The sequence below is a fragment of the Dendrobates tinctorius genome, unplaced genomic scaffold, assembly GCF_039654945.1.
Source record: "Dendrobates tinctorius isolate UK_male_01 unplaced genomic scaffold, ASM3965494v1 ptg000162l, whole genome shotgun sequence".
Lineage (NCBI taxonomy): Eukaryota > Metazoa > Chordata > Amphibia > Anura > Dendrobatidae > Dendrobates > Dendrobates tinctorius.
The window spans coordinates 21,255,869-22,409,301 of record NW_027361829.1 but is presented as its reverse complement, the minus strand read 5'-3'; the positions used below and the strand labels follow the sequence as shown (position 1 = coordinate 22,409,301).

At 44.4% G+C, this 1,153,433-nt stretch overlaps 3 protein-coding genes, 1 long non-coding RNA gene, 4 other non-coding genes and 4 pseudogenes across 10 annotated transcripts in view; 11 read left to right on the top strand and 1 right to left on the bottom strand.

The window, feature by feature from the left end:
- GOLGA4 (golgin A4) overlaps positions 1-8,697 on the top strand; it is a 245,424-nt gene extending 236,727 nt beyond the window's left edge. For all 3 annotated transcript variants that reach the window (XM_073549893.1, XM_073549892.1, XM_073549891.1), the window contains one exon: positions 7,778-8,697. Coding sequence is in view for 1 of the 3 variants with exons in the window: in XM_073549892.1 (XP_073405993.1) it covers positions 7,778-7,792 (15 nt within the window). In the remaining 2 variants the exon portion in view is untranslated. The remainder of the gene's footprint in view (positions 1-7,777) is intronic.
- A 176,387-nt stretch (positions 8,698-185,084) lies between these two features.
- Positions 185,085-896,738, top strand: ITGA9 (integrin subunit alpha 9). Its single transcript, XM_073549890.1, has 28 exons — positions 185,085-185,400; positions 228,969-229,096; positions 231,007-231,113; positions 299,665-299,788; positions 313,406-313,473; positions 364,045-364,177; positions 374,440-374,525; positions 401,437-401,505; positions 427,852-427,989; positions 433,432-433,537; positions 451,912-452,006; positions 452,898-452,988; positions 457,247-457,292; positions 464,062-464,216; positions 466,976-467,136; positions 531,692-531,841; positions 590,957-591,033; positions 615,950-616,100; positions 703,637-703,723; positions 730,159-730,238; positions 731,376-731,465; positions 736,376-736,484; positions 744,839-744,946; positions 778,616-778,741; positions 820,644-820,763; positions 824,850-824,951; positions 879,119-879,238; positions 895,516-896,738. The coding sequence occupies exons 1-28, from the start codon at positions 185,213-185,215 to the stop codon at positions 895,612-895,614; spliced, it is 3,114 nt and encodes a 1,037-aa protein (XP_073405991.1). The 5' UTR covers positions 185,085-185,212; the 3' UTR covers positions 895,615-896,738.
- LOC141052657 (uncharacterized) lies at positions 373,272-437,297 on the bottom strand. The gene is made up of 3 exons (XR_012220874.1): positions 436,878-437,297; positions 422,541-422,653; positions 373,272-374,667 (listed from the first exon to the last, which is right to left on the bottom strand). It is a non-coding gene; the product is annotated as an uncharacterized lncRNA (long non-coding RNA).
- Positions 896,739-920,710: 23,972 nt separating the features above from the next.
- Positions 920,711-921,702, top strand: LOC141052616 (uncharacterized; annotated as a pseudogene).
- A 3,615-nt stretch (positions 921,703-925,317) lies between these two features.
- On the top strand, positions 925,318-925,501 carry LOC141052799 (U2 spliceosomal RNA). The gene has a single exon (XR_012220894.1). It is a non-coding gene; the product is annotated as a U2 spliceosomal RNA (small nuclear RNA).
- Positions 925,502-939,089: 13,588 nt separating this feature from the next.
- LOC141052798 (U2 spliceosomal RNA) lies at positions 939,090-939,273 on the top strand. The gene has a single exon (XR_012220893.1). It is a non-coding gene; the product is annotated as a U2 spliceosomal RNA (small nuclear RNA).
- Positions 939,274-946,110: 6,837 nt separating this feature from the next.
- Positions 946,111-946,270, top strand: LOC141052803 (U2 spliceosomal RNA; annotated as a pseudogene).
- A 23,469-nt stretch (positions 946,271-969,739) lies between these two features.
- LOC141052796 (U2 spliceosomal RNA) lies at positions 969,740-969,925 on the top strand. The gene has a single exon (XR_012220892.1). It is a non-coding gene; the product is annotated as a U2 spliceosomal RNA (small nuclear RNA).
- Positions 969,926-987,441: 17,516 nt separating this feature from the next.
- Positions 987,442-987,629, top strand: LOC141052800 (U2 spliceosomal RNA). Its single transcript, XR_012220895.1, has one exon. It is a non-coding gene; the product is annotated as a U2 spliceosomal RNA (small nuclear RNA).
- A 7,357-nt stretch (positions 987,630-994,986) lies between these two features.
- On the top strand, positions 994,987-995,160 carry LOC141052797 (U2 spliceosomal RNA; annotated as a pseudogene).
- A 915-nt stretch (positions 995,161-996,075) lies between these two features.
- LOC141052804 (U2 spliceosomal RNA) lies at positions 996,076-996,249 on the top strand (annotated as a pseudogene).
- A 115,262-nt stretch (positions 996,250-1,111,511) lies between these two features.
- Positions 1,111,512-1,125,620, top strand: LOC141052654 (insulin-2-like). Its single transcript, XM_073549889.1, has 3 exons — positions 1,111,512-1,111,559; positions 1,113,983-1,114,189; positions 1,124,996-1,125,620. The coding sequence occupies exons 2-3, from the start codon at positions 1,114,006-1,114,008 to the stop codon at positions 1,125,130-1,125,132; spliced, it is 321 nt and encodes a 106-aa protein (XP_073405990.1). The 5' UTR covers positions 1,111,512-1,111,559; positions 1,113,983-1,114,005; the 3' UTR covers positions 1,125,133-1,125,620.
- Positions 1,125,621-1,153,433: the final 27,813 nt, after the last annotated feature.

The following is a 1,153,433-nucleotide window of genomic DNA, read 5'->3' as shown; positions in this document are numbered from 1 at the left end:
CGCCAATGTGTTCGGACTTTGTTCACTGTTGGAAAAACAAAGAAAAAATATTATACAATGCACTCATGGCAAAATCTGTATCATCACAAGAACCTGAGTGAACATGGCAAACAGTCAATGCGGCATCACAAAACAATTCAATAGACAATGCACTGATTGTTCACTATGATAACACAATTGTGTTTCATGCTAGATATATTCTAGCAGGAAACACAACAGTGTCATCAGGAACAATAGTCAATGCGGCACACTACAGGAATACAATACACAATGCAGTCACTGTTGATCCTGATAACACTGTTGTGTTTCCTGCTAGAAAATATCTAGCAGGAAACAACAGTGTCATCAGGGACAATAGTAACTGAGGCATCACAGAGCAGGGAAATACTAAACGCCTTTTTGGAACTTGGAGAGGCACTCTCCCAGCCGTCCATCAACGCTGCGGCCACCTCATTCCATAGCCGCCGGGTCAGCACAGTGTCCTTGTACTGCTGGTCACGGCTGTCCCACAACGGGACACGCTCCTCGACCAGGCGGATCAGGTGCTCGTTGTCGAGATAGATAAAAAGAAGCAAGATAGAAGATGAAAAACAGGACAGAAAAAAAGGAAGAGAAAAAATAAATTTAAACAAAAAAAAGGGACATTCAAACTCATTTTATACTTACATTCCGTCTCACCACCGGGACTTGTCTTGGCTGCTCCTGCTGTTCGGCCTCATTTGCTGGATCCGATGTTGATGCCTGAAAAAGAACAAAAATTAGTACACATTCGTAGATGCAGCAGCTATACTTAACGAAAAGCAGGAAGATACTCACCTCACGCTCTGCTTGGGCCAGTTCTTGCCGGGATGGTGTATATTCATCCCCAGAAGACATGCTGCAATTAAAGACATTAGGTTTAAGAATACTCACATTTTGGCTGCTGCAGCTTGGATCCAAAGGGCTCTGTAATTTGGAAGGCTGTCTGGTCTCTTCAAGGCTGTCTGTAGAGTAGTGGTCTGACAGTGCAGACACCTTTTTATGTACACTCCTCACAAACAATGTTGCTTGTGTAGGGGGTGGTTTAAACAAGTGTCTTGACATTGTTTACTCCAAAATCGCATGCGCCGAAAAGCGCAGACGTGCGCACATCCATGCGCTTGCCAGCGACCCCATAGACTGTAATGTGATTTTTTTTTTTTTTTTTTTTGTGCACCTTCTGTGCGTACGCATGTGCTTTTTTGACGAGGTTGGGCGGAACAAAAAATGCAACATGTTGCATCTGGCGCGTCTGGGTGCACACCTGGAAAAAGCGCAGCGCACGAAAACGCAGATGAACGCGTGTAAACGCTAGACAATGCGCCCTCCATGTTAAAGATGGGGGAGCATGCGCACGATGCGCTGCGCGATAAAGCGCTAATGTGAAACCAGCCTAACAGGAGAAAATGGACTCCAAAGTTTTTTGTGCAATTTCTACCGAGTACACAGATTCCCTGTGCTTGGTGAGGGGGGACTGTTTGGGCACACTTCCGAGGTCTGAAAGTAAGAAGTGATGTTTTGGAGCTCATACTTTGGTGGAATGTTTTGCCGGCACCACATTACTGCCAACAAGATTTGGGCTCTGCTCTTGTACTTTCTTAGCAGTTGCCAGAGGTCCCTCTCGTTTTAGCACACAGTACCGCATCCAGCGGTAGCTCTGGCAGAAAGAAATCTGAAGAGTGGGGATCTGGTGTAGACATTTATCTACGTAAATGTGATAACCCTGATCCAACAGTGAGTGCTCCAATTCCAACACAATTTTCCCACTCCCTGGACAGTGGGGCATTCTGGGGGTTCAATTTGGCTGTCACCCTGAATCTGTGGGTGATCACACAGTTTGTTCATTTTGATTCTGTACCTTGCACTCTTATTGGGCAATTATTGCTATTTAATCCTCCTCTTGAAGTGGTTTAGGGACTCATCTGCGCAGATGTCCCTTTGGTGGATGTACAACTCAACAAATTTGCTACTGAAGTGATCAATGACCGGCCTGAATTTGAAAAGTCAGTGAAAGTTGGGGTCATCTCGTAATGGACATAAAATTATCAAAGCGTGACTGGGTCATAGTCATGTGGAAAACTGGAGTGTTATAGAAAATATCAGCACTCAAATATTGATGACGTTCTGGCTTCTTCACTATCCCCATGTGAAGTACAAGGCCCTAAAACTTGATTATTTCTGCCACATCTATCGGTGTCCAATTAGCAAACGAGGAAGTCGGGTTTTGGGAAAAATGTTGTTCGGAAAAGTCAATTTCTCTGAGGCTGGCAGTATCAAATTGGATTCCTGATCAGGCCACAAAATCAGGAATATGAGGCTCATAATTTTACGATTTTGTGTGTATCTGTCTGTCTTTGTGGGTCGGTCTGTCTGTGTGTGTCTAGTATTTTCACGTGTATTGTTTAGCCAAATTTTATTCAGATGTGTTTGGTGTATACATTGTCAGATGAGAATTAACATTGCATTAGAAAAGAAAAGAGAGAGAATGGAATAGCAAAATAAAAAATGAGAAAATGAAAATTTAATATATACCAAGTGATTTTCAGTAGAAATATTTACTGACCGCCCACAACTAACCTACGCTTACCGTAAATCTATAGATTAGAAAAGAACTGTGGTAAAATAATTAGTACAGTAGATTTCAAGTATATTTCTTAACTAAATAAAAATTTGCTAGCCGACGTCAGTACAAAAAAAATACTGAAAGCCTGCTACTAAGTCTAACTGTAATTTTAAGGATTATTAGGAAAAAGTAGTGTAATAATTACTACAGTAATTACCACTAAATTTATGAAACTTACGGTAATTATAATATACAGTGTGAACGTCAGTAAAACAATTACTGAGTGCCAGTATAGAAGAAAACAGATGGCACTCAACGGTTAAAATCACTCTTTATTCCATTATTTTTAAAACATCGGCGTCGGGAGGATGGGAGCAGGAGTGGAGGAGACGACAGCCGTTTCGTGCTGCGGTAGCGCTTCTACGGGTCACAGTTATTGAGTGCCCACAACGAACTGACCCTAACTGTAAAAAATACTGTAGTATAAGCTAATAACAAGATTTACTTAGTCTGCTGTTCCTATGTCTAACCTTTTCAGCTAATTATTATTTTTTTCCCACAAAAATTGAGCACAGATACCAATCACTGATGTGCATCACTGATCAGCGCTCTGTGGTAGCAGGATGCTCACACACAAGTGGTCTGTGAGGGTAAAAATCACAAAGTAGCAGGGAAAAAGCTCTGTTCTAAAATTTTGCATGGCCTGATCAGTAATTCATGACACTGATCAGCACTCCGCACCATAAAACTCATTTACAGGAGTCGTGTGAAAAAAAATACTCTGGTCTTGCCTTTTAGGCAAAAAATGGCACTCAACGGCAGCTTGACAAGGTGTGGTAGGTGGTTGAGGAGGTGGAATTTGGGGGTTTAGGAGGGGAAGACTGGTGATCACAAAAGTGAATCACATGCAGCAACAGGAGGCACTGGGTCAACAGCAGCAGAGAAAAGCAGCAGCACTACAAGCTCCAGTGAACAAAAGCAGGATCAACATTTTAACGATTTGTCTGCAATTGATCAAACTGTGCAGCTGGTTGAACCTCTGGCACATCACTGGGGGGGCCCTTGTAGTAATTGGTGATTGGTCCTTTCCAAACTAAAGGAAAGACTGCGTGTTCCTCTTGTTAGTATTCAACTCTAGTGTTTAGTTTAAAAACTTACCAGATGTATTGTTTGTGTCCCATAGCTTGAGAGGTTAGTCATCATCATTATTATGTTTTTTCTTTCATAAACTCCCTATAAAAACAGTCAAAACAGCCAGTTATTGCATTGTGGTGTTTTTTTTCCATACACTGACCTCATGTTCAAAATCTCAGCATGCTCTATCAGATAGTGTATTGTGAAATGTTTCTCTGTGTTGAACTCAATGGAATCTATGTTAAAATACGCATGCCACATATTTTCATAAATTGCATGCTGGTTTTTCAGCAGTTTTGTAGTATTTTTTTTTCCTTCCAAGCTGATATACTGTAGATTAGAGATGGGCGAACCTGAACAGTAAAGTTTGGCGTCCGTACCAAACACCTACTGTTCAGGCATGGACACTGAACACTGACTTCACCAGGAACTCTGTGTACCTGTTAGGGTTCGCCCCCCTAAACACCGGGTGTTTGTCGCGCTGTCGTGTGCATGACATCACGGCACCCCGACCTTAACCCCTGCACCCCAGCCTTAACCCCTTCGCGCAGGAGCCCATTTTCGTTTTTGCATTTGTTTTTCGCTCCCCTTCTTCCCAGTGCCATAACTTTTTTATATTTCAGTCAATATGGCCGTGTGAGGCTTATTTTTTGCGGGATGAGTACTTTTGAACAACACCATTGGTTTTACCATGTCGTAATCTCATAAACCGGGAAAAATTCCAAGTGCGGTGAAATTGCAAAAAAAGTGTAATCCCACACTTGTTTTTTTTTTAATACCATGTTCACTAAATGCTAAAATTGACCTGCCATTATGATTCTCCAGGTCATTACGAGTTCATAGACACCAAACATGTCTAGGCTCATTTTTATCTAGGTGGTGAAAAAAAATTAAAAACTTTGTTAAAAAAAAAATTGCGTCATATTCCGATACCCATTGCGCCTCCATTTTTCGTGATCTCGGTTTGGGTGAAGGCTTATTTTTTGCGCTCCGAGATGCCGTTTTTAATTATACCATTTTGGTCCAGATACGTTCTTTTGATCGCCTGTTATTGCATTTTAACGCAGTGTCGTCGCGACAAAAAAACTTAATTCTGGCATTTTGAATTTTTTTCTCGCTTTGCCGTTTAGCGATCAGGTTAATCCTTTTTTTAATTGATATGGCGATTCTGAACGTGGCGATACCAAATATATGTGTGTTTGATTTTTTTTTGTTTTATTTTGATTGGGGCGAAAGGAGGGTGATTTCAACTTTCGTATATTTTTTTATATTTTTAAAACTATTTTTTTTACTTTTAGCATGCTTCAATAGCCTCCATGGGAGGCTAGAAGCTGCCACATCTCAATCGCCTCTGCTACATACAGTACAGGCGATGCTCAGATCGCCTATATGTAGCAAAAATACAGCATTGCTATGAGCACCGACCACCAGGTGGCTCTCGTAGCGATCCGGCATCAACAACCATAGAGATCTCTGGTTGTTATGCCAACGCATCGCTGAAACCCCGATCACGTGACGGGTCGGTGATGCACGAATTTCTGACCCGGTGGCCGGAAGCACTGGTCAAACTGACAGCGGCAGTTAACTAGTTAATAGCCACGAGCAGATCGCGATTCCACCTACAGCTATTGCATGCATGTCAGCTGTCTTCAAAGGGGGAGATGCGACATGCGCAGTACTAGTACGTCGCAAAGGGGTTAACCCCTGCACCCCAACCTTAACTGTAGCCCCAACTCTAATGGAAAAATAGAAATACATTTTTTTATATTATTATTTTTGCCTACCTAATGGGGTGATAAAGGGGGGTTTGATTTACTATTTTTTTTATTTTGATTGCTGTGATAGATTCTATCACAGTGATCAAAATGGAACAGTAGGAGAAATCTGTTGTTGCCGGGTGCCGACCGGCAGCTCTCGGCGGGCGCACTGAGCATGCGCCCACCATTTTCTTCCCGGAAGAAGACGCCGGGGATAGAGCCTGAGAGACCAGGGAACTTTGGAGGTACTGGGGGCGTGCTCGGGTGACCCCATTTCTCTCTCCTCTGATGTGCCAGATCATATCAGAGGAAAGAGTAATAAATGGTAAATCGGACTTTTTTTTTTTTTTTTTCCAGTCGCCGTTATTCAGTGAATAATGGCGATCGCAACACTGGGGACAGTAAAAACCGACCCGAATCATGTTCTCCAGGGTCTCAGCTACCCCCAGTAGCCGAGACCCCGGAGATTTTCTGATGCTGAGGGGCGTTACAGCCTTATCTCTACGCTGAAGAATAAGTACCCTGAACTGCCGCCTTTGAAAGTCGTATCGGCGGTCGTTAGGGGTTATTTAAAATAAAAACAAAACACACTTTGTTATTTTTAAATAAAAAAGGAAAACCGTTATACTCCCCTAACACCCATTACATGGAATCCCTTGTCTCCTGTAATAAAGCAAAGATTAAAAACAACAATATCCCTCACCTGTCCCGATGTTCTGTCCCACGCTGTAATCCATGTCTGGGGATTAATAGTTTTTCAACTTAGACAATGGCCAGATGCTACTGTCCAAGCTGAGACCCCTTATGAATGAGCTGTTGCGAGCTCAGCATTGGAGACTAGTGATGATCTCTTCAAAGTTACCACCGGTCACTAAGGCTTGCATTCCCAGCACCATGATAAAGTATCACAGTGCAGAGGGAAGTTCACCGCGAGAATTTCACTTTAGTGCACTCGCCTCTGCATATTGAGACTTTCTGACTATGTTAGTGTTGATCTCACTAGAAGGAGGTCACCGCAGTTCATTGGCCTGGCTGGGAACGCAGCCTTAGTGATCTGCGGTAACCTCGATGTGTTTTAATTTTATTTCAAATAGAAGACTTTGTTCTTGCTGTGTGTTTATTTACAATATAACTATAGGATTAGTAATGGAGAGGTGTCTTATAGACACCTCCATTACTAATCCTTGGGCTTGAGGTCACCGGACAATACAAAGGTGACAACAACCCCACAAATATTAAAATATTACCCAATTTGCCACCGCTACAGGGCAATGTGAAAGAACCGGGCAAAGCGCAAGAATTGGGGCATCTAATAGATATGCCTTTCGGGGTGGCTGTGGGCTGCTATTTTTAGGCTGGGGGGTCAATATCCATGGCGCCTTACCAAGCTGAGAATACCAGCCCCCCGCTGTCTGCTTTAGCTAGGCTGGTTGTTGAAAATGGGGGGGACCGTTGTTTTTTTAAATTATTTATTTAAATAAAAAAAAAACAGTGGGTACCTCTCTCTCTTCTTGATAACCAAGTAAAGCTGACAGCTGAGGGTTGCATTCCGCAGCATTCAGTTTTGGCTAGCTGGTTATCAAAAATACAGGAGAACCCACGCCGATTTTAGTTTTTTTAATTTATTTAGCGCAGGCGCCCGCTGATAAAGACTTTTTTTTATCAGTCGCTGCCTGCTCACTCTTGTAAGCGGCAGCAAACGTCGGCTGATGGAAGCAGTAGTTCCATCAGCTGATTGCACTGACAGGAGATAAACTTTTTACCTTTGATCACAGCTGCGGGCTCATGCTGTCATTTGACAGCATGGGAACAGCAGCTTTCTGACTGGTAGTATTGATTATGCCCATCAGAAGCAGTGTTTGCACGCAATGTTGTGCACATGATAGCATGCACTTGATGTTCGCCCCCCCCCCCATTCAAGTGAATGGGGTCCGGGTAGTGTACTGATACCCAAACTTTTATTAACTGTTCGGCCAGACACGAACATCCAGAGTTTCCCCCATCTAATTCCTTTTTGGAAGTGATTAAACGAAACTTCGTGTGACATCCCCCCCCACGGTTCTATTACTGAAGAAAATGTTGCTCAAATATAGATAAAAATATTGAATCAGAAATAAAAAATGGACTAACTACTGCATCTCTTGTTCATATATGGATACGTTTTATTGTCCGTATTTATTTTATCCCTATGATGCTCCATTTCACATCTGCATTTTAATATGCTTGTCTGAGTGAACTATAGAGTTTTATCCTATGTGACCCTTACATTTATTGATTGACCTTCTTTTTTTCTCCAAATTTTTAGTCTTGGCTGAGATAGTCTTCCTGAGGACCTGTGTGCTGTCTTCTATAAGATGCTGATTCCTGTGGACATCTGCTTTTTCTTCCAGCTACCAGTGGAATGAACTAAGAACCAAAACTGTTTAAAATGTTTAACAAGAACTTTTACCATTATGGCCTTTAGTTGAGCTGTTGCTACATAGTGACTACCGTGTCACAATGAATTTTTCTTTCTTGTATTTTCTTACTGTATTCAAAACATTGTCATAAAATTCATAAAGAAATTATTAGGTACAATGGTTTGCATTACTGACCACATTATTTAAACATATCACTAACGTTAACTAGATTGTAAAAGTAAAGTGAACCTTACATGTTATGCCCACTGATAACATTTGTGAGCATGTTGAGACGAGCTGTGGTTCTCCCACTAACTAGCATGTTGGCACTCTGTCCAGATTTCTCATATTTCAGGCTATTTTTATTGCAGTGTCCTATCCATTTAACATAGTTTTGTTCAATTCTTAAGAGTCAAATCGGTTTTCTTTTAGGTTAAATAATAATTAACATAACGGTGTTCTAGCATTTTTGTTTTGTGTGAAATGATTGTGCAATATTATACAAAGGAGAGGAATTGTGTTTACTACACTCATACTTACCGTAATTAGTTTCTTGCATTGCTTAATTTTCCTTTCCCCTAGGTTTGATGTACCGTAGGTTGCTGTGGGCAAGTTCTTTTAACTTTTCATCTATGATGAATTATCCTAACCTGGAGTACCTGATTGAGGTTTCTCCTAGCTTTTGTATCTATTTTTTGAGAAATTTAATACACTACTGTACATTGTAAATGGTCAATACATTAATGTATTATAATGCTGTGTTTGTGATGGTTTCTATGTTAATCTTGGAAAACACAGAGCAAAATAAATTTTATTTACAAACATATTTGTTCATTTATATATATTTTTTTTCCATTTAAATTCTTGAAAATGTTAAAGTGCAATGTTACTTTGAAGAGATTAGATTTTTTTGCATTACATTTCATTGAGGAATGTCTAAAGTTTTTTTTCACTGCAACTATTTGAAGGCGCCGGTAGGTACCTCCTTTATACATTTAACTTTTTGATCAAAGCGTACCATACTAGTTTATGTAATTATAAAATGTATAAGTTGGGGAAATATTATGAAAAGAAATAACGTAACTACCTTTCTGCATCATACCAAGGACAGTCGCTGGAATTAACCCCTTAAGGACCAAGCCACTTTGTAGGTTAATGACCAGGCCTTAATTTTGAAATTGGACCACTGTCACTTTATGTGGTTATAACTCTGGAACGCTTCAACGGATCCACAGAAATTTGTCAAAAACTTTGAACATTTTGCAATTTCCAAACTTTTTTTTTGGACCCCTAAATCAGAGTGATGTTGCACAAAATAGTTAATAAATTACATTTCTCACGTGTCAACTTTACATCTGCACAATTTTGGAAACATAATTTTTATTAGGAAGTTAAGGGTTAAAAGTTGACCAGCGATTTCTCTTTTTTCCAGCAATTTACAAAACCATTTTTTTTAGGGACCACCTCACATTTGAAGTGAGTTTGGGGGGTCAATATAACAGAAAATACCCGAAAGTGACACCTTTCTAAGAACTGCACCCCCCTCAAGGTGTTAAAAACCACATTCAAGAAATTTATTAACCCTTTAGATACTTCACAAGAATTGAAGCAATGTGGAAGAAATGAACATTTTAACTTTTTTCCCAAAAATTTTACACAATTTTTTTATTTTGTCAAGGGTATCAGAAGAAAATGAACCACAATATTGTGCAATTTCTCCTGAGTACACCGATACTACCCCCCCATGTGTGGAGGAAGACCAATCTTTAGGGTATGTGCATACGTTGCGGATTAGCCTGCGGAATTTTCTGCAGAGAATCCGCATCTCATAGCAAAAAGCGCAGGCTAAAACACTTGCAGCTTTTCTGCGGAACTGATGCGGATTCCTTACGGTTTATCATCAGATTCCACTGCGTTTCTGCACTGCGGATATGGAGAGAGACTGACGAATCCGCAAAAAGAATTGACATGCTGCGAAAAATAAACCGCTGCGTTTCCGCACAGAATTTTCTGCTAGTGTTTTTGCATTTCCCATTCATTAACATTATGTGCACAATGCACTGCGGATTTGATGCAATTCCACGAGTCCGGAAAAACGTCAAAATCTGCAACGTGTGCACATACCCTTAGGCACATGGCAATGCTCAGAAGGGGAGGGAGCATCATTTGAGGTTTTGAATGCCAAATTGGCTGGAATCGAGAGCGGATGCCATGTCGCGTTTTGCGAGCCCCTGATGTACCTAAACAGTGGAAACCCCCCCCATAAATGACCCCATTTGGGAAACTAGACACCCCAAGGAGCTTATCTAAATGTGTGGTGAGCACTTTGAACCCCCAAGTGCTTCACAGAATTTTATAACAGAGCCGTGAAAACAAAATATTTTTTCTACAAAAATGATCTTTTCACCCCCAATTTTTATTTTCCCAAGGGTAACAGGACACCAAAAGTTATTGTGCAATTTGTCCTGAGTACACTGATACCCCATGTGTGGGGGTAAATCACTGTTTGAACGCATCGCAGAGCTCGGAAGGGAAGGCGCGATATTTGACTGGAATTGAGATCTGACGCCATATATATACATACACTATGTAATAAACTATAAGTGGCAAAAAACAGTTTTCAACAAAAACATACTAAATAACTTTTGTGCAGTCTATGAATTTGTTCTAAGAAGTAGAATTGCCTCCATCAGATCCTCCTTCATAGATGACCTCAAATCTGACCTAATAATTTTAACGCCAGAGAACAACCTCTCTACAGTAACTTGGGTTGGAGGCAAAGCCGTAACCACATGGGCAACATCTCTAACAATTTCCAAGTATAAAAGAATTGCCTCATGCACAGTCAGTTTTGATGAATGGTTGAATTTTTCTATTTCTTTGAGAGCAAGTGAAACATTTTGCTGAAATATGGTCTGCTTACTATAGGAGACAGAGTGAAATCTTTTTCCTTGCAGCAACGCTTTGCCTGCTCCATGTCATCCAAATACTTGTCAAAGTCAAACTCCTCATCTGATGAGGATGAAGATATGGCAGCAGCAGCACTGTCAGGACCCGAGTCCTCTTGCGCCTGGCAGTCCTCCGGTAGGCCACTCTTCCTAACTGCTACCTCAGTCAGACCTTCTTTTCCTTTAGTAAGCTGTTGATCATCAAGCAATATACGATGACTTGGGTCCACATAAACAGCTGCCAGAAAAATTTTATTTTCCGATAGCTGTGTCTCTCCATTTCATTGAAGCAGAAATGCCATCTGCGATTAAACAGCAAAATAGCAAGTTCTTCCACTCCCTCATGAAAATGCCAGGAGTTAAATCCTCAGCTTGTAATTTTTTAGTCACAGTAAATGAGTGATTAAGCAATTCCTTCAATTCAGCCACCTGTGTCCATTGACCTTCATTTAGGGATACCTGAGGGTTCGCCATATCTATAAGAAACTGTTTTAGTTGATCAACAATTGCCCTTTTCCAGCACATCTCTTCAAGACGGAATCAATTTTAGGGGTTCTGGCGGCAATAACCAATTTCCTCACTTTTCCAATCAGATTTCCAGCATGTCCCTCTTGCAGACTATCTCTTATTGCCAGCTGCAGCGTGTGCACCACACAGCGCATGTGATGAATAGGAAAGTGTTTTGAAGTAGCTTCAACAAGATCATCTATTTCTATAGTATAATTTTGCTGTTCTTCTGTTGTAATATCTGTTTGTTCCTCAGTTACATGAACAGCACTGTGGCCTTCCATCTCAAACATACTGAATCCTAAATGTTCTTCTAGCTGTTGTTCATTATTCTCATTCATCAGTGTAATTGTACTTATGTTTGAAGCATTGTCCGTTGCAATAGCAAGAACCTGTTCTTTTTTGAGTTTGTAATCTTGCAGAACTTTTTCCACTAAGGCCTGGAGAAACTGGCTGCTGTGATGAGCTTTAGTATCTTTTACTGCCAGCGTGTTGGTAACAATTTTTGTTGTCACAAACCTATCAAATATTGATGGCAAAATAGTTCACTCTGTGACGTGTACAGGCATCCATTTTAAGAAACATAAAGCAACTTTTGAGAGTCTTTTTAAGATCTTCCTTTTGTTTAAGGGCTTCTTCAATCACTAATTTTCTAATACTTTCTCTTTCCAGAGACACACCAAGTTTGCGGGCCATTTCTCCATTAAGAGCTGTAAAAGCTGGTTGTGCAAATAATGATAATGGTACACCGTCCTTCACAACAAGCTGTATGAGCTGCCTTTTAGACATATCTGCTGTCATTGTTACAGTAACTCTGTCACTTACAAAATATCTTGTTAATGATGTTTGAGACGCCCTTTCCTCCTCCTTTGCCTGGCAGGAAGTGTTAGTGTTGTGAGTTCATTTTCCCCTTCACCGTCGATGTCTGATGAACTCCCTCTTCTGGTGAAGGAAGGTAGTGAGGCTGATTACCAAACACCTGATCTGGTAGATGATGACTGGGTAACAGGAACTTCTGACTGGTTAAAAGGCAGCCGACGCCCTTCTGAGTCGCTGGTGATTTCTCTGCTGGATTCTTGGAGACCAGTCTGACTCCTGCTTCCCAAAGATAAGTTTTTGCTCTGCTATTGAACTTATTAGTTTTGTTTTGTTTACCTTGTTTTTTGGAGTTCAGCCATCCCCGGTCGGGGGTGTGCTGAGTTACATTTTTGTCTCTGATCAGTTTGTCTCTTTGCTCTGTCTTCAGAATTTACCTGAGTGCTGATATAGTCTTTTTGAAGACCTAGCGACTACAGGGCCTGTTTTTCCTATCAGACGGTTGGGACATTTTTTTGATAGGGTTTTTTACGGATTGCAGACAGCAGCTTTTCTATCCTGTCCTTTTTAGTTAGCTTGGGCCCCATCGTTTGCTCAACCTATCTTTCTATCTGTGTTAGTGTTTTCATCTTGCTTCACCGTCATATGTTGGGGGCTGCCTTTTGCTTTGGGGTCTGCTCTGGGGCAGTTTAGATTTCCCCTTACTTTCTTTAGGCCTATTTAGTTCTTCGGCTGTGATCGAGGGGTCTAGGGCATCGTAGGAACCCCCCACGGCTACTATTAGTTGTAGTGGATAGGATCAGGGGTCTGCAATTCGATAGCTACCAACCTCTCTGGTTTTCTGGACTTAGCTTGTATTTTTGTTTTTTCCTCCTTCGGTAACTCATTCATAAGTTAGTCTGTGTGCTACCCAGCTTTCATTCTTTTTGGTACAGATAAGATATGGAGACAGATATGGATAAATGGATAGAGCAGATTTCTAATCTGCTTTTGATATTGAAAACATCTATGAGCTCAAAAACCTTTCAGGTGATGCGGTTTTTCAAAAATCTGATCTGCTTTTGCAGCTGAAAAACGTATCCACAAAAAACGCAGCAAAAATGCTATGTGTGAATGTAGCCTTAGATCAGGAATAGAACAGCCATTTATAGGACATTTCATAACTTTCCCAAATTCCTATGAAAAAATATTCATTACATTCTGCATTGAACTACTGTACCCAATTTATTATATATTTTAGGAGTCGAACAATTTTACCCGGACTCCACCAAAATGAGCACCGACTCTGACTCCGACTCCACAGCCCTGGTTTGGAGAGCCCCTGACGTAGATGTACCTAAACAGTGGAACCCCCCCCCACAAGTGACACCATTTTGGAAACTAGACCCCCATGGAGCATTTTGAACCCCCAAGTGCTTCACAGAAGTTTATAACGTAGAACCGTGAAAAAAAAAAAAAAAAAAAATCATATTTTTCTCCTTCGTCTCATTGGGGGGGGGACAGGTACTGTGGATGTATGCTACTGCCACCTGGAGGTTGACACTGAGTGAACAAAAAAAGTTAGCTCCTCCGCCGCCGCATACACCCTCGGCGGACGGTCCCTCTCCTCGCCCCAGCAAGGCGGAAGGAGCTAGGGTGCCTGCACCATCCAAAGAATTACCCCATCCGCTCTACCTGGTGGAAATTTAGTCTGCGGCTTCGGCGTGACTAGGCCGCGGGTGGAAGTTCCGCCCCCGGCGTGACATCATATCTGGCGCCGCCCCCCGCTGGCACGGCGGGCACCAAACAAATTGAGGCCCCGGCTTCAGTATGGGATAGGCCGCGACCGGGAGAGGACGTCTCCGCCTACCCAGAGGAGAAGGGAGCGCCACAGAGGCAGGAGCGCGGGGGGACACAGGATCTCAGGGTAAGTGCGACCCCTGACCCTGGAGCCATGCTACGTGCGTTAGAGGGTTATCCTCCTCCTCCCTTCCCCTCAACACTCATAAATTGTGCCTAGCAGCAATATGACCGGAAAGGGAAAACCGCACACGTTCCTTTATGCCGCATGCATTTCCTGTGGGGCTATGTTCCCACGAGAGCAGATTATAAAGTTATGTGAAGCCTGTGACTCCGAACGCGCCCAGGAGTCCTCCCTTGCGACCGAGCCCAGGGGTCCGGATCCCCCAGAATGGGCGTTAGCACTCTTGCGGTCCATGGCTTCGCTTACAAAGGCGATCGAGACCCTTCAAGCCCCGGATAGGGGCAGAGACGACGGCTTGCCTGTTTGGGAACGATGATCCAACTCACAAGAGCCTCCGGTCTGCAAGGGCTGCACTCTCTCTAGACAGGCGCATAGGAAGAGAACCCACACTGCGTCTCCGGGCCCCTCCCGTGCTTCGGCATCCGTGAGTGCGGCGTCTTGTTCACCGTCACCATTTTCCGGGAGCGAGCAGAGTTCAAATTATGATGCAGAGGAATCCCTGGACCTGGACGCTCCAGGGTGTCGGGAGACGGTTGACAGTCTCATCGAAGCTGTCAATCAGACTTTGGGTACCGAGGATGACATCTCCCCAACCTCAGGTCATAAGGTGTCCTTTAAGAGGGCCAAGCGACCGCATAGAGTGTTTAGCACTCACCCAGAGTTCGAGGACATAGTGCAGCATCACAGGGAATGACCAGACAGGCATTTTTCGGGCCAGAAGACGCTGGAAGCGAGATAGCCATTTCCAGGATCCCCCAGTGTCACGCTTGGCCTCAAAAACTTTATCAGTGCCTAGTGTTTCTTCCATTAAAGACCCCACGGATTGCCTCATAGAGAGCTTGGCCCGCTCGGTATATGAATCATCAGGATCAGAACACTCTACCTCATTCGCGGCAACATGGGTAGCCAAGGCCATGATGTCATGGTCAGAGTCATTAAATAAAGTCCTGCAGGAAGAAGACCTGCCGACGGAGGTGTCTGAGATAGCAAGTTAGATCACGATGACAGGTGACTACTTAATCAATGCCTCCTTAGATGCGGCTAATTGCGCAGCACTAGCGGCGGTGAATGCAATCGCCATTAGGAGAGCCCTGTGGTTAAGGTTGTGGCGGGCTGATTCGATTTCCAAGAAATCCTTGACTTCCCTGCCTTAACCACCTATTTGGGGAAAAATTAGACAAACTCATCTTGGATGCTACAGGAGGAAAAAGCAGTTTTCTCCCACAGCAGAAAATCAAACTGCTGTTTCGTCAGCCTCAGGCACGCTTTCGGGCGTTTTGCAACCCCGGGTGGATGGCAGCGACCAGTTCCTCCGCTCCAGCTCGCTACAACCAAAACAAGGATAGTCAGGTCACATATAGAGCCAACCCGCTGGGCAGGATGCGAGCCCGCCTGCCCAGGTCAAGGGGAGCCAGATCCCAGAGACCCTCAGCTTAATGACTCGGGGCATCCGTTACCCGAAGACGACAAAGTAGGCGGCTGTCTACTCCGGTTCTGCCACGCCTGGGTCGCGGTAGCACGTGACGCGTGGTTGGCGGAATTAGTATCGTCCGGGTATAAAATAGAATTTGTCAAATGTCCTTCAAAACGATTTTTTCTTTCCCGGCTTCCCAAAGCGGAATCCCAGGCAGAGGCATTGCTAGGAGCCATTGAGGTACTCCAGCGCAACGGGGTCATTGTCCCCGTACCAGAGTACGAGAAAACTCAGGGTTTTTATTCCAACCTGTTCGCTGTCCCCAAAAAGGACGGGACAGGAAGGCCGGTACTGGACCTAAAGCTCCTGAACAAGTTCATCAGGATCAAACACTTTCGGATGGAATCCCTCCGTTTAGTTATATCGGCCATGGAGCAGGGAGAATACTTGGCCTCGATCGACGTCCAGGATGCTTACCTGCACATCCCTATTTTTCCTCCGCATCAAAGGTTCCTGCGTTTCGCAATCGATGGTAGGCATTTCCAATTTGTAGCTCTGCCTTTCGGGTTGGCCACCACCCCCAGAGTGTTCACGAAGGTAATGGCGGTCGTCATGGCCATTCTACACTCTCGGGGCATAGTGGTCTTGCCGTACTTAGACGACCTCTTGGGAAGGATCCGTCATTTCGGGCATGCGAGGAAAATGTCAACATCACGCTGGATACCCTATCCCTCCTAGGATGGTTGATCAACGGGAAGAAGTCATCCCTTGTTCCAGCTCAGAGGATTTCTTTCTTAGGGATGATTTTCGACACCTCCCGAGGGTCGGTAGTTCTCCCTCAGGACAAGGCTCTAGCGTTCCGGCAGAGAGTTCGGAAACTTCAACAACCAGTCCCTCACACCATTCGGTTCGGGATGAGGGTCCTAGGGATGATGGTGGCGGCAATGGAAGCAATTCCGTTTGCCCAATTTCATCTTCGTCCCCTGCAGCACACCCTCTTGACATCCTGGGACAAGAGCCCATTCACGCTCGATCGTCAGTGCAGGTTGTCCTCTCAGGTCACAGTCACTGCAGTGGTGGACGCTTGACTCCTCTCTTCTTCAGGGGAAACCCTTCCCCCCAGACCAATGGTTGGTGGTCACAACTGATGCGAGCCTCCTCGGTTGGGGAGCAGTTTTTCGCCATCACACGACTCAGGGGTGATGGTCACAACAGGAGGCACGCCTCCCGATCAACTTGTTGGAGATACGAGCGGTGCGGTTGGCACTGCAACATTTCCAGCACTTTCTAGCAGGTCGTCCTGTCCGGATTCAATCAGACAACGCCACGGCAGTGGCTTATGTAAATCATCAAGGGGGCACGTGCAGCAAAGCAACCATGCGCGAGATGGAACATGTACTTCGCTGGGCCGAGGAGAACCACTCGGTAATTTCAGCAGTCCACATACCAGGCGTGGAAAACTGGGCAGCGGACTTCCTCAGCCGGCAGGATGTCGTACCCGGGGAATGGGCCCTGCACCCCGAGGTCTTCCAGCAGATTTGCCAACGGTGGGGAACACCGGATGTAGATCTGATGGCCTCCCGGGTGAACACCAAGGTACCAGTGTTTGTCGCTCGGGACCCGCGAGCGATCGCAGTGGATGCGTTGGTTCTGCCATGGAACCAGTTTCGCCTTCCATACTTGTTTCCCCCGCTGCCTATACTTCCGAGGGTCATCAGAAAAATCAAAACAGGGGGTTCCGGCAATTCTGCTGGCCCCAGACTGGCCCTGTCGGGCATGGTATGCTGATTTAGTGCAGCTCCTCGCAGACTATCCATGGCGTCTGACAGAACGACCAGACTTATTGTCTCAGGGGCCGATCTGCCACCCGAACTTAGGGGCCCTGTGTTTGACGGCATGGCCATTGAATCTTGGATTCTGACCCAGGAGGGGTTTGGGCGTGAAGTGGTCGCTACGATGGTTAGCGCCCGAAAGCCTACCTCAGCAAAAATTTACCATCACACTTGGAAAGTCTTCTTTGGTTGGTGTCGAGATCGCGGGCTTGCATCACTGATTTTTTTTTTTTGATTCCCAACATCTTGGCTTTTCTTCAGTCAGGCCTAGAATCAGGGTTGGCTTAGGAGTCAGATATCAGCCTTGTCTGTCCTCTTCCAGCGAAAAATCGCTAATATGCAGGTGAGGACGTTCATCCAGGGGGTCTCACATTTGGTACCTCCCTATAGAGCACCTCTAGATTCCAGGGACCTTAACCTGGTCTGTCCTGCAGGAGGCTCCTTTTGAGCCATTACGAGAAATTTCGTGTACCTTTCCAGGAAGGTGGTATTCTTGTTAGCCATAACTTCCATTAGGCGAGTCTGAGTTGGCGGCCCTGTCATGCCGAGCTCCGTTTCTCACTTTTTTCAAGGATAAAGTGGTTCTCAGGCCAGCTCCCCCCTTTCTGCCGAAGGTCGTGTCCTCGTTTCACATTAATGAGGACATTGTGCTGCCTTCATTTTGTCCAGCGCCAGAACATCAGGTGGAAAAAGCGCTTCACACGTTAGACCTAGTGAGAGCTCTCAGAAGGTACGTGTCACGGACGGCACCCTTTCGCCAGACTGACACGCTGTTCGTGCTCACCGAAGGGCGCAGGAAGGGACTCGCAGCCTCAAAGTCAACCTTAGCCCGATGGATCCGTCTAACTATTCAAAAGGCCTACCGCATTAGAGGCACGCCGATTCCAGCAGGGATCAGAGCACACTCTACGCGGTCAGTGGGCGCCTCTTGGGCGCTTCAGCACCAGGCTTCGATGGAGCAAGTATGCAAGGCAGCAACCTGGTCCAGCCTGCACACATTTTCTAAATATTACAATGTGCATACTCAGGCTTCGTCAGATGCGAGCCTGGGTAGAAGAGTTCTCCAAGCAGCAGTGGTGCACCGTTAGACAGAAGGTGCATGTGGCTTGGATTGGTGAGTCAATCTGACACCCAGGGACTGCTTTAGGACGTCCCACAGTACCTGTGTCCCCCAATGAGACGAAGGAGAAACATGGATTTTTGTGAGTACTCACCGTAAAATCCTTTTCTCCGAAACGCTCATTGAGGGACACAGCACCCACCCTATTAGCCAGTTGGCTCTTGTTTGTTTAATTAATATATTTCCTTTTTGGGATTAGGGTGGCCCTTTTTCCAGACATATTCTGCATTAAGGCTGATTTATTTTGTGTTCTCCTACTGCTGTTGCACTAAACTGGTTTCCGCCCGCAACCGGGGCAAGGGTGTATGCGGCGGAGGAGGAGCTAACCTTTTTTTGTTCACTTAGTGTCAGCCTCCAGGTGGCAGTAGCACACACCCCACAGTACCTGTGTCCCCCAATGAGCGTCTCGGAGAAAAGGATTTTACGGTGAGTACTCACAAAAATTCATGTTTTTCCACAAAAATGATCTTTTTGCCCCCAAATTTTTATTTTCACAAGAGTAACAGGAGAAATTAGACCTACAAAGTTGTTGTCCAATTTGTCCTGTACGCTGATATGTGGGTGTAAACCACTGTGATCGCCTTACTTCGTTCTTTGGGAGGCAGAATGAACAAATCCACAAAAAGTGAAGAATTGGTTTTATTTTTTACGCCGTTCCTCGTGCGGTATTAGTGATTAGGCGACTTTATTCTTCGGGTCGGTACGATTACAGTGATACCACATTTTTAATCCTTTTTTTATGTTTAGCTACAGTTACATACTAAAAAACGCTTTTTTTTCCAAGAATTTTTTGTAAGAAATTTTTGCATCGCTGTATTTTGAGAGCTATAATTTTTCCATATTTCAGCCAGCAGTCATGTTATGGCTTGATTTTTGCGGGACAAACTGACATTTTTATTGGTACCATTTTTGGGCACATGACGTTTTTTGATCGCTTTCTATTCCAATTTTTGTGGAGGCAGAATGAACAAAAACCAGCAATTCAGGATTTTTTTTTTCTCAAATTCACAAAAGGTGAAGAATTGTTTTTATTTTTTACGACGTTTCTCGTGCAGTATTAGTGATTAGGCGACTTTATTCTTCAGGTCGGTGAGATTACAGCAATACCAGATTTATATCCTTTTTTCATATTTAGCTTCTGTCACACACTAAAAGATGCTTTTTTGTAAGAATTTTTTGTAAGAAATTTTGGCATCGCTGTATTTTGAGAGCTATAATTTTTGCATATTTCTGCCGACAGTCATGTGAGGGCTTGATTTTTGCAGGACGAGCTGATGTTTTTGTTGGTACCGTTTTTGGGCACATGACATTTTTTGATCGCTTTGTATTGCAATTTTTGTGGAGGCAGAATGAACAAAAGCCAGCAATTTAGGATTTTTTTTTTCTCCGTTCCACGTGTGGTAAAATTGATATGGCTGCTTTATTCTTTGGGTCAGTAGGATTACAGCGATACCTCATTTATATAGTTTTTTTTATGTTTTGGCGTTTTTTACACAATAAAAACTTTTATAGAAAAAATAATTATTTTGGCATCACTTTATTCTGAGAGGTATAACTTTTTTATTTTTCCGCTGATGGAGCTGTATGGCAGCTTGTTTTTTGTGGGACAAGATGGCGCATTCAGCGATACTATTTTTATTACCATTCTTTTTTTTATCGCATTTTATTCCACTTTTTCAGTAGTTCTTGCGGCTCTCATGCCCAAGATTCCCAGCCCGCAGTGTGAATAAATCATAAGCGACTGCGGGGCAGGATCTCTGACCGCGCGTCCACGCAGGTGCGATAGGAAGGCCAGGATGTGATGTGACAGCACGGGCAGCGCTAACTGCGAATGCCCCAGAAAATATAGTACAGCGCAGGAGTCAGGATTTCAAAAGAACGCTGAGGAGGCGGAGCAAAGACTCGAGGAAGAAATGAGTGATGGATGTGAGGAGTCTGTGTCAGAGGGAGAAAGACCTGCCCCCTGGTCAAAATTCAGGTATTTTTGACCAATTTGAAAAAATGATTATTTCTGCGGTGGAAGGGACGCTAGGTAAAAGCCACCTTGACAGAATGCAGCATTAGTGCTGCACAAGGTGGCTCTTTTACTTAAAAACGCCTTGGGGGGTTGACAGGTTCCCTTTAAAGATAGAAGTGTCATTATAATGCTCCTAAATAAAAATATCTGCAATATACTGTCGCCTCACACTATTCCCCTCCCTCCTCATACAGTCTCCTCTTACATCACCCCTGTTCACCATACTGTCTCCTCATATATTTACCCCCTCACTCTCTATACTGTCTGCTCACACATACCCCTGACTCCCCATACTGTCTGCACACATCCCATCACCCTCACTCCCCATACGGAGTCCACATACATTCACCCGTTTGCTCCCCATACTGTCTGCACCCATCTCCACTCACCATACTGTGTCTGCACCAATCCCCATACTGATTCCTCATACATGCCCTCATACATACTCTTAATTGTGTCCTCAAATCTCCCCACACATTAAATCCCCACTCCAAATCCCCCCACACATATTAAATTCCCTCATCCCCATGCCAAATCCCACACACATTAAATAACCCCCCGTCCCCACTCCAGATCCCCCCACACACATTAACCCCTTCATGACCCAGCCTATTTTGACCTTAATGACCTGGCCATTTTTTGCATTTCTGACCAGTGTCCATTTGAGGTAATAACTCTAGAACGCATCCTAGCGATTCTGATTGTTTTTTCGTGACATATTGGGCTTCATGTTATTGGTAAATTTAGGTCGATAATTTTTGCCTTTGTGAAAAAAACGGAAATTTGGAGAAAATTTTGAAAATTTCGCAATTTTCAAATTTTGAATTTTTATTCTGTTAAACCAGAGCGTTAGGTGACACAAAATAGTTAATAAATAACATGTCCAACATGTCTACTTTACATCAGCACAATTTTGGAAATAATTTTTTTTTTGTTAGGACGTTATAAGGGTTAAAAGTTGACCAGCGATTTCTCATTTTTACAACAAAATTTACAAAACCATTTTTTTTAGGGACCACCTCACATTTGAAGTCACTTTGAGGGGTCTATATGGCAGAAAATACCCCAAAGTGACTCCATTCTAAAAACTGTACCCCTCAACCTACTCAAAACTACATTCAAGAAGATTATTAACCCTTCAGGTGTTTCACAGGAACTAAAGCAACATGGAAGGAAAAAATGGACATTTTAATTTTTCCAACAAAAATTTTATTTAGCATCAATTTTTTCATTTTCACATGGGTAGCAGGATAAAATGGATCCTAAAATTTGTTGGGCAATTTCTCCTGAGTACACCCGATACCTCATATGTGGTCATAAACCACTGTTTGGGCGCACGGCAGAGCTCAGAATGGAAGGAGCACCATTTGACTTTTTGAATGGAAAATATGCTGGAATATTTAGCGGTTGCCATGTTGCGTTTGGAGAGTCCCTGTGTGCCTAAACATTGGAGGTCCCCCACAAGTGACCCCATTTTGGAAACTAGACCCCCGAAGGAACTTATCTAGATGTGTGGTGAGCACTTTGAACCCCCAAGTGCTTCACAGAAGATTGTAACACAAAGCAGAGAAAATTTTAAAATTATTTTTTTTCCTCAAAAATTATATTTTAGCAAGCTAATTTTTATTTTCCCAAGGAGAACAGGATAAATTGGACCACAAAAGTTGTTGTCCAGTTTGTCCGGAGTACGCTGGTACCCCATATGTGGGGGGAACCACTGTTTGGGCGCACGGCAGGGCTCAGAAGGGAAGGAGCGCCATTTGACTTTTTGAACGGAAAATTAGCTCCAATCGTTAGCGGACACCATGTCGTGTTTGGAGAGCCCCTGTGTGCCTAAGCTTTGGAGTTCCCCCACAAATGAAGCCATTTTGGAAACGACCCCCTAAGGAACTTATCTAGATGTGTGGTGAGCATTTTGAACCCCCAAGTGCTTCACAGCAGTTTATAACGCAGAGCCATGAGAATAAAAAATCATTTTTTTTCCTCAAAAAATTATTTTTAGCCCACAATTTTTTATTTTCACAAGGGTAACAGGATAAACTGGACCCCAAAAGTTGTCTAGTTTGTCCTGACTACACTGGTACCCCATATGTGGGGGGGAACCACTGTTTGGCACACGTCGGGGCTTGGAAGGGAAGTAGTGACGTTTTGAAATGCCGACTTGATGGAATGGTCTGCGGGCGTCATATTACGTTTGCAAAGCCCCTGATGCGCCTAAACAGAGGAAACCTCCCACAAGTGACCGCATTTTGGAAACTAGACCACCCAAGGAACTAACCTAGATGTGTGGTGAGCACTTTGAACCCCCAAGTTCTTCACAGCAGTTTATAACGCAGAGCCGTGAACATAAAAAATATTTTTTTTCCTCAAAAAATGATTATTTAGCCCACAATATTTTATTTTAACAAGGGTAACAGGATAAATTCGACCCCAAAAGTTGTCCAGTTTGTCTCGAGTACGATGGTACCCCATATGTGGGGGTAAACCACTGTTTGGGCACACGTCGGGGCTCGGAAGGGAAGTAGTGACGTTTTGAAATGCCGACTTAATGGAATGGTCATGTTACGTTTGCAGAGCCCCTGATGTGCCTAAACAGTGGAAACCCCCCACAAGTAACCCCATTTTGGAAACTAGACCGCCAAAGGAACTTATGTAGATGTGTGGTGAGCAGTTTGAACCCCCAAGTGCTTCACAGAATTTTATAATGCCCAGGCATGAAAATAAAAAAAAAAATTTCCACAAAAATAATTTTTTTAGCCCCCTATTTTTTATTTTCCCAAGGGTAACAGGAGAATTGAGACCCCCAAAGTTGTGCATTTTTTCCTGAGTACACAGATACCCCATATATGGGGGTAAACCACTGTTTGGGCACACGTAGGGGCTCGGAATGGAGGGAGCACTGTTTGACTTTTTGAACGCAAAATTGGCTGGAATAAATGGTGGCTCCATGTCGCGTTTGGAGACCCCCTGATGTGCCTAAACAGTGGAAACCCCTCAGTTCTAGCTCCAATCCTAACCCCAACACACCCCTAACTCTAATCATAACCCTAACCACAACACTAACCCCAATACACTGCTAACCCTAACCACAAGCTGTGGTGCTAATAAACATATGGATATCTTATAGCCTACATATTGTAATATATTGTTTATATGCTTTGATATAGTGTGGTCATTAGACCAAGGGTAGAAAGTATTGCAAATATGAAATATGGTTGTTTGAATCCAAACACTATATTGCAATATACTAGGGTGTAATATCATTAATGCTGGACTTTGATACTGAGACACAAAGCGTTTGCTCTGTGTCAATACCGTAAGACAAGGAATTGTTCTGTGGTCTTTGAAGGCTCTGTGTTTCAAAGATTCATTATCCTGATTTGCACACAAGTGACCCCTGTTGACAAACAGTGATAGATACTGAATATTTCACTTGGGGGTGGTTGATGGGAATTCTACAAGGAGCTTTTCAACTAATTCTGTGTGGTATTCTAATATAAGAGTTGTGTGGTGCATTCTTACATATAAGCTAGGACAATAGGAATAACAACTGTACAGATAATGAATATTTATGCTGCTTGAACAAGGAAGTTTTGTGCTCAATAATAGTATGATTCTCGATTAACAAGAGAGACCAAAATGTTTTATGGTCTCATGTAGCAATATTGGGTCATGCATGACATCAATAATCGAGGACCGATTGTGATACATATCTTGACATGTATGAGTGTGTGTCTGAGTTACGATAGATATCCAGTTTTCAGAATAGGTGATTATGGAAGTCATGCTGCCCATCTTAGAGCATTATGCTATGAGCATGAAGAGTTAACTTTGTAACAAGCAACATATGTTGAACTTTGAACAATGATAGACAACTTTGACAAGTTGACCAGAGGCACACAGAGCCTGGGTTATAATCCGTAGCAAAACATTGTGCTATTGTTAAGAGACATGCTAATGACAAACTAATCTCAAACAAACTAAGATTATAGTAGTCTACTGTATAACAAACAGACCTTGAAGTCTTGTGCAGTTTCAAGATTCTGATGACTCAGCCTAAACATACTGCACAGAGGGAATGTGGGAATTTTGTGTATAAAAAGGTGGACCCAGTTCAGTGAGGGAGGGACATTTGCAGAGGGGACATTTCCAGAAGCTATCGTGGGTGCACAGTTTCTGTGATGACAAGACCAGAGTATTTTCCTTCACACTGACACTGTGGGGTCCCTCCAGTAGAGAAGTGATGCTACAATGCTTGGTAATGTATAGTATGGATACTTATTTCTCTATGTACTATAATTCATAATAATTGTATGATTAACATGAAATTAATTAACAAGACAGGGTAATATTATATCTGCCATTCCATTAATTTGGTGTTTTATAATCATTGTATAATAAAATTGTGTTATATCCAAGTAGTAGCCTTCTTTAAAGCCGTATCCGAACCTTATTGCTAAACAGTTGGCAATACACAAGCCTTTCCCTAATCCCAACCCCAACCCACCCCTAAACCTATTACTAAACCCTAATTCCACCCTAACCCTAATTCCAACCCTAACCCTAATTCCAACCCTAACCCTAATTCCAACCCTAGCCCTAACTCTAGCCCTAATTGAAAAATAAAAATATTTTCTCTATTTTATTACATGTGCCTGCCTATGGGGGTGATAGGGGGAGGGCGGTGATTTACTTTTTTTTTTATTTTGATCACTGTGAGAGTTAATCACAGTGATCAAAATAAAAAAAATTGAATCTGCAGCCGGGAATGCCGGCGGGCGCACTGCGCGTGCGCCCGCCATTTTCCAAGATGGCGGCGCCCATGCAGGAGGGACGGCGGGACACCGGGAGGCAGAGCGGGACATAGGAGGTACCGGGGAGGGTGAGGGGAGGGATCGGACAGCGGGGGGGGACAGGAGGGAAGGGGAGGGAGAGCAGATCGCGACGGCAGCGGCCCATCGTTGCCATCAGTCCACGGGTTAAATTAGTGTCTCCAGCCATGTCCGATGCTAGTGCAGCATCGGCCTTGGCTGGATTGTAATATTTCATCAATTTTCATTGATGAAATATTACTTTCGCTCTGATTGGCTGTTTCACTTTTAGCAGCCAATCAGAGCGATCCTAACCACGTGGGGGCGAAGCCACCCCCCCTGGGCTTAACTCAATGTTGTCCTGTATCTGCTGGTCGGGTGACATTTCAGTGACCCCGGTCACCCATCCCGCAGGAACGCTATTTATAGCATGACGCCTACGGGGGCGTCATGGGTCGTTTGGGCATGACTTTTCATGACGCCTACGTAGGCGTCATGGGTCGTGAAGGGGTTAAATCCCCATCTCCATGTCAAATCCCCCACACATTAAGTACCCCCATCCCCACGCCAAATCCTCTCACACATTAAATAACCCCCCATCCCCACTCCTAATCCCCCACACATTACTTAAATAACCCCCCATCCCCACTCCTAATCCCCCACACATTACTTAAATAAACCTCCATCCCCACTATAAATCCCCCACACACATTAAATAACCCTCCATCCCCACTCCAAATTCCCCCCACACATTAAATAAACCCCCATCCCCACTCCAAATTCCCCCCCACATTAAATAAACCCCCATCCCCACTCCAAATCTCCCCCACATTAAGTTCCCCCATCCCCACTTCAAATCCCCCAAATAAATTAAATAACCCCCATCCCCACTCCAAATCCCCCCTCAGGGCCCCCTTTAATTTTCTGTGATTCTTCAGCTCCACAATGGAGCACACTTACCACCAGCGTTCGCTCTGGGCGCCGGCAAGTGACGTCAGCAGCGTGATCACATGACATGATCACGTTGCTGGCGTCGCTCTGACCCGGCGGTCAGAGCTTTAATTGTACTGGCGTCTGTATAGACGCCAGTACAATTCCTCCCTGGGACCCGGCGACCGGCAGCTTCTCTGCGCTGGCTGTCAGCTTGACAGCCGGCACAGAGAACAGCTGACTCCCAGGCCGGGGGGCAGCAGAATGCAGCCGCTGGGGGGAGACAGTGTGGACCACCGCATTAGGTGGCCCGACTGCGCCCCCCTGCCAGTTGCGCACATACCCTGGGTGCCCCCTCTGGATACGCCTCTGATGTTGGGTATCCGTGTACTCGGGAGAAATTGCACAAAAATTTTGGGTTCAATTTTTCCAGTTATCCTTGTAAAAAAAAAAAAAAAAAAAAAGTGAAAAAAAATTTGGTCTGAATTCAAATTTTTGTGAAAAAGTTAAAGCTCATTTTTTTCATTCCACATCCTAAAAATTCCTGTGACGCACCTGAAGGGTTAATAAGCTGCTTGAATGTGGTTTTGAGCACTGTGAGGGGTGCAGTTTTTAGAATGTTGTCACTGTTGGGTATTTTCTGTCATCTAGACCCCTCAAAGTTACTACAAATGTAATGTGGTCCCTAAAAAAATGGTTTTGTAAATTTTGTTGAAAAAATGATAAATCACTGGTCGACTTTTAACCCTTACAAAGAAAATTGTTTCAAAAATTATGCTGATGTAAAATAGACATGTGGGAAATGTTTTCTATTTTGTGTGACTTAACTCTCTGATTTATGGCATAAAAATAAAAAATTGTAAAATTGTAAAATTTTAGACAAATTTCTGTTTTGTTTTGATTTTTCACACATAAACGCAAGTCATATCAAAGAAATATTACCACTATCATGAAGTGCAATCTCGAATAAACAGTCTCCGAATCGGTGGGATCTGTTGAAGCATTTCAGAGTTATTACCACATAAAGTGACACTGGTCACAATTGTAAAATTTGGCCTGGTCATAGAATCATAGAATGGTAGCGTTGGAAGGGAGTTCCTGGGTCATCTGGTCCAATCGCCCCTGCTTAACCCCTTCCTGACATCTGACGTACTATCCCGTCCATGGGACCCGGGACCCTATGCCCATGGACGGGATAGTACGTCTACCGCGATCAGCGGCGCCCACGTGGTGAGCGCCGCTAATCGCGGCCGGGTGTCAGCTGATTATCACAGCTGACACCCGGCACAATGTGTCAGGGGTGGTCACGGACCGCCCCCGACACGTTAACCCCTTGCACACCGCGATCAAACATGATCGCGGTGTACCGGGGGTTAAAGGGAAGCATCGGCAGGGAGGGGGCTCCCTCCGTGCTTCCCTGAGCCCCCCATGGCAGCGCAATGTGCAGCGCTGCTGCCGGGGGCTCCTTTCCTGCAGGCCCCCGAATCCAAGATGGCGACGGGGGCCTTCGGGGACCTGCAGGAAGCTGGCTTCCTCAGTGCCTGCAAAGCGCAGGCATGAGGAAGCCTTGTGCACTGCCTGTGACAGATTGCTAATCTGTCACAGTGATCTGTGATGTGACAGATCAGCGATCTGTCACAGAACAGTGATGTCCCACCTGGGACTATTTAATAAAGTAAAAAAAAAAATAAAGTGTTAAAATAATTTAAAAAAAATTGCCAAATAAATTACAAAAAAAAAAAATATTCCCCCAAATAAATCCATTTTTTGAAAATAAAAAAAACAAACAATAAAAGTACACATATTAGGTATCGCCGCGTCCGTAACGACCCGCCCTATAAAACTGTCCCATTAGTTAACCCCTTTAGCGAACCCCTTAAAAAATAAAAATAAACGAAGCAAAAAATAATGATTAATTATCATACCGCCAAACAAAAAGTATAATAACGCGCGATCAAAAAGACGCATAGAAATATCCATGGTACCGCTGAAAACATCATCTTGTCCCGCAAAAAACGAGCCGCCACACAGCATCATCAGCGAAAAAATAAAAAAGTTATAGCTCGCAGAATAAAGCGATGCAAAAATAATTATTTTTTATATAAAATAGTTTTCATTGCATAAAACCGACAAAACATAAAAAAACGACCTAAATGAGGTATCGCTGTAACCGTACTGACCCGAAGAATAAAACCGCTTTATCAATTTTACCGCACGCGGAACGGTGTAAACACACCCCCCCAAAAGAAATTCATGAAACGCTGGTTTTTGTTCATTCTGCGTCCCAAAAATCGGAATAAAAAGCGATCAAAAAATGTCACGTGCCCGAAAATGGTACCAATAAAAACGTCAACTCGTCCCGCAAAAAATAAGACCTCACATGATTCGGTGGATCAAAATACGGAAAACTTATAGCTCTCAATATGTGGTGATGCAAAAACTATTTTTACAATAAAAAGCGTCTTTTACCGTGCGACAGCCGCCAAACATAAAAACCGCCATAAATAGTAAATCAAACCCCCCGTTATCACCCCCTTAGTTAGAGAAAAATAATAAAATAAAAAAAATGTATTTATTTCCATTACGGTTAGGGCTAGGGCTGAGATTAGGGTTAGGGGTGTGTTGGGGTTCGGGTTGGAGTTAAAATTGGGGGTTTCCACTGTTTGGGCACATCAGGGGCTCTCCAAATGCAACATGGCGTCTGATTTCAATTCCTGCCAATTCTGAGTTGAAAAAGTCAAATGGTGCTCCTTCCCTTCCGAGCCCCGACGTGTGTCCATACAGTAGTTTTCTCCCACATATGGGGCGTCAGCGTACTCAGGACAAATTGGACAACAACTTTTGGGGTTCAATTTCTCCTGTTACCCTTGGGAAAATAAAAAAATTGGGGATTAATTGATCATGTTTGTGGAAAAAATACAATTTTTTTTATTTTCATGCCCGGGCATTATAAACTTCTGTGAAGCCCTTGGGGGTTCAAAGTGCTCACCTCACATCTAGATAAGTTCCTTAGGGGGTCTAGTTTTCAAAATGGGGTCATGTGTGGGGGGTTTCCACTGTTTAGATACATCAGGGGTTTTCTAATCGCGACATGGTGTCCGATCTCAATTCCAGCCAAAAACGTCAAATGGCGCTGCTTCCCTTCCGAGCTCTGCCATGCGCCCAAATAGTGGTTTACCCCCACATGTGGGGTATCAGCGTACTCAGGACAAATTGCACAATAACTTTTAGGGTCCTGTTACCGTTGGAAAAATAAGAATTGAGGGTGAAAAGATCATTTTTGTGGAAAAAATATGATTTTTTAATTGTACTGCTGTACGTTATAAACTTCTGTAAAGCCCTTGTGGGTTCAAAGTTCTCACCACATATCTAGATAAGTTCCTTGGGGGGTCTAGTTTCCAAAATGGGGTCACTTGTAGGGGGTTTCCACTGTTTAGGTACATCAGGGACTCTCCAAACGTGACATGGCGTCCGATCTGAATTCCAGACAATTTTGCATTGAAAAAGTCAAACAGCGCTCCTTCCATTCTGAGCTCTGCCATGCGCCGAAACAGTCGTTCTCCCCCACATATCAGGTATCAGCATACTCAGGACAAATTGCACAATAACTTTTGCAGTCCATTTTCTCCTGTTACCCTTGGTAAAATAAAAAAAATTGAACCTGAAGTACTTTTTTTGTGAAAAAAAGTTAGATGTTCATTTTTTTTAAATATTCAAAAAAATTCCTGTGACGCACCTAAAGGGTTAATAAACTTCTTGAATGTGGTTTTGAGCACCTTAAGGGGTGCAGTTTTTAGAATGGTGTCACTTTTGGCTATTTTCTATCATATAGACCCCTCAAAGTGGCTTCAAATGTGATGTGGTCCGTAAAAATAAAATGGTGTTGTAAAAATGAGAAATCGCTGGTCAACTTTTAACCCTTATAACTTCCTAACAAAAAAAAATTTTGGTTCCAAAATTGTGCTGATGTAAAGTAAACATGTGGGAAATGTTAGTTATCAAGTTTTTTGGGTGCCATATCTCTGTGATTTAAGGGCATAAAAATTCAAAGTTGGAAAATTGCAAAATTTTCAAAATTTTCGCCAAATTTCCGTTTTTCTTACAAATAAACGCAAGTTATTTGAATGAAATTTTACCACTAACATGAAGTACAATATGTCACGAGAAAACAATGTCAGAATCACCGGGATCCATGGAAGCGTTCCAGAGTTATGACCTCATAAAGGTACAGTGGTCAGAATTGTAAAAATTGGCCCAGTCATGAACGTGCAAACCACCCTTGGGGGTGAAGGGGTTAAAGCAGGATTCACTAAATCATCCCAGACACATGTCTGTCCAGCCTCTGAAGACTTCCATGGAAGGAGAACTCACCACCTCTCGTGGCAGCCTCTTCCACTCAATTATCACCCTAACTGTCAAAATTATTTTTCTAATATCTAATCTGTGTCTCCTCCCATTCAGTTTCATCCAATTGCTTCTAGTTTTTCATAGTCTTTCCTTGTGCAAATGAGAATAAAGATGATCCTTCTACAATGTGACAGTCCTTGAGATATTTGTAGACAGCTATTATGTCTCCTCTCAGTCTTCTTTTTTGCAAGCTAAACATTCCCAAATCCTGTAACCCTTCCTCATAGGACATGGTTTGCAGACCTGTCACCATTCTGGTTTGCAGACTGTTTACCATTCTGGTCGCTCTTCTCTGAACTTGCTCAAGTTTGTTGATGTCTTTTTTTAAAATGTGGTGCCCAAAACTGGACACAGTATTTCAGATGAGGTCTGACCATAGAGGAGTAGAGGGCAATAATGACTTCACGTGATCTAGACTGAATGCTTCTGTTAATACATCCCAGAATTGCATTTGCCTTTTTTTGCTGCTGCATAATACTGTTGATTCATGCTCAGTTTATGATCTATGAGTATACCCAAGTCTTTTTCACATGTGCTGATGCTTAGCCCTATTCCTCCCATTCTGTATATACTTTTTTCATTTTTATTTCCCAGATGTAGTACTTTGCATTTTTCCACGTTAAAAACCATTCTGTTAGTTGCTGCCCACTGCTCCAGTTTATTTATATATTTTTGAATTCTCTCTCTCTTCTCTAGCATTAGCTATCCCTCCTAGCTTTGTGTAATCAGCAAATGTAATTAGTTTACCCTCAATTCCTTCATCTAAATCATTGATAAAGATGTTGAACAATACAGAGCCCAGGACAGAACCCTGTGATACCCCACTTGAGCCATTCTTCCAACTGGATGTGCAGCTATTTACGACCACTCTTTGGGTCCGTAAACTAAGCAAGTTATGAATCCACCTACCTTGTCCATTCCATACTTAGTCATTTTTTCAATACAGATGGTGTGAGATACTTTGTCAAATGCTTTGCTGAAGTCACGATATACTATATCTACAGCATTTCCCTGATCCACCCAGTCAGTGATTCTGTAAAAGAAGGAAATTAAGTTAGTCTGACATGACTTATTAGTTACAAACCCATGCTGACTCTGGTTAATCACTTCATTCTTGTAACGCCAGTATGTTTGTATCTTGTTTCCCCGGCGTTACTTTGCATGTCTCTGCATTAACCCTTTGCTCCTTTCCCCCTATCTAACAGGAATACTGTTGTCCGTTACCTTTATGGATGCTGCTCAGTTAACTGCTCCGCTGCGTAGCCATACATGTGTGTGTGGCTCCGCTGCTCTGCATGACCACCCTCTGGTGTGGTCCCTGGCTGCCGCTGTGGAAAGCTATCCATGGTTTTCTAGGTCCTCTCCACTGAGTATGGCTTACCACGTGTGTTCAGGCTTGCAGCTTGCCAGGTGTCCTTTGCAATGCTGATTTGTGTCTGGCTGTGCCTAGGGTGCACACGGCCACACCTCCCCTGGTTTTATGTGGAATGGGTGTGTGCTAAAATTGCTGCTCCAGCCTATCGCTGTGAGGCAGCTCCTATATAAAAGTTCCATGCCCTGAGGGGCATTGCCAGAGCTTCGCGTTGAGTTCCTGAACCTAGCTATGTGTGTTTGTGTGTTCAGCTCCTGCTCTGATTGCGATCTGCTCTGGGAGAGCTGATGCCCTTTGTCCTGTCCTGTTTGACCGCCTTATGTCTCTGTATGTCTGTGTGGTGTTTAGAACCTGTTCTGCTTGCCTGCAGTTGTCTGACGACCTCTTTCAGATGTGCTGTGCCTGATGTCCTCCGCCAGATGTCCGGATCCTATCCTTCCCTGCCTGATGTCCGGAGCCTGCCGATTGCTGCCAGAGGTCCGGAGCCTGATGGCTGCAGCCTGATGTCCGGAGCTGATGTCCGCAGCCTGGTGTCTGGAGCCTGTCGATCATGGTCAGATGTCCAGAGTCCGATGCCAGTGTGCTGATGCTCTATCTGAGATCCGAGTCCAGATGTCCTGCCTGAGACCTGATGTCCACCTGGTGTCCTGATGTCCTGCCTGAGACCTGATGTCCACCTGGTGTTCCAGTTGTCCAGTCCATGTTTCCTGATGTCCGGCCCGTGTTCCTGATGTCCGGCCCGTGTTCCTGATGTCCGGCCCGTGTTCCTGATGTCCGGCCCATGTCTCGATGTCCGGTCTGTGGTCCTGGTCATCCTGCCTGTGTCCAGATGTCTGGTCCATGGTCGTGGTGGTCCAGCCTGTGTTCCAGAGTTGGTCCCACCTGTGTTCCTGTAGAGTTTCCAGCCTTGTTTCCCGGTGATGGCTCTGCCTGGATCTAACCAGCTGATGACCTATGTTGCCATGCTGGAGTTTCTGTTCCTGTCCTGCCTGTGTCCCGATGTTGCGCCAGTTCCCTGAGGTCCACCCGGTGATGACGTCTATACAGGCCCTAGTATGCCCGTGCCAGATGACCCTGGACTGCATCAACCCATGATGACTCTTGCCATCGTCTCACGTCTGTCCTGGGTGTGTGTCTGATGTTCTCCTGCTGAGCCAGTGCTATGCCTGAGGCCTGAGAGAGAGGCTGTCCTGATATGCCCATGCCAGATGACCCTTGACTGTATCAACCTGTGATGACCCCTGCCATCGTCTGAAGTCTGTCTGAGGTCGGTGTCTGATGTTTTCCTGCTGAGCCTGTGCTACGCCTGAGGCCTGAGAGAGAGGCCACCCTAGTATGCCCGTGCCAGACATCCCTGGACTGCATCAACCCGTGATGTCCTCCTGCCTTCGTCTGTTATCCTGAGACGTGTACCCTTCCCTGATGTGTGGAAACGGGAACCTGGCATAATCATGTTTCGTGCTTGTACTTTGTTTTGTCTTCAAGTAAACTTTGTCTATACCTGAAGTTGTGCGGTGTCATGTCGTTCTGCTACCTCGTCCACATGCTCAGCTGCCACAGACCCCGGTCGCTACCCTTCCCTAGTCTGGGTAGGCCCGGGTCCCCCCTGTGGTCCAGTGGGTCCACATTCTGTCCCCACCTGGGATGCTCGCAGCACGTCGGCGTGGTCGGTCGACGTGGAGGCGCCTGCTCGGCCATGCACGCGGTCGCTAGTCGTGACAATTTTTATCCAGGTACTTGCATACATGTTGTTTAATAATTTGTTCAAAGATCTTTCCTGGTATAGAAGTCAGACTCACCGGCCTATATTCCCTGGGTCCACCTCCTTCCCCTTTTTGAAGATAGGAACAACATTTGCTCTTCGCCAGTCTTCTGGGACTTCGGTTCTCAAATAATTTTCAAAGATTATGGAGAGTGGTTCAAAAATTTATTCTGCTATCTCCTTCAGTACTCTGGGGTGTAATTCATCTGGACCTGCAGACTTGAATTCATTTATCTTAGTGAAGTGTTTCCTCACTATCGTTTTGTTTATAGATATCCTGGATTCTTCTATTCCTTTAATAGGACAATGAAGATCAGTTGATGTTACATTTCTTTTCTGAGAGAAAACAAATGTAAAACAGAAATTTAAAAGTTCGGCCTTCTCAACATCCTTTCTTACAATTTCATCATTTTCATCCTGTAAAATCCTATAGCATCTTTGACTTTTCTTTTACTTTTAACATATTCCCAAAATCCTTTTTTATTGCTTTTGACATTTCTTGCAAGCCTTAATTCATTGTCAGCTTTAGTAATCTGATTCGTGCCCTGCAGGTTCTGCAGGCAGTATTATATTCTTCTTTAGATATGCCTCCCTCTTTCCATTTGATAAACATGTCTGTCTTCCTTTTTAGCATGTGTTTAAGTTCTGTGTTCATCCATCCTGGTTTCCTTAAATGCTTCGTATTCCCTCTTTTTGGAATTGTTAACGATTGTGCTTTGAGAATCTAATATTTCAAGATTTCCCATCCTTCCTGGATGTTTTTGTCCTTAAGGATATCCAGCCTTTGGATCCCTCCGATTCTTTTTCTGAGTCCCTTAACCCCTTCACCCCCAAGGGTGGTTTGCACGTTCATGACCGGGCCAATTTTTACAATTCTGACCACTGTCCCTTTATGAGGTCATAACTCTGGAACGCTTCCATGGATCCCGGTGATTCTGACATTGTTTTCTCGTGACATATTGTACTTCATGATAGTGGTAAAATTTCATTCAAATAACTTGTGTTTATATGTGAAAACAGTGGAAATTTGGCGAAAATTTCGCAATTTTCCAACTCTAAATTTTTATGCCCTTAAATCACAGAGATACGGCACACAAAAAACTTAAGTAACATTTCCCACATGTTTACTTTACATCAGCACAATTTTGAAACCAAAATTTTTTTTTTTGTTAGGAAGTTATAAGGGTTAAAAATTGACCAGCGATTTCTCATTTTTGCAACACCATTTTATTTTTACGGACCACATCACATTTGAAGCCACTTTGAGAGGTCTATATGATAGAAAATACCAAAAAGTGACACCATTCTAAAAACTGCACCCCTTAAGGTGCTCAAAACCACATTCAAGAAGTTTATTAACCCTTTAGGTGCGTCACAGGAATTTTTTTGAATATTTAAAAAAAAATGAACATCTAACTTTTTTTCACAAAAAAAATACTTCAGGTTCAATTTTTTTTTATTTTACCAAGGGTAACAGGAGAAATTGGACAGCAAAAGTTATTGTGCGATTTGTCCTGAGTACGCTGATACCTGATATGTGGGGGGGAACCACTGTTTCGGCGCATGGCAGAGCTCAGAAGGGAAGGAGCGCTGTTTGACTTTTTCAATGCAAAATTGGCTGGAATTCAGATCGGACGCCATGTCACGTTTGGAGAGCCCCTGATGTACCTAAACAGTGGAAACCCCCAACAAGTGACCCCATTTTGGAAACTAGACCCCCAAGGAACTTATCTAGATATGTGGTGGGAACTTTGAACCCACAAGGGCATCACAGAAGTTTATAACGTACAGCGGTACAATTAAAAAATCATATTTTTTCCAGAAAAATGATCTTTTCACCCCCATTTTTTATTTTCCCAAGGGTAACAGGACCCTAAAAGTTATTGTGCAATTTGTCCTGAGTACGCTGATACCCCACATGTGGGGTTAAACCACTATTTGGGCACATGGCAGAGCTCGGAAGGGAAGCAGCGCCATTTGACGTTTTTGGCTGGAATTGAGATCGGACACCATGTCGCGATTGGAAAACCCCTGATGTACCAAAACAGTGGAAACCCCCCCACAAATGACATCATTTTGGAAACTAGACCCCCCAAGGAACTTATCTAGGTGTGTGGTGAGCAATTTGAACCCCCCAGTGCTTTACAGAAGTTTATAACGCCCGGGCGTGAAAATAAAAAATTTGTATTTTTTCCACAAACATGATCAATTAGTCCCCAATTTTTTTATTTTCGCAAGGGTGACAGGAGAAATTGGACCCTAAAAGTTGTTGTCCAATTTGTCCTGAGTACACCGATACCCCATATGTGGGAGAAAACTATTGTATGGGCACACGTCGGGGCTCGGAAGGTAAGTAGTGACGTTTTGGAATGCAGACTTTGATGGAATGGTCTGCGGGTGTCATGTGCGTTTGGAGAGCCCCTGATGTACCTAAACTACTGAAACCCCCCACAAATGACCCCATTTTGGACACTAGACCCCCCACGGAACTTATCTAGATGTGTGGTGAGCACTTTGAACCCCCAAGGGCTTCACAGAAGTTTATTATGCCCGGGCATGAAAATAAAAAAATTGTATTTTATCCACAAACATGATCAATTAGTCCCCAATTTTATTATTTTCCCAAGGGTAACAGGAGAAATTGAACCCCAAAAGTTGTCCAATTTGTCCTGAGTACGTTGACACCCCATATGTGGGAAAAAACTACTGTATGGACACACGTCGGGGCTCGGAAGGGAAGTAGTGACGTTTTGGAATGCAGACTTTGATGGAATGGTCTGCGGGTGTCATGTGCGTTTGGAGAGCCCCTGATGTACCTAAACTATTGAAACTCCCCACAAGTGACCCCATTTTAGACACTAGACCCCCCCACGGAACTTATCTAGATGTGTGGTGAGCACTTTGAACCCCCAAGTGCTTTACAGAAGTTTATAACGCTCGGGCATGAAAATAAAAAAATCATTTTTTTCCACAAAAATGATATTTTTGCCCCCAATTTTTTGTTTTCATAAGGGTAACAGGAGAAATTGGACCCCATAAGTTTTTTGCAATTTGTCCTGAGTAGGCTGATACCCTACATGTGGGGGGTAAAACACTGTTTGGGCGCATGGCAGAGCTTGGAAGGGAAGGAGCACCATTTGACTTTTTCAACTCCGAATTGACTGGAATTGAGATCAGACGCCATGCTGCATTTGGAGAGCACCTGATGAGCCCAAACAGTGGAAACACCCAATTCTAACTCAAACCCTACCCCCAACACACCCCTAACCCTAGCCCTAACCCTAATGGGAAAATGGAAATAAATACGTTTTCTTTTAATTTTATTATTTTTCCCTAACTAAGGGGGTGATAACGGGGGGGGGTTTGATTTACTATTTATGGCGGTTTTTATTTTTAGCAGCTGTCATACGCTAAAAGACGCTTTTTATTGTAAAAATAGTTTTTGCATCACCACGTATTGAGAGCTATAATTTTACTGTATTTTGACCCACCGAGTCATGTGAGGTCTTATTTTTTGCGGGACGAGTTGACATTTTTATTGGTACCATGTTCGGGCACGTGACATTTTTTGATCGCTTTTTATTCCGATTTTTGGGACGCAGAATGAACAAAAAACAGCGTTTCATGAATTTCTTTTGGGGGGGTGCGTTTACACCGTTCCGCGTGCGGTAAAATTGATAAAGCGATTTTATTCTTCGGGTCAGTACGGTTACAGCGATACCTCATTTAGGTTATTTTTTTGTGTTTTGGCGGTTTTATGCAATGAAAACTATTTTATATAAAAAATAATTATTTTTGCATCGCTTTATTCTGCGAGCTATAACTTTTTTATTTTTTCGCTGATGATGCTGTATGGCAGCTCATTTTTTGCGGTACAAGATGACGTATTCAGCGGTACCTTGGATATTTATATGCGTCTTTTTGATCGCGCGTTATTGCACTTTTTGTTTGGCGGTATGATAATAAATCATTATTTTTTTCCTTCGTTTTTTATTTTTATTTTTTAAGGGGTTCACTAAAGGGGTTTACTAATGGGTCAGTTTTATAGGGCGGGTCGTTACGGACGCGGCGATACCTAATATGTGTACTTTTATTGTTGTTTGTTTTTTTTTATTTAAAAAAAATGGATTTATTGGGGGAATATTTTTTTTTCGAATTTATTTGCAGATTTTTTTTAAAATTATTTTAACTTTTTTTTATTTTTTAACTTTATTGCATAGTCCCTGGTGGGACATCACTGTCCTGTGACAGATCGCTGATCTGTCACATCACAAATCTGTCACAGGCACTGCTGCAGACTTCCTCATGCCTGTGCTTTGCAGGCACTGAGGAAGTCAGCTCCCTGCAGGCCCCCGAAGGGAAAGAGCCCCCCGCAGCAGCGCTGCACATTGTGCTGCTGTGGGGGGCTCAGGGAAGCACGGAGGGAGCCCCCTCCCTGCCGATGCTTCCCTTTAACCCCCGGCACACCGCGATCATGTTTGATCACGGTGTGCAAGGGGTTAACGTGTCGGGGGCGGTCCGTGACCGCCCCTGACACATTGTGCCGGTTGTCAGCTGTGATAATCAGCTGACACCCGGCCGCGATCAGCGGCACTCACCACGCTAGACGTACTATCCCGTCCATGGGCATAGGGGCCCGGGTCCCATGGACGGGATAGTACGTCTGATGTCAGAAAGGGGTTAAAATCTGCCTTTCTGAAATCTAACCTTGAAGTCTGAGTCTTCACAGGTCTTCCTCCTCTAGTTATCCAAAATTCTAAAATAGCGTGGTCGCTACCTCCTAGGGTCCCAGTCACTCTTGCCTCCTCAACCATTTTCTCCTTGTTTATAAGGATTAGATCCAAGGTAGCAAATCCCCTTGTTTTCTCCCCTACCTTTTGGAAGATAAAGTTGTCAGCAAGAGAGGATAAGAATTTGCATGACCTGTTAGTTTTGCCTGAGAGCGATTCCCAACAAATGTCTGGATAGTTGAAATATCCCATAACTACTATGTCATACATTTTGGGGAACTTGGCCTTTTGATGCATAAAGAATTCATCTATATCTTCAGCTTGCACAGGCGGTCTGTAGTAAATGCCTACAATGGTGCCCTTTCCATTGTTCTCTCCTTGTATTCTTACCCAAACAGTTTCCACAGAACTCCCAGTCTCTGAAGCTTCAATCTCTGTGCAGATATACGTATTTCTAACATACAATGCGACACCTCCTCCTCGTTTATCAAGTCTGTTTCCTGCAAATAAGTTGTATCCTTCTAGCCTTGTATTCCAATCATGTGTATCATCCCACTAAGTTTGTGATTTCAATTATATCATTTCTTTTCCTGCTTTAGTAGTTCCAATTCTCATTGTTTGTTGCCCATGCTTTATGCATTTGTATAGAAACATTTTAGTTTGAGATTGGTTTCTCTTCCTCCAATATTTTTATTTAGATTTTTTTTGTCTTCGTTCTTCCTTTCCACTTCTAATAGCAGAGTTCTCAATATTATTTGTCAGGTGTTTGGCTTTTTCTGGCCTTTTGCTTCCCTTCCCACATTATTCTAGTTTAAAGCTCTCCTGATGAGTGTAGCAAGGCGACTTCCAAATACATGTTATCCAGTCTTCGTAAGGTGCACCGCATCTCTAGCAAGTAGTCCATCATATAGGTAATTCACTCCATGATCCAGAAATCCAAATCCTTGCTGACGGCACCATCGACATAGCCAGTTGTTCACCTGCAGAATCTTATTCCACCTCCTTGTTCCATGGCCATCCACTGGGAGGATGGAAGAGAAGACCACTTGTGCTCCCAATTTCACTTTCTTACCTAAGTTTTCAAAGTCTCTGCAGATGATTTCCAGGTCATTTCTTGCGGTGTCATTTGTCCCCACATGTAGTAGCAGGAATGGGTAGTCATCTGTAGGTCTGAAGAGTCCTGATATCCTGTCAGACACATCTTTAATTTTTGCACCTGGAAGACAGCACATTTCTCTTGAAGTTATATCTGGTCTGCAGATAGCGGCCTCTGTTCCTCTCAACAGGGAATCCCCCATGACCACCACTCTCCGTTTCTTCTTCACAACATTTTTCTTTCTCCATCCAGGAGGACTCTGAAGGCGTACAAGGTTGATCTTTGTGGGTAAAGTGTTATCTTGATGTATTTTTTCATTGTTTTCCTGCGTGAGAGCCTGGTACTGGTTCCTGAAAAACGCACCAAAACCCGCAAAAAAAAGCACACAAACGCATGATGCGTTTTTTTCATGCGTTTGTGTGTGCAAAAAACGCGCAGCAAAAAAACGCAAGTGTGAAAGTAGCCTTAGTGTGATCGAGAACAGTGTAATTGGCGCAATCCTCTGGAATGCAGTTCAGAAAACACAGCCATGGAGTAGGAGACACATGTGAGTGAATGCAATATTTCCAGTTGTAGCATATATTGTCCTGGCTGTTGTCTGAACATCCTATGATTTACAGCTACAGGAATTACTTGTGTAAATATTTTTTTTCCCTGAGACCACCACAATGCAATGGAAATCGGCTTTCTATCCTTATCTAAACAAGAGCAGAACAGCCCAAGAATTTCCATCTTTCATTGTTGAACATAATACATATGTTCTACTTTTTAGGAAGCATGTTCATATTTACAATCAAGTTCAGGATGGTTTTGGCCTTGAACAGAGGAAAACTACAGCATAACAGCCTGTAAACAGACAATCGATGACCTAATAATCTTCATGTACCAGAAATTGTATTGCTGTACGGGACCAATTATGTTTAACTTGCTTAGACCATTTCACACCCCAGTAGCGTACACTGTGGTTTGATGGGAAACTGTTTACATGTTACTCATTAAACACAGCGGACAATTATATTGGGATGTGTTCACATTTTAGACGCAGTCTGGTTTTGTTTGTTTTTTCCATCAATCTAGTTAAAGCTGCAACATTTTTGCTGCAGTTTAAAAGAAAAAAAAAACCAACGTATTGTGAACGCAGCCTAAGACCAGTGTTATTGATTCAAATGAAGGCTGGGGAAATCTCATATTTGTACAGCAGTTCAAAGTGTGATTGGTCCGAAACTCTTATTACATAGACTGGGCTTATAGTTTTAAGTGAAGGGCGATCTATCATGGTTCTTGAGTAGTTTTTTTAAATAGTCTTGCTATATAGGTTTTCACATGTTTGTGGAGCGCCCGCCAGGGCCGTGGGGATACTCTGTACCAGGCCGGTTCTTAAAGGGATGTGTCACGGCAGCAGTGACCCGGTCCGTGGCCCTGGGCATCCTATGAAAAATGATGATTAAAGGGAAAATAAAGTTTATAAAAGGTAGTTTGTGACACCACCTGTGGTATGCGGCAAACAGGAGATGTTAGCCGACGCTGCTTGAGGAGACCACTGGGGCTGATGGTGATGCAGCAAAGTTGTTACCGCTCTCCACAGGTACAGATAAACCCCAGGGCAGTTGTGATGAGATACGATGGTGATGATAGTGGTTGTGGTGCAGGGCAAGTGATGCAGTAAATAAATTGGAGGACACAGCAGTGTGCAGTCTTCACAGGTTTTACAAACAGTTCTGATGTTACAATTCCCAGCCTGGGTACTGTCCTCAGGTTCTGTGGTCCAGACAGCTCTCAGGTAAATTGGGGTACACGGTACCAGAACCCCCTTAAGATGTTCCTTTTCTGGCCGTCTCACTGCGCTGGCTCCCTCCTCTCCTGCCCTGCGCCTTCACACACAGTGTCCCAAGTCAGCAGCCCCGGATCTTGTCGGGCGACGAGCTCTAAGTCCCCTGGATCCTATCCGGCTGCCTTTTCAGCGAATGTGTTGGATGTGGCTGCAGCACATGCAGATTCTACAACCTCCGGTTTACTAGCTGATTCTTTAGTTTCTTCACTAGTCTGGGGCCGGTCCCCTACTGCGACCTGGTCCTTCCACCCGACTACGGTCGGGTGGATACAGGCCCCACGGGTGGATTCCTCACTACCCGTGCCCCTAGGACCCTTTCCTCCTCTCTTCCACTGAAGCTGATCTTTCTGTTTTTTGGTCTTTCCTCTTTCTTTCTACTGTCTTCTGGTCTAAGGATGAGCTCCTTACTGTTTAAGTCCCCAGCTCAAACTAACTCCTTCCACTGTCTGCTGGTCCAGGAATGAGTTCCTCACTGCTCAAGTCACCAGCACCAACTGAACTCTTTCCCTCCAACTGTCACTTCTTTCTGCCCCCCCTGCTGCTTTCTCCACCCACACCCTCTGCCTAGTCCCTCTCTGGCCTAGAGAGAGCTGGTGTTGGATGTCTGGGTTCAGGGTAGTGCCCCCCTCCTTACCTGAGAGCGAAGTACCACACCTCTAGCTGAGATGCAGTATCTCTGTGGTGACTGGACCCTCAGGGGCGCCACATTTTCATAAGTTTTCTAATATCTGGGTCCATACGTTGGAACATTGACCTGCTCAAATGTGTTTAACCAGATCCCATCACTGATCATCCTAGACTAAATCCTAACAAATATAAAGAACCAAATGTTGTAGTCCTTTGCATCTATTAACATGGCTATCATCTAATCAGAAGATTATTCCATTTTCCACTTACCTTCCATATCTACTATCGCTTGCTGAATGAAAGCACTCTCACCCGGTACATATTAACGTAATAGACTTAATCCAACATTGGGTGACCAGTACCAGCAAACTGATTTATTAAAAAGTAGAACTGTTCAAAATGACCTAATATTTTACTGATGTACGGGAAGAAGAAACCATGTACCATCAACAATGTCTAATGCAAAAATGTTCTTTTCCCTTCTAAAACAAAAGACTTGTCACTATAACAAACTATTTTTATTTTTTTATTTTTTTTTTTTAAATAGGTGATCACCAGTATTTTCTAATATCCGATCATTTCCATTTTTATTTTTAAATCTCAGATTTTTGTCATTGCCTTATTCAGTGTTATGACTTTTTAAAACATTGTCAGCTTTGTCATGGCATAGTTATGACTATATTCTCTTTATTGGTAAGGTTATAGTTTTAGGTTTTTAAGGTACTTTCCATTAAGATGAGAATCTTGTCGTCTTCATGAGTAGAGTAAGCATGGAATGACTAAATATAACTGCTGATGTCAAGTTTTCCCTTCCCAGACATGCAAATGACATAATGCCCTAGCATCTTTTATCTAAAGAAGCCTAAAAAAAACTGCAAAGGGAATGGCTACAAATCACACAAAACAGCGCTAAGTGGTGCATTGCTAAACACTGGAAAACTTGGAAGAGATCTGTAGACCGTATGAAACAGTTCAGACAAATACAAGAAATTAAAGACAAAATAAATCCTTTTATGGTTTCTGAAATCCACACACATTTTCTCTTGTGTATCCAATGCTGTTAATTCTTAGAAAGGCAGATGACTTATTTACTGTACTTTTTAATACTCTTAAAGCTATAAATATACTGCTTGAGACCTCTGAGACAGGGTGGAAAATCGGTTCATACCTAAATGCTTATGCAAATTGCCTCTTCAGAAAGAAAGAGGACTTTTACTCTACAGCGCCACCTATTGGTAGTAGCGATCCAACAAGTCACAATCAACCCTTTAACGAGTCTTGTAGTATGACTTAGGATACAGTGATGTATCTATAAGGGGTACAGAAGTAGCAGTTGGGTCCATCCCTGGTAGTCAATGAGGCCATAAGAATATACCATTATTCTAACTATTACATGGTAGGTGAGGTGGATGTTACAAATTTTATGTTGGGTCCCAGGAGTTTCAAGTTATTCCTCTGTTAACTGTCACATGCCAGTTAGTTGTATTATTCTTTTTTGGGTTGTCATGTCATCATTATTTTATAACTAAGCAGTTGTAGAATACTAAAAAATGTGAGTCCTCAGATGTTGATACCTTTTAATGGCTAGCTGAAAGTTTGGTGACAAATTGCAAGCTTCCGAGACTACTCAGGTCTCTTCATCAGACAGAATAATACAAAATCTGAAGAATCACCTATTTATACCCAACACAGCACAGAAATAATGCAATATATAAGACACATGACATGAAGCAGAACTATCATGGGAGAGGGATAAACAGTTGTGGCTGTAAATATTGGAGCAGTTCATAGATAAGGAGTGTGAAAGTTTTATTGTCCTCTGATTGGGGTCTGGTCCATGGTCCTGTTGCCCCCAGATGGACTGAAGAGTAATTTCCGTAGTTGGTGTATAAACACATAAATCCATGCGACACATTAATTTCTGCTCTATGTGTCAAAGGTTGTCATAAGTTTGTACTCCCAATTTTTTCTGTATCTCTAATTTGAGTTACCTTTTAATACAAGTAATTTCATGTACGTGATGCTGTGATCACGGATACAAAAATGTTTGGCCACAGGTAGATATATTCTTTTTTCTTTTATTGATTGGCGATGAGAATTCATCCTTATTCTAAGCTTTTGCCCGGTTTCCCCCACATAAAGACCCCCAGTTGGACATTTTGTACATATAATTAAGTACACCAAATTAGATGTGATGCAGCTGAAAATACCTGGGATCTTGTAGTCCTGATGTGAGTTGGGAATCTTTATCTTGTCCATGGTCATTATGAATGGACAGGTTTTACATTTTTTCTGGTTGCAGGGAAAGGTTCCTGTATTTGTTGGAGAGGACAGGGAGCTTCTTACAATGATACTTCTTTGATTTGGGGGCAGTCTGGATCACAGTAGTGGGGAGTCTGGAAATACAGATTGTAATCGAGCATCTTTTTGTAACAAAGGTTATAGTTTCCGTGCAACTCCCCTTATCACCTCCAGATTTTGATTGTAGGTGACTACTTGAGGCACCCGGTTACTTTCTTACTTAGATTTGTAATGTAGGCGATGATTACTTGATATTCTGGTGGCTCTTGCAATCTGGTTTTCAATTGTTATTTCATGGTAGCCCTGGTTCAAAAAGATCTTTCTGAGGTCACCAAGAGCTTTGTCTCTGTCTATAGGGTTGGAACATATCCGATTTGTATCTGATGGCCTGGCTGCATACAATAGAGGTATTTTATGTGTTTTGGATGGAAACTGTCCTATTTAAGGCATATTGGATGGTCAATTGGCTTCTGTTTCATTGGGATATCTCTTTTTTTATTGTTCTGTAGCTTAATGATGGTGTCCAAAAAGTTATTTTCAGTACAGGAGTAGTTGAGTGTTAAGTTGATGTTGGGATGAAATTGATTAAAGTGTTCATGGAAAGTCTTTAGCTGTTGATCAGATACTGTTCAGATGATTAAAATATCGTTATCTTGTCCCATCAGGCTTCTGACTAGAGATGAGCGAATTTGTTCAGTTTTTGTCCCTGAATCTGATTTTGACATATTCGAGCCATAATCGAACACTATTCTTGCCGATTGTATGTTTGATGTTCGGTTCCAAACATATTTGGTGATTTCTACTCCCATTAACTCTAATGACGTTCGGCTGTGTTCGACGAATATTGCAAAAACAATATTTGATGCCAATCATATTCGGAACTGAATCCGAACAAATTCGCTCATCTCTACTTCTGACCTACTACCATTACATTGACAAGAAGTCACTTTCAAGATTGGCCATGAAACGATTTGTGTACTGTGAAGCCATTTTACGTCCAGTTGCTATACCATTCTCCTGTAGATATGTATCAAGTTTAAAAAGGTTGTGGGTGAGGATGAAATTTGTAATTTTCACAACAGAATGAGCATAAATTCCTGATTTTCCATGAAGACTTTGTAGGAATTTAATCCATCCTGGATTCTCTTTCCATCCATATCCCATGCCCAGATACGAGACAGCTTGGATGTAACAGACAGGAAAGTAGTGCCTGCATGTCCGCAAAGGATTATAATGTGACCCACAATGATGCGCTCATAGAAGAAACGCAGGTAATGAAAGTACATTGCAAAGGTGATAGCTATGATGAGTTAGGACATATCAAATGGGGTCAAATAGTAGTGGAAAACTGCTTAACAAACATTGGAATGGTTAACAACTATTTTTCTGTGCACATCTTCCAAGTTCATTATTGTATTCTATATATTAGAGTGGCTAATTAAATCATTTTGGGTAAAATCCAGCCATGTATACACTTTAATATACACTGCTCAAAAAAATAAAGGGAACACATAACAGAATATAATGCCAAGTAAATCAAACTTCTGTGAAATCAAACTGTCCACTTAGGAAGCAACACTGTTTGACAATCAATTTCACATGCTGTTGTGCAAATGGAATAGACAACAGATGGAAATTATCGGTAATTATCAAGACACACTCAATAAAGGAATAGTTCTGCAGGTAGGGACTACAGACCACATCTCAGTACCAATGCTTTCTGGCTGATGTTTTGGTCACTTTTGAATGTTGGTTGTGCTTTCACACTCTGGGTAGCATGAGACAGACTCTACAACCCACACAAGTGGCTCAGGTAGTGCAGCTCATCCAGGATGGCACATCAATGCGAGCTGTGGTAAGAAGGTTTGCTGTGTCTGTCAGCGTAGTGTCCAGAGGCTGGAGGGGCTACCAGGAGACAGGCCAGTACACCAGGAGATGTGGAGGGGGACCGTAGGAGGGCAACAACCCAGCAGCAGGACTGCTACCTCAGCCTTGGTGCAAGGAAGAACAGGAGGAGCACTGCCAGAGCCCTGCAAAATGACCTACAGGAGGCCACAAATGTGCATGTGTCTGCACAAATGGTTAGAAATAGGCTCCATGAGGATGGTCTGAGGGCCCGACATCCACAGATGGGGGTTGTGCTCACAGCCCAACACCGTGCAGGACACTTAGCATTTGCCACAGAACACCAGGATTGGCAAATTCGCCACTGGCGCCCTGTGTTCTTCACAGATGAAATCAAGTTCACACTGAGCACATGTGACAAACGTGAAAGAGTCTGGAGACACTGGAGAGCAATCTGCTGCCTGCAACATCCTTCAACGTGACCGGTTTGGCAGTGAGTCAGTAATGGTGTGGGGTGGCATTTCTTTTGAGGGCCACACAGCCCTCCATGCCATGTGCTCACCAGAGGTAGCCTGACTGCCATTAGGTACCGAGATGAGATCGTCAGACCCCTTGTGAGACCATATGCTGGTGCAGTTGGCTCTGGGTTCCTCCTAATGCAGGACAATGCCAGTCCTCGTGGCTGGAGTGTCAGCAGTTCCTGCAAGATGAAGGCATTGAAGCTATTAACTGGCCCGCCCGTTCCCCAGACCTGAATCCGATTGAGCACATCTGGGATATCATGTTTCGCTCTATCCACCAACATCACATTGCACCACAGACTGTCCAGGAGTTGGCAGATGCTTTTGTCCAGGTCTGGGAGGAGATTCTGCAGGAGACTGTAAAACAGTGACCGGGTTGTAGTCATGTCAGCACAATCCATACTCTCTGCGCTGGTGGATGCTTCTTCCCTGCTGTGTCCCCCATTCTTCCTTGCGTTCAAAAGACAAGAGGCAGAGTCCAAAGCAACTTTAAACAAAACGGGTTTATTTTCTTCAGGACAAAGCACATCCATAACACTTACAGCACATTTGTCACAGTACTAGCAATGCATTTTCTTCATCTTTCCCTAATTTCTTCTACTTCACAGAATAGGCAACAAAGATATAACTGGACGAGGAGCCTGGTGAAAACACCACTTCAATATATCTCCCTGAAACTGACTTTGTCCCAGACTCAGAAATACTGTCTACTGGATCGTCCATCCCTTCAATGGTTATCCTTCACTTTCACGATGGCCCACTCTAACTTCTTCTGTAAATTCTTCACTCTTCACTATGTTGCTGCATATACTGTGCTCCTAACTCTTCTCTTCTTCCTTTATACTCCCACTCTATCCTTGGATGGCTGGGCTTCTACTTTAGAATGTTTTGTGGTAGCTAAGCAGCCCAGGCCAGAGGCCACCTGAGCAGCACACAGGGTTCTACCTCTGACTGACTATATCCCGGAAATCTCACTAGCTTATTCCCCAGCTACCCCTCCTAGCATTAACCTCTAAGTGTCCTGCAACTAAACCTGCCTAAGTAGTGTACTCAGTGCCCCCATCTAGTGGCCCTTTTCCTAACTGCACTGTCCCTATTTTAAATATAGTACAAAGATACAAAAATATGACACAATGCAATATATTTCAATTATATACAGGTAAATGTACATAGCAGCATGAACATTTAAAGGGGCTAAGCCCTGACCCCCTTACAAGACCATCCGCCGCCTCATCAGGAGCATGCCCAGGCGTACAGTAGGGAGGTCATACAGGTGTAGGATCGCAGGTACGCAGGATGCAGTGATGAGCTGGAGACAGAGTAAGAGAAAACTCAACCTTTATATATGGACAAACTGTAAAGCTGACAATAGTTTTCCACGCAGGGAAGCTAGACACAGATATACAAATAACGCGATATCAACCAGTACGGCAAGTGCCAGTAACTATATGGTCGTGATATGGCAGACTACGGGTCCTTAGACTATAATTAACGAAGTGTCACTTATCAATCACTGACGTCCTGCAGAGGTGCTGTCTGGGAGATCTCTGTTTGGCGTCTCAGCCTCTGGGCCCAGCCGAAGAAGAGTTGTCGTAGGCTTCGGGAAGTCCCACGCCCTGGTGCTGAGGGGGTGCTGTAGGCCCCAGGCTGGTTCCCCGCTGCTGGAGCTGTCCCTTTGGGAGACGAGGCTCAGGTGGCCGCAGGCCTCAGCCTCCAGGCCACATCCGCGGTCTGGAGCTGGACAGTGGAGGCCGTGGATCTCGGCATACAGGCCGCAGATGGGGTATGGAGCGGGGCAGAGGCGGCCGCGCGTCATGGCGTACAGGCCGCAGCCGCGGTATGGAGCGAGGCAGAGGCGGCCGCAGGTTTCGGCGTACAGGCCGCGGTATGGAGCGGGGCAGAGAAAAAACCGACTGGCACATCCAAACTAATGTGAATAGGTGCATACCAAGAGGAGCTACCCCCATATACAATATACAAAGAATGGATGCACTCTATCATGCTAAGGCATGTCAATGTGGAATACATGTAATTAGAATTGCAATACAGCTTTAGAATTATAGAAAAAATATGAGTCTCTTAGCATAAAATTTGGCCAAATATTATCTGCCCACCAGCCAACGTCAAGGCGGCCTCAAATCTGATGGGTACCTACACTGTGTGAATACCTCTCTAAGGCTGATGTCTGAATTCCTAGGTGAATGTGGACACCTCTGTCAACAATGCCTGCATTTATGGGTAAGTAGGGACCTGCTATAGTTAAAATCACCACCTGGTGGAGGGCGGAGTGCTCGGTCAGTAAGCTAATATACAAGAGACAAAAAAACTGACTGGCACATCCAAACTAATGGGAATAGGTGCATACCAAGAGGAACTTCTTATGAATGGGTCACCGAGGAGAAAAAAAACAACAAGCTAAGTCACAGAAAACCAGAGAGGTTTGCAGATCCCTGATCCTAACCACACAACTAGCAGCAGCCGTGGAGCGTACCCAGGGCTGTCACTACGAATTTTGGGGCCCCATACTCGCAAATTTTCAGGGCCCCCTTGAGACTCCACCCAGGCTCCACACCAGCCCCGCCCTCAACCCCTCGAACTGTCCACAGTCCCACTGCTCTCTTGAAAAAACTCCACTTCTCACCAATCACACATTAACAGTTCCCATCTGCAGATCACACACATAGCCAGCAGCTCTTGTTTTGGCCAAAAGATTTTTTAAATCTGCCTCCATGACAAGGCAGACTCTTTTAGCCAGGCCCTGCACTACTCCAACTTATTAAACATTTGTTAAAATATCCAATACAATTTAGGTATATTTTTTATTTATTTTTCAATTTTTAAAATGACCAATGATATCACATCCAAAGGGACAAAAGGACAAATACCACCGCACCATGACCAGACACCATATTACCACCACATGGTGACCAATAATACTAAATACAAGGAACAAATACAGCCACATCATGACCAGACCACATATTTCCACCACAGTGACAGAATAATAGCACATACAAGGGACAAATACCACCGCAGCATGACCAGACACCATATTACCACCACATGGTGGCCAATAATACCACATACAAGGAACAATACAGTCACACCATGACCAGACCACATATTATCACCATAGTGACAGAATAATAGCACATACAATCGACAAATACCACCGCACCATGCCCAGATCACATTACCACCACATGGTAACTTCCCCTGATGAAGCCGCCAGTCGCAGCGGCGATACGCGTGGGGCCTGCCTACCACCCCCTTTCTTTAACCCCTTTGGGACTCTTGCTGCTCTGACCTGTATCTGGTGGCTCTAATTTGCTCATTATGCATTCACTGCAACTTTGCAATTTCAGCCATGGTATAACCATTCTTGGGTGTCTTTTGCACTAGGAAATTTCATTCTGTGGTTAGTTCCACATGCTTTAGGGCAGTTACGATTTACAAATTTTCTTATATTGTTTTATTATACGCTTGATATCAAGTCTGTTTTTCTGCCTTATCTTTGCCTGCAATGTACATGGCTGTCTTGTTATATAGAATTGCATGATACGTGCCTGCTTATGAGTGGCTATAAATAGTCCAATATGGGCAACATCTTAGTTTCATATTACCTGTTTTTTGGGGGTGTCTGGGTCATTTGTTCTTTGTCTGTATTTTAAATGTTTTTAGCTTATTGTATCCAATATGAAATAAAGGTTTTTTATTGACTATTGTCTATTGGGATGTGCATACCATTATTAGCCTAGTCTTTTTCTCCCTTTTTTTGCTTCTCTGCTTATGGGCTAGGTATTGCACTCCACTGGAGATTGAGATATGACAGTAGTGCACCCCTCCTTTTGCATTTCATATTACCACCACATGGTGACTGAATACTACAATACTGATCATTAATAAAAAAACATAATACTATCACAATAAGTGCCATTATACACAGGAGATCTGTACTTAGTGTGCAGTGTCTGTGTACTGGTAATACAGTGATCACCAGTGACATTATACACAGGAGCCCTGTATATAGTGTCAATGTACAGGCAATATAGTGATCACTGGTGACATTGTACACAGGAACTCTGTATATAGTGTATAGTGTCAGTGCACAGGTAACACACTAACTCACCAGTGACTGAAGTCCTTCTACTTCGCTTTTCATCTTTCATCCGGCACAGACCGCCATCACGTCTTCCAGCCAGGGCTCATCTCTGTAGGAAATAACACAGTTCTCAATAGCTGATCACTTCTACAGCACATCTCCCACCATTTCCCCAACTTATACACTATGCCAGATGAAGAAAAAAAGCAACATAATGCCCTGCACAGTAACAGAACCTCACTTTTGTTCCCACATGGAAAACAGTATTCTAAAAAGTAAATGATATTACAGCAGTAATGTTCCCTAATTGGCCTCTACAGTAATTATGTCCGTCCACTTGCCACTATAAACTAATAATGTAGGTTCTTCATTTTGGCCTCCATGCAGTAATTAATTAATAATAAACCCCATCTTGGGCCCCTATGTCCCTTATGCTGGGACCTATGTCCCTAGTGCTGACCCCTATGTCCCTTGTGCTGACCCAATGTCCGTTGTCCTGACCCTGCATCATGCTGCATCCACAGAAGAACAAAAAAAAAAAAGATTCTTCATACCTGACTGTGTGGCACCCCAGGAGTTCGGTTGCCACAGTGGCCCTGCCTCCCTCCAGGGGAGTGATGTCATGCCTGGAAACAAAGAAGGAATCCCCTTACCAGGTAGTTCCAGCATACAATGCAGTTCCTGCTCAAGGCCAGCAGAGGGAGCTCTAAAGATAATCCTTTAATTGTCCCACCATGGGGAAATTACAGCAGCAAGGCAGGAACATGTACAGATACAGATGCATAAAGGCATTACATTGACAGTAGGTAGGTACATATACGAAAAAAAAAAAAAGATATAACCGGACTATCACAACTTTGGATCTATCAGTTCACTGTTTGGGTCGTTCTCCATTTTGGACAGTGCTGGTTATACAGCCTAACTGCAGCAGGAAGGAAGGACTTTCGATAGCGCTCCCTCTCACATTTAGGATGAAGTAGCCGGTCACTGACAGTACTGCACATCTTTGTCACGGTCTCATGCATGGGATGGGAATCGTTCTGCACCATGTAGCTCACCTTGGCCAGTATCCTCCTGTCGCCTACTTCCTGAACTGGATCAAGGGGGCATCCCAGGACAGAGCTGGCCCTTCTAATCAGTTTGTCCAGCCTATTCCTGTCCCTGGTTGATATGCCACTACCCCAGCACGCCACACCAAAGAAGATGACTGATGCCACAACAGAGTTGAAGAAGGATGCAAGGAGTGCCCCCATAACTCCGAAGGCTCTCAGCCTTCTGAGCGGATAAAGCCTACTGTGGCCCTTCCTGTACACTGCATCCAAGTGAATTTCGGGGCCCCATACTGGCAAAATTTTTGGGGCCCCCTTGAGACTCCACCCAGGCTCCACCCCAGCCCTGCCCTCCACCCCTCAAACTGTCCACAGTCCCACTGCTCTCTCTTGGAAAAACTCCACTTCTCACCTATCACACATTAACAGTTCCCATCACCAGATCACACATATAGCCGGCAGCTTTTGTTTTGGCCAAAAGATTTTTTAAGCCACCACCATAACAGGGTAGACACTTTTGGCCGAGCTCTACTCTACTGTATAAATATTTGTTAAAATATGCAATACAATTTAGATATATTTTTATTTATTTTTCAATATTTAAAATGACCAATAATATCACATACAAGGAACAAATACCGCTACACCATGTCCAGACCACATATTACCACCACAAAGTGACCAAATAATAGCACATGCAAGGGACAAATACCACCGCACCATGTCCAGACAACATATTACCACCACAGTGACAAAATAATATCACATACAAGGAAAAAATACCGCCACACCATGACCAGACCACATTTTAGCACCACAGTGACCGAATAATACCACATACAAGGAACAAATACCGCTACACCATGTCCAGACCACATATTACCACCACATGGCGACTGAATACTACAATACTGATCAGTAATAAAATAACACAATACTTTCACCATAAGTGCCATTATACACAGGAGACCTGTAGTTAGTATGCAGTGTCTGTGTACAGGTAATACAGGTATAAGGGGTAAGGTTTCTCCTTGTGGAGAGTGACATGCCAGCTCTGGCTTGTCAAGGTAAGGAGGCTTATTCGTCATGCAGTGCTCCTCTGGGAAAATAATATGCAAATTGCCTCTTCAGCAAAAAAGAGGACTTGAACTCTATAGCGCCACCTGTAAGTAGTAGCGATCCTACAAGTCACAATCAACCCTTTAACGAGTCTTGTAATATGACTTAGGATTATCCTAAGTCATATTACAAGACTCGTTAAAGGGTTGATTGTGACTTGTAGGATCGCTACTACCAACAGGTGGCGCTATAGAGTTCAAGTCCTCTTTTTCTCTGAAGAGGCAATTTGCATACAGGTAATGCAGTGATCCATAACATTATACACAGGAACTCTGTATATAGTATACAGTATATAGGTAACACACTAACTCACCAGTGATGTCTCTCGGTGAAGTCCTTCATCTTCGCTTTTCATCTTTAATCCAGCACAGATCGCCATCACGTCTTCCAGCCAGGGTTCGTCTCTGCAGGAAATAGCACAGTTATCTAGAGCTCCGCTTGCAGAACACATTACTTATTTTTTTCCCAACTTCTACATTACACCACATGAAGAAAAAAAGGTGACATAGTATCACTGTGCACAGTAACAGGAAAGCCCCCCCATTTAAAACAGTATACTCAAAAAATAAAATAAATACAACACTGCAGTAATAATATTCTTTAATTAGCCCCTATGGTAATAATATCCCCCATCCTGACCCCCGTGTGTCTCATTCCTGGCTTCAGCCATATGTTCTCTCATCCTGCCCTCATGAGTATCCATTCTGCCCCATATGATCTCCCCATCTTGCCCCATCTGTCTCCATCGTATCCATCCTGCCCCATATCCTGCCCCATCTGTCTCCAACCCTGCCCCATCTGTCTCCAGTCCTGCCCCATCTGTCTCCAATCCTGCCCCCAGTGTATTCAATCCTGCCCCGTATCTCCATTCTTCTGCCCCGTGTCTCCAATCATGCCCTGTGTCTCCAATCATGCCCCGTGTCTCCATTCTTCTGCCCCATATCTCCAGTCATGCTCCGTATCTCCATTCTGCCCCGTATCTCCAATCATGCCCCGTATCGCCATTCTGCCCCGTGTCTCCAATCATGCCCCGTATCTTCATTCTGCCCTGTGTGTCCAATCATGCCCCGTATCTCCATTCTGCCCTGCATCTCCAATTTGCCCCGTGTCTCCAATCATGCCCCGTGTCTCCATTTTGCCCCGTGTCTCCAATCATGCCCTGTATCTCCATTCTGCCCTATGTCTCCATTTTGCCCCGTGTCTCCAATCATGCCCCGTATCTCCATTTTGCCCGTGTCTCCAATCATGCCCCGCATCTCCATTCTGCCCCGTGTCTCCAATCATGCCCTGCATCTCCATTCTGCCCCGTGTCTCCATTCTGCCCCATGTCTCCAATCATGCCCCATGTCTCCATTTTGCCCCGTGTCTCCAATCATGCCCCCTATCTCCATTCTGCCCTGCATCTCCATTTTGCCCCGTGTGTCCAATCATGCCCCGTATCTCCATTTTGCCCCGTGTCTCCAATCATGCCCCGCATCTCCATTCTGCCCTTTTGCCCCGTGTCTCCAATCATGCCCCGCATCTCCATTCTGCCCCATGTCTCTAATCATGCCCCGCATCTCCATTCTGCCCCGTGTCTCCAATCATGCCCCGTATCTCCATTTTGCCCCATGTCTCCAATCATGCCCCGTATCTCCATTCTGCCCCATGTCTCTAATCATGCCCCACATCTCCATTCTGCTCCGTGTTTCCATTCTGCCTCGTCTCTCCATTCTGCCCGGTCACTCCAATCATGCCCCCATCTCCATTTTGCCCCGTGTCTCCATTCTTGCCCCTCATCTCCATTCTGCCCCATGTCTCCAATTATGCCCCACATCTCCATTCTGCCCCGTGTCTCCAATTATGCCCCGCATATCCATTCTGCCCCGTGTCTCCATTCTGCCCACATCTCCAATCATGCCCCGCATATCCATTCTGCCCCGTATCTCCAATCATGCCCCGCATCTCCATTCTGCCCCATGTCTCTAATTATGCCTCGCAACTCCATTCTGCCCTGCGTCTCCAATCATGCCCTGCATCTCCATTCTGCCCCGCGTCTCCAATCATACCTCGCGTCTCCATTCTGCCCCCTGTATCTCCAATCCTGCCCCGTCTCCATCCTGCCCCTAGTGTCACACTCCAATCTGCCCGTGTGCCTTCAATCTACCCTGGCAGGATGGAGACACATGGTCCATGTGTCTCCATCCTGCCAGGGAAACATATTGGACGCTTTCAGTATTTAAATAAAAAAAAAAAACTTTCTACTTACCTGACCGCGCTCCTGCCGTGAAGATGCAGCTGCTGCTGTGAGCTGAAGGACCTGTGGTGACGTCATCGTCACCTGATCAGGGGGTGGAGCTGAAGACGTCACCACAGGTCCTTCACCTCTTTCATTTCTGCGCAGCTCTCACCTGACGTCGGCCGCTGTTGCTGCTCTTCTGATGTGTGCGCGCCGCACCCCAGGCGCGGCCACAGCACACAGCAATTAGGGCCCGGCCGCAGCACACATTACTTGGGGCCCAATGACTAGAAGCATAGGAGTGGGGCCCCTGACATGCAGGCCCCCCTTCTGTACTGCTGTTCACCGGGCCCCATACAGCAGTAAGGGCTGTCATGCCCTGATGGCGGCCCTGAGCGTACCTACGATGGTCCTAGACGCTTCGTCACAGCCGGAGGGCTAAATAAGCCTGAAGCAAGAAAAGGGGAAAACTAATTGCCCCAGAGCAGACCCCAAAGGAAAGACAGCCCCCACACATGTATTGACGGTGAAACAAGATGAAAGCACAAACACAGGCAGGAAAATAGGCTGAGCAAACGATGGGGCCCAAACTAACTAGAAAGGATAGGAAAAGACACTGTCTGCAATCTGCAAACAACCCTGCAAAAATAAAGTCCAGCACTTCTGATAGCAAAATTAACCCTGAAGTCACTAGACTTCTCCCACTATATCAGCACTCTGAAATATTCTGAGACAGAGCAAAAAGAGGCCAATCTAATAAGGGACAAAAATAAAATTGGCAAATACAGATAAATAAGAGTGGAAATTTAGCGCAGCCCCAGCCGGGGCTGGCTGACCACACAAAAAAACTGAATAGACCAACAAAATCAAGTGTGAACATTATCAGAAAAACTTAGCTTTAGATGACTGGAACAGGACTGAAAACCAAGACCTAACAAGCCAGAAGGAATCACCAGCACCAGACTAGGGCGTCGGCTGTCTTAAATCCAGTCTGAGATTCCTGAGGTCCAATCGTTATCCTCATTATCAGGTGGCAGATTTCTACTAATTAAATCAGCCTCACTACCTCCAGTTACCACCAGAGGGAGCCTGGAAGGAGAACTCACAACTGGTGGACCAAAAAATGAACTCACAACAGTAGCCCCCCTTGAGGAGGGGTCACCGAACCCTCATCCACGCCACCAGACCGGATGGGCCCGGTGAAAAGCACAAACCAATCTATTGGCATGAATATCAGAGGCAGAGTCCCAAGAATTATCCTCCTGGCCATAACCCTTCCATTTGACCCAATACTGGAGTCTCCGTCTAACCAACGAGAATCCAAAATCCTTTCGAGAATCCAAATGAGAATCCAAAATTTTCTCTACCTCATATTCCATATTGCCTTCAACCAACACTGGGTCAGGAGGTGCTGCCATAGGAACCACTGGCTCAACAAACCTCTTCAACAGAGACTTGTGAAATATGTTATGGATCTTGAACGTAACTGGAAGAGCCAATCGAAAAGAAACAGGATTAAGAATCTCCAAAATCTTATAAGGTCCAATAAATCTTGGCTTAAATTTTGGAGATGCTACCTTCATAGGAATATTCTTAGACGACAACCAAACCATATCACCCACTTTAAACCGGCGACCAATGGTCCTATGCCGGTTGGAAAATCGCTGGGCCTTTTCCTGAGAGAGTGACAACTTATCCACCACTTGGTCCCATATCTGCTGCATTCTAACAACCACAGTGTCAACACCTGGGCAAGACGAAGATTCCACTTGCCCTGAAGAGAATCGAGGATGAAACCCAAAATTACAGAAAAAGGGTGACATCAAAGTGGCAGAACTAGCTCTATTGTTCAGTGCGAATTCGGCCAAGGCAAAAATAAGACCCAATCATCCTGATCAGCAGATATAAAACATCTTAAATAAGACTCCAAGGTCTGGTTTGTTCTCTCAGTCTGTCCATTGGTCTGGGGATGAAATGCGGAGGAGAAGGATAACTGAATTCCCAGATTGGAACAAAAGGCTTTCCAGAATCTGGAAACAAACTGGACTCCTCTGTCGGACACAATGTTCTCAGGAATCCTATGTAACCGAACCACCTGTTGTAAAAACAAGGGCACCAACTCAGCGGAAGATGGCAATTTTGAGAGTGGTACAAGATGGACCATCTTCGAAAATCTATCACAAATCACCCAGATAACAGTCATTCTCTGAGAGACAGGAAGATCAGAAATAAAATCCATTGAGATATGGGTCCATGGCCTCTTGGGCACCGGCAGGGGCATCAGCAACCCACTAGAACGAGAACAGGGTTTAGACCGAGAACAAGTCCCACAGGACTGTACAAAATTCCTAATGTCACGAGATAAGGCAGGCCACCAAAAAGACTGACTCACAAAATCTCTGGTACCAAAAATACCTGGATGACCAGCCAATGCGGAGCAATGAATTTCAGACATCACTCTCTTTCTCCACTGGTAAGGAACATACAATTTTCCCATAGGGCAACGCTCAGGTTTATGCTCCTGAAGTTCCTCCAGGACGCGTCTCAAATCGGACGAAATGGCAGAAAGAACTACCCCCTCACCTAGGATGGTAGTAGACTCGGTCACATTATGAGAATCAGCAAAGAAACTCCTAGAAAGGGCATCTGCCTTAACATTCTTAGTGCCCGGAAGAAAAGAGACCACAAAATTAAAACGCATGAAAAACAAGGCCCATCTAGCCTGCCTAGGATTCAAGCGTTTGGCCGACTCCAGATAAATCAAATTTTTGTGATCGGTGAGGACCACAACTTGATGTCTAGCTCCCTCGAACCAATGTCTCCACTCCTCAAATGCTCATTTCATGGCCAACAATTCCCGATTCCCCACGTCATAGTTGCATTCAGATGGGGAGAACTTTCGAGACAAGAAGGCACAGGGATTCATCTAAGAAGTCACAGGGTCTTTTTGGGACAAAACAGCTCCTGCACCAATCTCAGAAGCATCTACCTCCACCTGAAATGGAAGTGAGACATCAGGTTGCCTTAAAACTGGAGCTGAAGTAAATCTCCGCTTAAGCTCCTGAAATGCTGAGACAGCCTCAGGAGACCAATTCAGCACATCAGCGCCCTTCTTGGTCAGATCAGTCAGTGGTTTGACAATACCAGAAAAATTACCAGTAAATTTACGATAGAAATTAGCAAAACCCCAAAACTTCTGGAGAGCCTTCAAAGAAGTAGGCTGAACCCAATCAAAAATGGCCTGTACCTTGGCCGGGTCCATTTCAATAGTCGATGGAGACAAGATAAATCCCAAAAATGAAATCCTCTGTACACCAAAGAGGCATTTCGATCCCTTAACAAACAGGCAATTCTCCCTCAAAATCCGGAACACAGTCCGGACGTGTTCCACATGAGAATCACAATCACTAGAAAAGATCAAAATATCATCCAGATAGATGATCAAAAGCTTATCCACAAAGTCACGGAAAATATCATTCATAAAGGACTGGAAGACAGAAGGGGCATTAGTGAGCCCAAAAGGCATCACCAGGTACTCAAAATGTCCCTCCGGAGTATTAAACGCCATCTTCCATTCATCCCCGTGCTTGATGCGAATAAGATTATACGCCCCCCTGAGGTCAAGCTTAGTAAACCAGCAGGCACTCTTAACTCTGGAGAATAAATCAGACATCAGAGGTAACGGGTACTGATATTTAACCGTCATCTTGTTAAGGGAACAATAATCAATACATGGTCTTAATGAACCATCTTTCTTGGCCACAAAAAAACCCCCAGCACCTAAAGGTGACGAGGATGGTCTAATATGACCCTTCTCCAACGACTCCTTAATATAGGACCGCATAGCATCATGCTCGGGTACTGATAAGTTGAAAAGCCGACCCTTGGGAAATTTACACCCAGGCATCAACTCAATTGCACAGTCCTAACTCCTATGAGGAGGCAAAGACGCAGACTTACTTTCACTAAATACATCAGAAAAATCGGCTAGATAATCAGGAATATCATGAGACTGAGGAGAGGTGCAGAAAACAGGAGCGTCCCTAAGAACACACTGACAACTCCAACTCACCACAGACCCAGACTTCCAATCCAAAACTGGATTATGAGTTTGCAACCAGGGAAAGTCCAGAACAATAGTATCATGCAAATTATGCAGCACCAAAAATTTACAATTTTCTTGGTGGTCTGGGGCAACTCGCATTATCACCTGGGTCCAAAACTGAGGTTTATTCTATGCCAAAGGAGTAGCATCAATACCCCTCAAAGGAAAGGGGTCTGCAGAGGCATCATGGACAAACCACAATGTTTAGCAAAGTCCAAATCCATCAGATTCAACGCTGCTCCTGAATCCACGAAAGCCTTAGTAGAAAACGTGGATAAGGAGCAGATCAGAGTAATTGTCAAAAGGAACTTAGGTTGTACACTGCCCACAGCCAATGTGTGTGCAAAACGTTTCTCTCGTTTAGGGCAGACAGAAATAGTATGAGAGGTGTCTCCACAGAAAAAACACAGCTTATTACGCCTTCTAAACTCCTGACGTTGCGCCCTAGACAAAACCCCATCACATTGCATAGGTTCAGACGTTTGTTCAAAAGGTGGCAGCGCCTCCCGTGTAGTCTTACGTTCACGTAAACGCCGATCAACTTGAATGGCTAATGACATAGAATCATCCAGACCAGAGGGAACAGGAAATCCCACCATAGCATCCTTTACGGTCTCTGACAAACCTTTCCGAAAGGGAGCTGCCAATGCATGTAATAAGGACCGCCCACTTTCGGAATTTTTGACAGTATAACTCTGCAGAATCCTGACCCTGGTTTAATGCCAACAGGGTTCTCTCAGCTTGATCAACAGCATTAGGTTCATCATACAACAACCCCAAGGCCTGAAAAAATGCATCCACATTAGTCAGAACAGGATTTTCAGGTATCAGAGAAAAAGCCCAATCCTGGGGATCGCCGCGCAGCAAGGAGATGACAATTTTAACCTGCTGCACAGAGCTCCCCGATGAGTTAGGCTTCAAGGCAAGAAATAATTTACAATTATTCTTAAAATCCAGAAATTTAGACCGAACCTCAGAAAACACATCAGGAGTAGGGATCTTAGGTTCAGCAGCATGTGACTGAATGAGGTAGGTGGAAATTCCCTGCACTTCAGCAGCAAGTTGCTCCACATGATCAGACAATTGCTTAATCTCCATTAGGAAAAAAAAAATCCTTCTTCGGCCCCAGAAAAAAAGGAAAAAATAAATAAAAAAAAAAATTGACACTTTTTTCTTTTTTTTAACAACTTTTTCCTGCTTTTAAGTACCCTAGAATCTGCGGTATGGCTGGTGATTCTGTTATGAATGGGTCACCGAGGAGAAAAAAAACAAAACAAGCTATGTCACAGAAAACCAGAGAGGTTGGTAACTATGCAGATTGCTGATCCCTGATCCTAACCACACAACTAGCAGCAGCCGTGGAGCGTACCTACGATGGTCCTAGACGCTTCGTCACAGCCGGAGGACTAAATAAAGCCTGAAGCAGGAAAAGGGGAAAACTAACTGCCCCAGAGCAGACCCCAAAGGAAAGACAGCCCCCACACATGTATTGACAGTGAAACAAGATGAAAGCACAAACACAGGCAGGAAAATAGGCTAAGCAAACGATGGGGCCCAAGCTAACTAGTAAGGATAGGAAAGGAAAGGAAAGACACTGTCTGCAATCTGCAAAAAACCTTACAAAAATAAAGTCCAACACTTCTGGTAGCAAAATTAACCCTGAAGTCACTAGACTTCTCCCACTATATCAGCACTCTGAAATATTCTGAGACAGCGCAAAAAGAGGCCAATCTAATAAAGGACAAAAAGAAAATAGAAAATTGGCAAATACAGATAAATAAGAGTGGAAATTTAGCGCAGCCCCAGCGGGGGCTGGCTGACCACACAAAAAAACTGAATAGACCATCGAAATCAAGTGTGAACATTAGCAGAAAAACTTAGCTTTAGATGACTGGAACAGAGCTGAAAACCAAGACCTGACAAGCCAGAAGGAATCACCAGCACCAGACTAGGGAGTCGGCTGTCTTAAATCCAGTCTGAGATTCCTGAGGTCCAATCGTCATCCTCATTATGAGGTGGCAGATTTCTACTGATTAAATCAGCCTCACTACCTCCAGTTACCACCAGAGGGAGCCTGGAAGGAGAACTCACAACTGGTGGACCGAAAAATGAACTCACAACAGGAGCTACCCCCATATACAATATACAAAGAGTGGTTGCACTCTATCATGCTAAGGCATGTCAATGTGGAATATATGTAATTAGAATTGCAATACAGCTTTAGAATTATAGAAAAAATATATGAGTCTCTTAGCATAAAATTTGGCCAAATATTATCTGCCCACCAGCCAACGTCAAGGCGGCCTCAAATCTGATGGGTACCTACACTGTGTGAATACCTCTCTAAGGCTGATGTCTGAATTCCTGGGTGAATGTGGACACCTCTGTCAACAATGCCTGCATTTATGGGTAAGTGGGGACCTGCTATAGTTAAAATCACCACCTGGTGGAGGGCGGAGTGCTCGGTCAGTAAGATAACATACAGTCATGGCCAAAAGTATTGACACCCCTGCAATTCTGTCAGATAATATTCAGTTTCTTCCTGAAAATGATTGCAAACACAAATTCTTTGGTATTATTATCTTCATTTAATTTGTCTTAAATGAAAAAACGCAAAAGAGAATGAAGCAAAAAGCAAAACATTGATCATTTCACACAAAATTCCAAAAATGGGCCGGACAAAAGTATTGGCACCCTCAGCCTAATACTTGGTTGCACAACCTTTAGCCAAAATAACTGCGACCAACCGCTTCCGGTAATCATCAATGAGTTTCTTACAATGCTCTGCTGGAATTTTAGACCATTCTTCTTTGGCAAACTACTCCAGGTCCCTAATATTTGAAGGGTGCCTTCTCCAAACTGCCATTTTTAGATCTCTCCACAGGTGTTCTATGGGATTCAGGTCTGGACTCATTGCTGGCCACCTTAGAAGTCTCCAGTGCTTTCTCTCAAACCATTTTCTAGTGCTTTTTGAAGTGTGTTTTGGGTTATTGTCCTGCTGGAAGACCCATGACCTCTGAGGTAGACCCAGCTTTCTCACGCTGGGCCCTACATTATGCTGCAAAATTTGTTGGCAGTCTTCTGACTTCATAATGCCATGCACACGGTCAAGCAGTCCAGTGCCAGAGGCAGCAAAGCAACCCCAAAACATCAGGGAACCTCCGCCATGTTTGACTGTAGGGACCGTGTACTTTTCTTTGAATGCCTCTTTTTTCTCCTGTAAACTCTATGTTTATGCTTTTGCCCTAAAAGCTCTACTTTTGTCTCATCTGACCAAAGAACATTCTTCCAAAATGTTTTAGGCTTTTTCAGGTAAGTTTTGGCAAACTCCAGCCTGGCTTTTTTATGTCTCGGGTTAAGAAGTGGAGTCTTCCTGGGTCTCCTACCATACAGTCCCTTTTCATTCAGATGCCGACGGATAGTACGGGTTGACACCGTTGTACCCTCGGACTGCAGGGCAGCTTGAACTTGTTTGGATGTTAGTGGAGGTTCTTTATCCAACATCTGCACAATCTTGCGTTGAAATCTCTTGTCAATTTTTCTTTTCCGGCCACATCTAGGGAGGTTAGCCACAGTGCCATGGGCTTTAAACTTCTTGATGACACTGCGCACGGTAGACACAGGAACATTCAGGTCTTTGGAGATGGACTTGTAGCCTTGAGATTGCTCATGCTTCCTCACAATTTGGTTTCTCAAGTCCTCAGACAGTTCTTTGGTCTTCTTTCTTTTCTCCATGCTCAATGTGGTACACACAAGGACACAGGACAGAGGTTGAGTCAACTTTAATCCATGTCAACTGGCTGCAAGTGTGATTTAGTTATTGCCAACACCTGTTAGGTGCCACAGGTAAGTAACAGGTGCTGTTAATTACACAAATTAGAGAAGCATCACATGATTTTTCGCACAGTGCCAATACTTTTGTCCACCCTCTTTTTTATGTTTGGTGTGGAATTATATCCAATTTGGTTTTAGGACAATTCTTTTTGTGTTTTTTCATTTAAGACAAATTAAATGAAGATAATAATACCAAAGAATTTGTGTTCAGGAAGAAACGTAGTATTATCTGACAGAATTGCAGGGGTGTCAATACTTTTGGCCATGACTGTACAAGAGACAAAAATACTGACTGGCACATCCAAACTAATGTGAATAGGTGCATACCAAGAGGAGCTAGCCTTAGAGAGCTGTTCACACAGTGTAGGTACCCATAAGATTTGAGGCCGCCTTGACGTTGGCTGGTGGGCAGATAATATTTGGCCAAATTTGATGCTTAGAGTCTCATATTTTTCTTCTATAATTCTAAAGCTGTATTGCAATTCTAATTACATATATTCCACATTGACATGCCTTAGCATGACAGAGTGCAACCATTCTTTGTATATGGAGCGGGGCAGAGGCGGCCGTGAGTCTCAGCGTATCTCCTCGCGCTGCTCAGCACCGTCCTCTCCTCCAGTCAGACAAGCTCCCGTCCTGTCTGTCTGGAAAGCGCTGACTCACTCTCGCTCTCCAGTGCCTTCTTGACTCCTCCTTCCTGTCTCATCGCCGAGTCCGCTCCGCTGGTTTCCTGCGCTCCTTTTATAGTCTCCCCACCCCCTTTCTTTGTCCCGTCCCCACCTTTTCTGGTTGAGTGTTGGTCCAGGCCTGTAACTACTTCCCCCGGGAAAATACCCCCTGGGAACCTGGGTGACAGCCCCCCTAGTTCCGGCTTGGCTACATAGCGGGCCTTTATTCTGGGTTTCTCTCTCCAACACTCCCTGATCCTTTTTGCTCGCCAGTCCTCGGGCGAGTGTTTTGGGGGTTTTATGCTCCGGCCTTGGTGCTGAAGTCGTTTCTGCCACATAAACTGATCTTGTTCATATCGTTCAGGGGGTTTTCCTGCTGTAGACCGCTCGGCCCGTTGCAGTTCGTTTGGTGTGGTGGAGTTGTCTGGGGTGGTGGAAGGGGGTTGGATAGCTGTAGTCACAGGGGCATTGGCCCTGGGTGTGTCGGCCCTTGCTGTCAGATAGTTGTCTTCGTCTTCATTATCCCAAACTGTTGGTGTAGGAACTGGGGCCTCAAGAGGGGCCTCGAACTGTTTGGGATCTGCGGATATACAGGGCCGCAACATGTTGCGATGTACTGTTTGGACGAGTTGGTCCCCTTCTTGTCATGATCCATTTTTGTATCTGTGTCAGTTTGAGCTTCTCTGATATAAACTTATTTCCTTTCAGGCCATCGGGAGTTAATGTCAGCTTTTCCCGCTGGTGTTACTACATGTTTAGCTAGTCTGCTGGTGTCGGTGGGGACCACACCCACCTTCCTATATAAGGTCACTCGGTGCACCAGCCTACTGTTGGTAATACAGGTCCTTTGGAAACCAACCGTTGTGATGACTGGTCCTACCTGGTGCAGAGGTGGTTCAGCTTATCTGGAGCAGTGGTGATGCTGCTGAAGAGAGGAGCTTTCTGGAGCAGTGGTGTTTCTGCTGAAAGCTGAGTTTGGGTGCCTTACTCTGCTGTCCTGTTATGAATGAGTCACCGGAGGAGGAAAAAACAAAAATGCAAGCTAAGTCCAGAAAACCGGAGAGGTTGGTAGCTAGCGGATTGCAGACCCCTGATCCTATTCACAACAACTAACAGTAGCCGTGGTGCATTCCTACAGTGGTCCTAGATGCCTCTTCACAGCCAGAGAACTAAATAAACCTAAAGAAAGAAAGGGGAAATCTAAACTGCCCCAGAGCAGACCCCAAAGCAATAGACAGCCCCCAACATGTATTGTCGGTGAAAACAGATGAAAACACAAACACAGAAAGACAGGCAGAGCAAACGATGGGGCCCATCTAACCAGATAGGAAAGGACAGAAAAGATGCTGGCTGCAATCCGCAAAAACCCTACCAAAAATGTCCCAACACGTCTGATAGGAAAAGCGGCCCTGAAGTCACTAGACTTCATAATCCCTATATCAGCACTCCGATATATTCTGAAGACAGAGCAAAAGAGATTTAACCGATCAGGGACAAAAATGGAAATTCAGCAGAGCCCCAGCCGGGGCTGGCAGAACACAAAACTAAGCAAATCAGACAAAATCTCATGGAACAATAACAGAGCAAAACTTAGCTTTAGAAGACAGGAACTGAACTGGAGGCCAGAGCTCAGAGCAGAGAAATCACCAGCAACCCTACAGGGCGCCGGCTGCCTTATATTCACTCAGAGATTCCGGATGTCCAATCGCAATCCACCTGTTCAGGTGACAGGTTTCTCCCATCCAAATCAGTTTCACCACCTCCTTTCACCAGCAGAAGGAGTTCATCGGACATCAAAGGTGAACGAGAAAATGAGCTCACAACAGTACCTCCCCCTTGAGGAGGGGTCACCGAACCCTCATCCACGCCACCAGGCCGATCAAGATGGGCCCGATGAAAAGCACGAACCAATCTTTCGGCATGAATATCAGATGCAGAGACCCAAGAATTATCCTCCTGGCCATAACCCTTCCACTTAACCAAATACTGGAGTCTCCGTCTAGCCAGACGAGAATCCAGTATCTTCTCAACCTCATATTCCACATTACCTTCAACCAATACAGGTTCAGGAGGTGCCACCACAGGAACTACTGGCTCAACAAACCTCTTCAACAGAGACTTGTGAAACACGTTATGGATCTTAAATATAACAGGAAGAGCCAATCGAAAAGAGACCGGATTAAGAATCTCCAAACTCTTGTAAGGTCCAATAAATCTAGGTTTAAACTTTGGAGAAGCCACCTTCATAGAGATATTCTTTGATGACAACCAAACCATATCACCCACCTTAAACCGGGGACCAATGGTCCTATGCCGGTTGGAAAACCGCTGGGCCTTTTCCTGGGAGAGAGACAACTTATCCACCACTTGGTCCCAAATCTGGTGCATTCTCTCCACCACAGTGTCAACACCTTGGCAGGCAGAAGACTCCACCTGCCCTGAAGAGAATCGAGGATGAAACCCAAAGTTATAAAAAAAAGTGACATCAAAGTGGCAGAACTAGCTCTATTATTTAAAGCAAATTCGGCCAAGGGCAAAAATGAGACCCAATCATCCTGATCAGCAGAGATAGAACATCTCAAATAAGACTCCAAAGTCTGGTTTGTTCTCCGTCTGCCCATTGGTCTGAGGGTGAAACGCAGAGGAGAAGGACAACTGAATTCCCAGCTTGGAACAAAAAGTCCTCCAAAATCTAGAGACAAATTGAACTCCTCTGTCCGATACAATGTTCTCAGGAATCCCATGCAAGCGAACCACCTGTTGCAAAAACAAGGGCACCAACTCTGAGGAAGATGGCAACTTAGGGAGTAGTACAAGATGGACCATCTTAGAGAATCTATCACAAATCACCCAGATAACAGTCATTCTCTGAGAGACAGGAAGATCAGAAATAAAATCCATTGAAATATGGGTCCATGGCCTCCTGAGCACCGGCAAAGGCATCAACAACCCACTAGAGTGAGAACAAGGTTTAGACCGGGAGCAAGTCCCACAGGACTGCACAAAATTCCTGACATCACGAGATAAGGCGGGCCACCAAAAAGACCGACTCACCAAATCTCTAGTACCAAAAATACCTGGATGACCAGCCAGTGCAGAGCAATGAACTTCAGACATTACTCTCTTCCTCCACTGGTCAGGAACATACAATTTTCCAATGGGACAACGCTCAGGTTTGTCCTCCTGAAACTCTTCCAGAGCACGTCTCAAAACGGGCGAGATGACAGAAAGAACTACCCCCTCACCTAAGATGGTAGCAGGCTTGGTCACAATACGAGAATCAGCAAAGAAACTCCTAGAGAGGGCGTCTGCCTTGACATTCTTAGTGCTCGGCAGAAAAGAGACCACAAAATCAAAACATGTAAAAAACAAGGCCCACCTAGCCTGTCTAGGATTCAAGCGTTTGGCCAACTCAAGGTAAATCAAATTCTTGTGGTCAGTGAGGACCACGACTTGATGTCTAGCTCCCTCAACCAATGTCTCCACTCCTCAAATGCCCATTTCATGGCTAACAGTTCCCGATTCCCCACATCATAGTTACGTTCGGATGGGGAGAACTTTCGGGAAAAGAAAGCACAGGGATTCATTTTAGATGTTACAGGATCTTTTTGGGACAAAACAGCTCCTGCACCAATCTCAGAAGCGTCCACCTCTAGCTGAAACGGGAGTGAGACATCAGGTTGCCACAAAACCGGAGCAGAAGTGAACCTCCGCTTTAGCTCCTGAAAGGAAGAAACAGCCTCTGGAGACCAATTCAGCACATCAGCACCCTTCTTAGTCAAATCAGTCAATGGTTTGGCAATACCAGAAAAATTAGCTATAAATTTACGATAAAAATTAGCAAAACCCAAAAACTTCTGGAGGGCCTTCAAAGAAGTGGGCTGAACCCAATCATAAATGGCCTGTACCTTGGCCGGGTCCATTTCAATAGTTGACGGAGACAAAATAAATCCCAAAAATAAAATCCTCTGTACACCAAAAAGGCATTTCGACCCCTTAACATACAGGGAATTCTCCCTCAAAATCCGGAACACAGTCTGAACATGTTCCACATGAGAGTCCCAATCCCTGGAAAAGATCAAAATATCATCCAGATAGATGATCAAAAATGTATCCACAAAGTCCCGGAAAATATCATTCATGAAGCACTGAAAGACAGAAGGGGCATTAGTGAGCCCAAAAGGCATCACCAGGTACTCAAAATGTCCCTCCGGAGTATTAAACGCCGTCTTCCATTCATCCCCATGCTTAATGCGAATAAGATTATACGCCCCGTGAGGTCAAGCTTGGTAAACCAGCAAGCACCTTTAACTCTGGAGAATAGATCAGAAATCAGGGGTAACGGATACTGATATTTAACAGTAATTTTGTTGAGGGAACGATAGTCAATACAAGGCCTTAATGAACCATCTTTCTTGGCCACGAAAAAAACCCCAGCACCCAAGGGTGAAGAGGATGGTCTAATATGACCCTTCTCCAACGACTCCTTAATATAAGATCGCATAGCCTCATGCTCGGGTACAGATAAATTGAAAAGTCGACCCTTGGGAAATTTATACCCAGGGCTCAGCTCAATTGCACAGTCATAACTCCTATGAGGAGGCAAAGACGCAGACTTATTCTCACTAAACACATCATAAAAATCAGCCAAATAGTCAGCAACATCATGCGACTGGGGAGAGGTGGAGAAAACAGGAGTGTCACTAAGAGCACACTGACAACCCCAACTCACCACAGACACAGATTTCCAATCCAAAACTGGATTATGGATTTGCAACCAGGGAAACCCCAGAACAATGGTATCATGCAAATTATGCAACACCAAAAATCTGCAATTTTCTTGATGATCTGGAGCGACCCGCATTACGACCTGGGTCCAAAACTGAGGTTTATTCTCCGCCAAAGGAGTAGCATCAATACCCCTCAAAGGGATAGGCGTCCGCAGAGGTGTCATAGGAAACCCACAACATTTAGCAAAATCCAAGTCCATCAGGTTCAGAGCCGCTCCTGAATCCACAAAAGCCTTAGCTTTCAACCAGTACGGCAAGTGCCGGTAACTATATGGCCAACTACGGGACCTTGGACTATAATTAACGAAGTGTCAATTATCAATCTCTGACGTCCTGCAGAGGCGCTGTCTGGGAGATGTCTGTTCGGCATCTCAGCCGCTGGGCCCAGCTGAAGAAGAGTTGTCGTAGGCTTTGGGCAGTCCCACGCCCGGGTGCTGAGGGGGCGACGTAGGCCCCCAGGTTGGTTCCCTGCTGCTGGAGCTGTCCCTTTGGGAGGCGAGGCTGAGGCGGGCGCAGGTTTCGGCCTGCAGGCCACTGCCGCCACTGCCTAGTTCCAGGCCGCGGCTGCGGCCCGCAGGTCTCGGCGTACAGATTGCAGCCGCGGTATGGAGCGGGCCAGAGGTGGCCGCGTCTCGGCGCACAGGCCGCAGCCGTGGTATGGAGCGGTGCAGAGGCGGCTGCGGGTCTCGGCATACAGGCCGCAGCCTCGGTATGGAGCAGGGCAGAGGCGGCCGTGAGTCTCGGCATACAGGCCGCAGCCGCGGTCTGGAACGGGGAAGTGGCGGCCACGGATCTCGGCGTACAGGTCGTAGCCGCAGTATGGAGCGGGGCAGAGGTGGCCGTGGGTCTCGGCGTACAGGCCGCAGCCACGGTATGGAGCGGGGCAGAGGGGGCCACGGGTCTCAGCGTATCTCCTCATCGCGCTGCTCGGCACCATCCTCTCCTCCGGTCAGGCAAGCTCCCATCCTGTCTGTCTGGAAAGCGCTGACTCACTCTCGCTCTCCAGCGACACCTTGACTCCTCCTTCCTTCCTCTCTTCTCTCCTCGCCGAGTCCCCTCCGCTGGTCTCATGTGCTCCTTTTATAGTCTCCCCGCCCCCTTTCTTTGTCCCGCCCCCACCTTTTATGGATGAGTGTTGGTCCCGGCCTGTAACTACTTCCCCCGGGAACATACCCCCTGGGAACCTAGTTCCGACCCGGCTACACAGCGGTCCTGTATTCCGGGACACTCTCTCCTACACTGGCATGTGGAGACCACACACAATGCTGAGCTTCATTTTGACTTGTTTTAAGGACATTACATTCCACTTTCATTTTGTGTGTGACTCGAAATCCAGGCCTCCATTGGTTAATAAATTTGATTTCCGTTGATTTTTGTGTGATTTTGTTGTTAGCACATTCAACTTTGTACAGAACAAAGTATTCAATGAGAATATTTCATTCATTCAGATCTAGGATGTGTTATTTGAGTGTTCCCTTTATTTTTTTGAGCAGTGTATTTGCACTGCAGTCTGCCACATACACTGCCTGCCTAGCACTGATATCTATGCAGCTGGATTAGTCCTTAGAAGGACTGTTAGCTGAGATGGATATGTGTCTAATATATTGTGGTATACCTACACTAACTAAGACACAAGCAAATCTCTCCCTAGCTCAGCAGCACCTCTCCCTACTCTGTCAGATTCCAGAGTAGACTGACGAGTATGGCGGTGCTAGGTCTGAAATAGACCTTAGACCTGATGACGCTGTGCGGCCAGCCAATCAACTGTAATGATACAACCAACATGGCTGCGGCATTACATTGGGTGACAGACAATTCCTGCATGTTCATTGGCTCTCTAAAGCGCGCCAAGTATGCAGTGAGGGAACCTCTGAGCTCCCACCGAGCAATCCTGGAAATACTCGGCAAGCTCCGAGCATCTCGATCAGTGAGATGCTCGGGCGAGTACTGAGTAGTGGCGAGCATGCTCGCTCATCACTAATTATAATATAATACTGTAGAATCAGACCAATCATAAATTAAAAGAAAAATATTATGCTGTTCTTTTACTTCCATAATGCCATGACACTTTTGACAAAACCTAAATTCTAAAATAAAATGTATATATTATGTTATATATTCTTAATACATACATTTTCTGAAAGTAGTTTGGTACATTGTAAAAATGCCTTTACCCCATGCATAAAATATCATGTTTGTAGTAAGAAGTCAGGCTTTAAGGAGTTGTCCACCTTAGGGATATATGAGGCTAAAAATCATATTTTCAGTGAGGTTGCACTAAACTTTTTGCAGGACTTGGCTTTTACAGACTGTTTCCCTTCACATTCATTTTTCTATGAGGTCTGTGACAGATAAGTTACAATGTCCCAGACAATGTTTGCAGCTATCAATACACAGCACAACAAAAAACACACAGCCTATAAAAGGCAAATGGTGTAGCATTTCTAATAAAGTTCAACTGCAAAAAGTGATTTTTATCCCGAAATACATGCATTTAAATAAAACAAAGAGGCCTGAACGTTGGTCAAACCCTTCAGTAGATTCTGGAATACCATTTCCTGAAAACACGACTGAAATGCTCATACATGCCACTTACACCTATTCCCAAATGCACGTGTTCACATATTTGCAAAGCTATAGAAACCAAAAAAAATGTGCTCCAGTTGTAATTTTACATTTGAGTCACGGCATCGATAAATGTCCTGAAACGGTGCAGGTCGAGATTAGATGGTTTCTTACACTTTAGTCAAAATAAAAAAGACCCCTACTCACTTTAAAAAAAAAAGAGGAAATCCTGAGGAATCCTAAAATTTCTGTTATTTTGTTACTTCTAAGGGGGCTGATAAAGAAAACTTTCTAAATTCCTTCCCGGAGATCCTGATGGTTTTACTTTGGTTAGAGATGACCGAACAGGCTCTGATCTTCCTCCCTGTTCTTTCCCCTCCATTACACACACAGAACGTGGACGTAAAACGTTTCCTTCTGCCCCTTGGATATAATGGAGTGCGGCACCCTATGTATTTCACCCCGAACATGGAGGCTTATATTATACGAGAACGACGAGTCTAGAGTTTAATAGGAGGCTGGATGTAGTGGGTCACACAATTTCAGTAAGGTCAGTAAGCTTGGAGGAAGGTAAAGGTATTCTCTACAATTCCACGTTATTCATTCCTCCTAAAGATCATTCTAAAAATAAAGCATGTTGCAATCCGCTTAGGTCAGTTGTCCAAAAGTCCAAATTCCTTTGCTGCTTTTGTAGATTGAGAGTAGATTGGGGAACATCTGTTTTTTATTATTCAGCCTTTTCCGTGTTTATTATTTCACGTGATAACAATCAGGCAATACTTGTGTGAAAACCCGAGGAGAACAATAACCTATTTATCACGATTCTGAGAGCTTTGCGCTTTCCAGTAGGAAAAATCACTTGAAATTGATTATGATTCTGAAGTTAATTCATAAAACTAGCACCTCTTTTCGGAATGGGTACAAAGGCCACTATGTATGAACAAAGAGCTGGTGCTATGGAAGCATTGCCAAAAAATACAATAAACGATCAAGTATAGGCAATCTGAGATTATAAACTATTATCATACTGTGCTTCACATGGGATCAGGTTATAGGGGGCAACAGGAGGATATTACTGAGGGAGCAGCTTAGCCAGATAGCATGTACAGACTAGAAATAAAATAATTGTGCTCTTTCTCGTCTGTAGTGGCAAGGGATGGCCTGGCACACCAGAGTACCCAGAGTGGGCCATTGATCTAATTAATTGGTCTAACAAGTAACCAACCCTATGTAAAGGGAATCTGTCACCAAGTTTTTACCACCTAATCTGAGAGTATCATCATTTAGGGGCCGAGACCCCAGTTTCAGTGATGTTACTTACTGGGCTGCTTGCAGTAGATTTGATAAAATCACTGTTTTAGCAGGAGGTGATTATAAATGGAAGACGATTATACCTGCTGTCAAGTACTCCTCCATATTCATGAGCTCTGTATAACCCTGCCTCCACCACTGATTGGCAGCTTTCTGCCTATGCACAGTGAGCTCAGATGTCAATCAGTGGTGTGGGCAGGGTTATAGCATTCAAAGAACTGAATGGGAGGAGACACAGATTAGATATTAGAAAAAACTTTTTGACAGTTAGAGTGATCAATGAGTGGAACAGGCTGCCACGAGCAGTGGTGAGCTCTCCTTCAATGGAAGTCTTCAAACAGAGGCTGGACAGACATCTGACTGGGATGATTTAGTGAATCCTGCTTTGAGCAGGGGGTTGGACCAGATGGCCCAGGAGGTCCCTTCCAACTCTACCATTCTATGATTCTAACTGATAGATCTGTGGCAGAGAAAACAGGGATTTTATCGAAACTGCTGCAAGCAGCCTAGTAATCAGGGTCTCAGCCCTTACATCATGCTGCTCTCACATGGTAAGCAAAAACTTGGTGACAAATTCCATTTACAGCTGATGCAAAGCCAATCACTTGTTAGGAACAAAAGAATGGATTCTGTAAACCACATAGTAGTCTGCAAAGATGCAAAAAAAAATAGACGCATCACACCTATAGTTATCCTGTCTCAAGCTAAAAACGACTAGTATATAATATTTTCTGTAAGTTATGCAAAAAATAATCTTCCTGGTCTTTTAAATTATTTTGTTTTTAAATATGCGTGACACAAAGGGTTAAGGTGCTTTTTATATTCAGTGGTCCAGTCTTAATTTACATTTTTGCCATCACCCTGTGTGAAGAGACAGCAATGGAACATCCCAACAGGGATTCCAATAATCCCACAAGAATTTAAACAACAAATGCCAGCAAGAAATGGGACCTAAAGCTCAACGTTTAATATATGATGATTAAAACGTGGTCTCCTAAACAGATTCACATAAAGAAATGTTGGCAGCAGATTATTCAGGATACTCTGCAAGCGTGTGACAGCAGAACATCTTTATTCGGGAACAGTCAGGAATAATACAACCCCTGGCAAAAATTATGGAATCACCGGCCTTGGAGGATGTTCATTCAGTTGTTTAATTTTGTAGAAAAAAAGCAGATCACGGACATGACACAAAACTGAAGTAATTTCAAATCGCAACTTTCTGGCTTTAAGAAACACTAAAAGAGATCAAGAACAAAAAATGTGGTAGTCAGTGATGGTTACTTTTTTAAACCAAGCATAGGGAAAAAATTATGGAATCACTCAATTTTGAGGAACAAATTATGGAATCATGAAAAACAAACCAACAAAAAAAACACTCCAACACATAACTAGTATTTTGTTGCACCACCTCTGGCTTTTATAACAGCTTGCAGTCTCTGAGGCATAGACTTAATGAGTGTCAAACAGTACTCTTCATCAATCTGGCTCCAACTTTCTCTGATTACTGTTGCCAGATCAGCTTTGCAGGTTGGAGCCTTGACATGGATCATTTTCTTCAACTTCCACCAGAGATTTTCAATTGGATTGAGATCCAGACTAGTTGCAGGCCATGACATTGACCTATGAACATCCTCCAAGGCCGGTGATTCCATAATTTTTGCCAGGGGTTGTATATGATAAGCTTAATAGATCAGGAATAAATCATTTGTGTGTCTCTATCTGTGCATCATCTACTGCAGGCTGCTTCTCTCATACACAGACACAGAAAAACAGGAAATACAATCACATGCTCTCCCTGTGTGAGCCTCTGGGAGTTTTTTTGGGGTCTAACTTTATAAACAGCATATAAATCTAGCAACTAAACACTCATAGACAGGAATGGAGTTGTTGTACCAAACATATTCCAAAACACCCACTCAACAACTACTTATCCTGTTAGTCCCACTGCGGTTCTGAAGTCCACAAACTTAGTATGGCAAAGCCATTATCTAGAGCCATCAGCTATCATCTTGTCAGACTCGCAATAAACTCAAGTAAACCATGTTCCACTAAGTCATGTAAGTGGTGATGTTTAGTGCTTAGTCCTTGCACTAATCTTCTCACTGCTGGCATGTTTAATGCATCTTTGGTTGTCCTCATAAATAACTGTTCGTTGAGCTAATGGCTTGCTGAAATCTTCCAAAAGTTGTTTCAACCAAATTATTTCTTGACTTGCATAAGCAGCAGACATATATTCTGCTTCTGTAGAGAAGAAAATGCGACTGACACTTGTTTTCTGCTGAACCAAGAAATTGAATTTTCTCCTAACTTGAACAAGTAACCACTTGTTGATTTCTGATCACTTGAATCTCCAGCCCAATCTGCATCCACATGACCTCTGAGAGTGAGATCCCCTGATGCAGATATCTTAAGATTTATCCTTTGAGTTTATTTAAGATATTGAAAAATTCTCTTAATTGCATTCCAGTCTCTTTGGCGTTGCTTGCTTACACGTCGGCAGAAAATTCCGACTGTGGCTGTGATATTCGGACGAGTTGTGGTTGCTATGTACAGAAGTGCCCCCACTGCTGGTCTGTAACTCTCATTGCTGGGTAGCAGATCTTCTCCTTCCAACTTTAAGTAGGATGGATCCATTGATGTTGACACACATTTGGTTTCTTACCTTCCAAACTGGTTTAGGATTGCAGAAATTTTAGAACTTTGATTGAGAAGAAAACTCCCATCTTCCTCTCTCTGGATTTGGATTCACAAATAATATGTCACATTTCCAAGGTCCTTCGTCTCAAAGTGTTGGTTGAGAATTTCACATAGCTTTGCAATTTCCTTTTTCATCTTGATGAGACATGATTACATAGTCTACATATAGGAGAACATATATCCACTCCTTCACCACATATTTCGTATACCAACATGCATCAGCTTGAGATCTTTTAAATCCTTCATCCAATAAAACTTTGTTCATTTTTGAGTTCCATGCTCTGAGTCCATAGAGAGATTTTTGCATTTTATAAACAAGGTGCTCTTCACCCTTATTAATATATCCCTTGGGTTGGCTCATGTACAACTCTTCTTTAATGTCACCATATAGGAAGGCTGTTTTGATGTCAAAATGTCTCACTGTCATCTGTTGAACTACAGCTGCGGACATTAAAGTTCTGAATGTTGTTTGCTTTGCAACTGGAGAAAATGTAACATCATAATCACCATATTTTTGTGAGTACCCTTTTGCGACCAATCTAGCCTTAAACCGATGAACTTTACCTTCTGAGTCATATTTGTTTTTGAAGACCCATCCGAAAGCTCTTTTTCCTTGTGGTAGCTCAGTAAGCTCCCATGTCTAGAGTTGGTGGAGGGACTCCATCTCTTCATTAGCAGCATTTATCCACTTCTGCTTCTCGTGGACAGGCAGGTTTTGCATCTCTTGCCATGACTGTGGCTCTGGTTCAAGAAGTGTTCTGACCATATAAGAAAAGGCATCTAGCTGGGATACCTTTGTTGGGCCTTTCTGATCTCCTGACTGGAGGTTGACTTGGTTCTTCTGTGTCTTCCTTGGTGGCTTCAGAGCTTATCCACACTTCAGTGCTTTCCTTTTTGGCATCTGGGTTTGGTGATTGAGATTCTTGTTCTTGCTTCTTAAGTTGAATAACTGGTTTTACTTCATGGAATTTGAGCGATACAGAGTTTTCATCAATCACTACATTTCTGCTGATTGTTACTGTGTTGGTCTCTGGGTGCAGGATTCTGTATCCCTTTTGAGTTTCTCTATAGCCCACCAGGACTCCTTGCTTTGCGTGTGATTCCCACTTGGAATGTTTTTCTTTGGGAGCATACACAAATGTTTTGCTTCCTAAATATCCTGATGTGCTTCAGGTTAGGCTTCTCGCAGTTCCATAGCTCATATGGATTTTTATTTGTGGCTTTACCTGGCACTCTGTTTTGAAGATAGCAAGCTGTCATGATAGCTTCTCCCCAATACGTTGTATGTAGATTTTCATCAAACAGCATACTTCTTCCACTTTCACAGAGAGTACGGTTCTTTCTCTCTGCAATGCCATTTTGTTCTGGGCTGTATGGAATGGTAGTCTGGAACACAATTCCATTCTTTTTCAAAATGGTTTGCACCTTACCACTTGTATATTCTGTTACATTATCTGCACTATGGAACTTCATCCTTACTATAAAGCAGGTAGGCGACTGTATATATGGAGTAGTCATCAATAAATGTGAGAAAATATCTCTTCATGCTAGTAGTTTGAACACTTATTGGACCATTGGATCATTTATTATGTGAGGGTGGACTGAAGGACACTGGGTGATTCTAAAAATAGCTTACATGCCTCAGGTATAAAGACTCAGAGAGAATGATCTCATGAGACAGAGCTACCAGTCGAACATTCTGCAAAACACCAACGGACGAGAGACAAGACTGCAGCCAATTCATCATGGCACCATCACAAGGGACACAAATTAATGATTCTATAGTAAACAACCTAGGGGATTTTGGCTCCGATTGGAAGGACACAGATCTGATCCAGTGACCATCTCTGAACCATGGATATGTTTGGAGAAAGCCAGGTTTTGGGACATGCTGGTCGCCTGGTTCCATGGAGATGGTCGGACAAGCCAGGTGGTGACTTTTGTGTCAACTAGCTTTGGACCTTGTATGGACTCTATGGACTGTTCTCTGTCATCTCCCTATGCTTGTTGATATCTCTTCTCTGTGTGTGTGTATCACAGGTGGAATGGTGACCCTGGGAGCTCTGACATCATGTCAACTGGCTTTGGACCTTGTACAGACTCTATGGACTGTTCTTGGTCATCTCCCTACGCTTGTCGATATCTCTTCCCTGTGTGTGTATCACAGGTGGAATAGCGACTCAGAGCTCTGACGTAACATCTACCATTATCCCGGGGAGTCAGCGGAAGGGTGAGACCCTGTAATGTGCACCATCTTGGGGGAATTTGCTGGAATTGTTCTGTTTGCTATTGTGGGTTGTGGTTCAATAAATTATTGCCACAAAGTTTTACCCTAAACCTGTGTTGTCTGTGTAGTGTATTACCCATAGGGAGATATAGTGGGCGTTCAGTGGTATGAGCCCAGGTCCATGCAGTTTTGATAAAGGCAGTCGGGCCAGCCGGCGAGAGCACCCACTGACCCCGTTTCTCCACAAGGAACAATCAGGAACAATATATGATAAGCTTAATAGATCAGCAATAAATCATTTGTGTGTCTCTATCTGTGCATCATCTACTGCAGGCTGCTTCTCTCATACATAGGCACAGAAAAACAGGAAATACAGTCACATGCTCTCCGTGTGTGAGCCTCTGGGAGTTTTTTTTTTACTTTACAAACAGCATACTAATCTAGCAACTAAACACTCATAGAAAGGAATGGAGTTATTGCACCAAACATATTTCAACAAGAAAAAAAACATACATCATTCGTGTTGAAAACCAAAAATATATCTCTTATGAGTCTTAGATCTGTCACCAAGCTGAATCAAATGTTGCAATAGGAATAAATGCAATTATTGGTTATAAATCACAATATGTTACTGGTCAGTCAGATAAAGAAAAATGATAACAGGTTGCACTGCAAAGTAAATGTGGTTATCTCAATGCCAGTCACGATTTATCAAACAGATGCTATAACATTGACAATACTAAATATCAAATCATATAGCATTCCCAAGGATTTGGCTCACCCAGCTTAATAGTTGATTGCTCCAATCGTTCAGTCAAGTTTCTGGAGCATTGTGAGATTAAATAGATTGGTATGTGTATTCACCCAGTATTTTCCCAATACTGTGTGACTGCAAAAAGAATAAGAAAAGTACACTCTAATGCACATGGCATGTCCAATATTTGTCTCAGCAAATACATAAAATACCAAAGGATCTTCATTCAATCATAGACAGACAAGGAGTTAAAAATATTTAAATAATACACAAGTGAATAATACATAACGGTATCTGACTAAAATGAAGTAAAAAACACCCCCATCAGAAGATACTAATTATGTAGGAGCAAAAGCCCCGGAATACCACTCAATCATAACCACAATGGTACGAACTGCAAATCGGAAAAATTAAGGAGAGGAAAAGTCAAATTTCATTATAAATACCAGCCCTGGTGGAAAAAGTAAGTCCCATGTTTTTCGTTGGTGCTAGCTGGTCCTCTAGAGGTCACTTTTTGTGACTGTGATTTGCTGGATCCTGTGCAATATGCACATTGCCAGGATCCTCTATTTCCAGCTAAAGCGGTCACAAGACTGCAAGCATGTGATTCGCATAATTACTGTTCTGTACAAAGTAGTTTCTCAAACAATTTTTTCAATAGGGCATTGAGCGAAGCAAGTGAGAAGCTAATCGGCACATGGCCACACGTACAGTTGGGAAAAAAAGTATTTAAAAAGTATTTAGTCAGCCACCAATTGTGCAAGTTCTCCCACTAAAAATTTGAGAAAGACCTGTAATTGACATCATAGGTAGACCACAACTATGAGAGTCAAAATGAGAAAACAAATCCAGAAAATCACCTTGTCTGATTTATTTTTTCAAATTATGGTGGAAAATAAGTATTTGGTCATTGACAAAAGTTCATCTCAATATTTTGTTATATATCCTTTGTTGGCAATGACAGAGGTCAAACATTTTCTGCACGTCTTCACAAGATTGGCACACACTGTTGGTTGTATGTTGGCCCATTTCTCCATGCAGACCTCCTCTAGAGCAGTGATGTTTTGGGCTTGTCGCTGGGCAACACAAACTTTCAAATCCCTCCAAAGGTTTTCTATGGGGTTGAGATCTGGAGACTGGCTAGGCCACTCCTGGACCTTCATATGCTTCTTACGAAGCCACACCTTCATTTCCCTGGTGGTGTGCTTGAGATAATTATCATGCTGAAAGACCATCCATGTTTCATCTTTAATGTCATTGCTAATGGAAGGAGGTTTGTACTCAAAATCTCACTATACATGGCCCCATTCATTCTTTCATGTACAGTCATGGCCAAAAGTTTTGAGAATGACACAAATATTAATTTTTACAAAGTCTACTGCTTCATTTTTTCTAATGGCAATTTGCATATACTCCAGAATGTTATAAAGAGTGATCAGCTTAACAGCAATTACTTGCAAAGTCAATATTTGCCTAGAAAATTAACTTTATCCCCCAAAACACATTTCAACATCATTGCAGCCCTGCCTTAAAAGGACCAGCTAACATCGTTTCAGTGATTGCTCCATTAACACAGGTGTGGGTGTTGATGAGGACAGGGCTGGAGATCAATCTGTCATGATTAAGTAAGAATGACACCACTGGACACTTTAAAAGGAGGCTGGTGCTTGGCATCATTGTTTCTCTTCTGTTAACCATGGTTATCTCTAAAGAAACACGTGCAGTCATCATTGCACTGCACAAAAATGGCCTAACAGGGAAGAGTATCGCAGCAAGAAAGATTGCACCTCAGTCAACAATCTATCGCATCATCAAGAACTTCAAGGAGAGAGGTTCCCTTGTTGCCAAAAAGGCTCCAGGGCGCCCAAGAAAGACCAGCAAGCGCCAGGACTGTCTCTTAAAAGTGTTTCAGCTGTGGGATCGGGCTACCAGCAGTGCAGAGCTTGCTCAGGAATGGCAGCAGGCAGGTGTGAGTGCATCTGCACGCACTGTGAGGCGGAGACTCTTGGAGCAAGGCCTGGTCTCAAGGAGGGCAGCAAAGAAGCCACTTATCTCCAGGAAAAACATCATGGCAGACTGATATTCTGCAAGAGGTACAGGGAGTGGACTGCTGAGGACTGGGGTAAAGTCATTTTCTCTGATGAATCCCCTTTTCGATTGTTTGGGACATCTGGAAAACGGCTTATTCGGAGAAGACCAGGTGAGCGCTACCGCCAGTCTTGTCTCATGCCAACTGTCAAGCATCCTGAAACCATTCATGTGTGGGGTTGCTTCTCAGCCAAGGGAATGGGCTTTCTCTCAGTCTTGCCTAAAAACACAGCCATGAATAAAGAATGGTACCAGAATGTCCTCCAAGAGCAACTTCTCCCAACCGTCCAAGAGCAGTTTGGCGATCAACAATGCCTTTTTCAACATGATGGAGCACCTTGCCATAAAGCAAAGGTGATAACTAAATGGCTCAGGGAACAAAACATAGAGATTTTGGGACCATGGCCTGGAAACTCCCCAGATCTTAATCCCATTGGGAACTTGTGGTCAATCATCAAGAGACGGGTGGACAAACAAAAACCTTCAAATTCAGACAAAATAAAAGCATTGATTTTGCAAGAATGGACTGCTTTCAGTCAGGATTTGATCCAGATGTTGATTGAGAGCATGCCAGGGAGAATTGCTGAGGTCCTGAAGAAGAAGGGTCAACACTGCAAATATTGACTTGCTGCATTAACTCATTCTAACTGTCAATATAACCTTTTGCTACTCATAATATAATTGCAATTATATTTCTGTATGTGATAAAAACATCTGACAAACACACATAAAAACCAGAGGGCAGCAGATCATGTGAAAATATAATATTTGTGTCATTCTCAAAACTTTTGGCCATGACTGTACACTGTTCAGTCGTCCTGGTCCCTTTGCAGAGAATCAGCCCCAAAGCATGATGCCAGCCCCATGCTTCACAATAGGTATGGTGTTCTTTTGATGCAACTCAGCATTCTGTCTCCTCCAAACACGACGAGTTTTGTTTCTACCAATCAGTTCTACTTAGGTTTCATCAGACAATATGACATTCTCCCAATACTCTTCTGAATAAACCAAATGCTCTCTACAAACTTCAGACTGGCAGAGACATGTACTGGCTTAAGCAGGGGAACACGTCTAGCAAAGGATTTGAGGATCTGAGTCCCTGGCAGCATAGTGTGTTACTGATGTTAGCCTTTGCTATGGTGGTTCCAGCTCTATGCAGATATGCTTGCATATATTTATGAAAAAAATGGAAATATGGTGGAAAATTTTGAAAATTTCACAATTTTCAAACTTTTAATTTTTATGTCCTTAAATCAGAAAGATATGTCACACAAAATAGTTAATAAATAACATTTCCTACATGTCTACTTTACATTAGCACAATTTTGGAAGCAACATTTTTTTTTGTTAGAAAGTTACAAGGGTTAAAAGTTGACCAGTGATTTATCATTTTTACACCAAAATCATTTGAAGTCACTTTGAGGGGTGTACATGACAGAAAATACCTAAAAGTGACACCATTCTAAAAACTGCACATCTCAAGGTGCTCAAAACCACATTCAAGAAGTTAATTAACCCTTCACGTGCTTCACAGGAACTGAAGCAATGTGGAAGGAGAAAATGAACATTTAACTTTTTTTCACAAACGTTTTACTTCAGAACCAGTTTTTATTATTTTCACAAATGTAAAAATCGAAAATGAACCTCAAAATTTGTTGTGCAATTTCTCCTGAATATGCTGATACCCCATATGTGGGGTTAAACCACTGTTTGGGCGCATGGCAGAGCTTGGAAGGGAAGGAGTGCCGTTTGACTTTTTCAATGCAGAATTGGCTGGAAATGAGATCGGACGCCATGTCGCGTTTGGAGAGCCCCTGATGTGCCTAAACAGTGGAAATCCCCCACAAGTGACACCATTTTGGAAACTAGACCCCCCCAAGGAACTTATCTAGATGTGTGGTCAGCACTTTGAATCCCAAAGTGCTTCACAGAAATTTATAACATGGAGCCATGAAAATAAAAAATCATATTTTTTCCACAAAAATTATCTTTTCGCCCCCAAATTTTTTATTTTCACAAGTGTAACAGGAGAAAATAGACCCTCAAAGTTGTTGTGTAATTTGTCATGAATACGCTGATACCCCATTTGTTTAGGTAAACCACTGTTTGGGTGCACGGCAGAGCTCTGAAGGGAAGGAGTGCCATTTTAGAATGCAGACTTTGATGGAATGGTTTGCGGGTGTCATGTTGCGTTTGCAGAGACCCTGATGTGCCTAAACAGTAGAAACCCCCCACAAGTGACCCCATTTTGGAACCTAGACCACCGAAGGAACTTATCTAGATGTGTGGTGAGAACTTTGAACCCCCAAGTGTATCACAAAAGTTTATAATGCAGAGCCGTGAAAATAAAAAAATATTTGTTTCCATAAAAATAATTTTTCAGCCCCCAATTTTTTATTTTCACAAGGATAGCAGGAGAAATTGAAATCCAAAAGGTGTCCAATTTGTCCTGAGTATGCCGATACCTGATATGTGGCGGTAAGCCACTGTTTGGGCGCACGGCAGAGCTTGGAAGGGAAGGAGCACAGTTAGACTTTTTCACCGCAGAATTGGCTGGAATTGAGATTGGACGCCAAGTCGCGTTTGGAGAGCCCCTGATGTGCCTAAACAGTTGAAACCCCTCAATTCTAACTCAAACCCTAACCCCAACACACCCCTAACCCAAATCCCAGCACTTACCACAACACAACCCTAACCCTAATCCCAACTCTTATCATAACCCTAACCACAAACATAACCGTAACACACCCCTAACCCTAATCCCAACCCTAACCTTAATCCCAACCCTAACCCTAATCCCAACCGTAACCGTAATACAAACCCTAACCCCAACTCCAGCGCCAACCCTAACCCTAACTTTTGCTCCAATCCTAACCCTAACTTTAGCCCCAACCGTAAAAAAAATTTAGCCCCAACCCAAACCCTATCTTTAGCCCCAACTCACATTAGCCCAACTCTACTCCTAATGGGAAAATGGAAATAAATATATTTTGTTTATTTTATTATTTTTCCCTAACTAATGGGGTGATAAAGTGGGGTTTGATTTACTATTCTTTTTATTTTGATCACTGTGATTGGGTCTATCACAGTGATCAAAATGAACCAATAGGAAAAATCTCCTATTGTTGCCAGGTGCAGGCCAGTAGAGCTTGGCGGGCGCACTGCGCATGTGCCCGTCATTTTCTTACCTGAATAAGACGCTGGCAGCTGTCGGGGAAGCAGGAGGGCCCAGGGACATCAGGAGGTACCGGGGGAGATCAGGAACCGAAATTAAATGGCAAATCGGACTTTTTTTTTTCTGCGGTCGCAGTTATACTGTTAATAACCAACCCAAATCATGTTCTCTGGATCTTGGATACCTCCAGCAGCCGAGACCCTGGAAAAATTCCAACTCTGGGGGGCGCTATACACTTAAACCTCAGCACTGTTAAAAAGCGGTGCTGTGGTTTATGTACCCATGACTGCCGCCGTTAAAAGGCGTATTGACGGTCGTTAAGGAGTTAAAATAGTTTGTAGCATCTAGTTTGTTATAAAGGCCTGATCCATAGTCCACAAAAAATTCTTCTGTTATTAACATCATAGAGAAAGGGACATGACTTTAAAATTGTTTGTAGCATAACTTATTTGTCATGCAGGCCTCATCCACACTCAAACAATTCTTTTTTTCTGTGACTAACATGATACAGTACACCATATTTCAACTTGAATACCAACAGGTCTGACAAACACACATGATTTATAACCATGTATGTGACTGGATTACTACTGCCTATCATCAGTTACTACATAGAACCACATGAAAAAATGATGATCTGAAGGAAATCATTATATGTAAAAATACAATTATACTGGGACAGATAGGAAAGCACAAAGCGCTTGTTGCTCATAGCACTCAAGGGACTCAAAGGTCCAGGGAAAACAGCTACCACAACTATAGAATAAGGACTGGGAAGGTGCCAGTTACTTTTGCAGCTACACAGAGTAACAGAAAGATAGTACCCTCTGTCACCAATAAACTCTCTATAATCTGATTAGTAGCACAATGTTATGTCATGCGGCACAATGGCAATTGATCTCCGTATTAACCAATAATGGACGCCATGTAACTAACACCACCCAATAGCCCAACTTACAATGACCTTCAAAATAAATACATGGTAAATTACCTATTGGTATAAGTAGTACCGGGTGCCTTTCCCTCCTAGGCCAGCACGTCCGCCCCGACGCATGTTTCGGACTCCTTTCTCAAGGGGCCTACCCAACAGGGACATGACTTTAAAATTGTTTGTAGCATAACTTCTTTGTCATACAGGCCTCATCCATACTCAAACAATTCTTTTTTTCTGTGACTAACATGATGCAGTACACCATATTTCAACTTGGAATTTACTGTTGCTGAAATTCAGCTGTTTGCCGAGGTGGTGTAGAGTTTAAAATCTAATTTTTTGTTGCTAATACTGTGCTCCTACTACACTATCTGAGCAACATGACTGGGAAAAAGCAAGCCCGTGGTGGAAGGGTATATAAAGGCTTGGTGTTCAAGGTGTATGCGGGGAAGGCGGTAATGTTTTTAAAGCACTAGTGAAGCAATGTCACATCCTATGCAAATACAACTGACAACTTCTGTTACTGGACGGGCTACTCCACTACTTTCCTTTGGCTGACGCATAGGGGTATGCCTTGTCGATGATGTCCAGAAAGAGCATGTACTTGAGTGGATGGCAAACGCAGCTTCAAGTGGCCTCTCCTACCCTTCCTCTACCTCAACATCACACCAAGACAGTCGACAGAGGTGGCACCCAAATTCCCCTTACTTACCCCCGCGTCCCAACTCTCTAACCGTACAACTGACCGTACAGAACCACAGATGGGTGAGTCAGAAGAGCTGTAAACACATTCTATGCCATGGTCATCAGAAGTGTACTCAATAGCTTCGCAGAGTCAAGAGGAGGAAATCTGCACCAATGCCCAAAATTTTTTTTAGCTTGGGTCTGAACAGCATCCAGATCCTCGTTATCAGACGTTAACCCCTGGGGCGAGGTGATCCTGATGAGACTCAGATATCTGAGGCTCACGTGGACTGTGCTGTGCTGTCAGTGCAAGAAGAGAAGGACGGTGACTCCAAGGGCAAGGAATGTGATAACACAGAGGGTGATGATGAGGTGTTAGATCCCAGTTGTCGTGAACATAGAGGCACACAGCTGAATAGGTCATCTGAGGAGGAAGATGAGGATGTTTCATTGCGCCGTAAATCCCAGACAAGTAGTGATGCTGCCATGATGTGCAATGAATCTGCGGCGCCCACCAGGGCTGTGGGGTACTCGGTCCGGGTGGGTCAGTTCTTTAGGGGATGTCATGGCAGTGGTGACCCAGTCCGTGGCCCTGGGCATGCAATAAAAATGCTGAGGGAAAGTTTATAGTGTATTTAATGTGAAGCCACCTGTGGTGTTCGGCCATTGATGGCCGACGCTGCTTAAGGAGACCATTGGGGCTGGGATGGTTCTGCTCCCCACAGGTGGAGCGGGGCCCCAGGGCTACCAATAAAGTTCTTACAAGGGGTCATGGACCTTGGGTTGCTTGACTGAGGAAGTGGGAGTTGACTGAAGACACAAGGGATGTAGTTTCTTTTACCTTTACTTGATAATTTGAAATGCAGACCGGGGCACAGAATACAGATGGTATGAGATCCAGGCAGCCTGGAAGCAATTTAGGTTCCCCTAAGCCAGATGGGTTTGGAGGCCTTCCTATTGCGCTGTCTTCTGAGGTCCTGGCTGCCTAAAGCTATGCTTGGGCATCAGTTCCTCCTTGTCCTTAAGTCCTTGCCCTATTGGTAGGCAGCTTGAGCCTACTACAGGTGTCGCTCCTTCGTGGCAGCTCCGGGCTCTAGGGTGCCGCTGTGCCGACTGGTAATTAATGGGACCAGGAGACCTGCAGTCCCCTGCCCTCCAGATTTAGCTGCTGGGACTTCTGTCCCCACACAGCCACGGACTCCAGCTCTGAAGTGAGCTTGGTCACAGCTCCACTCCTCAGGTTCTCTTTCACTTCCCTCATTCTTCTCTTACTCTCTCTCACAGACTGAATAACCACCGCCTCCAGGCCAGAACTTATAGGGAAGCTTTCCTGTAAACCAGGTGTTAGAGCTCCCCCTTCTGGCCTAAAGTCAGGAAAAGTGTTGGATGCTGGTGTTACCCGGCAAGGGGAACCCTCCTTGCTTCCAAGCATGACATCACCCCCTGAGAGAGAGGCAATGCCAGTGGGCAATCGGACTCCTGGGGTGCCACACATCCTCAGCCACAACTGTGCCTGTGACCAACAGTGTCTATTGTTCTGCAGCTCACAGGGGTGGCAATGGTTGACTAGCCTGGGCCTTTTTTTAGGCTGTGTGCACAGGTTGCATTTTTTTGCGTTTTCACAGCGTTTTTCCTCAGCGGAATAGCCACGAAAATGCTAATAAAACGCATCCCATGCAATCCGATGGGATTCCGCAATGCTGTGCTAATGCTGCTGATTTTTCCGCTGCTGAATCGCATAGTGGACAAATACGCAGCAGGCTCATTCTTTTTGCGGAATCGCGGCGATTCCGCACCCATAGGACTGCATTGATCTGCTTACTTTCCGCTTGTGGCTATGCCCACCATGCGCAAAGTAAGCAGATCATGTGCGGATGGTACCCAGACCTTGGAGGAGAGGAGACTCTCTCCTTCAGGCCCTGGGTACCATAATCCTGTAAAAAATAGAATAAAAATAAAAAATAGAGATATACTCACCCTCCGGTGGCCCTCGAAGTCCTTCCTGCCTCTCGCCACGCTCCCGGCATCTTCGGGTCCCAGTAATGCTTTGCGCGAATGACTGCTGATGACGACGCGCTCTCGCAAGCGTGACATCATCTCAGGTCCTACGCGCAAAGCATTACTGGGACCGGAAGCAGTGGCGTAGCAACTGTTTGTGGCGCCCGGGGCGGTCGAAAAATTTGCCGCCCCTTTGGTCAATGATAATCCGGATTCCGGAAGCATCCGAAGAGCCCACACTACACTCAAAGATATAATTTTTAGTCTGCTACTAAAGGTACAGTCACACTTAGCGATCTACCAGTGATATGACGCGGTCAGGATCGCTGGTACATCGCTAAGTGGTCGCTAGTGAGCTGCCACACAGGCAGATCTCACCAGCGACATCGCTGGGGACGGGGGTCGCTACTTACCAGTCAGACGTGGCGATCCTACGTCCTCCCGCCCGGCTCCACGCTCGTCGCTCGTCTCGCCGCAGGAAGCTGACGACAAGAAACAGTCCTGGACGTTCTCGCGCGATCAGCGATAGTCAGCGGGGGAGCGGGTCGTAGGTAAGTATCACACATAGCGATGTCGCTAGCAATATCGCTATATCGCCACAAGTTATAGCGATATTGCTAGCGATATCACTTAGTGTGACAGTACCTTTACTCTGCTGTTATTATTTCTAAATTTCTAGACTTTCATCTTCTTGCAGTTCTCTATATATACACGGGTATAGGATGTGTATGAAATCCAGCAGACCTGTGTATGCGGTCATACATGATGAGAGAGGAACCCCGGCCCCTGCACTCGGCTGGGGGCCACCGTACGGCTGTGTACTTAAGGAGCATCCCCAGAATGACAACCGATGGCGGCGGTGTGACATCACATCACTACGACCATTAGACAGGACGGCTAGATGAGGTCTCCACCATCATCATCTACGACGCAGGACAGAACACTGCAGATGATTGGTGGCATTGGACTGGCTGCAGCGGTCACGCGACACCCCTTCCAGACATTGATGACCATAGATTGCCCAAGACTCTGCTGTGAGCGTGATGAGCGGCGCTGATCCAGGGGGCAAGAATAGGATTTGGGGGTCTCGGCTTAATTATTCCACCTTGGACCCAACAATAAGTGATGGAAATCCCCTTAAACTGTGGTGTAGAGATGAGGAGACCACCCAGCACCGGCCTCACTATCAGGGGGCGCAGAGAATTGCCCCATTTATATCACATCAGGACTACAACCCCCAGCAGACACCCCCACAGTAATGTGCCTGCCCCACACCCCAGGACGCAAGTAATGAGGGGCAGAGAACTGGTGACAGTACAGACCCCAAGGAGCCCTTGTGGGGTCCCAGACGAGGACTGTGGGCTGCCAGTGTGTGCGCCCACCTCCACCTGCCCTGCTGTACTGGGCACAGGAATGGCGCTGGTGTCGGGCACTCACACACCACCGGAGACCTCTCACCTTGTCAGACGGCGGCTCCGCCATGAATGAATGGGGCCTCGGCCCATCCTCCCGGGAAGGCTGCCAGCGTCCCCACTTCCTACACAGCCCCCAGCGCCGAAGCCGCCTCAGTACCGAGGAGCAAAGGCTGGAGGGGGCGGGACGCTGCTGAACGACGTCACAGCCCGCCCCTTCTATCGATGGCGAACAGGCCGCTCTGCTCAGCCTCATGTGCCCGCACACAGGCCGGCCCGATGCTGCTGCACTGTGCCTCCGCGCTTCTCCCACAGAGGAGATGAATTGCTGCTGCTGCCGCGCCGCCCCCACACACGTGCCGCCTGGGGCGGACCGCCCCCCCCGCCCCACCACGCTACGCCACTGACCGGAAGATGCCGGGAGCGCCGCAGAGCAGATCGGGGGCCATCGGAAGGTGAGAATAGCAATATTTTTTATTCTTTTTATTATTTTTAACATCCTATCACATTTCCAAGCAAAGCTTGAAATTGCTTGGATTGCGCAAGCATTCCGCAAGCGAACAACGGATTGGGTGTAATGGAATACCTGTCGGTCCCAATTATACTATCTATACTATGGTGAAATTGATGCCACTTTTGTGTTGTCTGCCAGTAATTTTTGGAAATGTGAACACTCCTGGTTGGGTGTCCATCTGCTGGATTGGGCATGGTGGAAGACCTATCAGTCCCTATTATACTATTTCTACTGTGGTGAAATTGATGCCACTTTGATGGTATCTGCCAATAATTTTTAGAAATGTGAACACTCTTGGTTGGTTCTCCTTCATGCATATTGCCTGTAGCAGTAGGCCTCCGAGACAGTTAGGCCTCCACTTCCTTGGACTCAACTACCCTTGCTACTATCCTTAAATTTTTCTGACAATGGTAGTCTACAAAACTGAAATTTGTGCCACCTGAGTGTGGCTCAGCATGAAAGCAGGTATAGATGTTGCATCAGGGCTCCCAGAAAAGAAGGCCTTCACCGATCCCTCACCCACCTCGTCTTACTGTGACGTTCAGTTGAAAGCTGTAAATGCTGTCCCAGACCCCGATACCTTGTGTTCGGCTGATTGCTGCAGTGCCATGCTGCAATTTGTACTGTGGGTGAATTGAAGCCACTTTCCTGGTGTTTGTCCCCGATTTGATGTGTTTTGGCAGCATTTGGGGCCGCTATAAGGATGTTGTGCATGTGTTTGTTTTTGTCTCCTATTAAGATGAATGGCGTTCGGTTATGTTCGGCGAATATTCAAACGAATTAATCGGCGAATATTGCAAATTCGGCGATCGTAATCCGAACCGAATATTGAAATATTTGCTCATCTTATTCTCTCCCAATCCACCATTCTGTATATCTATCAATTTGAGCTAGTCTTGTGCAACACTGAGGAACAGTAGCAACTCGACTGGGAAATGGTAGACCGCACAAGATTACATGAGTGCAGTAGCAGCTAACAGCCATCTATCTATCCCCATTGCAACACGTAGCCCAAGAACTATCAATGTAGAGCATCAAGGATTAGATTTCCATGCTGAGCAGCTGCACACGAGCCTGAAATTATCACGCACAATGCTAAGCGTTGGCCAGGCTGGTGTAAAACACATGGCAATGTAAAATGCATTCTATGAAGTGGTTAATCTCACACTTCACGGTTCATAGTTCTGCAGTCTGATATACAAAGCTAGGGGTCTCACACACTGAGTAATTGCAGCAGATTTTTCTGTAGCAAAACACTGTGTAAAATTTGCTTTTGATGTTTTTTTACCCCTTTCATTTGAATGTGTGAAAACATTGAATGATCTGATATGCTGGAAGTTTGAATAAAATGCCTTGAGGGTTCAAATCCGCAAGAAAAATAAGTAGGTGGTGAATGAGGTTTCAGAAACTCATTCACTTTGCTAATATTGTAAACTGCTGTGTTTATCTGTGGATAAAGTGCAGCATGTCAATAAGCACCAGGTTTCCCATATTTTATAGGAATCATTTCTGCAAAACCTGTAACTATCTCTCACAAATTAGGGAGTTTTTACACTAATTTAAGTCACAATTAGAGTTGAGCGAAACGGGTCGAAAAATTTCAAAAGTCGCCGACTTTTGGCAAAGTCGGGTTTCATGAAACGAAACCCGACCCTAGGATGAGGTCGGCCACGAGGTCGGCGACTTACGCGCCAAAGTCGCGTTTCAAAAGTTTGTTTTGCGCTCTTTTTCAGCCAATCAGGATCCACGGACACTGTGGGCAACGTGATGACATAGGCAGGGGTCACCACCATCTTTCAGAAGGGCATGCAAGTGATTGGCTTGCTTTGGTGGGCGTCACAGGGGGTATAAAAGGGCGTGCACGCCGACCGCCATCTTACTTCTGCCGATCTCAGTATAGGGAGAGGTTGCTGCTGATTCTGTAGGGAGAGCGTTAGGCAGGGAAGAAGACAAAAAAACTGCTTCTGCTGCTAGCGATTTGGCCTGCACAACACACCAGTCACTGTGTGTGCAGTGCAAGGGGAGGCTATATAGTGGTGTATCAGTGGTGTTGGTTGTTGGGCTGCCTTCTAAGGCTTCCTGACATTCCTGCATTGCTGTTTACCCACTGCTCCGCAAACTGCTTTTTTAAAAGCAATCCCAATTTTTTTTTTTTGTCCTGCTGAGAAGAAAAAAAAACTACTTCTGCTGCTAGCGATTTGGCCTGTACAACACACCAGTCACTGTGTGTGCAGTGCAAGGGGAGGTTATATAGTGGTGTATCAGTGGTGTTGGTTGTTGGGCTGCCTTCTAAGGCTTCCTGACATTCCTGCATTGCTGTTTACCCACTGCTCCGCAAACTGCTTTTTTAAAAGCAATCCCAATTTTTTTTTTTTGTCCTGCTGAGAAGAAAAAAAAACTGCTTCTGCTGCTTGCGATTTGGCCTGCACAACACACCAGTCACTGTGTGTGCAGTGCAAGGGGAGGCTATATTGTGGTGTATCAGTGGTGTTGGTTGTTGGGCTGCCTTTTAAGGCTTCCTGACAGGCTGGCATTGCTGTTTACCCACTGCTCTGCAAACTGCTTTTTTAAAAGCAATCCAATCTCCCTTATCCTCTAGTCACTTTTGTCACAGCTGTGCCATCGAGCCTGTGACATAGCGCTCAGATATCAGTGGCCCTCACACAATCCAAAAGTGTCCAGTGTCCACAAGTGTCTGCAGAAATTCAAAATCTCCCTTATCCTCTCGTCACTTTTGTCACAGCTGTGCCATCGAGCCTGTGACATAGCGCTCAGATATCAGTGGCCCTCACACAATCCAAAAGTGTCCAGTGTCCACAAGTGTCTGCAGAAATTCAAAATCGCCCTTATCCTCTAGTCACTTTGGTCACAGCTGTGCCATCGAGCCTGTCACATAGCGCTCAGATATTCATTGGGCCTCACACAATCAAAAAGTGTCCAGTGTCCACAAGTGTGTGCAGAAATTCAAAATCTCCCTTATCCTCTAGTCACTTTGGTCACAGCTGTGCCATCGAGCCTGTCACATAGTGCTCAGATATTCATTGGGCCTCACACAATCCAAAAGTGTCCAGTGTCCACAAGTGTGTGCAGAAATTCAAAATCTCCCTTATCCTCTAGTCACTTTGGTCACAGCTGTGCCATCGAGCCTGTCACATAGCGCTCAGATATTCATTGGGCCTCACACAATCCAAAAGTGTCCAGTGTCCACAAGTGTGTGCAGAAATTCAAAATCTCCCTTATCCTCTAGTCACTTTGGTCACAGCTGTGCCATCGAGCCTGTCACATAGCGCTCAGATATTCATTGGGCCTCACACAATCCAAAAGTGTCCAGTGTCCACAAGTGTGTGCAGAAATTCAAAATCTCCCTTATCCTCTAGTCACTTTGGTCACAGCTGTGCCATCGAGCCTGTCACATAGCGCTCAGATATTCATTGGGCCTCACACAATCCAAAAGTGTCCAGTGTCCACAAGTGTGTGCAGAAATTCAAAATCTCCCTTATCCTCTAGTCACTTTGGTCACAGCTGTGCCATCGAGCCTGTCACATAGCGCTCAGATATTCATTGGGCCTCACACAATCCAAAAGTGTCCAGTGTCCACAAGTGTGTGCAGAAATTCAAAATCTCCCTTATCCTCTAGTCACTTTGGTCACAGCTGTGCCATCGAGCCTGTCACATAGCGCTCAGATATTCATTGGGCCTCACACAATCAAAAAGTGTCCAGTGTCCACAAGTGTGTGCAGAAATTCAAAATCTCCCTTATCCTCTAGTCACTTTGGTCACAGCTGTGCCATCGAGCCTGTCACATAGCGCTCAGATATTCATTGGGCCTCACACAATCCAAAAGTGTCCAGTGTCCACAAGTGTGTGCAGAAATTCAAAATCTCCCTTATCCTCTAGTCACTTTGGTCACAGCTGTGCCATCGAGCCTGTCACATAGCGCTCAGATATTCATTGGGCCTCACACAATCCAAAAGTGTCCAGTGTCCACAAGTGTGTGCAGAAATTCAAAATCTCCCTTATCCTCTAGTCACTTTGGTCACAGCTGTGCCATCGAGCCTGTCACATAGCGCTCAGATATTCATTGGGCCTCACACAATCCAAAAGTGTCCAGTGTCCACAAGTGTGTGCAGAAATTCAAAATCTCCCTTATTGTCTAGTCACTTTGGTCACAGCTGTGCCATCGAGCCTGTCACATAGTGCTCAGATATTCATTGGGCCTCACACAATCCAAAAGTGTCCAGTGTCCACAAGTGTGTGCAGAAATTCAAAATCTCCCTTATCCTCTAGTCACTTTGGTCACAGCTGTGCCATCGAGCCTGTCACATAGCGCTCAGATATTCATTGGGCCTCACACAATCCAAAAGTGTCCAGTGTCCACAAGTGTGTGCAGAAATTCAAAATCTCCCTTATCCTCTAGTCACTTTGGTCACAGCTGTGCCATCGAGCCTGTCACATAGCGCTCAGATATTCATTGGGCCTCACACAATCCAAAAGTGTCCAGTGTCCACAAGTGTGTGCAGAAATTCAAAATCTCCCTTATCCTCTAGTCACTTTGGTCACAGCTGTGCCATCGAGCCTGTCACATAGCGCTCAGATATTCATTGGGCCTCACACAATCCAAAAGTGTCCAGTGTCCACAAGTGTGTGCAGAAATTCAAAATCTCCCTTATCCTCTAGTCACTTTGGTCACAGCTGTGCCATCAAGCCTGTCACATAGCGCTCAGATATTCATTGGGCCTCACACAATCCAAAAGTGTCCAGTGTCCACAAGTGTGTGCAGAAATTCAAAATCTCCCTTATCCTCTAGTCACTTTGGTCACAGCTGTGCCATCGAGCCTGTCACATAGCGCTCAGATATTCATTGGGCCTCACACAATCCAAAAGTGTCCAATGTCCACAAGTGTGTGCAGAAATTCAAAATCTCCCTTATCCTCTCGTCACTTTTGTCACAGCTGTGCCATCGAGCCTGTGACATAGCGCTCAGATATCAGTGGGCCTCACACAATCCAAAAGTGTCCAGTGTCCACAAGTGTCTGCAGAAATTCAAAATCTCCCCTGTCCTATAGACACCTTGTACCTTGTTTTACATTACTATATAGTTTGTTGGATTTTGTCTACATTTCTACCAAAAATGAGGAAGGCTGGTGGAAGAGGACATGGAATTGGGCGGGGGTTGGCAGCTGGTAATGATGGTGTTGGTGGTGGATCTGATGGTAGTGGCAAGAGCAAAATAGGACCGAATGCAGGAGGTGTTGAGCCTGCGTCATCGTCTGGCTACATAAGGCCTCGAACGCTTAGTTTTCTAGGAGTTGGCAAACCGCTTTTAAAGCCAGAGCATCAGGAAAAAGTTTTGTCTTACATTGCTGACTCAGCCTCCAGCTCTATCGCCTCCTCTTCTTCAGTTGTAAAAAGTAAAAGCACTGAGTCGTCATTGGAGGCTCATGTTCATGAACCACACCTTTCCTTGTGTCCTTCACCCCAACCAAGATTGAAGGATGACGCAGGCCATACTACTGATTACTCCATGGAGCTGTTTTCACATACCATGCCTGGATTATCAAGTGAAATGGTGAATTACCCAGGCCAAGATGAATCTGACATGGAGTGCACTGATGCACAGCTGCTGATGGATGATTCTGCTGGTACATTCACTCAGAGCACTACATTGTCCTCGCAGTGTACAGAGCCAGATTCTGACCCTGATGAGACTCAGGTGCCCCTTCCCGCACACTATACCACCATACACGGTGACACAGAGGAAGGTGCACATGACATAGAAGAGGAGGTGATGGATGACCCAGTTGTTGACCCAGATTGGCATCCATTGGGGGAAGAGGGTGCTGCTTCCAATAGCTCAGATGAGGAGCATCCACAGCAGACATTGACATCGCAACAGCTGTTATCTGGCAGGCCCGGAGCACTCCAAAGACAGGTTCCAAACATCAAAAGAGTTGCTGGACAGCTTGTCCAGAGGGTCAAAAGATCACAGCGTGCTAGGCCGCAAAATGTCTGCCAAAGTAGGAAGAGTGCAGTGTGGCACTTTTTTGACCAAAATCCTCATGATCAGGCCAAGGTTATCTGTAAGAAGTGCGCAAAGACCTTTAGCCGAGGGAAAAATCTGAAAAATTTGAATACCAGTTGCATGCTTAGACATTTAACCAGCATGCACTTGCAAGCATGGACACAACACCAAACCTCAAGTGCCACATGTGCAACTGATCACAACGAAGGTAGTCAGCAACGCTACATTGTTTCCCCCACTGTAAGCCCACCGGTTAGCACAGCAGCAAATGTTGAGGTGTCGTTGCAAGGCCACAGCAGTCAGGGAATCCCACTGTTATATCAACGAAAGACTGATTCTAGGCCATCAGAAAGAACACCAACTCCATCACCATCATCAACCCTCTCTCAGTCCGCCCTGTCCACCGCTACTTCCACCATATGCAGCTCTCAAGTCCAGCTCACCCTCCCAGACACTATGAGTAGGTCAAGAAAGTACTCAGTCTCTCATCCGTGTACACAGGGTTTGAACGCCCACATTGCCAAACTAATCTCGTTTGAGATGATGCCCTTTCGGTTGGTGGAAAGCACAGCTTTCCGCGAACTCATGGCCTATGCAGTACCACGCTATGACCTACCCAGTCGCCACTTCTTCTCTCGCAAAGCCATCCCAGCCCTCCACCATCATGTGAAAGACCGCATTGTCCATGCACTCAAGCAGTCAGTGAGCGGAAAGGTGCACCTCACAACAGATGCATGGTCCAGTCGGCATGGCCAGGGCCGTTACGTGTCCATCACTGCGCACTGGGTTAATGTGGTGGATGCAGGGGCCACAGGGGACAGCGGTGGTGGGACAGTGCTGCCTAGCCGACGGTATAGGAAACAGTTGGCTGTAGGCGTTCGACCCTCCTCCTCCTCCAGAAGCGAAAGCTCGTCCACAGAGCGCAGTCGTACGAGCACTCCATCTGCAGCTGCCACTGTTGCACACGATGTGTCCCCCTATCGAGCAGCTAGTGGAAAGCGTCAGCAGGCTGTGTTGCAGATGATGTGTTTGGGCAACAGACACACCGCCGAGGTGCTGGCCGAGTACTTGAAGCGACAAACTGAGTCATGGCTGGGCAGTGTACATCTTGAGGCAGGCAAGGTAGTTAGTGATAACGGCCGTAATTTTGTGGCAGCCATAGCCCTTTCAAAACTCAGCCATATACCTTGCTTGGCTCACACCTTGAACCTGGTGGTGCAGTGCTTCCTCAAAAATTATCCGGAGTTAACAGCCCTGCTCCAGAAGGTGCGAAGACTGTGCGCGCACATCCGCCGGTCGCCTGTACACTCCGTTCGTATGCAGAAGCTGCAGCGATTGCTCCACCTTCCCAACCACCGCCTCATTATCGACATTGCAACAAGGTGGAACTCCACCCTGCACATGGTGGAGCGGCTGTGCGAGCAGAGGCAGGCGATAATGCATTTGTGGGAGGATACACGGCCAGGCACTTTGAGAGCAGACATGGAGTTGACAGGTGTGCAGTGGTCGAAGCTGAAAGACCTCTGTAAAGTCCTTCAGTATTTTGAGGAATGCACACGGCTGGTAAGCGCAGACGACGCCATCCTAAGCATGAGCATCCCACTTATGCGTCTGCTCATGCAAACTTTGACGTACCTTAAGGAGCAGGCGTCTGCAGCCAATGTTGATGAGGAGGAAGAGGAGGAGGGAATCCTTGATGACATTCAGCCATTGTCTGCTCAGGGACCTCTCCTGGACGAGGTGGAGGAAGAAGAGGAGGAGGAGGAGGAGGATGATGGGGATGATTACTTAGGGGAGGAGGATGCATCTCGTGGGGCAAGTGAAAATGTTGGCGTGGCAAGGTCTGGTACAGGGTTTGTGCGTGACTGGAGGGATGTGGATTTGCCAGAAAGTGCTCCTCCAACCAGCACTCGCAGTGCATCATTGACACCGGGAACATTGGCCCACATGTCAGATTATGCCTTGCAGATCCTAAAAAGGGACCCACGCATTGCCAAAATGATGAACGATGACGACTACTGGTTGGCCAGCATCCTGGATCCACGCTATAAAGGCAAATTACAAAACATCATGCCACAGGAGAACCTTGACCTAATATTGGCTAATAAACAAGCAACTCTGGTAAATCGGTTGCTTGAGGCATTCCCAGCACACAGCAGCGGTGATGGTTCTCACACGAGCCGTACGGGCCGGGGGCAGCTTGGCAGAGGTGTTCGTGGTGCACACAGCAGAAGTGGCGTTGGAGACAGGGGTTTCATGACAATGTTGTGGACTGATTTTTCAAGTACCGCTCACACAACTGGTAATACTGCATCGATGGAAAGTGACAGGAGACAGCAGTTGTCAACTATGGTTACAAACTACTTTTCCTCCTATATCGATGTTCTCCCACACAGGTCATTCCCCTTTGACTATTGGGCCGCTAAACTGGACACCTGGCCTGAATTGGCACAATATGCCTTACAGGAGCTCGCTTGCCCAGCTGCAAGTGTGCTATCGGAAAGAGTCTTCAGTGCAGCTGGATCAATCCTGACAGAAAAAAGGACCCGTCTGTCAACCCAAAATGTGGATGATCTAACCTTCATTAAAATGAACCACGCATGGGTTTCCAAGGATTTTGTCCCACCTTCCTCTGATGACACATAGGGTGACAGAAAAATGGCTTGCTTTGGTCCACCTCTTCCTGGGACTTGACCTATTTCACCTTTTGCATCAGCTGAATGTCCAACATCAACATATGCCACTTTCTAAAACTCCCTAACTGTGCTGCCTCCCCCCCCATGGCCGGGGTCACCACCTAGCGCACGACACCGTGCGAGTGCCATTGCCCTGTACAGGTGGGTAGGCTGACTCTTGGGCGCGGGCACTGGTACAGGGTCCTTCATAGTGCAATCAAGTGTCTCTGACGGTGGTGGTGCACACCCGCCGTCAGACACACCGCCGTACTATGAGGGGCCCAGTGCCAGTACCGACGCCCACGAGTGGGCCCCCCTTGCTTGGGCAGGGCCCCAGCATTTGCAATCTTTACCTCTCCCTGCTCCTCCGCTGTGTAGTCTGGGCCGTCAAATCCATACTGTGCCTGACACCGTCTGAGCCTGCCTCCTGATGTATAGACATATATTTTGAATGTGTACGCTATCCATACATGTTATCCGGGGAAACGGTACCCTTTCTAACCTTTGTGCAATCACGTGCAATCCATACTGGGCCTAACACCGTCTGAGCCTGCCTCCTGATGTATAGACATATATTTTGAATGTGTACGCTATCCATACATGTTATCCGGGGAAACGGTACCCTTTCTAACCTTTGTGCAATCACGTGCAATCCATACTGGGCCTAACACCGTCTGAGCCTGCCTCCTGATGTATAGACATATATTTTGAATGTGTACGCTATCCATACATGTTATCCGGGGAAACGGTACCCTTTCTAACCTTTGTGCAATCACGTGCAATCCATACTGGGCCTAACACCGTCTGAGCCTGCCTCCTGATGTATAGACATATATTTTGAATGTGTACGCTATCCATACATGTTATCCGGGGAAACGGTACCCTTTCTAACCTTTGTGCAATCACGTGCAATCCATACTGGGCCTAACACTGTCTGAGCCTGCCTCCTGATGTATAGACATATATTTTGAATGTGTACGCTATCCATACATGTTATCTGGGGAAACGGTACCCTTTCTAACCTTTGTGCAATCACGTGCAATCCATACTGGGCCTAACACCGTCTGAGCCTGCCTCCTGATGTATAGACATATATTTTGAATGTGTACGCTATCCATACATGTTATCTGGGGATACGGTACCCTTTCTAACCTTTGTGCAATCACGTGCAATCCATACTGGGCCTAACACCGTCTGAGCCTGCCTCCTGATGTATAGACATATATTTTGAATGTGTACGCTATCCATACGTTTCAGTGTAGCGCACATGCAGCCACGGACATGTAAGGGCATGACACACCAGTTATTGGCCAATCTCATGTGCCAGAGCCTCACGTGTCCCTCTAGTAAGCCGGACTCGGACCGCGGGGCATGACGGAGTCTCGTTCGTTAACGGAATTAAGCTTGCAATGTGTGCATCTGTTCTGTAGCTGGCATGGTTGAGGTTTCCCAGGTGGAGGCGAATTTAACCGTAGGCTCCACTCCTGGTGGTGCCCTTCTGGACATTCCTTTAAGGTTCAGCTTTGCAACCATACTGCCCACGTAAAACAAACACTTTGCCTTCATGAACGCTGTTTGGAGGGTCATGACTCGTGGGAATAACGCCGCCCAATCAGTTAACCTGCTAGAGAGATCGTTCGTTGCTCCCAAGCATGACATCACACTCCCTAGGAAGAAGGTAATGCCACTGTGGCGACCGTACTCCTGGGGGCGACACAAGTGCACTGATGCCCAGCCACTGCTCGATGAATCTGCTGGTACATTGACCCAGACCACTACATTCCCCTCGCATGCTACACGACCTGAATCTGACCCTGATGAAACTCAGGTTACCCTTCCCATATACAGTTCCATCTTACACGGTGACAAAGAGGAAGCTGCAGATGAAAGTGCAGGTTCGGCCCACCCGCCATCAGACACACCACCGTACTATCAGGGGCCCTGTGCCAGTGCCGTCGCCAACGAGTGGGCTCCCCCTGCTTGCTCAGGATCACAGCACTTGCAAAGTTGAAATACTGTGCAGTGAGATGGAAGATGGGGACGACGAGGAATCCAGACAAGTACAGGGATTCCCTAGCGAGGAGACTTATTTGATTGTTTTCAATGTTGGGACAGCAATTTTTGGGGAGCACTATACTCTGGAGAATGATAGATGGGGCCCACCATACACTGGAACATTCCAAAGGTGGACATCAGACACTGGAGCAGCATTTACAGGGCCCATTATACACTAGAGCATTAGAAATGGGGCCCATTATGTTTGGAGCATTATTTGGGCCCATAAGACAGTGGAGCTTCATCCATGGGGACCAACATATACTGTAGCATTATGTGGAGCTCATCATATACTGTTTCAAACATTATATGGGACCAATGATTCTGTATGGAGAAATAGATGGGCCTCGTCATGAGATGTAAAAAGTGAGGTATTTTTCATTGTACTATACCGCTATTTCTCTGCCGTATCGGAGCATGATGAGTTGTGGTATGTGTTAAAGGGGCGCTCTTTCGCCCAGGGCACATGAAAACCTGCAGCCAGCCCCCCCCCCACAACTTTAGCCAAATAACCCCCATTTTTCAGTGCGTAACTTGTATTATGAAGTTAATTAAAGTTGACAAGCTTAAGTAAGAAGAATTGATGCTTTTGGCATTCAAATGGGCACTGTAGGTGTGTTTCCTGTCCTCCTCTCACTGCCGACTTTTATTCCCCATTGACTTACATTGGGTTTCGTGTTTCGGGACGACCCCGACTTTTCCCTATAATCGGACGATCTTGCTCGACCCGACTTTTGGAAAAGTCGGGTTTCACGAAACGAAACGCGACCCTAAAAAACCAAAAGTCGCTCAACTCTAGTCACAATCTGATTTTCAATGAAACAATGATAGAGGAAAGATCATGTTACTATGCATCTTTATTTTTTTTTAAGGGCCTCAATTTGTGTAGAAAAGCATTTCCCCAATATACACGATCGTTTTAGCTAGCGCTACGATGGCGCCCATAGAGGTGATGTATGATGTGATGACAAACCTTGCCTGATCCCCTCTGTCTATGCCAAATAAACTGGTTCCCAAACACAGTGAATTTCTGAATCTATTGAGATAAATTGGATTGGAAAGCTTTAAGTTTATTAGTTTTATGCTTGGGAGAATCACATTAGATGTTTTACTTGACAGCACAGAGTTTCAGCACCACTGATTTTAAGTCCATGGAGCCAGACATGTAGATAATAACGTAAATCACAGATTTTTATATAGCGCAAATTGTATAATAAATAATTGTAATGTTAGTTTGACTTATATTAGCGATATATGAATATATCAATTATCCACAGCAAGGTTGTTTAATAATTGATGCAGTTTGAAGATCTTTTTCATGAGTACGTGAAGACTGTAACATCTGCCCTTGGGCTCTAAGCTCAGGGACTGTAGGAACAGGGGAGGAGAAGATGAGATATCTATTTATGCATCATCACTGTACATCAATAAATATATAAGAAATGTTTAAGTGCTAGAACATGGAAATCTTCTCCTTATTTCTTAGAATTTGGTCTCATACCTTTGGTTTATTTTTCAGCTTGATAGAAATGCCATGTGCCTATTGGTGGCCTTAAAGAAAGCTATGTCATCTTTTGAAGGTCTGGAGTGCATTCTAGATCATGAAGTGAAGTTGCTATTGCAATTTGATTTTTAGATGACTACTTTGACTACAGGTTGTGTTTCTTGTCTGATAATATACATTTATCTTAATATAAATTTACATATTAAATTCTATGATGGTTAGGGTACATTTCTCTTTCCCTCATACTGCAAACTATAGAGTGGCCAAATATATACACTACATGGAGAAATGGATTGAGACACCTACCCATTACTCCTACTCGAGCTCATATGATGTTCCATTCTAAATTTGTAGGCAGTAATTTGGAGTTGGTCCTCACTTTCAGCTAAAAAGGCTTTCTACAAGATTTTTTAGTGTCTGTGGGAAGACCAAAAAGGTTCTTAATTCCTGGTCATTTTTTAGTTTCCTACCTCTGAAGCTAAAAATTTATAAAAATTGAAGCTGTAATATATCTCATTGTTTTCAATGCTAATGTGTTAAGAACTAAAAATAACAGAATAGTTTGTTTGAATCTAGTTTGTAGAATTTTTTATTTCTTGTATGTTATAAAAACCATTTGCTGGTGACGATGGGATCCTTGCCATCTGGACAGGCTGTTAAAGAAACACTAAGCATTGTCTATATGGAAAAAGTATTGGGACACCTACACATTGCACAATCCATAGGCCGTACACTTTTGTAAATGGAAAAAAAAACAACAACACTGACACTTGTTTTTTTGTGTGTGTTTTTTCCGTGTTTTTTTTTTTCTCTTTCCGGGTTCATGGATCCCGTTTCTGTGCTGGCAGAGCAGCTACAGAGGTTGTCACTGGAGGTGACCAACCTTGATTCTGAGGCAGACTCCTGTTGTGGGGGACTCGGCAGGTAGGTCAGTCCAGCTTGAACCCAAAATTGCCCTCCCAGACAGGTTTTCAGGAGGTAAAGACAGGTTTTTTTTTGTATTTAAAGAAGCTTATAAACTGTATTTTAAACTTTGCCCTTACTCCTCTGGGGAGGAGGGGCAATGTGTTAGAATTGTGATTTCACTGTTGCAAGGGGATCCTCTATCCTGGGCTTTTTCTGTGTCACAGGATTCTATGTGTCTACAGTCCATAGAAGGGTCTTTCAGGGCTTTAGCCGTTATCTATGATGATCCTGATCGTATTTCCTTGGCAGAATCCAGGCTTTGCCACCTTCAGCAAGGTAATCATTCAGTGGAGAATTATAGCTCTGAATTCAACAGGTGGGCAACAAATACCAAATGGAATGACCGGGCTCTTAGAAGCCAATTTTGTCAAGGTCTTAGTAAAAGGTTAAAAGATGCTTTGGCAGTGTATGAAACTTCTGAGTTACTGGAGGCTGCCATGTCATTGGCTATATGGGTGGATAGACACCTGCGGGATAGATGGGTAAGATCACCTTCTCCTGACACCTCTTTCTGGGACAATACCCCTGTGTCAGGGGGACGGCCCAGGGATGAAACTATACTTGGGGAGTTAAAGGAACCCATGCAGTTAGTCGGTGCTTCCGCATCATATGTCTCTTCCGACATTTGCAAGAAAAAGGTCTTTATTTTTAACGGAAGAAGAGACATTTTATTTGGGCCTGTCCTTTGATTTCTAAACAAAAAGAGACTCGATTAACCCTTGGAAGCCCGGAGTTTGGTAATCAAGTGGTATGTTTGCTTTCAACCTGTTATTCCAGGTTTTTCCTGACAGCAGGGCTGGTGCTAGAGTGCAGGACTGAAAAAATTTCTGTGTTTGCAGACAGTGGAGCTGGAGTCAGTATGGTTGATGCGGAGTTTGCTAGAACTCATGAGCTTGAATATCTAAGGCTATTCCTATTTGCGCCATTGACTCAGCGCCACTTGTACAGAGAGCACTGAAGCAGATTGTACATAACATAAGACTGAGGGTGGGGTCTTTTCAATATGAGGTAATTCCTTGTTATGTCCTGGAAGGTCTCCCCACTCTTATTGTTCTGGGTTTACCTTGGTTAGTGAAGCATAATCTCACTGTGGATTGGCAATTCAGAGAAATTGTGGAGTGGGGAGATTATTGTCATGATAACTGCCTAAACATTTCCATTTTTGCAGTATCCACAGGGACCTTACCAGTGCTTTTGTTGGGCTTTGAGGACGTATTTTCTGAGAAGGGGTGTCAGGATTCGCCCCCCCCATCGGGCATATGACTGTCCTGTTAACCTGACTCCCGATGCTAAACTACCCAAGTCCAGACTGTACAATCTGTCTGGTCCTGAAAGACAAGCCATGAAAGGTTTTATTGCTGAGTCTTGAGAAAGAACATATCAGACCTTCATATTCGCCTGTGGCGGCAGGGTTCTTTTTCGTAAAAAAGAAAGATGGTGGTCTCATATCCTCTTCCTCTGATTCCTGATTTATTCAACCAGGTTTTCTCCAAGTTGGATTTAAGGGGCGCCTATAACCTGGTTAGAATCAGGGAAGGGGATGAATGGAAAATTCTGTACCCCAGGGGGACATTTTTAGAGTCTGGTTATGCCTTTCGGTCTGACCAATGTACTAGCGGTGTTCAGACATTTTATTAATGATATTTTCCATCATTTGTTGGGCAGGTTTGTGGTGGTCTATCTGGATGATATTTTGGTTTATTCACCTGATTTGGAGACACATCGGGGGCATGTGAGATAGGTGCTTCGGCTATTAAGGGATAACAAGCTTTATGCCAAACTAGAGAAATGTATTTTCGCTGTTCAGGAGATGTAGTTTTTGGGATACTTGTTGTCTTCTTCGGGTTTTCGGATGGATCCGGGAAAGGTTCGGGCTGTACTCGATTGGGATCATCCAGAGAATCTGAAGACATTACAGCATTTTCTGGGTTTTATTAATTTTTACCAGAAGTTTATTAAAAATATTCGGTAATGGTGAAATCCCTTACTGACATAACAAGGAAGGAATCTGATTTTTCTAAATGGTCGGATGCTGCTCAGCGGACGTTTTCCTCCTTAGAGTTGTATTGACACTGCACCTATACTAAGTCAACCTGATGTTTCGCAACCTTTTATCATAGAAGTGGATGTGTCGGAAGTGGTGGTTGGGGCTGTGTTGTGTCAGGGTCCGTCACTGTACAAATGGCATCCGTGCACCTTCTTTTCCAAAAAATTATCCTCGTCTGAGAGAACTTATGATGTGGGTAATAGGGAGCTTTTGGTGATTAAATTGGCAATCGAGGAATGGCGACATTGGGTGGAGGAGGTAGTATATCCTATGACTATTATCACGGACCACAAGAATCTGTCAACTTCAATCGGCTATATGTCTCAACCCTAGACAAGCTAGGTATCAAAAATAGGGCAAGGGGAAGGAGGAAAGTCAGCTCATCACAACATATCGTTGTGTGTAAGTGGAAGCCCCAGTTTTTTTCTGGAGCCAACTATATCCACACATCCTACATGGCTTTTGCATAAAGGTTTTTATAAATGTGGACATTCAACTTGTAAAGCGTGTGAACATGCAGACTATAATAAACACAATTTCGTGTCTGTAGTCACTAACAAAAGTTTTTTGATTGGCAGTTATATTAATTGCAACACCTCTGGTGTAATTGGAGCACCCCGCAGGGCCTTAGTATACTCGGTATCGGGCCCGTTGACTTCAATGGGGGTTGTCACAGTGGCAGTGACCCTGTCCATGGCACTGGGCATCCAGTAATAAAATAGAGGAAAGTTGTGTGATGTTTAAGTGTGAAACCACCCGTGGTGTTCGGCAATGAGTGGCCGATGCTGCGGTTTTGGTCCTCGGGGCTGATGGTGACGCAGCAAAGAATGGTTCAGCTCCCCACGGGTAGAGCGGGGGCCCCAGGGCAAAGATATTTGATTAATGGTTCAGATGGCGGTGAATGTTGGGGTGCAGAGAAATAAGAGAAGGACACAGAAAGGTGCAGGTTTCTTTACCTTTTACTTGCAAGTGGCGGCAATCCGGTGTACCACATACAGGTGATGGAATGAGTCTGGCTCGCCTGGAGGCATTCAGGGGATCCACCCTGCCAGGTGGGGTTTGGGACCTTCCTTCTGCGCTTTGTTTTTGGGTCCCTGCTGTTTGTAACGAAGCTGCGACCCTCTCTGGTGTGATGGTTTCTAACCTGTATGGCTGACAGCGTGAGCCTATTTCACGGGTACTGACCTGTTCACTGTCAGACCCGGGCTCTTGATCTGCTGCCGTGCCTTCAGGTGTTCATTGTCGCCGAGGACCTTGCAGTCCCCTGTACTTCCAGATTCAACTGTCAGGGCATATCGCTCCTGTTCAGCCTAGGACTCTGGCGTCCTCTTTTTATCTCAGCGCTTCGCTCTGGGGTCAGCTATACGCAATTTTAGCTTCCCCAGAGCCTCTTGTCTCATGCTCTTGTCCTTTCCCTCTTCAGCTCCCCGTCACCAACTGACTGGATCTTCCAGAAAGATCCTTCACCTCAGGCTTAACTGTCTTGTCATCTGCTCAGCTGCTCTCGTTTCCATGACAACTCCCCTGTTTTCTCTTACAGCTGACTGCTTGCTGACTCACTAACCCCCTCTGCTGGCCAGAATTTATAAGGCAGCTCCCCTTTCTGACCTGAAGCAGAAATTGTCATGTAATCGTGTTACCTGGCATGGGGGCCCCCCCTTCTGCCTCCAGGTATGACTTTACCCCTTAGAGGGAGGCAATGTCACTGTGATAACCGGACTCTGAGGTGTCACATTCCCCCCCAGTGAAGTTCAGTACTCCCGGACTGAGGAAACATAACAAGAATTGTTAACAATAACATTTAATGAAAATCTACAAAGTCTTAAAAATGTATAAATTATCAAAACCAGAAAAGAAAAAGAAACAATAACCCAGTTACTGCAGCGACCAGTCCTTACGCTGTCATCCAGGAATTGTCTTTGTCCTTGTACCTGGAGTTTGATTGGTGGGAACCGCCTTAGCCCACTTTGTGTGTCATCCCTGGGCACGGTTACAGGGCACTCTGTAGATAGGCCTGGTTTTTCGGCCACGTCGGCGGCTTATTTTCAAGGCCAAGTTGGGGTAACTATTTACAAATAAAGTTCTGACCACACATAGTCCTGTGGCCCAATTGTCCTTTAACGGGTTATTGCGAATACTTAAAAAGTTCAAACAGTAAGTCTCTGTTTGTTCTCATTCTTAACGGTTACAACTATACATTCTTATTAACTTATTTACATTATGTATTCTCTATAACGGACAGGGATCTGACCTCTGGTACTACAAGTGGATCTACGCAGTATAGGTATCTCCGATGACCTGACCTGTTCTCTAATGTCTACTGATGGTGCACTAGTCACTACGCTATTAGTGGACTTGTGTAATATCGGTATTCTGGACTGCCTTCTCTTGGCTCTTAGACTCACCATGAGGTTGACAGATTCACTGCTAGCAGGGGACAGATCTCCGCAGTCCACTGCAGATGTGGCATTTGTTACTGGAGCCATTTCATTAAGAGTCTCTGCTTCATTTGGTGCAGTAGGCTGGTGAAAGGTTAGGACTGGTACTACGATAGCCTGATTCACTTGTGTCCACGTCCGAGGAAATTCTCCAAGGATAGTATGGATCTTCTCTTCCACCTCTACTGTGGGCTGTGGAGTGTCTTGGACTTCCTCTTTGTCTTTCAATTGATCAGGGCACACCTTTAGATGATCTCTTGAGACTGCCTCTAAGGTTTCTCCTCCATCCTTGCTGATGAGGCATACCTTGGTGTTATTAAAGTCTGAAGGTATAATGATGTATGGCTCTGCCTCCCACTGGTCATCTAGTTTGTGAACTTGTCTTTTTCTTTTGAGTACTTGCTCTCCTAGTGTCAAGAGAACTGCAGGGGCGTGTTGATTGTAATTCCTTTCCTGCCTCTGTCTTGCTTGGGACAAACTTTTCTACACACATTCTTGCACTTTGCGGTATTGTTGCTGCCGCTCTGTATCCCAGTCTGCATTTGATGATAAGTGTTAAGACTCCCATGTCTAAATCAGTGGGTAACTTGCCAGGTCTTGCCCTCATCAGGTAGGCCAGAGTGCAATTGGTGGAGTTTACCAGTATATGATTATATAGATCTACCAGATCTGGCAACTTCTCTGGCCATTGGTTTCGTTCTTCCAGAGGTAAGGTCTTCAATAAGTCAATGACCACCTGGTTCATCTTGTCACACATGCCATTTGTCTGTGGATGGTACTGCGTCATCCTGATTTTCTTGCAACCGTACATGTTACAGAACTCCTGGAACACTTCTGCCTCAAAGGCTGGACCTTGGTCGGTGAGCACTTGTTCAGGGTATCCGTGCGGTCGACAAGTGTTGCTGAAATGCCTTGGCTGCTGTCTTCGCTGTTTGGTCTTTAACAGGCACGACTACCAAGAACCTTGAGTAATGGTCAACGATGGTCAGAGCATAGGTGTAGCCATTCCTACTCCGAGTTAACTTCACATGATGCAAGGCTACCAGTTCAAGTGGCTGTTTTGTGATGATCAGCTGTAATGGGGCTCGCTGGCTGTTTCCTGCGCAGGTTGCATGAGCCACATTCTCGGCACCACTTCTCAATGGCTCTCATGCCAACCCAGTAGAATCTTTCACGAAGTAGTACCTTCAACTTCTTCCAACCGAAGTGTCCTGCTCCATTGTGGTACGCCTCCAAGACCAATGGCGCATCACGCTTCGGGACTACCACCTGCCAGACCAGTTCGTGTGTGCACGAGTTGATGTTCCTCCAACACAGTTTACCCTCGTAGATGAACAGCTTGCCTCTCTCCTTCCATAACTGCTGTGCTTCCTGTGGGTCATCTGGACCAGGGTGTGAATCGGCTTGTGTCAGCCACTCCTTTACTAGGCAAACAGCTGGGTCACTATCTTGTGTCTCTGCCCACTCATGATGGGGTAATGGATTCAATGTTACCTCTCATACGATAAAGCGCTTATTCCTCACCCCTTGGGAGCGCTGGGCTGCAACTGGACGGTGGAAGGCTGGTAACTCAATTTCTTCAAACTCTTCTGGATCTTCTCCCCCGTCTGGTGAATTGGGCATCCTGGACAGCGCATTCACATTAGCATTCTTAGGTCTTGCTTGGTACTTGATGGCAAACTCGTAGTTGTACAGCCAGGCCATCCATCGCTGCTCAAGTGCACCTAGCTTTGCCGTTTCAAGGTGGGTTAGCGGATTATTGTCCGTGTAGATGGTGAACTTTGCTGAAGCCAAGTAGTGCTTGAAGTGCTCTGTTACTGCCCAGACTATGGCGAGGAACTGCAGTTTAAAGGAACTGTAGTTGTCGGGGTTCCTCTCAGTGGGACGAAGCTTCCTGCTGGCGTAGGCAATCACTCTCTCTCTGCCTTTCTGCACTTGTGACAGCACTGCTCCCAATCCCACGTTGCTGGCATCAGTGTAAAGTACAAATGGTTGGTCACAGTCAGGGTAGACCAGGACCTCATCTCCCGTGAGGGAAATTTTCAACATGATGAAGGACTCTTCTATCCTTTTGTTCCACTCGAACGGAAGACTCTTGTTCTTGGTTTTCTGGGATTGGCCCACTAGAAGATCTTGCAGGGGTGCAGCTATTTTGGTGAAGTCCTTGATAAATCTTCGGTAGTAGCTTACTAACCCAAGAAACTGCCTTACTTCATGAATAGTGCTAGGTCTTTGCCAGTCCTGGATAACGATGACTTTGTCAGGGTCGGGTGCCACACCTTCCGCGCTCACCATATGGCCTAGATACTGCACCTTGGGTTTCAAAAGGTGACATTTGGACGGCTTTACTTTCAAGCCAAAGTTGGATAGGGCTTCGAATACCTTGGCTAGGTGCTTCAAATGGTCTTCGTAGGTTTTGGAGAAGACGATGATGTCATCCAGGTACAGCAGAACGGTTTCAAAGTTTTTATGTCCAAGGCAGCATTCCATTAACCACTGAAATGTTCCTGGCGCATTACTGAGCACGAACGGCATGTAGTGAAAATCGCAGAGGCCCATTGGTGTTGTAAACGCTGTCTTCTCTTTGTCTGCCTCTGCCACAGGAACCTGCCAATACCCACTGGTGAGATCTAAGGTAGAGAAATAGTTAGCGGTTCTCAGTGCAGCTAGTGATTCCTCAATTCTAGGTAATAGGTAAGCGTCCTTATGTGTAATGCTGTTAGTCCACCTGTAGTCTACACACATTCTCATAGTACCATCTTTCTTTTTAACGAGGACTAATGGAGCTACCCAGGGGCTACAACTATCTCTGATTACCCCAGCCTCCTTCATCTCCCGTAACATACTCTTGGTACATTGATAGTGTGCTGGGGGTTCGGGTCGGTACCGCTCTTTAATGGGTGGATGATCTCCGGTGGGGATATGGTGTTGGACCCCTTTTGCCTGCCCAAAGTCTAGAGGATGTTTGCTGAAGACCCGTTAAAATTCTCGAGCCACCCGGTAAGCCCCATGTTTTTGGTGCGAAGGGGTGGAGTCAGTGCCTACGTGTACCTGCTGACACCAATCCTCCTGCTGCCCTTCAGAGCCATTCTCTTCCACCTTGTCAGATGGAAGCAAGGGTTCTAGTGCCTCTATTGCATTGTTACTGACAGTGAACAACTTAGCAAGGGTGGCATACCGGGGTACATGGACCTCTCTCTCTCCACAATTTAAGAGATGTTGGTACTCTCCCCTTGCGGACATCAACTACCCCTCTGGCTGTCAGGATAGTGGGCCTACTATCAGAGTACATGGGTTCTACCAGGGCTTGGTAATCTTGACCCCTGAGGCCTATTGCTGCCCGACACCAAATTAACATTTCACTTCTGGGAGGTACTGCAATGGGGAAAGGATCACTTTCTCTTACACTTCCGACTTCTCCACCAGACAGCTTTACCTGTTGTCTCTGCATCAGGGCTCTGATCTCCTTTTGCAGGACCCGCTGCTGACTCGAGCTAGCGGTCTCGGCTACCTATTGCAACAAAACAATAATTTCTCCAAGACAATGTTCAATTACATTGGTGCCTAAAGTGATCATAGGATGGCATTCTCGTTTGTCAATATCAACTATATTCAAACCTTGCGATTGCAATTCTACTCGGCCAATCTTGATGGTCACCTCTTTATATCCCATCTGAGGCAAGAACTTACCATTGCTGGCAAAGATGGCAAGGTTTTTATCTGGGCGGTGAGTAATGTCTGAATCAGCCCAGTACTGCTTAAAAAGAATATATGGCATCGTTGTCACCTGGGAGCTGGTGTCCAGTAAAGCATTCATCGGAAAGTCGTCAATCACGACAAGCAGGACTGGCCGTCCTCTTACGTACTTGTCTCGCCAATTTGGTGGGCCTGGTCATCTTACTCCTGGGGGTTGGCCCTTTGCCCCAGGGGTTGCTTGTTTGAATGACAGAATCTTGCTAGGTGTCCCGCCTTGTTGCAGCGGCGACAGATGGGCTGTCCGTCCTCGTCGTAATTATCGCGATCTCTCTCTCTGGTTGGTGGGATTCTCCTCTGCTGTCGCCATGGGACATCATCTGGACTGGAGGCCAGCTGGATCTTTTTCTTTGGAGTGACTTGTAGGGAATGCACAGTTGTGAGTGCAGCCACACTTTTTGTTAGTTCCTTGACTTGGAGACGTAAGTCTGCAGCAGAGTCATAATCTTGTGATGGCGTGTCAGTCTCAATAGAGGTCTTTGGAAAGGATGCCGTCTCCAGCTGGTATGTAATTGCTGGATGCCTAGAGGGCTCTGTGCTGCTAGGATTTGATTCACGCAGCACCCGCAAGGCTCTATCCTTAAAGTGTGCAAAGTTCAATTCAGGATTTTGTAGGGCCATTATGCGCAGCTGTGTCCTTTGATTGTAAGGGCCCCGTCACATATAGCGACTCACCAGCGATCCCGACAATGATATCAACTTGTCAGGATCGCTGGTGAGTCACTACATGATCGCTGGTGAGCTGTCAAACAGACTGCTTCACCAGCGATCAGCACCAGCGATGCCGAGCGCGCGGCGTCGCTGTGTACATTAGATACTAGCGCCTGATGCAGGGAGCTAGTAACTAAGGTACACATCGGGTTTCTAAGCAGCGTGCGTCACTTAGAAACCCGATGTGTACCTTGGTTACCAGCTCCCTGCTTCAACGCGCTGGTAACTAAGGTACACATCGGGTTTCTAAGCACAGCGCGCTGCTTAGAAACCCTGCGTTTACCTTAGTTACCAGCTGATCGCTGGTCTCCCGCCTGTCACACGCAGCGATGCGTGCTGGCCAGCGGGAGATCAGCGATCAAATAAATGTCCAGGGCTTTCCAACAACGATCAGCGATACCGGCAGGGGGGCCGGTCGCTGATAGGTGTCATACACAGCGATCTCGCTGGTGAGATCGCTGTTGCGTCACAAAACTTGTGACTCAGCAGCGATCTCGCTAGCGAGATCGCTTTGTGTGACGGGGGCTTTAGACTGGAGTCCCTCTATAAACTGCTCTGTTAGTGGTCTATCTTCATCTTGCATGCTCTCAGGGTCAACCTGCTTTACGGCCCGTAGCGCCTCCTGAAGGTTAAGAGCATAGTCCCGTATACTGTCCTGCACCCTCTGTTTGCACCAAAAGAATCTCATTTTTATCTCTGTTGCAGTGCAGGTATCAAAAGTGTCTTTCAGCCAGGCTAAGATTTGTTTGACAGTCCCTTTATCAGTGTCCGGCCAGGACTTTACTTCCCTCTGGGCCGCACGAGTTAACTGGCCAATGAGGATACTGACTTTTTGACTCTCAGACAGGGGGTACACTTTGAACAAACTACATAGTCTTTCCTTAAAATCGCTCAGGGTGTGCGACTCCCCTGAGTACTGTGGTAACCAGGCCGCTCCTGGTATATATGGCATTGATAGAGGCATTATGGAGGCTGCGGCTACAACCGCCGCTGAATCTCCACCCGAGTTGGGAATTTTCTTCCTCCCTCAGTGTACCTCAGTCAAGCTCCGTTTACCTTTACTGTTGTCAACAGCTGCTCTTTGACAGGCTGGATTGAGCTCTTCCTAGTCTCCAAATTGGATCTTCCAGCTTCACTTTGCCCACTGACGTCAGAGTGCGGGCAGGGCTTCACGTCGAACTTTATTTCTGGCTCCGCCTATAATGGCACGCCGCTCTCTGCTCGCATGCACTGTGTGATGCAGTTAAGGCGGTTATTTGAAAGCTCATTAAAGCCTCTAGCACTCAATTTAATAAAGTCTATGGCACACAGTACCCAGCTTTGCAAGGCTCCTTGTACCCAGCTTCGCTAGGCTCGATAAATCCTGTTCGTCGTGATGTCAGTTGGAGTGCCCTGCAGGGCCTTAAGGTACTCGGTACCAGGCCCGTTGACTTCAATGGGGGATGTCACCGCGGCAGAGACCTGGTCCGTGGCCCTGGGCGTCCAGTAATAAAATAGAGGAAAGTTCTGTGATGTTTAAGTGTGACGCCACTCGTGGTGTTCGACAATGAGTGGCCGACGCTGCGGTTTTGGTCCTCTGGGGCTGATGGTGACGCAGCAAAGAATGGTTCAGCTCCCCACAGGTAGAGCAGGGGCCCGAGGGCAAAGATATTTGATTAATGGTTCAGATGGCGGTGAATGTTGGGGTGCAGAGAAATAAGAGGACACAGAAAAGTGCAGGTTTCTTTACCTTTTACTTGCAAGTGGCGGCAATCCGGGGAACCACATACAGGTGATGGAATGAGTACGGCTCACTTGGAGGCATTCAGGGGATCCACCCTGCCAGGTGGGATTTGGGACCTTCCTTCTGCGCTTTGTTTTCGGGTGCCTGCTGTTTGTAACTAAGCTGCAACGCTCTCTTGTGTGATGGTTTCTAACCTGTATGGCTGACAGCATGAGCCTATATCACGGGTACTGACCTGTTCACCGTCAGACCCGGGCTCTTGATCTGCTGCCGTGTCTTCAGGTGTTCAATGTTGCGAGGAACTTGCAGTCCCCTGTACTTCCAGATTCGGCTGTCAGGGCGTACCGCTCCTGTTCAGCCTAGGACTCGGGCGTCCTCTTTTTATCTCAGCGCTTCGCTCTGGGGTCAGCTATACACAATTTTAGCTTCCCCAGAGCCTCTTGTCTCATGCTCTTGTCCTTTCCCTCTTCACAGATCAGCTCCCCGTCACCAACTGACTGGATCTTCCAGAAAGATCCTTCACCTCAGGCTTAACTGTCTTGTCATCTGCTCTGCTGCTCTCGTTTCCATGACAACTCCCCTGTTTTCTCTCACAGCTGACTGCTTGCTGACTCACTAACCCCCTCTGCTGGCCAGAATTTATAAGGCAGCTCCCCTTTCTGAACTGCAGCAGAAATTGTCATGTAATCTGTGTCATCTGGCATGGGGGCCCCCCCTTCTGCCTCCAGGCATGACTTTACCCCTTAGAGGGAGGCAATGTCACTGTGATAACCGGTCTCTGGGGTGTCACATTATCTATTTGGTTCAGTGTGTTCAGTGCAACTTACAATATGTTGGTTGCACTACTGGCCCATTAAAAAAGCACATAAGAAGACATTTATTAAACACCAATAGCTTGACTGTGTTTAATATCTCAGCAGTATCCAAAAATTTCAAGTATATACATAATGGGGATACTAGGTGTCTAAAATTTAAAGGCATAGAGAAGGTGTTCAGACCCATGAGAGGGGGAGATCATAGAAGAAAAATCCTCAATAGGGAATCTTATTGGATCTTTAAACTAAATTCTAGGGTCCCATTGCGTATGAATTCTAGACAAGATCTGACATTACAATATTAGTCATATATATTTTTTCGGTGGCTCAGGGGGACGCTCCTGCCTCCTGCCCTTTGCGGAGGTTATTTGCACTGTCTGATTTGCGCCGTAAAGTAATTAGGGAACATCATAACTCTGTACTTGCTGGTCATTCAGGTGATAAGGTAACCATGGACTTCCTTTCTCGTCGTTTTTGGTGGCCATTGTTGCATTGGGATGTAGTTGAACAGGTGTCTGCTTGCAGTGTTTGCACGCGTTCTAAAGTATCGCATACCCGTCCGTCTGGTCCTCTTTTTCCACTACCCATTCTCCTAACAGACCATAGACACACATGTCTATGGATTGTATCACCTACCTACCGGTATCGACAGGCAAAACTGTGGTTTTAGTGGTTGTAGCTAGGTTCATTAAAATGGTGCATTTCATAGCTTTACCGGTACTTCCGAATGTCAGGACTCTTGCTCAGGTTTTTCTTAATGAGATCATGAAGCTTCATGGAGTTCCCTCCGATGTGGTGTCAGATCGAGAGACCCAATTTGCTTCTAAATTCTGGAAAGCGTTCTTTACTCAACTGGGGTGCAGCTGTCCTTTTCCTCTGGTTTCCATCCTCAGCTGAATGCACAGACCAAGCGCATTAATCAGAATTTAGAGACTTACCTCAGGTGTTTTGTCTCCAAAAACCAGGAGGATTTGACATCTTACTTACCGTTGGCCGAGTTTGCTATTAACCCCTTTACCCATAAAGGTGGTTTGCACGTTAATGACCAGGCCAATTTTTACAATTCTGACCACTGTCACTTTATGAAGTCATAACTCTGGAATGCTTCAACGGATCCCGGTGTTTCTGAGATTCTTTTTTTTTTACACATTGTACTTCATGAAAGTGGTAAAATTTCTTGGATATGACTTGCGTTTGTGAAAATAATGGAAAATTGTCAAATTTTGGAAGTCTTTCTAGCTTTGAAATTTTATGCCCTAAAATCACACAGATATGTCACACAAAATACTTAATAAGTAAAATTTGCCACATGTCCACTTTACATCAGCACAATTTTGGAACAAAATTTTTCTTTGTTAGGAAGTTATAAGGGTTAAAAGTTGACCAGCGATTTGTCTTTTTTACAACAAAATTTACAAAATCATTTTGTTTAGGGACCACATCACATTTGAAGTCCCTTTGAAGAGTCTTTATAATAGAAGATACCAAAAGTTACATCATTCCAAAAATTGCACCCCTCAAGGTGCTCAAAACCACATTCAAGAAGTTTATTAACCCTTCATGTGTTTCACAGGAATTTTTGGAATGTGGTAAAAAAATGAACATTTAGCTTTTTTTTCACAAGAAGTTTAGTTAAGATCCATTTTTTTATTTTGACAAGGGGAACAGGAAAAAATGGACCCCAAAATTTGTTGTGCAATTTCTCCTGCGTATGCCGGTACCCCATGTTAGGGAGAAAACCACTGTTTGGGTGCACGGCAGAGCTCGGAAGGGTAGGAGCGCCATTGGACTTTTTGAATGCAAAATTTGCTGGAACAATTGGCGGACGCCATATCACATTTGGAGAGCCTCTGATATGCCTAAACAGTGAAAATCCCATTTTTGAAACTAGACCCCTCAGGGAACTGATTTAGATGTGTGGTGAGCACATTGAACCCCCAGGTGCTTCACAGAAGTTTATAACGTTGAGCCGTAAATATTAAAAAAATCAAATTTTCCCAGCAAACATGTTTTTAGCACAAAATATTGCATTTTCATAAGGGTAACAGGAGAAATTGCACCATACAATTTGTTGTGCAATTTCTCCTAAGTACACCGATACCAAATATGAGTGAGAAAGCTACTGTTTGGGCGCACGGCTGGGCTTGGAAGGGAAGGAGCATCATTTGACTTTTTGAAAGTAAAATTTCCTGGAATCATTAGCGGACATCCTGTCCCATTTGAAGAGCCCCTGATGTGCCTAAATAGTGGAAATCTCCCACAAGTGACCACACTTTGGAACCTACACCCTCAAGGAATGTATTTTGATGTGTGGAGAGCACCTTGAACCCCCAGGTGCTTCACAAAAGTTTATAACGTTTAGCAGTGAAAATAAAAAAATCACATTTCTCTCTCACCCATGACAGCACCACGGAGAGAGGGGGTCCGCCCATCAAGGACAGGAACCTACAGATAAAAAGGCGGCACCTCTCCTCCGCCCCCCAGTTGGGTTCCTGTCCTTGACGAGTGACCCACGGAACCAGCAGCAGCGGCAGCAGCTTACCTGAAGAGGAGTCCAGGATCGTCCTGTTCGCACTCCGGCAGCGGGGAGGCCCCTGTTGCGGCGGGGTCGGTTCCTGAAGCCACCACCGCTGCAGCTGATGGGCTGTTCATGGTTGAGCGGGCGGGGGGAGGACCGAGCCACCGCTCCAGAGAGGAGAATGGGGCTGGGGGACACCGGCACGCGCAGGCAGCGCCATGGTACAGAGGTGTACCAAGATGGCGCTGCCCCGGAAATGAAAATGACGACTTCCGGGTCCCGCGGTCAGCGCATGCGCGGTGCGCGTTCCCCGGGGTTCAGCGGTGCAGGCCAGGAGTAACAGGTGACGTCAGCGCGGGAGATTTGAAAAAAAGAACGCTGAAGCTGCCTCTATGCTGGAAGCGTCCTGTGAACATGGAGGACAGTGACCAGCATGAGCAGCAGGCAGTACAGCAGCGTAAGCAGCAGCAGCAACATAGGCAACACCACCAGCGCCGGAAAAAAGACAAGGACGGGCGGGAGAGCCGGTCCAGTAGTCACTCCATGCAGCAGAGTAAATCAACTGCAAGGAGCAAGTCACCTGCCGTGGATTGCCCAGTGAGGGATTTAAATCCACCTCCAGAACCGGTACCTGCAACCGCGCATATGGGGTAAGTGATCTACGTGAATGTTCCCCATTTTAATAGACTTCTTTCCCTTATTAGGGAAAGAAGAAAGAAAAAACAAAGAACAGGGAATGCCCCACCTGTAAAAGGCATTACCAGCAGCCTGGGATAAAAAATTATGCGACTCCTGCATACAGGAAGTTCTCTGCGATGAAACCCCGGATTACGCCTCAGATCTAAGGGCAGTAATCCTTTCGGAGGTTCAGAGTGCCCTTTCATCCATAAAACAGAAAGGGAAGGGAAGAAAGGGGGACACGGTAATAAAATCCCGATCGGAAAGCTCAACATTAGGGGAAGTCACCTCCCATACTTCAAACACCGACTCGTCATCCTCTGATGAGGAGACAGAGGGTCGTCATTGTTTCCCCCTGGATGAGGTGGATGCATTAGTAAAGGCGGTAAGATCCACCATGGGGGTGGAAGATCCCCGGCCCGATAGATCAGTCCAGGACATTATGTTCGGGGGACTGGGTCAAAAGAAACGGAGGGTATTTCCATTAAATGAGAATGTCCACGGCCTCATAAACAGAGAATGGGAGAGACCAGATAGGAAGAACTCTACGGTTCCATCCATTAAAAGGAAATACCCGTTTGAGGAAGCATCCACGTCCTGGGATAAAGCCCCCAAGCTGGACGTGGCGGTCGCCAAGGCTTCAAAGAAATTTGCACTCCCCTTTGAGGATATGGGTACTCTGAAGGACCCATTAGACAAAAAGGAGGATACCCTACTCAAGGGCACCTGGGAATCAGCAGGAGGAAACATTAGGCCAGCTGTAGCGGCAACCTGTACCACCAGAGCCGTCATGGTGTGGGTAGACTGACTAGAGAAGCAGCTAAAAGAAGGTACTCCCAAGGAAAAGATCCTAGAATCCATTCCTATGATAAGGGCGGCAGCGGCCTTCTTAGCTGACTCTTCGGCTGATTCGGTAAGGTTGTCATCCAAAACGGCAGCCCTATCAAACGCAGCCAGAAGAACGCTGTGGTTAAAATGTTGGCCTGGAGATTTACAAACTAAAATGAAACTATGCGCCATCCCCTGTGAAGGGAAATTCCTGTTCGGGGAGACCTTGGATGACATCCTTGAAAAGGCGGGCGACAAAAAGAAATGATTCCCAAACCTAGGCCCAATAGGCCCCACAGGCTTTAAACGGTCCTTTCGTAACAAAAAATTCTTTCAGAGGAGGCCCCCGAGAGAACAGAAATGGGACGACAGAAGAAGGGACAGGGGGTTCTTCTTTGGTAATTCATCCTGGGACAAAAAGCCTTCCAAGTGACTGTTTGCCCAGGGTGGGAGGAAGGCTATGCTTTTTTCTCCCAGCCTGGAAGAAAATATCAAACAACCCCTGGTTGATAAATCTCATAAGATCAGGATTAAGGATAGACTTTTTTTCTCTCCCACCTCAAAAATATATAGTGACCCCAATAAAATCCTCAAAGAAAGAACAAGAAGCCCTCGAAAAAGAGGTCCTAAGCCTGTTGAACAAAAAGGTCCTACAGGAGGTTCCCCTGCGGGAGAAAGGCAGAGGGTTCTACTCGCCTCTCTTCCTAATAACCAAACCGGACGGTAGCTTCCGGACAATTATAAATTTAAAAAGACTGAATTATTACGTCAAAAACGAAAAATTCAAAATGGAGTCGATCAAATCGACCATCAAAATTCTCTTTCCACACTGCTTTATGGTGGTTTTAGACCTCAGCGATGCCTACTACCATGTCCCCATCCACAAAGACTCCAGACAATACCTCAGACTGGCGGTCTCTATAGCAGGCGAAATAAGGAAATTCCAGTACAGGGCCCTGCCATTTGGGATCTCGGTTGCCCCACGAGTCTTCACGGAATTGGTGGCAGAGATGATGGCTCACCTAAGAGAACAAGATGTTCTAATAGTCCCATATTTGGACGACTTTTTAATAGCGAGCGACTCAGCCCAAAGATGCAGGGAACAGAGGGACAGAGTGATGGGCACTCTAAAAAAAAACCTTGGGTGGCTCCTAAACCTGAAAAAATCAAGGCTGGAGCCCAGGAGAGTCCAGGAGTTCCTAGACCTGACACTGGATTCAAACACCCAGGTGTGTTACCTGCCAGATCACAAAAAGGAGAGGATCGCTCACATGATAGAAAGAGCAATGCAGAACCCTTCCATGACACTAAGAAAAGCAATGTCTCTGTTAGGGTCCCTCTCCACATGCTTGCCGGAGGTCCAGTGGGCACAGATACACACGAGAGATCTTCAATGGGATGTCTTGAGCAACCGGTCGGTTTTAGGAGACCACTTGGAAGGCCATATTACTCTAAACTCAGAAACTATTCCCTAGCTTGGTGGGGGAACAGAGACAACCTGTCCAAAGGGATTCCCTGGGTGACAAAAATCACACATATAATCACCACAGATGCCAGTTCTGTGGGATGGGGAGCACACATGAGCAACAAGGTGGCTCAGGGGGAATGGGGAGGTCAGGAGCTAAAAGCCTCCTCGAACCAAAAAGAAGTGCTGGCAGTAGGCTACGCACTAAAACACTTTTTACCAGCATTAAGAGGCCATCATGTCCGCATATTTTCGGACAATCGAGTGACGGTGGCCTACATAAACCACCAGGGGGGAACCAAGTCCAGAACACTAATGAACGCATCCTCCGAAATCTTCACGCTAGCCGAGGAAAGCCTACTATCCCTATCGGCATTACACATACGGGGAGCAGAGAACCAGACAGCAGAGTTTCTGAGTCGCACCCAACTACATCAAGGGGGGTGGGTTCTAAAACAGTCCATTTTTCAGAAGATTGTGAAAATGTGGGGGACCCCGGACATAGATTTGTTCGCCGACAACAAAAACAAAAAAGTGGAAGCATTCTGTTCCCTAGATCCCAGCGGGAATCCTCGGACCCTGGATGCATTTATGCTTCCGTGGACACAAGGACTAATGTATGCCTTTCCACCGGCCATTCTCATCCCGGCAGTAATAAGGAAAGTCAAGAAAGACAGGGCACGAATAATATTAATAGCCCCCTTTTGGCCAAAAAGAACATGGTTTTCATGGCTGAGAATGATGTCAGTAACCGACCCCTGGGTTCTACCAGATCTCCCCGACCTTCTGTCTCAAGGTCCCGTGCTACACCCTCGAGCAGTGAACCTCCATTTAACAGCATGGAATTTGAAAGGGCACTGCTGAGGGGGAAAGGGTTCTCAGAAAATCTGGTTTCCACGTTACAAAAAAGTAGGAAACCAATCACAACCAGGGCCTATGGTAGAACCTGGAGGAAATTTCTATCCAGCTCCGGGGCAAGGGTTCAGGACGGAATACAAATTGATAAAATCCTTGAATTCCTACAAAAGGGGTTAGAACAGGGGCTAGCAACTAATACACTGAAGGTACAGGTAGCGGCTCTAGGCGCCCTCTATAATCAGGATGTGGCAGGCGACCCTTGGGTAACACGATTTATGAGGGCCGCAGCCAGGTCTAGACCGATAACCACCGAGAAGATACCATCATGGGATCTGAACCTAGTGTTGTCTGCCCTAACAAGACCCCCATTCGAGCCCATTCAGTCAGCTCCATTAAACACTTTATCATTAAAAACGATACTATTAGTGGCCCTAACATCCGCTCGCAGAGTGAGTGACATTCAAGCCTTATCGGCGATACCCCCATTCACAAAAATCATGGATGATAGAATTATATTCAAACCTGACCCAGCATATTTACCTAAGGTGTCAACACACTTTCATAGATCACAAGAGATAGTCCTTCCTTCTGCCCAAACCCTAGGAATAGGGGAGAGGAAAAATTTCACACACTAGATGTGAAGAGGTGCCTAGTGCAGTACCTAGAGGCCACCAAGGGATGTAGGAAGGAAGGGTCTCTCTTTGAGTGTTTACAGGGACCTCTGAAGGGGCTCAAGGCGTCCAAAAGTACCCTGGCAAGATGGATAAGGGATGCAATTGCCCTGGCATACTCATCCAGTTGGAATACCATCCCGGAAGGTTTAAAAGCCCACTCTACAAGAGCAATGGCGACCTCATGGGCAGAAAGATCAGAGGTATCAATAGAGCAGATCTGTAAGGCGGCCACCTGGTCAACACCTTCTACCTTTTTCAAACACTATCGCCTAGATCTAGCCTCTACGTCTGACCTGACCTTCGGGAGAAGGGTCCTTCAGGCGGTGGTCCCTCCCTAAGCTACCAATCTCTGAAATTCTCTCCGTGGTGCTGTCATGAGTGAGAGAGAATAGCTTAGTTACTCACCGATAACGGTGTTTCTCGGAACCCACAGTGCAGAGTTCAGAAGGGAAGAAGCACCATATTGTTCAGATTTTGCTGGAATGGTTTCAGTGTGCCATGTCACTTTGGCAGAGTCCCTGAGGTGCCAGAACAACATAAACCACCTATATGTGAACTAATTTTACAAACTCCCCAAGTAATTCATCTATTGATGCAGTGATCATATTGACACCATATGTGCCTCACAAAATTTTATACCACTTAGCGGAGAAGAAAGAATAAATTACATTTTTACCACTAAAATGTTGTTTTAGCCCCAAGTTTTTAATTTTTCTAAGGGCTAATAGGATTTTTTTTGTTCAACACACTGAGGTCCATTTTATCCTGAGTGTGCCATGTAATTGGGAAATATTTTTCAGGCACAGTGCAAAGCTCAGAAGGCAAGGAGCGCCAGATTTTATTGTTATGGTTTGCAGATGCCAAGACCCACTGGGAGAGCCCATGAGGTGCCAGTACAGCAGAACCCCCCTCGTTTTACAAACTACACCTCTCAATGAATTCATCTAGGGGTGCAGTGGTCATATTGACACCATGGGTGTGCCACAGAATTTTATACCATTGGCTAGTGCAAAAAAAACCCTAAATTTTTACCAACAAAATTTTGTTTTAGCCCCAAATTTTACATTTTCACACAAGAAGTGGGTAAAAGCTGGCACCATAATTTGTCCCACAATTTCTACTGAACGAGGCAATACCCCATATGTGGCAGTACAGTACTACCTAGCCATACGGGGAGTGTTGTGAATTCTCTTACTTCTGAGTCGGGGCTCCCTCTGGTGGTTACTGTGGGTAGTGGAGCTGGCCGGATTGACAGAGGTCTGCCACCTGATGATGATGATTGGAGATCTGGGGTTACTGATTGGAGTATTTAACATAGTTATTACGGTTGAAGGAAGACTTTAAGTCCATCTAGTTCAACCCATATACTATCCTAACTTGCCCTAACATGTTGATCCAGAGGAAGGCAAAAAAAATCCATGTGGCAAACAGTAAGCTTCACATTGGGGAAAAAAATTCCTTCCCGACTCCACATACGGCAATCAGACTAGCTCCCTGGATCAACGCAATATTAAGGAAACTAGTGTATATACCCTGTAATATTATACTTTTCAAGAAAGGTATCGAGTCCCTTCTTAAATTTTAGTAGGGAATCACTCATTACAACATCATATGGCATGGAGTTCCATAGTCTCACTGCTCTTACAGTAAAGAATCTGCGTCTGTGAGTATGCTTAAACCTTCTTTCCTCCAGACGTAGAGGATGCCCCCTTGTCCCCGTCACAGCTGTAAGAGTAAAAAGATCTTTAGAAAGGGCTTTGTACTATCCCCGCATATATTTCCACATTGTATTAAGATCACCCCTAAGCCTTCGATTTTCCAAACTAAACAACCCCAAGTGTAATAACCTATCTTGGAATTGCAGACCCCCTAGTTACCTAATAAACTTGGTCGCTCTTCTCTGCACCCGCTCCAGTTCAGCTATGTCTTTCTTATACACCGGAGACCAGAATTGTACACAGTATTCTAAGTGTGGTCGCACTAGTGACTTGTATAGAGGTAAAATTATGTTCTCCTCATGAGCATCTTTGCCTCTTTTAATGCATCCCATTTTTTTATTTGCCTTTGCAGCAGCTGCCTGACACTGGCCACTAAATGTGAGTTTGTCGTCCACCCATAACCCAGGTCTTTTTCAGTGACAGTTTTGCCCAGTGTTTTACAATTAAGCACATAATTATACATCTTGTTCGTTCTACCCAAGTGCATGACCTTACATTCATCCCCATTAAAGCTCATTTGCCATTTATCAGCCCAAGCTTCTAGTTTACATAAATCCTCCTGTAATATAAAATTGTTCTCCTCTGTATTGATTACCCTGCAGAGTTTAGTGTCATCTGCAAATATTGAAATTCTACTCTTTATGCCCCTACAAGGTAATTAATAAATATGTTAAAAAGAAGCGGGTCCAATACTGACCCCTGTGGTACCCCACTGCTAACCGTGACCCAGTCCGAGTGTGCTCCATTAGTAACCACCCTTTGTTTCCTATCCCTGAGCCAGCTCTTAACCCACTTACATATATTTTCTCCTATCCCCATTGTTCTCATTTTATGTATCATCCTATTGTGTGGTACTGTATCAAAAGCTTTTGAAAAGTCCATGTACACCACGTCCACTGCATTCCCTTGGTCCAGTCCGGAACTTTCCTCTTCATAAAAGCTTATCAGATTAGTCTGACAGGAACGGTCCCTTGTGAACCCATGTTGATATTGGGTCATGAGGTTATTCTTCTCCAGATACTCCAGTATAGTATCTCTTAGAAAACCCTCCAGGATTTTACCCACAGTGGAGGATAAACTTACTGGCCTATAATTTCCAAGTTCAGTTTTTGTCCCCTTTTTGAACATTGGCACCACATTTGCTATACGCCAGTCCTGTGGTACAGACCCTGTTATTATGGAATCTTTAAAGATTAAAAATAATGGTCTATCTATGGCTGTACTTAATTCCTGCAGTACTCGGGGGTGTATCCCATCCGGGCCCGGGGATTTGTCAATTTTAGTGATTTTTAGACGCAGTCGTACTTCCTGCTGGGTTAAGCAGGTGACATTTAATGGAGAATTTTTATCCCTGACCATGTTATCTGCCATGGGATTTTCTTGCGTAAATACTGTTGAAATAAAGTCATTTAGCAAATTGGCTTTTTTTCTCATCCTCATCCACCATTTCTCCCAGACTATTTTTAAGGGGGCCAACACTATCATTTTTTAGCTTCTTACTATTTATGTAGTTAAAGAATATTTTGGGATTATTTTTACTTTCTCTGGCAATGAGTCTCTCTGTCTCAATCTTTGCTGTCTTGATTTTCTTTTTACAGAATTTATTTAATCTTCTGTATTTATTTAATACCTCATCACTACCTACTTGCTTTAATTATCTAAATGCTTTATTTTGTCCCCTATTGCGCCCCTTACAGCTCTATTTAACCATAGTGGTTTCCTCCTATTTCTAACATGTTTATTTCCATACGGTATATATTGTGCACAGGTCCTATTCAGGATGCTAAAAAATGTCTCCCATTTTCTTTGTGTATTTTTATGTCTCAGGATAATGTCCCAGTTAGTTGCACCAAGATCATCTCTTATCCGTTGGAAATTTGCCTTCCTGAAGTTTAGTGTCCTTGTAACCCCTCTACTATACATCTTATTGAAGGACACCTGAAAACTTATTATTTTGTGATCACAATTACCCAAGTGACCCTCAACCCTTATATTTGATATGCGGTCTGGCCTGTTGGTTAATATTAGGTCTAGCAGTGCCCCCCCTCTTGTTGGGTCCTGAACCAGTTGTGAAAGGTAATTGTCTCTCATAGTTGTCAAAAATCTATTACCTTTGCTGGAACTGCAGGTTTCGGTTCCCCGATGTATTTCAGGGTAGTTGAAGTCCCCCCATAATAATGACTTCTCCTTGAGTCGCCGCTTTATCTATTTGCTTTACGAGGATATTCTCTGTTGCTTCCATTATTTTTGAAGACTTATAACAAACCCCAATCAGTAATTTATTATTTTTTCCCCCTACCCTTATCTCCACCCACAGGGACTCTACATTTTCATTAGATTCATATATATTATCACGCAGGATGGGTTTTAAGGATGATTTTACATATAAACACACGGCTTCCCCTTGCTTACGGTATTTGTACGGTCAATTCTGAACAGACTATAGCCCTGTAAATTAATCGCCCAGTCATGGCTCTCATCCAGCCATGTCTCAGATATCCCCACCATGTCATAATTATGTTCCAACAACATTAACTCCAATTCCTCCATTTTATTGGCGAGGCTTCTGGCATTAGTATACATGCACTTTATGTATCTCTCTGTACTTCTATTCTTTCTTAAATTATTAACTGTTCTAACCCCACCCTCCATGCCACCCCCACCCCCAAATTGCATTATTTGTGCCCAGGTCTCTATCTGCACTGTCTTCCCCTTCTATAAAAGGAATACCCTCCCCCCATGCCTAGTTTGAACACTCCTCCAACCTTCTAGCCATTTTCTCCCCTAGCACAGCTGCACCCTCCCCATTGAGGTGCAGCCCGTCCCTAGAGTAGAACCTGTAGCCAACTGAGAATTCAGCCCAGTTCTCCAGGAACCCAAACCCCTCCTTCCTACACCAATTCCTGAGCCACTTATTAACCTCCCTAATCTCCTATTGCCTCTCTGGCGTGGTACAGGAAGTATTTCCGAAAATACCACCTTGGAGGTCCTTGCTTTAAGCTTGCAGCCTAATTCCCTGAAATCATCTTTAAGTACCTTCCATCTACCTCTAACTTTGTCATTTGTGCCAATGTGCACCATGACCGCTGGATCCTAACCAGCCCCTCCAGTAATCTGTCAACCCGATCAGCGATGTTTCGGACTCGAGCGCCAGATAGGCAGCACACCGTTCGACGATCCCTGTCTTTGTGACAGATTGCCCTATCTGTTCCCCTAATAATTGAGTCCCCCACTACCAGCACCTGTCTGGCCTGCCCTACTCTCCTATTTCCCCCCTTACTGAAGCAAACACTCCTCTGGCTTTCAGAGGACACGCCTTGCTGCAGCAGTGCTACTCCTGCACTGACACTCCCCTCATCTGCCAACTTAACAAACTTATTGGGGTGTGCCAGATCAGGACAAGCCTCCCTGGCACTCTTCCCTCTACCCCGCCTTCTGACTGTCACCCAGCTAGATGATTCATTGTCCTGCAGCTCCAACCTAGCATCCCCCCCTCATCTATCCCATTGAGCATCTGCTCAGTGAGCAGAAGACTCCTTTCCATATTGTCTATGGATCTCAGTGTTGCCAGCTGCATATTTAGATCCAATATCTGGGCTTCCAAATGCCCAACGTGGTCACATCTCGCACAGCAGTATGCACCCTCGACCGACTGTTCAAGGATTTCATACATGCGGCAAGACATACACTGGATGGCATTGGCAATAGTGGAGCACATCCTAAGGGGGATTGCACCAGACAAATCTTCCTTCAATCCCTGCTGGTGATTAGTTCTTCCTGTGCATTCTGAGGTCTGATGTCTCCTGCCTGATCCTGCATTGCCACCTGATGATGATGATTGGAGATCTGGGGTTACTGATTGGAGTATTTAAGTCAGCAGGCTTCCTTCAATCCCTGCTGGTGATTAATTCTTCCTGTGCATTGTGAGGTCTGATGTCTCCTGCCTGATCCTGCGTTTTTCAGTTAAGTTGTTCATTTGCTAATCCTTTGCATCTGATCTGGTTTTGCCTCTTTCTGCTTGTTGTGAGGGTTCAGCGTGTTCCCTGCTGGGGGAAGCGCTGGACCCCACTCCATATGTTACAGCTTTTGTCAGTTTGTTCAGTCCCCTGTTATATTAGTCTCTTTTGCTTTGCTGCCAGTTCATACCAGAATGCTGATATAGTGGGGGCGAGGTCGTGAGACCACAGTGTTCTTTTGTATATCAGACGTGTTGGATTTTTTAGGGTTTTTGCGTGATTGCAGACAGTGTCTTTCCTTTCCTATCCTATCTAGTCAGTTCGGGCCCTATCATTTGCTCAGTCTATTTTCTGACTGCATTTGTGTTTCATCTTGTCTCACCGACAATATATGTTTGGGGGCTATTTATTTCTTTGGGGTTCTACTCCAGGAACGTTAAGATTTCACTTTTCTTGCTTTAGGCCTAGTTAGTAGAGTTGAGCGAAACGGGTCGGTCAAATTCAAAAATAGCTGACTTTAGCTAAAGTCAGGTTTCGCCGATCGAAACCCGACCATAGCATGAGGTCGCCGAGCCGAGCGCCAAAGTCGCGTTTCAAATAATGCTTCCAGCACCTTTTCTCAGCCAGTGATGGAGGATGCACACCGTGAGCAACGCGATGACATGTGCAGTGGCCACCACCATCTTAGAGAAGGGCATTGAAGTGATAGGCTGGCTTTGTGTGGCGTCACAATGGGTATAAAAGGCCGTGACCTCCAACTGCCATCTTACTTCTGCCGATCTTAGAATACGGAGAGGTGCTGCTGCTGCTGATGATTCTGAATAGGGAGAGCGTTAGGCAGGGAAGAAGAAAAAAAATTGCTTCTGCTGATAGCGCTTTTCACTGTACAGTTAGTGTGCAGTGAAAGGGGAGGATTTTTGTTGTGTGCAGCAGTGCTGGTGGTGATTAGGCTGCCTTTTAAGGCTACCTGCTAGCTGCATTGCTGTGTGCACACTGCTGTTCAAACTGCTTTTTTCAAAGCACTCCAACTCTTATTATTTTGTTCTGGTGAGTTACTGAGCGTTCATTTTTTCACACACTGTATAGCGGTGTACGCTCCTCACACATTATCGTGTACCACCTTGTATCACGGACAAATAGAAGCTATCTGTGTGTGACTCTGGAAAAACAAGCCGAGGAGATTTTCCATTTTTCCAGACCTACACTTTAGACAGCTGTTCGCTTTTCAAACAGTTTCATATATCTGCTCTATGATTACGGTCAAAACTAGACAGAGACAGCGTGTGTCAGTCCATATACAAATAGACGGAGATTGACAATTTTCCATACAGACACCGTATAGCGGTGTACGCTCCTCACACACTACCGTGTACCGCCTTTTATCACGGACAAATAGAAGCTATCTGTGTGTGACTCTGGAAAAACAAGCCGAGGAGATTTTCCATTTTTCCAGACCTACACCTTAGACAGCTGTCCGCTTGTCAAACAGTTTCGTATATCTGCTGTTTGATTACGGTCAAAACTAGACAGAGACAGCGTGTGTCAGTCCATATAAAAATAGACGGAGATTGACAATTTTCCATACACACACCATATAGAGCTGTCCGATTCTCAAACAGTATTGTATATCTGCCGTTTGCAATACAGTAACATCTACAGTTATTGCAAAAAGTATTGACACCCCTGCAATTCTGTCAGATAATACTCAGTTTCTTCCTGAAAATGATTGCAAACACAAATTCTTTGGTATTATTATCTTCATTTAATTTGTCTTAAATGAAAAAACACAAAAAGAATTGTCTTAAAGCCAAATTGGATATAATTCCACACCAAACATAAAAAAGAGGGTGGACAAAAGTATTGGCACTGTTCGAAAAATCATGTGATGCTTCTCTAATTTGTGTAATTAACAGCACCTGTAACTTACCTGTGGCACCTAACAGGTGTTGGCAATAAGTAAATCACACTTGCAGCCAGTTGACATGGATTAAAGTTGACTCAACCTCTGTCCTGTGTCCTTGTGTGTACCACATTGAGCATGGAGAAAAGAAAGAAGACCAAAGAACTGTCTGAGGACTTGAGAAACCAAATTGTGAGGAAGCATGAGCAAACTCAAGGCTACAAGTCTATCTCCAAAGACCTGAATGTTCCTGTGTCTACCGTGCGCAGTGTCATCAAGAAGTTTAAAGCCCATGGCACTGTGGCTAACCTCCCTAGATGTGGACGGAAATTTAAAATTGACAAGAGATTTCAATGCAAGATTGTGCCGATGTTGGATAAAGAACCTCGACTAACATCCAAACAAGTTCAAGATGCCCTGCAGTCCGAGGGTACAACAGTGTCAACCCGTACTATCCGTCCGTGTCTGAATGAAAAGGGACTGTATGGTAGGAGACCCAGGAAGACCCCACTTCTTACCCCGAGACATAAAAAAGCCAGGCTTGCCTGAAAAAGCCTAAAACGTTTTGGAAGAATGTTCTCTGGTCAGATGAGACAAAAGTAGAGCTTTTTGGGCAAAGGCATCAACATAGAGTTTACAGGAGAAAAAAAAAGGCATTCAAAGAAAAGAACACTGTCCCTACAGTCAAACATGGTGGAGGTTCCCTGATGTTTTGGGGTTGCATTGCTGCCTCTGGCACTGGACTGCTTGACCGTGTGCATGGCATTATGAAGTCTGAAGACTACCAACAAATTTTGCAGCATAATGTAGGGCCCAGTGTGAGAAAGCTGGGTCTCCCTCAGAGGTCATGGGTCTTCCAGCAGGACAATGACCCAAAACACACTTCAAAAAGCACTAGAAAATGGTTTGAGAGAAAGCACTGGAGACTTCTAAGGTGGCCAGCAATGAGTCCAGACCTGAATCCCATAGAACACCTGTGGAGAGATCTGAAAATGGCAGTTTGGAGAAGGCACCCTTCAAATATCAGGGACCTGGAGCAGTTTGCCAAAGAAGAATGGTCTAAAATTCCAGCAGAGCATTGTAAGAAACTCATTGATGGTTACCGGAAGAGGTTGGTCGCAGTTATTTTGGTTAAAGGTTGTGCAACCAAGTATTAGGCTGAGGGTGCCAAAACTTTTGTCTATCCCATTTTTGGAGTTTTGTGTGAAATGATCAATGTTTTGCTTTTTGCGTCATTCTATTTTGTGTTTTTTCATTTAAGACAAATTAAATGAAGATAATAATACCAAAGAATTTGTGTTTGCAATCATTTTCAGGAAGAAACTGAGTATTATCTGACAGAAGTGCAGGGGTGTCAATACTTTTGGCCACAACTGTATACAGAGTCAGTGTGTGTGTGTGACACTCCGTAAATACATATACGGAGATTGTTAGTTACACAAAAAACGTATACAGCTGTACACTTCTGATACAGTTCTGTATATCTGCTTGTTGGATTACGGTCAAATACATACTGTGAGAGCGTCTGTGACTAACAAAATATATACGTAGATTTAATTTTTTTAATACACCTTACACAGGTGGACGCTCCTCATACAGTACCATCTCTCTGCTGGTATTTTTGGTACATTTTCCCAAACATGAGGAAGTATGGTGGAAGAGGCCGCAGACGTGGGCAGGGGGGCGCAGCTGGTACTGATGGTGGTGGTGCATCGGCTGGTTCTGGCAAAAGCACAATAGCAGCTAAGGCAGGAGGTGTTGAGCCTGCGTCATCGTCTGGCCCGAGAAGGCCTGTAAGGTTCCCTTTTCTTGGAGTAGGAAAACCGCTTTTAAAGCCGGAGCATCAGGAACAGGATTTGGCGTACATTGCCGAAACAGCCACCAGCTCTATTGCCTCCTCTTCTGAACGTTCGAAACCTGCAAGCATGTAGTCGTCAGTGTATGGTTCTGGTCAGGAAAAACACCTTTCCTTGTGTCCTTCACTCCCACCAAAAGTTAAGGATGCGGCAGCCAACTCTTCAGATTAGTCTATGGAGCTCTTTTCACATACCATGCCTGGGTTATCCAGTCAAATCCTGAATTCCCCAGTCCAAGATGGATCTGACATGGAGTGCACTGATGCACAGCCACTGCTAGATAATTCTGCTGGTACATTGACCCACAGCACTACATTGCCCTCGCAGTCTAATACCACCTTACACGGTGACACAGAGGAAGGTAAAGAGGAAGGTGCAGATGACTTTGAAGAGGAGGTGATGGATGACCCAGTTCTTGACCCGGATTGGCATCCATTGGGGGAGGAGGGTCGGCTGGCAATAGTTCAGATAAGGAGAAGGATCCGCAGCAGGAATTGACATCGCAGCAGCGGTTATCTGGCAGGCTCGTAGCTGTCCAAAAACGTGGACCAAAAAATAAGAGTTGCAGGACAGCTTGACCAGACGGTCAACTTAGCACAGCGTGCAAGGCCAGAAAATGTATACCATAGTAGGAAGAGTGCAGTGTGGCACTTCTTTGTCCAAAATCCTACTGATGAGGCAAAGGTTACCTGTAAGAAGTGCGGAAGGACCTTTAGCCGAGGTAAACAACTCAGAAATTTGAATACCAGTTGCATGCTTAGACATTTAACCAACATGCACTTGCAAGTGTGTACGGGCTACAAAACCTCAGGTAGCACATGTGCACCTGCTCCGACTGAAGGTAGCCAGCAACGCTCCATCACTTCCCCCACTGAAAGACCACCGCCACCGTTAAGCATACCACCAGCACTAAATGTGGAGGTGTCATCGCAAGGCCAAAGCACTCAGGGAATCACAATGGTTTTGCAACACATCACTGAATCTAGGCCATCACCACAAATACCATCACCAAACCCCTCTCACTCCGTCCGGTCCACCGCTACTTCCCCATATGCAGCTCTTCAGTCCAGCTCACCCTACCAGACACTCTGAGTAGGACAGGAAAGTACTCATCCTCTCATCCGCGTACACTGTGTTTGAACACCTACATTGCCAAACTAATCTAATTAGAGATGATGCCCTACTGTTTGGTTGAAAGCGAAGCTTTCTGCAAGCTCATGGCCTACGCTGTCCCATGCTATGACCTACCCAGTCGGCACTTATTTTCTCGAAAAGCCATCCCTGCCCTCCACCGGCATGTGAAAGACCGCATTGTCCATGCACTAAAACAGTCAGTGAGTGGAAAGGTGCACCTCACAGCAGATGCATGGACCAGTAGGCATGGCCAGGGCCATTACGTGTCCATCACTGCGCACTGGGTTAATGTGGTGGATGCAGACTCCACAGGGGACAGCGGCGGTGGAACAGTGCTGCCTAGCCCACGGTATAGGAAACAGTTGGCTGTATGCTTTCGACCCTCCTACTCCATCAGCGAAAGCTCGTCCACAGAGCGCAGTCGCACGAGCACTCCATCCGCAGCTGGCAGTGTTGCACACGAGGTGTCCCACTATCGAACAGCTAGTGGTAAGCGTCAGCAGGCTGTGTTAAAGTTGATGTCTTTGGGCGACAACAGACACACCGCGGAGGTACTGGCCGACTACTTGCAGCGACAAACTGAGTCATGGCTGGGCAGTCTACATCTTGAGGTAGGCAAGGTAGTCAGTGATAACGGCTGTAATTTTGTGGCAGCCATAGCCCGTGCAAAACTCACACACATACCTTGCCTGGCTCACACTTTGAACCTGGTGTTGCAGTGCTTCCTTAATAATTATCCGGAGTTAACATCCCTGCTACATAAGGCGCGAAGACTGTGCTCGCACATCCGTCACGCAAACGTCCACTCCACTCGTATGCAGAAGATGCAGCGATTGCTCCACCTCCCCAAGCACTGCCTAATCATAGACGTTGCAACAAGGTGGAACTCCACCCTGCACATGGTTGATAGGTTGTGCGAACAGAGGCAGGCTGTAAGGCATTTGTGGGAGGATACATGGGCAGGCAGTTTGAGGGAAGACATGGAATTGTCGGGTGTGCAGTGGTCAAAGCTGAAAGACCTCTGTAAAGTCCTTCAGTGTTTTGAGGAATGCACACGGCTGGTAAGCGCAGACAACACCATCATAAGCATGAACATCCCGCTTATGTGTCTGCTCATGCAAAGTTTGACGCACATTAAGGATCAGGTGTCTGCAGCGGAGGAGGAGGGAAGCCGTGATGACAGTCAGCCATTGTCTGGTCAGGGAACTATCCTGGACGAGGTGGAGGAAGAGGAGGAGGATGAGTGGGATTATAATTTTGGGCAGGAGGATGCTTCTCAGGGGGCAAGAGAAAATGTTGGCGTTCCAAGGTCAGGTACAGTGTTTGTGCGTGACTGTAGGGATGTGGATTTGCCAGAAAGTGCCCCGCCACCCAGCAGTGGCAGTGCAGCATTGACACCTGGAACATTGGCCCACATGTGCGATTATGCCTTGCGGATCCTAAAAAGGGACCCCCACATTGCCAAAATGATGAGGGATGACGATTACTGGCTGGCCAGCATCCTCGATCCACGCTACAAAGGCAAATTACACAACATCATGCCACAGGAGAACCTAGAGATAATATTGGCTAACAAACAAGCAACTCTGGTAAACCGTTTGTTTGAGGCTTTCCCAGCATACAGCAGCGGTGCTGGTTCTCCCACAAGCCGTAGTGGGCACAATGGAAGAGGTATTCGTGGTGCACACAGCCGAAGTGGCGTTGGAGACAGGGGTTTAATGACCACGTTGTGGAATGATTTCTCAAGTACCGTTCACACGACAGCTAATACTGCATCGATTAAAAGTGACAGGAGACAGCAGTTGTCAACTATGGTTACAAACTACTTCTCCTCCCATATCGATGTTCTCCCTCACAAGTCATTCCCCTTTGACTATTGGGCCTCTAAACTGGACACCTGGCCTGAATTGGCACAATATGCCTTACAGGAGCTCACTTGCCCTGCTGCTAGTGTGTTATCTGAAAGAGTCTTCAGTGCTGCTGGATCAATCCTGACAGAAAAAAGGACCCGTCTGTCGACCCAAAATGTTGATGATCTAACCTTCATTAAAATCAACCATGCATGGGTTTCAAAGGATTTTGTCCCACCTTCCCCTGATGACACATAGGTTGCCAGAAAACTGCCTCGCTTTTGTCCTCCTCTTCCTCGGACTTGCCCCATTCCGCCTTTTGCAGCAGCTGAATGTCCAGCCAACACATCAACATATGCCATTTTTTAAACCTCCCTAAGTGGGCTGCCTACCCACCCCCTAATGGCTGGGGTCAACACCTGGCGCACCCGGGCAAGTTCCGTTGCTCTGAACAGGTGGATGGGCCCACTGATGGCTGACGGCACTGGCACAGGACCCCTCATAGTACAACACAGTGTCTCTGATGGTGGGGGGGCCCACTTGCCGTCAAACACACCAGCATACTATGAGGGGTCCTATGCCAGTACCGTCGACCACGAGTGTGCCCCCCTGCTTGGTCATGGCCACAGCACTTGCAAGTTGCAATACTTACCTCTCCCTGCTCCACCGCAGTGTAGTCTGGGCAGTTAAATCCTTCACAGGGACGGCCACTAGAAATTTGGTGTATTGATCGATGATGGTTAAGATGTAGCTATGGCCTGTCCTGCTGGCCTCTAACTTCAGATGATCAATGGCTACCATTTGTAATGGACGTCAACTTACAAGCGGATGCAGTGGTGCTTTATGATCACCTTTCACAGTTGTGATGGTCACAGACGTGTGACATTCCTGCCACCATTTCTTCAATGTCTCCTCTCATGCCAATCCAATAGAATCACCTACGGCCTGTGACTTCTGTCTTTTGCACTCCAAAATGACCAGACACATCATGATAGGTAGTGAGGACCATGTCTACATCTCTCCTTGTGATCACAATTTGATGTAGACGAGTAACGGTGATGTGATCCACACTACTGCGATAAAGCAATCCTTTCTTCACAAAGAACTGTTTTCGCTGTCTCCACAGACACAGTAATTGAGGGTCTGCATCGCCTCTGCAACATCTACCAGGAGGTTTTCCCGCGATGAGTAATTTCCAAATTTCTGCTACCACTCAACTTTCCGTCAGTACTTGTATCCATGTAGTTTCCAGTAGCGGAGAGTCTGGACTGACTTACTGAGATTGAAATATATTCGAAGATTTAAAAGTACCACAACACTGTATACTGTTGTACGCTTCGACTACCTTTCCCTTTTTCTACTTTTTAAATTCTGGTGTAATACATAGTGAGCCTGTGAGTGTCTGTGTCTGACTCCGGAAGTATAGACGGAAATTTACAATTACCCCTAGACTGGATACACCTGGTATGTGCTGATACAGTACCTTTGTTCAAAATTTTGTATTACGGTATCATCCATAGTGAGTGAGCGTGTGTGGTTTACGCCTTCTATATATACGGTGAATCGGAGATACCAATTTTTACCCTATACTCGATACAGCTTGTATCTTGTTATACAGTACCTTTGTTCGACATTTAGTATTACAGTCAAATCCATACTGAGTTAGCGTTTGAGAGGGACTACGGGACTATGTATACAGAGATTTCAATTGTACCCTATAATATATATACTTGCTATCTTGGTATCCAGTACCTTTTTTACAAAATTTTTTATTATGGTCAAACCCAGACTGAGTGAGCGTCTGAGGGTGACTCCGGAAATATATACTGAGATTTCAAATTTGTCTAACAATGTATACAGCTGTATGCTTCTGATACAGTAACCTTTTTAGCTATTTAGAGTCTGGTGTAAACCATAATAAGCCGGTGAACGTCTGTCTGTTACTCCGGCAATATATTAGGAGTTTTAAGATTACCCCAACACTGTATACAGCTGTATGCTTGTGTTACATTACCCATTTACAGCTGTTATGAATGAGTCACCGTAGGAGGCAAAAACAGAAATACTAAGTCCAGAAAACCAGAGAAGTTGGCAGCTATCAGATTGCAGACCCATGAACCTATCAACAACAACTAGCAGTAGCTGTGGGGGGTTCCTATGGTGCCCTAGACCCCTCGATCACAGCTGGAGAACTAAATAGCCTAAAGACAGAAAGGGAAATCTAAACTGCCCCAGAGCAGACCGCAAAGCAATAGGCAGCCCCCAACATATAATGACGGTGAAGCAAGAAGAAAAAACACTAACACAGAAAGAAAGATAGGCTGAGCAAATGATGGGGCCCAAGCTAACTAAATAGGACAGGATAGGAAAGCTGCTGTCTGCAATCCGCAAAAACCCTATCAAAACAAGAGCCAACAGACTGATAGGGAAAAAAGCCCTGAAGACGCTAGGCTTCAAAAAGACTATATCAGTACTCAGGTATTATCTGAAGACAGAGCAAAAAGGAATTCAGCTCACCCCAGCAGGGAAGGGCAGAAATCCAGAAAAACAAGGCAAAACAAAACCAAAACACAAATGCATAAAGCAGAACAGAAAACTTAACTTTTGAGGAGCAGGAATCAGACTGGTCTCCTAGAATCCCTCAGAGAAATCACCAGCAAAGTAGAAGGGCGTTGGCTGCCTTATATCCAGTCAGCAATTCCAGTCACCCAGTCATCATCATCCAGCTCAGGTGCTTGGTAATCAGCCTCACTACCTTCCTTCACCAGAAGAGGGAGTTCATCAGACCTCAATGGTGAAGGGGAAAATGAACTCACAACAGTACCTCCCCCTTCAGGAGGGGTCACCGAACCCTCATCCACGCCACCAGGGCGATCAGGGTGAGCCCAATGAAAGGCACGCACCAATCTTTTGGCATGAATATCAGATGCAGAGACCCAGGAATTATCCTCCTGACCATAACCCTTCCACTTAACCAAATACTGGAGTCTCCGTCTAGCCAGACGGGAATCCAGTATCTTCTCTACCTCATATTCCATGTTACCTTCAACCAATACAGGGTCCGGAGGTGCCACCCCAGGGACTACTGGTTCAACAAACCTCTTCAACAAGGACTTATGAAACACATTATGGATTTTAAATGTGACAGGAAGAGCCAAACGAAAAGAGACCGGATTAATAATCTCCAAAATCTTGTAAAGTCCAATAAATCTAGGCTTAAACTTAGGAGAAACCACCTTCATAGCGATATTTTTTGATGATAACCAAACCATATCACCAACCTTAAACTGGGGACCAATGGTCCTATGTCGGTTGGAAAACCGCTGGGCCTTTTCCTGGGAGAGAGATAACTTATCCACCACTTGGTCCCAGATCTGGTGCATTCTCTCCACCACAGTGTCAACACCTGGGCAGGCAGAAGGCTCCACCTGCCCTGAAGAAAATCGAGGATGAAACCCAAAGTTACAAAAAAAAGGTGACATCAAAGTGGCAGAACTAGCTCTATTATTTAAAGCAAATTTGGCCAAGGGCAAAAATGAAACCCAATCATCCTGATCAGCGAAAATAAAACATCTCAAATACGACTCCAAGGTCTGGTTTGTTCTCTCCGTCTGCCCATTGGTCTGAGGGTGAAAAGCAGAGGAGAAGGACAACTGAATTCCCAGCTTGGAACAGAAAGTCCTCCAAAATCTAGATACAAACTGAACTCCTCTGTCAGATACAATATTCTCAGGAATCCCGTGCAAGCGAACCACCTGTTGCAAAAACAGGGGCACCAACTCAGAGGAAGATGGCAACTTAGGGAGTGGTACAAGATGAACCATCTTAGAGAACCTATCACAAATCACCCAAATAACAGTCATTCTCTGAGAGACAGGCATATCAGAGATGAAATCCATTGAAATATGGGTCCATGGCCTCCTGGGTACCGGCAAAGGCATCAACAACCCACTAGAGTGAGAACAAGGTTTAGACCGGGAGCAAGTCCCACAGGACTGCACAAAATTCCTGACATCAGGAGACAAGGCGGGCCACCAAAAAGACCGACTCACCAGATCTCTAGTACCAAAGATACCTGGATGACCAGCCAATGCAGAGCAATGAACTTCAGACATCACTCTCCTCTTCCACTGGTCAGGAACATACAACTTTGGGACAACGCTCAGGTTTGTCCTCCTGGAACTCTTCCAGAGCACATCTCAAATCGTGCGAGATGGCAGAAAGAACTACCCCTTCGCCTAAGATGGTAGCAGGCTTGGTCACCACAGGAGAATCAGCAAAGAAGCTCCTAGAGAGAGCGTCAGCCTTGATATTCTTAGTGCCAGGAAGAAAAGAGACCACAAAATCAAAATGTGTAAAAAACAAGGCCCACCTAGCCTGTCTAGGGTTCAAGCGTTTGGCCGACTCCAGGTAAATCAAATTCTTGTGGTCAGTGAGGACCACGACTTGATGTTTAGCTCCCTCCAACCAATGTCTCCACTCCTCAAATGCCCATTTCATGGCTAACAGTTCCCGATTCCCCACATCATAGTTACGTTCAGATGGAGAGAACTTTCGGGAAAAGAAAGCACAGGGATTCATTTTAGATGTTACAGGATCCTTTTGGGACAAAACAGCTCCTACACCAATCTCAGAAGCGTCCACCTCTACCTGGAACGGGAGTGAGACATCAGGTTGCCGCAAAACCGGGGCAGAAGTGAATCTTCGCTTCAGCTCCTGAAAGGAAGAAACAGCCTCTGGAGACCAATTCAACACATCAGCACCCTTCTTAGTCAGATCAGTCAATGGCTTGGCAATACTAGAAAATTTTGCTATAAATTTCCGATAAAAATTAGCAAAACCCAAAAACTTCTGGAGGGCCTTCAAAGAAGTGGGCTGAACAAAATCATAAATGGCCTGTACCTTGGCCGGGTCCATTTCAATAGTCGACGGAGACAAAATAAATCCCAAAAATGAAATCCTCTGTACACCAAAGAGGCATTTCGATCCCTTAGCAAACAGGGAATTCTCCCTCAAAATCCGGAACACAGTTCGAACATGTTCCACATGAGAATCCCAATCCTTGGAGAAGATCAAAATATCATCCAGATAGATAATCAAAAATTTATCCACAAAGTCTCGGAAAATGTCGTTCATGAAGCACTGGAAGACAGAAGGGGCATTAGTGAGCCCAAAAGGCATCAACAGGTACTCAAAATGTCCCTCCGGAGTATTAAACGCCATCTTCCATTCATCCCCATGCTTAATGCGGATAAGATTATACGCCCCCCTGAGGTCAAGCTTGGTAAACCAGAAAGCACCTTTAACTCTGGAGAATAGATCCGAAATCAGGGGTAACGGATACTGATATTTAATAGTAATTTTGTTGAGGGCACGATAATCAATACAAGGCCTTAATGAACCATCCTTTTTGGCCACGAAAAAAAACCCAGCACCTAAGGGTGAAGAGGATGGTCTAATATGACCCTTTTCCAACGCCTCCTTAATATAGGATCGCATAGCCTCGTGCTCGGGTACAGATAAATTGAAGAGCCGACCCTTGGGAAATTTACACCACGGCCTCAGTTCAATTGCACAGTCATAACTCCTATGAGGAGGCAAAGACGCAGACTCATTCCCACTAAATACATCATAAAAGTCCGCCAAATAGTCAGGAACATCATGCGACTGAGGAGAGGTGGAAAAAACCGGAGCCTCACTAAGGGCACACCGACAACCCCAACTCACCACAGACACAGATTTCCAATCCAAAACTGGATTATGAATTTGCAACCAAGGAAACCCCAAAACAATGGTATGCAAATTACGCAACACCAAAAATCTGCAATTTTCTTGATGATCTGGGGCGACCCGCATTACCACCTGGGTCCAAAACTGAGGTTTATTTTTCGCCAAAGGAGTAGCATCAATCCCCCTCAAAGGGATAGGCGTCGGCAGAGGTGTCATAGGAAATCCACAACGTTTAGCAAAATCCAAGTCCATTAAGTTCAGGGCTGCTCCCGAATCCACAAAAGCCTTGGCGGAAAATGTGGACAGGGAGCAGATCAGAGTAATTGCCAGAAGAAACTTAGGTTGAACACCACCAACAGAAAACGTGTGTGCAAAACGTTTCTCTCGTTTAGGACAGACAGAAATAATATGCGAGGCATCTCCACAAAAAAAACACAGATTATTACACCTTCTGAACTCCTGACGTTGCTCCCTGGACAAAACTCTATCACATTGCATAGGTTCAGACACTTGTTCAACAGGTGGGAACACCTCTCGTGCAGTCCTGCGTTCACGTAAACGCCGATCAACCTGAATGGCTAATGACATAGAATCGTCAAGACCAGAGGGAACAGGAAATCCCACCATAGTATCTTTTATGGCTTCTGACAAACCCTTCCGAAAGAGAGCTGCCAAGGCATTATCATTCCAGGTAGTAAGGACCGCCCACTTTCGGAATTTTTGACAGTACAATTCTGCAAAATCTCGACCCTGGCTCAATGCCAACAGGGTCTTTTCAGCCTGATCAATAGCATTAGGTTCATCATACAACAACCCCAAGGCTTGAAAAAATGCGTTCACATTAGTCAGAATAGGATCATCTGGTTTCAAAGAAAGCGCCCAATCCTGGGGATCGCCACGCAGCAAAGAGATGACAATTTTAACCTGCTGCACGGAGCTCCCTGACGAGTTAGGCTTCAAGGCAAAAAATAATTTACAATTATTTTTGAAATTCAAAAATTTAGACCGATCCCCAAAAAACACATCAGGAGTAGGAATCTTTGGTTCAGCAGCATGTGAATGAGCAAGGTAGGCGGAAATTCCCCGCACTTCCACAGCGAGCTACTCCACACTATCAGACAATTGCTTTATTTCCATTGAGAGAAAAAAAAAATTCCCCCTACGGCCTCAGAGATATAGAGGAAAAAATATACACACTTTTTTTTTTTTTTACAATTCTTTCCTGCTATTGAGTACCCTAGGATCTTCGGTATGGCTGGTGATTCTGTTATGAATGAGTCACCGTAGGAGGCAAAAACAGAAATACTAGCTAAGTCCAGAAAACCAGAGAAGTTGGCAGCTATCGGATTGCAGACCCCTGAACCTATCAACAACAACTAGCAGTAGCCGTGGGGTTTCCTACGGTGCCCTAGACCCCTCGATCACAGCCGGAGAACTAAATAGCCTAAAGACAGAAAGGGAAATCTAAACTGCCCCAGAGCAGACCCCAAAGCAATAGGCAGCCCCCAACATATAATGACGGTGAAGCAAGAAGAAAAAACACTAACACAGAAAGAAAGATAGGCTGAGAAAATGATGGGGCCCAAGCTAACTAAATAGGACAGGATAGAAAAGCTGCTGTCTGCAATCCGCAAAAACCTTATCAAAACAAGAGCCCACAGACTGATAGGGAAAAAAGCCCTGAAGACGCTAGGCTTCAAAAAGACTATATCAGTACTCAGGTATTATCTGAAGACAGAGCAATAAGGAATTCAGCTCACCCCAGCAGGGAAGGGCAGAAATCCAGAAAAACAAGGCAAAACAAAACCAAAACACAAATGCAAAAAGCAGAACAGAAAACTTAGCTTTTGAGGAGCAGGAATCAGACTGGTCTCCTAGAATCCCTCAGAGAAATCACCAGCAAAGTAGTAGGGCGTCGGCTGTCTTATATCCAGTCAGCAATTCCAGTCACCCAGTCATCATCATCCAGCTCAGGTGCTTGGTAATCAGCCTCACTACCTTCCTTCACCAGAAGAGGGAGTTCATCAGACCTCAATGGTGAAGGGGAAAATGAACTCACAACATACATTTTTTCATATTCTTGTGTAATCCATACTGGGCCTGAGAGCGTTTGTGTCTGCCTCCTGAAATATATATGGAGATTCATAATGTTTAACACTATACTATATATACCTTGTATCTGGTGATACTGTACCCTTTTTCAACTTTTTATTTTATTGGGTAATCCATACTGAGCCTGTGAGCATCTGTGTATGACTCATGAAATATATACAGAGATTTACTGTTATCCCTAGACTGTATAGAGCTGTACGCTTCTGATACAGTACCATATGTCTGCTGGTATTTTGGGTCCATTTTCCAAAACATGAGGAAGTATGGTGGAAGAGGACACGGACGTGGGCATGAGGGGGCCACCTGGTACTTATGGTGGTGGTGCATCTGCTGGTAGTGCCAAAAACACAATAGCAGCTAAGGCAGGAGGTGTTGAGCCTGCGTCATGGTGTAGCTCTGGAAGGCCTGTAAGGCTCCGTTTTCTGGGAGTAGGTAAACTGCTTTTAAAGCCGGAGCATCAGGAACTGTTTTTGGCTTGCATTGCTGAAACAGCCTCCAGCTCTATCGCCTCCTCTTCTGAAGTTTTAAAAAATGCAAACACTGAGTCGTAAGTGCAGGCTTCTGGTCAGGAGCAACCCCTTTCCTTGTGTCCTTCACCCACACCAAAAGTGAAGGATGTGGCAGCACACACTTCAGATTACTCCATGGCGCTCTTTTCACATACTATGCCTGGGTTAATTAAAAATGGGACCCATCATATACTAGAGCATTCCAAATGGGGGACATCAGACACTGGAGCAGCATTTACGGGGCCCATTATACACTGGAGCATTAGAAATGGGGCCCATTATATATGGAGTATTATTAGGGCCCATCATACACTGGAGCATTCCAGATTGGGGACATCAGACACTGGAGCATCATTTTCGGGGCCCATTACACACTGGAGCATTAGAAATGGAGCCCATTATATATGGAGCATTATTAGGGCCCATCATACACTGGAGCATCATCCATAAGGCCCATTATATACTGGAGCATTCCAAATGGGGCAGATCAGACACTCGAGCAGCATCTATGGGGCACATTATACACTGGAGCATTAGAAATGGGGCTCATTATATATGGAGCATTATTTGGGCCCATAGCACACTGGAACATCATCCATGGAGACCATCAGATACTGTAGCATTATGTGGAGCTCATCATATACTGTATGGAACATTATATGTGACCAATCATTCTGTATGGAGAAATATATGGGGCTCATTATTCTGTATGGCACACAATGTGGTGGCCATAATACTGTATGGAGTAATATACTGTCTTTTTTTGAGCTATTGTACAATTTAAAATAGATCAGTCATGTCATGTAAGCTGTGAAGTATTCGTCATTGTACTATACCTATATTTCTGTGTTGTATCGGAGCATCATGAGTTGTGGTATGTGTTAAAGGGATGCACTGACACTCTTTGGCCCAGGGCACACGAAAACCTGGAGCCAGCCCCACCCCCCACAACTTTAGCCAAATAAGTCCCAGTTTTCAATCCGTAACTATTATTACGAAGTAAATTAAGATTGACAAGCTTCAGTAATAAGAATTGATGTTTTTGGCATTGAAATGGGCACTGTAGGTATGTTTACGGTCTCCACTCCCTGCCGACTTTGCTTCCCCATTGATTTGCATTGGGTTTCGTGTTTCAGTCGGCCTCCCTATAGTCAGCCGATTTCGTTCGACCCGACTTTTGCGAAAGTCGGGTTTCATGAAACCTGACTCGACCCTAAAAAAGGCAAAATCGCTCATCTCTACTAGTTAGTTCGCCAGCTGTGTCGAGGCGTCTAGGGCATCATAGGTACGCTCCATGGCTACTGTTAGTTGTGTTGTTAGGATTAGGGGTCTGCAATCCGCTAAGTTACCAACCTTTCTGGTTTACTGGTGGCCTAGCCTATTCCTGCCATCCTCCTCGGTGCCCTGTTCATAACAGAATCACCATCCATACTGTAAACTCTAGGGTACTCTAAAGAAGGAAAGAATTGTAAAAAAAAAAAAAAAAAAAGTGTCAGAATTTTTTTATTATATATTTTTTCCTCTTTTTCTCTGGGGCCGTAGGAGGATTTTTTCTCTAAAGGAGACTAAGCAATTGTCTGATCGTGTTTAGCTGCTCGCTGCTGAAGTGCGGGGGATTTCTGCCTATCTCGCTCAATCATCTGCTGTAGAACCAAAGATCCCTACTCCTGATGTGTTTTCTGGGGATCGGTCTAAATTTTTTGAATTTTAAGAATAATTGTGAACTATTTTTTGCTTTGAAACCTAACTCATCAGGGAGCTCTGTGCAGCAGGTTAAAATTGTCACCTACCTGCTGCGTGGCGATCCCCAGGATTGGGCTTTTTCTTTGACACCTGGAGATCCTATTCTGGCTAATGTGGATGCTTTGTTTCAAGCCCTGGGGTTGTTGTATGATGAACCTAATGCTACTATTGATCAAGCTGAGAAAACCTTATTGGCATTGAACCAGGGTCAGGATTCTGCAGAGTTATATTGTCAAAAATTCCAAAAGTGGGCGGACCTTACTAAATGAAATGATGATGCCCTAGCAGCTCTCTTTCGGAAGGGTAAAAGATGTTATGGTGGTATTTCCTGTCCCCTCTGGTCTTGATGACTCTATGTCATTGGCATTCAAAGTGATCGACGTTTACGTGAATGTAAAGCTACATGAGAGGCTCGCCGCCTTTCAAACGAACTTCTGAACCCATGCAATGTGATAAGGTTTTGTCTAGGGAGCAACGTCAAGAGTTTAGAAGGCGTAATAAGTTGTGTTTTTTTTGTGGGGACGCCTCCCATACTATTTCTGTCTGATCTAAACGAGAAAAGAGTTTTTCTCACGCATTTGCGGTGGGTAGTAGGGTGATGATTATTTTAAAAATTTTGCAAAACGAAAATGAAACCCCTTACATTGGAGGAACAATTGCATTCAAATGACATTAGTATCATCAAATTTGTAAAATATTCAAAAAAGTTCCCCCTCTTTTTCATTTCAAAATTTAAAAAAAAAAAGATTTTTCGTGTTTTAATTTTAATCTATAAAGAAAATATCTTTCTAAGTTGTAACAAAAAGTGGTATTTTATTCACATCTAGAACATTCTGGAATTTTTAAAATATTTTGTAATTTAGTATTATCTTTTCATTTTCAGTGCAAAGCTTCAAGTTTTACGATCAAGAAGTGCAGGACAGGTCATTCAGAAAATGTCTTCTAGAAATTCCAGCAACAGCGTAAAGGCAAACAGGTCTATCTGGACGAGGAATCTGCCCTCCTATTCTCAACATAGAAGGGATCCAAGTATTCCATATGTTGAAAAGCTCTCCAATCTCACACGGATGCCAACGAACTGCCAAATTCTTGGAAACTTCAGTTTTCTGTTCAGTAGCGAGAAACGGCGACTGGATCGAATAAAAAATATGATAATGGATATAGAATTGCTCTGGAGGGAAACTCTAGACTTCCCACTTTTATCCAGTGCACTCATCAGAAAGAAACTCAATCGTCTGATTGATCTAAATGACAAAAACAAAAAGAAACCTTCTGATAAATTCACTGCAACACTTTCTCAGTTATTTGATGTCACCAACGTTAATTGAGAATGGAAAAACTCGGAGGATAAAGAGCTCTACCTGAGGCAAGTTGAGAGTGGAGGCATGGTTGGTTTTTCGACGCTCAAAATAGCTCCTTTGGAATCAATTCATCCAAGAAAACGAATCCGACTATCAATATATCAAGCTCAAGCCAGCACTTTGCAATCGCAACCCACACATGATACTGTCTCTGAATCTTTACCCGAGACTCCAAAGCCAACCTCTTCTTCCGCGTCATCTTCTCCTGAACGCACACCGAAATACAAAAGAGCAAGCACTACAACAGTGAGTTTACTGGTACTGAAAAACAACATTTCTACACATAAAGCAAACAAAGTGCTTGCAACCATTGCTGAACAAGGTCATGATGTACCGGTTCCAAGTCAGTCGGATGTCTGGAGACGAACAATCTCAGAAGGACAGAAAATGAAAACCAAAATTTTTGAAAAACTTCAAAGCAAAGATCCCTATTGTCTCCACTTCGATGGTAAAAGAATCCAAGGGGAAGAGTATCAGGTAGTTCTGCTGAAAAATACCACAACCGAAATCAAACTCGGTATTCTGAAATGTGAGAATGGTTCTGCCACAGCTATTCACAAGGAACTACATCAGCTAATTGATGAATACGACGCTTGGGAAAATATTTGCATGATAATCTGCGACACGGCAGCCGTAAATACTGGCCGTTTGAACGGGATTGTAACGCTGATACAGGATGATGTCTTGAGAAAGGGCTTTCAGAAGCCACAATACATTGGCTGTCAACACCATGTACTCGACCTCCTACTGAAGCACGTCATGAATTTCCTTATTCCAGAGTCAACGAAGAAACCAGAACTCAATTATTTCTTCATTGACAAATTAACAGAAAACTATGCCTCACTTCAGATTGATTACCACCAAGTTGCAACAGTTGATGTCAACACAGGCGAGAATCCTGGATGGCGAGATGATTTCAAGTTCTTATATGAACTATGTCAGGCATATCGTCATTACAAAACAACATCACGTTGGCCTCGAATCAGTAGGAAGAAACTCCCAAACCTGCACATGGCAAGATGGAACTCGCAAGCCGTATATGCTGTTATAGCATTTTTTCTGATACCAGAGTGGCGCCGCGTCCTCGGTATAGCATGCGACTTCATCTGCTATGAATGGGCAAATGCCTGGTTCCAGTCGCAACACTACAAAGAAGCATCCTTCAATGAACTGTTAACCTCACTCACCAAGACAAAGTGCAAGAAGGCAATTAAGTGTTTGAAGGCGCACTGGTTGGTCGAGGAGTCATTAATTGACATTCCCAGATCTAACCAAAATGCTGAACGTGCTGTAAAACTGATGGAGGAACTACATGCGAAATCGAAAAAAATTGAATTTTTGAATCTAAAATTCATAGGAAAAAATAATTTTTAAACACTTCTTTTGTACATATTGTACTTATAATTAACTGTTTTACACCGTATTTGTTAAAAAACGAATAACAAAAGTTGCTTAGTTATTACTATTATCATTTCAATAATGCAAAATTGCATGTCCTTTTTTAGGGGGAAAAAACAATTTTTGCCTTATTTCATTTGAATGAAAGGGGGAACTTTTTTTAAAAAACAAAAAAAAGCAATACTTATTCTTAAATAACCCATAAAAGTTCCTCCATTGCACATGGTTTCCTAAAAAAAATTTTTTTGTCATTACACTAGTGGGTAGTGTACAGCCTAAGTTCCTTTTGGCGGTTACCTTGATCTGCTCCTTGTCTACATTTTCCACTAAGGCTTTTATTGATTCAGAAGCAGCTTTGAATCTGATGGATTTTGACTTTGCCAAAAATTTGTGGTTTTTACATGGTATCCCTGTGGACTCCTGTCCCTTTGAGGGGTATTGATGCTACTCCTTTGGCGGAGAATAAACCCCAGTTTTGGACACAGGTGATAATGCGGGTCGCCCCAGACCACCAAGGGAATTGTAAATTTTTGGTGTTGCACAATTTGCATGAAATTATTGTACTGGGTTTTCCTCTGTGGTGAGTTGGGGTTGTCAATGTGTTCTTAGTGACACTCCTGTTTTCTCCACCTCTCCCCAGTCTCGTGATATTCCTGACTATTTGGCTGATTTTTCTTATGTATTTAGTGAGAGTAAGTCCGCGTCTTTGCCTTCTCATAGGAGTTATGACTGTGCAATTGAGTTAATGCACGGGTTGTAAATTTCCCAAGGGTCGGCTTTTCAGCTTATTGGTACCTGAACATGATGCTATGCGATCTTACATCACGGAGTCATTGGAGAAGGGTCATATCAGACCATCCTCTTCACCTTTAGGTGCTGTTTTTTTTGTGGCCAAGAAAGACGGCTCATTAAGGCCATGAATTGACTATCGTTCCCTTAACAAAATCACTGTTAAATATCAGTACCCGTTAACCCTGATTTCTGATTTCTTTTCCAGAGTTAAAAGTGCTTGTTGGTTTACCAAACTTGACCTCAGGGGGGCGTATAATCTTATTCGCATCAAGCACGGGGATGAAAGGAAGGCAGCATTTTATACCCCGGAGGCAGATTTTGAGTTACCTGGTGATGCCTTTTGGGCTCACTAATGCCCCTTCCGTCTTCCAATCTTTTATGAACGATATTTTCCGGGACTTTGTGGATAAGTTTTTGATAATTTATCTGGATGATATTTTGATCTTTTCCAGTGATTGGGATTCTCATGTGGAACATGTCCGGACAGTGTTCTGGATTTTGAGGGAGAATACTCTGTATGTTAAGGGATCGAAATGTCTTTTTGGTGTACAGAGGATTTCGTTTTTGGGATTCATTTTGTCCCTGTCTGCTACTGAAATGGACCCGGCCAAGGTACAGGCCATTTATGATTGGGTTCAGCCCACTTCTCTGATGGCTCTCCAGAAGTCTTTGGGTTTTGCTAATTTCTACCGTAAATTTATAAGTAATTTTTCCGGCATTGTTAAACCACTGACGGATTTGACCAAAAAGGGCGCTGATGTGGTGAATTGGTCTCCAGAGGCAGTCTCAGCATTTCAGGAGCTTAAGCGGAGATTCACTTCTGCTCCGGTTCCAAGGCAACCTGATGTTTCTCCTTCGTCTCATTGGGGGACACGGGTACTGTGGGTGTATGCTACCGCCATCTGGAGGCTGACACTAGGCAAACAACACAAGGTTAGCTCCTCCCTCGCCGTATACACCCTCACCCTGATTGCGGGCGGACACCAGTTTTTTGCTTAGTGTCTATGGAGGCACACATCTGGTCTTTTTTCTCCAGACTTTTTTCCCATGAAGATTAGACAGGGGCAACGGATCCTATTGAAAGGGTCCGATTTCCCCAAACCATCAACGGGCGAGCACATGTCGAGTATCGTCTCCACGTATCCTTTCCCGCACCGTGGGACAAATCTGGGTTTCCCCAGAATTTTTTATTTTAGTTTGTTTTTTTCTTTTTTTTATTTTTTCTATGAAGATGAGACAGGGGCAACGGATACTATTGAAAGGGTCAGATTTCCCTAAACCATCAACCGGCGAGCACGTGTGAGTGTCCCTCCACGTATCCTCTCCCGCGACGTGGGACATGATGCTGGACCTAGCCCTGACCACCCCTAGGTATGGAAACCATGGGCTGTACAGTGGCACAAGATGGTCCGAGCGGCCCCCACTGCTCCACCAACACTAGACGGAGGTGCTGCTAGGCGGCGGACGGTCTCTCTCCTCGGCCCTGGAAGCTGGATGGAGTTAGGGTGCCTGCACCGTCCTGGATCCCGCCACCACCCCTGCCTCCCCGGTGGTTTTCATACCTGTTGGCGTCCCGGATGAAGGTACAGGGCGTGGGTGGGCTCGGTGCACTGCAGCGCAGAGGGCTCCTGGGCAGCAGGGGAGAAGAGAGCAGACTCACTGAGCGCGCAGCTCTCAAATTCCCCCGTTCCCTTTTTCCGGGTAGGTGACGCTGGGTAGGGATTAGCAGGCAGGCGGAGGTATCAATGGGCCACGCGCTGCCGCAGCGTCGCCATTGCAGTGCTGCCAGCCGCCGCCCCCGCGGGCGACTGCTAAGAATTTAGCGCGCGGCTTCGGCCGGAGCTAGGCTGGGGTGGAAGTCCCGCCCCTGTCCACGCAGCGTCACTTCCGGCAGCCCGCCCCCGGGAGTCTGGGCAGGCGCCAGATAAATTGAGCCCCCGGCTTCAAATCGGGGTAGGCCGCGACCGGTAAAGTGGTCGGACTGCCCCACAGAGGAGCACAGGAGCGGTAGGACGTGAGGTGGACACAGGAGTGGGTAGGTGCAGCCACATCTGCGGGAGCACGCTAGAGACCAAGGGGTGCCCCCCCTCTATAAAAAAAAACAAAACAGTGAGACAAAACGCCTGGCAGATGCAGTATGGCTGGGAGAGGGAAGACGCACACTTTCCTCTACGCTGCATGCATCTCCTGTAGGGCTGCGTTCCTGCGAGCACAGAGCAGCAAGTTGTGCGAGGCCTGCGACTCCGAACGTGCCCAGGAGCCCTCCGGCAGTGGAGTCCGGGGAGCAAAATCCGCCGGAATGGGCTCTATCATTATCCCAATCTATGGCATCGCTTACAAGGGCGATCGAGTCTCTTCACGCCCTGAATGGGGGTAGGGATAGTGGCTCGCTTGTCGAGGAGGGGTCCTCCACCTCACAAGAACCTTCGGCCTGCAGGGGCCGCTCTCATGCCAGGCAAGTGCGGAGGAAACGGACCCACATGAGGTCTCCCGGGCTATCCAGAGCCTAGGCATCTGGGAGTTCAGCATCTCGCTCTCCCTCACCAATGGTCGGGAGTGGGCAGAGTTCGAATTTTGACTCAGACGGTCCGCTGGACCTAGATACCCCGGGGTGTCGAGAGACAGTGGACAGCCTCATTGAAGCTGGCATTCAGACCCTGGGGGTGGAGGTTGAGGTTACTTTGGCTTCGAGCCATAAAGTGGCCTTTAAGCAGGCGAGACGTCCCCACAGAGTGTTTGGTACTCACCCAGAATTTGAGGACATAGTGCAGCGTCACAGAGAACGCCCAGATAGGCGCTTTTCGGGCCAAAAGACTATAGAGGCAAGATATCCATTTGCCCCGGATCTCCGTAAAAAATGGACGGAATCACCAGTAGTGGATCCACCAGTGTCGCGCCTGACCTCGAAGTCTCTACATTATTGTCGGTACCGAGTGGCTCGTCCATTAAGGACCCCACTGATGGGCTCATAGAGAGCTTGGCTCGATCAGTTTTTGAGGCGTCAGGGTCAGTGCTTGCTCCCTTGTTCGCGGCGAGGAGGGTGGCCAAGGCCATGATGTCATGGTCGGAATCGTTGAGTAAGGCCGTGCAGGATAGAGACCTGCCTGCGGAGGTGTCAGAGATCACAAATCAGATTGCTATGGCTGGAGACTACTTGATCAATGCTTCCTTGGATGCGGCCAATTGTGCGGCATCCGCAGCCGCTAACGCGGTGGCCATTAGGAGAGCCCTTTGGTTAAGATCTTGGCGAGCTGATTCTATCTCCAAGAAGTCTCTGACTTCCTTGCCCTATCAGGGACGCCGCCTGTTCGGGGAGAAGTTGGATCAGCTCATCTCCGACGCAACAGGGGGAAAAAGCAGCTTCCTCCCGCAGCAGAAAATTAAACAGCCTTTTCGCCAAGTCCCGGCGCGGTTCAGCCACCGGTTCAGCCGGCCCAAGTCGCTCCAACCAGGACAGGGAGCGACAGGTCCCATATAGACCCAATCCACTGAGGAGGATGCCTGCGCGCCAGTCCAGGTCGAGAGGGACCAGGCCTCAGAAATCCTCAGCCAAATGACTCGGGGCACGTTGTAGGTGACATCAGCAGGATAGGCGGCCGCCTGCTCTTCTTTCGCCATGTCTGGGTCAACGTAGCACACGACTCATGGGTGGCGGAACTGGTGTCTTCGGGGTACAAGATAGAGTTTATCAGGTACCCCCCAAGACGTTTTTTTCTGTCCCGACTTCCCAAAGGGAAGTCCCGGGCGGAGGCATTGCTGGGGGCCATCGATTCACTCCAGTACAACGGGGTCATAGTTCCCGTACCAGAGCATGAGAGGGCTCAGGGTTTTTATTCCAACCTGTTCGCAGTCCCCAAAAAGGACGGGACTGTCAGGCCGGTTTTAGACCTGAAGCTCCTGAACAGATTCATCAGGGTCAAACATTTCAGGATGGAGTCTCTCCATTCAGTTATATCGGCCATGGTACAGGGAGAGTATTTAGCCTCGGTCGACATCCAGGATGCCTACCTACACGTCCGTATTTTCCCGCCGCATCAAAGGTTCCTTCGATTCGTCATCAATGGCCAACACTTCCAGTTTCCAGCGCTGCCCTTCGGGCTAGCCACCGCCCCCAGAGTGTTCACGAAGGTAATAGCAGTCGCGATGGCCATCTTACACTCACGGGGCATAGTCGTCTTGCCTTACTTAGATGACCTCTTGGTGAAGGGCCCCTCATTTCGAGCATGCGAGGAAAATGTCGGCATTACGCTGGATACACTCTCCCGCTTAGGGTGGTTGATCAACAGGAAGAAGTCGTCCCTTGTCCCAGCCCAGAGGATTTTCTTTCTAGGGATGATCTTTGACACCTCCCGAGGGTTGATAATGCTCCCTCAGGACAAAGCTCTAGCGCTCCAGCAAGGGGTCGAGAAGCTCCAGCAGCCAGTCCCTCACACCATTTGTTTTGGGATGAGGATACTAGGGAAGATGGTGGCAGCAATGGAAGCAATTCCGTTTGCCCAGTTTCATCTTCGCCCTCTACAGCACGCCCTCTTGGCAGCGTGGGACAGGAACCCATTTTCGCTCGATCAGCAGAGCCGGCTGTCCGTTCAGGTCAGACAGTCACTGGAGTGGTGAACGATCAGATACTCCCTTCATCAGGGGAAACCTTTTCCCCCAGGGCACTGACTAGTGGTCACGACCAATGCCAGCCTCCTGGGCTGGGGAGCAGTTTTTCGTCACCACACGGCTCAGGGCCCATGGTCGCAACAGGAGGCACGCCTCCCGATCAACTTGTTGGAAATATGAGCGGTCCGGCGGGCGCTGCTTCATTTTCAGCACTTCCTAGCAGGACGGCCCATTCGGATTCAGTCAGACAATGCCACAGCAGTGGCTTATGTAAATCATCAAGGGGGCACATGCAGCAGGGCAACCATGCGCGAGATAGGATACGTGCTTCAGTGAGCCGAGAAGAACCAGTCGATATTATCGGCAGTCCACATCCCAGGCGTAGAAAATTGGGCAGCAGACTTCCAGCTGACAGAAGGTCGTGGATGGGGAATGGGCCCTGCACCCCGAGGTCTTCCAGCAGATTTGCCAATGATGGGGAACTCCGGACATGGATCTGATGGCGTCCAGAGGGAACGTCAAAGTGCCCGTGTACGTCGCTCGGTCACGGGATCCACTAGCGTTCGAGGTGGATGCGTTGGTTCTACCATGGAACCAGTTTCGCCTTCCATACTTGTTTCCCCCGTTGCCATTGCTCCCGAGGGTCGTCAGGAAGAACAAAATGGAAGGGGTTCCAGCGGTTCTGCTGGCACCAGATTGGCCCCGGCGGGCGTGGTACGCAGATCTTGTACAGCTGCTCACCGACGTCCCATGGCGACTACCAGAGCATCCAGATCTACTGTCCAAGGGACCGATCTTCCACCTGAACTTAGGGGCCCTGTGTTTGATGGCATGGCCATTGAATTTTGGATTCTAACCCAGGCGGGGTTCTAGCGCGAAGTGGTCACTACAATGGTTAGCGCCAGGAAATCTACCTCGGCAAGAGTCTACCATCACACCTGGAAGGTTTTCTTCGCTTGGTGCCGAGAGCGGGGATTTTTGCCCCTGACATTCTCTGTTCAGAACATCTTGGCTTTTCTCCAATCAGGCCTAGACACGGGATTGGCCTTGAGCTCCCTTAGGAGACAGATTTCGGCGTTGTCTGTCCTTTTTCAGCGGAAGATTGCTACTAATATGCAGGTGAAGACTTTCATCCAGGGAGTCTCTCATTTAGTACCTCCCTATACGGTGCCAGTGTGCACCTGTGACCTTAACCTGGTCCTGAGTGTCCTGCAAGAAGCTCCTTTTGAGCCGCTGCAGGATATTTCTTTATCGTTTCTCTCTTGGAAGGTGGTGTTTTTGGTAGCCATTACCTCCGTGAGGCGAGTGTCGGAGTTGGCGGCTCTGTCTTGTCGAGCACCTTTTCTCGCTTTCCACAAGGATAAGGTGGTGCTTAGACCAGCTCCCCCCTTTCTTCCGAAGGTGGTGTCCTCTTTCCACATCAATGAGGATATTGTCTTGCCCTCGTTCTGTCCTGCACCAGTGCATCGCGTGGAGAAAGCTCTTCACACGTTAGACCTGGTGAGAGCACTCGGGAGGTACGTGTCGCGGACGGCATCCTTTCGACGGACGGATGCGCTGTTCATGCTCCCTGAGGGGCGCAGGAAGGGACTTGCTGCCTCAAAAGCGACCTTAGCCAGATGGATCCGTTTAACTATTCAGGAGGCCTATCGCAACAGAGGTGCGCCAGTTCCGTCAGGGATCTAAGCGCACTCTACATGGGCAATGGGCGCCTCTTGGGCGCTTCGGCATCAGGCCTCGGTGGAACAGGTATGCAAAGCAGCGACCTGGTCCAGCCTGCATACATTTGCCAAGCATTACAATATCCATACTCAGGCTTCAGCGGATGCGAGCCTGGGTAGAAGGATTCTCCAAGCAGCAGTAGCGCACCTTTAAACAAGAGGTGCATGTAGCTTGGATCGGTGAGTCAATCTCCCACTCAGGGACTGCTTTAGGAAGTCCCACAGTACCTGTGTCCCCCAATGAGATGAAGGAGAAACATGGATTTTTGTGAGTACTCACCGTAAAATCCTTTTCTCCGAGACGCTCATTGGGGGACACAGCACCCACCCTATTAACCAAGTTGGCTCTAGTTTATTTAATTAATGTGTATTTCTTTTGTGAATGTCAGGGTGGTTTTTTTCTTTGCCAGACATATTGTTTTCTGCATTAAGGTTGATTGTTATTGTTCTCCTACTGCTTTTGCACTAAACTGGTGTCCGCCCGCAATCAGGGCGAGGGTGTATATGGCGGGGGAGGAGCTAACCTTGTGTTGTTTGCCTAGTGTCAGCCTCCAGATGGCGGTAGCATACACCCACAGTACCTGTGTCCCCCAATGAGCGTCTCGGAGAAACGGATTTTACGGTGAGTACTCACAAAAATCCATGTTTCACTCCCATTTCAGGTGGAGATAGATGCTTCTGAGATTGGTGCAGGAGCCGTTTTGTCCCAAAGAGATCCGGTAACCTCTAAGTTGAATCCCTGTGCCTTCTTTTCTCGAAAATTTTCCCCATCTGATCGTAACTATGACATGGGGAATCGGGAATTGTTGGCCATGAAGTGGGCATTTGAAGAGTGGAGACATTGGTTGGAGGGAGCTAGACACCAAGTTGTGGTCCTCACCGACCACAAGAATTTGATTTATCTTGAATCAGCCAAACACTTGAATCCTAGACAGGCTAGGTGGGCCTTGTTTTTCACGCATTTTAATTTTGTCGTCTCGTTTCTTCCGGGCACTAAGAATGTTAAGACGGACGCCCTTTCGAGGAGTTTGTTTGTGGATTCTCTTGATGTGTCCAAGCCTACTACCATTCTAAATGAGGGTGTAGTTCTTTCCGCCATCTCACCCGATTTGAGACGTATCTTGAGAAAAAAAGACATAGTGAATGTTTACAGAACTTTGAATAAAGATGTTGAGGATGTGAATATAGAATTGAAAGTACAGGTGACGAACCAGGTATCCATGGTTGTCGTCTTACGTCTAGAAGAGACAGTAGAAAGAGGAAAATGTGAAAGATAGCGGAAAGAAAATGTGTTGCTAGCAAATGTGAATTGATATTGAGGTTGCTTATATAGCACTTTAAATTAGGTAGCATAATTTAAAATTTAGATAGCAAGTTAAAACTGTTTGCAACTTTCAAGAAACTGTGCCTCCTATATTAGGAAGTTTAGTATGAGATATGTTTATTAAGCATTACAAAATTTTGTATGTTCCTGTATTGTCAACTTTGTTTACCTTGCAGCCCGCAGACGTGCTGTGTTTAACGGGGGGAATGTGGCCCCCCTGAGGGTTCAGTTGCCACAGAGGTACTGCACCTCCTCCTGAGGTGTGGTGCCCCACCATCCAGGTGAGTTGGGAACTAATAACCACGCTCCAACACTCGCATCCCACACAACACGGTAGTTCAGCAAAGCCACATTGCGGCTCCCTGCTTCGAGTGTAGCAGAGCACCTTTGGTGGCTCCCTGCTTGGAACACTAAATGTGCTGGGAGGTGGGTGGAGTAGAGAATACCTAAAAGAGGGGGAAGGTTTAGAATTTGAGTTAGTCAGTCGGAGAGAGTCACTCAGAGAGGAGTGAGGAAAGGAGGTCCCTGGAAGAGGGATGGAGGAAGGAGGTGCAGCAGCAGATCTCAGTGACCTGGGTCTGCTGGCACGGGAAAGGAAAGAAGGAGAATGACATTGAACTGAAACCTGATCTTCCATAAGAAGAAAAGAATAGTACGGAATGTAGGAGTAAAAGGGAACAGAGGACGTGGGTTAGAGGAAGAACCCTGCCCAGAAGTTCTAAGCGCAAGGCCGGGGCCCGGTCCCCGAGATTGTATGGACACTAATGGTTCTGCAGCAGACACCGGTGGAGTAGTGGGCTGTAAATGCACTACTCCCATCTAAGACTTGGGGGCATAACAGCAACATTGATAGTGAGCTGGGATTCAAGAGTAAGGAGTCCCCGAAGCAGGCTACAGCTGTCTGCCGTACAAGTAGAGTTCTTGGGAACATCTGTCAGGAGGAACTCCAGTGTAACTCAGTACTAGTAGATCTTCACACAAAAAGGCGCTATAAGAGGAGAGACGTTCAGAAAGGTACATGTTGGCGGAGTGTTGGAAGGGAGCATTCCATCTGACCTGGAGGTTGACTGAGTCCCTGACCCGGAGAACACGGCACGGAAGCAGTCACCTGTGTGTACTACAGACTGTGAGTAAAGCTTTGGAACTACAAGCCCCGGTGTCTTCCATTCATTCCTGCGCCAACACCCCTGGTACCACTACATCTGGCTACCAGCTTTTACACTGCATGCGCCTCGCCGCTACCCCTACATCTACACTACCCTGGGACTACAGCTCCACCTGTGGGGAGCTTCACCATCTCGGCTGCCACACACCACCAGTCCCAGAGGATCTGCATGCAGCGTCGGCCTAACATCTTACTTCCCGAACACCACAGGTGGCGTCACGAACTATTCATAAACTCTATTCACCCCTTTTTGCCATGGAGCCCCTAACATGGAAATTTGATTGATATAGATATATATCTCTGTGTGTGCTGCGGCCTGTCCTAATTAGACAGAGTCTTATTGAATGACTATAGACCAGTAGCACTCACATCTGTAGCTCTGAAAGTCTTCGAAAGAATTATGATGTCCCACCTGATAAAATTCACGCAGAAGCTATGGGACCTGCTTCAGTTTGCCTATAAGGAGAATCGTTCGGCAAATGGCACTGTCAATCTGGCACTGAAGTACATTTTGGATCATACAGATGAACTGCACTCATATGTCCGGATTCTTTTCATGGACTTTAGCTCAGCGTTCAATACCATTGATCCGAATTTACTTCATAAGAAAATGGTAGCTCTTGGAGTCCCTCTCAACTTATGCTTGTGGATTTATAACTTCCTGACAGCCAGGATACAGAGTGTAAAAGTTGGACCATTCACTTCGGACACCTTGGTCTCAAACATCGGGGCACCTCAGGGGTGTGTTTTGTCCCCATTACTGTTTTCTCTCTATACGAATGATTGCATCTCTTCAGCAGACTCAGTAAAAATCTTGAAATTTGCCGATGATATGACACTGATTGGTCTCATCAGGGGAAATGCTGAAGACTTGTATCGGAGTGAGGTGAAAAGAATATGTGACTGGTGTAAAGCCAATAATCTTGTACTCAACACTAAAAAAACTGCTGAGATGGTTGTGGATTTTAGGAAAGATCAACATGAGATACTTCCAATCTACATCCATGACGAAGTGGTTCTTAGGGTCACAGAGACCAAATTCCTTGGTGTTATCATCTCTCATGATCTTAAATGGGGGGAAAAACATGGATGCTGTTATAAGAAAAGCACAACAGAGGATGTTCTTCCTGCGTCAGCTGAAAAGATAGTCTGGTATGGGGGAGCCACTGCACATGACAAACTCCGCTTACAAAGGACTTTCAGAACAGCAGAGAGAATTATAGGTTCCCCCCTGCCTAAAATCCAGGATCTTTATGATAAGAGTATTCGATCCCACGCATTGAAAATTTCATCCGATCCCTCTCACCCGGGACACTCCTCATTTCAACTACTCCCTTCAGGACGTCGCTTCAGAGTCCCCAAATGCAGCACCAACCGCCATATGAACAGCTTCTATCCACTCTCTGTTCAACAATTAAATCGTCATGTGTAGACTATATATATATCTGTCTTGTTAGATGTTACTTGTTGTATCTGTTGTTATATATTATGTTGCCTCTTTGCCACAAAGAATTCCTTGTATACTGTATATGTAATATGTACTTGGCGATAATAAATTTGATTGATTGATTCAAGGAAAGAAAGACGCCAAACCTAGTTAGCAGCAATCCTTTTCAGCAGAACTCTGCTGGTTTATTGAATATACTTGGCTTTATCAGTTCGTACAAAGGAGTGGTTACTCATTAACATAAAGGCTGAACTTCTAATCTAATTGGTCAATTTGAATACATGAACATATATGGAAGAGTTTACCAAAAAGCTGATTCTAGCAATATAATTTACGGCCCATTGTCCTGCAGTGTCAGCAATGTTCTGATATCGGCTGGCACATTTGGCCTAACTTCCTCTTCTGTATGTCTGCTAGATATTTCTCGAGTCACAAGACAATGCTATCACGTTGGTTGTCCAGACAGTCTTCATGGGGTTAGGTCAGCTCCAGTAACTAGTTACAAAGTTCAAGACAGCTATGATTATATCTCTAAGTGCGCGTATATGAATATATATAGAGTGTATATAGCAGTATATAAGAGTACATAAATATATAGCCTATAGCAGGCAAGTGAGAGCTAGATGAAATACATATGCATATATATTTCCATAACAATCCCTCCTTAGATATCACTTGCCCTAAAATCCTGATGCTGGTCCAAAGCGCTGCAACTCTTTTATGCTGTCAGTGATCTGACATACGCCTAGCGCATACATCCTCCTCTGTACAGACTTTTCGCAAATGGGCAGTCAGGAGGTCTGTCCCTAATGGGGGTTTGGTGCAATGTAATCAAAGTCTCTTAGCAGTCTATGCAGTCAGTGTATGTGTATTCTCTATCAGGTGGGTAATTTATTCAGTCAGGTAGGTCATCCACAGCATCATTCCAGCTCAGGTGTATCTTCTGGTACGAAGGCCTTTTCCTTCAATGCGGTGCGTGGATTCAGGTGGGGGTTTTCCCCCCAGGTTGGTGGCGTCAGCACTTGGAGAAGGGCCATCAAATCTGGGATCGAGTGCTTCTCCTTAAGAACTTTTTCCACCAACACTCAATCTCCTGACTTCAGTGCGTGCATACCAGGCACCGAATCTGGACCTGGCAATAAAGGAGAAAAACTCGAGAATGGACATTAGCAAGATTCTTGATAAATTCAATTACACATGCAGACAAAGTATCATTTTGCATAGTCAACTGCTAAGTAAAGAATACCCCTAAACTGGGTTTTTTACCCAAATAAAGTTTCATATTGGTGACAGCTTTTTCTGATCCTATGGGAGTGTCTAATGCCAGGGTTTGTCTGTCTCTTGAGCAAATTTTTTAGCATGCTGTTCTTAAGTGTCCCACTTAGTCTATGGTGTGGGATGGTGAGAAGTGTCTAAGCCTAAGTCTGACCCTACTGCTGATCAGGTCTCTTGTGTCAGGTTTGCTGTGTATGTGGGTCCCTGATCACTTGCTATTGCTTCTGGAACCCCCATATCTGCACACTATTTTTGTGAGTAGCTTCTTTGCAGTAGTCTTCGCCAACCGGTTCCTTACTGGGAAGTCTTCAGGCCGGATGGCGTGGGGGAACTTTTCCCGCTTGTCCGATGTTGGATTTATCGGAGGCCAGGCAGCTGCTGGGAATTTTGGCTGTTAAGGTGTGAGTTGAGTCCAATCAGGTCATTCATCTGTGTCTTCAATTCAGTGTGGGGGCCATGTGCCCACGGAACCACCGTAGGGTACACACTTTGAGGTAGACTGGGTCTGTCTCGAGGTAGACGGTTTGAGGTAGACGGGTTTCTTGGAGCCCAGTGCGTTTGCCTTTTAGCATCCAGCTTTCCTTCTCCTTCTTCTGAGTCTGATCCTGATACTTCTTGTACAGGTTTCAGGAAGTCATTTTGTCAGATTTTCTCGTCTTCAGTCGTCTTGTAGTAGCCGTCTGGCTCTACGACCTCTCCCATTTTCCATATTGTCTTCCTCTTGGCTGCTTCTTTGGCTGCCACATCTGCTGTTGATGTCCCGTGTCTCTACTGTGTTGTTTTCCGTGTGCCTTGACCTTCAACACTGCCACCACTTTTAGTAGTTGAAGAGCATCCAGCAGGACTCTGATGGCTCCATGGTGCTTCACGGTCGATCCGCTTGCTGTGATGAAATCTCTTTCAGCCCAGATGGGTTCGAAGTCGGGTGCCATGCCATGCGAGTACCTGGAAGCTTTGTTCTTCACAATCTGGCAGGCCTTTCGTCAGCTCTATCAGTTCCGCTTCTTGGGCTCTTTGGCTGACAAACTTCTGGACCATAGGATGTCTTGATTGCTGGTTGCTGCACAGCCCGTGTGGAACCTTCCTTCACCATTTGCAAAACTGGAGCCATCTACGGTATCTTGCAGGTTTTTCATCTCAGGGTCTGTATCCGCATCCCCCCTTGGGAGTAGAAACAGGTAACGGCTGAGAGCACTGAAGAGTGGTGGAGAACAGCCCTGTCAGGAGGGCGTGTGCTGCAGATATTGTTTTCATGCAGGAGGGCCCCCCCTTGCAACTGGATCCAGGCCGGCTGAGAGGTATTCTGTAGGCCTCTGGTTTTCCTCCGTGGGTCTGTTTTAAGACACCAGTAGCATGACCTTCTCCATCTTTGTCCTTCCTTTTCCGTTCGGCCAAGACGGGATGGCTTCTCGTAATCAGGGAGGCCTAGAGCTGGCGCAGAGACTAAGAAGTCTTTCAGTTTCCTGTACGAGATGACGGCTGCAATTCGTTGATGCAATTGTACAGAGGCTGCATTAAGCATGGAGCACCAGGGATCCAAGTTCTGCAGTACGAGACTAGATCAAGGAAGGCCTGCATCTTCGGAGTTGTTGAGGGAGCCATCTTCTCCTCTGCAGTCCTCCGGTCATCTGTCAAGTGTTTTGTCTAGTGGGCGATATGGTGTCTTCAGGAACTTGCTTTTGACACCACTGGACTCTGTTTTACAGAACTTACATTGCTGCTCCACCAGGCAGAGTAGAGGAGACATGGAAAGCGCTGTGCAGATAGCGGTGTCGATGACTTCTGCATGCTCCACAATCCAGTTGACGGAGATGGAGGACAATGCTCTGGCGAGCTGTGAAAGGCTGTTCCGGGCCCTTTTGGGCATCACTGTCCATTTGTTCTGCACCCCCTTGTGCGTTTTCAGGAACTTGTCGTCCTGGTGAGGGGGAACATTGAGGGGAGCTTCAGGCAGATCCATTGCCGTGAGCACCGTTGCTGTGGCTGGCACGTTTGTCAGCAGAGTGTGCAGATCTGGCACAACTGGGGTTTCAAACACGGTTGCTTCGCTCACAGCCCTCAGGTTATGCACCATTCAATCCAGTCTGGTTCTCCTTTCACAGTCTTCCTCTTGATCGAGAAAAGCTGGGACTGCATGATGATTCCCATGGGTGAGGCGGCTCAATCTGGCCTTGCTCTTCACAGTGCCGTGAGTGACTCTTCTGGCACAGGGCCGGCAGGAAAACAAGCCGTTATACTGGGGTCCTCTTCATCAGAGACGATGTCCAGCTGAGCTTTCTTGCTCTCGCAGGGGGTCTTTTTGCTGGGGCGTCTTCTTTACCAGCCGGCAGCCGTTCCTTTCACCCAGCTTGATTTCAGCTGGAGCTGGAGCCGGAAGCAGTGCAGTTATTTCACGAAGCGGGTATGGTCCCTCTAGGTTGAGAGTTTTCCTCGCCCATGCCAAAGTTCTTAGGCCGTTTCTTGAACAGCAGTTCCACTTAGACCTCCAGTTGGTCAGAGGCAGTTCAGCTCTGGGTGATGAGCAGCGGATGCTGGGCCTTCTGAGCGTCCGGGGTTCCAGACTTGAGTGACACCCGCACTGGCGCAACTTGAAGTCTCCCTTGGACCATAGGCTTCCGGGTGCTATGTCCAGCACCTCCTTGGGTAGGCTTGCACCGGTTGTTCGAGTGAGGCTCTTGTAGGGCCTGGGGTGGAGAAGAGGTCAAGGTCACATTTTCATGGGACACTTTGGTCACCTTCAGTTCCTGCAGTAGGTCTGCTCTCATCAGGTGGGGTGGGCAGGTCTCCACCGTAAACTGGAACAGGATGGAGTGTCCTGGCAGTGTCCACATGCTCAGGAGCTGGCAAGCTGGGGAACGTCTGTCTTGACCTTTAATCCCCATACAAGACACAGAGTGTTCTGATAGACTGGTGGGGTTGGGGATTTTCACTTCTGACTGCACCAGTGTCCACAAGGAAAGATGTAACAGCCCCCAGTGATTTGAGGTATTGGGTCCGCTGATGGGGTTCACATGTGACGTCTGACGGACCTAGTTTGCCTCTGTCCTATGGACAGGGTTCTTCATTGTCTTCTGTGTTTCTTTCTTGGCCTATTCCTCTGCGTGATGACCTGGGTTGCCAGGTTGCTGTGCACTGGTTCCGGAAATGGCCAAAGTTGCCACAGTTGAAACACCTGCCAGCTCTCCTAACTCTGTGTGATAGTTGCTCCTCCACATCAGTGGCCACCACAGGAGGGCCTGTCCTCCGCACCCCTGGGAGGGACTCAATTCTTCTGGCTACTACGAGCAGGACATCTACTGCTATTGTCTTGTACTCCGGCCTGGCCACTATCAGTAGTTTCTTGATTGGTTCTCTTAGTCCATGCACAAAGGCCTGTGCCAACATTTGTCCGTGTATCTGATCATGAATAGTGAAGCCTAAAATTTGGAATACTTGCCTCACTCTGCCATGAAACTCGTCTACAGACTCTGTCTCGGCTTGGCTCATTTTAGGCAGGCTGAGTGCTTGTCTGGCTTTGGTCCACTCTCTGAGCTGTTCAATTAGCTTTGATCCTGACTCCCAGGAATGCACATCTAATTCTGATGGAAGCTTGAAGTGTTCCTTCATGATTGGCCAGAGTATTTCACCTGCTTTTATCTCCATTATGGGCCAGAGATTACTCCAGGTTGCAGTATATGTCTGCTGGCTCTGCTGCATTCTTCGGTAAAATGGCATGGGGTCCATATCTGGGTCTGGCAGATTTCTTAGAATACTGAACACCTGACTAGGGGTGAAGGGCACATAGTGTAAGAGTTCTGGCTCTATCTGCCCCTACCTACTTGGTGTCTGTGAGTTTCTCCTAGTACTATGCAGCATAATCTCCTCTTCATATTCATCAGAGGAGGAAACGTGCCATTGTGTGTTTGTCTTAAGTGTGGGCAGCACTCCCCCCCCTGAGACTGTAGCTCCATCTGGTACATAGGATCTTCAGTCTCAGAATCAGCAGTTGAAGTCTCTGATGGATCACACCTCCCTTCTGCTATCTGTTGTATTGAGAGGGAGGAGAGATGGGAGATAGAGAAGGGGGAGAGATAGGTGGAGATGAAGAAGATAGAGGAGGGAGAGAGAGATGGTGAGGGAGGATGAGGTATAGGAAGAGAAATAGATGAGATAGGGGAGGTGGGAGTGAGAATAGCGGAAATAGAGGGAGGAGAGGGGTGAGAGAGATGGGAGGAGGGAGAAGTGGAGAGAGAGGAGATGGTGGGGGGAGCGACCTGCTGCCCCCCTTCTGCCATCACAAAAGGCATGCTTAGATCTGTGGTACTTCTCAGACGGCACAGATCAGAATGCCGCTGAAAAACACTTTTTCTACTGGTAAAAAAAATTATCCTTTCCTGTTCACAATATCTGTTAGCATCTTCTACGCTGTAAAATCCGCTGTCACTTTAAGAAATGCAGACGGCAATTACTAGCTACTTCCCTTTTTCCTTTCAATACTTTATGCCATGCTACAGCATATGGAGCTGCCCTTGGAAAATAAAACACATACTTAACTCTCTGAATAACACCTACTGTGTCTGTTCCAAAAACTTCAAAAAAGTGATTAAAACTTAAAAGACTTTGAAACCCTTTTAACTTGCTTAAAAGGAAGGAAAAACAAAACCAGAATATTTAGTAAAAACTTCAAAAGTAGTGGAAACAAAAATGGAAAATCAAACTTGACAAGAGAACACACGAATAACCAAATGCAGGTAAAAATTCTCTTTTAGCAAAAACTGAAAGAAAGAAGTGAAAACTAAAAAAAACTGATAAAATGTCACAACAAGTGGAAGAAAACTAAAAGAGATAAAAAGGGAAAAATGATTTCCTTTCCTTAAAAAATTTTTTCAAAAGGATAAAAACCAAAAAGTTGATAAAATCAAAAAGTATATAAACCTTAAAAAAGAGCCACTCAGAAAAATCAAAAACCAATACAAGTACACTTCCAACAATAAAAAAATGTTAATGCAGAATGCAGAACACGCATCCACTTCCTCTTTCTATGCCTGCGTCTCTCAGTAAAATAGTAAAATCTTCTGAGAACAATGAAAACCAAAAAGCAGACTAAGACTACAGTGATATACTCAAAATACCCAGCTTTCCCGAAAATTCTCACACTGCAGTAACAAGAATAAAAGTCTCCACCAAAAATGCAAGATAAAACATAAAATAGGGAAAAGCAGAGTACAAATATGACAATATGAAATATATATATATATATATATATATATATATCAGGGGCACACCCTGTAGGCAAAAAAGAGGAAGTGTACAAGGAAAAAAGAGAAACTTTTTCTGCTTCAGATCTTTGTGGAATTCAGCAGTGAAAAAACAGGTTGATGCACATATAGACGTCCGGGGAGAGATCGATGCCCTTGTTTTGTGACACGTATGTCAAACAGCCGCTGATAACCGATAACTGCCAATCACCTGTGGCGCTTTGGTTAGCACCGGGATGTATCACCCTCCGTCGTGGGAGACGGGAGCTGTGATATCCCACTAGATTATCACCCCTCCGTGTGCACCTGGGGACCCTTGATAATATCTCCAGTGATCAGCCTGTGATATCTCTCCAGTCTGCCAGCATCCGCATGTGTGCGGGTGACATGACAGCCGAGGGATTCACCAGTGATACCTCCTTGAAGCTGACACCTCCGTGTATGTGTGCGGGGACCGTGACAGCTTAACCAGAGGAATTCACCTGTGATATCCCATCTAAGTCAAAACCTCCGCGTGGTGCAGGGACGTGATTTGACTTAGTCAGAGAGATTCAGTGTCTTGCTATCGGTTTCTCAGCAGCCACAAGTACATTCAGTCACCGTGTTTCCACCAACTCTCTCCCGGATCTAGACACACAGGACCACAGCAGACACTTTGCTCATCCCAGGGTTTGGATAAGAGCGTGGACTTCTTTACACTACCTGGGTTTGGTGACCACACTAACCTGCTAGAGTTGCTGACCCGGACTGGGCACAGAGAACATTCAGGTACGATAACTAGATTTTCTTACCTTACTTATGGAGTTGCGCAAATCTCCGTTCCCATGAGCCAAGGCCCTGGCCGGCACCTCTGTCCTCTCCGGATAGCAGGATCCCCGTGTGTTTTCGTCCACAGCGTCGCATCTGGGCGCCAATTTGAAATGGAAATTTGATATAGATATATATCTCTGTGTGTGCTGCGGCCTGTCCTAATTAGACAGAGTCTTATTGAGCGCTCAAGGAAAGAAAGACGCCAAACCTAGTTAGCAGCAATCCTTTCCAGCAGAACTCTGCTGGTTTATTGAATATACTTGGTTTTATCAGTTCGTACAAAGGAGTGGTTACTCATTAACATAAAGGCTGAACTTCTTATCTAATTGGTCAGTTTGAATACATGAACATATATGGAAGAGTTTACCAAAAAGCTGATTCTAGCAATATAATTTACGGCCCATTGTCCTGCAGTGTCAGCAATGTTCTGAAATCGGCTGGCACATCTGGCCTAACTTCCTCTTCTGTATGTCTGCTAGATATTTCTCGAGTCACAAGACAATGCTATCACGTTGGTTGTCCAGACAGTCTTCATGGGGTTAGGTCAGCTCCAGTAACTAGTTACAAAGTTCAAGACAGCTATGATTATATCTCTAAGTGCGCTGTGGGGAATAGATAGCTCAGCTGGGATCTTTGGTTTGGCACAAGCGTGTGGCTATGAAGTCACTTCAGCAGACTAGCAAGTTCCACATGGATATGAACACGGCATATTTATTGTGCACACTTGTTATTCAATGTTACACATGCCAAACATGAAATAAAACATCTAAGGCCGTCTGGCCACTAACTAACAATAGCAGGCTAACTACAAAATAAACCTATATAACAGCAAACAAGTCCATGTAATCTTACTGTGTCAGCTCCCAGCTCAGCAGACGAGATAGACTGAGAGACCCCAGCTCCTCCTGATTATATCAGCTGGACCAGTCAGGAAACCAAAACCTGGATTGAATTAGTGGAGGGGGAACTACCAGTCCTCTCCATGCTGATCACTAAGGAAACCAGGACTGGATTACAGTGAAATAAACTGGCTTCATCATCAGTACAGGGAGACATATGAAATGAAACGGGGAGAAATATACCTGTTTTCTTGTACCTCTCCCCTTGGCACCTCACACACCCCCCTCCTCTGTTCGAGCCCGTGGGGTCGGACACGACGAGTCACCAAGCAGTGCGTTCTAGACAACGCATCTGCATTTCTGTGCGCTGTGCCCGCCCTGTCCTCAACGGAAAATTTAAACCCTTGTAATGCTAAGAACCAGCGTGTCACCCGCGCATTGCCTTCTTTTGCCCGGGACATCCACGTTAGGGGCGAATGGTCCGTCACTAGTCTAAACTGGCGACCTAGTAAATAATAGCGCAAGGTGCACAGGGCCCATTTCACAGCCAGGGCTTCCCGCTCAACTACACTGTAGTTCTTTTCTGCTCTCGTAAGCTTTCTGCTTAGATAGGCCACTGGGTGTTCCTCACCATTTACTTCTTGAGACAAAACCGCGCCGAGGCCCACCCCAGAGGCGTCCGTTTGGACAATAAACTCCCGTTTAAAGTCTGGTGCAACCAACACTGGTTGGTCACAGAGGACTGTTTTCAATCGCTGAAAGGCCTCCTCTGCTTCTGCGTTCCACTTTATTGTGACAGATTTCGACCCCTTAGTAAGATCTGTGAGAGGAGCTGCGATGGTCGCAAAATGTTTGATGAACCGCCTATAATAACCAACGATCCCTAAAAAAGCTCCAACCTGTTTTTTGGTTACCGGTCGTGGCCAATTTTGAATAGCGTCCACTTTATTGGTTGAGGCTTCACGACGCCTCTCCCTATGCTATATCCCAGATAGCGAGCCTCTTCCAATCCCAACGTACATTTCTTGGGATTGGCAGTCAACCCAGCTGTTCTTAGGGAGTCTAAGACGGCTTGTACTTTTGACAAATGCGTGTCCCAGTCATCGCTAAAGATAATGATGTCGTCCAAGTACGCGGATGCATACTGGCCATGGGGTTTTAGGACAATATCCATGAGACGTTGGAAGGTGGCTGCGGCACCATGCAACCCAAATGGCATATCTCGGGGGCGTAACAAAGGCAGTTTTCTCTTTGGCTGATTCTGTGAGGGGAATCTGTCAATAACCTTTTGTTAAGTCAATAGTGGATATGTACCTAGCCGAACCCAGTCTCTCTATCAGTTCATCGACTCTTGGCATCGGGTAGGCATCGAATTTCGATACTTCGTTTACTTTCCGAAAATCGATACAAAATCGGATAGTCCCATCGGGTTTGGGCACCAGTACGATAGGGCTAGCCCAATCACTCCGGGACTCCTCAATGACCCCGAGCTGTAACATCTTCTTCACTTCCTGGGCAATGGCTTGTCTCCGAGCCTCCGGAATTCGATATGGTTGTAGCCGTACCCGCGCCTGTGGAAAAGTAATAATGTCATGTTTAATTAGGTGAGTCCAGCCAGGAAGTTCCGAGAAAATATCTGCGTTCCTCTGTATGAACTCCCTGGTCTCTCGTTTTTGGCTTTCGGATAGCGTGTCTGCAATACCCACTTCTGGCGGAGCTACCTGGGGGTCCTTTACCTTAGAAGGTGGTGCCCCTCGAGGCCCATCCTCAAGGGCAGCTCCTGCCACCAGACTCTCCCTGTCCCTCCAGGCCTTAAGCAAGTTTATGTGGCATATTTGTTCGGGCTTTCTCTTGTCTGGTTGGTGTATCTTATAATTTACTTCACCTATTCGTTCCAGCACTTCGTATGGTCCCTGCCATTTCGCAAGAAATTTATTCTCTATGGTAGGCACCAATACCAACACCCTGTCTCCGGGTTGAAAGACTCGTGTTTTTGCCGCTCGGTTGTATATCGTGCTTTGGGCATGTTGTGCGCGCTCTAAACACTCTTTAACTATTGGCATAACTGCTGCAATTTGGGCCTGCATAAGTGTTATGTGTTCAATTACACTGCGATAAGGAGTCACCTCTTGTTCCCAAGTCTCCTTGGCAATATCTAACAGGCCTCTAGGACACCGCCCATAAACCAACTCAAAAGGTGAAAAGCCTGTGGAGGATTGGGGTACCTCACGTATAGCGAACAGGAGGTATGGTAGTAGGGCATCTCAATCTCTCCCATCCTTATCCACCACCCTTTTCAACATTCCCTTTAGGGTTTTGTTAAAGCGCTCCACCAAACCATCAGTCTGAGGGTGATATACTGAGGTACGCAAATGGGAGATTTTTAGTAGTTTACATAAATCCTTAAGTATACGAGACATAAAGGGGGTCCCTTGATCCGTAAGTATCTCTTTCGGAATGCCGGTGCGGGAAAACATATTAACCAGCTCCTTTGAAATTGATTTCGCATTGGCATTCCGCAAGGGCACTGCTTCGGGATAACGCGTGGCGTAATCCAATACTACCAAAATGTACTGATGACCCCTGGTAGATTTTACTAATAGACCGACTATATCCATTCCTATCCTCTCAAAGGGAACCTCTATTATTGGTAAGGGCACTAAGGGGCTTCTAAAATGTGACATAGGTGCGGTCAATTGACACGTAGGACATGACCGACAGTACTGGGTCACGTCTCCCACTAGACCCGGCCAAAAGAAACGTTGCAGAATACGGTGTTTTGTCTTTTCTACCGTCAAGTGTCCTCCCAAGGGATGTTTATGTGCCAACTCCAAAACTACCTGGCGAAAGGACTTAGGTACCACTAGTTGTTCTACCACCACCCCTCGCACCTTGTCTATGTGATACAACATATCCTGCTGCACCGCCACGTGTGGGAACTCGTTTTGAGCCCCTGGGTACAATGGTCTTCCCTCGGAGACCTTTATGTTTTCCTACGCCCTTGCTAGAGTAGGATCCTGGTGCTGAGCGGTCCCGAACTTACCACGGGCCACCTCAAGATCAGGCATTTCTAAAACATCCTCTAGCTGGTCTGCCTCGCCTGCATACACAGCCAGAGGAGAGTCCACAGATTCTAGTACTTCCTCTGAGATGAGTTCTCCGTCGTCTTGCTGCAATGGTTCAGGGGCTAGCTCTGGAGCACCGTCTTCAACTAGAGGGCTCATGCCACTTTTGAAGTTCCACAAGTCCCAAAATAAGGGAAAGTCTCTCCCCAGGATTACACTGTGTCCCATAGACTTTATGACTGCTGCCTGATGTCTTTTGGTCCCTACTGGCGTGGCAAGAGTAACCCAGGCAGTGGGGTAGTTCTTGGTATCCCCATGGATGCAACTAATGCCCACGGTTAAGTTTGTTAGGGCGCTAGCGTCCACCAAACTGGCATGTACCAAAGTTACTTGACTGCCGGAATCCAAGACGGCATTCACACTATAACCGTCAACCTCGACGTGGCACACGTGTTGTTCATTTCCCGTGAGGGTCTCCGCCACACAGACTGACTGCGCATATAACGAAAGACGCCTCATAGCGTTACAGTCCATTGGCTCTGTAGTCATTGGGCAGTTAGCTGCTACATGGCCAAGCCCGCGACATCGCCAACATTGTATAGGCCCTTGTCTCCTCGATGGAGATCCCAGACGAGGTCTGCTGGCTTGATGTGAGCCCGTACCACCTCCATAGTCCTTTGTAGGTCTGCTACCCTTCATTGTGACGTTCTCTTCTTTTGAAGATGAAGTAGGTTTCGCAGGACTCTCCAGCGATTTCTTGGGGAGCCAGTGGGGTGCTAACGTCCCTTGGAGTAGTCTTTCAGAAGCATTGTAGCGTTCGACCATATTCACCAACTGGTCAGCGGTAGTTGGGTCACCCTGTCCAACCCACCTCTGGATCTTAGCGGGTAAGGACCGCAGGTACTTGTCTAGAACAACACGCTCCACCATCTGTGCGGACGTCAAAGCCTCTGGTTGCAGCCATTTTTTTCCTAGATGGATGAGATCATGCATTTGTGAGCGGGCTGGCTGATGCTCCACAAAATTCCATAAATGCACCCTCTGTGCGCGTACATACGTGTTTACTCCCAGCCTTGCCAGGATTTCGCCTTTGAGTTTGATATTGTCCATAGCATCCGCTCCACTCAGATCGTAATAGGCCTTTTGTGGATCTCCGCTCAGAAATGGAGCAACTACCTCAGCCCATCTGTCCAGCGGTAAGTGCTCACGTTCTGCAATACGTTCAAACACGGTGAGGTATGCTTCCACATCATCATCTGCGGTCATTTTAAGCAAAGTCTTCTGTACGGCTTTCTGCGCACTAGCAGCGCTTTGTGCACGGTCTCCCTCATCTCGGGGTTGCCGAACCAAGGCCTGTTTTATTGCCTCCAACTGCTCTTGCTGCATCTGGTGTTGCTGCTCCAGAGCCTTCTGGAAGCAAGTATTAGTCTGCTGTTGTTGCGCATTTGCTTGCAATAACTGCTTCACTAGTTCCTCCATATTACTGGACTCTTGGCTCTTCAAAAGCGCAGAAGCTTTCAGCCAGGACATACACAGCGTTTTCTCTGCAGTCACAGTCCACCAGCCACAAGTGCCCGCATTCGAAACACCATTTGTGGGGAATAGATAGCTCAGCTGGGATCTTTGGTTTGGCACAAGCGTGTGGCTATGAAGTCACTTCAGCAGACTAGCAAGTTCCACATGGATATGAACACGGCATATTTATTGTGCACACTTGTTATTCAATGTTACACATGCCAAACATGAAATAAAACATCTAAGGCCGTCTGGCCACTAACTAACAATAGCAGGCTAGCTACAAAATAAACCTATATAACAGCAAACAAGTCCATGTAATCTTACTGTGTCAGCTCCCAGCTCAGCAGACGAGATAGACTGAGAGACCCCAGCTCCTCCTGATTATATCAGCTGGACCAGTCAGGAAACCAAAACCTGGATTGAATTAGTGGAGGGGGAACTACCAGTCCTCTCCATGCTGATCACTAAGGAAACCAGGACTGGATTACAGTGAAATAAACTGGCTTCATCATCAGTACAGGGAGACATATGAAATGAAACGGGGAGAAATATACCTGTTTTCTAGTACCTCTCCCCTTGGCATCTCACAGCGCGTATATGAATATACAGTGGCATTTAAAAGTTTGGGCACCCCTGGTCAAAATTCCTGTTATTGTGAGTTAAGCAAGTTGAAGATGGAATGATCTCTAAAAGGGCTAAAGTTAAAGATGACACATTTTCTCTGTATTTTAGGCCAAAAAAATTATATATTGTCATTTTTTACATTTTAAAAATTACAATAAGAAAAATAGGCCAATGCAAAAGTTTGGGCACCCTGCATAGTTAGTACCTAGTAGTACTCCCTTTTAAAATATCACAGCTTGTAAACGCTTTTAGTAGCCAGCCAAGAGTCTTTCAATTCTTGCTTGATGGATTTTCATCCATTCTTCCTTGGAAAATTCTTCCATTTCTGGAAGAAATGGGTCGTCTTGCATGCACTGCTATTTTGAGGACTAGACACAGATTTTCAATGATGATCGAATCGGGGGACTGTGAGGGCCATTGAAAAACCTCTAGCTATCGCCTTTTGAGGTAGTCTATTGTGGATTTTGATGTGTGTGATCATTATCCATTTGTAGAAGCCATCCTGTTTTCAAATTCAGCTTTTTTACACATGGTGTTATGTTTGCATCAAGAATTTGTTGAAATTTCATTGACTCCATTCTTCCCTCTACCTGTGAAATGTTTCCTGTGCCATTGTCTGCAACACAACTCCAAAGCATGATTGATCCATCCCCATGCTTAATGGTTGGAGAGATGTTCTTTTCCTGAGATTCTATGCAATTTTTTCTCTGCACATACCTTTGATCATTGCGACCAAAGAGTTTTATTTTAACTTCAACGATTCACAGGACTTGTTTCTAAAATGCATTGGGCTTGTTTAGATGTTCTTTTGCGTACCTCTGATGCTAAATTTTATGGTGAGGGTGCAGGAGAGGTTTTCTTCTGATGACTCTTCCATGAAGGCCATATTTGATAAGGTGACTCTGAACAGTAGAACAATTACCACAACTCCAGAATCTGCTAAATCTTTCTGAAGGTCTTTTGCAGTCAAGTGGGGGTTCTGATATGCCTTTCTAGCAATCCTACAAGCAGCCCTCTCTGAAATTTTGCTTGGCCTTCCAGACCTTATCTTTACCTCCACTGTTCCTGTAAACTGCTATTTCTGAATTACATATTGAACTGAGGAAAGGACAACTTGAAAACGCTTTGCTATCTTCTTATAGCCTTCTCCTGCTTTGTGGGCCTCCACCATTTTCATTTTCAGAGTGCTAGGCAGCTGCTTAAAAAAACCCATGGTGGCTGTTTTTTCGCACAAGGTTAGAGGAGGCTATGTGTTTCTAAACCTGTGGAATCTGCATCAGCTGACCTTTCCTAACATTGAGGGTGAACAAGCCATATCCCTTACAGGCTAATTAAGGTCTGAAACCTTGGTCAAAGTTATCTGAGCACACAAATCTCCAAAGGTGCCCAAACTTTAGCATCGGACCATTTTTCTTTTTGTAATTTTTAAAATGTGAAAAAATTACAATGTGTATTACTTTTTAGCCTAAAATACAAAACAAATGTGTCATCTTTAACTTTAGGCCTTTTAGAGATCATTTTATCTTCAACTTGCTTAACTGTTCACAATAACAGTAATTTTGACCAGGGGTGCCTAAACTTTTGCATGCCAATGTATATAGAGTGTATATAGCAGTATATAAGAGTACATAAGTATATAGCATATAGCCTATAGCAGGCAAGTGAGATCTAGATGAAATACATATACATATATATTTCCATAACACCCCAGGGCCACGGACCGGGTCACAGCTTCTGTGACAACTCCCATTGAGATCAACGGGCCCGGTACCGAGTACCCCGATTGCCCTGGTCGGGCGCTCCACCCCTATAAAAAAAAGAAAAAACTGTTGCCACCTGCACCAGCTATATATTAAGCAACGGACTGTAAAGCCCTAAGCCCTGCCTATAGGTTGTATTCAGCCACTCTCCCTGATTCAGCAGCTGTCTCTAGGCTAAATGCAGAATATATCGTACAGAAACAGTAAAGTTAAAGTTCAAGATTAGTAGTTAGAAGGACTTTTTGTATGGTGATTCAGCAACAGTATCACCACTAGAGGACTCTGATTCCTGAAGTTGTGCACAGGGTGAACTAGTCTCTCCCTCCAATTACAACTGTCCTTGAGCTGTGCTATAGTGTTAGTGTGCAGACAGGGCCAGTGTTAGGGGCAGGCAGCCCAGGCAGCTGCCTAGGGCCCCCGCTCCCCCAGGGGCCCCCAGCTAGTGGCACATCATGCAGACGCTCTGGGGCCCGTGAGACAGGGGGCCCCGCCTGGCGCCAGCGCCGACTACCCCCGCCGCCGCATTGAACAATACCAGCATCATAGACGCCGGTACAGTTCAAAGCAATGATGGAGGAGAGAGCGTCAGCTGACGCTCCCTCTCCCATCATTCCCCACTCTGCCTATGACACTGCGGGTGCCCGATGATGTCATCGCACACTCACTGTGTGCCAGGCAGAGTAGGTTGAGACAGGAGCCGGGAGCAGCGCGGGCACAAGGAGAAGTGAGGAGTGTGTTTTCTTAATGTAACAATAAGTACTGTGTAGGGAAGGTGACCTGACGGACGGACGAACTAGTCAGAGTGAAGAAGGAAAGGTTTGCACAGTGTAGGTAGGTGTCAGTTATTACAGTGGGGAAACAGCTAGGAAAGTGTAGTGGACGTGCAGTACCTTGGGTTGACCATTAGATGGCAGGGAGGAGTGTGAGCAAAGGACTTGACAGCAGCTTAGGGCTTTAGAAACCGTTGGTCATGGGGGGCGGGGTTACAGTGACAGGGGACCGGGAGAGCTATAAATACTGAGGGAGGGTTCCAGAAGGTTCCAGTCCCTAGGGGGAGCTCCAGTGACAGGAGGACTGCGACAGTCTGTGCGCTGTGAGGAGAATCTAAACCAGGGGGACTGAGGAGAGAGAACGTCAGGGGGGTGGTCCTGACAGGAAGGACCGCAGAAGGGACGAGGCATTGGGTGTGAGACACCATATTTGACACAACGACTGATCAGTGGAAGCACTGTTGGTTTACGGGCCTAAGGTGGCCACAGTGACGGACCTGTCAGGAGCGTCGACGAGTGAAGAGGGGACGGTGTACGCACACGCGTCCCCAGTACAGAGTAAGCGGCCCTGGAAACAGAGGGCCGTGAGGTAAAGAAAGTGCGGTGTGCTCTGAGGCCGTCAGACGGATGGCAAGTGAAAATAAACTTGGACCTGTTGCACCCAGAATCTGCCTCCATCTTGTCTCTGTTTCATCTCTGCGCGGTAAGAAGAGGGACCACCCCCCAGCTCGGTCCACCGACCCTACAACTGGACTGTGGGGCCATTCTCTGGCGGAGGGGGAGAGATGTGGGCTGTGCTATATATCATGGTGCTGAGCTGTATACCATGTGGGGCTGTGCTGTATACCATGTGAGGCTGTGCTATATACCATGTGGTGCTGTGCTATATACCATGTGGGGTTGTGCTATATACCATGTGGTGCTATGTTATATGCCATGTGGTGCTGTGCTGTATACCATGGTGCTGTGCTGTATACCATGTGGTGCTCTGCTATATACCATATGGTGCTGTGCTATTTACCATGGTGCTGTGCTGTATAAAATGTGGTGCTGTGCTATATTCTATGAGGTGCTGTGATATATACCATGTGAGGCTGTGCTGTATACCATGTGGGGCTGTGCTGTATACCATGTGGGGCTGTGCTATATGCTATGTGGGGCTGTGCTATATGCCATGTGGTGCTGTGCTATATACCATGTGGTGCTGTGCTATATATCATGGTGCTGTGCTGTATACTATGTGGGTCTGTGCTATATACCGTGTGGTGCTGTGCTATATGCTATGTGGGGCTGTGCTATATATCATGTGGGGCTGTGCTATATACCATGGTGCTGTGCTATATACCATTTGGGGCTGTGCTATATACCATGTGGGACTGTGCTGTATACCATGGGGCTGTGCTGTACATCAAGAGGCTGTGCTATATACCATGTGGGGCTGTGTTATATACTATGTGGACTGTGTTATATACTATGTGGCTGTGTTATATACCATGGGGGGTACATTATACATTATATTCTATGGGGGAGGTTGTGTTATATAATATGGGGGGCTACATTATATTCTGTGGGGAGGTGGGCTGTATTATATTCTATTTGGGATTTCATTATATTCTATGGGGGCCTGTATTATATTTATTATATTCTATGGGGGTTGATCGCATCATACTCTATGAGGGAGGGGGCTACATTATACTGTATGAGAAGGCTACATTGTATTCTATGGGGGGCTGCATTATATTCTATGGGGGGCTAGATTAATTTGTATGGGGGCATCATACTTTATAAGGGGGCTACATTATATTCTATTGGGGCTGCATTATACTATATGAGGAGGGCTACATTGTATTCTATGGAGGGGCTACATTATACTATATAAGGGGCTGCATTATAATCTGTGGGGGGCTGCAGTATACTCTGAGGGGCCTGCCATATATTCCATGGAGGGGCTGCATTATACTATATGAGGGGGGCTGCTTTATATTCTATGGGGGGTTACGTTATATTCTGTGGGGTGGCTGCATTATGCTCTAAGGGGTGACTGCATTATACTATAAGAGGGGGGCTGCATTATATTCTATGGGGGTTACATTATATTGTATGTCGGGGCTGCATTATACTCTGTGGAGTGGCTGCATTATGCTCTATGGAGTGGCTGCATTATACTATATGTGGGCTGTATTTTACTGTATCGAGGACTATGGGGAATACATTATACTATATGAAGAACTATGGGGTACATTATACTATGGGAAGTGAATTGTACTACATGGATGACTGGCGGTGTATTATACTATATGGAGCACTATGAGGAGTGTATTATACTATATGGAGGACTGAGCAGTGTATTTTAATATATGGAGGAGTGTATTATATTATGTGGAGGACTGAGTAGTGTATTATACTATATGGAGGACTGAGTGTATTTTAATATATGGAGGGCTGTAAGGAGTGTATTATACTATATGGAGGACTATGAGGAGTGTATTATGCTATATGGAAGACTATGGGGAGTGTATTTTACTATATGGAGGACTGAGGAGTGTATTATACTATATGGAGGACTATGGGGCACATTATATTATATGGAGGACTATGAGGTGTAAACTGTAGATGTGCTGCTGATAACATGATACTGTATGGGGACAGATTGATCCATTAGTGATCGTTCTGTCCCCATCATTCTTTCTCAGATGGTGGAAAGAGGCCCGGGAAACAAGTGTTGAACGATTTCAATATTGTCGATCACACTCATTTAGCGTCCTGAACTCAGCGCATGTAAATACAATCGAAATGCTGCTGTGTGATGTGCAGTATGTTAGCATTTGTGGCCCCATTTTAAGCTTTGCCTAGAGCCCCGCTTTGCCTAAAACCTGTCCTGTGTGCAGAGTGTGGTGCCGCCGGTCTTTTAATAACCCGTGATGAGGTAATGCGGGCAGTTAATCACAGTAATGCCACTACCAAGATGGGTACGACATTACAGTGATTGACAGGCAATCCCCACATGTTTATTGGCTTTGCACAGGTGCCAAAAGAGGCGAGGATTCAAGCATTAAATCGGAGCACCAGCCAATGCTCGACGAGTGCCAAGTACATCGGAGCACCCAGATACTCAAATGATATCCTATCCTGGTCCAGGTCCTATCCTGTTGAAGCGTATTGAGTGCGAAACGGCTGTTGTCCATCTTCCAGCACATTGCTCCCGTGCCTATGCCGATGCCTTGTGTATGTGAAATAAAGTGATTTGATTCACATGAACGGTGAGTGCCATCCTATTTTTTCTTTATCTCCACAATGAAATCATCCTTAGAAATGATACATGGTTTTCTAAATATTTGAAAAATCTAAATATGAAAATTCTGACGTCTCTTTGTATCAGTCCCCTGAAGTCTGATACTTTACAGCACCACCTTTCACTGCAATTACTGAATTACTGCTACAATTCATTGTCTCTTACCAGCTTTGGGCTGACATTTTTGCCCATTCTTCTTTGCAAACTAGCTCTAGCTCAATCATAATATAGAAAAATTTAGGACGTCATATTGCTGTAAAAAAATGCAAATTTTTATTAACTGTCATTTAAAAATGGTACAATCAATAGGTAAAAATGGGGACAAACAATGCAAAAGAAACGGCCATTAAAGGTATGAAAAAACTGAATTTCATGCACCCAAACAGTAAATGACAAGTTATGTACATAATCTCACAAAGTGAAAGATATGGGCATCAAGCAGCAAAGAAGTCTACAGGCAAAGTGCAAAATGCATAAGGAGCCAGTTAAACCAGCTTTCCAGTAATAATAATATTAAAGTGCATTAAACATGGAGGAAATGCATGCAAAATCTAGTAATGGCAATAAAATATCGCCCACTTGTGATCCATGTTGAGGGCAGTCAGCTATATCACCTATAAATCAGATGCTCTAACATGCAAAATGCCCCAAGTAAAGTTCAAGTGATGTAATAAGGATAAGGCATGAGGAGCAGGCTAAAAGTGGATAAAGATGGCAGCTGAAAGCAATATATCGTACCTCCAAAGGCCGTGGCACCCCAACGCGCGTTTCGCGTGATGCTTCTTCCAAGGGAGCATGCTCAGTGAGATTGGATGGAAAGCATCTGTGAACAGCAATTTTCAAGTTTTCTCACAGACTCACAATGACATTTAGGCCTGGACTTTGACACACAGGTATGCTTTGATCTAAAACTTTCATTGTGGCTCTGGCAGTATGTTTAGGGTCGTTGTCCTGCTAAAAAATGAACCTACGCCCCAGTCTCAAATCTTTTATGTCCTGTAACAGATTTCCTCCAGGATTACCTTGTATTTAGCTCCATAACTCTTGCCATCATCTCTGACCAGTTTCCTTGTCCCTGCTAAAGAAAAGCATCCCTACAGCATGATACTGCATCCACCAAGTTTGACGGTTGTGATGGTGAATTCAGGACAATGTGCAGTGTTAGTTTTCCGCCACACATAGCCCTTTGCATTTAGCCCAAAAAGTTCTACTTTGGTCCCATCTGACTAGAGCACCCTCTTTCACATGACATGTAGGTGACGCAGCTACCTTGTGGAAAAAAAAGTGCTCAGGTTAGATGAGACCGAAGCAGATGCTTTGTCCTTGTGAAAAAAATTGCAATATGAACTAGTCTCTTCTGTATATCAGATGAAACTCGTCTAGTCAGGTCTATAGCTCCCCCAAAATTGAGGTCCCCTACGGATCATCCTTATAGCGTTTGGTTTTTACAGATACATAGCAAATTTTAATAGAGGAAACTGTTGTTGGTCATGTACATTTTATTCACTGCTGATGTATAAACACGAATCGCGGATGGTTGATAATACAGATGTAAAATCATCCATTTTTTCTGGAAGAAAATTGGACAATTTTTTATACACTCATGTGAACTTCGCCTGACAGTTACAAGCATCAGCACAGGGAGCAATTCTGATAATCTCATTCTATAAGGGATGTTATGATTACACCTCTTCCAATATAATCTTTTGAATGAAGCCTTGCATTAATTTCCTCCACTATGCTCTAGAAAGAAGATCTAATATTATTGGCTTTTATGGAAAATACTTGCTTTTCTGTGAAGCGATATTTTTCATGAAATTGGAATGGGAACCTGGATTTATGCTGATGTAGTGCTTCCACAGCATTTGTGGTCAGGGTGATATGTCGCAGGGAATATTTATAGTTTGATTTTAAGTTCTCTATTTCCTGACCCATATGTGTAAAGTTTATACCTAAAGCCTGTGTACTGGGGCTGATTTATCTCATCTTGCTAGGGTCCCTGGCAGTCACGTCATTCGCACACGCGGTTTTGTTTAGCTGTACTCTCATACAGGACACCTATTAATGATGCCAGCATTCGCCTTATATCTGTCATGTAACACTAACAACATTTAATTTCCACTTCAAAAATAATGTTAAAGGTTTTGTTGAAAAAAAAAAAAAGGATTTTGTTTTTTTATGCAAACCACTGCCCCCGAACAACCAAGCTTTCTCTCCGTGATGGCAGTATTATATAATCGATTGCTTAATATTCATGGTGAAAAGTGCCAAAGAGACGCTGACAAGGAGGCACGCTGGAAATGCTTTTTAGTTTTATTGTGACTCATTTAGTACAAATTCCAGTAGATTACTATTATATAAATTTTGTGGTGGGAGGTAATGCGATTTTAGGAGTGGGCAGTTTTTACATCAGGAATGGGCTGCTGATGGCTCGCTACACCAGACCTCTTCTTTATTACATGAAATAGAAATAGTTTGATAAGGTGACCTTAGAAGAATGAAACAAAGAGGAGGTGGCATATTTGTGGAGGATTTTATAAGATTACGATATGAGATATTTGTACCTATCACTGTGATGTCTTCCTTCCTACATACTGAATTGAATAATTTTATACTTCCAAAGTAAGTCAGCACTCATTCCTGTACATGTACAGTAAATGAGTGTAATGTTCTTACAAAAATTAGCTATAATTTCTCAATTTCCATGGCTTAAATAATATGACCATATTCTGCAGTGATGTATAGAAATAAAAAAAGGAAAAAACGAAGCACTAAGGACACCACAGAATAAGGCGGGCACCACTCTTATGAACAGGGTTAGGAAAATTAAGCAAAATGATGCGTCCCCTGCAGATTCTTCAGACAGCATTAAATTCTTCTTTAAGGAGGCATACCTAAAGAAGAATATAATGCTGTCTGCAGAATCTGTAGGGCACGAATCAAATGATCTAAAGCTGATAATGAATTAAGGCTTGCAAGAGACATCAAAAGCAATAAAAAAGGATTTTGGTGATATGTCAAAAGTAAAAGAAAACTCAAAGATGCTATAGGATTTTTACAAGATGAAAATTATGAAATGGTAAGAAAGAATGTTAAATTCCTATTTTGCATCTGTTTTCTCTCAGAAAGGAAATGTAACATCAACTAATCTTTACTATCCTATTAAAGGAATAGAAGAATCCAGACTATTTATAAACAGAAAGATATTGAGGGAATACTTAGCTAACATAAATGAATTCAAGTCTCCAGGTCCAGATGAATTACACCCCAGAGTACTGAAGGAGATAGCAGAAGAGATTTTTGAACCGATTTACATAATCTTTGAAAATTATTGGCAATCAGGAGAAGTCCCAGAAGACTGGAGAAGAGCAAATGTTGTTCCCATCTTCAAAAAGGGGAAGAAGGTGGACCCAGGGAACTATAGGTCAGTGAGTCTGACTTCTATACCAGGAAAGATCTTTGAACAAATTATTAAACAACATGCATGTAAGTACCTGGGTAAGAATGAAGTTATTAACCAGAGTCAGTATGGGTTTGTAACTAATAAGTTATGTCAGACTAACTTAATTTCCTTCTGTGACAGAATCACTGACTGGGCTGATCATGAAAATCCTGTAGATATAGTATATATTGACTTCAGAAAAGCATTTGACAAAGTATCTCACACCATCCTTATTGAAAAAATGACTAAGTATGGAATGGACAAGGCAAAGGTTAGGTGGATTCATAACTGGCTTAGTGATCGGACCCAAAGAGTGGTTGTAAATGGCTGCACATCTGGTTGGAAGAATGTCTCAAGTGGGGTACCACAGGGTTCTGTCCTGGGCCCTGTATTGTTCAATATCTTTATCAATGATTTAGATGGAGGAATTGGGGGTACACTGATTAAATTTGAGAGAGAGAGGATTCAAAAACATATAAATAAACTGGAGCAGTGGGCAACAACTAACAGAATGTTTTTTAACAGGGAAAAATTCAAAGTACTACATCTGGGCAATAAAAATGAAAAAAGCATATACAGAATGGGAGGAATAGGGCTAAGCAACAGCACATGTGAAAAAGACTTGGGTATACTAATAGATCATAAACTAAACATGAGACAACAGTGTGATGCAGCAGCAAAAATGGCAAATGCAATTCTGGGATGTATCAACAGAAGCATACAGTCTAGATCACGTGAAGTCATTCTCCTCTACTCATCTTTGGTCAGACCTCATCTGGAATACTGTGTCCAGTTTTGGTCACCACATTTTAAAAAAAACATCAACAAACTGGAGCAAGTTCAGAAAAAAGTGACCAGAATGGTGACTGGTCTGCAAACCATGTCCTATGAGGAAAGGTTGCAGGATTTGGGAATGTTTAGCTTGCAAAAAAGAAGACTGAGAGGAGACTTAATAGCTGTCTACCAATATCTCAAGAGCGGTCACATTGTAGAAGGATCATCTTTATTCTCATTTGCACAAGGAAAGACTAGAAGCAATGGGATGAAACTGAATGGGAGGAGACACAGATTAGATATTATAAAAAAACTTTTTGACAGTTAGGGTGATCAATGAGTGGAGCAGGCTGCCACGAGAGGTGGTGAGTTCTCCTTCAATGGAAGTCTTCAAACAGAGGCTGGACAGACATCTGTCTGGGATGATTTAGTGAATCCTGCTTTGAGCAGGGGGTTGGACCAGATGGCCCAGGAGGTCCCTTCCAACTCTACCATTCTATGATTCTATGACACCAGAAAGAGATATACTGCAAAAACCTAGCACAACCGGTATATTAATCAGAGTAAATATGCAAAAAAGTACCCATTTTATACATTTATAAAACTACACTATATGGAAACAAACAAAATACACAGTCACTTGTGTCTGACCCTGATGTGGTCCAATACCCCTACATGTAGCCCCACAATATAATCTCCCTCCTCATGGTATATTCGGTTTCCCTGCTTTTATTGGCAGCTATTTACACCTTCCCATCACGTCTCATCTTTATTATTCAGCATTTGCAGGAAGCCTTTGCTATACATATTTGAATGCTTTTTTTTCATTTCCTCTTGTATTTTTGGTCATATTAGACTATGTAATATCTGTTCATTCTTTGCTACAGAAGTGTTTGTACCCATATTATGTTGTTTCATGTGGGGGGTGTCTGACTGCATCAGGGTCAGACACAAGTAATTGTTTACATGGTTGTTTATGCTATTTTGCTTTTATCTTTGTTTGTTTCTATATCATGTGGCTTTGTAAATTGTCAATAATGTGCACATTTTTTTCATATTTACAGTGATTATTGGGGGTGCCATATTATTGTAGCGTATCTCATTCCTGTGTCCATGTGCAGAGGGTGACATCAGCCCTTGCCCACAAGGACTGAATTTCTCTTTCTCAAGCACACTATTAACTCATTAAGGACCAGGGATTTTTCCATTTTTGTGCTTCCATTTTTTGCTCCCTTTTTTTCCAGAGCCATAGCTTCGTTAATTTTCTGACAATATGGCCATGTGAGGCTTGTTTTTGTGGGACAAGTTGTACTTTTGAACGGCATCATTGATTTTACCATATAGTGTACGGGAAAACGGAAAAAATATCAAAGTGAGGTGAAATTGCAAAAAAAAGTGCAATCCCACAATTGTTTTTAGGGTTTTTTTTTACCATGTTCACTAAAAGCCATTATGATTCTCCAGCTCATTACGAGTTTGTAGACACCAAACACTTATAGGATCTTTTTATTTAAGTGTTGAAAAAAAATCCCAAGTTTGTAAAAAAAAAATAAAAGTTGCCATTTTCCGATACCAGTAGCATCTAAATTTTGGGGTTTCTGGGGCTGGGTGAGGGCTTATTTTTTGAGTGTCGTTCTGACGTTTTTATTGATACTATTTTAGGGTAGATGTGATGCTTTGATGGCCCATTATTGCATTTTACTGCAATGTGCAGTGTCCAAAAAACCATAATTCTGGCATTTTGATTTTTTTTTGTGTTATGCCATTTACTGTTCCGATTAATTTGTGCTATACTGTGTGTGGCAGAAATGCTCACTTGCTATGAGTGCCAAATGCTGGGCGGCGCTCATAGCAATCTGGAAATGACAACCACAGGGGTCTCCTGCAGCCCAGTGGTGACCTGCGGTCATGTGACACTGGCGCCGATGGGCGGGATTAGTGACATACTTCCTGTGCGTGCATGTTAAATGCCGCTGTCAGAGATTGACATCCCGGGTGGATCATGAAACCACAGCAAATCCTGAACGTGGGAACGTACCCTTAGTGGTTATGTATGTTACTCATCCACTTTTACTACTTTTTGAGGGTATAATGGGAAATAAAGAATTTTTCGAGTTGTTTTTGTCATATGTGTATTTTAAAAAACACTTTTGCAATATGAAGTTTTTAACTCTAAGGCCGGAGTCACACTGGCGAGGAATACGGACAAGTGAGAGGCGCTAAAAGCACGCATTAGACACGGACCAATGATTCTCTATGGGGTCCCTCGCACCAGCCGTATATTTCTCATCCGTATTCTACGCTCCGTGCCAATCGGAGCATGCTGCGATTATCAGCGTACTACGCCCGTAGTACGCCAATGCAAGTCTATGAGTGAGCTAAAAATACGTATTACACACGGACCACACATGTGACCTGTGAGAAATTCGCACCTGGTGTCTTTTAGCAAAGGCGGCAATTCAGTAAACTCACACTGACAGTTTTAATAAAGAAACAAAAGAATAGATATAGACACATAGAATACATATAGATATATATATATATATACATATATATATATAAATATATATATATGCATTCTATGAGTATATATCTATTCTTTCATTTCTTTTTTAAAACTGTCATAGGGCTCCATTATATGTCCATTTTGCAAGCCTGCGAGAAAATCTCACCATACGGATGCCATACGGATTACATACGGATGCTAACATGCGCAAAATACGCAACCGCACCTTGATTACGGATGACATACGGAGCACTGTTTAGGGGTCTGTCATCTGTATTACGCATGTAAAATACTGACCGTATTTTGCGTTGGTTAGTGTGACCCCGGCCTAAATCTCTCAAACTTTCTGGATTTTTTAAGCCCTCGGGAACTTTACAATGTGATCAGATGATTGCTTGTATGATGCTTTGGTATACTCAGTAGTCCAGGTCGGTTTTGTCTGCCAGTATTAGCCACCCCCTGTTATTGCCATCATAAGTGATGACCTACAAGCATAGGAATATGTTATTGCAACTTAATGCACCAAAGTAACAGCAAAGCAACTCTGTGGCATCCCCGGGAATAGAGAACGTTACACCTTTTTTATAATAAAAGAATAGTGACAAAGCGACCCTTCATGCCTTCCATGACCTCTGGGATAGGAAGGGCAAGGAAGGCATGGTTTACTTAGCACTGCACTCTCCATGCCAATGTGGTGGTCAGAAGAGGCAGCGGTAGGCAAACAGAAGGCACCAGGTAGGGTCACTATACAGTCCCACACTGGAGGGGGTTTAACTTTGTACTACCGCAGACCACCAGGCATGTCGCTATTAACCCCTCCTCTCCCGCCCCCGCAGTCTGCTGGCACATTTCAGAGGTGGCGCTGTTGCTGCCCTATGTCTCTGAGCTTTATCATTGCTCGTGTTTAGCTGTGGGAAGAGTAAAGCATTGAGGTGATCTGCCAGCACATTGCCATAGAGTCGGTGCATGGGAATGGCTGGACACTGATGTGCCTGTAAGGTAGCTTAGGTTATTTTGTGCATTAAAAATAGTTTTTAAAGTCGAGTAAACCTGAAATCTGCAGCAGATGAGATACTGATATACTGTCATCGTCATATATGTGTGCGGGGCTGCCCTATGGATGATTGCAGTACCATGACAGGGGCGGCCATACCATCAGTGCAACCTGGGCAGCTGCACAGGGGCCCAAGAGGTAAGAGGTGGAATCGTGCATTATGAGGAGCTATAGGACTGCCAAGGGCCCATATATTGATGGTTCTTGCACAGGAGCCTTCTTCTGTGTCCACTACTATGATGTATTCTTACCATATATTGATGGTTCTTGCACAGGAGCCCTCTTCTGTGTCCACTACTATGATGTATTCTTACCATATATTGATGGTTCTTGCACAGGAGCCCTCTTCTGTGTCCACTACTATGATGTATTCTTACCATATATTGATGGTTCTTGCACAGGAGCCCTCTTCTGTGTCCACTACTATGATGTATTCTTACCATATATTGATTGTTCTTGCACAGGAGCCCTCTTCTGTGTCCACTACTATGATGTATTCTTACCATATATTGATGGTTCTTGCACAGGAGCCCTCTTCTGTGTCCACTACTATGATGTATTCTTACCATATATTGATGGTTCTTGCACAGGAGCCCTCTTCTGTGTCCACTACTATGATGTATTCTTACCATATATTGATGGTTCTTGCACAGGAGCCCTCTTCTGTGTCCACTACTATGATGTATTCTTACCATATATTGATGGTTCTTGCACAGGAGCCCTCTTCTGTGTCCACTACTATGATGTATTCTTACCATATATTGATGGTTCTTGCACAGGAGCCCTCTTCTGTGTCCACTACTATGATGTATTCTTACCATATATTGATTGTTCTTGCACAGGAGCCCTCTTCTGTGTCCACTCCCGTACTATGATGTATTCTTAATATGACTAGTAATTGCTGTTAAAATGATCACCTACACACTGTGAGTCACAGGTTTGTATGGTTGTGACTCTGTCTCCTTTCTGCTCTTCAGGCCATCCATAGCGCTGCGCTGCCCAGAACCCACTATGCATGGCCCATGCTCTACCCCAGATCCTCCACCAGATGGCGCACGTGCCGCAGGAGGTTCCCGCAGAAGTCTTCCCCGAGCTACTCCCTCCCAGGACGGAACCCAGTGCCCGGTAGTTCTGGTGAGAGGCGCCCGGTGAGAAGTCGCCCTGTCGCCACCACTCTGCCCTCTGGAAACAGTGTTGGCATCGCGGAGTTGGATAAAGCTCCGCAGTTGGATGTTACCCGGGATGATGGCTGCAGGAGCCCGGGGCACGGCTGCCCATGAAGTGCTGCTCGCTCTGCTTTCCTTCAGTTTGGCGAGTGCCTACAACATAGATCTGGATCACCCCGTGCTCTTCCAGGGGCCCAATGGCTCCTTCTTTGGCTATGCGGTTCTGGAGCATCACCATGATGACACGAGATGGTAAGATGATGGCTCCCTGGTCGCACATCCCTGGGCTGGTGCCCACCTAGACTGAGTGCCCACCTAGCGTGCCGGGCGGCTGCCACACCTGGCGATCACGTGCACACAGCACTTTGGGAAGTAGGAGCCCTCTGACAACCCTGACACAGGCTCAGCCCTCTGCCCTAGCTGGCAGCTACATACCCATGCCAAGGCGAAGGGCTAGCTGGCACCGTCCCTGGCACTCAAAGAATAGCATTCAGAAACATGGGCTGACACCCCTTGATACTTTCTTACCCTCCTGTCTCTTTAGAGTAGTGTAATAATTACTCTTCGCTCATGAGTGGCAATGTCCGATCCTCCGACCCTCCTCCTGTCACTGCGAGTTATTCCGTATTACGGGCACAGTCACCTCAGGTATTTAGGATTGGGCGGTCTGCCCCATTCATCCTTTACATTTTTGCTCTTGTGATGTTCGTTGACACTTCTGAGCACCAAGTTCTTCAACATGGCGCATGCGGGTTATGAATTGTGGGCAAAACAAAAACAATGCACCTTATTTTTGTCTTTGGCCGGTTTGCATATTGTTTTCTCAAAAAGGCGCACTTTTCACATAATTTATACAGTTGTGGCCAAAAGTATTGACACCCCTGCAATTCTGTCAGATAATACTCAGCTTCTTCCTGAAAATTATTGCAAACACAAATTCTTTGGTATTATTATCTTCATTTAATTTGTCTTAAATGAAAAAACACAAAAAGAATTGTCCTAAAGCCAAATTGGATATAATTCCATATATAAATGAAGATAATACCAAAGAATTTGTGTTTGCAATCTGACAGAATTGCAGGCCTGGATATGTGGGCTGAATAAAACTCACCTACCACTTTGAAAAACGTTACTATGGAGTGCTGCCTTTTTTTGGAATGAATATTGAAATTGTGGCTGAAAATAGGACTTTCTGCAGGGGCCGTGCACCCGAAGCTAAGTACTGTGCTGTTTCCTTTTTTTCTATATATATATATATGAAAAAACAGATCACATATAAACGAGACCTTGAAAACTTGTGAATTCAAAAGACTTGGGCAGATAAGGAAAACTGGAGAAACATACCAAAAACAGACAGAAAAGCTGAGATGCAATTATTTCTGAGTGGGGCTCATGGTCCCCGGGAGTAGATGCAGGGCTGCGGCATCCATGCGCTGCGTCCATGGACATTGTACGGCCACTTTATGGTGTCGCAGTGGCGGTGACCCACATGTTCTTCTCTCAGGGACCAAACTTCACAACACTGATAATGTGTGAGCGTGTGCACTGCATGTTTCCAATAATTTTACAGAAAGTTGGAAAGCCCCTTTATTTTTTAGGAAGGCTCCTTGTCTGCAGACATCGTCGTGGCTGGAGTGATTCCTCGTCGTCTGAGTGTCTTGTATGGCCAGGAGACTGTGGGTGATAGGAGCATCTCTTCTCGGATTTCCTTCCTCTGCTCTGCGCTCCTGTAGCTGTGGGAGTTTTCTGCTTATTGTGGAGACTTGTTCTGTAGGCTCTTTACCAGCGCTGGGTGGTGGAACGTCTCATCATAAAGAAGCATGCATGCTTACTTGTGCCAGAGTGTCAGAGAAGCTTCATGAATGCTGTAGACCGGTGGCATACAGAAGAGTGGGTGATGGGGTCTATAGCCCTCCTATAGGGACAGTAACACTGGGTACCAGAACCATGAGGCTATGCAGGAGATGCACTGCTTCCCTAGTTATCATCATTAAGGGGTTTGGGGCAGATTTCTGGTGTAAAACACCTTAAAAAATTGCAAAATTGTTCTGCAATGAGAAGTTGTGCAAAAATACTGTGACTTTTAGTGTTTTCACGCCTGTCCTGTCTAGCTTTACCAAAATTAGTAGCACTAATTCAGGAACATTTACACTTTGGTGGTGTAAATGTTGTCAGAAATGTATTCCATCTTCTGCTGAAGGTGCACCGCACTTATAAGCTGCACCTCCTTTAGAATTAGATGCATCTTACTCCACCATGTCTCTTCATTAAGTCTGGGGTGTACAACACCAGTATTAAAGGGGTCCTGAAGGGAATAGAAAAAAAATAAAGTAAATGTCAATGTAAACAAATTCCAAATATCAATGGTTTTGTCTAGAGAGATAATTAGTATAGAATTACAATGGCTGTCACAATGCAACTCTGACAGAAACCCTTCCTAGAATGTTAGGACTGATGCCGGTGAGCATGTGCAGTAGGTAGTGCCTTATGTTGTAAGAGTGTGAGCAGCCTCCTCTTACCTCAGGAACCATAGTGGAGAACAGTGTGAGTGGCCTCCTCTTACCTCATCACATATAGGGGAGAGCAGTGTGAGGAGCCTTCTCTTACTTCATCAAATATAGTGGAGTGCAGTGTGAGTGGCCTCCTCATACCTCAGCACCCATACTGTAGAGCAGTGTGAGTGGCCTCCTCTTGCCTCAGCAGCCATGGTGGATAGCAGTGCAAGCAGCCTCTTCTTACCTCAGGAGCCATAGTGTACAGCAGTGGGAGCAGCTTTTTCTTACCTTAGGAGACATAGTGGACAGCAGTGTGAGCAGCCTCTTCATACCTCAGGAGCCATAGTGGACAGCAAAGTAAGCAGCCTCTTCTTACCTCAGGAGCCATAGTGGACAGCAGTGTGAGCAGCCACTTCTTACCTCAGGAGCCATAGTAGACAGCAGTGTGAGCAGCCACTTCTTACCTCAGCAGCCATAGTGGACAGCAGTGTGAGTAGCCTCGTATTACCTCAAGAGCCATAGTGGACAGCAAAGTGAGCAGCCTATTCTTACCTCAGAAGCCATAGTGGACAGCAGTGTAAGCAGTCACTTTTTACCTCAGCAGCCATAGTGGACAGCAGTGTGAGTAGCCTCTTATTACCTCAAGAGCCATAGTGGACAGCAGTGTGAGCAGCCTCTTCTTACCTCAGGAGCCATAGTGGACAGCAAAGTGAGCAGCCTCTTCTTACCTCAGGAGCCATAGTGGACAGCATTGTCAGCAGCCTTTTCTTACCTTAGGAAACATAGTGGACAGCAGTGTGAGCAGCCACTTCTTGCCTCAGGAGCCATAGTGGACAGCAGTGTGAGCAGCCTTTTCTTGCCTCAGGAGCCATAGTGGACAGCAGTGTTAGCAGCCTTTTCTTACCTCAGGAGCCATAGTGGACAGCAAAGTGAGCAGCCTCTTCTTACCTCAGGAGCCATAGTGGACAGCATTGTCAGCAGCCTTTTCTTACCTTAGGAAACATAGTGGACAGCAGTGTGAGCAGCCACTTCTTGCCTCAGGAGCCATAGTGAACAGCAGTGTGAGCAGCCTTTTCTTACCTCAGCACCTCAGGTATCTTCAGTAATATTAGTGGAGCACCGCTTTCTAAATATGAAGAATGGTGGAGCTTCTTACTGCACATGCTCACAGCCACCTGACCTAACACTCTAGGACAGGTATCTTACAGTGAAACAAGTAGGCAGCCATTTTAATTCTATAGTGATTACTTCCCTACCACACCATATTTCTTTTTATTTCAGCTCTGTAGCGGTGCTACTTTGATAAGTTCCATGCAACTAACATCATACTCACCACCCGCCACCTTCAGCTGTTCCCTGTTCCGCTCTGGTCCCATGTTGCCATCTTGTGACCCCAACTTCTGACTGATTGGAAGTCAGAGGTAACAGTCACAAGCTCTCAGCGTAAGTCTATGGGAGCCTCGTTCTGGCTCTCATAGATTTGTATTAAAAAGTGACCTGCAGCTCGCCCAGCAAACACTGGTGCGATCCGGCAGGTCACAAACTTCTGAAGACCGACCAGAGTGGCACCAATAACAGATGAAGACGACAGCTGGTGAGTATAAGACTAGGAGCAGATACCTTAGATTAGAGGCACCTCTCCAGGGCTGCAGTAAAAACACCGCTGGAGAGGTGCTTTAAATGTATTGAGGAATATATTTATACTGACATTTCTTTTAGTTATTTTGTTTTTTCTATTCCCAGAGAACCCCTTTAATGAATCGGGCCCTTAGTCACTATAATGAATGATGCACCACATTTTTCAAGCAGCATAACCGCATTGACACTAAAAGCCCTGATTCATCAGTATGTTTTCACCATAATCCTGTTGTAAAATACATTGCAATGTTGCAACAATTGGAGTTTCTATGCTGGTCTCGGCCAGTTATGCCTTAGTGGATGGAGGTGGGAATGGGCACTACAAGCCCACCTACAGCAAATTCATCATAATTTACTCCAAAAAGTGGTATAAATGGCTCCACAGTGTACACCAACCTCTGACAGAGGCACCTGACACTTGTAGGATGCTCCAAATTAATTAAGAGGTATCCAACTATTAATGAATTTGTCTCATCTTACTCCAGCGGTGTTTTCATTAAGACTGAAGGAAACGACACCAGTCTTAATGAATCTGGCCCCAATAAGTATTAGTGTTGGTGACTATGCCCCAGTGTGGTGTCTGCAGTATATATACATGGTTTTCTGCAAAAAATCTTGTACCTATAACCTTACTCTACAGAGAACTGGCAAGTCATATAAATGAACCAAACCCAATGTCTTCTGCCCCCTCCTATAGCCCCCATGTCAGACACACACAGGGATCCAGGACTCTTTCTTTTCCAGTTGTGAAGCCAGTGACTGGTCGATGGCTGTCGCTGTGGGGCAGTTTTATAGAATATTCTTTTTTATATTCTGGCCTTTTGCCAAGGAGCCAGAATCATAGAGGAAAGTTCCAATCGTTCCAGCATGTACCGTGTCCCCATCATGGCTGAAATTCAATCTGCCCTGGTATGTGTTCACGGCTAGATCACATGAATTAGTTATGTCTTGACTGCTTGCTTTGGATGGAGCTAGTGATCAGCAGAATGGCCAGAATTTGTGGAGAACTATGACTGTATACACTGAACTGTCTCTAGACCAGGCCTTGCCCTGTTTCGGCTATAACTTGGCCTGGCTGGGCGGCTCACAAGTAATCTTCATAGCTGCGTGCACAAGGTCTCATATGACGTCCCGGCCCCGAGTGCTATATGTGAATGGCCAGGCTGTAATGTGAAAGTCACGGTATGGAAAATGCAGGCAGCGGGGGGCCGGCTTGTGTGTGCTCTGCATATGATACATGCCAATCCCCCCTTCTAAAACCTCTGCATACACAAGAGAAATGACACATAGTCCTGAATTACAGCAGGAAAAGGACGGGAAATGTTATAATATAAGCAAGCTATAGTAATACACAGAAGGAAGGTGGAATAGTTATAAGTGGATCCCATAAACATCACTTATTACCATAAGAACAGGGGTGCCTAAGAGGTTTGCGTGAACAGATTGGTAGTGCTTTTGTTTGACCATCACTCCATCCACTGAATTTGGGAATGATGGTCACACATCCGCACTACCATGTCCCATAGCAGTGAATGAGGCGGTGGCCTGAACAGCTGTGCGCTTGAACGCTTTGTTGGATTGGCTGCCCCAGAGTAGGTCCTGCTGACAAGGGAACCAGTGATCGCCCACTCTTGTGGAAGACAAGTGTAGTCCGCTTCAACGATAAGACTGGAAACATACTTTGCATGCATTCATGCCCACGGCACATATAGATGTCGAGACACTTTGCTGAAGTTATTAATTAAAGGTATTTTTAAAAGTGTTTTTCAGTCATAATATGTTGATGATCTATTTTTAGGAAAGGTGATCAATGTCAGATTGATGGGGACCCACACCTGGCACCCCTAGTGAATAGCTGCACCAAGCTCTGGTAGGGTTGGCTGGATGTAAACACTGAACCGAGCTGTAATACACAAGGCCTAAATGGCTTTCTACCCATAGCAATTATCACCTGAATGAACTTCAGTATGAATGTTCTTTTCCACTCAAACGACAAATGAGAAAACTCGTTTGTTGCAGATAACATCGTTTACGTGGGCGGAAAGATCATCTTTGCTTGGGAGCATCTGGTGTAAATGTGCTACCAGCGATGAAAGTAAATGGAAAGAATATTATAAGAACACCCTTACAATCATGGCAGCATGTGAATGATAGAAATTGACTCCCGACTGACTTTCTATTTCTCAGTTTATTTGGCAGGTGTATAATAAGACCCTGGCTTTTCAAGATCTCTAGATTTTTTTCCACCTACTCTGCACGGTTTGTTAACTGTTTAAATGGAATCTGTCACCCCATTTTTGCTGTATGAGCTACGGCCAACGCCATCAGGGGCTTATCTACAGCATTCTGTAATGCTGTAGATAAGACCCCGATGTAACCTGAAAGATAAGAAAAACAAGTTAGATTATACTCACCCGGGGGGTGGGGGCGGTGGGTGTCGCGGTCCGGCATCTCCCATCTTCATACGATGACCTCCTCCTTCTTACTTCTATCTCGGCTCCTGCGCAGGCGTACTATATCTGCCCTACTGAGGACAGAGTAAAGCACTGCAGTGCGCAGGCGCCAGGAAAGGTCAGAGAGGTCCGGCGCCTGCGCACTGCAGTCATTTACTCTGCCCTCAACAGGGCAGATAAAGTATGCCTGTGCAGGAGCCGCAGCAGAAGTAAGAAGGAGGACGTCATTGCTAGAAGATGGGAGGCGTCGGACCATTGCGCAGGCGCCAGGAGACGTCAGAGAGGTCCGGCGCCTGTGCACTGCAGTACTCTGCTCTGCCCTCAACAGGGCAGAGCAGTGCGCCGGAGCTGCGACGGGAAGCAAAGAAGAGGACGTCATCGCTAGAAGATGAGAGGCGCCGGACCAGACCGCGACACCCGTCGGATCCGGACCGCCCCTGGGTGAGTATAATTTAACTCGTTTTTCTTATCTTTCAGGTTACATCGGGGGCTTATTTATAGCATTACAGAATGCTGCAGATAAGCCCCTGATGGCGGTGGCTGCATCTTATATGCGAAAAAATAGGTGACAGATTCCCTTTAAGATGTCTATTTGCTTACCTGACACCCCCACTAATTGGTCCATAAGCCCCTAAGAGGTGCACAGGTCAGGAGACACGAGAGCACAGCTCCTAGCTGAGCACGTACCCAGGTTGGGGACGGATTCAGTAGAAAGCAGAGGTTTCCATTGAATCCTGCATTTCTCACTTTTCCTTTCTGCAGGCACTATCTCTAATTTGTAGTTTTGTCAGAGCTAGCTGCTATGATACCTCCCGTAGACAGAGACATGATGGCGTCCTGCTCTCCAATCTCGACGTAGCACATATTCCGATACAGCAGCAGTACACTATATAGTAATACCGAGCATTGTAGCTATAAATCAGCCGTGACATCTTTGCTCATGTTCCATTGTACATATTGTAGAATAGCTAGGCATCAATGCTGACGTCCTATAGATAGGACAGTGCTTATTGGGCTCGGGACCATGTCACATGTAGCCATGATGTCAGCAAAGCAGGATCACAACATTGGCGGGGCAGTCATGTGATTGCTGGTGAAAGTTCAGAAAGGGGGCATTCTTTATCATGTAAGAGACTTAAATATACTATTCTGTTGGTTGACAGTGGGTTCTTTGGGAAATAAAACTGTGAGACCAAGTTTTCTTTTTCTTTGCAAAGAACACTAATGGCCATAAGTGAGCTTATTATTCTGTTTTACATAAAAATCAAAATAATTAGTATGTGTCAGTATAATTTAGTCTCCCAGTGAAGTCACAATTTCCAGACGTGTATAGACCCACCAGACAGAAACTTCATGGAGTTTCCAGGTCAGGGCTAGGGTGGGCATTCTGAAGAGGGCAAAGCCTTCCTGATGTAGTAAGTTGTGTTGTGAGTGGCACTTTACAGTCCTCCATTCTTGGTAACAAATAGAAACTTTTAGAAACCTCTTTGCCAACTCTGCTACACACGTATTCTTTACACCTGTCCATTAAGCTCCAACTCAGAAGACTAGTGACAACTTCCAAATCAAGTTTCTTGATTTGTTGTGTCATAAAAATATATAAAACTGGAGCAGAAACCTTTCAGCCCATTGCTAAATGTGCGGGTGTTTTTCAAGCTGCGGTGGAGAGTGGGGGTCGTCTCGTGTCCTATTGGTAGGCGTGAATCCATGCGCTGAGGACATTTGGTACTGTACTAAAATAAGAAGAATGAAAGAAACTTTAAAATGATGTGCACACGCAAGATAATATAACAAATATACAAAAATTAATTATTGGCAAACAAAAAACATACATTTAAAAACAAGTAAAACCCATGTTAGGTCCAGTCGCTCATGACAATATGGTGTAGCAAATCAATAATTAATACTGCAGTCAGGGGAGGTATATACAGCCTCACAAATACTGTAAAGTCAGCCTGAGTAGAGGTGTTAGTCTAAGCACAGGGGGGGATATTATTGATTTGGTACACCATATTGTCGTGAGCGATTGGACCTAACATTGGTTTTACTTGTTTTTAAATGTATGTTTCTTGTTTGTCAATAAAATATTTTTGTATGTTTGTTATATTTTCTTGAGTGTGCACATCATTTTGTAGTTTCTTTTGTTCTTCTTATTTTAGTTTATATTGTTCTACTACTGGATGTAACACCCATATATTCATTATAGAATATTGTAGTGCACCCTGCCCCCTTTTCTGCCATTTGCTACTGTCTCACCTCTTTTTTATGAGCCCACAGAGCTACATTTATGGAGTTTGTCACTGGACCACTTACTAATACCAGACATTTTAAGATAATAGTGATGCTTATTCTTTTATATAGAGATAATTTATCCAGTGTATGAGGGAATACAGAAAATAAATGAGAGAGGATGACGTGATGACCATTGCTTTTTACCCCTTTCCTTCACTCTGCTGGTCTTATTTTGGTTATGCTATTGGGAGGGTTTCCACAATATTGGATATCTGAACATTTACCATAATGACCTAACTGGAAGACCCCTCACCCTAGTTGCAGTGTGATAACGCCTCAGGCAATTGCAGAACGTATGCTGGCAATGTATTATGGAAAGAATTCTTTCTACCCATGGCATCTACAGGGCAGCCATAAAAAAAAAAATACTGATTTCCCTACAGACCTGAAAGGGTTGAAATATAATCCAACTGATTTGAAAAGGTAAAGTCTACCAATTTAGTTAATAACCTACAAATACACCAAATGATAGGTTTACCTTGACAGACTAGACCCGTTGAGAGGAAGTGGGTCACCTTAAATACGATGAATGTTCTTGTGAAATCTCTATTTATGAAGTAAGTATGGAGTATAATGGATTTTTTTCCGTCCCTAGGCTTTAGTGGAATTTTACTGACATACAGTCTGTAACACGACTTCTCTCATTACCATTTTTGTAACCCCTTGGAAGCCTGTCATGTCCATATGAAAATGATTTCTGTGCTGAGGGTTTTTTCAGAGCACGACAGGGTGCTGACCTACCAGCATGCGCTACGAGTCTCTAGTCCGGAAACAGGAATCAACACCAGGTTGTATGAGAATTTTGGGAACAAGTATCCAGTACCTAGCGTGTCTGATAACTGTAGACCACTGTGTTGCTGCATCACGTATTCGGTTTAACCAGCCAGATGAGGACAGGAATTTCTGTAACGCTCTTTCATTTACAGTTTCTTGTATATTTGTTCTCTCTATGACTGCATTGTTTGCCTTTTACGATATGAGTTTGTCCATAAAAGGACTTTAGCATTTTGGTGACCCTTTTAAAATCTGCTGTATCCAGTGCTTACTGATAACGTAAAGGATAATGTTAGTCAGACCTGGTCATTGCACCAGATTGTAAGCCTGTCACTGTAAAATAGTGACAATTTAGCTATTACCTATCTATTTTATATGGTTTCAAGTCAAAAAAGTTAGATCTGTTCAACCAGAATGTATTTTTGTAGAAGTAATATATCATATTCTTAGCACTGCAAGTCTAAATGCCAGGTGAAAGTGACTTCAGATGCACAGAAGACAGTAGCCATTGTGCACCAGTTAGGTTACCGTTCCTTTGTCACTCACAGCCATAGTGTGCCACAAGAAGTGCGTAAGTACATTGTCCACATATCATCAGGTTGAAACTTTACAGTCATGACCATTTTTGTGATCCAGCTTCTCATTCCAGATCATCAGACATACAGTGGGTACGGAAAGTATTCAGATTGATTTAAATTTTTCACTTTTTGTTTCATTGCAGCCATTTGGTAAATTCAAAAATTATTTTTTTCTCATTAATGTACACTCTGCACCCCATCTTGAAAGAAAAAAAACAAATGTAGCCATTTTTGCAAATTTATTAAAAAAGAAAAACTGAAATATCACATGGTCATAAGTATTCAGACCCTTTGCTCTTCCCTCCCTAATCCTTCCCTCTTTTGAATTCCACTCTGTCCGCATCTACTCTCCCTCCAATCTCCAAGTGGCCATCATATACCGACCTCCGGGCCCGACCACTGCCTTTATTGATCAATTCTTTACCTGGCTTCTTCACTTTCTTTCAACTGACATCCCCACTCTCTGCTGTCCAGAATTCCGGAGTGTCTATCCGCCATATCCTCCTTCTTCTCATCTTGCTTTCTCAAACTCAATGTGGACAAATCTGAACTCGTCATCTTTCTTCCATCTCACAGATCTTCTTTACCTGACCTATCTATCACAATTAACGACATCACGCTTTCCCCCATACCGGAAGTCTGCTGCCTCAGAGTAACCCTTGACTCTGCCTTGTCCTTCAAACCTCACATCCAAGCTCTTTCCACCTTCTGTCACCTCCAGCTCAAAAATATTTCCAGAATCAGTCCTTTTCTCAACCCTTAATCTACTAAAATGCTTGTGCATGCCCTCATCATCTCACGCCTCGACTACTGCAACATCCTTTTCTGTGGCCTCCCTGCTAATACCCTTGCACCTCTCCAGTCCATCTTTAACTCTGCTGCCTGACTAATTCATCTCTCTCATCGCTACTCCTCCGCTTCTCACCTCTGCAAATCTCTTCACTAGCTCCCATTCTCTCAGCGTATCCAGTTCAAATTACTAATACTGACCTACAAGGCCATCCATAACCTGTCTCCTCCATATATCTCTGAACTAATCTCCCGATATCTTCCCTCACGTAATCCCGGGCCTCCCAAGATCTCCTCTCCTCCACACTTATTCGCTCCTCACCCAACCGCCTCCAAGACTTCTCCCGAATATGCCCCATCCTCTGGAATTCTTTGTCTCAACACGTCTGACTATCAACCACATTCGGATCCTTCAGACGGAACCTGAAAACCCACCTCTTCAGGAAAGCTTACAGCCTGCAATGACCCCGCTGCCTCCCACCACTACCGGAGCTACCGCCTCACCATCACCAGAGCTGCTGCAAACCCCCATCCTACTGTCTCCTTCCCCACCATCTTGTAGAATGTAAGCCCGCAAGGGCAGAGTCATCTCCCCCTTGTATCATGTAAGTGATATCTGTAATTTGTATGTAACCCCTTCTCATGTGCAGCACCAATGGTGCTATATAAATAAAAAATAATAATAATAATAATAATATTGAGTAGAAGCACCCTTTTTGAGCTAGTACAGCCATGAGTTGTTGGAATGATGTAACAAATTTTTCACACCTGGATTTTGGGGATCCTCTGCCATTCTTCCTTTCAGATCCTCTCCAGTTCCATCAGGTTGAATGGTGAACGTTGGTGGATAGCCATTTTCAGGTCTCTCCAGAGATGCTCAATAGAGTTTAGGTCAGGGTACTGGCTAGACCAGTCAAGAATGGTCGCAGAGTTGTTCTGAAGCAATTCCTTTGTTATTTTAGCTGTGTGCTTAGAGTCATTGTCTTGTTGGAAGGTGAACCCTCGGCTAAGTCTGAGGTCCAGATCACTCTGGAAGAGATTTTCATCCAGGATATCTCTGTACTTGGCTGCATTCATGTTTCCTTCAATTGCAACCAGTTGTCCTGTCCCTGCAGCTGAAAAACACCCCCATAACATGATTCTGTCCCCACCATGTTTCACTGTTGGGATTGTATTGGGCAGGTGATGAGCACTGCCTGGTTTTCTCCACACATACCGCTTAAAATTTTCACCAAAAAGTTCTATTTTCATCTCATCAGACCAGAGAATCTCATTTCTCATAGTCTGGGAGTCCTTCATGTGTTTTTTTTAGCAAACTCTATGCGGGCTTTCACATGTCTGGCACTGAGGAAAGGCTTCTGTGAGGCCACTCTGCCATAAAGGCCTGACTGATGGAGGGCTGTAGTGATAGTTGACTTTGTGGAACTTTCTCCCATCTCATTACTGCATCTGTGTAGCTCAGCCACAGTGATTTGGGGGTTCTTCTTTACTTATCTCACCAAGGCTCTTCTCCCACGATTGCTCAGTTTGGCTGGACGGCCAGGTCTTGGAAGACTTCTGGTGGTCCCAAACTTCTTCCATTTAAGGATTATGGAGGCCATTGTGCTCTTAGGAACCTTGAGTACTGCAGAAATTCTTTTGTAACCTTGGCCAGATCAGTGCCTTGCCACAATTCTGCCTCTGAGCTCCTTATCCAGTTCCTTTAACCTCATGATTATCATTTGGTCTGACATGCACTGTGAGCTCTTATATAGACAGGTGTGTACCTTTACAAATCAAGTCGTATCAGTTTAATTTAATACAGCTGGACTCCAGTGAAGGAGTAGAACCATCTCCAGGAGGATCACAAGGGACAGCCATGTGACTTAAATATGAGTGTCTGAGCAAAGGGTCTGAATACTTATGACCATGTGATATTTCAGTTTTTCTTTTTTATTAAATTTGCAAAAATTTCTACATATGTTTTTTTTCAGCCAAGATGGGGTGCAGAATGTACATTAATGAGAAATAAATGAACTTTTTAGAATTTCCCACATGACTGCAATGAAACAAAGAGTGAAAAATTTAAAGGGGTGTGAATACTTTCCGTACCCACTGTAGAGCTCATTATGACAAGTTATATTAGATAAATACTGTATGTTTCAACACCGGAAAAAAGAGGTATATAAAATAGCTAAAGGGACATTTCATACTTGCTTAACACTATACAGAGGTAAAATGTGTGTAAACCTACCCTACTATGCTGTTTTACTAGCAGCCTCAATGAGAAAATGACATTTTATTCTACTGTTTGATACTGCCACCAAACGATCTGGCAGTGTCACACCGTTTTGATGCAGTTTTGATGAATCAGTGGGAACTCAGCCTTAGGTTACTTTTAGGCTTTATGGACACGTGCGGAATTCCCGCGGATTTTATGCGTTTTTGCCGCATTTTTTCACCGCGAAAACGCATAAAATAAGCAACCCATTGTATTCAATGGCATGCCGCACATGCTGTGCTAATGCTGCGTATTTTTCCAAGGCGGCGTGTTTCCCACGACGGGGAGTTGCGGAATTGCCGTGGAAAGGATCAGGATCGCTAGTAAGTCGCTATGTGATCGCTGGTGAGCTGTCACACAGACAGCTTCACCAGTGATCAGCACAGCGATGCCGAGCGCCCGGCATCGCTTGCCATCGCTGTAAAAAATAGAATCAAAATAAAAAATATAGTTATTCTCACCTTCCGACGTCCCGTTCAGCCATCCCGCCTCTCTCCACGCTCCGGTCCCAGTGATCCTTTGCACGAATGACCCGCGAGATGTCACGGTCTCGAGGGATAACAAAGTCTCGCGGTCATTCGTGCAAAGGATCACTGGGACCGGAGCGTGGAGAGAGGCAGGATGGCTGAACGGGACGTCGGAAGGTGAGAATAACTATATTTTTTATTTTTTTAATTATTTTTTACACCTGATCGCTGTTCTCCCGCCTGTCACACATAGAGATGCGTGCTGGCCAGCGGGAGACCAGCGACCAAAGAAATGTCCAGAGGTTTCTTCCAGCGATCAGCGATACCAGCAGGGGGGCCGCTCGCTGATCGCTGTCACACACAGCGATCTCGCTGGTGAGATCGCTGTTACGTCACAAAAGTTGTGACTCAGCAGCGATCTCGCTACCGAGATCGCTTAGTGAGACGGGGCCTTTAAACTAAATCTTTATCTTTGGTGAGAGTGGTGCCTACAAGAGTGCTCCAAAAAAGCTGCATTATCCTCAAATCCTTATCATAAAGGTTTTACATATTTAATCAGAATGTGTAGTCAGAAAATTTCCTAATGTTTAATCCCTTAACGTCCATTGACGGGCATAGCCCATCATGGCAGGATGTAAGTTCCCGCACCATGATGGGCTATGCCCGTCATGCATTTAAACTGTCAGTGCATGTAAACACGCAGTGACAGTTCAGTGCAGACAGCTATCACAGACAGCTGACAGGCACGGCAAGAGGTGCAGGGACCCTTGCCATCGGTTCCCTGCTCCCAGAACACTGCGATCGGTCAGTCAATCTGACTGGCTGAGCTTCTGCACTAACAGCCAGGAGTGGCGTCCGCGCCCACCCCTGGCTGTTAACCCCCCTGACTGCTGTGATCGGGTGCGATCGCAGTGCTCAGGGGGGAGGCAAAGGGTCGGGAGCTCCCTCTGCCTACAGATCGGTAATCGCAGGGTCCGATCTCTGCCATGATGACCCAGGGTTGCATGACAACCCCCAGATCATCCAGCTACGGAAAGCCTCTGAGACCATGCTCACAGCATGGTCTCAGCAGCTTTCAGCATAGGGTATAATACATTGAAATGCTGGAGCATTGCAATGTATTATACCTGCAATGAAAGTGAAAAAGTGAAAGTCCCATAAAGGGACTAGGTAAAAAAAAAACAACATTTTTTAAAAAAATATGTAAAAAAAAATATTAAAAAATAATAAAATAAAAAAATCCCCCCCAAAATACATTATGTAAAAAAAAATACACGTTTGGTATTGCCGCGTCCGTAAAAATCCCATCTATAAAAGCTTCACCCTAGTTAACCCCTTCAGTGAACGCCGTAAGAAAAGAATCCACAAAAAAGTAGCAAATTATACTTTTTCCAAGCGGTATCATCATACTGCTTGGAAAAAGTGGAATAAAATGCGATCAAAAAAATGAATGGTAATAAAAATAGTATCACTGAAAGCGCCATCTTGTCAAAAAACAAGCCGCCATACAGCTCCATCAGCGGAAAAATAAAAAAAGTTATAGCTCTCAGAATAAAGTGATGCAAAAATAATTATTTTTTCAATAAAAGTTTTTATTGTGTAAAAAATGCCAAAACATAAAAAAGCTATATAAATGAGGTATCGCTGTAATCATAGTGACCCGAAGAATAAAGCTGCCTTACCAATTTTACCACAAAACAAAAAGAAATTCCTGAATTGCTGGTTTTTGTTCATTCTGCCTCCACAAAAATTGGAATAGAAAGCGATCAAAAAAGTCATGTGCCTGAAAACGATACCAATAAAAACGTCAGCTTGTCCCGCAAAAATCAAGCCTGCACATGACTGTTGGACGAAATATGGAAAAATTATAGCTCTCAAAATACGGCGATGTAAAAATTTCTTACAAAAAATTCTTGCAAAAAAAAGCATTTTTTAGTGTATGACAGAATCTAAACATAAAAAAAATGTAAATCTGGTATCGCTGTAATCGTACCGACCCGAAGAATAAAGTCGCCTAATCACTAATACCGCACGAAGAACGGCTTAAAAAATAAAACCAATTCTTCACCTGTTGTGGATTTGTTCATTCTGCCTCCCAAAGATCACAGTGTACTCAGGAAAAATTGCACAACAACTTTGGGGGTCTAATTACTTTTTTATTTTCATAGCTCTACGTTATAAACTTCTGTGAAGCCCTTAGGGGTTCAAAGTGCTCACCACACATCTACATAAGCTCCTTGGGGGGTCTAGTTACCAAAATGGGGTCACTTATGGGGGGGGTTCTACTGTTTAGGCACATCAGGGGCTCTGCAAACGTACATGACGCTCGCAGACCATTCCATCAAAGTCTGCATTCCAATATGTCGCTCCTTCCCTTCCAATCTCTGCCATGCGCCCAAACAGTGGTTTCACCCCACATATGGGGTATCAGCATACTCAGGACAAATTGCACAACAACTTTTAGGGTCCTATTTCTCCTGTTACCCTTGTGAAAATAAAGATTTGGGGACAGAAAGATCATTTTTGTGGAAAAAAATATGATTTTTTTATTTTCACGGCTCTACGTTACAAACTTCTGTAAAGCACTTGTGGGTTCAGTCAAACGGCGCTCCTTCACTTCTGAGCTCTGCCATGCGCCCAAATAGTGGTTTACCCCCACATGTGGGATATCAGTGTACTCAGGACAAATTGCGCAATAACCTTTGGGGTCCTCTTACCCTTGGGAAAATAACAATTGGGGGTGAAAAGATCATTTTTTGGGGAAAAAATATGATTTTTTTAATTTTACGGCCGTAAGTTATAACCTTCTGTGAAGCCCCTGGGGGGTTCAAAGTGCTCACCACACATTTAGATAAGTTCGTTGGAGGGTCTAGTTTCCAAAATAGGGTCACTTATGGGGGTTGCCACTGTTTAGGTACATCAGGGGCTCGCCAAACGCGATGTGTCCGCTCTTGATTCCAGCCAATTTGACATTCAAAACCTCAAATGATGCTCCTTCCCTTCTGAGCACTACCGTGCACCTAAAGATTGGTCTTCCTCCACACATGGGGTATCGGTGTATTCAGGAGAAATTGCACAACAAATATTGTGGTTTATTTTCTCCTGATACCCTTGACAAAATAAAAAATTGTGTCAGAAGTAAAATTTTTGGGAAAAAAATGAAATGCTAATTTTTTCCTTCCACATTGCTTCAATTCTTGTGAAATACCTAAAGGGTTAATAAACTTCTTGAATGTGGTTTTGAACACCTTGAGGGGTGCAGTTTTTAGAATGGTGTCACTTTTGGGTATTTTCTGTGATATTGACCCCCCAAACTCACTTCAAATGCGAGGTGGTCCCCTAAAAAATGTAAATTTTGTTGGAAAAATGAGAAATCGCTGGTCAACTTTTAACCCTTATAAATTCCTAACAAATAAAAATTGTTTCCAAAATTGTGCGGATGTAAAGTTGACATATGGGAAATGTTATTTATTAACTATTTTGTGTGACATCACTTCTCTGATTTGAGGGTACAAAAATTAAAAGTTTGGAAATTGCAAAATTTTCAGAATTTTTGACAAATTTCATAAATAAACGCAAGTCATGTTGAAGAAATTTTACCACTAACATGAAGTAAAATATGTAACAAAAAACAATCTCATAGAAGTGATAGCGGTCCGATTTCAAAATTAAGGCCTGGTCATTAACTTACAAAGTGGCTTGGTCCTTAAGGGGTTAAGTCAGGTTTTTGTGTTTTATTTTTTTTTTTTTAAATGTTGTCAATGTTTTTATTTTCATACCACAATCTTTATTAAAAAAAAACCAAAATGCGTACTATTGCAACTTTTACAATGACCCACTTGAGTTTTTTAGACTAGTTTTCAGCAGGTTCCTTATCTTCAGAGGCAAGATTACAGTGATAGGTAACATCTGTATACACTGCTGATAGCACAGGATTCACCAATCATAATGGGTGATTTTACACTTTTCCGTTCTTTACAATGGCCCTTGCACATTCTTGTTACATTTTTCAAAAGAGGGTCAGTTTCATGCAGCTAATGCACAATTGGGTTTCCTCGAACAACGGTAAGTCTAAAGGCCCCGTTACACGTATCAATGTCCCAGCGATCCCACCAACGATCCGACGTGGATGGGATCGCTGGGACATAGCTGATCGCTGGTGAGCTGTCACATAGACAGACCCACCAGCGATCAGGACCAGTGAGCAAGCTGGTTTCCAATGTAAACAGCGGGTATCTAAGAGCCGCGTGGCTCTTGGTTACCCGCAGTTTACCTTGGAAACCAGCGTGCAGGATCGTCCTGGGCCGTTTTTTGATCGCTGGTCTCCCGCTGGCCAGCGCGCATCGCTGCGTGTGGCAGCAGGAGAAAAACGATCAGCGACGCTGCACGTTGGTTTCCAAGGTAAACAGTGGTAACTAAGAGCCGTGCAGGGGGGCCGGTCGCTGATCCATGTCACACACACCGATGTCGCTGGCGAGATCGCTGTGTGTGACGGGGCCTTAAAGAAAGCCACAGTGGCCAGAATGAAAACTGCAAGATTTTTATTTTTTCATAAAGATGGTGATATAAAAAAAAAATACATTTAACACAAAAACCTCATTAAACAATAGGTAATTTTTTGATGACATAATCACTTTAATAAGAATCTTTACATGTGAATGGGTAAAAGTAATGAATAACAATATAAGAATTGTGTGATGTTGAGTCACTACTCACGGACAAGCCATGAGACAGGGTAGTTAAGAGGCCTATTGACAGATACCAAGAGAGCTTGTCATAAAAAGAGGGGTAAGACAAAGGTGTAGTCAGGTCACAGTGTGAGGTCAGAACTCCAAGAAAGTAGCGGATCAAACCAAAGGGGCTAGGCAAACAGATGGTCAAAGGCAAGGTCCAAGGTCATTCAGCAAAAAATCAGAAACAGGGCACCGATCTAAAGCTGTGACTGGCAATAATTAAACACTAACAGCCAGCTTAAATAGCCAGGTAATCACCCAGAACAGGAGACACCTGGAAGAAACCCAGCACTCCCATGCCCTGATTTGCAGCTAGACTGTAACAATACTGACCGCTCAGCACACCCCTGCCACAGATTGGATGGCTGAGCTGTCACTCACAATACTGACAGCTCAGCCTGCCCCTGCCACAGATTGGATGGCTGAGCTGTCACTCACAATACTGACAGCTCAGCCTGCCCCTGCCACAGATTGGATGGCTGAGCTGTCACTCACAATACTGATAGCTCAGCCTGCCCCTGCCACAGATTGGATGGCTGAGCTGTCACTCACAATACTGACAGCTCAGCCTGCCCCTGCCACAGATTGGATGGCTGAGCTGTCACAATACTGATAGCTCAGCCCACCCCTGCCACAGATTGGATGGCTCAGCTGTCACTCACAATACTGACAGCTCAGCCTGCCCCTGCCACAGATTGGATGGCTGAGCTGTCACTCACAATACTGATAGCTCAGCCCACCCCTGCCACAGATTGGATGGCTCAGCTGTCACTCACAATACTGACAGCTCAGCCCGCCCCTGCCACAGATTGGATGGCTGAGCTGTCACTCACAAAACTGATAGCTCAGCCATCCAATCTGTGGCAGGGGTGGGCTGAGCTGTCACTCACAATACTGATAGCTCGGCAGGACCCTGATTCTGTTTGGCAGCTGAACTGTGGTGGAATCATGACAAATTGATTGTTCATGTATTATTGCTTGCTTGGGTATTGGAATTAGTTGACGGTTGCAAAGACAATAGTGTGCATCCTGACACAATGTTTATGTAGCAGTCTTAGGCTAAGTGCACATTGCCTTTCTGCTCTGCATTCTGCAGGTATACCAGGAAAAATAACAGTAGGGTTTGGAATGCTGGTAGGATGTGGTAGTAGGGTTTATAGAGGTGCACAAAATGCATGTACAGTTGTCCCAATGGACAGAAACATTTTACCCTTCTTCCACAATATTCACTGGCATTTTTTAAAACATTACATTTATTAGGTATTATAGCCCATCTACCCTTGATTAAACTGGTCTACTTTCAAAACATGTCAGGGGTAGTTATGTTTTACATACCAATGAAGAAAAGCCCTTAAAAAGATATTTTCATTAAAGCACTACTCCAGCGTTTAGTTTTTATTGCATTGCTGGAGTGGGGCTTAAGTGCAAGTCCACAGCCACCTGTCTGATACTCACCTTCCAGCGTTTCCATCTATTTTCAACGCCGCTGAAAAAGTGACCTGCCTGCAGCTTGAGTAAGAGGTTGTGATGTAGCTTCTGACTTCCAGTCAGTCATAAGCTATTGTCACATGATGGCGCCATTGGACCGGTGCAACGGTGAAAACGCCAGAGGGTCAGAATATGACCTGGTGCAGGGGACTTAAATTTAAAGCGCCACTCCAGCGCTGAAAAAAAACAAACCGCAGGAGTGGTGCTTTAAATATACATTAAATACAAGTCACTAACAAAATCAAAAAGGTGAAGCATCTCACCTACTTTTGAGCATCCAGTGAATATATACTGCTCAAAGAAATAAAGGGAACAAAAAGGCCTGTTATAACTGGAATAGTGTTCCCTTTATTTTTCTGAGCAGTATACATATACAGTTGTGGCCAAAAGTATTGACACCTCTGCAATTCTGTCAGATAATACTCAGTTTCTTCCTGAAAATGATTGCAAACACAAATTCTTTGGTATTATTATCTTCATTTAATTTGTCTTAAATGAAAAAACACAAAAAGAATTGTCCTAAAGCCAAATTGGATATAATTCCACACCAAACATAAAAAAGAGGGTGGACAAAAGTATTGGCACTGTTCGAAAAATCATGTGATGCTTCTCTAATTTGTTAATTAACAGCACCTGTAACTTACCTGTGGCACCTAACAGGTGTTTAAAGCCCATGGCACTGTGGCTAACCTCCCTAGATGTGGACGGAAAAGAAAAATTGACAAGAGATTTCAACGCAAGATTGTGCGGATGTTGGATAAAGAACCTCGACTAACATCCAAACAAGTTCAAGCTGCCCTGCAGTCCGAGGGTACAACAGTGTCAACCCGTACTATACGTCGGCGTCTGAATGAAATGGGACTGTATGGTAGGAGTTCCAGGAAGATTCCACTTCTTACCCCGAGACATAAAAAAGCCAGGCTGGAGTTTGCCAAAACTTACCTGAAAAAGCCTAAAACGTTTTGGAAGAATGTTCTCTGGTCAGATGAGACAAAAGTAGTGCTTTTTGGGCAAAGGCATCAACATAGAGTATACAGGAGAAAATAAGAGGCATTCAAAGAAAAGAACACGGTCCCTACAGTCAAACATGGCGGAGGTTCCCTGATGTTTTGGGGTTGCTTTGCTGCCTCTGGCACTGGAATGCTTGACCGTGTGCATGGCATTATAAAGTCAGAAAGACTGCCAACAAATATTGCAGCATAATGAAGGGCCCAGTGTGAGAAAGCTGGGTCTCCCTCAGAGGTCATGGGTCTTCCAGCAGGACAATGACCCAAAACACACATCAAAAAGCACTAGAAAATGGTTTGAGAGAAAGCACTGGAGACTTCTAAGGTGGCCAGCAATGAGTCCAGACTTGAATCCCATAGAACACCTGTGGAGAGATCTAAAAATGGCAGTTTGGAGAAGGCACCCTTCAAATATTAGGGACCTGGAGCAGTTTGCCAAAGAAGAATGGTCTAAAATTCCAGCAGAGCATTGTAAGAAACTCATTGATGGTTACCGGAAGCGGTTGGTCGCAGTTATTTTGGCTAAAGGTTGTGCAACCAAGTATTAGGCTGAGGGTGCCAATACTTTTGTCTGGCCCATTTTTGGAGTTTTGTGTGAAATGATCAATGTTTTGCTTTTTGCTTCATTCTCTTTTGTGTTTTTTCATTTAAGACAAGTTAAATGAAGATAATAATACCAAAGAATTTGTGTTTGCAATCATTTTCAGGAAGAAACTGAGTATTATCTGACATTATTGCAGGGGTGTCAATACTTTTGGCCACAACTATATACCCGCATGAAAGTAATGTCGGATAGCACAGGTAGAGAGGTGATCAGCAATAATGTGTCTACTTGGATTTATCTAGAGTCGCAGGATAAGGTCTGTGAAATCAATAATGTCGGCTCATGATCTGCAGTAATGCGTCCAATTCTCTGCATATCTTTCACACTATCTTCAGCACTCATCACTTCATTTCTGACCACCGGCGGTGCTTGTGAAGCTGATTTTACTTAGACAACTGTTTCCCTGGGCCTGTGTTCACTGTGAAGTAGTTTCAATAATAGAACGATCCAAGTGAAGCGACAGCTATGGAAATAGCACAGAGTGGAGTCGAAATAGACCGACGTCAGCTATATTTAAATCGACCTGTTCCCAATAGACATGGATAGCATACTGTATGTGTTCTGTCAATAAGATGCATATATGCATCAAGAAATGTTTTCAGGATCCCATTAGTGATGAGCGAGTGTGCTCGTTACTCGAGTTTTCCGAGCATGCTCGGGTGTTCGCCGAGTATCTTGGGCGTGCTGAGAGATTATGTTTGTGTCTCCGCATCTGCATAATTTTGACTGTTAGGCCGGGGTCACACTAACCGACGCAAAATACGGTCAGTATTTTACATGCGTAATACGGATGAATGGCCCCTAAACAGTGCTCCATATGTCATCCGTAATCAAGGTGTGGTCGCGTATTTTGCGCATCTAAGCATCTGTATGCAATCCGTATGGCGAGATTTTCTCGCCACCTTGCAAAATGGACATATAATGGAGCCCTATGACAGGGTTTCTAACAGAAACCAAAGAATAGATATAGACACATAGAATGCATATATATATATATATATATATATATATATATATGTGTATTCTATGTGTATATATCTATTCTTTCGTTTCTTTATTAAACCTGTCAGTGTGAGTTTACTGTATAGCGCACTGAATTGCCGGCTTTGCTAAAAGACACCGGGTTCATATTTCTCGCAAGTCACATGTGTGGTCCGTGTGTAATCCGTATTTTTTGCGCACCCATAGACTTGCATTGGCGTACTACGGGCGTAGTACGCTGACAATCGCAGCATGCTGCGATTGGCACGGAGCGTAGAATACGGATGAGAAATATACGGCTGGTGCGAGGGACCCCATAGAGAATCATTGGTCCGTGTCTAATGCGTGCTTTTAGCGCCTCTCACTCGGCCGTATTCCTCGCCAGTGTGACCCCGGCCTTAGACAACCTGAACACATGCAGGGATTGCCTGTTTGTTAGGGAATCCCCACATGTATTCAGGCTGTCTAGCAGCCACAAATCATGCAGCTGCGGAGACACAAACATAATCTACGTTCACACCCAAGATACTTGGAGAACACCCAAGTGAACACCCAAGTATCTTCGGAAAACTCGAGTAACGAGCACACTCGCTCATCACTAGATCCCAAGAGTCGTACAGGATTATTTCTATGATGCGTCTAAACCTACAATCCACATTTTTTCCTTAGGGTGTGTGCACACGTTGCGGATTTGTGTGCGGATCCGCAGCGGATTTGGCCCTGCGGATCCGCTGCAGATTCGCTAGTGATGTACAGTACTATGTTATTTTATGAAGAAAAAAAAACACTGTGCACATGCTGCGGAAAAATCCAGCAGTTTATTTTCCGCAGCATGTCAATTCTTTGTGCGGATTCCGCTGCGTTTTCACCTACATTCCATTATAGGAATCCGCAGGTGTAAAAACGCAGGCCAAATCCGCCATAAATCTGCACAAAATCCACAGGAAATTTGCAGTAAAAACGCGGGTATTTGGATCTGCAGATTCTGCGCGGAAAAATCCGCACACGAATCCGCAACGTGTGCAGATACCCATAAACGGACAAGAGGGTTCAGTGTCTATGTAGATAAAACTTATGACTCCAAAACTTATGACGCCAAACAGCAGGAATAAAGTGGCTGATAAATTAAACAGTTTCTACTAGAAAACGTAAAACTATTTGAAATGTTGCAGCTTTTTGCACAACTTATGTTTTTACACCGGCTCTGATAACTTATTTTTCAAAGGTGGAAGAACTTTACCAAGGAGGGCAATTTGTCCAGCACAACCAACAAATTTATCATAATTTGTCTTTTCTTGTCTTTCATAACTTTTCAAAATTGTTTTAAGAAACAAGTTTGATGGCAACATACCTCTAGTTTTTAGGGTACATTCACACATCAATGTAAGTGTTTTTTCACTGAAGCCGTAGACTCTGAACTTCTTTATCCATTGACTATTAGAAATGATCAGTTAAAAACAAATGAAGCTCAGATGAAACTCTGAAGTACAGTACAGTATATTTTAAGCAGTGCCATCTGTTTACACGGATACTGCAGTGAAGGAAATAAGTATTTGATCCCTTGCTGATTTTGTAAGTTTGCCACTGACAAAGACATGAACAGTATATAATATTAAGGGTAGGTTAATTTTAACATTGAGAAATAGAATATCAAAAATAAAATCCAGAAAATCACATTGTATAAATTATATAAATGTATTTGCATTTTGCAGTGAGAAATAACTATTTGATCCCCTAGCAACCATTAAGTGTTCTGGCTCCTACAGACCAGTTAGATGCTCCTAATAATCTTGTTACCTGCATTAAAGACATCTGTCTTACATAGTCACCTATATAACACTCCTCTCCACAGACTCAATTAATCAGTCAGACTCTAACCTTATCAACATGGGCAAGACCAAAGAGCTTTCTAAGGATGTCAGGGGCAAGGTCATAGACCTGCAGAAACCTTGAGTGAGCTACAAAATCATAAGTAAGACGCTGGGTGAGAAGGAGACTATTGGTGCAATAGTAGGAAAATGGAAGAAATACAAAATGACTGTCAATCGACATCGATCTGAGGCACCATGCAAAATCTCACCTCGAGGGGTATCTTTGATCATGAGGAAAGCGAGAGATCAGCCTAAAATTACACAGGGGGAAGTTGTTAATGATCTCAAGGGAGCTGGGACCACAGTCACCAAGAAAACCATTGGTAACACATTACGCCGTAAAAGTTTAAAATCTTGCAGTGCCGCAAGGTCACCCTGCTCAGGAAGGCACATGTCCAAGCCAGTCTGAAGTTTGCCAATGAACACTCGGATGATTCTGTGAGTGATTTTCAGAAGGTCCTGTGGTCGGATGACACTAAAATTGAGCTCTTTGGCATTAGCTCAACTTGCCGTGTTTGGAGGAAGAGAAATGCTGCCTATGACCCAAACTACACCGTCCCCACTGTCAAGCATGGAGGCAGAAACATTATGTTTTGGGGGTGTTTCTCTGCTAAGAGCACATGACTACTTCACCGCATCAATGGGAGAATAGATGGAGCCATGTACAGTAAAATCCTTAGTGACAACCTCCTTCCTTCCACCAGAACATTAAAAATGGGTCGTGGCTTGGTCTTCCAGAAAGACAATGACTAAAAACATACAGTACACCCAAGGCAAAAAAGAAGCACATTAAAGTCATGGAGTAGCTTAGCTAGTCTCCAGATATTAATCCCAAAGAAAACTTACTGTCACATCGGCGGGCATGCCCGCCGATGCCCCTGCTGCTGCGGCGCGCGCCGCAGCGTTACCTCTCCAGCGCGCTCCCGTCCGGTCACGCGCCCGCCGTCCACTCGGCCTCACGGCGGCTCCTGGCTCCCGCCTCCTGGTTCGCGCACGCCACCTCCCACGCCCCCTCTCCAGCGGTGGGCGGCGCTGAGGGGCGGGTCCAGGGGACGCACTTCCGGGGGTGTGCTGTATTTCAGGCGTCCTCGCTGTCAGGAGGACGCCTGATGATTGTGTAGATTCTCTGCACCCTCTGGCCTCTACAGTTTTGCTGTAGTTCACCTCTCTCTGCCTGTTTCGCCCTGTCGTCCTCAGTCTCGTGTCTCCCTTCCACCCAGTCTGCCTGGGCGCTGTCTTCCTTCCTTCCCCTGTGCCGTCCTCTGTCTCCAGTCCGCCTTGGTCTTCCACGTGCCTTTCTCCCGTAGTATTCCTCCCCTGTGCCACTGGTCCTTGCTCCTTATTCGCACCGTCACCTTCCCAGTCCTTTTGTCCGTGGAGCCGTCCCTCTTGGTTCCGGCTGTCGCGCCTCCGTCCTCTGTGGCCCTGCCCCTAACGATCCCTGTATAGGGGTCGGTCTTCACCTGGCGTGCTCGGCCCAGGGGCTCCGGATCCGTGACCCAGAGGGTCCACTCTCTAACGTAGAGTTCCCCTAAGTATTACACTTACGGAGGGAGCTCCGAGTTGCCAAGTGACAGCCTCAAAATCTTAATGATTTAGAGATGATTTTCAAAGAGGAGTGGACCAAAGTTCCTCTTGACATGTGCGCAAACCTCATCATCAACTACAAAAAACATCTGACTGCTGTGTTTACCAACAAGGGTTTTGCCACAAAGTGTTAAGTCTTGTTTGCCAGAGGGATCAAATACTTATTTCTCACTGCAAAATGCAAATAAACTTATATAATTTATACAATGTGATTTACAAGGCTTAGTGGTACTTTCTTCTGCGCCTTGACGCTGAACCACTCCGAACCTGTCCCTCAGCATGAACATCTGTGTTGAAGCTGTCCTTCATCGAGCGCCAGTTGTGCGTATTTTGTTCACTGTTGGGAAAAAAAAACAAAAACAAAATAAAATTATAAAATGCACTTAAGGCAACTTAAATATCAGCACACACAACAGATTGAACTTTTCACTACAATTTATCTTGCCATAAAAGCACCAGCACCATGAGGACCATAAATCAATGCAGCAGTTGAAGACCAAAATCAATCACAGTGTGTCACATGGCATTGGTGTTTTTAATGCAAGAATTTATCTTGCCAAAAAAACACCAGCACCTTCAGGACCATAAATCAATGCAGCAGTTGAAGACCAAAATCAATCACAGAGTGCCACATGGCATTAGTGTTTTTAATGCAAGAATATATCTTGCCAAAAAAACACCAGCACCATCAGGACCATAAATCAATGCAGCAGTTGAAGATCAAAATTAATCACAGTGTGCCACATGGCATTGGTGTTTTTAATGCAAGAATATATCTTGCCAAAAAAACACCAGCACCATCAGGACAAAAAAATCAATGCAGTATCACAGAGCATCTTTATACTTACTGAACGCCCTTTTGGAAGCTGCAGAGGCGCTGTCCCAGCCATCCATCATCGCTGCGGCCACTTCATTCCAGAGCTGCCGGGTCACCACTGTGTCTTTGTACTGCTGGTCACGGCTGTCCCACAATGGGATACGCTCCTCAACGAGGCGGATCAGGTGCTCGTTGTCGATGTAGACTTCTTCGTCATCCCGTTGTGGAACCTAGAAAAAAAGAAATATATTAGAATGTTTGTAATTTTGGAGAATGAAAAAGAAACAGAGAAGAAGCAAGATAAAAGATGAAAATAAAGACAGAAAAAAAGGCACATTATATACTCACATTGCGTCTCCTCGCCAAGACTTGACTACGCTGCTCCCGCTCTGAATCCTACCGCTCTGACTGCTCCCACTCAGAACGCTCCTGCTCAGACCGCTCCCACTCAGACCGCTCCCGCACTCCTTCACTGCCCGTGTCCGATGTCTGTAAAGAAATCAAAAATTAAAACACATTTCTAGAGGCAGCTTGTGACGGACTCAGCTCCTGCTGAGTCCATTTTTTGAGTGGACCCTCTGGGTCATGGCACCCACCCACCGAGGGCGAGCTTACCTTGTGAGAATCCACCCCCTATACAGGGAGTGTCAGGGGCAAGACCAAGGGGGTGAGCCACCACGACTGCTGGGACCAGACGGCCGGCTCAGGGGACACTAGACGAGTGTCTGACGACAAGGACGAGCAGGAAGCAAGACGAGACAAGACGTAGGTGCAAGGTAACTTCAATAGGATAACTCAGGATCACATACAGTGTAAACAAGCAAAACGTGCAAGGTGCGCGCGTGGGCACGCCAAGGTCCATAGCATGGTACGTGCCAGGTGGCACGCCTAGGTACAGGTAACAGCACGATGGCATCGGACTCCGGACTGCTGGCAACGATCAACATCATCAAGACATCAGGCTGCGGATGTCAGGCCGCAGTCATCCAGCTCATGATCTCTGGCAGCGATCGGCAGGTTCCGGGCATCCGGCAGGCAAACCAGGTTCCAGGCAAGGTGGCACGACCGATATCCGGGCATGGTGCATGATAGGGAACATGCCGAGGTCCAAGGCTAGGTGCGTGTGTAGGGGACACGCCAAGGTTCAAAGCTAGGTGCAAGGCAAGGTGCGTGTGTAGGGGACACGCCAGGGTTCAAGGCTAGGTGCTCGTGTAGGTGACACGCCAGGGTTCACAGACGAGACAGGGTGCGTGTGTGGAGACACGCCAAGGCATGAGACAGAGTGCGAGTGTAGGCACACGCCAAGGCACAAGGTACGAGACAGAGTGCGTGTGTAGAGACACGCCAAGGCACAAGGTACGAGACAGAGTGCGTGTGTAGAGACACGCCAAGGCACAAGGTACGAGACAGAGTCCTAAGCGTGCAAAGGGCACGCCAGGGTCAGGCGAGGCAGAGTCCTGCGCGTGCAGAGAGGCACGCCAGGAACAGGGTTCAAGGACCAGGCAAGACAGGAATCAGAGCAGAGCAAAGTTAACAAAGAGTTGTGCAAGAGTAGCACGAAAAGGCACAGTGCGAGAACCAGCGTGAGTGCAAGGGAGCACGGAGACCACGGCTGGGAATGCCGGCAGGTGGTACTGACGATGGCAGTTGCAGGCGGGCACGACTAGAGGCGGCACCGCCGCAGGGCCACGCAGCCAGACCACCATAGCACTGGACGGGGCACGGCTGAGGCACACAGGCGAGCACGACTAGAGGCAGCACGGCTGAGGCACGCCAGGCAGGTACAGACAACCAGGCACGTGCACGGAGGCACGGAGCCACAAGGCAGGGCTAGGCAAAGACACAGGACAGAGACACGTACAGACAGTACGGCAAGGCCTAGTGCGAAAAGTGCAAGGGCGCACGAAACAACAGGGACAATACAAAGAACAAGGCAGAGACCTGCGCATGCAAAGAGCATGCCAGGGAAAGGCGAGGCAGTTCCTGCACGTGCAGAGAGGCACGCCAGGGACAGAGACAGAGGCAGGGTACCTGAGGCCACAAAGCAGAGCAAGACATGACACGAGGACAGAAACAGAGCAAACAAGGACTACAAGGCAAAGCAGAGCAGGGACAGAACATGGCACGAAGGACAACACAAGACATGGCACAAGACAAGAGACGGAATACGAGCACGGAGCGTGTGCAGAGATGCACGACAGAGCAGAGTGCAAGGGCACAGAATAGAGGCAGCACCCCACAGACCAAGCAGCCATGCAGGGACACCACACAATACTCAGGCCCTGAGCAAAGGAAGGGGCGGCCTGATATAGGGCATAGCACCTCCTTTTCCAGGTCAGGACCAGGGAAGCACTTCCGGGTTCAGATCCACAGGATAACAGAGCACAGTCACATCATCAGAGTTCCAGACATGACGAGACGACTGCAGATCCAGTGCTGAAACCTAGACAGGTCACATGATCAGAGTTCCAGACATGACGAGATGATTACCGAACCAGACAGTGCAGGATCTTTAGGAAACGTCACATGATCAGCGTTCCAGACATGACGAGATGATTGCAGAACCAGACAGTGCAGGATCCAGGCAGGGACACATGATCAGGGACTCTAGACAAGACGAGAAGATCACAGAAGGCAGAGCAGAAATGCAGGCATCCTGCAGCTCAGACATGAGGTGAGTGTGCACACTGCTCTAGCGAACATGCAGGACAGCAGACAAGATATGCACATGCACATCGCTCCAAGAGTTCTTGAGACAAAACAGACATGGCAGACATGACAAACATGGCGGACATGACACAGCTATACTTACCCAAAGGCAGCAAGATTGTCACCTCACGATCAGCTTGGGCCTGTTCTTGCCGAGATGGCAAATAGACCGATCCAGAAGAAGACATGCTGAAATGAAAACAAAATAAACATTAGTACATTATAAAATTGTACAGGACACACAGACATTATGTTGAAGAATACTCACATTTTGGCTCCTGAAACTTGAATCCACACATGGAATGCTCTTCTAGGCTTTTGTCTTCTCTCTGCAAGGCTGTCTGTAGAGTAATTGTCTGACCCTGAAGACACCTTCTTTTATCTACACTCCTCCCAAACAATGTTGCTTGTTTAGGGGGAGTTTTAGACAAGTGTCTAGACATTGTTTACTCAAAGCGCGTGCGTGCACAAGGCGCTGACGTGCGCAGTGTCAAGCGCTCGTCAGCGATCACACAGACTGTAATGCTCTTTTTGGGCGCACATCGAGGGCACACGTGCGCGCGCGATTTTTGTAAGTATGTAGGCGGAACAAAAAATGCAACATGTAGCGTTCGACGCGTCTGGGCGCACACCTGTAAAATGCACAGCGCACGCTAAACGCTGATGAGCGCGTACATTCGTAAGACCCTGCGATCACCATGTTAAAGATAGGGGAACATTGCGCGTACACCTGATAGCGCACGATGCGCTGCGCGATCAAACGCTAGTGTGAAACCAGCCTAAGATGCTCCATAGATTATGCCCCATAAGATGCTCCATAGATTATGCCCCCATAAGATACTCCATAAAATGCTCCATAGATTATGCCCCATATGCTGCTCCATAGATTATGCCCCCATATGCTGCCCCATAGAATAGGCCCCATATGCTGCCACATAAAATGCTCCATAGATTATGCCCCCATATGCTGCTGCTGCTGCAAATAAAAAAAATTACATACTCACCTCTCGTCGCTGGGTGCCAGGTGCTGGTGTCGCCGCTGGCTCAGGGCCCCAGCACCTGCGATATTCACCTGTCCCATCGCTGTGCACCGCTCAGTCTGCTGGGTCCTCTGTCAGTGATGTTCAGGCAGCAGAGGGCGTGGCACACACTAACTACGTCATCGCGCCCTCTGCTGCCTGAACGTCACTGACAGAGACATGAAGGACAGAGCGGCGCACAGTGATGGACCGGGGACAGGTGAATATTGCATATACTTATCCCCTCCTGGCGCGGTCTCTGCAGCCCCTGCATCTCCGGCAGCTCTTCCTTCAGCGGTCACGTGGTACCGCTCATTAAAGTCATGAATATGTGCATATTCATGACTTTAATGAGCGGTACCATGTGACCGCTGAGGGAAGGCATGGGAGAAGCAGGTGGGCTGCAGAGACCAGGGGGTAAGTATGATCTCTGACACCCATGCTCCTCCTCCCCTGCCAACTCCCAGTATATGACTTGCGTATAAGCCGAGAAGGGGTCTTTCAGCCCCAAAAAATGGGCTTAAAATCTCGGCTTATATGCGAGTATATACGGTACTTATCGTTCACCATCCTCTGCTGTTTTCGGTGCCATTCCAGTCATCTTGAGCTAGTTGTGACCTGCCAATCACTCCATTGTTTATTGTGCTTATCAGAAGTCACTCACTTTTCAATGTAAGTCTATGAGTGGTGCTTTAACTGTTTTACAGTCAGGACCTAAATATGTGCCTAAACGTAATCCTTCATAGTTGTTTATTATGGTATCTGTTACTAAACTAAAAAGGAAAGCCACAAAAAGAGGAATAAAAATCCTCCAAAAATTCAAGAATTAATACAGAAAAAAGGGGCAGCAGTGTTTACCTGCCCACATCTCAGAACTAATGCACTCACAGATGCCGTAAACTAATGTAGTGAAGATGGAAGCAACACAGGTGTAAAATACTTATGAGACAACCACTCACAACCTAGCTGTTTATGGTGGGTGTGATTGCTTAATGCTAAATTGAACAAAAGCAGCTTGTCTAGGATGGTGGTCACACACAGGTAATACACAGTGTCCGGCTTACAGCCTATTAGTTACGCCCATACTATTAGATTAGGAGGGCTGCCCAGCACTATCTAAGTGCATCCCATAAGAACAGACACCCTAGGTTACAAGTCCAAAAATGCTGGGTTTGGCTGCACCCTGAAAAATGAAGTGCAAAAAATACATATTTTTGAGGTATTGTCAAGAGAAAGATGAGAGACACCAGACCCAACAATGCAGAGGAGCTGAAGGCAGCTATCAAAGCTACCTGGGCTCCGTAACACCTCAGCAGTGCCACAGGCTGATCGCCTCCATGTCACGCCGCATTGACGCAGTAATTGATGCAAAAGGAGCCCCGACCAAGTATTGAGTGCATTTACTGCACATGCATTTCGGATTTTAAAATAATTTTTCAAGCTGGTGTTATAAAGTATTCTAATTTACTGAGATAATGACTTTTGGGTTTTCATTGGCTGTAAGCCATAATCATCAACATTAACAGAAATAAACACTTGAAATACATCACTCTGTAATGACTCAATATAATATATGAGTTTAACCTTTTGTATTGGAGAACTGAAATAAATTAACTTTTTGATTATATTCTAATTTTGTGAGAAGCACCTGTACATAATATACAAGGTATTGGTTGATATTTTGTCCAAAAACGAAAGCTCGCAACTCGTGTCAAGGGTCCTCACACTTGTGAGTCCTAGCATTAAACTTAAAAGCAAAGCCTCAAAAAGAGGAATCCTCCAATAATTCAAGAATTAATACAGTAAAAAAGGGGCAGCAATGTTTTGCTATATTAATTCTTGAATTTTTGGATGATTTTTAGTCCTCTTTTTGTGGCTTTGCATTTGTTTAGTGCTAGGACTCGCAAGTGTGAGGACCCTTGGCACGGGTTGCGAGCTTGCATATCTTGTGATGAGGTATGGGGGCCATTATACTGTATGTAGACCCATAATACTGCATGGAGGGTTGTGTGGGAGGGTCACAGTTTGGGGATCATTTTGTTTTGTGGTCATCATACTTTGCCTTGGGAGATGAGGTGGGAGTACAGTAGGGTCTTTATACCGTGCAGGCTTATGTGGAGGAATTCTCCATGAGGGTATCATGAGAAAATGATCATTTTAGGAAGATGCAGAAAATGTTGCAGACAACGAGGCCAGCTGTACTTCTTATTTGGTTTAAATCATTCATTTCCAGGTTTAATATTCTGTTAAGTTACCATGGGTCTCCCTCGATTGAAAAATGTGTTTTAGTATTAGAGAAAATGAATATTGTTTCACATCTAAAACATAAAGGCTCGTGTATCACATCCCCTATTCTTCTTAGTTTTGCTGCAAATGTGCCAGAACAGCCAAATGGATCATAGTTAATAGAGCAAGTGAACTTAATGGAATCCCCCGGACAATTTAATGGTGAGCGGATGGACTTTAACAACTGCAGAACATTTAAGTAGAAGTATGATTAGGTTTGTAAAGTAAAACCAGTAATAAATTGCTGAGTAATAGGAAATGAATCTTTAAATAAGAAATGAAAAGCTGGTGGCAGCATTGATTTGGAGAAGTGAATTAGTCTGCATTTCCATTCTGCATAGTTTACACAAAACAATGGATTATATATATATATAGTACGTGCACATCATGATGGGAGACATATCAGCAGTGCCTTGCAGTATGGAAATTGCTTTCGAGAAATATATTGCCCATGTCTTTTCTCCATCAGTGACTTTCCACATTGGTCCTCTGTGCCACACACATGCTTTTTAGTAAGGTTTTCCTACTTGTGGGAAATCTGAAGGCCTCTTTGACGTATCCTTGGCTCAGCTTCATCATATGCTTCATTTTACATTCCATATGCATTAAAACTCTTACAGGAATCCATTCCAGCGAGTCCCCACAGCACAGACCTTGAAGCCATGTAAAAAGCTGTGTAAGTGAACAACTTTTACTGTCCAAAGCGATTTTTCTCCTTGTAACACAAGAGTGTATGTGTATATACTGTATATAATTTTGGCACATTAGTTGCACTTGGTTATATTATTTTCAGTCATTATCCTAGGATTAGAGAAATGTAGCTAGGAGAAGGAAATGGGTTAAATATAAAAAATATTTGCTTTTTCAATCCCCCCTGCTGTAGATAATGCTACTCTGGTGGTCCCCACTTACCGGTGTATCTGCTTAGTTTCTGCAGAAATCACGTCATTTGCTGGATCGCTGCAGCCAATCCTTGAGCCTCAGCAGACACGTGCCATACATGCTTACAGCAGTCACATCACCATTGAGGCTAGTGATTGTCTGCAGTGGTCACATGATGCATGTACAGTACATGGTTGCTGTAGAAAATAAGAAAATATCAAAAGGGCCAGGAGTTACAAGGGCATTAGAAGATGTTGTTTTTTTTCTGTAACCCATTTTCTTCTCTTGCCTAAATATCTATAAATTCCTGAAAACCCCACTAACAAAGATGACAACTTAAGACCACAGACAAAACTATGTTCTACATATGTTATAGAATATACTGGCTGAATAGTTTCTCCGTGAAATCTTAAGTCCCTATTTAGATTAGATTGCTTTCAAACTATCATTCAGTTGACAGCTTTCTTTTCTGAATCCTGTATGAGCAGGAACGCTGGTCTCAGCCATGGATTAATGTGTGTTCTATGAGAGAGTCACTGCCAGTCTCCTGCATCGGCTTATCTTCCAGATAACAAAAGAATTGGTCATTGGAAATATGCTGTATTTTACCACCCCTGGCATCTTCTGTCGAGGGAGAGTCGCGAAGCATCTTTAGTCTAGTGGGCATGGGGACCTTTAATATTGTAGTTTTAGTCTTTTATATTTATATCGTTGTTGCCTTTAACTTCTAGATTAGGGGTCCTCAAACTTTTTAAACAGGGGTCCCGATTACGGTCCCTCGGACATTGGAGGGACGGAATATAGTTTAAAAAAAATTATGAATAAATTCCTGTGCACAAAATAGGCAGCACAGGTCCCCATTAGGCAGCACAGGTCCCCATTAGGCAGCACAAGTCCCCAATAGGCAGGTAGATGTCCCCACTAGGCAGATAAATGTCCCCAATAGGCAGGTAAATGTCCCCAATAGGCAGCACAGGTCCCCATTAGGCAGGTAACTGTCCCCATTAGGCAGGTAAATGTCCCCATTAGGCAGGTAAATGTCCCCAATAGGCAGCACAGGTCCTCATTAGGCAGCACAGGTCCCCATTAGGCAGCATACGTCTCCAATAGGCAGGTAAATGTCCCCAATAGGCAGCACAGGTCCCCAATAGACAGGTAAATGTCCCCAATAGGCAGGTAAATGTCCATAATAGGCTCAAGACACAGCGTCAGGATGGGTAAGTATAGCGATACTCACCTGTCCTGCGTCCATGGCTGCTTGCTGCTGTCTGTCATCGGTCAGTGACTTCAGACAGCAGAGGGCGCAGTGACGTGGTTAGTGCGCGCCTCGCCCCCTGCAGTCTGAACGTCACTGACTGATGACGTGGCAGATAGCGGTGAGCAGCCATGGACGCAGGACACGTGAGTATCTCAGGTGCCAGCAGTCACACCGGCACCTGACACCAAGCGACGGAGAGGTGAGTATGTCATTTTTTTTATTTTTACATGCAGCAGCAGCAGCATGGGGGCAGCATATGGGGGAATAATCTATGGAGCTTCTTCTGGGGTCAGCATATGGGGGAACAATCTATGGAGCTTCTTATGGGGGCAGCATATGGGGGAATAATCTGGAGCTTCTTCTGGGGTCAGCATATGGGGGAACAATCTATGGAGCTTCTTATGGGGGCAGCATATGGGGGAATAATCTATGGAGCTTCTTCTGGGGACACCATATGGGGGAATAATCTATGGAGCATTTCCCACCCTAGGCTTATACTCGAGTCAATAAGTTCTCCCAGTTTTTTGTGGCAAAATTAGGGGGGTCGGCTTATACTCGGGTCGGCTTATACTCGAGTATATACGGAAATTAAAAAAAAAAAAAAACAGTGTGGGTTCCCCTGTATTTTTGCTAACCAGCCAGGCAAAACTGACAGCTGGGGGCTGCAACCCTCCACTGTCACCGTTAGCAAGGCTGGTTATCAAGAATAGACAGGTCTCCATGCTGTTTTTTAATTATTTAAATAAATAATTTAAAAAAAGGAGTAGGGTTCCTCCCTTCGTTGAGATCCCTGCTAGCACAGTGAGAAAAAGCCTCATGGTGCAGAGGTAAGTTCACCGCAGTTCCCTGGAGAATTTCACTGCAGTGAACTCGTCTCTGCATTATAAGACTTTTTCTAACTGTGCTAGTGGTGATCTCATCGGAGGGAGATCACTGCAATTCATTGGCCTGGCTGGGAGCGCATCCTCAGTGACCTGCGGTAACCTCGATGACGTCACTGACGGTGCACTCACATCCGCTCATTTATCAGTGGTTCTTAGCCTGGACAGTCGCATCTTGGCACTGTTCAGGTTGAAAACTGTTTATCCCCCAGACATGGATTACAGTGTGGGACAGAACGACCGGCAGGTGAGGGATATTGTAGTTTTTTATTTATGTTTTATTACAGGAGATGAGGGATTCAATGGAATGGGCGTTAGGTGAGTATAACTGTGTTTGTTATTTTTAAATAAAAAAGTAAAAATGTGTTTTGTTTTTATTTAAAATAAAATATTTTATTCTGGCTGTGTGTTTATTTACAACACAACTATAGGATTAGTAATGTATAGTTGTCTTATAGACGCCTCTCCATTGCTAATCAGTGGGCTTGATGTTAACGAGCAATACAAAGGTGGCAACAACCCCACAAAAAGTCAGAATTGGGGCATCTAATACATGTGCCATTTTTGGGCGGCTGGGGGGGCAATATACATAGCCCCTTACCAGCCTGAGAACACCAGCCCCCAGCTGTCTGCTTTAGCAATGTTGGTTGTCAAAAATGGGGGGACCTCATTCTGTTTTTTAAAATTATTTAAATAATTAAAAAAACAGCATAGGGACCCCTCTCTTCATGATAACCAACCTTGCTAAAGCTGGCAGCGGAGGGTTGAGTATTGCCTAGCTGGTTATCAAAAATACAGGGGAAATCACGCTGCTTTTTTAAAATTATTATTTATTTAGATCGCAGGTTCCAGCTGATGAATACCCCCATCAGCTGCTCCCACTGTTATTAGTGGCAGCAGGCATCGGCTGATAGGAGCAGTAATCCCATCAGCTGTCAACAGTGACCGGAGGTAAACTTTTTACCTCCTATCACAGCTGCGGGCTCACGCTGTCATTTGAAAGCGTGAGAACCGCGGCTGTCTGACTGAAGGTAATGATTTTACCGCTAATCAGAAGCAATGTTTGCCGCGCTGTCATTCACATGACAACATGGCAAACACTGGATGTTCGGGCGCCCAAATTAAGTGGATGGGGTTTGGGTCCGGGTGCTGTTCTGGTACGCGAATCCGAACTTTTTTAACTGTTCGGCCAAGTCCAAACATTCAGGGGTCCGCCTTTCTCTAATAATAACCACTGTTCTACAGCCAAATTGGTTCAGACAAAAACAATTGAACTTTACTAATTTTTAGGTTCTGAAAACAAATATGATGCTTAAATTTACTGTTTGGCTCTAATTTTCAAGATCCAGAGGAGGTTGCAATTACTTATTACACCTTTGATGCACGATTATAGAAAAATTGTATCTTTATTATGTCATCATCATTATTGCATTGTAAGTAGCTAGTCTATTACATCATCTATTTAGTCTATTGAGCTTTTAGTATTTTATCATCTTAGGGTGACCAATCAAAAATCACCAACACCGTTAATTGCAGCTGCATCACCTATTTCTATGAATGGTTTTTGTGTAAGGTATACAGTTTCAGGACTTTTTAGCTTAGTTTCTTAGCAAATTGACTTTAATATGTCTCGGTCTTGCATTAACAAATTTTTTGCTACATATGTGGAGAAGTCAAGTCGAAACTTGACTACCACCATAAGGAAAGCCCACAACCTGTATTTTGGATGCAGAATAAGAGCTCAAGACAATATTTGGCCTCCACAGATATGCGGCAATAGATGTGCATCATATCTTACCAAGTGGTTGCAAGTGAAGAGGCAGTTTATGCCTTTTGCAGTTCCAATGATCTGGCGAGAGATAATCGATCACTCTACCAGTTACTGTTTCTGCATGGTGCCCCCCATTAGGAATGGAGTTTCAAGGAATAAGTGGACTTTACAGTATCCAAACATTCCATCTGCAATACGCCCAGTACCACATACAGAAGAACTGCTGATTTCATGAGGACAAAGAGGGCGCTTGGTGTCTTTAAGCATCTTCCTTACATGACCCAGACTTTTTATCAGAAACCTCAACTGAACCACACCTTATAACATAAAGTGAAATTAATTAGCATGTTAGATAATTCTCTAAGTCTCTAATGATCTACTAACAGCTAAATCAAATGGTCATTACTCCATGCTAATTCTCTTGTATCTCTCTGCAACATTCGACACTGTGGATCATCAGCTTCTCCTCACTATGCTCCGTTCCATTGGCCTCAAGGACACCGTTCTCTCCTGATTCTCCTCCTATCTCTCTGACCGCTCCTTTACTGTATCTTTTGCTGGCTCCTCCTCCTCTCATCTTCCCCTTACTGTTGGGGTTCCTCAAGGATCAGTCCTAGGCCCCCTCCTCTTCTCTTTGTATACTGCCCCTATTGGTCAAACAATCAGTAGATTTGGTTTCCAGTACCATCTCTGTGCTGATGACACCCAATTATACGCTTCTTCTCCTGACATCACGCCAGCCTTTCTAGAAAACACCGGCAATTGTCTAAACGCTGTGTCTAACATCATGTCCTCACTATATCTGAAACTGAACCTGTCAAAGACTGAACTCCTTGTGTTTCCTCCCACTACTAATGTACCTATACCCAACATTGCCATTTCCGTGTGTGGTTCTTCTATTACTCCCCAGCACCCTGCCCGCTGTCTTGGGGTCATACTTGACTCCGAGCTTTCCTTTGTCCCCCACATCCGATCACTGGCTCGCTCTTGTTTTCTGCACCTCAAAAACATTTCTAGAATTCGACCTTTTCTTACTTTTGACTCTACAAAAACTCTGACTGTTTCTCTTATTCATTCTCGTCTCGACTATTGTAACTCCCTCCTAATCGGTCTCCCTCTTACCAAACTCTCCCCCTCCAATCTGTCTTGAATGCTGCTGCCAGGATCATATTCCTCGCCAATCGCTACACCGATGCCTCTACCTTGTGCCAGTCATTACACTGGCTACCCATCCACTCCACAATCCAGTACAAACTTATTACCCTCACCCACAAAGCTCTTCATGGCTCAGCACCACCCTACATCTCCTCCCTTGTTTCAGTATACCATCCTACCCGCGCCCTCCGTTCTGCTGCTGACCTGAGGTTAGCATCCTCAATAATCAGGACCTCCCACTGCCGTCTTCAAGACTATACACGTGCTGCGCCAATTATTTGGAATGCACTTCCCAGGTCAATACGGTCGTGTTCCCACATGCTTTATGCATCCATTAGCCCTCTGCATCTGTACTGTTGCACACTTCACATTATGGCTGGTCCATACAATCAGGGCAACTGTTACCACCCACCTTTTGTGTCTCCCCTTTTTTCCTCATAGATTGTAAGCTTGCGAGCAGGGCCCTCATTCCTCTTGGTATCTGTTATGATCTATGTGATTATTGTTATGCTGTAATGTATATTGTCTGTACAAATCCCCTCTGAAATGTAAAGTGCTGCGGAATATGTTGGCGCTATAGAAATAAAATTTACTATTATATTATTATTATTATTTGGATTTCCCAAGACTAAGGCTAAGCCCTTAGTTTCCAGGCTGCAGCAGTGCAATATCCTAGTGGGCAATGTTTGGATTTCTTTGTTCCGCAACCGCAATAAAGCTCTTGTCCAATACTTCTATAGGGAGAGTGATCTTGTGGCATGCAAGAACATCAACAGTTTAATGGAAGCTCTGAAGATAAGTCATAATCCAGAAGAATGTAGGCTTGTCATCGGCTCATCCAAAACAAGCCTAAAAGCCTTCTTGCTGCATAATGACAATTCAGTATCTTCAATTTCAGTGGGTTATGCCATCCACATTAAAGAAATCTATGAAAAAATCAAATAGCTGTTGAGGTGCCTGAACTATGCCCAACAATGGTGGCCCCTCTGTAGCGACTTAAAGGTCGTTGCCCTCTTACTTGGTCTCCAGGGTGAATACACAAAGCACTGTTTTCTGTGTGAGAGGGATTGTCGTGCAAGACAATATCACAGTATAAATTTGACTGGCCTCTATGACTTTCACTTCAGCCGGATAGTAAAAATGTCCTTCATCCAGCACTTGTTGACCCACATTAGATTTTATTACCGCCATTGTATATCAAGCTGGGCCAATGAAGAACTTTGTAAAGGCAATGAATAAAAATGCAAAACATTCAAGTATCTCATTGATAAGTTTCCAAGGTTGAATGAAGTAAAGATAAAGTAAGGAGTCTTTATTAGACTTCAGATTCGTAAGCTTCTTCAAGATGAGCACTTTCTCCGATTGTTGCAGGGCAAGGAAAAGGGTGCATGGGTAACACTCGCATTAGTGGTAACTATTTTTTGGGGGAACTCAAGAGCAGATGAATATGAAGAGTTGGTGGAAAATTGCCTCAAAATAAATAAGGATCTTGGCTATAACTTGTCCTTAAAGATTAATTTCTTACATTCGTGTCTAGACCATAAAACTGTGGAGCAGTGAGCGACGAGCGCGGTGAGAGATTTCACCAATATATTGTGGCTGTGGAAAAAAGATATTAAGGAAAATGGAATCCATGAATGCTTGCAGATTACTGTTGGACAATTGTAAGAGATGAGCTGATACAGGAGTACAAGAGACAAGCAAAAAAGTGTTGTCACTGAATGAATTCGTAGAGGAATTTCTGAAACTGTTATAATTTGGAATCATGCTTAGACAGGTGGTAGTTACAGTGGGTACGGAAAGTATTCAGATCCCTTTAAATTTTTCACTCTTTGTTTCATTGCAGCCATTTGGTAAATTCAAAAAAGTTCATTTTTTTTTTCATTAATGTACACTCTGCACCCCATCTTGACTGAAAAACCCCCCAGAAATTTTTGCAAGCTTATTAAAAAAAGAAAAACTGAAATATCACATGGTCATAAGTATTGAGACCCTTTGCTCAGACACTCATATTTAAGTCACATGCTGTCTATTTCCTTGTGATCCTCTTGGAGATAGTTCTACTCCTTCATTGGAGTCCAGCTGTGTTTAATTAAACTGATAGAACTTGATTTGTAAAGGCACACACCTGTCTATATAAGACTTCACAGCTCACAGTGCTTGTCAGAGCAAATGAGAATCATGAGGCCAAAGAAATTGGCCAAGGAGCTCAGAGACAGAATTGTGGCAAGGCACAGATCTGACCAAGGTTACAAAAGAATTTCTGCAGTACTCAAGGTTCCTAAGAGCACATTGGCCTCCATAATCCTTAAATGGAAGACGTTTGGGACCACCAGAAGTCTTACTAGACCTGGCCATCCAGCCAAGCTGAGCCATCGTGGGAGAAGAGCCTTGGTGAGAGAAGTAAAAAAGAACCCCAAGATCACTGTGACTGAGCTCCACAGATGCAGTAGGGAGATGGGAGAAAGTACCATAATGTCAACTATCACTGCAGCCCTCCAACAGTCGGGCATTTATGGCATTGTGGCTCGACCGAAGCCTCTCCTCAGTGCAAGACATACAAAAGCCCGCATAGAGTTTGCTAAAACACATGAAAGACTCCCAGACTATGAGAAATAAGATTCTCTGGTCTGATGAGACAAAAATAGAACTTTTTGGTGATAATTTCAAGCGGAATGTGTGGAGAAAACCAGGCACTGCTCATCACCTGCCCAATACAATCCCAACAGTGAAACACGGTGATGGCCGCATCATGCTATGGGGGTATTTTTCAGCTGCAGGGACAGGACGAATGGTTGCAACTGAAGGAAGCATAAATGCGGCCAAGTACAGAGATATCCTAGATTGAAACTTTTCCAGAATGCTCTGGACCTCAGACTTGGCCGAAGGTTCACCTTCCCACAAGACAATGACCCTAAGCACACAGCTAAAATAACAAAGGAATGCCTTCAGAACAACTCTGTCACCATTCTTGACTGGCCCAGCCAGAGCCCTGACCTAATTGAGCATCTCTGTAGAGACCTAAAAATGGCTGTCCACCAGCATTCACCATCCAACCTGTCGGAACTGGAGAGGATCTGCAGGGAAGAAAGGCAGAGGATCCCTAAATCTAGGTGTGAAAAACTTGTTGCATCATTCTCAAGAAGACTCATGGCTGTACTAGCTCAAAAGGGTGCTTCTACGCAATACTGAGCAAAGGGTCTGAATACTTATCACCATGTGATATGTCAGTTTTTCATTTTTAATAAATTTGCAAATTTTTCTACATTTCTGGGTTTTTTCACTCACGATGCGGTGCAGAGTGTACATTAATGACAAAAAAAATTGAATTTACAAATGGCTGCAATGAAACAAAGAGTGAAAAATTTCAAGGGGTCTGAATACTTTACATACTCACTGTATTTGAATTGTTTCTTAGCTTTATCTAAATAAATAATAAATATCTGAAAAGAAAATATTTTGCATCTTTATATTTAGAGAACGTACAATTTATGGTGACTTTTTGTTTCCCGAGATTATAGCCAGTTCCTTACCCATCTGCATATACGAGTTTCGTAGTTTCCCCCAGTCCTTGCTTCTGGAGCTTCAGTATGAGGCTTTTATGTACAGTACAGTATCAAATGCCTTTGCAAAGTCCAGATAAATCAGCCGCATTACCAATATCCAGATTTGCACTTACCACCTCATAGAAACCCCACATGTTAGACATGACTTATTTTTCAGAGCCCAAACTGGTTGTCAGTTAATAAATTAGTCTCTTCAATATATTTATAGAATATGTAATAAAAAGAGAATAATATAAGTCTTTAATATATATTTTTCCTACTGAAAAGGAGGTATGAATTAGAATCTATTATTGCATTAGTTCTTCCATTTTGGAGTCCTTAAAGCAATATTCCTAAGATCCCCCCCCCCCACACACACACAAAATAAAACAAAATGTAAAAAAAACTCTGATAGCAACAATGATGAGACTAGTTATTCCCAAAAAAGTAACTATCAATATTCTCACTCCCATTGTGTGCAGTTAATTGACATAGCTGTCCTGCTAGTGTGGGGTATCTGTTATCTCATCTTCATGTGAAGACGACATTTCCTTCTCATCGTTCTTTGATTGGCTGCCCAGGAGAAATGCATTGGCAATTTTCCTGCTGATATCAGGGTGCACACTTTACTAAAAAAGAATAGCACCGTGAGAACTGTGCATGTGTGTTCCCTGTAGCCAAAGAGCTTGCCTTCAAACCCCTGTGTCACTAGTGATGTCCTGTATACACCATGCAATCAGTACATGAGACGTCACTGGACCTCGGAGAGAGGATGACATCACGTCACATGATTACAACATTTAATAAGTGCAAGTCTTTGCTGCCCGTGCATCCACCAATCTTCAGCTGTGTCCCCTGCCCCTAATTCCTGCAGTCAGAGACACCAGTGGGTTTATATGATAGTAATTCTGGTTTAATTGAATAGAGCGTTTCTACTTTGTCCAAATCTTTCTTCTGTCCCGATATCTAGTGAAGGACATCAGTAGAGGTTGGTATAGGCTGCTCGCCTGTACTTAGCATCTGTTTGTGGACCAGGCAAATGTAATACACCTTGGGATCAATGTGTGGCCAGCATCATGGGGGGAGGAAGCCGGAAACATAGGGACTACTGCTGCATAGTCAAGATGATCTCAGCAGGATAGCACCACCCTGGTGGGGTGGTTGTGATAAATATGTATTGCCTCATTTGCTCCCTAATCATAAAACATATTTGGTCCCATTGTCACACATTGAGAGCTGCTCACAATTGATAAGAATTTGTATGAAGCTTGTCTTCTATAGTGGTGAATTCTGATGCCAAGGCATTCATTACTCATCTACCCGCTTTCCCACACAGCCCATTTACCATACATGCTTCAAGCAAGGCTTTCCATTTAGATGTTACAAGTTTACAGATTTTACAAATAAAATGCTCTTAGGAAATCAGACTTTTTGTCTTTACTAAAAATGTGTATTTATTATTTTGGATTTCTGTTTTTAGGATACTTGTGGGAGCCCCAAAATCAGATTCCAAATTTAGTTCCTTGCTGAAAGCTCCTGGTGCAGTTTTTAAGTGTAGAGTTCACAGCAATCCTGAGAAGAAGTGCACAGAGCTGGATCTAGGAAGAGGTGAGTGACATGAAACACTTCACAGCATTGTCACATTGTGGGAGTGATTTCAGGTTTATCCGGACAACCCCTTCTTAAGGCGTCCATATACATTAGGCAAAAGTCAGCCAAACCCGTTGATTTCGACAGGATTGACAAACCATTTAATGTATATTGGAACTCCTGTATTCTCCCCTGACAGATTATGTGTAGGAGAGAGAAGGATCCATGTCTGTATTTCAATAGCCGGGTCCTTTTGTTCAGCTCAGTCTTAAAGGGAATTTATCATCAGGTTTTTGCTAACTTATCCGAGAGCCGCATAATGTAGGAAAAGAGACCCTGATTCCATTGATCTGTCATTTAGCTTACTGGGTGCAGCAGTTTTTTCACAATCAGAGTTCTTAGATGCAGCAGGTAGCAGAGATGAGAAAGCTGCCCAACCAGGCTCTGGACATATTGACAGTCAACTGCGTATCAGAGGAGGGGATGTGGTCGGTTTTAGCAGGCTCGTGAAACCTAGTCCCAGCAATAATAAGGTCTTAGTGATAAAATCTCCACTGTAAGTAAACAACAGCACACAGTCTGTTAAGTCATACATTGCTGAATTGTGTGTTTTAACCCCTACATCAGGCTTTCGTCAGATTACATAGCAAACACCTGCTGACAGATTCCCTTTAAGTCTGTGCCAGGGTTTAAGTCAAGAGTTCCTGTGTATGGGGACATGGGGAGAGATAGCTGTCAGTTAAATGATCGCTTGACTGACAGCTATCTATGGCTATGGCCAGAGTGAAACCTCTACAACAGAGATGAGCAAAACGATTCTTTTTATGACCCCTGTCCAGCAGCCACATTAGTATACTTGCGCACTGTCATTACGTAGCAGCATGACACTTGAATGACATTGCAGCAGCCTGTCAGTCAGAAGAGGCTTTGGAGATGTCACGGGTAGTATGAGTTTCGCAGGGCTCTGGTCCGGCACCCATGGACTACCATCAGCCTGATGATATCAGCCTGATGAAGGGACGTAAGCAGTCCCGAAAGCTTGCTTTGTAACAACATTCACTATTATTTGTTAGCCATTAAAAGGTATCATACCCACAAGATTCCTTTTTTGTTTCTCTCACTGAGAGCACTTTATATATTTAAGAACTTTAAATTGATGGATAGATAAAATAGGATATGTCAAATCTATAAAGACAAACAACTATATAAAGAAAATCATATTGAAAAGTGTAGACTTCCATGTGAGGGATATTATATTTTTATTAGTATTTGGTCTTCAATTAAATATTATAAACATATAAATGTGATTGATCAAAAAAACATTTATCATAGAGAAACAGATTCAGATTTACATCAAATTTGCCCCTCGTGATCAGATCTCAATGACATGAAAGAGGTTATCCAACTTCTGCAATTTTTTTTAAAAACAGCCGACTATGTCATTAATAAAAGAAACTCGACTCTCCTATTCCTTCCCCCAATGACCCAGCACTGACCCACCAGCAGTGCTCCTTGTTTTTCTTCACATGCAGCATCCACATGACCGCTGCAGCCAATCAGTGACTACAACAGTTGTGTTTCATACTCCCATCTGTGCTTCCAGTGGTACAGTACATCACCACCGTGGCCACTGACTGTCCCGGCAGCACATAAGCCAAGAACAGGAGCAATACTAGAGTGTCGGCACTGGATCATCAGGAGAAAAAATTAATAAGCAATGTAATGTTATTTTATAACATCATCAACATTTTTTTTTTAATGTAAACTATCGTCATAGGCATCAAGGGGAAGACATTTCCAGTTACTCCTACAATTAGATCCTTAGCACCAAGATCCTCTTTGAAGATTATTTGCTTTTCGTCACTGTACCATGCTGTACCTCATGCTGAGCACAGACTGAATTCATTTCTCTCTCTTCCTCCTTTTAGGAAACAGTCGAGGAATTTACTGTGGGAAGACCTGTAAAGAGGACAGGAATGATGAGTGGATGGGAGTTACTCTGGCAAGACAATCAAAGTCTGATGGCAGTGTGCTGGTAAGAATATACACCCCCCCATAAATGCAATATATATCATTAATGCTGCAATGCTATATATCTAGAACATATGGATTTACTTAGAAACATTCATTGCAGGCTATCTGATGAATTTTTATAAGTCATGGCTTGTGCTGAAGTTTTGACAAAAAAGCATCGTGGCATCTTAAGTTGTGGGGCATCATGATGATGCTGCACAGGTAAATGACAGAATAAAGTGTAGCACCCACTGCTGACAGCCATGTGGAAAGGCTCTTTAAAGAGTCCATGTTATCTTTTAGGATTGCAGCTTCCAATAGGTGGCGCTAGAGTCCCTGCTCTCTTCATCTATAAAGAGGCTATGTGCCTGCGCCCTGCCGAATGTCACAGAGGTCAGGAGCACCATGTTAGAACTGTGCCTGGGGCCATGTGTTTTGTTCAGCTTTGCCAGATCTTCAGTTACCTACATGTCTCATGATAAAATAATCACGTCCTCATTTTCTTCAGGAAATGGAATGTGGTTTGGTGAATGGTCTCTTTGTTACTGAATGGGAATAATATGGCAATATGTTGGGTCATTGCAAAATACAGACAGAAAAAGGTCTAAGATGAACTGGCTTTGTTAGATGGTAATTATAGGTCATCAAAAAGCTAAATCTGGGTTAAAAATTAATCTGTAAAGTAGAAAAGTAGACCTACTGTTTCAGCTGCCTTTCCAAGTCATTGCAATATGTCACAAGAGTAAGCGTCACTAAGGGGTCCAAGAGCGATTGCTAGATTTAAGTCCCCTCTTTCCCATACCATGCCTTTTTGCTCCTTGTTTAGTGCTGGATTTTTGGGCTAATCTTAATGGTGCTGCCATAAGAATGTGTGGCTCTATTTTTTGTGTAATGTGTAGAAATGCAAGTCTTACCTTTCAGTTCTTGATATTCGCTCACATTCATAATCATGGGGTTCTACATCTCTTCAGCCTGAAGCAGCGCATTGTCTTTAGATTTTAATCTTTTAACCTATTTGACCCACTGGTAATTGTTTTATCCATTAGACAACTGCTTTGACATTGTAATTTAGCAGAGCCATGGTTATACTATAGGGGAGAGCACAACATATAGCTGTTAGAAGAGTCTACTAGACTTATTGGGGGAAAGTGAGGGTATGACCAAAAACATCCAGCATTTCTAATGAACTTGTTCCCTATCATATGCTGGTAGAAGGTCTGTCAGCCGCTATCGGCAAAAAAACAATACCTCTGATCCCCTGTCACTTTAGTTCCAACACTTATCTTGTCTTGGGACACTTATCTTATTGTGCCAGGTAAATTGGCTTAGGGGATTTTTCATTTTTTTAACCCATTCTCTGCTTTTCGATAATAATTTTCCCCCTTATAACTACCCATTTAACTCCTTAAAGTTCCATTACCAAATAAGTGAAAAGTAAAACGAAAATTTTTTAAAAGTATTAAAATTAGAATCACTTTCCTTTTCCACAATTACAAACATATATGGTACCTCAATATCCATTAAAATCCCATCCAAAAATATAAAGCTGTTTAATACATACAGGAAATGTTACAGAGAATAAAAAAATGTAATGCCCATATTCTTGTTTATTTTGTTGTTTTACCTTTCAAAATGGATGCAATAAAAAATGATCAAAACATAGTGTATAGCACAAAATGGTATACAGTACATAAAAACAACAGCCCACCATGCAAAAAACAAGCCCTCACACAGCTCGATTGACCAAAATATATGGATCTTTGAAAATGGCAACACAAACCAAATTTACTTATTTTCATAGAGTTCAAAATCTTTTTTTCACCACAAAAATAATAAAAAAACCTATAAATGATCTGGATAATCATGTTGTCAGGTCTGATTTTAGATTTTTTTTTGCCATTTTCCCTTACTCTTTATGGTAAAATGAATGCTGTCTTTTAAAATGGTACACCATCAGCAGGATGGCCCTGGAGTCACCACAGGTTTCTCAATGCCGTCTCCTGATGACATCTGGAATCAATTGTGGGTATAGACACAGAGAGAAGTGATTGCAGTCCTACAGCTTCTTTTATCACCGGCACACAGTTTCTGTCCCCACCTCCACACAGCTTTTTTCACTGAAATGAGATGTCATAGGGGTAGATGATAGAAGCAGGGTGAGTGACATCAGCACTGTTCCCTGATGATGTCTTGTTTTAGGGCGGTGAAAGGAGATGTGGAGTGGCACTGCTGTCACTCACCCTGCTTCTATCCCCACCCCCATCATGACTTTTATTTCAGTGAAAGAGATGATGGAGATGCAGAAACTACGACTTCTCCCTGCTTTCATCATCGCAATTGATTGCGGATATCATCAGGGGCCACCAGTGAAATAAGATGAAGTGATGGCAGCACTGCCCCATGATTACTGCTTGTTTCAGGGGGACAAAAGAAGTTGCGCAGAAGTGACTACCAGACCTTCCTCGTGATGACTTCTCCCCTCAGATAAAACAAAACAAAAATATATAAGGATTAGCTGTATAGGGATTTCAATAGGAAATTGTCTAAAAAAGCAAATTACAAAAGTGGTTATGTAAGTTGAATTTGTTTGTAAGTTGGAACAGGTACAAAGCTGACAATTGGTACAACCCCCACCTAAATGAATAAACTAATATTCATCTAGTTGCTAATTCCTCCAACCACCCTACTGCTTATTGTCTGTTGTCCAGTCATCATCTTTATGGCATCACATGCCACATCTGAGGCCTTTTCATTGCAGACCAGGACTTTGGCCATGGAGGTCTCTGTGCATCTTAAGGTCGGTCGTGGCTCACATTTTGACATCACAGCATTGCAACCTTATGGATACCACAGTAACTTGACATAGACTACACAAAGGAAACCTTCCATATAGGAAGGAAACATGGAAAACACTTGAGTCTGGACAGGTGAGTAAACTTTAGATGTTATCCAAGAGTGTCTGTGCCGGAACCAAGGGGACCGCCATCTGGGTTCCTGAAGGAACGGTACCCGGGGGACAACGGAGGAGAACGGCTACTGAAGGTGACAGGGAAGCAGGGGGCGGGGCGAGTATAAAAGGGGCAGGGAGCGCGCCGAGCGGTCAGTTGGCAAAGAGGCAGACATGAAACAAGAAACTGTGGGAGGTAAAGAGAGCCAGCTTGACAGATGTTGACCAGCGGGGAGACCTTCAGGGGTCTGTGGAGGGTAAGCGACGAACTTACCGACAAGAGACTTGTGCTTTACTCCAATCCGGGGCCGCTCCCCGCCCACGGTCGGCTGCAGCCGTTGCCGCTGTCCCCCGCTCTGTTGCGGCTGGCCCGCTACCCCTAGCCGCCGCTGTCTCTTCACACCAGCCCGCTGCGGCGGCCTGCACACTGCCTCCCCGCCTCAGCCCGCGGCTGCGGCCTCTTCATCGGCCACAGTGGATGTCACCTCGCTACAGTCGGCAGTTGAGGCCTACTCCCCGCTTACAGGGGAACCCTTGGCATAGGTCCAAACCGTGCACGAGGCCTGCCAACCGTCACTCCTGGGAACTGCGACACACTCCGCTTTGAGACGGGAGCCTGATAATACTTTCTGAAAGGCCGAACCCCGCTGTGTTTACAGGGGGTCATCTCCACAAAGGATTACTCCAGGGCCTGTTGCGCCCCAACGGCAGAGATCCTTCAAGGGCCTGTAGTGCCCCAAACTCCAGGATTACTTCAGGGCCTGTTGCGCCCCAATGGCAAAGATCCTTCAGGGTCTGTTGTGCCCCCAACTTCAGGATTACTTCAGGGTTATGTTGCGCCCCATCGGCAAAGATCCTTCAGGGCCTGTTGTGCCCCAACTTCTCCTGGGTGCTGAGGTGCCCAAAGATCATGACCGATCTTCAGCAGCTGGGCCAAGCGGTTGCGACGTCAAAGCAGCCAAATCAGCGACGTCAAAGCAGCCGCATCAGCGATATCAAAGCAGCCACACCAGCGACACCGAAGGACGTCCGGAAGGATAAGTTGACTTTAGGAGATAATGACCCATAGTTGGCCGTTACGTGGCCCATAATAGCCGGCCTTGCCGGGTTAGTCGTATTCTCGATAAGAAAAGTGTTTTTATTGTTGTTGAGTCCCTGCGAGGACAATTGGTGTTATCCCTTTTGGTTGCTTAGTATAGCCCTAGCGGCTCCAGTTCATAAACATTGCTTTCCAAAACAACACTCAGTCTCGTGTCTCGTCACTGCATCCTGAGAACCTGCTGGTACCTACAAGAGAATCTTCGGTGTGCTCTAATACTATGTTCAAGTCGCCGTGGCTGCATGTCTCGTGGCTATTCGACAGCCGCAACACATGCAGAGATTACCTGTTTGTTAGGCAATCCATGCATGTGCTGCAGCTGTTGATCAACCACGAGACATGTAGCCACAGGGACTTAAACATGGTATTAGAGCACGCCGAAGAGACTCTGTTACCACTCGAGCGTGGTCAGATAATACCTTATCCAATCACGCTCGCTCATCACTACTTATCATCTAGATAATAGAATAGAGTGAGGGCCCCATTTGTGATGCCCATATGCCCTCAACACTTTGATGAGCTTTGTTAAAAAATTTTATTGTTTTGGTGACTGGTGCAGTAATGTGAAAATAATAGAAGAGTGGTAGACTATGATGTTGATTCATGACCTACTGAAAGTGGCTATTAAGTATAGATTCCTCGGTACTTTGCTAATAACAGGATGTCATCTTTTAAACACAGTTTTCGGTCCCAGCTGCCATACATACGTTATCTCCCATATGCCTTAGTATTGCAGAGGGCAGGTCAGTTAAGTAAGTCCTGTTTTCTTTTCTTCATCCATTTGTTTATAATAAATGAGTGTAAAATACAAACATTAAAAATACTTTAACTAATAATGCTAATAAAATACTAAGGTTTTCCTATAGCTCTCAGCACATTCCTCAGCTGTCCAGATTTTAAAAGGGTAGTTAGCCTGTTGATTTTTTATAACAAATGCTTTAAAATGGATCAAATAAATATTTACTGGGTCTTTATTGGAGCTCATAGTTGTACGGCAATATTAGGTTTTTATACTAAGACGACCCACTAAATCAGTGGTTTCAAGTGCATTTTCAAAAGTGAATGGGTGCCTTTCCTCAAGGCCCATTTAGAAAAGCCAATAAGTGGGGAATGAATGCTCAAAAGAACACTCATTCTCTATCACTGATCGTATAAATTTACTGATGAATGAATAAAACACCTTGTTAGCTAATTGGATCGTTTATGTCAGCATGAAAATTATTGTTGTCGGCAAGAGTTCTGTTTCCATACCGTTTATATTGGCTCATGCGAACAGGATTTTAAACAAGTGGAAGAAATCCACCCCTCTAAATGCACTTGGGATTTTATGTGACATACCAACACAAAGTAGCAAATATGTGTGATGTGTAAATTAAATATTTTAAAAATACAAATCTGAAAATTTTGTCTTGCATTTGTATTAAGCCCCCCAAAGTCAATAATTTGTATGACCACCTTGTGCTGCAAATTCTGCTGCAAATCTTCTGGGATATGTCGCTACCAGCTTTGCACAACTAGAGGCAGAAATTGTTGCCCATTCTTTTTTGCAGACTAGCTGTAGCTCAGTGAGATTGGCTGGGAGCATTGGTTTATTCTGATTTCAAGTCAGATATTGAGAAAAGCGTGCATATAGTTTCAAGTGTGTAAATATATATATATATATATTTTCTTGACCACTTTTTAGCTGTGCACATTGTACAAATGGCACTTTATAATGCATACGTGCTATCACGATGTGCAGGCCAAGCCAACAACACCTACCTTCAGTTCCAGGAGGCGGTGATAAAGTCCCTGATGTTTGGAGACGAGGAAGGAGCGGGCCCCAGCACCCCTGGAACTCAAGTTTCCCTTATGGTACCAGGGCAACATTTTCCCCGTGAGGGGAGAGCAAAAAAAAGGTACCGGGTATGCTATAAAAGGGGGAAAAGAATGGAAACTCATTTCCAATGTGAAACGTGTCCTGACAAACCTGGACTGTGTTTTCATGAATGCTTCAGAATTCATCACAAGTCGGTGAACTACACACATCCTGACATTCCCTGCAGAACTCACCCACACCAGCCTGACATACACAACACCACACACACCAACCTGACGTACACTACACCACCCACACCAACCTGACGTAGTGTGTCAGGTTGGTGTGTGTGGCGTAGTGTACGTCAGGTTGGTGTGTGGTGTGATATAGTGTACGTCAGGTTGTTGTGTGTGTGGTGTATACTGCACCACACACCAACCTGACATTCACTACATACTTTCCATAAGCGACATGGTGTCCGCTAACGAACAGAGCTAATTTTCCATTCAAAAAGTCAAATGGTGCTCCTTCCCTTCCAAGCCCTGCAGTGGTTTATGACCACATATAAGGTATCGGTGTACTCAGGAGAAATTGCCCAACATATTTTAGGATCCACTTTATCCTGTTGCCCATTGAAAATGAAAAAATTGATGCTAAAAGAACATTTTTGTTGGAAAAATTAAAATGTCCATTTTTTCCTTCCACGTTGCTTTAGTTCCTGTGAAGCACCCAAAGGGTTAATAATCTTCTTGAATGTAGTTTTGAGTAGCCATATAGACCCCTCAAGGTGACTTCAGAAGTGAGGTGGTCCCTAAAAAAATGGATTTGTAAATTTTGTTGTAAAAATGAGAAAAATCGCTGATCAACTTTTAACCCTTCTAACTTCCTAACAAAAAAAAAAAATTGTTTCCAAAATTGTGATGATGTAAAGTAGACATGTGGGAAATGTTATTTATTAAATATTTTGTGTCACATAACTCTCTGGTTTAACAGAATAAAAATTCAAAATTTTCAAAATTCTCACCAAATTTCTGATTTTTTCACAAATAAATGCAAAAATTATCGACCTAAATTTACCACTAACATGAAACCCAATATGTCATAAAAAAAATTCTCAGAATCACTAGGATCCGTTGAAGCATTCCTGAGTTATTACCTCATAACGGGACACTGGTCAGAATTGCAAGAAATGGCCAGGTCATTAAGGTCAAAATAGGCTGGGTCGTGAAGGGGTTAACTTCAGCTTTTTTACAGATGGTGTTAAGTTTTCATCAAGAATTTGTTGAATTCATTCTGCCCTCTATGAAATGTTCCCCGTACTATTGGCTGCAACACAACCTCAAAGTATGATTGATCCACCCCCATGCTTAATGGTTGGTCAGATGTTATTTTCCTGAAATTCTGTGCCCTTTTTTCTCCACACACACACCTTTAATCATTGTGGCCAAAGAGTTCTATTTTAACCTCATCGGTAACACGGTTCCACCCCTCAGGGTGTCTGGAATGCAGTTACTGACAGTTCGGCCATCCAATCCGGTACAGGGGCATGCTGAAGCTGTCAGTACTTTGATGGACAGCATGGCCATACAATCTGGTACAGGGGTGTGCTGAGCTGTCAGTGTGTTGATTGACAGCTCGACTAGCCAGTCTGTGACTGGGAGGCGTCGGTTGTCTCAGGTGTTCACTATCCTGGGTAATTGCAGTGCCTACTTAACTGAGCAGCTTCTCCCAGACCACTGCCAGATGTATTCATCTTGTGAGGTTTGTGCTCTGTGCTCTCCTTTGCCTTGTGTTCTTTTTGCTTGATCTGTTGCCTGACTTTGGACTTCGTTCTGACCATCCGCTTGTTTAACTCCTTCAGTTCTGATCCATTAACCTCCCGGTACTCTGACCTCGGAACGTTACCTGACTACACTTTTTCTCTTCCTTCTGTTTATGACATAACCTCCTGGCTTCTGACCTTGGACTCCATGACCACTCCGCCTCATGGGTTTGCCGTGAGAAGTGACTAGCGTCACAATCGGTCCACAGTACTTGCTTCCAAAATACATCAGGCTTCTTTAGATGTTCCTTTGCATACTTCTGATGCTGAGTTTTATGCTGAGGATGCAAGATAGGTTTTCTTTTGTTGACCCTTCCATGAAGGCCATATTTGTGCTGGTGTCTCTGAACAGTAGAACAATGTACCAAAATTCCAGAGTCTGCTAAATCTTTTTTAAGGTCTTTTGCAGTCAAGTGGGGGTTCTGATTTGCCTCTGTATTAATCTTATAAGCAGCTCTCACTGAAATTTTGTTTGGTCTTCCAGACCTTATCTTGACCTCCACTGTTCCTCCACTATTTTCATTTTCAGAGTGCTAGGCAGCTCCTTAGAATAACCCATCGCTGCTGTTTTTTTGGCATAAGGTCAGAGGAGGCTGGGTTTTATAAAGCTGGGAAATTTGCATCACCTGGCCTTACCTAATTATCATAGCAAACAAGCCATAATGCTAACAGGCTAATTAAGGTCTGAAGCCATGGTCAAAGTTATCTGAACACACAAATCTCCAAAGGTGCCCAAACTTTTAAATAGGCCCATTTTCATTTTTGTAATTTTTAAAATGTAAAAAAATGACAATGTATTTTTTTTGCATAAAATACAAATGAAATGTGTCATCTCTAACTTTAGGCCTTTTAGAGATCATTTAATCTTCAACTAGCTTAGCTGTTCACAATAACAGTAATTTTGACCAGGGATGGCCAAACTTTTACATGTCACTGTATATATGTATATATATGTAGATTCACTCTGAAGGCATCAAAACTATGAATTAACACATGTGGAATTATATAATTAACAAAAAAGTGTGAAACAAAGGAAAATATTGTATGTCTTATATTCTAGGTTCTTCAAAGTAGCCACCATTTGCTTTGATTACTGCTTTGCACACTCTTAATGTTAATGTTTTAACCCAGGAAGATTTCAGAAATCAATATTTTGTGGAATAACCTTGATTTTTAATCACAGCTTTCATGCGTCTTGGCATGTTTTCCACCAGTCTTTCACACTGCTTTTGGGTGACCTTATGCCACTCCTGGTACAAAAATGTAAGCAGTTCTTCTTTGTTTGATGGTATGCGACTATCCATCTTCCTCTTGATTACATTCCAGAGGTTTTCAATGGGGTTCAGGTCTGGAGATTGTGCTGGCCATGACAGGAATTTGATGTGGTGGTCCTTCATCCACACATTGATTGACCTAGCTGTGTGGCATGGTGCATTTTCCTGCTGGAAAAAAACAGTCCTCAGAGTTGGGGAACATTGCCTGAGCAGAAGGAATCAACTGTTTTTCCAGGATAACCTTGTATGTGGCTTGATTCATTTATCCTTTGCAAAGATTAACCTGCTCAATTCCAGCCTTGCTGAAGCATCCCCAGATCATCACTGATCCTCCACCAAATTTCACAGTGGGTGCAAGACACTGTGGCTAGTATGCCTTTTCAGGTCTCCGTCAAACCAGTAGATGACCAGGTGTTGGGCAAAGCTGAAAATTAGACTCATTAGAGAAGATTACCTTACTCCAGTCCTCTATGGTCCAATCCTTATGGTCTTTGGCAAACTTTAGCCTGGCTCTCCTTTGCTTCACATTGATGAAAGGCTTTTTTCTAGCTTTACGACTTGAGCCCTACCTCTAGGAGCCTGATACGAACTGTTCTTGCTGTGCACTTCACCCCAACTGCCATTTGCTATTCCTTTTGTAGGTCACTTGATATCATCCTGCGGTTGCTGAGTGACATTCGAATAAGATGACAGTCATCCCGGTCAATGGAAAGTCGTTTTCACCCTCTGCTGGTCTGTATCTTTGTTATCCCCAATGTCTACTGCTTAACCTTGTTGTAATGGACTACCGTCTTAGAAATTTTAAGGATGGAGGCAACATGACGCTCACTGTATCCCTTTGCTAGTCAAGCCAGATGTCATGGTTGTGGACAGAGTTCCTTCCCTGTCCTCTCAGGGTTAATTTTGTATGGCCTCCTTTTAGTTTGGGGAGGGCTATATTTACCCGCCTTCGTTGGGGAATCCTTGTCAGTGATACATTTGTCTTGGCTGTGTGTCTGACACCCTGGTGTGCTTGCATACTGTTTAGTCCAAATGCTTTCTTGTGTATGACCCGGTTTGTTTTCTCGTTCTTTGCATTGCTTTATGATGTCCTGACCACTCTTAGCGTCTCACCCTTTGGCACTTTATCGACCTCCCGGTCTGACTTTGGCACGTTCAGACTACTCTCCGGCTTCACCGGTCACCGCTGCTACTCGGCGTCTGGCTCCGCCTCCGGCCACTCCCCCGGTGGTCACATGTCTCAGGTCCTGCGCTCCGACATGTAAGCTCACCGCAGCACTCCTCACACACCTTCTGTCCTTCTGTAACACGTGCACAGACTCCTGCTGTAAGTCTGCAGCAGGATTCTTGATATTATCACTTGCCTAAACATTTAAATGAGATTTTGCACCTTTTTTTTTCCTTTGGTCATGGATCCGCTGCATGCTCTCTCTGAGCAAGTGAATAGCCTCACTCAAATGATGCAAAAACTATCTGTGGAGCAGCGAGCCCTGGTTCAGTTACATCAACAGTTCAGAGAGAGGTTGTTGATGCTGTGCAGGGTTCTTTTCCTTCTGGGGCTCAGGGTGAGGGTACCACAGATGTTTCCTTAATTTCCCCCGAACCACCTGTTAAGTTGCCTGACACCCTTTCTGGGGATAACAAATGATTCAGGGTGTTCAAATAGGGGTGTAAATTGTTTTTCTCCCTGCCTCCGCGCGGCTCTGGGAATGAAAGCCAGAGCGTGGGAATTATTATTTCTTTATTAAGGGGGGCTCCACAGGCTTGGGCTTTTTCTCTCTCTCCCTCCGCTCCGGAACGTATGTCTGTGGATCTGTTTTTTAAGGCTCTTTAGCATATATATGATGAGCCTGATAGAGTGCGTCTGGCTGAGGATATGGTGAGGATTCCCTGGAGGGCGCCATGACCCAGGCTGTCCGTATGGACCATTGTTGTGAGTTCATTCTCTGGTCCACCAGTGGTGAGTTAGCCTTCCAGACTCCCTCTGGTGATGACAGGAGGTGGTGAGGCTGATTTGGTCAGTGGAGATCTACCACCTGATGGTGATGATGACGATTGGACCTCAGGAATCTTAGATTGGATTTAAGACTGTCAACGCCCTAAGTCAGTACTGGTGATTGCTTCAGGCTGATAAGGTCTTGGTTTTCAGCTCTGTTCCAGCCTTCTCAAAGCTAAGTGTTTTTGCTAATGTTCACACTTGATTTTGTTGGTCTATTCAGTTTTTTGTGTGTTCAGCCAGCCCCGGCTGGGCTGTGCTGAATTTCCACTCTTATTTATCTGTATTTGCCAATTTGCTTTTTAGTCCCTTATTAGATTGGCCTCTTTTTGCTCTGTCTCAGAATATTTCAGAGTGCTGATATAGTGGGAGAAGTCTAGTGACTTCAGGGTTAATTTTGTTATCAGAAGTGTTGGACATTATTTTGTAGGGTTTTTTGGCAGATTGCAGACACTGTCTTTCCTTTCCTGTTCTTTATAGTTAGTTGGGCCCCATCGTTTGCTCAGCCTATTTTCCTGCCTGTGTTTGTGTTTTCATCTTGCTTCACCGTCAATACATGTGTGGGGGATGTCTATTCCTTTGGGGTCTGCTCTGGGGCAGTTAGTTTTCCCTTTTCTTGCTTTAGGTTTATGTAGTCCTCCGGCCGTGACGAGGCGTCTAGGAACATCGTAGGAACGCTCCACTGCTACTGTTAGTTGTGTGGTTAGGATCAGGGATCTGCGGTCTGCGTAGTTGCCAACCTCTCTGGTTTTCTGGGACTTAGCTTTTCTTGTTCCTCCTCGGTGACCCATTCATAACCAGAGGGGTGATGCAGCAGGAGAAACCCCTTTATACTCCAACTCAGGGGACACCGCTTAGCCTAATGAACCCATGGAGATAGGAGCCATCTTGGTTCAAAGAGAGAGAGAGCGGAGACGTCGCAGAGATAACCAGCTGTGCTTTTATTGTGGAGCCCCGGGACACTGGAAAATGGACTGTCCTTCTTGTCCCTCCTCATCTAAGATGTCGGGAAACGCCTAAGTCTGGGTAACGATCGAGGAGTTTGCCCAGACTCCCAGGTGCAATTTTCCTCATTTGCTAAAATCCTTCTCCAGGTGAAGTTGGAGGTTGATGGTGGTCCCATTTTGACCACCGCTATTGTTGACTGTGGATCTACCATCAATTTAGTTGACTCTTGTACTGTGACTCTTTATAAGTTAGGGACAGTTAGGCTTGAATCCCCTGTCAAGGTGGTGGCCATTGGCTCCTCTCCTCTCACCCGAAAGGGAATCTGTTTTGTTTCAGAGGTTTTTTCACTAAGAGTGGGTCCTGCTTATGTGGAAAACATAAGCTGTTTTGCCTTGAATAATTTGCCTGTGGGTCTGGTTTTAGGTTTGCCTTGGCTTCAATATCATAACCCCATTATTGATTGGGTAAATGGGGAAATTGTACAATGGGGGTCCAAGTGTACCAGTCTGTGTTGCAATTCTGTGCCATTGTCTACCCTGTTGTGAGTTCATTTTCCCCTTCACTACTGAGGCCCGAGGAACTCCCTCTTCTGGTGAAGAAAGGTAGTGAGCCTGATTGTCAAACACCTGGGGCTGATGATGATGACTGGCTGAGTGGAGTTAATGACTGGATATAAGGCTGCCGACACCCTTCTGGCCTGCGGGTGATTTCTCTGTGGACTTCTAGGAAACCAGTCTGATTCCTGCTCATCTAAAGCTAAGATTTCTGCTTTGCCTTTTTGCATTAGTGTTTTGTTTTCCTTGCTTTTCTGGATTCTGCCATTCCCTGCTGGGGTGAGCTGAATCTCCTTTTGCCTGTTGCTCTGTCTTCAGAATATTCCTGAGTACTGACATAGCTTTTTTGAAGCCTAGCGTCTTCAGGGCCTTTTTACTGTCAGTTTGTTGGCTCTTATTTTCATAGGGTTTTTCACGGATTGCAGACAGCAGCCTTCCTGTCCTTTCCTATCTAAGCTAGCGTGGGCCCCATCTTTGCTCAGTCTATCTTTCTGTCTGTGTTTTGTTCTTTCTTCTTGCTTCACCGTCATTATATGTGGGGGGCTGACTTTTGCTTTGGGGTCTGCTCTGGGGCAGTTTAGATTTCCCTTTCTGTCTTTAGGCTATGTAGTCCTCTGGCTGTGATCGAGGGGCCTAGGGCATCGTAGGAGCCCCCCACGGCTACTGCTAGTTGTGTTGATAGGTTCAGGGGTCTGCAATCCGATAGCTGCCAACTTCTCTGGTTTTCTGGACTTAGCTAGCATTTCTATTTTTGCCTCCTATGGTGACGCAATCATAACAGAATCACCCGCCATACCGCAGATTCTAGGGTACTCAATAGCAGGAAAGAATTGTTGTAAAAAAAAAAAAAAAAAAAAGTGTATATTTTTTCCTCTATATCTCTGAGGCCGTAGGGGGAATTTTTTTTTTTTCTCTCAATGGAGATAAAGCAATTGTCTGATCGTGTGCAGCAGCTCGCTGCGGAAGTGCGGGGAATTTCCGCCTACCTTGCTCATTCACATGCTGCTGAACCAAAGATTCCTACACCTGATGTATTTTTTGGGGATCGGTCTAAATTTTTGAATTTCAAAAATAATTGTAAATTATTTTTTGCCTTGAAGCCTAACTCGTCAGGGAGCTCCGCGCAGCAGGTTAAAATTGTCATCTCTTTGCTGCGTGGCGATCCCCAGGATTGGGCGTTTTCTTTGAAACCAGATGATCCTATTCTGACTAATGTGAACGCATTTTTTCTGGCCTTGGGGTTGTTGTATGATGAACCTAATGCCATTGATCAGGCTGAAAAGACCCTGCTGGCATTGAACCAGGGTCGTGATTCTGCAGAATTGTACTGTCAAAAATTCCGAAAGTGGGCAGTACTTACTACCTGGAATGATAATGCCTTGGCTGCTCTCTTTCGGAAGGGGTTGTCAGAAGCCATAAAAGATACTATGGTGGGATTTCCTGTTCCCTCTGGTCTTGACGATTCTATGTCTTTAGCCATTCAGGTTGATCGGCGTTTACGCGAACGCAGAGCTGCACGAGAGGTGTTGCCACCTGTTGAACAGATGTCTGAACCTATGCAATGTGATAGAGTTTTTTCCAGAGAGCAGCGTCAGGAGTTCTGAAGGCGTAACAAGTTGTGTTTTTTCTGTGGAGATGCCTCGCATATTATTTCTGTCTGTCCTAAACGCGAGAAACGCTTTGCACACACGTTTTCTGTTGGTGGTGTTCAACCTAAGTTTCTTCTGGCTATTACTCTGATCTGCTCCCTGTCCACATTTTCCGCCAAGGCTTTTGTGGATTCGGGAGCAGCTCTAAACCTAATGGACTTGGATTTTGCTAAACATTGTGGATTTCCGATGACACCTCTGCAGACGCCTATCCCTTTGAGGGGGATTGATGCTACTCCTTTGGCTAAAAATAAACCTCAGTTTTGGACCCAGGTTGTAATGCGGGTCGCCCCAGACCATCAAGAAAATTGCCGGTTTTTGGTGTTACATAATCTGCATGATACTATTGTTCTGGGGTTTCCCTGGTTACAAATTCATAATCCAGTTTTGGATTGGAAATCTGTGTCTGTGGTGAGTTGGGGTTGTCGGTGTGCCTTTAGTGAGGCTCCGGTGTTTTCCACCTCTCCTCAGTCGCATGATGTTCCTGATTATTTGGCGGACTTTTATGATGTATTTAGTGAGAATGAGTCTGCGTCTCTGCCTCCTCATAGGAGTTATGACTGTGCTATTGAACTGAGCCCGGGGTGTAAATTTCCCAAGGGTCGGCTCTTCAATTTATCTGTACCCGAGTACGAGGCTATGCGATCCTATATTAAGGAGGCGTTGGAGAAGGGTCATATTAGACCATCCTCGTCACCCTTAGGTGCCTGGTTTTTTTTTTGTAGCCAAAAAGGATGGATCATTAAGACCTTGTATTTATTATCGTGCTCTCAACAAAATTACTGTTAAATATCAGTATCCGTTACCCCTGATTTCTGATCTATTCTCCAGAGTTAAAGGTGCTTGCTGGTTTACGAAGCTTGACCTCAGGGGGGCGTATAATCTTATTCGCATTAAGCATGGGGATGAATGGAAGACTGCGTTTAATACTCCAGAGGGACATTTTGAGTACCTGGTGATGCCTTTTGGGCTCACTAATGCCCCTTCTGTCTTCCAGTGCTTCATAAACGATATTTTCCGAGATTTTGTCGATAAATTTTTGATTATCTATCTGGATGATATTTTGATCTTCTCCAAGGATTGGGATTCTCATGTGGAACATATTCGGACTGTGTTCTGGATCTTGAGGGAGAATTCCCTGTATGTCAAAGGATCTAAATGCCTTTTTGGAGTACAGAGGATTTCTTTTTTGGGATTTATTTTGTCCCCGTCAACTATTGAAATGGACCCGGCCAAGGTACAGGCCATTTACGATTGGGTTCAGCCCTCTTCTTTGAAGGCCCTCCAGAAGTTTTTGGGTTTTGCTAATTTTTATCAGAAATTTATGGCAACATTTTCTAGTATTGCCAAGCCATTGACTGATTTGACTAAGAAGGGGGCTGATGTGTTAAATTGGTCTCCGGAGGCTGTTTCTTCCTTTCAGGAGCTGAAGCGAAGATTCACCTCCGCCCCGGTTTTGCGGCAACCTGATGTCTCACTTCCGTTCCAGGTAGAGGTGGATGCTTCTGAGATTGGTGCAGGAGCTGTTTTGTCCCAAAAGGATCCTGTAACATCTAAAATGAATCCCTGTGCTTTCTTTTCCCGAAAGTTCTCTCCATCTGAACGTAACTATGATGTGTTGAATCGGGAACTGTTAGCCATGAAATGGGCATTTGAGGAGTGGAGACATTGGTTGGAGGGAGCTAAGCATCAAGTCGTGGTCCTCACTGACCACAAGAATTTGATTTACCTAGAGTCGGCGAAGCGCTTGAACCCTAGACAGGCTAGGTGGGCCTTGTTTTTTACACGTTTTGATTTTGTGGTTTCTTTTCTTCCTGGAACTAAGAATGTCAAGGCTGACGCCCTCTCTAGGAGCTTCTTTGCTGATTCTCCTGTGGTGACCAAGCCTGCTACCATCTTAGGCGAAGGGGTAGTTCTTTCTGCCATCTCGCCCGATTTGAGACGTGCTCTGGAAGAGTTCCAGGAGGACAAACCTGAGCGTTGTCCCAGTGGAAAGTTGTATGTTCCTGACCAGTGGAAGAAGAGAGTGATGTCTGAAGTTCATTGCTCTGCTTTGGCTGGTCATCCAGGTATTTTTGGTACTAGAGATCTGGTGAGTCGGTCTTTTTGGTGGCCCTCCTTGTCTCGTGATGTCAGGAATTTTGTGCAGTCCTGTGGGACGTGCTCCCGGTCTAAATCGTGTTCTCGCTCTAGTGGGTTGTTGATGCCTTTGCCTGTCCCCAAGAGGCCATGGACCCATATTTCAATGGATTTCATCTCTGATATGCCTGTCTCTCAAAGGATGACTGTTATTTGGGTGATTTGTGATAGGTTCTCTAAGATGGTTCATCTTGTACCACTCCCTAAGTTGCCGTCTTCCTCTGAATTGGTGCCCCTGTTTTTACAACAGGTGGTTCGCTTGCACGGGATTCCTGAGAACATTGTATCTGACAGAGGAGTCCAGTTTGTGTCTAGATTTTGGAGAACTTTCTGTTCCAAGCTGGGAATTCAGTTGTCCTTCTCCTCTGATTTTCACCCTCAGACCAATGGGCAGACAGAGATAACAAACCAGACCTTGGAGTCATATTTGAGATGTTTTATTTCTGCTGATCAGGATGATTGGGTTTCATTTTTGCCCTTGGCCGAATTTGCTTTAAATAATAGAGCTAGTTCTGCCTCTTTGACGTCTCCTTTTTTTTGTAACTTTGGGTTTCATCCTCGATTTTCTTCAGGGCAGGTGGAGCCCTCTGCGTGCCCAGGGGTTGACACTGTGGTGGAGAGAATGTACCAGATCTGGGACCAAGTGGTGGATAAGTTATCTCTCTCCCAGGAAAAGGCCCAGCGGTTTTCCAACCGACATAGGACCATTGGTCCCCAATTTAAGGTTGGTGATATGGTGTGGTTATCATCAAAAAATATTGCTATGAAGGTGGCTTCTCCTAAGTTTAAGCCTAGATTTATTGGACCTTACAAGATTTTGGAGATTATTAATCCGGTCTCCTTTCGTTTGGCTCTTCCTGTCACATTTAAAATCCATAATGTGTTCCATAAATCTTTGTTGAAGAGGTTTGTTGAACCTGTTGTTCCGGGGGTGGCACCTCCAGACCCTGTATTGGTTGAAGGTAACATGGAATATGAGGTAGAGAAAGTACTGGATTCCCGTCTGGCTAGACGGAGACTCCAGTATTTGGTTAAGTGGAAGGGTTATGGTCAGGAGGATAATTCCTGGGTCTCTGCCTCTGATATTCATGCCAAAAGATTGGTGCGTGCCTTTCATCGGGCTCACCCTGATCGCCCTGGTGGCGTGGTTGAGGGTTCGGTGACCCCTCCTCAAGGGGGAGGTACTGTTGTGAGTTCATTTTCCCCTTCACTACTGAGGCCCGAGGAACTCCCTCTTCTGGTGAAGAAAGGTAGTGAGCCTGATTGTCAAACACCTGGGGCTGATGATGATAACTGGCTGAGTGGAGTTAATGACTGGATATAAGGCTGCCGACGCCCTTCTGGCCTGCGGGTGATTTCTCTGTGGACTTCTAGGAATCCAGTCTGATTCCTGCTCATCTAAAGCTAAGATTTCTGCTTTGCCTTTTTGCATTAGTGTTTTGTTTTCCTTGCTTTTCTGGATTCTGCCATTCCCTGCTGGGGTGAGCTGAATCTCCTTTTGCCTGTTGCTCTGTCTTCAGAATATTCCTGAGTACTGACATAGCTTTTTTGAAGCCTAGCATCTTCAGGGCCTTTTTACTGTCAGTTTGTTGGCTCTTATTTTCATAGGGTTTTTCACGGATTGCAGACAGCAGCCTTCCTGTCCTTTCCTATCTAAGCTAGCGTGGGCCCCATCTTTGCTCAGTCTATCTTTCTGTCTGTGTTTTGTTCTTTCTTCTTGCTTCACCGTCATTATATGTGGGGGGCTGCCTTTTGCTTTGGGGGCTGCTCTGGGGCAGTTTAGATTTCCCTTTCTGTCTTTAGGCTATGTAGTCCTCCGGCTGTGATCGAGGGGCCTAGGGCATCGTAGGAGCCCCCCACGGCTACTGCTAGTTGTGTTGATAGGTTCAGGGGTCTGCAATCCGATAGCTGCCAACTTCTCTGGTTTTGTGGACTTAGCTAGCATTTCTATTTTTGCCTCCTACGGTGACTCAATCATAACACTACCCCTTTAAAATCTGTATCTGTGTCGTCTGTCGGTCTGGAGGGTATTCCGGAGTACCTAAAAGACTTTGAAGACGTGTTCTAAGAAAGCGAGGCTGAGGTGCTACCACCACATGGACCTTTCGATTGTGCCATTGACTTAGTTCCTGGGGCTAAACTTCCCAAGGCTCGTTTGTTTAATCTGTCCGGGCCCAAGCGCCAAGCCATGAAGGAGTATATTCGCCCTTCTGTCTTGCCTGTAGCTGCTGGGTTTTATCGTTAAGAAAAAAGATGACGGTTTGCGGCCGTGCCTCGACTTTCGGGAACTCCACAGGATTATCGTGAGAAACACGTATCCACTCCCCCTCCTTCCATATCTCTGTAACCAACTCTCGGGGGAGGGGCCAAATGGTTTTTCAAGCTTGATTTAAGGGGGGGCTTATAACCTTATAAGGGTTTGTGAAGGGGATGAGTGGAAAACAGTGTTTCTCACATCTGAAGGACTGTTTGAGAACCTGGTCATGCCCTTTGGTCTGACTAACGCTCCTGCTGTTTTTCAAAATTTTATTAATGTCATTTTTTCTGATCTGATTGGGTGCTTTGTGGTCATTTATCTTGATGACATTTAGTGTACTCACCTGATAGTCAATCCCATTTGCACCATCTGCGAACTGTTCTTCTGAGACTTAGAGAAAACCATCTGTATGCTAAGTTAGAAAAGTGTTCATTCTTTGTACAGGAATTGTCTTTTTTTGGGTTTGATTATTTCTAGTGAGGGGTTTCGCATGGATCCGAAAAAAGTCCAGGCTATTATTGATTGGGTTCAACCTCATGATCTAAAGGATTTGCAACACTTTCTGGGCTTTGCAAACTGCTATTGAAAATTCATTAAGGGTTTTTCGCAGGTGGTTAAGCCCCTGATAGATCTCACAATCAAGGGGGTTGATGTGAAGAATTGGTCGACTTCTGCAAAAAATTATTTTCTGACTTTAAAAAAGTGTTTTATTTCTGCCCCAGTGTTGATCCAGCCAGACCCGTCTAGACTGGAGGTTGACGCTTCTGAGGTGGGAGTGGGGGCAGTGTTGTCTCAGGGTCACGCTACTCTGACCAACCTCAAACCTTGTGCCTTCTTTACCAGAAAGTTCTCTTCTGCCAAGAGAAATTATGATGTAGGTAATAGAGAGCTTCTGGCGGTCAAGTTGGCCTTTGATGAATGAAGGAATTTTTTGGAGGGGGCTGTTCATCTGGTCACCGTGATCACCGGTCACAAAAACTTAGCTTATATCGAGTCTCCCAAAAGATTGAACCCTAGCCAGGCTCGGTGGTCGCTTCCCCCCCCCCGATTTCAGTTTTCCATCACCTTCCGCCCAGGGTCTAAGAATGTTAAGGCAGATGCATTGTCCCGAAGCTTTGATCCGGCGTCTCCTCCTGAACCCCCATTCTCCATTCTTCAGCCTGGAGTGGTGGTGGCCGAAACCTCATCTGAATTGGAGAGAGAAATATTTGAGGCCCAGGCTCTGGCTTCCAATAAAAAATCAGTGGGTAAATTGTTTGTATTGGAACAATTCCGCCTTAGACTCCTGAGGGAGTTTCATAAGTCTGTATTGAGTGCTTATCCTGGGATTACGGCCACCCGGGAGGCAGTTGCTAGGGTTTTCTGGTGGCCCTCTTTGGTTGCGGATGTTAAAAGATTTGTGTCTGCATGTGGGGTTTGTGCCCGTTCTAAAAATTCTCATTGCCGGCCGGCCGGGGATTGGGGTCTTTACCAATTCCGGATAGACCATGGACACATTTGTCCATGGATTATATTGCTAATCTCCCTCCTTCCAGGGGTAACTCCGTTGTGTGGGTGGTGGTGGATAGATTTTCAAACAGGCTCATTTTGTACCTCTGCCCGCGTTACCGTCTGCTGAAACCTTAGCCAAGTTGTATGTGCAGCATGTGGTCCGTCTTGCATGGTGTGCCTATGAATGTGGTGTCTGACAGAGGTGTGCAGTTTGTGGCCAAGTTTTGGAGGGCTTTTTGTAAGAAGTTGGGAATCACTCTGTCTTCTTCCTCTGCCTATCATCCGGAGTCTAATGGGCAAACTGAATGCACTAGTCAGTCCATGGAGCAAATTCTGAGATGTATAGCATCTTCCAGACAGGATTACTGGTGTCGTGCGTTACCTGATGCAGAGATTGCTTTCAACGGTCGTGTGAGTCAGTCCAGGGGAATGTCTCCCTTCCTGGTCATCTATGGGTTTAACCCACATTTTGGTGAGTATTCTTGCATTGACTCAGGTTGTCCGGGGGTGTAGGGTATGGTGCATCGCTTAAAGGCCCTGTGGGTGGAGGTTCAGCGAAACATCAAAAAGGCCCAGGGAAGGTATAAATTTTTCTTGGACAAGAAAAGGGGGTCGGGTCTGGGGTTCCTCGTGGGCGAGAAGGTGTGGTTATCCACTCACAATATTAAGCTCAAGGTCCCCTCAGCCAAACTGGGTCCTAAGTTCATATGCCCATATGAAATTATTGAGATTGTCAACCCGGTGGCCTACAGGTTACAGCTTCCCGCCTCCTTCAAAATATCCGTTTTTCACAGGTCCCTTTGGAAACCATTGGGAGCAGTCGAGGAGGACTCCTCGTCCGTCAGTCCTCCTGTATTGGTGGAGGGTCACCTGGAATATGAGGTGGGGCGCATCGTTGATTCTCGGTGGGTGCGCCGGAATCTGCAGTATTTGGTGCACCTGGGTATGGTCTGGAGGATCGGTCGTGGGTCTTGGCCGGTTCAGTGCATGTCGATTGGTTGGTTCGGGCTGTTCATGCCAGGCATCCTGAGAAGCCTGGGGGTCCAGTGGCACCCTGTTAAGAGGGGGGTACTGTCATGGTTGTGGACAGGTTCCTTCCCTGTCCTCTCAGGGTTAATTTTGTATGGCCTCCTTTTGGTTTGGGGAGGGCTATATTTACCCGCCTTCGTCTGAGGATCCTTGTCAGTGATATATCTGTCTTGGCTGTGTCTCTGACCCCCTGGTGTGCTTGCATACTGTTTATTCCAATTGCTTTCTTGTGTATGACCCGGTCTGTTTTCTCGTTCTGTGCATTGCCTTGTGACTCTGTGCTTATTGTCTGCTTCTGGCTTGGTACTCTAACTTCCCACCTGCCTGCCCCGTTTGTACTGCACCGCTATCTTCGGCTTCCCGACCTTTTTGCTACGTCCTGACCACTCTTAGTGTCTCACCCTTTGGCACTTTATCGATCTCCTGACTTCGCCACGTTCAGACTACTCTCCAGTTTCACCGGTCACCGGCGCTGCTCGGCGTCTGGCTGCTCCCCAGGTAGTCACATGTCTCAGGTCCTGCGCTCCGGCATGTAAGCTCTCCACAGTGCTCCTCCCACACTCTCTGTCCTTCTGTGACACCTGCACAGACTCCTGCTGTAAGTCTGCAGCAGGGTTCTTGATACCAGAATTGAGCCCTTCTTTTCCTCACTCAAGACTTTTCTTTTCAACTCCTTTGGCTTGGTTGAAAGTTATTTTTTCATTCCTATTACTTTTCGGATATTGCTAGCACTTGTTTTGCTATCCAGCTTGTCCTATTGCAAGAGGATTGTGAACACCACAGCAGGGTTTTTTTTATACTTTCCTTCATTAAAGGGAACCTGTCACCTTGTTTTGCTGCTATAAGATGTGGCGATTGCCTTTAGGGGCTTATCTACAGAATTCTATAATGCTGTAGATAAGCCCCTGGTCTGACCTGAAAGAGAAGAAAAGCAAGTTTTATTATACACACCCGGTGTCGCAGGTACTGTAATGCTGTAGATAAGCCACGAAGGGCAGTGTCAGCATTTTATAGCAGCAAAACGAGGTGACAGGTTCCCTTTAAATAAGATTTGTGTTGTGAGTTCATTTTCCCCTTCATTACTGAGGCCCGAGGAACTCCCTCTTCTGGTAAAGAAAGGTAGTGAGCCTGATTATCAAACACCTGAGGCTGATGATGATGACTGGCTGAGTGGAGTTACTGACTGGATATAAGGCTGCCGACGCCCTTCTTCCCTGCGGGTGATTTCTCTGTGGGATCCTTGGAGACCAGTCTGAATTCCTGCTCCTCTAAAGCTAAGTTTGCTGCTCGGCCTTTTGCTTTGTGCTTTGACTTTGTTTTGCTTTGTTTTTCTGGATTTCTGCCATTCCCTGCTGGGTGTGCTGAATTCATTTAGCTCTGTCTTCTGAAAATACCTGAGTGCTGATTCAGTTTTTGAAGCCTAGCTGCTTCAGGGCCTTTTTCATATCAGCTTGTTGGCTTATGTCTTTGATAGGGTTTTGGCAGATTGCAGACAGCAGCCTTCCTGTCCTTTCCTATCTAGGTAGTTTTGGGCCCCGTCTTTTGCTCAGTCTATCTTTCTGTCTGTGTTAGTATTTTCATCTTGCTTCACCGTCATTATATGTTGGGGGCTGCCTATTGCTTTGGGGTCTGCTCTGGGGCAGTTTAGATTTCCCTTTCTGTCTTTAGGCTATGTAGTCCTCCGGCTGTGATCGAGGGGCCTAGGGCATCGTAGGAGCCCCCCACGGCTACTGCTAGTTGTGTTGATAGGTTCAGGGGTCTGCAATCCGATAGCTGCCAACTTCTCTGGTTTTCTGGACTTAGCTAGCATTTCTATTTTTGCCTCCTACGGTGACTCATTCATAACAGAATCACCCGCCATACCGCAGATCCTAGGGTACTCAATAGCAGGAAAGAATTTAAAAAAAAAAAAAAAAAAAGTGTGTATATTTTTTCCTCTATATCTCTGAGGCCGTAGGGGTAATTTTTTTTTCTCTCAATGGAGATAAAGCAATTGTCTGATCGTGTGGAGCAGCTCGCTGCGGAAGTGCGGGGAATTTCCGCCTACCTTGCTCATTCACATGCTGCTGAACCAAAGATTCCTACACCTGATGTATTTTTTGGGGATCGGTCTAAATTTTTGAATTTCAAAAATAATTGTAAATTATTTTTTGTCTTGAAGCCTAACTCGTCAGGGAGCTCCGCGCAGCAGGTTAAAATTGTCATCTCTTTGCTGCGTGGCGATCCCCAGGATTGGGCGTTTTCTTTGAAACCAGATGATCCTATTCTGACTAATGTGAACGCATTCTTTCAAGCTTTGGGGTTATTGTATGACGAACCTAATGCCATTGATCAGGCTGAAAAGACCCTGCTGGCATTGAGCCAGGGTCGTGATTCTGCAGAATTGTACTGTCAAAAATTCCGAAAGTGGGCAGTACTTACTACCTGGAATGATAATGCCTTGGCTGCTCTCTTTCGGAAGGGGTTGTCAGAAGCCGTAAAAGATACTATGGTGGGATTTCCTGTTCCCTCTGGTCTTGACGATTCTATGTCATTAGCCATTCAGGTTGATCGGCGTTTGCGCGAACGCAAAGCTGCACGAGAGGTGTTGCCACCTGTTGAACAAATGTCTGAACCTATGCAATGTGATAGAGTTTTTTCCAGAGAGCAGCGTCAGGAGTTCAGAAGGCGTAATAAGTTGTGTTTTTTCTGTGGAGATGCCTCGCATATTATTTCTGTCTGTCCTAAACGAGAGAAACGCTTTGCACACACGTTTTCTGTTGGGGGTGTTCAACCTAAGTTTCTTCTGGCTATTACTCTGGTCTGCTCCCTGTCCACATTTTCCGCCAAGGCTTTTGTGGATTCGGGAGCAGCCCTAAACCTAATGGACTTGGATTTTGCTAAACGTTGTGGATTTCCGATGACACCTCTGCAGACGCCTATCCCTTTGAGGGGGATTGATGCTACTCCTTTGGCTAAAAATAAACCCCAGTTTTGGACCCAGGTGGTAATGCGGGTCGCCCCAGACCATCAAGAAAATTGCAGATTTTTGGTGTTGCATAATCTGCATGATACTATTGTTCTGGGGTTTCCCTGGTTACAAATTCATAATCCAGTTTTGGATTGGAAATCTGTGTCTGTGGTGAGTTGGGGTTGTCGGTGTGCCTTTAGTGAGGCTCCGGTGTTTTCCACCTCTCCTCAGTCGCATGATGTTCCTGATTATTTGGCGGACTTTTATGATGTATTTAGTGAGAATGAGTCTGCGTCTCTGCCTCCTCATAGGAGTTATGACTGTGCTATTGAACTGAGCCCGGGGTGTAAATTTCCCAAGGGTCGGCTCTTCAATTTATCTGTACCCGAGCACGAGGCTATGCGATCCTATATTAAGGAGGCGTTGGAGAAGGGTCATATTAGACCATCCTCGTCACCCTTAGGTGCCGTTTTTTTTGTAGCCAAAAAGGATGGATCATTAAGACCTTGTATTGATTATCGTGCCCTCAACAAAATTACTGTTAAATATCAGTATCCGTTACCCCTGATTTCTGATCTATTTTCCAGAGTTAAAGGTGCTTGCTGGTTTACCAAGCTTGACCTCAGGGGGCGTATAATCTTATTCGCATTAAGCATGGGGATGAATGGAAGACGGCGTTTAATACTCCGGAGGGACATTTTGAGTACCTGGTGATGCCTTTTGGGCTCACTAATGCCCCTTCTGTCTTCCAGTGCTTCATGAACGATATTTTCCGAGATTTTGTCGATATATTTTTGATTATCTATCTGGATGATATTTTGATCTTCTCCAAGGATTGGGATTCTCATGTGGAACATATTCGGACTGTGTTCCGGATCTTGAGGGAGAATTCCCTGTATGTCAAAGGATCTAAATGCCTTTTTGGAGTACAGAGGATTTCTTTTTTGGGATTTATTTTGTCCCCGTCAACTATTGAAATGGACCCGGCCAAGGTACAGGCCATTCACGATTGGGTTCAGCCCACTTCTTTGAAGGCCCTCCAGAAGTTTTTGGGTTTTGCTAATTTTTATCGGAAATTTATAGCAAAATTTTCTAGTATTGCCAAGCCATTGACTGATTTGACTAAGAAGGGTGCTGATGTGTTAAATAGGTCTCCGGAGGCTGTTTCTTCCTTTCAGGAGCTGAAGCGAAGATTCACCTCCGCCCCGGTTTTGCGGCAACCTGATGTCTCACTTCCATTCCAGGTAGAGGTGGATGCTTCTGAGATTGGTGCAGGAGCTGTTTTGTCCCAAAAGGATCCTGTAACATCTAAAATGAATCCCTGTGCTTTCTTTTCCCGAAAGTTCTCTCCATCTGAACGTAACAATGATGTGGGGAATAGGGAACTGTTGGCCATGAAATGGGCATTTGAGGAGTGGAGACATTGGTTGGAGGGAGCTAAGCATCAAGTCGTGGTCCTCACTGACCACAAGAATTTGATTTACCTAGAGTAGGCTAAGCGCTTGAACCCTAGACAGGCTAGGTGGGCCTTGTTTTTTACACGTTTTGATTTTGTGGTTTCTTTTCTTCCTGGAACTAAGAATGTCAAGGCAGACGCCCTCTCTAGGAGCTTCTTTGCTGATTCTCCTGTGGTGACCAAGCCTGCTACCATCTTAGGCGAAGGGGTAGTTCTTTCTGCCATCTCGCCCGATTTGAGACGTGCTCTGGAAGAGTTCCAGCAGGACAAACCTGAGCGTTGTCCCAGTGGAAAGTTGTATGTTCCTGACCAGTGGAAGAAGACAGTGATGTCTGAAGTTCATTGCTCTGCTTTGGCTGGTCATCCAGGTATTTTTGGTACTAGAGATCTGGTGAGTCGGTTTTTTTGGTGGCCCTCCTTGTCTCGTGATGTCAGGAATTTTGTGCAGTCCTGTGGGACGGGCTCCCGGTCTAAATCGTGTTCTCGCTCTAGTGGGTTTTTGATGCCTTTGCCTGTCCCCAAGAGGCCATGGACCCATATTTCAATGGATTTCATCTCTGATATGCCTGTCTCTCAGAGGATGACTGTTATTTGGGTGATTTGTGATAGGTTCTCTAAGATGGTTCATCTTGTACCACTCCCTAAGTTGCCGTCTTCCTCTGAATTGGTGCCCCTGTTTTTACAACAGGTGATTCGTTTGCACGGGATTCCTGAGAACATTGTATCTGACAGAGGAGTCCAGTTTGTGTCTAGATTTTGGAGAACTTTCTGTTCCAGGCTGGGAATTCAGTTGTCCTTCTCCTCTGCTTTTCACCCTCAGACCAATGGGCAGACAGAGAGAACAAACCAGACCTTGGAGTCATATTTGAGATGTTTTATTTCTGCTGATCAGGATGATTGGGTTTCATTTTTGCCCTTGGCCGAATTTGCTTTAAATAATAGAGCTAGTTCTGCCACTTTGATGTCACCTTTTTTTTGTAACTTTGGGTTTCATCCTCGATTTTCTTCAGGGCAGGTGGAGCCCTCTGCCTGCCCAGGTGTTGACACTGTGGTGGAGAGAATGCACCAGACCTGGGACCAAGTGGTGGATAAGTTATCTCTTTCCCAGGAAAAGGCCCAGCGGTTTTCCAACCGACATAGGACCATTGGTCCCCAGTTTAAGGTTGGTGATATGGTGTGGTTATCATCAAAAAATATTGCTATGAAGGTGGCTTCTCCTAAGTTTAAGCCTAGATTTATTGGACCTTACAAGATTGTGGAGATTATTAATCCGGTCTCTTTTCGTTTGGCTCTTCTTGCCACATTTAAAATCCATAATGTGTTCCATAAATCTTTGTTGAAGAGGTTTGTTGAACCTGTTGTTCTGGGGGTGGCACCTCCAGACCCTGTATTGGTTGAAGGTAACATGGAATATGAGGTAGAGAATTTACTGGATTCCCGTCTGGCTAGACGGAGACTCCAGTATTTGGTTAAGTGGAAGGGTTATGGTCAGGAGGATAATTCCTGGGTCTCTGCCTCTGATATTCATGCCAAAAGATTGGTGCGTGTCTTTCATCGGGCTCACCCTGATCGCCCTGGTGGCGTAGTAGAGGGTTCGGTGACCCCTCCTCAAGGGGGAGGTACTGTTGTGAGTTCATTTTCCCCTTCATTACTGAGGCCCGAGGAACTCCCTCTTCTGGTAAAGAAAGGTAGTGAGCCTGATTATCAAACACCTGAGGCTGAAGATGATGACTGGCTGAGTGGAGTTACTGACTGGATATAAGGCTGCCGACGCCCTTCTGCCCTGCGGGTGATTTCTCTGTGGGATCCTTGGAGACCAGTCTGAATTCCTGCTCCTCTAAAGCTAAGTTTGCTGCTCGGCCTTTTGCTTTGTGCTTTGACTTTGTTTTGCTTTGTTTTTCTGGATTTCTGCCATTCCCTGCTGGGTGTGCTGAATTCATTTAGCTCTGTCTTCTAAAAATACCTGAGTGCTGATTTAGTTTTTGAAGCCTAGCTGCTTCAGGGCTTTTTTCATATCAGCTTGTTGGCTTATGTCTTTGATAGGGTTTTGGCAGATTGCAGACAGCAGCCTTCCTGTCCTTTCCTATCTAGGTAGTTTTGGGCCCCGTCTTTTGCTCAGTCTATCTTTCTGTCTGTGTTAGTATTTTCATCTTGCTTCACCGTCATTATATGTTGAGGGCTGCCTATTGCTTTGGGGTCTGCTCTGGGGCAGTTTAGATTTCCCCTTTCTTTCTTTAGGCCTATGTAATTCTCCGGCTGTGATCGAGGGGTCTAGGGCATCGTAGGAACCCCCCACGGCTACTGCTAGTTGTGTTGATAGGTTCAGGGGTCTGCAATCTGATAGTTGCCAACTTCTCTGGTTTTCTGGACTTAGCTTGTATTTCTGCTTTTGCCTCCTACGGTGACTCATTCATAACAGATTTGGTTCAGGTGATCACCTAATCAGAAGCACATTAAGTAGAATGAGGTGTACTCTGGTTAGAACTCAACTGACACTTCTTCATCAGATTGGGCCTTTGAAATGCGTTGGTCAGCTTTTTGATCCTTGTGTTGCCTTGTATGGGCAGTGACGTCACACGCTCAGGTACTGTCGGGTGGCTGTTTCTAAGCGGGTATCTAGGGACGCTTTCGTCCAGAGTTTTCCTTGTTCTTACCTTGCACTTTTCAATCCCGCCCCCCTTCTACTCTGTGATAGCCAGCGTCACTCGACAGTTCGCTCCCTATGCTGGGTCTCATTGTGGCCTCATTGCCTTGGAGCGCTTCAGGCCACTGCTAGCGGCTCTCACCCGCTTCAGCTTTTACAAGCTGTTATTTGTACTGATAAGGAGCACGTCTGGCTCATTTACTCCTTGCAGCGAGACACTTGCAGAGTGTCTTCTTATCACCGTCCAAGATCAGCAGTCTCGGCAGCCAATTGGTAACACATTGGTGAGTGACTCATTATACACGTATGTTAATATATTTATATATATATATATATATATATATATATTTTATCTATGCATCTTTTATGTATTCAAATATACATTTTTCATTATCAATCCTTTTAACTATCTAGGGTCTAATATCTGGTTCATTATTTCTCAGAGTGGGTTGCTATTTTGGTTTGTTTTCATTATTTTATTATTTAATTATTGTTTATTTTTTGAGTCCTATAGTGCAGGTCAATTTGTACAAGGTGAGAGATCAGCCTAAAGTACACTGGGGAAACTTGTTAATGATCTGAAGGCAGTTGGGACCACAGTTACCAAGAAAACCATTGGTAACACATTACGCCGTAAAGGTTTAAAATCCTGCAGTGTCCGCAAGGTCCCCCACTCAAGAAGGCACATGTGCAGGCAATGAACACCTGAATGATTCTGTGAGTGATTGGGAGAAGGTGCAGTGGTCAGATGAGACAAAAATTTAAGTCTTTGGCATTAGCTCAACTTGCCGTGTTTGGAGGAAGAAAAATGCTGCCTATGACCCAAAGAACACCATCCCCACTGTCAAGCATGGAAGTGGAAACATTATGTTTTGGGGGTGCTAAGGGCACAGGACTATGTCATCGCATCAATGGGAGAATGGATGGAGCCATGTATCGTAAAATCCTGAGTGACAACCTCCTTTGCTCCGTCAGAACATTAAAAATTGATCATGGCTAGGTCTTCTAGCAAGACAATGACCCAAAACATCCTTAATCCCATAGAAAACTTATGGAGGGAGTTGAATCTCTGAGTTACCAAGCAACAGCTTCAAAATCTTAATGATTTAGAGATGATCTGCAAAGAGGAGTGGACCAAAATTCTCCCTGACATGTGCGCAAACCTGATCATCAATTACAAAAGATTGCTGTGCTTGCCAGCAAGGGTTTTGCCAACAAGTATTAAGTCTTGTTTGCCAGAGGGACTAAATACTTATTTCTCACTACAAAATGCAATTAAATTTATATAATTAGTACAATGTGATGTTCTGGATTTTATTTTTGATATTCTATCTCTCAGTGTTAGCATTAACCTACTCTTAAAATTATAGACTGTTCATGTCTTTGTCAGTGGGCAAACTTACAAAATCAGCAAGGGATCAAATAATTATTTCTCCCACTGTGTATATAATTTTTTTTATAGGCATTAATATTAAAAATTCAGCTAAGGTTTCATAAATTATTTTACCGATGAGAAGTCATAGTTCATCACTGTAAACTGAAGAATCAGTTCCAGTCACTTCTTACATTAGCCAGTCCTCGGTGCTCACATTCCTTTGTACTCCTAGCCTCTGTTCCTGTATGCAAAGTAAACAATGATTTCAACATAAGAGGTCAAATGGTCCAGATGGGGTTGACCTTTTAAGTAATTGTGATCATGTGCAGAGTAAGATGTCATCCATATGTAACCCTTTCTGTAGGTCACTGACAACCATTCCCATCCTCCCAAGATTTGGTGTGCTTTTTTATAAGTTTCGTTAACACCTTTATGGCCCTTGTAATGAGAACAGACTGCATGATATTTACAATGTAAAAATACCTTCTCATGTGAACACTTTAAATTGTCTCGGATGTTATTCTACAATTCTGTGAAATGTTTAAGAACGAGCTCGGCTGTCTACATGCAGCTGACACATGAAATAGAGCCTGTATGCTAAAGCTTAGAGTGATGAATGCAGGGATGAACAATTTCTCTGAATGTACTAAAATATTCAGGATTGAGAGTCCTCAGTAGTTGATACCTTTTAATGGCTAACTGAAAAGATGGTAACACATTGCAAGCTTTCGAGACTACTCAGGTCTCTTCATCAGGCTAGACTAATACAAAATCTGAAGTCACATATTTATGCACAATACAGCCTAGAAAAAATGCAATAGATAAGACAAGTGACGTGAAGCAGAACTATCAATATGGGAGAGGGAGAAACATAAATATAAACATTGGACCAGTTCATAGATAAGGAGTCTGGATGTTTTATTTTCCTCTGATTGGAGTCTCCTAATGTGTTGTGATGCCCCCACACGGTTTTAAAAGGAAATTCCTTAATTGATGTAAAAAGACCTAAATCCATGCGACACATTCATTCCAGCACTGAGAGTGTCAAAGTTCGTCATAAATTTGTACTCCCAAACTCATCTCTCTCTCTGAGAATTGAAGTTACCTTTCAATACCAGTAATTTCATATCCACGCTGCTGTGATCAGGGATACAAAAATGTTTTGCCACAGGTAGATCCATTCTTTTTTCTCTTATTGTGTGACGATGAGCATTCATCCTTGTTCTAAGCTTTTGCCCTGTCTCCCCCACATACAGACCCCCAGTTGGACATTTGGTACAAATAATTAAGTACACCACATTAGATGTAATTACATCTAATGTGGTGTACTTAATTATTTGTACTAAATGTCCAACTAGGGGTCTGTATGTGGGGGAGACAGGGCAAAAGCTTAGAACAAGGATGAATGCTCATCGTCACACAATAAGAGAAAAAAGAATGGATCTACCTGTGGCAAAACATTTTTGTATCCCTGATCACAGCAGCGTGGATATGAAATTACTGGTATTGAAAGGTAACTTCAATTCTCAGAGAGAGAGACGAGTTTGGGAGTACAAATTTATGACGAACTTTGACACTCTCAGTGCTGGAATGAATGTGTCGCATGGATTTATGTCTTTTTACATCAATTAAGGAATTTCCTTTTAAAACCGTGTGGGGGCATCACAACACATTAGGAGACCCCAATCAGAGGAAAATAAAACATCCAGACTCCTTATCTATGAACTGGTCCAATGTTTATATTTATGTTTCGCCCTCTCCCATATTGATAGTTCTGCTTCACGTCACTTGTCTTATCTATTGCATTTTTTCTAGGCTGTATTGTGCATAAATATGTGACTTCAGATTTTGGATTAGTGAGCCTGATGAAGAGACCTGAGTAGTCTCGAAAGCTTGCAATGTGTTACCATCTTTTCAGTTAGCCATTAAAAGGTATCAACTACTGAGGACTCTCAATCCTGAATATTTTTCTATCCACTGGCTAACACGGTACAAAGATATACATCTTTCCTGTATCTGAATGTACTATTTATTTTTGATTAGAGTATGGTCACATACAGTGGAAAAGTTTCTGATTTCTTTACCAGATTAGTGGGCAGGAAATTTGCAGCAAATTATTGCAGTATAAGGCCGGCGTCACACTAGAGAGAAATACAGACGAGTGAGAGGCGTTAAAAACACACATCGCACACGGACCAATGATTCTCTATGGAGCAGCTTCCATCAGCCGTATATTTCTGGCGTATATTTTACGGGCCGTGCCAATCGCAGCATGCTGCGATTGTCAGTGTACTACACCTGTAGTACGCCAATGCAAGACTATGGGTGCGCAAAAAATACGCATTACACACGGACCAGATGTGTGACTTGCGAGAAATACGCACCCAGTGTCCTTTAGAAAAGCCGGCAAATCAGTGTACGATACAGTAAAATCACACTGACAGATTTAATAATAATAATAATACATTTTATTTCTATAGCGCCGACATATTCCGCAGCACTTTACATTTCAGAGAGGATTTGTACAGTTTTTTTCCTCATAGATTGTAAGCTTGCGAGCAGGGCCCTCATTCCTCTTGGTATCTATTATGATCTATGTGATTATTGTTATGCTGTAATGTCTATTGTCTGTACAAGTCCCCTCTGAAATGTAAAGTGCTGCGGAATATGTCGGTGCTATAGAAATAAAATTTATTATTATTATTATTGCAGACAATAGACATTACAGCATAACAATAATCACATAGATTATAACAAATACCAAGAGGAATGAGGGCCCTGCTCGCAAGCTTAGTCTATGAGGAAAGAGGTAGACACGAAAGGTGGGTGGTAACAGTTGCCCTGATTGTATGGACCAGCCATAATGTTAAGTGTGTATCAGTACAGACACAGAGGGCTAATGGATGCATAAAGCATGTGGGAACATGATGCAGGGAACCTGGTTATGGTAAAACTTTTGGCTGTGCCACACAAGGATAGATTAGGTTAATGTGTTGAGGCGATAGTCCAGTCTGAATAAATGCGTTTTAAGGGCACGCTTAAAATTGTGGGGATTGGGGACTAATCGTATTGACCTGGGAAGTGCATTACAAAGAATTGGCACAGCACGTGTAAAGTCTTGGAGACGGGAGTGGGAGGTTCTGATTATTGAGGATGCTAACCTCAGGTCATCAGCAGAACGGAGGGCGCGGTTAGGGTGGTATACTGAAACAAGGGAGGAGATGTAGGGTGGTGCTGAGCCATGGAGGGTTTTGTGGGTGAGGGTAATAAGTTTATACTGAATTCTGGAGTGGATGGGTAGCCAGTGTAATGACTGGCACAAGGTAGAGGCATCGGTGTAACGATTGGTGATTAATATGATCCTGGCTGCAGCATTCAAGACAGATTGGAGAGGGGAGAGTTTGGTAAGAGGGAAACCGATTAGAAGAGAGTTACAATAGTTGAGACGAGAATGAATAAGAGAAACAGTAAGAGTTTTTGCAGAGTCAAAAGTAAGAAAAGGTCAAATTCTAGAAATGTTTTTGAGGTTAAGATGACAAGAGCGAGCCAGTGATCGAATGTGGGGGGCAAAGGAAAGCTCGGAGGTTTAATAAAGAAACAAAAGAATAGATATATACACATAGAATACATACATATATATATATATATATATATACATGTCATTGAGACATATATATATATATTTACATTTCATAGAGTTCTACAAAGCAGAATAGCCGCAAAATCAATTGCCAGCTTCTGTAAAATCATTCCCCAACCCGACATGAAATGACACATGGTTTACATACAGTAAACCATTTCATTTCATGTATTTTTTATATGTCCCTGACGAATAATTAAAGTAGGGTTTGTGTATAAAATTTGGGACGTCTAGGTGTTAAATTAAGGAGTTAATTATTTGGAATAAAATGCGTGGGCTCCCGCGGCAAAATCACAACCAGAGAGGTAAAGCAGGTGAGTGAGGGCAGATTTTAATAGCCTTGAGAGAGACCATTTTCCACCCCCGGCTACAAAAATCTGCCCCCAGACACCCCAGAAAAGGCGCATCTATAAGATGCGCCTTTTCTGGCACTTATCCTCTCTATTCCCATTGCCCTGTAGCGGTGGCCAATGGGTTAATATTAATGGGTTAATGTCATCTTGCAATTGGTAGGTGACATTAAGTCGATTAATAATGGAGAGGTGTCAATTAGTCACTTATCTATTATTCACCCTAGACTAGTAAATGGTTAAAAAACACACACAGACATTAAGTTAACATTATTTTAATAAAATAAATACACCTAGTTTTTGACAAGATTTATTGCTCTGCTAATCCAAAAATAAACCTTCGCCCTGTAACAAAAATAAAGCAAAAAATCAACCATATCCTTACCTCTCCACTGCTCAATCAGGTCCCCTGCTGCAATCCATCAGAAAGGGTTAAGTGCTTTACACAGGGACCAGTGCTAATGCAACCAAACCCATGTAAACCACTGCCAGAATGAATTATTTCATCTCTGCGCAGCCTCCCTGGCTGCCCTGAGATGAACTAATTACCGTGGGAAAGTTTCTGCATTTTTTCCCACGCTCATTAGTTCACCTCAGGTCAGCCAGGTGACTCCGCACAGCCTCAGTGACATCAGCGGGAGTCCCCCGCTGACCTGTGGTGAACTGATGAGCGTGGGAAAAAAGTCAGAAACTTTCCCACGCTAAATAGTTCATCTCCAGGCAGCCAGTGGGACTGCGCAGAGCTGAACTAATTCATTCTGATGTAGTTTACAGTGGGGCTGGTCGCATTAGCACCCGTCCTCATTGTAAATTGTTATGAATGGGTCACCGAGGAGGAAAAAATAAACAACAAGCTAAGTCTCAGAAAACCAGAGAAGTTGGTAACTATGCAGATTGCAGATCCCTGAACTTAACCGCACAACTAGCAGTAGTCGTGGAGCGTTCCAACGATGTTCCTAGACGCCTCGTCACAATCGGAGAGCTACATAAGCCTAAAGCAGGAAAAGAGGAAAACTAACTGCCTCAGAGCAGACCCCAAAGGAAAGACAGCCCCCACAAATATTGACGGTGAAATAAAATGAAATTACAAACAAAGGCAGGAAAATAGGCTGAGCAAACGATGGGGCCCGGCTAACTAAACAGGACAGGAAAGGAAAGACATTGTCTGCAATCTGCCAAAAAAACCTTCAAAAATATTGTCCAACACTTCTGATAACAAAATTAACCCTGAAGTCACTAGACTTCTACACCTATATCAGCACTCTGAAATATTCTGAGAGCGCAAAAAGAGGCCAATCCAATAAGGGACAAAAAGCAGCTTGGCAAATACTGATACATAGGAGTGGAAATTCAGCATAGCCCCAGCAGGGGCAGGCTGACCACACAAGAAACTGAACTGACCAACAAGTGCAAGTGTGAACAATAGCAAAAAAACAAACTTAACTTGAGAAGACTGGAAGAGAGCTGAAGTCCAGGACCTGAGAAGCAGACTGAATCACCAGCACTAGGATAGGGCGTCAGATGTCTTATATCCAGTCTGATACTCCAGAGATCCAATCGTTATCTTCCTCATCAGGTGGCAGATAACTACCACTTAAACCAACCTCACTACCTCCTGTCACCACCAGAGGGAGAACGGGAGGGGAACTCTCAACTGGTGGAGCCGAAAATGAGTTCATAACAGTAAACTATTTAACCCCTTGTGAAGGATTACAGTGTGGGACATGACTGAACGGCGGAGAGGTAAGGATATTGTTGCTTTTTTTATGGGTTTTTTTTGCAGGTCATGGTTTTATTTTGGAATAGCAGAGGAATAAAAATTTGTCAAACTTGGTGTAATTATTTCATCAAAAGACTTTTTAATTAATGTCTGTGTGTTTTTTAACCCTTTCATAGTCTAGGGTTATTAATGGATCAGTGTCTTATTGACACCTCTCCAATATTAATCGTCTTAATGTCACCTTCCAATCGAATGGTGACATTAACCCTTTGTTATTAACCTATTAGCCACTGCTACAGGGCAATGGGAATAGAGAGGATAAGTGCCAGAAAAGGCGCATCTTATAGGTGCGCCTTTTCTGGGGTGTCTGGGGGCAGATTTTTGTAGCCGGGGGGGGGGGTAAAACAATGGTCTCTCTCAAGGCTATTAAAATCTGCCCTCACTCACCTGCTCTACCTCTCTGGTTGCGATTTTGCCGCGGGAGCCCACACATTTTTTTACAACGAATTAACCCCTTAATTTAACACCTAGACGTCCCAAATTTTACACACAAACCCTAATTTAATTATTAGTCAGGGATATATAAAAAAAAATACATGGAGTGAAATGGTTTACTCTAAGTAAACCATGTGTCATTTCATGTCGGGATTTGTATTGATTTTACAGATGCCGGCAATTGAATTAGCGGCTATTCTGCTATGTAGAACTCTATGAAATGTGTGTGTGTATATATATATATATATATATATATATATATATATATATATACTGTATATATTTATATATATATGTATATATATATATCTCTGTGTTAATAACGTGTCTCAATGACGTGTATATATATATATATATATATATATAGAATATACAGTCATGGCCAAAAGTATTGACACCCCTGCAATTCTGTCAGATAATATTCAGTTTCTTCCTGAAAATGATTGCAAACACAAATTCTTTGGTATTATTATCTTCATTTAATTTGTCTTAAATGAAAAAACGCAAAAGAGAATGAAGCAAAAAGCAAAACATTGATCATTTCACACAAAACGCCAAAAATGGGCCGGACAAAAGTATTGGCACCCTCAGCCTAATACTTGGTTGCACAACCTTTAGCCAAAATAACTGCGACCAACCGCTTCCGGTAACCATCAATGAGTTTCTTACAATGCTCTGCTGGAATTTTAGACCATTCTTCTTTGGCAAACTACTCCAGGTCCCTGATATTTGAAGGGTGCCTTCTCCAAACTGCCATTTTTAGATCTCTCCACAGGTGTTCTATGGGATTCAGGTCTGGACTCATTGCTGGCCACCTTAGAAGTCTCCAGTGCTTTCTCTCAAACCATTTTCTAGTGCTTTTTGAAGTGTGTTTTGGGTTATTTTCCTGCTGGAAGACCCATGACCTCTGAGGTAGACCCAGCTTTCTCACACTGGGCCCTAAATTATGCTGCAAAATTTGTTGGTAGTCTTCTGACTTCATAATGCCATGCACACGGTCAAGCTGTCCAGTGCCAGAGGCAGCAAAGCAACCCCAAAACATCAGGGAACCTCCGCCATGTTTGACTGTAGGGACCATGTACTTTTCTTTGAATGCCTCTTTTTTCTCCTGTAAACTCTATGTTGATGCTTTTGCCCTAAAAGCTCTACTTTTGTCTCATCTGACCAAAGAACATTCTTCCAAAATGTTTTAGGCTTTTTCAGGTAAGTTTTGGCAAACTCCAGCCTGGCTTTTTTATGTCTCGGGGTAAGAAGTGGAGTCTTCCTGGGTCTCCTACCATACAGTCCCTTTTCATTCAGATGCCGATGGATAGTACGGGTTGACACCGTTGTACCCTTGGACTGCAGGGCAGCTTGAACTTGTTTGGATGTTAGTGGAGGTTCTTTATCCAACATCCGCACAATCTTTCGTTGAAATCTCTTGTCAATTTTTCTTTTCCGGCCACATCTAGGGAGGTTAGCCATAGTGCCATGGGCTTTAAACTTCTTGATGACACTGCGCACGGTAGACACAGGAACATTCATGTCTTTGGAGATGGACTTGTAGCCTTGAGATTGCTCATGCTTCCTCACAATTTGGTTTCTCAAGTCCTCAGACAGTTCTTTGGTCTTCTTTCTTTTCTCCATGCTCAGTGTGGTACACACAACGACACAAGACAGAGGTTGAGTCAACTTTAATCCATGTCAACTGGCTGCAAGTGTGATTTAGTTATTGCCAACACCTGTTAGGTGCCACAGGTAAGTTATAGGTGCTGTTAGTTACACAAATTAGAGAAGCATCACATGATTTTTCGAACAGTGCCAATACTTTTGTCCACCCTCTTTGTTATGTTTGGTGTGGAATTATATCCAGTTTGGCTTTAGGACAATTCTTTTTGTGTTTTTTCATTTAAGACAAATTAAATGAAGATAATAATACCAAAGAATTTGTGTTTGCAATCATTTTCAGGAAGAAGCTGAGTATTATCTAACAGAATTGCAGGGGTGTCAATACTTTTGTCCATGACTGTATGTATATATGTATTCTATATGTATATATCTATTCTTTCGTTTTGGTGTTAACCTTTCATAGGGCTCCATTATATGTCCATTTCGCAAGCCTGCGAGAAAATATCGGCATACGGATGCCATACGGATTACATACGGATGCTTACATGGGAAAAATACTCGGCCACACCCTGACAACGGATGACATACGGATCACTATTTAGGAACCATTTACCGTATTTTTTGGATTATAAGACGCACTTTTGTTCCCCCAAATTTCGGGGGAAAGTGGGGGATGCGTCTTATAATCCGAATGTGTGCTGTAGAGGAGGGGGCGGCTCTGGAGTGATGTTAGGGGCTGGGGTGTGCTGGCTGCGGGCTGCAGAGACAGTGGGAGGTCTCATGTAATATTCACTGCACCCGCTGTCCATCACCTCGGTACTGAAGCCGCGCCAAGTTGGTGGACAGGGGAGCAGCGCATATTGCATGTGCCTGCACTCTCCCCCCATTACCCTGTCACTATAGTCACCTTCTGATGATGGCTCCATGCTCCCAGCTGTTCCCTGCCTCTTCTTGTGTCTGTGCCAGTAGGACCTGCGGTCACGTGACTCCCAGTGTGCAGCACTGCGGTCATGTGATGGAAGGTCCTGAAGCTACAATGAAATGCCTGTATGAGCAGCTCCTGCATGTCAGCACAGACACAGGAAGAGCCGTGGGGGAGCTGGGAGCACGGAGCCATCATCGGAAGGTGAGATAACTGTTTATTTTATCATGTGCGTGCCAGCAGCTCAGGGGGGCATATCCAGGATGGAATGGGGGGGCCATGTGCATGCCAGCAGCACAGGGGGGCATATCCAGGATGGGATGATGGGCCATGTGTGTGCCAGCAGCACAGATGGGCATATCCAGGATGGGGTGGGGGGTCATGTGTGTCAGCAGAACAGGGGGGCATATCCAGGATGGGATGGGGGGCATATTAAGGATAGGATGGGGGGCCATGTGCGTGCCAGCAGCACAGTGGGGCATATCCGGGATGGGATGGGGGGGCGTGTGCATGCCAGCAACACAGGGGGGCATATCCACGATGGGATGGGGCGGCCATGTGCATGCCAACAGCACAGGGGGCATATCCAGGATGGGATGGGGGGGCATGGGCGTGCCAGCAGCACAGGGGGGCATATCAAGGATGGGATGGGGGGCATGTGTGTGCCAGCAGCACAGGGGGGCATATTCATGATGTGATGTGGGGGCCACGTGCGTGCCAGCAGCACAGGGGGCATATCTAGGATGGGATAGGGGGGCCATGTGCGTTCCAGCAGCACAGGGTGGCATATCCAGGATGGGATGGGGGGTCATGTTTGTGCCAGCAGCACAGGGGGGCATATCCAGGATGTGATGGGAGAGCCATGTGCATGCCAGCAGCACAGGGGGGCAATGTGCCAGTGTAGCAGCACAAGGGGGCAATGTGCCAGCACAAGGGGGCAATGTGCCAGTGTGCCAGCAGCACAGGGGGGCCATGTGCCAGGATGGGGGTTTAATAGATACCAGGATGAAGGACATATATATGATTTGTAAGACGGACACTGGCATTATAAGACATTATAACATACAAAAATTTCTCTTTTTCTTCAACAAATTTGGGGGTGCGTCTTATAATCAGGTGCGTCTTATAAAGTGAAAAATATGGTATGTGTATTACGGCCGTACAATACGGTCCGTATTTTTATATGTTGTGTGTGACGCCGGCCTTAGTGCAGTATAACTGGACCACGCTTTGCAGGTTTATGTACATTGCATGGAAAAATATTTGGAATTTAAGTAAATAAAAATGAGGTTTTGTCTTCGAAGAATATGTGTGTGTGCAGAATTATTGGGTAATTGTTAGTATGCAGAATTATTATGTAACTAAATGAGAAATTTCCCATCTCACTTGTTTATTTTTATCTGGTAAAGTGAAAATAATATCCAAACAATTAAAAATGTACAAAATACATTTCCAAGAAGTATAATTTCTCCTTGCGGAGAATGACATGCTAAGTATGTCAAGGTGAGGAGACCTAAAGCCTCAATGCTCCTCTGCAAAATATGGTAATTATGCAAATTGCCTCTTCAGAGAGGAAGAGGACTAGAACTCTAGTGCCACCTATTGGAAGTAGCAATCCTAAAAGTCAATGTTGACCCTTTAACGAGCCTTGTTACATGACAGGATAAAAGCCAAGCCAGAATCTCAATTTGCAGACACTGTGTTATGGGGTACTGTCCCTCGTCAGTGCAAAGTGTGAGATCTGGTTTGGCTGTGAGAGAGGCGTCTGACCGATATCCAAGAAGTATAATTTTTCCTTGCGGAGAATGACATTCTAAGCATGTCGAGGTGAGAAGACTTAAAGCCGCATTGCTCCTCTGGGAAATATGCTAATTATGCAAATTGTCTCCAGAGAGGAATAGGACTAGAACTCTAGTGCCACCTATTGGAAGTAGCATTCCTAAAAGTCAATGTTGACTCTTTAACGAGCCTTGATACATGACTTAGGATAAAAGCCAAGCCAGAATCTCAATTTGCAGACACTGTGTTTCGGGGTACTGCCCCTCGTCATTGCAAAGTGTGAGATCTGGTTTGGCTGTGAGAGAGGCGTCTGACCAATATCCAAGAAGTATAATTTCTCCTTGCACAGAATGACATGCTAAGCATGTCAAGGTGAGGAGACTTAAAGCCGCAATGCTCCTCTGGGAAATATGCTAATTATACAAATTGTCTCTTCAGAGAGGAAGAAGACTAGAACTCTAGTGCCACCTATTGGAAGTAGCAATCAACATTTAGCAAAAATGATCAGTGACCAATAAATAAATAAATAAATATATCCAGCATTCTTTTCAATAACATTGGTAACCTTTCCATCTACGCAGTCGGTCAGTTTCTTAATATGTTGATGATCAACTTTTTGGCAGCATCAACCACAGCCTCCCAGAACCTGGTCAGAGAGGTGTGTTATGATTGAGTCACCGTAGGAGGCAAAAACAGAACTGCTAGCTAAGTCCAGAAAACCAGAGAGGTTGGCAACTATCGGATTGCAGACCCCTGATCCTATCACAACAACTAACAGTTAGCCGTGGGGGGTTCCTACGATGCCCTAGACCCCTTGATCACAGCCGGAGAATTAAATAGGCCTAAAGAAAGAAAGGGGAAATCTAAACTGCCCCAGAGCAGACCCCAAAGCAATAGGCAGCCCCCAACATATAATGACGGTGAAGCAAGATGAAAACACTAACACAGACAGAAAGATAGACTGAGCAAAGACGGGGCCCAAACTACCTAGATAGGAAAGGACAGGAAGGCTGCTGTCTGAAATCCGTGAAAAACCCTATGAAAATAAGAGCCAACAAACTGACAGTGAAAAAGGCCCTGAAGACGCTAGGCTTCAAAAAAGCTATGTCAGTACTCAGGAATATTCTGAAGACAGAGCAACCGGCAAAAGGAGATTCAGCTCACCCCAGCAGGGAATGGCAGAATCCAGAAAAGCAAGGAAAACAAAAACAAAACACAAATGCAAACAGGCAAAGCAGAAAACTTAGCTTTAGGGAAGCAGGAATCAGACTGGTGTCCTAGAAGTCCACAGAGAAATCACCCGCAGGGCAGAAGGGCGTCGGCAGCCTTATATCCAGTCAGTGACTCCACTCAGCCAGTCATCCTCATTAGTCTCAGGTGCCTGATAATCAGGCTCATTACCTTCCTTTACCAGAATAGGGAGTTCACCAGACCTCAGTGACGAAGGGGAAAATGAACTCACAACAGAGGTGTCTGTTTTCGTTCACCATGAATCCCCATTTAAGAAGGGCCCAGAAGTTCTCAATAGGGTTTAGGTCAGGTGAGGATGAGACCAAGTCATTCATTTTTCATCTTTACTAGCAGCCAAGCAGTGGAGACTTTGATGCATGCAATGGAACATTGTCCTGCATAAAAATCATGGTTTTCTTGAAAGATGCAGACTTCTTCCTGTACAAAGGCTTGAAGAAATTTTCTTCTACAATCTGTCAGTAGGTTTTGGAGTTAATTTTGAGCCTATCTTCACCCTGAAATGTTACAACTACATAATCTTTAGTAATGTCAACACATAGCAGTACCCCACTTCTACTTTACTGGTATATAAGTCGAAGTGGAGGTCTGTGCCCATTACTGATCCAGCCATGGTCCTATCCATCTAGTCTGTCAAAAGTCACTTTCAGCTCATCAGTCCATAATACATTTGAAAAATGTGTCTTCAGATATTTCTTGGCCCAGTATTGAAGTTTTAACTTTCCGTATATACTCGAGTATAAGCCGACCCAAGTATAAGCCGAGACCCACTAATTTTGCCACAAAAAAACTGGGAAAACTTATTGACTCGAGTATAAGCCGAGGGTGGTGCTGCAAAAAGGTTAATGGTGGCCCAAGAAGATGCTCCATAGATAAAATACACCACATAAAATGCTGCACAAGGGTTAATGGTGGCCCAAGAAGATGATCCATAGATAAATACCCCCATAAAATGCTGCACAAGGGTTAATGATGGCCCAAGAAGATGCTCCATAGGTAAATACCCCCATAAAATGCTGCAGAAGGGTTAATGGTGGCGTAAGAAGATGCTCCATAGATAATTACCCCCATAAAATACTGCACAAGGGTTAATGGTGGCTCAAGAAGATGCTCCATAGATAAATATGGCCCATATATTGCTGCTGCTGCTGCAATTAAAAAGAGAAAATATGGCATACTCACCTCTCGTCGCTGGGGGCCAGGTGCCGGTGTCCTGAGCAGGCAGGGACACTGGCGCGCTATGTGGGCCAGGTGCCAGTGTCACCGCTGGCTCAGGCTCCCGGCACTGGCGATATTCATCTGTTACCGTTCCATCGCCGCGCGCCGCTCTGCCTCCCGGATCACTGCAGTGACGTTCAGCAGAGGACGAGGAGGATAGAGCGGCACACAGGGGTGGAACGGGGACAGGTGAATATGGCTCCCTCTGTCATACTCACCCCCTCCTGACGCACGGTCTCTGCAGCGCCCTGCTTCTTCCATGGTCTCGGCACGGCAACGCTTCCAGGTTTCAGCGGTCACGTGGTACCGCTCATTAAAGTCATGAATATGCACATATTCATGACTTTAATGAGCGGTACCACATGACTGTTGAACGCAGGAATAGGTGGGGCGCTGAGACCATGGACGAAGCAGGGGGGCTACAGAGACCGCGCCAGGAGGGGGTGAGTATGATCTCTGACTCCCGTGCTCCCTCTACCCCGCCGACCCCCGGTATATGACTCGAGTATAAGCCTTAAAAAATGGGCTGAAAATCTCGGTTTATACTCGAGTATATACGGTATTTATACATATCCGATATGTCAGTAAACTTTGATTATTGAATACATAAACTTCACTATTGCTTTATACTTTATAAACGGAAGGAACTTAGTAAGCGTTTTTGATCAAAGAGCACAAAACCCTTCCAACCAGGTCAAGGTGTATAAGAAATCCAGGCATAGCTTGCAATTAAAATCTTGTTTGGGAAAAATAGATGGATAAGGGTGCCCTTGAGGAAGCCACAGTCCCCAAAATGTATTAGAAAAAAGAAAAATAAGGCCTGTACATCTTTAGTATTAAATTAATGTGCAGATGCACAGATATTCTATGTGGCCAATATATATAAACATATACATACACAATGTGTCACCACACTGCAGTTAATGAATACATTAACTCCACTATTGCTGTAAACGTAAAACGTTGTTTTGGCACATGGAGAAGTAGACATTAATGATACGGTTCATCCATATTTAGTTACACCTTAATGTGGTAGGATGGCTTTTGCACTCTTTGATAAAAAACTAAGCACCTCTACATCTTCATTGTGTATGTTAATGTAAGTACATTGGCCACATAGCATATTTGTGAGCCTGTACATTCATGTAATACTAAAGGTGTGTTGGCCCTATTTTTTCTTTATTTTTTCTGTTTTTGTAGTTTCCCCGTCTGTGTCTTGTGGTTGGTCGGGTTTCAGCCTTCACCTTGGTCATGTCTCTGAGTACTGAACACCTTGTACTTCTGGGCGGTCCAAGGAGGTTGCAGCTCCGGAATATGACAGCACTGAATAATGGCTTCCTGCTGGGGCTGAAACTGACAGTTTGGGGCCCCTGTTCAAGAAATATGTCTGGGTCTGGCATGCCACTTATGATGAGGACAATATGGCCAAGAGACCCCCGGAGCCTCGGACTCTGAGCAACAGGCCAAATTCCCTCACTATCACCGCCGCCCTGCAAGCAGAGGCGTACATAGAGTTCACAGGGCCCTATGGCAGAAGTTCTATTTGGGCCCCACACCTCTATATATATATATATATATATATATATATATACAGTTGTGGCCAAAAGTATTGACACCCCTTAAATTTTCTCAGATAATACTCAGTTTCTTCCTGAAAATGATTGCAAACACAAATTCTTTGGTATTATTATCTTCATTTAATTTGTCTTAAATGAAAAAACACAGACGAGAATGAAGCAAAAAGCAAAACATTGATCATTTCCCACAAAACTCCAAAAATGGGCCAGACAAAAGTATTGGCACCCTCAGCCCAATACTTGGTTGCACAACCTTTAGCCAAAATAACTGCGACCAACCGCTTCCGGTAACCATCAGTGAGTTTCTTACAATGCTCTGCTGGAATTTTAGACCATTCTTCTTTGGCAAACTGCTCCAGGTCCCTGATATTAGAAGGGTGCCTTCTCCAAACTGCCATTTTTAGATCTCTCCACAGGTGTTCTATGGGATTCAGGTCTGGACTCATTGCTGGCCACCTTAGAAGTCTCCAGTGCGTTCTCTCAAACCATTTTCTAGTGCTTTTTGAAGTGTGTTTTGGGTCATTGTCCTGCTGGAAGACCCATGACCTCTGAGGGAGACCCAGCTTTCTCACACTGGGCCCTACATTATGCTGCAAAATTTGTTGGTAGTCTTCAGACTTCATAATGCCATGCACACAGTCAAGCAGTCCAGTGCCAGAGGCAGCAAAGCAACCCCAAAACATCAGGGAACCTCCGACATGTTTGACTGTAGGGACCGTTTTTTTTCTTTGAATGCCTCTTTTTTTCTCCTGTAAACTCTGTGTTGATGCCTTTGCCCAAAAAGCTCTACTTTTGTCTCATCTGACCAGAGAACATTCTTCCAAAATGTTTTAGACTTTTTCAGGTAAGTTTTGGCTAACTCCAGCCTGGCTTTTTTATGTCTCGGGGTAAGAAGTGGGGTCTTCCTGGGTATTCTACCATACAGTCCCTTTCATTCAGACGCTGACGGATAGTACGGGTTGACGCTGTTGTACCCTCGGACTGCAGGGCAGCTTGAACTTGTTTGGATGTTAGTCGAGGTTCTTTATCCAACATCCGCACAATCTTGCGTTGAAATCTCTTGTCAATTTTTCTTTTCCGTCCACATCTAGGGAGGTTAGCCACAGTGCCATATGCTTTAAACTTCTTGATGACACTGGCACGGTAGACACAGGAACATTCAGGTCTTTGGAGATGGACATGTAGCCTGGAGATTGCTCATGCTTCCTCACAATTTGGTTTCTCAAGTCCTCAGACATTTCTTTGGTCTTCTTTCTTTTCTCCATGCTCAATGTGGTACACACAAAGACACAGGACAGAGGTTGAGTCAACTTTAATCCATGTAAACTGGCTGCAAGTGTGATTTAGTTATTGCCAACACCTGTTAGGTGCCACAGGTAAGTTACAGGTGCTGTTAATTACACAAATTAGAGAAGCATCACATGATTTTTCGAACAGTGCCAATACTTTTGTCCACCCTCTTTGTTATGTTTGGTGTGGAATTATATCCAATTTGGCTTTAAGACAATTCTTTTTGTTTTTTCATTTAAGACAAATTAAATGAAGATAATAATACCAAAGAATTTGTGTTTGCAATCATTTTCAGGAAGAAACTGAGTATTATCTGACAAAATTGCAGGGGTGTCAATACTTTTGGCCACAACTGTATACTGTATATACATATATATATATTTTTATTTACTGAGCTGGAGATATATATCTCCGTTAGGAGTCAGCTCTGTTGAGCTCAACCATGTATATATTAAATGTAATTATATGTCTGGTATCTATACCATCTGGTATCTGATAAAGGGTTATTCCCCAAATAAATCACGTTTTCCCCAATCCTGATGATGAAGGATAACTTACTGACTTTTGAGGGACTGACCACTGGGACCCCAGTAATCCTTAGAACAGAATTCTGCACCTCAGCTATGAATGAATTGTAGGGGTGCATGCTTAACTTCTGCTCTATTCATTGTCTGTGGATCTGATGGAAATAGCTGAGTGCAGCGCTCAGCAGCTCTATAGATAATGAATAGAAGCGAGGTCAAGCATGCGCAACTCTGCGCCATTCATGATGACACTGGAGAGCCCTGTTTTCAGAATCTCTGGGAAGGGGGCTGTAGGGGGGAGAGTTTCCGCTATTTAACCGGGCTGGAACCAAGGTGGCTGTCACCAGGTAGGGACTGGGGCTGAAATTCTGTTATTGTCGTCTGTTTTTCTCAGCCCATTGTATACGACCCTTTTGACCATTTGCAACAAAACTTTTGATGGTTCAGTGAGCATGCTCAGTATCTCAGCAATTTCAAGACTGCTATATCCCTCTTTAAGACTTTTAACAATTTTGGACTTTTCAGAGTCAGTTAAATCTTTTTTTTTGTTGGCCTATTTTGCCTAAGGAAAACAAGATGCCTAGGGCCATGTTCCCACCTTCAGTGTTTGATCAGTATTTTACATCAGTATTTGTAAGCCAAAACCAGGAATCAGAGGAAAAGTATAATAGAAACATATCACCACTTCTGCATTTATCACACACTCCTGGTTTACATACGGTATATATAGATAGCAGTATGACCTCCAGTCTGGACACCTGCTGAAACATTCATTGCTATTAAATGCACAGTACAAGGGGTTTAGGAAGTTCTTACCTTACAGGATCATTGTTTCATTATTCCCTACTGACTGAAAGGAATCTACTGGAATGGCAATAACAGCAGCGTAATGCAACGTTCTACAAACACCTACTGTAAACAGGGAGCAGAGGAGGTCCGCGTCACCACTATGCATAAGATGGGTTAATTATCAAATTTAGTTGTGGCTCCCACACAGATTTACATCTGTCTTCAGTAAAGTCAGTCCCTCAATGTCACCAATGGACCGCCAATATCTGTGAAAACAGAAGTCAAACTTTTTAAAGAAGCAGAGACATGTCCATTAGAGAAGTAGATATTATATAGAATAATTTATGATTACAATATAGTTGTGGATTGTGTGCCTGTATGTGCCTTGGTCAGCACAGTGGCTCAGTGGTTAGCACTGCAGCGCTGGGGTCCTGGGTTCAGATCCCACCAAGGACATCATCTACACGGAGTTTGTATGTCCTCCCCATGTTTGCGCTGATTTCTTCCCGGTACTCTGGTTTCTTCCCACACTCCAAAGACATATTGATAGGGAAATTAGATTGTGAACCCCAATGGGGACAGCGATGATGATGGCTGTAAAGTGCTGCGGAATATGATGGTGCTATATAAGTGAGTAACTGGTTCTGCAGCGAGGACTCTGATGAATTAGATTTTGTATAGGAGGTCACTCAACATGATGGACCATGGGGCTTACCTTTGTGACTGAGCTCTTGTTAATTCTAGACGCTTTCACATCAATATACTGGCACCTTTTGTAGACCAGACCGGGTCTAAATGTTACATTTCATGGACTTGTGGCGGAGATGGCATCCTATGACAGCGCCATATTTAAAGTCCTTGATTTGCAATGGGTGTAGCTGATACGCCTAGACTGATGAATAATCCGGGATGTCCATAGTACAGGATTAAAGAGTTATCCACGTAATATATACAAAATCCAGAACATGCCTGGAACAGTGATGGTTAGTGAATGGAGGCCGTGACTACCAGATTCATGTTTATACAGTGCAAAGATGAGAAGTTGATGGCCTTTACTGGAACAGCGAGAATATAATATGCAGATGGATAACCTTTTTATAGACAGCTGCAGTGTAAGTTAGTATAAGGAAATTTATAATGATTACTTCAAAGACACACAAAAAGAGTACATTGGCCCAGATTGTTTTTAATCCTCTTAAAGGTGTGGTAACAATTTCTATCACCAGGATTACTCCTGCTTGAATAACAGTTCAGGTCAACAGCTTTGCCCCTGGAGCACCAGAAGTGCACTGCTGCTGAAGGTGACCGGGATCAGGAGCTAATAGTGTTCTGCAGTGATCCGGCCAGCCTTATTGTAGTGCTTACAAGCTCACCAGGAAAAAACGCCCCCCTGAGGAAGGAATTGTTCCGAAATGTGCGTTGGGGTTAGCGGTGGGCTGTGTGGAGTCTCCAATCTTGGTATGTGATCTTTCCTTTACAGCAGTGACCACGGCCATTCATTGAACACTTGTTTCCAAAATGTGTATAGGTCTTGTGTGGCCATTTTCTTCCACAGGTTCTATTCATCAACTATGATGACAGGTCTGTTTGACCTATATACTGTGGTGACTGACAGTCTGGTTATTAGCTATACATCCATCTGTTACTTTATGCTGGTCTATTTGACCACAATTTACAAAACAGCCTGCTAGTCACCATTTATTTATCTTAATGCATTCGCCATGTATATGGGCCCTAGTGCAAGTGATCAGGGTCATTGCTGTATGTACTCTATATAACTCATTTGCTGGCCATGTATATAGGCTTTTGCATACAATTGTGTTATTATAAACCTTTGGAGCCTTCCCCCACTTCTCCACCGCTATTTTTGCAGACATTGTCACTTTTTAGTCTGTTTATGCTGCTTACCTGTTTGTCCTATATAAAGATTTTTCACTTATCTATAAAAATATTATTTTTGGACTTTTTTGCATTGCGTTTCGTTTGTGGTTGTTTTAGTTGATTTGCAGTGTGTCCTACACTGTCCTAAACTTTAGCTGGACCAATAATGTATATTTATCATCTCGCATGATTTAGTTATGATTTTGTTTGGATTTTTAAGCTTTTTGTGTTGTTAGTTTGCTTCACAAGCTCACCAGGAAACAGCTTGTAAGCACTGCACAGGTTTGCCCACTGCTCCTAGGCAGCAGAGGTGGCCGGTCCCCTTAGCAACAAACAGTAAACAATAAAAATTTGAACCAGCAAGAGAAGGGGTGGATTTTATGGGAGTAAGTAACCCTTTAATGCTTGTAATCCAAGTGTAATTTCATAACTGTTACATAAATGATATCATATCAGAAACTGACCTGATTACTTGTGTATGGTTTATAGATGCTAGCTGTCAGTGACAGATATTGTGAGTCATCTCTACTCTGGCAGTATGTGCCTGCAGTATTATAGCCCAGCTGTACTACCTGCCATATACATTGCTTTGTCTCCTTTTTTGGTGTGACACAGCAGCCACTTTACATGTGTAACATTATCCTTGTTTCTAAAAATGTTTCCTTCCTTTTTATAACCAGTTTCCTCTTTGGAAAGTCTGTTATGTCCAATGTATATATTATATGTACAATATATACAAAGCTGCATGAAACGTGTTCTGTGGCAGCACTATTGCATTTACTTTACATGTAAGTTATCTAAACAACACAGTGGAAAAGTGACATACAAATTACAGAATACTTTATAAAAATCAGATTTTTGCTTTTTACATTAGTATGGCTTGACAGGACAGTAACGTGACACTTTTACACTTCATACACAGCCAGGATTATAAGAAATTGTAGAAGCTCTACTGCACCCCTCTGGTATCTACTCAAATCAAAGGTGACTTGAGGTGACATATGGACTGCAGTACCTGTCTCAACATTAGTTCTGTGCTTTACACTATAGGTGCATCTCACAAAATTAGAATATCATAAAAAAGTGAATTTATTTCAGTTCTACAATGCAAAAAATGAAACTCATATACCGTATACTGCAGGGTTCCCCAACTCCAGTCCTCAAGGCCTACCAACAGATCATGTTTTCAGGATTTCCTTTGTATTGCACTGGTGACGCAATTATCACCTGAGCAATACAAAGGAAAACCTGAAAACATGATCTGTTGGCGGACCTTGAGGACTGGAGTTGGGGAACCCTGGTATATTGCATATATTTGTGTATAAGCCGAGTTTTTCAGCACTTTTTTTGTGCTGAAAACGCCACCGTCAGTTTATACACAAGTCAATTGTCCCAGAAAGCCAGCGGGGGAGGGGGAGCGGCGAAGCAGTGGTTGACAGAGGCAGGAGCCGGCGGTTGTGGCTACAGCCTGTGCCGCTGATAAAGAGAAATGAATATTCATTTCTCTTATAGTGCGCACAGTGACAGCTGCAGCCGCCGGCTTCCAGAAGACATCATACTCACCCTCCAGCGTGCCCTTGCAGTATTTCGTTGTTTCCGGCTTCCTGCAGCTTTTCCTGTGCTGATCAGTCATGTGGCACCGCTCATTAAGGTAATGAATATGCACGCATCTCCACTCCCATAGGCATGGAGGGAACTTTCATTACCTTAATGAGCGGTGCCACGTGATCGCTCAGCACAGGAAGAGCTGCTGGCACTGGAACAAGGTGCTGCAAGGGCACGCTGGAAAAGGGTGAGTAGGATTTTTTTTTGTTTGTAATAGGAAGTGTAGGGATTCTACTCGCTTAGGCTGGTTTCACATTTGCGTTTTTTAGCGCTGGAAAAAAACGCATACCTGCGCATGCGTTTTTTCCCCTATATTTAACATGGGTGCGCATACCTGCGCGCTGGTAAGCGCACGTATGCGATTTTCATGCGCTGCGTTTTTTTGGGGTGTGCGTTTGTATTTTCCAGACGCAGCATGTTGCATTTTTTGGCCCTGCAAAAAAGCGCATGCGTACGTATGCGCACGTTTTGCTCTAAAATTGGCCATTATAGCCTATGGATGCGCATATGTGCGCACTGGCATGCTCATGTATGCGTTTTTTTGCACATGCGTTTTTTTTTTTAACATTAGTTTAGACAATGGAATTTAGGGGTTTGGGTAAAGTTAGGGTTAGTTAAGGGGGTTTAGGGTTAGGGTTAGGGTCAGGGTTAGGGTTAGGGTTAGGGTCAGGGTTAGGGTTAAGTATGGTTTGGTTAAGGGTTAGGGTCAGGGTTAGGGTCAGGGTTAGGGTTAAGTATGGTTTGGTTAAGGGTTAGGGTTAGGGTTAGGGTCAGGGTTAGGGTTAGGGTCAGGGTTAGGGTTAGGGTTAGGGTTAGGGTCAGGGTTAGGGTCAGGGTTAGGGTTAAGTATGGTTTGGTTAAGGGTTAGGGTTAGGGTTAGGGTCAGGGTTAGGGTTAGGGTCAGGGTTAGGGTTAGGGTTAGGGTCAGGGTTAGGGTCAGGGTTAGGGTTAAGTATGGTTTGGTTAAGGGTTAGGGTCAGGGTTAGGGTTAGGGTTAGGGTTAGTTAGGGTTTGGGTTAGGGTTAAGTATGGTTTGATTAAGGGTTAGGGTCAGGGTTAGGGTTAGGGTTAGGGTTAGGGTTAGGGTCAGGGTTAGGGTTAGGGTTAGGGTCAGGGTTAAGGTCAGGGTTAGGGTTAGTTAGGGTTTAGGGTTTGGGTTAGGGTTAAGTATGGTTTGGTTAAGGGTTAGGGTTAGGGTCAGGGTTAGGGTTAGGGTCAGGGTTTGGGTTAGGGTTAAGTATGGTTTGGTTAAGGGTTAGGGTCAGGGTTAGGGTTAGGGTTAGGGTCAGGGTTAGGGTTAAGGGTTAGGGTCAGGGTTAGGGTTAGTAAAGTCATGGTTTGGGTTAGTGTGAGGGGCCACCTAATGTTGGAAAAAAACGCAAACGCGGTAAAAACGCACTAAAAACGCATACAAACGCTTAAAAACGCTGCGTTTTTTTCATGCATGCTCATAAAAATGCTTGAAAAAAACGCAGCAGTTGTATGCTTTTGTATGCGTTTTTTCAATGCGTTTTTTTGCGGGAAAAACGCGCTGCAAAAAAAAGCAAGTGTGAAACTAGCCTTAGGTGCGACGGGAAACAGTCAGGAGGCAGGTTCCCTTAAAGTTCATGCAGTTTATTACGTCATAAACCAAACAGCACGTCACCAAAATAAACAGCCTTCAGTTCAGGAGACAAAGTAACATCACATGTCCTTTCCTTCAGGCTCAGTCCGCGAGCCTCAGCGCACACAGTAGGTGTATACCCCTCACATACAGCTGCCTGGTTCAAGAGCTGGCCACATTATAAGGGTGTAGCCACACCCACGAACCCAGCAGCTGACTGGGTCCTTCAAAACAATAATAATACAGCAATATTTGTTATGCCTTACATTATGGAGACAAGCCATTTATGAGACACATATCTCCCATCGATTACACGACCCTTAGCCCTGCCACAGAAGCATGCATACAAGGATGGGAAGGGGGAGCCATGCCTACAGAACAGCTACGGGGGGAGCCTTGCCTATCAGGACAGCTACGGGGGGAGCCTTGCCTATCAGGACAGCTACGGGGGGAGCCTTGCCTATCAGGACAGCTTCGGGGGAGCCACGCGTACCAGGACAGCTACGGGGGGGAGCCACGCATACCGGAACAGCGACAGGAGGGAGCCATGCATGCCAGGACAGCCATGCATACCAGGACAGCTATGGGGGGGGAGTCATGCCTACCAGGACAGCTACAGAGGGAGCCACGCATACCAAGACAGCGACAGGGGGAGCCATGCATACCAGGATAGGAGGGTGGGAGCCACGCATACCAGGACAGGACAGGGGGAGCCACGCATACCAGGAAAGAGATGAGGGGACAATGCATACCCAGCTTATACTCGAGTCAATAAGCTTACCCAGTTTTCTGTGGCAATATTATGTGCCTTGGCTTATACACGGGTCAGCTTATAATCAAGTATATACAGTATTATATAGAGTCATTACAAACAGAGTAATGTATTTCAAGTGTTTATTTCTGATAATGTCGATGATTATGGCTTATAACCAATGAAAACCCTAAAGTCGTTGTCTCAGTAAATTAGAAAAATTAACAAAAAAACACCTGCAACGGCTTCCTAAGCATTTAAAAAGGTCCCTTAGTCTGTTTTAGTAGGCTCCACAATCATGGGGAAGAAGGCAGTCATTGACACACTCCACAGGGAAAGTAAATTTTGCATTTAATTTGGAAATCAAGGTCCCAGAGTTTGGAGGAAGAGTGGAGGGGCACACAATCCAAGCTGCTTGAGTTCTATTGTGAAGTTTCCACAATTAGTGATGGTTTGGGGAGCCATGTCATCTGTCGGTGTTGGTCCCCTGTGTTTTAACAAGAACAAACCCAGCGCAGCCGTCTACCAGAAAAATTTAGAGCACTTCATGTTTCCTCTGCCAACAAGCTTTTTGGGGATGGAAATGTCATTCTCCAGCAGGATTTGGCACCTGTCCACACTACCAAAAGTACCAATACCTGGTTTAAAAACAACAGTATCACTGTGCTTGATTGGCCAGCAAACTCGCCTGACCCTAACCTCATAGAGAATCTATGGGGTATTGTCAAGAGGAAGATGAGAGACACCAGATCCAACAATGCAGACAAGCTGAAGGCTGCTATCAAAGCAACCTGGGCTTCCATAACATCTCAGCAGTGCCACAGGTTGATCATCTCCATGCCATGCCGCATTGATGCAGTAATTGATGCAAAAGGAGCCCTGGCCAAGTATTGAGTGCATTTACTGAACATACATTTCAGTAGGCCGACATTTCGGATTTTAAAATTATTTTTGAAGCTGGTGTTATAAAGTATTCTAATTTACTGAGATAATGACTTTTGGGTTTTCATTGGCTGTAAGCCGTGATCATCTGGAGCGCCCACCAGGGCAAGTGGGGTACTCGGTACCGGGCCGGTGTCTTAAAGGGACAGTGTCACAGCGGCGGTGACCCGGTCCATGGCCCTGGGCGTCCATTGGAAGGGGATTATTTACAGGGGATGATAAAGATAAAAGTTTTTGGTAATAAGAATTCTTGACGCCACCTGTGGTATCTGGTCAGAAGGGGGACCAGCGCTGCAGTGCAGATCCTCTGGGATAGATGGTATGATGCAGCAGAGGTGTAATAGCTCTCCACAGGCAGAGCTATAGTCCCAGGGCAGTTATAGCAGATGTTGAGGTAGATGGTGTAGTGTTTAGGCACAGAGATGTAGCAGTGCTGTAGGAGTTGCAGGAAGAATTCAAAGAACACAACAGAGTGCAGTTTCTTTTACCTTTTATTGTGCTTTGTAGGTACAGTCCAGGATTTAGATTACAGATGGTACAGGATTAGTCAGCCTGGAAGCAACTTGGGAATCTCTCTATGCAGATGGGTTGTGAGGTGTCCTTTCTAGCACTATTCTGAAGTACTTGCGGCTCTGAACTCCACGCAAGTTCCTCTATCTGTCTGTTACCTAGAACTCCACTTGCATGACAGGCAGCTGTAGTCCTCTCTCTCTGGCTCACACACATTGCTGCTGTGTCGTCGAGTCTCAGTTGGGAACGGAGCATTTAGTCTCTTGTTCCTCCGGTTTCTGCTGTGGGACCTTTAGTATCCACATAGCCTTGGACTCCGGCATCCCGTTAATGCGCTTCAGCTTAGGGGTGAGCTCTGCTCCAGTCCCCAGCTTGTCTCCACATGTCCACACTCTTCCCTCTCTCTGCACCAACTAACTAACTTCCTATTCCTGACCACAGAGAGTAGCTCCTCAGCAGTTTGGTTCAGAGCTCCCTCTGCTGGCCTGGAGTAGGAACTGTGCTTTGTGCTGGAACTACCTGATAGCGAGACCCTTTCATTGCTTCCAAGCATGACATCACACTCCCTAGGATGGAGATAATGCCACTGTGGCGACCGTACTCCTGGGGGCGCCACACATCAACAGTAACAGAAATAAACACATGAAATAGATTATTCTGTTTGTAATGACTCTGTATAAATATATACGTTTCACTTTTTGTATTGAAGAACTGAAATAAATTAACTTTTTGATGATATTCTAATTTTGTGAGAAGCACCTGTATGTACTCTTGGGATTACATCTGTAATTCTTTAGTCTCACTGATTTCAAAAGAATTACATATTAATATGGGGGTGTTTTCATGTCATGCTACGTCAGAGCCGAATGGTAATTATTTTTCTCTTTTGAAGTCAGTGAGACTAAAGAATTACAGATGTAATATTTATACCAGCATGGGGATATTAGTACAGAATTGAGGGACATTTCCCCTATAACAGTGTCAGCAGCAGACCCACCCCACCACAGTGCGTCATGACCACATTTATTTGCTTCAATTTTTTTTTCTCTTCTAAAACCTAGGTTCGTCTTATGGTCCGCAGCGTCTTATAGTCCAAAAAATACGATATATATTCTTTTTGCTCATGAACTGGATTTGCACCAGTTTTGATTGGTATAAGCTAGAATTCCTTACCTCCGTAGAATACTGTATTCATATCCTGGTATAAATATGTCCCCATCCTGGGTATATATGTCCCCACCAAGGTTTATATGGCTCCCAGTCCAGGTATATATGGCCTCCAATCCAGGCATACATTGCCCCCTATCCTGGTATACATGGCCATCATCCCATCCTGGTATATATGGCCACCATCCCCATCCTGGTATACCTAGCCTCCATCCCCATCCTGGCATACATGGCTCCCTCATCCCCATCTTGGTATACATGGCTCCCTCATTCCCATCCTGGTATACATGGCTTCCATCCCCATCCTTGAATACATGGCTCCATGAATCTTAAACCATGTACAGTGATCTTTGTAGCAGAGTGTATCTTTTGAGAATCCACTGGTACAGAGGAGAACTTCACTGAGCAAGTTATCTTGAGTAAACAGCATTTACTTCTTATGGGTAAACATGAGATAAGAGAATTCAGAAGCACACAGCCCCTGCTGCTGGCATAATACAGTCAAAAGCGAAAGTAAAACTATCTATAACAAGAGAGCTTCCCTCCCCACAAAACAGCAAACATTTATCTTCACACTATCACCATCTGCTGTCAGGCTAGTGTAAAGTCCTCCTTTACATAAACAATAAGTCCATTTCTGTTGCATATGCCAACACCCTTTCTCAACAGTAAGGACTTATTCAATCAAACCCAACTTTTTTATTAGTCTCTGGTGTTTATCAGCATTCAACGCCTTCGTGAAGATGTCTGCTATCATTTCTTCAGTAGGATAATCCTTCAAGAAATTATACTTCACATTTCCCAAGTCTTTGATTTCAAAATGTCGCTTCAGGACTTTTAGAATGTTTTCTTCATCCCTTTCTTGTTCATAACAAATCAAAATGTCGTCTACATATGTGAGTACATAAATCCATCTATTCATCAGCCTTTTTGTGTACAAGCATGGATCAGCTTTGCTTCTTTGAAAATTTTGATTTGTAAGCACTTCTGTGATTTTGTCATTCCATGCTTTAGCTGCTTGCTTTAAACCATGTATGCTTTTCTGTAATTTGCAAACTTTGTTTGGGTTTCTTTCATCTTTGAATCCTGGAGGTTGTTCCATGTAAATGTCTTCTGTTAAATCTTAATTCAAGCATGCTGTCTTTACATCCAGATGTATCAGTTCCATCTGTTTCATTGCTGCAACTGTAAGTAAAGTTCTTATTGTAGTATGTTTGACAACTGGAGCAAATGTCTCATCATAGTCTTCTCCATATTTTTGAGAATACCCTTTAGCTACGAGTCTTGCTCAGTATCTTTCAGGTGTGCCATATGTTTAGTATTTTACTTTAAAAATCCATTTACATCCTATGGCTTTTCTTCCTTCTGGTAAATCTGACCGTGTCCATGTATTTGAGTCATGCATGGATTTCTTTCTGTTTCTGTTGCTTCTATACATTTATTAGCTTCTTCTTTAGGGAGTTTAGATATGTCTTCCCAAGAAGTAGGTTCATAAATTTTACTTGTGCTTGTCTTGTATGAGAGACATTTTGGGGGTTTACCTTTGTTTTCTCTCATTGAATGTCTTGGTTCTGTGTCTGTTTGTAGTTGTATGTCTTCATTTTCAGTATAGTGTTCTTCATCAATTTCAACTACTTTCTCATCAGATACTTCTTCAGCTATGTCCCTGCTGTTTTTCTCATTTTTTGTGTCAATTGAAATCATAGTGTCTTCATTTAGATCCTCATTGAATGTCACTCTGTTACTCACCATGACTCTGTCTGTTTTGGGATCTAGGATTCTGTATCCCTTGCAATTTTCACTATATCCAACAAATATTCCCTCCATGGATCTGATTTGAAGTTTGGAACGTTTTTCTGTTGGAATGAATATAAAAACTTTACATCCAAAAACTTTTAAATGATGGACACTTGGTTTCATATGTTGCCACAGTTCATGTGGAGTTTTCTTCAGTTTTCTGGAAAAAAGTCTGTTCTGTAGATATGTAGATGTCATTGCTGCCTCACCTCAATATTTCTCTGGTAGTTTGGAATCGGTCAGCATACATCTCATCATTTCTGTCAGAGTTCAGTTTTTTCTTTCTGCTACTCCATTTTATTCAGGTGTGTACAGAACAGTCTTCTGGTGTTCTATTCCATTCTGTCTTAAGTAGTTTTCTATTCTGTGACCTGTAAATTCACCTCCATTATCACGTCTGATGACAATTTGCTTCCTTTGAAATTTGTAAGTCGACCTTGTTATGTAGTCTACAAGTTTATCAAAAACTTCACTTTTGCTCTTAATTAAGTATGCGGCTGTGTATCTTGAGTAGTCATCTATGAAAGTCACCATGTATCTATTTCCTCCTGATGTAGTCACTTTCAAGGGTCCACATACGTCAGTATGCACCAAATCGAGTGGTCTTTTGCTTTTCATTTCACATTCTTTTGGAATAGATATTCTTCTGGCTTTAGATTTTATACAACATTCACATCTTACGGTAATTGAGCAATCTGATATCTTTAGATCTTTTGTCAATTCTTTTCTTTGTAGTTCCCTTATACTGTAAGGGTGTCTGTGTCCTAGACATCTGTGCCACACGTGAATACAGTTCTTGTGATCATGTGTACATACCTTCATCTGTTCCTTTGGTGTGTCGGTTATCACCTTGTTTCCTGCTAGAATTGCACACTCATTGTCTTTGAATTTTACAGTGAGTCCATTCGCGCTTCACAGATAACAATCCGCCTTCCAATTTTGGAACATACAACACATCCTGTACAAGTATCTTTGAATCTTGTCCGAACTTGTTTGAACAGTTTAGCATGCCTTGTCCTATACCTTCTGCGGTTATTTTGTTTCCATCAGTGATCAGTGAAGAAATTCTTGTCACTTGTCATATGACTCGTTGCTCCTGAATCAATAAACCATCCAAGTGATGATTTCTTGTCTGTTACTTTAAGTGTGCCATTCCAGTGATTCCCACATGAATCGGAAATTGTGTTTTTCACTTTCTGTGTATGCGCTTTATGTTGTAATTTTTGTTGTTCTGCTTTCCATATGGTACAGTCTTTCTTTAAATGACCTTTTTTCTTACATCTGAAACATTCTTTTGTCTCTTTATTATAGGGGTTTTTACATTCTGTAGCTTTAAGAGCGTTTCCACTGTCCTTTTCAGTAGAAGAATCATTTGTCTGTTCTTTTCTTCTCTGATATTCATCTATTAGTCTGGTTTTCACAAAATCTAATGTGATGTCTTTTTTTCTGGTCTTGTCTCTAGGGCATTTATCAAGGCTGTATACAAATCTGGTTAACTGCACAATAATATTGCTGCTACATGACTTTCTTTAATGTCTACACCAATAGACCTTAGCTGTGATATTACTTCCATCATTGAGAATATGTGCTGCTGCATATCGTCATTTGCACTTAATCTCATACTGTAAAGCTTTCTTAATAGAAACAACTTGTAGTTTAAACTGGGTCTTTCATGTAATTTTCTTAATGCATCCCACATTCCTTTCGCTGTTTCTTCATTCCTTATGTGTATTAATTGAGCATCATCCACTAATAAGCTAATGGTGGCTCTAGCTTCTCTATACTTTCTATCCCATGTCTGATTATCTTCATCAGGTCTATCTGTAATGATTACTTCCCATGAATCATCTTTAGATAACAACATCTCTACTTTGAATTTCCATAACTGATAATAATTCTCACTGTTCAGCTTAGCTACTGTGAGTTTCAGCTCAGTGCTGCACATCATTTTTATATAATCTTACTTGTTTTATGAAGATATTCTTTCTTCTTGAGAGGTCCTGTAAATCCTGTGTGTGGTGATTCTCTGTAATTATCTCCAGTGTGCGGTCATCTAATTCCTGGGTCATAAATTCCTTTGTCCCTCTGTATTTTTTTCTTTTCAGCCTCCATTCACTGGGTTTTATCGCCTTCTGTTAACAGAGATTATCTGCTTCTCCGGTGTCTGGATTTATTGCTTGGAGTTATCTTCTGGGTGACTCTGTCCTGGGTGTCTGGGACTATCTCCTGGGTGTCTGGGCCCATAACCTGTAACAGAGTGTATCTTTTGAGAATCCACCTGTACACAGGAGAACTTCACTGAGCAAGTTATCTTGTGTAAACAACATTTATTTCTTATGGGTAAACATGAGATAAGAAAATTCAGAAGCACACAGCTGGTGCTGCTGGCATAATACAGTCAAAAGCGAAAGTAAAACTAACTATTACAAGAGAGCTTCCCTCCCCACAATAGAGCAAACATTTAACTTCACACTATCGCCATCTGCTGTCAGGCTAGTGTAAAGTCCTCCTTTACATAAACAATAAGTCCATTTCTGTTGCATATGCCAGCAATCTTTTCTAGTGGATTGCAGTGAGGAGGAGCGAACCAGATGCAGGCATGGTCACCAAGCAGGGTCAGAACCAAGAGGTCATATCAGCAACATAATCATAAGAGAAGACGATGGTCAAAATTCATGCCGAGGTCAGAAATCTGCAGAAATCAGGAAAACACCACAAGCAAGGAGAAGAGTACAAGTCAGATAGCAAAAACTAATTGACTGACAGTGGAAGTCAGAGACAAAGCAGGCAGCCTCAGTCTAGGCTCTCAGAAAGGACTAATCAAAAGCCAATTAACTCAATAGTGAGGCCGTACTAGGCCATAGGCCGTAAAAGGGAGGCCGGCATGACAGGGTAGAGAGGGAAGTAGATACGGAGGTGGTTGGTGTATAGAACATTGAATAGGGGGTTAATTTTCTGGGCTGGCATGGATGGGCTGGGCTAAGTTGTGGGTCGGTCACATGGGTTGGGGGGAGGGGTCACGGGCTGTTCGTATAAAAAGGGGAAGCGATTTTAGAGGGACAACCATTTTGGGTACACATTGGCAGCAATAGGAATCTGAGGTACCTGTCATTATGGAGATCGAGTCCGTTCTCCAGATGCTGAGGGATGCCGCGGGTTCCCGGGGCGCAGGATGGTTGCAGTCTTCTGTCCAGGATCTGCTCCAAGGGGTGGCGGGGTCCCCTCAAACCCAACTAGAGGAATGTCGGCCACAGAGATCTAGGCCTCCGGTACGCCTTAGTCCTGAGCCCACCCCTCTGGTCCGGCGCCGTATTAGGAGCCCCTCCAGGGACCCTCCGGTACAAGCTGCGAGCTGCAGGGCTGGCGCACGCAGACAAAGAACCGGGAGGAATCCTGCTGGTCAGCGGGGCCTGCCACGGGGGGGAGTATCGGCTCCCCCTCCTTCTCATGACACAGCAGGGAATATGGATCCGGGTCCTGGTACGGCGGGGCCTCACCATGGAACGGGCCCCGCTCTGCGTGGGAGAGGAGACACAGCGGCCGAGAGCACAGGCCGCCCGAGGTAATGAGACCGATGGCTGGGACGTGGGGGCGGCGGGGCTGCAGGTTGACGCAGCGACCGCTCTGCAAACACAGCCGGAGGTACCGGGGGAACGGGGGCCAGGATCTCTGGTGCTCCACGGCGGCAGTTGTAGCTCCGCCCACCCGCTCACAGCAGGGAGCACGTCTTCGCCGGCTGCATGTCAGTTGCCAGAACCCCCGGGGGGAGAGAGCTCCGGGGCTGTTACCATTTGGGGAGTATGGGGGGTTTAGGGGTTGGAAGTCAGCAGCCCCCTGTGCATATGGGGGAGGCTAGCAGGGATTGGAGTGACCACGGGAACGCTGGGGTGCCTGGAGTGGGCAGGCAGCACTTGGCCGTCCAAGGGGGGGGAGGTGAACGGTACCAGGTGCAACATGACAGCTCTATAGGAGCTCAGCAGCACAGGCAGCATTTGGCTGGCCTGGGAGAGGGAGGGGAGAGAGGCTATGGTGGATGCAGCAGCTCTGGAGTAGATCAGGGGTACGGTCAGCAGCCAGCTGCCTTAGGGGGGAGGGACGCCGGGGCAGCGCGGGGTTTTGCAGCGCAGGGGGTCCCTGGGAGGATATCCAGCAGCGGCAAGCATCTCCGTGGAGAAGAGGAAACGGGCAGCAATTAGCTGGCTCCACGGAACTCGGTCCAGGAAGCCGGATGTCGTCGCAGAGGGGTGCGTCTCGGCAGGATTCGTTGGAGGACAGCGACCGGCAAAACGAGCCAACGATCGGCCCAGGGACGGGTGCGGTCTCTTCTCGCCTGGACCATTGATCTTCGGCTGCTGGGACCACAGCACCCAGGCAGCTAGGTGAGGCGTATAGTGAGCATAATGTTAACCCTTCTTTGTCTTTACGTGATAGTAGGGGTAATGTCGGCTTAGCAGGGGAAGGGAATATGGGGGCTGGGTCCTTTTTACACACCCTAGGTGAGCTAGTTCGGTCTTGGGACTTGAGTAATGTGCCGGGTGGGGTTTCTCCAACGTCAGCTTGGCTGGGTGGTGATAGGGAATCGGGGAGCCAGGGTCAACCAATAGGGTCAACTTTGCCAGGCTCATTAGCGGTGGATAGCAACTCAGCAGCTATCGGCGCGGGGTTAGGGGTGCAGAGTTCAGGGGCTACACCGTTAAACGTAGCTGAGAAAGAGAAAGATGAAGACGTACGTATCGGCGATGCGGCAAAAGGGGAAGTTTAAGTTTGTTTCGAGGGCCCCCTAGGTACGCATCTGAAGCCCGAGGTTAAGGAAAAGATTTGGAAGGGTGAATATGTTGAGATATTCTCCCTGCTTCCTTTAGAACGTTTCAATCTGGATAGAGTGAGAAGGGAAGACAGTAAGAGGGAGGATGAGGATAGGAGGAGATTTCGTCTAATTCCCAGAACCTTTTCGAATTGGTTGCAAGCGTTCGCGATACTGGCTAGTGTGTTAGGGGAGAAGGCCCCGGACAATTGTTCAGGCCTATTCTGTTATATGGATGCAATTGGAGAAGCGTACAGGGTTTACGGAGGGCAGGGTTGGTTGCGGTACGATGAACAGTTTCGCCAAAGGAAAGCAGTTAGACCAAGCATTCGTTGGGAGCATAAGGACATAGCTTTGTGGATGAGGGTGATGGTTCCGACTAGAGTGGGACAAAGTTATCAGGGGTTTCAAGGGGGCACCGGGGGTCCAGGACAGTCCGGACACTCGGTGTCAATGCAAAAGGGACTGTGCTTCGCCTTTAATGATGGTTCCTGCAGATTTGGAACAAAATGTAAGTTTAGACATGAGTGTTCCTCGTGTGGGGGAAGTCATGGGGCATCGAAATGCTTCAAAGCTGGAAAAAACCGGGGTTCAGAAGGTACTGAAAAAAGGAGTGACTCCGGTCCGTCTGGAAGAGATGGAGCACTTTCTAAATGAGTACCCTGATAGGCCTGCAGCGTTGTTATTAAGGGATGGTTTTAAGATTCCTAGCGTTGATGTTGAGTTTCAATTGTCTACCACAAATCTGAAATCTGCACTTCAGTTTCCCGAGGTGGTGTCCATTGGCACAGGAAAAAACCGTAGGCCCGGCTACCTCTTTGAGTTTCCTGGGCATTGAAATTGACTTGCTAAACATGGAGTGCAGGTTGCCAGTGGAGAAGGTGGCGGAGATGAGGGCAGAGGTTCACCGGGTCAGCAGTTTGAAGAAAGCAACTTTACGGGAGGTGCAGTCCCTGCTGGGCAAGTTGAATTTTGCTTGCCGTATTATGCCCATGGGGAGGGCCATTTGTCGCAGTTTGTCTTTGGCGACGGTTGGGGTTCGATCCCCGAACCACTATATCAGACTAAAAAAGGAAGTTTGCGATGATTTCAAAGTGTGGGCCTTGTTCCTTGATTCCTACAATGGTAGGTCCATGTGGATTGCACCGGTTGTGCCGGCCGAGGAGCTGGGTCTTTTGGTGGGCTTATCGGATGGCAATGGTTTTTGTACATTCTTCCAGGGGGAATGGCTAAGGGAAGTCTGGCCGAAAACATGGAAGGAGTTGGGTTTGTCATCTAGCCAGGTGGTGCGAGAGATATTTCCCATAATTGTCGCGTTGTCACTATGGGGGTCGAGAATTCAGAACAAAAAGATTTGCTTCAGATGTGAGTCAGTGGGCACGGGTAGGGCCCTGAATTCCTTGTCTTCCTCAGAAGGAGCTGTCGTGAGAATGCTCCAACATTTGGTTTGGTTAGGCTTAAGCAATAATTTGTGGATCATTTCGGAGGTTGTTTCTGAGGTCAAGTTTCCTATCCTTGATGCTCTTTTTGCTTCACGGTGGGATCGTTTTCGAGAACTGGCCCCACAATCGTCGATAGGGGGGGCTGAGGTGTCCCGCGGAGTTATGGAACCTCCCGTTGGCGCGGTAAGGGATTTGCTATCCAGATCATTGTCGGAAGGAACTTGGTCCCATTACAGGAAATCTTGGAGCATTTGGGAAGAATGGAAGTCTTCCCTGAACGATGAGATGGATGAGGAAAGTAAGCTATTGATGCTGTGTGGGCACGGTTGGGAGTCAGGTTGGTCGGTGCCAAAAATTAATAATTTCATGTCTGGCTTGGCATTCGGCTTTAAATTTAGAGGCTTGCGGGATTTGACGAAGAATTTTTTAGTACAACAAGCGTTAAAAGGTTGGAGGAAAGGCTGGAAGTCGGTGGATGGGAGACGGCCTGTATCGTACGAGATATTGTTAATTTTGGAAGGCCAGTTAGGTTTGGTCTATTTTTCTCAGTGGGAAAGGGCTCTATTCAGAGCAACGTTTTCTTTGGCCTTTTTCGGGGCTTTTCGGATTGGGGAGTTGGTTAGTCCATCAAAGAAAAGGAAAGGTGGCCTTTTGAGGCATGATGTTGACGTCTATGGGGATAGATTAGTTATATTCATTCGAAGATCAAAAAACGGATAAAATGGGTAAAGGTTGCAAAACTGTTCTGTTCAAGGTTGGGGGTTCCCCCATGTGTCCGGTTACATGTGTAAAAAAATTTTTGGGCGATGTGGGCGTTCCGGATTCTCCTCTTTTGGTTCATGAGGATGGTTCGTTTTTGTCGCGCTATCAGTTTGTAACAGTTTTTCGGGCGTGCTTGGAAAAAGGGGGCATTCCATCCAAAAACTTTAGTGGCCATTCCTTTCGCATCGGAGCGGCCACGGAAGCGGCGAAAAGAGGCTTGGGCGAAGAGGTGGTTAAGAGGATTGGGCGTTGGGAATCGGCGCGGTTTCGCTCATACGTTCGCCCTACTTTGGTGTAAACACGGTGGTGGCTTGTTGTAGTTGATACGTGTTGCTTCTTTTCAGAGTCCGCACATCTCCTCTGTTGGATCATGGGGCACTCGTTCGTTTTCTGGGCAGCACTGAGAGCGGCAGTTCGACCGGACGGGAGACAGCTGGGTGTGCCTCGTGATGCAGCCGTCGTGAGATGGATCGGAAAGCGGGGCATGGTCTGGAGACAGCTCCTTCCGGAATTCCACAGATTCGCAAGACTGGATCGCCCCCCAGAGTTACTGGTCATACACTTAGGGGGTAACGATCTGCGAAAGCGGCCATGCCGCGAATTGATCACCGACATTAAATTTGACATGCTGCGACTGTGGGCGATGTTCCCTAGGTTACTGATAATTTGGTCGGATATTATCCCGAGAAAAGTATGGCATGGGGCTCGGTCTGTTCAGGGCATTAATAGGGCCAGAATTAAAGTGAATAGGGCGGTGGCTCGTTTTATGGCACGAAACGGTGCGATCGTGGTGCGTCATTTGGATCTGGAGTCGGGACAAGGGGAGTTCTGGAGAAAGGACGGAGTTCATCTCAATGCTGTGGGGTTGGACATGTGGTGTCTAGCGGTGCAAGAAGGCATTGAAAAAGGTTTGCAGGTGTGGAGGGACACAAATGTTTGAGGCGAGGGTCAAAACATTTGTGTTGATGGCGCAGGGGGGGTCCTCGAAGTTGGTGAGGCTGGACGCCCTGGGGGGGGGGACCGGAATGGGGTCCTCGACTCCCTCCAGAGCGGGCTTAAGTGGACGACCATTTTAGGTATCCCGAGGACGGGAGAAGGATCTGGGAGAGGCTAATGGTTCTGGACAGGCGGGTTGTTCTGGTGCCTCTGAGCTGGTGCTTTACGGCTGGAGGTAAAGAACTCGACCTGGGGCCATACGGGATGGTTAACATCTTGGAATTTTGGTTTCGGGCTTCGAGGACCGCCCCCTCTCGGTTGTGATTTAATTTAATGTAATGTTTGTTTTATGTTAAATAAATGGCTGCTGTGGCCAAATTATCCAACATCCTTGGCTTGGGTCTTTATTTATTATAAGGGGGGGGGTAATGAGACGGTTGAGGTAAAGGGGCTGGGGTTACGGATTCAGGTATAGGATCTACGAGGAATCTCGAATACTCCCTTTGTCAAGCTCCCTGATCTAATGGCACCAAGTGTCCCAGGAAATAAATATGAGTGATGCTGTCACGCATCATCTGCAACAAAGGCACGGCGTTGCCTAGTGGCTGTAGCAGGAACAAAAGGGATAGAAGCTGGCACAGGTGTTATAATATATAGACCACCTAGAAGCTTTGTGTTTTCACGTTGCTTTAAAAATCTAGACCTTTCACTTTGAAGTGATAGTTGATTGTCCTGTACACTAACAACATGTTTTTTTATTAGCCAAGGGGGATGTCAATGGAATTTTTTTTTTTTCCCATTTTTCAGATTGATTTTAAAGGGAATCTGTCACTCCTTTTTTGAGATATCATATAATGATATCATTCAATTGTGTGTCACATAAGGATTCTCTTAGTACTTTTGCTTCCCCCTGACCCCGCACCTTTCATGCATAAATACCTTTTTTATATCGGTTCAGATGTGTGTAAACTGCCACTGTCCGGTCCGCTGGGCGGGGCTTATTTAACTGCTCCCCCCATCCCTGTCTTGCTCTACGCATTTCTTCTTGTGTAGTGCAAGACAGGGAGGGGGGGAGCAGTTGAATAAGCCCCGCCCATCGGACCGGACCGTGGCAGTTTACATACATCTGAACCGATATAAAAAAGGTATTTATACATGAAAGGTGCAGGGTCAGGGGGAAGCAAAAGTACTAAGAGAATCCTAATGTGACACACAATTGAATGATATCATTATATGATATCTCAAAAAAGGGTGACAGATTCCCTTTAAGAAATAAAGGAAACAATACTCATCTCACCAATCCCCTGCCAAACCAACATTGCAATGCTTCCCAATTCTCTGTTGTTTTCCAATCACTGGTCACATCAGTAGCCACACGATCCTGTAAGAGGACCTTATAACTGCTGCATGTGACCTTGGCTTTGAGGTCATTAGATCATTAGGTTGCTAGATACCCACTTTGCATTTAGATTTATCATAAAAATTGAAAGGCCACTGACCCTACAGAACACATTATATCAGTTAGAAGAATCTAAAAATGTCCAATGGAAGACATCCACAAATTTTGTTCTGGGGTCACAATGCATCATGTGTCCTTGGTATTGGTCGACATGACATTTGTACTTGATTATGGCTCAGGTAGTATGTCACTTATTCACTCCACGTTACTGCAGCACCATTCTGCAGTGTTTCTCTAATTACTGGCACCCTTTCCGCTCATGGGACTAGAAGAGCGGTCTGACCTAACTCTTAATCGCTGCAAGGGTTTACAATAGTCTTAGTGTTACAGTCATCTAAAGATGTTCCAAAAGTTAGTGAAAAACCTGATTTCCACAGCTCGGTTAATCCTTTAAACATGTGGATGACTGTGCATGTGGGAAGTGCTGTGGTGGAGACCTGATCCTGGAAGCACATTTTTGGTTTTATTGCAAGTCATGTATGGTTCATGAATTCTCGTGCCCCCGGCTCAGCAGGGACTCTACAACAAACACTCATTTACTATCATTAAGAATAGAAGTGCTGTTTAGTCCGTTTGTTGCACTGATTTTCATTTTTACTGTATTTTTATTGAGAGAATTTGTAAATGTGGACACTTGTTTTCTACTAATTTATAACAGGAAATCCATTCGTTTTACTTGTTGGTTTTCCTGGGCAATTTTTCTATTTAAAACGTCCTTATAGATTATACTCACAGAAGCATCCTTGTGTAATAACTGCATGCTTCACCGTGAAGGAACCCCCCTAAATAAACAGAAGATATTAAGGTGGTATATCTACAGTATATACCTGTATAGCCAATGTATATCTATATATCTATATATATTACTTATACTGGCTTACAGAATTAGTCCGTTTATATGAGGGACATATAGCACAGTTTATCTTGCGTTTAACCCTTCCCTAATGATATGCTGTTCAGCCCTGCTACAACCAGCCACGCTTTTGCTAAGAATGGTCCTGCTTTGGAGGAAACTGTACTGTGTACTTTATATTTACGTTACCCTTGTGCACCACCTGTCACTTCAATGACAAGTCCAGGAGTGTGGTTTGTTTCAAAGACAGAGTTGTGAAGATGAGAGCATAGCAGACAAAGACAAAATGGGAAAGACAGTTTTGAGTAGTGTTTCACTGTCCTGCAGAAAATAGACAGATTTACTTTGGCCAGAATGCCAGAATTTTGGCTATTGATTTTTATTTTTCTAGTATCATAAATGCTTAAAATTGCAAAGTGTATGTAAAAACAATGAACTTTGCAATTTATTTGATATTAAAAATCCCTGCTGTTCTCAATAATAGCGGGCTTTAACTTTTGTTTACTGCTTATTGTCAAGGTTACTGGCCATCTCTATAGTCTGTCAGGCATGACTGGTCTCCTAGACAAGGAGCGCAGCACCTACAAGCTCTGTCCAATAGAACTAGTAAGCGCTGCTCTGTAACTGGCAAGATCGCTGGCTACAGTGCCCCTGTGTGCCTCCAATGCTGCAGTGGCAGAGAGAGGAAAGAGATGGGACCTGTGGCTCTACCATGGCACTAGTTTAAACTGTCCATCTATCAGAAGCACAACACTCCCCAGGCAGCAGGAAGTCAGGAGAACGTGGTGAACTCCTGAGGATTGATCATGAGAACAACCCTTTAACGTGCCCAAAAAACTGGTGCAAATGAGATGCGCCACTTTTTTTTTTATACATTTTTCAATTGTATAGAAAAGGTGGTGTGACAATGTCAAGTGCTAAAATGTGATTTTACTGTGATTAACATTTAACATCCAAGAGGTGCCGTAAACAGTGTAATGTGCACCTATTGTGTGCCAGATCTATCATACAACATACGCAATGCTCATAGATTTGGCTTCTGACTGCCTTGACCAAGGATTTGCTGTCTAAAATCTAGGTGTAAATCTGCCCGTGAGTTGGTGTTGCCTTCCAGAGGTTGCTCTTGGCACATATCTAGATATGCAGTGTACCTCTCAATGAAGTCCTTGCATACACTATATTTCAGGTTTACTCCATTATTGCAGAGTGTTCAGCGTATAGATATAGCATGGCAGAGGTGGTGTCAGTCCCGGCACCACAGGTGCAGCCCCCCGGAATACTATTCCTTGATAATGAGTAGAATATTCCAGTGCTGTAATGACAGAAGTGAAGCTGGAATGACAGCTGTTCTTAGTTTAGATTCATCTGCGTTCCTTCAGATGTGGAAGCTCCTACTGGCAGTGTTGATACATCTCTGTTTTCCCTGGGGATTAGTCCTCGACTTTATTAACTATATCTGTGATATCCATTTAGGCATGTGCTCATCGCTGGAAGAATATCTACTATGAAAGTGAGCTTATCCTTCCATATGGGTCCTGCGTCATCCTCCCACCAAATCTACAGGCCACTGGGAAGAAACTATTGCCGTGCTACGAAGGTGAGTGCCACATCCCGAGATATGTGAGGCATGATGTCAGCTGATCATGTCTATGACTATATAGATAGTTATTTTACTATTTTATAACACAAATTTTCCAATTCCGCAACACTTGCATTTTCCAAGCCATTCTTGATGAACTATGCGCTGGAGTAATATTCGCCACATTCATTAGGAGGCATGCTCCTGTTAGTGGATTTGGTGCATCTGTGAACTGCAGTGTGCCACCACAAGAAGTGTCCTGTAGTCAGAGACTGAATTGCATTTCTATCAGAATCTACTCTTGTTTGTGGCATACATTATGATGAATTTGCAGCCGCCAGACCTCTGCCTATTTTTCAGAAATCTGTTGCAGCTGGCCAGAATTGGTGTACTGACTGTAAAAATTACCACTAAGACCCCACTGTTCACAAATGCTGAGGTCCCATATTCTCCATGTAAACAGAGCATAGGGTGATGGTATACAGTGGGGAAAAAAGTATTTAGTCAGCCAACAATTGTGCAAGTTCTCCCACTTAAAAAGATGAGAGAGGCCTGTAATTGACATCATAGGTAGACCACAACTATGAGAGTCAAAATGAGAAAACAAATCCAGAAAATCACCTTGTCTGATTTGGCAAGATTTATTTTTCAAATTATGGTGGAAATAAGTATTTGGTCATTAACAAAAGTTCATCTCAATATTTTGTTATATATCCTTTGTTGGCAATGACAGAGGTCAAACGTTTTCTGTAAGTCTTCACAAGGTTGGCACACACTGTTGGTGGTATGTTATCCCTTTCCTCCATGCAGATCTCCTCTAGAGCAGTGATGTTTTGGGCCTGTTGCTGGGCAACAAGAACTTTCAATTCCCTCCAAAGGTTTTCTATTGGGTTGAGATCTGGAGACTGGCTAGGCCACTCCAGGACCTTCACATGCTTCTTACGAAGCCACTCCTTCGTTGCCCTGGCGGTGTGCTTGGGATCATTATCATGCTAAAAGACCCATCCACATTTTATCTTCAATGCCATTGCTGATCGAAAAAGGTTTGCACGCAAAATATCACTATACATGGCCCCATAAATTCTTTCATGTACTTGGATCAGTTGTCCTGGTCCCTTTGCAGAGAAACGGCCCCTAAGCGTAATGTTGCCACCCTCATGCTTCACAGTAGATATGGTGTTCTTTGGATGCAAGTCAGCATTCTGTCTCCTCCAAACACAACGAGTTTTGTTTCTACTTTGGTTTCATCAGACCATATGACATTATGCCAATACTCTTCTGGATAATCCAAATGCTCGCTAGCAAACTTCAGACGGGCCCGGACATGTACTGGCTTAAGCAGGGGGACATGGCAGCCTTTGTTACCGTGGTCCCTGCTCTATGCAGGTCATTCACTATGTCCCCCCGTGTGGTTCTGGGATTTTTCTCAGATCTTGCGTGGAACCTCAGATCAAGGGAGATTATCATTGGTCCTGTATGTATTCCATTTTCTTATTATTGCTCCCACAGTTGATTTTGTCACACCAAGCTTCTTGCCTATTTCAGATTCAGTCTTCCTAGCCAGGCGCAGGGCTACAATTTTGTTTCTGGTGCCCTTCGACAGCTCTATGGACTTCACCATAGTGGAGTTTGGAGTGTGACTGTTTGAGGTTGTGGACAGGTGTCTTTTATACTGATAACAAGTTCAAACAGGTGCCATTACTACAGGTAATGAGTGGAGGACAGAGGAGCCTCTTGAAGAAGAAATTACAGGTCTGTGAGAGCCAGAAATCTTGCATGTTTTTAGGTGACCAAATACAATTAGGATTACCATAATTATTAATATTTGCCCAATGCCAGAATAATAAGAGAGAGAATGTTTTAAGACATTTTTATTACTTACTGCAAACTCAAAAATGTACATACATTTCATTACTATTTGGTACCATTGCCCTTAAACTGAATGGCAGGGTCAAACGCTTTGGATATCTTTTCACAAGCTTCTCACAATAGTTAGTCGGAATTTGGGCCCATTCCTCCTGAGAAAACTGGTGCAACTGATCCAGGATTGTAGGTCGCCTTGCTCGCACCTGCCTTTTCTGCTTTGCCAAAAATTTTCAATAGGATTGAGATATGGGCTTTGTGATGGCCACCCCAAAACATTGACTTTGATATCCTTAAGCCATTTTGTTACCATTTTGGCAGTATGCTTCGGGTCATTTTCCATTTGGAAGACCCATTTCTGCCCACGCTTTAACTTCCTGGCTGATGCCTTGAGATGTTGCTTCAGTATTGCCACATAATCTTCTCTTCTCATGGTGCCATCTATTTTGTGAAGTGCACCTGTCCCTCCTGCAGCAAAACAACCCCACAACATGATGCTTCGACCCCTGTGTTTCACTGTGGGGATGGTGTTCTTTGGCTTTCGAGCTTCTCTCCTTTTCCTCCCAATGTAACGATGGTCATTATAGCCAAAAAGTTCAGTTTTAGTTTCATCAGACCACAGGACATGTCTCCAAAAATTAAGGTCTTTGTTCCTGTGTGCATTTGCAAACATTAATTTGGCTTTTTCATGTTTCTGTAACATCCCTGCTGGCATCACTGCATGGCTTCCCATCCCCCACCAAGCAGATATACCAACTTATTCACCACTGGGCCATGCAGTAAGGCTGGTTTCAGATTTGCACTTTTTACATGCAGTGCACGGTGCCGCTAAGCCCCTCCCCCTGCCTGCTCCCTGCCCGCCCCATCCGGTCATCGCTTCCTACTATTGCACACGGCTGCATGCGATCTGCACACCCTATCTTTAGCATAGGGTGCGCAGACCGTGCGCTGGCCGTGCGCTAGTAGGATTTTGGCGTGCGCTGCGCACTTTTGAAGGTGCGCCGGTGTGCGCCGAACGCACCATGTTGCATTTTGGCACGCTCGGCGCACCTTCAAAAGTGCGCAGCGCATGCCAGAATCCTACTAGCGCGCGGACAGCGCACGGTCTGCACACCCTATGCTAAAGATAGGGTGCGCAGATCGCATGCAGCCGTGTGTGATAGTAGGAAGCGATGACCGGATGGGGAGGGCAGGGAGCGGGCAGGGGGAGGGGCTTAGCGGCACCGTGCGCTACATGTAAAAAGCGCAAATCTGAAACCAGCCTAAGTTCTGCCATCTAGTGAACCTTGCTTTGAGCAGGAGGTTGGACCAGATGACCCAGGAGGTCCTTTCCAACTCTACCATTCTATGATTCTCTGAACTGCTTACTGCGTGCTGTAAACCAAATGTCCTCTGCTTGCTGTATGTATACTCCTGGCTGTATGCTTAGGGCGGCGGCGCCTGCTCTTCCTGAGTCTTAAAGGGACAGTGTACGCATTCCTAATGTGTCCCCAGCTTATTGCCAAAAGGCACCTGGTACTTAAGGCAACTTCACCAATGGGAAGTTGTCTGAGCAACATTCTCTTTCAGTCTGTGGACAGCTATTTAGTTGCCTGGTTCTATCCTGTTTCTGCTGTTGTTTCCGCCACCCTGGGGGCTCTATACCCAGGCCTGTATCCTGAACTGTGTCTGAACTTGTCTGAACTAAGTTCTATTCCTGAACCTGTTTGTACCCTAGTCTGGAGCTTTCCCTACCCTGCTGTGTCTATCCTTGTTCCTTCTCCTTAAATTCGCAGTATCTGTACCAGCACCTGTCTCTACACAATGTTTGTGAACTTGGTGTAAACTTGTTACTTCATTGTATGTACTTGTGTGAATCTGGTCCTGACTGCTATTGCTCCGCATCTGCGGCTCTGCTCCTACTCTGCATCTGCGGCTCCTTGTTTGCCCAGACTGAACTGGGTCCTATCTGTTCCCATATTCATGTCGTACTCGGTTTTGTCCCAGTCCTTCCTGAAACTGTTCCTAGTCTGAACTGGTTCCTACCCATCCCTGTATCCCAGTTGTACCTGCCTGTGTCCTGGTCATTCCCGAAACTGTTCCTGCTCGTCCATTCTGAACTGGCTTATACCTGTCCCCATATTCCACTCGTACTTGCCAGTGTCCCAGTCCTTCCCAAAACAGAAACCGTTCCTGTACTTCCAGTCTGAATTGTGCACGACTGCCTGCCAGAGTGTCAGCCTTACCCAACTGCCTGCCAGAGTGTCAGCTGTGCCTGCCAGAGTGTCAGCCGTGTCTGCCTGTACATCACCCGTGCCCACCAGTACTTGCCTGTTTATACATTGGCTATCTACAGTACTTGCCTGCACCTGTTGTTACAATGTCCTGTCCCTCTATGGGGTCAGCTTCTACTGCCAGACACAGCCTTGGAGTGTAACCTGGCAGCCACCTGCCGCACAAGCCTAACCTCAGCACTAGAAGCTCCAGTGATGGGGCTTAGCCATGCCCCTCCAGGGTAAGTTTGTTTTGCGACACAGTGGGGCCGCAATCCCCATTCAGGCCAATCAGCCTGGGTGCGAGCATTACAGTTTCTTTTTGAGTATTGGCTTCTTCCTGGCAGAGTGGCCTTTCAGCCCATGTTGATACAGTACTCGTTTCACTGTGGATATTGACATAATCTTACCAGCTTCCGCCATCATTTTCACAAGGTCTTTTGCTTTTGTCCTTGGGTTGATATGCACATGTCAGACCAAAACAAGTTCATCTCTGGGACACAGAACCCGTCTCCTTCCTGAACGGTATGATGGCTGGACATTCCCATGTTGTTTGTACTTGCGTATAATTGTTTGTACAGATGAACGAGGCACCTTCAGGTATCTTGAAATTGTACCAAAGGATGAGCCAGACTTGTGCAAGTCCACAGTTCTCTTCCTGATATCTTGGCTGACTTCTTGAGACTTTCCCATGATGCTGCACAAAGAAGCAGTGTGTTTCAGGTGTGCATTAAAGTACATCCACAGGTATGACTCTAATTAACTCAGATGTTGCCAAAAATATCCAAACACATGACATCATGACAAGCTTCCAAACACATGACATCATCATATGGGCAGTACAGAATTGTTTAAAGGCATAGTATTCTTAGTATATGTAAACTTTTGACTTAGAAGTAAGTATTAAAAATACTTTAAAACATTCTCTCATTATTCTGGCATTTGGCAAATATTAATAATTATGGTAATCCTAATTGACTTAAAACGGGAAAGGTTTATTGTGATTTCATATCAGATATTGAGAAAAACATGCATATGTGTCTTTTTATATAGTGTATGCAAACTTCTGGTTTCAAATGTACATGTCTGGCCACCTCTCCAGCAGGCAATGAGCGGAAGAGTGTACAGCTGACTCTTGAACACTACTGTTCCATTCGCACGGGGATTTGTAACTCCCATTTTTATGATTGATAGAGGTCTTAGCAGTGTGACCCCCCCAGCTAACATACATGCAACATATACACTCACTGGCCACTTTATTAGGTACACCTGTCCAACTGTGTGTTAAGACTTAATTTCTAATCAGCCAATCACATGGCGGCAACTCAGTGCATTTAGGCATGTAGACATGGTCAAGACAATCTCCTGCAGTTCAAACCGAGCATCAGTATGGGGAAGAAAGGTGATTTGAGTGCCTTTGAACGTGGCATGATTGTTGGTGCCAGAAGGGCTGGTCTGAGTATTTCAGAAACTGCTGATCTACTGGGATTTTCACGCACAACCATCTCTAGGGTTTACAGAGAATGGTCCGAAAAAGAAAAAAAATCCAGTGAGCGGCAGTTCTGTGGCCGGAAATGCCTTGTTGATGCCAGAGGTCAGAGGAGAATGGGCAGACTGGTTCGAGCTGATAGAAAGGCAACAGTGACTCAAATTGCCACCCGTTACAACCAAGGTAGGCAGAAGAGCATCTCTGAACGCACAGTGCGTCGAACTTTGAGGCAGATGGGCTACAGCAGCAGAAGACCACACCGGGTACCACTCCTCTCAGCTAAGAACAGGAAACTGAGGCTACAATTTGCACAAGCTCATCGAAATTGGACAGTAGAAGATTGGAAAAACGTTGCCTGGTCTGATGAGTCTCGATTTCTGCTGCGACATTCGGATGGTAGGGTCAGAATTTGGCGTAAACAACATGAAAGCATGGATCCATCCTGCCTTGTATCAACGGTTCAGGCTGGTGGTGGTGGTGTCATGGTGTGGGGAATTTTTTCTTGGCACTCTTTGGGCCCCTTGGTACCAATTGAGCATCGTTGCAACGCCACAGCCTACCTGAGTATTGTTGCTGACCATGTCCATCCCTTTATGACCACAATGTACCCAACATCTGATGGCTACTTTCAGCAGGATAATGCGCCATGTCATAAAGCTCGAATCATCTCAGATTGGTTTCTTGAACATGACAATGAGTTCACTGTACTCAAATGGCCTCCTCAGTCACCAGATCTCAATCCAATAGAGCATCTTTGGGATGTGGTGGAATGGGAGATTCGCATCAGGGATGTGCAGCCGACAAATCTGCGCCAACTGTGTGATGCCATCATGTCAATATGGTCCAAAATCTCTGAGGAATGCTTCCAGCACCTTGTTGAATCTCTGCCACGAAGAATTGAGGCAGTTCTGAAGGCAAAAGGGGGTCCAACCCGTTACTAGCATGGTGTACCTAATAAAGTGGCCAGTGAGTGTATGTATCATCAATCCTGTGGTTAGGTAATAAGTCTTGCTCATTTGATAACCCCCTTAAGATATATAATAATATTGCCACTAAATTTCCATTTTCAATCATTTTCAATCTACTCGATAGAATATGGCAGCATTTTATGCTATTCTGATAAATAGCTATAGAATCTTCATGAAAAGAAGGTATTACAAGAGTGAACAGAACCTAAATACTTTTTATTATGCGAGTCAGTTTTTCGGCTTTGTTAATGAGACACATTAGAGCGTGCTTCTACAAACCACTTATACAGTATAATTATACAGTTCGGCATTAGTGTATGGTTTCCAGACATGAGCACAGCTCACGGTAGGGGGTTGTACAAGACATATAACATTACATCACTCTTTCCTGTTTCTACGCTGCCACAGTGTGTTGCTTCATGACCTCCATACTCCGTAGAATGAAATATACCCCGGACTAGCACCAATGCCCATAGGATGCACTGGCTTTAAAGGCATTTCCACTCCATTAAATTCTTTACAGCAGTGAATGGCGTTATGTAATAAATAAAGTCGTGTGGCCATGAGATGAGAATTGGTCTGCGTTCTCATAGCTAGAAATTCTGCATAAAGGTACTTAGCAATTTTATAATAAAAACATAGTCCTGTGAAAAGAAAAATAGCTAAAGCATAGTTTTCCTCGCTGGAAACGTACAACCCATCCACACAAGTCTTGGATCCCACTAAAGCCAATAACCTGGTAGATTTCTGCCTATAACAGAGCGATCCGTGTTCATTCACAGGTCCGTTTACGCCGATTGATGCGAAGTATATGAGATCAAGCAATTGTTAACTTTATAGTTCGGTCCCCACATAGTTTGCATATTGGTAGCAGCTCACCGCGTTTTCATAGAGGGATGTTAACAACCATTTTGGTCATAGACTGCATAAAAGATTTTCAGTGTCTGATCCCTGGTATCGCCTCATTATCAGACAGTGTAAAAGAACCTTAAAGAGGACCTGTCACCAGGTCAAAAGTGGCCGGTTATTACTCTTATTTTATTCCAGACGCTCCCTTGAGTACTCTGTTTTTCGTTGTTTTTTTATCTGCCTTATGATTCCAGAGTCTAGGCTTGTTTATTCATTTCAGATTTTTATGGTCTTTAATAAGGGGCATGGCTCACAGGATTCTCCAAGGATGTGTTTAGGCTGCTCTGCATTGCTCTCCTGTGATCGCCCCTTGGTAAAGATGGTAAAAATTACCACCAAACCGCATAAAAAGGCCCGTATTTGTGGAACATTATAGCTGATCTAAAAATGACAAAAATCTGAATAATCAGGCCAGCAGTGTGAGGGCAAAGTCTGGCCACGTTTTCCTGGTGACGGTTCCTCTCTTTGCAGGAGTGGTCAGTTTTGTTACTTGTGTCAGGATTACCATCGGGCTCAGTCTACAGAATATTACTAACCTGAATGTGATGATGACCCCGGTATTGTATTTTCCTCATTCCATGCTGTATAATGGCCACACACTTATACCTGTAGTATTTCTAGTAGAAATCCTAGTACCTTTCTTGGACAATTTCTTTAAACCATTGACATGTGAAGTGAATAATACAGAGTACCTGTCAGGAGGTGGGATATTGTATGCAGCATGTGAATGGTCAGTTCTTGAAGTTTATGGATGTGTTGGGAGCAGGCCAGTTTTGATAAATTATAAATCTGAATGACTCTGACAAGAGCCACTTTGTGGCTAGACCACAGGGTCAGACCATTCCCCAAAATGTCAGGACTTAAGGAAGGTTCCTGAGAGTGAAGAGTTTTTAAAGGTAGTCCAAGCAAGGACAATGCAAAAGGGTGATGGATACCCACTGACGAGAGTCTCATCCCACATAAAAGCTACTGTAGTGCAAATTGTTGGAAAAGTTGATGCAGTCTACGATAGAAAGTGTGAGAAGATGCAGTGGATCATAGGTGCTGAGTATATAACTACTAGCTGCAGACTGATCAGAGTACTCATGATGACTCCTGGCCACTGGCAAAAGCACCTACAGTGGGCAGTGGACCATGAAACAGGAGAAGAAGGTGATTTAGTGGTTTTACATGATTGATGCCGAGGAGTTTACGTATTGCTTACCAGGGAAGAACACTATATGCAGAAAAGGTAAGCTGGCAGAGGCATGGTAGCAGCAGTATGATACTAGAAAACTATGGGTCCTGGCATTCTTATGGATGTACATTGAAAAAGATAATACTCAAGGCCACACAGAAATGGTTTGAGAAGCATGAAAAGAAGTCAGGGTTTTGACTTTGCTTCCAGATTTGTCAGATCTCAATCCTCTTGAGTATTTGTGAAATGTATTAAAAAGCAAGTCCAATTCATGGACACCCCTTAAATATGCTAATTCTAACATCTTAGTGCCTGATACCTTGGGACACCTTGAGAAGTCTGGTGGAGTTCATGCTTGGTCTGGTCAGAGCTGTTTTGGTGGAAGGTCAGGGGTTTACCTAATATGGTTTTAATGTTATGGCTCATCTATATACAGGTACAGTTAGAGGTCCATATATATTTGGACAGAGACAACATTTTTCTAATTTTGATTCTACACATTACCACAATGAATTTTAAACAAAACAATTCAGATGCAGTTGAAGTTCAGACTTTCAGCTTTCATTTGAGGGTATCCACATTAAAATTGGATGAAGGATTTAGGAGTTTCAGCTCCTTAACATGTGCCACCCTGTTTTTAAAGGGACCAAAAGTAATTGGACAATTGACTCTAAGGCTATTTCATGGACAGGTGTGGGCAATCCCTTCGTTATGTCATTCTCATTTAAGCAGATAAAAGGCCTGGAGTTGATTTGAGGTGTGGTACTTGCATTTGGAAGGTTTTGCTGTGAAGGAAACATGAGGTCAAAGGAGCTCTCCATGCAGGTGAAACAAGCCATCCTTAATCTGCAAAAACAGAAAAAACCCATCCGAGAAATTGCTACAACATTAGGAGTGGCAAAAACTACAGTTTGTTACATCCTGAGAAATAAAGAAAGCACTGGTGAACTCATCAATGCAAAAAGACCTGGGCGCCCATGGAAGACAATGGTGGTGGATGATCGCAGAATAATCTCCATGGTGAAGAGAAACCCCTTCACAACAGCCAACCAAGTGAACAACACTCTCCAGGAGGTAGGCGTATCAATATCCAAATCTACAATGAAGAGAAGACTGCATGAAAGAAAATACAGAAGGTTCACTGCATGGTGCAAGCCACTCATAAGCATCAAGAATCAAAAGGCTAGACTGGACTTTGCTAAAAAACATCTAACAAAGCCAGCACAGTTCTGGAAGAACATTCTTTGGACAGATGAAACCAAGATCAAACTCTACCAGAATGATGGAAAGAGAAAAGTATGGCGAAGGCGTGGTACAGCTTATGATCCAAAGCATACCACATCATCTGTAAAACACGGCGGAGGCAGTGTGATGGCTTGGGCATGCATGACTGCCAGTGGCACTGGGTCATTAGTGTTTGTTGATGATGTGACACAGGACAGAAGCAGCCGAATGAATTCTGAGGTATTCAGAGCCATACTGTGTGCTCAGATCCAGCCAAATGCAGCCAAACTGATTGGTCGTCGTTTCAAACTACAGATGGACAATGACCCAAGACATAAAGCCAAAGCAAACCAGGAGTTTATTAAAGCAAAGAAGTGGAATTTTCTTGAATGGCCAAGTCAGGCACCTGATCTCAACCCAATTGAGCATGCATTTATCATAGAATCATAGAATCATAGAATCGTAGAGTTGGAAGGGACCTCCTGGGCCATCTGGTCCAACCCCCTGCTCAAAGCAGGATTCGCTAAATCATCCCAGTTAGATGTCTGTCCAGCCTCTGTTTGAAGACTTCCATTGAAGGAGAACTCACCACTTCTCGTGGCAGCCTGTTCCACTCATTGATCACTCTAACTGTCAAAAAGTTTTTTCTAATATCTAATCTGTGTCTCCTCCCATTCAGCTTCATCCCATTGCTTCTAGTCTTTCCTTTTGCAAATGAGAATAAAGTTGATCCTTCTACAATGTGACAGCCCTTTAGATATTTGTAGACAGCTATTAAGTCTCCTCTCAGTCTTCTCTTTTGCAAACTAAACATTCCCAAATCCTGCAACCTTTCCTCATAAGACAGGGTTTGCAGACCGGTCACCATTCTGGTCGCTCTTTTCTGAACTTGCTCCAGTTTGTTGATGTCTTTTTTAAAATGTGGTGCCCAAAATTGGACACAATATTCCAGATGAGGTCTGACCAAAGAGGAGTAGAGGGAAATAATTACTTCACGTGATCTAGACTGTATGCTTCTGTTAATACATCCTAGAATTGCATTTGCCTTTTTTGCTGCTGCATCACACTGTTGACTCATATTCAGTCTGCGATCTATTAGTATACCCAAGTCTTTTTCACATGTGCTGTCACTTAGCCCTATTCCTCCCATTCTATATATGCTTTTTTCATTTTTATTGCCCAGATGTAGTACTTTGCATTTCTCCCTGTTAAAAACCATTCTGTTAGTTGCTGCCCACTTCTCCAGTTTATTTAAATCTTTTTGAATCCTCTCTCTCTCTTCTCTAGTATTAGCTATCCCTCTTAGCTTTTCACTTATTAAAGACTAAACTTCAGACAGAAAGGCCCACAAACAAACAGCAACTGAAAACCATAGCAGTGAAGGCCTGGCAGAGCATCAAAAAGGAGGAAACACCCTATCTGGTGATGTCCATGAGTTCAAGACTTCAGGCAGTCATTGGCATCAAAGGGTTTTCAACCAAGTACTAGAAATGAACATTTTATTTACAATTATTTAATCTGTCCAATTACTTTTGGTCCCTTTAAAAACAGGGTGGCACATGTTAAGGAGCTGAAACTCCTAAACCCTTCATCCAATTTTAATGTGGATACCCTCAAATGAAAGCTGAAAGTCTGAACTTCAACTGCATCTGATTTGTTTTGTTTAAAATTCATTGTGGTAATGTCTAGAACCAAAATTAGAAAAATGTTGCCTCTGTCCAAACATATATGGACCTAACTGTATATTTCACAATTAAGATATAGTTACGCATAGCAAAAAAAAAAAAACATGTGAAAACACCATGTGGAAAAATAGATTTAATAAAGGGTGGATCCACAATATATAATATTTCTGAACAGACATTATAATATATAATTTTATTTAAATCACTCCAAACATTTATCATTTATACTTCTCAGAAATTCCTTAAAGGGAATCTGTCAGTAGGATGAACCCCCAAAACTGTCTATATGGCCATGCAGGTCATAGGAAGCTGAATAAAATGATACCTTGAGATCTCCGATCTGATGTCTTATTCCAGTGAAATGCACATTTGTCTTATGTATAAATTAACTTTTCGGGTTTTCCGCTATGAGAATAATACTAATCTGCATGAGAATCTGCCTCCAGAGATTACTTTACATGAATGCTAGAATTACCAGTGTGAGACTTGTAACTAACACAGAACAGTAGAAGTATAGTATATGGATAACTCTGCAGGAAAGGGAGAAAAGGTAGTGCTTTGTGAGTTCAGTGTATGTAAAATCAAAGTTAAAGTAATAATGGTGAGTAAAATATCGGTATCTCACATGGTGGAGTTGGGCAGACGGACTACAACACTATGTAAGCTGGAAACAACAAAGGGTGCACCTGACCTGGTGTGCTGTGGGAAATCCTCCAGGGTAGATTTCAATAGAGAAAAATTTGAAGTGAGGGATCCAGGTGTAGGATGCTCCCAAGCAATTGAAAAAGATGTCAATGGTAAATGGAAAAATAAAAATAGGATACAAGCATGGTAACTTTTTTTTAATAAACCCACAACGCATTTCGGATGAGAATAGTCATCCTCGGGTGTCACAGAATAGTAGAACTGAATTTTATCTTCTAAGTTCTTACAATCACGTTAGCAGCTGCATCTCTCACAGGTCTGCTGTATTACAATCCAGTCTGCCTGTGAGGTGGAAACTGAAGCACTGAGGGGAACCTGCAGATGTGTCAGGTATAATCACACACAGCTCTGCAGAGAGATCAGGAGAGCAGAGAGCGGCCATCACATATCACACAGGTAATGCTCCCTTTCATTGAAAATATTCCCTGCAGGGAGATTCTCATGCAGGTCATTGTCAACCCCTAGTCTGGAACAGCTCTTTTGCATATAAGAAAAATGTGAATTTCTCTGGAATTACACATCAGATCGCAGATATCAAGGTATCATTTTATTCAGCTTCATATGACCTACATGTTCATATAGATGACTTAGGAGGGTTGACCAAATGAATACAGAATCCTAAAATATATAAAAGACTAGGGGCAATGTGTTGGTTAGGTACGCCCTGCTGTTTTCTTTCCACAACTATTTATTCTTTTAAAACAAATTAGACTATTTGCCCAACCTATATACCGGTACATATTCAATTCACTTCATATTGCATAATGTAATTTCCCACAGAACTATTTGCTTTATACATACGTATATACGGTATAATATATGTCTGTGTTTTTACATAAAATGATGAATCCCTTGATAATTCCTTAATAATGAAATAGGCTTATTTGAATAGAGGAGTATGGAGAATAAAAGCCTATTAACAAGCTGCGCTCATAGAAGTGTGAAGCATTACTGTACAAATAGGAGTCTTGCCAGGGGCTGAATAATAACAAATGTAAATCTATGGGCCATCACAACTAAATCCATCTTCAATTTATTTGACTTATCCTTTCCTGCTAGAATTAGCTTTAGATGTATATTTTACCAAGATTATGCAGTTTTACAGTTCCTTCTGCCATTAATGTGATAATCTCTCAACTTAGAAGTCAGTGTGGCTGGGAAACATATAAGTGATGTGGAATGCAGTCATTTTCAGGCCACATACTTGCGGCTCAGTCATTTCCCAAACTGGCTGGGGTTTCGGCTTCTGTGGTTGGGTGGTACAAGTGGTAAGATATACTGTGTGTAACAATGTTAGGCCTCACACAGCCAACGCGATCTGTACCGGCTGCTTTCACTACATTGTCATTTATATTCTTCCCAGAATACAAGAAGAAATATGGAGAGGAACACGGCTCATGCCAAGCCGGGATTGCCGGATCTTTCATGGAGGTCGGTAACGTTCTTTACATGAAATGTTCCATTGTTAATGGTTTTAATTGATCATTTAGGAGGGGCATAAAAAGGTGTTTGAGGGTTGTGCAAATATTTAGTTGAATTAGTTTTATGAGTGAGCACAAAAACTCTTTTAAACGAAACTATTTTTAGACTAAGAGTAGTTTGTTAATCAACTCATGACTTTATTATGCAATCTGCTACATTAACCCATTACCTTTCCCGTAATTATTCTTTGAGAATGGAAATGTTGAAATCTAGTGTTTAGCTGGAGAATGTTTATAATTTCAAAGTCAATGGAGTGTCCTCCTTCTTTAATGAAAGCCAGGCCTATAAAGGCGGCCTGCATGCTCCTTCCATGCTCACAGCTGCTGTGTCAGTGGGTATAGGATTTCCACTAATATAGCCAAAGCTGCAATGTTACAGTGAAATCCGAACCCTTTAATCACACGTTTCACTCCTCACCCTCTTGTACTTGCTTATAATGGCTGGATTAGAAAGTAAAAGTAGCGGTAATATTTTTGGCTCTTCAGTTCTGGATGGAAAACCTCATTATACTAGAAATATTATTGACTGAATCCATTATACAGAACAACTTATCTGGAAGGTTTTTTTTAAAGATTTGTAATCTTGTATTCGCCAACCCCTGCCCTGATTATAGTGCTTTAGTTTTATTTCTGATCTATTCCTTTGCTCTATTTTTAATTATTTATGTTGTGCAATCTGATTATAATTTTAATAGGCGCATCTTATATTCTAAGGCGTTTATAATGACTTAAAGGGGTTTTCACTTTTAGTAGACCCCAAACATTGCCTATCATATAAAGAAACAAATGAGATGGTTCTCACCCACCCCGGTCCAGCACTGGCTCTCGTCTCCACCATTGTTTTGGTGTCAGTGGTTTGGCTGCACATCCACAGCTTATATCACTACTGATTTCACATGGCGGGCACCGATTGTGGTATTTTCTGAAAGTGGAAGTCTCCCCTAAGGTGTCCATACAATTTAGATGTTTATTCTTCTATTGTAGCTATAATTCTTGACACTCTCAGCTTGGCCTAGCTTGCATGTGTTTTCACATGGGCCATAACATGAAAATAGGAGGTGAGCCCAGTGGCATAGTCCTGGGTGTAAATTCTCAGCGGTTCAAAACATTTCAAATGAAAAAAAGGACTACTTCCTTTTTTCTCTTCTGAAATTTTGCACACATAAGAAGAGATGTTGTTCATGTTGTTCACATGCTCCAGACTTTTGTCTTGGTAACACTGATCTATGTGTAAACAAGACCTTGATACCAATACAGTTGTATCACTGGGTAACAAAAGGGTCCAATCCCACCACTCACTGTAGGCCACAGGCTGCTGTAGGACTATAGCCTACAATATGCCAAATTCCCAGTGCAGACGGCGCCATGACATTACTGCACTGTGTCTGTGTGCACGGGAAAAGAGACCCCGCTTACTTAACTTAGAGAAGGAGTGCAGATTCTATGACATTAGTTGGGGCTCGAGTAAAATCTAACAAATTTTCAACAGTCATAAGCCTCTCATCACATTTATTTAATTTTTATCTGTATGTGTAGCAAAAATGCAGATCTACTCTTGCTATCAGCAGACATAGATATTATCTATAATTAATCATGGGTTTGATGCAATTATATTAAATCTGTCAACCGGTGGGTGGTCTGCCCCTCAACTGGGTCCTGCACACTTTTCTAAAAAGTGCTAAAAGTGCCATAAAAATGAAAAAAAAAGTTGCAAAATTTATAGTCGATCTGTCACTACATTTCGCAATGCAAACTGCATACACTTTTCAATAGATCTCTTGGACATGATGAGACTTGTGCACTTACTGAGAAAATTCATGTGAAGGTTTCCCTACGTAATATTGAAATGAGCATTTTTATTTCAGGATGATATAACCAGCCAAACGTGGTAAGTGTACTAGCCCAGTAAGATCTAAAGGTATGTGCCCACAATCAGTAAACGCAGCAGGTTGGACACTGGGTCCTTGTCCAGTGTCCAACCTGCAGCGTTCAGATGTTACAGCATAGGGGATGGGATTTCAAGAAATCCCATAAGCCCTATGCGTGCACAGACACCCGCGGCTCTCCTGTGGAGATGGACATGTGGCGCGTCTCTCCAGACCGTAGCATGTCTATTTATCTTTCGGAGACACAAGTCTCACCCATACAATGTATTGGACGTGGTGAATCCACACGGTTCAGTGAACACACGTGGATTCACTGTGTCCAAAGCTCTGCCAATTCCTGAATACGTGCACATACCCTAACAGATCTTTTTAACAATATATGCAGTTTGTAATGTCAAATTTGATGAAGGATCCACTTTAATGAATTTAAGTATCCAGCCTGCACACAGGCCTTTCACGTCTTTTATTATATGGCTATATATGAAGATATGGATATGTCATATTTAAGTGATTTCTAGTTACAAGTGATGTATTTATGTACATCGGCCACACTGAACCACTTGTTACTTGTATTCTACACAATACACAAGATGCATTTTCCTTTGGTAGTGTGTCAGCTTTACAGAGGCAAGGACTTCCTTCCTAGATTTTTTGTGACCTGCATTTTTTTTTTAGAAAAGGACATTAAAGGGGTTGACTGGTGAAAACAAGTTATCATCTAACCACAAGATAGGTGATAACTTTTGGACTGGTGGGTGCTGGGACCAGCACCGATAGGCAGAATGGGACATTTTTATCCATGACAGGTCATTTTTATTTCTATTACAAAATGGGGTGACAAGTTGGATATCAGACTGCTGCTACATTCTTTCTCTATGAGGCTGCCAAAAAATAGGAAAGAATGGAGTAGTAATCACTCATGCGCACTTCTGCTCCATGCTAACTAGGATAAAAGTTCCCCATTCTGCATTCTTGTGGATAAATCATAATTTGTTTTCACCGGACAATCCGTTTAAGCTTCATTCCCAAGGCAGGATTGCCCAGGTATATACAGGACACATGCAGATAAGTGCAGCACCATGGTGTAGTTTCTGTTAAATGGCAGAGCTTATAGTAATGAATGCTATATTCACATTCTAGTTTTTTTCTGTTTCTATATCTGTTTTGGGGTGACAAAAATGGAAATAAAATGCTCTGATACCGGATCCATTCATTAAAATGGGGACAGAAATGTCCTAAAATGTCTCCCATGTGATTGCAGTTCAGCTGCAATCCATTCTTTAGCAGGGTCAAAAACTATCATCAGCAAAAGTTGTTTTGTTCTGCCTAAAAAACTGCTAACCAATGATCGCCTTTACTTTTTAACATCTGTGGGATGTCTATAGGAAACGCATCAAAATGAATGATTATTTCGTATGATCTTTTCCCACCTGTTATGAACATTACAGATGTGAAATGGAAACCAAAGTGTGCATTTGCTTTCATCCTTTAACAGATTTTTTTAATACTACGTCTGTTACAAATGGATGACAACTGGACATTTGAACAGAGCTCAAATTAGCTGAAATCTGATAATTGGGAATTATTTGTACCACTGATAATAATGGTTGAATTCATTGCTTTGTTTGTTGCCTTCTTCAGCCATTAACTTTCACATTTTGCCATCAACTTACACTAAATAAGCATCCCTGGTGATCTGGACAATCTTCCTGCCTGATGTGCATTCAGCCTCAAGATGTTTTGGACAGAATAGCAGAGGTCGGCACTGCTTCTCACACTGATGATATTAAACTTGTAGAGATGGTGAAAATTCATTGGCCTGACTTTGTCCATTTGCGACATGGGTAATCTATAGCCATTGAACAGAAGCCCAGAGATCTGCTTCTGATGGCATTTCGGCTTTTGTTTATCTGTTTTGGCACTATGTTGTTGTTGCAGCTTGATGCAACCCAGCAATTCAAAAAAAGAGCCGTAGATGCCATTAGGTAAGTTTCAGTTTTCCGGAATCCCGTCCAGCTGCCACTAATTACTGAGATGACTGATGGACCGAGTGCTGCAAATCAATTTTCACCATCTTTAGAAACCTTTGGTTCTATTCTAAGGACCACTTTGCTCATATAGACTCAGAAGCTCAGCATAAGATGGTTCTTAGGAAATACAGGGTAAAGAGATAACTCATCAAAATTGTTTTTCATGCTTTATAATGAGTCCATACTTTAGGTCAGGGGTCCTCAACCTGTGGCTCGGGAGGAACGTGGCTCGCAAGCCCATGATGTGTGGCTCGCGTCTGCCTGCCAGCTTGGTACATTAGTACAAGGTCTAGAAAAAACAAGAAAGAGCATATCTCCAGATGGTGAATTTTGTGAGTAGCCCTGCACAAAAGAGCAGATCTGAATGTGCATATTTTGGCCTTAGGGTTTGGAGATAATTTAACCATGGAAAGCTAGAGACTGGATGATGCTAACTGTCCATGGAGGCGCTTGAAGCTGGATGTAACAGTACCAGTAGTGGGGCTCTGTGTGTCGCTACTGTGGGGTTAAGGGGAGGGTGCTGGAACTATATGTGGATTGCAACTGTCTCTTAGACCTAAATGTGAACTCGTGACAGATTCAAGATTCAAAGAATCTTTATTGGCAGGGCCAAATACACATTAGTTTTGCCAAAGCACAGTGTACAAAAGGGAATAGGGGGAGGGACTGTAGGGATCTTGGGTAAGGACTATAGGAAACGTGGATGGGGGCAGATCCAGTGTGGGGGCTGTAGAAGTTCATGACATATCATAGTTCTCTTTCTCGCAGTCTATGACATTCGCTCACATACCACGCTGCTATCTCCACTGCTCTCTCTTCTTCCCCCAGCAGGATATATTTTTTCTCTTCCTTCTTCATGGTGATGAAATCCGGGAAGAGATTGGATAGTCTCCTGAAGTGAGTGTCCCTCACTGCTGAGTATTTGGAGCAGTGTAGCAGGAAGTGGGTTTCGTCCTCCAGGGCCTCCTGGTCACAGTGTTGGCACAGTCTTTCCTCCCTGGGCTTGTAGCTCTGCCTCTGTCGGCCGGATTCGATGGCCAGACTGTGGGCACTTAGTCTATATTGGCTCAGGATCTTGCGGTCTCTGGGGTCCCGGGAGTTTCTCCAGGTATGGGGCCAGTCTGTAGTCTCTCTGTAGACTCCGGTACATGGTCAGTTTCTGTGAGCTGATGATATCGTTCTTCCAGTCACTGACATACCTCTCCTGGCCTTCGTCTACCATCTTCCTGATTCCTGCTTTTGTCAGGTTGTTGTGATTGGTGTTCTGGTCAGGTTGGGTTTGGGTGGGTTGTTCCGAGGGTCCTGTTTTTTCTGTTTCACCTACATGTGTCAGGGCTTTATGGTGATGGGAGCTTGGATTGCTACTATGTAGGTGAGCCCGGAATGACAGTGCTCTCTTTAGAACCGTTAGGTGCAGAGTGAATCTGCCCAGCGCAGCCCGGCAAGCACTGTTGGAGGTGCTCCGATGGACTTGGAGAAGGTGCTTTCAGAATTCCAGTTGGAATATTTCTGTTGGGCTGGAATCCCACCTTGACCAGTCTAGGTAGGTGTGAGGACCCCAGACTTCGCTGCCATACAGGAGGCAGATTTTTAACCAGACCCTCACTGGTGGCTCGTGACCCTCTCTCAAAGCTAAATGTGGCTCTCAAGGTCAAAGAAGTTAGGGACTACTGCTTTAGGTGAACATTAAAGAAGAAAAGGGATGTTTGGGGTAGCAACTAGAGCCGCAGCCTTTTCACATGGACACATACTTCTTTCAGCTGTGTCCACACAAGATGGCTAGTCCCCTCACCTCCCATTTCTATCTATCTTAATGTTCACCTATTGTATGGAATCATGATAACGAATGATATCTAGACTCAGTGAGTGTAGTAATTTTATTACCTTTTTATCCTTAAATTTATAGTTCAGAGCTATCAATCATAGGATAAAGCTCCATAAGCCATTACTGACCACCAGGCAGAGAGGATCACAAATAACGTCAAATAAAAACAGTCCTGTGTAATCCTCCTGCATAGATCCCTGCAACCTAAAATTCAGGCAGAAACTTCATGCTATACCCTAGGTAAGTAGCTTCCTGCCACCAGTTGACACATTTACGGGTTGTGTATAGAGAGAAATGAGGAAATACTCCTTTGATCACTGGGGTAGATAGACACCTATTTTTAGAAAATCCTAGAAGTGCATTTTCACATGGTTACTTCGACAGTGTGGAGCCAGAAGGTGGCAGCGTCTGATTGCTCCTACTGCAGCGCTGAGAAAGAGCACTTCTCCTTCATTTTAATGGTGTTTATTCTTTCTGGCAGAACAGGGGTTAATCTAGCATGTTGGAAATCTCTGTGCTCACAGCTGAGCTCAGTTAGCCACCCCTTTCCCCTTTATAATCTGGGCTCTGTTGCAAATCCTTGTCAGAGCTAGCATTTCATGCATGGCTATTGGATGGAAAGGTGTTCATATGAGGAGAGTTGGAGGAGTTATCTGTGACTGTTGCTTGGTTTGTATTTTGGTTTATTTCCCTATCTCCATGCCCCAGTGCATTCCTGCATTATATGTGAATGAATATTTTGTATGCCTGGCGTTTTCTGTTAACCCTTGTATGTATTGCTTTGTTTGTCAGTTATGTGTACTACGATGCACAGTAGCCAGGGCCGGACTGGGACCAAAAAGCAGCCCTGGCACAAAAAAAATTCACCAGGCCACATACAATGAATGTCCTCACTGCACACACATTACACATTCACACACTACAGATACCGCACACACATTACACACTCACACACTACAGATACCGCACACACATTACTGATGCCGCACACACATTACACACACTACAGATACCGCACACACATTACACACACACACTACAGATACCGCACACACATTACACACACACTACTGATATCGCACACACATTACACACACACTACAGATACTGCATACACATTACACACACTACAGACAACGCATACACATTACACACACACTACAGATACCGCACACAGATTACACACACACTAGAGATACCTCACACACATTACACACACACTACAGATACCGCACATACATTACACACACACTACAGATACTGCACACACATTACACACACTACAGATACTGCATACACATTACACACTCACAAACTACAGATACCACACACACATTACACACACACTACAGATACCGCACACACATTAAACACACACTACAGATACCGCACACAGATTACAGACACCGCACACACATTACACACACTACAGATACTGCATACACATTACACACTCACACACTACAGATACCGCACACACATAACAGATGCCACACACACATAACAGATGCCGCACACACATTACACATACCGCACACACATTACACACACTACAGATACCGCACACACATTACACACTCACACACTACAGATACCGCACACGCGTTACAGATACCGCACACACACTACAGATACTGCACACACATTACACACACGCATTACAGATGCCGCACACACATAACAGATGCCACACACACATTACACATACCGCACACACATTACACACACTACAGATACCGCACACACATTACACACTCACACACTACAGATACCGCACACGCATTACAGATACCGCACACACATTACACACTCACACACTACAGATACCGCACACACATTACAGATACCGCACACACATTACACAATACAGATACCGCACACACATTACACACACACACTACAGATAACGCACACACATTACACACACACACACTACAGATAACGCACACACATTACAGATACCGCACACACACACACACACACACACTACAGATACCACACACAAGTATTACTTACACACAAACACTCCCTCTTCTGTGGTGCAGAGGAGGCTGATGTCCATATGCAGCTCTTCAGGTTCTAGTGCTCACAGCAGCTCTGTCCCGTCACCTCCCCCAGATGCAGATCAGAGCAGAAGACGAAGTCACCGTGCTGACTTGAGCTGCTTCCCTAGCTCTCCCTGAAAGCACAGCACACACAGGCAGGTATGGTATTACCTTTTATGTCGCATGCTGCTGGCTCTTTCCACTGTTTTCTGATGCTGATACTTTCCATGTCAGACAGAGAGGCAGTAGGCCTGTGCGTGCTGCGGCGGCGGCTGCCTTTTCAAACTTCTGACAAGGTCCTGTGTGCGGCGCATGCTCTCCTGCTTGCCTGCACTGAGGACGGCAGCAGCCGCGCCCACAGTCACGGACGTGGGGCGCGCTCACGCTCTGACGCTGGCAGACGCGGCCCTTGTCAGCGCGTGCAACGAGAGGGAGCACGCACACAGGGCCTAGTCAAAGGTTTTAAAGGGCCGGCAGCCCATTTCCTAGTTCAGAGCCGCCGGCCCACCGGGAATCTGCCTGGTTCAGCAGATTACCAATCTGGGCCTGACAGTAGCGCCCCTCTGCCCTGGGTAGGGGAAGAGAACAGATGGAGGGCTGACTCAGGGTGGAGGCCCCTGCATGTTCACCTTCAGAAGTATCCTGGGGAATAGGGCGATCTAGGGCTCCCCCTAGTGTTAGGGACAGAGAAGGAGCCCCTGGTCCTCGGTCACCTGACAGCTGTGTCGTGACATTCATAGTTTCATAACCTACAGAAGCTGACTTCCTGATCAAAGTGTCCTTAAAATAGGCCATTAAGATTAGATCTATATGGTTCCACCTCTTGACTCTTCCATCAATCAGTTATTAGAAGGGTATGCAGCGCTCGTGTGTGTGCTGTAGCCTCTTCTTCTCTGCGTATTTTTACATTGTCTACATAATAGCGGCTGTGCTTTGTATTACTGTAATGTCCCACTGAGGTCCTGAGCTTGGGCAATTCTGTATTTCAGTAAACAGTAAATTTCATGTTTATAGAATAAGGCTTGGAAAGATACCACACACCATATTATGGGGGCTACAACTGTGACTATGGACTCCATACGAGAGATGCACATTACTGTATACTTTATGTCCTGTAACACAGGTTCATCCTTCAGTGAAATCTATGTTACAAACAAGAACTCTCCTGCCAGTATGAGGGTGACTATTGACACCTCCATGCTGCAAATGGGGAGAAATAAAACACTGTTCTCTGGACTGGTGGGGTCCCAGCAATTGGACTCTGACCATTAAAGCGATTATCCCAGGGGCGGACACTGACAGCTTGGGGCCCCTGTGCAAGAAATGTGTCTGGGCCCCCCTCCTTTTATGGCGACAAAGCTATATATATATATATATATATATATGTACAGTATATATATATATATATACTGCTCAAAAAAATAAAGGGAACACTTAAACAACAGAATATAACTCCAAGTAAATCAAACTTCTGTGAAATCAAACTGTCCACTTAGGAAGCAACACTGATTGACAATCAATTTCACATGCTGTTGTGCAAGTGAAATAGACAACAGGTGGAAATTATTGGCAATTATCAAGACACCCTGAATAAAGGAGTGGTTCTGCAGGTGTTACAAATAAAAACTATAACATAAATTCCTTTATTAAACGCACCACTACATACGTAGTTTATTTGATAACATGCACAGATTGTAATGTACTATATGTAGGTTACACTTCTAATGTGTTAAAAGTCAGAGCTAGGCGTCATTTGTCTGATGCTGCTTATAACAAAGTGACTAAGTGCTCTGCAGCATCTAGACATTTTTCCATGCAACTTAATGGTGATTTGTCCATGTTTAAAATTATGGGGATTGGAAGAGTAAACCTGGGGGGGAGATGATCGTAGGAAATTGATGAACAGAGAATCGTGGTGGTTCTACAATTTAAAAACGAGATTCCCTAGAGGTATGCATATAAGACAGGATTTAACTTATCATTATATTTGAAAGAAAAAAGTATTTTTTTTCTTAAAAAAAAAAATTCAGAAGGGTTTTTTAAAAAAAAAAAAAATTATTTTTTTCATGTGTTTTTGTTGCGTTTTTTGAGTTATTTGATTATTTATTATTTTATATATTGTTTTATATATTAATTTAATTTGTTTTATTTATTTTTGGATGTGTTGGGGGCTATTTTGCTATGGAAATTCTGTTATTATTTTTTCTTTTATATGTGGCATGCTATGCACATCTTTGAACATGTATCAGGCTTTGACTAATGTGTATTGCTTTAATGATATTCCGCACCTGATTTAGCAACCACTTGTATATAACACTAGCGAAATGGAGTGTGTGTAGAGCAATGATTAAGAAATGCTAAGCTCGAAACAGGTCTGTTCATACCAATATGTTGGTATGAAGTTGGATTTTATATACTTTGTCCAAGAATGGAAACTTCTCCAGGAACGGGAAGCTGGATTTCTTCTATTCATTTGGACAGTGATCCTGCTGCACTGCAGGTTTCGGTGCTTGAGCTACTGGATTTCCAGAGGAGTGAGCTGGCTTTATTTTCCTTTCTCAATAAAGGAGTGGTTCTGCAGGTGGGGACCACAGACCACATCGAAGTACCAATGCTTTCTGGCTGATGTTTTGATCACTTTTGAATGTTGGTTGTGCTTTCACACTAGTGGTATCATGAGACAGACTCTACAACCCAGACAAATGGCTCATGTAGTGCAGTTCATCCAGGATGGCACATCTATGCGAGCTGTGGCAAGAGGTTTGCTGTGTCTGTCAGCGTAGTGTCCAGAGGCTGGAAGCACTACCAGGAGACAGGCCAGTACACCAGGAGACGTGGAGGGGGCCGTTGGAGGGCAACAAAACAGCAGCAGGACCGCTACTTCCACCTTTGTGCAAGGAGGAACAGGATGAGCACTGCCAGAGCCCTGCAAAATGACCTCCAGCAGGCCACAAATGTGCATGTGTCTGCACAAACGGTTAGAAACCGACTCCATGAAGATGGTTTGAGGGTCCGACGTCCACAGATGGGGGTTGTGCTCACAGCCCTACACCGTGCAGGACGCTTTGCATTTGCCACAGAACACTAGGATTGGTAAATTCGCCACTGGCGCCTTGTGGTCTTCACAGATGAAAGCAGGTTCACACTGAGCACATGTGACAGACGTGACAGGGTCTGGAGACGCTGTGGAGAGCGATCTGCTGCCTGCAACATACTTCAGCATGACCGATTTGGCAGTGGGTCAGTTTTGGTGTGAGGTGGCATTTCTTTGGAGGACCACACGGTGTTGGACTGTGAGAACAACTCCCATCTGTGGACGTCGGGCCTTCAGACCTTCCTCATGGAGTCGGTTTCTAACCGTTTGTGCAGACACATGCACATTTGTGGCCTGCTGGAGGTCATTTTGCAGGGCTCTGGCAGTGATCCTCCTGTTCTTCCTTGCACAAAGGTGGAGGTAGCGGTCCTGCTGCTGGGTTGTTGCCCTCTTACGGCCCCCTCCACGTCTCCTGGTGTATTGGCCTGTTTACTGGTAGCTCCTCCAGTCTCTGGACACTACACTGACAGACACAGCAAACCTTCTTTCCACAGCTCGCATTGATGTGCCATCCTGGATGAGCTGCACTACCTGAGCCACTTGTGTGGGTTGTAAAGTCCATCTCATGCTACCATGAGTGTGAAAGCACAACCAACATTCAAAAGTGACCAAAACATCAGCCAGAAAGCATTGGTACTGAGATGTGGTCCCCACCTGCAGAACGACTCCTTTACTCAGGGTGTCTTGATAATTGCCAATAATTTCCATTTATTGTCTATTTCATTTGCACAACAGCGTGTGAAATTGATTGTCAATCGGTGTTGCTTCTTAAGTGGACAGTTTGATTTCTCAGAAGCTTGATTTACTTAGAGTTATATTCTGTTGTTTAAGTGTTCCCTTTATTTTTTGAGCATTGTATATAGCCACACACACATACATGTATATATTACATAGTCTCCTTTATTATGTACAGTACAGACCAAAAGTTTGGACACACCTCATTCAAAGAGTTTTCTTTATTTTCATGACTATGAAAATTATAGATTTACTCTGAAGGCATCAAAACTATGAATTAACACATGTGGAATTATATAATTAACAAAAAAGTGTGAAACAACTGAAAATATGTCTTATATTCTAGGTTCTTCAAAGTAGCCACCTTTTGCTTTGATTACTGCTTTGCACACTCTTGGCATTCTCTTGATGAGCCTCAAAAGGTAGTCACCGGAATGGTCTTCCAACAGTCTTGAAGGAGTTCCCAGAGATGCTTAGCACTTGTTGGCCCTTTTGCCTTCACTCTGCGGTCCAGCTCACCCCAGATCATCTCGATTGGATTCAGGTCTGGTGACTGGAGGCCAGATCATCTGGCGTAGCACCCCATCACTCTCCTTCTTGGTCAAATAGCCCTTACACAGCCTGGAGGTGTGTTTGGGGTCATTGTCCTGTTGAAAAATAAATGATGGTCCAACTAAACACAAACCGGATGGAATAGCATGCCGCTGCAAGATGCTGTGGTAGCCATGCTGGTTCAGTATGCCTTCAGTTTTGAATAAATCCCCAACAGTGTCACCAGCAAAGCACCCCCACACCATCACACCTTCTCCTCCATGCTTCACGGTGGGAACCAGGCATGTAGAGTCCATCCGTTCACCTTTTCTGCGTCACACAAAGACACGGTGGTTGGAACCAAAGATCTCAAATTTTGACTCAACAGACCAAAGCACAGATTTCCACTGGTCTAATGTCCATTCCTTGTGTTCTTTAGCCCAAACAAGTCACTTCTGCTTGTTGCCTGTCCTTAGCAGTGGTTTCTTAGCAGCTATTTTACCATGAAGGCCTGCTGCACAAAGTGTCTGCTGCTAGAACTCTGACATTAACCTGGTCTCTAATCTGAGCTGCTTTTAACCTGCGATTTCTGAGGCTGTTGACTCGGATGAACTTATCCTCCACAGCAGAGGTGACTCTTGGTCTTCCTTTCCTGGGGTGGTCCTCATGTGAGCCAGTTTCTTTGTAGCGCTTGATGGTTTTGCCACTGCACTTGGGGACACTTTCAAAGTTTTCCCAATTTTTCGGACTGACTGACCTTCATTTCTTAAAGTAATGATGGCCACTCGTTTTTCTTTACTTAGCTGCTTTTTTCTTGCCATTATACGAATTCTAACAATCTATTCACTAGTACTATCAGCTGTGTATCCACCAGACTTCTGCACAACACAACTGATGGTCCCAACCCCATTTATAAGGCAAGAAATCCCACTTATTAAACCTGACAGGGCAGACCTGTGAAGTGAAAACCATGTCCGGTGACTACCTCTTGAAGCTCATCAAGAGAATGCCAAGAGTGTGCAAAGCAGTAATCAAAGCAAAAGGTGGCTACTTTGAAGAACCTAGAATATAAGACATACAGTATTTTCAGTTGTTTCACACTTTTTTGTTAATTATATAATTCCACATGTGTTAATTCATAGTTTTGATGCCTTCAGAGTGAATCTACAATTTTCATAGTCATGAAAATAAAAAAAACTCTTTGAATGAGAAAGTGTGTCCAAACTTTTGGTCTGTACTGTATATTGCCATCCCTTATTATACAGTGCCCTCTCTTTTTATGTACAGTACCGTCCCTTACGTATTGGATTATATAGAGCCCTGTTTTTTATTACATATCGTCCTGTATTGTTAGCTGTATAATGCAATGATGGCTGATGGAGCATGGGAAAGCTTCTTTTCTAATGGAGGAGCTGATGGACTGGTGGTCTGGTTACCAGCTCCTCCATCAGCATTCATTTTATATCTAACAAGAGAGGGGACTATGTAATAAAAGAGGGCGCTGTGAATAAGAAAAATAGCAAGAATACACTATGTAAGAGACAGCATTGTACATCACAGCAGAGGAAGCTATATAATAATATAATAAGGGATGGCATCATATATAACTAGAGAGGATGGTACGTAATAAGGGACGGTGTTATACATAACAAAAGAGGAAACTGTAACTAAGGAGTGTTATACATAAGAAGTGAGTATACTACATACTAAGGGATTGCGCTATACATGAGTATAGCTATACATGAGTACACTATATCCTAAGGGACTGTTAGACATAATAAGTGAGTGCACTATATACTAAGGGACAGTGCTTTACATAAGTGAGTACACTATATACAAAGTAACATAGTAACATAGTTATTAAGGTTGAAGGGAGACTTTAAGTCCATCAAGTTCAACCCATATCCTGTCCTAACCTGCCCTAACATGTTGATCCAGAGGAAGGCAAAAAAAACCCATGTGGCAAACAGTAAGCTTCACATTGGGGAAAATAATTCCTTCCCGACTCCACATACGGCTAACAGGCCAACTCCCTGGATCAACGCAATATTAAGGAAACTAGTGTATATGCCCTGTAATATTATACTTTTCAAGAAAGGCATCCAGTCCCTTGTTAAATTTTAGTAGGGAATCACTCATTACAACATCATATGGCATAGAGTTCAATAGTCTCACTGCTCTTACAGTAAAGAATCCGCATCTGTGAGTATGCTTAATCCTTCTTTCCTCCAGACGTAGAGGATGCCCCCTTGTCCCCGTCACAGGTCTAAGAGTAAAAAGATAATTAGAAAGGTCTTTGTACTGTCCCCGCATATATTTATACATTGTAATAAGATCACCCCTAAGCCTTCGATTCTCCAAACTAAATAACCCCAAGTGTAATTACCTGTCTTGGTATTGCAGACCCCCTAGTTCCCTAATAACCTTGGTCGCTCTTCTCTGCACCCGCTCCAGTTCAGCTATGTCTTTCTTATATACCGGAGACCAGAAGTGTACACAGTATTCTAAGTGTGGTCGCACTAGTGACTTATATAGAGGTAAAATTATGTTCTCCTCATGAGCATCTATGCCTCTTTTAATGCATCCCATTATTTTATTTGCCTTTGCAGCAGCTGCCTGACACTGGCCACTAAATGTGAGTTTGTCGTCCACCCATACACCCAGGTCTTTTTCATTGACAGTTTTGCCCAGTGTTTTACAATTAAGCACATAATTATACATCTTATTCGTTCTCCCCAAGACCTTACATTTATCCCCATTAAAGCTCATTTGCCATTTATCAGCCCAAGCTTCTAGTTTTCATAAATCCTCCTGTAATATAAAATTGTCCTCCTCTGTATTGATTACCCTGCAGAGTTTAGTGTCATCTGCAAATATTGAAATTCTACTCTCTATGCCCCCTACAAGGTCATTAATAAATATGTTAAAAAGAAGCGGGCCCAAAACTGACCCCTGTGGTACCCCACTGCTAACCGTGACCCAGTCCGAGTGTGCTCCATTAATAACCACCCTTTGTTTCCTATCCCTGAGCCAGCTCTTAACCCACCTACACATATTTTCCCCTATCCCCATTGTTCTCATTTTATGTATCAACCTTTTGTGTGGCACCCTATCAAAAGCTTTTGAAAAGTCCATGTACACCACGTCCACTGCATTCACTTGGTCCAGTCCAGAACTTACCTCTTCATAAAAGCTTATCAGATTAGTCTGACAGGAACAGTCCCTTGCAAACCCATGTTGATATTGGGTCATGAGGTTATTCTTCTCCAGATACTCCAGTATAGTATCTCTTAGAAAACCTTCCAGGATTTTACCCACAGTTGAGGTTAAACTTACTGGCCTATAATTTCCGAGTTCAGTTTTTGTCCCCTTTTTGAATATTGGCACCACATTTGCTATACGCCAGTCCTGTGGTACAGACCCTGTTATTATGGAATCTTTAAAGATTAAAAATAATGGTCTATCTATGACTGTGCTTAATTCCTGCAGTGCTCGGGGGTGTATCCCATCCGGGCCCGGGGATTTGTCAATTTTAGTGATTTTTAGACGCCGCCGTACTTCCTGCTGGGTTAAGCAGGTGACATTTAATGGAGAATTTTTATCCCTGTTCATGTTATCCGTCATGGGATTTTCTTGTGTAAATACTGTTGAAAAAAAGTCATGTAGCATATTGGCTTTTTCCTCATCCTCATCCACCATTTCACCCAGACTATTTTTAAGGGGACCAACACTATCATTTTTTAGTTTCTTACTATTTATGTAGTTAAAGAATATTTTGGGATTATTTTTACGTTCTCTGGCAATGAGACTTTCTGTCTCAATCTTTGCTGTCTTGATTTGCTTTTTACAGAATTTATTTAATCTTCTGTATTTATTTAATGCCTCAACACTACCTACTTGCTTTAATTCTCTAAATGCTGTATTTTTATCTCTTATTGCACACCTTACAGCTCTATTTAGCCATAGTGGTTTCCTCCTATTTCTCGCAAGTTTATTCCCTTACGGTATATATTGTGAGGTCCTATTCAGGATGCTAATAAACGTCTCCCATTTTCTTTGTGCATTTTTATGTCTCAGGATATCGTCCCAGTTAATTGCACCAAGATCATCTCTCATCCTTTGGAATTTTGCTTTCCTGAAGTTTAGTGTCCTTGTAACCCCTCTACTACACATCTTATTAAAGAATACATGAAAACTTATTAATTTGTGATCACTATTACCCAAGTGACCCCCAACCCTTACATTTGATATGCGGTCTGGCCTGTTGGTTAATATTAGGTCTAGCAGTGCCCCCCTCTTGTTGGGTCCTGAACCAGTTGTGGAAGGTAATTGTCTCTCATAGTTGTCAAAAACCTATTACCTTTGCTGGAACTGCAGATTTCGGTTCCCCAATATATTTCAGGGTAGTTGAAGTCCCCCATAATAATGACTTCTCCTTGAGTCGCTGCTTCATCTATTTGCTTTATGAGGATATTCTCTGTTGCTTCCATTATTTTTGGAGACTTATAACAAACCCCTATCAGTAACTTATTATTTTTCCCCCCTCCCCTTATCTCTACCCACAGGGACTCTACATTTTCATGAGATTCATATATATTATCACGAAGGATGGATTTTAAGGATGATTTTACATATAAACACACGCCTCCCCCTCGTTTATTTGTACGGTCATTTCTGAACAGACTATAGCCCTGTAAATTAACCGCCCAGTCATGGCTCTCGTCCAGCCATGTCTCAGATATCCCCACCAAGTCATAATTATGTTCCAACAACATTAACTTCAATTCCTCCATTTTGTTGGCAAGGCTTCTGGCATTAGTATACGTGCACTTTATGTATCTCTCTGTACCTCTATTCTTTCTTAAATTATTAACTGTTCTACCCCCACCCCCAATTTCATTATTTGCGCCCAGGTCTCTATCTGCACTGTCTTCCCCTCCTATAAAAGGAATACCCTCCCCCCCGTCCCGAGTTTAAACACTCCTCCAACCATCTAGCCATTTTCTCCCCCAGCACAGCTGCACCCTCCCCATTGAGGTGCAGCCCGTCCCTAGCGTAGAACCTGTAGCCAACTGAGAAGTCGGCCCAGTTCTGCATTGAGGTGCAGCCCGTCCCTAGCGTAGAACCTGTAGCCAACTGAGAAGTCGGCCCAGTTCTGCAGGAACCCAAACCCCTCCTTCCTACACCAATTCCTGAGCCACTTATTAACCTCCCTAATCTCCCGTTGCCTCTCTGGCATGGCACGTGGTACAGGAAGTATTTCTGAAAATACCACCTTGGAGGTCCTTGCTTTAAGCTTACAGCCTAATTCCCTGAAATCATCTTTAAGGACTTTCCACCTACCTCTAACTTTGTCATTTGTGCCAATGTGCACCATGACCGCTGGATCCTCACCAGCCCCTCCCAGTAATCTGTCAACCCGATCAGCGATGTGTCGGACTCGAGCGCCAGGTAGGTAGCACACCGTTCGACGATCCCTGTCTTTGTGACAGATTGCCCTATCTGTTCCCCTAATAATTGAGTCCCCATTACCAGAACCTGTCTGGCCTGCCCTGCTCTCCTATTTCCCCCCTTACTGGAGCAGACACTCCTCTGGCTTTCAGAGGACATGCCTTGCTGCAGCAGTGCTACTCCTGCACTAACACTCCCCTCATCTGCCAACTTAGCAAACTTATTGGGCTGTGCCAGATCAGGACTAGCCTCCCTGGTGCTCTTCTCTCTACCCCGCCTTCTAACTGTCACCCAGCTAGCTGCTTCATTGTCCTGCAGCTCCAACCTAGCATCCCCCCCTCATCTATCCCATTGAGCGTCTGCTCAGTGAGCAGAAGACTCCTTTCCATATTGTCTATGGATCTCAGTGTTGCCAGCTGAACATCTAGATCCAGTATCTGGGCTTCCAAATGCACAACGTGCTCACATCTTGCACAGCAGTATGCACCCTCGACCGGCTGTTCAAGGATTTCATACATGCGGCAAGACGTGCACTGGATGGCATTGGCAATAGTGGAGCACATCCTAATGGGGATTGCACCAGACAATAAGATAAGCAAAAATAAATAAAAAGTATTAATAAAATATAACAGCAATTCAGTAATACCTCCCTTGGAAACTCCCTGAATCCAAAGTCACTGAATCTCAAGTCACACACTTACCACAGTTCGGACTTACACTCAGGTCACACTCAGCTCATTCACACTCACTCAGGCAGAAGATTTAAAAGAGTTTTTTTTTTTCCCTTTTACCAGTACACCACCCTGCTGCTCAATGCACTTCCAAAAGGAGTTGAGCCCCAACCAGCTGCCCCTTATAAACACTTAATTATGAACTCCCACCCTTAATTAACCTCTTGTGAATATAGTTACACCTCAAGATTTAAATGCAATATAGTTAACACAGTTAAGTGACTGTGCTATACATTAAAAGTGAACTACACTATATACTGAGGGATGACGCTATACATAATAAGCAAGTACACTATATACTAAGGGACTGTGCTTTACATACTAAGTGAGTACACTATATACTAAGGGACAATGCTATGTTTAATAAGTGAGCACACTTTATACTAAGGGGCTGTGTTAGACATAATAAGCGATAATAGCGTCTTCCTCCACCTCTCCCTGTTCCTAAATCCATTATGAATCCCACTTGCTCCCATCCAAATCCCCCACACCCCTCATTGTCCTCCTCCCCCCGCATGCCATTATTTTCCTGTCCCCCACCCCCATCATTGCCCTCTTCACCACCTCCATCATTGCATTCTCCCTCACCACTCCTTTATTGCCCATTCCACCACCTCTATCATTTCCTCCTCCTCCACCACCCCCATTATTGCCCTTTCCACCACGACCATCATTATCCTTTCCACCACCACCGTCATTGCCTTTTCCCCACCACTTCTTCATTGCTTTTACCCCCACCACCATCATTGCTTTCTCCCCCAGAACCCCCATCATTGCCCTTTTCACCACCTCCTTCATTGCCTTCTCCCCACCACCTCCATCATTGTCCTTTCCTTTACCACCATGCTTGTCTTCTCCCCCACCACCCCCATCATTGCCCATCCCACGACCTCCATCATATCCTCCTCCCCCACTATCCCCATCATTGCCTTTTCCACTATCACTATCATTGTCCTTGCCATACCACCATCATTGCCTTTTCCCAACCACCCCCATTATTGCTTTCTCCCCCACCACCCCATCATTGTCCTTTCCACCAGCTCTCCATCATAGCTTTCTCCCCGACCACCTGCCTTAAGTTCCCTTTCCACCACCTCCATCATGGCTTTCTCCCCCACCAAACCCATCATTACCCATTCCACCACCTCTGTCATTTCCTCCTCCCTCACCACCCCATCATTGTACTTTCCATTGCCACCATCATTGCCTTCTCCCCACCACCCCCATCATTACCTATTCCACCACCTCCATCATTTCCTCCTCCCCCACTATCCCCATCATTGCCCTTCCCACCTCCACCATCATTGTCCTTTCCACCACCACCCCATCATTGCCCATTCCACCGCCTCCATCATTTCCTCCTCCCCACCACCCCCATTATTGTCCTTTCGACCACCATCATTGGCCTTTCCACCACCTTCATCATTGCTTCCACCCTCACCACCACCATCATCATTGCCCATTCTACACCTCCATTATTTCCTCTTCCCCCACCACCCCATTATTGCACTTTCTATTACCCTATCATTGTCCTTTCCACCACCTCCATCATTGCTTTCTCCCCCACCACCCCCATCATTGCCCTCTCTGTCACCCCTTCATTGCCTTCTCCCCCTTTATTGCCCTCTCCTCCACTGACACACACACAGCACCATTCACCTCTCTGCTAGAGTTGAGCGAAACGGGTCGAAAAAATTCAAAAGTCGCCGACTTTTGGCAAAGTCGGGTTTCATGAAACGAAACCCGACCCTAGGATGAGGTCGGCCACGAGGTCGGCGACTTACGCACCAAAGTCGCGTTTCAAAAGTTTGTTTTGCGCTCTTTTTCAGCCAATCAGGATCCACGGACACTGTGGGCAACGTGATGACATAGGCACGGGTCACCACCATCTTTCAGAAGGGCATGCAAGTGATTGGCTTGCTTTGGTGGGCGTCACAAGGGGTATAAAAGGGCGTGCACGCCGACCGCCATCTTACTTCTGCCGATCTTAGTATAGGGAGAGGTTGCTGCTGATTCTGTAGGGAGAGCGTTAGGCAGGGAAGAAGACAAAAAAACTGCTTCTGCTGCTAGCGATTTGGCCTGCACAACACACAAGTCACTGTGTGTGCAGTGCAAGGGGAGGCTATATTGTGGTGTATCAGTGGTGTTGGTTGTTGGGCTGCCTTTTAAGGCTTCCTGACACGCTGGCATTGCTGTTTACCCACTGCTCCGCAAACTGCTTTTTTAAAAGCAATCCAATCTCCCTTATCCTCTCGTCACTTTGGTCACAGGCAGCTGTGCCATCGAGCGTGTCACATAGCGCTCAGATATCAGTGGGCCGCACACAATCCACAAGTGTCCAGTGTCCAAAAGTGTACGCAGAGATTCAAAATCTCCATTATCCTCTCGTCACTTTGGTCACAGGCAGCTGTGCCATCGAGCGTGTCACATAGCGCTCAGATATCAGTGGGCCGCACACAATCCACAAGTGTCCAGTGTCCAAAAGTGTATGCAGAGATTCAAAATCTCCATTATCCTCTCGTCACTTTGGTCACAGGCAGCTGTGCCATCGAGCGTGTCACATAGCGCTCAGATATCAGTGGGCCGCACACAATCCACAAGTGTCCAGTGTCCAAAAGTGTACGCAGAGATTCAAAATCTCCATTATCCTCTCGTCACTTTGGTCACAGGCAGCTGTGCCATCGAGCGTGTCACATAGCGCTCAGATATCAGTGGGCCGCACACAATCCACAAGTGTCCAGTGTCCAAAAGGGTACGCAGGGATTCAAAATCTCCATTATCCTCTCGTCACTTTGGTCACAGGCAGCTGTGCCATCGAGCGTGTCACATAGCGCTCAGATATCAGTGGGCCGCACACAATCCACAAGTGTCCAGTGTCCAAAAGTGTACACAGAGATTCAAAATCTCCATTATCCTCTCGTCACTTTGGTCACAGGCAGCTGTGCCATCGAGCGTGTCACATAGCGCTCAGATATCAGTGGGCCGCACACAATCCACAAGTGTCCAGTGTCCAAAAGTGTACGCAGAGATTCAAAATCTCCATTATCCTCTCGTCACTTTGGTCACAGGCAGCTGTGCCATCGAGCGTGTCACATAGCGCTCAGATATCAGTGGGCCGCACACAATCCACAAGTGTCCACTGTCCACAAGTGTACGCAGAGATTCAAAATCTCCATTATCCTCTCGTCACTTTGGTCACAGGCAGCTGTGCCATCGAGCGTGTCACATAGCGCTCAGATATCAGTGGGCCGCACACAATCCACAAGTGTCCAGTGTCCAAAAGTGTACGCAGAGATTCAAAATCTCCATTATCCTCTCGTCACTTTGGTCACAGGCAGCTGTGCCATCGAGCGTGTCACATAGCGCTCAGATATCAGTGGGCCGCACACAATCCACAAGTGTCCACTGTCCACAAGTGTACGCAGAGATTCAAAATCTCCATTATCCTCTCGTCACTTTGGTCACAGGCAGCTGTGCCATCGAGCGTGTCACATAGCGCTCAGATATCAGTGGGCCGCACACAATCCACAAGTGTCCAGTGTCCAAAAGTGTACGCAGAGATTCAAAATCTCCATTATCCTCTCGTCACTTTGGTCACAGGCAGCTGTGCCATCGAGCGTGTCACATAGCGCTCAGATATCAGTGGGCCGCACACAATCCACAAGTGTCCACTGTCCACAAGTGTACGCAGAGATTCAAAATCTCCATTATCCTCTCGTCACTTTGGTCACAGGCAGCTGTGCCATCGAGCGTGTCACATAGCGCTCAGATATCAGTGGGCCGCACACAATCCACAAGTGTCCAGTGTCCAAAAGTGTACGCAGAGATTCAAAATCTCCATTATCCTCTCGTCACTTTGGTCACAGGCAGCTGTGCCATCGAGCGTGTCACATAGCGCTCAGATATCAGTGGGCCGCACACAATCCACAAGTGTCCACTGTCCACAAGTGTACGCAGAGATTCAAAATCTCCATTATCCTCTCGTCACTTTGGTCACAGGCAGCTGTGCCATCGAGCGTGTCACATAGCGCTCAGATATCAGTGGGCCGCACACAATCCACAAGTGTCCAGTGTCCAAAAGTGTACGCAGAGATTCAAAATCTCCATTATCCTCTCGTCACTTTGGTCACAGGCAGCTGTGCCATCGAGCGTGTCACATAGCGCTCAGATATCAGTGGGCCGCACACAATCCACAAGTGTCCACTGTCCACAAGTGTACGCAGAGATTCAAAATCTCCATTATCCTCTCGTCACTTTGGTCACAGGCAGCTGTGCCATCGAGCGTGTCACATAGCGCTCAGATATCAGTGGGCCGCACACAATCCACAAGTGTCCAGTGTCCAAAAGTGTACGCAGAGATTCAAAATCTCCATTATCCTCTCGTCACTTTGGTCACAGGCAGCTGTGCCATCGAGCGTGTCACATAGCGCTCAGATATCAGTGGGCCGCACACAATCCACAAGTGTCCACTGTCCACAAGTGTACGCAGAGATTCAAAATCTCCATTATCCTCTCGTCACTTTGGTCACAGGCAGCTGTGCCATCGAGCGTGTCACATAGCGCTCAGATATCAGTGGGCCGCACACAATCCACAAGTGTCCAGTGTCCAAAAGTGTACGCAGAGATTCAAAATCTCCATTATCCTCTCGTCACTTTGGTCACAGGCAGCTGTGCCATCGAGCGTGTCACATAGCGCTCAGATATCAGTGGGCCGCACACAATCCACAAGTGTCCACTGTCCACAAGTGTACGCAGAGATTCAAAATCTCCATTATCCTCTCGTCACTTTGGTCACAGGCAGCTGTGCCATCGAGCGTGTCACATAGCGCTCAGATATCAGTGGGCCGCACACAATCCACAAGTGTCCAGTGTCCAAAAGTGTACGCAGAGATTCAAAATCTCCATTATCCTCTCGTCACTTTGGTCACAGGCAGCTGTGCCATCGAGCGTGTCACATAGCGCTCAGATATCAGTGGGCCGCACACAATCCACAAGTGTCCACTGTCCACAAGTGTACGCAGAGATTCAAAATCTCCATTATCCTCTCGTCACTTTGGTCACAGGCAGCTGTGCCATCGAGCGTGTCACATAGCGCTCAGATATCAGTGGGCCGCACACAATCCACAAGTGTCCACTGTCCACAAGTGTACGCAGAGATTCAAAATCTCCATTATCCTCTCGTCACTTTGGTCACAGGCAGCTGTGCCATCGAGCGTGTCACATAGCGCTCAGATATCAGTGGGCCGCACACAATCCACAAATGTCCAGTGTCCAAAAGTGTACGCAGAGATTCAAAATCTCCATTATCCTCTCGTCACTTTGGTCACAGGCAGCTGTGCCATCGAGCGTGTCACATAGCGCTCAGATATCAGTGGGCCGCACACAATCCACAAGTGTCCACTGTCCACAAGTGTACGCAGAGATTCAAAATCTCCATTATCCTCTCGTCACTTTGGTCACAGGCAGCTGTGCCATCGAGCGTGTCACATAGCGCTCAGATATCAGTGGGCCGCACACAATCCACAAGTGTCCACTGTCCACAAGTGTACGCAGAGATTCAAAATCTCCATTATCCTCTCGTCACTTTGGTCACAGGCAGCTGTGCCATCGAGCGTGTCACATAGCGCTCAGATATCAGTGGGCCGCACACAATCCACAAGTGTCCAGTGTCCAAAAGTGTACGCAGAGATTCAAAATCTCCATTATCCTCTCGTCACTTTGGTCACAGGCAGCTGTGCCATCGAGCGTGTCACATAGCGCTCAGATATCAGTGGGCCGCACACAATCCACAAGTGTCCACTGTCCACAAGTGTACGCAGAGATTCAAAATCTCCATTATCCTCTCGTCACTTTGGTCACAGGCAGCTGTGCCATCGAGCGTGTCACATAGCGCTCAGATATCAGTGGGCCGCACACAATCCACAAGTGTCCAGTGTCCAAATGTGTACGCAGAGATTCAAAATCTCCATTATCCTCTCGTCACTTTGGTCACAGGCAGCTGTGCCATCGAGCGTGTCACATAGCGCTCAGATATCAGTGGGCTGCACACAATCCACAAGTGTCCAGTGTCCAAATGTGTACGCAGAGATTCAAAATCTCCATTATCCTCTCGTCACTTTGGTCACAGGCAGCTGTGCCATCGAGCGTGTCACATAGCGCTCAGATATCAGTGGGCCGCACACAATCCACAAGTGTCCACTGTCCACAAGTGTACGCAGAGATTCAAAATCTCCATTATCCTCTCGTCACTTTGGTCACAGGCAGCTGTGCCATCGAGCGTGTCACATAGCGCTCAGATATCAGTGGGCCGCACACAATCCACAAGTGTCCACTGTCCACAAGTGTGTGCAGAAATTCTAAAACTCCCCTGTCCTATAGACACCTTGTACCTTGTTTTACATTACTATATAGTTTGTTGGATTTTGTCTACATTTCTACCAAAAATGAGGAAGGCTGGTGGAAGAGGCCGTGGAATTGGGCGGGGGTTGGCAGCTGGTAATGATGGTGTTGGTGGTGGATCTGATGGTAGTGGCAAGAGCAGAATAGGACCGAATGCAGGAGGTGCTGACCCTGCGTCATCGTCTGGCTACATAAGGACTCGAACGCTTAGTTTTCTAGGAGTTGGCAAACCGCTTTTAAAGGCAGAGCATCAGGAAAAAGTTTTGTCTTACATTGCTGACTCAGCCTCCAGCTCTATCGCCTCCTCTTCTTCAGTTGTAAAAAGTAAAAGCACTGAGTCGTCATTGGAGGCTCATGTTCATGAACCACACCTTTCCTTGTGTCCTTCACCCCAACCAAGATTGAAGGATGACGCAGGCCATACTACTGATTACTCCATGGAGCTGTTTTCACATACCATGCCTGGATTATCAAGTCAAATGGTGAATTACCCAGGCCAAGATGAATCTGACATGGAGTGCACTGATGCACAGCTGCTGATGGATGATTCTGCTGGTACATTCACTCAGAGCACTACATTGTCCTCGCAGTGTACAGAGCCAGATTTTGACCCTGATGAGACTCAGGTGCCCCTTCCCGCACACTATACCACCATACACGGTGACACAGAGAAAGGTGCACATGACATAGAAGAGGAGGTGATGGATGACCCAGTTGTTGACCCAGATTGGCATCCATTGGGGGAAGAGGGTGCTGCTTCCAATAGCTCAGATGAGGAGCATCCACAGCAGACATCGACATCGCAACAGCTGTTATCTGGCAGGCCCGGAGCACTCCAAAGACAGGTTCCAAACATCAAAAGAGTTGCTGGACAGCTTGTCCAGAGGGTCAAAAGATCACAGCGTGCTAGGCCGCAAAATGTCTGCCAAAGTAGGAAGAGTGCAGTGTGGCAGTTTTTTGAACAAAATCCTCATGATCAGGCCAAGGTTATCTGTAAGAAGTGCGCAAAGACCTTTAGCCGAGGGAAAAATCTGAAAAATTTGAATACCAGTTGCATGCTTAGACATTTAACCAGCATGCACTTGCAAGCGTGGACACAACACCAAACCTCAAGTGCCACATGTGCAACTGATCACAACGAAGGTAGTCAGCAACGCTACATTGTTTCCCCCACTGTAAGCCCACCGGTTAGCACAGCAGCAAATGTTGAGGTGTCGTTGCAAGGCCACAGCAGTCAGGGAATCCCACTGTTATATCAACGAAAGACTGATTCTAGGCCATCAGAAAGAACACCAACTCCATCACCATCATCAACCCTCTCTCAGTCCGCCCTGTCCACCGCTACTTCCACCATATGCAGCTCTCAAGTCCAGCTCACCCTCCCAGACACTATGAGTAGGTCAAGAAAGTACTCAGTCTCTCATCCGCGTACTCTGGGTTTGAACGCCCACATTGCCAAACTAATCTCGTTTGAGATGATGCCCTTTCGGTTGGTGGAAAGCACAGCTTTCCGCGAACTCATGGCCTATGCAGTACCACGCTATGACCTACCCAGTCGCCACTTCTTCTCTCGCAAAGCCATCCCAGCCCTCCACCATCATGTGAAAGACCGCATTGTCCATGCACTCAAGCAGTCAGTGAGCGGAAAGGTGCACCTCACAACTGATGCATGGTCCAGTCGGCATGGCCAGGGCCGTTACGTGTCCATCACTGCGCACTGGGTTAATGTGGTGGATGCAGGGTCCACAGGGGACAGCGGTGGTGGGACAGTGCTGCCTAGCCCACGGTATAGGAAACAGTTGGCTGTAGGCGTTCGACCCTCCTCCTCCTCCTCCTCCTCCAGAAGCGACAGCTCGTCCACAGAGCGCAGTCGTACGAGCACTCCATCTGCAGCTGCCACTGTTGCACACGATGTGTCCCCCTATCGAGCAGCTAGTGGAAAGCGTCAGCAGGCTGTGTTGCAGATGATGTGTTTGGGTGACAGACACACCGCCGAGGTGCTGGCCGAGTACTTGAAGCGACAAACTGAGTCATGGCTGGGCAGTGTACATCTTGAGGCAGGCAAGGTAGTTAGTGATAACGGCCGTAATTTTGTGGCAGCCATAGCCCTTTCAAAACTCAGCCACATACCTTGCTTGGCTCACACCTTGAACCTGGTGGTGCAGTGCTTCCTCAAAAATTATCCGGAGTTAACAGCCCTGCTCCAGAAGGTGCGAAGACTGTGCGCGCACATCCGCCGGTCTCCTGTACACTCCGTTCGTATGCAGAAGCTGCAGCGATTGCTCCACCTTCCCAACCACCGCCTCATTATCGACATTGCAACAAGGTGGAACTCCACCCTGTACATGGTGGAGCGGCTGTGCGAGCAGAGGCAGGCCATAATGCATTTGTGGGAGGATACACGGCCAGGCACTTTGAGAGCAGACATGGAGTTGACAGGCGTGCAGTGGTCGAAGCTGAAAGACCTTTGTAAAGTCCTTCAGTGTTTTGAGGAATGCACACGGCTGGTAAGCGCAGACGACTCCATCCTAAGCATGAGCATCCCACTTATGCGTCTGCTCATGCAAACTTTGACGCACCTTAAGGAGCAGGCGTCTGCAGCCAATGTTGATGAGGAGGAAGAGGAGGAGGGAATCCTTGATGACATTCAGCCATTGTCTGCTCAGGGACCTCTCCTGGACGAGGTGGAGGAAGAAGAGGAGGAGGATGAGGAGGATGATGGGGATGATTACTTAGGGGAGGAGGATGCATCTCGTGGGGCAAGTGAAAATGTTGCCGTGGCAAGGTCTGGTACAGGGTTTGTGCGTGACTGGAGGGATGTGGATTTGCCAGAAAGTGCTCCTCCACCCAGCACTCGCAGTGCATCATTGACACCGGGAACATTGGCCCACATGTCAGATTATGCCTTGCGGATCCTAAAAAGGGACCCCCGCATTGCCAAAATGATGAACGATGACGACTACTGGTTGGCCAGCATCCTGGATCCACGCTATAAAGGCAAATTACAAAACATCATGCCACAGGAGAACCTTGACCTAATATTGGCTAATAAACAAGCAACTCTGGTAAATCGGTTGCTTGAGGCATTCCCAGCACACAGCAGCGGTGATGGTTCTCACACGAGCCGTACGGGCCGGGGGCAGCTTGGCAGAGGTGTTCGTGGTGCACACAGCAGAAGTGGCGTTGGAGACAGGGGTTTCATGACAATGTTGTGGACTGATTTTTCAAATACCGCTCACACAACTGGTAATACTGCATCGATGGAAAGTGACAGGAGACAGCAGTTGTCAACTATGGTTACAAACTACTTTTCCTCCCATATCGATGTTCTCCCACACAGGTCATTCCCCTTTGACTATTGGGCCGCTAAACTGGACACCTGGCCTGAATTGGCCCAATATGCCTTACAGGAGCTCGCTTGCCCAGCTGCAAGTGTGCTATCGGAAAGAGTCTTCAGTGCAGCTGGATCAAACCTGACAGAAAAAAGGACCCGTCTGTCAACCCAAAATGTGGATGATCTAACCTTCATTAAAATGAACCACGCATGGGTTTCCAAGGATTTTGTCCCACCTTCCCCTGATGACACATAGGGTGACAGAAAAATGGCTTGCTTTGGTCCACCTCTTCCTGGTAGTTCACCTATTTCGCCTTTTGCATCAGTTGAATGTCCAACATCAACATATGCCACTTTCTAAAACTCCCTAACTGTGCTGCCTCCCCCCCCCATGGCCGGGGTCACCACCTAGCGCACGACACCGTGCGAGTGCCGTTGCCCTGGACAGGTGGGTAGGCCGACTCTTGGGCGCGGGCACTGGCACAGGGTCCCTCATAGTGCAATCAAGTGTCTCTGACGGTGGTGGTGCACACCCGCCGTCAGACACACCGCTGTACTATGAGGGGCCCAGTGCCAGTACCGACGCCCACGAGTGGGCCCCCCTTGCTTGGCCAGGGCCCCAGCATTTGCAATCTTTACCTCTCTCTGCTCCTCTGCTGTGTAATCTGGGCCGTCAAATCCATACTGTGCCTGACACCGTCTGAGCCTGCCTCATGCTGTATAGACATATATTTTGAATGTGTACGCTATCCATACATGTTATCCGGGGATACGGTACCCTTTCTAACCTTTGTGCAATGACGTGCAATCCATACTGGGCCTAACACCGTCTGAGCCTGCCTCATGCTGTATAGACATATATTTTGAATGTGTACGCTATCCATACATGTTATCCGGGGATACGGTACCCTTTCTAACCTTTGTGCAATGACGTGCAATCCATACTGGGCCTAACACCGTCTGAGCCTGCCTCATGCTGTATAGACATATATTTTGAATGTGTACGCTATCCATACATGTTATCCGGGGATACGGTACCCCTTCTAACCTTTGTGCAATGACGTGCAATCCATACTGGGCCTAACACCGTCTGAGCCTGCCTCATGCTGTATAGACATATATTTTGAATGTGTACGCTATCCATACATGTTATCCGGGGATACGGTACCCCTTCTAACCTTTGTGCAATGACGTGCAATCCATACTGGGCCTAACACCGTCTGAGCCTGCCTCATGCTGTATAGACATATATTTTGAATGTGTACGCTATCCATACATGTTATCCGGGGATACGGTACCCTTTCTAACCTTTGTGCAATGACGTGCAATCCATACTGGGCCTAACACCGTCTGAGCCTGCCTCATGCTGTATAGACATATTTTGAATGTGTACGCTATCCATACATGTTATCCGGGCATACGGTACCCCTTCTAACCTTTGTGCAATGACGTGCAATCCATACTGGGCCTAACACCGTCTGAGCCTGCCTCATGCTGTATAGACATATATTTTGAATGTGTACGCTATCCATACATGTTATCCGGGGATACGGTACCCTTTCTAACCTTTGTGCAATGACGTGCAATCCATACTGGGCCTAACACCGTCTGAGCCTGCCTCATGCTGTATAGACATATATTTTGAATGTGTACGCTATCGATACATGTTATCCGGGGATACGGTACCCTTTCTAACCTTTGTGCAATGACGTGCAATCCATACTGGGCCTAACACCGTCTGAGCCTGCCTCATGCTGTATAGACATATATTTTGAATGTGTACGCTATCCATACATGTTATCCGGGGATACGGTACCCTTTCTAACCTTTGTGCAATGACGTGCAATCCATACTGGGCCTAACACCGTCTGAGCCTGCCTCATGCTGTATAGACATATATTTTGAATGTGTACGCTATCCATACATGTTATCCGGGGATACGGTACCCCTTCTAACCTTTGTGCAATGACGTGCAATCCATACTGGGCCTAACACCGTCTGAGCCTGCCTCATGCTGTATAGACATATATTTTGAATGTGTATGCTATCCATACATGTTATCCGGGGATACGGTACCCCTTCTAACCTTTGTGCAATGACGTGCAATCCATACTGGGCCTAACACCATCTGAGCCTGCCTCATGCTGTATAGACATATATTTTGAATGTGTACGCTATCCATACATGTTATCCGGGGATACGGTACCCTTTCTAACCTTTGTGCAATGACGTGCAATCCATACTGGGCCTAACACCGTCTGAGCCTGCCTCATGCTGTATAGACATATATTTTGAATGTGTACGCTATCCATACATGTTATCCGGGGATACGGTACCCCTTCTAACCTTTGTGCAATGACGTGCAATCCATACTGGGCCTAACACCGTCTGAGCCTGCCTCATGCTGTATAGACATATATTTTGAATGTGTACGCTATCCATACATGTTATCCGGGGATACGGTACCCTTTCTAACCTTTGTGCAATGACGTGCAATCCATACTGGGCCTAACACCATCTGAGCCTGCCTCATGCTGTATAGACATATATTTTGAATGTGTACGCTATCCATACATGTTATCCGGGGATACGGTACCCTTTCTAACCTTTGTGCAATGACGTGCAATCCATACTGGGCCTAACACCGTCTGAGCCTGCCTCATGCTGTATAGACATATATTTTGAATGTGTACGCTATCCATACATGTTATCCTGGGATACGGTACCCCTTCTAACCTTTGTGCAATGACGTGCAATCCATACTGGGCCTAACACCGTATGAGCCTGCCTCATGCTGTATAGACATATATTTTGAATGTGTACGCTATCCATACATGTTATCCGGGGATACGGTACCCCTTCTAACCTTTGTGCAATGACGTGCAATCCATACTGGGCCTAACACCGTCTGAGCCTGCCTCATGCTGTATAGACATATATTTTGAATGTGTACGCTATCCATACATGTTATCCGGGGATACGGTACCCCTTCTAACCTTTGTGCAATGACGTGCAATCCATACTGGGCCTAACACCGTCTGAGCCTGCCTCATGCTGTATAGACATATATTTTGAATGTGTACGCTATCCATACATGTTATCCGGGGATACGGTACCCCTTCTAACCTTTGTGCAATGACGTGCAATCCATACTGGGCCTAACACCGTCTGAGCCTGCCTCATGCTGTATAGACATATATTTTTAATGTGTACGCTATCCATACATGTTATCCGGGGATACGGTACCCCTTCTAACCTTTGTGCAATGACGTGCAATCCATACTGGGCCTAACACCGTCTGAGCCTGCCTCATGCTGTATAGACATATATTTTGAATGTGTACGCTATCCATACATGTTATCCGGGGATACGGTACCCCTTCTAACCTTTGTGCAATGACGTGCAATCCATACTGGGCCTAACACCGTCTGAGCCTGCCTCATGCTGTATAGACATATATTTTGAATGTGTACGCTATCCATACATGTTATCCGGGGATACGGTACCCCTTCTAACCTTTGTGCAATGACGTGCAATCCATACTGGGCCTAACACCGTCTGAGCCTGCCTCATGCTGTATAGACATATATTTTGAATGTGTACGCTATCCATACATGTTATCCGGGGATACGGTACCCCTTCTAACCTTTGTGCAATGACGTGCAATCCATACTGGGCCTAACACCGTCTGAGCCTGCCTCATGCTGTATAGACATATATTTTGAATGTGTACGCTATCCATACATGTTATCCGGGGATACGGTACCCTTTCTAACCTTTGTGCAATGACGTGCAATCCATACTGGGCCTAACACCGTCTGAGCCTGCCTCATGCTGTATAGACATATATTTTGAATGTGTACGCTATCCATACATGTTATCCGGGGATACGGTACCCTTTCTAATCTTTGTGCAATGACGTGCAATCCATACTGGGCCTAACACCGTCTGAGCCTGCCTCATGCTGTATAGACATATATTTTGAATGTGTACGCTATCCATACATGTTATCCGGGGATACGGTACCCCTTCTAACCTTTGTGCAATGACGTGCAATCCATACTGGGCCTAACACCGTCTGAGCCTGCCTCATGCTGTATAGACATATATTTTGAATGTGTACGCTATCCATACATGTTATCCGGGGATACGGTACCCCTTCTAACCTTTGTGCAATGACGTGCAATCCATACTGGGCCTAACACCGTCTGAGCCTGCCTCATGCTGTATAGACATATATTTTGAATGTGTACGCTATCCATACATGTTATCCGGGGATACGGTACCCCTTCTAACCTTTGTGCAATGACGTGCAATCCATACTGGGCCTAACACCGTCTGAGCCTGCCTCATGCTGTATAGACATATATTTTGAATGTGTACGCTATCCATACATGTTATCCAGGGAGACGGTACCCTTTCTAACCTTTGTGCAATCACGTGCAATCCATACTGGGCGTGAGAACGGCTATCGAGCTGTTAAGCAAGCTACAGCACCTGTCCAGACAAGTACAGGGATTCCCTAGCGAGGAGACTTATTTGATTGTTTTCTATGTTGGGACAGCAATTTTTGGGGAGCACTATACTCTGGAGAATGATAGATGGGGCCCACCATACACTGGAACATTCCAAAGGTGGACATCAGACACTGGAGCAGCATTTACAGGGCCCATTATACACTAGAGCAGTAGAAATGGGGCCCATTATGTTTGGAGCATTATTTGGGCCCATAAGACAGTGGAGCTTCATCCATGGGGACCAACATATACTGTAGCATTATGTGGAGCTCATCATATACTGTTTCAAACATTATATGGGACCAATGATTTTGTATGGAGAAATAGATGGGCCTCGTCATGAGATGTAAAAAGTGAGGTATTTTTCATTGTACTATACCGCTATTTCTCTGCCGTATCGGAGCATGATGAGTTGTGGTATGTGTTAAAGGGGCGCTCTTTCGCCCAGGGCACATGAAAACCTGCAGCCAGCCCTCCCCCCCCCACAAATTTAGCCAAATAACCCCCATTTTTCAGTGCGTAACTTGTATTATGAAGTTAATTAAGGTTGACAAGCTTAAGTAAGAAGAATTGATGCTTTTGGCATTCAAATGGGCACTGTAGGTGTGTTTCCTGTCCTCCTCTCACTGCCGACTTTTATTCCCCATTGACTTACATTGGGTTTCGTGTTTCGGGACGACCCCGACTTTTCCCTATAATCGGACGATTTTGCTCTACCCGACTTTTGGAAAAGTCGGGTTTCACGAAACGAAACGCGACCCTAAAAAAGCAAAAGTCGCTCAACTCTACTCTCTGCATGTTCCCCCGCAGCACTACACATGCACGCAAACACACCACACCACCACCACTCATCTGTACACACACGCCCGCATGCTCGCTCAATCACACACATACACACAGCACCTGTCACATCTCCGCATGCTCTCCTGCAGCCACACCATAACGATCGCCGGCAGCTTCCTCTCACTGTCACTGCCGCGGCGCTGAATGATGATGTCATCCAACCGCGCTGCTGACTGCTGTGTGAGAATAGAAGCATGGGCAGGAAGCAGGACAGTTCTCTGCAGCTCCGCTCTGTTGCCATTTTTTCTTGCAGGCAGCGGAGCTGCAGGGATCTCCCCCTGCCGGCCCCACATGAGGGCAATTTATCCAGGGCCCCCCAGAGCCTTGGGGCCGGAAAAACAGGCCAGATTGAACTAATTATTAGCCGTCCTGCAGGAGCACCCCCTCCACCTCCGGGCCCCGATGCAGCTGCACAGGTTGCACATGCGGTATGTCTGCCCCAGGATTATCCACTACTTAAAAAACCCTTATTAATGTGTCCAGGGGGTTAGATTAAAAATGTTTCATTTAATTCTCAATTTACTTCATAAATTATATATTACAAGGAGGGAATAATAGGAGCCATAGGGTTAGCAAATCTAAATTGGCAAATCTATTGTCTTTAAAATGGTAATGTCTCATTAAAAGGGGGTTCCCATGTTAGAATGTTAAGACATATGCAATACTTTTAACTCAAGAGTGAAAATCTATAAAGTTGTTGATTTTTTTACCAGCATAACCTTCCCTTTTTTGAGAATGTTCATGAGGGTCCAGGAAAAATATCTTTGCCCGTGTTAGCCAGTAGATAGAAGAATATTTAGAATTGAGAGTCCTCAGTGGTTGATACCTTTTAATGGCTAACTGAAAAGATGGTAACAAATTGCAAGATTTCGACACTACGCAGGTCTCTTCATCAGGCTGAACTAATACAAAATCTGAAGAATCACATATTTATACACAAGACAGCACAGAAATAACTCAATAGCTAAGACAAGTGATGTGAAGCGGAATAGTCATTATGGGAGAGGGATAAGCATAAATATTGGAGCAGTTCATAGATAAGCAGTGTGAAGGTTTTATTGCCCTCTGATTGCCGGTGTCGAAAGTTTTCATAAATTTGTACTCAGAGATTCTTCTCTCTCTCTGAGACTTGAAGTTACCTTTCAATACAAGAAATGTAATGTCCATCATGCTATGACCAGGGATACAAAAATGTTTTGCCACAGGTAGATCCATTCTTTTTTCTCTTATTGTGTGACGATGAGAATTCATCTTTGTTCTCTGTTTTTGCCCTGTCTGCCCCACATACAGACCCCCAGTTGGACATTTAGTACAAATAATTAAGTACACCACATTAGATGTGATGCAGCTGAATGTACCTGGGATCTCATAGTCCTGATGTGAGTTGGGGAATCTTTATCTTGTCCATGGTCATTATAAATGGACAGGTTTTACATTTTTTCTGGTTGCAAGGAAAGGTTCCTGCAGCTGTTGGAGAGTACAGGGAGCTTCTGACAATGATGCTTCTTAAATTTGGGGGCTGCCTAAAACACAGCAGTGGGGAGGTCTGGAAACCTGGATTGTAATTGGGCATCTTTTTGCAGTAAAGATTGTAATTTCCGTGCAGCTCCCCTTAGCAACTCCAGATTTGGATTGCAGGCGACCACTAGAGGCACCCGGTTATTCTCTTCTTTAGCTTTGTAATGTAGCAGGTGATTCCTTGATATTCTGGTGGCCCTTGTAATTTGGTTTTCAATTATTCTTGGATGGTAGCCCTGATTCAAAAAGGTTTTTCTGAGGCGACCAAGGTGTTCATCTTTATCCATGGGTTTGGAACATATATGATTGTATCTGATGGCTTGGCTGTAGATAATAGAGTTCTTTATGTGTTTTGGATGGAAACTGTCCCATTTAAGGTATGTTGGATGGTCGATTGGCTTCTGATACAGGGATGTCTCTATTTCATTGTTCTTTAGCTTAATGATGGTGTCTAAAAGTTAATTTCAGTGCTGGAATAGTTGAGTGTTAAGTTGATGGTGGAATGAAATTGATTAAACTGTTCGTGGAACGTCTTCAGCTGTTGCTCAGACTCTGTCCAGATGATTAAAATATCATCAATGAAGCGGTAGTAGGCCAGAGGCCTGATGGGACATGAGGACAAAAAGTCGCTTTCAAGCTTGGCCATGAAAAGATTTGCATACTGTGGAGCCAGTTTACTTCCCATAGCTGTGCCAGTCTCCTGTAAATAGATCTTATTGTCAAATTCAAAGTAATTGTGGGTGAGGTTAAATTTTGTGAGTTTCACCACATAATTCACATCATTCCTGGTGTTTTCCATGAATACTTTGCAGGCATTTAATCCATCCTGGTGTGGGATATTAGAATACAAAGATTCCACATCCATGGTGGCCAGGATGGTTCCTTCTGGTAGAGGACCTATTGCTGCTAGTTTATTCAATAGGTCAGTTGTGTCCTGAATGTAGTTGGGTGTATCCTTTAACAGGGGTTTAAGAATACCCTCTACCCATCCAGATACCTGCTCAGTAAGGGTGCCCACACATGAAATAATCGGCCTCCCTGTATTTCCAGATTTGTGGATTTTGGGAAGCATGTAGAATGTCCCTATTCTTGGACTCTCTGGTATCAGGTCATTGCCTCTTATGTATCCGTCAGGCAGACCAGATACCAGCTTGTTTAGTTCCTTGTAATAGTCCTGTGTAGGATCTGACTCCAATTTTCTGTAGCAGTGTGTGTCCATAAGTTGTCTGTTTGCTTCCTTCATATAGTCTGATGTGTTCATCATGACTATTGCATTTCCCTTGTCAGCAGGTTTAATGATGATTTCTTTGTTGGTTTTCAGAGACTGTATGGCCTTTCTCTCCTGGGCACTGATGTTGGATGTTGGCTCCTGTTGCTGTCTATGATGGCAGATTTTATCAAATGTCTGAATGAGTCTATGAGGGTCCAGGCAGTCAGACCCTTAACAATTAGAAAGTAAAAGGGCATTCTTGTTAAAGTAATTTCCAATAATGGGGAAAACTCGTTTAACATTACTAGGCTTTAGTGTTATCAGATGTAGGTTTCTTTAATACTCGGCAGCATTTTTTATAAAGGAAACAGGTGCAGAATAGAGAATAGTCGGTGAGCAGAGATCACTAATATGTCTGATAACAGTTACAGCTCTATCAGCAGCAGATGCTTCCGGGTGTGCCTGTGAATTGCATCCAAATGTACTTAACCTCACCAGCCAGCACACTGTCCTCACCACCCATGCTGAACCTTCTTTTTACATTCAGTGCACATTTACTGCAGATTGTATGCACATTTCTAAAAAGTTTCTAGAAATATAGGATCTGCGTGTCAAGTATTAAGTGTCAGAAAGTGTGTTTTCATAGTGTGCTTTACATGTCCAGGTCACCAAGTTCATTTCACAATGAATGAGAGTTTCCAGATATGCCCCTGGGAATTAGAAAAAAAATACTGTCATGGATGATATCCCCAAATGCTGATCTGAGCCACCTCATATGATGTCATCCTTGGATCTTTTTATTACCCTATGTCAGTACTTTTTTAATACAATATGCACAGCTCAAAAAAATAAAGGGACCACTGACATACCACATCCCAGATACCTCTGAATGAAATATTCCCGTTGCATATCTTTATTCATTACATAGTGGAATGCGTTGAGAACAATAAAACATAAAAATGACCAAAGTAAATCAAAATTATTACCCAAGGAGGTCTGGATTTGGAATGATACACAAAATCAAATTGGAAAATCAAATTACAGGCTGATCCAACTTCAGTGGAAATGCTTCAAGAGAAGGAAATGATGTTCAGTAGTGTATGTGTCCTTCACGTGCCTGTATGACCTCATTACAATGCCTGGGCATGCTCCTAGATGTGCACTCTTGGATTCAGGTCTGGGATCTGGGGAAAGGGCAGGCCAGTCCATAGCATCAATGCCACTTCAGCCACATGAGGCCTAGCATTGTCATGTATCAGAAGGAACTCAGCGCCAACTGCATCTGCATATGGTTTCACAATGTGTCTGACGATGTCATCCCGATACCTAATGACAGTCAGGGTATCTCTGGCTAGCACATGGAGGGCTGTATGGCCTTTAAAAGAAATGTATCCCCACACCATTATTGACCTACTTCCAAACCAGTCATTCTGGAGCATGTTGCAGGCAGCAGAATGTTATCCAGACTCTGTCACATGTGCTCAATGTGAACCTGCTCTCATCCATGAAGAGCACAGTACGCCAATGTCAAATATGCCAATCTTGGTGTTCGCTGGCAAATACCAATTGCCCTGCACCCACTTGTGGATGCCATGCCCTCATACCACTCTCATGGAGTCTGTTTCAGACAGTTTGAGCAGACACGTGGATGTTAGTGGCCTGCTGGAGGTCATTTGCAGGGTTCTGGCACTACTCCTCCTGTTCCTCCTTGCCTCCTCAATGTCTCTTGGTGCACTAGCCTGACTCCTGGTATTTGCTCCATGCTCAGGACACTGTGCTGACAGACCACAGCTCGCATTGATGTACCATCCAGGATGAGCTGCACTACCTGATCAACTTCTGTAGGTTGTAGACACTGTCTCATGCTACAGTACAGTACCCCTATGGGTGAGACCAATGACAAAATGCAAAAGTGATCGAAAACCCAGCCAAAAGGGATGAGAACAGAGAAATGTTGGATTTTATAGAAGTGTGATTGACTTGGAGTTACATTGTGTTGTTTAAGTGTTCCCTTTATGTTTTGTACATATATACAGTTGTGTGAATAAATGTGTTTGCCTCATTCCTGCTTTCCTATTCTTTGCATGTTTGTCACTCTTAAATGTTTCAGACAAAACAAATTTAAATATTAGACAAAGATAACACAAGTAAACACAAAATGCAGTATGTAAATGAAGGTCTTTATTATTAAGGGAAAAAGAAATCCAAACCTACAAGGTTAGGTCCTGTGTTAAAAAGTGATTGCCCCCCCCTTAAAATATAAATTTTCTGTGGTTTATCCCATCATTGGGAAGCAGAGTTCAAATTCCCTAGCCACACCCATTCCTGATTACTGTTACACCTGTTCTTAATCAAGAAATCGCTTAAATAGAACCTTTCTGACAAAGTGAAGAAGACCAAGAGATCCTCAAAAGCTAGACATCATGACGCGATACAAAGAAATTCTGGAACAAATGACAAACAAAGTAATTGAGATATATCAGTCTGGAAAAAGTTGTAAAGCCATTTTTAAAGCTTTGGTACTCCAGCAAACCACTGTGACAGCCATTATCCACAAATGGCAAAAACAGGGAACAGTGGTGAACCTTCCCAGGAGAGGCTGGTGGACCAAAATTACCCAAGAGTGCAGCGTTGACTCAGCCAAGGCGTTACAAAAGACCCCACAACTACATCAAAAGAACTGCAGGCCTCACTTGCCTCAGTTAAAGTCAGTGTTCATGACTCCACCATAAGAAAGAGATGGGACAAAAATGGCCTTCATGGCAGAGTTCCAAGATGGAAACCACTGCTGAGCGAGAAGAACATAAAGGCTTGTCTCAGTTTTGCCAGAAAACATCTAAAAGATCCCCAAGGCTTTTGGGAGAATACTCTGAGTACTGACCAGACAAAAGTTTATCTCGTGGGATAGTGTATGTCACTCTACATCTGGCGTAGAGGTAACACAGCATTTCAGAAAAAGAACATTACACCAACAGTAAAATATGGTGGTGGTAGTGTGATGGTCTGGGGCTGTTTTGCTGCTTCAGGACCTGGAAGACTTGCTGTGGTAAATGGACCTATGAATTCTGCTGTCTACGGACAAATTCTGAAGGAGAATGTCCAGCCATCTGTTCGTAACCTCAAACTGAAGAACACTTGGGTTATGCAGCAGTACAATGATCCAAAACACACCTGCAAGTCCACCTCTGAATGGCTTAAGAAAAACAAAATTAAGACTTGGAGTGGCCTAGTCAAAGTCCTGACCTTAATCTGATTGAGATGCTGTGGCATAACCTTAAAAAGGCGGTTCTTGCTCAGAAACCCTCTAATGTGGCTGAATTACAACAATTCTGCAAAGATGAGTTGGTCAAAATTCCTCAAGAACCTTGTAAATGACTCATTGCCAGTTATCGCAAACGCTTGATTACAGTTGTTGCTTTTAAGGGTGGCCCAACCAGTTATTAAGCTTAGGGGGCAATCACTTTTTCACACAGGCTCTTGTAAGTTTGGATTTATTTATTCATTTAAAATCTGCATTTTGTATTTACTTGTGTTATCTTTTTCTAATATTTAAATATGTTTGGTGATCTGAAACATTTAAGAGTGACAAACATGCAATATATATGCATGAATTATCCTATATTAACCTATATGAATTATCCCATCAGATAATTTATACAGAGTATAAATATGCTCCCATATAATGCAGGTCATAGAGATTATATAAGAGTAATCAGAAGCAGTAGTAAAAGAAATCAGAAGCCGCTAACTATGTCCATTAACCTGTATCTCAAGATGTGTTTTCCTGCCTTATTGCAATCATTGTCCTGCATTTGCATGCTAATATAGATGTTTGATTATCTGTAATAGTAATAAACCCTTACTTGTTACATGGACATCGGTCATATATATTTGTATACCTATATTTTTGTGCCTATATATCAATATATACAATCATGTTTAAATATTTCTCCTGTGTGCAGACCCCTTATTGTTGGGTCTCAGAGGGCACTTTCCTCTGCCTAGCCCGGCTGTCTCTATATGTCCTTTTACAAGTCTCACATTTTTGCTAACTATTAATAAAGAATTACACTGCACAAATAATGATTATCTGCTGCTCCTGATTTCTCTTATATAATCTCTATGACCTGCATTATATGGGAGCATATTCATACTCTGCTGAAATTATCTGATGGGATTATTCATATAGGTTTCATAATCTAACACTTTGATAGAGTTTAGTTCCTTTTGGATAAATTATTTAGGCTTACTGTGCGCTGCTGAGATCAGGATAAAGTCACCACATGAGAAACTTTTTAACTCTTTATTCCCAACGCGTTTCGAAATGAAAAACCATTTCTTCCTCAGACTTGTCATCCCCTGAGGAAGAAATGGTTTTTCATTTCGAAACGCGTTGGGAATAAAGAGTTAAAAAGTTTCTCATGTGGTGACTTTATCCTGATCTCAGCAGCGCACAGTAAGCCTAAATAATTTATCCAAAAGGAACTATATTGACGGTCACGGTTGTGAACCTCGGGCGTGCAGCAGACTGACATTGATTTACATGCTTTTATTCATTCTGGGAAAGGTGAGTAGATTCCATCTGAATTTATTTCATCTTTTACTCAGATAAGACCCTATTGCGCTTTTTCTTTCCTTAGTTTTATCCTTTGATAGAGTTTAGGAATACACATTTTTCAACGTAGAGTTTGTATAGGTTTTGTGTTATATACAGGTGCATCTCACAAAATTAGAATATCATCAAAAAGTTAATTTACTGTATGTCAGTTCTTCAATGCTAAACGTGAGACTCATATTTTATATAGAGTCCACTACAAGCAGAGTGATCTATTTCAAGTTTTTATTTCTGTTAATGTTGGTGATTATGGCTTACAGCCAAGGAAAGCCCAAAAGTCCTTATCTCAATAAATTAGAATACTTTATAACACCAGCTTAAAAAAAATTTTAAAATCCAAAATATTGGCCTACTGAAATGTATATTCAGTAAATGCACTCATTACTTAGTCGGGGATAATTTTTGCATCAATTACTGCATCAATGCGGCGTGGCATGGAGGCGATCAACCTGTGGCACTGCGGAGGTGTTATGGAAGCCCAGGTTGCTTTCAGCGCATCTGCATTGTTTGGACTAGTGTCTCTCATCTTCCTCTTTATTATTATTTATTTATATAGCACCATTGATTCCATGGTGCTTGACAATACCCTATAGATTCTCTATGGGGTTAAGGTCAGGCGAGTTTTCTGGCCAATCAAGCACAGCCGAGGTGTAGCTAGGGTTTTGCTTTAGGGGGGGGGCGAAACTTCTGAGTGGGCCCCTAACTAGGTAACTTTGATTACAACTCGGTGACGCACCCTAATAGTGGATGTAGAAGATGACTGCGCTGTTACTGAAAATAATCCCAATATAAAGACCAACATGGATATTACATTGTCAGTGGTAAATACCAGTCCTACAAAACATACAAGTGATTACTGCACAGTTACAGATAGTGCCTTACCGCTGACATTCTTTCTGATGGAATCGTTCACTTTTCACTTCTTTTCCATCTGGCCCAGACCGACATGACAACTTCTCCAGCCACGACTCTGCTACAGAGAATACAACAAAGACATGTTTCACTTCTCATATTCCAGCCCCATCACCATCTATCCCCAGCCTGCACAAACTCCTCATCCTGCTGCTACCCCAATACTGAGCTGCTGCTTTCGTATATGTCCCTATTACTGCACCTGATACCCCAATACTGAGCCGCTGCTGCCGTATGTGTCCCTATTACTGCACCTGATACCCCAATACTGAGCCGCTGCTGCCGTATGTGTCCCTATTACTGCACCTGATACCCCAATACTGAGCCGCTGCTGCCGTATGTGTCCCTATTAATGCACCTGATAACCAATACTGAGCCGCTGCTGCCGTATGTGTCCCTATTACTGCACCTGATACCCCAATACTGAGCCGCTGCTGCCGTATGTGTCCCTATTACTGCACCTGATACCCCAATACTGAGCCTCTGCTGCCGTATGTGTCCCTATTACTGCACCTGATACCCCAATACTGAGCCTCTGCTGCCGTATGTGTCCCTATTACTGCACCTGATACCCCAATGCTGAGCCGCTGCTACCATATGTGTCCCTATTACTGCACCTGATACCCCAATGCTGAGCCGCTGCTGCCGTATGTGTCCCTATTACTGCACCTGATACCCCAATGCTGAGCCGCTGCTGCCATATGTGTCCCTATTACTGCACCTGATACCCCAATGCTGAGCCTCTGCTGCCGTATGTGTCCCTATTACTGCACCTGATACCGCAATGCTGAGCCTCTGCTGCCATATGTGTCCCTATTACTGCACCTGATACCCCAATGCTGAGCCGCTGCTGCCATATGTGTCCCTATTACTGCACCTGATACCCCAATGCTGAGCCTCTGCTGCCATATGTGTCCCTATTACTGCACCTGATACCGCAATGCTGAGCAGCTGCTGCCATATGTGTCCCTATTACTGCACCTGATACCCCAATACTGAGCCTCTGCTGCAGTATTTGTCCCTATTACTGCACCTGATACCCCAATGCTGAGCCGCTGCTGCCATATGTGTCCCTATTACTGCACCTGATACCCCAGTGCTGAGCCGCTGCTGCTTTATGTGTCCCTATTACTGCACCTAATACCCCAATGCTGAGCCGCTGCTGCCATATGTGTCCCTATTACTGCACCTGATACCCCAATACTGAGCCGCTGCAGCTGTATGTGTCCCTATTACTGCACCTGATACCCCAATGCTGAGCTGCTGCTGCCATATGTGTCCCTATTACTGCACCTGATACCCCAATACTGAGCCACTGCAGCTGTATGTGTCCCTATTACTGCACCTACTGTGTGGTTCTGTGTGACCTCTAAATTCTAAAGCATCCCTCTATAATATAGTAATGCCGGGTGCAATTGCCCTAGAAAACAGTGCCCACATATTGTCTCCTAGAATGTAATATTGCCTTCTGTGTGCCCCATTTGACAGTCACTGTAACCTGAGTTCCCCTATAACAATAAGTGCCCACTTTACATTTATTAATGTCCTGAGTCCCCCCCTGTACAGCTCCCCTATACACAGTAATATGCCCCCTAACTGTATACATACTGACCCCTTAGTATCCCCCAATGATGGCCCCCTCAATAATCTCCACATTGTATGATGGCCCCCTAGATAGCCTCCATATAGTATAATACACCAGATAGTCCTCAATATAGTATAATGCAGCCCCCATAGGCAGACTCTAAAGTATAATGCAGCCCCCCCATGGGCAGAGTCAATAGTATATTGCAGCCCCCCATAAGCAGACTGGAATGTAAGGCAGCACCCCCCCAACCCCCCTATAGGCAGCCTGTAATATAAGGCAGCACTCCCCCCATAGGCAGACTGTAGTATAGGGCACCTCCCCATCCCCTATAGGCAGACTGTAGTATAAGGCAGCACCCCCCTTTCGCTCCATACACCTTGTACACATACGGCTCCGCTACGTACACCCCGTACACACACGTTTCCGCTCCGTACACCTTGTACACAAACAGCTCCGCTCCGAACACCTTGTACACAAACGGCTCCGCTCCGTACACCTTGTACACAAACGGCTCCGCTCACCCCATACATATGCAACTCTGCTCCTCCGTACACCTCATACATGCATATCTCCGCTTCATACACCTTCTACACACACGGCTCCGCTCTCGTACACCTCACACACACACAGCTCTGCTACATCCACCTGGCTGTAAACCCCTCCCTACCCCACACATAAACTTCACCTTATCCAGCACCAATACATGACAACCAGCACAGCAGAGTCCTGCAGCCAGCCACTGAAGTCCCTGATCATGTGACCCCTTGACTCCGCCCCTCGTGTGACCTCATCACAGGTCCTGTGCACACAGATTAACTCAGGATGACATTGCTGGCTGTGAGCCCACTGCTGGCATCGGGGCCCCCCACTGCCTTCTTAGGGGCCCATAGCGGCCGGATGGCAAAGTAGGGAGATCGATTCTCCCTGCTTTGCCGCAGAATGTAACTGTATGGGCGCGCTGTGCACACAGATACAGTTACATTAGTGTAGCTCCGGTGGGCCCCCTCAGAGAGCAGGGCCCGGGGCAACCGCCCCCTCTGCCCCCCCCCCGGTAGCTACGCTACTGAAGCACAGTGATACTGTTGTTTTTAAACCAGGTGTTGGTACTTTTGGCAGTGTGGACAGGTGCCAATTCCTGCTTGAGAATGAAATTTTAATCTCCAAAAAGCTTGTTGGCAGAGGGAAGCATGAAGTTCTCTAAAATTTCCTGGTAGATGGTCGCACTGACTTTATTCTGGATAAAACACTAGCAGATGACATGGCTCCCCAAACCATCACTGATTGTGGAAACTTCACACTCGACCTCAAGCAGCTTGGATTGTGTGCCTCTTCACTCTTCCTCCAGACTCTGGAACCTTGATTTCCAAATTATATGTAAAATTTACTTTCACCCGGAAACAACACCTTGGACCACTGAGCAACAGTCCAGTTCTTTTTCTCCTTGGCCCAGGTAGGACACTTCTGGCGTTGTCTATAGGTCATGATTGGCTTGACACAAGGAATGCGACACTTGTAGCCCATGTCCTGGATATGTCTGTGGTGACTCTTGAAGCAATGCCTCCAGCAGCAGTCCACTCCTTGTGATTCTCCCCAAAATGTTTGAATGGCCTTTTCTTAACAATCGTTTCAAGGCTGTGGTTATCCTGGTTGCTTGTGCACCTTTTTCTACCACAGTTTTTCCTTCCACTCAACTTTCCATTAATATGCTTGGATACAGCACTCTGTGAACAGCCAGCTTTTCATTTTTGGATTTGGGGCAGATCTGGTTTCTCTCAGATTAAAACTTTTTTCCTTTCAGGCCAGTGGGGGGGATAATGTCATTTTTCCCCCCTGGCAATCTGGTGTATTTGCATTGCTGCTGGGTCAGCTGATGTGGGTGGTGACCACTGCCACCATCCTTTACAAGGTCACCTGATGCATCAGCTGACGGTCAATGTTAGAGCATTCTACAGTGACCAAGCTGGAGGAAGAAGCTTGCTGGGTGCAGTGGTGCTTTGCTGAGTTCGCTGATCTGGTGTCTTTATCCTGCTGTGCAGTGCTTTGCAGCAGAGAAAGATAAGTTGTATTTTTGGTACTTTGTCCCTTAGGTGTCTGTCACTTTCCCTTTGTATTATCTGCAGAGGAGAGGCTAGTGCTCCTTGCCTCCAAGTGCACTAGCCAGGGCAGAGCTAGGTGACAAATAAGGATGAGGTATCCTGACGTCGGCAGGGAGAAAGACCTGGATAGGGTGTAAGGTTAGTACAGGGACAGGCTCAGGCTGGAGCTCAGGAGGTGACTGTCCCTGATTGAGTTGTTGTGCCATTTGGTGACTGACCTTTTGTGGTTTACCTTCCTTGTGGAGTGTGTCAATGACTGCCTTCTGGACATCTGTCAAATCAGCAGTCTTCCCCATGATTGTGGAGCCTACTAAAGCAGACTGAGGGACCTTTTTAAACGCTTAGTAAGCCTTTGCAGGTGTTTTTTTGTTAATTATTCTAATTTACTGAGATAATTACTTTTGGGTTTTCATTTGCTATAAGACATAATCATCAACATTATTAGAAATAAACACTTGAAATAGAGCACTCTAATGTATGAGTTTCACTTTTTGTATTGAAGAACTGAAATAAATTAACTTTTTTATCTTATTCCTTATATATATACACACATATACTGTACGTACGGTACTTAGCATAAATGACTTCACCACCTTTGAAAAGTAAGATTTTTAGCAATATCTCACTGAATGCAAAAAATTTCAAAATTTTGACAAGACCGAGTTTAATGAAACTTTTTTTAACCCATGACATGAAAGTAATGTTAATAATATAATTTACAGTACAAAATCTTCAGTTCTATTCAATTAGTAGATACAGAAATAAATACACCCCACATCAAATACCAATACATCTAGTATTTTGTGTGACCTCCGTGATTTTTAAGGACTGCACCAAGTCTTCTAGGCATGCAATGAGGAAGTTGGTACCACTGCTGCAAGTGATCTCACTGTTCTCTACACGCCTGGTATTCAGATAATGCGCTCTGTTGCTGGCTCATTGCTGCTATTCTGAGCCATCAACAAAGTGCGCGCTGTGTTTGTGCACATCGCACAGTGACATAGCTTTGTTTCAGGGAGGTGGCAGGGGCTCTGGCCCCTTGATGACGCTTTATTAGAGTATGCAAGCATGCACTGTGATTCTCAAATGAAGCGTGATCATAAGGGAAGTGGAAAAAAGAAAAGGTATTAGAAAGTATTGCTTGAGAAGGATAGGAAACTTTTATTCATGTATATTACAAAATAGTTTACATTATGGCCCTAAATATTGATTTACAATTAAAATTACGTTGAAATTCGGACCACCCTTTTAACTTACAACTGATTACCCTGTAGCTATCATCCCCCCCTTTTTACATGCCTCAATTTATGCTCTTCATATCCATCTTTAATCTGTATTGCTACCTGCCTTCTTCTGCATCTCCCTTCCTTTTCATTTTATTTTATGCCTTGCTATGTACACAATTTATATTTAAAATAGCTATGTCACATTGTCTAAAAAAAAATCAACTTTTTACTGGAGCAATCATGTAAAAAAGAGGTGGTCTGACTTCCATTAAAATGTTTCCAAAGGCATGATTGCAACATAATAAAGGCAGGTGTTAACCCCCATCTCTCCAGCCAAGGCCATTATGGTAGTCTATACTGGGACAGTGTCATGATCCAGTCTGAGGTTTGTTTTCTGCTATCCTCTCCCTGGACTGGTCATGTGGGGGTTAATCCCCTCTGCCTCATTTTGGATCGGTTTTGCTATTTCAGTTTGCTGTGTCCTGAAGGCAACGCCAGTGATAGTTCATGTTTCCAGGCTATAGAGCAGCTGACCTGTATACCCTAGTGTTCCTTCTGCTTCTGACCTCCTGTATTAGTGTCTGACCCATTCCCTATCCCCGACTTTGTGTACATTTGGTGGTTTCCTTACAGTGTATGACTCGTCTTGAACTCTGAACCCCGCTTCCTGTTTTTCTGTCTCTTATACCACGTTACCGACCGGCTTATGACTCACTGGCTTGTACCCTAACTCCCCTTTCCGTCTCACATCTTGGATACTGCGATCCTGTCTGGCTCTGACTTCTGGCTTGTCCCTGACTATGTGCATCGCTGTGACCTCTGGTACTTCGTCTTTTTGTTTGTTGCTGACCCGGCCTGTCAGACTACTCTGCCACCTCCTAGTGGCGGCCTGCACGTCTGCACTGTGGTGCTACACGGTGAGTGCAACCCTTTTTCTATTACCAGCACCCCCTGGTGGAGGTTGTGCGCAACTGCTCAGCAGTTGCGTTACAGACAGCAAGCGATGATATTCTGGGTATGGATCCATGCTGGTATACATTCTCTATACTCTTTGATATGAGTATGTTTGAATTCTCCTTATTACACACGGATGCCAACAATAATATTAGTAGATAGTTCACATATGTTGACCTGGATTCTGAAGTAAGGCTTCATGTTACATTTTCAGAAAAGTACTCTAATACAAAAGTCAACAAGGTCACATCTTCAGGATCTGTCTTAGGAAGTCTGCCACATTAATCGTTTTCTGAAAATAGTTTACTATTTGTGTTTAGCGTATACAGTATATCATTCAGTTGTGTGCTGTACAGGATAACACAGAAGATATTCTGCACAGTGATGTATGCACTGTGCGGTTCGGTAGACTGTATCTTGTGTCTTATTTCAAACGTTTTAATTGCACCTGTGAATTTTTAGCTACTGTATCAATAACTACAAGGATACACATGAAGATAAGCAACTTTGTAATAAATCTTTTCAAAAATCTGTTTCTTCCTATTCCTAGATTGATCTTGCAAAGTCAATTTAAGGGTAAATGAAATTTATTCCGTGAAGACAGATTTTCCATTACTGAAATAGGGGATGGCATAAAGTGTAGTTTAGTAGACTAAGGTGTAACTGTCATTTCAGGGGCACTTACAGCAGAATATATGGGTCTGCCTCTATCTTCTCCCTGCTTCTCCCCCTCCCATCTCCATGGAATCTTATGAGCATCAAATGTCTTCTCCTATCTCAGTAATTTGAAAGTCATTCATCACTGACTACAGATTTTACCAATAAATTGAGAGTGAAAAAGTCAATCCAGAACGGAAAAGATGCAGACTTCTTTCATGGGTCTGAATTCAAACCCTTCAGCTTGTGCTTTGTAGTCTGCTTCTCTGCCCTGCTGATGCACAGCAGCTACACCTTTTCTCCAGGTGTTTGGTGTCTGATATCCTTTCTTTAGTTTTTTTAGGGTAACAGGTGTTTTCATTTACTTATATGTGTGTCCTATCACCTTCCGGGTGCAGCTTTATATACTTTCCCTCTGCTGGTATTTCCTGTTGGTGATATTCTCTTTTGGATGTTCAGTCATACTGTTGTAGTTTAAGCCAGTCAGTGAAAGACCAGCTAGGGTTTATCTCTCTGCTGTTTATGTTCTTTACCCTGCACCTATCTTCTGTTTCTTTTTAGGAAGTAGGCGTCATATTCTCTACAAAGTACATACTTAATTCTTTTGTATTTTGTGGTTTGTTTTACTCACTTTGGGATCTCTTTCTATTTCAGCACACTTTCCTTTCTGTAGGTAATTTGCCCTCTGACCTGCCCTCCAGTTCTTTAGGAGGAACGTAAAACGCCCCACGGCCTTTCAGGGAGCAAAAGTCCAAGCTGCCATTGTCTAGTCTGTGGTTACAGTTATCCCAGCTCATGCAGGAACTACTAGGAACTGCGTGGTCAGGATTTCTAGTCTGTACAGGAACCGGCAGGGTCAGTTGCAGTTTTTAGTGTGTTTCTACAGAGTGAGTTGCTACACTATCATAACATTTTATCTAATGAGATATATTGAAAAGTTGCTTATTTTCATGTGTATTACTGAATTATGGCATAAAATTTAAAACGATTGCAGTCTTTTGGAAGAGGGAACAAGCTTATTGGCTTTATGGCTATAGTGTCTCATGTCCAAATTTGTGCTGCTCGGTAACTTACTATATGTATAACATAAATGAGCTATATTGAGTTTAATTTTTTGACATTTTATTATTGTTAACTAAATTAACAGAATTTTTTTTACATAGAGCTAAGGAGACAACTTGGGAAATATGTGGCGGATTATGGCACATGCTTCATTAGAATCATGCAGCACAGTACTAACATTAGTCAATGTGCTCCAGTAAATTAAAATCTCAGTTTAAAGCATTAGTTTCTTGCAATTGATTGTTTCCATAAAAAAACTGTTTTATTCTCTCTGCTAAAAGAATAATGAACCTTGGCCTTTACTATCTTGGTATTGTCATATACAGTATGTGTTTGACATTTCCGAATCTGAGATAACTTCAGATCTAAAACAGATGTCCTAAACTAAATTTTCTGCAGGCAAGATGCCCATGGATTGCCATAAAGATGTCATCAGATTCCAAATAAGACAATAAAGAGAGGAATGCGGGAATAACAACACTTTTTATATATCATCTATTTTCTGTAATTATGTCTGTCATATTATGCTCCTTGCTGCCAGTGCCTCCAAATGAAACCCAAACTTTGTCAAAAAGTAATCCCTGGAAAACGCTGGTTTTCCATGGAAACTTTGCTATAAAGTTAATTAGATCAGTAATGTCATTTTGGTTTATGGGGTGCAGATGTTTCCCTATTTCTTAAGTTTGAATGTCACTTTAGAGTTATTCACAATCCTTGATCCATATCATAATTACACAGTCATCTTGTTTCATTAAATGAAGTCTCCCATAGTTTTCACCCTCTCAAACTGCTACTATTGCTGCCTAGGTGAGAAGAAAATAGTTGGTAAAATCCACTTGTTGCTGATCGACATAGCACAGAGAATTGGGTATTAATTATTCCATTTGTTAATGAGATGTCAAGCATCCCCTGGGAATGTAGTATTTATCAAGTAATGTTCAAGCAGCTCCAGATTCCAAGTGACATGGTTTTGTAAGAGAACAGAGAATATTTGAATATATGTATTTTATTATCATTATAATAATAATAATAATAATAATAATAATAATAATCATTAATAATGATTAGTTAGTTGAATCTAAAATGACACAATTCTAGTCACATTGTAGCTCTCCATAGAAATGTGGAGTTGACACAGAGAGCATATTCCACTTGTTTGACTTTACCATCTAAAAATATGAAAGCCATTATTCTACATTGTCATGTTTTGTTGCCATGAATACTGAAGGAGATTTACACTCTCATATTTTCTCTTTTTTTAGGAGCTGGTTGTTATGGGAGCTCCAGGATCGTATTACTGGACAGGCACAGTTAAAGTACTGAACCTTACTGACAACACATACTTCAAGCTGAGTAATGAAGCTGTCATTGCCAAAGGTTACACCACATATTTAGGCAAGTGTCTTCTCGGTTGAAGTGGATCTGTCACCCCCTAATGAACAGTATTGGTGTCTTGCCTGGGTGTCTCTGTAAGCTAGGCAGTATTTTTATTCATTATCACTGTTACAAGATAAATGAACTGTTTTAGTATTTATCAATGGTACTGTCACGATCCATTTTTGGATTTGTGGCAGCTCTGGTTCCACTCACATTAAAACTTTTTTCCTTTAAGGCCAGTGGGGGTTAAATGTAGTTTTTCACCGCTGGCAAGCTAGTGCTACTGCAGCGTGGCTGAGTCAGCTGATGTTGCTGGTGACCACTCCCACATCCTTTAAAAGGTCACCTGATGCATCAGCTGACTGTGGGTGATATAGTTCCTCTTTGGAGACCAACCTTTGCAGAAGCAGCTCTCTGGTGTCAGCCAAGTCTGGTGTTTGGAGTCCGGTTGCTGTGCTATCTGTGGAGTTAAGCAGTGGTGTGCACAAGCTAAGTATTTTACTTACCTTGTCCCTTTGGTGTCTGTCACTTCCCCCTGTGTGTTTTATCTGCAGAGGTGAGGCTGGAGCTCCTTGCCTCCAAGTGCACTAGCCAGGTCAGATCTAGGTGACAAATAGGGATGAGGTATCCTGACGTCGGCAAGGTATCCTGACGTCGGCAGGGGGAAGGACCTGCATAGGGTATTAGGTGAGAATAGGGACAGACTCAGTGTGGAGCTCAGGAGGTGACCATCCCTGATTCCTTATTGTCAGGGCCTTGCTCTCCCCTATTCCATCGACGTTGTGTTGTTGTGCCGTTAGGTGACTGACCAACCCTTGGGTCGTGTCACACTGGTCAGTCACTCCGTGACAGATTCAGAAGAAAAGTACTGCTGAGTAGCGCAATTGTATATATTAAAATGACTCAATGAAGTTGGAAGCAATTATTGAAAGTACATATGCTGTTTTAGAAGTATTACACTAAGTCTGGATATCTGCTCAAATGACCAACGAGAGGTTAAACTGTATGCCTAAAATTTGTTAGGAGACCTACAGGTGCATCTCACAAAACTAGAAGATCATCAAAAGTTATTTTATTTCAGTTATTCAATACAAAAATGAAACTCCTATATTATATAGAGTCATTACAAACAGAGTGATCTATTTCAAGTGTTTATTTCTGTTAATGTTGATAAATAGGGCTTACAGCCAATGAAAACCCAAAGGTCATTATCTCAGTAAATTAGAATACTGTAAAACACCAGCTTGAAAAATTATATTAAAATCTGAATTGTCGGCGTACTGAAATGTATGTTCAGTAAATGCACACAATATTTGGTTGAGGCTCCTTTGACATCAATTACTGCATCCATGCTGCGTGGCATGGAGTCGATCAGTCTGTGGCACTGCTGAGGTGTTATGGAAGCCCAGGTTGCTTTGATAGCAGCCTTCAGCTCATCTGCATTGTTGGGTCTAATGTCTCTCGTCTTCATCTTGACAATACCCTATAGATACTCTATGGAGATAAGGTCAGGAGAGTTTGCTGGCCAATCAAGCACAGTGATACTGTTGTTTTTAAACCAGGTGTTGGTACTTTTGGCAGTGTGGACAGGTGTGAAGTCCTGCTAGAGAATGAAATTTCTATCTCCAAAAAGCTTGTTGGCAGAGGAAAGCATGAAGTGCTCTAAAATCTCCGGGTAGACGGCAGCGCTGTTATTGGTCTTGATAAAACACAGTGGACCTACACCAGCAGATGACATGGATCCCCAAACCATCACTGATTGTGGAAACTTCACACAAGACATCAAGCAGCTTGGATTGTCTGCCTCTCCACTCTTCCTCAGCTAAAGGCTGCTATCAAAGCAACCTGGGCTTCCATAACACCTCAGCAGTGCCACAGGCTGATCGTCTCCATGCCATGCCACATTGATGCAGTAATTGATGCCAAAGGAGCCCCGACCAAGTATTGAGTGCATTTACTGAACATACATTTCAGTAGTCCAACATTTCGGATTTTAAAATCATTTTTTCAAGCTGGTTTTATAAAGTATTTTAATTTACTGAGATAATGACTTTTGGGTTTTCATTGACTGTAAGCTGGAATCATCAACATTAGCAGAAATAAACACTTGAAATGCATCACTCTGTTTGTAATGACTATATAATATATGAGTTTCACTTTTTGTATTGAAGACCTGAAATAAATTAACTTTTTGATGATATTCTAATTTTGTGAGATGCACCTGTAAAAGAATGTTTAGATTGTGATTCACTTTCTGTAAGGCTACTTTCACACATCAGGTTTTCGGCGTCAGGCGCGATCCGGCGTCGTGCCGGAATGCCGGATCCGGCAAATGTTTTGTAAAACCTGATGTGCCGGATCCGGTTTTCTGCCGGATCCGTCTTGTTCTTGACAGACAAAACCGGATCCGTCTCATCCGGTTCATCCGTTTTTCTATCCGTTTTTCGACGGATTACGCCGGATCTGGTTTTTAAAATTGACCCTTGTGGCCTTCCGAACGGGATTGGCTACTGGAAAACTATATATAGCATGTTCCTACAGCCCTTCTTTGACAGGTTGTAGAGGAGAAAGTGCAGGTTGGAGAGAAGAGCAAGTTACTGGCGAAGATGGATGTTGTCATTGGAAATATTACCACTAGAAGTTCTGTGACGGTTTCAGTAATGAGGGACAATTTTGCACTATACTTTATGTCACCTCAAGACAGAGTACACTGGCAGGATGACAGAGTGTGAAAGATTTGTGCCCTAACCAAACTTGTGTACCTTCTGGACCAACAGTATATACCTTTGCCGACCAAAGTTGGCTATCTTGTCATGGTCTTACTATTTTTAGCTTTAGGCCACAGGTGTGTACCTGGTTGTGTTTTATGCAAAGTATTTCACCTTTTAACAAAAGTTGTGTACATTGTTAGGAAATCACCAACAATAAACACAACTTTTCAGGTGAAATACTTTGCTTCAAACACAACCAGGAACACAACTGTGGCAAAAAGCTAAAATTTACCCACAGTTATATACCTGGTTTTGAATACCTTTTTACCTTTTAAATACCCTGTATTTAACCTTTTTTTTAAACATATTTCGCCGCAGAAAGAAATGACAGACAACCAGTGTAAACAATAATTTAACTTTTATTTAAAATATTTTTTTTTGTGTAAACTGTTTTTAAAGTTAAAAAAACTTTTTTAATAAAGGTTTGAAACCAACCAAATGGGCATTTTTATTACAAAAAAACCATAACTCGGTGTAGTGTGGGGTGGAAATACTGCTGGAGGGGCTGCGGGACACTTCGACAATGGGAGTGTGGAGAGAGGACTGGGATCGTGGTGGGGAAGGAACAGTTAGAGGTGATGGTGTGGAAAAAGCTACAGAATGGGTGGACATGTGGGAGGCAGAAGAGGTGGTGGGCGGTGGAGTGGAGGGTTGGGCAGGGACTGTAGGAGCAGATGATGTTGATGGAAAGTTGTATGGGGAAGGAGTTTGGTACGGGGAAGGAGTTTGGTACGGGGAAGGAGTTTGGTACGGGGCAGGTTGCTGGAAGTGGGGAGATGTCTGGTACTGGGGAGGTTGCTGGTACTGGGAAGGTTGCTGGTACTGGTGAGGTTGCTGGTATGTAATAGGAGGGGGAGGATGGAAAGTGGCTGGAGGGGGTGCAGATGTAATAGGAGGGGGAGGATGGAAAGTGGCTGGAGGGGGTGCAGATGTAATAGGAGGGGGAGGATGGAAAGTGGCTGGAGGGGGTGCAGGTGGAGGAACTACAGTGGTGGGAGGTGGAGGTTGGGAGGTAACCTGCTGTAGAGCACCGTGGCACGAATGCATTACATGCATCTGCTGGGTAGGAGATAGTGTTGCCATGCGCTCCACAACAGACCTGAAAAAGGTGTGGTTTGGCGAAGATCTTGCTTCTGAATGCATGGTTTGCAGAAGTGTCTTCACCTCCAGAATGCTGGAGTTGATCTGCTGAAAGCCTGCGGAGATTTGCTCTGACAAGACTTTTAGACAGTTCTGGAAAGATGCATTCAGATGCAAGAACTCTGGCGCATAACTCTTTTCCTGACCCCTCTGCCGCTGCCGCCCAGTACCCGCAGGTGTACTAGAGGTGGCAGGGGCAGAAGGGTGGGGTAAAGGGAAAGCGATCTCCTCACCAGCAGCTTCATGTAATGTAGGCGGCCACGATGCTCCTGTGCTGGTGGATGGGACAGATGGGTCGAATGTGTGGGAAGGCTGGGAAGGTGCAGATGTACCGGGGCAGTCGAAGTGTCCCTCGGTGCCGGTCTCCTCAGGGATCGCCTCAGAAGGGTCCAATCGTGCAGGCTCCCGAGTGCTGCTCACCGTGCTGTGGAATAAAGAGAAAAAAAAACAATTAAAATACTGACATGGTATGGCCCTGGCTGAAAAAAAAAAGTTACATCTAACATTTTTTTTCACATGTGGTGTGTAATATTTACCTTCTAGTGACCATTGTTTCCCGGAGGAACGACAGGGCTTGTGCGTACTTGTACTTGCTCCTGCGTCCTCCAGATCCACTCGGGGCCCGCATCTCTTTATTGAACTCCTTCTTGAAACGATCCCTCACAGACCGCCACCGATTCACAATTCTGTTCCCTGAAACGAGAAAGGAGTGGTTAGTATACAACATCAGTGTTTCACAAACTCCAGTCCTCATGGTCCCCAGGGGTCATGTTTTCAGGATTTCCATAGTAAATAGAAATCCTGAACACATGATCCGTGGGGACCACGAGGACTGGAGTTCGGGAAACACTGGTTTACATCAAGCAACCGGTACTGTATATACTTACGCTCTTTAATCTGGGCCCGAACATCGAGGTCCTCCCAGCGGCCCACAAGGAGCGAACAGATTTCCTCCCAGAGTCGTCGGGTAACGATAAGGTCAGCGTGGCGGCGGTCAGCCATATTCCAGAGCGGCTCCCTTTCTCTGACGAGATCGATGAGGTGGTCCACATCGAGTCCTCCATCCTCACCGTCAGAGTCGGGAGCACGCTGTGAAGGCTGTTAAAGAAAAAGACAAAAATAACATAATTAGCCTCCACAAAAGAAATGAAATAAAAAGTGCAAAAAAACAAAGCAAAAATATTTATACTTACACGCTGGTGACCGCCGCGTTGCTGTCGCCGACGACCCTGGGAGGCACTGCGAGGACCTCTTGGCCGAGCACCAGATTGGGAAGACTAGAGAAGAAAACAAAAAATGTTATGTCTTTGGATGTAGGCATTTGTTTGCTGTGTGTGGTCTGCAGAACATTGTTTTCTATGTGTTGTGTGTAGTGTGATGTTGTGTTTCTGCGTTTGATGCAAAAAACTTACCAATTGTGAGCCCACTCCAAGTGTCTGTCCACCCCTTCCTTCTTCTTCTGGGAGCTCCTCTTCATCTTGTGAATCCTGTTTTGAAATAAAAGGCAATGAATAGACATATATTACAGTGATGATGGATTTTGGAAATAAAAACTTACCGTCAAACGCTGACGATGCGAGGGAGGGCTCCCAGAAGATGATGTGCTGTCTTCCTGGTGGCCACACTCCATGCCTGTGGGTGGTGTTCCAGCTGCTGCCATTGCTGCTGCTGCTGCTGCATCATTTGGGCAGCTGTTGAATAAAGAGAAACAAAGGGCCAATGAATATCTTGATATTCAATAGCCCTAGTTTGGAGGAATGGGGGATTTGATAATTACCGTCTCTCATCTGCTGCTGGCCTCCCCTCCTCAGCATGTTCCATTTGCTGCTCCATTTGGGGGGGTGGTGGTGGTGCTGATGGTGCTGCAGTGGTCTCCTGCCTTCTCCTGCTGCGCTTGGTTGCTTTCTTGGGTGGCATGTTGGGTGTGGCTGTGGGTCCCACTGTCTTGCTTTTATATATGTCTTGTGGGCAGAGCTACTGAGCATGCTCAGACCAAAAAACCGGATCCGGCCACCGGATCCGGCTTTCGCCGGATCAGGCGCATTGCGGCGCTCATAGACTTTCATTGTGTGAAAAAGCCAGACGCGCCGGATCCGGCGTGTCCGGCTTTTTCGCCGGAGACAAAAAACGTTACAGTAGCCGTTTTTTCCAGACGCCGGATCGCGACACATTGCCGGATCCGGCGAAAACCGGATGAAACGCATGGCCATCCGGCGCGATCCGGCGCAAATGCAAGTCAATGGGGGGGAAACCGGATCCGGCATTGCATTTCGCCGGATCCGGTTTCTGTCAAAAGCGCCGGATCGCGCCTGACGGCGAAAACCTGATGTGTGAAAGAGGCCTTACTCACACCAGAATACAGTAAGCTGTCATGTGGGTGTACATGAAGAAGAACGCTCTATCTGGCCATCACATGACTTGCATTTGCAGGCTCTATTTCTTAATTTGCAATTTATTTTAAGCTGGTGGTAGGAAAATAGCTGCTTTATTCTCTGTTATACATAGAAAGACACACAGGATGGGATTCCTACTCTTCATTTATTTTTAGGACACATAGGCAGCAGCAGACATTGTACACCAGTACTAAACTGTGTGGATGTGAATCCAGCTTTGGGGTGAGATAAAAGATTTGTTAGAAAACATAGCATGATCATTCAATGTCTCCCTCTACCTGTTTCCTTACTATGCTACTGACGTCTTTTCCTTCCCCTTCTCCGCTCCATAGAGTTTAATAGCCAGTTTAATTAATTAATAGAAAGGTCCTAGCACAGATCACTGCGGTAAACCACTGCTGACTATATCCCATTTAGAGAATGTTCCATTTATGACAACTTTGTTTCCTGTCCTTTAGCCAGTTCCTTACCCATCTGCATATAGTTTATCCCTATCCTCAGTCAACAGCCTCGAGTAGTATTTTCCCCTACAGCCAGTAGCTCCCATTAGTATGTCCCCTACTGGCAGCAGCCCCCCAGTAGTATGTCCCCTACAGCCAGCACTCTCCAGTAGTATGTCCCCCCACAGTCAGCAGCCCCTAGAAGTATGTCCCCCTCAGCCAGCAGCCTCCAGTACTATAGCCCCCATGGCCCGCAGTCCTCATTATTTTTTCCTGCACAGTCAGCCCCTAGTATTATAGTTGCCACATCCTCTTTTGATGGCCTGCATTCAGTGACCATACAATATAAGAAAAATAAAAAACGCTTAGGGTATGTGCACACGTTGCAAATTCGTCTGCGGATCCGCAGTGGATTTGGCACTGCGGATCCGCAGCAGTTTTCCATGGGATGTACTGTACAGTTCCATGTTATCCTATGGAAAACAAAAACCGCTGTGCACATGCTGCAGAAAATTCCGCGCAGAAACGCAGCGGTTTATTTTCCACAGCATGTCGATTCTTTGTGCAGATTTTACAGCGTTTTTACACCTATTCCAGTCTAGGAATCCGCAGGTGTAAAAATGCAGGTGAAATCCGCACTAAATCTGCAGGAAATCCGCAGGTAAAATGCAGGCATTTTGACCTGTGGATTCTGCAGATTCCGCACGTAATTATCCGCAGACAAATCCGCAACGTGTGCACATACCCTTATACTCACCTAATTCCAGCTCCCTGTCAAATGCAGTCTTAGACTGTTATCTTGTGCAGCAGTGGTCGCTGGATGGCGCATTGACGTCACTGCATCACTCCTTCTGATGTTCACTACGTGAGCTGTCTCCATTAGGGAGCATGCTGGAAGTAGCCTGGGTTCTGCTGGAGTTCCCGGATGAGCAGGGAGCTGATTACAGCTCTTCTGCTCCTGTGCCAGTGGCAGCACATCCATTGTATTCATGTCTGATAGACACAAATACAATTGAGTGCTAGGAGGTAAAGCCGATCGGGGTGCAAGCAGAGAGGGGTGACTACACCATTCACCTCTGTGTCGGAGCATCGTCCGCCTCTGAGCTGAATGCCTGCAACTGGAGGAAACAGCCTTTTGGGTAGGCAGGAGGTAGCCGAGCCTTAGGTGGGTGCCTACCCCTCATTCCAGCCGTGCCTGTAGTAGATCCCATAAGGGTTGGCTGAAACTTCTTTAATCAAATGTAAAAAGGACCTTTCACCAAATTTTTAATGTTGCACTGGACATAATGCAATACTGGTCGCAGAATATTTTTCTCTTTATTATTATTATTTCGCCTCTCTTTTGTGGAGATATTAGCATTGATAGTATTTGACATCTATTGAGTAACTTTTGTTAAGTCAAAGTGGGTGTTATCAGATAGTTTTCACTAGGGGTATGTACTTCTTCTCTCTGAATGATGTTGACCAATCATAAGCCAGCAGCAATATAGCAGAAAAAGACCAGTAACAAACAACAAATTAGAGCATACATCTCAGTGTGTGAGATGTATGACAGACAGTCTGATTTCCTGGTCTAACCTCCTGCATGATTAGAAAGTTATAGGTGTAAGGCCTAGATGACTCACATCTTTCAGTCAAGGTCCCTAACCCTTGCATATTTCAGATCACGAATACATCTGATTTTCAAAGAATAATAATAATATTAATTTGTAGTTATTAATTCCTTGTAAACATTCTCTGGTTACATAATTGCATCAACACAGCAATGTACCAGGCAGAGGCAAATATCACTATCTCTGATGGTACGATGAATGATTTCTCTATTCATCAATTTCTTCTCTACTGTCCTTAAAGTGATTGAAAGTACCCAGGAAATGCAGACTCTTTCGGTCTACTGGATGTTATAGGGAGTGTCACCAGCTGATTAGATATTCCTTCCATGCAAATCCAGTCTGACAAAATGTTGTTTCTTGTTTTGATGAATAGCATTATATCACGTCAGACACAACTAATCTTTGCATTGGTCTATATATACCAGGGATATCAAACTCACATACATAGAGGGCCAAAATAAAAAACTTTGGTCAAATTGCAGGCCAACCTTGATATTTATTAAAAAAAGTCTACAATTGAGGAATCTTTTCGCTATCATCAAATATAACGATGAACCTTTTCATATGGAAACAAACTTAAAGGGTTTGTTCCATGACAAGGTACATTTTAAGTATAATAGATCATAATCACAAATGGGGCATACTGGATTAATATAATATGTTATGAAGGAGCAATAAAAAGGATATGGCCCAATGGCTTAGTTTAAACATATAATAACAAAGGATAAAAAACATTGAATTAATAAATACGGTAATACAGATAATAAAGCATGATGCCAATTTAAGTGTTCAACCAGACACAGTATGATACCCCTTGCAAACAAAAAAGGAACTCAGGAGTATCAAACAACATATATAAATCATATTACATTTATTGAATATATTCATGAATATTAATCGCATAATACATTGTAAAAAGTTATATAAAAACCTAGAAGATGTGAAGGACACAAGACATAAAGTCCAACACAGTTACAATAGTTATAGATCGGGAATACTGAGATCATATAAAATATCTTGTAGCAACACTTGCTATTATAATATTTCACTAGTATCAGACATGTAATGGAAACATCTATATGCCACTCTGGTTACATATATTTAGCATAGTACCACTCTAATAATAAAACCCAAAAGAGCCTAGCAATAAAAATCCAATACTAGAAGAAGTCTCACAGAATAGATCTTTGCAACTGGTCACACCAAGCAGCCCCAACGCGCGTTTCGCGTGGGCTTCCTCAGGGGGCTGTATGATACCCCACAGTGAATTCCTTCACAGTACCCACCACACGCACAGTATGATAACCCTACTGTACCTTAGCAAAGTATGGTGACCTTAACACAGTATGATGCCCCTACTGTGATCCCCACTTAGCACTCTATAGAGTAAATGGGACCTACACAGTCCTCCATACAGTATAATGGGCCGCACATAGTCCTCAATACAGTATAATGGCTTCACATAATCCTCCATATAGAAGAATGGCCTCCACATAGTCCTACATACTGAATAATGCGCCTCACAAAATCCTTCATACAGCATAATGGCCCAACATAATCCTCCATTACAGTATAATGGGGCGATGCCGGCATCATGGGTCAAATATAATCATCCTGCGGGTCAGAGTTTGACATGTGTGGTCTATAGGCGATTTTATGGTTAGATGTCTGTGCTCTGAAGTCTGTTGCATGTCAATTTGGAAATACAAAGATAATTAGTCTACATTTTCCAGTGATGTTTTTCGTGGCAGCATGTACTACAGTAGAGAAGTATGTGAGCGATGTTTCAGCAATAATTGATATAACAAAGTAATATTTTACTTGTGTACTTAGATTATTGCTAAAAGTAGCGTGTTGAAGCATGACAGCTCTAATTTGCCATCTGATGTGTTTGTTTAATATTCTCTCTTTTCTCTATCACAGGATATGCCGTCACCGCAGGTCACTTTTCACAAACCACCACCATGGACATAGTTGGTGGAGCTCCCCGAGATAGTGGCATCGGAAAGGTGAGGCTTCCGTCACTATGTACCGTGCATGTGACACACTTAGAACTGCCTGTCCCACTTCCACAAGCGAGATGAACTTCAGTTTCCTTTATGATCACTGAGTTATTAATAGCACATTGTTTCAGCAGGTGAAACTGGACCTCTGCAAAAGAGAAAAACATTAGTAACTAAATCTACTAATTTTCAGTTTACTTATAGGCAAATATTATTGTACTAATTCAAACGAAATAATGATACAAACCATGTATGGTTTTATTATATGTAAGTAGTACAAGCATTATTTGTAGGATAGTAGTCAATGTATTGAACTTTGCAAGTATTAATCTATAGTTACACAAGCGATGATTCTCTTTTCCGAGAGACTCTGATCGATAATGCTAACGACGCTCGGTTTTTGTGCTGAAAAAGCTCCCCTCAGCTTATACTTGAATGTGGGTCTTAGAAGACGGAGGGAGAGTGGAAGCGGTGGAGCAGCGGGTCACAGGAGGCAGGAGCCGGCTGCTGCAGCTAAATTCTGTGCCCGCTGCTAAAGAGACATGAAAATTCACTGTGCTCGCAGTGAATATTAATTTCTCTGTACCAGCAGCCGCAGCTGCTCGCATTGGAACATTTTATTTTTTTAATGTTTTTCTGATGGTGGCCATTCATACCAGGATAGGGATGAGGAGCCATGCATGCCAGGATAGAAATGAGGAGCATTGCTTACCAGGGTAGGGATGAAGAGCTATGCATACAAGGATAGGGTTGAGGAGCCATATGTACTAGGATAGGGATGAGGAGCCATGCATGCCAGGATAGAAATGAGGAGCATTCCTTACCAGGGTAGGGATGAAGAGCTATGCATACAAGGATAGGGATGAGGAGCCATGCATACCAGGACAGGGATGAGGAGCCATGCATACCAGGATAGGGATGAGGAGCCATGCATACCAGGATAGGGATGAGGAGCCATGCAGACCAGAATAGGGATGAAGAACCATGCATACAAGGATAGGGACAAGGAGCCATTCATAACAGAATAGGGATGGGGAGCCATGCATACAATGATAGGGATGAGGAGCCATGTAGACAAGGATAGGGATGAGGAGCCATGCATACCATGATGGGGATGAGGAGCCATGCATACCAGGATAGGGATGAGGGAGCCGTACATACATGAATGAGGGGATAATGGTTTATACTCAAGTCAATAAGTTTTCTCAGTTTTTTTGTGGTAAAATTAGGTGTCTCGGCTTATACTCGGGTTGGCTTATACTTGAGTGTATACAGTAATTTCTCCATTTTCTCCATTATCTGTGTCTGTGGAAATTGAACTGCTTTTGGATGACATCCAATTGCAGTCTGACTTCCATAGACTTCTATGCGTAGTCAATCGCAGCATGCTGTGATTTTTTGCACTGGACCGATTCAGTGTGTAAAAAAAAAAATGCAGATCTGCATTGCCGAATAGTATAACATTGGTCGGATTGTTATCTGAGAAAACATTGGATAGCCCTTGTCCGAGTTATATGCTTGTTTTAGCAAGCCCTTAGGAATATTTCAACCTGAACCAGGCTCATAAATGGTTTTGCAGCCTTATTAAAGGGGAGCTATCATCAAAAAATGACCTATTGATTACATTTGTTTTTTTTGTGTTACATGTATTTTTTTTTTTTCAAATGATGGCAAAGTTTTGTTTTGTTACATCACATTTGTTGTTGAAAAAATAAAATTAGTAATCTAGCAGCTGGCTACTGGGGCTGTTTTAGACTCATTCTTCATGTCCTTTTATGAAAAATTTTCATTGCGGTTTATTATGATGAGGCTATGTGCACACGTTGGGGAATTTCTGCGGACATTTCCGCGGGAATTCCGCAACTCCCTGCCCGGGAAATACGCTAGAATTCCGCATGTGTAATTCCCATGTATTTCCCGCATTTTAACTAGCGTTTTGCAAGCGTAATTAGCTTGCAGAATGCTAGCGTTTTCCAAGCAATCTGTAGCATCGCTTGGAAAACTGATTGACAGGTTGGTCACACTCGTCAAACATAGTGTTTGACGAGTGTGACCAACTTTTTACTATTGAGGCTGCCTATGCAGCATCAGTATTAAAAAGATATAAAGTTAAAAATAATAAAAAAAATAAAAAATGGTGTTTTTCTCACCTTCCGGCGTCCCGCGCAGCGTCCCCGATCCTCGCGATGCTCCCAGCAAATCCCTTCCCCAGCGATGCCTTGCGACAATGACCTTTGGTGACGTCGAGGTCTCGCGTGACCGCTACGGTATCGCGAGACTGCGACTTCATCAAAGGTCATTGTCGCAAGGCATCACTGGGACCGGAAGATGCCGGGAGCATTGCTGAGGCCTGGGAACGCTGCGCGGGATGCCGGAAGGTGAGAATATCACCATTTTTTATTTAAATTCTTTTTTTTTTACAGGGATATGGTACCCAGAGCCGGGAAGAGAATCTCCTCTCCTCCAGGCCCTGGGTACCATCCGCACATGATCCGCTTACCTTGCGTATGGTGGTCATAGCCACATGCAGAAAATAAGCGGAACAATGCTTTCCTATTTGTGCGGAATTCCCACGATTCCGCACAAAGAATGAGCATGCTGCGTATTTTTCCGCGATGCGATTCCGCCGCAGAAAAATACACAGCATTAGCACAGCATGTGCGGAATGCCATAGGATTGCATGGGATGCTTTTTTTTGCGTTTTCGCTGCAAAATCACGTTAAAAAACGCCACGAAAATGAAGAAAAAAACGCTACGTGTGCACACAGCCTGAAAGGCAGGATTACAATGACCGGTTACACCTCTATACACAGCTGATAACCTATTGTGATTGGTGGGTTCTGTGTTATGTCACAACTGACCCTGCTCCCTCCGTACACAGTGATCTTTGCACAGGATCATTAGATGCTTCAGTAAAATAGGATGGACTCTGGTTCTGACCATTGTTGCTATGTAGATGTATTATTTCTTGAGACAATATGAAATGCAAGTCTAAAAAAAGCTCCAGTGTCCAATGTGAAAATTGTAAGATTTCTGTTTTTTTATTTTAATACATACTGTGATTTGTAAAAAAAATACCTAAATTTTTAAAAATACATTTGACTCAAAGACATGATTTTAATATTTCAACAATAAGTCATTTTCTGGTGATAGCTTTAATTGAGTGCTTAATAAAACATTTAAATGCTTCTATGGACCCCCCAGAAAGCCAATATAGCATCTCATCTCTTCTCATTCTAGCTGCCTATTTTTCCCACTGTGCTATAGTATCATTACTTAACCCCTTTAGGCTATGTGTCCACGTTGCAGAAATGCTGCGCAACTCCCCGCCGCAGGTAAAACGGATACGGAATTTGCATGCCTTTTCCCGCAAAACACAAGCATTTTGCAAGCGTTTTTAGCTTTCAGAATGCTAGCGCTTTTCCAAGCGATTTGACGCATCGCTTGGAAAAATGATTGACAGGTTGGTCACACTTGTCCAGCATAGTGCTTGACAAGTGTGACCAACTTTTTACTATTGATGCTGCCTATGCAGCATCAATAGTAAAAGAATGTTAAAAATAATTAAAAAAAATAAAAAAATAGAGATATACTTACCCTCTGTCGACCCCCAGAGTCCTCCTGGTTCTCAGCGGCGCTGCCAGCAACTTCCGTTCCCAGGGATGCATTGCGCGAATGACCACTGGTGACGTAGCGGTCACGTGACCACTACGTCATCAGAGGTCATTCTCGCAATGCATCCCTGAGAACGGAAGTTGCTGGCAGCGCCGCGTGCACCACTGAAGACTCCAGGGGCCAAGAGAGGGTAAGTATATCCCTATTTTTTATTTTAATTCTATTTTTTACAGGAATATGGTACCCAGGGCATGGAGGAGAGTCTCCTCTCCTCCAGACCCTGGGTACCATCCGCCCACTTTACGCATGGTGGGCATAGCCATGTGCATAAAGTGAGCGTTTCAATGCAGTCCAATGGCGGCGGAATCGCCGCGAATCCGCAGAATTAATGGACATGCTGCGGATTTTACCACTATGCGATTCCGCAGTGGAACAATCCGCAGCATTGGTACAGCAACTGCGGAATCCCATAGGATTGCATAGGAATGCGTTTTTTAAGCGTTTTTTTTTAAGCGTTTCCGCAGTGGAAAAAACGTGGCGGAAACACGTAAAAAACGCAATGTTGGCACACAGCCTTACACTCCAAGGCTGTTTTCACCTTCATGACCAGGCCAAAATTTACATTTCTAACAAGTGTAAATTTATGTGGTCATAACTCTAGAATGCTTCAATGGATCCCACTGATTCGGAGATTGTTTTTTCGTGACATATTGTACTTCATAATAGTGGTAAAATTTGTTCAATAAGACTTGTGTTTAGATCATATCTGAAATTTGGCTATTTTTTTATTAGGAAGTTATAAGGGTTAAAAGTTGATCAGCGATTTCTCATTTTTCCAATTAAATTTACAAAACCATTTTTTAGGGACTACATCACATTTGAAGTGACTTTAAGGGGACTCCATGACAGAAAATACCCAAAAGTGACACCATTCTTAAAACTGCACCCCTCAAAGTCCTCAAAACTACATTCAAGAAGTTTACTAACCCTTCTGGTTCTTCAGAGGCAATAAAGTAATGTGGAAGGAAAAAGAGAACGTTTTACTTTTTTTTTTTTTTAATTTAACTTTAGCCTCCAATTTTTATTTTCACAAAGGCAACAGGAGACAATGGATTACACTGTGTTACCAAGGTTTTGTCCCTCAGACAATTTTGAGTGTTTCTGATTTTTTCATGCTGATTTCAGAAATGACTTCAGATTTTTCCTATCACGTAAGGTTTTTGATAAATGATACGAAACATTATAATATTCTGTTATAATTCTAAAAACTCATATATGAACTTTTTCTGAAACAGTATATTCTGAATTTTCCACCGAAACCACATAAATAGCTGATCTACATGTATGCAAGTACTTATTATGCGAATTCCACGCAGGCGCAGTGAATCATTCGGCTGACCGTGTACGGAGCATACCACATCTCCTGGACAGGGGAGAAATCAAAAGACAATACTGACATACTTAGAGCATACTTAGAGCATGGCTGAATGGATCACGGCCTTCAATGCCATTTGCTGTTCCAATGATATGGAGAGAGAAGAGAGATCATGTAACAGATTGCTACTTCTGCCTTACAAATATAACAAGATATTCAGCAAAGAACAAGAAATCAATAGAATATCCTAATCTTCCTTGAGCCATAAGACCAGTGCCACATGATGAAAGTCTTCATGTTCCAAAGCCGCCCAAAGTATGGACAATGGAGGACGACGAAGATGGGCTAACAATGTCAGTGGAAAATGAAACTGCTGCAGACTCAGACTTTGAGCCTTCTACATCTAATCTACATCTGTTCAGTCAAGCTGATCTGAGTGACTTAGTCAGAGATTTGACCTTTTGCAACGATGTCTTGGGGTTGTTTGGTGCTCTTGGATGCGAACATGACGCTAAGGAATGGCTACTGTTCATTGACTCATCAGTTTTAAGTCTGAAGGCTGTTCTACTACCCAACGGAAATATCTATCCTTCTATACCTATTGGACATGCCGTACACATAAAAGAAACATATGAGAATATGAAGTTACTGTTGACCCACATGAATTTTAGAAATTATAACTGAAACATATGTGGTGATCTAAAAGTTGTTGCACTTCTTCTTGGATTGCAGTTTGGATATACTAAGTATTGTTGTTTTATTTGTGAGTGGGACAGTCGTGCACGAGAAATGCACTATTTCAGAAAGGACTGCCCACTCCGCAAAAACCTGGTTGCTGGACAGAAGAATGTTAAACATAATCCTCTTGTTGATCCAGCAAAGATATTTCTCCCTCCTTTGCATATTAAACTTGGGCTTATGAAGAATTTTGTCAAAGCAATGAACAAAGAATTGCAAGCCTTTTCTTACTTGCGACAGAAATTTCCAAGAATAAGTGATGCAAAGATTAAAGAAGGTATTTTTATTGGTCCACAGATCAGAGATATAATGAATGACAGTAGCTTTGATGATCTTTTGCAAGGTGCTGAACAAGTGGCATGGAGAGCTTTTATAGATGTGACCTTCAACTTCCTTGGCAACAGCAGGGCACCGAACTTTGAACAACTCGTGGACGACATGCTCACAGCATATCATTTGATGAAATGCAATATGTCACTAAAAATGCATTTTCTACATTCTCACTTAAACTTTTTTCCAGCCAATCTTGGTGCCGTTAGCGATTAACACGGTGTGCTGACAGAGTTTGACCTAATTGTGATTAGCATAATCATCCCGAATCTCTCACATGAGATAATATACGCTGGAGTGATCATACCCTAATACAGAGGCTATAAGAGGCAAACTGTGCATCATTTTTAATGAAACTCAATTGCAAAATTATTTTTAGCTCCAATTGCATGCATTTAAGTAAGGACAAAAAATTGTCCCCAAAGGTGGCCAACCCCTTGAATGAATTCATTAAGGACTCCATTTAAACCCTGTTTGTATTTTGTCTACCTTGTTAAGGTCTTGATTTTGTTCTATTATTTGGTTTTAATTGCAAATATTCTGAAAGGCTCACATATTGAAGCTGGATCTTCTTGTCTGGTTTCCTGTCACAATTCCTGCCCATAAATGCCAATGATGCTGTTAGTTCAGGTCATGAGATCCACTGTCGCAGCCATAAATACTGATGAGAACATATATAAGCATGCGTAATATGTTCTGTAAACCTTCCCAAAGTCTGATCATTCTTAGGGTATGTCTCCACGCTGCGTCCTGGCACCGCTTTGGACGTAGCGGAAACCCTGCTCTGCCCAAAGCACTGCCCCTTGTTGTACGTGCGGTGATTCCGGATGTGTTCATTGAACACCTTCAGAATCACTGCACCGTATCCATAGACTGGGCTATTTATCTTGCGGAGCGTCTACGCAAGATAGACATGCTGTGGTCTGGAAAGACTCGCCGCATGTCCGGTTACGCAGGGCCGCCAGATGTGGCCCTGCACGCATAGTGGAGACGGAATTTCAAAAAATCCCCTCCACTATGCTGTAGCATCTGAACGCTGCGGATTGAACACTGCGGCTGTACGCAGCATCTAATCTGCAGCAAATCCTGATGTAATCCTGAACGTGGAAACACACCCTGATTGTTTAACCTTGACTTGCATCATATGTCTCTGACTCTGCCCCTTAATTTTTTGTTTTTGAGGCCTGTATGGCTGGAATCATTAGTTCAAATCCTGCCAAGTACAACATCTGCATTTGAGTTTGATTGTTCTTTCTGCGTGTCTGTGGGTTTACTCAGTGTACTCTAATTACCCGTACCCCAAAAAGACATACTGATAGGGAATGTAGATTGTGTCTGTGAAGAAGTGCAGTATATACTGGCTCTTTATTAGCAAATATAATATATATATATATATACTGCTCAAAAAAATAAAGGGAACACTCAAATAACTCATCCTAGATCTAAAAGAATGAAATATTCTCATTGAATACGTTGTTCTGTACAAAGTTGAATGTGCTGCCAGCATAATCACACAAAAATCACCGGTCATGCTGAAGGATGTTGCAGGCAGCAGGTTCACACTCAGCACATGTGACAGACTTAATAGCTGTCTACAAATATCTAAAGGGCTGTCACATTGTAGAAGGATCAACTTTATTCTCATTTGCACAAGGAAAGACTAGAAGCAATGGGATGAAACTGAATGGGAGGAGACACAGATTAGATATTAGAAAAAACTTTTTGACAGTTAGAGTGATCAATGAGTGGAACAGGCTGCCACGAGAAGTGGTGAGTTCTCCTTCAATGGAAGTCTTCAAACAGAGGCTGGACAGACATCTGACTGGGATGATTTAGCGAATCCTGCTTTGAGCAGGGGGTTGGACCAGATGGCCCAGGAGGTCCCTTCCAACTCTACGATTCTATGATTCTATGATTCTATGATTCTATGACAGACGTGACAGAGTCTGGAGACGCCGTGGAGAGCGATCTGCTGCCTGCAACATTCTTCAGCATGACCGGTTTGGCAGTGAGTCAGTAATGGCGTGGGGTGGCATTTCTTTGGAGGCCCGCGCAGCCCTCCATGTGCTCACCAGAGGTAGCCTGACTGCCATTAGGTACCGAGATGAGATCCTCAGACCCCTTGTGAGACTATATGCTGGTGCCCTGGGTTCCTCCTAATGCAGGAGAATGCCAGACCTCATGTGGCTGGAGTGTGTCAGCAGTTCCTGCAAGATGAAGGCATTGAAGCTATGGACTGGCCAGCCCATTCCCCAGACCTGAATCCGATTGAGCACATCTGGGACAGCATGTCTCGCTCCATCCACCAACCTCACGTTGCACCACAGACTGTCCAGGAGTTGACGGATGCTTTAGTCCAGGTCACGGAGGAGATCCCTCAGGAGAACATCCGCAACCTCAGGTCATACAGGCACGTGGAGGCCACATACAATATTGAGCATCATTTTGACTTGTTTCCACTTTAATTTTGTCTTGTTTTCATTTTCATTTTGACTTGTTTTCACTCTCATTTTGGGGGTCTCTCCAAATCCAGGTCTCCATTGGTTCAAAAATTTGATTTCCATTGATGATTTTTGTGTGATTATGTTGACAGCACTTTCAACTTTGAACGGGACAAAGTATTCAATGAGAATATTTCATTCATTTAGATCTAGGATGTGTTATTTGAGTGTTCCCTTTATTTTTTTGAGCAGTGCATATATATATATATATATATATATATATTTATATATTAATTGTTATTTATTGCACTTGCTCCAGTCATCAATTTTCTATAATATTTTTGCCTTAACGTTCAGTTTCTCTTTACTAAGTGAGAGACCATATAGCCTCTGGCTATATAGACGCTGGCCTCTGAGTTGGAGTGGCCAGATAAGGTCCTCATTCCGGCTTTCTGGAGAGGCTTGGCTGACCATGTGAAGGACGCTCTGGCCACCAGGGAGGTTTCTGCCACAGTGGAGGAGCTTATTACCGTCTCCACCCGTATAGACCTTTGCTTCACCGAGCAAGGGTTGGAGCGGTCCCAGTGTCGGCAGAGGTTTAGGTTGGCACCTAGTTTCGCTAAACCTCTGGAATCTCTCGACCGGGCGCCGTGCCTCAGGGGGCCTTGTGTTCTCCTCGCGCGGGATCCAGGTCCTGGTCCGCTCGAGCACCTGTTGTATGTCATGTTTACCAGCAGTCTGGTCACCTTGCCAATCGGTGCCCACAGCGGTCGGGAAAACGCTCGCCTCTAGTGGTCATAGGAGGGGGCTCACTAGATTCAGTGGAGTTTTCCTCCAAGATGACCTTTAAGGGAACGCTTGGGGTTGGTTCATCCATTCTGGCATTGGAGGTTTGCGTGTACTCCGGAGCGGAGGGCAATTTCATGTCTTTTGCCTTCGCTCAGCAGCACACAATACCTCTGGTTATGATGGCAAAGCCAGTCACCGTCAGGGTGGTGAATAGCACAACTCTACCCTCACAAATTACCCACCAGACCATCCCATTGATACTCTTGGTGTCCCCGTCTCATCAGGAGATGATATCCCTCCTTGTCATGCCCGAGGGTATCGATCAGGTCCTTTTAGGAGTTCCCTGGTTACGATTCCACTCTCCACATACAGAGTGGTCCTCGGGGAGGATTCTCGGATGGGGTAAATGCCAGAGGAAGTACGTTCAGGTTGCTTCCACCGAAGTCCCCGCAGATCTTTCCTCTCTCCTCACACACTATCCCCAGTATGCAGACATGTTCTCCAAGAGGGCGGCGGAGACTCTTCCGCCCCATCGCCCCTACGACTGTCCTATTGACCTCTTGCCTGGTGCTGAGCCTCCTCAGGGATGAGTCTATTCCCTTTCTCTCCTAGAGACAGAGGCCATGTCTCAGTATATCAGGGAGAATCTGGCAAGGGGATTCATCAGGAAGTCGGTGTCACCAGCAGGGGCGGGATTCCTCTTTGTGCAGAAGGAGAACGGAGAACTACGTCCCTGCATTGATTACAGGGGTCTTAACGCTATCACTGTTAAGAATAATACCCTCTGCCCCTGATATCAGAGCTGTTTGATAGGCTACGGGGAGCGAGATTGTTTACCATGAGGGGGACAAATGGAAGACGGCATTTAACACCAGGGATGGGCACTATGAATACCTGGTGATGCCCTTTGGGCTCTGCAATGCTCCGGCCGTCTTCCAAGACTTTGTGAACGATATCTTCCGGGATATACTTACCACCTCGGTAGTAGTCTATTTGGATGATATTCTCATCTACTCTCCAGATATCGACTCCCACCAGAGAGATGTTTGCAAAGTCTTCGACCTCCTGTTGGCATACTCACTCTATGCCAAGTTGGAGAAGTGTGTGATTGAGCAGGAGTCCTTGCCTTTCCTGGGCTATATCATCTCCGCCCAGGGATTGGCTATGGATCTCAAAGCAATGCAGCGCTTTATGGGGTTCATAAATTACTACCGCCCATTCATCCCCCACTTCTCAACTTTGGTAGCCCCCTTGGTGGCCCTCACCAAGAAGGGCTCAAATCCCAAGTTGTGGTCGTAACCTGTTGTTAGTTCATTTTCCCCTTCATTACTGAGGCCCGAGGAACTCCCTCTTCTGGTAAAGAAAGGTAGTGAGCCTGATTATCAAACACCTGAGGCTGATGATGATGACTGGCTGAGTGGAGTTACTGACTGGATATAAGGCTGCCGACGCCCTTCTGCCCTGCGGGTGGTTTCTCTGTGGGATCCTTGGAGACCAGTCTGAATTCCTGCTCCTCTAAAGCTAAGTTTGCTGCTCGGCCTTTTGCTTTGGTGCTTTGACTTTGTTTTGCTTTGTTTTTCTGGATTTCTGCCATTCCCTGCTGGGGTGTGCTGAATTCATTTAGCTCTGTCTTCTGAAAATACCTGAGTGCTGATTTAGTTTTTGAAGCCTAGCTGCTTCAGGGCCTTTTTCATATCAGCTTGTTGGCTTATGTCTTTGATAGGGTTTTGGCAGATTGCAGACAGCAGCCTTCCTGTCCTTTCCTATCTAGGTAGTTTTGGGCCCCGTCTTTGCTCAGTCTATCTTTCTGTCTGTGTTAGTATTTTCATCTTGCTTCACCGTCATTATATGTTGGGGGCTGCCTATTGCTTTGGGGTCTGCTCTGGGGCAGTTTAGATTTCCCCTTTCTTTCTTTAGGCCTATGTAATTCTCCGGCTGTGATCGAGGGGTCTAGGGCATCGTAGGAACCCCCCACAGCTACTGCTAGTTGTGTTGATAGGTTCAGGGGTCTGCAATCTGATAGTTGCCAACTTCTCTGGTTTTCTGGACTTAGCTTGTATTTCTGCTTTTGCCTCCTACGGTGACTCATTTATAACAGAATCACCCGCCATACCGCAGATCCTAGGGTACTCAATAGCAGGAAAGAATTGTAAAAAAAAAAAAAAAATGTGTATATTTTTTCCTCTATATCTCTGAGGCCGTAGGGGGAATTTTTTTTTTTTCTCTCAATGGAGATAAAGCAATTGTCTGATCGTGTGGAGCAGCTCGCTGCGGAAGTGCGGGGAATTTCCGCCTACCTTGCTCATTCACATGCTGCTGAACCAAAGATTCCTACACCTGATGTATTTTTTGGGGATCGGTCTAAATTTTTGAATTTCAAAAATAATTGTAAGTTATTTTTTGCCTTGAAGCCTAACTCGTCAGGGAGCTCCACGCAGCAGGTTAAAATTGTCATCTCTTTGCTCCGTGGCGATTCCCAGGATAGGGCGTTTTCTTTGAAACCAGATGATCCTATTCTGACTAATGTGAACGCATTCTTTCAAGCTTTGGGGTTGTTGTATGACGAACATAATGCCATTGATCAGGCTGAAAAGACCCTGCTGGCATTGAGCCAGGGTCGTGATTCTGCAGAATTGTACTGTCAAAAATTCCGAAAGTGGGCAGTACTTACTACCTGGAATGATAATGCCTTGGCTGCTCTCTTTCGGAAGGGGTTGTCAGAAGCCGTAAAAGATACTATGGTGGGATTTCCTGTTCCCTCTGGTCTTGACGATTCTATGTCATTAGCCATTCAGGTTGATCGGCGTTTGCGCGAACGCAAAGCTGCACGAGAGGTGTTGCCACCTGTTGAACAAATGTCTGAACCTATGCAATGTGATAGAGTTTTTTCCAGAGAGCAGCGTCAGGAGTTCAGAAGGCGTAATAAGTTGTGTTTTTTCTGTGGAGATGCCTCGCATATTATTTCTGTCTGTCCTAAACGAGAGAAACGCTTTGCACACACGTTTTCTGTTGGGGGTGTTCAACCTAAGTTTCTTCTGGCTATTACTCTGATCTGCTCCCTGTCCACATTTTCCGCCAAGGCTTTTGTGGATTCGGGAGCAGCCCTAAACCTAATGGACTTGGATTTTGCTAAACGTTGTGGATTTCTGATGACACCTCTGCAGACGCCTATCCCTTTTAGGGGGATTGATGCTACTCCTTTGGCTAAAAATAAACCCCAGTTTTGGACCCAGGTGGTAATGCGAGTCACCCCAGACCATCAAGAAAATTGCAGATTTTTGGTGTTGCATAATCTGCATGATACTATCGTTCTGGGGTTTCCCTGGTTACAGATTCATAATCCAGTTTTGGATTGGAAATCTGTGTCTGTGGTGAGTTGGGGTTGTCGGTGTGCCTTTAGTGAGGCTCCGGTGTTTTCCACCTCTCCTCAGTCACATAATGTTCCTGATTATTTGCCGGACTTTTATGATGTATTTAGTGAGAATGAGTCTGCGTCTCTGCCTCCTCATAGGAGTTATGACTGTGCAATTGAACTGAGCCCGGGGTGTAAATTTCCCAAGGGTCGGCTCTTCAATTTATCTGTACCCGAGCACGAGGCTATGCGATCCTATATTAAGGAGGCGTTGGAGAAGGGTCATATTAGACCATCCTCGTCACCCTTAGGTGCCGGTTTTTTTTTTGTAGCCAAAAAGGATGGATCATTAAGACCTTGTATTGATTATCGTGCCCTCAACAAAATTACTGTTAAATATCAGTATCCGTTACCCCTGATTTCTGATCTATTCTCCAGAGTTAAAGGTGCTTGCTGGTTTACCAAGCTTGACCTCAGGGGGGCGTATAATCTTATTCGCATTAAGCATGGGGATGAATGGAAGACAGCGTTTAATACTCCGGAGGGACATTTTGAGTACCTGGTGATGCCTTTTGGGCTCACTAATGCCCCTTCTGTCTTCCAGTGCTTCATGAACGATATTTTCCGAGATTTTGTCGATAAATTTTTGATTATCTATCTGGATGATATTTTGATCTTCTCCAAGGATTGGGATTCTCATGTGGAACATATTCGGACTGTGTTCCGGATCTTGAGGGAGAATTCCCTGTATGTCAAAGGATCTAAATGCCTTTTTGGAGTACAGAGGATTTCTTTTTTGGGATTTATTTTGTCCCCGTCAACTATTGAAATGGACCCGGCCAAGGTACAGGCCATTCACGATTGGGTTCAGCCCACTTCTTTGAAGGCCCTCCAGAAGTTTTTGGGTTTTGCTAATTTTTTTCGGAAATTTATAGCAAAATTTTCTAGTATTGCCAAGCCATTGACTGATTTGACTAAGAAGGGTGCTGATGTGTTAAATTGGTCTCTGGAGGCTGTTTCTTCCTTTCAGGAGCTGAAGCGAAGATTCACCTCCGCCCCGGTTTTGCGGCAACCTGATGTCTCACTTCCATTCCAGGTAGAGGTGGATGCTTCTGAGATTGGTGCAGGAGCTGTTTTGTCCCAAAAGGATCCTGTAACATCTAAAATGAATCCCTGTGCTTTCTTTTCCCGAAAGTTCTCTCCATCTGAACGTAACTATGATGTGGGGAATAGGGAACTGTTGGCCATGAAATGGGCATTTGAGGAGTGGAGACATTGGTTGGAGGGAGCTAAGCATCAAGTCGTGGTCCTCACTGACAACAAGAATTTGATTTACCTAGAGTCGGCTAAGCGCTTGAACCCTAGACAGGCTAGGTGGGCCTTGTTTTTTACACGTTTTGATTTTGTGGTTTCTTTTCTTCCTGGAACAAAGAATGTCAAAGCAGATGCCCTCTCTAGGAGCTTCTTTGCTGATTCTCCTGTGGTGACCAAGCCTGCTACCATCTTAGGCGAAGGGGTAGTTCTTTCTGCCATCTCGCCCAATTTGAGACGTGCTCTGGAAGAGTTCCAGGAGGACAAACCTGAGCGTTGTCCCAGTGGAAAGTTGTATGTTCCTGACCAGTGGAAGAAGAGAGTGATGTCTGAAGTTCATTGCTCTGCTTTGGCTGGTCATCCAGGTATTTTTGGTACTAGAGATCTGGTGAGTCGGTTTTTTTGGTGGCCCTCCTTGTCTCGTGATGTCAGGAATTTTGTGCAGTCCTGTGGGACGTGTTCCCGGTCTAAATCGTGTTCTCGCTCTAGTGGGTTGTTGATGCCTTTGCCTGTCCCCGAGAGGCCATGGACCCATATTTCAATGGATTTCATCTCTGATATGCCTGTCTCTCAGAGGATGACTGTTATTTGGGTGATTTGTGATAGGTTCTCTAAGATGGTTCATCTTGTACCACTCCCTAAGTTGCCGTCTTCCTCTGAGTTGGTGCCCCTGTTTTTACAACAGGTGGTTCATTTGCACGGGATTCCTGAGAACATTGTATCTGACAGAGGAGTCCAGTTTGTGTCTAGATTTTGGAGAACTTTCTGTTCCAGGCTGGGAATTCAGTTGTCCTTCTCCTCTGCTTTTCACCCTCAGACCAATGTGCAGACAGAGAGAACAAACCAGACCTTGGAGTCATATTTGAGATGTTTTATTTCTGCTGATCAGGATGATTGGGTTTCATTTTTGCCTTTGGCAGAATTTTCTTTAAATAATAGAGCTAGTTCTGCCACTTTGATGTCACCTTTTTTTGTAACTTTGGGTTTCATCCTCGATTTTCTTCAGGGCAGGTGGAGCCCTCTGCCTGCCCAGGTGTTGACACTGTGGTGGAGAGAATGCACCAGATCTGGGACCAAGTGGTGGATAAGTTATCTCTCTCCCAGGAAAAGGCCCAGCGGTTTTCCAACCGACATAGGACCATTGGTCCCCAGTTTAAGGTTGGTGATATGGTGTGGTTATCATCAAAAAATATTGCTATGAAGGTGGCTTCTCCTAAGTTTAAGCCTAGATTTATTGGACCTTACAAGATTGTGGAGATTATTAATCCGGTCTATTTTCGTTTGGCTCTTCCTGTCACATTTAAAATCCATAATGTGTTCCATAAATCTTTGTTGAAGAGGTTTGTTGAACCTGTTGTTCCGGGGGTGGCACCTCCAGACCCTGTATTGGTTGAAGGTAACATGGAATATGAGGTAGAGAAAGTACTGGATTCCCGTCTGGCTAGACGGAGACTCCAGTATTTGGTTAAGTGAAAGGGTTATGGTCAGGAGGATAATTCCTGGGTCTCTTCCTCTGATATTCATGCCAAAAGATTGGTGCGTGCCTTTCATCGGGCTCACCCTGATCGCCCTGGTGGCGTAGTTGAGGGTTCAGTGACCCCTCCTCAAGGGGGAGGTACTGTTGTGAGTTCATTTTCCCCTTCATTACTGAGGCCCGAGGAACTCCCTCTTCTGGTAAAGAAAGGTAGTGAGCCTGATTATCAAACACCTGAGGCTGATGATGATGACTGGCTGAGTGGAGTTACTGACTGGATATAAGGCTGCCGACGCCCTTCTGCCCTGCGGGTGGTTTCTCTGTGGGATCCTTGGAGACCAGTCTGAATTCCTGCTCCTCTAAAGCTAAGTTTGCTGCTCGGCCTTTTGCTTTGGTGCTTTGACTTTGTTTTGCTTTGTTTTTCTGGATTTCTGCCATTCCCTGCTGGGGTGTGCTGAATTCATTTAGCTCTGTCTTCTGAAAATACCTGAGTGCTGATTTAGTTTTTGAAACCTAGCTGCTTCAGGGCCTTTTTCATATCAGCTTGTTGGCTTATGTCTTTGATAGGGTTTTGGCAGATTGCAGACAGCAGCCTTCCTGTCCTTTCCTATCTAGGTAGTTTTGGGCCCCGTCTTTGCTCGGTCTATCTTTCTGTCTGTGTTAGTATTTTCATCTTGCTTCACCGTCATTATATGTTGGGGGCTGCCTATTGCTTTGGGTTCTGCTCTGGGGCAGTTTAGATTTCCCCTTTCTTTCTTTAGGCCTATGTAATTCTCCAGCTGTGATCGAGGGGTCTAGGGCATCGTAGGAACCCCCCACGGCTACTGCTAGTTGTGTTGATAGGTTCAGGGGTCTGCAATCTGATAGTTGCCAACTTCTCTGGTTTTCTGGACTTAGCTTGTATTTCTGCTTTTGCCTCCTACGGTGACTCATTCATAACAGTAACCTGTCTCCAAGGCCTTCTCCTCCATTAAGTCCCATTTTGCTAGCGTTTCCATTCTACATCTCCCCAATGTAGATAAATCCTTCATTCTGGAGGTGGATGCCTCTTCCGTTGATGCTGGAGCGGTCCTGTTCCAGAAGGAAACGCAAAGTCGGAAGCACCCATTCTTCTTTTTCTCCAAGACCTTCACACCTGTGGAGAGGAATTATTCCATCGGGGACAGGGAGTTGCTAGCGATGAAGTTGGCCTTCTCGGAATGGAGACACCCCCTGGAGCAGGCTCGCCACCCTTTCCAGGTGTTCACCAGCCACAAGAACTTGGTGTATTTGCAGACGGCCCAGCGGCTAAATTCTCGCCAGGCCAGATGGTCCTTGTTCTTCTCCTGGTTCCACTTCACCCTCCACTTTCTCTCTGGAGAGAAGAACTTCCAGGCTGATGCTCTCTGCCGCTCCGTGGTGTCATCAAAGGAGGAGGAGCCTTGGCTGATTGTCCCATCCAAGAGCCTGAGAACCATGGCTCAGGTCGCCCTTGAGTCAAAACCCTCAGGCAAGACATTTGTCCCTGCCCGTCTGCGACCATTCCGGCTGTGAATCAGAGTCTGACAGCGGCATTTAACTAGTTAAATTGCGATCTGCCCATGGCTATTGCGGACACATGTCAGCTGTTCAAAACAGCTAACATGTCCCGGCTTTGAGGTGGGCTCACTGCCGGAGCCCACATCAAAGCGGGGGATACTGACATCGGTCATACTAAGCCGTCCGATGTCAGTAAGGGGTTAACCTGCAGATATGGGGTTAATCTACAGGTTAATAGCATTCTGAAGCTGCCCTGCACTCACACTGAGGGCTATGTTCCTGGCAGGCAGTTCAACTCCCAGCAGCCTCTAGTTTTCAGTGATAGGGTTGGTGCCAGTGCAGCTTCAGTTACCGCTCCGCTAATAGTGAGTGGCGGCTGCAACCACAACCCCAGCTGTCATTCAGTCCTGGGGCTTGATTACCGCCGCCGCTCACTGTTTACTGAGTGCTGACTGAAGCTGCACCTCTATGACTGAAAGCCTGAGGCTGCTGGGAGGAATACATTTCAGCGGGGCTTTCAGTGTGGGTGCTGATCAGCTTTAGATCACGATTAACCAGCAAATTAACCCTATAACTGCAGGTTAATAGCACTTTTTTACATGACAGGTTCCCTTAAATCATAAAGATCCCATTTCTGCTTTTCCAATCTCTGCTCTGAATCCACTCCTGTGTCTCCATTCAATGTCAGCAAGCAGTTAATCCTGAATGCTATCTATGTGTTTTCAACTCTGCAAGCTTATATCTGGTAACCAGCTTTTCCAATCTCTGCTCTGAATCCACTCCTGTGTCTCCATTCAATGTCAGCAAGCAGTTAATCCTGAATGCTATCTATGTGTTTTCAACTCTGCAAGCTTATATCTGGTAACCAGCTTTTCCAATCTCTGCTCTGAATCCACTCCTGTGTCTCCATTCAATGTCAGCAAGCAGTTAATCCTGAATGCTATCTATGTGTTTTCAACTCTGCAAGCTTATATCTGGTAACCAGCTTTTCCAATCTCTGCTCTGAATCCACTCCTGTGTCTCCATTCAATGTCAGCAAGCAGTTAATCCTGAATGCTATCTATGTGTTTTCAACTCTGCAAGCTTATATCTGGTAACCAGCTTTTCCAATCTCTGCTCTGAATCCACTCCTGTGTCTCCATTCAATGTCAGCAAGCAGTTAATCCTGAATGCTATCTATGTGTTTTCAACTCTGCAAGCTTATATCTGGTATATAGTTTTTTTCAACTTACTCTGCTTGTCCCCTTATGTTGTGAGGTCAAGAAACTTTCCAAAGTGCTTTATGATCCATGTAGTGCTGGACATGTGTTTATTTGACCACAACATTTTATTGGGTCCTGGTGTCTCAATTTAGTGTGATTGATTAACGAGCAGAGAGAGCCACAAAAAAAAAACAAAAAAAAACAAAAACTTAGCCTTAACCTCCTATATATTCAGACCTAGCTAGGGGGAGCATTTATGCAGGGGTGGCATTTATGCACATGTAATCTAAGTACATGTATCAAAGTACTTCTGGCAGTTATAACATGGTAGTTAGACAGGGCAGGAGACAGGTAAGACATTTATATACATCTACTCTCTGTACATTTGGAGTACAACAAATATATACCATATGCATTTGTGTAATTTATATCCTGGCCGCTGCATTCACACACATCCACCGCCCTGACATTAACTCTCCACACTCCATCCATATTGGCCCCTCGCTTCTTTCCTCTCCTATGTATAGCACTCTTTTCACATTGTTAAATTGCACAGATCCAGCCAGTCCCACCATTCAACACCAGAGACGCTCTCACAAATCACTTAACCATCTGCTCACTCTTTCTATCCTCCTTCTCCTAGTTGCAGGAGACATTGCTCCCAACCCTGGTCCCCCATGTTATAGAAAGTCAAACCCCCCCACTGCTACACTCAGAAACCCCTCTAATCTTATTAATATTCCCTGCATGCCATCTGTCTCTCTTAATTGTGCACTTTGGAATTCTCGCTCAGTGTGTAACAAACTCTCCTTCATTCATGACTTCTTCCTTTCTAATTCTCTTAACCTCCTGGCTCTTACTGAAACCTGGATCCAGCAGTCAGATACTACCGCTGCTGCTGCTCTTTCATACGGGGGGGCTACACTTCTCTCATACCCCAAGATCAGACAATAGAGCTGGTGGAGGCGTTGGTCTGCTCCTATCACCAAAATGTACCTTTCAGGTTATCCCTCAAGTACCCTCACTTGTCTTCCCTTCTTTTGAGGTCCATGCCGTCAGACTCTACACCCCCTTCCCCATGCGAGTGGCGGTGGTGTATCGTCCTCCCGGCCCCTCCCATCAGTTCCTGGATCATTTTGCCACTTGGCTTCCACATTTTCTCTCCTGTGACATCCCTACCCTCATCATGGGAGATTTCAACATCCCCATTGCTCTTCCCCTCTCCCCATCTGCTACTCACCTTTTATCTCTAACCTCCTCATTTGGCCTTTCGCAGCTTACTAATTCTCCAACGCATGAAGACGGAAACTCCCTCGACTTGGTCTTCTCTCGGCTTTGTGCAGTGGATGATTTTGCAAACTCCCCTCTCCCGCTCTCTGACCACAATCTTCTTTCATTCTCTATAAAGAACTGCCAGGCTGCTCAGGTCACCCCCACTGTCCAGACTTATAGAAACATACAGGCCATTAACACCCAGAAACTTCTGAAGAACTTGCAGTCTTCATTGGCCCCTATCTCCTCCCTCTCATGTCCTGATTCTGCATTGAAGCATTACAATGAAACACTTCAAAGTGCCCTGGATGAATTTGCACCCCCTATAAATAGAACACCACAACGCAGACGGCGACAACCCTGGCACACGGTGCAAACACGTTTCCTGCAGCGGTGCTCCAGGTGCGCCGAACGTCTGTGGAGAAAATCCAATCTACACGAAGATTTCATCCATTTTAAGTTTATGCTTAGAACATACAACACTGCCCTTCACCTCTCCAAACAAACCTATTTCAACACCCTCATCATCTCACTGTCCAATAACCCGAAACGTCTCTTTGACACTTTTCATTCTCTACTCAATCAAAGAGTACAGGCCCCAACCACGGAGCTCCGAGCTGACGATCTGGCCAATTACTTCAAAGAAAAAATTGACCAGATCCGACAGGAAATTATCTCCAAATCCCCTCATACCATGCACTGTCCTCCCTCCCCCACTGCATCTAACTCACTCTCTGATTTTGAACCAGTCACAGAAGAAGAAGTAAGCAGGCTCCTTGCATCTTCTCGCCCAACTACTTGCACCAGTGACCCATTTCCGTCACATCTCCTCCAGTCCCTTTCCGCTGCTGTCACCCCTCACCTAACTAAAATATTTAACCTCTCTCTCTCTTCTGGTATTTTTCCCTCCTCATTTAAGCATGCCATCATACATCCACTACTTAAAAAACCATCCCTCGACCAAAACTGTGCCGCTAACTATAGACCTGTCTCTAATCTTCCCTTCATCTCTAAACTCCTGGAACGCCTGGTCCACTCCCGTCTTATCCGCTATCTCTCAGAAAACTCTGTTCTCGACCCTCTCCAATCCGGTTTCCGCTCTTTACACTCCACTGAAACTGCCCTCACTAAAGTCTCTAATGATCTGCTAACAGCTAAATCAAATGGTCATTACTCCATGCTAATTCTCTTGGATCTCTCTGCAGCATTCGACACTGTGGATCATCAGCTCCTCCTCACTATGCTCCATTCCATTGGCCTCAAGGACACCGTTCTCTCCTGGTTCTCCTCCTATCTCTCCGACCGCTCCTTTACTGTTTCTTTTGCCGGTTCCTCCTCCTCTCACCTTCCCCTTACTGTTGGGGTTCCTCAAGGATCGGTTCTAGGCCCCCTCCTCTTTTCCTTGTACACTGCCCCTATTGGTCAAACAATCAGTAGATTTGGTTTCCAGTACCATCTCTATGCTGATGACACCCAATTATACGCTTCTTCTCCTGACATCACGCCAGCCTTTCTAGAAAACACTGGCGATTGTCTAAACGCTGTGTCTAATATCATGTCCTCACTGTATCTGAAACTGAACCTGTCAAAGACTGAACTCCTTGTGTTTCCTCCCGCTACTAATGTACCTACACCCGACATTGCCATTTCCGTGTGTGGTTCCACTATTACTCCCCAGCAACATGCCCGCTGTCTTGGGGTCATACTTGATTCCGAGCTTTCCTTTGCCCCCCACATTCGATCACTGGCTCGCTCTTGTCATCTGCACCTCAAAAACATTTCTAGAATTCGACCTTTTCTTACTTTTGACTCTGCAAAAACTCTTACTGTTTCTCTTATTCATTCTCGTCTCGACTATTGTAACTCTCTTCTAATCGGTCTCCCTCTTACCAAACTCTCCCCTCTCCAATCTGTCTTGAATGCTGCAGCCAGGATCATATTCCTCACCAATCGTTACACCGATGCCTCTACCTTGTGCCAGTCATTACACTGGCTACCCATCCACTCCAGAATTCAGTATAAACTTATTACCCTCACCCACAAAGCCCTCCATGGCTCAGCACCACCCTACATCTCCTCCCTTGTTTCAGTATACCACCCTACCCGCGCCCTCTGTTCTGCTGATGACCTGAGGTTAGTATCCTCAATAGTCAGAACCTCCCACTCCCGTCTCCAAGACTTTACACGTGCCGCGCCAATTCTTTGGAATGCACTTCCCAGGTCAATACGATTAGTCCCCAATCCCCACAATTTTAAGTGTGTCCTGAAAACGCATTTATTCAGACTGGCCTATCGCCTCAACACATTAACCTAACCTATCCCTGTGTGGCAGAGCCAAAAGTTTTACCATAACCAGGTTCCCAGCATCATGTTCCCACATGCTTTATGCATCCATTAGCCCTCTGTGTCTGTACTGTTACACACTTAACATTATGGCTGGTCCATACAATACAATCAGGGCAACTGTTACCACCCACCTTTCGTGTCTACCTCTTTCCTCATAGACTGTAAGCTTGCGAGCAGGGCCCTCACTCCTCTTGGTATTTGTTATAATCTACTGTATGTGATTATTGTTATGCTGTAATGTCTATTGTCTGTACAAATCCCCTCTGAAATGTAAAGTGCTGCGGAATATGTCGGCGCTATAAAAATAAAATTTATTATTATTATTATTATTATTATTATTATTATTATTTCTGAAGAATTTTAGCCCACCCTGTCACAAAATGACATGTTAAAATTATTTTAATGATCTTCTCGTTAGCTCAGGAAAAGTGTTAAAGAGTACAAGGCAGCTGATATCACTTTAATTGCATTTAAAGTGTAAAAGCACTTTATACTTTAAAAGGGGGCTAGTGCTTGAAATCATTATCTTCTTCTGTTAACCATGGTTACTTTCAAAGAAACACATGCAGTCATCATTGCTTTGCATCCAAAGGGCTTTGCAGGCAAAGATATTGCTGCTTCTAAGATTGCTCCTAAATCAACCATTTATTGGATCATTAAGACATTTGTTTTTTTCACTTAAAAAAAAGCCTGTGCGGCATTGAAACGTGTTGTGAATAAAAAGCCTTTTCCTCATCGTCATGTCTGAAGAATTTATTTACTCCAGCAGCACAGTCCACGTAAGTTTTCATCCAGCTTGATCAAATATCTCCTGAAGGATTTATCCATCAGCCACAGGGCAGCAGCAGCTGTTTTTCTTCATGCCTACATAGGAGTTGTGCTTGTGACAACTCCAGCAGGTGAGAGTAACCAGCTCTCTCCTACTCTCCATCCATAAGGTATCACCCTGTTGGGCGCTCTGTTTCCCAGTTCTAAATTTACACACAATGAGGACAAGGCAGCTGATGTCACTCTAATTCTGATTAAAGTATAAAAACAGACTTGTTGCTTTAAAAGGGGACTGGTGCTTGAAATATTGCCTTCTTCTGTTAATCCTGGTTACTTCCAAAGAAACTTGTGCAGTCTTCCTCACTTTGTATCAAAAAGGCTTTACAGGCAAGGACATTGCTGCTTGTAAGATTGCCCCTAAATCAACCATTTATTAGATCATCAAGAACCTCAAAGAGAGGCTCACAGGCCGTGAAGAAAGCTTCAAGGAACCCAAGAAGCTTCGGCAAATGCCAGAACGATCTCCTTAAGATGATCCAGCTATGGGATCAGTTCAACACCAGTACAGAGCTTGTTAAAGAGTGGCAGCAGGCAGGTGTCAGTTCATTTGCATGCACTGTGAAGAAATGGTATCTGAACATCTGAAAAGCAACTTCTTCCAATGATCCAGACACAATTTGGTGGTGAACAATGCTTTTTTTTCCATCATGATGTAACATCATGTCACAAGGAAAAAGTGAGAACTAAGTAGCTCGGAGGATAGGCTGCCACCAGTCCAGTCAGGGTCTGGCTCAGAAGCTCATATCCAGCATTCCAAAGTGAATTATTGAGTCTTTGCATAAACTTGATATATTTGTCAATAAAAGTGTAAAAACTTATGAAAAGCTTACAATTGTATTTCAGTAACCATAGAAACAACTGACTACAAGATCTAAAAACACACTGAAAGCAAACTTTGTGGAAACAAAAATGTATGTCTTTCTCAACATTTTTGGCCATGACTGTACATTGTACAGAATAAGAGGAACATAAACCAGCACAGTGTACATTCAAGTGTTATGAATATGATCCTTGATAAATGTGTAATGAGCATTGCCAAAAATCTTGTGAGTTGACTGATCCAGTCCACATCACTCACTGCTCTTCCTTATATACTGTATAACCCATAGAAAATAAAGTTTGGGAACATACACTGAGCACTTGCAGACAAAGCAGTTTGGCTCTGGATTGCTAAACGTATGCATAATTTATGTTGTAAATTAAATACATGAAATCGGAAGGAAATGCTGCAGGTTGTTGTCCATGTGTTCCTTCCTTAATCTTAATGTCTTTTATGAGATCAGTCGTAAGCATGACCAGCTTCCAAGTATAATGGACAACCTTTGTAAAAGTGAAAGAACATGCTGCAGGAATTCATGGCGTGCTGAACTATTCTGTCAAAGTTCACATCCATGCAATAATTAGACTGTCTGGTCACAATGTACAGTGGAAGAGATAGTGTACAGACAGACATTTACAGAGGCCATTTCCAAAAAGGAGTCACTTTGGGGGCTTCCTGCTGCTTAAGCAAATGTCACTTGAAACTTTCAGACTGCTTATGAGGTATTGCCCTATGTGGGAGAAATTGCGTAACAAATTGTAAGATCCATTTCATTTTCTCTTATTATCCCTTGGGAAAATGAAAAATTTGGTACTAAAACATTTTAGTGGAAAAAAATGACTTGCTCGCTTCATCAGGTGTATAATTAATTGCTTGAGGGATGGGTGTAGTTTCCAACATGGGGTCACTATAGATTTGTTTTTCTATCCTGGGGCTCTGCAAATCCCATCTGCAAACTGTTTCCTGCAAAATCTGCATTTCAAAATCCAATTTGCTCTCCTTGCCTTCCAAGCTCTGCCATGTGCTATAACATTTGGAGTGTTACCATGATTGGGAGAAAATACGTTACAAATTGTGAAGTCCATTTTCTATTCTTACCCCTTGTAAAATAAAAATGTGGGGCTATAGTGACATTTCAGTGGAAAAAAAGCATAGTTTTTAATTTTCACAGATCAATGTTATAAAATTCCATGGCGTAACCAAGGGTTCAAAATGCTCACCAACAAAAAATATTTGTGGGACATGTTATCACTATAGCTCATTTATCACTGTAGCTGCCCATCCTGTATCATTGGAAATCCTGTGATTACTTCTAAACTTGAGTTTATAAAGTATCTAAATGATCAGAATGCATATGGAAGAGTAAAAGGCAACCTGACCATGATCAGTTTTCTAATGACTGGGTCAGTTGGTCCTTGTTTCGGGACTCATCACGATTTCAAACATGATTAACAATCCCATTGTGGGTACTATGGAAATGTATGACATTCATGTACGAGCACATGGAGAGGAGTGTAGAGATACCTCTGCCTCCCTCTTCCCAACCACAACCTCCTTTTTGCTCTTTTTCTCTTTTCCAGTCTGTACTTCTTTCTTCTTTTAGTGTAATGTTTTTGTCATGTTAGGAATTGTTTGAATTATTCCTTATTACTTTTAAATATTGCTTTATTGCCACATTTAGGCTAGTTTCACACTTGCTTTTTTTTGCAGCGCGTTTTTCCCGCAAAAAAACGCATTGAAAAAACGCATACATAAGCATACAACTGCTGCGTTTTTTTCAAGCATTTTTATGAGCATGCATGAAAAAAACGCAGCGTTTTTATGCGTTTGTATGCGTTTTTAGCGCGTTTTTACCGCGTTTGCGTTTTTTTCCAACATTTTTAGGTGGCCCCTCACACTACCCAAACCATGACTTTACTAACCCTAACCCTGACCCTAACCCTAACCCTAACCCTGACCCTAACCCTAACCCTAACCCTGACCCTAACCCTTAACCAAATCATACTTAACCCTAACCCAAACCCTAAACCCTAACTAACCCTAACCCTAACCCTAACCCTGACCCTAACCCTAACCCTAACCCTGACCCTAACCCTAACCCTAACCCTAACCCTGACCCTAACCCTTAACAAAACCATACTTAACCCTAATCCTGACCCTAACCCTGACCCTAACCCTTAACCAAACCATACTAAACCCTAACCCTGACCCAAAACCCAACCCTAACCCTGACCCTGACCCTAACCCTAACCCTAAACCCCCTTAACTAACCCTAACTCTAACTCAAACCCCTAAATTCCATGGTTAAAAAAAAAAAACGCATATGCAAAAAAACGCTTACATGAGCATGCCAGTGCGCACATATGCGCATCCATAGGCTATAATGGCCCTTTTTAGCGCAAAACATGCGCATATGTGCGCATGCGCTTTTTTGCAGGGCCAAAAAATGCAACATGATGCGTCTGGAAAATCCAATCGCACACCCCAAAAAAACGCAGCGCATGAAAATCGCATACATGCGCTTACAAGCGCGCAAGTATGCGCACCCATGTTAAAGATAGGGGAAAAAACGCATGCGCAGGTTAGCGTTTTTTTCCAGCGCTAAAAAACGCAAATGTGAAACCAGCCTTAGAACTGATGCCAGCTTTTAAGTGACTTTATATACAGTATATGCCTTATATACTGTACTTTTGGCTATTAGACTATTAGTGATCAATGATCTGTATTCCTTTGTCTTAATATGTATACACAATATTGGACATTTATTACTATATTCACATGATTAAATATGTTTCCTAGTAAAACTTGATTCAACCACAAAATGCTCACCACACTCTTGGTGTGGTTTCTGCTTCTGCATCATAAGGGAATACAAAGGCATAAGGGCGTATAAAGTTTATTCCAGCCAATTTACCCTCCAAAAAATCAAATAGCGCTCTTTCTCTTCTTTGCCCTATTGTGTTGCCAAACACTACATTTCCGACCCTTATTTAAGATTCAAAGTGGTGTAGGAGATACAAATTTTCAAGGCCCCTGCACATTTATAAGATTATCTCAGCACAGGAATGTTTTTTTAACACATCCAATTGTGAAAATTATTATTATTCCTAGATCTATTATTTAAAATTGACTTTAAAACCACTTTAAATCTTAAAGTCCGCACTTCAATTGCATCTCAGTTGTTTCATTTTAAAATAAAAAATAGTGGCATGCAGAGCCCAAATCACGAAGATTCAGTCACTGTCCAAATATTTCTGGACCTAATTGTACATGTATAATGCAATTAGATTATTTATTTATAACACAGTAAAAGAAATGTCATGCGACAAACCCTTATACAATATAACAGTATTTTGAAATTCAAAATGTTGCTCCGACCTTACATGTGCCCACAAACAGAAAAATGTCAATCACGTGTGAGGAAGATAAAAAAATGTTCAAAAGTTGTTATGTAACTATGGTGCGAGGGTGAAGAAAAGTAAAAAAAACTACATCTCATTTTTTAGGTCTACATCTTCAGACCAGATAGAGCATCTGGATCACTTGTTAGGATTTTTCAAGCTTTGGGGAAAAAGGTGAGTATTCTGATTATTTTCTGGGTTTTTTCTACAATCATTTATATTCATTCTATTAAGCTTACATTCCTGATTATTGCTAATTCATAATGTGATAATACTGGTATTCTGCAATATGACTGGCAGTAGGCAATATTAAAATGTATTCTTGGCAGGATTAGCCAATGATCTAATGAGTAAAGATGAGCGAATATTATCAGGTATCAGAGTCTGGGACAGCATTTACAGCTTTCTATTGAACGTCACAGTAAGATGAGGTGGATGAGGGATCGGTGTGGGGCCCCATTGCTGGTTCTCTGATACCACAAGCAACACCTCTACCTACTTTCATGCTGAGCCATACTCAGGTGGCACAAATATCATTTTTGTAGACTACCATTGTCAGAAAAATTTAAGGATAGTAACACGGGTTAGTTGAGTCCAAGGAAGTGGAGGACTGACGGTCTCAGAGGCCTACTGCTACAGGCAACATGCATGAAGGAGACCCAACCAGGAGTCTACACATTTTAGAAAAATTAGTGGCAGACACTAACAAAGTGTCATCAATTGCAATAAAGTAGAATTAGTATAGCGGGGACCGACACCTCTTCCACTACAGCTAACCCAGCAGATGGAGACTGTAACGGGCAAGGTGGTGGAATCAGTGTTCTGTATCCCTCTGAAAGCCTGGAAGGGACATAACTAGGTGGTCTACCAAATCCCTACTTAAACAAGTGGCAGCAGGTGAAAACTGTGACCCAAGGAGGTACAAAGAGGTGGCACTAGGTGCTAGTCCATGGATGACCTACATAATGTGGCAGCTGACTCCCTACAGCTGCTACGGTCCAAAGGAGGAATGAAAAATGCAGACAGGCACTGTAGGGACTCTGGAACCACGGGTGCAGATGGGACTGGCTGAGGAACAGAAAAGCACTGGCAGGTGCGGTCTGGACTGTCTGATGGACAAAAGAGCGCAGTCAGGTACGAGCAGATGGGTACAGAGTAGACAAGCAGACAAGCGGACCTGGGGAACCTGATAACTAGTAAGTATGCAATGCAAACTAGCAACGAAGCTCAGGCACCTCCATATTGGAGAAGAAGCCTTAAATAGAAGGTGTTGTCCAGCTATAGGTTATGAATACCTTAGGTTGATGCGGGCGGTCCCTTTAAGAGGGAGGGAGCGCGCGAGTGTGCTCTCTAAGCATAGTTTCCGGTCCTACAACTGAACCTTGGTGGACACCGCCACATAAGGGATGAGATGAGGAGGTGGTGTGTGAGTGGGAGACACTGAATGTCTTGTCTGTTAGGTACGAGGAGATCCAACAAAGGGCCAAGTCTGTAATGTCAACAGATCCGAAAGTATGTAGTAAGAGGGAATGGTCCACTGTGTCAAAGACAGATGCCAGGTCCAGAAGAAGGAGGAAGACAAACTTACGTCACTTTCATTTTGCAGCTAGTAGGTTGTTGGTGACTTTAGTCAGGGCAGTTTCAGTGGAATGGTGTGGTCTGAAGTCAGATTGTACGCTGTCAAAGAGGGAGCAAGATGAGAGGTGGGAGGACAGTTCAAAATGGACATGTTGTCCCAGTAGTTTGGTGGCATAGGGGAGAACTGATATGGGGCGATAGGTAAACACAGAGGATAGGTCAATGGTGGGCTTTTTGAGAATGGGTGTCATCGAGGTATGTTTCAATCAGGATGGAAGACACCAGTTGTTAGAGACAGATTGAAGAGGTGGTTTATGCTTGTGATGAAGACTGTGGTAAAGTTTGGGATGACGTGGTATGTTATTGTGTCAAGTTCACAGGTGGTGAAGCAAAGAATTCAGCTGAGATTAGAGGAGAGGGAGGGGAACTGGTGGAAGTTGGATTGACTTCCACCAGAGGGATGAGAAGTCGGTTTGTTTTGCTGCAGTCAAAATTTGCACAGCATTTTTACAACTTCTGTTACTGGACGGGCAATTCTGCTCCCTTTCTTTGGCAGCCATTCAGCGGTACGCTTTGTATATGAGGGCCAGAAATAACATGTACTCCATTAGATGGCAAGCGCTGCACCAAGTGGCCTCTGCTCCTCTTCCTCCACCTTAACATCACACACAGTACAGTCCCCAATTAACCTTTTTTTCCCTCACATCACAACTCTCCAAGCGTCCAACTGGCTGTTGGGAATCACAGATGTCTGCAGATCTCTTCACACATTGTATGCCATGGGCATAGGAAGTGTACTTTAAAGAGTCACAGAGTCAGGAGAAGGAAATCATCTGCACCGATGGCCAAATTTTTTCTCACTTTGATCCATGGCCTAACAAAGTTTTGTCCAAGCATAAACCAAACCCTCGCAAACAGACGTTAACCCCGTTGGGTGAAGATGATCCATTTGTGACGAGACTCAGATATTTGAATCACCTGCGGTCTGTACTGTGCTGTCAAGGCAGGAGGAGAAGGAGGGTAACTCTCAGGGTGAGGAGTGAGAGAACTGAGAGGATGACGATAAGGTAGTAGATCACGCTTGGTGTAAACCCAAAGGCATGCAGGCGAGTAGCTCAGCAAAGGAGGAGTAAGACAAGATTACGTAGACAAAGAGTTATGTAACTACGACAACCAATGCATCTTGAGGCCTAACTCTTGCAGTGGACAGCAGCGTTCAAGGTTTTGTAGTTGGCTATGTTGGGGTTTTTTTTCAGACCGGAAAAAACCTAAAAAATCATGTTAGCTGTCAAATTTTTTGAAAAAAGACCTAGCAGAGTAAAAAAAAATTAAATAATTTTGGTACTACGTGTATGAACTGGAACATGCGCGATCAGCATACGTTAATCTGGGTATGTCATTGTGCTGAAATGCAGACTAGCGGGTCTCGCCAACCACCGTCCACCCCATCAACCGCATGTTCTGATTCTTCCTCCTACCTCACCGTGGCAAGTGTTGTCACACAGGCCGAAGAACCTCCACTTGTTTACCCCCTACAGTTGGGGTGATTGAGAGCCTGTTAGCTAATACATACATGTCTGCTGTTTTTGACTGATTTTACATACCAAGCACACACCATCTTTCTCAGTCCACTGTAACATCTCTACCTGTACCTCTCACAGTCCAGCAGCTTGTCGTGTTCACCCTACTCCACCCTGTGTCCGCACAGCAGCAAACCCTTGTTTGTGCAGTTGTGCTCACGTTAAAGATTCTTTACTCCTACACATGGCAATGTTAACAGCTTGAATTTCACCATCTTCAATCCACTAATAATAATAACCTTTATTTATATATCACAAACACATTACGCATAGCTTTACGAGTCAACAGTTCATATAAATAGACAAAAGTTACCAAGTTTAAGATAATCAAACAATTCAAGCAAAAATAGCTTACAGTCTACAATGAGATGGGGGTGGCACCAATTATAGGGAATTATTTACAATGATGGTACTACCATCTTGAGGAAACAGGGGGGTAGATAAAAGGCTGCATGAGTCTTATGGGTATGGTTGAGTTTGATGGTGAAGTATGTTCAGAGAAGTAGAGAATAAGATATATATATATATATACACATGTGTATATATATATATATATATATATGCGACTTTGATTAGGGAACGTGACAAGCAGCCCTAAACAGATGTATTTTTAAGGAGCACCTAAAAATGTCTAAGTTGTGGTTATACTCCTAATTTCATGGGGGACAAAAGGTAAGAGGTGAGTTATCTAGGTAGGAGAATGAAATGTACAAAGTTCAGATTAGGGATGTTACCGCCTTTGTGTGTCTCAGAGTTTGAAAGTTGTGAAAGGCCAGGAGAATTAGCTAGATATAGAAGCTGGGATGCAGTTAGGGAGGTGGAGCCGTTGAAGTCTCCCAGGATAAGGGTTGTCAATCCTGAGGACATGAAGTGTGGCCGCAACGCATAAAAGTGGTCAAGGAAGTGGGTGGGTGAGCCTGGGGACCGGTATATGCCTGCTATTCTGAAGGAAAGGAGTTGGAACACCCTGATGTATGAACCTCAAAAGAAAAATGACATCCAATTGACCTGCATTTATTTATTGGGTTAAAAACAGGTTTGTTGTTGGCAGCGAGGAGTGTAGGGTTATTGTGAAAGTTAGCAGTGAATGTACAGTGGAATATACGCATATTCCATGTGTTGTGATCTGGATGTGGATAAGCCGTACGCTCACTATTACTTTTCTGAGAACTAATTATTGTTAACTGCCTGCGGCCTCCTCGGATGATTCGTTGCCCAATTGTGTCATTGTCTGGACAGTAGGGGCCAGCTGAGAGCTATTCGCTACTAAGATCACAGCGCTTGTTTCTGTATGACTCATGGCCTGTAATCTCTGTGATTATTGCATGGCCACTCCAATCTGTTGGCCACGGAAATTCAGCCTTTCCATCTTGTGGATACAGACGGTTTCCAAAAGCTGATGGCCGTCGCAGTCCCCCCAATACCAGTTGCCCAGTCTCCATTACTTCTCTAAGAAAGAAGTGCATATGGCTGTAGGGGCAGTCGGGGAAGGGGCTACTCCACAAGTCTTGCAGTCCCCAAGACTTGCAGGGCGCTCGGGGATGGAGAAATAAACCACAACACACCATAAGATGGATAACTAAACTACTGGACAACAGGGGTTGAAGAAGTAAACTACTAAACAGCTAGTTTGTAGAACTAAACCAATACACACCATACGATGTATAACTAAAATAATAGATATCAGGGGTTGGAGAACTAAACTACTAAGCAGCTGTGGTTGCCGAACTAAACAAATTAACACCAGAACATGGACAACTAAACTAATAGACAACAGGGATTGGAGAACTAATCTACTAAACAGCTTGGGTTGGAGAACTGAACTAGTACACACCAGGGGATGGAGATCTAAAGCAGTAGACACCAAGGTGTCACTAGACACCAGGTCTTGGAATCCCCAGGGCTTGGGGAACAAACCTCTATATGTAACAGTTCCTACAGTGCTTATCTTTCCTCCACCTCCTGTAGGGCCTCCACCTGCGTCCTCAACTGCTGCCTTAGTTAAACACACGTTACAACACTGCAGAAAGAATCCCTCGCCCACCTACGTACTGCACAACCAGGGCTCACTGTAATCAGGCAGTGTTTACAATAATATGCCTTGGAGATCGCAGTCATACAGATCAACAGTTTTGGACAGCTATCCATGCCGAGTTTGAGCAATGGCTGTCTACAGTCAACCTGGAGCCAGGGAAGGCCGTGTGTGATAATGGAGCAAACCTATTAGTGGCCCTACGCAGGGCCAACCCTACACACGTGCGTTGCATGGTTCGCACCCTCAACCCGATGGTACAGCAATTCCTATGCCACTATCCCATCCTTGATGCACTGCTGCAGAAACTACTGTCATGCTGACTTCCACCATTCCACTACAGTTGGAAACGAGATCTTTTGGACTACCGGTTAACCAGCTGATATGCGATATGACCACCCCGTGGAATAAAACTATGCACATGTTGCAGTGACTGTGGCAGTAGCGCCGAGACCTGGTGCAGGATGACATTTTCCATAGCCTAAGCCGCGGAGACACCATCACATGTTTCTCATTGCAAGCAATGACCAGCCAGGTCTTTCCCCGGGAAGGAACAACCACGGGAAGGGCAGTCTCCAATGAAGGAAACCACCTATGCCAAAACATGGTATCCATCCACAGACAGCTGTTTCGGGGTATTGCCCCTCATCAGTGTGGAGTAGGAAACTGGCTGGTAGGAGCAATGCCTAGTAAAAGACTGTGAAAAAGGAGGATGAATGAACTCATGGAGATCAACATCCAACACTGCGGAGACACCATCACGTGTTTCTCAACGCAGTGATTCTAGTCTTTTACTAGGCATTGCTCCTACCAGCCAGTTTCCTACTCCACACTGATGAGGGGCAATACCCCGAAACAGCTGTCTGTGGATGGATACCTTGTTTTGGCATAGGTGGTTTCCTTCATTGGAGACTGCCCTTCCCGTGGTTGTTCCTTCCCGGGGAAAGACCTGGCTGGTCATTGCTTGCGTTGAGAAACATGTGATGGTGTCTCCGCGGCTTATGTTTTGCATATTTCCCATAAGGGATGGGGGCAGTGCTCTAGAATCACTGCGTTGAGAAACACGTGATGGTGTCTCCGCAGTGTTGGATGTTGATCTCCATGAGTTCATTCATCCTCCTTTTTCACAGTCTTTTACTAGGCATTGCTCCTACCAGCCAGTTTCCTACTCCACACTGATGAGGGGCAATGCCCCGAAACAGCTGTCTGTGGATGGATACCATGTTTTGGCATAGGTGGTTTCCTTCATTGGAGACTGCCCTTCCCGTGGTTGTTCCTTCCCGGGGAAAGACCTGGCTGGTCATTGCTTGCGTTGAGAAACATGTGATGGTGTCTCCGCAGCTTATGTTTTGCATATTTCCCATAAGGGATGGGGGCAGTGCTCTAGAATCACTGCGTTGAGAAACACGTGATGGTGTCTCCGCAGTGTTGGATGTTGATCTCCATGAGTTCATTCATCCTCCTTTTTCACAGTCTTTTACTAGGCATTGCTCCTACCAGCCAGTTTCCTACTCCACACTGATGAGGGGCAATACCCCGAAACAGCTGTCTGTGGATGGATACCATGTTTTGGCATAGGTGGTTTCCTTCATTGGAGACTGCCCTTCCCGTGGTTGTTCCTTCCCGGGGAAAGACCTGGCTGGTCATTGCTTGCGTTGAGAAACATGTGATGGTGTCTCCGCGGCTTACGTTTTGCATATTTCCCATAAGGGATGGGGGCAGTGCTCTAGAATCACTGCGTTGAGAAACACGTGATGGTGTCTCCGCAGTGTTGGATGTTGATCTCCATGAGTTCATTCATCCTCCTTTTTCACAGTCTTTTACTAGGCATTGCTCCTACCAGCCAGTTTCCTACTCCACACTGATGAGGGGCAATACCCCGAAACAGCTGTCTGTGGATGGATACCATGTTTTGGCATAGGTGGTTTCCTTCATTGGAGACTGCCCTTCCTGTGGTTGTTCTTTCCCGGGGAAAGACCTGGCTGGTCATTGCTTGCGTTGAGAAACATGTGATGGTGTCTCCGCGGCTTATGTTTTGCATATTTCCCATAAGGGATGGGGGCAGTGCTCTAGAATCACTGCGTTGAGAAACACGTGATGGTGTCTCCGCAGTGTTGGATGTTGATCTCCATGAGTTCATTCATCCTCCTTTTTCACAGTCTTTTACTAGGCATTGCTCCTACCAGCCAGTTTCCTACTCCACACTGATGAGGGGCAATACCCCGAAACAGCTGTCTGTGGATGATACCATGTTTTGGCATAGGTGGTTTCCTTCATTGGAGACTGCCCTTCCCGTGGTTGTTCCTTCCCGGGGAAAGACCTGGCTGGTCATAGCTTGCGTTGAGAAACATGTGATGGTGTCTCTGCAGCTTATGTTTTGCATATTTCCCATAAGGGATGGGGGCAGTGCTCTAGAATCACTGCGTTGAGAAACACGTGATGGTGTCTCCGCAGTGTTGGATGTTGATCTCCATGAGTTCATTCATCCTCCTTTTTCACAGTCTTTTACTAGGCATTGCTCCTACCAGCCAGTTTCCTACTCCACACTGATGAGGGGCAATACCCCGAAACAGCTGTCTGTGGATGGATACCATGTTTTGGCATAGGTGGTTTCCTTCATTGGAGACTGCCCTTCCCGTGGTTGTTCCTTCCCGGGGAAAGACCTGGCTGGTCATTGCTTGCGTTGAGAAACATGTGATGGTGTCTCCGCGGCTTATGTTTTGCATATTTCCCATAAGGGATGGGGGCAGTGCTCTAGAATCACTGTGTTGAGAAACACGTGATGGTGTCTCCGCAGTGTTGGATGTTGATCTCCATGAGTTCATTCATCCTCCTTTTTCACAGTCTTTTACTAGGCATTGCTCCTACCAGCCAGTTTCCTACTCTACACTGATGAGGGGCAATACCCCGAAACAGCTGTCTGTGGATGGATACCATGTTTTGGCATAGGTGGTTTCCTTCATTGGGGACTGCCCTTCCCGTGGTTGTTCCTTCCCGGGGAAAGACCTGGCTGGTCATTGCTTGCGTTGAGAAACATGTGATGGTGTCTCCGCGGCTTACGTTTTGCATATTTCCCATAAGGGATGGGGGCAGTGCTCTAGAATCACTGCGTTGAGAAACACGTGATGGTGTCTCCGCAGTGTTGGATGTTGATCTCCATGAGTTCATTCATCCTCCTTTTTCACAGTCTTTTACTAGGCATTGCTCCTACCAGCCAGTTTCCTACTCCACACTGATGAGGGGCAATACCCCGAAACAGCTGTCTGTGGATGGATACCATGTTTTGGCATAGGTGGTTTCCTTCATTGGAGACTGCCCTTCCTGTGGTTGTTCTTTCCCGGGGAAAGACCTGGCTGGTCATTGCTTGCGTTGAGAAACATGTGATGGTGTCTCCGCGGCTTATGTTTTGCATATTTCCCATAAGGGATGGGGGCAGTGCTCTAGAATCACTGCGTTGAGAAACACGTGATGGTGTCTCCGCAGTGTTGGATGTTGATCTCCATGAGTTCATTCATCCTCCTTTTTCATTTTCCATAGCCTGGCACAACGCAGTATGGACGTGGTACAATTCACACTTGCATATTGGATACAGATGAAGGACCTCTGCACCCTTCTGTACGTTTTCTTAATTTTTCTTAAAGGGAATCTGTCACCCTTTTTTTTTGGCTTGCAGCTGCCGGCATGGACATCGGGGTCTTATCTACCTCATTCTGTAATGCCGTAGATAAGCCTCCGATGTAACCTCAAAGATAAGAAAAACACGTTATATTATACTCACTGGGGTGGACGATCCGGTCCGGTGGGTGTTGTGGTCCGGTCCGATGCCTCCCTTCTTCATGCGATGATGTCCTCTTCTCCCGTTCTGTAATGGCTGCGGCGCAGGCGCACTGCTCTGCCCTGTTGAGGGCAGAGCAGAATTCTGTAGTGCCCAGGCGCCGGACCTCTCCCGACGCCTGCGCACTGCAGGACTCTGCTCTGCCCTCAATAGGGCAGAGCAGTGCGCTTGCGCCGCAGCCATTACAGGACGGGAGAAGAGGACGTCATCGCATGAAGAAGGGAGGCGTCGGACCGGACCGCCCACCCCGGTGAGTATAATATAATGTGTTTTTCTTATCTTTCAGGTTACATCGGAGGCTTATCTACAGCATTACAGAATGCTGTAGATAAGCTCCTGAGGTCTATGCCAGCAGCTGCAAGCCAAAAAAAAGGGTGACAGATTCCCTTTAATGGCTACTAAGATGGTTAGAGGTGATGATGCTGTCGTCAGCATCCCTATTACTGTCATCTACATGCTGGAGCACAGTTTAAATAGTGTGTGTGAGCAGGTGGTGGTGGAGGTCCTGGGGGAAGAGGAGGAAGCAGAGGAGGATACCTTTAGGGTTAACAATATCTATAAGTTCAGGTCTGTCATCTCACAGAAGTTTGCCATTGGAGGAACAATTGAAGAAGGACCATGAAAAGGATCAGAGGTAAGAGGTGATGGACACTTAACAATTAGGAGATGAAGATGATAATGATTCCCTCTATGTTGTCCGTGGTTGTCAGGAGGGGATGGAGGACGAAAGCTTGAGTGTTATACCACCACCAACACACTGTGGAGTTGGACCTCATGAAAGAGACCGACCCATGAGTATCTTCTTGCAGCACTATCTGCAACATGATTGTTACCTGTATAGTTATGATTCCAAATAATGCTGACTACTGGGTTGACAGTGTGTTCCAACAACAATACAAAAGTAAATTTTGCCTGTTGCTTCCCCCCCTAGAAAGGGAGGCGCCCATGCTGCAGTATCAAAACATGCTGGAAGACAATCTTGACAGTGGTTTTCACAAACACAGCAGTGAGGTACACAGTTTGAATCGCAGTGATAGCCTTCCAACCACAGAAAGGTTCAGTTGTCAATGCAAAAACATTAGCAGTCTTGCAGCGCTGTAGTCCTGTGTTACAACCCCACCAAGGACAGCATCTGCAAAGTGTTTGTATGTTCTGCCTTTGTTTGCGAGGGTTTACTCCCAAAAATTATTTTTCTACCCACACTACAAAGACATACAGATAGTAAATTTAGATTGTGAGTCCCAATGATGACAGTGCCAGTAATGCCTGTAAAGCGAATGTTGAATTATTGGCGCTATATAAGTGATAAAACACACGAAAAAATTGAAAGTGGTGATCAGACACACTTAGGTGGCACACATAGCAGTTTCGTAGATTACTATTGTCAGAAAAATGTAAGGATAGTAGCACGGGTAGTTGACTCAAAGACAGTGGAGGACTGCCAGTTTCGGAGGCCTACTGCTACAGGCAACACACTTGAAGGAGACCCAACACGGAATCTACACATTTATAAAAATTAGTGTACGACACTAATAAAGTGGCATGAATTTAACCACAGTAGAAATAGTATAATAGGGACCGACAGGTCTTCCACTGCACCCAACCCAGCAGATGGACATGCAAGCAAGACTGTTCACATTTCCACAAATTATTGTTAATATCTCCAGCAGCAGCAACAGCAGGCATATAAACCCCACTAAAGATATCAGAGACTGCAATTACGCAAGAACAACGCAGCGCACTAAAAACTACAACATCCAGTAACAGACGTTGTCCATTGTGTTTGGATAGGACGTCACGTTGCTGGGTTACTAGTGCTTTCAGAAACATTAACATCTACCTCACATACACCTTGAACACCAAGTCTAATCCCCCTCCTCCACTACTTCGCTTTTTCATAGTCATGTTGCTCAGATAGTGTGCTAGGAGCACACTATTAGCAACTAAAAATAGATTTTTTACTCTGCAAAATCTCTGCACACAGCTGAATTTCAGCGGCACAAAATTAGAAGGTGAAATATGGTGTGATTAATCATGTTACTCTCAGCAGAAAGAATTGTTTCAGTGTCGATAGGCCTGTATGGCCAAGAAGTTCTGCTCTCAAAAATTAGTAACAGATTTTTTTTTTGGTGTGGATGTGTCCTGTATAACATTGACAAAAAATTTCAAAGTGAATGTCCCCTACTGTATGACATTAGTAACAGAAAACATTTTTTTGGCGGGAATGGAAACGTACAACAGGATCAATAACAGGGCAACTATGGGAAGTACAAGATCCAGGATCCAACCTAGAACTATTACTCATCTACCCACCACCAATTACCAGGGAGTGTGTGATGCTCGTCAGAAGACAGGTGTAACAGATGCGTGTCTCAACCTGCACTGCACCATAGCGATACAGCATATCTCTGTCAGCGCTTTGTTCCTCCTCCTGCTCTCCTCTCACAGCTCCCCATGAGCAACTTGCCTACTTTTCTACACGCTACTCTGAACCCACAGTGTCATTTTTTTGGAATATTAACAGGTTTTGCCATTGTCTGAAGAAGGTCCATGATAGTGACCAAAACGTAACAAATAGAATGTACACCGTGTGGATTATTAAGCTGTGAATAAAGCGAAACTATTTTTTCTGCATTTGGGAGTGCCAGATTTCTTTTTCTGTATTGAATTGGGACTGGTATCCTTTTCTGCGCACCCCACATCTGAATTCGCGGAGTGACGTGTCTTTTTTGTCATAATCTATTAGATAGGCTGAAAACAATTTCAAACTCAGATCTCGGTTGCTGTATCACGTTTGTAAAAAAAAATAATTTATTTTAATGTGCAACAGCTCTGCACACAGAACAATTTCAACGCCACTAAATGAAAAGGTTGGATATAGCGGGCTGGATCAAGTTTATCAACAGAAAAAAATAAATATTTTAATGTGCTTGAGGCCTGCAGACAGCTTCATATCACCATCACAAAATGACAATGTGGGATACGGCAGGCTGTATCACATTCAGCAACTGAAAAAAATTAGACCTTTTTTTAATGCTCGCTAGGTCTGCAGACAGGTTCATAACACTGCCACAACATGACAATGTGGGATATGGAAGGCTGTATCTCATTCAGCAAAAGAAAATATTCTAATTTTTTTTAATGCGCATTAGGTCTGCAGACAGGTTTATATCACCGCCACAGTGTGGGATACGGCGGGCTGTATTACATTCAGCAACAGAAAAAAATTAGAATTTTTTTTAATGTGCCTTAGGTCAGCAGACAGTTTCATATCACCAAAGCACTAAATGACAAGGTTGGATACAGCAGGCTATTTCACATTTCGCAACAGAAAAAATTAGATTTTTTTTAATGCGTGATAGGTCTTCAGACAAGTTCAGATCACTGCCACAACATGACAACGTGGGATACGGCAGCTGTTTCACATTTAACAACAGAAAAAATTAGATTTTTTTAAAATTCTTTCATGACCGGAGCTTTTTTCAGTTTTGCGGTTTCGTTTTTCGCTCCCCTTCTTTCCAGAGCCATAAGTTTTATATTTTTCCGTCAATATGACCATGTGAGGGCTTAATTTTTGCGGGATGAGTTGTACTTTTGAACGATAGCATTGGTTTTAGCATGTCTTGTACTCGAAAACGGGAAAAAAATTCCAAGTGCGGTGAAATTGCAAAAACAGTGCAATCCCACACTTGTTTTTTGTTTGGCTTTATTGCTATGTTCACTAAAACCTAAAACTGACCTGCCATTATGATTCTCCAGGTCATTATGAGTTCATAGAAACAAGATAAAATCGCGATCTTAATGGAGCGTGTAAAACCTAAAACTGACCTGCCATTATGATTCTCCAGGTCATTATGAGTTCATAGAAACAAGATAAAATCGCGATCTTAATGGAGCGTGTTGTGAACTCTTTTTCTCGGAGTTCTGAGCCGAAGCTCCCACTGCTCCCTCTGGTGGTTGCTGAGAGTAGTGGCGCTGGCCATGTGGATGGAAGTTCCCCACCTGACGACGATAATTGGAATCCTGGGATTACTGGCTGGGAGCATATAATTGAGCTGGCTGCTCTTGGAGGTTGCTGGTGATTTCCTCCATGTGCATTTGGAGCTCATTTGTCCCCTGCCTTATCTGCATGGTTCAGCTAAGTGATTTTTTGCTAATCCTTTGCATCTAATTTGGTTGTGTCTTTTTTTGCTTTCTGTTTTGCTGCTAGGGTTCAGCGTGCTCCCTGCTGGGGGCAGCGCTGGGCACTGCTTCATATGTTGCAGCTTGTTCAGTCCCATGTTATGTTAGTATCTTTTTGCTTGCTGCCAGTTTATACCAGAGTGCTGATCTAGCGGGGGTGAGATCGTGTGACCTCAGGTTTTTTGTATATCAGAAGTGTTGGACTTTTTCAGGGTTTTGTGCATGATTGCAGACAGTACCTTTTCTGTCCTGTCCTGTCTAGACAGCTTGGGCCCCACCGTTCGTTCAGTCTGTTCTCTAGCTGTGTTTGTGTCTCATCTTGTCTCACCGACAATATATGTTTGGGGGCTGTCTATTCCTTTGGGAATCTGCTCTGGGGCAGTTTAGATTTCATCTTTATGTCTTTAGGCTTAGTTAGTCCTTCGGCTGTGACAAAGCGTGGAGGGCATCGTAGAAACGCTCCACGGCTACTGCTAGTTGTGTGGATAGGATCAGGGGTCTGCAATCCGCTTAACTACCAACCTCTCTGGTCTTCTGGTGGCTTAGCCTGTTCCTGCTATCCTCCTCGGTGACCCATTCATAACAGGAGCGCTTCCCTGGACCAGAGCAACGGCAGGGAGGTGGAGAAGCGCTCCATTAAGACCGTGATTTTATCTTGTTTCCATTTCCCATCCCTCTTTTAGGGTGCACGGCTGGAGCTGCAGCGGATGGGACACTTCTACACTCTCTCCTTCAGGACCTTCCATCACATGATCTGCAGGACCTGCGGTCACGTGGGGCTTGACGCGCACGGCGGCTGCGCTTAGCCTTCACTCCACACCGGCCACAGCAGGCACTGCAGTTCACCAGCAACATCCTGCCTGCCTTGGCGTGCACCCCAGCTACTTACCTGCCACAGGACATACTGCAGCTGCTTGGGATCCGGAGTCTGCTACCCTGACATCTAAGCAATATTTACTTACACCCTCGCCATTCACCAGGGTTATGCAGGGACTCAAAGATTAGTAGTCATTTGGCTTTAAATCTGCTCCATCATCATATTGGTACCGCTCATGTGCGCCCCCTCACTTCTATTTTGCATTACGAGTTCATAGACGCCAAACTTGTCTAGGTTCTTTTTTATCTAAGGGGTGAAAAAAAAATTCCAAAGTTTGCTAACAAAAAAAATTGCGCAATTTTCTGAGACCTGTAGCGTTTCCATTTTTCATGATCTCAGGTTGGATGAGGGCTTATTTTTTGCACGCAAAGCTGACGTTTTTAATAATACCACTTTTGTTCAGATACGTTCTTTTGATCGCCCGTTACTGCAATTTAATGCAATGTTGCGGCGACCAAAAAAAGTAATTCTGAAGTTTTGACTTTTTTTGCTATGCCGTTTAGCGATCAGGTTAATTTTTTTTCATTGATAGATCAGGTGATTTAAACTTTTATATTTTTATTTTTTTATATTTTTAAAACTATTTCTTTTTACTTTTGGCATGCTTCAATAGCCTCCATTTGAGGCTAGAAGCTGCCATAGCTTGATCGGCTCTGCTACATAGAGGCAATGCTCAGATCGCCTCTATGTAGCAGAAAAACTACATTGCTATGAATGCCGACCACAGGGTGGTGCTCATAGCAGTCTGGTATCAGCAACCATAGAGGTCTCAAGGAGACCTCTGGTTGTTATGCCGACGAACCAATGACCCCGATCACGTGACAGGGGTCAACAGAGCGCGTATTTCCGGCTCGACGGCCGTAAGTGCGCGATAAATACTGCTGTAAGAGTTTCACAGCGGCATTTAACTAGTTAATAGGCGCAGGTGGATTGCGATTCCACCTGCGCCTATTGTGGGCACATGTCAGCTGTTCAAAACAGCTGACATGTCCTGGCTTTGATGCAGGCTCACCGCCAGAGCCCACATCAAAGCGGGGGTACTGCCATTGGACGTACTATCCCGTCCAATGTTAGTAAGGGGTTAATGCATGTTAGATCTGCAGACAGGTTCAGATCTACACCACAACATGACAATGTGAGATACGGCAGGCTGTTTCACATTTAGCAACAGAAAAAAATTATATTTTTTTTTAATGTGCCTTAGGTCTGCAGACAGGTTCATAGCACCACAGCACTGAATGACAAGGTGGGATACAGCAGGCTGTTTCACATTTAGCTATTGAAAAAATATTAATTGGAATGCTATACTCGTGTATGCAGCACAATAGAAGCAGTGCACAACACACTTGTAGGACATGTGCCCTGCTGGCTTTGTCTATGAACCTCAGTAATGTCGCCCCCCCAAAAAAAAATTCAGGAAGGTAAATTTTACAGCCACATTGGACACTATCTAGCCACACTATCTGACTGATATACAACCGCCTAACAAACTAGCTAAAATCTTGCTGTTAACAGTGCCAGCGTCAGGAGCAGCCTCTTTGCGCTGTTACAGTGTCAAAATGGTGCTAAAACAAGATGTCCGCTATTTATATGGCGAGGAACATGTGATTTCAGCAGCCAGTGACACAAGCCGTTGTGTCAGGACAATGTGGGCATTTCCTGCGCCCTGATTGGCCAGCCGCAATGTGCACACACAAAGTTAGGGGGAAAAAAATGACCACTGTGCTTACAAGAACGCTGCGCGTCTGAGCTCTGCAAACCCCCTCCCCTCATCAAACATGGGCCAAATGCTCATGATACACCACCATTATAATTGCTAAAGTGCTGAAAATATTTTTGTGGCGATGCAAATATTTTACCGTACTTTCTCCGAATGTTACCGATTTTTACCGATTTTATAAAATTTTGCTCAGGATTCTGATCACGAATACGAATGTGACATATTCGTGCCGAATTTATGTTTGGCAATCATTTTTCGAACAAATTCGCTCATCACTACTAATGAGTAGTAAATGTGTTCTGGGGCAAACTGAGCATTCACTAAGGGTTGATGTACTTAGACTGACTGGCGGCAATAAACAACCACCTATCAGTAAACTTTTAACACTCGCCAGTCATTTAATTGCCTATTTACACAGGCAGACTGCAGTAAAAGATCTACACTGAGCAATCTATAATAGATCTGTCGGTGACTGCTCAGTGCCCCTAGGATGCCATAGTTCTCAGCACTGGGAGTCCTATGTACATAGGATGCTGATCTTTTGCTGCACATAAGATCATTTCAAACAAGGTTTTCCTTGTTCATCGGGAGATCCACAGACTGTTTAGGCCTGTTTCACACATCCGTTTTTTGGCATACGCCATCCGTTTTTTGCATCCGTTTTTGTGTAAAAAAACGGATCCGTTTCCGTTTTACCGCAAACGGATCCATTTTTTTGACGGATCCGCGGTAACCTATAATGGAAGTCTATGGGACCAAAAAACGGATCCTCCAAAAAAATGGCGGATCCGTTTTTTAACGGAAAACGACGGATTTGGACGGATTTTAAAAAACGGAAGTGTGATCCAGGCCTTACACTGAAAGATTATCATGAAATGAGTGTTCTTAAAGGGAATATGTCACCCCATTTTAGCCCAATAAGCTGCGGCCACCGCCATCAGGGGCTTATCTACAGCATTCTGGAATGCTGTAGATAAGCCCCCGATGTAACCTGAAAGATAAGAAAAACAAGTTAGATTATACTCACCGAGGTGTGGGGGCGGGTGTGGTGGGTGTCGCGGTCCGGCCCGGCACCTCCCATCTTCATACGATGATGTCCTCCTCCTTGCTTCTCCCTCGGCTCCTGCGCAGGCGTACTTTTTCTGCCCTGTTGAGGGCAGAGTAAAGTACTGCAGTGCACAGGCGCCGGGAAAGGTTAGAGAGGTCCAGCGCCTGCGCACAGCAGTACTCTGCTCTGCCCTCAACAGGGCAGATAAGTATGCCTGCGCAGGAGCCGAGGGAGAAGCAAGGAGGAGGACATCATCGTATGAAGATAGGAGGCACCGGACTGCGACACCCACCACACTCGCCCCTGCCCTCCTGTGAGTATGTGAGTAGGAGGACTCCCAGACAGTGACTGGGCCAGTACCCAGGGGACCGCCATCAGGGTTCCTGAGGGAACAATACTGGGAGAACAGTAAAGGGAGAGACATGACTGGAGTTGTCAGGGCAATGGGGGCGGGGCGAGGATAAAAGGAGCAGGGGGCATGTGCAAGTGGCAGTTGGGAGAGAGTGTGACAGGAGGCAGGAAGCCGGGTGACTTGAGGAGACACGGACAGGGGCCTGTGAGGAGGATACTGCGCACTCAACGACAAGTGAGACGTGAGAGACTTTTACCGGAGGCCGATTCCCGCCCATGTTCACAGAGAGACACGCCCACCCTCCCCCGCCCTTGTGAGAAAGATCCCTTACCTCAGGTCGCGGCTGCGGCTACGCATAAAACAGCCACAGAGACTTGCACACTGCCCCCCTGCCTTCTCCCACCGCGACGATCCTGTCATCACCGGTCTCGGGACGCCACCTCGCCATAGGTGACATTAGAGGCCCTTGTCCCTGCTATGGAGGGACCCTTAGCAGAGGACAGCCACTGGACATTTAGGGGAACTGCGTCATTACCGCGCCCCACCAGCATCGTTTCTTCAGGGCCTGTTGCACCCCACCGGCATCGTTTCTTCAGGGCCTGTTGCGCCCCCACCGGCATCGTTTCTTAAGGGCCTGTTGCGCCCCACCGGCATCGTTGCTTCAGGGCCTGTTGCACCCCACCGGCATCGTTTCTTCAGGGCCTGTTGCGCCCCACTGGCATAGTTTCTTCAGGGCCTGTTGCGCCCCACTGGCATCGTTTCTTCAGGGCCTGTTGCGCCGCACTAGCATCGCTTCTTCAGGGCCTGTTACGCCCCACCAGCACCGTTTCTTCAGGACCTGTTGCGCCCCATCGGCACCGCTTCTTCAGGGCCTGTTGCGCCCCAAGTCTTCCCGGAATATCGAGGCGTCAAAACAGCCGCATCAACGATCTCAAAGCGGCCGCATCTGCGATCCCGAGTGACGCAAGGAAGGATAAGTGGACTATAGCAATAAGTACCATAGTTTGGCCATATTTCGGTCTTTGACACCCGGACTAGCCGGGTACTTCCCGCTGCTTAGAAAAGTATTGTTTATTTTATTGAGTCCCTGTGAGGACAGATTTGTGTTACCCCTTCTTCTGCCTGTTCAGCATAGCCCTAGTGGTGCCAGTTTATAAAAGTTAATTACACAAGTCATACCCTGTCTCGTGTCTCGTCACTACATCCTGAGAATCTGCTAGACCCTTCAAGTATAATCTAACTCTTTTTTCTTATCTTTCAGGTTACATCGGGGGATTATCTACAGCATTGCAGAATGCTGTAGATAAGCCCCTGATGGCTGTGGCCGCAGCTTATAGGACAAAAATGGTGTGACAGACTCCCTTTACTAGTTTTGCTGAAGACCCCTGTCACTGTCATCTCAGTCCGCCTGTGAAATTTCGCTATAGGCAGAGCTCCATAGTAAACAAACGTTTTCATTTTGTACTGCAATACTGTGTTATTACAATATATACTGTAAGCAATTAAATGATTGAAGGTTGACGTCACCTAAAAGAACTAAAAATAATCTAAAAAAAAAGAAAAAAGTTTTTAAAAATAAAAAAAAACAAGTTCAATTCAACCCCTCTTTCACCTCATAAAAATAAAGAAAAAAAAACATTTTTTGGAATTTTCACGTTCATAAAAGTCCGACATATTAAAATGTGGAATTAATTAACCCTTTTGGTAAATGCCGTAAAGAAAAAAAGTCAAAATGTCAGAATTGCGGGTTTTTTTGGTTACCTCCCTAAAAAAATGTAATAATTAATCAAAGAATCGTTTGTACACAAAATTGATATTGTTAAAAACATCAGCTCACTGTGCATAAAGCAAGCTCTCATGACAAACAGCAAAATAAAAATGTTAAAGGTTTGTGAAAATGATGACACTAAGCAAAAAAATTTTGAATGTTTTTTTCATCGATGTATATTTGGTATTGCTCGAATCAGATTGACCTAGACGATCATGCACAATGAATGCTGTGAATACAAAATCCCAGACACCAAACAATGGTGCAATTGCATTATTTTCACAATTTCTTCACACTATTTTTTTGAGATTTTAGTACATTACATGGTAAAGTAAAAACTAAAAGTTGCACAAAAAACAAGAGCATAGGCAGAGCTTAAGGCTGTGTGCACACGTTGCGTTTTTTTTTGCGTTTTCGCTGCGTTTTTCTGCTGCGGAATCGCCGCGAAAACGCAAAGAAAATGCATCCCATGTAATCCTATGGGATTCCGCAATGCTGTGCTAATGCTGTGGATTTTTCTGCTGCGGAATCGCTTAGCGGAAAAATACGCAACATGCTCATTCTTTTTGCAGAATCGCAGCGCTTCTGCACCCTTAGGATTGCATTGAAACGCTCACTTTACGCATGTGGCTATGCCCACCATGCGTAAAGTGAGCACTTCATGTGCGGATGGTACCCAGGGTCTGGAGGAGAGGACACTCTCCTCCAGGCCCTGGTTACCATAATCCTGTAAAAAATAGAATAAAAATAAAAAATAGAGATATAATCACCCTCCGGCGGCCCCCGAAGTCCTTCCCGCCTCTCACCATGCTCCTGGCATCTTCCGGTCCCAGTAATGCTTTGCACGAATGACCGCTGATGACATCGTGCTCAGGTCCTTCGCGCAAAACATTACTGGGACTGGAAGATGCCAGGAGAGCTGCAGAGCAGATCGGGGGCCGTCGTAAGGTGAGAATAACAATATTTTTAAAATAATTTTTAACATCCTATCTTTTACTATTGATGCTGCATAGGCAGTCACACTTGTCAAGCACTATGCTGGACAAGTGTGACCAACCTGTGTCACAAGTGTGACAAGTGCAAGTGTGAACTTAGCCTTAATAAGCACTGCTCACATCATAGTTTTATCCTCTTGATATATTGCAATCATTATATTATAATGCACTATGTATACATACAATTGCTCATTTGCATTTCTAACCATCTAATTATTCTCTTTTCTGTGCTCTATATAGAAACAGAAAGCTTCTTGTCCCTGCATAAATCATTCCCCTCTTCAACTCCTGACCCAGCTGCTCTCTCCTGCTCCTGCCAGGGACTTTTGCAGTGATTTATGAGTCATACAGGGAAATTAGACTTCCTGTTTCTACACAGAGTTAGTGATTCAGCTAGTCTGATTTTAATCTCGCGATGTCATAGACCTAATGGAAAAGAGATGAATTACCTGGGTAGAAAGGCTTAATGAGCAATTGTAAATACACAGTGCTATATAATATGATGACTGCAATATATTAAGAGGATAAAAAGTTAGGTGAGAGTGCCTTAAACTTATAAATTGCAGAGATATATTTTATATAAAAATACTTCTTTACGTATTTGCACTCTATATAACAAATCCAAGATTGCCATTGACAAGATTGGATAAAGACAACACTGTACTGCTCTTATTGGTGATGTGTAGTTAGTATCAGCCATTTAAATACAGTCTGTCACTCTTAACCCCAAGACCATCAGGTTCTTGAATTATGTTACAAGATCAATGTCACTAATATGTAATTGTGCTCATTGATCACTGTCAAGTGAACATTAACATGACTATGGGCAGTTAATCAATATGCTACAGGTAACCATTAAATAGATTAGTGAAGTGTCCTTGTGGAATTACTGAAGAATTTCTCCGGCACTGCTTTAATAGTAAATTGGTACTGACTGAATGTTAAAGCAAGTCTGTATTTGGTAATTAATATTGCTGTATTCTGTCAGCTGTGATCACTAAGTTCAGCAGCCAAATTGTACAAGTTGACTTTGGAACACTATATATGCTCTATTCATATACCAATATTTATAAAAAAAAACTGCATGTGTCTCAATAGAGATATAGAGATATCCAGACTGTATACACGACAGTATTGTAATAGAATTTTGTATTTCTATTTTTGCATTTCTATTACTTTTAGAATGAAGCTGAAAGAGAAAATGTATCTTTTGTGTAATAAGTATCTCTTTATAATACTTACTTAAATAGAATCTGTCATTAGGTTTTCGATTCCCCATCAAAGAGCAGCAAGATGTAGAGATCACTCTATTTGGTAGTCGGTAGCGTTCACACAGGCATGCAATGCGGTCTGGTCTAAAACAGGTGAAATTTATTATTTCCATAAGCTTCCAGATAAAGTGCATACAAAGCAGCCACTTCTGGGCACAAAAGCTATAACAGAACCAAAACAGAATATAAACAGTCCATATATAGCACAGGTTCATTTGTTTAGATGTTAGTCCTTCACTCACAGCCCCTGCCAGAGACTGAGCACATAAACAGGGTCATTCACCCTCCACACACAGATCATCATGGAGCAGTTCAGCTGCCCTTTTACCCCAGCATCACCTCCTGGATTGGAGGATGGGATTGACCAGTCCCGCCCAGCTGTTCCAATTGTTACTAAAATCTGGACCCAAATTTCGGGCCTCAAAAAACCCTTTCAGCACTATCCATGCTGGAGCTTGCTCTCTACTTTTTTTGAGATCACTAAGGCTAGGCACCTCGGTGACACAAACACTCCATTCAGGACTTGCCCAGCTGCGACCCTGTTTACAGTGATGTGCTGCTTACTATGAATATGGTGGATTACATGGCAGCAGGTTTACTAGTACTTTAGTCATATTCTCTTACTGATAAAACAGTGATTTTGTCAAAACTACAGCAAGCAGCCCAGTGACATATAACTGTAATCAGAGTCTCTGTCTCCAGGCTTGGACTGGCCCATAGGGTAACAGGGGAATCCCCCGGTGGGCCCATGTGCAAATCTATTCCCCCAACCTTACTGTATGGGCAGTAGGGTGACCGCAAAAAATCGATGTCGCAATTTTGTCTGTCTGGACCCCACAAAACGATTCCCCTTTCCAGATATTGAGATAGCCAAAATTTGAGCTCGATCAAATGATGTTAACCCGTGCCGCTCGTCGCTCAACGTTTGAAAAAATCCAAATTGAGGTATTTTAAGATTTAGGTATTTTGCATAGTCTGTTAGACTATAAAGAATGTGACAACAACATTGCAGAAATAGCCCTGACCAAATTTTCGAACCATTTGTGGTATTTGAATGCAGAGTTGGTGGGATTACCGTTTTTTGATCTGTGCTACTGAGCAATATATTAGCCATTAACAACTTTTCATTGTCTGTAATGGTGGGATCAAAAAACAATAATCCCACCAACTCTGCATTCAAATACCACAAATGGTTCGAAAATTTGGTCAGGGCTATTTCTGCAATGTTGTTGTCACATTCTTTATAGTCTAACAGACTATGCAAAATACCTAAATCTTAAAATACCTCAATTTGAATTTTTTCAAACTTTGAGCAACGAGCGGCACGGGTTAACGTCGTTTGATCGAGCTCAAATTTTGGCTATCTCAATATCTGGAAAGGGGAATCGTTTTGTGGGGTCCAGATGAACAAGATTCCGACATTTCCCCCCCCCCCATATGAGATCCGGTCACCCTAATGGGCAGTATTGGTGGTCTTAATTCACTTTATTCTCTCGGTACAGAAAAAAGCAGCATCTCATTCATTAACCAATCTACCCAGTTTATTATATAGGGATATGGGTAAATATGTGAACCAGGGTCATGTAATATTTGTTTACAGGTGAAAAGTGGGCCCCCCAAAGTCATTGTTATTGGTGGGCCCTTGGCACCCCAGTCCGACACTGTCTGTCTCTACATCATGCTGCTCTCAGATAAAGTGGCAAATTCCTGGTAACAGATTCCCTTTAAAGTTTTGCCTAACACCTGGCAGATGACTGTTAGAATTGTCAGTGCCCATAAATAGATGAACCTGTGTTTGTTAAAAAAACTTTCCCCAATCATTAGCCAATGTAAATATGGCAGCAATAAACCCTCAAATTATCAATTGCTAATTTGTCAGCTGACAGCATCTTGTATGCCTGCCTACATGTCTTTGTATTTTGGGCAGCACTTAGACCCCATTCAGTTTGCATCAACGACTGTAAAAGAGCTTTCAACAAGCAACAATCGACTTGACCATATAGGAGTAGCTCTATCTGTAATTTAGAAGTTTCTAGGGTTCAGTCATCATGCGTGAGAATAAAGAAAATATACAGGCATGTGAGTTCCAAAACTCTCCAAAGAAATCTGAAGAGTTTGTGTATTTATAGCCCTTATGAATAGAGGAGATCCATGTATAAACTTACACGGTTCTTAAATGATAGTGAATAGTAGAGTATAGAGTCCATCATAAGTAAAAACATTCCCTGTATCTAGCCAGCTTAATCACACTGCTCAACAGTTCTTTATTTCATTGTGTTCTCGTGACAATTGCCACAAACCCTATGAGATTTGCCAGGCCTGAAGGTGTTACCCTCTTCCTTATTCTTGACAGTTATATCGTTGACGGTTGTAAGCAGAAATCTCTTCCTATAAACCTATCTTTATTTGGAATCCAAAATCAATAAAGGCCGGGTTACATGGGCAGATTTCTGCCCTCAATGATGATGTAACTAAGTTGATCAGTGCTTGTTAAGGCTGTTTTTTCACATGCAAGTAACGACCATCAACAGCTAATTGCTCCCATGTTTACATGGGCCAGTGATTTGGAATGAACTTTCTACTGCATACTCATTTGACCATTGTTAGTCTTTGTCAAAGGGTCTTAAAGGATATGGACACCTTTAGGGAGCAATTTTTTTTACTTAAATGTATGTATTTTGTCTAAAATATATATTTTTTAATTAAACATTTTGAACTGGTTTCCTTTTATAATCCCTTCATTGCCCTCTATATTGCTGGCTTCACAAAGAAATAACTGAAAATCTGTCAGAGAGCTTGACAGGAAAATGTATAACTCTTTTCTTTGTTCTTCTGAGCCCCTCTCAGCTGATATATGACCCCATGGAAGTTTAGCTCCTCTTTGTAGTCATAAAACTGTAAAACAGATCACAATATTGAGGAAAATAAGAGACATAAACTCTCCTCTGAGAATGAGTATCAGGATCCTGTCAGCGCCAGCGAACTGCCATGGCTGAGCAGGGTGACTCACACTGCGGGAGGGCCCGGGGTCAGATGCAGTGGGGAAAGCTCAGGCAGACGGGACCTGGGACACTGAAAGTAGCTGGAAGCAAAAGGACCTACGATCACTTGACCACAGGGGGCAGGGCTTAGCATCCTGCTGCTGGAAATGAGTGTAGGATGCTTACTACAGGGATCCTGTAGTAGAGGAGAGGGGAACTCAGGTGAGACAAATGGGGGTCATACACAGAGAGGGCGGCACGGTTCCTGGACGGGCGAGCAGAGAATATTCAGAATGCAGGCAATGAGTCATACACGAAGATAGCAGCGCAGTACAGGAGAGACAGACAGAACTCGTAACAGGGACAGAACCGGATCAAAACCAAACAAGCATAAAGTAGCACAGACACACCAGGGTCACACACTCGGCCAAGGGTCAAAGTATAAGCGACGAGGAATGACCCCACAATGAGGGTATAAGAAGCCTCCCAGAATCCCAGAGTGAGGCCGTCCAGATTAACCTCTGAACTACCTAATCCCACAAACTAAGCAGATCATGACAATGAGCTCACAGACAGGTTCTCATATAAAGTCATGGCCGAAAGTTTTGATACTCTTGAAATTGTTTCAGAAAATTAAGTACCGTATTTCTTGCAGAAAATTGTAGCAGTTACACATGTTTTGTTGTACATACTGTATGTATATTGCCTTTGTGTGTTTTGAACAAGGCAAAAAAACCCTGAAAAAGCGAAAATAGGACATAATTTCACACAAACGCCCAAAAATGGGCATGACAAGATTGTTGGAATCTTTCACGAAAATTGTGAGTAAACAACTGTATGTGATGCTTTTTCAAACTTAATTGTGGCAAGTAACAGGTGTGGGCAATATGAAACTGAAACCAGATAAAAAGGGGAGAATTTGACTCAATCCTTGCATTGTGTGTCTGTGTGTGCCATACTAAGCATGGCGAACAGAAAGAGGAGAAAAGAACTGTCTGAGGACTTGAGAAACAAAACTGTTGAAAAAGACCAACATTCTCAAGATTAAAAGTTCATCTCCAGAGATCTCGATGTTCCCTTTTCCATAATCAAGAAGTTTACAACCCGTGGCACTGTAGCTAATCTCCCATGGACATGGACGGCAGAGAAAAAATTGATGAAAGGTTGCAAAGCAGTATAGTTCGAATATTTAAGTAGTACAGAGGACACATGTATTTAAGTAGTACAGCGCAAACCTCCTTCTAACAAATTATCATTTTTCGTGATGGATAAATGTCGGAACTCTAGGATGAATACCTTGATAAAGCGCACCCAAACTCTTTAATTCATCCACCTTTTTACACTCTAGTAGTAATTAGTACTAAGTTATACCATAGAGACCAGGTGTTGTCACCTCTGGTGATAAGACCTGTTGTTTTTCTTTAAGGCAGTGTTCCCCAACTCCAGTCCTCACGACCCACCAACAGGTCATATTTTGAGGATTTCCTTTTTATTGCATAGGTGATGAAATTATTGATTGAGCAGGTGATGAAATGATCACCTTTGCAATACTAAGGAAATTCTGAAAACTTGATCTGTCGGTGGGTCTTGAAGACTGGAGTTGAGAAAAGGGTATGTGCTAAGGGTATGTGCATAACAGTTTTTTCTCTTCTTGTTTATATTTTTAAATGTGTTTTTTTGTTTCCCGAAGCCGTTTTTAAATGAAGGGTTTGGAATTGTTTTTGTTTCCGAAAGCCTTTTTTACAGCTTTCTGATTGGACAGTGCCTAGTTTGGAGCAGATTCCATCAGGAGTTGCATCAAGAGGAGTGACAAGCAATTTATTTATTTCCCAACAGGCATTTATCAAAATCTGAAGCGGAAAACAAGGCTTAAAAGACTGAAGATAGGAACAGCAAAGTGTTTTTTTTTTTCAATAGAAATTAACAGGAAGAGCCTTTCAAGCGTTTTTGAAGCATTTTTCTGGCTTTTTTTTTAGCAGACACAGTCTGTGTGTACATATCCTAACAGATTCCTAACTAATAGTGATGAGTGAGCATGCTCGGATAAGGTGTTATCCGAGCAAGCTTGTGTCCTGATCAAGTGTTTTCGGCGTGCCTCACAAACAGGCAATCCCTGCATGTTTTGTGGCTGGCGGACAGCCGCGGCAACTTATAAATATTATCCACTAAGCTAAAATAGTTTAAAAAAAATAAAAAAGACAAACAAGCATGTTTTCTCTTATCTGTTATTAACCCTAAATGCAGAAAATCTTTACATGGGCAGAAATACTGAATGCTTTGTTGTGACTCAACTTGTTACAGATGGGCTCTTACTTTGGCTCCTCCTTATGTGCAGTTGACCTGAATGCTGACGGCCTATCAGACCTCCTGGTGGGGGCCCCCATGTATTCTGAGGTTAGAGACGAAGGACAAGTTACTGTGTACATCAACAGGGGAAATGTAAGTATGTCTTATAATGCAATGGTGTACTAAGCAAAGATTAAAAGATTAAATACATTTTTGCAAAATTTTAAAATATTGATCAAGATATTAAGCAATATCTATGTATATATCCCACTGAACCTTGTACCTAAGCAGTTCCACCTACAACTGCCATCAGGAGTGTAAAATAGCTTAGTGGAGAGCAATTAAAATACTAAGAAACTACTGCTGCGGTTCTTAGGCTTTTAAGGAAATATACAGAAAAAGAGATGTTGGTCTTTATCATAAAGCACAACTTTTTACTACAGTTAGGTCCTGCTTCTTGGGCATATGCTCGCCACTGTGCTCTGTTTTCTTCAGGATCATAATAAGGGGAGTAGATAGAGTCCTCTATGACCTCCTCACTGTTGATTTCCCTTTAGACATAAATCTCTTATACTTGCAGACATATAGTCATTTCCTAGAATTTACAGACTTTGCTGTAACCCAGCATTACATTTGGCAGAGTTTCAACAATTGTGGGTCTTTCCTTCTTACAAATGTTTCTTACAACATGAAAAGAAAAATCATGGATGTACACAGCTTTGCCAGCTGGAAATGGGAGATGCTCCGTTTACTGCTTCCCTAGTGAACCCATTATATTAATCGAGTTTCTATTGTCTGGGGCCTACATTTGGTTTTGTTTCATTTCTTTCTGGTTTACAAATTTCATTTGGCAAAATGTTATTTCCTATTCAACAGAATCATATTTTCTGTGTCTTGCAATAACTGTACTGTTGTATTTTTTACAATAGGTTCTTTTTTAATTCAATGTATTAGTTATAAAATTTGAATGTTATCATGTCTGCTGGAATGTGTTTAGTGATTTGCCCCCTAAAGGAAAGATGAGCCATAATGACCTCTGCATATTAGTAGACAAGTGTCCAAACTTTGGGTGTTGCGTAAAAGGAACGTGCCAGTAGGATCAACATTCCTGAGCCATTTATGTGGGCATGCAGGTCCTAGAAATGGTACCTAGATACAAAAATTAAAGATGTGTCTGACAGGATATCAGGACTCTTCAGACCTACAGATGACTACCCATTCCTGCTACTACATGTGGGGACAAATGACACCGCAAGAAACGACCTGGAAATCATCTGCAGAGACTTTGAAGACTTAGGCAAGAAAGTGAAAGAACTGGGAACGCAGGTGGTCTTCTCTTCCATCCTCCCAGTGGATGGCCATGGAACAAGGAGGTGGAATAAGATTCTGCAGGTGAACAACTGGCTACGTCGATGGTGCCGTCAGCAACGATTTGGATTTCTGGATCACGGAGTGAACTACTTATACGATGGACTACTTGCTAGAGATGGGGTGCACCTTACGAAGACTGGAAAGCATGTATTTGGAAGTCGCCTTGCTACACTTGTAAGGAGAGCTTTAAACTAGAACAACATGGGAAGGGAAGCAAAAGACCAGAAAAAGCCATACACCTGACAAATGCTATTGAGAACTCTGCTATTAGAAGTGGAAAGGAAGAACAAAGACGAAAGAATCTAATTAATAAAAATATTGGAGAAAGAGAAACCAATCACAAACTAAAATGTTTCTATACTAATGCACAAAGCATGGGCAACAAACAAGGAGAATTGGAACTACTAACACAGGAACAGAAATATGATGTAATTGGAATCACTGAAACTTGGTGGGACAATACACATGATTGGAATACAAGACTAGAAGGATACAACTTATTTGCAAGAAACAGACTTGATAAACGAGGAGGGGGTGTCGCATTGTATGTTCGAAACGCGTATATCTGCACAGAGATTGAAGCTTCAGAGACTGGGAGTTCTGTGGAAACTGTTTGGGTAAGAATACAAGGACAGAACAATGGAAAGGACACCATTGTAGGCATTTACTACAGGCCGCCTGTGCAAGCCGAAGATATAGATGAACTCTTTATGCATCAGATGGCCAAGTTCTCCAAAAAATATGACATAGTTGTCATGGGAGATTTCAACTATCCAGACATTTGTTGGGAATCTCTCTCAGGCAAAACTAACAGGTCAAGGAAATTCTTATCCTCTCTTGCTGACAACTTTATCTTCCAAAAGGTAAGGGAGAAAACAAGGGGAACTGCTACCTTGGATCTAATCCTTATAAACAGGGAGGAAATGGTTGAGGAGGTAAAAGTGGCTGGGACCCTAGGAGGTAGCGACCATGCTATTTTAGAATTTTGGATTACTAGAGGTGGAAGACCTGTGAAGACTCAGACGTCAAGGTTAGATTTCAGAAAGGCAGATTTTAAGGGATTCAGAAAGAGAATTGGAGGGATCCAATGGCTGGATATCCTTAAAGACAAAAATGTCCAGGAAGGATGGGAAATCTTGAAAAATGAAATTCTCAAAGCACAGTTGTTAAAAATTCCGAAAAGAGGGAAGAATAGGAAGCATTTAAGGAAACCAGGATGGATGAACACAGAACTTAAGCACATGCTAAAAAGGAAGAAAAAAATATTTATAAAATGGAAAGAGGGAGGCATATCTAAAGAAGAATATAATGCTGTCTGCAGAACCTGCAGGGCACAAATCAGATTAGCTAAAGCTGAAAATGAACTGAGGCTTGCAAGAGATGTCAAAAGCAATAATAAAGGATTTTGGGGATATGTCAAAAGTAAAAGAAAAGTCAAAGATGCTATAGGATTTTTACAGGATGAAAATGATGAAATGGTAAGACAGGATGTTGAGAAGGCTGAACTTTTAAATTCCTATTTTGCATCTGTTTTCTCTCAGAAAGGAAATGCAACATCAACTGTTATTCACTGTCCTATTAAGGGAATAGAAGAATCCAGGATATCTATAAACAGAAAGATAGTGAGGAAACACTTAGCTAACCTAAATGAATTCAAATCTCCAGGTCCAGATGAATTACACCCCAGAGTACTGAAGGAGATAGCAGAAGAAATTTTTGAACCCCTCTCCATAATCTTTGAAAATTCTTGGAGAACAGGAGAAGTGCCAGAAGACTGGAGAAGAGCAAATGTTGTTCCTATCTTCAAAAAGGGGAAGAAGGTGGACCCAGGCAACTATAGGCCGGTGAGTCTGACTTCTATACCAGGAAAGATCTTTGAACAAATTATTAAACAACATGTATGTCAATACCTGGATAAGAATGAAGTGATTAAACAGAGTCAGCATGGGTTTCTAACTAATAAGTCATGTCAGACTAACTTAATTTCCTTCTATGACGGTATCACTGATTGGGTGGATCAAGGAAATGCTGTAGATATAGTATATCTTGACTTCAGCAAAGCATTTGACAAAGTCTCTCATACAATCCTTATTGATAAAATGACTAAGTATGGAATGGACAAGGCAACTGTTAGGTGGATTCATAACTGGCTTAGTGATCGGACCCAAAGAGTGGTCGTAAATGGCTGCACATCCAGTTGGAAGAATGTCTCAAGTGGGGTACCACAGGGCTCTGTCCTGGGCCCTGTATTGTTCAACATCTTTATCAACGATTTAGATGAAGGAATTGAGGGTAAACTGATTAAATTTGCTGATGACACAAAGCTAGGAGGGATAGCTAATACTAGAGAAGAGAGAGAGAGGATTCAAAAAGATTTAAATAAACTGGAGAAGTGGGCAGCAACTAACAGAATGGTTTTTAACAGGGAGAAATGCAAAGTACTACATCTGGGCAATAAAAATGAAAAAAGCATATATAGAATGGGAGGAATAGGGCTAAGTGACAGCACATGTGAAAAAGACTTGGGTATACTAATAGATCACAGACTGAATATGAGTCAACAGTGTGATGCAGCAGCAAAAAAGGCAAATGCAATTCTAGGATGTATTAACAGAAGCATACAGTCTAGATCACGTGAAGTCATTATTTCCCTCTACTCCTCTTTGGTCAGACCTCATCTGGAATATTGTGTCCAGTTTTGGGCACCACATTTTAAAAAAGACATCAACAAACTGGAGCAAGTTCAGAAAAGAGCGACCAGAATGGTGACCGGTCTGCAAACCCTGTCTTATGAGGAAAGGTTGCAGGATTTGGGAATGTTTAGTTTGCAAAAGAGAAGACTGAGAGGAGACTTAATAGCTGTCTACAAATATCTAAAGGGCTGTCACATTGTAGAAGGATCAACTTTATTCTCATTTGCACAAGGAAAGACTAGAAGCAATGGGATGAAACTGAATGGGAAGAGACACAGATTAGATATTAGAAAAAACTTTTTGACAGTTAGAGTGATCAATGAGTGGAACAGGCTGCCACGAGAAGTGGTGAGTTCTCCTTCAATGGAAGTCTTCAAACAGAGGCTGGACAGACATCTGACTGGGATGATTTAGCGAATCCTGCTTTGAGCAGGGGGTTGGACCAGATGGCCCAGGAGGTCCCTTCCAACTCGACGATTCTATGCAAATTGCCTCTTCAGAGGTGAAGAGCACGTGAAGTCTAATGCCACCTATTGGAAGTAGCAATCCTAAAAGTCAGTTAATGAGCCTTGCCATATGACTTTTAGGATTAACTTTTAGGATTGCCACTTCCAATAAGTGACACTAGAGTTCAAGTCCTCTTCCTCTCTGAAGAAGCAATTTGCATATTTAATTTCCCAGAGGAGCATTGCATGGCATGTAAGTCTCCTCACTTTGACATGCCACGGCTGGCATGTCACTCTCCACAAGGAGAAACGTTACCACATAGATCCCAACCTTGATATTTGCGATCCAGTGTCTTATTCCAGAGAAATCCATGTTTTTCTTAATATGTAAATGAGCAGTTAAGATCTGTGGATCGGACACTTATCTCTTTAAGAAATTGCCTCTAGAACTTATGTTAAATAAAAGGGGGCATTATCAGTGTGAGACCTGTAGATCAGGAGATCAGACTGTTTGTCATTACATGTCTCACATTAGTAACACCTCGTTTCATTTAAAATAAGCTCTGGAGGTAGATTCTCAGGGAGATCTATGTCCCGCCCATAGATCTTAACCGCTCACTTACATATTAAGAAAAACGTGGATTTATCTGGAATAAGACATCGGATCCAAGATATCAAGGTATCATTTTACTCAGATTCCTGTTATCTGCGAGTCCATATATACAGTTTAGGAGGGTTAATCCTACTGACAGATTCCCTTTAAAATCCCTCCCCTTGCAGACAGCATTTGAAGAACTAGCCAATGAATAATTGAATGACTACATTACTACATGATCTATGCAACATGTAATTTCTATTGTACAATGAGCAAAAAGTTTTAATGTTAAAATGTAATAATTTCTATAGTAGTTTACTCTTGATTGTTTGTTTTCATAGTTTATAAAAAGCATACTCCCCAATGTCATTTAGAAAGCTCATTCCCTTCTCAGGTGCTTCCTGCCTGTGAAAAAGTCATTGTCCATAGGGATATGATTCTGTTAATGTATGTACTGTTTTCACAATCCTTTTGTGTTTCCTGTTCCTAGGGTGTAATGGATGAACAGATTTCATTGAATGGAGACAGTGCATATAATGCACACTTTGGAGAAAGCATGGCTAATCTTGGAGATATTGATGATGATGGGTATCCAGGTGAGTACTTAGTAATGCCTTTTTTGTTCTTTTAGACTGTGACGAATTGCACAGGGGAAGGGGGTGTTGAATTCACTCACCTTGGGGGAGGGGAGAGAAGGACAAAGCAGGGATCAGCTCTCTGGCGACACCACTTGCCCCAGGTCAGTCAGGGAACTGCACCGAGGGCAAATAGTCGCCGGAAAGGTTTCCCTTATAGGTACAACTTAATGAGGCGCTCCCAGTGAGGGGGGATATATATCACCAGTACAGGCTGGGGATATATCTCCCAGTCATCACTGCCAGAGTTCCTCACTAAACCAGTACAGTTTTCTGCTACAAGTTCCTCGTCCGACATAAGCCCCGTCCGACAACAGGCTTATATCAGGTCAGAAACCAACTCGGGTAGCGCATAATAACCAACGGAGTGTGCGGACGTGGGAATACGTGTATCGAGATGAAAGAGCAGCCCAAGATTAATTTTATGTTTAATTGCCGAAAAGGCACCTAGAAATATACAGGTATATACTTACAAGAACAATATACAGGTATACAGTCAAGAGTGTAGTACAAAGGTAAGGTATAGACAGGTTGCAATTACCGTGTTATATAGCATGTGACCACAGGGAGGCTCTGATAGATCACAAGACCAAATCTTAGTTACGTGGTTCCCTTGGCCGTGTCTGGTAACCGACCTCCTGCCAGTAGAAGAGCTAAGTTCAAAATGAGGGTCTGCCTTATATCTTCTAAGCTGTTCCCTCCCACACTCTGCTGCCACCCCTGGGCTGGGCTACCTCCCATGTCTGAGGATATGATTTTCTATCCAGAATTGTGGATGGCCCATAACTTTCCGCCCTAAGCTCCGAATGGGTCGGTGGTGCAGTCACTGGGTTCTGCTGGATTTTATCTGCGCATAGAGACTAAAAATGCCTACCATATGTAATTCCTGGTAGCTATGCTTCATAACTCAATAATGCAGAGTGCTACAGCTGGCTGCCGGTCTCAGAGATATTGCATTCTGTTATTATAGGTCATTTTCTGGATTCAGTACCTCAGAGCCTTGCTGTGCCTTGTTGTGCCATGGTATCTCCATGTGCTTCAATCAGACAAAAGGAACCAGCTAGCTGTAGAAGATTTCACACCCTTGTGTTAAGAGCTTCAAAGAGCTTCTTGGATTTTTAATTAAAGAAAACATTGCATTGCTTTTTATGGCCTGAGGTTAAGCCAAGGTGGGGGCACACTCCAGGAGGGACATCTCCATCATCCCTCACATAGACCATAAACAGCTTCTTGATTAATTATAGTTTTAAGCCTGTATATATTTCATTCTGTAAATTTTTGATTATTCGTAGTTACAAATTGCATATTTGTTTATTTTTCATCTATATTGGTAGGTAAAACCCAAGAAAAAAACAAACAAAGCAAAATGAGCATATACTCTTCAGCAAGTAAATAAGTAAATAGTAAGAGTACATGTTAATAACATAGGGTACTTGGTTAACATATTTTGATTAAAAGAGCATAAAAACCATCCCAACACGACAAGGGGTACCCAACAGGACGGTCCTAACCTGTCTCTAATATTGAAAGCTTACCATGTGTCAAATGACCTCAATGTGAATAACTGCAGAGCAGGACCAGAGCCCGACTGAGACACTCATCCATGGGAAGCTATACAGATGAAATACTTATAACAGAAAGGTACTTAGCTCAGAATGGGATGTCATGCTCTGGTTTGTGCTAAGAACAAGAGATTATGGCAAAACCAAAGAAATGAGCTGCAATATAGTCAGGTACAGTATATGTGCAAAATGTAAGGGCAAGTTCACACTGTGGCCATAAAAAATATATAAGGTATACTGTAAGGTAAACAGGTGTACCATCTATCCTTGTAGTGAAGGTGGTCAACATAAGGAGACTTACAGGCCATGACATGCTTTTCTCGGAAGTTAAATATTGAAATTGCCTCTTCTGAGAGGAAGATGACTTAAACCGTTATGCCACCTATTGGGTTTAGCTATCCTAAATGTCAATATCGAACCTTTAATGAGACGTAACTTTTAAAATAAAAAAGTGAAAAAGGATGAAGCTTTGTGTGATACATTTCAACAAATTAGTGTACAAAGCAGTGATACATAACAAGGGGGTGTTCTCCTTTAAACTGTTAGAAGCATATCTCACCTTGTTATAAGGTAACGGGTAAAGAGGTAATGACAGATGATGCCTTGCTTCTCCTGACATTCTGTCCTTTCTCCAAAGGAGTTCTGGACTGTTCCACAAACAATAGTAGGTTTGTATGTACTGGAAAATAAATACTATACTTGGCGCTGCCACTCAGAATGTAGCATTGGTTCAAAGATAACGTAAAATATATTATTTTATTCATGCAGCATCTTAAAAGAATGCGCATTTCTGGGATCTGCTCTTCTTCTTCAGACCAAAAACAAAGCATATTGAATTTTAGGATTGTACATCCAATATGTGGTACAAAGTTCAAGTCCGCTTCCTCTCTGAAGAGGCAATTTGCATGTTTCGATGTAGCACATGGTCTTTCTAACTTCTTTTCTAGTACCCTCCACATTAGAATAGACGGTGTTTTCATGATATCCACCCAATGTGTTCAGTTCTGGTGTGAGAAGTAACTGCTTCTAGTGCACTGATCCCAGTTGACTTGTGTTGCACAGTAGGATGAATCACTCCATTGCCAGTTTACTAGACAATCTGGATCATGGGATTGATCTACTGGTTATGTTTGTCCACTAGCATTGGACACATTAGGTGGACATTTTAAGTTGGTGTCCTATGAACAACAGAGGGCACCATAATGAGTTGTTAACAACAGAAATGTAATATTCATTGGACAACTCCTTTAAGATTGCATATCTTTCTTATAATGGGAAAGAGAAGACATTTGAGAGACATTTATTAATGAAAATTGCAACAAAATTTTGTAATTTACTGCAAAACAACTTTTGACAATTTCAACAAAATTTCACATAATGTTACAAAGTAAATTTTGGGAAATAGTTGAGGGGTTTTTTTGCGTTATATGGGCGCAGTTCTCAATTTCCTCATTTTTGCTCTCTAACTCTATTCATAACAAAGATGTGCAATTTCATATACGGTATGTATAAAGGTGAATTTTCCAGGTCATTTGTATATTATGTATTGTGAGGTAGCGCTGTCATGTAAGTAAGGGGTTCTCGCTTGCAGCGATCGAAAAACACATCCGGCACAGGATTTTCCAACAAATCATAGTCTATGAGGTTTATTCATCCTTCATAAACCTCCAGCAGCAATATACACAGCATTACAGGAGAGCGTCCATTATACAGGCTATTTAGCCCCAGGGTTATCTCACCCACGTCAGGGTTCCCATATGGCTGTTTCTCCAGGCCGCAGAAGTCCACTCACTCCTCAGGGACTCTCAGATACTGGCCGCCATTACACACACAGCCGCTCCACAGGCTGCTGTTAGTGAGGAGATCCTTCTCCTCACGGGACCTTCCAAAAACTGGACCAATCAGGTCCCAGCATTCACTCCATGTGACCTAACCTGGCCACATTATATGGTCAAATAGCCACGCCCACCGGGTCACATGACTATGACCTCACCACAGGTCCTTCACACAGACATATATACTTTACAATAGCATTCATAAACATACATATGTCTCTATCTCAAGGTCACCCACCTTGAGATACACAATGGCTCTTCAACCACTCACACTCTTGGGACATCCACACAGCGCCCCCTCGTGGACACAGTGGTCATTACACCACAGTATGAATATTAAAATAGATGAAGAGAGGCCTAACAGTTTGCATATTTACTTCTATGCTGAATTGTAGATGTGATCATTCAGAAGAGAATGTTTTCTGGCCAAGTAAAAGTATTAGATTTAAAAAATCATGTTTACCCTCATGGACTTTAGTTTTACATCTACAGATCTCCATTAACTAAAATCAAAGTACATGCCACATTAGTACTAGCATTTAAGTAAAAGTTCAAAACCTCATTAACTTTTCTTGCTTATCGGTGTTGTCCACTGTTTTATGGCTATACGCAACACAGTATCACATTTAGTTATTTTGTGGAGAGTGTTGATGGCTCTGTTTTATCACAAGATACATATAGACTTTTCTGCTGTAAAGCCAAAAAATAGATCTGTCATCAGTAGAGTTGAGCGATACCGTCCGATACTTCAAAGTATCGGATCGGAATGGATCGGCCGATCTTAAAAAAAAGTATCGGTATCGCCGATTCCGATACCGGAAGTCCCATTCAAGTCTATGGGACTTCCGGTATCGGAATAAGAAAAATCCTGTTTTTCCCTTGTACAGCCTCTCTGGGGTCTGTACGGGCCTTTCGGGGGGCTGTGCCGGCCTGCCAGGGGGTCTGTGCAGGCTCCGGTGGTCTGTGCCGGCCTGCCGGGGGGCTGTGCCGGCCTGCCAGGGGGGCTGTGCAGGCTCCGGTGGGCTGTGCCGGCCTGCCGGGGGGCTGTGCCGGCCTGCCGGGGGGCTGTGCAGGCTCCGGGGGGCTGTGCCGGCCTGCCGGGGGGCTGTGCAGGCTTCGGGGGTCTGTGCAGGCATCGTCCGATGGGACTACAAGTCCCATCGGGCGATGCCTGCTACCATGACAGTGATTGACACATTAGCCAATGATGGGACAGTAGTAGTCCCATCATCCGGCTAATGTGTTGAATGTAAAAAAAAAATAAAAAAAAAATTACATGCTACATACATACAACATGCATACTACATACATGCTACATTCATACTACATGCAACATACATACTACATACATACTACATGCAACATACATACTACATATATACTACATGCATGCAACATGCATACTACATATATACTACATGCTACATACATACTGCATATATGCTACATACATACTACATATATACTACATGCATGCTACATACATACTACATACATACTACATATATGCTACATACATACTACATGCTACATACATACTACATATATACTACATACATACCACATACATACTACATACATACTACATACATACTACATGCTACATACATACTACATATATACTACATGCATGCTACATACATACTACATGCTACATACATACTACATATATACTACATACATACCACATACATACTACATACATACTACATGCTACATACATACTACATATATACTACATGCATGCTACATACATACTACATGCTACATACATACTACATATATACTACATACATACTACATACATACTACATGCATGCTACATACATACTACATGCTACATACATACTACATATATACTACATGCATGCTACATACATACTACATGCTACATACATACTACATATATACTACATACATACTACATACATACTACATGCATGCTACATACATACTACATGCTACATACATACTACATGCATGCTACATACATACTACATGCTACATACATACTACATATATACTACATACATACTACATACATACTACATGCATGCTACATACATACTACATGCTACATACATACTACATATATACTACATACATACTACATACATACTACATGCATGCTACATACATACTACATGCTACATACATACTACATATATACTACATGCATGCTACATACATACTACATGCTACATACATACTACATATATACTACATGCATGCTACATACATACTGCATGCTACATGCATGCTACATACATACTACATACATACTACATGCTACATACATACCACATATATACTACATACATACTACATACAATACATTCATACAATACATACATAGACATACAGTACATATAACATAGAGTAACATACTTACCAATACTTGTCACATTGTTCCCCGAAGCCATTGTCTTTTACGGAATAAATATTAACATAACAAACCACAAAAATACTCACCCACGATCCGAAGCAGTCCACGAGTGTGTCCCACGACGATCTTGGGTAGAGAACTGCAGCATCAGCTGTTGCTGCCGTTCTCTATGGGCTGCAGGAATCCAATGACGGAAGGTAGGTATCCTTCCGCACTGTATTCCTCCGCCACTTAAAAAAAAAAAAAAGTCCCTAGTCTCACTTTATGCCATTGCTGTGTGGGAAATTCCCACGCAGCAATGGCATAAAGTGAGACTAGGGACTTTTTTTTTTTAAGTGGCGGAGGAATACAGTGCGGAAGGATACCTACCTTCCGTCATTGGATTCCTGCAGCCCGTAGAGAACGGCAGCAACAGCTGATGCTGCAGTTCTCTACCCAAGATCGTCGTGGGACACACTCGTGGACTGCTTCGGATCGTGGGTGAGTATTTTTGTGGTTTGTTATGTTAATATTTATTCCGTAAAAGACAATGGCTTCGGGGAACAATGTGACAAGTATTGGTAAGTATGTTACTCTATGTTATATGTACTGTATGTCTATGTATGTATTGTATGAATGTATTGTATGTAGTATGTATGTAGTATATATGTGGTATGTATGTAGCATGTAGTATGTATGTAGTATGTATGTAGCATGCATGTAGCATGCAGTATGTATGTAGCATGCATGTAGTATATATGTAGTATGTATGTAGCATGTAGTATGTATGTAGCATGCATGTAGTATATATGTAGTATGTATGTAGCATGTAGTATGTATGTAGCATGCATGTAGTATATATGTAGTATATATGTAGTATGTATGTAGCATGCATGTAGTATATATGTAGTATGTATGTAGCATGTAGTATGTATGCAGCATGCATGTAGTATATATGTAGTATGTATGTAGTATGTATGTAGTATATATGTGTTATGTATGTAGTATGTATGTAGTATATATGTGGTATGTAGTATGTATGTAGTATGTATGTAGTATGTATGTAGCATGTAGTATGTATGTAGCATGCATGTAGTATGTATGTAGTATTTTTTTTTTTAACATTCAACACATTAGCCGGATGATGGGACTACTACTGTCCCATCATTGGCTAATGTGTCAATCACTGTCATGGTAGCAGGCATCGCCAGATGGGACTTGTAGTCCCATCGGACGATGCTTGCACAGACCCCCGGACATCAGCACAGCCCCCCGGCAGGCCGGCACAGCCCCCCGGCAGGCCGGTACAGACCCCCACAGGGTGCACAGACCACCGGCAGGCCGGCACAGCCCCCCGGCAGGCCGGTACAGACCCCCACAGGGTGCACAGACCACCGGCAGGCCGGCACAGCCCCCCGGCAGGCCGGTACAGACCCCGGGCAGTCCACACAGCCCCCCGGCAGGCCGGCACAGCCCCCCGGCAGGCCGGCAGAGACCCCCGGAAGGCCCGAAATGACGGCGCATCATGATGCGCACACACCGCGCATCATGATGACGTCAGGCTGTCAATCAACTTTGAACTTCCGATTCCGATGCCGACTTCCGATATTGAAAAAATATCGGAAGTCGGTATCGGAATTCCGATACAGCAAGTATCGGCCGATACCCGATACTTGCGGTATCGGAATGCTCAACACTAGTCATCAGTTTACACTAGTCTATTCACAAAACATTTGTGCAGTTTGACTAATAGGAGTTCCCAGAGATCATTTATGAGCCTGGTGTATTAATGAGGATCAAGCTCCCCTCTCACTGATTTTTAGTTGTCAATTTGCAGGAGTATTCAGTGCAGAGTCATGCAGCTCATGATGCTGATATAGGGGCATTGTTACATTGACGAGTGCTGTGCCATGGCTTGGCTGGGTAAGGAGGACCAATATTGCATTTTAGGAGGAGGAAAGAGTAAATGAGTAATATTGTTGTAGTGAGTGAGCACAGTCAGACAATCTGGTGGTGTGCTGTATTGCATAGTGAGGAACTAATAGGATGACATACAAAAAAGAGGATGTGTAGAATACTGCAGTAGTGGCTCACCATGTATGCTGCTAGAAGGACCTGTTGTGGTGTGTGTCAGAAAAGAGGTAGAATGATACAAAGAGACTGAAGAACACTGATAGTTTTGACTAATTAGTGCTAGCAGAAAGTGTACTTGCCCTGCCACTAAGTGAACAGTGGTTAGCATGACTGCCTGTCTGGAAATCAACTACAAGGCTTGTCCTCCTAATAATACTAAGTGAGTGGACCAGTTTGGTAAAAGGAAGAATTTCAGAAACATTACTGTTGCTTCTAAGTAGAACTAGTGATAGGTGGAATCATGAGAGGAGGGCCACCGGACCCGGACCATCAGTTTTCAAAGGAAACCTATAATGGAAGGCCATGACCAGACAATCAATCAACCTTGACGGAACAAGCCGGAAACCAGAATCTCTCCTCGGGTCTGTATCCCTTCCACTGAACAAGATACTGGAGAGAATTTCGGACTCGCTGACAATCAACGATAATCTGCACCTCATAGTCCAAACCTCCTTCGACAGAAACAGAAGGAGGCGGTGACCAAACAGACAACACTGAGTGGATAAACTCCTTTAGCAGGGATTTGTAGAACACATTACAGCTGTGAAGCATCTGAGCAAGTCTTAAATTAAAAGCCACCAGATTTACTACCTCCAGAATCTCTTTTGACCCAATAAATTTAGGACCCAACTTCACTGGCTGTACTTCAGCTTAATGTTCTTGAATGCTATCCAATCCTTATCACTTACATTAAAGATGGAACCTGTTGAACATTTGCTATTGGCCTTCTGTTTTTTGTGAAGCTGAGCCACCCCAATATTATTTTAAACCTCTCTCCAGACATCCCAAGTTTTCATATGACCACCTCTACTTGAGAACTCATCCTAGAAAATTCACCAAAGTGGGAATAAAAGCCATCATTTCAAAAAAGGCGAGGTTCCAGTGGACTGATTGACCCTACTGCTAAAGGTGAACTCAGCAAGAGGTAAAAATGAGAATCAGTCCTCCTGATGACCCACAACGAAACACTTTAAAATCTGTTCCAACTATTTATTTGTCCTTTCTGTCTGACCACTGGTTTCAGTGTGACAAGCAGATGAAAATGACAATTCAATCTTCAATTTCTTACAAAACGATCTCCAGAATTTGGACCCAAATTGCACACTCCTATTAGATACAATGTTGAGATAGATTCCATGCAATCTCATCACAAGATTGAAAAATAACCTGGAAAGTGTTTCAGGATTTGGTTGACTGATTCAGTAAACAGTCTCATTTTGCTCTGTTATCGGGAAGATAACAGAACAAAATGAGCCTGTTTACTGAATTGGTCAACTACCACCAATATAAGTTTTCCCTGCAGACAAAGGCAAATGCATGATAAAATCCATGGTCAAATGAGCCCGTGGTCTTTCTGGAATTGGCAATAGAGCCAATACACTGGCCGCTTATCAAAGACTTTAATGCGTGCGCAAGCTCCACCAGCAGATACTAAATCTTTAACATCATTAAGCATGGATGGCTACCAAAAGAGTCTAGCAGTAACTTTTTATGTAGCTGTGACCCCATGATTATCACTCAAGACAGAATCATGAAACTCCTGGAACAGACATAATCTTAAGTATACAGGAACAAGTAATTTGGACCCTAGAGTAGTAAAGATGGGCGGACCCCTGGTTCGGGTTTGGCAGATTCGGCAGAACAGCTAAAAAAAGGTTCAGGTTCCAGTACCTGAGCAGTTCGGGTTTCGCTACCAGAACAGTACCCGGAAGTGAACCCAACCTCACTAATTGAACTCCACACTGCTATTATTTTGAACACACCCCCTTTCAATTAATTATTCTAATACATAGACTCAAAAACATGCAGTGAATTCTGAGTCTGTTGGTTTTCTTAGAATCTACTGCACCAACTGGTAAATTGTTTGACATGTGATAATATAATTTATACTAAAAACAATGATTAATCTGGTTAGCCATATTGGACTGCTATCATTTTGAACACTACTATAACTATAGGATTACTAATGGATAGGCATCTTATAGATGCTTCTCCTTTACTAAGCCGTGAGCTTGATGTCACTGGACAATACAAAGGTGACATCAATGCCACAAATATTACCACACTTGCCACAACAGGGAAGAGCTGTGCAAAGCACCAGAATTGTTGCATCTAATAGATGTGCCTTTTCTGGGTGACTGTGAGCTGCTATTTTTAACCTTGGGGGGGAATATCCATGGCCCCTTACCAGCCTGAGAATAGCAGCCCCCAGCTGTCTGATTTAGCTTGACTGGTTGTCAAAAATTGGGGGGATCCCACACCATTTTTTTAAATAATGAAAAAAAAAACAGTGGTGACTCCTCTATTCTTGATAACTAACCTTGCTAACTCACAGCTGTCAGTTTTACCTGACTGATTATCAAAAATACATGGGAAATCACTTTGTTTTTTTTTCATTATTTATGCAGAGCGAAGGTGCCGGCTGATTAATACTCCCATATTAGCAGCAGTGTGCGTAGGCTGATGGGAGTAGTAGTCCCATCAGCCGATGTCAGTGACTGGGGGGTAAACATTTGACAGCATGGGGACTGTGGCTGTCTGACTGGTGGTAATGATTTACCGCCAATCAGAATTAATGTTTGCCGCGCTGTCATGCACCTGACTTTGCGAGAAACACCCGATGTTTGGGGGCCAAACCCAAACAGAAACACAGACTTCTTGGTGAAGTCCATGTCTGAGCCTGAACAGTAGGTGTTCAGTACGGACGCTGAACTTTACTGTTAGGGTTCTTCCATCTCTATGGAGTAATGGAAGAAGTGAACGACTGAAACTCTATGGTTCTCTTCTTCTATCTCCGAGGATTCTATAAAAACTACAATACCCTGAGGAAAAATGGAGGATAGGGGTTCTGGTGGAGAAGCTGAATCATGACTGCGTGATAAGTCCTCAATCCTCACATTCTTGGATCCCATCCTAAATGTGATAGAAAAATTTAAACTAGAAAAAAAATAAGGACCATATGGCCTGTGTTGTGTTTAACTGTTTAGCTGATTCAAAATAAGCTAAATTTTTATGATCTTTCACCTCAGTGACCTTATGAATATCTCCCTCCAAAAATGTCTCCATTCTTCAAAAGCTAATTTGACAGTGAGCAGCTCGCAATCATAATTTCTCTCAGCGGATGAAAATTTCCAATAGAAAAATGCACATGACCTCAAGTTGGTCAGAGTTTTGGAACCTTAAGATAATACAGCCCCCAACCTGACCTCTGAAACATCCACTTCCACACTGAACATTTTCTAGAGACTTGGTTGCATTAAAACTGGAGCAGAAGTAAAACACTCATTCAATTTATTAAAGGCACCAATAGCTTCCAACTACCAAACCTTAAGATCTACCCCTTTATGTGCGATATCAGCAATAGGTTTAACGATCTGCGAAAAAACGCTAATACATTCTCTGTAGTAATTGACAAATCCTAGAAAACATTGCAATGCTTTAAGGTGACGAGGTGGAACCTAATCCATTATGGCCTTCACATTCCCCGGTTTTATCTCAAACGCTTGAGCCGATAAAATGATCCCAAGGAACAATATTTCTTGAACAGAAAAAGTACATTTCTCCAATTTACAAGCAGCCAAGTAGAAAGACAAGCAGACAGACAAGCAAACGATACAGCAGACAAGCAGATAGCAGAGCTTTCTTGTAGCAGACAAAGAATTTTCCCTAAGCTTTTGTAAAACAAAACAGACATGTTCATACTGTGAATTCAGATCAAGGGAAAAAAAATAGAATGTTATCAAGGTATACCACAATAAACCTTCCAATGCAATCAGAAAAGAGAAGATATTATTCATAAAGTTTTGAAAAACTGCTGGTGCCCAAAAGGCATGACAAGATTTTCAAATAGACCCTCAGACATGAAAAACGCCATTTTCAACTCATCACCCGGCCGGATATGTATCAAGTTATAAGGCCCGCTAAGATTTGGTTTAGAAAACTATATTTGGCCCTTGTAAGTTGATTATAGAGGTCAGTGATGAGTGGAAGTGACTAAATATTCGTAACCATAATTTTGTTAAAACTCTTGGAAATTGAGGCAAGGATGTTATTGTAATGGGAATACCAAAACAGAGAGGGACCAAAAGATCGAGACGTCTGGTTACACTAACTGCTGCACTTATTAAAACTGCTTCACCATCCTATAAAACTGTGCAGGTTTTCCTTTGTCTGTCATAGCAAGGGTTAATCAGTTCAGTTGATCTCCTGGAGGTCTCCATAATTAATTGTCTAAGATGTTTTGTGTCAACCACTATCCTCTAGTATATATGCTGATCACTGGTGTTTGAGAGTTGCCAGTGACAGTTCTACTCCCTGGTTTGTTGTTGAAGGAAAATGTTAATTGTTTTGAGCAGTCAGTTGGAGTTTTTCTGGAGATTGCTGTGTGGAGTTGGTTTGCGTGTTTATCCTTATCCTCTCACATTTGGTTTCCCCTTCCTATACCTCCCGTGTTTCCCACTCTGTTATCTTGTGAATGTATTTGTATGATTGTATATTTATTTTATTCCTGTCTGTCTTATACACCTCCCTGGGTGGAGGAGGGATCAGTTAAGGGTTAAGTAAGGAGCATATCTAGGTACGAGACTCTGGCGTTTCCACCATCTGGGGTAATCACGGGGACGTTGATGGACTAGTATGTGCCCACAATTCAATCCCCTGTTACTCAGTGACATCCATCTTTCTTTTTAAGAAAGAAACACCCAGCAGCTACAGGTGAGGAAGAAGGATGGATATGATAATTCTGTAAACTTTCGTTTACATATTCTTTAATGCCGGTGCGATCAGGACCCAATAAATTATACAGGCTAGCTTTAGGCAATTTAATTTTAGGGATAAGAGTAATAGCACAGTCATAAAGATGATGGGTAGGTATTATCTCTGCATCTTTTTCCAAGAACTTATCTCCGAAGTTTTTCAGTTACCCCGGTAGATACTCCAGACTTGCAGAGCAAATTTGTACATAACTAAGACATCTCTTATGACAGTTGGAGCTCTACTTAACAATATCCTTCAGACACCAGTCAATTGCAGGATTATGAATACGCAGCCATGGAACTCCCAATACCAACCTAGCAGGCAAATTATTAAAAACATAGCAGGAGATGGACTCAGAGGGAATTGTTACTACTTTAAGTGTGAATTCTACCGTTACCAGCTGGATAAGGTTATGGAGTAACGGAGTCCTGTCAATGGCAACAATTTGAATTGGTCTTTCCAACCTAACTGTCCTTAATCCAAATCACAGGACCAGTCCTGAATCAATGACGTTGGCACAATCAATGAAAGCTACTGCTGACAAGGACAGGTTTTGGAAAAGTAGTTCCACGTTCAGCTGTACTTTATCTGTGGTGTAGAAACGTACATGGAAGTCTGAGTGAGCTCCTCAACAATCACCCAGACCTAGGTGTTTTTTCCTGACGGCTTGCTTGCTTGAGGGCGTATCGAGCAGTCCTTGAGAAAATGCCCAGCTCGACCACAGCAGAAGCAAAGTCCAATATCGCTGATGTCTCTTCTCAACAGTCCAAAAGCAGGCCACTCCAACTTCCATTGGTTTCGCCTCAAGTAGGTGGCCTGATTTGGGGACAATGACTGAAACCTCTTGTTGCTCATCACGCCTCTCCCAAATGCTGCGATCCATGGCCTTCTCCAAAGAACAGGATGGAATACACAGAGTCAGAGCATCCTTAAGTGTATCCAAAAGACTTTGACAAAACTGATACTTGAGAGCTGCATTATTCCGCAGAACTGCAGTGAACCATTCCCAGAACTCAGTACTATAGTCCTCAGTGGTGCGGCCCTCCTGTGTCAGGTTCATGACTTTTGCCTTCACAACTTTGATTCTGTCAGGTTCGTCATAGATTAACCCTAAAGTTACTAATCACTACTCACGGAAAAGCCGCGAGGCTGGGTAGTCAAGAGGTCAGAAGTCAAAAGCCAGAAGGGTATGTCATAGATACAGGTGTGAGACAAAGGTGTAGTCAGGTCATAGTCTGGGGTTTGAATTCCTTGGCTAGGCAAATGCAAGGTCAAAGGCAAATCCAACGTCGAACAACTAAGATCAGAATATAAGATTGGGAGCACAAAGCACACACATACCTCTTGAGAAAGACTATAATTGGCAGTAATCTAAGGCAGAGGTTTTTCCAAATAGCCAGGTAATTTCTCTGAACAGAAAACACATGGATGAAGCCCCTGTCTGTCCTGGACGGCTAAACGGTCACTTAAGACACTGACAGCACAGCACGCTCCAGCATCCCATTAGACAGCTGAGCTGTCATCACCATACTGACAACTAAGCACTCCCCTGTCCTAGATTGGACAGCTGAACTGTCATTCACTGTATCCAGACACACTGATAGGTGGAATTGTGACAGGAAGCTTCCGCTGTAGAATTACATTTTGTTGTGTTATTACTGTTCTCTGTTGTGAACTCATTTTCTGGTTTACCTCTGGCTTCTGGTGAGGGTGATGGAGCTGGCTGTGTTGACAGAGGAGTCGTGAGTTATCATCCGGGCTCCCTCTGGTGGTGACAGCAGGTAATGAAGCTGATCTAAATGGCAGAGACCTGCCACCTGAGGAGGAGGACTGTGATTGAACATCAGGAGTCTCTGACTGGATTTAAGACAGCCGACTCCCTAATTTTGTGCTGGTGATTTTTTCCTGCCCTGAGGTTCTGGTTTCCAGTTCTGTTCCTGCCTTCTCAAGCTAAGTGTGCTCTGCTATTTTTTCACATGAGATTTGGTCTGGTTTACTCAGTTTTTGTGGTCAGCCAGCCCCTGCTGGGGCTGTGCTGAATTTCTATTCTTATGTCTCTGTTTATGCCAGTTTGCTTTTTGTCCCTGATCAGATTGGTCTCTTTTTGCTCTGTCTTCAGAACATACCAGAGTGCTGATATAGGGAATTGAAGTCTAGCGACTTCAGGGTTTTTGTTATCAGAAAGTGTTGGACATTTTTTGGCAGGGTTTTGTGTGTGATTGCAGAGAGCATCTTTCCTTTCCTGTCCTTTCTAGTTAGTGTGGGCCCCATCGTTTGCTCAGCCTATCTTTCTATCTGAAACACAAACAGAGAGCACAGAATGACAATTGTGCAGAAATATCCTGCAGTAAAACATATACCAGTAGTCTGCAAGTGCTGATAAAAAGATGGTAGCAAATGTAGGGTATTTAGTTGATACGTTTTTTGCAAAAAAATGTATACCAAGCTGCTCCACCGCGTCAAGGTAACACCTATTGAAGCAGTCCCTATCTAATGTATTTAAAATCTGAACATGTGAACAGTGTCTAAATGAACAGGATGAAGACAGGCACTTCCTGGTATGGGCACGTGGTGTAAGCCAGCTCTTTATGTGCATATCACACAAGAGAGGGGTGGGGTCTCTCAAATCATGCATAGGCATGGAAAAAACTGGATTAAAAACACTTGTGACATGCACACATATGAACAAGTCGGTAGGACACTGTTCATACCACCCACTGACTCAAACACAAACAGAGAGCACAGAATGACAATTGTGCAGAAATATCCTGCAGTAAAACATATACCAGTAGTCAGCAAGTGCTGATAAAAAGATGGTAACAAATACAGGGTATTTAGTTGATACGTTCTTTTGCAAAAAAAATGTATACCAAGCTGCTCCACCGTGTCAAGGTAACCCCTATTGAAGCAGTCCCTATCTAATGTATTTAAAACCTGAACAAGTGAACAGTGTCTAAATGAACAGGATGAAGACAGGCGCTTCCTGGTATGGGCACGTGGTGTAAGCCAGCTCTTTATGTGCATGTCACACAAGAGAGGGGTGGGGTCTCTCAAATCATGCATAGGCACGGAAAAAACTGGATTAAAAATACATGTGACATGCACACATATGAACAAGTCGGTAGGACACTGTTCATACCACCCACTGACTCAAACACAAACAGAGAGCACAGAATGACAATTGTGCAGAAATATCCTGCAGTAGAACATATACCAGTAGTCAGCAAGTGCTGATAAAAAGATGGTAACAAATACAGGGTATTTAGTCGATACGTTTTTTTGCAAAAAAATGTATACCAAGCTGCTCCACCATGTCAAGGTAACCCCTATTGAAGCAGTCCCTATCTAATGTATTTAAATCGTTTGCTCAGCCTATGTTTCTATCTGTGTTTGTGTTTTCATCTTGTCTCACCGACAATACATGTTTGGGGGCTGTCTATTGCTTTGGGGTCTGCTCTGGGGCAGTTTAGATTTCCCCTTTTCTTGCTTTAGGCTTATTTAGTTCTCCGGCTGTGACGAGGCGTCTAGGATCATCGTAGGTACGCTCCACGTCTACTGCTAGTTGTGTGGATAGGATCAGGGGTCTGCAATCCACTTAATTACCAACCTCTCTGGTTTTCTGGGGCTTAGCTTGTTTTTGTTTTTCCTCCTCGGTGACTCATTCATAACAGTTCTCCTTTGAAGCCTAGCCACGGTTTGGGCTTCATAGGAGTAGTAATTTGGCAGAAATGGGTCCTTCACTACTCTCCCATCTACTATGATAGCCCATCTACACTCTAAGATAAGGCTGCAGGGGAAAACGGTTTGTGTTGGAAGCACTGCTCCACCTGCAGCTATGAATGGGACATGACGAGTGATCAGCCATTATGTGGGGGTGGGCCAAGGATAAATATGCGTCAAAGTTTGCGACAACAACAGCCACTGGGAGCAGTGGCAGAGACTCAGCACAGGATCAGAGAAAGGTTTTTACTACCAAACTGCACCAGTAAAATCCCATTGATACAGCAAAGAGAATACGCAATTGTTGCAGCTGCTGACTTATCCTGTTTCTTTAGGCTGTAATATTTATCAGATTATTCTAAAAATTAATGAAGATAAGGGACATCTTTAATCCCTTTGAGAGTTTTCTGTCACGGTTCCACCCCTCAGGTTGTCTGGGATGCAGTTACTGACAGATTGGCTGTCCAATCCGGTACATGGGCGTGCTGAAGCTGTCAGTACTTTGATTGACAGCATGTCCATACAATCTGGTACAGAGGAGTGCTGAGCTGTCAGTGTGTTGACTGACAGCTCGATTATCCAATCTGTGATTGGGAGGCGTCGGCTGTCTCAGGTGTTCACTATCTCGGGTAATTGCCATGCCTACTTAACTGAGCAGCTTCTCCCAGATGTACATTTATCTTGTAAGGTTTGCGCTTTCCTGTGGCTTGAGTTCTATATGCTTGATCTGTTGCCTGACCTTGCACTTCGTTCTGACTATCCGCCTGTTTAACCCCTTCAACTCTGATCCGTTATCCTCCTATACTCTGGCCTCAAACATTACCTGACTACGTTTATGACGTACCCTTCTAGTCCACTCTAACTCACGGCTTGGCCGTGAGAAGTGACTAGCGTCACATTTCACATTGCTTTGATCCCATCAGGACTTGTGACTGAACCCGGGATTCAGATATATGCCATAGACTGTAATGGTAATGGCAGAGGTCTGTCATGCATCATTTTCGGGAGTGTATGCCTACTGGAGATGGACACACAGATGCAAGGATCTTATTGGCTTGCTAATATTTTTCATTTTTGCTTCTCCTCTTTGCAGCAGTTATAATTTGTATTTTTTTCATTGACTTCGATGAATGAGGCTTTGTTTTATGTGGGACAAATTGTAATATTTTAACTCAGTTTTAGAGTACAGATAAGTCAATGTGTAATTTATATAACTTTTCTTGCAACATAAACATACAAAAAAAATATTTTTTTACTACTGAGGACTCTCAATCCTGAATATTTTTCTATTTTTTTACTATAATTTTTATTGTTTAAAGTGAACCTGTCTGCTGATACATACTGCCTAATCCATCGGCAACATGTATCGGGCACCGGCTGTATGAACTCGGCCAGGTATATTTTTCTCCGAAACGCTGCAGAGTTTTAGAGAAAATATAAGGTACTTTGCGATGGCAGAAATGTGTCACTTCAGGTCAGTGGTCAGGTAGAAACCACTGGGGATGGAACCTCCTGTCTGACTAGTCTAGAGCACTATTGTACATGTTCCCTGCTCTGAAACGCTGCAGCGGTCCCTGCTTGGTCTCTTTTGTAAAATGCTGCTCGGTCCCCACTGAAATCCTGCAGCGTTTCGGTGCCACACATACCTCTGACTGATTCACACAGCCAGTGCCTGATACAATCTGAGTCCAGCATGTATCAGCTGTCAGGGTTCCTTTAAGTCTCATACAAATAACCTGTTAATTAATTTTGTGTTGATACCTAATATGTGTATTTTTTATTATATACATGTAATACATAGCAATAGATACATACATCATGGGTACACACATGTGGGTAGCTTTGGGTACACACATCACTTGCATCAATCTTTATCATGTAGCAGAGAATACACTCAACATTCACCTCAATCTACGATATATTACGTTGCATTGCATGCATCTCTTTTTTGTCTCTTTTATGCAGATGTTGCCATTGGAGCTCCAAAGGAAGATGACTTTTTAGGAGCTGTCTACATATTTCATGGTGATGCAGATGGCATTGTCCCTCAATATTCAATGGTTGGTGTGTTATGTTGTCTTTTAAAAATAAATTGCCAAAAACGTGAAATATACCTTGTCGGTGTGACCTCTGTGACATTTTTGACACATGTCAGTGGCTCCTTTGGGCTTCTGTCTGAAGCACTGGAATATGGGATCCACTGAGAACCCCTGATGGTGCCATTCACTTTAATGAGGCAGACGGAGACACTTTGTCCTCAGTTTCCACGGTGTCCACCTTTCTGAGATGTGCATGAAAAGCGTGTTATCATCCTTAAAGGCGTTTTCCTGCTAATAAAGTACATTTTAATCAATAATTTTTAGAATAAAAATAAGTTTCACAATTGGATGTGTTGTGTTAAAAAATAATCCTGTGCTGAGATAGTGTTATACATGTGTCCCTGTATAATGGCTGTGTCTGATCATGCAGGATCATACCACCACTCCTGGGCAGGGGGGAAGCAAAAGAGAGTGTACAGACAATACCGCACGGGATCACAGCTGATTCCTTCTGTGAAGTAAAGCAAGTTTTTAAACAGGGAGTGAAAAAAATGTCCTTACAAAAACCAGCAGCTGTGATCCCCTGCTGTATTGTCTGTATACTCTCTTTTGCTTCTTCCCCTGCCCAGGAGAAGTGGTATGATCAGACCATGTCCCTGTACGGTCAGACACAGCCATTACACAGTACACAGCAGGAGCACATTAATAAGATTATCTCAGCACAGGAACATTTAATTTACCACATCCAATTGTAGAACTTATTTTTATTCTAAGATCTATTGAATAAAGTGTTCTTTGTTCTTGGGAAAACATGTTTAAGGCCTAGCTTCATTTATTTCCAGTACAACTAAAAGAATAAAGTAACATTTCTTTAATAAAACCTCATACTAATATTACTCTTAATCTTCTTAGCGAATATCAGGAAGAAAACTCAACCCAACTCTGAAGATGTTTGGGCAGTCCATTTCTGGAGGCATTGATATGGACAAGAATGGTTATGTAGGTACGTTTAGAAACTGCAGCGTCTCTTAGATAAAAGGTATTACGGACTCTGCCATTTTATAACAGTCCGACAGTAACCACTGTGTAAAGGCCTTTATTCTACAATAATGCATTCGAAAAACATCTACGATTTTTGACCCCATATCATGAACCATTGCAATAGAAAGGATAGAAAATGCAAATTTTTTCTTGTAGATGTGTTTTTTTTGTTTTTACTTTGCTGGTGCTGGTATACGAGCTCTGTAGAATCAGGCACTCAATTACTGCCTGAGTTTAGGAGCAGTTCACGTCCTTGACTATTAGCCTGAATTCCAAGCTGACATGTTGTTTGTCTTTCTTTTGACAGCATTAACACACACTCCAGTTTCTTTGCTCCATTTACAGACAGATAACCTTTTCACTTCTTAGTGGACCACTTTGGAGTTTGATGACCGCCATATGATTGGGGAGCAGCACAAAGTTTATGCTTTCTTGGTGTAATACCTGACATACAGGAAGCTGAACAGCTGCCATAGTCCTAGACCCGAACATGTATACAACTGGTGTCCATTTTTCTCCAGCACTGTATGGAGCCACTTCTGATCTACCTTCTCGGCACAGCTGTTTAATGTTACATTAGTATGACCTGGGATAATACATCGTATACACATGTCACAAAACTATCCGTCCTCAGCTGGTAAAGGAGCCTGGAAACTTTTCATTCCTCCCTGGTATTTATAAGCTGTGCCACACAAGAATGTTTCTGCTAACATGAAGACAATGGATTACCCGTCAGCTAGAAATTACACACTGAGATCAATGAAAGCAGTGCGTTGTACTATTAACAAGCGTTCACTACCACAAAGCCATCGGAGCATACATATCATACAGTATGCCTGGGGTGGTGTGGTCGGCTTCAGCTTTATGAGCCAACCTCAGCCAGTGGTTGTCACCGCTCGCTCTAGTAATAAGTACTGATACTATACATTTAGTTTAGTAAAAACGTTACTGTACATCTCGAAGACTCCAGTGTGTCTCTGATATCTACCAACAAATGATGGCTTTCTTCTAAATCTATTGATTGCACCCTTTTTAGGGTATGGTCACATGAAACCTGCTTCTAACATACACATGGGTTTGTTTCAGTTTTCTAAGGCTACTTTCACACTTGCGTTTTTTTGCGCTGCGTTTTTGCTCATAAATGTGCATGCGTTTTTTTTTCCTATACTTAACATGGGTGCGCATTGTCATGCGTTTGTATGCATTTGTATGCGCATGCATTTTTTTGTAGTGTGCGCCCGGGCTCACAAAATGCATCCTGTTGCATTTTTCGTGCGTCCAACCTGTCTAAAAAACCGCATGCGTACGAAATTCACCCAAAACCCATTAAAGTCTATGGGAGCACTGACGTGCGCATGGTCATGCGCACATCAGCGCAAAAAAAAGCATGCTTTTTTTGCAAAAAACATGCGCAAAAAACAAGAAAACGCATCAAAAACTCATGATGCGTTTTTATGCGTGTTTGCACTGCGCACGCAGCACAAAAAAACACAAGTGTGAAAGTAGCCTAAGAGCACATTTTTTTTTTTCCACTGATTTTATGTAATAATGTGTGTGTGTTTTATTTTTTTTTACATTTTTAAAGGGAACCTGTCACCCCCCCGCAGGCGTTTTTAAGTAAAACAGCCACCTTGTGCAGCACTAATGCTGCATTCTGTCAAGGTGGCTCTTTTATTTAGCGTCCCTTCCACCACCGAAATAATCGTTTTTAAAATTGGTCAGACATACCTGATATTTGACAGAGGGGCAGGGCTTTTGCCCCTGGACACAGACGTCTCACATACGTCAGTCATGTCCAGCTTTTGAATTTGGCGCCGCCTTCTCAGTGTTCATTTCTTTTTCTTGTGCCTGTTGCACCGCTGCCCTGCTGAGCTCCGCCCCTACTGGTCACATGGTGCTGACGTCATCACAGGCCCTGCTGGCACCACTGCTTGCTGAGCTCCGCCCCTACTGGTCACATGGTGCTGACGTCATCACAGACCCTGCTGGCACCACTGCTTGCTGAGCTCCGCCCCTACTGGTCACATGGTGCTGACGTCATCACAGGCCCTGCTGGCACCACTGCTTGCTGAGCTCCACCCCTAAATGGGAAGCTTGATGCAAGCAGATTTCAAGGATATTTTTGTGTGAAATCTTCGCTATAAACCATGTCTAAATACTCTGTGAGCATGCCCTTAGGCCACATTCACACGTTCAGTATTTGGTCAGTATTTTCAATGAGTATTTGTAAGCCAAAACCAGGAGTGGAACAATCGGGGTATGTGCACACGCTGCGGATTGGTCTGCGGATTTTGCAAAATCCGCAGGTAAATCCACAGGTCAAAAGACATCCTTGCTGTCAGTTTTTCCCCGGTCTCCCCCACATACAGACCCCCAGTTGTATGTGGGGGAGACTATGCCAAAACTGAGAGCAAGGATGAATTCTCATCGCCACACAATAAGAAAAAAGAATGAATCTACCTGTGGCAAAACATTTTTGTATGCCTGATCACAGCACCATAGATATGAAATTACTAGTATTGAAAGATAACTTCACATCTTAGAGAGACAGAAAAGTATGGGAGTACAAGCTCATGACGGCCCTTGACACACTCAGTGCAGGAATGAATGTGTCGCATGGATTTATGTCTTTTTACATCAATTAAGGAATTTGCTCCTAAGATCTTGTGGGGGCATCACAACACATTAGGAGACCCCAATCAGAGGACAATAACTTTCACTCCTTATCTATGAGCTGGTCCAATATTTAGATTTATCCCTCTCCCATAATGATAGTTCTTCTTCACGTCACTTGTCTTATCTATTGCATTTTTTCTAGGCTGTATTGTGCATAAATATGTGACTTCAGATTTTGTATTAGTCTAGCCTGATGAAGAGACCTGAGTAGTCTCGAAAGCTTGCAATGTGTTACCATCTTTTCAGTTAGCCATTAGAAGGTATCAACCACTGAGGACTCTCAATTCTAAATATTTTTCTATCTACTAGCTAACACGGTACAAAGATATACCGTACATCTTTCCTGTATAGAGATGAGCGAATGTTTCAATATTCGGTTCGGATTATGATCAATGTAATTGCAATATTCACTGAACATAGCCGAACGCCATTGGAGTCAATGGGAGTACAGATGAGCAAATATTTTCAGAAATGATCATCAAACATTAGTTCGGCACGATTATGGGATGAGTATGGCACGAATGGCACATTTGGATTCGACAATCGTTTTCCGAACATATTTGCATATCTCTATTAAATATATATGGCTGAAATACAGCCAGTACAGCCACAGACCAGGCAGCATGTACAAGCTGTCAGGCTCCCTTTAAGAATCCCCCGTAGTTGTTAACTTTTAATGACACTGAAAAGCTGATGACAGATAGTAAACAGACTACATATACTGTATGGACAGACGTATGGGGCACACCTCTTTTTACTGAATTCAGAGTTGTCCAGTTCCCATTGCCCGCAATCAGTTACAAATATTTCTAAAAGAAGGAGTTGTTCTAAAGACTCACTGAATTTGAGTGTGGTCCTGTAATCAGATGACGTTGCTCCTACATCAGTGTCTGACCTGCTCTTCTGGATGAATGGGAACAAATTCCTGCAGTCACACCCCATATTCATGTAGAAAACCTCCCCAGAAGAATGGAACTGTCATGGCCGTAAAAGGGGTCCCCGACTCCATATTAACGTCTACGGATGTAGAGTGGGAGCTCATGAACACTTGTGTAGGTGTCCCAGTACTTATAGTGTAGATCTCTTCATCAGACAAAGCTTAACCCAATATGTGAACAACACAACAGGACCCCGTAGTAGGAGCACATTCCTTCATTGATGTAGAAAGAAGCTATCTGCTAGTCTCCTAATGTGCAGTTCGCTATGGATGCTCAGACGACAATCACACAGCGATAATAAGCTCCGGCAGCACTCTTCGTTGTAAGCCTGGCACAGACACATTGCCCAATGCTCTTTTGTTAGGTGTAGATGTAGTCTGTTCCCCTTGGTGTTTGTGATGCTTATTATAAACCCTCTTTGTACATTATGGCTCAGGATGGCTGTGACGTACCCCCTACTGCTGACCTTATGACTCCATTTAGATGAACACGGATTGCTAGGGGACTAATGAGCTACTTAGCTGCCTTACAAGGTTAAGTCGCCTTGACTTTTCTCACTTACAGTAGCCATTATTTATATCTGATCATTTCTGTTTTTGTTTTCAGATGTGACTATCGGGGCTTTTATGTCAGACAGTGTGGTGCTACTAAGGTGAGAAGAAATCCTTCATACAGAAATATGCAAATATATATGGACTAGTAAACCACTAATTGATTGTATTGCTATAGTTATTGGATTCATGAGACAGATGTCTTGAATTCAGCTCATGTACTGCCAAGACGTTTCTTCTTATTAGCAGATATGCAATGACAGTTGGTCTGCATGTATAGAATTTAGCTCAGGTCAAGGAGGTTTACATCAATTGAAATCAGTGCAGACTCGATGTTCATAAACCATGGAATTTATTAAGATCGGGGGTCAATCTGGTAACGTGACAGACTTTCAAAGAAATCTCTTGGCTCCTATTGCTCCTTGCTCACTGTTCCATTCAGGTCTGGGCTTAAAGCTGGCTATACGCCTTTCATGGGTGTCGGCTGAATGTTGCTTTGGTAGATCGTTCAGCCGACAGGCATCACAGCCGACTCTGATACACGGGAGCACTCTCTTGGCTCTCCTATGTTCTCTAAGAGAAAGCTGCCGACTGACACATCGGCCAGCTGCTTATCTCAGGGAGAACAATGTGATCAGCAGTCAGAAATTGGGCATGCACGATGGGCGTCTCTCCTGACCATGTGACGGCCGGCGCCTCTATACATATTAGATTGTCAGTCGAACCCATCGACATCGTCTGGCTCAGCCGACATTTGTTTTATGTGTATGGGGCTGTACAGGTGTGATAAATGTAGGAAGAGCGATATTTACTGAAAATTCATCTCTCTCTTTCTAGTATTCACCCCCCTTCTGGTTTCCTTCCCCATCCTGATATTCACATAAAGACATGCCTGTTTCATTTTCTTACACTTTGTGTTGGTCTTCATATGACTGGATCTCATATCCCTACTTTATTGTAGTATTCTGCCTTTTATATTTTATTGACATTTTCTTGGTGCTGTTTTGAAGCCTAATGCTGTTATATTGTTATTGATATTATGTATTACTGTTTGATTAACAAAAGCTATTTCCTATGTTACATCTCATGATTTTCTATTTGTGTCACATTTTTATATAATGCATGTAACTATACATAACAAATGTCTAAAATTATCATATTAAATGTTTCATGAAAGGAACAGATTGTAAAGATTCCTAAATGTGTTTTTGCTATCACAGGATGTACAGTTGTGGCCAAAGTATTGACACCCCTGCAATTCTGCCAGATAATACTCAGCTTCTTCCTGAAAATGATTGCAAACACAAATTCTTTGGTATTATTGTCTTCATTTAATTTGTCTTAAATGAAAAAACACAAAAGAGAATGAAGCAAAACATTGATCATTTCACACAAAACTCCAAAAATGGGCCAGACAAAAGTATTGGCACCCGTTGCCTAATACTTGGTTGCACAACCTTTAGCCAAAATAACTGCGACCAACCACTTCCGGTAACCATCAATGAGTTTCTTACAATGCTCTGCTGGAATTTTAGACCATTCTTCTTTGGCAAACTGCTCAAGGTCCCTGATATTTGAAGGGAGCCTTCTCCAAACTTCCATTTTTAGATCTCTCCACAGGTGTTCTATGGGATTCAGGTCTGGACTCATTGCTGGCCACCTTAGAAGTCTCCAGTGCTTTGAATGAAGTGATTAAACAGAGTCAGCATGGGTTTGTAACTAATAAGTCATGTCAGATTAACTTAATTTCCTTCTATGACGGTATCACTGATTGGGTGGATCAAGGAAATGCTGTAGATATAGTATATCTTGACTTCAGCAAAGCATTTGACAAAGTATCTCATACAATCCTTATTGAAAAAATGACTAAGTATGGAATGGACAAGGCAACTAGGTGGATTCATAACTGGCTTAGTGATCGGACCCAAAGAGTGGTCGTAAATGGCTGCACATCCAGTTGGAAGAATGTCTCAAGTGGGGTACCACAGGGCTCTGTCCTGGGCCCTGTATTGTTCAACATCTTTATCAACGATTTAGATGAAGGAATTGAGAGTAAACTGATTAAATTTGCTGATGACACAAAGCTAGGAGGGATAGCTAATACTAGAGAAGAGAGAGAGAGGATTCAAAAAGATTTAAATAAACTGGAGAAGTGGGCAGCAACTAACAGAATGATTTTTAACAGGGAGAAATGCAAAATGCTACATCTGGGCAATAAAAATGAAAAAAGCATATACAGAATGGGAGGAATAGGGCTTAGTGACAGCACATGTGAAAAAGACTTGGGTATACTAATAGATCACAGACTGAATATGAGTCAACAATGTGATGCAGCAGCAAAAAAGGCAAATGCAATTCTAGGATGTATTAACAGAAGCATACAGTCTAGATCACGTGAAGTCATTATTTCCCTCTACTCCTCTTTGGTCAGACCTCATCTGGAATATTGTGTCCAGTTTTGGGCACCACATTTTAAAAAAGACATCAACAAACTGGAGCAAGTTCAGAAAAGAGCGACCAGAATTTTGACCGGTCTGCAAACCCTGTCTTATGAGGAAAGGTTGCAGGATTTGGGATTGTTTAGTTTACAAAAGAGAAGACTGAGAGGAGACTTAATAGCTGTCTACAAGTATCTAAAGGGCTGTCACATTGTAGAAGGATCAACTTTATTCTCATTTGCACAAGGAAAGACTAGAAGCAATGGGATGAAACTGAATGGGAGGAGACACAGATTAGATATTAGAAAAAACTTTTTGACAGTTAGAGTGATCAATGAGTGGAACAGGCTGCCATGAGAAGTGGTGAGTTCTCCTTCAATGGAAGTCTTCAAACAGAGGCTGGACAGGCATCTGACTGGGATGATTTAGCGAATCCTGCTTTGAGCAGGGGGTTGGACCAGATGGCCCAGGAGGTCCCTTCCAACTCTACGATTCTATGATTCTCTCAAACTATTTTCTAGTACTTTTTGAAGTGTGTTTTGGGTCATTGTCCTGCTGGAAGACCCATGACCTCTGAGGGAGACCCAGCTTTCTCACACTGGGCCCTACATTATGCTGCAAAATTTGTTGGTAGTCTTCAAACTCCATAATGCCATGCACACGGTCAAGCAGTCCAGTGCCAGAGGCAGCAAAGCAACCCCAAAACATCAGGGAACCTCCGCCATGTTTGACTGTAGGGACCGTGTTCTTTTCTTTGAATGCCTCTTTTTTTCTCCTGTAAACTCTATGTTGATGCCTTTGCCCAAAAAGCTCTACTTTTGTCTCATCTGACCAGATAACATTCTTCCAAAACATTTTAGGCTTTTTCAGGTAAGTTTTGGCAAACTCCAGCCTGGCTTTTTTTATGTCTCGGGGTAAGAAGTGGGGTCTTCCTGGGTCTCCTACCATACAGTCCCTTTTCATTCAGATGCCGACGGATAGTACGGGTTGACACTGTTGTACCCTCGGACTGTAGGGCAGCTTGAACTTGTTTGGATGTTAGTCGAGGTTCTTTATCCAACATCCGCACAATCTTGCGTTGAAATCTCTTGTCAATTTTTCTTTTCCATCCACATCTAGGGAGGTTAGCCACAGTGCCATGGGCTTTAAACTTCTTGATGACACTGCGCACGGTAGACACAGGAACATTCTGGTCTTTGGAGATGGACTTGTAGCCTTGAGATTGCTCATGCTTCCTCCCAATTTGGTTTCTCAAGTCCTCAGACAGTTCTTTGGTCTTCTTTCATTTCTCCATGCTCAATGTGGTACACACAAGGACACAGGACAGAGGTTGAGTCAACTTTAATCCATGTCAACTGGCTGCAAGTGTGATTTAATTATTGCCAACACCTGTTAGGTGCCACAGGTAAGTTACAGGTGCTGTTAATTACACAAATTAGAGAAGCATCACATGATTTTTCAAACAGTGCCAATACTTTTGTCCACCCTCTTTTTTATGTTTGGTGTGGAATTATATCCAATTTGGTTTTAGGACAATTCTTTTTGTGTTTTTTCATTTAAGACAAATTAAATGAAGATAATAATACCAAAGAATTTGTGTTTGCAATCATTTTCAGGAAGAAACTGACTATTATCTGACAGAATTGCAGGGGTGTCAATACTTTTGGCCACAACTCTATACAGACGCAGAATGTAAAAAATGCCCTGCAGATATTTCTTATATTGGACGTTAGGAACATTCAGCATGAAATAAACTATATAAACTCTGAACAAAACATCTATTTATTATGTATTTATGTCACCAGGGCAGACTCCTTAAATCGAAGACATAACAAATGGACCTGATTTATACGAGTTTCCCTAAAGCAGCCTATATAATATCAGCCTCTGTCGATATGTTTAACAACCTCTGATTCTGGGACTTTTATCAACCACAAAAGCTAATGCATGTCATACCCGTCACTAATGCATGTCACTACTGTGCTTATCAGCATTGCCCTCTTTTCTGCACAAAAGATGTAGATCAGCCATATTCTAGTGACTGGTGCCAGGTCCCGCTCACTACACCGCTGAGCAGCCATGAGCGCTGCTGTGCGGGAAAATCTAGAAGGGGTCGCAGTGCTAAATCAGTATAGAACGAGACTATATTTGTCATGATAGCAGAAAACTGTTCTAATTGTTGATATTTAATTTCATTCTTATCACTGTTGGATTATGTTTCAATACATCTGAAAGATCTCTGTCTGTCTTTCTATCAATCACATATCTATCTATCTATCTATTATTTATCTATCAATCACATATCTGTCTATCTATTATTTATCTATCAATCACATATCTATCTATCTGTGCAGCATTATCTGTTTGCATTACACAATTTTGCAACACTGATCAGTGATCGGTTGCTATTTACGGTAATCATTTGATAGTCTGTGTGCGCAGGCAGAACACAATTCAGTTGCGTGCAATGATCTGTAATAGATGGTTCAGTGTGCATAAGCTGCTATGTTTGCACTGTATGATGTGCTGCCAAAAACATTGAGATTTTGCACAGACCAAAATAACATTTCACCTGACGAACAAGCAGTAAGCTTGATTGTCAGGTGATGGGAAGTCTGTTTAGACTATAAGATTATCCTAGAACTCTCCTTAACAATAATCAGTGTAGCTGTAAATGGACCTTTACACTTCTGAGTCTTGACAGAACTTCCAAAGACAAATGATGTTTCAGTCATTGGGAGACAACCAGCCGATGACCTTCCAACCCTTTCCAAATCTCTTGTGCTGAGACCTGAATGTCTCCGATCTTGCTCTTTATTCTTCCTTTGAACTATCCTTTGAGCTTTGGCTGTCAGACATGTGGAATTTGATTTTCTTTAAAAATTTTTTAGTCCAAGGGAATTAAATGTTTGTAGAGAGGCCATGAATTGCATTAGCCCCACTCCTGAGATTACTGTACTGAATCCGACTTGTAATTTGTGTAATTTTCCTGCCTGGCTCATACAAACAATTACGGAAATTGAGTTTCATTAAGCATCTTATCATCTTATCCTCTTGGGGTGAGAACACTTGGATGGCTGCCAAGTTCTTTGTCATTCGTTTGCTGATCTTTCACCTTCCTGGTGATATGGATGATGCATGAGGATGTTGACGACAATACACTCGGCATCGGAAACGTAACTAAAACTTTAGTGTTGTAACCTAGTTCTCACAGCACTGTAGATTCTGTTGAGTTACACTTTCTTTTTGCTTTTCCTACCTTATTTAAAGGAAGTTCAGTCAGGAGCCATCTTCAATAAGGAGCTCACTTTGCTTTTTCTCTAGCACTCAAACATAATTTTGGTGCTGTTTCTTGCTAAGGATCAGTCACATCTGTATTTGAGCATGCAACATGATTTTTCCCTTAGAAATAGCAAACACTAGTGGACACCTACAAACCACATTTTTGTCCAACAGATTATGAATCTCCCGCCACTGATTATTGTATGGCGTAATCAGGTTAATAGTGTGTGACACACCCCGAACTTTAGGTTGTAGGAGCATCGATCTATTGCTGGTCCGTGATTTCTGAAAGGCTTCAGAAATAACCCTTCGTGGATAACCCCTGTCAGCAAAACGACGGGTTAAATCTCTGGCCCCCTCCCGGAAGTCTAGATCCGTGCTGCAATTACGTCTTGCAATTTTTTTTTTGCCATCACCATGGATGCCATTGTTTGGTAATTGTATTCATTATTAACTCTTGTGGGTTGCCCTGTGTTCACATTATCATTTTTATACAGGCTTTTCTGTGTGGAGGAGTTTTTGATGTGGGAGAGTCCATTATTCCATGATATGACTTGTTTGCTTTTCTTGCAATTTTAATTGTTTTTAACTTGGATATTGTGTTTGTTCTATATATGTGTCAGCATTTAGTAATAAAGTTTGTTCAATTTGTCCTATCTGATCGTGTGTTCCCAATTTATAGACATGTTACTTTCCCCTACTTCCTTGCATTTTCATTAACATGTCACTGGTGAACCCCTTTTGTTGTCTAATATAGTGGTGCCCTCCATTTGGTTTTTTCTTTGGGTGCTAAACAATTTGACAACAGCATAAAATTAGTTGTTTTTAGGGAAAATGTCTTATAAATTCAACCCTACTTACTTCTGACCAAGACACGGCTACATGGTCATCAGAACATTGACTAGTTAGAACATATGGACAATGTATTGTAACGTCTAAACCAATATAAATGACGTTGTCCTGGGAGAAGTTATCTGTAGTACATGTTTAAATGACTCTGTCCGGAAAGGTCAAAACCCAACGAAAAACATACTGTAGCAACTCGTTTTTCATTGGGTTTTGACTGTAATTTTCCTTTGAGTTTTGATATTATGCAGTATTGTTACAGAGATTTACATATTGTCCTGCTTATTTTTCTTCTGTGCGTCAGGACAAGACCAGTTATTACTGTGGATGCTTCAATAATTTTGCCTTCAGCAATTAACATCACTGCTCCGCAGTGCCATGATGGGACACAAAATGTCAACTGTGTCAATGTCACTGTCTGTTTCCGGTTTCGTGGCAAGCGTGTTCCTGGTGAAATAGGTAAGTACTGCTTTGATTTAGCATTAATTTTCTTATAAGACTCTCCAGACTCTACAAATCCACATTTATTCTCACGTTCAGGTACATCTACGTTATGCACTTCCTTAGAGATTTTAGCTTTAGCAATGTATTGAATATCTTGCCTCAAACATGAATTGACAAGTTACAGCGGATATAAAAATTCTACACATTTCTGTTAAAGTGGCAGGCAGGGTTTTTTAAGTAAAAACATATGAAAAAGAATCATTGCAGATCTTTTTCCACCTTTAATGTCACCTTTAATCTGTACAATTCCATTGAAAAATAAACTGAAATCTTTTTGAGTGGAAAATGAAAAGTAAAAACCCAAAGTAATGTGATTGCATAAATATGCTAATAGTTTGTTGAAGTACCCTTTGAATTTATGACAGCATTCAGCTTTTTGGGTAAGAGTCTATCAGCATGGCACATCTAGAATTGGCAATCTTTGTCCACTCTTCCTTACAATACATCTCCAAATCAGTCAGATTGCGAAGACATTTCCTGTGTACTGCCTTCTTTAAGTATACCCATATATTTCAACTGGATTCGGGTCTGAGCTCTCTCTGGGATATTCTGAAAACTTGATCCTCTTCTAGCAAAGTCATTTTTTGTTTTGGATGTATAGTTAGGATAATTGTCATGTTGAAATGTGAAATTCCTCCTCATCTCATCTTCAGCTTTTAAGCAGAGGCCTTGACGTTTTGTTACAAAATTGACTGATAATTGGAACTGTTCACATTTCCTTCCACCCTGACTAAAGCCAAGTTCCAGCTGCTAAAAGTAGCTCTAAAACATAATACTGCCTCCAAAATGCTTCACTGTGGTTATGGTATTTTTTGGCGTTGCACAGTGTGTTGGCTTTGCTCCAAACAGACCTTTTGTAATTATGGCCAAAAAGTTCAATCTTGGTCTTATTAGACCATAACACATTTTCCCACCTGCTCTTGGCAGACTTGGTGTAGGTTTTGGAAAAACGTAAGATAGCAAAAGGCATTTGTCTTGCCGCTTTACTCCACAGGCCAGGATATTTTTGTCACTTGCGGTACACAACTAGTACTTGCCAGAAATGACTGCAGCTTATTTAATGTTTCTGTAGTCCTCTTGGTAGCCTCCCATACCATTTTTTTTGTTATATGAATTTTCCAGGGATGTCCAGTTTTAGTTAGTCACTGTTATGCTGAATTTAAGTCACTTCTTCATGACAGTCTTTACAGTGTTTCATGGTATGTCTAATGCCATTGAAACTTTTTGGTACCCTTCTCTTGACTGATAAAGTTGAACAATAGGATCCCTTTGCTGCGTTGTAAGCTGTTTTCAGACTATGGCTTTTGCTGTAAAATGCAACTAAGAAAATTTCAGGAAAACCCAACTAGAACAGAGAAACTATAAATGAGAGTAATCCAAATTAATGAACATGGTGTCAGCCGTGTATGGAATACTATTTATCATGAGTTAAAGGTGAATGGCTAATTCTGAACACAATCACATCCCCAATTATAAGAGGGTGTTCACACTTATACAACCATATTATTTTAGTTTTGTTATTTATATGTTCTTCATCAAACTGATTTCAGTTTATTTCTCACTGGATTTGTACAGATATTGCGTAACATTAAAGGTGCAAAGAGTTCTGAAATTATTCTTCTTGGTATGATTTTATTTACATGACAAAAACCTGGCATTTTAACAGGGATGTGTAGACTTTTTATAACCACACTATGTTATATGCCACCCTATTATTTGTGTTTTTGTAAATGAAAACTTTTGACTATATATTAATGTTACATTTAGTCTTTTCTGTAAACCATAACTTTTTTTTTTTTAATGTTTATCCAGGTAAAATAATATTTATGTGGTTCCCATTCTTCCTTTGCTTATTTAGCACAATGTGTGGGTGGGTGTATTATATCTACAGTTTTCTCCTTTGTCATTTAGTTATCTAAATCTAAGCGAATATTTCTGTTTTTGAGTATATTCATGTTACCAGGAAGGGTTTCGCTTTCAGTGTAAATATTTTGTCCACAAGTCAGAGTTTATGAACTGTTTATCTTGGAGGCTTCCATTAGATAGCCTGACTGTGAACTTTAAAAGCATTTTTATTGATTAACCATCTCGTTAATGGCTGTGATGCTGCTGCAAGGTTTGTTTTTTTAGTGCCTATGTTATATTATAATTATATTATTTGATGGAATTTAAAAAAAAAAAAACAACTAGGAGCATTTTCGTTTTTGTCATTTAATGAAAACCTGTCATTGTATATACACAGTGTTTTACAGTCTGAGGGGAATATGTTATTGAGCAGAAGGAGGTGAATATATTCAATGTTCTGTGTGAAAAGATTCGGTTTTACTTGTATTTTACTTATATTTTCTTAATCCAAATCTCTGCTCTATCTATGCTTAGGAGTCCAGTGGGCGGTGCTAGTTAGTACTTGACAGGTATCTCTGTATCTGCTTACAGTTATACAGGGAGAGGCTTTCAGTCACTGACTAGGACGGCCCACTGATGATTTCCTCTATAATTTATGTAAATTTCTGGGCAAATTATAGTATATATGTCCAGACTGACTGTCCATCGCCTTCAGCTTAATACCACTCATTTTTTTCTTGCAAACTATAATATTTGTCATTTTTGGCATTAAGTTATTGATGCAACTAATTTAGATTTTTTTAGTGTTGCAGGTTACAAGCATCATAATGGATTTGTAAAAACTCTGAAATTCTCCCCTTGTCTTGCAGAGCTGACGTACAATTTAACTGCTGATATCGTGAAAAGAGAAAGCGGCCATCAGCCCAGGGTGTTTTTTGTCTCCTCTGGCGAGACTGTGGCTCATGCCAGTGAGAAGCTCCATCTCAGCCACATGAAAGAGAAGTGTGATCAGTATGTAGCACATGTAAAGGTATGTCATCGCTACACAGACCAGTCTAACAGTCTGACTTTTTGTTTGGCATCATCTCATACGTATTTGAACCTATTAGGCTAGCAGCACTGTATATTGTTGTGACGGCTCAGAGTAAGGAGCATGTGCTTCATGTGCTCTCGCAAAAACAGAAAACAGCTCTATTTTTAACTGGAAAATATTAAATGCAGTCTGTTATCCCCAAAATACATATGAAACTAGCTGTACCGTGGTATCGGGATAGTACAGTACTTGAGAAAATTACTTTCAATTCAAATATAAATGGAGAGCTTTGGTATACCCTATCATGGCACCTCAATTAGCATGTCCCCTGCTTCTGATTGAGAGCACTTCGATGACCAGAGTGAGTGCTGCGTAAACTCAGCCCACATGTGTGCACTGACTGCCTGAGTCCGGCCACGTGTATGCAGTGCTAGTGCTCGCATGCACACAGTGAGGGTAGGCGCGTTCTAGACCCTGGCTCCTCTCTGACCTACGCTCACTACACTGATGAGCTCGGAAGTGAAGCATGTCACTTGCTTCAGAAAGGCACTAAGGAGAAGAGTGTGCCAGCCCACACTGGGTGTGCGCCTACACTGAACCTGTGCGCAGACAGGTGGCCTGAGCTCACAGTGCTGACTTTAGGCAAGCGAGTGCTGTCAATCAAAAGCAGGTAAGTCCCCAAAATGCTAATTAAGTGGGTGTAATGGTGCGTGACCTCTGGTCCTATGGGTGAAGCGGAGTCCTTTCATTTGCATTGCAAATAGAAGTAATGTTCAACTAAAATGTACAGTGCTAGTATGATGTATATAGGGGCACTGTATAGCTAGTTTAATATATATGTTAGGGGAGAAAGAAAAATAAAATAATCAGCAAAGTGTAAAGCTCCTCATACATAATAACTTGCTTCCTTTGTGTCTGTCTTTTCTACTGTTCTGGCTATCTACTCATGAACCAGTAATCCCAGGATGAATCCAGTTAAAGGGCTTATTATCTGGACTTTGTATTTTTTTGTTACGTGGCTAAGAACTTACAGGCAGTTGGTTGCCAAATACCAGAAGAACATATAAGATGGAATTGATAATACCATTAATTAATGTCCCATGAATTTGGTTTTCATGGTCACAATATGTGTTACTCCATTTTAGTCAGGAGGACAAACATTTCTGAAAAGAGTGGCCACATTTTTGCAAATTTGCAGCAGATGTACAGCTATAAAATATTTATATTTCATGAAACATCTAATCTACACGTGCCATAACACTATTTAAGCCTCTCTCATCAATGGGGCATGATTTTTGGGGAAAATATATTGCTATGTGGGAAAGAGTGTGGGGTTTGCTAGAAAGGAAGCCCCAAGTGTATCCTCCAGCATGATCTAGTGCATGGTGTAGTCTAGTTATAACCTTTCTAAATTCAAGACAGTATCTGCCTCAATGACTGAAAGAAGAAAACATGAATTTATCCACGGCAGTGTAAGTCCTGATTGGTGTCTACGGGTAACTCCTATTTCCCACTCTATTTCCTTCTTCATCCTACCAAATGGAAAGAGCTTGCCCCAGGTTTGGAGACATTTCAGAAGGAGATCTAAAACCCAGTAAAGCCGGCATTAATTTGCACATTCACCCTTAAATCCTCCTTTCTGTTGTAGTGTTTTGTACAAAAGTTCCACTGTGGACTCCAGCATCACCTCCATAATGTGGAAGAATATGGGATATCACTTCATTAAATGGAAAAAGTCACTGCTCCACATTCTTTAATCCATAGTGGGAAAATTGACGTGAACATAACCGTGTAGTTTAGTTTGACACATAGTTGGCAAAGTTGTAATGCCATTTTCAAGAACTACTGTGCAGATGTCATCTGTAAATGTTATGTAGCTGGGCACACAAATATAATCATATCCTATAATAGCGACCAGAGAGCAGAGTGCGAGGAACTTTCATCACATTGAATGCAAATGTGCAATAACATTGTGTTTATACGGAGCAAAGCTAAGACCAGTGATATAACACACCTATAGTACAGGACGGTACACCGGTGAATGGTGCAGAATTTACTAGAGGTGCGCACTCTGTGTTTTCCGAATCCCGTTATTTGTTATGTCAGAATTATTCCCCACACTACTTTCTGAAGGAACTGTAAGTGAAAATGGCCCCCTCCGTAACTAATATGGATGGCTCTTATACAGTGTAGTGCAGGATAGGCACAGTAAGGTTGGAAGGGCATCACAATGTGACAACATCTTCATCAGTTAAGAACTAAACATCCTCAAGTTGCTGGTAGAGGAGTAGCTGAATGGTCTTTGTGGCCGTTCTTTCATTGGTATAATGTTGAATATTATACGGTGTTTATTTGTAGCATCTTGGAACCCATAATGTGAGTATGTTAGCAGCTGTACATGAGTACCCCTATTTATTATATTGATGGCTGGACCATAGCACTTCCTACCTTTCTTCCATCCCAACATCTGTGTAGAATGTAAGCTGTTGTGAGCAGGGCCGTCACTGATCTGGTTTGAATCGGTGAACTATGGAACATATTCATGATTGGCGTTACGCACGTTATTCTTAATGAAGGATTCGCTGGAGTACAATGCTCCACATTCATTAAGAAGCACGCTCCAATTAATGAGTTCAGGCCACCTATGGGAACAATTTTTGTTGCTTACTTATATGCAAGTATTTATGGTGAAAATCATTTTTGTAGCTGGTTTTTAATAGAAAAATGTTGCACTGTTTGCCTTCTATGACATTTGTGTTGCGTTGCTTACTGCTGACTGTATTGGATTTTACCTCTGAGCACCTAATATAACAGTGAGCACCCCGTTTATCTTTATATATGCAAAATGAGTTAACAGAGAATCCATCAATCAGTCTGCTATCATGGTCAGGGGAGTTTGTGCCTCTTTTATGTCTCTTTTTCTGAGCTCCTCTCAGCTGATTTGTGATCACATCACTTCAAAGTTAAAAACAAAGAGCCTGTAAATGAAATGGTGCAAAATTATTAATAAAGCTCAATTGCAAAAATGATTTTTTTTGCCCCAATTACATGTATTTCAGTAACATTTTGTCCAATAAAATAAGATATCAACCTCTATGTCAGTACCTTACAGTTTTCTAAAAGTGAATTTGATTGTATGGTATGAAAGAGAGGAACCATTGTCCTGTATATTACCGCCCCTCTCTCTACACGATAGTGGGACAAATATCAATGTTCTGCTCTGACTGCTAGGGATTATGAAGAAATCATATATAATTGAAGCTGTCAGACAGACAACAGCACTTTGAGGGCTTATAGTTTCCGTACATTATTGATTAGGATATGAGGTAACGCTGAGGACAAAACCACTTGCTGGAGCCTAATTGAGTGCAATCAGGATGGTATGAGCTGGAGACTCATTTAATCAAGTCCTACCAGCTATGGTTTGTACAGAATGAAGTCAGGCAATATGTCAGACAGGTCAATTCTGTTTTGATGGCTTCAAGAATAAATATGATTTGGTTTTCTTTTCATCGCGGTCACAGCATTTCCTGTGTAATATACAACAGCGAATGGAAAAGAGCAGGAGACGGCCGACAACAATTAATAGAACATTTCTAGCATTCTTAGTTCAGACCCTTCTCGTTACGTTTAACTATTAACTGTCATTACTTCAATCATTTTTCTAAAATGTAAAAATATTGGAACATTTGTGAAAACAAAATTGTAATTGAAGCCAGGAGAGTATCTTGTATTACATCCTATTGCTATAGTACCCATATATTACACAGCACTAACATCACCTGCCACCAGCTACAATAATGAGCCCTACCATGAGCCCTGGACATCTGTCAAGTCAGCAGTCTTCCCCATGATTGTGGAGCCTACTGAAACAGACTAAGTGACCTTTTTAAATGCTTAGGTGCCTTTGTTAATTATTCTAATTTACTGAGACAATTACTTTTGAGTTTTCATTGGCTGTAAGCCATAATCATTTTGTTTGTAAGGACTCTATATTATATAGGAGTTTCACTTTTTGTATCGAAGAACTGAAATAAATAAACTTTTTAATGATATTCTAATTTTGTGAGAAGCACCTGTATGTGACTTGTGTTGTTCCCTACTTTATAAGTTAAAAGGGTGGTCTAGCACGCAGATAAAATAAAAATATACAATCACCCCATGTTGCCGCCGTTTCAGCGATGTCGGTGCTGTGCAGCACCTAATTGGCTGCAGCGTTCTCGTGACATAAGAATGTCACATGATCTCTGAGAAACACAACGCTACCAACATCACTGGAACGCCACCAGTTTAAGTGGTGAGGGTATGATGTTTTTTTTTTTTATCTAGCTGACTTTAGCTGTAAGATGGTGTTGTCCAGTAGTGGACAATCCTTCTAATGTTACTGGGAACTGGTGGAGTAATAAATAAAAAGGTTAAACTCACTTTCCGGAACCAGCACTGTGTGCCCCGCCAGTCTCTTGACATCAGTACTTAGTGATGAATGTCATGTGACCGCTGCATCTCATCAGCAGCCATTCATCAGCTGCAGCCGTCACATTCCATCGGAGTGGAAGAAGCTGGTTATGACAGAACTAGCTGCTGGCCCAATTCTAAAGCATCGGGTACTCTAGAATATGGCCAGCGGGAGATTAAAATAAAAAATGTGATATACTTACCATCTGACGGCCCCTGGAATCTGTCCCTCCTCTCCACACTGCCGGCATCTTCCGTTCCCAGTACTGCTTTGCGCCAAAGACCGCTGCTGACGTCCTCTCGCTAGAGCGCGACGTCATCAGCGGTATTTCGCGCAAAGCAGTACTGGGAACAGAAGATGTCGGCAGCGCGGAGAGGAGGGACAGATTCTGGGGGCCGTCGGAAGGTGAGTAGATCACTATTTTTTATACGTTTATGGTACCGAGGGTCCGAAGGAGTCTCTTCTCCTCCGGTCACTGGGTACCGGCCAGCGCCGGACATCTCCAGCTGCGTTGCCACTGACACCCGTGCGCCCGGAGATAACCTGCGGCGCCGCTGACCTCCCGATGGTGCGGTGGCGTCCGTCCTTCTAATTGCGGACTGCGCCTGCGCACTGCACCTGTTGCTGATTGGTTGCGGCCTGGCGGTGGCCTGGCGGCCGTGACCAATCAGCGCAGTGGGATTTCGGTTACAGACAGACATGATAAGGCGTATATATAGATAGATAAGAAGGCTGCAGCTGATCAGCAGCTATTGATTAGCTGCAGTGTTGATGTCTCCCAGTAAACCAGGAGGCAGTACTGACTGTGAGCTTTAAAAGAAGGGGGACTGTCTCATTTAATAATTTTTCCAGGCTGGTATGCATATGATAAATTGATATAGTATGAAAGTAATATCTAGTCACCTACTGCTTTGTTTTGTTACTTTTAGCTGCATTGTGTAACTGATTTTCGATGTAAATGAGACTTCAAGTTACAAAAAAAAATGGTCAGTGCTGATTTTTCAAAAGCAGTAACCTTCTGGTGTAGAGTTCTAGCATCTGTTGTGGCCCCTTTTTAAATTAAAAACCAATATGAAAGGATGCCAGTGTACTTGGCCCTTGTCTCTAGGCTAATGCATATGGGAAAGCCGTCTGTTGAGAGAAGAGACATCAGCATTCCAGATGAGGAGCAAGGCAGTATGTGATACAGAATAGTTTTATTTTCATTTTGACTTTCTTCTAAAGTGAGAACCACTAAGCTTTCTCTAATGCTTTGATTTGGACAGACAAACCACAGCCCACACCTCTGCCCTCAATTCCCCGGCAGGCATACATGGAGAAACCACTAAATAAGCCAAACGTGATAGTTATTTCTGTGGTTTTACTGGAGGGCATCAGCCAGTGATCTCTACTGTATTTCTCATGGCAAGAAAGGTTTGAAGAACGTGTGTGATTTAGGTGAGGACATCGAGAGATCCGATAGACTTGGCTTCAAGACCACATACAAGAACCTATGGCTCAGAGGAAATATGCAAACCTTAATGTGTGTTTCTGTAATGCATGGCTATTCTTATTTATCACCTCATAGTACGCCATATATTATATTTTATATTCATAGCCAAGTTGTAGATGTTAAGCAGTGCAGAAAGAAACATAGTCTCACACATCCGAGATTTCAAGTAAAGACACCCTTGTGCTTAAATTGTTTTATAATGGTCAGTAGATAAATAATAAATGATCTTTCAGATAAACTAATGGTAACGTATGCTACTGTTAAAGTAGCAGAACTATGCTTCTCTAATCTCAGTTATGCTCCAGTCTGATTCATCCATTCATTACTGTTAGTAATCTGCGGTACGAATATTGTGTTCTGTATTATAACAGACTGGATTCTTTTTTCCCTACAGTCTGTATTGATAGAGAAAGGTAGGAGAGAGACATAGGAATAGTTGTCCTTTTACAGTGCGTATGATACAATATCTTTACTTTTTGAAGGAGTTGTCACTTGCCGTTAATATGTGTACTGTTTTATTTGGTTTTATTGTTGCTGTTCTCCTTATTTTTTTGTCAAATCTGTAAAAAAAGACATGAACCGCAAATCTAAAAATCGTACATTGATTTAATGCTTCTATCAAAAATTTTCAAAACTGAACATGAGATTCTTAGTTTAACATTCTGACCAGACTGTATGAAGCCCACAGCCACGTTGCGGTGAACCTCTGTGGGTTCCTAGCTAAAATGGTGTGGCACTATGTGCTGAACACCGCCAAAGGGGCAGTGCACAAGCAGGGGAGCAACTTGGTGACCCACATGGTAGATGCTTGGTGAAAAAAATAAAAAAGAAAAGTAAGCTCACCACGTTGTCGGAATACAGATGAGAAGTCTCGCGCTGATGGCCTGGAGCAAGGCAAAACCTTCAGCTTTCAATATGAAAAGGATTGGAAATCCATTGAGGCATATGTAGTAAAATTCAGAAAAAACTTTATTATCAAAAATGAATAAAATTCAAAAACAGAAATGGCATCACCAGCGGCACACTGACCAACGCGTTTCGGCTAAGGAGCCTTATTCATTATGAAGGATTTCCAATCCTTTTCATATTGAATGGTAGATGCTTGTGCTGTAGGCGTAAAGATGGAGTGAAAAGTGTCAGATTTCTTTTGGTTCACTAGATGGTGAGGAGATGAGGGTGGTGAAGAAGGCTTATTTGGAAAGTTGATATTAAAGTAGGTATGGATTTCAAATGTATAGTGAAGTAGCTATCAATGAAGTGTCTTGGCTCTCAGAAAGGAACTTTGACCAGTAGAATAGGTCTAGTAGAATATATTTGGCTTTAAAGTATGTTGCATGATGCAGTCTAAGAATTCTTACATTCATCCACTGGCATTGGTGCCATTTTGTGATGCAAAAATGTTTGTTTTGTTGTTTGTTTTTTACTTGCGCTGCAGCCATGAGGCGGTGAAAAGAAGAGATATACCTAACATGCCTATTGAGTTACAATGAATTGTTCCTGTCACGTATTTTCTTTTTAGCACTTGGGGCACTTTTCATTGGCTTCTAAAGTTGCTATCTCCCATATTCGGATGGCCATAGAGAAATTATACAGTAAAACTATGAGAAAAATGCCAATGTTTGAACTTAAGTCAACACTAACATCTAGATTTCACTAGGACATAAGATTAGTTTTGTTTATATTTATCATCTACATGTTTTATTAAGATTAGCTTTTTCTTGGCTTCTTGATGTATGGGAAATAACCTTGCAGAGAAATGAGAGCACAGCCCATGACAGTGTATCCCATATAAATAATGATTTATTGCACACTACTATTTATCATCCCTTAGTCTCCTTAGATTTTAAAACAATAAACTGAAAACCGTCAGCAGACAATACTAGCTGTCCTCAGTCTGGATTGGCTTGTACGGTAAACTCCTAAACATGACTTTTCCAGAGGCATGTCAGTAGGAAATGCCATGAAGAGGTCTTCACAATGGAACATCCCACCAGTCCTACTATCAGGATTACGATGTGGGGTGATATAAAGTATGGTTGCTTGACACCGTAGTCTTCATTCCAGGTACATTAAGGCTGTGTTCACACACAGCGTTTTTTTAGCGGTTTTCACAATAAAACCGCTATAAAACCACTAAAAATAAGATTCCCATTCATTTCTATGCATTTTGCACTTTTTGTGCATATTGATGCGTTTTTTACCACGAAAAAAACGCAGCATGCTCATTAATTTCGCGGATTTTTCCGCATTTCTGGCTATTTCTATGCGTCTTGAAAATGCGCGGAAAAAAACGCATAAAAACCGTGCATTTTTGCGCAGAAAAAAACGCGCGGTTTCTGGGAAGGGAGTCAGGTTTTCCAGCAGAAATTTTCTGCTACGTGTGAACTTAGCCTAACCACTTAGCGTTACCCCAGGCCACATGTTGCTTATGTTACTATGAGCAGCCTGCATAGCCTAAACGTGCTGCCATGGCCAGTGTCTCTGGATTTTTTTTTCAATCGAATACACTGAGATTTCATTGGTCGACTATTACAAAGGGAGCTGCCAGCAGGAGATCTTGATAATTTGCATGCATGACCAAGTACATTGCTCATGGCAGAACATTCCTCAGACAACCAGTAATAACCTCACTAATAACATGAAAAGGCATGTGACGCTCCCATTCAATGCCAAATAAATTGAGATGTTTAGACAATTTTGCTTCCATTTTGTCATCATTTCCATATTATTAACATGTCTGTCAGGCCGGTGATTTCCATAATTTCTGGACTTTTCTTTCTTGGTGGTGCAATATCTATATTGAGTAGTGTAATTTATATTCACTGATAAACCTTTTTAAGCCAGTAGTGTTATTCAATTTATAACTATGATTGACTCGTTTGTGGGTCTAAAGTGGAAGCAGCAGCTCCATAAGCGACCATCACAATGATTCTGCTTGCTAGGTTGATAAAGACCACTAAGGAGGACTGTAAGGAGTGTAGCTATTCATTTATTGTTATTAGGGCATTTCTCTAAAAACCTAATCGAAATGGTTTATCGGGGTGTCAGAACCCCATTAGCTAGTAAAAGTAAAAAAAAACAGTTTAATAATAATGTTAAGTGTTTTAATTAACAGAAATAATGTTCCGTTATGAAAAATTATGTATAGTTATGTACATCCATGTCGTGATGTAAATGGCTCCTTTTAGGATAAAGCATTTACTCCTAAACAGTAATGCACTATTCTCTAAACCACTGAAGCCACTAGAGATTGATTACCTTGGCATGGAATATTTAGATTTCCGCTAGGACTTCTTAGCATTTATTGCTATTCCCACCTGCAGCTCCCAATGGTAAAACTGCCTCTTTTTATTGAAAATCACTACATAGTTTCTCAGAGTTGATTTTGGAACGGAAATGTACCCTGAACCAGAGCAGACGATAAGGATGCAGAGCTGGGGTGTGGCCCTGCAAGACAAGAAAAGTATTGTTTCCCTAGGTAAATAACCGACATTGCTGGTGGCAGCAGAGATTCATGCTGTAGACGATTAGGAGTAATATGGAAAATGTATGTAAAAAATGAACAAGGGTCTTCTTGTAACCAAACAACCAGGTTTAAACAGCAACTGAGTGTAGATTATTATGCTAAAGTGCGAATTGAGGCTCCGATAAAGTCTACAGCCCTGAATCATCATTGCCTTTGATCCTGTTTTTTTGTCTAGTTTTGTGTGTTTTGCTCCCTTTTTTGTTTACACCTTATTCATTATTGTATGTGTGCCGTCTTTTATATGTACTTGCCTGTTTCTTTTTGTTTTCTGCTTTGTTTAGCGATTCCAGATGTTGTTTTGCCTTATTCAGCAATTGCATCTTTTTGAAAGGATGCTAAATTTTCCACAGCTTCATTCCAGTGCTGTATTTTATTAGTATGTCAGTATATATTATATATATACAGTGTATATATATATATATAGTCATTTTTTACATTTTATAAATGACAAAAAAAGAAAATGTTTGGGCACCCTTGGAGAGTTGTGTGCTCAGATAACTTTGACAAAGGTTTCAGACCTCATTTAGCCTGTTTGGGTTATGACTTATTCACTGTCATCGTTAGGAAAGACCAGGTGATGCAAATTTCCCAGCTTTATATAAACCCAGCCTCCTCTAACCTTGTGCTAAAGACAGCAGCCATGGATTCTTCTAAGCAGTTGCCTAGCACTCCGAAAATGAAAATAGTGGAGGCCCACAAAGCAGGAGAAGGCTATAAGATACTAAAGCGTTTTCAAGTTACCCTTTCCTCAGTTGAAGATGTAATTAAGACATGGCAGTTAGCAGGAACAGTGGAGGTCAAGATAAGGTCTGGAAGACCAAGCAAACTTTCAGCGAGAGATGCACGCAGGATCGCTAGAGAGGCAAATCAGAACCCCCGCTTGAATACCAAAGACCTTCAGAAAGATTTAGCAGACTTTGGAGTTGTGGTACATTGTTCTACTGTTCAGAGACACCTGCACAAATATGGCCTTCATGGAAGAGAAAACCACCATCTGCGCAGAAGGATGAAGGTTCTTTTAATAGTGCGAATGCAGTGTGCAAGCACGAGATTATGGCGCCACTGCTGCATGTCACAGCAGTGTGATGTGCATTGGAGTGGGTTGGTATCATAATGAAAACAGAAGGCAAAGATTTCTTCTGGGCACCGCACACCCCGGAGCCTGAAGGAAATCATTGGCATAAAATATTAAAACTCAATTTCTTAAAAACTACACCGCAGCTATGAGGAATAACGGTAAGACTATTTAAAACCATTCTATAACCTGTATGCCCATAGTAATAGCTTAAAAGCGTGTCAGAGGATTTCAGACTCCCTTTAACCCCTTCACCACTTTGGGTTTTTCTGTTGTTGAGTTTCGTCTTTTTGCTCCCCCTTCTTCCCAGAGCTATAACTTTTTTTATTTTCCCGTCAATATGGCCATGTGAGGGCTTGCTTTTTGAGGAACGAGTTGTACTTTTGAACGACACCATTGGTTTTGCCATATAGTGTACTGGAAAACGGGAAATTGCAAAAAAACTTCTATGCCACAATTGTATTTTGTTTAGCACTGCTCATTACCTGAGCCATGCTGTTCAGCCATGGGGAAGAAGACCAAAACAACACTAGCACTGACTGGCTGCCCTCCTCATTAGGATTAGCCTTATCAACAGCAGCACTGCTCTCCTGGATTGTTCGGTGTGGGGAAGAGCCAGGGGCGTAACTACCACGGTCGCTGCTGCGATGGGGCCCAAAGTGCTTAGGGGCCCGATTGCGAGTTTGCACTTCCAAGGTGATCTGTGTAGTGGGTGTGTCAGGTGAGTAGCAGCCTCTCGGAGCTGCAGCCACTCATTGGCTGTGCAGCTCCGTGCTTTGATTGGCTGCCAGGCTGCAATTGACCTGATGCGATGGCTGCTCTGCACACAGGACCTGTGATGAGGTCACAGGAGGGGAGAAGTAAGGGGTCACATGATCAGGAGCCTCCGTGTATGCAGGACTCTGCTGTGCTGGTTATCATGGTGCTGGATGAGGGTAAGTTTATGTGTGGCGTCAGGAGGGGTTTACAGGGTGGATGTAGCAGAGCCGTGTGTGTACGAGGTGTACAGAGCAGAGCGTGTGTGTACAAGGTGTACGGAGCAGAGCCGTGTGTACGAGGTATGCGGAGCAGAGCCGTGTGTGTACAAGGTGTACGGAGCAGAGCCGTGTGTGTACGAGGTGTACGGAGCAGAGCCATGTGTGTACGAGATGTACAGAGTGGAGCCGTGCGTGTACGGAGCAGAGCCACATGTGTACGAGGTGGACGGATAGGAGCCGTGTGTGTACGGAGCAGAGCCATGTGTGTACGAAGTGTATGGAGTGGAGCCGTGTGTGTACGGAGCGGAGCCGCACGTGTACGAGGTGGACGGAACGGAGATGTGCGTGTATTTTGGCATGGGGGGGCCCCATTTGAAAGTTCGCACCGGGACCCATAACTTTGTAGTTGCGCCACTGGGAAGAGCTGTGATAAGGATCTAGCTGATCTGTACAACATTCTGTTTAGTACTAAAAGTGAGCTGCCTGCTGCAGCAGAAGAGTGTGTGTTTCTCATCGTCTTCTTGACAATACCCCATAGATTCTCTATGGGGTTAAGGTCAGGCGAGTTTGCAGGCCAATCAAGCACAGTGATACTGTTGTTTTTAAACCAGGTGTTGGTACTTTTGGCAGTGTGGACAGGTACCAAGTCCTGCTAGAGAATGACACTTCCATCTCCAAAAAGCTTGTTGGCAGAGGGAAGCATGAAGTATTCTAAAATTTCCTGGTAGATGGCTGCACTGACTTTGGTCTTGATAAAACACAGTGGACCTACACCAGCAGATGACAAGGCTCCCCAAACCACAACTGATTGTGGAGACTTTACACTAGACCTCAATCAGCTTGGACTGTGTGCCTCTCCACTCTGCCTCCAGACTCTGGGACCTTGATTTCCAAATGAAATGCAAAATTTACTCTCATCTGAAAACACCACCTTGGACCACTGAGCAACAGTCCAGTTCTTTTTCTTCTTGGCCCAGGTAAGACGCTTCTGTCGTTGTCTATTGGTCATGAGTGGCTTGACACAAGGAATTCGACACTTGTAGCCCATGTCCTGGATACGTCTGTGTGTGGTGGCTCTTGAAGCAATGATTCCAGCAGCAGTCCACTCCTTGTGAATATCCCCCAAATTTTTGAATAGCCTTTTCTTAATCATTTCAAGGCTGCGGTTATCCCGGATGCTTGTGCACTTTTTTCTACCACACTTTTTCCTTCCACTCAACTTTCCATTAATATGCTTGGACACAACACTATGTGAACAGCCACCTTCTTTAGCAATGACCTTTTGTGGCTTACCCTCTTTGTGGAGTAGTCAATGACTGCCTTCTGGACATCTGTCAAGCCAGCAGTCTCCCCCATGATTGTGGAGCCTACTGAAACAAACTAAGGGACCTTTTTAAATGCTTAGGAAGCCTTTGCAGGTGTTTAGTTAATTATTCTAATTTACTGAGATAATGACTTTTGGGTTTTCATTAGTTGTAAGCCATAATCATCAACATTAACAGAAATAAACACTTGAAATAGATCACTCTGTTTGTAATGACTTTATAAAATATATGAGGTTTACCTTTTGTATTGAAGAACTAAAATAAATTAACTTTTTGATGATCTAATTTTGTGAGAAGCACCTGTACATACAATTAGCCAGTTTCTGAGTTGCCCATTCTTCTACCAGATTGTGCGACTAAATAAACACCACATTGAAGCTCTTCTGCTACATTAAATATAATCTGGTTCTTAAGGGTGTGAAATGTGGCCACCAGAGAGTAAGACAGAGGGATTAAATTGACTGGTACAACTGGCAGCCGGTCCACATCTGGATGGCCTGGATATAAACACAGCTGCACTCTCTATCTGCAGACCCGTCTGAAAGGTTGTCCCTACTCTGACTCTCACTGTCTGTGCCAAAACCAAGTAAAGAAATTCTCATGACAGAAGACTAAAAGGAAAAAGTCCTCTCTGATGACGCAGTTATAAATATCTAGAGAAGAGTGCTGTTTGCTATTTGTCTCTTTACAGGCATCCGAGGAACTGCCACAGCTTATTGTAAGCCTTTATGTAACCAGCCTAAATATTTTTGATGGCCTTTTGGATTCCTCTTGAGAGAGTTTGCTTTCCTTGAACATATTATTTCCTGTTATTCTATTATTTAGGCTAGACAATTTCACCCTTCAACTACCATGGGGCCGTTTTGGATGTTTAAGATACCAATGTCATTCTTAACATATTGATCAGTGAAATTTAGCCATAAACAGAAACTTTGAGAGGACTCGTGGGACAAAATGCATAATGCAATATGCGGTTCGGCCTGATTTAATGTTACACAAATCATATAGGTGATCAGTCTTGTAAAAGAACAGATGTTTTCAACACAGCATGAATATTCTTTGCTGGGAAGAGTACACGTATCTTGCTGTACATCTTCACAATGGGATGGGTTTATCAATGCGTTCCAGCTGTAAAAATGGCATAGAAGTGAGGAGTAATCAGTGGCAGGTGTAGAGCTTATGTTATTGTTGTGGCACCTAAGGCAGTTTTGACTTTGGGTTTCAAAGGAGGTCTGGCTGGGCAATGCATGTGCGCTACTTGTGCGCTGAGCTATGGGACATATTTATCAATTGACAATATTCTTTGTACAGAAATAGAGTACATAGGTCATAGGCAGACGCGCTTCACACTCATACCTATTTGAGAGTATCAGTTCTATGGTTATTTATAATGTAAAATGGGTCTCAGCCATTTATTTATTGCAGGGAGGTTTTTCATAGCATTTACACCTCTGTATGACAGTATTAATAAATCTGCCACATATAAATATAATATAAGAATATGTCATCATGCAGATGGCAGAGTGCATGGGGCGTGAAATGTAAATTAGGAATACTCTTAGATTTGGATAGATAAATATAGTTAGACATAGACAGATAAATAACTGCTACAATTACTCCGCAGCATTTCATTTACATATGATAAATCCTGAAATTGGGCGTATTTTGGGTCTTACACTTGAGAGTCTTAAGAAACACATCAAACACTGATACTGATGAAAAGCATCACACAAAGAAAACTATATATATATTAATAACTGCTAAACCAATGTAATAAATATTTTATAGAAGTAAAATAGGATACTATTCCTACATCTTTAGCTTTGTAAGAGACTGCTTTATTCATCTTTGCTTGATCTGTTTCTGGTAGTGGGAATCTTTCTGGATGTCTGGAATTCTCTTCTCTGTGTGTTCCTGTAAAAGCAAGGTATGGATGAATTTAACTACCAGTATGTCTGCATGGAGGCATATGTGCCACTATGATGATTCAATTAGTGTACACAGGCGTCTGTACATAACCTGATGCAGGGATGCGTTTCCAATATAAGCAGAATAGGCTCAGGCTAGGGGGGCCAAGAAACAATATTATTTTCATGTTTTATTACATTATATGCTTGGCTATACTAATCATGGGATAAATATAACACACTGGATGTTGGATAATGAAATAGTTTTAAATACAACTGTGATAAGTATATAACCCCACTGGAGGGTTGACTGCTTTTTACAATTTATTTTTTGTGAAAGGGTTTCCTAAAAATAAACTAGGCGCTGGATGTCCTCATGATTGGAGCCCTAGATCTGTGGGCAAATCTGGTAGTAAGTGTTCAATTTCCTAGTAGCGACATCACAGGGAAAGGTCTCATTACAAGGTGTCCTGATATGATCAGTCTTCCAGAAAAGGATGATATTTGTAGCCGCCATTCTCTGCTCTGGCTAGTAGATGAAAGCTGTGATTGAGGGACCTAATAATAGCTTGGAATTAACTTTGGAATTAAAATAGTTTTTTCCAAAGAAGACAGCACCTCAACACCTTAGAAAAGCCATCTTCAAATATTTTATCAGGGATTGTTTCTTGATAAATGGGAGTTTCCTTTATTGGGCCTTCATCTATATTAGGCAAAGTAGAGAGCGCGGTTGCTGCAGCAGCATGTCAGTGCGTTCCATGGATAGCCCATTGAGGTGATTTGTGTAATTGTTAACTTTCCTGGGATGGTATTTAGAGGAGTTATACGCTTGCGTTAGGGCTTCCCTACAAATGACTGAGCGCTGGTACACTTTGGAATCAACTTTATTTTTAAGGATCATTGTAATTAAACAGCAATATCTAAGTTTAAAAATAAATTTTAAAAAGTATTCACTTTATGTACTATGTTCTTCTTGAATTTTAATGGATTGTTTGTCATTGCTTCCACAGTTTACCATTAAATGGTTATTCCCATCTTCTCTGATCAGTAATATTTGCCACCACTGGATTCTTGCAGCAGTGACTGAACATGCTTAGCGTTTATTAACTTTTTGTAAGCACTGCACTGAGACTGGCTGGGATCACTGGAGAGCTATGTTAGATTCTGAGACCGACTGGCCTTTGGCTCACAGCACTGATGCTACAGAGGCAAAGCTTTCTCATGTAGCAGCATCAGAGAGCTCTCAGTTGGGTGCAGTGCTGCTGGCCTGAACTGTCAATCAAGCAGGTGCATCCACTCCCCAACAACCAGGAAGTTGATTGGCAGGGGAGCAATGTGCCCATGAAGAGACAATGGGTGCAGAACTTTTAGGCTTATCTCTTTCCCGACATTAGACCTATTGGTATCAGTACTTTATTGTTATCGTGTGGCGAAAAGGTGCATTTTTTTTCAGAAACACAAGTTGAGCACACTGTATTGGGCATTAAAATTAAATATTTGCAATTTTCACAGCATCTACTGTCTGCTTGTTTCTAGAAAACACATGTTACCCCAGAATAGTCTCTACAATTCCTCGAGAGGTGTAATTTCCAAAATTAATGGTCACTTAAGTTTGGTTTGGTGTTTTGGCACCTACAAACAATTCTAGTCGAATGGCGCTCCTTCCTTTGCTGTGTGCCCAAATAGTAGTTTCTGGCCACACATGAAGTATTGCTGCCATTTGGGGCAACTTATGTAACAAATTTTATTGACCATTGTGGAGGACAGGACCCGTTCCTCCCACGTCACCAATGTGACGTAACTACACAGGCACAGCCCTCCGCCGCAACCTTTGTCTCTCAGGTTAGTAAGGGAACTGCACCTAGATAAAATGGCCACCGGGGAGGATGTCCTGTTACCCGCTGGGTATTCTAAGATTTATAATCAGAGTAAAAGCATCAGCCCAAGATTAATTTTATGGTTTAATTGCCTTAAGGGCACACTAGATAATTACAAAAATATACAGTAAGCTATACAATGGCATTACAGTGGATTTGCAGTCAGAGTAAAATATAACAATAAGACTTACAAGACTTAGAGATATTAAGCTGGAGGTCAATTTACCAGATTGTAGGTTGCATGTGGGTGCCGGGAGCTCTGCAGTCCACAGGTACAAGAATCTTAGTTGCCGGACAGACCCCAAAGCGCGGGCCGCTGCTCCCCTTGGCAGATCTGTCCCCAGTTCCTTCTTAGATCATCATCGTCTGGTTCTTCTGTGAGAGAGTGAGTGTCTCTGCCATGTGCTGCTGTTCTTAAGCATGTTGGGTCCCTCCCCCTGTGTCAGATGGAGGGCTAATAATCTCCACCCTTTAGCTCCCTGCAGAACTTATTCCCAATATCTAAGAAAGGGGGTAACTTTCTACAGCATGATCGGATCAGGACACAAGAGGTGCCAGTGAAAGCGGTTTGTTTTGCCTGTCGTGTGGAGAGCAAACACGGCCCCATTGTGTCGCTGTGAAGGGCCAATCTCTATATCTCAGGTCCCAGAGCCCTCACCGACTCAGGAGTCGCACTGCCAGAGGCGCGATTTCCTCAGGGTCACGCAGATATTTTTTAGGAGTCTATAACTCGAAAGGTGTGCTCATAATCCATGATCCTAGGATGGAGTCGAAGAGGCTGGGAGAGACAATGGATGTGTATTTCTGTGTCCAGCTGGCAGGTATATTCTAATTGATGCGCCCAGGCCCCTTCCTGCCCCATGCTGGCGTGGCTCCTACTCAAGCTTTGAAGTTCTGCTTTGGCCTTCTTTCATTATCATACTAAAAGGCCTTACTGTTCAACTTTGGAGAACTAAATCCTGCTTTCTTCAATATGCTTACAGGCCCTGGGGGGGGTTGGAGCAGTTAACTCCTTCATCACAACCATTTTCTTCTTCATGAAGATAAGAAATCTGGGGCAAAATTTTTAATTTGTATGGCCTAATCGTATAAAATTCTATCAAACTCCTGTGATGTCAAAGTGCTCACCACATTCATAGATAAATTCATTGAGCGGTGTAGTTTTTAAAATAGGGTTATCTGAGGTTCTGCTGTTTGGCACTTGCAAAACATTGCAGCAAAATGTGTACCATAATAGTGCTCCTTCCCTTGCAAGCCGTGCCATGTGCCTAAACAGTAGTTGCCAACCACATATGGGGTAGTGGAAATTACAGAACAAATTGTGGAGTCCTTTTCTCCTTTTACCCTTCTGAGAATGAAAAATTTGGGGCCAAAATTACATTCAAATAGAAAGCAAATTTGAGTTTTTAAAGTTTTTGTTAATTCTTGTGTTGTGCATCAGTGTGTTATTCCTGTGTCTGTTTTTACTATCAATGAGTCAAAAGCGTGTCATCCGTGTGTCTATTTTTTCCATCAATGTGTCATGAGTGTGTCCATTTTTACCATCAGTGTGTCATCATTGTGTCCGTTTTTATCATCAGAGTGTCATCAGTGTGTCTGTTTTTATCATCAGTGTCATCATTGTGTCCATCTTTACCATCAGTGTGTCATCAGTGTGTTCATCTTTACCATCAGTGTGTCATCCGTGTGTCCGTTTTTACCATCAGTGTGTCATCCGTGTGTCCATTTTTACCATCAGTGTCATCAATGTTTTTCACTGGTATGAGTTGAAGCATTCTGAATTTATTATCACATAAATAGGGACGTCAAGTTTGAAAAATTTGGTCTCGTCAGGAAGGTGAAATTAGACTTGAATGGGAAAGGGTTAAAAAAGAGTTAGCTTAACCCGTTACCAATATCCGCTGTACATGTACGGTGCAAATCGGTAACAGGTGACACTGGCATCTCAGGACGCATAGTGGAGATGGAATTTCTTGAAATCCCATACACTATGCTGTAACATCTGGACGCAGTGGGTTGGACGCTGTGGATGTACGCAGCGTCCAACCCGTAGCGTTTACTGACCATGTGCACCTACCCTAAAAATAAAGATAATAAAAATTTTTAAAAATAGGCATATGGTATTGCTGGTTCTGAAAAGTCAGATCTATCAAAATATAAAAATAATTAACCCGATTTATAAGCACCGCGAATGGAAAAAATTCAAGAACACCAAAATTACGTTTTTTCGGTCTCTGCAATACCACATAAGATGCTAAAGTGCTGTAACAAGCTATCACATCTATGCCAAAATGGTATCAATAAATGATGATTCGTCCCACAAAGGGTATTTGCACACGTTGCGGATTTGGCCCTGCGGATTCCTCAGCGTTTTTACACCCATTTCATTATAGGAATACGCAGATGTAAAAACACAGGCCAAATCTGCACTAAATCCGCAGTAATTCCGCAGTAAATCCGCAGGTAAAATGCAGGTCACTTCACCTGCGGATTCTGCACGGAAAAATCTGCAGACGAATCCGCAACGTGTGCACATACCTAAAAGTTAAGCCCTCACCCAGCTTCATCAACTGAAAAATTAAAAAATTACTGGTCTTGGAAAATAATGAAAAACTTGACATGTTTGATATTGATTTAATTGTATTGATGAACAGAATCATATTGAGAGGGCATTTTTTGCCACACAATGCACGCCATAAAAACAATTCCCAATTAAACAATGTCAGAATGGCGTTTTTTTTTACAATTTCATCCCACTTGTAATTTTTTTTCCTGTTTTCCAATATATTATGTTAAAATGAATGGTGTCATTCAAAAGTTCAACCAAAAACAAGCCCTCATACCTCTATGTGGACAGAAAAATAAAATAGTTATAGCTCTCAGGAGAAGCGGGGGGAAAAATTGGCTGCGTCGAGAAGGGGTTAAAGAGGACCTGTCAGCAGGATTGTGGTCATTTTCTCAGTGACCTTCTTCCACTGGATGAAATCCCACATGGGTGCCGTCATTGCCACAGGCAGCGCCTGAGCTGAGAAATCAGTCTGTTCATATGGTGCCCCTGCACCACTAATCAGTGACCTACCAATCGTAGACTGGAGACCTGCAGGGCGGATAATACCCAGCCTGGCAGGAGTAGACCAAGTGCAAGGTCCAGCTGTCATGATCCTAGGTGGATCTGACAGTTTAAATGAACAAAGTGAACTTTTTTCCTTTGGCTTGGTGCCAAAGTGGGTTGATTGCCCCCGGTGGCCATTAGAATTATTACACGTGGTGTCGTTCATTCTAAGTTGCCCCGGTGGTGTTGAGCGGTAGTGCACTTTAGTTTCTTTGGTTTAATGTGCACTTAATTACAAATCAGGTGTTAGGCTCTTTAAAAGGGAGCCAGGTGGATTCAATCACTGTTGGTGATATTGTGTTCATCATTTGGGAAGCAAGCCTGGGTGAAAAAGGAGCAGAACAGGAGTCCTGCGCAGCCCAGCCAGAGGGGATGAGTGGCAGCTAGGTGGTCTGCAAGAAGGGCTGGCATGGCGTGGTGGAGTCCCAGTTTATGGTGTTGGCAGGAAGTGCTTGCATGGCTTGGTGGAGTGGCGACTGTGGAGAGAGTTGCACTCAGCATGCGGGACTTGGTTGCTGAGAGCTGGACTCAAGCATGCTGGACTTTTTGGGCAGGAGCTGAACTCATCTTTGGGACTCTGTTACTGGACAGCTGCAATTGGTGGTGGACTGTTGTGAGTTCATTTTTCCCTTCACCATTGAGGTCTGATGAACTCCCTCCTCTGGTGAAGGAAGGTAGTGAGACTGATTACCAAACACCTGGGCAGCTAGATGATAACTGGGTGGCTGGAATTGAGGACTGGATATAAGGCTGCCGACGCCCTTCTTCCTGGCTGGTGATTTTCCTGCTGCTTTCTTGGAGACCAGTCTGATTCCTGCGTCTCAAAGCTAAGTTTTTCTGCTCTGTTTTGTACTCTTCAGTTTTGTTTTTGTTTTTTCCTTGTTTTTTGGGAGTTCTGCCATCCCCGGCTGGGGGTGAGCTGAATTCCATTTTTGTCTCTGATCTGTTGATCTTTTGCTCTGTCTTCAGAATATACCTGAGTGCTGATATAGTCTTTTGAAGCCTAGCGACTTCAGGGCCTGTTTTTCCTATCAGTCGGTTGGCTCATTTTGATAGGGTTTTTGCGGATGGCAGACAGCAGCTTTCCTATCCTGTCCTATGTAGTTAGCTTGGTCCCCATCATTTGCTCAACCTATCTTTCTATCTGTGTTAGTGTTTTCATCTTGCCTCACCGTCATTATATGTTGGGAGCTGCCTATTGCTTTGGGGTCTGCTCTGGGGCAGTTTAGTTTTTCCCCTTTCTGTCTTTAGGCTATGTAGCTCTCCGGCTGTGATCGAGGGGTCTAGGGAACTGTAAGAACCCCCCATGGCTACTGCTAGTTGTTGTGGATAGGCTCAGGGGTCTGCAATCCGATTGCTGCCAACCTCTCTGGTTTTTCTGGACTTAGGTGGTATTTTGTTTTTTCCTCCTTCGGTGACTCATCATAACAGTGGACTCTGCTCCAAGGCTGCACTATGGTGAAGGATCCAGTTATGGTGATGGATCCGGGTGGAGGAGAAGATGCACACAGGTGGTGGGCTCTGTTGCTAGGAGCGTACACAACAGAGCAAAGCTAAGTGGTGTTTCCCCTGTTTTGTCATCTTCCCTCATGTGTGTTTTAGTGCAGTGGTGGGATTAGTTTCCGCACTGACCAATTCCCTAGTGAGGGTTTAGGTCAGGACGAGCTAGGGTTTGTAGGTTCCTGTTGCACGCCCGGTGTGGAACCAGCATAGGGAACGTTAGGAGTGCAGGGACACTGGCTCAGGGGAGCTCAGGAGGTCTCCACTTCCCTATTCCCTATCGCAGGGCCCACCATTGTTAATGTTTCCCAGGTTTCCCTTATTGTTTAAATTCGCCTTACTGGAGGCGGGGTTTCCAGACTTGTATATACGTGTAATGTCTAAATTCGTCAGTTGGAGGCGGTGTATCCAGCTGCATGTGTTTATTATTTAAATTCGCCCCACTGGAGGTGGTGTATCCAGGGTCACGTGTGTCATATGGGTTCGCCTTGCGGTACTCGCTGCGTCCAGACACACGTGACTGTGACACCAGCCTTCCAGCCGCTGATTACAGAAGAACCAAAAAAAACCTGATTTCTCCCAAAAAAGGCCATAATTTTAATTAGCTCCAAAGAATCATTACAACCACGTCTTTAGTTACGACTCCAAAATAATGTTGACAAATCCACTTTAAGGTGCGGTAACATTTTTTGCTGAACTGTTACTATGATACTTAGTGGCTGGGCTCCTGTGAAGCTGAATTGAAGCCTTGTGGTGGTGACAGTATTTACTTTTGGTTTTAGCTGGATGGAATCTGCTGGATTGAGTTTACCTTCCTACCAAACAGACGTTTCTATGTAGAGGGACGTTATTACCTGCGCATAATTGCTTTCTTTTGGGTTAATTTCACTCTTGATCCAATATTTCTTTTTATAAAGAAGAGACTATAACTAGGTATATAGCTGCATAATTTGTCACTACTGCTACACTCCTAGCAAAGAAAAGAATGATTCTCTTAATTTTTAAAGGACCACTAGATGTTCATGTACTGATTATAAGCAACTTATCATCATATTAAATGGTGCAGGTTCCTGCTAGCAGTACAGTGATTAAACTGTTCAGTTGAGAGCTCCTAGAGCTTTCTAGTGTGGATGCTCCCGGCTGCCCAGTGGAGGCCACTCCCCTCTCCTATATATATTCTTCCCTGGTGATCATGGATGCCAGTGTTAGTTTCATGCGGCATTTTTCTTTAGCAGGACTCTGGAGCAGTTGGTTGTTTAAGGAGGATTTTGGAGTGTTTATCTACAGACTGTTGCTTGGTTATTCGGTTGTTCACAAATCCTCATCCTCTCCAATTTGATTTTTCCTTCCTTCATTCCCCGGTGTTCCACTCTGTTGATTGAGAGTTCATATTTGTGTGATTGGTAATTTCCTTTATCCCTGTACATATTTCCTTGTTAGTCTGGTTTGCGTATTTTCCTACACTACTACTCCCCTCTTTCCTGGGTGGGGGATGGAACAGATTAAGGGCGGATTCAGAAGCTCAGCAAGATACGTGGCCCAAGCGTTTTCACCAATAGAAGTAAACTGGGGAGCAGAGATAGCTAGGGCGCCCCTAGCGCTACGGACAGGTAAGGAGCTCCTTACCCCGGGATATCCGGCAACAGAGTTGTGACAGGTAGTACAAGGATCGCTGAAAAGATTTTGTGCTCAGTAAAATATTGCAAATGCCGTTTTTAGCAGTTCCAGACTTATGATGTTCTATGTGTATTAAATAGCTCTCAGTTTACAATTCCTGTTCATTTTTCAGCATGTACTTGCCACCTTGAAAGACAGAAACCATAAAAAACTGAGCAATTTAGATAATGAAAGTATTATAGGAAAAATGTGAAGTGATAATGATAGGGTGCTAACAATGTATGTGGTAGAGAGAGTTGCAGAGCAGTGTTTTATGAAGTGATTCTAAATATTTGGTAATATAGTCGGTCGTTGTAAAACTTCTTTGTAATAATGTATATTTCTAGACCAGCTTATGAGTGGCACATGTGTCTCATGTGAGTATTATATCTATAGGTTACAGAGTGCAGAATATATTATTTTGTTTGGAACATGTATGTATAGTGATTATACTATAAGGTAAACCTCTGTTCAGTATATACAGTAAGTAAATATTGGATAGCTCTGGCTTTACAGTGGCTTGTGAAAGTATGCACCCCCTTGGCTTTTTACCTGTTTTGTTACATTATAACCTGTGTTTAAATATTTTTGTAATCCGCTTTGTGTGTGATGCATAGTTGCTGAGGTGAAATGAGAAAATTATAGGTATAAATTAAATTTATCAAATAACTAAAAATTATCATGTGCATATATATTCACCCCTTTTGCGACGAAGCTCCTAAAAATTTCTGATGCAAGCAATTACCTTGTAAGTCACATGCATAGTGAAAGGAAGTCCACATGTGTGTAATTTTAAGTGTCACATGGTGTGTCAGTATATACAGCTTTTCTGAAAGGCCACAGAGACTGCAACACCATTAAGCAAGAGGCACCAGTAACAAAACAACATGAAGACCAAGTAGATCTGTAAACAAGTCAGGGGCAAAGTTGTTGAGAAGAACAAGTCATGGTTGGGTTATAATAAAATATCCCAATCTCTGATGATCCCCCAGAGCACCATCAAATTCATTTTCATGAACTGGAAAGAACATGGTACCACAACAGACCTGCCAAGAGTGGGCTGCCCACCAAAACTCTCAGCCCGGACATGGAGAACATTAATCAGAGAGGCAGCACAAAGGTAACCCTGAAAGAGCTGCAAAGTTCCCAAGCAGAGGCTAGAGTATCTGTCCAAACGACCACAATTGGCCGTACATTCCATAGATGTGACCTTTATGGAAGAGTAGGCAGAAATAAGTCTTTACTTACACCCAAAATTTGTAAGGTTCAATTTGAGTTGAGTATTCCATTGTGTACTTGTTTAGAGGCATATGTTGGATCCTTCTGGCAAAGATATTTCTTGGGGCCCACATGGCTCCAACCAAAGTTTGAGCAATACTCTTGATAAATACAAGTGTGGAGGAAACACATGCAAACACAGAGAGAACATACAAAGTCCTTACAGATATTGTTCTTGCTGGGATTTGATCTCAGGATCCCAGTGCTGCAAAGCAATATTATTATTATGCATTTATATAGCGCCATTTTTTCCATGGCGCTTTACATGTGAAAAGAGGAAATATAGACAGGTACAGTAAACATGTGTAAGACAAGGGACACACAAGTACATAAGGAGAGGGGACCCTGCCCGCGAGGGCTCACAGTCTCCAGGGATGGGTGAGGATACAGTAGGAGAGGGTAGAGCAGGTTGTGCGGTGGTTCAGTAGACCGAGGATCATTGCAGGCTGTAGGCTTGTCAGAACAGGTGGGTCTTCAGGTTCTTCTTGAAGGTTTCTGTTGATGGTGAGAGTCTGATGTGTTGTGGCAGAGAGTTCCAGAGTATGGGGGAAGCACGGGAGAAGTCTTGTATGCGGTTGTGGGAAGTAGAGATAAGGGGGGAGTAGAGAAGGAGATCTTGAGATGATCAAAGGTTGTGTGCGGGTAGGTACCCAGAGACCATGTCACAGATGTATGGAGGAGACGGGTTGTGGATGGCTTTGTATGTCATGGTTAGGGTTTTGAATTGTAGCCTCTGGGCATTAGGAAGCCAGTGAAGGGCCTAGCATAGGGGGAGGCTGGAGAATAGTGGCGAGACAGGTGGATTAGTCAGACAGCAGAGTGTAGGATGGACTGGAGCGGAGCCAGAGTGTTAGAGGGGAGGCCAGAGAGTAGGAGGTTGCAGTAGTCGAGGCGGGAGATGATAAGAGCATGCACTAGTGTTTTTGTGGTTTCATGGTTGAGGGAATGAGTGGATCCGGGAAATATTTTTGAGTTTGAGGCGGCAGGAGGAGGCGAGGGCTTGGATATGTGGTTTGAAAGAGAGCGCAGAGTCGAGGATCACCCCAAGGCACCAAGCGTGCGGGACTGGGGAAAGAGAGCAGCCATTGACATCGATGGATAGGTCTGGTGGAGGGGTAGAGTGAGATGGGGGAAAGATGATGAATTCTGTTTTGTCCATGTTCAGTTTGAGAAAGCGAGCAGAGACGAAGGCTGAGATAGCAGACAGACATTGTTGGATTTCAGTCAGTAAGGAGGCGAGGTCGGGTCCAGATAGGTAGATCTGCGTGTCATCGGCATAGAGGTGGTACTGCAAACCATGGGATTCTATGAGCTGTCCCAAGCCAAAGGTGTAGATGAAGAATAGTAGGGGTCCTAGGACAGAGCCTTGAGGAACACCGACAGACAGGGGGCGAGGTGAGGAGGTGGTGTGTGAGAGGGAGACACTAAATGTTCAGTCTGTTAGGTATGATGAGATCCAGGATAGGGCCAAGTCTGTGATGCCAAGAGATGAGAGAGTCTGTAGCAGGAGGGAATAGTCTACGGTGTCGAAGGCAGAGGACAGGTCCAGGAGAAGGAGGACAGAGTAGTGTCGCTTGTTCTTGGCGGTTAGTAAGTCGTTAGTGACTTTAGTTAGGGCAGTTTCAGTTGAGTGATGCGGTCAGAAGCCAGATTGTAACCGGTCAAAGAAGGAAAAGGAGGAGAGGTGGGTGGACAGTTCAAGATATACATGCTGTTCCAGTAGTTTTGAGGCGTAAGGGAGAAGAGATATCGGGCGATAGTTAGACAAAGAGGATGAGTCAAGGGAGGGCTTTTTGAGAATGGGTGTGATTGAGGCCTGTTTGAAGGATGAGGGAAAGGCACCATTTGTAAGTGAAAGGTTGAAGAGGTGTGTTAGAGATGGGATGAAGACTGTGGCCAAGTTAGGGATGACGTGAGATGGGAGTGGGTCGAGGGCACAAGTGGTGAGGTGTGATCTTGACAGAAGGGTGGAGAGCTGATCTTCTGTCATGGTGGAGAAGCTTTTGCAGAACAGGGCTGAGAGGCTAAGAGGGGCATTGGGGGCTGCGGGCCAAAGTTTTGTCTGATCGTGTCGATCTTCTGCTTAAAGAAGGAGGCAAAGTCTTCAGCAGAAATGAGAGGAGGGGGAGGAGGTGCTGTGGGACAGAGTAGAGAATTGAAAGTGTTGAAGAGTTGTTTAGGGTTGTGAGACAGGGAGGATATGAGAGATGCGAAGTAAGTTTGTTTTACGGCAGAGAGCGTGGACTTAAACCTGGCAAGGGACTGCTTGTATGCATTGAAGTGCTCAGTAGAATGGGTTCTCTTCCATCTCCGCTCAGCGGCCCTGGAAACCTGTCTCAGTTCTTTGGTCAGGCTGATCAGCCAGGGCTGCCTGTTGATTGTTCGAGTTTTGCGCTGCGTGAGGGGGGAAGCCGAATCAAGTGTTGCTGTTATTGTGGTGACAATAATAATGCAATAATGCTAACCCCTGAGTCACCATGCTGCCATTTTAATGTGCAACAATACATCATTCATCATAATACATCAGACTATATTTGGACACTCATCTACCTAAGAACACATGCTAGAAAAAGTCATTTGGTACTGTAATGGAAAAACAGCAGTGCGTGTGTAACCACCGTGCATGGCTAAAGTAAATCCCATCATACAGCAAATTTAATATATTTTAGACAGTCAAATCTCAGATCTCTGTCTTTTAAGAGATGAGCATAGACAAAAGATGTTGGTTGGATATTTTATTTCCACAAATATTTATAAGACATTCTGATGTGAATATTTATGTCTATTCAGGTAGCAGCAAGGAACATGGTCACATAATTCACAACCCTCAAAGAAATCTGACACAAATTGATATTTTCTGTTTAGAAAAGAACTTTCAAGAAAAAGTGTGTATACCTTCTTCAATACACAGACAGGATATTTCCTGAATTTTGGTTACAAGTATTACTTCAATAACAAGTATGTTTAAGTAAATCAGTAAGCAAATGCTGTGGCATTATAAGGGTTTTCCCAAAATTGTAAGTTATCTTTTATCTGAAGAATCCTGAGATTGGGTTTCTATAGACACCCATCTCAAATGGAGATGAGGCGTGCAGGCTTGGAGAAAGAGAGCTGCACTGCTTTATTTTCGGTAGTCCCTGTCATGATCCCAGTGCAGGTTTTGACCTGCACATCAGGGGTTAATGTCTTGAGCCCAGTGCAAGCTTTGACCTGCACGCCTGGGGTTAATTATTGTGGCCTCTCTTTGGTTCAAGGAGAGTTTCTTATAGCCCTGGGAAACTTCAATCCCTGTCAGTTATACTTTTGCCTTTGGCCAAGTGTGGTGACCCCTGTGTGCCTGTGCCTTCTGATTGTCTTCTAGCTTGCTTATATGGTTTTGACCCAGTTCTGTCCCCTGTTGTGAGTTTGTCTCTTGATTCTGTACTGTGTATCTGCTTCTCTGGTTTCTGACTCATTGCCTATGTCCTGACTATTCTCTGATTGCCCCTCCTGTACTGTGCTGCTATCTCCGTGTATGACTCATTGCTTACGTTCTGACTACTCTCTGCTTGTCCCTCTGGTACCGCGCCGCCCTCTCCGTGTATGACCCCCCCGTTTGCCTGACCTGTGGATCCCTGTAGTAGAATCCTGCATTCATCTCCAGCAGCAGGACGCTAAGCCCCGCTCCCTGCAGTCACATGATTGTAGGTCCTTCACTGCTTGCTACCTTCAGCGTCCCAGGTCCTGTCTGCATGAGCTTTCCCTGCAGTATCTGACCCCGGGCCCTCCCGCAGTGTGGGTGAGTCACCCTGTTCATCTGTGGCAGTTCGCCGACGCTGACAGGACCCTGACAGTCCCATTGACAGTATTGACAGTGGATGTTGTGGATGCTGAGCATGTCCACCTCCGCTCCTTTAAAATCTAGGGGCTTTGCAGAGATTTGTTCTTTTAGTTTTGCTGCCCTCTTCTTGGAATTGGTAGAGGTCCTAGCATTTGGGCCTCTTCAATCAACAGGTCATCCACTATCCTAAAAGAGAGGATATCTTGTGATTTTGGGAAAACCCTTTAACTAAATTGATGTCAGACAATCTTTTCTTTGAACATTAGTAGCTTGGGAGTCCGATGGCTTAAGGGTAGTAACCAGGGGAGTCTGATCGATCATACATAAAAATATTATTTTATGTTTTTAAGTGTCCCTGTATCTGAATGTAGTGTAGTGATTTCTCAGTCTTTGAGACAGGATCCTTAGTGCATCAGTAATGTTGAATACTACACAACATGGATGGTGTTTATTATAGAGGTCAGCAGGGGCATTGCGATGTGGTGTGATTTCATTTTGTGAAACACTACAGGATATACACGAAAGAAAACAAATCTTTCGGTAGTCTTACAAAGACCAGGCCTATGCATCTAAAAGATCACTATTTGGAAAAACAGCTGTTTTTAACTGTGGTATTTTTATGTATACAGTCTGTAGACGCTAATCTCCTGAAAAACCCAGAATGGTAAAGTTCCCATTAACATCAGGTATTGAAGAGTAAACTGAATGCATGCAAGGAAGGGTAGGTGGTGGGTCTTTGGTTTCTGATTTCATGTTGATTTTTAGATAAAGAAAATATGAAAAAAAAAATATATATATTTTAGAATTTATTATTTCATGCAACTATTATCCCAGGATACATAATGTAGAAAATAATGTATACCATACATATGTCCCACTTGGATGTGAGCCAGATGTGTAATGACTAACAGCAGGTGGTAGTGCACTTTTCTATTAAAGCTATACTAGACCCTAGGTTTCTCTCCCTTTTTCATAGTTGTCAAGTTAATGCATATAGTGCATACCTTCTCCTTTTATGGCTGAAACATTGTTTCACAGGTAGAGGTCTGCATTGTTTCTAAATCTTTACATTCTAGAATAATTCTAGCTCTGTCAGGAACTTGGTGTCACACTGTTATTCCATGAAATAAGACTAATGACCAACAGACATACACTCTTTTGCAGTGATTGAAGAATTCATGATAAAGCCAATGTTTCTGCTTCACTTTCCCCGATCTCCGGTATTTTCTGTCATTTACCTGGTTAGAACACTTTTACGTAATGAACTAAGTAAAGTAAAACAGTAAAGTTAAAGTTTAGGTGACTCATTTATTTAATGCAAAGTTATAAGTATTTAGGGCATAAACTAATCTATTGAATATTATTTTTGTTTTAAAATGTGAGCCAAAGGAGACCGTGTGTACATTTGGGGTATCTTGGAAGTTATCTCGTATATGCATAGGGGATAACTTCTGGACTGGTGCGGGTCCGACTGCTGGGACTCCACTGACCCTGAGAACAGAGGCTCTGTAGATCCCTGTGTCACTGGAGCAGTGGTCGATCATGCGAATTGCAGCTCCATTTCTTCATATAGGAATGCCAGATGTGCTCAGCCCTCGGCTATCTCCAGTGGTCCCATTAATTATCAATAGAGTGACAGAATGCATGGCCGACTACCACTCGAGTCCTGGTTTTTGAGATTGGAATAGATACCACTGACGGACTCCCAGAGATCAAGTAATTATCCTCTATCTACCAGAGAGGGGATAACTCCCACAGTTAAGAACACCTCCACCTGGTTTTACAACATTTGTGAAATGTTGGAAAATTATTATCATTATTATTGTGTCTCTTACAATCCATACTGCTGCTTTTCCACTGGATTAGCTGAAGGTACATCCTGCTTTATTTAGTAGCGTCTGTTATTAATATTATTAGTATGACCAACGCAGGCATCAGATTGTCAGCAGATCTAACAAGCTGAGCTCTGCCCACACGTGATAGATGCTGTGTTGCAAGGGTGGCAACTATCCATAATGGCAGTGTCGGGAGCGAATAGCGACATTTAAATGGAACATTTGCGGGGTATTGATGGATTACCTTGGCTGCCTCATGTAGGCATCCATGTGTCATGCCCGCCAAGTCTGATTTGCCGCATGACCCCTGGAGCGGTGTGCACGCGCACCTCTTGTCTGCTGTGCTGCAAGATCCCTGGAGCAGTGTGCACGCGCACTGAACTGTCATGCCCGCCATGTCTGGTATGCCGCATGACTCCTGGAGCAGTGTGCACGCGCACCGAACTATCCTGCCCGTTATGTCATGCTGCAAGATCCCTAGATAAGTGTGCACACTCACCTCATGACTGTTTTGCTGCAAGATGCCTGGAGCAGTGTGCACGCGTGCCTCATCTCATGGCTGCACGCCGTTGCTAGGTAACCATCCGTCTGTGCTCTGCCTCCAGCGATCATCTCAGTGTTTCTGTAGCCCCTGATCATGTGACCTTCTCTATGGTCCAGCCCAGTCTGATCTAGCAATGCTCTCTATGATCCTGGAGGATCTGAACCGGAAGTCCTTCTCTGGTCTGACCCGGAAGTGCAGGTGCTATATCAGACCGCCCCTTCCCATGGTCGGGGCCTGAGTATCGTGTTGCTTCCCTGCATGGCTGCTTGGTCTGCTCGGTCGCTCCCTGTATTCTGTGCCCCTGCACTCTGCCCTGTAGTGCATCTCTGCACACGCTCTGTGCTTGTATTCTGCCTCTTGTCCTGTGCCATGTCTTGTATTGTCCTTTGTGCCATGTTTTGTCTCTGTCTTGCCTGGACTTGTAGTTCTTCCTGTGTTCTCTGCCTTTGCCTACTTTGCCATGTTTTGTCTATGCTATGCTTTCCTTGTACTGCTTCCACTTCCTTGTTTCTGCCTGGTCTTCCTTGTTCTGACCTAGGGTGCTCTGTTGTGCCTCCTGGCACATGCACCATTCCTCCTCTCTGACCTTGGGTGCTCTGTTGTGCCTCCTGGCACACGCACCATTCCTCTGCTCTCTGACCTGGGGTGCTCTATTGTGCCTCCTGGCACATGCACCATTTCTCCTCTCTTACCTATGGTGCGCTGTTGTGCCTCCTGGCACACGCACCATTCCTCTGCTCTCTGACCTATGGTGCTTCTCAAGCACATTTCCAGGCTAGTCTCAAGGTTCTTCCTTGACCCGGCTCTGGGCTTCGGCCTACGCTCCGCTGCTAGTCCTGTTCTCTGCCTGGTGCTCTGTTGTGCCTCCTGGCACACGCACAATCTCTACTCTCTGACCTATGGTGCTCTCTTGCACATTTCCAGGCTAGTCTCAAGGCTCTGCCTTGACCCGGCTCTGGGCTTCGGCCTACGCTCCGCTGCTAGTCCTTTTCTCTCTCTGACCCCACTCTGTGCTTCTGCCTATATTCCGCTTCTTATTCCGTACCTTGTCCAGCTTTGCCTTGTTTCCCGCCTTGCCTTGTTTCTTTGTGTGCCCTTTGCATGTGCCTGGCCTTCGTATCCTCCTGTCTGTGCCTCAGCCGTGCCCGCCCTAGCCGTGCCCGCCTGCTTGTGCCTCAGCCGTGCTCGTCGGCCATTGACAGCTGTGTCGCCTGTTATGCCTCAGCCGGGTTCGCTGGAGTCTTGCCCATCTGTCTGTGCCGCAGCCCGACCAGCTAGCCAGTGCCCCAGCCATGCTCTCTGTGCTTCCTTGCACCCATGCTGTCTCTGCACTGTGCTTTGCGTGCTTCTCTAATAGCATGCGCAGGTCCTAGCCTGCTCCTTGGCATACCTCCCCATGCTTCTGTAAAAGTACGCGCAGGTCTTGCCATGTACCCTGTCGTGCCCTCTAGCACGCACAGGCCCTAGCCTATACCCTGTTGCGCCCTCTTGCACGCACAGGCCCTAGCTTGTACCCTGTTGTGCCCTCTTGCACACGCAGGCCCTTGCCTCAGCCTGAACCCTGGCGTGTCTCTTAGCACGCACCCTGACTTGACCCTGACCCTGGCGTGTCCCTCGGCATGCGCAGGACCTTGCCTTAAACCTGACCCTGGCATGTCCCTCGGCACACGCAGGACCTTGCCTTGAACCTGACCCTGGCGTGCCCCTCTGCATGCGCAGGACTCTGCCTTGAACCCTGTCCCTGGCGTGTCCCTCGGCACGTGCAGGACCATGCCTGTGTCCCTACACATGCACCTTGTCTTGTATCTTGGACCTTGAACCCTGGCGTGTCCCCTACATGCGCACCATGACTTGTACTTTTCACTTTGAACCTGGCATGCCCCTACACACGCTCCTTGCCCTGGACCCTGGTGTGTCCCTAGCACACACCCTGCCTGGAATCTTGCCTTGGACCTCGGCGTGTTCCCTAACACGCACCATGTCTGGAGATCTGTCGTGCCTCCTTGCCTGTACCCTGGTTTGCCTGCTGGGTTCCCGGAACCTGCCATCACTGCCAGAGATCGTAAGCATGAAGACTACGGCCTGATGTCCAGAGCTGGTGTCCGCAGCCTGATGCCCTGATCCTTGACAGCTCTCCGGAGTCTGATGCCATCGTGTCCTTGCTGGTAACCGGGCTTACCTTCTGGCACGTACCATGCCATGGACCTTGGCGTTCCACACACGCACCTTGCTGTTTTTGCCTGTTATCACGTTTTGCACTTAATGTTATCCTGAATTTGCCTTAATGAAGATACCTTGAATTCATGTACTGTCTTGTTTCCTGCACATCCTTTGTCGTCAGACACTCGTACCTAGTGTCTATCTGGTTCCAGCAGTCATGGTGGCTCACCCCCTTGGTCTTGCCCCTGACACTCCCAGTATAGGGGGTGGTTCCTCACAAGTTCAGCTCGCCCAGAGGGTCCACTCTAAAGAAATCGACTCAGCGTAAGCTGACTCCGTCATACCATGGCTGCCATCTTGATACTAATGTGAAGCCAAGTCTCAGCCTGAGCTTCATAGAAGACGGTGATTTTTGCAATATATAGCAATACTATTATGGTGCAATTTATGGTGCAAGTGATCTTAGGTTCAAGTCACCTACGCAGACTAAAAAATAAATTTTTAAAAAGTTGTTGTTTTTCTAAATACATATATTACCAATTTTATTATTAATGACAATAATACTCCTTAACCCTATTAAAAATAAAGAAATTGGAAAAGAAACTTATATGATATTGCTGTGTCCATAAAAGTCCAGCCTATCCAAATATAAAATGAATCTACCTGTGTGATTAATACCATATGGACAATAAGACTGAGCCAGAATTGAGTTTTTTTGGATACATTAAAATGATACCCCAAAATGGTGTCAATGCTAACATCAGCTCACCACACAAAGAGACCAAGCCCTCTGTCATGATCCAAGGTGGATCTGACAAGTAAATGGACAAAGTGAACTTTTTTCCCTTTGGCTTGGTGCCAAAGTGGTGTGATTGCCCCCGGTGGCCATTAGAATTATTACACGTGGTGTCGTTCATTCTAAGTTGCCCCGGTGGTGGTGAGCGGTAGTGCACTTTAGTTTCTTTGGTTTAATGTGCACGTAATTATAAATCAGGTGTGAGGCTCTATAAAAGAGTCATCTGTGTTTGATCACTGTTGGTGATATTGTGAGTTAGTCATTCTCAAGGAAGCCTGGGTGAAAGAAGGAGCTGAGTGAGAGTCCTGGGCAGCCCAGCCAGAGGGGTTGAGTCTGCATGGAGGGCTGGCATGGCGTGGTGGAGTCGCAGTTTATGGTGTCAGCAGGAGGTGCTTGCATGGCTTGGTGGAGTGGCGACGATGGTGAGAGTTGCACTCAGCATGCTGAACTTGGTTGCTGAAAACTGGACACAAGCATGCTGGACTTTTTGGCAGAAGCTGGACTCATCTTTGGGACTCTGTTTACTGGGCAGCTGCAACTGGTGGTGGACTCTGCTCCAAGGCTGCACTATGGTGATGGATCCGGGTGGAGGAGAAGATGCACGCAGGTGGTGGGCTCTGTTGCTAGGATCGAACGCAACAGAGCAAAGCTAAGTGGTGTTCCCCCTGTATTGTCATTTTCCCTTTTGTGTGTTTAGTGCAGTGGTGGGATTAGTTTCCGCACCAACCAATTCCCTAGTGAGGGTTTAGGGTCAGGGCGAGTCAGGGTTTTAAGGTTCCTGTGCGTCGCCTGGTGCGGAACCGGCATAGGGAACGTTAGGAGTGCAGGGACTCTGGCTCAGGGGAGTGCAGGAGGTCTCCACGTCCCTATTCCCTATCGCAGGGCCCACCATTGTTAATGTTACCCAGGTTCCCCTTTATTATTTAAATTCGCCTTACTGGAGGCGGGGTTTCCAGGCTACTGTATAAATATGTGTAATATCTAAATTCGCCAGTGGGAGGCGGTGTATCCAGGGTCATGTGTGTCATATGGGTTCGCCTTGCGGTACTCGCTGCGTCCAGACACACGTGACCGTGACACCCTCACACAGCTCCATCGAAATGAAAATAAAAATGTTATAGGTCTCAGAAAACGCCATCACAAACAAAACATTTCAAACTTCTGATTTTCTTTTCAACACTTAAAAAAATCCGTGAAAATTTGGTATTTCTGTAATCGTACTGACCTGAAGAATCACAGTGACAGGTCATTTTACCATATAATGACCAACATAAAAGCAAAACCTCAAAACAATGTTCAAATTGAAGTTTTTCATCATTTCATCTCAATTGGATTTTTTTCTGTTTCTTAGTACATTGCCTGAATTCATTAATTCAATACTACGACGCCTCCCACGAAAAAACAAACCTTTACCGTAAATGGCCATGTCAGTGGAAAAAAAAAAGCAAGGCAAAAATCAGAGTAACATACCTGGGAGTGAAGGCAGTATTGTCTGTCATTAAACCTGATACTCAATAGATTAGAAGGTGAGGCAAATTATGGAGGTGGTACTGAATGGGGTAAAATCTGAGCAATTGAAGCGCATTGGCCCCTCCATTTTCCCACCCATCTGGGCGGCATATCTCAGCTATATGCTATCAGTGACTATTTGTATGAATCACATAAATGAAAGTAGCTCTGTACCTTTATCTTTACCTCTTTGTAAAGTATAGATAGAAAATTGGATTCTGGGGCCATAACTGGCGCTGTTTATCTTATTATTATTTTTGTAGGCTTAAATACTGTCTATATGGCTCCAACTAATGCTACTATTTTGGGCTAAGTTTCTGTCCTAATTTATACCCATTATCTCACTGCTATCCTTGATAGCTCCTTCTATCTCTTATTGCTATGTTTCCTATGATCCTAGCTTATGCAATTTTTATTGTTGACATGCCTCTCATACACTCCACAGACATGTAGTTATGTGGCTTACTTTAATTGTTTTTTTTTTGTAAAATATTGGAAAACTCAAAATATATAAAACAAGAATATTGTGATACTATAATATTGTATATTTAGATGTAAGAGTATGCATGGATATGTGCAGAAGATTGCAAGCTTCATTAGGGTGGGTACTAGTGTCTACACTGGGCTCTTAAAATTCTAATGTGATCCTTCCCTGATTCAGATATAAAAGGACAGAGAAAGAGGTGTACATTTCTGGAAATGCTGATATTCCTATTGTCAGCTGTTACTGATCATATTTGACTTCAACCACATTTCAATGATTTCCAGTAAGTTATGCTAACATACCATGTGTGGTTCTCATTATCATATACATAAGATGTGATTCATATCTTATTCATATTCCACTAGGATCATTCTTCAGCATTTGTGAGGCTCATTCTATGCAGCATTAAGAGCTATCTATGACTGTTTTCCCATGCGTGGCATTACCTTTCACATAAAATATCATTTGTTTCATTATCTGTCGCTAATAGTAATTGACAAGATTTCAGATATGCGTATTAACACCTAATTTTTCATTACGATGTATAATCAAGACCATATTTGCAGAAGCAAGCAATATAAATTTCCTAGGTCTGGAGAAGCTCAATACGAATAGTAGACACATAGACTGTATTGAAAAAATGCTGCATATTGACGGGTGTAATTGATAGTCCTACTACCCCAAGCAGAGCTAATGGGCATGCTTCTGACTTGAGGCTAACCACATAGTTTACAAATTTAGTCTCAGTAATATGCATGCCACTTCAAAATTAATATGCTGTGCCATAAGAAGAACCTAAGAGGTTTAAAGGGAACCTGTCACCTGTTTTGGCCGCTATAAGATGTGGCCACTGCCTTTCAGGGCTTATCTACATCATTCTATAATGCTGTAGATAAGCCCCCGATCTGACCTGAAAGATAAGAAAAATAAGTTTTATTATACTCACCTGGGGGTGGTCCAGTCCAGTGGGTGTCACTGGTCCGGGTCCAATGCCTCCTATCTCCTTGCGATGCCGCCCTCCTGCTTCTTCATCACTCCCCGGCATTGTGCTCCTGCGCAGGCGTACTTATCTGCCCTGTTGAGGACAGAGCAAAGTACTGCAGTGCGCAGGCGTTGGGCCTCTCTGACCTTTCCTGGCGCCTGCGCAGTGCAGTACTTTGCTCTGCCCTCAACAGGCAGATAAGTACGCCTGCGCAGGAGCGTGATACCGGGGAGCAATGAAGCAAGCAGGAGAGCGGTATCGCAAGAAGAAGGAAGGCACCAGATCCGGACCTGTGACACCCATCGGACTGGACCGGACCGCATTATAGAATGCTGTAGATAAGCCCTGAAAGGCAGTTGCCGCATCTTACAGGTGACAGGTTTGCTTTAAGGATCCACTGAGGCCCTGTTTCTATGTGTGGTGCTTGACTTTTAAATAGATCTTTAATATTTGCAAGAAGTCAGAATTATCTATTTAGAAATCACTGAGCAGTAAAGACGGAGAATAACAGCAGTAAGTATTTTCAAGAATGCTGATGCTTCTAAAACTGGTGAGATTATGTGAGAAAATCTTTCTCTGCTCTTCCGTGTAACCTGTACAGCGGGCGAGAATTCCATGGAACGTGACTCTTTTCTTTCCAATCAGAGTTGATTGGAATTAGACAAAATATCCTCTTTGTGTAAAGTTGGAATCTTAGAGACTGTTGGGGCACAACAGTACAATTGGAGCTGCAATATGGCGTAATTTCATGTGCCCTCGTGCTGGGTCTGGTAACACAAAACCCACTTGACATATTTATATTCCAATAATTTGTTTCCAGATAAAGTCTCCTGCTGAAAATGAGAAACATAGAATTAGTGTTGCGAAAATAGGAGTTGTAAGAACGACCAAACAACCAACAAAAATACATCACTTTTGATTGGAGTTATGCTGCAAATAATGCTCTGATTATACAATTCTGTAACTTAGTCTTCAGTTGGAAAGAAACAAAATTACATTTTTTTACAACCCTCATTTACTGACAAAATTGCCACTTATATTATCCAGATGACAAATAGTACCTTCTATGTACTATGTAAAGCGTATATTTCATAGTAAAGCGCTATGCGGAAAGTATTCTCATGTATCTTGTGCACTTTATCAGATTTTTCTTCTGTGTCTTTTCCTATACAACCCATGTGTAGACTGGTACATTCCCAGCATCCTTACTCTTAAAATTCCCACTGTTTTTTTGTTTAAACCAAACCATCTGGCGATGTGCTTGTGACTTCTGTATTACTAATCGTCATCCTGTTTATTTTCCCCTTTTTTTGCTATTTCAGTGCTGTTGTTTCTGATCTCCAACTACCGGGTTATCAGCAGGCTGTCTCTTAAGAGACTGTTTAATCAGTTTGTTAATATGTTTATTTAAGAGTATTAAGAAAAAATGGTGTGACTAACGTTAAATAATAGCCACAGGACTGTCTGAATTTTTTCCCTGTAAATGAAAATTTAAAAAGTCTGTAGGTTTCATGTTATACGCAGTGTGAATCCATTTTAAGTGCTTCAAACATTACAATGTGATCCTAATGATTAATAGAGATTGTGCTAGCAGCAAGTCTGGATATTAACAACTATCACTATAAGGCCGGGGTCACACTAGCGATTAAAACGGTCGAATGCAATGCATGCTGCGATTGTCACCGATTTTCGGATCGGATTCCCCAATGCAAGTCTATGGATGCGATAAAAAAACGCATGGAAAACGCACCAAACGTGTGACTTGCGATTAAATCGCACAACTTCCCCAGGTCTACAGGATAGGGCATCAGGCATTGGCATTGGATGTCAATTTGATGTGATTAAAATTGGTTCCTTGCCGAAAAATGGGATGACAGACGGATATCTGGCCAAGAATTCTTTGTGCGATTTCGTACCGTTAAAATGGGACCGATTTTTTAATGGTTGTGTGTGACTCCAGCCTAAAGCTCAGGTTAAAGAAAATCTGATTAACATCAATACAGTATAAGGGCAGTTTCACACGTCCAGATAATTCCGGTACCGGAAAAAACGGTACCGGAGCTGTCCGTGTGCTATCCGTATGTCCGTGTGTACCATCCGTGTGCTGTCTGTATGCTGTCCATGTGTCGATGTTTTTGAAAAGTTATTTTTAATGTTAACCCTTTGACTTTTAAAAACGCACACGGATCGCACACGGACAGCATCTGTGTGCAGTACGTGTTTACACGGACCCATTGACTTGTATGGGTCCATGTGATCCGTGCTGTTGCACAAAAACAGACATGTCAGCGTGTTTTGCACACGGACACACGGTCCGTGAAAACACGCTGACATCTGCATAGACACATTCATGAGAATGTGTCTACGTGTGTCAGTGTCTCCGGTACGTGAGAAAACTGTCACTACACGTACCTGAGACACTGACGTGTGAAACTGCCCTAAAGGTGTATAAAATGTAATTGTCTTACTTTAGCACTTCTTCCAATAAGCTGGTGTCCAGCATCTTTTGCATCTTCCCCAGAGAAAGAAACATTAATGTATACACCACTTAAGGCCCCTCATACACATTAAATTAATGTTAAGCAAACCTGCTGATATCGATATGTTCAGCCAATATTTTAGTGTGTGTGAGGCAACAGCCAACTGATTACGATCAGGCTTGTCCGAATTTGGACTGCCAATAGCTTGGTTCCCCTGGAGATAAGCTTAGTTCAGAGATGTCTGTTGGTGGCTTTCTTGTTGAGAACAGAGAAAACGAGCATTTAGCCGAACGATCACTCCGGTTTAAGGGAGAGCTGACCAAGATGCCTGTTGATGGAAGCATCATTTGGCCGACAGACATTTAAGGCCCCTTTACATTTAGCGATGCACCAGTGATCCCGACCACGATACGACCTGGTCAGGATCGCTGGTGCATCGCTAAATGGTCGCTAGTGAGCTGCCACACAGGCAGATCTCACAGCGACGTAGCGATGCAGCAGTGGTCGTTACTTACCTTTCAGACGTGGCGATCCTGACGTCCTCCCACCCGCGTCCTCGCGTCGCTCGTCGGCGCCAGCAGGAAGCGCCCGACGAGAAATGGAGCTGCACGATCTCGCGCGATCAACAACAGACAGCGGGGGAGCCGGTCGGAGGTAAGTATCACACAGCGATATAGCTAGCGATATCGCTGCTGCGTCACAAAATCGGTGACGCTTTAGCGATATCGCTAGCGATATCGCTATGTGTAAAGGCCCCTTTATTGTGTATAGTCAGTTTTCCCTTACAAATTTTCACACCCGCAGGTGGCGCATGTGGTTCGAGGACCCACTATTTCACAGGACCAGACCTGCCTAGGAAGAGACATAGCTAAGCAGCTACCTGGTGTTCACTTGAGCTCCTGATGGTGGAGACAGACAGGGCAGTAGGCAGGTGCAGGTACTGCAGCTGCTGATCCTAGGGGTTGGGTTCGTTGACACAGGGAGACGTGACCGCGGTTCCTGACAAGCAGGTACCAGAGACTGACGGACTGTATGGATAACTTTAATATTGAAGATATCTACGAGTGTGAACAAGAACCTATCACAAAACAGTTCTGGAGCTGACCTCACTAGGACCAGGGACAATGGAAACATGATTTGACACAGCCGGATCAGGAGACCGGGTATGAATTATCCAGCGTCCCCACATAGTGGGAAGTCAGAAATCATGTGGAGGTGCCGGCAGATGTTACAGTACCCTCCTTTACGCCCCCTCTTTTTCAGGCCCCCTGTGGACACTTGCAGAGAAGATGGAGCCAGATTCTTCCTGAACTCACATGACCTCTCATTAGGACCACATTCTGTTTAAGCCATTGGAAGAAGGATTACATCTCCCAGCTTCTTCTTGACCATGATGCCTCTAACTGGCTGGATATCCTCGGAGCAGAATAGAGCAGATTTAGAAACAGGAACCTTAACTTGCTGAGTCTCTTAGTCCGGCAGGAATAGCTGTCCCTTTGGAAGAAATGAAGATGGATTGGGACTCCTCCTCCTTGTCGGTGGACTGTAGAAACTCGGAAGATGCCTTTGCCTTGACATTGTCATCCTGCGACCACCTGGAACTATAAGATACCGTCTCGGGGTCAATCTTCACATTGGTCAAACCAAAGATATGTCCCTCAGGCAGAAGATTTTCAGGAATCAGGCCATTGTAACCATCATTTGTCGGAGGTGATGGCAACACTGGTGATTCAGCCAGAACCACAGGAACCAGACACTCCTTGTGACATGACTCTCCCCACTGAAGCACCTCACCGGACTTCCAATCTAACACAGGTTCATGAGTTCTAAGACATGGAATACCTAAGTGTATGGGTTAAAAAATGTCAGCCAGCACATAATGAGCAATTTTCTCCGAATGGAGTGCTCCTATCTGAAGCTCTGCAGGTTCTGTGTCGACATCAGGTAGGTCCTTCCCTTCAACGGATGACATGCTGAGCGGATTCTGAAGGCATTAAATGGGAATTTGATAACAATCCACCACTGAGTGTTGTACAAAATCTCCTGCCAAACCTGAGTCAAGAAAGGCTGATTCGTTGAAATGGATTCCTCCACATTACACAAATGTTCAAAGTCAGTGATGAAGAGTCTCCTCGCTCACCTAGGGAAGCTTCACCCACAGGCCCCAGGTTTAGAAGTTTAGATCTCTTAGAAAAGTCATGAATAAAGTGCTCTGTGCTACTGCAGCCAAAGCACACTCCCTTGGCATGAACACTTTTTTGTCACCGCTTTCCCAGCCCAACGTGATCGACCTGCATATGTTCCGTGAGGACGTCTGTTTTTCTGGAGGCTGAGGAAAGACTGATCTTTGGAAAAACAGCCAGATGCAAAAGTTTTCTTTCACGCATCACCTACAAGGTCTGTTCTTGAAACCTGAGGTCGGTTTGGGTTGCCAGAGAGATTAATGCATCTAGACAGGATGGGATGTCACGTTCAACCAAGTCGTCCTTGATCGTTTCGGATAACCTCTCCCAGAAGGCGGCTAGCAAAGATTCATCATTGCATTCAAGTTCAGAAGACAAGGTGTGCTACCAGACTGCATACTGGCTGAAAGGAAATTCTCCCTGATGTAGTCTGAGCAGGCCACCAGTAAGGCCTGTAGATCCATAGTCACAGGATCCTCTCTCTCCCACAAGGGGTTAATCCATGCTAGGGTTTTTCCTGCAAGGTGGGACATCAGGAATCCCACTTTAGCCCAGTCAGTCTAGAACTGATGAGCCAAAAGTTCACAGTGCAAGGGGCACTGGTTCAAGAATCCACGGCACTGCATAGAGTCATCTGAATCATTTAGAATAAGCGAAGATTAGCTCCAGGGATACAGGTTGCAGGCAAAGTGTATTTGCCCTTAGCTGAGGCAGCTTGAGCTGGAGCTGAAGAAGCAGCCATGGTCAGAGCATCCAAACAGGTATTTACAGTCCTTAAATAAGCCAACATTTTTTTTGCTGATCTCGCTGATGGGAGAGCTCTTGGTATAGATCCAAGGCCTGGGGGATCTTGGGATCAGAAGAATCCATGGCCTGAGCAAACTTTCACGCCCACAAGTGGTGCACGTGGTTTGTGGACCCACTATGCCACAGGGCCAGACCTGCCTAGGGAGGGGCATAGCTAAGCAGCTACCTGGTGTTTGCTAGAGCTCATGATGGTGGAGACAGTCTAGGCTGCAGCGAGCCGCCATGTGCCACTTCTAGGCAGACTGCAGCTGCTATTGAAGAAAGGTTCATGTTCACACTCGTAGATATCAGAAAACAGTTCTGCAGCTGGCCGCCCTAGGACCAAGGACAACGGAAAGAGTGCTGGCCGCAGTGAGATCAGGAGACAGAGTATAGGTACTGCAGACACAGTTTCAGGATTAGGATACCGCCGAAGCGGTCACATGAACGCGGACAAACTATATTAGGCTAACATAGGATATGGGAATACGGTAACTTTAACACACTAAGGATGGGAGACCTGGCAACATAAAGTTGAACACACTAGCACCACTAATACTAAACTTTAAGGATTGCTCAGGCACTTCCCTATAGGAGAGAGTGACTTTTATACAAGATGTCTCCCAGCTATTGGCTGGGAGACACCTTGCAGGAGATTACTTTAACTAAATGCCTCCCAGCTGTTATCTGTGAGTATTTTACCATGTGTGCGCTGTCCTTTTAAGAGCAGGGGAGCATGCGTGCAGTAGGTGCACCGCCGGAACACAGTGCGGAGAGCACAGGGGAGGAGGAGGCAGCTGACGAGGAAGCTGCTGTGGCTGGGGAAGTGAGTAAGCCAGCGTCCCCCACATGGTTGGAGGAGGTGAACCATGCGGAGGCGTCAGCAGACATTACACATATATACATCAACCTGATCCTCCTGCACTATAACATGCTGCCTGCTGATCAGATATCATTATAGGTTCCTTTTAACATTCAGTAGTTTGTTTAGCTGGGCATTTTACCACAAGTGATGACACCATTGATACCTTATGTTGATCCTCAGAACTATAAGTCCACCATCTTCTGAATTCTACTTGTCATGCAAAAGACATGTACGGTAATTTAATTACAAATCCTTACAAATCCTTGTAAAAAATGAATTGCAAAGTAATAGTTTCTCTAACCTAAAATATTCAAGAGATCTAAAAATAATTAAAACACATAAGGCCTTGTAAAAACTGGAATATGTATGACTCAAAACATGCTTCATTACAATGTGGATCATTTTCTAGATTTCTTTAAAAAATAAGTTGATTTGACAATTGTTTGTGGGACTTGAATTAGAGGACATATGTTGGACGGTGTTCAGATAGAGTACAGACTGTTCCTGGCCATAGACAGAGACATGCAAAGTTATTAGGAAACAGGAAGTGAGACTTCATCTCAGCTATATTAACGCCCTTTCTGTAAACCATAAATCCAAGTGTTGAGCTGTGTGATCATTTTTTATTTCCGGGGGAAAATGAGAATATACAGTATTTTATTACTATGAAGGAGTTTAAGAAATCCAAGAATAAATCTAACTCCAGATTACTGCTAAAGGATCAGGATACTAAAACAACTGCTGCATGAAGTAATACATTGATTGTTATTATTTATATGGGGCTTTGAAGGATTTAATAGGGTCATAGAGAAATGTTCCCTTATCACAGATCGATGGAAAGTGCTATCAAATGCTTCTCATATGGCTATTAAATGAGATAAGATCATATTATCATTATATTACTGACATTTTTGTCACCAGAAATAACGCTGTTAACCTGCAGATATGGGGTTAATCTGCAGGCTAAAAGCGTTATGATGCTGTACGGCACCAGCACGCAGCGAGGAGAAAATGATCTTTATTCTTCCCACCAGCATTAGGTATTCAGTCATAGGGGCATGGGCGGTGCTGGTTCAGTCACTCCTCTGAGAATACAGAGCGGCCGCTGTAACCGCGCCTTTGCACTGACTGACAGCCGTCTGGGCCCCTTCCAGTCATTTTGGCCTCCATCCTGAACCCCTTTCTGTAGTAATGTCCTCTAACTAGGCCCATGGCCCCTTTGTATAATAATGATCACCATTCTGGGCCCCTTTCTCTATTAATGTTCTCCATGCTGAGCCCCTTCCTAAAATAATTTCCTTATCCTGGGGCTCTTCCTGTAATAATGTTCCCCTTCCTTCCGGGTATAATGACCTCTGTTCTTTTCCAATATTGTGTATCTCACACAATCCTTATTGAAAAAATGGCTAAGTATGGAATTGACAAGGCAACTGTTAGGTGGATTCAAAACTGGCTTAGTGATCGAACCCAAAGAGTGGTCGTAAATAGCTGCACATCCAATTAGAAGATTGTCTCAAGTGGGGTACCACAGGGCTCTGTCTTGGGCCCTGTATTGTTCAACATCTTTATCAATGATTTAGATGAAGGAATTGAGGATAAACTGATTAAATTTGCTGATGACACAAAGCTAGAAGGGATTGCTAATACTAGAGAAGAGAGAGAGAGGATTCAAAAAGATATAAATAAACTGGAGCAGTGGGCAGCAACTAACAGAATGGTTTTTAACAGGGAAAAATGCAAAGTACTACATCTGGGCAATAAAAATGAAAAAAGCATATACAGAATGGGAGGAATAGGGCTAAGCAACAGTGTTACGTGTTACAGAACCACTCAGCACCCAGAATATGTTGTGCAGTTATAAGTATGTATAATAGGTTCCATGTGAGATGCATGTCCCTAATGTATCAGCCCACAGGCTGCGCCCAGCCGCCCCTCTCCCCCACCTTTGTAATTCCCACAGTAAATATCGGCAGGCTCCGGCCACCTGCGGCTATTGTAATGTATGTCTGGCCTGCCGCTTTTCTATTGGCCTGCCCTCTGTAACTGTGTGATATATTCTGTGTCCTGTGAGTAAAGTGTTGTCAGACTGGAAATACGTGGAGAAGCAGTGATCTTTTATATGCGCCCATGTAACCAAGGAATTCCAGCCAGCGTCCTTCATTCAGACTCCAGCCAAAGCAGAGTGGACCTCCGGAAACACGGGGTGGTACTGAAAGAGTTACCCGAGATAGGAAGACCCCGTTACACTGGTGGCAGCAGTGGGATATGATACCCCTTCTACAGGAGGAAAGGAATGAATGGAAAATAACTACCAGAAGTTAAAGAGGACTACATTAAAAGATCTGGTGGAAGCCCGAGGGTTGATCGCCAGCAACAAAACAAAAGCGGATTTGATAGCAGCGATCATGGAACACGACAGTGCAGCGCCCCCCAATGTGAACGTGGAGGAGATTGAATTCCAGAGGGAGGTAAAGAACTGACTGGAGTTCTATGGCCCGAACCTGCAGTAGAGATCATACGAGAGGTGATGGCTGATGTGCGTACTGATCTGAAGGAAAAGATGGCCGAGCGGACCAGGATAGAGCTAGCCAAGATGGAGATGGCAGAGCGGATCAAAGTGGAGCTGGCGAAGATGGAGATGGCAGAGCGGAGAGAGGAGAGTCAGCGAGCAGGGGGAGCTCTGACCTCCGCCCAGGTACCTTCAACAGTAAGCCACAAAAAGATCCAGTATAATGCCTTCCGACAGTTGGGGGAGGCAGAGGAAGACATTGATGGTTTCTGCAGGACTTTGAGCGGCAGTGTGCCCTTCATCAATTAAAGCCGGAGGAACGAGTTCAGATTCTGGCCAGCAAGCTGACAGGCCGGGCAGCGGACGCCTATCGCACGGTACCTGATGAGGACTGTATGGACTATGAGCAGATCAAAGAAGTGATCTTGGCCCGGTAAGCGCTGACACCAGAGGCCTATCGCCAAAAGTTCCGCAGACTTATAAAACGCGTAACCGATACCCACGCTGAATGGGCCTGTAAATTACGGCGGTCACTGCTACAGTGGGTACAAGGGAGCCAAGCAACCACTAAGGAGGACGTCCTCTAGCTCTTCTTGTTAGAACGATTCTTTAATGAACTAACCCCTGAGACACAGGAATGGCTTCGGGACAGGCGGCCAACGACTCTGGAGGAAGCCGCTCGTCTGGCCGATGAACATCATGCCAGGAGGCCTCAGTTGTCCGGATCAAAGATGGTTACTAGGGGCCCGCCCATGGACCTGGAGGGCCCCAAATCACTGAAGATTGTAGGGGGACCAGCTAGAAACCCAGCCTACCACAATCCCCCTGGGGCGCGATGCCACACCTGCCGTCAGCTGGGCCAAAGGCGGGAACAGTTACCTTCAGCCAGGCTGCTGTACACTGCTACCAAGGCAAAGCTGACCCGGCATTGGGGGCTACGACTAACCAAGGGGTGGAAGAGATGGAGGAAGTGCTGCATGAAGTAGACCCTGTTATGAATGAGTCACCGAAGGAGGAAAAAACAAAAATACAAGCTAAGTCCCGAAAACCGGAGAGGTTGGTAGCTATCGGATTGCAGACCCCTGATCCTATCCACAACAACTAACAGTAGCCGTGGGGGGTTCCTACGATGCCCTAGACCCCTCGATCACAGCCGGAGAACTAAATAGGCCTAAAGAAAGAAAGGGGAAATCTAAACTGCCCCAGAGCAGACCCCAAAGCAATAGGCAGCCCCCAACAAATAATGACGGTGAGGCAAGATGAAAACACTAACACAGATAGAAAGATAGGTTGAGCAAACGATGGGGCCCAAGCTAACTAAAAAGGACAGGATAGAAAAGCTGCTGTCTGCAATCCGTAAAAAACCCTACCAAAAAATGTCCCAACCATCTGATAGGAAAAACAGGCCCTGAAGTCGCTAGGACTTCAAAAAGACTATATCAGCACTCAGGTAAATTCTGAAGACAGCGCAAAGAGACAAACTGATCAGAGACAAAAATGGAACTCAGCACACCCCCGTCCGGGGATGGCAGAACTCCAAAAAACAAGGTAAACAGAACAAAACTAATAAGTTCAATAGCAGAGCAAAAACTTATCTTTGGGAAGCAGGAATCAGACTGGTCTCCAAGAATCCAGCAGAGAAATCACCAGCGACTCAGAAGGGCATCGGCTGCCTTATATCCAGTCAGAATTTCCTGTTACCCAGTCATCATCTACCAGATCAGGTGTTTGGTAATCAGCCTCACTACCTTCCTTCACCAGAAGAGGGAGTTCATCAGACATCGACGGTGAAGGGGAAAATGAACTCACAACAAGACCCCGTGCAGGCAGCCCGGGCAGATAATCGACAACAGCATCGACAGGTCATGTGGGTTAATGGGAAACGTATGCAGGGACTAAGAGATTCTGGGGCAACTTTGACCCTTGTGAAGCCTCATCTCGTCCGGGACCAAGAGAAGACGGACCGGACAGTGGCAGTCCGTGTAGCATGGGGAGCTATACATCGACTGCCCACTGCCAGGATTCACCAGAACTGGGGAGTCGGGGATGGCCTTGTTGAGGTCGGCTTGATGGAGGATTTGCCTGCAGACGTCTTGCTGGGAAACGACTTGGGGCCCATGTTGTCTGCATTCTCGGTTGCCCCTCTGGCTGAGACATATCCTGTGACCACCCGGAGACAAGCTCGAGCTGCGGAGGCGGAATTACACTCAGAGGAGGCCCAGGTAAGGCATCCCAGCCATACACGTATTCCCATAGCCAGACACATTTCTTGGGCCACCCCAGATGAATTTAAGAGGGAGTTACTTGAGGATCCTTCATTGGAGGGATATCGTGGGAAGACACAGGAGGGGAGAGGGGTACTGGAAGGGGAACAGTTTGTATGGAAGCAGGGACTCCTCTACCGGATCATAGAGCAGCACCACACAGGGACAAGCTCCACTATAAAACGACAGCTGTTAGTTCCCAAAAAGTATAGGCAGGAGTTACTGCAAATCACTCATGACATACCCTTGGCTGGCACTTCGGCATCAGTCGCACCAGGCATCGTCTGACACAAAACTTGTTTTGGCCGGGGGTAACCTATGATGTTCGTCAGTACTGCCAGACCTGTGACAGTTGCCAGCGCATTGGCAAGAGGGGCGATCGATGCAAGGCCAAATTACGCCCCCTCCCCATTGTGGAGGAACCATTTAGCCGAGTAGCGGTCGATCTGATAGGGCCGTTAGCCAAACCCAGTCCGTCAGGGAAAAGGTATATATTGACAGTGGTAGATTATGCCACACGGTATCCAGAGGCGGTTGCGTTACCTAACATACTGGCAGAGATGATGGCGGCCGCCCTGCTTCAGGTTTTCTAACGGGTTGGATTTCCCCGGGAGATTATCTCGGACCAGGGTACCCAGTTTACAGCAGAGGTGACCAACCAACTGTTGAAGCTGTGCGGCGTAAAGTCCATTAGAAGCGCCCCGTACCACTCGCAAACCAATGGGTTGTGTGAACGCTTTAACGGGACATTAAAACAGCTCATTGGGACTTTTACCAGGACCTACAGGGACTGGAAGAAATTCTTGCCACACCTCCTGTTTGCCTATCGGGAGGTGCCCCAAGAATCCACGGGGTTCTCCCCGTTCGAGCTGGTATACTGGAGACGGGTAAGGGGACCCCTAGACTTAGTGCTAGAACACTGGGAAGGGGAGGGCCTCATAGAAGGGGTACCTATTGTACCCTATGTGCTGGAATTCCTGGACCGCCTACAGGAGCTGACCCAGGCTGTACGTGAGAACATGCAGGTGACCCAGCGGCGCCAGCGTGTATGGTACGATCGGAGGGCCAGAGAGTGCACTTTGGAAATAGGACAGAAGGTCCTGGTGTTAGAGCCCACTAAGCAGAACAAGTTCCAAGCTGCATGGCAGGGGCCCTACCAGGTAGTGGGGAAAATAGCCGACACAACCTATAATGTCGCCGATTGTGACGACCCCAGGGTTATCCGCATGTTCCACGTGAATATGCTGAAGCCCTACCGGGAGCGCCCTGAAGAGGTAGTGGCCATCTGTGCACCTGAAGCAGAGGATTTATCTGGACTTCCCTTGCCGTATGTCTTAGGGGAAAGGACTCAGTCTAAAACATGGGACCAGGTACACTTGGGTGAAGACCTAGGCCCCCGGGAGAGACAGCAGGCAGAGGAGTTGTTGAGGCAGCGACAGAGGATGTTTTCGGGGAGACCAGGGTACTCTCGCCTGGCACAACACAAGGTTGAGACCCAGGATCAGACCCCCCTGCGACAAAACCCCTTCCGCGTCCCTGAGTCTGTACGAGAGGGGATGCGACAAGAGATACAAGAGATGTTGCGTTTAGGGGTCATTGAAGAGTCAGATAGTCCCTGGGCATCCCCCGTAGTATTAGTGCCCAAGAAGGATGGGACTACACGGTTTTGTGTAGACTATCGTAAGCTCAATGAGAAAACAGTGACGGATGCATATCCCATGCCGCGTGTGGATGAGTTGTTAGACCGGCTGGCAGGGGCAAAGTATTTGACCACCATCGATCTATGCAAAGGCTACTGGCAGATTCCCCTTAGTCCTGACGCTATTCCCAAGTCGGCATTTGTCACCCCGTTCGGCTTATTCCAGTTTCGAGTTATGCCATTCGGGATGAAGAATGCCCCGGCGACATTCCAAAGGCTGGCTGACCGGCTTCTGGATGGTCTCCAGGACTATGCTTGTGCCTACCTGGACGACATCGCCATCTACAGTGCGACATGGGAAGAGCATCTAAATCATCTAGAGACAGTATTGGACAGAATCCACCAGGCCGGAATCACCCTGAACCCAAACAAGTGTCACGTGGGCAAAGCAGAGGTTCAGTATTTAGGGCATTGGGTGGGAAGTGGGAAACAGCGACCAGAACCAGCCAAGATTGAGGCCATAGCCAAATGGGGCCCACCCCACGCACTAAAACCCAGGTCATGACGTTTCTAGGGACAGCGGGGTATTACAGGAAATTCGTTCCCAATTACAGCAGCGTAGCCAAGCCCCTCACTGATCTGACCCGTAAGAACCAACCCCGCCAGGTAACCTGGACCCCAGAGTGTGAGGAAGCCATCCGCCAACTAAAGGACGCCCTCACCAGTACCCCTGTATTGGCTGCACCCGATCCAACTAAATGTTTCCTGGTTCACACAGATGCTTCTATGTTTGGATTGGGGGCAGTGCTGAGCCAAGTCGGGCTGGACGTCCAAGAACACCCGGTAGCTTACCTGAGTCGGAAACTACTGCCCCGTGAAGTAAGGTATGCGGCCATCGAGAAGGAGTGCCTGGCGGTAGTATGGGCACTCAAGAAGTTGCAACCATATTTGTATGGATGACAGTTTTCACTCCTAATGGACCATAGTTCCCTAGTCTGGCTTAATCGGGTCTCCGGAGACAACGCCAGATTGCTGCAGTGGAGTTTAGCCCTACAACCTCTGGACTTCACCATCCACCACAGACCCGGCAAACAAAACGGTAACGCCGATGGACTAAGTCAACAAACGGAACTTGTACCAACCCCATAAACTTCGGTCATCCCCAAACCGATCCGTTAAGGATCAGACTGTGTATGCCGATCGCGTCGATGAAAAGGGAAGCCGTGTTACGGAACCACTCAGCACCCAGAATATGTTGTGCAGTTATAAGTATGTATAATAGGTTCCATGTGAGATGCATGTCCCTAATGTACCAGCCCATAGGCTGCGCCCAGCCGCCCCCCTCCCCCACCTTTGTAATTCCAACAGTAAATATCGGCAGGCTCCGGCCACCTGCGGCTATTGTAATGTATGTCTGGCCTGCCGCTTTTCTATTGGCCTGCCCTCTGTAACTGTGTGATATATTCTGTGTCCTGTGAGTAAAGTGTTGTCAGACTGGAAATATGTGGAGAAGCAGTGATCTTTTATATGCGCCCATGCAACCAAAGAATTCCAGCCAGTGTCCTTCATTCAGTCTCCAGCCAAAGCAGAGTGGACCTCCGGAAACACGGGGTGGTACTGAAAGAAGTACCCGAGATAGGAAGACCCCGTTACAAACAGCACATGTGAAAAAGACTTGGGTATACTAATAGATCACAGACTGAATATGAGTCAACAGTGTGATTCAGCAGCAAAAAAGACAAATGCAATTCTAGGATGTATTAACAGAAGCATACAGTCTAGATCACGTGAAGTCATTATTGCCCTCTACTCCTCTTTGGTCAGACCTTATCTGGAATATTGTGTCCAGTTTTGGGCGCCAAATTTAAAAAAGACATCAACAAACTGGAGCAAGTTGAGAAAAGAGCGACCAAAATGGAGACCGGTCTGCAAACCCTGTCTTATGAGGAAAGGTTGCAGGATTTGGGAATGTTTAGCTTGCAGAAGAGAAGACTGAGAGGAGACTTAATAGCTGTCTACAAATATCTGAAGGGCTGTCACATAGTAGAAGGATCATCTTTATTCTCATTTGCACAAGGAAACACTAGAAGCAATGGGATGAAACTGAATGGGAGGAGACACAGATTAGATATAAGAAAAAACTTTTTGACAGTTAGAGTGATCAATGAGTGGAACAGGCTGCCATGAGAGGTGGTGAGTTATCCTTCAATAGAAGTCTTCAAACAGAGGCTGGACAGACATCTGTCTGGGATGATTTAGCGAATCCTGCTTTGAGCAGGGGGTTGGACCAGATGGCCCAGGAGGTCCCTTCCAACTCTACAATTCTATGATTCATTAAAAAGAAAAGGAAAAAGATTATTCTTACCTTTCCCTGTTCCCTGAAGGTATGGCGTTCTCCTTTGTAACTGGTGCAAAAGCTGTCAGCTGACTTCAGAATGCCTGCCACGGGCGGCTCATGCCATGAGCTTTGACACGAGCGGCTCACTGCCATTCGCTGCCTGTGACGTGCACATTGACGTCAGTGGCCGACCTCTGACCCATATCTGCTGACATCGGAGGACTCCCCTCCTGCAGTGGCCCGCTTGCGGTTACACTCATGCCCCTTGGTTCCCTTTGTTGCTTCACATTGCACAATGTTTGATGGGAAAAATAGTGCAGTATGCAGCGATACTCTTCATGTCATAGTGATGGACACCACCATGGAACCTGTATAAACCTATTAGAAGTCACTGGCTTCTGTCATGAATCATTATTCCATGTTTGAAGAAGGTGACAAGTATGAACAAAAGCTCAACCTTACATATGTAAAAATCAGTTTTCCATTTCAAAATTGGCTGTAGTTTTTAAAGACCAAATAAATGCAAAATGTTTATTTGTCTTATGCCTGTGGGATTGTAGTCTGTAGAGAATTGTCCTTACTTGTTTTTTTACTTTTAAATTTACCCAATGGTTATGTAACTGCTAGAATTTGTTTGTGGCTGTGTTTGTTATTTCATGCTTGGATTACTGCATTGTTATTGTTGTTTCTCAAGTGTTTAAATTGCTGACATGTGACAATGGTTCTATGGAACAATGGGTGCCACACATTGAATGTTGCTCTACAAAGGCTTCCTATGAAATAAGGGAATAAGTTCACTCATCCAGCATTCACTTGACTACTAGTTATCACTTATTTGTAATTCATCCTAAAGAATCTATTGATAACACCATAGTTGCAACCCCAAAAAGTGCAATAGTATTTTCTCTATACAGATTTTACTACAATATGTACATTTGTTTAATAGTGAGAAGATGGCTTATAACCAGTGCCTCACATTCTGTAAAAGCGGAATTTGTCAGTATTCCATATGAATGAAATACTATCATCAATTATGAAGGCAAATTTTCCACTATTAAACATTATAGGATTGTATTTACAGAAGTAATAATAAAAGGATATATTGATGTCCTCTACTTAGATTGCAGGAGTACTTTCTCTTTCCTTGATATATGTTTATGGTTTATATTCTATTCTACGTTCTGTGGACATGGAATAACGTGTAATTTACAGCACTATTTACTGTACATAGAATGATGCTCTTCCTATAATTTTTAAGTACCCGACGAATGAGCTTTTTGCTCAATTGTCAGGTGATTGCTGGACTTTAAAATGTCCTATGAGAAATGATTTCCTGATTATTGGCGTATCTAATTGGACTTTTTTAGGATACATGTCATCTAGTTCATGCTGCCCAATCTGCGGGAAGCATGAATCAGATTCTAGCTGCATGATTGGAGCCAGGAATATTTTTATCCGAAAAGCATTTCAGAGATAATATACTTTAAAGCTACAGCTAGAGATATTAGCTGGAGACCAGGCAAGTCCTGCACCACCCCCGGCCAGTTCTTCCCAATGTTGATGCAGGTGATGTACAGGTCTCTCCATGCAAGGGAGAGATCTCTCAATCTCCTACAGTGTGCCAGGAGAAACCTCTTCTCCAGCTATGGTCCCTAGCTGCATCGTTAAAGCATGCTTTCCCTGAAACCTCAAAGCATTTAAGAGAAAAATATGCCCGGCTGCAAACATGCAGCTAGGCTCTGATACTGGCTGCCCATGTGTTGGGCAGCATGAATCAGATGACAGGTTCCCTTAAACCTCATCCACATAATTACTGGTGAAACCAGAAAGTGATAACATGAAAAAAACATTGTTTAACAATAAATGAGAAATAATACATGGATGTACAGAGGCAATATAATTTTGGGCACCCCTGGTCAAAATCACTGTTATTGTGTACTGTTAAGCAACTTGAAGATAAAATGATCTTTTAAAGGCCTAAAGTTAAAGATGTCTCCACCTGGCTGTAGGGAGGCGCGGCCACTCTCTGCAGGAATTTAACCCTGCTGTGTCTTGTAGAAACTACCTTCCCTGCCCCATCCCCTGCCAGCAGGGGATATATTAAGCAGCTCTGCCCTCCACTCCTAGCCTGAGTTTTGGTTCTGGTCAGCAGTTTGATGCCAGCTTCCAGTCAAGGTGTGTTATTAATTTTAACCTGTTACTGACCCAGCTTGTTCAACCTTTCTATCTAATTGCTGAGCTCCTGACCTGGACCTTAGAGAAGATTCAAACGATTTATAACTCAGACTGGGATCACAATACAATGCTCGAACTGGCTGCATAGAAATACATGCGGTCACGCTCATGTCGGGAGAGCCGCCAGCCAGTCCGAGCATTGTGTTGCGATCCCTGTCTGAGATGTATGGCTGTATAATGTAAGGTTGCACTCTATCGAGCTAAAGCATGTCAATGTGGGATATATGAAGTATGAATAGCAATGAGGCTTTTGAATATTATGAAAAAATATGAGACGCATTGCATACAATTTGGCCAAATCATGCCTGCCCATCAACCAACGTCACAGTGGTCCCAAAAACATGTGGTGCTTTTAATTACAGCAGGTTCCTAGCAAACCAAAAAAGCAGGCTTTGCTGAGAGAGGTGTCCACATTCACCCAGGAATTCAGACATCAGCCTAAGAGAGGTATGCACATTAAGGACCCATCTGTTTTTGGGCCCACCTTGATGTTGGTTGATGGGCAGGCATGATTTGGCAAAATTGTGTGCAAAGCGTCTTATATTTTTTCCTAATTTTCAAAAGCTGTATTGCTATTCATATTTCATATATTTCACATTAACATGCTTTAGCATGATAGAGTGCAACCTTTTTTGTGCATTGCATATTGAGGTAGCTGTGTCAGGATCCTGACAGAGCCGGTGTACAGCCTCCGCTGAGCAGGGACTCACCCGCACTGTAGGGGGCCTGGGGACAGGTACAGCTGGAAAGTACAGATGCACAGGACCTGTGGACGCTGAAGTTTAGCAAGCAGTCACAGGACCTACGGTCATGTGACTGCAAGGGGGCGAGGCTTAGCGTCCTGCTTTCAGAGATGGCAGGACACTATACAGAAAACTCAGTCAGGCAAAACGGAGGTCATACACAGTACGGGCAAGTGAGGTACAGGAGGGATATACATATGGGAGGTCAGACAAAGCCAAAGGTCATACACAGTACGGGCAAGCGCGGTACAGGAGGGATATTCATGAGGGAGGTCAGACAAAGCCAAGGGTCATACACAGCACAGGCAAAGCAGGTACAGAGTCAGCAAACCAGAGACGTAAACCGTAACAGAGCAGGGTCAGAATACCAGGCAGACGGACAATGATTGGCGTGACGCACGGGCAGAGCAGGGTCGGGCACACTCAGATAGTAGTATAAGCGACAGGGAACGGCTCTCCCCTGAAGCTATAAAAACCCTCCCCTGATCCACAGAGAGGCTCTCAGAGTTAACTCCTACACCACCTACCCAAAACACACCATGACAGTACCCCTCCTTCAAGGGGGGCCTCCGGACCCCCAGGTCTCTCAAGATACCGAGCATGGTAAGCTCTAACCAGACGATCAGCGTGCACAAACCTGGCTGGTACCTACGATCGGTCCTCCAGACCGTACCCCTTCCAATGTACAAGATATTGCAAGGAACCGCGTACCCACCGAGACTGTACAATGTTTTGCACTTCGAACTCCATATGACCATCTACCAACACTGGAGTTGGTATGGAACCAGGTTCCTAAACAACCGAGCCTTCTAGTTTGAGTAGAGACCTATGGAACACATTATGAAGTTTCAAGGATGCAGGGAGAAGTAAACGATATGCCACTGGGTTGATTACCTTGGTTATTACATAAGGGCCAATGAATTTAGGTCCCAGCTTGGCGGAAGGTAATTTTAAAGTTATGTTTCGCGTAGAAAGCCAAACCTTATCCCCACACTGTAGTGTCAGACCCGGATCCCTCTTATTGTCAGCAAAATGTTTATATTTCTCCTGTGCTCTGGAAATGTTCGTCCGAACCTTAACCCATAAATTACTTATTCTGCTGACGGAGTCTTCCGCCCCTGGACAGCTTGAATCCAGCCGTGAGAACTCACTAAAGTGAGGGTTCAATCCATAATTAATAAAAAATGGTGACCTACCCATGGATTGGTTTATTCGACTGTTAAAGGCGAACTCCGCCAATGGTAAGGCCTCGCACCAGTCGTCCTGTAACGTGGAAGTTAAACACCGGAGGATCTGTTCCAATGACTGATTGGTGCGTTCCGTCTGTCCATTGCTGTCTGGGTGGTAAGCTGAGGCAAAAGACAGAGATATCCCCATCTTCCTACAGATAGCCTGCCAAAACTTAGCCACAAATTGTGTCCCCCTGTCCGAGACAATGTTAGTAGGTACCCCATGGAGGCGAACAATTTGAGAAAGGAAGTGTCGAGATAGAACTTCTGCAGACAGTAATTTAGTCATTGGTACAAAATGTGCCATCTTAGAGAATCTATCCACAGTCATATGTTCTGGGGCTGTGGGGGCTAGAGAGAACGCTGTTATGAATGAGTCACCAAGGAGGAAAAAACAAAAAGCAAGCTAAGCCCAGAAAACCGGAGAGGTTGGTAACTAGCGGATTGCAGACCCCTGATCCTATCCACAACAACTAGTAGTAGCCGTGGAGTGTGCCTACGGTGGTCCTAGATGCCTCGTCACGGCCGGAGAACTAAATAAGCCTAAAGAAAGAAAGGGAAAATCTAAACTGCCCCAGAGCAGTCCCAAAAGCAATAGACAGCCTCCAACATGTATTGTCGGTGAAACAAGATGAAAACACAGACACAGGTAGAAAGATAGGCTGAGCAAACGATGGGGCCCTCGCTAACTAGAAAGGACAGGAAAGAAAAGCTGCTGTCTGCAATCACGCAAAAAACCCTGCCAAAAAGAATGTCCAACACGTCTGATAGAAAAAGGCCCTGAAGTCGCTAGACTTCAAATCACTATATCAGCACTCAGGTATATTCTGAAGACAGAGCAAAGAGATCAACTGATCAGAGACAAAATGGGGATTCAGCCCAGTCCCAGCCAGGGCTGGCTGAAAACAAAAACTAAGTAAACCAGACAAAAACTCATATGAACAATAGCAGAGAAAACTTACCTTTAGGAAGGCAGGAACCAAACTGGAAACCAGGAGCCACAGTCAGGAAAAATCACCAGCAAGAAACTAGGGAGTCGGCTGCCTTAAATCCAATCAGAAACTCCTGATGTCCAATCGCAGTCCTCTTCCTCAGGTGGCCGGTCTCTGCCATTTAGATCAGCTTCATTACCTCCCTTCACCAACAGAGGGAGTCCAGATAGAGAACTCACTACTCCTCTGTCAGCACAGTCAGCTCCATAACCCTCACCAGAAGCCAGAGGCAAACCCGAAAATGAGCTCACAACAGAACGTCCAGGCTTGGGGGGCACCCCAAAGTAGGGAAATAATCACCCCCACCCTCTGAAATTCTCCCCCAGATGAACGGGGTCTCAGGGAAAAGAACAAATTGCATCCCTCTCTAAAAGCCCTGTACTCTCTTTTGTCCCCAGAAAAAGAGTCCGGCAGTTTAACTGGAGACTCCGGGGAAGTAAGTGACACGTCCCTGATCTCAGGACCAAGAGCTCCCTGTACAGTATTACCAGCTGCTGCTGGGTTTGGGCCATAGAGAGCTGCTCCACATTAAGTTTCTGAAACATCTGTGATAGTTGTTTAACCTGGTCAGAAAATGTTTGCATGGGGTCCATGATGCAAGCTGTAATTCCTACACACACACACCTTACTCTCAGGGGCAGGGGGGAATGAACTGTTATAGGTCGCTTATAATGTCAGGATCCTGACAGCGCCGGTGTACAGTCTCCGCTGAGCAGGGACTCACCCGCACTGTAGGGGGCCCGGGGACAGGTACAGCCGGAAAGTACAGATGCACAGGACCTGTGGACGCTGAAGTTTAGCAAGCAGTCACAGGACCTACGGTCATGTGACTGCAAGGGGGCGGGGCTTAGCATCCTGCTTTCAGAGATGGCAGGACACTATACAGAAAACTCAGAGTCAGGCAAAATGGAGGTCATACACAGTGCGGGCAAGCGAGGTACAGGAGGGATATACAGATGGGAGGTCAGACAAAGCCAGAGGTCATACACAGTACAGGCAAGCGCGGTACAGGAGGGATATTCAGGAGGGAGGTCAGACAAAGCCAAGGGTCATACACAGCACAGGCAAAGCAGGTACAGAGTCAGCAAACCAGAGACGTAAACCGTAACAGAGCAGGGTCAGAATACCAGGCAGACGGACAATGATTGGCGTGACACACGGACAGAGCAGGGTCGGGCACACTCAGATAGGAGTATAAGCGACGGGACGGCTCTCCCCTGAAGCTATAAAAACCCTCCCCTGATCCACAGAGAGGCTCTCAGAGTTAACTCCTACACCACCTACCCAAAACTCAAAACACACCATGACAAGCTGCTCCTGATATGCACCTATTCAGACTAGCTTGGATGTGCCAGTCAGTCTTTTGTTATTTATGAGATGTATGGCTGTCTGACTGTGTTTTTCTCAGTTTAGCATATGTGTATGTAGTCTGTGTGTGTGTACATATATACAATATATTGTGGTAGACCGGCTCACTCAGCTGGACACAGAGGTAGACACGGGAACACTGCGGGTTTAAGAACTTCTTTTGGTGTATCATAGACAGCATAAACTAAGGTGTAGTAAAACAAATACAGCCCTCTGGGCAAAACAAAACAAGACAAAATGGTAGCAGAAAGCACAGTCTTTCTGACAGCAGGGTTTCTCCCACTCACTGCTAGCAGAACACATACGGTTCAGGTTGGTTCCTGCACAACAATTTCTATGGCGTGTTCCTCTTCAGACAGTGAACACTGCTCCTCCCACCCACTCTATGGATGCCCACATAAAAGCTAGCCCATTATGTATAGCCCCTCACCACAATTTGTGTGCATGACGTTACCAGTGACTTTGTCACAAAATATATATGTATATATATATATATATATATATATATATATATATATACACAGTATATATATATAAAATATATTACAGTGGGTACAGAAAGTATTCAGACCCCTTTAAAACTTTCACTCTTTGTTTCATTGCAACCATTTGGTTCAAAAAATTTCATAAAGTTCATTTTTTTTCTCATTAATGTATACTCTCCGCGATAGCTGTTCTGTGTGCATACTCTGCACAGGACCTGGGATCACAGGAGGGGGAGGAGCCAGGGGTCACATGATCAGGGGTCTCCGTGTATTCAAGACCCTGCTGTCTGTGCTGGTTGTCATGGTGCTGGATGAAGGTAAGTTTGTGTGGGGACAGGAGGGGTTTACAGGGTGGATGTAGCGGAGACGTGTGTGTAAAAGGTGTATGGAGCAGAGCCATGCTGTGTGTGTACAGAGCCACATGTGACCGAGGTGTATGGAGCAGAGCCGTGTGTGTACGAGGTGTACGGAGCGGAGCCGTGTGTGTACAGAGCGGAGCCGTGTGTTTACAAGGTTTACGGAGAGGAGCCGTGTGAGTACGAGGTGTACTAAGTTTGAAAGGAATGCGGCCCCCCAGCTCAATTTTTTTTTTTATGTGTGGCCCATTTACTCTGCTGAGTTTGATTCTAGTGGTTTAAATCAAAGCATATTCAGGAATTTGAATGGGAGAAAACTGCTGCTCACAGATGCTCTCCATCCAATCTTACTGAGCTACAGCTAGTTTACAAAGAAGAATGAGCAATCATTTCTGCCTCTAGATGTGCAAAGCTGGTAGAGGCACACACCAAAAGACTTGCATCAGTAAGGCCGGATTCACATTAGCGTTCGTGGGCTCTGCGGAGTGCTGCATACTTCCTCCATTAAACCCCGCCTACTTCTGCATGCGTACCTATCTTTAACATTGGGTACACAGGACATGCGGGTGTATGCGGATGCGTTGTTTTGACGCGCCCTCCATCTGCGCAAAATGTTCCTGTGCGGATGATGGGCGCATCAAAACGACGCGTCCGCATCCATCCGCATGTCCTGCGTACCCAATGTTAAAGATAGGTACGCAGGACGCATGCAGAACTAGGCGGAGCTTAACGGAGGAAGTACACAGCCCTCCGCAGAGCCCCCGAACGCTAATGAGAATGTAGCCTAATTGCAGCAAAAGGTGGTCCTACAAAGTATTTATTGACTTAGGAGGGCTGGAAACAAATACATGTCATGATTTTCAGATTTATATTTATTAAATATTAAGAAAACCATGCATCATTTCCGTTACCCTTCACAAATATTTGCTACTTTGTGTTGGTATATCACATAAAATTCCAATAAAATACATTTAACTTTCTGTGTTTATTGTGGAAAAATTTGGAAAATTTCACGGGTTCTGAATACTTCTTCAAGCCACTGTATTCGGTCAAGTGTACCATAATCCTGGCTGGATAGAAGCAAAGTCTCTAAATTGTTCTCATTTATTCCTCCGTTACTATTAGTTAATCCTGAATGCTACATATGTCTTTTCAACTTATGCAAGCTTATATCTGATATATAGTTATTTTAACTTACTCTGCTTGTCTCCTTTTGTTGTGAGATCAAGAAACTTTTCAAAGTGGTTTATGATGCATGTAGGCCAGGACACTGGTTTATCTGACCTCTACATTTATTGTGCCCAGCTGTCCTAGTTTAGTTTGAGTGTGAACGAGAAGAGCCAAAAAAAAACCAAGAAAACAAACAAACCAGATCTAAGCATCAGTCTCCTATATATTCACCTGGACCCGTAGAAGCGAGTAATCACGAAACGGCCGTTGTCCGGCACCTTCCTCCCCTAGCATTCCTCTAATGTCCTGCATGTCCACATAACTATTGATGGAATTTATGTGAAATAAAGACGCACAGATTTTCAGCTATATCGGTGAGTGCTGCATATTTCTCCTTTTTTCGCTTCACATTGAAATATTCATGTTTTTTCATGCAAGCACCTCCGTTTTTTCATGCAAGCACCTCCGTTTTTTGACTGAAATATATACCGCAATACTTCAGATAAATAGCTCCGTCTGTTAATGTGGTGATTTGTGTGCCCTAGTATGCCCTTCATCTGTTTGCTCTTTGCTGGGATCCTATATATTCAGACCTAGCTTGGGGAAGGCATTTATGCAGGGGGACATTTATGTACATTTAATCGAAGTACATTTGATCAAAGTATGAGGCAGTTATACCATGGCAGTTGGACAGGGCAGGAGACAGGTAAGACATTTCTATACATCTATTCCCTGTACATTTAGATTACAACAAATATATACCATATGCATTTGTATAATTTATATCCTGGCCGCTGCATTCACACACATCCACCGCCCTGGCATTAACTCTTTACACTCCATCCATATCGGCCCCTCTGTCCTTTCCTCTCCTATGTATAGTACTCACACTCTTTTCACATTGCTAAATTGCACAGATCCATTCAGTCCCACTCTCACAAATCACTTAACCATCTGCTCACTCTTTCTATCCTCCTTCTCCTAGTCGCAGGAGACATTGCTCTCAACCCTGGTCCCCAATGTTATAGAAAGTCAAACCCCCCAACTGCTACACTCAGAAACCCCTCTAATCTTATTTATGTTCCCTGCATGCCTTCTGTCTCTCTTAATTGTGCCCTTTGGAATTCTCGCTCAGTGTGTAATAAACTCTCCTTCATCCATGACTTCTTCCTTTCAAATTCCCTTAACCTTCTGGCTCTTACTGAAACTTGGATCCAGCAGTCAGACACTACTGCTGCTGCTGCTCTGACTTCTTCCTTTCAAATTCCCTTAACCTTCTGGCTCTTACTGAAACTTGGATCCAGCAGTCAGACACTACTGCTCATGCTTCTCTTTCATATGGGGGAACTACACTTTTCTCATACCCCAAGATCAGACACTAGAGAAGGTGGAGGCTTTGGTCTGCGCCTATCACCAAATTGCACCTTTCAGGTTATCCCTCAAGTACCCTTACATATCTTCCCTTATTTTGAGGTCCATGCAGTCAGACTCTACACCCCCTTCTCCATGCGAGTGGCGGTGGTGTATCGTCCTCCCGGCCCCTCCCATCAGTTCTTGGATCATTTTGCCACCTGGCTTCCATATTTTCTCTCCTGTGACATCTCCACCCTCATCATGGGTGATTTCAACATTCTGATTTCTCTTCCCCTCTCCCCATCTGCCACTCACCTTTTATCTCTAACCTCCTCATTCGACCTTTCACAGCTTACTAACTCTCCAACGCATGAAGATGGAAACTCCCTCGACTTGGTCTTCTCTCGGCTTTGTGCAGTGGATGATTTCGCAAACTCCCCTCTCCCGCTCTCTGACCACAACCTTCTTTCATTCTCTATCAAGAACTGCCATCACGCTCAGGTCATCCCCACTGTCCACACTTACAAAAACATACAGGCCATTAACACCCAGAAACTTAGGGGCCAATGATGACTGCAAGTTCTTCATATCTCCTCTCGCTCATGTCCTGATTCTGCACTGAAGCATTACAGTGAAACACTTCAAAGTGCCCTGGATGAAATTTCACCTCCTATACATAGAACAACATGACACAGACGACGACAAACCTGGCACACCCTGCAAACACGTTTCCTCAACGTGCACTGATCGTCTGTGGAGAAAATCCAAGCTACTTGAAGATTTCATCCATTCTAAGTTTATGCTTAGGACATACAACACTGCCCTTCACCTCTCCAAACAAACCTATTTCAACACCCTCATCACCTCACTGTCCATTAACCCTAAATGTCTCTTTAACACTTTTCATTCCCTACTCAACCCAAGAGTGCAGGCCCCAACCACAGAGTTTCGAGCTGAGATCTGGCCAATTACTTCAAAGAAAAAATTGACCATATCCGACAGGAAATTATCTCCCAATCACCTCATTCCATTCATTTTCCTTCCTCCCCCACTGCATATAGCTCACTCTCTGATTTTGAACCAGTTACAGAAGAAGAAGTAAGCAGGCTCCTTGCATCTTCTCGCCCAACCACTTGCACCAGTGACCCAATTCCATCACATCTCCTCGAGTCCCATTCCCCTGCTGTCACAGCCCACCTCACAAAATTATTTAACCCCTTTCTCTCTTCTGGTATCTTTCCCTCATTTAAGCATGCCATCATACTTCCACTACTTAAAAAACCATCCCTCGACCAAAACTGTGCCGCTGACTATAGACCTGTCTCTAATCTTCCCTTCATCTCTAAACTCCTGGAACGCCTGGTCCACTCCCGTCTTATCCGCTATCTCTCTGATAACTCTCTTCTCGACCCTCTCCAATCCGGTTTCCGCTCTTTACACTCTACTGAAACTGCCCTCACTAAAGTATCTAATGATCTACTAACAGCTAAATCTAATAGTCATTACTCCATGCTAATTCTCTTGGATCTCTCTGCAGCATTTGACACTGTAGATAACCAGCTCCTCCTCACTATTCTTCGCTCCATTGGCATCAAGGACTCCATTCTCTCCTGGTTTTCCTCCTGTCTCTCTGACAGCTCCTTTACTGTATCTTTTGCTGGCTCCTCCTCCCCACATCTTCCACTTACTGTTGGGATTCCTCAAGGATTGGTTCTAGGCCCCCTCCTCTTCTCTTTGTACACTGCCCCTATCTGTCAAACAATCAGTAGATTTGGCTTCCAGTACCATCTCTATGCTGATGACACCCAATTATATGCTTCTTCTCCTGACATCATGCCTGCCTTCTTAGAAAACACCAGCGATTGTCTAAACGCTGTGTCTAACATCATGTCCTCACTCTATCTGAAACTGAACTTGTCAAAGACTGAACTCCTTGTGTTTCCTCCCTCTACTAATGCACCTATGCTCGACATTGCCATTTCTGTGTGTGGTTCCACTATTACTCCCCAGCAACATGCCCGCTGTCTTGGGATCATACTTGATTCTGAGCTTTCATTCGCACCCCACATCCGATCACTGGCTCGCTCTTGTTATCTGCACCTCAAAAACATTTTTAGAATTCGACCTTTTCTTACTTTTGACTCCGCAAAAACTCTTACTGTTTCTCTTATTCATTGTCGTCTGGACTTTTGCAATTCTCTTCTAATCAGTCTCTTACCAAACTCTCCCCCCTCCAATCTGTCTTGAATGCTGCAGCCAGGATCATATTCCTCGCCAATCGTTACACCGATGCCTATACCTTGGGCCAGTCATTACACTGGCTACCCATCCACTCCAGAATCCAGTACAAACTTATTACCCTCACCCACAAAGCACTCCATGGCTCAGCACCACCCTACATCTCCTCCCTCGTCTCAGTCTACCACCCTACCCGTGCCCTCCGTTTTGCTGCTAACCTGAGGTTAGCATCCTCAATAATCAGAACCTCCCACTCCCGTCTCCAAGACTATGCACGTGCTGCACCAATTCTTTGAAATGCACTTCCCAGGTCAATACAATTAGTCTCCAATCCCTACAACTTTAAGCGTGCCCTAAAAATGCATTTATTCAGACTGGCCTACCGCCTCAACGCATTAACCTAACTATCCCTGTGTGGCACAGTCAAAGGTTTTACCATAACCAGGTTCCCCGCATCATGTTTCCACATGCTTTATGCATCTATTAGCCCTCTGTGTCTGTACTGTTACACACTTATCATTATGGCTGGTACGAACAATGAAGGCAATTGTTACCACCCACCTTTCGTGTCTACCTTTTTTCCTCATAGATTGTAAGCTTGCGAGCAGGGCCCTCATTCCTCTTGGTATCTGTTATGATCTAAGCGATTATTGTTATGCTGTAATCTCTATCATCTGTACAAGTCCCCTCTGAAATGTAAAGTGCTGCGGAATATGTCGGCGCTATAGAAATAAAATTATTATTATCAATGGCTGTAGCTCCATAAGACAGAGGAAAATTGCACACCGCTTATCTGTCAGAAAAAAATGAGTTGTCACTTCCGTAAGGATGGACAATTCTTCAAAATGTAATAGTAAGCAGCTCCAATGTTAAAGTATTCATCCGAGTAGTAATTAAGGGTGTCATATATAAATAAATTAGTGAACAAAAGTAACTAAAATGTTTGTTTTCCTGACTGCCATGTAAAGTTTAGGAATAAATATTTTGTATGCTTCTGTTTCCTTGCAGCGCAGAGTGAAAGATGTCAATTCACCCATAGTTTTTGAAACAGCCTATAGTCTTGGAGAACATGTGATTGGGAAAGAGGAGAAGGACTTGCCTGCTCTGAAGCCTGTTCTTCGCTGGAAAAAGGGACAGAAAATCGCACAGAGAAATCAAGTAAGATTTCAATATACCATTTATCTACTTTATGCTGGGTCATTATGGCATGCAATTATATTGTATATGTTTTTGTTTTGTAGTTTTCTTTCTTTGAGGGTCTATGACCACTGTTGAGGAACGTAGTATCCTCTTCTTTCCCGATATGTTTAAAACGTTACAGTATTTGCTGAGTGTTTACACCATGTTACGGATAAACCACTGTTGGCAATATATTTTATTCAGTATGCTATTCCGTATGCTTGTCATGTTCTAGTCAACTTACTCAAAGATGGATTATGATCAAATTTACCGTTGGTAGACCAAAGTTATGGCAACTTTCCTCTCTGGGTTCCTACTAATGGAATACATTTATGGTATTTGCCTGAGATCTCAGCATGATTTTAATTTTTGCCATGTACAGTATCTCGTTTTAGGGCTCATGGACTGATGTGAGTGTTTTGCTTAAGAGGAATCAGGGTGAAAATGTTTAGGAAGACACTTTACATGGCCTTAGGCAACTGCCTAAGAAGTCTATAGCTATAAGCCTTCCTGTAGGCTAAGCTTCTGTCGCTTTTTTTTCTTCTTTTAATTGTAATGAGCCTAAGTTTTAACCTAGAAAGTGCCATTGAGCTGTTTTTGCTCTTAATACTGTTACATCTAAATATTCTGTTTTGATACCTTTTTCCAACACTAGTTCTTAAAGAGTTCACTAGAATCTTGAATTGATGACCTGTTTGTTTTAATCCCTTTGTTCCTCACTAATTTTTAGAACAAAATGATCAAAGCTGCAAAACAAAACAATCAGCGTTATAACACCATGGAGAGCCACAATTGTATGTACGTCAGTGTGCCTGATTAAACAATAAACTGACTCTTCAATCTGACCTTAGCATAGGCCATCAGTGGAACATCCCACATTATTATGCTGATCAGATTTAGAAGAATAAATATTTTAAGCATTTCCCATTTTATAAACCACGTTGAAATTGATGGACGGGTGTCTTTTTTCAACCCTATTAATTATGTTACTATAAGAAAATATGTAACTGCAGGTGCTTCTCATAAAATTAGAATATCATCAAAAAATTAATTTATTTCAGTTCTTCAATACAAAAACTGAAAATCATATATTAGATAGTCATTACAAATTGTTCCATAATTTTTCCCCTATGCTTGGTTTAATAAAGTAACCATTACTGACTACCACATTTTTTGTTCGTGATTTCTTTTAGTGTTTCTTAAAGCCAGAAAGTTCCCATTTGAATTGACTTTAGTTTTGTGCCATGTCTGTGATCTGCTTTTTTTTCTACAAAATTAAACAACTGAAAACAAAAAGCAAAAACACAAATATCCTGAACTAAAAAGTAAAAAATGTATACTGCAAATAATGCATAAAGGTAATAATAATAAGGGTATTTAGTAAACATAATTTTGATCAAAATAATGTACAAGCCATCCCGCCACGTCACGGCAACCCTTGTGGGACAGTCCCTACTCTAGTATTTAAAACCTTCTCACTTGCCAAGTGGCGTGAATGTGAACAAGGGTCGAGCGGCTGAACCACTAGTAACAGTGTAGGCCAGACTGGATGGCTTTCCCAGCTCAGAAAGAGGGCGGTCACACCCATATATGCACTGAATGCACAATGAAATGAATAAAAAACAAATCTGAACTGAGAATAGTAAGTTAATGTGTATGCACAATGTAAGCGCATATCAACACATGACCATTAACCAGAGAAAACAAAAAGCAAAAACACAAATATCCTGAACTAAAAAGTAAAAAATGTATACTGCAAATAATGCATAAAGGTAATAATAATAAGGGTATTTAGTAAACATAATTTTGATCAAAATAATGTACAAGCCATCCCGCCACGTCACGGCAACCCTTGTGGGACAGTCCCTACTCTAGTATTTAAAACCTTCTCACTTGCCAAGTGGCGTGAATGTGAACAAGGGTCGAGCGGCTGAACCACTAGTAACAGTGTAGGCCAGACTGGATGGCTTTCCCAGCTCAGAAAGAGGGCGGTCACACCCATATATGCACTGAATGCACAATGAAATGAATAATTAAACAACTGAACGAACATCCTCCAAGGCCGGTGATTCCATAATTTTTGCCAGGGGTTGTAATAATAATAATCTTTATTTTTATATACCACTAACATTCCGCAGCACTTTACAGTTGGCATTCATTATCATTGCTGTCCCCGATGGGGCTCACAATCTAAATTCCCTGTCAGTATATCTATGGAATCATCAACATTAGCAGTAATAAACACTTGAAATACATCACTCTGTTTTGTAATAACCCTATCTAATATATGAGTTTCACTTTTTGTATTGAAGAATTGAAATAAATTCACTTTTTGGTGATATTCTAATAATTTTGTGAGAAGCAGCTGTATGTATTTTTCAAAGCCTAATTCAAATAAAGCACAAAATCACCCAAAAAGCAAAAATAAGGATGAAAATAAAAATGTAAATAAAACCCATAACTTTATATTCATTTGTTATGTATCATCAAGCAGCATAAAAGCAAAATACAAAAATTTGTGGCCAAACACAGACTGGTGAAATTATACATTTTGAAAAATCTACTAGATTCAGAAAATATCAAAGTAAAATACTTGGTTCCAGAAGGGTTTGCCTGAAAGATGAGATCCCCCACACCAGATGTAACAGGGTGCTGTGAAACCACCGTGTGTCAAACCACCACCTCCAGACTGAGCTGCTGCTATTACCCTCTCAGAGCTGAGATACAGTTGTGGCCAAAATTATTGACACCCCTGCAATTCTGTCAGATAATACTCAGTTTCTTCCTGAAAATGATTGCAAACACAAATTCTTTGGTATTATTATCTTCATTTAATTTGTCTTAAATGAAAAAACACAAAAAGAATTGTCCTAAAGCCAAATTGGATATAATTCCACACCAAACATAAAAAAAGAGGGTGGACAAAAGTATTGGCACTGTTCGAAAAATCATATGATGCTTCTCTAATTTGTGTAATTAGCGGCACCTGTAACTTACCTGTGGCACCTAACAGGTGTTGGCAATAACTAAATCACACTTGCAGCCAGTTGACATGGATTAAAGTTGGCTCAACCTCTGTCCTGTGTCCTTGTGTCTACCACATTGAGCATGGAGAAAAGAAAGATGACCAAACAACTGTCTGAGGACTTGAGAAACCAAATTGTGAGGAAGCATGAGCAATCTCAAGGCAACAAGTCCATTTCCAAAGACCTGAATGTTCCTGTGTCTACCGTGCGCAGTGTCTTCAAGAAGTTTAAAGCCCATCGCACTGTGGCTAACCTCCCTAGATGTGGACGGAAAAGAAAAATTGACAAGAGATTTCAACACAAGATTGTGCGGATGTTGGATAAAGAACCTCGACTAACATCCAAACAAGTTCAAGCTGCCCTGCAGTCCGAGGGTACAACAGTGTCAACCCGTACTATCCATCAGCGTCTGAATGAAAAGGGACTGTATGGTAGGAGTCCCAGGAAGACCCCACTTCTTACCCTGAGACATAAAAAAGCCAGGCTGGAGTTTGCCAAAACTTACCTGAAAAAGCCCAAAACATTTTGGAAGAATGTTCTCTGGTCAGATGAGACAAAAGTAGAGCTTTTTGGGTAAAGGCATCAACATAGAGTTTACAGGAGAAAAAAAGAAGCATTCAAAGAAAATAACACGGTCCCTACAGTCAAACATGGCGGAGGTTCCCTGATGTTTTGGGGTTGCTTTGCTGCCTCTGGCACTGGACTGCTTGACCGTGTGCATGGCATTATGAAGTCAGAAGACTACCAACAAATTTTGCAGCATAATGTAGGGCCCAGTGTGAGAAAGATGGGTCTCCCTCAGAGGTCATGGGTCTTCCAGCAGGACAATGACCCAAAACACACTTCAAAAAGCACTAGAAAATGGTTTGAGAGAAAGCACTGGAGACTTCTAAGGTGGCCAGCAATGAGTCCAGACCTGAATCCCATAGAACACCTGTGGAGAGATCTAAAAATGGCAGTTTGGAGAAGGCACCCTTCAAATATCAGGGACCTGTAGCAGTTTGCCAAAGAAGAATGGTCTAAAATTCCAGCAGAGCATTGTAAGAAACTCATTGATGGTTACCGGAAGCGGTTGGTTGCAGTTATTTTGGCTAAAGGTTGTGCAACCAAGTATTAGGCTGAGGGTGCCAATACTTTTGTCTGGCCCATTTTTGGAGTTTTGTGTGAAATGATCAATGTTTTGCTTTTTGCTTCATTCTCTTTTGTGTTTTTTCATTTAAGACAAATTAAATGAAGATAATAATACCAAACAATTTGTGTTTGCAATCATTTTCAGGAAGAAACTGAGTATTATTTGACAGAATTGCAGGGGTGTCAATACTTTTGGCCACAACTGTAGGATCCCTCATGTATCAGGGAAAATGATAGTGATCAGAGTTAATGTCACAGCACAGCTGTCAGGTGACCTGGGACCAGGACTCCTTTTCTGTCCCTAACACTAGGGGGTGCCCTAGCTTGCCCTGTTCCCCGGGATACTCCAGTTGGCAAAGACGCCGGGGCATCCACCCTTGCCTTATCTCCATCTGTTCTCTTCCCCCACCCAGAGAGAAGGGGGAGCTCCTGTGCAACGCAGTACACCAACCCGACAAACAGGGTGACAAAGACAAGGGGAAACTGAAAACTCCACACACACACCAAATATTCACTCACATATAACAGAGGAATCCACCGGGGTGTGCAGAAGGGAAAGAAACCAACATAGGTAAGAATAAGGAATTACCAAGCATGCAAACCAAACAAAAGTCGCTTATAACTCCTCCAAGCACTCCTTCTCATGCCAACTTCTCTCCCTCCTTTAGCCATGCAGCAAAAAGCTAACTCTGACGAGGATTAGTAATAAAGCCCAAATTATATAGGGAGAAGGAGTGGCTAACCAAGCACAGCTGAGCACACTTATTTCAAACATGGCTGATTAACCCCCTGTTCTGCTAGAAGAAATAAACACATTTAATAATCCATAGAAGTGCTTCTTCTCAGCGCCAGAGTAGGAGCAACCATATACTGCGGTCCTCTGGTAGCAGTGATGGCTATCTAACTCATTTCAATAGTACAGTGTACATTTTAGGACATCATCAGATATCAAAATCAAACATCAGAATAATATCAGAACGGTCTTTGACGTCTGACTTTGACAACTGACTCTGGTATGTGACTTTGACTTCTGACTTTGATATGTGACTTTGATGTGACTTTTCTAGTGAAAACATGTGTCTGAAACTTATTGGAACTTCCACACAGACCTCCTTCAAGACAAATTCAAATGATGTTTGACTGTGATATCTGACATTCTTCACACATCAGAATGAAAATCACAAGGACTTTCAGACACCATGAGTATTTACATGGTTCATGTTATAAACTAAGAAAAACTAGCATCCAGCATCATTTGATCTTATGGCACAGTGGTAAAGCTCCTGCCTCATGGGGTGGAGCCTCTGAAGAAAAATTAAACTTTGATTTTTAGAATTATGCTATTACACAAACGCCAGTTAGGTTTGAGTTTGATACCGGACATTCTTCACACATCAGAATGAGAATCACAATAACTTAAAATCTGTAAAGGCAAACCATGGCACTACTGGATGAGGTGCTCAAGTAGGGTCCAAAACTGTAATATAGTAAAATAAACTTGGAACTCAAGCGGATGATCTGAAGATAATTTTAATGTAGTCCACATTAGTGCAAAAATACAACAGACGTTTTGGTCATTCAGACCTTCCTCAGTGTACTATGAGAAAATAAAAATAAAAGGGTACCTAAAATATATACATCCATATATATATAATATACAATAGAAAAACCTCAGCACGCAAATTTTGATGAATCCAATTTTTATTACTCCAAAAATGAAAAAATGGACCAAAAACCATGTCATACATATAGTCAATAATCAATCAACGTTTCGGCCGTGAGGCCTTTATCAATATTTTATCTGAAATAAATCCAGAAAATAAAAATCATAATATATAAATTCATACAATATAATATTCTAGTTAATAAAACTAATCAATTCTGATGAAATTATTTCAATACATATACTGTATACTGATGCAAAGTAAGTACCTCAGTTTTCCACCACAGGGATAAACCATAATCATCTCATAAAAAATCATATCCATTTTATATAAGACACTGATTTAGTGCCATACAAAAAACAAAAAATAATCTGATACCTGTATGAATTATGGTCCTAACACGTAAAGTTTGGAATCCATCATATGCTCATATCACACGGATGAATGTGGGTTACCTTTTACCAGAAAGATACAAACATGAGTGTCTATATGCTAAAAGATAGAGAACACAGTGTGCTCCAACTGGAAAGACCACTTTTAAAGAATATAGAAAAAGGACAAAAGAATCAATATACACATACCACCAATAGGACAGTTCAAAAGACGCGCCGACAAGGGCCAGTGACCGGTGAGGTGTGCTCCGCAGACGCCCTGTAAACACCGGCTTCCTTAGGCTGTGTGCACACGCTGCGGATTCCGCTGCATTTCCGCAGCGGTTTTGGCCGCTGCGGACACGCAGCAGTTTTAGCTGCGGTGTACAGTACCATTCATTTGAATGGGAAAAAAAAAAACCGCTGTGCCGACGCTGCGGAAAAAACCGCGCGGATTTGCTGCGGTTTTGAATCCGCAGAAAGAATTGCATGTCAATTCTTTCTGCGGAAACCGCTGTGGGTTCCTATCTCCACCATTGTGGAGATAGTGAATCTGCAGGACCAAACCGCAGGCAAAACCGCAGATAATCCACAGGTCTTTGGACCTGCGGATTATCTGCGGTTTTTGCAAAATCCGTGCGGATTAATCCGCAGCGGATTCCGCAGCGTGTGCACGTACCCTTATATGCCAGTAATGAAAGACACTTCCGGGGTAAGTATCAGCGTGCATGAGAACCGACTGCACATGCGCCACCGAAGGCTGACGGAAATACCCGAGGTACACAAGCGTCGTGGAGCCGAAGATAGCTGAGAAGTTCCGAAGTTCATGTGAAGCCGCTGCCTGTGTTCAAGAAGATAAGGTGCGCAGACACCGTCACCGATTCATGAAGACTCATTTATCGCAGGTGTTTTCAGTTTGTAACTGAAAAGAAGATGAAAAAAAGGAGATTATTAGTAAAAGAGTAATCCCAATTCACACTGATATAAAATATTTTTTTGTCAAAGGAAAAAAAGGGGAAATAATAAAAACCATAGATCAGATTATTCTTTTATAACAAAAGAATCAAAGTAACATCATACATTGTGCCAGAACACACATTAGCAGAATACCATGAATAAGGTTGCGTTCACATTGGGCAATATCTAACAATGATAAAAATGCTGTGAAACCAAAAATAAAGGAAAAACCAGATATGGGTGACAAAGCCTAACAGCGTCCATGGGATCATTTCATAGGGAAAAGGAATTATCGTACACCTTTAGCTAACCAATAATATCATACTCTTTGTTCAACCCCAGTGGTGCTAGGGTCTGTAAAATGTGAATCCAATAGGATTCACATTCCTTTAATCTTTTTACCCTATCACCTCCTCTCCTAGCCATTAAAACGTGATCAATAACTTGATACTTCAATTGAGTGACAGAATGGCCGCAAGACACAAAATGGGCAGTAATGTCCGCCCACACCTAATTGTAGATTTGTGTTGTGAGATGCGGTCGCGGATATGTTGGGTAGTCTCCCCAACATATCCAAGACCGCATGGGCACTTTATAAAGTACACTACAAAAGAGGAAGCGCATGTAAAATATCCATTAAATGGATAACGACGGCCCGTGCGGGGATGTGTGAAGAAATCCCCTTTTGTAATGTTAGAACGTTGTAAACACCCCAGACAAGGAAATGTACCCCTGCGGGAAGTAGCTAGTGTTTTTTTAATAAGTTCTTTCATATTAGAGCCAACGTCAGCCCTAACTAAAAAGTTTTTAATATTATTTGGTCTCTTGTAACACATAATGGGTTTTGAAAGAAACTCTGGAACAGTGGGATATGAATTTTTAAGTAGATCCCAATGTTTAAGGATACACTGATTAATTAAATTATTAAAAGGATGGAATGTGCTCACAAAAGCTACTCTGTTTTTATTATCCCTACGGGGGGATGGATTTCTAAATTGTTTACGTGGAATCGTGCCTCCATTTCCTGATGTCTAAATTCCCTAGTGGTGAGATTTGAAACAATCCGATCTATCCACACATGTTGTGATCTTGGTAACTCCCATTTTATGTGTTTTGGATGGCTGCTCCCAAAGTGAAGTAAGCTATTCTTATCAGTTGATTTGATATACAAATCAGTCTCAATTGAACCATCTGGTTTAACTGTCACTAGGGTATCAAGGAAATTAATAGAGTGACAATCATGGTGAAGGAAGAAGGTGAGACCCACAATAGATGTATTTAAATCATTAAAAAACCTCAAAAGAGTATCCTCACCCCCCGTCCATACCAAAAAGACGTCATCAATATAACGTTTCCAATAGATTGCATGTGATTTGAATAGAAAATGATTGTACACAAAGGAGTCCTCAAAGTGTGCCATAAATATATTGGCATAGGGGGTGCCACATTTGAACCCATAGCCGTTCCTTTATTCTGTATATAGCACTGATCTTCAAAAAGAAAAAAGTTATTTGTCAGGATTAATGTGAGTAAGTCCCTACAGAACTCGATCTGATCACCAGTAAAGTTAGTGCTCTTAGATAGAAATGTAACCATAGACTCAATACCATCTTGGTGTACAATGCTCGTATACAAGCTATTCACATCAAGTGTGATCAGTCTACTCCCCATAGGGATAGGACCAATTGATCTGATGCTCTGTAAAAAATCTGAAGTGTCTTTTATATAAGATTTAATGAGAGGAACCTATGGAGTGAGTATCTGCTCTAATGTGATAGAGGACGCAGGACTGAGTTAGTGGAGGCAACTATAGGCCATCCAGGTGGTTTTGATAAATCCTTATGGATTTTCGGAAGAGTGTAAAACACTGATATTGTAGGACTGGGACTGAGTAAAAATTCCCCAAGCTTTAAATCAATAGTGCCTAACTGGCTATCTCAAAAGTTGAATTATAGGAGATGGGGGTATAAGTATCAGTGTTACACAGTTGTGATAAAATTTCCGTAACAGAATAGGAGCGATCCATTACTACTATAGCCCCTCCTTTATCCGCTGGTTTTATAATTAACTTTTTATTTTCTTTTAGACTAATCAAAGACCTTTTCTCCTCTACCGTAAGATTATTTTTAATCCGTACTGAACCTCTATTCACGGTTTTAATAGTCTCAGCAATATCCCGTTGGACTAGACGAATGAATGTTTCCACTGGATGGTAAATGCGCGGGGGTGAAAAATTACTTAGACCATAAATTCAAAGATTGCAATGAGAACTTCGACAACTTGTCAACAAGGTCCACCTTATCACCCGATGTACCATTAGAGAAATGTACCTTTAGACGTAACATCTTATAGAACCTATGCAGGTCCTGATCCAGTCAAAAAGTATTAAACGCCGATGTTGGGAAAAAAGTTAAACCCTTCTGTAATAAAGTCATTTCTGTGTGGGAAAGGCATTCTGATGAGATGTTATATACAATGTTCTCTTGTGAATGCCTAGCTGTGACCGCGTGGTCCTCCACTGTTGATCTGTTAATTCCACCGTTTCACCATTCGCGTCTTCCTCTGTATGGACGCTCCTGTCGTCTTCCTAAGAAAGGAGTGGTGGATGAACGTGAAGCTCCATCACTGTCTTAGCTGGTGGATACAGAACTGTACCCCCGTCGAAAAGAACGAGTATTCCTGTAAGTGTTGGAAAAACGCCATCTGTAAACTTGATTATTATGGTAGTCATCCATGTCCCGGAGAAACTTACTCTTCTTCCTAATTTGTAAACTATTACGGAATTCAAGAATGGTTTGATCCAATTTAGTTTTTAAAGTATTGTAATCTTCAGTTGGAATAGTATTAACCAATTGTTGTTCTGTTGCTGAAATTTTAGCATTCAAATCGGTGATCTCCTTTTGTAAAAAAATCAATATTCAATACAATTTTGTCCATAGAACACTTATTCAAAATAGATTCAAACCTTGACACAAAATTCAGTGTTACAGGTATCAGATTATTTTTTGATTTTTCTATGGCACAAAATCAGTGTTTTATATAAAATGGATATGATTTTTTATGAGATGATTAGATTATGGTTTATCCCTGTGGTGGAAAACTGAGGTACTTACTTTGTATCAGTATATATGTATTGAAATAATTTCATCAGAATTGCTTTAGTTTTATTAAGTAGAATATTATATTGTATGAATTATATATTATGATTTTTATTTTATGGATTTATTTCAGATAAAATCTTGATAAAGGCCTCACGGCCGAAACGTTGATTGATTACTGACTATCTGTATGACACGGTTTTTGGTCCATTTTTTCATTTTTGGAGTAATAAAAATTGGATTCATCAAAATTTGTGTGCCGAGGTTTTTCTATTGTATATTATGTTTTTTTTTACCTCTGAGCACCTATATTGGCAGTGAGCACCCCGTTCTCTATAGTACATATATATATATATCTTCAGATCTTACTTTTTAAATCTTACATTCTTATTGACATCCTGACATGTTAATAAAGAGTACACACTGTGGGTGTCAGAGTCAGTTGTCAAATATCAAAGTCAGATGGATCAGTGGTTAGCACTGCAGCTTTGCAGCGCTGGAGTCCTGGCTTCAAATCCCACCAAGAACAACATCTGCATGGAGTTGGTATGTTCTTCCTGTTTTTGCATGGGTTTTCTCCAGGTTCTCTGGTTTCCTCCTACACTCCAAAGACATACTGATAGGGAATTTAGATTATGTGCCCCATCGGGGACAGCGATGATAATGTGTGCAAACTGTAAAGCACTGCAGAATATATTAGTGGTATATAAAAATAAAGGTTATTAGCATGTCAAAGTCACATACCAAAGTCAGATGTCAAAGTCACATATCAGAGTTAGATGTCAAAGTCACATATCAAAGTCAGATGTCAAAGTCACATATCAAAGTTAGATGTCAAGACACATATTAGTCAGTTGCCTAGTCAGATATCAAAGTCACATATCAGAGTCAGTTGTCAAAGTCAGATGTCAGTCAAATATCAAAGTCAGATGCCAAAGTCACATATCAAAGTCTGTTATCAAGTCAGATGTTAGTCACATATCAATCAGTTGTCAAAGTCACATGTCAAAGTCACATATCAGTAAGATGTCAAAGTCACATAAGAGTAAGTTGTCAAATCAGATGTCAGTCACATATCAAAGTCAGATGTCAAAGTCAGATGTCAAAGTCAGTTCTGATATTATTCTGATGTTTGACTTTGATGTCTGATCATGTCCTAAAATGTACACTGTACTATTGAAATAAGACAGACATCACTGCTGCCTCTCTTGGGATTGTTTGCTGGATGTAATGGTGATGTCATGGCTCATGATGTGACATCACTAATGCAGCTGGTAAACAATCACTGGAGCAGCAGTGGGCACACCTGGCTAGAATTTTTAGTTGAATTGGAGGCAGATGTGTAGTACCAAGCCTCGGCCACTATCAGAAGATGGAGCAGTTTTGCAAGTGAGCACTCCTGGCCGGCCGTCGCCGCCAACACCGATAGCAGCTGATCGGCGAGGTGCGGGTGTCAGCCCTGGCCATTCAGACATCATCAATCAAAAAGTAGTGGACAACTTCTTTAAGCTCAAGTTAAGCAATATTCTTACATGAGACATTTACAGTGTATATCTCCATGCAATACTCAAGGTTGGTTATCCATGGATTTTCCTGAGCCAAAAGATTCCTGGCAGACATTATAGAAATATAATAAGTTACATAAGGCCTCCTAAAAATGCACATATTACTGCTTAGAGCGTTCTTATTAGTAGCACACTCATAGCGATTCTCCGATATTTGTCATTTCTATAAATAAAGTATAGAGCTTAGATAAATATAACCTTATATTCACTATTGTATGCATGTGATGACAACACTGAGGAAAGGAATATAGAGCAAGCAGTGACCTCTTTACTTTTAATTTGCAAATGGGAACCGATCTTTCAACTAGAAAAAAGAACAATGTTGTGTTTCAGTCATAATGGCAAGATTTCTGATTGTTCTGCTATAGTGCTTATGTTTAAGTTCAAAGAGGAAATAGTAAATGCTTGTAGTTATCTACAAACCCTTAACGACATATGACGTACGGTTGCGTCATTTGCCTGTTCCCCACTTTTGATACAGGCACGCAAGTCGAGTCCACATCTTTGCAAGCAGATGATGGCTATAATATTATGCCACCATGATCCTCTAACATGTGGGTGGAATGGAGCTCTGCCCATGTTTGTTATCCTGTCAAATGCCGCTGTCAGTGTGTGACAGCGGCATTTACAGCGCAATGGCAAGAAGCGAGCCATTGTATGCGCCTGTTAGCGCTCCCGTGACGAGACCACAGGAGGTCGATGGGTTGCTACGAAGGCCAGGGGTCCATGATTTTTGCTATACAATGCCTTGCGAAAGTATTCGGCCCTCCTGGAACTTTTCAACCTTTTCTCACATATCATTCTTCAAACATAAAGATACCAAATGTAAATTTTTGGTGACGAATTAACAACAAGTGGAATACATTTGTGAAGTTGAATGAAATTTATTGGTTATTTTAAATTTTTGTGGAAAGTCAAAAACTGAAAAGTGGGGCATGCAATATTATTTGGCCCCTTTACTTTCAGTGCAGCAAACTCACTCCAGAAGTTCATTGTGGATCTCTGAATGATCCAATGTTGTCCTAAATGACTAATGATGATAAATATAATCCACCTGTGTGTAATCAAGTCTCCGTATAAATGCACCTGCTCTGTGATAGTCTCAAGGTTCTGTATGAAGCACAGAGAGCATCATGAAGACAAAGGAACACAACAGGCAGGTCTGTAATACTGTTGTGGAGAAGTTTAAAGCCGGATTTGGATACAAAATGATTTTCTAAAACATCCCAAGGAGCACTGTGCAAGCGATCATATTGAAATAGAAGGAGTATCATACCACTGCAAATCTGCCAAGACCCAGCCGTCCCTCTAAACTTTAATCTCAAACAAGGAGAAGACTGATCAGAGATGGAGCCAAGAGACCAATGATCTCACGCTGGATGAACTGCAGAGATCTACAGCTGAGGTGGGACAGTCTGTTCATAGGACAACAATCAGTCGTACACTGCACAAATCTGGCCTTTATGGAAGAGTGGCAAGAAGAAAGCCATTTCTCAAAGAAATCCATAAAAAGTGTTGTTTAAAGTTTGCAACAAGCCACCTGGGAGACACACCAAACATGTGGAAGAAGGTGCTCTGGTCAGATGAAACCAAATTCGAACTTTTTGGCAACAATGCCAAACGATATGTTTGGCGTAAAGGCAACACAGCTCATCACCCTGAACACACCATCCCCACTGTCAAACATGGTGGTGGCAGCATCATGGTTTGGGGCTGCTTTTCTTCAGCAGGGATAGGGAAGATGGTTAAAATTGATGGGAAGATGGATGGAGCCAAATACAGGACCATTCTTGAAGAAAACCTGTTGGAGTCTGCAAAAGACCTGAGACTGGGACGGAGATTTATCTTCCAACAAGACAATGATCCCAAACATTAAAGCAAAATCTACAATGGAATGGTTCACAAATAAACATATCTAGGTGTTAGAATGGCCAAGTCAAAGTCCAGACCTGAATCCAATTGAGAATTTGTGGAAAGAGCTGAAAACTGCTGTTCACAAACGATCTCCTTCAAACCTCACTGAGCTCGAGCTGTTTACCAAGGAAGAATGGGCAAGAATTTCAGTCTCTCAATGTACAAAACTGATAGAGACGTACCCCAATTGACTTGCAGCTGTAATCGCAACAAAAGGTGGCACAACAAAGTATTAAGTTAAAGGGGCTGAACAATATTGCACGCCCCATTTTTCAGTTTTTGTCTTTCCACAAAAATTTAAAATAACCAATAAATTTCGTTCAACTTCACAATTGTGTTTCACTTGTTGTTGGTTCTTCACCAAAAATTTACATTTGGTATCTTTATGTTTGAAGCATGATATGTGGGAAAAGGTTGAAAAGATCCAGGGGGCCCAAATACTTTTGCAAGGCACTGTATATACAGTCATATGTAAAAGTTTGGGCACCCCTATTAATGTTAATCTTTTTTCTTTATAACAATTTTGTTTTTTGCAACAGCTATTTCAGTTTCATATATCTAATTACTGATGGACTCAGTTATATTTCTGGATTCAAATGAGGTTTATTGTACTAACAGAAAATGTGCAATCTGCATTTAAAGAAAATTTGACCGGTGCAAAAGTATGGGCACCTCAACATAAAAGTGACATTAATATTTCGTAGATCCTCCTTTTGCAAAAATAACAGCCTCTAGTCGCTTCCTGTAGCTATTAATGAGTTCCTGGATCCTGGATGAAGGTATTTGTGACCATTCCTGTTTACAAAACAATTCCAGTTCAGTTAAGTTTGATGGTCGCCGAGCATGGACAGCCCGCTTCAAATCATCCCACAGATGTTCAATGATATTCAGGTCTGGGGACTGGGATGGCCATTCCAGAACATTGTAATTGTTCCTCTGCATGAATGCCTGAGTAGATTTGGAGCGGTGTTTTGGATCATTGTCTTGCTGAAATATCCATCCCCTGCATAACTTCAACTTCGTCACTGATTCTTGCACATTATTGTCAAGAATCTGCTGATACTGAGTTGAATCCATGCGACCCTCAACTTTTAAGAAGATTCCTGGTGCCGGCATTGGCCACACAGCCCCAAAGCATGATGGAACCTCCACCAAATTTTACTGTGGGTAGCAAGTGTTTTTCTTGGAATGCTGTGTTTTTTAGCCTCCATGCATAACGCCTTTTTGTATGACCAAACAACTCAATCTTTGTTTCATTAGTCCACCGGACCTTCTTCCAAAATGTAACTGGCTTGTCCAAATGTGCTTTTGCATACCTCAGGCGACTCTGTTTGTGGCGTGCATGCAGATACGGCTTCTTTCGCATCACTCTCCCATACAGCTTCTCATTGTGCAAAGTGCGCTGTATTGTTGACCGATGCACAGTGACACCATTTGCAGCAAGATGATGCTGCCGGTCTTTGGAGGTGGTCTGTGGATTGTCCTTGACTGTTCTCACCATTCTTCTTCTCTGCCTTTCTGATATTTTTCTTGGCCTGCCACTTCTGGGCTTAACAAGAACTGTACCTGTGTTCTTCCATTTCCTTACTATGTTCCTCACAGTGGAAACTGACAGGTTAAATCTCTGAGACAACTTTTTGTATCCTTCCCCTGAAAAGCTATGTTGAATAATCTTTGTTTTCAGATCATTTGAGAGTTGTTTTGAGGAGCACATGATGCCACTCTTCATAGGAGAATCAAATAGGAGAACTACTTGCAAGTGGCCACCTTAAATACCTTTTCTCATGATTTGATACACCTGGCTATGAAGTTCAAAGCTCAATGAGGTTATAAAACCAATTTAGTGCTTCAGGAAGTCAGTAAAAAGTAGTTAGGAGTGTTCAAATCAAGAAAATGATAAGGGTGCCCATACTTTTGCACCGGACAAATTTTCTTTAAATGCAGATTGCACATTTTCTGTTAGTACAATAAACCTCATTTGAATCCAGAAATATAACTGAGTCCATCAGTAATTAGATATATGAAACTGAAATAGCTGTGGCAAAAAACAAAATTGTTATAAAGAAAAAAGGTTAACATTAATAGGGGTGCCCAAACTTTTACATATGACTGTAGAAATACTGAATATAGAACTACCACAAGAGATTAGACAATTGCAGATTCAAAGAAAACAGAAAGCAAAAAACACAAATATCCTGAACTAAAAAGTAAAAAATAAACTTCAAATAATGCATAAAGGTAATAATAATAATAATAAGGGTATTTAGTATACATAATTTTGATCAAAATAATGTACAAGCCATCCCGCCACGTCACGGCAACCCTTGTGGGACGGTCCCTACTCTAGTATTTAAAACCTTTTCACTTGCCAAATGACGTGAATGTGAACAAGGATCGAGCGGCTGAACCACCAGTAAAAGCAAAGGCCAGACAGGATGGTTTTCCCAGCTCAGAAAGAGGGCGGTCACACCCATATATGCACTGAATGCACAATGAAATGAATAAAAAACGAATCTGAACTGAGAAAAGTAAGTTAATGTGTATGCACAATGTAAGTGCATATTAACACATGACCATTAACTAGAGAAAACAGAAAGCAAAAAACACAAATATCCTGAACTAAAAAGTAAAAAATAAACTTCAAATAATGCATAAAGGTAATAATAATAATAAGGGTATTTAGTAAACATAATTTTGATCAAAATAATGTACAAGCCATCCCGCCACATCATGGCAACCCTTGTGGGACAGTCCCTACTTCTAGTATTTAAAACCTTTTCACTTGCCAAGTGACGTGAATGTGAACAAGGATCGAGCGGCTGAACCACCAGTAAAACCACACAGCTTCTTATTCCGAATATTGAAAATGCTACAGCTTTTGGAAAATGGTGTCACAAGTGATTTGAGCACATGTCAAGTTTTGTGAAAAACCCGCAGACATGGCAGTTTTGTTTTTTTTGCGCAGTAGGGACAAAATGCATGCTACACACTGACATCTGTGAATCATCAGCGTGACATGTACGGCACCTGGGAACAAGGCGAACTGTACGGCTTCTTCCAGCGGCTGAAGACCATTTCTGGGGCGGCTGAGGGCTGATGTTGGTAGCCTAGGGGGGGCAATATCCCAGGCTATTAATATCAAGCCACAGATGTCTGTTTAGACTTTGCTGATTTGAATTTATATGGGGACACTATATGATTTTTTTGGGGGGGGTCTCAGTAAATTCACCAGGAAAAGCTAAACAAACAACTGTGAGCTGTTATTAATATCCTGAGTACTTTTTGGGATATTGTCCCTTGTCCCAGATTATTAACATCAGCCGTTTTTTCATTTAATTTTTAATTTTACACAGGAGTGACACAGCTGCTGTTGAATAGAACTCCCATCATTGTCTCCTGGTCGCACTGATCTCAGCAAGCGCAGGAAACGATGAGAGCTGCTTTCAGCAGCCGGAGCCTGTGATCAGCACAGACTGTACTGCTTTCCCCAGGCGACGTTACGTGTCACATGGATATAACCCAAGGACACACTGACACACAGGGAGCAAATACGTATACATAGATGTCACATATGTACACACAGACACATACCACGGATCTCACCAGTACTGTTTTTTCCTGAAAAGCTATGCATGTTTGGTATCTGCATAATCGTATTGACCTGGGGAATCTTATTGCCAGGTCATTTTTACCAAAAAATGAACACAGTAAATTAACAAAGAAAACCCCCACAACAATCAATTGTGGAATTGCATTTTTCTTTAGCTCTTTCATCACACTTGAAAATTTTTCCCAGTTTCTAGTACATCATATGATAATATGGATGGTGTCATTGAAAAGTACAACTCTTCCCATAAAAAACATGGCTATGTGGAAGGAGCAATAAAACAGTTTGGAATAAAGAGAGGAAACACATGAGGGCTTGTTTTTGCAGTATGGATGGCACTTTTGAATGACACAAATCATTTTCCCACATAGTCTACTGGAAAACGGAGAAAAATTCCAAATGCGATGAAAATGCAAAAAATAAACCATGCTGTTCTGACATATGATATGATTTTTCTCACCAGTCTGAATACAGCAATACCACACTTGTCCAGTTTTCTTTCTTATTTTAGTGGTGAAACAAAAATTGAGACATTTGTGAAAAAGAAAAAAACATTTTTTGAAATTGTCACCATATTCCAACACCTGTAATGATTTCATTTTCCAGTCGATGGAGCGGTGTGAGAGCTTATTTTTTGCAGATGATACAGTATTTTTATCCAAATCTTGCACCGGGGCCTATCAAACTCTTGTTATGCCACTGAATACAAGCATCGGACTGGAGCACCTTGGGCCCACCAGAGAAAATCATTATTGGGGCACACTATGTAGCTACGTAGAAATAAATACAAGTCCACCAATTGTGTGGTAAAATGCGCTAATATCAGGGTATAATATAAGGTAGTACATGTCTTAACTATGTAGCAGGGGGTTGGGGTAGCCCCCTCATAGAATATAAAGCAGCCCCTTCATAGAATGCTTCGCTTCCCTCATGGAATACAATGCAGCCCCCCTCATAGGGTATAATGCAGCACCCCACAAAATATAATGCAACCCCCTCATAAGGTATAATGCAGCACCCTCATAGAATATAAAGTAGCCCCTTCATAGAATATAAAGTAGCTTCCCTTCCCTCATGGAATATAATGCAGCCCCCCTAATAGGGTATAATGCAGCACCCCCATAGAATATAATTTAGCACCCTCATAGGGTATAATTCAGCCTCCTCATATAGTATAATGTATCCCCCTCAGAGTATAATGCAACCCCCTTCATAAGGTATAATGCAGCCCCCACATAGAATATACTGTAGTCTCCTCATAGGGTATAATGCAGCCCCCTCATATAGAATGATGTAGCCTCCCAGAATATAATGTGGCCCCCTGAGAGAATAATGCAACCCCCACACAGAATATAATGTAGCCCCCTCATAAAGTATAGCACAGCCCCCTCCATAGGGTATAATACAGCCCCCTGATAGGGTATAATGCAGCCCCCCTTCACCTCCATCATTGGTCTCCCCCTTCACCCCCATCATTGTCCTCATCACCACCTCCATCTCTGCCTTCTCACCCACCACCCCTATCATTGCCCTTTCCACCACCTACATCATTGCCCATTCCACCACCTACATCATTGCCTCCTCCCCACCACCATTGTCCTTTCCACCACTACCATCATTGTCCTTCCACCACAACCATCATTGCTTTCTCCCCCACCACCCCCATTATTCCCCATTCCAACACCCTTATCATTGCCTCCTCCCACCACCACCATCATTGTCCTTTCCACCACAACCATTATTGCCTTCTCCCCCTCCACCCCATCATTGCCCATTCCACCACCTCCATCATTACTTCCTCCCCCACCACCCCCATCATCCTTTTCACCACCCCCAACATTTCCTTCTCCCCCACTGCCCCATCACTGCTCTCCATCACCCACATTGTTGCCAATCTCCCATACACACAGCACCACTCTCACACACAGCACTACACTCACAGCACTGCACAGCTCTCTAACACACTTGCTCGCACGCAGACAGGCAGACACACACAGCACCACTCACCTCTCCACAAGTTCCCCGCAGCTGCAGCACATCCCGGCAGCATCTTCTTCGCCGGCAGCTTTCTCTCTGAAACAGCCGCGCTGACTGATGATGTCATCCAGCTGCTCTGTGTCAGACAGGAAGTGCCGGGCAGGAAGTAGGACGGCGTTGGATCACTGCAGCTCCACTCCACTGCCAAGCTGCAGTGATCACTCCCTGCCCACTGATTGTCCTCAGGGTTAGCCGCCCTGCAGGGGCGCACCTCCGGGGCCCCGATGCAGGCAGCTGCACCAGCTTTACATGCAGGCCATGTTAGCCTCAGCCTGCAGCTAACACTGCCAGCTATTAAAGTGAAATGGTATTCACTCCTCTCCACGCCCATGGCGTGGGGAAGCTTGAATATTCATTTCTCTTTAGCAGTGGGGACAGGCTCCTGTCTCCAGCTGCTACTCCGCTGGCACCGGGAGGGCCCCCCTGACTCAGGGGCCCTATAGCAGCTGGGTGTGCCGCTATTAGCAACACTCCACTGGCTCGGGGCCCCTGAAGCAGTGGGGGACCTAGGCAGCTGCTGGCCAGTATTAGTGAGGTAAATTTAAAGGGAACCTGACAGGTCCCCCCATGCCCTGGAAACCACCACTATGTGTTTATTCTTATGTTATCTCCCTGCCTAATAAGTCCTTTGTACAGTATATGTGGATGCCAAATATGGAAAAAACAGAATGTTAAAAATCCGTTTGCAATATGCTAATTTAGTTTTAGACTAGCCAAGGGGCATGGGTTTACCCAGACAAGTGGCCCCACTAATCATGCCTCTATGGTAAATTGATTTGCCAACTATCTGCACGTCTCGCTCATTCACACAACTTTCATCATTTCAAGTCAGTGTGTTGTGGAGCTGGGTGATGAAATGGCATGATCATTAATGACTCATCTGTGGAAACCAACGCTCCTCAACTAGTCTGAAATTAATTAGCATAATGGCAGTGGGTTTTTAACTTTCTTTTTTTGTCATACACTGCAATTAGTTATCCCGCACACAGAGAATATTAGGCAGGCACTTAACATAAGGATACCACCATGGTTACTTACCGGTAGCCTGTTTTTCTGGAACCCATGACAGCACACCTGAGAGAGGGATCCGCCCCGCCAGTACAGGAACCTACTGAAATATAAGGGGCGGTTCCTCTCCCTGCTTCAGTTGGTTACAGAGCATGAGCGGACTTCCCGGTTAGTTACATGTTTATCCAACACCACATCAAAAATACACCCAACTAACATACACACCTATACGGTGAAAAAAGGGGGGGAAATATACGGGTGCTGTCATGGGTTCCGGAAAAAACGGCTACCGGTAGGTAACCATGGTGGTTTTCCCTTCACCCATGACAGCACACCTGAGAGATTTTTGGAGACTTCGAAACACCTTAGGGAGGGACCACCGCTTGCAGCACCCTTCTACCAAAGGTCAAGTCAGCAGAGGAGGATAGGTTTAACCTATAGTGCCTAAAGAAGGTTCATGGTGAGGCCAAGGTAGCGGCCTTACAAATTTGATCAATTGATATCTCTGCCTTCTCAGCCCAGGAGGTCGCCACGACTCTGGTGGAATGAGCCTTGATGTCGTCAGGAATCGGAACACCACTAGCCAAGTATGCTATACTAATGGCCTCCCTAATCCATCTGGCAATGGTCCCTGTTGACACTCCATAACCCTTCCTGGCACCCTGAGAGGCTATTAATAGGGACTGGGACCTTCCCCACTGGCTAGTCACAGACATATACTCTAGCAGGGCCCTCCTAACATCCAAGTTGTGAAATTTTTCTTCCCCAGGATTTTTTGGGTTTTCACAAAAAGAGGGAAGGGCAATCTCCTGACTCCGATGGAAATCCAACACTACCTTTGGTAGATATGCGGGGTCTGTTTTTAATACAACCCTATAATGATATACTTGTGTATAAGGTGGATTTATGAAGAGGGCCTGCAAATCACTTACCCTATGGGCCGATGTAAGGGCTACTAATATAATTGTCTTCAGGGTAAGGTACTTTATAGGCAATTGCTGAATATGTTCAAATGGTTCTTTTGTAAGGGCCTCTAACACCAAGTTTAGGTCCCACGGGGCAATTTTTGGTAATGGAATAGGTTTGGACCTATGGCAGGATTTTATGAACCTTGCTACCCACCTATTCGCTGCCAGGTTGCAGTTGTATAACGCCCCTAGTGCTGATACTTGAACCTTAAATTTATTTACCGCTAACTCCAGTTGTAACCCTGACTGTAGAAATTCCAAGATGGAACCAATTGGGGGCTTTTGGTCTAACGGCTTCCCTAAGAATTGTAGGAATTTATTCCATGTTCTGCCATAGATTTTAGTCGTTACAGGTTTTCTACTTTTTATAACAGGGTGGCAACTAACCCCGGAGAGAACCCTCTATTCATTAGAAGCGACCTTTCAAATTCCACGCCGCAAGGTGGAATCCCTTGACCTGCATGTGAAATATTGGACCCTGAGCAGGAAGGTCTGGGATCTCTGGCAGGATCCATGGATCTGACAGAGACATCATCCGCAACAGGGAGAACCAGGGTCTTTTTGGCCAGACTGGGGCAATCAGAATTATCCTCGCTTGATCTCTTCTGATTTTCCTCACCACTGTTGGGATCAAAGTCACTGGGAGGAACGCGTAGGCCATCTTGAAATTCCACGGAATTTGGAGTGAGTCGACCACCAACGGCTTTTCCCGTGGGTTCAGTGAACAAAACTTTTCCACCTGCCTGTTGTTTCCGTTGTTGAAGAGATCTATATCTGGTTCCACCCACAGCTGTACTATCTTCTGAAAAACTGACTGTTTTAAAGTCCATTCCCCTTGTTTTAGTATGTTGCGGCTCAGGAAATCGGCTTCAGTATTCTCTACACCTTTTATGTGTAATGCTGTCAGGGAGAGAAGATGTTGTTCTGCTGTGTGAAAAATATCGCTGGCCGCTTCCATTTGGGAATGTGATCTCGTCCCCCCGATGATTGATGTATGCTACCATGGCCCTGTTGTCTGACATGATACAGACATTGCGGCCTCTGAGGAAGGAAATAAAGTCTTTTAGGGCCCTGCTCACTGCCCAAAGTTCTCTTAGGTTGAAAGATGCCACCCACTGCTGAGTCCCCCAGGACTCCTGGGCCACCTGACCCCTTAGGTGCGCCCCCCACCCTGAGGAACTTGCATCTGTCCGTATTACATCGGATATTGGCCTTTCCCATAGTATAACTGACGTTAAGTTTGCCCTGTAACCACCATCTGAGAGAGTTCCTGACCTCTAAGGAAAGATCCACTTTTCCTTCTAAACGCCCTCTTAGCCACTTTTGTGCTGACAGGATTTCCCATTGCAGCTGTCGTGTGTGGAATTGGGCCCACCTGACCGCCGGGATACAGGACGTCAGGGTACCCAACAAGGACATTGCGTTTCTCAGGGTCATGTGAGGTTGTTCTAAGGCTGCTGAGGTCAAATTCATCACCTTTTCTACTTTGTCCTCGGGTAGTAGACAGGCTTGTTGTTCAGAATCCAAGACAAACCCTAGAAAAGACTGTCTTTTTAGGGGTTGTAACCTTGATTTTTTGGTGTTTACCATCCAACCCAGTTCCTGTAGGGTCTCGGTGACTTGTTTCAACTGCATGGTACAATGGTCTTCCGAGCTGCCCACTATTAGGAAGTCGTCCAGATAGGGTACTATGATTGTGTTTTGGATTCGGAGGAAGGCTGTCATCTCCGCTATGACTTTGGTAAACACCCTCGGGGCTATGGCTAGGCCAAATGGAAGGGCTCTGTATTGGAAATGCCTGAGATTGTCCTGGATGTAAAGCACCACTCTTAAGTATTTCTGATAACCTGGGTGAATGGGGATGTGATAGTAGGCATCCTTTAAATCGACTATTGCCATAAAACAATCGTGATGTAGGAGTTTTATGGCTGTAGTCACCGACTCCATTTTGAAGGTTTGATTTTCTATCCATCGATTGAGATCCCTAAGGTTTATGATTGTCCTGAATGACCCGTCTGGTTTTTATATCAAGAAAAGGGGAGAGTAGAACCCTCTCCCTTCCTGACCACTCGGGACCTCGGACAGTACGTGCTTGTCTACCAGAGTCAGGATCTCTGATTCCAAGGCCAATTGTTCTCCTATCCCCTTCCTGTTAGGGGTAATCACAAATGACGCTCTTGGTTGATGAGAAAAATGAATCTTCAGGCCTTACCTTACTATGTTTAGGATCTGGGTGTTGGAAGAAATATTTTCCCAGGCCTGGGTAAAGAGCGCCAATCTCCCCCCTACTGGAATACTGGTGTCATTGTGGGGATTTATTGGAAGTAGAGGTGGATCCGCCAAACATAAATCCAGACTCCTTTTTCCTCTTATCTTCCCGCTTCCTTCTTTCTCCCGGAGTATGGCCCCTGTTGAATGTTCCCCTCCGAATGGGCGGCCTCTGATCTGTTGGAAACCTGGGAAAGCCTTTCTTCTTGTCACTGGCTTTCTCTAGGATGTCATCTAGGTTTTTACCAAATAGAAAACGACCATCACATGGGAGAGAGCACAGTTTGGCCTTAGACTGTAGATCACCTGGCCAGCCTTTAAGCCACAACGCACGTCTCGCGTCGTTTGATAATCGTGCTGCTCTAGCTGTCAATCTCATGGAGTCAGCGGAAGTGTCCGCCAGAAAAGCTGCCGCGCCAAGTAGTAGATACATATCTGCCAGGATCTTTTCTCTTGGAACTTTAGAGGCAAGCCGTTCTTCCAGCTGCTGCAGCCAAATCATTAGGGAACGCACCGTGCAAGTTCTGGCTATTGCGGGCTTCAATCCCCCTGCTGCTGCTTCCCATGTATGTCTCAAATAGGAATCCGCTTTTTTGTCTAGCGGGTCCCTGAGTACCCCTGAATCCTCTAGGAGCAGCGCCGATCTTTTAGATGACCTGGACACTGCTGCATCAATCTTCGGGACCTTATACCATATCTCTGCGTCCTTATGCTCGAAGGGGTACCTCCTTTTAGAGGAGGAGGAGAGGGCTCCCGACTTCTCAGGCTTCCTCCATTCTTTTTGAATAAGTTCCTGGACCTTCTCATTGACTGGAAAGGTCCGTTTTTTCATTTCCTGTAGTCCCCCGAACATGACGTCCTCCAGGGATTTAGCTGTTTTTTCCTCCTGTAGGCACATCGTCACCCTAATGGCCTTGAGGAGAGCATCCATATCTTCTATTGGAAAACACGGCTTGCCACCCGCGTCACTATCTGAGGAGGAGGAGGATGGGGGTTCGGCCTGAGATAAGACCGAGGAAGAGTCTGAGTTAGAGCTAGATGGAAGATCCTTCCCGCTCTTTTTCCCTTTTTTTAATAAAGCTTTAAGGGAGCCCTCCATTTCCGACCTGAAGACCGATCTAAGGCTGGCTGCAAGGCTAGGAGCTTCCTCCGCCACGGTTTGCTGTATGCAGCCGGAACAAAGGCCCTTCTGCCAAACTCTTGCTAGGGGGCTTTCACATAGGCATTTCCTAAGGGATTAAATACATAAAAGAAGGGGGCCTATTAATCTGTAACATTCTAACATTCACGAAGATCACTCACCACCCGCAACCAAGGGTACCGGACTCGGAGGCTGTGGAGGGGCATGTAATGTGTGCTCCCTGGACATCGAGGAGCCCCTAGACCTATGGCTGGGACAACTGCTGCTTTTGCCACTAGACTGGCTGCCACTCGTGTGATCCTTTTCCTTGAGAGCTGAGGGATGTGCTGAAGGCAGAGGCGGTCGAGAAGGCGACCGCTCCTGCTCTGACTCCATGATTGCCCAGCAGCCTGACCCCGACATCTGCTTATAAATATGCTGCCTCGGTCCTGGTGAGCTTCCTCCCCTCCCTCCCTGCGACCGCCGGCTGACCGCTGTCATTTCATCCAAAAAATGCCGGTCGGCGTCACACAGGACGCCATGTTGCCATCGCCTTGCTGACGTCAGCTGGGCGCGCCTCCCAGAATGCATTGCGCCGCTGACGTCAGCAGCCGGAAGATGCCCTCGGCCGCTTCCACGTCAGGCATTCAGTGGGAGCCGGCTCGGGGGCACGCGAGGGGAGGGAGGCGCGGCGGAGCTTCCAGAGGCTCAGGAGCTGCCTGCCGCACCCGCATGAACGCGAAACCCGAGGGGGACCCCGCGGACTGCGCATCCAGCAACCCGACGGCCGGCGCTACAGGTATGGCAACCTGTTCTTCCCACGCTGGGACTGGCCTGGGTCTTTTCCTTTAATCCATGACAGGTTCCGCCGCTTTCAGTATGGGATTCCCTTCCAGGACAGGAACCCAACTGAAGCGGGGGAGAGGTACCGCCCCTTATATTTCAGTAGGTTCCTGTCCTGGCGGGGCGGAACCCTCTCTCAGGTGTGCTGTCATGGGTGAAGGGAAAAAATACATAGTGGTGCTTTGAGGACCATGAAGGACCAGTCAGACTCCCTTGTAGGGGGTAGTGTCATCACAATATATTGATCACCTACCTGTACTATTGATCATCAGTATGGCATTGGTACTTGGCACCTCAACCGATCAGCTGTTACAAGCTCCAGCATTGGCTGCATAAAGAAGCTTTGTACCATGATAAGTGGGTATACAGGTGTCGGACCCCCACCTATCCCATATTGATTATCTCTCCTGTGGAAATTAATCAATTTTGACTAAACAGGCCCTTTAACTGCAATTTATGGAGCAGCTGAACACTGGGCAGAATCCCAGGTATTCACTGGAGAAATTCAAGCTTTGAATTTCTCCAGTATTGGAGAACATTTCTAGTTTTGTTAGTAAATAAATCTTATATGTAAATGCTTATTTTTTTAAAAAAGATCCACACATTAAGGCCTCCTTCACAAGTCCTTGTTTACAGAACCTGTAAACCCTAATTTAATTATTAGTCAGGGACAAATAAAAAAATTCATGAAATGAAATGGTTTACTGTATGTAAACCTTGTGTCATTTCATGTTGGGTTTGGGAATGGTTTTACAGAATCAGACTATTGATTTTGCTGCTATTCTGCTATGTAGAACTCTATGAAATATAAATATATGTATATATATGTGTGTCTCAATGACATATATATATATATGTATGTATTCTATGTGTATATATCTATTCTTTCGACCTGTCAGTGTGATTTTACTGTATTGCGCACTGAATTGCTTGCTTTGTTAAAGGACACCTGGTGCGTATTTCTCGCAAGTTACACATCTGGTCCGTGTGTAATGCTTTTTTTTGCGCACCCATAGACTTGCATTGGCGTATTTTGGCTGGAATACGCTGACAATCGCAGCATGCTGCGATTGGCACGGACCGTAGAATACGGATGAGAAATATACGGCTGATGGGAGCTACCCCATAGAGAATCATTGTTCCGTGTGCAATGCGTGGTTTTTACGCCTCTCACTCGTCCGTATTTCTCTATAGTGTGACGCCGACCTTAGACCTTTTCTAGAGCCTTACTCATAGCTTCACACTATCAGTATTTGGTCAGTATTTTACATCAGTGTTCAACTCCTGGTTTTGGATTACAAATAATCAGAGGAAAAATATGATAGAAACACATCACCACTTCAGAATTTTTCCTCCACTCCTGATTTTGGCTTATAAATACTGATGAAGAAAACTGACCAAGTAATGAACGTGGCCTTTAAACAGAGGTTCCAAACATCTCATACACAGTGAAAAATGTCATTGTATTGTCCAGTTTCTTGCATTGCTCTCCCTGGTCCCATGAAGAAACTTGACCAAAATAACTAAGGCAATTAGGTGTTAACTAATTACCTTTACTGATTGCTGTAAGAAGATCTTTGGGGAATTTGATAAAATTGATTTGATATTAGCAGTACTCCCAGAAGAAAAATACTGTCTTCTTTGGCTACGATGAGCTTGAGAGGAATATCCAGACACTTGTTCTAATTATTATTCTCTCACAATGAAGCACCCTAAGGCTGGTTTCACACTTGTGTTTTTTTGCGCAAAAAAAGCATGCGTTTTTTTCCCTATACTTTACATGGGTGCGCATACACATGCGTTTGTACGCGTTTGTATGCGCATGCCTTTTTTTTTGTAGTGTGCGCTCGGGCACACAAAATGCATCCTGTTGCATTTTTTGTGCGTCCGACTTGTCCCAAAAAAAATGTATGCGCACGCAATGCATTGCAAAAAAACGCAAGTGTGAACGTAGCCTAAGCTTGGTGGTTATAGTCACTGTAGGTGGTATACAAGTGCAATATTCTCTAGTTGTGGCACAGTGTTTGCCAGTTCCTCTCACACTTTGCCAGCAAATTGTTTTTAAGAGCAAAACAGTTTCAGAAATTAAGATGGCCACCTCTTACTGGATATAACCCGAGTGCAGTGTGATTACCGCCGACGCCAGCAGCTGTGCTCCAATCCTGTCATGCGAGATGCTCTGAGCACAGAGCACTGACATTCGGCTCCACACTTGCAGCAGAACAGGAGCCGATGGTCCTTAGCATACAGCATCCGATGCTTTCGCATGAGAGAATCATCGGATGCCATACGCCAGTGGGACCCCTGCATAAGAGTCAATTCACACTGCGTGATGCACATCATTGACCAACAGCTGATATATTGGCAAATGGGCAGTTGTTTTAATAGCCTCTTTACACAGGCTGACCCTGCATCAGATGCATAAGCTGCCATTCTTCTTGGCAACACAAATCCTGTTACCCAAGATGAGGCGCTACTGAGAACGATGACCTTTTGTGCAAACCAAAATATTTAATTCCAACAAGTGAGCTCTGTGCACTTTCGCTGTGTAAGAAGATAGACAAGTGAGAAGACACACATAGTGAATGGAAATCTGTCCACAGGTTTTTACTATCTTACCTGAGAGCAACGTAATGTTGGCAAAGAGAAGTTGAATCCAATGATGTATCACTTAGATTTCTGGGTGCAGCAGTTCTAACACAATCAGAGCTTTTATATATATATATATATAGAATGAACCAGAACTGAGAAAGCTGCACATAAGGCTCTCTATGTACAAAGTCCATAGACAGTAAGCTGCTTATCACAGGGAGGGGGTGTTTCCAGACTAATGTTGTCCAGCCATGTTATTGCCTTAGTGATAAATCCTTCAGTTAGTAAATAACAGTATGCACTTTGACAAGTGACATATCCCTGAATTCTTTGTTTCAACCTCTATCTCCTGTTGTTTTAAGATTACAAAGCAAAAACCTGCTGACGTATTCACCTAACAGAGTGGTTGCAAACAAACACTGCCATTTGCTGGTCCAAGACAATAGTGAAAGCAGAGCCAATTGCATTAGTAGGGACCCAAGAGAGAAGTGCATGTTCCCTTGGTGAAGAGATTGGAGAAGACACCAGTTCAGGTGAGCTGCAGTTAATAATTATAAAAGGCCCAGGAGGGAAGTGAAGAAGATGAGTTGGCACCCGAACCTGTAGCAGGATGGACAAGCGCAATAGCAAGCTGGCTTATAACCGCCATGGTAACACAAAACCAATAAGTAAAATGGTAAAAACACAAGATACCAAAGTGTGGAAGAATAATGGCCGTGGTGTTTATTTAGGGTAACTGAAAAGTCCTTTAAAACCTTTAATAAATTAATAACCAATAGTCCAATAAATTAATCATAATACTAAACCAATCCACCCAGAAAACTGGGTGATTTTCCCTCAAATAAAACATGACAAAGGAAATGAGATAAATTTTAAAAAGGGGGAGGGAGGGTGGGATCTTCGTTTCCTGACAGGATGATGAGATAACTGTCAGCACCTCAGATTTTTAGACCTTTTCTCTTCCCCCACTTTTTTAAAGCAGCCAATCAAAAACCACCAGCTAAAATTGGAAATAACCTGCTCATGGACTCCACAGCTTGCTGCTTGACCTTTAGACCTTGCCTCATATGAAGGGATTAACTCTTAAAAACCAAAACATAACCGAAACCCAATACTCATATAAAATGAAGCTAGGGTCTGTGTTACCATGAGACCCCCCTTACATCTGCACTTCAGGGGGGTGCAAGAAGGAGAGAAGAAGCGCACATAGGGTATTATCCGACAGTTTCAGAATCTGTAAATCAGAAAACTGCTCACCTGGTGCCCCTTTGATAAGGCACATAAATGTCAGCTGCTGCAGATCCATGGGTCAGAGGTTGACCATATCAGGAACCATACAAAGGAATTTTGTGGATATTGTCTACGCTGCTGAACAAATAGATATCCGGACGTATTGATGAAAAGGAATAGTGGTTATATTCAACACATTTCGAAGTCTAAAAATGACTTCTTCCTCAGGAAATACCACATACATATGTCTATGTATGTGGTATTTCCTGTTGAAGTCATTTTTAGACATCGAAATGCATTGAATATAACCACTATTCCTTTTCATCTATACGTCCGGATATCTATTTGTTCAGCAGCGTGGACAATATCCACAAAATTCCTTTGTATGGTTCCAGGTGAAGGAGTCGAGAGACCAGACCCACGTGAAGACCTGAGAGAGACCAGATCTGAGTGAAAACCCGAGAAAGACCAGATCCTCATAAAAACCCGACAGAGACCTGAGCCAGGAGAGCTGAGCTGAGAGGGAGAGAGACGACTAGGCCCCAGCGGAGGGATGTTTGTGTGAGCAGTCGCTTCCAGTAAGGAAGTACTGTACAAATTGGTGACCAGGACCATGCTTCAGATAATAATTAAGGTGGCCAGTTGGACGAGTGGGCCTAGTAACTCACCAACCAAGGACTTGCCAGTGTGATGTTGTGCGTTGCCTAGAGAGTGATGACGGTGACGGGCCTAGTAGTGACCCTTTAGGTTGGTGTTTTATTAGGACTTGGACATCACTGACAATAGCAGTTATTTAATGATGATAATAGAACAATAGAGTATAAATAGCATTGAGTCAATATGCTGATCATCTGTATTGTAACATAACTTTTGTTTCACCTCCATTGCGTAATTCAAATTGTTGTTGGTTTAAGTACCACTGTCTCCTCACTGTCTGCGCTGTTGCATCCGTGTACATATTAACAGATGGATGATCAGCAGCCTCTTTAGAATGCACTTTTATGAATGATCTTCCTAGGAACACTCGTTCACAATAATCTTGCAGTGTAAATGGACTTTAATTCCCTGATGTGGTCACCTATAGACACAATCTCTACAGCACATGTTCTCTCACAAACTCTATTCTTCATGTAGTCTTTTACCATACTGTATGGTAACTTGTGCTAATCTGATGCTGAACATGATGGGTCTGAATTGATGCTCTGGGACAATACAAAACCACTGGTTCCCATGCAACAGGCTCTTGCATTCACTATCTTTTGCTTCTCTCTCAATCTTGGAGTGAGCTCCTTGATAGTTGACAACTTCAGGACCCATCTTGTACTTTCTCTCGCAGCATCCACACAAAGTGACTCAATGAACTCCTCTTCTCCTCAAGCTTCAGTCACTCCTTAGGCGATTGTGATGGCTCATAGTCATAGCATGCTTCTCTGAGACTTAAGAAGCTTAGACCTTGGCTCAGTGTAGCAGGTTTCATTGTCTCTCATACGCTTATTTTGACACATTTGTTAGTGACGCCAAACACCCAGGTTTGTATGGACTCACCATAAGCATATGCAAATCAGGTTCAGGGCACCAAAGCAATATGTTCACCTTCTACATTATGACATCCAGGAATGCCATTGACACAGCGGTTTGCCAGCTCCTACTAAACATGGCAGAGGGGTTTTGACTCAGTTGGTACATGGCATAAACGTTGGCATGGCGTAAATATGTTTTTGTGGCACGAACTAGGATATATAGTATTAATACAACATTATCACACATTTTAGGCTTTTTATATACTTTATTTTTCTTTCAAATGAAGACATAACTTTGTAGGGTGGCGTGTTTGTGCCACTTGCAGTTCACCCTCCTTACAGCACCGTTTTATACTATATCTGTTACCACCGCTCTTTTTATTGCAGTGTTCTGCTCCATTTTATCAGACTGATTGTAACTATTTCTATTCATAAACTACTAAATCAATCAATTTCATCTTTAACAAACACTCACTGTTCCTTTGGCTATGGAATTCACATTGCCTTATATACTGTAGACCAAGCAGATGGTATGTCTATTAGGCTGGAGGTAAAGATCAGAGTCACAAAATAGATTTAGTCATATGGTTTTATACTTGGCCTTTAAATTCAACCACTATTAATAATGGGATTTTCCTTCAGGAGAATAATGCAAGGAAATGGCGACATATATTGAATAGAGAACCTGTGCGTCTATTTCGAGTCAAAGGAAGGAATTGTACAGAACTGCACAGTTAATTGCTGACAAGAGGGTGTTTGACTGGTTCCAGCCATGGAAGGGTTCTAACAAACCTAGAATAATTTTTGATTTTAAAACATATTTGTACTCCCCTTAGTCTCCTACAGAGGAAGGGACTCTCTCCTAAGCCAAGACTGCACAAAACATCAGCACAGTGCAAAGTAACCTTATGCATAGAATTAGATTTCTAGCTCTAATGAGACGTGAAATTAAGCTTTTTGGCTATCACAAATCTGAGTTTCCCCATAGAATAACACTGGATCAAGTGCTTTGTGATATTTTATCGGATTGCACTCAGCCGTGTTATACCCTCGTGTGATTCCAGCCTAAAGATGTTATTGAACAGTGCGGTTTTTTGGTGTATCTTTTTTCTCAAAAGAGCCTCATATAAAGGGGAAAACGCAGTAATCAGAGGAGATTGTTATTGCACATTATGGGGCGGACAAATATGCAGATAAAAAGCATCAGAACAATGCAACATTTACGCTACGTCTCAACATGGCTTCAAGGTTATTTAACACCTTCCCTATGGCATCAGGTAACTAAACTGTAGCTCTATATAAAACAGTCTCGTCTCTAAGTTATTTTTTTATCTCTTAAAAAAAGTATTTTCTCTTTAGAAGTGTTAGGGTATGTGCACACATTGCGGGTTTTGATGCGGATCCCCAGCGTTTTTTGATTTGCATCATATCCATATTGTAGAGCACAGGCAATGTTAGTGTATGGTGAATTAAGAATTGCAGTGCACATGCTGCGGAAAAATCCACGCAGATTTGCAGCGTTTTTTTTTTTCCGCAGCATGTCAATTCTTTTTGCGGATTCGCAGCAGTGTTTTCCAGTCTGGCACATGAAAAAAAATCTTTCTCTCTTATCTGAAGGAAGGAAAAGATGTCTTTGGCATAAGTTACTTTTTTCCTGATTATGTAGCATGACAAAATTGTGTACATTGTAGTTCGACTAAGGCTAGGTTCACGCTTGTTCAGGGGGATACATAGCATTTGTACAACCTGAGCGGCCACACAGGGGCCAAAGACGTCAGGGGGCTTCTTCCCCTTCTAAATCATCTGGAATTGTGTAGTATAATAAACTATTAGTCTGCAAAGGGCCCACATATTTTTCCTGCACAGGGGCGTCCTTCTTTCTGTGTCACTATTTTGATAGAACTACAAATATAATGATTGAAACCTGATGTACCCCATTACAAGGGTCTGTTGCATTCCACTGGTGTCCACCATATCATTTTGGATTTTCTTCTCTTATGACTGAATGGAAAACTAAAAATGTGTAGAACCGATATTAACCTAGCCTAAGGATACATTTAGAGACTGTAATTTGTAAGCTTCCAGACAAAATATTACCAGGCAAAAGCTGACCTCCATGAGATTACATCATGCTTGACACTTGTGATTGATATACACAACTGAATAACATAACTAAAGAAAATATTAAAGGGAATCTGTCAGCAGGATATTGCTATTTAATCTGAGAGCAGCATAATGTAGAGCAAGAGGGATGTCACTTACTATTCCTTGTGTTGTAATTTGAATATATTCAGTGTTTTATCAGCAGGAGATTATCAGTTCAAGACTGAGTCTCACGTGCGCGCCTGTCAGGCTAATCTGGGTAAGTTCGACCCAACACTGATTGGCAGCTTGTAAGTGTAAGGATGTGTTGGGGTCGATTAAAAGTTAAAGAAAGTTAAATATGTTTAGTGTAGGAATAGTTAAAATGTATTAGGGATTTTCCCAGTTGGGAGGAGGAGTAGTTATAGTTGAGACTCTTCCTGTTTTATGGCAGTGAGAACAGGAGGGGACAGACCACCACCACAGATTATAATTCATAATATCAAAATGTTATTTCAAACAAATATAATAAAACACTGGTAAACATAAAAAGGCTGCTGAGCACCAAGTTGCACGGATGCATAGTTATCTTATAAAGTGCAAAGTGCTCATAGTACTAACCTCAAAGTGTAGCTTAGTAGAAAAAAGACCATTAAATTGAGTTAAAGTGACTGTAGTACATAAATCAAAGAAACGATGAAGCGATATTGCTTGAATCCCAGCCTTGGGTGATGAAGACAATAACTTAGTAGGGGCGGCAGGGACAATAGTGCTATTTCCCTTCTACCTCAGTAAGTATTCCTTTTCTGCCTTGTGTCTCCATGGCGGGTAGGCTGTCTTTCAGCCAACGCCGATACCTTTGATTGCACAGTCACTGTTCTGCCCTCTTAATAGGGCAAATAATGTTTTGTATTTTGTGCTGGGTTAATTATAGCACCATCTAGTGGTGGCTGAATCTATAGCAGTGTTTTTTGATAGCATTATATAGTCTGTACCTTTAACAGAAGCAATGCACGTGGGATTGAAGCAATGCTTTGTGGGAACGAAGCAGTGTATTCTGGGATGAAGAAGGGCCATTTTGCTTCTGTGGATCTCATAGGATGCACATGTTATTTTGTCCCCCTGTGTAACCTTTGTTTTTCCTGCAACTTCTCTACTTGAGTCACTACCCGGCTAAAGCATATCTGGTGAGAGTCAGTATTTTCTTGCAATGCAGTGATTCAGAGAGGTGTTATTTACTGTCTAGCACCCAAGAGATGTCATTAACCCTTTAGTTGCCAGTTCTCAGTTAATGTAATCATAAACTAATGTATTCCTATGTAATGTTTGCATCTCAATGTACACTTCTGTGATTGTGTTAGCTGTGATCATCTGCCCAATACTTATGCATGTTATTTGTATTCCTTGTAGTTTTACCGCACATGTTCTATACTCTTCACAAATATACATTTAGACTACAGAGAACAGTCTGCTTATTTTGGAAGACAGAGCTGTGGTTTATACAGTATGCTGGATTGCACATCGTGTCAGCATGCCTGAAGGCAGAATAGTCACTTTGGTTGATCTAATATGTTTGCACCTTGCAGATTATATAGCAAAAGCCTGTTGACAGAATTCCTTTAAAATAAAAAAAAAATCCAGTCTGTGTTGTGTACTAATTTTTTTGTCGGGCATTGGACGGGGGGGTCTAGTTGCCCTCGTTGATTGAATTCATAATCACTTTTCTCCTCACCTGTAAGAGATGAACCCATTCTCACCAACTATATTGTAAGGATTGATAGGAAAAAAATTATGAATTATAGTCAGCACATCTAATCCTTTGATTAGCACACATATTTTGTGCAGCATCTTGTGTATTTTCTAAACCGTTTGGGATGTGTATACCCTACAGTCGTGTTTATTTCAGTGGGAGAGTTGACAGCATAGCTTGAAGATACAGCAACCACATGTGCTATTTTCTGGCAGGTCGAATTGATCTGACGTTATTTAGATCACTTATACTTTAGATGTACTTGCACTTTAATTGTATTTATTCAGGAAATATCAAACAGCCTGGACCCTGTCTCAGGAAATGTGAGAGTCTGTGTAATATATCTGCTGAAATACTGACTCTTTTTATTCTTTGCAGACTAAAATCTTTTTGGCCATAAGGGCTGGAGAGCTGTCATATGATTTTCCTTGTCATATGAGCTTCCTGTATTTTTCCTATGACCTTTGGAATCACTGGGAAGCAAGTAGGCCAGATTCAGCTTTTACTAAAATTCTAACATAGCTGTTATCTCAGCTCTTTGTCTCACAAGTTTGATGTTGGAGCTGTTTTTTGCTGTTTATCTAGAGCACATATATAGTCTGTCCTTACCCAAACCCTATTCATACTTTTACTGATGTATAAAAATCACCTGCAGGTATTAGAAAAACAGAATGAAGCTAATGTTAAATCAGATTTCCTGATACTGTCTAATATTTGGACAGTGTAAATCTAGACTAGACATTCTTAAGATAAGCTCAATATATGACAGTAGCTCATGCTGGATAATAAATTTGGCACATCTGCATGCACTTTTTTCTAAGTTAACGCCACCTTTATGGTTGACTTATTTTGCACCAAAAATCTTGGCCTGTTTTAGCAGATTTTGTAAATTTCATGTCAGCCCCTTTAAGGTTAAATCATGACCCTTTTCCTGCTAAGCAGCAACTCTTATAAATCGAGGTGCAAAAAGTTTCTAAAATACATTGTGAATGTGGTGCAAGACATGTTGGACAGTTTTTGGAATAAGTTTTCCCATAACTCTTGTGCACTTAGCGTAATAAATCTCCTCCAAGGTGCTTAAATCTGCGTTAAAGGGAATCTGTCACCCCATTTTAGCCCTATAAGCTGCGGCCACCGCCATCAGGGGCTTATCTACAGCATTTTGGAATGCTGTAGATAAGCCCCCCCCCCCGATGTAACCTGAAAGATAAGAAAAACAAGTTAGATTATACTCACCGGGGGGCGCTGTCAGTTGGGGTGAGTATAATCACAACTCCTTTTTTCTTATCTTTGAGGTTACATCCGGGGCTTATCTACAGCATTCCAGAATGCTGTAGATAAGCCCCTGATGGCTGTGGCCACAGCTTATAGGCCAAAAATGGGGTGACAGATTCCCTTTAACAAGCTGAGGCCTAAACGCTTAAGGGCCTGTCACACTAAGCAATATCGCTAGCAATATCGCTATAACGTCACTGGTTTTTGTGACGTTATAGCGATATTGCTAGTGATATCGCTATGTCTGATACTTACCACCGACGGCTCCCCCGCTGGTTATCACTGATCGCGCGAGAACGTCCTGGGCCGTTTCTCGTCGTCAGCTTCCTGCTGAGCTTCCTGCTGTGGAGACGAGCGACACGTGGACGCGGGCGGGAGGACGTCAGGATTGTCTCGTCTGACAGGTAAGTAGCGACCTCCGACCCCTGTTATGTTGCTGGTGAGATCTGCTCACTAGCGACCACTTAGTGATGCACCAGCGATCCTGACCGCGTCATATTGCTGGTCGGGATCGCTGGTGCATCGCTAAGTGTGACAGTACCTTAAGGAGCTCTGTGCCGCTGCTGGGTTTCATATGTAGCCATGCACCAGCGATCCCGACAATCTTACGACCCGGTCAGAATCGCTGGTGCATCGCTAAATGGTCGCTAGTAAGCTGCCACACAGGCAGATCTCACAGCGACATAGCGACGCAGCAGCTGTCGTTACTTACCTTTCAGACGCGGCGATCCTGATGTCCTCCCGCTCACGTCCACGCATCGCTCGTCGGCGCCAGCAGGAAGCGCCCTACGAGAAATGGAGCTGCACGATCTCGCGCAATTATCGACAGACAGCGGGGGAGCCGGTCGGAGGTAAGTATCACACAAAGCGATATCGCTGCTGCGTCACGAAATCGGTGACGCTTTAGCGATATCGCTTGCGATATCGCTATGTGTAAAGGCCCCTTTACAATACGCACAAAGCAATTGTCAATATAATCGTTCTGTGCTAATAGATTGTCATGTTATCACCAACACATCACCTGTTTTGGGCAATTTGTTGGCAATAATGATGATTTTTAATCCATGGGAGTGGAGAGCAGTGAGTATTCATTTCTATTTAATGGTGGATATGCTGTTAGCCACATACGCTGGCTTCCTGGCTTTCACGTGTGCGCATTACTTAAAAGAATAAATATTCACTGCGCTCCACTCCCACAGGCATAAATCAGCTGCTGGCATTAGAACAGGACGCTGCAAGGGAGCGCAGGGAAGACAAGTATAATGGTTTGTGTTTTTTTTTATGTTTTTCTAAAGGGGGCCATACATACCAGAATGGGGATGGGGGCCATGCATACCAGGATAGGGATGGGGGCCATGCATACCAGGATAGGAATGAGGGCCATGCATACAAGGATAGGTATGAGGGCCTTGCATACAAGGATAGGGATGAGGGGGCCATGCATACCATGATAGGGATGAAAGAGCTATGCATACCAGGATAGGGATGAGGGGGCCATTCATACCAGGAGGGGGCCATGCATACCAGGGTGTAGATGGGGGCCCTGCATACCAGGATAGGGATGAGGCGGTGTCAGCATTTGAACCCAGCAGCTCTTGAGCACCATGCGGCAGCTCTTCCCTCTGAGCTATTCAGCTCACTGGACAGTTCCTTGCTAAATCAGATACTAGCACCTGTGTTGCTCCTTATGTCTCCACCCCAACTTCCTGATTGGCTCACCCTGTGATCTCCGGATTGAGCACCCTACTTAAACCTAGTCCCTAGAAGATCACTCCCCAATGCCCTGTCCTCAAATATACTTCCTAATGTCCACTCTGATCACTCTATGGTAACTCTCCAAATGACGCTACCCAAGCCTTACTCCCTCAATATGATTTGGCAACTGAATGAGTCGATTCTAGCTGATACAGATATACGCACCCGCATATCCAAGACACTTGAACTAAATATTTTGCCAAAAATGATACAGATGAGGTTTCGGCCTCTATTTTGTGGGAAGCGCATAAATCAGTAATAAGGGGGGAATTGATCTCAATCACATCGTATCTTAATAAGAAACGACAAAATGAAATAAACACTTTATATGAAGAGATATTTGAACTAGAGACCCAACATAAGAAACAAGTAGATTCAAAAAGATTGGCCGCACTAACTAAAAAGAGACAACAATTGAAGGACATCTTAAGCAAAAAATCAGCAAAATGGTATGCTTCATGGCGGACCAGGATGTTCGTACATTGAGACAAAGCTACCAAATTTATGCTCTCAAGTATTAGAAAGCGCCAAGATCGCACATACATACACTCAATCAAAACATCACAAGGACTAAGCACCCAAAACTATGCACAGATAGAATCAGAATTCCTCGCATACTACAAACATTTATATAATATTCGCTCGATAGAATCAAAATTAGATCAACTAAAAAGGAAAAACGCAATAAAGAGTTTTCTGGCCCGTCTGAACTACCCCAATTGACTGAAACACAACAAACCCAGCTGACTAGGCCATTCTGTATGGCTGAGCTCCAGTCCGCCCTGTCGAAGAGTCCAAAAGGGAAAGCTCCTGGACCTGATGGTCTACCAATAACTTACTATAAGACTTTCTCCTCGACCCTCAACCCACGCCTGTTAAGAATGTGCAACTTCATACAGTGCAAGGGTCAGTTCCCAACCCAAGCTTTGGAGGCAACAATTTCATTAATTCATAAAGAAGGCAAAGACCAGGAACAATGCAGTAGCTACAGACCTATATCGCTATTGAATGTTGACCTGAAGCTATTTGCAAATTTGTTGGCGCGTAGAATAGCGAAGATTTTGCCGTTGGTAATTTCTCTGAATCAAACGGGCTTCGTGGGGGGGAGAGAGGGGAGAGACAATGCATATAAAGTCATACATCTCATGCAACACGCGAAATTGAGCAAACTTCCACTGGTCTTACTGGGTACGGATGCTGAAAAGGCCTTCGATAGGGTGGACTGGACCTACCTAGAGGAGACATTGTTGGCGTTTGGATTCCTGGATCAGATAGTCTCAGCCATAATGAAGTTATACAAAAACCCGAGGGCTCGTATTAGTATCAATGGCTCACTAACAGACACATTCACTATAAATAACGGTACTCGCCAAGGATGTCCGTTGTCACCTCTACTTTTTGTGCTGACAATGGAGCCTCTCCTGAGTGCGATACAGCAATGTACAGAAATTGAAGGTGTTAAAATTGGAGAGCAACACTATAAGACTGCGGCTTTTGCGGATGACTTGCTCATCACAGTGACAAAACCTCTCAGGAGCTTTCCAGCCCTTATGAAGGTATTAGATGAATATGGTAGCATCTCAAACTTTAAAGTGAATGTGTCGAAATCTGAGGCTTTGGACTTAAATATTCCACCACACATCCTCAATAAACTTAAGAATAAATACCCGTTCACCTGGCCCAAAGATTACATTAAGTACTTGGGAGTCAAACTAAGCAGAACAGAGAGGGAGCTGATCAAGCTTAATTATGGTCCGTTGCTGGAACTTTCTGCTACCACAATAGGATCATGGAGAGAGCAGTTCCTTTCCTGGACTGGCAGAAAAAATCTTCTGAAAAGCCTGATTTTACCAAAATTCACTTATATGTTCCAAATGTTGCCCATCCAAATACCAGATTCCTATTTGTCTAGAGTAAACTCCCTCTTCTCCAAATATATGTGGAACAAGACAAGGCCTCGAATAGCTTTCCGTACACTGACTCTGCCTAAGTTGAGGGGGGGAATGGGTGCCCCCGACATAAGAAAGTACTATTATGCATCAGTGCTGACACGCTCAGTGCACCTGATACAAGGCTCTCAGGACAAGCAATGGGTAACAATAGAGAAAGAGCACTCATGCTTTCCCATCAGACAGTTTTTATTGACTTATTCAAGAAGGAGCTTTACTCCTCCCCACCCAAACCTATTGACCCGTACATTGCTAAAGGTATGGGCGAAAACGCATGGTATCCTTTTACCCCCCTCATCACCACTTTTAACATTATCAGACATTTTAGCTCACTCTCTTGATACCGTGACTGGAGGCGGCCCGCAAGGGCTGAAAATCACGATAGATCAATTGTTAATAGATGGAGTGCTTCCATGCCTCCCAGAGCTCTGTAAACTACTCGGGTTAACAAACATAAACTTTATACAATACTCCACAATTAAAGAGACATTGAAAAGAATACGCTTTAACACAGATCCCACAAGTAAACTCACATCTTTCGAGACTCTATGCTCCAAATTAAACAAACCCAAAAAAATATTGTCCACAATATACCAAGAACTTCTTCTTGAAGATCATTGCTTAAAACGAGCCTTTATAGCAAGATGGGAACAAGACTTAGGCTACTCGTTCTCACATGAACAAATACTTCATATTTATAAACATTCCCATGGCCCGACTAAATGTGTCAAAGCCCAGGAAAATTCCTATAAGATAGTGTTCAGATGGTACATTTCGCAAACGCAGTTTCAGGCTTGGCTGGTGAATCTTCATACAAATTGCTGGAGATGTGGTACTGATGAAGGTGACTATATTCATTTATGGTGGAAATGTCCAATCATAAAACGCTTCTGGGCGCTCATAGAAAAAAATTTTCAGGATGTAACTGGGAAGAAAGCTGTTCTAACACCTGAAAGTGCGTTACTGAATTTCCCGGTGTGGCCAGGGAATAAGAAATATTCTATATTGGTACATAATATAATAGCGGCAGCCAATCTCTTGATACCCACACATTGGAAAACTACCAACTGCCCCACACGTCAACAATTACTATATAAGATAGATCAACTATATTACATGGCTGAATTAGTGGCGCACGTGAATCTCTCACTAGCACTGTTCCAGGATACATGGAGACCTTGGATTCTCTACAGATCGACCATCCACACAGACTTACTACAGATTGCAACCCAGTGATGCCTCTACTACCCCTTTAACCTCTCTCCCTTCCTTATCTATCTTTTCTGTTCTGCGTTCATCCCCCTTTTCCCCAGCTACTCTCTCCAATTCTCTTGATTGCGGTTTCAGTTAATTACTCTGAAAAAAGTTGAGTACTGTAGGTGAACATGAGATATTTGGCTTAACAATTGACAGGTTGCACTAAATTCTTCAGGTGTCAAGTCAATATTCCTTATATGGTATTATACGCGTAATTTATGATATGAGACGAAGATTGGAATAGTTGAGGTTCTGTTTAGATGCGACATGTCATCACCGGATTACCGGTACCCTACTATGTAACAATGTAATACTGTAATGATATCTCATTGTACCTGTTAATGTTATAATTTAAAACTTAATAAAAAGAACATTGAAAAGAAAAGAGCAGCCTACTTAAACCTGGCATTGCACTTCCTTCATTGCGAGATTTTTGAGCTCCCAGCCTTTAGTCTAGCTTCTTCCCACTTGCTACATATTCTCAAGATCTTACTGCTGCTCTGTATACTGACCTCTGGATATATCCTGACTACGTTACCTGCTTATCTTCCAAACTATACTTTTGCGCCGTGTACTTACCTCTAGCTATATCCTGACTATGATTCCTGCTTATCCTCAAGATCCTACTACTGCACTGTGTACCAACCTCTGGCGATATCCTGACTAGGATTTCTGCTTATCTTTCCAACTACACTGCTGCTCTGTGTACCAACCTCTGGATATATCCTGATGATGGTATCTGCTGGTGCTGCCCCTGGTAGTTGCAATATCGTTACTTCTACTCAGGTAAGTCCTTAACAGGAGGCAATGCACACCAGGACAGGGATGAGGGGCTATATATACCAGGACTGGGACAAGGGGCCATGCATGCCAGCACGGGTATAGGGATGAGGAAGCTATGCATAGTAGGGTAGGGATGAAGGGGCCATGCATACCAGGATGGGGATATGGAGGCCATGCATACCAGGATGAGGATGAGGGGACATCCATCGCAGGACGGGAATGAGGAGGCCATGCATACCTGGATGGGGAAAAGGGGGCCATGCATATCAGGATAGCCTTGAGGGGGCCGTGCATACCAGAATGGGGGTGAGGGGGCCATGAATACCAGGATAAGGATGAGGAGGCCATGCATACCAAGATGAGAATGAAGGGGGGCATGCATACTAGGATGGGGATGAGGAGGCCTTGCAAACCAGTATGGGGCTGAGGGGGCCATACATACCAAAATGGGGATATGGGTGCCATGCAGACCAGGATAAGGATGAGGGGGCCATGCATACCAAGATGGGGATGAGGGGGCCATGCATACTAGGTTAGGGATGAGGGAGCCATGCTTATCAGGATCGGGATGAGGGGGACCATGTATATCTGGATTGGGGAGATAAATATACTAGGATAGGGGATATATATATTAGTACAGAACTGACCACATTTTTTGCTTCAGTTTTTTTTTATAATTTTCTCCTCTAAAACCTAGGTGCGTCTTATGGTGCGGTGCCTCTTATAGTGCGAAAAATACGGTATTTCATGGTGGCTTTTGATAGTATAGCTCTGATTTCTGATTCATAAACTCTAGCAGATCTTCATAAAACAACCCCATTGATAATTTTAAAGCGGATGTCATATCTATTATGATATGCGGTACTCATATGCCTCCTGGCTTCCGGCTACCTGGAAGACTTTGGAGGGCATTGTGCTCCTGCTTGATTAAAATTTCAGACCAGCGACATCATTGAGCAACTGGTCCGAATAGTGGGATCTTCAATGTTGCAAGCAAAGGCAGCTTTTGAGGAGGGCAATTGTACTGAGTAAAGGTACTGTCACACTAAGCGATATCGCTAGCAATATCGCTATAACTTGTGACGTTATAGCGATTTTGCTAGCGACATCGCTGTGTCTGATACTTACCTCCGACCGCTCCCCCGCTGGTTATCGCTGATCGCGCGAGAACGTCCAGGACTGCTTCTCGTCGTCAGATTCCTGCGGCGCTTCCTGTGGAGAGACGACCGACGAGCGTGGAGCCGGGCGGGAGGACACAGGATCGCCTAGTGTGACAGGTAAGTAGCGACCCCCGTCCTCAGCGATGTCGCTGGTGAGATCTGCCTGTGTGGCAGCTCACTAGCGACCACTTAGCGATGCACCAGCGATCCTGACCGCGTCATATCGCTGGTCGGGATCGCTGGTACATCGCTAAGTGTGACAGTACCTTAAGGCCGGATAGGGAGCTAACCTTGCACTCCATCAATCCGGACAGCTTCAGAGCAGAGCTTACACTCTCTGTTGGAAACTGCATGTAAGCACTGTGCATGTGCTAGACTGCAGCAGTGGCTGGGAATCTAGTCAAAAAGCAGTAAGCCATAAAATTAGAAATAGTAGAAAAAGACAGCAGGATGGCACTCACCGTTCTCTTGAAATGATTCACTTTATTTCATATTAATAAAGCATAGGCATCGGCACGGGAGAAATGCAAAAAGACCGTCTTTTTGCATTTTATCCCGTGCCGATGCCAATGCTTTATTAATATGAAATAAAGTGAATCATTTCAAGAGAACGGTGAGTGCCATCCTGCTGTCTTTTTCTACTATGATATTCATGTTTTTTCTTCACATGGATAGAGCACCCGTTCAGCAAGGGTTACAGGTGTCACACTGATAGCGGTTATAAGTGGCTTTGCGGGTATTTCTTTCTCAGGGACAGTGCCGGATGTTTCTTTTTTCTTTGACTGATAAAATTAGAAATACCTTCATTCTGAAGAACATAGATTATTTTTAATAGAAAGCAATAGACACTTACTTTTATAAGAATGTTACAATTTTAACAATTAAAGAAAATGAGAATAACCTCTATAAGAAAAAAATTGTTTCCTAAAGTGTTCCTACAATTGATAATGGAAATGTTTCTGCAGTCTTTTGTCACTGAAAACAGAAAGCAAAAACCACAAATATCCTGAACTAAAAAGTAAAAAATAAACTGCAAATAATGCATAAAAGGTAATAATAATAATAACGGTATTTAGTAAACTTAATTTTGATCAAAATAATGTACAAGCCATCCCGCCACGTCACGGCAACCCTTGTGGGACAGTCCCTACTCTAGTATTTAAAACCTTTTCACTTGCCAAGTGACGTGAATGTGAACAAGGATCGAGCGGCTGAACCACTAGTAAAAGCTTAGGCCAGACAGGATGGTTTTCCCAGCTCAGAAAGAGGGCGGTCACCCATATATGAACTGAATGCACAATGAAATGAATAAAAAACAAATCTGAACTGAGAAAAGTAAGTTAATGTGCATGCACAATGTAAGTGCATATTAACACATGACCATTAACCAGGGAAAACAGAAAGCAAAAAACACAAATATCCTGAACTAAAAAGTAAAAAATAAACTGCAAATAATGCATAAAGGTAATAATAAGGGTATTTAGTAAACATAATTTTGATCAAAATAATGTACAAGCCATCCCGCCACATCACGGCAACTCTTGTGGGACAGTCTTTTGTCACTGTATCTGTTGTTAAATAGTGCTGTTCGTTTCCTAATTCAATATTTCTGCACTTCCTACATTATACGCAGACATGTAATATAGATGAAATGGTAAACGTAAATACAGGATATACGTTGTATTTGATTTTGCAAGTAAGGCTATGTTCACATCTTAGTTTTGGCTATGTTGGAGGTATACATGGGACTTACTTTATGATGCATACCCTGGTATGACCACAGATCCCCACACACCTAGTGTAAGCCAAAAGTATATCCCCTGGCAAACGATAGGCAAATATTTGTTGCCATATCTTTTTTATAGGATACTAAGTAGTAGTCTAACATTTTCTTAGCATAGACACCCAGTTAAAAAAACAAGTCAATAGCTAATAAATATTCCACTGCATGCCTGTTTGGTGGTATACTGTAGTATGTCGGTGATCTACTTCTGGGTTTACTCTTACATAGCTGAAAACAAGATTTGCAAAAAGCCTAAAAGGTATTGTAAGGTAGCGCTTATTATTCATGTTGGGGACACTCACTTGGCCGCAGATTAACAGGGTTCGGCACAGGGTTTTTCACATAAAACATCCATATGGTTTATTGTTAGACGGCATAAACCATGGAAGCATGAAGAAAAAATAACAGTATTATATCAAACCAGAAGAATGTTCATGACAGAGCTCCGCTCTGTTAGACCTGTGGTCACACAGGCTGTGCCATGTCCAGCATGCAGGCCAATATACACAGGTCTGACCAGGTCCGTGGCCTCAGCATGTGCTCTTCAGGAAGGCAGCACACCTTCCAACACCTAGGCCTTCCGGGACCTTCCACATGGCCCAATCAGATCCATGCACTCTCTTTCCATGTGACCCGACCTCAGGCACATTATATGGTCCATAACCACAACCACAGGTGAGTCATGGATCACATGGTTCATGACCTCATTGCAGGTCCTATTTCCCACAGCCACACACACACATATACAGATTTTACTATGGGCAGGTGACTCGTCTCACCCATCTCACTAAGTCACCTGGAAGCTTCCCTATTGTAACCAGAAACCATCAGCAGAATATCTGCTGATTAATACCGGTTCCAGCTTCCATCCCAGGGCAAGCCCCCCTGGGATACATATCGTTCATTTACCATCCTGCCGTTCATCCTTTCTCCATTACAATAATTGACATGCCTGTATGCATGTCCTGGGATGCCCACACAGTGCCCCCTAGCTGTCACAGGGGTCACTGCACCACATACCTCCCCCCTCTGTTCAAACTTGTGGAGTTGAACACTTGTCATCACCCAGGGGTCCCGAGACTGGGCACCCATGTCCCCTTGCCCTACCAGTCGTCTTTGAGCATCAGCTTCCGAGACGTAGTCCATCACTGTCACTGTATGCCTCTGTGACCAACACATTATCGGACATTGTCCTTTCCCGTTTCAGGGTTAAACTAGTAGGCCTCCCCCGCCCCCAGCAGTTCTTATGTCAGTGTTGAGCTTTGGGCCTTAAGTCACAGTCCAGCTGTGTCACTAGACCCATTTTATTTTCTACCTTTCTGCAGTGCGCCCCGTCACCCGACCTTTCTCTCACTGGCTGGCTCTCCCGGTTGGTACAGTCAGAAGTCCCACCTACAGTCGCATCAACTGTCTGGCCTGAGTCTGACCCATTTAGTATCTCACAGGAGCTAAGGTCTCTAAGTTTAATAAAGTAGAACTGCCACTTGCAGATTTTTGACATTCTTGCCTTGCTGACAGTCTTCGGCTACCTGCCATTTCACTATTTGGAGGAACCCTTCGGGTCCTTATACCTAGGGTTGAAGGCGGCCGCCAACCTGATGTTCAGCATCTCTTTATTAATCTGCAGTCGGTCCAGTCTCAACTGCTCTATCTCCTGCAGTTGCGTTACTCCATATTCCAGGAGCATCCAGAAGTTCCTAAGGCTTTCCATGAAGCCAACAACAATGACTGGAATCATGCCATCTTCCCCAGATACTTGGACTTCACCATCAGGAGGGATCCTCACCCTCACCACGCCGGAGATATTCACAAGGTCTTGTATCACCTTTCCGAGCCTTCCAACGACTCTCCCCACCAGATATTTGGGTACCGGAATTACGTCTTCCACCAAGCCCAGCCGATTCTTAGCTTCCCCCGCAAGCTCTAGACGTCGAGCGGCTTTCACATTACTCCGCATGATCATCTGTTTAGCGTGGAGACATTGCAGACATATATCCACCAGGACAGCTGCCCGCTTTACTTTGTCTTCCCTAGTTGACAGTACCACCAACTGCCGAGTCTCAGGTGCCCAGTGCACCCTACACGCTTTGACCACCTTTTTAAAAGCCTCATGCACACCTTCACTGGTACAGGCTTCTTGCACATCTTCGGGTACCTCGATCATGCACTTGCTGATCGTGGGCTCGCTCTCTTCCTGGACAGCTGGCTATACCATGGACACTTCCCTCAAGACAGTTGTCCCGACTGAGTGACTGTCTTGTTCTGCTCTTAGCTCAAAATCTTCATGAGATTTACCCTCTTCAAGACCCGTTGCCAGGATGGGCACTGGCAGTTCCGTCTTATCACTCGGGAACGGCCGCTGTAAGTCTTCAACCACCAACTTCTCCCGCAGAAGACCTCTTACTGCTTCTTTGAACACTTTCACATCTTCTCTAAGGGTCTTATTCATACTTTGCCACGTTGACAGGTTACCTCTGAGCTCAGAGACTTCCTTCTCCAGCTCATCCACTCTGTGCTCAGCCTTATGTCTCAGGGCCTTGACTGCCAAAAATTCAGACTCCCTCAACCTTTCTTGAGGCTCGGCCCTGTCACCCTCAGGTACCTCTCGACTCTTTGTACCTTCGTTACTGTACTCCTTTTCTATCTTAGAGTCACAGTCACCCCCGGAGTCTGAGTCACCCCCATCAGCAGAGTGAACCCTCCAGTTACCCTCTAACTGGGTGTCCGCTCCAGACATCTTATTTACCACATCACCATCAGTCATTCTGTGGTACATGTCACGAGACATCAGGTCCGTAAGTTGGGCAGACGTACCGTTTCCTCCGGTCACTCCTACATCTGACCTGTCCACTTTAGGAGGCGTCACTGTCTCAATATATGCCAGCCCAACAGTAGAGAGGCCTCCATCCTCCTGCTATAGAAGAATTCCGCTCTCCCACAAGCCGGAGAACACTTTAGAGTCCCAGCCTATAACGACTGGACAGGACAAAATTGGGACTATCGTAACATCCTGTCCTGCAATGTCCCAGCCTGTCTCAAAGACTACCCTGGCCACTTGACAATCCTTAGTGCCCCCGTGGTTGCAAGTGACCCCAAACGTTCTACCGAGTATCTCAGGAGAAACCCTCACTAGAGTCACCGGGCTCCCAGGGTCGACCAGACCAACCACATCTCATAATTTATCTGTAGGGCACACCCCCATAGCATCATGCCGGGTGGGTAGTTCACAAGGCAGACTGGACACATAGTACATTTGCCCCTGGCAACAGTTTGTCTGCACCACCCCTTTTACGTTGGGATGCTCCTCCCCCTTTTGGGCCCCTATCCCGTTTATGGACTCCGCCTTCCTCTGGGACACCACCCTTTTTGGGTTACCACCCCGATTTGGGTCACCGCCCCCTTTCAGGATTTCACCATGTCTCCTCTACAGGCCTTCTTAGGCCAGAGTTCACACGGTACAGTTTAAGTCTTTTGGGCTTGTACTGGCCCTTTAAGAGGACAAATGCTCTGATGTCCTCTTACGACACCACACCAGCTCCTGCTGGCACTGCCACAGCTCCTGCTGTCATAAGTCCATGCATACTTCCGTTGTGCCGTCTTCGTGGACCCACCGATCCACAGCAATTTTCGTAACCCCGCCGAGTTACAGCCAGATGCTTGTCACCTTGGTGACCCCCACTGAGCTACCACAAGCTGACTCTTGAGAAAAAAAAAACTTTGTTACCCCGCCGAGTCACAGCAACACCTTCAGCTTTATAGGAAAGAGAAAAAAAAAACACAGTCTCTCACTGACCCCGGTCAGTACAACACTGACTCCTGTCCGTTACCTACTGGTGGCCACACAGGTTCTCGGGTACCTCTTATCCACAGAGGCACCCTATAGACACTTCTCATACAGTCTTTCCCTGACTCCGGTCAGCATACCACAGACTCCTGTCTGTTACCTGTTGGTGACGCAGGTTCTCAGATGCCTCTTTTCCGCAGAGGTATCCTATAAATCTCTCTCACTGACCCCAGTCAGCATAACTCATGGTTTTCAAGACCGTCTGCTCTCCTGGCACAGAGTCGCCAGCACTGCAACATGTGCTTCTTGAAACTGTTGCCCCTAGCAACCGAATTTGTAGACCTCTTCTGTTGCCCCTAGCAACAAGGCTACAACAGTGCCCTTAGTATTCTCCACCAATTGGAGGATAGCTCTTATTATTCATGTTGGGGACACTCACTTGGCCACAGATTAACAGGGTCCGGCACAGGGTTTTTCACATAAACGTCCATACAGTTTATTGTTAGACGGCATAAACGATGGAAGCATGAAGAAAAAATAACAGTATTATATCAAACCAGAAGAATGTTCATGACAGAGCTCTGCTCTGTTAGACCTGTTGTCACACAGGCTGTGCCATGTCCAGCACGCAGGCTCTCGCCTAAACACAGTTAGTTCACTCTGTCCGGAGTTACCTCTTAGTTACTCCTCATGCAGGATGCCCGTTCCCTCCTGGGGACTGTCCCAGACACACAGGCCAATATACACAGGCCTGACAAGGTCCGCAGCCTCAGCATGTGCTCTTCAGGAAGGCAGCACACCTTCCAAGACCTAGGCCTTCCAGGACCTTCCACATGGCCCAATCAGATCCATGCACTCTGTTTCCATGTGACCAGACCTCAGGCACATTATATGGTCCATAACCACACCCACAGGTGAGTCATGGATGACATGGTTCATGACCTCATTGCAGGTCCTATTTCCCACAGCCACACATACACATATACAGGTTTTACTATGGGCATTCAGACACACGGGGGTGGGTTTGCAGGTGACTCGTCCCACCCATCTCACCAAGTCACCTGGATGCTTCCCTATTGTAAACTGAAACCATCAGCAGAATATCTGCTGATTAAAACCGGTTCCAGCTTCCATCCCAGGGCCACCCCCCCGGGATACATATCGGTCATTTACCATCCTGCCGTTCATCCTTTCTCCATTACAATAATGGACATGCCTGTATGTATGTCCTGGGACGCCCACACAGCGCCCCCTAGCTGTCACAGGGGTCACTGCACTACAGTATGTATGTGGTAATTTGTGTGTATTGGCCACAAAATATCTGAGTAATCCTACCTTGAAAACAGAGAAAGAAGAGTTAGAAAGACAATAGATAACATTTTACTATCAGTCTTAATATGGCTAGACAAATTCTTCGGCATGCAGCTCATAAGAGAACATCATGCATGGAAAGATGCCAATCTGATGTATGAAGGAGCTGGCAGCTTGACAACCATATATCTGAGCGCAGCAAATCAGCAAATTCTTTAAAACTTCTAAATTAGCTTTACTCAGCAAAACCATATGCCAGATAGACAAAATGGGTAAGTAAATTACGTAATTTTGATACTCTAAATGCAAATCACCCAGCATATAAATGAAACACTGAGAAAAGTAAACTGTGAAGCTCCTGGATTGCTGAAATGGTAATATATGCAGAATAATGGAAAAAATGCAATAATGTATAGCACACTATTATTAGCTACAGTTCCAGTCATGTTTATCTTCTCTTGGCTATAGTTCAGGGTGGGCAAATATTTTTTTCTAATGATCACATAATATACTGTGACCAAACCAACAGGCCAAACTTCTGTTCATTATTGTTGTTTTTTATTAATTTATATCGAGTAATATTGAGCAGAATTAAGTCTTGTGACTCTCTGCTGCTGCTAACATATGTTACAATAGGCCTTATTGCAATATGTATTCTTACTTTTAGCAATGAATCATCACCATATGCAGTGGCATGTGAAAGTATTCATCCCCTTGAGTTTTTACCTATTTTGTTACATTACCTGTGTTTAAATGTTTTTGTAATCCGATTTGTGTGTGATGCAGAAGACTATTCAGAGGTAATTGCTGACATATTTAAAATAGTGAGGGATCAGCTTTATTTCCCTTAATGTGGTATATAAAAGGTAATATAAATTTGTCAAACTTAATTTCTTTATGTATTAACCTTTTTTGCAATTTCAAGTATGGTAGGGCTCATGTACAAGTAGTATGGTGCTCATGGGCTGCTACGGGGCTCTACTGTAGCTCCATGTGCATCCAATTTAAAGGGGTTGCCCAGGCTGAAATGAAACGTCTGCAATCATGATACAGTTGTGTGAAAAAGTGTTTGCCCCCTTCCTGATTTTTTATTCTTTTGCATGTTTGTCACACTTAAATATTTCAGATCACCAAACAAATGTCAGGAACACCGCACTGCACTTGCTTACTGGGCCAGTGCGCGTGTCCTGAGTACAAAAACTATGCACAAAGATACCTGTGGAGCGGGGCAGCAGTGGTGACGATGCGTGCTCCAGACTAACAGGACCTGAAGCACGTGACTGCTGAGGGCGTGGTCTAAACTTCAGAGAGCTAGGAGCTGAAGGAAAACTCCTAGAAAGATAACTATTGAACAAGTTACCAAGGGGCACAGACAGGGACATAAAACCAGATCAGGCCAGGGTCAAAGCATGAAATAGCACGACAGTACCAAAGGACCAAAGGATTAGACAGAATAGATAGTCAGGACGAAGCAATAGATCAGTAAACCAGAACGGGCAATAGATGGTACAATAGGGGCAAACGGTAGCGGAGTAAAGATAGCCAAGCCAGGAGGTCAGAACCGGAGAAGACAATAGTACCAAAATGTGAGACAGAGAACAGAGTGAGCGGACAGACCGGGTTATACACTGGAAGCAAACAAGCAATGCAGTATACACGCACACCAGGTGTCAGATACACAGCCAGAACAACAGTATAGCTGACAAGGAATCCTAGTCTGGAGTTGGTATAAATATCCCTCCCAGATCCAAAGGGAGGCCAGCAAAAGTCAACCCTGCGAGAACAGGCCATTAACCATGTCCTATACCATGACAGTACCCCCCTTAATGGGGGGCCATAGGAACCCCAGGCTTCTCAGGGTATCTGGAATGAAAAGCCCGCACCAGTCGATCAGCGTGCACCGAACTGGCCGGAACCCATGACCGATCCTCAACGGAATATCCTTCCAATGAATAAGGTACTGAAGTCTCCGACGCACCCACCGTGAATCAATGATGCGCCCTACCTTGTAGTCCAGTTGACCCTCTAGCAATACTGGAGGAACCACAGATGAAGGATCTTCTCTAACTGTCCCCACAGGTTTTAATAGGGACCTGTGGAAGACGTTAGATATTTTGAAAGAGGTGGGCAACTGTAATCTGTAGGCCACTGGGTTGATCACCTCTACAATCTTGTATGGGCCAATAATTTTGGGGCCCAACTTCATAGAGGGTATCTTAAGTTTGATGTTACGGGTGGACAACCAGACTTTTTCCCCCACTGTCAATGCAGGAACCACCCCCCTCCTCCTGTCCGCAAAATGTTTGAACTTCTTCTGGGCTTTGGAGATGTTCCCCTGCACCTCCCTGCAGGGTTTTTAACTGTTGTACCATCCCCTCGGCACCAGGGCAACCCGAATCCATACAAGAAAACTCCCCAGACTGGGGAACAAACCCATAATTGACCTGAAAGGGAGAATTTCCAGTAGACTGATTAATACGATAGTTGAATGCAAATTCTGCCATGGGTAATACCTCACACCAGTCTTCCTGTCTGGAGGAGGCCAGGCATCTCAGAATCTGCTCCAACGACTGGTTGGTGCGTTCAGTCTGTCCATTGGATTCCGGGTGATAGGCAGAGGAGAATGACAATGTGACCCTCAACGTCATACAAAACGCTCTCCAAAACCTGGCCACAAATTGCGCACCCCTGTCCGACAACACGTTCACAGCCACTCCATGCAACCGAACAATGTGCTGTAAAAACAAGCGGGCCAAGGTTTCAGCAGATGGTACCGCAGGTAATGGCACAAAGTGGGCTTGCTTAGAAAATCTGTCAACTACTACCCATACCACCGAGTTGCGCTTGGAAGGGGGAAGATATTAGTGATAAAGTCCATGGACAGGTGTGTCCATGGTTTATCCGGAATTGGCAGAGGCACCAATTCCCCGGCCGGCCGGACCTGAGAGCTTTTCGAGCTAGCACACACCCCACAAGTACTTACAAACCTTTTGATATCACTACCCATAGAGGGCCACCAAAAACCTCTGGCCATTGCCCCTCAGGTAGCTGCAATACCAGGGTGTGCGCTTAACACAGAATCATGAAATTCTTGCAGGAGTGTTCGGGTACAAACAATTTACCTGGGGGTTTTTTCCTCGGAGCCTGTGCTTGTGCTTCCAGAATCTCTCTCTGTAACTCAGAGGAGACTTCGGCTACAACCACTCCCGGTTGAAGAATGTAGGAAGGAGGTTCTGGAGGGGACACAGAATCAAAACTTCGGGATAAGGCATCCGCCTTTACATTGTTTAGACCCTGGTTGGAACGTGATGGTAAAATGAAATCGAGAAAAAAAAGTGCCCACCGAGCCTGTTTGGGGGTTAATCTCTTAGCAGACTCGATATAGGCCAAATTTTTATGATCAGTGATGACCGTAATGGGATGAGCGGCCCCCTCCAAAAAATGCCTCCATTCTTCGAAGGCCAATTTAGCCGCTAACAATTCCCTGTTGCTGACATCATAGTTTCTCTCGGCCGAAGAGAACTTTTTCGAAAAAAAGGCACAGGGCTGAGGTTAGTCAGAGTAGAGGGGCCCTGGGACAACACTGCCCCACCACCACCTCTGAAGCGTTGACCTCCACGATAAAAGGTCTTGACCAATCGGGTTGTACCAACAAAGAGGCTGAAGTAAAGCATTTCTTTAATGCAAGGAAGGAATTTTTTGCGGCCACGGACCAATTTTTTACATCTGCCCCTTTAAGAGTGAGGTCCGTCAAGGGTTTCAACACCTGCGAGAACCCTTTAATGAACTTCCCATAATAGTTAGCGAAGCTCAGAAATCACTGCAACCCCTTCATATCATGAGGCTGCACCCAATCTGTAATGGCCTGAACCTTCCCTGGATCCATGCGGAATCCCTCCCCAGATAGATTCAATTACACCCAGAAAAGACAGTTCTTGCATAAAAAACGAGCACTTCTCCAGCTTAGCGTATAAATAGTTCTCCCGTAGTCTCATAAGAACCGTACGAAGATGGTGTAAGTGTGACTGACTGTCCTCAGAATATACCAAGATGTCATCCAGGTAAATGACTACATAACGCCCAATCAGGTCAGAGAAAACAACATTAATGAAATTCTGAAAAACAGCAGGGGCGTTAGTGAGGCCGAATGGCATAACCAGGTTTTCAAACAGCCCCTCAGTCGTCAGGAACGCTGTTTTCCATTCGTCCCCCTCCCGGATCCTTATAAGGTTATAAGCCCCTCATAGATCGAGCTTAGAAAACCATTTGGCCCCCATGAGTTGGTTACATAAATCGTAAATCAACGGGAGAGGGTACGTGTTGTTAACGGTAATTTTGTTCAGTTCCCGAAAGTCGAGGCATGGTCGCAACCCACCATCTTTTTTCTTTACAAAGAAAAACCCCACTGCCACGGGTGAGACCGAGGGCTGAATATGCCCCTTGCGAAGGCTCTCTTTGATGTACTCTTTCATAGCTTGGCGCTCATGCCCGGACGAATTAAACAAACGAGCCTTGGGTAATTTGGCTCCAGGTATTAAATCAATGGCACAATCATATGGTCTATGTGGTGGGAGCGCCTCAGCCTCGCTTTCGGAAAACACGTCTTCAAAGTCTCTCAGGTACTCCGGAATACCCTCCAGACCGACAGACAACACAAATACAGATTTTATCGGATTGACAAAAGGAACCAGGTCACCACACAAACCATTATCATTACATTCCCATCGGATGATCTCCTCCTTCACCCAATTAATGAGAGGATTGTGGCGTTGCAGCCAGGGCATCCCCAATACCAATCCTGCAGGCAGATTATTCATAATGAAACAACTTAACTTTTCCACATGAGTGGAACCCACTTTCATAGAAAAAACTTCAGACATGAAACAAACTCCATCCCAGGTAAGGGGGAATGAATCTACAGCCACAATTTTAACAGGGTCGTTCAACCTGACTGTCCCTATCTTATTAAGAGTGACAACTTGGGCATCAATCAGATTAATGGAGGAACCAAAGTCAACAAAGGCATTGGTCATAACAGGACCGCCATCAAGTTCCAATTGAACCTGGAGCACCATCTTTGTAAGAGAGAAAAAATGTACCTGGGAGTCTGGACAACCTCCCCGATTGTTGCCCAGACTCAGTCGTTTCTCTGATGGTTTCACTGAAGAAGGACAGGAGGGGCAATTCCTTTTCCAATGTCCAGAGGCTCCACAGTAAAAGCATAGTAGGTTGTCTCTACTGTGCCTTCTCTCTTTCTCCTTAACCGAGACTGACCCAATCTCCATGGCCTCAGATACAGGTACAGTGTTACACAATTTGGAGTACAAAGGAGACTCTTGTTGCATCATTCCTCTAGCACGGAGTCTCCGGTCCACATGGACCGCCTGCATCATGGCATCCTCCAGGGTATCAGGAGGAGAATGTAATGCCAGAGTGTCCTGCAGATGGTCAGACAGGCCCCTGCAGAACAACCCCCTCAGGGCAGCATCTTTCCAGGGTACTTCGGAGGCCCAACGTCTAAACTCTGAGCAGAACCATTCAGCAGAGTTCCTCCCCTGTGTCACACTCATCACCATATCCTCTGCCAGACGCACTCTATCAGGCTCATCATAGATGTGCCCCAGAGCCTCAAAGAACAGGTTTACAGACATACTTTCAGGAGCAGAGGAAGAGAGCGAGAAAGCCCATGCCTGTGGATCCCCCTAAGTAGGGAAATGACGACCCCCACCCTCTGGAACTCGTCCCCGGAGGAACGGGGCCTTAGGGAAAAAAAAGCTTGCATCCTTCTCTGAAGGACCTGAACTCCCTTTTATCCCCTGAGAAAGGGTCTGGCATTTTTACCGGCGATTTGGGAGATGCTAATGACACATCTCTACCCCCAGAACTCGGAGCCCCTGCAGCGACAGCACCCTACACAGTATCCACCAACTGTGGCTGGGTATGGACTATCGTGCGCTGTTCCACATTGAGCTTATGGAACATTTGGGTCAGGTGCTTGACCTGATCAGCCAAAGCTTGCATGGGATCCATGAGGAAAACACTTTTTTTTTCCCTCAGAGAGAAAAAACCTGAAAGGGTCAGCTATAATGTCAGGAACACCACACTGCACTTGCTCACTGGGCCAGTGCGCGTGTCCTGAGTACAAAAACTGTGCACAAAGATACCTGTGGAGCGGGGCAGCAGTGGTGATGATGCGTGCTCCAGGCTAACAGGACCTGAAGCACGTTACTGCTGAGGGCATGGTCTAAACTCCAGAGAGCTAGGAGCTGAAAGAAAACTAGAAAGATAACTATTGAACAAGTTACCAAGGGGGGCAGACAGGGACGTAAACCCGATCAGGCCAGGGTCAAAGCACGAGATAGCACGACAGTACCAAAGGATTAGACAGAACGGATAGTCAGGACGAAGCAATAGATCAATAAACCAGAACAGGCAATAGACGGTACAATAGGGGCAAACTATAACGGAGTAACGATAGCCAAGCCAGGAGGTCAGAACCGGAGAAGACAATAGTAGCAATATGTGAGACAGAGAACAGAGTGAGCGGACAGACCAGGTTATACACGGGAAGCAAACAAGCAATGCAATATACAAGCACACCAGGGGGTCAGACACACAGCCAGAACAACAGTATAGCTGACAAGGAATCCTAGTCTGGAGTGGGTATAAATACCCCTGCCAGATCCAAAGGGAGACCAGCAAAAGTTAACCCTGCGAGAACAGGCCATTAACCATGTCCTATACCATGACAACAAATTTAAATATTAGACAAAGATAACACATGTAATGAAGGTCTTAATTATTAAGGGAAAAGAAATTCAAACCTACAGGGCAGTGTGTGAAAAAGTGATTGCACCTCCCCCTTAAAACATAAATTAACAGTGGTTTATCACATTTTTGGGAAACTGAGTTCAAACTCCCTAGCCACACCCATGCCTGATTACTTACACACCTGTTCTCAACAAAAATCACTTCAATAAGACCTGCCTGACAAAGTAAAGTAGACAAAAAGCGCCTCAAAAGCTAGATAGCATACCAAGATCCAATTCTAATAGAAATGGGAAACAAAGAAATTGAGATCTATCAGTCTGGAAAACATTATAAAGCCATTTCTCAAGCTTTAGGACTCCAGTGAACAGTGAGAGCCATTTTCCACAAATGGCAAAAACATGGAACAGTGGTGAACCTTCCCAGGAGTGACCGGCCAACAAAAATTACCTCAAGAGCACAGCGATGACTCATCCAAGAGGTCACAAAAGACCCCACAACATCCAAAGAACTGCAGGCTTCACTTGCCTCAGTTAAGGTCAGTGTTCATGACTCCACCATAACTGGGAGACTGGGCAAAAATGGCCTGCATGACAGAGTTCCAAGACTAAAACCACTACTGAGCAAAATGAACATAAAGGCTCGTCTCAGTTTTGCCAGAAAACCTCTTGATGATCCCCAAGACTTTTGGGAGAATACTCTGTGGACTCATAAGACAAAATTTGAACATTTTGGAAGGTGTATGTCCCATTTCCTCTGGCGTAGAAGTAACACAGCATTTCAGAAAAGGAACATCATACTAACAGTAAAATATTATGGTTGTAGTGTGGTGGTCTGGGGCTGTTTTGCTGCTTCAGGACAGGTAGACTTGCTGTGGTAAATGGAACCATGAATTCTGCTGTCTACCAAAAAAATCCAGAAGGAGAATTTCTAGTCCTCTATTTGTGACTTCAAGCTGAAGAACACTTGGGTTATTCAGCAGGACAATGATTTAAAGCACACCAGCAAGTCCACCTCTGAAGACTTAAGAAAACAAAATTAAGACTTTGGAGTGGCCTAGTTAAAGTACTGACCTCAATCTGATTGAGATGCTGTGGTATGACCGAAAAAAGCGGTTCATGCTCGGAAACCGTCCTGTGTGGCTGAATTACAATAATTCTGAAGAGATTAGTGAGCCAAAAATCCGCCATGTCATTGAAAAGAGACTCATTGCCAGTTACTGCAAATGTCTGATTGCAGCTGTTGCTGTTAAGGGTGACCCAACCAGTATGTTTAGGGGGCAATCACTTTTTCACACAGGGCCCTGCAGATTTGGATATATTTTTGCCTTAATAATAAAAACCTTCATTTAAAAATTTTGTGATTTCTTGTGTTATCTTTGTCTAATATTTAAATTTGTTTGGTGATCTGAAACATTTAAGTGTGAAAACATGAAAAGAATATGAAATCGGGAAGGGGCAAACACTTTTTCACACAACTGTATGTGACTGCAGGCTGCTGGATCATGACAGTGTGCGATGCCCAGACTGGCAGTATTTCCCTGTATTCCGATCATACTTGTGGTCATGTGCCATCTATACTCTTTGGCTTTTCTTAATTCTCTTCTATTGAGAGGAGCTGGATGAGTCTAGTTGGCACATAACCGAAAAGTATGCTAATCCCATGCATGTGATCGTGACCAATCACTATCAAGGGTAATATAGGGGAACCATGACAGTAAACACATTGTCACAACTTGGCAGTCTGCAGTTTCTATGGATTATTAAAAAAATGACGTAAAATTTTGCAGGTATTTTATCCACTTATGCATTACTAATATAGAATTGTGGGAATTCTATACAGGGTCTGTGCTAAAGACTTGAATGTATACATAGACCTTCCTTATTACTGTGATGCATGTCACCTTTTAAGCGGTTTGTTCTGTATATCATAAAAGCATAACCTGTGAATGAAGAACACATCCAGCAGGTGTGACCATATACCAAGTGTTCATACAGATACCTGGGAATGTCTTGGGCATCGATTATATAATTTCCATTTCTTATTCACACTTATCAAGAGACATTTTTTTCCCTACCTTGCTTTAGAACATGCTGTAATTGTGTTACTTGTGCTGCTCTTAAACGTATTTCTTTGACAAGGATTCTTTTTGTTCTTCTTGAGGAGCTCTCTTCATGACACTTGTGCAGAATGTCCGTTATCTCTAGACCATTGGTCTAGAATCCAGCAGTTGTCAAAGCTGCGGTATGTTTTAACTTGCTGAGACTTGTAGTTTCACAACACCTGGAGCGTCACGGGTCAAACTACATAAGGACAAAGTGTGTTCCCAACTTTCCACTAGTTCTTAATTGATACACATAGTGACATTGGTTAGACCTATACTGCTTAGATTAGGGACACACTTTACTACCAGATACAAAATCTCATTCATGTAAGTAATTGATGACTTTTGCTTCATGTGGTTTCATTTATTCACATATTACTGTGTAACCGGATTCTGTTTCATATTTCTTTGCAGACTTTCTTTGAAAGAAATTGTCGCTCTGATGATTGTCCGGCTGATTTGATTGTGAAGGGACGGTTGCTGCTGTCAAGGTGAGCTCCCAGCGATCCTCTGATTTTGTCTCTACTAAAGCTCTTGGGATTGAATTCTACTGGTCACGCATCTACTGAATGGACTGGCAGTAAACTGGTGGAAAAGTAGCAATCTAGACCTTGAAACACCAAGAAGAAAAAAGATCAGGCAACACCTGCTCTGCCAAAGTTCTTTTACAGTTAGGCTGAGTTCACACGTGGCGTTTTTTTCGCGTTTCCGCGGCGGTTTTAATCGCGCGATTTTGCAGCGAAAACGCGAAAAATAACATGCATTCCTATGGGATTCCGCAATGCTGTGCTAATGCTGCGGTTTTTACCGCGGCTGAATCGCTTCGCGGTAAAAACCGCAGCATGCTCATTAATTTGCGGAATCACTGCGATCCCGCACCCATAGGAATGCATTGTTCCGCTTACTTCCCGCATGTGGCTGTGCACACCATGCGGAAAGTAAGCAGAACAATTGCGGATGGTACCCACGGTCCGGAGGAGAGGAGACTGTCCTCCGGGCTTTGGGTACCATATCCCTGTAAAAAAAAGAATTTAAAAATAAAAAATATTGTTATTCTCACCCTCCGACGTCCCGCGCAGCCTTCCCGCTTCTCTCCAAGCTCCCGTTCCCAGTAATCCTTTGCGAAAATACCCGCGATGGCGTCCGTTCTCGCGGGATCGCGAAGTCTCGCGGTCATTCGCGCGACGTCATCGCGAATTACCGCGAGACATCGCGATCCCGCGAGAACGGACGTCATCGCGGGCATTTTCGCAAAGGATTACTGGGAACGGATGCGCGGGACGTCGGAGGGTAAGAATAACACCATTTTTTATTTTTTGGCATTTTTTCTTTTACTACTGATGCTGCATAGGCGGCCTCAGTAGGAAAAAGTTGGTCACACTCGTCAAACACTATGTTTGACGAGTGTGACCAACCTGTCAATCAGTTCTCCAAGCGATGCTACAGATCGCTTGGAAAACGCTAGCATTTTGCAAGCTAAATACGCTTGCAAAATGCTAGTTTTTCCGCGGGAAAATCGCGGGAATTTAAAATGCGATTTTCCCGTGGACTGGAATTCCGGAATTCTCGCGGTAATTTCCGCGAGAGTTACGGTACGTGTGCACTTAGCCTTATAGTCTGTGGAGCAAATAGCGGGGGACCAATCACTAGGCTTTTTAGCGGTGTCGAAAATTTTTCTCAGTCTGATACCAGAACAAATATGAGGCCCTGCCATAGACATGTCGCCGAAATCAGCGGGTTCTGGTAACATTTTGTCTATATATGGTGACCTGAAAGGGGTATTCTGGTCTAAGAAAGTTGTCACCTATTTACTTGATTACTTGGGACCTCCACTGGTCACCAGATTGGACACTCTTCCCTCATACTGTCTTGTAGTTGTGTGCATATGCCCAGGCGCTCCATTAAAGTCTGTGATACTGACAAGGACAGCACTTGTCTGTCTTTGTATTTATTTATTTTACTCACTTATATAGCTCCATTAATTCCACAGAGGTTTACAGACATTATCAGTACTATTCCCATTGGGGCTCACAATCTAGATTTACTATTACTACTGTATGTCTTTGGAGTGAAGTGGAGAAACCGGAGTACCCGGAGGAAACCCACACAAACACGGGGAGAACATACAAACTCCTTACAGATTTTGTTCTTTGTGGCATTTAAACCCAGGACCCTCTTTCTGCAAGGCTACAGTGCTAACCACTTAGCCACCTTGCTGCCCATATCTTCAGTAGACTTCCATACACTTAGAAAGGAGTGGAGGGGGCATGGACAACCTGCCGCCACAAATAAATCCTCCTGACTGCCGTCTTATGGTAAGGTGAGCACAGATAATACAAACCCCCATTTGGGATTCAGTGATGGTATGTCTGATCCCTTCACAGATTTAGCAGTTAAAGGGGTTTCCACTACCTGGATAACCCTTTTTAAATTAGTCACATTATAAAATAAAAATAACAGTCATCTACTGACTCGGTGGTATTTCATTGATATCGGCACTGGGTATACTGGGTATGCCCGGACCACATGACATTGTTATGCCATGTGAGTCCTGGATCCAGTTCTTCTGCTTTGCTCTCACTTCCCTTGGACAAACCTCAGATAAGCAGACTGAAAGCGTAGCACCTCAATATCAGCTGCTGATTGTTATGCCACATGAGCCCTGCAGCCAATGAGACCCGGTGTCAACATTGTTGGAACAGTGTCTGTACAGGAGGTGGACAACCACTTTAACAACTATCTTGTGGACAGATAATAACTTGCTTAGTCCAGAATACCACCAGATAAAGTTTCAAGAATTCACATAGGTTGCACTTACGGTATTTTAAAATACTTTACAGCACCACTAAATCATACTGTAAAATGTATATACAATATAATATCATGAAGTATCCAAACGTATCTGATACTATCAAGTCCTTGATAAAAAAAAAAATTATGAATGAAAAAATGTTAAAGAAGAAATATTGCCCTCTAATGGTAGTTTAGGAAGAATGTGTGGCACCATACGTAACATAACAGTAAGGAAACATTTTATACAGTGACAAAGGAACATGTCCTAATTTATGCAGATGATACCTTTCTTCATGAGTTATGATGAGTAGGAGTTTGTGAATACTGGTCTGCCATAGGAAGTAACAGACTGTGAGCACTGGTCTGCCATGGGAAGTAACAGACTGTGAGCACTGGTCTGCCATGGGAAGTAACAGACAGTGAGCACTGGTCTGCCATAGGAAGTAACAGACTCTGAGCACTGGTCTGCCATGGGAAGTAACAGACTGTGAGCACTGGTCTGCCATGGGAAGTAACAGACTGTGAGCACTGGTCTGCCATGGGAAGTAACAGACTGTGAGCACTGGTCTGCCATGGGAAGTAACAGACTGTGAGCACTGGTCTGCCATGGGAAGTAACAGACTGTGAGCACTGGTCTGCCATGGGAAGTAACAGACTGTGAGCACTGGTCTGCCATGGGAAGTAACAGACTGTGAGCACTGGTCTGCCATAGGAAGTAACAGACTGTGAGCACTGGTCTGCCATGGGAAGTAACAGACTGTGAATACTGGTCTGCCATGGGAAGTAACAGACTGTGAGCACTGGTCTGCCATGGGAAGTAACAGACTGTGAGCACTGGTCTGCCAAGGGAAGTAACAGACTGTGAGCACTGGTCTGCCATGGGAAGTAACAGACTGTGAGCACTGGTCTGCCATGGGAAGTAACAGACTGTGAGCACTGGTCTGCCATGGGAAGTAACAGACTGTGAGCACTGGTCTGCCATGGGAAGTAACAGACTGTGAGCACTGGTCTGCCATAGGAAGTAACAGACTGTGAGCACTGGTCTGCCATAGGAAGTAACAGACTCTGAGCACTGGTCTGCCATGGGAAGTAACAGACTGTGAGCACTGGTCTGCCATGGGAAGTAACAGACTGTGAGCACTGGTCTGCCATGGGAAGTAACAGACTGTGAGCACTGGTCTGCCATGGGAAGTAACAGACTGTGAGCACTGGTCTGCCATGGGAAGTAACAGACTGTGAGCACTGGTCTGCCATGGGAAGTAACAGACTGTGAGCACTGGTCTGCCATGGGAAGTAACAGACTGTGAGCACTGGTCTGCCATGGGAAGTAACAGACTGTGAGCACTGGTCTGCCATAGGAAGTAACAGACTGTGAGCACTGGTCTGCCATGGGAAGTAACAGACTGTGAATACTGGTCTGCCATGGGAAGTAACAGACAGTGAGCACTGGTCTGCCATAGGAAGTAACAGACTCTGAGCACTGGTCTGCCATGGGAAGTAACAGACTGTGAGCACTGGTCTGCCATGGGAAGTAACAGACTGTGAGCACTGGTCTGCCATGGGAAGTAACAGACTGTGAGCACTGGTCTGCCATGGGAAGTAACAGACTGTGAGCACTGGTCTGCCATGGGAAGTAACAGACTGTGAGCACTGGTCTGCCATGGGAAGTAACAGACTGTGAGCACTGGTCTGCCATGGGAAGTAACAGACTGTGAGCACTGGTCTGCCATGGGAAGTAACAGACTGTGAGCACTGGTCTGCCATGGGAAGTAACAGACTGTGAGCACTGGTCTGCCATGGGAAGTAACAGACTGTGAGCACTGGTCTGCCATGGGAAGTAACAGACTGTGAGCACTGGTCTGCCATAGGAAGTAACAGACTGTGAGCACTGGTCTGCCATGGGAAGTAACAGACTGTGAATACTGGTCTGCCATGGGAAGTAACAGACAGTGAGCACTGGTCTGCCATAGGAAGTAACAGACTCTGAGCACTGGTCTGCCATGGGAAGTAACAGACTGTGAGCACTGGTCTGCCATGGGAAGTAACAGACTGTGAGCACTGGTCTGCCATGGGAAGTAACAGACTGTGAGCACTGGTCTGCCATGGGAAGTAACAGACTGTGAGCACTGGTCTGCCATGGGAAGTAACAGACTGTGAGCACTGGTCTGCCATGGGAAGTAACAGACTGTGAGCACTGGTCTGCCATAGGAAGTAACAGACTGTGAGCACTGGTCTGCCATGGGAAGTAACAGACTGTGAATACTGGTCTGCCATGGGAAGTAACAGACTGTGAGCACTGGTCTGCCATGGGAAGTAACAGACTGTGAGCACTGGTCTGCCAAGGGAAGTAACAGACTGTGAGCACTGGTCTGCCATGGGAAGTAACAGACTGTGAGCACTGGTCTGCCATGGGAAGTAACAGACTGTGAGCACTGGTCTGCCATGGGAAGTAACAGACTGTGAGCACTGGTCTGCCATGGGAAGTAACAGACTGTGAGCACTGGTCTGCCATAGGAAGTAACAGACTGTGAGCACTGGTCTGCCATAGGAAGTAACAGACTGTGAGCACTGGTCTGCCATGGGACGTAACAGACTGTGAGCACTGGTCTGCCATGGGAAGTAACAGACAGTGAGCACTGGTCTGCCATGGGAAGTAACAGACTGTGAGCACTGGTCTGCCATGGGAAGTAACAGACTGTGAGCACTGGTCTGCCATGGGAAGTAACAGACTGTGAGCACTGGTCTGCCATGGGAAGTAACAGACTGTGAGCACTGGTCTGCCATGGGAAGTAACAGACTGTGAGCACTGGTCTGCCATGGGAAGTAACAGACTGTGAGCACTGGTCTGCCATAGGAAGTAACAGACTGTGAGCACTGGTCTGCCATGGGAAGTAACAGACTGTGAATACTGGTCTGCCATGGGAAGTAACAGACAGTGAGCACTGGTCTGCCATAGGAAGTAACAGACTGTGAGCACTGGTCTGCCATGGGAAGTAACAGACTGTGAGCACTGGTCTGCCATGGGAAGTAACAGACTGTGAGCACTGGTCTGCCATGGGAAGTAACAGACTGTGAGCACTGGTCTGCCATGGGAAGTAACAGACTGTGAGCACTGGTCTGCCATAGGAAGTAACAGACTGTGAGCACTGGTCTGCCATAGGAAGTAACAGACTGTGAGCACTGGTCTGCCATGGGAAGTAACAGACTGTGAGCACTGGTCTGCCATAGGAAGTAACAGACTGTGAGCACTGGTCTGCCATGGGAAGTAACAGACTGTGAGCACTGGTCTGCCATGGGAAGTAACAGACTGTGAGCACAGGTCTGCCATGGGAAGTAACAGACTGTGAGCACTGGTCTGCCATGGGAAGTAACAGACTGTGAGCACTGGTCTGCCATGGGAAGTAACAGACTGTTAGTTAAAGAACAACACTGTGCTCAAGAATGTTTTTTATAAGCTGCCAGGGCTTAAAAAAGGTATAGGATATTATTTACTTTCCTTTACATGAAACAACTTTCTCAGTAAAAAGCTATAGATTTGTGTAATTGTTTTGCAGACATGTACAGTACAGACCAAAAGTTTGGACACAGCTTCTCATTCAAAGAGTTTTCTTTATTTTCATGACTATGAAAATTGTAGATTCACTCTGAAGGCATCAAAACTATGAATTAACACATGTGGAATTATATAATTAACAAGAAAGTGTGAAACAACTGAAAATACTGTATGTCTTATATTCTAGGTTCTTCAAAGTAGCCACCTTTTTCTTTGATTACTGCTTTGCACACTCTTGGCATTGTGTTTGTGAGCTTCAAGAGGTAGTCACCGGAAATGGTTTTCACTTCACAGGTGTGCCCTGTCAGGTTTAATAAGTGGGATTTCTTGCCTTATAAATGGGGTTGGGACCATCAGTTGTGTTGTGCAGAAGTCTGGTGGATACACAGCTGATAGTCCTACTGAATAGACTGTTAGAATTTGTATTATGGCAAGAAAAAAGCAGCTAAGGCTGGTTTCACATTTGCGTTTTTTGCGCTGCATTTTTGCACATAAATGCGCATGCGTTTTTTTTCATATACTTAACATGGGTGCGCATAGTCATGCATCTGGCCTTTGTTCAGCGGTGTCCTTCTTTTCAGAAGTGCACACAACTGTGTCCGACGGCACTTTTATGCAGTCCTAAAAAGATGGATCACAGGTCAGATGGCGCCCACAGTGCCGCCATCTTCATCATTATAGGGAATCTTCCACTGGTGGTTCTGTCTGAATCACATATTTCAGAGATTTACATGGAAACCCCGGTGCAAGCGCTCAGCGCAGAACCCAGGATAAATGTGTGCCGAGCCTTACTGCGATCTTTGGGAGGCAGAATTAAAAAATTTACAGCAGGTGAAGAATTGATTTTATTTATTTTTTACACCATTCCTTGTGCGGTATAAGTGATTAGGTGACTTTATTCTTCGGATCGGTGCAATTACAGCGATGCAGGATTTATATTGGGTTTTTATGTTTGGCTGCTGTCACACACTAAAAGACGCTTTTTATTGCAAAAAATCATTTTTGCATCACCATATTTTGAGAACTATTATTTTTCCATATTTTGGCCCACAGAGTCATGTGTCTTTTTTGCGGGACAAGCTGACTTTTTTTTGGTACCATTGTTGGGGACATGACATTTTTTGATCACTTTCTATTCTGATTTTTGGGAGGCTTTTACACAGTGAAAGCTATTTTATAGAAAAAATAATTATTTTATAATTATTTTTGCATTGCTTTATTCTTAGACCTATAACTTTTTTATTTTTCCTCTTATAGAGCTCTATCATGCTTGTTTTTTGCAGGACAAGATGAACTTTTCAGCGGTATCATGTTTATTTATATCCGATGAAGTTTTCCACGGTATCATGTTTATTTATATCCGTCTTTTTGATCGCGTTTTATTGCACTTTTTGGTCGGCGGTATCATGATAAAGCATTGTTGGTTTTTTTTACCTTTTTTAATTTATTTTTTTACAGTGTTCACTAAAGGGGTTAACTAGTGGGACAGTTTTATAGGTCGAGTTGTTGGGGACTTGTGTACTTTTATTGTTTTTTTTCATGCAAATATTTATTTATGGGTACAATATCTTTTGATGCTTTTATTATTATTTTTTATTTTAAATATTTTTACAATCTTTTAAAAAAATAGTTTTACTTTTTTTACTTTGTCCCAATATGGGACTATCATTTTTTGCAGGCTGATCGGTTGTAAAGCATGGGGATGCAGAGATGACAGTACGACTATGCAAACTGTCATCTCTGCACTGACAGGTTAACTTTCCTAGCTCTGGTGACCTGGATGTCGTCATTGGGTCACCATGGCAATGATCGGGACCCTGCGTCAGGGTCTGTGATTCAAAGGCAGAGTGGCTGTCATCCCTCTTCCAGCTCCAGGAATGCTGTGATCATGTTTAATCGCAGCTTTTAGGGGGTTAAAGTGCCGGGAGCGGTGCATGACCGCTCCTGGCAATTAGTGCCGGGTGTCAGCTGTCAGAATCAGCTTATACCCGGTGGTGATTGCGATGACATAATAATCCATCCCTGGTCAAATATGCCCAGGACACAGGAACAAATTATTACGACAAATGTCAAAAAGGGGTAAAGGCATAAGAATTAAAGTTTGAAAATTGCTAAACTTTGAAAACTTTCTCCAAATTTCCGATATTTTCACAAACGCAAGTCATGTCGAACAAATTGTACCTCTCTCATGAAGTACAATATGTCATGAAAAAATAAACCCAGAATCAGTGGGATCTGTTGAAGAATTCCAGAGTTATTACCACATAAAGTAACAATGGTCAGAATTGTAAAATTTGGCCTGGTCATGAAGGTGAAAACAGGCTTGGGGGGTGAAGGGGTGAAACTCTGATCTGCATGTCAATCTCCACTTTGAGATTAGTTTGAAGCTCGGCGTTGAGATTTTGTAATATCCTATCCACACCACTTCTTCTTTATTAAGCTGTGGCTGTTCTTCCCGCGAAACTTGATGAAAAGTTTAGGTCCTGCGGTTTTGTTTTTTAGCTACCCGTGAGCAGGTTTTATTTCCTCATGCTGTCGTCATACCTTATCAACTTAGCTAGACAACCATTTCCAATTATATTCCTGAATTTACTGTGTGGTTAATGTGCCAGAATTGGGAAAACTCCGGAGGTCTAGTGGGGGCATCTATAACACTGCCGTGTGCGCTAAAACAGCCGCTGATAACTGGAAGCTATGTGTAAATGTGAGCTTTCTTCTATTAGCAATGTGTTCTGGCTCTTCTATGTGATCGCCTGGTGCACAGTGCCAATTGCTCGCTACTAGCCTACAAATAAGTGTTTATGTACCTGCTCTTATAATCGCTGGGAGTGCAGTGAAATACATTTTCATAAAGGGCTTTTTCATTCAGCAGAGAGCAGTTTATGGCTTAGCAGCTAGTAGGGCAGATTTATCGCAGATGCTGGTGTTGGCGGCTCTGCTGTGGATTCTGTGCATGAGACGTACGGCTGTGCGCATCCGTCCAGAGATGGAGATGGGATATCAGCACGTTCTCCAGCATAGGACATACTCATTTCTCCTAAAGATGAGTGATTGCTTCCATGTGTAGAGTTTAGGACTTCTCCATCAGTGAGAAGAACAATCCATGTTCTATTCTGCCACCATTATCATGATAAGGCAGGCATATTTAGTCGTATTAAGGTTTTATTATACTTATTAAAGAAATACCACCTCCACTTATCTTTTTATCTATCATATACAGGGATTTTACAGGTTATTTCCCATACTTTGTCCTGTGAGGATCTGGACTGTGTTACAAGCACACTGTTCTCATAAATGTCAGCAGTGTTAGAGATACTAACTCACAATCCTTCCGTCATGGTTGTCTTCATGTTGTTCCAGAACCCGCAGGGGGGGGGGGCACCTGGCGGCTCAATGGTATTCACAGTGCCGGAGATAATGCTTATCGTCTACTGCAATGCCAATGTTATTTCTCACCCCCAAAAAAAGAAAAAAAAACATCACATGATTAGGATAAAGCAGTAAAAGGTTGTGTAAATCATTAGCCATTGAGTAAAAATGAAATATCATTGCAGATTTCTACATATTTAGTCCCAATGACAAAATATGTGTAGAGATATTGTATTGATGTATTGTCTGATATTAAAGGGATATTCCATTTACCATTCTCATTTACAGCAACTCCACTAGATATGTCATAAATGTATAGTAGATGCCGATTCCATCAAAAGGATCTGCATCTATTTTAAGTAAAGTTCCCTACTGTCTTGGTACGGGAATTCCTGCCACCTCTCCACTAAAAGCAGCAAGTGGTGGCCCCCCAGCATCGGCTATTCATTTATGGCATATCCCATGTATAGATCTTATCATGGGAATATTCCTTAAGGTAATCTAGTGCCTTGGGAGAGTCTGGCTCTTCTAAAAGGAAATTTGTCACCAGATTTTTGACACCTAATCTTAGATCGGCATAATGTGGAGACAGAGACCCTAATTTCAGCGATGTGTCATTTACTTGGCTGCTTGCTGAAGTTTTAATAAAATCACAGTTTTATCTGCAGAAGATTATTAATAGAGGACTAATATATCTGCTACCATGTAGTCTTTCAAACTTCCCATCACCACCTTTCTGTTTATGCACTGTGTACATAGAAATCTGTCAATCAGTGTGGTGAGTAGAGTTGAGCGACTTTTGGTTTTTTAGGGTCGCGTTTCGTTTCGTGAAACCCGACTTTTCCAAAAGTCGGGTCGAGCAAGATCGTCCGATTATAGGGAAAAGTCGGGGTCGTCCCGAAACACGAAACCCAATGTAAGTCAATGGCGAATAAAAGTCGGCAGTGAGAGGAGGACAGGAAACACACCTACAGTGCCCATTTGAATGCCAAAAGCATCAATTCTTCTTTCTTAAGCTTGTCAACCTTAATTAACTTCATAATACAAGTTACGCACTGAAAAATGGGGGTTATTTGGCTAAATTTGTGGGGGGGGAGGGCTGGCTGCAGGTTTTCATGTGCCCTGGGCGAAAGAGCGCCCCTTTAACACATACCACAACTCATCATGCTCCGATACGGCAGAGAAATAGTGGTATAGTACAATGAAAAATACCTCACTTTTTACATCTCATGACGAGGCCCATCTATTTCTCCATACAAAATCATTGGTCCCATATAATGTTTGAAACAGTATATGATGAGCTCCACATAATGCTACAGTATATGTTGGTCCCCATGGATGAAGCTCCACTGTCTTATGGGCCCAAATAATGCTCCAAACATAATGGGCCCCATTTCTAATGCTCTAGTGTATAATGGGCCCTGTAAATGCTGCTCCAGTGTCTGATGTCCACCTTTGGAATGTTCCAGTGTATGGTGGGCCCCATCTATCATTCTCCAGAGTATAGTGCTCCCCAAAAATTGCTGTCCCAACATTGAAAACAATCAAATAAGTCTCCTCGCTAGGGAATCCCTGTACTTGTCTGGACAGGTGCTGTAGCTTGCTTAACAGCTCGCCAGCCGTTCTCACGCCCAGTATGGATTGCACGTGATTGCACAAAGGTTAGAAAGGGTACCGTATCCCTGGATAACATGTATGGATAGCGTACACATTCAAAATATATGTCTATGCAGCATGAGGCAGGCTCAGACGGTGTTAGGCCCAGTATGGATTGCACGTCATTGCACAAAGGTTAGAAAGGGTACCGTATCCCCGGATAACATGTATGGATAGCGTACACATTCAAAATATATGTCTATACAGCATGAGGCAGGCTCAGACGGTGTTAGGCCCAGTATGGATTGCACGTCATTGCACAAAGGTTAGAAAGGGTACCGTATCCCCGGATAACATGTATGGATAGCGTACACATTCAAAATATATGTCTATACAGCATGAGGCAGGCCTCAGACGGTGTTAGGCCCAGTATGGATTGCACGTCATTGCACAAAGGTTAGAAGGGGTACCGTATCCCCGGATAACATGTATGGATAGCGTACACATTCAAAATATATGTCTATACAGCATGAGGCAGGCTCAGACGGTGTTAGGCCCAGTATGGATTGCACGTCATTGCACAAAGGTTAGAAAGGGTACCGTATCCCCGGATAACATGTATGGATAGCGTACACATTCAAAATATATGTCTATACAGCATGAGGCAGGCCTCAGACGGTGTTAGGCCCAGTATGGATTGCACGTCATTGCACAAAGGTTAGAAGGGGTACCGTATCCCCGGATAACATGTATGGATAGCGTACACATTCAAAATATATGTCTATACAGCATGAGGCAGGCTCAGACGGTGTTAGGCCCAGTATGGATTGCACGTCATTGCACAAAGGTTAGAAAGGGTACCGTATCCCCGGATAACATGTATGGATAGCGTACACATTCAAAATATATGTCTATACAGCATGAGGCAGGCTCAGACGGTGTTAGGCCCAGTATGGATTGCACGTCATTGCACAAAGGTTAGAAAGGGTACCGTATCCCCGGATAACATGTATGGATAGCGTACACATTCAAAATATATGTCTATACAGCATGAGGCAGGCTCAGACGGTGTTAGGCCCAGTATGGATTGCACGTCATTGCACAAAGGTTAGAAAGGGTACCATATCCCCGGATAACATGTATGGATAGCGTACACATTCAAAATATATGTCTATACAGCATGAGGCAGGCTCAGACGGTGTTAGGCCCAGTATGGATTGCACGTCATTGCACAAAGGTTAGAAAGGGTACCGTATCCCCGGATAACATGTATGGATAGCGTACACATTCAAAATATATGTCTATACAGCATGAGGCAGGCTCAGACGGTGTTAGGCCCAGTATGGATTGCACGTCATTGCACAAAGGTTAGAAGGGGTACCGTATCCCCGGATAACATGTATGGATAGCGTACACATTCAAAATATATGTCTATACAGCATGAGGCATGCTCAGACGGTGTTAGGCCCAGTATGGATTGCACGTCATTGCACAAAGGTTAGAAAGGGTACCGTATCCCTGGATAACATGTATGGATAGCGTACACTTGCAAAATATATGTCTATACAGCATGAGGCAGGCTCAGACGGTGTTAGGCCCAGTATGGATTGCACGTCATTGCACAAAGGTTAGAAGGGGTACCGTATCCCCGGATAACATGTATGGATAGCGTACACATTCAAAATATATGTCTATACAGCATGAGGCAGGCTCAGACGGTGTTAGGCCCAGTATGGATTGCACGTCATTGCACAAAGGTTAGAAAGGGTACCGTATCCCTGGATAACATGTATGGATAGCGTACACATTCAAAATATATGTCTCAGGAGGCAGGCTCAGACGGTGTCAGGCACAGTATGGATTTGACGGCCCAGATTACACAGCGGAGGAGCAGGGAGAGGTAAAGATTGCAAATGCTGGGGCCCTGGCCAAGCAAGGGGGGCCCACTCGTGGGCGTCGGTACTGGCACTGGGCCCCTCATAGTACAGCGGTGTGTCTGACGGCGGGTGTGCACCACCACCGTCAGAGACACTTGATTGCACTATGAGGGACCCTGTGCCAGTGCCCGCGCCCAAGAGTCGGCCTACCCACCTGTCCAGGGCAACGGCACTCGCACGGTGTCGTGCGGTAGGTGGTGACCCCGGCCATGGGGGGGGAGGCAGCACAGTTATGGAGTTTTAGAAAGTGGCATATGTTGATGTTGGACATTCAGCTGATGCAAATGGCGAAATAGGTGAAGTACCAGGAAGAGGTGGACCAAAGCAAGCCATTTTTCTGTCACCCTATGTGTCATCAGGGGAAGGTGGGACAAAATCCTTGGAAACCCATGCGTGGTTCATTTTAATGAAGGTTAGATCATCCACATTTTGGGTTGACAGACGGGTCCTTTTTTCTGTCAGGATTGATCCAGCTGCACTGAAGACTCTTTCCGATAGCACACTTGCAGCTGGGCAAGCGAGCTCCTGTAAGGCATATTGGGCCAATTCAGGCCAGATGTCCAGTTTAGCGGCCCAATAGTCAAAGGGGAATGACCTGTGTGGGAGAACATCGATATGGGAGGAAAAGTAGTTTGTAACCATAGTTGACAACTGCTGTCTCCTGTCACTTTCCATCGATGCAGTATTACCAGTTGTGTGAGCGGTATTTGAAAAATCAGTCCACAACATTGTCATGAAACCCCTGTCTCCAACGCCACTTCTGCTGTGTGTACCACGAACACCTCTGCCAAGCTGCCCCCGGCCCGTACGGCTCTTGTGAGAACCATCACCGCTGCTGTGTGCTGGGAATGCCTCAAGCAACCGATTTACCAGAGTTGCTTGTTTATTAGCCAATATTAGGTCAAGGTTCTCCTGTGGCATGATGTTTTGTAATTTGCCTTTATAGCGTGGATCCAGGATGCTGGCCAACCAGTAGTCGTCATCGTTCATCATTTTGGCAATGTGGGGGTCCCTTTTTAGGATCCGCAAGGCATAATCTGACATGTGGGCCAATGTTCCCGGTGTCAATGATGCACTGCGAGTGCTGGGTGGAGGAGCACTTTCTGGCAAATCCACATCCCTCCAGTCACGCACAAACCCTGTACCAGACCTTGCCACGCCAACATTTTCACTTGCCCCACGAGATGCATCCTTCTCCCCTAAGTAATCATCCCCATCATCCTCCTCCTCCTCTTCTTCCTCCACCTCGTCCAGGAGAGGTCCCTGAGCAGACAATGGCTGAATGTCATCAAGGATTCCCTCCTCCTCTTCCTCCTCATCAACATTGGCTGCAGACGCCTGCTCCTTAAGGTGCGTCAAAGTTTGCATGAGCAGACGCATAAGTGGGATGCTCATGCTTAGGATGGCGTCGTCTGCGCTTACCAGCCGTGTGCATTCCTCAAAACACTGAAGGACTTTACAAAGGTCTTTCAGCTTCGACCACTGCACGCCTGTCAACTCCATGTCTGCTCTCAAAGTGCCTGGCCGTGTATCCTCCCACAAATGCATTATGGCCTGCCTCTGCTCGCACAGCCGCTCCACCATGTGCAGGGTGGAGTTCCACCTTGTTGCAATGTCGATAATGAGGCGGTGGTTGGGAAGGTGGAGCAATCGCTGCAGCTTCTGCATACGAACGGAGTGTACAGGCGACCGGCGGATGTGCGCGCACAGTCTTCGCACCTTCTGGAGCAGGGCTGTTAACTCCGGATAATTTTTGAGGAAGCACTGCACCACCAGGTTCAAGGTGTGAGCCAAGCAAGGTATGTGGCTGAGTTTTGAAAGGGCTATGGCTGCCACAAAATTACGGCCGTTATCACTAACTACCTTGCCTGCCTCAAGATGTACACTGCCCAGCCATGACTCAGTTTGTCGCTTCAAGTACTCGGCCAGCACCTCGGCGGTGTGTCTGTCGCCCAAACACATCATCTGCAACACAGCCTGCTGACGCTTTCCACTAGCTGCTCGATAGGGGGACACATCGTGTGCAACAGTGGCAGCTGCAGATGGAGTGCTCGTACGACTGCGCTCTGTGGACGAGCTTTCGCTTCTGGAGGAGGAGGAGGAGGAGGAGGGTCGAACGCCTACAGCCAACTGTTTCCTATACCGTGGGCTAGGCAGCACTGTCCCACCACCGATGTCCCCTGTGGACCCTGCATCCACCACATTAACCCAGTGCGCAGTGATGGACACGTAACGGCCCTGGCCATGCCGACTGGACCATGCATCAGTTGTGAGGTGCACCTTTCCGCTCACTGACTGCTTGAGTGCATGGACAATGCGGTCTTTCACATGATGGTGGAGGGCTGGGATGGCTTTGCGAGAGAAGAAGTGGCGACTGGGTAGGTCATAGCGTGGTACTGCATAGGCCATGAGTTCGTGGAAAGCTGTGCTTTCCACCAACCGAAAGGGCATCATCTCAAACGAGATTAGTTTGGCAATGTGGGCGTTCAAACCCAGTGTACGCGGATGAGAGACTGAGTACTTTCTTGACCTACTCATAGTGTCTGGGAGGGTGAGCTGGACTTGAGAGCTGCATATGGTGGAAGTAGCGGTGGACAGGGCGGACTGAGAGAGGGTTGATGATGGTGATGGAGTTGGTGTTCTTTCTGATGGCCTAGAATCAGTCTTTCGTTGATATACCAGTGGGATTCCCTGACTGCTGTGGCCTTGCAACGACACCTCAACATTTGCTGCTGTGCTAACCGGTGGGCTTACAGTGGGGGAAACAATGTAGCGTTGCTGACTACCTTCGTTGTGATCAGTTGCACATGTGGCACTTGAGGTTTGGTGTTGTGTCCACGCTTGCAAGTGCATGCTGGTTAAATGTCTAAGCATGCAACTGGTATTCAAATTTTTCAGATTTTTCCCTCGGCTAAAGGTCTTTGCGCACTTCTTACAGATAACCTTGGCCTGATCATGAGGATTTTGTTCAAAAAAGTGCCACACTGCACTCTTCCTACTTTGGCAGACATTTTGCGGCCTAGCACGCTGTGATCTTTTGACCCTCTGGACAAGCTGTCCAGCAACTCTTTTGATGTTTGGAACCTGTCTTTGGAGTTCTCCGGGCCTGCCAGATAACAGCTGTTGCGATGTCGATGTCTGCTGTGGATGCTCCTCATCTGAGCTATTGGAAGCAGCACCCTCTTCCCCCAATGGATGCCAATCTGGGTCAACAACTGGGTCATCCATCACCTCCTCTTCTATGTCATGTGCACCTTCCTCTGTGTCACCGTGTATGGTGGTATAGTGTGCGGGAAGGGGCACCTGAGTCTCATCAGGGTCAGAATCTGGCTCTGTACACTGCGAGGACAATGTAGTGCTCTGAGTGAATGTACCAGCAGAATCATCCATCAGCGGCTGTGCATCAGTGCACTCCATGTCAGATTCATCTTGGCCTGGGTAATTCACCATTTCACTTGATAATCCAGGCATGGTATGTGAAAACAGCTCCATGGAGTAATCAGTAGTATGGCCTGCGTCATCCTTCAATCTTGGTTGGGGTGAAGGACACAAGGAAAGGATTGGTTCATGAATATGAGCCTCCAATGACGACTCAGTGCTTTTACTTTTTACAACTGAAGAAGAGGAGGCGATAGAGCTGGAGGCTGAGTCAGCAATGTAAGACAAAACTTTTTCCTGATGCTCTGCCTTTAAAAGCGGTTTGCCAACTCCTAGAAAACTAAGCGTTCGAGGCCTTATGTAGCCAGACGATGACGCAGGGTCAGCACCTCCTGCATTCGGTCCTATTTTGCTCTTGCCACTACCATCAGATCCACCACCAACACTATCATTACCAGCTGCCAACCCCCGCCCAATTCCACGGCCTCTTCCACCAGCCTTCCTCATTTTTGGTAGAAATGTAGACAAAATCCAACAAACTATATAGTAATGTAAAACAAGGTACAAGGTGTCTATAGCACAGGGGAGTTTTAGAATTTCTGCACACACTAGTGGACAGTGGACACTTGTGGATTGTGTGAGGCCCACTGATATCTGAGCGCTATGTGACACGCTCGATGGCACAGCTGCCTGTGACCAAAGTGACGAGAGGATAATGGAGATTTTGAATCTCTGCGTACACTTTTGGACACTGGACACTTGTGGATTGTGTGAGGCCCACTGATATCTGAGCGCTATGTGACACGCTCGATGGCACAGCTGCCTGTGACCAAAGTGACGAGAGGATAATGGAGATTTTGAATCTCTGCGTAAACTTTTGGACACTGGACACTTGTGGATGGTGTGAGGCCCACTGATATCTGAGCGCTATGTGACACGCTCGATGGCACAGCTGCCTGTGACCAAAGTGACGAGAGGTCAATGGAGATTTTGAATCTCTGCGTACACTTTTGGACACTGGACACTTGTGGATGGTGTGAGGCCCACTGATATCTGAGCGCTATGTGACACGCTCGATGGCACAGCTGCCTGTGACCAAAGTGACGAGAGGATAATGGAGATTTTGAATCTCTGCGTACACATTTGGACACTGGACACTTGTGGATTGTGTGAGGCCCACTGATATCTGAGCGCTATGTGACACGCTCGATGGCACAGCTGCCTGTGACCAAAGTGACGAGAGGATAATGGAGATTTTGAATCTCTGCGTAAACTTTTGGACACTGGACACTTGTGGATGGTGTGAGGCCCACTGATATCTGAGCGCTATGTGACACGCTCGATGGCACAGCTGCCTGTGACCAAAGTGACGAGAGGATAATGGAGATTTTGAATCTCTGCGTACACTTTTGGACACTGGACACTTGTGGATGGTGTGAGGCCCACTGATATCTGAGCGCTATGTGACACGCTCGATGGCACAGCTGCCTGTGACCAAAGTGACGAGAGGATAATGGAGATTTTGAATCTCTGCGTACACTTTTGGACACTGGACACTTGTGGATGGTGTGAGGCCCACTGATATCTGAGCGCTATGTGACACGCTCGATGGCACAGCTGCCTGTGACCAAAGTGACGAGAGGATAATGGAGATTTTGAATCTCTGCGTACACTTTTGGACACTGGACACTTTTGGATGGTGTGAGGCCCACTGATATCTGAGCGCTATGTGACACGCTCGATGGCACAGCTGCCTGTGACCAAAGTGACGAGAGGATAATGGAGATTTTGAATCTCTGCGTAAACTTTTGGACACTGGACACTTGTGGATGGTGTGAGGCCCACTGATATCTGAGCGCTATGTGACACGCTCGATGGCACAGCTGCCTGTGACCAAAGTGACGAGAGGATAATGGAGATTTTGAATCTCTGCGTACACTTTTGGACACTGGACACTTGTGGATGGTGTGAGGCCCACTGATATCTGAGCGCTATGTGACACGCTCGATGGCACAGCTGCCTGTGACCAAAGTGACGAGAGGATAATGGAGATTTTGAATCTCTGCGTACACTTTTGGACACTGGACACTTGTGGATGGTGTGAGGCCCACTGATATCTGAGCGCTATGTGACACGCTCGATGGCACAGCTGCCTGTGACCAAAGTGACGAGAGGATAATGGAGATTTTGAATCTCTGCGTACACTTTTGGACACTGGACACTTGTGGATGGTGTGAGGCCCACTGATATCTGAGCGCTATGTGACACGCTCGATGGCACAGCTGCCTGTGACCAAAGTGACGAGAGGATAATGGAGATTTTGAATCTCTGCGTACACTTTTGGACACTGGACACTTGTGGATGGTGTGAGGCCCACTGATATCTGAGCGCTATGTGACACGCTCGATGGCACAGCTGCCTGTGACCAAAGTGACGAGAGGATAATGGAGATTTTGAATCTCTGCGTACACTTTTGGACACTGGACACTTGTGGATGGTGTGAGGCCCACTGATATCTGAGCGCTATGTGACACGCTCGATGGCACAGCTGCCTGTGACCAAAGTGACCAGAGGATAATGGAGATTTTGAATCTCTGCGTACACTTTTGGACACTGGACACTTGTGGATGGTGTGAGGCCCACTGATATCTGAGCGCTATGTGACACGCTCGATGGCACAGCTGCCTGTGACCAAAGTGACGAGAGGGTAATGGAGATTTTGAATCTCTGCGTACACTTTTGGACACTGGACACTTGTGGATTGTGTGAGGCCCACTGATATCTGAGCGCTATGTGACACGCTCGATGGCACAGCTGCCTGTGACCAAAGTGACGAGAGGATAATGGAGATTTTGAATCTCTGCGTAAACTTTTGGACACTGGACACTTGTGGATGGTGTGAGGCCCACTGATATCTGAGCGCTATGTGACACGCTCGATGGCACAGCTGCCTGTGACCAAAGTGACGAGAGGATAATGGAGATTTTGAATCTCTGCGTACACTTTTGGACACTGGACACTTGTGGATGGTGTGAGGCCCACTGATATCTGAGCGCTATGTGACACGCTCGATGGCACAGCTGCCTGTGACCAAAGTGACGAGAGGATAATGGAGATTTTGAATCTCTGCGTACACTTTTGGACACTGGACACTTGTGGATGGTGTGAGGCCCACTGATATCTGAGCGCTATGTGACACGCTCGATGGCACAGCTGCCTGTGACCAAAGTGACGAGAGGATAATGGAGATTTTGAATCTCTGTGTACACTTTTGGACACTGGACACTTGTGGATGGTGTGAGGCCCACTGATATCTGAGCGCTATGTGACACGCTCGATGGCACAGCTGCCTGTGACCAAAGTGACGAGAGGATAATGGAGATTTTGAATCTCTGCGTAAACTTTTGGACACTGGACACTTGTGGATGGTGTGAGGCCCACTGATATCTGAGCGCTATGTGACACGCTCGATGGCACAGCTGCCTGTGACCAAAGTGACGAGAGGATAATGGAGATTTTGAATCTCTGCATACACTTTTGGACACTGGACACTTGTGGATGGTGTGAGGCCCACTGATATCTGAGCGCTATGTGACACGCTCGATGGCACAGCTGCCTGTGACCAAAGTGACGAGAGGATAATGGAGATTTTGAATCTCTGCGTACACTTTTGGACACTGGACACTTGTGGATGGTGTGAGGCCCACTGATATCTGAGCGCTATGTGACACGCTCGATGGCACAGCTGCCTGTGACCAAAGTGACGAGAGGATAATGGAGATTTTGAATCTCTGCGTACACTTTTGGACACTGGACACTTGTGGATGGTGTGAGGCCCACTGATATCTGAGCGCTATGTGACACGCTCGATGGCACAGCTGCCTGTGACCAAAGTGACGAGAGGATAATGGAGATTTTGAATCTCTGCGTACACTTTTGGACACTGGACACTTGTGGATGGTGTGAGGCCCACTGATATCTGAGCGCTATGTGACACGCTCGATGGCACAGCTGCCTGTGACCAAAGTGACGAGAGGATAATGGAGATTTTGAATCTCTGCGTACACTTTTGGACACTGGACACTTGTGGATGGTGTGAGGCCCACTGATATCTGAGCGCTATGTGACACGCTCGATGGCACAGCTGCCTGTGACCAAAGTGACCAGAGGATAATGGAGATTTTGAATCTCTGCGTACACTTTTGGACACTGGACACTTGTGGATGGTGTGAGGCCCACTGATATCTGAGCGCTATGTGACACGCTCGATGGCACAGCTGCCTGTGACCAAAGTGACGAGAGGATAATGGAGATTTTGAATCTCTGCGTACACTTTTGGACACTGGACACTTGTGGATGATGTGAGGCCCACTGATATCTGAGCGCTATGTGACACGCTCGATGGCACAGCTGCCTGTGACCAAAGTGACGAGAGGATAATGGAGATTTTGAATCTCTGCGTACACTTTTGGACACTGGACACTTGTGGATGGTGTGAGGCCCACTGATATCTAAGCGCTATGTGACACGCTCGATGGCACAGCTGCCTGTGACCAAAGTGACGAGAGGATAATGGAGATTTTGAATCTCTGCGTACACTTTTGGACACTGGACACTTGTGGATGGTGTGAGGCCCACTGATATCTGAGCGCTATGTGACACGCTCGATGGCACAGCTGCCTGTGACCAAAGTGACCAGAGGATAATGGAGATTTTGAATCTCTGCGTACACTTTTGGACACTGGACACTTGTGGATGGTGTGAGGCCCACTGATATCTGAGCGCTATGTGACACGCTCGATGGCACAGCTGCCTGTGACCAAAGTGACGAGAGGATAATGGAGATTTTGAATCTCTGCGTACACTTTTGGACACTGGACACTTGTGGATGGTGTGAGGCCCACTGATATCTGAGCGCTATGTGACACGCTCGATGGCACAGCTGCCTGTGACCAAAGTGACGAGAGGATAATGGAGATTTTGAATCTCTGCGTACACTTTTGGACACTGGACACTTGTGGATGGTGTGAGGCCCACTGATATCTGAGCGCTATGTGACACGCTCGATGGCACAGCTGCCTGTGACCAAAGTGACGAGAGGATAATGGAGATTTTGAATCTCTGCGTACACTTTTGGACACTGGACACTTGTGGATGGTGTGAGGCCCACTGATATCTGAGCGCTATGTGACACGCTCGATGGCACAGCTGCCTGTGACCAAAGTGACGAGAGGATAATGGAGATTTTGAATCTCTGCGTACACTTTTGGACACTGGACACTTGTGGATGGTGTGAGGCCCACTGATATCTGAGCGCTATGTGACACGCTCGATGGCACAGCTGCCTGTGACCAAAGTGACGAGAGGATAATGGAGATTTTGAATCTCTGCGTACACTTTTGGACACTGGACACTTGTGGATGGTGTGAGGCCCACTGATATCTGAGCGCTATGTGACACGCTCGATGGCACAGCTGCCTGTGACCAAAGTGACGAGAGGATAATGGAGATTTTGAATCTCTGCGTACACTTTTGGACACTGGACACTTGTGGATGGTGTGAGGCCCACTGATATCTGAGCGCTATGTGACACGCTCGATGGCACAGCTGCCTGTGACCAAAGTGACGAGAGGATAATGGAGATTTTGAATCTCTGCGTACACTTTTGGACACTGGACACTTGTGGATGGTGTGAGGCCCACTGATATCTGAGCGCTATGTGACACGCTCGATGGCACAGCTGCCTGTGACCAAAGTGACGAGAGGATAATGGAGATTTTGAATCTCTGCTTACACTTTTGGACACTGGACACTTGTGGATGGTGTGAGGCCCACTGATATCTGAGCGCTATGTGACACGCTCGATGGCACAGCTGCCTGTGACCAAAGTGACGAGAGGATAAGGGAGATTGGATTGCTTTTAAAAAAGCAGTTTGCGGAGCAGTGGGTAAACAGCAATGCCAGCGTGTCAGGAAGCCTTAAAAGGCAGCCCAAAAACCAACACCACTGATACACCACAATATAGCCTCCCCTTGCACTGCACACACAGTGACTTGTGTGTTGTGCAGGCCAAATCGCTAGCAGCAGAAGCAGTTTTTTTGTCTTCTTCCCTGCCTAACGCTCTCCCTACAGAATCAGCAGCAACCTCTCCCTATACTAAGATCGGCAGAAGTAAGATGGCGGTCGGCGTGCACGCCCTTTTATACCCCCTGTGACGCCCACCAAAGCAAGCCAATCACTTGCATGCCCTTCTGAAAGATGGTGGTGACCCGTGCCTATGTCATCACGTTGCCCACAGTGTCCGTGGATCCTGATTGGCTGAAAAAGAGCACAAAACAAACTTTTGAAACGCGACTTTGGCGCGTAAGTCGCCGACCTCGTGGCCGACCTCATCCTAGGGTCGGGTTTCGTTTCATGAAACCCGACTTTGCCAAAAGTCGGCGACTTTTGAATTTTTTCGACCCGTTTCGCTCAACTCTAGTGGTGAGTAGAGTTATGCAGAGCATAGCAGCCAGAGAACTGGTTGATCTGCAGCAGAGGAAACATTGATTTTATCAACATTTCAACAAGCAGCCACTAAGTGACACATCGCTAGAATTAGAGTCTTTGCCCCTACATCTAGCTGCTCACAGATTGGGTAGCAGGTGTTTGAGTCCCTTTAAGTAGACCTGCTGCTTCTATCTCTTTGCTAGAAGGAAATATAGTGTTCTTTCTAGTAGAGAGCTAATGTGTTTGTCTGCAAAGTCTTTAGTTGTTAATTCTGTTTTGAATGCCTCTGCACCAAATTCATTGTAGGATAAGATGCACGTGAAGTCATAGGCCCCGAGTCATCAAAACTGGTGTTTTTAATGCCAGTCTCAGTGAAGGTTGTGCTGGAGTAAGGTGGCATCCTAGCTTTAAGCTATATACTGTGGTAGATGGGCTCACTCAGCAGCACACAGAGGTAGTCACGGGAACACTGTGTCTTTAAGGATGCACTTGGTTTATTGGATACAGCATGAACCAAGTTTTGAGCACAAAATAAACACGGCCCTCTGGGCAAAACAGCAAAACAAGATAAAATGGTAGCACTATGTGCAGTGCTTGCATTAGTGAGGGGTCAGCCCACTCAGTGTTAGCAATGTCCTCTAACAGGCACCACGAGCACAATCACTTTCCTGGAGTTTTCCTCTCTAGGTCCTTAACTGCCCAGACTGCCCCTGAAGTTCAGCTATTTAAGCCCAGACCATGTGACTCCCCACCCACTTGGCTGATCACATGACTCTGACATCACACAGGTTCTATCAGCTCACGGTGGTGCCGGTTCTGCAGGTGGAGATAAGGTGGACAACCTCCCACCCGCTCTGTGGTTTTCCACATAAAACCCAGCCCATTATGCAACTTATCTTAAGTCTCACAACACTTAATGTGCTGGAGAAAAAAAGCTATGGATTTTATGTCACTGACGCCATTAGGCGTAGTGAAACATGTCTCCCCTCCAGCACTTTACCAGTGACTTCGTCACAGTACCTAAGAATTATACAAATATTTCCCAGCTACTACATTATGTCTGTCTATTTGTGGATGATTATTTTTCGCATAATATATACTAAACATTTAAAATGTGTTTTTTTTTTTTCCTCTGGGATTTCCATATGATAGATCATCAGTGTGCATGATGTGTGGGAGTCCTCAGAAAGCACGGGCACTGACTAAAACCATTGGTTGTCCCTGTTACTGCACCTCCAGTGATAGATATTAGTGATGAGTGAACGTGCTCGGACAAGGTGTTATCCGACCGTGCTCGGGTGCTAACCGAGTGACTTCTGCGTGCTCGAAAAATATGTTCCCGTTCCCGCAGCTGCATGTCTCGTGGCTATTTCGTTTGTTAGCCAATCTCTGCATGTGTTGTGGCTGTCCAACATCCGCAAGACATGCAGCCATGAGGACTCAAACATATTTTTCGTGCACGTCGAAGTCACTCGGTTAGCACACGAGCGAGGTCAGGTTACGTCTTATCCGAGCACGTTCGCTCCTCACTAAATTAATTATCATCATGTACAGCATGTACATAACATTATTTCATTTACATTTTTCTAATATTAGTATGCAGGTTCTCTGAGATATAAACAGATATTGCTACTTGTAGGAGACTTTTAAGCCATAGATTGCTGAGGATTGAATGAGGATTTTCTGCACAAAGTCTGCATTACTGATAATATTACCAGTGGAAATTTAGATTTCATTCTTCACCAAAACTTTATTTCTTGGCTGTATGGCAACTAATGTAAGTAAAAATGTGAACTGTCACACTTTATGTGCTACTTAGTGAACCTGTACCATTGAGGTTTATAGCAGAAGGTGTGGACGGGGACCAAACAAGCATATTTTTTACTTTCATTTCTTTCGGAGCTGAACTCAAAAAGCAGATAAAGTTCTGTTATTTAAAATTGCGCATCATGGGATTGAGGTTGCATGACTTAGCTTTATAGCATGGGCGGCACGGTGGCTCAGTGGATAGCTGCAGTGCTGGGGTCCTGGGTTCAAATCCCACCAAGGACAACATCTGCAAGGAGTTTGTATGTTTGCGTGGGTTTCCTCTAGGCACTCCGGTTTCCTCCCACATTCCAAAGATAGAGAATTTAGATTGTGAGCCCTTCAGGGACAGCGATGCTAATGTGTGCAAAACTGTAAAGCGCTGCGGAATTTGTTAGCACTATATTAAAATAAAGATTATTATTATACCATATGGGATGCAGAAGTCATTAAAAAAATATGCATATATTACTTTTGTATTTGCAGCTATGACTCCAAAACAGAATACTTGGCATTAGGAGCCGTGAAGAACCTTTCACTTAACATCTCTATCTCAAACAAAGGGGATGACGCTTACGACACCAATGTCTTCTTCAACTTTTCAAGAGAATTGTACTTTATAAAAATGTGGCAAGAGGTAAGATGCCTGAGTATTCTACCGAGCTCTGAATGATGTGGAATACCTGCCAATACTACACATGTTTGATGAATAAGCTACTAACATCATGCTGGTGCACCGAACATGGGTCATTGAAGCCGCTTCCCCATTCCATAGGGATGTAGAGTGAGATCCTTCCATATGGCATGAATAAGGTATGATGGAGATAAATTCATAAGTGCACGATAGCTCTTCTTGTGAGTCCCATTATTAAATGATGGCAAGAAGAAATTATTTTTGACTTTCTTTTCTTGGGCACCTGCTAATAGGAAAATAAAATGTGATGTATGGCACTTTTCTCCGCAGTCAGGACTGTATGCAAAGGCTCAATCAGATCAGCAAACATTTCATATCTGAGACTTGGCATTTACTTCTATTTTATGTTTTACCTTGGAATCAAATTAGCTGGAAACCTGGGATGATGTCTTAACCATGGTACTGTTACGTTTTTCATTAATATTCATTTCCATAGAGCACTACCTGAAATAAGGAAAGCAAAAATGCAGAGTAATATGTGCCCATCTATCAATGCATTGTATGTGATCAGGTTCATCACATGACCTATTGGGCTGCACACTTCTTACAAATGCTATACATAATTAGAAAATGTTAAGTATTAGCGCTTATCATAACGGACAGGATTTTAGTACACGCGCATTATGAATGTTACACAGTATCCATAGATCAACCCTCTAGAAAGACAAAAAATAATATTTACTACTCTGACCGCAGATCCCTTCAATGTCCAGGCAAAGAGTAGCTAACGCTGGGACCTACTGATATCTACAAATAATACTTTGGCTGTTTTTATCATTGGAGTTTTGATTTCAATGTTGCGCATGCCCAGTAATTTGAAGTTAAGCTGAGAATTGAAAATCAGTATGGCTTTCTCAATTTATTTATAATATTGTTTTTTTACAGTTAGACACATGAAATGTAAATTTTCTATTTTTGTTAAAATGTCATGCTTCAGTCTGAATTCACAGATTCCGTATTCAATGTCTGAATGCTCTTTTCCATTACCTGCATAGATCATTAAGAAGCAGAAAACCAATGCTAACTCTGAGTAGCTTATTCTTTACAGCTTGAGGTACTGCCCAAAGAATTATTTGTCTTGTAACTTGAATCAAGATATTTGTTCCATTATGCTCTATACTGAAATATAATAGCAAGCAAACAACTGAGATGGTGCTGCCTGTCCCTTTTTAACAAAACTATCAATAAGTATTCACTGTATTGCTAATTAGAGTATTTCCAGAGCAGTTATTGCACTGTACATAGACATACAAGGGTATTCTGGCCTAGACAAGTTATCCCCTATCCACTGTCTTCGGAATAACAACCTGGACCTCAAGCAGTTGCCAGAATGGGAGACTTGTGTGCCCACTTTCCCCTGAATCTAATGAGTGCTGCTAGTCTATTGAAATCTATGACACTGACAAAGATAGCCAAGTGCAACACATTGGTAGGACACACATGCACACATGGATGTTCAGAACGAGCCCTGTTGTGAATTCACTTTCTGGCCTACCTCTGGTTGTTGGTGAAGGTAGTGGAGATGGTTGTATTGACAGAGGGGTCGCGAGTTCTCTTTCCAGGCTCCCTCTGGTGGCTGCAGGAGGTAGTGGAGCTGATCTAATTAACAGAGGCCTGCCACCTGATAATGAGGAGGACGATTGGACATTGGGAGTTTCTGACTGGATTTAAGACAGCCGACTCCCTCTATCCCTGCTGGTGATTTTTTCCTGCCTCCTGAGGTCTTAGTTTCCAGCTCAGTCCCTGCATGCTCAAGCTAAGTGTTCTTTTGCTATTGTTCACTGTTGTGAGTTCATTTTCCCCTTCACCATTGAGGTCTGATGAACTCCCTCTTCTGGTGAAGGAAGGTAGTGAGGCTGATTACCAAGCACCTGAGCAGGATGATGATGACTGGGTGACTGGAATTGCTGACTGGATATAAGGCAGCCGATGCCCTTCTGCCTTGCGGGTGATTTCTCTGAGGGATTCTAGGAGACCAGTCTGATTCCTGCTCCTCAAAAGCTAAGTTTTCAGCTCTGCTTTTTGCATTTGTGTTTTGGTTTTGTTTTGCCTTGTTTTTCTGGATTTCTGCCATTCCCTGCTGGGGTGAGCTGAATTCCTTTTTGCTCTGTCTTCAGAAAATACCTGAGTACTGATATAGTCTTTTTGAAGCCTAGCGTCTTCAGGGCTTTTTTCCCTATCAGTCTGTTGGCTCTTGTTTTGATAGGGTTTTGGCGGATTGCAGACAGCAGCTTTTCTATCCTGTCCTGTTTAGTTAGCTTGGGCCCCATCATTTGCTCAGCCTATCTTTCTATCTGTGTGAGTGTTTTTTCATCTTGCTTCACCGTCATTATATGTTGGGGGCTGCCTATTTCTTTGGGGTTTGCTCTGGGGCAGTTTAGATTTCCCTTTCTGTCTTTAGGCTATTTAGCTGTGATCGAGGGGTCTAGGGCACCGTAGGAACCCCCCACGGCTACTGCTAGTTGTTGTTCATAGGTTCATGGGTCTGCAATCCGATAGCTGCCAACATCTCTGGTTTTCTCGACTTAGCTAGTATTTCTGTTTTTGCCTTCTACGGTGACTCATTCATAACAGAATCACCCGCCATACCGCAGATCCTAGGGTACTCAATAGCAGGAAAGAATTGTAAAAAAAAAAAAAAAAAGTGTGTATATTTTTTCCTCTATATCTCTGAGGCCGTAGGGGGAATTTTTTTTCTCTCAATGGAGATAAAGCAATTGTCTGATCGTGTGGAGCAGCTCGCTGTGGAAGTGTGGGGAATTTCCGCCTACCTTGCTCATTCACATGCTGCTGAACCAAAGATCCCTACTCCTGATGTGTTTTTTGGGGATCGGTCTAAATCTTTGAATTTCAAAAATAATTGTAAATTATTTTTTGCCTTGAAGCCTAACTCGTCAGGGAGCTCCACGCAGCAGGTTAAAATTGTCATCTCTTTGCTGCGTGGCGATCCCCAGGATTGGGCGTTTTCTTTGAAACCAGATTATCCTATTCTGACTGATGTGAACGCATTTTTTCAAGCCTTGGGGTTGTTGTATGATGAAGCTAATGCTATTGATCAGGCTGAAAAGACCCTGTTGGCATTGAGCCAGGGTCGAGATTCTGCAGAATTGTACTGTCAAAAATTCCGAAAGTGGGCGGTCCTTACTACCTGGAATGATAATGCCTTGGCAGCTCTCTTTCGGAAGGGTTTGTCAGAAGCCGTAAAAGATACTATGGTGGGATTTCCTGTTCCCTCTGGTCTTGACGATTCTAGGTCATTAGCCATTCAGGTTGATCGGCGTTTACGTGAGCGCAGGACTGCATGAGAGGTGTTGCCACCTGTTGAACAAGTGTCTGAACCTATGCAATGTGATAGAGTTTTGTCCAGGGAGCAACGTCAGGAGTTCAGAAAGCGTAATAAGCTGTGTTTTTTTTTTGTGGAGATGCCTCGCATATTATTTCTGTCTGTCCTAAACAAGAGAAACGTTTTGCACACACGTTTTCTGTGGGTGGTGTTCAACCTAAGTTTCTTCTGGCAATTACTCTGATCTGCTCCCTGTCCACATTTTCCGCCAAGGCTTTTGTGGATTCGGGAGCAGCCCTGAACCTAATGGACTTGGATTTTGCTAAACGTTGTGGATTTCTGATGACACCTCTGCGGACGCCTATCCCTTTGAGGGGGATTTATGCTACTCCTTTGGTGAAAAATAAACCTCAGTTTTGGACCCAGGTGGTAATGCGGGTCGCCCCAGGCCATCAAGAAAATTGCAGATTTTTGGTGTTGCATAATTTGCATGATACCATTGTTCTGGGGTTTCCCTGGTTGCAAATTCATAATCCAGTTTTGGATTGGAAATCTGTGTCTGTGGTGAGTTGGGGTTGTCGGTGTGCCCTTAGTGAGGCTCTGGTTTTTTCCACCTCTCCTCAGTCGCATGATGTTCCTCACTATTTGTCGGACTTTTATGATGTATTTAGTGAGAATGAGTCTGCGTCTTTGCCTCCTCATAGGAGTTATGACTGTGCAATTGAACTGAGCCCGGGGTGTAAATTTCCCAAGGGTCGGCTCTTCAATTTATCTGTACCCGAGCACGAGGCTATGCGATCCTATATTAAGTAGGCGTTGGAGAAGGGTCATATTAGACCATCCTCTTCACCCTTAGGTGCCGTTTTTTTTTTCGTGGCCAAAAAGGGTGGTTCAGTAAGGCCTTGTATTGATTATCGTGCCCTCAACAAAATTACTATTAAATATCAGTATCCGTTACCCCTGATTTCGGATCTATTCTCCAGAGTTAAAGGTGCTTGCTGGTTTACCAAGCTTGACCTCAGGGGGGCGTATAATCTTATCCGCATTAAGCATGGGGATGAATGGAAGACAGCGTTTAATACTCCGGAGGGACATTTTGAGTACCTGGTGATGCCTTTTGGGCTCACTAATGCCCCTTCTGTCTTCCAGTGCTTCATGAACGACATTTTCCGAGACTATGTGGATAAATTTTTGATTATCTATCTGGATGATATTTTGATCTTCTCCAAGGATTGGGATTCTCATGTGGAACATGTTCGGACTGTGTTCCGGATCTTGAGGGAGAATTCCCTGTATGTCAAAGGATCGAAATGCCTTTTTGGGGTACAGAGGATTTCATTTTTGGGATTTATTTTGTCTCCGTCAACTATTGAAATGGACCCGGCCAAGGTACAGGCCATTTATGATTGGGTTCAGCCCACTTCTTTGAAGGCCCTCCAGAAGTTTTTGGGTTTTGCTAGTTTTTATCGGAAATTTATAGCAAAATTTTCTAGTATTGCCAAGCCATTGACTGATCTGACTAAGAAGGGTGCTGATGTGTTGAATTGGTCTCCGGAGGCTGTTTCTTCCTTTCAGGAGCTGAAGCGAAGATTCACTTCTGCCCCGGTTTTGCGGCAACCTGATGTCTCACTCCCGTTCCAGGTAGAGGTGGACGCTTCTGAGATTGGTGCAGGAGCTGTTTTGTCCCAAAAGGATCCTGTAACATCTAAAATGAATCCCTGTGCTTTCTTTTCCCGAAAGTTCTCTCCATCTGAACGTAACTATGATGTGGGGAATCGGGAACTGTTAGCCATGAAATGGGCATTTGAGGAGTGGAGACATTGGTTGGAGGGAGCTAAACATCAAGTCGTGGTCCTCACTGACTACAAGAATTTGATTTACCTGGAGTCGGCCAAACGCTTGAACCCTAGACAGGCTAGGTGGGCCTTGTTTTTTACACGTTTTGATTTTGTGGTCTCTTTTCTTCCTGGCACTAAGAATGTCAAGGCTGACGCTCTCTCTTGGAGCTTCTTTGCTGATTCTCCTGTGGTGACCAAGCCTGCTACCATCTTAGGCGAAGGGGTAGTTCTTTCTGCCATCTCGCCCGATTTGAGACGTTCTCTGGACGAGTTCCAGGAGGACAAACCTGAGCGTTGTCCCAGTGGAAAGTTGTATGTTCCTGACCAGTGGAAGAAGAGAGTGATGTCTGAAGTTCATTGCTCTGCATTGGCAGGTCATCCAGGTCTTTTTGGTGGTCTGCCTTGTCTTGTGATGTCAGGAATTTTGTGCAGTCCTGTGGGACTTGCTGCCGGTCTAAACCTTGTTCTCGCTCTAGTGGGTTGTTGATGCCTTTGCCGGTCCCCAGGAGGCCATGGACCCATATTTCAATGGATTTCATCTCTGATATGCCTGTCTCTCAGAGAATGACTGTTATTTGGTTGATTTGTGATAGGTTCTCTAAGATGGTTCATCTTGTACCACTCCCTAAGTTGCCATCTTCCTCTGAGTTGGTGCCCCTGTTTTTGCAACAGGTGGTTCGCTTGCACGGGATTCCTGAGAACATTGTATCTGACAGAGGAGTTCAGTTTGTGTCTAGATTTTGGAGGACTTTCTGTTCCAAGCTGGGAATTCAGTTGTCCTTCTCATCTGCTTTTCACCCTCAGATCAATGGGCAGATGGAGAGAACAAACCAGACCTTGGAGTCGTATTTGAGATGTTTTATTTCCGCTGATCAGGATGATTGGGTTTCATTTTTGCCCTTGGCCGAATTTGCTTTAAATAATAGAGCTAGTTCTGCCACTTTGATGTCACCTTTTTTTTGTAACTTTGGGTTTCATCCTCGATTTTCTTCAGGGCAGGTGGAGTCTTCTGCCTGCCCAGGTGTTGACACTGTGGTGGAGAGAATGCACCAGATCTGGGACCAAGTGGTGGATAAGTTATCTCTCTCCCAGGAAAAGGCCCAGCGGTTTTCCAACTGACATAGGACCATTGGTCCCCAGTTTAAGGTTGGTGATATGGTTTGGTTATCATCAAAAAATATCGCTATGAAGGTGCTTCTCCTAAGTTTAAGCCTAGATTTATTGGACCTTACAAGATTTTGGAGATTATTAATCCGGTCTCTTTTCGTTTGGCTCTTCCTGTCACATTTAAAATCCATAATGTGTTTCATAAGTCCTTGTTGAAGAGGTTTGTTGAACCAGTTATTCCTGGGGTGGCACCTCTGGACTCTGTATTGGTTGAAGGTAACATGGAATATGAGGTAGAGAAGATACTGGATTCCTGTCTGGCTAGACGTAAAAGGACTAAGGAAAAAGAAAGAGCGCAATAGGGTCTTATCTGGGTGGAAAATGGAATAAAGACTAATAAAATCTACTCACCCTTTCCAGGAAGGATATAAGCATATAGACCAATGTCAGCTTGCTGCTCGCCCGAAGGTCCACTCCGTGACCACCAATATAAATCCTTTTAGATAGAATATCAGGCTTAATGTGCGCTGCTGGACCAGATACAATTACTAACAAATGAAAAGTTTAAACATTTATTTTCCCAACTTGTTTCAAAGTGTGAACCACTACATGTCATCCCCTGAGGAAGAAGTGGTTCACACTTTGAAACGCGTTGGGAAAATAAATGGTTAAACTTTTCATTTGTTAGTAATTGTATCTGGTCCAGCAGCGCACATTAAGCCTGATATTCTATCTAAAAAGGATTTACGTCTGGCTAGACGGACACTCCAGTATTTGGTTAAGTGGAAGGGTTATGGTCAGGAGGATAATTCCTGGGTCTCTGCCTCTGATATCCATGCCAAAAGATTGGTGTGTGCCTTTCATCGGGCTCACCCTGATCGCCCTGGTGGCGTGGATGAGGGTTCGGTGACCCCTCCTCAAGGGGGAGGTACTGTTGTGAGTTCATTTTCCCCTTCACCATTGAGGTCTGATGAACTCCCTCTTCTGGTGAAGGAAGGTATTGAGGCTGATTACCAAGCACCTGAGCAGGATGATGATGACTGGGTGACTGGAATTGCTGACTGGATATAAGGCAGCCGACGCCCTTCTACCTTGCGGGTGATTTCTCTGAGGGATTCTAGGAGACCAGTCTGATTCCTGCTCCTCAAAAGCTAAGTTTTCTGCTCTGCTTTTTGCATTTGTGTTTTGGTTTTGTTTTGCCTTGTTTTTCTGGATTTCTGCCATTCCCTGCTGGGGTGAGCTGAATTCCTTTTTGCTCTGTCTTCAGAAAATACCTGAGTACTGATATAGTCTTTTTGAAGCCTAGCGTCTTCAGGGCTTTGTTCCCTATCAGTCTGTTGGCTCTTGTTTTGATAGGGTTTTGGCGGATTGCAGACAGCAGCTTTTCTATCCTGTCCTATTTAGTTAGCTTGGGCCCCATAATTTGCTCAGCCTATCTTTCTATCTGTGTGAGTGTTTTTTCATCTTGCTTCACCGTCATTATATGTTGGGGGCTGCCTGTTGCTTAGGGGTCTGCTCTGGGGCAGTTTAGATTTCCCTTTCTGTCTTTAGGCTATTTAGTTCTCCGGCTGTGATCGAGGGGCCTAGGGCACCGTAGGAACCCCCCACGGCTACTGCTAGTTGTTGTTGATAGGTTCAGGGGTCTGCAATCCGATAGCTGCCAACATCTCTGGTTTTCTGGACTTAGCTAGTATTTCTGTTTTTGCCTCCTACGGTGACTCATTCATAACAGAATCACCCGCCATACCGCAGATCCTAGGGTACTCAATAGCAGGAAAGAATTGTAAAAAAAAAAAAAAATGTGTATATTTTTTCCTCTATATCTCTGAGGCCGTAGGGGGAATTTTTTTTTCTCTCAATGGAGATAAAGCAATTGTCTGATCGTGTGGAGCAGCTCGCTGCGGAAGTGTGGGGAATTTCCGCCTACCTTGCTCATTCACATGCTGCTGAACCAATGATCCCTACTCCTGATGTGTTTTTGGGGATCGGTCTAAATCTTTGAATTTCAAAAATAATTGTAAATTATTTTTTGCCTTGAAGCCTAACTCGTCAGGGAGCTCCACGCAGCAGGTTAAAATTGTCATCTCTTTGCTGCGTGGTGATCCCCAGGATTGGGCGTTTTCTTTGAAACCAGATTATCCTATTCAGACTAATGTGACCGCATTTTTTCAAGCCTTGGGGTTGTTGTATGATGAAGCTAATGCTATTGATCAGGCTGAAAAGACCCTGTTGGCATTGAGCCAGGGTCGAGATTCTGCAGAATTGTACTGTCAAAAATTCTGAAAGTGGGCGGTCCTTACTACCTGGAATGATAATGCCTTGGCAGCTCTCTTTCGGAAGGGTTTGTCAGAAGCCGTAAAAGATATGATAGCTGCCAACTTCTCTGGTTTTCTGGACTTAGCTAATATTTCTGTTTTTGCCTCCTACGGTGACTCATTCATAACAGTTCACATTTGATTTGGTTTTGTCTATTTCAGTTTTGTGTGGTCAGCCAGCCCCGAATGGGGCTGTGCTGTATTTCCATCCTCATGTTATTGTTTGTGCCAGTTTGTTTTTGTCCTTTATTAGATTGGCCTCTCTTTGCTCTGTTTTCAGAATATACCAGAGTGCTGATATAGTGGGTGAAGTCTAGTGACTTCAGTATTTTTTCTATCAGACGTGTTGGGCATTTTTTGCAGGGTTTCTTGCGTGATGGCAGACAGTGTCTTTTCTTTCCTGTCCTGTCTAGTTAGTTTGGGCCCCATCATTTGCTCAGCCTATTTTCCTACCTGCGTTTGTGTTTTCATCTTGTCTCACCGACAGTATATGTTTGGGGGCTATCTATTCCTTTGGGGTCTGCTCTGGGGCAGTTTAGATTTCCCCTTTCTTGCTTTAGGCTTATTTAATTCTCCGGCTGTGTCAAGGCGTCTAGAATCATCGTAGGTACGCTCCACAGCTACAGCTAGTTGTGTGGATAGGATCAGGGGTCTGCAATCCACTTAGTTACCAACCTCTCTGGTTTTCTGTGGCTTAGCTTGGTCTTGCTTTCCTCCTTGGTGACCCAATCATAACAGAGCCCTATCCCACGAAGCAGACAATAAAGCGGTGAGCGCACATGCATGCTTCTCTCTATTCATTGCATGGGAGGTCTGAAAATCGCAGAGCAAGCTCATTCAGCTGGTTTGAACCTCCCATGCAAGACATTTTAGAGTGCCTGGAATGAGCGGCCATTTTTCCATTCCCGGAATTGCACGATATGCCCCATTCCCAGAATATGATGTAAATGTGTATTAGACTTTTAGGGCATATTCTCTGTATATTATTATTATTATAGCACCATTTATTCCATGGCGCTTTACATGTGAGATATATGCTATAAATGTCCAAGATGGGAATACCCTTTAGGAACTACATATTTTCCATTTACATAATATCTACCGGTGCTTCTCACAAAATTAGAATATCATCAAAAAGTTAATTTATTTAAGTTCTTCAATACAACAAATGAAACTCATATATTATATTGAGTCATTACAAACAGAGTGATCTATTTCAAGTGTTTATTTCTGTTAATGTTGATGATTATGGCTTACTGACAAGGAAGACCCAAAAGTCCTTATCTTAGTAAATTAGAATAATTAACAAAAAACACATGGAAAGGCTTCCTAAGCTTTTTAAGAAGTCCCTTAGTCTGTTTCACTAGGTTCCACAATCATGGGGAAGACTGCTGTCTTGACAGATGTCCAGAAGGCAGTCATTGACACACTCCACATGGAGGGTAAGCCACAAAAGGTCATTGCTAAAGAAGCTGGCTGTTCACATAGTGCTGTATCCAAGCATATTAATGGAAAGTTGAGCGAAAGGAAAAAGTGTAGTAGAAAAAGATGCACAAGCAACCAGGATAACCACAGCCTTAAAAGGATTAAAAAAAGGCCATTCAAAAATTTGGGGGAGATTCGCAAGGAGTGGACTGCTGCTGAGTCATTGCTTCAAGAGCCACCACACACAGACGTATCCAGAACATGGGCTACAGGTGTCACATTGTTGTGTCAAGAAGTGTCTTACCTGGGCCAAGCAGAAAAAGAACTGGATTGTTGCTCAGTGGTCTAAGGTGTTGTTTTCAGATGAAAGTAAATTTTGCATTTCATTTGCAAATCAAGGTCCCAGGGTCTGGAGGAAGAGTGGAGAGGCACACAATCCAAGTTTCTTGATGTCTAGTTTGAAGTTTCCACAATCAGTGATGGTTTGGGGAGCCATGTTATCTGCTGGTGAAGGTCCACTGTGTTCTATCAAGACCAAAGTCAGCGCAGCTGTCTACCAGGAAATTTTAGAGCACTTTGTGCTTCCCTCTGGCAAAAAGATTTTTGGAGATGGAAATTTGATTCTCCAGCAGGACTTTGCACCTGTCCACACTGCCAAAAGTACCAATACCTGATTTAAAATCAACAGTATCACTGTGCTTGATTGGCCAGCAAACCCGCCTGACCTTAACCCCACAGATAATCTTTGAGGTATTATCAAGGGAAAGCTGAGATACCAGACCCAACAATGCTGACAAGCTGAAGGCTGCCATCAAAGCAACATGGGCTTCCATAACACCTCAGCAGTGCCACAGGCTGATCGCCTCCATGCCACGCCACATTGCTACAGTAATTGATGCAAAAGGAGCCCCGACCAAGTATTCAGTGCATTTACTGAACATACATTTCAGCAGGCCAACATTTCAGATTTTAAAATCATTTTTTCAAGCTGGTGTTATAAAGTATTCTAATTTACTGAGATAATGAATTTTGGGTTTTCATTGGCTGTAAGCCATAATCATCAACATTAACAGAAATAAACACTTGAAATAGATCATTGTTTGTAATGACTCTATATAATATATGAGTTTGACTTTTTGAATTGAAGAACTGAAATAAATGAATTTTTTGATGATATTCTAATTTTATGAGAAGCATCTGTATCTGTAAACGACACATTCGAGATGTGACTAATTATTCAGATGCAGCACGGTGGCTCAGTGGTTAGCACTGCAGCCTTGCAGCACTGGGGTCCTGGATTCAAATCCCACCAAGAATATCATCTGCAATGAATTTATATGTTGGTGAAGCAGAAGTCCAGCGTGGGTGATATCTATAAAAAAACTTTATATTATATAAAATAACTTTTATTCCATTTTCATTAAAAGTACATAAGTCCAAAATCCATCTTTATGTCCAGAGACACAAAAAAACGGGTAATTCCTACCAGTGACAGTCACAGGCTTAAAGTGCATTTAAAATCATACGCGTTTCAACGGTCGTGCCATCTTAATCACAATGATTAAGGTGGCACAACCGTTGAAACGCGTATCATGTTAAAGGGAATCTGTCACCCCTTTTTTCGAATATGAGCTGCCGGCACCGACATCAGGGCTTATCTACAGCATTCTGTAATGCTGTAGATAAGCCCCGATGTAACCTGAAAGGTAAGAAAAAAGAGTTAGATTATACTCACCGGGGGGCGGTCCAGTCCGATGGGTGTTGCGGTCCGGTCCGGCGCCTCCCATCTTCATATGGTGGCATCCTCTTCTTTCCTTCCTGTCGTGGCTCTGGCACAGGTGCACTGCTCTGCCCTGTTGAGGGCAGAGCAGAGTCCTGCAGTGCGCAGGCTCCGGGAGAGGTCCGGCACCTGCGCACTGGAGTATTCTGCTCTGCCCTCAACAGGGCAGAGCAGTGCGCTGGAGCCACGACAGGAAGGAAAGAAGAGGACGTCACCGTATGAAGATGGGAGGCACCAGACCGCATCACCCATCGGACCAAGACCGGACCGCCCCCCCGTTGAGTATAATCTAACTCGTTTTTCTTACCTTTCAAGTTACATTGGGGCTTATCTACAGCATTACAGAATGCTGTAGATAAGCCCCTGATGTCGGTGGCGGCAGCTCACATTCGAAAAAAGGGGTGACAGATTCCCTTTAAAATCATACTCGTTTCAACGGTTGTGGCACCTTAATCATTGTGATTAAGGTGGCACGACCATTGAAACGCGTATGATTTTAAATGCACTTTAAGCCTGTGACTGACACTGTTAGGAATAACCCTTATTTTTGTGTCTCTGGTTATAAAGATGGATTTTGGATTTATGTGCTTTTAATGAAAATGGAATAAAAGTTATTTTTTATGGATATCACCCACGCTGAACTTCTGCTTCACCTTTATGCTACAGCACTGCATGATCTGCGCGATGGGACTGGAGAGGAGATGAGTTGATCTTTTTTGCTTCGAGTTTGTATGTTCTCCCCTTGTTTGCGTGGGTTTCCTCCGGGTTCTCCGTTTTTCTCCCACACTCCAAAAAACAACAACATACTTATAGGGAATTTAGATTGTGAGCCCCATTGGGGACAGTGATGATAATGTTTGTAAAGCGCTGTAAAATAAGATAGTGCTATATAAGCAAAGCATAATTAAATAATAATTAAAGGTGTAGTGCCAGTCATAGACACACAAGGAGATCTGCCTCATCCTCAGTGACCTGGTTTCAGCCTATTCAATTGCATTACTTACTGTCAGGCTCAAACCCATTTCCAGACTCACCACCCAGATTACTATTTTGAGAAGCTATGCTTCTCCTTAGCAGCTAGGTAGCATACAATCTCCAAAGTTTATAGCTTATTATTGGCAAAGGCAGACAGTAGGCATTAAACCTAAAATCTATTATGCTGAAAGTCACATAAGGTTCAAGTCTCATTCAAATTGCGATAACTGTACATTTTAACCCAGTGGTTCAAAACTCCTCTAAAGTTAGATAGCATCTAACTTGTGTTGGTTATGTACCTCAGCACTCGACATAATGCTACGCATCCATCTAAAAGTTAAAAAACCGCTCTCCATTAGGCTAATTACATACGTTCGTGAAACATGGAGTGCCCTCTCCTGATATGAAGCAGTTAGTTTAGGACATCCAGGCAATGGACATCAGCCATCTATCATTTAAGGGAAACATGGATTAAGGCTTGAACTGTCTTTGTGCTTATTGAGGAACTTAGGGCCAATTCACCAAGCAGTTTTCTACAGAATTGTGACTTAAAACTGAAAAGTTGCAAAATTTTTGCATTTTTATGCCTGTCTTGGCCAACTTCACCAACTTTTTGAGAATTGAGCTGCGCTTGTGGGGAATCAGTAACGACCACGCTTACCCTACAAATTCTTCATAACACATGCTACAAAACTGGTATAAATAATGGTAGGAATATAATGTAACATTTTTGGTGGTCACACATGGCGGTCGAATTATGCACCAAATTCATTAAAGTTACATCTCTCTCCCTTCATTAAGATTAATGTACAAAATGCCAGTCTTATTGAATCTGTGCCAAAGTGTGGCAATAACGCAACCTTTATCTTTTACTCTACATGGTTCCAATTGTCCCAAGTCTGAAGACCCCCTGCACCTGCACTCTACAACTGGCCTGCAAATGGTCAGTCCATACGGATTGATTCCCTTAAAATCGTAATGTGTTATCATCCCATCAACTTTGCTTGGTCTCTTTCTTAGTAATATTATTGCATGATATAAAACATTAATCATATCTACCTTCTGACATGCTCAGAAGTGACCGCTTTGTACCATCTTGTCACATTCTGGACAACATGCTGTCATCTTCTACATTTCTCTGTCAAGTGATGACTCTGAAAACATTTTCATCTATGGAACAATTCTATAAATTGTTTGGAATGTGCTATTCTCTGCACATACTGATGGACAAGTTATCTCATTGCACCTGCTGTCATCCCAGTTTGCTATGTCATAGGTGTTGACCTTTCCATTTCTGCGATTTATATATTTCACAGTATGTTATTTTGCTACCCTGACACTCGACCATCCCTCACTAGAGAGGATTTGTATGCACAGTATTATATGTGTCTATGATCTCTTGGCTTGCAGCAACACCGTCAGAAGAGCCTCATGTTTCCCTTTACAAGCACAAATAAATATTCTGATTAAAGTGTGTGTCTGCATGTGAAGGTCAACAACAGCTACACCAACAATGTTAGTTTTGGACAAAGCTCTGGAGATTTTGCTTGTATATCTAGAAATCTAGTTCCCTTCTTGTCATTTGGGGCCTTCTTGGTATGTGTTGTCTATCCGTACTAGAAGTTCAGTGTGCTGCCTAACATAAATCCTACTGTACGTACCATGTAATACAAAATACAGCTATGTCCATTATACAGTTAAGCACAATCAATCTTTCTGTGCACATAGTTCTCATGGGCTTCATAGGCTGAACTGTAGGGCTACAGAAAATGGTATATGAATTGAGTCAAGGATACATTATAGAGGGTACACAGGGCCATGATCCTAGGGACATATGAGGCCACCTTCCAGTTGGTAAACATTCTGACGGGTGACAGACCCTCTCGCGGTTGGAGTGCATCTATTATCAGGGAGCTGTGTTTTAAGTGCAGAATTCTGAAATATGTCCTTAAAGAAGCCCTCCTATGAAGATTTATTTTGATAAATCTGTGTATATGTGCATGTAATGTACTGTATATGTGTTAATAAACTCACCTACCACCTTCTCCGGGATCCAGTGCCGTTCTGCTCCTCTTCTCAGTGACGTCACCACACTGCAGACTATTTGGGTCACTCTATGCTCTATGCGTGAGCCGGAAATCTCTTTTACAATGTAATACTAGAAAGCCTCATCCTGAAGCTACATAGACTTACACTGTAAAAGTAATTTCCGGGTCACGCAGAGCACAGTGTGATCCAAAGAGTCTGAAGAGTGGTGACGTCACTGAGAAGAGGAGCTGGATAACAGAGAAGATGGTGGTAGGTGAGTATATTATTACTTAGATTACATGCACATATACCATATATACTTTTAGTAAAAAGAAATCTTCATGAGAAGGCTTTTTTCTTTTCTCTATGACCTCCATGAATCACACTTTTTGTTTGCTGACTACATACATATTCTATTCCAGTATAGAAAAAAGCCATCTGAATTATTGAATACAAAACAAGAAAATTGTTATGATCATGCATAAGAATACCTTTTACACAGTGAAGGCATTTCTCTCAGCACTGTGAACTGTAACGCAGACCCATTCATGTGAGCAGAGCTGAGGTGCAGCACTTACAGAGCTGGGTTGGAATGAGCACGTTAAAAGAAATAAAAATGGAGTTGTACCATGTACCATGAAATATTTGTGATTAGTGATAAGTGATGGGCGAGTGTGCTTAGATACGGTGTTATCCGAGCATGCTCAAGTGCTAATAGAGTAACTTCATCGTGCTCTAATGCTATGCTTGATTCGCCATAGCTGTATGACTCGTGGCTGCAACAAATGCAAAGATTACCTGTTTGTTAGGCAATCCCTGCATGTGTTGCTGTTATTGAACAGACACGAGACATGGCGCCACAGCAACTCAAACATAGTATTAGAGCACGCTGAAGATACTCTATTAGCACTCGAGCATACTCGGATAACACCGTATTCAAACATGTTCGCTCATCACTGGTAGTGATCTGACATTGTTGGGGTCCCACAGCAGACCCCACTGATCAGTAATATTGGCAGATGCTTAGCTGTAAGATACTGAGCACTTGTGAGCAGGTAGGAAGATGTAGTCGGAGGCAGAGCAAGCATTAATATGGGGTTTAATTTAACAGATATACTCCTCGCAGGGAGGAAACAGATAAAACAGTATAAAGGAACACATGGGACATAACTCAGGGGAAGCTGGTGTGGATCATAGGGTAGGAAGTTCAAGGATAGCAAACTTATCAGTCTGACGACTTCAGAATGCGGTTAGTTCAGGATGTGGATGTTGGCGCCAAAGCAGTGGCGCATAAGGGGTCCGGTATGGTCCTGGAAAAGATGGCTTCCTGTATCCTGGTGGCAGAGGTGGATTCCTCGTGGTCCGGTGTAGTCCTGGAAAAGATGACGTCTTGGCTCCTGGCGGCGACGGTGATTCCTTGTGGTCCGGTCGGTGATCGGTGTGTCAGGAAACGATGAGACGGACAGAGCACAGTCTTTCCCCCTGTCAGCATACAGGGACAACGAGCAACTCGATTCAGGTACAAATGGAAACCCCTCACAGGGGTGTCCCAATTCTTCCGTCGGTGCATGCGCGCGCTTACGTCCTGACTGGGCGTCCTGTCACTCACAGTCAGCGATGTCAGTGGGGACTAGGTACGTTGTTTTTGCCTCTGTTAACAGCTTTTAGCCTCTGCTGATTTTTGCCCGCTTTGGCAGTTGCCCCCCCCGCAGAAGCCCTGACACTGCCCTCCTGTGCGATGCACGTTCCCACGGCAACTAACTGATTTGCGGCACACTGTGGCCCTTTTATCTTAGCCACGGCCCCTACTCCTAGGTGCAGAGGTCGGTCCAGGGCTTTAAGCTTTCCCCCGTGAAACCTGGGTGACAGCCCCGACAGTTCCGGGTCCATCATGGAGTAGGTAGGCCTGGTCCCTGTCTTCTCCTTACACAGTGCAGGACAAAATCCTGGAAAATGAAACCTCCAGTAACAGTTGAGTAGAGAAGAACAGAGGAGGCAGTGATAGCAGCTCACATCCTTGTCAAAATCTCTGCCAAATTTCTCACCTCACAAAACCTTACTGCTTACAGTATGTTCATCATACCAATGACATCTTTCTAGAAATAGTGGACGCTGACCCATGTTAAGGTCAGCCTTGTCTCCAGTAACTAAACAGGTTGTCTGATTTATGATATCCAGTGAAATAAGTAGATAGCAGGATGTGGCTGTATATGGCAAGTGTTATATGGCTATCTAGGAATAAACGGTCAGTAAACAACGCAGGATTGATTGCCTGTAATAGTATTACCCTGTTTGCACATTACGCTAAATGATCCCAATTTGTCTCTAAATTTAGTCTGAACACCACAGCTCCACTCCCTGAGTAAGAGGACAGAAATTAAATAGCGAAGATGTAGAGGCATAAATATAATAACACCACTTGTGATGGGAACTGGGAACTGTGCAATCCATTTTCTCTCAAATCCCAAAAGTCAAAATTACTCCCAAAATCTTCAATGTTTTGGGCACCCACAGTTTCTTATAATGACCTGTTAGCAGAATGTATTTAATGAAAGGTTAATAAATAGTTGTAACCTTCATACTACTTTTAATCGAAATGTTATTCACAAAGTGATTTATTTGGAAAGTACCCAGAACAGGCATGCAGGTTGGCATTACAGCACATAGTGCGAGGGAGGAGGACATCGACTGTTACTGTTAATGTTACCTTATTCATAGTATTACACAGTAAATTTTATTTATTTATTATGCATTCCTTATATAGCGCTATCATTTTCTGCAGCACTTTACAGACATTATCATCGCAGTCCCAAATGGGGCTCACAATTTAAAATTCCCTATCACTTTGGAGTGTGGAAGGAAACCCAGGCAAACACAGGGAGAACATACAAACTCCTTGCTGAGTTTGCCCTTGGTGGGGTTTGAAACCAGGACCCCAGTGCTGCAGTACTAACCACTGAGCCACCGTGCTACCCATATGAATCGAATAATGCTTCTTTAGCATTACCTTTAGTTTAATCACATTAGTATTGTTCTGACCAGGGGCAGCCATACCAATGGTGCACCGTCGGCATTCACACAGGGTTCCAAGAGATAAAGGGCCCCCTTCCACCTCCAATAAGTATTGGATTGCAAAGGTTTCATATATTGTTCTTGTACAGGGTCTTCATCTGTCTATGTCTGGGCTTGGTTGTGACCATGGGCAATGTTATGAATGGGTCACCGGGGAGGTTAGCCGCCCCCTGGCTAAGCCACAGAAAACCAGAGAGGTTGGTAACTAAGCGGATTGCAGACCCCTGATCCTATCCACACAACTAGCAGTAGCCGTAGAGCGTACCTACGATGATCCTAGACGCCTCGGCACAGCCGGAGAGCTAACTAAGCCGAAAGCAAGAAAGGGGAAATCGAAACTGCCCCGGAACAGACCCCAAAGGAATAGATAGCCCCCAAACAAATATTGTCGGTGAGACAAGATGAAAACACAAACGCAGGCAGGAAAATAGACTGAGCAAATGATGGGGCCCACACTGACTAGACAGGACAGGAAAGGAAAGACACTGTCTGCAATCACGCAAAAAACCCTGTAAAAAGTCCAACACGTCTGATGCACAACAAACACTGAAGTCGCACGACTTCGCCCCCACTATATCAGCACTCTGGTATATTCTGAAAGCAGAGCAAAAAGAGACCAATCTACCAGGGGACAAAACAAACTGGCACAAGCAGTAGCATATGGGCGGTGATTCAGCACAGCCCCAGCCGGAGCTGGCTGACCCGCACAAAGCAGAGATAGACAAAACCAGATCAAATGCAAACAGAATAGCAAATTATCCATTTAGCTGAACCATGCAGGGACAGAGCAGGAGACATCAGACCTCAGAGGCACAGGAAGAAAATCACCAGCAGGGATAGAGGGAGTCAGCTGTCTTAAATCCCAATCTGAAACCCCAGATCTCCAATCGTCATCCTCATTATCAGGTGGCAAGCCTCTGTCAATCTGATCAGCTCCACTACCTTCAGTAATAACCAGAGGGAGGCCAGAAAGAGAATTCACAACAGGGTAACATATAAACCAATATTCCATTGTTGGACTCCCGTGTAAAGTATTTTACCACTTTGCTTTTTCCCCGCTTTATTCTAGCATTAATTTAGAGGGAACCTGTCAGCAGGATTGTGCACAGTTACCTACAGACACTGTCAGGTTGGCGCCGTTATACTGATTAAATATTATATGAAAAACTCGGCACTCAAGTTAATGTGATCAGAGAAGAGTTTTAATGTTGTCCACAGCGTAGTTAACATAATAAATGTTTCAGTCCCCCTTGGACCTTTGTCAGTAACCGTTTACTAATGTGGTTGGTGCCATATAGACACAAGTAGCTTGTATTGGCTTGCACTGGGGTACTGTACAAGGTATTAGAGTATCAGAGTGTAGTAGGTTATGGCATTCTAACCTCTAAAATATATTGTAATTGCGGATCTTAAGAGTTTGTAATGCCATAACCTACTATACTCTGATACTCTAGCACCTTGTACAGTACCTCACTGCAAGCCAATACAAGTTACTTGTGTCTATATGACACCAACCACTTTAGTAAATGGTTACTGACGAAGGTCCAAGAGGGACCAAAGCGTTTATTATGTTAACTACTCTGTGGACAACATTAAAATTCTTCTCTGATCACATTAAGTTGAGTGCCGAGTTTTTTATATAATTACCTATGGTGTGGGAACCTACTTTGGCACCTTCTGTAGTAGTGGTAGGCTCCATCAAGAGGGATCAGTGACCTGTTGTAATTCATACAGATGAAATATCTAAGCAGAGCACTACATAAAGGCCCATCACAGGCCGCCCCGAAGCACGAGAATCTCATTAACTGAAAACTGCAAAACTGAAAACTGCAAATAAAGATTAAACAACAAGCACAAGACGGATTTCATCAATCACGGTATCATTTTAATCAGTATAACGGCGGCCACCTGACAGTGTCTGTAGGTTACTGAGCACAATGCTGCTGACAGGTTCGTTTTAATGAAAAGTGCTAACCATACATAGAGCTGCTTTGTGTACTGACTCGTTGCCTTTTTTAGCTTGAGCTTGGTGAGCTGCCATTTTGATGTTGATAATATTTCATGTTACTTAGCAATTCCTCAGATGTTACAATAAGCAAAGAGAGCAAACCTCATCCCTCACATAACTGCTGTGGTGTCAGCTTGGAGTGTCTTACATGCCCTTAAAGTTATGATCACATTATTACTAGCCCAACTCTCACTGACTTTGTAATGTATGCAAAAAAAGTTCTGCTCTTTGCAAAAAACTAAGTAACATAATTAGGAGAGGACCCTTATGGCGCTTCATGCAGATGTGACGTGACCTAAATGCTGTTACTTGATACAGAGTTTGGCTGGAGTTGAAGATACACATAGAACTTCTAATTACAAAGAAAGAAACATTGTAAAGTGGAGGAAAGGTCAGCAATAGTCTGTGTTTGTTACCCCTTTATTATACACCATTTATTGTACACTAAAGACACATGATCATTGTTCTAATCTGAGATACACAAAATTTTGGTAGGTCAGATAAGGTCAGGTCTAGCAGTTCTTCTATTTATTGAGATTACAGTCATGAAATAGATTTGACACAATACAATGAAATAGTTGAATATTATGGCACTTTTATAATTGTCAAAGAACCTCTCCTCCAATCAAAACGTTTTATCTTAAAGTGAACCTGTCAGCAGTTTTGGCCGATTTAAGATGCAGCCACCACCTTTCACGGCTTGTGAGAAGCCCCCAGTCCAACCTGAAAGATTAGAAAAATAAGTTTTATAAAACTCACCCGGGGGGGGCGGTCCGGTCAGGTCCGATGGGTGTCGCAGGTCCTGGTCCGGCGCCTCCCATCTTCTTGCGATGCCGACCTCCTGTTGCTTCATCACTACCCGGCATCACGCTCTTGAGCAGGCGTACTTTTCTGGCCTGTTAAGGGCAGAGTAAAGTACTGCAGTGCGCAGGCGCTGGGCCTCTCTGACCTTTCCTGGTGCCTGCGCACTGCAGTACTTTGGTCTGCCCTCAACAGGCCAGATAAGTATGCCTGCGCTGGATCGCGATGCCGGGGAGCGATGAAGCAACAGAAGGGAAGCGCCGAACCTGGACCTGCGACATCCATCAGACCGGACTGCACCAGATCGCCTCCCGGGTGAGTATATTAAAACTTATTTTTCTTATCTTTCAGGTTGGACTGGGGGCTTATCTACAGCATTATAGAATGACATCACCTGATTATAAACTCACTAGCTGAATCCTTCCAAGCACTATATACGTACAAATAGGAGGCCAATTTTCCCTGTATGATTCATCAGTCACTGCAAGAGTCCCTGGCAGGGGGAGGAGGAGCAGCTGGGTCAAGTGTTGAAGAAGGGCTCCCTCTTCACGCCTGCTAAATGCTGGGATCACTAGCAGTCACAGTATTTAGGAGGTTAAAGTGTCGGGAGTGGTGCGAGCAATGCTTCTGCAAAGAGTACCAGGTGTCAGCTGTCAGAATCAGCAGACACTCACCAGCGATCACTCTGTCACAGGCTCTGTGCACGCAAAATTGCGAGGATGTACTTAGTACGTCTAAGGTCAGTAAGTACCATCCGATCATGACGTACTGAGCACGTCCAAGGTCAGTAAGGGGTTAAGACTGTAGTTACACTAGCATATAAAAAATCTGCCCGATGTTGATCCAGACAAGTAGGACGACTGTCATGCGATTACGATGTGATTTTTCTCAACTAGCATCTGTGTGACATGCATATGCAATCCATATGCAATGAGTTTTTAACATCATCTTTTACATACTGTAATCACTGTAATTTACAGCTAGTTTTCTAACTAATAAAGCAATGTTATATACAGATAGATCGATCGATCGATCGATCGATAGATAGATAGATAGATAGATAGATAAAGAGAGATAGATAGTCGTCAGCTATTTAATAAGCTCTGTGGAGCTTATCTGGCAGCTTTTTAGGAATAAATGTAAAAAGAAATGGTCTTGGGGATCTTCCTATTTTAATAACCAGCAAAGGCTAAGTAGACATCTGTGACCTGTTATTAATAGGCTGGGAAGATCTATGGATATTGGCCCTTTCCTAGGCTAATAACATCAGCTCACAGGTGTCTATGGGACGCCCTCACACCCAGGGCTGTGGGGAACTCGGTACCGGGCCCGATGAGCCTCAATGGGAGATGTCACGGCAGCTGTAGCCTGGCCCGTGGCCCTGGGCGCCCATTGTAAGAAGGGTTGTTGTTTCAGTGTGCTATGGTAATGAAAGTTTATAAGTGATTCGTGACACCACCTGTGGTGGTCGGCAATGAAGATGTAAGCCGACGCTGCAGACAGATCCACTGGGGCAGATGGTGTGGTGCAGCAGTGATGTTATAGCCCTCCACAGGCAGGGCTGTAGTTCCAGGGCAGAGTAAGTGAAGTGACACGTAGATGGTGTAGTGTCTGGCGCAAGGGATGCAGCAGTGCTGGGCAGGTTGGCGCAGGAATAAGGGGAGGACACCAGGGCATGCAGTTCCAAAGCTTTACTCACAGTCTGATGTACAAACAGGTGCCTACCTCCGTGCCGTGTCCTCCGGGTCAGGGACTCAGTCAACCTCCAGGCCAGATGGAATACTCCTTTCCAACACTCCGCCAATATGTGCCTTTCTGAACGTCTCCTCTTATAGCGCCTTTAAGTGAAGTACTCCTAGTACTGAGTTACACTGGAGTTCCTCCTATCCGATGTTCCTATGAACTCTACTTGTACGGCAGACAGCTGTAGCCTGCTTCGGGGACTCCTTGCTGCTAAGTCCCGGCTCACTATCCACTTGCTGCTGTGCCCCCAAGTCTTGTGTGGGAATAAAGTGGTCACTACTTCTATTCCTCCGGTGTCTGCTGCAGGACCATTAGTATCCATACAACCTCGGGGACCAGGCCCCGGCCTTGCGCTTAGAACTTCTAGGAAGGGTTCTCTTCTAACCCACGTCCTCTGTTCTCTTTCACTCCTCATGTTCCGTATTAATCCTTGCTTTCTATGGAGAATCAGGCTTTCAGTCTATGTTGCTCTCTCTCTTCCTCTCCCATGCCAGCAGACCCAGGTCACTGGGATCTGCTGCAGCACTTCCATCCATTTATCTCTTTCTCCGGGGATCTTCTTATCTCCAGCTCTCTAACCAACTGACCTCTCATCCTAAACTCTTCCCGCTTCTTGTAATGTAACTAACTCCACCCGCCTACCAGCACGTTTCGTGTTCCAAGCAGGGAGCCACCAATGGGTGCTTTGCTATACTCCAAGCAGGGAGCCGCCGAAGGTGCTTTGCTACACTACTTTGTGGTGTGGGGTGCAGGTGTTGGAGTGTGGTCAGGAGTCTCCACCTTACCTGGATGGTGGGATACTACACCTCAGGAGGAGGTGCAGTACCTCTGTGGCGACTGAGCCTCAGGGGCGCCACATCTACTTTCTCTCAGCTGGCTAGTAAAAATAAGGGGGACCCAACACCATTTTTTCATTTATTTATTAGCCAAAATACGAGTACAGAAAACTACACATGCAAAGCACTGATTATATATCTCACCTACATAGAATAGATAGGACTATTTATATTTCTTTTCTATCTATTATATTCTGACGGTTCTGGCTGTGAACTTTCTATGAAATGTTGGGTATCTTTTTAAATAAAAATCAGATGGCATGAGTATGATCTGTATGCAGTGCAATTTTTTTTTCTTGCACCCACTGACTTCCATTGACGAGTGAGATCTGATTCTCGCAGACAATCGCAGTATGCTGCAAGGTTTTTCTCAGTCCGATCCGAGCTGAGTAAAAATATTACAGGCAAGGTCTGAATGATTTACTAACATTGGTCAGAGAGCAATGCAATGTTTTTCGCATTGCACGGCTCCGTTTTATACTCCAGTGTGAGCGAACCCTAACTCTCACTTTTAGGCTAAGTTCACACTACCTTAGTTTCGATCAGACAACACTAAGTTCAGCGTTAGTTAAAGGGCAGTACAGATGAGCAATTTTCCTTTTCACCTATCAAATCTGTGCATGAAAAAGATGCAGCATGCAATAGTGTTGTCTGTGTGTCAAATGAGACTCAACCATTCCAGTCTTCACGTGCCCCAAAAAATTGAGATTCATACAGAGCCACAGTATGGTATCCAATGTTTATGCATACATTGCAATTGTTTAACATAGGAAATTGTATTTAGCCTTTTAATAACTGCAGATGTATAAAGGTGGATTGTGCAGAGACTGCACATGGATAACAAGTATAAAAAAAAAATCACACAAGTTTTCTGGATGAAACTAGGATGATTTTTATAGGCTCGTGTCAGCCTACCCTTAGGCCATGTGCACACTATTAGTATTTGGTCAGTATTTTACCTCAGTATTTGTAAGCCAAAACCAGGAGTGGGTGATAGATGCAGAAGTGGTGACGGGTTTCTATTATACTTTTCCTCTGATTGTTCCTCTCCTGGTTTTGGCTTACAAATACTGAGGTAAAATACTGACTAAATACTGATAGTGTGAACGTGGCCTTAACATAAGAATACTTTTTTTTACTTAACATCATAAAATAGACAAGGATTCTTGAGTTTTAATACCTTATATATAACACTATAAATACACGCATGACGTTGGGATTGTCAAGTTGTTCCCGTTTAGGAGAGGAGACAAGACCCTCCCGAACCCCCACACCAACCCCATGTATTAACCCCATACGCCGCTTAATAACTCCAGAGACCAAAAGTTTCTTTTGGAATTTTTATGGCCACAGCAGCCTTTTATTAAATTAACAAACAACAATAATAATGTATTATGAACACCATAAATACAATACTTGAACACTGAGGAGGAGTCCTTGAAGCCACGAGATCTAGGTGAATTACCTCAAAATGTTGTGGACAAAAAAACAACATATTACTCCCAGCCATTACCCCACAGGCTCAGGAGCACCAACACACCGAGACATATTGTCCACTAAGCAACTAGGGGATCCGCCCACTTTACGGAAACTCCCCATCCACTTTTCACCAGATCACCACCACCATACCTATGAACGCAGGAGACCCTATACCGTGAGTCTCCAAAACCAATTTTCAGACGACTCCAAGGACTCCCCCCCCTTCCGAACCGCCACAAGGAGGGCCCTTGAACATCTCAACGGCCCGAGACCCCCCCGAACACGCCATGCTATGGCCCTCTCAATGCCTTCCTGCAGACCCAGAGTCCAAATGTCGAATCCAACCGCGTTCAAATGGACACCATCAGCCAACCAAAAATCCCCTTCACCCTTTTCAAGATCAAAATGACACACAACCATGCCCCCATTCCTAACCACAAAGGAAGACACCGCCCTGTTGACTTTAATCCTGGCCTTGTTGACCTTCACCAAGGACCTCATGGAACGCCAACGCTTGTGTGGAACAATTTCGGACAAGACGATGGTGACCCCCCCGTACAACAACCACAACCGCAAGCAATCCTGATTGATGTCCTTTATCAGCTCCCGAAAAGGTCGGACCGCCAAATCGTTGCCCCCGACATGAAGAACCAGAATGTCCGGTGTGCGTTCCAACTGAGCACACACATGAATTTCTTGTAATACCCTTCTCCACTCCATTCCCCTGAAACCGAGCCACCGCACCACCGCCACGGTCCTGGGGAAGCCCAGTTGTCTGCCTTCGTTCCGGACATCAGCTCGCAATGCTCCCCAATGAATGAAGGAGTGCCCAAAAAGCCAAACCAGCAAAGGCTCGATACCTGGCACAAAAAAGAGGGGGGGGTGCTAACATCGCAACATACCACAAATACAAGAAAAGTAAACTCCCATTGCGCTACCAAGCCTCCACTCAAGCCACCCCCCTCCCCCTCACGATTAAGGCATAACGTAACTTCGGTACCGATTAGACTTCCAACCACCAATATGCATTATGGACGCTGGACCCAAACCCCCAGCCACTGCTTCCATGGCAGCCCCTATCCTAAAAGAGTGAGGAGCGAAGCGGGATTCGTCCAGGCCCAACAACCGAATAGCCTTTCTGAAAATAGCACCAAACTGATACCAGGACAAACTACTGCTGTTAACGTGACACAACAGTGACCCGCTCAAGCTGGGTCGAAGCTCCCAAAAATTCTGTAAGCACTGAACAGGGCACATTGAAGAGCCGGGCATATTGCCCAACACCACCCGGCGGCCTTTTCCCGACTGATCCGTCTTGGACCGTCGGAACCAAAATTCCAAACCACGCGATGTTGATATGACATCCCTAGCCAATAACCCACCAACCGATCCTTTGCTGGGAGAAACAAGCTCTCCCGCCCGTAAAGCTCCAAAAAAGGCGAGCGAAAAAGCTAAACGAAATAACAAAATCTCTTGACGTGAAGAACAAACCGACTCCAGCACAAGGCCCAACCGTTCCAACAAGTTAAAAGATACGGGCCTCCTCAAATCCCCCCCGCTTTTGCAGCGGCAAAAACCCTTAGCCGCTTGTCTGACCTAAACGTCTTCGTCAGATCCTAACTATTGCGTAAACGAAAGCCAAAGGACAATCCAGCCAAAACCCGTGAAACTTTTGCGCAAGACCAGCCCTCAAATGAACCGCGCCCCAACCAGGCCAACAGCATTCCCTCTTGATCGTGCCTGAAACCAATGACAGGGCCGGCTGCAGCAACTTCCTCCCACATCTGCCATACAGCCCGGTAGGCCTCCCAAGTTTTTGGAGCCAAAGAGGACTCGATCAGTGACTCTGCGGCCCGTAAGCCAATCTCCACAGTTCCTCCGGGCAAGCTAAACCCTCGACCTCTGCTTCTGGCGCCAAAGAGCGAAAACGATCCCACTGCGAACGAGAGAGAGAGTCAGCTATTTCATTCCTGACTCCAGGAACATGAGACGCGGTCACATGCGCGTTCAAAGACAAGCATAGCAGAACCAATTGCTGCAACACCCGAATGACTGGAGGAGACGAGGCGGTAAGCCCGTTGATTGCGCACACGACACCCATATTGTCACAATTAAACCGCACACGCTGATCCCGAAACTCCCGTCCCCACAAATGCACCGCCACCAGGATCGGAAAAATCTCCAACAACGTAATGTTACGCACCAAACCAGACGCAATCCACTCGTCGGGCCAATGAGACGCGCACCACTGTCCTCTGAAGTACGCTCCAAAGCCAATACCCCCGGCCGCATCCGTAAACAGCTGCAGAGCGTCGTTACCAACAACCTCAGACATCACCAAAGAGCGGCTGTTGTACCCAACCAAAAAAGACTCCCAAACCGCCAAATCCGCCCTGAGCTCCGACGACAATCTGATGAAATGATGGGGGGCTTGAATCCCTGCAGTAGCGCTCGCCAGCCTACGTGAAAAAACTTGCCCCATCGGCATCACACGACACACAAAATTCAACTTCCCCAACAACGACTGAAGATCGCGCAACGATATTTTCTTCAAACGACACGCTCGGACCACCTCAGCCCGCAGATCAGCCAACTTGTCCTCAGGCAGCCTAAACTCCCACTCGACAGTGTCAATGACGATCCCAAAGAAACGCAAGCACGTACTTGGGCCCTCGGTTTTACCAGGCGCCAGCGGAACACCAAAACGCTCAGCCACCCACTCGATGGCTTGCAATATTCTGTGACAGCGCAACGAATCTGCAGGGCCGACGCACAAAATGTCATCCAAATAATGGGTAACTGATTCAAAACCGGAAACATCGTGCACCACCCACTCAAGAAAAGAACTAAAGGCCTCAAAACACGCACAGGACCATGAGCAACCCATGGGTAAGCACCTGTCCACGAAAAACTTGCCGTCCCAAAAACAACCTAGGAGCCTCATGCTGTCCGGATGGACCGGTAACAGACGAAATGCAGCTTCAACGTCAGTCTTAGCCATAAGGGCCCCCCAATCGCAACTCCGCACCCATCGTGCAGCCTCATCGAACGAGGAGTAAACCACCGAACATATCTCCGGATCAATACCGTCGTTAACTGACCTCCCCCGTGGAAAAGACACGTGCTGAATAAGCCGAAACTTATTTGGCTCCTTCTTCGGAACCACACCCAGGGGAGAGACCACCAAATCCGGAAATGGCGGGGTCGTGAAAGGGCCGGCCATGTGGCCCAAAGATACTTCCTTTTCAATTTTTTCCGACACCACAGCGGTGTGGACCAGAGCTGAACGCAAAGTTTTTAAAGCGAGCGGAATGACAAAAGCGGGGTGCGAAATCACAAAACCATCTCTAAAACCCGCGTACAACAGTGCCGCCTTTTCCCTGTCCGCATATCTATTTAGATAAGGGACCATCCTTTCCAGTTTCACTGGAGTCTCCCCCTTTAGAATTACCGCCCCCGGCTCCTGACTTCCCTTTTTTGAAACACTTGGATGCTCCGTGGGAAGCAGCGTTACAAGTGGAACAGAGGTGTTTGAATTTGCAATTCGCCCTGAACTTATTGCCCGTCGTTGAACTGCCAACAGACCCCCAACTTGTGGTTACCTGCTTGTCCCAGTCCACTTCCGCTCGTGGCGCTGGAGTTACTGCTGCTCTGGCTGGTGCTGCCAGCCCCCCCATGAAAGGAGCTCCCAAACTTGTTTTGAGCAATGACGTGCATCCATAAACCAATATCCTTCTGATACCAACGACTGGCTGGGCGAACGGCCTTCCTCTGCCGGAATTGTTCGTCATACCTCAGCCACGCCTGACCCCCATAAACTCTGTAAGCTTCGCCTATCGCATCCATTTAACAAAACAATGCCGAGCAATTGTCCGGGGTCCTTTCCCCAATAACGCTTGCCAAAATGGCAAACGCTTGCTGCCAATTCACAAACGTCTGAGGAATTAAGCGCCACCTGCGTTTCTCCTCTTCCTCCTTTTTGCTATCCTCCTTCTTGCTCTTATCCAAATTAAATTTCTCGAGAGGCAACAACGAGAATATCTCCACATATTCGTCCTTCCATATGCGCTCCTTAACTTCCTTCTTTAAATGAGCCCCCAGTGGGCCTTCAAAGCATACATAGACCTCACCGTGAGCCTTGTCGTCCAAGAGCACGCGACACTCCTCCTTTTCCGTTTGCACCGCCACTGGTTCACTAATGCACCCCGCCAGCTCTAACCCGCTCTGCCCAACCTGTCCCCCAGCCTGAGACCCCACCCAGGCCGCCAATGGAGACGGTGCAACGAAACCCCGCTCCAAACGCGAAAGCAAATCGCGGACGTCTGCAAGCATAGACCTAACACCCCCCACCACTCATACCGTCCATCGAGGGACCCACCCCCCCTGACAATGAAGACAACAGTGGCTGACATACAGGGGACACAGATGCATACTCACCGGGCTGCGAGGGGGCTGTGAGCCCTCCAGCCGGACCGCTGGGATCCACGGATGCATTCACGCCCGATTGGCTCGTGATGCTGGCTCCACTGGACTGCCGCTAGCATCCGGGACTCCCCCCGAGGGAACCGGGATACCGGGCCCGAAACCCAGGGGGGATCCTGCTTGCTGATCCCCAAATGACGGTGCTGCCTGAGTCGCCGCGACCGGAGCCCTTGATGACGCACCATCCGTCCATGATGACGCATGTGCGGCCCCCGGTGAAGAGGTCAGTGGGACCGGAGCGTACCCCCTGCTGCCAGATGTGGGGGTGGATGGCACATGCCCTGCAGCGCAGCAGGCCATCCTGTCCCTGATGCATGGCCTCCTGTCACTGTGCCCGGAGCAGGAAGCAGGCCGTGTTGCGGGCACCCCCCAGCCGCGGCCCCCCGATGAACCCGAGGCCGCCCCTCGCTGGAGAGTAAGGCCGCTACCGCTGTGCTGGCCGACCGTGGCCTGGAGAGAGGAGCAGGCTGCGCTGTAATGGAGCCGCCAGCGCAGCCCTCCGATGCGTCCTGGGTGCTGCGCCGCTCGGCGAGTGTCAGCCCCGCCCCCTGCACGGAGCGAGACAGAGGCCCGGACACTGCCGCAGGGCCTCGTCGGGCTTGCGGATTCCTCCCAAGCCGGGGCCCGCTGGAGTGAGCAGCGTGGGGAGCCCGGCCTGGAGGGTCCTGGGAGGGGTTCCTGCGCCGATGGGAGGCCCGAGGTCCTGCATCCGATAAAAGCCATTCTGGAGGCCTCGCCCGGCTAGCACGCCGCTCCCTCGTTGCAGGCAGAGCCGACTGCCCGGACGTCCCCGGGGTTATAGCCGCCAACTGAGCCTCCAGCCACCCTGGCGGCTGTGTCAAGGAAGCCGTCCTCAGGCACTCCAACGCCCGCTCCACGTCAGCCATGGTGAATAGACAATCTTCCTGGGGGAAAAGAGTGGGAACTGTGAGGAGGTAGGCCCGTTGCTCGACCATATATATCGGCAACGCCCCCTCCCACCAAGCCCACTCCCCCCCACCTTCACCCTCCAAACCCCCCATCATGCTGGCCTCTGCCTGACGCCTCTTCTGGGGGAGAGGGGAGGCTCAGCTCCGGCCATTACTTTTCTAGCTCTCATTGGGGCTGTAGCAGTTTGGTGTGGAGAACAAGCAGAAGTACAAGTATGAGACGACAGGGTTGAGCGCACACAGGACATCCAGTGCCTCCTGATCACTTCCTCTTGTCCATGCACCTACATACAATCCACAGCTGTGTTATACCATAGGAAGAGCATGGCTGTAATTGAGTCAGGGTGTAGTCTGTCTGTCTAGTGAGAGAAAAGAAGGCATGCATTATATGAGGAGAAGGGTCAGCCTGGAATTAACTCTTGTATTGCTGAGCACTGGTTACCGCTGTAGGATTGTGCTATTAATACACGGTCAGGATTATCATTTTTTCCTGATTGTGTGACAATGTTACATAAACATGTCCCTTTTATGTGAGAATACTGAACTCTCTGACCCATAAATGAGTTATGGTTCTAGTTCTGTAGTTTAAAGCATTCAGAAAGTATCACAGCGTCTGGTTAAAACAGGGTGTGTTGGTTCCATTTCTAATGAGATCATGGAATATGACAGGAAAAGTCTGCCTCCTGCCAAAGAAAACGTCATGCGGCTAATTAGCTTTCTTTCAGCACTGTTGGAGATATCCTAACTAATCTTATAGAAGAAATGGGAAATCCGTATTAAAGCACCGCTCCAGCATTTTTTTATTTCCGTGCTGGAGTTGTGCTGCTAGTGTACGTTCCCTGTCCCTGGTATTATACTTCAGCTGTTCCCAGCGCCACTCCGGTCCCGTGCTGCCATCTTGTGACCGCAACTTCTTACTCACTGGAAGCTTTCAGTGTAAGTCTATGGGAGCCTTGTTGTGACCTCATTCTGGCTCTCATAGACTTACATTGAGTTGTGATTTTCGGATCGCCCAGCAAACACTGGAGCGATCTGGCAGATCACAACCTGCTGGAGACCGACCAGAGCGGTGCTGAAAATTAAAGAAAATGTCAGCTGGTAAGTATGAGTTTAGGGGAAGAGAACTTAGATTAGTGGCACCACTCCAGCACTGCAAAAAAACACTAAAGTGGTGCTTTAAAAAGTTAAAGAGAATCTGTCACCCCATTTTCGGCCTATAAGCTGCGGCCACCGCCATCAGGGGCTTATCTGCAGCATTCTGTAGAATGCTGCATTACAGAATGCTGTAGATAAGCCCCTGATGGCTGTGGCTGCAGCTTATAGGCCGAAAACGGGGTGACAGATTCCCTTTAATCAAACATAACATATGTTTTTTAGTAACCAAGTATAAAAATGCACCACAGCCTCTGTCTACTTCAAATACAATCTCCATCAGGTCCCATTTGTATGAAAACAATTCTATAGCAGTTCCATAAACATGCCCCAAAAATGCTATGGCTGGATGGACCCAAGGAGGGGGAGTAAAAGTGCAATTCGTTATTTTATGTGTCTCAAAACCTATGCATAATATTATTTAAAATAGTACTTCTTAGAAATAAAAAAATTTCTATGATTTTTTTTTCTTTAGGGTATGTGCACACATTGCTGATTTTTCTGAATCCGCAGGTAAAATGACCTGCGTTTTACCTGCAGATTCCCTGCGGGTTTTCTGCGAATTTTGTGCAGATTTTGTGCGGATTTCGTCTGCGTTTTTACACCTGCGGATTCCTATAATGGAATAGGTGTTGAAACACTGTGGATTCCGCACAAAGAATTGACATGCTGCGGAAAATAAACCGTTGCGTTTCTGTGCAGAATTTTCCGCAGCATGTGTACAGCCGTTTTTGTTTTCCATAGCTTTACATGGTACTGTACACCGCATGGAAAACTGTTGCGGATCCGCAGGGCCAAATACACTGCGGATTCGCAGCCAAATCCGCAACGTGTGCACATACCCTTACTCTCCTCTCCAACCCAACCACAAGGAGCATGCTCTACAACATGGACATGGACAATTTACTGCAGACTAGGGATGAGCAAGTATACTTGTTAGGATTCGGTACTCGGCGAGTAATGCGGTACTCGAATCCTGGCGAGTATTTCACTACTCGCCTCACAATATTCGGCACAGCCCGCACAGTCCACACACAGTCCAGCACAGTCCTGCACAGCCTGGCACAGTCCCCGCACAGTCCCAGCACAGTCCCACACAGCCTGGCATAGTCCCCGCACAGCCCAGCACAGGCCAGCACAGTCCCACACAGCCCGACATAGTCCCCGCACAGTACCTGCAAAGCCCAGCACAGTCCCGCACAGCCCAGCATAGTCCCCGCACAGTACCTGCACAGCCTAGCACAGTCCCGCACAGTACCAGCAAAGCCCAGCACAGCCTGGCATAGTCCCCGCACAGCCTGGCATAGTCCTCGCACAGTACCTACACAGCCCAGCACAGTCCCGCACAGGCCAGCACAGTCCCACACAGCCCAGCATAGTCCCCGCACAGTACCTGCAAAGCCCAGCACAGTCTTCGCACAGGCCAGCACAGTCCCGCACAGGCCAGCACAGTCCCACACAGCCCGACATAGTCCCCGCACAGTACCTGCAAAGCCCAGCACAGTCCCGCACAGCCCAGCATAGTCCCCGCACAGTACCTGCACAGCCCAGCACAGTCCCGCACAGTACCAGCAAAGCCCAGCACAGCCTGGCATAGTCCCCGCACAGCCTGGCATAGTCCTCGCACAGTACCTACACAGCCCAGCACAGTCCCACACAGGCCAGCACAGTCCCACACCGCCCAGCATAGTCCCCGCACAGTACCTGCAAAGCCCAGCACAGTCTTCGCACAGGCCAGCACAGTCCTGCACAGCCAAGCACAGGCCAGCACAATCCCGCACAGTCTTCTCACAGGCCAGCACAGTCCCGCACAGCCCGGCACAGTCTTCTCACAGGCCAGCACAGTCCCACACAGCCCGGCACACTATTCTCACAGCCCAGCACAGTCCCGCACAGCCCGGCACAGTCTTCTCACAGACCAGCACAATCCCACACAGCTCGGCACAGTCTTCTCACAGACCGGCACAGTCTTCGCACAGGCCAGCACAGTCCCGCACAGCCCGGCACAGTCTTCGCATAGTCCCCGCCCAGCACACACATAGCCCATTACTCGCATTTCCCATAGACTTACATTGGACTCGCTACTTGTTACAAGTACCCGAATATTAGGAGGTACTCGTAACGAGTACAGCGAGTCCGAATACTTCACTACTCGCTCATCGCTACTGCAGACCTTATTGACCCACATCATGTGTCCACCTTATGGATTATAAGTTGTCTCAGTTCCACAGACATTATTACTTGTTTTCATCTCTCTGTACCTGTCAGTCTGATTTTACACCAACAAAAAAAAAAAAGTTTTATCCTTTTACTTTTAAGCTGCATAATTTTTAAATGCACTAAAGCTTTGATGTGAAACACTGCGGGCATTATCAAAGTTATCGTGTGACTCTCTTCTATCATTACCCTTGTTTGGGTTGATCACTATGACAAGTCATTTCTGACACTGTACACAATTATAGTGATGGAGAATATCTTCTAGCTGCCAGTATTCAGCTGCTTTAGAAGTAAACTGTGCAGTCCTCTGTTTTCGCAGACTCCGTCCAATGACAGATCCTACAAGTCTTGAATCTCAAGTACTTTTTCCTGGATCTGTGAGCTGTCTTCCCATAAACTGAAGTTAAATGTTTGGCATTATGTTCTCTTTGCGGGGGGGTTATTTTTTTAACTTTATTCATATGCATGTTTCCCTAATGGAATACCTTAACTACAAGATGAGCAAACTTTAATAACATGGCATCTTCTATGAGGAAGAAGCAAAAACAGAGGCATTACTATGATGTCATACCTGATCCCCGGGAGAAAACTGCCTTTTGAAATACGTTCCTTGTGTTCCTGCACACTGAAGGCCACAATCTGTTCTCTGTTACAACACCACACATTTGTCCATTCTGTGGGCTGCAGAATTCATTTAAAGGGGTATTCCCATTTCCAAGATCCAATCCCAATATGTAGTAGGTGTAATAATAATATTAGCAAGTACCTCCAATAATTTATTTTACTCACTTATTGTTAGGCACCATGATTCTCCCTCTGCACAAGGTGGATCCCAAGCCTTATCTCCCTCTGCAGTCTCCCATTCAGCTTCAACCGCAATGAGTGCTGCTTAGCAGAGACATTAGGTTCAGCATCTTGCTCAGACTCATGCTGTGTGCTTTGTTACTGCTAGCTGTCCAGCTTCAGCTATAGTAACTAGCAATAGGCAGCAGCGAACAGATGTTCCTGAGGCTAAGTCCGGGAATCACCCTACTGGTCATGCTCGTGAGATGGCGATCTCTCATTGGTGGTCAGTCGTCAGCTGCTCCAGTGATGTGGCAGTCCCAGATTGGTCCACGAGCAAGGTCCTGTCTTACTGAACTTAAGCGCAGTTGATATAAGGGTCTTTGGGGCGTGCTAAGATCATTTGCGGTCGTGTATGTGAACGTCTAATTTTACCTAGAGAGGCAGGTTTTTCCTTGGCTTGGCCTAGCGCCTCTCTCAGCCACGTGTGCTGTTAGCACGGGCTGTTTACAGGGCACAGTCAAACCCACGTGCTTTAACCCTTTTGTTTAGGGTATGGCACACACCTCTTTTCGGTGGTTAGCTGAGCTTGGTACTCTTATTTTTGCGCCAGTCAGTGGAGCTGAATTAGTTAGTTGCATTTTTGTTGCCACTTGGCGGATAGCTGAGCTGGTATTCCACGGCAAGAGTAGGGAAATCTGCACTCAGTCCTACAGGGTGACGTTTAACCCCGTGTGTTCTTGGTTATCGCTCGCCGCACTCCTCCGCCATTGCTCACTAGCAGCAGGCTAACATCTCTGCACGGTGGACCCTGGGTTGCTATCGCACTACATAAAGTAACTAATAAAGTACGATCCGCCAACCCTAACACTTATATAGCACTATTAATACCACAGTGAGTGCAGTTGTCCCCTTTTTAACATCATAACTTTGGTGCTATTGACTTGAATTGAGTGGCAGGGCTCATGTGTGACTAGTTGCCTCATTTAGCACCTCATGGCCACAGATCAGTGAGATTGGGGACACTAAACACCCACTTGTCACCAAAATAATTAACTAAAGGGGATAATTTATGTAGACTAGAAAAGTCAAATTAGTAGCTAGCATAAGTAAAATGAAATAAAGAGTGGGTTCTTCAGTGTCATACATTTAATATCACACACAGATTTTCCAAATTACTGAACATTAGTGCAGTGAAATTGGATAGATAGTAAAGAACGGATCAATCCTATTTTTCTAGAGCTAAAAATGCATTCAATAAATGTCTGAATTTCTGACATTGCCAACAATAAACAGGTTTATCAGATTTGCTGCAATTTTCAGATTATAGGAATAACCCATAAGCAGCTGAAACCCCAGGATAACTGTAGGAAAACATGTGTTTGGTCTGGGATTGCTTGAGAAGTAGACGTACTTAACCAGTTCAAGACCAGGCCACTACTCCTCGTTCCTGACTGGGCACATTTTTGGGTTATTTTGTACACAGTGTTTAAAGAGCAGTACATTTTTTTCTCTATCATATACAGTATTTAAATAATTTTTGCATTTTTTTTTCTGTGATAAATGGGACCTGATTTATAGGGTTTTATTTTTTATACTCTGTTTTTTAGATATTTTGCCAAAGTCGGGTGATATTGGTGGTAAAATAAAGGAAAGGCCGGGGTCACACTTGCAAGTGTGATGCGAGAAACTCGCGCATCAATACCTGCTGGGCCGGCACTTTGGACCGAAGTGTGCGGCTGCATGTATTTATTTATGTTACTAATTTATATAGCGCCATTAATTCCATAGTGCTTCACAGACATTATCATCACTGTCCCCAATGGGGCTCACAATCTATATTCCCTATCAGTATATCTTTGGAATGTGGGAGGAAACCGGAGTACCCGGAGGAAACCCATGCAAACACGGGGAAAACATACAAACTCCTTGCAGATGTTGTCCTTGGTGGGATTTGAATCCACAATCCCAGCACTGCAATGCTAACCACTGAGCCACCATGTCGCCCGAATTTCTATGCAGCCGCACACTCCGGTCCCGGGTATTGATGCGAAAGGCTCATGCATCACACTCGCAAGTCTGACCCCGGACAAATACTGCATTTATTTTACTCACACAGCGCAGTAATTTTAGAACACTTTGCAGACATTATTGGCGCTGTCCCCATTGGGGCTTACAATATACATTCCCTATCACTGTGGAATGTGGGAGGAAACAGGAGAACCTGGAGAAAACCAACACAAACACGGGGAGAACATACAAGCTTCTTGCAGATGTTGTCCTTGGTGGGATTTGAACCTCAGTGCTGGAGTGCTAATAAATGAGCCACCGTGATGTATGTGTTGGTAACAAACCATCTCTACCTTTCCTTTGCGGAGACCATCTGTGCCTGTGTTCACAGTTGCATAATGTCGCAAAGCCGCTCTATTATGCAGTGACATTTTAGAATGTCGCTGTAGAGTAGAATGCCGACCACCCCGATATTTATCATCTATTGGCGGTCTGGAAGTAGTTAATGTTATGGCTCATTTACACTGACTGTTAGCAGCTGATATATGATTGCCAATAGGTAATATATAGTTGGTCTAGACAGGCAATTCAGATGCTCACAGAACAATCAGTAATAGATTGTTCCGTGTGTGTTCTGCCATTGTTCTCGGCAGCACATGTCCTGTTTACGCATGAAGGATAATCTTTACGCAGCCTGTTTGCACTGGTCGATTATCCTAGGGACGCTTGTTCACATTGTTCGGCTAGTGTAAATTCACCCAGTCATGCTAGACCAAGCATTCTGGTATGCAGTTTATTTATTAATCTTAGTGAACAGTGAGGTTAGAAATGGGACAGTGTTCCTTGGAAATATGACAGCATACACCGAGAAGTCATAAATTACTTTCTGTGTAAACAGTGATGTTCCAACAACCAGCTTGGCATAGTATGTGCCTGTTTTGTTTTGTTACTGAGATCCAGCTCAAGCTTTAATATATTGTAGAGCTTCTGTTCAGAGGTGTTTCTGGCTCGAGTTTTCCCAGAATATGTTTTTGTAGCTGTTGGACACCGACTCCTTATAAATGCCTATTTGAAAGTATTATTTTCTATAGATGGCCTTGAGCCATATTGACATGTTTGAAGGAGAATGAATTGTGGATATTTTGCAGCAATGCCACATTTATAATTTGTTTTCTACGGTACTAGATGCCATTTATATTTTTATATACCGGTATTAATGTATTATTTCATTCTGATTATTTGTATAGCACTAATGCTGAACACAATGGAAATCTGTTCCTAACCCCCACAACTGTGCACTCGTGATTAGCCCTGCATACAGTAGAAACTGTTTGTTGGGAATAAAAATGTCTCTGGTGACAACAGTGGTCAATTCATGTCACACACAAGCCAAGAACAGTTTATGGCTTCCTTCACACAGATTTTTTGCAACAGTTTTTTGGGCTTGTTAAAACATGCCAATTTACATGTGTTTTATGTTCTTGTTTTATTCACACATACTTTAGGAAAAGTCATGAGTAAGGCCGGGGTCACACTAGCGTATGGCATCCGATGCAAGAGCATCGGATGCGATATGCCAATGACCCTCGGCTCCTGCTCTGCTGCAAGCGGGAGCCGAGTGTCCTGCGTCTGTGCTCCGAGCCTCTCACACAGAGCGGATCAGAGCACAACTGCGAAAGAGGCGGAGAAATGAATTTCTCCATCTCCTCCATTGCCGGGGTCGGCGTATATCGCACAGCACTCGGATGATATCTGAGTGATGTGCGTTGTCTCCCTCGCACCCATAGGCTTCTATGGGTGCGAGTGAGCCGAGACTCAACCGAGTGTCGGTGACAATTGCAGCATGAAAACGGCCGAGAAAAAAAAACGCTGAGGTGAGCTGCCCCATAGATGAATACTGGTCCGAGTGCTATTCGATGTTTTATCGCATAGCACTCATCTGTATTCATCGCTAGTGTGACCCTGGCCTAACAGTCGCATGCCAAATATGATGTTTATGAAAAAAAAAATAGGATTCAAAACTGTAAATAAATAACCTCAGCTCCAAAAAGAGTTCTGGTTGTACGGTATTTGAAGTGTTAGGTTGCGTTCACACGTCGCGGTTTATTTGCGTTGGTTTTAAATGCGCGATTTTGCCGCGAAAATGCGAAACATAAGCATCCCATGCAATCCTATGTGATTCCGCAATGCTGTGCTAATGTGTTTTTTTATGCGGCGGAATCGCTTTGCGGTAAAAAACGCAGCATGCTCATTAATATAGCGTAACCACGGCGATTCCGCCCACATATGAATGCATTGTTCTGCTTACTTTCCGCATATGGCTGTGCCCACCATGCGAAAAGTAAGCAGAATATTTGCGGATGGTACCCACGGTCCGGAGGAGAGGAGACTGTACGCCGGGCTGTGGGTACCATATCCCTGTAAAAAATAGAATTAAAATAAAAAATATTGTTATTCTCACCTTCCGGCGTTCCGAGCAGCCTTCCCGCCTTTCTCCACACTCCCAGCATCTTCCGGTCCCAGAAAATCCTTTGCGAGAATGACCGCGATGACGTCGCGGTCTTGCGGGAGCGCGACGTCTCGCGGTCATTCGCGATGACGATAGGCAGCATCAGTAGTAAAAAGTTGGTCACACTTGTCAAACACTATGTTTGGCGAGTGTGACCAACCTGTCAATCAGTTCTCCAAGCGATGCTCCAGATCGCTTGGAAAGCGCTAGCATTCTGCAAGCTGCTGTAATTACGCTTGCAAATCGCTAGTTTTTCCACTGAAAAATTGCGGGAATTTAAAATGCGATTTTCCCATGGAATGGAATTCCGGAATTCTCGCGGTAACTTCCACGAGAGTTCCGCTACGTATGAACGTAGCCTAAATGTCCTTTTAATTTTTATTCCATAAATCAATAATACACATGAAAATAAGAAACTTTGTAATATACCATATCTTATTAGAGAAATCGACTTCTATCACCTCCAGGACTGATCTTTCACTCCCAATTCACAAGTAAAATCTGTATTCAGTTAAAACAGATTTTACCCATGAAGTAAGAGTGTAAGATCAGTCCTGGAGGTGAAAGGAGCAGATTTCTCTGATAAGAGATTTTACAAAGTTTCTTATTTTCATGTGTACTATTGATTTGTGAAATAAAAATTAAAGCAATGGTTACTCTTTAATAACTCTCTATTGCGTCAGGGTCCTTTGATGGGTAAAAAATTACAGATTGACGGTGATTTACTCGCGCAGACCAAAATAAACAACGCTCACCACTGAGGGATTAGCAATAGATCTCTAGTGCACTAGGCGACCATGGTTCTAAGCAGTGCGATTCCTGTTTACACAGAACGATGTACCGGCGAGCACGATGATATTTTTGCGTTGGCTGCTCAAAAGATAATTTTACGCTATGAAAGTTTTATGCAAAAAAAAATGTACGCAACGCTATGCTCATTCATCAAGTTCTCTGCAGCCTGTTTACTAGCATCTTTAAGAACGCTCATTCACGATTATCTGACAGTGTAGCTGCAGCTTTAGACTCTGTTCACATTTCCATTATCTTTTTCCATTTGTCTGTACCGTTTAAAGCAAATGGGACAATACACGGAGTTCGCCTTGTATGCATGCATTCCTGTTCCGGATGGAAGCCGCGCGAGGCCCCACCAGTTTTTCTATGGTTCGTCTGTTTTCCATTTATTGTTTATTTTTAGAACAGAAGAAAAAGTTCTCCATGCAGGACTTCAACAATCCCTCCCTCCCTCGGATATTAAACAGTTGGTTACTGATCCCAGATTATGTTTCACAGTTTAGAGACCTACACAAGGGTGGACTTACCATATACACAGCCTGTGCACAGGAGCTCCATAGATACAGGGGCTTAGTTACCTTAACAGCTACTACTTTCTATTACATTGCATGTACAGGACTGAATTTACATGTATAACTTTAAGACTAACCATTACTAGAAGATTAGTAGACATAAGTGGGGCACTCCGTGGTGGGCTATTAGGAAAGCTATTTACTATTCCTGCATCGGGGCCCTCTGCTGTTTTTGTCCACCACTGCATATATTGTCTACACATAAGCATGTCTGCACTGTAAGGGTTAATTCACACACCTGTACACCATGCTTATTTTCTCCCCTCTGTATTACCAGACCAAACTAACAGTATTTTGGGAAGTAAAACGTCTAGAGTAACGACACTCCAGCACCCTTCCCTTCATTACTGTGGATGTTTTGTTGTGCAACTTTAAGTTAATGGGAACCTGTCATGTTGAAAATGGTATCTGATGTGGAGGCCGGATGTTATAGAAAAGGAGGAGCTGATCAGATTGGTAGACATTTTAGTGAGAACATTTTCAGTAAAGCTTGCATCTAATTGGCTGAATTCCTGGTGGGTGGTCCTGTTCAGTGATTGACAGTCTTCCTCTATAGCAAGCTGTCCTCAGATCTAGTACAGATTTATCTATGTATGAAATGTATTTGGTTTCATCTACGGAGCTTAGAAATAAATAGTTCGCTGTTACAACTGAATTATAAAAGTGGACTGAAGTCTTTCTGCTGGTGGATGTTTGCCGGCAACGCCAATCAAATGCTGCTTCCTGCCACTGACTGTTTGACTGCTAGTGTTAGCACATAAAAAGGTCCCTTACATGTAAAGTAAACCTGTCACTATGAAGTCTGCTGTTAATCACAGAGTAAGCATATCATGAAAAACCCAAAAGAGCAATCACCTTTTCAGTTCTTGTCACGAAAGTGAATGTGACAGCAGCCATGTTTTGTTACTGCCAACATTCTGCCGCTATTGCAATGGACAGTATAATGTTATAGATCAGAGGCGTGAGGGCAGAGGTAGCGAATGGTGCCCTGGTGCCTGGGGGGCACAAAGACCTGTCTACCAAATAGGAAGACTCCAGTATTATAAATGGCACATGGTAGGTGGGAAGCCACCAGCAGATCTTGGATTGGGGCTAAGAGGCTTTATGTACGTCTGTGAAATCAATTAGCCTAAAAACTAAACCTGCCATGTATGATCTTTTCTTTACAGAAGTATAGCAGTACATTATCTATTTGGATGGGTAAACTTTATGTATTTTTTTTTTAAATTTGTTTATTAACCACAAACAGAATATACAGTATACATACTTGCATATTGTGATAAGCACTGTATAGAATATATATATTGCTACATAGTATTAGATGCAAAGCAAAATGTACATTCCGGTTTTTGTATTTTAAAGGGGTTGTGCCATAAATAACCGTTATGTCCTGTTCTTAGGATTCGCAATAAACGTCTAATCACTGGGAGCCCTTCTGCTGGGACTGCAATCTCTGAAACAGGGCTCTCAAGCCAGCCACTTTTTATAAATGTGCCCTGCACTCCGTTCATTATCTGTTATATTCACTGGCCCCATTTACTTTGACTGGAGTGGAAGAGGGCATGTGTGACCTAAACTCCTCCTTACACATGCAGTGAAAGGGAACAAGGCACTCGGCATGCCCATTCTAGTGAGCACTGGGACCCCCAGCGAATAACCATTTACCATCTCTCCCGTGGATAGGAGATAAATGCTTTATAAGCCACAATACCTTTGAGTATTTATGTAACTGGCCCTTAGAAATATTAAAAAGACAATAGCAGCTGATTCCAGTGATGTACCCCATAATGGGTGCAGAGGTAGAAGTTGCACCTGGTTCCATGACTATAAGGCTGGCCACAGGCACCCATGCCACACGAGAAGACGCCCATATTATATGTGCAACATGTTAGATTTGGGATACTATTAAAGACTTTCCAGTTTGGTGTAGCAGCTTCAAGATACGCCTGTATTTTCTCCTGATGGCTATGAACTACAATCAATGTTACAATTAGCCACTAAAATGGAGCAAAGCTGTAACATTTGACACCCCTGACAACTAAATGAAGTGTCAATAAACTTGTTATACTTGTATATGGCAATTACTGGCGATAACAAACAAATAAAGTTGCACTCTGTAGTGCTATAGCATGTAAGCATGAAAAATATGAGCACTACAGAGTGCAATCTAATTTGTTTATGTATAGAGATGACTACTCTTAGGGTCCCGTTTCACATAGTGACGCACCAGCGATCCCGACAACGATACGACCTGGTAAGGATCGCTGGTGCGTCGCTACATGGCCGCTAGTAAGCTGCCAAACAGCAGATCTCTTCAACGACGCAGCAACGATCCGGCGATCCATATAACGACCTCGGCAGTCGTTGGTACCTTGTCACACGGCAGCTTTTCTGACGACTCACGCCTGCGTCCCTGAGTTCTGCGTCGCCAAATGGCCCAGGACATTCGAGCACCATCAGTGATATCCAGCGGGGGGTCGGTCGCCGCTATGTGTCACATGTAGCAAGATCGCTGGCGAGATCGCTGTTGCGTCACAAAATCGGTGTTGCTTCAGCGATCTCGCTATGTGAGATGGGGCCTTTAGTTTGCACCTGTACACACCAGTTTTCTGATTTGGAAGTGACAGTCAGTCTTTTGTTATTTGTATATTGGCTCTCTGACCGAAGACTCCACCCATCGGCCCCTGGTGTTTTAAATTGCAGTAGGATCCTACCTACCCATAACTACTTCACCAGTTTTTGTTTGGAAGTGACAGTTAGTCTTTTGTTATTTCTTATTACTGGTGATTATCTAGTTTATAATTATTCATGGATTATATTAGATTACTACACAGTTTATTCATACACAGACAAACAAAAGGATAACAGTGGTTTGAACTTTCAGGCTCCATATCTCAGTCTCAACTTCTGCTTTGATCATTAGACTACCATCATTTTATAGACTATCATCTTGGCTATCTCATACATACATTTGACTTGCAACTATTTAGCATATGATTAGTTATGCAGATTATTGTCATGTCACTGCATTGTTACTGTTTTGCTCCTGGTGGTGTAAAATTATTTTTCTTCCTGAATACTACAAAATGCAACCTGTTCTCACATTCCATAATAGCTCAGTGTATTATTAGGTTGATTCCCAGGTGAAAAGTCATTGGTTCAAATCGAGGATCAGCCATGAAGAAGATCTCCCAAGAAAAAAGAAACAGCATCATCCAGCTCTTTGATAGCAGTCTCTTGGCCAAGAAAATTGCCACAATGCATCATGTGAGTGCCATGACAGTTGGACGAATATGAAATGAAGAATGAAGTCCGTCCATCCATTCAGAAAACAGTAGGTGGACATCGAGGCAAAATATCGGAGTCAACAAGTCGGCTCATCCCAAGGTCCATCAGTTCTGGCATGACAAACATGGCAGTGGAGGTGGCTTGTATGCTTCACAATAGTGAGATCACAGACATGGATACAAGTACCGTACGATGCACGTTACACAAGTCTGGAATGGTGGCCCGAAAAAAGGCGAAGAAGCCTCAACTTCAATATTGTCATAAGACGTGTCGGTTCGAATCTGCAAACAAATACGAAAAGTGGACATTTAAACATTAGAACCGGGTGATTCGGAGCGATGATACGGAAGTCAATCAACCATTCTTTGATAGGTGCAAATGTGTCTGAAAGAAACAAGGGAAAAAGGGGCTAATGGTTTGAGAAATTGAAGGAAATGTCAAGTTCGGTGAAGGAAGCCTGATGACATGGGGTTGTTTCCCAGTCAAAGGCATAGGATGCTTGACCATGATCGATGGTTGTCTCTATGCTGAGCTATATATGAGTATCCTACAAGATGAGTTACTTTGTACAATTAAGTACTATGAGTATGAAAGGACGACATAGTGTTCCAACAGGTCGACAACCTGAAGCATATGTCGAGATTCGCAAAGAATTGGCTCAATTGCAATGAAGTAGAGGTGCTGGAATGGCCCCCACAGTCCACAGACCTCAACCCAGTCAAACACTTGTTTATAGAATTGAAGAAAAAACTGTATACATACCCAAGTGAGTCGACCAGTATGCACCATGTGACGAGCGTCAGCTTACGCTGAGTCATTTCTTCTTTGAATGAGTGGACCCTCTGGGCCGTGGCACCCACCCACCTAGGGCGAGCTAACCTAGTGAGAACCGCCCCCTATACAGGGAGTGTCAGGGGCAAGACCAAGGGGGTGAGCCACCACGGCAGCTGGACCAGACGGCCGGCTCAGGGAAACAAGACAAGGCGAGACGAGACGTTAGTTCAAAGAAACTTCATTTAAGAAAGGCTACAGGGATAACATCAGGTACAAACAACCAGAACAGGGACAACATAGCAAAGTGCGTGCAAGAGCACGCCAAAGTCCAAGCATGGTACGTGCAGATGGTAGGCGGAGGCACGATGACATCAGACTCCGGACAGTAAGTGAAGATCAACCGGGACATCAGTTTCTGAAGCTCTGTAGGCAATCTTCAGGATCCGGACATCCAAAAGTCAGCCAGGGTTCCATGCAAGGAAGCAAGACAGGGTTAATGACATGATGCATGTCAATGGACACGCCAGATTCGGATTCACAGGACGGAGGCCTGCACATGCCAAGGGGCATGCCAGGGACGGGTACAAGGACGGAGACCTGCGCGTGCGAGGGCACGCCAGGGACAGGTTCAATGGCATCGGAATCCGGGGTGCTGGCATCGACTGACAGGGTCCAGGAAGCAGGCTACGGACATCAGCTCTGGACATCAGGCCGCAGTCATCTAGGTCTGGACCTCTGGCAGCAGTCGGCAGGTTACGGAATCCGGCAGGCAAACTAGGGTTCAGAGCAGAGCAAAGAGAGCAAGAGACATTGTGCAAGAGTAGCACGAAAAGGCACAGTGCGAGAACCAGCATGCGTGCAAGGGAGCACGGAAACCACAGCTGGGGGCACCGGCAGGTGGTACCGACGATGACATAAGCAGGTGGGCATGACTAGAGGCGGCACCGCTGCGGCCACGCAGCCGGAAACCACTATAGCACTGGACGGGGGCACGGCTGAGGCACACAGGCGAGCACGGCTAGAGGCGGCACGGCTGAGGCACACCAGGCAGGCACAGGCAACCAGGCACATGCACGGAGGCACGGAGCCACAAGTCAGGGCTAGGCAAAGGTACAGGACAGAGACGCGTGCGATACCGCACGGCAAAGCCTAGTACGAAAAATGCAAGAGCGCACAAAACATCAGAGGCAAGGCATAGAGTAGTAGACAGGACCCTGCGCATGCAAAGGACAAGCCAGGGGCAAAGTACAAGGCGAGGCCTGCGCGTACTGAGGGGCACGCCAGGGACAGAGCACAGAACGGAGGCCTGTACGTGTAGACAGACACGTCAGGGACAGGGACAGAGTCAAGCAGCGGAGCGTAGGCCGAAGCCCAGAGCCGGGCCAAGGGAGAACCTTGGGACTAGACAGGGTACAGAGCGGAGGCCTGCACGTGCAGTGAGGCACACCAGGGATAGGGTACAGAGACAAGGCCTGCACGTGTAGGGAGACACGTCAGGGACAGGGTACAGAGACTGAGGCCTGCACATGTAGGGAGACACGTCAGGGACAGGGTACAGAGACTGAGGCCTGCACGTGTAGGGAGACACGTCAGGGACAGGGTACAGAGAGGGGTACCTGAAGCCACAAAGCAAAGCGAGACAGAAAACATGGAAAGAAACAGAACAGAATCAGAGCAAACAAGGACTACAAGGCAAAGCAGGGCAAAGACAAAACATAACACGAAGGACAAACACTAGACAAGGCACGAGACAAGAGACGGAATACGAGTCGTCTCCACTTCCGTGTCAGGACCAGGGGAGAACTTCCAGTTCAGTCCTCCACTTCCGGGTCAGGACCAGGAGAGAACTTCCAGTTCAGATCCTCAGGATCACAGAGAGCGGTCACATGATCGGGGCTTCAGACCTGCAGAGACGATTGCAGAACCAGACAGCGCAGGATCCTAGGAAAGGTCACATGATCAGGGTTTCAGACATGCAGGGACGATTGCAGAACCGGACAGTGCAGGATCCTAGGAAAGGTCACATGATCAGGGTTTCAGACATGCAGAGACGATTACAGAACCAGACAGTGCAGGATCCTAGGAAAGGTCACATGATCAGGGTTTCAGACATGCAGAGACGAATGCAGAACCAGCCTATGCTTGAACATAGGAAGGACACACTGCTCTAGGGAACATGCAGGATAGCAGACACGAGATGTGCGTGCACACCGCTCCAGGGGTTCTTGAGGCAAGGCAGACATGGCGGACATGACACACCAACTTTGGGAACGTGTAGAAGAGACCTGAGATCAAATTTCAGTTGCATATGTTTGAATCTGATTGAGAGCATGTCCAGAACCATTCAGGCAGTGTTGAAAGCCAAAGGTGGATTTACAAAATACTAACAAAATAATAAAAATTAATATTTAGATCATTGGGAGCAAAATAGTAACAATGCAGTGACATGGCAAGAGTCTGCATAACTAATCATATGCTAAATTAGCTGCAAGTCAAATTTATGCATGATATATTCTTGATGATTGTCTATAAAATTATGGTAATCGCATGTTGGAAGCAGTAGTGGATGGTGAGATATGGTGCCTGAAAGTCAAAAGTTCAAACCATTGTTATCCTTTTCCTCTTCACTCTATACTTTTGTATTACTTATTGAAATTATATGAATGAATATCAAGAATATTTATTTTTCCAGCATGCATGCAACATGTTATTTGCCAATACTTTTCAGTTTCTGCCTGCAAGCAATTTTCTAAAAATCTTTGCAATAGTGTGGAAGAAGAGCTGGAGTGGTGGAAACCAGGACCCAAAGGCACACCTCATGCAAACACATGCAAACCCCATGCAGGTATTGTATTTGGCCTGATTAGAACCCAGGACCCCAGAGCTCCTAGGTAATAGTGCCCACCACTGAGCCACCATCCTGCTATCATGCTTTATTAGAAACACTGCGTTAGGCTAGGTCTACTTTTCATCATTTGTCGTATGACACTAAAATCGCAGTGTAACATTGCAATATCTTATATAGGGATGAGCAGACCTGTGGAAGTTGTAGCCCTAGTCTTATACTCACTCTTGTAAGGCACACCAGCTGCTAAATGAATGAACTCAATAATGCAACTTTTCCTTAGTTTACCATTTCCTTAGTATGATAAATGCACGGTAATTAGTTACTTATTTCTCAGTATGTAGAAAGTCGTCAGCTCCATAAAGCTGTCAGATAGTGAAATCTGACCTACATAAGTGAATTTTATGATAAATAGACTGTGCTGGCTAATATATTAGATGTTGCAGATCATGAGATTCTCGCATTTTAATGACCATAAAAAAATCCAGATTTTATACATTTCTAAGCTTGATGTGAAATAATATACATGCCTGCCAAGGGTTGAAAGCCTTTAGTATAAATAGTTGATTGAAATAGTAACACAATTTCCAAGATGTCCAGTATTTGCCATGCATAGAGAGCTTTTTATATAAATACGGAGCCATGCGTCAGATTGGTTGGAGACACCGTTGGGAACAATAGTTTCTCTTGGGATTCCACAATTTATTGGACAAGTGTTAAATGCCAATCATTATTTAGATAATGCCAGCCCAAGCTGATGACATGGAGCTAGCTGTATATTTTCATTCTTTTCTACCAGTGATTTACATTATGGCGGTGTGCTGTCAAACATTATTATACAGTGGATAGCGTGGCTTGTAACAATGCACAGCTCAGATTTGGAAATAGTATACTTTTAGTAATATCTCCTCTCAATTATTACTATGTGGCAATGTATTTATTAGATATGTGATAGCTTTGTCACAGGGCTGGATGTCCGTGCAGAGATCTGTTAAAGCAAGAGTAAAGTTCACACTGCAAGATTATCATGAACGAACAATTGTAGGAACAGTCACTTTGTGGTACCGGCAGGCACGCGGGATGCAGTGTCGAGACGCGAGATGACTTTATGCTTTTGGTAATAACTTTTTATAAGTATGGATCAGGTGACTAGTCTAAGCAACCAAACAGGTAAATGGGATTGTCCTCGCGGGGACTCAACGCAAGCAAACACAGATATATAGGAACACGCCTACCCCGGCAAAGGCCGGTCACTAAAGGGCCACGGTATGGCCGACTGCGGGTCCTTAGCTATATAATGTCACTTATCCGTCCTGACGTCCTCGGCGTCCTGGGTGATGGTTCTTCGGTGTAGCAGCCGCTGGGCCCAGCTGCTGAAGAACTGGCGCAGTCTTCAAGCGTTCCGACGACAGGAGAAGCAGGGGCACAACAGGCCCCGGAAGCGTTCCTGGACGGATGGGCCGCAATCCCCGGATGGGGGTAAGCGGTCACGAAGCAAGGTGGCAACTGGCATGCCACCGGCTGTAACAGGGGGTCCGCGGCGGGCAACGGCCCGACTCTTGCCACGGACTGGAGCAGGGAACTAGTGGCTGCCCTCCGCAATGAACTGGCCACAGCCGCGGTAGGAAGTGGGGTGGCTGCGGGCGGCGTGGGGTAGGCCGCAGCCGCGGGCTGGAGTTAGGTGGTAACGGCCGCGGGTGACCGCGGGCAGGCCACAGCCGCGGCCAGGAATGAGGCGGTGACGGCCGCGGGTGACCGTGGGCAGGCCGCAGCCGCGGACTGGAGTGTGGCGGCAACAGCCGCGGGCAGGCCGCAGGTGCGGGCTGGAGTGAGGTGGCAATGGCCGCAGATATCCGCGGGCAGGCCGCGGGTAGAGGTGGAGCAGCGGTTCTCTGACGGCTGACTCGGCGCTATCCCTCTGCCGTCCGGTGTAAGTGTCCTTCTTGCTTCTGTCCTCTCTGGCCTCTGTACGTCGCTCTGGCTCTCACACACTCCCATGGTCTCCTGCTCCTTCTTCCCCGTTCTGCTGACTCACTGTGACTCGCGTTCTCCTCCCTTTTTATATCGGCTTCTCCCCCAGCCCATCTATCAGTCTCAACGGTCCGGCTCTGAACTCTGTCCCCCGGAAACAACCTGCCCCGGAACCTAAATGACGGTCCCCTTGTGTTGTGAGTTCATTTTCCCCTTCACCATTGTGGTCTGATGAACTCCCTCTTCTGGTGAAGGAAGGTAGTGAGGCTGATTACAAAGCACCTGAGCAGAATGATGATGACTGGGTGACTGGGATTGCTGACTGGATATAAGGCAGCCGACGCCCTTCTGCCTTGCGGGTGATTACTCTGAGGGATTCTTGGAGACCAGTCTGATTACTGCTCCTCAAAAGCTAAGTTTTCTGCTCTACTTTTTGCATTTGTGTTTTGGTTTTGTTTTGCCTTGTTTTTCTGGATTTCTGCCTTTCCCAGCTGGGTGAGCTGAATTCCTTTTTGCTCTGTCTTCAGATAATACCTGAGTACTGATATAGTCTTTTTGAAGCCTAGCGTCTTCAGGGCTTTTTTCCTATCAGTCTGTTGGCTCTTGTTTTTGAGAGGGTTTTGGCGGATTGCAGACAGCAGCTTTTCTATTCTGTCCTATTTAGTTAGCTTGGGCCCCATCATTTGCTCAGCCTATCTTTCTATCTGTGTGAGTGTTTTTTCATCTTGCTTCACCGTCATTATATGTTGGGGGCTGCCTATTGCGTTGGGGTCTGCTCTGGGGCAGTTTAGATTTCCCTTTCTGTCTTTAAGCTATGTAGTTCTCCGGCTGTGATCGAGGGGTCTAGGGCTCCATAGCAACCCCCCACGGCTACTGCTAGTTGTTGTTGTTAGGTTCAGGGGTCTTCAATCCTATAGCTGCCAACTTCTCTGGTTTTCTGGACATAGCTAGTATTTCTGTTTTTGCCTCCTACGGTTACTCATTCATAACACCCTTGGTTCCGGCCCGACTGGGGCCCCTTCTCCCACAACTTCACGATAATCTTGCAGTGTAAGGCCGGCTTCACATTTGCGGATGTCAGAGCTGCGGAGGGCTGCGTAGTTCCTGCGTGAAGCTCCGCCCACTACCACACCTCCTCCAGTAGCTCAGCCTATGTCTGCATGCGGACTGCATACCTATCATTAACATTGGGTACGCAGGCCGTGCGGATGTTTGCGGATGTGTCCGCTTGTGTTGCTTTGATGCTGCGGCGACCCGTGTGGAAAGCAACGTGTTGCATTTTGTTGCGGTCACCGCATCATCAAACAACGCATGCAGACGCATCTGCATACATCCGCAAGGCCTGCGTACACAATATTAAAGATAGGTATGCAGGCTGCATACAGACATAGACAGAGCTAACCGGAAGAGGTGCGGCAGTGGGCGGAGCTTCATGGAGGAACTACGCAGCCGTCCGCAGCTCTGCCGAACGCTAGGGCCTGTTTTTTCTATCAGTCGGTTGGCTCATTTTGATAGGGTTTTTGCGGATGGCAGACAGCAGCTTTCCTATCCTGTCCTATGTAGTTAGCTTGGGCCCCATCATTTGCTCAACCTATCTTTCTATCTGTGTTAGTGTTTTCATCTTGCTTCACCGTCATTATATGTTGGGGGCTGCCTATTGCTTTGGGGTCTGCTCTGGGGCAGTTTAGTTTTTCCCCTTTCTGTCTTTAGGCTATGTAGTTCTCCGGCTGTGATCGAGGGGTCTAGGGCACCATAGGAACCCCCCACGGCTACTGCAAGTTGTTGTGGATAGGTTCAGGGGTCTGCAAGCCGATAGCTGCCAACCTCTCTGGTTTTTCTGGACTTAGCTGGTATTTTGTTTTTTCCTCCTTCGGTGACTCATCATAACAGAATCACCAGCCATACTGCAGATCCTAGGGTACTCAATAGCAGGAGAGAATTGTAAAAAAAAAAAAAGTGTCAGAATTTTTTTTTTTTGTGTGCATATTTTTTCCTCTATATCTCTTCTGAGGCCGTAGGGGGAATTTTTCTCTCAATGGAGATGAAGCAATTGTCTGATCGTGTGGAGCAGCTCGCTGCTGAAGTGCGGGGAATTTCCGCCTATCTTGCTCATTCACATGCTGCTGAACCAAAGATTCCTACTCCTGATGTGTTTTTTGGGGATCGGTCTAAATTCTTGAATTTCAAGAATAATTGTAAATTATTTTTGCCTTGAAGCCTAACTCGTCGGGGAACTCCGCGCAGCAGGTTAAAATTGTCATCTCTTTGCTGCGCGGCGATCCCCAGGATTGGGCGTTTTCTTTGAAACCTGATGATCCTATTCTGAATAATGTGAACGCATTTTTTCAAGCCTTGGGGTTGTTGTATGATGAACCTAATGCTATTGATCAGGCTGAAAAGACCCTGTTGGCATTAAGCCAGGGTCGGGATTCGGCAGAGTTGTACTGTCAAAAATTCCGAAAGTGGGCGGTCCTTACTACCTGGAATGATGGTGCCTTGGCAGCCCTCTTTCGGAAGGGTTTGTCAGAAACTGTAAAAGATACTATGGTGGGATTTCCTGTTCCCTCTGGTCTTGACGATTCTATGTCATTAGCCATTCAGGTAGATCGGCGTTTACGTGAACGCAAAACTACACGAGAGATGTTGCTACCTGTTGAACAAATGTCTGAACCTATGCAGTGTGATAGAGTTTTGTCTAGGGCGCAACGTCAGGAGTTCAGAAGGCTTAATAAGCTGTGTTTTTTTTGTGGAGATGCCTCGCATATTATTTCTGTCTGCCCTAAACGAGAGAAACGTTGTGCACACACGTTTTCTGTGGGTGGTGTTCAACCTAAGTTTCTTCTGGCAATTACTCTGATCTGCTCCCTGTCCACATTTTCCGCCAAGGCTTTTGTGGATTCAGGAGCAACTCTGAACCTGATGGACTTGACTTGGATTTTGCTAAACGTTGTGGATTTCCTATGACACCTCTGCGGACGCCTATCCCTTTGAGGGGTATTGATGCTACTCCTTTGGCGAAGAATAAACCTCAGTTTTGGACCCAGGTGGTAATGTGGGTCGCCCCAGACCATCAAGAAAATTGCAGATTTTTTGTGTTGCATAATTTGCATGATACCATTGTTCTGGGGTTTCCCTGGTTGCAAATCCATAATCCAGTTCTGGATTGGAAATCTTTGTCTGTAGTGAGTTGGGGTTGTCGGTGTGCCCTTAGTGATGCTCCTGTTTTCTCCACCTCTCCCCAGTCACATGATGTTCCTGACTATTTGGCTGACTTTTATGATGTATTTAGTGAGAATGAGTCTGCGTCTTTGCCTCCTCATAGGAGTTATGACTGTGCAATTGAGCTGAACCCGGGGTGTAAATTCCCCATGGGTCGGCTTTTCAATTTATCTGTACCCGAGCACGAGGCTATGCGATCCTATATTAAGGAGGCATTGGAGAAGGGTCATATTAGACCATCCTCTTCACCCTTAGGTGCTGGGTTTTTTTTCGTGGCTAAAAAGGATGGTTCATTAAGGCCTTGTATTGACTATCGTGCCCTCAACAAAATTACTGTTAAATAGCAGTATCCGTTACCCCTGATTTCTGATCTATTCTCCAGAGTTAAAGGTGCTTGCTGGTTTACCAAGCTTGACCTCAGGGGGGCGTATAATCTTATTCGCATTAAGCATGGGGATGAATGGAATACGGCGTTTAATACTCCGGAGGGACATTTTGAGTACCTGGTGATGCCTTTTGGGCTCACTGATGCCCCTTCTGTCTTCCAGTGCTTCATGAACGATATATTCCGAGACTTTGTGGATAAATTTTTGATTATCTATCTGGATGATATTTTGATCTTCGCCAAGAATTGGGACTCTCATGTGGAACATGTTTGGACTGTGTTCCGGATTTTGAGGGAGAATTCCCTGTATGTCAAGGGATCGAAATGCCTTTTTGGGGTACAGAGGATTTCATTTTTGGGATTTATTTTGTCTCCGTCAACTATTGACATGGACCCGGCCAAGGTACAGGCCATTTATGATTGGGTTCAGCCCACTTCTTTGAAGGCCTTCCAGAAGTTTTTGGGTTTTGCTAATTTTTAGCGGAAATTTATAGCTAATTTTTCTGGTATTGCCAAGCCATTGACGGATTTGACTAGGAAGGGTGCTGATGTGCTGAATTGGTCTCCGGAGGCTGTTTCTTCCTTTCAGGAGCTGAAGCGAAGATTCACTTCTGCTCCGGTTTTGCGGCAACCTGATGTCTCACTCCCGTTTCAGGTGGAGGTGGACGCTTCTGAGATTGGTGCAGGAGCGGTGTTGTCCCAAAAAGATCCTGTGACATCTAAAATGAATCCTTGTGCTTTATTTTCCCGAAAGTTCTCCCCATCCGAACGTAACTATGATGTGGGGAATCGGGAACTGTTGGCCATGAAATGGGCATTTGAGGAGTGGAGACATTGGTTGGAGGGAGCCAAACACCAAGTCGTGGTCCTTACTGACCACAAGAATTTGATTTACCTGGAGTCGGCCAAGCGCTTGAATCCTAGACAGGCTAGGTGGGCCTTGTTTTTCACACGTTTTGATTTTGTGGTCTCTTTTCTTCCGGGCACTAAGAATGTCAAGGCAGACGCCCTCTCTAGGAGTTTCCTTGCTGATTCTCCTGTTGTGACTAAGCCTGCTACCATCTTAGGCAAGGGGGTAGTTCTTTCTGCCATCTCGCCCGATTTGAGACGTGCTCTGGAAGAGTTTCAGGAGGACAAACCTGAGCGTTGTCCCAGTGGAAAGTTGTATGTTCCTGACCAGTGGAGGAAGAGAGTGATGTCTGAAGTTCATTGCTCTGCATTGGCTGGTCATCCAGGTATTTTTGGTACTAGAGATCTGGTGAGTCGGTCTTTTTGGTGGCCCGCCTTGTCTCCTGATGCAGTCCTGTGGGACTTGCTCCCGGTCTAAACCTTGTTCTCGCTCTAGTGGCTTGTTGATGCCTTTGCCGGTGCCCAGGAGGCCATGGACCCATATTTCAATGGATTTAATCTCTGATATGCCTGTCTCTCAGAGAATGACCGTTATTTGGGTGATTTGTGATAGATTCTCTCAGATGGTCCATCTTGTACCACTCCCTAAGTTGCCATCTTCCTCTGAGTTGGTGCCCTTGTTTTTGCAACAGGTGGTTCGCTTGCACGGGATTCCTGAGAACATTGTATCTGACAGAGGAGTTCAGTTTGTGTCTAGATTTTGGAGGACTTTCTGTTCCAAGCTGGGAATTCAGTTGTCCTTCTCCTCTGCGTTTCACCCTCAGACCAATGGGCAGACGGAGAGAACAAACCAGACTTTGGAGTCGTATTTGAGATGTTTTATTTCTGCCGATCAGGGTGATTGGGTTTCATTTTTGCCCTTGGCCGAATTTGCTTTAAATAATAGAGCTACCGTATATACTCGAGTATAAGCCGACCCGAGTATAAGCCGACCCCCCTAATTTTGCCACAAAAAACTGGGAAAACTTATTGACTCGAGTATAAGCCTAGGGTGGGAAATGCTCCATAGATTGTTCCCCCATATGCTGACCCCAGAAGAAGCTCCATAGATTGTTCCCCCATATGCTGACCCCAGAAGAAGCTCCATAGATTGTTCCCCCATATGCTGACCCCATTAGAAGCTCCATAGATTGTTCCCCCATATGCTGACCCCATTAGAAGCTCCATATTGTTCCCCCCATATGCTGACCCCATTAGAAGCTCCATATTGTTCCCCCATATGCTGCCCCCATTAGAAGCTCCATATTGTTCCCCCATATGCTGCCCCCATTAGAAGCTCCATAGATTGTTCCCCCATATGCTGACCCCAGAAGAAGCTCCATAGATTGTTCCCCCATATGCTGACCCCAGAAGCTCCATAGATTGTTCCCCCATATGCTGCCCCCATTAGAAGCTCCATATTGTTCCCCCATATGCTGCCCCCATTAGAAGCTCCATAGATTGTTCCCCCATATGCTGCCCCCATTAGAAGCTCCATAGATTGTTCCCCCATATGCTGCCCCCATTAGAAGCTCCATATTGTTCCCCCATATGCTGCCCCCATTAGAAGCTCCATATTGTTCCCCCATATACTGCCCCCATTAGAAGCTCCATATTGTTCCCCCATATACTGCCCCCCATTAGAAGCTCCTTAAGATTATTTTTCCATGTGCTGCCCCCATTAGAAGCTCCTTAAGATTATTTCCCCATGTGCTGCCCCCATTAGAAGCTCCTTAAGATTATTTCCCCATGTGCTGCCGCTGCTGCAGCATGTAAAAATAATAAAAATGACATACTCACCTCTCCGTCGCTTGGTGTCAGATACTCACCTGTCCTGCGTCCATGGCTGCTCACCGCTATCTGCCACGTCATCAGTCAGTGACGTTCAGACTGCAGGGGGCGGGGCGCGGCGCGCACTAACACGTCACCGCGCCCTCTGCTGTCTGAAGTCACTGACCGATGACAGACAGCAGCAAGCAGCCATGGACGCAGGACAGGTGAGTATCGCTATAGTTACCCGTCCTGACGCTGTCGCTTGAGCCCCAAGCTTCTCCGCGCTCTCTTCCTGCCTTCAGCGGTCATGTGATACCGCTCATTAAAACTCATGAATATGCGCATATTCATGAGTTTTAATGAGCGGTACCACGTGACCGCTGAAGGCAGGAACAGAGAGCGCGGAGAAGCTGGGGGCTCAAGAGACAGCGTCAGGACAGGTAAGTATGACCTGACACCCCCCGCCCCCTCTCCCCCTCCGACCCCCCGGTGTATATGACTTGAATATAAGCCGAGAGGGGGACTTTCAGCCAAAAAAAACGGGCTGAAAATCTCGGCTTATATTCGAGTATATACGGTAGTTCTGCCACTTTGATGTCACCTTTTTTTTGTAACTTTGGGTTTCACCCTCGATTTTCTTCAGGGCAGGTGGAGCCTTCTGCCTGCCCAGGTGTTGACACTGTGGTGGAGAGAATGCACCAGATCTGGGACCAAGTAGTGGATAAGTTGTCTCTCTCCCAGGAAAAGGCCCAGCGGTTTTCCAACCGGTGTAGGACCATTGGTCCCCAGTTTAAGGTGGGTGATATGGTTTGGTTGTCATCAAAAAATATCGCTATGAAGGTGGCTTCTCCTAAGTTTAAGCCTAGATTTATTGGACCTTACAAGATTTTGGAGATTATTAATCCGGACTCTTTTCGGTTGGCTCTTCCTGTCACATTTAAAATTCATAATGTGTTTCATAAGTCCTTGTTGAAGAGGTTTGTTGAACAAGTAGCTCCTGTGGTGGCACCTCCTGACCCTATATTGGTTGAAGGTAACATGGAATATGAGGTAGAAAAGATACTGGATTCCCGTCTGGCTAGACGGAGACTCCAGTATTTGGTTAAGTGGAAGGGTTATGGTCAGGAGGATAATTCCTGGGTCTCTGCCTCTGATATTCATGCCGAAAGATTGGTGCGTGCCTTTCATCCGGCTCACCCGGATCGCCCTGGTGGCATGAATGAGGGTTCGGTGACCCCTCCTCAAGGGGGAGGTACTGTTGTGAGTTCATTTTTCCCTTCACCATTGAGGTCTGATGAACTCCCTCCTCTAGTGAAGGAAGGTAGTGAGACTGATTACCAAACACCTGGGCAGCTAGATGATGACTGGGTGGCTGGAATTGAGGACTGGATATAAGGCTGCCGACGCCCTTCTTCCTGGCTGGTGATTTTCCTGCTGGATTCTTGGAGACCAGTCTGATTCCTGCGTCTCAAAGCTAAGTTTTTCTGCTCTGCTTTGTACTCTTCAGTTTTGTTTTTGTTTTGCCTTGTTTTTTTGGAGTTCTGCCATCCCCGGCCGGGGGTGAGCTGAATTCCATTTTTGTCTCTGATCTGTTGATCTTTTGCTCTGTCTTCAGAATATACCTGAGTGCTGATATAGTCTTTTGAAGCCTAGCGACTTCAGGGCCTGTTTTTCCTATCAGTCGGTTGGCTCATTTTGATAGAGTTTTTGCGGATGGCAGACAGCAGCTTTCCTATCCTGTCCTATGTAGTTAGCTTGGGCCCCATCATTTGCTCAACCTATCTTTCTATCTGTGTTAGTGTTTTCATCTTGCTTCACCGTCATTATATGTTGGGGGCTGCCTATTGCTTTGGGGTCTGCTCTGGGGCAGTTTAGTTTTTCCCCTTTCTGTCTTTAGGCTATGTAATTCTCCGGCTGTGATCGAGGGGTCTAGGGCACCGTAGGAACCCCCCACGGCTACTGCTAGTTGTTGTGGATAGGTTCAGGGGTCTGCAATCCGATAGCTGCCAACCTCTCTGGTTTTTCTGGACTTAGCTGGTATTTTGTTTTTTCCTCCTTCGGCGACTCATCATAACATCTCCCCCTCAAAATACTCTATAATGTGAGAGCTGGGAGGGCCCCATATATATTAACCCATTGGCCAACTCTCATCTCCTGCATATTGAGGCCATAAAAGCCTTATTTAGATTGCTTCAGTATGTAGGAGATAACATAGGGCCCTATGTGTGTGAAGCGATGGCCGGGGGACCACCACAATGCAGGGAGACTACGGTACACAAGATGAGGTGCAAACAACAAAGAGTTAATTTATTTACAGTCAAGGAATGCAGTGTTAGGAAAGTGTAAACAGGGGTATGCTATGACATAAAACAATTTTCAAAACTGATATTCTCTAGCTGGGTCGTACAAATGGCACGGTGCACCAACTATTACAGACCAGTGTATTTTGCAAAAGGCCAAACAATACAATAAAGTACAGTATGCTCAAGCTTGGACTGGCCCATAGGGGAACAGGGAAATCCCCCAGTGGTCCCCTGTGCAGTCAGGGGCCCTCAACCCCACTAAATGGGTAGTACTTGGCATAATTCACATGATTTACAATGTACAGAAAAAAGCAACATCTCATCATTCATTAACCAAACTACCTAATTTATCATAACATAGAGATATAGGCAAATGTGTGAATATGGGTATTTAAATATTTGTATGCATGTGGGCCCCTCAAGGTCATTGTTGCTGGTGGGCCCTTGGCATCCCAGTCTGACACTGAGTATGCTGCTACTCGTAACTATACCCTGACTGGCTTCTACTTCAGCTGCACGGCTACCGTGCTCTGTCTATTGCAGCCTATCCTAAGCCCTAAACATGTGCGCACACGGGGTTAACACTCATAGTAGTTGGTATCTCAGTCCATTCCCAGGGGCCCCTGAAGCTTTGCAAGATGGTGCGCAGTTCTTCCTGGAAGCTCTGTGCAATGTGATCTTTTCCTTGTGTGCAAGTTCAATGATGCTCCTAGAAACGGTGGATTCCTCCACTGGGTTTCTCTCTTGTCTTTTCTTCATGGCTTCTCACGGCAAGACAGGAAAGCCACCTTTTAATCCCCAGAATAGTTTACAAAGTCACAGTCGCAGACTAAACGTTCTTTTCATCACAGTTCAGGCAGGCACACCTGCTTCCTGCAGAAATCTCGGGTCTCTCCTCCACACAGAAAAGCAGCCCCTCCTCTCTGTAGTCTGGTAGATGAAACCAAACAGCCTTTACAGCAGGGAAGCGCAGAATGTCCCTCTGCTCTAACCAAGGGGGTGCTGTCTCTTAAAGGGGCAGCTTGTCTCTACTGTCCATAGCAATGCCACCCCCTTACATGTGCATGCTCACTCATAAAATGAATAACCAGTGGTATGTTGCATTACAGCGTCAGATACCTTACTAGTCATTGGACTAGCGATTATTTTTCTTTATAGTATAATCTCTAATCAAATTGTTGTCCTGCACTGCCTTGGGTTTGTATATTTAGGCCTATAACCATGTTATATTGAACAGGAGATATTTTTGGCATGAGTCATCACCACCAATGTGCTTGAATATTGTAGTAATTTATACATATGCAGCAGCCATCAGTTCCTAACTTTGAGAGCAATTCAGTTTTAGAAATGTATTTAAAGGGAATCAGTCAGCAGGATTTAATTCCAAAACTATTTATATGCGCATGTAGTTCTTTTAGAAACAAGTCCATGCAGGAAGAGATGGCCCTGAGAAAGGAATAGAGCTGGAGTGACAGAGGCTTTAGCTCTACCATATACATTTGCAGATCAATTCAAATGCTCATTTCTCAGTAATAGAGGAATGGACTGGACTTGTAAAGGGATTGTTGGACGTGTGTTGGAAAGAGTTACATGCATCTTTAACCCCTTTCTGACCTTTTACCAATAGTATGTCCAAGGTCAGAATTCCCCGCTTTGATGAGGGCTCCAGCGGTGAGCGGTGAGCCCGCATCAAAGCCTGGACATGTCAGCTGTTTTGAACAGCTGACATGTGCTCGCAATAGGCGCTGGTGACACACTGCTGACAGCACCACTTAACAAGCGCTTCTGGCTGCTGGGCCGGAAATACGCGCATCGCTGACCCCCGTCACATGATTGGGGGTCAAGGATGCATTGGCATAACAACCAGCGGTCTCCTGGAGACCTCTAGGGTTGTTAATGCTGGATTGCTATGAGCGCCACCCTGTGGTCGGCGCTCATAGCAATGCAGTAATTTAGCTACATATAGGTGATCTGCTCATCGCCTATATGTAGCAGAGCTGATCAGGCTATTGAAGCATGCCAAAATTAAAAAAAAAATGTTTTTAAAAATATGAAAAAAATAAAAAATATAAAAGTTTAAATCACCCCCCTTGCTCTAGAATGATAATGTCATGGAGAATACGCACAGTTGAAACCAGAAGTTTACATGCACTGTATAAAAAGACACATATGCATGTTTTACTCAATATCTGAGAAGCCTTAGAACACCATCCCAACTGTGAAACACGGGGGTGGCAGCATCATGTTGTTGGGTTGTTTTGATGCAGGAGGGACTTTCACAAAATAGATGGCAATGTGGAAGGATATTCCAAATGTTTCATTCAGTTTAACCCCTTACCTACAATTGACGTAATATTCCGTTCATGTGACCATGGACCTAATTACCGTGAACGGAATATTACGTCACCGCGATCAGCGGCGCCCACGTGGTGAGCGCCGCTGATCGCGGCCGAGTGTCAGCTAATTATCATAGCTGACACCCGGCACAATGTGTCAGGGGCGGTCACAGACCGCCCCCGACACGTTAACCCCTTGCACACCGTGATCAAACACGATCGCGGTGTACCGGGGTTAAAGGGAAGCATCGGCAGGGAGGGGGCTCCCTCCGTGCTTCCCTGAGCCCCCCACGGCAGCGCAATGTGCAGCACTGCTGCGGGGGGCTCCTTTCCTGCAGGTCCCCGGATCCAATATGGCGACGGGGACCTCCGGGGGCCTGCAGGAAGCTGGCTTCCTCAGTGCCTGCAAAGCGCAGGCATGAGGAAGCCTGTGCAGTGCCTGTGACAGATCGCTGACAGATCTGTGACAGATCGCAGGACAGTTATGTCACCCCTGGGACATTGTAATAAAGTAAAAAAAAAAAAAAAAAAAGTGTAAAAATAATTTTAAAAAAATCGCTAAATAAATAAAAAAAAAAAAAATATTCCCCAATAAATTCATTTTTTGGAAATAAAAAAACCCCAAAACAATAAAAGTACACATATTTGGTATCGCCGCGTCCGTAACGACCCGCCCTATAAAACTGTCCCAATAGTTAACCCCTTACACGAACCCCTTAAAAAATAAAAAACGAAGCAAAAAATAATGATTTATTATCATATGGCCGAACAAAAAGTGCAATAACGCTCGATCAAAAAGACGCATATAAATATCCATGGTACCACTGAAAACGTCATCTTGTCCCGCAAAAAACGAGCCGCCATACAGCATCATCAGAGAAAAAATAAAAAAGTTATAGCTCGCAGAATAAAGCGATGCAAAAATAATTATTTTTTATATAAAATTGTTTTCATTGCATAAAAGCGCCAAAACATAAAAAAAGACCTAAATGAGGTATCGCTGTAACCGTACTGACCCAAAGAATAAAACCGCCTTATAAATTTTACCGCACCCGGAACGGCGTAAACGCACCACCCAAAAGAAATTCATGAAACGCTGGTTTTTGTAAATTCTGCGTCCCAAAAAACAAAATAAAAAGCGATCAAAAAATGTCACATGCCCGAACATGATACCAATAAAAGTGTCAACTCGTCCCGCAAAAAATAAGACCTCACATGACTCGGTGGGTCAAAATATGGAAAAATTATAGCTCTCAATATGGTGATGCAAAAACTATTTTTACAATAAAAAGCGTCTTTTAGCGTGCGACAGCCGCCAAACATAAAAATCGCCATAAATAGTAAATCAAACCCCCCGTTATCACCCCCTTAGTTAGGGAAAAATAATAAAATTAAAAAAATGTATTTATTTCCATTTTCCCATTAGGGTTAGGGCTAGGGTTATGGCTAGAATTGGGGGTTTCCACTATTTGCGCACATCAGGTGCTCTCCAAGCGCAACATGGCGTCTGATCTCAATTCCAGCCAATTCTGCGTTGAAAAAGTCAAATGGTGCTCCTTCCCTTCCAAGCTCTGCCATGCACCCAAACAGTGTTTTACCCCCTCATATGGGGTATCAGCCTACTCAGGACAATTTGCAAAACAACTTTTGGGGTCCTATTTCGCCTGTTGCCCTTAGGAAAATAAAAATTTGGGGGCAAAAATATCATTTTTGTGGAAAAAAAAATTTTTTTTATTTTCACGCCTGGGCGTTATAAACTTTTGTGAAGCACTTGGGGGTTCAAAGTTCTCACCACACATCTAGATAAGTTCCTTGGGGGGTCTAGTTTCCAAAATGGTGTCATTTGTGGGGGGTTTCCACTGTTTTGGTATATCAGGGGCTTTCCAAACGCGACATGGTGTCCAATCTCAATTCCAGCCAAAAAAGTCAAATGGCGCTGCTTCCCTTCCAAGCTCTGCCATGTTCCCAAATAGTCATTTACACCCACATATGGGGTATCAGGGTACTCAGGACAAATTGCACAATAACTTTTAGGGTCCTGTTACCCTTGGGAAAATAAAAATTGGGGGTGAAAAGATCATTTTGTGGAAAAAATATGATTTTTTTAATTGTACGGCTTTATGTTATAAACTTCTGTGAAGCCCTTGTGGGTTCAAAGTTCTCACCACATATCTAGATAAGTTCCTTAGGGGTCTAGTTTCAAAAATGGGGTCACTTGTGGGGGGTTTCCACTGTTTAGGTACATCAGGGGCTCTCCAAACGTGACATGGCGTCCGATCAGAATTCCAGCCAATTTTGCATTGAAAAAGTCAAACGGCGCACCTTCCCTTCTGAGCTCTGCCATTCGCCGAAACAGTGGTTCCCCCCACATATCAGGTATCAGCGTGCTCAGGACAAATTGTACAATAATTTTTGCAGTCCAATTTCTCCTGTTACCCTTGGTAAAATAAAAAAAATTGAACCTGAAGTAATTTTTTTTGTGAAAAAAAGTTAAATGTTAATTTTTTTAAATATTCAAAAAATTCCTGTGAAGCACCTGAAGGGTTAATAAACTTCTTGAATGTGGTTTTAAGCACCTTAAGGGGTGCAGTTTTTAGACTGGTGTCACTTTTGGGTATTTTCTATCATATAGACCCCTCAAAGTGGCTTCAAATGTGATGTGGTCCGTAAAAATAAAATGGTGTTGCAAAAATGAGAGATCGCTGGTCAACTTTTAAGACTTCTATCTTACTAACAAATAAAAATTTTGGTTCCAAAATTGTGCTGATGTAAAGTAAACATGTGGGAAATGTTACTTATTAACTTTTTTGTGTGCCGTATCTCTGTGATTTAAGGGCATAAAAATTCAAAGTTGGAAAATTGCGGAATTTTCAAAATTTTCGCCAAATTTCCGTTTTTCTCACAAATAAACGCAAGTTATATGAATGAAATTTTACCACTAACATGAAGTACAATATGTCACGAGAAAACAATGTCAAAATCACCGGGAGTTAACGTGCAAACCACCCTTGGTAGTGAAGGGGTTAAGGACAATTGATACCAAATACTAATGAAATGGATGTAACTTTTGACTTTGCAGTAAGTAATAATAATGCCTTAACCCCTTCACCCCCAAGGGTGGTTTGCACGTTCATGACCGGGCCAATTTTTACAATTCTGACCACTGTACCTTTATGAGGTCATAACTCTGGAACGCTTCCATTGATCCCGGTGATTCTGACACTGTTTTCTCATGACATATTGTACTTCATGTTAGTGGTAAAATTTCATTCAAATAACTTGCGTTTATTTGTGAAAAAAATGGAAATTTGGCAAAAATTTTGAAAATTTCGCAATTTTCCAACTTTGAATTTTTATGCCCTTAAATCACAGAGATACAGCACACAAAAAACTTGATAAGTAACATTTCCCACATGTTTACTTTACATCAGCACAATTTTGGAACCAAAATTTTTTTTTGTTAGGAAGTTATAAGGGTTAAAAGTTGACCAGCGATTTCTCATTTTTACAACACCATTTTATTTTTAGGACCACATCACATTTGAAGCCACTTTGTGGGGTCTATATGATAGAAAATACCCAAAAGTGACACCATTCTAAAAACTGAACCCCTTAAGGTGCTCAAAACCACATTCAAGAAGTTTATTAACCCATTAGGTGCGTCACAGGAATTTTTTTGAATATTTAAAAAGAAATGAACATCTAATTTTTTTTCACAAAAAAAATACTTCAGGTTCAATTTTTTTTATTTTACCAAGGGTAACAGGAGAAATTGGACTGCAAAAGTTATTGTGCAATTTGTCCTGAGTACGCTGATACCTGATTTGTGGGGGGGAACGACTGTTTCGGCGCATGGCAGAGCTCAGAATGGAAGGAGCGCCGTTTGACTTTTTCAATGCAAAATTGGCTGGAATTCAGATTGGACGCCATGTCACGTTTGGAGAGTCCCTGATGTACCTAAACAGTGGAAACCCCCTACAAGTGACCCCATTTTGGAAACTAGACCCCCCAAGGAACTTATCTAGATATGTGGTGAGAACTTTGAACCCACAAGGGCTTTACAGAAGTTTATAACGTACAGCGGTACAATTAAAAAATCATATTTTTTCCACAAAAATGATCTTTTCACCCCAATTTTTATTTTCCCAAGGGTAACTGGACCCTAAAAGTTATTGTGCAATTTGTTCTGAGTACGCTGATACCCCACATGTGGGGGTAAACCACTATTTGGGCGCATGGCAGAGCTCGGAAGGGAAGCAGCGCCATTTGACGTTTTTGGCTGGAATTGAGATCGGACACCATGTCGCGTTTGGAAAACTCCTGATGTACCAAAACAGTGGAAACCCCCCACAAATGACACCATTTTGGAAACTAGACCCCCTAAGGAACTTATCTAGATGTGTGGTGAGCACTTTGACCCCCCCAGTGCTTCACAGAAGTTTATAATGCCCAGGCGTGAAAATAAATAATTCGTATTTTTTCCACAAACATGATCTTTTAGTCACCATTTTTTTATTTTCCCAAGGGTACCAGGAGAAATTGGACCCCAAAAGTTGTTGTCCAATTTGTCCTGAGTATGCTGATACCCCATATGTGGGAGAAAACTACTGTATGGGCACACGTCGGGGCTCGGAAGGGAAGTAGTGACGTTTTGGAATGCAGACTTTGATGGAATGGTCTGCGGGTGTCATGTTGCCTTTGGAGAGCCCCTAATGTACCTAAACAGTGGAAACCCCCCACAAATGACACCATTTTGGAAACTAGACCCCCCAAGGAACTTATCTAGATGTGTGGTGAGCACTTTGACCCCCCCAGTGCTTCACAGAAGTTTATAATGCCCAGGCGTGAAAATAAATAATTCGTATTTTTTCCACAAACATGATCTTTTAGTCACCATTTTTTTATTTTCCCAAGGGTACCAGGAGAAATTGGACCCCAAAAGTTGTTGTCCAATTTGTCCTGAGTATGCTGATACCCCATATGTGGGAGAAAACTACTGTATGGGCACACGTCGGGGCTCGGAAGGGAAGTAGTGATGTTTTGGAATGCAGACTTTGATGGAATGGTCTGCGGGTGTCATGTTGCCTTTGGAGAGCCCCTAATGTACCTAAACAGTGGAAACCCCCCACAAATGACCCCATTTTGAAAACTAGACCCACTAAGGAACTTATCTAGATGTGAGGTGAGCACTTTGAACCCCCAAGGGCTTCACTGAAGTTTATAATGCCAGGGCATGCAAATAAAAAAATCGTATTTATTCCAGAAACATGATCAATTAGTCCCCAATTTTTTCATTTTCCCAAGGGTAACAGGAGAAATTGGACCCCAAAAGTTGTTGTCCAATTTGGCCTGAGTACGCTGACACCCCATATGTGGGAGAAAACTACTGTATGGACACACGTCGGGGCTCGGAAGGGAAGCAGTGACGTTTTGGAATGCAGACTTTGATGGAATGGTCTGCGGGTGTCATGTGCGTTTGGAGAGCCCCTGATGTACCTAAACTATTGAAACTCCCCACAAGTGACCCCATTTTGGACACTAGACCCCCCACGGAACTTATCTAGATGTGTGGTGAGCACTTTGAACCCCCAAGTGTTTCACAGAAGTTTATAACACTCGGACGTGAAAATAAAAAAATCATTTTTTTCCACAAAAATGATATTTTTGCCCCCAATTTTTTATTTTTCTAAGGGTAACAGGAGAAATTGGACCCCAAAAATTGTTTTGCAATTTGTCCTGAGTAGGCTGATACCCTACATGTGGGGGTAAAACACTGTTTGGGCGCATGGCAGAGCTTGGAAGGGAAGGAGCACCATTTGACTTTTTCAACTCAGAATTGGCTGGAATTGAGATCAGACGCCATGTTGCATTTGGAGAGCCCCTGATGTGCCCAAACAGTGGAAACCCCCAATTATAACTCCAACCCTAACCCCAACACACCCCTAACCCTAATCTGAGCCCTAACCCTAACCTTAGCCCTAACCCTAGCCCTAACCCTAACCCTAGCCCTAACCCTAACCCTAGCCCTAGCCCTAACCCTAAGGCTGTGTGCACACGCTGCGGATTTTGCTGCGGTTCCGCAGTGGTTTTGGCTGCTGCGGACCTGCAGCAGTTTCTGCTGCGGTGTATAGTACCATGATTCCCTATGGGAATCAAAAACCGCAGTGCAGACGGTGCAGAATTTTCCGCGCGGATTATCTGCGGTTTTCAATCCGCAGAAAGAATTGACATGTCAATTCTTTCTGCCGATTCTCCTGCGGTTTGCCATCTCCTCTATTGAGGAGATGAAAAACCGCAGGACAAAACCGCAGAGCAATCCGCAGGTAAAACCGCAGGTCTTTTGACCTGCGGTTTCACCTGCGGATTTTACAAAATCCGCGCGGATGAATCCGCACCTAATCCGCAGCGTGTGCACACAGCCTTACCCTAACGGGAAAATGGAGATAAATACTTTTTTTTTAGTTTTATTATTTTTCCCTAACTAAGGGGGTGATAACGGGGGGTTTGACTTACTATTTATGGCGGTTTTTATGTTTGGCGGCTGTCGCACGCTAAAAGACGCTTTTTATTGTAAAATAGTTTTTGCATCACCACATATTGAGAGCTATAATTTTTCCGTATTTTGACCCACTGAGTCATGTGAGGTCTTATTTTTTGCGGGACGAGTTGACGTTTTTATTGGTACCATTTTCGGGCACATGACATTTTTTGATCGCTTTTTATTCCTATTTTTGGGACGCAGAATGAACAAAAACCAGCGTTTCATGAATTTCTTTTGGGGGGGTGCGTTTACACCGTTCCGCGTGCGGTAAAATTGATAAAGCAGTTTTATTCTTCGGGTCAGTACGGTTACAGCGATACCTCATTTAGGTCGTTTTTTTATGTTTTTGTCGGTTTTATGCAATGAAAACTATTTTATATAAAAAATAATTATTTTTGCATTGCTTTATTCTGCGAGCTATAACTTTTTTATTTTTTCGCTGATGATGCTGTGTGGTGGCTCGTTTTTTGCGGGACAAGATGACGTTTTCAGCGGTACCATGGATATTTATATGCGTCTTTTTCATCACGCGTTATTACACTTTTTGTTTGGCGGTATGATAATAAATCATTATTTTTTGGTTCGTTTTTTATTTTTATTTTTTAAGGGGTTGGCTAAAAGGGTTAACTAATGGGACAGTTTTATAGGGCGGGTCATTACGGACGCGGCGATACCTAATATGTGTACTTTTATTGTTTTTTTTTTTATTATTTCCAAAAAATGGATTTATTGAGGGAATATTTTTTTTTTTCTAATTTATTTGGCGATTTTTTTAAATTTATTTTTACATTTTTTTTTTATTTTTTTTTTACTTTATTACATAGTCCCAGGTGGGACATCACTGTCCTGTGACAGATCGCTGATCTGTCACATCACAGATCACTGTGACAGATCAGCAATCTGTCACAGGCATTGAAGAAGACTTCCTCTTGCCTGAGCTTTGCAGGCACTGAGGAAGCCAGCTTCCTCAGGTCCCCGAAGGCCCCCGTTGCCATCTTGGATTCGGGGGCCTGGAGGATAGGAGCCCCCGGCAGCAGCGCTGCACATTGCGCTGCCGTGGGGGGCTCAGGGAAGCACGGAGGGAGCCCCCTCCCTCCCGATGCTTCCCTTTAACTCCCGGTACACCGCGATCATGTTTGATCGCGGTGTGCAAGGGGTTAACGTGTCGGGGGCGGTCCGTGACCGCCCCTGACACATAGTGCCGGGTGTCAGCTGTGATAATCAGCTGACACCCGGCCGCGATCAGCGGCGCTCACCACGTGGGCGCCGCTGATCGCGGTAGACGTACTATCCCGTCCACGGTCATACGGGCCCGGGTACCGTGGACGGGATAGTACGTCGGATGTCAGGAAGGGGTTAAAACATTCTCTGTCTCATTATTCTGTCATTTGGCAAATATTAATAATTATGGTAATAATAATTGACGTAAAACGGGAAAGGTTTATTCTGATTTCATGTCAGATGTTCAGAAAAAGATGTATATATGTCTTTTTATATAGTGTGTGTAAACTTCTGGTTTCAACTGTATATTTATTAAGGAAGACATGTCTGCTGAGCTAATGGGTACTTTTCGCACCTTAGGGAATCTGTCAGCAGGTTTTTGCTATGTTATCTAAGAGTATCATAATGTAGTGACTGAGACCCTTTTCCTGGAATGTGTCACTTATTAGACTGCTTGGTGTAGTTTTGATAGAATCCCTATTTTCTCTCTTGTAGCTGTAGCAGTGGTGAGATTGCTGAGCTGTGTATGGAGATGGATGTGGAGACTGCTGAAATAGATGGCGCTAAATACCGGACAAACCTGGAGGAAAACCTGTTAGAGGCTACAAAAGATTTGAGACTAGGGAGTAGGTTCACCTTCCAGTAGGACAACGACCCTAAACATACAGGCAGACCTACAATGGATGGTTTAGATCACAGCATATTCATATGTGTGTGAATGGCCCAGTCACAGTCCAGACCAAAATCCCATTGAGAATCTGTGGTAAGACTTGAAAATTGTTGTTTAGATGCCTCGATCCAATCTCACTGAGCCAGAGCTAGTCTGCAAAGAAGAATGGGCAGAACTTTCCACCTCATGATGTGCAAAGCTGGTGGACATATAACCCAAAAGACTGCAATAATTGCAGTGAAAGGTGGTCCTACAAAATATTGACTCAGCGGGGCTGAGCACAAATGCATGTTATGATTTTTAGATTTATATTTTTAAAATATTTAAAAAACCGTGTGATTTCCTTTAGGCTATGTGCCCACGTAGTGTTTTTCAAGCGTTTTTTTCCTGAGCAGAAACGCATGCCCTTGCCAGGGAAAACGCATGTGCTTTTTGAGAAGCGTTTTTGACGCGATTGTCAAGCGTTTTGACATGCGTTTTCCTATGCGTTTTTGCAATTACAGTGTATGTATGCGGAATCACATGCGATTCCGCACAATTAATGAACATGCTGCGGTTTTTTCCGCTAAGCGTTTCTGCAGCGGAAAAAAACGCACCATTAGCACAACATGTGCATTTTCCATTCTATTACATTACATGCTTTTCTTAAGCGTTTCCGCAGCAGAAACACTTGTCTAAAAGCGCTGCGGAAACGCTTAAAAAAACGCAAAGTGGGCACACAGCCTTACACTTCACAAATACTTACTACTTTATGTTGTTTTGTTACATAAAATACAAATAAGTGTGTGAGTGTAGTGTGAACAAAAGCGAAAGTTCATAGGGTATGAATACTTATTCAAGGCACTGTACATTATCAAAGCAGGCAACGATTAATAAAGTTAGTAATATGATTTGTTCTCTGAAAATGCCTTATTTAATTATTTCGTAAAAATGTTATGTGCCAGGTGATAACTATTATTTTAAGCTGAATAAACATAATCTATGGTACCGGGCACAAGGCAAGTATATTCCAGTCAATTACAGGAAGGCGCATAAATGACTAAATCACTCCGGCCGCAGTAATTATTGCCTAAATGATAGCTCTTGATATGCCAGATGAGAGAATAGTATCCTTTCACTAGAAGTTATCTCTTTCCTCCCAGGAGGCCGCTCTTTCCTTGTCATGTTATTAGATGAAAGGCAGTGTAACCCATGTACACCCTCACAGACAAATCAAACAAGATACAGATACTAAATTCATCAATGCACTTCCTTTGCAATGGTTTAGGCTGTATAGGAATTAATAATGAGTTTTTATTACTTATAGATGGTTTTGAAGTGTTTTTCAGCCTGATGAGCATCAACAACTCAGTAATAAACTGGCTGGCATATTGTGAGGACAGTATAGTTGGCTCTTTCTTGGCAATGAAGGCAATGTGGTTGGTTGATATTAAAAGTGTGTTAACACTAACACTTATGGAACAGTAAGGTTATCATATATGAAGCAATATGGCTTGTAGGGGGTGAGTCACTCACCAATTTACCCGGAGAAATTGTAGTAACTGTAGAGACGATCTGTCGTACTGAAATTTGGACTGTCCATACCTTGGTTCATGAGAAACTGATGTTTTAAAGCAGGTGTTGAAAATGTCCACTGCATCCAAGCATGCCTATATGTGCCGTTCCATATTGTTGAATGTATTCTGCAGGTTGTCTGGGGTCATAGCCTGAATTTCTAGCTGTATGTTCTCTCGGAGTGCCAATAATGTTTGTTGCTCCAATCCTTCCAATGGCCCCAAAGGAAAAAAATCCGCCATGGTTAAATCAAGTGATTTTGGTGGCCATAGTCCCTTGAAGATCACTCTATCATAGTTAACTTATGGAATACGACTTGCCTGTCTCCTGGGAAAGCCTGTGCAATGATTTATGTAGAGATGTCAGAAGTCACTGTTTCATATCTTGAATTATTTCCTCAGACATTTTCGGATGACCTCCATCTTGCCTAGCCAGTAATGGTCGTGTACGTGCCAGTTTATTCACCAATAATAAAACACACAGTTTGGATGGTGAATTTCAACCACCAAACTTGTATAGAAAATCACTTTGACACCTTCTTTTTCCAGTAAGTTTTCACAATGAACACACGCTCCTCCAAACTGTATTTGTACATTGTGAAGAATGAAGAAGGAATTTGGCAGGAGTGTAATGCAAGAACCACATCTAATACAGACATGCAGCAAGTCAGCAAGCGTGCAGCAAGTCTAGCTTGTAGTGAAGTCGACCGGCGGGGCGACAAGTTGGCGAGACCACGTGGTGAGAGGATGTTTCTTGTCGCTGTGGCTGAGATTCATTGCACTCTCACTTCTCATGAACTAAAGTGTGTACAGTCCAAATATCAGTATGGTTGACCGTCTGTTTTAGAAGTTACGGCAATATTTCCAGGTAGAGAGTGAATCACCTTGTCAATGTAGCTGACACTTATGAGGGCAATGTGACGTTTATTTAGCAATGACATTTATAGGACACTACTTGTCGCTGCTGGAGTATACTGTAGGATCCGACATGGTACAGTAGGTGTTTTGTACTTCACTATTTTATGGTTTGTTTGGTGTCATTATGCGTGCAGCACTAGGTTATTTGATTAGTGCTGATATAGTGGTAATATGACCATTGTATGGTAGCATTTGTTTGCAGGTGAGGTCCTGGTGAGGTGAGGACCATAGATTGTCTGCTGAGGTGTGAGAAGGTGTGCTATGCCCAATCCATGCCCCTTGTCCAGTGATGCTCAAAAAATGTCCATTGTATAATACATCTGCTCCAAGGCATATATTCTAGTTTTGGGTCCGTATTGAGCCAGAATTCTAGATCATTTAGCATAGTAATGTATGCTAGCACATTTAGCATAGTAAATCTTCCCATTGTATGTTAAAATTACATTTTTATATACAGGTGATGCTCCAAAAAGTTGGATGTCAACTTCTTTTTAACCACAAGTCATTATCTAACTTACTATTGAGCACAGTAGGTGAAAGCTTAGCTAATTTTTCTGAACAGAAAGTGTTGCTCTACATCAGGGGTTTTAAACACGTGGCGCGAATATAACTACAGTATGGGAACCTGGATATGAGGACATGACTACAATATAGAGACATGGATATAGTGAAATAACTAAAATATGGGGAAATAACTACAATATAAGGACCTGGATGAGGACATAACTACAATATAGTGACCTGGATGGGGACATACAGTTGTGGCCAAAAGTATTGACACCCCTGCAATTTTGTCAGATAATACTCAGTTTCTTCCTGAAAATGATTGCAATCACGAATTCTTTGGTATTATTATCTTTATTTAATTTGTCTTAAATGAAAAAACACAAAAGAGAATGAAGCAAGAAGCAAAACATTGATCATTTCACACAAAACTCCAAAAATGGGCCAGACAAAAGTATTGGCACCCTCAGCCTAATACTTAGTTGCACAACCTTTAGCCAAAATAACTGCGACCAACCGCTTCCGGTAACCATCAATGAGTTTCTTACAATGCTCTGCTGGAATTTTAGACCATTCTTCTTTGGCAAACTGCTCCAGGTCTCTGATATTAGAAGGGTGCCTTCTTCAAACTGCCATTTTTAGATCTCTCCACAGGTGTTCTATGGGATTCAGGTCTGGACTCATTGCTGGCCACCTTAGAAGTCTGCAGTGCTTTCTCTCAAACCATTTTCTAGTGCTTTTTGAAGTGGGTTTTGGGTCATTGTCCTGCTGGAAGGCCCATGACCTCTGAGTGAGACCCAGCTTTCTCACACTGGGCCCTACATTATGCTGCAAAATTTGTTGGTAGTCTTCAGACTTCATAATGTCATGCACACGGTCAAGCAGTCCAGTGCCAGAGGCAGCAAAGCAACCCCAAAACATCAGGGAACCTCCGCCATGTTTGACTGTAGGGACCGTGTTTTTTTCTTTGAATGCCTCTTTTTTTGTCCTGTAAACTCTATGTTGATGCCTTTGCCCAAAAAGCTCTACTTTTGTCTCATCTGACCAGAGAACATTCTTCCAAAACGTTTTAGGCTTTTTCAGGTAAGTTTTGGCAAACTCCAGTCTGGCTTTTTTATGTCTCGGGGTAAAAAGTGGGGTCTTCCTGGGTCTCCTACCATACAGTCCCTTTTCATTCAGACGCCGACGGATAGTACGGGTTGACACTGTTGTACCCTCGGACTGCAGGGCAGCTTGAACTTGTTTGGATGTTAGTCGAGGTTCTTTATCCAACATCCGCACAATCTTGCGTTGAAATCTCTTGTCAATTTTTCTTTTCCGTCCACATCTAGGGAGGTTAGTCACAGTGCCATCGGCTTTAAACTTCTTGATGACACTGCGCACGGTAGACACAGGAACATTCAGGTCTTTGGAGATGGACTTGTAGCCCTGAGATTGCTCATGCTTCCTCACAATTTGGTTTCTCAAGTCCTCAGACAGTTCTTTGGTCTTCTTTCTTTTCTCCATGCTCAATGTGGTACACACAAGGACACAGGAGAGAGGTTGAGTCAACTTTAATCCATGTCAACTGGCTGCAAGTGTGATTTAGTTATTGCCAACACCTGTTAGGTGCCACAGGTAAGTTACAGGTGCTGTTAATTACACAAATTAGAGAAGCATCACATGATTTTTCGAACAGTGCCAATACTTTTGTCCACCCTCTTTTTTATGTTTGGTGTGGAATTATATCCAATTTGGCTTTAGGACAATTCTTTTTTTGTGTTTTTTTATTTAAGACAAATTAAATGAAGATAATAGTAACAAAGAATTTGTGTTTGCAATAATTTTCAGGAAGAAACTGAGTATTATCTGACAAAATTGCAGAGGTGTCAATTCTTTTGGCCACAACTGTATATACGATATGGGGACATAACTACAATATGAGGACCTAGATATGAGCATAACTACAATATGAGGACCTAGATATGAGAATAACTACAATATGAGGACCTGGATGGGGACATATATACGATATGGGGACCTAGATATGGGGACAAGACTACAATATGGGGACCTGGATGGGGACATAACTACAATATAGGGACTTGGATGGGGACTTATATACGATATGGGGACATAACCACAATATGAGGACCTGGATGGGGACATAACTGCAATATAGGGACTTGGATGGGGACATATATACAATATTGGGATGTGACTACAATATGAGGACCTGGATGAGGACATAACTACAATATGGAGACCTAGATATGGGGACATAACTACAATATGGGGACATAACTACAATGAGGACCTGGATGGGGGACATAGCTACAATATGGGGACCTAGATATGGGGACATAACTACAATATCTGGATATAACTACAATATGAGGATCTGGATGGGGACATAACTACAATATGGAGACCTAGATATGGGAACATAACTACAATAGGGTGACATAACTACAATGAGGACCTGGATGGGGACATAGCTACAATATGGGGACCTAGATATGGGGACATAACTACAATATGTGAATATAACTACAATATGAGGACCTGGATGGGGACGTAACTACAATATGGGGACAAGACTACAGTATGGGGACCTAGATGGGGACCTGGATGGGGACATAACTTCAATATAGGGATCAGGATGGGGACATATATACGATATGGGGACATAACTACAATATAAGGATCTGGATGGGGACATAACTACAATATGGGGACATAACTACAATATAGGGACCTGGATGGGGACATATATACGATATGGGGATGTGACTACAATATGAGGACCTGGATGGGAACATATCTACAATATGGGGACCTAGATATGGGGATATAACTACAATATGGGGACATAGCTACAATATGAGGACCTGGATGGGGACATAACTACAATATGGGGACATAATTACAATATGAGGACATAACTACAATATGAGGACTTGGATGGGGATATAACTACTTTGTGGGGACCTAGATATGGGGACATAACTACAATATGGGGACCTGGATGGGGACATAACTACAATATAGCGACCTAGATATGGGGACAAGACTACAGTATGGGGACCTAGATGGGGACATAATTACAATATAGGGACTTGGATGGGGGCATATATACGATATGGGGACATAACTACAATATGAGGACCTGGATGGGGACATACAGTAACTACAATATGGGGACCTAGATATGGGGACATAACTACAATATGAGGATCTGGATGGGGACATAACTACAATATGGGGACCTAGATATAAGGACATAACTACAATATGAGGACCTGGATGGGGACATAACTACAATATGAGGACATGGATGGGGACATATATACAGTATGGGGACAAGACTACAGTATGGGAACCTGGATGGGGACATAACTACAATATGGGGACCTGGATGGGGACATAACTATAATATGAGTGCATATTTGTTATCACCACATCTATAACGACCCAAGCTCTAAAAAAACTTTAAAAAAACACGGCAAAAATGTTCAAAAGATGTATAGACAAAAAATGGAATAACCAAAAATGTTATTTTGTCCTTCAAAGAATGTGGTCCTCGCCAAATTCCAAATTTTTCTATATGTTGCCCATATACTCAGCCGAGTTTGAAACCCCTGCTCTACATCTACAGTATAAAGGCTCGCTCACATCCCCGATCAATCGGACTAGTACTATCCGATTTTTTTTATCACATAACACTTGGACCTATGTTATTCAATGGGGCAGTGATGATGACAGTTTGTTTTTCACTGGCAAAATCTGTCTGTGAACAGAATCGCAGTATTCTGCTATTTCACTCTGAAGTCGGATGGATGCAAGAAAACAATTGGATGCCATACGAAGCCACAGTAAAGCATCTGACTTTTACAGATACATTACAGTTTTGTTGCATAGGAAAGTGTAAATGGTCTTGTAAAAAAATAATAGCAGCTGATTAAACAAAACGGAATGCATATGGATGACAAGTGAGAAGAAAATGGTCCCACTTTTCTGCATGAAAATCATAGCCTAAATGTGAGTGATGAAGACAACATGGGACTTGCCAAGTATGTGTATTATTAATAGATAGAGATTAAATTCTCTCTCCACAGAGAGCGAAAACTCCGCTTATAGAGAATATAGTCACTTGATATTTACCAAGTATTCCATGTCACTAATATGTTTTAGTATGATATTTTAATGATTGTTTGGTGGTTATTACTAAATATTCGTTTATAGAGGTCTACTTTTTGTTAGTAGATGACACGGGCATGGGCACAGGGATGCGCGGATGCTGGCCGCAATTGAGTAGGAATGGGGTCTAACCAGTGGAGTCAGCCACAGCATTGTTCAAAACGAACTCCGCCCACGGTAGCAAGGATGCCCAGTCATCCTGCCTGGCCGAGACAAAATGTCGTAGATATGTGACCAGGGTCTGGTTGGCTCTCTCTACCAACCCGTTCGTCTCGGGATGATAGGCCGAGGAGAGATTTAGCTCAATGCTGAGCAGGGAACAAAGCTCTCTCCAGAACCCAGACGCAAACTGAGGACCCCGGTCGCTGACAATCTTATCCGGCATGCCGTGCAGGCAGAAAACATGCTTAATAAACAACGCTGCCAGGCCCCATGCAGAAGGTAGCCGAGAGAGTGGTACCAGATGCACCATCTTGGAGAAATGGTCGGTGACAACCCAAATGACGGTGCTGCCACAGGACTTGGGCAGTCCCACCACAAAGTCCATACCGACCATCTCCCAGGGCCTGTCCGCTACCGGCAGGGGATAGAGTAGCCCAGCGGGCCGCTGCCGAATGGACCGATTTTGGGCGCAAGAGACACACGCCTGAATATAGTCCCTGACATCACTGGCCATATGTGGCCACCAGTACATCCTCGCCAGAAGCTCAGCGGTCCGTTTAGTCCCAAAATATCCACCCACCCTGGACGAATGAGCCCAAGAGTGGACCTCCGGTCACAGATGGGCAGGGACAAAAGTCTTGCTCGGAGGTACAGACTCGAGGGCGACCGGAGCCACGGTCCTCAGGCTCTCAGATGGGACTATCAGTCGAGGCTCCTCCTCCGATGACACCACGGAGCGGGAGAGAGCATCGACCTGGACGTTCTTCTACCCGGAGAGAAAATGCAGGGTGAAGTGGAATCGGGAGAAGAACAAGGACCATCTGGCCTGGCGAGAATTCAGCCGCTGGGCTGTTTGTAAATAGACCAAATTCTTGTGGTCGGTGAACACCTGGAAAGGGTGGCGAGCCCCCTCCAGGAGGTGTCTCCACTCTGAAAAGGCCTAGCAACTCCCTGTCCCCGATGGAATAATTCCTCTCCACCGGTGTGAAGGTCTTGGAGAAGAAGAAGCATGGGTGCTTCCGACCTTGCGAGTCCTTCTGGAACAGGACTGCTCCAGCACCGACGGAAGAGGCATCCACCTCCAGAATGAAGGGTTTATCCACATCGGGGCGATGTAGAATGGGAACGCTAGTGAAATGGGATTTAATAGAGGAGAAGGCCTTGGAGACAGGTTCTGACCACAACTTGGGGTTTGCACCCTTCTTGGTGAGGGCTACCAAGGGCGCTACCAAAGTTGAGAAGTGGGGAATGAATTGGCAATAGTAATTTATGAACCCCATAAAGCGCTGCACCGCTTTGAGAGAATGGGGTTCCTGCCAATCCATCACCACCTGTAGCTTGGCAGGATCCATGGCCAAACCCTGGGCAGAGATGATATAGCCCAAGAAAGGCAAGGACTCCTGCTCAAACACACACTTCTCCAACTTGGCATAGAGGGAGTTTGCCCGCAGGAGGTCGAAAACTTTGCAAACATCTCTCCGGTGGGAGTCAATATCTGGAGAGTAGATGAGAATATCATCCAGATTGACTACTACCGAGGTGGTAAGCATATCCCAGAAGATATCGTTCACAAAGTCTTGGAAGACTGCTGGAGCATTACAGAGTCCGAAGGGCATCACCAGAGATTCATAGTGCCCGTCTCTGGTGTTAAATGCCATCTTCCATTCGTCCCCATCATGGATGCGAATCAGGTTGTAAGCTCCCTGCAGATCAAGTTTGGTAAACACTCTCGCTCCCCGTAGCCTATCAAACAGCTCCGATATCAAGGGTAGAGGATACTTATTCTTAATGGTGATGGCGTTAAGACGCCTGTAATCGATATTTGGACGTAGTTCCCCACTCTTCTTCTGGACGAAGAAGAATCCTGCCCCCGCTGGTGACACTGACTTCCTAATGAATCCTCTTGCCAGATTCTCCCTGATGTATTGAGACATGGCCTCTGACTCCGGAAGATATAGGGGATAGACTCGACCCCGGGGAGGCTCAGCACCAGGCAAGAGGTCAATAGGACAGTCATAGGGGTGATGCAGTGGAAGTGTCTCCAATGCCTTTTTGGAGAACACGTCCGCATACTGTCAATAGTGTTTGGGAAGCGAGGAAAGATCTGCGGGGACCTCGGTGGAGGCAACCTGGACACATTCCCTCAGACATCTACCCTCACATGACTTACTCCAACCAAGAATTCTCCCCGAGGACCACTCTATATGGAGAGAGTGATACCGCAACCAGGGGACCCCTAGAAGGACCTGGTCGATACCCTCAGGCATGACAGTGGAGCGGTTTGGTGGGTAATCTGTGAGGGCAGAGTTGCGCCGTTCACTACTCTGATGCTGACTGGCTTGGACATCATAAGCAGTGGTATCACGTGCCGTTGAGTGAAGGCAGATGACATAAAATTGCCCTCCGCTCTGGAATCCACGCAAACCTCCACCGCCAGAGTGGAAGAACCAAACCCAAGTGTCCCCATAAAGGACAACTTGGAGGAAAACGCCACGGATTCTAGTGAGCCGCCTCCTACGGCCACTAGGGGCGAGCATCTTCCCAGCCGCTGTGGGCACTGGTTGGCAAAGTAACCGGACTGCCGGCAACCATGACAGATCACAGAGGCTCGAGTGGGCTGGAGCCTGGATCCCTCACAGGAAGCCCCCTGGCGCTCGGACGCCCGATCGGGAGATTCCAGAGGTTTAGCAAAACTGGGTGCCAACCTAAACCTCTGCCTACACTGGGACCGCTCCAACCTTCGCTCAGCAAAGCGAAGGTCTATATGGGTGGAGATGGTGATAAGCTCCTCCAGTGTAGCAGGAATCTCCCCGGTGGCCAGAGTGTCCTTCACATGGCCAGCCAAACCTCTCCAGAATGCCGGAATGAGGACCTTATCTGGCCACTCTAACTCCGAGGCCAGCGTAAGGAACTGGATGGCAAAGTGGCTGACCATGGACGAGCCCTGTGACAATGCCAGCAGCCGGAGCGCGGTGTCACGGGTGACTCGTGGTCCCAGGAAGACATGCTTCAGTGTCCAAGAACCGTGAGGCACTCTGCACCACATGATCACAGCGTGTGTGGCCCACTCCAAAGCCCTGCCCGACAAGAGGGAAATAATAAATACTACTTTGGCCCGCTCCTAGGGGAATCGTGCTGCCAGCAGCTCCAGCTGTATCGAGCACTGGCTCACGAAACCCCTACAAGAGGCACTATCACCCGAGAACTTCTCGGGCAGCGGGAGGCGGGACAAAGTCGGGGCAGGGATGGCAGTGGTCATACGGGATACAGCGTCTGTGGCTGCCTGAACAGCGACCGCAGTAACATCCGCAGCTGAGGCTAGACGCTCGAGAGCCGCCAACCTGCCCTGCAGCTGCCGGATGTACTGCAGCAGTCGCTGTTCGTCCGCCATTACTAGCCAGACCCTGGCGCTAGGATAATGTTAGGGCTGGCGGAACGCACCAAATTATAAAATAATAGTAGGTACGTTCGCAGTCCGGGGTCCACCGTTCAGAGGTGTTACACTGCTGCTAGGTAATGGCGGAATAACACACCAAATTCCCAAAACATATTCTGGACAGCTTAGATCTCATTTGCCAGTCCAAGAAAGAAAAAATGCACCAGCTCAAAGTATACCAAAACCACAGGAGGAAGAAAAGAGCCAAAGGTGTCTTAGAGATAAAAGTCAAATTTTTATTTTACAAATAATCATAGTATAAGTTATTAAGACAATGCACAGATCCCAGTGAAAAAGCAGAAAAGGAAAACTAACCCCAAGTGCCGCAATGCCTTGTAGGTAAGTAGAAAAGCATGACACATAATTGTTGTGAACCTAATGAGCCATAGTAGCAAGTATTATCCAGTAAAAGAGCAACAACCATGACGCAATGCGCATCAGGCGTTATGTAGCAACAAATAAAGGCTCAATATGTAATGATGCAAATAGTCCGGCTTACCAGGGAAGGACAGTGGGCACAAATAGGAGGGTGTGATGCTCCCTGACACGCGTTTCGTGGCCTCAAAGAGCCGCTTCCTCAAGGGGAAGTGAGGCAGCAAACCGGACAGGACCCTGAAGTAACCCGGTGAACTTGGTCACATGATCATGTGTGGCCAATAGCAGTGAACCAAACGGCGCATGCGCGGTGCGCCGATGAAGCCCTGCGTGCACCATGGGCGTCACACACACGCGGACCGCCCCAGGGATTAACCCTGTATGCGGCGCATGAAATGTAAAGACGCCCTGACGCAAACAGGACCCCAAGGGAAGCGCCGCCATGCGCACCGTCACTGCTGATTAAAGGACATATATCGCCAAGCGATAAATGATAAAAGGAGGGAAGGGAGGAAAAAGGGAGAATATCAGACATGGGATTAGACTTATGTCACAATATAACGCAGATACAGCAAATGTATACATATTGTGAAGAAACACCCCAAACACATATGAATATATCGCACAAATAGAAAAACAGTAATATCATATCAAAAACATCATGATTAAAAGAGTTAAAGACACATGAATAAATATTTCCACAGAGCAAAGTCATGTATATAGGTTGTCTGTATCCTCCATGATAGAAAGTCCAGAACCCCTTCCATCCAAGTGGTTAATGACAGGATCCCTCCGGAGCATGATAAGTAGAATTAATGAAATGACTGTTCACTAATAAAATAAAACAAACATGGAAAATTAAAAGGATTAAAAACAAACACATCCTCCATTACGGAAAGAATAGTGTGGTTGGGAATGGCAGGAGGGAAAAAGAAGGGGACGTCGCAAGGACTTGTAAAAGAATTTTTAGAGAAATGGGGCAAAGCTTAAGGACTCGTTCAGACCATGGGGTGTGACGGTGTCGAGAAGCACAATCCACCTTGCCTCAATTTGAGAAAGGAGTTTCTTGTGATCACCACCTCTGATCCCGAGGTGTAAAACATCGATACCCCTCACACTAAATGACTTAGCATGACAATTGTGATGGGCCTTAAAGTGCCGTGGGATCGCTTTCAGTTCTCTGATGTCAGTCACGGTTTTTGCTGCGCCAATGTCCCGCACATGCTCCCGGACCCTCACCCGGAGCTCCTTAGTAGTGAGACCTACGTAAATCTTGGGGCATGAGCAGGTGGCGTAATATATAACATTAATAGTCCCACAAGAAATACGTTGTCTGATGGAAAAATTTTTGGAGCCATCCGAGGAGGAGAACGTGGAGCAGCGCAGGACATTGGCGCACGCGAGGCAGTGGCCACATGGAAACGAGCCGACCTGTGGGGTGTAAGAGCCCAGATAAGTGCTGGGGGCCAGAGTATAATGGCTTCTTACTAGAAGATCCCCAAGGTTTTTGGATCTCCTTGATGTCATACTAGGGAAGCTTCCCAGAGCGGACCCCAAGGCCGGGTCAGCCTCCAAAATTGGCCAATGTCTTTTGAGAACGACACGCATCTGTTCCCACTCATGGTTGAAGGTGGAGATAAACCTTATAGGGCCAGTAAAGCCAACCCCAGCTCGTTTTTTTGTAACATTCAACAGATGACTGAGGGACATTTTTCTTGCCCGATCGTACCCAGTTTTCATGCATCTGTGGCTGTAACCGCGTGCGTGAAATCGGTCTTTGAGATCCGAAGCCTTTGCCTCGAATCTCGTGTCTGTGGAGCAGATTCGTCTCATCCTAAGGAATTGTCCGACCGGGACGGCCCTAATGGTGGCTGAATCATGTGCTGAGGACGCGTGTAGCAGCGAGTTAACTGACGTTGGCTTCCTGAAGACGTCCGTCTGGATGCGTCGATCAGCGTCAACCTCCAGACGCACGTCCAGGAAATCAACCGTGGAATTATGGAAAGTATATGTAAGTCGTATATTGAATTTATTGTTATTGAGCGTCCTCATGAAATTCTCAAGCTGGTGAGCCCCCCCATCCCACAACAACAGTATGTCATCGATATACCGATACCAGCACAGCACATGGGAAGCGGCCTGTGGACCCCCGTCGCCAAAAATAGATTATCTCCCAGGCCCCCAGGAAGAGATTAGCGTACGAGGGCGCACAGGCCGCGCCCATGGCCGTGCCACGCCTCTGTGAGTAGAAGACGTCCTTGAAGACAAAGAAGTTGTGGGTGAGGATATAACCCACCAGCTCGATGATCAGCTCACACAAAGGGCCGCCCAGGTCGGAGGCCCCCAGGAAGAGACGAACCGCATCCAGACCCTGGGAGTGGTCGATGCAAGTATATAAGCTCTCAACGTCAGCTGTGACCAAAAGGACATGAGAATCCACAAGGACGCCATCGACCCGTGACAGGACGTCCGTCGTGTCTCTAATATAGGAAGGTAGAGTCTCCACCAGAGGTTTGAGATAATAATCAATAAATTGACACGTAAGATCACAAATGCCTCCTATACCTGACACGATAGGGCGTCTCGGCGGGTCAAGGGCGTCCTTGTGAATTTTGGGTAATAGGTAGAATGTTGGAGCTCTGGGAGACCTGACCATGAGACCATCAAACACTTTTTTAGTGATAATATTATCATCCACAGCCCTCATCAAGATCATCTGCAGCTCGCGCAAAACGGAAGACATGGGGTTGAAAGGCAGCCTAGAATAGGTATTGGAGTCTTTTAACTGTCGGAAGACCTCCTTCTCATATTTAGAACAGGGCCAAATCACTATGTTCCCCCCCTTGTCTGCTGGTTTGATTACAACATCCCTCCAAGATTGCAGTTCTCCGATGGCTTGGCGCTGTTTATATGTTAAATTGTCAAACTTGCGCCTGGTAGAGAGTTTCTTGAAATCATCACTTACTAATTTTGTGAAAATCTCCACATTAGAACTCAGAGACAAGGGGGGAAACCTAGTAGACTTTGGAAGAACATGAGGAGGAAATTTACTTGCCTGTGATGTATCCTGCTCCTCTAGGAGGTCCTCCAAGTCATGAAGTGCCTGTCTCTCAACCTCAGTCATAAATTCGGATGTCTGTTGTCTACTATGAAGTTTCTTTAGTATCAATTTGCGCGAGAAGAGATGAAGATCTTTTAAGGCTGTGAAATAATTAAAATGGTTAGTGGGCACAAAGGTCAGGCCCTTAGCCAGAACTTCCAATTGAGAGGGGGTGAGTGTGTGGGAGGAAAGGTTAACTACCTGGAGTCCCCCTTGAGAACTGGACTGAGTATTAGTAACACCAGTGTTCTTAGTTTTGGTGAGCTGTCTTGTCACAATCCTTTTACTAGAGGTCTCCATAGCTGTGGCGCCCCCAACTTGTGGTTTCATAAGTACAATATCATCCTCAAAATTAGATCTATTGGATTGTATAGAGGTGGATCTTGAGCGTGAACGAGATTCGTTCCTGAATCGAGAGCGGGAGCGACCAGATGAATTCCGCCATCTATACACTCGACCTGTCTGCTTATCCAATATGTCCCTTTTGAACTTTTTGGTCTTGGTGGTCTGTACGTCCATAACCCATTTCTGCATCTCTACATCAATCTCATCATTAAATTTCTTTAGGGAATCACTATTCATGTCCCTTTGTAGAATTGCTTGTAAAGTATCAATTTCAGTTTCAATGGATATCAAAGATTCATGATTCATCTGTTTAAGAAGGGTCAAAAAACCCCTGGAACAGGCATTTGCCAAACCCTCCCAATTATTTTTAAAATCCTCATCTAATATTGGGAAGGAGGGAAAGACCTGTATCCGAAGACCTCTTGGAATAAGGTCTCTCTGTAAGTATCTATCCAGGAATTCGTGATTCCAACAAATGCGTGTCCTTTTGCGTAACAAATCCCTGAAACGGGCCCTAGCCTCCTGCAGATCTTTATTAGACCCACCAACACCCTCATCTGCATTATCCTGGGTAACGTTATTAATTTGTATGCGCCAAGTGCCATCACGGGCGCGAAAATCCATTTTTGGAGCGGGAAAAACTGTGAAAAACACAGAAAAACTGATTAACACACCAAATTCCCAAAACATATTCTGGACAGCTTAGATCTCATTTGCCAGTCCAAGAAAGAAAAAATGCACCAGCTCAAAGTATACCAAAACCACAGGAGGAAGAAAAGAGCCAAAGATGTCTTAGAGATAAAAGTCAAATTTTTATTTTACAAATAATCATAGTATAAGTTATTAAGACATTGCACAGATCCCAGTGAAAAAGCAGAAAAGGAAAACTAACCCCAAGTGCTGCGATGCCTTGTAGGTAAGTAGAAAAGCATGACACATAATTGTTGTGTACCTAATGAGCCATAGTAGCAAGTATTATCCAGTAAAAGAGCAACAACCATGGCGCAATGCGCATCAGGCGTTATGTAGCAACAAATAAAGGCTCAATATGTAATGATGCAAATAGTCCGGCTTACCAGGGAAGGACAGTGGGCACAAAAAGGAGGGTGTGATGCTCCCCGACGCGCGTTTCGCGGCCTCCAAGAGCCGCTTCCTCAAGGGGAAGTGAGGCAGCAAACCGGACAGGACCCTGAAGTAACCCGGTGAACTGCCTCACTTCCCCTTGAGGAAGCGGCTCTTGGAGGCCGCGAAACGCGCGTCGGGGAGCATCACACCCTCCTATTTGTGCCCACTGTCCTTCCCTGGTAAGCCGGACTATTTGCATCATTACATATTGAGTCTTTATTTGTTGCTACATAACGCCTGATGCGCATTGCGCCATGGTTGTTGCTCTTTTACTGGATAATACTTGCTACTATGGCTCATTAGGTTCACAACAATTATGTGTCATGCTTTTCTACTTACCTACAAGGCATCGCGGCACTTGGGGTTAGTTTTCCTTTTCTGCTTTTTCACTGGGATCTGTGCAATGTCTTAATAACTTATACTATGATTATTTGTAAAATAAAAATTTGACTTTTATCTCTAAGACACCTTTGGCTCTTTTCTTCCTCCAGTGGTTTAGGTAATGGCGGAAGTATAAAGCGGTGTGGAAAGGTCACACGTGGGTTACATCACCCAGTGTGAACAGGAGCGAACTCTGTTAACTCACAGAGCCGCACTACCGCTGAACATAAATGCCGGGGCCTGTTTAGCTCACAGAGCCCGGCCAATGAGCGCACTGAAAGCGGCCACAGGACTCTACCCCAAAGGACACGGGGTTAGAGTCCCTCTAGGCCCACTGAGCGCGCGGCGTCGCTGCCACGAAAAACGCTAAAAACGCTGGCTATCTAGTGTGGAGCACTTGCACTGTGGCGTGCCGAGTCACTGATGATGTCTAATGCCTAACTCAGACTCTGACCAACCTACGTCTAATCCTGGGCGCTAGCAGGCTAGGCTGCACAACACATGCGTACCAAGGGTAGGGGTTTCATAATGAGTCAGTCACCAGAGACATTCATACGTGCATTCATCACTCACTCCTTATAGTCTTAAAATACAATCTATCCTATCGCATGGCCGCGAGTGTCCGGGACCTTCCTGGCTTCTCGGATGGGCCAATCCGAACAGGAGCAGGATCTGAGCACGTGACCTTCGATCTCCAATAGGAGATCACTCCACGGGCATGCTCAGTGGACTGACAGGAGGACTTAGTCCCTGGAGAGACTCGCTGCTGACCAGCATGCGTTGCTATAGTTGGGCCAGAGGTGGCAGCAGCAACCATACCCACGGAGCTAGTCTGGGCAGAGCGCCGGGACCAACGAATCTGCTGAGCAACCTCCTCTGCAGCTGGAGAGGAATGGGAGACTGCCAGAAGCAAGGCTCGGGATTCCTGCTGTGCAGCGACAGGAACCCGACGCCTAACACTTTTGACATTATCTAATTATTTGAACCATCGTCATCAATTTATATGAAATGTTCAAGACTTGGCTTGACATGATTAACCAATTATGCAGACTACTTTAATTATTCTGTTTCCCACAGCTAAGATGAATGGATAGTGACATCAGTCGGAATCTTGTGCTATAAATAACTATTATGCAGACTGTTTGCACACTATGGTAACAAGGAGTGTGATTTCCTCTTTTTGTTTTCACAAAGGAAGGTGCATTCATAGTAATATTTCTATCAATGGCCAACAGAGTAAAAAGGCATAAAAGTGATGCAAACCACCTTAAAGGGGTTGTACGGTTTAAAATGACAAGTCTGCAATTACTCTATGTGACTGCAGACTTGTGAATCCTTACAGTGCACTCCCTGCGCACTGTGAGGATTCTCCGGGACAGGGAATGGCAGACACGTGACCGGAATGTGATATCCATATTCCTGGCCAGAATTCGACTAGACTGTTTCTGGCCTCACACAATACACTTGCATTGCGCGCGCTGCTCACTGTGGGGATTCACAAGTCAGCAGTCATAGTAACAGCATGTTTTCCACTCTTTCCTCATTTTAAGAACTAAACCGGGGACTTGATTTTGTGATTCTTACTAGTTTATCGGTATTACAGTTCAGTGCTGACCTTCTTTGTGAAGTACCACTCGCTTTTTAGTACAGCCTTCCTTACATGTTGCTTCACAAAGGAGAAGATCCTGTAATAATTTTATATAAGTATGGTCCACAAAATCATAAACACAAGACATTTATTAAATGAAATGTAAAAGAGGGCAACTAGGGCAAAAGAGTTGCCCACTGCTATGAAATACGTTCTTAAATACTATGTTCGCAATGTAAAATAAAACTACCCTGTCTTCACCTCTCATTCTGGTGATGTCGGCACCAGATCTCCCCAGGTTCACATGGTATTGTTATGCCACGCGAGACTTGTAGCTGATCAGGGTCCGCTATTGAGATGTTGCATGCTCTAAAACTTTGGACGTCCAAGGTTCATTCACAGGATGTGAGAGCACAACAGCTCAATACTATGGTTTTCTGCGAGGCTAGCATGGCATAACATTGGGAGACCCGGTACCGACATTGTTGGAACTGCGCCTGTACAGGAGTTGATTATCTGTTATTTTTATGTTACACTGGGAAATATAGAATATAAGAAGGAGTTGTCCTAGTAGTGGACACCTCATTTACATTTCATTATTCGTTTCACATGTAAAAGAAGCTAGAAGCATTTTTCTGCATGAGAAGGAGCTTGCTACACACAGATCTCTACAGCTCCAATTGAACCCTATACTAGATCATGTATAAGCTTCCCCAATGGTTGATGGTTGCAGGTTTTATAATTTCATTCTTTGGTCATGCAATGAAATAGGACATTTGTTTAATATTTAAAAACTACAAATTTGACCAGTTCCAATATCTGCTCGGAGTGGTAATGTTCTCTTTATGTTTGTTCCTGTGTATCTCTCAGATCTGTGATTTTGAGACCACTTATGACATACAGTCTTCATATAGCCATGTTAGGCTAGGTTCATATTGCTTTAGGGGCATCCGTTTAACGGATCCGTTAAACGAATGCGCTAACGCTGATGTCATTTTTGACATCTTTTGTGCCCTATCGCTAATGGTATGCGCTGACGCATGTTAGCATTTCGCTACCATGCATTAGCCATACAGGTCTATGCACAGCGAACGCGTCCGTTTGCTGTGCGTTAGACCCAACGCACCCGGAAACGTGTTCTCGGGTGCGTCATAAAGTAACGCATCATTGTTAATGCATTGGCATGCGTTAGGATGCGTTAATATTATTGCGGCCAATGGGTGCGTTAACGCACCCATTATATAGCGTTAGTGCCGCTATGTAACGGATGTGCTCAACGCATGGCCCCTAATACAATGTGAACCACCCCTAAGATGTGTTTGGTACTTTATGCATAACAAAAAATAAATAAGATTAGACTTCATAAGTCTAAACCTTATATTTTATCTGCTAAAATCATTAATATATTACAAGGAAAAATAGGATTTTTACTTATTTGTTAACACTGTTTTCCCCTTTTATAGGAAGAGCAAGGAATTTCCTGTGAGTTATTGGACGACGACTATCTGAAATGCAGTGTGGGATTTCCATTCATGAGGTCACGTTCTAAGGTAAGCTGATAAAATGAGTTTATGCCAAATGCTATATAATTTGGAGGTAAGTATAAAGAACCATATGCTTTTTTTAATTTAAGTTTACTACTGCTATCATTAATGCTAGTATCCTGCTCATGGCCACCATCAAGACACTACTGCTGTCAGGAGTCAGGGGTCCATGGCCCATCATCATGGTCACAGTGACTCTGGTCCTAGAACTGAAGTCCATTTATTGGCTATGGATCAAAATGCGTAAGCCTCATTTAGTGTTTTCTTCTCTCTTTCTAAAGAGAGTCACTAAATTTATCATATGGATTCTACAAATTAATGTAGTATTGTGCATGGAAAAGAGAATTTTGACATGTGGCAATACAGCTGGAAAAAACAAAAGCCCATTTATTTTTATGTGACACTGATAATACTAATGGCAGCTGTGGTCTTTTTCGGGAGTGGTGGAACCACTGTAGGGAAAGTGACCTGACGGACGGATGGACTAGTCAGAGTGAAGAAAGATAGGTTTGCACTGTGTAGGTAGGAGTCAGTGATTACAGTGGGGAAACAACTAGGAAAGTGTAGTGGACGTGCAGTACCTTGGGATGACCATTAGATGGCAGGGTGGAGTGTGAGCAAAGGACTTTACAGCAGCTTAGGGCTTTAGAAACCGTTGGTCATGGGGGGCGTGGTGACAGTTAGAGTGACAGTTTCAAGGAACCGGGAGAGTTATAAATACTGAGGGAGGGTTCCAGAAAGTTCCAGTCCCCAGGGGGAGCCCAGGTGACAGGAGGACTACGCCAGTCTGTGTGCCCTGAGGAGAATCCGACCGAGGGGACTGAGGAGAGGAAACGTCAGGGGGGTGGTCCTGACAGGGAAGGACCGCAGCAGAGACAAGGCTCAGGGTGGAAGACACCGTATGTGTAACGACGAAACTGACCAGTAAAGTGCTGTTGGTGTACGGGCCTAAGGCGGCCACAGTAACCGAGCTGTCAGGATTGTCACAGTGTGAGACGGGACGTTACGTATAAATACGTCCCTAGTGTAACATACGGTGTTGAAGCGACCCTGGACACGGAGGGCAGAGAGAGAGATATCGCGGTGTACCGCGAGGACCGTCAGTCGGACGGTGAGCAATAAACTTGGACCTGTTGCACCCAGAATCTGCCTCATCGTGTCTCTGTTATCATCTCTGCGCGGTAAGAAGTGGGACCACCCCCTATCACCCCCCAGCTCGGCCCACTACCGACACTACATTTGGCGTAGTCGGCAGGATAGCCGCCGCTAATACCTCATCTTCTGCGGCAGACCTGCCTCAAAGAATGGAAAAGAACTCAGTCTACTCAGTTTGGATTACAATTACCGGTGGATTGCAATTGGTTTACCAGTGGATTACAAATGAGGAGCGCGGTGATGAATCTGTGTGGCCAGTAGAGGATCCGGGGCGGTACCAGAGACAGTGCAGTATGGCAGCGCTCCTTCAACGCAGAGGCGAGGTCCGGGTGTTCGCAGTAGTTCCGATTGGACTGGGACCCCCTCCAACGTACCCCCGTGGACAGCAGTATGTGTCCGGAGGCCGACGTTTCCAAACATTGGACCCTGACAGGTGGGTGGAGAGGCCTGCCAACGCTCCACCCCACAGAGGGAGTGACACCGAAGAAAAGCCTGGGAGCGACTGTTTGGCGCCATTCGATTGCTGCCCACCGGACGGTATGAGACGCTGCGGAAGTCGGGGTATTGGCCGCCTAGAATGGCAGTGGCGGCAGGAGAACGAACTGAGACAGAAGACGTCATCTTCGGGTCCATGGGGAAGAAGAGAAATCTGTGCGGAGCCCGTGCGGAACCAGAAGGAGCGGCCGCCATTGATACCGGCGGAGAGTCTCCCCGCGGAGCCCCTGAGCCTGGAAGCTGGGCCCGCTGTGCAGCGAGTTGGAGAGCGGAGGCTGCGGGATGAGCCGTGCGGTGGTGTGACGGAGGCCGTGGCGCCGGGGAAGGTGAGAGTTCCCCCGGCCCTGCCGGCGGCTTCACAGGCGGCCCCTATCATTTTGCCACAACACGCAGTCTCCAGTGTATCAGAAGGCGCGGTTGCGCTCCCTCGGCCGGTGTCAGCCTCATCACCCGAACCGGCCGTTACTCCGGCTTTGCTGGGAGTTGTGGATGCGGCCTACCCTGTGGCCGCGGTGAAGCCAGTATTGGAACCGGCTGGGGTCTGTTTATCGGGCCCTGTGGACCAGCCCTCCGGAGTCACGGCTGCTCCCATCCGCTACCCAGCCCCAGCGGCTGCTGGGCCACAGATATCATCGGCCGCCTCTACCCCACGCCCTTTCTCGGCAAGGTCCCGCCCACCGGACTCTGGGACTGGCGCGGTACCCTCCGTTTGGGTTGCGGAGGTGGTAAAACAAAAGAAGGTTCGAGAGCAGGAGGTATGGAGCCTGCTTCATTCAAAAGGGGAGGCTGGCATGGCGGTGGAAAGATCCCGGGGGCGGCTGGTGTACACCAATGTGGCCCGGGGGTATGGCTTCATACGTGATCAGACTGGTCAGAAGGTATACGTGAACGTAGCCTCCATACGCCACGGCCGTGCCCTGGAAATAGGGGACTTTGTCTCTTATTATAAAGAATACTGCCCCTGCGGGTATTATGCGGTGGCAGTACTGGCGGTACCTGAGGAACGCAAACCCCCGTAAAGAGGACTGTATTGGACACTCCCTTCACCCCAGGAGTTCCACGGCTGTGGGCCCCTTGCTACCGGCCATCAGGAGATGGCCTGGACTGTCAGAGTCTGAAAGAACAGTTCTAGTTTTTAAAAAAAAAAAATGTTTTATGTGATTAAGCTGTTTTTTTTTTGAATGTTCCTCTTACAGGATGTTATTTTACTGATTTGGAAACTTGACAGAACGGGGACACGAAGACAAGAGGGAGTGTTCATGTCCAAGGAAGGGGGAGGGAAAAGGAGTACTGGTGATGTTTACTGTTGGATGTTGAGTTTTAAAGCAAAAGAAAAAAAAATTATAAAAATGGGTACTTGTGCTATTATAAAGTTGTTTAATGTATAATATGCCAAAGTAAATGCAACAGGTCCGGGTAAGGGAAGGTCTGCGGGACCAAAGGAAAGTGTGAGATCCGGTAGGGATCTAAGAGTTGAGGTCTGGGAGACCGGGACGCCGACCATGACATGTAATTGAAAGAAGGAAAATGAGTGGGAAGACGTGAGAAAGACAGCCGTCTTAGGTCAGGTCCCCAACACCACGGACACCCCTGAAGAAGGAAAGGCGGGCGCCGGCAATGATCTGGTAGGTGAGTGGCCTCGATCATGGCGTACCGGATAGTGAAAGGTAACAGTAGGGGAGAGTAGGGGAAAGATACACGCCGTAGAGAGAATACGGGTGTACCTTGCCCAATTTGAAAGACGTTGTCATGTGGCGTGCGCGCTGGTGAGTAGCAGTAGGCTGCTCAGAGCATAGTGCTCCCAGTATGGTTCGGCCCCCGCAGATAGTGGGTTTGGCTCAACTTCTGGTCCGACAACAGAATGTAGGTGTAGATTCAGAACGACGAAGGCAGGGATGACGATTGTCGAGGACGACAATGGACAAAGGAAGGGGGAGTGTAGGGAAAGTGACCTGACGGACGGATGGACTAGTCAGAGTGAAGAAAGATAGGTTTGCACAGTGTAGGTAGGAGTCAGTGATTACAGTGGGGAAACAACTAGGAAAGTGTAGTGGACGTGCAGTACCTTGGGATGACCATTAGATGGCAGGGTGGAGTGTGAGCAAAGGACTTTACAGCAGCTTAGGGCTTTAGAAACCGTTGGTCATGGGGGGCGTGGTGACAGTTAGAGTGACAGTTTCAAGGAACCGGGAGAGTTATAAATACTGAGGGAGGGTTCCAGAAAGTTCCAGTCCCCAGGGGGAGCCCAGGTGACAGGAGGACTACGCCAGTCTGTGTGCCCTGAGGAGAATCCGACCGAGGGGACTGAGGAGAGGAAACGTCAGGGGGGTGGTCCTGACAGGGAAGGACCGCAGCAGAGACAAGGCTCAGGGTGGAAGACACCGTATGTGTAACGACGAAACTGACCAGTAAAGTGCTGTTGGTGTACGGGCCTAAGGCGGCCACAGTAACCGAGCTGTCAGGATTGTCACAGTGTGAGACGGGACGTTACGTATAAATACGTCCCTAGTGTAACATACGGTGTTGAAGCGACCCTGGACACGGAGGGCAGAGAGAGAGATATCGCGGTGTACCGCGAGGACCGTCAGTCGGACGGTGAGCAATAAACTTGGACCTGTTGCACCCAGAATCTGCCTCATCGTGTCTCTGTTATCATCTCTGCGCGGTAAGAAGTGGGACCACCCCCTATCACCCCCCAGCTCGGCCCACTACCGACACTACACCACTGTGCCATGGTACGAGGAGATCCAGGAGGGGCGTGACTAGGTGAACACCTGACTCTTCACTAGTGCCCCTGATGGTGGGGTTAGACTTGGCTCCTGATTGACACAAGATGCTACACCAGGACAGACCTCGGACGCACGGTAGCCCGACCCCCAAGGGACAGGTAGCCAGAACACCCCAGTAGGAGAGTACAACTGATACAGGCAAGCACGTCATGAATGCAGGAACCACAGATGCTGGCGGGTATAGCTGGTATACAAATAGGCACTGACAGATGCAGGTTGTTAGTGCTGGTATACAGATAGACACTGGGAGGTGCAGACAGGCAGGAATACAGATGAGCACGGCAGTGCAGGATAGTATACAGATGAGCACAGCAGGTGCAGGCTGGTATACAGATGGGCACAGCAGGTGCAGGCTGGTATACAGGTGAGTATGGCAGGTGCAGGCTGGTATACAGATGGGCACGGCAGGTGCAGGCTGGTATACAGATGGGAATGGCAGGTGCAGGCTGGTATGCAGGTAAACATGGCAGGTGCGGGCTGGTATACAAATGAGCACGTTAGGTACAGGCTGGTATACAGATAGACACTAGGAGGTGCAGACTGGTATACAGATGAGTACTGCCGGTGCAGGGTGCTATACAGATAAACATGGCAGGTGCAGACTAGTGTATAGATGATCATGGCAGGAACAGGCTAGTATACAGATGGGCACGGCAGGTGCAGGCTGGTATACAGGTGAGCATGGCAGGTGCAGGCTGGTATACAAATATGCACATCAGGTACAGGCTGGTATACAGATAGACACTAGGAGGTGCAGGCTGTTATACAGATGAGCACGGCAGGTGCAGGCTCGTATACAGGTGAGCATGACAGGTGCAGGCTGGTATACAGATGAGCATGGCTGGTGCAGGCTGGTATACAAATTAACACGTCAGGTACAGGCTGATATACAGATAGACACTAGGAGGTGCAGGCTGGTGTACAGATGAGCACGGCAGGTGCAGGCTGGTAAACAGGTAGGTTAGCATGGCTGTCATACTGGCATGCAGGTGCTGGCAAGTAGGGCTGAAATATAGGGAGGCAAGGCAAGTACAGATCGACTGACTGACACTAACTGGGGTCCTGACAACTAACAAGCGTGCAGAAGACTAACTATACAAGTTGCCCAGGCACCTCTATTCAGGTGGCGGTGTCTTAAATAATGTGTCTCCCAGACATTGGCTGGGGACAATTTAGGATGGCGTGCGCACCCTTTAAGAAGTAAGAAGCGCACGTGCGCTAAGCACAGTGCCCGGGGATCTGCGCATTATGCACAGACTAAGGGCCGAAGAAGGAGGAGGAGGAAGTGTGGGATGGGGGCCGTGGCAGTGAGTGAGCCGGCGTCCCTGCCCGGGAGGGAGAGAGGCATGCGGAGATGTCAACGCTACATGGTCCAGTTCACAAACAATCTGTAATCTACTCAACAATCCCCCAACGTATTCCAGATTCTCCTTTACATTTGATTATCACTAAAGTATGCTTAATGTGAATACTTGCCAAGTCTTTTGTTTCAAAGGGTTGTTTAGGTGTCAGAAAACCTTTCCACAACCTCATTTAACTCAATTTACTCTGCAAGTTTATTGAGAATGAATGTTGTAGAAATGCTTATTCACAATAATCATGCAGTGTGAGTAGGCTGCCGATCAGCAAATGAACAAGTAAAATGCTTGTTCGTTAGGTGAAATCATATTTTGGTCTGAAAAAAGATTACTGTTTTCGGCAGTGCATCATTTTTTGTAAACAGGTCTCGTGCTTTCAAGAACATTGGCAGCTTATGCAACAAGAATATTCTGATGGTTCAGTGCGCACCTGATGCATGGTCAGCCTGTGTAAACAGGTTAAGAAACAACTGGCAACACATTGCTGGCAGTAGTACAAGGGTATGTCTCCACGGAGCCTAATACTTCAGTATTTGCTGCGGATTGGATGCTGCATACATCCGCAGCGTCCAGATGTTACAGCATAGTGGAGGGGATTTTATGAAATCTTGTCTCCACTATGCGTGCACGGCTGCATCCGGCGGGCCTGCGTAACCGGACATGCGGTGCGTCTTTATAGACAACAGCATGTCTATTTATCTTGCGGAGACGCTCTGACTCCACAAGATAAATAACACAGTCTATGGATAAGTTGCGGTGCTTCCGCATGTGTTCAATGAACACATCCAGAATCATCGCGTGTACAACAGGGGGCGGCGCTTTGGGCGGAGCAGGTTATCCGCTGCGTCCAAAGGGCAGGGACTACGCCCCTTCGAGATATAACCTAATGCTGCACATAACCCAATGTGAATGCAGCCTTACTCATTACGACTCAAAGACTAAACAATGTTTAGTAAACATAGTATGACAATGTTGTTTAAAGTGGAATTTCAATTGGACCACAACACCTCTTTTTACCAAATATGTAAGTGGGCTACTTATTTTACTTATTAAATTAATTCCTAGGAATGTAGAGAGGCAGCTTTATTAATTTTAAATGATTCTAAATACCACCCTCCCATCATGTGTAGGAGGATGTCCTCCCAGTCACTTATCCTCATACCTTTTTAGGACAGGTTTCTGTTAATGTAACCAGACAATGGCGGTTTCAGTTCCTTTTAGATTAGGCCTCTTTCACACTTCCGTTTTTGACCATCAGTCAAAATCCGCCAGGTTTTGAAAAAAACGGATCCGCCATTTTTTTTTGCGGATCCGTTTTTTTCCCCATTGACTAGCATTACTGGCGGATCTTGACGGACGGCCATCCGTTGGATCCGTTTTTGTGAGGATCTCTCTCTCTTTCTCTCTCTCTCTCGGACAGCGGTTCCTTTAAATTTCTTCATTCTGCGGATCCGTCAAAAAAAGGATCCTGTGTCATGCGTTCACATCAGTTAGGAACGGATCTGCTTTTCCGCCTTTTTGGCGGATTTTAACTGACACAAAAAACTGAAGTGTGAAAGAGGCCTTACTTGCATTGATTTGCTAATTAAAAGATATTTAGATATTTATTTCTATTGAGTTTTTTAGTTTTTTATTATAATTTTCTATTCTCAGAGAACCCCTTAATTATTTTCTGACACCTTTCTAATCAGACTAGTTTGACGTTCCTCCTGATAAAGAACATGCTATACTGGAGTAGAGACTGCTGCTCCACCTGAGTGTTTGGAAATTTTTTTGCCATTATTTTATTTTCTATACATGATAAATATATTTTGTGTCACTTTATTCAATATTTGCTGTTGTCCAGTTTTGCATATTTGAAAGCAGTTCTAATATCATATTTTGTATAAACTGTAGGTGGCGCTAGTAACTCTAGAAAAAAGAGAGTAACACTTGCTGCAAATTAGGAACACACACCACCAATGTGATCAATAAAATAAAAATAAATAAATAATTAAAATTTGCGCTTAATAATGAACCCCTTTAGCTTGTAGTGAACTAAAAATACACACAAATGAATTGGATTGCTCCAAGTTAGGTAGTTGTTACCTTAAGGTTTAATCTGAGTGGATGTCTGGACTCCAGAGGACCAGTAAAGAGCGCTGTATATCTTGATGTGAAGTCAGATTGAATGTTATTTGCCAGATAAACGTGGGTTAATACCACGGCTCTTCAGGAGTCCTCTCCGACTGGTTTCGGAAAAAACACAGTTTCCTTCATCAGGGATGGTCCAATGGAGGAATTGGTCACCCTAAATATCTTCTGGTACAACCCTTAATTGAATCCAAATAATTCAACCTCACAGTTTAATCCCTTAGGTGCAAGACTGTCCATATTAAAAATCCACTGACTCTCCATGCGGGACATTTGCTTAATATAGTCTATAGACATCACGAAGGCCCTGTTGGCTCATCTCACGCCACAGCTTCACATCGTGCACACTGCACGCCGGCACGCCTCTGGAAGAGGGGAGCGTGGAGTGTTTGTCACCGGCCGGGACAGCACTCCTGAAGAGCCGTGGTATTAACCCACGTTTATCTGGCAAATAACATTCAATCTGACTTCACATCAAGATATACAGCGCTCTTTACTGGTCCTCTGGAGTCCAGACATCCACTCAGATTACACCTTAAGGTAACAACTACCTAACTTGGAGCAATCCAATTCATTTGCGTGTATTTTAGTTCGCTACAAGCTAAAGGGGTTCATTATTAAGCGCAAATTTTAATTATTTATTTATTAATATCATATTTGTTGTCCATGCCCACATGGCTTTTTTTTCTTGACCAAATTGTTTGACAAGATAAACCCCTTCAACTAATAATGGTTACTCATTAAATAATGATTGTTTTACTTGAACATGTTTCAAAACCCAATGCTGGACTTCCTATCTGTTTACAGGGATTTCTGGTGATTAATCAAACACATGGAAAATGATCAGCCTCTTTCATAATGAGCCTATGTGGGAAGAGGAAACAGTATAGCAGCTGCAGAAGTCATTAGTCGGAAAGTTTGCTAAAGGTTCAGAAGGAGTTCGCCTCTAAAAATATATGAATTATCTTAGGTTTAAAAAAACAACACATACCTGATAAGTCAACATTGAAAAAAATCTAGATCATGAGTAATGAAACTATCATATCAGTTATGGCTCTTGTAGAAAATCATCAGTATAATCAAAGCCTCAAGGCAGATCGGGCTATAGATTTCACTTTACAAACTGCATATGTTGCTAAATAGATCCCTTAGACCTGATTAAGATGCTTCATTTACTTTTAATATCAATGTCACAATAGTTGTATAATTCTTTATGAAATTTAAACTCAATTTCTGCCCGATTGACAGCTCCTCAGTGTCCCTCCTGCTGCTGAGATCTCACATTGCTCATTACAAGCTGCAGCTGGCAGTCAGGCTGAGTGGGTGGACACTGAAAACACATGGGGCAATTTCATTCTATAATTGGTCTAAAAAATGTTCATCTTAAAATCAGAATTATGCTTCTATTCTGACACGTATTACCAAGGGAAATTCACCAGCCTCATTAGGTTGAAGAGATTTAATTAAAAATGTATGCAGTTTGTATTGTGAAGTCTAACACATCCATTTTAAATTTCATATGTCATGAAGATACAGGTTAGGTTTAGGGTTAATTGCTCTAAAATTGCAGGAGTATTATTGTGGTGCAAACTCCATCATTCATTGATTACACTACTCTGAAATATTGTCAAATGTCGCATAGTGAGTTGAAGGAAAGACAAAGGTTCATCAATTTCAAACTTTTTTTTCCAAATGTTAATATACTCTATAGTTTATAATATAGTATTATTCTCACTGTATACAGTGACACCGCACCAGTCTGCATCTGTGTCTGATAACCAAGAACAGGACAGACTTTTGTCAGAGTGAGCACTATGGTCCTCTAGAAATGTAGACGTATGTTTTCTAAGAATTGTTAGTGATTTTTTTCTCTTTTTTTCTATGTCACTATACTGACAAAAAAGAAGAGCTTGCAGTTTTCACTTTGACTTTGAAGTCTAATAGGCTGATATTTCCTGTTCAGTAGAGATCACTTTTCGGTAGTCATCTTATTATCATCACTGACTGGATTACAATTAAAGGGTTTTCATACCTATAGATAAAACAGGCTGTACCTGTTATGAGTGGCAGAACAAGTACAAAATATAAATAAAGTGTGTTCGCCGCTCGGGGTCCACCGTGCGGTAGATGTTAAAACCGCTGCTAGGTGGTGGCAGAGCAATCTGGCGGTAATGTGCACGGGGTTAGATGTCACCCAGGTGCACTAAGCAAAACTCTGTTGGACTCACAGAGCTGCAATAAAAAAAAGAGTAAATATAATGTTGTTGAGCCTGTTAGAGGCACAGGGTCCAGCGACGCACACGTGGTAATTGGTCACAGGAGAAGCCCTAGATGGCGGTACTATCTCCGTCTAGACCTACCGCAATACTCGTGTGCCAAGCGTTGCAACTGCAAGCGCACATGAAAGCTGCTACCGCAGCGCGGCGTAGAGAATACCGCAGAGTAACACCGCAATTAGCAAAGGCGCGATGTTAGATGCTAGCAGGTGTGTCCGTGGAGCAATAGCGCGCTGGCGCTGGTACTGGCTAAACTCAATCCCTCACACATTCATATTATCAAAGGAATGGGGTTTCAAATGAGTCATTCACAAGAACATGCATCCATCAACATACACACAGCAGCAAGTATGACTATACTAGCGCATGGCAGAACAGCCATGCACACTTTTTATAGCAAACGGGACCTTCTGGAAGTCTCCAGAACCCTGAGCTGGACCAATGGAATCAGGAGCAGGACCTGAGCACCTGACTCCTGAACTCCAATGGGAGATCGTCCCACGGGCCTGCTCAGAGGACGGAATGAAGGACTTAGCCTCCGGAGAGAGTTGCTGCAAAGCAATCTCCTCTGCAATCTCTTCTGCAGTGGACTGAAAGCAGGAGACTGCAGAATGTGAAGGTCTAGATTCCTGCATAGTCAGGGCAGAAATATGACTCCTAACACTACCATTCACAATAGGTGATGATACGTGCTCTTCCTCCCCCTCTACTCCTTCCTGTACAATAAACTCTGCAAAGGTAAGAACATTCCTAGAAAACTCGATATTAGATGTCCACGAACATCTCCAGTCTATTGTTTCCTATGTACTCTATGGATGATGTAAAGAACATATTTACGGTAAATGCTTTTAACAGACACTCAGGAGCTTTAACCCTTTCCTGACGTCCGACGTACTATCCCGTCCATGGGACCCGGGCCCCTATGCCCATGGACGGGATAGTACGTCTACCGCGATCAGCGGCACCCACGTGGTGAGCGCCGCTGATCGCGGCTGGGTGTCAGCTGATTATCACAGCTGACACCCGGCACAATGTGTCAGGGGCAGTCACGGACCGCCCCCGACACGTTAACCCCTTGCACACCGCGATCAAACATGATCGCGGTGTACCGGGGTTTAAAGGGAAGCATCGGCAGGGAGGGGGCTCCCTCCGTGCTTCCCTGAGCCCCCCACGGCAGCGCAATGTGCAGTGCTGCTGCCGGGGGCTCCTTTCCTGCAGGCCCCCGAATCCAAGATGGCGACGGGGGCCTGCAGGAAGCTGGCTTCCTCAGTGCCTGCAAAGCGCAGGCATGAGGAAGCCTTGTGCACTGCCTGTGACAGATTGCTGATTTGTCACAGTGATCTGTGATGTGACAGATCAGCGATCTGTCAGAGAACAGTGATGTCCCACCTGGGACTATTTAATAAAGTAAAAAAAAAATAAAAATAAAGTGTTAAAATAATTAAAAAAAAATCGCCAAATAAATTACAAGAAAAAAAAAAATATTCCCCCAAATAAATCCATTTTTTGAAAATAAAAAAAACAAAACAATAAAAGTACACATATTAGGTATCGCCGCGTCCGTAACGACCCGCCCTATAAAACCCATTAGTTAACCCCTTTAGTGAACCCCTTAAAAAATAAAAATAAAAAACGAAGCAAAAAATAATGATTTATTATCATACCGCCAAACAAAAAGTGTAATAACGCGCGATCAAAAAGACGCATATAAATATCCATGGTACCGCTGAAAACGTCATCTTGTCTTGCAAAAAACGAGCCGCCACACAGCATCATCAGCGAAAAAATAAAAAAGTTATGGCTCGCAGAATAAAGCGATGCAAAAATAATTATTTTTTATATAAAATAGTTTTCATTGCATAAAACCGACAAAACATAAAAAAACGACCTAAATGAGGTATCGCTGTAACCGTACTGACCCGAAGAATAAAACCGCTTCATCAATTTTACAGCACGCGGAACGGTGTAAACGCACCCCCCCCAAAAGAAATTCATGAAACGCTGGTTTTTGTTCATTCTGCGTCCCAAAAATCGGCATAAAAAGCGATCAAAAAATGTCACGTGCCCGAAAATGGTACCAATAAAAACATCAACTCGTCCCGCAAAAAATAAGACCTCACATGACTCGGTGGATCAAAATACGGAAAAATTATAGCTCTCAATATGTGGTGATGCAAAAACTATTTTTACAATAAAAAGCGTCTTTTAGCGTGCGACAGCCGCCAAACATAAAAACCGCCATAAATAGTAAATCAAACCCCCCGTTATCACCCCCTTAGTTAGGGAAAACTAATAAAATAAAAAAATGTATTTATTTCCATTTTTCCATTAGGGTTAGGGTTAGGGTAGGGTTAGGGTTAGGGCTAGGGCTGGCTAGGGTTAGGGCTAGGGTTAGGGTTAGGGCTGAGATTAGGGTTAGGGGTGTGTTGGGGTTTGGGTTGGAGTTAGAATTGGGGGTTTCCACTGTTTGGGCACATCAGGGGCTCTCCAAATGCAACATGGCGTCTGATTTCAATTCCAGCCAATTCTGAGTTGAAAAAGTCAAATGGTGCTCCTTCCCTTCCAAGCTCTGACATGCGCCCAAACAGTGTTTTACCCCCACATGTAGGGTATCAGCCTACTCAGGACAAATTGCAAAACAATTTTTGGGGTCCAATTTCTCCTGTTACCCTTAGGAAAATAAAAAATTGGGGGCAAAAATATCATTTTTGTGGAAAAAAATGATTTTTTTATTTTCACGTCCGAGCGTTATAAAATTCTGTGAAGCACTTGGGGGTTCAAAGTGCTCACCACACATCTAGATAAGTTCCGAAGGGGGGGTCTAGTGTCCAAAATGGGGTCACTTGTGGGGACTTTCAATAGTTTAGGTACATCAGGGGCTCTCCAAATGCACATGACACCCGCAGACCATTCCATCAAAGTCTGCATTCCAAAACGTCACTACTTCCCTTCCGAGCCCCGACGTGTGTCCATACAGTAGTTTTCTCCCACATATGGGGTGTCAGCGTACTCATGACAAATTGGAAAACAACTTTTGGAGTCCAATTTCTCCTGTTACCCTTGGGAAAATGAAAAAATTGGGGACTAATTAATCATGTTTGTGGAAAAAATACGATTTTTTTATTTTCATGCCCGGGCATTATAAACTTCTGTGAAGCCCTTGGGGGTTCAAAGTGCTCACCACACATCTAGATAAGTTCCTTAGGGGGTCTTGTTTCCAAAATGGGGTCATTTGTGGGGGGTTTCCACTGTTTAGGTACATTAGGGGCTCTCCAAATGCAACATGACACCCGCAGAACATTCCCTCATAGTCTGCATTCCAAAACGTCACTACTTCCCTTCCGAGCCCCGACGTGTGTCCATACAGTAGTTTTCTCCCACATATGGGGCGTCAGCGTACTCAGGACAAATTGGACAACAACTTTTGGGGTTCAATTTCTCCTGTTACCCTTGGGAAAATATAAAAAAATTGGGGACTAATTAATTGATCATGTTTGTGGAAAAAATAAGATTTTTTTTATTTTCATGCCCGGGCATTATAAACTTCTGTGAAGCCCTTGGGGGTTCAAAGTGCTCACCTCACATCTAGATAAGTTCCTTAGGGGGTCTAGTTTTCAAAATGGGGTCATTTGTGGGGGGTTTCCACTGTTTAGGTACATTAGGGGCTCTCCAAAGGCAACATGACACCCGCAGACCATTCCATCAAAGTCTGCATTCCAAAACGTCACTACTTCCCTTCCGAGCCCCGACGTGTGTCCATACAGTAGTTTTCTCCCACATATGGGGCGTCAGCGTACTCAGGACAAATTGGACAACAACTTTTGGGGTTCAATTTCTCCTGTTACCCTTGGGAAAATAAAAAAATTGGGGACTAATTGATCATGTTTGTGGAAAAAATACGATTTTTTTATGTTCATGCCCGGGCATTATAAACTTCTGTGAAGCCCTTGGGGGTTCAAAGTGCTCATCTCACATCTAGATAAGTTCCTTAGGGGGTCTAGTTTTCAAAATGGGGTCATTTGTGGGGGGTTTCCACTGTTTAGGTACATTAGGGGCTCTCCAAAGGCAACATGACACCCGCAGACCATTCCATCAAAGTCTGCATTCCAAAACGTCACTACTTCCCTTCCGAGCCCCGACGTGTGCCCATACAGTAGTTTTCTCCCACATATGGGGTATTAGCATACTCAAGACAAATTGGACAACAACTTTTGGGGTCCAATTTCTCCTGGTACCCTTGGGAAAATAAAAAAATGGTGACTAAAAGATCATGTTTGTGGAAAAAATACGAATTTTTTATTTTCACTCCCGGGCGTTATAAACTTCTGTGAAGCACTGGGGGGTTCAAAGTTCTCACCACACATCTAGATAAGTTCCTTAGGGGGTCTAGTTTCCAAAATGGTGTCATTTGTGGGGGGTATCCACTGTTTTGGTACATCAGGGGTTTTCCAATCACGACATGGTGTCCGATCTCAATTCCAGCCAAAAACGTCAAATGGCGCTGCTTCCCTTCCGAGCTCTGCCATGCGCCCAAATAGTGGTTTACCCCCACATGTGGGGTATCAGCGTACTCAGGACAAATTGCACAATAACTTTTAGGGTCCTGTTACCCTTGGAAAAATAAGAATTGAGGGTGAAACGATCATTTTTGTGGAAAAAATATGATTTTTTAATTGTACGGCTTTATGTTATAAACTTCTGTGAAGCCCTTGGGGGTTCAAAGTTCTCACCACACATCTAGATAAGTTCCTTAGGGGGTCTAGTTTCCAAAATGGTGTCATTTGTGGGGGGTATCCACTGTTTTGGTACATCAGGGGTTTTCCAATCACGACATGGTGTCCGATCTCAATTCCAGCCAAAAACGTCAAATGGCGCTGCTTCCCTTCCGAGCTCTGCCATGCGCCCAAATAGTGGTTTACCCCCACATGTGGGGTATCAGCGTACTCAGGACAAATTGCACAATAACTTTTAGGGTCCTGTTACCCTTGGAAAAATAAGAATTGAGGGTGAAACGATCATTTTTGTGGAAAAAATATGATTTTTTAATTGTACGGCTTTATGTTATAAACTTCTGTGAAGCCCTTGGGGGTTCAAAGTTCTCACCACACATCTAGATAAGTTCCTTAGGGGGTCTAGTTTCCAAAATGGTGTCATTTGTGGGGGTTTCCACTGTTTTGGTACATCAGGGGTTTTCCAATCGCGACATGATGTCCGATCTCAATTCCAGCCAAAAACGTCAAATGGCGCTGCTTCCCTTCCGAGCTCTGCCATGCGCCCAAATAGTGGTTTACCCCCACATGTGGGGTATCAGCGTACTCAGGACAAATTGCACAATAACTTTTAGGGTCCTGTTACCCTTGGGAAAATAAAAATTGGGGTGAAAAGATCATTTTTGTGGAAAAAATATGATTTTTTAATTGTACTGCTGTACGTTATAAACTTCTGTAAAGCCCTTGTGGGTTCAAAGTTCTCACCACATATCTAGATAAGTTCCTTGGGGGGTCTAGTTTCCAAAATGGGGTCACTTGTAGGGGGTTTCCACTGTTTAGGTACATCAGGGACTCTCCAAACGTGACATGGCGTCCGATCTGAATTCCAGACAATTTTGCATTGAAAAAGTCAAACGGCGCTCCTTCCATTCTGAGCTCTGCCATGCGCCGAAACAGTCGTTCCCCCCCACATATCAGGTATCAGCGTACTCAGGACAAATTGCACAATAACTTTTGCAGTCCAATTTCTCCTGTTACCCTTGGTAAAATAAAAAAAATTGAACCTGAAGTACTTTTTTTGTGAAAAAAAGTTAGATGTTCATTTTTTTTAAATATTAAAAAAAATTCCTGTGACGCACCTAAAGGGTTAATAAACTTCTTGAATGTGGTTTTGAGCACCTTAAGGGGTGCAGTTTTTAGAATGGTGTCACTTTTGGGTATTTTCTATCATATAGACCCCTCAAAGTGGCTTCAAATGTGATGTGGTCCGTAAAAATAAAATGGTGTTGTAAAAATGAGAAATCGCTGGTCAACTTTTAACCCATATAACTTCCTAACAAAAAAAATTTTGGTTCCAAAATTGTGCTCATGTAAAGTAAACATGTGGGAAATGTTAGTTATCAAGTTTTTTGGGTGCCATATCTCTGTGATTTAAGGGCATAAAAATTCAAAGTTGGAAAATTGCGAAATTTTCAAAATTTTCGCCAAATTTCCATTTTTCTCACAAATAAACGCAAGTTATTTGAATGAAATTTTACCACTAACATGAAGTACAATATGTCACGAGAAAATAATGTCAGAATCACCGGGATTTATGGAAGCGTTCCAGAGTTATGACCTCATAAAGGTACAGTGGTCAGAATTGTAAAAATTGGCCCGGTCATGAACGTGCAAACCACCCTTGGGGGTGAAGGGGTTAAACAAATTAGAGAATAAAAGAATGTGTCACTAGCTTGTCTTAATTATTAAAAAAATCATAAGTGACACATTCCCTTTGAAAAAAAGTATACCAAAGTGACAGGTTCAGTTGGAGCTTTCATGCATTGATGAGTTGTAATTTTTGCTGTAAATGTCTTGGAATCTATCTGTTTCATCACTGCCCAGTGCATAACTTGGCCTCAGGTAGAAATGAAGACAAGGGATTGTTTTGTTCATCTTTCGGAAAATTAGTTCCAACCAAAAAATCTTCCTATTCTTCATCCAACATTTCTGCTAGCAGAATGTGTTTCTTACATAGCAATAATTTTGTACCATCCAGACTCAGGTACTAAATATGAGTAGTGTTGAGCTTTCCGATACCGCAAGTATCGGGTATCGGCCGATATTAGCTGTATCGGAATTCCGATACTGACTTCCGATACTTTTTTCGTATCTGATACCGGAATCGGAAGTTCCCATAAAGCTATCAGCCTGCTCGATTTGATTCAGCCAATGGGAATCCTCAGAAGTGTGGGCACATCCTGTTAGGCATGTTAACTATTGGCATGGCTGTGATTGGCTGCTGAAATGACGTCATCATGATGCGCGGTCTGTGCCGACTGCGTGGGGTCTGTGCCGACTGCCGGTGGTCTGTACGGGCCTCTCGGGGGTCTGTGCCGACTTCCGGGTGCCTGTGCCGGCTGCCGGTAGTCTGTGCGGGCCTGCCGGGGGTCTGTGCGGGCTGCCGGGGTCTGTACAGGCCTGCCGGGGGGCTTGTGCCGGCTGCCGGTGGTATGTGCGCGCCTGCCGGAGGTCTGTGCGGGCTGCCGGGGGTCTGTACGGGCCTGCCGGGGGTCTGTGCCGGCTGCCGGTGGTCTGTGCGGACCTGCCGGGGGTCTTGTGTGTGTGAAGGCATCGTCCGATGGGACTACAAGTCCCATCGGGCGATGCCTACTACACTGACGGTGATTGACACATTAGCCAATGATGGGACAGTAGTAGTCCCATCATCCAGCTAATGTGTTGAATGTTAAAAAAAAACAAAAAAACATACTACATACATACTACATACATACATACTACATACATATATACTACATACATGCTACATACTACATACATACTACATACATACAACATACATATATACTACATACATGCTATATACATACTACATACATACATCATACATATATACTACATACATGCTACATACATACTACATATATACATACTACATGCATACTACATACATACTACATACATACAACATACATATATACTACATACATACTACATACATGCTACATACATACTACATATATACATACTACATACATACATACAACATGCTACATATATACTACATTCATACATACATACTACATACTACATATATACTACATTCATGCAACATACATACATACTACATACATACAACATGCTACAGACATACAACATACATACATACTACATACTGCATACATACAACATACATACATTCATACAATACATACATACTACACACATACTACATACAATACATTCATACAATACATACATAGACATACAGTACATACTCACCAATACTTGTCACATTGTTCCCCAAAGCCAGTGTCATCTAAGGAAAAGTATGAAAATAAAAAACAAGCCATATACTCCCTGATCCGCAGAAATCCACGCTTGTCCCACGCCGATCTCCCGTGGAGAGCAGCAGCATCAGCTGATGCGACCGCTCTCTAGGGGCTCAAGGAATCCAGTGTCGGGAGGTAGGTATCCTTCCGCACTGTATTCCTCCGCCACTGTAAAAAAATAGTCCCTAGTCTCACGTTTGGCATTGCTGTGTGAAAAAGTTCCCACGCAGCATTTGCCGTAAAGTGAGACCAGGGACTATTTTTTTTACAGTGGCGGAGGAATACAGTGCGGAAGGATACCTACCTCCCGACACTGGATTCCTGAGCCCCATAGAGAGCGGTCGCATCAGCTGATGCTGCTGCTCTCCACGGAAGATCGGTGTGGGACACTCACTCGTGGATTTCCGCGGATCCGGGAGTATTTGGTGGTTTGTTATTTTCATATTTTTCCTTAGATGACACTGAATTCGGGGATCAAAGTGACAAGTATTGGTGAGTACGTACTCTGTTATATGTACTGTATGTCTATATGTATGTATTGTATGAATGTATTGTATGCAGTATGTATGTTGTATGTCTGTAGCATGTTGTATGTATGTATGTAGTATATATGAATGTTGTATGAATGTAGTATATATGTAGTATGTATGTATGTACTATGTATGTATGTTGTATGTAGTATAAATGTTGTATGAATGTAGTATATATAAAGCATGTATGTAGTATATATGTATGTTGTATATATGTAGCATGTATGTATGTATGTTGTATGAATGTTGTATATATGTAGTATGTATGTAGCATGTATGTAGCATGTATGTAGTATGTATATATGTAGTATGTATGTTGTATGTATGTAGTATATATGTATGTTGTATGAATGTAGTATGTATAGTATGTATGTATGTAGTATGTATGTAGTATGTATATATGTAGTATGTATGTAGTATGTATGTAGTACGTATGTAGTATGTATATATGTAGTATGTATTTAGTATGTATGTTTGTAATATGTATGTAGTATGTATATATGTAGTATGTATGTAGTATGTATGTAGTATGTATGTAGTATGTATATATGTAGTATGTATGTAGTATGTATATATGTAGTATGTATGTAGTATGTATATATGTAGTATGTTTTTTTTTTTACATTCAACACATTAGCCGGATGATGGGACTACTACTGTCCCATCATTGGCTAATGTGTCAATCACTGTCAGTATAGCAGGCATCGCCCGATGGGACTTGTAGTCCCATCGGACGATGCCTGCACACACACAACACCCCCGGCAGGCCCGTACAGACCACCGACTGCCGGCACAGGCCCCCGAGAGGCCCATACAGACCACCGGCAGCCGGCACAGGCCCCCGAGAGGCCGGCACAGGCCCCCGAGAGACCCATACAGACCACCGGCAGGCCCATACAGGCCGGCACAGGCCCCCGAGAGGCCCATACAGACCACCGGCAGCCGGCACAGGCCCCCGGCAGGCCGGCACAGGCCCCCGAGAGGCCCATACAGACCCCGCCCGCACACACAGACACGCACAGTGTCCGCCCACGCACCGCCCACACTCTTCCACCCTCCCGAACAGGCTGTACAAGGCAAGAGAGGGTTTTTTTCAATTCCGATATTTCTGTCCCATTGACTTGAATGGGACTTCCGGGATCGGAATCAGCGATACCCGATACTTTTTTTAGATCGGCCGATCCATTCCGATACGATATTTTTCAGTATCGGCTGGTATCGCTCAACACTAAGTATGAGATTCAGAATAACTGCTATAGTTGCTACCCATCTTGACACATTAAGGGGTTACAGTGAGAGCCGTACTCCCAATTCTCATTTTACCCGGTGACATTTCATTACTGGATTATGATTCTCAGCTTTAAAATGATTCCAGAATCACTGTTGTATATGCAACCCAGCCTGAGCCCCCCTGGGAGGAGTGATGAAGGTTACTGAGCCCCCCTGGGAGGAGTAGTGAAGGTAAGGGTCCCGTTTAAAATAGCGACGCTCCAGCGATCCCGACAACGATACGACCTGGTAGGGATCGCTCGCTGGTGCACGCTACATGGTCGCTAGTAAGTTGTCAAACAGGCAGATCTATTGAACTATGCAGCAACGATACGGTGATCCGTATAACCACCTCGGCAGTCGTTGGTACCTTGTCACAAAGCAGCTATTCTGACGACTCAAGCCTGTGTCCCTGAGTTCTGCATTGCCAACGAGGTCGCTCGTCAGCGTCAAACACAGCGATGCATGCTGGCCAGCAGGACGCCAACAATCAAAAAAATAGCCTAGGACATTCGAGCACGATCAACGATATCCAGCGGGGGAGCCGGTCGTCGCTATGTGTCACACGTAGCTAGGTCGCTGGCGAGGTCGCTGTTGCATCACAAAACCTGTGACGTTTCAGCAATCTCGCTAACGACCTCGTTATGTGAGACGGGACCTTTAGTGCAAGACTGCAGCAGCAGGGACAGGAGGAAGATGTGTGATCTCCTCTGTCCCTGTGTAATGATAGGTGTGTATCTGCTAAGTAAATTATGAATGTTAAGAAAAAAATGTATACTGTATATATTAATAATAATAATAATAATCTTTATTTATATAGCGCCAACATATTCCGCAGCGCTTAACAGTTTCAAAACACAAGTCATAAGTAACAACGTTAACAATACAATCATTACAGCAAAATAAGACGACCCTGCTCGTGAGAGCTTACAATCTACAATGAGGTGGGGGAGATACAAAGTACAGGTGTTTATTTACAATGATGTATTTACAATGATGGTCCAGCCATCTTGAGGGAGTGAGGGATAGATGGAGATAGTGAATGGGCTACACATCCACACTTATACATGAAATGACTTAGAGTAGTGAACGTGATAGGCCGCTCTGAACAAATGCATTTTGAGGGACCCCCTAAAACTATGCAAATTGTGGATAGTCTTGGGGTAGAGCAATCCAGAGGCTTGGCGCTCGTGGGAGAAGTCTTGGAGTCGGGAGTGGGAGGTATGGATTAGTGCAGAGGTTAGTTAAAAGTCTTTTGCAGAGCGCAGAGGTCGGTTAGGCTTATAGACAGAAATGAGGGAGGAGATGTAGGGGGGTGCTGCCCTGTGGAGAGCTTTGTGGGTGACGACAAGTACTTTGAATTGGATCCTATAATGAATGGGCAGCCAATGTAAGGACTGGCGAAGAGCAGACGCGTCCGAGTACCGATTAGCCAGATAGATGACCCTGGCTGCTGCATTAAGTATGGACTGGAGAGGGGATAGTCGAGTAATGGGGAGGCCAATTAATAGAGTGTTGCTGTAATCCAGGTGGGAGTGGATCAATGCTACAGTGAGGGTTTTGTTGTTTCCATGGTGAGAAAACAGCAGATTCTAGAGATTTTTCTTTAGGTGTAAGCTGCAAGAGCGGGCAAGAGATTGTATATGGGAGGTGAAGGAGAGATTGGTGTCAAATATTACACCCAGACAGCTCACCTGCTTCCGCGGTGTTATCATGGTTCCACCCACGGAGAGGGAAATGTCAGATTTAGGGAGGTTATTAGATGGCGGGAGTAGAAGTTCGGTTTTTGAGAGGTTGAGTTTCAGATAGAGAGCGGACATGATGTTGGAGACTGCAGACAGACAGTCACTGGCATTCTGTAGTACAACGGGGGTAAGACCGAGGAATGACGTGTATAGTTGTGTATCATCAGCATAAAGATGGTACTGAAAGCCAAATCTGCTGATGGTCTGTCCAATTGGGGCAAAAAATTAAATAACCCTTTATTCTTAAGTCCTTTTGTTGGGGAAAAACAAAATATATATTTGGCATCACAGTGTCTGTCACATATCACAGCACTAAAAAGAATATAAGAATGGCAGCTTTATGATCATTTAACTAAAAAACATTAGATTAAAAGTGCTAAAAAAAGTCTCATGAACCCCAAAATGGAACTAAACAGTGTTTCATTTTGTCATGGAAAAGAATCAGCACTCACATAGCGCCGTCGATTCTGCAAACAAAACGTTATGGCTCTTACAATATGGCAACACATGTGTTTTTTTAAATATTGGAGCTTATTATAAAAAGTGATAAAATATGAATAAACTATACATATTTGGTGTCCTAATGTCTGTAACGACCCAAACTATAAAATAAGCACTTTATTTATCCCACTTAATGAACACCATTAAAATGATATCAGAATTGCTGTTTTTACGTCACATTGTCTTTCGGAAGTTAAAATAAAAAGCAAGTCACATATACCTCAGATTGGAACCAATGTAGCTTCCAAAGAGGGTAACTTATTCGGGGTTTCCTCTATGCTGATATCTTAAGGGCACTGCAATGTGATATGGCAGATGAAAACAAATTCAGAAACATTTACACTCCAAAAGCCAAGTGGCACTCCTTTCCTGTGGAGTCCTGCTGTGCCAACAACAGTAGAGAATGACCACATAAGGGGCATTGCAGAAGTTCGGCAGCAAATTGTGGGGTGTTTTTTTCTCCTATTACGCCTTGTGAAAATCACACGCCACTGATATCAATTTGTAGATTTTTTTTTTTATTTCACTTTTGACACAATTACATGAAGATGTCCATATGTGTAAAGTGCTCAGTGGCATTTTGACAATGTGCAAGTATCTACAGAAAAAATGTAAGTATGGGGGTTTAATATCAACTTTTTTTAATATCAACATTTTATTCTGTAATTTAGATTTTCTTTGTACATGTCAAAACTGCAAAAATCATCCTGATTTCTAGATGCACTTTGGAACCAATTCATCAAGCATTTTGCACCATTCTGACAACTGCAAAAAGTGGGACTTTTGGTGTTTTGCGACAGTTCTGCCATCTTTATGAAAAGTGGATGGAGCTTAGCGCAATGGGACGTAGCCTAGCATGACCTCAAGGATTCACTATAGTCTACATAAATTCTAGGAGGAATATTAACACTGGCGTGTAGGCAGCTGGAAGATGCTCTGAATTAAGGGGTGCATAATAACGGACTCTGGATAATGATGGTGTATAAAACACAAATCTTCTTTTCTCATGGCTCCATATACATTAGATTGTTGGTTGAACCCGCCGTTATTGACAGATTTGGCCAACAATCTAATATATGGGGCCCCGGAGAATTGGTTATTGGGGGAGAAGTCAGCTGAGCAAGTTCAATTTCGGATTGTCAATCGCTTTGTTCTTCTGGAGATAGCCAGTGCCAGACTTGACTGGCGACATCTCTGTAAGGCCGGGGTCACACTAGCGTAATGGCATCCGATGCAAGTGCATCGGATGCGATATCCTGATGACCCTCAGGCTCCTGCTCTGCTGCAAGCGGGAGCCTAGTGTCATGCGTCTATGCTCCGAGCCTCTCGCACAGAGAGAATCGGAGCACAGCTGCGGAGGAGGCAGAGAAATGAGTTTCTCCATCTCCTCCATTGCCTGGGTCAGTGTATATCACACATCACTTGGATTATATCTGAGTGATGTGCACTGTGTCACCTGCACCATAGGCTTATATGGGTGCGAGTGAGCCGAGACTCGGCCGAGTGTCGGTGACAGTCGCAGCATGCTGCAATTTAACTCGCACGTACGATATTGCAGAGAAAAAAAAGGGTGATGGGAGCTACCCCATAGATGAATACTGGCCCGAGTGCTTTGCGATGTTTTATTGCATGGCATTTGTCCGTATTCATCGCTAGTGTGACGCCGGCCTAATAGAGAACACAGGTGCACTCGCCCGAAGATGGCTGTCTGAGGAAGTATCAGCCGATGGTCATCTGCACTTTCTACAGATTTCTGTTTCTCTTATATAGATGATCTCTTCTGTAATGTCATGAACTGTATGCCAATGTATATCCGCTTAGGGTGAATCTTCTGAAGGATTCCCATTTGTTAAGAATGTTGTGGAGCGTGTGCTTATTATCACATAGTGCTAGCACACCGCGGTGGTTGCCAGTAGTTGGGTGAGCTTTGTGTATCGGGAATTCAGCAGTACATGTTTTACTAATACAGGCGGCTGAATGGCTTCTATTTAAATTCTGTATAGTAACTCGGGGTTATCAGTTTGGCTTGAGATCACATAGAAACTCTGGAATCCTGACAGATTTTATTGCTTTGTTACGGGAGTGGTCTGTTTTTTGGTTTCTTTAATGAATGAGCATGCACGTGTCAGCAGATGGATGTTTTGCACATTAGTGCCTTTTAATGGCTTATTATTGTATGGCAGTATTCCTAGCTGAGTAAAAGAATGTAAATGCATGAGTGAAATGTTCAGAAAATAACACTGAGAAGGATGCTTTAGCCTAACAAAAGAGCAGATGTGTTGCCAAATTTCAGAATATAAATTATTAGATAGATATAATAGACCTGATGAGGCTGATCTACTCACTTTGAAAAGTCAATGTAAAAATGGCTGCTTATTTATTTGTTTTTTCTTGCCTAAAAATTAGCATTTTAGAAGTTCAGTTTTAGCTCTACTTATACTATACTCATTAACTTGAGTGTAACACAGCCATTCTAACCTGGATTGTCAAAAAAGTACATCAGCCTTGTCAGGTTTATGATACGTAACAATCTGTGCATTTGTTGTTGTGAAATCTGGCAACTTATACACTTTAAAGACACTGACCATGTAAATGAATTGTATTAATTATCATCAAAGAGTAGAATTTATTAACTGCAGGCAAGCTCTCAGTTATTGAAGTTGACATGTTGAAAGAAGAAAGATTTGAAATGTTTAAGGATATGAGAGACGATGGTGAGAGCCAGATTGTGATGGTTAGGCAACTAAGCAAGAACATCTCCAAAACAGGTCCGGTCAGGTGTTTAGTACTTACTAAAGCTGGTTGGAGGAAGGCAACCAATGAACAGTGGCAGGATCATGGGCATTCATTGATTTACATGGGAAATAAAGGATAGCCCACCTGGTCCTGCCCCACAGAGGAGCTATTATACCAAACTGTACATTAACCAGTTCCAGGGGTTTTCCCATCTCGCTGTGCTGTTTCCCTAACTCCCATTCATTTCTATGGGGATTATGGAAACGGCATACAGTATCTGCTCTCAACCGCTTTTGTAGTTCAACCATCAGAGGTGAAAACCTGGACAGTCATCCACATCTCAGCACTGAAAGGCTTAGAGGCGAATAGTTAATGCTGGCTGTTAGCAAAGTGTCCCGAACTATTGTGCATCACAGCTTGCTCTTTATGTTACTGCATGGCCAAAGACTAGTTATAATGCCCAAACTGACCCCTATCACAAAAAGTACTTACAGTGGGCACATGAGTAGCAGAAATGGACAGAAAATCCCGTGATCATAATCATGTATGAGTCAGATTTGGGTAGCAGGCATTACATTACAGTAGTGTAACAGCCCTTCAGGATTAAAATATCAAACAACATAATACCCAGAGAGTAAATGAACCCTATTAGAGGGATGTGCTAAAACATGACTTATATTATTTTTCTTTAAAAAGTGATGAATGCTTAAAACTACTATAGTGGACCTGTATTGCTCTGATATATCAAGGAGTTTCCTAGCATTGGGACACCACTCTGATCAGTTACATACATTCATCCTTTGTATATATGTTCTTGCTCTCTTGCTAGCTCTGATCCCCCTGAGGCGAAACTGGTTGGGGGAGCAATACGTAATTTTTTAGTATCTTAGGTGGTACCTGTAGGGAAGGAAAATGAAATGAATATATTCAGAAAGCGCTACATAGAATCATGAGGATGAATGCATGTAGCTGATCAGAGTGGTGCCCTAATTATAGAGAACCCCTTAATATATTGGAACAATAAGCTCCACTATAGTAGTTTTAAGGTTTGACCACTTTTGTAAAGAAAAAAAGTTAAAGTCATGTTTTAACAAATCCCTTTAATAGGGTCTATTTACTCTCTAGGTAATAGATTTGGATAGCAGTCCCCTGTGGACATAAGAATAGCTATAGTTGCTGCAGAAGTAGCAGATACACCTACATAGGTCAGATAGGACAATCACTGGTTCCTAGGACTCTGCAATGTTTCACGTTCTCCCATGTTATCAAAAACTGATATTAAGAATAGGCTATGTAGATTGAGGCACGCTTGTAGTTCTTTATGGTTTAGGAGACCCGCTTGTTAACAGTATAAACATCTCAAAGTGGAATTTCACCTAATTTAATAGACACTTTTATTCCTTCTCCTAATAGTATGCCTTCAGTGTGATCTTTGATACAAGTCACTTATCTGGAGAAGATGATGTTCTTCAGTTCCTGGTCACTGCCCAAAGGTACATTTTCTAAATCTTATTTTGATGTTTATCCACCTAATGTATCTATATTATCCATATCATTAGTTGGGTATGAATAATTTGCTGCTGGCTTACACTAGAAGGGCCGTGAAATACAAAAATATACGCATCTCATCAAGGCAGTTCCATATCGTTATGTGACTAAACACCCACCTTCAGTGCCACCTCCCCACTGGTCCTCACAGATCTTTGTTAACTTGGCTGATTTTGTTATTTTCATACAGATCAAGCTTGGACCTAACAGCGCTTTGGACGCAGCGTATTTTCACTGTGTACAAAACCCTTTGTACTAATCCCGCAGGTAAATCCACATGTGTTCACTGAACCGTGCGGATTTACCGCATCCAAATACATTGTATTGTAGAAGTTTCTGTTGCGGAGACTGGCGTCTCTGCAAGAGAAATTGACATGCTGCGGCTCATAAACCCACGCCACATGTCAGTTTCTGCGGGTGATCCGCAGGAGTACATACACGCATAATGGACATGGGACTTCTAGAAATCTCATCCACTAGGCTGTAACATCTGGTCGTTGCATTTTTGACGCAGCAATTCCTGATCGTGGGCACATAGCCTTAAGTTGTTTGAAACTAGAAAAGCCTTTTAAAAATTGAAGATTCCATCTATAGTAAATCTGGACACCATGTTCCATTAGGTTTTAGCTTGGAGGTCTCCACATCATCTGCAAACTAATTGTTAAAGGGGTTGTTCAGCCAACAACCGCAAGTAAGTGTGACCGCAAGTATGCAAACTACATGTGGTCACGTGCCGACTAGACTTGTGTGGCCCCGCTCAATTCAAGTGTATTGAGTGAGGCTGGACACATCTAGTCGGAATGTGGCCTAAAGTATGCAAATTGCATGCAAGTGGTCACATGACCGCCTGCTCCTGGTGCCGACAGTGTGCAGTGCGCGCAACGTAAGTATTCACAAGTCTGCAGTCACATAGCCCCTATCTGCATTATTGTTTCTTCCCTGTGGTTTGCCATTCAGTATCTTACAGAATTTTATGAAATTAGTTATATATGTGATTCTTCTTGATGTGACAAAATACATCCAGTAGTGACTTTTAAATATTCAAATATTTGTTTTATTGTACCTTCCTACCCCCTGCCCAGTGGGAACAATGAACGAGCAGAAACTTTACATGACAACACCCTCATTCTGGCCGTGCCCCTAAAGCATGAAGTGGACTTGTCTGTAACAGGGTAAGCGACAACTGGGCATCGTACACTATTGAAAGGAAGTGTAGTTTTCATCCCAATGGAAAATCACATTTTTTCATGTTTACATGTCAAACTTTCCAGTACCAGCTTTCATCTAGCCTCAGTTCTCAGGCTGTAAAAACAGGATATAGTAGAGTAATGTTTGATGGCGAGTTCACAACTCTTTCCTATAAGGATGAAACACTTCTATTTATTTAGTGTAAATAAGAATGTTTAATGTTTAATGTGATACCAAGTATCACAAACGTAGTAATATCAGGAAATCCCCAAGGTCAGCATCTTCCCGCTGCTATATATATTTTGTATTGTGATTATAAACCAGCAGCATGAGACCTTTTCTACATTATATAAACTATGCACAGACTAATAATCCATATATTAAAATGTATTTAAAACACTCTTCAATAGTAAAATTGTAGCACCAAGAAGAAAGTCATGGAATGTTGGAAATGTCAGGATGGAAAGACATGTTAATGATATGCTAATATTGAAAAAATGAAACAAAGTTTTAAAACATCTCAATTTAATCAGCATTGAGTATAAGCGCCCATTGTAAAAGGGGAATGTTCAGTGTGCTTATGATGATTAGAGTTTATGAATGAATGAGTCGTGACGCCACCTGTGGTGTTCGGCAATGAAGATGTTAAGCCGACGCTGCAGACAGATCCTCTGGGACGGATGGTGTAGTGCAGCAATGATGTTATAGCCCTCCACAGGCAGGGCTGGAGTCCCAGGGCAGAGTAGGTGAAGTGACACGTAGATGGTGTAGTGTCAGACGCAGGGGGAATGTAGCAGTGTTGAGCAGGTTGACGCAGGAATAAGTGGAGGACACCAGGGCATGTAGTTCCAAAGCTTTACTCACAGTCTGTTGTGGCACAAGAGCCCGCATCCGTGCCGTGTCCTCCAGGTCAGGAGCTCAGCCAACTTCCAGGCAAGATGAAGTACTCCTTTCCAACACTCCGCCAACATGTGCCTTTTCTGAATGTCTCCCTTATTGCGCCTTTAGTGAAGTACTCACAGTACTGAGTTACACTGGAGTTCCTCCTGTCAGATGTTCCTATGAACTCTACTTGTATGGCAGACAGCTGTAGCCTGCTTCGGCGACTCCTTGCTACCTAGTGCCGGCTCACTCACGTTGCTGTTGTGCCTCCAAGTCTTGTGTGGGAATAAAGTGGTGACAACTTCTATTCCTCCGGTGTCTGCTGCAGGACCATTAGTATCCATACAACCTCGGGGACCGGACCGCGGCCTTGCGCTTAGAACTTGGGAAGGGTTCTCCTATAACCCTAATCCTTAGTCCTCTTCTTCTCCTCACGTTCCGTACTAATCCTTTCCTTCTTATAGAGAGTCAGGCTTTCTATCACCGTTCCTTTCCTGTGCCAGTGGACCCAGGTCACTGAGGTCGGCTGCAGCACTTCCTTCCATCCATCCCACTCCGGGGATCTCCTCTCACAGACTGACTAAATCCTAAACTCTTCCCGCTCTTTTGGGTGCAAACTAAACTCCACCCGCCTCCCAGCAAGCTTCGTGTTCCAAGCAGGGAGCCACCAAAGGGTGCTTTGCTACACTACTATGTTGTGTGGGAGGAAGGTGTTGGAGTGTGGTCAGGTGTCTCCACTTTACCTGAATGATGGGGTACCACGCCTCAGGAGGAGGTGCAGTACCTCTGTGGTGACTGAACCCTCAGGGGCGCCACAGCATAGTGAGATGGTCCGAGGTCAGAGCAGGCAGCAGGGGTTCATAGAACAAGCCAGAGTCATGGATGGAGAAGTCAAGCAGAGCAGGTATAGAGGCCGGGTCGATAACTAGAGATAAAATATGGATATATGCTTAACCCCTTTCCAACCTCAGGCATGATAGTATGTCGATGTCAGACTCCCCCTGTTTAGTGTGGGCTTTGGCTCTGAGCCCGCACCTTTTCGGGCACAGGACAGTTGATGTATACAGCTGACATGTGCCCGCAACAGCCACGGGTGGAATCGCAATCCACCCACGGCTGTTAACCTGTGAAATGCCGCTGTCAATCTCTGACAGGCGCATTTAACTCGCGTCTCCAGCAGACCAGATGGCCCAGGAGGTCCCTTCCAACTCTACGATTCTATGATTCTATTGGGATGATTTAGCGAATCCTGCTTTGAGCAGGGGGTTGGACCAGATGGCCCAGGAGGTCCCTTCCAACTCTACGATTCTATGACTCTATGATTCTATGATTCTCTATGGTTGTCCATAGCCAGATTGCTATGAGCACCGCTCGGTGGTCTGCGCTCATAGCAAGTAAGCATTTCTGCTACATACAGGCAATCTGATCATTGCCTGTATGTAGCAGAGCCAATCAAAGTACAGCAGCTTCTAGTCTCCCATGGAGACTGTTGAAGCATGAAAAAAGTTTTTTTTAAAAATAAATAAAAGTTCAAATCACCCCCCTTCCACCCCATTCAAATTTAAACAATAAAAAAAATATCTAACACACACATATGTGGTATCGCTGAGCTCAAAATCACCCGATCTATCAATATAAAAATATAAAAAAAGAATTAACCCGATCGCTTAACGGCATAACGAGAAAAAATTAAACCTCCTGAATTACGTTTTTTGGTCACTGTAACAAGTAAAATAAAATGCAATAACAGGTGATCAAAAGATCGTATGTATACCAAAATAGAATGAAAAACATCAGCTCGGCACGCAAAAAAATGAGCCCTCACCCAACCCCCAGATCACGAAAAATGAAGACGCTATGGGTCTCGGAAAATGGTGCATTTTTTTTGTTTTTACCAAAGATTGGATTTTTTTTTCACCACTTAGATAAAAAAGAATCTAGACATGTTTGGTGTCTTGTGAACTCGTAATGACCTGGAGAATAATAATGGCAGGGCATTTTTTGCATTTAGTGAACATGGTTAAATAAAGAACAAAACAAAAAAACAGCAACTGTGGGATTGCACTTTTTTTGCAATTTCACAGCACTTGGATTTTTTTGTTTTTCAAATGGCCATTGTGATCAAAAAGTAAAAAAGTTATGGCTCTGGGAAGGAGGGGAGCAAAAAATGAAAATGGAAAACCAAAAATACGTCTGGTCGTTAAGGGGTTAAGCAAGGTATTAGCAGGGTAGGAACCAATTTTCCAGCAAGGAATGAAGAGTGGAGTCGCCTGATATATCACCTGCAAGCGATAGGATGACTGGGGAACCAAATCTCTGCAGAGCTCGGCCAAGTACTCACAACCAGAGCTCACAACCAGTACAAGGCAACTCAGAGCAATGGTCAGGTAAGGGGTGGAGCAGAGCAAAATCACCATAAGTAGGGCAGCGGATAGAAGGCGTGCGAGTGGCCGGTGTAATACCAAGATGTGTAAGTGCAAGTATTTCTCCATGTGGCTGTCAGTTACACTCAATACTGAGTAATTTGAGATATTTTGAAAATGTAGTTTCCATTATTTCATCATTTGCATATTATTAACATGTTTATCAATTCTGCAATTTTCATAATATTGTGAATTTTTTTCAATGCTGAGGAATGTAGATACAGAACAGCTCATTTATTAATTTTCTTCCGTGCACATAGTTGTCATCACTTAGATTTCCTTCTGTATGGTTGTAGAATTTATAACTGTGTCACAGGACAGATGTATGAATGTTTTGTGTACTATTTCGTTTGCAGAGAACTAATGATTGGTACACACACAGTAAGACGTATATTTCTGAACAAGTCATGATGCCATTCTGTTATGCTTCTTTAGTCATGGCTGAAAGGCATCCTTTCCAGAAAATGTAGTATTTCTTCCAGAAAATAATTGCAATTACACGTATTTCCGGTTCTCATGTCCTCAGACAATTCTGTTTTCCGCTTTCTGTTCTCAATGCTTAATGTGGCAGACACATACACACAATGCAAAGATTGAGTTAACTTTTCCCCTTTTTTATCTGGTTTCAGGTGTGATTTTCATATTGTTCTCACCTGTTACTTGCCACTGGTGAGGTTGAACAAGTATCACATGCTTGAAGCAAAGTTGTTTACATGCATTTTTGGAAAGATGCTAACAGTTTTATTGGGACCGTTTTTGGGGTTTAGTGTGAAATTATGTCCAATTTGTCGTTTTTTTTTGTTCCAATACACACAAAGGATATAAACGTGAAAAAAAAGGGGGAATTTCAATCATTTTCTGGGAGAAATACTTCATTTTCTGGAACAATTTCAAGAGTGCCAACACTTTCGGCCATGAATGTATATCATCTTCATTTTGTGTACAATGAAATGCCAATGCATATAACTTAATACATTTCCAATTTTGACTAAATATCTTAGTCATATCTTATGGAATAATAAATATGTGATCTGAGCTACAATGGTTGAATTTGCATCAGAATGCAGTGTACCACTGGTCATTGTAACATAGATGCACAAAAGTGGACCTGTCATATCTTCTGACTTGTCTGTTTTAATAAGTATTTGTATTTCCTATGACAGAACAATTTTCTATCACATTTTTTAACTATGCACTGTGTCAATATTCAGTTATTTCTCCTGGTGATTTATGAATAATTTGATTACTGGTTGTTAGAATTCCCATAATCAAAGGGGTGTGTCAGTGCAGTTTGATATTAGCAGCACTGGTTGGATAATATCAGACTGTGTGTCGGCGCCAATCCATTTTGTAGCACTCAGTCGTCGATTTATTCATACATTTCTCGGAGTAGTAACAGAGGGCCGGCACAACGCCGGCTTCCAGGATAAGAGGCACTATAATTATTAGTCCATGGCAAACAGAATTATTTACTAAACCAGATGTTACGAGGTCCAACAGAGCCTTTGTTATAAGCCATTCAAGTAGTAGTAATGACTGAGCGCAGCACAAAGCAGATTCTTATGCATATCTTTTATTCCTCTATTCAGAACGGTCTCCCCTTCCTCCTTTGTGTACGGCGATACAGTGGATGCTTCGCATTTCATTATACTCCGGGATTTGGAATGTCACTTTCAGCCTCTTAATTTCACATTACAGGTCTGCTTTACTTTGTGTTTAGTAATATTTGAGACAAACACAATGAAAGAGTATAGTAAGTAATTCAGTTTAGCTGTACATAATGTGATTATTTGTTTCTGCTGTTCATACAGACATATGCACATTAGTTTGAAGTTGACAGTGAGAGTTTATCAAATTTATAAGAATGAGTAGAGAGTACAAGTACTTTACAGACCTATGTGAGGATTGCCTGTATTGTCAGATTTCACAAGCGCACTATGGGCAAATCAGGTGGTACTGTACACTCACTGCCATATCATGCCCACGTTGCATACATTTTGCCAATTACATCTGATTTCATCCTGAGATTGAATTCACATGACTATGTTTTTTTTTAACAGCTAGCACACGGATGTAACCCATATGACACCTGTCCATTTTTATTATTTATTTAATTTTTAATTAAGTATGCTGACATTATTATTATTTATTATTATAGCGCCATTTATTCCATGGCGCTTTACATGTGAAAAGGGTATACATAATAAAAACAAGTACAGTAATCTTAAACAATACAAGTCATGACTCATACAGGAGGAGAGAGGACCCTGCCCACAAGGGCTCACCATCTACAAGGGATGGGTGAGGATACAATAGGCAAGGGCAGAGCTGGTCATGCAGTGGTTTGTTGGATCGGTGGTTACTGCAGGTTGTAGGCATTCCCTGACATCCCCTTTATAGCATTTGAGCTCACACACAAACCCCCCCTATATGTGTATGAGCCCAGACACAGATTCCTATATTTATTTATTTTACTCATTTATATAGAGCCATTAATTCCACAGCACTTTAAATACATTATGATAACATAAGAGCCCACACACGGCCCCCTACATACAGTATAAACATCACATAGCCCCTCTATCTACTGTATGAACCTCCACATAGCATCATGTATAAGTGTGAGCCCCCACTTTGTCCCTCTACATACAGTATGAGCACCCCACATAGCCCTCTGTATACAGTTTGAGCACCAAATACCCCTACATACAATATGAGCCGCAGTATAGCCTCTCTATGTACAGTATTAGTCCCCACATAGTCTCCAATATAAAGTACGAGCCCCTACATAACCCATATATACATTATGAGCACCCAGTTTCTCTATGTATAGTATTAGCCCCCACACATAGCGTCCTATATAGATTATGAATCCTCACATAGCCCTTTGTATACAATATAATACCCACATAGCCTCCTATATAAAGTATGAGCCCCCATATAGCTCCTATATACAGTATTAGCTTCTACATAGCCTTTTTATATACAGTATCAGCCCCCACATAGCTTCCTATATACAGTATGTTAACTCACATGCCCCCTGGATGCAGTATGAGCTCCCACATAGCCTCCTATATACAGTTTGAGCCCCCTGTATACAGTATAATCCCTCACATAGCCTCTCCATGTACAATATAAGCCGTCGTCTCCTTTCTCCACCAATGTATTCACCATTGTCTGCATCCTGGGGATGCAGATATTGGTGACGGCAAGTGAGAATATGGTGCGGCCCGTGGACCACTGTTTTTGTCCTTCAGCTGTTGACTGCACTTTGCCCAGCTATTGTCTACAGGGTAATGGGGAAGGAGACAGTAGATTGGGGGGTTTCAACAAATCCAGTGGTGTTGAAGGTGACAGTGGTGTCTTTGAAGAGATGGGCTTTCAAGTTCTGTCTGAAGGTTCTGAATGTAGGAGACAATTGTCCGTATTGGGTGTTGGTGCACAGAATTCCAGAGGATGGGGGATACTCAGGAGAATTCTTGGAGGCAATTGGGTGAGAATTACACAAATATGGAAGAGAGAAGGAGGTCATGGGAGGATCGGAAATTTTGTGTGGTAAGATATTGGGAGATTTGTTCAGAGATATGTGGTAGAGACAGGTTATGGTCAGCTTTGTAGGTCAGTGTTGGAAGTTTAAACTGTATCTGTTGTGAAATTGGGAGCCAATGAAGATATTTTCATAGCAGAGAGGTGGAGGAGTAGCAAGGGGAGCGGAGTCTTAATCTGACAGCAGAGTTTAGGATAAACTGCAGAGGTGCGAGAATGTAAGTGGCGAGGCCACAGATGAGAGTATTACAGTAGTAATAGGTGGGAAATGACAAGGGCATGCCCTAACATTTTAGTAGATTGTGAGTTGAGAAAAGGACAAATTCTGGAAATATTTTTGAGTTGGAGGCAGCAGGAGGTGGTAAGAGCTTGGGTGTGTGGTTTGAAGGACAGAGCAGAGTCAAAGGTTATTCAAGGCAGGTGACTTCCAATACAGGGGGAAATTGTGATGTTGTTTATAGTGATAAATAAGTCTGGTAGTGGAGTTAGTGGGAATGAGGAAAGATAATGATTTTGTCCACATTAAGTTTTAGAACGCGCTATGAGAAGGAGGATATGTCTGATAGATACTTTGGCATCCTAGACATCAGAGAAGTGAACTCTGGGCCAAAGAGGAAGATTTGAGTGTAATTAGCATATACTGTACGTCACATGACTTTGAGTTGTCCCTGGCTAAAGGTATAGATAGAAAAGAATAGGGGTCCCAGGATAGAGCCCTGAGGGACAGAATGAGGAAGTAGTATGGCAATGGAAGACCCTAAATGTGCTGTTAGTGAGGTATGAGGAGGCACAGGAAAGGGCAGGGTTTTTGATGCTGAGAGAAGAGAGGATCCATAGTAGTCGATGGCACAGGACAGGTCTACAAGGAGGAGAAGTTGTCTGTTAGCTTTGGCGGTAAGTAAGTTGTTATTAATTTTGATTAGAACAGTTTCAGTGAGGACAGAAGCCAGATTGTATGTTGTTGAAGAGGGAGTTGTTTCAGAGGTGGGAGAAAAGTTCAGTGTGGACATGCGGTTTGTGGAGTTTTGAGGTGAAGGGGAGAGTAGCGATATGGGGCAATGGATGGCTTCTTCTTGATAGGTGTGATTGTTTCATGTTTGAAAGCAGTAGGAAAGACACTAGAGGTTAATAATAGGTTTAAGAGCTAGGTTATGGCTAGGATATACAGGTTGGTGAGGTTGGGGAGGAGATGGAATGGAATAGGGTCAAGAGAACAATTGTCGAGGTCTATTCATAAGTGTTGAGCATTCTGATACTGCAAATATCGGATATCGGCCGATATTCGCTGTATCGGAGTTCCGATATTTTTACAATATCGAATACCGGAATCGGAAGTTCCCATAATGCAATGAGCCAGTTGTGTTAGCCATGTTAACTAATGGCATGGCTGTGATTGGCTGCTGAAATGATGTCATCGTTATGCGCGGTCTGTGCGGGCCTGCCGGGGGTCTGTGCGGGCCTGCCGGGGGTCTGTGCGGGCTGCTGGGGGTCTGTGCGTTCCTGCCGGGGGTTGTGTGTGTGTGCAGGCATCGTCCGATGGGACTATAAGTCCCATCAGGCTATGCCTGCTACAATGACAGTGATTGACGCATTAGCCAATGATGGGACAGTAGTAGTCCCATCATCCGGCTAATGTGTTGAATGAAAAAAAAAACATACATACTACATTCATACTACATACATACTACATATATACTACATTCATACATAATACATACATACTACATATATACTACATTCATACAACATACATACATACTACATACACTCACTGGCCACTTTATTAGGTACACCATGCTAGTAAGGGGTTGGACCCCCTTTTGCCTTCAGAACTGCCTCAATTCTTCGTGGCAGAGATTCAACAAGGTGCTGGAAGCATTCCTCAGAGATTTTGGACCATATTGACATGATGGCATCACACAGTTGGCGCAGATTTGTCGGCTGCACATCCCTGATGCGAATCTCCCGTTCCACCACATCCCAAAGATGCTCTATTGGATTGAGATCTGGTGACTGAGGAGGCCATTTGAGTACAGTAAACTCATTGTCATGTTCAAGAAACCAATCTGAGATGATTCGAGCTTTAGGACATGGCGCATTATCCTGCTGAAAGTAGCCATCAGATGTTGGGTACATTGTGGTCATAAAGGGATGGACATGGTCAGCAACAATACTCAGGTAGGCTGTGGCGTTGCAACGATGCTCAATTGGTACCAAGGGGCCCAAAGAGTGCCCAGAAAAAATTCCCCACACCATGACACCACCACCACCAGCCTGAACCGTTGATACAAGGCAGGATGGATCCATGCTTTCATGTTATTTACGCCAAATTCTGACCCTACCATCCGAATGTCGCAGCAGAAATCGAGACTCATCAGACCAGGCAACGTTTTTCCAATCTTCTACTGTCCAATTTCGATGAGCTTGTGCAAATTGTAGCCTCAGTTTCCTGTTCTTAGCTGAGAGGAGTGGTACCCAGTGTGGTCTTCTGCTGCTGTAGCCCATCTGCCTCAAAGTTCGACGCACTGTGCGTTCAGAGATGCTCTTCTGGCCACCTTGGTTGTAACGGGTGGCAATTTGAGTCACTGTTGCCTTTCTATCAGCTCGAACCAGTCTGCCCATTCTCCTCTGACCTCTGGCATCAACAAGGCATTTCCGGCCACAGAACTGCCGCTCCCTGGATTTTTTTTCTTTTTCGGACCATTCTCTGTAAACCCTAGAGATGGTTGTGCGTGAAAATCCCAGTAGATCAGCAGTTTCTGAAATTCTCAGACCAGCCCTTCTGGCACCAACAATCATGCCACATTCAAAGGCACTCAAATCACCTTTCTTCCCCATACTGATGCTCGGTTTGAACTGCAGGAGATTGTCTTGACCATGTCTACATGCCTAAATGCACTGAGTTGCCGCCATGTGATTGGCTGATTAGAAATTAAGTCTTAACACACAGTTGGACAGGTGTACCTAATAAAGTGCCCAGTGAGTGTATATACTACATTCATACAACATACATACTACATATATACTACATTCATACAACATACATACATACTACATAATACATACATACTACATATATACTACATTCATACACCATACATACATACTACATATATACTACATTCATACAACATACATAAAACATGCTACATACATACTACATACATACTACATACATACTACATACAATATATTCATACAATACATACATATAGACATACTGTACATATAACATAGAGTACATACTCACCATCACTTGTCACATTGATCCCCGAAGCCAGTGTCATCTGTAAAAAATATTAAAATAACAAACAACCAATATACTCCATGATTGCGGAAATCCACGAGTGTCCCACGACGATCTCCTGCAGTGCATCACTGAGAGGTTACTATAGTTCACTGATCTCACTTTATGGCAAAAGCTGCGTGGGAACTTTCTCACACAGCAATCCCAAAAGTGAGACTAGGGACTATTTTTTTACAGTGGCGGAGGAATACAGTGCGAAAGGATACCTACCTCCTGTCATTGTATTCCTAGAAAGAGAGCAGTCGCATCAGCTGATGCTGCTGTTTTCCACGGGAGATCGTCGTGGGACACTCGTGGATTTCTGCGGATCAGGGAGTATATTGGTTGTTTGTTATTTTAATATTTTTTACAGATGACACTGGCTTCGGGGATCAAAGTGACAAGTGATGGTATGTACTCTGTTATATGTACTGTATGTATTGTATGAATGTATTGTATGTAGTATGTATGTAGTATGTATGTTGTATGTCTGTAGCATGTTTTATGTATGTTGTATGAATGTAGTATGGTTGTATGAATGTAGTATATATGAAGTATGTATGTAGTATGTATGAATGTAGTATGTAGTATGTGTGTTGTATGAATGTAGTATGTATGTAGTATGTATGTATGTTGTATGAATGTAGTATATATGAAGTATGTATGTAGTACGTATGAATGTTGTATGTATGTAGTATGTTTTTTTTACATTCAACACATTAGCCGGATGATGGGACTACTACTGTCCCATCATTGGCTAATGTGTCAAATCACTGTCATTGTAGCAGGCATAGCCCGATGAGACTTGTAGTCCCATCGGACGATGCCTGCACACACACACAACCCCCGGCAGGCCCACACAGACCCCCTGGCAGGCCCGACAAGACCCCCGGCAGGCCCGCACAGACCCCCCCGAGAGGCCTGTACAGACCCCGCACACACACACGCACAGTCTCCGCCCACGCACCGCCCACACTCTCCCCCCCCTCCCGAACTGGATGTGCAAGGAAAGAAAGGGTTTATTTTCATTGCGATATTTGTGCCCCATTGACTTACATGGGTTTCCGGTATCGGAATCGGCGATACCCGATATTTTTGGGGTATCGGTCCGATCTAATCTGATCCGATATTTCCCGATATTGGAAGGTATCACTACTATTCATACTATACAATCCAAATTATAGACCCATTCACAGAAATGTATAAGTTTGGTCCACAAATCAGACTAAACTTAACAAGTCGGCTAAAAAAGATCTGTAAATGCCCCATAGGCTAGAATAGGTCTGTATACTATCCAGTAAAAAAACAAACAGCAAACATACACGAAAATCAGGCTTAAGAATGGGGCCTATGGTCATTGTCAGACAATGTATCTCATGGTTTGTATACAGACCATGATGTATGTTGAGGTTTTTTTTTGCAATGTAATAAAGATAACCCTCTGTCTATATGTATACACACGCACACATACACAAACAACATGAACAAGGAAGCAACAGTTATGGCTGCATCAGCTGAGTCTAGAGAACATGCACGGAAATGTGTCCAATGTTTATGTTCTGTTACCAAACGGTAGTGGCCACAGGAATTTTTTCCCAGCACTGAAAGAACATGTAGAAATTGTAACATATGTTTACTCTGGAAAATATAAATCTGGCGCCAAACAACTGCTATAAAAAAACCCAGAAAGAACTAAAAACAAAGAAAGGAAAATGAATCAAATGCAAAATGTTCCAGATATACTTTTATGAGTGTAGTTTAGTATACAATTTCTTGATTGACACCAACAGAGCAAAGTGATCCGCACCGCCGAGACACTTTTGATAATGGCACAATCTTCTTGTGCTGGAGCAACAGTCAGACTTTACACCTAAGAATCCTTCGGGTGCTCATCCAAAGAAACAACATTTGCAAAATTACCATGAGAGGAAAGGTCGTCATTTTTGCACCCCTGTTCCCATTCTCCCATTGAAGATTCTTCAATAAAGTTTCATATCCTGACCAGTGAGTGCCATTCACCTTTCCTCGCATGGTAAGTTCTCGATTGAATTAGGTAGAAAATTAATTAATTTGTAATAAAAATGATGATTGCAATGAAATAGTGATTAACTCACTTTGTCTGTTGGTGTTTCCTAAAAATCATTATAAACACAAAATACTCAAATTGAGAATAACGTTACCACATGCAGGTAGACTGTACCACAGCCGTAATGCACTCCAGTACTACATATTCTTCTAATTCTGCTGGGCTAGGACTGGAATGACAGACATTGTGTATGTAGTTGAAGAGATATTCTAGTCCAAAACATATTTTTCTCCTATCAACTCCATTGACGATAAATACTAGTTAGATGGCAGTCTGATCGCTGGGACCTCTACTCTTTGCAAGAGATGGGACCCCAAACCACTGCGAGACCATTAGACTAGAGCGGCAGCCAGCAATGATAGCAACAGCCTGTGATCAGCTATTTCATCAGGTTGACTTCTGGGACCCTGCGATCTTCAGATCGTGGGTCCCTGATACCTACAATGCAGTGAATGGAGCACCTTTCTGCACACTGTGAAGCCCTGTAATTTTAACTCTGTGCACCGTAGCTTTTAGGATACTCATCCCAAAGATATTTTTATTACAACATAATAATAAACAGGAGGTTTGATAAATTCCCTGAAGTTTCATGACAAATGACCAGAATCTGTGTTTTGTTAGGCAGGAATGTCAAGCTTTTTGACATGTTCTAGATTATCTGTGGGCACAACCATATGTGCCGTGTGCCCCCGTCATGCAATACATCTGCAATACAATACGCTGTTTTTGAGAAGTCATGAAACATCTGGATACTTCTTTTTAGAACAGAGAAAGCAGGGTTTCTGCGCCAAAAATGAAACTCTATTCAAATCTAAGCGTCTATCATGTATACTCATTTTGTTCAGGACTTGTGGTTGTTGGATTACCTTTAACCTGTGTAATCCATTTTATCCATAAGGAATATGTTAGTGCCATTTGGTTTAGTAATAAAGCAATTTACGGTAGTTTTTCAGTGGTAACCTTGCAAAAAATATTTTTGTATAATATTAAAACACTTGCCTGCTGATGGGGGCAGAACAATCATTTTTTTTCTAGCTGTGTACATTTATTTGTGATTCCTTCCAATAATCGTCTATGTGTGAAAACCTTTGGAGATTTTTTTTCTGTTTATATGCAAATGGTCTATGATTTCAGGTTTACAATGCTGGACCTAGTACTTTGCCTGGATCGTCTATCAAAATGTTGTTTCCTAATCACCTTTCTGCTTCTGGAGCGGAGATGTTTCTTATCCAAGATGTTATAGTAAGTGGAGTGTTTTAATATCATTTTGTAATTAACTGTCCTCACAACTTTTGTAAAGTGAGTACAAAACAGCCATGTGTTGCTGAGTATACATGTGGAAATCATAACCAAAATCTACAGGGACCTGGTGAGTAAAAGTGTTAGCATCAAAGGGTTTTCCAGGTAAAATGTGCTTAAAAAGGTACGTTATACAGCTACTAAATGCTTAATTATCACAAGTGTCCCAAGCTTCTCCCCCTGAATATCCTAATGGAACAATATTAATCTATGACCAGGAAGATTGCAACCTAATCTGAGAGCAGCATAATATAGTGAGAGTCTCTGTTTACAGTGATTTGTCACTTACTGGGTTGCTTGCTCTAGTTTTGGTTAAATCAATGTTTTATCACCTGGAGATTATCACTGGAGGACTATTAAACCTCCTGCTATGTAGTCTTCCATAATCATGAGTTTTGTAGGACCCCGCCGATACCATTGATTGGCAGCTTTCTGCCTATGTGTGAGGGAGAGCCAGGGTCGTAGTCGTGGCTGATAATACATGCTCTTGCGTGCCCTAGTCTCCCGTCACATACAAAGAATGTCCCATTGTCAGTGTACTTGCCTCCTTACTCTCAGCACCTGCAGGGTCTTCTCAATGTTGCCCTTAACAGTTATAACATCAGCATAGGTTTCCATACAGTCCTCATTCTTCACTTTCCCTGTACTCTTTCCTACAGCCTTCAGCAGGTGCCCTGGTCGTATCGTCTCCTGCAGTACCACAGCATCCTCCCTGTTCAGATTCGCTATGCTTAGGATTTCCCTTGTCCGATTCACGCCGAACCTGAGGGCATCTGCCCATGCAGTAAGCTGCCACATTTTAGAGTGACCTGTGTCCCCTTACTGTTGTGACCTCCTCTGTAGCTTCTGTCCCACCACTGCTGTCACCACTGCTGCTATGGCTGTACTTCTGGCCCACTAGGCCCTAGACGGCTGGGCTCCTTGCTTGAAACGTTGCGGAGCTGTCCACCCTATATGGGCTCTATGGCCCTACTGCCAAGAATAGGAAAACCCTCTATCTTATCCACGGCTGGTTCCTCCTAAATAAATATATACACTAATGTGCCCCATCTAGTGTCCAATTAGGGGTACTACGCTTTCCCTAACCTACAGCAAATACACATCTACAGCATTGCAGTATACAGAACTATGTACAGTAACATACACTATCAACAGAATATATACATGGCAGCATAACATTTAGTACACCCCTTACATATGCACAGTGTAAACAGAAAGCTGCCATTTAGTGGTGTAAGCGAGGTTATAAAGAGCTCAGCATTCAAAGAATTGCTAGATCTGCAGTAGATAAAATGGTGATTTCATCAAAACAACAGCAAACAACTCCATAAGTGATACATCACTGGAATAAAGGTTTCTGCCCCTAAATCATGCTGCTTTCAGAGTACATAGTAACAACTCCTGACAGATTCCCTCTAACAAAGCCAATCCTTTCTGCACTCATGTGAATGTAATGGATGCCATACTGGGTTCATACCTTATTTTAAACACATGGTACACACATCGACAGTAATATATCGTGATTTGGATTATTAATGTTCTTTATTAAAACTGCATGTGCACTGTGAGAGATGTTTTTCAACACTATCATCTGTCTGCATGCAATTTACCTGCTGTTTCTTTGTAAGTGTTTTGCTGCTTAGTTTGACAAGTGGTTTTGAAATGAAGCAAATGTAAAAGCATAACTATAGTAAAATACAGTACGCTGGAAGCAGGAATAGCTCTGATGCGCCTTAGTAGTCTCTTTTTTAGGCATTATAAGGTCTCTTGGAAAATCTCTTAACAAAGGATTAGTTATGGGAATGAAGCCAAAGTCTTAGATGTCTGAAAGGAATCTGAGTGTATCTGTATTGATTAAAGCAGCTTGAAGTGTTTAGAAGACCACAGTTAAGCAGACATATCTCCATTTAACCCGCTAGTAGGATTAGGTTGACACTAGAGAAAGTACAGTAGGATCACATATCATATGCACTGTGAGTGTTCTAATTAAATTATGACCAATTTTAGCTAAAAAGTGTAACCACAGCCTACCAAATTTGCATTTGGAGACTTATAGGATAGGCAGTACTAATCTGAGAATTTAATTTGTAACTGTTTTAATTTTTTGCCATAAATCAATATGTACCCATGAAGTTGCTTTTTCATGTGTACTATTGATTTCTGAAATATAAATTAAAATGGTGGTTACGCTTTAAATATGCAAATAGCATCTTCAGAAAGGGAGAGGATTTAAACTCTAGCACCGCCTATTATAGGCTATTTGCATATTCAAATTCTCAGAAGAGCATTAAATAGCCTAAAAGTCTCCTTAAACGAGTTTAATACTCTCTACAAGGAAAAACATTTCCCCGTCACCTAACCAGATCAGATCTTTTGCTTTTTATTGATGCAGGGCAAACACCCCAAAATACTTGTCTGTGAAGTGGGAAGGACCGTTAAAGGGTTGATATTGACTTTTAGGATTGCAACATTCAATAGGTTGTGCTACAATTAAAGTCTTCTTCTCTGAAGAAGCTGTTTGTGAAATTTGCCAGTAAGATGCATTATAATTCCTCACGAATTCCTATTCCTGATACTTTAGACCAGTCAACAAGTTTTAATTAGGCATTTGTGGGTGTGAGTGAAAAACAGAGGCCATCTTTGAAACTTCTTCTTGCCAACCAAGAAGCAGAGTCCTTGGAAGCAAGGCCCCTAGGATTATCTTGCATGTACAGTGGAGAAAATAAGTATTTGATCCCTTGCTGATTTTGTAAGTTTGCCCACTGACAAAAACATGAACACTCTACAATTTTAAGGGTAGGTTTAATTTTAACATTGAGAGAGAGAATATCAAAAATAAAATCCAGAAAATCACATTGTATAAATTTATTTGCATTTTGCAGTGAAAAATAAGTATTTAATCCATCTGGCAAACAAGACTTAATACTTGGTGGCAAAACCCTTGTTGGCAAGCACAGCAGTCAGACATTTTTTGTAGTTGATGATGAGTAGAGATGAGCGACTTTGCCTTTTTTAGGGTCGAGTCGGGTTTCAGGAAACCCGACTTTCACTAAAGTCAGGTCGAACGAAATTGGCTGACTATAGGGAAAAGTTGGAGGTCCGACTGAAACACGAAACCCAATGCAAGTCAATGGGGAAGCAAAGTCGGCAGTGAGTGGAGGACGGGAAACACACCTACAGTGCCCATTTCAATGCCAAAAACATCAATTCTTATTACTGAAACTTGTCAACCTTAATTTACTTCATAATAGTTACGCATTGAAAACTGGGTGTTATTTGGCTAAAGATGTGGGGGGTAGGGCTGGCTCCAGGTTTTCATGTGCCCTGGGCCAAAGAGTGTCAGTGCGCCCCTTTAACACATACCACAACTCATGATGCTCCGATACGGCACAGAAATTTAGGTATAGTACAATGACAAATACTTCACTGCTTACATGACATGACATGACTGATCTATTTTAAATTCTACAATAGCTCAAAAAAAGGACAGTATATTACTCCATACAGTATTATGGCCACCACATTGTGCGCCATACAGAATAATGAGCCCCATATATTTCTCCATACAGAATAATTCGTCACATATAATGTTCCATACAGTATATGATGAGCTCCACATAATGCCACAGTATATGATGGTCCCTATGGACGATGCTCCAGTGTATGATGGGCCCTAATAATGCTCCATATATAGTGGGCGCCATTTGTAATGCTTCAGTGTATAATGGGCCCCGTAAATGCTTCTCCAGTGTCTGATGTCTCCCATTTGGAATGCTCCAGTATATGATGGGCCTCATGGATGATGCTCCAGTGTATGATGGGCCCTAATAATGCTCCATATATAATGGGCTCATTTCTAATTCTCCAGTGTATAATGGGCCCTGTAAATGCTGCTCCAGTGTTTGATGTCCCCCATTTGGAATGCTCCAGTATATGGTGGGCCCCATTTTTAATGAACCGAGGCATGGTATGTGAAAAGAGCTCCATGGAGTTATCTTAAGTGTGTGCTGCTGCATCCTTCACTTTTGATGTGGGTGAAGGACACAAGGAAAGGGGTTGCTCCTGACCAGAAGCCTGCACTGACGACTCAGTGTTTGTTTTTTTTTAAACTTCAGAACAGTAGGCGATAGAGCTGGAGGCTGTTTCACCAATGTAAGGCAACACCAGTTCCTGATGCTCCGGCTTTAAAAGCAGTCTACCTTCTCCCATAAAAGGGAGCCTTACAGGCCTTCCGGAGCTACACCATGACGCAGGCTCAACACCTCCTGCCCTAGCTGCTATTGTGTTTTTGGCACTACCAGCAGATGCATTGCCACCACCATCACTAATAGGTGGCCCCCCAGGCCCACGTCCGCGTCCCCTTCCACCATACTTCCTCATGTTTTTTAAAATGGACCCAAAATACCAGCAGATATATGGTACTGCATCAGAAGCGTACAGCTCTATACAGTCAACGGATAACAGTAAATCTCCATATATATTTCATGAGTCATACACAGACGCTCACAGGCTCAGTATGGATTACCCAATAAAATTGTCAGAGACACCGCACTGAACTTGCTCACTGAGCCAGTGCGCGTGTCCTGAGTAAAGCGAACAGTGCTCAAAGCTACCTGTGGAGCGGCCAGCAACCGAATAGATGTGTACTTCAGACCCGCAGGACCTGAAGCACGTGACTGCTAGAGGCGTGGCTTAAACTCCACAGAGCTAGCAACTGCAAGACAATTCCTAGCAGAGTAACTGCGAGACAAAGTTACCAAGGGGCATAGACAGTGAGAATAGTCAGGACGTAGCCAATGAGTCACACACAGAGATAGCTGCAAGGTACCAAAGGGGCGAGCAGAGAGTAGTCAGGTCACAGGCAATGAGTCATACACAGATAATAACGCAGTACAAAATCAACAGGCAAACTCACAACGGGAAACAGAATCGGGTCAGAACCATATAAACAAGCTATAGCAACAAACAGGCACACGGGGGTCAGCACACTAGGCCAAAGGCAAAAGTATAACTGGCAGGGACTGAAGATACCCAGGGGTTTATGAAGCTCTCCCAGAACCAAAAAGAGGCCACAATTATTAACCCCAAGTGTGCAGGTCAAAACCTGCACAGAGCTCCAGACATTAACTCCCGGTGTGCAGCTCAAAAACCTGCACTGGGATCATGACAGTACCCCCCTCTCAACGGGGGGCCTCTGGACCCCCAGGCTTCCCCGGGTACTTGGCATGGAATGCCTGAACCAGGCGATCTGCATGTACCGAGCGAGCAGGGACCCATGAGCGCTCTTCTGGTCCATATCCCTTCCAGTGGACCAGGTACTGCAAAGAGCGGCGCACCCGCCGAGAGTCCACAATATGTCCGACCTCATACTCCAATTGACCCTCCACCAGCACTGGAGGAACAACAGTCTCAGAGTTCTCTTTGACAGATCCTGCTGGTTTCAACAGAGACTTATGGAACACATTAGATATTTTTAAGGAGGCGGGGAGATGCAACCTATACGCCACAGGGTTGACTATCTCCACAATCTCGTACGGACCAATGAACTTTGGTCCCAACTTAACTGATGGTACCTTTAAGTTGATGTTATGCGTGGAGAGCCAAACCTTCTCTCCCACCTGAAACATGTCTCCCGAGGCTCTCTTTTTGTCCGCAAAATATTTGTATCTCCCCTGGGCTCGAGAGATATTACGCCGGACTTCAGCCCAGAGGTTTTTTAACCGTAGAACGGACCCCTCTGCTCCTGGACAACCGGAATCCACCCGAGAAAACTCCCCAAAATGCGGATTAAAGCCATAGTTAATCAGGAATGGGGACATGTTGGTGGACTGGCTCACCCGGTTGTTAAAAGCGAATTCAGCCAACGGTAACGCATCACACCAATCCTCCTGTCTGGCGGAGGTCAGACACCTGAGAATTTGTTCCAGGGATTGATTGGTGCGTTCTGTCTGACCATTACTCTCCGGGTGATATGCCGACGAGAAGGAGAGTGAGATGCCCAATTTCATACAGAACGCCCTCCAAAATTTGGCCACAAACTGCACACCTCTGTCAGACACAACATTCAGGGGTACCCCATGCAATCGGACCACATGCTGCACAAACAATCTTGACAACGTTTCGGCTGAAGGTAATGCTGCCAAGGGAATGAAATGGGCCTGTTTAGAAAACCTATCCACCACCACCCAGATCACGGTATTGCCCCTGGAAGGTGGGAGGCCGGTAATAAAATCCAAGGAAAGATGAGTCCATGGCCTATCAGGAACCGGTAAAGGTATGAGTTCCCCAGCCGGTCGGTTATGCGAGCTTTTGGAACGGGCACATATGTCACAAGCAGAAACAAATTCCTTGACATCGGACCTTAATGAAGGCCACCAAAAACCCCTGGCTACTGCCTCTCTAGTGGCCGTGATACCTGGATGAGCACTCAGCCTAGAATCATGAAACTCCTGCAGAAGTCTAGGCCGCAATGAATCTGGAACAAACAGTTTATCGCTTGGCCTGGTTGCCGGAGCTAGGGCCTGAGCCCTTAGGATTTCTTGTTCCAACTCAGTTGAGACCCCCGCCACTACCACCCCTGGGGGAAGAATGGAGGACGGCGGCTCAGGGGGAGACACTGGATCAAAACTTCTGGACAGGGCATCCGCTTTAACATTTTTGGACCCCGGTCGAAAAGTAATTGAGAACTGAAATCGTGAAAAAAAAAGTGACCAACGGGCCTGTCTAGGAGTAAGCCTCTTAGCAGATTCAAGGTATGCCAAACTTTTGTGATCCGTGACAACCGTGATAGGGTGAGCCGCCCCTTCCAAAAAGTGCCTCCATTCCTCAAACGCCAGCTTGACCACAAGAAGTTCTCTATTGCCTACATCATAGTTTTTCTCAGCTGAAGAGAACTTCTTGGAGAAGAAGGCACAGGGTTTGAGATTGGTAAGGGTGGCCGGACCCTGGGACAGCACAGCCCCCACCCCCACTTCAGAAGCATCCACCTCCACAATGAATGGTTTGGATGGGTCAGGTTGCACCAACACCGGGGCAGACATAAAACATTTCTTAATCGCTGAGAAGGATTCCTTAGCGAGTACAGACCAATTTTTTACATCAGCTCCCTTCTTGGTAAGATCCGTGAGCGGTTTCACCACTTGTGAGAAACCTTTAATGAATCTCCGGTAATAGTTCGCAAATCCTAAGAAGCGCTGGAGCCCCTTGAGATCTCGAGGCTGAACCCAGTCAGCGATCGCCAGCACCTTCTTAGGATCCATACGAAACCCCTCACAGGACACAATTAACCCCAAAAAAGACAGCTCCTGTACAAAAAACGAACATTTTTCCAATTTGGCGAACAATTGGTTCTCCCAGAGTCTCTGGAGAACTGTCTTTAGATGTTGCAAGTGAGATTGACTGTCCGGGGAATACACCAAAATATCATCCAAATAAATAATAACAAAACGGCCTATCAGATCAGAAAACACAACATTGATGAAATTTTGGAAAATAGCGGGTGCATTAGTTAACCCAAATGGCATTACCAGGTTCTCAAAGAGTCCTTCTGATGTGAGGAATGCCGTTTTCCACTCGTCCCCTTCCCGAACCCTTATCACATTGTAGGCCCCCCGCAGATCTAACTTGGAGAACCATTGGGCCCCAGCTAACTGGTTACATAAGTCTGGGATGAGGGGAAGTGGGTAAGAGTTCCTAACCGTTATCTTGTTCAGTTCCCGAAAGTCGAGGCACGGCCGCAAACCACCATCTTTTTTCTTCACAAAGAAGAACCCTGCTGCCACAGGTGACACAGAAGGCCTGATATGCCCTTTGCAGAGACTCTCAGCTATGTACTCCTTCATGGCTTGGCGCTCAGGCCCAGACAAATTGAACAATCGAGCCTTAGGTAACTTGGCTCCGGGTACTAAATCAATGGCACAATCATAGGGTCTATGTGGTGGCAGCGCCTCAGCCTCACTTTCGGAAAAAACGTCTTCGAAATCTTTCAGGTACTCCGGAATACCTTCCAGATCGACAGATGACACAGACACGGATTTAACAGCGTTAACAAGATGTCCCCGGTTACCACATTTATTATTGCATCCCCATTGAGTGATTTCCCCTGTAACCCAATCAATGGTAGGATTATGGCGTTGAAGCCAAGGCATCCCCAGTACCAGTCCTGCAGGCAAGTTATCTAGCACCAGACAACTTAGTTTCTCCACATGAGTGGAACCCACTTTAAGAGAAAAAAGTTCAGACCTGCAACAGATACCATCTTGGGTAAGAGGAGATGAGTCAATTGCCACAAGTTTAACAGGATCATGAAGCCTGACTGTCCCTATCTTATTAAGAGTCATAACCTTGGTATCAATCAGGTTCACAGCTGAACCGCAGTCAATAAAAGCAGTAGTCTGAACAGGACCATAACCAAGTTCCAGTTCCACCTGCAGCACCATTTTTGCACATGAGGAAAATTGTACCTGAAGGTCTGGGTAGCCTCCTCGATTACTACCCAGACCTAGTCGTTTCCCGCCATCTTGGAGGATGACGGACAGGAGGGGCAGTCCTTCTTCCAATGTCCAGATTTCCCACAATAGAAGCACAACTGCTTTTCCCGGCGGCGTCTTCTTTCCTTTCCCTCACAGGTGACAGCGCTCATCTCCATAGCCATAGGAAGAGTCTGGGTCTCATCTCCACTGAAGAATAAGGGCGATTCCCGTTGCATAATGCCTCTAGCCCGCAGCCTGCGATCCATGCGAACCGCTTGGACCATGGCATCCTCCAGGGAGTCAGGCGGAGGATGGAGTGCCAAAGCATCCTTCAGACGTTCACACAGGCCTCTGTGGAACAGCCCCCGAAGGGCGGCATCACTCCAGGACATCTCCGCTGCCCAATGTCTGAATTCAGTACAGAACCATTCGGCCGAGTGCTCCCCCTGACAGACACTCATTACTTTGTCCTCAGCCAACCGCACTCTATCAGGCTCATCATAAATAAGCCCTAAGGCTTCAAAAAATGCATCCACAGACATTCTCTCAGGGGCAGAAGAGGAAAGCGAGAATGCCCAGGCTTGTGGGGACCCCCTAAGCAGGGACATCACCACCCCCACCCTCTGTTTCTCATCCCCAGAGGAGCGGGGTCTCAAAGAAAAAAAAAGCTTACAGCCCTCCTTAAATGCCCTGAACTCATCCTTGTTACCAGAAAATATATCTGGCAATTTAACCGGGGATTCAGGTGGGACTAAAATGACATCTCTATTCCCCACCTGCTGGAAGCCTGCGGAAAGTACCCCCTGAACTGAGTCCTCAACCCGCCGTTGGGACTGGGCCAGAGCTTGGTGTTCCAAACTAAGCTTCTGCAGTGACTGAGTCAAGCTTTTCACCTGCTCAGATAAAGCACACATTGGGTCCATGCTGCAGAAGTGAGGAGAGAAAAAAAAATTGTAGGCCAGTTATAATGTCAGAGACACCGCACTGAACTTGCTCACTGAGCCAGTGCGCGTGTCCTGAGTAAAGCGAACAGTGCTCAAAGCTACCTGTGGAGCGGCCAGCAACTGAATAGATGTGTACTTCAGACCCACAGGACCTGAAGCACGTGACTGCTAGAGGCGTGGCTTAAACTCCACAGAGCTAGCAACTGCAAGACAATTCCTAGCAGAGTAACTGCGAGACAAAGTTACCAAGGGGCATAGACAGTGAGAATAGTCAGGACGTAGCCAATGAGTCACACACAGAGATAGCTGCAAGGTACCAAAGGGGCGAGCAGAGAGTAGTCAGGTCACAGGCAATGAGTCATACACAGATAATAACGCAGTACAAAATCAACAGGCAAACTCACAACGGGAAACAGGATCGGGTCAGAACCATATAAACAAGCTATAGCAACAAACAGGCACACGGGGGTCAGCACACTAGGCCAAAGGCAAAAGTATAACTGGCAGGGATTGAAGCTACCCAGGGGTTTATGAAGCTCTCCCAGAACCAAAAAGAGGCCACAATCATTAACCCCAAGTGTGCAGGTCAAAACCTGCACAGAGCTCCAGACATTAACCCCCGGTGTGCAGCTCAAAAACCTGCACTGGGATCATGACAAAAATAACATGTTGAAAAAGGGTTCAGTATCACCAGATACAAGGTATATATAGTATAGTGTAAACATTCTGAATCTCCGTATATATTTCAGGAGGCAGACACAAACGCTCTAAGGCCCAGTATGGATTACACAAGAATATGAAAAGCTGTAAATGGGTAATGTAACACAAGCATACAGCTGTATACAGTGTTGGGGTAATCTTAAATCTCCAAATATATTTTTGGAGTAACAGACAGACGTTCACAGGCTCATTATGGATTACACCTGAAACTAAATAGCAAAAAAGGTTACTGTATCAGAAGCGTACTGCTGTAATCAGTGTTGGCCAAATTTGAAATCTCCGTATAGATTTCCGGAGTCACCCTCACACGCTCACTCAGTCAGGGTTTGACCATAATAAAAAATGTTGTTAAAAAGCTACTGGATAACAAGATAGCAAGTATATATAATATAGGGTACAATTAAAATCTCCGTATACATAGTCCCGTAGTCACTCTCAGACGCTTACTCAGTATGGATGTGACCGTAATACTAAATGTCGACCAAAGGTACTGTACAACAAGAAACCAGCTGTATAGAGTAAAAATTGGTATCTCAGATTCACCGTCTATATAGAAGGCAGAAACCACACACACTCCCTCACTATGGAGGATACCTTACTAAAACATTTTGAACAAAGGTACTGTATCAGCACATACCAGGTGTATCCAGTCTAGGGGTAATAGTAAATTTCCGTCTGCACTTCCGGATTCAGACACAGACACTCTCAAGCTCAGTATGTATTACACCATAATTTAAAAAGTAGAAAAAGGGAAAGGTATTCGAGGCATACACCAGTATACAGTGTTGTGGTACTTTCAAATCTTTGTATATTTTTCAATTCCAGTAAGCCAGTCCAGACTCTCCGCTACTGCAAACTACATGGATAAAAGTACAGACGGAAAGTCAATTGTTTTCAGAAATTTGGGAATTACTCATCGCGGGAAAACCTCATGGTAGATGTTGCAGAGGCAATGCATACCCTCAATTACTGTGTCTGTGGAGACAGTGAAAACGCTTCTTTGTGAAGAAAGGATAGCTTTATCGCAGTAGCCTGGATCACATCACCGTTACTCGTCTCCATCAAATTGTGATCACAATTGTGAGATGTACACATGGTCCTCACTGCCTATCATGATGTGTCTGGTCATTTTGGAGGGCAAAAGACAGAAACAACAGGCCATAGGCGATTCTATTAGAATGGCATGAGAGGAGACATTGGAAAATGGTGGCAGGAATGTCACACGTCTGTGACTAGGAAAACTGTGAAAGCTGATCATAAAGCACCACTGCATCCGATTGTGAGTTGACATCCATTACAAATGGTAGCCAATGATCATCTGAAGGTAGAGGCCAGCAGGACAGGCCATATCTACATCTTAACCATCATTGATCAATACACCAAATTTCTATTGGCCATCCCTGTGAAGGATTTAACTGCCCAGACTACACAGCAGTGGAGCACAGAGAGGTAAGTATTGCAACTTGCAAGTGCTGTGGCCATGACCAAGCAGGGGGGGGCAAGACTCGTGGGCGATGGTACTGGCACAGGGCCCCTCATAGTACGCTGGCTTGTCTGATGGCGAGTGGGCCACCCCACCGTCAGAGTGTGTTGTACTATGAGGGGCCCTGTGCCAGTGCAGTCGGCCATCAGTGAACCCATCACCTGTTCAGAGCAACGTCACTTGCCTGGGTGCTCCAAATGTTGACCCCAGCCCTTGGGGGGGGGGGGTGGGCAGCCCAGTTAGGGAGGTTTAAAAAATGGCATATGTTGATGTGTAGGCTGGACATTCAGCAGCTGTAAATGGGAAGAATTGGGCGTCAGAGGAAGAGGAGAACAAAAGCAAGGCAGTTTTCTGGCAACCTAGGTGTCATCAGGGGAAGGTGGGACAAAATCCTTGGAAACCCATGCATGGTTCATTTTAATGAGGGTTAAATCATCAACATTTTGGGTCGACAGACGGGTCCTTTTTTCTGTCAGGATTGATCCAGCAGCACTGAAGACTCTTTCAGATAACACACTAGCAGCAGGGCAAGCGAATTCCTGTAAGGCATATTGTGCCAATTCAGGCCAGGTGTCCAATTTAGAGGCCCAATAGTCAAAGGGGAATGACCTGTGAGGGAGAACATCGATATGGGAGGATAAGTAGTTTGTAACCATAGTTGACAACTGCTATCTCCTGTAACTTTGAATCGATGCAGTATTAGCTGTCGTGTGAGTGGTACTTGAGAAATCAGTCCACAACATGGTCATGAAACACCTGTCTCCAACGCCACTTCGGCTGTGTGCACCACAAGCACCTCTTTTATTGTGCCCACTACGGCTTGTGGGAGAAACAGCACCGCTGCTGTGTGCTGGGAAAGCCTCAAACAAATGGTTTACCAGAGTTGCTTGTTTGTTAGCCAGTATTATCTCTAGGTTCTCCTGTGGCATGATGTTGTGTAATTTGCCTTTGTAGCGTGGATTGAGGATGCTGGCCAGCCAGTAGTCATCATCATTCATCATTTTGGCAATATGGGGGTCCCTTTTTAGGATCCGCAAGGCATAATCGCACATGTGGGCCAATGTTCCAGGTGTCAATAATGCACTACCACTGCTGGGTGGAGGAGCACTTTCTGGAAAATCCACATCCCTACAGTCACGCACAAACCCTGTACATGACCTTGGAACGCCAACATTTTCTCTTGCCCCATGAGTAGCATCCTCCTGCCCAAAATAATCATCCCCCTCATCCTCCTCCTCCTCTTCCTCTTCTTCCTCCACCTCGTCCAGGACAGTTCCCTGACCAGACAATGGCTGACTGTCAGCAAGGCTTCCCTCCACCTCCTCCTGTTCCTCCTGCGCTGCAGACGCCTGTTTCTTAATGTGCGTCAAACTTTGCATGAGCAGACGCATAAGTGGGATGCTCATGCTAATGATGGCATCATCAGCGCTTACCAGCTGTGTGCATTCCTCAAAACACTGAAGCACTTTACAGAGGTCTTTCAGCTTTGACCACTGCACACCCGACAATTCCATGTCTGCCCTCAAACTCCCACAAATGCATAACAGCCTGCCTCTGTTCGCACAGCCTATCAACCATGTGCTGGGTGGCGTTCCACCTTGCTGCAACGTCTATAATTAGGCGGCGCTTGGGGAGGTGGAGCAATCGCTGCAGCTTCTGTATACGACTGGAGTGTACTGGCGAGCGACGGATGTGCAAGCACAGTCTTCGCACCTTATGGAGCAGGGATGTTAACTCCGGATAATTATTAAGGAAGCACTGCACCACCAGGTTCAAAGTGTGAGCCAGGCTAGGTATGTGTGTGAGTTTTGCAAGGCCTATAGCTGCCACAAAATTACGGCCGTTATCACTAACTACCTTGCCTGGCTCAAGATGTAGACTGCCCAGCCATGACTCAGTTTGTTGCTGCAAGTAGTCGGCCAGTACATCCGCGGTGTGTCTGTTGTCGCCCAAGCACATCTTCTTTAACACAGCCTGCTGACGCTTACCACTAGCTGTTCGATAGTGGGACACCTCGTGTGCAACACTGGCAGCTGTGGTTGGAGTGCTCGTGCGACTACCCTCTGTGGATGAGCTTTCGCTTATAGAGGAGGAGGAGGCTCGAAAGCCTAAAGACAACTGCTTTCTATACCGTGGGCTAGGCAGCACTATTCCACCGCCGCTGTACCCTGTGGAGCCTGCATCCACCACATTAACCCAGTGCGCAGTGATTGACACGTAACGGCCCTGGCCATGCCTACTGGACCATGCATCTGTTTTGAGGTGCACCTTTCCACTCACTGATTGCTTGAGGGCATTAACAATGCGATCTTTCACATGCAGGTGGGGGGCTGGGATGGCTTTTCAAGAAAAGAAGTGCCGACTGGGTAGGTCATAGCGTGGGACAGCGTAGGCCATGAGATCGCGGAAAGCTTCGCTTTCAACCAAATGGTAGGGCATCATCTCTAACGAGATTAGTTTGGCAATGTAGGCGTTCAAACACAGTGTACGCGGATGAGAGGATGAGTACTTTCTTGTCCTACTCAGAGTGTCTGGTAGGGTGAGCTGTACTGGAGAGCTGCATATGGGGGAACTAGCGGTGGACCGGACGAAGTGAGAGGGGGTTGGTGATGTTATTGGTGTTGATGGCCTAGATTCAGTGTTGTGTTGCAAAACCATTGTGATTCCCTGAGTGCTTTGGCCTTGCGACGACACCTCAACATTTTGTGCTGGTGGTGTGCTTAACGGTGGCAGTGTTGATACAGTGGGGGAAGTGATGGAGCGTTGCTGGCTACCTTTAGTCGGAGCAGGTGCACATGTGCTACCTGACGTTTTGTAGTCCGTCCACGCTTGCAAGTGCATGTTGGTTAAATGTCTAAGCATGCAACTGGTATTCAAATTTCTGAGTTGTTTACCTCAGCTAAAGGTCCTTCCGCACTTCTTACTGGTAACCTTTGCCTCATCAGTAGGATTTTGGACAAAGAATGGCCACACTGCACTCTTCCTACTATGTTAGACATTTTCTGGCCTTGCACACTCTTCTAACTTGACCGTCTGGCCAAGCTGTCCTGCAACTCTTTTATTTTTTGGTCCACGTTTTTGGACAGCTACGGGCCTGCCAGATAACCGCTGCTGCGATGTGAATGCCTGCTGCGGATCCTTCTCCTTATCTGAACTATTGCCAGTGCCACCCTCCTCCCCCAATGGATGCCAATCCGGGTCAAGAACTGAGTCATCCATCACCTCCTCTTCAAAGTCATTTGCACCTTCCTCTTTACCTTCCTCTGTGTCACCATGTAAGGTGGTATAGTATGCAGGAAGGGGCACCTGAGTTTCGTCAGGGTCAGATTCTGGCTCAATAGACTGCGAGGGCAATGTAGTGCTCTGGGTCAATGTACCAGCAGAATAATCTAGCAGTGGCTGTGCATCAGTGCACTCCATGTCAGATTCATCTTGGACTGGGGAATTCAGGATTTGACTGGATAACCCAGGCATGGTATGTGAAAAGAGCTCCATAGAGTAATCTGAAGTGTCGGCTGCCGCATCCTTCACTTTTGGTGGGGGTGAAGGACTGTTATGCGAGGCTTAGGTCGAAGGAGGCTGACAAAACCCGGGCCCCTGCGGAGTCCCTCAAACTAGGGATAACCCTGTCTGACCCTCAACCCAGGGTTTTTGCTAAAGGTGCAAATGCCTGAGCCTCCAGCCTCTCCTTATCTCCTGCTCAGCCCTAAGCTGAACCCTCCACCCTCCACCCAGTGAGTTGTCAAACCACCAAAACCCACACAGTAATGACAGACAGGGAGAACTCAAACCACACCGCGCCGCAACCACACAGGACAATACTATAATGTGAACAGGGCAAAACAAAGCACAAATATAGGAAGACGAAAAGGTAACAACGGATCATACGACACCAGCTATGAATTTCTCTCTCCAACACCTCCACTCCAGACCGGAACCACTTGGCACAAAACACAAGCTATAATCGGCGACACCCACAGGCCAGCACGACTATTTAAAGACCGTGGGCGTGACCAAACATCCCACCTGATTTCCAGCTAGATTAACCCCAGATAACCTGAGTAAAATCAAGCCGGCGCCACTGAGGCTATAGTGGACGGAGATGGAACTACCGCTGCCTGCCGGACGCTGTGGTGTGAACAGCGTCCAACATGACAGTACCCCGTCTTCTACGAGGGACCCCAGGGCCCTCAAGACTCATAGGACCCGGCTTGTCCGGATGACGGCGGTGAAAGGAACTGACCAGCCGATCCGCATGTATGTCCGAGGCTGGTACCCAAGACCTCTCCTCCGGACCATACCCCCGCCAGTGCACCAAATACTGAAGGGTACGGCGCAGTACTCGAGAGTCCACCACTTTGGAGACTTCAAACTCTAAATCGCCATCCACCATGACTGGAGGTGGCATCGGCGTCGTGTCCACAGAGCCTACCACCTTTTTCAATAAAGACCTGTGAAACACGTTGTGTATCTTGTATACCGCAGGAAGCTCCAACCGAAAAGCAACCGGGTTTATGATGGCAGCAATCTTAAAAGGGCCAATAAACCTTGGACCCAATTTCAATGATGGAATTTTGAGTTTTATGTTTTTAGTAGCTAACCACACCCAATCACCCACACACAGGTCCGGACCTGGCACGCGTCTAGAGTCAGCCACACGTTTGTATCTTGCACTCATGCTCAGCAATCGCTGTTTCACACTCCTCCAGACCGATGATAGTTGAACTCCTAACCGGTCCTCCTCTGGGACGCCCCCAGAGCCCCCCTGATGCAAGGTACAAAATTGAGGATGGTGCCCATAAACACAAAAGAACGGAGACTCTCCCGATGATTCTTGGCGGTGATTATTTAATGCGAACTCGGCCAAGGGAAGGAACGTCGACCACTCCTCTTGGTTGTCAGACACAAAACATCGCAAATACTGCTCCAGATTTTGGTTCATGCGCTCAGTTTGACCATTTGACTGCGGATGAAACGCCGACGAATGAGACAACTTGATCCCCAATCGTGAGCAAAAAGCTTTCCAAAACTTCGCCACAAACTGGGTACCCCTATCAGACACTATGTCCGACGGAACTCCGTGCAGTCTGACCACCTCCTGCACAAAGACCTGAGCCAACGTCTTCGCGTTGGGCAAGGAAGGCAGCGACACAAAATGCGCCATCTTCGAAAATCGATCAACCACCACCAGGATGACCGTGTTCCCCGCCGAGGCAGGCAAGTCTGTGATAAAGTCCATGGAGATTTCTGTCCATGGCCTACTAGGTATCCCCAGAGGCTGTAGAGTGCCAGCAGGACGGGTTCTGGGCGACTTGGCCCTGGCGCACGTGATGCAAGCTGTCACGTAGGAAACCACATCCTGCCGGATTTTTGGCCACCAGAAACGGCGCGATACCAGTTCCAAGGTGCCCCTAACCCCTGGATGACCGGCCAGGACCGAGTCATGGTGTTCCCCCAACACTTTAAGACGAAGATGAAGGGGTACGAACGACTTATTAGCGGGAAGTCCTGGTGGCACCTCCTCCTGGGCCTCGGCAATCTCCGCCTCTACCTCAGTCGTGAGAGCCGAAACCACTACACCTTCCTGGAGGATGGGTACCGGCTCTTCCCGAGGTTCTCCCCCCGGAAAACACCTGGACAAGGCATCTGCCTTGGTGTTTTTCACCCAAGGACGGTAAGTCACCAGAAAGTTAAAACGTGTAAAAAACAATGCCCAGCGAGCCTGCCTGGGAGACAGATGCTTGGCCGACTCCAGATAGAGCAGGTTTTTATGGTCGGTGATGACTGTGACCTGGTGGGCCGCCCCCTCCAAGAAGTGTCGCCATTCCTCAAAAGCCAATTTGATGGCCAACAACTCCCTGTTGCCAATGTCGTAATTCCGTTCGGCCGGCGAAAGCTTCTTGGAGAAGTAGGCGCATGGACGCAAATTGCTCAAGGACGAGCCCTGTGACAGTACTGCCCCCACTCCCACCTCAGACGCATCGACCTCCACGTAAAAGGTTTAGATACGTCCGGTTGCACCAGAATGGGGGCTGAAGCAAAACGGTTCTTCAGAAGCTCAAATGCACGCACCGCATCCTCAGACCAGATAGCGAGATTGGTACCTTTTTTCGTCATGTCCGTGAGCGGTTTGGCTATAGTAGAGAAATTCTTAATAAACTTCCTATAATAGTTGGCAAACCCAAGGAACCGCTGGAGCGCCTTTAGATTACCAGGCCGTTCCCATCGCAGCACCGCTTGCACCTTCGCGGCATCCATTTTAAACCCTGCGGCGGACACAATATATCCCAAAAAAGGCAACTCTTGAACAAAAAATACGCATTTTTCAAGCTTAGCATAGAGCTTATTCTCACGGAGCAGCTGTAACACCTGCCTGACATGCTCTAAATGAGTGTCCTGGTCGCTCGAATAAATAAGGATATCATCCAGGTACACAATCACAAATTTCCCCAGCACATGAGCAAATACATCATTTATGAAATGTTGGAACACAGCAGGCGCGGTTGTCAACCCAAATGGCATAACTAGGCTTTCAAAATGACCCTCAGGGGTATTAAATGCCGTCTTCCACTCATCCCCCTGACAGACCCTTATGAGGTTATATGCCCCCCTGAGGTCAAGTTTGGAAAACCACTTCGCACCAGCCACCTGGTTGAACAAATCAGGGATCAGAGGCATCGGGTAGGGATCACGGACCGTAATCTGGTTTAACTCCCGGAAATCCAGACCCGGGCGTAACCCCCCATCTTTCTTCTTAATAAAGAAAAACCCCGCTGCTACAGGTGAGGATGAAAGCCGGATGTGCCCTTTACTTAAACTCTCCGCAATGTAGTCCTTAAGAGCTTGTCTCTCCGGACCAGAAATACTAAACATCCTCGCCTTTGGCAATTTAGCCCCGGGTTTTAACCTAATTTGACAGTCATAGGCTCGATGTGGAGGTAGTTCTGAGCAACCCCTCTCAGAGAATACGTCCGCAAAATCCAGCAATGCCTCCGGAAGGCTGGACTTCACGGCGGACACACATATGGCCAAGCAATTTTCCTGGCAGAAACTGCTCCACTGGACTATGTCCTGGGTTCTCCAGTCAATCACCGGGTTGTGCTTAGACAACCATGGGAAACCCAGGACTATTTGTGCTGGGAGATTATTGAGTACCTTACATGTAACCCACTCAGAATGTAGGACCCCAATGTGGAGTTTAACCTCAGCTACAAACTCAGTAATCTCCCCCTGTGGGAGGGGAGCGGCATTAATGGTAACCACGCGAATAGGATGAGGGAGTTTTTCGATCTTGAAACCTGCCTTGCGTGCAAACTCCTCATCCATGAGATTGGTGGCTGAACCGCTATCCACAAACACTGATATCGGTAGCTCTCTGCCCGCAATAATAACCCTGGCAGGGAGCATACATTGAGATACCATCATGGAGGATATGCATACGCTCAGTTGGGCCTCCTCCATACCCTCTGAGCTTACCAGTTTTCCGCCGGTGCGACTTTCTTTGGTAGCACAGGACAAGCATTTACATAATGATCTCTTTTACCAGAGTAAAAACATGCTCCATGCTTCCTGAACCCAGGAACGCGACGCTGCACATGTGATACCCCAGCGATTTGCATAGGTTCCGTGGGCTCATCTGCAGCAACCACACTGGCACCCCTGCTTTCCCCCAGAGGCAGCGTCTCCTGCGCCCCTTGACGCAAACGGCGATCAATACGGATAACCAAACTCATGGCAGATTCTAACGATGCAGGAGTCTCATACATCAGGAGGGCCTGTTTAACTCTTTCTGAGACCCCATGAATAAACTGACTCCGCAGCGCTGGGTCGTTCCACTGTGTGTCTACTGCCCAACGGCGAAATTCTGAACAATAGTCTTCCGCCATACGTTCCCCCTGACGGAGGGCGCGGATCTTAGATTCTGCTAAAGCCAATCTGTCGGGGTCATCATAAATGAGCCCGAGTGCTGAAAAAACATTCTCAACCGAATGAAATGTAGCAGAGTTGGCTGGTAAGGAAAACGCCCATGCTTGGGGGTCCCCACTCAGTAATGATAACACCAGACCCACCCGCTGAGCCTCATTACCTGAGGAGACCGGGCGCATGCGAAAGTATAACTTGCAGGCCTCCCGAAAGATGACAAATTTGCTGCGTTCCCCAGAAAATCGTTCAGGCAGCGGAATCTTAGGCTCTGCACCTGCACCAGCAGAAGCCGCTTGTACATTAGCTACAACCAGGCCCTGCTGCTGAACTGCCCCCTTCAACTCGGTGACCTATACGGACAGCGCCGCCAACTGGCGGTTTATGGAAGTCATGGAATCCATGGAAAAATGTTGGGCCGATTATAATGTTATGCGAGGCTTAGGTCGAAGGAGGCTGACAAAACCCGGGCCCCTGCGGAGTCCCTCAAACTAGGGAAAACCCTGTCTGACCCTCAACCCAGGGTTTTTGCTAAAGGTGCAAATGCCTGAGCCTCCAGCCTCTCCTTATCTCCTGCTCAGCCCTAAGCTGAACCCTCCACCCTCCACCCAGTGAGTTGTCAAACCACCAAAACCCACACAGTAATGACAGACAGGGAGAACTCAAACCACACCGCGCCGCAACCACACAGGACAATACTATAATGTGAACAGGACAAAACAAAGCACAAATATAGGAAGACGAAAAGGTAACAACGGATCATACGACACCAGCTATGAATTTCTCTCTCCAACACCTCCACTCCAGACCGGAACCACTTGGCACAAAACACAAGCTATAATCAGCGACACCCACAGGCCAGCACGACTATTTAAAGACCGTGGGCGTGACCAAACATCCCACCTGATTTCCAGCTAGATTAACCCCAGATAACCTGAGTAAAATCAAGCCGGCGCCACTGAGGCTATAGTGGACGGAGATGGAACTACCGCTGCCTGCCGGACGCTGTGGTGTGAACAGCGTCCGACATGACAAGGACACAAGGAAAGGTGTTTTTCCTGACCAGAACCCTGCACTGACGACTCCGTGCTTGCAGGTTTCGAACGTTCAGAAGAGGAGGCAATAGAGCTGGTGGCTGTTTCGGCAATGTACGCCAAAACCTGTTCCTGATGCTCCGGCTTTAAAAGCGGTTTTCCTACTCCAAGAAAAGGTAACCTTACAGGCCTTCTTGGGCCAGACGATGACGCAGGCTCAAAACCTCCTGCCTTAGCTGCTATTGTGCTTTTGCCAGAACCAGCCGATGCACCACCACCATCAGTACCAGCCGCGCCCCCCTGCCCATGTCCGCGGCCTCTTCCACCATACTTCCTCATGTTTGGGAAAATGTACCCAAAATACCAGCAGAGAGATGGTACTGTATGAGGAGCATCCAGCTGTGTAAGGTGTATTAAAAAAATTAAATCTACGTATATTTTTTGTTAGTCACAGACGCTCTCCCAGTATGTATTTGACCGTAATACAACAAGCAGATATACTGTACTGTATCTGAAGTGTACAGCTGGATACGTTTTTTGTGTAACTAACAATCTCTGTATATGTATTTAAAGAGTGTCACACACACCCTCTGTCTCTGTATAGTTTGGACCGTACACAGCCTGTATTCGTCCGTGATCCCAGCTGGTACACGGTACTGTGTGAGGAGCGTACACCGCTATCCGGTGTCTGTATGGAAGATTGTAAATCTCAGGTTATGTTTATACGGAGTGACAAATGCTGTCTCTGTATAGTTTGGACCGTAATCAAACAGCACATATACTAAACTGTTTGCAAAGCCAACAGCTCTATACGGTGTAGGTCTGGAAAACTGGCAAAACGCCTCGGCTTGGTTTTCCAGAGTCGCACGCAGATAGCTTGTATTCGTCCGTGATCCCAGCCGGTACACGGTACTGTGTGAGGAGCGTACACCGCTATACGGTGTGTGAAAAAATAAACGCTTGGTAAATGAGCAGAACAAAATAATAAAAGTTGGAGTGCTTTGAAAAAAGCAGTTTGAACAGCAGTGTGCACACACCAATGCTATCAGGTAGCCTCAAAAGGCAGCCTAATCACCACCAGCGCTGCTGCACACAACTAAAATCCTCCACTTTCACTGCACACTAACTGTGCAGTGAAAAGCGCTAGCAGCAAAAGCTATTTTTTTTCTTTTTCCCTGCCTAACACTCTCCCTATTCAGCATCAGCAGCAGCACCTCTCCCTGTTCTAAGATCAGCAAAAGTAAGATGGCGGTCGGCGGTCACTGCCTTTTATAGCCCCTGTGACGCCACACAAAGCCAGCCAATCACTTCAATGCCCTTCTCTAAAATGGTGGTGGCCGCTGCACATGTCATCGCATTGCCCACAGTGTGCGTTCTCCATCATTGGCTGAAAAAAGGCGCTGGACGCATCATTTGAAACGCGACTTTGGCGTGCGAATCGACGACCTCATGGCCGACCTCACGCTATGGTCCGGTTTCGTTTCATGAAACCCGACTTTGGCGAAAGTCGGTGATTTCTGAATTTGACTGACCCGTTTCGCTCAACTCTAATGATGAGGTTTGCGCACATGTCAGGAGGAACTTTGGTCCACTCCTCTTTGCAGATCTTCTCTAAATCATTAAGATTTTGAGGCTTTCATTTGGCAACTCAGAGCTTCAACTCCCCCCATAAGTTTTCTATGGGATTAAGGTCTGGAGATTGGCTAGGCCACTCCATGACCTTAATGTGCTTCTTTTATAGCCACTGCTTTGTTGCCTTGGCTGTATGTTTTGGGTCATTGTCTTGCTAGAGGTTGTCACTCAGGATTTTACGGTACATTGCTCCATCCATTCTCCCATTGATGCAGTGAAGTAGTCCTGTGCTCTTAGCAGAGAAACAGCCCCCAAACATAATGTTTCCACCTCCATGCTTGACAGTGGGTCAGTGATCTTTGGGTCATAGGCAGCAATTCTCTTTCTTCAAACACGGCGAGTTGCTTTAATGCCAAAGAGCTCAATTTTTGTCTCATTTGACCACAGCACCTTCCTCCAATCACTCACAGAATCATCCTGGTGTTAATTGGCAAACTTCAGACAGGTCTGCACATGTGCCTTCTTGAGCATGGGGACTTTGCGGGCACGGCAGGTTTTAAACCTTTACGGTGCTACCAATGGTTTTCTTGGTGAATGTGGTCCCAGCTACTTTGAGATCATTATCAAATTCCCCCCCATGTCGTTTTAGGCAATCTCTCACCTTCCTCATGATCAAGGATACCCCATGAGGTGAGATTTTGCATGGGGCCCCAGACTGATGTCGATTGACAGTCATTTTGTATTTCTTCCATTACTATTGCACCAACAGTTGTCTCCTTCTCACCCAGCATCTTACTTATGGTTTTGTAGCCCATTTTGTAGCCCAGCTTTGTGTAGGTCTATGATCTTGTCCCTGACTTCCTTATAAAGCTCTTTGGTATTGCCCATGTTGTAGAGGTTAGAGTCTGACTGATTAATTGAGTCTGTGGACAGGAGTCTTTTATAAAGGTGACTATGTAAGACAGCTGTCTTTAATGCAGGTAAAGAGTTGATTAGGAGCTTCTATCTTGTCTATAGGAGCCAGAACTCTTAATGGTTGGTAAGGGATCAAATACTTATTTTTCTCTCCAAAAATGCAAATAAATTTATATATTTTATACAATGTGCTTTTCTGGATTTTATTTTTGATATTCTATCTCTTAATATTAAAATTAAACTACCTTTAAAATTATAGACTATTAATGTCTTTGTCAGTGGGCAAACTTACAAAATCAGCAAGGCATCAAATACGTATTTCCATCACTGTACATATAATGGCTTTCTTGAATTTTGCCTTGCTCTTCTTGGTTACAAAGACTGTCTCACTGGCTTAAGTTGTGATTGTTGAATATCATTTTGCAAACTAGAAAGGTCCAAACAAATATTTTCCATTGATTAGATTGTACCGTTGTCACTCTCCTGACTGCCAAATTGTGACAGTGTGCAATGTGCACATTATCATGTCTTCCCTGTATTCCCCTAGTGGGAATATCAAATAGACCTCTGCTCTTCTCTCAATTCTCTTCCTTTCAGAGAAGTTGAGTGAGACTAGTTAGCATGTAAATCGCATACATGCAGTCACATGACTCCCACTCGCACAGGGAATGCAATTCGGCAGTCTTCAGTCGCACAGAGTGACTGCAGACTTTTCTTCTGAGACCGTACAAGCTCTTTAAAAGGCAGTTTCTTTGAAATTACTTAAAGGAACATTCAAAATATGATCTGAACATAACACAGCTAGCTGGGGAGGAAGCCAAAGAGAAGATACAGACAGGACTGCATTAGATCACAGCTGATTGTTTCTGTTAGGTAAAGCATTTCCCTGCCTGCTTAAAAACAATGTTTGACCTTGCAAAAAGAATTACGGTAGCTACAATCTCATGCTGTCTTGTCTGTATACTCTTTTGCTTCTTCCCCTGCTCGGGATATATAGTATGATTAGACAATGTTTTTGCACGGTGAGACACAGTCATTACACAGTACACAAGAGAACATTTTAAAAATATGCTTTGTTCTTGGGAAAACCCCTTTAAGGCTAGGTCAGAACACATTTCCTAGTTTACTTTTAAGTATATTAGACAATTTGTATTTTTGATGAACAATTTTATTATTGAACAACTACAGTGCTGTCAAAATGATATTGAGCCTGAAACCTAAATACTTAAAGGGAATCTGTCACCCATATTTAGTGAGATCATGTAAAGATATCTCCCTATTGTGCGTCCCATAATGATTCTATGAGGATTTTTTTATTCCCCCTGACCCCGCACCTTTGAGGCATAAATACCTTTTTTATCTTGTTGGAGATGTATGCAAATCGCTGCGCTCCGGTCCAATGGGTGTGGCTTAGTCGCCTTCTCCCCCCTCGGCTTGCTGAACGTAATCTTCATCTGTGAATATCACAGATAACTTTGGTTTCCGCGCTTGCGTATTGCAAAGGCCTCCGGCGCCTGCGCAGTATGCTTTGCCCAACTGTGGGCGAAGCATATTATCGCCACTGTGCATGCGCCGGTATTTTCCAGCGTGGTCTATGCCCCGGAAGTGTGTCCTGCATGTGATGACTTTAAGAAAGTAAAAATAAAGTTTTGTCTTAGGCCTCTTTCACACTTCAGTTTTTTACAATCAGTCACAATTTGCCAGGTTTTGAAAAAACGGATCCTCAATTTTCTTTTGAGGATCCGTTTTTTTCCCCCATTGACTTCCATTAATCGCGGATTGTGACGGATTGCTGTCCGTTGCATCCGTTTTTTTTGAGGATCCGCCAAAAGTTGCTGTCCGTCACCATCCTCAAAGATTTCAAAACGGAGCTTGCAACGTTTTTTTCTCTGGTGGATCTTCCAGACACTCATTTAACCCGAAATTCTTTCCGGGTGCCGGACAAAAAAAAAAATTCTCTCTCTCTCTCTCTGCCAGCGGTTCCTTTAAATTTCCTCATTTTCAGGATCCGTCCGAAAACGGATCTTGTGCCATCCGTTCACATCAGTTGAGAACGGATCCGCTTGTCTGACTTTTTGGCGGATTTGAACTGATGCAAAAAACTGAAGTGTGAAAGAGGCCTTAGGAGAATATTTTATTGTGCAGAATTATTATGCAACTAAATGAAAAACAGTAAATTTTCCTATCTCAAATGTTTATTTCATCTATTAAAGTGACAATAATAACCAAACAACTCAAAATGTACAAAATAAATTTCTAATATTTTTTTAAAAATATTAGTGACCAATATAGCCAGCCTTTTGTTCATTAACCGCAAACGAAGAAAGTGTAGACAGCGTCCATTCTGGGGCGAAGTTTAACAAAAATTAAGTTTTATTCCGCCATAGAAAATACCCCTGGTGGGTCTATTCAAGTACATACATTAAATAAAATGGTGGACTTATATCGTGTGGTAAGCAAACAAGCACCAATCACCACACAGACCAAGCCCACCACTATTAAACATACAATTTATACATATTATGCATAAAACATTCCCAAATATTTGTATATATCAATAACAAACAGTATAATATAACAGATGACAAAAATTCCCTATATATGCTATGAATAACATACCTTGTCTATACCCAATATAAAAATACACCAATTATATGCAAGTATAGTCTTCCTGGAAACCCAGATCCAATTCTAACCTTCCAGTTCATGAATAAACAAAAAGGTTAATAAATTATCAGGCACCAGAGTGTTCCAATTTTTCAGTAAGTCTGCTTTCACATATCAGTTTTTTTACATCAGTCGCAATCTGGCAATTTTTGAAAAAAACGGATCCGGCAAAGGATGCCGCCAAATCTGTTTTTTCTCATAGACTTATATTTGCGATGGATGGCCTCACGTTTCACTGGATCCGTCGGAAATTTTGTGTCCGGCGACCGGAGACGACGGACAAAGTAACGTTTTTTGTCTCCGTCGAAAAATCAGACAGCGAGCAAAGCGGTGCCATCCATCATTTGTTAGAATGGAAGCCTATGGGTGCAGGATCTGTCGTCATCTGTCAAATGATGGATGCCGGCGATGGATCCGTTTTTTTAACTAAGTATGCTCCTGACAGGTTAAAACACCAAAGAAAGAATAAATATATACACATAGAATACATGTATGAGTGTGTGTATATATATATATATATATATATATACTTACATATATATAATAAAATTGAGACATATATACTGTGTGTGTGTGTATATATATATATATATAGTTCATAGATTTCTACATAGCATAATAGCCGCTAAATCAATTGCCGGCTTCAGTAAAATCATTTCCGAACACGACATGATATGACACATGGTTTACATATAGTAAACCATGTCATATCTAAACGATTTATGTATGCCAGTGTTTAATCAATTTAGTAATTTGTGTTAGGAAAAATTTGGAACTCTAGGGGTTAAATTTAAGGCTATAATCGTGGAAAAAATTGCGTGGGCTCCCACGCAATTTTCTCCGCCAGAGAGGGAAAGCCAGTGAGTGAGGGCAGATATTAATAGCCTGGAGAGGGACCATTGTTTTTGACCCCCTGGCTAAAAAAATCAGCCCCCAGCCACCCCAGAAAAGGCGCATCTATAAGATGCTCCTTTTCTGGCACTTAGCCTCTCTATTCCCATGGCCTTTAGTGGTGGCTCATGGGTTAATAATAATGGGTTAATGTCACCTTGCTATGTAAAGGTGACATTAAGCTGGGTTAATAATGGAGAGGTGTAAATAAGACACCTATCCATTATTAACCCTAGAATAGTAAAGGGTTAAAAAAAGACACACATATTAATTAAAAAATATTTTAATGAAATAAATACAAAGTTTTTGACAATTTATTCTGCCAATCCAAAAAAGCCCTTGTTCTGTAATAATAAAATACAATAAAAAAACAACAATATACATACCTCTCTGCCGTTCAGTCAGGTCCCCCGCTGCAATCCATCACAAGGGGTTAACTAGTTTACAACGGGGACTGGTGCTAATGCTACCGGCCCCGCTGTAAACCACTGCAGAATGAATGAATTAATCTCTGCCCAGGTGCCCTGGCTGACCGGAGATGAACTAATAAGCGTGGGAAAGTTTCTGAACTTTTTTCCACGCTGTTAGTTCACCTCAGTTCAGCCAGGAACTCTGCGCAGCTTCACCAACTACCGCTGATGTCACCGAGGCTGCGCGGAGTCCCCAGATGAACCTGAGGTGATCTGACAGCGTGCGAAAAAGTTCAGAAACTTTCCCACGCTATCGAGTTCACTTCAGGTCAGCCAGGAACTACGTCTCTACGTCCTTCTAAAGAACCTAATAACTGTAAAATACAATATTGTTATGCTCCAGGAAGACATCCAGGCCTCTCTTGAACCCCTCGACTGAGTTCACCATCACCACCTCCTCCGGCAAGGAATTCCAGATTCTCACTGCCCTAACAGTAGAGAATTCTTTCTATGTTGGTGGAAAAAACCTCTCCTCCAGACGCAGAGAATGCCCCCTTGTGACCATGGTAATGAAATCGCCCCTCAGTCGTCTTTTTTCTAGACTAAATTATCCTAATTTTGCTAATCTCTATGGGTATTGTAGTTCCCCTATCCCCTTTATTAATTTTGTTACCCTCCTTTGTACTCGCTCTATTTCCGTTATATCCTTCTTCAGCACCGGTGCCCAAAACTACACAGTACTCCATGTGCGGTCTAACCAGGGACTTGTACAGAGGCAGTATAATGCTCTCATCATGTGTATCCAGACCTCTTTTAATGCACCCCATGACCCTGTTTGCCTTGGCAGCCGCTGCCTGGCGATTGCTGCTCCAGGTAAGTTTATCATTAACTAGGATCCCCAAGTCCTTCTCTACAGTTGTGGCCAAAAGTATTGACACCCCTGCAATTCTGTCAGATAATACTCAGTTTCTTCCTGAAAATGATTGCAAACACAAATTCTTTGTTATTATTATCTTCATTTAATTTGTCTTAAATGAAAAAAAAACACAAAAAGAATTGTCCTAAAGCCAAATTGGATATAATTCCACACCAAACATAAAAAAGAGGGTGGACAAAAGTATTGGCACTGTTCGAAAAATCATGTGATGCTTCTCTAATTTGTGTAATTAACAGCACCAGTAACTTACCTGTGGCACCTAACAGGTGTAGGCAATAACTAAATCACACTTGCAGCCAGTTGACATGGATTAAAGTTGGCTCAACCTCTGTCCTGTGTCCTTGTGTGTACCACATTTAGTATGGAGAAAAGAAAGAAGACCAAAGAACTGTCTGAGGACTTGAGAAACCAAATTGTGAGGAAGCATGAGCAATCTCAAGGCTACAAGTCCATCTCCAAAGACCTGAATGTTCCTGTGCCAACCGTGCGCAGTGTCATCAAGAAGTTTAAAGCCCATGGCACTGTGGCTAACCTCCATAGATGTGGACAGAAAAGAAAAATTGACAAGAGATTTCAGAGCAAGATTGTGCGGATGTTGGATAAAGAACCTCGACTAACATCCAAACAAGTTCAAGCTGCCCTGCAGTCCGAGGGTACAACAGTGTCAACACGTACTATCCGTCGGCGTCTGAATGAAAAGGGACTGTATGGTAGGAGACCCAGGAAGACCCCACTTCTTACCCCGAGACATAAAAAAGCCAAGCTGGAGTTTGCCAAAACTTACCTGAAAAAGCCTAAAACGTTTTGGAAGAATGTTCTCTGGTCAGATGAGACAAAAGTAGAGCTTTTTGGGCAAAGGCATCAACATAGAGTTTACAGGAGAAAAAAAGAGGCATTCAAAGAAAAGAACACGGTCCCTACAGTCAAACATGACGGAGGTTCCCTGATGTTTTGGTGTTGCTTTGCTGCCTCTGGCACTGGACTGCTTGACCGTGTGCATGGCATTATGAAGTCTGAAGACTACCAACAAATTTTGCAGCATAATGTAGGGCCCAGTGTGAGAAAGCTGGGTCTCCCTCAGAGGTCATGGGTCTTCCAGCAGGACAATGACCCAAAACACACTTCAAAAAGCACTAGAAAATGGTTTAAGAGGAAGCACTGGAGACTTCTAAGGTGGCCAGCAATGAGTCCAGACCTGAATTCCATAGAACACTTGTGGAGAGATCTAAAAATGGCAGTTTGGAGAAGGCACCCTTCAAATATCAGGGACCTGCAGCAGTTTGCCAAAGAAGAATGGTCTAAAATTCCAGCAGAGCATTGTAAGAAACTCATTGATGGTTACCGGAAGTGGTTGGTCGCAGTTATTTTGGCTAAAGGTTGTGCAACCAAGTATTAGGCTGAGGGTGCCAATACTTTTGTCTGTCCCATTTTTGGAGTTTTGTGTGAAATGATCAATGTTTTGCTTTTTGCTTCATTCTCTTTTGCGTTTTTTCATTTAAGACAAATTAAATGAAGATAATAATACCAAAGAATTTGCGATTGCAATCATTTTCAGGAAGAAACTGAGTATTATCTGACAGAATTGCAGGGGTGTCAATACTTTTGGCCTCAACTATATGTCAGATTTACACAGTGATTTCCCATTCAGTGTGTAATGGTTATGTTGATTCCTTCTTCCTCACCCTCCCTTATTACACAAATACAAATCACCTGATCTGGTTCATCCAATAAGCATTCCAGTTTATAATACAACATGCAATTCCAGAATTGCTGTTTTTTCCCCATTCCCACTTAGAGTAAATAAAAGTTAATGTATAAAATCATATGTACCCCAAAAAGTGACTTGTGAAAATACAACTCATCCTGATAGAAACAAGCCCCCACACTGCTACCTACCATACTTAGAAAAATTAAAAAAATGATTGCTCTTGGAATATAACAAAGAAAAAGAAAAAAATAAATAAAGACGTTTGTTCTTTACGGCCCAACTAGGCCTGGTCCTAAAAGCGAACCTGTCATCAGGTTTTTGTACATAGGCGAAAAGTACTATACATTGATCTTGTTGTCTGCCATGTCAACCTAATTTCTGCACGTGGACTTTAGACATTGGATTACTACTGCTGGAACTTCTTTGTATCTAGCAATATCAGATTTAGACATTACTCTTAGAATTGTATATTGATTGATATTCTTGTTCTGCCCATCCTAAATAAAGTTCATGTTTGAATTAAAAATAAATATTTTCCATTTTAAGAGTCATTGAAAAATTACCAAAGTGGAGTAAAGAATGACATTCTGTAACGAAATGCTTTGGATATGTGCACATGTTTAGGTTTTGCTGTAGTAAATTCTGCCGCAAATCCTGAAGTGTTGGCAGGAAAAATGTTGCTTTAAATACGCATGTTTTTGTCTAATTTTTTACATGCTTTTTTTGCAAAACGCGTAAAAAAATGCAACATGTGCATATAGCCTTATCTATTACTATTACATTCTTTTATTCAGAAGTTTCTTATCACTGGCTACATCAGTTCAGTCTTCAGCATTTGAGTGTGTGAGATTCTTCATTAGGCCGGGCTCACACTTGCGTGAAACTCGCACAAGTCTCGCATCTCAATTCCTGGCACTGCCGCCGGCACTCGGGACAGGAGTGTGCGGCTGCATGTATTTCTATGGAGCTGAACATTCCGGTCCCGAGTGCCGGCGGCAGTGCTGAGTATTGAGACGCAAGACTCGTGTGGGTTTATCGCAAGTGTCACCCCGGCCTTACCTTTTATCTTGCAGCTTTTTCATGGAGACTAGAACGAGATGATCAGAAATCCAGCAATCTTGGGTGCCAGTTTAACAGAATTTTATTGTCTACTTGTTCTAATTTCAGTTATTTCTCTTATGGCTGATTCAGCAAGTCTCGAAAACTTGCAGTAAAAAGCTATACTTTCTACTAGCATTCCAGCTGTCACTAATTGGAGGTGGGGTACAAATCATTAAAATCTGTTTTCATTTCCCATTTTAGTCCCATTGAACTAGAGAATCCTCTTAAGTGTGCGTGTCGGTATGCACAATGTACGCAGATTCATTTGGGAATGTTGCATACTACTATGTGGTGTCAGCTGTATATAATTAATCTCACTTCTCTTATAAGATGAGTCATTAAGTAATAAAAATGGCATGTTTTTACATACTGTTACTCTGCAGCCCACAGATACCGCCAAGATAAGGGGGGTTTTCATTTCAATTTTTTTTGTAGCCTATCTATCTATCCTTATATATAAAGTTTTGTAAAATCATCTCATCTGTCCTTGGCTAGGTTCATATGAGCTATCACATTTAGGGTTAACTATTCGATTATAGCAGCGGCCCGATCCAGTACATGACAAACACCATCAATGCTTAATGTACCTTTTTGAGTATAATAGATGTTTGATCACCATCACTTATCACCTTTGCATTAGTTCCAGATTTAAAAGGTCGCAAACATGGAAATAATGCAATTTAATAGAATGATTCACAATGTCATCTTTATTTCTGTAGTATACCGACTTAAGTACACTGTATTAGAGGCCACAGTAAGACTACGTTCTCCCAAAAAAGTCAGCCGGTAGAAAACTTGCTAATATATTTCACTTTTCTGTTATGACCTTATTTTATCCATGCTTGCAACTACAATATGGGAGATAATGACGATATTAGATAAAAAGCAGTTCACCAAATGAAATGTATTTTACTGACATTAAATAGATCCGATAGCTAATACTGGTTATACAATTTGTGTCTTTGTGTGCTTATTTCAGTATAGTTTTTCTCCTTATAACCATATTCTAGTAAAAATGTTCATGATGTATTCCCACTGGGGTAATAATTCGGAATAGATATTCTATAATAATTCACAGTAATAGTTTTATTTTTTGTTCCTTCATACAGTCATATGTTAAAGTTTGGGCACCCCTATTAATGTTAACCTTTTTTCTTTACAACAATTTTGGTTTTTGCAACAGCTATTTCAGTTACATATATCTAATAACTGATGGACTCAGTTATATTTCTGGATTCAAATGAGGTTTATTGTACTAACAGAAAATGTGCAATCTGCATTTTAACAAAATTTGACCGGTGCAAAAGTATGGGCACCTCAACATAAAAGTGACATTAATATTTCGCAGATCCTCCTTTTGCAAAAATAACAGCCTCTAGTCGCTTCCTGTAGCTATTAATGAGTTCCTGGATCCTGGATGAAGGTATTTGTGACCATTCCTGTTTACAAAACAATTCCAGTTCAGTTAAGTTTGATGGTCGCCGAGCATGGTCAGCCCGCTTCAAATCATCCCACAGATGTTCAATGATATTCAGGTCTGGGGACTGGGATGGCCATTCCAGAACATTGTAATTGTTCCTCTGCATGAATGCCTGAGTAGATTTGGAGCGGTGTTTTGGATCATTGTCTTGCTGAAATATCCATCCCGTGCGTAACTTCAACTTCGTCATTGATTCTTGCACATTATTGTCAAGAATCTGCTGATACTGAGTTGTATCCATGCGACCCTCAACTTTAACAAGATTCCCGGTGCCGGCATTGGCCACACATCCCCAAAGCATGATGGAACCTCCACCAAATTTTACTGTGGGTAGCAAGTGTTTTTCTTGGAATGCTGTGTTTTTTAGCCTCCATGCATAACGCCTTTTTGTATGACCAAACAACTCAATCTTTATTTCATCAGTCCACAGGACCTTCTTCCAAAATGTAACTGGCTAGGCGACTCTTTTTGTGGCGTGCTTGCAGAAACGGCTTCTTTCGCATCACTCTCCCATACAGCTTCTCCTTGTGCAAAGTGCGCTGTATTGTTGACCGATGCACAGTGACACCATCTGCAGCAAGATGATGCTGCAGGTCTTTGGAGGTGGTCTGTGGATTGTCCTTGACTGTTCTCACCATTCTTCTTCTCTGCCTTTCTGATATTTTTCTTGGCCTGCCACTTCTGGGCTTAACAAGAACTGTACCTGTGTTCTTCCATTTCCTTACTATGTTCCTCACAGTGGAAACTGACAGGTTAAATCTCTGAGACAACTTTTTGTATCCTTCCCCTGAAAAGCTATGTTGAATAATCTTTGTTTTCAGATCATTTGAGAGTTGTTTTGAGGAGCCCATGATGCCACTCTTCATAGGAGAATCAACTAGGAGAACTTCTTGCAAGTGGCCACCTCAAATACCTTTTCTCATGATTTGATACACCTGGCTATGAAGTTCAAAGCTCAATGAGGCTACGAAACCAATTTAGTGCTTCAGGAAGTCAGTAAAAAGTAGTTAGGAGTGTTCAAATCAAGAAAATGATAAGGGTGCCCATACTTTTGCACCGGTCAAATTTTGTTTAAATGCAGATTGCACATTTTCTATTAGTACAATAAACCTCATTTGAATCCAGAAATATAACTGAGTCCATCAGTTATTAGATATATGAAACTGAAATAGCTGTTGCAAAAACCAAAATTGTTATAAAGAAAAAAGGTTAACATTAATAGGGGTGCCCAAACTTTAACATATGACTGTATCATCATTAAGGATTTGGTAAGAAGTGGAGAAATGTACGAATAGTTATAGTAAAGCATTGCAATATACCAAGAACACAAACTAAACAATGCAATACATTTCTGTGTAGATTGCCCAAGACAAAGCCAAGTGTACGTTTCACAAAAATCCAGCCCCGTGTGTGATTCCACAGGAAAAGGAAAACATCTTTCACACAATCTTTTCATTCTTCAAAAAATCAGGCCGAAAAGTGTTGGTAAGTGATGTATGTATCTTAGGGAGCATTTGTCTTCATCAGAGGCAGAAAATGTTGTGTAATGTGCAAGTTATAATCAGTTATGTAATTGCAATGCTGTGCACAAATTGTCATCAATCACAGAAGTCCATGCTCGTTGGGGTTCACAATCTAAATTTCTTTTCCATCATACTGTGCATAGATACAAAAACACGGGGGACATTTTTTTTTCTTTGAAGAGTCAATAAATCTACAGTATGATGTTTTTGGAATATGTAAGGAAACTGGAAGGCTATGTGCACACTTTGCGGATTCTGCTGCGTTTCCGCAGTGTTTTTGGCCCTGCGGAAACGCAGCAGTTCCGCAGACATGGTACAGTACCATGTTAGCCTATGGCAATTCAAATCCGCTGTGCTCACGCTGCTTTTTTTTCCGCGCGGTTTTGCTGCGGTTTACAAACTGCAGCATGTCAATTGTTTGTGCGGATTCCGCAGCGGTTTCAGACCTTTAACATAGTAGAGGTGTGAAACCGCAGGCTAATCCACAGGAAAACCGCAGGTCACTTTACCTGCGGTTTTACCTGCGGATCCGCGCTGAAAAACCCGCAGGTGAATCCGCAGCGTGTGCACATAGCCGAATACTCCCAGAAAACCCACATAAACATAGGGAGAACATACAAGCTCTGTGCATATGCTGCCCTTACCCACATATCAGTACTGCAGGACAAGAGTACCGACTACTAACTAACGTGCTGCCCCTGAGTTACTGTGCAGAAATGTTCACCTCTATAGTGGAGGATGGAGAAGAGAAGCTATTTTCTTATTTTTTTTTTTTAATAGTTTTTTTGTCGCTCTATCCACTCCGATTTTCCTATTCATAACCTCTCCTTTTGTAAAATGGATATGCAAGTTGGCCAAACAGCCTCCTAAAAGACATTAGATTCTTACAGAATTCAGGAAATCACAGGCAGCACTGACAGTATTATAGGTATATTAGTCACTTAGGGCTTAAATAGTGACATATCACAAATCAGGCTTTTAGATGACGAACTGCTATCAAGTTTGATGATGTTTCCCCCAAGTGTTTTCATATATATAATCATGCATAGTTGTGGCCCCTATTATTTTAGATGATTGATAGCATGACAGTAGGGCTCATGTATGATAGACCGTATACTGCCATGAGTATTATATGTAACAGTTACACCTTTCCTTTTGTCAAGTCTCCATAGTCCATGGTCTACCACCTGTCTGGTGGCTTCTTCCTTCTGTGAGATCTCAGCCAAAAACACAAAATATTGTCACTGACCCTTGTAATGTCCTTCTATTTTCCAGTGTGTTATCATTGTCTGTAAAGGTTTGGCTTTCACATTTTTAGCTATGTTGTTGACATATGTGATCAGATACAGATTACTACTTGTGTAGTCTAGACTGAGAAGTTTATTATAACCATTTGCATTGAAAACATTACTTTTGAGGTCTACTCATGTACTACTTAGTATAGTACATAAACCAAGGTAGGGAGAAGCAGATCCAATCTCCCATCTCTGTGCAGAGCAGTAATAGATTTATTGTTCTCTTCTTGCTGATAGGAAACGTTCCTTAGCCGGAATAGTTTAGAGTGTCTATGAAAGTATGTATAGACTTAAGTGATAACTGTGCAACATGAGCACAACTTGTGCACTGTGCTTATCCAACTTTAGCTTAACAATACCATAATTGGTTATATTCACAGAGACATAGTAATAGATGTGTGCTGCATTCAGCATAACAGCACTACACTGAGCTGAATAGAGTCTGTACAAATGAAATTAATGAAATCAGCTTAAGTAGAAAATGAATGACGGGTAGGCAAAAGATTATTTAAATATCTAATGTATATGTATTTATATCAGGGTGACAGTCAAAATTGCACTCAGTTGGCTAACTGTAGATATTGCCCAACCTAAGCTAGATAAAATCAATGTGAGCAGGGTCCCATGTCCAGATGGGCTGCATCCAAGAGTTCTTAAGAGGCAGTAAGCTTAACATTAATTGTGGGTAAATTTTTTGATCAAATGGTTAAGAAATAAGATTTTAACTAATAGCCACCACTGTTTTAGTAAGGACAGGAGTTGTCATACTAACCTGATAGGTTTATGAAAAGATGGGTAAATGAGAAAACTAAGGTGTGAACAAAGCGGATTATATCTTAATTATCCAGATGACTATTTTTAGCAAACCAAGAAGAATTGACTTTTTATTTGTATGTTGGCTTTTGGATTTAAGTGTTGATTTCTGGTTGGTCACGAAAGCAGACTTTTGTTTGTGTAAGCCTGTAATATTGACTTGTAAGCTGATATTTTATATAACATAGTGTGCTCTTATCCTTGATGAATAGTGAGGTCTACTGATATGCTAATTATACATTGTCTAGCCCAGATAGTTTGTTGATTTTTAACACTGAGGAGGAAAATCTATGCAAATAGATTACATAAACAAACAAGGCGACTTGGTCATCACCATTCTGTCCCTTATGTGTAAGGCTGGACTGAAGGACACTTGGGTAAATCTAAAAATAGGTTACATGCGTCTGTATAAAGATACTAACACAGAAAGAGAGACAGCCAGATATTTTGCCAAGACTCATCCGTACATCCAAAGGACCAGAGACAGGACAGCAGCCAATATAATGGCACCATCACGAGGGACATGGATTTATCATTCTACAGGAAACAACCTAGGGGTTTTCGGCTCCGGTTGGAAAAATACAGATTTGCTCCACTGACCATCACTGGACCATGGATATGTTTTGAGAAAGCCAGGATTGGGACCCGGTGGTCGCCTGGCTCAATGAAGATGTTCGGAGAAGCCAGGTTGTGACTCTCAGGTCAGCTGGCCTTGTACCAGAATGGACTGTCATCTCCCAACGCTTGTCGTTACCTCCTCTCTGCATGTGTGCCTCAGGTGGGGTTGCGACCCTGGGAGCTCTGAAGTAACATCTGCCATTATCCCGGCGAGTCAGCAGAAGGGTAAGACTGTGTAATGTGCACCATCTTGCTGAGTAGTCTTATGCCCACGTTAAAGGGAGAGCAGTCGTTCGGTGGGACGATCCCTGGTCCATGCGATTCCAGCTAGCTGACCTGGGCGCCCACCGATCCCTGTGTATCCACATACGTTCTATAGGTTAAGAAAGTGAAATCTGTAATTGGAGCAAAAACAGTTTCAAAGACTGCACGCAGGGAGGATTGTGGTGTATGACAGCTGCTTTGAATGTACCCCAGGTTTCAGTGCTGGGATCATTATTATTATCTTTTGACAACCAACCTTGATCAGTAGTCCCATCAGCTGACACCAGTGACCGGAGGTAAACTATATACCTCCGATCACAGCAGAGCGCTCTCGCTGTCTTTTGACAGCATGGGAACCATGGCTCTTTGACCGGCGTGGATGATTTCCCCACAGATCAGAAATGGTGTTTGCCGCGCTGTCATGCACATGACAGCGCAACAAAACACCTGGTGCTTGGGCAGCCGAACCTGAACAGTAACATGGACTTCCTGGTGAAGTCCGTGTTCGGTGTCCGTGCCCGAACAGTAGGTGTTCGGTACGGACGCCGAACTTTACTGTTCGAGTTCACTTGCAGTACAGGGATGTAATACTACCACCTTACAAAGCATTAATGTGACCTTATCTGGAATATGCAGTTCAGTTCTTGGCACTAGTTTGTTAATTCATATAGTATAGTAGAAACTATGGAGGATGATCATAAGTTACAAGCTGACTTGGACAAAGTGAGTATTTGTGCATCCACTTGGTAAATGAGGTTGAATGTGAAGAAATGTAAAGTTATGCACTGGGCACTAATAATATGCAAACATTATATGTTCTAGGGGGAATAACACTAGGAGAATCACTTGTAGAGAAGGATCTGGGAGTAATTGTAGATCACAAGCTAAATTACAGCATGCAATGTGAATCAACAGTGTCTAAATTCAGCAGGATACTGTCACGTATTAAAAGAGGTTTAAACTCGCTAGACAGATGTATTAATACTACTTTACAAAGCTTTAGTGCCAGCTCCTCTGGAATATGCAGTTCAGTTCTGGGCACATGATAGCTTGTATAGTAGAAACTATGAACGATGTTCATAAGTTATAAGCTGACCTTGGACAAACTGAGTGTTTGGGCATTCACTTGGCAAAATGAGATTGAATGTGAAGAAATGTAAAGTTATGCACTGGGCACTAATAATGTGCAGACATCATATTTTCTAGGGGGAATAACACTAGGAGAATCACTTGTAAATCACAGACTGAATAACAGCATGCAATGTAAATCAGCCACGTCTAAAGTCAGCAGGATTCTGTCATGTATTAAGAGTTATGAACTTACATTCCTGTCCTGCAACACTACCATTTTTCAAAGCTTTAGTGCAACCTCATCTGAAATATGCTGTTCAGTTCTGGGCACCAGTTAATAGAAATGATGCCCTGGGGGTAAGAACAGAGACAAATAAGAGCCACAAAATTGATAAGGGGCATGGAGGATCTTGGTTATAAAGAAAAAAATAAATACATTTAGTTAGTTTGGAGAAAGTGGGTCTAAGGGGGGGCATCATTTTCTTGTATAAGTACATAAATGACCCATACAAAAAAAAATCAACATTTTCATGCATAATTTCTGCAAACGACAAAAGGGCACTCCTTATATCTGGAGAAAAAAAGTTCAATCTCCAAAGAAGAAAGGCCTTCTTTACCATAAAATCTATTAATCTATGGAACAGTCTACCTCTGGAGATGGTTATAGTAGGAGCTATCAATGGGTTCAAAAAGTCTTAGGCTGGTTTCACATTTGCGTTTTTTAGCGCTGGAAAAAAACGCTAACCTGCGCATGCGTTTTTTCCCCTATATTTAACATGGGTGCGCATACCTGCGCGCTTGTAAGCGCATGTATGCGATTTTCATGCGCTGCGTTTTTTTGGGGTGTGCAATTGGATTTTCCAGACGCATCATGTTGCATTTTTTGGCCCTGCAAAAAAGCGCATGCGCACATATGCGCACGTTTTGCGCTAAAAATGGCCATTATAGCCTATGGATGCGCATATGTGCGCACTGGCATGCTCATGTAAGCGTTTTTTTGCATAAGCGTTTTTTTTTTTAACCATGGAATTTAGGGGTTTGAGTTAGAGTTAGGGTTAGTTAAGGGGGTTTAGGGTTAGGGTCAGGGTTAGGGTTAGGGTTGGGTTTTGGGTCAGGGTTAGGGTTTAGTATGGTTTGGTTAAGGGTTAGGGTCATGGTTAGGGTCAGGATTAGGGTTAAGTATGGTTTTGTTAAGGGTTAGAGTCAGGGTTAGGGTTAGGGTTAGGGTTAGGGTCAGGGTTAGGGTTAGGGTTAGGGTCAGGATTAGGGTTAGGGTCAGGGTTAGGGTTAAGTATGGTTTTGTTAAGGATTAGGGTCAGGGTTAGGGTCAGGATTAGGGTTAAGTATGGTTTTGTTAAGGGTTAGGGTCAGGGTTAGGGTTAGGGTTAGGATTAGGGTTAGGGTTAGGGTCAGGGTTAGGGTTAGGGTTAGGGTCAGGGTTAGGGTTAGGGTCAGGGTTAGGGTTAAGTATGGTTTTGTTAAGGATTAGGGTCAGGGTTAGGGTCAGGATTAGGGTTAAGTATGGTTTGGTTAAGGGTTAGGGTCAGGGTTAGGGTTAGGGTTAGGGTCAGGGTTAGGGTCAGGATTAGGGTTAGGGTTAGGGTTAGGGTTAGGGTCAGGGTTAGGGTTAAGTATGGTTTTGTTAAGGGTTAGGGTCAGGGTTAGGCTTAGGGTTAGGGTCAGGGTTAGGGTTAGGGTTAGGGTTAGGGTCAGGGTTAGGGTCAGGGTTAGGGTTAGGGTTAGGGTTAGTTAGGGTTTAGGGTTTGGGTTAGGGTTAAGTATGATTTGGTTAAGGGTTAGGGTCAGGGTTAGGGTTAGGGTCAGGGTTAGGGTTAGTAAAGTCATGGTTTGGGTAGTGTGAGGGGCCACCTAAAAATGTTGGAAAAAAACGCAAACGCGGTAAAAACGCGCTAAAAACGCATACAAACGCATAAAAACGCTGCGTTTTTTTCATGCATGCTCATAAAAATGCTTGAAAAAAACACAGCAGTTGTATGCTTATGTATGCGTTTTTTCAATGCGTTTTTTTGCGGGAAAAACGCGCTGGAAAAAAAAGCAAGTGTGAAACTAGCCTAAGATGTCTTTTTAAAAGCAAATAACATAAATACTTAAAGGGAAGCTGTGAGCAGGATTGTGCTGAGTAACCTACAGACAGTGTCAGGTTGGCGCCATTATACTGATTAAAATGATACCTGGATTGATGAAATCCATCTTGTGGTTGTTGCTTAATGTTTGTTTTCAGTTAATAATATTCTCGTGCTTCAGGGCGGCCTGTGGGGCGTCTTCATGTGGTGCTCTGCTTAGATATTCATCTGTATGGCTTATGACAGGTTAATGATCCCTCGGTGACCTGCCCCCTTTTTTCATACTGAATATAACCACATTCATCAGGAAGACGGTGGCATCTGCTCTGTAGCATGATCACATCTATAATATCCATGTAATTATTTTATTTGGTGATATACATGTATTCAGAAAAAAAGTTCTCTCTCAAAATGGTGCTCCAATACATGCTACTGCGCAGGCGCTGGCGGTGCCATTATGTTAGAGGAAAATAAATTGTCTTCACCAAGATAGCTCTGGCGGCGCCTGCGCAGAAGAATCTGTCGGTTCGCTGATAGATGCTCCTACGTAGGGATGGTCGGCACCATTTTGAGAGAGAATTGTTTTTTTTTCTGAATAAATGTATATCACCAAATAGAATAAATACATTGATGTTATAGATGCGATCATGCTACAGCGCAGGCGCCGACACCTGCCTGCTGAATGTGAATTTTTATTTTCCAAAACATTTTAAATTCACTATATAAAATAGGGGGCGGGTCCGTGAGGGATCAGTGACCTGTCATAAGCCATACAGATGAATATGTAAGCAGAGCACCACATAAGGCCCTGACCCATTGCCCCACCCCGGGGCATGAGATTTCATTAATTCAAAACTACAAATAAAGGTTAAACAACAACCACAAGACGGATTTCATCAACCAAGTTGGTTTGTTGAGTCTTCGTACTTGAAGGGTTGGTGGAGTTTCATGGCACTTAAAAAGGCAGGACTAAGTTTCTGGAAAATAAAGAAATTTGTACTATAACAATCAGAAAAATGCTATATATTTACAGCGGATAGTATACATGCAAGAATGGAGTAAGACAATCCACCAAAAGAATAAAAGAAAAGTGTTTTTATTAGATTTAATACATAAAAGGCACTTAAACATAACAATTTAAAACAACCATATCAATGACAGCTATTTTTGGTACAGCATAGTTAGTGAGAGCTTAGTAACCAGACCTATATTTTAAGTAAAGTGACAGTGCTTTAAGTCTATCCAGAAAAAGTCATCAGTGAGACTCATGCTGCTATGTCAATGCAGGTATAGCAAATAAGGTATATCACATGAAGAGTCATAATGTTCAGGCTTATAGGCATTGACTACAGCAGCATGAGATTCACACGAGATAGTTGCTCTTACCCATGACTGTCCTGTGACGCTGCACACACGGCCCCAACACCCATTTCGTGTGGGTTTCCTGAGGGGGCTGTTGTGGTATGGTGTGGTCTGTCCCTAGTGCCCCTTATAAACCACTCTGCCAGGTGTCACATACATCACTGAAAGCGGCGCATGTGGTCGATAATGAACCCTGGAAGTTGTGTCGCCTCAGGCGCCATAATGGTGGTGCACGTCACAGGAACTACCCGATGACGTAATTGACCCACACACATCATATGGCAGCAGCGGAAGCAACGCTCCGGTAATCACTTGCATTGGAGACATGCGCACCAGCGACACCCCATGTCGTATTGCATGCAGACGGTACAAAGGCAGAGACTCAGGTACAATCATATAACAAAGACATTAAGCATAAATGTCAAATTGGTATACATCTTATAAAAGCAATTCACCTGAAAAAAGCATCTCTGACATGAAGTTAATAAAATCGCCGCTTTACAGAGCAGTATCTGTATGGAGATATTTGTGCAGAACAAACAAAACACAGAATATATATATATATAATATATATACTAGCTGAAGAACCCGGCGTTGCGCGGCCATAGTAACTAACTGGGGTTAGTTATAACAAATTATGATGATTGTATTACACATAAAAATATTTCACATCATATATTCATCACTACAGATTTGCAACACAAATTAGCTAAAAGATTACCTAAGTATTGATAGTATTTTATTTTCAACTCATTCAAGAGCCTTTTGATAAACAATATTTTTGGTTTTTCTTTTCGGTGCAAAGATGAACAGATTTTTGGCAGTTCCAACTGTTGTACAGGCCACGTAAAGTTGACGATGAGAAAAGCATGGAGATTGCAAATCGATCCCTACTACCTTCAAGGGCTGTCCCTGAGCCTTGTTAATGGACATTGCAAATGCCAGTCGAACTGGAAACTGGAGGCGTTTAAAATTAAAAGGCAAATCAGATGGAATGAGTGGAATTCTTGGAATGAAAATGTCTTCTCCTTTGGCACATCCTGTTGCTGAGCTGTGTATCTAATCCTATCCTGTGTGATACTGTCTGCTGAGCTGTGTATCTAATCCTGTCCTGAGTGATACTGTTTGCTGGACTGTGTATCTAACCCTATCTTGTGGGATGCTGTCTCCTAAGCTGTGTACCTAATCCTATCCTGTGTGATACTGTCTCCTGAGCTGTGTATCTAATCCTATCCTGTGTGATACTGACTGCTGAGCTGCGTATCTAATCCTCTCCTGTGTGATACTGACTGCTTGAGCTGTGTATCTAATCCTATCCTGTGTGATACTGACTGCTGAGCTGTGTATCTAATATTATCCTGTGTGATACTGTCTGCTGAGCCATGTATCTAATCCTATCCTTTGTGATACTGGGCTCCCCCTGCAATCTGTGTCAGAGGGTGGTCTGGGTCGACACGGTAATAAATTGTGTTATTTCAAGCTTTATAGAAGGACGATAACACCATAGAAATTATAAGAATAATAGGCCTCAGTTACCACAACTATCTGCAAGGAAAACTGTTGCTCATAGCAACCAATCACAGATCAGCTTTCATCCAGCTCTGGTGAAATGGAAGATGCTTAGTGATTGGTTGCTATGGGCAACACAGGCAGTGTACCTGGTGTGGTCAAGAAGATGCGCCTATGGGAATATAGGATGGAGGATGTGTGATGGGTGTATGGTCACTGGACTATGGGATGGAGGCAGGAAGGGGTGATTCATTTTCTGTCATGTGCTCTCTGCTCCTTTCTGGGGGGGCAGACAATCGCTGGGAGCTTATGTTTCCTGGGATGCTAGATTTCTCCCACCCAGCCTGTGTCTACTGATGTGTTGTGGAGTGGGAAAACTGTTGCTCATAGCAACCTATCACAGCTCAGCTTTCATCTATTAAATAGCTCTGGTCAAATGAAAGATGCTTAGTGATTGGGTGGGCTATGTATACTGTGTGTATCTAATATATAAAGCTCAAAGTGTGTGTATGTATGTATGTGTGTGTGTATGTCCGGGATAGGCATCCGCACCGTCGCAGCTACAGCCACAAAATTTGGCACAGTCACACGTCTGGACCCCGAGAGCGTCCTAAGCTATGTTGTGAGGCGAAATTTTTACCCCGCGCGTTCCAATTCACCAAACAATTTTGCCCCGTCTACATAATTGGGAAAAAGTGTGTGCGCGTCAAGCCCCGCCCCTCATTATGATGTCACAATGGTTGCCATGGCGACGCTGATGTCATCATAGGTTGCAAGCCCCGCCGCTCATTTTGATGTCATAATGGTTGACTGTGGGATGGAGGATGTGTGATGGGTATATGGGCACTGGACTGTGGGATGGAGGATATGTATGATGGGTATTTGGGCACGGGCCTATGGATGGCGGATATGTATGATGGGTATATGGGCACTGGACTATGGGATGGAGGATATGTATGACGGGTATATGAGCACGGGACTATGGGATGGCGAATATGTATGACGGGTATATGGGCACGGGACTATGGGATGGACGATTTGTATGATGGGTATATGGGCATGGGACTATGAGATGAAGGATGTGTGATGGGTATATGGGCACTCGACTATGGGATGGCGAATATGTATGATGGGTATATGGGCATGGGACTATGGGATGGAGGATGTGTGATGGGTATATGGGCACTCGACTATGGGATGGAGGATATGTATGATCGGTATATGGGCACGGGCCTATGGGATGGAGGATGTGTGATGGGTATATGGGCACAGGCCTATGGGATGGAGGATATGTATGATGGGTATATGGGCATGGGCCTATGGGATGGCGGATATGTATGATGGGTATATGGGCACGGGACTATGGGATGGAGGATAATTATAATTTGTTATAACTAACCACAGTTAGTTACTATGCCCAGCAGTGCCGGGCTCTTCAGCTAGTCTATTATATAAAGCTCAATGTGGGTGTGTATGCATGGATGTGTGTATGTCCGGGATTGGCATCCGCACCGTCGCAGCTACAGCCACAAAATTTGGCACAGTCACACATCTGGACCTGAGAGCGTCATAGGCTATGTTGTGAGGCAAAATTTTAACCCCACGCGTTCCAATTCACCAAACAATTTTGCCCCTATCTACATACTGGGGAAAAAGTGTGTGCGTATCAAGCCCCGCCCCTCATTATGATGTCATAATGGTTGCCATGGCGACGCTGATTCATCATAGGTTGCAAGCCCTGCCGCTCATTATGATGTCATAATGGTTGACTATGGGATGGAGGATGTGTGATGGGTATATGGGCACTGGACTATGGTATGGAGGATATGTATGATGGGTATATGGGCACGGGACTATGGGATGGCGGATATGTATGATGGGTATATGGGCACGGGACTATGGGATGGAGGATATGTATGATGGGTATATGGGCATGGGACTATGAGATGAAGGATGTGTGATGGGTATATGGGCACTCGACTATGGGATGGAGAATATGTATGATGGGTATATGGGCACTGGACTATGGGATGGAGAATGTGTGATGGGTATATGGGCACTCAACTATGGGATGGAGGATATGTATGATGGGTATATGGGCACGGGTCTATGGGATGGCGGATATGTATGATGGGTATATGGGCACGGGACTATGGGATGGCGGATGTGTAATGGGTATATGGGCACTGGAATATGGGATGGAGGATATGTATGATGGGTATATGGGCACGGGACTATTGGATGGAGGATATGTATGATGGGTTTATGGGCATGGGACTATGAGATGAAGGATGTGTGTTGGGTATATGGGCACTCGACTATGGGATGGTGAATATGTATGATGGGTATATGGGCACTCGACTATGGGATGGCGAATATGTATGATGGGTATATGGGCATGGGACTATGGGATGGAGAATATGTATGATGGGTATATGGGCATGGTACTATGGGATGGAGGATGTGTGATGGGTATATGGGCACTCGACTATGGGATGGAGGATATGTATGATGGGTATATGGGCATGGGCCTACGGGATGGTGTATAAGTATGATGGGTATATGGGCACGGGACTATGGGATGGAGGATAATTATAGTTTGTTATAACTAACCACAGTTAGTTACTAAGCCCGGGCAGCGCCGGGCTCTTTCGCTAATATATATATATATATATATATATATATATATATATTATATTATATATTATATCTCCAAACACCCATATATTTTAAATAAACCAACATATTGTAGGGGATAAGGGCACACGCTGACACCTACAAAGTTGTAAAAGTACAAGTGCATGATAATATGTGAATTAGGATAGAAAAAAATATACAAAAATATTTATCTCCAAAAATATAATGCAAAACATGAATTCTGTATAATTACCTGTGACAGTACAACATTACGTACTGGATATTACATAACAGCACAAAAAAAGTTGAATCCAGTGTCAATATAGATTAACAAATATAAGACAGTGACCCAATGTGCTCTGAAGGATCAAAAAAACATACAGAAAAACAAGGACCCCTAAAATATAACTTTTAATTAGGCAGCGTTAAAATCATGTTCCAAATTGCAGACAAGTAATATTACATATATCAATAGGGAATAGACATTAATCAGGCATCTAAAAAATGATATGTCGTCCACGTCACTGGCGGCCTCAATGTCCCTCACATGTTCGCATGTTCTCACCCGCAATTTATGAAACGTCAGCCCAATGTAAATCAAAATACAAATACATCTAGCATAGTACACCACATTTGTGGTCATATAAGTAATGTACTCATTGATGTTAAACTTCTTGAGGCCATTCGATGACATGAAGGACGTGGATTGTACATGGTTTTTACATGAAAGACAATTGTTACACGGGAAAAATCTCTTTCTTGTAATCCCGGTACTAAGAATAGATGGGGACTTGGTCACGTAGTGACTATTCACCAGCATGTCTTTAAGATTTCTACTCCTACGTGCTGTCATTAGGGGTGATGCGGACAAATTCTCACAGATAACAGTCAATAATATTGACCAGTGTTTACTCATCACTGTGCGCATGGTCTCCCATTGATGTTTTTTTCGTTTGCGGGACCAGTAGGTCCTCTCTCCTAAATTTCTTAGGTCTCGAATAGCCCTTTTTAATACTGCGTTTACTATATCCACGGTCCATAAATCTATGCCCAAGTTCCACCGCCAGTCTCTCGAGCAGATCATCCGATGTGCGGATCTTACGAGACTGGAGAAACTGACCCAATGGAATCGCATTAATCATTGAACCCCAGTGTGCAGACGATGCATGTAGGAGTGCATTTACCAAAGTTTCCTTCTGGTACATGTTTGTATGTATTGAACCATTGGTCTGCACCCTGAGTTCAAAGTCCAAAAAGGAAACTGTGTGATGATGGTAATTGTATGTTAGCCTTATGTTGGACTCGCTGTGATTCAAAACTGACAAAATTATGTAATTTGTCCGCCGTTCCCTGCCAAATTAACAAAATATAGTCTAAATAAAGAAACCATCTAAGGATCTGGGGAATGGTATGTGCGCCGTCCAGAAATAACCTCCGCTCCCAAAAACCAAGAAATAGATTTGCGTAAGGCGGCGTACATTCCGCTGCCATGGCAGTGCCACGTTTCTGTATGAAAAACTGAACCTTGACTGCTTAAAAATAAAAAAAATATATTTTTATTCTTTTGGTGGATTGTCTTACTCCATTCTTGCATGTATACATTCTGGTGGGAGTAATTCCATGGCTATTGCCTTTGGTGGTTCAGTTACATAGGCCTAGGGCCATGTGATATATGATGTGATCTGTCCTTAAGATTTTATTATATTTACAGCAGATGCTGTGAATGGGTTAGTCCTCATATTTATTTATTTAACTCATTTATATAGCACCATTAATTCCACAGCGCTTTACAGACATTATTGGCACTGTCCCCGATATCTTTTATAATCTATAATTTAGGGTGCTTTTTTGATACTTTAATAATTTGAATAATTCTAGTTTATTTTGCATTTCTTCCGTCTTGAAAAAAATCAAACATGTTTCCATATGGCATTTTTTTTTATATTGTAATTAAATTATAACCATGGTATTGTGTTTATGCACCAGATTTATATGGGGCAATGCAAGTACATATAAAAATTAACAAGTCTTACAAGCTAAATTTTCCACATCCTCAAGTAGTATTTGACATCTTTACATAATTAAAATTGAAATTATAAAAATATATACAAGTTGAGACGATAACAATTCATGACGTCCAGTGGGGAAAATAGGTATTTGATACACTACAGATTTTGCAAGTTTTCCCTCCTACAAATAATGGAGAGGTTTATCTATTATATAAAGCTCAATGTGGATGTGTATGTATGTATGTATGTGTGTATGTCCGGGATTGGCATCCGCACCGTCGCAGCTACAGCCACAAAATTTGGCACAGTCACACGTTTGGACCCCGAGAGCGTCATAGACTATGTTGTGAGGCAAAATTTTAACCCCGCGTGTTCCAATTCACCAAACAATTTTGCCCCTATCTAAATACTGGGGAAAAAGTGTGTGTGTATCAAGCCCCACCCCTCATTATGATGTCATAATGGTTGCCATGGCGACGCTGATTCATCATAGGTTGCAAGCCCCGCCGCTCTTTATGATGTCATAATGGTTGACTATGGGATGGAGATTGTGTGATGGGTATATGGGCACTGGACTATGGGATGGAGGATATTTATGACGGGTATATGGGCACGGGACTATGGGATGGCAGATACGTATGATGGGTATATGGGTACGGGACTATGGGATGGTGGATGTGTATGATGGTATATGGGCATGGGACTATGAGATGAAGGATGTGTGATGGGTATATGGGCACTCGACTATGGGATGGCGAATATGCATGATGGGTATATGGGCACGGGCCTATGGGATGGAGAATATGTATGATGGGTATATGGGCACTGGACTATGGGATGGAAGATGTGTGACGGGTATATGGGCACTCGACTATGGGATGGAGGATATGTGTGATGGGTATATGGGCATTGGACTATGGGATGGTGGATGTGTGATGGGTATATGGGCACTGGACTATGGGATGGAGGATATGTATGATGGGTATATGGGCACAGGACTATGGGATGGAGGATATGTATGATGGGTTTATGGGCATGGGACTATGAGATGAAGGATGTGTGATGGGTATATGGGCACTCAACTATGGGATGGCGAATATGTATGATGGGTGTATGGGCACTTGACTATGGGATGGCAAATATGTATGATGGGTATATGGGCATGGGACTATGGGATGGAGAATATGTATGATGGTTATATGAGCATGGGACTATGGGATGGAGGATGTGTGATGGGTATATGGGCACGGGACTATGGGATGGAGGATAATTATAATTTGTTATAACTAACCACAGTTAGTTACTATGCCCGGGCAGCGCCGGGCTCTTCAGCTAGTATTTTATACAATATAAAAACAGAGCGTAATATTTGGTACAAAAATATTTGTTTGCAACTACAGGGGTCACACGTTTCCTGTAGTTCTTGACCAAGTTTGCACCCCCCCAGTAGGAGATTTGGCACTCTCCTACATACAGAAACTCTTCAGATCTGTCAGGTTTCGGGGCTGTCGTTGGCCAACATTGAGTTTCAGCTCCCTCCAAAGATTTTCTATTGGGTTCAGGTCTGGAGATTGGCTGGGCCACTCCAGGACCTTGAAATGCTTCTTACGGAGCCACTCAGTTGCCCTGGCTGTGTGTTTCGGGTCATTGTCATGCTGGAAGACACAGCCACAACCCATCTTCAATGCTCTTACTGAGGGAAGGAGATTGTTGGCCGAATTCTTGCAATATATGACTACCATCCATCCTCCCTTTAATACGGTGCAGTCATCCTGTCTCCTTTGCAGAAAAGCACCCCCAAAGTATGATGTTTCCCCCACACATGCTTCTCGGTTGTGACAGTGTTCTTGGGGTTGTACTCATCCTCCTTCTTCCTCCAAAGATGGTGAGTGGAGTTGATAACAAAAAGTTCTATTTTGGTCTCATCTGACCACATGACCTTCTCCCATGCCTCCTCTGGATGATCCAGATGGTCATTGGTGAGCTTCAAACGGCCTAGACATGTGCTGGAGTGAGCAGGGGAACCTTGCGTGCCCTGCAAGATTTTAATCCATGACGACGTAATGTGTTACTAACAGTAATGTTTAAGACTGTGGTCTCAGCTCTCTTCAGGTTATTGACCAGGTACTCCCAAGTAGTTCTGGGCTGATTCTTTAACATTCTCAGAATCATCCTTACTTCACGGGGCGAGATCTTGCATGGAGCCCCAAACCGAGGAAGATTGAGAGTGATTTTGTGTTTCTGCCAATTTGTAATAATTGTGCCAACAGTTGCCATCTCACTAAGCTGCCTATTGTCATGTAGCCCATCCCAGTCTTGTACAGGTCTACAATTTTGTCCTTGGTGTCCTTAGACTGATCTTTGGTCTTGGCCATGGTGGAGAAGTTGGAGTGTGATTGATTGTGTGGACAGGTGTCTTTTATAAAGGTAATGAGTTCAAACAGGTGCAATTAATACAGGTAATGAGTGCAAAGTAGGATGGCTTCTTAAAGAAAAATTAACAGGTCTGTGAGAGCCAGAATTCTAGCTGGTTGTTAGGTGATCAAATGCTTATTTCATGCAATAAAATGCAATTTAATTATTTAAAATCATACAATGTGATTTTCTGTTTTTTTTCTTTTTAAATTCTGTCTCTCAAAGTTGAGGTGTACCTACGCTAAAAATTACAGACCTCTCCATTCTTTTAAGGTGGGAAAACTTGCTAAACCAGCAGTGTATCAAATGCTTATTTTCCCCACTGTATGTTTCTAGAGAGTTAAACAAATACTCTACAGCAGGGGAGGGGAATTAATTTTCCCGAGGGGCCACATGAGAGACCATGACTGTTGTGGAGGGCGAAACCAATAACCTGAAATTAATTCTGCTCAATGTTAATATCACTATATTGTAATTATTATATTATTGATATTTATATTAATTGTATCACTTATCACAGGCCTTTATATACTGTAAGAGCCCCCACACAGCCTCCCTATATATTGCATGAGCCCCACACAGCCTCCCCATATACAGCATAAGCCACACACATCCTCCCCATATACGGCATGAGCCCCACACAGCTTCCCCCTTAAGCAGCATAAGCCCCACACAGCCTCCCCCATATGCGGCACGAGCTCCACAGCCTCCCACATATGTATCATGAGCCCCACACAGCCTCCCCATATGCAGCATGAACCCCACACAGCCCCCCCATATGCAGCATGAGCCCCAAACAGCCTCCCGCATATGCAGAATGAGCCCCACACAGCCTTCCCATATACAGAATGAGCCCCACACAGCATCCGCCATATACATTATGAGACCCACAGAACCTCCACATATACAGCTTGAGACCCACAGAGCCTCCACATATACTGCATGAGCCCCACACAGCTTCCCCCATATGCAGCATGAACATAACGGAGCCTCCCCAAATACAGGATGTGCCCCACAGAGCCTCCCCATATACTGCATAAGCCCTACACAGCCTGCCCATGCACTGCATGAGCTCCACACAGCGTTCCCATATATACTGCATGAGCCCCACACAGCTACACCCTATACTGCCTGAGCCCCACACAGCCTCCCTATATACTGCATGAGCCCCACACAGCCTCCGCATATACTGCATGAGACCCCATATCCTCCCCATGTTTTGCATGAGAACCCATAGCATCCCCATGTTCTGGATGTGGCCCCCATAGCCTCCCCATGTCCTGGATGATGTCCTTATAGTCTCCCCATGTGCAGCATGACACCCCATAGCCTCCTCATGTGCAGCATGACACCCCATAACCTCCCAAAGTGCAGCATGGCACCCCCATAGCTTCCCCATGTCCACCCCATACACTTGAAAAAAAGAACATCACGTACTCGCCTCGATCATGTTCCCCGACGCTCTGCTTCTGTTCCTGTCTCCAATGTGCTGACTCTCCGCAGTACACAACTGACGCAATGAAATGACGCCATCGTGTCAGCTGTTTTACACGTTGATTAGTGAAGTCAGGGCAGATGGAGACAACGAGCAGGCGGGCATGGTACAACTGCACTTTGCCCAAGTCTCCTCTACAGGATGAAGGCTCAATTCATTAAGCAGTTTTCACCACAATTCTGCTTGAAATGCTAAACAAATTTACACAACTTGAAGTTACTCAAACAATGTGCTTGTGATGCTAGTGACTTCTCACTGCCCAGCCATGAGTCAGAGTGGTCAAGGAGTCCAAAGTCAGAAGCCAGGAGGGTACGTCATAAACAGAAGGCAGAGACAAAAGCATAGTCAGGTAACGTTCCGAGGACAGAGTGCCGGAAGGATAACGGATCAGAGCAGAAGGGGTTAAACAGGCGGATGTTCAGAAGGAAGTCCAAGGTCAGGTAAGAGATCAAACATACAAAACTCAAAGCACAGAAAGCACAAACCTCACACGCTGAATGTACGTCTGGCAGAGTTCTGGGAGACACAACTCAGTTAAGAAGCATGGCAATTAACCTGAATAGTGAACACATGGAGATAGCCAACGCCTCACAGTCTCAGATTAGATAGCTGAGCCGTCAATCAACACACTGACAGCTCAGCACGCCCCAGTACCAGATTGGATGGCCAAGCCGTCAGTCAAAGTATCGACAGCTTCAGCCCTCCCCTATACCAGATTGGATGGCCAAACTGTCAGTAACTGCATCACAGACACACTAACTGGAACCATGACAGTACCCCCTCTTCTAGGGAGGGCCACTGGACCCCCAGACTTCCCAGGAAATTTTGGATGGAAGGCCCTGACTTACCGATTGGCCTTCACATCTTGAGAAGGGACCCATAATCTCTCCTCTGGTCCGTATCCCCTCCAGTGGATAAGGTACTGGAGGGAATTACGGACCGTCCAAGAATCCACAACCCTCTGAACCTCATGCTCCAGGCCAATGTCTACTAGAAGCGGAGGAGGCGGGGATGAGGGAGATAATGCAGAAGGGACATACTCCTTTAATAGAGATTTATGGAATATGTTAGAGATGCGAAGGGATGGAGGAAGTTTTAATATAAATGCCACAGGATTGACCACCTCTAGGATCTCATATGGACCAATAAACTTTGAACCCAACTTCACCGAAGGCACTTTAAGCTTAATGTTTCGGTTAAACAACCAAACCTTATCCCCAATTTTAAAAACAGGATCCACCAAACGTTTTCTATCAGCCTTTTATTTTTGGTGAATCTGGGCAGTCCCAATATTCTTTTGAACTTCCCTCCAGACATCCCAAAGTCTCTGCACGGCGACCTCCGCCCCAGGGCATTCAGAACTAATTCTAGAAAATTCACCAAAGTGGAGATGAAAACAATAATTACAGAAGAACTGTGAAGTTTGTGTAGATTGATTTACTTGAGTGTTAAAAGGAAACTCAGCAATAGGTAAAAATGAAGACTAGTCCTCCTGTCGCACCGCCACAAAGCACCTTAAAATTTGTTCCAATGATTGATTTGTCCTCTCAGTCTGACCTTTGGTTTCAGGGTGATAAGCAGATGAAAATGACAAGTAAATCCCCAGTTTACTGCAAAAAGCTCTCCAAAACTTAGAAACATATTGTACTCCCCGATCAGTCACAATGTTCAGAGGCATCCCATGTAACCTTACAATATGAGAACTAAACAACCTGGAGAGTGTCTCTGCATTAGGTAATCTTGACAAAGGAACAAAATGAGCTTGTTTCCTGAATCAATCAACTACCACCCAAATAGCAGTCCATAGTCTTTATGAAATAAGCAATGGAGCCAATTTCCCAGCCACGCGGCTATGACTGAAATTTGGCGAGTGCGCAGACTTCACCATCAGATACAAAATCTTTAATATCATTATGCATGGACAGCCACTAAAAAAGTCTAGCAATGGTTTTCCTTGTGGCTGTAACCCCAGGATGACCACTTAAAATGGAATCATGGAATTCCTGTAACACCCGCAATCTTAGGTACACAGGCACAAATAATTTGGACCCTGGGGAAGTGGAAGGAGCCAACGACTGGGCTTTACGAATCTCGTCTTCAAGCTCTGAGGTAATCATAGACACCACAACACCCTGAGGAATAATGGAGAATGGAGGTTCTGGAGGAGAATTGGAATCTAGACTACGAGATAAAGTGGCAGCTTTCACATTCTTAGACCCTGGCCTGAATGTAATAGAAAAATTATACCAAGTGAAAAACAAGGACCATCTGGCCTGTCTAGGAGTTAGCCTTTTAGCCAATTCAATATAAGCTAAATTCTTGTGATCCGTGATCACTGTAACTGGATGATCCGCCCTCTCTAAAAAATGCCTCCATTCCTCAAAGGCCAATTTGACAGCAAGTAATTCCTGATTCCCAACATCATAATTTCTCTCCACCGGTGAAAATTTTTTAGAAAGAAAAGCACATGGACGCAGGTTAGTCAAAGATTTTGGCCCCTGCGGTAAGACTGCTCCCACTCTGATCGCCGAAGCATTCACCTCCACAATGAACAGTTATTGGAAATCAAGTTGGATTAGAAAGGGTGCTGACATAAAACACTCGTTTAATCTTTCAAAAGCTCTGATAGCACCCGGCGACCAAAACTTGAGATTCGTCCCCTTACGTGTAAGGTCAGTAAGTGGTTTAGCAATCTGTGAAAACCCCTTAATAAATTTAGTTGGCGAATCCCAGAAAACGTTGCAAAGCCTTAAGATCACGAGGTTGAACCCAATCAGTTATGGCCTGTACCTTCCCAGGGTCTATCTTAAACCCTTCTGATGACAAGATAAACCCCAAGAAAGAGATTTCTTGCGCAGAAAAAAACACATTTCAGTAATTTAGCAAACAGAGTTCTCAATCAATCTCTGAAACATAAAACAAACATGTTCCTGGTGAGTGTCCATGTCTGGTGAGAAAATTGGAATGTCAACAAGGTAAATCACAACAAATCTTCCAATGCGATCACAGAAAATATCATTCATAAAATTTTGTACACAGCAGGTGCATTAGATAATCTGAAAGGCATGACAAGGTTTTCAAACAGATCCTCAGACGTTAAAAACGCCGTTTTCCACTCATCACACTGAAGATTTTATCATCTGGTGATTATCGTCACTACAACAGCTACAGCAGCGCATGCATGCTAGTTCTACTTTACCCTCTCCTGTGATAAGCAGCTCACTGTCTATAGATTATGTACACAGAGAGCCTCTTGTGGGCGGGGGCAGCTAGTTCAGCTCTGCTGCATTGTTAAATCTAAGAACTCTGTTTGTGCCAGAATGGCTGCACTCAATAAACTAAGTGTTACATCATCATTGGATTCAGGGTCAGGGCCTACATCAGTCTGTTCTTAGATGAGGTAGCAAAAACCTGCTGATACATTCCCTTTAAGTCCATTATTTTAACTGGAGTGGGTGTCACTACTGGCCGGAGAATCGTGACAAAACTAATATCCAGTGCCTCATGACTTTAAGCCAGAAATTTATGTAGAAGCTAACTAATGATTAAAAGTGTATATTACTTTTATAATGGGGTGCTTAGCTTTATAGACACAGGATGCATATTACATATACTCTACTGCATTGGGGACAGTTTAGTAAGGCTAAATGATGTGACCGGTGACCTTTAATGAATTGGGCCCTAAAACTAATGTGTACTAGAGCTCGCTCACACAAGCGTATAACACGGCCGAGTGCTAACCTATGTTTTAAGGGATAGCACTCGGCCCAATGCTATACTATGCAGCAGCTCAGATCTGCAGTTATTTTCTCATTGCATCTGAGAATCGGATCACACACACCCATCCAAGTCTATGTGAAACATCGGACTGCACTCGGATGTCATCTCAGTGCAGTTCGCTAATTGAGATAATGCGGAAATTACTTTATCCATCCCCTCCGCACCTGTGCTGTGATTCTCTCATGTGAGAGGACAAGAGAACAGAGTACTGACACTCAGATCACGCTTGCAGCAAAGGTTGAGCCGCGTGCATTTGCATAATCGGCCCGATTCTCTTGCATGAGAGAACATACACCCGAGTGACCCCGGCCTTTAGAGTGAGAGACAGATATTTGTAATGGAGCCTGTCTCTGTCACAAATTAAGGAAGCATCTGTACCGGGTTTCATCTTTTGTAAGAGATACATTTTCTGTATATGAAGTAATTATCACATTGATACAAGCCCTGTGGATCTATTAAGTGTTTTGTCAAAGTTAGAGCAATAGAATAACAAAGCAATAGGAAAGTAACATTTTTTCTGTTTCAGGTTTTTAAATATGTGTATAATGAAATTGATAAAAAGTCAATATTTCGCTAATTTCATTAGACACTTTATGTTTAAATTAGCTTGAGAGCTCCTATGTTACCTTCCAGACTGTTTCATATGGTTTTTTGCCATTATTAACAAGTAATATTTAGATTGCACTGGATAGACACAGAGGAGAATTTGTTCTTCACTCTCACGAGTAGCCTGGAATAATAAAATATGTCAGGCCTGTGAGCTATTCTCAGCTGTAGTTTTAAAATGTTGTTCTTCCTGCTCCTACTTCTTTCTGAGATTTAAAAAAGTAAAATTTGTATATTATTACAAAATCAGTTATCCCCTTGTCAAAATACTTCTGATGGTAGGTAGTTGAGGCCATATTAAAAAGTCAGAGTGTGAGATGTTGTGATTGCAATTGGAAACCGCAGCTTTACCGTTGTATGCATGCCCTATAGCAAAGGGCACAAGCTTTGTGGTTTTCCCAGATGTTAACATTGACTTGCCTAAACACACAATTGAGGGAGCAATTTTGTAGTTAAATATTGGTTTTATTGTCATATATATGTGATAAACAGACTTAGGGCATGATTCATTATGGTGTAAAACACTTTAATAAGTCTTAATGTTTTTTGCACAACTTTTTTTGCAGTATTTTTGCAAAATATTGCAGCATATAGCATTTCCTCTAATTTCTCAGTCAGCAACACAAGTATGGGCATAGTCTGGGCGAGACATGGACCTAATGGGGCATGGGTACACATGCCCATCGAAGTCATAAAAAGTTACGCCACTATCTGATATAGGTCTCTGGTGGCAGCACTTGCGAGCTAACTATTAAAATATATAAGGGTGCTCACTGCAATTGAGATTATGGTTGCTTTGAAGAAAAAGTCCAAGTAATAATAATAATACAAAAACTTCGGAACTCATATGATAGGTTTATTCAGCAATGGTTAAACAAAATGAGGCAAAACACCACTACATAACAAAAAATAGAAAAAAAGACCCTGGGATAAACAGATATTGGCTTGCAACGTTTCGGCGTTAGTTGCCTTTTCTGAAGCAAGATCTGTGTGGAGTAGGGTCTTAGAGTGTGGCAATAAATGCTTTATTAGACCTGTGGAATATGTAGCATATGGGCACAAAGACTTGCTCCTGGTGCCTGTGGGAGACGAGGCATGGGGGCTAATGGAGGCGTTTCCTGGTATCGGTGTTAGGGTTAGGATATATTGGCGCGGCCATTACCTAAATTATCCCACTAGAAGCTGATCCATAGACACATTGGCTAACCACTGAAACAAGATCCTAAGCCTCAACATGTTTCACTAGCTAGACTGGCTTCATCAGGTATTTCAGGCTGTTGATTGATTTTGTGTTTTTTTTTCATATTTTTAAAAACGTTCTTGTTTTACTGTCTTCAATAATCCATTTAGGAGACTTGAAGCTGTGATTGTCTGATCACTTGTGCCACACCTAGCAGGGCTGCAACACCACTATGTATAGAAGAAATCAGTAATGACCAACACGAGTCTCTTCTGCAGACCCACTGCTGTCATAATAGCCCATCGGTGCCTCACAATCACGTCACAGGGGCGCCAATGGGCAGGATGAATGACGTACTTCCAGCTGGCACGTGTTAAATCCGATCAAAGCAACCTGGGCTTTCATAACACCTCAGCAGTGTGTGGTGTAGTGACCACTGTGTCCACTAGGGGGCGCTGTGTGGGTGTCCCAGGACAGGAGTATAAGCATTTCCAGTGTCCTGATAGGAGTAGGATGCTGAATGATCGTAATGTGTCAGGGACAAGTCTCCAGGTAGCTGGGGAGATGGGCAGGCCTAGCTACCTACAAATCCACCCAGGGGTGGGTCTGAAAACGCCTGTAGTAAAGTGTGTATGAGTGTGTGAAGGACCTGCGATGAGGTCATAGCCATGTGACCCGGTGGGCGTGGCTACAGACCATATAAGGTTGCCAGGTAGGTCACATGGAGTGAATGCTGGGACACGGTTGGTCCGTTGTGGAAGGTCCCGCTGGGAGATAGGACTCCTTTCCTGACAGCATGTGAATGCTATGTTTAATGGCTGCAAGTGCCTGATAGTTCCCTGGAAGGAAGGAACATCTGCAGTGAGCTGTAGCAGCCATGAGGTAAAAACCCTGACGGGGTGAGAAATCTGTGAGGCTGAAGAGCCTGAGTACTGGACATTGAGTAACCTGTGTGACCACAGGCTTAACAGAGGGAAGCTCTGTAATGGACGCTGTGGAGGAGCACAACACTGGACCCGTTCCTCCCACATCACCAATGTGATGTAACTACACAGGTACAGCTCTCCGGCGCCCCCTTGGTCTCTCAGGTCAGTAAGGGAACTGCACCTAGAGCAAATGGCCACCGGGGAGGATGTCCTGTTACCCGCTGGGTATTCTAAGATTCGTGATCAGAGGAAAAGCATCAGCCCAAGATTAATTTTATAGTTTAATTGCCTTAAGGGCGCACTAGATAATTACAGAAATATACAGAACGCTATACAATGGATTTACAGTGGATTTGCAGTCAGAGTAAAATATAACAATAAGGGTAAAAGACTTAGAGATATTAAGCTGGAGGTCAATTTACCAGATTATAGGGTGCATGTGGGTGCCGGGAGCTCTGCAGTCCACAGGTACAAGAATCTTAGTTGCCGGACAGACCCCCAAAGCACGGGCCGCTGCTCCCCTTGGCAGGTCTGTCCCCAGTTCCTTCTTAGATCATCATCGTCTGGTTCTTCTGTGAGAGTGTCTGTCTCTGCCATGGGCTGCTAGTTCTTAAACACGCTAGGTTCCTCCCCCTGTATCAGAGGGTGGGCTAATAATCTCCACCCTTTACCTCTCTAAAGAACTTATTCCCAATATCTAAGAAAGGGGGTAACTTTCAACACCATGATCGGATCAGGACATGAGAGGTACCAGTGAATGCGGTTTGTTTTGCCTGTCGTGTGGAGAGCAAACATGGCCCCATTGGGTCGCTGTGGAGGACCAATCTATGTTTCTCAGGTCCCAGCGCCCTCACCGACTCAGGAGTCACACTGCCAGATGCGCGATTTCCTCAGGGTCACTCGGATATTTTTCATGAGCCCATAACTCGCAAAATGTGTTCATAATCCATGATCCTAGGATGGAGCCGGAGTGACTGGGAGACACAATGGATGTGTCTGTGTCTGGCTGACAGGTATATTCTAATTGAAGCCCTCAGGCATCTTCCTGCCCCATGCTGGCGCGGCTCCTTACCTAAGCTTTGAAGTTCTGTTTTGGGCCTTATCTCATTATCATACTAAAAGGCCTTGCTATTCAGCATTGGAACACTAAATCCTGCTTTCTTCAATATGCTTACAGGCCCTGGGGGGGTAGGAGCAGTTAACTCCTTCATCACAGACGCTATGTGTTGTGAGTTCATTTTTCCCTTCACCATTGAGGTCTGATGAACTCCCTACTCTGGTGAAGGAAGGTAGTGAGGCTGATTATCAAACACCTGGGCAGCTAGATGATGACTGGGTGGCTGGAATTGAGGACTGGATATAAGGCTGCCGATGCCCTTCTTCCTGGCTGGTGATTTTTCTGCTGGATTCTTGGAGACCAGTCTGATTCCTGCATCTCAAAGCTAAGTTTTTCTGCTCTGCTTTGTACTCTTCAGTTTTGTTTTTGTTTTGCCTTGTTTTTTGGGAGTTCTGCCATCCCCGGCCGGGAGTGAGCTGAATTCCATTTTTGTCTCTAATCTGTTGATCTTTTGCTCTGTCTTCAGAATATACCTGAGTGCTGATATAGTCTTTTGAAGCCTAGTGACTTCAGGGCCTGTTTTTCCTATCAGTCGGTTGGCTCATTTTGATAGGGTTTTTGCGGATGGCAGACAGCAGCTTTCCTATCCTGTCCTAGGTAGTTAGCTTGGGCCCCATCATTTGCTCAACCTATCTTTCTATCTGTGTTAGTGTTTTCATCTTGCTTCACTGTCATTATATGTTGGGGGCTGCCTATTGCTTTGGGGTCTGCTCTGGGGCAGTTTAGTTTTTCCCCTTTCTGTCTTTAGGCTATCTAGTTCTCCGGCTGTGATCGAGGGGTCTAGGGCACCGTAGGAACCCCCCACGGCTACTGCTAGTTGTTGTGGATAGGTCCAGGGGTCTGCAATCCGATAGCTGCCAACCTCTCTGGTTTTTCTGGACTTAGCTGGTATTTTGTTTTGTCCTCCTTCGGTGACTCATCATAACAGAATCACCAGCCATAACGCAGATCCTAGGGTACTCAATAGCAGGAGAGAATTGTAAAAAAAAAAAAAAAAGGATAAAAAAAAGGAAAGAGGAAAAAAAAAAAGTGTCAGATTTTTTTTTTTTTGTGTGCATATTTTTTCCTCTATATCTCTGAGGCCGTAGGGGGAATTTTTCTCTCAATGGAGATGAAGCAATTGTCTGATCGTGTGGAGCAGCTCGCTGCTGAAGTGCGGGGAATTTCCGCCTATCTTGCTCAATCACATGCGGCTGAACCAAAGATTCCCACTCCTGATGTGTTTTTTGGGGATCGGTCTAAATTCTTGAATTTCAAGAATAATTGTAAATTATTTTTTGCCTTGAAGCCTAATTCGTCGGGGAACTCCGCGCAGCAGGTTAAAATTGTCATCTCTTTGCTGCGCGGCGATCCCCAGGATTGGGCGTTTTCTTTGAAACCTGATGATCCTATTCTGAATAATGTGAACGCATTTTTTCAAGCCTTGGGGTTGTTGTATGATGAACCTAATGCTATTGATCAGGCTGAAAAGACCCTGCTGGCATTGAACCAGGGTCGTGATTCTGCAGAATTGTACTGTCAAAAATTCCGAAAGTGGGCAGTACTTACTACCTGGAATGATAATGCCTTGGCTGCTCTCTTTCGGAAGGGGTTGTCAGAAGCCATAAAAGATACTATGGTGGGATTTCCTGTTCCCTCTGGTCTTGACGATTCTATGTCTTTAGCCATTCAGGTTGATCGGCGTTTACACGAACGCAGAGCTGCACGAGAGGTGTTGCCACCTGTTGAACAGATGTCTGAACCTATGCAATGTGATAGAGTTTTTTCCAGAGAGCAGCGTCAAGAGTTCAGAAGGCGTATTAAGTTGTGTTTTTTCTGTGGAGATGCCTCGCATATTATTTCTGTCTGTCCTAAACGCGAGAAACGCTTTGCACACACGTTTTCTGTGGGTGGTGTTCAACCTAAGTTTCTTCTGGCAATTATTCTGATCTGCTCCCTGTCCACATTTTCCGCCAAGGCTTTTGTGGATTCAGGAGCAGCTCTTAACCTGATGGACTTGGATTTTGCTAAACGTTGTGGATTTCCTATGACACCTCTGCGGACGCCTATCCCTTTGAGGGGTATTGATGCTACTCCTTTGGTGAAGAATAAACCTCAGTTTTGGACCCAGGTGGTAATGCGGGTCGCCCCAGACCATCAAGAAAATTGCAGATTTTTGGTGTTGCATAATTTGCATGATACCATTGTTCTGGGGTTTCCCTGGTTGCAAATCCATAATCCAGTTTTGGATTGGAAATCTGTGTCTGTGGTGAGTTGGGATTGTCGGTGTGCCCTTAGTGATGCTCCTGTTTTCGCCACCTCTCCCCAGTCGCATGATGTTCCTGACTATTTGGCTGACTTTTATGATGTATTTAGTGAGAATGAGTCTGCGTCTTTGCCTCCTCATAGGAGTTATGACTGCAATTGAGCTGAACCCGGGGTGTAAATTCCCCAAGGGTCGGCTTTTCAATTTATCTGTACCCGAGCACGAGGCTATGCGATCCTATATTAAGGAGGCATTGGAGAAGGGTCATATTAGACCATCCTCTTCACCCTTAGGTGCTGGGTTTTTTTTCGTGGCTAAAAAGGATGGTTCATTAAGGCCTTGTATTGACTATCGTGCCCTCAACAAAATTACTGTTAAATATCAGTATCCGTTACCCCTGATTTCTGATCTATTCTCCAGCGTTAAAGGTGCTTGCTGGTTTACCAAGCTTGACCTCAGGGGGGCGTATAATCTTATTCGCATTAGGCATGGGGATGAATGGAAGATGGCGTTTAATACTCCGGAGGGACATTTTGAGTACCCGGTGATGCCTTTTGGGCTCACTAATGCCCCTTCTGTCTTCCAGTGCTTCATGAACTATATATTCCGAGACTTTGTGGATAAATTTTTGATTATCTATCTGGATGATATTTTGATCTTCTCCAAGAATTGAGACTCTCATGTGGAACATATTCGGACTGTGTTCCGGATTTTGAGGGAGAATTCCCTGTATGTCAAGGGATCGAAATGCCTTTTTGGGGTACAGAGGATTTCATTTTTGAGATTTATTTTGTCTCCGTCAACTATTGAAATGGACCCGGCCAAGGTACAGGCCATTTATGATTGGGTTCATCCCACTTCTTTGAAGGCCCTCCAGAAGTTTTTGGGTTTTGCTAATTTTTATCGGAAATGTATAGCTAATTTTTCTGGTATTGCCAAGCCATTGACGGATTTGACTAGGAAGGGTGCTGATGTGCTGAATTGGTCTCCGGAGGCTGTTTCTTCCTTTCAGGAGCTGAAGCGAAGATTCACTTCTGCTCCGGTTTTGCGGCAACCTGATGTCTCACTCCCGTTTCAGGTGGAGGTGAATGCTTCTGAGATTGGTGCAGGAGCGGTGTTGTCCCAAAAAGATCCTGTGACATCTAAAATGAATCCTTGTGCTTTCTTTTCCCGAAAGTTCTCCCCATCCGAACGTAACTATGATGTGGGGAATCGGGAACTGTTGGCCATGAAATGGGCATTTGAGGAGTGGAGACATTGGTTGGAGGGAGCCAAACACCAAGTCGTGGTCCTTACTGACCACAAGAATTTGATTTACCTGGAGTCGGCCAAGCGCTTGAATCCTAGACAGGCTAGGTGGGCCTTGTTTTTCACACGTTTTGATTTTGTGGTCTCTTTTCTTCCGGGCACTAAGAATGTCAAGGCAGACGCCCTCTCTAGGAGTTTCTTTGCTGATTCTCCTGTTGTGACTAAGCCTGCTACCATCTTAGGCGAGGGGGTAGTTCTTTCTGCCATCTCGCCCGATTTGAGACGTGCTCTGGAAGAGTTTCAGGAGGACAAACCTGAGCGTTGTCCCAGTGGAAAGTTGTATGTTCCTGACCAGTGGAGGAAGAGAGTGATGTCTAAAGTTCATTGCTCTGCATTGGCTGGTCATCCAGGTATTTTTGGTACTAGAGATCTGGTGAGTCGGTCTTTTTGGTGGCCCGCCTTGTCTCATGATGTCAGGAATTTTGTGCAGTCCTGTGGGACTTGCTCCCGGTCTAAACCTTGTTCTCGCTCTAGTGGTTTGTTGATGCCTTTGCCGGTGCCCAGGAGGCCATGGACCCATATTTCAATGGATTTTATCTCTGATATGCCTGTCTCTCAGAGAATGACTGTTATTTGGGTGATTTGTGATAGATTCTCTAAGATGGTCCATCTTGTACCACTCCCTAAGTAGCCATCTTCCTCTGAGTTGGTGCCCCTGTTTTTACAACAGGTGGTTCGCTTGCACGGGATTCCTGAGAACATTGTATCTGACAGAGGAGTTCAGTTTGTGTCTAGATTTTGGAGGACTTTCTGTTCCAAGCTGGGAATTCAGTTCTCCTTCTCCTCTGCGTTTCACCCTCAGACCAATGGGCAGACGGAGAGAACAAACCAGACTTTGGAGTCGTATTTGAGATGTTTTATTTCTGCCGATCAGGATGATTGGGTTTCATTTTTGCCCTTGGCCGAATTTGCTTTAAATAATAGAGCTAGTTCTGCCACTTTGATGTCACCTTTTTTTTGTAACTTTGGTTTTCACCCTCGATTTTCTTCAGGTCAGGTGGAGCCTTCTGCCTGCCCTGGTGTTGACACTGTGGTGGAGAGAATGCACCAGATCTGGGACCAAGTAGTGGATAAGTTGTCTCTCTCCCAGGAAAAGGCCCAGCGGTTTTCCAACCGGCGTAGGACCGTTGGTCCCCAGTTTAAGGTGGGTGATATGGTTTGGTTGTCATCAAAAAATATCGCTATGAAGGTGGCTTCTCCTAAGTTTAAGCCTAGATTTATTGGACCTTACAAGATTTTGGAGATTATTAATCCAGTCTCTTTTCGGTTGGCTCTTCCTGTCACATTTAAAATTCATAATGTGTTTCATAAGTCCTTGTTGAAGAGGTTTGTTGAACCAGTAGTTCCTGTGGTGGCACCTCCTGACCCTATATTGGTTGAAGGTAACATGGAATATGAGGTAATGAGGTAGAGAAGATACTGGATTCCCGTCTGGCTAGACGGAGACTCCAGTATTTGGTTAAGTGGAAGGGTTATGGTCAGGAGGATAATTCCTGGGTCTCTGCCTCTGATATTCATGCCGAAAGATTGGTGCATGCCTTTCATCGGGCTCACCCGGATCGCCCTGGTGGCATGGATGAGGGTTCAGTGACCCCTCCTCAAGGGGGAGGTACTGTTGTGAGTTCATTTTTCCCTTCACCATTGAGGTCTGATGAACTCCCTACTCTGGTGAAGGAAGGTAGTGAGGCTGATTATCAAACACCTGGGCAGCTAGATGATGACTGGGTGGCTGGAATTGAGGACTGGATATAAGGCTGCCGACGCCCTTCTTCCTGGCTGGTGATTTTCCTGCTGGATTCTTGGAGACCAGTCTGATTCCTGCATCTCAAAGCTAAGTTTTTCTGCTCTGCTTTGAACTCTTCAGTTTTGTTTTTGTTTTGCCTTGTTTTTTGGGAGTTCTGCCATCCCCGACCAGGGGTGAGCTGAATTCCATTTTTGTCTCTAATCTGTTGATCTTTTGCTCTGTCTTCAGAATATACCTGAGTGCTGATATAGTCTTTTGAAGCCTAGCGACTTCAGGGCCTGTTTTTCCTATCAGTCGGTTGTGTTGTGAGTTCATTTTCCCCTTCACTACTGAGGCCCGAGGAACTCCCTCTTCTGGTGAAGAAAGGTAGTAAGCCTGATTGTCAAACACCTGGGGCTGATGATGATGACTGGCTGAGTGGAGTTAATGACTGGATATAAGGCTGCCGACACCCTTCTGGCCTGCAGGTGATTTCTCTGTGGACTTCTAGGAAACCAGTCTGATTCCTGCTCATCTAAAGCTAAGATTTCTGCTTTGCCTTTTTGCATTAGTGTTTTGTTTTCCTTGCTTTTCTGGATTCTGCCATTCCCTGCTGGGGTGAGCTGAATCTCCTTTTGCCTGTTGCTCTGTCTTCAGAATATTCCTGCGTACTGACATAGCTTTTTTGAAGCCTAGCGTCTTCAGGGCCTTTTTTACTGTCAGTTGGTTGGCTCTTATTTTCATAGGGTTTTTCACGGATTGCAGACAGTAGCCTTCCTGTCCTTTCCTATCTAAGCTAGCGTGGGCCCCATCTTTGCTCAGTCTATCTTTCTATCTGTGTTTTGTTCTTTCTTCTTGCTTCACCGTCATATGTGGGGGGCTGCCTTTTGCTTTGGGGTCTGCTCTGGGGCAGTTTAGATTTCCCTTTCTGTCTTTAGGCTATGTAGTCCTCCGGCTGTGATCGAGGGGCCTAGGGCATCGTAGGAGCCCCCCACGGCTACTGCTAGTTGTGTTGATAGGTTCAGGGGTCTGCAATCCGATAGCTGCCAACTTCTCTGGTTTTCTGGACTTAGCTAGCATTTCTATTTTTGCCTCCTACGGTGACTCAATCATAACAGAATCACCCACCATACCGCAGATTCTAGGGTACTCAATAGCAGGAAAGAATTGTATAAAAAAAGTGTGTATATTTTTTCCTCTATATCTCTGATGCCGTAGGGGAATTTTTTTTTCTCTCAATGGAGATAAAGCAATTGTCTGATCGTGTGGAGCAGCTCGCTGCGGAAGTGCGGGGAATTTCCGTCTACCTTGCTCATTCACATGCTGCTGAACCAAAGATTCCTACACCTGATGTATTTTTTGGGGATCGGTCTAAATTTTTGAATTTCAAAAATAATTGTAAATTAATTTTTTGCCTTTTTGCCTTGAAGCCTAACTCGTCAGGGAGCTCCGCGCAGCAGGTTAAAATTGTCATCTCTTTGCTGCGTGGCGATCCCCAGGATTGGATGTTTTCTTTGAAACCAGATGATCCTATTCTGACTAATGTGAACGCATTTTTTCAGGCCTTGGGGTTGTTGTATGACGAACCTAATGCCATTGATCAGGCTGAAAAGACCCTGCTGGCATTGAACCAGGGTCGTGGTTCTGCAGAATTGTACTGTCAAAAATTCCGAAAGTGGGCAGTACTTACTACCTGGAATGATAATGCCTTGGCTGCTCTCTTTCGGAAGGGGTTGTCAGAAGCCATAAAAGATACTATGGTGGGATTTCCTGTTCCCTCTGGTCTTGACGATTCTATGTCTTTAGCCATTCAGGTTGATCGGCGTTTACACGAACGCAGAGCTGCACGAGAGGTGTTGCCACCTGTTGAACAGATGTCTGAACCTATGCAATGTGATAGAGTTTTTTCCAGAGAGCAGCGTCAGGAGTTCAGAAGGCGTAATAAGTTGTGTTTTTTCTGTGGAGATGCCTCGCATATTATTTCTGTCTGTCCTAAACGCGAGAAACGCTTTGCACACACGTTTTCTGTTGGTGGTGTTCAGCCTAAGTATCTTCTGGCTATTACTCTGATCTGCTCCCTGTCCACATTTTCCGCCAAGGCTTTTGTGGATTCGGGAGCAGCTCTAAACCTAATGGACTTGGATTTTACTAAACGTTGTGGATTTCCGATGACACCTCTGCAGACGCCTATCCCTTTGTGGGGGATTGATGCTACTCCTTTGGCTAAAAATAAACCTCAGTTTTGGACCCAGGTGGTAATGCGGGTCACCCCAGACCATCAAGAAAATTGCATGTTTTTGGTGTTACATAATCTGCATGATACTATTGTTCTGGGGTTTCCTTGGTTACAAATTCATAATCCAGTTTTGGATTGGAAATCTGTGTCTGTGGTGAGTTGGGGTTGTCGGTGTGCCTTTAGTGAGGCTCGGTGTTTTCCACCTCTCCTCAGTCGCATGATGTTCCTGATTATTTGGCGGACTTTTATGATGTATTTAGTGAGAATGAGTCTGCGTCTCTGCCTCCTCATAGGAGTTATGACTGTGCTATTGAACTGAGCCCGGGGTGTAAATTTCCCAAGGGTCGGCTCTTCAATTTATCTGTACCCGAGCACGAGGTTATGCGATCCTATATTAAGGAGGCGTTGGAGAAGGGCCATATTAGACCATCCTCGTCACCCTTAGGTGCCGGGTTTTTTTTTGTAGCCAAAAAGGATGGATCATTAAGACCTTGTATTGATTATCGTGCTCTCAACAAAATTACTGTTAAATATCAGTATCCGTTACCCCTGATTTCTGATCTATTCTCCAGAGTTAAAGGTGCTTGCTGGTTTACCAAGCTTGACCTTAGGGGGGCGTATAATCTTATTCGCATTAAGCATGGGGATGAATTTAAGACGGTGTTTAATACTCCAGAGGGACATTTTGAGTACCTGGTGATGCCTTTTGGGCTCACTAATGCCCCTTCTGTCTTCCAGTGCTTCATGAACGATATTTTCCGAGATTTTGTCGATAAATTTTTGATTATCTATCTGGATGATATTTTGATCTTCTCCAAGGATTGGAATTCTCATGTGGAACATATTCGGACTGTGTTCCGGATCTTGAGGGAGAATTCCCTGCATGTCAAAGGATCTAAATGCCTTTTTGGAGTACAGAGGATTTCTTTTTTGGGATTTATTTTGTCCCCGTCAACTATTGAAATGGACCCGGCCAAGGTACAGGCCATTTACGATTGGGTTCAGCCCACTTCTTTGAAGGCCCTCCAGAAGTTTTTGGGTTTTGCTAATTTTTATCGGAAATTTATAGCAAAATTTTCTAGTATTGCCAAGCCATTGACTGATTTGACTAAGAAGGGTGCTGATGTGTTAAATTGGTTTCCGGAGGCTGTTTCTTCCTTTCAGGAGCTGAAGCGAAGATTCACCTCCGCCCCGGTTTTGCGGCAACCTGATGTCTCACTTCCGTTCCAGGTAGAGGTGGATGCTTCTGAGATTGGTGCAGGAGCTGTTTTGTCCCAAAAGGATCCTGTAACATCTAAAATGAATCCCTGTGCTTTCTTTTCCCGAAAGTTCTCTCCATCTGAACGTAACTATGATGTGGGGAATCGGGAACTGTTAGCCATGAAATGGGCATTTGAGGAGTGGATACATTGGTTGGAGGGAGCTAAGCATCAAGTCGTGGTCCTCACTGACCACAAGAATTTGATTTACCTTGAGTCGGCTAAGCGCTTGAACCCTAGACAGGCTAGGTGGGCCTTGTTTTTTACACGTTTTGATTTTGTGGTTTCTTTTCTTCCTGGAACTAAGAATGTCAAGGCTGACGCCCTCTCTAGGAGCTTCTTTGCTGATTCTCCTGTGGTGACCAAGCCTGCTACCATCTTAGGCGAAGGGGTAGTTCTTTCTGCCATCTCGCCCGATTTGAGACGTGCTCTGGAAGAGATCCAGGAGGACAAACCTGAGCGTTGTCCCAGTGGAAAGTTGTATGTTCCTGACCAGTGGAAGAAGAGAGTGATGTCTGAAGTTCATTGCTCTGCTTTGGCTGGTCATCCTGGTATTTTTGGTACTAGAGATCTGGTGAGTCGATCTTTTTGGTGGCCCTCCTTGTCTCGTGATGTCAGGAATTTTGTGCAGTCCAGTGGGACGTGCTCCCGGTCTAAATCGTGTTCTCGCTCTAGTGGGTTGTTGATGCCTTTGCCTGTCCCCAAGAGGCCATGGACCCATATTTCAATGGATTTCATCTCTGATATGCCTGTCTCTCAAAGGATGACTGTTATTTGGGTGATTTGTGATAGGTTCTCTAAGATGGTTCATCTTGTACCACTCCCTAAGTTGCCGTCTTCCTCTGAATTGGTGCCCCTGTTTTTACAACAGGTGGTTCGCTTGCATGGGATTCCTGAGAACATTGTATCTGACAGAGGAGTCCAGTTTTTGTCTAGATTTTGGAGAACTTTCTGTTCCAAGCTGGGAATTCAGTTGTCCTTCTCCTCTGCTTTTCACCCTCAGACCAATGGGCAGACAGAGAGAACAAACCAGACCTTGGAGTCATATTTGAGATGTTTTATTTCTGCTGATCAGGATGATTGGGTTTCATTTTTGCCCTTGGCCGAATTTGCTTTAAATAATAGAGCTAGTTCTGCCACTTTGATGTCTCCTTTTTTTTGTAACTTTGCCCTCTGCCTGCCCAGGGGTTGACACTGTGGTGGAGAGAATGCACCAGATCTGGGACCAAGTAGTGGATAAGTTATCTCTCTCCCAGGAAAAGGCCCAGCGGTTTTCCAACCGACATAGGACCATTGGTCCCCAATTTAAGGTTGGTGATATGGTGTGGTTATCATCAAAAAATATTGCTATGAAGGTAGCTTCTCCTAAGTTTAAGCCTAGATTTATTGGACCTTACAAGATTTTGGAGATTATTAATCCGGTCTCTTTTCGTTTGGCTCTTCCTGTCACATTTAAAATCCATAATGTGTTCCATAAATCTTTGTTGAAGAGGTTTGTTGAACCTCTTGTTCCGGGTGTTGCACCTCCAGACCCTGTATTGGTTGAAGGTAACATGGAATATGAGGTAGAGAAAGTACTGGATTCCCGTCTGGCTAGACGGAGACTCCAGTATTTGGTTAAGTGGAAGGGTTATGGTCAGGAGGATAATTCCTGGGTCTCTGCCTCTGATATTCATGCCAAAAGATTGGTGCGTGCCTTTCATCGGGCTCACCCTGATCGCCCTGGTGGCGTGGTTGAGGGTTCGGTGACCCCTCCTCAAGGGGGAGGTACTGTTGTGAGTTCATTTTCCCCTTCACTACTGAGGCCCGAGGAACTCCCTCTTCTGGTGAAGAAAGGTAGTGAGCCTGATTGTCAAACACCTGGGGCTGATGATGATGACTGGCTGAGTGGAGTTAATGACTGGATATAAGGCTGCCGACACCCTTCTGGCCTGCGGGTGATTTCTCTGTGGACTTCTAGGAAACCAGTCTGATTCCTGCTCATCTAAAGCTAAGATTTCTGCTTTGCCTTTTTGCATTAGTGTTTTGTTTTCCTTGCTTTTCTGGATTCTGCCATTCCCTGCTGGGGTGAGCTGAATCTCCTTTTGCCTGTTGCTCTGTCTTCAGAATATTCCTGAGTACTGACATAGCTTTTTTGAAGCCTAGCGTCTTCAGGGCCTTTTTTACTGTCAGTTGGTTGGCTCTTATTTTCATAGGGTTTTTCACGGATTGCAGACAGCAGCCTTCCTGTCCTTTCCTATCTAAGCTAGCGTGGGCCCCATCTTTGCTCAGTCTATCTTTCTTTCCGTGTTTTGTTCTTTCTTCTTGCTTCACCGTCATTATATGTGGGGGGCTGCCTTTTGCTTTGGGGTCTGCTCTGGGGCAGTTTAGATTTCCCTTTCTGTCTTTAGGCTATGTAGTTCTCCGGCTGTGATCGAGGGGCCTAGGGCATCGTAGGAGCCCCCCACGGCTACTGCTAGTTGTGTTGATAGGTTCAGGGGTCTGCAATCCGATAGCTGCCAACTTCTCTGGTTTTCTGGACTTAGCTAGCATTTCTATTTTTGCCTCCTACGGTGACTCAATCATAACATGGTTGGCTCATTTTGATAGGGTTTTTGTGGATGGCAGACAGCAGCTTTCCTATCTTGTCCTATGTAGTTAGCTTGGGCCCCATCATTTGCTCAACCTATCTTTCTATCTGTGTTAGTGTTTTTATCTTGCTTCACCGTCATTATATGTTGGGGGCTGCCTATTGCTTTGGCGTCTGCTCTGGGGCAGTTTAGTTTTTCCCCTTTCTGTCTTTAGGCTATGTAGTTCTCCGGCTGTGATCGAGGGGTCTAGGGCACCGTAGGAACCCCCCACGGCTACTGCTAGTTGTTGTGGATAGGTCCAGGGGTCTGCAATTCGATAGCTGCCAACCTCTCTGGTTTTTCTGGACTTAGCTGGTATTTTGTTTTTTCCTCCTTCGGTGACTCATCATAACAGCTATGCTGGTGATATGAACTTTGTTACTGGTCACGGTTTATGCTGCATAATAAACCGCATGGACTGTTATGGTTTTATGGAAAAGCTGTGCCGGATGTGATTATTTGGCTGCCAAGCGAGAATCCCCTATCTGAATGACAGCGCTACCTTACAAGTGCCACATATTGATCGCCGCCATGCCTTATTGATGCAGTAATTGATGCAAAATGAGCCGCAATCAAGTATTGAGTGCATTTATAGAACATATATTTTAGCAGACCAACATTTCGGATTTTAAAATCATCTTTCAATCTGGTGTATTCTAATTTACTGAGATAATGACTTTTGGGTTTTCATTGGCTGTAAGCCATAATCATCAACTGTAAGATGGCTGCCAGATGAGTCCTTGAGGTGAGATATATGTCATCGCGGCTATTAGCTGCGGTAATGAGAGCTCAGAAGCATGTTCCAGTACATATAGTGCAATAGAGTTACTTGGCTGTTCCAGGACCAGGTTTTATGAACGGTCATAATAGATGGATGGGAATGACCACTTACATATCCCAACCCCAGGGCCTTGGCAGAAAACATGGAGGCCGAGTCTCTCATTCAGTCTCTGTGGCTGGAGGTGTGGAGACCTCCAGTATTTGTTGTTCAAGACGGTGCTATATGGACTACTTACGTGCAGTTTGTGTTCACCTTCAGTGTGTGTTGCTAAAAGCACTGACCTGAGCGGGTGGACCCGCAATACCACATGGAATATTTGTTTTCAGTTTGTTTTTCACTTTGTTCCTGGCAAGGCTCTGTTTTCTTTTGCCATCCGGAGCGATTTATGAAGTTAAAAAAACTTGTCTGGACTTTGCATGAATACTGCCTCATGTGCCTACCTCAAGAGCAGCTGAGCGAGTATATCTCATATCCCAAGGCGCCAAAGAGAAGACTGTGTATTCAACCGCAGATGGATGCTGCCAATACACAAGGATGCTGTTTGGATTGCAAGGCACTCCAGCAATGTTTCAGAAAGCCATGGACCTTATCCTAGCTCCCCACAAAAGGTATGCAGCGATATTTGATGCTCTACGGAAGGCAGGGTTTTCCATAAACCCGAAGAAGTGTGTCTTGGGAGTGGAGGAAGCAAAGAACTTGGGCTATATGTTGTAGGCAGGGGCGAAATAAAGCCTCAGATAAATAAAGTTGAGGTGATCCAGAGCTGGTAACGACTCCTCTCAAAGAAGCAGGTCATGGCGTTCCTGGTCATTGTGTGCTATTACCGCTGGTATATCCCAAACTTCGCCATGGTAGCCGCCTCTCTGACAGACCTCCTTAAAGGGACAAAGTCGGCTATGGCTAAGTGGTTCCCAGAAGCTGAGACAGCTTTCCAGGAACTGAAGGTGTGCAAACAGCCGGTTCTAGTAGCACTCACTTTCTCCAAGGAGTTTGTGGTTCATACGGACGCATCAGATGTCGGGGTGGGAGCTGTCTTATCTCAAGAGGTGAACGGGGAAGAGCACTCCATAATGTATCTCAGCCGAAAGTTGTCATATTGCAAGAAAAATTACTCCATAGTAGAGAAGGAATTTTATGAAGTTAAATAAACTTGCCTGGACTTTGCATGAATACTGCCTCCTGTGCCTACCTCAAGAGCAGCTGAGTACAAACTTCTACACAACTTTAACAGAAATAAACACTTGAAATAGATCACTCTGTAATGACTCTATACTGTGGTAAAAAAGTATTTAGTCAGCCACCAATTGTGCAAGTTCTCCCACTTAAAAAGATGAAAGACCTGTAAATGACATCATAGGTAGACCACAACTTTGAGAGTCAAAATGATAAAACAAATCCAGAAAATCACCTTGTCTGATTTGGTCATTGACAAAAGTTCATCTCAAATTTTGTTATATATCCTTTGTTGGCAATGACAGAGGTCAAACTTTTCTGTAAGTCTTCACAAGGTTGGCACACACTGTTGGTGGTATGGTGGCCCATTCCTCCATGCAGATCTCCTCTAAAGCAGTGATGTTTTGGGCCTGTTGCTGGGCAACACGGACTTTGAAATCCCTCCAAAGGTTTTCTATGAGGTTGAGATCTGGAGACTAGCTAGGCCATTCCAAGACCTTCATTTGCTACTTACGAAGACACTCCTTCGTTGCCCTTGCAGTGTGCTTGGGATAATTATCATGCTGAAAAAGACACATCCACATTTCCTCTTCAATGCCCTTGCTCATGGAAGGAGGTTTGCACTCAAAATCTCACAATACATGGCCCTATTCATTCTTTCATGTACATGGATCAGTCGTCCTGGTCCCTTTGCAGAGAAACAGCCCCAAAGCATGATGTTACCACCCACATGTTTTACAGTAGGTATGGTGTTCTTTGGATGCAACTCAGCATTCTGTTTCCTCCAAACTTGATGAATTTTGTTTCTACCAAACAGTTCTACTTTGGTTTCATCAGACCATATGACATTCTCCCAATACTCTTCTGGATAAACCAAATGCTCTCTAGCAAACTTCAGACAGGCCCGAACATGTACTGGCTTAAGCAGGGGGGCATGTTTGGCACTGCAGGATCTGAGTCCCTGGCAGCGTAGTGTGTTACTGATGGTAGCCTTTGTTACGATGGTCCCAGCTCTATGTAGGTCCTTCACTAGCTTTGTTGTGGTTGCCCCACTTCGTTGTCCTTAAGACAGTTGGTCACAATTTTGTAACTATGCTTGGGGTTATTGTCCATTTGAAATACATTTGCACCCAAACTTTAACTACTTGGCTTATGACTTGAGATATTACTTCAATATTTACACATTATTTTGTATTCTCATAATGTTATCTATTTTGTTAAGGGCACCAGTCCCTCCTGCTGCAAAGCTTCCCCATAACATGAAGCTGCTACCCTTAAATTAATGTTTGAGATGGTGTTCTGTATATATAACAATGATAATTTTGGCTGAACAATTCCATTTTTGTTTCATCAGTCAAGAGGATATTTCTGTAAATGTAAGATCTTTGCCCCATGTGCAATTGCAAACTGTAACCTGGCTGTTTTATTTGTGGTTTTCAAGGAATGGCTTCTTCCTTGCTGAGAGGCCTTTCAGGAAATTTTGATATAGGAACTTTTACTGTTGACATAAGTACTTTTGTGCCTGTAATTTCTGCACCACAGTACGTTCACGTATGAGGAATATAATGTATAACTCCCTGAACGGCTTGATGGCTGTGTTCTCATATAGTATATATATTTGTGGATTATTGTTTGAACAGTTCTTTGCTGTACTCCTCGGCTTTTGGAAATTGCTTCCAAGGATGTACCATTCTTGTGTAGGTCCGTATTTCTTTTTCTGACATCTTAACTTATTAGTTTTTCCATGATGTCAAGCATCGAGGAAGTAGACCTTGATGGTACACCTTAAAATGCTACCACATGTACACCTCAAATTAAATCAAATTATGTCAATTAGCCTATCAGAAGCTTTTAAAGCCATGAAAACATTTTCTGGAATTTTCTAAGCTATGTAAAAGCACGATCAACTTGGCGTATGTAAGCTTCTGACCCGCTAGAATATTGATATGGTGAATTATAAATAAAATTATCTGTTTGTAACATTTGTTGGAAATATTGCTTGTGGCATGAAGTAGACAAAAAGAGCTTGTTCACATGGAATCACTTCAATGTAATTTATGTAAATATATAACTATATATTATTATAGGTATTCAATGACCAGCTATTTAACTTGTAGAAATCACATACGTATTTTAGGCATTTTGGTAATCAACAAAGTGCAGTACAATGTAATTGTCACGGGGCAGTAGGGAAAAAAGCAAGAAACGTGGAACCTGGGCCCCTGAACTGCCCCTCAAGCTAAGGGGGTGCCCTGACTCTCCTTAACTTGGAGGAACACTTGAAGGTAGTGAGGCCCAAGTCCCCGACCTGTCCCTATCTCCTGTTTAGCCCTGAGCTAAACCACCAACCCCCTCCCCAGGAGGTGAGACAGGGAATAAAGTGAACTGCACCCAATAACACAAAGGAAACTAAAACAGACAACACAGGGTTAAAGCAACTAAAACCCAAAACTTAGCTTTCCTCTACTGCAAATGCTCCAAGCAACAGAGAAAGGATCTGATCAGCATCCAGCAGCAACTCCACTGCTCCAGACAAGCTGAACCGCCTCTCCACCAAGCAGGTCCAGTCTTCACCAAGGTTGGTTAGAAAATGAACAATATTACCAACAGCGATCTGAGCACCTGCCCTTCTTTTATAGGAAGGAGGGGGTAATCACACCTGTTGGATAATTCAAACGTGTAGTAACCCCAGTGGTCACCGGGGGTAAAACCAGCACCAAAGCAACTACAGTTGTAGTAAACCCCAGCGGCCACCGGGGGGAAAAAGGTTTCTATAAGAATCCACATTCTGCCGCGGCTCCAAAAATGGACCGTGACAGTAATACAACCAACTGTATCCACTTACAGCTCAGTAATCTCCAGCAAATTGTAGACATGCTGTGAATGTGCATGGCCTATCAGTTATGGAAATCACTCAGATGTTCACCAAAGATTTTATCTATTACCGTGAAGTTAGTGAAATTCATGGCTAAATCTGTGATAAAATATGCACGTGTTACATGCAAACTTTTTTGTGTATTTCTATGGGAATTTTGAAGCTGTTTCAAAATTGCCAAATCATAATATTGCATCAGATTGAAATTAAATTTCAGATACAATGTTATCAAAACATCATATTAAAGTATACTGCAAAAATGATCAACTATAAGCAAGACAGAAAGACATATTATTGGATAAAGATAAAAGCAATTCTAAATAAACTATGTATCTAAATTTAACCCAAAATAAACACTGGTCATGCTAGATTCCCATTTATCTCCAGTATTAATTTCCTGCCTACCTCTCATACCCATGTTTTTGTGTGTGTATTACAGTATATCTTCATCCAAATGTATTTAAAATCTTATAGGATTGTGACAAGACAAATTGGCCATGTTTAGAGGTGGAATGTAACTTCACAACATTAGTAAAAGAGGAAACCCAAAATATTGATGTTCTTACGTTGCTTAATACAGAGATATTGAAAAAGGTAAGAAAACAGTTATTCAATATGGTTATGTTCACACTCACAACACACACACACTAACAAAAAAGTATAAACAACCCTTTGGGGATGAAAATTCTTAACAACAAAGGGATGTAGTAAAACATGACTTCAATTAAATCTTAATTAAATACCATAAATTGACCTGTATTATTTATTCATATGTAGTCAGATTCCTGAATTAGAGACGCGTACTACTGATGAGTGAACATGCTCAGATAAGGTGTTATCCAAGCGTGCTTGTGTGCTAACCGAGTGTCTTTGGCGTGCTCTAAAAATATGTTTAAGTTCCCGCACCCACCTGTCTCAAGGCAGTTTGACAGCCACAACCTATGCAGGGATTGTTGCGAATGTCGAGAAATCACATCACGACAAGTGCCTTAGCGCCTGTGCTGCCATTTATCATACTTGACCTCTTCCTACAATGATTAGCTCACGATTGGATAGGGGCATGTACAAAGGGCCCGCATCCTTTAGGTCTATACTGATCCTGCATCATCGTGATACCAGTTTGGGTAATTTGTTGTTAAGCATAAGCACACACACACATACATATTATCTTATGTCTATATTTACTAAGTTTGAAAGCACATGGAAGTGCAACAGTTTTACTATAAAACATTACCTATAATCTTTTTAGTCCAACTTTTAGATGGTAAAGTGTCCTGGACTTTACATTACATTAGGTGATGGCTGAAATATTATGTTCTGTAGTATATTATCATAGTATGTCTAGTTCTTTCTTTTTCAGAAATCATGGAGGCCTCAACCACATGCTTAAGTTATATAGTGTTGGTATAACATTAGTGATAGGTGAAACTCTGGATGTTTGGGTTCTGCTGAACATTTACAAAAAATGTTTTGTTTAGGTACCAGAACAGTACCCGAACACCAAAGTTTACCTCTGGTCACAGCGGCATTGGCTGATGAGAGAGTACTACTCCCTTAAGCCTACACGTGTTGCCAGTGCCACTAATAACAGCGAGAGAAGGCGCGGCTGATGGGAGAATTCATCAGCTGGCAAATACGCTATAAATGAATAATAATAAAAAAAATGATGTGGGGTCTTTCTATTTTTGTTAAGCAGCATGGCAAAACTGACAGCTGAGGGCTTCAACCTTCAGCTGTCAGCTTTATCATGGCTAAGTATCAAGAATAAAAGGGTCCCCACAGCGTTTTTTTTTATTGTTTAAATAAATAATTTAAAAAAATGTCGTGGTGTCCCTCTCATTTTTGACAACCAGCCAAGCTAAATGAGACAGCTGAAGGCTGGTATTTTCAGACTGGTAAGCTGCCATGGATAGTGACCCCTCCCTAGGCCTAAAAATAGCAGCCGGCCCAGAAAAGGTGCATCAATTAGATGTGCCAATTCTGGCACTTTGCCCTGCTCTTCACACTTACCCTGTGATGGTGTTGAAAAATGGGGTTTATACTTGTGGGGTTGATGTCACCTTTGTATTGTCCGGTGACATCAAGCCCACAGCTTAGTAGTGGATAGGCTATTCATTACTAGATCCATAGTCATATGGTCAGTACAAAACAACCAGAATAAAGTCCTTTATTTTAAATAAAAATACACACTGTTTTATCAATTTATTTAAAAATAACAAACAGAATTATACACACCTTATGCCCATTCCATTAAAACCCTAGTCCCCTGTAAAAAAAACAGAAAATAATAAACAACAAAAATACTCACATAACATCCATTCCATTGAAGCTCATGTCTCCTGCAAAAAAAAACAAACAAACAATATCCCTCACCTGTCCGACATACTGTCCCATGCTGTAATCCATGTCTGCGATAATTGGTTTTCAACCAAACCCAAACGTCATTATCTCAGTAAATTAGAATAATTAACAAAAAAAATGCTTTTTCAGTAGGTTCCACAATCATGGGGAACACTCCTGACTTGACAGATGTCTAGAAGGCCTTCACTGACACACTCCACAAAGAGGGTGACACAAAAGATCATTGCAAAAGAAGCTGGCTGTTCTCAGAGTGCTGTATCCAAACATATTAATGGAAAGTTGAGTGAAAGGAAAAAGTGTGGTAGAAAAAGGTGCACAAGCAACCAGGATAACTGCAGCCTTGGAATGATTGTTAAGAAATGGCCATTCAAAAATTAGGGGGAGATTCACAAGGAGTGGACTGCTGCTGGAGGCATTGCTTCAATAGCCACCACACACAGATGTATCCAGGACATGGGCTACAAGTGTCGCATTCCATGTGTCAAGCCACTCATGACCAATAGACAACACCAGAAGCGTCTTACCTGGGCCAAGGAGAAAAGAACTGGACTGTTGCTCAGTGGTCCAAAATGTTGTTTTCAGATGAAAGTAAATTGTGCATTTCATTTGGAAATCAAAATTCCAACAGACAATCCAAACTTCTTGAGGTCTAGTGTGAAGTTTCCACAATCAGTGATGGTTTGGGGAGCCATGTCATCTGCTGGTGTAGGTCCACTCTGTTTTATCAAGACCAAAGTCAGCGCAGCCATCTACCAGGAAATTTTAGAGCACTTCCTTCTTCCCCCTGCCAACAAGCTTTTTGGACATGGAATTTTAATTTTCCACCAGGACTTGGCACCTGTCCACACTGCCAAAATTACCAATACCTGGTTTAAAAACCGCAGTATCACTGTGCTTGATTGGCCAGCAAACTCGCCTGACCTTAACCCCATAGATATGGGGTATTGTCAAGAAGAAGATGAGACACCAGACCAACAATGTAGATGAGTTGAAGGTTGCTATCAAAGCAACATGGGCTTCCATAACACCTCAGTAGTGTCACAGGCTGATCGCCTCCATGCCATGCCGCATTGATGCAGTAAATGATGCTAAAGGAGCCCCGAGCAAGTATTGAGTGCATTTACTGAACATACATTTCAGTAGGCCAACATTTCGGATTTTAAAATAATTTTTCAACTTGATGTTATAAAGTATTCTAATTTACAGAGATACTGACTTTTGGGTTTTCATTGGCTGTAAGCCATAATCATCAACATTAACAGAAATAAACACTTGAAATAGATCACTCTGTCTGTAATGACTCTATATAATGTGAGTTTCACTTTTTGTATTGAAGAACTGAAATAAATTAACTTTTTGATGATATCCTAATTCTGTAAGAAGGACCTGTGTTTTCTAATATTATTATAACACCTACTACATGTTGGAATAGGGTCTTGGAGATGGGAATACTCTTTTAAGACAAGTTCATTTCTCTCCTCCTGCTCTGATTGGGTCCAGTATGAACAGAAAATCCTGGAGGGAAATTGTTTGAAACTGGTATACAAATACCTTGCAAAATAATAATTGTGGCTTTTTTATGTGCCTTACATATGCACTACTGGCTATCGCTATGGCCCAATTCATTTAGGTGTTTATGCCACTCTGAAGTTGCACAAAAATATTGCGACCTTTGATGTTTACATCCCATTACGGCCAACTACGGGAATATGGGTGGGATGGGATGTGGCATGATAAGTTACACCTCTATTGTAACTTTCTCCAGAAATGAACTCCAGTCCCTGACTGTGCCATTAAATGAATTATGTGCATTGTACTCCATTGAGTCCCTTCATTGAGAATTGAATTGTAACACTGGTCTTATTGAATTACCCCCAAAGAATAAACTGTTGCTTTCAACCAAATTTGTAGAAGTAATACATTTCTTGTGGAAGGGTAGCAAGCGACTGCCATAGGCCAATTGCCCCTGTCAAATGAACCAGTTGGACTACCTCCGCTCATGGGTCCTCCAGGACTAATTAGACTCTTTACCACTCAGGCTTCACTGAGCCCAGTGATCCATATGATTCCCTTTGTAATAATATCTGTATGCATTTCTCCTAGTTGTTCTAATAATTACATTTATTCTATGACTAAAAATGCTTCACTGAAAATTAAGTGAAAAATGCTGCCATTTAAGCAAATCACAACAAATGTGAAGTTATGTTATACATTTTTGAGACATGTCTAAATCCAGGGGATTCCATAGAAGGGAATATCTCATGATGGTCTCATGTTTCCTGTGTAACATTATGTAAAATGATATGTTATGCTCCACAGGACAGTTCCTCGGTAATTCAGTTTGTGACCCGGGCTCATTTATCAGTAGATCTAAAGTTGTGGGCAATAGAAGTGCCCCATGGGAACTCACAGGATGCAACAGTAAGTACAATGTATTGCCAGTAGAATTAAGCTCACTAATACATCAGATTACCGTATATTTGGATTTTGAAATAATTTAGGTTTTTTTTTTCTGCAATCTGCAATGCTCTGATATTGGGCTTTGATGAGGTTTATAATACATTGTGAATATATTAACTGTAGTGACAGATTTCTTTTAATATTAAAGCAATCTTCTTCAATATTCAGGTTTCTGTTTTGTGACCAACAGACTTGTAGATGTTTTATAATATAACCAGTCATTAAAAATACAAATTGCCTAATAACTGAACAGTAGTAATAATAGTAATCTGAAGGTAAATGGTGCTTAAACAATGACTAGCTTACTGGAACATCGACTACAGGAAAAATGAAGTTTTATTCTCCTTGCAGCTGCCACTTCCAGTCATCTGGGTGGTGCAGGGAACGGTTTTAGTCACTGCTCACTTTATTTTTTGCAATTTACTGTATGGGATAATTAATTTATATGTTCATAGCTCAGATTTTTTATTATGCAGTAATACAAAACATGTTTCTATTTTTATATATATTTATTTTTGAATTAGGAAAGCAGGGTGTTTCAAACTTTTATATTTTAAGCCTTTTTTTAATTATTAACAAATTATACAGTTGTGGCCAAAAGTATTGACACCCCTGCAATTCTGTCAGATAATACTCAGTTTCTTCCTGAAAATGATTGCAAACACAAATTCTTTGGTATTATTATCTTCATTTAATTTGTCTTAAATGAAAAAACACAAAAGAGAATGAAGCATGAAGCCATGCACACGGTCAAGCAGTCCAGTGCCAGAGGAAGCAAAGCAACCCCAAAACATCAGGGAACCTCCGCCATGTTTGACTGTAGGGACCGTGTTCTTTTCTTTGAATGCCTCTTTTTTTCTCCTGTAAACTCTATGTTGATGCCTTTGCCCAAAAAGCCTTAATTTTGTCTCATCTGACCAGAGAACATTCTTCCAAAACGTTTTAGGCTTTTTCAGATAAGTTTTGACAAACTCCAGCCTGGCTTTTTTATGTCTCGAGGTAAGAAGTGGGGTCTTCCTGGGTCTCCTACCATACAGTCCCTTTTCATTCAGACGCCGACGGATAGTACGGGTTGACACTGTGTACCCTCGGACTGCAGGGCAGCTTGAACTTGTTTGGATGTTAGTCGAGGTTCTTTATCCAACATCCGCACAATCTTGCATTGAAATCTCTTGTCAATTTTTCTTTTCCGTCCAAATCTAGGGAGGTTAGCCACATGGGCTTTAAGCTTCTTGATGACACTGCGCACAGTAGACACAGGAACATTCAGGTCTTTGGAGATGGACTTGTAGCCTTGAAATTGCTCATGCTTCCTCACAATTTGGTTACTCAAGTCCTCAGACAGTTCTTTGGTCTTCTTTCTTTTCTCCATGCTCAATGTGGTACACACAAGGACACAGGACAGAGGTTGAGTCAACTTTAATCCATGTCAACTGGCTGCAAGTGTGATTTAGTTATTGCCAACACCTGTTAGGTGCCACAGGTAAGTTACAGGTGCTGTTAATTACACAAATTAGAGAAGCATCACATGATTTTTCGAACAGTGCCAATACTTTTGTCCACCCTCTTTTTTATGTTTGGTGTGGAATTATATCCAATTTGGCTTTAGGACAATTATTTTTGTGTTTTTTCATTTAAGACAAATTAAATGAAGATAATAATAGAAAAGAATCTGTGTTTGCAATCATTTTCAGGAAGAAACTGAGTATTATCTGACAGAATTGCAGGGGTGTCAACACTTTTGGCCACAACTGTAAATAATTGTGTTTTTTAAATAATGTTATTTTTTAGACTTAAGACGGTTGCCTGCCTCAGAGGTGGAGAGTTATAGGCATCAAGATGAAGTCCTTACTGGAAGTGAAGCATTTAAATACCACTACCACAGTCAGTAATCAACATCAGCATTTAAAGGGAATCTGTTACCTTAGGGTACCGTTACACTACGCAACGCACTAGCGATACGACCTGGTAAGGATCGCTGGTACGTCGCTAAATGGTCGCTAGTAAGCTGTCAAACAGACAGATCTACTCAGCGACGCATCAACGATCCCACTATCCGTATAATGACCTCGGCGGTCGTTGGGACCTTGTCACACAGCAGCTATTCAGACAACTCCCTCCTGCATCTCTGAGTTCTGAGTCACCAACGAAGTCGCTCGTTGGCATCAAACACAAAAATGCATGCTGGCCAGCGGGACACCAGCGATCAAAAAATGGCCCAGGACATTCGATCATGATCAGCAAGATCGCAGTGGGGGCCCTGTCGCTGCCATGTGTCACAAAATCTGTGACGTTTCAGTGATCTCGCTAGCGATCTCGCTATGTGAGACAGGGCCTTTAGACAGCACTATTAATCTGCAGATATAGGGTTAATAGCCTTAGAAAAGTCCCTGGCCACTGTACTGAAAGTGCAGTTCCCAGGAGTAAATCTACGGTACTTTTTTCCTCCCTGGAGCCACCACTTTCAGCCATATGTAAGGGGGTGGCATTGCTATGGACAGTAGAGACAAACTGCCACTTTAAGAGACAGCACTCCTTTGGCTAGAGCAATTGGACATTCGTCTCGCACCTGCAATAAGACTGTTTTGGTTTGTTCTGCCAGCTATGGAGAGGGAAGGGGCTGTCTTCCTGTGTGTGTTCTCAGCTGGGAGTCTGCAGGAAGCTGGCGAGCTGTGAGGAGAAAACGTGTAGCTTGAAATTGACTGAACTTGTGAGATTGTGTAGACCCTTCTGGGGATAACTAAGGAGTCTTTCCTGTGTTGCTCTGAGGAGCCACAAAGAAATACAAGGAAGGAATCCAGAGGAAGGAATCCACCATTTCTAGGAGCAGGCTCGGGATCTTCAGACAAGGACAAGACCACGGAGGACATCGCATCATCTTGCAGAGAACTGCAGGGTGCCCAGGGAAGGAACTGAGACACCAACTTTACTGTGAGTGTAAACCCTGTGTGCGCACATATTTAGGACTTAGGATAGGCTGCAGTAGATAGAGCATGGTAGCCGTGTGGCTGGTGTAGCAGCGGCCAGTTAGGCTATAGTTAGAGTAGCAGCATACTGTACTTTATTGCATTGTTTTGCCTTTTGAAAAATCCACTGATCTGTAATAGTTGGTGCAACGTGCCATTTGCCAGCCCAGCTAGAGAATATCACTTTTGTAAATTGTTTTATGTCATTGCATACCCCTGTTTACACCTTCCTATCACTGCATTCCTTGCATGTAAATAAATTAATCCTTCGTTGTTTGCACCGCATCTTGTGTACCGTAGTCTCCCTGCATTGTGGTGGTCCCCCGGCCATCACTTCAAGTGGCGCTGCGAGCAGGGTTACTGTCACCAAGATGCAGGCAGCAACGGTGGGAGTGCTAATGTTAGTAGGGATGCTGTGGGCATTGGTGGAACCCCTGCAAGGACACTCCCTATGGGCACCATATTTAGTGTGCTTCCAAAATTTGATGGCAATAATATGCCACTGTCTGATTTGGTGTCCCGGCTGCAAAGCACCCTGAAGATTTATAACAGCAGCACAGTTCTTGAAGTGGACATTGCTTTGACTGCCTTGGAGGGAGAGGCCCGTAAAAACATCTGTCTACACCCGAAACTCACCCATAGTACCCTGAAGGGGTTAGTGAAATTCCTGGAAGAGATCTACAGCGAGACTGCTAGCACGGGACACCTCCGCGTCAAATTTTTCTCTAGACTGTAGCAGGAAGAAGGGATCTCCCAGTATGCGACAGCACTGCAAGACATGTTGGCAGAAGTGCAAAGGAAAGAGACACATGGGCTTGGTGGCATGGGCTTCAAAGACCGGATACTCCGGGAATACTTTTTTCTGGGACTGCCTAGCACATCCTTGAGGAGAGCGCTGTCAGAACGGGTCCATGTAGATCCGACTCTTTCATTCCCAGCTAGAGAATATCACTTTTGTAAATTGTTTTATGTCATTGCATACCCCTGTTTAAACCTTCCTATCACTGCATTCCTTGCCTGTAAATAAATTAACCTTTTGTTTGCACCTCATCTTTTGTACCATAGTCTCCCTGCATTGTGGTGGTCCCCCGGCCATCTCTTCACATACAGGCGTGCAGGTGCGGCTTCACTCACTCCACATAGCACTGTGAGCTGCGGCTGTAGGCTGGGGTCACACTTGCGAGTGTGATGTGAGTAATTTGCTCGACTCTCTCGCATCAATTCCCCGCCACTGCCGCTGGCACTCAGGACCGGAGTGTGCGGCTGCATGTACAGTATTTCTATAAAGCAATTTTACATGTACAGCAGTACACACAGATCAGCAACATGTATACAGGTCCTCACACAGTTCTGCTGCATACTTACAGAGAGCATTACTGCACACATAGCTATTCTGCATGCATACACGTTCACAGAGCATTGAGTCCTACTGTGTACAAAAACACACTCATTCAGTACTGCTACACAGATCAGCTGTACAGCATACATATACACACACAGCGCGTACACACACATCTGAGTTGTCTTGTGTCGATCAGTGCTGAATTAGGAGGTAAGCAGAACTATTTATTTTAGTCTCTTATATAAGTGCCATTAAATCCACAACCCTTAAAGCTCCCGTTATACTAAGCGAGATCGCTAGCGAGATCGCTGCTGAGTCACAAGTTTTGTGACGCAACATCGACCTCAGCAGCGATCTCTCTACGTTTGACAAGTAGCAGCGACCAGACCTCTGCTGTGAGATCGCTAGTCGTGTCGGAATGACCTGGACATTTTTTTGATCGTAGAGATCCCGCTGGGTAGCATGCATCGGTATGTTAGACACCTTACCAACGACCTCGTTAGGCCTCTTTCACACATCCGGCTTTTGTAATCCGGCACGATGCGGCAAAATTTTTAATAACCGGATCCAGCACCGGATCCGGTTTTGTCCCATAAGCTTTCATGGTCGCTGCATAGTGCCGGATGGTTATGCGTCCTGTCCGGTTGTTGCCGGACACGGCAAAAATTAGCCGTCCGGCATCTGCAAAAAACGTTCTCTGCAACGTTTTTTTGTCAGCGCCGGACCGGCTTTTTCCACAGCGCATGCCCGGACTCTGTGAATGTTAACCCCACAAGTGCCCGGGGAGAGAGAGAGAGATCTCTCTCTGTCACCCGGACACTTGTGAGAGATCTCTCTCGCCGGGCACTTGTGGGGTTAACACTCACAGTGTCTGGGTGAGAGAGAGAGATCTCTCTGTGGGGTTAACCCCACAAGTGCCCGGCAAGAGAGAGAGATTCTCTCGCCTGGACACAGTGTTAACCCCACATGTCTCTCTCTCCACCCCCTCTCCCCTCCCCTCACCTCCCTTTCAGCAGCTGTCTCTCTCAGCGGCTGCCTCTGTCCAACGGTGTATATGTTCCTCCTGCGGCTCCTTTAAATCACGTCCGAGCCGTATCAGACGCCGCACACACATCCGGTGTCACGGCTGCAGGCTGGATCCGGCGGCCCGGCTTTTCGCCGGACCCCACACACCGGATGTGTGAAAGCCTTAGCGACTCAGAAGTGAGACACATAGGCGTGGATTTGCCAACATCGTTACAAAGGTCGCTACGGGTCGTCGTATCGTTACTGCGTCGTTGAGAAGATCTGACTGTTTGGCATCTCACCAGCGACCACATAGTGACACAGCAACGATCCCTACCAGGTCATATCATTGTCGGGATCACTGTAGCATCGCTAAGGGTGACGGGGGCTTTACAGTCAGATTCTATATCAGTATGTCATTGGAGTGTGAGGGAAACCCACCAAAACACGGGGAGAATGTCCAAACTCCTTGCAGATGTTGTCCTTGGAGGTTTTTGAACACAGGACCACAGTGCTGCAGAGCGACTGTACTAAACAGTGAGCCACGGTGCTGCCCGCTAATGATGTCCCATTCGGCAGATATAGTTTACTTGTCCTTCTCATCAGAGTAGGACATGCCTATTATTCACGTGTCCTTGTAGGTATGTGATATCGAGTACAAACATGACATTACCAGTATTGCTCTGCCAGTGCTGAAATGATCAACTCTTTTAGGATGCTTTCACATGTTTCAGTGTGTATCGCAATTTTTGAAAACTTTGTCAATACAGTGCGTTTTTGCTACAGCTGCAGGAAAAAACTAATTGTGTGAATAACTTGTAAAAGCAACCTTAATAAATCGACAATTGGATGATATCATTCCCATGTCAAAAGCCTGTGGTCACTACACACCGATAAAGTCCAATCCTTGAATCTTAGGACCAGAGTGTGCGGCTGCATGTATTTTTATGTTGCTGAGCGTTCCGGACCGAGTGTCGGTGGCAGTGCCGCTTATTGAGACGCGAGACTCGTGCGAGTTTCTCGCAAGTGTGACCCCGGCCATAGAGAAGAAATGGTCACAGCCTGTTGTCAGTTAGGTCACGGCTACACAGAAACTTTGGCTGTGTTCCCGCAAAGTGGTTAGTGGAGGAGTACGATAATACCCAATGATAACAGCCCAATACAGTTAAGGGTGACTCCTCAATAATCCCATACCTGTTATACAGCAAATGCAAGAAAATCAAAGAACTGCTTAGAGATATGTTCACAGTACCGTAGATATCATTCAATGGAGAAACACAATGATGGCGGATCTACACATGACACCTGTAACATACAAAAGACATTAACCTACTTGACCAGCAATAAGCGCTGACCCTAAACACAGACTCATCATAACCTGTATTTAGGAAATTCATGTGTGAACTCTCAGCTCCATTTTAAGAATGGCTGTACATAATATTAATGTGAATGCAATCGTTGAATCACGAGTGCACCTTTATTAGGATTCCTTCAAAAAATATTTTTATTGGTAGCTTGCAAAAATGCACATTGATTCTGATGCCTTTTTTGCTTGCCTATTCTTTGTTAACCCCTTTACGACCTTTCACATATCCATACATACAGGTCACCTGGTACTTAACAACATTGGACGCATGGATTGTGACAGCTGACACTCGGTTCTCAGTGCCATGAGTAGTGCCGCTCTGCTCCTGGCACCATAACTTGCTTAATGCTGTGATCCTTTCTGAGCCCTGCCGTGCACCCAAGCAGTATTTTTTCAGCACAAATGGGGTATCTACAGGAGAAGATACACAACATCTTTTGAGACCATTTTCTCTTGTTACCTTGTAAAAATAAAAAAATTGTGAGTAAAAGAAAATTTTTGTTGGAAAAATGTGATTTTTTTAAATATATTTTTAAGGCTCTATGCTATAAACTTCTGTGAAGCATGTGAAGCACCTGGGGGTTCGAGTTGCTCAGCACACATCTAGATAAGTTCCCTGAGGGATCTTGTTTGCAAAATGGTGTCGCTTTTGAGGGGTTTCCACTGTTTAGGCACATCAGGGGCTCTCCAAACGCAAAATTTAGGGCTAAAAAAAGTTTTTGTGGGAAAAATTTGATTTTTTTATTTACATGACTCAATGTTATAAACATCTGTGGAGCACCTGGGGGTTCAAAGTTCTCACCATTAGAGATGGACGAACCCGAACAGTAAAGTTAGGCATCCGTACCGAACACCTACTGTTCGTGCACAGACACCGAACACGGACTTCACCAGGAAGTCCGTGTTACTGTTCGGGTTTGGCTGCCTGAACACCGGGTGTTTGTCGCGCTGTCATGTACATGGCAGCACGGCAAGCATAGCTTCTGATCGTCGGTGAAATCATCGCATCGGTCAGAGAGCCGCGGTTCCCACGCTGTCAAAAGACAGCATTAGCGCTCAGCTGTGATCGGAGGTATAAAGTTTACCTCCGGTCACTGGTGTCAGCTGATGGGACTACAGCTTCCATCATCTGACACCTGCTACCGCTAACTACAGTGAGAGCAGGAGTGGTGGATGGGAGTTTTCATTAGCTGCTCCTGCGCTGTAAATTTTTTTTTTTTTTTAAATGGCGTGGGTTCCTCTGTATTTTTGCTAACCAGCCAGACAAAACTCACAGCTGGGGGCTACAGTCCTCAGCTGTCAGCTTCAGCAAGGCTAGTTATGAAGAATAGAGTTGTTCCCATGCCTTCATCTTAATTATTTAAATAAATAATTTAAAAAAATCGGTGTGGGGTCCCTCCATTTTTGACAACCAACCTTGCTAAAGCAGACAGCTGGGGGCTGGTTTTCTCAGACTGGTAAAGGGCCATGGCTATTGCCCACCCAGTCTAAAAATTTCAGCCCGCAACTGCCCAGAAAAGGCACATCTATTAGATGCGCCAATTCTGGCACTTTACCCGGCTCTTCCCACTTGCCCTGTAGCGGTGGCAAGCGGGGTTCATATTTGTGGGGATGATGTCACCTTTGTATTGTCAGATGATATCAAGCCCATGGATTAGTAATGGAGAGGTGTCTATAAGACACCTCTCCATTACTAATCCTATAGTTGTATTGTAAATAAAGACACAGTCAGAATAAAATCCTTGATTTCAAATAAGACTAAACACAGTTTTCTATTTTTATCTAAATGCCGAATCCCAGCGAATCCCTTGATCTCCTGTAATAAAAGTAGAATAAAAAAAACAACAATATACCATACCTATCTGTCTTTCTGTCCCACGCCGTAATCCATGTCTGGGGGATAAAGAGTTTTCAACCTGGACCGTGCCAAGATGTGTCCGTCCTGGCTGAAAACCACTGGTGAATGAAATGTTACGAGCGCAGCCTCAGAGATGGGTGGTGAAGTCATAGAGGGTCACCGAGGCTCAGTTCCCAACCGGGCTGAACTGCGGTAACCTTGGTTAGATCCTCGCTAGCACGGCAAGATAAACTCTCACTGTTTAATAAGCATCACAAATCAACAAATAACATGGACATATTTTTCGTCCCTGTAATCGTAACAACACGTACAAACATAGTGATCAGATTATTTTTTTCTGCATGTTTTTGCGGCTGTCTGTACACACACTAACAATCTTCCTTGATTATTGTGTTTTTGCTGTTTCTTTTATGCCTTTTCTAAGAAGTTTTTGCTGGAGATTGGAAGTAGCGTTTTAACTCTTTTTAATAGTACAGAAAAGCTTTGATTCTGCGTTTAATAATGCAGCAACTTTTTTTTTTACATGCAATTATTTCAAGCTTCACATATAAGCCAATAGAGCAAAAAAAGCACCAAATCCGCCCAGAAGCATTTTCAGATGCACCAAGTTTGGGAATTATAATAAAATTATATCTACTTTGCTCGGCCGTGTTCACATATAGTGTAAATGCTGTGTTTTTTCTCCTGCAATTTTAGCACAGAAATTCAGCTGTGTTTAACTGTCCAAACTAAAGTGAATGTGATTTCATGAAAACAGCTCCCATTCTGCATCTAATTCTGTGCCCATTCTGCGGGTTTGGCGCTTTTTTTCTCTAGAGGCTTCTATGTAGAGCCTAATAAACGCATGTAAAAAAATGTAGCAAAAGTGTAAAAAAAAACCCTCTGCTTCACGTCTGCATAAAAAAAATCAAATAAATGGAAAACTGCAATAATGAGAGAAGATTGTTATTGCACAGTTTTGTGTGGTCACCTGCAGAAAGCAAAAAACAGTATTTATGCAACGTGTAGAAGGGACAACTGATGCTAAGAGATTATTATTATTATTTACTTATATAGCGCACATGGGAAGGGGGGTTTACATACAGTTATAGATATCGTTACATACAAAGTTATAGATATCGTTAACAGTAAACAAATTTACAATGACAGACTGGTACAGAGGGGAGAGGACCCTGTCCTTGTGGACTTACAGTCTACGGAGATTCGTGGGTCTCCCATACAGCCGCCACGCAGCACTGATCTGGACGCTGGCCTGGAGTCCATGAATTGATTTGCTCATCTCTAGTCCCAAATGTACTGGGTACACTGGGACAGTCCCGGATTTGGGTCTATGCCCTGCAGTCTCAGGCATCCGCTGAATGTCTCTCACTACCACCGCCCCTCTGACATCGCCTCCTGCCAGGGTACAAAAACATGGAAATGGATGTGGCTAGGGGAGCAGTAAAAACTTGCTACACCCGCCGCATGATTTGTCCCTCTTTCCATTCTTCAAAGGTTGATAGGTATGCCCTATATACTAAACAAGAGAATGCACACTGTACACTACCAAGCCTCCCAACCATCCCAAATCCAGCGGGACAGTCATGATTTTCACAGCCTGCCCCACTGTCCCAGGCAGGAGTTTACTTTTCCCACACTGCACTGATAAGCCGCCACACTCCCCCATGCACCGACCCCATCCATTACTCGCCCTCCCAGAGAGACCCACCACAGCCCCTCAATACTAATAAATTCTAGTAATGACGTCGCTAGGCTGTTCTGTGCACACACGATCTGTGATGTCATCACAGGAGGGGAGGAGTCAGGAGTCGCATGATCAGGGGCCTCTGTGTATGCAGGACTCTGCTGTGCTGGTTGTCATGGTGCTGGATGAGGGAAAGTTTGTGGGGTCAGGAGGGGTTTACAGGGTGGGTGTAGCAGAGCTGTGTGTGTACGAGGTGTATGGATCTGAGCCGTGTGTGTATGAGGTGTACGGAGCGGAGCCGCGTGTGTATGGGGTGTGCGGAGCCACGTGTGTACTTGGTATACAGAGCAGAACCGTGTGTACAAGGTGTACGGAACAGAGCCTTGTGTGTTATGAATGAGTCACCGAGGAGGAAAAAACAAAAAGCAAGCTAAGCCCAGAAAACCAGAGAGGTTGGTAACTAGCGGATTGCAGACCCCTGAACCTTTCCACAACAACTAGCAGTAGCCGTGGAGCGTGCCTACGGTGGTCCTAGATGCCTCGTCACGGCCGGAGAACTAAATAAGCCTAAAGAAAGAAAGGGAAAATCTAAACTGCCCCAGAGCAGACCCCAAAGCAATAGACAGCCCCCAACATGTATTGCCGGTGAAACAAGATTAAAATACAGACACAGGTTGAAAGATAGGCTGAGCAAACGATGGGGCCCTCGCTAACTAGAAAGGACAGGAAAGAAAAGCTGCTGTCTGCAATCACGCAAAAAACCCTGCCAAAAAGAATGTCCAACAAGTCTGATAGAAAAAGGCCCTGAAGTCGCTAGACTTCAAATCACTATATCAGCACTCAGGTATATTCTGAAGACAGAGCAAAAGAGATCAACTGATCAGAGACAAAATGGGGATTCAGCCCAGTCCCAGCCAGGGCTGGCTGAGCACAAAAACTAAGTAAACCAGACAAAAACTCATATGAACAATAGCAGAGAAAACTTAGCTTTAGGAAGGCAGGAACCAAACTGGAAACCAGGAGCCAGAGTCAGGAAAAATCACCAGCAAGAAACTAGGGAGTCGGCTGCCTTAAATCCAATCAGAAACTCCTGATGTACAATCGCAGTCCTCTTCCTCAGGTGGCCGGTCTCTGCCATTTAGATCAGCTTCATTACCTCCCTTCACAAACAGAGGGAGTCCAGATAGAGAACTCACTACTCCTCTGTCAGCACAGCCAGCTCCATAACCCTCACCAGAAGCCAGAGGCAAACCCGAAAATGAGCTCACAACAGTACCCCCCCCTTGAGGAGGGGTCACCGAACCCTCATCCACGCCACCGGGCCGATCAGGATGGGCCCGATGAAAAGCATGAACCAATTTATCGGCATGAATATCAGAGGCAGAGACCCAAGAATTGTCCTCCTGGCCATAACCCTTCCACTTGACCAAATACTGGAGTCTCCGTCTAGCCAGACGAGAATCCAGTATTTTCTCTACCTCATATTCCACATTACCTTCAACCAATACAGGGTCAGGAGGTGCAGCCATAGGAACTACTGGCTCAACATATCTCTTCAACAGCGACTTATGAAACACGTTATGGATCTTAAACGTAACAGGAAGAGCCAATCGAAAAGAAACCGGATTAAGAAACTCCAAAATCTTGTAAGGTCCAATAAATCTTGGCTTGAACTTTGGAGAAACCACCTTCATAGAGATATTCTTTGATGAAACCAAACCATATCACCCACTTTAAACCGGGGACCAATGTTCCTATGCCGGTTAGAAAACCGCTGGGCCTTTTCCTGGGAGAGAGACAACTTATCCACTACTTGGTCCCAAATCTGCTGCATTCTCTCTACCACAGTGTCAACACCTGGGCAGGCTGAAGATTCCACTTGCCCTGAAGAAAATCGAGGATGAAACCCAAAGTTACAGAAAAAGGGCGACATCAAGGTGGCAGAACTAGCTCTATTATTTAAAGCGAATTTGGCCAAGGGCAAAAATGAAACCCAGTCATCCTGATCAGCAGATATAAAACCTCTCAAATAGGACTCCAAAGTCTGGTTTGTTCTCTCCGTCTGCCCATTGGTCTGAGGGCGAAACGCAGAGGAGAAGGACAACTGAATTCCCAGCTTGGAACAAAAGGCTTTCCAGAATCTGTAAACAAACTGAACTCCTTTGTAGGATGCAATGTTCGCAGGAATCCCATGCAACCGAACCACCTGTTGTAAAAACAAGGGTACCAACTCTGAGGAAGATGGCAACTTTGGGAGTGGTACAAGATGGACCATCTTAGAGAATCTATCACAAATCACCCAGATAACAGTCATTCTCTGAGAGACAGGAAGATCAGAAATAAAATCCATTGAAATATGGGTACATGGCCTCTTAGGCACCGGCAAGGGCATCAACAACCCACTAGAGCGAGAACAGGATTTAGACCGGGAACAAGTCGCACAGGACTGCACAAAATTCCTGACATCACGAGATAAGGCGGGCCACCAAAAAGACCGACTCACCAAATCTCTGGTACCAAAAATACCTTGATGACCAGCCAATGCGGAGCAATGAATTTCAGACATCACTCTCTTCCTCCACTGGTCAGGAACATACAATTTTCCCATAGGACAGCGCTCAGGTTTCTCCTCCTGGAATTCTTCCAGAGCACGTCTCAAATCGGGCGAGATGGCAAAAAGAACTACCCCCTCACCTAGGATGGTAGTAGGCTTGGTCACAATAGGAGAATCAGCAAAGAATCTCCTAGAGAGGGCATCTGCCTTAACATTCTTAGTGCCTAGAAGAATGGAGACCACAAAATCAAAATGCGTAAAAAAACGAGGCCCACCTAGCCTGTCTAGGATTCAAGCATTTGGCCGACTCAAGGTAAATCAAATTCTTGTGGTCAGTGAGGACCACAACTTGATGTCTAGCTCCCTCCAACCAATGTCTCCACTCCTCAAATGCCCATTTCATGGCTAACAATTCCCGATTCCCCACATCATAGTTGCGTTCAGATGGGGAGAACTTTCGGGAAAAGAAGGCACAGGGATTCATTTTAGACGTCACCGGATCTTTTTGGGACAAAACAGCTCCTGCACCAATCTCTGAAGCGTCTACCTCCACCTGAGAAGGAAGTGAGACATCAGGTTGCCGGAAAAACCGGAGCAGAAGTGAACTTCCGCTTCAGCTCCTGAAAGGCCGAAACAGCCTCTGAAGACCAATTCAGCACATCAGCAACCTTCTTAGTTAAATCAGTCAGTGGTTTAGCAATACCAGAAAAATTAGCTATAAATTTACGATAAAAATTAGCAAAACCCAAAAACTTCTGGAGAGCCTTCAAAGAAGTGGGTTGAACCCAATCATAAATGGCCTGTTCCTTGGCCGGGTCCATTTCAATAGTTGACGGAGACAAAATAAATCCCAAAAATGAAATCCTCTGTACACCAAAAAGGCACTTCGATCCCTTAACATGCAAGGAATTCTCCCTCAAAATCCAGAACACAGTCCGAACATGTTCCACATGAGAATCCCAATCCCTGGAAAAGATCAAAATATCATCCAGATAGATGATCAAAAACTTATCCACAAAGTCCCGGAAAATATCATTCATGAAGGATTGGAAGACAGAAGGGGCATTAGTGAGCCCAAAAGTCATCACCAGGTACTCAAAATGTCCCTCCGGAGTATTAAACGCCGTCTTCCATTCATCCCCATGCTTGATGCAAATAAGATTATACGCCCCCTGAGGTCAAGCTTAGTAAACCAGCAAGCACCTTTAACTCTGGAGAATATATCAGAAATCAGGGGTAACGGATACTGAAATTTAACCGTACTTTTGTTGAAGGAATGATAGTCAATACAAGGCCTTAATGAACCATCCTTCTTGGCCACGAAAAAAAAAACAGCACCTAAGGGCGAAGAGGATGGTCTAATATGACCCTTCTCCAACGACTCCTTAATATAAGATCGCATAGCCTCGTGTTCGGGTACAGATAAATTGAAAAGTGGACCCTTGGAAATTTACACCCAGGTCTCAACTCAATTGCACAGTCATAACTCCTATGAGGAGGCAAAGACGCAGATTTGCTCTCACTAAATACATCATAAAAATCAGCCAAATAGTCAGGAACATCATGCGACTGGGGAGAGGTGGAGAAAACAGGAGTGTCACCAAGAGCACACCGACAACCCCAACTCACCACAGACACAGATTTCCAATCCAAAACCGGATTATGGATTTGCAACCAGGGAAAACCCAGAACAATGGTATCATGTAAATTATGCAACACCAAAAATCTGCAATTTTCTTGGTGGTCTGGGGCGACCCGCATTATCACCTGGGTCCAAAACTGAGGTTTATTCTTCGCCAAAGGAGTAGCATCAATACCCCTCAAAGGAATAGGCGTCCGCAGAGGTGTCATAGGAAAACCACAACGTTTACCAAAATCCAAGTCCATTAGATTCAAGGCCGCTCCTGAATCCACAAAAGCCTTCGCGGAAAATGTGGATAAGGAGCAAATCAGAGTAATTGCCAAAAGAAACTTAGGTTGTACACCACCCACAGCAAATGTGTGTGCAAAACGTTTCTCTCGTTTAGGGCAGACAGAAATAACATGAGAGGCATCTCCACAGAAAAAACACAGCTTATTACGCCTTCTAAACTCCTGACATTGCGCCCTAGACAAAACTCCATCACATTGCATAGGTTCAGACATTTGTTCAAAATGTGGCAGCGCCTCCCGTGTAGTCTTGCGTTCACATAAACGCCGATCAACTTGAATGGCTAATGACATAGAATCGTCAAGACCAGAGGGAACAGGAAATCCCACCATAGTATCTTTTAAAGTCTCAGACAAACCCTTCCGAAAGAGAGCTGCCAATGCACTATCATTCCATGTAGTAAGGACCGCCCACTTTTGGAATTTCTGACAGTATAACTCTGCAGGATCCTGACCCTGGTTCAATGCCAATAGGGCTCTCTAAGCTTGATGAATAGCATTAGGTTCATCATATAACAACCCCAAGGCTTGAAAAAATGTATCCACATTAGTCAAAGCAGGATCTTCAGGTTCAAAGAAAATGCCCAATCCTGGGGATCGCTGCGCAGCAAGGAGATGACAATTTTAACCTGCTGCGCAGAGCTCCCCGATGAGTTAGGCTTCAAGGCAAGAAATAATTTACAATTATTCTTAAAATTCAAAAATTTAGACCGATCCCCAGAAAACACATCAGGAGTAGAGATCCTTGGTTCAACAGCATGTGAATGAGTGAGATAGGCAGAAATTCCCCACACTTCAGCAGCGAGCTGCTCCACACGGTCAGACAATTGCTTAATCTCCATCAAGGAGAAAAAAAAAAGAATCCTCCTACGGTCCCAGAGAAAAAGAGGAGAAAATATACATATAAAAAAAAAATTCTGACACTTTTTTCTTTTTTTTTTACAATTCTCTCCTGCTTTTGAGTACCCTAGAATCTGCGGTATGGCTCGTGATTCTGTTATGAATGAGTCACCGAGGAGGAAAAAACAAAAAGCAAGCTAAGCCCAGAAAACGGAGAGGTTGGTAACTAGCGGATTGCAGACCCCTGATACTATTCAAAACAAATAGCAGTAGCCGTGGAGCGTGCCTACGGTGGTCCTAGATGCCTCATCACGGCCGGAGAACTAAATAAGCCTAAAGAAAGAAAGGGAAAATCTAAACTGCCCCAGAGCAGACCCCAAAGCAATAGACAGCCCCCAATATGTATTGTCGGTGAAACAAGATGAAAACACAGACACAGATAGAAAGATAGGCTGAGCAAACGATGGGGCCCTCGCTAACTAGAAAGGACAGGAAAGAAAAGCTGCTGTCTGCAATCATGCAAAAAGCCCTGCCAAAAAGAATGTCCAACACATCTGATAGAAAAAGGCCCTGAAGTCGCTAGACTTCAAATCACTATATCAGCACTCAGGTATATTCTGAAGACAGAGTAAAAGAGATCAACTGATCAGAGACAAAATGGGGATTCAGCCCAGTCCTAGCCAGGGCTGGCTGAACACAAAAACTAAGTAAACCAGACAAAAACTCATATGAACAATAGCAGAGAAAACTTAGCTTTAGGAAGGCAGGAACCAAACTGGAAACCAGGAGCCAGAGTCAGGATAAATCACCAGCAAGAAACTAGTGAGTCGGCTGCCTTAAATCCAATCAGAAACTCCTGATGTCCAATCGCAGTCCTGCTTATCAGGTGGCCAGTCTCTGCCATTTAGATCAGCTTCATTACCTCCCTTCACCAACAGAGGGAGTCCAGATAGAGAGCTCACTACTCCACTGTCAGCACAGCCAGCTCCATAACCCTCACCAGAAGCCAGAGGCAAACCCGAAAATGAGCTCACAACACTGTGTATAAGGTGTACGGAGTGGAGCCATGTGTGCACTTGGTGTACAGAGTGGAGCCTTGTGTGTACGAGGTGTACAGATCGAAGCCCTGTGTATGAAGTGTATGGAGCGGGGTGTACAGAGCGGAGCCACGTGTGTACGGGGTGTACAAAACGGAGCCCTGTGTGTACGGAGTGGAGCAGAGCCGTGTGTGTACTAGGTTTACGGAGTGGAGCCATGTGTGTACTGAGTGGAGCTGTGTGTGTGTGTGCGAGGTGTACGGAACGGAGCCGTGTGTGTACGAGGCATATGAAGCAGAATCATGTGTGTATGAGGCGTGCGGAGCCGTTCATGTACAAGGTGTTGGTGGGGAGCTTTCATACCTCCTAACCATCCCGGATCCAGCGGGATAGTCCCGATTTTGAGTCTGTCCCACTGTCCCGGCCGGGAGCTTACTTTTCCCATGGACACAGTAGTAGACGGCGGAGCCCCGAGGAGCTATTTAAAACTTGCACGTGACATTCCACCTGAAGTGATGTGCTGGAAGCTGACTGGAAATTAGGTAATTTCAGGAGGAGATTGTGACGGAACCATGGAGGCACTTCAGGGAATGCTTCAGATCCATCAATGTGTCTTCCTCCGACAGTGTGACCAGCCTTGGAATCGGGAATGCCAGCCATGTGAGCGGATCATGATATGTCCTGCATAGGTGGGCATTACAATGGGAGCTGTGCTGCTATGGTATCTTTATAGAATCTTTCTTTCTCTGTTCTTTCTTTCTTTCTCTCTGTTTCTCTCTCTCTCTTCTTTATTTCTATCCCCTCTCTTTCTCTCTGTTCTTTCTTTCTCTCGGTTCTTTCTTTCTTTCCCACTTCTTTCTCTCTCTCTGTTCTTTTCTTTCTTTCCCCTTTCTTTCTTTCTTTCTCTCTTCTTTCTTTCTTTCTCTCTTCTTTCTTTCTCTCTCTGTTTTTTCTTTCCCTCTTTCTTTCTCTCTCTGTTCTTTCTTTCCCCTCTTTCTCTCTTTGTTCTTCCTTTCTTTCTCTCTGTTCTTTCTCTCTCTCCCTCTCTGTTCTTTCTTTCTTATCCCTCTTTCTTTCTCTCTCTGTTCTTTCTTTCCCCTCTTTCTTTCTTTCTCTCTGTTCTTTCTTTCTTTCTCTCCCTCTGTTCTTTTTTCCCCTCTTTCTTTCTTCCTCTCTGTTCTTCTTTTCTCTCTTTCTTTCTCTCAGTTTCTTTCCTCTTTCTTTCTCTCTCTGTTCTTTCCTTCTTTATTTCCCCTCTGTTGTGAGCTCATTTTCTCGTTCACCTTTGATGTCCGATGAACTCCCTCTGCTGGTGAAAGGAGGTGGTGAAACTGATTTGGATGGGAGAGACCTGTCACCTGAACAGGTGGATTGCGATTGGACATCCGGAATCTCTGAGTGGATATAAGGCAGCCGATGCCCTGTAGGGTTGCTGGTGATTTCTCTGCTCTGAGCTCTGGCCTCCAGTTCAGTTCCTGTCTTCTAAAGCTAAGTTTTGCTCTGTTATTGTTCCATGAGATTTTGTCGGATTTGCTTAGTTTTGTGTTCTGCCAGCCTCGGCTGGGGCTCTGCTTTATTTCCATTTTTGTCCCTGATCGGTTAAATCTCTTTTGCTCTGTCTTCAGAATATATCGGAGTGCTGATATACGGATTTTGTAGTCTAGTGACTTCAGGGTCGTTTTTCCTATCAGACGTGTTGGGACATTTTTGGTAGGGTTTTTGCGGATTGCAGACAGCATCTTTTCTGTCGTTTCCTATCTAGTTAGTTGGGCCCCATCATTTGCTCTGCCTGTCTTTCTGTTTGTGTTTGTGTTTTCATCTGTTTTCACCTACAATACGTGTTGGGGGCTGTCTATTGCTTTGGGGTCTGCTCTGGGGCAGTTTAGATTAGATTTCCCCTTTCTTTCTCTTGGCTTATTTAGTTCTCCGGCTGTGAAGAGGCGTCTAGGACCACCATAGGAACGCTCCACGGCTACTGTTAGTTGTTGTGAATAGGATCAGGGGTCTGCAATCCGCTAGCTACCAACCTCTCCAGTTTTCTGGACTTAGCTTGCATTTTTGTTTTTTCCTCCTCCGGTGACTCATTCATAACACCCTATTTGAGCAGAAATGTGTAGGGCGCACTATCTGTCCTAATCACAACCTCATATATGAGATTAGGTGCTGCAACAATGGAATAACATGACTATAAGAAAAGAAAAACACCCCTCTTTCTTTCTCTCTCCATTCTTTCTTTCCCCTCTTTTTTCTGTTTTTTTTCTGTCCCCGCTTTCTTTCTCTCTCTCTGTTTTTCTTTCTCTCTCTGTTCTTTCTTTTTTATCTCTCTGCTCTTTCTCCTCTTTCTTTTTTTCTCTCTCTCTCTGTTCTTTCTTTCTCTCTCTTCTTTTCTTCTGTCCCTTCTTTCTCTCTCTCTCTGTTCTTTCTTTGTTTGTTTGTTTCTTTGTTTCTTTCTCACTGTCTCTGTTCTTTCTTTCCCCTCTTTCTTTCTCTTTCTGTTCTTTTTTTCGCTTTCTGTTCTTTCTTTCTCCTGTTTCTTGCTTTCTTTCTCTGTTCTCTTTCTTTCCCCTCTTTCTTTTTTCTCTCTGTTCTTTCTTTCCCCTCTTTCTTTCTCTCTCTGTTCTTTTTTTTCTCTTTCTTTTATCTTTCTCTGTTCTTTCTTTTTCTTTCTTTCTTGCTTTCTTTCTCTCTCTTCTATTTCTTTACCCTCTTTCTTTCTCTCTGTTCTTTCTTTCTCTGTTCTTTCTTATCCCTCTTTTTTTTCTCTCTCTCTGTTCTTTCTTTCTCTCTGTTCTTTTCTTCTGTCCCCTATTTCTTTCTCTCTCTGCTCTTTCTTTTTTCTTTGTTCTTTCTTTCTCTCTCTCTGTTCTTTCTTTCCCCTCTTTCTCACTCTGTTCTTTCTTTCCTTTCTTTCTTTTTCTGTTCTTTCTTTTGATCTCTTCTTTCTTTCTCTGTGTTCTTTCCCCTCTTTCTTGCTTTCTCTCTCTCTGTTCTTTTTCTTTCTCTGTTCTTTTTCTTTCTCTTTCTGTTCTCTCTTTTTTTCTTTCTTTCTTTTTTCTCTCTTTTCTTTTGCTCTGTTCTTTCTTTCTCTCTCTGTCCTTTCTCTCTTCTTTCTTTCTCTGTTTTTTCTTTCTCTCTTTCTCTGTTCTTTTTTCCCCTCTTTCTTGCTTTCTTTCTCTCTCTCTGTTATATTTCTTTCTCTCTGATCTTTCTTTCTGTTATTTCTTTCAGTGTTCTTTCTTTCTTTCTCTCTGTTCTTTCTTTCCCCTCTCTCTGCTCTTTCTTTTTTCTTTCTCTCTCTCTGTTCATTCTTCCCCCTCTTTCTCACTCTCTGTTCTTTCTTTCCTTTCTTTCTCTCTGTTCTTTCTTTTGATCTCTTCTTTCTTTCTTTCTTTCTCTGTGTTCTTCCCCCTCTTTCCTGCTTTCTTTCTGTTCTTTTTCTTTCTTTCTCTCTGTTCTTTCTCTGTATTTTCTTTCTCTCTGTTCTTTCTTTCCCTTCTTTCTTTCTTTCTTCCCCTCTTCTTTCTTTCTCTATGTTCTTTCTTTCTCTCTGTTCTTTCTTTCTCTGTACTTTATTTTTCTTTCTCTCTCTGTTCTTTTTCTCTCTCTCTCTCTGTTCTTTCTTTCTCTCCCCTCTTTCCCTCTCTCTGTTCTTTTTTTTCTGTCCCCTCTCTTTCTCTCTGTTCTTTCTTTCTCTGTTCTTTCTTTCTGCTCTTTCTTTCCCCTCTTTCTTGCTTTCTTTCTCTCTCTGTTCTCTTTCTTTCCCCTCTTCTTTTGTTCTCTATGTTCTCTTTCTTTTCTCTGTCTTTTCTTTCTCTCTCTCTGTTCTTTCTTTCCCCTCTTCCTTGATTTTTTCTTTCTCTGTTTTATTTCTTTCCTCTCTTTTATTTCTCTGTTCTTTCTTTATTTCTCTCTGTTCTTTCTTTCCCCTCTTTCTCTGTTCTATTTCTTTCGTCTCTTTCTTTCTCTCTCTCTGTATTTTCTTTTTCTTTCTTACTTTCTCTCTCTGTTCTTTCTTTAACCTCTCTCTCTTCCGGTATCTTTCCTTCCTCATTTAAGCATGCCATCATACAGCCATTACTTAGAAAACCATCCGTTGACCAAAACTGTGCCGCTCACTATAGACCTGTCTCTAATCTTCCTTCATCTCTAAACTCCTGGAACTCCTGGTCGACCCCCGTCTTATCCGCTATCACTCTGATAACTCTCTTCTCGACCCTCTCCAATCCGGTTTCTGCTCCTTACACTCTACTGAAACTGCCCTCACTAAAGTCTCTAATGATCTACCAACAGCAAAATCAAATGGTCATTACTCCATGCTAATTCTCTTGGATCTCTCTGCAGCATTCGACACTGTAGATCACCAGCTCCTCCTCACTATGCTCTGCTCCATCGGCATCAAGGATACCATTCTTTCCTGGTTTTCCTCCTATCTCTCTGACCGCTCCTTTACTGTATCTTTTGCTGGCTCCTCATCCCCAAATCTTCCACTTACTGTTGGGGTTCCTAAAGGATCGGTTCTAGGCCCCCTCCTCTTTGTATACTGCCCCTATTGGTCAAACAATCAGTAGATTTGGTTTCCAGTACCATTTCTATGCTGATGGCACCCAATTATAAGCTTCTACTGACATTACACCTTCCTTTTTAGAAAACACCAGCGATTGTCTAAACGCTGTGTCTAACATCATGTCCTCACTATATCTGAAACTAAACCTGTCAAAGACTGAACTCATGTTTCCTCCCTCTACTAACCTACCTATGCCCAACATTGCCATTTCCGTGTGTGGTTCTACCATTGCTCCCCAGCAACATGACTGCTGTCTTGGGGTCATACTTGATTCCGAGCTTTCATTCACCCCCCCCACATCCAATCTCTGGCTCGCTCTTGTTATCTGCTCCTCAAAAACATTTCTAGAATTCAACCTTTTCTTTCTTTCGACTCCGCAAAAACTCTTACTGTTTCTCGTATTCATTGTCATCTGGCCTACTGTAACTCTCTTCTAATTGGTCTCCCTCTTACCAAGTGCTCACCCCTCCAAACTGTCTTGAATGCTGCAGCCAGGATCATATTCCTCGCCAATCGTTACACTGATGCCTCTGCCTTGTGCCAGTCATTACACTGGCTACCCATCTACTCCAGAATCCACTACAAACTTATTACCCTCACCCACAAAGCACTCCACGGCTCAGCACCACCCTACATCTCCTCCCTCGTCTCAGTCTACCACCCTACCTGTGCCCTCCGTTCTGCTGTTGACCTGAGGTTAGCATCCTCAGTAATCAGAACCTCCCACTCCCGTCTCCAAGATTATACACGTGCTGCGCCAATTCTTTGGAATGCACTTCCCAGGTCAATACGATTAGTCCCCAATCCCTACAATTTTAAGCATCCCCTAAAAACGCATTTTTGCAGACTGGCCTACCGCCTCAACAAATTAACCTAACTATCCCTGTGTGACACAGTCAAAAGTTTTACCATAACCAGGTTCCCCACATCATGTTCCCACATGCTTTATGGCTTTATGCATCTATTAGCCCTCTGTGTCTGTACTGTTGCACACTTAACATTATGGTTTGTCCGAACAATGAAGGCAACTGTTAACACCCACCTTTCATGTCTCCCCTTCTTCCTCATAGATTGTAAGCTTGTGAGCAGGCCCGCTTTCCTCTTGGTAGCTGTTTTGATCTATGTGTTTATTGGTATGCTGTAATGTCTATTGTCTGTAGAAGTCCCCTCTATAATGTAGTGCTGCGGATTATGTCGGCGCTATAGAAATAAAATTCTTTCTTTCTCTCTGTTCTTTCTTTCTCTCTCTGTTCTTTATTTCTTTCCCCTCTTTCTTTCTCTGTTCTTTCTTTCTCTCTGTTCTTTCTTTCCCCTTTCTTTCTTTTTTTCCTTTCTTTCACTCTGTTCTTTCTTTCCCCTCTTTCTTTCTCTCTCTGTTCTTCCTTTCTTTGTCTCTGTTCTTTCTTTCTCTTTCTAATCTTTCTTTCTCTCTCTGTTCTTTCTTTCTCTCTTTCTAATCTTTCTCTCTCGGTTCTCTCTTTCTCTCTGTTATTTCTTTCTCTCTCTGTTCTTTCCCCTCTCTCTCTTTGTTCTTTTTCCCCCTCTTTCTTTCTCTCTCTTCTTTTTTTCCCCTCTTCCTCTCTCTGTTCTTACTTTCTCTTTCTAATCTTTCTCTCTCTGTTCTTTCTTTCTTTCCCCTCTTTCTCTCTGTTCTTTCTTTCCCCTCTTTCTTACTTTCCCCTCTTTCTTTCCTTCCCCTCTTTCTTTCTCTCTCCCTGTTCTTTTTTTCTATCCCCACTTTCTTTCTCTCTCTGTTCTTTCTTTCTTTCTTTCTTTCTGTGTTCTTTCTTTCCCCTTTCTTTCTCTCGCTCTCTGTTCTTTCTTTCTCTCCCTCTCTGTTCTTTCTTTCTTACCCCTCTTTCTTTCTCTCTGTTCTTTCTTTCCCCTCTCTTTCTTTCTCTCTGTTCTTTCTTTCCCCTCTTTCTTACTTTCCCCTCTTTCTTCCCTTCCCCTCTTTCTTTCTCTCTCCCTGTTCTTTTTTTCTATCCCCGCTTTCTTTCTCTCTCTGTTCTTTCTTTCTTTCTTTCTTTCTTTCTGTGTTCTTTCTTTCCCCTCTTTCTTTCTCTCGCTCTCTGTTCTTTCTTTCTCTCCCTCTCTGTTCTTTCTTTCTTACCCCTCTTTCTTTCTCTGTTCTTTCTTTCCCCTCTCTTTCTTTCTCTGTTCTTTCTTTCGCCTCTTTCTTTCTCTCTCAGTTCTTTCTTTCACTCTCTGTTCTTTCTTTCTCTCTTCTCTTTTTTCTCTCTCTGTTATTTCTTTCTTTTCCTCAATACCAGTGAGTGTGCCCACAGTACCAGCTATTGTGCCCATAATGCCAGCCACTGTGCCCTCAGTACCAGTCATTGTGATCAGCAGTGCTAAATGGGTTCATTTGGGGCATGGACATGGATGTGACTGATTGTGAAATGGGCGTGGTCGGGGGCATGGACTAAAATTTGCCACGCCGCAGCCTTTGTCCCTCTTTCCCTCTTTGGGAGGTATACCTATAGGGATGCGTACTATTGAAAACTAGAGGATTTTTATTTTGGCCAGCTGCTTGGTCCCCCTTGGATCCCAGGCCCTATGGTGGCTACAGCTATTGTTCTGCTCCAGCACTTGTATCTCCTGTTGTACTACTACTATGTACTAAAAACTCAGGTGCTACCTACACCAATTTTGTATGTTTTTCTTTAAGATTTTTTATATGTAATGAGAACTTTAGGTGTTTGAATGCTTTAATATCCTGGCATGTAATCTCTGAACATGAGGTATTAGTCTAATTATGCAAAACAAAGGTCTCCATGTTAACAGTACATGACATTAAAAGTAAGACTTTCTTGGAGATACTAGATATGAGAAATCTGTCCAGAGAGCTCAGTTTTAATACAAATTATTGAATGTAACTGCGAGCTGAAATGTGGCTCTGGATTGCCTTTTCATTTGTGAAAGGATCTAGCAATTGAGTTGCAGTAATGGCTCCTTTCTACTTACCACCCCCATAGCAATGAGAAGCTAAAATATGTTTTTGTAAGAAAAGATCAACAATATTGTACGTTTTCCCCTGACACTTTTCTTTGGCATAGTCATTCTACACTTTTGGCTCAGGTACACTGAACAGCACACAAAACAGCTACTTTACTTCAAACTGAGTTTTCTTTTTACTCACAAATCAAATCTGCAAAGCTCCGGAAAGCTGCTGCTCATTGTTTTGGGAAATGTACTGAGAGAATTGGATTCTGGTTAAGTTAAAAAGAAAATACATAACTGTGGATGTTCCAATGATATTTATAGGAACTGATATTATTGTGTTTTCAAGATTAAAAAAATATATTAATTTTAATATAAAATGTGATGTACAAGCACAGCCATGAAAGTAACTTCAGAAAAATAAGATTCTGAATAGTTTCCTGCAAGTGAATGAAAATAAGCTTGGGAAATTACCCCCTAATCATATTAGTAAATATCTACTGTATATATAGAGTGGGGAAAATAAGTAATTGATACACTGCCGATTTTGCAAGTTTTCCCCACCTATAAAGAATGCAGAGGTCTGTAATTTTTATCGTAGGTATACTTTATTTGTGGGAGGCAGGATCTTAAAAAAAAAAAATCCAAAAATTCACATTGTGTGATTTTTACATAATTAATACATTTTATTGCATAAAATAAGTATTTGAACTTAATATTTGGTATAGAAATGCAATTACAGATGTCAGACATTTCCTGAAGTTCTTGACCAAGTTTGGACAGAAGGATTTTGGCCCACTCCTCCATACAGATCTTCTCCAGGTCTTTCAGGTTTCGGGTCTGTCGCTGGGCGACATTGAGTTTCAACTCCATTCAAAGATTTTCTGTTTAGTTCAGGTCTGGAGACTTGCTAGGCCACTCCAGGACCTTGAAATGCTTCTTACAGAGGGAGTCTGGAAGGAGAACTCACAACTGGTGAACCAGAGAATGAACTCACAACACTATCCCACCTCTCCAACCTGTCACTAACAACTGGTGTTTTCCCTTCAAGCTTTAAACACGCCTCAATCACACCTATCCTCCAAAAGCCCTCTCTTGACCCATCCTCTGTATCTAGCTATTGCCCTATATCACTTCTCCCCTGTGCCTCAAAACTACTGGAACAACACGTCCATCTTGAACTCTCCTCCAACCTCTCTTCTTGCTCCCTCCTTGACCGATTACAATCTGGCTTCCGGCCACACCACTCCACTGAAACTGCCCTAACTAAGGTCACCAATGACCTACTAGCCACCAAGGCCAAGAGACACTACTCTGTCCTCCTCCTCCTTTACCTGTCCTCTTCCTTTGACACAGTGGACCATTCCCTATTACTACAGGCCCTCTCATCTCTTGGTATCACAGACTTGGCCCTGTCTTGGATTGCGTCATATCTAACAGACTCCCACTCGCACACCACCTCCTCACCGTGCCCCCATTTACACCTTCGGCCTCGGACAGCTCATAGAATCTCATGGCTTTCAGTATCACCTCTATGCTGATGACACACAGGTCTACATCTCTGGACCAGATATCACCTCCCTACTAAACAGAATCCCTCAATGTCTGTCTGCTATTTCATCCTTCTTCTGCACTAGATTTCTAAAACTTAGTATGGATAAAACAGAATTAATCATCTTTCCCCCATCTCACGTGACCCCCCCCCAACGGACCTATCCATTAAAGTAAACGGCTGCCCACTCTCTCCAGTCCCACAAGCTCGCTGCCTCGGGGTTATCCTTGACACTGATCTCTCTTTCAAACCACATATCCAAGCCCTTTCCACTTCCTGCCGACTTCAACTCAAAAATATTACACGGATCCGTACATTCCTCAACCAAGAATCTGCAAAAACCCTAGTCCATGCCCTCATCTCCCGCCTTGACTACTGCAACCTCCTGCTCTGTGGCCTCCCCTCTAACACTCTTGCACCCCTCCAATCTATTCTAAACTCTCCTGCCTGACTAATCCACCTGTCCCCCCGCTATTCCCTGGCCTCTCCCCTCTGTCAATCCCTGAACTGGCTCCCCATTACCCAAAGACTCCAGTTCAAAACCCTAACCATGACATACAAAGCCATCCACAACCTGAGTCCTCCATACATCTGTGACCTCGTCTCCCGGTACTTACCTGCACGAAACCTCTGATCCTCACAAGATCTCCTTCTGTACTCCCCTCTTCTCTCCTCTTCCCACAATCGCAAAAAGACTTCTCCCGCGCATGCCCCCTATTCTGGAACTCTCTACCACTACTACATATCAGACTCTCGCCTACCATGGAAACCTTCAAAAAGAACCCAAAGACCTACCTCTTCCGACAAGCCAACAACCTGCAGTAACCACCGATCCACCAAACCGCTGCATGACCAGCTCTACCCTTGCCTACTGTATCCTCACCCATCCCTTGTAGATTGTGAGCCCTCGTGGGCAGGGTCCTCTCTCATCCTGTACCAGTCGTGACTTGTATTGTTTAAGATTACTACACTTGTATGTATTATGTATACCACTCCTCACATGTAAAGCGCCATGGAATAAATGGCGCTATAATAATAATATGTATATATATCTAATATATAAAGGTCAAGTGTGTGTATGTATGTATGTGTGTGCGTATGTCCGGGATTGGCATCCGCACCGTCGCAGCTACAGCCACAAAATTTGGCACAGTCACACGTCTGGACCCCGAGAGTGTCCTAGGCTACGTTGTGAGGCGAAATTTTAACCCCGTGCATTGCAATTCACCAAACAATTTTGCCCCTATCTACTTAATGGGGAAAAAGTGTGTGTATCAAGCTCCGCCCCTCATTATGATGTCATAATGGTTGCCATGGCGACGCTGTTGTCATCATAGGTTGCAAGCCCCACCTCTCATTATGATGTCATAATGGTTGACTATGGGATGGAGGATGTGTGATGGGTATATGGGCACTGGACTATGGGATGGAGGATATGTATGACGGGTATATGGGCACGGGACTATGGGATGGAGGATGTGTGATGGGTATATGGGCACTGGACTATGGGATGGATTATATGTATGACGGGTATATGGGCACGGGACTATGGGATGGAGGATGTGTGATGGGTATATGGGCACGGGACTATGGGATGACGGATATGTATGATGGGTATATGGGCACGGGACTATGGGATGAAGGATATGTATGATGGGTATATGGGCATGGGACTATGAGATGAAGGATGTGTGATGGGTATATGGGCACTCGACTATGTGATCGCGAATATGTATGATGGGTATATGGGCATGGGACTATGGGATGGATGATTGATGTGTGATGGGTATATGGGCACTCGACTATGGGATGGACAATATGTTTAATGGGTATATGGGCATGGGCCTATGGGATCGTGGATATGTATGATGGGTATATGGGCACGGGACTATGGGATGGAGGATAATTATAATTTTCTATAACTAACCACAGTTAGTTACTATGCCCAGGCAGCGCCAAGCTCTTCAGCTAGTATATATATATATATATATATATATAGTGCCTTGGGAAAGTATTTAGACCCCTGGAACTTTTCAACCTTTTCCCACATATCATGCTTCAAACGTAAAGCTGCCAAATGTAAATTTTTGGTGAAGAATCAACAACAAGTGGGACACAATTGTGAAGTTGAACGAAATTTATTGGTTATTTTAAATTTTTGTGGAAATTTCAAAAACTGAAAAGTGGAGCGTGCAATATTGTTTGGCCCCTTTAACTTAATACTTTGTTGCATCACCTTTTGCTGAGATTACAGCTGCAAGTCGCTTGGGGTATGTCTCTATCAGTTTTGTACATCGAGAGACTGAAATTCTTGTCCATTCTTCCTTGGCAAACAGCTCGAGCTTAGTGAGGTTTGATGGAGATTGTTTGTGAACAGCAGTTTTCAGCTCTTTCCACAGATTCTCAATTGGATTCAGGACTGGACTTTGACTTGGCCATTCTAACACCTGGATACTTTTATTTGTGAACCATTCCATTATAGATTTTGCTTTATGTTTGGGATCATTGTCTTGTAGGAAGACAAATCTCTGTCCCAGTCTCAGGTCTTTTGCAGGCTCCAACAGGTTTTCTTCAAGAATGGTCTTGTACTTGGCTCCATCCAACTTCCCTCCCATCAATTTTAACCATCTTCCCTGTCCCTGCTGAAGAAAAGCAGGCCCAAACCATGATGCTGCCACTACCATGTTTGACAGTGGGGATGATGTGTTCAGGGTGATGAGCTGTGTTGCCTTTACACCAAACATATCGTTTGGCATTGTTGCCAAAAAGTTTGATTTTGGTTTCATGTGACAAGAGCACCTTCTTCCACATGTTTGATGTGTCTCCCAGGTGACTTGTTGCAAACTTTAAAAAACACTTTTTATGGATACAGTCATGGCCAAAAGTATTGACACCCCTGCAATTCTGTCAGATAATACTCAGTTTCTTCCTGAAAATGATTGCAAACACAAATTCTTTGGTATTATTATCTTCATTTAATTTGTCTTAAATGAAAAAACACAAAAAGAATTGTCCTAAAGCCAAATTGGATATAATTCCACACCAAACATAACAAAGAGGGTGGACAAAAGTATTGGCACTGTTCGAAAAATAATGTGATGCTTCTCTAATTTGTGTAATTAACAGCACCTATAACTTACCTGTGGCACCTAACAGGTGTTGGCAATAACTAAATCAAACCAAATTGTGAGGAAGCATGAGCAATCTCAAGGCTACAAGTCCATCTCCAAAGATCTGAATGTTCCTGTGTCTACCGTGCGCAGTGTCATCAAGAAGTTTAAAGCCCATGGCACTGTAGCTAACCTCCCTAGATGTGGCCGGAAAAGAAAAATTGACAAGAGATTTTAACGCAAGATTGTGCGGATGTTGGATAAACAACCTCCACTAACATCCAAACAAGTTCAAGCTGCCCTGCAGTCCGAGGGTACAACGGTGTCAATCCGTACTATCCGTCGGCATCTGAATGAAAAGGGACTGTATGGTAGGAGACCCAGGAAGACTCCACTTCTTACCCCGAGACATAAAAAAGCCAAGCTGGAGTTTGCCAAAACTTACCTGAAAAGCCTAAAACATTTTGGAAGAATGTTCTCTGGTCAGATGAGACAATAGTAGAGCTTTTAGGGCAAAAGCATCAACATAGAGTTTACAGGAGAAAAAAGAGGCATTCAAAGAAAAGTACACGGTCCCTACAGTCAAACATGGCGGAGGTTCCCTGATGTTTTGGCGTTGCTTTGCTGCCTCTGGCACTGGACTGCTTGACCGTGTGCATGGCATTATGAAGTCAGAAGACTACCAACAAATTTTGCAGCATAATTTAGGGCCCAGTGTGAGAAAGCTGGGTCTACCTCAGAGGTCATGGGTCTTCCAGCAGGACAATAACCCAAAACACACTTCAAAAAGCACTAGAAAATGGTTTGAGAGAAAGCACTGGAGACCTCTAAGGTGGCCAGCAATGAGTCCAGACCTGAATCCCATAGAACACCTGTGGAGAGATCTAAAAATTGCAGTTTGGAGAAGGCACCCTTCAAATATCAGGGACCTGGAGTAGTTTGCCAAAGAAGAATGGTCTAAAATTCCAGCAGAGCATTGTAAGAAACTCATTGATAGTTACCGGAAGCGGTTGGTCGCAGTTATTTTGGCTAAAGGTTGTGCAACCAAGTATTAGGCTGAGGGTGCCAATACTTTTGTCCAGCCCATTTTTGGAGTTTTGTGTGAAATGATCAATGTTTTGCTTTTTGCTTCATTTTCTTTTGTGTTTTTTCATTTAAGACAAATTAAATTAAGATAATAATACCAAAGAATTTGTGTTTGCAATCATTTTCAGGAAGAAACTGAATATTATCTGACAGAATTGCAGGGGTGTCAATACTTTTGGCCATGACTGTATCTTTAAGAAATGGCTTTCTTCTTGCCACTCTTCCATAAAGGCCAGATTTGTGCAGTGTACGACTGATTGTTGTCCTATGGACAGACAGTCCCACCTCAGCTGTAGATCTCTGCAGTTCATCCAGAGTGATCATGGGCCTCTTGGCTGCATCTCTGATTAGTCTTCTCCTTGTTTGAGATGAAAGTTTAGAGGGACGGCCAGGTCTTGATAAATTTGCAGTGGTATGATACTCCTTCCATTTCAATATGATCACTTGCACAGTGCTCCTCGGAATGTTTAAAGTTTTTGAAATCATTTTGTATCCAAATCCGGCTTTAAACTTCTCCACAACAGTATCACGGACCTGCCTGTTGTGTTCCTTGGTCTTCATGATGCTCTCTGTGCATCAAACAGAACCCTGAGACTATCATAGAGCATGTGCATTCATGCAGAGACTTGATTATACACAGGTGGATTATATTTATCATCATTAGTCATTTAGGACAACATTGGATCATTCAGAGATTCACAATGAACTTCTGGAGTGAGTTTGCTGCACTGAAAGTAAAGGGGCCGAATAATATTGCACGCCCCACTTTTCAGTTTTTGCATTTCCACAAAAATTTAAAATAACCAATAAATTTCATTCAGCTTCACAATTGTGTCCCACTTGTTGTTGATTCTTCACCAAAAATTTGCATTTGGTATCTTTATGTTTGAAGCATGATATGTGGGAAAAGGTTGAAAAGTTCCAGGGGGCCGAATACTTTCGCAAGGCACTATATATATATATATATATATATATATATATATATATATATACACACACACATATAATATCGTGCTCATATTCTTCTGGGTATAGATTAAATCAATGTATTAAACACATTTGAAAAACACATCCACCCCTCCCTATTGAAATCACTGAGGGGTGGATGTGCAGCACACATCAGCCCCCACTATTTAGGAGATGGAGCTGCGCTATGCAGCTCTGTAACTGATCACTTACAGTAAGCGGCGACACCAAGAACTGCTGTTCTCAGGGAGTGCAAGGTATCACACCCCCACCAACCCAAGTAGATTTTCTTCTATCCATCATAGGTCATCTCCATTGAAGGGATAATACAGGAATGTGAAACTCAAATTCACACAGTGGACCAAAATTAAAAACTTGGACAAGGCGAGAAAACCTTGACATTTATTAAAAAATGTCTACAATTGACAAAGTTTTTTCTGCTCAGCAAATATAATCATTGACTTTTTCACATGGAAACAAACTTGAGTTTTGCTTAAACATTCAATCTGTAACAAGCAAATCTTAAAGGGAATTTGATACCATGTTTTTGCTACTCTATCTAAAGGCAGCATAGTATAGGGACATAAACATTGATTCCAGCTATGTAACACTTGCTGCTGGGCTGCTTGATATAATTTTGATAAAAGCACAGTTTTACCTGCTGCAGATCTGGCAGATATCTAAATGCTGAGCTCTGTATAACCCCACCCACACCACCCATTGGCACCTTTCTGCCTATGCACAGTGTACACAGAAAGCTGCTAATCGCTAGTGTTGATGAGGTTATACAGAGCTCATGAAAATGCTTGACTACCTGGTAGCAGTTTTGCTAGTCTCCTAATGATAATCTCCTGCTGATGCAAAGTTATTTTATGAAAGCTACAGCAAGAAACCCAGTACATGACACATCACTGAAATCAGGGTCTCTGTCTTCACGTTACTCTCCTCTCAGATTAGGTAGCAGAAACTTGGTGATTCTCTTTAATACTATAAACACATGTGAAATCAAATGTCAAATAAAAGACACATCTGTGGCATTTATTTCTCATCCTAAATAGCCATAAATAGATTTGATTATTTGATACACAGCTCTGGCAAAAATTAAGAGACCACCACCACATCAAAACCCTGTCATGGGCAGCCCATTCTCCGGACCAGAACCCCATTGAAAACCTCTGGAATGTAATCAAGAGGATGATGGATAGTCACAAGCCATCAAACAAAGAACTGCTTAAATTTTGGGTCCAGAAGCAGTGTGAAAGACTGGTGGCAAGCATGCCAAGATGCATGAAAGCTGTTTTTAAAAATCATGGTTATTCCACAAAATATTGATTTCTGAACTCTTCCGGAGTTAAAACATTAGTATTGTTGTTTCTAAATGATTATCAACATGTTTTCTTTGCATTATTTGAGGTCTGCAAGCATCGGGTTGTTTTTTTATTTTGACCATTTCTCATTTTCAGAAAAAAAAAATTTAGTACTTGGAAATTCGGAGACATGTCGTCAGTAGTTTATAGACTAAAAGAACAATTTACATTTTACTCAAAAATATACCTATAAAGAGAAAAATCAGACAAACTGAGCATTTTAAAGTGGTCCAGAGCCGTATAGTTAGGTCCAAAAATATTTGGACAGTGACACAAGTTTTGGCATTTTAGATGTTTACCAAACCATATTCAAGATACAGTTATATAATCAATATGAGCTTAAAGTGCAGACTCTCAGCTTTAGGTCGGGATCACACATGCGAGAAACTCAGACGAGTCTCTCATCTTTATACCCGACACTACCGCCGGCACTCGTAAACGGAGCGTGCAGTTGCGTAGAAATGCATGCAGCCACACACTCTGCTCCCAAGTGCCTGTGGCAGTGCTGGGTGTTTACGTGTGAAACTCGTCCGAGTTTCTCGCAAGTCTGACCCCGGCTTTAATTTGAGGGTATTCACATCCTATTAGGAGTAAGAGTTTAGGAATTACAGCTCTTTAATAAGTAGCTGCCTCTTTTAAAGGGACGAAAGGTAATAGGACAATCTATTCTATTATTTCTAAAGACTGTTTTCGGTGATTACTTTGTATCTCCGTTCATACTGCACCCACACACACAAATGATATACACCGTTTAAAAGATAAACTTGCCCCCTTCAGCAAGAAATTAGCCAAACAAGCCACACATCCACAATGTGATCACAAAATACAGTTTAAACATTAATTTTCATAAACCTGCAGTAAGGAAAAATGACCCGTATAGGTGGCACCACAGTACCCCAAAGAGCACTAGCACAAAGCTGCTTACATACAAAACAAACAAATCCAAACATTTGCCTTGGGGGCTTTCTAGTTTGCCAAACTGCTTGCCCAGCCTATTTTAGCCAAATTGGAAGATTGCACACTTCACTGCAGGTGAGGCACATATGCAAACACACTTGTAAACATGCACTGCCTATTGAATTGCACACTTGCTCCGTTCATACTCCACCCACACAAACAAATGATACACCATTTGAAAGTTCAAATTACCTGCAGGTGGCAGCACACTGCCCCAAAGCACACTACCACAAAGCTGCTTACAGACATCACAAACAAGTCCAAACATTTGCCTTGGGGTCTTTCCAGCTTTCTAAAGTGCTTGCCCAGCCTATTTCAGGCACATATGCAAACACATTTGTATACATGCACTGCTTTTTCACTGATTACTTTGCCCCACACACAGATGCTACACCATTTGAAAGGTAAACTTGCTCCCTTCAGCAAGAAAAGAGCCGAACAAACCACACATTCACGATTTTATCACTAAATATAGTTTAAACATTCATTTTCATAAACCTGCAGAAAGACACAATGACTTGTAGGTGGCACCTCAACCGGAAGACATTTTTTGGCCTTTACTTATCAAAACAACTTATTGTATTACCAATCTACATATATAAATACCTGTCTGTGTTCATCATTTCATGAAATACATTTACATTTCACCAGCTTGCTTTTTCTGAAATTGCCTGCGCCCTCGACGACCAATGTGCTAAAATTTCGCACGGGCCAAGCTAGTTATCTGAAAAGCTTTTTAGGCTTTGTGCACACGTTGCTTTTTTTAGATTTTTCGCTGTGTTTTTCCGCTAAGAAAATGCATCCCATGCAATCCTATGGGATTCCGCATTGCTGTGCTAATGCTGCGGATTTTTCCACTGCAGAATCGCATAGCGGAAACATCCGCAGCTTGTTCATTCATTGTGCGGAATTGCGGCGATTCCGCCCCCATAGGATTGCATTGAAATGCTCACTTTACGCATGTGGATATGCCCACCATGTATAAAATGAGCGCTTCATGTGTGGATGGTACCCAGGGTCTGCAGGAGAAGAGACTCTCCACCATGCCCTTGGTTACCTTATCCCTGTAAAAAATAGAATTAAAATTAAAAATCGGGATATACTCACCCTCTGATGGGCCTCGGAGCCTTCCTGCCTCTCACCACACTGCCGGCATCTTCCGGTCCCAGTGATGCTTTGTGCGAATAATCTGAGATGACATCGCGCTCTCGCGTTTCATTCATTTTGAGAGACCGCACTACGTTATGTTGTTAAGTCAACCATTTTGTTGACTGTACTTGGACATGTTATTAAAATATTCCAGTGATGTGCAGTTGGCACATTTACACTTATTTCTGAAGATACTGCCTTAATAAATAAACAATAAAAGATTCTGTCATTTAATAGCCTTTTTAGATAGGTTGACCGCGCTTCTATGCACATAGAATAGCGTAGGCAGTGCAACATTGTTCGACAGCGTAATCCTGTTGGCACATGATGATATGCTGCCGAAGATGATGACTTCTAAGCAATTTCATTTCACCTGGTAAATGAGCATTTTTGCTCATCTGTTGGCTGATTGTCAGCCTGGCCAATTATTGGGAACTCTTGGCCTGTGTATAAATGCACTGGATGAGTCACCGAAGGAGGAAAAAACAAAAATAATAGCTAAGTCCAGAAAACCAGAGAAGTTGGCAGCTATCGGATTGCAGACCCCTGAACCTATCCACAACAACTAGCAGTAGCCGTGGGGGTTCCTACGGTGCCCTAGACCCCTCGATCACAGGCGGAGAACTAAATTAGCCTAAAGACAGAAAGGGGAAATCTAAACTGCCCCAGAGCAGACCCCAAAGCAATAGGCAGCCCCCAACATATAATGACTGTGAAGCAAGATGAAAAACACTAACACAGATAGAAAGATAGGTTGAGAAAATGATGGGGCCCAAGCTAACTAAATAGGACAGGATAGAAAAGCTGCTGTCTGCAATCCGCAAAAAACCCTATCCAAAAATGAACCAACAGACTGATAGGAAAAACAGGCCCTGAAGTCGCTAGGCTTCAAAAGACTATATCAGCACTCAGGTATATTCTGAAGACAGAGCCAGAGATCAACAGATCAGAGACAAAAAATGGAATTCAGCTCACCCCCGGCCTGGGATGGCTGAACTCCAAAAAACAAGGCAAACAAAACCAGAACTAAAGGGTACAAAAGGCAGAGCAAAACTTAGCTTTGAGAAGCAGAAATCAGACTGGTCTCCAAGAATCCAGCAGGAAAATCACCAGCAAAGCAGCAGGGCGTCGGCTGCCTTATATCCAGTCATCAGTTCCTGTGACCCAGTCATCATCTACCTGCTCAGCTGTTTGGTAATCAGCCTCACTACCTTCCTTCGCCAGAAGCGGGAGTTCATCAGACCTCACTGGTGAAGGGAAAAATGAACTCACAACAGTACCTCCCCCTTGAGGAGGGGTCACAGAACCCTCATCCATGCCACCAGGGCGATCAGGGTGAGCCCGATGAAAGGCACGCACCAATCTTTCGGCATGAATATCAGAGGCAGAGACCCAGGAATTATCCTCCTGACCATAACCCTTCCACTTAACCAAAATACTGGAGTCTCCGTCTAGCCAGACGGGAATCCAGTATCTTCTCTACCTCATACTCCATGTTACCTTCAACCAATACAGGGTCAGGAGGTGCCAGCCCAGGAACTACTGGTTCAAAAAACCTCTTCAACAAGGACTTATGGAACACATTATGAATCTTAAATGTGACAGGAAGAGCCAACCGAAAAGAGACCGGATTAATAATCTCCAAAATCTTGTAAGGTCCAATAAATCTAGGCTTAAACTTAGGAGAAGCCACCTTCGTAGCGATATTTTTTGATGACAACCAAACCATATCACCCACCTTAAACTGGGGACCAATGGTCCTATGCCGGTTGGAAAACCGCTGGGCCTTTTACTGGGAGAGAGACAACTTATCCACCACTTGGTCCCAGATCTGGTGCATTCTCTCCACCACAGTGTCAACACCTGGGCAGGCAGAAGGCTCCACCTGCCCTGAAGAAAATCGAGGATGAAACCCAAAGTTACAAAAAAAGGTGACATCAAAGTGGCAGAACTAGCTCTATTATTTAAAGCAAATTCGGCCAAGGGCAAAAATGAAACCCAATCATCCCGATCAGCCAAAATAAAACATCTCAAATACGACTCCAAAGTCTGGTTTGTTCTCTCCGTCTGCCCGTTGGTCTAAGGGTGAAACGCAGAGGAGAAAGACGACTGAATTCCCAGCTTGGAACAGAAAGTCCTCCAAAATCTAGACACAAACTGAACTCCTCTGTCAGATACAATGTTCTCAGGAATCCCGTGCAAGCGAACTACCTGTTGCAAAAACAAGGGCACCAACTCAGAGGAAGATGGCAACTTAGGGAGTGGTACAAGATGGACCATCTGAGAGAATCTATCACAAATCACCCAAATAACGGTCATTCTCTGAGAGACAGGCATATCAGAGATAAAATCCATTGAAATATGGGTCCATGGCCTCTTGGGCACCGGCAAAGGCATCAACAACCCACTAGAGCGAGAACAAGTTTTAGACCGGGAGCAAGTCCCACAGGACTGCACAAAATTCCTGATATCACGAGACAAGGCGGGCCACCAAAAAGGCCGACTCACCAGATCTCTAGTACCAAAAATACCTGGATGACCAGCCAATGCAGAGCAATGAACTTCAGACATCACTCTCTTCCTCCACTGGTCAGGAACATACAACTTTCCACTGGGACAACGCTCAGGTTTGTCCTCCTGAAACTCTTCCAGAGCACGTCTCAAATCGGGCGAGATGGCAGAAAGAACTACCCCCTCGCCTAAGATGGTAGCAGGCTTAGTCACAACAGGAGAATCAGCAAAGAAACTCCTAGAGAGGGCGTCTGCCTTGACATTCTTAGTGCCCGGAAGAAAAGAGACCACAAAATCAAAACGGGTGAAAAACAAGGCCCACCTAGCCTGTCTAGGATTCAAGCGTTTGGCCGACTACAGTTACATCAAATTCTTGTGGTCAGTAAGGACCACGACCTGGTGTTTAGCTCCCTCCAACCAATGTCTCCACTCCTCAAATGCCCATTTCATGGCCAATAGTTCCCGATTCCCCACATCATAGTTACGCTCGGATGGGGAGAACTTTCGGGAAAATAAAGCACAGGGATTCATTTTAGATGTCACAGGATCTTTTTGGGACAAAACAGCTCCTGCACCAATCTCAGAGGCGTCCACCTCTACCTGAAACGGGAGTGAGACATCAGGTTGCCGCAGATATATGTAAGAACTTGGCACACACCAAGAGCTCTGATGCAGAAAGGTGATTTTTAATAGATAACAGTACATACATACACAGACGTTTCGGTCTAGGACCTTCATCAATGTACGATATATTGCACTGTGAGATTCTTAGTGACTGGGCTCTTTGAAATGGATCAGTCCTATGAGGAGGCACATGTAGCCGTCCCACGTGGTAGTATGCGGAGTGTGGACGCGGTATCCGCCGCGAATCCAAGGTGTCACCTTGGATTTGCGGCGGATACCGCGTCCACACTCCGCATACTACCACGTGGGACGGCTACATGTGCCTCCTCATAGGACTGATCCATTTCACAGAGCCCAGTCACTAAGAATCTCACAGTGCAATATATCGTACATTGATGAAGGTCCTAGACCGAAACGTCTGTGTATGTATGTACTGTTATCTATTAAAAATCACCTTTCTGCATCAGAGCTCTTGGTGTGTGCCAAGTTCTTACATATATCAGATTCACGGATTGGGATCCTACTTGGGCACCACCTTTAACCTTCAGGGTTGTGCCAACGGTTTTTGTTCCTATATCAGGTTGCCGCAGAACCGGAGCAGAAGTGAATCTTCGCTTCAGCTCCTGAAAGGAAGAAACAGCCTCTGGAGACCAATTCAGCACATCAGCACCCTTCTTAGTTAAATCAGTCAATGGCTTGGCAATACTAGAAAAATTAGCTATAAATTTCCGATAAAAATTAGCAAAACCCAAAAACTTCTGGAGGGCCTTCAAAGAAGTGGGCTGAACCCAATCACAAATGGCCTGTACCTTGGCCGGGTCCATTTCATTAGTTGACGGAGACAAAATGAATCCCAAAAATGAAATCCTCTGTACCCCAAAAAGGCATTTCGATCCCTTGACATACAGGGAATTCTCCCTCAAAATCTGGAACACAGTCCGAACATGTTCCACATGAGAGTCCCAATCCTTGGAAAAGATCAAAATATCATCCAGATAGATAATCAAAAATTTATCCACAAAGTCTCGGAAAATATCGTTCATGAAGAATTGGAAGACAGAAGGGGCATTGGTGAGCCCAAAAGGCATCACCAGGTACTCAAAATGTCCCTCCGGAGTATTAAACGCCATCTTCCATTCATCCCCATGCTTAATGCGAATAAGATTATACGCCCCCCTGAGGTCAAGCTTGGCAAACCAGCAAGCACCTTTAACTCTGGAGAATAGATCAGAAATCAGGTGTAACGGATACTGATATTTAACAGTAATTTTGTTGAGGGCACGATAGTCAATACAAGGCCTTAATAAACCATCTTTTTTAGCCACGAAAGAAAACCCAGCACCTAAGGGTGAAGAGGATGGTCTAATATGACCCTTCTCCAACGACTCCTTAATATAGGATCGCATAGCCTCGTGCTCAAGTACAGATAAATTGAAAAGCCGACCCTTGGGAAATTTACACCCCGGGCTCAGCTCAATTGCACAGTCATAGCTCCTATGAGGAGGCAAAGACGCAGACTCATTCTCACTAAATACATCATAAAAGTCAGCCAAATAGTCAGGAACATCATGCGACTGGGGAGAGGTGGAGAAAACAAGAGCATCACTAAGGGCACACCGACAACCCCAACTCACCACAGACACAGATTTCCAATCCAAAACTGGATTATGGATTTGCAACCAGGGAAACCCCAGAACAATGGTATCATGCAAATTATGCAACACCAAAAATCTGCAATTTTCTTGATGGTCTGGGGCGACCCGCATTACCACCTGGGTCCAAAACTGAGGTTTATTTTTCGCCAAAGGAGTCGCATCAATACCCCTCAAAGGGATAGGCATCCGCAAAGGCGTCATAGGAAATCCACAATGTTTAGCAAAATCCAAGTCCATCAGGTTCAGAGCTGCTCCCGAATCCACAAAAGCCTTGGTGGAAAATGTGGACAGGGAGCAGATCAGAGTAATTGCCAGAAGAAACTTAGGTTGAACACCACCCACAGAAAACGTGTGAGCACAATGTTTCTCTCGTTTAGGGCAGACAGAAATAATATGTGAGGCATCTCCACAAAAAAAAACACAGCTTATTATGCCTTCTGAACTCCTGACGTTGCGCCCTGGACAAAACTCTCACATTGCATAGGTTCAGACATTTGTTCAACAGGTGGCAACACCTTTCGTGCGGTCTTGCGTTCACGCATACGCCGATCAACCTGAATGGCTAATGACATAGAATCGTCAAGACCAGAGGGAACAGGAAATCCCACCATAGTATCTTTTACGGTTTCTGACAAACCTTTCCGAAAGAGAGCTGCCAAGGCATCATCATTCCAGGTAGTAAGGACCGCCCACTTTCGGAATTTTTGGCAGTACAACTCTGCAGAATCCCAACCTTGGCTCAATGCCAACAGGGCCTTTTCAGCCTCATCTATAGCATTAGGTTCATCATACAACTACCCCAAGGCTTGAAAAAATGCATCCACATTATTTAGAATAGGATCATCAGGTTTCAAAGAAAACGCCCAATCCTGGGGATTGCCATGCAGCAAAGAGATGACAATTTTAACCCGCTGCGCGGAGCTCCCCGACGAGTTAGGCTTCAAGGCAAAAAATAATTTACAATTATTCTTGAAATTCAAAAATTTAGACCGATCCCCAAAAAACACATCAGGAGTAGGGATCTTTGGTTCAGCAGCATGTGAATGAGTAAGATAGGCGGAAATTCCCCGCAGTTCCACAGCGAGCTGTGCCACACGATCAAACAATTGCTTCATCTCCATTGAGAGAAAAAATTCCCCCTACGGCCTCAGAGATATAGAGGAAAAAATATACACAAGGAAATTCTGACACCCTTTTTTTTTTTTTCTTCTCTTACAATTCTTTCCTGCTATTGAGTACGCTAGGATCTGCGGTATGGCTGGTGATTCTGTTATGGATGAGTCACCGAAGGAGGAAAAAACAAAAATAATAGCTAAGTCCAGAAAACCAGAGAAGTTGGCAGCTATCGGATTGCAGACCCCTGAACCTATCCACAACAACTAGCAGTAGCCGTGGGGTGTTCCTACGGTGCCCTAGACCCCTCGATCACAGGCGGAGAACTAAATTAGCCTAAAGACAGAAAGGGGAAATCTAAACTGCCCCAGAGCAGACCCCAAAGCAATAGGCAGCCCCCAACATATAATGACTGTGAAGCAAGATGAAAAACACTAACACAGATAGAAAGGTTGAAAAAATGATGGGGCCCAAGCTAACTAAATAGGGCAGAATAGTAAAGCTGCTGTCTGCAATCCGCAAAAACCCTATCCAATAATGAACCAACAGACTGATAGGAAAAACAGGCCCTGAAGTTGCTAGGCTTCAAAAGACTATATCAGCACTCAGGTATATTCTGAAGACAGAGCCAGAGATCAACAGATCAGAGACAAAAAATGGAATTCAGCTCACCCCCGGCCGGGGATGGCTGAACTCCAAAAAACAAGGCAAACAAAACCAGAACTAAAGGGTACAAAAGGCAGAGCAAAACTTAGCTTTGAGAAGCAGAAATCAGACTGGTCTCCAAGAATCCAGCAGGAAAATCACCAGCAAAGCAGCAGGGCGTCGGCTGCCTTATATCCAGTCATCAGTTCCTGTGACCCAGTCATCATCTACCTGCTCAGCTGTTTGGTAATCAGCCTCACTACCTTCCTTCGCCAGAAGAGGGAGTTCATCAGACCTCACTGGTGAAGGGAAAAATGAACTCACAACAGCACTCTTAGGATCTGTGCATAGATACACAAATACACAACATAAAACGTGGCATATTTGTAATTTGCCTTATAATTTGGAAAGGCAATTAGTGAAATTTTCCTATGAAGTAAATACATTATGTTTGACCATATGCTACAAAGTTACAGTATATTCCCCATAAAACAATAAGAAGCCTTAGCAGTAGTGTAAGTCCATAGATATGAAAGTCACATATGGTATATGAATGCATACACTTACAAAATATATTTCAGTTTTGTCTAGGATTTATAGGAATGTCAATAAAACTATACTGTGTTTTCACTAAGCTCAGATTATATGGATGGAAATGTTTTAACACATTGAAAAATGAAATTCGGTAGCCTCAAGCAGCTATAAAAGGCATTATAGATGTTGGCATACAGCGGATGAAATATGTTTTTCTGCAATCTAAAAGTGAATAAATATTCTGTAATGTTCATACTTTGAAATGAAGTCCATACACTTCCAGTCATTGACTTCTTAAGGCGCATTGTTCAATATATAGCAGCATAAGCACTTCTCTTTGAATATTGTGCAAAGTTATAAGGCACATCTACCCATAGAACAAGAAACATAAATAAGCAAGAACTGTTTTTTGTAGGAATGATTGTTCGTTCCCTGTATATTTTGCATTACTATATATTGACTTGCCATATCGTATGGTAGTGCATATTATAGCCATAAATATGTTTCTGTTGGTGCTCGTGTAGACTCGCCTTGAGAGGTCCTATGGGCTCTGGTGCAAAATTTGGATCTGAGATGCCCCCACACTAACACCCTCCCTCCTTATCTGCCCACACATGTTTGACAGATGTATGGGTGCAGCGCTGTAGTCCTGAGTTCAAATCGTACCAAGGACAACATCTGCAGGGAGTTTGTACGTTCTCCCCGTGTTTGCGTGTGTTTCCTCCGGGTCCTCCGGTTTCCTCCCACACTCCATACTGATAGGGAATTTAGATTGTGAGCCCCATCGGGTACAGCAATAATGTGTGCAAACTGTAATGTTGGCACTATATAAAAATAAAGACTATTATTATTATGGGTCCTTGTAGTATTCTAAATCCTATAACGATATACGAGTTGACCCCCACCCTCATTATGTAGTAATGTTTCCATCCTTGGCTCCTTCCTGGCATACATGTCCCCCATCCTGTGCCCATCCTAATATATATGACCCTTATCTTGAGCCCATCCTAGTACATATGTCCCCCATCCTGGTATATATGTCTTTCATACTGGCCCCATCCTGGTGTGTGTGTGTGTATATATATATATATATATATATATGTGTGTGTTTGTAAATGTATGTCCTCCATCCTGGTATATATGGTTCCCATCATGGTATACATATTCTCTAACCTGGGCCCGTCCTGGTATATATGTTCCCCATCCTGGTCATATCTTGGCATGTATGTTCACCATCCTGGTGTATGTGTCCCTATCCTGTAACCCATCCTGGTCATATCTTGGCATGTATGTTCACCATCCTGGTGTATGTGTCCCTATCCTGTAACCCATCCTGGGCATATCCTGATATATTTGTTTAACATCCTGGTGTCTATGTCCCTATCCTGGACCCCATCTTGGTATGTATGTCCCTTATCCAGGACACAACCTGGTTTATAGATCCCCTATCATGGTATATATGTCCCTTATCCTCTGCTCCATCCTGGTATATATGCCCCTTCTCCTTGGGAAAAAAAGAACTTATTCTACTCATCTTCCCTCTGTGTGGTTCTCTTATGAAGCTGGCATCTGACTTCAGCGTGCAATGGAGACAAGCGCATGTTCATCTTAGAATGTGCACATTGTAGTTTCAGACTGATGGCAGCAAAGTTACAAAGCGACACATCTGGAAACAAGGAGTTAAGATACACATGAGAAACAAACCAGAATGTGTGTTAAATTTTAGATTTGTCAAAGCACCTCGTTTTTATTTTGATGTCAGCTTTACTCAATCTTCGCATTCTCTCAAGTAACTTAATCTGGTACTCACTTGGAATGGCTTCTAATAAATGGGTATGCCTTATCAAGAGTTCATTTTTCACTACTTTTCAGGAAGTCCTTACCACCATTGGGCGTGTTTTGCAGAGGCCATGTTGGTACACAATTCAATACAGTACAGGGCCCTATTCCACAATTGTTCTAAGCCAGAATATGGTAAGAATTACTCAACTAAGTAAAGAGAAAAAGCAGTCCATCATCTGTCACAAGTGGCAGAGGCCATAGGTTCAAAAAAGCTACTTTGGACAGACTTGGTACGAGCCACATTGTCCAGAGGAACCCAGACCAACCTTTAACCCCTGTACAAGGATCTGTCCCTACAAAAGGGATAACAGAATTGCTTGCATGGAAGGGCAAACCAGAGGCAGGAAGGGTCATCAAGCAGGGTCAGAACCAAAACATCATGTAAAGGACAAAATTGAAAGCTAGCATGTAGTCAAAAGTCAAGCTGAGGTCAAACAATAATAATCCAAACAAGAATAATCAGAACAAACAAGAGCAGAGCACAGCAGTATACACCAGCACAGCAATGCTATTGACTGGCAGTGGAGTCAGAGTTTTAGGGGTTTGAAGGGAACCTGTCATCAGGAATAACACTGTTAACCTGCAGATATGGCATTAATCTGCAGGTTAAGATCGTTATTATGCTGACTGGCGCTTGCATGCAGTCGAATGTAGTGGGTAGAAAATGATCTTTATTCTCCCTGCCAGTATTCGGTCATAAGGGCGGTGCCGGTTCAGTCAAACTGATTATATAGAGCGGCCGCTGTAACCGTGCCCCTGACCCTGACTGACAGCTGGCCGCAATGAAGAGCGACTATCAGTCAGAGCTGGGGGTGCAGTTACAGCGCCGCTCTGTATACTCAGAGCGGTGACTGAACCAGCGCCGCCCCTGCCTCCACAACTGAAATCGAATGCTGAATAAAGATAATTTTCTCCCCACTGCATTCTGCTGCATGCAGGCGCCAGGCAGCATCATAATGCTGTTAACCTGCAGATTAATCCCATATCTGCAGGTTAAAGGGAATCTGTCACCCACTTTTAGTGATATCATGTAAAGATATTTTTCAATTCTGTGTCACAATAGGATTATATAGTACTTTTGATCCCCCCTGACCCCGCACCTTTGATGCATAAATACCTTTTTAATCACTATTCCGATTGTATGTAAATCGCCGTGGTCCGGTCCGATGGGCGTGGCTTATTCTCCTCCCCCCTCACCTTGGCTTGCTGGACATAATTTCATCTGTGAATATCACAGATGCCGTTGTGTTTTCGCACCTGCACATTCATGACTGCAATTGAAGATATCTTCAAGGTTCTAGCAATTTTCCAAACTGGAAAATAATGATGATATTCGCTAAGTACACCTGTGGTGAATACTAATAAGAATGGGCTGATGAGCGCCTACCTGACAATATGAGTAAACTCTGTATGAATGATGTTTGATGTACTCCATACTGAAAGGCGATCTGGTATGGTCCATGAAAGTGCGATGGATCTTTTACCTTGGATCCGTGCTGTGCTGGACAAACAGTGTCTGCAGCATTCTGGCCGATCACGGTTGCTCAGACACCTGTTTGAAAAAGAAAAAAATTGCCGCCCTGTGCACTCGTGACATCACTAGTTACGGGCTTTTGAGGCAAAAAAGAAGAGTGCTGATTTATCCTAAGTGGCATTAGTGGCAGTGCACCTAATTTTCCCAACTGATTGACCTTTTTTCAGGTATCCGGCGTCCAGGAAGAGTGTCTCTGGCATGTAAAGACTTCCGGGTCATAGACGGCAGGGAAAAATACCCGCGCATGCGAGTAGTGATTATATGCTTTGCGCATGCTTATATGCTTTGCGCATGCTTTGCGGATGAGTGATTAAAAAGGTATTTATGCATCAAAGGTGTGGGGTCAGGGGGGATCAAAAGTACTAATATAATCCTTTTGTGACACAGAATTGAATGATATCTTTACATGATATCACTAATATTGGGTGACAGATTCCCTTTAACAGAGTTATTCCTGGTCACAGGTTTCCTTTAAAAAGCTGACTGTCTTGCCCAGGGCTCTCAGTAAGGAGAGATCAAAACCTAGGCCGAAGTTAACCCCATAGCTCCTTTGTAACGCAGCACCAAAACACCCAGGGAAAAAATAAGACTGGCACCAAAGCTGAAACAGAAGAGGTACAAATTGTCATAGATTGTTACTTTAAGACATGAAGGTCAATCAGTTTGGAATATTAGGTGCACTGCCACTAATGCCGCTTAAGATAATCAGCACTCTTTTTTTTTTGCCTTGAAAGCCCGTAACTAGTGATGTCACGAGTGCACAAGGCTGCAAATTTTTCTTTTTCAAACAGGTGTCTGAGCAAGCGTGATCGGCCGGAATGGTGACGACACGGTTTGTCCAGCACAGCACGGATCCAAGGTAAAAGATCCATCGCGCTTTCATGGACCATACCACAGATCGCCTTTCAGTATGGAGTACTTCAAACACCATTCATACAGAGTTTACTCATATTGTCAGGTAGGCGCTCATCATCCCATTCTTATTAGTATTCACCACAGGTGTACTTAGCGAATATCATCATTTTCCAGTTTGGAAAATTGCTAGTACCTTGAAGATATCTTCAATTGCACTCATGAAAAACATCAATCGTTGTTATGAAACCAGCTCTCATAAGGCCCACCCGAAGAAAGGAAGACCAGGACTTATCTCTGTTGCAGAAAATATGTTCATCAGAGTTACCAGCCTAAAGGGGGTTTTACACTAAGCGATATCGCTAGCAATATCGCTAAAACGTCACTGGTTTTGTGACGTTATAGCGATATTGCTAGCGATATCGCTAAGTGTGATACTTACCAACGACCGGCTCCCCCGCTGTCCATCGCTGATCGCGCGAGAATGTTCGGCTCCATTTCTCATCGGGCGCTTCCTGCTGAGACTTCCTGCTGTGACGTCAAGCGACGCGTGGAGGCGAGCGGGAGGACGCAGGATCGCTGTGTGTGAATGGTAAGTATCGTTCTCTGCGTCGCTGCTGCATCGCTGTGAGGTCTTTCTGTATGAAAGCTCACTAGCGATCATTTAGCGATGCACCAGCGATCCTGACCGGGTCGGATCGCCGGTCGGATCGCTGGTGCATCGCTAAATGTAAAAGGGCCTTTAGAAACCGCAAATTGATATCTCCTCAGATAACAGCGTTCATAAATGATGCACAGACATATCTCAACATATACTGTTCAGTGGTGACCGAAAGAGCAAGCCTTTATGGTTGAATTGTTACAAAGAAGCCACTAGAGATTAGTTTGGTGCAAGCAACACAAGGGAGGTAGAATCGAACAGTGGTCTCGCAAGGTGTCTCTTTGGAGATGTGGGCCCTCGGACCCCTCACTCCCAACATAGGCCTGGCCTGTGCCTAGCAGTTGTGATTTTACTGCCAAGGGGTTGATGGGACCTTTTTGTTATTAGTGGCCTCACCTGAAATGTGCTGATGATGCAAGCTCTTCCGAGGGCTGATTATAAAGTGAGGAAGGAAATTCAAGTCACCGTGAGCACAGGTAATGTCTGATGGTGTCACTGTTAGTGTCTGCGCTTGGAAAATAACACATTAGAAGCTGCACACTGCCATACGAGTAGTAATAGCGAGAGGGCATACTTATATTTGTTATACATGATTTTGCGACACATAATTACAAAAAATCCTCATACTTTAAGTAAGTTTTCGATTTTGTGTGCCTCATTCATAGCTCTCCTGGGCTGCTGGGCACCCCTGCATTAAAAAAAAGTGTCCATACTTTTTACAAGCACTGTGTTAAGCTCCGGCAGAGGAGATTCCACAGTGTTACTCACAGCAGTATTTACCGATGCAGGTGCAGGAGAGCTGCACATTTTACCCCATGCATTACAAAGGATGAAAATCACACACACATCCACAGCACAAACTTACTTGCTACATTTCTCAAACTTGCAAATTTTGTCAATTAATGCTGTGGATAGTTTTTGCAGTATGTGCATAACATTTCTGGCACTGTAAAAGTCAACGGAAAATCGGCAGCTAATTTGTACATTTTGAACATAGCCCAAATCGTCCAGACAAACAATGAGGGCAATTATTTTTGCTCCTTCGCCTCTTCGCCAGGAGGCTGACACTAAGTGAGTGAAAAAAAGTTAGCTCCTCCTCCGCAGTATACACCCTCAGCTCAATTGCAGGCGAAACCAGTTCATGCTTAGTGTCCGTAGGAGGCACACGTCTGTTTTTTCTCCCAGACTTTCTTTTTTTTTTTTCGTTCCATGAAGATGAGACAGGGGCGACAGACCCTATTGAAAGGGTCGATCTCCCCAAACCATCAACGGGCGAGCATGTGGAGTGTCGCCTCCACATATCCTCTCCTGCAAATGGGACATGATGCCGGACGCAGCCCTGACCATCCTAAGATATTGAAACCCTAGGCTGTACAGAGGCATAGGTGCGGTCCGTGCAGCCCCCACTGCACCACCAATGCTAGACCGGTGATGCAAGGCATTGGAGGGAAAGATGGAGTCAGGGTGCCTGCACCGTCCTTGTTTGTTTTGCAGCCCCCCTTCCCTCCCTAACCTGAGGCTGTCAGCTGTTCCAGTGGTGAGGCGCGGAAGGAGGTGGGCTGGGAGGGCTCCTGTAGGCATAGGACAGGTCTCCTTTTTTCCTGGCGTTTGGATGAGGAAGGCTCTGTCAGCAGATGCCCCCAGAGCTGGGGAGGTTGGCAACATCATACCTCGCCCAGGCCCCTACTTCCGTTGGTCCCGCCCCCATACCTAGGCAGGCGCTGAAAATTTAGCCCCCAGCTTCAGCGGGCATTAGGCCGCGGGTGGAAGTCCCGCCCCCCGCGATGCATCTACTTCCGGCAGACCCACCCCGGGACCTCGGGCGGCCGCCGGAAATTTAGTCCCCGGCTTCAGCCGGCGCTAGGCCGCGGGCAGAAGCCTCCATGACGTCACCGGCGGTCACCTCTTCTTCTGGTGGACCCACCCACACGCTGAGGTGCACTTTTTGAAAAGGGAGCAGCTGTTTGGCAGCCTGGACGCCTAAGGGGACACACAGGACTGGGGTAAGTGCTACCCCCAAAGGAGGAGGCCCCCCGTTTGTTGGCAGGGCCTGTCTCTTTTTTTGCAAGACTAAGCAACTTGCTTATTCCCACCTGCAGGCATATCACCTAGCAGGGCCACCATGTCCAGAAGGACTAAGGCGCACACATTTCTGTACGTTGCATCCACCTCCTGTCGGTCCGCCTTCCCTCATGCTTAAACCAAACAAGTATGTGAAGCCTGCGATTTTGAACCTGCCCAGGAGCCCTCCCCTGCGACCGAGCCCAGTGCACCTAGTCCCCTGGAATGGGCTCTATCTCTGTCGCAGTCCATGGCTTCACTTACGAGAGCAATCGAGTCCTTTTGGGCCCCAGATAGGGGCAGGGACAGCGGCTCGCTTGTCTTTGAGGGGTCCTCCACCTCACAGGAGCCTCCGGCCTGCAGAGGCCGCTCTCACTCTAGGCAGAAGCAGGGGAAACGAACCTATACAGCATCTCCCGGTGTTATGAATGAGTCACCGAAGGAGGAAAATGCAAAAATACAAGCTAAGTCCAGAAAACCGGAGAGGTTGGTAGCTATCGGATTGCAGACCCCTGATCCTATCACAACAACTAACAGTAGCCGTGGGGGGTTCCTATGATATTCTAGACCCCTCGATCACAGCCGAAGAACTAAATAGGCCTAGAGAAAGAAAGGGGAAATCTAAACTGCCCCAGAGCAGACCCCAAAGCAAAAGGCAGCCCCCAACATATAATGACGGTGAAGCAAGATGAAAACACTAACACAGATAGAAAGATAGGTTGAGCAAACGATGGGGCCCAAGCTAACTAAAAAGGACAGGATAGAAAAGCTGCTGTCTGCAATCCGTAAAAAACCCTATCAAAAAATGTCCCAACCGTCTGATAGGAAAAACAGGCCCTGAAGTCGCTAGGACTTCAAAAAGACTATATCAGCACTCAGGTAAATTCTGAAGACAAAGCAAAGAGACAAACTGATCAGAGACAAAAAATGGAACTCAGCACACCCCCGACCGGGGATGGCTGAACTCCAAAAAACCAAGTAAACAAAACAAAACTAATAAGTTCAATAGCAGAGCAAAAACTTATCTTTGGGAAGCAGGAATCAGACTGGTCTCCAAGAATACAGCAGAGAAATCACCAGCGACTCAGAAGGGCGTCGGCTGCCTTCCAGTCAGAAGTTCCTGTTACCCTGTCATCATCCACCAGCTCAGGTGTTTGGTAATCAGCCTCACTACCTTCCTTCACCAGAAGAGGGAGTTCATCAGACATCGACGGTGAAGGGGAAAATGAACTCACAACATCCCGGTCTGTCTGGTGCCTCAGCATCCATGAGTTCTGCCTCTCGCTCGCCTTCACCAGTAGTCGATAATGAACAAAGCTCAGATTACGACTCGGACGAGCCCCTTGACCTAGATACTCTGAGTTACCAGGAAACAGTTGACAGTCTCATCGAGGCCGTCAACCAGACCCTGGGGATTGGCGATGAGTCCACCCTGACCTCAGGGTCACAAGGTGTCATTTAAGCGGGTCAACCAGCCTCATAGAGTATTTGCCACTCACTCAGAGTTTGAGGACATAGTGCAACGACACAGGGAATGGCCAGACAAGCATTTCTCAGGTCAGAAGGCGCTTGAGGCAAGATACCCATTTGCCCCTGATCTCCTTAAAAAGTGGGCGGAATCCCCAACAGTAGATCCACCCATGTCGCGCTTGGCCTCTAAGTCTCTGTTATCCATACCTAATGGTTTCTCTATCAGAGATCCTACTGATCGTCTCATAGAGAGCCTGGCTCACTCAGTGTTTGAGGCATCAGGTTCAGCACTCTCTCCCTCGTTCGCAGCAACTTGGGTAGCCAAGGTCATGGTTTCTTGGTCAGAATCAGTAAACAGAGCCTTGCAGGATATGGATCTGCCAGTGGAGGTAGCAGAGATCGCTAATCCGATCGCTTTGGCCGCAGATTACTTGATTAATGCATCATTGGATACGGCTAACTGCACAGCACTCTCTGCCGCAAATGCAATTTCCATTAGGAGGGCTCTGTGGTTGAGGACTTGGCGTGCAGATTCAACCTCCAAAAAATCCTTAACTTCTTTACCTTATAAGAGTGACTGCCTATTCAGTGAGAGGATAGACCAGCTTATCTCTGACTCCACAGGGGGTAAGAGCAGTTTTCTCCCTCAGCAAAGGGTTAAACTTCCTTTTCGCCACCAATTTCAGACACGGTTTCGGTCCTTTCGCAACCCCGGGTGGGCTGCAGCGACCAACCCCGCCGTTTCAGGTTGCCCCAACCAAGACAGGGATCGTGAAATCTCATATAGGGCCAACCCATTGGGGAGAATGCGATCCCACCAGCCCAGATTGAGTGGACCTAGGTCCCAAAGATCTTCAGCTAAATGACTCGAGGCAAGTTCTGGGCGACACCAGCAGAGTAGGCGGTCGCTTACTCTGGTTTTGCCATGTCTGGCTCTCCTTCGTACATGACACATGGGTAAGAGAGCTAGTGACCTCTGGGTACAAACTAGAGTTTGTCAAGCACCCCCCAACATGATTTTTTCTTTCTCGTCCTCCCAAAAGGGAAACCCGGGCACAGGCTTTGTTCAAGGCCATCAAATTGCTCCGGCACAACGATGTTGTTATTCCAGTCCTGGAAAACAAAAGATTTCTGGGTTTCTATTCCAACCTGTTCACGGTCCCCAAAAAGGACGGGACTGTCAGGCCCATTCTGGACCTAAAGCGTCTGAACAGATTTATCAGGAGAAGACATTTCCGGATGGAATCTCTCTGCTCGGTCATATCTGCCATAGGACGGGGAGAATTTTTGGCCTCTATCGACATCCAGGACGCATACCTGCACATCCCCATTTTCCCTCCCCATCAGAAATTTTTATATTTCGCTATCAACGGCCTACATTTTCAGTTCGTAGCCCTGCCCTTCAGGCTAGCTGCCGCCCCTAGAGTGTTCACAAAGGTCATGGCGGTTGTCATGGCCATCCTGCATTCCCGGGGCATAGTCGTCTTGCCTTGCTTAGGTGACCTCTTGGTCAAAGGCCCTTAATATTGAGCATGCGAGGAGAGCGTCAACATCACGCTAGATACTCTTTCCCACTTAGGGTGGTTGGTCAACCTGAAGAAATCATCCCCTGTTCCAGCTCAGAGGATTTCCTTTTTAGGGATGATCTTCGACACCTCCCAAGGGTTGGTAATTCTCCCTCGGGACAAGGCCCTAGCTCTCCGGCAGGGAGTCCAGGTACTTCGCCAACCAGTCCCTCATACCATTGCATGTGTCTTAGGGAAAATGGTGGCAGCAATGGAAGCAATATCGTTTGCCCAACTCCATCTTCGCCCACTGCAGCATGCCCTCTTGGCATCTTGGGACAAGAACCCATTTGCTCTCGACCGCCAGTGCTGGTTGTCCGCACAGGTCAGACAGGCACTCGGGTGGTGGAAAATCAGTTCCTCCCTTCCCTTTTACCCCGGACCATTGGTTGGTGGTCACAACCGACGTCAGTCTCCTCAGCTGGGGAACGGTTTTTCGCCATCACACGACCCAGGGACGTTGGTCGCCGCAGGAGGCATGCCTCCCAATCAACTTGTTAGAAATACAAGCGATCCGGCTGGCTCTGCAACATTTTCATCATCTTCTAGCAGGCCTCCCCGTCTGGATTCAATCGGACAATGCCACGGCTGTGGCTTACATAAATCATCAGGGGGGCACCCGCAGCAGGACAGCCATGCTCGAGGTGGGGCATGTCCTCCGCTGGGCCGAGAGAAACCACTCGGTGATATCGGTAGTCCACATCCCGGGTGTAAAGAACTGGGCGGCAGACTTCCTCAGCCGGCAGAGTCTTGCGTCCGGGGAATGGTCACTACAACCCGAGGTCTTCCGGCAGATTTGCCAAAGTTGGGGAACACCAGATGTGGACCTGATGGCCTCCAGGGTGACCGCCAAGGTGTCCGCATTTGTCTCTCGGTCCCAGGACCCGCAGGCAATCGCCGTGGATGCGTTGGTTCTGCCATGAAATCAGTTTCGCCTCCCATACCTATTTCCCCCACTGATTCCAGTGATTCTGCTGGCCCGAGATTTTCCTCGTCGGATGTGGTACGCACACCTAGTGCAGCTAATCGCCGACGTTCCCTGGCGGCTGCCAGAGTGCCCAGATCTGCTTTCCCAGGGCCCGATCTACCACCCAAACTCAGGGGCCCTGTGTTTCACGGCTTGGCCGTTGAATCTTGGATTCTGACCCAGGCAGGGTTCAGACGCAATGTGGTTGCTACAATGGTTAGCGAACGGAAACCTGCCTCAGCACGTATTTACCACCACACCTGGAAGATTTTCTTCACATGGTGTAGGGACCACGGTTGTTCTCCGCTGAGATTCTCTATTCCCAACATTGTAGCCTTTCTCCAGTCTGGCCTAAACTCAGGTTTAGCTCCAAGTACCCTCAGGAGAAAGATATCGGCCTTATCCTTCCTGTTCCAGCGCAGGATTGCTACCAATCTGTAGGTAAAGACATTCATCCAGGGGTTCTAACACTTGGTACCTCCCTATAGGACCCCTCTGGATGCCTGGGACCTTAACCTGGTCCTAGGTGTTCTCCTGGAAGCTCCTTTCGAACCACTACAAGATGTCTCTTTGACATACCTTTCCTGGAAGGTGGTGTTCCTCATGGCTATAGCATCAATCAGGCGGATCTCGGAGCTGGCAGCTCTATCTTGCCGAGCTATGTTTCTGATTTTTCACAAGGATAAGGTGGTTCTCAGGCCAGCTCCCCCTTTTCTGCCAAAGGTCGTTTCCTCAATTCACAATGAGGACATTGTCTTGCCCTCCTTTTGCCCGGCAACGGTACACCATGTGGAAAAGGCTCTTCATACGTTGGATCTGGTGAGAGCTCTCAGGAGGTACGTGTCACAGACGGCATCCTTTCGTCAGATGGAAACGCTGTTCGTGCTCCCCGAGGGTCGCAGGAAGGGACTTGCTGCCTCAAGATCGACCATAGCCAGGTGGATTTGGCTGACAATTCAGGAATCCTACTGCATCAGAGGCGCAGCTGTTCCAGCAGGGATCAGAGCACACTCAACTCAAGCAATGGGTGCCTCTTGGGCTCTTTGGCACCAGGCATCGGCGGAGCAGGTTTGCAAGGCAGCAACCTGGTCCAGCCTGCACACATTTTCCAAACACTACAATGTCCATATTCAGGCTTCAGCAGATGAAAGCCTGGGTAGAAGGATTCTCCAAGCAGCGGTGGCGCACCTTTAGACAGGAGGTGCGTATAGCTTGAACCGGTGAGTCGATTTCACACGCAGGGACTGCTTTAGGACATCCCACAGTCCTGTGTCCTCCAATGAGGTGAAGGAGAAGCGGGCATTTTTGTGGTACTCACCGTAAAATCCTTTTCTCTGAGACGCTCATCGGGGGACACAGCACCCACCCTGTTAGCCTATTGGCTCCTTTTTTGTTTACTAATATGTATTTTTGATAGTAGGTGGGTTTTCTAGACATGTTACCTGAATTACGGTTGATTATGTCTTCTTTGTGATTTCCTACTGCTTTTGCACCAAACTGGTTTCGCCTGTAATCGAGGTGAGGGTGTATACTGCGGAGGAGGAGCTAACCTTTTTTTCATTCACTTAGTGTCAGTTTCCTGGCAGCAGTAGCATACACCCACTGTCCTGTGTCCCCCATTGAGCGTCTCGGAGAAAAGGATTTTACGGTGAGTACCACAAAAATCCCTGTTTTTTTTTTTTTTTGTTTGTTTTTTTAAGTTTTCTATGTTAAATACAAAGCAAACATGAGTGTGAATTGAGCCTTATATGTATGCTTGGTTGTGAAGATATTATCATCATTCTTTTGCTAACTAAACCCTATTCTTTTTTCTCTACAGGTTATTTTTGAGGCCCTACACAATCAGGAACCACGTGGTTATGTGGTGGGTTGGATCATTGCCATCAGCTTACTAGTCGGAATCCTCATATTTCTTTTGCTGGCTGTACTGCTGTGGAAGGTGAGCTATAAGGAAACCCTGAGGAAATGAGATGCTAATTGTAGTTATGCGAACCTGTCCTAGGCTGATTCTATTGCATGTAGGAGTTAGATTTATGTTAAGTGGTTAATGAAAAGCTATGCCTGCAATGGACCGGCTGCACTGAAATAAAAGTCATCTCGTTTTTTGTGATTTTAGGTTTCATTTTCGGTCAATGTTTTTAACCACACACTGGCCTCAATAATGGACTGCTTTGCAACATTTTCAGATAGATGCTAAAGTGAAACATTGGAGCAATAGATATAAAATCCAGACCCTGCTGCAAATTTTTTTTCCATTTTGTACACAATGTTTGCTAATAAATTAACATTTTCCAGCTACATTTAATTTTGATCTGCAGTGCAGGCAAATTCTCGATATATACTTTCAATAAGACTGAATCCGTGTCCCTCTGAGACTTTCAGCACTGTTAATTAATATGTTTATGCCAGAATTCTGTTGTTGAGGTGACAGGACCTTGATTTTGAGCTATAAGATGAGGCCACCGCCTTTCAGGGCTTATCTACAGCATTCTATAATGCTGTAGCTAAGCCCCCGATCTGATCTGAAAGATAAGAAAAATAAGTTTTATTATTCTCCCCGGGTTAGGGGGGGAGGTCTGGTCCGATGGGTGTCACAGGTCCGGGTCCGGGCGCCTCCCATCTTCTTGGATGCCACCCTCCTGCTTGCTTCATGGCTCCCCAGCATCGCGCTCCTGCACAGGCATACTTATCTGCCCCGTTGAGGGCAGAGCAAAGTACTGCAGTGGGCAGGCACTGGGAAAGGTCAAAGAGACCCAGCGTCTGCGCACTGCAGTATTTTGGCCTGCCCTCAACATGGCAGAGAAGTACACCTGTGTAGGAGTGTGATGCCTTGGACCATGAAGCAAGCAGGAGGGCGTCGTCGCAAGAAGATGGGAGGCGCCAGACCCGGACCTGCGATGCCCATCGGACTGGACCGCTCCCCGGGTGAGTATAAAAAAACTTATTTTTTTATCTTGCAGGTCGGATCGCGGCTTATCTACAGCATTATAGAATGCTGTAGATAAGCGCTGAAAGCCAATGGCCCCATCTTATATCAGCCAAAATTGCTAACAGGTTCTCTTTAATAAGTCACAATATTTTCATGCAGCTCGAAGATTACACACAAATATTAGGACATTTGGAATTTACATGCCAGTCCCAGCCAGCAATGCCAATATAGGCTTAGCATAAGTGGGATAGGGCATTGCTAACCCCTGCACACTTTTGTTACCCCAAAAATACATCTTTACCAAGCAGCATATCATCAAGAAAATATGAGAGTTTAAATTCCCTCCCAAAGAAAGAAAAATATCAGAAAAATACTAATAATGCATTTTGTCATCTATACAAAAAGTTCACTTTATTAAATATAAAAACAGTTCCTCAAATGACAAAACATACAATTACAAAAAATACAAAAAATATATTATACAAATGTAAGAGGCAGATAATGATGCAACCGTGGTTGTGACATGGAGACATATGTAAACAAGGGACCAGAAACTCCCATGTAAAAATCAATAGTTATAATGCTAACAACAATAAGTGTCATCTATTAAATATCAATGTAAACATGAATAGAACATTTTTTTTTAATTTTTTTAATAGAGACACACTACGTTAGAAAGAGGGGAGGAAACATCCCAGTATAATCCATTAAGTAGTGTTAGCAAAAAAGATCATGTGTATAAACATCAAGAGTTCCCTTACCCATAATAAAGAAATGTCGCCACGTCACACAGAACACCCCGACGCGCGTTTCGCACCTCGCTTCCTCGGGGGGCGATATAATCCCTCCTGAAATTGTTCGCCTTAAATAGGCCCTCATATATGAGCCGGATCCAATCGCTCTGTGTAGAACGAGCGCATGGAGGCGGAGAGTCCGGCACCACTACATCACTTCCGGCGTCGGGCGTGCCATGTCCCAGGAGCAATTGCTCCACTGACGTCAGTGGAACATGGGCGCGTCATATCGACACCTTCCGTGATGAGGGTAACCTAGGAGACGCTGTCAACATGCGCACACACAGAGCGATAATATTGAAGAAACAACCAATAATAATGAAATCCATATAAGATACAAAAACCGCATATCAAACTAAAAACCCATTTTTTGTGTGTCTGATTATTATTATTTTTGGGCAATTCTGCATAGATATCATATAATGTATATCTGTATCCATGCAGTAGGTATGTAACATATTCCCCCCTTTTTTGGGTTAATATGTTTATATGTGTCTTTATTGTTTGTATATGCGTTTCAGTGGGGGTGCTTAGTATGTTTATGATCTCTTGATAATATGCATGGATGCGGTATAATTTAATATTTAACATATAAATATAAAAATATATATATTTGTATTTATGCAGTTTGTATGTATGGGTTTTTAGTTTGATATGCGGTTTTTGTATTGATATGCTATTTGGACAGAGAGTGTCCCTAATTAAATTATGGTATTTTTGTATATCCACATTCCTGGCTATGTATTCATCTTTACCAAGCAGTAGAGGACAGACAGAAAAAAATGATTACTGCAGAATCAGAATACACTGGGTTTGTTTGCAGACACCCAGGTCTATAAACAACAAACAAGCTAAATATAAAAACAGTAGGAGACATTCGACCAAGATTATTTGCAAAATGGCTTCAAGTTTTTTTCCAGGATACATTGGAACAACAAAGATATGGTTCCAAAAGTGGATATTCAATCTGAAGGTTATTCTGGGATATAAAGCTTTGGTGAATTAACCAATGAAATACTGTACCTATAAAACTTTGCGTGCTTCTTGGGATGTTAAACACACCATGAATTCTTTTATGTTAATAACTGTGGTAGGAAGTTGAATAAGAACCTTTGGAATATTGACATACCAAGATTAGATATTGGCAGCTAAGAAGCCATTGTAAAAAAGTGAAGCTTCTTAGCAGGGAAATGGGACACTTTACAATGATTCTATGGGGAATCAAGGACCTTATAGAATATAAGTTAGAAAATACTGTGTGCTTTTTATTAAGGAACTTAATCCAAACTGATCTGAAAACCCCTTAATAGAGTTGCTTCTGCTATGTCTTCTGGCATTCTCTTGAATTCCTTTGGCTGATGTGTTTGTGAAAAAAAGAACATTCCAAGATGCATTCCTTGATTTTGCCTTTGTGGATTTCCTATTGCTCATTTTATTGTTACTCATTTCCCAATTTCTGCCCTGGAAGTAATGGCTAATAATAAATGGCACCCCAGCCACATTGCATTAATGAGGGAGTCAAGTCTTTTTACAAACCTTCTGAGTCCTGTTTCAGGTGAAGGAAAACTGAGTTCTGAATAGAATACAGAATAGTTCATTTTGTCTCTTTAGCTTAGAATGCTTGGATGAACTTTTATAGCTGTAAATGTTATTTTCAGCTGCATATGTACCATATGGAAATTCTGTACAGTAAATTATTACGGAAAAACAAGGGCTATCACATCACATCTCCTGCTGGAATGCATTAGTTGCATGAATGTACTTGATAGCTCCGAAATACAGATGAAAAAGAAGGTCTCCAGGAATACAAGAAATCACACTATATTGGCAATATTATTTTTATGTTGTATGAAAATAATCATATTCTGTTATAGAGATGGTAAATAAGTAGCATTGGATACATTAGACTACAATGCTTTCTTAAATAAAGTATAGAAATTGTGCACTAGGAACAAATGTTATTCAGGTTGTATTAAAGTTTCATGCTGGGGCATACAGGTCTTGTGTCCCCATAGCAGTTGTCCTAATTGGGCCCACCACCCTTCCTAAAAAAGAAAAAAAAAATTGGTGGGGTCACAGGAGAGCATAACTCGTGACTTACAAACAGGGACATACATAGAAATCATGGGGCCCCATAGCAAAAGGTCAAGTTGCTCCCACAAAAGCTCAATAGGTTTGAGATCTGGTGACTGCGCTGGCCACTCCATTACAGATAGAATACCAGCTGATTGCTTCTTCCCTAAATAGTTCTTGCATAATTTGAAGGTGTGCTTTGGGTCATTGTCCTGTTGTAGGATGAAATTGGCTCCAATCAAGTGCTGTCCAGAGGGTATGGCATGGAGTTGCAAAATGGAGTGATAGCCTTCCTTATTCAAAATCTTTTTTACCTTTTACAAATCTCCCATTTTACCAGCACCAAAGCAACCCCAGACCATCGCATTACCTCCACCATGCTTGACAGATGGCGTCAGGCACTCTTCCAGCATCTTTTCAGTTGTTCTGCGTCTCACAAATGTTCTTCTGTGTGATCCAAACACCTCAAACTTGGATTCATCTATCCATAACACTTTTTTCCAATCTTCCTCTGTCCAATATCTGTGTTCTTTTGCCATATTGATCGTTTCCTTTTATTAGCCAGTCTCAGATATGGCTTTTTCTTTGCCACTCTGCCCTGAAGTCAGCATCCCGGAGTTGCCTCTTCACTATAGACATTGACATTGGCATTTTGCGTGTACTATTTAATGAAGCTGCCAGTTAAGGACCTGTGAGGCGTCGCTTTCTCAAACTACAGGCTCTAATGTATTTGTCTTGTTGCTCAGTTTTGCAGCAGGGCCTCCCACTTCTCTTTCTACTCTGGTTAGAGCCTGTTTGTGCTCTCCTCTGAAGGGAGTAGTACACACTGTTGTAGTAAATCTTCAGTTTCTTGGCAATTTCTCACGTGGAATAGCCTTCATTTCTAAGAACAAGAATATACTGTCGAGTTTCACATGAAAGTTCTTTTTTTATGGCCATTTTGAGAGTTTAATGGAACCAACAAATATAATGCTCCAGATTCTCAGCTAGCGCAAGGGAAGGTCAGGATTATAGCTTCTCTAATCAGCCAAACTGTTTTCGGCTGAGGTAACATACTTGTACAAGGGTTTTCAAGGGTATTCTAACCATCCATTAGCCTTCTTACACAATTAGCAAACACAAAGTACCATAAGAACACTGGAGTGATGGTTGTTGGAAATGGGCCTCTATACACCTATGAAGATATGGCATTACAAACCAGACATTTGCAGCTAGAATAGTCATTTACCACATTAGCAATGTATAGAGTGTATTTTTGAATCCTTTAATGTTAGTACTGTGCTTTTCTTTCAAAAATAAGGAAATTTCTAAGTGACCCTAAACTTTTGAACGGTAGTGTGTGTATGTATGTATATATATATATATATATATATATATACACACACACACATACAGGGCGGGCCATTTATATGGATACACCTGGGTGGGCCATTTATAAAGTTGGATCCAAAATGGCCGACTTCAAAATGGCCACCATGGTTAGCACCCATCTTGATAAGTTTTCCCCCTCCCATATACTAATGTGCCACAAACAGGAAGTTATCACCAACCATTCCCATTTTATTTAGGTTTATCCATATAAATGCCCCCCCAGGTGTACTACATATAAATGGCCCACCCTGTGTGTGTGTGTATGTGTGTATGTATGTATGTATATATATATATATGCCTTATCAGTGGCAGGTGCAGTCGGGCACAGCGCTCAATCGGGTGCAGGCCTTAATCTGTAAAAAAGAGAATTAAAATTAAAAAAGAGGTTATTCTCACCTTCCGACGGCCTCCTGTCATCTTTCCACGCGCCCGGCCTCGTGTTCCCAGTATTGCTTTGCGGCTTAGACCACTGATGACGTCACTCTCGCAAGAGAGAGAAAGAAGACCAACGTAACTCTTGCGAGAGCTAGAAAGAAGACCGACGTCACTCTTGCGAGAGCGAGAAAGAAGACCGACGTCACTCTCGCGAGAGCGAGAAAGAAGACCGACGTCATCAGCGGTCTAAGCCGCAAAGCATTACTGAGAACGCGAAAGAAGACAGGAGGCTGTCGGAAGGTGAGAATAACCTTTTTCTTATTTTTTAAATATTTTTTTACATGCTAGAGGGCCGCGGCAGTGATTGGTCGCGGCTACAGGGCCGCGTTGCTGATTGGTTGCGGACAGAGGGCCGCGATGCTGATTGGTCGTGGCTACACGGAACGGGGGGTGAGGGGACCATGCATACCAGGAAAGGGGGGTGAGGGGACCATGCATACCAGGAAAGGGGGGTGAGGGGACCATGCATACCAGAATTGGGGGTGAGAGGACCATGCATACCAGGAAAAGGGGGTGAGGGGACCATGCATACCAGGAAAAGGGGGTGAGGAGACCATACATACCAGGATTGGGGGGTGAGGGGACCATGCATCCCAGGATTGGGGGGTGAGGGGACCATGCATACCAGGAACAGGCGGTGAGGGGACCATGCATACCAGGAACGGGGGGTGAGGGGACCATGCATACCAAGAAAGGGGGGTTAGGGGACCATGCATACCAGGATAGGGGGGTGAGGGGACCATGCATACCGGGATTGGGGGGTGAGAGGACCATGCATACCAGGATCAGGGGTGAGGAGACCATGCATACCAGGAAAGGGGGGGTGAGGATACCATGCATACCAGGATTGGGGTGTGAGGGGACCATGCATACCAGGAAAGGGGGGTGACTGTGAGCATACATACCAGGATTGGGGTGTGAGAGGACCATGCATACCAGCAAAGGGGGGTGAGGGGACCATGCATACCAGGATAGGGGGGTGAGGGGACCATGCATACCAGGATAGGGGGGTGAGAGGACCAGGCATACCAGGATTGGGGGGTGAGGGGACCATGCATACCCCGAAAGGGGGGTAAGCCGACCATGCATACCAGGAAAAAGGGCTGAGAGGATCATGCATACCAGCATTGGGGGGTGAGAGGACCATGCATTCCAGGATTGGGGGGTGAGACGATGATGCATACCCCGAAAGGGGAGTAAGAGGACCATGCATACCAGGAAAGAGAGGCGAGAGGATCATGCATACCAGGATTGGGGGGTGAGGGGACCATGCATACCAGGAAAGGGAGGTGAGGGGACCATGCATACCAGGATTGGGGGGTGAGAGGACCATGCATACCAGGAAAGGGGGGTGATGGTGAGCATACATACCAGGATTGGGGTGTGAGAGGACCATGCATACCAGCAAAGGGGTGTGAGGGGACCATGCATACCAAGAAAGGGGGGTTAGAGGACCATGCATACCAGGATAGGGTGGTGAGAAGACCATGCATACCAGGATTGGGGGGGTGAGAGGACCATGCATACCTGGACTGGGGGGCGAGGGGACCATGCATACCCCGAAAGGGGGGTAAGAGGACCATGCATACCAGGATTGGGGGGTGAGGGGACCATGCATATCATGAAAGGGGGGTGAGGGGACCATGCATACAAGGATAGGGGATGAGGAGACCATGCATACCAGGAAAGGGGGGGTGAGGATACCATGCATACCAGGATTGGGGGGTGAGGTGACCATGCATACCAGGATAGGGGAGTGAGGGGACCATGCATACCAGGATTGGGGGGTGAGAGGACAATGCATACCAAGAAAGGGGGGTGAGGGGACCATGCATACCAGGATAGGGGGGTGAGGGGACCATGCATACCAGGATTGGGGGGGTGAGAGGACAATGCATACCAGGATTTGGGGGTGAGGGGACCATACATACCCTGAAAGGGGAGTAAGAGGACCATGCATACCAGGAAAGAGAGGCGAGAGGATCATGCATACCAGGATTGGGGGGTGAGAGGACCATGCATTCCAGGATTGGGGGGTGAGGTGACCATGCATACCAGGATAGGGGAGTGAGGGGACCATGCATACCAGGATTGGGGGGTGAGAGGACAATGCATACCAAGAAAGGGGGGTGAGGGGACCATGCATACCAGGATAGGGGGGTGAGGGGACCATGCATACCAGGATTGGGGGGTGAGAGGACAATGCATACCAGGATTGGGGGGTGAGGGGACCATACATACCCCGAAAGGGGAGTAAGAGGACCATGCATACCAGGAAAGAGAGGCGAGAGGATCATGCATACCAGGATTGGGGGGTGAGAGGACCATGCATACCAGGATAGGGAGTTGAGGGGTAGCATGGTCATATCAGGATTGGGGGTGAGAGCCATACATATCAGGATTAGGGGGGAGAGAACCATACATATCAGGATTGGGGGGTGCATTATTGCATTATTACTAAATCTTCAAAAGTGAACTGCATACATATTCTAGAATACCCTATGCGTTAGAATCGGACCACCATCTAGCCCACCTCCACCACCTCCATCATTTCCTCCTCCCCCACCACCCCATCATTGCCCATTCCACCAACTCCATCATTTCCTCCTCCCCACCTTCCCATTATTGCCCTTTTGACCATCAGTATCATTGTCCTTTCCACCACCCCATCATTGCTTTCTCCCCACCACTCCAATCATTGCCCTCTCCATCACCCCTATCATTGCCTTCTCCCCTTCACCCCATCATTGCCTTTTCCTCCACTTACACACACAGACACACACAGCACCATTTACCTCTCTGCACGTTCCCCCGCAGCGCTACACACACACAAACACACACACACACCACCACCACTCATCTCTATACACGTACACACACACAGCAGACAGCACCTCTCACCTCTCCGCATGTTCTCCTGCAGCCACAGCATCACCATCATCGGCAGCTTCCTCTCACTGTCACAGCGGCTGCGGTGTTGAATGATGTCATCCAGCTGCGCCGTTGACTGCTGTGTGAGTCAGGAAGCGCGGGCAGGAGCAGGAAGCAGGACGGATCGCTGCAGCTCTGCTGCCATTTTCTCTTGTAGGCAGCAGAGCTGCAGGGATCTCTCCCTGCCCGCCGCACAGGAGGGCAATCTGGCCAGGGGCCTCCCGGAGCCTTGGGGCCGGATAAACAGGCCAGATTGCTTTCATTATTAGCCGTCCTGCAGGGACCCCCTGGAGCCTCTGGGCCCTGTTGCAGCCGCATCGGCTGCACATGTGGCATGTCCGCCCCTGGCACAGCCATTGCAGTCCAACTCGGGCCCCCTCACCCTTCTGGGCCCCATAGCAGTTGCGTGGCCTGCCGCCATTGGCAGTATGCCATTGCTGGCAAAGTAATTTTGATCCTATTGAAGCCTCTTTGTGTTCCAACACATTAAGATGGAGAAAGCTGAAGGAACCTTGTTCCATCATTGATTTCAACTCCAAAATTGAAAATCTAGCATCATATTCTTCTGTTAAAAGCCTTGTGTTTATTTAGCAAAAAAAATTAAAAAATGGAAAAGTCACAACTTCACATCCAAATAAAAGTTAAAATATTGTGCAAATGAGTTTCAGATAGCTGTCCTTAATCATTGCAATGATTAACTACAGTCGTCTGAAAAGCATTTGCACAATATTTTAAGATTTACCATAGCGTTTACTATAGAGCTTTTGTCTCAAGTTACAAGAATTTCACCTTTTAATCGTCTGTTTGGAAAGAAATGATATTGTTACTCAAGGGGGCAATGTATATTTAAGTGGAATAATTATATATTTCATGTAAGGATGATCTTTGATTAGAAATATACTTTTGTTTGGGTAAAAGAAAAACCCTATAGCACAGGAAAAGGAACACAGCTGAATGGCAACCATAAGGAGATATAGAGTTGCATAACTTTATAATATTAAAAAAAAAAAAAAAAGATATGGCATGCAGACAAAGAGTGGCATGTAAAAGTTTGGGCGGCCCATTTAAGCAAATTGTAGATGAAATGATGTGTAAGAGGCCTAAATTTAAAGATGACACATTTCCTTTGTATTTTTCCCAAGAGATCCCACATGTATCTGAACTCAGTCTAAGGCCATATCAATGACCTGTATAGTTACATAGGTTGAAAAAGTCCCCGGTCCACCAAGTTCAGCCATTGTCCACCAGTTGTACATTTTGTCACAACATTGCAGGTTATAGTCAATTTAATGTGTATTTAGTAAATCATCCAGTCCTTTTTTAAAGGCAGTTACAGTGTCTGCCATTACTACCTCTTGTGGTAGGGCATTCCATAGTCTGACAAATATTGATACAAAATACTGAGTAGTGATTAACGCCTAATGACCCATAGTCACTCAGGCAGATGGAATTATAGCATGTGCCTCTTGTGGGCTATTATCACTGTATTATAGTTTTGTACTGCATATATCCATAACATGTCTGTACATTGCTGATAATGTCCCAGTCAATACCATGTAGTAAATTACGGTTCTTTTAATATGAGTGTAAAAATATTTTTTTTAACTTTTGGTAGACATCAATAGTTCTCCTATTTTATTTGGCTGTAAGTTCACTTTGTGCGTGTGGTTTGGGGGAAAGCAGGACCTCTCATACCATAGATCTAATGCCAGCATGCTCCACATGAGAACATGTTACTCAGAAATCCTGGCTGATTTCTTAATAGGCTATGTGCGTAGTCGGTAGAAGCATGCCAGGGCTGTTTTTGAAAAACATCTAAAATAGAGTGAATAAAAATGTTCTATTAGTAAGAAAAAAAAATTATTATGCGTGCATTTCTAATTGCTAAATATTATTTTATTACAATATTATTATAATACTAGCTGAAGAGCCCGGCGCTGCCCGGGCATAGTAACAAACTGTGGTTAGTTATAGCAAATTATAATTATCCTCCATCCCATAGTCCCGTGCCCATATACTCATCATACATATCCACGATCCCATAGGCCCGTGCCCATATACCCATCATACATATCCTCCATCCCATAGTCGAGTGCCCATATACCCATCACACATCCTCCATCCCATAGTCCCGTGCCCATATACCCATCATACATATCCACCATCCCATAGACCCGTGCCCATATACCCATCATACATCCTCCATCCCATAGTCCCGTGCCCATATACCCATCATACATATCCTCCATCCCATAGTCCCATGCCCATATACCCGTCATACATATCCTCCATCCCATAGTCCAGTGCCCATATACCCATCACACATCCTCCATCCCATAGTCAACCATTATAATATCATAATGAGCGGCGGGGCTTGCAACCTATGATGACATCAGCATCGCCATGGCAACCATTGTGACATCATAATGAGGGGCGGGGCATGATACACACACTTTTTCCCCATTATGTAGATAGGGGCAAAATTGTTTGGTGAATTGGAACGTGCAGGGTTAAAATTTCGCCTCACAACATAGCCTATGATGCTCTCGGGGTCCAGACGTGTGACTGTGCCAAATTTTGTGGCTGTAGCTGCGACGGTGAGGATGCCAATCCCGGACATACACACACACATTCAGCTTTATATATTAGATTAAGCATCATCCCCACACACATGCATGCACTATGTGTAATATTCTCTAGTTTTGCAATAACAGAAGCTGAAGTAGAAGAGAGAGGGAAAATCACAATTCTCACATTAATTTGAGTTGTTGGGGGTGGATTATAGCAACTATTAAGTTATCATCCACAGACATTCTTTGCCCTAGCCACTATGCTTAGCGGGTCCCAGAAAATCTGGCCTTCACTGGAATGGTCTCTGGGTTGCATCTACAGAGAAGCTGCTGACTGGTGGAGTGCGTTAGCAGCAGGGTAATTGACAAACTAGTCAAAAGCTGGTTCCATGGACAAAATCAGAAGACATGCAAGTAGTTAAAGGGAATCTGTCACCAAGTTTTTGAAAACTCTTCAGAGAGCAGCATAATGCAGGTAAAGTGACCCTGATTGCAGCAATGTATCACTTAGTTTGCTGGGTGCAGCAGTTGTGATACAATCAGAGTTTTTAGATGCAGCAGAGCGCAGAAAGTGAACCCCGCTCACAGCCCTGATTAACAGCTTTTTGTGTACATTGGATATGGACAGTAAGCTGCTAACTAATGGTGGAGGTGGAATTGGACCAGGATGCACACAGGCACCAATCCACCAGTGATAATCTCCTACTGATAAAACACTCATTGTATTGAAATACATATAGAAAAAACATGCATACAGATTCCTTTTAAGGCAGGCCAGTTTCAAACCCAAGTAGAATCCTGTCCTGTACATCTTAAAGGGAACCTGTCACTCCCCACAGGCGTTTTTAAGTAAAAGAGCCACCTTGTGCAGCACTAATGCTGCATTCTGTCAAGGTGGCTTTTATTTAGGGTACCTTCCCCCGCAGAAAGAAGCATTTATAAAATTGGTCAGACATATCTGATATTTGACAGGGGGGCAGGTCTTTCCCTCATGGACACAGATGCCTCACATACGTCAGTCATGTCCAGCTTTTGAATTTGGCGCCGCCTCCTCAGCGTTCATTTATTTTTCTCGCGCCTGCGCTGTAATATTCTTTCAGTGGTGCAGCAGGACCTGTGATGACGTCAGCACCATGTGACCAGTAGGGGCGGAGCTCAGCAGAGTAGTGGTGCAGCAGGACCTGTGATGACATCAGCACCATGTGACCAGTAGGGGCAGAGCTGAGCAGGGCAGCGGTGCAGCAAGACCTGTGGTGACATCAGAATATTACAGCGCGGGCACGAGAAAAAGATATGAAAGCTGAGGAGGCGGCGCCAAATTCAAAAGCAGGACATGACTGACGTATGTGAGGCGCCTGTGTCCAGATGGGAAAGACCTGCCTCCCTGTCAAATATCAGGTTTGTCTGACCAATTATAAAAACAATTATTTAGGTGGTGGAAGGGACACTAAATAAAAGAGCCACCTTGACAGAATGCAGCATTAGTGCTGCACAAGGTGGCTCTTTTACTTAAAAAAGTCTGGGGGTGGGTGACAGGTTCCTTTTAAGCACATGAGGGGCCGGGTCCTCTCCCCCTCTGTACCAGTCTTTTAATTGTAATTAATAAAAATAATTTGTATAAAAACCCTTTTGGAATCAATGGTGCTTTAAAAGCAATAATAATAAGTAAAAGGCAGAAGAGTTGTAGGTAACTATGGATCTTGTAATAGAGTAAGCAATTAAGAATCTAGCACCAGTAGCAGAATAAATATGAATAACTGACAAGGGACAGGGGGAAATTTGTTAGGTTGCCATGCTCTGATATTGCCTCTGAGACGCTAGCCTGGAATTGATCTGCTGAACAGTCCCAATCATTATCACCAGACAGGGCGGACATATCATTGGTGCAACCTGAGCAGCCGCACACGGGCCCAGTAGGTGAGGGGGCCCATATATGCCTCCAAAGCAGGTGCAATTTTGCATTTCTAGGAGATCTTGGGCTGCAAAGGGCCCATATACTGTATTGTTCTTGCACACAGGGTCCCTTTTCTGACTGTGTCCGCCAGTGTCACCAAGATACATGAATTAAAATACTGCACAGAAATGGACAGTATGAAGCTTTCCAGCCTTATTCCGGATTAAAAAATATGCTGGAGCTTTATTCCAACATGAATAAAAACATCCATCTATGAGATGCTTCCATTATATTTGTAATATACAAACATCCGTGGATTCCTATGTATCAAATTGTCAAGGTACCCGAAAATGTAAGCTGTAATCAGATTGGTACTATATATAACTACTAAACAAGGTTCTGCATTAGTAAGCAGGGTAAGAAAATACAAAAAATGCATATTGAACAAATATCATTTATTAGATGCAAAATACGGGTGGACCCGTAGAAGCGCATATTAGCAAGAAAAGTCGTCGTCCATAGTGTCTCCACTCAGAACTCTCCTGCCTCTGTGTTTTAATGTAAAATCCGAATAAAGGACATGTTATTGGGATGGTGAGTGCCACCTTTTGCTTTTTCTACTGGACATGGACATTGTCTCTATTTTTTTCACATGAGTTGGCACCCAAGATCCCTAGGAAGGTACACCACAGAATGCCTGTGAAATGGTAGCTGTGCCAATCACCTGTCTTTACTTTAATTACTTGGTCAAATATGTATTTTCTACAGCAATCATCCTGCCTAGCAGAAGAGCAGTTTTTTAATTTATTAGAATGACTGGCTGGATGGGGACCATGCCACCCAACAATGATGCACTGTCCCCTCTGCTGTCAGTGCCGCTTGCCGTGTCACAATGGAAACACCTGAGAGCGGAGATCTCTAGACTTACCATTGATATTAATGGCATGAAGGATCTGAATTTAGGGGGGTTGTTTAATCAGGATACACCTTTTATTCTATTTGTTCTTTCCTAATAGTGATTGTTAAAGCAAGCAACCTTTGGAACAAACAACCTACAATGAAAACTGGATGTAAATGCCCCAAAGAGTCTGTTGTCACAGTGAGAAGAGACACCATGTGTATATAACAATACAGAAAGTTTATTAAGTTCTCACAATGTAACATTAAAACAATAATACATTTAGTAAACGATGAGTTAAATGGTGAAGACAAAGCAGGGGGACTCTACATCATTATAGCTTAGGTCAAGCAAAAATCCTGGTCACTGTCTGTTAACGGCTATGACTACAGTCAGATAATGAGGGGTTTAGGGGAGGTGTGAGTTATATACAGTGGGGCAAAAAAGTATTTAGTCAGTCAGCAATAGTGCAAGTTCCACCACTTAAAAAGATGAGAGGCGTCTGTAATTTACATCATAGGTAGACCTCAACTATGGGAGACAAACTGAGAAAAAAAAATCCAGAAAATCACATTGTCTGTTTTTTTTTCATTTTATTTGCATATTATGGTGGAAAATAAGTATTTGGTCAGAAACAAAATTTCATCTCAATACTTTGTGATATATCCTTTGTTGGCAATGACAGAGGTCAAACGTTTTCTGTAAGTCTTCACAAGGTTGCCACACACTGTTGTTGGTATGTTGGCCCATTCCTCAATGCAGATCTCCTCTAGAGCAGTGATGTTTTTGGCTTTTCGCTTGGCAACACGGACTTTCAACTCCCTCCAAAGGTTTTCTATAGGGTTGAGATCTGGAGACTGGCTAGGCCACTCCAGGACCTTGAAATGCTTCTTACGAAGCCACTCCTTCGTTGCCCTGGCGGTGTGCTTTGGATCATTGTCATGTTGAAAGACCCAGCCACGTTTCATCTTCAATGCCCTTGCTGATGGAAGGAGGTTTGCACTCAAAATCTCACGATACATGGCCCCATTCATTCTTTCATGTACCCGGATCAGTCGTCCTGGCCCCTTTGCAGAGAAACAGCCCCAAAGCATGATGTTTCCACCACCATGCTTTACAGTAGGTATGGTGTTTGATGGATGCAACTCAGTATTCTTTTTCCTCCAAACACGACAAGTTATGTTTCTACCAAACAGTTCCAGTTTGGTTTCATCAGACCATAGGACATTCTCCCAAAACTCCTCTGGATCATCCAAATGCTCTCTAGCAAACTTCAGACGGGCCCGGACATGTACAGGCTTAAGCAGTGGGACACGTCTGGCACTGCAGGATCTGAGTCCATGGTGGCGTAGTGTGTTACTTATGGTAGGCCTTGTTACATTGGTCCCAGCTCTCTGCAGTTCATTCACTAGGTCCCCCCGCGTGGTTCTGGGATTTTTGCTCACCGTTCTTGTGATCATTCTGACCCCACGGGGTGGGATTTTGCGTGGAGCACCAGATCGAGGGAGATTATCAGTGGTCTTGTATGTCTTCCATTTTCTAATTATTGCTCCCACAGTTGATTTCTTCACTCCAAGCTGGTTGGCTATTGCAGATTCAGTCTTCCCAGCCTGGTGCAGGGCTACAATTTTGTTTCTGGTGTCCTTTGACAGCTCTTTGGGCTTCACCATAGTGGAGTTTGGAGTCAGACTGTTTGAGGGTGTGCACAGGTGTCTTTTTATACTGATAACAAGTTTAAACAGGTGCCATTACTACAGGTAAGAGTGGAGGAAAGAGGAGACTCTTAAAGAAGAAGTTACAGGTCTGTGAGAGCCAGAAATCTTGATTGCTTGTTTCTGACCAAATACTTATTTTCCACCATAATATGCAAATAAAATGAAAAAAAAACAGACAATGTGATTTTCTGGATTTTTTTTTCTCAGTTTGTCTCCCATAGTTGAGGTCTACCTATGATGTAAATTACAGACGCCTCTCATCTTTTTAAGTGGTGGAACTTGCACTATTGCTGACTGACTAAATACTTTTTTGCCCCACTGTATTTCTATGTCCCAGTGTGACGTCCCCCTACACAATATGGGGGAAAGTGCATCAGTCCAGAGTAAGAAAACACACCCGTAGTCCTGGACCAGAAGTCAGATGCTCTGCATAAAGTGCCATAGATAGTGCTGTCCTAAGGTGCTTACCCATGTGGGATAAAGAACATCTATCCTGCTGTAGCCCCCATATTTTCTATCTATCTTTTTCTATTTGATCTTTCCTAATAGTGATTGTTAAAGCAAGAAACCTTTGGAACAAAATTGTGTTTTTTGTTTTGTTTCTAGATGGGCTTCTTCCGCCGGAGGTATAAAGAAATCATTGAAGCGGAAAGGAATCGAAAAGACTACGAAGAAAGTTGGGACTGGGTACAGAAAAATCAGTGAGCCGCTTGTGCAGCCCAGTCACCTGACACACATTTGCTAGATAATTGGCTCTGCTCTTGTATCTTCCATATGTGGAAGAAAAAAAATCTTCTCCAGATTTTCTGGAGGCTTGTTGATGCTGTGTATTCCTTAATCAGGCTGACTAGCAAAGGAGAGTGTGTCCTCAACAACCACTGAATCAACACAAAGTGACTGAAGAAAGACTGTTCCCTCTTCGGAGATATGGCCATCATACTGCAGAGAATAGCAATGAAGCCATCGTAAAGTATGTGGCGTAACGTCAGGGAAAAAGCGGTTTCCAAGAAGTATTTTTTTTAATCAACTTTTATACTGAACTTGTCTTTATATTTGAAGATATACTGTATGTAATGAAGAGCTGTACAATTCTCCAACACACTGATACCTGGCTACTTGTACAGATCCCACCTAATGTGTTAGGTGAAAGCAATTCTACATAGTTGCACTGAACTGCAGATTGTTAATGCACCCCCTTGGGACAGAGTTCCCCTAGATCAGTGGTCTCAACCTGTGGCACTCTGGCTTCTGTGGAATACCTAAGAGTTGCACATTGGCAGGAGAGCCACAGCCTGCTGACTTTGTGCTCCCGTTGGTGGGATGATTGTCCTTGCATATTGTGTACATGTATAGATTAATACAAATGCTTCTGTGCAGAAATCACACACACTCTCATGAACTATCAAGTGTTTCAATAAATTATTTGACTTCCCAATCATCAATCAGTACCTCGAATACATTTGTGTAATGCTATATAGGTGTGTGAGCTCTTCTGTAAAGAAGAAGAATGAATAATTATTATTGCTGCTTTGTAATTGTCATATATTTGCATTTTATATGATCAGTTTCATCCTAATTAGAGAAAATGGCAACAACAGATAACGTTTCTGAGTAGTCGGATTTTTATTCCTGTACTGACCTGGCGTTATCAGTTTATGTAATACACTAATGCATCCTTTTGTAAACAATTCATACCTTTATGAGTTACTGATAGAACACCTCAGATTTACATGAGGTAATTTATATCCGTACCACCAAGCCTAATTTGTTATATTATTGGGTATTATTGTCACTCATGTAAGGCCGGTTTCACATTTGCGTTTAAGGCCGCAGCGTCGGCCTGTGCACGGCCGCCGCTAAGCCCCGCCCCCTGCCGCACCTCCGCCGGTAGCTCCGCCTCCGGGCGCATGACGCTGCATGCGTCCCCTATCTTTATCACTGAGGACACAGGCCGTGCGCAGTATGCGTTTTGGCGGCGCCTGCATCCTTTTGACGGTGTGCCGACCAGCGCCAAACGCAACCTGTTGCAATTTGGTCTTGCTCGGCGCACCGTCAAAAGGTCGCAGGCGCCGCCAAACTCATACTTCGCATGGCCTGCGTCCTCAGTGATAAAGATAGGGGACGCATGATGCATGCAGCGTCTTGCGCCCGGAGGCGGAGCTACCGGCAGAGGCGCAGCAGGGGGTGGGGCTTAGCGGCGGCTGTGCGCAGGCCGACACTGCGGCCTTAAACACAAATGTGAAACCAGCGTAATACAGTATATATATATGTTCACCAATTTACAAACTTACTGTCTCTTCTTTTTATGATGTAGCCATGTCTGGCACATACCGGAGTGGTTATTATGTTGCATTTTTTACACAAAGCTCAGACCCCTTCAATTTGTTTTTCTATAAACTGGAAAAGCAGCGGGCCAGTGCATTGTAGAGTAGACATACAGCATAATAAGCTCTATTCTTCTATCTCACATACTCCTTTCTTTCATATGTGTTAATAGTAGGGATACATGACACAAGCTTTAGTCACTCCGTATTTTTTAGTATAATATTTATCATTATTTTTTTTCATTTAACAGATGATAAAATGTAATTTTGTTAAATTTTAACCTGTTTAGAAATGGAAGCAAGGACTTAAACCAGAGATGGGAAACCTCAGACCCCCAGGCCGTTTACAGCCCTCGATGACCTTTTAACCGACCGGATAGATTCCGGGGACTGTAGTGCTTGGGCCAGAAGCAGCCAGCCCTTCAATTTCTTCTTGCTCTATGAGCACGTGCACGCAATGTTAACTACTGAACGCTGAGGGGCGTGCAATGAAAGACTATATCCGGACTCCAGTACCAGGGTCAGGATGTACTTTGTGGGCAGAGTTAGCACTTGATTTGTACGGCTCCTGAAGGATGGTATAAATATCTAAATGGTGCTTGGCAGAAAAACGGTTCCCCACCCTTGGCTTAAAGGCATGACCTAAAACCCAGCCCAACAGAGGCGGTAAGGCCTGAGACTAACATCATTCACATTTCTAAGAGTGCTTTCACATTGCTTTTTGTGTCCCTGCTGAAACATACATTTGAAATCCCCTGCAAAACGGGGTCCTGACATATGTGATGACGAGGCCATAGACTGTAATGATGAAGACAAAGCGAACTTGCGCTTTGATGTGCACCATTTCCAGGCATGTACGCCTACAGGAGGCGGACACTCAGACACAGTCTAATACGTTCAGGTGTCCCTCTTCCTGTAGGCGTACACTCCTGAAAATGATGCTCATCAGAGTGCACGTTCGCTTTGTCTGCATCATTCCAGTCTAAGGCCATGTTGGCACATACGTCCGAACCCCGCTTCGAGGGGATTTCAGACGTATACTGAGACACAGAACGCAATGTGAAAGCAAGAAGAAAGAAGATGGAATAGCACCAGGAAAGGAACCCATACTGCTTCTATAATAATGACCCCTTTCACTTTGTATCCTCTCAATTCAAACGTGTTAAAATGTATGCCATTTTCATTGTTTAGCATATCACTGGAAAAAGACCATACTCACCAGTACATTGTTGGCTTGCCATTTCACTTCAGGATGTACAGTGGACAGTCCCCACTGATGGACATAGTGCAGGGACAAAATATTCATTCATACACCTATCCTCCATGAGGGGGATGCTTGCTTAGTGTTCTTAATGCACACAGATACGGCTGCAGTCACTCGGTGGTTATGTCTAAGGCTCCATACTGGCTAACAGCTATGTCACCATATACATGTATTAATATATCTTGCAAAATGTTCATTCTACCTTTACATATTGTGTTTCTATTTCCCTGTCTGGAATATAGACAGTATTTCAGTATAAACATATAATTTATATTTTTCTATATGAAAACAGTCAGTGAAAAGTGTAATAAACATTAAAGCCAAGGCAGAGGGACTAATATCTATGCTGTTATAAAATAGGTTTTGTGCCACTCCTATTTGTTCTAGTCAGTATTGAAACAGTAGGGTTTTATTTTTTAGAAATAAATATTTGTCCGTCTATTTGACAGTTATGTTTTTAAATTAAAATTCAGATTGATTTTCAGTAAGATTATTCACATGGATATTAAATTGGTTTTCCCAACATCACAAGTTATACCTTCTCCACAGAGTCCACCCAGTGATTCTGAAAATGCGGCACTGCAACCCCAACAAGGCTCTGCAGAATCCTGGCTTCACTGGAGCACAAGTGCATATGTTAGGACTGTGCTCCATTTGTTGTCTACAGGAGTGTGAGAGAAAGCCAGGTGCTCACCTGTTTCAGCAGACCCATTGATAATGAATGGAGTGAAGGTAGAGCAGGTGCACCTTTGCTCTTTTGAAGTTGTGGCTCTACAAAGCCCTATTTCCTGGTTCCAGAGCCTGTTCTCTAGACCACTGGGGATCTCACCCGTGAAACCTGATGCGGATGGCAAATTAACCCCAATTCTATGTTTGGGTGATAACTCTCCATTCTGGATAAACTCCTTTAACTTAATTTAGCAAGAGTCAGCACCATCTCCCCATTCTAGACACTGGCATACTATAGTTACTTAGAAGCATGTTGGCCTTTCAGAGACGACAGAAACGTTAAATTACAATGTGATGGTTGGTGCTGGGACTAAACTGCTTGTGAAATACCATTGATAAGTTTTATTACTCATTATGGTTCATGGGCTTCGGACAGCTATCTAAAGCTTGGGCTTGCAGACTTCGTACTTTTTCACTGAAGTCTGTGTACATTTTGTTCTCTCTAACGTCCAGTGACCATGTGGCTAGGAAAACATGCCAGAAAAAAGCTACAGATATGATACCTAATGTAATAAACTGTGTATAAGTTCATTTAATAAAATTAATTAAATATGCAACTTAATTTGTCTCATGACAATCCCTGTCCACATGTCCTATTAAGTTAGGAGTGGGGTTCCCTATTTGGGGTCTCCTTTTATCTGCCAGAACAGTGAGATGTTCTGTAAGATGGGCTCCTGCTCTGGTAGACCCCGCACATCCATGTAATAGATTGACATCAGTTGACATTACAGTCAAATATATAGCTAGATAAGATTTCTCCCAGAAAAAGCAGCTAGCATTAGGTAGGCTTGAATATTGTTGTTACATATTAAATATTAATGATCATATTAGTACATGTCACGGTCACATTTGCTTCTAGATTTGATCTGATCACCTGACAGCGGCATCTGTCTGTGACCATTAAAGAAGCGATAATTCGGGATTGGGCTCAAGTGTACATTAATTTTCCTAAATAAACACTGCACTGATTACATCACCAATAATATATTAATAATAACATCGAATCACAGCATAATTCACAAGTTATACAAATCTATCAAACAATCAATACTGTTTTATAATGAGTTATTGTCAAGAACAATATTTCTATTTTGTTATAGATGAGGATTTCATATATTCACTTACAACAGGCAGTTATTAATTTAGCATTTAAAGAAATCACGTTAGCTCCTCTGACATCTGTTTTAGTATATACTTGTATTCTCTTTAAAGGGAACTGCACCACGTCAAAGTTATTCACTTCTGCAGAGAAATCACATTTTAAAGTTGTCTGAAAGTGTATTAGGGCATGATGATCCATGCCTAGCTTCTTGGCCTCATGTTATAGTTCCTACCTAGCAGCACTCTCCCCTGGTTGATTGACAGGTCAGTGGCCATGTACTAGAGCAAATGAGCTATCAATCAGCCAGGGGAAAGTGCGGCTAGTTATAGCGATGATTTGAAGTCAAAGTAAATTTCATCCTAAATCTCTATTTGTTGAGTTCCATTATATAAGCTACAGTGACATGTAAAATTTTGGGCACCTCTGATCAAAATTACTGGTATTGTGCACAGTTAAGCAAGGTGAAGATGAAATGATCTCTAAAAGGCCTAAAGTTAAAGATTGCACATTTCCTTTGTATTTTATACAACATGCGAGGGTGATAAAGGGGAGATTCCTCCAATCACCAAAAACTCCCTACTCACCAATAAGCATAGATTCAGCAAAAAGTGAGGCTAATAAGCTAAAATGTAATATATATACTCTTTCAATGTTATTATTAAATTAAACAAACATATAAAATGTCTAGTGGGGCAATAAGACGCACAGAAACCATAAGTATCAATAGTAGTCAGTTTCAACCAGAGATATCACAAGAGTGATATTGACCAACGATATGATCAAAAACTCAAGTATTATTACAGATAGTGATACCGACTCTAATAATAGTCTCGCTCTGGGTTGTGTGGGGTGTAGTGATGCTGACAGTGGTTCAGCTTTCACTATAAACCTGAACAAGACTGAAAGACATCACGTATATACTGTCCTCAAATACTATAAAAATATAGTAGAGCTAAATATAGAAGACCTAAATGAGACCAAAATATAGAAAAATAGGTCTGATCACCCCTATCAATGGTTCAAATTATTACTGTAATTATAAACAACAAGCTGCAGATCCACCGTTCACATTATCAGCCATTGAACATATGATTCAGGATCTAACACATGACTTACCTATATCCTGCATGTCTCGTATATATATCGATTTTCATATTTTAGGTGAAGCACAGGTTAACACATATGTAACACATAAATAAGACATGCTTTACATATATATCCCCAGTGGTGGACCAGGAAATCATTTGGTTATTCTGTTCAAGGTGACATTATAAGCAATCAACCATTTTCTTGTGAGACTGACAGTAGTTCAGCTCACTTATGTATCAGGTCCAGATATAAATGTAGTATGTATAGCGTCAACACTCTTAGCATTATAACTAACACATAGAGTGATAGTCTAAAATGGTCTCACCCAAGTCTTCATCCAAAGGGAGTCTTCAATGCACCAGTCATCCGTCTTGTATATCTCTCAGCCAGGTGGGGCTAATAGGAGACACTAGTTATTCCTCAAATATCTGAGTTAACGCTAGACTCCATAGCTCCTGCCCTGACAAGGTCATTCCACAGCTGAACTGGCCCTAAATAGCATGTGCCTCCCACTCAGGGTTCTTCAGGGGAGGTGCTTGCACATTAGATTCTATATAGACATAATTTCCAGACATGCTATTGATGGATCTTGTCCTGCTATGCTGTATCAATAGAACAGGATCCATCAATAGCAAGGCAAAAATTTTCATTGTTTACGTTTTAAAAATTACTAAAAGGAAAATGGGCCAATGCAGAAGTTTGGGCACTCTGCGCATGGTTAGTACCAAATAGCCCTTTTGAAAGGCTCACATCTTGTAAATGCTTTTTGTAGCCAGCCAAAAAGTCTTTCAATTCTTGTTTTAGGCTTTTTCATACGTTCTTCCTTGGAAAATTCTTCCAGTTCTGTGAGATTCCTGGGTCGTATTGCATACACTGTTATTTTGAGGTCTAGTCACAGATTATCAATGATGATCATATCAGGAGATTGTGAGGGCCATTGTAAAACCTTCAGCTTGTGCCTATTGAGGTAGTCTATTGTGGATTTTGACGTGTGTTTAGGATCATTTTCCATTTGTAGAAGCCATCCTCTTTTCAACTTCAGCTTTTTTTTACAGATGGTGTTATGTTTGCATCAAGAATTTGTTGAAATTCCATTGACTCTTTTCTTCCCTTTACCAGTGAAATGTTCCCCTTGCCATTGGCTGCAATACAATTTGAGTTTCTTAGTTCATTGGTGACGCTCATATCAGAGGTGGGGCTAGTCTTTGCTCTGTCCCTGTGCACCGTGAGTTTTGCACAGTCACAGTGTGTGTTCTTTCATTTGTTCAGCTCAGTAGTAACCAGCTGGAAACAGAGCAGTGTCACGATATTCGGCCTGCAGGAGACCAGAGACGTCTATTGCGGAGGTGGTGCTAGTCTTCTGCAGGCCGGGTATTGTGACACTGCCATGTTGCAGGTTGGTTGAGCTGAGCCAACGACAGAGCGTGTGCTGTCATTCTGCATAGTGCTAGTCCTCTGTTATTTCCTCTGTTTGTAGCACCCTAATGTCAATTTACTCATAAATTTTTTTAAGTAAGAAGCTGAGAATGAAGCAACATAAATTGATTATGAAATGGAAACTGAGCATTTTAGTTTATATCTTACACCCGCAAAACTTAGCATTTCATGGTGATCTTAGTTTGGCTTAGATAAGCTACAGGACCCCCAGGTGTTCAAGCCATAATGTGTCGGTACTATAGCCTTCTGGACGCAGCCCAAAAAAGTTTTCTGTGTTCTTTCTAATTTGAAATGTTATGCATTGTGATGATTTTAGGATCTATGTCCTGATTATGATGGTCATTCACTGTGTCCATTATGTGACCATGAACAGATCATTATTTTCTGCAGGATCAGGAGACTTATGGTCGGGCCGGCATCACTTCTGATCTGATGAAGACCAGCAGTACAGTAGCTCTTCTTTCCTTCTTTTATCCCCATGGCTTGCTACTGTCAGTTTTTAAAACAAATCAGAAAACCCCTTTACACAATGAAATCTCCTATTTACTGACAACTGAGATGATTTTCATACAGAAATTGTATCTGAAATTTGCACAAGTGTTCATTATGTAATTGTTACATTTTATTTGACATAACCAGTATAATCCAACTGTATAATTAGTGGTGCAAGTCGCCATGTGCGCTCGCCACTTTTTCTATATCCTTAACCTTGAAACTATTGAAGTTCCAATTCCATGACAATTCATTTGGCCTTTACAAAGACTCACATGATTAACTTTGATGTAAAGAGATGTTAGAATGTTACAACACAGTACAGAAAAAAAGAATCACTCTCAACCACAGCAAACTGTAAGAAAACAATGCTTTTTATTGCTGTCGATCTAGCATCAGTATAGAGTTCTGTTTTTCCTTGAAATAGTCAAATGTTATCATTCTTCAGGTTTTTTTTTTACTTTTATTGGAGTTACTGAAATGTGTATATCGATATACTTTAATTTATTTAACATGCTGTACATCAGTAAAACATTAAATCTGAGTCTATCATCTGCAAATCCATTACAAGGTTTTCCCGTGAATGATGTAGCAACATATAAAGTTGCAGAGGACATGGTTGAAGCTGATTTTTAACTATGTATTTTGATTTTCTGTTGTGTATAGGATCACATTGAATATATTGCACAGAGGTTAGAATTTATATTTATATACATTTGATATATATATATATATATATATATATATATATATATATATATATATATAGAAACACCGCAGGTATATTGATTGATCTCTTCACAGAATGTATATGAGTACATGTTCTGGCATAAATGTCAGAGCCATTTTTAATTTATATCAGAAATATTAGAAATGTTTCTCTTTCCTACCAAGTTATGTTCCCACTACCTTCAATACTATCTGTTATCAGTAAAAAAAAGTCACGTTTTCACTATTTACCTGTATCGAGTCTTATCACCTGATATCTGATTCACATGCACTGTTATAGAATTGTTCAAATGTTATTTTGGGGGAAAGGGGCAATAAAATATAAACTAATTTAAATGATTGTCATTGTGGTATATCTTAAATCCAGGAGTGGAAATATAGCCATAGCACCTGCTGAGGTGCCCAGAATGCCAGCCAAAAACAAATAGTCTTGTGACTGCTTTAGAATAGAAAGCATCAATAGAAATCATCCCTACAGGACACATTCTTCCAAATCACTGATAGAACTGTGCAGCCGCACAAATCCCTCTCTCCCTGCTCTCATGTAATATGGTCATGTAATATGCTCTCATCTCAATATAATAAAGAAGCTAGATGAGATATGAATAGATCTCCCCATACTGCAGGGTCCTCATCAGTTTTAGTAACTTTCATGAACACATATCCACTATCTGGATGTCTTTTTAAATAAAGTACTTTTTTATTATTATTTATTCATATAGCGCCATTAATTCCATGGTGCTGTACATGAGAAGGGGGTTACATACAAAGTTATAGATATCGTTAATAGTAAACAAGTTTCCACAACAAATTTACAATGGCAAACTGGTACAGAGGGGGAAGGACCCTGTCTTTGTTGACTTACATTCTACGAGATAGCGGAGAAAAGACAGAAGGTCGGGGGTGCAGCAGCTCTGGTGGTGGTGAGGCGGCAGCTCAGGCGGTTGTGAGGCGGCAGAATGGTCATTGCAGTCTAAGCTTTCCTGAAAAGATGGGTTTTCAGGTTCCGTTTGAAGGATCCGAGGGTGGTGGATAATCGGACGTGTTGAGGCATGGCATTCCAGAGGATAGGGGATATTCGGGAGAAATCTTAGAGGCGGTTGTGTGAGGAACGAATAAGTGTGGAGGAGAGTAGGAGGTCTTGGGAGGATCAAAGAGTACGTGAGGGAATATATTGGGAGATTAGTTCAGAGAAATAGGGGGGGGAAGGGTTGTGGATGGCTTTGTAGGTCAGTGTTAGTAGTTTGAACTGGATTCGTTGAGGAATTGGGAGCCAATGGAGGGGAGAGACAGGGGAGTAGCGAGGAGAGAGGTGGATTAGTCGGGCAGCAGAATCGAGGACAGACTGGAGTGGTGCAAGAGAGTTAGCAGGGAGGCCACAGAGGAGGGTGTTGCAGTAGTCAAGGCGGGAGATGATGAGGTCATGTACAAGAGTTTTAGGTGATTGAGGACTGAGGAAGGGACAGATTCTGGAAATATTTTTGAGTTGGAGGCGACAGGAGGTGGCAAGAAATTGGACGTGCGGTTTGAAGGACAGGGCAGAGTCGAGAGTTACTCCAAGGCAGCGGATTTCAGGTGTGGGAGAGAGCATGATGCCATTTACCATAATAGATAGATCGGGTAGGGAAGATACGTGAGATGGAGGAAAGATAATGAGTTCAGTTTTGTGTACGTTGACTTTTAGGAAGTGAGAGGTGAAAAAGGAGGATATCGATGATGGGCACTCCGGGATTCTGGACAGCAGATAGGTGACATCTGGGCCAGAGAGGTAGATCTGAGTGTCATCTGCATACAGGTGGTACTGGAAGCCATGGGACTTTATGAGTTGTCCTAGGCCAAGAGTATAGATGGAAAAAAGTAGGGGCCCCAGGACAGAGCCTTGGGGGACTCCAACAGAGAGGGGGGGCGGGATGAGGAGGTAGTGTGGGAGTGGGAGACACTGAATGTGCGGTCAGAAAGGTATGAGGAAATCCAGGATAGGGCAAGGTCTTTGATGCCAAGGGAAGAAAGAATCTGTAGCAGTAGGCAGTGGTCAACTGTGTCAAAGGCAGAGGACAGGTCAAGAAGGAGGAGGATGGAGAATTGTCTGTTAGCTTTGTGAGTAAGTCATTAGTAATTTTGTAAAATAAAATTAGTAATTTTGTAAAATAAAAATACCCCATACACTCACCCCCGCACCAATCCAGGGATGCCGTGGTTTACTTTTTGTTTAATATCACTGAAATACAGTATGTCAACTTCTATAAAATAATAAAAATTTTACAGAACTAATTGAATAAAGCTCCAAAAGGGCATGGGCGCTGTTTAACAGCATCAGGGGACCTGACAGGTTCCATTAGAAGTCAACCAAGTATTCTGGCTACATTTGTACCAATGCGCTAAACATGGGGCAGCATACTGAGCACCCTGTGAAATAATTCTGACATGTTTTGTCCCAGTTGGGATTTTCACTAAGCTCATAGGCACTGAGCCCCTCCTACGACATAATTAAGTTAGTCAAACCTTTTAGGACAGGATTACACATTGGTGTACACCACCAGTAAATTCATGTGAACTAGACAAGCAGTGTATAGGCGATGGGAAAGGTCAGAGAAACCCAGCGCCTGCGCACTGCAGGAATTTGCTCTGCCCTCAACAGGGCAGATAAGTACGCCTGCACAGGAGTGCGATGCCAGGGAGCCTGTGAAGCAAGCAGGAGGGCGATATCGCAAGAAGATGAGGAACCGGACCAGGACCAGCATTATAGAATGCTGTAGATAAGCCCTAAAAGGTAGTGGCTGTAACTTGTATCAGCCAAAACTGGTGACAGATTCCCTTTAAAGGCAATACCATACACCCAAGGCTGAATGAATTTACTTGCTTTATCCACGGGACAACTATTATGGAGCTTTCATCATATGGATATGCAATGAACTTTTATAACACATTGGTGAGGGTAATTTACTTATTATCTCTCACCTTAGTATGCTATTTATATTTTCACTAAATCCAGTCCTCAACCTCTGTTTTAGGCTATAAAGTGAGCATAAATCACACCCGACAAATTCAGTACACCCTGATTACTTAACTAACTGCCAACACTCATCAAATACAAGGAGTGCTTACAATAAATATATAAAAAGGTAAAAATAAAACGACATACAAAATATGCAAAACAGTTATAAAGTAAAAAGGAAGAAATAACAGAAACATTTCCAACTACTGTTATTTGTTGTCTTGATGGAAGTAGAAGTGAATTATGGAGCACATCAGCCTTCCTGGCTGCCCAAACATCTGAAAATTTCTCTTTGTGTCACCCAGATTTTTATAGTGCTGATCATAGGGTCATACGGTATGTGAACTTTTGATCAGGGTCATTTGGATGTCATTATGATTTAAAAAGAGAAAACAGTAGTTTGACAATAAATGGCTTTACCCAACCACTAACCGTGAGTGGAGAAAAAGATTTTGTGTTGGCATTCATATTCTCTGAAAAAAGGTCAAGAAAGCAAAAATTCTGCCTGGGTATGTAAACTTTTGAGCACATCTGTATTTCCAGGATGACCCAGATTAGCCCTTTTAAAGGATGCTGTTTGTAAGTGAACTACTGGCAAAGCAGTGGCATTTCAAATCTCTTGTGTCTCCCTATACAGACAATAGAAAATATTCTTCCTAGTGCAGACCATTTGCTAACCCCCCTTGAAGATCAGAATCCAGGAGCTAACAAGACAGGTTTGATACCTCCAGCAAAAGCCCCAAAAGCTTACAATACTTCTATATTCAGTTTCACCCTTTTGTCAACTAAATTTAAATCTACTGCTGTTATGATTTTCCCTTATAAATTATATATTTCCTTCACATGCCCTTTTGAATGTGCATGGGAGTTTGATTTGTCAGCTCCCTTGCATGTCTCCAGTTCTGGCCCCCCTTGGTGAGATAAGCCATCAGCATTGCCATGAACAATTCCTTTCTTATGTTGAATTGTAAAATCATATTGCTGCAAAATCAGGTTCCATCTGAGCAATTTCCCATTATCCCCTACTACTTTTTGATCCAACTCAGGGTTATGATCTGTGATCACGGTGAAGTTATGCCCATAGAGGAATGACTAGATTCTGCAGAGCCCACACAACTGCTACACCTATCTTTTAAGTTGTGGCAGAAGCAACCTCTATGGGCAGGTGTTTCCTGCTTAGGTAGAGAATTGGGTACTCTTCTTAAGTGCTGATATCAGTTTGGACCACAAACCTTCGAGTGAAATCTGGGGACTGAAGAACGGGTGAACTAGCCAATGCTGAATTTAGGGCACCAAAGGATTACTCACATTGAGAAGTCCAGGAAATAATGTCACATCAGCTTAGCCAGAGCACTATAGTTTGGCTCAAACATCCTATAATAGCTGGCCATAGCCAGGAAACACATTCCCTGCCTCTTGGTTCATAGGTTCAGAACACATGACACATGCACAAAAACTGAACGGGTCAATAAGACCCTGTTCACACCACCCAAGAACTAAGACACAGAAACAGAACACAGTATGACAAACGTGCATAAATACTCTGTTGTAAAATATATGTAACTGTAAGTAGCAAGTGCTAGTAAAAGATGTTAACAAAACCAGGGTATTTTGTTGATACTTTTTTTGCAAAAAAATGTATGCTAAGCCACTCCGCCGCGTCAAGGCATACCCTTCTCGAAGCAGTCCTATCTAATATATTTAAAAACCTGAACATGTGAATAATACCTTCATGAGCAGGGTTCAGAAAGGTGCTGCCCGGTATGGGCTCGCTGGGCAAAATGGCTTTTTATGCATGTCCCAAAAGAGAGAGGCGGGGATCTCCCAAAGCTTGCATAAGCAAGAAATCAATAGATTCAGAACACATGACACATGCACAAAAACTGAACGGGTCAATAAGACCCTGTTCACACCACCCAAGAACTAAGACACAGAAACAGAACACAGTATGACAAACGTGCATAAATACTCTGTTGTAAAATATATGTAACTGTAAGTAGCAAGTGCTAGTAAAAGATGTTAACAAAACCAGGGTATTTTGTTGATACGTTTTTTTGCAAAAAAATGTACGCTAACAAAAAAATACCCTGGTTTTGTTAACATCTTTTACTAGCACTTGCTACTTACAGTTACAAATATTTTACAACAGAGTATTCATGCACGTTTGTCATACTGTGTTCTGTTTCTGTGTCTTAGTTCTTGGGTGGTGTGAACAGGGTCTTATTGACCCGTTCAGTTTTTGTGCATGTGTCATGTGTTCTGAATCTATTGATTTCTTGCTTATGCAAGCTTTGGGAGATCCCCGCCTCTCTCTTTTGGGACATGCATAAAAAGCCATTTTGCCCAGCGAGCCCATACCGGGCAGCACCTTTCTGAACCCTGCTCATGAAGGTATTATTCACATGTTCAGGTTTTTAAATATATATTAGATAGGACTGCTCCGAGAAGGGTATGCCTTGACGCGGCGGAGTGGCTTAGCGTACATTTTTTTGCAAAAAAAGTATCAACAAAATACCCTGGTTTTGTTAACATCTTTTACTAGCACTTGCTACTTACAGTTACATATATTTTACAACAGAGTATTTATGCACGTTTGTCATACTGTGTTCTGTTTCTGTGTCTTAGTTCTTGGGTGGTGTGAACAGGGTCTTATTGACCCGTTCAGTTTTTGTGCATGTGTCATGTGTTCTGAATCTATTGATTTCTTGCTTATGCAAGCTTTGGGAGATCCCCGCCTCTCTCTTTTGGGACATGCATAAAACGCCATTTTTCCCAGCGAGCCCATACCGGGCAGCACCTTTCTGAACCCTGCTCATGAAGGTATTATTCACATGTTCAGGTTTTTAAATATATTAGATAGGACTGCTCCGAGAAGGGTATGCCTTGACGTGGCGGAGTGGCTTAGCGTACATTTTTTTGCAAAAAAACGTATCAACAAAATACCCTGGTTTTGTTAACATCTTTTACTAGCACTTGCTACTTACAGTTACATATATTTTACAACAGAGTATTTATGCACGTTTGTCATACTGTGTTCTGTTTCTGTGTCTTAGCTCTTGGTTCATAGGGTAGGCCAGGCCACGATGGTTTCTACCTTCCATAGTCAGGTTTTAGCACCCCATCCCCCACATGGTATCCACAGTATGTTACTTCCACCATTGCTATCTGACACTTCATCGGCTTAACAGTCAGAACTGCTGTATTAAATCCCTGCAGCAAGTCATCCTCCCTACTCAAGCATGTTACTGAAAGGTAAAACACAGTGCTACAAGTGATGATGAGTTTTCAGCATATTGACATGACAAAGTTTTCAACGTTTTGTAAGTCCATCAAGAGACACAACATAGTTACCATCATTTAACCCCTTCCTGACATGCGCCGTAATAGTAGATCGGGTGCGGATGTCAGCTATATTTGACAGCTGACACCCCGCAGCAGTGCCCACGATCGTTGCTAGCATGTGCCCTAAAATGGTACCAATAAAAACGTCAGCTCATCCTGCAAAAAACAAGCCATAACATGACTGTCGGCCAAAATATGAAAAAATTATAGCTCTCAAAATATGGTGACGCAAAAACTAATTTTTGCAAAAAAAGCGTCTTTTAGTGAGTGACAGCAGCCGGACATAAAATTTTGATATAAATCTGGTATCTCTGAAATCGCACCGACCCAAAGAATAAAGTCGCCTAATCACTTATACTGCACGGGGAACAACGTAAAAACTAAATAAAACCAATTCTTCACCTGCTATTGATTTTTTTCGTTCTGCCTCCCAAAGCTCACATTTTTCCTGCACTTTGCGCTGAGCGCTTACACCGGGGTTTCTGTTTAAATCTATGAAATACGTGATTCAGACAGAAACCCTGGTGGAAGATTCCCTGTAATGAGGCAGATGGAGGCACTGTGGACGCCGACTGACCTGTGATCCGGCAGTATCCGTCTTTTTAGGATTGCATAAAAATGCCATTGGCCACAGTTTTGTGCACTTCTGAAAAGGACACTGCTGAACAGAAGCCAGCCGGAGTCCAGAGTAAATCTGCTGCCTCATTATAGTGAATGGATCTCCTGGGGGTTTCATCTGTCAGGTCACTTGGAGATTTAGATGGAAATCCCAAAGTAAGTGCTCAGCATAGAGTGCTGGATAAATGTGATCCCTAACGTTATGCAAAATGTTCCCAATAAAAGCTTCAACTAAATCCACAAAAAAAAGCAAGTCCCCACTCAGGTCCATCATCTGTTAACGGAAATATAGGGAGCTTCCCCGTTACTGGTAGCACAAAGGTTCTGGAAAAGCTAAATGGCTCCTCACCCCCAAAGAAATTCAGCAAATTCTCCGCTCCCAAATCCAAATGCCCCCCTCCCTTCAGAGCCCTAGTGTTCCTAAACAGCATTTAGTGCCCACGTGTTTGGCATTTCTGTAGTGATGAGAGCCCTGCTAATTTACTGGTGTGTGTCCAGAAGCACGTGCTGGGCATAATGTACTGGTCAGTACAACATCAGTTTGGAATTTTCACTCAGCAACATCCACTGCTGCATGTTTCTGGAAAACACTCATGGAGTCAAAATCATCACTACATCTGTAAATAAATTCCCAAAGGGTGGTAATTTTCAAAATGGGGTCATTTGAGGTGGATTTTGCTTTTTTAGCACTTAGGGGCTCTTTATATGGAATCCACAAACTAGTCTAGGAAAATTTGCGCTCCAGAAGGCAAATAGTGCTCCTTCTCTTTGGAATCTCCCTGTATGGCTAAGCAGTACTGTTCATACACATATTGGGTATTTCTACATTCGGCAGAAATTGTGGGACAAGTTTTGGTACCATTTTTACCCATTTCCCAGTAAGAAAATGTAAAACTTGGGGCTAACACACAATCACGGTGGTAAAAATGTGAATTATTTTTTCCTCACTGTCCAATGGTATAAAGTCTGTGACACACCGGTGGTGTCAATATAATCACTTCACCCCTAGATGAATTCATTGAGAGGTTTAGTTTGTAAAATGGGGTCACAAATGAGGGCTTTCCTGTTCTGGCACCTCAGGGGCTCTGCCAATGTAACATGGTACCCTCAAACAAGTGCAGCAAAATCTGCAATGCAATATGGCGCTTCTTCCCTTCTGAGATTTGCACTGTCTAAAAAGTAGTTTTCGACCACATATGGGGTTTCTGTGAATCCAGGAGAAATTGCAAAACAACCATTGAGGTCAATTTTCTCCTTTTGCCCTTGTGAAAATATAAATTTTTTGCTAAAAAAAGATTTTTGTGGGAAAAATTTGATTTTTTTTATTTTCACGGCTTAACTTTATAAACTTCTGTGAAGCACCTGGGGGTTCAAGGTGCTCAATACACATCTAGATAAGCTCTCAAAGGGGTCTGGTTTCCAAAATGGTGTCACTTGTGGAGGGTTTTCACTGTTTAGGCACATCAGGGGCTCTCCAAACGCGACATGGCATCTGCTAATTATTCCAGTAAATTTAGCATTCAAAAAGTCAAATGGCGCTCCATCCCTTCCAAGCTCTGCCGTGCGCCCAATAAGTAGTATTCCCCCACCTATGGGGTATTGGTGTACTCAGGAGATATTGTACAGCAAACTGTATGGAGCAATCTGTCAGTTTACCCTAATCAAAATGCAAAATATGGAGCTAAAAAAGATTTATTTTGAAAAAAGTGTGATTTTTTTTTTTTATTTCCATGGCTCTACATTATAAACTTCTGTGAAGCACCTGGGGGTTCAAGGTGCTCAATACACATTTAGATAAGTTTCATAAGGGGTCAAAATTCCAAAATGGTGTCACTTGTGGGGGTTTCTACTGTTTAGGCACATCAGGACCTCTCCAAACGCGACATGGCAACCGCTAATTATTCCAGGATATTTTACATTCAAAAAGTCAAATGGCGCTCCTTTCCTTCCAAATCCTGCTGTGCACCCAAACAGTTGTTTTACTCCACACATTGGGTATCTTTGCTCTCAGGAAAAATAGCACAACAAATTGTATGGTGCAATTTCTCTTATTACCCTTATGAAAATGGAAAATTTGGAGCTAAAAAAGATTTATCTGGGAAAAATGTGATTTTTTTATTTTCATGACTTAATATTATAAACTTCTGTGAAGCACCTGAGGCATCGAGGTGTTCAATACACATCAAGATAATTTTCCTAAGGGGTATAGTATCCAAAATGGTGTCACTTGTTGGGGGTTTCCCCTGTTTCGGCACATCAGGGGCTCTCTAAACACGACATGGCGACTGCTAATTATGCCAGCAAATTTTACATTCAAAAAGTGAAATGGCGATCCTTCCCTTCCGAGCCCTGCTGTGCACGCAATTTCCCTCAACTATGGGGTATTGGCATGTTCAGGAGAAATTTCACAACAAAATGTATGGTCCATTTTGTCCTGTTAACCTTGCGAAAGTAAAAAAAAAAAATAGGCCTAAAGGAACATTTTTGTGAAAGAAAAGTAAATGTTTAAATTTTTTTTCTTCAACATTCCAAAAAATCCTGTGAAACACCTGAAGGGTTAATAAACTTCTTGAATGTGGTTTTGAGTACCTTGAGGGGTGCAGTTTTTAGAATGGTGTCATTTTTAGACATTTTCTGTCATATAGGCCCCTCAAAGTCACTTCAAATGTGAGGTGGTCCCTAAAAAAATTATTTTGCAAGTTTTGTTGCAAAAATGAGAAATCGCTGGTCAAATTTTAACCCTTAGAACTTCCTAACAAAAAAATGATATTTCTAAAACTGTGCTGATGTAAAGTAGACATGTGGGAAATGTTATTTATTAACTATTTTGTGCCATATGACGCTCTGACTTAAGGGCATAAAATTAAAAGTTTGAAAATTGCGAAATTTTTGCGAAATTTCTGTTTTTTTAACTAATAAATGCAAGTCATATTAAAGAAATTTCACCACTATCATAAAGTACAATATGTCACTAGAAAACATTCTCAGAATCACCAGGATCCGTTGAAGCGTTCTAGAGTTATTACCTCATAAAGTGACACTGGTCAGAATTGTAAAAATTGGCCTGGTCAGGAAGGTGAAAACAGGCTTCGGGGTGAAGGGGTTAAAACAATTAGATAGAGGATACCTCCCTCCCATGCAGCTTGTAATTTGTTCTGCAACATAAGAACTGACACCCAAACCTCCTGGTTCATTCAGACCTGGGAAACATTCTTATGATCCAGATCTCTCAGTTTCTGTGTTCTTTCTCCTAGTCTCAGTACATTTTCCATCACAGAGTCTCCTGGAGTTTTAAGGTCACCCTCCTAACAGTCCTTAATTAAATCGTGAGCAGGGCCGCATCTATAATGAGGCAATTTGAGCCATCCCTGAAGAGAGGGGGTGGCAGTGCAGCGCCGCCCCCTGCAGTCAGATAACGTGCCATGCAACAGAGGCTGTGTACAGGGAGAACTAGCGCTCCCAGCCATAGCTGAATCTGGCTGCTCTGCCCTGTGCGTCCTCACACCTATCACTATACAATTCCCTCATGCAGCACAGCACACTCCAACCCGCATCACCCCTCCCCTCACATGACCAGTCACATGACTGTGACATCTTCACAGGTCCTGTAGTCGCTCCTCTCCAGCTAATGCTCGAGTTACAGTGAAGTTTGTGCAGCCAAAAAAGAGCCTTGTGCCTAGGTCTCTGGTACGTGCCGCCCCTCCCATGCTGGGCGCCCCTCGGGTATGTGGATAGCCCCCTCAGTGTCCGAGATGCTGCTCTGCCCCATCCATTCCCACGGTCACACATGGTGTGAGCCGGGCACAGTGCAGTGTCATGTCTGCAGTGCAGATGTGGAGTCCTCATCCTGGACTCCTGCCTATAAGCAGTAATGGAGCACTGCTGCTGCTCTATCCAGTTTGTGGGATCTGTACCCAGAGATTCTCCTACTGATCAGCACTACAACTCCCAGCATGTGGCATGCTGCCCACTGCCTGTTCTATTAAGTATCACCCCCGTCTCTGACTGGGCACCTGTCCAGTATGTAGCTCCGCTTTCCGACATCCACAATACAGCTGCCTGTGTCTGCTAATGGCTGCCAGGGCTGTGTGTCCGCTGCTGTGCCATGGACACGGCAAAGGATGAGCCTCGCTTCACCTCCATGCAGTATATTACACACCCCATAGTGTTCAATATAGTAAAATGCATCCCACAGTCCTCCATATTGTATAATGCACCCCCATCCCCCATAGTCCTCCATATAGTCAGGGGAACACCTATAATGAGGCCAGTTGACCATTTGGCCTCAGGCGGCAGGGAGACAGAAGGCAGCAGCCACCCTGCAGTCAGATAAAGTGGGTCCTACAAAATGGGCAACTGGCCCTTTAAATCTTCTGTACAGGCCCTGGTACACATGCTCTCTTGGTGCAGGTGCTGACCAGGGCCACTGCGGCCCACGTGAGGGCAGCCCTCGTTCGTTCTTGCGCTCGTCTGTGGCCCTGGTCAGTGCGGGCAAACAGGAGAGCGTACGTACCAGGTTCTGTGCAGAAGTTTGAAAAGGCCGCCGCCATGGCACCTAAAGGACACCCGCCTGAGCCTCTCTTTGGATCTGGGGAGGGTTTTTATAGCTTCAGGGGAGTGCCGTCCCCTGTCGTTTATACTCCTAGTTTGAGTGTGCCTGACCCTGCTCCGTTTGTGCTTCTCGCCTGTCCCTGTATGCTTGTTTGGTGTTTGATCCGGTTTGGCCACGGTTAACGTCTCTTGGATTCTGATTCTGTATCTTTGCTGCCATCCTGTGTATGACCCCCTGGTCTCGTATTGACCTCCCTGTGATCACCCCTCTTCTACCTTTGCTGCCATCCTGTGTATGACCTCCTGCTACGTTTGACCCTCCTCTGGTATCCGTTTCTGTACAGTACTTTCTGCCCCGTGTATGACCCTCGGTTCGTCTGACTACCGCTATTTATTTATCGCTGCTCCTTCAACAACACTGTGACCGGTGCTGCTTTAGTCCGGCGGTGATCTCTTCCCACCCCTCTGATGCGTGGTCATGTGGTAACAGGTCCTGCGGGCATCGAGCGCTTCTCTGTTGCTCCTCCCCCTGCATGTCCTGGAGCAGGATTCCCCTCACCAACGCTGTGCTCCTGCCTGGCAACATTGTGTGTAAGGAGCCGCTTTATACTTACTATCTGGGTTTGGTGACGCTGGGTATCTGTCAGTCACGCTGTCTCTAACTTTTGTCACCCTGAGCATGACATGATAAACGACCACTACAGTTCTCTTCCTCTCCCCCTGAAGGAAAGGTGTGTGAGTGTGAGAGGTACCGCTGACGTCATGGACCCCATGCAGGCACTATCAGAGCAGGTAAAACAGTTGTCACAGATGTTCCAGAAATTAAATGTGGAACAGCGCTCTATGGCCCACACCCAGCAACAGCTGGTAAATACTGTACAATGGGCTATCGGTTCCGAGAACAGGGATGTGTCCCTTACTTCCCCAGAATCTCCGGTTAAACTGCCGGACTCTTTTTCCGGAGACCAAAGGGAGTTCAGGGCTTTCAGGGAAGGGTGTAAATTGTTCTTTTCCCTGAGACCCCACTCTTCTGGAGGAGAATTTCAAAGGGTGGCGGTGATTATTTCCCTACTTCAGGGTGCCCCACAAGCCTGGGCGTTTTCTCTAGCCTCTACAGCCCCAGAACGTATAACTGTGGATGCATTTTTTGAGGCCTTGGGCCGCATTTATGACGAACCCGACAGGGCTCGCTTGGCTGAGGACATGGTGATGAGTGCACGTCAGGGTCGGCACTCAGCGGAGTGGTTCTGCTCAGAGTTCCGACGGTGGTCAGCAGAAGTCTCCTGGGATGATGCCGCTCTCTGGGGACTATTTCTTAGAGGCCTGTCGGAACGCCTTCAGGATGCTCTGGCCCTGCATCCACCTCCTGACACCCTGGAGGAAGTCATGACCCAGGCCGTGCGGATGGATCGCCGGCTGAGAGCAAGAGGGGTTATGCACTCTGAAACGTCCTTGTTTTCTGGCATCAAAGAGGTGGAGGCTAGTCCTGTGCCCATGGAAATTGGCGCTACCTCGGTCAGAGAGAAAGAGAGGAAACTCCGCCGAGAAAAGCAACATGCTTTTACTGTGGGGAATCAGGACATTGGAGGAGAGATTGTCCATCATGTCCAGCATTTTCCATGTCGACGGGAAACTACTAGGTCTGGGTAGTGATCGAGGAGGCTGCCCAGACCTCCAGGTACTTTTTTCCTCATGCCCTAAATTTCTGCTTAAAGTCAAAATGGTGGTAGACAATTATCATTTTGTTTCTACAGCCTTGGTGGACTGCGGTTCATCACTTAATTTGGTCAGCTCCAGTACCGTCTCCAGGGTCAAGATAGGGACAGTCAGGTTGGAGACCCCTCTGAAAATCATGGCCATTGACTCTTCCCCCCCTCACCCGTTTGGGGATTCATTATGTTACTAACAGTTTTGTTTTGCATGTTGGTTCCTCCCATGTTGAGGACATGAAATGTTTTGTCATGGACAACCTGCCCGCAGGGCTGGTATTGGGCATTCCGTGGCTTCAATGGCACAACCCAGTTATTGATTGGGAGAAAAGGGAGATTAAGTGGGGGCCTAAATGTATTGACTGTTCCTATAAACCTGTTTTCTATGTTACACCCGCAAAGCCTATCTACGAGTCTTCTGTTGGTCTGGAGGGTATTCCGGAGTACCTTAAGGACTTTGAGGACGTGTTCTCCGAATGCGAGGCCGAGGCATTACCCCTACATAGGCCATTCGACTGCGCAATTGATCTGATCCCTGGGGCCAAATTGCCCAAAGCGTGTTTATTTAATTTGTCAGGACCTGAGCGTCTGGCGATGAAGGAATACATAATGGAAAGTCTCCGTAAAGGGCATATAAGACCTTCAGTTTCCCCAGTAGCAGCGGGGTTTTTCTTTGTTAAAAAGAAAGATGGTGGCCTGTGTCCCTGCCTCGACTTCCGAGAACTCAACAAAGTTACCGTCAGCAGAGGTTCTTTCGAAACACTTCCTTTCCCAAATTGTTCTCCTCCATGTTGTACCTACTAACATTGTATCTGATAGGGGGACACAATTTGTAGCAAAATTTTGGCAGGCTTTTTGCAGGAAGTTGGGGGTATCTCTATCTTTCTCCTCAGCTTACCACCCAGAGAGTAATGGACAAACAGAGCTCACCAATCAGTCACTTGAACAGATCCTCCGGTGTTTGACTTCTACGTTGCAGGATGACTGGTGCGATGCCTTGCCATTGGCGGAATTCTCTTTCAACAACCAAATAAACCAATCCACTGGTAGGTCACCGTTTTTTATTAATTACGGATTGAACCATCACTTTGGTGAGTTTTCACACCTGGATTCAAACTGTTTGGGGGCTGAGGACTCTGTCAGCTGGATAAGTGATCTATGGTCTAAGGTTCGTGCAAACATTTTCAAAGCACAAGGGAAATATAAACATTTTGCAGATAATAAGAGGGGCCCGGGTCAGACACTACAATGTGGGGATAAGATGTGGCGCTCTACGCGAAACATAAGTTTAAAGTTGCCCTCTGCCAAGTTGGGGCCCAAATTTATTGGCCCTTATGTGATAACTGAAGTGATTAACCCAGTGGCCTATTGCTTACTCCTCCCCTCATCCTAGAAACTGCATAATGTTTTCCATAGGTCCTTACTCAAACCTGTAGGCTCAGTGGTAGAGGAACCTGCGTCTCTACCATCTCCAGTGCTGGTGGACAGTCATATGGAATTTGAAGTACAAAACATTGTGCAGTCCCGATGGGTTTGTGGTTCACTGCAATATCTCGTACATTGGAAGGGGTATGGTCCGGAGGATCGGTTGTGGGTACCGGCCAGGTTGGTGCACGCGGATCACCTTGTTAGAGCGTACCATGCTCGATATCCGGAGAGACCTGGGGGTCCTGAGGCCCCCATTAAGGGAGGGGTACTGTCATGGTTTATTTAGAGTTCAGGGTAGGTGGTGTAGGAGTTAATGTGGAGAGCCTCTCTTTGGATCTGGGGAGGGTTTTTATAGCTTCAGGGGAGAGCCGTCCCCTGTCATTTATACTCCTAGTTTGAGTGTGCCCGACCCTGTTCCGTTTGTGCTTCTCACCTGTCCCTGTATGCTTGTTTGGTGTTTGATCTGGTTTGGCCACGGTTAACGTCTCTTGAATTCCGATTCTGTACCTTTGCTGCCGTCCTGTGTATGATCCCCTGGCTTCGTATTGACCTCCCTGAGATCACCCCTCTTCTACCTTTGCTGTCGTCCTTTGTATGACCTGCTACGTTTGACCCTCCTCTGGTATCCGTTTCTGTACTGTACTGCCTGCCCCGTGTATGACCCTCGGTTCGTCTGACTACCACTATTTAATTAATGCTGCTCCTTCAACAGCACTGTGACTGGCGCTGCTGTAGCCCGGCGGTGAGCTCTGGCCACCCCTCTGATGCGCGGTCACATGTAAACAGGTCCTGCAAGCATCGAGCGCTTCTGTCGCTCCTCCCCCTGCAGGTCCTGAAGCAGGATTCCCCTCACCAACGCTGCGCTCCTGCCTGGCAACATTGTGGGTAAGGAGCCACTTTATACTTACTATCAGGGTTTGGGGCCACTGGGTATCTGTCAGTCATGCTGTCTCTAACTTTTGTCACCCTGAGCGTGACAAGAGAAGGCCCACTTGCCACTAAGAGAATTGCTATTTCTTCCACCAGGGCACAGGAAATGGTTGGAGATTTGAAACATGCTGCCTTTTGTTACCAGTCATACGTAAACTATCAGGATAATCCTAAAGTTCAGATAGGAAAAATGGATGTGGTCTGCAAGTACTGCAGTGCCCTGAAATGGAAAGATGAACCGCCAGGTTTATGCTGTGCAAATGGCAAGATAAAACTTCCACCTCTCCTGTCACCTCAACAGATCCCCTAAAGTCTCTAATGACAGGTACCAGTACAATATCAAAGCATTTCTTGGACAACATCAGGAAGTACCACTCCTGCTTCCAAATGACATCATTTGGGGCAACAAAATAAATGTTTACAACAGGATTTATGCTGACATTTAAAGTTCAAGGACAGGTTTACCACTCAATTGGCTCACTGCTCCATTACAAGGAGAAGAACCTCAATTTCATTCAAGTCTTCTTCATGGGAAATGCAGAAGCAGAGGCTCAGCAGAGATGCTCTTTAATTCCTAACACTCACCTTGATATTGTCACTATTTTGCAGCAGTTCCTTCACTCCAACAATCCATATGTTCAACTTTTTAAGACTGCACTTGAATGCATGCGAAATGACGATTACAAGGTTGTCATTCAAGCTGACAAAACACAAGGTGAACATCAGCGACGTTTCAATGCTACCACATTTGATGAGGTTGCCATCTTGATTGTAGGTAATGATTTTCAAAGTCGTGACATTGTGCTTCAGAAAAGGAACAATAGTTTGCAACGAGTAGCAGAAACTCACAGGTCCTATGATGCACTGCAATATCCAATCATCTTTTGGCAGGGACAGGATGGCTATCACTTTGGAATACCTAAGACAGATCCTACAACAGGCAACCATTCAGGATAAATAGTGTCTGCCATGGACTTCTATGCATATAGGATCATGACAAGATTTGCAGTGGAAAATCACATCTTAAAATGCAAACATCTCTTTCACCAATTTATTGTTGACATGTATGCAAAGATTGAGAGTGAACGTCTATTATATATCCGACTAAATCAAAAGAAGCTCAGGGCAGAAGAATATATTCACCTTAGAGATGCTGTTGCAAATGATGCTGATCCAAAAGAGTTGGGGAAAATGGTTATTCTTCCATCAACTGTCACTAGAAGCCCACGACACATGCATGAATACACACAGGATGCAATGACTTATGTGAGAAAGTATGGCCGTTCAGATCTTTTCATCACCTTTACTTGCAATCCTGCCTGGGAGGAAATTGGAGGGCACCTGTTGCCGGGCCAAAAAACTGTGAATCGCCATGACCTTATTGCTCAGGTTTTCAAAGAGAAACTTTCAAAAATGACTAATCTCATCACAAAATCACATATTTATGGTGAGATGCAGTGCTGGATGTATTCAGCTGAATCGCAAAAAGAGGCCTTCCTCATGCCCACATCTTGATCTGGCTGAAGCAAAAAATACAGCCTACCAAAATTGACAATATCATCAGTGCCGAATTGCCAGACCTTCAGATTGACCCATTGTTGTTTGACACCATTACAAAAAACATGATCCATGGTCCGTGTGGGAGTCTCAACAAAAATTCTCCCTGTATGATTGATGGCAGGTGTTCAAAGCATTACCCACAATCTCTGGTCCAAGAAACTCAAACAGGACAAGATGGATATCCAGTCTGCCGAAGAAGAAAGCCAGGGGATGGTGGTTTGACAGCAAAGCTGAAAATGGGTGTTGGATCATCACTCCAAGAGATAGAAATTGACAACAGGTGGGTAGTGCCTTACAACCCTTTGCTGTAAAAAATCTTCCAGGCCCACATAAATGTCGAATCTTGCCACTCTGTTAAATCAATCAAGTATATCTGTAAATATGTCCACAAAGGAAGTGATCAAGCAGTTTTTGAACTGCAGAAAAATGAACCTATTATTGATGAAGTGGAGGCATTCCAGATGGGCAGGTGTCATGATCCTGGTTGGATATGACAGATAAAATGCACAAGTAACCTTTTTTTTTTTCCATGAGCTGTGTGCTCGGAGTTTGTTTTGCCCTCGGTGGCCATTAGGGTCATTGCACTGTGGTGGTTTCAGTTCAAGTTTTCCCCCGGTGGCCGTTAGGGTCATTTCACACTGGTTACTTTGCTTTAGTGCACGTTATTATGAAACAGGTGTGATTGCTCAATAAAGGTGTGTCAGTTGTGCTCACTCAGTGTTGGCGATTTTGCTGTCGCAACCAAGCCTTGGGGAAGGAAGGAGCTTGTTGAGAGTCCTGGGCAGCTCAGTGGGATTTCTGGAGTGGCAGCTATGGTGTCAGTGAAGAGTGCTGGCAAAGCTTGGTGGAGTGGCAGCTATGGTGTAAAGCTGCACTCAGTTGCTGGACTCTGTCACTGGACAGCTGCACTTAGGTGCGGGACTCTGTTGCTCCAAGGTGGCACTTGGGTGCTGGACGTTGTTGCTGTAAAGCTGCACCCAGGTGTTGGACCCGGTCGGAGGAAAAGATGCACAGGTGGTGAACTCTGTTGCTAGGAGCAATAGCAACAGAGCAAAGTTAAGTGGTGTTTCCCTGTTTTGTCACTTTTCCTTGTGTGTGTTTTAGTACAGTGGTGTGATTAGTTTCCGCACCGTCCACTGCACTAGAAAGGGCTAGGTGCAGGGCGAGCTAGGGATATTAGGTATCCTGATCGGCGCCAGGTGCGGAACAGGCCTAGGGAACGTTAGGAGTGTAGAGACACTGACTCAGGGAAGTGCAGGAGGTCTCCACTTCCCCATTCCCTATTGCAGGGCCACCATTGTAATTGTTTCCCAGGTTTCCCCCTTTATTGTTTAAATTCGCCTTGCTGGAGGCGGTGTTTCCAGAGTCACGTGTGTCATATAAATTCGCCATGCTGGAGGCGGTGTGTCCAATCGCGAGTGTCCATGACAGCAGGTACATAAGCAGCAATGAAGCTGTTTGGAGAATACTAGGATTCTCCATTCATGAGAGCTACCCACCAGTTGTGCATCTGAGTGTGCACTTGGAAAATGGACAGAGAATTTACTTTAACCCAGCAAACTTGCAGCAGCAGCTCCTAACACCACCTAAGAACACCCTCTTGGCATTTTTTGAGCTGTGTCAACAAGACCCTTTTGGAAAAACAATTCTCTACTGTGATTTACCAAAGTACTACACTTGGAATGCCTCCAGAAAAACACTGGAACGGAGGAAACGGGGGCTTGATATTGAAGGCTATCCAGGGGTGAAAGCAACTGATACTCTTGGTCGCGTCTACACTGTTCATCCGTCAAATCCTCTTGAGATTTGGACAAAGTACAATACTGATCTCAGTGAGGACATCCTCATGCAAATTAGAAGGGAAAATCCTCAGCAACTCATCAACTTCACTGAGGAAATGTTCAATGAAACTTTAATGCTCCTTGAAGATCAGTGCATAGCAATGTCAGGAAAAGCCTTACAGTTGCTTCGTTTGCCTGCTCCAATAAGAAATCCTGAAGGCATCCAAATGTGTAGGGAGATTTTCATAGAAACAAACTACAATATTGATGAACTGACAGCATTTGTGTATCAGAACGAGCCAATATTGGTATCAGATCAAAGGGACGCCTATAACTGCATTTTGAGTTTCAGTGAAACCAACAAAGGTGGGATTGTCTTCCTTGATGCTCCAGGTGAACAGGAAAGACATTTGTAATCAACTTGCTCCTGGCAAAGTTTCGACAACAAAAAAAGATTGCACTTGCAGTGGCATCTTCTAGAATTGCAGCTACGCTTTTAAAAGGTGGCAGGACAGCACATTTGACATTCAAACTACCACTTAACCTGTCTCATAGTGACAGCCCTATGTGTAATATTGCCAAGGGATCAGGACTGGCCAAATTGCTTCAAAAATGCAGTACCATCATTTGGGATGAATGCACCATGTCACACAAAAGGGCTCTGGAAGCAGTGGACAGACTGGTGCAAGACCTGCATAGCAACAAATATATCATGGGAGGAGTAGTTGTTGTTTTGGCAGCTGACTTCTGCCAAACACTACCTGTTATTCCAAGATCAACCCCTGCAGACGAACTCAATGCCTGTCTCAAAGCATCGTGCCTTTGGAGAAAAGTAAAGAAAATGTCACTGAATACAAACATGAGGGTCTACATGACAGGCAATGTTTCTGCTGGACTGTTTTCGAGCCAGCTGTTGACTATTGGAGATGGCAAGGCACCAGTAAACTCAACCACTGGACAGATCACCTTCCCAAGTGGACAGATCACCTTCCCAAGCAACTTTTGTTGCATTGTGACTTCCATTTGAGGAGTTGAAAGCAAAGGTTTTTACAAACATTCAACTCCACTTCAAAAATTCTGGCTGGCTGTGTGAAAGGGCTATTCTAGCTCCCAAAAATGACAGCATCAACAAGATCAATCTTGAAATTCTAAATCTTCTTCCAGGTGTGTGCACAACTTACAAGTCAGTGGATACAGTAATAGATCCTGCTCAAGCATTATTTTATCCAACTGAGTTCCTCAATTCCTTGGAGCCACAAGGACTTCCTCCTCACAACCTCTTTCTAAAACCTGGAGCACCTATTCTGCTATTGAGAAATTTGGATCCATCAAAGCTGTGTAATGGAACAAAACTCTTGATTAAGAACCTGTTTCCACATGTAATTGAGGCAACCATTTTGACAGAATGTGCCACAGGAAATGTTTTCATTCCAACAATTCCTCTCATTCCATCTGATTTGCCTTTTGATTTTAAATGCCTCCAGTTTCCTATTCAACTATCATTTGCTATGTCCAACAACAAGGCTTAGGGACAGTCCTTGAAAGTAGCTGGAATCGATTTACAATCTCCATGCTTTTCTCATGGTCAACTGTATGTGGCCTGTTCAAGAGTTGGAACAGCCAAAAATCTGTTCGTCTTTGCACCTGAAGGAAAAACTAAGAATGTCGTTTATCAAAAGGCACTCAAATAAGTAGAAGATTACTTCACATTACTTGGCCAATTTATTTAAATCTGTGTGGAATATTTCTGGTATGGAAATATACGTTGTGAAATGCTTCTATTGGCTTAGTTTTTGCCATTTAATAATTACATTTCTATCTATTTGTTTTGTGGTTTTTGTGTGCAGAATAAATTTTTGTTAACACATTCTATTTTGCTAACAGCAGTTATTAACCCAGGCGAAGCCGGGTAGTACAGCTAGTGTATGTGTATGTGTGTGTATATATGTGTATATATATATATATATATATATATATATATTATGTATGTATATTTATATGAATTCAATAAAAAAGAAACAATTTATCTAGCGTGTTAATTGAATGTTCGGCCTATTTTCACCTGTCTGAGAGTATTCTAGTGGCTTGTAGCAGCTATGTGCACTGCCTGCCTGCAGTAGATAGAATGTGTTCCATTCATGGAACACTGTTTTAGAATGTATTCTATTCATGGAACACTTTGTGTCACAATGGGCCAATGGAACAATTGTATCAGGTGTCACAATGGGCCAATGGAACAATTGGATCAAGTGTCACAATGGGCAGCCCAGAGCATTTAACAGCTGCACGGCAGCAGCCAGCTTCAGTCTGCTGAGGGAGCCTCAGCAGACAGTTGGGGGTGTGGGGTGGGGGAACCACGCTCGTTCTTATCAGTTTAATATCTGATACGTCCCCTATCTGGGGACCATATATTAAATGTATTTTTAGAACAGGGAAATGGAAAAAGAGCTTGCTGTATTTACTCCATGTATCGCCCCGTCATTGCAGTATCTTCGGGGATGGTGTGCTCTCTCTAAACGGGTTTCCAAAAACAGACTGAATTGAATTGAAACCAAAGCAAGTTGTCTTTTCAAAGCAATATTTGAATGCTTTTTTCAACTTTGGTTGCTCTGCATTAGTTTTTTCTTGGTCCACGTTGCACATTTCAAATTCTTTTGGCTTGATTTAACTTCACCAACTCTGCTACATCAAATATTATTCACCTCTATATGGAAAGCATTGTACTGTATTCAATCTGTAATTTAAATAATAATTTATCTCGGCCTTTGGTGCTTGGTAGGTACAGGTGTGATAAGCTGCAGTAATGTGTTTCACTTTGTATAGATTCATTTCTACACACCCACCTGCTACAAGTCCTGCAGCCCCTTGCCCTCATTACTTCCCGCCTTAATTCAAGTATCCCATGAGTAGTAAAGTTATTCAATTTCTAACACATTCCTGACTCAATGATGGCTATTTTGAAACATTGTCACCCTCTTGTGGCCTGCCAACTTTTACATTTTGAAATTTGCTTTTAAATTTTGAATATATATATAAATATATATATAATATAACGCAGTAAGCGTCAGTCTGTCCGAAGCCTTCATAGACTGCGCAAGCGCAATGCGCCTGTGCAGTCTGGCTCCGGACAGAGTGAGGCAGCCAGCGGTGAGAAGTGTGTATGGCGCCGGAGATGGCAGTACCATATAGACTGCATACCGCCATCTCCGACGCCATACATACTTACCTGACCGGGAAGAGCGTTGACGCGGCACTTCTCTTCGGGGCGGGAGACCGGGGAGGAGTGCGGTCAGAATCGTGCATGCGCATAACGCGATCCAGCTCCATTTTCCTGAAGACACACTTGCAGTGTGTCTTCAGTATTATGGCGCCGAGGTAGGAGTGTGGCCGGAATCGCGCATGCGCATAGAGTGATACGGTGCTCTTTTACTGAAGACACACTTGAACTGTGTCTTCAGCAATATGGTGCCGGACAGCGCTATGGGCAGGGCATGCGCGATTCCGGCCGCACTCCTGCCCCGGCCTCCAGCAGAATGTGACAGCGCTGGAGCACAGGAAAGGAGGGTGAGTATAAACTTTTTTTGTATGTGTGTAGTATTAATAGGAGTGAGAGGTACCATGCATACCAGGATAGAGGGGGTGAGAGGACCATGCATATCAGGATAGGGGGGTGAGGGGGCCATACATAACAGGATTGGGGGAAGAGGGGTACAATGCATACCAGGTAGGGGGATGAGGGGTACCATGCATACCAGGATGGGGGCTGAGGGGACCATACATACCAGGATGGGGGATGAGGGGTTCCATTCATAACAGGATAAGGGGTAAGGGGAACATACATACCAGGATAGGGATGAGGGAGTACCATGCATACCAGGATTGGGGGGTGAGAGGACCATGCATACCAGGATTGGGGGATGAGGGGACCATACATACCAGGATAGGGATGAAGGAGTACCATGCATAATAGGATAGGGATGAGGGAGTACCATGCATACCAGGATTGGGTGATGAGGGGTACCATGCATACCAGGATAGGGGTGAGGGGACCATACATACCAGGATAGGGATGAGGGAGTACCATGCATACCAGGATTGGTGGGTGAGAGGACCATGCATATCAGGATTGGGGGATGAGGGGTACCATGCATACCAGGATTGGGGGATGAGAGGACCCTGCATACCAGGATAGGGGGTGAGGGGACCATACATACCAGGATAGGGGCTGAGGGGACCATGCATACCAGGATAGGGATGAGGGAGTACCATGCATACCAAGATTGGGGGGTGAGGGGACTGTTGTGAGCTCATTATCTGGTTCACCTTTGGTGTCCAATGAACTCCCTCTGCTGGTGAAAGGAGGTGGTGAAGCTGAATTGGATGGTAGAGACCTGCCACCTGAACAGGTGGATTGCGATTGGACATCATTAATCTCTGAGTGGATATAAGGCAGCTGATGCCCTGTAGGGTTGCTGGTGATTTTCTCCTGCTTAGAGGTCTGGCCTCCAGTTCAGTTCCTGTCTTCTAAAACTAAGTTTTGCTCTGCTATTGTTCCATGAGATTTTGTCTGATTTACTTAGTTTTGTGTTCAGCCTGGGGCTGTGCTGAATTTTCATTTTTGTCCCTGATCAGTTTAATCTCTTTTGCTCTCTCCTCAGAATATATCGGAGTGCTGATATAGGGATTTTGAAGTCTAGTGACTTCAGGGCCATTTTTCCTATCAGACGTGTTGGGACATTTTTGGTAGAGTTTTTGCGGATTGCAGACAGCATCTTTTCTGTCCTGTCCTATCTAGTTAGTTGGGCCCCATCATTTGCTCTGCCTGTCTTTCTGTCTGTGTTTGTGTTTTCATCTTTTTTCACTGACAATACATGTTGGGGACTGTCTATCGCTTTGGGGTCTGCTCTGGGGCAGTTTAGATTTCCCCTTTCTTTAGGCTTATTTAGCTCTCCGGCTGTGATGAGGCATCTAGGATCAACGTAGGAATGCTCCACGGCTACTGTTAGTTGTTGTGAATAGGATCAGGGGTCTGCAATCCGCTAGTTACCAACCTGTTCGGTTTTCGGGACTTAGCTTGCCTTTTTGTTTTTTCCTCCTCCGGTGACTCATTCATAACAGAATCACCAGCCATACCGCAGATTCTAGGGTACTCAATAGCAGGAAAGAATTAAAAAAAAAAAAAGTGTCAGAATTTTTTTTTGTTGTATGTATATTTTTTCCTCTTTTTCTCTGGGGCCGTAGGAGGAATTTTTTCTTAATGGAGATGAAGCAATTGTCTGATCGTGTAGAGCAGCTCACTGCTGAAGTGCGGGGAATTTCCGCCTATCTTGCTCATTCACATGCTGCTGAACCAAAGATCCCTACTCCTGATGTGTTTTTTGGGGATCGGTCTAAATTTTTGAATTTTAAGAATAATTGTAAATTATTTCTTGGCTTGAAGCCTAACTCATCGGGAAGTTCTGCGCAGCAGGTTAAAATTGTCATCTCTTTGATTCGCGGCGATCCCCAGGATTGGGCGTTTTCTTTGACACCTGATGATCCTATTCTAACTAATGTGGACGCATTTTTTTCAAGCCTTGGGGTTGTTGTATGATGAACCTAATGCTATTGATTAAGCTGAAAAAATCCTGTTGGCATTGAGCCAGGGTCAGGATTCTGCAGAGTTGTACTGTCAAAAATTCCAAAAGTGGGCGGTCCGTACTACTTGGAATGATGGTGCCTTGGCAGCTCTCTTTCGGAAAGATATGTCAGAAACCGTAAAAGATACTATGGTGGGATTTCCTGTTCCCTCTGATCTTGACGATTCTATGTCATTAGCCATTCAGGTTGATCGGCGTTTACGTGAACATAAAATTACACGAGAAATGCTGCCATCTGTTGAACAAATGTCTGAACCTATGTAATGTGATAGAGATTTGTCTAGGGCGCAACGTCAGGAGTTTAGAAGGCGTAATAAGCTGTGTTTTTTCTGTGGAGATGCCTCTCATATTTCTGTCTGCCCTAAACGAGAGAAACGTTTTGCACACACATTTGCTGTAGGTGGTGTACAACCTAAGTTTCTTCTGGCAATTACTCTGAACTGCTCCCTGTCCACATTTTCCGCTAAGGCTTTTGTGGATTCAGGAGCGGCTCTGAACCTGATGGACTTGGATTTTGCTAAACGTTGTGGTTTTCCTATGACACCTCTGCGGACGCCTATTCCTTTGAGGGGTATTGATGCTACTCCTTTGGCGAAGAATAAACCTCAGTTTTGGACCCAGGTGGTAATGCGGCTCACCCCAGACCATCAAGAAAATTGCAGATTTTTGGTGTTGCATAATTTGCATGATACCATTGTTCTGGGGTTTCCCTGGTTGCAAATCCATAATCCAGTTTTGGATTGGAAATCTGTGTCTGTGGTGAGTTGGGGTTGTCGGAGTGCTCATAGTGACACTCCTGTTTTCCCCACCTCTCCCCAGTCGCATGATGTTCCTGACTATTTGGCTGATTTTTATGATGTATTTAGTGAGAATAAGGTCGGGGTCACACTGGCTAGGAATACGGCCGAGTGAGAGGCGCTAAAAGCACGCATTAGACACGGACCAATGATTCTCTATGGGGTCCCTCGCAGCAGCCGTATATTTCTCATCCGTATTCTACGGTCCGTGCCAATCGCAGCATGCTGCGATTGTCAGCGTACTACGGCCGTAGTACGCCAATGCAAGTCTATGGGTGCGCAAAAAATACGGATTACACACGGACCACACATGTGACCTGCGAGAAATATGCACCCGGTGTCTTTTAGCAAAGCCGGCAATTCAGTGCGCTATACAGTAAACTCACACTGACAGGTTTAATAAAGAAACGAAAGAATAGATATAGACACATAGAATACATATATATATATATATATACACGCATTCTATGTGTCTATATCTATTCTTTCATTTCTTTATTAAAACTGTCATAGGGCTCCATTATATGTCCATTTTGCAAGCCTGCGAGAAAATCTCGCCATACGGATGCTGACATGCGCAAAATACGCGACCACACCTTGATTACGGATGACATACGGAGCACTATTTAGGGGTCATTTATCCGTATTACGCATGTAAAATACTGACCGTATTTTGCGTCGGTTAGTGTGACCCCGGCCTAAGTCTGCGTCTTTGCCTCCTCATAGAAGTTATGACTCTGCAATTGAGCTGAGTCCTGGGTGTAAATTTCCCAAGGGTCGACTTTTCAATTTATCTGTACCCAAACACGAGGCTATGCGATCTTATATTAAGGAGTCGTTGGAGAAGGGTCATATTAGACCATCCTCTTCACCCTTGGGTGCTGGCTTTTTTTTCGTGGCCAAGAAAGATCGTTCATTAAGGCCTTGTATTGACTATCATTCCCTCAACAAAATTACTGTTAAATATCAGTATCCGTTACCCCTGATTTCTGATCTATTCTCCAGGGTTAAAGGTGTTTGCTGGTTTACCAAGCTTGACCTCAGGGGGCGTATAATCTTATTCGCATTAAGCATGGGGATGAATGGAAGACGGCATTTAATACTCCGGAGGGACATTTTGAGTACCTGGTGATGCCTTTTGGGCTCCCTAATGCCCCTTCTGTCTTCCAGTGCTTCATGAATGATATTTTCCGGGACTTTGTGGATAAGTTTTTGATCATCTATCTGGATGATATTTTGATCTTTTCCAGGGATTGGGACTCTCATGTGGAACATGTTCGGACTGTGTTCCGGATTTTGAGGGAGAATTCCCTGTATGTTAAGGGATCGAAATGCCTCTTTGGTGTACAGAGGATTTCATTTTTGGGATTTATTTTGTCTCCGTCAACTATTGAAATGGACCCAGCCAAGGTACAGGCCATTTATGATTGGGTTCAGCCCACTTCTTTGAAGGCTCTCCAGAAGTTTTTCGGTTTTGCTAATTTTTATCGTAAATTTATAGCTAATTTTTCTGGTATTGCCAAACCATTGACTGATTAGACTAAGGGTGCTGATGCACTGAATTGGTCTCCAGAGTCTGTTTCTTCTTTTCAGGAGCTGAAGCAGAGGTTCACTTCTGCTCCGGTTTTGCGGCAACCTGATGTCTCACTTCCGTTTCAGGTAGAGGTGGACGCTTCAGAGATTGGTGCAGGAGCTCTTTTGTCACAAAAAGATCCGGTAACTTCTAAAATGAATCCCTGTGCCTTCATTTCCCAAAAGTTCTCCCCATCTGAACGCAACTATGATGTGGGGAATCGGGAACTGTTAGCCATGAAATGGGCATTTGAGGAGTGGAGACATTGGTTGGAGGGAGCTAGACATCAAGTCGTGGTCCTCACTGACCACAAGAATTTGATTTACCTTGAGTCGGCCAAACGCTTGAATCCTAGACAGGCTAGGTGGGCCTTGCGTTTCACACGTTTTGATTTTGTGGTCTCTTTTCTTCCGGGCACTAAGAATGTTAAGGCAGATGCCCTCTCTAGGAGTTTCTTTGCTGATTCTCCTATTGTGACCAAGCCTGCTACCATCTTAGGTGAGGGGGTAGTTCTTTCTGCCATCTCGCACGATTTGAGACGTGCTCTGGAAGAGTTTCAGGAGGACAAACCTGAGCGTTGTCCCATTGGAAAATTGTATGTTCCTGACCAGTGGAGGAAGAGAGTGATGTCTGAAGTTCATTGCTCTGCATTGGCTGGTCATCCAGGTATTTTTGGTACTAGAGATTTGGTGAGTCAGTCTTTTTGGTGGCCCGCCTTATCTCGTGATGTCAGGAATTTTGTGCAGTCCTGTGGGACTTGCTCCCGGTCTAAACCTTGTTTTCGCTCTAGTGGGTTGTTGATGCCTTTGCCGGTGCCCAGGAGGCCATTTCCCATATTTCAATGGATTTTATTTCTGATCTGCCTGACTCTCAGAGAATGACTGTTATCTGAGTGATTTGTGATACATTCTCTAAGATGGTCCATCTTATACCACTCCCTAAGTTGCCATCTTCCTCAGAGTTGGTGCCCTTGTTTTTGCAACAGGTGGTTCGCTTGCATGGGATTCCTGAGATCATTGTATCGGACAGAGGAGTTCAGTTTGTCTGTAGATTCTGTAGGACTTTTTGTTCCAAGCTGGGAATTCAGTTGTCCTTCTCCTCTGCGTTTCACCCTCAGACCAATGGGCAGACGGAGAGAACAAACCAGACTTTGGAGTCTTATTTGAGATGTTTTATATCTGCTTATCAGGATGATGGGGTCTCCTTTTTGCCCTTGGCCGAATTTGCTTTAAATAATAGAGCTAGTTCTGCCACTTTGATGTCACCCTTTTTCTGTAACTTTGGGTTTCATACTCGATTCTCTTCAGGGCAGGTGGAGTCTTCTGCCTGCCCAGGTGTGGACACTGTGGTGGAGAGAATGCAGCAGATTTGGGACCAAGTGGTGAATAAGTTGTCTCTCTCCCAGGAAAAGGCCCGACGGTTTTCCAACCGGCATAGGACCATTGGTCCCCCGTTTAAGGTGGGTGATATGGTTTGGTTGCCATCAAAGAATATCTCTATGAAGGTGGCTTCTCCAAAGTTTAAACCTAGATTTATTGGACCTTACAAGACTTTGGAGATTCTTAATCCTGTCACTTTTCGGTTGGCTCTTCCTGTTACATTTAAGATCCATAACGTGTTTCATAAGTCTCTGTTGAAGAGGTTTGTTGAGCCAGTAGATCCTATGGTGGCACCTCCTGATTTGGATTTCTGGATCACGGAGTGAACTACTTATACGATGGACTACTTGCTAGAGATGGGGTGCACCTTACGAAGACTGGAAAGCATGTATTTGGAAGTCGCCTTGCTACACTTGTAAGGAGAGCTTTAAACTAGAACAACATGGGAAGGGAAGCAAAAGACCAGAAAAAGCCATACACCTGACAAATGCTATTGAGAACTCTGCTATTAGAAGTGGAAAGGAAGAACAAAGACGAAAGAATCTAATTAATAAAAATATTGGAGAAAGAGAAACCAATCACAAACTAAAATGTTTCTATACTAATGCACAAAGCATGGACAACAAACAAGGAGAATTGGAACTACTAACACAGGAACAGAAATATGATGTAATTGGAATCACTGAAACTTGGTGGGACAATACACATGATTGGAATACAAGACTAGAAGGATACAACTTATTTGCAAGAAACAGACTTGATAAACGAGGAGGGGGTGTCGCATTGTATGTTCGAAACGCGTATATCTGCACAGAGATTGAAGCTTCAGAGACTGGGAGTTCTGTGGAAACTGTTTGGGTAAGAATACAAGGACAGAACAATGGAAAGGACACCATTGTAGGCATTGACTACAGGCCGCCTGTGCAAGCCGAAGATATAGATGAACTCTTTGTGCATCAGATGGCCAAGTTCTCCAAAAAATATGACATAGTTGTCATGGGAGATTTCAACTATCCAGACATTTGTTGGGAATCTCTCTCAGGCAAAACTAAGAGGTCAAGGAAATTCTTATCCTCTCTTGCTGACAACTTTATCTTCCAAAAGGTAAGGGAGAAAACAAGGGGAACTGCTACCTTGGATCTAATCCTTATAAACAGGGAGGAAATGGTTGAGGAGGTAAAAGTGGCTGGGACCCTAGGAGGTAGCGACCATGCTATTTTAGAATTTTGGATTACTAGAGGTGGAAGACCTGTGAAGACTCAGATGTCAAGGTTAGATTTCAGAAAGGCAGATTTTAAGGGATTCAGAAAGAGAATTGGAGGGATCCAATGGCTGGATATCCTTAAAGACAAAAATGTCCAGGAAGGATGGGAAATCTTGAAAAATTAAATTCTCAAAGCACAGTTGTTAACAATTCCGAAAAGAGGGAAGAATAGGAAGCATTTAAGGAAACCAGGATGGATGAACACAGAACTTAAGCACATGCTAAAAAGGAAGAAAAAAATGTTTATAAAATGGAAAGAGGGAGGCATATCTAAAGAAGAATATAATGCTGTCTGCAGAACCTGCAGGGCACAAATCAGATTAGCTAAAGCTGAAAATGAACTGAGGCTTGCAAGAGATGTCAAAAGCAATAATAAAGGATTTTGGGGATATGTCAAAAGTAAAAGAAAAGTCAAAGATGCTATAGGATTTTTACAGGATGAAAATGATGAAATGGTAAGACAGGATGTTGAGAAGGCTGAACTTTTAAATTCCTATTTTGCATCTGTTTTCTCTCAGAAAGGAAATGCAACATCAACTGTTATTCACTGTCCTATTAAGGGAATAGAAGAATCCAGGATATCTATAAACAGAAAGATAGTGAGGAAACACTTAGCTAACCTAAATGAATTCAAGTCTCCAGGTCCAGATGAATTACACCCCAGAGTACTGAAGGAGATAGCAGAAGAAATTTTTGAACCCCTCTCCATAATCTTTGAAAATTCTTGGAGAACAGGAGAAGTGCCAGAAGACTGGAGAAGAGCAAATGTTGTTCCTATCTTCAAAAAGGGGAAGAAGGTGGACCCAGGCAACTATAGGCCGGTGAGTCTGACTTCTATACCAGGAAAGATCTTTGAACAAATTATTAAACAACATGTATGTCAATACCTGGATAAGAATGAAGTGATTAAACAGAGTCAGCATGGGTTTCTAACTAATAAGTCATGTCAGACTAACTTAATTTCCTTCTATGACGGTATCACTGATTGGGTGGATCAAGGAAATGCTGTAGATATAGTATATCTTGACTTCAGCAAAGCATTTGACAAAGTCTCTCATACAATCCTTATTGAAAAAATGACTAAGTATGGAATGGACAAGGCAACTGTTAGGTGGATTCATAACTGGCTTAGTGATCGGACCCAAAGAGTGGTCGTAAATGGCTGCACATCCAGTTGGAAGAATGTCTCAAGTGATGTACCACAGGGCTCTGTCCTGGGCCCTGTATTGTTCAACATCTTTATCAACGATTTAGATGAAGGAATTGAGGGTAAACTGATTACATTTGCTGATGACACAAAGCTAGGAGGGATAGCTAATACTAGAGAAGAGAGAGAGAGGATTCAAAAAGATTTAAATAAACTGGAGAAGTGGGCAGCAACTAACAGAATGGTTTTTAACAGGGAGAAATGCAAAGTACTACATCTGGGCAATAAAAATGAAAAAAGCATATATAGAATGGGAGGAATAGGGCTAAGTGACAGCACATGTGAAAAAGACTTGGGTATACTAATAGATCACAGACTGAATATGAGTCAACAGTGTGATGCAGCAGCAAAAAAGGCAAATGCAATTCTAGGATGTATTAACAGAAGCATACAGTCTAGATCACGTGAAGTCATTATTTCCCTCTACTCCTCTTTGGTCAGACCTCATCTGGAATATTGTGTCCAGTTTTGGGCACCACATTTTAAAAAAGACATCAACAAACTGGAGCAAGTTCAGAAAAGAGCGACCAGAATGGTGACCGGTCTGCAAACCCTGTCTTATGAGGAAAGGTTGCAGGATTTGGGAATGTTTAGTTTGCAAAAGAGGAGACTGAGAGGAGACTTAATAGCTGTCTACAAATATCTAAAGGGCTGTCACATTGTAGAAGGATCAACTTTATTCTCATTTGCACAAGGAAAGACTAGAAGCAATGGGATGAAACTGAATGGGAAGAGACACAGATTAGATATTAGAAAAAACTTTTTGACAGTTAGAGTGATCAATGAGTGGAACAGGCTGCCACGAGAAGTGGTGAGTTCTCCTTCAATGGAAGTCTTCAAACAGAGGCTGGACAGACATCTGACTGGGATGATTTAGCGAATCCTGCTTTGAGCAGGGGGTTGGACCAGATGGCCCAGGAGGTCCCTTCCAACTCTACGATTCTATGATTCTATGACCCTGTATTGGTTAAAGGTAATGTGGAATATGAGGTAGAGAAGATACTGAATTCTCGTCTGGCTAGACGGAGACTCCAGTATTTGGTTAAGTGGAATGGTTATGGCCAGGAGGATAATTCTTGGGTCTCTGCATCTGATATTCATGCCGAAAGATTGGTTCGTGCTTTTCACCAGGCCCATCCAGATCGGCCTGGTGGCGTGGATGAGGGTTCGGTGACCCCTCCTCAAGGGGGAGGTACTGTTGTGAGCTCATTTTCTGGTTCACCTTTGGTGTCCGATGAACTCCCTCTGCTGGTGAAAGGAGGTGGTGAAGCTGATTTGGATGGGAGAGACCTGCCACCTGAACAGGCTGGGGCTGTTCTGAATTTCCATTTTTGTCCCTGATCGGTTTAATTTCTTTTGCTCTGTCCTCAGAATATATCGGAGTGCTGATATAGGGATTTTGAAGTCTAGCGACTTCAGGGCCGTTTTTCCTATCAGACGTGTTGGGACATTTTTGGTAGAGTTTTTGCTGATTGCAGACAGCATCTTTTCTGTCCTGTCCTATCTAGTTAGTTGGGCCCCATCATTTGCTCTGCCTGCCTTTCTGTCTGTGTTTGTGTTTTCATCTTTTTTCACCAACAATACATGTTGGGGGCTGTCTATTGCTGTGGGATCTGCTCTGGGGCAGTTTACGTTTCCCCTTTCTTTCTTTAGGCTTATTTAGCTCTCCGGCTGTGACGAGGCATCTAGGATCATCGCAGGAACGCTCCACGGCTACTGTTAGTTGTTGTGAATAGGATCAGGGGTCTGCAATCCGCTAGTTACCAACCTCTCCAGTTTTCTGGACTTAGCTTGCCTTTTTGTTTTTTCCTCCTCTGGTGACTCATTCATAACAGGGGACCATGCATACCAGGATGAAGAATGGGGTGCCATGCATACCAGGATTGGGGGGTGAGGGTACCATGCATACCAGGATAGGATTGAGGGGTGCCATGCATACCAGGATAGGGATGAGGGAGTACCATGCATACCAGGATTGGGGGTGAGAGGACCATGCATACCAGGATTGGGGGATGAGGGGTACCATGCATACCAGGATACGGATGAGGGAGTACCAGGCATACCAGGATAGGGGGTGAGGGGACCATGCATACCAGGATAGGGATGAGGGAGTACCATGCATACCAGGATTGGGGGGTGAGAGGACCATGCATATCAGGATTGGGGGATGAGGGGTACCATGCATACCAGGATTGGGGGATGATAGGACCATGCATATCAGGATAAGGGGTGAGGGGACCATACATACCAGGATAGGGGCTGAAGGGACCATGCATACCAGGATAGGGATGAGGGAGTACCATGCATACCAGGATTGGGGGGTGAGGGGACCATGCATACCAGGATGAAGAATGGGGTGCCATGCATACCAGGATTGGGGGGTGAGGGTACCATGCATACCAGGATAGGATTGAGGGGTGCCATGCATACCAGGATAGGGATGAGGGAGTACCATGCATACCAGGATTGGGGGGTGAGAGGACCATGCATACCAGGATTGGGGGATGAGGGGTACCATGCATACCAGGATACGGATGAGGGAGTACCAGGCATACCAGGATAGGGGGTGAGGGGACCATGCATACCAGGATAGGGATGAGAGAGTACCATGCATACCAGGATTGGGGGGTGAGAGGACCATGCATACCAGGATGGGGGGATAAGGGGACTATACATACCAGGATAGGGATGAAGAAGTACCATGCATACCAGGATAGGGATGAGGGAGTACCATGTATACCAGGATTGGGTGATGAGGGGTACTATGCATACCAGGATAGGGGGTGAGGGGACCATACATACCAGGATAGGGATGACGGGTACTATGCATACCAGGATAGGGGGTGAGGGGACCATGCATACAAGGATAGGGATGAGGGAGTACCATGCATACCAGGATTGGGGGGTGAGAGGACCATGCATACCAGGATTGGGGGGGTGAGGGGACCATGCATACCAGGATGAAGAATGGGGTGCCATGCATACCAGGATGGGGGGGTGAGGGTACCATGCATACCAGGATAGAATGAGGGGTGCCATGCATACCAGGAAAGGAGGGTGGCAGCACATAGCAGGATGGGAGACCATATACCAATAAAAATGCTTGCCACCCGGGCGTATGCACAGTGACATCATCTGCAGCAAGATGATGCTGCAGGTCTTTGGAGGTGGTCTGTGGACTGTCCTTGACTGTTCTCACCATTCTTCTTCTCTGCCTTTCTGATATTTTTCTTGACCTGCCACTTCTGGGCTTAACAAGAACTGTACCTGTGTCCTTCCATTTCCTTACTATGTTCCTCACAGTGGAAACTGACAGGTTAAATCTCTGAGACAACTTTTTGTATCCTTCCCCTGAAAAGCTATGTTGAATAATCTTTGTTTTCAGATCATTTGAGAGTTGTTTTGAGGAGCCCATGATGCCACTCTTCATAGGAGAATCAAATAGGAGAACTACTTGCAAGTGGCCACTTTAAATACCTTTTCTCATGATTTGATACACCTGGCTATGAAGTTCAAAGCTCAATGAGGTTACAAAACCAATTTAGTGCTTCAGGAAGTCAGTAAAAAGTAGTTAAGAGTGTTCAAATCAAGAAAATGATAAGGGTGCCCATACTTTTGCACCGGTCAAATTTTGTTTAACTGCAGATTGCACGTTTTCTGTTAGTACAATAAACCTCATTTGAATCCAGAAATATAACTGAGTCCATCAGTTATTAGATATATGAAACTGAAATACCTGTTGCAAAAAAAACAAAATTGCTATTAAGAAAAAAGGTTAACATTAATAGGGGTGCCCAAACTTTTACATATGACTGTATATATATATATATATATATATATATATATATATATGTATGTATTTGTGCATATTTATATGAATTCAATAAAACAGAAACAATTTATCTGGCATGTCAATTAAATGTTCGGCCTACGTTCACCTGTCTGAGAGTATTCTTTTGGCTTGTAGCAGCTATGTGCGCTGCCTGCCTGCTGTAGATAGAATGTGTTCCATTCATGGAACAATGTGATAGAATGTATTCTATTCATGGAACACTTTGACGCGTCACAATGGGCCAATGGAACAATTGGATCACATGTCACAATGGGCCAATGGAACAATTGGATCACGTGTCACACTGGGCCAATGGAATAATTAGATCACGTGTCACAATGGGCAGCCCAGAGTATTTAACAGCTGCGCGGCAGCAGCCAGCTTCAGTCTGCTGAGGGAGCCTCAGCAGACAGTTGGGGGTGGGGGGGAGGGGAACCATGCTCATTCTTATCAGTTTAATATCTGATACGTCTCCTATCTGGGGACCATATATTAAATGGATTTTTAGAACAGGGAGATGGAAAAAGAGCTTGCTCTATTCACTCCATGTATTGCCGCGTCATTGCAGTATCTTCGGGGATGGTGCGCTCTCTCTAAACCAGTTTCCAAAACAGACTGAATTGAATTGAAACCAAAGCAAGTTGTCTTTTCAAAGCAATATTTGAATGCTTTTTTCAACTTTGGCTGCTCTGCATTAGTTTTTTCTTGGTCCACGTTGCACATTTCAAATTCCCTTGGCTTGATTTATCTTGACCAACTCTGCTACATCAAGTATTATTCACCTCTATATGGAAAGCATTGTATTGTATTCAATCTGTAATTTAAATAATTATCTATCTCGGCCTTTGCTGCTTGGTAGGTACAGGTGTGATAAGCTGCAGTAATGTGTTTCACTTTGTATAGATTCATTTCTGCACACCCACCTGCTACAAGGCCTGCAGCCCTTTGCCCTCTGTTAGGGACGGCGGATCGCACTAAATAATAAATAATAAGTGCGTTCGCCGCCCGGTTCCACCGTGCAGAAGTTGCTACACTGCTGCTAGATAATTGCAGACGCCCAATATGGCGGTATAACGCACGTGGGTTGAACATCACCCGGAGAGCACTGGGCGGTTTCTGTTTCTTCACGGAGACGCCGATGCGTTAAATACAAAGCCCGAGCCTGTTGACGTCACAGGACTCGGTGGAATGCACGCACGGTATATGGTCACAGAACTTGGGCCCAAGACACGGGGTCCGCGTCCGTATGGACCTACTGTGTGTGCGGCGTCGCAACCGTGCACGCCAAGAAGTACTGCTGACTGCAGCGTGGTGACAGACACTGCCGCTATACGACAATGCCCGGTAGCTGGCACACTGTCGGACGCTAGCACTGTGGAGGATGTGCAATGTGGCCTATAGCTTGCCACTGACTGGCGCTGACTCTATCGCTAGTTCCCTATCCACACACGTAATATCAGAGGGAGGGGAATCTTAATGAGTCATTCGCAAGTCCATGCATCCATCACCATTCACACAGTAGCAACTAGAGTCTATACTAGCACATGGCCGAGCGGCCATGCGAACCTTTTATAGTCGGGACCATATAGAAGCATCCAGATCCGTGAGATGGACCAATCAGATCAGGAGAAGGACCTGTGCATGTGACTCCCGTTCTCCAATGGGAGATCGTCTCGTGAGCATGCTCAGTGGAGCGACAGAAGGACTTAGCCTCTGGAACGGCTTGCTGCTGAGCAGTCTGCATTGCTATTGCTGGCCCAGAGGTGGCAGCAACGACCAGACCTACAGAACTGGTCAGAGCAGAGCGTCGTGAACGACGGGGCTGCTGAGCATGCTCCTCTGCGGTCGATGGAGAATGGGAGCCCACTGAATGTAAGGCTCTGGATCCCTGCTGTGCAGTTGCAGGAATCCGACGCCTAAGATTACCCCCCACCTAGGGCCCCCTCCCCTCTGAACCTCGCTACGCTCAAATGCTGTGATAAGGAGCGAGGCGTGGATGTTCTCCACTGATTCCCAGGTCCGGGCTTCTGGACCATGACCTGTCCAATTCCCCAAATAAAACTTTTTGCCACGCACCACCTTGTCTAATGTCCTGGCAGATGACTCGGAAAATCGGGACATGTGAACAGGTTTGAAAAGGGACATGTGGAAGACGTCAGAGATGGCCAAGTGTGGTGGAAGGGTCAGACGGTAGACCACCAAGCTGATCCGCTCGAGGACTTTGAAGGGACAAATGTATCACGGCGCGAACTTCGTACACTCAGCCCGCAACCTGATATTTCGGGCAGAGAGCCACACCAAGTCGTCGGGGCAAAAGTTCGAGCAGGGTGCCGATGTGTGTCGGCGGATGCCCTCATTCTCTCCTTAGAGGCTCGAATGGCATCCTGGGTGCGATTCCAAATGTCGTGAGCCTCAACTGCCCAGTCTGCCACCCTGGAATCAGTGGAAGACACTGGCATCGGGACAGGGACGTGCGGATGCTGGCCGTAATTAAGATGGAATGGCGTCTGACCAGTGGAATCAGCCGCTGCATTATTCAGGGCAAATTCCACGGTAGCAAGGATGCCCAGTCATCCTGCCTGTCAGAGACAAAATGTCGTAGATATGTGGCCAGGGTCTGGTTGGCTCTCTCTACCAACCCGTTCGTCTCAGGATGAAAGGCAGAGGAGAGATTTAACTCAATGCTGAGCAGGGAACAGAGCTCTCTCCAGAACCGAGACGCAAACTGAGGACCCTCGTCGCTGACAATCTTATCCAGCATGCGGTGCAGGCAGAAAACATGCTTAATAAACAACACTGCCAGGCCCCATGCAGAAGGTAGCTGAGAGAGTGGTACCAGATGCATCATCTTGGAGAAATGGTCGGTGGCAACCCAAATGACGGTGCTGCCACTGGACTTGGGCAGTCCCACCACAAAGTCCATACCAACCATCTCCCAGGGCCTGTCCGCTACTGGCAGGGAATAAAGTAGCCCAGCGGGCCGTTGCCGAGAGGACCGATTCTGGGCGCAAAAGACGCACGCCTGAATAAAGTCCCTGATGTCACGGGCCATATGTAGTCACAAGTACATCCTCACCAGAAGCTCAGAGGTCCGTTTGGTCCCAAAATGTCCACCCACCCTGGACGAATGAGCCCAAGAGAGGACCTCCGGTCGCAGATGGGCAGGGAGGTACAGACTCGAGGGCGACAGGAGCCATGGTCCTCAGGCTTTCAGATGGGACTATCAGCCGAGGCTCCTCCTCCGATGACACCACGGAGCGGGAGAGAGCATCGGCCCGGACGTTCTTCTCCCCGGAGAGAAAATGCAGGGTGAAGTGGAATCGGGAGAAGAACAAGGACCATCTGGCCTGGTGAGAATTCAGTCGCTGGGCTGTTTGTAAATAGACCAAATTCTTGTGGTCGGTGAACACCTGCAAGGGGTGGCGAGCCCCCTCCAGGAGGTGTCTCCACTCTGAAAAGGCCAACTTCATTGCTAGCAACTCCCTGTCACTGATGGAATAATTCCTCTCTGCCGGTGTGAAGATCTTGGAGAACAAGAAGCATGGGTGCTTCTGACCTTGCGAGTCCTTTTGGAACAGGACCGCTCCAGCACCGACGGAAGAGGCATCCACCTCCAGAAAGAAGGATTTATCCACATCGGGGCGATGTAGAATGGGAGCACTAGCGAAATGGGATTTAATAGAGGAGAAGGCCTTGGAGACAGGTTCCGACCACTGCTTGGGGTGTGCACCCTTCTTGGTGAGGGCTACCAAGGGCGCTACCAAAGTTGGGAAGTGGGGAATGAATTGGCTATAGTAATTTATGAACCCCATAAAGCGCTGCACCGCTTCGAGAGAATGGGGTTCCTGCCAATCCATCACCGCCTGTAGCTTGGCAGGATCCATGGCAAAACCCTGGGCAGAGATGATATAGCCCAGGAAAGGCAAGGACTCCTGCTCAAACACACACTTCTCCAACTTGGCATAGAGGGAGTTTGCCCGCAGGAGGTCGAAAACTTTGCAAACATCTCTCCGGTGGAAGTCAATATCTGGAGAGTAGATGAGAATATCATCCAGATAGACTACTACCGAGGTGGTAAGCATATCCCGGAAGATATCGTTCACAAAGTCTTGGAAGATGGCTGGGGCATTACAGAGGCCGAAGGGCAACACCAGGTATTCATAGTGCCCGTCTCTGGTGTTAAATGCCGTCTTCCATTTGTCCCCATCACGGATGCGAATCAGGTTATAAGCCCCCCGCAGATCAAGTTTGGTAAACACTCTCTCTCCCCGTAGCCTATCAAATAGCTCTGATATCAGGGGCAGAGACTACTTATTCTTAACGGTGATGGCGTTAAGACCCCTGTAATCGATGCAAGGACGTAGTTCCCCACTCTTCTTCTGGACGAAGAAGAATCCCGCCCCCGCTGGTGACACTGACTTCCTAATGAATCCTCTTGCCAGATTCTCCCTGATGTATTGAGACATGGTCTCTGTCTCCGGGAGAGATAGGGGATAGACTCGACCCCGGGGAGGCTCAGCACCAGGCAAGAGGTCAATAGGACAGTCATAGGGGCGATGTGGTGGAAGGGTCTCCGCCGCCTTTTTGGAGAACACGTCCGCATACTGTCGATAGTGTTTGGGAAGCGAGGAAAGCTCTGCGGGAACTTCGGTGAAGGCAACCTGGACACACTCCCTCAGACATCTACCCTCACATGACTTACTCCAATCAAGAATTCTCCCCGAGGACCACTCTATATGGGGAGAGTGATACCGCAACCAGGGGACCCCTAGAAGGACCTGGTCGATACCCTCAGGCATGACGAGGAGGGATATCGTCTCCTGATGAGATGGAGACACCGAGAGTAACAGTGGAGTGGTTTGGTGGGTAATCTGTGAGGGCAGAGTCACGACATTCACTACTCTGACGGTGACTGGCTTGGACATCATAACCAGTGGTATCGCATGTCGTTGAGCGAAGGCAGATGACATAAAATTGCCCTTCGCTCCGGAATCCACGCAAACCTCCACCGCCAGAGTGAAAGAACCAAACCCAAGTGTCCCCTTAAAGGACAACTTGGAGGAAAATGCCGTGGATTCTAGTGAGCTGCCTCCTATGGCCACTTGGGGCAAGCGTCTTCCCAGCCGCTGTGGGCACCGGTTGGCAAAGTGACCGGACTGCCGGCAAACATGACAGATCACAGGGGCTCGAGCGGGCCGGGGCCTGGATCCTTCGCGGGAAGCCCTCTGACGCTCGGACGCCCGATCAGAAGATTCCAGAGGTTTAGCAAAACTGGGTGCCAACCTAAACCTCTGCCTATACTGGGACCGCTCCAACCTTCGCTCGGCAAAGCGAAGGTCTATATGGGTGGAGATGGTGATAAGCTCCTCCAGTGTAGCAGGAATCTCCCTGGTGGCCAGAGCGTCCTTCACATGGCCAGCCAAACCTCTCCAGAATGCCAGAATGAGGACCTTATCTGACCATTCTAACTCCGAGGCCAGCGTCCGGAACTGGATGGCAAAGTGGCTGACCATGGACGAGCCCTGTGACAATGCCAGCAGCCGGAGCATGGTGTCATGGGTGACTCGCGGTCACAGGAAGACCTGCTTCATAGATTCCAAGAACCGTGAGGCACTCTGCACCACATGATCACCACGCTCCCACAGCAGTGTGGTTCACTCCAAAGCCCTGCCCGACAAGAGGGAAATAATAAATCCCACTTTGGCCGGCTCGGAGGGGAATCGCTCACGAAACCCCTACAAGAGGCACTATCACCCGAGAACTTCTCGGGTAGCGGGAGGCAGGACAAAGTCGGAGCAGGGATGGCAGTGGTCACACAGGAGACAGCCTCTGTGGCTGCCTGAACAGCGACCGCAGTAATATCCGCAGCTGAGGCTGAACGCTCGAGAGCCGCGAACCTGCCCTGCAGCTACCGGATGTACTGCAGCAGTCGCTGTTCGTCCGCCATTACTAGCCAGACCCTGGAGCTAGTAAAATGTTAGGGCTGGCGGAATGCACCAAATTACAAAATAATAGTAGGTGCGTTCGCAGCCCGGGGTCCACTGTGTAGAGGTGGTACACTGCTGCTAGGTTATGGCGGAAGTATAAAGTGGTGTGGAAAGGTCACACATGGGTTACGTCACCCAGTGTGAACAGGAGCGAACTCACAGAGCTGCACTACAGCTGAACATAAATGCTGGAGCCTGTTTAGCTCACAGAGCCCGGCCAATGAGCGCACAAAAAGTGACCACAGGACTCTACCCCAAGGACATGGGGTCAGAGTCCCTCTATGCCTTCTGAGCGTGCGGCATCGCTACTGCGGACGCCACTATAGACGCTGACTATGGAGTGTAGAGCACGTGCACTGAGGTGTGCCTAGTCACTGATGGAGACTGATGCCTGTCTCCATCTCTGTCCTACCTTCACCTAAGCCTGGGCGCTTAACAGGCTAGGCTGCACAACACATGCGTACCAAGGGTAGGGGTTTCTTAATGAGACTTTCACCAGAGACATTCATACATTCATACAACACTCACTCCTCATAGTCTGATAATGCAGTCTATACTAGGCCATGGACGAGCGGCCATGCGAACCTTTTATAGCCGCGTGCTTCCGGGACCTTCCTGACTTTTCAGATGGACCAATCCGAGCTGGAGAAGTACGCGAGCACGTGACCTTCGATCTCCAATGGGAGATCACTCCACGGGCATGCTCAGTGGACCGACAGGAGGAATTAGTCCCTGGAGAAACTCGCTGCTGACCAGCATGCGCTGCTATTGTTGGGCCAGAGGTGGAAGCAGCAACCAAACCCATGGAGCTAGTCTGGGCAGAGTGCCGGGACCGCGAGTCTGCTGAACAACTTCCTCTGCGGTTGGAGAGGAATGGGAGACCACTGGAAGCAAGGCTCGCGATTCCCACTGTGCAGCAACAAGAACCCGATGCCTAACAATTAGAATGCTTTTTTTCAACTTTGGTTGCTCTGCATTAGTTTTTTCTTGGTCCACATTGCACATTTCAAATTCCTTTGGCTTGATTTAACTTGACCAACTCTGCTACATCAAGTATTATTCACCTCTATATGGAAGGCATTGTATTGTATTCAATCTGTAATTTAAATAATGATCTATCTCAGCCTTTGCTGCTTGGTAGGTACAGGTATGATAAGCTGCAGTAATGTGTTTTGCTTTGGAACATGGAACACCGTGATAGAATGTATTCTATTCAGGGAACACTTTGAAGCGTCACAATGGGCGAATGAAACAATTGGATCACGTGTCACAATGGGCCAATGGAACAATTGGATCAAGTGTCACAATGGGCCAATGGAACAATTGGATCACATGTCACAATGGGCAGCCCAGGGTATTTAACAGCTGCGCAGCAGCAGCCAACTTCAGTCTGCTGAGGGAGCCTCAGCAGACAGTTGGGGGGGTGGGGGGTGGTGGTGGGGGAACCATGCTCGTTCTTATCAGTTTAATATCTGATACGTCCCCTATCTGGGGACCATATATTAAATGGATTTTTAGAACAGGGAGATGGAAAAAGAGCTTGCTCTATTCACTCCATGTATTGCTACATCATTGCAGTATCTTCGGGGATGGTGCGCTCTCTCTAAACCGGTTTCTAAAAACAGACTGAATTGAATTGAAACCAAAGCAAGTTGTCTTTTCAAAGCAATATTTGAATGCTGTTTTCAACTTTGATTGCTCTGCATTAGTTTTTTCTTTCTCCACGTTGCACATTTCAAATTCCTTTGGCTTAATTTAACTTGACCAACTCTGCTACATCAAGTATTATTCACCTCTATATGGAAGGCATTGTATTGTATTCAATCTGTAATTTAAATAATGATCTATCTCGGCCTTTGCTGCTTGGTAGGTACAGGTGTGATAAGCTGCAGTAATGTGTTTTGCTTTGGAACATGGAACACCATGATAGAATGTATTCTATTCAGGGAACACTTTGACGCGTCACAATGGGCGAATGAAACATTTGGATCACGTGTCACAATGGGCCAATGGAACAATTGGATCAAGTGTCACAATGGGCCAATGGAACAGTTGGATCACATGTCACAATGGGCAGCCCAGGGTATTTAACAGCTGCGCAGCAGCAGCCAACCTCAGTCTGCTGAGGGAGCCTCAGCAGACAGTTGGGGGGGGGGGTGGTGGGGGAACTGTTATGAATGAGTCACCGTAGGAGGCAAAAACAGAAATACTAGCTAAGTCCAGAAAACCAGAGAAGTTGGCAGCTATCGGATTGCAGACCCCTGAACCTATCAACAACAACTAGCACTAGCCGTGGGGGGTTCCTACGGTGCCCTAGACCCCTCGATCACATCCGGAGAACTAAATAGCCTAAAGACAGGGAAATCTACACTGCCCCAGAGCAGACCCCAAAGCAATAGGCAGCCCCCAACATATAATGACGGTGAAGCAAAATGAAAAAAACACACACAGATAGAAAGATAGGCTGAGCAAATGATGGGGCCCAAGCTAACTAAATAGGACAGGATAGAAAAGCTGCTGTCTGCAATCTGCCAAAACCCTATCAAAACAAGAGCCAACAGACTGATAGGGAAAAAAGCCCTGAAGACGCTAGGCTTCAAAAAGACTATATCAGTACTCAGGTATTTTCTGAAGACAGAGTAAAAAGGAATTCAGCTCACCCCAGCAGGGAATGGCAGAAATCCAGAAAAACAAGGCAAAACAAAACCAAAACACAAATGCAAAAAGCAGAGCAGAAAACTTAGCTTTTGAGGAGCAGGAATAAGACCGGTCTCCTAGAATCCCTCTGAGAAATCACCAGCAAGGCAGAAGGGCGTCGGCTGCCTTATATCCAGTCAGCAATTCCAGTCACCCAGTCATCATCATCCTGCTCAGATGCTTGGTAATCAGCCTCATTACCTTCCTTCACCAGAAGAGGGAGTTCATCAGACCTCAATGGTGAAGGGGAAAATGAACTCACAACAGTACCTCCCCCTTGAGGAGGGGTCACCGAACCCTCATCCACGCCACCAGGGCGATCAGGGTGAGCCCAATGAAAGGCACGCACCAATCTTTTGGCATGAATATCAGAGGCAGAGACCCAGGAATTATCCTCCTGACCATAACCCTTCCACTTAACCAAATACTGGAGTCTCCGTCTAGCCAGACGGGAATTCAGAATTTTCTCCACCTCATATTCCAAGTTACCTTCAACCAATACAGGGTCCGGAGGTGCCACCCCAGGAACAACTTGGTTCAACAAACCTCTTCAACAAGGACTTATGAAACACATTATGGATTTTAAATGTGACAGGAAGAGCCAAACGAAAAGAGACCGGATTAATAATCTCCAAAATCTTGTAAGGTCCAATAAATCTAGGCTTAAACTTAGGAGAAGCCACCTTCATAGCGATATTTTTTGATGATAACCAAACCATATCACCAACCTTAAACTGGGGACCAATGGTCCTATGTCGGTTGGAAATACGCTGGGCCTTTTCCAGGGAGAGAGATAACTTATCCACCACTTGGTCCCAGATCTGGTGCATTCTCTCCACCACAGTGTCAACACCTGGGCAGGCAGAAGGCTCCACCTGCCCTGAAGAAAATCGAGGATGAAACCCAAAGTTACAAAAAAAAGGTGACATCAAAGTGGCAGAACTAGCTCTATTATTTAAAGCAAATTCGGCCAAGGGCAAAAATGAAACCCAATCATCCTGATCAGCGGAAATAAAACATCTCAAATACGACTCCAAGATCTGGTTTGTTCTCTCCGTCTGCCCATTGGTCTGAGGGTGAAAAGCAGAGGAGAAGGACAACTGAATTCCCAGCTTGGAACAGAAAGTCCTCCAAAATCTAGACACAAACTGAACTCCTCTGTCAGATACAATGTTCTCAGGAATCCCGTGCAAGTGAACCACCTGTTGTAAAAACAGGGGCACCAACTCAGAGGAAGGTGGCAACTTAGGGAGTGGTACAAGGTGAGCCATCTTAGAGAACCTATCACAAATCACACAAATAACAGTCATTCTCTGAGACAGGAATATCAGAGATGAAATCCATTGAAATATGGGTCCATGGCCTCCTGGGGACCGGTAAAGGCATCAACAACCCACTAGAGCGAGAACAAGGTTTAGACTGGGAGCAAGTCCCACAGGACTGCACAAAATTCCTGACATCACGAGACAAGGCGGGCTACCAAAAAGACCGACTCACCAGATCTCTAGTACCAAAAATACCTGGATGACCAGCCAATGCAGAGCAATGAACTTCAGACATCACTCTCTTCCTCCACTTGTCAGGAACATACAACTTTCCACTGGGACAACGCTCAGGTTTGTCCTCCTGGAACTCTTCCAGAGCACGTCTCAAATCGCGCGAGATGGCAGAAAGAACTACCACTTCGCCTAAGATGGTAGCAGGCTTGGTCACCATAGGAGAATCAGCAAAGAAGCTCCTAGAGAGAGCGTCAGCCTTGACATTCTTAGTGCCAGGAAGAAAAGAGACCACAAAATGTTACTAAAGGTAGCTAAGGTTACTAGTGCTTTTTATCTGTCGTGATCCAGCATGGATCATGACAGATCTATTGCTACGACCTGACTATTCGCTCAGTCTAACCCTTTGGTACTGTCCTGCTATCTTGTGCTTTGACCCTGGCTTGATCTGGTTTACGTCCCTGTCTATGCCCCTTGGTAACTTGTCCCGTAGTTACCTTTCTAGGAGTATCCCTGCAGCTCCTAGCTCTGTGGAGCTTAGGTCACGCCCCCAGTAGTCACGTGCTTCAGGTCCTGATAGTCTGAAGCACGCATTGTCACTGCTGCTGCCCTACTCCACAGGTATCTTTGAGCACTGTTTTTGTACCCAGGACACGTGCACTGGCTCCGTGAGCAAGTGCAGTGTTCCTGACATTATAGCTAACCATTTCAGTTTTTTTTTCCTCTGAAAAAAAAAGTGTGTTATCCTCATGGATCCCATACAAGCTTTGGCTGATCAGGTCAAGCACCTGACCCAAATGTTCCATAAACCCAATGTGGAACAGCGTACGATGGCCCTTACCCAGAAACAGTTGATGGATACTGTGCAGGGGGCTGTCGATGCAGGGGATCCTAGTTCTGGGGGTAGAGATGTGTCATTAGCATCCCCCGAATCTCCGGTCAAATTGCCAGACCCTTTCTCAGGGGATAAAAAGGAGTTCAGGTCTTTCAGAGAAGGATGCAAGCTTTTTTTTCTCTAAGGCCCCGCTCCTCCGGGGACGAGTTCCACAGGGTGGCAGTCAGTATTTCCCTACTTCGGGGGGCTCCGCAAGCATGGGCTTTCTCTCTGTCTTCCTCTGCTCCTGAACGGATGTCAGTGAACTTGTTCTTTGAGGCTCTGGGGCACATCTATAATGAGCCTGATAGAGTGCGTCTGGCAGAGGATATGGTGATGAGTGTGACACATGGGAGGCACTCTGCTGAATGGTTCTGCTCAGAGTTTAGACGTTGGACGTCCGAAGTATCCTGGAACGACGCTGCCCTGAGAGGGTTGTTCGGCAGGGGCCTGTCTGACCATCTGCAGGATGCTCTTGCATTACATCCTCCTCCTGATACCCTGGATGACGCCATGATGCAGGTGGTCCGTATGGACCGGAGACTCTGTGCTAGAGGAATGATGCAACAAGAATCTCCCTTGTACCCCAAATTGTGTGACACTGCACCTGTATCTGAGCCCATGGAGGTTGGGTCAGTCTCGGTTAAGGAGAAAGAGAGAAGGCACCGTAGAGACAACCTACTATGCTTTTACTCTGGAGCCTCTGGACATTGGAAAAGGAATTGCCCTTCCTGCCCTTCTTCAGAGAAACCATCAGAGAAATGACTGAGTCTGGGCAACAATCGAGGAGGTTGTCCAGACTCCCAGGTACATTTTTTTTCACGTACAAAGATGGTGCTCCAGGTTGAATTGGAACTTGCTGGCGGTCCTGTTATGACCACCGCCTTTGTTGACTGTAGTTCCTCCTTTAATCTGATTGATGCCCAAGTTGTGACTCTTAATAAGATAGGGACAGTCATGTTAAAAGACCCTGTTAAAATTGTGGCTGTGGATTCATCCCCTTTTACCCGGGATGGAATTTGCTTTATGTCTGAAATTTTTTCTATGAAAGTGGGTTCCACTCATGTGGAAAAGTTAAGTTGTTTCATTATGAATAATCTGCCTGCATGACTGGTATTGGGGATGCCCTGGCTGCAACGCCACAATCCTCTCATTGATTGGGTGAAGGAGAAGATCATCCGATGGGGATGTAATGATAATGGTTTGTATGGTGACCCGGTTCCTTTGGTCAATCCGATAAAATCTGTGTCGTCTGTTGGTCTGGAGGGTATTCCGGCGTACCTGAGAGACTTTGAAGATGTGTTTTCCGAAAGCGAGGCTGAGGCGCTCCCACCACATAGACCATATGATTGTGCTATCGATTTAATACCTGGAGCCAAATTACCCAAGGCTTGTTTGTTTAATTTGTCCGGGCCTGAGCGCCAGGCTATGAAACAGTACATTAAAGAGAACTTTCGCAAGGGGCATATTCGGCCCTCAGTCTCACCCGTGGCAGCAGGGTTTTTGTTTGTAAAGAAAAAAGATGGTGGGTTGCAACCGTGCCTCGACTTTCGGAAACTGAACAAAATTACTGTTAAGAACACGTACCCTCTCCCGTTGATTTCTGATCTATGCAACCAACTCACGGGGGCCAAATAGTTTTCTAAGCTCGATCTATGAGGGGTTTATAACCTTATAAGGATCCGGGAGGGGGACGAATGGAAAACAGCGTTCCTGACAATTGAGGGGCTGTTTGAAAACCTGGTTTTGCCATTCGGCCTCACTAACGCTCCTGCTGTTTTTCAGAATTTCATTAATGTTGTTTTTTCTGACTTGATTGGACGTTATGTAGTCATTTACCTGGATGACATCTTGATATACTCTGAGGACAGTCAGTCACACTTACACCTACGTACGGTTCTTATGAGACTCCGGGAGAACCATTTGTATGCTATGCTAGAGAAGTGCTCATTTTTTATGCAGGAACTATCCTTTCTGGGTGTAATTGTATCCGGGGAGGGATTCTGCATGGATCCAGGGAAGGTTCAGACCATTACCGATTGGGTGCAGCCTCATGACCTGAAGGGGTTGCAGCGATTTCTGGGTTTCGCTAACTATTATAGGAAGTTCATTAAAGGGTTCTCGCAGGTGGTGAAACCCTTGACGGACCTCACTCTTAAAGGGGCAGATGTAAAAAATTGGTCTGTGGCCGCAAAAATTCCTTCCTTACATTAAAGAAGTGTTTTACCACAGCTCCTGTGTTGGTACAACCAGATTCGTCGAGACCTTTTATCGTCGAGGTCGACGCTTCGGAGGTTCGGGGTGGGGGCAGTATTGTCACAGGACCCCTCTACCTTGACTAACTGTTAGGACCAGTGGAACGCACTAAATAAATAATAAAGTGCATTCGCCGCTCAGGGTCCACTGTGCAGTGTTACACCGCTGCTAGGTAATGACAGACGAGCAATATGGCGGTATAATGCGCACGGGTTCAACTTCACCTAAAGTGCAAAGAGCGGGCTCTGTTCACACAGAGGCACCGCAGCATAAACATACAAAAACGCTGAGCCTGTTAGTGTCACAGGCCTCAGGTAAATGCACACATGGTATCTGGTCACAGGAGCAGGACCTAAGACAGAGGAGTTGCGTCTGTCTAGACCTACCATGCGTGCAGCGTCGCTACTGCGAGCGCAAAGAAGGACTGCAACTGCAGTGCGGCATAGGAAGCTGCCGCTTGATGACAAAGGTAGAGAGCAAGCGCAATGTCAGACGCTAGCGTAGAGGTGCAGTGTGCACAGTGGCCTAAGGCTTGCCACTGACTGTCGCTGACTGCTGAACTAATTCCCTATCCACATGCATAATATCAGAGGGAAGGGGTTTCAAATGAGTCAGTCACCAGAATCATACATCCGTCACCATTCACACATCTAGCAAGTATAGCCTATACTAGCGCATGGCCGAACGGTCATGCGCGCTTTTTATAGCTGTGCGGGACCTTCCAGATCTCCGAGATGGACCAATGAGATCAGAAACTGGACCTGAGCATATGACTCCCGATCTCCAATGGGAGATCGTCTCGTGAGCATGCCCAGTAGGAGCACAGAGGGACTTAGTCTCTGGAGCGGTCTGCTGCAAAGTAATCTCCTCTGCAGTAGATAGACACCAGGAGACCGCAGAATGTGAGGCTCTGGATTCCTGCAGAGCAGACGCAGAAACCCGACGCCTAACACTAACCTCAAACCCTGTGCTTTTTTCTCTTCGGCCGTGAGAAACTATGATGTCGGTAACAGGGAATTGTTAGCGGTTAAATTGGCCTTCGAAGAATGGAGGCATTTTTTGGAGAGGGCTGCTCATCCCATTACGGTCATCACTGATCATAAAAGCCTGGCCTATATCGAGTCTGCTAAGAGATTGACCCCCAGACAGGCTCGGTGGGCACTTTTTTTTTTCTCGATTTCATTTTACCATCACGTTCAAGCCAGGGTCTAAAAATGTAACGGCGGATGCCTTATCCCGAAGTTTTGATTCTGTGTCCCCTCCAGAACCTCCTTCCTCCATTCTTCAACCGGGAGTGGTTGTAGCCGAAATCTCCTCTGAGTTACAGAGAGAGATTCTGGAAGCACAAGCACAAGCTCCCAGGAATAAACCCCCAGGTAAATTGTTTGTACCCGAACAATTCCGTCACACTCCTTCAAGAATTTTATGATTCTGTGTTAAGTGCACACCCTGGTATTGCAACTACCCGGGGGGCAGTAGCTAGGGGTTTTTGGTGGCCCTCTATGGGTACTAATATAAAAAGGTTTGTAAATACTTGTGGGGTGTGTGCTCGCTCTAAAAGCTCTCACGTCCAGCCGGCCGGGGAATTGGTGCCTTTGCCAATTCCGGATAAACCATGGACACACCTGTCCATGGACTTTATCACTAATCTTCCATCTTCCAAGGGCAACTCAGTGGTATGGGTAGTGGTTGATAGATTTTCTAAGCAAGCCCACTTTGTACCATTACCTGCGTTACCATCTGCTGAAACCTTGGCCTGCTTGTTTTTACAGCACATTGTTCGGTTGCATGGAGTGGCTGTGAACGTGGTGTCGGACAGGGGTGCGCAATTTGTGGCCAGGTTTTGGAGAGCGTTTTGTATGATGTTGAGGGTCACATTGTCATTCTCCTCTGCCTATCACCTGGAATCCAACGGACAGACTGAACGCACCAACCAGTCGGTGGAGCAGATTCTGAGGTGCCTGGCCTCCTCCAGACAGGAAGACTGGTGTGAGGTATTACCCATGGCAGAATTTGCATTTAACTGTCGTGTTAATCAGTCTACCGGAAAGTCTCCCTTTCAGGTCAATTATGGGTTTGTTCCGCAGTTTGAGGAATTTTCTCGTATGGATTCGGATGGCCCTGGTGCCGAGGGGATGATACAGCAGTTAAAAACCCACTGGAGGGAGGTGCAGGGGAACAACTCCAAAGTCCAGAAGAGGTACAAACATTTTGCAGACAGAAGGAGGGGGTTGGTTCCTGCGTTAACTGTGGGGGAAAAAGTCTGGTAGTCCACCCGTAACATCAAACTTAAGATACCCTCTATGAAGTTGGACCCCAAATTAATTGGCCCATACAAGATTGTAGAGGTGATCGGTGGCAAAGAGATTACAGTTGCCCACCTCCTTCAAAATATTTAACATCTTCCACAGGTCCCTATTAAAGCCTGTGGGAACAGTTAGAGAAGATCCCTCATCTGTGGCTCCACCAGTATTGATAGAGGGTCAACTGGAGTACGAGGTAGGGCGCATCATTGATTCACGGTGGGTGCACCGGAGACTTCAGTACCTTATTCATTGGAAGGGATATTTCGTTGAGGATCGGTCATGGGTTCCGGCCAGTTCGGTGCACGCTGATCGACTGGTGCGGGATTTTCATGCCAGATACCCTGAGAAACCTGGGGGTCCAGTGCCCCCCCCATTAAGAGGGGGTACTGTCATGGTTAGGGCATGGCTAATGTCCTGGCTTCCTAGGGTTAATTTTGCTGGCCTCTCTTTGGATCTGGGAGGGGTATTTATACTCACTCCAGACTAGGATTCCCTGTCAGCTATACTGTTGTTTTGGCTGTGTGTCTGACCTCTGGTGTGCTTGTATACTGCATTGCTTGTTTGATTCCCATGTATGACCCGTCTGTCCCCTCACGATGCTCTCTGTCTCACGTTTTGGTATTATTGTCTTCTCCGGTTCTGACCTCCTTGTTTGGCTATCGTTACTTCGTTACCGTTTGCCTCTATTGTACCGTCTATTGCCTGTTCTGGTTTTCTGATCTTGTCACGTGGACCCGTCCTGTGTGACACGACCCGCAGGCCGGTAACTAACACAACAAGACACGGCATGTGTAACTGTCCTGTATGACACGACCCGCAGGCCGGTAACTAAAACAACAAGACACGGGGGAAGGGAAACGGTTACAACGGCGGGCCCTGCGATAGGGAACAGGGACGTGGAGACCTCCTGCACTCCCCTGAGTCAGTGTCCCTCACACTCCTAACGTTCCCTATACAGGCTCTAAACCTGTCGCTGAGCCGGAACCTGTCACCCTAGCACACCCTACACCTATCCCTTGCTAGGGAGCTGGGTGATGCAGGCACTGGCCCCACTGCTGTACTAATACACACCTAGGAAAAATACAAACAGGGAAACACCACTTAGCTTTGCTCTATTGCTATTGCTCCCAGCAACAGAGTCCAACACCAAAGTTCAGCTTCACCCCTGAAGCTCGACACCTGAGTACAGCTTCCACCAGAAGCTATACACCAGAGCTCCCCTGAGCTGCCAGGAACTCTTCTCTGTAGTCCCTTTCTCCACCAGACTTGGTTGGAAATGAGCAATATCACCAACACCTGCTCATAGACCATGTGACCCTATATAGGAAAAGGGAATGGTCAAATGATCAGGGGCCAAAAGCTGCTATAACCCCACTGACCACCGGGGGCAAAGGCAAAGCAAAGAAAACATCAAGTGCAATGACCCTAACGGCCACCGGGGGCAAAACTAGAACTGAAACCACCACAGTGCAATGACCCTAATGGCCACTGAGGGCAAAACTATCATTAAGCACACAGCTTAGAGATAAAAAAGGTTACTAGTGCTTTTTATCTGTCATGATCCAGCATGGATCATGACAGTACCCTCCCCATAATGAGGGGCCTCAGGACCCTCAAGACCGCTCCTCATCAGGGAACCACCTACAGAGGGGACACCCAGATCCAGAGTTCACACCTGCAACTACCTGCACTTAGAATCATAGAATCGTAGAGTTGTAAGGGACCTCCTGGGCCATCTGGTCCAACCCCCTGCTCAAAGCAGGATTCGCTAAATCATCCCAGTCAGATGTCTGTCCAGCCTCTGTTTGAAGACTTCCATTGAAGGAGAACTCACCACTTCTCGTAGCAGCTTGCTCCACTCATTGATCACTCTAATTGTCAAAAAGTTTTTTCTAATATCTAATCTGTGTCTCCTCCCATTCAGTTTCATCCCACTGCTTCTAGTCTTTCCTTGTGCAAATGAGAATAAAGTTGATCCTTCTACAATGTGACAGCCCTTTAGATATTTGTAGACAGCTATTAAGTCTCCTCTCAGTCTTCTCTTTTGCAAACTAAACAATCCCAAATCCTGCAACCTTTCCTCATAAGACAGGGTTTGCAGACCGGTCACCATTCTGGTTGCTCTTTTCTGAACTTGCTCCAGTTTGTTGATGTCTTTTTTAAAATGTGGTGCCCAAAACTGGACACAATATTCCAGATGAGGTCTGACCAAAGAGGAGTAGAGGGAAATAATGACTTCACGTGATCTAGACTGTATGCTTCTGTTAATACATCCTAGAATTGCATTTGCCTTTTTTGCTGCTGCATCACACTGTTGACTCATATTCAGTGATCTATTAGTATACCCAAATCTTTTTCACATGTGCTGTTGCTTAGGCCTATTTCTCCCTTTCTGTATATGCTTTTTTCATTTTTATTGCCCAGATGTAGTACTTTGCATTTTTCCCTGTTAAAAACCATTCTGTTAGTTGCTGCCCACTTCTCCAGTTTATTTATATCTCTTTGAATCCTCTCTCTCTCTTCTCTAGTATTAGCTATCCCTCCTAGCTTTGTGTCATCAGCAAATTTAATCAGTTTACCCTCAATTCCTTCATCTAAATCGTTGATAAAGATGTTGAACAATACAGGGCCCAGGACAGAGCCCTGTGGTACCCCTTTTGAGACATTCTTCCAACTGGATGTGCAGCCATTTGCGACCACTCTTTGGGTCCGATCACTAAGCCAGTTATGAATCCACCTAACAGTTGCCTTGTCCATTCCATACTTAGTCATTTTTTCAATAAGGATTGTATGAGATACCTTGTCAAATGCTTTGCTGAAGTCAAGATATACTATATCTACAGCATTTCCTTGATCCACCCAATCAGTGATTCCGTCATAGAAGGAAATTAAGTTAGTCTGACATGACTTATTAGTTACACACCCATGCTGACTCTGTTTAATCACTTCATTCTTATCCAGGTACTGACATACATGTTGTTTAATAATTTGTTCAAAGATCTTTCCTGGTATAGAAGTCAGACTCACCGGCCTATAGTTGCCTGGGTCCACCTTCTTCCCCTTTTTGAAGATAGGAACAACATTTGCTCTTCTCCAGTCTTCTGGGACTTCTCCTGTTCTCCAAGAATTTTCAAAGATTATGGAGAGGGGTTCAAAAATTTCTTCTGCTATCTCCTTCAGTACTCTGGGGTGTAATTCATCTGGACCTGGAGACTTGAATTCATTTAGGTTAGCTAAGTGTTTCCTCACTATCTTTCTGCTTATAGATATCCTGGATTCTTCTGTTCCCTTAATAGGACAGTGAAGAACAGTTGATGTTACATTTCCTTTCTGAGAGAAAACAGATGCAAAATAGGAATTTAAAAGTTCGGCCTTCTCAACATCCTGTCTTACCATTTCATCATTTTCATACTGTAAAAATCCTATAGCATCTTTGACTTTTCTTTTACTTTTGACATATCCCCAAAATCCTTTATTATTGCTTTTGACATCTCTTGCAAGCCTCAATTCATTGTCAGCTTTAGATAATCTGATTTGTGCCTTGCAGGTTCTGCAGACAGCATTATATTCTTCTTTAGATATGCCTCCCTCTTTCCATTTTGTAAACTTTTTTTCTTCCTTTTTAGCATGTGCTTAAGTTCTGTGTTCATCCATCCTGGCTTCCTTAAATGCTTCCTATTCTTCCCTCTTTTCGGAATTGTTAACAATTGTGCTTTGAGAATTTCATTTTTCAAGATTTCCCATCCTTCCTGGACATTTTTGTCTTTAAGGATATCCAGCCATTGGATCCCTCCAATTCTCTTTCTGAATCCCTTAAAATCTAAATCAGGTTTATGACAAACGAGCACCTCTGGTATTGGCAATGTATGTTCTGGAGGCACCACACATCTCCGAAGTGCCGACCTGGGGAATGAGTTGTGTATGTGTATGTTTGGTGTGAGCTGGTAAGACTCCGCAACACTCTTCCACTGGATGTTTTTTGGTGGCCACCCATACATGCTCGTTCACACACAGGTCCGGACCTGAACGTTTATTGCCACACATTCGTTTGTCACAATTCGGTGAACTCTTTCTAGGATTGACAACAGAGGCATCCCCCTGTGTCACCACACTCACACTCCCGCACTTCAACAAGGGGTACACCACCCTCCAACCCTTTCCACCATGAGGTCTGTGCCTCCCAGGGTTGGCTAATGGTGAGGGTTGAGACTTGCCCCTACTCTCCTGCAGCACATCTGCTGCTCTCACTGGAGAGGAAGGGGTCGGTTGAAGAAAGACAGCAGAGACAGTAGTCCCTAGGCAGCAGCCCTCACACGACTGCCCCAGCTGACTACTTCTGTCGCCCGCCGATCAATTACCGGGTTGTGTTTTTTCAGCCAAGGGAGGCCAAAAACGATAGGTACTGGCATTCCCTCCAAGACGTAGCATGACAAGGACTCCTCATGATGTCCTGTACGTAGATAGATATTTTCTACGATTTGAGTCAAGCTCCTCTGGCTCAGTGGAAAAGAGTTTATGGCCTGGACGCTTATAGGTTGGGCTAGCATCCTACACCTCAGGCCATGAGTCTGGACAAAGCGAGCATCCACCAGACTGACTCCTGCTCCGCTGTCCACAAGCACCGGTATCACCTCCGGTACCCCGCCAGCCAACACCTCTGCTGATATAGTACCTTGGGAGGGCAAAATGGAGGAAATATACACTCCCTGGTCAACTCCCTCCAAGTGACCAGGGGAATGCGGCTTCTGAGATGGAATAGATAATTTGGCGCGCATTGGGCAAGCCATCAGGACATGACCAGTCTTCCCACAGTAAAAACATGCCGACACCACTCCCCGAACCGTAGGCAGCTGCGTACACAAACTAGCTCCTCCTACTTGCATAGGTTCGTCTGGAGACTTGGCACGAACTGGGCAGGCTCTCATGAGATGGCCCAGCTTCCCACAGGAAAAGCATACCCCCCACCATGATGAGCTGCAGACACCCCCTTTTTTGTACCAACAGCAGTGGGCTGTCTGGGTTGCTCCGTCCACACTGGTGGGTCCTCCTCCCTAGCGAGGACATCAGGGGGCACATTTTGTGTTTGTCTCTCCCTAAGGCGTCTATCCACCCGAATGGCAAGGGACATGGCGACCTCCAGCGACCTGGGGGCGGCGTACTGCACCAGAGTATCCTGCAACTTTGGAGACAGACCCTGCACAAATTGACTCCTAAGTGCAGTGTCATTCCACTGAGTGTTAATGGCCCACCTCCTAAACTTGGAGCAGTACTAATTATGGTGAATCGTCCGGCAGGGAAAAGGCCCAGGATTGGGGATCCCCCTTAAGAAGGGACATAATGATTCCCACCCGTTGCTCTTCACTCCCTGATGAACAAGGGTGCAGCCTGAAGTATAGTTTACAGGCTTGCTGAAATACCGAGAATTGATCTCTCCCTCCAGAAAACCTGTCAGGGAGGGGTATCCTGGGTTCTGGCTGAGCCTGCTCCTGAACCAAGCCCCCAAAAGCCCACCAACAGCCACAGCTGCCGCACCAACACTCCGCGCAGCCCCCTAATCTCATCAGTAAGGATCTGCAGCATTTGGGCAAAGGGATGCATAGGGTCCATGGCTCAGCAGAAAAAAAAAAATGTTATGGTTGGTGATAATGTCACGTGGACCTGTCCTGTGTGACACGACCCGCAGGCCGGTAACTAACACAACAAGACACGGCACGTGTAACTGTCCTGTGTGACACGACCCGCAGGCCGGTAACTAAAACAACAAGACACGGGGGAAGGGAAAGAGTTACAATGGTGGGCCCTGCGATAGGCAACGGGGACGTGGAGACCTCCTGCACTCCCCTGAGTCAGTGTCCCTCACACTCCTAACGTTCCCTATACGGGCTCTAAACCTGTCGTCGAGCCGTAACCAGTCACCCTAGCACACCCTACACCTATCCCTTGCTAGGGAGCTGGGTAATGCAGGCACTGGCCCCACTGCTGTACTAATACACACCAGGGAAAAATACAAACAGGGAAGCACCACTTAGCTTTGTTCTGTTGCTATTGCTCCCAGCAACAGAGTCCAACACCAAAGTTCAGCTTCACCCCTGAAGCTCGACACCTGAGTTCAGCTTCCACCTGAAGCTATACAACAGAGCTCCCATGAGCTGCCAGGAACTCTTCTCTGTAGTCCCTTTCTCCACCAGACTTGGTTGGAAATGAGCAATATGACCAACACCTGCTCATAGACCATGTGACCCTATATAGGAAAAGGGAATGGTCAAATGATCAGGGGCCAAAAGCTGCTATAACCCCACTGACCACCAGGGGCAAAAGGCAAAGCAAAGAAAACCTCAAGTGCAATGACCCTAACGGCCACCGGGGGGCAAAACTAGAATTGAAACTACTACAGTGCAATGACCCTAATGGCCACCGGGGGGCAAAACTATCAATAAGCACGCAGCTAAGGCTACTTTCACACATCAGGTTTTCGGCGTCAGGCGCGATCCGGCGTCGTGCCGGAATGCCGGATCCGGCAAATGTTTTGTAAAACCTGATGTGCCGGATCCGGTTTTCTGCCGGATCCGTCTTGTTCTTGACAGACAAAACCGGATCCGTCTCATCCGGTTCATCCGTTTTTCTATCCGTTTTTCGACGGATTACGCCGGATCTGGTTTTAAAAAATTGACCCTTGTGGCCTTCCGAACGGGATTGGCTACTGGAAAACTATATATAGCATGTTCCTACAGCCCTTCTTTGACAGGTTGTAGAGGAGAAAGTGCAGGTTGGAGAGAAGAACAAGTTACTGGCGAAGATGGATGTTGTCATTGGAAATATTACCACTATAAGTTCTGTGACGGTTTCAGTAATGAGGGACAATTTTGCACTATACTTTATGTCACCTCAAGGCAGAGTACACTGGCAGGATGACAGAGTGTGAAAGATTTGTGCCCTAACCAAACTTGTGTACCTTCTGGACCAACAGTATATACCTTTGCCAACCAAAGTTGGCTATCTTGTCATGGTCTTACTATTTTTAGCTTTAGGCCACAGGCGTGTACCAGGTTGTGTTTTATGCAAAGTATTTCACCTTTTAACAAAAGTTGTGTACATTGTTAGGAAATCACCAACAATAAACACAACTTTTCAGGTGAAATACTTTGCTTCAAACACAACCAGGAACACAACTGTGGCAAAAAGCTAAAATTTACCCACAGTTATATACCTGGTTTTGAATACCTTTTTACCTTTTAAATACCCTGTATTTAACCTTTTTTTTAAACATATTTCGCCGCAGAAAGATATGACAGACAACCAGTGTAAACAATAATTTAACTTTTATTTAAAATATTTTTTTTTGTGTAAACTGTTTTTAAAGTTAAAAAAACTTTTTTAATAAAGGTTTGAAACCAACCAAATGGGCATTTTTATTACAAAAAAAACATTATAACTCGGTGTAGTGTGGGGTGGAAATACTGCTGGAGGGGCTGCGGGACACTTCGACAATGGGAGTGTGGAGAGAGGACTGGGATCGTGGTGGGGAAGGAACAGTTAGAGGTGATGGTGTGGAAAAAGCTACAGAATGGGTGGACATGTGGGAGGCAGAAGAGGTGGTGGGCGGTGGAGTGGAGGGTTGGGCAGGGACTGTAGGAGCAGATGATGTTGATGGAAAGTTGTATGGGGAAGGAGTTTGGTACGGGGAAGGAGTTTGGTACGGGGAAGGAGTTTGGTACGGGGCAGGTTGCTGGAAGTGGGGAGATGTCTGGTACTGGGGAGGTTGCTGGTACTGGGAAGGTTGCTGGTACTGGTGAGGTTGCTGGTATGTAATAGGAGGGGGAGGATGGAAAGTGGCTGGAGGGGGTGCAGATGTAATAGGAGGGGGAGGATGGAAAGTGGCTGGAGGGGGTGCAGATGTAATAGGAGGGGGAGGATGGAAAGTGGCTGGACGGGGTGCAGGTGGAGGAACTACAGTGGTGGGAGGTGGAGGTTGGGAGGTAACCTGCTGTAGAGCACCGTGGCACGAATGCATTACATGCATCTGCTGGGTAGGAGATAGTGTTGCCATGCGCTCCACAACAGACCTGAAAAAGGTGTGGTTTGGCGAAGATCTTGCTTCTGAATGCATGGTTTGCAGAAGTGTCTTCACCTCCAGAATGCTGGAGTTGATCTGCTGAAAGCCTGCGGAGATTTGCTCTGACAAGACTTTTAGACAGTTCTGGAAAGATGCATTCAGATGCAAGAACTCTGGCGCATAACTCTTTTCCTGACCCCTCTGCCGCTGCCACCCAGTACCCGCAGGTGTACTAGAGGTGGCAGAGGCAGAAGGGTGGGGTAAAGGGAAAGCGATCTCCTCACCAGCAGCTTCATGTAATGTAGGCGGCCACGATGCTCCTGTGCTGGTGGATGGGACAGATGGGTCGAATGTGAGGGAAGGCTGGGAAGGTGCAGATGTACCGGGGCGGTCGAAGTGTCCCTCGGTGCCGGTCTCCTCAGGGATCGCCTCAGAAGGGTCCAATCGTGCAGGCTCCCGAGTGCTGCTCACCGTGCTGTGGAATAAAGAGAAAAAAAACAATTAAAATACTGACATGGTATGGCCCTGGCTGAAAAAAAAAAGTTACATCTAACATTTTTTTTCACATGTGGTGTGTAATATTTACCTTCTAGTGACCATTGTTTCCCGGAGGAACGACAGGGCTTGTGCGTACTTGTACTTGCTCCTGCGTCCTCCAGATCCACTCGGGGCCCGCATCTCTTTATTGAACTCCTTCTTGAAACGATCCCTCACAGACCGCCACCGATTCACAATTCTGTTCCCTGAAACGAGAAAGGAGTGGTTAGTATACAACATCAGTGTTTCACAAACTCCAGTCCTCATGGTCCCCAGGGGTCATGTTTTCAGGATTTCCATAGTAAATAGAAATCCTGAACACATGATCCGTGGGGACCACGAGGACTGTAGTTCGGGAAACACTGGTTTACATCAAGCCACCGGTACTGTATATACTTACGCTCTTTAATCTGGGCCCGAACATCGAGGTCCTCCCAGCGGCCCACAAGGAGCGAACAGATTTCCTCCCAGAGTCGTCGGGTAACGATAAGGTCAGCGTGGCGGCGGTCAGCCATATTCCAGAGCGGCTCCCTTTCTCTGACGAGATCGATGAGGTGGTCCACATCGAGTCCTCCATCCTCACTGTCAGAGTCGGGAGCACGCTGTGAAGGCTGTTAAAGAAAAAGACAAAAATAACATAATTAGCCTCCACAAAAGAAATGAAATAAAAAGTGCAAAAAAACAAAGCAAAAATATTTATACTTACACGCTGGTGACCGCCGCGTTGCTGTCGCCGACGACCCTGGGAGGCACTGCGAGGACCTCTTGGCCGAGCACCAGATTGGGAAGACTAGAGAAGAAAACAAAAAATATTATGTCTTTGGATGTAGGCATTTGTTTGCTGTGTGTGGTCTGCAGAACATTGTTTTCTATGTGTTGTGTGTAGTGTGATGTTGTGTTTCTGCGTTTGATGCAAAAAACTTACCAATTGTGACCCCACTCCAGGTGTCTGTCCACCCCTTCCTTCTTCTTCTGGGAGCTCCTCTTCATCTTGTGAATCCTGTTTTGAAATAAAAGGCAATGAATAGACATATATTACAGAGATGATGGATTTTGGAAATAAAAACTTACCGTCAAACGCTGACGATGCGAGGGAGGGCTCCCAGAAGATGATGTGCTGTCTTCCTGCTGGCCACACTCCATGCCTGTGGGTGGTGTTCCAGCTGCTGCCATTGCTGCTGCTGCTGCTGCTGCATCTATTGGGCGGCTGTTGAATAAAGAGAAACAAAGGGCCAATGAATATCTTGATATTCCATGGCCCTAGTTTGGAGGAATGGGGGATTTGATAATTACCGTCTCTCATCTGCTGCTGGCCTCCCCTCCTCAGCATGTTCCATTTGCTGCTCCATTTGGGGTGGTGGTGGTGCTGGTGGTGCTGCAGTGGTCTCCTGCCTTCTCCTGCTGCGCTTGGTTGCTTTCTTGGGTGGCATGTTGGGTGTGGCTGTGGGTCCCACTGTCTTGCTTTTATATATGTCTTGTGGGCAGAGCTACTGAGCATGCTCAGACCAAAAAAACCGGATCTGGCCACCGGATCCGGCTTTCGCCGGATCAGGCGCATTGCGGCGCTCATAGGCTTTCATTGTGTGAAAAAGACGGACGCGCCGGATCCAGCGTGTCCGGCTTTTTCGCCGGAGACAAAAAACGTTACAGTAGCCGTTTTTTCCAGACGTCGGATCGCGACACATTGCCAGATCCGGCGAAAACCGGTTGAAACGCATGGCCATCCGGCGCGATCCGGCGCAAATGCAAGTCAATGGGGGGGAAACCGGATCCGGCATTGCATTTCGCTGGATCCGGTTTCTGTCAAAAGCGCCGGATCGCGCCTGACGGCGAAAACCTGATGTGTGAAAGAGGCCTTACACTTATCTACCAACAAAGGACCTTCATTGCCATAATTAGATTGGGTGTGTTAACTTTGCCCATGGATTGTCAACTGGTGAAATCTCATCTATTTGGCCTCAGGGGGTCGTCTCACTGGCATCCAAGGATAGATACTGTTTAAGTCTCACATTTACTTTGGGATATCAAAGGCTTTAGAGAAGTTTTTACATATAAAAGGAGGGTACTGATGAGTAGAGAGGGTGAGACACAGAGAAAGAGATGGGACAGACCAGAGAGAGGACATGGAGATGAGAATATCTGAATAATGTAATGTATGAATAATGCCTGTTTCTGATTAATGCATATGTATTTATAGTTTTATATTGTTTATTATTTAATCTTATCATTTATTAAGTAAATCAATTTAGAAATTCAGTTCTTGTGTGAGCATTTTCTTATTCATCACAATCCATTGGAACCCTTACAATACAAATTGGTGTCAGAAGTGGGATTGTTTTGAATAAAAATGTTTGCAAAATTGAATAAGTTTGTTAAGAGTAGGAAAGCAGTTGAGAGTAGTGTCAGATCTTTGTCAGAATGGGTGTTACCAGGAAAGTGGACCCCAATGGCACAGGAATGTAACAAGTATATGGAGGGACAGCAGTTATCAAATCCCCAGGAAGTGGCTGCAAAATTTGATCTCTCGAGGTATGATGCAAAAGAGCAGAAAGCTGCAGCAGCCGTTGGATGGATTTTTGTGCAAGTGTCCCAAAGATTACAGGAGGAGATAGACAGTTTGCATTTAGAGCTGCATACAGCTATAGAGCAAAGGATTAGCTTGCAATCAGCCTTGAGAGACCAAATGAAACAGCATGACAATATGCAAAGGAATTTTGAAGCTTATGTAATGAAAAATGTGAATAAGAATAGGCGCAGGAGGAGACAGCAGCCAGTGTCAGATATTTGTACTGCACAGATTAGAACCATGATTGCATGTGAGAAATGGTCAGATTTGCTAGAATGGGAAGGCTCTGACAGGGAGACAAATGGGGAAGAAAAGCAAGCCAGACCAATTGTGACTACTAAAACTAGGAGAGAAGTCACACAGCGTAGTCGAGATACGATGGATTCAGGAAACGCAGCTACAGGAGCAGAAGCTTCAATGACTGAAGAAACTAGGAATTATACAGCAGAAGAATTATCAGAATTAGCTAGCAGGTACAGGCAGCAAGCAGGAGAACCTTTGTTAGCATGGATTCTCAGATTATGGGATCAGGGAGCCGATACTATAATCTTGAACTGTCTTGAGGCAGTAGGACTTTGTAGTATTTGTATTGATCCTATGGTACGTCTAAAAATGAGACGTGCAAGGGACACTACAGAGACTTTCTCTTTGCTGCATTTGGTGAGGGATTCTGTGGCACAAGTGTATGACTCTCCCATGGAATTAATACCACAGACACGATGGGAGACTCTTGCAGATGGAGTTCAGAGATTGAGAGAAATCGCAGGTATAGGTGGCATAACTCGCAATCCTGTGCCAGATCTGAATGATCACTTTGTTGTTGTTGAGGATTGGAAGGGACCAGATGCTGCAATATTGACAGTATTGATGAAGAATAAGCTCATAGAAGGTGCCCCAGCTGCTTACAAAGCCCCATTATTCACTATGTTCAGTGCACTTATGGGAAATTCCACTACTGTCTACACAGCATGCAATCTAATCTCCCAGCTATTTGCTCTAGAGAGAGCAAAAGTATCAAAAAATAGTACAGTAAAGAGAGTAGATCAAGGAAGGAGAAAATATGATGATACTCAAATTAGAAAGAGCAGGACGGAGTTGTTTTGTGACCTGATAGCTAGTGGGGTTCCATTCCAGGAGATAGATGGGATCTCTACAAGTGACCTGTTGAGGAGATGGCAAGATCTGAGGAGAAAAGGTAAATTGCAACTTGCCAGACCCAAGAGGGTGGCGACAAATGAGATAGGGGGTTGGAAAGATAGAGGTGGGACACCTGATGGAGGCATGCAAAGCCCCCACTGTAACCGCCCCTTGCACTCTTCCAATACCATGGCATACTACACCCCCTGCCAAGATTCCCTCATGGACTAATTATAAAAGTTCTTGAATATCCCTGAAAATTGTTGTTTGAACAGTTTTGCCATTTTTTGATGTCTAATGATGTTTGTTTTCATTCTAGAGTTTCTTAGAGAAATACTCCTGTGAGCATACTGTGACGTATGCGCTGGCTGATATATGATGAATTGGGTTAGGTCTTGGTGATGCATAAATGTGCATTCCTCACCTGAGGGTTTGTAATAGACCTTGATGTTTTAAAAGGCAAAAGACCACAGCAGATATAAGATGATTCTGTATGTGGGAGCCATTGTGAGAGAAACATACAAGGCAAAGAGGGAGTGTCATTACAGACAATGAATTTAAGACTGACCTAAAGTTAGATGACTGATAATATACTGGGGGGTGACAAGATAAATAGATGTCTTATTTGTACTAAGTGTTTGTCTTTGTCATTGTATGTGCTTTGTGTATTTGTCATGGATATCCCTTGATTAAAATTGGTTCACAGCCAAAGAAAAAATCCACATGGTATTTTTATTTTTACTTTTTATTTGGTATATTTATATTTTTTATGAGCTCCTTTTCTGAATTTTAATTGTACTGTGTTTATCATTCTTGGTTTTTAAAGGAATTGTTTTTTCTCTTTTCAGTCCATACATGTTGGATTGGGGGGTGGGGTGTGTAATTAACCTTTTGTTTGTTTGCAGGAGTGAAAGAAGAAACCTTGGCCATTTAATTAGCATGTAAATACAGTGCACAGTAAATTGTTCATTCCTGCAGTAGTAAAAAGGAGTCCATCTAATATAAGATTATATTTTATGACTTATTTTTGAGTTTTAACATTTTTTGGGAGCTCCTGTGCAAATTGGGTTTTGAAGAATATATATGTTAAATGATTTCAATGAATGCTAGTTTGTTAATGTCTTGATATAGCTTTGTTCACCTACATCTGAGTCATGCAATGCAAATGTGTGGGTACCCAAAGTGTGTGTTTGTCTATATGTAAATGAGAATCTCTCATGCTTACTGAATGAGTGCAATAGGTGAAGCCAGAGTGTGTGTTGATATAATGTGTATATTATGTAAAAATAATAATTTGCTAGAATTGGGTTAATAGCAATTTGGTTTGGGTTCGGTTTTCCTTAACATGTAATTGTACTGATTCTGATTAGTAGTAACATTATTTTGTGATCTCCATGAACATAATTGTACTGGTAATTATGATCATCGTTTTTATGCAAATGTGATTGACATGAATTTGATGTGTTTGATCAGTGTATAAGTCCATACACATATGATATATATTTTATGTAGTATTATCTAGAGTAGAAATATTTGCTACAGTAGAAAATTTCAAAGGTCATTCTGGGCACAATTAATTTGGACCAACAAACCTACGGTAATTTTGTTTGATTCATTTGATCAAGGGGTGGAAAACAAGCCACCAGGACTGAGTTATTTTGGACTGTTGCTTTGGACTGAGTTAGCTCTGCCAAGACTTTGGAACTTTCAAGTATGATTGTGAACTTCACTTTCACTCAGTGCAGGCTGTGTCTTGTGTGTAGACTGAAGATGTCCAATTGAGCGCTGAGACTGAGCCCAGATGATGCTGAACCGTCAACCAGGGTGAATCCTCATGACTGCCAGCTGATGCAAATGGCATATAAAGTGAGGCCCTGAACAGCTGCAGCAATAGAAGATGAAAGGTACTCTTATGCTCAGCCATGGACACCTGCACTTCTCTCACCCATTGTTTTGGAGAAACGAGGGGTTAATGTCATGAAGGGTAGGGACAGACTGTTCTTTAGAGTCTGTTCTTTTGCTAACCAGGGAAAGTAGTGAAGTCACCCCAAAGTGATGAGGGCATAATAATCCCCGTGCTTTCCCTGCAACAGAGACCCATTTAAAAATTGCGGTCAAGAAGATCCGAAGAAAGAAGATTTCTACAGACATTTGATATTTCATTACCTGTTGGTCCAATGTTGTTTTTGTTTTGATTTTTTCCGTTTTAAGCCCAGGATGTTATTTTTTACCAAAGCGGTTTTCTATTGGTAGCAAATAAATTATATATATATATATATATATATATATATATATATATATATATATATATATATATAAATGAGCAATGCAAATAATGAAAAATGGTATAGTTTAGTGGCAGGTTAATTAATTAAACTGATTGAAACCAAGGGGTGGAATGTATACTATGAGTTATTTTTAATGGTTTCAACATTCCAATTAATTAATACCAACTATTGATATAGTTTCAATCAGTTATACTCAGCTCTTTGAACCTTCCTAGAAGGTCATTGAAGCTTGTTTCAACCAGATGGTCAAATTGTCCAAGCAGAGGATAACTGGCTTACACTTATCTACCAACAAAGGACCTTCATTGCCATAATTAGATTGGGTGTGTTAACTTTGCCCATGGATTGTCAGCTGGTGAAATCTCATCTATTTGGCCTCAGGGGGTCGTCTCACTGGCATCCAAGGATAGATACTGTTTAAGTCTCACATTTACTTTGGGACATCAAAGGCTTTAGAGAAGTTTTTACATATAAAAGGAGGGTACTGATGAGCAGAGAGGGTGAGACACAGAGAAATAGATGGGACAGACCAGAGAGAGGACATGGAGATGAGAATATCTGAATAATGTAATGTATGAATAATGCCTGTTTCTGATTAATGCATATGTATTTATAGTTTTATATTGTTTATTATTTAATCTTATCATTTATTAAGTAAATCAATTTAGATATTCAGTTCTTGTGTGAGCATTTTCTTATTCATCACAATCCATTGGAACCCTTACAATACAATGGAACAATTGGATCATGTGTCACAATGGGCCAATGGAACAATTGGATCACGTGTCACAATGGGCGGCCCAGAGTATTTAACAGCTGCGCGGCAGCAGCCAGCTTCAGCCTCCTGAGGGAGCCTCAGCAGACAGTTGGGGGGTGAGGGTGGGGGGGAACCACGCTCGTTCTTATCAGTTTAATATCTGATACGTCCCCTATCTGTGGATCATATATTAAATGGATTTTTAGAACAGGGAGATGGATAAAGAGCTTGCTCTATTCACTCCATGTATCGCCCCGTCATTGCAGTATCTTCGGGGATGGTGCGCTCTCTCTAAACCAGTTTCCAAAAACAGACTGAATTGAATTGAAACCAAAGCAAGTTGTCTTTTCAAAGCAATATTTGAATGCTTTTTTCAACTTTGGTAGCTCTGCATTAGTTTTTTCTTGGTCCACGTTGCACATTTCAAATTCCTTTGGCTTGATTTAACTTGACCAACTCTGCTACATCAAGTATTATTAACCTCTATATGGAAAGCATTGTACTGTATTCAATCTGTAATTTAAATAATGATCTATCTCAGCCTTTGCTGCTTGGTAGTACAGGTGTGATAAGCTGCAGTAATGTGTTTCGCTTTGGATAGATACATTTCTGCACACCCACCTGCTACAAGGCCTACAGCCCCTTGCCCTCATTAACTCCCTGCCTTAATTCAAGCATCCCATGTGTAGTTAAGTTATTCAATTTCTAACACATTCCTGACTCAATGATGGCTATTTTGAAACATTGTCACCCTCTTGTGGCCTGCCAACTTTTAAATTTTGAAATTTACTTTTAAATTTTGAATCTATATATATATATATTGTGGTGTAGTGACCACTGTGTCCGCTAGGGGGTGCTGTGTGGTTGTCCTAGGAGAGAGGATAAATGGAAGAATCCTGATTGACCATTATATATCTCAAGGTGGGTGGCCTTGATATGGAGACTTATGTGTGTTGATCAGCAGTGATACTGCTGAGGTGCTGTTTCAATGTGTCAGGGAGAAGTCTCCAGGTAGCTGGGGAGACGGGCTGACCCAGTTACCTACAAACCCACCCAGGGGTTTGGTTAAAAACGCTATTGTAAAGTGTGTATGAGTGGTTGAAGGACCTGTGATGAGGTCATAGCCATGTGACCCGGTGGGCGTGGCTACAGACCATATAAGGTGGCCAGGGTAGGTCACATGGAGTGAATGCAGGGACCTGGTTGGTCCGTTTTGGAAGGTCCCATCTGAAAGAGATGGGGCTGCCTTCTGATAGCAAGTGAATGGCTGCACATGCCTGGTAAGGCCTCTTTCACACATCAGGTTTTCGCCGTCAGGCGCGATCCGGCGCTTTTGACAAAAAACGGATCCGGCAAAATGCAATGCCGGATCCGGTTTCCCCCCCATTGACTTGCATTTGCGCCGGATCGCGCCGGATGGCCATGCGTTTCATCCGGTTTTCGCCGGATCCGGCAATGTGTCGCAATACGGCGGCTGGAAAAAACGGCTACTGTAACGTTTTTTGTCTCCGGCGAAAAAGCCGGACACGCCGAATCCGGCATGTCCGGCTTTTTCACACAATGAAAGCCTATGGTGGCTGGATCCGTTTTTTTTGGTCTGAGCATGCTCAGTAGCTCTGCCCACAAGACACATATATAAAAGCATGACAGTGGGACCCTCAGCCACACCCAACATGCCAACCAAGACAGGAACCAGGCGCAGGAGAAGGCAGGAGACCACTGCAGCAGCACCATCAGCACCACCACCACCCCAAATGGAGCAGCATGCTGAACAACAGGAGGGGAGTCCAGCAGCAGATGAGAGATGGTAATTATCAAATCCCCCATTCCTCCAAACTAGGGCCATGGAATATCAAGATATTCATTGGCCCTTTGTTTCTCTTTATTCAACAGCCGCCCAAGAGATGCAGCAGCAGCAACAGTGGCAGCACTGGCAGCACTGGCAGCAGCAGTAACACCACCCACAGGCATGGAGTGTGGCCAGCAGGAAGACAGCACATCATCTTCTGGGAGCCCTCCCTCGCATCGTCAGCGTTTGACGGTAAGTTTTTATTTCCAAAATCCATCATCTCTGTAATATATATGTCTATTCATTGCCTTTTATTTCAAAACAGGAATCACAAGATGAAGAGGAGCTCCCAGAAGAAGAAGGAAGGGGTGGACAGACACCTGGAGTGGGCTCACAATTGGTAAGTTTTTTGCATCAAACGCAGAAACACAACATCACACTACACACAACACATAGAAAACAATGTTCTGCAGACCACACACAGCAAACAAATGCCTACATCCAAAGACATAACATTTTTTGTTTTCTTCTCTAGTCTTCCCAATCTGGTGCTCGGCCAAGAGGTCCTCGCAGTGCCTCCCAGTGTCGTCGGCGACAGCAACGCGGCGGTCACCAGCGTGTAAGTATAAATATTTTTCCTTTTTTTTTTTGCACTTTTTATTTCATTTTTTTTGTGGAGGCTAATTATGTTATTTTTGTCTTTTTCTTTAACAGCCTTCACAGCGTGCTCCCAACTCTGATGGTGAGGATGGAGGGATTGACGTGGACCACCTCATCGATCTCGTCAGAGAAAGGGAGCCACTATGGAATATGGCTGACCGCCGCCATGCTGACCTGATCGTTACCCGACGACTCTGGGAGGAAATCTGTTCGCTCCTTGTGGACCGCTGGGAGGACCTCGATGCTCGGGCCCAGATTAAAGAGCGTAAGTATATACAGTACCGGTTGCTTGATGTAAAGCAGTGTTTCCCGAACTCCAGTCCTCGCGGTCCCCACGGATCATGTGTTCAGGATTTCCATTTACTATGGAAATCCTGAAAACATGACCCCTGGGGACCATGAGGACTGGAGTTTGGGAAACACTGATGTTGTATACTAACCACTCCTTTCTCGTTTCAGGGGACAGAATTGTGAAGCGGTGGCGGTCTGTGAGGGATCGTTTCAAAAAGGAGTTCAATAAAGAGATGGGGGCCCCGAGTGGATCTGGAGGATGCAGGAGCAAGTACAAGTACGCACAAGCCCTGTCGTTCCTCCGGGAAACAATGGTCACCAGAAGGTAAATATTACACAGCACATGTGAAAAAAAATGTTTCTATGTAACTTTTTTTTTTCAGCCAGGGCCATACCATGTCACTATTTTAATTGTTTTTTTTTCTCTTTATTCCACAGCACGGTGAGCAGCACTCGGGAGCCTGCACGATTGGACCCTTCTGAGGCGATCCCTGAGGAGACCGGCACCGAGGGAAACTTCGACCGCCCCGGTACATCTGCACCTTCCCAGCCTTCCCACACATTCGACCCATCTGTCCCATCCACCAGCACAGGAGCATCGTGGCCGCCTACATTACATGAAGCTGCTGGTGAGGAGATCGCTTTCCCTTTACCCCACCCTTCTGCCCCTGCCACCTCTAGTACACCTGCGGGTACTGGGCGGCAGCGGCAGAGGGGTCAGAAAAAGACTTATGCGCCAGAGTTCTTGCATCTGAATGCATCTTTCCAGAACTGTCTAAAAGTCTTGTCCGAGCAAATCTCCGCAGGCTTTCAGCAGATCAACTCCAGCATTCTGGAGGTGAAGACACTTCTGCAAACCATGCATTCAGAAGCAAGATCTTCGCCAAACCACACCTTTTTCAGGTCTGTTGTGGAGCGCATGGAAACGCTCTCTCCTACCCAGCAGATGCATGTAATGCATTCATGCCACGGTGCTCTCCAGCACGTTACCTCCCAACCTCCTCCTCCCACCACAGTAGTTCCTCCACCTGCACCCCCTCCAGCCACTTTCCATCCTCCCCCTCCTATTACATACCATCCACCTTCCCAGCACCAGCAACCTCCCCAGTACCAGCAACCTCCCCAGTACCAGCAACCTCCCCAGTACCAGCAACCTCCCCAGTACCAGACATCTCCCCACTTCCAGCAACCTGCCCCGTACCAAACTCCTTCCCCCTACCAAACTCCTTCCCCATACAACTTGCCATCAACATCATCTGCTCCTACAGTCCCTGCCCAACCCTCCACTCCACCGCCCACCACCTCTTCTGCCTCCCACATGTCCACCCATTCTGTAGCTTTTTCCACACCTTCACCTCTAACTGTTCCTTCCCCACCACGATCCCAGTCCTCTCTCCACACTCCCAGTGTCGAAGTGTCCCGCAGCCCCTCCAGCAGTATTTCCACCCCACACTACACAGATTTGTAATGTGTTTTTTAATAAAAATGGCTATTGTTTTTAAAACCTTTATTAAAAAAGTTTTTTGCACATTAAAAACATTTTACAAAAAAAAAATATTTTAAATAAAAGTTAAATTATCGTTTCACAATGGTTGTCTGTCATTTCTTTCTGCGGCGAACTATGTTTAAACAAAAGGTTAAATACAGGGTATTTCAAAGGTAAAAAGGTATTCAAAACCAGGTATATAACTGTGGGTACATTTTACCTTTTTGCCACAGTTGTGTTCCTGGTTGTGTTTGAAGCAAAGTATTTCACCTAAAATGTTGTGTTTATTGTTGGTGATTTCCTAACAATGTACACAACTTTTGTTACAAGGTGAAATACTTTTCATAAAACACAACCAGGTACACACCTGTGGCCTAAAGGTAAAAATAGTAAGACCATGACAAGATAGCCAACTTTGGTTGGCAAAGGTATATACTGTTGGTACAGAAGGTACACAAGTTTGGTTAAGGGCACAAATCTTTCACACTCTGTCATCCTGCCAGTGTACTCTGCCTTGAGGTGACATAAAGTATAGTGCAAAATTGTCCCTCATTACTGAAACCGTCACAGAACTTCTAGTGGTAATGTCATGGTAATCTTGCAAGGTGGTTTCTTCAGAGGTGTCCTCAATGGAAATGGGTTCCTTGCAGATAACAAAATTGTGGAGTACCACGCAAGCTTTGATTACCTCGTCCACAGTTTCTGTCTTGAGGTTGATCGCAGACAATAGGACCCGCCATTTGGCTGTCAGAATACCAAAGGTACATTCAACCATTCTTCTTGCTCTTGTGAGGCAGTAATTAAAAATGCGTTTTGTTCTTGTCAATCCTCTGCTAGAGTACGGTTTCAAAAGGTGTTCTGACAGCTGGAAGGCTTCATCCCCTACACAGACAAATGGCATAGGTGGACCAGATGTTTGCGGCAGTGGTCTAGGGGGTGGGAACTGGAAGGTGTTTCCATACAGTTTACGCCCCATGGCAGACAGTTTGAAAACTTGAGAGTCATTGGAGCGGCCATAGGCCCCAATATCAACAGCAATACATTTGTATTCCGCGTCAGCGATGGCCATGAGGACAATGGAAAAATATTTCTTGTAATTGAAATATTCCGATCCCGATCCGGCTGGCTTTACAATGCGGATATGTTTCCCGTCCACAGCGCCCAAGCAGTTCGGAAACTGACATATCTGTTGAAACTTTTCAGAAATTTCAATCCACCTCTCTGTTGTGGGCTCTGGTAAAAACTCTTCAGCTAAGGACTCCCACAGTGCACGGCATGTGTACTTCACTATTCCAGATATGGTGGAAATCCCGAGTCTGTACTGGAAATGCAGTGACGAAAGGGATTCTCCAGTTGCAAGAAATCTGTGGGGAATTAAAAAACAATCAATTAGTTTAAAATCACAGCATTACATACCAAAACTCAGCTATAACACTTGTAGATACAAACTACCACCAACAAGATTGCAGTGAAAGTGTGCTCTGATGCGAGCATATCCAATAAATGTGGCTTACCTTAAAGTCACCATCAGACGCTCTGCGGGTGAAACAGAGAAGCGGCAATAGGTGTCTGCTTTTCTTATGAGGTGTGCAATGCGCTCCACCAAGTAATCAAAATTCTCCATTTTCATCCGAACATATCCAAAAAATTTATCCGGGTTTCGTCTAAGGTCCATGCAGAGTGTAGAATAGACCCCACGCGTCATTCTCTTGGCTGTGATGGGGTGGATCCACAAACGTCGTCTACGATGCCTGATGCGCTGCTGTCTCGCTCTCTCCTTCTCCAGAACAATCACCCTCAAACGATTCGCCTCCGCTGTAAAATCCGCCAAATTCTTCAAAATATTTCCAATCACAACATCCATCTTCGCCAGTAACTTGCTCTTCTCTCCAACCTGCACTTTCTCCTCTACAACCTGTCAAAGAAGGGCTGTAGGAACACGCTATATATAGTTTTTCAGTAGCCAATCCCGTTCGGAAGGCCACAAGGGTCAATTTTAAAAACCGGATCTGGCGTAATCCGTCAAAAAACGGAACAAAAACCGGATTAACCGGATGAGACGGATCCGGTTTTGTCTGTCAAGAACAAGACGGATCCAGCAGAAAAACGGATCCATCACATCCGGTTTTATGAAATATTTGCCGGATCCGGCGCTCCGGCACGACGCCGGATCGCGCCTGACGCCGAAAACCTGATGTGTGAAAGTAGCCTTATTCCCTGGAGGGAATGGATCTCTGCAGCGTGGTGAAGGAACCATGAGTGAACCCTGATGGGTGAGATAACTGATGCTGAAGAGCTTGTGTATGCTTAATCTGTGTGACCACAGGGATTACAGAGAGAATGCTATGGGCAATGTTGTAGCCTTGCTGCTAGGAGCAACGGAAGAGGACTGCAAAATTTGGTTGCTAAGGGCAACGCTGAGCCAGGAGGGCTGACTGTTGGGAAAGCTGTGTGATATACTGACAGCTGGTCAGTGGAAGAGACTTATTGGACACCACTGTGGTATAGGGGTGCGAGAACCTGTGTGGCCAGCAGGTGATGGTCGTGAAAGCCGTGTTCTACTGACCGGGGTCAGTGAGAAAGAGACTAGTGATTGCTAGGGTGCCTCTGCGAATAAGAGGTACCCGAGGACCTGTGGGGCCTGTGGGGGCCGACACAGGTAACGGACAGGTATTCATGTTGTACTGACCTGGGTCATTGGGAAAGACTGTGTACCTGGAGGCTTCAGTGAGCAAGGTCCTGGAGGGTCAGTGCTGGGAGGTTCTGGGAGAAGAATCATCCGAGAGCACGTGGTATGACCTTGGACCTGGTGAGGCGTGAGTGTTGGGCAGTCTCAGGCAGAGACGGATGTCCTGAAGAGCACCCACTGAGCCCCTGGACCTGGTGAAGCCGGTGTGTTGGGAAACCCTGGGAGGAGGGTCGCTCCCTGAATAGCACCCGGTGCGCCCTGTGTGTTGGACGGTCTCAGGTGGAGACGGAACGTCCTGAATAGCACACAGACAGGACACGTGAGTTTTGTGTGGTGTGTTGGTGAGGCCGGTGTGTTGGGAAAACCTGGGAGGAGGGTCGCTCCCTGAATAGCACCCGGTGCGCCCTGTGTGTTGAACGGTCTCAGGCGGAGATGGAACGTCCTGATTAGCACACAGACAGGACACGTGAGTTTTTGTGTGGTGTTTTTTTTCTTTTCTCAACTCAGCCTGCGGTGGCTCAGTGGGAGTCAATAAGGTGAAAAGCGGCTTGCTGTAACTCGGCGGGGTTACGAAGGTGACAAGCGGCTTGCTGTAACTCAGCGGAGTTACGAAGGGGACAAGCGACTTAAGGTAACTCGGCGAGGTTACGAAGGTGACACCAGCCGCTGTGTGTGAATGGCAGCCGGTGGTGTCGAATATCGGTGACAGCAGGCGCTGTGGTGGTGCCAGCAAGGACTTGTGTGGTATCGTTAAAAAGACATAAACTGTGTTGTGTGAACTGTGGTCTGAGAAGACCTGTGTAACGGACATGGGGAGATCCCAAAAGGGGGCGGTGGCCCAAATCGGGGTGGTAGCCCAAAAGGGAGTGGAGTCCCAGAAGGGGGCGGTGACCCAAATTGGGGTGGTAGCCCAAAAAGGGTGGAGTCCCAGAGGGAGGTGGTAACCCAAAAAGGGGTGGAGTCCCAGAGGGAGGTGGTAACCCAAAAAGGGGTGGAGTCCCAGAGGGGGACGGTGGCCCAAATTGGGATGGTGGTCCAGAAAGGGGCCGAGTTTTCAAAAGGCGCAGCACTGGGTACCTCAGTGGACATGTCTGGGGAACCAAAGTGTGTGTGTATGACTTTTTCAGAGTGCGGCATGTATTTTCCAGATAACGACGGGCCACAGGTGTGTACCGTGATGCTGCACCGGGAAGGAGTCTCTGGTAGGCTGGATTCAAAGAGTCAGGTGACTCTGACAGGAACTCCTCTCGTCTTATCTCTGACCAAGAAAAACATCAGGGTTCGTTGCGACCATGGGGTCATTGTGAACGATACGGTGGACAGAGTCATGATGGAGATGACAAAGGGGGTTGAGTGCCAAGGTGGTAGTATGCCACCAAATTTAGAAATTTAGTGCAAACATGACAAAGTCCTGGCCCCTCTCAAAGGGTTGAGAGGGGCCAGGACTTTGTCATGTTTGATGATGTATGGCAGGGGGATGGAGACGTTTCTACTGTTGGGCTAACAGACGTTGAGACTGTGATGCCTCCTAAAGTGGACAGGTCAGAAGTAGAAGTGACCGGAGAAAGGGGTACATCTGCCCAACTTACGGACCTGACGTCTCGTGACATGACGGATGGTGGGCTGGGAGATGACACGATTGGACTAGACACACGGGTGGACGGTAACTGGATGATTCACTCGGCTGACGCGACTGACCCAGTGGTACCCTTTGACGATATAATTAAAGGAGCAGTGGTGCGACACGTGCTGGCCAAAAGAGAACAAGATCATGAGATACAGTTGATAAAAGAGACAGTGGAAGAACATGTCAAACAAGAAAGAGTCCTGAGACAACTGGCCGAGCACAGGGTGGCGGGGCTCGAGAAAGAAGTCTCTGAGCTCAATGGTCACCTGTCCACCTGGCAAAGTGTGAACAAGACCCTTAGCATATTTTCTATTCAAAAAGTCAAATGGAGATCCTTCCCTTCTGAGCCCTGCCTTGAGCACAAACAGTGGTTTATAACCACATATGAGGTATCGCTGTACTCAGAAGAAATTGCCCAACAAATTTTAGGATCCATTTTATCCTGCTACCCATATGAAAATGAAAAAATTGAAGCTAAAAGAAAATTTTTGTTGGAAAAATTAAAATGTCCATTTCCTTCCACGTTGCTTTAGTTCCTGTGAAGCACCTGAAGGGTTAATAATCTTATTGAATGTAGTTTTGAGTAGCTTGAGGGGTGCAGTTTTTAGAATGGTGTCACTTTAGGGTATTTTCTGCCATATAGACCCCTCAAAGTGACTTCAAATTGTAAGAGAATGGTCAGTCATAATATACTGAGCGGCCATGTTGTCTCTAGCAGCCATTTTGTTGAAAGTTAGAGAAGATTCAACTTTTACAAAAGAGCTGATAAAATGTATTAAATGGAGGATGGAAAATGAGATCATGTCTCCTAGCAACCTCAGCCGATGTGCGTAGAGGAAGATTGGATCAATCAATAGGGTCACAGGTTACCAAATATATGGTCAGTATGCTTATACGTGATAGTGTGGTAGCGAAGAGTAGAGTAGTTAAAATGTCAGGATGTAAGAATTTAGGGACCTAGACTGGAGACAATGATAAGATTTTAGGACAGTAGCCATAGATACCAATGACTTATGGGTTTTAGTGTTGCTTGAAGAAATGTTAATTAATATCTTCATATTATGTCATTATATTCTCTTTTCTAAACCACGTTTCTGTAGATTACCATGAAAACGCCTTAGAATTATAATGTTAACGCCCTCTGCGGCAAAATGCAGCTTTCTTTGTTCTGATAATGTATAAGAAGCCCCTGTTACTGTCGATCGGGGCCATTCCATCGCCATCATGCCACTGTGCCTCACCATGGCCAGGGCACAGAGCCTTACCATCGCCAGACTTCCTAGCAAATCTCTGCCTGTCTGAATTCCTGTTTTTGCCCGCATATTCCAGCTCCTCTGTTATTCTGTATCTGTTTTGCTGTGTATCTCCGAATAAACCTTCAACCTCAGCTTGATAAGAGATCGTCTGTGGAACTTCTTCCCGACTCTTCCAGCTCTCAGTAGGACTTTTTCTTACAAGTGGCGATTGCCAGCCAGGAGGAGCGGCTCCGGAGAGCTGCCTCCAGAAGGACCACCGGAAGAAGCTGCAGATGAGGGCTTGGAGGTTAGAAGACTGAAGAGAAAAAATAAAAGAAACGCGTATGGCCATACGTTAAACCGGTCAAAGGAAGCCAGCCTGAAGGAGAACCTCTCGTGATCGCTCTGAAACCGCCTGCCCGATTTTTTTAATAAAACCACGGACAAAGAAAAAGACTATAAAAAGATGAGTAACTAAGAAGAAGCTATCTACAAGGACGTGAGAATTTGTTGTGCCGGGTAGCAAGAAGCTTTAAAAGGGCGTGGGGAGACGCCTGGCAAGCTAACGAGTGAGGCTGGAATCACGGCTGCACCTCTTTTGATATCTGGTCGACCCAGCCTGCAGGAGGTCTTCCATTCGAGAGAGGTGTGAGTATCTAACTTTGCTTAAATTGCATTTGTTGATACTAGGACAGAGTAAAACTCGTCCTTGTAGACCACTGTAAATATGGAGTGGTTACGGAAGCAGGCAGAGAAATATGCTGGCACACCCCAGCTGGAGGGGGTTAATGTGGAAACCACGTGGTTAAATTGTATGCGATGGTTTACCACAGAGAACAGGGAACTAGATAGAAAAAATTCGCTAGGTTAAGCTAATAGCCAAGTAGTGGCTTTGTGTAAGACAGTCATAACTTTTGATCAGGCTCTTGATAGGTAGCTTACACAGCAATATGTTAACATGATCACCCGGGGAGGGGCAGCGTATAGGGAGAGATCAGAACAGCTGAGCGAGATGCTGGAGCTAGCAGCGAAGCACAGAGAGGAGGGGTGCGAGCAGCAGCAGCTGAGAGCAGTTATGTCACAGATGGACACTGCAGCTTCGAAACACAGTGCTGATGTAAATACACTTGTAGACTGGAGAAGAGTTAGGAGAATGAGTGAAGTAGTACATAACAAGATATAGTGTCCCAACAGCTCCAGCTTATGCAGATACAGTTGAGGAAAGATATATTGTCCCAACAGCTCCAGCACATGCAGACCCTAGGTTAGGTGTGAAGCTGCTTCAACCCCGAGAAAAATATCCCTGACCAAATGTTCCTGATCCATCTTAAATTTATAAAAAAATTTGCCTAATTGGGAGGAAAGTGTTTTGTTAGGACGATGCAGTCCGAGGTGAAGGGTGATGAGTCCAATGTTTTTGCATGCCATTCACCTCGGGGTGTATCTGTTGATTAGGGGAGGCCAGGAGTTCCGGGGGGGGTATGCGCAGCTGCCGAGAATGGGCAGGTCCCGTTCGGCAGAGCCCCCACAGGATCCTATGAGAGGTCCCCCCTTGTGTTATTTTCGTGGACATTTAGGACATGTTAGGCGTTTTTGTCCCAACCTTGAACCAGGGATTGTACCCCGAGAACCCCGGGCACCATTTAACCCCCAACAGACCCGGGAGTTCTCTAGACCACCTTTCGGAGTTAGACCTCCGTATCCAGCAGTGAATGACCCTAGGCAGTATCAGCAGTACAACGGTCTTCAAATGGTTAACCCAGTCTCACAGGAGCCTTCTGCTCCTGCTCCCTCCCCAATAGCTTTCACTCATCCGCTCCCGGAGGTCCATGCTATTCAGGGAGGGGTCACTCCTCCTCGTCCCTATGCTCCGCTGATTAAGGAGCTGCGGGAACATGAGGACCGGACCCTGACCAGGGATCTCTTTGGGGCGGAGGTGGCAGCTGTTGGACGGAAGCCGTGCCCAGATGGGGATGATGGATTTTTCAGGCTTCCCACGGCAGGTAACACTGATTGATGGAGTGCTCCCCCTGTTCCCCTCACCCTCCTTGCCCCCCTTTCCCTGGGCAAGGACGGTAGACCTTATGTCAGAGGGAGAATAGAGGGGCTGCCTTGGGAAGACATCCTCATCGATACAGGAGCCTCAGTTTCAATAACGCGACACAAATTGCAGTCACCCCCTGGACTGCCTGAGACTACACTTTTGTAGAATTTGAGGACTCCTGTATTCAAGCAGAAAAAAGTCATCCAGTAAACCTGAAATTTCAGGACACAGGGGGATCGAAGCAAAGGGGTCTTCAATGCGCTTTTTGGGTAAACCCACAGTTACGGTACACTATTTTGGGAACTGATGGTTTGGGAGCAATGGGAATTGTTGTTGATTTATGTAACAAAGTCTTGTGGCGGAAGAAAGAAGCCACTATCTGTTCTGTAATTGTCCCTGTAGAGGAGGAGGAGAGTCATAAATTACCCATTGCTAGCTTCGGATTAGGTGCTAATGAAAATGTTGAAAACACTGACAATGATGCTTTAAAGAATGAATTGAAGCAAAAGTTCCCTGAATTGTGGATCTCAAAGAAAACTGATTGTGGGTTAATGCAAACTCAGGTTAAAATTGATGGTGAAAAACTGCCACCTTTCCAGCGTCAGTACCATATTCCGGAGGACGCAATCCCTTACATAAGGGTAGCAGTCAGTGAATTGGAGAAACAAGGTGTTGTTGTGAAAGGTAATTCTCCATGTAACAGTCCTATTTTACCTGTAAAAAAGGAAGATGGCAGTTTTCGAATGGTAGTAGACCTGAGACTTGTAAATAAGTACACTCCCTCAGCTGCTCACCTTGTTGCATCTGTCCCTGAAGTTATGTCACAGCTGAGGAGTGATTGTAAAGGGTTTTCTTGTTTAGACATTGCAAATGGCTTTTTCTCAGTACCCCTAACACCTGAATCTGCACTCCGCTTCGCATTCACTTTTGAAAATGTGCAATACTTGTTCACGCGGCTGCCCATGGGATTTCACAGTTCTCCTGTGTATTTCCATCAGGCATTAGCTCAGATGTTAGAACCACTGGGTTACGGAGACAAAGTCTTACAGAATGTGGATGATTTATTGATTCAAACTGTCGATGAATGTGAACACAGAGAAACCCTTGAAAATGTTTGTCAGGCTTTACAAGAGGCAGGACTCAAAATGAGTCTAGATAAAGTACAATTGATGAAATCAGAGGTTTAATTTCTGGGTGTGTCTGTCTCAGCAGAAGGAAAGAAGCCCATGCATGATAGGGTTAAAGCTATTCAGGCTGTCCCCATACCAACTAATATTACTGAACTCAGAAAATTTTTGGGTCTTATTAATTTTTCCAGAGAATTCATTGAAGATTTTGCTTATTTGGCTAAACCACTGTATGATTTATTGAAAAATGTTGATAATGACTTTGACCCTGTTAATGTAGAGGGAGCCGCCTTACAGGCTTTTGAGGGATTGAAGCGCGCCCTTACGGCAGCTACTGCATTGGTTAACCCTGACCCTTCCCAGCCTTTCTACATTCAGACTCACACCGGTGATATCTCTATTTCTTCAGTGCTCCTACAAAAATGGCCCAAAGAAAGCCCAGAAGTGTCTAGTCAGTTGTATGCCCTAGGTTATTACTCCAGGTTGCTGACTCCCGTGGAAAAAGGATTCACTCAGTGCATGAAGCACCTACTGGGCGTGCACTGGACTATGAATCAAGTGAAGCATATAGTGGGATTTGCTCCTTTAATTCTACAAACCCTGCATGTCACTTTAAAAACTTTGCTGAAGGGAAAAGCTTCAGGTATTAGTTCACAGAGAATGGCCCAATGGATCATTGATTTTGAGACTAGAGACTTACAAATCGAAGTGGGTGAGAAATATCACTTAGCCCAGATGATGCAATATGCAGGAAAAAGTCACGATTGTCAAATTGAACAGGCTAATGTTACTCCCTCTCCCTTCCGAGCAGACTTTCAAGAGGGAATCCCCTGTGCCTATATTGACGGAGCTTGCTATTGGCATGAGGGGCATTACGTCACAGGCTTCGCTGTGTGGTTTCCAGCTAAGCCATTGCTGCTGCAGTATAAACTCCCTGGTCATTTCTCCGCTCAAAGAGCTGAGTTGGAAGCAGCTCTACAGGTCATTCTCGTGTGTCCAGAGCCAATGAATATCTTCAGTCATAGCGCATATGTCGTGTCGTCACTCACTCTATATCTTAATGTATGGGCCCTTAGGGGGATGGTTGATTCTCAGAACAAGCTCTTGCAGCATGTAAACATTCTAAAACAAATTGAGCAATGGGGTAAAGAATTTCCAAAATTATGGTCCTTCTGTAAAATCAAGGGACACCAGAGGCTAATTCCTGACCCTCACATCCTTGGCAATGCATATGTAGATCACGCAGCCAGGGAAGCTGCACTCACAGGCGAGGACAAATATCCCCAAGAAGTCATCGCTGCAGTTACTAAAAAAAACCCGAGAGCCCCCCTTTGTTTATTCTTCTCTTCAATATCTCGTAAAAGCACAGGAGAAGGATGGAGACTCATCTCTGTTCAATTCCCTTGAGTCCCTGCCCATTGAGGGGGAGTGCTTGTACTACAAACGGGTTAATGATAGACTAGTGCTTTACATCCCAACAACAATGGTTAAGTCTTTGCTCAAATTTTCAAGCTAAAAAGGTGATTAAAATGGTTCATATCAATCAGTGTAGACTTCTTAATTATTTTACTGAGATTTCTGGTAAGGACTGATACTCCGCTTTTTTTTTCTATTTCCTCCAGGTCAGCTGAAGATTTTCATATTCGACTCCTGGGACCGTGAACCTATTGGATGATCAGGAGAAGATGTTTCACACTATACAGTGGGACTCTGATAGTGTGAGAGGGGGAGAAGATCAGGAAAATCCAGAAGACAAAGAATGAGAAGAAATAGACCAAAAGACTTGACTATTGTGCAACTTATTTTTTTTCGGGACTATTTGAATTATTTTTTTTATTATGTGTTTGTTCTATTTTTAGGGACTTTTGCCTTACACACACACGTGCATAAAGTGCTGAATTACCTCCATATTCTTATTTTCAATAATTCACCCATGAATATTACAGTACTGTATGTTGTACTCTGGATAGAGTACAAGAGGGGGACTTGTAAGAGAATGGTCAGTCATAATATACTGAGCGGCCATGTTGTCTCTAGCAGCCATTTTGTTGAAAGTTAGAGAAGATTCAACTTTTACAAAAGAGCTGATAAAATGTATTAAATGGAGGATGGAAAATGAGATCATGTCTCCTAGCAACCTCAGCCGATGTGCGTAGAGGAAGATTGGATCAATCAATAGGGTCACAGGTTACCAAATATATGGTCAGTATGCTTATACGTGATAGTGTGGTAGCGAAGAGTAGAGTAGTTAAAATGTCAGGATGTAAGAATTTAGGGACCTAGACTGGAGACAATGATAAGATTTTAGGACAGTAGCCATAGATACCAATGACTTATGGGTTTTAGTGTTGCTTGAAGAAATGTTAATTAATATCTTCATATTATGTCATTATATTCTCTTTTCTAAACCACGTTTCTGTAGATTACCATGAAAACGCCTTAGAATTATAATGTTAACGCCCTCTGCGGCAAAATGCAGCTTTCTTTGTTCTGATAATGTATAAGAAGCCCCTGTTACTGTCGATCGGGGCCATTCCATCGCCATCATGCCACTGTGCCTCACCATGGCCAGGGCACAGAGCCTTACCATCGCCAGACTTCCTAGCAAATCTCTGCCTGTCTGAATTCCTGTTTTTGCCCGCATATTCCAGCTCCTCTGTTATTCTGTATCTGTTTTGCTGTGTATCTCCGAATAAACCTTCAACCTCAGCTTGATAAGAGATCGTCTGTGGAACTTCTTCCCGACTCTTCCAGCTCTCAGTAGGACTTTTTCTTACACAAATGTGAGGTGATCCCTAAAAAAATGGTTTTGTAAACTTTGTTGTAAAAATGAGAAATCGCTGGTCAAATTTTAACCCTTATAACTTCCTAACAAAAAAAATGTTGTTTCCAAAATCATGCTGATGTAAAGTACACATATGGGAAATGTTATTTATTAAACATTTTGTGTCACATACAGTTGTGGCCAAAAGTATTGACACCCCTGCAATTCTGTCAGATAATACTCAGTTTCTTCCTGAAAATAATTGCAAACACAAATTCTTTGGTATTATTATCTTCATTTAATTTAAAGGAAAAAACACAAAAGAATTATCCTAAAGCCAAATTGGATATAATTCCACACCAAACATAAAAAAGAGGGTGGACAAAAGTATTGGCACTGTTCGAAAAATCATGTGATGCTTCTCTAATTTGTGTAATTAAAAGCACCTGTAACTTACCTGTGGCACCTAACAGGTGTTGGCAATAACTAAATCACACTTGCAGCCAGTTGACATGGATTAAAGTTGGCTCAACCTCTGTCCTGTGTCCTTGTGTGTACCACATTGAGCATGGAGAAAAGAAAGAAGATCAAAGAACTGTCTGAGGACTTGAGAAACCAAATTGTGGGGAAGCATGAGCAATCTCAAGGCTACAAGTCCATCTCCAAAGACCTGAATGTTCCTGTGTCTACCATGCGCAGTGTCATCAATAAGTTTAAAGCCCATGGAACTGTGGCTAACCTCCCTAGATGTGGACGGAAAAGAAAAATTGACAATAGATTTCAACGCAAGATAGTGCGGATGTTGGATAAAGAACCTCGACTAACATCCAAACAAGTTCAAGCTGCCCTGCAGTCCGAGGGTACAACAGTGTCAACCCGTACTATCCGTCGGTGTCTTAATGAAAAGGGACTGTATGGTAGGAGACCCAGGAAGACCCCACTTCTTACCCCGAGACATAAAAAAGCCAGGCTGGAGTTTGCCAAAACTTAGCTGAAAAAGCCTAAAAAGTTTTGGAAGAATGTTCTCTGGTCAGATGAGACAAAAGTAGAGCTTTTTGGGCAAAGGCATCAACATAGAGTTTACAGTAGAAAAAAAGAGGCATTCAAAGAAAAGAACACGGTCCCTACAGTCAAACATGGCGGAGGTTCCCTGATGTTTTGGGGTTGATTTGCTGCCTCTGGCACTAGACTGCTTGACCGTGTGCATGGCATTATGAAGTCAGAAGACTACCAACAAATTTTGCAGCATAATGTAGGGCCCAGTGTGAGAAAGCTGGGTCTCCCTCAGAGGTCATGGGTCTTCCAGCAGGACAATGACCCAAAGCACACTTCAAAAAGCACTAGAAAATGGTTTCAGAGAAAGCACTGGAGACTTCTAAGGTGGCCAGCAATGAGTCCAGACCTGAATCCCATAGAACACCTGTGGAGAGATCTAAAAATGGCAGTTTGAAGAAGGCACCCTTCAAATATCAGGGACCTGGAGCAGTTTGCCAAAGAAGAATGGTCTAAAATTCCAGCAGAGCATTGTAAGAAACTCATTGATGGTTACCGGAAGCGGTTGGTCGCAGTTATTTTGGCTAAAGGTTGTGCAACCAAGTATTAGGCTGAGGGTGCCAATACTTTTGTCTGGCCCATTTTTGGAGTTTTGTGTGAAATGATCAATGTTTTGCTTTTTGCTTCATTCTCTTTTGTGTTTTTTCATTTAAGACAAATTAAATGAAGGTAATAATACCAAAGAATTTGTGTTTGCAATAATTTTCAGGAAGAAACTGAGTATTATCTGACAGAATTGCAGGGGTGTCAATACTTTTGACCACAACTATATATATATATATATATTTGTGTATGTTTATATGAATTCAATAAAAAATAAACAATTTATCTGGGGTGTTAATTGAATGTTCAGCCTATGTTCACCTGTCTGAGAATATTCATGGAACACTTTGACGCGTCACAATGGGCCAATGGAACAATTGGATCACGTGTCACAATGGGCCAATGGAACAATTGGATCACGTGTCACAATGGGCAGCCCAGAGTATTTAACAGCTGTGCGGCAGCAGCCAGCTTCAGTCTGCTGAGGGAGCCTCAGCAGACAGTTGGGGGTTGGGGGGTGGTGGTGGGGAACCACGCTCGTTCTTATCAGTTTAATATCTGATACGTCCCCTATCTGGGGACTATATTAAATGGATTTTTAGAACAGGGAGATGGAAAAAGAGCTTGCTCTATTCACTCCATGTATCGCCCTGTCATTGTAGTAACTTCGGGGATAGTGCGCTCTCTCTAAACCAGTTTCCAAAACCAGACTGAATTGAATTGAAACCAAAGCAAGATGTCTTTTCAAAGCAATATTTGAATGCTTTTTTCAACTTTGGTTGCTCTGCATTAGTTTTTTCTTGGTCCACATTGCACATTTCAAATTCCTTTAGCATGATTTAACTTGACCAACTCTGCTACATCAAGTACTATTCACCTCTATATGGAAGGCATTGTATTGTATTCAATCTGTAATTTAAATAATGATCTGTCTCAGCCTTTGCTGCTTGGTAGGTACAGATGTGATAAGCTGCAGTAATGTGTTTCGCTTTGGATAGAAACATTGCTGCACACCCACCTGATACAAGGCCTGCATGATGGGTATATGGGCACGGGACTATGGGATGGAGGATATGTATGATGGGTTTATGGGCACGGGAATATGGGTTGGAGGATATGTATGATGGGTATATAGTCACGGGACTATGGGATGGAGGATATGTACGATGGGTATATGGGCATGGGACTATGAGATGAAGGATGTATGATGGGTATATGGGCACTAGACTATGGGATGGAGGATATGTATGATGGGTATATGGGCACGGGCCTATGGGATCGTGGATATGTATGATGGGTATATGGGCATGGGACTATGGGATGGAGGATAATTATAATTTGCTATAACTAACCACAGTTAGTTACTATGCCTGGGCAGCGCCGGGCTCTTCAGCTAGTATGTATATATATATATATATATATATATATATATATATATGTTGGGAGTCGGGTTCCTGCCACTGCACTGCAGGAATCCAAAGCCATGCACCCAGCGGTCTCCCTTTCTTCTTCGGCTGCAGTGGAGCCTGCTCAGCAGACTCGTCGGTCCAGGCGCTCTGCCAAGACCAGCAGTGTAGGATCGGCTGCTGCTGCCACCTCTGGTTCAGGTTTGACAATGCAGCCTGGCCAGCAGCAAAAGACTCCAGAACCTAAGTCCCTCCGTCGCTCCACTGAGCATGCTCATTTGATGATTCCCCGTTGGGGATCGGGAGTCACATGCTCAGGTGCTTCTCTAGTTCTGATTGGTCCATCAAGGGGATCTGGAAGGTTCCAGAGGGTCTCGGCTATAAAAGACTCGCATGGCCACTCGGACATGTGCTAGTATAGGCTTTTGTTATTATGTGTGTGAGTGAAGAGTGATGCATGAGACTGGTGACTGACTTATTATGATTCCCCTCCCTTGGATATTACGAATGTGGTTAGGGAATTTGTAGTCAGAGTCTGCGCCAGCAGTGGCTTAGTCTATGTGCCACTGAGCATTCCACTCTGCACACGAGCGATAGCGTCACAGTGCCATTCAGCACAAGGCACCTGTGCACCGCACTAGCAGCTGCATTCCTTATAGCGGCGCCGTGCGTAAGTTAAGCGCTTTCCCCCCGCTCTGGAGGATAGTGGTGTCCACTGAGGCGGTGCAGTGCACACTTTGTGCAATTCCTGACTCTGCAGTTGCGGTGTCGAGCACTCGTGGGTCTAGAAGGACTCTTCCCAGCGTCTCAGGGGCCGAGTCCTGTGACTATACACTAGTGCTCCTATAGCCGAGCTCTGAGAGCACAAACAGGCTCCGGCGTTTATGTTCAGTGGTAGTGCGGCTCTTTGAAGCACAGAGTCCGCTCCTGTACACACCGGGTGACGATAACCCACGTGTGTTTCTCTTATATACCGCCATATAGCATCCACCAATACTGAGCAGCAATTTACCACCCCTGCACAGTGGACCCCGGGCTGTGAACGCACCTTATTACCATCTTTATTATTTGGTGCGTTCCGCCAGCCCTAACATTATACTAGCGCCTGGGTCTGGCTAGTAATGGCGGATGAACAGCGACTGCTGCAGTACATCCGGCAGCTGCAGGGCAGGTTGGCAGCTCTTGAGCTTCAGCCTCAGCTGCGGATGTTACTGCGGTCGCTGTTCAGGCAGCCACAGAGGCTGTCTCCCGTGTGACCACTGCCATCCTTGCCCCGACTTTGTCCCACCTCCCGCTGCCCGAGAAGTTCTCGGTTGATAGTGCTTCTTGTAGGGGTTTTGTAAGCCAGTGCTCTATAAAGCTTGAGATGCAGGCATCACGATTCCCCTCCGAGCGGGATGAAGTGGGATTTATTATTTCCCTCTTATCGGGCAGGGCTTTGGAGTGGGCCACACCGCTGTGGGAGAATGGTGATCATGTGGCGCAGAGTGTCTCGCGGTTCTTGGACACTCTGAAGCAGGTCTTCCTGGGACCACGAGTCACCCATGACACCGCGCTCTGGCTGTTGGCCTTGTCACAGGGCTCGTCCATGGTCAGCCACTTTGCCATTCAGTTCCGAATGCTGGCCTCAGAGTTAGAGTGGCCAGATAAGGTCCTCATTCCGGCATTCTGGAGAGGTTTGGCTGGCCACTTGAAGGACGCTTTGGCCACCAGGGAGATTCCCGCTACACTGGAGGAACTTATCACTGCCTCCACCCGTATTGATCTTCGCTTCGCCGAGCGAAGGTTGGAGCGGGCAGAGTGTAGGCAGATGTTTAGGTTGGCACCTAGTTTTGCTAAACCTCTGGAATATCCCTATCAGGCATCCGAGTGTCAGGGGGCTTCCTGTGAGGGATCCAGGCCCCGGTCTGCTCGAGCCCCTGTGATCTGTCATGTTTGCCGGCAGTCCGGTCACCTAGCCAACTGGTGGCCACAGCGGCTAGGAGAACGCTTGCGCCTAGTGGCTGTAGGAGGTGGCGTACTAGAATCAGCGGCGTTTTCCTCCAAGCTGTCCTTTAAGGGGACACTTGAGTTTGGCTCTTCCACTCTGGCAGTGGAGGTTTGCGTGGATTCCGGAGCAGAGGGCAATTTTATGTCTTCGGCCTTCGCTCAACGGCACGCTATACCCTTGGTTATGATGTCTAAACCAGTCACCGTCAGAGTGGTGAACGGCACCACTCTAACCTCACAGATAACCCACCAGACCGCCCCCTTGTTACCCTCAGTGGCTCCATCTCATCAGGAGACGATATCCCTCCTCGTCATGCCCGAGGGTATTGACCAGGTCCTTCTAGGGGTCCCCTGGTTACGGTACCACTTTCCCCATATAGAGTGGGCTTCAGGGAGGATTATTGGTGGAGTAAATCATGTGAGGGTAGATGTCTGAGGGAGTGCATTCAGGTTGCCTCCACCGAGGTCCCCGCAGATCTCTCCTCGCTCCCCAAACACTATCGACAGTTTGCGGATGTGTTCTCCAAAAAGGCGGCGGAGACCCTTCCACTGCATCGCCCCTATGACTGTCCTATTGACCTCTTGCCTGGTGCTGAGCCTCCCCGGGGTTGAGTCTATCCTCTATCTCTCCCGGAGACAGAGGGCATGTCTCAATACATCAGGGAGAATCTGGCAAGAGGATTCATTAGGAAGTCAGTGTCACCAGCGGGGGCGGGATTCTTCTTCATCCAGAAGAAGAGTGGGGAACTACGTCCTTGCATCGATTACAGAGGTTTTAACGCCATCACCGTTAAGAATAAGTATCCTCTGCCCCTGATATCAGAGCTGTTGGATAGGCTACGGGGAGCGAGAGTGTTTACCAAACTTGATCTGCGGGGGGCTTACAACCTGATTCGCATCCATGATGGGGACAAATGGAAGACGGCATTTAACACCAGGGACGGGCACTATGAATGCCTGGTGATGCCCTTCGGGCTCTGTAATGCCTCGGCCGTCTTCCAAGACTTTGTGAACGATATCTTCCTGGATATGCTTACCATCTTGGTAGTAGTATATCTGGAAGATATCCTCATCTACTCTCCAGATATTGACTCCCACCGGAGAGATGTTTGCAAAGTTTTCGACCTCCTGTGGGCAAACTCCCTGTATGCCAAGTTGGAGAATTGTGTGTTTGAGCAGGAGTCCTTGCCTTTCCTGGGCTATATAATCTCCGCCCGGGGTTTGGCTATGGATCCTGCCAAGCTACAGGCGGTGATGGATTGGCAGGAACCCCATTCTCTCAAAGCGGTGCAGCGCTTTATGGGGTTCATAAATTACTATAGCCAATTCATCCCCCACTTCTCAACTTTGGTAGCACCCTTGGTATCCCTCACCAAGAAGGGTGCAAATCCCAAATTGTGGTCGGAACCTGTCTCTAGGGCCTTCTCCTCCATTAAGTCCCATTTCGCTAGCGCTCCCATTCTACATCGCCCCAATGTAGATAAGCCCTTCATTCTGGAAGTGGATGCCTCTTCCGTCGGTGCTGGAGCGGTCCTGTTTCAGAAGGACACGCAAGGTCGGAAGCACCCATGCTTCTTTTTCTCCAAGACCTTCACACCGGCGGAGAGGAATTATTCCATCGGGGACAGGGAGTTGCTAGCGATGAAGTTGGCCTTCTCGGAGTGGAGACACCTCCTGGAGGGGGCTCGCCACCCTTTCCAAGTGTTCACCGAACACAAGAACTTGGTGTATTTGCAAACAGCCCAGCGGCTAAATTCTCGCCAGGCCAGATGGTCCTTGGTCTTCTCCCGGTTCCACTTCACCCTCCATTTTCTCTCCGGGGAGAAGAACGTCCGGGCCGATGCTCTCTCACGCTCCGTGGTGTCATCAGAGGAAGAGGAGGAGCCTCGGCTGATTGTCCCATCCGAGAGCCTGAGGACTGTGGCTCCGGTCGCTCTTGAGTCAGTACCTCTGGGCAGGACATTTCTCCCTGCCCATCTGCGACCGGAGGTCCTCTCTTGGGCTCATTCGTCCAGGGTGGGTGGACATTTCGGGACAAAACGGACCTCTGAGCTTCTGGTGAGGACGTACTGGTGGCCGCATATGGCCCGTGACGTCAGGGACTATATTTAGGCATGCGTCTCTTGCGCCCAGAATAGGTCCTCTCAGCAGCGGCCTGCTGGGCTACTTTATCCCCTGCCGGTAGCGGACAGGCCCTGGGAGATGGTCGGTATGGACTTTGTGGTGGGGCTACCCAAGTCCAGTGGCAGCACGGTCATTTGGGTTGTCACCGACCATTTCTCCAAGATGGTGCACCTGGTACCTCTCTCCCGGTTACCTTCTGTGTGGGGCCTCGCAGTGTTGTTCATTAAGCACATTTTTCGCCTGCACAGCATGCCGGACAAGATTGTCTGTGACCGAGCTCCTCGGTTTGCGTCTTGGTTCTGGAGAGAGCTTTGTTCCCTGCTCAGCATTGAGCTAAATATCTCCTCGGCCTATCATCCCGAGACGAATGGGTTGGTAGAGAGAGCCATCCAGACCCTGGTCACATATCTACGACATTTTATCTCAGCCAGGCAGGATGACTGGGCATACTTGCTGCCGTGGGCGGAGTTCGCTTTGATCAACACTGTGGCCGACTCCACCGGTCAGACCCCATTCCTCCTAAATTATGGCCAGCATCCGTGCGTCCCTGTGCCCATGCCCATGTCATCCACCGATTCCAGGGTGGCAGACTGGGTGGTGGAGGTACACGACATTTGGGATCGCACCCAGGATGCTATCCGGCCTTCCAAGGAGAGAATGAGGACCTCCGCTGATGCACACCGGCACCCTGCCCCGACCTTTGCCCCTGGCAACTTAGTGTGGCTCTCCGCCCAATACATCAGGCTGCGGGTTGAGTCCGCTAAGTTCGCACCATGCTACATTGGCCCCTTCAAGGTCCTCGAGCAGATCAGCCCTGTGGTCTACTGTATGGCCCTTCCACCACACTTGGCTATCTCTGATTCATTCCACGTGTTCCTCCTTAAGCCTGTCCACTTGTCTCGGTTCTCTGAGTCATCTGCCAGGACATCAGACCTGTCTTTGGACAAGTTTGAGGTCAATGCCATTGTGGCATGCAAGGTGATGTGGGGCAAAAAGTTTTATTTGGTGGATTGGAAGGGTCATGATCCAGAGGCTCGGACTTGGGAGCCAGTGGAGAACATCCACGCTCCACTCCTCATTGCAGCGTTTGTGTGTAGCAAGGCTCAGAGGGGAGGGGGCCCTAGGAGGGGGGTAATGTTAGGCATCAGGTTCTTGCCATTGCACAGCAGGAATCCAGAGCCTTGCACCCAGCGGTCTTCCATTCTTCTTCGGCCACAGTGGAGCCTGCTCAGCAGACTCGTCGGTCCAGGCGCTCTGCCCAGACCAGCAGTGTAGGATTGGTTGCTGCTGCCACCTCTGATACAGGTTTGACAATGCAGCATGACTAGCAGCAAAAGACTCCAGAACCTAAGTCCCTCCGTCGCTCCACAGAGCATGCTCATGGTACGATTCCCCGTTGGGGATCGGGAGTCACATGCTCAGTTCCTTCTACAGTTCTGATTGGTCTATCAAGGGGAACTGGAAGGTTCCAGAGGGTCTCGGCTATAAAAGACTCGCATGGCCACTTGGCCATGCCATAATATAGGCTTTTGTTATTATGTGTGTGAGTGAAGAGTGATGCATGAGACTGGTGACTGACTTATTATGACTCCCCTCCCTTGAATATTACGAATGTGGTTACGGAATTAGTAGTCAGAGTCTGCGCCAGCAGTGGCTTAGTCTATGTGCCACTGAGCATCCCGCTTTCCACACGAGCGTTAGCGTCACAGTGCCATTCAGCACAAGGCACCTGTGCACTGCACTAGCAGCCGCGTTCCTTATAGCGGTGCCGTGCGCAAGTTAAGCTCTTTCTCTCGCTCTGGAGGTTAATGGCGTCCGCTGAGGCGGTGCAGTGCACACCTGGTGCAATTCCTGACTCTGCAGTTGCGGTATCGAGCACTCGTGGGTCTAGAAGGACTCTTCCCAGCATCTCAGGGACCGAGTCCTGTGAACATACACTAGTGCTCCTATAGCCGAGACATGTGAGCACAAACAGGCTCCGGCATTTATGTTCAGCAGTAGTGCGGCTCTGTGAAGCAACAGAGTCCGCCTCTGTACACACCGGGTGATGATAACCCACATGTGTTTTTCTAGTATACCGCCATATAGCATCCGCCATTACTGAGCAGCAGTTTACCACCCTTGCACGGTGGACCCCGTGCTGCGAACACACCTTATTACCATCTTTATTATTTGGTGCGTTCCGCCAGTCCTAACACATAAATATATGTATTTGTGTATATTTATATGAATTCAATAAAAAAGAAACAATTTATCTGGCATGTTAATTGAATGTTCGGCCTACGTTCACATGTCTGAGAGTGTTCTAGTGGCTTGTAGCAGCTATGTGCTCTGCCTGCCTGCAGTAGATAGAATGTGATCCATTCATGGAACGCTGTGATAGAATGTATTCTATTCATGGAACACTTTGACGCGTCACAATGGGTCAATGGAACAATTGGATCACGTGTCACAATGGGCAGCCCAGAGTATTTAACAGCTGCTCGGCAGCAGCCAGCTTCAGTCTGCTGAGGGAGCCTCAGCAGACAGTTGGTGGGGGGACCACGCTCGTTCTTATCAGTTTAATATCTGATATGTCCCCTATCTGGGGACCATATATTAAATGGATTTTTAGAATAGGGAGATGGAAAAAGAGCTTGATCTATTCACTCCATGTATTGCCCCGTCATTGCAGTATCTTCGGGGATGGTGCGCTCTCTCTATACCGGTTTCCAAAAACAGACTGAATTGATTTGAAACCAAAGCAAGTTGTCTTTTCAAAGCAATATTTGAATGCTTTTTTCAACTTTGGTTGCTCTGCATTAGTTTTTTCTTGGTCCACGTTGCACATTTCAAATTCCTTTGGCTTGATTTAACTTGACCAACTCTGCTACATCAAGTATTATTCACCTCTATATGGAAGGCATTGTATTGTGTTCAATCTGTAATTTAAATAATGATCTATATCGGCCTTTGCTGCTTGGTAGGTACAGGTGTGATAAGCTGCAGTAATGTGTTTCACTTTGTATAGATTCATTTCTGCACACCCACCTGCTACAAGGCCTCCAGCCCCTTGCCCTCATTACTTCCCGCCTTAATTCAAGTATCCCATGTGTAGTTAAGTTATTCAATTTCTAACACATTCCTGACTCAATGATGGCTATTTTGAAAAATTGTCAACCTCTTGTGGCCTGCCAACTTTTAAATTTTGAAATTTACTTTTAAATTTTGAATATATATATATGTATTTGTATTTGTGTATATTTATATGAATTGAATAAAAAAGAAACAATTTATCTGTTGTGTTAATTGAATGTTCGGCCTATGTTCACCTGTCTGAGAGTATTCAAGTGGCTTGTAGCAGCTATGTGTGCTGCCTGCCCGCAGTAGATAGAATGTGTTCCATTCATGGGACACTGTGATAGAATGTATTTTATTCTTGGAACACTTTGACGCGTCACAATGGGCCAATGGAACATTTGGATCACGTGTCACAATGGACCAATGGAACAATTGGATCACGTGTCACAATGGACCAATGGAACATTTGGATCACGTGTCACAATGGGCAGCCCAGAGTATTTAACAGCTGCGTAGCAGCAGCCAGCTTCAGTCTGCTGAGGGAGCCTCAGCAGACAGTTGGGGGAGGAACCACGCTCGCTCTTATCAGTTTAATATCTGATACATCCCATATATGGGGACCATATATTAAATGGATTTTTAGAACAGGTAGATTGAAAAAGAGCTTGCTCTATTCACTCCATGTATTGCCGCGTCATTGCAGTATCTTCGGGGATGATGCACTCTCTCTAAACCTGTTTCCAAAAACAGACTGAATTGAATTGAAACCAAAGCAAGTTGTCTTTTCAAAGCAATATTTGAATGCTTTTTCAACCTTGATTGCTCTGCATTAGTTTTTTCTTGGTCCACGTTGCACATTTCAAATTCCTTTGGCTTGATTTAACTTGACCAACTCTGCTACATCAAGTATTATTCACCTCTATATGGAAGGCATTGTATTGTATTCAATCTGTAATTTAAATAATGATCTATCTCGGCCTATGCTGCTTGGTAGGTACAGGTGTGATAAGCTGCAGTAATGAGTTTCCCTTTGGATAGATACATTTCTGCACACCCACCTGCTACAAGGCGTGCAGCCTCTTGCCTTCATTACTTCCCGCCTTATTTCAAGTATCCCATAAATATTTAAGTTATTCAATTTCTAATGCGTTCCTGACTCAATGATGGCTACTTTGAAACAGTGTCACCCTCTTGTGGCCTGCCAACTTTTAAATTTTGAAATTTACTTTTAAATTTATTTATATATATATATATATATATATATATATATATATATATATATATATACAGGGGTTGGACAAAATAATGGAAACACCTAACGTTTTGGCATCATAATCTTCAAACATGTTATAAACATGCAAGCCGCTACATATGGTAATGTTTTGTAGTTGATTATTTGTGTTATGTGATATGTGTATGTAAATTAACTGTTTGTTTTGCAGAATTGTAAGAACATTGATGAAAACCTGATACCAATGTCAGACCTCTCAGATTTTCAAAGAGGCCAAATTGTTGGTGCCCGTATGGCAGGCGCTAGTGTAACAGAAAGTGCCCGAAAGCTGGGCGTGGCAAGAGGTACTGTCTCCAAAGTAATGACTGCGCTTGAAAGAGAAGGAAAGACGTCCGCAGCAAAGCACAGGTCCGGCCAAAAGTCGAAGATGACTGAGAGAGACTGTTGGACTCTAAAGTGAAAATCACTGCTGAGCTCAATGAACACTTACAGAACCCAGTTTCCACGAAAACTGTTCGTTGGGAGCTGCACAAATCTGGATTCCACAGAAGAGCTGCAATTAGAAAACCGCTGCTCTCAATGACAAATGTTTCCAAGCGTTTAGAGTGGTGTAGAAACCTCCAGAATTGGTCCCTCGAGCAGTGGAAACATGTGATATTCTCAAACAAATTATCGTTTACCTTATTTCCGACCTCCGGCCGAGTGTACGTTTGGAGACAGCCGAAAGAAGCATTCCATCCAGACTGCCTTCTCCCAACCGTAAAACATGGCGGAGGTTCTGTGATGATCTGGGGTGCTATTTTGTGGAGATCCGCCGGGCTAATGATATACCTTCATGGAAGAATTAACAGCTGCGATTATTTAGGCATTTTGGGCGGCGACCAAGAGCATCCTATGATTCAAGCACTGTTCCCGGAGGGGAACGCCATCTTTCAGGATGATAATGCACCAATTCATACAGCTAGAATCATTAAAGCATGGCACGAGGAACATTGTAATGAAGTTGAGCATCTCATCTGGCCCCCACAATCCCCAGACCTCAACATTAATGAGCATTTATGGTTGATTTTAGAGATTCAAGTTAGACGTCGATTTCCACCGCCATCGTCGCTCAAAGAACTGGAGGGTGTTTTAACTGAAGAATGGGCTTGGAAACAATTCACACCTTGTATGAATCCATACCTCGGAGAATTGAGACTGTAATCGCCGCAACAGGTGGACCTACACCAAATTTAACTAACTTTTGTTGATATTTCCAGGTGTTGCCATCATTTTGTCCAACCCCTGTAGGTGCACTTGATGCATGCGCATGGATGGGCACGATGCGCTGTGCAAAAAAATGCTAATGTGATACCAGCCTTACATCAGCACAATTTTGGAACAATTTTTTTTCTTTTTAAGGAAGTTATAAGGGTTAAAAGTTGACCAGCGATTTCTCATTTTTACAAAACCTTTTTTTTTAGGGACCACATCACATTTGAAGTCACTTTGAGGGGTCTATATGATAGAAAATACCCAAAAGTGACACCATTCTAAAAACTGCACCCCTGAAGGTGCGCAAAACCACATTCAAGAAGTTTATTACCCCTTCAGGTGCTTCACAGGAATTTTTTGAAAGTTTAAAAAAATGAACATTTAACTTTTTTTCACAAAAAAATTACTTCAGGTCCAATTTCTTTTATTTTACCATGGGTAACAGGAGAAATTTATTGTGCTATTTGTCCTGAGTACGCTGATACCTGATAACTGGGGGGGGAACCACTGTTTTGGTGCATGGCAGAGCTCGGAAAGGAATGAGTGCCGTTTGACTTTTTCAACGCAAAATTGACTGGAATTCAGATTGGACGCCATGCCATGTTTGAAGAGCCCCTGATGTGTCTAAACAGTGGAAACCCCCCACAGTGACCCCATTTTGGAAACTAGACCCCCCAAGGAACTTATCTAGATATGTGGTGAGAACTTTGAACCTCCAAGGGCTTCACAGAAGTTTATAACGTACAGCCGTAAAATTAAAAAATCATATTTCTTCCACAAAAATGACCTTTTCACCCCCAATTTTTATTTTCCCAAGGGTAACAGGACCCCAAAAGTTATTGTGCAATTTGTTCTGAGTACACTGATACCCCATATGTGGGGATAAACCACTGGGTGCATGGCAGAGCTCAGAAGGGAAGCAGCGCCATTTGACTTTATTGGCTGGAATTGAGATCGGACACCATGTCGCATTTGGAGAGCCCCTGATGTGTCTAAACTGTGGAAACCCCCCACAAGTGACCCCATTTTGGAAACTAGACCCCCCCAAGGAACTTATCTAGATGTGGGGTGAACATTTTGAACCCCCAAGTGCTTCACAGAAGTTTATAACGCCCGGGCGTGAAAATAAAAAAATCTAATTTTTTCCACAAACATGATCTTTCAGTCCCCAATTTTTTTTATTTTCCCAAGGGTAACAGGAGAAGTTGGACCCCAAAAGTTGTCCAATTTGTCCTGAGTATGCTGATATCCCATATGTGGGAGAAAACCACTGTATGGGCACACGTCGGGGCTCGGAAGGGAAGTAGTGATGTTTTGGAATGCAGACTTTGATGGAATGGTCTACGGGTGACACGTTGCCTTTGGAGAGCCCCTGATGTGCCTAAACTGTGGAAATCCCCCACAAGTGACCCCATTTTGGAAACTAGACCCCCCAAAGACCTTATCTATATGTGTGGTGAGCACTTTGAACCCCCATGTGCTTCACAGAAGTTTATAACGTAGAAACAGAAAGATAAAAAAATCATATTTTTTTCCACAAAAATCATAATTTTGCCCCCAATTTTTTATTTTCCCAAGGATAACAGAAGAAATTGGACCCCAAAAGTTGTGCAATTTGTCCTGAGTAGGCTGATACAAAGAAAAAAAAAGGTTAGATTCAGCTCACCCCTTTAGTCACTGATTGTCATGATCCATGCAGGATCAGGACATATAAAAAGCACAGGTAACCTTTTTTTTCCTAAGCTGTGCATGGGGTTGGTTTTTGCCCCCGGTGGCCAGTAGGATTATTGCACTGTGGTTTCGTTTGTTCTAAGTTTGCCCCCGGTGGTGGTGAGCGTCGTAGCACTCTAGTTTCTTTAGTTAAGTGCACATGTTTATTATGCAGGTGTGATTGCTGGCTCTGCTTTAAAAGAGTCACAGGTGTTGCAATCAGTGTTGGTGATAGTGTTCATTTCAACCATCCTTGGTGGAGGAAGGAGCTGGAGAGCGTTTCTTGCAGCACTGTCTTAGCCTGGTGTTAAAGGAGTCATTCCTTGTAGCTCTGACAGAGCTTGGTGGCAGCAATTCAGGAGGAGAGCTGTATGCTGGTGGTGGACTCTGTTGCCAGGAGCAAGTGCAACAGAGTAAAGCTAAGTGGTGTCTCCCTGTTTGTGTTTTTCCTTAGTATGTATTAGTACAGCGGTGGGGCCAGTGCCTGCGCCACCCAGTTCCCTAGCAAGGGATAGGTGTAGGGTGTGCTAGGGCGACAGGTTCCTGTTCGGCGCCCGGTGCGGAACCGGCATAGGGAACGTTAGGAGCGTTAGGGACACTGACTCAGGGGAGTGCAGGAGGTCTCCACGTCCTCTTTCCCTATCGAAGGGCCCACCGTTGTAACTGTTTCCTTTCCCTTTGTCTTGTTGTTTTAGTTACCGGCCTGCGAGCAGTGTCACACAGGACAGTATCACGTGCCGCGTCCTGTTGTTCTAGTTACTGACCTAATGGTCACATCACACAGGACGGGTCATCGTGAAACTGATAATACAGCAAGATCCGAGCAAGGACACGTCTTGAAATACTCCATGGAAAAAGGAAGTCCAGCTCAAGGAATAAAATCCAAAATTTTCTTTATTTGTTCCATTAAAATACAGGTATGGCTGCTATAATCGTCATTGCGGTTTTTACCCTGGCATGAGATGACCGCACAGAGAAATGCCCGGGTATGAATCTAAGGAAAGAGTTCATGCTTTATTATTAATCATATGTATATAAATTCTTGTTGTTTTTCTTTGTGTGATGTATAGTATTATTCACATTTTATTTATTTTTCTTTCTTGATTTTTTTATATATTCTGGGTTTTTTCTTTGTATTCTTCTTAAGTAATTAATTATGTGCACCTGTGTATTGTCTTAATATGCTGCTCAGTTAGTTCTTTGGGGTTATTCTGAGTTTAAGAGCGCATAGTGCTCGAAACGCATTCTGAACCTCCCGGGCATTTCTCTGTGTGGTCATCCCATGCCAGGGTAAAAACTGCAATGACGATTATAGCAGCCATATCTGTATTTTAATGGAACAAATAAAGAAAATTTTGGATTTTATTCCTTGAGCTGGACTTCCTTTTTCCACTGAGTAGGCTGATACCCAATATGTGGGGGTAAACCACTGATTGGGTGCATGGCAGAGCTTGGAAGGGAAGGAGCACCGTTTGACTTTTTCAAAGCAGAATTGGCTGTAATTGAGATCAGACGCCATGTTGCGTTTGAAAAGCCCCTGATGTGCCTAAACAGTGGAAACCCCCCAATTCTAACTCCAACCCTATCCCCAACACATCCCTAACCCTAATCTCAGCCATAACCCTAGCCCAACCCTAGCCCTAGCCCTAACCCTCGCCCTAACACTAGCCCTAATGGGAAAATGGAAATAAATCCCTTTTTCTTAATTTTATTATTTTTCCCTAATTAAGGGGGTGATAAAGTAGGGTTTGATTTACTATTTATGATGGGTTTTTATGTTTGGCAGCTGTGACACGCTAAAAGATGCTTTTTATTGTAAAAATAGTTTTTGCATGACCACATTTTGAGAGCTATAAGTTTTCCATATTTTGGCTCACAGAGTCATTTAAGGTCTTATTTTTTTGCGAGACGAGTTGACGTTTTTATTGGTACCATTTTCGGGCACGTGACTTTTTCTGATCGCTTTTTATTCCGATTTTTGGGACACAGAATGAACAAAAACCAGCATTTCATGAATTTCTTTAGGGGGGGAGCATTTACACCATTCCGCACCCAGTAAAATTGATAAAGCGGTTCTATTCTATGGGTCAGTACGATTACAGCGATACCCCATTTATATCTTTTTTTATATTTTGGCGCTTTTATACAATGAAAACAATTTTATATAAAAAATAATTATTTTTGCATCGCTTTATTCTGTGAGGTATAACTTTTTTTTTTTTGCTGATGACACTGTATGGTGGCTTGTTTTTTGCAGGACAAGATGACGTTTTCAGTGGTACCATGTTTATTTATATACGTCTTTTTGATCGCGTGTTATTGCACTTTTGTTCGGCGGTATGATGATAAAATAATGCTGAGAAAGCAACCTCCCTGCAGGACCCCGAAGGCCCCCGCGGCCATATTGGATCCAGGGGACTGCAGGGAGGAGACCCTCGGTGCAGCGCGAGCACATCGCGCTGCTCCAAGGGTCTTAGGGAAGCGCAGAGGGAGCCCCCTCCCTGCGCAATTCTTTCCTATGCCCCCCGGTACACTGCGTTCATGTTTGATCGCAGTGTGCCAGGGGTTAATGTGCCGGGGTGATCCGTGACTGCGGGTGTCCGCTGTGATAATCAGCAATCAGCTTCACTCCCGCAGTGAGCGCCGCTGATTGGCTATGACGTACTATCTTGTCCTTGGGAATTAAGTCCCAGGGTCAGGGGCTGACTGGCACTTTTCAGCCTGGGGGCAAGCACAACGCAGCGGCCCTCAAATTGCGGCCCTCCTTTTTCCTGTTTATCTCTGGCCATTGCAATAAAGCAGCAGAGACAACAGGCTTTAAAAACATGCTGGTATGTAGATACGGGAACAGTAAGGAGCTTGCAGCATAGATATGGAAGCAGAACCGAGCTTATTCTAGAGATATGGGAGCAGAGCAGAGCTTACTCCAGAGGTATGGGAGCAGAACCGAGCTTACAGAAATACGGGAGCACAACAGAGCTTACTACAGAAATATGGGAGCAGAACAGATGTTACTACAGAGATATGGGACCAGAACCGAGCTTACTTCAGAGATATGGGAGCAAAACAGAGCTTACTCCAGAGATATGGGAGCAGAACTGAGCTTCATACAGAGATATGGGAGCAGAGCAAAGCTTACTACAGAGATATGGGAGCAGAACAGAGCTTATTACTGAGATATGGGAGCAGAACGGAGCTTACTCCAGAGATATGGGAGTAGAACTGAGCTTCATACAGAGATATGGGAGCAGAACTGAGCTTACTATAGAGATATGGGAGCAGAACGGAGCTTACTTTAGAGATATGGGAGCAGAACCGAGCTTACTATAAAGATATGGGAGCAGAACCGAGCTTACTCCAGAGATTTGGAGCAGAATGGAGCTTACTCCAGAGATATAGGAGCAGAACAGAGCTTACCACAGAAATATGGGAGCATAAGTACCCTTATGGCTGTTAACATATTTTGATTAATGCTGTATATTTCAATGCAGAACTTTATTTGTTTTTCTGACACCTTCAACACTAATCAATTTATCTACTGTTTATTCGGCTACCCTTGTTTCGAGGCTTGAGACAGATTAGGGCATTCAAGGGACAGCCGCCATGGTGCGAGGGCGCCATTCTGCTGACCAGTAGGGTGCCAACCTCTGCTATTAGGAAGGTTATACAGCAGCAAGGAACAGCATAGTGAGGTACATTCATTGTTTGCACATGTCACTTTTGTTGTGTTGCCATCTCACCCTTTTTTGCACATACTTTTCTATTGTTTCCAACTCAACGATTATTCCTAATCTGCAACCCCTATATGCTCCCTTCTATGTTTAAATGGATGACCATGTAATGCACGACATAGGGACATTTAGGAGCATTAGGGACAGCCTTCGAGGAGCGGGGGTGCCAATCTCGTTTTATGTTTAGGGTGCCAACCTCCACTGCTAGGCAGCATTGTAAATATCTGTTGATTGTTTAGGGTCATGGTAGCCAGCACGGTTGTTTGGTTTTAATGCGTGGTATAGTCTTGTCTTAATTAGTATAATAAAGGTTAAATTGTAATTTCTATCTATATTGAAATTATTCTCTGAGGTCCTTCTTATGAATTTTCTTTTGATTTTTTGACCATAAAATTTCTATTTTGACTTATTTTTCTCAGACCACATATTACCTCCACATAGTGACTAAATAATACCACATACAAGGAACAAATACCGCCACACCATGACCAGACCACATATTACCACCACAGTGACCAAATAATGCCACATACAAGGAACAAATACCGCCACACCATGACCAGACCACATATTACCACCACATAGTGATGGAATAATACCACATACAATGAGCAAATAATGCCACACCATGACCAGACCACATATTACCACCACATAGTGACTGAATACTACAATACTGATCATTAATTTAAAAAAAAACAATACTAAGTGCCATTGTATACAGGAGCTCTGTATTTACTGTCAGTGTACAGGTAATACAGTGATCACTGGTGACATTATACATATACAGGTAACACACTGACTCACCAGTGATGTCTCTAGCTGAAGTCCTTCATCTTTGCTTTTAATTTTCATCCAGCACAGACCGCCATCACTTCTTCCAGCTAGGACTCGTCTCTGCATGAAATAACAAAGTTACCTAAAGCACAGCTTCCAAAGCACATTCCCCATTTTTTCCCCTTCTGAATACAGAGGTGCATCCACAATCAATATATAATTGGCTATTATGCAACCTCATAGATTGTAAGCTTGCGAGCTGGGCCCTCATTCCTTTTGGAATCTTTTGATCTATGTGTTCATTGTTATGCTGTAATGTCCATTGTCCGTACAAGTCCACTTTAAAGTGTGAAGTGCTGTGGAATATGTTGGCGCTATACAAATAAAATTATTATTATTATTATTATTATTATTATTATTATTATTATTATTATTAACCCACCATTCCAAATATAAATTATAATCCACTACTGTACACCCACTAACTATAAATAGCCACTTTCCCCAATTAATATATATATATTAATTAGCACTTGTACCCTTTCCCCCAATTCATTACCAGGCACTTCATTCTCAACACCCTCACTATGTACCTCCCACTCTAACCCTAACCCCGATTCATTATATTTACATGCCCCTCCAGCCCGAATTCATTGTCATGTCTTTCTCTTCCACCCTCTATTCATTATCAACTGCTCTACCCCACATTCAATACATCATTTACTCCCCCACCCTCAAAATTCATTATTTGTTCTCCCCTAGATCATTTGCTCTCCCCACCCTTAACCCCCAATTCATCATGTGCAGTCTCCCTTACCCCCTACTTCATCATGTGCAACCCCACTCACCCTTCATGATGTGCAATCCCCCTTACTCCCCACTTCATGTGTGGCCCCACTCCCCCCACCATTTGCAGTCTCCTTTAACCCCCAAACTCCATCATGTGCAGCCCCACTCCCCCTTCATCATGTGCAGCCACACTGACCCCCCCATTCCATCATGTGCAGCCTTTTTAACCCCCAAACTCCATCATGTGCAGACCCACTCTCCCTTCATCATGTGCAGCCCCACTTTCCCCCCACTCCTTCATGTGCGGCCTCCTTTAACACCCAAATATCATGTACAGCCCCACTTCCTCTTCATCATGTGCAGCCCCATTTACCCCCCACTCCATCATGTGCAGCCCCACTTACCCCCCACTCCATCATGTGCAGCCTCCTTTAACCACCAAACCCCATGATGTGCAGCCCCTCTCCCTTCATCATGTGCAGCTCCATTGACCCCCCACTCCATCATGTGCAGCCTCCTTTAACCCCCAAACTCCTTTATGTGCAGCCCCTCTCCCCCTTCATCATGTGGAGCTCCACTGACCCCCCCACTCCATCATGTGCAGCCCCACTCTCCCTTCATGTGCAGTCCCACTGACCCCCCACTCCATCATGTGCAGCCTCCTTTAACCCCCCAAACTCCATCATGTGCAGCCCCACTCCCTCTTCATTATGTGCAGCCCCACTGACCCCCCCACTCAATCATGTGCAGTCTTTCTTACACCCCCATCACTTTATCACTTGAAGTTACCCTTGCCCCCTTACCCACTGAATGCATTTTATAAACAAAATAAATAAAAAGTTTTTCACACTTACCTTACAGTCACTTCCCTGCAGCGCCTCTCTGCATCCACTGCCATCCAGCATCTGCTGGGACATGTCGGCGCGTGCACAGTGACGTCATTGCACACGCCCGACAGACACCTGACCCAATAATCAATAATCAATAATCACCTGCGCAATAATCAGTTGGCCTACCACCACGTCAGCTCCCAGGGTCTACAATGAATGCGGTGCCTTATGTGATGGTTGGAGATGAGGTGTTCCAATTAACCCGCAACATCATGAGGCCCTATCCCCGTAGAGCCCTGAACCACCAGCACAGAATATTTAACTTACGCCTATCCCACGCACGACAACTGGCGGAGTGTGCCTTTGGCATTCTTTGTGCAAAATGGCGAGTCCTGCAGTCAGCCATTCAGGTGAGTGAAGACAATGTGAATGTGGTGATAAAAGCGTGTGTGATCCTTCACAATTTCACCAGAATACATGACTGCTCCTCATCTGATGCTGATAAAGTTGTGTTACCAAATGTTGTGCTCCCTATTCCACATGTAATTCCTCCCCATCGTCAGCCCTCTGGAATAAAAGTGCGTGATGTGTTCACCATGTATTTTGTTATACCAGTGAGATCTACTCCCTGGCAAGAGAATGCCTTATCTATGTAGTGCATTTGTTGTTTTTGTTTCATAAAAGCATTATTATAGAGATTTTTTTTGTGTGTGTGTTTTCTTAGTGCTACCATGTTTGATTTTGCTAAAGCTACACATTACCTACCATGTCCTAACATAAACAACCACTCATGTAGAATTAACTGGTTTAATTCTTACATCTTTTTTTTGCTCAAAAAATAAATGACCATATTTTTTGATATGGCATAATGTGCACATCAAATTTGCCAGAAATTATATACAACATAAAAGTTAAATAACAGACCAAAAAAAATATAAGTCAGTCACAAATTTAGAGACAAAAATTCTAACCTACAAGTGATGGTAGGTCGGGGATGGGGAAGGCGGGAGTCCTGCTTGAGTGTTTGCCCTTGGTTGTTGGGCAACCTCACTGTCACCCAGTGTGCTGGCAGAAGTTGCTTGTGGCTGTTGCATCATGGCAGGATCCTGTTGTGGGTTAGAGTAGGGGGTAACCTGTATATTGTTGTGGGTATTCCTGACTGTAGGGCTGACCAATTTGAGCATAACCACCAATATGGCCATGTCGACCATATCCATGTTGGGACCAGCCTCCAACATTGCATCTGGTAAAGTGGCCATGTAGGGCAGGTGCGCTCAATGGGCACTCCCCATTGAATTCCTCTGTTATACTGTATGTGTGAGTAAATTTGTATGCTTGGTATTTTTCATTACCACTGTTCATATTACCTTGTTAACCTGGTTGGTGTATTACAGTACACTACTACTCCCCTCTTCCCTTGGTGGGGCAAGGGTACCAATTGAGAGCGGAAGAGATAACGCAAGGTATGTGGCCTCGACATCTTCACCATCAGAAGTAATCCAGGGAACAGGGCAAGCTAGGGCACCCCTAGTGTTAGGGACAGAGAAGAAGCTCCTGGCTCTGGGACACCCGGCAACAAAGTCGTGACAGTAAAAAGGTGGATCTAAGTAACTACTATCCTGTAAGTCTGGTATCAGTAGTGTGCACAGTCTTCGAAGGCATCATAAGAGATGATCTGCAGAGATATATTGCAGAGAATAATGTAATAAATGACAACCAGCATGGATTCATGAAAGATATGTCATGTCTAACCAAGATGTTGGGTTTCTATGAAGAGGTAAGTGCAAATCTGGATGTTGGTAATGCAGCTGATGTGATTTATCTAGACTTTGCAAAGGCATTTGATACTGTACCACATAGCAGCGCTATGCTGACGCTACAGAAGCAAGGACTGGGGGAAACTATATACAGATAGGTAAGGAATTGGATAAATGACGGGAAACAAAGATTCATCATAAGTGGTGTGTTCTCTAAATGGGATATAGTCAGCAATGGGGACCACAGGGATCTGTACTAGAACCGATTCTTTTTAAAATCTTTATTTATGACCTTGTGGATGGGATTGAGAGTGAAGTGTCAGTCTTTGCTGACAACACCAAACTCTGTAGGATATTAAAACCTGACCCTGACATTACAATATTGCAAAACGATCTGGATAAGATGATGAACGTGAAAACACTTGACAAATGAGGTTTAATGTAGGTAAATGTAGAGTAATGCACCTAGGATGGAGTAATCCTAAAGCTGCCTATACATTGAATGGGAGTATACTCAGGACTACAGAACAGGAGAAGGACTTGGGTATTCTGGTTACAAGTAAGCTGAGCAGCAGTACTCAATGTCAAGCAGCAGCCGCAAAAACAAACAAGATTTTGGATGTATAAAAAGAAAGAGAAAATCCTACGATTCCAACATATTGCTACCCCTTTATAAATCACTGGTGAAGCTACATCTAGAATATGGGATCTAGTTTTGGGCTCCACATTTTGAAAAGGATATTCAGAAGTTAGAGTCAGTTCAAAGGCGGTCAAATAGATTATTACAATGGATGGAAGGCTTCTCATATGATGACTTTTTTAGTTTAGAAAAAAGACGCGACAGAGAAGATTTAATTTACGTGTATAAATATATGTGTGGTCAGTACAAAGGACTTGCACATGACTTATTCCTTCCAAAGACCATACTAAGGGCCAGGGGGCACTCATTACGAGTTGAAGAAAGAATCTCAGTAGGCCCCTTTAACATACCCCACGATTCATGATGCACAGATAACACAGAGAAATATAGGTATAGTACAATGCCAAAGATTTCACTTACTTCATACATTACATGAGTGATATCTATTGTAAATTCTATAATATCTCAGAAATCGGTCAGTATAGTTCTCCGTACAGTATTATGGGCACCACATAGTGCTCCATACAGAATAATAAGCCCCATATAATGCTCCATACAGTATAATAAGACACATAAATTGCTCCATACAGTATAATGAGCCGAATATATTATTATATTATTATATTATTATATTGTTACAGTATTATGGGTAACAAATATTGCACCATACAGAATAATGAGCCCCATATAATGCTCCATACAGTATAATAACCCACATACTGTATATTGCTCCACTCAGTATAATGGACCCAATATAATGCTCCACACAGAATAATGAGCCCAATATATTGCTCCATACAGAATAATAAGCACCATATATTGCTCCATACAGTATAATGAGCCCCATATTTTGTTCCACACAGTATAATGGACCCCATATATTGCATCATACAGAATAATGAGCCCCATATATTGCACCATACAATATAATGAGCCATATACAATGCTCCATACAGTATAATGAGCCCCATATAATGCTCCATAAAGAATAATGACCAATATATTTGCTCCATACAGTATAATGAGCCCCATATACTGCTACATACATAGTGGGCCCCATATAATGCTCCATAGAGTATATGATGGGCACCATTTAATGCTTCATTCATAATGAGCCACATATAATGCTCCATACAGTATATGATGGACCCATATACAGTGGGGCAAAAAAGTATTTAGTCAGTCAGCAATAGTGCAAGTTCCACCACTTAAAAAGATGAGAGGCGTCTGTAATTTACATCATAGGTAGACCTCAACTATGGGAGACAAACTGAGAAAAAAAAATCCAGAAAATCACATTGTCTGTTTTTTTTTCATTTTATTTGCATATTATGGTGGAAAATAAGTATTTGGTCAGAAACAAGCAATCAAGATTTCTGGCTCTCACAGACCTGTAACTTCTTCTTTAAGAGTCTCCTCTTTCCTCCACTCATTACCTGTAGTAATGGCACCTGTTTAAACTTGTTATCAGTATAAAAAGACACCTGTGCACACCCTCAAACAGTCTGACTCCAAACTCCACTATGGTGAAGACTAAAGAGCTGTCAAAGGACACCAGAAACAAAATTGTAGCCCCGCACCAGGCTGGGACGACTGAATCTGCAATAGCCAACCAGCTTGGAGTGAAGAAATCAACTGTGGGAGCAATAATTAGAAAATGGAAGACATACAAGACCACTGATAATCTCCCTCGATCTGGTGCTCCCACCCTGTGGGGTCAGAATGATCACAAGAACGGTGAGCAAAATTCCCAGAACCACGCGGGGGGACCTAGTGAATGAACTGCAGAGAGCTGGGACCAATGTAACAAGGCCTACCATAAGTAACACACTACGCCACCATGGACTCAGATCCTGCAGTGCCAGACGTGTCCCACTGCTTAAGCCTGTACATGTCCGGGCCCGTCTGAAGTTTGCTAGAGAGCATTTGGATGATCCAGAGGAGTTTTGGGAGAATGTCCTATGGTCTGATGAAACCAAACTGGAACTGTTTGGTAGAAACACAACTTGTCGTGTTTGGAGGAAAAAGAATACTGAGTTGCATCCATCAAACACCATACCTACTGTAAAGCATGGTGGTGGAGACATCATGCTTTGGGGCTGTTTCTCTGCAAAGGGGCCAGGACGACTGATCCGGGTACATGAAAGAATGAATGGGGCCATGTATCGTGAGATTTTGAGTGCAAACCTCCTTCCATCAGCAAGGGCATTGATGATGAAACGTGGCTGGGTCTTTCAACATGACAATGATCCAAAGCACACCGCCAGGGCAACGAAGGAGTGGCTTCGTAAGAAGCATTTCAAGGTCCTGGAGTGGCCTAGCCAGTCTCCAGATCTCAACCCTATAGAAAACCTTTGGAGGGAGTTGAAAGTCCGTATTGCCAAGCGAAAAGCCAAAAACATCACTGCTCTAGAGGAGATCTGCATGGAGGAATGGGCCAACATACCAACAACAGTGTGTGGCAACCTTGTGAAGACTTACAGAAAACGTTTGACCTCTGTCATTGCCAACAAAGGATATATCACAAAGTATTGAGATGAAATTTTGTTTCTGACCAAATACTTATTTTCCACCATAATATGCAAATAAAATGAAAAAAAAACAGACAATGTGATTTTCTGGATTTTTTTTTCTCAGTTTGTCTCCCATAGTTGAGGTCTACCTATGATGTAAATTACAGACGCCGCTCATCTTTTTAAGTGGTGGAACTTGCACTATTGCTGACTGACTAAATACTTTTTTGCCCCACGGTATTGATCCATAAAGTATATGATGGGCCCCATATATTACTCCAAACATAAAAAAATGAAATACTCACCTCTCCTCTCTGGCCGCTGCTCTGCTCCAGACTCCTGATCATCGCCGTCTTCCAGCTCTCTGCACTGTGACTGTTCAGGCAGAGGGCACACACTAGTGACATCATTGTGGATTTTGACCTGAAACATCACAGTCAGAAGACGTGGAAGATGCCTCTGCAAATGAATGGGGAGAGGTAAGTATTACAAGTTCCGGGGCCCTGAGCAAGCAGGGAGGCCCACTCATGTGTGCTGGCGTTGGGCCCCCATAGTACTACAGTGTTAACTCTGGCAAATGGGATACATTTTGGGGTAAATAAAGATTTTAGAGGTAACTTTAAAAAAAAAGATTTTTAATTCCACTTTGCATTAATTCTTGTGTAGCACCTGAAGGGTTAATAAACTTCTTGAATGTGGTTTAGGGGTGCAGATTTTACAGTGGTGTCAGCTTTTGGTATTTTCTGTCATATAGGCCCCCAAAGTCACTTCAAATGTCATATGATCCTGTAACTTCCTAGCAAAAGAAAATTCTGTTTAAAAAATTGTGCTGATGTAAAGGGCATAAACATTAAAAGTTTGAAAATTGCGAAATTTTCTAAATTTATGCCAAATTTCTGTTTTTTCACCAAAAAACGCAAATCATATCGAACAAACTTTACCACTATAATACCACTATAATAAAGTACAATAAGTCACAAAAAAGGGTCTAAGAATCTGTGAGATTCGTTGAAGCGTTCCAGAGTTATTACATCATAAACTATGGCCTAGTCATTAAGGTAAAAATAGACTTGGTCACTAAGAGGTTAAAGCAGTTTGCAATTTTTTCTGTTTTGTCAACTGGTAACTTTTTTTTTTCAGATATCAGTTAAGATTTGCTTAATGAAGGACCTATCAGAACATTTTTCCTGTAACTAGGAGGTAAGTTTACTTCCTTTGTTATTGTGCATCTAACATTTTGAATTAATAGGACTCCTGTGCGCTTACTTGTGAAGGTAGTTGCTGGTATCAGTAGAGCGGGAGCGTTGCCTGCCAGTGAGGGTACTGGGCGGTACAGCATGTGGAGAGGAGAGCGGGTGAATGCCAGCACCTCGCGCGCTCCAGCAGGAAGCTGGGGGGCGGAGCTCCTGTGACGTCACAACAGAAGCAAGGACGGGTGCGCGAGAGGCACAAACTGACGCGTTTCGAGGGTGTCTCCCCTCTTCTTCAGGGCTGACAAAGAGGGAAGACACCCTCGAAGCGCGTCACAGGAGTCCTATTAATTTAGGACTGTCTGTCCAATTTATGACTATTGTTTCTAATATAGCAGACACATTTTATTTGTAGTGCTCCAGCATACTGCCTAGGTCAGTCAATTGGACAGTGACTGCTCTATTTTATACCCTCACTACAGACACAGAAGAAAGTGTCAAACAGCAGTATACTATTCCAACCTGAAATCAGGCACATCTGTAACTATTATTCTACTATCCTCCACTAGTCACCTCGGCACTAAACCTATTGAGGTATACATGCCCCACTGCTATTAAATAATTAAGATCAACAAAACAAGGGACTATAAGCCGCCCAAAAGGACCAGTAAGTACAACAATTATAGTACAGTACAATACTTAATAGTGTGGAATATACATATTGTATTGTCATTAATATTAATATCACTATTACTCAACCAGCACGATTTGCTAGCAGAGGGAAATTATCCTCACAGAATACTCTACAACTACTATTCGCTAGCTAAGGAATATAATCATCACAGAATATTCCACATCCACTCCACCAAGTAATAATAATAATATATTTTATTTCTATAGCATCGACATATTCCGCAGCACTTTACATTTCAGAGGGGATTTGTACAGACAATAGACATTACAGCATAACAATAATCACATAGATTATAACAAATACCAAGAGGAATGAGGGCCCTGCTCGCAAGCTTACAGTCTATGAGGAAAGAGGTAGACACGAAAGGTGGGTGGTAACAGTTGCCCTGATTGTATGGACCAGCCATAATGTTTAAGTGTGTAACAGTACAGACACAGAGGGCTAATGGATGCATAAAGCGTGTGGGAACATGATGCGCGGAACCTGGTCATGGTAAAACTTTTGGCTGTGCCACACAGGGATAGATTAGGTTAATGTGTTGAGGCGATAGGCCAAACTGAATAAATGCATTTTCAGGGCACACTTAAAATTGTGGGGATTGGGGACTAATTGTATTGACCTGGTAAGTGCATTCCAAAGAATTGGCGCAGCACGTGTAAAGTCTTGGAGATGGGAGTGGGAGGTTCTGATTATTGAGTATGCTAACCTCAGGTCATCAGCAGAACGGAGGGCGCGGGTAGGGTGGTATACTGAAACAAGGGAGGAGATGTAGGGTGGTGCTGAGCCATGGAGGGCTTTGTGGGTGAGGGTAATAAGTTTATACTGAATTCTGGAGTGGATGGGTAGCCAGTGTAATGACTGGCACAAGGTAGAGGCATCGGTGTAACGATTGGTGAGGAATATGATCCTGGCTGCAGCATTCAAGACAGATTGGAGAGGGGAGAGTTTGGTAAGAGAGAGACCGATTAGAAGAGAGTTACAATAGTCGAGACAAGAATGAATAAGAGAAACAGTGAGAGTTTTTGCAGAGTCAAAAGTAAGAAAAGGTCAAATTCTAGAAATGTTTTTGAGGTGCAGATGACAAGAGCGAGCCAGTGATCGAATGTGGGGGGCAAAGGAAAGCTCAGAGTCAAGTATGACCCCAAGACAGCGAGCATGTTGCTGGGGAGTAATAGTGGAACCACACACAGAAATGGCAATGTCGGGTATAGGTACATTAGTAGAGGGAGGAAACACAAGGGGTTCAGTCTTTGACAGGTTCAGTTTCAGATATAGTGAGGACATGATATTAGACACAGCATTTAGACAATCGCCGGTGTTTTCTAGAAAGGCTGGCGTGATGTCAGGAGAAGAAGCGTATAATTGGGTGTCATCAGCATACAGATGGTACAGGAAACCAAATCTACTAATTGTTTGACCAATAGGGGCAATGTACAAGGAGAAGAGGAGGGTGCCTAGAACCGATCCTTGAGGAACCCCAACAGTAAGGGGAAGGTCAGAGGGGGAGGAACCGGCAAAAGATACAGTAAAGGAACGGTCAGAGTGATAGGAGGAGAACCAGGAGAGAACGGTGTCCTTGAGGCCAATGGACCGGAGCATAGTGGGGAGGTGCTGATGATCCACAGTGTTGAATGCTGCAGAGAGATCCAAGAGAATTAGCATGGAGTAATGACCATTTGATTTAGCTGTTAGTAGATCATTAGAGACTTTAGTGAAAGCAGTTTCAGTAGAGTGTAAAGAGCGGAAACTGGATTGGAGAGGGTCGAGAAGAGAGTTATCAAAGAGATAGCGGATAAGACAGGAGTGGGCCAGGCGTTCCAGGAGTTTAGAGATGAAGAGAAAATTAGAGACAGGTCTATAGTTAGCAGCACAGTTTTGGTCGAGGGATGGTTTTTAAGTAGTAGATGTATGATGGCATGCTTAAATGAGGAGGGAAAGATACCAGAAGAGAGAGAGAGGTTAAATATTTTAGTCAGGTGAGGGGTGACAGCAGGGGAAAGGGACTGGAGGAGATGTGACAGAAATGGGTCACTGGTGCAAGTGGTTGGGCGAGAAGATGCAAGGAGCCTGCTTACTTCTTCTTCTGTGGCTGGTTCAAAATCAGAGAGTGAGCTAGATGCAGTGGGGGAGGGAGGTCAGTGCATGGTATGAGGGGATTGGGAGATAATTTCCTGTCGAATCTGGTCAATTTTTTTTTTTAAGTAATTGGCCAGATCGTCAGCTCGGATCTCCGTGGTTGGGGCCTGTACTCTTGGGTTGAATAGAGAATGAAAAGTGTCAAAGAGATGTTTCGGTTTATTGGACAGTGAGGTGATGAGGGTGTTGAAATAGGTTTGTTTGGAGAGGTGAAGGGCAGTGTATTTTCTAAGCATAAACTTATAATGGATGAAATCTTGGCGTAGATTGGATTTTCTCCACAGACGTTCGGCTCACCTGGAGCACCGCTGCAGGAAACGTGTTTGCAGGGTGTGCCAGGGTTGTCGCCATCTGTGTTGTGGTGTTCTATTTATAGGGAGTGCAAATTCATCCAGGGCACTTTGAAGTGTTTCACTGTAATGCTTCAATGCAGAATCAGGACATGAGAGGGAGGAGATGGGGGCCAATGAAGACTGCAAGTTCTTCATAAGTTTCTGGGTGTTAATGGCCTGTATGTTTCTATAAGTATGGACAGTGGGGGTGACCTGAGCAGCCTGGCAGTTCTTGATAGAGAATGAAAGAAGATTGTGGTCAGAGAGCGGGAGGGGAGTTTGCAAAATCATCCACTGCACAAAGCCGAGATAAGACCAAGTCGAGGAAATTTCCGTCTTCATGCGTTGGAGAATTAGTAAGCTGTGAAAGGCCAAACGAGGAGGTTAGAGATAAAAGGTGAGTAGCAGATGGGGGAGAGGGGAAGAGCAATGGGGATGTTGAAATCTCCCATGATGAGGGTAGGGATGTCACAGGAGAGAAAATGTGGAAGCCAAGTGGCAAAATGATCCAGGAACTGATGGGAGGGGCCGGAGGACGATACACTACCGCCACTCGCATGGAGAAGGGGGTGTAGAGTCTAACGGCATGGACCTCAAAAGAAGGGAAGACTAGTGACGGTAGTTGAGGGATAACCTGAAAGGTGAGTACTAGAGTTGAGCGATACCGTCCGATACTTCAAAGTATCAGATCGGAATGGATCGGCCGATCTTAAAAAAAGTATCGGTATCGCCGATTCCGATACCGGAAGTCCCATTCAAGTCTATGGGACTTCCGGTATCGGAATAAGAAAAACCCTGTTTTTCCCTTGTACAGCCTCTCTGGGGTCTGTACGGGCCTTTCGGGGGGCTGTGCCGGCCTGCCAGGGGGTCTGTGCAGGCTCCGGTGGTCTGTGCCGGCCTGCCGGGGGGCTGTGCCGGCCTGCCGGGGGGGCTGTGCAGGCTCCGGTGGGCTGTGCCGGCCTGCCGGGGGGCTGTGCAGGCTCCGGTGGGCTGTGCCGGCCTGCCGGGGGGCTGTGCCGGCCTGCCGGTGGTCTGTGCAGGCTCCGGTGGGCTGTGCCGGCCTGCCGGGGGGCTGTGCCGGCCTGCCGGGGGGCTGTGCAGGCTTCGGGGGTCTGTGCAGGCATCGTCCGATGGGACTACAAGTCCCATCGGGCGATGCCTGCTACCATGACAGTGATTGACACATTAGCCAATGATGGGACAGTAGTAGTCCCATCATCCGGCTAATGTGTTGAATGTAAAAAAAAAAAAAAATTACATGCTACATACATGCTACATTCATACTACATACTACATGCATGCTACATTCATACTACATATATACTACATGCAACATACATACTACATATATACTACATGCATGCAACATGCATACTACATATATACTACATGCAACATACATACTACAAATATACTACATGCATGCAACATGCATACTACATATATACTACATGCTACATACATACTACATATATGCTACATATATACTACATGCATGCTACATACATACTACATGCTACATACATACTACATATATGCTACATACATACTACATATATACTACATGCATGCTACATACATACTGCATGCTACATACATACCACATATATACTACATACATACTACATGCATGCTACATGCTACATACATACCACATACATACTACATACATACTACATACATACTACATGCATGCTACATACATACTACATGCTACATACATACTACATATACACTACATGTATGCTACATACATACTACATGCTACATACATACTACATATATACTACATGCTACATACATACTACATGCATGCTACATACATACTAAATACATACTACATGCATGCTACATACATACTACATGCTACATACATACCACATACATACTACATATATACTACATGCATGCTACATACATACTGCATGCTACATGCATGCTACATACATACTACATACATACTACATGCTACATACATACCACATATATACTACATACATACTACATACAATACATTCATACAATACATACATAGACATACAGTACATATAACATAGAGTAACATACTTACCAATACTTGTCACATTGTTCCCCGAAGCCATTGTCTTTTACGGAATAAATATTAACATAACAAACCACAAAAATTCTCACCCACGATCCGAAGCAGTCCACGAGTGTGTCCCACGACGATCTTGGGTAGAGAACTGCAGCATCAGCTGATGCCGCCGTTCTCTACGGGCTGCAGGAATCCAATGACGGAAGGTAGGTATCCTTCCGCACTGTATTCCTCCGCCACTTAAAAAAAAAAAAGTCCCTAGTCTCACTTTATGCCATTGCTGTGTGGGAATTTCCCACGCAGCAATGGCATAAAGTGAGACTAGGGACTTTTTTTTTTTAAGTGGCGGAGGAATACAGTGCGGAAGGATACCTACCTTCCGTCATTGGATTCCTGCAGCCCGTAGAGAACGGCGGCATCAGCTGATGCTGCAGTTCTCTACCCAAGATCGTCGTGGGACACACTCGTGGACTGCTTCGGATCGTGGGTGAGTATTTTTGTGGTTTGTTATGTTAATATTTATTCCGTAAAAGACAATGGCTTCGGGGAACAATGTGACAAGTATTGGTAAGTATGTTACTCTATGTTATATGTACTGTATGTCTATGTATGTATTGTATGAATGTATTGTATGTAGTATGTATGTAGTATATATGTGGTATGTATGTAGCATGTAGTATGTATGTAGTATGTATGTAGCATGCATGTAGCATGCAGTATGTATGTAGCATGCATGTAGTATATATGTAGTATGTATGTAGCATGTAGTATGTATGTAGCATGCATGTAGTATATATGTAGTATGTATGTAACATGTAGTATGTATGTAGCATGCATGTAGTATGTATGTAGTATGTATGTAGTATGTATGTGGTATGTATGTAGCATGTAGTATGTATGTAGCATGCATGTAGTATATATGTGTTATGTATGTAGCATGCATGTAGTATGTATGTAGTATGTATGTAGTATGTATGTAGCATGCATGTAGTATGTATGTAGTATATATGTAGTATGTATGTAGCATGTAGTATGTATGTAGCATGTAGTATGTATGTAGCATGCATGTAGTATATATGTAGTATGTATGTAGCATGTAGTATGTATGTAGCATGCATGTAGTATGTATGTAGTATGTATGTAGTATGTATGTGGTATGTATGTAGCATGTAGTATGTATGTAGCATGCATGTAGTATATATGTGTTATGTATGTAGCATGCATGTAGTATGTATGTAGTATGTATGTAGTATGTATGTAGCATGCATGTAGTATGTATGTAGTATATATGTGGTATGTATGTAGTATGTATGTAGCATGCATGTAGTATATATGTAGTATGTATGTAGCATGTAGTATGTATGTAGCATGTAGTATGTATGTAGCATGCATGTAGTATATATGTAGTATGTATGTAGCATGTAGTATGTATGTAGCATGCATGTAGTATGTATGTAGTATGTATGTAGTATTTTTTTTTTTTTTAACATTTAACACATTAGCCGGATGATGGGACTACTACTGTCCCATCATTGGCTAATGTGTCAATCACTGTCATGGTAGCAGGCATCGCCAGATGGGACTTATAGTCCCATCGGACGATGCTTGCACAGACCCCCGGACATCAGCACAGCCCCCCGGCAGGCCGGCACAGCCCCCCGGCAGGCCGGTACAGACCCCCACAGGGTGCACAGACCACCGGCAGGCCGGTACAGACCCCGGGCAGTCCACACAGCCCCCCGGCAGGCCGGCAGAGACCCCCGGAAGGCCCGAAATGACGGCGCATCATGATGCGCCCACACCGCGCATCATGATGACGTCAGGCTGTCAATCAACTTTGAACTTCCGATGCCGACTTCCGATATTGAAAAAATATCGGAAGTCGGTATCGGAATTCCGATACAGCAAGTATCGGCCGATACCCGATACTTGCGGTATCGGAATGCTCAACACTAGTGAGTACTAATACTTCTATTATCAATACAACCATTGTCTATCTACAATCAATACTACTATATTTTCTCAGCATAGCGCGATGAATTGTACAATTACAATTCTGGTTCAGTCTTTCTAACAGGAGCCGACACAGTCCTGTTATTTCACCAGCTGCATCTGAGTCTGACTTTTTTCCTATTAGGCCAGGGTCACACTAGAGAGGAATATGGACGAGTGAGAGGCGTTAAAAGCACGCATTACACACGGAAAATGATTCTCTATGGGGCAGCTCCCAACAGCCGTATATTTCTCGTCCGTATTCTACGGTCCGTACCAATCGCAGCATGCTGCGATTGTCAGCGTACTACGCCCGTAGTACGCTAATGCAAGTCTACGGGTGCGCAAAAAATGCGGATTACACATGGACCACACGTGTGACTTGCGAGAAATATGCAGGTTTTTTGGCGGGTGACAGGAAATGGGCCAATCCATCATCAGGAAGCTTAGACATGCTAATTAGCTCAAAAAACGCTCCAGACATCCAGGAAGTACGCCTCCACGGAGTCCTGCAGCATCATGGCGCCATATTTCCTCAATGTGGAGATGCTCATTGTATTAGTGCAGGAGCGGCCGGAAATCTGGGACCAACGTGATGCCCATTATGCCAACCGGGCAAGAAAGGAGGCGTCATGGAGGCACATATGTCACCAGATGTTCCACGTTTTTGGTGATCGGCCACGTGAGGAGCAGCAGCAAATGAGTAAGTACAACCCAAAATCTGTTTAAGATTACCTCACATCAAAAAAGGCATCTAGAATCAGGCCCCCCTTCCTGTGCTTGGACTTTTTGCCTCATGAGGCGTGTAGATTTTTATGTGACCCATGGTTTTACACTGACATAATTTGGCCCAGGCCACAAGCTCCTCATCCTCCTAGCCAACCAAGTTATTAAGTGTAGTTACTTGATACCTGTACTATTGTGACCCTGTGTATCTGGCCTGGATACCCCAATTATATTTGCCACCCTCGGTAGAAAGCACACCCTAGAAGGCCACATGCCTTGTCTACTTGTAGCAAATTTGACCTAGCAAATATGTGAAATTGAGAATATTTCCTGTCACATTGCAGTGGAAGATGTGATGAGACGCTGGTGCAGCATCCGCGACCAATACAGGCGGGAACGTCAGCAGCGTGCCAGGAGTGGTGATGCGGGCCACATAAAGAGGAAATATATATATTATGACCGCCTCTCCTTCCTCGCTCCAATTCTGGATCTGAGACCGTAAGTAGATACCTCACACCACATTACACAGATACTTTACAGGGCCAAAAAAATTGATTTTTGGCTCTGTACTATTTCATAACAGAACTCAGTCCAACCTTACGTAAAGAGAAACTGGCTCAGATACCGAGCCCATCATAGATCCTGGGTCTGTACGGGAAGAGGTGGCTGGCCCATCTTCTCCCCCTCCAAGAAGCATGGGTGAAGATTCCTCTCAGGAAAACCCAGTGCCTGCACCACAAACACCACCACCAGGACCACATCCACAAGCAGGACCATCTGCTGCTGCACCATCAGCCAAACAGGAGGAGCAGGGCAACATCAGCAGCAGCCCAACTGCCCAGATCCAGGGCTCCCCACAGCCTGCTGGACCATCCCAGCGAGGAAGAAGAAGGCGCCAGATCCCTGCCCAAAATACCCGTACCAATGTTGACACAGGGGTACTGAACTATCTGGCTAGAGTCAATAATGATTACGGCGAGGAGGCATACTCACGCAGCCTGGCCCGTTATCTTCGGGCCCTTTCCCGTGAGGTGAGGCTATGTATTCGAGGATGTTTTCAGATCCTGCTTGATGCAAGCACACACCCCAATACCCCATATGAGATATTTGAATATCTGGAGAGGTGGCAGCTTTCCCCCAGGAATCTGATGCGCCTTAGGGGCCCATTACACATTGCGATATCGCTAGCAATATCGCTGTAATGTCACTGTTTTTGTGTTACGTAACAGTGATATTGCTAGCGATATCGCTACATGTGATACTTACCTCCGGCGCGCTCCCCCGCTGCTCATCACTGGTCGCGCGAGAACGTCCTGGACCATTTCTCGTCGGGCGCTTCCTGCTGGGCTTCCTGTGGCAACGCGTGGACGCGGGCGGGAGGACGTCAGGATCGCCGCATCTGACAGGTAAGTAGCGACCCCTGACCCCCTGCTATGTCACTGGTGAGATCTGCCTGTGTGGCAGCTCACTAACGACCACTTAGCGATGCACCAGCGATCCATATCGTTGTCGGGATTGCTGGTGCATCGCTAAGTGTAACGGTACCCTTAGACACCGCACACATGCTTGCTCAAGCAGGCTCTGAGGATCCTCAAATACGTGGGCCTACACCTCACCCCCTTCCTCCCCCTACCCAACCTTTCCAACAGAAGCCACATATGTCTGGCTCTAGCCAACCTCACCAATATGGCCACTTGTTCCCATCCAGTGTTGGAAGCTGGTCCCAACCTGGTTGGGGACAACATGGCTATTTTGGTGGGTAAGAGCCACGGGCCTACCAGCCCCAACAAGAGGCCCCTCTCCAGTATCAGTCTGCCCAGTACCCACCACAATCACAGGAGACAGTACACTACCCACATCATGGGCAACAGTATGCCCCTACACAGGGCGATGGCCAAGTTGGGCAAAGTAGCCAGCAGCAAACACAGGCTGGTCTTCCGCCTTCTCCTCCCCCGACCTACCAAAATTTATAATGTTGCCATTTTGGTATTGCATAATGGTTTTGTGGTTGTTTTGTTTGTCAGAAATTGTTTTTTGTTCCCAATTTTCTCATCTGCACAAAGGCCAATTTGGCTCATTGCCACATTTATCATACGGCAATAATATGTTTTTCAAAACAAAAAAAAATAAGGCAAAAGTAAACATTTGTCTACTACATTTTATGTCTCTGTCTCAATTATAAAAAAAGGTGTCAGCATACTAACATACGCTCACCAATGCAATTGAACAGTCATAGAATCATAAGGGGTTTAAATATATATATTTAGACAGACATAAACCAAAAAAATTATAACATAGGCACAGCATGCTCTTGCCAAGAAGTTTCCCCCTCAGGTGACATAAAGTAATTTGTGAAAATATCATGCACTTTGAGCCCAGAGAGCGTTCTACATTGAGGGTTGATAGGTGGTCTCGCCCTACGCACATTGTCCGACCCACGCACAACACCAGCAGAGGAGGAACAATCATGTATCCTGGTGAAGTTATGAAGAACGACACATGCTTTAATTACTTCATTTACATTTTGTTCACTCAGCTGAATGGCAGACTGGAGTACCCGCCATTTGGCACAAAGAATGCCAAAGGAACACTCCACCAGTCGCCGAGCATGTGATAGGAGCAAGTTAAAAATTCTGCGCCGGTGGTCCAGGTTGCGCCGGGGATATGGCCTCATGACATTGCGCGCTAACTGAAACGCCTCATCTGTCACAAGGACATAAGGGACTGATTCTTGAGTGGAGCCTGGTAGCTGGCATGGTGGTGGTAGATCCAACTGGTTGGGGCGTAGCCGCCGACCCATAATGGAAGTATTGAAGACTCTAGAGTCTCCCGTCCTTCCATAGGCCCCAATGTTAACAATTATAAACTTGTATTGAGGGTCGGCCAGAGCCAACAATACAACAGAAAAGTATTGTTTATAATTGAAGAATTGGGAGCCAGAGTTCGGCGGCTTACGCACCCGGACATGTTTGCCATCAAGGGCCCCAATACAATTAGGAAACTGGTGTGGGGAAGGTGACCTGACGGACAGACAGACTTGTCAGAATAGAGCAAGGTAGGTTTAGACAGTTTAGACAGGTGTCAGTTACTACATTGAGATAACAGCTGAGAAAGTGTAGTGGACGTGCAGTACCTGGGGTTGACCATTAGAGGGCAGGGAGGAGTGTGAGCAAAGGACTTTACATCAGCTTAGGGCTTAGGAAACCATTGGTCATGGGGGGCGGAGTTACAGGGAACCGTGAATGATATAAATTTGACAGGAGGGTTCCAGAAAGTTCCAGTCCCCAGAGGAAACTCCAGTGACAGGAGGACTACGACAGTTTGTGCACTGTGAGGAAAACCGAACCAGGGGGACTGAGGAGAGAGAAAGTCAGGGGGTGGTCCTGACACCAGAGTACCGCAGTATAGACGAGGCACTGAGGTAAAGCATACCGTACAGAGAGAGAGACGACTGATCAGTAGAAGTGCTGTTGGTTTACGGGCCTAAGGCGGCCACAGTGACGGACCTGACAGGAGCGTCAAAGAGTGAAGAGGGGATGGTGCGTAAATGTATGTCCCCGCTGTAAAGTACGGTGTGCGGGAAGCGGCCCTGGAAACGGGGGGCCGATAAGTGAAGTGAAGTAAGCTGAATTGAAGTGTGGTGTACTCCGGAGGCCATCAGGTGGACGGCCAGAGAATAAACTTGGACCTGTTGGACCCGAAACTTGCCTCATCGTGTGTCTGTACGTCACTGCGCGTTATATCGAGGGACCACCCCCCAGCTCGGCCCACCGACCCTACACTGGCATTCCTCCTCAAAGTCCCTTGATATCCTCAACCAGTCTTCCATCCTGGGCTCGGGCATGACGAGTTGATGTAGTCTTGACCATATTTCACTACATGTCGAACTGACTATGCCAGAAATGGTAGATCTTCCAATGAGAAACTCAAGGTGGAGGGCGGTATAAGACAGGCCAGTGGACAGGAAGCTGAAGAACAACAGAAATGGAACATTTTAGAATGCACAAATTAACAAAACACCAGGTACATACATACCAAACTTTTTATTGATTCATATCTACTAACACACATATATTTGGTTGCACAATGACTACGTGATATTCAGTACATAATTACACATAACATTCTGGTCTGTAAGTATAAATATATCTGGAATAAGATGAGGGCATTAAACTTAGTCAAAAAATAAAAAAATACACACTTTGCCCAACACATCATGAACATAGAGAATGTGGTTGTGTAGTACATACCGTAATGTGAGTAGAAGTCGCTCCTCTGCAGATATAGCTTTGCGCATCCTTGTGTTCTGAAAGGTTATCCCAGGGCGCACTGTCTCCAAGAGTAGATCAAATGTTGCAAGGCTCATGCGACAGTATTGGTAAAATTTTTACGGATGATCTCGCAGAGAAGAATAGAGGCGGTGAAAATTACCTCTTGTGAGTCATTGCCTCAAAAGTGGATGGACCCACATGCGTCTCCTCCTCCTTGGATCCACTATCACTGGGTATGGGTGATCAAAGCGGTGTGACAAAAGCCATTTGAAGAGAACCTGCTCAGTTGTGTTGAAACTCAGACTGTCTGCCATGTTGCACATACAACACCAACACACCTAGTCAAGGCAAGGTCACAAATGGACAGAATGGAGGCAGCCACCTGTTCCTGAGCCAATAAATAGGGTGTAGGCTAATGATTTAAATAGAGTTGAGCGACTTTAGTCGGATCGGGTTTCGTGAAACCCGAATGAAACAAAATTTGTTTCGGATGAAACTGGTCCGACTAGGGCAAAAAAAGTCGGAGTTTCGTCTGAAACCCAACCCCAATGTAAGTCAATGGGAAATAAAAGTCGGCATTGAGCGGAAGACATTCATCCACTCAATGCCGACTTTTATTCCCCATTGATTTGCATTGGGGTCGGGTTTCAGACGAAACTCCGACTTTTTTTGCCCTAGTCGGACCAGTTTCATCCGAAACAAATTTTGTTTCATTCGGGTTTCATGAAACCCGATCCGACCAAAGTCGCTCAACTCTAGATTTAAATAGTTTGCAGGCCTCAAAACCGTTAAATGTCCATTTTGCAAGCCTGCGAGAAAATCTCGCCATACGGATTACATACGGATGCTGACAAGAGCAAAATACGCGACCACACCTTGCTTACTATTTAGGGGTCATTCATCCGTATAACGCATGTAAAATAAGGACCATATTTTGTGTCGGTTAGTGTGACCCTGGCCTTAGGTGGATAGCGCCCGTGTAAAATTTACTATAGCTATTTAATAATAATATTAATATATTTTATCTAGAAAGGTCGGACTGCTCATTTTTCGCTACTGACCGTTTATGAATGTTTTCTAACGTGGTCATTTGATGTAAGATCTATGCTATTTCTTTATTTTTTTTCTTTTTTAGGTGGAAACCTAAGGCAATTAATTGCCCTCTTAATCTTAACACTGATTTGTGGGTTTCCCAGATTATGGGGATTGGCTGTGTCTATCCTTGTGTCAACTCCATCTGCCTTTGCTCTGCACTCCTGCGGTTATACCTGTGCTCCGCACTCCTGCAGTTTGGCCTTTGCTCCACACTCCTATGGTTCTGCCTGTGCTCCGCACTCCTGCGGTTCTGCCTGTGTTCCGCACTTCTGCGGTTCTGGCTGTGCTGCTCACTCCTGCGGTTCTGCCTGTGCTCCGCACTCCTGCGGTTCCGTCTGTGCTCTGCACTCCTGCGGTTCTGCCTTTGCTCCTCACTCCTGAGGTTCTACCTTTGCTCCACACACCTGCGGTTCTGCCCTTGCTCTGCACTCCTTGCGGTTCAGCTCGCTGCACTGCAACCAGTGACTCTGTCCTGCTCTCCGCTCTGTAACCTTGCGGTTCTGCTCCACTCTCGTTCCGCTTCCTGCGGCTCTCTATCTGTCCCTGCTCCTCCAGTCCAAACAGGTCCCTACCTGTCCCCGCACACTGCTCTTCTTTCCGTGTTTCTGTCCTTCCAGACTCCGTCTCTGCTTCTCTAGTCTGAACAGGTCTGAACCTGTTCTCATACACCACTCTTACCTGCCAGTGTCCCTGGGCCCTCCAAGTCAGTTCCTTTCCCTTTTGTCTCAGCTGTGCCTGCCTGCCAGTGTCTCAGCTGTGCCTGCCTGCCAGTGTCTCAACCGTGCCCGCTTGCCAGTGTCTGCCAAGAGTACCAGTTGTACCCGCTATAGTATCAGTTGTGCTTTTCTGTACTTGTCCGCAATTCACATAGTGTTCTGCTCCCAAGTGGGATCAGCAGCCACAGCCAGATACCACCCTGGAGTGGTTCCTGGCAGCTACCTGCTGCACAAGCCTGACCTCACCATCAGAGGCTCCAGTGAAGACCAAGGTAGCTGCTTAGTCACGCCCCTTCCAGGGTAGTCTGGATTGTGGCACAGTGGGGCCACACCCCTACACTCGCGCCAACCGGTCAGGGCGCGAGCGTGGCACCTCTACATTTGGCGGATATCATACTTGCCAGAAGAATAGGTGGAATTAAACAGCAACGTTTGGTTCAGCATTGCAGGAAATATATATATATATACTGTATATGCAGTGTATGTATACAGTATGTATATATATATATATATATATATATATATATATATATACAGTGCCTACAAGTAGTATTCAACCCCCTGCAGATTTAGCAGGTTTACACATTCGGAATTAACTTGGCATTGTGACATTTGGACTGTAGATCAGCCTGGAAGTGTGAAATGCACTGCAGCAAAAAAGAATGTTATTTCTTTGTTTAATTTTTTTTTAAATTGTGAAAAGTTTATTCAGAGGGTCATTTATTATTCAACCCCTCAAACCACCAGAATTCTGTTTGGTTCCCCTAAAGTATTAAGAAGTATTTCAGGCACAAAGAACAATGAGCTTCACATGTTTGGATTAATTATCTCTTTTTCCAGCCTTTTCTGACTATTTAAGACCCTCCCCAAACTTGTGAACAGCACTCATACATGGTCAACATGGGAAAGACAAAGGAGCATTCCAAGGCCATCAGAGACAAGATCGTGGAGGGTCACAAGGCTGGCAAGGGGTACAAAACCCTTTCCAAGGAGTTGGGCCTACCTGTCTCCACTGTTGGGAGCATCATCCGGAAGTGGAAGGCTTATGGAACTACTGTTAGCCTTCCACGGCCTGGACAGCCTTTGAAAGTTTCCTCCCGTGCCGAGGCCAGGCTTGTCCGAAGAGTCAAGGCTAACCCAAGGACAACAAGGAAGGAGCTCCGGGAAGATCTCATGGCAGTGGGGACATTGGTTTCAGTCAATACCATAAGTAACGTACTCCACCGCAATGGTCTCCGTTCCAGACGAGCCCGTAAGGTACCTTTACTTTCAAAGCGTCATGTCAAGGCTCGTCTACAGTTTGCTCATGATCACTTGGAGGACTCTGAGACAGACTGGTTCAAGGTTCTCTGGTCTGATGAGATCAAGATCGAGATCTTTGGTGCCAACCACACACGTGACGTTTGGAGACTGGATGGCACTGCATACGACCCCAAGAATACCATCCCTACAGTCAAGCATGGTGGTGGCAGCATCATGCTGTGGGGCTGTTTCTCAGCCAAGGGGCCTGGCCATCTGGTCCGCATCCATGGGAAGATGGATAGCACGGCCTACCTGGAGATTTTGGCCAAGAACCTCCGCTCCTCCATCAAGGATCTTAAGATGGGTCATCATTTCATCTTCCAACAAGACAACGACCCAAAGCACACAGCCAACAAAACCAAGGCCTGGTTCAAGAGGCAAAAAATCAAGGTGTTGGAGTGGCCTAGTCAGTCTCCTGACCTTAACCCAATTGAAAACTTGTGGAAGGAGCTCAAGATTAAAGTCCACATGAGACACCCAAAGAACCTAGATAACTTGGAGAAGATCTGCATGGAGGAGTGGGCCAAGATAACTCCTCAGACCTGTGCCGGCCTGATCAGGTCTTAAAAAAGACGATTATTAGCTGTAATTGCAAACAAGGGTTATTCCACAAAATATTAAACCTAGGAGTTGAATAATAATTGACCCACACTTTTATGTTTAAAATTTATTAAAATTTAACTGAGCAACATAACTTTTTGGTTTGTAAGATTTATGCATCTGTTAATAAATCCTGTTCTTGTGTGAAGTTTGAAGGCTCTAACTTATTTGCATCTTATCAAACCTGCTAAATCTGCAGGGGGTTGAATACTACTTGTAGGCACTTGTATACAGCTCTGGCAAAAATTAAGAGACCACTGCACAGTGTCTGACAGGAAATCCATTCCAGTGTCAGTTGAATTCCAATCGGAGTACACCTCATTCTACTTAATGTGCTTCTGATTAGGTGATCACCTGAACCAAATCTTATTTAATGAAGGTAAGCATAAAAAACCCTGCTGTAGTTTTCATAATCCTCTTGCAATAGGACAAGCTGGATGGCAAAACAAGTGCTAGTAACATCCCAAAAGTAAAAGGAATGAAAAAAATTACTTTTAACTATTACAAAGGAGTTGAAAAGAAAAGTCTTGGGTGAGGAAAAAAATGGACTCAATTCTGGCTTTCATCATTGAGAAGCAAAGGAGAACCAGGCTGAAGTTTGCCAAAGACCATAAGGATTGGACCATAGAGGACTGGAGTAAGGTAATCTTCTCTGATGAGTCTAATTTTCAGCTTTGCCCAACACCTGATCCTCTAATGGTTAGATGGAGACCTGGAGAGGCGTACTAGCCACAGTGACTTGCACTCACTGTGAAATTTGGTGGAGGATCGGTGATGATCTGGGGATGCTTCAGCAAGGCTGGAATTGGGCAGGTTAATCTTTGCGAAGCCGCATACAAGGTTATCCTGGAAAACAGTTATTCGTTCTGCTCAGGCAGTGTTCCTCAACTCTGATGACTGGTTTTTCCAGCAGGACAATGCACCATGCCACACAGCTAGGTCAATTAATGTGTGGATGAAGGACCACAAAATCAAATCACTTTCACGGCCAGCCCAATCTCCAGACCTGAACCCCATTGAAAACCTATCAAACAAAGAAGAAGTGCTTACATTTTTGTACCAGGAGTATCATAAGGTCTCTCAAAAGCAGTGTGAAAGACTGGTGGAAAGCATGCCAAGATGCATGAAAGCTGTGATTAAAAATCATGGTTATTCCACAAAATATTGATTTCTGAACTCTTCCTGAGTTAAAACATTAGTATTGTTGTTTCTAAATGATTATGAACTTGTTTTCTTAGCATTATTTGAGGTTTGCAAACACTGCATTTTTTTGTTATTTTGACCATTCTCATTTTCTGAAAATAAATACAAAATGTAGTGCTTGGAAATTTGAAGACATGTTGTCAGTAGTTTATAGAATAAAAGAGCAATTTACATTTGTATTGTTTAGTGCTCCCTTTATTTTTTGAGCAGTATATATATATATATATATATATATATATATATACACATACATAGATAGCTAGCTGTGCACGTTTTCTCTCTACTGAAAGTCACTGGCTAGTATACAATATAATATTTTCAAACCCAGCACTACCACCTAGTGACACTTTCGCTGCAACTACTTAATTAACTTTATGACCAAATTACTCATTTTAAAATCTCAAACTGAAGTGTCCCCCCTCTCTATCTGCCAGCACTTACCGTGCCAGTCTGTACATCAGCCAGACCCACCTTCACCTGTCTTGACAATCTGTATGTCAGCCACACCACGTCGCACTGGCTAGTGCCTATTTGTACACCAGCCATACCCATCTGCAGCTGAGGTACCTGTGTTCCTGCCTTGCCTGCCTGTATCAGCTGTACTCTCCTACTAAGCTGTTTCAGCTCCCTGTCTGTCTCTCGGGAGTCAGCTGCAGTGTGTTTGAGGTCAGTCTTAGAGTAACAGCAGGTGTTCATTGGGAGCCAAGTCTAACCCCACATCAGGGGATCTAGTGTAGAGTCAGCTGTCACCTAGTCATGCCCCTCCAGGCTCTTCTAAGATCATGGCACAGTGGTTCAACCACTCCTGTTACACAGCTGTAGCGAAAAATAATTTGTTCGGCCTAAAAATGGCAACTAGATGGCTGATGCTAATCATTTATTTTCCAGACTACTAAAAACACACAGCAGTCATAAAAAATTATTTCTTTGGCCTACTAACGAGAGTGAGATGGCTGATGCCAATTACCGTATTTATTTGCCATACTACTAGAAAAGACACAACGGTACAGAAAAATTATTTATTTGACCTACAACTGGAAAGAAGATGGCTGATGCCAATTGTTTGTTTGCAACACTACTATAAAACATACAGCAGTACTAAAAAAATATTTTTTTGGCCTAGAAATGGCAACTAGACTGCTGATGCCAATTATTTATTTCCCAGACTACTAAAAACCACTCAGCAATCCTGAAAAATGATTTCTTTGGCCTACTAATGGCAATGAGATGACTGATGCGAATTATTTATTTGCCACACTACTAGAAAAGACACAGTGGTACAAAAAGATTATTTCTTTGGCCTACAAACGGCAACAAGATGGCTGATGCCAATTATTTATTTGCAACACTACTATAAAACACTCAGCAGTGCTAAAAAATTATTTATTTCGACTAAAAATGGCAACTAGACAATGATAACAATTATTTATTTTCTAGACTGCTAAAAACACACAGCGGTCTTGAAAAATTATTCATTTGGCCTTCTAATGGCAATGAGATGGCTGACTACTCTATGACTACTAGAAAACACACAGTGGCCTAAATAAACAGTACTCCCACAGGCATGGAAGTGCAGAGTACACACAGTGGCTTAAAAGAACATTACTCCCACAGGGGTATAGGTGCAGAGTACATACAGTGGTTTAAATGAACTTTACTCCCACAGACATGTGGATGCAGAGTGCACACAGTGGCTTAAAGGAACAGTACTACCACAGGCAGTGGGGTGCAGAGTACACACAGCAGCTTGAATGAACATTGCGTCCACTGTGGAGGGGTGCAGAGTGCACACAGATGCTTAACCCCTTCACCCCCAAGGGTGGTTTGCACATTCATGACCGGGCCAATTTTTACAATTCTGACCACTGTCCCTTTATGAGGTCATAACTCTCGAACGCTTCCATGGATCCCGGTGATTCTGACAATGTTTTCTCGTGACATATTGTACTTCATGATAGTGGTAAAATTTCATTCAAATAACTTGCGTTTATTTGTGAAAAAAACGGAAATTTGGCGAAAATTTTGAAAATTTCGCAATTTTCCAACTTTGAATTTTTATGCCCTTAAATCACAGAGATGCGGCACACAAAAAACTTGTTAAGTAACATTTCCCACATGTTTACTTTACATCAGCACAATTTTGGAACCAAAATTTTTTTTTGTTAGTAAGTTATAAGGGTTAAAAATTGACCAGCGATTTCTCATTTTTGCAACACCATTTTATTTTTATGGACCACATCACATTTGAAGCCACTTTGAGGGGTCTATACGATACAAAATACCCAAAAGTGACACCATTCTAAAAACTGCACCCCTTAAGGTGCTCAAAACCACATTCAAGAAGTTTATTAACCCTTTAGGTGTGTCACAGGAATTTTTTGAATATTTAAAAAAAATGAACATCTAACTTTTTTTCACAAAAAAAATACTTCAGGTTCAATTTTTTTCATTTTACCAAGGGTAACAGGAGAAATTGGACTGCAAAAGTTATTGTGCAATTTGTCCTGAGTACGCTGATACCTGATATGTGGGGGGGAACCACTGTTTCGGCGCATGGCAGAGCTCAGAAGGGAAGGAGTGCCGTTTGACTTTTTCAATGCAAAATTGGCTGGAATTCAGATCGGACGCCATGTCACGTTTGGAGAGCCCCTGATGTACCTAAACAGTGGAAACCCCCCAAAAGTGACCCCATTTTGGAAACTAAACCCCCCAAGGAACTTATCTAGATATGTGGTGAGAACTTTGAACCCACAAGGGCTTCACAGAAATTTTATAACGCACAGCGGTACAATTAAAAAATCATATTTTTTCCACAAAAATGATCTTTTCACCCCCAATTTTTATTTTCCCAAGCGTAAAAGGACCCTAAAAGTTATTGTGCAATTTGTCCTGAGTACGCTGATACCCTACATGTGGGGGTAAACCACTATTTGAGCGCATGGCAGAGCTCGGAAGGGAAGCAGCGCCATTTGACGTTTTTGGCTGGAATTGAGATCGGACACCATGTCGCGATTGGAAAACCCCTGATGTACCAAAACAGTGGAAACCCCCCACTAATTACACCATTTTGGAAACTAGACCCCCCAAGGAACTTATCTAGATGTGTGGTGAGCACTTTGAACCCCCTAGTGCTTCACAGAAGTTTATAACGCCCGGGCGTGAAAATAAAAAATTTGTATTTCTTCCACAAACATGATCTTTTAGTCACCAATTTTTTTTATTTTCCCAAGGGTACCAGGAGAAACTAGACCACAAAAGTTGTTGTCCAATTTGTCCTGAGTATGCTGAAACCCCATATGTGGGAGAAAACTACTATATGGGCACATGTCGGGGCTCGGAAGGGAAGTTGTGACATTTTGGAATGCAGACTTTGATGGAATGGTCTGCGAGTGTCATGTTGCCTTTGGAGAGCCCCTAATGTACCTAAACAGTGGAAACCCCCACAAATGACCCCATTTTGGAAACTAGACCCCTTAAGGAACTTATCTAGATGTGTGATGAGCACTTTGAACCCCCAAGGGCTTCACAGAAGTTTATAATGCCTGGGCATGAAAATAAAAAAATCGTATTTTTTCCACAAACATGATCAATTAGTCCCCAATTTTTTTATTTTCCCAAGGGTAACAGGAGAAATTGGACCCCAAAAGTTAATGTCCAATTTGTCCTGAGTACACTGATACCCCATATGTGGGAGAAAACTATTGTATGGGCACACGTCGGGGGTCGGAAGGGAAGTAGTGACGTTTTGGAATGCAGACTTTGATGGAATGGTCTGCGGGTGTCATGTGCGCTTGGAGAGCCCCTGATGTACCTAAACTATTGAAACTCCCCACAAATGACCCCATTTTGGACACTAGATCCACCAAGGAACTTATCTAGATGTGTGGTGAGCACTTTGAACCCCCAAGCGCTTCACAGAAGTTTATAATGCCCGGGCATGAAAATAAAAAAATTGTATTTTTTCCACAAACATGATCAATTAGTCCCCAATTTTTTATTTTCCCAAGGGTGACAGGAGAAATTGAACCCCAAAGGTTGTTGTCCAATTTGTCCTGAGTACGCTGACACCCCATATCTGGGAGAAAACTACTGTATCGGCATACGTCGGGGCTCGGAAGGGAAGTAGTGATGTTTTGGAATGCAGACTTTGATGGAATGGTCTGCGGGTGTCATGTGCGTTTGGAGAGCCCCTGATGTACCTAAACTATTGAAACGCCCCACAAGTGTCCCCATTTTGGACACTAGACCCCCCACGGAACTTATCTAGATGTATGGTGAGCACTTTGAACCCCCAAGTGCTTCACAGAAAATTATAACGCCCGGGCGTGAAAGTAAAAAAATCATTTTTCTCCACAAAAATGATATTTTTGCCCCCAATTATTTATCTTCCTAAGGGTAACAGGAGAAATTGGACCCCAAAAGTTGTTTTGCAATTTGTCCTAAGTAGGCTGATACCCTACATGTGGGGGTAAAACACTGTTTGGGCGCATGGCAAAGCTTGGAAGGGAAGGAGCACCATTTGACTTTTTCAACTCAGAATTGGCTGGAATTGAGATTAGACGCCATGTTGCATTTGGAGAGCACCTGATGTGCCCAAACAGTGGAAACCCCCAATTCTAACTCCAACCCTAACCCCAACACACCCCTAACCCTAATCTCAGCCCTAGCCCTAGCCCTAACCCTAGCCCTATCCCTAGCCCTAACCCTAACCCTAGCCCTGGCCCTAACCCTAACCCTAATGGGAAAATGGAAATAAATACATTTTCTTTTAATTTTATTATTTTTCCCTAACTAACGGGGTGATAACGGGGAGTTTCATTTACTATTTATGGCGGGTTTTATGTTTGGCGGCTGTCACACGCTAGAAGACGCTTTTTATTGTAAAAATAGTTTTTGCATCACCACATATTGAGAGCTATAATTTTTCTGTATTTTGACCCACCAAGTCATGTGAGGTCTTATTTTTTGCGGGACGAGTTGACGTTTTTATTGGTACCATTTTCGGGCATGTGACATTTTTTGATTGCTATTTATTCCGATTTTTGGAACGCAGAATGAACCAAAAACCATGAATTTCTTTTGGGGTGCGTTTACACCGTTCCACGTGCGGTAAAATTGATAAAGCGTTTTTATTCTTCGGGTCAGTACGGTTACAGCGATCCCTCATTTAGGTCGTTTTTTTATGTTTTGTCGGTTTTATGCAATGAAAACTATTTTATATAAAAAATAATTATTTTTGCATCGCTTTATTCTGCGAGCTATAATTTTTTATTTTTTCTCTGATGATGCTGTGTGGCAGCTCGTTTTTTGCGGGACAAGATGAAGTTTTCAGCGGTACCATGGATATTTATATGCGTCTTTTTGATCTTTTTGATCGCGCGTTATTGCATTTTTTGCTTGGCGGTATGATAATAAATCATTATTTTTTGCTTCGTTTTTAATTTTTATTTTTTAAGGGGTTCGCTAAAGGGGATAACTAATGGGACAGTTTTATAGGGCAGGTCTTTACGGACGCGACGATACCTAATATGTGTACTTATTGTTTTTTTTTTTATTTCCAAAAAATGGATTTATTGGGGGAATTTTTTTTTTTCTGATTTATTTTTTAAAATTATTTTAACACTTTTTTTTTTTAACTTTATTACATAGTCCCAGGTGGGTCATCACTGTCCTGTGACAGATCGCTGATCTGTCACATCACAGATCCCTGTGACAGATCAGCGATCTGTCACAGGCACTGCTGCAGACTTCCTCAAGCCTGCGCTTTGCAGGCACTGAGGAAGTCAGCTCCTTGCAGGCCCCCGAAGGCCCCCATCGCCATCTTGGATTCGGAGGTCTGTAGGGAAAGAGACCCCCGCAGCAGCGCTGCACATTGCGCTGCCGTGGGGGGCTCAGGGAAGCACGGAGGGAGCCCCCTCCCTGCCGATGCTTCCCTTTAACCCCCGGCACACCGTGATCATGTTTGATCGTGGTGTGCAAGGGCTTAACGTGTCTAGGGCGGTCTGAGACCGCCCCTGACACATTGTGCCGGGTGTCAGCTGTGATAATCAGCTGACACCCGGCCGCGATCAGCGGCCCTCACCACGTGGGCGCCGCTGATCGCGTTAGACATACTATCCCGTCCATGGGCATAGGGGCCCGGGTCCCATGAACGGGATAGTACGTCTGATATCAGAAAGGGGTTAAAAAACCATACTCCCACAGGCGGCGTGGGGTGCAGAATAAACAGCGGTTTTAAAAAACAGTACTCCCACAGGTAGGGGGGGTGCAAAGTACACACAGCAGCTTAAAGGAACTATACTCCTACAGGCAGGGGGGTGCAGAGTAAACAAGTGGCTTGAAGCAAAAGTACTGCCACAGGCGGAAGGGTGCAGAGTACCACAGCGGCTTTTGGCACAGTACTCTCACAGATGAGTTTGCATAGTACACAGCAGTTTTTGACACTGTACAAGCAAAAGTACTACCATAGATATGGGTTGCAGAGCATACACAGCATTTTTTTTTGCAGAGTATGCAGTCAGAATCTGTCCCTTACTCCTGCTGCATCTTATCTCCACACTAAACCTATAATTGTGCATAATTGTGGTGTGACTAGTGATCCGGCCTTTTTACAGGCCAGGTCACGTGGTTCGCCAGCCAATCACAGCCATGCTAATAATTGCCATGGCTGTGATGGCTCCAGAAGTGCTCACAGCCTTTCAACAAGCTTTATTAGACTGGAGAACCTGAACAGCAAACTGGACGTACAGTAAAAATTCAGAGTTCTGGGTTTGGTAACGAATGCTAGGTGTCTGGTATGGACCCAGAACATTCCCATTCGGGTTCACTCATCCCTAATAACCAGCAAATAAAGTTGCACTCGGTAGTGCTACAGCATGAAAACATGAAATACATGAAATTTTAATTGCATTACTGCTCTAGAAAATAGGAAAAAGTGAGAACACTTAGTGCATAAAATGGCCAATTCATGTATATCCAATTGCTGAGATAATGCAATTTTCTTTGCTGGGAACCTATCCTATGTGAATACTCTCCTAGGCTGAAGCCTACATTTAAATGGGGAGATAGGATTCTGGTGTGATTAAAACCGCCAGAGGCTGATGGGTGGAGTACTCGGTCATAGAGCGTACAGTGGGGAAAATAGGTATGTGATACACTGTCGATTTTGCAAGTTTTCCCACCTTCAAAGAATGGAGAGGTCTGTTATTTTTATCGTAGGTTCATTTCAACTGTGAGAGACAGAATCTAAAAATAAAAAAAGAAAATCACATTGTATGATTTCTAAATAATTAAATTTCATTTTATTGCATGTAATAAATATTTTATCACCTACCAAACCACAAGAATTCTGTCTCTCACAGACCTGTTAGTTTTTCTTTAAGAAATTCTCCTACTCTGCACTCATTACCTGTATTAATTGCACCTGTTTGAGCTTGTTACCAGTATAAAAGACACCTGTCCACACTCTATTAATCACATTCCAACTTCTCCACCTTGGCCAAGACCAAGGAAACCAGGGACAAAATTGTAGATCTGCACAAGGCTGGAATGGGCTACAGGACAATAGGCAAGCAGCTTGGTGATAAGGCAAAAACTGGTGGCTCAATTATTAGAAAATGGAAGAAACACAAGTTGACTGTCAATCTTCCTTGGTCTGGGGCTCTATGTGAAGATTTTCCTTGTGGGGTGAGGAAGAATCTGCGAAAAGTCAGGAATCAGCCCAGAACTACAAGGGAGGACCAGGTAAATGACCTGAAAAGAGCTGGGACCACAGTCTCAACCATTACCATTAGTAACATACTACGCCATCATGGATTAAAATCCTGCAGGGCACACAAGGTTTCCCTGTTGACGCCAGCACGTCTTGGCCAATTTGAAGCTCACCAATGACCATCTGGATGATCCAGAGGAAGCATAGGAGAAGGTCATGTGGTCAGATGAAACCAAAATAGAACTTTTTTGTATCAACGCCGCTCACCGTGTTTGGAGAAAGAAGAAGGATGAGTACAACCCAAAGAACAAATCCCAACTGTGAAGAATGGTGGGGGAAACACCATACTTTAGAGATGCTTTTCTGCAAAGGGGACAGGAATGACTGCACCGTATTGAAGGAAGGATAGATGGGGTCATGTATCGTGAGATTTTGGCAAACAACCTTCTTCTCTCAGTAAGAGTATTAAAGATGTGTCGTGACTGGGTCTTCTAGCATGCAATTACCCAAAACACATCCAGGGCAACTAAGGAGTGGCTCCGTAAGAAGCATTTCAAAATCCTGATGTGGCCTAACCAGTCTCCAGACCTGAACCCAATAGAAAAATCTTTGGAGGGAGCTGAAACTCAATGTTGGCCAGCGAGAGCCCTGAAACCTGAAAGATCTGGAGAAGATCTGTATGGAGGAGTGAGCCAAAATCCCTGCTGCAGTGTGTGCAAACTTTGTCAAGAACTACAGTAAATGTCTTACCTCTGTAATTGCAAACAAAGGTTTTTGTACCAAATATTAAGTTCTGTTTTCTTTTGTATGAAATAATTATTTCATCCAATTAAATGCAAATTAATTATGTAAAAATCATACAATGTAATTTTATGGATTTTTTTTAAAAGTTCTGTCTCTCACAGTTGAAGTGTGCCCACGATAAAAATTACAGACCTCTCCATTCTTTGTAGACGGGAAAACGTCAAATTGGCAGTGTATCAAATACTTTTTTCCCCCACTGTATGTATACAAATAGAAAAAAAATGACCGTCACTTCCAAACAGAAAACGGGTGTGTACAGGTGCAAACTAAGAATAGCCATCTCCATATATAACCAACAAATAAAGTTGCAGTCTGTAGCGCCTTTGTATGAAAACATTAAATATGTCTAATTTGAATTGCATTACTGCTCTACAAAATAGGAAAAAATGAGAATATTTAGTGCATAAATTGGCTGATTCATGAATACCTAGCAGCCACGATAAGGCAATTCTCATTGCTGGGGACCTATCCTAATGTAAATCCTTTCCTAGGCTGAAGTCTACATTTATATGGGTAGATAGGATCCTGCTGAGATTAATACTGCCAAAGTCTGGTGGGGTTAGTGCTTGGTCAGAGGGCCTGCGTAAACAAATTGCAAAAGATTGACCATCACTTCCAAAGAGAAAGCAGTTGTGTACAGGTTCAAACCAAGAGTAGCCATATATAACCTACAAATAAGGTAGCAGCCTGTAGTGCTATAGCATGAAAATATGAAATTTATGAAATTTGAATTGCACTACTGCTCTAGAAAATGAGTCAGTGAGCATATGTATACAAGTAACACAAAATTGACTTTGAAACAGAATACAGTATATACATGAATTGGCCAAGTTATGCACTAAGTATTGCAATTTTTCCTAGTATCTAGAGCAGTAATGCAATTCAAATTAGATATATTTCATGTTTGCATGCTATAGCACTACAGAGTGCTAATTTATTTGTTAGTTATATATGGCTACTCTTGGTTTGAACCTTATTTGTTAGTTATATATGGAGATGGCTACTTTCAGTATACTGCACCCATACATACCTGTCTTCTATTTGAAAGTGACAAAGTCAGTCTTTTGTTATTCATTTATTCTATTTGAGAAAAGACTGGTATTTTTCTACTGATGTTTGTAGTAAACTCTCTCAACTATTAAAATCCGAGTCTGATTTATGTTTGAGAATATTATCAATCAGCTTAATAAGTTGCATTGTGGATTGTTGTAAATACTTATGTCCCCCCAAAAAATTGAGAAAAGTATTCAAGGTGTGATATCTTTATTGGCTAACCAGAGAAATTATATTTGCAAGCAAGCTTTCAGGGCTCAAAAGTCCCCTTCATCAGGCTGATTACAAGTGAATTACTGAGAAAAGATGGCAACATTTAAATTGTTCAAACAGCTTTTTTTTCCTCCTCAAAGAGTAAGTGCATAAACTTGAGGAATGATTCACTGTTTCCTTCAACCACAGTGCTAACAGGTCAGGGGAAGTTGTCTTAGGAGATGGGTTAAGGTTAATCCGAAGGCTCCTAGGGACAATCCTGTTTTTTATATAGCTTTCCAATGGCCTAATCTCCCATCGAGATTTGATGTGTTCCTTGTAACCAGTATATAATACATGATACAGTGTTTTTCAGTGAGTGAAGCCCACTATTCCCATTCAATGATGTATTAGTACAGAAAGCCTGATTTGTATCTTCCAACCACAAATCTGTATTTACTGGACCCAATAAGGAGCTCGCCATGCTATAGTCACATTTACATAAAGGTTATGATAAAAAGCAGAATGGTCTCGGCTAAAAAATATCGACCCTTAACAAATTATAGCGGTATTATTGGAAATATAGTTAGTAGTAGGACCTGTGTGCTTTCAAATGCCAGACCTGAATTTTAGTTCCAGTCCAGCCCTGAGCATGTGTCTGTAACGGTGGTGAGAGCTCATAGATTGCTCCCAGACTCCCAAGGGTTAAATGTGTTTTATGTACTTGCATGTGGTACAGGTGAAATACCCCCTGGGGCTGCAATTAGCTTGGACAGGGATAATTGAAGTGGCCAGTCCAGATGGGAAGGGGAACTGAGTGTTAGTAACAGAGGCAGGAAGTGACAGTCAGTTAATGAGAAGGCAGTAGTGACTAATCAACAGGACTTTTGGGCTGCTAGGGACAACATGAGACTGATATTCTGGGCAGGGAATTGCCACAAATACCCTTCATGTGACTACGTCTAATGGCCAATGGCAACCTCAAGATGGATGCCGGGGGCCAGGGGCACACTCAGCTTGTAAAGCTACAGGAAAAGATGGACTCAAAAAACATGGGGCAGAAGGTATCGCAATCCAGATACTGCTAGAGGTGAGGAAGATCCCCAAGGGTTATGAAATCCAGAGGGGGATATGATACCTATCCCGAGAACAAGGACTAAAGTTGTAACTGGTACCTGTGGGAAAGGTGACAACCCATTGGGCCTTATCCTTTGAACCTGCTTGTAAATACTGTACAGACTGCCATACTCTAAGTAAATGTTTGTTTGTTTTTAACCATGTGTCTCCTGGATTCTTTGCTGCCTTGGTTCCAGAAGAAGAATGTAATGACACCTAGGGTGTCACTGGCGCTGCCTAGGGGGCGCTATCAGGGGGCACGGGAATGAGCGTAGGGAGTGCAGGCAGAAGGCACGCAGTGCACAAGGACCTGAGACTAGTGTAATGAGCACAGGACCTGGCACTAAGCGATCACGTGACAAGGAGGCGGAGCCACCACACGTGAGTGCAGGGAAGGACAATGAGCATGCAGAGCACAGGGCAAAGACAGTAAACATGGTCAATGAGAGTCAGAAGCCAGACAAACACGCAGTACCTAGGGACAAGACAAAGAGTAAATGGGGACATGCCAAGGGGGTCAGATAACCAGGAGAGACAGAGCGGTACAAAAGCAGGATACAGAGCCAGAAGTCAGGGGACAAACCGAATCATACACAGCAAGGCATACAAGCACAGAGGCACACATTTAAGGACGAGTCACCTGGGTCAGCAACCACTAATCAAGTATACAGAAGTATCACCCACACTAAATGCAGGTACTGCCAACATTAAGTAGCCGCCCCAAAACCAAAGGGAGAGGGACTAATTTAACCCTGACCTGACCAGGATGGAGGCGGAACCATCCTGTCCAGAGTCATGACAGTACCCCATCTCAACGGGGGGCCACTGGACCCCCAGGTTTCCCAGGAAACCGGGCATGAAAGGAGCATACCAGACAGGCAGGAACCCAGGATCAGTCCTCAGGACCATACCCCTTCCAGTGCACAAGATACTGGAGGGAATGATGGACCAACCAAGTATCCACGATGCGCTCCACCTCAAACTCCTCCTGACTATCCACCAACACAGGCGGCGAGGGACCCAATGACGCTTCTTCCACAGCCCCCAATGGTTTCAGAAGAGCCCTATGGAATACATTGGGGATCTCAAAAGATGCTGGAAGACGCAAACGAAAGGCCACTAGATTAAACACCTCCGTGATCTCATAAGGGCCTAAAAACTTAGGCCCCAATTTAGCCGAAGAAACCTTAAGTTTAATGTTCCTGGTAGACAGCCACACTTTATACTCAACCCGAAGGGTGGGTCCCACAGTCCGTCTCCTGTCCACAAAAAGCTTAAATTTCCTCTGAGACTTCCCAATATTCTTTTGGACCTCCCGCCATAAATTCCCCAACTGCTGTACAGCAATATCAGCCCCCGGGCAACCGGAGTCCAGGCGAGAAAACTCCCCAAAGTGTGGATTAAACCAATGGTTACAGAAGAAAGGTGTCAGGATCCTGTCAGTGCCGGCGTGCAGCCTCCGCTGAGCAGGGACTCACCCACACTGTAGGGGGGCCCGGGGTCAGGTACAGCCGGAAAGTACAGATACACAAGACCTGTGGACGCTGAAGTTTAGCAAGCAGTCACAGGACCTACGGTCATGTGACTGCAAGGGGCGGGGCTTAGCATCCTGCTTTCAGAGATGGCAGCACACTATACAGAAATACTCAGAGTCAGGCAAAACAGAGGTCATACACAGAGATATCAGTAAAGTACCAGGGATGAGACAGAATGGATAGTCAGGGCCAAGCAGAAGTCAAAACCAAACAGACATAGAAGGTATCAAGCAGAATCCAAAGCAATATCCAGAGAACAGACCGAGTCGTACACAGAGAATCAAGCAACCAGAACACAGCACAAACACACTCAGGGGTCACCACACAATGCCAAGGGCGAAAGTATAACTGACGGGGATGGGAGCGTCCTGAGGCTATAAGAAGCCACTCCCAGAACCAGGGAGAGGCCACAATCATAGCCCCAGGTGTGCAGGTAAGCCTGCACTGGGATCACAACCTTTAACCCCAGAAATGCCAGTCATCAGCACTGGTTCCAGACATTAACCCCACGTGTGCGAGTCAAACCCGCACTGAGATCATGACAAAAGGGAGTTACCTGTGGAGTGGTTAACATGGTTATTAAATGCAAATTCTGCTAAAGGTAAGGTATCGGACCAGTCCTCTTGACTGGAAGTGGCAAGGCAGTGCAAAATCTGTTCTAACAACTGATTGGTCCTTTCAGTCTGACCATTGGTCTCTGGATGGTAAGCAGACAAGAAAAACAACTCAATACCCAACCTTTTACGAAACGCTCTCCAAAACCTGGACACAAACTGCACGTCACGGTCAGACACCACATTCAAGTGCACACCATGCAAACTAACCACATGTTGAATGAACAACCTAGACAAGGTCTCGGCAGAGGGTAGTACCACTAAGGGTACAAAGTGTGCTTGCTTCGAAAACCTATCCACCACCCATATGACAGTAATACCCTTGGAGGGAGGAAGATTGGTGATAAAGTCCACGGACAGATGTGTCCATGGTCTATCAGGAACTAGCAAAGGCACAAACTTCACAGGCAGACACAAACTTTCTGACATAAGATGCAAGCGAGGCACACCAAAAACCCTCACGATGGCCCCACGAATGGCCAAAATCCCTGGATGTCCACTCAGCGCTGAATCATGGAACTCCTGGAGGACTTTGAGTCGAAGTTGGACCAGAATGAACAATTTTCTCACCGGCTTGGACGGGTGGGGGGCCTGGGACTGGGATTCCCAAATCTCCCATTCCAAACCTGCAGACATATCAGCCACCACCAGCCCAGGTTAAAGAATGGAGGATGGAGGCTCGGGGGGGAGAAACTGGATCCAGACTCCGGGACAGGGCATCAGCCTTCACATTCTTAGATCCCGGACGAAAAGTGACCGAGAACTGGAACCGGGAAAAAAAGTGACCATCTGACTTGCCTGGGGGTCAACCTTTTAGCAGACTCAATATACACCAGGTTCTTATGGTCAGTAATTACAGTAATGGGATGAACTGCCCCATCCAAAAAATGCCTCCATTCTTCAAAGGTCAACTTGACTGCAAGAAGTTCCCGATTCCCCACGTTATATCTTTCTGCCGGGGAGAGCTTCCTGGAGAAGAAGGCGCATGGTCTCAGATTGGTCAAGGTGGCGGGCCCCTGGGACAACACCGTCCCCACCCCCACCTCAGAGGCATTAACCTCCACCACAAAATGTTCTGATGGATCCGGTTGAACCAGATCCGGGGCAGTCATAAAACGTTTTTTGAGAGTGAGAAACGCCGCTATCACTGAGGCAGACCAGTTCTTAACGTCAGCCCCCTTCTGTATCAAGTCAGTGAAAGGCTTGACCACCTGAGAGAACCCCTTAATAAACCTCCGGTAGTAATTGGCGAATCCCAAGAAGCACTCAAGGCCCTTCAGGTCCCGGGGTTGAACCCAATCAACAATGACCTGCACCTTTTTAGGATCCATGCGAAATCCCTCACTAGAGATAATGAACCCCAAGAAAGACAGTTCCTGGGTGGAAAAAGAGCATTTCTCTAGCTTGACGAAAAGTTGGTTCTCCCTGAGTCACTGAAGAACCACCCGAAGGTGACCGACATGTGTTTGATTATCAAGTGAATAAACCAGAATGTCATCCAAGTATATATCCACCAACCTCCCAATAAAATCAGAGAACACATGATTGATGAAGTTTTGGAAAACAGCAGGGGCATTGGTCAGACCAAACGGCATGACTACATTTTCAAACAGCCCTTCTGAGGTGAGAAACGCAGATTTCCACTCATCCCCCTTCCCGCACCCAGATGAGGTTCTATGCCCCCCGCAAATCTAATTTTGAAAACCATTTGGCCCCCGAAAATTGGTTATACAAATCAGGAATGAGTGGTAGGGGATATGTGTTTCTTACAGTAATTTTATTTAGTTCCCTAAAGTCAAGGCATTGGCGGAGACCACCGTCCTTTTTTCACGAAAAAAACCCTGCAGCAACCGGAGACACGGAAGGGCGGATATGCCCCTTGGGAGACTCAGATATGTACTCCTTCATGGCGACCCGCTCGTGACCAGAAAGGTTAAACAATCAGGCTTTTGGCAATTTAGCCCCAGGAAACAGGTTAATGGCACAATCAAAAGGGCAGTGCGGTGGTAACCCCTCGGCCTGACTTTCAGAGAACACGTCCTCGAAGTCCTTCAGGTACTCCGGAATACCCACCAGACCGACAGATGATAGAGACACATGATTGAGACATTTGTTTTCACAGTTGGACCCCCATTTAGGCTGGCTTCACACTAGCATTTTGTAGCGCTGCGGATGGCAGCCTGCTTCCTTCTTCTGTCCTCCGTTAAGCCCCGCCCAATGCCGCACCTCTTCATTCTGCTCCTCCTACGTTTGCATGCATCCTGCTTACCCTATCTTTATCATTGGGTATGCAGGCCATGCGAATGTATGTTGACGCATCCGCATGTGTCGTTTTGACGTTGCGCCGAACGCAAGAAGTTGCATTTTGTTGAGGCCGGCGGACGCATCAAAATGATGCATGCGGATGTGTCAGCATACATCCGCATGGCCTGCATACCCAATGTTAAAGATAGGGTATGCAGGACGCATGCCAACGTAGGCGGAGCTGAATGAAGAGGTGTGGCAGTGGGCGGGACTTAACAGAGGACAAAAGGAGGAAGTAGGCTGCCATCTGCAGCCCTGCCGAATGTTAGTGTGAAACTAGCCTTAACAATTTTCCGGGCCTCCCAGTCAATGACTGTATTATGACATTGCAGCCAAGGAAACCCCAAGACCAAACCAGCAGGGAGGTTGTCCAGAACGAAACAGGCTACCTGCTCCAAATGAACAGAGTCATCTTAAGGATGAACTCTTTAGTAACAGAGCAGACCCCATCCTTGGTGAACGGTGTTGAGTCAATAGCCACCACTCTCATGGATTTGTCCAACCTGACTGTCCCTATCTCACAGTGGGCCACCAACCTCTAATCAATCAAGTTCACTGAAGACACGCAATCCACAAAAGCAGAAGAGGAAAAAAAACACTTGTTCACACCTACCTCCACTTTTAACAATAGTTTGACGGCTGAGGAAAAAATTCCTGTGGGCCTGGATAACCTCCTCAGCAGTTACCCAGACCTAGTCGTTTCCCGAGACATTGGAATCCGGGGGGCAGGAGGGACAGTCCTTTATCCAATGACCCGTCTGTCCACAACAGAAGCAGAGATTTCTCTCTCTGCGACGTCTCCTCTCCTTTTCCTTCATGGAGACAGCCCCCACCTCCATGGGCTCAACCGACGCCAAAGACTCTGACTTCACTGGCAAAAGTGGAGCATCTCGTTAAACACAACACCTCTTTCTCTCAGCCTGCGGTCCATATGGATGGCCTGGGTCATAGCCTCCTCCAGAGAGTCGGGCAGTGGGTGCAGGGCCAAGGCACCCTTTAGATGCTCGGAGAGACCCCTTCGGAATAGCCCCCTGAGTGCGGAGTCATTCCAGGAAACAGCATTAACGGTATCCGCCAATTCCCTCTGTACCTGTTGGTGAGAAGCAACCAGCACTCTTTGCTCAACAGGTTCTGCATCATCTTGGTCAGGTTAGATACCTGATCTGACAAAGCACGCAGTGGGTCCATAGAAAACACACACACAAATAACCCCCTGAAAAATTGTATTGTCAGTGATAATGTAATGACACCTAGGGTGTCACTGGCACTGCCTAGGGGGCGCTATCATGGGGTGCGTGAATGAGTGCAGGGAGTTTAGGCAGAAGTCACGCAGTGCACAAGGACCTGAGACTAGTGTAGTGAACACAGGACTTGGCACTAAGAGATCACGTGTCCAGGGGGCGGAGCCACCACACGTGAGTGCAGGGAAGAACACTGAGCACGCAAAGCACAGGGCAAAGACAGTAAACGTGGTCAAGGAGAGCCGAGAGTCAGAAGCCAGACAAGCGCGCAGTACTTAGGGACAAGACAAAGAGTAAACGGGGTCATCCTGTCCAGTGTCATGACAAAGAATTCCTGGAGTCAGAAGAGGCCTTTCGGCCAGAAGTAAGTGGGACGCACCCCATGCACAGCAGCACACCAGGACTGAGACCCCCCTTGTCTGTAGGATGCCAGAGTGAGCAGGGACTCGCTTGGGCATCTTACATGTCCATTATTTTGTCCAGATAGAGAAAGCTTGGAGAAAGATGGAGAAAACATGTCCAGATTATTAGATTATTATGACTGCAATTCACATTGTTGTATGGCTCAAAGTGAATGCAGTTAATGTCTTCGGATCAGAAATATAGGCTGTAGACTTAAATCTTAATAATTTGATATGGTTTAGTGTGGTTTCTAAATGTCCATAAAATAATGTTGATCTATTTTTTAGGGCAAGTTGACAATTCTTTTCAATTGTAGCCAATACCAAGGGACTTAGGCCTATGTGTTGGCCTCTCATCCCCTCTACTACAGTACCCTGTGGCAAAGCCTGGGAAAGGTGTGTCCAGTTCTCATGAGGAAGCTGATGTTTAAGTTTTATTCTTGGCAGGTGACCAGTTTGATTTGAAGTTGAACCCATATAGCTGATTTCAGGCACCATCCAAAGGTATACAATTCTTGTTGGGTTCTTTCTATTTTCTATTTTCTGTCCACCATCACCATCTAGTGGCTGTATTTCATCATTACCAATTCTTTGTACTCATCTTTTAGACTTTTTAACTGTGTATGTTTTGTATTACAAGTAGAGTTGAGCGATACCGTCCGATACTTCAAAGTATCGTATCGGATGGTATCGGCCGATCTTTAAAAAAAGTATCGGTATCGCCGATTCCGATACCGGAAGTCCCATTCAAGTCTATGGGACTTCCGGTATCGGAATAAGAAAAACCCTTTCCTGCCCTTGTACAGCCTCTCTGGGGTCTGTACGGGCCTTTCGGGGGGCTGTGCCGGCCTGCCAGGGGGTCTGTGCAGGCTCCGGTGGTCTGTGCCGGCCTGCCGGGGGGCTGTGCCGGCCTGCCGGTGGTCTGTGCAGGCTCCGGTGGGCTGTGCCGGCCTGCCGGGGGGCTGTGCCGGCTCCGGGGGGCTGTGCCGGCCTGCCGGTGGTCTGTGCCGGCCTGCCGGTGGTCTGTGCAGGCTCCGGGGGGCTGTGCCGGCCTGCCGGTGGTCTGTGCAGGCTTCGGGGGTCTGTGCAGGCATCGTCCGATGGGACTACAAGTCCCATCGGGCGATGCCTGCTACCATGACAGTGATTGACACATTAGCCAATGATGGGACAGTAGTAGTCCCATCATCCGGCTAATGTGTTAAATGTAAAAAAAAAAAAAAAAAAAAAAAAAAATTACATGCTACATACATGCTACATTCATACAACATGCATACTACATACATGCTACATTCATACTACATACATGCTACATTCATACTACATGCAACATACATACTACATATATACTACATACATACTACATACTACATACATGCTACATTCATACTACATAAATACTACATGCAACATACATACTACATATATACTACATACATACTACATATATACTACATGCATGCTACATACATACTGCATGCTACATACATACCACATATATACTACATACATACTACATACATACTACATGCATGCTACATGCATGCTACATGCTACATACATAACACATATATACTACATGCATGCTACATACATACTACATGCATGCTACATACATACTACATGCTACATACTACATATATACTACATGCATGCTACATACATACTACATGCTACATACATACTACATATATACTACATGCATGCTACATACATACTACATACATACTACATGCTACATACATACTACATATATACTACATGCATACTACATACATACTACATGCTACATACATACTACATATATACTACATGCATGCTACATACATACTACATGCTACATACATACTACATGCTACATACATACTACATGCTACATACATACTACATATATACTACATGCATGCTACATACATACTACATACATACTACATGCTACATACATACCACATATATACTACATACATACTACATACAATACATTCATACAATACATACATAGACATACAGTACATATAACATAGAGTAACATACTTACCAATACTTGTCACATTGTTCCCCGAAGCCATTGTCTTTTCCGGAATAAATATTAACATAACAAACCACAAAAATACTCACCCACGATCCGAAGCAGTCCACGAGTGTGTCCCACGACGATCTTGGGTAGAGAACTGCAGCATCAGATGATGCTGCCGTTCTCTACGGGCTGCAGGAATCCAATGACGGAAGGTAGGTATCCTTCCGCACTGTATTCCTCCGCCACTTAAAAAAAAAAAAAAAAGTCCCTAGTCTCACTTTATGCCATTGCTGTGTGGGAATTTCCCACGCAGCAATGGCATAAAGTGAGACTAGGGACTTTTTTTTTTTAAGTGGCGGAGGAATACAGTGCGGAAGGATACCTACCTTCCGTCATTGGATTCCTGCAGCCCGTAGAGAACGGCAGCATCATCTGATGCTGCAGTTCTCTACCCAAGATCGTCGTGGGACACACTCGTGGACTGCTTCGGATCGTGGGTGAGTATTTTTGTGGTTTGTTATGTTAATATTTATTCCGGAAAAGACAATGGCTTCGGGGAACAATGTGACAAGTATTGGTAAGTATGTTACTCTATGTTATATGTACTGTATGTCTATGTATGTATTGTATGAATGTATTGTATGTATGTAGTATATATGTGGTATGTATGTAGCATGTAGTATGTATGTAGTATGTATGTGGTATGTATGTGGCATGTAGTATGTATGTAGCATGCATGTAGTATGTATGTAGCATGCATGTAGTATGTATGTAGTATGTATGTAGTATGTAGCATGTATGTAGCATGTATGTGGTATGTATGTGGTATGTATGTAGTATGCATGTAGTATATATGTAGTATGTAGCATGCATGTAGCATGCATGTAGTATGTATGTAGCATGCATGTAGTATGTATGTAGCATGCATGTAGTATGTATGTAGTATGTATGTAGTATGTATGTAGCATGCATGTAGTATGTATGTAGCATGCATGTAGTATGTATGTAGCATGCATGTAGTATGTATGTAGTATGTATGTGGTATGTATGTGGCATGTAGTATGTATGTAGCATGCATGTAGTATGTATGTAGCATGTATGTAGTATGTATGTAGTATGTAGCATGTATGTAGCATGTATGTGGTATGTATGTGGTATGTATGTAGTATGCATGTAGTATATATGTAGTATGTAGCATGCATGTAGCATGCATGTAGTATGTATGTAGCATGCATGTAGTATGTATGTAGCATGCATGTAGTATGTATGTAGCATGCATGTAGTATGTATGTAGCATGTATGTAGTATGTATGTAGTATGTATGTAGTATGTATGTAGTATGTATGTAGTATGTATGTAGCATGCAGTATGTATGTAGCATGTATGTAGTATATATGTAGTATGTATGTAGCATGTAGTATGTATGTAGCATGCATGTAGTATGTATGTAGTATATATGTAGTATGTATGTAGCATGTAGTATGTATGTAGCATGCATGTAGTATGTATGTAGCATGCATGTAGTATGTATGTAGCATGCATGTAGTATGTATGTAGCATGCATGTAGTATGTATGAAGTATGTATGTAGTATGTATGTAGCATGCAGTATGTATGTAGCATGTATGTAGTATATATGTAGTATGTATGTAGCATGTAGTATGTATGTAGCATGCATGTAGTATGTATGTAGTATTTTTTTTTTTTTTTTAACATTTAACACATTAGCCGGATGATGGGACTACTACTGTCCCATCATTGGCTAATGTGTCAATCACTGTCATGGTAGCAGGCATCGCCCGATGGGACTTGTAGTCCCATCGGACGATGCTTGCACAGACCCCCGGACATCAGCACAGCCCCCCGGCAGGCCGGCACAGCCCCCGGCAGGCCGGTACAGACCCCCACAGGGTGCACAGACCACCGGCAGGCCGGCACAGCCCCCCGGCAGGCCGGTACAGACCCCCACAGGGTGCACAGCCCCCCGGCAGGCCGGCACAGCCCCCCGGCAGGCCGGTACAGACCCCGGGCAGTCCACACAGCCCCCCGGCAGGCCGGTACAGCCCCCCGGCAGGCCGGCAGAGACCCCCGGAAGGCCCGAAATGACGGCGCATCATGATGCGCACACACCGCGCATCATGATGACGTCAGTCTGTCAATCAACTTGGAACTTCCGATTCCGATGCCGAATTCCGATATTGAAAAAATATCGGAAGTCGGTATCGGAATTCCGATACAGCAAGTATCGGCCGATACCCGATACTTGCGGTATCGGAATGCTCAACACTAATTACAAGCTGTATACTTTCTTGGGAACATAAGCCATCAATTTGTTGTTTTATATGGTAATATCTATAACTAAGTTAGCTAAATTTGCGATTTATTGTCCTGTGCAGATTTTTTTTGAGAGGTTAGGATTTTTTTGGTTGTTTTCTAGCAGTAAAAGGTAAACCACATGCTTTATTCATGTATCCTATAAAGTGATGGCAGTATAGAGGTGCAAGTTTTGGGATATCTATGAAGATAGACTCAGGCACTTTGTATACATTATATAGACTCATGCACTTTGTATACTTTTTGACTTTATTTGAGTGATATACAGACTATATTCAATATCAATATGGTACGAGCTACAACCTCGTATATAGGTTGTATGGGCACAATACAGCACTAATAATTCATGTAATATTATGGCAAAGCACCATGACAATATATTCATATTGTGGTAGAGCGGCTCACTTGGCTGGACACAAAGGTAGAAATGGAACACAGTTTCTTTAAGAACGTGTTTGGTTTATTAAAGGCAGCATAAACCAAGCTGGGAAAAATAAACAATGCCCTCTGGGCAAAGCAGCAAAACAAAACAAAACACAGTTTTTCTCCTAGCAGTGATCAGCTTGCTCACGGTTAGCAACGTCCACAGTTCAGGTTGTTTAACCAGCAACACAGGCACAAACACTTTCCTGGAGTGCTTCCTTTCCAGGCACACTGAACACTGTTGCCTTTGGAACCAAGCTACTTAAGCACTAGACAATGTGACTCTTCCATCAAGTGACTGATCACATGATTGTGACATAACAGAGAGGTCCTGACAGGACACGGTGGTGTCGGCTCTGCAGGTGGAGATAAGGTGAACATTTTTCCACCCGCTCTATGAATGCCCACTTAAAACCAACCCATTTATGCAACTTTAGTTTAAGCCTCACAAAACTTTAGTGTGCTGGAGGAAAATACTCTGACTTTATATCACTGATGCCATTAAGCGTAGTGACACATAACTCCTCTTCAGTACTTTGTACGTAGTGACACCTTCACTGGCTAAGCAGGGGACTCTGGACAGGGCATCTGCGTTCCCATGTAACTTCCCTGGCCTGTGCTCCACATGAAAAGTAAAGTTCTGGAGAGCCAGATACCACCTAGTCACGATGAGCTTCAAGAATCTGATATGGCCTTTGGTTCACTCTCACATAAGGTTCAGTCAGGATTTTGTTCTCCACATCCTGCGTACATCCTGGCAACTCTGAAAAAAGGTCTCGCTTCAGCTGAAGCAGCTCACGTCACTCTTGTTTCTGGGCTGGCAACAGTGTCTCTCAGACTGTGACATCCTTGACCTTGGCTTCAGGATGGGCTCCTAGGCACGTTGCTTCTACCAGATCCCTGTCTCGCCTTGGTTTCAGCATGTTAATGTGGTGCACCTGGCGTGGATTTTTTCTCCCTGGTTGGTGGACCTTGTAGTTGACATCAATCAGCTTTTTGATCACCTCGTATGGCCCTTGCCAATTGGCCAGGAATTAACATTCAATGGTGGGTATAAACACCATCAACAGGTCTCCAGTGCTAAGCTGCCTCAGTCTTGCCAACTGATTGTAGACCCTTGCCTGGGCCTTTGGTGCTTGGAGGAGACTCTCCTTCACAATCGGCATCACACTCGCCATCCTGTCCTGCATCTGGTCCACATGTTCAATAACGCTTAAGTGGGGTGTTATCTCCGTTTCCCAAGTCTCCTTTGCAATGTCCTGAAGACCTCGAGGGTGCTGTCCGTATAGAAACTTGAATGGCGAGAACCCCGTAGAGGCCTGTGTGACTTCTCTGACGGAGAACAGTTGGTATGGCAGGAGGCTATCCTAATCTCAGCCATCCTTCTCCACGATCTTCTTTAACGTGGATTTCAAGGTCTTATTGAACCTCTCCACCAGGCCGTCTGTCTGCGGATGGTACGTCCTAAGTTGGGTAATCTGGAGGGCCTTACACAACTCCCTCATCACCTTGAACATGAATGGTGTACCTTGGTCTGTCCGGGAGAAAATATACACTAGCTCTTGTGCTATACTCTGGGCAGAGGAGTTTCTCAGTGACACTGCCTCAGGGTACCACGTAGCATAGTTTATTACTGCCAGGATGTATTGATGACCCCTGGCAGACTTAACTAAGGGTCCGACCAGGTGCATGGCAATCCAGTCAAATGGGACTTCGATTATGGGTAACGGAACTAGGGGACTGTGGAAGTGGAATACGGGCGCAGTTAGATGACAGGAAGGGTAGGACCATCAGAAATTAGCAATGTTCCTGTGACACCCAGGACAGTAGAACCTCTGAAGGACTCGGTCTTATCTACGCCTAGATGCTCCCCCAAAACATGAGCATGAGCCAGATCTAGTACCCTACGTCTATGGGGTCCCGAGGCTAACAGCTGCTCTAGTACGTCCCCTCTCTGTTTAGTGACCCGATATAGCAACTTCTCATTGACTGCAAAGTACAGGAACCTGCTGCTGCATCTGCTGTATAAGCAGCTTACTTATCTCTTGTTTCGCCATCTGTTGCTGCTGTAATTGTTGCAGGTGTTGTTGTTTGTTGCTGCTGCTGTGCTTATAACAGATGTTTGAGCATGTCCCCTATCTTGCCTGACGTCGTATGCTTGCTTGTGGCCATCGCACGTCTTTGCTGTGAATGCCGCACTTCTAACACCACCTGTGGTAGAGTGGCTCACTTGGCTGGACACAGAGGTAGAAATGGAGCACTGTCTCTTTAAGAACATGCTTGGTTAATTAAAGGCAGCATAAACCAAGGCAGCATAAACCAAGCTGGAGGCCCAGAACAGAAATGCTAGTGTATCAACAGGTAAGACATACAGGGATAGCAGAAAGAATTAAGCACACAAAAACTCACCACAGATAAAGAGGTATATAGGGAAGGATAGGATTGTACCTACCAAATGTGAATAGAACAATAAGGAAAGCATACACCAAAAAACAGCACCCAGCAATTTCCAGTAGCAACGACAATCTCCAATTCAAGGATCTGGGAAGCAAAGATTTCACTGGCAAGGAAGAGACGGTCTGGCCAGGTTTTATAGGGTGAGGTAATGACCAGATCAGAAAGCGCAGAAATTGAGCAACATAGAAAGGTAGTTAACCTTTTCAGCACCAAAGGAAACCAAATCCATTTAATATGGGATACAAACACACAGGCTAAATGGAAGATCTGCGATTCTAATATGTAGTGATCTTCTAACCCCATATTTCCCATGACGTCGTGACGCACTCATGACAGTACCCCCCCTTCTACGAGGGACTACAGGACCCTCAGGGCTGGTTTTATCCGGATGGGCCAAATGAAAGGACCGTATCAACCTACTGGCATTAACCTCAGATGCCTTCACCCATATCCTCTCCTCAGGAACATATCAATTCCAATGTGCCAAGTACTTTACAGAAAGGCGAACCATAAGGGAATCAACGATTTTCGCTACCTGAAATTCTAAATTGCTGTCAGCAATAACTGATGACGGTGGTAAAGGTGACGATTTCCACAGGCACAACAAAATTTTGGAGCAAAGCCCTGTGAAAAACATTTTGGATGCCATTAACCAGGCAACAAGCCTTGAGACAATACAGCCCAGATTCCAACCTCCGAAGCATCAACATCGACAATAAATGGTTGAGAAGCATTGGGTTGGATGAGTACTGGCACAGTGGAAAAATATCTCTTCAAAGAAGAAAATACCTGCCAAGGATGTCATTGAGGGGTTTGACAATAGGCAAGAAGTTTCGGATAAATTTCCGATAATAGTTTACAAACTCCAAAGAGCGTTGTAATGCTTTCAGATTTTCTGGGAGGTTCCATTCATCGACCGCTCAGACCTTATCAGGATCCATGCGAAAACCTGCAGCTGTCACTAGTAAACCTAAGAACTGAACCTACTGTACGGTGAATACACACATCTTCAACTTGGCATATAGTTTATTGTTCTGTAGAACCTGTAATACTTGATGAGACTTGAATTCATGTCAGCAGATTAAAATATTGTCAAGATACACTACTACAAATCTATCCACACGGTGACGGAATATGTCATTAACAAAATGTTGGAACAAGGTGGGAACATTAGTCAAACCAAAAGGCATGACAAGATTTTCATAATGCCCTTCTGAAGTGTTTAATTGAGATGAGAGAACCTTTCAAGGTTCGGTTTGGCTCGGCAAATGTCCAAATGGTTGCAGAACGGTTCAATGAACATACCCGAACCCCATTGAATTCAATGGGAGGCAAAACAAAACACATGCACAACAACTTCAGGGGGGCCCAAAAGCTGCCAAAACAGCTGAAATTATGGGCAGACACCAGGAAAAGTGGCATCAATTAACCTAGAGTACAAATAGTAAAATTATTATTATTTATTACTATTGCACCATTTATTCCATGGCACTTTACATGGGAAAATGGGTATACAGGGTGGGCCTTTTATATGGATACACCTAAATAAAATGGGAATGGTTGGTGAAATCAACTTCCTGTTTGTGGCACATTAGTATATGGGAGGGGGAAAACTTTTCAAGATGGGTGGTGACCATGGTGGCCATTTTGAAGTCAGCCATTTTGGATCCAACTTTATTTTTTCTAATAGGAAGAGGGTCATGTGACACATATAAATGGCCCACCCTGTATATAGTAAACAACAAGTACAATAATCTTGAACAAAAATTAGTCACCGATTGGTACAGGTGCAGAGAGGACCCTGTCTGCGAGGTCTCACAATCTACAAGGAATGCAAGGGATACAGTAGCTGAGGGTAGAGCTGGTCATGCAGCGGTATGGTGAAACGAGGGTTACTGCAGTTTGTAAGCTTGTCGAAAGAGGTAGGTCTTAAAGTTTCTTTTTGAAGTTTTCCACAGTAGGCTTGAGTCTGATTTGTTGGGGTAGGGAATTTCAGAGTAGGGTAGATGTATGGAACAAATCTTGTATGCAATTGTGGGAAGAGGAGGTAAGAGGGGAGTAGAGAAGGAGATCTTGTGAGGATCGGAGGTTAAATGCAGGTACGTACAAGGGAGAATAGGTCACAGATGTATGGAGGAGACAAGTTTTGGATGGCTTTGTTTAAAAAAGTTAGGGATTGACAGAGGGGAAAATCTGGGAACAGCAGAGTGACAGGTGGATTAGTCAGACTTTAGGATAGATTGTATGGGTGCGAGTGTGTTCGAAGAGAAGCCACAGAGCAGGAGGTTACAGTAGTCGAGATGAGGATTAGTCAGACTTTAGGATAGATTGTATGGGTGCGAGAGTGTTCGAAGAGAGGCCACAGAGCAGGAGGTTGCAGTAGTCGAGGTGAGAGATGATGAGGGCATGAACTTGTTTTTTTGCATATTCATGGTTGAGGAAGATATATTTTGGAGTTGGAGTCAGCAGGAAGTGGAAAGGGCTTGGATTTCATTTTTGAATGAAAGATCATAGACAAACTTGCGGTACTGGGGAGAATGAACAGCCATTGACTTTGATAGATAGGTCAGTTGGGGGGGTTAAATGAGATGGTGGAAAGATGATGAATTTGGTTTTATCCATGTTAAGTTTTAGAAATATAGCAGAGAAGAGAGATGAAATAACAAACAGACATTGCTGGATTCTATTTAGTAAGGAGGTGATATTAGGTCCAGATCTTTCTGTCATCAGCATAGAGTTGATACTGAAAGCCATGAGACTCTATGAGCTGTCCCAGGCTAAAGGTCTAGATCAGGGGTCCTCAACCTGTAGCTCAGGAGCCACATGTGGCCCGCAGGTCTGTGATATGTAGTTTGCGACTGTCTGCCAGTTTGCTGCATCAGGTGTAGCAAACAGCTGCTAAGAGCAGATCTCCAGATGGTGACTTTTGTGTGTAGCCCTGCACAGAAGAGCAGATCTGAATGGGGGTAAGATATGAAACCCTGAAGCTTGGCATACTGCCTTGGTGTGATTTCAGTGGAAAAGCTTTGACTGTAATTATACCGGTAATAGGGGCTCTGATTGTCACTACTGTGCGTCGGGCAGAAGCTGGATGTAGCTCGAGACCCTCCCTAAGAGCTGAATGTGGCTTTAAACCCTCTTTCATAGATGAATGCGACTCTCAAGGTCAGAGAGGCTGGGGACCTCTGGTCTACATGAAGAATAGCAGGGGTCTTAGAACTAAACCTTTTGGGACACCGATAGATAGGGGGCGAGATAGGAAGGTGGCGTGAGTGGGAGACACTGAATGTCCAGTTTGTTAGATATGAGGAGATCCAAGATAGGGCTGAGTCTGTGATGCCAAAAGATGAGAGAGTCTGTAGTAAGAAGGAATAGTCCACTGTGTGGAAGGCAGATTGCAGGTCCTCCATGAGAATGTCAAAGTAATGTCACTTGGATGTGGCGGTTAGTAGTTCGTTGGTGACTTTAGTCAGGGCAGTTTCAGTAGAATGATGTTGTCGGAAGCTCGATTGTAAGCAGTCAAAGAGGTTCAAAATGGACGCATTGTTCTAGTAGTTTTAAGGCATAATAGAGACGGATATGGGGCGATAGCTAAACAAAAAATGGGACAAGGGAGGGTTTTTTAAGGATGGGTGTGATCAAGGTATGTTTGAATCATGAGGGGAAGACACCAGTTGTTAATGACAGGTTGAAGAGGTAGGTTAGGGTTGGGATGAAGACTGTAGTAAGGTTTGGAGAGAGGTGGGACGGGATTGGGTCAAGTTCACAGGTGATGAGATGTGATTTGGAGAATAAAGAGGAAAGTTGATCTTCCGTGATGGTGGAGAAGTTGGTTTTGGAGGAGAGTTGAATAGTTATGAGGAGGGGTTGTGGGGACTTTAGGCAAAAGCTTTGACTTATGTTGTCAATCTTCTGCTTTAAGAATGAGGCAAAGTCTTTTGCTGAGTTGAGTGGATAGGGAGGCGGAGCTGGGGGATGAGGAGAGAATTGAAAGTACTGAATAGCTGTTTAGTTGTTTAGTGTTGTGAGACAGTGATGATATGAGAAATGAGAAGTAGGGTTTTTTTGCTGCAGTGAGTAATTGTGCAACATTTTGACAACTTCTGTTACTGGATGGGCCACTCGACTCCCTCCTTTCTTTGGCAGCCGCACAGTGGTATGCCTTGTAGATGAGGGCCAGAAAGAACATGTGCTTCAGTGGATGGCAAGCTCTGCATCAGCATCAAATGGCCTCTCCTCCTTTTCCTCCACTTTAACATCACACATAGTACAGTTCTCAGAAGTGGCACCCCAATTACCCTTGATTTCCCTCACATAACAACTCTCCAACTGCCCAAGTGACTGTGAAGAACCACAGATGGGTGAGTCTGCGGAGTTGTTTGCACATTCTATTTCATGGGCATAAGAGGTATGCTCCAAAGATTCAAAGACTCAAGAGAAGGAAATAATCTACCGATGGGCAATTTTTGTTTCAGTTGAATCCAGGGCCGGACAAAGTAGGGTTCGAGGAAAATCCATACCCTCATCATCTGACATTAACACCCAGGAGTGGAGGTGATCCTGATGAGACTCAGATACCTGAAGCGCACACGGACTGTACTATGCTGTCAGGGCAAGAGGAGTAGGGTGACTCTCTGGGAAAGGAGTAGGAGAATAGAGAAGATGACGATGAGGTTGTAGATCCCACTTGGTGTGAACCCAGAGGCACAGAGATGAGTAGTTCATCAGAGGAGGTGGAGGAGGAAGTTGAGTAGGTTATGACACGGCTTCCCGCACATACACTGAGTGATGCAACCACGACAAGCACTGCATCCTCAGCCACAACTCTGGCTGTGGCAAGCAGTGGTCGCACATCTGTAGTTCTCAGGGCCGGAAAGGGTTGGCCCTTTTTTGAGACTGCAAAGGGGACCCAAGCTCAGGTTATCTGCCAACTTTGTAAAAAACAGAGTAGAGGCCAAAAATCAAATAATTTGACTATTACATGCAGGAACCGGCACATGCGCGATCAACATACGTTAGTCTGGGAATCATACTGTGCTAAAATGCGGAATAGTAGGCCTCGCCTATCACCAGCCCTCCCTTCCATCGCATCTGCTGCTTCTTCCTCCTCTGTCACCATGCCAAATGTTCTCACACAGGTCTCTGTCCGCAGAACCTTAACTTGTTTACCCACTACAATCAGGGTTAGAGTCTGTCAGTTGCCTGTCCACTTGGTAAACTGTTTGCTCCTGTTAATATCTATCTTAGAGTCCTTAGTGAAATTCACGATTCATTGTTGGACTGGAAACACTTAGTTAGCATTTTTGGTGGCAGGTGCTCATCAGGATGTCCGGGAGTATGTAGCCACCTGCAGTGTCTGTGCGCGTTTAAAGACCTCTTATACTCGCCCATCGGTATTCTCCATCCATTGGAGATTCTCAGTAGACCTTGGACTCACTTGTCGATCGATTTTAACATGGATCTTCCCATGTCGGAAGGGAATACTGTAATACTGGTGGTGGTAAATAGATTCAGTAAAATGTCTAATTTTATCGCTTTAACTGCTTTACCGAACGCCAAATCTTTGGCGCAAGTTTTCATAGAGGAAATAATTAGATTGCATGGGATCCTGATCGATATTGTTTCTGATCGGGACATGCAGTTTGTCTCCAAGTTTTGGAGGGCATTTTGCACCCGTCTGGGGATCCACTTGTCATTTTCTTCCGCTTTTCACCCACAGTCTAATGAGTAGACTGAATGGGTTAACCAGAATCTAGAGACTTACCTCAAGTGTTTTGTATCTGAAAATCAGGAGGACAGAGTTAACTATTTACCGTTAGCCGAATTCACTGAAAATAACCGTTGTCAGGAATCGACCGGTAAGTCCCTGTTTTCCAGAGCATATGGATTCCATAGTCAGTTTAGTTCATTTAATAGTAATAGCCCTTCTGGATTACCGGAAGTAGAACGGTTTTCTTCTTTTATTACTACCATATGGCAGGAAGTTACAAATAATTTGAGGAAGATGGGATCCAAATATAAGAGTGTGGCTGATTGGAGGTGTTTGGTGGGTCCGGATCTGTGTGTTGGTGACTTGGTGTGGCTGTCCTCTGAGAACATTAAGCTAACATTAACATTAAGAAGCACCAGTGATTGTCTTACCGCTGTCTCTAACATCATGTCCTCCCTCTATCTGAAACTGAACCTGTCAAAAACTGAACACCTCATGTTTCCTCCAATATCCTACCTATGTCCAACATTGCCATTTCTGTGTGTGGTTTCATCATTACTCCCCAGCAACATGCCCGCTGTCTTGGGGTCATATTTGATTCCGAGCTTTCATTCACCCCCCCCACATCCGATCACTGGCTCGCTCTTGTTTTCTGCACCTTAAAAAAATATTTCTAGAATTCGACCCTTTCTTACTTTCGACTTTGCAAAAACTCTTACTGTTTCTCTTATTCATTCTCATCTGGACTATTGTAACTCTCTACTAATTGGTCTCCCTCTTACCAAACTCTCCCCTCTCCAATCCGTCCTGAATGCTGCAGCTAGGATCATATTCCTCACCAATCGTTATACCAATGCCTCTACCTTGTGCCAGTCCTTACACTGGTTACCGATCCACTCCAGAACTCAGTATAAACTTATTAGGCCGGGGTCACACTAACCGACGCAAAATACGGTCAGTATTTTACATGCGTAATACGGATGAATGACCCCTAAACAGTGCTCCATATGTCATCCGTATGTCATCCGTATGTCATCCACGTTTTCTGTGGGTGGTGTTCAACCTAAGTTTCTTCTGGCAATTACTCTGATCTGCTCCCTGTCCACATTTTCTGCCAAGGCTTTTGAGGACAGGGAGCAGCCCTGAACCTAATGGACTTGGATTTTGCTAAACGTTGTGGATTTCCAATGACACCTCTGCGGACGCCTATCCCTTTGAGGGGGATTGATGCTACTCCTTTGGCGAAAAATAAACCTCAGTTTTGGCCCCAGGTGGTAATGCGGGTCACCACAGACCATCAAGAAAATTGCAGATTTTTGGTGTTGCATAATTTGCATGATACCATTGTTCTGGGGTTTCCCTGGTTGCAAATTCATAATCCAGTTTTGGATTGGAAATCTGTGTCTGTGGTGAGTTGGTGTTGTCGGTGTGCCCTTAGTGAGGCTCCGGTTTTTTCCACCTCTCCTCAGTCCCATGATGTTCCTGACTATTTGGCGGACTTTTATGATGTATTTAGTGAGAATGTGTCTGCGTCTTTGCCTCCTCATAGGAGTTATGACTGTGCAATTGAACTGAGCCCGGGGTGCAAATTTCCCAAGGGTCGGCTCTTCAATTTATCTGTACCCGAGCACCAGGCTATGCTATCCTATATTAAGGAGGCATTGGAGAAGGGTCATATTAGACCATCCTCTTCACCCTTAGGTGCCGGGTTTTTTTTCGTGGCCAAAAAGGATGGTTCATTAAGGCCTTGTATTGATTATCGTGCCCTCAACAAAATTACTATTAAATATCAGTATCCGTTACGCCTGATTTCGGATCTATTCTCCAGAGTTAAAGGTGCTTGCTGGTTTGCCAAGCTTGACCTCAGGGGGGCGTATAATCTTATGCACATTAAGCATGGGGATGAATGGAAGACGGCGTTTAATACTCCGGAGGGACATTTTGAGTACCTGGTGATGCCTTTTGGGCTCACTAATGCCCCTTCTGTCTTCCAGTGCTTCATGAACGACATTTTCCGAGACTTTGTGGATAAATTTTTGATTATCTATCTGGATGATACTTTGATCTTCTCCAAGGATTGGGATTCTCATGTGGAACATGTTCGGACTGTGTTCCGGATCTTGAGGGAGAATTCCCTGTATGTCAAAGGATCGAAATGCCTTTTTGGGGTACAGAGGATTTCATTTTTGGGATTTATTTTGTCTCCGTCAACTATTGAAATGGACCCGGCCAAGGTACAGGCCATTTATGATTGGGTTCAGCCCACTTCTTTGAAGGCCCTCCAGAAGTTTTTGGGTTTTGCTAATTTTTATCAGAAATTTATAGCAAAATTTTCTAGTATTGCCAAGCCATTGACTGATCTGACTAAGAAGGGTGCTGATGTGTTGAATTGGTCTCCGGAGGCTGTTTCTTCCTTTCAGGAGCTGAAGCGAAGATTCACTTCTGCCCCGGTTTTGCGGCAACCTGATGTCTCACTCCCTTTCCAGGTAGAGGTGGACGCTTCTGAGATTGGTGCAGGAGCTGTTTTGTCCCAAAAGGATCCTGTAACATCTAAAATGAATCCCTGTGCTTTCTTTTCCCGAAAGTTCTCTCCATCTGAACGTAACTATGATGTGAGGAATCGAGAACTGTTAGCCATGAAATGGGCATTTGAGGAGTGGAGACATTGGTTGGAGGGAGCTAAACATCTAGTCGTGGTCCTCACTGACCACAAGAATTTGATTTACCTGGAGTCGGCCAAACGCTTGAACCCTAGACAGGCTAGGTGGGCCTTGTTTTTTACACGTTTTGATTTTGTGGTCTCTTTTCTTCCTGGCACTAAGAATGTCAAGGCTGACGCTCTTTCTAGGAGCTTCTTTGCTGATTCTCCTATGGTGACCAAGCCTGCTACCATCTTAGGCGAAGTGGTAGTTCTTTCTGCCATCTCGCCCGATTTGAGACGTGCTCTGGAAGAGTTCCAGGAGGACAAACCTGAGCGTTGTCCCAGTGGAAAGTTGTATGTTCCTGACCAGTGGAAGAAGAGAGTGATGTCTGAAGTTCATTGCTCTGCATTGGCTGGTCATCCAGGTATTTTTGGTACTAGAGATCTGGTGAGTCGGTCTTTTTGGTGGCCCGCCTTGTCTCGTGATGTCAGGAATTTTGTGCAGTCCTGTGGGACTTGCTCCCGGTCTAAACCTTGTTCTCGCTCTAGTGGATTGTTGATGCCTTTGCCGGTCCCCAGGAGGCCATGGACCCATATTTCAATGGATTTAATCTCTGATATGCCTGTCTCTCAGAGAATGACTGTTATTTGGGTGATTTGTGATAGGTTCTCTAAGATGGTTCATCTTGTACCACTCCCTAAGTTGCCATCTTCCTCTGAATTGGTGCCCCTGTTTTTGCAACAGGTGGTTCGCTTGCAAGGGATTCCTGAGAACATTGTATCTGACAGAGGACTTCAGTTTGTGTCTAGATATTGGAGGACTTTCTGTTCCAAGCTGGGAATTCAGTTGTCCTTCTCCTCTGCTTTTCACCCTCAGACCTATGGGCAGACGGAGAGAACAAACCAGACCTTGGAGTCATATTTGAGATGTTTTATTTCCGCTGATCAGGATGATTGGGTTTCATTTTTGCCCTTGGCTGAATTTGCTTTAAATAATAGAGCTAGTTCTGCCACTTTGATGTCACCTTTTTTTTGTAACTTTGGGTTTCATCCTCGATTTTCTTCAGGGCAGGTGGAGCCTTCTGCCTGCCCAGGTGTTGACACTGTGGTGGAGAGAATGCCACAGATCTGGGACCAAGTGGTGGATAAGTTATCTCTCTCCCAGGAAAAGGCCCAGCGGTTTTCCAACCGACATAGGACCATTGGTCCCCAGTTTAAGGTTGATGATATGGTTTGGTTATCATCAAAAAATATCGCTATGAAGGTGGCTTCTCCTAAGTTTAAGCCTAGATTTATTGGACCTTACAAGATATTGGAGATTATTAATCCGGTCTCTTTTCGTTTGGCTCTTCCTGTCACATTTAAAATCCATAATGTGTTTCATAAGTCCTTGTTGAAGAGGTTTGTTGAACCAGTTGTTCCTGGGGTGGCACCTCCGGACCCTGTTTTGGTTGAAGGTAACATGGAATATGAGGTAGAGAAGATACTGGATTCCCGTCTGGCTAGACGGAGACTCCAGTATTTGGTTAAGTGGAAGGGTTATGGTCAGGAGGATAATTCCTGGGTCTCTGCCTCTGATATTCATGCCAAAAGATTGGTGCGTGCCTTTCATCAGGCTCACCCTGATCGCCCTGGTGGCATGGATGAGGGTTCGGTGACCCCTCCTCAAGGGGGAGGTGCTGTTGTGAGTTCATTTTCCCCTTCACCATTGAGGTCTGATGAACTCCCTCTTCTGGTAAAGGAAGGTAGTGAGGCTGATTACCAAGCACCTGAGCAGGATGATGATGACTGGGTGACTGGAATTACTGACTGGATATAAGGCAGCCGACGCCCTTCTGCCTTGCTGGTGATCTTCCTGAGGGATTCTAGGAGACCAGTCTGATTCCTGCTCCTCAAAAGCTAAGTTTTCTGCACTGCTTTTTGCATTTGTGTTTTGGTTTTGCTTTGCCTTGTTTTTCTGGATTTCTACCATTCCCTGCTGGGGTGGGCTGAATTCCTTTTTGCTCTGTCTTCAGAAAATACCTGAGTACTGATATAGTCTTTTTGAAGCCTAGCGTCTTCAGGGCTTTTTTCCCTATCAGGCTGTTGGCTCTTGTTTTGATAGAGTTTTGGCAGATTGCAGACAGCAGCTTTTCTATCCTGCCCTATTTAGTTAGCTTGGGCCCCATCATTTGCTCTGCCTATCTTTCTATCTGTGTAAGAGTCTTTTCATCTTGTTTCACCGTCATTATATGTTGGGGGCTGCCTATTGTTTTGGGGTCTGCTCTGGGGCAGTTTAGATTTCCCTTTCTGTCTTTAGGCTATTTAGTTCTCCGGCTGTGATCGAGGGGTCTAGGGCACCGTAGGAACCCCCAACGGCTACTGCTAGTTGTTGATAGGTTCAGGGGTCTGCAATCCGATAGCTGCCAACTTCTCTGGTTTTCTGGACTTAGCTAGTATTTCTGTTTTTGCCTCCTACGGTGACTCATTCATTAAAGCACTCCATGGCTCAACACCACCCTACACATCCTCCCTCGTCTCAGCCTACCACCCTACCCGTGCCCTCCTTTCTGCTAATGACCTGAGGTTAACATCCTCAATAATCAGAACCTCCCACTCCCGTCTCCAAGACTTTTCACGTGCTGCGCCAATTCTTTGGAGTGCACTACCCAGGTTAATATGATTAAATCCCAATCCCCACAGTTTTAAGCATGCCCTAAAAACGCATTTGTTCAGACTGGCCTATCGCCTCAATGCATTAACCTAAATATCCCTGTGTGGCTCATTCAAAATTTTTTTTACCATAACCAGGTTCCTTGCATCATGTTCTCACATGCTTTCTGCATTTAATAGCCCTCTGTGTCTGTACTGTTACATATTTAGACTGTTAACTGGTTCATGCAGCAACAGGAACACCCGATTCTTACACTATGGCTGGTCCAAACAATAAAAGCAATTGTTACCATCCACCTTTCGTGTCTCCCCTTTTTCCTTATAGATTGTAAGCTTGCGAGCAGGGCCCTCATTCCTCTTGATATCTGTTTTGATCTATGTGTTTATTGGTATGCTGTACTGTAATGTCGATTGTCTGTAGAAGTCCCCTCTATAATGTAAAGTGCTGCAGAATATGCACTATAGAAATAAAATTATTATTATTATTGATTATTAAGCTGAAGGTCCGTCTTGGAAACTAGGTCCCAGGTTTATCGGTCCTTATAAGATCGTAGCCACCATGAATCCCGTAGCATTTCACCTTGCTTACCAACTACCTCTAGGATCCATAATGTATTCCTCCAATTTCTCCTCAAAAAATATGTTGAATCTTCAGTACCATCACTTCTACCACTATCTCCTGTCTCCTGTCATTGTTGATGGAAACTTGGAGTTTCAGATTGCGAACATCTTGGATCTTAGATTCTCGTGTTGTTCGTTGGTCGCTTCAGTATCTGGTATATTGCAGGGGGTAGGGTCCTGAGGAGAGGATGTGGGTACCAGCATCTGATGTTCATGTGGCCAGACTGGACCAAGCTTTTCACATGGCACACCCTGACAGGCCTGGTCCTGAGGTTTCGGAGGTCCCTCGTAGAAGAGGGGGCACTGTCATGGGGTTACCGCGACAGTGTGGAGCCAGAAGACCTCAGTGTCTGATTGCTCCTACTCCGGAGCTGAGAAGAAACACTTCTCCTTCATTTTAAATGTGTTTATTTCCACTGGCAGAACAGGGGTTAATTGGCCATGTTGGAAATCCCTGTGCTCACAGCTGAGCTCGGTTAGCCACTCCTTTCCCCTTTATTACCTGGGATCTGTCACAAATACTTGTCAAAGCAAGCATTTGCTGCATGGCTAACGGAGGGAGGGGAGTTCATCGGAGGAGAGTTGGAGGAGTAATCTGTGACTGTTGCTTGCTTTGCATGTGTGGTAACTCCCTATCCTTCTCTATTTTTTTATTTTGGTTTATTCCCCTATCTCAATGCCCTGGTGAAGTCCTCTGTTATATGTGAGTGAATATTTTGTATGCCTGGAGTTTTCTGTTAACCCTTGTTTGTGTTGCCCTGTTTGTTGGGTTGGTGTACTACGGTGCACAGTAGCACCCCTCTTCCTTGGGTGGGGGAAGAGAACAGACCGAGGGCTAACTCAGGAGGTAAGGCAAGTGTGGAGTCACTGGCATCTTCACCTTCAGCAGTATCCTGGGGAGTAGGGCAAGTTAGGGTGCCCCCTAGTGTTAGGGACAAGGAAGGAGCTCCTGGTCCCGGGTCATCTAACAGCTGTGTTGTGACAGCATTGCTGCAGAGATCTTTCAGGCTACGGTTTAACCAGTTGATATGCGCTGTGCTGACATGGTGGAATTCCACTCTGCACGTTGCAGTGACTGTGGCAGCAGCGACAATCCCTGGTAAAGTAAGACATTTTGCATAGTCTAGCCCAATGCAGTAGAAACGTGCAGCAAATCACGCTTGCACAGTGGGCACAGATGAAGGACCTCTGCACCCTTCTGCACAGTTTCGAAATAACTATTGAGATGGAGAGTATTGACGTTGTCATCATCAGCATCACTATTCCGGTCATCTATATGCTAGAGTACACTTTGAATAGTCTGCGGGAGAAGATGGTATATAGGTGGAACAATATCTAAATTCTGGACTGTCATTGGTGGGTGCCATTGGAGGGTGAATTATAGCAATCGAGGGGAACTCATGGTACCAGACAAACTGATAGTGAAGGTGCAGGAGCCGAGGAACAAATGGATGAGGATGAGGAGGAAGAGGTGATGGGCACACAACAGTAAAGAGATGAAGAGGATAATGATCCTCTCTCTGTTGTCCATGGTTGGTGGGAAGGGACAGAGGAAGGAAGCTTGATTGCTACCCGCCACCAACACACCATGTACTTGGACCTCATGGGAGCACCCGACAAATTAGCACCTTTATGCTGCACTATTTGCAACATGATTGTTGGCAGTATTGTTAGGATTAGAAATAGTGCTGACTATTGGGTTGCCACTCTGTTAGAGTGGGACATGCACATGCTGCAGTATCAAAATACTCTTGCAGACAATCTTAAGAGTTTTTTCCAAAGACAGCAGTGTGGCACACAGTGTGCATCACAGTTATAGACTTCCAAACCTGGGAATATCCACCCTCCAAAGACATAGTGAAAGGAAATTTATATTGTGAGCCCCAATGGGGACAGTGCCGAAAATGTCTGTGAAGCGCTGTGCAATTAATGGCACTATATAAGTGAGTAAAATATATATATTTTTTAAAATAAGCAATTTCTGTGAGTCATTTCATACATTTTTTAGACCAGCCTGTGCACCAGCAGCACAGAGTACAAGCCTATCACGTAATGAATGACTGGAGAAAATGGTGCAGGAGTATCTGGAGCTCAATAATCAATGCCATCGGGGGAGTCTGGACCCTTTTGCATTTTGGTCTTCAAAAATGGAAGACTGGCTCACCTGTCATGCCTTGCAGGTTTTGTCATGTCCAGCAGCCACCATTCTCTCAGAATGTATCTTCAGAGGTGCTGGTGGTGTCCTGATGGATAAGCATATCCGTCTGTCTCCTGAAAGTGTAAGATGCATAACTTTCATCAAAATGAACAAGTCATGTGTCTCCAATGACTTTTGTACCTTAGTTGCAGGCTGGGCAGAGTAGGCGATGGTGTCATTTTAAGTATTTAAAGATAAACGGGGTGCTCACTGTAATATTAGGTGCCCAGAGGTAAAATCCAATGCTGAGTATAATATCAAAAAACCTCGGCACTCACACTTCAAGAAACTCAAATAAGTATGAATAAAGAGTTTATTATGACGTTTCGGCTAAAGTGCCTTTTTCAAGAATTTATCTGTGGAAATAATAATCATCCATGGACATCAGAGTCAAATTCATCATACATGTCACATAGGTGTAGAATGCCTAATAAAGTCCGTGGATTGCATGCATGTGCTCCCGGGTGACCTGTGCTCCCGGGTGTCATTTTAAGTGTCATGCATTGATCTCGTGTTATTGCAGTCTGTGACATCCTTTTTGTGGCTTCTGTGCCTGCTGTTGCTACTGCTGCTGATATTACAAACAATTTTTTAAATGTGCAGCCTGCAAGTTGGGTCTTTATATGGTGTGCTGCCTGAAGAAGAAGTTGTGCAAGAGCCCCATTATACAATTTCTACTCTGGGGAAATTGATAATGTCTGTAAAGCGCTGTGGAATTAACAGGGCTATATGAGTGAGTAAAATAAATCAATAAAGTAAATTGATGCCACTTTAGTTTCGTCTGCCCTTAATTTTTGGAATTGTTTGGACTTCAAGTTGGGTATCCTTCATGTGTTTTGATTGAATTTGGCAGTGCTCTCAGAACACCAAGTCTGGACAAATTTATCACTAGCTCAAAATACTTTTATACAGAAATGTAGCCTTTTTTCATAACCACTGTATTAGCACAAAGAATTTATATTTTCAAATGTGGACTCCTGCCTGGTAAAAAATATTACCAGCACAAAATATTTTCTAGCAGAAATGTGGCCTTGTTTCAGAAGCATGCTATTAGCACAATCAATTGTATTTTAAAATGTGGACTGCTACCTGGACCTTCATATAACTAGCACAAAATATTTTTAGGCAGAAATGTGGCCTTGTTTCAGAACCACACCATTAGCACAAATAATTTATATTTTCAAAAATGTGGACAGCTGCCTGGAAAAATATTACCAGCACAAAGTATTTCTATGCGGAAATGTGGCCTAGGTTCAGGACCGTGTTATGAGCACAAAGAAATTGTATCTCCAAATGTGAACTCCTACCTGGCCAAACATATTACCAACACAAAAATTTTTATGTAGAAATGCGGCCTTGTTCAGGACCACGGTATTAGCACAAAGAATTTATATTTTCAAATATAGACTCCTGCTTCGTAAAAAATATTACCAGCATCAAATATTTTTATGTAGAAATGTGGCCTTGTTTCAGGGCTGCACTATTTGCACAAAGAATTAGTATTTTCAAATGTGGACTCCTGTAAATGTGGCCTTTTTCAAGGACACGGTATTAGCACAAAGAAGTTGTATTTTCAAATGTGGACTCCTGTCTGGACAAATTTATTACCAGCACAAAATACTTTTATGCTGAAATGTAGCCTTTTTTCATAACCACGGTATTAGCACAAATAATTTATATTTTCAAATGTGGACTCCTGCCTGGTAAAATATATTACCAGCACAAAATATTTTTAGCAGAAATGTGGCCTTGTTTCAGAAACATCCTATAAGCGCAAATAATTTTTGTTTTAAAATGTGGACTGCTGCGTAGACAAATAACCTGCACAAAATATTTTTAGACGGAAATGTGGCCTTGTTTCAGGACCACACTATTAGCGCAAATAATTTATATTTTCAAATGTGGACTGCTGCCTGGACAAAAATATTACCAGCACAAATTATTTTTATGCGGAAATGTGGCCTTGATTCAGGACCGTGTCATTAGCACAAAGAAATTGTATTTCCAAATGTGAACTCCTGCCTGGCCAAACATATTACCAGCACAAAAAAAATTTTTATGTAGAAATATGGCCTTGTTACACGGTATTAGCACAAAGAATTTATATTTTCAAATGTGGACTCCTGCCTGGTAAAAAATATATTACTAGCACAAAATATTTTTTGGCAGAAATGTGGCCTTGTTTCAGAAACATGCTATTAGTAGAATTTGTATTTTCATATGTTAACCCTTGCCTGGCCAAAAATAATACCAGCATCAAATATTTTTATGTGGAAATGTGGCCTTGGTTCAGGACCATGCTATTAGCACAAAGAATTTGTATTTTCAAATGTGTACTCCTGCCTGGTAAAAAATATCACCAGCACAAAATATTTTATGGCAGAAATGTGGCCGTGTTTCAGAAATATGCTATTAGCATAAACAATTTTCATTTTAAAATATGGATCCCTGCCTGGCCAAAAATATTACCAGCATCAAATATTTTTATTCAGAAATGTGGCCTTCTTTCAGGACCATGCTATTAGCACAAAGAATTTGTATTTTCAAATGTGGACGCTTGCCTGGTCAAAAATATTACCAGCACCAAATATATTTATGCGGAAATTTTACCTTTTTTGAGGACCACACTATTAGACAATATTTTGCCTGGCAAAAAAATATTACCAGCACAAAGTATTTTATGGCAGAAATGTGGCCTTGTTTCAGAAACATGCTATTAACACAAACAATTTGTATTTTAAAAGGTGGACCCCTGCCTGGCCAAAAACATTACCAGCATCAAATATTTTTATGCAGAAAAGTGGCCTTTTTTCAGGACCACGCTATTAGCTCAAAGAATTTGTATTTTAAAATGTGGACTCCTGCCTGACAAAAAATGTAAAAAAAAAAAAATTTTACATAGAAATGTGGCCTTGTTTCAGGAGCATGCTATTATCACAAACAATTTGCATTTTTAAATATGGACTCCTGCATGGCCAAAAATACTAGCGCAACATATTTTTATGTGGAAATGTGGCCTTGTTTCATGACCTTGCTATTTGCACAAAGGATTTGTATTTTCAAATGTGAGCTCATGGATGGACAAATTTATTACCAGCGTAAAATAATTTTATGCAGAAATGTGGCCTTTTATACAGGACAATGGTATTAGCACAAAGAATTTGTATTTTCAAATGTGGACTTCTGCCTGGCCAAATATATTACCAGTACAAAATATTTTTCTGCAGAAATGAGGCCTGCTTTATGGAGCACACTATTAGAACAAACAATTTATATTCTGAAATGTGGACTCCTGGACAGAGCAAAAATATTAGCACAAAATTATTAGATACCGTACTGTATATACTCGAGTATAAGCTGACCCGAGTATAAGCCGAGGCACGTAATTTTGCCACAGAAAACTGGGTAAACTTATTGACTCAAGTATAAGCAGGGTATGCATTGTCCCCTCATCCCTGTCCTGGTATGCGTGGCTCCCCCCATCCCTGTCCCGGTATGCGTGGCTCTACCGTCCTGTCCTGGTATGACTGACTCCCCCATCCTGTCCTGGTATGCGTGGTTCTCCCCTAGCTGTCCTGGTATACATGCTTCCTATTACAAAAAATATCCTACTCACCCTCCAGCGTGCCCTCGCAGCATCTCGTTGGTGTCGGCGCCCTCGCAGCAGCTCGATGGTGCTGGCTTCCTGCAGCTCTTCCTGTGCTGAGCGATCATGTGGCACTGCTCATTATGGTAATGAATATGCCCTCCACGCCTATGGGAGTGGAGACGCGTGCATATTCATTACCTTAACGAGCGGGGCCGCATGATCGCTCATCACAGGAAGAGCTGCAGGAAGCTGGCACCAACGAGATGCTGTGAGGGCGGCAGGACCAACGAGATGCTACGAGGGCACGCTGGAGGGTGAGTAGGATATCTTCTGGAAGCCGGCGGCTGCAGCTGTCACTGTGCGTGCTATAAGAATAATGAATATTCATTTCTCTTTAGCAGTGGCACAGACTTTAGCCACAGCCGCCGGCTCCTGCCTCTGTGATCCGCTGCTCCACTGCTCCCACTCCCCCGCCCGCTTTCTGGGACAATGACTTGTGTATAAACCGGGGGGGGGGCGTTTTCAGCCCAAAAAATGTGCTGAATAATTTGGCTAATATACGAGTATATACGGTACTGAAATGTGGCTTGCTTTCTGGAGCACGCTATTAGAACAAACAATTTAGATTCTCAAACGGTGGACTCCGGACTCAAGCACAATATTAGCAGAGTTATATGCTGTAGTGCCCTGGTGTCTCTGGACCACACAATTAGCAAAAACGATTGATCTGCTGTAAGGTCGATTTCACGTCCTCGCATTACCCTATGTATCTAAACTGGCTGACTGACAATCAACCGGCTATGTAACTATCTGACTATCCAGTAGCAGGAGGAGCGGCTTCTCTACGATGTTACACTTACAAAATGGCACCAAAACAACATGTCCTCTCTTTATATGGAGAGGAACATATGAATTCGGCAGCCAGTGACACAAACCCTTGTGTCTGGACTTTGTGGATGGTTTCTGAGCCCCGATTGGTTTCCAGAATCTCCACACATTAAGTCAAGAAAAAAAAAATTAAGAATAACAGTCTGCCGTTCCTCTAACCTTTCTCCACCCCCTCCCCTCATTAAACACATCCCCTCCCCGCTCATCATGCAGCACCACTATCCTAGCCAAAGTTCTAACCAGGCCCGAATTGGTAACCTGCCCAGGCGTGCATACGCCCAGTGGGCCTGCAGCTCTGCATTGCAAAGTGGCCGCTGTCCCTTTAAAACTTTTAAAGAAGCCCCTGTTTGTGTATGCTGTCCCATGTGCACGCGCCGACGAGACCTAGCGGCGGCCGCAGCGGCCCTTGCCATCATGCGTGAAAGCATGCACGGCGGTTGTGGCGATCCTTGTGATGACATGCGCACACTCGCACAATGGTCCTTTTGATGTCATGGCAGCTTTTGTAGTGATGAGTGCACGGCGGCCGCGAGGTCCCTGAGCACGGGTAAGCAAGATAGCGTACACTTGCGTTTTATTCGAAAGTTTTTTCCTGCTCACCATCACGGTAAAATTCAGGATCCGCTCCTCTGCATGTCCGATGCTGCACGTGCTTCAGTTCCTTATCAATTTCCCCCTCATCTGGGTAAGTCCCAAGATAAATGTTTCCATGTATATACAATATATGTGATACTGCTAGTGCTGTATATGTAAAGGGTTAACAAGATTGTTCTGTGTATATAGTAGGAGATGTGCATATATTAATGTATGGTTCTAAAAATATATATTGTTATATTGCTTTATGGTAGGGAAAGTGTAGTACCCAATTTAGTCCCCTAGATGGGGGTAGAGTTATGCTCAGGATGTATATAGTTAAATGTAGGAGGGGCTAACGGTGGTTAATCTGGGGAACATCTGGCATTTTTGTCAGTTGGGCTAGGGGAGCCCTGACAGGGCAGTCGACCCTGTAACATTTTGAAGATAGTAGCCCAGCCGTTCCGGGCCGGAGGGCCAAAGAGAATAGTATACAGCAGTGGAGATCAGAATAACAGAGTTTGCAGTAGGGCAGGCTTTATTAAGGCATCATGTGGCAGCTTGCTATGTGGTCAGATGTCCTTTTGTCTGGGGCGAAACAGACAGGGGAACTCCCAAAGATGGCACAGCTGGACAGGGAGGATGCTGTGATGCTGACTGGGATGGGATGACCCAGGAATGTTCTGGAAGAGGTCAATGAGAATATAGGAAAAGAGAAGAAGGCAAACTGTGCGAAACCTGACGTATATGCTATAACTGAAGTGAACAGACTGAGAATGTATAAGAGTAAAGTTTCTTGTTTAAAGTTGGAATTAGACTGTGACTCCATTTGTACCAAAATTTATGGAAAAAGTATACAGCCACCTAGGGAAAGCCCTGAAGGTGAGAAGAATGGTGCAACAGGTGATGTGTATGTGAGGGGAGGCCAAGGCGTGCCTGGGCCGTTTAATTCAGCCACGACTACTGCCCTGGCCAAACCTCACATATATATGTTATGTAGGTGATACTGTAGTAGTAGTGTAACCTATATAATGTATATACAGCAGTAGCAGTATCACCTATATATTGTATATAGAGCAGTCTGTATACAAAATGTAGGTAATAATGCAACTGATTTATATAATTGCAGTATCATCTATATATTGTATATATAACAGTTGCAGTATCACCTATATGATGTATACAGACTGCTCTATATACACTATGTAGGTTATACTGCTACTTCTCTATATACATTACATACAGTGGGGAAAAAAGTATTTAAGCAGCCACCAATTGTGCAAGTTCTCCCACTTAAAAAGATGAGAGAGGCCTGTAATTGACATCATAGGTAGACCGTAACTATGAGAGTCAAAATGAGAAAACAAATCCAGAAAACACCTTGTCTGATTTGGCAAGATTTATTTTCAAATTATGGTGGAAAATAAGAATTTGGTCACCTAAAAACACGCATGATTTCTGGCTCTCACAGTCCTGTAACTTCTTCTTTAACGCTACTTTCACACATCAGGTTTTCGGTGTCAGGCGCGATCCGGCGTCGTGCCGGAATGCCGGATCCGGCAAATGTTTTGTAAAACCTGAAGTGCCGGATCCGGTTTTCTGCCGGATCCGTCTTGTTCTTGACAGACAAAACCGGATCGGTCTCATCCGGTTCATCCGTTTTTCTATCCGTTTTTCTATCCGTTTTTCGACGGATTACGCCGGATCCGGTTTTTAAAATTGACCCTTCTGGCCTTCCGAACGGGATTGGCTACTGGAAAACTAGATATAGCATGTTCCTACAGCCCTTCTTTGACAGGTTGTAGAGAAGAAAGTGCAGGTTGGAGAGAAGAGCAAGTTACTGGCGAAGATGGATGTTGTCATTGGAAATATTACCACTAGAAGTTCTGTGACGGTTTCAGGGACAATTTTCCACTATACTTTATGTCACCTCAAGGCAGAGTACACTGGCAGGATGACAGAGTGTGAAAGATTTGTGCCCTAAACTTGTGTACCTTCTGGACCAACAGTATATACCTTTGCCAACCAAAGTTGGCTATCTTGTCATGGTCTTACTATTTTTACCTTTAGGCCACAGGTGTGTACCTGGTTGTGTTTTATGCAAAGTATTTCACCTTTTAACAAAAGTTGTGTACATTGGTAGGAAATCACCAACAATAAACACAACTTTTTAGGTGAAATACTTTGCTTCAAACACAACCAGGAACACAACTGTGGCACAAAGCTAAAATTTACCCACAGTTATATACCTGGTTTTGAATACCTTTTTACCTTTGAAATATCCTGTATTTAACCTTTTTTTAAAACATAGTTCGCCGCAGAAAGAAATGACAGACAACCATTGTGAAACGATAATTTAACTTTTATTTAAATTTTTTTTTTTTTTTTTTTTAAAGTGCAAAAAACTTTTTTAATAAAGGTTTTAAACCCAATGGGCATTTTTATTACAAAAAAAAAACATTACAACTCTGTGTACTGTGGGGTGGAAATACTGCTGGAGGGGCTGCGGGACACTTCGACAGTGGGTGTGTGGAGAGAGGACTGGGATCGTGGTGGGGAAGGAACAGTTAGAGGTGAAGGTGTGGAAAAAGCTACAGAATGGGTGGACATGTGGGAGGCAGAAGAGGTGGTGGGCGGTGGAGTGGAGGGTTGGGCAGGGACTGTAGGAGCAGATGATGTTGATGGAAAGTTGTATGGGGAAGGAGTTTGGTACGGGGAAGGAGTTTGGTACGGGGAAGGAGTTTGGTACGGGGCAGGTTGCTGGAAGTGGGGAGATGTCTGGTACTGGGGAGGTTGCTGGTATGTAATAGGAGGGGGAGGATGGAAAGTGGCTGGAGGGGGTGCAGATGTAATAGGAGGGGGAGGATGGAAAGTGGCTGGAGGGGGTGCAGATGTAATAGGAGGGGGAGGATGGAAAGTGGCTGGAGGGGGTGCAGGTGGAGGAACTACAGTGGTGGGAGGTGGAGGTTGGGAGGTAACCTGCTGTAGAGCACCGTGGCACGAATGCATTACATGCATCTGCTGGGTAGGAGATAGTGTTGCCATGCGCTCCACAACAGACCTGAAAAAGGTGTGGTTTGGCGAAGATCTTGCTTCTGAATGCATGGTTTGCAGAAGTGTCTTCACCTCCAGAATGCTGGAGTTGATCTGCTGAAAGCCTGCGGAGATTTGCTCTGACAAGACTTTGAGACAGTTCTGGAAAGATGCATTCAGATGCAAGAACTCTTGCGCATAACTCTTTTCCTGACCCCTCTGCCGCTGCCGCCCAGTACCCGCAGGTGTACTAGAGGTGGCAGGGGCAGAAGGGTGGGGTAAAGGGAAATCGATCTCCTCACCAGCAGCTTCATGTAATGTAGGCGGCCACGATGCTCCTGTGCTGGTGGATGGGACAGATGGGTCGAATGTGTGGGAAGGCTGGGAAGGTGCAGATGTACCGGGGCGGTCGAAGTGTCCCTCGGTGCCGGTCTCCTCAGGGATCGCCTCAGAAGGGTCCAATCGTGCAGGCTCCCGAGTGCTGCTCACCGTGCTGTGGAATAAAGAGAAAAAAAAACAATTAAAATACTGACATGGTATGGCCCTGGCTGAAAAAAAAAAGTTACATCTAACATTTTTTTCACATGTGGTGTGTAATATTTACCTTCTGGTGAGCATTGTTTCCCGGAGGAACGACAGGGCTTCTGCGTACTTGTACTTGCTCCTGCGTCCTCCAGATCCACTCGGGGCCCGCATCTCTTTATTGAACTCCTTCTTGAAACGATCCCTCACAGACCGCCACCGATTCACAATTCTGTTCCCTGAAACGAGAAAGGAGTGGTTAGTATACAACATCAGTGTTTCACAAACTCCAGTCCTCATGGTCCCCAGGGGTCATGTTTTCAGGATTTCCATAGTAAATAGAAATCCTGAACACATGATCCGTGGGGACCACGAGGACTGGAGTTCGGGAAACACTGGTTTACATCAAGCAACCGGTACTGTATATACTTACGCTCTTTAATCTGGGCCCGAGCTTCGAGGTCCTCCCAGCGGCCCACAAGGAGAGAACAGATTTCCTCCCAGAGTCGTCGGGTAACGATAAGGTCAGCGTGGCGGCGGTCAGCCATATTCCAGAGCGGCTCCCTTTCTCTGACGAGATCGATGAGGTGGTCCACATCGAGTCCTCCATCCTCACCGTCAGAGTCGGGAGCACGCTGTGAAGGCTGTTAAAGAAAAAGACAAAAATAACATAATTAGCCTCCACAAAAGAAATGAAATAAAAAGTGCAAAAAAAAAGCAAAAATATTTATACTTACACGCTGGTGACCGCCGCGTTGCTGTCGCCGACGACCCTGGGAGGCACTGCGAGGACCTCTTGGCCGAGCACCAGATTGGGAAGACTAGAGAAGAAAACAAAAATTGTTATGTCTTTGGATGTAGGCATTTGTTTGCTGTGTGTGGTCTGCAGAACATTGTTTTCTATGTGTTGTGTGTAGTGTGATGTTGTGTTTCTGCGTTTGATGCAAAAAACTTACCAATTGTGAGCCCACTCCAGGTGTCTGTCCACCCCTTCCTTCTTCTTCTGGGAGCTCCTCTTCATCTTGTGATTCCTGTTTTGAAATAAAAGGCAATGAATAGACATATATTACAGAGATGATGGATTTTGGAAATAAAAACTTACCGTCAAACGCTGACGATGCGAGGGAGGGCTCCCAGAAGAAGATGTGCTGTCCTGTTGATGGCCAGACTCCATGGCTGTGGGTATTGCTGCTGCCAGTGATGCCATTTCTGCTGCTGCTGCTGCTGCTGCATCATCTCTTTGGCGGCTGTTGAATAAAGAGAAACAAAGGGCCAATGAATATCTTGATATTCCATGGCCCTAGTTTGGAGGAATGGGGGATTTGATAATTACCGTCTCTCATCTGCTGCTGGCCTCCCCTCCTCAGCATGTTCTATTTGCTGCTCCATTTGGGGTGGTGGTGGTGCTGATGGTGCTGCAGTGGTCTCCTGCCTTCTCCTGCTTCGCTTGGTTGCTTTCTTGGGTGGCATGTTGGGTGTGGCTGTGGGTCCCACTGTCTTGCTTTTATATATGTCTTGTGGGCAGAGCTACTGAGCATGCTCAGACCAAAAAAACCAGATCCGGCCACCGGATCCGGCTTTCGCCGGATCAGGCGCATTGCGGCGCTCATAGGCTTTCATTGTGTGAAAAAGCCGGACGCGCCGGATCCAGCGTGTCCGGCTTTTTCGCCGGAGACAAAAAACGTTACAGTAGACGTTTTTTCCAGACGCCGGATCGCGACACATTGCGACACATTGCCGGATCCGGCGAAAACCGGATGAAACGCATGGCCATCCGGCGCGATCCGGCGCAAATGCAAGTCAATGGGGGGGAAACCGGATCCGGCATTGCATTTCGCTGGATCCGGTTTCTGTCAAAAGCGCCGGATCGCGCCTGACGGCGAAAACCTGATGTGTGAAAGAGGCCTAAGAGTCTCCTCTGTCCTCCACTCATTACCTGTAGTAATGGCACCTGTTTGAACTTGTGAGTATAAAAGACAGCTGTCCACAACCTCAAGCAGTCACACTCCAAACTCCACTATGGTGCAAACCAAAGAGCTGGTGAAGGACACCAGAAACAAAACTGTTACCCTGCATCAGGCTAGGAAGACCGAATCTGCAATAGGCAAGCAGCTTGGTGTGATGAAATCAACTGTGGGAGCAATAATAAGAAAATGGAAGACATATAAGACCACTGATAATCTCCCTTGATCTGGGGCTCCACGCAATATATCACCCCGTGGAGTCAAAATGATCACAAGAACGGTGAGAAAAAATCCCAGAACCACATGGGGGTGTAGGGTCGGTGGGCCGAGCTGGAGGGTGGTCCCTCTGTATACCGCGCAGTGACGTACAGACACAAGATGAGGCAGGTTTCGGGTGCAACAGGTCAAAGTTTATTATCCACCGTCCGACTGACGGCCCTCACAGCACACCGCAATATCTTTCCCACGGCCCTCCATGTCCAGGGCCGCTTCACACACCATACTTTACACCAGGGACGTATTTATACATGCCGCCCTTTTCCACTCTTCGACGATCCTGTCAGCTTAGTCACTGTGGCCGCCTTAGGCCCGTACACCATCAGCACTTTACTGGTCAGCTTCGTCGTTCCAAATACGGTGTCCTTCACCCCGTGCCTTGTCTATACTGCGGTTCTTCCTGTCAGGACCACCCCCCTGTTGTTCTCTCTCCTCAGTCCCCCTAGTTTGGTTCTCCTCACAGTGCACAAACTGTCATAGTCCTCCTGTCACTGGAGCTCCCCCTAGGGACTGGAACTTTCTGGAACCCTCCTTCAAATTTATACCTTTCCCGGTTCCCTGTAACTCCGCCCCCCATGACCAACGGTTTCCTAAGCCCTAAGCTGATGTCAAGTCCTTTGCTCACACTCCTCCCTGCCCTCTAATGGTCAACCCAAGGTACTGCACATCCACTACACTTTCTCAGCTGTTTCCCCACTGTAGTAACTGACACCTATCTAAACTGTGCAACCCTTCCTACCTCTCTTCTGACAAGTCCGTCCGTCCGTCAGGTCACATCCCTACACTCCCGCTTCCTTTGTCTATTGTCGTCCTCGACAATCGTAATCCCTGCCTTCATCGTTCTGAAGCTTCACCTACACTCTGTAGTCGGACCAGTTGTTGGGCCAAACCCACTACCTGCGGGGGCCGAACCATACTGGGAGCACCATGCTCTGAGTAGCCTACTGCTACTCACCAGCGCGCATGCCACATGACAACGTCTTTCAAATTGGGCTACGTACACCCATATTCTCTCTATGGCATGTACCTTCCCCTACTCTCCCCTTCTGTTACCTTCCACTGTCTGGTATGCCATGATCGAGGCCTCACACCTACCAGATCATTGCCGGCGTCCATCGTCCTCCTTCAGGGGTGTCCATGGTGTCGGGGACCTGACCTAGGACGGCTGTCTTATTCACATCTTCCACCTCTTGTACCTTTCTTTCAATTACACGTCATGGTCGGCGTCTCGGTCTCCCAGACCCTCTTCACACATAGACCCCTCTTCGGATCTCACACTTCCCGTTGGTCCCTCAGACCTTCCCTTACCCGGACCTGTTGCATTTTACTTTTGCATATTATACATTAAACAACTTTATAATAGCACAAGTACCCCATTTTTATATTTTTTTTTCATTTTCTTTTGCTTTTACAACCAACATATTACAACAAACATTGCATGTCTTCTTCTTCCCCCCTTCCTTGGACATGGGCACTCTTTTCCGTATCCCCGCTCTGTCAGGCTTCTCGATTAAACACAAACCATCCTGTAAGAGGACTCAACAACTAAAGCACATTTTTTTTTTTTTAACTTAAACTGGTCTTCGTAACCGGCACTACGGTGCACCGAACTCCTGACAGTCTTTTCCACTATTTAGTGGTCAGTGGCAAAGCTTCCACAGCCGTGGAACCCCTGGGGTACCGGGAGTGTCCACACAAGTCCTCTTTACGGGGGTTCGCATTCTTCTGGCTCCGCCAGTACTGCCACCGCATAATATCCGCGGGGGCAGTATTCTTTATAATATACTAAGTCCCCCTCCTTCAGAGCCCGGCCATGATGTATGGAGGCCACATTAACATAAACCTTTTGAACAGTCTGATCTCGGATGAAACCGTAACCTTTTGCAACGTTGGTGTACACCAGCCGTCCCTTCGATCTCTTAGCCGCCATACCTGCCTCTCCCTTTTCATGAAGCTGTTTCCATATCGCTTGCTCCCATACCTTCTTCCCCTTAATAACCTCCGCAACCCAAATGGAGGGTACAGCGCAGGCTCTAGAGTCCGATGGGCGGGGCTCCGCCGAAGAAGAGGGCAGGGCAGAGGCAGCCGATGGTTTCTGCGGCCCAGCAGCCGCTGGAGCCGAATGGCAGATGGGAACAGCCGTGTTCTCGGTAGGCTGGGTCACAGGGTCAGCCAAATAGGATGCAGCCGGTTCCAGTACCGGCATAACCATGGCCGCCGAGTAGGCCGCACTTGACGTTTCAGCTGGGGCCGAAGTAGTGACCGATTTGAGAAATGAGGTCGCTGGTGGCAGGGGAAGCGCAACAGCGCCCTCTGAGATCAGGCTCCACTCCGGCGGCACCATGCGTAGCGTCTCCGGGCGGGGTGGTTCAGGACTTGGAATGGAGGCCCCGCTCAGTTCAGCATAGAGGGAAGGGCCTCCTGTGACCGGCCTTTTGGGTACACAGGCTGCCGCGTGCTGCAGCCGAATGGTGGGGGCCGCTTGCGGAGCCACTAGCGGAACCGGAGGATCTCTCACCTTCCCCAGCGCCGCGGCCTCCGTTACGTCATCACGTGGCTCCTTCCACAGTTTTCTCTCTTCACCATGCCGTCCGACAGGGCTAGCCTCCGGGCTTAGGGGCTCCGCGGGCAGATTCTCCGCCGGTATCCTTGGTGGCCGCTCCCGCTGTTTCCGCACAGGCTCCGCTTCCCAGCTCACCATCCTCCTGCCTTCTCGGGGTTCAAAAGATGTCACTTTCTGGTTGAGCTCGATATCCCACCGCCATTGCCACTCCAGGCGGCCGATGCCTCGACACCCGCAGCGTCTCATACCGTCCGGTGGGCAGCACTCGAATGGCGCCAGACAGCCGCAACCAAACTTTTGCTCTGTGCCACTCCCTCTGCTGAGTGGGGTATTGGCAGGCCTTTCCACCCACTTGTCAGGGACCAGTATGGAGGAGCATCGGCCTCCCGGGTACATAGTGCTGGCCCCCGGGGTACGTAGGAGGGGGCCCCAGTCCATTGAGAACTACAGCAAACACCTGGGTCTCTCCTCTGCGCTGAAGCATCGCCATCTTTCACCAGTCCTGGTACCTCCGCGGATCTTCTGCTGGCGACGCAGATATGCCACAGTGCTCCCAAATTGTAATCCACAGGTGGGTAATTTGTATTCTACAGGTATTTGTAATCAAGTCTTTCTCCATCCTTTAGGGAAGGCCTGCTGCAGAAGATGATGTATTAGCGGCGTTGATCCTGCCAACTACGCCAAGTGTAGGGTCGGTCGGCCGAGCTGGGGGGTGGTCCCTCTGTATACCACGCAGTGACGTACAGACACAAGGTGAGGCAGGTTTCGGGTGCAACACGTCCAAGTTTATTATTCACTGTCCGACTGACGGCCCTCACAGCACACCGCAATATCTTTCCCACGGCCCTCCGTGTCCAGGGCCTCTTCACACACCATACTTTACACCATGGACGTATTTATACGTACCGCCCCTTTTCCACTCTTCGACGATCCTGTCAGCTCAGTCACTGTGGCCGCCTTAGGCCCGTACACCATCAGCACTTTACTGGTCAGCTTCGTCGTTCCAAATACGGTGTCCTTCACCTCGTGCCTCGTCTATACTGCGGTTCTTCCTGTCAGGACCACCCCCCTGACGTTCTCTCTCCTCAGTCCCCCTAGTTGGTTCTCCTCACAGTGCACAAACTGTCATGACGATCCCATAGGCCCGTGCCCATATACCCATCATACATCCTCCATCCCATAGTCCCATGCCCATATACCCATCACACATCCTCCATCCCATAGTCCCATGCCCATATACCCATCATACATATTCGCCATCCCATAGTCGAGTGCCCATATACCCATCACACATCCTTCATCTCATAGTCCCATGCCCATATACCCATCATACATATCCTCCATCCCATAGTCCAGTGCCCATATACCCATCACACATCCTCCATCCCATAGTCAACCATTATGACTAGAGTTGAGCGATACCGTCCGATACTTCAAAGTATCGTATCGGATGGTATCGGCCGATCTTTAAAAAAAGTATCGGTATCGCCGATTCCGATACCGGAAGTCCCATTCAAGTCTATGGGACTTCCGGTATCGGAATAAGAAAAACCCTTTCCTGCCCTTGTACAGCCTCTCTGGGGTCTGTACGGGCCTTTCGGGGGGCTGTGCCGGCCTGCCAGGGGGTCTGTGCAGGCTCCGGTGGTCTGTGCCGGCCTGCCGGTGGTCTGTGCAGGCTCCGGGGGGCTGTGCCGGCCTGCCGGGGGGCTGTGCCGGCCTGCCGGGGGGCTGTGCAGGCTCCGGGGGGCTGTGCCGGCCTGCCGGGGGGCTGTGCCGGCCTGCCGGTGGTCTGTGCAGGCTCCGGGGGTCTGTGCAGGCATCGTCCGATGGGACTACAAGTCCCATCGGGCGATGCCTGCTACCATGACAGTGATTGACACATTAGCCAATGATGGGACAGTAGTAGTCCCATCATCCGGCTAATGTGTTGAATGTAAAAAAAAAAAAAAAAAAATTACATGCTACATACATACAACATGCATACTACATACATGCTACATTCATACTACATACTACATGCATGCTACATTCATACTACATAAATACTACATGCAACATACATACTACATATATACTACATGCATGCTACATACATACTGCATGCTACATACATACCACATATATACTACATACATACTACATGCATGCTACATGCATAACACATATATACTACATGCATGCTACATACATACTACATACTACATATATACTACATGCATGCTACATACATACTGCATGCTACATGCATGCTACATACATACTACATACATACTACATGCATGCTACATACATACTACATGCTACATACATACTACATATATACTACATGCATGCTACATACTACATGCTACATACATACTACATATATACTACATGCATGCTACATACATACTACATGCATGCTACATACATACTACATGCTACATACATACTACATATATACTACATGCATGCTACATACATACTACATGCTACATACATACTACATATATACTACATGCATGCTACATACTACATGCTACATACATACTACATATATACTACATGCATGCTACATACATACTACATGCATGCTACATACTACATGCATGCTACATGCATGCTACATACATACTACATGCTACATACATACCACATATATACTACATACATACAATACATTCATACAATACATACATAGACATACAGTACATATAACATAGAGTAACATACTTACCAATACTTGTCACATTGTTCCCCGAAGCCATTGTCTTTTCCGGGATAAATATTAACATAACAAACCACAAAAATACTCACCCACGATCCGAAGCAGTCCACGAGTGTGTCCCACGACGATCTTGGGTAGAGAACTGCAGCATCAGATGATGCTGCCGTTCTCTACGGGCTGCAGGAATCCAATGACGGAAGGTAGGTATCCTTCCGCACTGTATTCCTCCGCCACTTAAAAAAAAAAAGTCCCTAGTCTCACTTTATGCCATTGCTGTGTGGGAATTTCCCACACAGCAATGGCATAAAGTGAGACTAGGGACTTTTTTTTTTTAAGTGGCGGAGGAATACAGTGCGGAAGGATACCTACCTTCCGTCATTGGATTCCTGCAGCCCGTAGAGAACGGCAGCATCATCTGATGCTGCAGTTCTCTACCCAAGATCGTCGTGGGACACACTCGTGGACTGCTTCGGATCGTGGGTGAGTATTTTTGTGGTTTGTTATGTTAATATTTATCCCGGAAAAGACAATGGCTTCGGGGAACAATGTGACAAGTATTGGTAAGTATGTTACTCTATGTTATATGTACTGTATGTCTATGTATGTATTGTATGAATGTATTGTATGTATGTAGTATATATGTGGTATGTATGTAGCATGTAGTATGTATGTAGCATGCATGTAGTATGTATGTAGTATGTATGTAGCATGTATGTAGTATGTATGTAGTATATATGTAGTATGTATGTAGCATGTAGTATGTATGTAGCATGCATGTAGTATATATGTAGTATGTATGTAGCATGCATGTAGTATGTATGTAGTATGTATGTAGCATGCAGTATGTATGTAGTATGTATGTAGTATATATGTAGTATGTATGTAGTATGTATGTAGCATGTAGTATGTATGTAGTATGTATGTAGCATGCATGTAGTATGTATGTAGTATTATTTTTTTTTTTTTTTTTTTTTTTTTTTTTTAACATTTAACACATTAGCCGGATGATGGGACTACTACTGTCCCATCATTGGCTAATGTGTCAATCACTGTCATGGTAGCAGGCATCGCCCGATGGGACTTGTAGTCCCATCGGACGATGCTTGCACAGACCCCCGGACATCAGCACAGCCCCCCGGCAGGCCGGCACAGCCCCCCGGCAGGCCGGTACAGACCCCCACAGGGTGCACAGACCACCGGCAGGCCGGCACAGCCCCCCGGCAGGCCGGTACAGACCCCGGACAGTCCACACAGCCCCCCGGCAGGCCGGCACAGCCCCCCGGCAGGCCGGCAGAGACCCCCGGAAGGCCCGAAATGACGGCGCATCATGATGCGCACACACCGCGCATCATGATGACGTCAGGCCGTCAATCAACTGAACTTCCGATTCCGATGCCGAATTCCGATATTGAAAAAATATCGGAAGTCGGTATCGGAATTCCGATACAGCAAGTATCGGCCGATACCCGATACTTGCGGTATCGGAATGCTCAACACTAATTATGACATCATAATGAGCGGCGGAGCTTGCAACCTATGATGACATCAGCGTCGCCATGGCAACCATTATGACATCATAATGAGGGGCGGGGCTTGATGCACACACACTTTTTCCCCATTATGTAGATAGGGGCAAAATTGTTTGGTGAATTGGAACACACGGGGTTAAAATTTCGCCTTACAACATAGCCTAGGACACTCTCGGGGTCCAGACGTGTGACTGTGCCAAATTTTGTGGCTGTAGCAGCGACGGTGCGGATGCCAATCCCGGACATACACACACACACACACACACACATACATACATACACACATTGAGCTTTATACTGTATATTAGATATATGTGTATTCTATGTGTATATATCTAATCTATCTTTTCTATTGTAACCTGTCAGTGTGATTTTACTGTACATGCACAGGAATTGCCGGCTTTTCTTCTATCTATCTAATATATATATACAGCATATATGTGTGTGTTTTGACAAATATTTCCTTTGAAAACGATATGTAAATGATATAGAGAACTGCTGCATGTAAGAACTCATGCTAAAATCGCATTGCAACTGGATAGCAATCGCAATGCACTCGGATGTAAATCGGATGCTAGGTGTAAAAATCGCATTGTACTCACATGAAACTCGCATGTCACTCGTCCTTTTTCGGTCCAGATTATGGACCTTTTTGTCTCTCACATATGGGTATGTGCTCTAAATGGAAGATCTGCAATTCACAATATGTAGTGATCTTCTAACCCCAGATATCCCAGGAGGACGGGACACACTTGTTACAATGCATGTAACAAAATGTGTATTTTTGTAGTTCGCTTCTGCACGGATTAATCTGGGTGGAGGCTGGCTGAGCTTAAAAGAGCCATCAAAAATTACAAAAAAAAAGTATACTCACCTTACTGCTCTCCTCTCCAGACACCCTGCTCCTCACCATCACCTGTTTAGTCCTTGTCACATCTTCTGATCGTTGCCGCCGACTGCTGGATCCATGAGCTCTCACTCTAGAATACGACTTTACTATATCTTACGTTTATTATGACCCCAGAGCATAATAAGGGACATTCAATTTGTGGAGAATAACTTAGGTGCAAATCAAATGTGCTGTTAGCTAATCTTTTGCTAATCTTTTGCAAGACATTGAGTCATTATAGAACATTATCTGCTGTGTATGGTTTAATTCCATCTACAGCTCTGGCAAAAATTAAGAGACCACTTCCAAATTATCAGTTTGTCTGATTTTTCTCTTTATAGGTATATTTTTGAGTAAAATGTGAATTGTTCTTTTAGTCTACAAACTTCTGACAACATGTCTCCAAATTTACAAGCAATAAATTTCGGGGGGGGGTTTCTGAAAAAGAGAAATGGTCAAAATTAAAATAAAAGTGCTTTCAGACCTCAAATAGTGCAAAGAAAACAAGTTCATAATCATTTAGAAACAACAATACTAATGTTTTAACTTTGGAAGAGTTCAGGAATCAATATTTTGTGGAATAACCATGATTTTTAAAAACAGATTTCATGCATCTTGGCATGCTTGCCACCAGTCTTTCACACTGCTTCTGGTGCAAAAATTTAAGCAGTTCTTCTTTGTTTTAATGTGGTGGTCTCTTAATTTTTGCCAGAGCTGTATTGTATTTGTTGTACTTTGCTGCCATCTACTGGCCGTTGTTATATTATGTTCTTCATGTAATATTACTAGGCTTTACCCATAATACCTTTCTATCTGCAACTCCTCATATCTATATCTCCCTTCCTTCTTCTTTGTCAGTGCCATCTTGGACCGCACATGCTTCAGGACTGGATAAAGGATTCTCTTGTTACCTCTAACTTTGTGCTTCTAACCTGCAGTACTAACTTCTACCTCATCTACATCCCTTCATTATCCCTGGTATCTCACCTCATCTCACCAAGGTACTGTGAATAAAACCTTTTGAATTCATCACTGCATCATGCTTCTGGACTAATCACGTGCAGCTCATCAGGAATATTAGCACAAGTTAGTGAGCTGACGCTATCTGCTATTGCTTATACAGAGAAGCGTGTTCACATCCTTCAGACACATCTCACCCACGTACACCGGTGGCAGAATAATAACAAGAGACCAAGTCTACAGTGTCTGTGTGCATATGCATTGTCTGCTAGCAAGTCTATGACCTTCCGCCATCTTAGCTAAAGAATGTCAACAAAAAGTACCATGGATCCCTCTGTGAAAGAAGCACATCATGCTCCTGACACCAAAGGTGCTCCAGGAGCAGAGTCCACGCTTACTGCAGAGCAGAACATACGACCCAAACATGTAATCAAGCCGAAACAATGGGGCAGAGTTGATCATTATTTAGCAGCTCTTCCCCATACTCTTACAATGACACAGCAGATTTAACCACCACATTGAATCGTTTATCTGCTGCCTATGATCATTACCAGAGACTGTCTGCAAAGCACATCACATTTCTAAGTAACTGTGACATGGAAGATGCCCCAACAGAGCTAGCTGAAAGGGAAACTCTTCTCCAAGAAAAGACCTCATTAGTGAAAGATGCTCAAGATCAGGCAGAACTCCGCATCGCATATCTCCAAGAGGTTAGGTCACATCGCATTGAGCAAAATCACATCTCAGTCTTCCAGATCATCTCACTCCAGGAAGTCAACACTGTCTGACAAGCTACTGGAAATCTGTGTGTCTGCAGAGGAAGCTAGAGTAAGAAGTTCCTTTAAAAGGAAGGAGGCCGAGATGGAGGTCCAATTGAAAATACTTCAAGCAGAAAGGGAAGAAGCAACAACCCTTGCTAAACTGAAGGTCCTTGAACAAGCACTAGGTCAAGATGCTGATATGAACTGTCCTGTTTCAGGAGAGATGGGGACTTAGCTGATCAGACTACTGACTACATGCTTAGGCAATTTACACCCGTACCAGTGCCACCTCCATTCTCCCACAAGACAAGAGATGTCGCCACCTACCGCCAACAAGGTAACTTCCAACACTACCCCACAATTTAGGCTGCAGCCACCAAACCCTATAGAGATTAAACCACAGCTTAACCCTCATGCCGCATCATTTTGTCCTGATTTTTCGCAGTCATATAAGTCAGAGAACTTACATTCCCCAGTGATACCACAAGTTAATCCTGCAACTATTACCAAGAGATTGGACATGTCTGACTTCGCCAGATACATGATTCGCAAGGAATTAATAAACATCATTCTCTCTAAGTTTGATGGAGCCTGGAAGTCGACCTTTCAAGCAGTAATTCAAGACCTGAACCTCACTTGCAAGGAACAACTGGATTTGCTTGTTAACTGGTTAGGCCCTGAATCAGCAGAGTGTATCAAGACAATAAGGGCAGTTCACGTGGACTATTCAGATGCATGTCTTACAGCAGCATGGGAGAAACTGGAGCAAACCTATGGCAGCACAGAAGCCATAGTGTGTGCCTTATTTAAGAGACTGCAAACTTTCCGAAAAATAACTATCAAGGATAACTGAAAACTTCAAGATCTGAGCGACCTGCTAAAGAAATTAGAATTGCAAAATTAGACCCACGTCTTTCAGGACTGAGTTACTTTGATACTGCTCATGGCGCGAATTCAGTAGTGTCCAAGTTGCCATATGACAGGGCAAAGACTTTGCAGGAGCGCAGAGATACTCTCAAGGAGCTTGGGATATGTTATAAGTGTTGCACCTCCTCAGACCACCTTGCTAAGGACTGTACGGCTGTCATTAAATGCACTGAATGCAGTAGTGACAAACACATTACATCTATTCATCCCACATTAGCTCCACACAATGCACAACCTTCTGCAGCATCTAATCCTGCCCAAAAGCATGGCAGGGAGCCACAAGTTCCTGATCCTACTGCAACTTTAGTTTCCTCCTCATGTATTGAAGTTTGTGGAGAAGGAACTGGTCCTAAATGCTGTGCCAAGGTAAGTCTCGTCAATGTCTATCCAGAAGGACAACCCGACAAGGCCTCCAGAATGTACGAGTATGCCATAATAGATGAGCAGAGCAACAGGTCTCTAGCAAAGCCAAAACTCTATGAGATCTGCAATATAAAGGGACAAACGACGTACACTCTCAACACGTGCTCTGGTCGTATTGAGACTTCTGGCAGAAGAGCTTCGGGGTACATTGTATCTTCTATCAAAGGGAACGTGCACATACTCTTGCCAACTTTAATTGAATGTGACCAGATACCTGATAACAGGGATGAAATCTCCACTCCAGGAGTCGTGCTTCATCATCCCCACTTGAGGCACCTAACTAACCAGATTCCTCCACTGGGCACGAATGCTGAAATTCTAATCCTACTCGGGAGAGACATTTTGAAGGTCCACAAGGTGCGCCAATAAGGCAACGGCCCAGATCATGCTCCATACACCCAAAGTCTCAATCTAGGCTGGGTAATCGTGGGTGATATATGTCTGGGTAAGAGTCACAAGGCATCCGAAGTAAACTTTAAAACGTATGTACTCCAAAATGGTCACACAACTCACTTCAAACTATGCTCTCATCACTACGAGATAAAAGAAAAGTTCACAGACGTCATCCAAGAGCCTGACATCATTCCTACTCCCTATGGTGAGGACTTAAGAACAGTGTTTCCCATAACACAAGACAATAAAATCGCTTTATCCATAGAAGGCAAGGAATTTATTAATATAATGGACAGTGGATTCTTCAAGAATGAATCTGACTGCTGGGTTGCTCCCTTACCCTTCAAGGTTACAAGGACCAAGCTTCCTAACAACCGAGAACAGGCCTTATCCAGGTTCACCTCATTGCAGAGAACATAAAGAGACTAGCCTGAAATGAAGGACCATTTTGTAGCCTTCATGGACAAGATATTTTGCAATGACCATGCAGAGCCAGCTCCACCCTTGCAAGAGAATAAATAATGCTGGTATCTAGCTTCTTTCGAAGTATATCATCCGAGAAAAACCTAAACAAATCAGGGTGGTGTTCAATTAAAGTGCCAAGCATCATGGTGTATCACTGAACCACGTTCTCCTTACTGGTCCCAACCTGACTAATAACCTGGTGGGAGTACTCATGAGATTCAGAAAAGATCCAGTCACTATTACTGCTGACATTGAACAAATGTTCCACTGTTTCATCGTGCGATCACAGAAATTATTTCTGCTTTCTAAAGCACTGAGACAACGACACTGACAAGTAAATGGTTGAATACTGCATGAAGGTGCACATGTTCGGAAACAGTCCTTCTCCTGCAGTTGCTACATATGGCCTACATAGGACTGCAATCTCTCATACAATTATAGAAAGGGTCTAATGTAATCTCATATATATATCCCCTAAAAACGATACTTTATTAGTTAAAAACCACAAGTGTGGTAAACACACCAAAGAAAAAAGTGACAAAAAATAAAAATTAAATTGAAAAAAGTGTTCAAACAGAGACCACTCTAAGGTGACACCTAGGAATCCCTGATGTAATCCTGAGCTTGAGTCTACCTGTCCGCGGAGGTTGGCACCCTAGGGGGGAACGTTGTGGCGCCCCCGCTCAATGATGACTATCCCTAGGGGCCCTAATATACCCTACAGCCACTAGTGGTCACCTCTACCCGATAATAAAGGGGACCTCTATTACTAGACAGAGACCAATCTGCTCTAAAGAGGGCCCTGTGTCCCAAAGAAAGAGGTTAAAAATAGAACACACATGGCATCAGGTGGTATAATTAAATACTCATTTGCATTATAATGCCCCACATCCGATATCAACAGTGAGGCACCATATACAGATTAATGGGAGTCAAAAACCGAACACTTTAGATAAATTCAGTGTTGCCACGATCTTGCAGGTATAAAATCTCTTAATACAAAGAGAAAAATATAACCAGTGTAACACAGGATAGTGGATGGTGTCCCATTATTAAATCCATTAGCATCCCATTAGAAACAGCAAAGTAAACACAGAACTGCCACAGCGATACTCATCTGTGTTTATCGCCACCAGCCATCAAATGGTTAACGCCTCAACGCGTTTCGCCTGAGTAGGCTCATCAGGAGGCCCGATAGTGCAATGTCTTGTGTCCCATAACGGTGCATAAGCCAACCGATACTCATCCCAGTTCCTCTTTTTAAACCCGCCGCTGAGACCGCGTATGCTCCGCCCACTCACGTGGCATGGCATACCCACAACGCTAGGCGCCTATTGCGGTGTCCCTACTACATTACCAAACAGCACTATCCAAACCCGGGTGCTCCGATTGGCTGTCAGGACTAGCATGCAACGTCACTATTGGGTAACCAATCGGGTATCTTCAAACATCACAGCACTCACCAATCACTGGAGCTGAGACACATTACCAGGTCTGACGTGTATGCAGCGTCACTCCTGGAAAACTAATCAGGTGTCTTCAAACAGGCAGTGTCACAGCTCTCTCCAATCGCTGCGGCTGAGACAAACTGCCAAGTCTGACGTGCAGCGCCCGCACATGCGATCCATAGATAATATTCCACTCCCCCATCATGAAAACATGCGCTTCAAATGGTACACCATCAGGTGTATAGTTCAGAAAAGCGACCATTATATACATATGTTATATTTAGTGGCCAAATTGCACACTTCAGTAACAAAGCAGTTGCGTCTTAGCACACCATGTATACACACTGTGCACTAATAATTCAGATATACCTACGAATAAATCGCATCTAACGCTGAATAGTGTGAACAAGCGTCAAGGTGCGTCTTCATTGTCAAATACATATAATTAGGAGACGTTGTATATATCAGCTGATATTAAAAATTAACTGAAGTTGCTCAAAGTCCAATGGGGAGTGGGTTAGCGTAGGGCAGTAAAAAGGGAAGATTTATATATATAATGGTCCATGACGATACATGGGAATCCCAAATAGACGGGAAACAAAAGACAAAACCTAGAAGGCCAATATCCTCAAAAAGGGGGTCACATTATTCAATTATGGCTCATAAGAAACAGGCAAACGACAATTGGTCATTCAGCCCCCTCGGCTCCAGGGACTCTATCCTGAATATCCACTCACATTCTCTCCTGAGAATGTTCTTATCCACATTCCCTCCTCTGGGGTTCACATTCACAACTTCTATAATACAGAATTTGATTTCACCGGGGTCGCCTTTGTGACACATCCACATGTGCTTAGCAAGTGGGGTCTCTCTTTGATTTCTAATATCCCCCATATGTTCCCCTACTCTCCTTCTGAATTCTCTCCTAGTCTTCCCTATGTAGTTTTTAGGGCACGAGCAGGTGGCCATATAAATAACCCCTGTGGTCTTGCAGTTCGAGAAGTCTCGTTGATAAAACGTCTTGCCAGTGCTTGCACTACAAAAGGACTTCCCCGGTCTCATATATTTACAGAAACTGCATAGGACTGCCTCTGATGGCGAATCAGAGTTCGGGAAGGATGCCCAACAGTTCGTTGAAAAGGACTTCTACATGGATGATGATCTCAAATCCTTGCCCACACCGGAAGAAGCCATAGATCTGCTCAAACGGACTCAAGGTATGCTTTCTAAAGCTCATTTAAGATTGCATAAAATTGCCTCCAATAGTGCTGCTGTCATGAAGGCCTTTCACCCTAATGATCATACCACAGAATTCAGGGAGTTGGATCTAGGCTTAGACAATCCACCAGTACAGAGAAGTCTGAGCTTGAGATGGAACTTGTTAAAGGACTCCTTCAGCTTTCAGGTTAGTGGTGCAGAAATTTTTTTTACTAAGTGTGGGGTTCTGTCAGTGGTGAACAATCTATAAGATCCACTCGGGTTTGACTATACAAGGCAAGCTTCTGTTAAGACAACTCTCAGAATCTATTAAGGATTGGGATGTACCACCCAGCAGGGGTGGAAGTCATGGAGAGAATCTCCTTGCGCCTTGGATAAGATCCACATACTACATTGTTACACTCCAGCATCCCTTGCTATGATTCAAAGGAAAGAGATCCATATATTCTCTGATGCCTCTACTGAAGTTATTGCAGCTGTTGCCTATTTGAAGATTATATCTCTAACAATGAAGCTCATGTTGGATTTCTATTTGGAAAGGCAAAACTGGCTCCTAAACTCCGAGCACACCATAATCAGACTTGAATTCTGTGGGGCTGTGCTAGCCATAGAGATTGCAGATTTCATACAGAGTGAACTAGCTATTTATATGGATGACACAAGATTCTACACAGACAGCAAGGTTGTTCTGGGATACATATACAACCAAACAAAACGCTTTTACCTCTATGTCACAAACCGCATTGAAAGGATCAGGAAATCTTCCAAATCTGGGCAATGGCAGTATTTTCCAAAGCATCTTAACCCTGCTGACCTTGCTACTAGGCCTGTGTCTGTTGGCGCTTTCGCAAACTCTTCTTGGTTAACAGGACCAGAGTTCCTTCAAGGCCAGTGTGGAGAGACTGTCGTTGAAGACAGTTTTAGCCTTCAGGATCCGGACATTGACCCAGAGATTTGTCCTGACGTCAACACCCTCATCACAAAATCCAAAGAGAAGGTTGATTTGGACTGTCAGCGATTTGATCACTTCTCCAGGTGGGCAAGGCTCGCTCGTGCCATTGCAAGGTGACCACAAATCTTTCATCAGGGCTATATCAGAGGTTATCTTACTCATATTGGTTGAGAATTGATTATCCATAAAACCAGAAGGAACTTTTGGACTATTTAAGATGTCTTCTGATTGCACTGGAACTTGAACCATTGGATTACTTCAAGAACTGGTAATAGACATTCATTTACCCCATTTATATGTTATTGTTATTGTTGCATTGCATGCACTGTTTGTCTTTCAGGTTGAGGTATCCCTCAGTGTCCTTAAGGAAATACCTTCACTTCAAGACTATTAAATAGTGAAGCCCAAGGATTTCAGACAGGGAGTATGCTGTTAGCTAATGTTTTGCAAAACATTCAGTCATTATTGGATATTATCTGATGTGTATGGTTTAATTCCATCTATTGTATTTGTTGTACTTTGCTGCCATCTACTAGCCGTTGTTATATTATGTTTTCAAGTAATATTACTGAGCTTTACCCATAATGCCTTTCTATATGCAACTCCTCCTATCTCCCTTCCTTCTTCTTTGTCAGTGCCATCTTGGACATCACATGCTTCAGGACTGGATTCTCTTGTTACCTCTAACTTTTTGCTTTTAACCTGAAGTACTAACTTCTAGCTCACATTCCTTCATCATTCCTGGTATCTCACCTCATCTCATCAAGGTACTGTGAATAAAACCTGTTGAATTCATCACTGCATCATCCTTCCGGACTAATCACTTGCAGCTCATCAGGAATATTAGCACAAGTTAGTGAGTTGACGCTATCTGCTATTGCTTATACAGAGAACCATGTTCACATCCTTCAGACACATCTCACCCACGTACATCGGTGGCAAAATATCAAATTTCCAGGAAAAATTTGTACGATTTGGCGAATTTGAATTTTGTCTAATCTGCTTGTCTCTGCTATGAGATGTTATAAGCGAAATGGTGAAAGTCCCACACCCACCGGTGACACTTGCAATACAAGTGTCTTAATTTGTGGCAGAAAGGGCCCTACCCCCTAAACAGATGTAACCGGGACTTATACACAAACAAATATTCCATTTACATAGACGTTACTACAGTATGTAGTGTAAAGAAGACGTATTTTGAAAGATTCAATTTTAAGGAATTATATGCCATTATATAACAATGAAATATAGTATTAATCATTATACCTTTTCAGTTTTTACAATTAGACAGTAGCTCGCCATTTAGTAGATGCCACACTGAGCTTACATTAGGCTCACAGTGATTTTTGCAGTGGTGTCACCTACATGATAAGGAGAATGGACACTTGCACAATAGATTTTGCAGAAACCAAGCATCATTAAGAGGTTTTCTTTCTTCTGACCCTCCCTAGTTTCTTTGCTTTATGCTGATTTTCTTCCTCACCACCCCTAAAGGTTTGACTCAGCACACCCAAGCCAGTGACCAGCTCATCAAATAGAGCAGAGCTGGAAAATCATAATGCACAGATTTATTTACTTTGTGTGTTTCCAGCTGTCATACAATTTATACTATGGAGGAAACAAGCTCGTTAACAGTTTAATAGCCCTGTTATCTCCACTAACACTGAATACTTTACAGAATGAGCTGCCTCATCCATTTCGGTGTGTCAGTTTCACAAGATGAATTTGTTATATTATTCATTTTCAAAGGAGTTTCAAATCAGAGTAAAAAAGTTCACAGATATCTAATGAAATTTATTACCTTTCACATGATGTGATGCCTTAAATTATGCAGTTAAACAAAAGAAAAGGTTTTAGAACTTGCAGAAAAAAAGAAGAGTGAATAATCTAAAATAGTGACTATAAAAAGTATTTACTTTACCACATTGCAGTTTTTATGGTTTACTGTATAACATAGAAGGACTGAACACTAGTGCTAAGTGAACATGCTCGGATAAGTCGTTATCCATGCATGCTCGTGTGCTAACCGAGTGTCTTCAGTGTACTCGAAATATATGTTTGAGTCCCCACGATTGCATGTCTTGTGGTTGTTCAACAGCCGCAACAAATGCAGGGATTGCCTATCAAACAGGTGTCTCTGTATGAGTGCTCTACTCAAAAGCCTGTTTGTGTACTCTGCCCGTATCTCTGTCTGAGTACTCTGCCAAAAATCCTGGGTGTGTATGTGTACTCTGCACCAGCCTCTGTACCAGCCTCTGTGGGATTACTGTGCCCAAAATCCTGTGTGTGTACTATGCACGTGTCTCTGTGGGGGTACTCTCCACCTGTTTCTCTGAGGGTACTCTGAAAACAAGCTCTGTGGGGGTACTCTGCTGTAAGCAGGTTGCGGGATGCAGTGACACAATGGAGGCAGAGCAAGAGTTAACAGGTTAAAAATTTAATTAGGAGCGATAAAGAGACTCCTCCAGGAAGATAACAATTAAATTGCAGGAGAAAATTATAATGTAACAGCAGTCCAGTTAGCAAAGTTATCGTGTCTTTAGGTTCCTCAGCTGCAGATGATCCATTGAGGGTCGTAGTGCTGGAAACGGCCAGCGTAGTGTCCTCAGATGGGGTCCCACAACGAACAGTCCAACTTCTGGCGGCAACGGGCGGTCTCCAGTTTTACCCTTGAGTCCCTAGTCCATAAGCTTGTGTAGCTAAAGAGAGCTACAGAGATCCCAGTATCAAACGTGGGCTGGTGCACGTTGTCCAGCAGAGGGGACCGCAACTTAATGTCCCGTAGCCGGCTCACGTTTCCCTGCACAAGCGCATTCTTATTTTTAGGGCTCATACTCACTTGCGAGTGACTCGCACAATTCTCGTGCGAGTCTCTCGCATGAAAACCTGGCACTGCCGCCGGCACTCGGACAGGAGTGTACGGCTACGTGTATTTGTATGCAGCCGCACAATCCGGTCCCAGTGCCAGCAGCAGTGCCAGGTTTTCATGCGAGCGATTCGCATGAGAACCATTCGAGTCTCTTTCAAGTGAGTTTGAGCCCTTAGCCGGGTGCACGGCGCTCTCCATCCTCACTGTCCCTCTGGCGTGCTCAGGAGATGTTAGCAGCACTGCACTACTGCTCGGGGTGCAGAGTTTGCTGCTCACCGTCCTGCACTCTCACTGACGGAGGGAAACTGAATGCTACTTTGCGCGCTTTCGTCTGTTTCCAGTTTAAACATGCCTCATGGGGCCTGTCCAGTCCCCTATTCCTTCCCCCAGGCAACATGAAACGCAAACTCGACAGTTCCTGACCCGGATCAATATAGGTACCCACAGCCCGGTCCTCCTCCTTACACTGCCATACAGCCTCTGTGTGTACCCTGCCAAACAACCTCTTTGTGGGGTAGTCTGCAAAACATCCTCGTTTTTTTTTACATTTTGGGTGGCTCCAAAACATTGGGAATGAAAAATATAGAACGAACAAACTGCAGTGCAGTATAACAATGGCTGGATTCGGCTGGTATACTTCTCTATTCAGTCAAAGATACAGAGAAGTCATGTGGGAGCCTGGTTCATTTTAATGAATGTGAGTTTGTCCATGTTGGCTGTGAACAGGCGAATGTGCCTGTCTGTGATCACCCCCCCCCCTGCTGTGCTAAACACACATTCTTCCGAACGGCAGGCAGACATCTCCAAAGCTTAGTGGCAAGGTCAGGCTATGTATCCAATTTGGAGACCCAGAAGTTAAATGGGCAGACTCATCACTCAGTATGTGGATATATGTGGACATATACTCTTCCTCCATGCTGTTGTAATAATCAGCACTAGTAATAATGTATTTACTTATTTACGGAAGGGCCTGTATACAAGATCTATCCAGAAGGGGAAGAGAATGCGCCCACCAGAGTGTCCACAGGAGTAATGCTCTGGCCATGTCTCTCCGAGGACCCCATGCAAAGGGAAGAAACCCCTGAGGTTCCCGAAGAGGTGCCTCCCATGGCCGTGGAGGATGAAGAGGAAGAAAGTTTTGAACAGCCAACTGAAAATTCATCTGTATATCAGGACCCTGAGACCCAGGAAGAAAACGTCACGGCAGGTGCAGATTCAACTTTGCCTTGGCTGGAAGACCCCACTATTCCTTCCAATCTATGTCACTCCGAATGCACAACGGCTGGACAACCCCCCAATTGTTACAATCAGGATCAGTTTATTTGGCGGCAAACCGCTAAAACAGTCAAAAAGCTCTCTAACAACGCTCAGGATGCCTCACCCGTGGAATGGCGAGTGAAAGAAGAGGGGGGGTGTAAGAAAATGAGCCAGGACAGTCAGTGGTTTTCAGTGTCCTTTAGGGCCGGAACTATCAGGACTGCCACCACTGTTGCCGGGGGAGGTTTCTTCTGGGAGGGAAAGACCTTCATGCTGGACAGCAGACTTGGTGGGAAAGCGACAGGAGAAGGTTGACTCCCTTTCCGCTGCTCCGGCTGACAACTCCACACCATTTATCCCTCAGTATACTGACTCTAACATTGACTTTGACGCTACTGAGTTATCATCTGACCCCGTTTTTTTGGACAGCCCTGTCCTGTCTGCAGTTACAGATAAGCTGACCTGCTCCGTTCCTACAGACTACTCCAAAAGATGGCCCGCTGCCATGGTCTGTGAGCGTGCCCATGGTTCTCGTCTGGTGCCATTCCTGAGGGATCTACACAAAGGACTGTTTCCACTTTCCAGTGCACCCAAGTCAAGCCAAAGCAGATACATTAGCGCCATCGGGAAACAGTGCTTCTCATTCCTCCGTAATAGAGCCAGAGACTTTGTCCACGATTTGTGTCACCGTCGGGAGATTTTCCAGCCTTTCCCCTGCAAGAACTGCAAGCGATAAGTTACCCTGTTTTTGTATATCTTTCAATCGTGCATTGTGTTTATGTGCAATTCCCGTCGTTGCTGTTATTGGTTTTGCCTCCCTGTGTGGAGTATTCCTTGTTCAATTGCCTGTTCAGTAAATCCTGTTAACCCCTTCTCTGCCTCCGGCTCTCCATTGCATCCAATAATCTCTCTCTTTTACAATGCCATTATCAGCTTTACTATCCCACTTCTATGTTTCCTAGAAAAAGCCTTTCAGGTGATGATGGATGAGGTGGTAGCACAGGAGGGAGAGCTGGAGGAACAGGGACAATTGGCACCATTATCAGGCCATTCATCCACACATGGCTCGGAGGGTGGGTTCCTGAACCAACAGTAGCCAAGTACACGACTGCCCATCCAAGGGAAAATTTTGGAGGTGGAGAAGGAATTGTGTTCACAGCAGGGTGGAACAGGGGCGGACACTGACAGCTTGGGGCCCCTGCGCAAGAAATGTGTCTGGGCCCCCCTCCTTTTAAGGCAAAAAAGCTACATACTATATATATATAGTGTATATATATATATATATATATATATATATATATATATAAAACCACAAACGAGAAGAAAAGTTGCATAAAACATCACCACTTGGAGTATAATCCTTAGACTAAATTCTTTATTAATTCAATATGAAATTCACAATTAATAAAATCAGAACTACTGAACACAATATGTCCAGGGACAGGGTGTTACCAATACAATACAGCCATTTCAAAAAGTGCAAAGCTCTTTTAAATCACCCCAGCATGCATGGTCCATAACTATTATCACAAAAAAGTACAATGTGTAGTCAAAATACAACAACACATGTCATTGGGAGTCAAGTTAATCCATTTAAATAACAGCATAGGAGATGCAGTAAATATAAGGTGCAAGGTGCAATAAATAAAGTCAAGAGCAAAGAATTAAACCCTATTGATGTGTAGGCATCAAAAATAAGGTAAGTATAAAGTGCATAGTGCAAAACCTACAGCTCAAAACAAGTGGCTAAACAATAAAGAAAAGGAACTGTTCTGTCCTCACTGAATGAAGCAGACTTTATTACAGCTAAATAATCAGCTAAACCGCTATACCAGGGTCCAATAAGGAGACTTTAGGTTGAGTCTGTGCTTTTATTGAACTTGATATATTGGCGCGATGAAACTATAATACAAACATAATATACAATCAATCAGTACAGGGTACATCAGGTATACATATTATACATAGTACACTGTGAATGAACATCTGCACACTAATAGCTGACCGGGGCGCAGGACTGATTAAACCAGGCTAAATAAGACAGAAATTAGCTACAGAAAGCATGAGTACAGACTGGCGATGCAATCACAAGGGGAGATAAAAAGATGAGATGCTTCTTGGATGCAGGCTGAAGGAAAATGAAGGAAAGTGGAGGGAGATGGAGGCTGAGCTAACCATAATGCTTTTCAAAGCTACCATATTGCATTGCAAAGCTACCATAATGCACTGCAAAAGGAGGGAAAAGATTCAGACATGAAAGTGAAAGAAAAACAACACAATAAGACTGTGATTATGACTCTGGTCACTAGAGGGAGCCAAACACTGAAAACAAATACAGTCTATGTAAAAATGTAGATTTCTCTATATTCTACTAGTAATTACTGAAAATATAGACAAACAAATAATCAGAGATTACAAATTAGATGTCGGAGACAGAACAGGAACCTAGACAAAAAGCTGGAAAGAAAGTGCAGTGTTACTTACTAACAAATAACGGCACTGTGCTGGTAACACGCAGTCCCCGTATACTTTGATCTGACTTCAACTGGGCAGATAAGTAAGCCTGCGCCAGAGCGTGATGCCGGGGAGCCACCAACCAAGCAGGAGGGAGATATCGCAAGAAAATGGGAGGAGCCGGACCCTGACTTGCGACACCCATCTGACCAGACCACACCAGACAGCCCACCCAGGTGAGTATAATAAAATTTATTTTTCTTCACTTGCAGGTCGGTTCAGAGGCTTATCTACAGCATTATAGAATGCTGTAGATAAGCCCTGAAACACAGTAGCCGCAACCTTTAAAGGGAACCTGTCACCACTTTTTTTGCCTACCAGCTAAAAACATCAGTTAATTTGGTGTCAGCTATGCATTCCACAACTACTTCTGAAATCCCCTGACTCCCCATGTATCACCCATAAAAACCTTTTTTATTTGTCCCGCACTGTATGGTAATCTGTTCCATCTGGTCCGATGGGCATTGCCTCTGTTCCCTAACTCCACCCCTCCTCTGCTTGCTGTACGCATTCTTTGTCGTGAATATCGCATACAGATTTCGCACGTGCACATTGAAATGGTTTCTCAGCACGTGCGCAGTATGTTTTGCCCAACTGAGGGCAATGTTGAAAAGCAGTAGTGCGTATGTGCATCGGTTTTGTGTTCCAAGGCTCTCCCTGAACGCTTGCATGGCGCACGCGCCTGAATCCCAGTCAAATAGGCATTTCTACATGTGCGCCACTACCCCAGCATCTCAAACCTAGTTTTGGCTGCTTTACTATGCGTGGTCACTCTCCCTCCCCCCTCATATCTGGCACATAGCCTCATATGGTATTTAAAACACACTGCCACCAATGATTAGACATGGCACCACAGAAGGCGTAGGACACTCATGCGCACTACTTTTTTCGGCTTTGGACGCAGTTGGGCAAAGCATACTGGGCACGCGCTGAAATACCATTTCAATGCACACGCGCAAAATCTGTATGCGATCTCCAATATTCACGGCAAAGGATGCGTACAGCAAGCTGAGGAGGGGTAGATTGAGGGAACAGAGGCAACACCCATCGGACCGAACAGATTACCATACAGTGCGGGAGCAATAAAAAAGGTTTTTATGGGTGATACATGGTGTTACAGAACCCCCCAGCATCCCAAATAGGAGATGCATGTATGATAGTTGTAATGTGAGATGTATGCCCTTAATGCAGCAATCGACTGCCTGCCCCACTGGGGAGAGGTAAACAAGATATCCCACTTCTGACCTCCCCCCACCTTTGTAAATCCCACGGCTATTGTAATGTAGGTCTGGTGTCTTAATTGGAGCCTGTTATCTACTGGCCAGACACACATTGATTGTCCTGCCCTCTGTATGTATATATTTTCTGAGACTGATGAGTAAAATGTTGTGACACACAGGAAATACATGGAGTAGCAGTGATCTGTTATATGTTCCCATATTACAAAGCCTTTCGAACCAGCGTCCTTCGTTCAGAAGCGAGAAGCAGAGTGAACCTCCTGAGAAACGGGGTGGTAATGTAAAGAGGTATTTCAGCACAAAAGACCCCGTTACACTGGTGGCAGCAGTGGGATATCTTGTTTACCTCTCCCCGGGGGGCAGCCGGTCGATTGCTGCATTAAGGGCATACATCTCACATTACAACTATCATACATGCATCTCCTATTTGGGATGCTGGGGGGTTCTGTAACACATGGGGAGTCAGGGGGTTTCAGAAGTAGTTGTGGAATGCATAGCTGATACCGAATTAACTGATGTTTTTAGCTGGTAGGCAAAAAAGTGGTGACAGGTTCCCTTTAAAGATAATAAGCTATAATAACGTTTTCCTCCACCTCCCCCTGTTCCTAAATCCATTATAAATCCCCCTTCCTCCCTTCCCAATCCCCCACACCCCTCATTGTCCTCCCCCCGCATCCTATTATTGTCCTCTCCCCTACCCCATCATTGCCTTTTCCCCAGCACCCCCATCATTGCCCTTTCCACCACATCTCTCATTGCTTTCTCCCCCACCACCCCATCCTCCTCCCTATCACCCCCATCATTGCCCTTTCCACCATCATTGTCCTTTCCACTACCACCATCATTGCCTTTTCCCCACCACTCCATCATTGCCCATCCACGACCTCCATCATTTCCTCCTCCCCACCACCCCATTATTGCCCTTTCCATCACGACCATCATCGTCTTATCCACCACCACAATCATTGCCTTTTCCCCACCACCCCATCATTGCCCATTTCAACATCTCCATCATTGCCTCCCCCCACTATCACCACCATAAATTATCCTTTCCACCACCTCCATCATTGCCTCCACCCACCACCACCACCATCATTGTCCTTTCCATCACCTCCATCATTGCTTTCTCCCCCACCACACCCATCATTCCCCATTCCACCACCTCCATCATTTCCTCCTCTCCACCACCCCATTATTGCCTTCTCCGCAATCACCCCATCATTCCTTTCTCCTACACACACCTCACTGCATGCTCTCCCGCAGCATCAATTTCACCTGCAGCTACACAAACACATACTCATACACCCACTCATTCACCTCACCACACGCTCTCCCACAGCATCGCCTTCGCCTGCAGCTTCCTCTCTCTGGCACAGCCGTCAGCCGCAGTGCTGGATGATGTCATCCAGCCATGCCACTGACTGCTGTGACAGAGACAGGAAGCGTGGGCAGGGAGCAGGACGGATCACTGCAGCTCCGCTGCCATTTTCTCTTGTAGGCAGTGGAGCTGCAGGGATCTCTCCCTGCCCATCGCACATGAGGGCAATCTGGCCAGAGGCCCCCCCGGAGCCTTGGGGACAGATAAACAGGCCAGATTGCCCTCATTATTAGCCACCCTGCAGAGGCCCCCTGGAACCTCTGGGCCACTGTGCAGCCTCACAGGCTGCCCATGCCGTGTGTCCGCCCATGGGGTGGAATATAGGCTGAATTGGATGGACAAATGTATTTTTTCGGCCTTGCTAACTATGTTACTATGTTACAATCAAAGCAGCTCACGGGCATCACTGAGCATAGAGGACACAGATGACATGTCCTACCGAGTAAAGCTTGTAGTTGCCTCTGGGAATCTTGGCACACATGAGCAAATACATGCTGCTTTGCCTGCACAACAACCGCCGAGTTGCCCACATTGTTGGCAAGGTCAACATCTGCAAGGAGTTTGTATGTTCTCCCCATGTATGCGAGCGCTACCTCCAGGTACTCTGGTTTCCTCCCACACTCCAAAGACACAAAGACATATTGATAGGGAATCTAGTTTGTAAGCCTCATTGGGCTCTGTGTCCCCTGCTTGCTCTCTTTACCCTGCCTGCTCTCTCTTGCTCCAGCTACTTTGTTTCCCCGCCTGCTCTGATATGCCTGCTTGCTCTCTGTTGCCCCTAACTGCTCTGTTACCCCTGCTTGCTCTCTATTGCCCCTTCCTGCCCTTTCTTGTCCCTGCCTACTGTTTCCCATGGCTGCTCTTACTCGTGCCTGCTCTCTTACCCCTATCTGCTCTGTTACCCCAGCTTGCTCTCTGTTGCCCCTGCCTGCTCTCTCTTGCCCCTGCCTGCTCTTTGTTGCCCCAGCTACTCTGTTTCCCCTGCCTGCTCTCTCTTCCCCTTGCCTGCTCTTTGTTGCTCCAGATACTCTGCTTCCCCTGCCTGCTCTCTGATATGCCTGCTTGCTCTCTGTTGCCCATGCCTGTTTTCTGTTGCCCCTGTCTGTTCTTTGTTGCCCATGCCTGCTCTCCGATATGCCTGCTTTCTCTCTATTGCCCCTACCTGCTCTGTTACCCTTGCTTGCTCTCTATTGCCCCTGCCTTCTCTTTCTTGCCCTTGCCTACTCTTTCCCATGGTTGGTCTCTTACCCGTGCCTGCTCTTTTATCCCTACCTGTTCTCAGATACCCCTGCTTGCTCTCTGTAACCCCTGCCTGCTCTCTGCTGCTCCCACCTGCTCCTGTAGGAGTTGATTTTTATAAACTAAGACCTCAGTATTCAGATTAAATTGCCATGTTGGCACTTTGCAATAAAAAAAGTGGGTTTTTGGTTGCAGTTTGGGCACTAAGTCTCTAAAAGGTTCACCATCACTGTGCTATTACATGTGGGAACAAATTACACCGCAAGAAAGGACGTGGAAACCATCTGCAGTGACTTTGAAAACTTAGGTAAGAACATGAATCAACTGGGAGCGCAGGTGGTCTTCTCTTCCATCATCCCAGTGGATGGTCATGGAACAAGGAGGTGGAATAAGATTCTGCAGGTGAACAATTTGGATTTCTGGATTACGGAGTGAATTACCTATACGATGGACTGCTTGCTAGAGATGGGGTGCACCTTACGAATACTTGAAAACATGTATTTGGAAGTCGCCTTGCTACACTCATCAGAAGAGCTTTAAAATAGAACAACCTGGGAAGGGAAGCAAAAGGCCAGAAAAAGCAAAACACCGGGCAAAAACTATTGAGAATTCTGCCATTAGAAGTGGAAAGGAAGAACAAAGACAAAAAAATCTAAATAATAAAAATATTGGAGGAAGAGAAACCAATCACAAACTAAAATCTTTCTATATAAATGCACATTTTTATAGGTGAAAATGATGAAATGGTAAGAAAGGATGTTGAGAAGGCCAATCTTTTAAATTCCCATTTTGCATCTGTTTCTCTCAGAAAGGAAATGTAACATCAACTGATCTTCACTGTCCTATTAAATGAATAGAATAATCCAGGATATCTATAAGGCCAGGATAACGCATGCAAGAAACACCGCCGAGTCTCGCATGTTAATACCCGGCACTGCCGCCGACACTCGGATAGGAGCGTGCGGCTGCATAGCAATACATGGAGCCGCATGCCCCGCTCCCGAGTGCTGGTGGCAGTGCCGGATATTAACATGTGAGACTCGTCTGTTGTTGTCACATGTGTGATCCCGGCCTAAACAGAAAGATAGTGAGGAAACACTTAGCTAACATGAATGAATTCAAGGCTCAAGGTCCAGAGGAATTACACCGCAGAGTACTGAAGGAGATAGCAGAAGAAATTTTTGAACCACTCTCCATAATCTTTGAAAATTCTTGGAGAACAGAAGTACCAGAAGACTGGAGAAGAGCAAATGTTGTTCCTATCTTCAAAAAGGGGAAGAAGGTGGATCCAGGGAACTAAAGGCCGGAGAGTCTGACTTCTATACAAGGAAAGATCTTTGAACAAATTATTAAACAACAAGCATGTAAGTACATGGATAAAAATGAAGTTATTAACCAGAGTCAGCATGGGTTTGTAACTAATAAGTCATGTCAGACTAACTTAATTTCCTCCTATGACAGAATCACTGACTGGGTGGATCAGGGAAATGCTGTAGATATAGTATATCTTGACTTCAGCAAAGCATTTGACAAAGTATCTCACACCATCCTTATTGAAAAAATGACTAAGTATGGAATGGACAAGGTAACAGTTAGGTGGATTTTAAATTGGCTTAGTGATCGGACCCAAAGAGTGGTCGTAAATGGCTGCACATCTAGTTGGAAGAATGTCTCAAGTGGGGTACCACAGGGCTCTGTCCTGGGCCCTGTATTGTTCAATATCTTTATCAATGATTTAGATTGAGGAATTGAGGGTACACTGATTAAATTTGCTGATGACATAAAGCTAGGGAGGGATAGCTAATACTAGAGAAGAGAGAGAGGATTCAAAAACATATAAATAAACTCGAGCAGTCGGCAGCAACTAACAGAATGTTTTTTAACAGGGAAAAATGCAACGTACTACATTTGTGCAATAAAAATGATAAAACATACAGAATGGGAGTAATATGGCTAAGCAACAACACATTTGGAAAAGACTTGGGTATACCAATAGATCATAAACTGAACTTGAGTCAACAGTGTGATGCAGCAGCAAAAAAGGCAAATGCAATTATGGGATGTATTAACAGAAGCATTCAGTCCATCATGTGAAGTCATTATTGCCCTCTACTCCTCTTTGGTCAGACCTCATCTGGAATACTGTGTCCAGTTTTGGGCACCACATTTTAAAAAATTCATCAACAAACTGGAGCAAGTTCAGAGAAGAGCGACCAGAATGGTGACCGGTCTGCAAACTATGTCCTATGAGGAATGGTTACAGAATTTGGGAATGTTGAGCTTGGAAAAAAAGAAGACTGAGAGGAGACTTAATAGCTGTCTACAAATATCTCATGGGCTGTCACATTGTATAAGGATCATCTATATTCTCATTTGCACAAGGAAAGACTAGAAGCAATGGGATGGAACTGAATGGGAGGAGACACAGATTAGATATTAGAAAAAACTTTTTGACAGATAGGGTGAGTGGAACAGGCTGCCACGAGAGGCGGTGAGTTCTCCATCCATAGAAGTCTTCAAACAGAAGCTGGACAGACATCTGTCTGAGATGATTTGGTGAATCCTGCTTTGAGCAGGGGGTTGGACCAGATGACCCAGGAGTTCCTTTCCAACTCTACCATTCTATGATTCTATGCATGTTCCGTGACCAAAAATGGGGTGCTAGTGTCAGGTGTCTAGGGCTCAGGGAGTTTGTTGACACTGATAAGGCCACACTCCCCCACCAGTTGATCCCAGGGAAACAAATGGGCGTCCGCTGTATTCACGGTGATGCCAATAACTACCCCGTCACCATAGTGTCAATAAAAATGAGCCATGATACTGAGTCCCATGATGTAGGGGGAGTCAAAGATTTGCTACACACCGTGATAATCGGGCTAGATGTCAGCCTGTTCTGGTACTTGGAAAAGGCGGGTATACGAAGTGACTCAGACAGGAGCCAGCTCAACCCTGATGAAAGCCCATCGCAGTCAGAGGTGGATAAGTTCCCTTTGTGTCTACTGGCTGGTGATGAGGATGAGACGGTGATCAGTGAGGCCGAGATTCCTGAACTGGGGGTTTCTGGGGAAAAGTTTGGGACTGCTCAAATGCGGGATCTTACCCTAAAAGGGGCATTTGAAAATGTGTCTGTGATAAATGAGGTTACCCAAGAGCCTGGAGCCGACACCAGGTTCACTTACTTTGCAGTTAATGAGGAGTTTATTTATTGGGTCACTATACAGCAAGCGGATAGGGACATTGTTAATTTCTGCCAATTCTGTCTCACCTGTAAGCTAACTGCTCCCTTGTCCCACTTCCGCAGTCCCCTTACCCATTATGAAGGTCTAATTTAACCAGACTGCCATGGACCTTGGTGGACCCCTAGTTAAGTATGCCAGAGGCCATCAATACATCATGGTGGTCATGGACTAAGCAACACGGTATGCGGAGGCAGTGTCACTGAGGAATTCCTCCATATTTTCTCTGGGATGAGCGTGCCCAGGAGATTCTGACAGACCAAGGAACACCGTTTATGTCCATAGTAATGAGACAGTTATGTAAGGCCCTACAAATTACCCAACTAAGGACACCTGTGTACCATCGGTAGACGGATGGCCTAGTGGAAAAGGTTTAACAAGACCTTGAAGTCACTGCTGAAAAAGATTGCAGAGAAGGATGGTCGCGACTGAGATTGCCTGTTACCATACCTACTATTCTCCATTAGAGAAGTCCCACAGGCCTATATGGGACTAGCCACTCCATGTCCAGGGGGGCATAATTCAGGCCGTTCCAGAACCATGGGATAAGGTTGACGCACTGGCCAATCTGGACCAGTGGACAAGGTTAAGACACTGGCCCCTCTGTGACCAGGGGATGAGGGTCAGGCATTGGCCACTCCAGGACCATGGGATGAGGATACAGAACTGGCCACACCGGTATCAGGGAACTATGGATACGGGACTGGCCACACCATGACCAGAGGCTGAGGATACAGGACTGGCCACACCGGCACCAGGAAACTACTGATACAGGACTGGCCACACCTGCACCAGGGTCTATAAACACAGGACTGGCCACAATGGGACCAGGGGATAATGTTCAGGCCCTGGCCACACCAGGACCAGGTGACTTCACAACTCACTAGTAGTACACCTTACTAACTAATGATTCACTATATTGATTGGCAACTCCCTAGGGGAGAGGGAGTCTTTTATAAAAGATGCCTCCCAGCTATTGGCTGGGAGCCATCTTATAGGTTTACTACTCATCTTAAATACCATTCAGCAACAGAAAGAAGAGTGAGCATGAGCATACTAGGCGAGCACTTCACTAGACAAAGACTGTCAGGATGTTCCACACAACTGCAGCAATACCGTAAACCCATCTCACAACTGAGTTCCGTCTTCTGCTTAGCCTGCCAAACATGGTCAATCTTCATTGATTGTGCATGGGTAGTTACCTCAACAGGCTGGCGAATGGGTGGTCTTTGAAAAGACAGGGCAGACGTGACAGTTTCCTCACACACGTCACCTGTCTGTCCGGCTCCTGGAAGCTGGGAAGGGAAGCTTTTTCAGGAGGTTCTGGGTTCAGCTCATTGAAGAACGTTCGGAAGGCCATCAGGAAGGCATGCAGGTCCGAGGTGATAGGAGCCTCTTTTTCCCATAGGGGAATGAGCCATGCCAGGGCATCTCCTGATAGGTACAGTATGTAGGACATTAGGAATCTCACCTTGGTCGGATCTGAAGAAAACTGCTCACTGAAAACTTCAAAGTGTCACATGCACTGCTCCAGGAACCCACGGCACTGCTTCAGATCCCCATAGTACCGAGGTGGATCAGGCAGGATGGGTTCCATTACGGCACCACAAGTTTTAGATTGTCCATATGTCAGGCTTCTAATTGGGCATCTAGTGTCATCAGATCAAAATAATTTTTTTGCTGGCTGTCTCACTGGTGCCTCAGCTGTCAACACAGCTCTGAGCGAAGAGAGGACTGGGGAACAGCGGGGCCCACTGTGCCACAAGAATGGGCCTATCAAGGAAATGGTGTAACTAAGCGGCTACCTTGGTGTTCACTGGAGCTTCTAGTGGTGAGGTCAGGCTTGTACTGCACATAGCTGTCAGGTACCATTCCTGGGAAAAACCTGGTACTGCAGCTGCTGACCCCAGGGGTCAGGTATGCTGACACTACTTTAGGGATTAGTTCAGACACACCGGTCTAGTATACTGGAACAGGGAAACGCAATGGGGGGCAGTTTTCATGCACTGGCCACACTGGGACCAGGGGACTTCAGGAACAGTCCGCTCAGGGGACAGGGTGCAGGCCCTGGCCACTTCAGGACCAGGCGACAAGGTTTAGGCACTGGCCATTCCAGTACCAGGGGATGAGGTTAAGGAACTGGCCGCTCTGGGACCATCGAACAGGGTTCAAACACTGGCTGCTCCGGGACCAGGGGACAAGGTTTAGGCCCTGGCCGCTTTGGGACCAGGGGACGATGTTCAAGCACTGGTCGCTCCAGGATCAAGGGACGAGGAAACAGGACTGGCCACATCAGGAACAGCGGATGAGGATACAAGACTGGCCACACCGGGACCAGGGAACTACAGATACAGGACTGGCCACACCAGGACCAAGGGATGAGGATATAGGACTGGCCACACCAGGTTCAGGGAACTACGGATACAGGACTGGCCACACCGGCACCAGGGGACGAGGATACTGGACTGGCCACACCAGGACCAGGGAACTACGGATACAGGACTGACCACACCAGCACCAGGGGACTACGGACACAGGACTGGCCACACTGGGACCAGGAAATAACGTTCAGCCCCTGGCCACACTGGGATCAGGGGAATTCACAACTCACTAGCAGTACACCTTACTAACTAATGGTTCATTGTTTTGCTTGGCAACTCCTATGGGGAGGAGTCTTTCATACAAGATGTCTCCCAGCTATTGGCTGGTAGCCATCTTGCAGGTGTACTACTTATGCTAAATGCCTCAAAGCAGCAGACAGAGAGCATTTAACATAATGCCCACTCTGCCCCTTTAAGTACGTTTAGCGGTGAACACACACAGAAAACAGCAAGTAGCAGGAGGTGCACATCGGAAGACAATGCCTTGGGGCTGGGGCAGTGAGTAAGTTGGCCTTTACTTAAGCAATAGATGTCCAACGAAGGCAGGCCCCAACAGTGGAGGGGAATGGTTAGGTGATCATGGCCCTGACAGAGGTAGACCATCGGTCCTTGACTCTGGGACAACAAAAGCTTCTATAAGAAACTCAGTGGGAATTCCAAGAAGCATTCTCAAGACATTACAAGGACTTTGAGTGTGGCATAGCTATTGAACACAAAATCCCTACTGGCAATGCTGCGCTAATCAGAGTACAGTACAGGCAGATTTCCCCCCAGATGTACCAGGAGGTGAAAGATATGATGGCCAGCATTTTGGAGAATCGGGAGATTCGGGAGAGCTAATGTCCTTGAGCTGCTCCAGAGGTCTTGGTGCAGAAAACCGGACGGGTTCCTTTGGTTCTGTGATGTCTACCAGAAATTGAATGCCCAGAATAATCAGGATGCATATCCTCTTCCACGGATCGAAAAGTCATTATCTGCCCTTAGTCACGCAAAATTCTTCTCGACTCTTGACCTGGAAAGCGGACACTGGCAGGTACCGGTGGCCGAGAAAGACAAAACGAAGACAGCCTTCACCCTACTAATGGGACTCTAAGAGTTCCACTGGATGCTGTTTGGCCTGTCAAATGCTCGGGGAACATTACAGCAATTGAAGAAGCATTGTCTGGGTGATCTCAACTTTGAATCAGTGTTGATATGCTTGGACGATGGGGTGATTATCAGCACCTCCTTTGAGGATCACCTACAGAAGCTGTGACATGTCCTAGTGAGGTTGCGAGGCCATGGCCTCAAGAACAAACCCATGTAGTGCCAACTGTTTCAATATCGGATAAAGTACTTAGGACATGTAGACACCCCGGAGGGCATGCAGCTGCCTGCCAGCAAGGTGGACACAGTCTAGAAGTTTCCTCGGCCAAATGCCCTCTGGGTAGTGCAAGTTTTTTTTTTAGGTCTGGCCAGATATTATCTAAGGTTTATACCTAAGCCTTGGAGATTTCAGGATTTGTGGGCCAGCCTCTTGTCCGCCTGCCCACAAAACCACCAGAGTCACCCAGTGCACAGTTCAGTGAACACATGCAGATTTACCTGCATTCAATAGAAGGCAGCACTTTGGACGCAGCGAACATATGTTACGTTCAAAGCATTTCTAGTTCCAGATCGTGGACACGTACCCTTACTTGCAATAGGTGACTTTGAACGAGCATCACATGTTTGAAACAAAGTTGTTTACCCACAATTTTGGAAAGATGCCAACAATTTTGTCCTCCCATTTTGGGGGTTTTGTATCAAATTATGTTGAATTTGCCTTTTTTTTTTCATTTTTTTGTGTTGTTCCTATACACACAATGGAAATAAACATTTGTACAACATTTGTAATTGCAATATTTTTGTGGGAGAAATACTTAATTTTTTTGAACAATTTTTAGGGGTGTCAACACATATATATGTATATATATATATATATATATTTACTGATATCCATTTTGTTTTTAAAATTGCCTTGTGTATTCCTTTCTGCAGAATTAATGTGGCAGGTGGTCAAGTAATGGGAACAAGTGTTGATGCTAAGAAATGAAATCAATGATCCTTATTTCCAGGGAACTTGCAAATTTAATAGGTAACTGTTCAACTCATTGGGAGGAGCAGCTAATGAGCTGGCAAAATTTGGCAGGATGCTTAGCTAAGGTGCTTTGTGATGTATAAAATGGGTTTGCAGGAGCATAAAGATCACACTTACACCTGCCATCCCTCCATAAGGTCCTTCTCTAGCACTCATCCAGGTAAGTGTCTTGTCATTGTGGTTGGGGTTTGGATGGCTACTTAACAAGAGATTAGCTTACAAGTTTGAATCTGCACATAGAGTGGAAAACAGATTAAGAATCTTACATTATGTACTAGTTTGTTTGGTTCCTTTATGTGTATTAATTTCTACCAAATCTCCACCAATTATATATATATATATATATATATATATACTAAGGCAGAAAAGTAAAAGGACTCTATCAGTAGGATCAACCCTCCTATGGGCACGTAGATCATAGAAAGCTGAACAAAATGATACCTTGATATCTGCAGTCAGATGTCTTATTCCAGAGAAACTAACATTTTCTTAATATGTAAGTGAGCGGTTAAGATCTATGGGCCGGACATAGGTCTCCCTGAGAATCTGCCTCCAGAGCTTATATTAGATAAAGGGGGGTGTTAGCAGTGTGAGCCATGCAATGACTGACAGTCTACTCTCCTGATCTACATATTTTCCACTGGTAACACCTCCATATATTGAAAATAAGCTCATAAGCTCTGGAGCAGATTCTCAGGGAGATCATTATGTCCAGCCTATAGATCTTAACAGCTTGTTTACATATTAAGAAAATTAATATTTACATATTAAGAAAAACGTGGATTTTTTGGGAATAAAACATTGGATCAGAGATATCAAGATATCATTTTATTCAACTTCCTATTACTGCATGTTCATGTACACATGGCATAGGAGGGTTGATCCTACTGACAAATGGCCTTTCATTTAGATTTAAACCAAACACATAGCTATTTCCACCACTTAACAATAGATGTGTACCATTTATGGCTGTGTAAAGATTAAAGTCAATGTTAAATCACTACATAAAGCATGAACAATATTTACATTTAAGAGTCCTCAGTGGTTGATACCTTTTAATGGCTAACTGAAAAGATGGTAACACACTGCAAGCTTTCGAGACTACTCGGGTCTCTTCATCAGGCAAAGAATAACACAAAATTTCAAAATTTATTTATATGCAACAGGGCACAGGAATAAGTATTGTGTGTTATTTTCTATGCCTGATGAAGAGACCTGAGTAGTCTTGAAAGCTTGTAGTTTGTTACCATCTATTCAGTTAGCCATTAAAAGGTATCAACCACTGAGGACTCTCAAATGTTTATATTTTTCTTTCTACTGGCTAACACAGGACAAATACAGTATATATATATATATATATATATATATATATATATATTTCCTGTATATAAAGGAAGAAAGAATGTTTCAGTTGTTTAACTTATATACTCAATAAAGGGAACCAGTCAGGCGGATTGTGCACAGTAACCTGCAGACAGTGTCAGGTTGGCGTGTTATATTGATTAAAATGATACCTTGGTTGATAAAATATATTTTGTGGTTGATGTTTAATCTTTATTTTCAGTTTGGCGTTAATGATATGCTCATGCTCTGAGGCGGCCTGTGGGTGGTCTGCATGTGGTGCTTTGATTAAGTATTCACCAGTATGGCTTCTGACAGGTCACTGATCCCTCAGTGACCTGCCCCCTAGTTTACATAATAAATATTATATATATATATATATACCTTGAAAAAAAATACCCTTCTGCAGGCAGGCTCCAGCGGTGGCATCTGCGCTGCAGCATGATCGCATATAGAATGTACATGTAATCCTTTTCTTTCCTGTTATCCATAAATTCCTAAAAAAAATCAGTTTGAAAATGGTGTCAGCCGTGTCTGCAGAGTAAGCAGCTTCGGTAATCCAATAGCTGTGGTGCAATCTTGCTAGATAAAAAAAAATTGCCTCCTACAAGATGGCGCTGCCGACGCAGTAGCATCAATCGGTTAGCATCTTAGAGGAGATTTTTTTTCTCTCTAGCAAGATGGCGCCGCCCTAGCTTGCACAGTAGGAGCTACCAGATCGCCGATTGCTGCTACTGTACAGGCACGGCCGGCGCCATTTTCAAACTGATTTTTTTTTTTTAGAAATTTATGGATAACATGAAAGAAAAGGATTACATACACATTATATATGATATCATGCTGCAGCTCAGACGCCACTGCTGGTGCCTGCGTGCACAAGGGGATGATTTTTTTCTTCAAGATATATATATAATATTCATTATGTAAACTAGGGGGCAGGTCACTGAGGTATATCAGTGACCTGTCAGAAGCCACACTAATGAATACCTAATCAGAGGACCATATAAAGACCCCCCACAGGCCATCTTGGAGCACTAGTATATCATTAACTCAAAACTGAAAATTAATCAACAACCACAAAACGGATCTCATCAATCAAGGTATCATTTTAATCCGTATACCTGATACTGTAAGTTACTGTGCATAATCCTGCTGAAAGGTTCCCTTTTAATTATGTAGTATTTCAGCATATTTCTCTCAGTTTAGTACAGCTCATAATTTCTTTACTTCTTCTGTGCACAGACCTGCCCTCCATTTCTTTCATCATGGCCCTGTGGATACAATGCCTCCCGTTGGCAGTTCTTCTCATCCTATTTACACCCACCACCCAAGCCTTAGCCAACCAGCACCTATGTGGGCCTCACCTTGTAGAAGCCTTGTTCTTGGTGTGTGGTGAGAGAGGTTTCTATTACTACCCTAAGGTCAGACGAGACCTTGAACAGCCATTAGGTAAGATGTGAACTTAATTTAAACATTCAGATATAAAGTTTCAGATTTTGACAATAGACATAAAATATTTTTGTGGATCAGATTGGTAGATAATGGGGAATTATCCTTAAAAATTAGTGCTAAAATGAAAGAGTGGCCCTGACTACGACAACAGCCTAACGTTTGCTTTCAGTTTCTTCATTTGACACATTTTACTTTTATATTTACAATAGTTGAACATAAGCCCCAATATATTTTACAATATATATGTCTAAAGGCGGCCATGTGTATTTATGCCAAACTGACACCAACTACTCCGTCTTCTAATAGTGGTTGCCGCCGCGTACTGCACACCCTATTGACATGAATAATTATGTTAACCAAGTACACTATTTTATTTTCATGTACTATTGCTATTTATTTATTTATTTATTTATTTACTGCAGGGTATTTGCTCACCCTATTTTTATCTTAGGTTTTGTTTGTTTATTGGCCAGTGTGAACATGTGCCTACATGCTGCATGCATAACAACTTGTATTGCAGTTCATTTCTTTAGTTTTTTGTTTCAGGTTTTTGCACACTGTGCAAAAACCGGCATGGCCTCACTGTTCATTGAGCTGGACATTACATTTATATAGCGCCCCATTGGTCGGGGTATTGGTCCTGCTCGGCCCTTATTCGTATTTACATCATTTGACATATGGTAAGGTTTAATATTAGAGGTTAGGACCATCCAGAGTAGGGGCCCTGTGACATGGTAGGATGGCTTTCACTTTTTTGATCAAAATTATGTTAACCAAGTACCCTATAATATTTTTATGCACTATTGCTATTTTTTTATTTACTGCAGGGTATCTGTTCATTTTATTTTTATCATAGATTTTCTTTTTAAGGAAAAGCCAAAAAGTGACTGTTGTAACCAAGCACAGGTCATTGATGCACACTTGGCGTGGCCACGCAGTTCAGTGAACCTTTCCCACATATTTGTTTAGCATCTATCCTTGCCCTCTTTTTTGATTGACAGGTCTGGATTTATAGGAGCAATAGGAATGTCGAGATAGATGGAATTTGCACTGCACATCTCAGCCACCTCAAGGGTGCACAGAGTGCTTGTGGTTGGCTTGAATAATGATTTCCGATAACCTGATAGTAATGTTCCACATAAGAGTGAAATGTATAATTTGTTTTATAGTGATCTAAATCATTCTGGTTTACTGAAAATTTCTAATCTTGAATATCACTAATCTCAGGTCCAATAAGCAACTGCTATGTAATTTAATATGACGGTTTTACTTGTGTGCCAACATTTCCCATTGGAAGCATTTATGCGCTATTCACAAGATGTGCTTGAAATGTTGGTAGTCATGGGACCCCCATTTGCAGCTTCAATTGAAGCATAGCCAGGGGTGGAATTCAATTTTTTAAAACAGATTCCCTGTTTGTGTTTGGAAACCACGCTCATTTAAAAAGACATGCCCATTTCAATGCCAAACCAATTTTCTAGCTACACCCATTTTCACGCAGACTTTCCTCAACCGCAAAATAAAAGTTACCTATGTTATCTCAGAGCATGCCATCCAAATCAGCTGGAAGCCTGAAGCTCTACAGCATTGCCTCAGTGAAGTGGCAACAGACTCTGCTTAAGCTAACTTGTCTAGGAGACAAACCACATGGCAGTTATTGAAAGGAATAACAAATCAGACAGGTCTGTGGCTCTACCAGCTAAACCAGGCATGGTTGTGTCTGTGTGATAATAGCCACAACCTGATGGTGGCTGTGAAGCTTGGCAAACTCACACAAGTACCATGCTTGACTCACGTGCTGAACTTGGAGGTTTAGTAATTTCTGAAAACCTACTTAGATATGCCCGAACTTCTAGTCAGGGTATGCCACGGCAGCGTCCATTTCCGGCTACAGCTGCTGATGCTCTGGCAGTGCTGCGGCAGCGCATGCAAGTGCCAGTGCACCGACTGGTGTGCAACGTGACAATGCTCTGGAACTCCCCAAGGCACATGCTGGCAAGGCTTTGTCAGCAGCAGAGACCAGTTGTGTACTACCAGCTCCATCATGCCTGTCGGTATTCTGGTCAGCCTCCGCACATAGCAAGTGAAGAGTGGGCATGGATGTCTGCTATTTGTGCTGCTCTCCAGACTTTGAGCACTCCACAAAGATGGTGAGCGGTGATGACACCATAATCAGCACAACAATCCCACTTCTGTGCCTACATAGACAGTGACTGCACATAATTAAAGCTGAAGCTTTGCATGTGAACCATGTGGAGATGGAGGAAGACATGAGACAGGGAGGTACTACCCAGTCAAGCCTCATCTCATCTGCTCAACACAGGTTGGGTAACAATGAGGAGGTGGAGGCTGAGTAGGAGGAACAGGAGGTAGTTGATAGCACAACAGATGCTAGTACCCACACAAGCTTCATCCTGTCTCTCCTATGTGGATGGACTGAGGAAGGGAATAAGGAGGTAGAGATAAAGGAGGTAGAGGAGATGGAGAGTAGTCATCATGATGGAGATCGGGAAGTGTTGATTGTAGGTAGCTTGGCACATATGGCCAACTTTATGTATCTCTGCCTTTCCCGTGACCCTCTCATAGCTACATAGGTTGAAAAAAAAGACCTAGATCCATCAACATAGTAACATAGTAACATAGTAACATAGTTATTAAGGTTGAAGGGAGACTTTAAGTCCATCTAGTTCAACCCATATCCTATCCTAACTTGCCCTAACATGTTGATCCAGAGGAAGGCAAAAAAAACCCATGTGGCAAACAGTAAGCTTCACATTGGGGAAAAAAATTCCTTCCCGACTCCACATACGGCAATCAGACTAGCTCCCTGGATCAACGCAATATTAAGGAATCTAGTGTATATACCCTGTAATATTATACTTTTCAAGAAAGGCATCCAGTCCCTTCTTAAATTTTAGTAGGGAATCATTCATTACAACATCATATGGCAGAGAGTTCCATAGTCTCACTGCTCTTACAGTAAAGAATCCCCGTCTGTGAGAATGCTTAAACGTTCTTTCCTCCAGACGTAGAGGATGCCCCCTTGTCCCCGTCACAGGTCTAAGAGTAAAAAGATCATTAGAAAGGTCTTTGTACTGTCCCCGCATATATTTATACATTGTAATAAGATCACCCCTAAGCCTTCGATTCTCCAAACTAAATAACCCCAAGTGTAATAACCTGTCTTGGTATTGCAGACCCCCTAGTTCCCTAATAATCTTGGTCGCTCTTCTCTGCACCCGCTCCAGTTCAGCTATGTCTTTCTTATACACCGGAGACCAAAACTGTACACAGTATTCTAAGTGTGGTCGCACTAGTGACTTATATAGAGGTAAAATTATGTTCTCCTCATGAGCATCTATGCCTCTTTTAATGCATCCCATTATTTTATTTGCCTTTGCAGCAGCTGCCTGACACTGGCCGCTAAATGTGAGTTTGTCGCCCACCCATACACCCAGGTCTTTTTCAGTGACTGTTTTGCCCAGTGTTTTACAATTAAGCACATAATTATACAACTTGTTTGTTCTACCCAAGTGCATGACCTTACATTTATCCCCATTAAAGCTCATTTGCCATTTATCAGCCCAAACTTCTAGTTTACATAAATCCTCCTGTAATATAAAATTGTCCTCCTCTGTATTAATTACCCTGCAGAGTTTAGTGTCATCTGCAAATATTGAAATTCTACTCACTATGCCCCCTACAAGGTCATTAATATGTTAAAAAGAAGCGGGCCCAAAACTGACCCCTGTGGTACCCCACTGCTAACCGTGACCCAGTCCGAGTGTGCTCCATTAATAACCACCCTTTGTTTCCTTTCCCTGAGCCAGCTCTTAACCCACCTACACATATTTTCCCCTATCCCCATTGTTCTCATTTTATGTATCAACCTTTTGTGTGGCACCGTATCAAAAGCTTTTGAAAAGTCCATGTACACCACGTCCACTGCATTCCCCTGGTCCAGTCCGGAACTTACCTCTTCATAAAAGCTTATCAGATTAGTCTGACAGGAACGGTCTCTTGTAAACCCATGTTGATATTGGGTCATAAGGTTATTCTTCTCCAGATACTCCAGTATAGTATCTCTTAGAAAACCCTCCAGGATTTTACCCACAGTTGAGGTTAAACTTACTGGCCTATAATTTCCAAGTTCAGTTTTTGTCCCCTTTTTGAATATTGGCACCACATTTGCTATACGCCAGTCCTGTGGTACAGACCCTGTTATTATGGAATCTTTAAAGATTAAAAATAATGTTCTATCTATGACTGTGCTTATTTCCTGCAGTACTCGGGGGTGTATCCCATCCGGGCCCGGGGATTTGTCAATTTTAGTGATTTGTAGACGCCGCCGTACTTCCTGCTGGGTTAAACAGGTGACATTTAACGGAGAATTTTTATCCCTGATGATGTTATCCGTCATGGGATTTTCTTGTGTAAATACTGTTGAAAAAAAGTCATTTAGCATATTGGCTTTTTCCTCATCCTCATCCACCATTTCACCCAGACTATTTTTAAGGGGACCAACACTATCATTTTTTAGCTTCTTACTATTTATGTAAAGAATATTTTGGGATTATTTTTACTTTCTCTGGCAATGAGTCTCTCTGTCTCAATCTTTGCTGTCTTGATTTGCTTTTTACAGAATTTATTTAATTTTCTGTATTTATTTAATGCCTCATCACTACCTACTTGCTTTAATTCTCTAAATGCTTTATTTTTATCTCTTATTGTGCCCCTTACAGCTCTATTTAGCCATAGTGGTTTCCTCCTATTTCTAGCATGTTTATTCCCATACGGTATATATTGTGCACATGTCCTATTCAGGATGCTAATAAACGTCTCCCATTTTCTTTGTGTATTTTTATGTCTCAGGATATCGTCCCAGTTAATTGCACCAAGATCATCTCTCATCCGTTGGAAATTTGCCTTCCTGAAGTTTAGTGTCCATGTAACCCCTCTACTACACATCTTATTAAAGGATACATGAAAACTTATTAATTTGTGATCACTATTACCCAAGTGACCCCCAACCCATACATTTGATATGCGGTCTGGCCTGTTGGTTAATATTAAGTCTAGCAGTGCCCCCCCTCTTGTTGGGTCCTGAACCAGTTGTGAAAGGTAATTGTCTCTCATAGTAGTCAAAAACCTATTACCTTTGCTGGAACGGCAGGTTTCGGTTCCCCAATGTATTTCAGGGTAGTTGAAGTCCCCCATAATAATGACTTCTCCTTGAGTGGCTGCTTCATCTATTTGCTTTATGAGGATATTCTCTGTTGCTTCAATTATTTTTGGAGATTTATAACAAACCCCTATCAGTAATTTATTATTTTTCCCCCCTCCCCTTATCTCTACCCACAGGGACTCTACATTTTCATTAGATTCATATATATTCTCATGAAGGATGGGTTTTAAGGATGATTTTACATATAAACACACGCCTCCCCCTCGCTTATTTGTACGGTCATTTCTGAACAGACTATAGCCCTGTAAATTAACCGGCCTGTCGTGGCTCTCGTCCAGCCATGTCTCAGATATCCCCACCATGTCATAATTATGTTCCAACAACATTAACTCCAATTCCTCCATTTTGTTGGCGAGGCTTCTGGCATTAGTATACATGCACTTTATGTATCTCTCTGTACCTCTATTCTTTCTTAAATTATTTACTGTTCTAACCCCACCCCCCATGCCACCCCCACCCCCAATGTCATTATTTGTGCCCAGGTCTCTATCTGCACTGTCTTCCCCTCCTATAAAAGGAATACCCTCCCCCCCATCCCTAGTTTAAACACTCCTCCAACCTTCTAGCCATTTTCTCCCCCAGCACAGCTGCACCCTCCCCATTGAGGTGCAGCCCGTCCCTAGCGTAGAACCTGTAGCCAACTGAGAAGTCGGCCCAGTTCTGCAGGAACCCAAACCCCTCCTTCCTACACCAATTCCTGAGCCACTTATTAACCTCCCTAATCTCCCATTGCCTCTCTGGCGTGGCACGTGGTACAGGAAGTATTTCCGAAATTACCACCTTGGAGGTCCTTGCTTTAAGCTTACAGCCTAATTCCCTGAAATCATCTTTAAGGACCTTCCACCTACCTCTAACTTTGTCATTTGTGCCAATGTGCACCATGACCGCTGGATCATCTCCAGCCCCTCCCAGTAATCTGTCAACCCGATCAGCGATGTGTCGGACTCGAGCGCCAGGTAGGCAGCACACCGTTCGATGATCCCTGTCTTTGTGACAGATTGCCCTATCTGTTCCCCTAATAATTGAGTCTCCCACTACCAGAACCTGTCTGGCCTGCTCTGCTCTCCTATTTCCCCCCTTACTGGAGCAGACACTCCTCCGGCTTTCAGAGGACTTGCCTTGCTGCAGCAGTGCTACTCCTGCACTAACACTCCCCTCATCTGCCAACTTAGCAAACTTATTGGGGTGTGCCAGATCAGGACTAGCCTCCCTGGTGCTCTTCCCTCTACCCCGCCTTCTAACTGTCACCCAGCTAGCTGCTTCATTGTCCTGCAGCTCCAACCTAGCATCCCCCCCTCATCTATCCCATTGAGCGTCTGCTCAGTGAGCAGAAGACTCCTTTCCATATTGTCTATGGATCTCAGTGTTGCCAGCTGCACATTTAGATCCAGTATCTGGGCTTCCAAATGCACAACGTGCTCACATCTTGCACAGCAGTATGCACCCTCAACCGGCTGTTCAAGGATTTCATACATGCGGCAAGACGTGCACTAGATGGCATTGGCAATAGTGGACCACATCCAAGTTCAACCTTTCTCCACCAATTGTACATTTTGTCACTAATTTAACTATAACCCACAATGTTATTTGAGATCATCCAGCCTTTTTTTTAAAACTGTTACAGTGTCTGCCATTTCCACCTCTTGTGTTAGAGAATTCCACAGTCTGATTGCTCTAACCGTAGAGAACCCTTTCCTATTTAGCTGCGGGAATCGCCTCTCTTCCACCCGTAATGAGTGCCCACTGGTCCTTAGTATGTCTTTGGAAGGAATAAGTCATGTGCAAGCCATTTGTACTGACCACATATATATTTATACGTGTAAATGTGATCTGAGATACAGCAATCTGTCAATTACTGAGCTCAATTCCCTCAGTATCCGAGGAGGAATGCCATCTGGGTTGGGATATTTGTCAATGTTATCAGACGCATGCATACTGCTTTTTGTGTTAAACTAATTATATCAGGTGGTGAACTTTGACTTTTGCCTTATTGAAAAATCAATGGACAGACAAGTGCCTATTTAAAATCTAAGCCTTTTCTTTGCTCTCTATAAATATCTTGTGATTATCGTCTTTTAAGGGCCCAATACCATCTGTTCTTTTTCTTTTTCACATTGATGTATTTATAAAAAATGTTGGAATTTATTTTAATGTCATTATACCCTCCCAGCTTCCAGGCCCTGATGACCAAGTATTTTTGACAAGTAGGGAAAAGTTTTTTAAGGTGGTCAAGCAAAACCAGAGTGCTTCCTAATTCCTCTGCAACCTTCAGCTCAAACTTGGGTCTCAAACTTGGACACCTGGCATGAGCTGGCCCTCTATGCCTTGTAGGTGTTGTGCTGCCCTGCCGCTAGTGTCTTGTCTGAGAGGGGTTTTAATGGCAGCAGGAGGTGTTGTAACAGATAGGCACATTCACCTGTCAACAGAAAATGCTGACAGGTTCACTCTGATAAAAATGAACAAAGCCTGGATTAACCCAAACTTTTCAACACCACCAGATGACAGCAGCACATAAGGTATTTTTAATCTTCAATATTTTAATGAGGCTCACTAGTTGTTGCCTTCGAAGATGTATGGATGACTGGATGATCATAATTTTTTCCTGGCTTTTCACTTTGTACAAAGCCTTTATGAGTGTAGGAGTATATCAACTACACTTTCAAAATATTTTAATGATGCCCCCTTTGTTTCCCTGGTTGCCTATGGATGATGCTCCTTATTATTTTTCCTGGCTTTGCACTTTGTGCAATGCCTTTATGAGAGTAGGCATACATCATCTAAACTTTCAATCTATTTTAATAAGGCATGTCAGTTATTGCTTCAAGGGTCTGTGGATGACTGTATTGCCATCCTTACAATTTTTTCCTGCCTTTCATTTTGCGCAAAGCTTTTATGAGTGTAGGAGTACATCAACTACACTTTCAAAATATTTGATTGAGGCCCTCCAATTGTTGCCTTCAATTGTATATGGATGATTGTATTATCCTCCTTATCATTGTTTCCTGGCTTTGCAGTTTGTGCATAGCCTTTATGAGTGTAGGAGTACATCAACTACACATTTAAAATATTTTTATGAGGCCCGCAGTTGTTACCTTCAAGAGTCTATGGATGACTGGATGACCCTCCTTATAATTTTTCCTGGCTTTGCACTTTGTGCAAAGCCTTTATGATTGTGGAAGTGTCACAACTACACGTGCCTAATTTTTTTATGAGGCACTCCAATTGGTGCCTTCAAGGGTGCATGTATGACCCACATTATATTTGGTGCTAGCTTGTCACTGTGTGCAGAGCCTTTATGAATGTAGGTGTACCATTACTACACTTTCTTAATATTTGAATGCAGCACTACATTTGGTGCCTTCAACGGTGTATGGATGACCCTGCTTGTAATTTTTGGCAGGCTTTGCACTGTGTGCAGAGGTTTTATGAATGTAGGAGTACCACAACTACAGTCTTCTCACAATATTTGAATAAGGCACTTCAGTTGGTGTCTTCAAGAGTCTATTGATGACTCTGCTTGTAATTTTTGGCAGGTTTTGCACTTAGTGCATAGCCTTTATGAATTTAGGAGTACTACTACATGACAAATTGAACAAAATGTGTATGAAGCCCTCCTTTATATCTAATACAGGTTCTATCTGAGTCCCTCTTCCATCACATTTTTGGCAGTTCTTGCTTAATTCATAAATTACACTGAAATTTCCAATGATTTAAAAAAAAAAAATCAATTTTAGTTTACTTATTTATTTTTAATCCTTTTAAAATTTTGCTTACAGTATATACAAGTAATTATCCAGGAAAGATGGTTTCTTAACATTTTTTTCTTGTAAACTACAATTTCTCATTGACTTTGAATGTTTTATTGTCAGTCCTTAAAGTGGAGTAAAAGTGTGAAACCATTGTTCCCAGCAGTGATCTGGGAGTAAGAGATGCTTCCAGGGGTCTTCCCCATGATGTTGCCAGAAAAATTCTTGTATTTCCCATTCACTCCCATTATACTTTTTACTTGAAACGAGCATCCAAGCATTAGGAATTAATCAGTTCGAGTAACGAGCATCTGAGCATATTAGTTCTCACTCATCCCTACACTTTACATTACTTATACATTAAAAATAGCTCAGCATGGATAACGGTACTATTATCAATTAATAGGTAATATTTAATAATTAATATCCATTATTATACCTATACATAGGACTATAGATTGCTGCTTTCAAGGGCAGGAAAGAGACATTACAGTACACACCCTTGCACGTATTTGTAGGTCAATTACCGTATTTTTCGCTTTATAAGACGCTCCGGATTATAAGACGCACCCCAAATTTTGAGGAGAAAAATAGGAAAAAACTTTTTTTTAAATAAAATGGTGGTGCTTCTTATAATCCAGGCATCTTATTGCTTACCGCTCTGTCCCCCGGTGCTGACACCCGCTCTGTCCCCTGGTGCTGTCGCCAGCTCTGTCCCCCGATGCTGCCGCCTGCTTTGTCCCCTGGTGCTGTCGCCCGCTCTTTCCCCCGGTGCTGCCACCCGCTTTGTCCCCTCGTGCTGTCGCCCGCTCTGTCCCCCGGTGCTGCCACCGCGCTCTGTCCCCCGATGCTGCCACCCGCTTTGTCCCCTGGTGCTGTCGCCCGCTCTGTCCCCCGCTGCTGCCGCCGCGCTCTGTACCTGGTGCTGCCGGGTGCTGCCACCCACTCTATCCCCCAGTGCTGCCGGGTGCTGGTGCTGCCACCGCCGCGCTGTGTCCCCTGGGTGCTGCTGCCACGCTGTGTCCCCTGGTGCTTGCCGCTGCGCTGTCCTGTGCTGTGTGGGGGGCTCTGCCGCTCCATCCCTGCTTGCAATGCCCTGTGCGGTGGACTGCTTCCGGGAAAATGGCCGCCGCGCAAGCGCAGATGGAGATCTCGGCACTGAAATCTCGAGAGATGAGATGAGATTTCAGCGCCGAAATCTCCATCTGCACTTGCGTGGCGGCCATTTTCCCGGAAGCAGTCCACCGCACAGGGCATTGCAAGCAGGGATGGAACAGCAGAGCCCCCCATGCAGCACGGGACAGAGCGCGGCGGCGGCAAGCACCGGGGGACACAGCGCGGCAGCAGCACCCGGGGGACACAGCGCGGCGGCGGCGGCAAGCACCGGACACTTGCAGCGGCAGCACAAAAAAGGTATATCCGCATTGTAAGACGCACCCCTATTTTCCCCCAAAATTTTGGGGAAAAAAGTGCGTCTTACAAACCAAAAAATACGGTATCCCAAAACATTCATTCAAAATGTAGATTGTGAGCCCTATTGGAAACCATGACTGATGAAAGATAAGTATCTCTGTACAGCTCTGCAGAATATAATGGCACTATATAAATGAAGAAAAAATTAAAGATGATCTAACTTTGTCAGTATGAACTAATAAACTATAATTCATTTTTGCTACCTACCAACATGAAGGTAATAAAACTACCATAATAGTATCATAGTATAGCAATATATTTTCACATAGAGATGAGTTTTATGGGGCCAGACCTTGGTCTAATCTAACAATGTGCTTCTATATTTTCCTATTTCTGCAGTGAATGAAGTCCAAGGCAATGATCTGGATGGGATGCAGCTCCCATCACAGGAATATCAGATGAGGAAGAGAGGCATCGTTGAACAGTGCTGCCATAGCACATGCTCATTGTATGAACTGGAGAACTACTGCAACTAAGGGACAGATGTTAGGACACTTACATAAATGATCTGTCTATGCAAATCACATATGTGTGTATATACATGTATATATACACGTGTGCCCCTTCAGGTCCTGATATTTTTACTGTGTCTTTTTGCCATTGTCTTACATATGTATACCGATAGAGAACGTTGGAGGTGACAATATTAAAATTCAGCGTATTAGTATTGTCTGAAGTTGGAAAGTGATACCAACTGCAAAAAGACACAAGCGGAATACAGAACAACAGGTGGCGAAGGCTTCTAAAAAAAATTCTGTTCACGCAAGGGTATCAAGACTCCCGAGAGTAACTGAGTGCAGAACGGGGTGAAAGAGAGCAAGAAGAAATTGTGAAAAGAACTTCTTTAACCCGCTGCTTTTCTGACACTGAATGTCCTACAAAGCCTCTTGTCATAATGTAAGTGTCCTGTACCTATCCATCCTCTCTCACTGGCTGAATACAAATAAATGAAATCGATAAAGCACTTGTTCTGGTATTATTTAACACCGCTATTGTGTGTATAATAAGTTTGATTTATGAATACACTAAGCTGGTATTTATATACTCGGGGCTAGAGTTGAGCGACTTTTGGTTTTTTAGTGTCGCGTTTCGTTTCGTGAAACCCTACTTTTCCAAAAGTCGGGTCGAGCAAGATCGTCCGATTATAGGGAAAAGTCGGGGTCGTCCCGAAACACGAAACCCAATGTAAGTCAATGGGGAATAAAAGTCGGCAGTGAGAGGAGGACAGGAAACACACCTACAGTGCCCATTTGAATGCCAAAAGCATCAATTCTTCTTACTTAAGCTTGTCAACCTTAATTAACTTCATAATACAAGTTACGCACTGAAAAATGGGGGTTATTTGGCTAAAGTTGTGGGGGGGGGAGGGCTGGCTGCAGGTTTTCATGTGCCCTGGGCGAAAGAGCGCCCCTTTAACACATACCACAACTCATCATGCTCCGATACGGCAGATAAATAGCGGTATAGTACAATGAAAAATACCTCACTTTTTACATCTCATGACGAGGCCCATCTATTTCTCCATACAGAATCATTGGTCCCATATAATGTTTGAAACAGTATATGATGAGCTCCACATAATGCTACAGTATATGTTGGTCCCCATGGATGAAGCTCCACTGTCTTATGGGCCCAAATAATGCTCCAAACATAATGGGCCCCATTTCTAATGCTCTAGTGTATAATGGGCCCTGTAAATGCTGCTCCAGTGTCTGATGTCCACCTTTGGAATGTTCCAGTGTATGGTGGGCCCCATCTATCATTCTCCAGAGTATAGTGCTCCCCAAAAATTGCTGTCCCAACATTGAAAACAATCAAATAAGTCTCCTCGCTAGGGAATCCCTGTACTTGTCTGGACAGGTGCTGTAGCTTGCTTAACAGCTCGCCAGCCGTTCTCACGCCCAGTATGGATTGCACGTGATTGCACAAAGGTTAGAAAGGGTACCGTATCCCTGGATAACATGTATGGATAGCGTACACATTCAAAATATATGTCTCAGGAGGCAGGCTCAGATGGTGTCAGGCACAGTATGGATTGCACGTGATTGCACAAAGGTTAGAAAGGGTACCGTATCCCTGGATAACATGTATGGATAGCGTACACATTCAAAATATATGTCTCAGGAGGCAGGCTCAGACGGTGTTAGGCCCAGTATGGATTGCACGTGATTGCACAAAGGTTAGAAAGGGTACCGTATCCCTGGATAACATGTATGGATAGCGTACACATTCAAAATATATGTCTCAGGAGGCAGGCTCAGACGGTGTCAGGCACAGTATGGATTGCACGTGATTGCACAAAGGTTAGAAAGGGTACCGTATCCCCGGATAACATGTATGGATAGCGTACACATTCAAAATATATGTCTCAGGAGGCAGGCTCAGACGGTGTTAGGCCCAGTATGGATTGCACGTGATTGCACAAAGGTTAGAAAGGGTACCGTATCCCCGGATAACATGTATGGATAGCGTACACATTCAAAATATATGTCTCAGGAGGCAGGCTCAGACGGTGTCAGGCACAGTATGGATTTGACGGCCCAGATTACACAGCGGAGGAGCAGGGAGAGGTAAAGATTGCAAATGCTGGGGCCCTGCCCAAGCAAGGGGGGGCCCACTCGTGGGCGTCGGTACTGGCACTGGGCCCCTCATAGTACAGCGGTGTGTCTGACGGCGGGTGTGCACCACCACCATCAGAGACACTTGATTGCACTATGAGGGACCCTGTGCCAGTGCCCGCACCCAAGAGTCGGCCTACCCACCTGTCCAGGGCAACGGCACTCGCATGGTGTCGTGCGCTAGGTGGTGACCCCGGCCATGGGGGGAGGCAGCACAGTTAGGGAGTTTTAGAAAGTGGCATATGTTGATGTTGGACATTCAGCTGATGCAAAAGGCGAAATAGGTGAAGTACCAGGAAGAGGTGGACCAAAGCAAGCCATTTTTCTGTCACCCTATGTGTCATCAGGGGAAGGTGGGACAAAATCCTTGGAAACCCATGCGTGGTTCATTTTAATGAAGGTTAGATCATCCACATTTTGGGTTGACAGACGGGTCCTTTTTTCTGTCAGGATTGATCCAGCTGCACTGAAGACTCTTTCCGATAGCACACTTGCAGCTGGGCAAGCGAGCTCCTGTAAGGCATATTGGGCCAATTCAGGCCAGGTGTCCAGTTTAGCGGCCCAATAGTCAAAGGGGAATGACCTGTGTGGGAGAACATCGATATGGGAGGAAAAGTAGTTTGTAACCATAGTTGACAACTGCTGTCTCCTGTCACTTTCCATCGATGCAGTATTACCAGTTGTGTGAGCGGTATTTGAAAAATTAGTCCACAACATTGTCATGAAACCCCTGTCTCCAACGCCACTTCTGCTGTGTGCACCACGAACACCTCTGCCAAGCTGCCCCCGGCCCGTACGGCTCGTGTGAGAACCATCACCGCTGCTGTGTGCTGGGAATGCCTCAAGCAACCGATTTACCAGAGTTGCTTGTTTATTAGCCAATATTAGGTCAAGGTTCTCCTGTGGCATGATGTTTTGTAATTTGCCTTTATAGCGTGGATCCAGGATGCTGGCCAACCAGTAGTCGTCATCGTTCATCATTTTGGCAATGCGGGGGTCCCTTTTTAGGATCCGCAAGGCATAATCTGACATGTGGGCCAATGTTCCCGGTGTCAATGATGCACTGCGAGTGCTGGGTGGAGGAGCACTTTCTGGCAAATCCACATCCCTCCAGTCACGCACAAACCCTGTACCAGACCTTGCCACGCCAACATTTTCACTTGCCCCACGAGATGCATCCTCCTCCCCTAAGTAATCATCCCCATCATCCTCCTCCTCTTCTTCCTCCACCTCGTCCAGGAGAGGTCCCTGAGCAGACAATGGCTGGATGTCATCAAGGATTCCCTCCTCCTCATCAACATTGGCTGCAGACGCCTGCTCCTTAAGGTGCGTCAAAGTTTGCATGAGCAGACGCATAAGTGGGATGCTCATGCTTAGGATGGCGTCGTCTGCGCTTACCAGCCATGTGCATTCCTCAAAACACTGAAGGACTTTACAAAGGTCTTTCAGCTTCGACCACTGCACGCCTGTCAACTCCATGTCTGCTCTCAAAGTGCCTGGCCGTGTATCCTCCCACAAATGCATTATGGCCTGCCTCTGCTCGCACAGCCGCTCCACCATGTGCAGGGTGGAGTTCCACCTTGTTGCAATGTCGATAATGAGGCGGTGGTTGGGAAGGTGGAGCAATCGCTGCAGCTTCTGCATACGAACGGAGTGTACAGGCGACCGGCGGATGTGCGCGCACAGTCTTCGCACCTTCTGGAGCAGGGCTGTTAACTCCGGATAATTTTTGAGGAAGCACTGCACCACCAGGTTCAAGGTGTGAGCCAAGCAAGGTATGTGGCTGAGTTTTGAAAGGGCTATGGCTGCCACAAAATTACGGCCGTTATCACTAACTACCTTGCCTGCCTCAAGATGTACACTGCCCAGCCATGACTCAGTTTGTCGCTTCAAGTACTCGGCCAGCACCTCGGCGGTATGTCTGTCGCCCAAACACATCATCTGCAACACAGCCTGCTGACGCTTTCCACTAGCTGCTCGATAGGGGGACACATCGTGTGCAACAGTGGCAGCTGCAGATGGAGTGCTCGTACGACTGCGCTCTGTGGACGAGCTTTCGCTTCTGGAGGAGGAGGACGAGGAGGAGAGGATGAGGGTCGAACGCCTACAGCCAACTGTTTCCTATACCGTGGGCTAGGCAGCACTGTCCCACCACCGCTGTCCCCTTTGGACCCTGCATCCACCACATTAACCCAAGCGCAGTGATGGACACGTAACGGCCCTGGCCATGCCGACTGGACCATGCATCAGTTGTGAGTTGCACCTTTCCGCTCACTGACTGCTTGAGTGCATGGACAATGCGGTCTTTCACATGATGGTGGAGGGCTGGGATGGCTTTGCGAGAGAAGAAGTGGCGACTGGGTAGGTCATAGCGTGGTACTGCATAGGCCATGAGTTCGCGGAAAGCTGTGCTTTCCACCAACCGAAAGGGCATCATCTCAAACGAGATTAGTTTGGCAATGTGGGCGTTCAAACCCAGTGTACGTGGATGAGAGACTGAGTACTTTCTTGACCTACTCATAGTGTCTGGGAGGGTGAGCTGGACTTGAGAGCTGCATATGGTGGAAGTAGCGGTGGACAGGGCGGACTGAGAGAGGGTTGATGATGGTGATGGAGTTGATGTTCTTTCTGATGGCCTAGAATCAGTCTTTCGTTGATATAACAGTGGGATTCCCTGACTGCTGTGGTCTTGCAACGACACCTCAACATTTGCTGCTGTGCTAACCGGTGGGCTTACAGTGGGGGAAACAATGTAGCGTTGCTGACTACCTTCGTTGTGATCAGTTGCACATGTGGCACTTGAGGTTTGGTGTTGTGTCCACGCTTGCAAGTGCATGCTGGTTAAATGTCTAAGCATGCAACTGGTATTCAAATTTTTCAGATTTTTCCCTGGGCTAAAGGTCTTTGCGCACTTCTTACAGATAACCTTGGCCTGATCATGAGGATTTTGTTCAAAAAAGTGCCACACTGCACTCTTCCTACTTTGGCAGACATTTTGCGGCCTAGCACGCTGTGATCTTTTGACCCTCTGGACAAGCTGTCCAGCAACTCTTTTGATGTTTGGAACCTGTCTTTGGAGTGCTCCGGGCCTGCCAGATAACAGCTGTTGCGATGTCGATGTCTGCTGTGGATGCTCCTCATCTGAGCTATTGGAAGCAGCACCCTCTTCCCCCAATGGATGCCAATCTGGGTCAACAACTGGGTCATCCATCACCTCCTCTTCTATGTCATGTGCACCTTTCTCTGTGTCACCGTGTATGGTGGTATAGTGTGCGGGAAGGGGCACCTGAGTCTCATCAGGGTCAAAATCTGGCTCTGTACACTGCGAGGACAATGTAGTGCTCTGAGTGAATGTACCAGCAGAATCATCCATCAGCGGCTGTGCATCAGTGCACTCCATGTCAGATTCATCTTGGCCTGGGTAATTCACCATTTCACTTGATAATCCAGGCATGGTATGTGAAAACAGCTCCATGGAGTAATCAGTAGTATGGCCTGCGTCATCCTTCAATCTTGGTTGGGGTGAAGGACACAAGGAAAGGTGTGGTTCATGAACATGAGCCTCCAATGACGACTCAGTGCTTTTACTTTTTACAACTGAAGAAGAGGAGGCGATAGAGCTGGAGGCTGAGTCAGCAATGTAAGACAAAACTTTTTCCTGATGCTCTGCCTTTAAAAGCGGTTTGCCAACTCCTAGAAAACTAAGCGTTCGAGGCCTTATGTAGCCAGACGATGACGCAGGGTCAGCACCTCCTGCATTCGGTCCTATTTTGCTCTTGCCACTACCATCAGATCCACCACCAACACCATCATTACCAGCTGCCAACCCCCGCCCAATTCCACGGCCTCTTCCACCAGCCTTCCTCATTTTTGGTAGAAATGTAGACAAAATCCAACAAACTATATAGTAATGTAAAACAAGGTACAAGGTGTCTATAGGACAGGGGAGATTTAGAATTTCTGCACACACTTGTGGACAGTGGACACTTTTGGATTGTGTGAGGCCCACTGATATCTGAGCGCTATGTGACACGCTCGATGGCACAGCTGCCTGTGACCAAAGTGATGAGAGGATAATGGAGATTTTGAATCTCTGCGTACACTTTTGGACACTGGACACTTGTGGATTGTGTGAGGCCCACTGATATCTGAGCGCTATGTGACAGGCTCGATGGCACAGCTGCCTGTGACCAAAGTGACGAGAGGATAATGGAGATTTTGAATCTCTGCGCACACTTTTGGACACTGGACACTTGTGGATTGTGTGAGGCCCACTGATATCTGAGCGCTATGTGACACGCTCGATGGCACAGCTGCCTGTGACCAAAGTGACGAGAGGATAATGGAGATTTTGAATCTCTGCGCACACTTTTGGACACTGGACACTTGTGGATTGTGTGAGGCCCACTGATATCTAAGCGCTATGTGACAGGCTCGATGGCACAGCTGTGACCAAAGTGACGAGAGGATAATGGAGATTTTGAATCTCTGCGCACACTTTTGGACACTGGACACTTGTGGATTGTGTGAGGCCCACTGATATCTGAGCGCTATGTGACAGGCTCGATGGCACAGCTGTGACCAAAGTGACGAGAGGATAATGGAGATTTTGAATCTCTGCGCACACTTTTGGACACTGGACACTTGTGGATTGTGTGAGGCCCACTGATATCTGAGCGCTATGTGACAGGCTCGATGGCACAGCTGCCTGTGACAAAAGTGACGAGAGGATAATGGAGATTTTGAATCTCTGCGCACACTTTTGGACACTGGACACTTGTGGATTGTGTGAGGCCCACTGATATCTGAGCGCTATGTGACAGGCTCGATGGCACAGCTGTGACCAAAGTGACGAGAGGATAATGGAGATTTTGAATCTCTGCGCACACTTTTGGACACTGGACACTTGTGGATTGTGTGAGGCCCACTGATATCTGAGCGCTATGTGACACGCTCGATGGCACAGCTGCCTGTGACCAAAGTGACGAGAGGATAATGGAGATTTTGAATCTCTGCGCACACTTTTGGACACTGGACACTTGTGGATTGTGTGAGGCCCACTGATATCTGAGCGCTATGTGACACGCTCGATGGCACAGCTGCCTGTGACCAAAGTGACGAGAGGATAATGGAGATTTTGAATCTCTGCGCACACTTTTGGACACTGGACACTTGTAGATTGTGTGAGGCCCACTGATATCTGAGCGCTATGTGACACGCTCGATGGCACAGCTGCCTGTGACCAAAGTGACGAGAGGATAATGGAGATTTTGAATCTCTGCGCACACTTTTGGACACTGGACACTTGTAGATTGTGTGAGGCCCACTGATATCTGAGCGCTATGTGACAGGCTCGATGGCACAGCTGTGACAAAAGTGACTAGAGGATAAGGGAGATTGGATTGCTTTTAAAAAAGCAGTTTGCGGAGCAGTGGGTAAACAGCAATGCCAGCGTGTCAGGAAGCCTTAAAAGGCAGCCCAACAACCAACACCACTGATACACCACAATATAGCCTCCCCTTGCACTGCACACACAGTGACTTGTGTGTTGTGCAGGCCAAATCGCTAGCAGCAGAAGCAGTTTTTTTGTCTTCTTCCCTGCCTAACGCTCTCCCTACAGAATCAGCAGCAACCTCTCCCTATACTAAGATCGGCAGAAGTAAGATGGCGGTCGGCGTGCACGCCCTTTTATACCCCCTGTGACGCCCACCAAAGCAAGCCAATCACTTGCATGCCCTTCTGAAAGATGGTGGTGACCCGTGCCTAGGTCATCACGTTGCCCACAGTGTCCGTGGATCCTGATTGGCTGAAAAAGAGCGCAAAACAAACTTTTGAAACGCGACTTTGGCACGTAAGTCGCCGACCTCGTGGCCGACCTCATCCTAGGGTCGGGTTTCGTTTCATGAAACCCGACTTTGCCAAAAGTCGGCGACTTTTGAATTTTTTCGACCCGTTTCGCTCAACTCTACTCGGGGCTTGTCATCGGCCTTGCAGATGCTGTGATCAGTTGGCCGTATTTATATCCAATCAATTTTTTTGGGGGGGAGGACCACAATTAAAGCATGCATTAGTGGATTCCAGTGATTTTTTTTTTTGTAACGTGTTGCACTTCATGGTAGTGGTAAAATTTGTTCGATGTGACTTGAATTTATTTGTGAAAATATCAGAAATTTGGTGAAAATTTTAAAGATATTGCAATTTTAATACTTTTAATGCCATTAACCACTTTCTGACCACCCACGGTAGATATACATCGGCACTAGCAGGGCTTGGTGCAGTGCCAACATTTGTCTACAGTGTGTGGTCTCTCAGCGCTCAGGACCCCCAGGGTCCTGCAAGCACTGCAATTTCTGTGCAGAGCAGTTGCTCTGACAGGAGACATCATCAGGACCTGATTAGATCAGGTCCCAATGATGTTAACCCTTTGCTATGTTCTAGATGCCGCGATTGTGGCATTTAGAAGATAGCAGGAGGAGACCCTTGCTATACTCACCTCACCACGCCAGCCGTGATGAGATCAGCATTGTCCTGGCAGCCGGAGGTTACGTGATGAGCTCCGGGTCTGCCAGCTATGGTGACTTGTTAGGCTTAGCCTGCATCTGAGTCTAACAAGCGATCTGCTTGTGTAACACTCACAGGTCTCAAACAATCCAATGCATGTGTATTGCATTGTAAGGCTATGTGCACACATAGCGGAACTCTCACGGAAATTACCGCGAGAATTCTGGATTCCATTCCGCGGGAAAAATCACATTTAAATTCCCGCTATTTTCCCGCGGAAAGACTAGCGTTTTGCAAGTGTAATTAGCTTGCAGAATGCTAGCGTTTTCCAAGCGATCTGTAGCATCGCTTGGAGAACTGATTGACAGGTTGGTCACACTCGTGAAACATAGTGTTTGACGAGTGTGACCAACTTTTTACTACTAATGCTGCCTATGCAGCATCAGTAGTAAAAGATAAGATGTAAAAAATAATTTAAAAAATAAAAAATATTGTGATTCTTACCTTCCGGCATCCCGCGCAGCCTTCCCGCCTCTCTCCATGCTCCCGGTCCCAGTAATCCTTTGCGCGAATGACCGCGAGACGTCGTGCTCCCGTGAGATCGCGACGTCATCGCGGTCATTCTCGCAAAGGATTACTGGGACTGGAAGATGCCAGGAGTGTGGAGAGAGGCGGGAAGGCTGCGCGGGACGCAGGAAGGTAAGAATAACAATATTTTTTATTTTAAAATTCTATTTTTTACAGGGATATGGTACCCACAGCCCGGAGGACAGTCTCCTATCCTCTGGACCGTGGGTACAACCCACAAATGTTCTGCTTACTTTTCGCATGGTGGGCACAGCCACATGCGGAAAGTAAGCAGAACAATGCATTCCTATGGGTGCGGGATTGCCGCAATTCCACTATATTAATGAGCATGCTGCGTTTTTTACCGCGAAGCGATTCCGCCGTGGAAAAAAACGCAGCATTAGCACACCATTGCGGAATCCCATAAGAATGCATGGGATGCTTATTTTTCACGTTTTCGCGGCAAACACCGTGGAAACGACGTGTGAACGCAGCCTAAGAGACCAGTGATCAGACAAATAAAAATTGAAGTCCTATACAGGGACTAAGTAGACAAGTTAAAAAAAAGTTTTAAAACTATTAAAAAAAATCACAAAATAAATAAAAAAAAGAAAAAATATTAAACCAATAAATACATATATATATATATATATATATATATATATGTATATATATATATTTGAAAACCAAAAAAGTATATTTGGTATCGCCATGTCCGGAACGAGCCAACCTATAAAACGGTCAATAGAAGAGAAAAAAAGGGTAGTCAGCTTACCGGTCTGTAGTTAAATCCCCCAGCCTGCCAACGCCCAGCACAGATTGTGTTGAGCATCCGCGTCAAATAGGAAAAGGGAAAAAAAACTGTGATCCAGCTTAGGACAAAGGCGGCTGCAGCTTTACAAAATTTTATTGGACAACTTGAAAATATATATGTGCGCTAAAAAAATATGTGCATAGCAAACACCGAGCACACCAGTAGGAATGATCTACGCGTTTCAACTACTTTAAACAGTCTTACTCATGATTTCATGAGTAAGACTGTTTAGTTGAAACGCGTAGATCATTCCTACTGGTGTGCTTGGTGTATGCTATGCACATATTTTATTAAAGCACAAATATATATTTTCAAGTTGTCCAATAAAATTTTGTAAAGCTGTAGCCGCCTTTGTCCTAAGCTGGATCACAGTTTTTTTTTTCCCCTATAAAATAGTCACACTTGTTCACTCCTTCGGTGCACACCGTAAAAAAAAAAAAATAGAGTAAAAACCTTTGCTTTTTCATCATGTCGCCACACAAAAAGTAGAATAAAACACGATCACAAAGTCATATCAAAATAAAAATGGTAGCAATGAAAACATCATTTTGTCCTGCAAAAAACAAGCTGCCATACAGCTAAAACAGCAGAAAAATAAAAAAGTTATATCTTTCAGAATAAAGCGATGCAAAAACAATTATTTTTTCTATAGAATAGTTTTTATTATGAAAAAGCGGCAAAACGTAAAAAAAATATAAATATGGTATCACTGTAATTGTACTGACCCGAAGAATAAAGCTGCCTTATTAATTTTACTTCACACGGAACATCATTATAAAAAATCCTGAATTCCTGGTGTTTGATCATTCTGTCTCCCAAAATCGGAATAGAAAGTGATCAAAAATTTTCATGTGCCCGAAAAGGGTACTATAAAAAACGTCAGCTCAACCCGCAAAAAACAAGCCATCACATGACTCTGTCGGCCAAAATATGGAAAAATTATAGCTCTCAACATATAGTGATGCAAAAACTTGGTTTTGCAATAAAAAGCGTATTTTAGTGTGTGACAGAAGCTAAACATAAAAACCCACTGTAAATCTGGTATCGCTGTAATCGAACCGGCCCGAAGAATAAAGTCACCCAATCACTTATACCGCACGAGGAACGGTGTAAAAAATAAATAACACCAATTCTACACATGCTGTTGATTTTTTCATTCTGCCTCCCAAAGATCGCAGTAAGGCTCAGCACACATTTATTCTGCGCTATGCGCTGAGCGTTTACACCGGGTTTTACGTGTAAATCTCTGAAATAGGTGATTCAGACAGAACCCCTCGCAGAAGATTCCCTATAATGAGGCAGATGGAGACACTGTGGACGCCATAAGACCTGTGATCCGGCGGTGTCCGTCTTTTTAGTCATACACAAAAGCGCAGTTAGGCTAGTTTCACAATAGCTTTTTTTGCGCTGCGTTTGGAGTGCACATCAAACGCATACAAAAAAAGCTTACAAATGCTTGTAAATGCAGCTTTTTTTGGGACATAATCATGCGCGGTAAGCCAAAAAAACGCAGCGATTATATGCGTTTGTAAATGTTTTGCATGCGTTTGCGTGATTAGTGCGCATAATGTCGCAATCACAGGATTTTACAAATCATTGACCAATTATGACTCATACTCCACCAATTGGACAGCAGTGGGCGTGTGTTATTGGAATTCCTTATCTAGACCAAGTTTACAGTTATTCTTCCCAGTTGCTAGCAGTTTTTGATGAAGACATGGATCTGCGCTGGAAATGCTTTCACTTCAACTTGGATCTGGACATTAGGATGGCTCAAGCTTACGCAGTTGCTTGCCATGAACAAAGAGAGAGAGACAGCGAAGACAGCAACGGCGGCATTTGTGGATTCATCCTATTGTTGAACTCCGGGAGAACCGTGGAGCGTACCACACCCTCTACAGCGAGCTACAGGCAAACCCGGATAAATTTACGGATTACACACGGATGTCCCAACAAAGCTTCATGCATTTACTTGGTCATGTACAAGATGTCATCCATAGACAGGACACACAGCTCCGTCGTGCGATTCCTCCCGAGGAACGGCTCCTGGTCATATTACGGTACGTAACCACTGACTGCATGATAGTATTGGTTCTTTGTTGTAGCAGTATATTATGGCAGAATTCTTGATCTGCCATGTACTAAAAGTATGCTGCATCGGTTTGAGTCATTTTTTTAAAGAAAAGGATGCATATTTATTTATTGGTGTGCCCTTTTTTTTTTTTTTTTAATGTGTTAAAAATCCCTATACACAAATATAAATTCTTGTTGTTACTTTGTGTCCCAGATTCCTGGCTACTGGAGAGACCCTCTCTTCTCTGCACTTCCAGTTCCATCTTGGAATATCCACCTTGTCTGGAATAGCTGCAGACACCTGCCGGGCTTTGTGGGACATTCTCTGTCCAGAATGTATGCCTCTGCCCACCGTGGAAAAGTGGCTGGACAGTCTGCAATTTCCCTAATTGTTTGGGTGCGGTGGATGGGAAACACATCAGGACTATAAAACCCAAGAGAACTGGATCAGAGTACTACAACTATAAAAAGTACTTCTCTACAGTACTAATGTCCATTTCTGATGCAGACTGTAAGTTTGTTGCAGTGGACATTGGTGCATTTGGGAGTGGAAATGACTCCCAGGCTTTTAAGAACTCAGACATGGGACGGAGGTTGTATGGCAACCAGTTCAATTTCCCCATGCCACGGCCTCTTCCCAACACCGAAGGTCTGCCACAGCCCTTTGTAATGGTTGGGGATGAGGCATTCCAGATGTTCCAACACCTGCTCAAACCATACTCCAGCCGGGACTTGGACCACACCAAAAGAATTTTTAATTACAGGTTGACCAGGGCCAGAAGAACTGTAGAGTGTGCCTTTGGTATACTAGTATCCAGATGGCGAATTCTCTCCACAGCCATTAATCTTAAACTAGAAACTGTGGATGAGGTGGTGAAGGCCTGTGTTGTTCTACACAATTTTGTGATGGATATAGAGCACCCTAGTTTTGAACTAGATGATTCCTCTCCTAACCCCTTGCCAGAATTTAATCAGCACCCTCTACGGTCATCTGTTGAAGTAGGGCAAATGAGGGACCAATTTGCGACCTACTTCACCTCTGATGTTGGACGGGTGGCCTGGCAAGAGCAAATGGTGTAACCTAATTTTTATGTGTTGTGTATGTTAATAAAACACCTGTGTTTATACCTGTATGTTTTTTTCTTCAAAGTATGATACAACGCCAGGTTCATGACCATATGACGTGTATTTTCAACATCATCTCCTCACTTTGTAAACACACATTAAATAGAGTATGAGGTTGTTTATAACTTGGTTCACCAACTCCAGTCCTCAAGGTACACCAACAGATCATGTTTTCAGGATTCCCTTTGTATTGCACAGGTGATGCAATTATCACGTGAACAATACTAAGGAAATCCTGAAAACATGATCTGTTGGTGGGCCTTGAGGACTGGAGTTGGGGAACCCTGATTTACAAGGTCTATCTATAATAACCTTGGATTGTATTCCAAACAGTAAAATGATGTTACAAAACACCATAGTAGATTAACTGATAAGGATACTCATCAAGGTAACAATAGATAGTCCTTGCAATCAACACCATCATCTATTACGTTACCTGAGCAAAGACACTGAGGCCATGTAAAAAATGAACGTATATTGAGTTTTTCTTGTTTGCAGATACATATCTCCAAAATTGACACACGAAACATGTGTCATTTCTGGAGCTATGTGTACACAAAAAAGAAAAGTGTACGGCGCAGTGTGTGTACAGCGCAGTGTGTGTAGGCGGCGAAAGACACATTAACCAAACATTATTTGAACACAAAATATTCAATGTTTATTTATTTTTTTTACTAAAATTATTTTCACTTTGAAGGACGTTTGGGAGAAGTGTTGGATACTTTGGGGGTGTGGAGAGAGGATGAACGGCTGGAAAAAGAGGAAGGGGTTCTAGGTGAAGGTGCTACTAAATTACTGGGGGAAAGGAGGTCAGGCGTGGTAAAGGAGGAAGGTTGTAAAACATTGGAACGAGAGGGGGGATTGAGTAACAAAGTCTTTTGCTTTTTCTTCTTTGGGGCAGGAGTCACCTGCCTGGACCGACTACCACCGTGTGACCACCTTCCATGGCTTGACAGCCTAGAGCTGCTGGTCCGTGGACGATATCAATAAAAAACAGAATGAGGGTCTCCCCTAGGGTGCTCGGTGGTGGCGCTGGCGGTGCTCCTTGTAGGTGAAATGGTGGTGACGGTGCTCATGGAAGGTGAATTACACCCGGTGCTTTTGGTGGGAGAAGTGTGGGCGGTGCTCCGATCTGGTGAAGTGGTGGCGGTGCTACTCTGATGTTGAGTTTTTGAGGTGCCATGAGGAGGCGAAGTGTTGGCGGTGATCCTCTGCAGAGTAGTGGTGGCGGTGCTACTATGAGGAGATGTGGTGGTGGTGGTGGTCCTCTGAAGAGTGGTGGTTGGGGTGCTCCTTGTATGGTGCGGAGTTGTGGTGGTGCTCTCATGCATTGGAGAAGTGGCGGTGCTCCAATCCGGAGATGTTCTTTCTGTGCAAACAGGTGAAGAGGTGGTGGCCCAACGAGATTTAGTGCTGGAGGTGCGCCAAGATGTGGTAACTAGAGTTGAGCGAAACGGGTCGAAAAAATTCAAAAGTCGCCGACTTTTGGCAAAGTCGGGTTTCATGAAACGAAACCCGACCCTAGGATGAGGTCGGCCACGAGGTCGGCGACTTACGGGCCAAAGTCGCGTTTCAAAAGTTTGTTTTGCGCTCTTTTTCAGCCAATCAGGATCCACGGACACTGTGGGCAACGTGATGACCTAGGCACAGGTCACCACCATCTTTCAGAAGGGCATGCAAGTGATTGGCTTGCTTTGGTGGGCGTCACAGGGGGTATAAAAGGGCGTGCACGCCGACCGCCATCTTACTTCTGCCGATCTTAGTATAGGGAGAGGTTGCTGCTGATTCTGTAGGGAGAGCGTTAGGCAGGGAAGAAGACAAAAGAACTGCTTCTGCTGCTAGCGATTTGGCCTGCACAACACACAAGTCACTGTGTGTGCAGTGCAAGGGGAGGCTATATTGTGGTGTATCAGTGGTGTTGGTTGTTGGGCTGCCTTCTAAGGCTTCCTGACACGCTGGCATTGCTGTTTACCCACTGCTCCGAAAACTGCTTTTTTAAAAGCAATCCAATCTCCCTTATCCTCTAGTCACTTTGGTCACAGCTGTGCCATCGAGCGTGTCACATAGCGCTCAGATATCAGTGGGCCTCACACAATCCACAAGTGTCCAAAAGTGTACGCAGAGATTCAAAATCTCCATTATCCTCTCGTCACTTTGGTCACAGGCAGCTGTGCCATCGAGCCTGTCACATAGCGCTCAGATATCAGTGGGCCTCACACAATCCACAAGTGTCCAAAAGTGTACGCAGAGATTCAAAATCTCCATTATCCTCTCGTCACTTTGGTCACAGGCAGCTGTGCCATCGAGCCTGTCACATAGCGCTCAGATATCAGTGGGCCTCACACAATCCACAAGTGTCCAGTGTCCAAAAGTGTACGCAGAGATTCAAAATCTCCATTATCCTCTCGTCACTTTGGTCACAGGCAGCTGTGCCATCGAGACTGTCACATAGCGCTCAGATATCAGTGGGCCTCACACAATCCACAAGTGTCCAGGGTCCAAAAGTGTACGCAGAGATTCAAAATCTCCATTATCCTCTCGTCACTTTGGTCACAGGCAGCTGTGCCATCGAGACTGTCACATAGTGCTCAGATATCAGTGGGCCTCACACAATCCACAAGTGTCCAGTGTCCAAAAGTGTACGCAGAGATTCAAAATCTCCATTATCCTCTCGTCACTTTGGTCACAGGCACCTGTGCCATCGAGCCTGTCACATAGCGCTCAGATATCAGTGGGCCTCACACAATCCACAAGTGTCCAGTGTCCAAAAGTGTACGCAGAGATTCAAAATCTCCATTATCCTCTCGTCACTTTGGTCACAGGCAGCTGTGCCATCGAGACTGTCACATAGCGCTCAGATATCAGTGGGCCTCACACAATCCACAAGTGTCCAGTGTCCAAAAGTGTACGCAGAGATTCAAAATCTCCATTATCCTCTCGTCACTTTGGTCACAGGCAGCTGTGCCATCGAGCCTGTCACATAGCGCTCAGATATCAGTGGGCCTCACACAATCCACAAGTGTCCAGTGTCCAAAAGTGTACGCAGAGATTCAAAATCTCCATTATCCTCTCGTCACTTTGGTCACAGGCAGCTGTGCCATCGAGCCTGTCACATAGCGCTCAGATATCAGTGGGCCTCACACAATCCACAAGTGTCCAGTGTCCAAAAGTGTACGCAGAGATTCAAAATCTCCATTATCCTCTCGTCACTTTGGTCACAGGCAGCTGTGCCATCGAGCCTGTCACATAGCGCTCAGATATCAGTGGGCCTCACACAATCCACAAGTGTCCAGTGTCCAAAAGTGTACGCAGAGATTCAAAATCTCCATTATCCTCTCGTCACTTTGGTCACAGGCAGCTGTGCCATCGAGACTGTCACATAGCGCTCAGATATCAGTGGGCCTCACACAATCCACAAGTGTCCAGTGTCCAAAAGTGTACGCAGAGATTCAAAATCTCCATTATCCTCTCGTCACTTTGGTCACAGGCAGCTGTGCCATCGAGCCTGTCACATAGCGCTCAGATATCAGTGGGCCTCACACAATCCACAAGTGTCCAGTGTCCAAAAGTGTACGCAGAGATTCAAAATCTCCATTATCCTCTCGTCACTTTGGTCACAGGCAGCTGTGCCATCGAGCCTGTCACATAGCGCTCAGATATCAGTGGGCCTCACACAATCCACAAGTGTCCAGTGTCCAAAAGTGTACGCAGAGATTCAAAATCTCCATTATCCTCTCGTCACTTTGGTCACAGGCAGCTGTGCCATCGAGCCTGTCACATAGCGCTCAGATATCAGTGGGCCTCACACAATCCACAAGTGTCCAGTGTCCAAAAGTGTACGCAGAGATTCAAAATCTCCATTATCCTCTCGTCACTTTGTTCACAGGCAGCTGTGCCATCGAGCCTGTCACATAGCGCTCAGATATCAGTGGGCCTCACACAATCCACAAGTGTCCAGTGTCCAAAAGTGTACGCAGAGATTCAAAATCTCCATTATCCTCTCGTCACTTTGGTCACAGGCAGCTGTGCCATCGAGCCTGTCACATAGCGCTCAGATATCAGTGGGCCTCACACAATCCACAAGTGTCCAGTGTCCAAAAGTGTACGCAGAGATTCAAAATCTCCATTATCCTCTCGTCACTTTGGTCACAGGCAGCTGTGCCATCGAGCCTGTCACATAGCGCTCAGATATCAGTGGGCCTCACACAATCCACAAGTGTCCAGTGTCCAAAAGTGTACGCAGAGATTCAAAATCTCCATTATCCTCTCGTCACTTTGGTCACAGGCAGCTGTGCCATCGAGCCTGTCACATAGCGCTCAGATATCAGTGGGCCTCACACAATCCACAAGTGTCCAGTGTCCAAAAGTGTACGCAGAGATTCAAAATCTCCATTATCCTCTCGTCACTTTGGTCACAGGCAGCTGTGCCATCGAGCCTGTCACATAGCGCTCAGATATCAGTGGGCCTCACACAATCCAAAAGTGTCCACTGTCCACAAGTGTGTGCAGAAATTCTAAATCTCCCCTGTCCTATAGACACCTTTTACCTTGTTTTACATTACTATATAGTTTGTTGGATTTTGTCTACATTTCTACCAAAAATGAGGAAGGCTGGTGGAAGAGGCCGTGGAATTGGGCGGGGGTTGGCAGCTGGTAATGATGGTGTTGGTGGTGGATCTGATGGTAGTGGCAAGAGCAAAATAGGACCGAATGCAGGAGGTGCTGACCCTGCGTCATCGTCTGGCTACATAAGGCCTCGAACGCTTAGTTTTCTAGAAGTTGGCAAACCGCTTTTAAAGGCAGAGCATCAGGAAAAAGTTTTGTCTTACATTGCTGACTCAGCCTCCAGCTCTATCGCCTCCTCTTCTTCAGTTGTAAAAAGTAAAAGCACTGAGTCGTCATTGAAGGCTCATGTTCATGAACCACACCTTTCCTTGTGTCCTTCACCCCAACCAAGATTGAAGGATGACGCAGGCCATACTACTGATTACTCCATGGAGCTGTTTTCACATACCATGCCTGGATTATCAAGTCAAATGGTGAATTACCCAGGCCAAGATGAATCTGACATGGAGTGCACTGATGCACAGCCGCTGATGGATGATTCTGCTGGTACATTCACTCAAAGCACTACATTGTCCTCGCAGTGTACAGAGCCAGATTTTGACCCTGATGAGACTCAGGTGCCCCTTCCCGCACACTATACCACCATACACGGTGACACAGAGAAAGGTGCACATGACATAGAAGAGGAGGTGATGGATGACCCAGTTGTTGACCCAGATTGGCATCCATTGGGGGAAGAGGGTGCTGCTTCCAATAGCTCAGATGAGGAGCATCCACAGCAGACATCGACATCGCAACAGCTGTTATCTGGCAGGCCCGGAGCACTCCAAAGACAGGTTCCAAACATCAAAAGAGTTGCTGGACAGCTTGTCCAGAGGGTCAAAAGATCACAGCGTGCTAGGCCGCAAAATGTCTGCCAAAGTAGGAAGAGTGCAGTGTGGCACTTTTTTGAACAAAATCCTCATGATCAGGCCAAGGTTATCTGTAAGAAGTGCGCAAAGACCTTTAGCCCAGGGAAAAATCTGAAAAATTTGAATACCAGTTGCATGCTTAGACATTTAACCAGCATGCACTTGCAAGCGTGGACACAACACCAAACCTCAAGTGCCACATGTGCAACTGATCACAACGAAGGTAGTCAGCAACGCTACATTGTTTCCCCCACTGTAAGCCCACCGGTTAGCACAGCAGCAAATGTTGAGGTGTCGTTGCAAGGCCACAGCAGTCAGGGAATCCCACTGTTATATCAACGAAAGACTGATTCTAGGCCATCAGAAAGAACACCAACTCCATCACCATCATCAACCCTCTCTCAGTCCGCCCTGTCCACCGCTACTTCCACCATATGCAGCTCTCAAGTCCAGCTCACCCTCCCAGACACTATGAGTAGGTCAAGAAAGTACTCAGTCTCTCATCCGCGTACACTGGGTTTGAACGCCCACATTGCCAAACTAATCTCGCTTTCGGTTGGTGGAAAGCACAGCTTTCCGCGAACTCATGGCCTATGCAGTACCACGCTATGACCTACCCAGTCGCCACTTCTTCTCTCGCAAAGCCATCCCAGCCCTCCACCATCATGTGAAAGACCGCATTGTCCATGCACTCAAGCAGTCAGTGAGCGGAAAGGTGCACCTCACAACTGATGCATGGTCCAGTCGGCATGGCCAGGGCCGTTACGTGTCCATCACTGCGCACTGGGTTAATGTGGTGGATGCAGGGTCCACAGGGGACAGCGGTGGTGGGACAGTGCTGCCTAGCCCACAGTATAGGAAACAGTTGGCTGTAGGCGTTCGACCCTCCTCCTCCTCCTCCTCCTCCTCCTCCAGAAGCGAAAGCTCGTCCACAGAGCGCAGTCGTACGAGCACTCCATCTGCAGCTGCCACTGTTGCACACGATGTGTCCCCCTATCGAGCAGCTAGTGGAAAGCGTCAGCAGGCTGTGTTGCAGATGATGTGTTTGGGCGACAGACACACCGCCGAGGTGCTGGCCGAGTACTTGAAGCGACAAACTGAGTCATGGCTGGGCAGTGTACATCTTGAGGCAGGCAAGGTAGTTAGTGATAACGGCCGTAATTTTGTGGCAGCCATAGCCCTTTCAAAACTCAGCCACATACCTTGCTTGGCTCACACATTGAACCTGGTGGTGCAGTGCTTCCTCAAAAATTATCCGGAGTTAACAGCCCTGCTCCAGAAGGTGCGAAGACTGTGCGCGCACATCCGCCGGTCGCCTGTACACTCCGTTCGTATGCAGAAGCTGCAGCGATTGCTCCACCTTCCCAACCACCGCCTCATTATCGACATTGCAACAAGGTGGAACTCCACCCTGCACATGGTGGAGCGGCTGTGCGAGCAGAGGCAGGCCATAATGCATTTGTGGGAGGATACACGGCCAGGCACTTTGAGAGCAGACATGGAGTTGACAGGCGTGCAGTGGTCGAAGCTGAAAGACCTTTGTAAAGTCCTTCAGTGTTTTGAGGAATGCACACGGCTGGTAAGCGCAGACGACGCCATCCTAAGCATGAGCATCCCACTTATGCGTCTGCTCATGCAAACTTTGACGCACCTTAAGGAGCAGGCGTCTGCAGCCAATGTTGATGAGGAGGAAGAGGAGGAGGGAATCCTTGATGACATTCAGCCATTGTCTGCTCAGGGACCTCTCCTGGACGAGGTGGAGGAAGAAGAGGAGGAGGAGGAGGAGGATGATGGGGATGATTACTTAGGGGAGGAGGATGCATCTCGTGGGGCAAGTGAAAATGTTGGCGTGGCAAGGTCTGGTACAGGGTTTGTGCGTGACTGGAGGGATGTGGATTTGCCAGAAAGTGCTCCTCCACCCAGCACTCGCAGTGCATCATTGACACCGGGAACATTGGCCCACATGTCAGATTATGCCTTGCGGATCCTAAAAAGGGACCCCCGCATTGCCAAAATGATGAACGATGACGACTACTGGTTGGCCAGCATCCTGGATCCACGCTATAAAGGCAAATTACAAAACATCATGCCACAGGAGAACCTTGACCTAATATTGGCTAATAAACAAGCAACTCTGGTAAATCGGTTGCTTGAGGCATTCCCAGCACACAGCAGCGGTGATGGTTCTCACACGAGCCGTACGGGCCGGGGGCAGCTTGGCAGAGGTGTTCGTGGTGCACACAGCAGAAATGGCGTTGGAGACAGGGGTTTCATGACAATGTTCTGGACTGATTTTTCAAATACCGCTCACACAACTGGTAATACTGCATCGATGGAAAGTGACAGGAGACAGCAGTTGTCAACTATGGTTACAAACTACTTTTCCTCCCATATCGATGTTCTCCCACACAGGTCATTCCCCTTTGACTATTGGGCCGCTAAACTGGACACCTGGCCTGAATTGGCCCAATATGCCTTACAGGAGCTCGCTTGCCCAGCTGCAAGTGTGCTATCGGAAAGAGTCTTCAGTGCAGCTGGATCAATCCTGACAGAAAAAAGGACCCGTCTGTCAACCCAAAATGTGGATGATCTAACCTTCATTAAAATGAACCACGCATGGGTTTCCAAGGATTTTGTCCCACCTTCCCCTGATGACACATAGGGTGACAGAAAAATGGCTTGCTTTGGTCCACCTCTTCCTGGTACTTCACCTATTTCGCCTTTTGCATCAGTTGAATGTCCAACATCAACATATGCCACTTTCTAAAACTCCCTAACTGTGCTGCCTCCCCCCCCATGGCCGGGGTCACCACCTAGCGCACGACACCGTGCGAGTGCCGTTGCCCTGGACAGGTGGGTAGGCCGACTCTTGGGCGCGGGCACTGGCACAGGGTCCCTCATAGTGCAATCAAGTGTCTCTGACGGTGGTGGTGCACACTCGCCGTCAGACACACCGCTGTACTATGAGGGGCCCAGTGCCAGTACCGACGCCCACGAGTGGGCCCCCCTTGCTTGGCCAGGGCCCCAGCATTTGCAATCTTTACCTCTTCCTGCTCCTCCGCTGTGTAATCTGGGCCGTCAAATCCATACTGTGCCTGACACCGTCTAAGCCTGCCTCCTGAGACATATATTTTGAATGTGTACGCTATCCATACATGTTATCCGGGGATACGGTACCCCTTCTAACCTTTGTGCAATGACGTGCAATCCATACTGGGCCTAACACCGTCTGAGCCTGCCTCATGCTGTATAGACATATATTTTGAATGTGTACGCTATCCATACATGTTATCCAGGGATACGGTACCCCTTCTAACCTTTGTGCAATGACGTGCAATCCATACTGGGCCTAACACCGTCTGAGCCTGCCTCATGCTGTATAGACATATATTTTGAATGTGTACGCTATCCATACATGTTATCCGGGGATACGGTACCCCTAACCTTTGTGCAATGACGTGCAATCCATACTGGGCCTAACACCGTCTGAGCCTGCCTCATGCTGTATAGACATATATTTTGAATGTGTACGCTATCCATACATGTTATCCGGGGATACGGTACCCCTTCTAACCTTTGTGCAATGACGTGCAATCCATACTGGGCCTAACACCGTCTGAGCCTGCCTCATGCTGTATAGACATACATTTTGAATGTGTACGCTATCCATACATGTTATCCGGGGATACGGTACCCCTTCTAACCTTTGTGCAATGACGTGCAATCCATACTGGGCCTAACACCGTCTGAGCCTGCCTCATGCTGTATAGACATATATTTTGAATGTGTACGCTATCCATACATGTTATCCAGGGATACGGTACCCCTTCTAACCTTTGTGCAATGACGTGCAATCCATACTGGGCCTAACACCGTCTGAGCCTGCCTCATGCTGTATAGACATATATTTTGAATGTGTACGCTATCCATACATGTTATCCGGGGATACGGTACCCCTTCTAACCTTTGTGCAATGACGTGCAATCCATACTGGGCCTAACACTGTCTGAGCCTGCCTCATGCTGTATAGACATATATTTTGAATGTGTACGCTATCCATACATGTTATCCGGGGATACGGTACCCCTTCTAACCTTTGTGCAATGACGTGCAATCCATACTGGGCCTAACACCGTCTGAGCCTGCCTCATGCTGTATAGACATATATTTTGAATGTGTACTCTATCCATACATGTTATCCAGGGATACGGTACCCCTTCTAACCTTTGTGCAATGACGTGCAATCCATACTGGGCCTAACACCGTCTGAGCCTGCCTCATGCTGTATAGACATATATTTTGAATGTGTACGCTATCCATACATGTTATCCGGGGATACGGTACCCCTTCTAACCTTTGTGCAATGACGTGCAATCCATACTGGGCCTAACACCGTCTGAGCCTGCCTCATGCTGTATAGACATATATTTTGAATGTGTACGCTATCCATACATGTTATCCGGGGATACGGTACCCCTTCTAACCTTTGTGCAATGACGTGCAATCCATACTGGGCCTAACACCGTCTGAGCCTGCCTCATGCTGTATAGACATATATTTTGAATGTGTACGCTATCCATACATGTTATCCGGGGATACGGTACACCTTCTAACCTTTGTGCAATGACGTGCAATCCATACTGGGCCTAACACCGTCTGAGCCTGCCTCATGCTGTATAGACATATATTTTGAATGTGTATGCTATCCATACATGTTATCCAGGGATACGGTACCCTTTCTAACTTTTGTGCAATCACGTGCAATCCATACTGGGCGTGAGAACGGCTGGCGAGCTGTTAAGCAAGCTACAGCACCTATCCAGACAAGTACAGGGATTCCCTAGCGAGGAGACTTATTTGATTGTTTTCTATGTTGGGACAGCAATTTTTGGGGAGCACTATACTCTGGAGAATGATAGATGGGGCCCACCATACACTGGAACATTCCAAAGGTGGACATCAGACACTGGAGCAGCATTTACAGGGCCCATTATACACTAGAGCAGTAGAAATGGGGCCCATTATGTTTGGAGCATTATTTGGGCCCATAAGACAGTGGAGCTTCATCCATGGGGACCAACATATACTGTAGCATTATGTGGAGCTCATCATATACTGTTTCAAACATTATATGGGACCAATGATTTTGTATGGAGAAATAGATGGGCCTCGTCATGAGATGTAAAAAGTGAGGTATTTTTCATTGTACTATACCGCTATTTCTCTGCCGTATCGGAGCGTGATGAGTTGTGGTATGTGTTAAAGGGGCGCTCTTTCGCCCAGGGCACATGAAAACCTGCAGCCAGCCCTCCCCCCCACAAATTTAGCCAAATAACCCCCATTTTTCAGTGCGTAACTTGTATTATGAAGTTAATTAAGGTTGACAAGCTTAAGTAAGAAGAATTGATGCTTTTGGCATTCAAATGGGCACTGTAGGTGTGTTTCCTGTCCTCCTCTCACTGCCGACTTTTATTCCCCATTGACTTACATTGGGTTTCGTGTTTCGGGACGACCCCGACTTTTCCCTATAATCGGACGATCTTGCTCGACCCGACTTTTGGAAAAGTCGGGTTTCACGAAACGAAACGCGACCCTAAAAAAACAAAAGTCGCTCAACTCTAGTGGTAACGGTGGCAGTACTGGTGCTCCAGACAGGAGCAGCGCATGACATGGTGGTGGCGGCGGGGATGGAGTGTCCAGCAGCACTCGACATTGGTGTGTTGTAGTGGTGCCCAGCTTGGCTAGGAATGCAGGTGGTTGTGCAGTGATATGCAGCAGAAGTCGGTACTGTGGTGAAGCAAGTCAGTGGTGGCACAGGTGGGAATGACAACACTGACTGCTGCACGTACTGATTCTGCTGCATAGCCTGCAAGTAAGCAGTCCTGGCCACCAGCTGTCTGTGTTGCTGACCTGCAACTTGCTTCCTGGCTGTCGGATGGCTGGGACGGGTCCGAGGTCGATAGATGAAGAACCGCTTCCGGGACAGGTTGCAGGGTGCTGCACCAGGTGCTGTGGAAAAAAAAAATAAACATTAGTATCCAGCACTAACAAAACAGATCAGCTGTGGAATATAAATTAGGGTTAATAAGCAAAAAAAAAATTGAAAAAAAAAAAAAAACTTACGCTCTGGTGGCAAGTACTGGTTGTAAGAATTCCAAGGAGCGATGATACCGATACTTGGTTCTTGGCCTTGCAGAAGATCCACTGCGAACCTGTCCCTCAGCACGAACATCAGTGTTGAAATGGACCTTCATTGAGCGCCAACGTGTGCGGACTTTGTTCACTGTTGAAACAATGGAAAAGAAAAACAAAATTAGGTTGGACAACACAATGATGCTATCTGTATTACCACAAACATCTGAGTTGTCATCAATGCTGAATCACCAATAATTCAAATAAAAATGCATTCACTATTGAACCTGAGGACACATGTGTGTTTACTGCAAGCAGATCTCTTGCAGTAAACCCACATGTATCATCAGGATCAAGAGTGAACCATAAAAAAGAGACAGCATTCAATACGCAATGCGTACACTATTGAATCTGAGGACACATGTGTGTTTACTGCAAGCAGATCTCTTGCAGTAAATCCACATGTATCATCAGGATCAAGAGTGAATCATAAAAAAGACACAGCATTCAATACACAATGCGTACACTATTGAACCTGAGGTCACATGTGTGTTTACTGCAAGCAAATCTCTTACAGTAAACACACATGTATCATCAGGATCAAGAGTGAACCATAAAAAAGACACAGCATTCAATACACAATGCGTACACTATTGAACCTGAGGACACGTGTGTGTTTACTGCAAGCAGATCTCTTACAGTAAACCCACATGTATCATCAGGATCAAGAGTGAACCATAAAAAAGACAAAGCATTCAATACACAATGCGTACACTATTGAACCTGAGGACACGTGTGTTTACTGCAAGCAGATCTCTTGCAGTAAACACACATGTACCATCAGGATCAAGAGTCAATGCAGCATCACACAACAGAGAAATACTTACTGAATGCCTTTTTGACAGTTGCAGAGGCGCTGTCCCAGCCCTCCATCAATGCTGCAGCCACTTCATTACATAGCCGCCGGGTCACCACAATGTCCTTGTACTGCTGGTCACGGCTGTCCCACAACGGGACACGCTCCTGGACAAGGCTGATGAGTTGCTCATTGTCTAGATAGACGTCCTCATCCCGTTGTGGAACCTAGAAAAGAAATACATTTAGAATCTTTGCATTTATGGAGAGTGGTGATGGAGAAGAAAAAAAAAAAGGGGAGAAAAGCTGGACAGAAAAAACAGAGTCCAAAAATTTTAAAAAAAAATAAAAAATTAGGAAAAAACTTTCCTACCGTGCGTCTCCTTCCCGCCGTGCTTTGTGCACGCTGCTCTGGCTGCTCACCCTCACTTGGCTGGTCCGATGCTGAGGTCTGTAAAAGAAAATAAATAATTAAGCATTTGGACAGGCAGGTATACGTCACAAGACAGCAAACTACTCACATCACGCTCTGTGTCTGCCAATTCTTCCGCTGCTGGTGAGTATTCGGATCCAGAAGACATTCTAGCAAAATAAAAAAATAAAACATTAAAAACATTATATATTTCAAAGCACAGGCTCACAGAAAAATTATACTCACATTAAGCTGCTGTGATCCAAAATATGATCTCTGGCTGGGTGGGTGTCTTTTCTTCTTAAGTATGTCTGGAGAGTGATGAGGTGGCACTACAAAGCCCTTCTTTTATCTCCCATGCTTCCAAACAATGTTTCTTGTTGAGGGGCTGGATTTAGACAGTGTCTAGACATTGTTTACTCTGAAATCGCACGCGCTCGCTAAGCGCTGACATGCACACTATACAGCGCATGTCAGCATGCAAATAGACTGTAATACTATTTTTTGCGCATTGCGTGCACTGACGCGCGCATGCGCATTTTTAACGACGTGCCCAGGAGAGAAAGGCCATACGGTCTTCAAAAACCAACAAAGAAATCATCATTAAACCTGCTGACAAGGGAGGTGCAATAGTCATGATGAATACGTCAGACTACATGAAGGAAGCAAACAGGCAACTTATGGATACACGCTACTATAGAAAATTGGAGTCGGATCCTACACAGTACTATTACAAGGAACTAAACAAGTTGGTATCTTGTCTGCCTGACCAGTCCGGTGATGACCTGATACCAGAGAGTCCAAGAATAGAGACATTCTACATGCTTTCCAAAATCCACAAATCTGGAAATCCAGGAAGACCAATTATTTCATGTGTGGGCACCCTCACTGAGCAGGTATCAGGATGGGTAGAGGGTATTCTTAAACCACTGGTGAAGGATACACCTAGCTACATTCAGGACACAACTGACCAATTGAATAAACTAGCAGCAATAGGTCCTCTACCAGAAGGAACCATCCTGGCCACCATGGATGTGGAATCTTTGTACTCTAATATCCCACACCAAGATGGATTAAATGCCAGCAAATTCTTCATGGAAAACACAGGGACTGATGCTGATGCTGTGGTAAAACTTATAAAATTCATCCTCACCCACAATTACTTTGAATTTGACAACAAGATCTATCTACAGGAGACTGGCACAGCTATGGGAAGTAAAATGGCTCCACGCTATGAAAATCTTTTCATGGTCAAGCTTGAAAGCGACTTTTTGTCCTCATGCCCCATCAGGCCCCTGGCCTACTACTGCTTCATTGATGATATTTTAATCATCTGGACGGAGTCTGAGCAACAGCTAAAGACATTCCACGAACAGTTTAATCAATTTCATCCCACCATCAATTTAACACTCAACTACTCCAGCACTGAGATTAACTTTTTGGACACCATCATTAAGCTAAAAAACAATGAAATAGAGACATCCCTGTATCAGAAGCCAATCGACCGTCCAACATACCTTAAATGGGACAGTTTCCATCCAAAACACATAAAGAACTCTATTATCTATAGCCAAGCCATCAGATACAATCGTATATGTTCCAACCCCAAGGATAGAGACAAACACCTTGGTCGCCTCAAAAAGACCTTTTTGAATCAGGCCTACCATCCAAGAACAATTGAAAACCAAATTACAAAAGCCACCAGAATGTCAAGGAATCACCTGCTACATTACAAAGCTAAAGAAGAAAATAACCGGGTGCCTCTAGTAGTCACCTACACCCCAAATCTGGAAGTGCTAAGGGGAGCTGCACGGAAATTACAACCTTTACTACAAAAAGATGCCAGATTACTATCTATTTTTACAGACCCCCCACTACTGTGCTTTAGGCAGCCCCCAAATCTAAGAAGCATCATTGTCAGAAGCTCCCTGTCCTCTCCAACAGCTGCAGGAACCTTTCCTTGCAACCAGAAAAAATGTAAAACCTGTCCATCTATAATGACCACGGACAAGATAAAGATCCCCAATTCACATCAGGACTACAAGATCCCAGGTACTTTCAGCTGCATTACATCTAATGTGGTGTACTTAATTATTTGTACTAAATGTCCAACTGGGGGTCTGTAATTGGGGGAGACAGGGCAAAAGCTTAGAACAAGGATGAATGCTCATTGTCACACAATAAGAGAAAAAAGAATGGATCT

What these genes read in the sequence shown, in the direction of transcription:
- ITGA9 (XM_073549890.1), top strand. Translation starts at nt 185,213, where the DNA reads ATGTTACCCGGGATGATGGCTGCAGGAGCCCGGGGCACGGCTGCCCAT. An exon ending in GGACAAGAATGGTTATGTAG is followed by an intron (nt 452,989 to 457,246) that starts GTACGTTTAGAA and finishes TTTTGTTTTCAG; the next exon opens with ATGTGACTATCGGGGCTTTT. An exon ending in GTGGACTTGTCTGTAACAGG is followed by an intron (nt 731,466 to 736,375) that starts GTAAGCGACAAC and finishes TCCTCTATTCAG; the next exon opens with AACGGTCTCCCCTTCCTCCT.
- LOC141052654 (XM_073549889.1), top strand. Translation starts at nt 1,114,006, where the DNA reads ATGGCCCTGTGGATACAATGCCTCCCGTTGGCAGTTCTTCTCATCCTA. An exon ending in AGACCTTGAACAGCCATTAG is followed by an intron (nt 1,114,190 to 1,124,995) that starts GTAAGATGTGAA and finishes CTATTTCTGCAG; the next exon opens with TGAATGAAGTCCAAGGCAAT.